The sequence below is a fragment of the Oryzias latipes genome, chromosome 10 (assembly GCF_053564925.1).
Source record: "Oryzias latipes strain Hd-rR chromosome 10, Olatipes_Hd-rR_3.1".
NCBI classification, from domain to species: domain Eukaryota; kingdom Metazoa; phylum Chordata; class Actinopteri; order Beloniformes; family Adrianichthyidae; genus Oryzias; species Oryzias latipes.
This window is the reverse complement of record NC_136246.1, coordinates 27,815,863-28,840,949: the sequence shown is the minus strand read 5'-3', so window position 1 is coordinate 28,840,949 and position 1,025,087 is coordinate 27,815,863. Positions and strand designations below refer to the sequence as shown.

At 39.5% G+C, this 1,025,087-nt stretch overlaps 15 protein-coding genes, 17 long non-coding RNA genes and 2 other non-coding genes across 115 annotated transcripts; 18 read left to right on the top strand and 16 right to left on the bottom strand.

Annotated features, from left to right (window-relative positions):
* Positions 1 to 43,645: 43,645 nt before the first annotated feature.
* LOC144994773 (uncharacterized) lies at positions 43,646 to 44,883 on the top strand. Its single transcript, XR_013658420.1, has 2 exons — positions 43,646 to 44,141; positions 44,719 to 44,883. It is a non-coding gene; the product is annotated as an uncharacterized LOC144994773 (long non-coding RNA).
* Positions 44,884 to 51,919: 7,036 nt separating this feature from the next.
* On the bottom strand, positions 51,920 to 68,773 carry LOC105354989 (uncharacterized). The gene is made up of 3 exons (XR_002291039.3): positions 68,606 to 68,773; positions 58,958 to 59,015; positions 51,920 to 52,298 (listed from the first exon to the last, which is right to left on the bottom strand). It is a non-coding gene; the product is annotated as an uncharacterized LOC105354989 (long non-coding RNA).
* Positions 68,774 to 86,045: 17,272 nt separating this feature from the next.
* Positions 86,046 to 86,673, bottom strand: LOC144994772 (uncharacterized). Its single transcript, XR_013658419.1, has 2 exons — positions 86,544 to 86,673; positions 86,046 to 86,266 (listed from the first exon to the last, which is right to left on the bottom strand). It is a non-coding gene; the product is annotated as an uncharacterized LOC144994772 (long non-coding RNA).
* Positions 86,674 to 87,697: 1,024 nt separating this feature from the next.
* On the bottom strand, positions 87,698 to 103,656 carry LOC101155610 (centrosome and spindle pole-associated protein 1). 45 transcript variants are annotated; one of them, XR_013658410.1, is made up of 28 exons: positions 103,539 to 103,656; positions 103,016 to 103,142; positions 101,773 to 101,848; positions 101,554 to 101,651; positions 100,343 to 100,617; positions 100,121 to 100,221; positions 99,755 to 99,851; positions 99,609 to 99,666; positions 99,236 to 99,510; positions 98,890 to 99,002; positions 98,304 to 98,421; positions 96,908 to 97,019; positions 96,508 to 96,546; positions 95,042 to 95,189; positions 94,819 to 94,947; positions 94,517 to 94,629; positions 94,191 to 94,340; positions 93,923 to 94,066; positions 93,087 to 93,215; positions 92,738 to 92,804; positions 92,526 to 92,652; positions 91,843 to 91,979; positions 91,638 to 91,754; positions 91,482 to 91,522; positions 91,335 to 91,398; positions 91,154 to 91,254; positions 88,870 to 89,173; positions 87,698 to 88,528 (listed from the first exon to the last, which is right to left on the bottom strand). XR_013658410.1 is itself a non-coding variant. In XM_078953728.1 (28 exons), exons 4-28 carry the CDS (start codon positions 101,616 to 101,618, stop codon positions 88,958 to 88,960), a joined length of 2,871 nt encoding a protein of 956 aa, XP_078809854.1. In that variant the 5' UTR covers positions 101,619 to 101,651; positions 101,773 to 101,848; positions 103,016 to 103,142; positions 103,539 to 103,611; the 3' UTR covers positions 88,689 to 88,957. The 45 variants fall into 45 exon arrangements, 36 of the variants coding, with proteins under 36 accessions (XP_078809854.1, XP_078809856.1, XP_078809855.1 ...); XR_013658411.1 differs by having other exon boundaries at positions 91,154 to 91,263; positions 91,347 to 91,398; XR_013658412.1 differs by having other exon boundaries at positions 93,087 to 93,200.
* Positions 103,657 to 105,415: 1,759 nt separating this feature from the next.
* snx25 (sorting nexin 25) lies at positions 105,416 to 124,205 on the bottom strand. The gene is made up of 21 exons (XM_004073621.5): positions 122,960 to 124,205; positions 121,352 to 121,436; positions 118,966 to 119,182; positions 118,211 to 118,383; positions 114,138 to 114,324; positions 113,693 to 113,763; positions 113,393 to 113,583; positions 113,157 to 113,288; positions 112,698 to 112,847; positions 112,355 to 112,480; positions 112,085 to 112,249; positions 111,613 to 111,744; positions 111,104 to 111,244; positions 110,837 to 110,950; positions 108,609 to 108,686; positions 108,422 to 108,505; positions 108,218 to 108,335; positions 108,074 to 108,140; positions 107,597 to 107,778; positions 106,346 to 106,446; positions 105,416 to 106,236 (listed from the first exon to the last, which is right to left on the bottom strand). The coding sequence occupies exons 1-21, from the start codon at positions 123,314 to 123,316 to the stop codon at positions 106,171 to 106,173; spliced, it is 2,937 nt and encodes a 978-aa protein (XP_004073669.1). The 5' UTR covers positions 123,317 to 124,205; the 3' UTR covers positions 105,416 to 106,170.
* A 2,288-nt stretch (positions 124,206 to 126,493) lies between these two features.
* Positions 126,494 to 129,101, bottom strand: fgl1 (fibrinogen-like 1). Its single transcript, XM_078953733.1, has 7 exons — positions 128,859 to 129,101; positions 128,459 to 128,627; positions 128,195 to 128,354; positions 128,014 to 128,102; positions 127,341 to 127,429; positions 127,050 to 127,237; positions 126,494 to 126,950 (listed from the first exon to the last, which is right to left on the bottom strand). Exons 1-7 carry the CDS (start codon positions 128,955 to 128,957, stop codon positions 126,773 to 126,775), a joined length of 972 nt encoding a protein of 323 aa, XP_078809859.1. The 5' UTR covers positions 128,958 to 129,101; the 3' UTR covers positions 126,494 to 126,772.
* A 648-nt stretch (positions 129,102 to 129,749) lies between these two features.
* cnga2a (cyclic nucleotide gated channel subunit alpha 2a) lies at positions 129,750 to 150,719 on the bottom strand. 2 transcript variants are annotated; one of them, XM_020706744.3, is made up of 15 exons: positions 150,580 to 150,719; positions 150,170 to 150,359; positions 138,693 to 138,803; positions 138,379 to 138,564; positions 138,180 to 138,290; positions 135,631 to 135,737; positions 135,060 to 135,547; positions 134,051 to 134,329; positions 133,856 to 133,954; positions 133,228 to 133,605; positions 131,694 to 133,085; positions 131,412 to 131,493; positions 130,732 to 130,851; positions 130,491 to 130,593; positions 129,750 to 130,036 (listed from the first exon to the last, which is right to left on the bottom strand). In XM_020706744.3, exons 2-11 carry the CDS (start codon positions 150,256 to 150,258, stop codon positions 132,900 to 132,902), a joined length of 2,034 nt encoding a protein of 677 aa, XP_020562403.1. In that variant the 5' UTR covers positions 150,259 to 150,359; positions 150,580 to 150,719; the 3' UTR covers positions 129,750 to 130,036; positions 130,491 to 130,593; positions 130,732 to 130,851; positions 131,412 to 131,493; positions 131,694 to 132,899. The 2 variants fall into 2 exon arrangements, with proteins under 2 accessions (XP_020562403.1, XP_078809858.1); XM_078953732.1 differs by having other exon boundaries at positions 150,170 to 150,356; positions 150,580 to 150,710.
* LOC111948039 (uncharacterized) lies at positions 141,469 to 148,901 on the bottom strand. 2 transcript variants are annotated; one of them, XM_023959345.2, is made up of 12 exons: positions 148,721 to 148,901; positions 147,303 to 147,363; positions 146,876 to 146,973; positions 146,609 to 146,743; positions 146,273 to 146,415; positions 146,064 to 146,200; positions 145,883 to 145,976; positions 145,620 to 145,743; positions 145,259 to 145,479; positions 145,004 to 145,181; positions 144,519 to 144,643; positions 141,469 to 144,363 (listed from the first exon to the last, which is right to left on the bottom strand). In XM_023959345.2, the coding sequence occupies exons 3-12, from the start codon at positions 146,967 to 146,969 to the stop codon at positions 144,022 to 144,024; spliced, it is 1,593 nt and encodes a 530-aa protein (XP_023815113.1). In that variant the 5' UTR covers positions 146,970 to 146,973; positions 147,303 to 147,363; positions 148,721 to 148,901; the 3' UTR covers positions 141,469 to 144,021. The 2 variants fall into 2 exon arrangements, with proteins under 2 accessions (XP_023815113.1, XP_023815114.1); XM_023959346.2 differs by lacking the exon at positions 146,609 to 146,743 and having other exon boundaries at positions 148,721 to 148,893.
* A 2,026-nt stretch (positions 150,720 to 152,745) lies between the features above and the next one.
* Positions 152,746 to 166,078, bottom strand: LOC101157305 (plastin-3-like). The gene is made up of 16 exons (XM_004073550.5): positions 165,943 to 166,078; positions 162,871 to 162,939; positions 161,499 to 161,650; positions 160,208 to 160,337; positions 159,996 to 160,128; positions 159,820 to 159,901; positions 157,853 to 158,018; positions 157,642 to 157,781; positions 157,370 to 157,465; positions 155,727 to 155,913; positions 155,579 to 155,657; positions 155,379 to 155,499; positions 155,175 to 155,308; positions 154,317 to 154,440; positions 154,112 to 154,236; positions 152,746 to 153,999 (listed from the first exon to the last, which is right to left on the bottom strand). The coding sequence occupies exons 2-16, from the start codon at positions 162,929 to 162,931 to the stop codon at positions 153,867 to 153,869; spliced, it is 1,863 nt and encodes a 620-aa protein (XP_004073598.1). The 5' UTR covers positions 162,932 to 162,939; positions 165,943 to 166,078; the 3' UTR covers positions 152,746 to 153,866.
* Positions 166,079 to 170,445: 4,367 nt separating this feature from the next.
* ptcd3 (pentatricopeptide repeat domain 3) lies at positions 170,446 to 180,973 on the bottom strand. 2 transcript variants are annotated; one of them, XM_004073549.5, is made up of 23 exons: positions 180,817 to 180,973; positions 180,457 to 180,509; positions 179,574 to 179,613; positions 179,393 to 179,438; positions 179,229 to 179,297; positions 177,897 to 178,001; positions 177,701 to 177,824; positions 177,509 to 177,612; positions 177,272 to 177,430; positions 177,124 to 177,184; positions 175,881 to 175,963; positions 175,560 to 175,704; positions 175,285 to 175,335; positions 174,210 to 174,299; positions 174,079 to 174,107; positions 173,900 to 174,006; positions 173,716 to 173,794; positions 173,546 to 173,636; positions 173,385 to 173,470; positions 173,162 to 173,298; positions 173,050 to 173,091; positions 172,783 to 172,941; positions 170,446 to 170,603 (listed from the first exon to the last, which is right to left on the bottom strand). In XM_004073549.5, the coding sequence occupies exons 1-23, from the start codon at positions 180,903 to 180,905 to the stop codon at positions 170,537 to 170,539; spliced, it is 2,016 nt and encodes a 671-aa protein (XP_004073597.1). In that variant the 5' UTR covers positions 180,906 to 180,973; the 3' UTR covers positions 170,446 to 170,536. The 2 variants fall into 2 exon arrangements, with proteins under 2 accessions (XP_004073597.1, XP_020562400.1); XM_020706741.3 differs by having other exon boundaries at positions 177,272 to 177,427.
* polr1a (RNA polymerase I subunit A) lies at positions 180,935 to 203,689 on the top strand. The gene is made up of 37 exons (XM_011480453.4): positions 180,935 to 181,336; positions 181,501 to 181,609; positions 181,749 to 181,844; positions 181,927 to 182,076; positions 182,172 to 182,282; positions 182,368 to 182,453; positions 182,553 to 182,641; positions 183,233 to 183,313; positions 183,594 to 183,711; positions 183,795 to 183,936; positions 184,113 to 184,274; positions 185,248 to 185,370; positions 185,449 to 185,676; positions 185,750 to 185,857; positions 186,818 to 186,964; positions 187,393 to 187,584; positions 187,665 to 187,814; positions 189,100 to 189,283; positions 189,380 to 189,462; positions 192,220 to 192,378; positions 192,461 to 192,559; positions 192,655 to 192,807; positions 194,494 to 194,576; positions 195,100 to 195,265; positions 195,535 to 195,658; positions 196,068 to 196,165; positions 196,252 to 196,445; positions 197,131 to 197,298; positions 198,052 to 198,187; positions 198,262 to 198,416; positions 198,495 to 198,624; positions 199,677 to 199,784; positions 199,945 to 200,214; positions 201,655 to 201,855; positions 202,313 to 202,430; positions 202,507 to 202,671; positions 203,413 to 203,689. Exons 1-37 carry the CDS (start codon positions 181,260 to 181,262, stop codon positions 203,529 to 203,531), a joined length of 5,082 nt encoding a protein of 1,693 aa, XP_011478755.1. The 5' UTR covers positions 180,935 to 181,259; the 3' UTR covers positions 203,532 to 203,689.
* On the top strand, positions 189,513 to 189,648 carry LOC111948090 (small nucleolar RNA SNORA5). Its single transcript, XR_002874074.1, has one exon. It is a non-coding gene; the product is annotated as a small nucleolar RNA SNORA5 (small nucleolar RNA).
* On the top strand, positions 195,312 to 195,447 carry LOC111948084 (small nucleolar RNA SNORA5). Its single transcript, XR_002874068.1, has one exon. It is a non-coding gene; the product is annotated as a small nucleolar RNA SNORA5 (small nucleolar RNA).
* Positions 203,690 to 205,105: 1,416 nt separating the features above from the next.
* Positions 205,106 to 217,982, top strand: st3gal5 (ST3 beta-galactoside alpha-2,3-sialyltransferase 5). Of its 3 annotated transcripts, XR_002291036.3 has the most exons (9): positions 205,106 to 205,245; positions 208,654 to 208,761; positions 209,403 to 209,526; positions 209,791 to 210,000; positions 211,046 to 211,179; positions 211,278 to 211,464; positions 213,583 to 213,741; positions 214,647 to 214,841; positions 216,921 to 217,982. XR_002291036.3 is itself a non-coding variant. In XM_020706740.3 (8 exons), the coding sequence occupies exons 1-8, from the start codon at positions 205,238 to 205,240 to the stop codon at positions 217,176 to 217,178; spliced, it is 1,188 nt and encodes a 395-aa protein (XP_020562399.1). In that variant the 5' UTR covers positions 205,106 to 205,237; the 3' UTR covers positions 217,179 to 217,982. The 3 variants fall into 3 exon arrangements, 2 of the variants coding, with proteins under 2 accessions (XP_020562399.1, XP_011478754.1); XM_020706740.3 differs by lacking the exon at positions 214,647 to 214,841; XM_011480452.3 differs by lacking the exon at positions 214,647 to 214,841 and having other exon boundaries at positions 208,623 to 208,761.
* A 5,398-nt stretch (positions 217,983 to 223,380) lies between these two features.
* Positions 223,381 to 237,678, top strand: LOC101156334 (long-chain-fatty-acid--CoA ligase 1). The gene is made up of 21 exons (XM_004073546.4): positions 223,381 to 223,517; positions 225,605 to 225,884; positions 226,066 to 226,180; positions 226,273 to 226,337; positions 228,219 to 228,320; positions 228,398 to 228,497; positions 228,576 to 228,751; positions 230,499 to 230,531; positions 230,619 to 230,670; positions 230,747 to 230,820; positions 230,952 to 231,029; positions 231,106 to 231,240; positions 231,328 to 231,462; positions 233,888 to 233,983; positions 234,532 to 234,604; positions 234,685 to 234,773; positions 236,140 to 236,256; positions 236,362 to 236,505; positions 236,590 to 236,694; positions 236,933 to 237,004; positions 237,081 to 237,678. Exons 2-21 carry the CDS (start codon positions 225,690 to 225,692, stop codon positions 237,219 to 237,221), a joined length of 2,097 nt encoding a protein of 698 aa, XP_004073594.1. The 5' UTR covers positions 223,381 to 223,517; positions 225,605 to 225,689; the 3' UTR covers positions 237,222 to 237,678.
* Positions 237,679 to 238,336: 658 nt separating this feature from the next.
* cenpu (centromere protein U) lies at positions 238,337 to 243,591 on the top strand. 2 transcript variants are annotated; one of them, XM_078954352.1, is made up of 14 exons: positions 238,337 to 238,628; positions 238,815 to 238,872; positions 239,236 to 239,326; positions 239,462 to 239,597; positions 239,669 to 239,803; positions 241,583 to 241,667; positions 241,745 to 241,828; positions 241,903 to 241,993; positions 242,075 to 242,183; positions 242,288 to 242,366; positions 242,486 to 242,533; positions 242,643 to 242,704; positions 242,968 to 243,124; positions 243,397 to 243,591. In XM_078954352.1, the coding sequence occupies exons 1-14, from the start codon at positions 238,624 to 238,626 to the stop codon at positions 243,517 to 243,519; spliced, it is 1,263 nt and encodes a 420-aa protein (XP_078810478.1). In that variant the 5' UTR covers positions 238,337 to 238,623; the 3' UTR covers positions 243,520 to 243,591. The 2 variants fall into 2 exon arrangements, with proteins under 2 accessions (XP_078810478.1, XP_004073593.1); XM_004073545.3 differs by having other exon boundaries at positions 242,075 to 242,198.
* A 291-nt stretch (positions 243,592 to 243,882) lies between these two features.
* Positions 243,883 to 249,112, top strand: casp3 (caspase 3; the record flags this gene model as incomplete). The annotated part of the gene is given in 7 exon segments (NM_001104670.1): positions 243,883 to 243,924; positions 245,469 to 245,540; positions 246,062 to 246,204; positions 247,477 to 247,605; positions 248,360 to 248,535; positions 248,600 to 248,711; positions 248,791 to 249,112. Coding segments are annotated over 7 exon segments (873 nt in total). The 3' UTR covers positions 249,030 to 249,112.
* Positions 249,113 to 255,666: 6,554 nt separating this feature from the next.
* Positions 255,667 to 847,154, top strand: LOC144994924 (uncharacterized). Of its 3 annotated transcripts, none has more exons than XR_013658647.1 (6): positions 255,667 to 256,297; positions 843,558 to 843,639; positions 843,942 to 844,018; positions 844,364 to 844,475; positions 846,024 to 846,287; positions 846,718 to 847,154. It is a non-coding gene; the product is annotated as an uncharacterized LOC144994924 (long non-coding RNA). The 3 variants fall into 3 exon arrangements; XR_013658645.1 differs by lacking the exon at positions 255,667 to 256,297 and adding an exon at positions 841,934 to 843,355; XR_013658646.1 differs by lacking the exon at positions 255,667 to 256,297 and adding an exon at positions 841,936 to 842,562.
* LOC111947961 (uncharacterized) lies at positions 258,965 to 260,914 on the top strand. The gene is made up of 3 exons (XR_002873933.2): positions 258,965 to 259,271; positions 259,380 to 259,643; positions 260,478 to 260,914. It is a non-coding gene; the product is annotated as an uncharacterized LOC111947961 (long non-coding RNA).
* Positions 262,730 to 273,677, top strand: irf2b (interferon regulatory factor 2b). Of its 3 annotated transcripts, none has more exons than XM_011480448.4 (9): positions 262,730 to 263,147; positions 266,048 to 266,140; positions 266,214 to 266,313; positions 267,198 to 267,374; positions 267,459 to 267,493; positions 268,896 to 268,989; positions 269,099 to 269,251; positions 270,330 to 270,367; positions 270,819 to 273,677. In XM_011480448.4, exons 2-9 carry the CDS (start codon positions 266,054 to 266,056, stop codon positions 271,095 to 271,097), a joined length of 963 nt encoding a protein of 320 aa, XP_011478750.1. In that variant the 5' UTR covers positions 262,730 to 263,147; positions 266,048 to 266,053; the 3' UTR covers positions 271,098 to 273,677. The 3 variants fall into 3 exon arrangements, with proteins under 3 accessions (XP_011478750.1, XP_011478749.1, XP_020562398.1); XM_011480447.4 differs by having other exon boundaries at positions 262,732 to 263,060; XM_020706739.3 differs by lacking the exon at positions 262,730 to 263,147 and adding an exon at positions 263,154 to 263,985.
* On the bottom strand, positions 315,218 to 319,799 carry LOC105354962 (uncharacterized). The gene is made up of 6 exons (XM_078954350.1): positions 319,726 to 319,799; positions 319,006 to 319,096; positions 318,696 to 318,845; positions 317,920 to 318,053; positions 316,153 to 316,278; positions 315,218 to 315,866 (listed from the first exon to the last, which is right to left on the bottom strand). Exons 2-6 carry the CDS (start codon positions 319,070 to 319,072, stop codon positions 315,774 to 315,776), a joined length of 570 nt encoding a protein of 189 aa, XP_078810476.1. The 5' UTR covers positions 319,073 to 319,096; positions 319,726 to 319,799; the 3' UTR covers positions 315,218 to 315,773.
* Positions 319,817 to 322,777, bottom strand: LOC144994925 (uncharacterized). 5 transcript variants are annotated; one of them, XR_013658651.1, is made up of 3 exons: positions 320,746 to 321,894; positions 320,436 to 320,585; positions 319,817 to 320,034 (listed from the first exon to the last, which is right to left on the bottom strand). It is a non-coding gene; the product is annotated as an uncharacterized LOC144994925 (long non-coding RNA). The 5 variants fall into 5 exon arrangements; XR_013658650.1 differs by lacking the exon at positions 319,817 to 320,034 and adding an exon at positions 321,906 to 322,777 and having other exon boundaries at positions 320,051 to 320,585; positions 320,746 to 320,836; XR_013658649.1 differs by lacking the exon at positions 319,817 to 320,034 and adding an exon at positions 320,051 to 320,225.
* Positions 384,924 to 790,356, top strand: LOC144994926 (uncharacterized). Its single transcript, XR_013658653.1, has 3 exons — positions 384,924 to 386,379; positions 388,033 to 388,102; positions 787,776 to 790,356. It is a non-coding gene; the product is annotated as an uncharacterized LOC144994926 (long non-coding RNA).
* Positions 465,931 to 619,590, top strand: LOC144994927 (uncharacterized). Its single transcript, XR_013658654.1, has 5 exons — positions 465,931 to 466,403; positions 614,122 to 614,223; positions 614,294 to 614,348; positions 614,834 to 614,983; positions 616,563 to 619,590. It is a non-coding gene; the product is annotated as an uncharacterized LOC144994927 (long non-coding RNA).
* On the bottom strand, positions 473,491 to 476,114 carry LOC111948038 (uncharacterized). Its single transcript, XR_002874024.2, has 4 exons — positions 475,785 to 476,114; positions 474,608 to 474,682; positions 474,240 to 474,293; positions 473,491 to 474,162 (listed from the first exon to the last, which is right to left on the bottom strand). It is a non-coding gene; the product is annotated as an uncharacterized LOC111948038 (long non-coding RNA).
* LOC144994928 (uncharacterized) lies at positions 501,629 to 508,775 on the top strand. The gene is made up of 2 exons (XR_013658655.1): positions 501,629 to 508,317; positions 508,417 to 508,775. It is a non-coding gene; the product is annotated as an uncharacterized LOC144994928 (long non-coding RNA).
* On the top strand, positions 684,360 to 685,142 carry LOC144994964 (uncharacterized). Its single transcript, XR_013658704.1, has 2 exons — positions 684,360 to 684,782; positions 684,896 to 685,142. It is a non-coding gene; the product is annotated as an uncharacterized LOC144994964 (long non-coding RNA).
* Positions 762,475 to 914,495, bottom strand: LOC111947463 (uncharacterized). Of its 23 annotated transcripts, XR_013658641.1 has the most exons (10): positions 913,808 to 914,487; positions 913,185 to 913,290; positions 912,972 to 913,043; positions 910,682 to 910,709; positions 910,213 to 910,540; positions 910,048 to 910,130; positions 909,841 to 909,925; positions 909,645 to 909,761; positions 909,417 to 909,563; positions 909,175 to 909,334 (listed from the first exon to the last, which is right to left on the bottom strand). It is a non-coding gene; the product is annotated as an uncharacterized LOC111947463 (long non-coding RNA). The 23 variants fall into 23 exon arrangements; XR_013658626.1 differs by having other exon boundaries at positions 910,213 to 911,123; positions 912,972 to 913,290; positions 913,808 to 913,907; positions 914,229 to 914,495; XR_013658639.1 differs by having other exon boundaries at positions 910,682 to 911,123; positions 912,972 to 913,290; positions 913,808 to 914,494.
* Positions 771,186 to 774,404, bottom strand: LOC144994769 (uncharacterized). Its single transcript, XM_078953699.1, has 3 exons — positions 773,738 to 774,404; positions 773,429 to 773,577; positions 771,186 to 771,375 (listed from the first exon to the last, which is right to left on the bottom strand). The coding sequence occupies exons 1-3, from the start codon at positions 774,308 to 774,310 to the stop codon at positions 771,327 to 771,329; spliced, it is 771 nt and encodes a 256-aa protein (XP_078809825.1). The 5' UTR covers positions 774,311 to 774,404; the 3' UTR covers positions 771,186 to 771,326.
* Positions 866,136 to 866,775, top strand: LOC111947464 (uncharacterized). The gene is made up of 2 exons (XR_002873315.2): positions 866,136 to 866,358; positions 866,437 to 866,775. It is a non-coding gene; the product is annotated as an uncharacterized LOC111947464 (long non-coding RNA).
* Positions 866,782 to 867,944, bottom strand: LOC111947466 (uncharacterized). Its single transcript, XR_002873320.2, has 2 exons — positions 867,808 to 867,944; positions 866,782 to 867,054 (listed from the first exon to the last, which is right to left on the bottom strand). It is a non-coding gene; the product is annotated as an uncharacterized LOC111947466 (long non-coding RNA).
* Positions 901,614 to 903,586, top strand: LOC144994929 (uncharacterized). Its single transcript, XR_013658656.1, has 2 exons — positions 901,614 to 901,889; positions 902,077 to 903,586. It is a non-coding gene; the product is annotated as an uncharacterized LOC144994929 (long non-coding RNA).
* On the bottom strand, positions 902,995 to 907,419 carry LOC111947465 (uncharacterized). 2 transcript variants are annotated; one of them, XR_002873318.2, is made up of 5 exons: positions 907,300 to 907,419; positions 907,139 to 907,227; positions 905,874 to 906,011; positions 905,301 to 905,454; positions 902,995 to 903,669 (listed from the first exon to the last, which is right to left on the bottom strand). It is a non-coding gene; the product is annotated as an uncharacterized LOC111947465 (long non-coding RNA). The 2 variants fall into 2 exon arrangements; XR_002873319.2 differs by lacking the exon at positions 907,139 to 907,227 and having other exon boundaries at positions 907,300 to 907,407.
* A 46,470-nt stretch (positions 914,496 to 960,965) lies between the features above and the next one.
* On the top strand, positions 960,966 to 962,121 carry LOC105353692 (uncharacterized). Its single transcript, XR_013658409.1, has 3 exons — positions 960,966 to 961,172; positions 961,721 to 961,801; positions 961,907 to 962,121. It is a non-coding gene; the product is annotated as an uncharacterized LOC105353692 (long non-coding RNA).
* The last annotated feature ends 62,966 nt before the right edge of the window (positions 962,122 to 1,025,087 follow it).

The window sequence follows — 1,025,087 nt, the reverse complement described above, 5'->3', positions numbered from 1 at the left end:
GTTTTTTGGATCCATGGTCAATAGTTACTGCTGTAAAGAGGTTAAAAATAAAAAGAGATTTAATGGAGCTTTCCTAGAATATAATCTTCTAAATGTTTTGTTTCCAAACCCCCCTTTTGAGATATTGCAGTTCCACCAAAGACCACTTACTCAAGTGACTCCCATGCTAAATTAGATTCACACCAAAACTGTAGTGCTCAAAATGAAACTTTTTAAAAAGGGTATTACCGAATCTTCCGGACTATAAGTCGCTGCGGAGTATAAGTCGCACCAGCTCAAGAATGCATAATAAAGTAGAAAAAAAACACAGGTAAGTCGCACTGGACTATAAGTCGCATTTTGACGGGAAATTTGACAAAATCTGAGACCAAGAACTAATAACTTGCACAACCTCATATGACACAATCATAGCAGACTGTTTATCTCATAATTTCACAGTAATTCTTTCTCATACTTATTTATTTATTCCTTTCATGAAGCATCATTGGTCAACTATACTCTGTTTTCATCCTGTATTTGTAGAAACAGTTGTCATTTTTATTGCATTTCTGAATCTATGAAATCATTGGAAAAAAGAATATTATGTTGTTAGCCTTCAAGATCTTACTGTAAAAAAAGTTTGCTGATTCTCTGAGTCACTTAACATACTCTTAACACTTAACATACCTCATACATCAAATTGACCCAGGAACATCATCCCTGTTCCTCACAAATGAACATAACAGGAGGGTTAACAATGACTTTATTTCAATTTATTTCTAATATAAGTCGCTGCGGAGTATAAGTCGCACCCCTTGCCAAACTATGAAAAAAAGGGCGACTTATAGTCCGGAAAATACGGTATTTTGATTGGTCGGTATGTAGACCCAATACAGCTTCATACTTTATCCCGGCTAAAATTGGGTGGAGAAATCTCTGGTTGACATGCCCAACCCACTTGAGCCTCTATTGTCATTTGTGACACCTGAGATTATCCAGCTGTGAGGATGAAGCTCTCATGTTTCTATTTAACCCTAGAAAGTCCCACATCAAATTAATTTTGATCTATTTTCATAGCATTCCCAGTGGTCGTTTAATTATGATTATCCTGTTTTTAGCTTTAACCAAACAGGCTGTGTCCTTATTTAAGGCATAAAAGAGCAGCAGTAGTGCCCCTCTGAGTTGAGGGTGGGACAACCTCCGCCCTCCTTCACTTCTGGACAGCAATATCAGAGCTATCAAGCCATCCAGTTTTAAGCCAGATCCCAACTCAGATTTTGAAAACAAGAACGTTAATGGATCTATTTGTCTGCAAGTGGATGCATCTGAATTGGAGTGGAGCAGGGAGACTTTGGCCCGCCCACTTCAGTTGCTGCGTCACAAATTAGCTTTTTTAAACTGCGCATTTTTATCTGGGCCACCGTATTTATCTGCTCCTGATCCATCACAGTTTGAATAACGAAATTCTCAGAAACACAGCTTTAATCTTAAATTCTTTAATAAATGTCCTCCATTATGAGAAAAATAATACAAGAATGTGTTAAAAACACAATTTTCATTGGAATGTGTCTTTAAGTGCTGCATTAATGGTGGACAGCTGATTTAAAAAGCCACTTTTCTCGTTGATCACGTGGATTACGTAAAAGGTTGAAGATTTACGATATGTCAAAGAGCGTGTGTTATTTAGCTCTGGTGTTAAGGTTATCCCACAAGATTTTTTGAAAAAGGTTACAAAATGAGATGACGTGGTCTCAGCTTTATTATTAGAAAGTGACCATCAGAGGAACTGGAGGCATTTATAATGCATTTAGCTGGCCACAATCACCACATTTACATAATTCTATACATACAGACGATTTGTATGAAATTGTTTGTGTAGCTAAAATCCCCAAACATGAAGTTGACCCAGAGGATTGAGCCTTAGAATTAGTAATGTGGTAGTAGTAAAATGTTCAACTTTAACATTATATCACATTATATGTATTGTGACAACTAAAATTTTCTTATACTATTGCTAATTGACTTTACTCAAATAACTGCAGAGTTCAGTTTTCAACAAACTATTTCCAGCTTGCTGTGTTTGGCATAATGAGATAATTGTGATGGCTCCATCTAATCACTTGCTTTGTTCTTTTCTGTATCAGAAAAACATCAGAGAATGAATCGTGTAACCTTATAAGATCTAACAATATAATCAAAATCCTTTCAATTTAAGACATGTCAGCTGCTGCTCTTTGCCTGCAGTGCTGAATCCCACGTGGACTCTCCGGCTTTGATTGCAAGTGAGAGAAAGAACAAGGAAGAACAAGCCTTGTGTGGGCCATTGATGTCTTTTTTTTTAATGAAAAATCCTGAGAGAAGCTTTTAAAACTGGAGACTTTCACAGCCATCAGGATTCCCAAATAAAACATTCTACATTTACCTTACATAATTTTTATTTTCAGAAACATCCTCTTGATTTGTTCTTATTCTGACTTTGCTGTCTAGAGGACATGCAAGTATGAAGCAAAGCCAACCGACTGATGTTTCCTACACTTTTATTCATGGCGGCAGGAGTATTTGGTCGAACAATAATTGTGTCTCGTTGGAATTTGTGGGAGGACTGAAAGAAATGGAGAGAAGTAACTGACAGAGCTGATGTTTTCTATGTTCAGAGATGTAACTGCTTTCACTTTCTGTTTGATATTAGAAATTGCAACACAACTTCCTCACTACTTAAAAATATAAGAGAAAGCATTGATGTCTTTTCTGTTAAATGTTCACTCTTAAAACACTTTGGTTATTTCATTTTTGGTTATTTCTCATATATTCTTTGGTTCTCCGTGCCTCTGATTGGTGCAGTGCGTTTCATGTATTGTCTCCAGATTCCAGTTGGCTCGTCTGTGCTCCTGTACTTGGCCGTGGACCTTGCCTCTGGCTCCTCTTGTGCCCCCAACCGTATCCGAGTTCCATATGGATAAAGCTCATCTGCTGGACTATTCAAACATGTAGTTGTAGAGTTAGATAAGCTAATTCTTCTCAAAGTGTCCTGGTACATCACCTGTCCATCCTGGGAGTGGATCCCTCCTTCATGTGAACAACTGAGGTTTCTTCATATTTTCCCGGAATCCGTTTTTTTAGGAGTTTTTTCTTACCAAGAAGGAAGGTCTAATGGCAGAGATGCCCAGTTAAGTTTAGTCTGTTTAGTTTAGTTTAGAAATTACCTTTTGTATTTTATGACTGATTTCATGTTCTTATAAAATTACCGGCATGAAGCTCATTAAGATGACTATTGCTGTAAAATTGGGCCATAGTGATATTTGATACCAATTTGAATTTGGAGACCCATGTTAAATCGGTCGTCACATTTTGTTTCTGGCAAATACACAGGTTATACAGGATAACACCTCTCCTATCAAAAAATGTCTTGAGATGGTGATTTAAACTTTTATTTTTTCCCGTTTGGACTATTGTAATGCTCTCTACACATGCCTTTCACAGCAGGGTGTGTATCAACTCCAGTTAGTCCAAAATGCTGCCGCCAGACTCCTAACCAAAACCAGAATGAGAGACAGTATCACTGCAGTTTTAGCGTCTTTGCACTGGCTCCCAGTCCGTTTTAGAATAGATTTTAAGATTGTAATGATTGTATTTAAAGCACTCTGTGGTCTGGCCCCTAAATATATAGCTGATCTCCTCATTCCTTGGTTACCTGGTAGAAATCTTAGATCTTCTGCAAAAGGCCTTTTAACAATCCCACAATCTAGATTGAAGACCAGGGGAGAAAGGGCCTTTGCTATAAGAGTCCCAACACTCTGGAACAGTCTCCCTGAAGAGATCAGGCTCGCTGAGTCCCTACCAGTTTTTAAATCTCTTTTAAAAAACCTACCTCTACAGGCGTTGTCATGTTAATCATGCGGAGCGAACCCAGGCGCTGGAACCCACAGTAATGACAGGTAAGTTGTAGGTGAGTAAAGATTTATTGTTTCTCCGTGGAAGACTGGGACTTGGCTTAGACGAGGTCCGGACTTGAGGATGGCTGGTGGTGTGGCTGGAGGTGCTAACGGGGTTAGCGACAGAGGCAGAGACTGCAGGCTTCAGGATTGCTGCTTAGCAGAAGGTCCACACTGGCGTCAGTCCTGAGGTGGTTTCCTGAGGCACGAGAACAATAATTAGTTTCAGTTTGAGAGCAAGGCAGAGCAAGGCAGAGCAAGGCAGAGCAAGGCAGAGCAAGGCAGAGCAAGGCAGAGCAAGGCAGAGCAAGGCAGAGCAAGGCAGAGCAAGGCAGAGCAAGGCAGAGCAAGGCAGAGCAAGGCAGAGCAAGGCAGAGCATGACTAAGACCAGGCGAGTCACCGTTGAAGGGCAACGAACTGGCATCGGCTTGAGGCTTTGCAGCTCCTTAGGAAGAGATGAGGTGATGAGGATGAGTGACTGCAGCTGGTGGAAATCAGGAGTAGATTGGAGCAGAGCTGAAGGGGGAGGAGTCTGACAGAGGCACCATGACAGGCGTGCTTTTAATGTTTTACTGGTTCTTAATTTTAAAAAGATGATTTTATTGACTTTATTGATTTCATTGATTTTACAATCACTGTATTGATTTTATTGATTTTAACCACTATCACTGTTTCGTGTGTTTGCTGGGTTTTATTACTACATTCTGTAAACTCTTTTTAATCCAGATTTTGTCTCATATTAATTGTACAGCACTTTGTAAACTCGATTTTAAAAAGTGCTATATAAATAAAGTTTATTATGTATTATTATTATATAATACAATTGAATTGAATCTTCAAAACATTTCTTGGGTTATTCATGTTGGGTACTTTTTTGGAGAAAGACTACTTTTTTGGGGATAGTGGTTTCATTTAAATTCATTGTATGCTTTTCTCCTGAGTTTTTTCTTTTCCTGAGGCAAAGTGTTTGTCCATTTTTAACCTCAGAGTTCAGTTAAAAATAACCCAACTCTCTACTTTAAAGAGTCTTTGCTCTGTATTTGCAAGAAAAAAATCATCTGGTAGAGTAAAAATAAATCCACACTCCATCTACAAGGCAACTCCAGCTCATTAGGATTGTAAAAATTTTAACTTTACTTAAAATATAAAGTTACAAAGAAACCCAAATATCCTGTAAATAACTTTAGTTCTTTTTTATCTTGTTCACATGATAAACGACTTGTTCGCAAAGGATAAAAACACATCTACTGGAAAATAATTGTTTCTTTAGAAAAACACAACACAAGATAACTTGCTTTTGTCTGCAATTGTGTTTAAGGCGAAGAGAAAGTTTAATATTTTAGTTGTTTTTTTTGTATTAAACTTTTACAACAAAACATTTTATTTTATCAAAAAACAAAGGAAAAAGACATTAAAAATAAGTAGACATATAAATTGGGTTTAAAAAAAAATATATGGCATCAGAAACTGAAAAATGCACTTGAAACTCAAAAATGTTTGCAAACAAAACAATGTTACTCTTGAAACCTACAGATATATGCAACCCAAAAAAAAATTTTGCTCTAGAGAAATTCTGTCTTCTGCAATCAAAACAGAGCAGGGCACTGCCTTGCAAATATGCCACAAAAGCCTGCCAATTACAGACATGGACATAGAGGTTGATGCTGATTGGTCAAGACTTGTTCCAATCAGCTCGTAGACTAGATCAGGTTTACGGGAGTTTGGAAGTATTTTTGACCAATCAGCATCAACCTTCATGTACATGTCCATGCATTTTTCTGTTTCAAGTGCAAAAAAATATTTTGAGCCCACAAAGGTTTTACGCTCAAAACAGTCAGTGTTGCGCTTGGAAAAATGGCACAAAAATTACTCCATACTTGTGCACCTCAAAGGTGTCCTTTGATTGGCGCTACAGCTTACTAGCTTTGGCCTTACAGATTTTATATGTATGTAAAATTGTCAAACAAGGCTAGTTGTGTTAAACGTCTGAATGCATTGCAGCATAATCGCACAAATAAATGTTCTGCAGTGCAAGAAGGAAGACAAGACGCAGCAAGGGATGAAAGAAGAAAAGAAAGAAGTCAAAGGGAAAAGATGGATATTGGAAACTCAGGAGATGGCTCTCTGTGCCTGATTCTCTCTTGATCTCTCAGTCTCCCCCTCATTTAGAAAAGACCTGCTCGCACCCCCACAACACACACCCACACTGTTGCCGCTCACACTCTCCCACATGCACACACACACTCACAAAGCCCTGCAAACACCCACACTCACAGTTCTCTCTTCCACACTCACACTGTCTTAAACACACAAATAACTTTTTTTTTTTTCGAAAAGACGGAATTGCCCAAGGTGTTTGCAGCCCACACCGTTTCCTATGTGTGGATGGACCTACACACACACACTTACAGTCATTTGAGACGGAGGAAAAATTATATTTTGTCTTTTGATCCAAAACCGTTTGATTTTCTCCGCCTCGTTTCAACAGCCACTTAGAAGCTGTTCTCTTGTGTAACCACTCTGTGCAATTTGCTTCTTGGAGCGTTTGATTTCTTTCAACATGCTTTGTGTTCTTAGAAGCCTTTTTCAGTGTCATGGAGCGGAGTCCTGCAAAAACAGCAAAGGACGTCAGATCCATGCTTGAGGGGATTTGGTCCAGGTGTCCATTCAGAGATTTTCTATTTCAATCCCACATCCGTCCGTTCTGTGGTGAAAGCAGTTCAGACTGAGTCTTGTCATGTTCAGAAAGTCATTTAGCTGAGAGATATATTGTGGTCAAGGATTTTGTTATTTAAGTTGGTGATTTTAATTCCTAAAAATATGTAAGTGACATCAAGAAGAGGCCTGTATAAACAGTTTGTTCATGACTGAGGAGCAGCAGAACTTCTCTGGTGCTGCTAAAGTAACTCCAATCTGTAATCTATAAATTATTGATAGGAGTATTGATACAAAGATATTAAAATTATAGATACCCATACACAATGTTGGATAAATTACTTTAAGGATGTCTTCAGACTGGAAAAGTCCATTGGTCCTGACCGAGTCCCCTTAAGTTGGTCCGGATTGAGTCCCGAACCTTGCATTTAGTTTGTATTCAGACTGCCTTTCAACTGGACATTTCTGTTTTGCAAAACCAGCTGAGAAAAGATCTCTTTGGTCATTGGCCAGGAACTACGAGGGTGGGGCAAAGCAATGAGAATGAATAAACGTCTGTATCAACGTCAGTTACAACACTTTTTACTTTAGTACAAAGAAGCAATGCTGCAAGGCGGTTGCTGAGAAGGTGTTGGCAAAGATGGTACGGTACAGTACACTGAAAAGTGTTGATGACAAATACATTGTTAAGAAAACAGTGTGAGAATAAATGGTTAGGTTCAAAGTTCAAAGTTGTTCAAAGTTGTTTTAATGAGCCTGCATTTATTTGACCAAATTTCAATAAGTTGCTGTGTATCTTTGTCATGGTTGCTACGTTCCTACTTTGTTCACATCTTCGTAATGACTGGCTACGGTGGCGGTTTTGGTCCAGTTGTTCCCCTCCGAGCACAGAGCCTTTTCAGACTAAGGAAACTCAGAGTGAACCGAAGCTCTGTCCAATTGGAGAAGAACTGAGACCACCTCGAAAGATGAGTCAGAGAGCAGATCCTGGTCCCGGACCAGGGTCCACTTTGATGCATTCAAACTGAAAATTTTATCAGGATTATCAGGGAGACAAACTCTGGTTCACCTAAGATGAACCAAATGTGTCCAGTCTGAATACACCACTAAAGAGTAATTGATAACTTTGCTTTCTTTACTGGATAAAATTGTAATTAAATTATTTAAATTACATTAAACAAATGGTGAGCAATATTGGTACTATCCAGTCCAACAGTTTTGAGCCGGATGCCAGCTCAGACGAGGAAAACAAAGACGAACATGGATCGTTTCATCTGCAAGTGAATGCATTTGAATGGGGCAGAGCAGGGAGCTGGTGGCCCTTCAGGCCTATTTCCTTAATCATAAAGAAACTCTTTTCCCAACTATAATAATAAAGTAACGAGAATAAAGTCATATTCAGTCACAATTATAAGCGGAATATTCATAATACATGTCCTCCATTTTCGTCAGAAAAATGCTAAAAGAACATGTTAAAAAATCCTAAAACCCAATTTTGGTTGGAGTGAGTCTTTTAGAAGCAATTAGTTGCATCTGCACTTTTATCAAAAAGTATACAATACTGTCCCTAATTCATCAAGGACAGAGGATCCTCTTACAGAAGACGTTCCACTCTGTGAGAGCCAGAAATCTTGCTTGTTTGTAGGTGACCAAATACTTATTTTCCACTATAATTTACAGATAAATTATTTAAAAATCAGACAATGTGATTCTCTGGATTTTTATTTTCTAATTTTGTCTGTCATGGTTGAGGGGTACCTATGATGAAAATTACAGGACTCTCTCATCTTTTATTTAAGTGGGAGAACCTACACAACTGGTGGCTGATTGACAACTTTTTACCCCACTGTATATATAAAAAACACACAGTGCAACTTATTGAGACTTGCACTAATCTGCAATATTTTTCAAATTAACGGTGCATAAGGAAAAAGCTGTAATGTTGTCTTTTATTCTATGCAAAAATAAATCATCTTTCAATTGAAAACTTTCTCTGAGAAATGAATAAACATCAAAACTGAAATTCTCTCCAGCTCATTCATTGCCGATGTTGTGGGGGAGAAAAACAACCCTTTTCAGTCAGGGTCAGTTAACAATCACCAATCAGCCTAACATGCAGTTTCATTGTATTTTGAACACAATAGCAATAAAGGCTTACTTATCTCCCGCATGTCTTTAGAACGTGGGAGAAAGCCACAACATCCACAAGGGAAAACCCACGCAGGCACAAGGAAACCACACAAATGGCTCATGGAGAAGCTCCAACTCAGACTTGAAATGAGAAACCTCACAGACTTAATAATGCACATCCTCAAACTGTCTAATCCAGAACTTTACTGAACCACATAGAAAAGCAAATTTTTTGTTCTCAACCCTTTACCACTGGAGCTTTAGCACCAGTTTTCACATTCTTCTGAAGGAACATATGTTCTTATTTGTCAAATGTGTCATGCAGCACCACGTTTTTCCATTTTCTGTAACTTTCTCGGTATGTTACAATAGCGCAAATATTGATGTCAACTTACAGCAGCAGGTATTTCCATAAACACCAGTGGGCGTATCATACATTTCTTGCAAGGACTAAGTGAGAAGTGTTTCAACCGAATTACATTTATGAAGGCTTTTATTTTTAAAATAAATGGAATTTATTCTCATCGTTGTTGGAGGGGTTCGTACTTATTAGAGGATGTTTCAGACATACGCCAACCGAGGATTCGTTGAGCTCTGATCTATATAGTGATGACTACTGAGTTTGACGCAGTGAAGTTACAGGTGTGTATGTCAATCAAGGTCAAAGTCAAAGGTCAAAGTCTCGCTCTGTGTTTTTAGCTCCATGGTAGAACCTGATTTCAGCCGACATATGAGCACAAACACTTGATGAGAATGCAAAGCACGGTGATGGAGAGGTAATGATATGGGCTTGTTGGTACTGACCTACTCGGGACTTTTTTTTATTTTTTATATTGGTGATATACAGATGTTTATAGGTTCACAGAGTTGATCAGATTAAACATAAGGGCTCTTCAAAGAAACTCTTCTTGCTATATTTGATGTGGTTTTATTATTTTTCAACTTCTTTCTGAGCTATTCAATTCAAGCGAATCTTTAAAAATGACTTGAAAATAAGAAACAGAACAAAAAAACAACAAAACCTGTTCCAAAAACCTGTTTAAAAAGGAGGAAGTAAGAACCAACTGTTTTCCAAAAGTTTATGTTCATGTAAAATGAGATTTATAATATTTGTAAAAAACTTAATATTTTGATATTGAATATTTGTGGAAAACATGAACTGAAGATAAAAAAAATTGTTGATCAATTCAAAATTCAGAAGAGATCTGACTTCAATTCTGCTCTGTTTAAAGCTTAGAAAATGTTATCAGGCTTCAATCTTCACTTCAATGCTGCAAATAGAATCAAAAAAATACTTAATTCATATTCATACATAAACTAATCCATTTTGCATGTGACAGACTGGCTCCACACAAAAGTTAATAAAGTTAATAAATAAAAACATTATCTTGAAAAAAATATATAATACCATAAAAGTAAATATAAAAGTAGCTTCTAAGCTGGTAAAAATTTCATTTCTTTTAAAATTACTCAAGTTCTGTGTAAAAATGTAAGACAAACATTGATTTGAAGTTTTAGCAGCATTGTTAAAAAATAGAAACAATAAAAAATAGTTTAAAAAAAGGACAAATTATCTTAACTCTGTTTTATTTCTCGATTTATAATTTTCTGTTTTTTACTTGGTCCTTTTTTATGAACATTCTAATCATCTTAAAGTCTCAGTTCAATTTTTCTTTTTCAATCTTCATCAATGCATCGCTTTCTTCTTCAGCTCCTCACAGAAAATGTCGGAGTTGCTAAATCAGAGGAGGATGAGAGTCAAACACAGACGGAGGCTGAACTGCACTAAGAGGAGAGATGGGTCACGACAAAAACTCTCATTTCTGTCAGTTGTAAAAAATTTAAGGTGTTGTATTTACTCTGTTCTGCATCTTTAACCCTTGTGCTGTCTTAGATGACCCCACCCTTACATTGACGTGTTCTCCCTACCATGACAAAGGTGGATAAAGGTGGAAAGATTTCATGTAATCCATGGACACCAGTGAAGATCACAAATCATTGAACAAAAAATGTTCAGCGCACTGTCTAGTGCAGGGTTGTCAAACTAATTTTGGTTCGGGGGCCAAATTTAACCCGTCTGATCTCAAGTGGGCCGGACCAGTAACATAAAAGCAAAATAACAGCTTTGTTTTAGTTTTTTACTCAGTTGGAAAAAATGCCTCAATCAACATAGTAGCCTAATCACTTGGGGCCAATGGATCTCAAATAAAATTAATTTTAATTAAAGAAAAGTTCTATTCAAATTAATACAGACTGAATATTTTCCATCTGACACTGAAGCAATCCAGAAACTTTTCTTTATGGTAAGTCTCTTAGTGGTGCTGAATGTTATATTGATTGTTGATGACATACAAAGCATTTGGGTTTTGCATTCAGCTTCGTGAAAGAAAGAAAAAACTGTCCATTTTTCCTGGAAGGCTCTTCACTCCACTTCCCGTTTGACAACATTTTGTTCATTAGGGTGTCGCTAATGATCATCCTTATAGCAAGATAACAGCGGTAAGGCTCATAGGGAACCAAGGTGCATCCTACCCAGACGCAGAGCTGTTATGTTTCGCTTTTGGCACGTGCAGAGATATGCTGTTTCAACAGTTTTTCCTTTCCTTTGCTCCCCCTAGTGGCGGAATTGCACATTTTGGTTATTTCTTTAAAAAATCATAACTCGCCACAGCAATGGACTAGAAAATTGCTTCCTTTTTTAATCATTCTTATGAGTTTTACTTGCATGTGTGGGCCGGAGTAAACCACCCGGCGGGCCGGATAAGGCCTGCGGGCCGTATGTTTGACACCCCTGGTCTAGTGGGTCTAGATGACCCAACTCCCAATGGTAAAGTGCCTAGGATAGCACAAGAGTTACAGGCCCTTTAGTGAAAGATAACTTCCATCTAAATGAATGAATCTGAATTTTGGCTGATTCATGCACAGACGTAGTTTTCTCTCACTAAACCCTGTAATGTCACTCTTAAAATGTGCAACCTGTAAACCAGGGTGGAGGTTATCATCATCTGCATTACAGCAGCAATTTAACATGTTTGACTGGCTACAGTGGACAAAAGAAAGGAAGACCGGATCTGTGTTTGCGTGAAGAACACTAAAAAGCAAAATGCTTAAAAAAAGATTGAACAAAATCTTGAATTTCAGGCAGATGCAGACATTAGCTGCAGATTGCTGCCCCCTGTTGAAACAACATTCCTTGGTAAGGTGGATTCCAGAAGCAACATTTTCAAAATCATGGCTGTTTTTTGTCTTTTTTGCCTAACACAGACAGACTCAAGCCTCATAAACTTACCCATTTTTGAGCACAAAAACGAGGTAAAACCATCTGTTTCTCCATTCCAGAAGCTGCGCAAACTGATAGAACGTAAGAACTTCTCATTTTTATCTGAGATTATTTTCATTATTGTTGTTTGGTTATGCTACCTGGATAAGCCAGGTGTGGGTTTTCTATAAAACTAAAAAAGAAATGAGAAAAACTAGGAAAAATGAGAAGGAAGGAATTAAAATTGGCAGGAGAAAAGGAGTTGAATCCTGGTCCTCAAGATCTACCAACCGATCCTTGTTCCAGCTCTTCCTACACGTTCTGTTGCTCATTACCTGGATGAGGTAGGTTCAGTCAAACAGCTGAGTCAGCTGATCAACAACAGGGGGGAAATAGTGTGCTGCAATACAGGCAGTTTGGTAGAGCTCAAGCACCAGGATGGTAATAAATGTTAAAAAGTGAAACATTAAAAATACACAAGAGTTGCTAGAGTCTTAACATTGTTATCTTAAATTATTTTTTTTACAGGAGGTCTGCCTTTTTGAGCACAACTACCAACGACTTTCAGTAAAAACATCCTCCATGGTGGAAGGATCCATCTTTACCTGACCATAAAACATGTTTAGCCCACGAAAGAAAAGGTGAAATTCACATTTCTCTGCTTTAGTAGCTTTAGCACAAACTTTTGCAGCAGGTGTTGCAAAAAACAAAAAAATTATTTACAAAATATCTTAAAATAGAACCTGTTCAATCTTACGTCTAATTAGAATTTATGCATCTCTTTTACTAAAACCTTCACTTTAAATATGAGTCCAATTGCAACTCAGATCATGTCCTTAAGTCCTAAAAAAGTTTTATTTTTAAAGCAAATAAATAAACTGCTTGCAAAAAAACTTCCATAAGCTCCTGATGAGAAGGTCATACTTCAGTCTAATACAAATATAGATCTAATATACCTCTCTGTATTAATTTGACATGATTTTCTTCAGTGATTTATAAACACCAACAAGTATTTCTTAGGTTAAACCTAAATTTCATTTTCAGTCTAATAGTAAAACTTGTCAGCGTTTTGCTTGTGTATCTGATTTTTTTTGTTTTTATAGTTTTTTTTAAACAAAACATGTCAATCATTCAATGATGTTTACTAAAATACTTTCAGAGGGGCGGAGCTACAGGGGGCAATATTAGTATAGTAATTGACAAAAATTGAGAAGTCATCAATACAAGGTTCTTTAAGCATTCCACAAATAACAAAAGCAAATGAAATAAAAACAGTTATAATAATAAAACTGTTAGAAATATGTGATCTTTATCATTTTATTTTTCATTCCACTCTGTCCTTCCAAAGTTTTCTGCTCCCTCCGACCCCCATCCCCATATAAAATGTTCTAGCTCTGTATTATCTGTATAAGTCATAAAACGCTGAGATCATCTCTGCCTTTTGCCTCATCACTACTGCACTGACGAGTTTCATGTTTGCCTAAATGAGTGCAGCATGAATGAAAAATTAATCCAGAGAGAAATCTGGTGTCTGTGTGGTCATGTATGTGCATATGCACAGCCATGTTTCTGGAGTTGTGCAAACAGAGTTTATTAAGCCCATTTCCCAAAGTAGGATTTTATGTCCCAGCACATCAGGCAGCTTTGCCAATGGAACCGACCGCGAGCAGAGCAATCTTTTCCCCACCGGCTATGAAGCAGTGAGAGCTTGTTTATCAAGAGAGATTGACTCAAGACAGCTTTATTGTTCAGAGGATCCCTAAATGGCTGGATTATAGCAAACATTGGTGCCAATAAGAGTCTAATCTAAAAGAAAAAAACTGATGGATGGAAGGAAAGGTTAGAATATTTTTTAAACCTTTATTTGAGCCAAACGAGTGTGGTTTTGAAATCCAGAATCTTGAGTTTTTCATTAAATTAAAGTCATATGAAAGTCTGAAAAAAAATGTTTTAAACCCATCACATTATAGTAGCTGTACCTTTTACACTTATGGCACGTCATCTACAATGCAAAGCTACAACGGAGTATTAGGGCCACCAAAAAACAAAAAAAAAGGAAAATTACGAGTTTTTATCTCGTAAATTTAGGAGAAAAAAACTCGTAAATTTACGAGATTTTAAGTCATAAATTTATGAGAAAAAATCTTTTAACTTTACGATATTAAGTGGAAGTGAGCATGCAGAGCAGCAGGTGAACAGAGCAGACCGACTAAACTCAGTTAAACAGGTGAGCTGAATGTTTATTGATAACGTTCCAAATATCTGGAAGCTCATTTGTTTGATTTACAATTTATTAAAGTTTTATTTATTGATTGTTGGTTTGCAGGATCCCTGCAGCCCGATGAAGCCATCGGTGTCCCTGCAGCTTTCCACTTCAATCCTTTCTTCCTCCACCAAAAACAAGATCTCTACGTTTGTGTGACGCTTCCGTCTGAGGAGGAGGATCACTTTTTTGGCATTTTCAACGTTCTAATGCTAATATAATAGACTATTTTCATTCATCTTTGTTGCTTTATGATATAACGGGACGTTTACTTCCGCATTGGTGTTCGGATCTGATGACAGGTTCATGACGTAAGGTGACAGATGAACTTCAGGGTTTGTGAATGAAAAGGAGAATAAAAGCTGCAGCAATCCTCTGCACCCAAACATGTCTCTGAGCTCCTTATTTTACATATGAAACTCCGCTTTACTGACACTGAACCCCGGAAAGCCGCCTCTACTGACAATCATCTGATTTTGAGTCAGTCGCCAAAGGTTCAGAATCTCTTTGTTTTAAACCTATAATAATCCGGAAATAAAGCTTCACAAAAGGCTCCACATCTTTCATCTTCAAGCGATGCTCCGATAAACGGACAACTTCGGTGTTTTCTCCTTGTTAATCTATGACTCGTAAATTTACGAGATAAAATGTCTTAATTTTACTTCTTTTTTTTTTTTTTGGTGGCCCTAAAACTCTGTCGTACAAAGCTCACTTCTTTAAAAAAAATAAAAAAATCTGAAAGTGAAATCTGAAATGACAGAAGTCATAAACGTTAGGTCAGCAGTCTGTGGTAGGTTCTATGATTGAGTTCAAGCTCCATACAAAACTGACAAAACTTGATAGAAGAAGGGATAAAGTCTGTATATTACTAATATTTGTTTCATTAACTGTCACATAGTGTCTTTTAACTGAATAAAAAAATCATACACATTATTTGAATATTTCAAGTAAGACAGAGCTTTAAAAATCTACAAATCAAATTACTTCAGTTATCAGACAAGCAGAATTGTAAATGTGTCAAATTTAGATTCACACCTGGGAAAGAAATTACATCTAAACAAATTAAAAAAAAAAAAAAATTACTTCTGCACATTTGTATTTTCTGATTCTTTTAAATCATCCTAAATTTTTTCAAAATGTTTTCTTCTTAAAAACTCTGAAGTAAGAATAGTAACTATTAGCACATCCTTTTCCTGCAATTACTGTTAATTTGCTTGTGCAGTCATGCTTCCAGTTTACAATTATACTGAAGCTTTTCACAGAACAGGAGGCAAAAAAAAAAATCGTTGTAACTTCCAACAGCTTCTCAACTGTCTTTTCTAAATTAGACATGGAAAGCAAACAGATTTTTGGTTTAAAAAATGTAATTAAAAAGATGATTTTTTTTTTAAAGGAGGGGGAGTGAGTTTTTGTAGTGAATAATTTTAACTCCATGAGACCAAAATGGAACTCGTTGGTGTAAACGTTAATCTTTGGAGGAAGAAGAATGCTGAGATATATTTCAAGAACACCATACCAACTGTGAAGCATGGGGGTGGAAACATCATGCTTTGGGGCTTCTTTTCTTCAAACGGGACAGGCCAACAGATTTGTGTTGAAGAAAAGATGAATGGGCCCATGTAGGAGGAGATTCCTCCTGTCATCAGTGAGAGAGTGAAGATGAAACGTGGCTGGTGATCTTCCAGCATGAAACTTCTTCCAAACACTTACCTGAGGCTACGTAAAAGGCTACGTAAAAAATATTTCAAAGTACTGAAGTGGTCTATCGAGATCTAATCAAGAATCTGTGGAAGGTGAAGTGAAAGTCCATGTTGCCCAGCAATAACCCCAAACTATGACAGCTCTTGAGAAGATCTGCATGGAAGAATGGACCAAAAAAGCAGGTACACTGGACCTACAAGAAACATATAACCTCTATCATTACCAACCAGGATTAAAATACAAAGTATTGATTTGAGCTTTTGTTAATGTGCTTCTTTTCTGCTCAGATATACAAAAATAATTTTATAAAATCATAAACTGTGTTTACCTGGAGTTTTTTTTAAACATTCTGTCTCTTACAGATGAGAAACCTATGATGAACATTACAGACATTTCTAATTTTTGTAAGTAGAACAACTTGCAGAATTGGTAATTGACAAATCCGCCCCACTGTAAGTCGTCTCTTCAAAGTCCCCCCTTCAGTTTGTTTTTGATTATAATCATTATAAAGATTTGAAATCCTTATAACTGTTCCAATCTTAGCTACCCTCATTAACGGGAGTCTGCTATGCTGCAAAGTGCATTCCTTTGTTCCTTATAGACAGAAGGAGGTTATCGATGACTCACACATCAAATTGCCACTGAAATTATGAAAATGCAGATATGTTTCTTGTGTGGGTATGTTAGCAGCCAGGCCTGTTGTAGCTTGAAGCCAGTTCTTAGTGTGTTCCAATTTTTTGATGCATCAATTTTGTGCTTTTTACTAAAAATGGTGGGGGGGGGGACACGGTGTGTGGTAAAAATAAAATGTGCTGAAAATATCAAATATCAAAGTCAGAGCTGGAAATTTTAAAAGTATCACATGACAATACTGTGGACTTGGAACCAGAGATAAAAAACAAAAACAAAAAGAACGGTTGATGTTTTAACATAAAAAAGTCCATAAATTGTTTTTTTACTGTTTTAACATTTTCTCTATTTTGGGAAAGTCTCTGGGTAATGCTTTATTTTACACTACAGTACTTACAGTGTACTTAAGTGGTATTTACATGGTACTTATTGTGTAACTACTGGCTACTTACAGGGTATATACATGGTACATTTAATGGAATTTACTGGGTACTTACATGGCACGTTTTTGTGTCTATTCAGTACTTGTGTATTTATGTGGTACTATTTGGTTCAAACTTATGTGGTACACACTGGGTATTTATAATATACTTACTGGGTATTTACATGTTGTGCCAAGGTATCTTTTGTAGTACTTACCACACGTTAGAACAAGATAAGTACAAACAAAGTACCTTGAATTTAAGTCTGAACTTGTATGTTTCATGGTATTTACCATGAATTTACCACAGAAACTACCCCTTAAGTAAAATGAAACTTGATTGTAAAAGACAGTCACGCCTATTTCCACTCAAGGACATGGTACTTTCAGTACTAAATGCTGGATATATTCACGTATTACCTTCTCGTACAGTGTACACTGTACTTATTGTACTGTAAAAGAAAGTGTTAACAGTTTTTTGTTTTTACGTGCGAGTGTTCAGGAGTAAATCTCAGATGTTAGGTGCTGCTGACCTCAGCTTTATGCAAAAGTATTTTCACAACAAATGAAACTCATCGTGCATTAAAGAACAGAAACCAAGAAAAGCAGCAAATGATTATTCCAATAGCAATGTAAAGAAGACACTGCACTGGAAACTGAAAGATCAACGCCGATAAAAATTGTTTGTAACATGTTCTTATGGCATTTTTTTGTGATGATGGAGAACATTATTCAAATGCATTTCTGAATATGTTTTCATTCAAGTCAATGTAAAACTGTAACGGTTTCAGTTCTTTATGTTTGGTTCTTTGATTTTCTGTGATGTTTTGAGTTAATTTCCTGTTTTATTTTGAAAGGTTCCTGTGTTAGACCTTGGTTGTGAGTTTTACCTTGGTTCTCCTCTGTCCTGATTGTTTCCACCCGTCTCTCGTTGTCTTGCTTGTATTTAAGTCCTGTCTTTCCCTTCCTCCTGTGCTGATCCATATTGTGTTGTTCCCTGGTTTCGAGTTTAGTGTGTTTTCAGAGTTTTGAGTATTCTAGCCTGCTTAAGCAGTGGTTTTTGGTTTTGTACTTTTGTTTATTAAAGCCCCCGTTCCCCTGCAACCTCCTGCCTCCTCTTCTCTGCGCCTGGGTGCTTTCCTTAACCCACCGCCGTAACAAAAACACGAGCAGATGAAAAGGTACAGTTTGAAAAGGATTGTATTTGTGACACAACTTAAGGGGATCATTTCTAATAAACTTCTGCCACTCTACAGAAATTATGTCCTAGAAAACCACACAGATTTCTTGATTTTGGCTGGGGAAAAAAAACACTGAGAACACTTTTAAAATAGACCAAAATATGATCGGAGTGGGTCTTTAATAAACACAAAGTTCAGGGGGGGAAAATAATTCTTTGGTTACAAACAGATAATATTAATCAAACTTCTTAAAGGAAATTGAACAGGTGTGACACTGGGAAACATTTCCCAAAAATAGGAATGAGATCAATATTTTCCAAGTTAGCTGGAGCATTGAAGGTTTAACATTAAGATCTTGAGATTTTTACAGTTTCTGCAAACATAATAATATTTAGGATGAAATGAGGCATTCACCTGACTCCCTACCTGAGGCAAGGTTTTAAAGAAGCACTGGAGACAGTTCAGCCCAACGACCATTAAGTGGCTTCTTACGCAGAAAAGTCTTGTCTCGATTAACTCCAACTGGTAAGTTTTATCATTATTGTACAGAGAAAAGTAGCTTTGGCTCAATTTAGAACTACGGTAATTGAGTAAGCCATCAGAGTTCTGGCATTTATAAAGATCTGGTTTTCTTGAGTAAAAAATGACATTATTTGAAAGGAAGCAGCTCAAACATTCATTTGTATGCATTTGTAGAGAAAACTCAAACCCTTTCAAAGTTAGACACAGAGCAGGAAGAAAAGGAAATAAAGAGTAGGAAGAGGCTAAAAGACATTCTTTCTCTTGATCATCATGTGGAACATAGAAAGTCTGGAGTGTGAAACACTGATGAAGACACAGCAACAAAGTCAGGAACACCAACAACACATGCCCAACCGGTCCAGTTTTTACACTATGTGGATAAAAAGAAAGGTGGAGGACAGTAGAAAAAGAAAGAAAAAGACAGATGGTATCAACCAGAAAATACATGACATTTTCTGATGCTGCTGTCAAGCCATCTGTTGAGGCAGACGCATCAAAGTCAGTAACTGAGAAAAGCGCAAAAAAGTTCACAAAGAAATCTTGTTCTGTGTCGAGTCTGGAGGCATTTCTGAAAAGATAACTGAAAAAACTGACATCCCCTCTGCAACGGACACATTAAAGTACACGCTATAGTTTGGATAATATTCTAAATAAAGCTGTTAGCCTTCTGTAGCAACAGAAAAATTCCCATGTACACAGTTCTGTGCATTTGTAGACATTTAAAGGCAAATGTTATTATGCAGTGCAGTTTTCTGATAAATTTCAGTTTAGTAAAAAAAAATAGTAGAAAAATAAGAAACAAACAGGGTGGTTACTATTAATTTAGGTAAAAAGACAAAACAAGAAATGTTTTTTTTTTCTTTCATTTTAGACAAAAACCTGTGTGTACTTTTTTTCTACAGGCAAGCTGCAAGCAACAGCCAGGGTAAGGGAAGTAGGTGAGACGCAGGGGTATTGTACAAACTTTTCATTTCTTCAACCCCCAAGGTGTATAAGTGCATGCTCTTTGTTCGTTGGTTACGTGTAGCCTGACTGTTAGAAATGAGAAAATTAGATAATCAGAGTTTCCTACAAATGCATCCTACTGAGATACTTTGCACACATGTATCACCTGCACATGTCATTCATGTGGCATTTGCATGCAGTCAGGAAGAGGCCAGAACTCGCATCTTACCAATGGCTAGAATGTGGCGTAAGCAGCATCACCCGTATATCGTAAGTGCGGCGGATTTAACATTATTCTCACAAATACTTGACGATACTCTTACCATGAGGTGGCCGCACAGGGAACCACAAGACACACCTGCGCTTCCCTTATGATGCAGCCGCTCCTCTTACGACCCTAAATGGGACCGGACAACCCAAAATGCACAGCACCTGTATGGGTGTACAGGTGCAGGTGACCAATACTGAATCCAAATTGCTTCCCTAACTCAATGGTTCTATCCCTGCATAGTGTCTTCAAATCTACATTAGCCTGTAGCTGCCAGTGCTCGGGAAATACAAAGCACCAGTTTTATAACTTTAAAGACTCATACAAAAACAAAACCTAATTTAAATGTCATTTAAATTAATGATTAAAATATGTACTTTTAAACGCAAAATTGTGCTTCAAAGCACACCCATGTGAAAAAATGTGTTTCTTCTCCACCCACAAGCGCAACGCGGATCACCCTACTGGCGGAGGAATAGGTGGCCTTAAGTCACTACGGCTCCCCATTAAAAAAGAAAATCTTACGGACGCCACTACAGCTCCAAGTGCCCCTACAATTGGAGCAGTAGGGAGAAAACAGAGGGGTAAGGGAGCAATTCGGATTCAGCCTGAGGCTTTAGGGAGAGCAGCCCTGAATTCGCAAAGTCCTCATTGTATTGATTTAAACTACATCTCAATTGAAAAGACAAAATTGCAATTTTTGGCATGTAGACTGAATTGCAAGCTGTAGCATGGCAGACCATGACAGTTCTTATAGCGAAAGATCAGTTTTGTGAATTTACCTTATAAAAATTTAATGTGACACCTGAGTTTTCTCACCACTTGGAAACGTCCAAAACTTAGAAGAGGTTAATGCAGGTCATGACCAAGACTGGTTGTTATCGTCAGTAAAATATCTGCTGATGATAATCTAGATTATCGTAAAGACTGACCACATAAAAAACCTTTCTACAGAAAAATAAATAAATAAATGAATCAGATTAAATATAAGAGGGGACAAATAAAACAAAGGATGGCCATTAAACGGGATAGAAGAAGAAATGCTGGATGGTGCATTAACTTCACCTTTGATCTAATTTCAAACGATTCTCTTCAGGTAAGAAGTATAACAGCTTTGAGAAGAGAAAGAAAGACAAGCGGTAACATTTTGCCCACATTTGCACTGAATGTTAAAAAGCTTTTCATAATGTTCTTTGATGTTTTTGATGGAACGGAAGTCTTGATGTCTGAATGAGGCGCACGATCATCTGATGTTTCCACACCAGTGTTCCAGGAGCTACAGTGAAACGTTCCGTCATTTCAAATCAAATAACAGCCTCAGCCTCGTCTCCACTGAACAATATTATATGCATCTATTAGTTAATCTGTGTGTTTAATCTGCATAGCCAGGCACAGATGGCTGAGCGTTTTTGTAGCTGTTTAACAGCTGAAGCAGAGCACTTGGCAGTAAAATATGTGACTCAAGGGCCCTTCAGCAGTTACAAGAGGGAACTCCTTTACCATTCTCTCTACCCTCCTACATTTCCTCGTTTGGTCCAACATTTCAAACCTTTGGGTCGCATGGCTGCTTTCCTCATGTCAAGACTTTGGTTGTCTCAATCTGCTGTTCGTACATTTAGAAGCAGCTGTCAGATGATTCATTTCTCCTTTCCTCGGATATCTTTGATGTGCAAATGTGGCACTAGCCTCCGAGGTAATCAATGGTTTCTGCTCAGAATCCCACCCACACAAACTGTTGCATCATGTGTTATTATTATTCCTTTGAGGAGTGTGGATCTCACACATGAGGTGGAGACGGCACAGAGTGAGGCCAAAGCAGTAATCTCTCATATGCAAGCCTGTGAACATCCAAAGGTTAAATAGTTGCATATATTTACTCACTTCAGAGCGATATGGCATGAGCCACTGCTGTGCAAGAACAGAGAAGGAAAGACGATCTTCGCTGTTTCTCTGAGATCTGCACTGGTGGTTCTGTCAAACTGGCCATGGATTTCTCTGTTTGCATGTGTGTGTTTTGACCCTTTACCTGAGATAGCCATGTGGACACTAATCCTTTTTCCCTGCAGAGCATACGAACAGTCTTTCTAGAGATACTGTGATTTTTACAACTAGATGAGATGGGAATAAAAACAAAGCTTGCAGATTTGAACCAGAACAGCCAACATCAACACAAATTAGCTCTTAAAGGGCCTATATCATGCTTTCCTTAAGCCTTTTAGAGTAAACTATATCTATATACAGTACAGACCAAAGGTTTGGACACACTTTCTCATTCAAAGAGTTTTCTTTATTTTCATGACAATGAAAATTGTAGATTCACACTGAAGGGATCAAAACTACAAATCAACACATGTGGAATTATATACATTAAAATAAGTGTGAATAAGTGTGACTTATTGCCTTATAAATGGGGTTGGGACCATCAGTCGTGTTGTGCAGACATCAAGTGGATACACAGCTGATAGTCCCACTGTTGGAATTTGTATTATGGCAAGAAAAAATCAGCTAAATACAGAAAAACGAGTGGCCATCATTAATTTAAGAAATGAAGGTCAGTCAGTCAGAAAAAATGGGAAAACTTTGAAAGTGTCCCCAAGTGCAGTCACAAAAACCATCAAGCGCTACAAAGAAACTTGCTCACATGCGGATCGCCCCAGGAAAGGAAGACCAAGAGTCAACTCTGCTGCGGAGGATAAGTTCATCCGAGTCACCAGCCTCAGAAATGGCAGGTTAACAGCAGCTCAGATTAGAGAGCAGGTCAATGGCACACAGAGTTCTAGCAGCAGACACATTTCAACAACAACTGTCAAAAGGAGACTGTGTGAATCAGGCCTTCATGGTAGAATATCTGCTAGGAAACCACTGCTAAAGAAAGGCAACAAGCAGAAGAGACTTGTTTGGGCTAAAGAACATAAGGAATGGACATTAGACCAGTGGAAATCTGGGCTTTGGTCTGATCAGTCCAAATTGGAGATTTTTGGTTCCAACCACCGTGTCTTTGCGGGCCACAAGCTCCCTGCTCTGCTCCCTTCCAATGTATTTACTGACAACTAAATGTTGGTCTTTGTTTTCGTGGTCTGAGCTGCATCTTACTCAAAACTGTACGACTGGATTGCTCCAATTGCTCGCTATTGTTGTTGCATCATTAATGTTAGGAATTTCTAATGAACTACTGCTGCTCTGCAGAAACTATGTCCTAGAAAACGACACAGCCTTTTTGATTTTGGCAAAAAAAAAAGGGCTAATCATAATTAAAAGACCACTGAGAACACTTTTCAAATAAATCCAATGAGTCAAAGTCACAAATTGTACGCCTTGAAAAAAAAATGAATGCATCAAAGTTCACTGAGAGTGGTGGAATTCACAGGAGCACAGCAAATATTCCAGTAAAAATCGAAGTGGATCAACCACACATCTAACGACCGGTCCCACCGTCCCTTCAGTGTCACTGCAAGCCCTCATCAGAAGAGTCCCAGCCAAGGTCTTTTTAGTCTCAGTTTAAATAAACATCAGTTTGTCTAAAGAAAGAGTAAAACAGAAAAATAAAACCGTTAGAGAAATATGACACCTTTTAGACTCATTTTGCCGCTTTTCATGTCTGAGTTGAACAAAAGACAGAAAATCACAAGTAAAGGAGGTCAATGAGAGAAAAGGGGGATCAATAAATTCTTCACTGTGTAAAATTAGATTATTTTAAAACAGGTTATGACCTCCAACCACAAGTGCAAATAATGGATTTAACACAGCTCTACATTAGATCAAAAGAAAAACAGTCCTTTCTTGCTTTTTTACTTTTACTTCAGAAGTGCCCTTTTCTGTCTGATCTACAATCCTGCAAATCTCCCAGGAACAATCTTTAACCTGCTTAGTGAATTGCTAAATCAAAGAACACACGAACAGAGCAAAACATGTCCCTCATTGTCACAAATGAGCTCCAGGGTGTGTGTAACTTATGCATGCATGCATTTCACTATGTTATGACTTTTTTTTAATGCTGGATGCCATTTTACTTTCGACTCTTGCACAATCAAATCACCTTCCAGTCATCCCAAAGTAGACAACAGTGCATGAACTATTGCTCTGGAGGAAAGAAGCTAAACAGGAAAAGGATGTAAAACATTTTGTCCGTGCCGTGTTCGATTTCATGCATACATCATTCGTATTTAACCTTGTTGTTGGCTCAAACTGTTCAGTAAGTGTGAAAGCTTTGTAGATGTGTGTTTCCTTTAAATACAAAGACAGAAACCCACAGCAAAGCAGACCACCTCCAAATCAATCTATTTAAATATGGTGACTTCTTGGGGGTTTGCAAAGCCTAGCTTTCGTAAGGTGATGCCCAACTCCAACCCTAACCAGATTTCCATTCACACCTTGGCCCTAAAGTCTTAGAACTGCCCTTAAAAAGTACATACGGGCTGACTGCAGGCAAGAATGAGGCCAACCTGTACGGGGTACGCAGGTGGTCTGCACAAAAAATCAAGGTTGCAAACCTCTCGATGAGTCTGTAGAGCAAAAATGTTCATGCACATGTTTTCTATGGGCACGCTGGGGTGACAGGTCATTGTGAACTTATACAAAAAGCAAGGCCATTGAGACAACTATGTTGTAATGTTGGGCTATAAATTAAATTGAATTGAAGCAAGGGTGAAACAAGTGACAAGCACGTGTGTTGTATGGATTGTTCATTTTTTTTATTCTCCCTAATTCTGTGCTGAGCATATTTGTGTGGGCATCTTACCCCCCCCCCTGCATATAGCATTTACATGCGGTCAGTAAAGAGCCAATATGTGCACCTTGCTACTGTCACGTTATGTTCACATCAAGAATGTGATGCACATTCATGAACACGTTACGGTGTTCCCACTGGACTGTCACTACCCAATACTAGTGCATGTACCTACAGTTGAAAGAGGCTTAGTGCAAATCTGGTGAATCTTGCTCCAGACTTCTTCTTTCACGGGTTTATTCCGATAAATGAAATACTTGGTGTCATATAATTCCGGAAGGGCATAAACCGTAATTTCCCCTCTATGATCAATTTTCAAATGGTTGGCAATTCCATGAATTAAAGTGATGTCAGCCATACATCACTACCAAATCCAAGTTCCTGATTGGTCAAAATTCAACTGGTTTAACTTTAAATGCGCATTCAATTGGCCACGCACAAAATCGGTTGAAAAAACTTAATTAGTGATGAATGAATACAAATACAAGTGTTTACATAGACTTTTCATTGGAAGCATTCGTTTGAACACGGGTTGCTGAGGCCAGTGTGAACATATCTTTAGAGTGTGGTGTAAGGGCACCGCATCACACCATCAAGCCTATTTCATGAGTTTGTGCTACTTCCGAATACTTCACAATACACATTTCACGTGCGTTCCATTTTCATGACGTTCCTTGAGATAGAATACACCTGCGCTCACCTTAAGATACAATTGTTTTTGTCTAGGACTTTCTTCAGGCCCGGACAACCCAAAAACCTGCAGCAACTGCACGGGTCAACCCCACCGTACAGGTGCAGCATGTGACTAAGGCTTACACTTGACCAGGAGTCGAGAAACCTCATTCTGTCTCGTTGGGACCAACCAAAAGTCCTAAAAATATTAATAGGTGCTTAACCTTGTCTGAGGCAGTTACAAGCCGAAGTGTTAATTCATCGTAAAACTCAAGCCTTGTTTGTGGATACAGAAATCTGCAGAGAGTTATTTCCTCCACATTTCACACAAACATTCTCTTTTCTTGGCTGACTTTCATTACTTCAAAGTGATTACAGGATGTTACATTTCACATGATTCATGCCATTTGTCAGGGAATGATTTGCCCAGACAACTATTTTTGACAGCTGTTTTTTAAACAAATTGTAATAAATAGGAAAATATAACAGGTCTTTCTTTGGTGATGAGCAGGGATGGAAACCAACTTAGTCATGTGGCCTAACTGTAATTCTGCCTCTGGCATCTCAAATAATGCAAAGTTGTCTATATAGCAGCAAACAAGACTAAAATTCCTGTTCATGAATAAAAAATACAAATGTTTAATGAAAACTATCTTCAATTTCACTGCAGTAGGAATTGATTGTCTCAAACTCATATCCTTCCTCCTCATGTTTTAGCCTAACTATAAATTAACAATGCTGATTCATTGGATATCCATTCTTGTAATAAACAACAGGAGAACTGATTTAATGAGCCAAATACAATTCCCTCTCCTGTGCATTGAGATATAGCACCATCTGTGTTATCAGACAGCTACATTCCAGCTTGTACTTTTCCGCTTTATTCATGTCACATATCACATAGTTGATAAACCGTTTAGCTTAAGGCAGTCTGGTACCATGCTGATGCCATGTTATTAAAATCATACACTGTCTCAAAGTTAGGAGCTGATCTGGGACCTGTGATGTTCACATTTAAATGTTTACTTGCAGCTTCTATAAACATACATCAAGTCCTTGATTACATCTAAATTTACCATTTTGAAAAATGCAACGATTTCTTTAGTTTAAGATCAGTTGGCTCATTTTTTTCTGACTATTCCAACCTTAATATTGGAAAACTAAGCCTGACTGAGTTCATTAAGAACAAAAACTAAAAGAACTATGGCAGTCCAGGACTAGTTTGACACCACCTTAATGAAATGTTTACATGGAATTTATTTTAGAAGGATGGACACCTCAGTTTTCCCCTTTTTTTTTCTCTTCTTTGAGCTTTTAATATAGTTTTTCTGTAAACAATCTAAAATGTTAACAAAAGTTTTATATTTCAGGCAGATTTCTACATGTTTTATCAATTTTATCCACTCTCCTGCTCCAGCCTTTGTAGTTTCCTGCCTCCTTGAGCTTGTTCAGGACCTCATTCAGGCCTGGGGGCTTTTTTGCTGAAAACATTCATTACTGTCCTGGTAGAAATGGTGTTCAAAAAGTGTGTGTTCTGTTGACATATAGACATGGCTCCAGTGTCCCTTCCGCATTCCGCAATAGTCTTTGTGGCATCAAAGCACCTCCTCAATCCTTTTCTGTTTTCTAGGTTCGACTTTTTACAGCTGTTTTGGTCACCTATTGTCACTAGAAAGCCAGTCCACAGAGGTCATTTATTTAAATTTCACATATGTATTTTTAAAGGGGGTGTGGCCCCTAGAGATGGAGCATCTAGTTTTCAGGTGGAACGAGCACGCGGAGAGCTGCAAGCGCTGCCTGGATTGTGCAACACCAGGATCACCGCGTGCCTTTAAATGTCTCAGCTCATGCTAATGTCATTCTTTATTAACTATTGTAGACATTTTGATGACGTGTCTTTATTTTTCATTCATGTATGTTTGTCTGTCTGTCGTTTAGTTGGTGTCAGAATTTGACATAAAGACAGCAGGTAATGCAGGAAAACAGCTGCACTTTATGAGATCAGAAATAAATAATCCATTTAGAAGAAAAAAATCAGCAAAATGTTTTTTACCTATTTCTTCAGACTAAAAACGTTAAATATATTGGAGCTGCTGTGTTAATGTTTTAGATCAATTTACATTTAATATTTTTGATTGACTGAATTATTTTTCTCAGCATCAAATGGTTCAGTTGGTCAACAACGTTTCTAGTTTAAATAAGGAATCACAGATGTTTATATTTCAGGCACTTTAAGCTACTTTTTTGTTATAGACTATAACAGGGTTTCTGTGTGGCAAAATAAAGTTAATATTTGTTAAAAGTGGATTTATGTTGCTGTTATTCTTTTTTTATTGTAAGATACAATTTTAGGTATACTTACTTAACTTTTTAAAGATACTAACCTAATATATTGTCACCGCGCGGCTGTGTGTGGGGTGGGGGGCTGCCCTTATTGTGAAAGGGCCAATGTGGATATGGATAAGCTCCGGGTCAGCGGGTGCACTTCCTGCTTGCTGCTCTCAGCTGTTGCTTGTGGCCACACCAGGATGCCTGAAACCTTTTTTGACACAACCATAATTGGAAACCTCAACGCTTCCATTTGGTTTTATGTGACCAACCCCAAAGAGAATCGAAGATTCTTGCTTTTATTTTTACCCCTATTGAATGCTCACAGAGACACGGAAGTAGCGGCAGGAAGCGGCTTTTGCAGCAAGATGACTGAGGGCGTACCAGATCATCATGTGAATGAACGTGAATACGATGGATGCTTTTGTGCTTTTTGAAATAAATAAATCTGTTCTCTAAACATCCTCCGTGTCTTCAATGCAATGTAATGAGACACACACAGACAGAAAAATGAAGGTATCTGCTGTAAATCTATAACGTAAATTAATAACAGGAAATGATCGGCAAGTCAGTTAGCATGTAGCCTAATAGCCTTCGAATGTAAAGATACTGACTGCTAAAGTTAATAAAAGACAAGTCCTGAATATTATTATTCCTATTCGACCCTAAACTACAATATCAGCTGTCTGACAACAGACCAGCCAGTTGCCCAAATGCCGGCATACATCAGAGAGCTCTGCGGCGGAGCTAGTAGTAGCCTAGCAGGAGCTATCGTATGACAAAGCAGCCTAGTTATCATAAATCTTTTGATATTTTTGTTATATTCATTGAGACGGTAATAAAGTGATCATTTTTGTTTTTCATGTTCCTTTTTTGAACGAATATGGGTCACAGAGACACGGAAGTTACCGCTGAAAGCGGCTTAGTTTTGCCGGCGTACAGAGAGCATATCCGCGTGAATGACTTATGACGTGAATAATTATTGCGTTCGAACGGATTAATTATTGCGTTCGAACGACATAATTATTGCGTTCGCACGAGTTAATCATTTCGAGGGAACGGAATAGTATTTTGAGGGAACGCAATAGTATCTTGTGGGAACGGAATAGTATCTTGTGGGAACGGAATAGTATTTCGTGCGAACGACATAATAACCTGTGGGAACAAGATATTAATCTGTGGGAACAAGATATATTTTTATATCTAAATGTCAGGACACGGGCTCCGTAGTTTTGTTCTGTAAATACAATCAATTGCATTTTACTTCCATCGCTGTCTTGTGTTTCCTTTACCCACCTTGGGCTCCTTGAGACGAATTCTGAGAATTGCAACTAGCGCCTAGCCCTATAATTTTAAAAGCGTTACATTAAACTGCTGGTCTCGCATCTAGAGTCGCTTCCAGACTGATACAAGTATGTCTGTGTTCTTGCCAGACTACATGTACAGAATTTCACAGCTTGCACGGAACATTCAAAGCACAGATCTGCTCATTTAGAGTAGCCAACATGTGAACATGAACCTCATCAGTAGAGTACTTGGGTTTAGAAGTGGGCATGGGTTTCCAGAGGGCCAAAACAGGACCCCCCCACAAGGTACAAAAAATGTGGGATCTATGATGGAAATAAACAGATACAGTGGCAACTCAGATTCCTGATATCATTCCTGCTGGGTCTCGCATCAGCTTTAAGCAGTTCTCACTCCAGCTGTTTGTGCACTCAACCCGTGTGTGACGGTGTGGCACCGTCAGATGCCGAGGGGAGGCCACACCGGATTTTATTGTTTGTGTAATAATGTGTCTTGTTATACATTGTATGTTATAATTTCCACCTGTGGTGCCGCCTGGCTGGGAATTGAGAGCAACGCCCCGTGGGTGTGGCATCCCACTTAAAGGTGAGCACTGCAGGCGGCGAAAAGAGAGGAGTTACAGAGTGTGCTGTGTGCTGCATGGCCCTGCGTGTAGCAACAGTGTCGGCAATAAAGGCAGTTCCTCCTCACCTTGGCTCCTCTGCATCCTTTCTCGGCGGGACCCCGCCACATATGGTGTCAGAAGTGGGATCGCAGAGGGGCCACAAAAAGGTGAGGACGCAGTGGCGTGGTGGGGACGACGATTCCCCGGCAGCTCAGCGCCTCCTCCAAGCAGTCCATCCTCTAAGGAAGAGGGGGTGGATCCGGGTGGCCTTGGCGGTGCTTCAGGCCTGGCCAGGGGCCCGGAAAGAACTACGGCGTCCAACTCGGCGCCCATGGCGAGCGGCGGACCACGCGGACAGCAGGGGCGGACCGCCGGAGCGCGAAGACGGCCGGAGGCGGGACGGGCATACCGCCCGGTTCCACTGCCGCGGATGCGGGCGTTGGAGGCCTGTGCGGAGCTGGACAAGGGGTGCACGCGCCGGAGGACAGTCCCGCTGATCCCTGCAGACCAACCGGACAGGGCCTCTACATTAGGCGAGGGGCGCCTGCGGAACGGGTTGGTGGTTCGGCGTGGGCTTGCGCGGCGGCGGAGGGCTGGACTGGATCGCCGCACATCGTCGATCCCTCAGAGGAGGGGGATTGTGTGACGGTGTGGCACCGTCAGATGCCGAAGGCGACACCGCTTTTTATTGTTTGTGTAATAATGTGTTTTGTTATTCATTGTATGTTATAATTTCCACCTGTGGTGCCGCCTGGCTGGGAATTGAGAGCAACGCCCCGTGGGTGTGGCATCCCACTTAAAGGTGAGCACTGCAGGTGGCGAAAAGAGAGGAGTTACAGAGTGTGCTGTGTGCTGCATGGCCCTGCGTGTAGCAACAGTGTCGGCAATAAAGGCAGTTCCTCCTCACCTTGGCTCCTCTGCATCCTTTCTCGGCGGGACCCCGCCACATCGTGGAACAATTCTATGTGCAACCCACACTAAAGAAGAGAGAAATTAGTGTTGCATATGGCTAAATTGTATGATTTTTATCTTAAACGTTTGAATTGTTTATGTGATACATAGGAATATATGATGAAGTAGCAGGTAGTCATTACATTTTGCTGACTTCAAGTGGAACCCAAAACACATCAACTGGGGTTCTTGTGCATCAACTAAAACACACATAGTTTGTGAAAAGAGCTAAGCAACTGAAAAATACCCAGCATCACTCACAGTTGTTGGCGTCCACGTTGATCCATTGAGCAGTTCTAACTCTGGAGACGTGACAGACATTTATTGGTAAAGTATTATGTGAAGCCAAAACTATGAACTCTCTAAGAAAAATACATACATGTATTTGAAATATGTACCAAGATGAAGGCAGCAAAGCAAGATCAAGGCAACAAGGAGAAACATAAATCTGCTTATTGGAAGTAAGAGGACTAAAGGAAAATGAACCTGTTCATAAAACATTGAAAGTCGGTCCGTCTGGACATGAAAACTGCCCTCTTGTGGTCTGGTTGATTTAAGAGGAACTAATGTGGCGCATGCTTTTCCTGGTTCCTCCTACTGTTCTTCAAAAGCAGAATCACCAAAAGTCTTTAAAGTCTTTGGTCAAAGAGACTAATTGACTTAAACAGAGGCACAATTGTTGCGGCAAAGCAACCCAGGACCAGGAAGGACATGACACAGATCTTCAAATTAACTCAGGTTTAATTACCCTTAGTTACAAAAAAAACCCACAAAGCATGAGGCCAGGAGAGTACAAGGGATGCTCGGACACAGAACACCAGAAAACCTCACCTTAATTAGGAGCCTAATGTGTAATAGACGGCAGCTGTGACACACAGTGAAGGGGAGGACATCTAGGAGGAGTCACAGAGTGCCAGACTAAACAAAACCACAACCACAGGCATTTCATAACAACAATGGCACAAAAGAAGCACATTGTTGTTGGAAGAAGCCAAATTCAAGATCTCATCGTGAAGGCTCTGCTGTAAAACTGCATTTAAACTCAGTAATCTCTTTCTGCACTACATAGAGGATACTTGTTGACATCAAAGTTGCTAAGAGGAGCAGGAACAGTTAGAATTAAAAAACTATTAGAACCAAATGTAAATGACTAAATGACTGTGAGCTGTTACCTGATGCTTTTGAGGCTTCATATTCATTCAGGGTCGCTTCGAAAGCGACAACCTCATTTTTTGACTTCTAAGTCAATGTATATTTATTTGAAACCGTTTCTGCTCGTTATGTCAACTCAGTCAGTAGCTCTAATGTTATTCCAATCATGGTTGCAAACAGAGCTCTAATTAAATAAATTGAAATAAACTGATATCTTATCTGTCTTTAAATTTATTTTCAGGCATTTTTGAGAAGTTTTTAGTTAATTCTTGATGTAAAAGTCCAGTTTTTATCCGTGAATGTTGCAACTTTGTTTAATCATTTCAAAAGGTATGTGAAATGGATTTTTTTCCATTGGCTTAAATGAGTATTGAATTAAAATGTCTAAAAAAAATAAAAATCTGTAACCTTAAAGGATTCATAAATTAAAACAGCCAGGAAGACAATACAACTTAAGAAAACATGGATCTGTGTTTAAGAAGAATGTGTTCTTCAAAGTAGCATTTACAGACTGGGGGCTTTTATGTCTATTTGGTTTTCTGCGTGCACAGATATAATTGCAGCATGCCCAAGAGAGCCTTTGTGTGCACTTGCGTCTTGTTCCTTGTGCATCAGTCAATATGGGAATATATGTGTTCCTGAGAGTGCTGAGGCTCTGTTGAATGTCACTGTCCAGGCTGTAAATTGACCAACGCTCAGATCCAACAGATCCTGCTGTCCTCTCAAGGCTTCCCTGACTAATTAAAAATACTCTGCATTGGAGAATGGATTACTGCAAAGGGCGCTCACACAAACACTTCATTAGGCGCATGCACAGACGGCAGCAGCGAAACACGCACTCGTGTTGTGTCTTTGCACCCACAAGGAGACCTTTTTTTTTTGCTGGTGACATTAATTTAAATTGCTGCTGGCGTTTGAATGCAGATTTGAATGTAAGCACCGGCACCACTTCCTCCTTGAAATACAGAAGTAGTACTCGTGTGGGTGTGTGTTGGCGTTATTGTACGTGCACATGCTCGTGAAGTGATAAGGGCAGAGTGGGAGGGGGTGAACAAAAGGATGACTGTGCTGCTGAGAGACTCAGCAAGAATGGCAGTCCATGTGTTTGAGATGGTGGCTCTATGCGTGTGCGACATGTGTGCAAATGTGTGTGTGTTCCTGTCAACTGACATTCAGAGGTCTCCCAATCTCTTCCTTCCTTCCTCCATCAGTCAGCAATGTGTACTAGTAAATCTGCAGATCCTGGGGAATGGGAAGCGCTATTGAAATCCTGCTGCACTGCTGGAGAAAAGAAAAACACAGAAGCAGATGAGGAAGACCCAAAAATAAGTCAAAGGCTTCGGCAAACTGCAGGAGGAAACTCCTGCAGGCGAGTTTTTCTCAAAACGCTGGCAAATATCCAGACGGGTCTGCAGGGTTATTTGATGGTGAGGTGCATCTTGAGAAGAGCACCACTGCAATGATTTAATGAGTCTGAGGAAGAGCCATGAACTGTTATCCCTCTGACAATAATTAAACCCTGCTGAGTGCAGTTAAAAGGTTCTATTAGCGGCACTTTAACATCAATTAATCCTAATAATTTTAGATGCTTGAACAACTACTGTTTGAAAAAAAAAACACAAGACATCACTGGAAGATTTGACTTTAGAGTACAAGTTGTGCATTGGGATGAGGAGGGTCAAGGCTGAACAGGCATGGGCAAGTGGGGCAATACCCCCTTAAATCCCTTAACCCCTCCCTCCCAATAAAAATAATGGGATGGTCCACAAAAGTCCACAATGAGGTAAAAAAAAAAAAAAGAAAGAAAAAACCCATAGAAAGGAAAGGTAAAACAAGCATTAAACTAGATTTACACTGAGCAGAATATATGGATAGATCAACTGAATTGAAGGAGGAAGGAGGGTCTAAGGGCAGGGATGCCCAGTTTAGTTTAGTTTAACAATCAGCTATTGAATTCTATGACTCTATGTTCTTTATGATTCATGTATATTACATAATCACCGGCATGAAGCCCATTGAGATGACTATTGTTGTAAATATTAGGCTATATAAATAAATTAAATTTAAAATTTAATTGAATTGATGATAGCAGGATTTTTTATGCATGGATGTTCTACCTGAACCCCATAATGGGGTTCAATATATGGGGTTCAATAAATCTGCGCCTGAGGAGGGTCAACTTTTTTGGAGGAAGGCAGAAGTTATCAAGAACAGCACAGGCATGACTTGCTAGTTTTTGCATTCTTTTAGTAGAATAATTCAAATGCATGGAGATATGAAATATATCAGAAAGAAAAGATCATCAAGTAATTGTTATAGACCAACTGTGAAACAAAGATGAACGATCAAGAAAAAAGTAAGGTGGTTTGGCCGTTTCTCAGTGTCTGCATGAAAGACAAAGTTGTTGTTTTTTTTTAACTTGTCCTGTTTATCAGAAGAGCAAAAAGGTGAAACTCCAGTGAAAATTGTGTTTTTAACGTGTTCTTGAGGAATTTTTTTTACTGATGGGGCAAACACAGAAAATTAGGCTTGAAATTGCATTTCTACGCAGTTCTTCATTTAAATTGTTTTCAATCAAGCTTCCTGCTCCACTCCATGCTTATGCATCCACTTGCAGACAAATAGATCCATGTATGTCTTTGTTTTTGCCCGTCTTAGCTGGAATCTGACTCAAAAATGTATGTCTGGATAGCTCTATTATTTCTCACCGTTTTTGTTGCACCAGTAATGCTAGGTTGAGGTTGTGACGGAAACTGTGCAAACAGATGGATGATGGGAAGTAGTTGCAGGCTTACTCTGCGCCAACAGTCCTGCCCAACTCAAAGGTAAATTTCTAATAAACTACTGCTGCTCTGTGGAAACCATGTCCCAGAAAAGGACACAGGTTTTTGGATTTGGACCAAAAACGTCATACTTTAAACACCATTGGGAATGCTTAGAAAATAGATCGAAAGATGATGGGAGTGGGACTTGAAGGCCCCTTGTGTTGGACAGATTTTATTCTTACAATAGGGGTATTACAAATCTTCTGACACACAAGGGGTTTATTTGTAGACACCCCTTTTTTGTATTTGAGGCTTGACTTTATATGGATTATATTTACATAAATTTCTTGTTGAACTTGATGAACTTGATTGATATAAATCAGCAAACAGTGTCGAAGCCCCAGAAGTATAGTGTTCATGAGTTGTTTGGCTGCCATCTTATCTTTTCTCTGCTTGTTGCATAACCTATGAACAACTGCTTCAACATTCTTACCAGATGAATTCCATAGGATTCATTATTTAAAACAGTGTGGCTACTGAGGCATTTCATTTGCTTTAAATGTCCAAAAAGGCAGACAATTCTTAGCCAAGTTTAAAGAGATTTAGTATTGACAGCAGTCGAAGATAAGGAGGACATGTCACCAGCCGAGGGTTCTGCTGCCACATGTTCGTGACTGTGAAGCCTTCACTCAATGAGACTGCCATGAACTCACCTTGAGGCAAGTCAAAGGCTGACCAACGGTTTGACACAGATGAACCTGTGAAATTCATGGAGTGGGGTTGATTCACCAACCTGACTGCATCTCTCCCACACAGTTTAACAAACGCACAGTGCTGTGGGCTCAAAAAGTCACTTAAAATCAGTGTTTCCATTGTAAAAACTGTTGGGAGAAAAGCAAGGACAATGGGGTCAGATTTGAAACCAAACGTGTTTTCACTTTAAGAAATCAGAGGAAAAACTTTTCTTTTTGGAACTCAACTGGTTGTTATGGGAAAAAAAAGTTATTTGCGGGTATGAAATAAGGTTTTTATGATGGAGTATTAGGGGAAAAAAATAACTATTTTGACACAAATGGCAAAAAAGAGTTCAAATGTTGACAAAGTAGAAGAAGAGTAGTTTATTGCAGAAGTTGGGGTCTTTTCTTCTACACACCACCCTTTTTACCTCAGTGGTCTGCACCAAGGTTTCATGCTTTATGGTTTTTGAGCTTAATGAAATAGACCTGCACTAAAAGTAAACAAATTCTAAAAATCTACAGGGGAACTGAGGATTAAAGTGTTGTTTTTTTTTTACCTCTAACATTTTTAAAAGGTCAGAAATTTGGAAGTTATTTTCAGGCTAGAAAAGCATTTTTAAGCCATTTTTAACACATTTAGTGATGACTGACTATGCTTTTATTTTTCTGACTTAATGTTATTTTGGCAGTGTGGTATTTTGGTCTAACAGGAAATGTTAACGTTTTAACCCTGGAGAATCCATTGGGTCAAATTTGGATGGTGTTATTTAATTTCATTTTATTTTTATTTATTTATTTATTTGGCTGCTGTTAATTGCTGCTACCATGATAACCGTAATTAAAAAAAAAAGTCAAATTAGTTTTAAAAGCCCTGAAGAAAATTGTTCTGGGGTTCTGCAGGTTTAAAGTCCTACTTTCTGCATATTTTCAGGTCTGATTCAAGCAAAAACTAATTCAAAATTCCCATTCTCAGTTTGTCACGGTCTAATAAACGGGCAGGCTCAGGAAGTTTTAATAGTTTAAAAAAAATAATTAACAAGCTTGCTGTGAATGTTGTTAAAAAGCAAAATAATGCTAAGTGCTCTTTTTTTATAACCCTCTGAATTATTTGTTTTTGCTGAAATCATTTTGTCCATCTGAAGTGTTTCCTCAGATTTCTTTAAAGCAACAACAACACAAATTCTCCTGCTCTTGACCTTATCAGTTAAGCCACTCATTTGCTCAGCAGCTTTTACTCCCACACACACTCGTGTTTAACAAGGGGGAGCCACTTGAAATCCTTTGTAGATGAAAGGAGACGAAAAGCTATTCCCTAAATGTTTGTGCCAAGCAGCAATTTACACGCATTCAGCAGAGCTTTCAACACTAATCAGTAAATCATGAGACCAAATTGTTCCACAGGCGAGCAAAGGTGCGCCAAAATAAAGTCCCTGATTTTGGTTTGAAATAAAAATAAATCAATTTAAAAAACAGAAACGTTCTGCATGAATAAAGAGCATAAGTGATTCTATCGATGAGTACAACACTTGTTTACAAGAGCATTCATACATGAATGGGGGAGCCACCCTAATGACTAACAAACTCAGGGTTCAGTCTCCCCTAAAGACATTTAGGGGACTTTTTAGGAAATCAAAACACCACTTCTGGATGATGGAGCTGGAATGGTACACACGGATGAATGACGTGGTTACCACCGGCCTGAGCGTCAAACCACGATCATGCGCACGATCCATGACCACCAACAGAGGCAGGAAGCCCGATGACTAAGATATCACCTCAGAGGAGCAACAAATTAGGGGTTTCCTTGCTACAAAGTGTGAAGGATGAACAGACGTTTATATAAACGAACATCTTACAAAACACAACGCTGACACCATAGTGTGGAAAAACGCGAAAGAAATCATGAAATCACAGATTTTGGTACAAAATGGCCGGCACACCGTAGGTTGTCTTGCCATCCCATAATGATTTCAAAACTTCCTTTGGATATCCTCAACAAGGATATATTGGTTTCTTTAGTCATTTCTAAAACATTTTGAATTTTTTCGTTTTAAGCTCATTTACAAAAAGTATTTGTAAATATGCATGCTCGCCTTTAAACAAGTAGTTGTAGAGTTAGATAAGCGAATTCTGCTCTAAGAGTTCTGCGACGTCATCTGTCCGTCCTGGGAGAGGATCATGTGGACATCCCTGAGGTTTCTCTTTTTCTGGAATAGGGTTTTTCCTTTCTAAGAAGGAGGGTCTAACGACAGGGATCCCCAGTTTAGCTTAGTCTGTTTAGTTTTGTTTAGCAGTTTCCTATTGCATTTCATGACTGTTCTGATGCCATTACCTATATGAAACCCATTGAGATGACTATGGTTGTAATATTGGGCTGTATAAATAAAATGTATGACCAATTTTCATCCGTGCTATATGTGCACAATGCGGCTGTGTGACATGGCTTTTAGACTGACAAGGTCACTGTGGGTTCACTGATTGAGGTTGATCAAAGGTAACTGTGGTCCAGTACATCATGATGCTGCTTTAGTTCTCAGGTTGATTTACCCTAATAAAAACAACCTCTTTCAAGTGTTTGGGAATTCTAAAGGCCTGTTCACACCAGGACAAATTTCGCCGGCGATTTTCGCCGACGTTTAACGCCTCGTGACTAAACAAAGGGCACCAATGTGAGTGTGCACACCGAGGCGAAAAAACGGCAAGCGCCAAAGCGTAAAAAAAAAAACTGCCTCGGGTTCGTTTTTTTTTTTCGACGTGTCGCGTCGAAATCTATTCGACCAATGAGAATGGCGCTTTTGCACACGTGTCTGGAGCTTCTGAAGTTACAGTAAAACACAACTTGGGGGCGCTCAAACACAAAACTGCCTTGCTGAGCACACATACCAGCGAAGAAGTTAGACGCCAAGTAGCGTCTACACTGCCGCGAAGAAATAATGACGGACATTCTAAAATATCCCCTTACCAAGTACCAGTTGGAGCTACTGGTGCTTGAAATATTCATGTTTTCTTTGTATTATTCTGACAAGCGCGTAAATACTTGCTATCTTCTTCTGAGTGAAAAGCGACTTTAAGAATCGTAAAGTTGCGCAGCGCCACCTTGTGTACAGGAGTATTTCTGTTTACATTAAGCGCCATCTAATGTCAGGGAAGGAAATTGCATGTTCGCTCGGCTCATCGTCAGCGAAAATCGCCTGGGTGTGAACACAAAAGACGTGGCGAATAACGCCTGGCGAATATTCGTCCCGGTGTGTACGGGCCTTAAACCTCCAACTCCCTCTCCTGGCACCTCAGTTCCACCTTGCTCAGCTGAAGAGCATTTAATGCTGCTTTATAGAAACCAGATTAATACAGGAATCAGGTGGGCTCATCATATTTCTCTGTAAGTTGGGCTCCTCTATGTTATACTCACTTCTGACTGATTGCCTTGGAAACACTGCAGGGAGACCGACCCTTACTTGTTTCAGAGACACTTTGTTACCTCGAGTCTTAAGGGCGATTAAAAGAAAGTCATTAGCAATCAAGTTTTTTTGTTCTCGGGAGCGTGACAGTCCCTCTTCATGTGACAGCTAAAGAAACTTGAAGTGAGGCTGACAACCATCAGAAGCTGCAGCGCAGTTGAGGCATTCCTGAGGAGAAGCGGTAAAGCTGCTGACAGCTTTACAGTCATTCCACTGCAGGAATAGGATTAGAAGAATTTTACACAAGAGTTAGAAAGTTATTTTCAGTTAAAAAATATTCATTGACTATACATTGAAATATGAACAAAATAACTTTTTTGTTAGAAAAGTATTTTGGGTCCAGACGACACACAGCAAAGACTGGATTCTCTCCTGTTAGCCAACTTTTGTGTTTGTTTGTTTTTATTTGAATTTTTTTTTTAAACATGAAGCAGAAGAAAAAAAACTTTAATATACAGTTTGTCATATCAGAAAGCAAAAATACGACGGAGTTTTAGGGCACCAAAAAAAAAAAAAGGAAAATTACGAGATTTTATTTCGTAAATTTGTGAGAGAAAAGTCATAGATGAACAAGGAGAAAACACAGAAGTTGTCTGTTTATCGGAGCCTAGCTTGAAGTTTAAATACGTGGAGCCTTTTGTGAAGCTTTACTTCCGGATTATAGGTTAAAAACAAAGAGATTCTGAACCTTTTGGCGACTCAAAATCAGATTATTGTCAGTGGAGCCGGCTTTCCGGGGTTTTGATGTTGGTAAAGCTGACTTTCATACGTAAAATAACGAGCTCAGAGACACGTTTGGGTGTAGAGGACCGCTGCAGCCTTTATTTTCCTTTTCATTCACATAACCTGAAGTTCATCTGTCACCTAATGTCATGAACCTGTCATCCAAACACCAATGTGGAAGTAAACAGTGTTACATACGCCCCCTCCTCCAGATGAAACCTCCGTTTCAACATAAAACAATTAAGAGGAATGAAAATAGTCTGTTATATTAGCATTAGAACGCTGAAAAAGGCAAAAGTGCTCCTCCTCGAACTGAAGCGTCACACAAACGTAGAGATCTGGTCTTTGGTGGAGGAAGAAAGGATTGAAATGGATAGCTGCCCGCAGGGATACCCGATGACGGCTTCATCGGGCTGCAGAGATCCTGCAAACCAACCAATAATAAATAAAACTTTAATAAATTGTAAATCAAACAAATGAGCTTCCAGTCATCTGGGATGTTATCAATAAACATTTAGCTCACCTGTTCAACTAAGTTTAGTCGGTCTGCTCTGCTGCTGCGCTCACTTCCACTTTTTTTTCTCATAAATGTACAAGTTTTTATCTCCTAAATGTACGAGATAAAATCTCGTAATTTTATTTTATTTATTTTTTTGGTGGCCCTAATACTCCGTCGTACAAAAAGCCCCTTTCTTCAGGAAAAAAAATATTTTATCTCAATTTGCCAAAAACAATCTTATAAAAAAATGTTAAACATCAAAATGATCTTAGTTTGAAAAAAAAATCCTTAATTTTGAATGTTTTCCTTTGAAATCATTTTTTGGAAGACCATTTTTCTCACCCCTTGGCAGATTTTTTTATCTTCTTGCTTTTTGAAGAATTTTTTTTACTTCTAAGAATTTTTGACATATTTCTCAGGAGCGTATTTAGACCTATACCTACTTAAATACCAGCTAGCAGAAATCATTGAAAGGAAAATCTCTTGTTAAAAATTCTGCAAACATCACTGTCACTGCTTTTTACCTTTATTTTTTGTAGGTTCTGTGATTCTAACAATTAAACCTTTGAAAGTTGTTAACAGTAAATTCTGCTCTGACACCGTCTGTCCAGTGGGCTGAATGACGGTCATTGTTAAAGAAAAGAAAGTATATGAAATTTGTTCTCCGCATTTGACCCATCCCCTGGGGGAGCAGTGAGCTGCAGACAGGCAGCAGCGTTGAGGATCTTGATGTTGATTGCTTGCCATTCATGTGATAATTACCCCCAGTACCATTATTTACTCCCCTCCGGGAATCGAACCCTGCGTGGCAGCCTTTTACCTTACCAACCGAGCTACCCAGCCGCTGGTTCCGCTGGATCAATCAATGGTCCCACTCACAGGGACACATGATTCATTTTGCTTCACCTGGAACTCAGATATTGAGAGCAGGGAGAGGTGGGATCAAATCAGAACAAGCTTTCATTTCACATTTTTGATTTTCTGATGTTAAATTCCCCTTTTTTGGCAAAGTTTATTTTCCCCCTTAAAATTTCACGGTGATGTAAGGCAAAAGAAAAGTAGTATTCTAGATTTTTTGGGGGGCAGATCCGCATGTCCCGTTGACATGTTAAAGCTTATTAAAAGTGAAATTGGTCAAAAACAGACATCAACCATGTCTCTGTGTCATCAATGAAATCACTCATTTGATCACTATTTTTCTGTTGATGTCTGTGCCCCATTATAATTATAATGAATGCCTGGGTATTTTATTTATTTAATTATTTAGTTACTATGATTTTCAGACGGATAATGATATTCATAATATCGATATTTTATGTGATATTTTTTTGTTGCTATCAGTTTTTATCTAATTCAATTAAATCATTCTAATACTGCCAGATTATCCTGGTTATCTTTAAATATTTGTCAAATAAGTGATTAAAAGATTACATCTCAGGGTTTTTGGTGTGATACCAAGAAAGGATGACTGAAGAAAGAAAAACTTCTGAATGGGAAAAACAGAAAGAAATCTCCACTCAAATCCGATTCACCAAGGTCTGGACCTTTTTGTGAAAATGACTATTGAACCATAAACGTTTGATCCTGACTAAATATACTTGAAAAGTGACTTTTCATAGCACATTTCCACACTTTTAGAGATGATGAAGCACGTTTTTCATCCCAACTTGATTTTATTTTGGTGGTTTGGTCTTTTGAGGCAACAGGAAAATCCATCTATAAGATACATTTTTAATTTCACAACTTTTGTTGTGTATTTTAAAGATTTATTTAGGCTTACTAAGAAGAAAAAGAAAAAAACTCCACAAGTTTTATGTTCAATTTGACAAAAACAAAAAGGCAGATTGTGGTTGTTTTTGTTGTTTACCAACAAGAAACTTTTCAATTTGAATTTAATTCCACTAGAATAGAAACAAAAACAATGTCAATACAAGTTTAATTTACAGTCAATTTTTGTTGTGTTGTCTTTAAGCAAAGTCAGTGGACAACACCACACAATCTTAAGTGAACTCCTTTCCTTTAAGTTATTTTATTCCAAACAATCTGATTCAGGGATTACATGGAAAAAATAAAAATCCTGCCTGCTCTGTTCCATAATTTTCAATTGGCTTTATGTAATTTTTTCATCCGTGGAAAAGCACTTTCCCGCGGTGATAGACAATGGGTCCTGTCATGCTGTTCTAAAAGCAGACCTCAGGGGGAGTCAAGCGAAAGTCACACCATTAGCTCTTTGGGACGTCTCCAACCTTTTGAGCTCATCGTTGAGTCACTCATGCATAATCAGAAAAACAGAAGCAAAGTGGAAGTGGAATCTCTTATTTATATATATATATATATATATATATATATATATATATATATATATATATATATATATATATATATATATATATATATATATATATATATATATATATATATATATATATATATATATATATATATATATATATTTATTTATTTATTTTTATTTTTTTTACATATTATTGATCCTTTGGAAAACTCCTCTATGTTAAGTATTTTTATTCTTTACTCCAGAACTAAATTTTGGAAGATATGTCATTGTATAACCTCCAATTTTTTTAAAAATGTCAGAAGTCACGATGCTTAAGAGACGGTGGAAAATCTGAGAATTACTGGGACGTGATCTGGTCAGAGGTTTTTTTTTTAGTCAAACTGCTCTTGGGCAAGACACTAAACCCCACATTCCTTGATGATCTGGCCAGCAACTTGCAGCTCAGTGACAATTGCGTATGGGTTAATGCCCAATGAGGTGTCCTTTATCAGAAATGAATGGATGATGCAGATGCGTATACCGTCTGATCGTTCTGCGATTAACCCTTTAACACTAAAGATTTAGCCGGCAACACCTAAATGACACACGCTCCTTAACACACTGTAGAACTTCGACCATCAGCTTTGGATTTTTATGCAACACTTTAGGAATGTAAAGGAACACGTATTTGCTATATATCAAACAAAAAAGTATAAACAAGAAGATACATTTTAATTATTAAAATCCAGATCATTTCATATCATAAAATCCAGGTTATTCCAATATGGAAAATTTATTTTACACGCATTTGCTTAACAATCTACATGGTGACCAACAAAATTTCATAATCATTTCAGCAGGCACTGGCTTGCTTCTCTTAGATTTTTTAAACTGCACTGGAAACTTCAATTCAATTTTATTTGCGTAGCCCAAATTCACAACAACAGTCGTCTCAATGGGCTTTGTTTCTGTAATTGAAAAACTGTTGTCATTATATATAAAAAAAAACTATTGCATGCACCAATGAATAATAACCATCAGAGAGGTACCTTGAGCATCCTGGAAAGCGGGTATTTAAATTTTTTTTTTTAATTTGCCTTAAAGGCAACAAGTGGGGCAGCTGTGGTGTAGCGATAGGGCGGCGACCCATGATTGTAAGATTGCAGGTTCGATTCCCACCTTCACACCTATGTGTCGAAGTGTCCTTGGGCAAGACACTGAACCCCAACTTGCCTTTGGTGGGAGGTTGGCGCCAGTGTTCGGCAGCGGAGCCGCCATCAGTGTGTGAATGTGTGTGTGCACGGGTGAATGGGACTGTGACTGTAAAGCGCTTTGGGCCTTCGAAAGAGGGTAGAAAGTGCTATGTAAGTATACGCCATTTAGAAAAGCGCTATGTAAGTATTAGGGTTGTGCCGATGGACGATATCATCGTCCGTCGTGATGGGTGACTGACATCCCGATGGAGAGACCACCATCGTGATGCCACGCCCCCGCCACGTTGCGCGTCGACACCATAAGCCGCAGTTACATGTACAAAATATCTTGATGGGAACAATGGTCGGATTGGAATCCAACCGTGTAGATGGGCCCAGAAAAATGTTTTCAGAATATAAAAACGTTCACTAAGGTCACAATTTCGGTCGGAATAAATCATTCGCACATGCGCAGTATTCGCACATGCGCAGTTTGAAAACCGGAAGGGGATACAACTTCCGCCGAGCGGCTTTTTTTCCAAACTTTATTGAATGTAACAATTCAATACAAAACGATAACAGCACCGAGCGGCTATATATATTGACATGTCAGCTCGGTAAAATACGAGATGATCTTCTAAACGTGCTTTTAATAATGTTACGGTTATTATCAAACACCTGTTCGCTCATCATTTGAATTTAAATCCGTGTGGTCAGGGGCCTGTTTCAGAAAGGAGGTTCAACCAACTCTGAGGTTGAACTTGAACTCCGAGTTGGTCAATCGGGAGATTAACAACTCTGAGTTTTCTGTTTCAGAGAAGCTGATCCGAGTAAGATCAATCAACTCTGAGTGGACTGATTCGGAGGTGAGCGTGAGCACCGCGACTATAAGAAGCCATTATCAATGGAGCGCAGATATCACGAGTCACCATGGCAACCATGAAAAAAAGAGGTCTGCGTATTTTTCGCCAGCTGAACTTGACGTGCTGCTGCAGAGTTACAGTGAATATGAGCACATATTCCAGAAGAAAAGCAACACCGCTGCATCTGCAAAACAGAGACAGTTAGCGTGGAAAAACATAGATGCTCAAGTTAATGCCTAAGTTTGCATTTAAATCATTGTCATAAAATATTGACTGTAATAATTTTTTAAATAGCGTACAGTGTGAAATAAAAAATGGCTATATTTAGGTGTACTTTTGAAGTGTTATTCCTGGTGTAAATGCATGAAATGCTGCATAGTGTACAGAACCAATCTGGGGGGAAATGCATTTAACGTCGGTAATGTTTAGAGGACTTTTTTGTTAACCTTCCCCTCTTGCAAACGTTGGTCAGTTTAATATTAATACATGCAATTGTGTTTTTAAAAGTGAACTTTTGTCTACTGTTGAACCTTTCGCTGCGCGAAGACTTCTCCTTTCTTTTCTCTCTTCTTTCCGACAGTGGTCAGAAGCGCAGGGGAGATTTCCTTCAGGGCCGAAGGGAATTCTCCTTCGGGGTTCACTTCCCGTTCGAAACCCTCAACCTCCAGAGCGGATTAAGAATGACTCCAAAACAGTTATTCTGGGAATGACACCTTCTCTTTATTTAACTAAGTGCTCCGTCCTCCGAACACACAATATATTCCACGCACACACCTCTGCTCCGTGCTCACCCCCCCCCCCCCATCTGCACCTGCAATCGCCCCTCCCCTTGTCTCTCGTGGCTCGCACCCCGCTCAGCACACACACACTGCAACACTACCCTTGTATTGATCAAGTGGTATAGGTTTATATGGGATTAAGAAAGTAAGCAGTACTAGCAAATTGTGTTTCCAAAAAGTAATTGTTACATTAATCTAATTCAATGTCCCTGATTTCATTTTCACGTAGATGCAATCCTGCAGGAATTAAAAGAACATGGCAGCAGCTAAAAGTGAAAAAAAAAAATCGAGTCTTCTCAAAATCCTCGTAAATGTAATTCTCTACGAATTAATGCAGCCTCCTCGTCTATTGGGTCCTCCAAAAAAGAACAAGCCATTCTTGTCACTTAGACCGTCTCTGTGTGACGGACATGTGGGCAATGAAGGTTAAAGCGAAAAATACCGCTTCATCTTTAAAAAGGGGAGGGGACCGGCATAAACTTTGAGTTTGGAGAAAAAAACCTGCTCCCGACCAGGTTAGGTTCACAGCATAAGTAACCATGGATACTGACTCCGAGTATAAGTTACCTCTCTTTCAGAAACGGGTTTGACTTACTCTATTTACTCTGGTTTAACAAACCTCCCATTCTGAAACGGAAAACCCAGGGTTTCCCTGATTTCAGGGTTAATGCACTCAGAGTTTACACTTAACCTCCTTTCTGAAACAGGCCCCAGTGCTTTTTCTGAACGGAGCCAGGATTAGCAGTATGCTAACACGGGCTAACAACATTAGCTTTGGGTGGCGCTGCACGTAAACGTGTAAGAATAACATCAGCCTTTATTTAGTCGGGACACGACTGGAAACACAAATCCACCTGATTGTTTGAATGTTTTCTAAGGACTGAGCGACATTTCTGCTTTGATGCTCAAACCGCTGTGTTTGCTGACGATCCGAGCTGTGCTCAGACACACGTTTAGACCCGGTTCTGAGTTCGGTTACTTGTACCCCTAGAGCTGCGGGACGGATCGCAGTCTTAAATCTCCCACACATACCGCTCATGTAACCCCCCCCCCCCTCCCATCAAACACAAAGCTTTAAGTCCGCGCTCCGCCGGTCCACTTCACTAATTAAGTGCGGGAGCGACTACACTTCTTATCTATCTTGCTTGTTACTTTTTCTGTTAAAGTCACTTCCCTCAGTTTATACTGGATCATCGCGGATTAACCATTAGTTGGGAAATAAAATGAAAAAAGCAAAATAACGAATAGCAGTTATATAAGAACGAAAAATGTAAAAATACCCCCCCCCGACGATGTCATCGTCCATCCCGATGGTTGACAGCAAACATCGTCAACGGCCAAATTAGGGGACATCGCCCAACCCTAGTAAGTATACGCCTTTACCAAGTTGCTCTATTCATACATAATCAGGAAAAAAATTGTTTGAGTTTCATTTTAGTAAAATTAAACAGAATTGGTATCATATTGCTATAAATATTCTTAAATTAATGCTATTCATAGAATCTGGTGACTGCCCATAAAAAAATCTTCGTATTCATATCTACTCAGCATATATTTTCACATCAGCTTCTGGCTCCCTCTCCTGTTTTGACATTTTCCATGTATAGTGAAGTAATTAAAATAAATATCATGAAACATCACAGAGATGTATGCCCGGTGCTAATCGGGTTACAAGCGCTCACCAGATGCTGCATATTTCTTCCAATATCATGCACACGGAACAGGTAGAGCAATTGCAACATTTCAGTCTATGATGTAATGTGATTGTCTGGGTCCTTTTTTCTGCAGCAGCTGCACATTTCAGCGCTGTATCAGCTGTGAAATGAGAAAAGAGATCGCATTTTTTCCCCCACCAGATCTTTGAAGACAGGCATGTTATCCTTATAAAACATAATAATCAAGATGTTGGCAGAAGATTTAAGTGAGGAAAATGAAATCACAATACCTCTGTAGGTTCGACACATCTTTACAGTCAAAATTTAGCTAAAAAAAAACTCTCTCTGCTGAAATCAATCATAATGTTGATGTTCTAATACGACAATTAATTAGCTAATTACTGTCATGGGTAACAAATAATAGGTATTGGAGGCATTGGATTCTTATCATAAACCCTAAATCCTTTATTAAATATCTGAAAAAATTTTTTAGAAACCAGAAAAAACTGAATGCAAGCATCACTGTATTAGTATCACAAATGTGGCAAAACAATTAAAATAACATCTGACGGCACAGTTTTAATACAAAGAGAATATCAAACAGTAAAAATCATGGCTCTTGGACCCATCTTTTATGGTGGTCTCGATTTGTTTCCAATCAGACTGAGCTTCCGTTCATTCCGAGTTTGCTCAGTTGGAATAAGCTCCGTGCTCAGAGTGGAAAAACTGGACCAAGACGGCCACCATAGCCAGGCATTATAGGATGCAAACAGTATAAAAGGAAGCGACCATGACGATGAGACACAGCAACTCATTGAAATGTGGTTGGACAAATGCAGGCTCAATTAAACAACTTTTAAAGTGGTCCATATTGCTCGTTGCCGTTTTCCTGACAATCTAGATGTCATAAACACTTATCAGCCTATCTAATTAGCCAGTAACCGCCTTGCAGCATGTCTCCATCGTACCAAAGTAACAGGTAGAAAGTGTTGCACCTGACGTTGATGCAGACATTCGAAATTGGTCAGTGAAATATAAAGTTTGAATAAATGAACTATCTCAACAGGGATTGCAAAGTGTGGAACTATCATTCTGTCTCTGGTTGCTTTGCCCCACCCTCAATTCCTGGCCAATGACTGAAGAGATCTTTTGTCACATGGTTTTGTTTACAAGCTTTGGTTCGTAACAAACCTCAGCTTGATGGCAGTCTGAATACAGACCAAAGGCTAAGTTTAGGACTCGATCAGGACCAAAGTGAGTGAAGTCTGTGTAAACCAACAAACCTCTCCAGTCAGAATACATCCCAAGTCTTTCACAGAGTTTAATCTAAAGCTTCAAAAATGGTTCATAGATAAGGTTTACTCACACCTATAACTTCCAGAGGATCCTCCATGATACTTTTGGATCTCTCCAATCTGATGTTTCCCACTGTCATTACTCATTCCAGGACTATGATAGCTTAGTTATCATTAATCTTAAAAATGTGTCCAAACATTTTAATTATTAAACATTTATCACTGAGCAAAAATATTTAGGGCAGAGCACCACCTCATAATTCATCTAAAATAACAGTCTTAGCCTGGAAAGTGTAGTAGTCAATTAAAAACATAATGAAAAAAAAGGAAAAACTTGACTAAACTAAAAGTTTTCTATTTCCTATATATATGGCCATTGTCTGTTAACTAATGAGGAAAACCAAATTAGGCTTGGCAGGAGTTTTAAGAATAATAAAGAAAAGGTTTTGAGAGATTTTCGCTGCACCGTATATTTCATTTTAGGCTCTGTGGTGTATTGGAATATGAAAACTATGCCAGTGACTCTAAACTACTGTGGGCCACTAAAGCTATTAATCAAAACTAATTGCTTGGTACCTCTGCAGCTATTACACAGAATAAATTTGCTTATGCAGCCAGAGTGGATAAAGGGTGGAAATCAAAGGTTCATTTATTTGTAATTTCCTTCTAATCTAACCCCTCTAGGAACATGAACGCTTATGTGTGTGTGCGCACAGTCCACTCCGTGCATGCAGCAGGAGCTCGTAGGTCTACACAGCATATCAGTTTGTGTTCCTAGATTATTTCTTGTGCACTCCAGGTTCAGATAAATGAACAATCAAGTGCTGCAAACAACATTAAAACTGAATCACAAAGCAAATGCAAACATGCTGAACGAAGCACACCCAAACCGCTGCTGACCAAGGCAAAAACCACATAGAATTCTGTTGGTTTTTTTTTAAAGCTGGTCATCTCCAGAATCTAGTAGGGAACATTAAAACAGCCGAAACTGAACAAAATGTTTATATTATTTGAGAATAATTTAAAAAAAATAAAACATTGTGCATTCAAATCCAAAGGTTTGCAGAAAACCAATGTATTGAAGAGTAAATTAATATGCATATTATTGACTAAAACTTTGTGAAAGAACAAGGACACGACAGCAAATGTTATTTATCTGATTTCAAGCCCAAATGTACGCACACAAATATTGTGCAACTATATATTGCTATATCATGAAACATCAACTTTTTGAGCTTCTGAGTGTATAACAATGTTCATTCCTCATGAAAAACAACCCCAAAGCAGTATTTTGATCCATTTACACACTTCCCAGTATTCCTCTAAAAATCTGAGCTGAGCACCAGCCCCTAACAAACCCACCAAAGGATCGGGTCCTCACTTTGTGATGTCACAAAGTGAGGAACAGCCCCTTCCAGGAAGAGTCTGCGCTCCCAGCTCCGACTACAGGCTAATACGCTCACACACACTGTTTCTCTTCGCAAAAACGTTTTTCTTTTAGATGCACAATATGCACAACCATCTGCAAAAGTTCAGATGTTGTTTGTTTTTGTGGACGAAACCCAGACACGCTGCCGAGGTCGGCTCTAGGTCATGAAATGGGTAGAGCAGAGATCGAGTCAATTCACTTTCATGTTGGAAAAGAGCTCAGGAAAATAACTAATATTTCCTTTTAAAAAAAGATTTTTTGTGTGCCAATGTTAAAATATTATCACATACATGGATATTGTTTACCATAAAAGGCATAAGAAAAGCATGGTATAGGCCATTTAATGACAAACTTTGATTTTAGAAGAAAGAACGTATGACACTTTTGAGAAAGCTAATTTAAATGCATTTGTAAGAAAGGGGGAAAAAAATAGGGTAAAATCTTTTAAATGTTAATAAAATGCCCCAATTGATTGTTTCATTTTAAAATATGAACACCAGAAACCCCCAGGCATTTCATCTGGGAGTCCATTTGCAGAATGTGTGTTTCTTTTTAAGCTTTAATAACACATTCAGAATTCTTTATTTAAGTTTGTCTCCAACTCAATCTTCCAGCAGTCATGTCAACCCCCCAAAGTTGTAGCCAATCTCAGCAGGAGGCATTTATTTACAGATACATTCCTAAAATTTGAAAAACTTCAACACTAAGATAGTGTCGTTTGTACATAAATTCGTCTGTAAATCACCACATTTTTAAAGAGGGGGATATGCTTTTATTTTTTCCATGCCTCTTTGACAGGGCCTCAGATGAACAGATTTAACCCCCGTGGTGATAAAACCTGAAATGTAATTTCCACGCATGTGGACGCCAGATCTTAAGAGATTAAGATGCAGCCGCTCCTCTCTACGAGCTTGTATGGACCTGGACAACCCAAAAACCCACAGCAAGCACCCGTGCAAGTGCACGTGACTTATGCCTCATCATCTCTTCCTGTTAGCATTCATCATTTATCTGGTCAGTCAGACCGTCAGCCTGTCAAAATGAGGAGACATTTCCCTCTTGTCTGATTTCATCCATCTTTTGTCCTTTACACTAAGCCTATCACACTCATCGGGTCTGATGACTCATTCACTGTAAGTGAACAGTCGAGTAGATCAACATTACCTCTTTTTGTTCATGACAGAGACGAGAGCGCATGACGAGCGCGTGTGAGCATCCTTTACTTCTCAGGTCAGATTTATTTTGCTCTCAAGCATGTTAGCCGACTGGTTTGTAGCCAACAGTCTGAATCAATGGGAGACAATATGTGCGCGCACACAAGTACCTGCACAAACACATAACATAGGAAAAGCCTTGTTTATAATATTGATGACCCTCATTTCCTGACACCAAATGGATTGCGCTGTATAGCTTATATTGGGGCTTCAGCGTGTAAGTAATCCATTTACATTTATGTGCAGTCTGTGTGTGCATGAATCTTCTCCAACTTTGTATTGGGGGGTTGGTGTGCTTATATTGGATGTGTGGACGGCTCACTTGCTTTGCTTTGTTTTGATTTACCTTCCTGACAGTTCAAACGAAGGGAAACAGAGTATCTCTTAACCCATGAAGGAGAAGAAAAAGATTTTAAATCCTGTGGTTAGACATTGAAAAAAATAAAGGGTCATTCATTTTCTACAGTTTTATCCCTTTCGGGGTCACGGGGCTGCCCGAGCCTATCCCTGCCACTTGTGGGCAAAGGCAGGGGACACCCTGGACTGTTCGCCAGTCTGTCGCAGGGCCACAATCACACACCCATTCACCCTCTCCTAGGGACAATTTAGAGTTGCCAAATGACCTATGAAGCATGTTTTTGGACGATGAGAGGAAGCCGGAGACCCCGGAGAGAACCCACGCATGCACGGGGAGAACATGCAGACTCCACACAGAAAGGTCCCCCATTGTTGTTCTGTTTCAGGTCCCCCAGCCGGGACTTAATCCAGGGGCCTTCTTGCTGTGAGGCATGAGCGCTAACCACTACGCCACCGTGCAGTCTAAAAAAAAAAAAAATGGTGCGAAGAATATTTGATCATCTCTACACTCCCACTCCGGTCAACCTTTGTTTTGTAAAATCGTTCCCAGTGGTCTTTAAATTATTATTACGCCGTTTTAAGCCGAAACCAAAAAAATTGCATTGTTTTCTTGGACACAGTTTCTGCAGAGCGGCAGGAGTTCATTAGAAAGTTGCCCGAGATGTGGGGAGGACTGTTAGTGCAGAACAACCCCACCCTCTCTTCCCATCACCACTGTGTCTACATTCTCTCCCGCTGGCATGCAGCCCTTCACACCCCCAAACTAACATTACTGGTACAACAAAAATGATGAGAAATATCAGAGCTATCCAGACGTAAAGTTTAGATCAAGAGTCCAGCTCAGATGAGGAAAATAAAGACGTGCATGGATCTAATCGCTGATAACTGGATGCATCAGGATGGAGCGGAGCAGGAAGCTTGTTGCTCGCTGTTGTAGCTTTGATGTCACACCTGATCCACAACAATTTCAATAAAGAAATGCTCAAATGTAATTTGAGATTAATTTTCCCTACAAACGACCTCCATCATCAGAAAAATGTCAGAAGAACATGTTAAAAACATGGGTGTTTAAGTCATTTTACACAAACTGTAATTTAGCTTAATGTTTGCATAAAAAACAGAAAAAGGAGCAGAAAATCCTGCAAAACTTTAAAATCGTTTTACACCGATCACTTGAATCCACACTAAAGCAAGGATCGTTACTTTTATGACATCTCTCCTCAGTGATCATTAACATTTTATCTCCCCTCGAGTCCCATTCCTTGAGGAAATTTGGTCTGTAAAGAAGAAATTGTTGAAAGCATCTCCGCAGTGACAGCCTCAGACCCTCCGGTGTGCAGGTCCTGACAGGGGCAGACATGAAGAGGTGTTACAGAGCGTTGACAGCCAGCTGGTGAGGTTTGAGCTTGTCCTTCCATATCTTCTCACCCTCTGAGAAAAGTGAAACATAGAGCCGTAAGCGACCATTTTCTCCTGATGACACTCGGGTCTCACTTAAGCTTGTGTGGCAGAATCAGAAAGAGGTTACTTTTGTGTTGAATGGACCAACTATCTTTTGAGCTTCACGTCAGATTGCAGTATCAGTTTGGCTCCGCTTTAGAAGCTTCAAGAGTGAATTCAAATTAGTGTTAAGTTTTTTTTTTAAAGCCGCAAAATAATATCTGGAAAGCCAAACAGTAAAACTTACAAAAGTGTGTTTTTCATAAGGTAACGCCTTAATTTGGAAATTTTCAACAGCCATCAATGTTACAGTTATGAAAATAAACGTTTGAGACCAAAAATACAGAAAACTTTGATTTGTTTTTTGCTTTGTTTTTTTTTTTTTTAACTTAAAGCCTTCAAAATCACATTAGTCAGATTTTTTAAAGTGAAATGAACAAAGTCAGTTAATTCAAATGTAATGTTTGCTGCAGGTGTGTTTGGCAGGTGGCCACAAATGACTAAGAAGTATAAAATGTTATGGTTATGCTAATTTAATAAGGCTAAGAGAGTCACTTGTTGAGAGGCTGAACCCTTTAAATCCCTTCATTTTTAGGGTAACGAATCAAACTAAAAAGAAGAAGCGTCAACAGATTTGCAGACATTTATAATGAAGGCTGAACTGAGTTCAGACCTCAAAGCAATCATTACAGGAAAATGTCAAACATTTTGTGAGGTATCGACACTTCAAAATAAAATACAGAAACGCAATAAAACAATAAAATGAGGCAGAAAGCTGTTAAGATTTACCGAGAAGCATGCTTTTGCACACCTGACCCCAACAAAGTGCCCGGAAAGTAAATCTGAAAGAGTCAATAAAAGAGTTTCCTTGGAGGCAATTAACAAAAAGTCAAACATTTCGTCTGCCAGAGAAACCTAGAGATTAGATTTACTGTACCTAAAAATGTCTAGACTTTGATTGTAATTGTATTATTAAATTGTTTTGTAACCATGAACAAAAGTCAGAATACATAAAATCCTTGGTGAAACATTTAAACAAGTCGGAATTTTGAAACACCCATAAAGAAATAAATATGTAGATACAAAGACCCAACATGGGTCTTTCTGCTTTTGGTAGGAATCTGTGATTTTTGTCGTAGAATAGTTAGAGTTTATTGAAAATTAGAACAACTAAAGAAATGGAAGTTGTCGGACAAAAACAGGATTTATTGTAGTTAAATATATAAACAAGAATTCCTGCTCAGTTTTAGAAAAACTGTAGTAAAAGCAAAAAAAAAAAAAAAAGAAAATCCTCAACTGGTCACCGCACTGTTGGCATGTCAATCTAATAACGATTAAAACTTTTTTTTATTTTACTACTTTTTCTTACAAGTGCAGCTCAGTTGACTAAATTACAAAACCAACTTAAAACAACATCATAAATATAAAGAAGATATTACCTATTCGGGATAATTCATGACCCGATGCACAGACACAACCACAAAGCCTTTTGCCACCTTTTGTCTTCAGCAGGATCATTTCCCAACATTTGTGCAGAAAAACTGTTTCATTTCTTTGTAATCATAACGTCTCCTACACTCTAAGATAGAAGCAAATCCGCTCTCATCAAATAATCTAATCTTAAAATTCCACCCAAAATGAGATGAATTACAGAAGATAAAAATCTTCTGACTTTGACTAAACTAATGCACGACATAAATCTCTTTTTTGCAAGGTCACAGCAGAGCTATTCTTAGTCCGGACCCCCTTTTTCCTCTGACCGGTAGAACCCCTTCACAGCAAACGCATGTTAGATGACAAAAGATAGGATCTTGCAGCCTGCAGGATCACGGAGGCCTGAACCCCCCGCCCCGCCGCGCTGACATTCACCTCTGCAGGCCACGGTGCAGTGCAATTATGCCACATATTACCCATACCAGCCTGACCATTTAGGTTCACGTCTGCACATACGAGTAACTGATTGCTACATAAAGTTAAGTTTCATCTATTGCTTCAGATCTTTAGAACAGAGAAGGAGAACAGCAGGAATAATAACTTGTTTGTTTCTCCCGCAGTGGGACTCTGAAGGGAAAACTACTTGAGTATGCATCAAAGAAAATGCATGAAGCCCCATGCTAAGAGCAAATAGTGTTGAGGCTTTATTTTCAAATTGAAATAGGTTTATGATTGATGTGTCCATCAGAGCTGTAAAAAGTAATAGTTTGTTCCCTATATAAGCTTTGTTTTGGGTGGTATATTAGAGATATAGGATTCCATGTTTCTTTGTTGCAGAGTCAAAGATTTGTACCCCTGCTGCCTGTGCAGTTTTACTACAGGACTGAGTCAGCCGTGCAACCTGTCTTCAGATCTCACAGCAGCAGTTCCCAAAATATCCTTGAAGACCCACCCGGAGGAAAAATGTTTTTAATAGGTTCTTGTGGCATTTTTCTCATGATAGAGAACAGATATTAAGATAATTGGACTTAAAATTGCTTTTCTGAGAATTTCTTTATTCAAATCAGTGTGAATCAGGACCAGACAAAAAAATACGGTTTGAAAAAGATCAAATTTGTAAGAAAACACTGTGGGTGGGCCACAAGCTCCCTGCTCCACTCCATTCTGATGCATCCACTTGCAGACGACTAGATGTTTGTTTCTTTTACGTCTGACCTAGCTTCGGGCTCAAAACTGTACAGCTGGATAGCTCAGATATTACTCAACATTTTTGATGTTTAGGTAATGTCATTTTATGTTCACAGCAGGCATTCTTGAACATGCGTTTGGTCCATGGATCCAGGCTTTTTCTTGTACAGCTCTATATCAACGTGAAACATTTGTGTCATAATTCCAGCCGGACACAAATTGCAATATTATCAATGATCTCTTTTCAAACGGTTTGTACATCCTTGAATCAAAGGGGATGTCATTTACAGTATATGTCACTCCCAAACTCTAGTCCCCAACTGGTCAAATTTTGACTTGGTCTAGCTTTCAACGCATATTCAATGGACACACGTCGTAAAAACCTGTGTACATAAGAGTTTTAAATAACCTATCAAATTTAGAATTCAGTTAACAAATAAAAATTCTTTGTTTAAAACCAAAACCTTTGGTAACAACCTTAAAAAGAAAAGTTAAACCTTCTCACTTTTCTCAGATTGATTTATCATTGTGCAGTTCAGCTTGACAGTGCTAAACTATATTTTTAAAGTCACTCCATGACTATTTTTTTGTGAAAATGTTCCCAGTGGTGTTTTAATTATGATTACAGCGTTTTTTAACCAAAATTCAACAACCTAAATGTCTTAAAAAGCCATATTTCATGTTTCCAAAATCTCCTCTACATCCGTTGAATTACGTGTGATTGTTAATGTGATCAGCAAAAGCACAGCTGCAAACACATTATTATTGAATTAACTATTATTGCATAAAACGGCTGCAAGCTTTCACAGCTACTACGATTTCCAGCCTTTACCTTGAAAGAGTAGCATATGTAGGTAAGCGCACATCAAAGTCTTACTACCCTTTGTTATATGTCAGAGAAATACATCAGAACAGACTTTTCTGCAACCACATGGCAACAAAAGGGTATTCTCTTTAAATTTAAAACGATTCAAATTACTTGGTTAATGGAAGAACTGCCTTCTTTGTTGGAAAAAGAAACATTTCTGATAAGCAAAATCGAAATAGCTTCTTCTTTCATCTGCTTTCGTCCCTCGTTTGATCGTTTCCTTTTCCCTTATCTTTCCATCTTCGCCCAATGATTAATTATTGCCTCCCTGTGTCACAGATTCCATGTATTTGCATTATCTTTTTGCCCATCTTATTCGCTTTTCCTGAAATTAAACCTAGCTTTTTTCTTTACTCCTTCAAAGTCCTTTCCATATTTTGCTCCAATTTCAGGTCTTTTGAGTTATCCGCACTATTTTTTTTTCCCTCTGTTCATTCTTTCAGAGTGATTAATTATTATTTTTCCTTTGTGCTGCCCTCTGAGTTAAAAGAAAACGAATCTTTTACAAACACAGTTTGAGCTTATCTCTGCTAAACCCGTAGAAGCTTGTTTTTTTTTTTTTCCATTATTTATTTCATACAAAAATGGACCAACTTCACTATGAGCCCAAGAGGAAACGTATTACCAAAGATTTGGGAAAATTGTCAATCGATAATTTTGACAGTGGCTCGGATAATTTTGTTTGCTGCATTTCTTGGACATCTCACAGAACAAATCTTTAAAAGAGTCGCATGATTTCTAATAAAAACCTGTCAGGAAGTCATGCATGAAGGATAAGTGAGGTACCCGTGATTGGATTATGATGAAAGCGGCAGAAATGATGCATTGCCCTGACATTACATTGACTGACACTCCTATTATCTTGACACAAGACGCCATGACTGACCCAGAAGACATCCGAATTCCAGGTAAGGCAGGTTTATTGCTTCCTTGTTTGTTTGTTTCTTTCCACATCACTCTCAGCTGTACAAGTTTCCAGTAGAATGCAGAATGTACTAGTGTGCAGAAACCTAAAACCTGCTTCCCATTGCTTGTACGCGTGCATGTCTGGTCCACAATGTTAGCACTGGTCTTACAGTGCTAACAATAAAGAATTCAATGCAACAAGAATTGTTCTTAATGCAATTTAACACCAAAAAAAATGTTTATGTTATGGCATCATATAAAGAAAAACATACTGTAGGTGTCTTTGTTTCAAAAAGATGGAACAATTTCTCAAATTTTAAAACTAAACTATTCGCCCTAAATTATTAAACTTTGTTTAGCTACTAGTTTTAAAGTCATGGCTTTTTTTTCTCCACGCAAAAAAAGAGAAATATCTTCAAACTCAAGAGGAGAACAATCAGATTCCCCGTTGTGTTGGTTTTATCCTCCACCCACTGATAACAATATCAACACGTCACGGGTCAAAGCTAAGTCAAGAAATGGTTGACACTAGTTTGAGTCTTCGCCAAAGTTAAGATATTCAAAGTCTGAAGCCACAACACCCTAAAACTTGCCGCTTAATGGGTTTTAAGTAGTTTGTCAAGAAGGAAAGTCACGTTATAAAATACAAAGTTGGTGCTGAAGAGGATCTATACAGACACACTCTGGTGGTCCGCCCTGCTCCATCACAAAACAACACATTTTTGCTCATTTTGAGATCCAGATGTCTACACTGACACCACCATGTGGGATCCAGCTGTCGTCAGTGAGCAGTGATTGGTCATTCTTTCTATGCCAACCGCCATCACCAATCAGGAGTGAGCTTCTTAGAAATCTATACCCCTATCACTCGGAAGCGGACTTGATAGAATCTGTCAAACATTTTGAACGTTGGATGTGGGGGCCAGCAGGCTCCACCTACTTTTGTTGAGGTGTCTGGTCAGTTTCAACTAGAATAACTTGCGCTCAAGAAAAAAAATCTTCAAAACTAAAAATTATGATTAGCAAAAGCATGTAGCAGAACAAAAATGGTTCTCCATACAAAAATGATGACTTTATTTCTCAGATCAGATCAGTGAGCACTGTCAGTAATGCAATGTCCGTTAACCCTGGAGGTGATCTGTTTATTTTGGGGAGCACCAATTAGCAGCGGCCAAGCTTAACTGGCTTTGGTCAGGATTCAGGGCAGGAATGGAGTCCTTCTACACAAACCAATGACTTTCAATTATTCCATTGTCTTGATCAGCGCGTTGAGCAAACCTGTGTTCATGCATGCTGAGACAATGATATGGTGCTTGTGCAGAGTGGGGTGACGTTACCAATTACTGCAGATTGTTCAAGAATGAGTACATTTCAAAAAGCCGATCAAGCACACTGACTCATGGACTCTGTGTGTGTCTCTCCATTTTTGACCTCTGGGCAGGACTTCCTCAAGTGTCCACAGCATAATTACATGGTGCTTAAGCCATCTGCATTACATCCATCACTGACATGCACACATTTCACTACCTGCACTGAGTGCAAAGTCAGACCCAGTCCTCAGTCCAGCTCTAATCAAGTTAACTTAGACATTTTCCCAATTGAGAGATTAATTCTTCCCGGAGGCTGGTTCAACACTTTAACACGCAGCATGGCTCACCTGCAGGGTTTTTTTGTTTTTGTTATGTCAGGACGATCAGTCTACAGTAAACATATTTCATTCACATAAAAATAAATGTTTATGCAATAAGATTTTGATGCAGAAAGGTTAAGGTTTCATTTTCCCTTTAGATCACTCAACCCTTTCCAAATCCGAAAAAAAAAAAAAAAACACCATTTCATCAGACCACTTTTGCCTTTGATTATGACATTTTTTCGTCATATTATAAAATGATTGCAATGTCACAACTTTTATTTCTGAACAGAGTTGGGGTTTCATGTTTCCGTGTACAGATTCATATGCCAAGAAGGTTCTCTTTGACATGAATAACAGCAAGATTCTACTTTCTTTTCGCTAATTTTTCATTTTTATACACATATATAGATAAACACGTCATAATTTGAATGCAAGAAAAAAATAATAAACTGCTCTCATATCTCTACTGAAAAAGTAACCAGAACTTCCAGCCAAAATAAAGCACAAGACTGTTTACCTTAATTGCAGTTATACTTTTGAAACAACCAGATTATTTGAACTAGACGTGTGAAGTTATTTATACTCAACAACACATTTTAACTTAAAGTAACTTTTACTCACCCAGCAAGTTTCCTCTTGATGGAACTAAACGCCTCCTGGAAGGCAGTGAGATGATACACTGGAAGACAAAAACGTCCTTTAAGATGTGTTGTGTGCTCATCAATTCTGAATAATCAGAAACATTTAGTCAAAAAGGCCTTCAGGTAATTTTAGATAAATAGGAAGTCGTCGTCGTCGTCGTCGTTAAAGGAGAAATACTTAATTCCATCCCAGCAAGATTATTCCACAAACATTATTTTGTTGAAAGATTGAATTTGAGTCTAAATCTTTTTTTTTTTCACATGAAAGTGAGCCGACGTTACCATGGCAACAAAGGGAAAACTGACAGTTTTCTGAGGTGAAAGTGCACTACTAATCACTTCAACCTCCTATACAGTCAAATGTATCTACTGTACATCAAGCAAAAGCAAACCATTAGGCTGCGTCTCGTCTTTTGTCCCATTCATTTGTACGTTTTTGTGGTTTCCAGTCCTTGAACTGTGTTTGTTTAATCACAAACTGAGATTTATTCCATTCCACCTAAAATAGAGAATACTTTAAAGAATTTCATACCAACATGAAATAAAACTTACCGGTAATCTTTTCATCACACTAAAAGACATTCCTGAAGCTTCGTCAGGTCTTTTTTTCCCCCTTTAACCAGTAATGTTGTTCACTGATTTTGCTGTCAAAATCTGGTTTGATTCCTCCGTAAAGTGTCATTGTTTAGATTGCTTCAACTAACTGAAATAGTCTAAAAACAAAAAAGGAAATTAATTGCAGGAGGACTCTCACTTTTACTGGTTAATTAAAGTAACGTGGGCAAAATTGATGAAAATCCCAGCTACTGGCATTTTGAATGCGCGTCTATTCTCCAATTGTCTGTAACAACAATATTTCCAAGAATGTCTTCAAAAGTTGACCTTTTGTTCTTAAATACTTGTGAAACAATTTAGCAATTTTCTTTTTATGATAATTATGACAACAATAAAGCGATTTATAAATGCCCCAAACATTAAAGAGTTTGAAAAGGTTTAAAAAAAAAATCATATACTTTATGGGTTTATTTTAAAAAGCCAACTTCTATCCAGGGGAGGACCAACCATTAGGCAAAGATGGGGGGGGGGGCCAGGCAATCGCCTAACACCTTGGGGCTCCAGAGCTTAACACCTTAAAAATAATAATAATGTCCCCAATAATTCCTGTAATGTCTGTATTTATCTTGCAAAGTATAATTTGGGACACTCCTGCATATATCCAACATCTCAGTATATCACCAACACTTCTTCATGGCATCTCTACACATCAATACAGTCTTGGTCCATTTACCAGTGACCTCTTCTGGTCATTTCTAACATTACAATTCCCACATCCATAAATGTTTAACTGTCATAAAAAGAAAAAAATCCCTGGAATTGCTTTGGATTGTACATGGGAAAGGGATTTGTCCTCTCCTGTCCCTCTGCAGTAATGGGCTATTCCGTTAATAGCAAGTTAGCAAGCAGAGAAAGACTCTTTGAAGACATTTTTAAAAAAGTAAAACAGAAATTTAAAAAAAAAAGGAGGTAAGAAGAAGCAAAGTTATCCGAGCGTTGCTGAAAATTATGGTTAGATTTATAAGGTTGATGCAATAATAGAAGAAAAAGGAAAATCATCTCACTCTGAATTTTTAGCAACGGAAGTTAAAAACAACAAAACTATTGTGCAGAAAGAAAGAAATCAGAAAAAAAGTATCAAAATGAAGACTCCATGTAATGTTTGATTCTATCATTCAAATGTGTATTTCGTTATTTTTGCCTTATTTAGTAAAACCTCCTAAATTAAGGACAAGACAGAAGATCCTTGTCTGTTCCTGCTAAAGTGAGTAGCTAACTAATTCAATTTTATATAACCTTTATGCAAAAAGGTTTTAATGTTCTTCAGTTTTGTAGTCTGTGTACCTCAGTCCAATAATCAGTGGAGGGGGTTAAAAGTCTGAATTCCCAATAACAGCCCCAAAGTATCACAGCTCTTAAGAAGATCTGCATGGAAGAATGGACCAAGACAGCAGCTACAGTGAACTCAAACCTGGTGAAGACCCACAGGAAACCTCAGTGTTAATTACAAAGTAATGAGGACAAATACTCAAATATTTTCTGCACCCTGATGGAAATAAATAAATTATACTTTTAAAAAAAATCATACATTTTAATCTTTTACATTCCATGTTTTAAGGTTAAAATGTATATGATGAATAGTACAGACCAAACTCCTCTTTTTGAGCAGAACAACTTGCAGAATCAGTCACTGATGCTGCATCTCTACTTTCCAGCTGTGTCCCTTCTTCATTCTGCACTTATCTCCTTGCAGAGTTCAGATAGCTGGAAGACTGGCGCATGGGAAAGTGATCGCGAGCTGACGCGACGCCCCACATGATGAATGCTGAACTTGAACCTGGCAGTCTTTTGGACCAATTAGTGTCACATCACTCCTGAAACCAAAGGTGTCCCTGCGCCAAAGCTCACACACACTACTGCAGACAGGCATAAGTACAGCCACGCTAACTTTCATCCTTAATCCCCCCTCCCCATCTGTTGCGTGGCCCCTGTCAGCTAAATGTCACCTAATAACATCATAAGCTTGTCAACCTTTCCCCTCTTGTCTTGCACACACTGGAAGACACATACTGCACTCACACTCTGTCTGACACAAGTAAAGTGCAGCGTGTGATGCCTTCTGTCTTGTACTTTCTTTGTGTTGTCTCTTCCACTCATCTTCTGTGCCCTCTGTTCCCCCTCCATTCAGCTTCCTTCTCTTTTTTTCCATCCAAACAACTACAGTCCAGCTCCATCATGGCCTCAGCATTAACTTCACCACCCCAACCTCTAAGCCCTCTTTAGCTCTGGCCTCTTCCTTTACCTCAGCTGTCTCCTTTCTGCTGGAAAAGTTTACTTTTGCTAAGTGAAAAGTCTCTTGACTACGTTGTTGAGGTGACACTGAAGGCTTGCTCACACTATTGCCTGTCCTTTTGTCTTCAGTCAGATCACCCACACACAAATGCTCTTTCAGCACATGCCAGCCTCACCCTTTGTTACATCACTGATAGGGCCTTCTGCTTTTATTCTTTGTTTTTGTTTTTTTTGGGGGGGGGCTGAAGTAGATCAGCTGATTGAGGAGCTGTCAGGTAACTTGGGAGACTCTAATGTAGATGAAAGGGGAGAGTGAACGTTGTGTAAAAGTCTCAGGCCAAATCCAGATTCATTTTCTATCTTTTCAGCTTCTCCCCATCTCAACGTTTATCCCCTCCAAAATGTGTTATGGAAAAAAAAAAAATGGTGTCTTCAAATCTACTACAAAGTTTACAACCTCTCGATGGCATCAATAGTCACCGTCCATCTACATTGGTGAGTAGCTGCCGTTCGGCCTGGAACTTCTGTTCGGGGTTCTTTCGACTGAAGGTTACGTCACACTATGGTAACCCCACTTGGACAAACTACATAGCGTCGGGATCTGCTCGGGCTCTACAAATTTTCATTTCATGTTCCCTTTTGTAACCTAAAGTTATTTTGCCCTTATAAAGTAATTATTAAAATTCTTTGTAATTTTTATAAAGATAATTTGCCACAAGCCATTTGTTATTCCAGTTTAAGTTCAGCCGTGGCTGAAAATGTTGTCAGCACGGCTAAATGTTGTTCTTCCGGGTCCCTTCTGCCAATAAGAAAACACTGGGCGTACGGATTAAAAAACCTATGAGCGAACATGCATTTAATAATAATCATAACAATGATAAAGGCACGTTTGCTTACAACAGACTTCATAATATTTTCCTCCATGGTAGTATTGTAATTTGTCCAGACCAATCACTATCTGACATGTCATCGGACCAACGTACAGCCAATCGCATGAAGTGATGTCACCATTAATCCCAGGACCCCGAACAGAAGTTCTAGGTCGAACGGTTATGGTACTTACACCAGCTCTCGTAAAATACGAAACATGGGTTTTATAACATTTGAAGAAGTCATTACTTACATTTAAATGTAAACTTCTGTTCTTCAAAGCACACCCTTGTGAACAAATGCGCAACACAGATCACCCTACCTGTGGAGAGAGTCAGCCCTAAGTTGCCATGGCGCCTTTTAAAATATACATTTAAAAAACACACTTTAGAAGTCCAATACACTATTAAACGCCCCTACAGTTGGAACAAAAGGGAGTAGCCAGAGGGACCCCATCTAAAGGGGAGCGCAGATGTGTCATGTAGTACTTTTGGATGTCATGACAGGATATTTGTAAGTATTTGTAAGCGCAACGCAATTACGAGTGATGCTGCCGTTTGGTGCTCTTAAGCCACCCTCCAGTCGTTAGTAATGGGGGGGGAGTACTGCTTGTGCAGGTGATGTAGGACACCCAGACAAACTACACTCTGAACGTCTGATTTCGTCATTTCTAAGAGTCAGGCTACACACAAAACGCGCATAGAAAAAAAAAGTATCACCGGAAGAGCACTGCCGGGCTCCTTGCACATAGTGTAGAATTTCAGGGGGATTGGAAAAAAAAAAAAAAAGAATAACTTGTTTAACAGGCCTCCGTCTCACCTACTTCACCTTCGGGTGTTTAGTTTTTCGCTACGACTTATCATAGCATGGCCATAGATTTTAAAAAAATTCAAGTGCTTTGCAGCATTTCTACAAGAATAAACAGTTTATGAATTCAATGTTCTCGACTTGTACAAATTTCAGCTCAACACCGATCAGCAGGCTGCAGAAGCGGCTTTCCAAACTTCTATGACAAGATGACAAAAATGAATAAATTATGAAAACATTGAATCTGAATTCATCATGAGGATCTATGCATTCACAAATAATAATTGATTTTAAAGAAGTTTAGAAGAGCTTTATCATAACAGTAAACTTTTAAAGTCTAACTTCTTACAGTTTTGATAGCTTTAGATAAAAAGGTTCAAGAAAGACAAACCCATAAAGATTCAACACAATATAATAAAATAAAAACAGATTTTCCCACTGAGCAGGTAAAAACCCAAAAGGATTTGATTTTGATTTTTTGATTTTATTGATTTATTTCAAGCATTGTAGTCAAAGCAATAAAGAATTTACACATATTTATCAAACTCATTACAGAAATTATGAAATGCATTGATTAAAAAGACAGAAAACAAAACAAAAGTCACTTAAATCATATATGCTTAATTAAATACAGTGATCATTAACTGAGGTATAAGTGGAGTTTGATTTATTGCTTGAAAAATAAAGGATGAGATAACAAAAAGAGTCCAACATCCTCAAAACATTTGTACGCAATTCCTAATGATATTTTAATAATTTATGTATTGTGTCATTATAAATAAATGCATGTGCCACCTTTATCAATAAAAATATTTACTGCAAGAACTTAAAATGGATTTTAAAAAAAGATTTTACACATATTCCTACTTAGTACAAGTCGGAAAGAAAGCCCCAGAAGACTAAAAAAAGCGTTGACGTGTAAAAATGTTAAGCAGAAATTCAAACATTTTCCTTCCTCTTAGTCTAAGACAAACAAAGGCAACAGTCGAGGCTCTCTGGTGGGTCATGAAAACGGATTCAGAAGCCAGCACATCAATATTAATGAGATGAGATTCACAGAGTCTGTCACTGCTCTTTATAAATGTAACAAACATGTTTAATCAGACACTTTTTGGAGCCTTTAAGACAAAAGTATAAATAAAAGGATCTCCTGAGCAAGCCCACATCATTGAAGTTTCTTTCTACAGGCATTTCTATGAATCTGTGGGGTGGTTTGTCTCACTTCAAAAAGGCACCACTTAGATAAAAAAAAACAAACAACTCAGTTATTCAAGTCTTAGATGCAAGGCTGGCCAACCCTGGTCCTCAAGAGCCACAATCCTGCCTGGTTTCCAGCTCTCCTTGACCATCTTTCTGCTGATTGGCTGACCCCAGTGATTCCACCTCCTGATTAACTGAAGACACCCGGTTTAGGTAGTCCGCATCAAGCAGTCCAGGGAGAGCTGGACACCACGAAGGGGCTGAGGCTCTGGAGGACCAGGGTTGGCCAGCCCAAAAGAAGCAGTTTCCTCTGATAAAATGTAATACATTTCACCTCGTCGTACATGCAGAAAGTGTCAAAGGCTTAAAAAGAGAATCCTGAAAGCCGTTTAACAGCGGGATTTTGATATTCTTATTGAAAAACAAACTTCAACTCAGGGGCTGCACAGTGGTGCAGTGGACCTTTCCTTTTGCATGATTTCCATGTGCAGGCATGGGTTTTCACAGTCCAAAAACATGCTTCATGAGTTTATTTGGTGCCTCTAAATTGCCCCTACGTGTGCATCTGCCCCAGGCGAGCTGTTCAGGAGTTACCCCACCGTTCTCTAACAGTATAGCTGGGTTGGCTCCAGCAACACAGTGACCCCCAAAAAGGGGTTCAGCGGGTTCTGAAGATGGATGCATGAATGATGGAACCTTCAATTCTAATCATTGATACCACTCACCCCCATAAAGAAAAAAAATTAACTCCAATGATTTTTATATTCATGAGATGTGCTACAAAGTCATCCAAGTCAATAAAAATATACTTAGCATATTTACACAGTAGAGTTCTGGTATTTTTAAAACTGAAATGTAGCTTCCATTAATGTCTCAATGCCTTTATCCCATTTGGCTTTCATTAGAATACGATTTATCAATGAAAAACAGGGAAATGTTTCATTTTCACACTGGTTGCTTCATTCAAAACCGTTTTACCGTTTTATTATTTCATTATAATTTGAAAAGCACCAGCAGTGCACACACCAAAGAGCCGGTTTTTGTGTGCATTTGTTTTAATTTAATTTAATTCATTGTTTTGTTTTTTATCCACTTTGAGCTACAGGTTTAAACAAAAATCAGTATTTTCTTTTTCCACTTTTGGAACTCTTAGTGCAACCACCCAAATGTTTGAATTGTTTAACTCCGCAGCAACAGTTCTAAGAATTTGTCCTGAATGGTGACCATGCCTGGAAGAGCTGTGACTTGTGTGACCTCTAACCACTAATTTAAGTCTAAGATGAAGTTCTCTACAAACTTGCATTGTGTAGCTGCATCCCAGCCGTCACAGTGCAGCTGCTCTCCAGACCTGGAGAGTCTCCTAAAGGGCACAGGAGACATTTTTTTTTACAGCCAGATCTGTGCTTGAACTTCCTCAGCAAATGAAAGATTTATTGCAGCTTCTAGGGTTTGACAAACAGCACAGAATGTCTTGTTTTCCGCTGCTCGCGCAGCAGGGAGCCATCAGAGACACAGGGGAAAAAAACAAACAAGTGGAGGAGAATCGGATGAGGGTGCATGGAAACAGAAAGAGAAGCTTAGAGAGATAACAGAAGAAAGATGGGTTAGGGGAGTTGTAATTATAAAAAGGTATCTTCATTGAATGAAGGTAAACAGAGGTGTCCAGGTTATCATACTAGATAAGTTTGATTTGCAGAGCCTAGCAGCATAGAAACTCAAAGCATCTAATCCACATGGTGTGTTCAAAGGCCGTATCCAAATTCTTCCCTATCCCTCCAATTGTTGGGGCATTTATTGATGACATCATCAAGTGGTAGTAATGTCCAAATTTAACACCATTTTTCCATAACTCTCCGTTTTGAGGGCTAAGTGTTGGAATGGGGAAAATCTGCAGGGGTTGGAAAGAATTTGATTTGGCCTTAGAGTCTACACGGTACACCATGGTGAATGTCTTTGCGCTACAGATACCTTTTTATGCCAGAGCACAGTAAATATGCACTCCAGTGGTGGTGAGCAGATGAAGCTTCATGAAGCCTTTCATCCATCTGGTTCTTTCCAGCGTGAAGCTTTTTGAAGCTTCTGATTACCTGGATCAGGTATGTGTTTAGCCAGTTAGGAGGTGGTTGGTTGGTTGGAAAACATGTTGAACACTGGCCCTCGAGGTCTGGATTCTGACCCCCCTGCTCTAGTAGGACATCTACTGGATGGTGTGTGGGATTTTGCAAAAAGCAAAATGAAGAAGGATGCAAATCAACACTAGCAGCATAAAAAAAAAAAGATTTGTTTAGAGATGATGAATATGAAAAAAAAAAGTATTTACAGTGAAGTAAATGTGGCCAAGTATGTTTTTGTGGTGTTGAGGCATGGCCAGTGATTATGGTTTAGCAGACATATCATTATTGAAAGACAAATGTCTTTTAAATCTCCAAACTATCTCTACCTTTATTCAAACTGTCTCCAAACTCTCCCCGACAGCAACTTTGCATCAAACACCAACCTGGGGGATTCATATTGTCGTCAAAACCCACCGCAAACTTGCAACCACCTGAATCGGTCATGTGATAAAGCCAGGCAGCAAGGCTTTGGACATAATTATTTTCTGTCTCCATCCCAAATGAAGCAATCACAGAAATGCTCCCACCTAACCTCTACTCTGCACACGCTTTAACAGAGCGTCACATCACTACACTCCAGTACTGTAGTTGCCGATGTTTACCCCAATCAGTGGTAAGGGGCGGGTCACAGTTTGCCCAAGGTCACCCAATAACATTCAACTGACCATAAGATGATAGTTTCAAATACAGTTTAGACCCTTGGTAGATATTTTCTTTGTTTCCAGCAACATCCCATCAGGATGAGAAGCAGTGCATTCAATATACTATGACGTGCTGCTTTTTATAAAACCATCAAACATTAAAAAATACCAAGAACTGTGGAAACCTCAGAAACATGCAAAACTGCTTTTAGACAGCAATAATTTAATTCATTTGTGCATCATATGGGGCATCTAAGATAAATCAGATACAGATACAATAATAATAATAATGGATTAGATTTATCTGCGCTTTTCCAGACGCTCAAAGCGCTTACATTGTGTCCATTATTCATTCACTCCTCATTCATACTTGGTGATGGTAAGCTACTGTTGTAGCCACAGCTGCCCTGGGGCAGACTGACAGAGGCGTGGCTGCCATTTCGTGGCCACGGCCCCTCTGACCATCACCGGGATCATACATACACATTCACACACCAGTGGAGCCACCCTGGAGGCAAGGAGGGTGAAGTGTCTTGCCCAAGGACACAACAACATTTTAGCTGGTGGGAGCGGGGATCGAACTGCCAACCCTTCGATCATTGGACGACCCGCTCAACCACCTGAGCCACTGTACAAGTAATAGTTAACCCTATTAGACCAGAACTTTAGCTCCAGTGTTGACATTCAACAAGTCTTCAACCGGTTTACATAAGATTGACTCCAGTGGATTCTGAAGTAGAGAAAACGATCTTTGCAATGATTTTGAACACCTTACAGCAGTGATTCTGTTGAAAAAGCAGCTTTGCATTGTCATAATGTAAAGTGTTGTATATCTGCGCAAACCCGATATGAAAAGCAATTTTTCTCCACAGCAGGGTCAGCAGAGTCAGGTTGATCATCTATGGTCAAAGAGTTACAGTATGTCAAAGAGTATGGTATTTAGGGATCACTGTTGACGTCTCCAGTGTTAAAGGGTTCATGATTTTGAGGGTCACTGCAGCAACGCCATTTCTCCATTTACACCTACAATACTCAAATCTTTAGCCTAACCTCAACTTTTCTTCATAATAATCTAATGTAAAATATAAGTGCTTGAAAAAGTACAATTGTCATTTTATAATTTGCTTATTTATATAATAATTTGCTTACCGTTTATTGGACCCAAGAAGATAGCCAATGAAAAATTTGCAGGTTCTTTTAACCTTTTATCCTAGTAAACCCTCCAAGAGTCTAACTAGAGTTTCTCCTACTTGCACCAAAAGCAGACAGCAAAACCTGCTGTCTTTCTACAGGCCTGCACATCTCAGAATGAGCAGAGCATCGTGTGTTTTATTGGCTTCACCTGGTTCCAATTACCGGTAGAGCTGTGCATGCTGTTCTACATAATCTGAGTGTTGGTGTTTTCTATGCTGAGATCAGTTTTGTAATGTCCCTAAAACAGCTGTTTACAGCCGAAGAAGACAAAAATAAGGCCGAGAATATATATGGCAGTGCAAATAAGCTACCTACTCCAAATGATTTTAAATTAGTTTAGGAGGCTTCCAATTTGCTGAAAAGCTGCCCAGACTACTAAAGATCACATCCCAATGCAGAGATCGATTTCATGACACAGCGAGAACAGCCAGACAGGGTTCGGCAATAAATTGAAGGGACAATTTGTTGAAAGAGGAGGCCATCCAACAGCAACCTTACTGAAAAGCTGCAACCACTTGAATACTGAAGATTTAAATATTTTTTTTTATCAAAAAACGATGATTATAGAAGACTTAGTTTACTTCTTTCCCCTATCATTTTTTGAATACTTAATGATGCCTTAGTTTATTGCACTTTACTGGGTAAGATGTTTTTTCATATTTCATTCTGTCATTACCTATACCTGCCTCATTATGAGGAGCGTCAAGGGCTTTCTGTTCCAGCTGTCAGCCAAAGGCAGGATCCACCCTGGACAGGCTGCTAGTAATGGTTTATTAAAAGGGCCTATATCATTTAAGTGTATTATAATGTTAATTTCTCACTATAAAAAAAAAACAAAGGGCTATTTTGACCAGTGAGAACAGCACCTTCCAGGAAGAGTCTGCACTGCCAGCTCCGCCCCCAGGCTGACGCACACAAACACACTTTCTCCAATGAGCCACTCGTGATCGGCTTTAACTCTTTTCTTCTATATGCACATCCATCTTTGCAAAAGTTATTTCTTTTCTTGGGTGAAACGCAGTCACGCTGCAAAGGCCGGCTCTAGGTCAACGTCATGAAATGGGCGGCAGAAAATTTGCTGTAAAAATAACTACTATTTCATTAAATTGTTCTTTAGTATGCCAAAGGTAATAGTTATAGTATACATGGATATTGTTTATTAAAAAAGGCTCATGATAAGAATGATATAGCCCTTTAAGTTCTGGTTAAAACCAAAGTCAAATCAAGGCAAACAGAGCAAACAACAAAATGAAACCATTAGAAAAATTTGGTAAAAAATAAAACTCATGTTTCGGATTTGCATTTTTGGTTGCAGATTTGTGGTTTATAATGAGCCGAGAGGAAACAGTTGCTGTGGTCAAAGGTGAAAAGTCTGGAGGGAACAGTAGCTTCTTACCAAATTCTAAGGGAGACCAAATTACTTAAAAAATAAGAAGAAAAAGAAAGTAGGAAAAAATTAAAAATAGTGTCATTTGTGATCCAAGTTTAGTTTTCCAATTTTTGCATGAAACGTACCATGAACATAGACTACAATCATAAAACTTTTACAGATGTCATGAGAAACCAACCGACCCAGTTCTGTTTATTCTTTTTATGAAATTCACAGTGGGAGGTTAGCAGAAATGACACGGATCAAGTCCAATTTAAAGTCATAACAACTGTCCTTATGGGTAGATACAGCCTGTCTGAAGGTGCAAAATGGGCAAACCTGTGCTGGACTTGCAGGTGGATGCAGGAAATGTCATAGTCCTGGATTGCTAGGTGAGCCCATAGAGCAAAATGTTCTGCACATTTTTCAATGGGCACGTTGCAAGCATCAAGTCGTAGCCAACATTTACCCAACATGCAGAGGTAAGTAAGAAGACGCAGGGGTGTCGTACGGGTTCTTCCATCTTTTTCAACAGCACTTAACCCTCTAACCCTACCAACGACTGGACTACAGCACCACCAGTACGGTCATAAGTCTGTGTAACTTATATTATCCTCATGATACTCTTACCACAAGCACAACAATGGTACGTTCCATTTACATGATGTCCCTTGAGGTGGCCGTACGAACCTCAGGGGAACTAGAAGACACACCTGCTCTCACCTCAAGATGCCGTCGCTCCTCCCGACCCTCCACGGGCCCAGACAACCCAAAAACTGCAGCACCTGTACCCCTGTTTGGATGCATGGTACTAATGCAAGCAAGTCAAGATAGTTTGTCAAAGAAAAATTAATGAGGTTGTTCCAAAGTTTAAGTGCTTAAAAGAGCCAGATGTCAGTTGAGAATGTTTTTTTCTTCTCTGCAATGGTTTCATCACCAAACATTTACAATCCATGCATGTTCTCTGATGTGTTTTGTTCCGTTGGATCATTTAGGACTGAGGTGAAAACATAATGAACCTGTGAAATGTGTGTTCTGACTGCTACAGAGACTTGAATCTGAGTGTAGAAGTGTGTTCTGACTTCTGACATCAGGAAGGACAACTAATGATGTGAGTAATTGTACTTTTCAGCCTTCGCTTCTTTTTCCTCCCACCACTTTAAGTCTTTAAGCCCCACAAATTACCACTTTCACTAACTTCCTCCCTTTTCCTTTTGCGGCACACCAGGTGGTGAAGCATAATGGCATCCTTGTACAGTGAGCCCCAGCATCACTCACACACGTTTCTTCTACTTGCTTTTGGGCATGGCTTTAAGCATTTTGTAACTCGCTGCATCAGAGGGAAGTCAGGATGAGACAGCACTCCTTCCACCTCGGCTGTTCCCCTCTTTTTTTCCCTTGTTGCCCTGTTGGTGTCAACCACTTTATGAATGCAGCACTCCCCTAATCGGGTTGATTGCTACCCTTGTCTTCTCTCCTGTACGCGCCGCACGCCATCTCGAATGAAGCGCACAGAGGGGCGCCGATGATTCAGGTTGATGTCAGCTCCGAACAAAAGGATGAATGTATCTGTGTTTGGGTGAATGGCGGGGTGCATCATTTGTGCAGGATGAATGCGGTGTGCCTAAACACAACAAGCATGTGTAGTTGCATGTGTGCAACGTGAACAAGACTTGCTGCAAAAGCTGCAGGAGCAGGCATGATGACTCAGATGCTTATTTGAGGAGGTGACAGGTTTGTGTGTGTGTGTACAGGAGAGGGGGTGGGTCTACAAAAACAAGGAAGCTACTGTCTTCAACCCCCCCCCCCCCCCCCCCCCCCCCCAAATACAAAGACCTTAAATTAATAAAATGCCTTAAAGGTTGGCACATCAATAGAGCTTTGTTATTTAGATACATCAGTTACTGTTGATCAGGTGTGATAACCAGGGACTGAGGGAATTATGACTCATGAAACACAATATGTATATTTTTGGGAACTCCCTTTGCAGAAAGAACAGTTTCCAGAATATTCTTAAATTAAAAAACCTTTACAGACCAGCAATTTTTTTTGTGCTTTTAACATGTTTAACACTTTCTTGTAGCATTTTGATGGAGAACAAATATAAAAGCATTTCAGATTAAAACTGCATTTCTGAGTATTTCTTTATTCAAGCGATGATTGATGAGCAGCAGATAAAAACCTACGTTTGGAAGAAGCTCAGACTTGTGAAGCAGCAGCTGCAATGGTCTCCCTTCTCCTATCCAATCCTGATGCATCCACTTGCAGACAAATAGATCCATTAACGTCTTCATTTTCCTCATCTGACCTACCATATGGCTCAAAACTGTACGGCTGCATACCTCTGATATTGCTCGCTGTTTACTTTGTTTTTTATATTAGCTTGGGGTTGTGAGGGGCTGTGCTAGCGGGAAATATTGTAAACAAAGGGTTGACGGGAAATTAGCCGAGGCTATGGGCTATACAAATACATGCATGAATAAAACATCAGCCTTGTCTTAAGATCTGTCTGAGAATTTAAGTATTCCCGTTGACACACTTGAACATGTGTTATGAGCTGCTGAGTAGCACATGGGGGCTCAAGCTCCTGGTAACAAATGTGGTCACTCATATACCTTCTTCCCGAAGGCGAACCCTGGCTTGGTGCAGCTGACAAACACCCATGGGCTTGGACACAAGCTGAGAGGCACAATCACTCATTTGCAGGCTATCATCCTTGAAAACTAATCTCAGATGTTGCAAGTGCAGGTGAGTGAATGGCAACATAGAACTGAGCCCCATCAGGTTGATTCAAACCAGGTACCTACAACAGAGGGATGCGTGTTTGCATCCTAAACTTGTATTTCCTGAGATAAAGGTTTGCAGACTTGATATGAAAAGGACACACGCTTTTCTACCGTTTAAACAAGAAATAAACTCAAGGGAGTTTCTTAATACATGGGCAAATTTTGCACCTTCTTTTCTTTTCAAAGTCAAGGATTCCTAAGGGATTAGAGTAAAAATTTACCTCATGCAAGCTTGACTCAGTATGTGGAGCAAGCAAACTTTGTGCAAAGCGAAGGGACAGGTGGGCCGTTTTGTCAAAGTTAGAGCTTTAAGGCAAAACAAGTTTATTTGTATAGCTCATTTTGTCTGAAAAGACAATTCAAAGTGCTTTACATAAAAAAAATGTTATATAAAAATTATGAAAGAGTAACATTAAAAAAGAAATTTAAAGAAATTAATTAAAAGTAAGAGTGTGGATGTAACTGTTAAACAAAAAACTGATCAAATTGGTCTTTAACCTGGATTTAAATCAATTGTTTTCAGCTGTTCCGGAAGCGTAGAAGCTGAATGCAGCTTCTGCATGTTTGATTTTGTCTAGAAACTGACAAAAGACCGGATCCAGATGAGCGGAGAGATCTGGCTAGTTCAGACTCGGTCAGGAGCTAAATCCTGTATTTTAGTGCTAAACTATTCAAATATTTATATACCAGCAGCAGAACTTTAAAGTCTATCCTCTGGCAGACAGGCAGCCAATGTAAAGACCTCAGAACTGGACTGATTTGGTCTAATTCATTGGTCCTTGTCAGAGAATCCAAGCCGCAGTTCTGGATAAGCTGCAGTTCTCTGACTGATTTAAAGATGAACGCAGGCACTAGTTTCTCCAAGTCCTGTTTAGACATCAGATTTGTTATCCTTTAAATATTTGAAAGACCTTAATTTTTTTTCCTTTTTTTCAAACTGCAAGTCTGTGTCCATCATTACACCCAAATTTCTGGCCTGGTTGATGGTTTTAAATGAATAGGCTGAAGTTCTGCTGTGACCTCCAATTATATTTCTCTAGTCCCAAAGACAATAACCTCTGTTTTGTTTGAACTACAAAAAGTTGTCAGACATCCAGTGTCCTCAATTCTTTTATACTATACTCTGTCTCCTAGAGTCATTTTAATATATATCTACGTCAGCTCTGACGCTAATCTGCATCATCCCTACTGTTCCAACACATACTATTCATTCTGGCACATTTTTATGCATAAACGTTGACTTGTTTGTTATCTAACATTTTCTTTAATATTATTTGACGGACTGCTTAGCATCTTTCTGCTTAGGATGCAAAATGCTTTAAGTTTGCGATGACGCTGCAAACCTCCCCACAGATCAGTGATGTTCACTCTGAGTTCTGTGTGAATCTGGTCTAGCAAGTTTGTAATCCAGCACAGCTCTGTGGGAACTGGAATGGGTCATATATTTGCTACTTTTGCATCCTCTGACAAGCATTTGGTAAAAGATGCAGATGGAAGTTAGACTCATGACTTATTTTGGGTAAAAAGTGTCATTAAGGAAGCCTACTACTTAATATTTGAAAATAAAATGTCACAAATAAGACTAATGTGCAAAATATCCAAATCAGAAGTTTAATTTCCAGTTAAGAAAAACTCTTAAGGTGATCTGCATGAACATTTTGTTTGCCTGACAGCCAAACCGGAATCTAAATCATTTAGGAACAATGTATATAAAATAATCAACATTAAATAAATCCATTTGGGACAAACGCAGACAAGTGCAAGGAGACTGTCCACCGTGCAGAGGAGTCAGTAGAAGCTATAATAATGAAGATGACCCTTGTGCTATCCTAGGCACTTTAACATTGGTAGTTGGGTCATCTAGACCCCACAAGACAGGGCGTTGAACCTTTTTTCTTCAATGATTTGTGATCTTCACTGGTGTCCATGGATTACATGAAATCCTCTTCACCTTTATCCACCTTTGTCATGGTAGGAATAACACGTCAATGGTTATCTTGACCCCATAGGATAGCACAAGGGTTAAAATGCCAATTATATGTCATATGGCTGAGAAATCACAGACATAGGTGACTTCCAAGGGAAGTATTAAAACAAACAGCTACACAAAATCATCTGATCCACGAATGTGAGGGGAGTTCTCGGTCCCTGGAGTGGAACTTCAGTTTACTAATATGGATGAGACTTGTTTGGCTGCTTTACATTTTTCTACACATGCTCTGAAGACAGTCTGCATCATCCCTCCACTGTTTTGATTCACTCATTTACACACTTGCACACATGAACATGCTCTCTGACGATTTTGGCTCCTCTTAGAGATCTGTCTCCTTCTCCTTTCAGACACTTTGCTTTATTAAATGACGGAGATGTCATTCTGCTCAAGACAGACAGCAGGAGCAAAGCTGAGGATTGTTTCACTGATCATATCTTCATGAAATCGTTTGTTTTTTTCTTTCTATAGATTTTTTATTAATCGAAATCACTAATAAAAGGCCTTACATTTTTTAATCAATGTTTACTCATTCATTATAACAAAAATAGAAAAAAGTTTCATTTGAAATGACTGATAAAAAATGTTAACGACATTTTTGATGATATTCAAATCTTTTTTTTTTAACTAAAACTAATCCTGGTCCCAGACCAGGCCTCGCTTAGGTGCATTCAGACGGCAAATTTGTTCCGGATAAATGGGGGGAAATAAACTCTGGTTCACTTTAAGTAAACCAAATTTGTCCAGTGTGAATACAGCCTAAGAGTCTTTTCTGTTTTTTTTTTTTTTTTTTTAAGAAGAATTTAGCTGTATATACAAGGATGACAGAATTGTTTCTGCAGAGGTTACAGCGTGTGGACTTCAGGCAGAGCCCCGGAAACGGAGTACGGATGATCACCTTGTTTCCCACCTGGATCCACCGGTTCCACAGTTTATCACAGCTGAATGGAGTCGTCACTCCATGAGACTGTTCGCCGCGCTGACAGCTCGGCTTCGTTGTTGGCAGGGGAAGCTAGTTCAGAGATGAAGTGTCAGTGAAAAACGTGTCTGCTTTCAAAGCTCCACTCTGTTTGCACTGTAAACAACTTCATCCATGATTTCACTATGTACACCTGACTACCAGATGTTGGTGTTATTTCTCGTTGTCCAGTTTAAAGCACATTTTTTTGGCAATTGAACAAATCTTTCTCCCTTTTCTTAGAGCTTAGTGTGGAATATTCGTTGAATGGACGCACACTATTTGTGCACAGGGTGTCATCTCACCCAGGCCTTCGTTGTGGGGAACATTTTGTTGATGGAAGAGGACCTATTGTCATCCAGTGAAACACCCCTACACCCACATCAAGGCCTCTCATGAGGCGTCAGCAAAGCGTGACAGGCAATAAGCTGTCTGAGTGTGTGATAGTGTGTGTTTGTGTGTCAGAGGCAATGACTTTGTTCTTAATTGACAACCTTTCCCGGTGGCAGCTCACACACAGGGTCAAACTGTGCTGGGTCGGCGTTAAGAGTCTGCGTAGGAACTTCATTTGCCTTTATGACAAGTTGGAGAGCTGAAAAAAAAAAATACTCTTTAATCACTTTTGCTCCCCCCACCTCCGGGAAACCCAAACAAACACACAGAGAGCATGTGACATTCACCGCTCATGATGTGTGTTGATGGATTGCACTGTGCATCCTCCCACGGCGTCTTCTGTGTTCCACTACAGTCCAGGAATCCAGGAAAGTGTCACTAGACATGAATGAATGAATGAATGAATGAATGAATGAATGAATGAATGAATGAATGAATGAATGAATGAATGAATGAATGAATGAATGAATGAATGAATGAATGAAACCTTTTTTTTTGGCACTACAACTCCTACTAGGGTACCAAAGTGTTTCACAGTAACAGAAAGATAAAAGAAAGTGTAAAATTAGCCAAAGTAGGAACAAAATTAGAAAAAACATAAAAACATCACATAAAGAAAAAAACATAAAACATAAAACTACATAAAGCAATTAGCTTCTTCTTCTTCTACTGTTTACTAGTGCATGCCTGCCACCCACAGTTGGAAAAGGCTTGGTGTTGAATGTCAAAGTGGTGAAAATCTCATTACTATGATCTCAATGGCAGATTTGAATTGACAAAAAGAAAATATGGTGGGCGGGGCCACAAGCTCCATTCTGATGCATCCACTTACAGACAAATAGATCCGTGTACATCTTTGTTTTCCTCGTCTGACCTGGAATCTGGATCAGAACTCTATGGCTGGATAGCTCCAACATTGCTCGCCATTTTTATTGCACTGCTAATGTTTGGTTGGGGTTGTGAGACCAATGGTTACCACTGGTTTTGGCTAAAAACCGCATAATCATTTTTAAGAAAACCATAATGCTATGAAAATAGCTCAAAAAAGGATCAGAGTGGGACTTGAAAGACTATTCTTGAAGTTGAGTCATGGCATCAGGACAACTTGAATCCATCACCTGGATGAATGAGAATCTTCATTGCCACTTTAAAGACTTTGTTCATTACAAAATTCTCCGTAAGAACTTTTCTATTTGGAAACAGTTAAAAAATACAAATCAGAACAATGAACACAGTTTGAAAGGGTTTCATTTTTCTGTCAGATGCTTTATACTCCGGAGGCTCGTTTATCTTCCTCAAGCTAAGATGTCAAACCGCCTCATCTCAGGTGGAAATCCGGGACTCTGCACTCTGACAGTCGGATGGAAACACACAACTGCTGTTTGCTTTCTTAGTTGCATAATTGAGTCTAAGTGTGCAGCACACCTGCAGGGTCTGGATCTGCTTTGGCAATTTGGCCACTTAAATCTGTGAAAAGACACTGAATGAAAATAGCAGACTGAGGCAATCCGCACTGGTAGCCTCACACTGGCATCATGTTCGCTTATTGAGGAAGAACAAAAATAGCAGTAAAACATAGAATATTTAATAAAAACTAAATCCAAACATAGTTTTTGCTATCAAACTTAATTGCATATGGAAAAAAAACATATGTATACAAATATTTTCATATTTTTGATCATCTTAAAAATTGTAATTTCATAAAGACTAATGTTACATCTAATGCTTTCAGACAGAAGCAAAAGTAAAAAAAAAAAAAAAAAAAAAAAAGCTGTAAAGCACAAATAAGGAAAATGTCCTCAAATTTGTGCTACTTGTGTTTATTTGGAATATGTGGCGGTTTCATCAATGATTTTAATGTTTTAAGGCAAATACAACTTTGACTAACATTTCACCTTTATATTCAGTGTCAGCATTTTATTTCTTTGAAAAATTATTTTTTGTTGGAGTTGACTCTCACTTTGTTTTTCTTCTGGGGAGTTGGAGAGTTTATTGTTCAGCAATCAGACAAAGGTTTGTGGTTTTGATTTCTGACAACAGTGCAAATCCATTTTGTGAAAATTGGTTTTGGTAAATTGGTAAATGTAAATTTAACAACATCAACTCGGTGAAACCTCATTTTTTGTCGACAAAAGAAAAAAAACAATTCAATGAAACTGTTGTTTTCAGTGTTTTTAACATGTTCTTTTCTTTATTTTTCTCATAACGATAGATATATACAAATAATTTAAGGTTAAAACTACACTCTCTGAGAATTCCTCTATTCCAATCCTTGTGAATCAGGAGCAGAGGAAAACATGCTGCATCTGTGACATAGAAACTATTTGGCAGGCCACAAGCTTCCTGCTCTGTTCCATTCTGATGCATTCAGTCTCAGTCAAATAGATCCATGTACGTCTTTTTTTTTTTCTCGTCTCAGCTAAAATCTGGATCAAAACTGTCTGGCTGGATATCTCCGACATGGCTCACCATTTTTGTTGCACCGATACTGTTAGGTTGGGGCGTGAGGGGCTGTAAGCTATCGGGACAGAGTGTAAACAAAGGGATGATGGGAAATGAGCGCAGACTTACTCCTCAACAACATGTCTGCAACCAGGTCCTCCTCACGTTCCCGCCCACAACTCAGAGGCGACTTTCTGATGGAGTCCTGCAGAAACTATGTCCAAGAAAAAATCTTTTTTTTATTTTATTTATTATTTAGCTAAAAAAAAAATCATCAATATAAAAAAAAAGACCACCGGGAAGACTCTGAAAATAGTTAAAACATGATCAGAGTGGGACTTTAAATCCAATCACAGCTGGTTTCAAAGTTGGTCAGATTGATCAGTCTGACCTCTGTAACCTCTCATCCTTCAGCTCCACTCATTTCCTATTTCCAACCCCTCGCCTAACAACAGTAAAACACATGAAGGAACGCACAGAAGAAAAAAAAGATTTTTAAAAAAAGCTTTTAGGATTGGATTCACAGGCAAGAAATCAGACACTCAGTTTTGGCTTTGCAGTGATCTCTACCTGTAATCTGTACAGTCAGGCGCCGGCTTGAAACTGCAGCCCCCCCTCCTTTCTGCAGGGCAGAATTCAATTTGTGTGAATAACAGACAGACTGTGAATGTGGAGTTAATCAACTTGATGGCACTTTGAGCTGCCGGCTTGATTAAAGAGAGTTACTCCGTCCTTGCGTCTGTTTTTGCCTCCTCATTCTCATTCCGAGTCCCGCTCACATCTTTTCCACGAAGTAATCAGTAAGGAAGGATCAGAGAGACAAGAGAGGGAAGGAGACGAGAGGGCAGGTAGTTGTTAACCTTTCTGGAAAAGCCACTTTGTTGATTTTTCTGTGTTTCATCTTACACCCAACTAATTAAGTAAGATCAAACACATACACATATGTTTGCACAGCTCCAGGCACTTCTCTGCTGCTAATTAAAGCAATCGGTTTCTATCTGGTCTCTGCTAGCGCCGCTTGTAACACTTTGCTCTTCCTTCTTTCCTTCTGTCGTTCCTTCATCTAAAACTACCTGGAGAACATTTCAATCAGTCGCCAGTTCCTGCTGTGTTTTTCATTTTCCATGTGGATGCAGCGGATCCAGCTTGTCGATGCACCAATTAGCTTGTGTCACCTTTTCACCCGTGCGCCTCCTCGCTCCACCTCTCATCCCGTCCCTCTTCCGCTTTGGGGAAAGATGCTCCATCATCGGAAACGGTCCAACACTTCAGATTTCACTCCAGTTTATTAGATTAGGTTGCATTTCAGGTGTTAAAACAATGAGAAAAGGAACGACCCTACAACCATTCAGAGGTAGTATTCAGCATTTAGTCACGCTGTTTGATCCGTTCAAAGATTTCAAACTTTGTTTTTAGACATTCAAAATGTTTCACCAGGTTTTATGTCTAACTAAGAGCCAAGATCTAGAAATAATTCATAAAATGAGTCCAAATCCTTTTGCTCCATACTTTTGACAATAGAAAAACAAATTTCCCTGTAATTTGTGATCCAATTTTAAGGATGTTATTTTAAAGTTCGATAAATATTAGACTGATAATATTTGCTATTATTTTGAGAAAGCAAAAATTTAGACTTACGTTCTAAGAATAAGTGCGGAGGATTTATGAGGATTTATTAAGATGGGCCAACCTGTACTTAGATGTTGCTCTCATTTTGGTCTAAAATGAGTCTTTTCCACTGTTTCCACAGGATTTTTGTCACTAATCAAAATGATCTACATAAAAACTCAAAATACAAACAGTTTGCTGAAAACTAGGAAAAATTACTTGCTATTGGTATTAAAATATTCAATTTTTAAGTATTCCATCTAAAAGTTAGATGTTTTAGCTTATTTTTCCCGTCTCAAATGCTTTTGCCGAACTTCTTGTTTCTAGATTTTGATATCTTGAAAGCGACTTGCTGCTTGGACAGATTTGCAATACTTTCTGGTGATTTTCTTCTTTTCTTGTGTTTAGGTTTCCTGTTTTTGTAAAGTACGTTTATTTAAACGCCATATTTTAAGCAGATGTGGAATGCTAAAATAAAAAATATAAAAGGATCTGATATTTTCCTTAAATCTAAATTCATTGCAGCTATGTATTTAAAGATGTTATCTAGTTTTAACACTAAATGCTTTTTAAAATTCTTTATCTACAAAAAAAAACAACACTTTTTTTATAAAAGTATAAAATCTGGAATAATGTGGTGTCAAAATTAAAATAAAAGCCCTTCTCTGAGCAAACCCTCATGGGGGGAACAGGGCTGTGGGGGTTCACAGCAGGTTCTGGTGAATTCTGGGAAAGGATCTGCCTCATGGATTCAAAGGAATTTCTGAATCACCTTTAAAATCCAAGAGTTGACATTTTATCACAGTGAAACATTCAGAACTCAAGTTTCCGTTCGAACTTGGAGGCAACTTTAAAAATATAACAAGTAAACTATGACCACAATTGTGATCATAAGAAATATGGACTTTCTGACATGTTTTATTGGTGGAACTTTAATGTATTTAACATCTATAAATAATAGCTGAGTTTAAATGGTAAGGATCCAACTTTCATCGCAATTCTGTTTAAACCTTAATTCTGGGGGTTTTGTTTTGGTTTGATAAATCATTTGTGTGTTACCAAACAACAACAAAAATAAAAATAAATACAAATAATTTTTTTAATAAGCCAACAGAGAAGAAAAACATTTTAGCTGGCTTCCACTTATCCTGGTGTAATGCAATAAAACAACATTTTTTAGCATGGCAAATGTGTTTGACACTTTCAATGTACAGATGTAAATGGAGCAGAGCAGGAAGCACATTTTCTACATCACAAGTACGCTCTTATTCCAACCACATTTTGTCATCTGCTTCTGATTTACAACCATTTGAATACTCAGAAATGCAATTTTATGTTTCATTTTTTAATATGTGTCCTCCATTCTTGGAAAAATGATACAAGAAAGCAGATGCTTCATTAATCGTCATTTCCAAAAATACCCACAATGTCAGTCTGTAGGTAAAACCTTTCCATCTCCAACATCATGTCTTGCCAGGAGCTCGCAGACACTACAACCATGGTAGACGTGAAAAGAAGAGGTTGTGGTAAAGAAAACCTTTTTTTCTTGAGGCCTTAAGTCTTGCAAGCGGATGTTGGACCAGGCCGTCATGATAAAGCAAGAATGGATTTTGAAAAAAGTTCAAAATCTATACACGTTGTGGAGTCTGTATGAACATATTCTAAGAAATGATGGAGCAACTTTTGACCAATAAGACCGTCCTTGTTCTTCTTCTCTGCTGAAAATTCTTCTTCGGTTCCAGATGAAGATAAGGAAAAATCCATAAATGGGGAAACATTACCAGCAAAAGAGATTTGATTTGTGCTCTGACAGAAAGAAAACAACGCGTTTTCATAGTCTACTGAACAACACGGTTGAAGGAAACTCTCTTTCTGTCAGAAATCCATAACTCTGCACGATGTTCCCTTCAACTGATCACAAGGCACGAATCTTGCCAAGGCGGCCCTTCCATTTCCCCGTGCCCCTCAACGATTTCTTTTCTCCGCCAGCAACATTCACATACATACACCCTGCAGAGCAAGACACTCAGGGCTGGCAGACGAGCAGCACTGTCATTTGTCAGCGGCCTCCCAGAGGTAACATTAGGTTGCACAAGTGTGCGTCAGTGTGTGGCAGCCTAATTGGGCATAGCAGTGGTGTCGTAATGGAATGATCAAATACTTGATCCGAATTTTTACTTTGATGCTTCCTGCCTTTGACTTAAGGTGCAGTGAAGGTTGGATAAAAGCAAAGCAAGGCAAACAAGACAGGGGAAATGTAAGGGAGCGATAAAAAAAAAAAAAGGTTTTCTTTTTTTATTTTTGATAAAAAAATAAGAAGGGGAGGGCACCACCATCAAAGTTCACAGTCTCAACCTGAATACATTTCAATGTATTCACAATCACACACACTGGGGCTACTGCAATACGCCCTGTTGGGCTCATGCGGGTGAATCTGTTATCACAGTCAGAGGTTTATTTTTTGGCAATAGTGCTTTAAATTACAATTCAATGACGTAAGGTGTGCGATGCACTACTGCCATCCAGTGGTGACAGAGTGTCCGCTTATTTTCATCACCTGTTAGGTGCAAAACATGTCAATACCTAAACAAATACATGGTTTTTATTAAACTTCAACAAAGAGAAAGCTCCAACATTCAGGAAAAAAAAAGAAGTACTGGAAGTAAAGTGTCCACTCAGCACTTTCACATGATTGGCAGCTAGAAACAAAAAAAAAACTAGATTGAATTGATTGGCAGCAAGTGTGCAGGTCTATAAAAGCCGTCAGTTGCTGGTCTGAAGCATTCAGGTGTGGGGTAACACGATGCCAAAAGGGAAACACAACAGCAATGATTTTACAGAAGCAATTGTTGCTGCCCATCGATCTGGAAAAGGGTTGTAAGGTCGTTTCAAAGCAATCTAGAGTTCATCTTTCTCCAGCGAGAGCGATTATTCACTAAAGGAAAAGTTTCGACATTGCTGTCAGCCGTACTCGGACTGGACGTGTGAGCACGTCTCCTCCAAGGTTGGATCTGGGAGAATTTCATGAACACATTTAGTGTCTCACTTATGGACCATACAAATATGCCGCCCGAAATGGTCTGCTCAGCGTTAAAGTCGTTAGCACTCTAAGGCCTCGGTTTGAATCCCGGCTGGGACCTTTCTGTGGGAAATTTGCATGTTCTCCCCCTGCATGCGCGGATTTCTTCCGGGCACTCCGGCTTCCACCAAAAGCACAAAAACATTCTTCACAGGTTGATTAATAAATGTGTCTATGGTTCTACCTGTCCAGGGTGAACCCCGCCCTCGCCCAACAGTCGCTGGGTTGACTCCGGTGACCCCGAAAGGGATTGAGTCGTTTCTGAAGATGGTCTCATTTTAATAAAGTAATTTAGGGTAAAACATATGTTTAAACAAGTTTACTACTTTAGAAGTTAATAAATATTGCACACTTTGACAAAAAACATGTGAAGTTTTAAATCTACATAAAAGCATGGCAGTGGGGTGTTAATGATTTGGGCTGTTACTGCACTAAAGAACAATCCATCCATCCATCAATCTATCTTTAGAACCCACTGAATCTCTTTTGGGGTCACGCTGGAGCCAACCCAACTACTGTTGTGTGAATGTGAGGTGCACCCATTGACTGTTTGTGAGAACTGGAATGAAGTCAATTCAGTCGCCATTTTTAAGTGGTACGGATGCCACAGCAGTCATTGGTCTGAGCCAGGCTCGTTTCTGTGGCAACCACTGTCGCCAATCAGGAGTGAGCTTGTTGGAAATCCACACCCCTACCACTTGAAGGCTGGCTCTGGACATGGGGGTCCAGCAGGCATCACATACTTGTTTAAAGGCGTTTGATCAGCCAGTTTATCACTTCAACTCCAGAAAGAAACTATCGTAAAAAGAATTAGTGGAGCAAGAAGATGTTAAGAAATCTATCAGAGCAAGAATTGTTATGGTTGTTGATTTCTCAATAGAATTCTGTGGGATTTGGGCATCTTGGGGCCTGCAGGTATTTCCTGTTTGGAACATGAGGGGGGGCAGGAATCACGCAGTCCAGTTCTCATATACAGTCGGCAGTCTGTTGCAGCCTAAAGACAATCTGAGCTAATTCAGAAAATCTACTATCAAAAGGTAAACCAAGATCCAAAAACAAAGTTATGCAACAGTCAATTCAGAAGTCAGACCACAAATCTGATTAAAAAGACTTCTGTGCTTTTAAATAGAGTTTACAATTCTAACAAGCCAGAAAATATTTGAACAGAAAACTACATTCATCCATTCATTTTCAACCGTTTAGTCTCTTTCGGGGTCACAGGGCTGCTGGAGCCTATCCCAGCCACTTGTGGGTGAAGGCAGGGTTCACCCTGGACTGTTCGCCAGTCTGTTGCAGGGCCACAATCACACACACATTCACTCTCACACTCACACGTAGGGACAATTTAGAGTTTCCAATTCACCTATGAAGCATGTTTTTGGACGGTGGGAGGAAGCCGGAGACCCCGGAGAGAACCCACGCATGCACGGGAGAACATGCAGACTCCACACAGAAAAATATGATTCTTAAATTTCTGCAAAAATCCAAATAGCTGCAGAATTATGCAAAGTACTTTGCCACTCAGCTTCAGCACTAAGGAGATTATGTTGATTAATATTTAGTAATTCATTACTTATTTTCATTTTCAATTATCAAAAACATGGTTTAAACCTGTTTGTTTTTTGTTACAATTACTCAAACCTAAATCAAATGGCAAAAACCAACCTTACAAGTTGGTTTTTGGTATTCTACAAAAAAAGGTGACTTTCTACACAAATGAACTTATTTACAGACAAACTGCAGTAAGTAGAGAATCCCCAATATCATCCATTACACAGTGATCTCCTGTAATTGGGCCCTCCAGTTCCAGGCTAATTCTAGAGACTGATTATCATAAATGAGCTATGGTGTTCATTAGCCTTATGAAGGATTCATAATACTGACCAGAATGAATGGGATCCCTGTCAGACTGTCGACAACCAGAATTGGAGTCATTTACAGTGGCCGAGCTTTTCCCCCGTGACAAAAAGAAACGCATAAACACAAACTGGAACATGCAAATTACGGCCCTTTCTTATTTTCTGGGAGAAAAAGTTGTCTTTCATGCATAAATGAGATGAAATGTAAACATAACTCTCATAAAACGTGTGTTCATAAAGAGCTTATTTTTAATTGTAATATTGCAAACACACTGAAATTTAATTCACTTGTGTAATTTCTGATGTTTACTTAAGTTTTTGAATAAATTCCCTAATTTTAAGTTAAATGGCAACGAAAATGCTAAGATCTAAAAAGACTGTTTTAGGGAAGGAGGCTGCCTAAACCATGAAATAGTTACCAAAACACTGGCCTGGACTTTCCATTTTATTAATGCTACATTCAGTTTCATTCATATTTGTGTGCAAATATTGTCTCTATATGGTCAACCTATTGAACTGAATGACGCCTCTATAGTTTCTTTTTGCTCCATTACAGCGGAGTTCCCACACGCATACTTATGCCTTCAAACCAACTAGTGGGAAATATTTCATTCAATCGCGCAAAATATTAGTGCAAAGGTGAGCTAACACCTGTGCTCAGGTGAGTGTTTATGTTCTTCTAAAATGGATGGTGGAGTGTGAAAAGAAGGAGGGAGAGTGCCCAGTTACAACTTTTTAAGGTTAACCTGAATCCAGCAGAGCTTTAAATTTCATTCCTTTTTCTCAAATGATCTCATATTTTTTGTGAAGAAACTGGATTCTCTAGAAAGGACTGTATTAAATATATTAGTTCGTACCCCGTCAGTTTCTTGCACACAGAAATGAATGAATAATGACTCAGAGACAGTTACTTATCTTTTGTGGAGGTTTTACTTCGTACAAACATGAAGGGGACAGACAGATGAACATGGTGCATTCAAAGTCCGAACCAACGAGCTCAGAGATGGGCTTGGTATATAAACCCTGTATTTGCATATTCAGAAGATCGTCCGATAGACCCCGTGTGAAAATCACGCCCACAGGTCGCTGCTGGAGAGGCGCTTCAAAGCTAAAGTGAAGATAACTCTGAGGCCTGTTCAGCAGATCACACATGCACAGAAAAAAAGGAGTATGAGAATAAACTGTGAGGAAAATAGCTAGGCTGTGCTGTCTTCAAGTGTAATATAATTTTGAGATGATAATACATAATGAATCAAGTTTAAACCATTAGTGTAATAAAAAGTAAATGTTAGTGTAATAAAAGTAAAAGGGAGTTTCTAAGTATTCTGTTTCTAATTATTCCTAACATTTTTCAAAAGCTACAAGCATGAAAATGAGGACGCCAGTCAGTCGGTTCTATAACAATTTACCTTTGAGTGGAAGTGCAGCCATGGTTCAGTCGTGGTTTCCTCCTCTGGTTTGCTTTAGACTGCTGGGAAATTAAAGTCCATAAAATGACCCAGGACTAATAAATAGCTTTAACATGCTGATGGAGTTTTTAATCAGAACAGTAAATTTTTGGATGAAGTTGGAAGTCATGGCGGGCTGCCGTCGTCTCCCTGAGTCAGTGTTGTGCTGAGTGGGAGGCAGCGTATTGACAATGGCTTGTCTGGTTGACTAATGGGAGTGTGGCTGAATTAGATGGCTTCTATCTTGCTTCCCATCCTGTGCGTGAGAGGCTCATCACTCATAAACAAAGAGAGATTGGGAGGGGGGGGGGATGAATGTGGTCAACCAAGCAGGACAGTGGTGGTGCAAGAAGGTGACTACTTCACTGGGAAGACCACAAAGGCTAAAAGAGGAGAAAGCTGCGTGTTTTTGAAGAAAGGAAAGTTCATCCCTTTGTGGTAACACAATTCTCATCCATTTTTAACACGCTGACCCTGGAGCTGCACTTCAGCACAATAGGCTCCACCTCTATGCTACATAAAAAATAAATTAAAAAAAAACCCAGTGGGCAAATGCAAAACAAACCAGTTTGAGAGATTGTTAGTAGAAGTTTCCCCCCCGGGTCAGATTTCATGCACGACGCTCTGGATTCCCCCCACATTGCAGCAAAAAGCAAACACACCGAGGTTGTAGTTTAGTAATGTTTCCTGGAGCTACTGAACAGGCCTTGAACAATGCACCAACCCCATAAAGCCTCAATGAAATAAGAATAAAACTGCCTTCCAGCCACGTTTTCCTTCAGTGGGTTTTCTAAAGCACCAAAAGTTGGTCTCCACAAAGCTTAGCTCAACACAATTTTAACAACAACCTTTACTGTCTAGCTGCAAAAACACAAGAGGTTTTACATGGTTTTCCCTCAACACGATGCTCTGTTGAGACTCAACAGGCAGGATACCAACCATATTAGGGCAGGGGTGTCCAAAGAAATTGAGCCAGATTAGGTAAAATGAGTTTTTGATTTAGATTATATTTGCAAATATAATCTATTTTAGAAATACATTGTTCAAAATCAAATTATAAACACAACCTGCAATAGATGAAACCTGTAAAAGAGGCTGTAAAACTCCTCACTACACCGGCTTAGACACTTTATTCAGACATGAACATTTTTACACTTCTCTCTCTCTCTCCAACTTTTAAAGTTCAAACTGTCATAAAAAGATAAGTCCAGCTTTAAAGACTGAAAACAAAAATCTTATCAAAGATTTATGGAAATTTGTCAAACTGAACATATTCTGTACAGGAGACACAACTTGGAAGACATTGATTGAAAGATCAATAGCCAATCAAAACCCAATGTGCCTCCATCCAGTCTTTTCTACATCTATGAACCTCCATTTAGTCTTCATCAAAGTCCTTTCTCTACTCAATGTGTCCAAACCATCCTAATGGTTCAGAAACTCTACCCCTATCCCTTAAATTCCTCCATACCTTCATGGGTATGCTGTCATCTTCCTCATTGCCTTCCTCACTACTGATCTTTACTACTTCCTGCTCTACTACAGCCACTTTTTCTACTCTGTGTTCTCCGACATCTCCCTCATTCCTCAGGTCTTCCATGTTCCCCTTCCACTTGTGGAACCTGTCAACACATTTCCATCCCTGTTCTTAATCCTCGTAACCAGCTGAACATCTTTCCCTCCCTGTACACATCCACCTCTCCCTCCTTTGTGTCCAATCTGTCATACAAGTCCTCATACGCCCTTTGCGTGGTTTTTGCCACCTTCACCTTCACCTCATGCTGCATCTCCTGTCTTCTGTTCTCAGCGTTCCATTTTTTCTTAGCAAATTTTTTCCTCATTCCTCCACCAGGTCTTCTTGTCTACTCTCCTCATTCCAGATGAAACACCAAGTACCTCCCTGATCACCTCAGCTGAAGCTGTTCAGTCATCTGGACATCCTTCATCTGAGGAGTTACAAATTGGAAACACCAAAGAGTCTTTAATGGTCAAGAGTGTTTGTAAAGTGAAATGGCACATTGATGCTCCGAAAAGACTTTAGGATTAAAGGTTAAAAGAATTTGTGGAGCCACAAGAATATTTGAATGAAAAGGAAGCGAAACGACATAAAACAACATAAAATATAGACTTTATTAAAAATATAATTTAATCAGTAGTAATAAAGTAACATTAAAACGTACTAATAGTTCCCACTATGGGATAAGATTAGGATGTTTATCTTTATATAAAGTACAAACCCTAGTTTTTTACGCAACATTCATAGACATCCTTCAAAAGTAAAACCAACCATGTCCAGTAGAAAAGGACAGACTTGTGTGAAGCTCCTCCAGGGTGCAGGAGGACAGAGTCTCTCTTCTGAGGCCAGTCCAGACGTTTCAGCGTGTCTGAAGATCCAGGCTGCGTCCAGAGATCTGAGTTTCTGCTGAACTTGGAGCATCAGCATTTCCAGGGCGATTAAAGGCCGTCAGACGTCTTGTCATGTTCCGGATCCTCCACTCGCCACCTTCCTCTGCTTCCCGCTGTGGCCTGTAGCCTGAGTGGGAAGAGCAGTCATTCCGACGGCCGCTGAGATGCCTGGAGACGGCTCGTTCCTGCAGGTTACAAGAAAGATTTACACAAAAAAAAAAAACACAGCAATTAGGTAAATGTCTTTTCAGAGCATAAGTCCAATGCTTTTATCGAATAAGCTCACAGCCAGTAAATAACAGAGTATATACTCTTTCAATTCCAAGAAACCTTCACTTTCCATTATCCAGCAAATAAGGTCAGTACAATATCAGGTGCACAGCAACAGAAATATGAATCCAGGGCTTTGCTCAAGAGCACCACAGTGGAGTAATGTCAGGGATACAACTGCTGGACATCCATCATTAATCCTGTCGTAAAATAATCAAATGTGAACCAATATTTTGAAATTTTCATTTTATTGTGGCGGGTGAAACCTCAACTTTTTATAAGAAAAATCTCTCTAAAAGACTGATGACATTTAAGTGCACAGAAAGACCAACAACGCCAGAGGAATGACAGGACTGTTGCTGTGACGTTCAGAATCCGTCTGTTTGGATTAATTATTTAAAGGAGCAAATTTCTGCTTTAATTCAACCCCATCGCTGTCAGTGAAGCAGCACCAAACACATCTGGTTTAGATTGTTGTCAACTTTATAAATAAACATTGGGGACACAGCAGATCTGCTCAAAATTCAAGATTTAGACGTTTTGGTTCACTTTAAGTGTCTTCTAAGAAAAAGGATTCAGGATTTAAAGCACTAAAAATATCAGAAAGAACCACAAGTTGTTGTTTTTTTTAAAACATATCCATGCGTTTCTACGATGTAGTTTTAGGGCCAGTTACAAAGAATTTTTCTTTTATTACAATTTTTTAAACTTACAATCTTTTAATAGAAAAAAGTCCTAACTGTTAAATTACGAGAAAAAAATCGTAAATTTACTTTTTTTTCTGGGATGCGTTTGTCTTTAAAAATAAATATATGGGTCATAGAATGCAAAAAAATGCTTTATAGTTTAGAATGAACTTAAAAAAGCTGAAATCTTTGCTTTTTTTAGTTATTATAGATGTTTTAAGGCTTTAGAACCCCTCACTAAACACTTTACACACTTTTCTCAGACAGACATTTTCACTGTTTTCTCTTGTCTAAAGCCCGACTCCCATCATCTTTTAATCTACATTAGAAGTATCCCCAGTGGTCTTTTAATTCTGATTATGCCGTGTTCACTTTAAATTAAAAAAAAAAAAAAAATTCTGTGTCATTTTCTAGGACAGAGTTTCTCCCTATTGCCGGCCCACTCAGTGTATTTTCTACGTCACAAATACATTTGATTTCAAACTGCATATTTTCATCTGCCCTTTAATTACAACGATTTGACTAAAGAAATACTCAGAAATGCACATTTGAGCTTAACTGTCCTTTTGTATGTCATCCATCGACACAAAAACATGTTCGAAAAAGCAAAGAATTCTGTGACCAAAGTTCAAACATTAGCTGAAAGACAAGTTCAATAATTTAAAGAATAAAACCTAAGATTATCTTAATCAACCAGTTTTGTACTATTTGAGAGGGAAAATGTTGACTGGGATCTACAGCCAGTCAGGATGCAGAACACAATACACTGTTTAAAAGAGAAGGAAAAAAAATTAGCAAAACAACAAGATTGTAAAAGATGACCCGCTTAATAGCGAGGGACCAGTTTGTTCAGTATTTAGATAACAAGATTATTAGACGCATTGTTACTAAAGATATTTATATCGACTAAACTGTGTCAAGAAACTGTTGCAATCCCAGCTGCTTCAACCATTTCAGTTAACATTTCTTACTCTTTTTTAAAAATTGATGGTTATGAAACTTCAGACCATTATAAACTGTTTATGGCAGCATAGAAACATTCTGTGAGATGTTTTGTGTAATTCCCACACATTGCAGTTGTCTCCAAGCCTTATTTATTGACTGAAGAATATTTCTAAATAAAATATACAAATGTAAATCTTTTTTTTTTTTACTATTCAAAAGGAGGTATTTATCTCTCAACGTTAGCCTGTGGTTTGGGGAGAGTACCGGTGCATGCTGGGACTGTTTGGACAGCCTCCTTCTCTCTCTGGCTGACAGCTGATGGACCTCGTCGAGCTTTGGAGTGTGCGGTTCTGGAGAGACGTCATCTAAGGATCCTCAAAATATCAGAAAATAATCTTCACAAACCTTTCAAATGACTAGAGCAAATGAAGTTGGTTTCTCTCACCCATAAACGCACTTTCTGACCGCAGCTGGGAGTCCCTGTCAGATCCCCTGCTGCTGCTGCCTCTCTGAAACAAATGAAACATTCAGAAGTGCAGAAAAACTTTTTTTGTGTTTATTTGTGTTGACTTGGGGGTGAATAATGTCTTACCAGATGATTAGTTTGGGGAGGCGGAGAGAGGTCTAAGTAATCTGCAAAGGGCGTACATACAAAGTTTACAAAGGACAAAATAAAAATAAACAGTAACCTCTCATATGCGCCATCTGCTGAGTGAATATTTGGGAAAGAGATTTAAACAAGTCCTACCATCCAGAACTGTAGATCTTTGGTCACTGAACTGGTGATCCGAGTCTCTGTCGTCCCTGATCCTCTGGTTGGTCACACTTTTAGCATCCTTACAAAACCCAAGTCTCGACTCTCCATCTGTTTGGCAAACGCACAAACAGATCCATGCAGATCAGTGGCAGCCTAAAATGTCCAGCAGCTCAGTGCCTGTGAGGTCGTCTATAACCTTCACATTCCAGCCGAGCGGACTCGTGGTTACGGAGGTTTCGGGGATCCACGTTTCTGGAGCTCGGCCTCCGAACTGGAGCCTGCAGTCGCAGTCTTGCCATGTCAAAGACGTCTACTGCTGGACGCTCCTGAGATCTGAAAAGAAATGAAAAAAAAGTCCCCTTTGGTTTCATTCTTTTCATTTTTGTTTTTCTTTCATCTTTTACTCTTAATGCATTTTGAACACCAGTAGAGGCTGTTTTTAAAGCAAAGCACAGGCTTCCCCCTTCACAACTGCTCTGAATAAATGTTTCTAGTACTTTAAAGGTATAAACTTAATCTGACTTTTCCCGCTTCTATGAGCATCCATCAGCTGACATGATGCTCTTCTTCTGTTTTCTAGCAGAGTAGAGCTCACCACAAGCACCTATCAGGCAAGAGACACTCCATCTGCAGTGACTTGAAGGTACATAAATGTGGTGGTAAATGATCAACTTGTCTTGTTTCCAAGAGAGTGGTTGACACAGAAACGTCGACTCAGACCGATCCAGACCAATCACTGCTTACCAACAACGTCTGGTTCCAACATGGCGGGTCCATGCCTTAGAAAAATGGCGACTGAAATAACTTAATTTCATTGAGAGCCAAAAGTTGCATAGGCGACGTCACACTCATTTGGTCCAGTTCAGTCAATACTCTGACCTGACGCTAATCGGAGACTCTAGCTCCTCCCAGTCGTCCTGCCGCAGACGACACTCAAGTCTCTTTTGCTCGCTGCGAAGCTGGTGGCGTAAAGCTGACAACTCGCTGAACACATCTCTGTAGGCTCCTGAAAAAGAAAAAAACACAATACATTGTTTAGGCCCATCTCAGTGTTGAAAGAATTTCCCCACAGTACAGACCAACAAAGTTACCTGCAGCTCTGAGCTGGTTCCGACAAGCAGGGACAGGAGGGGACTGGAGACCGGACTGAGACCCCTGCTGAAGAAACACAAAAACAAACGTCCCAGATACGTTACGTATTTACTTTGCTAGCTTGGGGATTTGATTTTAAAGCAGCGGATGTATTTTTGACGCGTGACCGAACGACTTGGCATACGACAAGAATGAGTTGGATGTGGAGGAGAGAATCCAGGAGTTTTCCATTATAGAGTAAAACTTCCTTCAGACTCAGATTAGAAATAAAACAGAAAAGTTGCAGGTTACGTTGTCCAACAGACTGGTGTCTTGGGGACCACTGCTTGAGATAACAAACAGACTTACAGTCAAGGGAGCTCTGGCGTGCTGGCTGTCATAAGTGGGGGGTCTGGGGGGGTGCTGGAGCTGCCCTTGTTTCCTCTGCAGGGCTGGAATTGGAGGCAAAGGCTCCTCGTGGACCTGAAGACACACAGCCTTCAACAGATAAATCTAATTTACTTTACAGCACACAGGTGTTGGTTCTCAGAGGCATTTTTTCCTCCAACTTTCCACAAGGGAAAAGCAGAGGTTTTTTTTTAACAAAACTGTCATCCGGGGTTTCAGCTTTAACCATTATCCTTTAAATGGGGTCAACTTACTGAAGCAGAGCATCACCACTGGCTGGCTAATTCTTAAAAAAACCCTCAATGAATAGTGTTTTTTTTTTCCATATCCTTTTTTTCTGATGATTAAGGACATATATTTATAGAGTTAGTTTAAAATTGCATTTCTGAGTATTTCTTTATTCACATCGTTGTGAGTCAGGAGTGGAGGAAAATGGCGTTTGGGTCTCTGTGATGTAGAAAATATGCTGGGTGGGCCTCAAACTTCTTGCTCTGCTCCATTCTGATGCATCCACTTGTGGTCAAATACATCCATGAACAAAAGAACAGCAGGATCATAGTTAAAAGACCACTGGGAAGGCTTTTCAAATAGATCAGAAGATGGTCGGAGTGGGTTCTTAAGAATTAAAAAATATAACTATGGTCTGAGTCAAAGTAAAGAAAAATCTTTAAGTAAAGTAAAGCAGCAGAGTAAAAAAAAGTATTCTTCTGCTTTTCGGTTTGACACCTTAATTAGACCAAAGGGTATGTAATGGAATGGAGATGAGATTATAGTGAGCGGGGAGTCCTTGAACTGACCTCCTCCTCTCGTGCCTGCCTCTCCCTTTCATAATGCCTCCTCAGTGCTGCATTCTCCTTCTCCTCCATCTCCCTTCTTTTCTGCTCAGCCTCCCTCTTCCTCTGCTCAGCCAACTGAATCAGCTCTTCGTTTTTGGCCTTTTGCTGAGGATGGAAGCATGAGAGAGGTGCAAAGCAATGTGAAACTTGATATATCAACTTTGAAGGGCGACCTTCTTATGTTGAGACACACATTTAACTTTCAGAACTTAAATGTTGGCTTCTTCACCTCCATTTCCTTTCGTTTCTTCTTCTCCTGCTCTTCCTCGTACTCTCTCAGGATGCGCGCCCTCTGCTCTGCCAGTCTCTTCTCCTCTTTTTCCTCCTCCAGTCGGATTCGTTCCCTCTCCTCTGCTTTTTGACGCATTTTCTCCTCGATCTGCCAACACATCGAGAGAACTTGACAATGGGGGGGGATAATTTCCTGCTTGGCCGAAAACAAGATATTCTGAGCAGATGACATTAAACAAAACATTTCACGCATTTCTTAATAAAGATACAGAACAGAAAGATCCAAGCAGAGTTTGAGGAAACACTAAGAGTTTGAGCAGATACCTGCTGCTTGAGGAACGCTTTGTACTGGTCCTGCTCCTTCAGCTGCTGCTCAGTGGGCTGGTTGGTAAAAACATTGCCTCTAGCAAACTGGGGCGTTTGGATGCGAGTGAAACCTAGGAAAGAAGGTTAAAAGAGAATCTATAGTTTTAAAAAAAAACAGGACTTCGTGTGAAAAAGCTGCATTTTTCAGACTCCACATTAAGTATATATAAATAAACGCTGATCTCAGGATAAAACCTGCCAACAGCGTATGGAGGGCAGCCGGTCACTTGTGCTGTGCTTCATGCTCACAGCTACATTACCAGAGACTCTCTCGTTGGGATCAGACTGTCCCGTTTGGTGGACCGTCCTGCCAGCAGTAGCTCTCCTCTGCCACTGCTCTGGGTTGATGTAAGCCTCCTCATTCAGCTTGTGCATTTGATGGAGATCAGCTGGACAGCAGAAGGACAGGAAATGAATCGTCAAAATTCTGCAAAACGACAAAAAATGAAAATAAAAACACTGTTTCTGTAAAAGGGAGCCCACCGATGAGATTGCCAGAGCTGTCCCTCAGTGGAGCTCCTCCTCCACCTTTGCCCCAGGGCTGATAGGTCCTCATCTCCACCTCCAGCCGTGCCTCGAAGCGCTCATCCTCCTCCCGCTCTACACGCTTCCTCTGCTGTTGCTCTTGAATCTAAGATGCAGCATTTCTGTTACTCCAGCATAAATTATTTCTGCATAGCTCCACAACACCAGAGCATTTTAACTTTTTACTATTTTAAAAACAATACCTCAGAAAAATTAACGGTTTTATCAATAATTTCTACAGGGTTCAAACACCAACAGTTTGAAGGTTAATTTTCAAGGTTTTTCAGCAATTTAATTTAATTGTAGTTTCTAATCAAACTAAAAAAAAAAAGATTATGATGGGTCATAAAAGAACCAAAATCCTGTAATATTGGAAAGAATTGCACAAAAAACATTAAATATGAATGTAAAAGAAATGCCACTTTAGAAAAGCAGCAAAATGGCTTATTGAAGGCTAACCAGGTTCATTTATATTTGTATTTATTCATTCTTTATCTACTTAAAACATACAAAACATGAAGGGATCTTCACTTCCTTGTGAAAAAGGCAGCACTGTTTTTCCTGTGGTTTTGATCTGCTGTCATGAGAAAAGAAAAAAGACGCAATTTTTTGTCAAATTGTCATAAAATTTGCTTATCAAGAAAAAACTAAATGCTTAGGACAAAAAAAAAAAGGAAAAAAAACTTGACAAGACAAGAGCGCTAACCACTGTGGAGCAGTGGTTAGCGCTCTTGTCTCACAGCAAGAAGGCCCCCGGTTCAAATCCCGGCTGGGGGACCTGCAACAGAACATCAATGGGGGGCCTTTCTGTGTGGAGTTTGCATGTTCTCCCCATGCATGCGTGGGTTCTCTTTGGGATTTCTGGCCTCCTCCCACCGTCCAAAATCATGCTTCATAGGTCAATTGGAAACTCTAAATTGTCCCTAGGTGTGAATGTGTGTGTGTGTTTGTGGCCCTGCGACAGACTGGTGAACAGTGAAGGGTGTCCCCTGCCTTCGCCCACAACTGGCTGTGATAGGCTCTGGCAGCCCCGTGACCCCGAAAGGGATAAAACAGTAGAAAATGAATGAGTGAATGAAGAAATACTTTAGAAATTCGGTTTTGCATTTGACACTTAAGCTTCTTATCGGATGTAACGTCAAATTAAGTGTGGCTACAATTCCAAACACAAAAGTTTGGATTTTCTTTGTTTTTTACTGATTTTTTAGTTTTTTCAAGGAACAGGCTACTGTAATGAACACACAAATCTCCTACATGGTTTTTAACCCTGGTTGTATGGGACAGTGGGATAGGGCTGAGGTCAAACTAGGGAAAGAAAATATCTGGGCAAAGTCCTGAGAAAAATGTCTATCTGCATTCTAAGAAGGGGTCTGAAGAATTTAAGGACATCAAACTACTGGTACTGAAGGCTACAGACATTTTACCTTGCTGTAAAGATCGATGCTCCCTCTGGTGGAAGCTTCCTGCCAACACACCAAACACTGAGGCAACTTTTTTCTAGATTTAATGACGATTTAACACTGCTAAACCAAATATAAGCCGATGGTCATGATGGGTTGAATAAAGCATCAGTTCAGAGAGAAAGTTCACCTCTTGCTGCTAGTTTTTGTCCAGATGATGAAGCTATAGTTTGTTTTAAAGAAGTCGGCGCAGTGATACAGAACATTTAGGCTATGTGATCGGAACATTTTTGAGGTGTGCATTATCACTGTGCAGTATCACTTTTTAATGCACACCCGGTAGCCAATCAGAATCAAGTATTTACCTGGACCATGGTATAAAATGAGGTAATGATAAATTGAACAATCGCCTTTGAATGACTACCTGCTGTTTGAGGGCCTCTCCGTAGTTCAGTGTTCTATCCTTGGTCGATCTCACCAAAGGGAAGCTCCCAGCTGGTGAATCAACCACAGTGTCGTTGGTGGGCCTGCTGGAACTGTGGCAGAACCACAATGTTGGAAAGATTAGTATGTTCACTTCTGATGTCATACACCCCCCCCCCCCCCCCCCCCAACATTACCACCTTTGGACCTGCCTTCACTGGCTAAGCAGCTGTTTCAAGCCCTTCACTCTCCGTCTCTGCCACCATGGAAGTGTACATGATAGGTCTCACAATTCAAAATAAGAGTCAATACCCAAATTCATGTTTAATTGTGAGACAGATATGCTTCCATACTGCCACCCTGGTCAGAGCTGCACATGACAAAAAAAAAAAAACATTTTTAAAATTGTTTTTCAGTTGGTTTTATCTCCATAGCAACCATTTTATTTTTGGGTCGCCTGGCAGTGATGAACAGGTCTATGCAAGTTTTAGAAAAATTGGCAAAAGTAAAATGTTTTTATTTCCTTGGTAATAAAGGTGTTTTTTTTCACCACCCCTCCACTAGGTGGTCACATTGTTTTGTTCAGCTTGAGCCAGGGATTCATGAGTTATTTTATTACAATTGTCTTCTTTTCCTTTCAACAGCGAATCAGCTTTAAGAATGATAGGTGGGATATTTGGATTGGGAATAATTTTACGTTGGATGTCCTTCCTGACCCAACCCCTAAGTATTTATCCAAGCTTGGGACTGGCACAATGAGTCCCTGGCTTGGGCCCACTCTTTGCTACATTGTTAAATTTGAAGAATACTCTAGTAAAAAAAATATGCAAGCGATAGAGGAAAGCCACTTTTTGGAGCTCGTCACATAACACCATTCAAAAATTCCCATCCTTTAAAAGCAACATATCTTTCAAAGTAGCTTTCCAACAATTCTGGAGGAGTTAAGTAAGAGGAAAGACAGTGTAGATCGAAATCCAGAAGAGAAATTTAAATTTGTAGAAAACATTAAGATAACTGTCTTGGAAAATTCCAAATGGCAGCTTCTCCCCAAGTTCAAAAGAAGAATTAGGAAAAAACAATATGTTCCTTGCATTCCAGGACTGCTGTAAGACTTTTTTTTGAACAACAACGCTGAGATGTTTTTTACTCTTCCTTAAACCAGAAAAGCTGTAGTTTAGTGTCTGACACAACACTGATATTCAATGGCAAACATAGCAACTTCAGAGTTGATGGAGAATGATGGAGTGTCCAACCGATTCACTGGAGAGGACAAGTCAGAGCAAATGGAGCTCTGAATTTATGGTCTTCAAGCTTTTAACAAAAGAAGGGTAACACATACTACTAAAAACAATGAAACTGAGTGACGACGATGAATTCATTCCAAATGAGGCACTCACGTCGTTGGGGGCTCGGTGTGCTGACTGTGGTTGCTGAACTGGTTGGGCACAGCCGTCGCTGGTGGTACATTCCAACAGGTCACGGGAAACCCCGCGCTGGGAGCAGATGGATGACCATCTGGGAAAAGGAGGAAAATCCACATTAGAACGAAAAAAATTCAGAAAGAAAATTCAGCTGTTTTTTTTTTTTTTAACTTAAATCTTCTGCTACGTTCACACCACCTTTAGCAACAAGCGTTCAAGCGACCACTTCCAATGAAAAGTCTATGTAGACGTGTGAAAAAGCACTTATCAGGATTCTCCAATCAAAACTGTAGCTGTGTATATTTTAGAGACAGTTTTCGTGCTTCACATTCAAAACGCGTGGCCATGGAACGCGTGTTGAAAGGTAAACCAGGTTGAACTTTGACTATTAATGATTCTGATTTGGTAGAATTAAATCAGCGGCAGTCCAGATTGTCCGCCATAAGCTAAACGTGCGTTTGGAACGTTCTTCAGGTGTGAGCGTAGCATAATGCAGAAAAAAATCTTTCCAAGAAGTGATGATGGTAAAACTATTTCAGCATGTTCTGTGAAAAACACTTACAGTAGGCCATGTTTGGGTCAGGTGGGTTTCTGGTGCCGTAGAACTGATAAGGTTCTATATATGGGTTTCTGTAAACTCCACTCAGTGGAGGATGCGGAACAAACAAAGGATTCCTGGTGGGACACATACCAATACTTTCTAAATTAACTTTTAACCTCATATATCATCAGTATTTTCCAGCATCATAACTGTACTTTATCAATGAAAAACATTTGAACTATATAAAATCTGCCCATTAAAACAGAGGCTTCTACCGTATTTTTCACATTTTTGACAAACTACAATTGCTTTCCTTATCTACACGAGTGAAACACTGAATATGAATGGGAAAAGTTGAAGAGAATACCTAGGAATATCCATGGAGCTTGGATAGAAGGGGGCTGCAGGCTGACCACAGGGGGAAAGGCCACCTTCCCCTAAGCCAAGGGCAGAGCTGTACTCCAACAGAGGGGACTGGAAGGCAGCATGCGACGGCTCGAGAGGAAGAGGAATTTCTCTTTCCCTGCTGGTGTTCTTTTCGATACCTGATAGAGTTCTAGATGATGATCTGTGTTCTCCGGTTGCCTCTGAATCCAGAGGAGCTTTTCTCCTGCTCAGTCCAAACTGCTTGATTCGGTCAGGCTAGAATGAACCCAAACAAACGCTGGGTTACATTTTAAGTTAAGTTACATTTAAGTTAACAAGCTTTGTGTTCCCGCAGACTGAGATGTGTCACGGACCTGTTTCTCAGGGTCATTTGCTCCTGTTGCAGCTACTTTAAGCTCCAGCTCTTTTTCCCTGCGACAAGGACAGTTTTAAATCAAAAATAATATTATAATATTTACTGTACAAACACCTGTATTTGGACATGAATATGAGGACGTACTTCTTCTTGTTGCGGTGCTGTTCAGCTATCTGCTCCTGCAGCTCCTGCCTGTAGCGCTCCTTCCTCCTCTGCAAAGCCTCGTCTGTATCTCCTGCTCCTATAAAACATGGAACACTAATTGAAAGGAAAAGCAAAAAAAACAAAAAACACGACTTTCTGCTTTTCTGCTATTCGGCTATAGAGTCAGAGACTTGTGAGGTTCTTAAAAGCAATTAAATGCTTAAAAGGTTTAAAAATGAAATGAAAAAATTTACAAACTAAAAATACTGAGGATTTTTGATCCTTTATTTTGAGTTCTAAAATTAATATAAAACCTAAAATGTCTTTGAAAACCCCCTCAATTGTTATCAATTTTGAATTTTTTACCAAATATAAGACCGGTGGCAAAATTTTCATTTTCGTTTTTGTTCTGTGTTCTTATTCTCCTTCCATCTCTCCTGAGGTCTTCTCCATTCTCTCTCTTTTCCCTAAAAATAAAGAAAGAAATATTATGGAAAAAAAACAGATGGACAAGCAAATTAATAAAGAAAAGAGAGCATTTATGTGAGAAATAAATCACAAAAAAAGAAGAAAAAAAAGTTAATTTACCTAATATTATTTCTAATGGCCTGGCTCTCCTCATCCATTAGTTCATTTGCCGTTTCCTGGCGCCTTCTGCCTACTGGAAGCTCATCTTGAAAGAAATCCTCTTCCTCCAGATCTATAGGTCTTCCACGCCGGTTTTGATGCCTGGAGAGCACCGACGAAAAGCCCCCATCATCTTCAGACGCCCTGGACCCAGAGTCCTCCGTCATCGTGGCTGCATCCCTCTGCAGCAGTAACTGATGTTTGGGAAAAATACTTGCCGAGTCTCCGAGTGGATGCTGCCAGGAAAAAAAAAAACCTTGATGTGTTGTTTGTTTTGTTAAACGTAACTATAGAGAAATCATGAACGATTAATCATGAACGTCAAGAGCAGATTGGTAAAAATGTGTTATCTCATTCCTCTACTTGGAAATTACAGAGCTGTTTGTTGTTTTTTTACTTTATTCTTTGTGTGCTGAATTATCCGATGGTTAAAACACATATTGGTCACAAAATATCTTCAGGCTGCAGAAGCATTAACAGAAGATTTGAGATTTTATGCAGTGAACAAAAAACTCAGTTCAATATTTTTCCGTTCAGAAAAAATATATATCTACTGCTTTATCCGTATTAAACAAAGAAGAAAAATTATAACTGTGTTAACATATGGAAAATTAGATTAGGCTTAAAGACCCACTCCTATAAAAATGGTGTTTTTTTTTTTTTAACATGTTCTTGTCCGTTTTTCTCATAAGGGAGGACGTTTATTTTGAAAATTTAGCTCAAAATTGCATTTCTGAGTATTTCTTTATTCAAGTTGTTGTGAATCAGGAGCAGAAGAAAAAAAAAAGCAGTTTGAAAAATACTTTATTTGTGACAGAAAATGCACTGGGCGAGAAAAACAAGCTCCCTGCTGGCCTTAAACAGAGCGCTCTCAGCAACAGGGAGGGGAAGGGGGGGCGGGGTTGCTCCACCCAACTGGTCCCATCCATAACTAAGTAAGCAAGTTTCTAACGAACTCCTGTTTTTTTGGGTAAAAACAGCATCATCATAGTCAAAAGACCACTGGGAACACTTTAAAAAAAAGCTCAAAAGATGATCGGGGCGGGTCATTAAAGTTTAATTACAATACAGTCCCACCTGTTGCCAGATACACAACAAAGCCAACAGTGACGTCTAAGATCACATACATGTATTCATGGCCTGCTTAAATGACAACCTTGTGTGACTTTCACCTGAGCCATGTAGCGCCTGTAGTCCATCCGGAGCTCACGTTGCAGCTGGTGTTTCTTCTTCTCATACTCCACACCTAAAGGCAGACCCACACTCTCATCTGAGAAAAGAAATGATTGAGACAAGCAAAGGGTGAAAGTCTTATCTCAAACATTCAAAAGATGTTTTAAAAAAGCTTTTGTGCATCAAGGTAAGGAGGAGAATGAATTCCTGATAGATACCTCTTCCCTGACCTTTAGATTTGGGTGGGATGTTCTCTTTCACCGCAGATCCACTGTAAGCTTTGTGCAGATTTGTCTGTCCAAAAAAAAACAACACATTTTATTATAACCAGCTGTGCAATTCTTCTGACACTTCCCCTAAAGTGATTGTGGCAAGACAGTTTTTTAGAAAATACCAGAATCTGCACATTAATCTTTTTCATTTCTGTTCAATTCCACACAGATATGCAATACATGAGACTTTGCATCAGAGGTGTTTGCAAAAAGGGCCAGATGTGGTGAGGTGAAAACGAGTGAAACCTATAAAAACATGAAATGGTTCATTATTTTTCCAAATGGGATACTTTTTGTCAGGGTTTTTCCTTAATATAGAGAATAACCACACAGGAGATGAGAATTTTTGCTAGACTTCTGCAGAAGGAGAATCAGTCTGTCACAGCGTGAACTATCACAGAGGAGTTCTCCCTTCCTGGTGCACGGAGCCTCTTTTTATTATTGGAAACTGAAGGTTGCACACATGAACGTGGGTCATTTAATCAGGAACAACAGGAACATCCTATTCTTGTATAATCAGAACTTTTCAGGTCATTGGTTTCTTACTAAAAGATAGAACTGAGACCATCCTATTGTGGTAATTATAGCGTGTAAGCAAATGATAATTACGTAACCCTAAAACTTTTCATTTCTTCACATAGAACAGAAATAAACTTAAAATACATTTTTACCCAAATTACTGAGAACTTCTGATTTGAAGACCGGGTTGTTGTCACAGGTTTACAACGGCCTCTAACATAATTCAGCCAATCATAATCAAGAAATCATAGATATAGGTCCTTAAAAAGTGCCACATGTTACTGTTTTTATGACAACAGCCTGCAGGCTGGTAGAGATTTAGACATGATGAGCCGGACTTTGGACATGCCTGCTTTACATTCATTTTGTTATTCAGGACTTAAATATTTTGTCAAAAGTTAATGTCATACATTTATTAAGTCAATATTTGAATGACTTTGTGTGTTAGTAATTTTATAAATAAACAACACAGTTCTTCTTACTTAATTTGCGGCTACATTTAAGAATGTAAGTTTTGTCACAAAATGGTCCCGAAAATATTGCTTTGTTTTTATAAAATAGTAACAAATGTAGCCCAACAGAAATGTCTCATAAAGCATTTAAAATATTGTTATTGTTACCTGATGCACAATAGCCTTCAGAAACTAAAGGGTTTTTCATGTTCATTCACCTTTATTTCCATGTAAGGAGGGTCCTGCTTCAGGCTGGCCTTATCTAGAACCACCCGCGCCTTCCGTTCTCTGATGAAGTTCTCAAGTTCGTCGTCGAGCTCCATTGAACGAAGCCACAGTTGCAAACTGAAAGCGCGAAAATGACATTTGTGTGTGTATTTTAGCGCGTGAAGCAGAACACGCGAGATATTAAGGCTCCTGTCTCTTTAATTGACCGTTGTCACAGGCAACGGCAAAGAAAAGCGTCCCACACTCCACCCCGCGATAACTCATCCGCTCTTTTTATTTTATTAATTAAACAATTTTAAGAGTGCAAATATTGCCCAAATACCGTGCATCAGTTCCGTTACAGCTACCAAGTTTAAGCTAACTTGTTAGCTTTATTAACTGAATCAACGTAGCACACCTATATAAAAACAGTTTAGGAAAAGAAAATGCTTAGCATTGATCCAAGAAGTGTTTATAAAAACAAATTAAAGCGTGTGTTGTTCTCACTCTTTAGAATAAACAACGCAAACTTACCATTTAATGGGGTATTTAGTTAAGGAAATGTTAGCGCAGCAGATCAGTTCGTCAGCTTAACTATCATCGATGTGACGTCAGCTCAAACTAGTTCCGGTTTGTACCTGTCAAATTAAAACACCAAAGGACTTGTTTGTTTAAGCCTTTACAAATAAATTTTAAAGTGTCAAATAATTCTATACGCATTTGAATATATTGTCTGATCCTCGTTACTTTATTTATGGAGAAGTGATCACGTGCTTGCGTTGCGTAGGTTCTTCCCATCAGTTAATCGCTTTAGTAAATAACATTTTTTTTAAACTGTGACTTTTCCACACTGAACCAGTGTTGTGATTGTAGCCAAAGTGCATCTACTCAATACTGACTTGAAGGGGGTTAATAATTATGCAAACAATTACAATTTTTATATATTTTGCTTTATTGACATGTAGGATTTTGTTTTCACTGAGAGAAACTGAATTTCAATTTCTAATTATGTGAAAACATTATCGATATTGACAATAAAGTTTACTTTGCCTTTTTGACTTTGATTAAAGTTTTTTTTCCTATAAATTTTAGTTGTGTAAAAGCGAAATTTCATGATAGGAGCAAAATATCCAAAGAGGGTGTATATTTTTGAAATCCTTAAATTAAGACTGGAAAATGTCATTTAAATAGAAGGCTGGCCCATGTCAGAATCAGAATCAGAAGTACTTTATTGATCCCACTCGTGGGAAATTTGTTTGTTACCATAACAACAGACAGGGGGAAAAAAGACTAAGAATAATATAAAATAAAAAAATAAAAAAAATGAAAATAAAAACAAGAAAAAGGAAAATGTGGTATAATTTAAAAAGCTATTTACAAAACAGTGTAAGTAAAGAGATGTGCAAAAGCAATGTGCAAAAATAGAGAAGAAGAGAAAAAAAGAAACTGTGCAAAGGTTATCTTCTGGATTGTGAGTTATTGAAAAGGGTTATGGTATTGGGTAGGAAAGATTTCCGGTACCGGGCATTTTTGGAGCGGAGCTGTCTGAGTCTTCTAGAGAAGGAGCTCCGCTGTTTGTCCAGAACAGGGTGGAGAGGATGCTCTGGGTTGTCCATGATTGAAAGGAGTCTGTTCAGTGACCTCCTCTCCATCACTGTTTCAAATGTGTCCTGTTTGCAGCCAATGACAGAACCTGCCTTCCTGATCAGCTTGGTCAGTCTGTTGGTGTCACTGACTGCACTACTGCTTCCCCAGCAGACCACGGAGGAGAATAACGTGCTGGCTACCACAGACTGGCAGAAGATCTCCAGCATCTTGCTGCACACATTGAAAGACCTCAGCTTCTTTAAGAAGTAGAGTCTACTGCAGGCCTTCTTGTACACAGCAGTACTGTGGCTCCTCCAGCTCAGTCTGCTGTCAATGGTCACACCCAGGTATTTGTACTCCTCCACCACTTCCACATCCTTTCCCAGGATGCAAAGAGGTTGTAAGACAGTCCTTTTCCTCCGGAAGTCGATCACCATTTCCCTGGTCTTGTCCACGTTGAGCAGCAGGTGATTCTCACCAGCCCACTCCACAAATCCGTCCACCAGCCTCCTGTACTCCTCCTCCCGCCCACCGCTTATACACCCCACAACCACAGAGTCATCGGAGAATTTATCATCACATTAGTCTTAAATAGTGCATATTATGAATGTATATAAAGGCTGACTAGTTGTGTAATAGAGACACACATGGCCACTTTAACTCTGTTAACACAGTTTTACCTTGTTTTTTTTCCATACTAATCGGCTAAAAAAAGTTTGAAACTGGTTGATTTATATCATCTCCAGAGTTATGTTTTTTGAGAATTAAATGTTTTGTATCATCTGTACCCATAATTATGTACAAAAATCCAGAAACACAAACGCTACATTAACTTTGTGATTTATTGCTCATATAAATGCTCTCTAAACAAATTGGTAAAAATAAAATCTATCAATTATAAATAAAATCACAATGACTTTTACACGAAATTATATTGCACAATTATAAGCTTTGACGAGAATCACAGAAACACAAATGTTGCTCAGGTTGTGTTTAAGAAGGTTCAGTGGTCTGAATCTTTGGAGGTCTATAATCTTTGAGTGTGTTCAACAGTTCATCTGCAGACCACCTGCCTCAGAAATTTACTATTTATCTGAATTACTTTGTCATTGTTTTTGTCATTTAGAACATTTTAATTCTGCCCTAGAATTTATCCAGATATGTAGTGCAATTGGAGGGGGAAAAAGGAAAACATGTAAATTACTGAAAAGTCAAAAATACAGTTTGTACTTTGTGAATGAGGGCTAAAAATGTGATCAGTGTAATTAAACAACTTCCCCGAAGAAAAGTCAAACCCACGTTCATTTTTTCCCCCCTTTAGTTTAAGATTTGCACCAGTGCCTCCCTTCAAATCTGCCTCATGATGGCTCAGCTTTTTTTTTTCTTTTTTCACTTCATAACACACTAATATTAACTGAGACGGTGTGAGTTTTAAAGCTGGCCAAAAGAGTTGCTGTCCATCAGAAGCTTCATTCTCCCGGCTGGAATGGCAGTGTGTGATTGGTCAGGAACGGAAAGGCCAGGAAAATGATCTGGTGGAACCTCAGAATGAGTGTGAGTGTTCGTCTTCTGTGCATGGTCAGATATTGTCCACTTCTGCTCTGAGTTCAGGACATAGTTCCTTGAGTAGCATTTCCATCAACACCTGAAAAAGACAGTGAGACAAAAATTCTCACATTTCCTACAGTGACAGAATATATCTGGTTGTTTTTTTTTTTGTTTGTTTCATGGGACAGTTTGGCGTTTTTTCTTACATAGAGAAGATGTTTGTTGGCATTAGCTTCCTGCAGTGCATTGAAGATCTTGATGATTCCATAGCGGGCATTCTGCTGGCCAACAAGATTTGCTAGTGCATCTAAGGAATAAGAAAAAAGAAAGGTGTTCACACAAAACAACATCTTTCACATTGTACAGAGAAGACAAAAACGTACAACAGAATTTATCTTTTTATTAGTCACGTCAACTACAAAACAGAAGGCCCTATCACACATTAACACAAAATTTTCCTGTCAAAAGCAACCAGTCTAATTTCATTAGTTCTCCAGGTGTTAGTTCACACAATAAGTTCCTTTAAACTGTCCTTGTGTTCCCTTTCACTGGATTATATAGTCTTTATCAGTCAATAAAATAAGACTTCCTTCACAGCAAGAATGTCACAACACAATGTTGTGAATATGCTTGATTACAATTCAAATGTACTCATATCAGACACAGGCAAAGCCCTCACAAACACATTAAGATAAGCGCCAACAAGAATTTACCATCTGAGTTTTCTCCAAGTATGATCAGGAACAGTACAGCTGACAGGTGGGCAGACCTGAGGTTGAATCATTGACTGCATAAAAGAACTGGACTGAGTGAGTGTGACATCACCCATAGAAAATGGCTTACTGCCAGCCCCAACCAAATTAAGTCGATTCACTCGCCATTTATTTTGCAACGCTGCCGTATTGGAGTCAAACGACCTCAGTGAGCAGGGATTTCTCCAAGTTAGCCTGAATTAAAGTTTTTTGGCAACAACTCTCGCCAATCAGTGAGTGAGCATATTTGGAAGGCCACACCTCAACACGAAATCTGGCCATCAAACGTTTGGAACGTGGACGTGGGGGCTAGCAAACTGAATTATCTAAAGCGGATGAATTAGATGCTGGGTTCGATTCCCAGGGGGCGCAGTGAGCTTTATCCTTGTAAATATACGTAAAGTTCTACGCACAGCAACATCAAATATTTGGTCAAAGCGTATATTATCAGACTCCGTGAATTAACAGAGCACAGTTGAACATGTCAGGTCTCTTTAGTGTCACCCGGCTTTTAGAGCAAACCATCCTAGACAGAACTTGTTCTAGACAGAACTAGTTCCGTTATAATTATTCTTACATCCAGAGATGGAACAAAACGTTCTAGTGGAAGACGCTGTGTCTCGCAGCAGGACAAAAGCAGGGCGAACAAGATGGGAGTGTGAAAGCAGCTAGGGACTGATGAGACATGTCTGCAAGCGTTTCCACCTGGAATATTGTCTAGCAGCTTCTGTTGAGCCCTCTCCTTGGTCTCATGACGCTCAGAATCAGTTCGACTCTCCAAATGTGGTGCCAATTTCCCATCTGGCCAGAAGGTGTCCCTGAACACACTGATGTAACACACCAGCATCTGCTCACTGAAGATCCAGTTAACAGTGTCTCGGATCTGTCTACAAAAACAAAACACACAGTTTATGTTAGCATCAGAACTTTAACGTGAAAATGATCGCCCTGTGAAATGCTTCACTGCACAGCTCAATACATATACAACTAAATAATAAAAAGCTGCAGCAACTCTGACAAAAACATCTGTAAAATGAATTCAGAGACTCACTAATCCAGTAAACTGACTTATCATGAGGTACAAAAGAAATATTTAAATATAAAAATATATTTGCAGTAATCGAATTGATGGAATGTCGCCTTTTATGTTTTAGAGTTTTAGTATGTTTAAGTCATACTCACTTGTTAATAGTTCGTCCAAAGGTTACTTGGACTAGTGCAATTAGAGTCTTCCTTACCCACTTAAACACTAAGAGGGAAAACAGTTGTAAGAAAAGGAATTTGACATATAACATGCAGGTTTTTTTTTTAAAGAAAACTACTCACTTCCTCTGAGTTCAAAAATCTCCCCTATCAGCATAAAGCAAGGTTCAGCCAAGGCATTTTTCCTCCCGTCTGTTTCATCGCCATAGTCTGACAGATCACTGTCTTCATCGCCGTCCTCCTTTGAACAGTGAGTGACAGGTAAATGTGAAAGCAAGATGGCTACGAGTCTCAAAAATGACATGGCAGCTGTGTCCAAGCCTTTACCTCAGTGTGGGAGAAGAAATCTCCAGGAAGTCTCTCCAGAAAAGAGGCCAGGGAGAAAGACGACTTCTTCTGAATAGACATCACCTTCAAAAATTCAACAGCACATTAGTACTTTCCCACTGAATCCTAACTCTAATATCTTAAAGCTTTTTTTTTTTTCGTTTTTACAGTGTGGGAAATTAGCTACCTTGAGATGCTCTGGAGATGGGCTGAGAAACGCGTAGAGCACCTCAGACTGGCACAATCGATCATCTGTCAGCAGACGCTACAACAAATCAATGGACAAGGAGGATTTAATAAAAAAAACAAGAAGGAACTTTTCATTTAGGCTCTCCTCTTTCTTAAGCCTTCGTCTTCGTCACATGCACCCACATGTGGGGGTTGACCCTTAAGGGGGCTGTGGGTTTTTGGGTAGTTGAGGGTCGAGGACAGAAGCGTCTGTATCTTAAGGGGAGGCAGGTGTGTCTTGATGTCTCCTTGAGACTTGTACAACCACCTAAAGGGACATCATTACAATGGAACGTACAAATGTCTTTTGTGCAGTAAGTGTATCATGAAGTTATTTGTTTGACATACAGGTGATGCTGTCGTAGTGTCCTTGCTTCACACTCTAGGTGTTCGTAATGTGTGGGTACTGGCGCCTTACTGACCACCCGCAAAAGCTGAATGTGTGTTGTGCCCGTAGGACACCTGTAGGATGTCTGCACAAACTATGCTCTGATTGTCTAATTTCCTCATTTATAACTGTCAGGCTGCACGCAAAGAGTCCACAAGAGGCATGCACTTATCACATGAACAGCGCGCAGGATTTGGGGGGACTGAAAAAGATCAAAAATCCGTACAACATGCCTGCACAAAGGGAAGTCCCTTTGTTACCATTTGGGTTTTTTTGTGTGTTCACTACGATCTGTCACTTGCAAATCTGCCCATAGAAAAAAATGTGTGTGACCATGAGTACGAACAACGGCAGTCTTAAAGGTTTGCGTGGGCCAAATGTTTGCCCGGTTTTAACCCCGTGAGGGAAGTTGGAACTAAAGCTATCGAGGAGTTTTAGGATAACAAGCTTTAAACTAACCTACATTCACTACTCAAGAATCTGCTGACATTTTATAGATGACATCTATTGATTTAATTATTAGAACTAGTGACATTTTTTAAATTTCTCCTTAAACTTTGGCCTGAGTTGATCAGATCAACTGACCCAAATTGAACCTCAAGATTATTCTATAGGAAAATAAAAAAGCAAAACAGTGGTTTTAACCCTTTGATGCTTTAATGTTAGGAATCTTTCTGTGTTGAGAAAGTTTAATAGGATATACCGTAATTTCTGGATTATAAGTCGCTACTTTTGTCACAGGCTTTCAACCCTACAGCTTATTCAATGATGCGGCTAATTTATGCTTTTTTTATTTATTTTTTTATGCTTTTTTTCTAACGGCCGCTAGGGGCGCTCGAGCAGAAGAAATACGGTAAATGTGTCCAGGAAGATGCAAGTTTAATGTAAATTCCTGCTTTGTGAATGAATAGCACGAACAGACCCTCATCATGAAAAATGATGAAAATGAAAAAGCTCAGGAGTGAATTTGCCTCAGGATGAGAGCGACACTGACAGCGACAACGAAGGAGACACTGAGAGTGTGTGGCGAAGAATATCTGATGCTATTCCAATCCGACACTGAGGAAGAAGACTTCCATGGTTTCAGTGCACAGGAGGAAGATGAAGAAAGCTCTCAGTGACTTTTACGTTTATATTTTTTAAACCAGCGCTGTGTTACGGTGTGTCACTGTTGTGCACAGCGCTTGCCTCTTGGCGCCATGCGCCTCTGCGCATAGGCGCATGCTTTTTTCTTTTCTCCCTCCGCAACTTTTACCAGAATGTTTTTTTAACCAGCCCTGTTAGCGCTGTTACTACCATATTGCTGCCGTGTCACAGGCACCGTTTGGAAAGAAAAGCTCAGGTATATCATTAAAACTTTGAAAACTCTTTCTGTGTACCGTCTTTCTTTGTAAATATTGTTGCACCTTTCTTGCAAATACTTTTTTCTTTCTGACGGTGGTCGGAAAATGCAGGGGAGATCCTCTCCATCTTTCGGGGTTCACTTCCCCGTTCGGACCCTCAGAACCTCCAGAACGGGTGAATAAAGAATCATGAACACATGAACACTAACCCCCCACACACTTCTGCTGCACGCTCTCGCTCCCTCCTACACACACACACACGCACGCGCGCGGTTTCATTACATACACATCCTCATTCTACAACACGTTTAAATGTGGGCACATGCGGCTTGTAGACCGGTGCGGCTTCTGTATGTACAAAATGGGTTATCCTTTAAAAATGTAATGGGTGCGGCTTATAATCTGGTGCGCTCCGTAGTCAGGAAATTATGGTAAGCTTTTAGGTTTATTGTTTACCTGTAGAAAGGCATTGAGCTGTGTTTTACTCTTTTCCAGGAACTTCTGGTCAATAGACTTGAAGGGAAGTTTACTCAGTGATGGTACCTGGAGCTTCTTTAGTGAAGGAAAACACTGGAAATGAGTGAGAAAGAGTTCAACATTTTGGCAGAAGTTTACAGGACAAAACCACTTTTGGGTTTTTAAAATCATCACCTACTCGTTTTTTCAGCTTTTTCTCTTGCGGATCTGAAGAGATGAGACCAAACTTAGATTTAAAGAAGTTACCTCGGTAAGTTTCCGGTGCAGAATCTGGAATTCAGAGAGCTTCCGCTGAACGCTCCATCGACTGTTTGGCGTTTCCTCCCCCTCTGTGAGACTCACGCATACGCCGTAGCAAGCTACAGTCTCACCGCTTTCCTCTGCAGCCTAAAAAAATACAAAGAAAGAGACAAAGTGAAACTGCATTCATCCATACATTATGGAACAATTTTATTGCATATTTTGCTATTCTGCATTTAGCATTATAAGAATTACGAGGAGATTGATTGACAGGAGGACTTTTCAGCAGTAATGTTAACAACCAAGTAGAAACAATTCAGCTGCTTCTGTGGTTGAACATTTATTTTTCCCTAATTGAATTTGCTGTTCCGCTTGAGTGATCACACTAGTGTCCGTTATTTCTCTCATTAAAGCAAATGTTTTAAAGGACTTTTGGGTCTTCGGATCAATTAAACAGTAAACCAACACAAGGTCAAAACTACAGAACAGGATGAAAGAAAAAAAAATATTGTGACCTCAGCAGATGTAATGGTAGCCTTCCAGTGCCCCAGATTTTCACACCACCAGTCTGTTCTCGTGATATGCTGCTGGAGTTCGCTGTGCTCCTTCTCCATGGCTCCGATTTCCTCCTTTAGCTTGCTGACTATCTGTAAATGCACATAAGACAGCATGGAAATCAAAGTTATATACTGGCGTATATAACGGAGTTCCTCCTCACTAAAAATGTGCAACCTGGATCTATGAATCTATTTTTAAAAGCAGTTTGTTGTGTTTTTCTCAGGTGGGTGGAAAGAACAAACTGTTCTTTAGTTTCTAATTAAAAAAAACACATCTGATCTGAATCAAGTTGTGACCTTAAGAGTCTAAATCTAGAAGTTTTACAGTGAAGTCCAGCCCTAAAGTGCTATAATCCAATGAGATCAACTAAAACATGACTTTTGATGCAGTATTGTTACATTTCTGAAGCGTCTGCTTGTGATCGGTTACCTTTTTGTCTGGTTTGGGGGCGTTTTGAATGGAGCCCAGAGCCTGTCTCTTGTACTCCAGTTTGTCGTAGAGTTGGCGTAATTTAGTGGCAGCATAGCTGGCCTGTTCATTGATTCCTTTAGTGCCCTCATCACACTCCTCTTCTCCTGCATCAAGACCCTGGCACTGCAGACAAAAGGGTACAGACCAGCTATTATAAAGACTGACTCAAAGCATTTGACTGCAGAAAAACATAAACAAGTCTTCTTCGTTTATGTGTGCGCAGCAGACCTCTTCCCCCTTCTCCTCTGGGCTGCCCTGCGACTGGCAGTGCTGCTCGTCTCGTCTGATCAGCTTGTCGTAGAGGTCAGAAACCAAGAAAGAAGGATAGTACCGTTCTCTCATCGTCTCAGCCACCTACAGGAAATGTGAGCAAAGTTTTACCATAAAAAAATAAAACTGTGAGATACATTTTTAATGAACACAGGGAACCGCAGACCTTCCAGTGTAATCTGTTGGTCACTTCTTCAGACATTTCAGACAAATGAGTACTATTTCAATAATCTCTGTGGAGCCTTGGTTGTGGTTTGGTGCTTTACAGGTGAACCAAAATAAAATGGAAAATGTTACTTACCTGCTCTTGGAGTCTAACAAAGACCTGTGTTCCTCGATTTCCCACCAGGCTTTGCTGGATTTCCTTCAGAAGAAACTTCTCGACTTGAATTTCCCTATTTTCAACAAAGAATTTCTGATAGATCTCTCCAACGATTTGGGGGACTTCATTCTGCCAAACACATGAAAAAAAAATATGTTATGTGTATCTTTTCTTATAAAAAATCTCCCAAGGTTATTTAGAAATTGAACAGCACTTATCACTCAACATGCAGAAATGTTTTTATTTAGATTAGCAGGGAAGCTAAAAACAAATATAAGGAAAGACATAAATGACATGATCTTTTTCTTTAAGATTCTCTTAAAACAAATTTAACCTCCAAACACAGCTTTACAAAATGTATCATCTGATTTTTTAGCTTTTAAAATAACAATAACAAGCAGTTGTTGGGATAAACAATAAAATGTGTTGAAAGAAAACCTTATTGGCAGTTTTCAAAGTTTCCACAAGTTCCCAGAAGCAGATTAGAGCTCTTTTGTCCACTCTTTCCATGTAAACTCTGAAATGCTCTCTGTAACCCGGATTACACAGAATTTCATCAAACTGCAGTATCTGCATGAGAAAAGAGCAAAAACAAAAATATTTGTATTGTTTTTCAAGGTGACTTTGAGGCGTTTTTACCATTCTAAGTGATTTTATATCCAAACGAAGCGCACCTTTTGGCTTTGAGGCTCATCGCTGTCGTCGGCTCCTCCGTCCTCATTATTTTCATAGTTGGGTCCACCGAGCAGCCGGATCCGTTTCTCACATTGTTTCTTAGCAACAGTCAGCTGATTGATATATCGCTTCATATCTCTGGCCCTCAGCAGATCTGCCTTCATGGCAGCAGACTCTTTACCTTTTCGTTCTAAAAGCGAGCGACGATGGAAAGTTTTAAAAATTCCAGTTACAGTAAAGGCATCATATTTGTCTTGTTTTCAGGGATTTGCTGCCACGCAATTGTGCAATTATTTTACCTTTCTGCTTTTTGAGTTGAGGCAGGGTGCTGATGGTTGTGGCGTGGATAATTTCCACCACTATCTGATACCTAACAAGGAAAATACAGAGAAAGAAAAGACATCAAGCAAGCCAAAATTCTCAGATAAATAAGCAGAATAAAACTGAAAGAGAAAAATATGACAAAAAAATCACACCAATTTTCTGTGTACCGTATATATAATACATAATCAGTGAGACAACACTGACGGATTGTGAAAATGCCCCAATAACGATCTGTAGTTTTTCAGTATAGGTAAAATCCCGATCTGTTTCCATAGTAACTGCTCTATGGCAAAACTATCACTGGTTAGCCCGTCTGTCATCCTGAATACACACACAGTAGAGTGAATTTGGGAAGGAAGGTGCAGTTTCATGTCGAGTGTGTGTGTACTTGTGAGTGTGTGTGTCCCTTTGCTGTCATGCCTGAGTTGTTTGAGGAAATCGACATCAGTAGAAGTTGATATCAGTTTGATGAAGTCTTCATAGGAGGCAGCGTAGGTGTAGGCTTTTTTCTGCTGCTCAGCCTGCTGCTCCCTCTGCTCCAGTTGAGACAGCAGCATCCTATTTATGGAGTCTGGATCACTGAGCACCTCCACCAGAGGCTTCAACACTGAGAAACACAGGCAGAAACAACACATTCGCTTTTTGTTCTGCTAAAACTGTCTGAATGCCATCATTTGGGTAGAAATCACTTGTTCTATCAGAGGAAATACCATATTATACAAATGATGTTAAACGAATGACAAGAAGTGAGGGAGTTTGTGTTTGGAGGACCTTTTCATTTGTTCCAAACATTGACTGTATATGAGGGTTGGACTGAGCGACCCCTTCCCCCTTGACATTTCAAACAGGAAGTGACCACAGGCTCCAAGTGGCCAAAATACCATAGACTTCTTCCGAGAAATAAACAGCTATTACTTATTCTATTGTGCTTTTTTTAACATCTTTTTTGTTAATCCTTCTTTTTTCAGTAGTAAAAGTTATTCAAGTTATTAACTGACCGATCAGAGGCCTCAATAAAAGTATGTAGTCTCACGCTGAACGTTCAAAACTTTTAACAGATTTTGTGTAGCGCACTTTCAAATGGTAGGAGAGTGGCTTCCAAAAAGCTCACCCCTGATTGGCGAGAGTGGTCACATGAAAGTTTGCCCCACACTTTTAATATTGTGTAGAAATTTGGAGCACTATTTATAAAACATATTTAACCCCAATCCTACCGTTACCAAAGAAAACGGCAATAAGAATCATTACAAAAAGTAAATGTAGAGATCCCTCAGGTTCATCATTTAGTCATTTGAAAATACTAAAATTTAGTGACCTAGTTCAGTGTTTTTAAACCAGTGTGCCGCGGCGGAGATAGTCAGGTGTGCCGTGGGAAATTGCCCTCATTAACTGATCTAAAAACATTTACCATCTCCAGGTTATCAACTCTTTGTTCATCCAAACAGGCCCTGATAAAACACTGAGTAGTTAGAAATATGAAAGATCGTGAAATACTTTTTTCTTTGCGTTTACCGCAGGGCTCCAGACTAACTTTTTTCACTAGGAGCACTGTGGCCCCTAACTGAAAATTTTAGGGGCACAACCAGAAAATTTAGGGGCGCATACCGTAAATCAACATGCTAACCAAATCTACTAATTTCCACTGTATTATGAATAAATACTTTAATAATAGATGCAGAAATTACAATGTGCTGTTTCAAATTCAGTGTCACATTTTAATCTGCACTTTTGAAGATGCAACAAGAAGGTAAACTGACAGCACCATCACTGTCATGACAGTACAAATAGTAAAGAAAACAGATGGAAATGTATCTTTGTGACACCAAATAGGTGCAGCCAAGATGCACAATAAGTGTGCTTGAGATCACCCAGGTGAACTCAACGCTGCGCAGATCACCTGGTGTGAGACATATATTTTTGTTTTTGCTCTAACATCAACTGTCAATCATCGCAAATATATCGCGAGAAAGGGGTGGGAGCAAGGGGCAAACCTACCCGGACACAGCTGGAAACTGAACTGACTGAAAGCTGCCCTACAGACTACAAAACAATGCATTATGGGACATGTGTCCTGATGGTTTTTGTAGTTGAGTGATAAATTAAAATAATTTAAAATACCAATTCATTAAAAAAAAAGGCTACATACATTACAAAACATTAAAATAATCATAAACATATAACAACACAGATCATACTAAGGAGGAGAGAAATATTAAAACTAAATTGAATGTTAAGAACAACCCCCCCGGCCTGGTCTCCCCAACGATCCAGGCGAGGTGCCGGTTCATGTCAAGCACGTCTATCGTTGCATTTCCCCACGTATTTTCAGTGTGTCTAAAACTAATGTTGTTTTTGCCCGCACGTGTTTAAAGTTCAAGCCCCGTTAGCTGTCACGCATGTAGGTGTGGGACATTTATTCTCCTCAGCTGACCCGACTCCCGCGGGACGGGAGCGGTGTGCTGCCGTAACGGCCGTGCATAACCGTTTGATGCGCCGCCGTAACCAAAACCTAAACCTTCCTCCGGTTCTGTGCGAGACAAGTTCAGCACAGACTGCATGTATGTAGAAAATTACGAGCGAATAGATACGTTCTAAAAAGGAAAGTAAGGAACTCCTTAATGTGGTCCGGGGAGGGGGCTGTCAGGTTTCCTGCTTTCAAGTCCTGTCATTGCCACGCCCCCAAGAGTCATATACCCCACTGTGATTGGTTGGTCATCTCTGTGCATGACAATGAAAAAGTGTCACTCATTAAAACTGGCGGCCTGCAGTATCATTAAACCTTCATATTAAGGCGGGGGCCGCAAAATATCATCTTGGAGACTGCAAATAGCCTGCGGGCCGAGAGTTTGAGACCCCTGCTGTACACTCTGGCACTGGTACACTAGCAGCAGGTCGGAAGAATGAATCTATAGTTCGCTTCCTCATAGCTCAGATGCACGCACAGGTTGTGATGATATTTTTCTCCGTTTCCTTCCGACAGATGTTACGCGCGCTCGATTATCTCTAGGCCCCTCCCCCTCCACGCATTTTAGCCACTTAAAGTGGCTTTCCCTATTCCTCTCACACGCATTGGCCGCCTCACAGACGGGCATCACGCGAGTGTGTGCTCGCGTCTCATGAGTATGTGCTCGAGTGTGTGTGTCTGCCTGCGTGCGTGTGCGCTCTCGTATCATTGATTATTTCATTGATCATTGACGTGCCCCTTCCAAGTTTAATGTATAAAAAAATACGTAGGGTGGGGGAGGCAAATTTACTGGTCGCACATGTGCGACTGGATGTAAAATTCAGTCGCACACTCTCAAATTTTGGTCGCAAAATGCGACCAAATGGTCGCAGTCTGGAGCCCTGGTTTACCGTATTTGATTCTATTAAAGACACTTTGAAAAGAATGACAGTACCGGGATTTAGCCGCAGCTATAACTGTTTTAGGAAAAGTCCCGCCCCTTTAACTGTCTCCGCCAATTATTCTTGGAGGCTTAATCACACATCATCAGTCTGACCAATCAGAACTGGTTAAAGTCTTCACTTCCTTGTTTCGATTTAGCTCATAAAGTCTCTCAGTTCTAACAAAAATACCAGCTAAAGCTCATATTTAGCGGTGTAGCTTTCCACAGAATCCGGTGTCAGACCGGGGAACAAGTGAACAAAACAATGAAGCTCAGAGACGCCAGTCTTTCTGCTCTTTCACGGCAGTTTTCACACTACATCTACCATGATGCATTGGGTTTAAGTGGCAGCGTCTCAGCGCACAATGAGTCTTCCTTTAACGTCTTGAAACCACAACGAACACATCAAACAGTTTTTAAATCTTCTAACTTAACTTTATTACATCTTTTAGAAAAACATCTGCAGCTTCCAGCTTTTTCTGCCACAATTATCACAAAAATGCACGTGAGATTGCAGAGGGGCTGTAGAATCAACACAGACTATGAGTTTCTCCTTTTTTTTTTTTTGTATGCTGGTGTGCCGCGGGATTTTTGTCAAGGTTAAAGTGTGCCGTGGCTCAAAAAAGGTTGAAAATGAATGCTAAAAGTGAACCCAGTATAACAACACAACTGTCTATTATTTTGTAAGATATGAATCCTAACCTGCATTTGTACGCAGTACATTTTATAAGGCTGCTTTAAATGAAGCGTTCTTTATTTATCTGTCTATCAAAGAATTGGAGAGCTTCTCTTTCTCATTACTGTCCCATTAAATGTAATCATCCCTTATTAGACTTGAAAGGAGAAGTCCTTTGTTGCCATATGAAAAAAAATTAAATAATCTAGTTCATCTTAATAAGATAATAGCTTTATATCATCACATGTAACTTTATGAAGTTATTAACGTGTTTAGAAGAGACAACGGTATTTGATTCAGCAGAAGTTTGAGTGGGCGTGATGAGAACTTTCTTCAACTTACAAAAATGGATCTAAGCAAAAACTTTCTATAAACAACATTTTCAAGCCTTAATAACAGGTGCAGCTGAGTGTCATGCAGCTCATCGGTACCTTTGGAGGTGATGACCTCTGTGAGGCAGCAGCGTAGCGTGTGTGACTTGGCGTCCTTTTGCGGCAGCAGACAGAGCAACAGTATTCTTGCTACACAGCGCAGAAAGGCCATCTCCAGATCTGGGCTGACCAAGCAGGGATGGAGGGGAAAAGGCCGAGAAACTTCCTCTGGTCTGGAAGCACAGAACACGTGACACGAGATTCTTTTTTTTCTTCTTTATTTAGATGTTATTCCTCCAGAGCTTAATGTCTGATCATATCATCTGACATGCAGCCAGCCTGACTGGAATCATTAGTTATCCCTCAATAAATGTGTATGTCCATGTTCCCTCCTTAAACATAACACGCATTCTTTAACTACAGCAGATCCTGGAAGCCAGACGTGTTTGATCCAGCTGTGAGGCTGACTTGTCAAGAAAATAGAACTAAATGAGGTGTATGAATCATCACTCAGTCTGTCAGCTCCGTCCACATGTTGCTGAAGGAAGCAGGAGTTTAGAACTTTAACGATTTCTTTTTACCCTCCTCTGAATTGCAGTAATTTGACTCCCTCTGTGTACATAAAGTGATGATGCTGGATACGGACACTGGTGAGGCTTCTCGACGACAAATCAGAAGTGGACAAACATCGGTGAGTCATGGCTCTCAGGCTGCCTGTCGATGCTTTTAAGCACCACCATTTTTTTAATTGAGTTTTTCCTCCGATGCAAACACTGCCCCAAAACCACACAGGCAACAGCTGTGCGCTGTTTTACCTTGCAGATGCGGCCTTGAGGTCGGTGAAGTGTGTGTGAAGGATGCGGATGCTGTCGTAACACACAACGTTGACGAGGTTGATGTCGGCCAGCCTGGACCTCAGCTGGCCGATCATCTGCCACCAGTCCTCCAACAGCATGGAGTAGAGCTGGCCCTCATCCCGGCTGAGGGGGGCGTACCAGGAGAGGATGTAATCTCTGTAAGCATAGTCAAACACTGGGGGGGGAGAGAAATGGAAAGATTAGAGGACAATACAAACACCCCCGCAAGCAGACAGTAAAAAAACAAAACAAAAATACTGTACATGTTTTAATTAGACTTTTTTTTGGAAAGTCTTTAACTTTGTTTTCCTGAAAAGAAGAGCAGTTTTACTGCAGCAAACTTGGCCTAACCAATGAACACAAATAGTTCAGCAGGTTTCATTTCCCCAAAGGCCAGGTGCAGCAGCGCCGACGCTTCAAAGGACGGATCATTAGTCTATCACAGGGATGACTCATAAAACACACAAAAAAACAGACCATTCGTCACATTCAACATGAGGCAAACGCAGGCAGCCTGTGGGAGGACGACATGCACGCTCTCATCCCTCTCCTCAGTGTGAAATACTTCTAAAGGTTTAGATTGGATCATTTATTGGATAATTACATCTGAGCTAAGCCTATTTAATACTCTACACAATCAATATGCATCCTGCAGAGATGAGACAGGACATGGTCTCTCCTTTTTCCTATAAAAAGAGCAGAGTTGTTAAGTGTTGTAAGGATCAACACCAATAATTAAAAAAAAAAAAACATTTGAACATTTACTTAATTTCTCTTTATGTTTTTATTGTTTTGCCAGGAAATTGAACTGCTAAATTTACCGCCTTCAGATAATTATAATATAAATGAGTTATTAATGATAACCCATCTTGAATAGTAGAAAACTTATCTAGTTTCTCTCCGATAAAAATGTGTTTTTGGTGTTCGTGTGTCTGACGATGGAGAACATATATAAAAAAAATGATGCTCAAATTTGCATTTCTGAGTATTTCTCTACTCAAAGTGTTGGGAATCAGGAGCAGATGAAAAAAAAAAGCCATTTAGATCACTCAGATACTGCTCGCCATTTTTGTTGCACCGCTAATGTTAGGTTGAGGGTGTGAGAGGCTGTAAGCTAGCAGGAGAGTGTGAGTGCTCTTAGTTATGGGTGTCGGGAAGGGGGGTTGGGGTTGATTTGCAACAACGATGCCATATCTCAGAGGCAAATTTCTAATGAAATCTGCAGACTAAAGAGATGACGCAGGTTTTTTGGATTTAAGCCCCAAAAAAACTGCATAATCTTAAATAAAAGACCACTGGGAAGACATTTAGAAAAGATTGAAAGATGATCAAAGTGGGTCTCCAAACTTTGATCGAGTTCCTGATGGCCAGATATAATCAAGTTTAATATTCATTCAGCAAAAGGAACAATTTATTTCCTGAAATTTAGCTAAAAAAAGACATTTTTAAAGGCCTGGGAGCTTCAGATGGTGCATATTCACTCTTCCATGACCCAGGTCAACCATTACTCACTCAGTGCTCCAGGCTAACAGAGCTCTGATGTTTACAACTGTCCTGTAAGTAAGATAAGTAAGCCCCTATGTGGCTGAAACAAAGGGACTTTACTAAAACTGGTTTGCATTTTTTCTATTTTGTAGCAGTTGTATCTAAAACTTCCTTAACTTTATATAAGTAAATTACTAGTTCAAGTAAGGAGAAGCTAAAATATTTAAAGACCCACTCCGACCATCTCTTGTTATGTTGAAAATGCTCCCAGTGGTCTTTTAATGATGATTATGTCATTTTTAGCCAGATCAATAAACCAGTCGTTTTTTTTTTGACAAAGTTTCTGCAGAGCGGCAGGAGTTTATCAGAAATTCACCTCCGAGTTGTGGGCAGGATGGTTGGCGCGGTGCAACTCCCCGTCCCGTCCCCGTTGCTCAGAGGTCAGAGCAGGGAGCTTGTAGCCCTCCTACAGTGTTTCCCACATCACAAATAGGATCTTTTTCAAAGAACATTTTGTTGCCTGCTCCTGATTCACAAATATTTGGAAAAAGAAATACTCAGTAAGGCTATTTTGAGCTTAATTTTCCTAAATGATGTCAGAAAAACTCTATAAGAACATTTTAAAAACAAGTTTCATTGGAGCATAATTCAGTAAAATAAATGTTAAAACTTCCTGACACATAATGGTTACCTTTCAGAGACTTAATCTGAGAACACAATTGTGTTCACTAGATTGGAAATGTAAAGCTTCTAAGTGTCTACATTTACCCTGAGGGTCATGACATCCAATATAGCTTATCGTGTTCCCTTTAATGAGAAAGTTAGATGCTGTGAGCTCCTCCACACTGTGATTATTTACCTTCTTTCAGAGCTTTGTCCACATTGTGGGACACCACGACTCTTCTGCTCTGACTTGATTCCTGGGCTGGCACCAGATAACGGCCCTGAAAAACAACAAAAGCATTCGGTCTCTAAACTTCAAGAGCAGAGAAGAAGTACAGGATGTAAACGGTAAGTTGGTCAAGGAGCAGGAGACGGAAAACGAGCCTGAAAGTGTCAAGGAGAATGCTTCTATGATGACTTTTGTGCAGATCATCGATTGCTGGAAGCAGAAGCGAAAGATGCAAATCCCAAGATGCAATAAAAGCTCTATTTTAAAATGCAGCATCCGTCTACCCTTAAATTTAACACAGCTGTACGTAAAGTTTAATGCATTCAGTTTTAAAAAAGAATCATTTATTGTAAGTTCTGTCATTGAGTTTCTCCCAGATAAACTTGTTTTATTAGAAAAAAAATCTCCACAAACGTTTTCCCAAAATTAAAATCAGTCTGACTCGATCTAATCAGGATTTTAATAAAACCAAAGACATTTTTGTTTTGTAGTGGAGGGCTTATTTTCTTCATTTTGTTGAATTTAATTTTATTTTACGGAGGTGGCAGATTAGATCACAATAGTTTAATAAGATTCAATTGCTTCTGGTTTCAAAGCAAATGTGATTATTAATTCTGAATCCGTCGTGGATGATGCTTTACTGAAGGAATTCAAACGCTGCTTTGTGCACTAATATCACAACATTTCTTTACTTCATTTGTATGTGCGATTTTAACACATTTAAATCCTCCATCAGTCAAAAAAAACAATCACAAGGCTAGACTCCAGCTTAGTTAGTTTTTCTCATGAGAATCTTCACTTTTTGCCATCTTTACTGCTAATCAACAATCAGACAGTTATGATTGGGATTTTTAACACTAAAAGATCATTTAGATTAAAAATCGGTTAATACCAATCAGTGGGTCGTCCAACAAATCCTGTTAATCCCCATTAAATACAAAATTCTGACAAACAAGGCATCAGTGTTTGTCTCAGCTCATGCGTCAACCACACGAATGTTTGTGACAATCTCGCTCCAATGTCAACATCAATAAATCATCAGTACACAGCAGCACACAAAGCCTCTGAAAGGCAGCTGCTAGGCTGCAGCTTGCTATTATTAGGACTGCTGTTTTTTTATTTGTTTGTTTGTTTGTCTGTTTTGTTTTGAGCTATGGTAACAAATCAATTTCCCTTGTGTGGCATCAATTCAAGTTATATTCCTATTCCTAAATGAAGAAACGTTTATTGTTGCAGTGTGTATTGAATGTGTGTTTGTTTGTTTTTTAATAGAGATGTGATGCTTTTTTGTTTTATAGGACGGTAAAAGGAAGATGTGGGGGGAGCAGAAATGCATGGCCAGAAAGAACGGACTAAAGGCACAAAAAAAAGACACAAAAGGAAGATTTCTATTTAGTCGTTAAAGCAACACATAATCAAAAAAAGAAAGGAAATCCTTTAAATGAATCAAATTTAATCTACAAACTTGTCTTGAAGAATTCCAATTTGTGTGGTGAAATTATTTCTGGCAAATGCAGTAAAATTACCAAAAGTTCTAATAATCGCTATACACGTGCGTTTGACAAATGATCTTACCACAAGCTTGTTGAAGAAGTCCAGCCTTGCCATGCACAGCCTTCTGTTTCTGTTAAAGCTGCTGACTTTGACAGGACTTTTCCTGACCAGCAGAACAAAGCTTCCAGCCAAGAAACACAGCAAGGCGAATGAAATGTAGATAAACAACTTGAGGAAGAAAGAGGTGACAGTCAGGCCACCCCAAGCCAGCTGAAAGACAACCGCTGCCACCACGCCCAGGCAGAAAGCCGGGACGAACCGGAGCGATGTGTCGCTGGTGGAGGCTGGGGTGGCAGACATGAGCTCCTCTTCTTCTCCTCCGGCGCTGCTGCTCCCTCCTCCAGCCTGTGGTGTAGTGGTAGTTGAGGGGGTGGGCATCCTGCGACCCCACCATCCATATATGAGTCACTGCTGCAACTTGGGTCCCCTCGTCTAGTAGAAGCCAGATCTCGGTGGTGAGCGGAGAGCGCACAGTCTACTACAAGACGGTCTCCAGGACGAGGCATCCCCGCTCTGACATTTCCTCGTCGACCCACGCCGCTATGTTTTCCCCGCTCCTAGTACTACTAGCATCGGCCCACCCGGTAGCTGTAGCGCGCGGCTCCGGGAGCTTGGTCATCCACTAAACAGAGCTCCAGACGACACACGTACCCAAATAGTCTCGGGGGGATAATGACAGTTTAGTGGATAGCATGTAGAGAAAAACTTGGATTGATGGGTAGGAAGGATGGAGCAACTGTGTCACCTTGGCGACGAATAGGCGGAAGAGTAGCTTAGTGACGGTTGCTAACCGACCGGGCTACCTCAAAGCTAGCCTTACGAGGAAGTAAATGTTTCCTGCGACAAAAGACGCCGCTTACTAAAAATATACCTAATTATATTTTTCAAATACATAAATAAAACTTAAATAACTGTTTTATGGGTGACTGCTAAGCTAACAGACAACAAGTACATAATTAACTCGCTAATTTACACATTGATCAACATCAGCTAATGTTAGCTTACTCACTTATCGTTTAAAAACCTGTTTTTAAACGCATTCTCGCGATGTTTTCCTTTAAATGTACATCCGAGAAATTACAGCGATTGAAAAGTTGCGAACCCGTCCGCAAATATTTAAAGACCGAAATCAGAGAGATGAAAATAATTGTTGTGGTTTGTTTTTGTTTTTTTCCCTCCGTGAGCTCCAGCTGACCGAAAAAAAATCTCTAGACGCACAGTGACGCCAGCCAATCAGCGTTGGTAACCATTAACATTTCGTTAGTTCTGGACACCACTAAAATTTGCGTGGACGGGGTTTTTAGAAAGAAACAGCTGAATGAGTCATTACCGTCACCGCCCTGCTAACTGGCTCCACCGCATGTCATAATTAAACGTACCACAAGAGAAAGCGAATTTCTCACAGAGATTTAGACTTGCTGGGTTCCTGTGACGCCAGACGGGTCTGTCAGATGAGATCTTACAAAGACGCCTTTCAGTTTGAAAACAAAACTCTTTGAATTTTTAAAGGGGAATTCATTTCCACAATAATTAGATGCAAATTAGTCAAATAGTTAATCAAATATTGCATTTTACTTGAACATAACAAAAGAGAACTGGACTGTTTGATTATTCCCTCATTTTTTAAGAGATGTCTGCTACTTTGAAGCTGGTATATTCAGCGACACGCTGGTGACCATCAAAGTCTTCCAAGTTGATCCTCAAAGAATAATTTCCTAAAAGCAGAGAATATAACAAAAAAAATGTAAATTGCTGTGAGTATAACATTTTTCCTTAAAGACCCACTCTGATCATCTGTTAATCTATTTTAAAAGCATTCTGCTTCTGATTTCCAATGATTTGAATAAAGAAATACCCAGAAATTCAATTATGAGCTTCATTTCTTAATACACGCCCCCCGTCATCAGAAAAATGACACATGAACATGTTAAAAACACCAAAAACACATTTAGAATCAGAGTGGGTCTTTAAAGAAATAGTAATGGTGTTTCATCTCAGTCAGGGATATCATCATAAACTGTAAACAACTTTTCACCAACCCAAAATAAGACAAAATTAATTAAAACACGTTTTGATCTGTTGCTTTTTGCCTTGAGGGAGTAACTGAGTAATCAGTTTTTTATTGAAATGCTTTCTACCGATTGGCTCTTTTTTAAGAGATGGATTTAATCTGCTTTGCTAATTAATAATTCTTTTGAATTGGATGTGTGTCCAAAAAAGCAAAAAACATGCAATTTTAAAAGTCCATAAATTATAAGCTTAGAAAAACATTTAAATGAATTTAATTTAGTTAGTATAATGTCGTTTTTATATGAAAATTTATTTGGCAAAACAAGAGATTAAATGTAGTTTAAAAATAATATCATACAAAACAATTTCATAGAATCATACAAGTGAGAGGAAATCACTGTTTAATTAGTGCATAAATTGTGGTTGTACAAGAAATGTAGCGCATAGTCTACATTAAAAATCTGGATTATAAACATAAAAAGACTATGTAACTGCTGTTTTAATACACTCAAGGCACTTTGTTTATACTATAGAAGCTGATGGTAACTTTTGGGAAAACTGTTAAATCTCATAACATGGGTAATACTTTAAAGTCTTATTCCAATCATTTGTTTTTCTATTTTAAAAGCATTCCAAGTGATCTTTTAATGATAATTATGCAGTTTTCTAGCCAATTTCAAAAGACCTGTTTCATAGTTTCAGCAGAGCGGCATGAGTTCATTAGAAATTCACCTCTGAGTTGTGAGCGGGATTGTTGGCGCAGAGCAACCCCGCCCCCCTTCCCCTCCCCGTTGCCCGAGATCTCTCTGTTTACACGTCTCCTGCCTTGCAGCCCCTCATACCACCAACTTAACCTTACCGGTGCAACAAAAAAGGCGAGTAATATTAGAGGACAATTTTAAGCCAGCTAGAACAAGGAAAACAATCTACCGTAGATATCTGCATTGGAATGGAGCAGAAAGGGAGCTTGAGGCCCACTCAGTGCATTTCTTACATCACAAATACGCTCTTTTCCAAGCAGTATTTTGTTCTTCTGCTTCAACTTATCAATGCAATTTGAGCTAATTTTTCTTCGTCATCATCCTCTTCAGAAAAATCCCACAAGAACATGTTTAAAATACCAAAAACCACAATTTCCATCAGAGTCGGTCTTTAAAGGCTAAAAGTCAGCTCTTTTTTTTAAAGTCAAAGCTGTTTGAAGCTTGTTAGAATGAATTGAAAAAAATATATTTCCCTCCTTTTAAAATAATGGCTTTACTAAAGTTTAATGCAATTACCTAATATTTAGATAGTCAGATAGTCAGACTCGATTAGATAGTCAGTCAGACTCTGACAATGAAGTTCTTACATGTTTAGAGATGTGAGTTACAGCATTTTTATTTTATTTTATTTTTTCTCCACCACTCCAAGGCTACTACAATTTCCTTTTATCACCGTGTCACCATGTATCACCAATGACAATCAAGGATTCTGATTCTGATTCTGATTCTTTTTCTTCCCCTGGAACTTAAACCTCTGTGAGAATTATATTTTTTCCACAAATCTGATGCTTCATTCTTTTTTTATTTAAAGCCAAATATATGTATACCTGTATCCTCCCTACATAAGGACAGTCAACACTATGAATAACAATCAGAAAAAAAAGCAATCTGCATCCTTATTGAGTCCATCCCTTTGTTCCCACAAGATAAAGTCTACTTTATCAAATTTAAGACAAATTAGGTTGAGTTTTTGTCATTGTGTAACAGAGTTACATCACACCAACGACTACCTTAACAAGTCACGGGGCTGAACGGTTTCTTCCTCATGGGAAAAAGGTTCAAACTAGGATAGAGGAACTGCATTGGGGTCATGATTAAAGTCACTGCGTCTCAGCTTCATGATGCTTGTCTTCAATGAATACCACCACCCTTTCCAAGTAAACCAAACAACCCCGTCGTCAGTTGCAGCACTGTAGTACCCACTGGGGTAGTACAAGCCATTGAGATGGGCAGAGTGGCATCTAGAGAGTGAAGAAACAATACATTTTTACCTGTAAGAACTGTTAGGTCAATGTGTTTTGTTTGGTTAGATTGTCAGACTCTGATGATGAAGCTCTTACTTGTTGAACCACCAGCCTCCTTTGTCTTCTTGTGCACAGTTGCCTTTGTAGTTGTCGTTGTCCTGGTCGTAGGTGCTGAACCTCATGCCCTGATGGCTGGCCCACCCCGACACGCCAACCTGATGACTTCCAGACAAGGCATCTCCAGCTGTACCTGCATACACTCCAAAGGAAAGTTGGTAGAGTTCCTGCAGTGAGGAACAAATCAGAAGCAACTTCGCGTTAAGGCATTTGCGAAGCATTTCACACAACCATTGAAAGAGATGACAATGAATACTATAGGATTGTTACTTTTTCATCTGCTACTTTGAAGCTGGTATATTCAGCGACACGCTGGTGACCATCAAAGTCTTCCAAGTTGATCCTCAAAGAATAATTTCCTAAAAGCAGAGAATATAACAAAAAAAATGTAAATTGCTGTGAGTATAACATTTTTCCTTAAAGACCCACTCTGATCATCTGTTAATCTATTTTAAAAGCATTCTGCTTCTGATTTCCAATGATTTGAATAAAGAAATACCCAGAAATTCAATTATGAGCTTCATTTCTTAATACACGCCCCCCGTCATCAGAAAAATGACGCATGAACATGTTAAAAACACCAAAAACACATTTAGAATCAGAGTGGGTCTTTAAAGAAATAGTAATGGTGTTTCATCTCAGTCAGGGATATCATCATAAACTGTAAACAACTTTTCACCAACCCAAAATAAGACAAAATTAATTAAAACACGTTTTGATCTGTTGCTTTTTGCCTTGAGGGAGTAACTGAGTAATCAGTTTTTTATTGAAATGCTTTCTACCGATTGGCTGACCAGGCAGTTAAAGGGGTGAATGCTTCAACAGGCTTGTTTCATGTTTCTGTGTATAGGAAAATGTTCTTTTTCAGCATTCATACAGTAGATAGGATTTGAATTAGAAATCCTAGAAACCCTTCCATTTAAAAGTTAATAAAAATATGAACCTTGTGCAGTGATGTAATGCAGATTGTCATTTCCCAGCCAAAATTCTTCAACCATGTCTCCAAATCCCTTTTTATATTCGGCCCAGGACCTGGTGAACGAACAGAAATGAACTCAGACCAGTTCAGGAGGTTTTACTGGATGATTTTGCTGTAGAAAAACGATATTGTGTGACATGTGGACCTGTTAAATGTCTCGGTTCCATTGATCCTCCTTTGTAGGACAGTCCACCCCCCTCCGTCAGTCATATCACAAAACACCGTGATGGGTCCAGGGCTTCCTTTGGGTTGGATTCTGTACAGGCCATCGAGTTTGAAGCCGGAACGGAAAATCTGTGAGCAGTCTGACAAAAATGTCTTTGTTTTTTTTACAATCTATTTATTTTGTCACTGCTTCTGCGACACAGTACAAAGAGTTTTTTTTGGCTTTCAAAGCCGTGGCACCAACCTGTGAGCTCTGTATCCTGGATCTGGTCGACTCTGGCTTTGCTCACGTTGCCAGGTTGGTTTTGCAGCTGTAATTTGTGTAGGAGTAGCTCTTGTTTTTGAAGTTGGCTCTTCAGGAGATTCTCCTGCTGCTGCAGGCGGGTTAATTCTTGATGGCAGCTCTCTAACGCCTACAGATGTGAGCATTCAAAATATTACTTTTTGTTTTTGTTTCTTTTATTTTTCTGATTATCCTCATTCATGTCAGTTCTCTGCTGTATTTTCTGCAACAGCAACATGAAACAGTTCCATGCTAAATCTGCAAAAATTAAAATGCAAACAAGATTTTCTAAATTTAAAAATAAACCTTCATGCTCACAACACACAAGAGAACATAATAACCAAACACTGCGTGTACTCACAGATAAAGGCTGAATACAATCTGTGATGACGATCAGTCCTATGATCAGCGACACAAGTGGGGCTCTCATCCTCTTCTTCTCTGGAGATAATAACTGCATGGAGCTAATTGAAGATTTATATTCTTTTTCATCGGTTCTTATCCGTTTAGTTTTCGGCCAGGAGCATCTCTCACTTTTCTACTGCATGTGAGCGGGAGACAAGGACGAATCTTAAGAAATTTTTGATTCTCTACGGTTGTAAAATACTCAAAATATTCAGGGAGTGGCCAGAACAGAAGCCGGGCCAAGCATTGTACGACCATGGTAACAATATGAAACAGTAAACAGAAGTTTTTTGTTTTTAGTTTAACTGATTTGTTCTTCTCAGTCAGTCTGTCTTCCTCACTTCACAAGCCCTTTCATCTATTCTGTGAGCGTTATTGCAAAACACAAGTGCTCCTTTTGTTGATTAGCAGCACTCAGCCATTTCAACTCAACGTTTTAATCTGCAAAATGTCCTTAAAGGCGACCCTTTGTGTGTGGAGAAAGATAATCTGTCCTCAATGGACAATAGAAAGGATGGATTAAATCATTCAGCCATCACTTATTCCAGTAATATTATAAAAAATTTACCTTTTGCAAATGATGACATTACTCTACAGCTGGGATAATTGTAGCTTGTTGCTCATTTCTATTTGAATAGGTGGCATAAATTTAACTACGTCTCAAATTTTATTAAAAAAAAAAAAACGTTTCAAGAGAAACTGACAGACCTCGTGTTTTTCATCATTTGTGTACAACTCTCAGATCCTCCGGTTTTTAAACACTATGAGAACCAGGACTCCCGGCGAGGCCTCTTTTTCAGAATAGCAGTCTCTAACAATTGGAAGCCTAAAACATAAAGACACTCACTACATTTTTATTAAACCACTTTATTTTTATGACATAATTTAATTTGTAATTGGATTTTGTACAGATATAGCAGTTATGATACTATATTAACCAAAAACAAACTGAGAAGAGTAGTTTGTTTACAGAATGCACAAAGCATTATACATTTCAGTGAAGCATATTATGCAGGCTAAGGAAAACCAGAGGATATGTCACTCATTCCTTAGACTTTGTTTTGTTTGTCATGCCCACCCTCTTGTGAGTGGATGAAGCGTGCTTTGCTGAGCATTTGTCAGCATTAAGCGATCCTGGACACACAAAGGAAATTCACATCAATAAAGGGTTTATTATTAGACCTGAAAATATCCTATACGTCCTATACATGGCATACAAGAGAGACATTTTAGAAGCACTCAGAAGAAATCAAAAGGCAAGAGCTTTGTACAGATAGCAGTGAATCATTTATAGCTTAACAGAGTGTGCAGTATTTGGCACCCACTTGTTAAATGGGAGAAAAAAATGCTTTCTGATACAGATTAGTGTAATAATTTTGTTTAAATGGAAGAAATCTAACCCAAAAACTGAGAAATTGTAATTCCAAATATTATCAATACAACAAACTGAGAAAAAAACAGAGACTGGCACATATTTCGGTATTTAAATAATTGCATTTAGCCCCAAAAATTATATGTGAAAATATTTTGACAAATATAACAATTTCAAGCAGTGTGCTAACATATCATTCCATAACTTAGAAGTTACCTTTTTCATGTGTTGTCTCTCCAGATAGCAGAAATTCTGGATCATCTGGCTGAATATCATCAGACTTCTTGTAATAATATGGCTGATTGGGAGGTCCAAACCTCTGCACGCAAACACAAAACATGTTTTCCATTTCAAAAAGTTTCCCTTCCTTTATAGATTATGAATTTAAAACAATTCTTAACAAAAAAAGAGCCATTATAAACAGTAGTTTGCTTTTACGTGTTGAGTGATGGTGTACCTTATCGGGCCACATGAAGCTTATGAAGAGAACAACAGGAAGTCCAACAGCAAAGACGTAAACACCCAAAAGCCAGGGTCGCCGCTGCACAGCCAGTATGAGGGTCTCTATGATGCCAGGCTGAAGTAGAAATAAAGAACATTTATGGATTATAATAAAAGATATCTGTTTACTATGTAAAGACAGCAACAATTCTTTAAAATGCAGCAGTTGATAGGATGTGAGTTATGATAGAGATTCTCCCAGCACAGGGGTCTGCAACCTTCAACACCCAAAGAGCCACTTAGGTCGATTTCTTTCAGAGTAAAAGCCACAAAGTTTAACTTCACCCTTTGAAAAAAAACAAGAAACTGCTATTCATTTAGTTTAATGTGCCATTTATGATAAATAAAAATGAACTGTTGTACTTTTGGCGGCATAAATATTTGAAGAAGAAAAAAAATCCTTTGGTTAAACTTTGGTGGTTTAACCACAGACCAACCATGGAGAGGTAAAGGTTTGAGACCCTTGTCCCAGCAGCTTAAATTCACAAAGTTTGACATTATTTAGTATGTCTAAAAGGCAGCAGACAATAAATAAAGCCTTGAGTGAAGGATATTTGCCTGGCATGTATGTTTTATGTAAATACTGAAATGATAAATCTAAATGAAACTGATTATTAACAGAGACAAAAATCTCACCTGTCCTGCAGCAGATACTGGAGTCACAAAAGCTGCCAGCATTACGCACAGTGAGACCAATTCACCTTCCATTTCTGAAACACTAAAGCATAAAACAGTCATGTTCACATGGTTACAAAAAAATCCTATCCACTGAAAAAACAAGCTGGTCATAAATCTATAAGGAAATCCACCTACATTAATTCTTAAACTTCAATACTGCAATGATCAAATAGGCTCAAAAACCAGGAGCAGTTTAACACAGATTTAAACTGTTACCTTCATCACACAGAAAGTATTCACCTTTTCCAGGAGTCACTTCCTGATGTCTTAGAGCCATGTGGGATTGGACTTTGGTCCAGTGTCACTGTGACAACGGGCCTGCAGTTATATAGTTACCACATTACAGGTGTTTTACACTATTATTACCACAAATATGGACTTTCACACAACCGCCCTTATCTAAACACATATTCCATTCAATAATCCTGGTTTAGAGATAAAAAAAACACATTTTTAATCATTAAAACCCAGATGAAGAAAGATGAAATGATTTCATTCTAACATACACAGAAAGACAAGATGTTTTGTTGTGACACCAGTATTTAAGAATGCATGTTGTCATAAAAAACAGAGTCAGAGTCTACCAACACTGGTAGAAGACAGCTTCACAAAATTAAACTTAAAGGCAAACACTGAAAGAAGTCAAGTTTTGCTTTGACGCTCACTGTGGCAAATTGATTTTTGGTCCAAATGGGTCAAATCTTTGTTTATGCAAATGACATACCATAAAGTGTGGAAAAAAATGTCAAAGAACTAATATTTTTGTTTTGTTTTCTGAATTGGTAAAGTCCTGAATAAAAAAATTATTTTCAGCAACATTTTTAGAACTCTCTGAAACCTCACTGGGGTCATGGGGTTGCTGGAGCCAATCAACCCAGCAGCTTTTGGGCAAAGGTGGGGTATACCCTGAACAGGTCCCAGTCTGTTACAGAGCCACACTCTCACACCTAGGGGCAATTTATAAACATCAATCAAAATATGAAGCATGTTTTCGGACAGAGTACCTGTGAAACACATAGGGAAGCAGGAAGGTCCCAGCTGGGATTTGACTCAGAGCCGTCCCACTGTGGGGTTTGAACACCAACCACTTTGCCACAATGCCACTTGCAGTAACAGTATTTGTGTATTTGGTACCCTGGAGAACCCAAGAACAATATTCCTCTGAGCTTTTAAAGTTAATTTGGCTGTATTTTATTTTAGGCACCAGCAGTTATTGATCTAAAAAAAAATATGTTAGATAGAATAAGAAAAAACTTTAAAAGTGGAAAAAACAACAAAAACTTTGGTTTCATGGGTTTTCCGGGTTAAGTTGTCCAGAATAAAAACAGAAATGCAATAAACCGGTTAACTGATTACACACTACAGACGCCACTGAAAAAATAAAACCTTATCGCATGTTGTTGGGTTTTGTATTTACACTATATGACAAGCATAAACAGTCTTTTTTTACAGCCGAATGTTGATTTCGCTGCGTACACCTTCACAACCAGAAAAGCTTTCAGCCCCATCAGCATCAGACAGGAAGCCGCTGCCGTTGGTCACCGCTAGGGTGTTCTGTTCGAGGGCTGTCATTCGCTGCTTTAGTCGAAGCTGGGAGGAGCTGAACTCACTCTGCAGACGTGCCAAACATGTCTAAGAGGAACAATAATGACAGTTACAACCATTGTCCCAGCAATGACCAACTCCCACAGTCTCTGAAAATATGTCACTTTGATTTAACGGAAGAAGGTTACAGCAAACCAAATGAATGCAATGGTGGAGTAAAAGTGTCGACCTGCATGCGATCCAGGCTGGTTTCCAGTCTCTCCACCTTTTCCTCCAAGGCCTCCCCTGCAGACACGTTAATTTCCTCCAGAAGCCCCTCCTTCTGCAGGATGTCCCGCCCCCTTTGCTCCAGCTGGGTTCTGGCATGAGGAAACTCCTGAAGTGCCTCCATCAAGTCTTGTTTAGAGAGGCAGAACAAGTCAGAATATCCCAGACTTCGAATGTTAGCCGTGCGCCTGTTTCCCATTTTGCTGCCGCTGATGTTCAGGATACTGATTTCTCCAAAACAGCTTCCTGCAGTCAACACGGCCAACTGTGTGACGCCATCGTCTCTGACTACTGCAAGGTGCCCATCTTTAATTATGTACATCTCCTTACCCACATCCCCCTGGATAGGAAAAGACAGAGACATTTAAAATAAACCTACAGCCCTGAACTACATTTAAAGTTATAATATTTGATGTTTAGCCAGTTTAAGCCACAAATTTAACAAAAATATGTGACATGAAGCACCTGAAAGTCTTTGTTGGGTAAATAGTCATTGGGTACATTGTTTGGTTTTGTATAATTAATGCTTTCCTCTTTTCACTGTTCCCGCCGATATAATGCAACAACACTGATAACAGTAACATACTAACCTTTCTACAGATGTAGTCACCAGGACTGAAAACTTGTGGTCGCAGTTTTAGAACTAATTCCACAAGGAGACCTGCCTCACAGTCCTGAAAAATACGCACCTATAGGTGCAGAAATATTTCAAAAAACAAAAGAGTTTTACAGACGATTTAATTATGCTATAAATATAATGAAATCCACTAAAAGTAAGACTTTACCTTCTTCAGAGTGTCCAGATGTACATTAATAGCAATCTCTGCCCTCAGTTTGTTTGGTAAGCTCCTGAGCACTTCTTGCTCATCTATCGTCTTCTGATTGGTCCACAGGTAGTCATGCCAGCGGATGACACGTTGCTCCAGGGCCTTGCTGACATGTCTGAAGTGCATGTAGTGCTTGAGTGCATCTACGCGATTTTGGAAGACTACTCTTGTCGCATTCATGTTGGAGATCATCGACCCCACATTTCCCACAATGGAGGCAAAAATCAGAACTCCAACCTGCAATGGGAAGCCACCAAAGAAATGTTTAGAGAACATGGAAAAAGACAAAGTTATGCTTGGTAGAATGTACTCCTACATCATCCACTGATGTTGACGATGTCACACTATTAAATGCTTTTTGCATGTAGTCAGCATCTTAGCAAACTTTCTTTTGTCTCCTGACCTTATTTTTCTTTTACACTCCACAGATGACTGCTCAAACAAAGAAGTGCTTGTATGTTGAGTATCTGTTAAGATGTTAATTATAATAGTCTTTGGTTGTTCTGTACTTTGCTCCATGTAGTTTGTGTTTTCATGAAAACACAACTGACATTGTTAAATATAATGAAATTAGCACCAGCAAAAAGAATTCTACCACAAATCTTGCAGTCTGGATTGGTGAAGTCCATTTATTTATTGGTAAAGCCCATCTATTTATTCGAAAAGTCAATTCATTTATTAGTAAATTCCGTTTATCTGTTGGTAAAGTCAATTTATTCATCGGTAAAGTCCATTTATTTATTGATAAAGTCCATATATTTATTGGTAAAGTCCATTTATTCATTGGTAACGTCCATTTACTTATTGGTAAAGTTCACGATTGTTTTTTATGGGAGGAGGAGCAGCATGGGGCATCATTTGGTATTTGTCATTTGGTATTTCTTGTGAGAAAACTAGGTCAAACTAGAAAGTTTTGTGGGTTTATTGCAAAAAAGTTTACTGCTTAACAGAAGTTTATCGATCTTACCAAAAAGTCAAATATCAAGAAGAGATACTCTTCATCTCTCTCAGGAGGAGGTGTTTCTCCGATAGTTGTGAGTGTCAGGGTGGACCAGTACAGACAGTAGATGTAGCTTCTGGTCAGGGATCCAAACTCTGGATCCGACGCATTGGGGTAAACCCACGAGTCTGAGCCCAGACCCAGAACTTTGGAGAAGCTGTAGTACCCACAGGCATTCCAGTGGATGATAACCAGGATGTACAGAACCAGTTTGCAGATGCGGAATGTGTTTGGGTAACTTGTCCTCATTTCTGTTCGTTCGAAGAGCTCAAACAAACGAGACAGCCGCAGCAGCCGGTTGAACCGCAGAAGAGGAGTGTAGCTCATTCCAACAACCAAGTACAGCAGGTCAGTCGGAAGGATGGAGCAGATGTCAAGTTTACTCTGTAGTGTGCGGATGTAGGTTTCTCTGAGGCGGCGCATATCCTTTACCAGCAAGCCCTGATCCAAGAAACCTTCACACAGAGGAAGGAATCAGTGTGCGCACACTTTCCATCGAAAATTTTATCTGCTGGAAGATATAAATTCACTCAAGAACCTGTGTGGAGGCGAACAGCAATATCCAAGATATAAACCCCATCGCAGATGTAGTCCAGTACCAGCCACACCAGAACATTCCTCATCTGGAGTTCATCAAAACAGGCCCTTTAGGAACACAGAGAATCAGTGCGGCATGGCATTGCACACAGAATGAAAAACACATTATATCAGAAACAGTGATGGAACGATCGCTCCGTTCCGTCCTAATGTTGAACCTGAAGTTCTTTTGTTCCAAGAAAATGGTGTATTGTTTTTGGTCTGTAGGTTTGGCAGCTTTTTCTTTTTCCACTGCAGATAGCAAGTTTGTTGTCTATTGACATTTTTTAAGTACCAAGCAAAATTCGTTCTCTATCTACACAAGCCGTTTTTTTCCTACCAATGAGCATTTTAATGAAGAGTCTTTACTTAAGCCTTAGTCACATCTGCCCTTATGGGTGGATACTGGCTGTCTCTGGGCAAACCTGTGCGGGGCAGGTATCAATACCAAGGTCCTAGACCGCTCTGTGATCCCGCAGGGCGAAAATGTAAATTTTTTCTAAGGGGCATGCTGTGAGCGTCAGGTTGTTTTTTTATCACCCCCCCCAAAAAAAAACAAAAAAACAAATCAAGTGGCCTGCAATGAATTTGATAATACCTGGGGAAAGCGCATGCTCCTTGCATTTAACCTGACTGTTAGAAATGACAAAATTAGACACTCAGAGCATTCTACAGGCCCTTGAGTATCACATTCACCATCTATGTGTGCAGGGTTTGTGCACCGTGAGTACAGGGCCAGTACTCACACCTTACTAATGATTTTCAAGTAAAATAAAAAGTTACTATTAAAAGCCAGTTTCTATTAGAGGCCATTTCTTTAAGCTTATGGTGCTTTCACATTTTAGACATCATTTGTATCAATATTCAAATAAAATCAGTAAATAACAATCAATACGTTTTTACATTTCTACAAAGTTGATGTCTTTCTGTGCTGCATTTTTTACATTATATTTCAATCCGTTTACAATATTTATTTCAATTACTACTTTTCTTTTACATTTGCATTGTGTTTTTACCCAGTTATATTTTTATGTTTTTATCATTTTAGAATGTTGATATACACTTTTGATTCTTATTTATGTTTACGTTATAGTTGGGTGCCTTTTGGCTAACCCTTGTGCATTCAATATGTCAAACAAACAAATAAAAAAAGTAAATACAGTTTTGAATCTTAAGTTATCCAAGATTTCTTCTATCCACTCCTTTTGGTGTACTTTGTAGTTTTTATGTTTGTTTGTTTGTTTGCTATGTCTAAGTATTTTATTTGTGTTTGAAAACAAATTGTATAAAAAATTCTGCCTAAAAAATGTCCAGTCAGTAATTTTTTTTTTATCTACTAAACACTGCAATTCCCAGAGCCCCACACTACTTCACATTTGGCATTATTGGAAAGCCCCACATGTAGATATCAAAAGGAGTTAATTCCAAAGTATGCAGTCGTTGAGAGATATTTTAGTTTATAAAAGATCCGGAAAAGAAGACAAATTTGCGTTGCTGGTAGTCAGGATGAAATCATGTATGTCAACAATTCCGGGTTGAAGATTCTTCCAGAATATGTTCACATATTTTCATCAACTGTTATTAGAGCTGTGACGGTGTCGGATTTTTGATCGCCGCGGTGATGAACCACCAGGGGGCGCGGTGTCGCGGTGTTGATTCTTCTGCTCTCTAGCTGCATGTGAGCCTTCACCTGTGCTCTATGGTACAGACATCTTCTCAGAATATTAGATATTGCCCAGTAATAAACAGACTGCAGACACTTTGTCACCTCTCCGGTAGCCGTGAAGCCTGACACCCATGAAAAACGCGGGGCAGGAGGCTCCGCCTTTGTTTACGCAGACACTGCTGCTAACAAAATAGTTCCCAACAAGAAAATGTAGTGATATTCATGGAAATCTAACAGCGCGCGTTCATGTTTGGTGTAACAGAGTGACTGAAAACAGTAATACCCCCCCACCCCCAACACGAAATCCTCCGGCTGACAGCCGTGTCGCGCACTCAAGAACGCACGCAGCGTGTAATGGAAATGAATACAATGGAAATGAATAATTAGAACGCAGTAAATTTGTCGTATTTCCTCGCAAGACAAAAACTTTTGTAGAATGAGGACATGCGTGTGTTTCAGAAACAGCGCACGTGCGCTGGTTTAAGTAGAGTGCGCACGTGCCGCGTGCTTCTCTGAGACAGCGACAGCTGCGGGCGCGCGCAGGCGGGTGCGACGAGGAGAGAAGAAGAATGATAAAAGGTTTCCCATAGAAACCCTTTATGTCTGAACACAGGACTTGGGGAGAGAGTAAATTATCAGCAAAGATGAATGTGTTTCATGTGTTTATTGTAGTTCCAATCAAGCACCATATGCAAAACTTTCAAAAAAAAGTGCGGTGTTGACCTCATCACCGCGGTGATGCGGTTATCGTCACAGCCCTAACTGTTATTATCAGTTTTAGATCTATAAAAGAAAAATATGACCATTTGTAAAGGAAAATAAATAAATACAAAATATTTTCCCACCTGACTACTAGAAGTGTCCAGTTATAAAAAACTGCTTGACCGATCACTATCAGCCAGTAGAAGTAGACATCGTCCGATGGAGATAAAACCACTAAGTTACATTTCTTCATCCTGACAAACAGAATGATAACCAGGGAAACTGGATTAAAGGTCTGTTGGTAGATTGGTAGGGTCATTTTTTTTCTATTTTCATTCTCACGTGCGTCTGCTACGTCTGGTTTCAGTCTCTGCGTCAGAATCTGTGAGGCTGAGCCTGCTGGGAGGGGCCTGCATCTCCCCGTTGGCTGGACCCCTGAAACGCTCCAAAAATGAATCCGGACGCTCCGTTTCATCCACTAAAGTCTTATGAGCCCACTCTCTCAGAGTCATCACCATACTGACTATCCTGAGGGGAGGCAGAGAAAGGCTTAAAAGAAAAAAACATCCATCCGTACTTTGAAAAGAACAAAAAAAGGTAAATAGTCAGTCTGGTACCCCAAAAATATACTGATAAACGTAGGAACGCTTCCATACCTGGACAAAGCCCCTCGCCCCCGAAAGGAAGTCTGGGAGTTTATTTCCCTCCTATCAATTGCTGCCATTCTCTGCAGCTCTGAAGATGTGTCATCACATATCGATTGTCCTCTGCAAATGGGAAAAACACAAACGCTTTGGTGAAAACTTTCATGTGTTTGTTGTGCCTGTAAAAACTGGAGTGATGGAGAACTACCTTTGATAAAAAATAACTTTAATATAGCACAATCGAAAAATAACTGTTTTAAATTGGTTTTAATTGGTAATGCTGTTTAGATTTTACAACCATTTGTGAGTCGAGGTTAGATGTTTTATTGATGTCGATGCAACTCTCATATTGGTTTTTCTCCATTGGTTTGGCTCATTTCTTGAAACAGAAATTACATTCTCAAAGCAACATGGACAAACCTCCAAACCACTTGGCAGTCGTTCACAACAGAATGGCATTTCTCATTAGTTTCATCAAATTGCAAATGTCTTAGTACATGTCTCAATGTCTCAGTACATCTTTGCAAGTGATTAAGTACAGGTAGGCTTCATTTAGCACAATTTCCAAGTGAATAGATCTTGTTGATCTAAACTGTTGATTCTCAGTCTAATGGTAGTTCGCTCCAAAATGAGTCAGCATCATTTCATTGTGTAAGTCATCACATGCACAATAGTCTGTTCAATTGTCAAAATTAGTCAAGAACATAATACCATGAATAGGACATATGAATCCCTTGGAACATTTGATAAATTTATTACAGCAATTGTCTTTGAAACTGAGAGAGGTCTCGTAGGGCCTCACCTACCACTAAATGTTATTGTATGGGACAATGTGAATTTCCACCATGGCCCGCTCATCAGGGCCTGGTTCACTACTTATCCAAGAATGGTCGTAGTGTTTCTACCACCGTACTCTCCTTTCCTCAATCCTATTGAGGAGTTTTTCTCTGCTTGGAGGTGGAGAGTGTATGAGCATCGGGCTCAAGATCAGAAGTCCCTGCTCCATGCAATGGATGCTGCGTGTGAGGATATTACAGGAGATCAGTGTAGGGGATGGTTGAGACATGCACGCCGTTTCTTCCCTTGTTGCATCGCAAGGGAGAATATACGCTGTGATGTGGACGAGCATCTGTGGCCAGACAGACAGCAGCGTGAGGATGGCCGGCAGGGTGAGGACGATGACCAGGAGAGGGAGGGCGAGGACAGCGACCAGTGAAGAACTGTTAGTTGTGAAACTCAAGCATTATTTACAGCACTGTAGGCTGCGTTTCATTTTCTTTGTTTTTTGTTTGTGTTGTGTGAGCTATTGTGTTCTGCTAAACTGTAAGACTGTTTTGCCTAATGATCTTAGAGTTTGGGAATGTAATTTCTGTTTCAAGAAATGAGCCAAACCAATGGAGAAAAACTGTAAACCTAAGAGGCTACTCTTACCCTAAAATCCTTTGTCTGTTTTTCAGTTTTACGCAAACCTGTATTCTGTTAGCTATAAGAAAACAGTACAGTAAAAATTGTCAATAAAAGACTGAGCCAAGACTGAAAGCTGGACATGAGGGATATTTCAATGGTCCTCTGCTATAGTGACAAAACATCTAATCATTTTGACTTGCAGTGCCTACACAATGCCAAAGGGACAAAGTATTTTGGGGGCACTGACTGTTTAAATGAGAAGGAAATTTAGTTTTGACACAGGAGTGAATAGTTTTGGGAGAGATATGAGCTTTTGCAGGTGAACCATGGTGTTGTGCCGAACCATCCACATTATTTTGGCAAAAGCACCAAGAGTGTTGAGAACGTCCGGTCTGCTTTAAGAAATGAGCCAAAGCAATTAAGAAGGATCTTTGCCATTTTGGTGGCACTAACTCTTTACATGGGAAAGGAATTTAGTTTTGAAGCATGAGTGAACAGTTTTGGGAGATATATTAGATTTTGCAAGTGAGCTATACACAGCAAAAAGTGGAGTGTTGATTCAACTCCCACAGAGTTAATTTCAACACTTTTTCAGGGTTTATATAGCTCCACACTTTACAGAGTTAAATTAACATTTTCAAAATAGTTAAATCATTTAACACCTATTCAGAGTCAATAGTTTAACTCAATAAATATGTTAATTTAACACCGAGTCAGAGTCAATAGTTTAACTCAATAAATATGTTAATTTAACACCGAGTCAGAGTCAATAGTTTAACTCAATAAATATGTTAATTTAACACCGAGTCAGAGTCAATAGTTTAACTCAATAAATATGTTAAATTAACACCGAGTCAGAGTCAATAGTTTAACTCAATAAATATGTTAAATTAACACCGAGTCAGAGTCAATAGTTTAACTCAATAAATATGTTAAATTAACACCGATTCAGAGTCAATAGTTTAACTCAATAAATATGTTAATTTAACACCGAGTCAGAGTCAATAGTTTAACTCAATAAATATGTTAAATTAACACCGAGTCAGTCAATAGTTTAACTCAATAAATATGTTAAATTAACACCGATTCAGAGTCAATAGTTTAACTCAATAAATATGTTAAATTAACACCAAGTCAGAGTCAATAGTTTAACTCAATGAATATGTTAAATTAACACCGAGTCAGAGTCAATAGTTTAACTCAATAAATATGTTAAATTAACAGAGTCAAAGTTCCTTTTTAACTCACTAAACTTAGACACTAAAACTACTACCCAAATAAGCGTTTTTTTAAACAATTAACTAAAATGTTTTACCAAGTACTGCAATATGATACAATAGCTGAAATTATATAACCGGCAATGAAATAATTCCCCAAAAAATGTATTTTCAAACATATTTAATATTTTACTCCCATGCAGTCAATTAATACATAACACATGACGGAATAACAAAAAAAACTTTCATCTGTTGCTCCATATGAGCTTTGAACATCAAAGGGTTTGTAACATTTCAGTTCTGTTATTTTGATAACACACTTTTCTTCTGTACTTGACACTTTAAAGGCATGGTAATGTTCATCAAAGTACTCCGTAAATAATTTTTGAGTCAATAAAAAAATGTCATCATTAACTAAAAGAATGTCAAGTATTTGAATAAAGATAGGCATTTCTTCCTCCATCAAACTGCAAACAACAAGTCCAGCTCTGTACTCCACACCATTAACTTTAACCCAACTTGTTGTGAAAACATCTTTAGACTGTTCAAGAATCTGACTGTTTACCACATTTTCCTCTCTCAATGAAAATGATTTAATTGGCCCATATTCCTTCTGTTCGAGTGCTAAGGTTTCCCAGTGATAAGCAATGGCCATCTGATGTTTTTTAGCGAGTGATTTGGTTATGTTTTTGAAATTTTTGAAACAATCTTTTAACAACTTATGTTTAGCCTCAAACCTCATAGACCAGAAAAACAACAAGGGACCAATTTTCCTAATTGAAGACGGGTAATGAATCATAAAATGATGCTTGGGTATCAAGTTTCTGTGCGGATACAAGTACTTGAATAGTTTGTGGTGGTCAAAAATCAGATTCTTTAAATACAGAGTCATACCCAGAGTGAGAGAAGGTGAAAAAACTATGTTCATTATTTGAAGTAACAGTAGTAATAGTTCCCAGTGTCTGTTCCCTGCTGGAATAATGTCACCAAGAATAAGTGGAATGTTTTTTACGAGACATAATGTCTGGATGGAGTTCAAGCAAATGCCATTACCTGGACTATCCAAAATAATTTTAGTGGGACGATTTTTTCTTTCTAAAAAACCATAGTCAAAACCATAGATCCTTGAAAGCAAGTTTTGTTCTGATATGTAGTGTTTTGTGAGATATTCAAATAGCAATTTGATCTCATACTGAGCGACACCTTCAAGAAGATCATGCATTATATCAAAAGAGTAGTTACTGCAAACATGGAAATACTGCAAGGAATTTAGAGAAGAATTTTTTTTCAGACCATAAAGTGACTTTAAATTAACATTTTCTTTAAGAGACTGCCAATGCATGTCAAACACATCTTTTTCACGAAAGACCACTTTAGGATCATCCTCAGTGTACACTATTTGACAATCATCTTTTTCAACCAAACAAAGGCGACAAAAATGTCGGCTGTTGAATGACTCGTTAAAACCAAGAATGGAATGCATCCCTAGATTATCTCCAGTTATTTGTGAAATTGTTCCATATATTGGCTCATCAGAAAATGGAAGACTTATCCCTCGACTTTCAAGTTGTTTCAAATCACTTATCAGTGGTTCCAGTATAACATCAAAACCGTACTTGTGCAGATCTGGTGTGTGGAAAAGAGATACTAAATGAATGTTCATCAAGATGGAATTAAATTTTGGAGGTAGATTTCTTAAAATGAAATAAATGCAGCCAATTTTGTGAATTCCACGTTTTGAGCCAAGGGGATTGGCCGTTTCAAAATCATCATAGAATAGCTGAATTTGTAAAGCATGCTTTTTGGCTGAAAACAGGGGGTGAGTATTAAAGTAACTTCCATCACAAAAGTCATGATACGCATCTGGCTCTGACCTACACTCCCTCTTCAGGAGAGCACAAATATCTGGATTCTTACACATGAACTTCAGAGATTCCAGAACAGGGACATAAATGAAAGTATCCTTAACAGGTACCTGATCATAAGTACCCGATTTTTGATTACGTCTGGTGTCGTATCTCACTCCCAGTGTTATTTCTCTGGGCTCTACCACTCCCCATTTTAGGTTGAAGAATTTATTTCGTTTTCATTCTGTATTTAGATGAGTGAATGGGTTTTTCAATTTTTCAAAAGATTCATTAATTACAGATATGTTGGGGTCAGTTGCAGGTAAAGCAGAAATAATGGCTTGCTTTGCTTCTGAACGAAGCTCGCTTGTTAGTTCCTCCAAATCACCCACAAGTGAAGATACTAAACTGTTAGAAATGCCACTACCCTGCAGTTTGGCCACAGTGGATGCGCACATTTTTTTGGATGAATCCCTGCTAAAATCTGAAACACTAGTTTCTCTACTTTCTGGAACATGGGACGAACTAGACTTTAGAATAACACTGGATGAACTTTGAGAAAGATCTGTTGAATGAAATTGGTCTTCCAAATCATGTGAAACTGGATCACTAGGCAAATTAGTAACAGCTGAAGTATGAACAATTTGTTCAACGTTGCTATGAATAATGTTAAGGTGCTTTCTAAAGCCTGCATATGTTTGAAACTGAAGCCTACAACTTGGCTGACAACAAAACAACTTGAACTTTGGTCCAGGATAATAACCATGTTCACCTCTTATATGTGAAATCAACTGCTGACTGCTGGGGAAAATGTTGTTTCACAGAAAACATGTGAGCATTTTGCTCAAAATGCCTTTAATTGTCCTGGCTTTAAATCTGGGTTGTGAGAAGCACCTCCTTGTTAAGGAGTTTGGCTCTCATGTCTCGAATTCTTGGTGACACCTTCATTTTACCCATATCAATGTTATAAACTGTTGTCTGCAAAAAGGTGTAGAAATTCAGAAGTGCACCATCATAAGACACACTGAAAACAAAATGAGCTTTAAAAAGTTCATCAAATGCCCCAAGGGAGCGGTTTGCCTGGCATGGGATGAGACGCTTGTCAATGGAGATGTAGAATCTGTCGATGTTCCTCTTTTCGCGACCAACGGCTAGGAGGTATGGCTGATGGTTCTGCTGGTTCTGAAGATGTTCTTCCAAACTGCAGCAAGACTGAGGTTTAAAAAGGACATTGGACACTCAAGTCAGAAATAGCACTGCACAAGTGAAAACAAACATTCTATGTTAAAGTAAACTTGCCTACAATTTGTTTCATTTAACTCTTTACCAGTTTTACACATGATCAAAATTAACAAATGTAAAATTACCTTGTGAAAGACAATAACTTTTTCAACTGCATCAGAAGCGCTGATTTTTGGAAACTTTGGTCCCCCAGGTGGTGGTGGAAGGAGATATAACAGCAACAAAAGCGAGGCCATCTCTGCATCATAAGCTATGGACAAAGAATGAATGAACAGCAAAGACTTAAAACAATGATCATTAAAAGGGCAAAAACCAATTACTCTGTTGAAAACGTTGCATATATTTAAAACTCTGCATGTCTCAAGTAGATATGTGCCGCAACAAATAGTAAAATGACAGCTAAAATAAGTTGGCGGTGATGCAATAACTGAGAAACTTAAATATGCCCCTAATAATCTGATTTAACAAACCTGCATTCAAATGTACTGCAAATTCATGTACTTCATGATCTTTTAGGTCATTGAACTTTTAAAGACTTACACAAAGCAAAGTACAAAAAAAGTTATGTTAATAAAGTATTGAATTGTAAACACAAGAGAGCAAAACTCACTCATTGCCTCATGACTTCCTTGTGGACTCTCCGCTGAATGCAACAACTGACGAAGCTCTGGTGTTGAAGTGAGCTGCTTGGCCTCTTTGATAACGTTGCATCTAAAGATCGGGTCCCATTTCTGAAGCAGCCGGTTGGATACCTCGTCATTAAACAAGAGAATGAAGTCTTGATTTACCTATGAAAAATAAAAAATATACTATCACCACATTCTGCACATTTCAAGTAGATCTCAAAATATCACTGCATACTTACCAATCCTTTGGTATCCAGGAATCTTGGGAAGATTGACAGGATGTCAAGCGTTTTGTCTGAGTCATTGATGAGTTTTTGCCGATGCTGAAACGTCTCTCTCATCTTTCGAAAAATTTGCGTAGTGTCTGTGGCATAATTGAGCAAAGACATTGCCTCCTGACAAGCATCTCCATCCAGCTGCTGCTCCTCAACTACAACAGATCTCTGGAATTTAGGGCCCCCTGAAGAGGAAAGTGGCTTTCTAATGTCAGACATACAAACTACTTTTGTGAAAGAGGTGACAGCATACAAACCTAAAACCATCTTTGCTCTCTTCTACTACACTAGCTGACATAAGATGACCAGTTTGCAGATGTATTACCTCCTCCTTGACAAAGGCCAGTGAGGCTATTTGAAGTGGTAGATTCTCGTCGAATCTTTCTCTGGATGGTCTTAAGACGCCAAGAAATGTATCCTGTACTGCTTGCAGCATCATAGAAGTGTTCCTGAAATGGAAATACATTAACACTTAGTGCATTGTCTGTCATTTTTAAGAATATCAGAAATCAAAATGCCCACCCAGAACCTAACAACACAAATCATAAATACTATCTCAACGAGTATTACAATAATAATTATACATACGTAGCCTTTCTCGGAGTATGGGTCTTTCAGGGATGGAAAAAGTGTCACTATCCCAAGAGCATATTCTTCTCTAACAGCTTTAGTGGGGAGATGTCTGGGAAGAGATTCAATTGGGATTACTATAGTAATAGATAAACAGTTTTGATTCTTTTTTTAAGTCTACAAAAACTGGGCACATTACCCATGTTTATCAATCATGTGGGCCACTATTATATTGACCAGCTTTCTTCTGGTAGAATCTTTAAGAGTCTGTGATGCGTGATATTCTTCAAGGACCTCTTCACCACCTGAACTGGCTCCAAGTACAGCTTCGATCAACTTAGGGAAGACAAAAATTGTAATTAAACGGCAAAAAAAATGTTGACAGAGATATTTGAACTTTGTTCCAACCTTTTTTGCAGAAACTGCATTGATTGTTCCTTCAACTCTTGATTTTTTCCTTGGGATCTCATCTAGAAGTACAGTTGATGCACTTGAACTGAAGCTTGAGTCAGACCATTCAGATGGAGAGGACAAGGAGCAATCAGTAAACTCTAGGAGAAAAAATAAATTTCAGAAATAAAAAAAAATGTACATCTTCGTTCAAATGTTGCAAAATTTATTGCATCTTGTTGGATTCCACATTATACTACAATTTTTTTTTTTTTCTGTAGACTGATTTGAGAGTTCAGGTTCCACCATTTGACACTGAATTGCTTCATGTAACTGACCCTTTACATTTCTCACCATCACTTGGGAAAACTGTTAAAACAACGCTGCCTTGGCTGACAAGGTCATTGAAAATGTCTTCGTCAACTTCTGTCCCTGTTGCATCTTTGTATACTACTTTTGCGTCAGGTGGCAGGCAAAACCTCTCGATGACTGGAAAAGATGAGATATTTCTGAGAGCACCTAGCCAGCACTATTCTCACTTCACAAATGAATAAACTAATTTGGATACAAAATCACCTACACAAAATGTATTTCCTCTTCAAACGAAATTTAAAAACAAACCTTTTTCATGCAGTTGCATGAAATCAAACTGTCCATCAACTTCATCCAGCTTTACATATTTCTGCTGTTGGCGGTAGCGAACCTGCACCAGCATTTTACTGAACCATACCAAAAAAAAAGAACATGACAGAAATAAGCATTTTTTTAGCAAACAACTTAAACAATTCAAGCTAAAATTAAAAACAGTCATATGGACACAGTAATAAACCTGTCAACTATGTTATCCACTACAGAGTTTTGAAACCTATAAAACCCATGCAGTGGGTTCCAGAATGAGGTGTGTGTGTGAGCCATGTAATATGCAAAGTCAATTATGTAATCACCAAGTCTGGTATATGTTAGGGTGAGCTTTCCATAAAAGAACAAAAAAATAGGGGGGGGGGGGGGGGGGCATGCTGACACTGCTAACATGACTATCAAGACTTACCTCCTTCACTTAGGGTTTACCAGCTGAGACCCTCTGAAGCTGAAGAGCAACACCAATTGACCTACAAGAATTAGATTATAAAATTTAGTTACATTTACAATGTGGTGTAAATATTGATTAAAGCAAGGTTGCGTTATAGAATTCAATTATACTTAAGTAACCCCCCACCCACACAAAAAATTTGACAGCCCTTACCAGCCCACAAAGATAGACTTCATAAATATTAGGTTAAATCATTGTCCATAGCTCTAAATAAAACAATTAAAATACAAAAAAAAAAACTTGTATACATTTTGCTTGTAAAATGCATTTTGCAACACAGAGTAAAATAAAACGACATTCCCTATTTAATTTCTCGGATAATCTACGTCCAAATGACATCCAGCGATTACAAGCAGGAAAGGGTGTCTGTCTTAAAATTTTGTCCCACCTGTAAAAATTTGTTTTTTAGTATGTAGTAACTTTTTGCAAAGTGACACTAAAAAATTCCTTCCTTCCACAGGACAGATGCAATTTTGAGTACGTTTTTTAAAGGGATGCCACAACTGGTTAAAAGTCAAAAATAGTTTTTTACATGATTCAAGCATACATGAAACTTGCTAAATAGTAAATAAATAAAATTATATAAATGCAGGAAAACACATTTTCCTAAAATGTAAAATAGTTATCTAAAACCCCTAACTGCATTCACACAGAACGTAATTTCGTGTGTCTGTGACCAAGTTAAGGCTTGCTGTTCCTGTATTAGTTTGAAAGGGAGTAGGCCTAAGCAAACAGGTGGCTTTATCATGTCTGTCTGTCCGCCAAGGTGGATGTGGAGCGCTCCAGCCCCATGGGCCCTGGAACAAACTGGCGACCTGTCCAAGGTTTCCCCCACCTTTCCTTAACAGTAAAATCGGACGTGCTCCGGCAACCCCGCTGCTCCGAAAGGGATAAAGCGGGTTAAGAAGATGGATGGACGGATGGATGGAATTGTGACGTTGAGTCGCCATTTTGGATTTGTACTTCACCTGCTAATCGAGTCCCCGAAAACGTCAAGTCCCAGAGATGAGTCCCAGATTGTTTAAAAGCGACAACCTCGCCAACGGTCTTTTTTTTTTTTTTTTTTTTTAAACTCAGGCCGCGCCGCTGAAAACACACTGCGCTCAAATCGCGCCACAGATCCTCTACATTAACTTAACATTGAAACTCGAAGTCTGTGTGTGTAGCATTAGCTGTTAAGGTAAAGCTGCATTTACAACATTTGTGCGTGTAGTGCATTACAGAAGGCCACGGACGGGTTGGATGATGAAACCGCTGCGTGAAAGCAGCTTAACAGCAACAAAAAAGCGTAGAAAAGTTATACAATTCTCTCTAGATTATTGTATATACTAAGGGCCATTTAACAGTATTTTTCCCCATAAATTAGTTTAACTTACCGCTTGTGAAGAACTTTTTCCAGCACTGATGAAATTGCCGCAGCTCATGGAAAATTACCACGTTGCACTTTCTTGCACAGGGTTTCCGAGGCAAAAGCCCAGGGGCCTTGACTCTTTATAGTGTCAAATGAACTTCATTTGGCCAAAATAACTCCAACACTGAACATCATTTGAATCGCAATGTGTTAAAATAACACTTCAAGAGTGTCAGCACCTTGTACTTTATTGCACAGGGTTTCCGAGGCAGAAGCCCAGGGGCATTGACTCTCTGTAGTGTTAAATTAGCTTGATTTGGGTAACACTGATAAATAACCCCAACACTGAACACCATTTGAATCGCAATGTGTTAAAATAACACTTCAAGAGTGGAAATCAACTCTGATTTGTTTAACCCCGAAATTTCAACTCTCCAGTTTTTGCTGTGTAGTGTTGTGCTAAACTGTAAAGCTGTTTTGCCAAATGATCTTATGATTTTCCGAATGTAATTTCTGTTTCAAGAAATGAGCCAAACCAATGGAGAAACACTGTAAGTCTCCTGGTCTGTACAGCAAACTCATGGTGAACAAAGACAATTCAAAGAGCTTTACATCAAATATTTAAATGAAATTTTAAAGGAGAAATCTTTCAAATTAACATTTAAAGACAGTTAAAAATAAATGAAATAAAAGATGTAAATTTTAGATAAAATCTAATCAAATGCAGCTGAGACCAGCTGAGACTTTAACACGGAGTTAAATAAACTTTTTCATTTGTTCTAAAGCTTTCTGGACAACTATTCCAGATCTGGAAATGACAAAAAACCGGATCCAGATGACCATAGGGGTCTGACTGTTATATGGGTCAGGAGGTCAGCACTAGAAGTATTTATTTATTCATAGATTTTGTGGAATCTTACTGGGATATTTTTCAAAACAGTAAAACTAAAATTCTTAGTCTGAAAGGCACCATGCTGTACTATCTGGTTATTTTCTCGTATACTTTTTAAAAACTTCACAGTTTTCTTTTTCTTTTCATTTTGACTTGTCCCTTCAGGGGTCGCCAGAGCAAATCAGCTTCCTCCATTTTACCTTGTCATCTGCATCCTCTACTCTAACACCAGCTACCTTTGTGTCTCATCACAGGTCTGATTTGCATATTTCGTTTGGCAACCCTCTGTATTTATCCTGGCTTGGGACAGACAGACAGACAGACAGACAGACAGACAGACAGACAGACTTTATTCCAGACTGTTAGTGCAATCAATAAAAAGAAGTACACAAACTACATATTCATGAATATTCTTGCATGAGTATATCATTTAATCTAATATATTTATATGATAATCTAATATAGTTGTATATTTTTGCAGTAGTTTTTAGTAAGTTTGGACAAAAGCATGCTTTATCATAGTCTTTTGAGGATAAAACTCAATATTGGTATTGTAGGCCTGGTGGAGGTGTGTGCCTGTACCTGCTCAGTGTGCTCTCAGCACGGTCACTGTCCTCTTCTGTCCATGTTTTCACAGAAAGCCTGTGCGCATCCTGCAGCGGGGCCGTCATCCTGAGCGCGCAGCACGTCAGGCTCTCTCAGTTTGTTTTCATGCTGTTTTCCAGAGCGCCTCCCACACAGGCGGGGGCACCGATACCAACAAGCTGAACTACTGTCAAAACATAAACAGGCATGTTAGGACTAATGGATCCAGGACACAGACACAAGAACATCTCACCAGGCATGGGGATGGACAGAAAAGAAAGGGTACCCAGTACAAGGTCACGGTGTGTCAGGTATCGCCACAGAAACCATAGCAACAAGCTTTATAGTAGTTATGACAACACACCCCGAGTAACAGACAGATAAATGATTAGTTCAAGTTATCAAACCTGACAAATGTTTCCAGAGCTCAGCTGCTCAATCCATCAATTCACTTTATGTCCTCTGCTGCCTTTTCTGCTGCCGCTTCAAATTCAGAACCTACTGGACCCGAAGGACGGACGATCACACAAATGGCCTGGAATGGAATGAACAAACGTAGGCAACATGAGGAGCGATCACATGGCCACTTGAAAATGGTTCATTTAAATTGTAAATTGTCTGTGTGGGTGTGCGTGTATTGAAGTGGCCTTTGAACCGTCCATGTGTGTGTTTGTGTTCTCCTGATGTTTCTGCATCTCCATGCACACATCTGCAGCACTGAGACGCGTCATGTTGTTTCAGCTCTGATGCTAAATTATTCATCTGAAATATCAAACGATCATAATAAAAAGGTCAATATTTTTTTATCTAGAAAAAAATATTCCAACAAGATGTGATGTCGTTTTTTAAATTCCAACATATAGCATAAAAAAGACCCATTCTATTGTCTTCAGTTCTATAAATGTCAATAGGCTTGAAGCTCTGACAATAAATACAACAGATTTACTTCACTGATAGATAAAACATCTTTTGTTGTATGTTATATCAATTTCTCTTGAAAATTTCGAATATTTCAATTTTATCTCTAAAAAACCATACAAATCTTTTTGATAAAAACTGTGAACATGTTTATTTAAAATATTAATCTTACATAACAGCATACAAAAATATTGAAATGATCTCACTTTATTCCATTTATGATTGCTCAATTTCTGTATAAAAGGCAACAAATTCCCTTGAAAAAATGTTTTTAATGAAAGAGAAGGAAGGTGCAGGTTTAGAATTTCAAAACAATTAAACTTAGAATAACAATAGAAAGGTTTTACATCACAGTAGCTAGAGTAAAACTGTGTAATGGATTACATTCAGAACTAAAACGATGTCCAAACATTAGTCAGTTTAAAAATAAGTACAAAGACATGGTTTCCAATCTGAGCCCCATGATGAATGTAATGAATGCCAGGTATTTATAATGCAATATACTTTGCTTTGGTTGTTTTTGGTGTCAAAGTTGAATTGATAATAGGAACTAGACTTTAATAAACTTTTGGTTCTGCCCATCTCTTTTTTAAAAATGTCATTTTTCTTAAGTTCTGTCAAATGGACACTTTTTTACAGGAACAATGATTGAATGATTATCAGTGAATCCATTGATTTTTCTTTTTTTATGTTTGAAATACATAAATTGAACATAATATGGGTGGGATTCTATAAAATCATATCTTCACTTTTAAGCCATTAATGAAATACCTTTTGACAAACTTAATTTTTAATGGATTTAATCTGTCATGTACTGTTTGTTCATGTAAATATATCTATATGATTAGGAGTAACTTTGATGTCATCATTTACATATGTATGTGGATATATGGAGATGTCAGATGTCCAAACAACAAGGTCCAAAAAGTCCAATAACTAAACACAGTACATCGCCAGCAAGCCCAGATCAGGAACACAGGCAACACTGACGGCTCAAGGAGAGTCCCTTATATATTTGTGTGTCTGATTAGCAAAGTGAAGGCAGCTGTGACTGCACAAACCAAAACAGACAAAATGAGAAGAAGAAAAAACATCAAACAAGCAAAATATGAAATGAAAAAGATGTGTCTCTGTATGTATATGTATGAATGTTTATTTCTTTATTGTCTTTTACTTTTTTTTAATTTTTTCCAATTTATTCATTACTAATTATCCCAAGTTTGCTACATATTTCTTTTGTCTTATTTACCTTGTACTATTGTGCACTTTTTGAGCTAAGAAAACAACAGAATGGACTCTGTGGGACAGGAAGAGAGGAAGGGGAAGACAGAAGAAAAGATGGAGAGATGACATCAAGCAGAAGGCAGGCTGCATGTGGACCCAGAGTGCCCAAAACCATGATGAGTGGAGAAAGATGTGGAAGCCATCTGCCATCAGTGGCTTGACAGGCTGCTGCTGATGATTGTGCACTTTTATAAAAGGAACAAATATGTATAAAAAAAGAGGATAGCATCTTTTAAAATCTGAATTTATGCTGATATTAAGCCTGTTTCAGAGCTTGATATCTTTAATTTTGTGTTCTTAAAGCACATCAGACATGCATGGCAGAGTATAATCACTGAAGTATAAAACTTACAAAAACAAACACCAGGCACACTTTGAGATAACATTTTATTCAGAAGTGTACAATGAAATTGTACAATTTGTTTTTTTTTAATTTGATGTTTCCTTTTGATAACAAAAATTTGTGAGACTGTGATGTTTTCTGCAAAGGGGAAAACAAATATAAATATCTGTTTCAACACATTTTCAGCTCAACAGAAAAATGATATTCAATAAATTGAAATGGTTAAGACAATATTTTTACACTGAAGAGCATAGCAGTAGTATTTCTCACAGCAGTTATTTTTTTAACCCTTTGAAGCCTGAATTTATTAGTTAAAAAAATTAATGTTTTTGCTTTTAAGTAGATGCTAAATTAAGGTAATTTTGGAGCTTAAGTGGTCGGATATTTATTTAGGGTTAACAGGCATTTTATTTTCTTTACAAGACATCTCATGGATTTCATGTTTAACAGAAACTTCATGTGCAAACAAGCTGCTTTTTCATTTTGTTTCAAGGGCATTTTATTCATTTATTTTTCATTTCTAACAAAAAAACTGTCACTATTAAGCCTTTTTTCTAAAAAAAAAAAAAAAAAAAAGCTGAAATAAAATATTTCCTGTTTCTGTTCAAATTTGAGCTAAATTCATAAAGTGTGTTTTGAATGTCTGTCTTATTAATGCTTTATTCTATTAGGGAGTCTATTAAATGTAGTCAAACTGGAGCAGCACTCGAGTTTTGGTCAAATACTTTAAAGAAAACGAAAAATACGACATCTTTTGCGATTACTTTTGCTTGAGCAGAATCAAAGGTTTGTAATGGCTCTTGGTATTCAGCAAGACTGATTGCAAAAGTTCATGAAAACATGAGAATGAAAATCATTTTTATTCCTTAACAAGGTTTTCTAGACATTTTTTTTGAGGTATAAAAATTTGGTAACGCTCATCAAAACCCCGGCACAGATCATGGCTTTTATTTTAGAAGAGAATGTTCTGTAAAGGGAGGAAGTTGGTGCCATGGGCAACAATTTGGATAATGAATGCCTTTTTCTGTCAAAAATGAAACGGGCAGAAAAATTCCAGTCAGACTGCGACACCATCCATCCACGCCGCCGCCCCCCCCCTATCCTCATGCCTCCCCAGGCAAAGATGGACAGACGCCGTTTGCTGCTCCTCTACGCCCTCTTCATGCCTCTCCCCATCAGACAGGCAAAGATGGTCATCACCATTTTGGGTTTGACTTCCACCAAATCCTCGGGCAGAGCGTAAACTTTAGCCCCGATTTTCCTCGCCATGGAGACCGCATACCTATAGAAAAGGAGGGGTCACAGTAAAGGTCACAATATTACATCTTTCCAACAACATAGTTGCATAGGACAGTCAGTTTTAATCATAAAAAGTAAAATTATGGATTTATTACTTTGCATTGTCCAGTTTGTCTGCATTCGACTCTGCGTCTCTTTTTACCAACTCGAAGTTCACGCTCTCCGGCTGTATGGCGTCAATGAGGTCCAGAACTGGAAGACTGGTACTGATAGATTTGTCCTAGAGGAGAAAGGTCAAACTCTGTTAACACGAATGTCAAACTGTATAACCTAAATCACAGTCCAGTATTTTTTATCAACCTTAAAGCTTTTGATGGATGAACTTTTGTCAGCTTCGGCCAAAGTCTTGTTGACCCAAGAAATGATCAGATCATCTCCAGCCACTTCTCCGTGTCCCAGGTCTTCAAGCAAATTTAGAGTGTACCTGTGTGAAATTCTTAGATTTTTAATCTCTCAGATTTTCCTCCTTGTTCTACATAAAAAGCGATTAAATCTCTGTTAAACCTACAGCACCCTCTACCTGTGCTTGGCTGTACTGCAAGACAACCAAAATTCCCACATAAGGCTGGGATACTCAATGACCCACTCTGATAAAAATGTTTTAATCATGTTCTTGAAGGACTTATCTAAAGAAAACTAAACTCAAAATAGCATTCCAGAGTATTTCTTTATTCAAATCATAGTGAATCAGGAGCAGATGAAAAAATGCAGTTGGAAAAAGAGCTTATTTGTAACAAGGAAACTACGCTACCATCTCCCTGCTCCGCTCCATTGTGATGCATTCGCTTGCAGATAAATAGATCCATGCACGTCTTTGTGTTCCTGAACAAGAATCTGGATCAAAACTGTACGGCTGGATAGCTCCAATTTGTAAACAGAAAGCTCTCAGCAATGTGAAGAGAAGTGAGGCATGGTTGCTATAAGCCAACAATCCAGCCCAGAGGCAGTTTTCTAATAAACTCCTGCCGTTCTGCAGAAAATAAGTCCTAAAAAAATAAATAAATTAAATCGACAAAAAGGGTTTTTAATTTAGCCTTAAACAGCATCATCACGATTAAAAGACCACGAGGAACGCTTTGAAAATAAATCAAAAACAGTACAGTAACCATTGTCAATAAATTTTAAAGTCGGATTGGGACTTTAAAAATGACTTCTCACCTCCTCATCAGCTGCCACATCAGCGCCAGAGTGAGCATCTCGTTTCCATCGTACAGGTCCTGCCCTCCGATTCCCACCAGGGAGAATCCAGCCTTTTGCTTTCCCAGCTCCACTGCGTAGTTGCAGTTCTCAATCTGTTGTCCAGGAACAGATCCATTAATCTCGTATATGCGTGCATTTTCTACCGTGTCTTTGTGCACTGACTTTCTTTAAATGTCCTCCTCCGACCCCCTTGAACGGCGGATGGTTGACTCTGTTGTTCCAGTCCACCTTCACCTTGATCTTTTCATAAAGCTGTAGGATCACCATGGCGTCTTGCAGATCCCTGCATGCAGACAAACATGGGTTTCATGCAGACATTTCATGGAGCTGCTGAAGCTTGTTGCAGACGGAGAGGCTCTGACCCGTAGATGTAATGGACATGTGGAGTGACCCCGAGAGAGTTCATCCAGTTCCTGAACGTTCTCTCCTCCCTGGATTCATCTGAGAGACAAACAGCTTGAGTGTTTGGACAGAATTAACTACCGGTAAGCCTTTTCCATCCTCGCTCACCCTCAACAATCCACTCTTGGTTCTCTGGTTTGGTCAGAGCCGGGTGCTTGTTGAAGAGCGTGGCCACGAAGGCCAGGTTCAGTTTGGCGTTTCCGGTGACGACGTCGGTGGCCGTTACAAACTCTCTGCAGCCCAGACGTTCGGCCTGCTGCAGCATGAGCTCAGCCCTTTTTTTAAGATCTTTCTCCTGGTGACAGAAAAAAAAACACGGATTACTCGGTTAAATACCAAATATTTTTACCAAAAATATATTGGTTTATTTCTGATATCCTTCAAGGTGAAGGTAACATTAAAATGTCATAAAGGGTAAAGAAAGGGCAGTATCTTCAACATTTACAGCCAAATGGAATTCTATAAGCACATAACTCTTTTTATACAGATTTAATGTTTGAAAAATGTACATTTTTATGTTGTAGAGATAAGAAAAAAAGCTGGTAAAGACCTGATTTACTTGCATATAAATGTATGCAAAGCCCCATTTTTTTTTGCCATGCTCTGTCATAATCAGAATTATTCCTTAAGCAATTTCCTAACTAAAAAAAAATCCCTTCTTTAGGTTTTTATTTGTGTTTTCCAAGACCAAAAGGTGTCAGTATCCCTTATGTCAAACAAAACAAAAAATGTTGTAAATAAGATTAACTTTGGAGAGAAAACATTTAACCAATACTTTAATGAACAAGTCTTCTGTTTTGAACAGAATTTTTGGGATTAGAGTCTTTTGCTTTAAGAAAAAAAAAGAAACAAATGTGTCTTTACTATTGTTTTCAAGCCCACATATTGCAGTTCATGTTGTATTCATTACCCTAGTTATATTTTGGTTTTTCCAAACATTCTCAACGTTTTATCAAATGTACTACATTGCATTATTTAGGAATAATTATTTTAAAGCATAGTTTGTAGGGTATTTCTTTTTTTTTTTTTGAAAATTAAGTGTATTGCTTGAAATTAGTTTTAGATAAGGTTAACTGGAAATCTAACAAAAAACCCTAACACCAGCCTAAGTCTACAACCACAATCAAAGTTTTGTTGACCTTTGACCTCAGGAAGAGACCACCATTAAACAAAACTTACCTTTAGGCCCAACTACAGATATAAACTCCAGCTAACTCATTTGCAAAGGTACTTTGGGTGGAAAAAAATGTTTTTTTGTTGTTTTTTTTACTTGCGCTAGCACCACGCTCTCGCATTTCCCTGGTGGTCGCACATTTTCTACCTGAACATTGTAAAAACTTCATACATGAATCCCTGGCTCAAGCGAAACAAAATAATATGAAATAAGATATGAAGATATTAGGAATATGGCCGCACTTAACAAAAAAAAAAAAAAACCTCTGTTGCCGAGGAAATCCAAACATTTCCTTTCGCCAATTCTTCTGAAAATTACACAGACCTGTTCAGGTAAAATTTTCACATAAAATGGTTGCTAGGGAGTTGCTATGGAGATAAAACCAAAAGATAAGCTGCCATTAAAAAGAAAAAAAAAGTCACATGCAGGGTGACTGGGGCTGAGTGGAAGACTGAGGTGCTAGCAGCAGCTGCTCAGCCTGTAGCACCTGTGGACCATACAACGCCGCTCACGGCTTCAATGTTGATTTAAAATTAACTGAACATCAAGGAGGAGCTGCTCCTTTCCTTTCACTTACATAGAGACCAGTCATGTCAATTTCAACTCGAGGAACATCTTCTTTGCTGCCGTCTGGAGCGATCTGCTCCAGCAGGTGGAAGTAGACTTTAGAGTCCTGTGCAGACACAAAAAAATGAATTCACAACCACAGCTGTTTATAGATTTTTGTCCCCAGATATACATGTATGAGCAGGCAAATTCACATGACTATGCAGCATAAATATATCCTGTAAATAAATGTTGAATTAAGTCATTTACACATAAGCAAAAACTCTTGGTCAACTTTTGCACCTTAATGTCTGCAGAGAAGTTGGTGATGGACATGCCGACTGTCTTCAGGTGGAAATTGACCCACCGCAGCAGCAGCTCCTCAGGGCTGAGCTTCATCAGCACGTCCAGGCTTTCTCCGTCCTGAAGCAGAGCTGCAATGGCTGCACAAAGACGGAGACACATGCACGATCATCTGTGCACGTTTGGGTTAAGATGCTCGGAGATGGCGTACCTTTATTGCGGCTCAGCTGTATCTTAGCAAACAGTCCTATCTTGATGATCTGCCAGAGGAGCCCCAGCACTAAGTGGGGTTTGCCCTCCTTTAGGTCCTGAGCCCCGATGTTTACAACCTGGCAGCCGATGGCTGAAGCCGAGTTCAGAGCCAAGTTCAGATTCTCCTGTTGAAGCAGAAACCATCAAATAATCTCCTGATGCAACAACTTCACAGACCAGAGCCCTCAATGAGGGACAAAAAGGTGAATCCAGAGTCTAATCCTTTTTAGTAGCATATAGAGTCTTCCCCTACGGTGGCCCTGAAGTCCAAATGAAATCAACAAATCACTCAACTCAAAAAAACATGATAATGATCACAACAATTAAAAACAAATTATAAAAAGTTTTAAGAAATCAAGAAAAAATTCACACAATTCACAAATAAACAAACAAAAAATGAAAAAAAAGGAAACATTTTTGAAAATAATACTAATTTCCTGCAATAAAAGTGGTGGGATAAGCTCCAGCAGCCCCGTGACTCAGAGAGGGAGAAAATAGTTTTAGAAGATGGATGAAAGGAAAAGTGAAATGTTAACCTTTTCCGTTTTCTTTTTTTTGACTTCTTAACAGTCAATTTTATTTCCTGAAATTACTTTTCTTTCAAGTTTTTTTTTACATTTTGATTTCTAAAATGTGATGTTTTTTTTGGTGTTTTTTGTTTTACTTTTTTTATTTGTTGTTCTGATCTTTAACATATTTTAATGTTAATTGATTTGTTGATGTGAGGCCACCGTATTTCACAGTACAATCACCTGAAACCTGTAACTAATAGTGCTCAACAAGCAACAACTAAAAAAACTATACATTTGATTGAACATTAGTAAAAACAGACGCCTCTGAATCCGTCTTGTAACAGACATCTTTTAAAATGCAGCATATTCTTATATTAACAAGCTCCAGCACTTTCTATGGACATGTGGAGGCAAATTAAAGACCCACTCCAATGAAAATTGTGTTTTTTGTCCTTGGGGGATTTTTCTGACACTGGTGGACATGTCTTAATTATATTTAGCTCAAAATTGAATTTCTTTCTTTAAATTGTTGTGAATCGGGAGCAGACAAAAAAATGCAGTTTGAAAAAGATTGTATTTGTGGTGTAGAAAATATTCTAGCCAGCAACAGAGAAGGAAAGGGAGGCGGGGTTGCTCCACGCCAACTGTCCCACCAACAACTCTTAGGCACATCTCTAATGAAGTCTCGCTCTGCAGAAACTATGTCCTAGACAACAACACAGTTTTTTGGATTTTGGCTAAAAGACCACTGGGAACGCTTTTAAAATAGATGATTGGAGTGAGACTTAACCCTTGTGCTATCTTAGATGACCCCACCCTTACATTGACGTGTTATTCCTACCATGACAAAGGTGGATAAAGGTGGAAGGATTTCATGTAATCCATGGACACAAGTGAGGTTCACAAACCATTGAAGAAAAAAGGTTCAGAGCACTGTCTAGTGGGTCTAGATGACCCAATTCCCAATGTTAAAGTGCCTAGGATAGCACAAAGGTTAAAAGTAAAACCTGCAACCGCATTAAGCTCTGTTCCAGCAGAGGGCGCTCTCTACATTTACAATTTTCCATATGGGAACAAAATTATGGATGCATATGCTTTATTGTGAAAATGAAAAAGTGTTTCAGGTATTTACTTTTATTTTGAAGTATGAGACACGTATGCTTCCATACAAAACAGAAAATCAGAATTTATGGGGGGGGGGTCACATTTATATGTAACGAGCTTCTAGCAATGTCAGTTATGAAACAAAGAATTAAAAATACATATTTATACATATATAAATCAATATATTTTATAAACTGAACTAAATCACACACAAACTGATCACATTCCCTCATTTTGAAGATGCTTTCTGATTTAAAAATGTAAACAACTCCTTTAAAATACCATGTGCACCTTCAAGGCACAGCCTCACCTGTGTGGTGAAAGGGGTGAGTTTCTTCTTGTTGATGGTTCTTTCATCGATGGTATCCGGCACAGAAAGATTGATGAGTTTGCTGCATCACAAACGAGAGTAAAAAAAAAAAAAAACCATATAACCTTCAAAAGAGTTTTTAAACCTGCCAACAAGCTACTCTGAAAGACGTTTACCATAGCAGAATGCCATCCGCCACGGCTTTGAACAGAGCCCCGGTGTTGGGGTTGATGGGCACAAAGTGCGAACAATCAGGATCCTCCCCCAGAGCTGTGTTGATGTAGTTTGTGAAGGCGAAGCGCTCCTGTTCTAAAGTTAAAGAAGCAACAAGATGGTCAGAATGTCAGGAAGTTTGAGGAAGATTAGTGGCCGCTGTTGGAGCTCTAACCAGAGATTGAATGCTGGGTTCCTTCGCTGGAGATCTCACTCGTGCCCCCGATGGCTACAATGCCTTCTTTCTTGTTGAGAGCTTTCCGGAAACCCTGGGCCATGCGGTCATCCTTCATCTCTTTGAAGATCTACATGAAGACATGGACACAACATTTTACATTTTATTCTTATAATCTTGTTATTTTTCCCAAAGATCTGGTCTAGATTCAAATATATTAGGTTCAAAGAATCAAGAATCCGAAAATTTAAGATGACCTCTAACATCCAAAAAATAAAGGAAAGAAATATACATTCCAACACTTTAAGCACTTCAGATTAGAGTACAAAAAACAAACTTGCATATTAGTTTTTTATGTATAGAGAATCTAATTGTATAGAAGCATATTGCATTCAGTTAAAAAAAAAAATTTTTGTTCCATTTTTACACGTCTATAATTTAGTGCCAGCAGTTATTTATTTATCTAATCATTCATTTAAAATGTATTTATTAATTTATTGGCTGCTGTCAATTGCTGCCGCCGTAAATGAACCAACAAAAACCAAATTCCTTAAATTAATTTTTAGAATTTATATTGGGTACACCGGAGTAAACTGAATGCAATACTCTTCCATAAAAACTGTTCAGTATTTTGAAAAATAATTTTACTAAACTAGAAGGAGCTGCATTTCCAGAAGAAAATGCAAGGCTGAATGCTATGTTGCTGAATGAAAATAAAACTTAAAGGATAATAATTGGCACAAAAAAAACACTACTAATAATACTAAAATAAATAAATGATTAAAGCTGACCATAAATAATGTGAAAACAGCACCATAAAAAAGTTGTTTTTGTGAAAAATGCAAGCGCCAGGTATTGAACCAGTAAAGTTGTGCACCACAGTCATGCCATGACACCACCAACCAAAAACAGTGCATTCTGGCATCCAGGAAAACATGTTGGTATTTAGGAAAAATTCTAGTTGACATTGTCAAAGCAAATCAAAATTTAGGACATTTAACTGATATTACTCTCAGTTTACTTTGGGTACCACAAAAACATGGTATTTTTCTGCTTTTATCAAATAGACTGTTTTTTTTCACAAGAGGGGCGTGATTGCTGGTTACAGCTATAAGATGAAGAAAAACTAAAATAGAACAATAACATTATTCATACTTTTAAAAAGTTACATCATGAAGTCACAAAACTGTAACTAGGATTAGTTTTTTTTTGTTTCTTAGCTGATCAGTCTGTGATTTTCTATATTGAGTCAGATGGTTAGTTAGTTAGTAGGTTAGTCGGTGTTACCTACAGTGGTGAACTCGTCAAAGCTGATGCGGCTGTCTTTGTCGCGGTCCAGCTTCTGCAGGAGCTCCCTGATCTGGTATCCGGGCAGCGGACAGCCCACCTCGCGGAACAGGTCACCCAGTTCTTTCGCACAGATGTAACCGTTACCGTCCACGTCTGCGCACAGCGGGGGAAGGCAGGGGAAAAGAAACAACAACGGTCAGTACTAAAATGATGGCTCTTTTAAAGTCCCCCCTTACTGAATTGCAGTGTCAATACAAAATAATAACTATTCTTTTATATCTGTATTGTTTATATGGAATCATGTCTGTCTCGTGATTCAAAATGGGTTTTATTTTGAATTATGAGACAGATATGCTTCCATATATTGAAAGTACATTTTTCACTGCAAACAATTTGATCCTTGCAAAGATCTCAAACCTTGTTTTTAGACAGTTAAGATATTTTACCAGGTTTATTAGTTTAGTTGATAAATTATTGTCTCATTAAGACATATAGAAATAAGGAAATTATTATTAAAATTGGTCTAAATCTTTTTGCTCCAACTCTTGACAATAGAAAAACTTGATTTATAATGAAAAATAAAAATAAACTCAAATTTGACTGTAATTTTGGATTCAATTTCAAGGATATTATATTAAAATTCAATAAATATTAGGCTGGCATTCATTGTGATTATTTTGGAAATCAAAATTCAGATTTATATTTTATGAATGAGTGGTACTATTAAAATTTATGGGGATTTATTTTGAAAGGCCAATGTTTACTAAGGTTGCATTCTCATTTTAGAATAAAATAGAATAGAATAGAATAGAATAGAATAGAATAGAATAGAATAGAATAGAATAGAATGCCTTTATTGTCACTATACACATGAACAAGAAGAGAGCCGATCACTGTTCAGTGAATACATGCATAAGAAAAGGAATTTCACAAAAAAACGTACAATTTACAAAAGTACAAAAATGTACAGTAAAAATATTTAGCTAAATAAGTTCTAAAATGAGTCATTTCCACTAAATACACTAGTTTTGTGTCACTAATCGCAATGAACTATAATTAAGTACATTAAAAAAAATTAATAATAACTATTTGCTCAGAACTAAAAAAAAACATATGATTGGGCTGAATAGAAATCAGATTGAAATCATTCTATCCTCCAGTTGGAACTCCTTGTTTCTTGATTTTGATATCATTAGATAAGATGGCTTGCTGCATGGACGGATCATTTTAGTACTTTGTAGTTATTTTCTTCTCACAATTGTTACTCTTTTTCCATTTGTAGGCTACCTCTATTTGCTGTGTGATCAAAAGATTTGAGGAAAATAATGAATCTATGTGGAGATGGTGACCGCAGGGCATCGATCTTAACTCACCGACTTTCTTGAACCCTTCCCTGATCTCCTCGATCTCCTCGGCGCTCACCTTGGCAGACATCCTGACACCTGTGGGTGACGCAAGCAAATGCAGGTGTGAAAGAAGAATCCTGTCACTGCAAAACTGAACCTTAAGGATGTAAAAAGACTTGCTTCACGAGAAATTGTCTTACTTTCTGTCTTATCAAGAAAGTTTTTCAATAAGTTTGTCTTAGTGACTAGATTTTTTTTTTTTTTTAAATAGGGACTCTGGATAAAACCACATTTCTTAGAAAATCTGAAATGAATAAGAATGTTTGACCTATTTTGATTTAGTTTTTGCAGCATGTGAGGGACAAGAGTCTTTGAAAACATAAGACTGTAGTTTTATGTTTTCATCTTTAAGGGTATGATGTATATTCGTGATTCTTACCTGTCATATGGAGAAAAGTTTTTTGTTTTTTTTAATTATAGTATAACTAGATTAGTAGCAGCGCTGGCCTATATGCCTTTAAAAACAAGTACAGGATCTAAAAAACGTGAGAACTTCATTGGACTCCAGCACACAGATTGGTTGACTCACTGCTCTATGAGCTTCATCCATAAGGTGCATTCTTTGTTTTCATTGTCGCTGCAAAGTGCAGCCTGGAGCTAAAGTGCAGTTCTGCAGCAGCAGCACTCTGTTAAAGTGAGCCAGGAAGCAGACAGCCGCCTGCTTTAATACACAATGCACAAATCAACACTCATGCACGCTGCCATCTACAATTTCTTACAACAAAAAAAGTTGTTTTTATGATAGTCCTGATGGACCAGGGGTGTTTAAACGTTTTGCAAAGAGGGGTGGATTTGGATAAGTGAAAATGTGTTAGGGCCAACCAATCAGCCTGTATTCTTTGAACATTTCTAGTAAATGAACTATTTAACAATATTTTTTCTATTTCTTCACATAAAATAGAACCATATCTACACACAATTTTTTATCAAAAATTAATGTAAATTTTATAGTGTATTTTAACAAAAATAATAGAGAAGTCTTTCTATAAAGAACCTTTTGTCAATATCAAATCTGAAATGATTCACGATTAAATGCCAACTGTAAACTTCCAAATATAACTCATGTGAAGAGGAAAAGGACACAAATGGTTCTCTCATTCAGAAGTCTTGTGGTTTTATTTACCAAATCAAATGACTCTGTTCTTCTCATTTGGCCTTTGAGGATCTGAAGGTCAAGCAGCCTCATGTCGTTGCTTTTTTATTTAATGAAGCCAATTACAATAAAACAAAATTGCAGTTATTAGAAAGTGCTGGGAGCCACATATCATTGATTTTATGACGGGAAACTGTGGACCAGTAGAAATTTGAACGAGGGCCGCATTTTGCCAGATTTTGGTCACGCAAGTGATAGATTATGATAACTGTTAGAATAATCCTTGGATCTTGCTATATAGTTTAATTGGAGCTACACCTAGATTTTTTTAACCTTGTTTTGACCCTTTCTTTGCTTCGTTTGTGTATTTTTACATTTTTATTTTGTCTATACAAGTTTAATCGTTTGCTATAAAGCATCAAATTTGTCTGATCTCAATTTTTATGATTTTCGGTAAAAGCATACAAAATGTACCACCTGAAATTGATCTTTTGGGCAGTTTCAGGTTTATTGTGGGACAGTTACAAATATGATGGGGTTGTACGAAGATAATGGATGTTAACCATTGTCATAAAAAAACAGTTTTAAAGATAATTTAAGGGAGCTAATTGTAAAGATTTTTGTTTTTTTTTAAAGCTCTAAAAGGCCCCAGACGACTAAGAGTTGATAATTTTACTTCCAACTGGTTTTAATCATGAACTGCAAATGCACATTAGAGGTCAAAGGTGCATGGTTTTAAGCATTTAATGCAGTTTGGAAATGTAGAAAAAAGAAAACGATCACATATGTAACTGCTTATTTGTTCACCAAAAAGCAAAATGAGATCCTCCCTGATACCAGAGAAATCGTTCCTCCATTTCCTGACAAACATTGATAAATTCTTTTTCTGAAACTTCCACCCTCACGACCTCCTTTCTCCTGCCTGCCTTTTTTATGTTATTTAACTTTTATTTAACCAGGTGAGCTATGAAGAACATGTTCTTATTTAAAATAAGGACCTTTCTTGCAGTTTCCAGTGGTGACATGGTTTTACCAGCAGCATGACACATAAACAAATAAGCTAAACCTTAGAACCAATGTGCAAATGTGGAGGTTGGAGCTCGTACCGGCACACACTTATATAGTCAGGCGCAAGATTGGTGACAAATATGGATCAAACTGTCCGCAACAGTTGGACACACAGACAATTGTTGGTTCACCGGGTCATTTGCATGACTGGTTCCGGATCTGATTTGTTTAATTTCAAAGTGAATATGATTCATTGTAGTCTTTGGCTTGGTTTAGTTTTCAATCTTCCTGATTGAAATTTAAACTGTGGATTGTTTTTTCCTGCTATTATTTCTAGTGATTTGAAATTTTAAGAAGAATTTTTGCATTATTTAGACTGAACTTAATACTGAACTCTGAATATATTTCAATTATCTGTAAATGAAATAAAAACTGTTAAACTCTGTAACATTGATGCCCTCAGGCAGACTGCAGGCTCAGGACACACGTCTGTGTCTGGAATGACGGTGCGTTTCATGACATCACGGACATTCCACCGCTCATTAGGAAAAACAAATAAAAACCCGCGATTTCCTTTTACATATTTCAGAAAAATGTGTTTTACATTGATTTTAAACGTTTACCATTTTCCCTTGATGTGTTTCACATTTGTTTCTAACTATTGCCCCCGATTTGGCACCATAAGTAACTTATTTACAATTTAGAGTAATGTAATTTAGGGAAAGCTGTTGAAAATGTGTTTGTCCACACATGTTTAAGCCAAATAAAAACAAAAAGAGGTCATACAAATTTTGAATAAAACGGTGAAGTGTATAAAAAATAAAAAATCTCTCGCAGTGATTAATAAATCAATTTTTTTTCTCGCTCTTGAACGTCACACCAGCCTATGTTTTTAAAGTGGGGAGATAAACGCCTTAGACGCTGCTCCATCTTCTTACCTGCTGGAATTCACTGAATCCACCCTGGAAATGAGTTCCCTCTGTCGGCCTGTCGGAGCTCTCGTGTCCCGTTTTCTTCCGCGGACGCCGCCCTCTGTAAGGAGGTGCTACGCCTCTTCCCAGCACCTCCTCCTCCACCTCCATGTAGTCCTCCTCATTCCACAGGAGAAAAATGTGTCTTTCTAGATACATTTGGGGACATTTATTCTTTACCTAAAACATAAAATATTTTCCTTTTTTTAAAGATATTAATAGAAAAATCAAGTTTGACAAAAATTATACACATTTTTGCAACAGTTTTAATGTTGTTTTAGGGAGCTGGAAGCTTAACGAGTGAAATTATATGTTTGTTCTTCTCTTTCCTTAGATTTCTTTGAGTTCATAGTAAAAAAATAGTTCACCTTTTTTTTTAATTCTCTGAATTTTTCGCTACTGACTTTTTAAAAGAATTAATTGTCTTTGGTCAGTAAATTATTCCACAAATTACCACCCTTTGAATTGAACTAAATGAGAAAAATGTACCTTTTGAAAAATGTTTTTGTACTTTAGAAAAACCAGAAGAGGTTTAACAGCATTATTGCCATGCTCCATCAGCTCCAGCTACAACAACATCATGCCTTGTAGCATCAGGCATGTATTTAGACAGCCACAAAATGTTACAGCTGGCCAGTTGGGGGGAAAACCTAAGGCTAGAACTGATCCAGCACAGGTCAAAAAAGATTTTGTTAACAAAGGTTGACACAAACTGTGGAGGAGAAGAACCCATAACAGAACCCAACAACTAGACAAATCCATGGGACTCTCCGATACTGAAAACAGAGAAGACCCCTCCTTAAAAATGAAACCTGGTTAGAAACAGCTGTGATTGTCTCAAGGACAGGGCATCCAGGAGAACCTCCACAGAAACAAATAAAAATGTGATAAAAACAAGGGACAATTCACAGCAGAAAAGGTTTTAGGTCTTACCTGAAGTAGAAAGAAAACCTTAATTAAACCTCAAAATTCCCCAACAACTTTCAAATGTTAAAAACCAAAAAAAAAAACAATCCAAATGAAATTCCTCAGAGCAGAGTTAGTTACAAAAGAGTTGCGACATGCTTTTCACAGGTCTCAACTCCCCATCCAGCCATTTTTTAATGTTTTATCAGTTGGAGAAAGGCCTCATAGAAAGATGCTGTTTGTTCTGATGGTTAGATCGCTCACAACAATCTTTTTTCTTTTTTTTTTTGAGAGGCTCAGGCATGGATGGAGTCGTGCATGTGTTTGCTGTGACTTATTTCCATCAAAATCAAACATTTCTTCTGGTTTTTGCATCAGTTCTCCTCAGATGGAAACAGAGCATCCCATGTGCGACACCATGCAGGAGACGGAGTTGTGTTTACGCCGTCAATGGACACAGATATACAGATTATTCTGTCTACTAAACACACCTCAGTAGTAACTGTGCAAACTGTCGGAGCGGTGTTGTTGCTGCCTGTCGGAACATGCAGGAATTCTTTCTCCCTTCTCCTCCTTGTCTCATTCCTCTCCGAACCTCCCATTCTTTCTCCTCCTCGGTCTGCTCCAATCTCTTGGCCTTCTTCCTGGTGTGATGTGCTGAATCTTGTCAGACTAAATTCTTGCACTGAAGGACTGTTTTCTTGGAAAGATTTGGAGGGTCTTAGCTTCAGAGCTGTGCAGATCTAGTGTTCATTTTCTCGTGTTGGTAAAAGAGTCAATAAAGTTTCAATAAATCCTGGAGCAACCAAAAGGCCCCGAAGCTTTAATGTCTGCCTTTCACACACTGCTTTGCTTGGCTTTTCTCCAGTGGACATCCTGCATGAGACAGTTATAGTCTTTCAGGTCCAAACAGGGTCAGATTTAATTTTAAGCAGGTGAAAAATGTGATTTTTAACTGAGATTATGTAAAAGTGAGGGGGAATTTCTAGATTGTTTACAAGTTAGGTTCCAATAAATGGGTTGTTATGTAAAAATAATAGTAGTTTTTTATGTGTTAAAACTAATGATTCATTCAGATCAAATATCTGTCAAGTTTTTTTAAACATTTAGAAGAGACTCAAGACTTAAATTCAACTATGATTATTACGCTAAGACCAAGACATGAATTATTTGCATGCATAAATGTATTTCTGCTCCTGTTCTAAAATACAAGTTTGTATTTCAGAATAAAAGAGATAATTCAAGCAGTTACGTGATTAAAATTTAAAATTAAACAATTGAGTTCTACTTCAAGTTTTATTTGGGCTTTTCTTCTGCCCCCACCCCCCCACCCCAGCAGTCCTTATTTAATTTGAATAAATACATGTTCCTCAGCTAACCTATGAAAATGATTCCACTGATACAGAGCATTATAATATCATTTGGAATGGATAAAGAGTTTTTGTCTTGTCCTTTTAGGATACGCATTCCTCTAATCTAAAAAAAAACAAAAAAACAATTACTTATTGTTTTTGATACACATAAAATGTTTAGTTTTGAAACTGTTTCTTTCTAGAGGATGATAATCCACCTTAGTTTTGGGTCATATCTTGTAGTCAGCTAAAAAAAATTCTATGTTTTGAATTCAAATGGAATCAATCTTTATTATTTTGGCGCATTTCAGACATGGTAACACAACGTGTTGTACAGCAGAATAAATAAGGCCACAAACAACATCACAACAGGACCACAATGCGGGTCCTCAGCTAGAGGCCGACCCAGAGGGGAAGGACTGGAAATAATAATGATCATTAAAAAAGGAAAAACTGATAAAATCAAGGAACTATTGAATATTAATGCATTAAATTTAAGGAATATTAACATGAATTTTTAGTAATCCAGTGTACTTTTAACCAAAAAAAATGAGCTAAAAAGAATGAAAGAGATAGATCTTCAGCCTTTTCTTAAAAATATCTATGCTTTCTGGGCCCTCTGTTTATCAAGTCCCAGCAAGACTTCAATCTCTTTTTCTCATTGGTTCATTTCCAGGGATTTGGTTTGATGTTGGTGTTGATATTACAGCTAAAAATGTAGACCTTGGATTTCACCTGCTGCTGCTGTTCATTTAGGACTGATAACGTTGTTCAGATGGACGTTGGTGAGCCAAACCAACATTTACAGTCACTCTTCACCTCCGACTGTGCCGTGGGAATGTGTGTGAAAAAGACATGGACTAACAGAATGAGCCACGTCCGTAAATCATTAAGCTACATTTTGTAGCAGAAAGTGGCTTTTTCACAAGTAAAAATGTCAGATTTTTTAATAGAAACACAAGATTTGGATAAATCCATAAAACAAAATGTGTCTGATAGAATGCAGAAAAAGGAAACAAACTCTTTAACAAAAAAATTAGCTGTAAATATAAAAATGTGATTTTTGTTTTCTATGTGTCACAATTTGTATTTTTAACTGTTAGCAAATGTTATGAAAATATTGAAAAAAGAAAAAGAAGATTTTTCATGTTTTTACTGTTTAAACATGCACATCATTCATGTTTGCCATGATTTTCCATAACATGTTGGGAAATCCAAACCAGTTTTCTGCTTCTGTCTCTGCGCTCCTCATTCAGTCCTCCCATCCTGGAGACTTTTCTTAGACTTTAACCTGAAATATGAAAACTCATAAATGTGATGAAACAATAACTGGAGGAATTTTCATCTGCTGCCTTCGAGACTTTGAATCCTGAAGATTTTCTGTCAAAAGCTGAGACACCCTTGTTTCACACCGGCTGCTTTTCACTTAAGGATGCACTAAAGGATCATCATCCTGTGTTTTTGAACGGCTTGCACCTCCTCCGCCCTTCAGTGAACCCCCGCCTGAGGCTTTTAGAAATGGTCAAGTTTGTGGGAGTCTGCAAGGTTTTCATGCCACATGCAAATAACAAAAGTCAGTCCGTCTGCGTGAGGATGGCAGTCTCTGTTTCTCCGACCACACCCATCCGCTGACCCTCTCCTTCAGCCCACTTCTCCTTATTTGGTCACACAGGCAGCGCCGCCGTTGATTGGTGGAAGGAAGGAGCGGCACGCACCTGAGCCGGCCTGCTCCCACCAATACACACCCTCCTTCCAGCATCTTTGACCACCAGCAGGTACAGACCTGTTCTGACCGATGCCATCAGCAGGCTGACGTCTGAAAGATTGCTAGTCATTCAATTTACCACAAAAAAAGCTACTTGTTCCACTGACAAATGCTTAAAAGTGAGGATTTGCTGCTGACGGATCTTCCCCGAGGTCTGTGCGGAGACTCTGGAGCAGGAACAGGAAGCAGCTTATCAGCAGTTTCAGGAAGTTGTGAGCTATCAGAGCGAAATGTGCACTCGGCCCCCCCAGGCCTCACAGCTAATGGTAGTAGATTGTGTAGAAAGTGTCTGTTGTTAAGTTGCACAAACATGTTTTTACTCGTGGAGGGTGCTCCCCTCTCTCATTTGTGTCAAAGCATTTCTCCATCAGTTTACAGAGCTTCAGAAAAGGCTACACAGTCACTCCTGATTCACACACAGAAGTAAACAGACAAAACCAGGAGAAATTATGCGTCAAACTTTTATTAGATGGGGGGAGTACAGACACAGGTTTATTCGAGGCATCTGGAAGATTTTTGCATGTATGGATGTAAAAACTCAGTTTTCCTGCTGGTTCTTCGGGTCAGAAGACTCCACTGCAACCTCCAGTTCAGACAGAGCGGCTCTGGATGGCACAGAACAGAAAGACGGGATGTTAACGCACAAATAAACTAAATAAAGTGACTCAAGGGAACAAAGGGAGTGATATCTAAATAGATAAAGATGTTTTAGGTATATTTTTAAAAGGGGAAGGACTTGTAATGTGGACAGTAATCCTAAAATCTGTTTTCTGTCGCATTTTTTCAAATCAAATCAAATCAAACTTTATTTATAAAATAGCGCTTCTCATGCACTTTGTGCAGCTCGAAGCGCTTTAACACTAAAAACAGTAAACACACAACATTACAATAAAAACCCCAACCCACCCTTCACCCTTCCCACTCCCCTCCATTAAACCACATGACCCATGGCTCCCACGTACAATGAAATATGACTATGTAACTGTAAAAGAATAAATAAATAAATAAATAAATAAATAAATAAATAAATAAATAAATAAACAAACAAGTATGGTATATTGGTATATTTCAAATATCAGTCCACCAAACGGACAACTTTGGAGGAAATACTGAAGTCACTTTTAAGTTTATGCAAGTAATTGATAAAACAAATGAGTGAAAAAAGACTAGTTTTGTTGGAAGCAATATTTATATTTACAGATTTTAGTTAAATTTTAACTTTATGCAAAAGAGAGAAAATAATCTAATTTAAACACGAACATCCAAAATCCAACAAATCCTTAATACTAGCCAATTCTTAAAAATATACCGATATATTTTAGCTTTGAAGGAACCATTACTTTAATACGAGGACATCCCAAAGTGTTCGGAAGTAAAGAAATAAAAGTCTTCTGCAGTGTTTACTAATCTAAGGGTGCCGTTTTGCAGCTCTGGGGATTCATTGGTCTAAATGTTTTTATGTGTTTCTTGTCTCCAAATCCAGGTCAGCTCAACGTCAATGCAGTGAATCAAAAGAAGTTGAAGAGAAAAGAAGAAAGCAAAGGACAATTGTGTCCAGTAAGTCCATTCGTTTCTGATAACGGACACACTGAAGGCCATTATGCCGCTTACGAAAGAAGTATGTATTCATTCCATTTGTAGTACTTTATTCTAGTTATTATTTGGGTTTAAATCCCTTATTCATACTCGTTTTTCATTATTGATATGTGGTGTGACGCGTCGTCGTGTTAACGGCCTCCAATGCTGCGGCAAAGGAAGGTGGTTTCCATTGCTGATCGTCGTGATAGGTTTAAAAAAAAAAAAAGCATCAGTTCAGAGAGAAAGTTCACCTCTTGGCTCTTGTTTTGGTCCAGATGATGAAGCAAACGTTTGTTACAAAGAAAACAAAGTCTACATAAATCAATTCCTCCTCCTCTGATTCTTTTCTCTCTTATGATCCATCGGAGTCTTTAAAATGATCAAATTAACCAAACAGGTTTAATTAAACTAAACTGTCGTTTCTACTGTCTAGATATGAAAACCTATGCCGTTTTATTTATTTGTTGAAATTTGTGAATAACTGGAACTGGCGCAGTGATATAGAACACTGGGCTATGTGACCGGAACTTCTTTTTTTTGTGGTTTATCACGTTTCAATCCACTCCCCTGTAGCCAATCAGAAGAGTATTTGGTCTGAGTAATTACCTGGACAATGGCACAAAGATGATAGACTTTTCTGATTTTGGGGGATGCCTTCTTTCGGGGGTTTCGGTACCGTGTTACCTCACTAGATGACGGTTCAGATTGTCAGTCAATCTCTGTGCCATGTGTCCTGCAGCTCTCTGAATAAAACTAAATCTTTGATCACAATCAGATCTTTGTTTTCATGTCAAAACAGTGGACTTCCTTTTCTTTAAAAGTTTGATTTTTAAGAGTTTAAACGGGAGAGAAAATGTGTTAAAATGTTCAGAAGTGTATAAATCTACTCTGCAGATTTCACCAATCCTAGGTTATTTATAAAAACGCAGTTCTGCGATAAAAAGACAAACCTCTGCGTAAAACTGCAGAGCTAAGCAGCTAAAGGCTGGATTTTTTTTGGAGCAAAAGTTGCACATTTTGTTTTGTCCAGGACAGATTTGATACAATGACCCCCCCCCCCCCCCCCCTTTTTCTTTAATACTTTTTGCGCAACAATGAAAAAATAATTGTCTTTTCTATTTAAGATTATTTCAATACAGGCGATAAATCAACAGTTTTCATGTGATTTCAGCTCCTGGATAAAGGTGGAGTTCCGCGCCTCCTCACCTCTGCTCCTCGGTCAGGTGGAAGTCTGCCAGCGCTCTGGAGGCCAGTCCTGATGTAGCGGGCAGGCAGAAGGCTGCAGACAGCTGCACCAGCTCCACTGCTCCCTGGGAATCCCCACGGCTATGGCAGGCGGACAGGAAGCTGTTCAACAGCTCCTCGCTGCAGAGCATCCAACAAACGAGGGGTGTCAATGAGCAAACCCCATCTGGAATATGAAAGCTCTGAGGTGTGCTGATCGAGGGATTCGGTTAGTGTGAGAAGACTTACGAAGGAACTCTGTTCTTGGCCTTAAAGACCAGCAGCACCTCCCTGCAGACAGAAAGACGACGTGAGACCGGTGGAGGCCCGGCAGAGACGGGCCAACAGGAGGTTTACTCACCAGGCCTCCTGGGTTTTGTTGGCCCGCAGGAGAAGAGTGGTGATGTGTGACAGGGCGGAGGCGCTCCACTCCGTACTGAGCCTCCCATCGCACACGCTCTTCACGTTCAGAGCGCACGCAGCAAAAGACTCCTGAACCTGCAGATGCAAACGCAGACAGAGCTGACGCATCACCTGGAACACAGGCGTCTACAAACAGAAAGGTCAGGTCGCCGTCATCTGACCTCTGGACTGTGCTCCTCTCTGGCCATCAGAGCGAGCAGCTCCTCCACCAGGTCAGGTTTGTTATCGTGACCCAAACTCTTTATGTCTGCAAAACAAAAGCTTTTTTTTCAAAACGGAAGCACTGAAAAACTGCTGAAGTCCATTTCAGAGATGAATCCACCTTTCCAAATAGTGGGCAGCATGTCCAGGCGGCTGTCGGTGTCCAGCGCCTGCAGCAGGTCCTTCATTCCCTGAGGGTTGGGGTAGTACCGCTGCAATCGCGACACAATCAAAAGGTGAGAAGAGCAGAAACCCGATGGTCCATCTCAGCTGTCGTGGGGGAGCACTGACCGACGGGATGATCTTTCTGTACCACTCCAGAACCACGTCGATGTGCTCCATCATACACAACAGGTTGAAGAAGCGGCCGCTGCAGAGGAAGGCGTTGGAAGAAACAGAGATTTGGAGTTGATTTACAGATGTTTTTGTTTCACAGAAAACCTCAGGAGGCCTTGGCTGAAGAACTTTGACGTACTAGTAAATACTTTGCTGGTAGGAGTCTCCAAGAAGCCTCCAGTTGTCTCCAACTTCTAATAGATTCTGGACTTTATATCCCAGCTCCAGATCTTTGCCGTCTAAACACTGAAGCAAAAAAGTGCCATCAGCAACTCAAGTGGATTATTCTGACGCAAAAATACAAAGCTGTCTGCTTACTATTCTCATGGCGCTGGAGAAGAACAGAACTGGAGAAGAAGAGCAAAAGCAGACTCAGGAAAAAGTAAGGAAACGGAAATGATTTTTGCCTTTATGCTTAAAAGAAATACTACTAAAAAAAGGCGAGGCACCATCATCAGGATCCTGGCAGGTGAGGCGGGTTCCTTCCAGCTCGGTCAGCACTTCCAGGAGGATTTCGGTGTTGCTCGGACCAGATGAAGCTGGAGACGGAATCAAATTAGTCTTTGTTCCCACACGTTAGGGGGGTTTACAGCAGCGGTCCCCAATGTTTTTCAGACCACAGAACGGTTTAACATTTCGCCCGGTACGAGGTGCAGCGAGGAATTTATTTCACTTTCTGGTGTCTGGAAAAACAAATATTTTCAATTAAAATGCTCCTACATAGAATGTGGTTTTCAAAAACTTTCTGTAGGTATTTTACAGACAATGAAGATTTTTATGAAACGAAGGTGTTGATTTGTAGATAATGTTTCTGGCAACAATACTGTTTTTTTCTTATGGAATGCCATTTTAGCCATGAGAACTCAATCCAGGCTCCTTCAGGGCAAAGAGAATCAACCTAGTTTGTTTTTCATGAAATCATTGACGAGTATTTTCTGTGCTACAGTTTCTTCACAGGTGCCCGCCCGCCCGCCTTGTATAGCTTTGCTGTAAGAAAAAGTCTTAAATGTCCTCTTGACACGTTTCCATAACTTTATTTTTTTTTAATTTTCATTTTTTGTAAAATATCTGCAGCCGGTTTAAAATGTCTTTGTGCTCTAGATTTTGTGTAGGATCCCAACAAAATGTGGTTTAGTGGAAGCCAACAATCGAACTCAAGCATCGCCCAACTTTTAAGGTGTGAAGGATAAAAACTACAAACTAAAAACTGGTGTTTTCTCTCTCTTTTTTCACTCAAGTCTTTGGTTTCCTTCATTTTCTTTCCAATTTTGCGTTCGGAGCAGCCGATTTAAGAAGGTAGCGGATGTATTTAGGACACGTAAACGAGGCAAATGAGTTGCGTCAAGAGTGATGTGGTAGACAGAAAAAATAAAACTTCCTTCAGAACCTGATAATAAACAAAATATTGTAAGTTACTGTAGATTTTTTATATTTTTGTCAGCAGCGCAGCACCAAGTAACCCACAGAGGCGAACCGGTCCGCCACCTGGGGGGGGGGTTGGGGACCGCCGTTTTAAAATGTTACCTGATTTGTAAAAGGCCGCCAGGATGTGGTCATAGGTGGCCAAGCTGGGAGCTAAACAGAGATAAACAAGAATTCAGTTCAAGTGTGGAACAAAGGAGCTGAGTTTTCAGATTTGAAATTCAATTCTATAAATTGCTTTGAAGAGTTTTAACACAATATGTGCTTTTACACTCAAAAGTAGGATAATTTTTAATATTAAAAATTGTTTAGAAACAAACAAAAGTGTCATTTTCTGCCACAAAAACACAACAGATTCTGTAAATGACTGTCCTTACAGATGCCCACGGCCTTCATCTCGTTCAGCGTGGACAGAGCTTTGGTTTTTGCCACGTAGCCGCAGCGCCGCAGAGCTTTCAGGACGCTGTTGAAGGTCAGCAGGTCGGGATGAACTTTCTGCTGACTCATCTGGTTCAGCAGCTCCTGCAACAGCAAAGGAGGCGACAGGATAAACAAGAGTGTGACCACCGCCACACTCCTTAATGTGTCCCACTTTAATGATTTAGATCAAATTACATCCTTTATCCTTATCTGGAGCAGTAAAACAGATGAACATCGAAAGAACAGCTTTGGTTTGGAGAGGGTGTGCAGGCTCTTACGCTGATGAGCTCCCACTTTTCATTGTATTTTTCTCTGAGTTCTGGGGCAGCGAGGATGAGAGCGTTAAAGAGATGGACGTCACCTGCAGAGAGACAGAAGTTGAGGACCGACAACAAAATCCTGTGCTGCAGTTCCACCATTTTGAAGCTTCAAGAGGTTTAAAAGCAAGCAGGTTCTTATTTTTAGCAGAAAAATCGAAGCGTGAACATCCTGAGTGACACAAAAGGAGACGTTTCTGTCTCCATAGCTCCTCCTGCCATAGTATGTGGACTTGAAATGTATCTGAGTGCCTTTTCTGTCTACTTTATACACAAATCAATCGATTGTTGAACAAAACATTCTCCAGCACCATCTACTGGAATTAGAAAGTATTACAAGTGATTACTAAGAAAAATGTTGATTTTTTTCAAAATCAAAGAGTTCGTGGAACAGTAAAGGTTAATATGATTAAAATCAAATTAAATTACTAAAATTTGTTTTTACTTTGGAGGATGATCAGGAGATATGACTGTAAAGATCTACAGTCCTTAAAAAGGAAACGTGTGTTGAGGTAAAAGTTTGGAATTCTTAACAAAAAGATAAATACACTTTTATTGAAGAAAATATTTATAAAAAAAAGATACTTGAGGACTACGTGGTGTGTAGTTAGTGCTCTTAAGCAGTAAAGGCCTTCTAAAATTGTCTCTTTTTCCCTTTAAAATTCTACTCCGATCATTTGTTAATCTATTTTTTTAAAGCATTCCAAATGGTCGTTTAATTCTGATTATGCCATTGTCCTAGTTTCTGCAGAGTGGCAGAAATTCACCTCCGAGTTGTGGGTGGGACAGTTAACACTGAGCAACCCCGCACCCCCTTCCCCTCCCCGTCACTGAAAGCTCTAAGCAGGGAACTTGTGGCCCGTCCGGCGTATTCTCTACTTTTTTTTTTTTTTTTCAAACAGCAAAATAAACAAAAGAAATCCTCATAAATGCAATTTTAAGTCAAATTTTCTTTACATATGTCCTCAATCATCTAAAAACCACCACAAGAACATATTACAAAAAGACCAAAAACATAATTTATAAATAATTTTGGGTGAAGGTCTTTGCTTTTGTATTTTTATGTGGAAATTTTTTTTTATAATCTAAAGCACTTTTTTTTTACCAATGTATGAAAAGTGCTTTATAAATAAAGTTTGACTTGATTTATTTTTCAGCAATAAACACTCATTTTTGCTAAATCAAATCCATTTTTTCACCTCACCTGTCAGTCTGTCGTTGAGCAGATCTGTATACAAACTGAAAGCTTTTGCATAAGCTCCATGCTGTGGATAAACAAACAAAAAAACAGTTTACTGCAAAAACAGGCAGGGTTTTTGACGCTAGAGTCAAGCGGCGTCACGTGTTCATACCTTCACCATGCCTCTGATCAAAGCCGAGTAGCAGCGCGAGTCTCTTTCTGGCAGTAGGTTGAAGATTCTCTCAGCGTTGTTGTTTTCTTTCCAGGGGGTCTTGGGGATATCTCGTCTTGTCCTGCCTCTCCTTCCTTTCGTCTCCTCTCCTGCCTCCTCCTTTACAGAAAAGCCCCCTCACTCCATTTTATGTCACTATGATGCAGAACCAGGACGTCTAGATGGATTGTGACTCACCGCTTCCTCCGCCTGCGGCCCCCCCTCCTGCACGGGGTTCCTGTCGCAGTACAGACAGATTAGGTCCAGCAGATCGTGAGTGGTTTCCATGGAAACGGCTGTGCCTGCAGGGAGGAAGAGCAGGAAGTGGTGGTTGTAGAGGCACAGCGGGATGATGCGATTGAAAGGAGGATGTTCAGCGTGGGGCCTCACCCGCTTGCAGGAGTTGATCGTACATGTCGACGGCAGCCGTCACTTTCCTCAGGCTGATGCGCTCCCTCAGGGCCTCCTCGCTCACCTCCTCCAGACGCAGCGACACGCTCTCTGGCATCAGGCACTGTAACACAAGTCCGCAGACAGTCAGGAAGAGCATTTTGGTGACGATCTGCTTTGAGCGTGCTCCTCCTACAGGGATGTGGGGTTCAGCGAAGTCTTTGGTGAAGAACTTTGGATTGCTGTCGACAAAGAACTTCGCTGCAGAGCGACCAGACTCCTGGGAGAGAGAGAACAGCTTCTGCAGAGAGAAAAGAAGACAAGTCTGAGGAGGAGGTCAAAGCAGACCTCTGTGATCCCCTTCACTTCAGTCTGACCTATGAAGCCTAACATAAGAATACGCATCTTCATTTGCAACATTTGACTTCTTTTTATTTAAAGACCCCCTCAGATGAAAGCCCTGTTTGTGGTTTAACATGATCATGTGGCATTATACTGATGATGGAGGACATTTATAAAGACAATTCAGCTTAAAATGGCATTTCTGAGGATTTCTTTATTCAGATAGTTGCAAATCAAGAGCAGAAAAAATATACCATGAAAGAGAATATCTGTGATCCAGAAAATATGCTGGGTGCACCACTACCTCCCTGCTCTGAGCTCTGGTGAGAGAAAAGGGGGGCGGGGTTGCTCCGCACCAACAGTTTAAGTGACTCAGGGGCGAATTTCCAATGAACTCCTGCTGCTCTGCAGAAACTATGTCCTAAAACCACACAGGTTTTTATTTTTATTTTGGCTAAAACAACATAATCATAACTAAAAGACCCCTGAGAATGCTTTGAAAATAGACCCGATGAATGCGAAATTCTCTGGAAATAAACGATTTAATCTATTTTAGGAGCAAAAATCACAGAGATTTTCCTATTTGTTGGCAGAAGTGAAAAAAAAACACCAAGAACAAACGAGAAATGTTCACTTTTGGGCAAAATCCATTCATCAATTTCAGTTTGAAAGAAAAATCCAAACTAGCATTGATATATCGCAAAAAACATTTTTATTACAACTTTAAATGTTATTTTTCTGTCCAGTAAAATCTTATAATTAACTATGCACTATAACAAATTTAAATGAACTACATTTGTTATACTTGTAAGCATGTAGTTGTTTAAAAATGTAGCATTGTTGTGCTGAAGTAGATTTATTTTTAAATTACCCTTGTGTGAGGAAAACCTGATAAAATAGTCCTAATTTTAAATATTTGAATGTAATAAGAAAGTGGCGACACTAAATGTGTTCAAAACACTAAACCTGTTATTTGAAAAAACAAAAAAGTTTTGCAAGGGTGACACATCCATAAATGTGGCAAATACGGTCAGCGGTCCAGTAAACCAACTCTGAAAGTCCAAACTGTGTGTTGATGTTTTTTTCTTTTCTCTTCTTGAAAGTCTCAATAAAAAACTCACGTTGTAGAAATCAAATTAATTAAATTTAACTCCAGAGAAAGTTGAAAGTCATTGTTTGAACATACAAACTCAGAGGATGTCCTGGGAGAAAGGTAGGGATCATCCTGGAACTGGTATGGATAGGCTGTAGGATCCTGGAGAGGGGAGAAGCAATAGACTAAATAACAACTTCATGAAGAAGAAGACAAAAAAACAAACACAAAATAAAAACTAAAGAGGAACATCTCACCCTGTCCACAGTTGATGCCAGGGCCTCCAGAACCGCAATTTTGTTCCTGTTTTTCCAGGTATAAACATTGATAAACTGTTTAAAGATCCACACTCACTCCTAGATTTGGAAACCACATCAATCTGAACAAAAATACATTTTTAAAACATGTCCGAACAGAGAAACGCCAAACTTCACCTACCATGTTTTCTTCCTTGGGATGACAATCGACTCTGATGCATCTGGAAAACAGTAAAGTTAACAATGCTGGTTTAAATATCTGCTGTAAGTCTCTGCACCCCAGCTGGGTTCATAATGCTGGACATTTATTGCACTGATTTCAGCTCCTGAAATTTGACTTCAGAAAGGTTTTTGATAACGGATATAAAGCAAAGTGATGGGATAAATTTGTTATTTAAAAAAAAGATTAATCTAAAGAATTTGTGAATAGAAGTTTATAATGTTGGTACCAAAAGTCATTCATACCCAATGCAATAACCCTGTACAACAACACACAATGCAAAAGATAACCTTTGCACATTTTTTTTTATTATCTTTTTATTTAGTTTTTTTCTATTTTGCACATTCCTTTTGCACATCTTTTTACCTGCACTGTTCTGAAAATAGCTTTTTAAATTATAATACCTTGATGTTTGCATATATGCTACATTTTCTTGTTCTTGCTTTTTATTTAATTCTAAGTCTTTTTTCCCTCTGCTGTCAGTTGCTATGGTGACAAACAAATTTCCCACGTGTGGGATCAATAAAGTATTTCTGATTCTGATTTTAATTCACAGCAGTTAATCTCTGTGACTCTGGTTACAATACAAACACAAAGGATTGGGCTTTAAAACTGCACAAAGGGTGTTTAAACAAATAAAAACACATTTAAATACACTTCGAACTGTAATTTTCATTTATTGGGTTGTTTCCAAAAAGTATATAGTAAATTCCAGGAATGATGCAGGAAAAACCTCTTTACTGCATTAAAGTGTTATGACGTTATTCCTGCTGGAACAGAATAAATATTATCAAAGTCCTCTTGGTTTGTGATTGAAGTTTCAAAAGTCAAGTTCTTTTCTTACCCTTTTTAACTTCTGGAGCTTGTTGCTGCAGCGCAGAGGTCCATCCAAAACTCCTGATAAGAGACAAAAATACAAAATAAGTTTCAGCAAACATGTGATCCCTAAAACATCTCTGACGTCACAAAATATTGCAAAATATAAAAGCAAAGCTGTTTTCTTAAAATAAAAAAGAAAACATTTCCGGGACACAAATGAAATGTTGACTTACGCAAATGCTTAAAATATTTACGTAATTCTCATTTCCACATTTTACTCATGCAGATACATTCCTGTCAGCTGCTCCTGACAGAAATACGTTTAAGTAAGCATCATGATTATTTAAAAAAAAACAGAAAATATTCATATGTTCACTCCTCGTACCTGTTTGACCATAAACCTTCAAGGTTAACCCGAAGAAACCGTCCGTTTCTCTGGATGTAATGTCCTACGTGCCTACCGGACGCCGCCATATTGCCACAAACGGAAGAAGAACCAAACCATCGGATAAAAAAAATAGGGGTGGTGGTGAGACATTAAATATTTTTATTCCAGATTAAAAATAAAATATTTTTTTTATTTTTTGTTATATATGCATATACGGTTATGTATATACCAACGGAATATATAATATCTCAAAATGCAGCAATCAAAACAACCCAAATGAGCACAATTTGGTCCCCCCCTCTGATCTGACGGGTTGGTCTTTACGATCCCACGTGTAGGTCAGGAGGGATCCACAGAGGAACATGCTTCCACCATCATGCCTCGTGGTTTGTGTTTTTAAACGCGCATAAAGTTTACAAGTAGCTTTTACAGTTTCCAAAATGATGTTTGGAAAGGACGTGCCATGGCGGCGTTTAAGCGGCATTTCGTTTGGAATGTACTCCGCCGAAGAAATAAGGTGAGACTAAACTTGCTAGCTTTGTTTTAGCTAATGCTAACTAACCCTAACCCAGTTTGTAAAAAAATAAAAAGGATACTCCTAAAATATTCATAGAGAATGAATGAAAGGATTTATGTGATGTTGTGGAAGAAGCTTATATTGTGTGTTGTTTATTTTTGTAGAAAGTTGAGCGTGAAGACAATCACAAACCCCAAGTTTCTTGATGCAGTTGGAAATGTGGCCCCCAACAGTCTGTATGATCTGGCTCTGGGGCCAGCAGACTTGAAAGAGGTACATAACTGCATTTAACGTCATAAATCCAGTATTCTGGATTGTTTGTTTACCTTTTTGTGTTCCAAACACAGTAATAATTGTGTTTTCTTCTTGTACTTTTATTTTGACATATCCGACTTTACGTGTTTTTACCTAGGTGTGTTCAACCTGCTGTCAGGATTTCAATAACTGCCCTGGACACTTTGGGCACATAGAATTGCCTCTACCTGTATACAACCCACTGTTTTTTGATGTAAGTCCATGATAAAACACAGACAGTACATGTTCCTTGTGTTTTGGATATATTTACTTATTGACCCTTTTACGCTTTTTAGAAACTGTACCTGCTGATCCGCGGTTCCTGCCTGTCCTGTCACATGCTAACCTGTCCTCGGGCTGCCATCCACCTGCTGCTGAACCAGCTGAAGTTAGTGGACCATGGAGCAATCCGGGAGGTCTACCAGATCGAACACGTTCTCAATCAAGTGGGCCCACTCTGCAGCAAAAGCCACATTTTAGGCACAATTGGAAATTGAGCCATTATCTAAATTCTGGTTACTCCTGTTTATCTGTGTGCTAGCACCTGGAGGAGAATCCCAAAGCTACAGGAGATGAAATTGAGGAGCTGCTGCGCCACTATACGAATGAAACTATTGAAACGAGCGTCAACATTTCTGAAAACTTCAAACCTGTGAGTTCAGGCTTACAGAAACAAAAACATACACATCTGGGGGTCCCTCTAATGAAGGAAAAATGCTTTTCTGTGCTCGTGTCAGACTAAACATGTGGTGGAAAAGAAGGCTTGTCTGATAAATGACTTCTGGAAGATTCACATGAAAACCAGGAAGTGTCCTTACTGTAGGTGAGCTCACAACCTCTTAATTACTTTTTATCCGGACATTTTCACAACATCTTTTATACCAAACCTTGCTGTAAACCTTCCATCTGATTGTGCTTAAAGGAGCGGCAGGACTCTTGTGCGGCGTGAACACAACAGTAAGCTGATCATCACAGCTCCATCAGGCGCACAGACCAATGAAAACACTAATGGTGAGTTTGTTTTACAGAAATGTGCATAAATGAGCAAACAGGCAAAGGAAATTGGCTCTTTTTAAAGACTCACTCTGGTGAAAATTGTATTTTTGGGTGATTTTAAGATGTTCTTGTGTCTTTTTTCAGATAATTTAGGACAAACATTAAGTAAATTAAACTTAAAATTACATTCCTGAGTTTTTCTTTAGTCAAACTGTTTTGAATCAGGACCAGATCATAAAAATACAGTTTGAAAAAGCAAATATTGTTGATGCATAAAATATGCTAAGTGGTCCCTTCTGAAGCGGTTGCGCTGCACCACAATATAAAGTGAAATTCTAATAACCTACTGCTGCTCTGCAGAAACTATGTCCTAGAAAACGACACACATTTTTGGATTCTGGCTTACACCGGCGTAATTATAATTAAGAGACCACCGGAAACGCTTTTACAATAATTGGATTGGAGTGGGACTTTAAACCAGCTACTTAAATGTTTGCTAACACAAACATATATTTTTGATTGTCTCTGCGTATTTATCAATTTAAAAATGTAATTATTTTTAAGGTGGTGGATTTAAAAATAAAGCTTCTTTCTGTCTTCTCACAGAGAATGTCATGGCTGGAAGGAGAGTCTACCTGACAGCCAGCACAGCCAAAGACCATATTATAAAAATCTGGGAGAAAGAAGGTGGGTTGTTATTGAAGGAGGAGAGTCGGATTCCTCACCTTATCAAAGCAAGTTTAGTCCTAATAGCAGAAAAGAAAGTGGAGTAAAATAGTGTACATTCCATTTTTTTAGGACCATAAAATAATTTCCACTTTGACTTTTTAGTGGGGTTTGTTGTTAAAACATTTTATTTTGAAAAAATATTTTAGGATTAGCAGAAAAAGACAAAATGATCGATTATTTGTCTTAGGGATTAAAGGTCAGCATCAAAAGTGACAACTATTTCTTTGCGGGTGTTTAGGTTTCTTCCTCAGCTGCCTCTTCCCTGGGCTGGAAGAGACCGCCAGTCCTGCAGACGGACAGGGGGGCTTTTATCCGGACCTATTCTTCACGGAGCTGCTGGTGGTCCCACCATGCAGGTATATACAATGATTGGTTTAATCCGGTATGGTACACCCCCAAACCGTCAGTCTGATCTGCATTTTCTGCCCTCTCTGTCAAGGTTTCGGCCCATCAACAGACTCGGTGACCAGATGTTTACAAATGGTCAGACTGTCAACATGCAGGCTGTGATGAAGGACTGTGAAATCATCCGAAAACTCCTGGCTCTCATGGCGGGAGAGAAAAACGCGGAAGGGGAAGAGGTGAGATGAAGGAAACTCGTATTACCTTTAGAGAATTAAGTTAATCTCATAATGAGGTATCTGTAACTTTTCTTTTTATTTCTCAGAGCTTTTTTCTGCTCTGATTTAAAGTGATTGCTGTTGTCCTGATTACTTGTGAGACTTTTTCTGAAATTCCGCTTCATCAAATCTTCCAGGCTCCCGATCAGATGGATCCGACGTTCCTGTCGGGAATCACCGGGTTGACATTAACAGATAAACTCTACAACATGTGGATCCGCCTTCAGAGCCACGTTAACATCGTTTTTGACAGCGACATGGACAAACTGATGACGGAGAAATACCCCGGAGTCAGACAGGTATGAATTCGATTTCAGGTTTTTAAGACCTGGTCAACTCTTTTATTACAACGTTCGATTTCCTGAGGGCCGTGTCAAACAGCCACCTTCGGTCTTTTGTGATTCATGCGTGACATACGGAATTAACAGGTGTTTCTCGCGCTCATCATTCGTTTAAGTGCACAAATGTCTGTCAAGGGTTTTGTGCCAACACCAAATTAGTACATCAATCTTATGCAACTGTGTGTGATTTTTGCCAGATGCATATGCAAATTTGTGGCTTTCATTTGATCTTTTGGTGGTACAATTGTGACATCTAGTGGTGAAGAAAATGTACTACAGATACAAAAGTATTGTCCCTGCGCTTTTACCGTAGATTCTGGATAATTTTTAAGAACAGATTTTTATGATATACTGATAAAAAAAGAATTTTTTTTTAGGATCAAGTGAAGATTTTATTAAAAATAATATAATTAAACAAATATTTAGTTGTAAATGCATTATAAAATCCACTTCTCACTCCTTACTTTACACAGTTTTGGTTGCATATTTGTGCCAAATGTTCCCTGATGCAGCCGTATTACTTTATAAAATCATCCTCTAGTGATTTTATTCATCTCTTCAATTGTTTCATTTTAAAATATGCAGGTTGCAAATAAAACTCAAACCTTTGCATGAGGTTCTTTTTTTATCTAAATTTTTTGAACAAAGCCTGCTCTAGAACTATAGTTTAAAAAAGTTTAACTCCGTTATTAAAGTTTATATTGTATTATTGGCATGGAGCAGCTTTTATTGTGCATTTCCAACCTTTTTTTTTGTCTTTAGTTTGATGTTTAATGTTCTAAAGTCATTTTTAAAAAAAAGCTACCGTTCATAATTCACATGGATGTGGAAAGACGAGAGGAAAAAACTTCAATTTGTTCCATGTTTTTAACTGGTTGATGGCACAAAATAAAACCACTACTCATCAAAGCAAGTTTTCCTCTCCTTTCAGATTCTGGAGAAAAAGGAGGGCTTGTTCCGGAAGCACATGATGGGCAAACGCGTGGACTACGCCGCCCGGTCCGTCATCTGTCCTGACATGTACATAGAAACCAACGAGATTGGAATACCAATGGTACCTTTAATCCAAGAAGAAAGTACTCAAAATGGGGGCGGGGCCTTAACGGATTCCGTTTTTATAAACTTCCTGCAGGTTTTTGCCACCAAGCTGACCTACCCTCAGCCCGTCACCCCGTGGAACGTGAAGGAGCTCCGTCAGGCCGTCCTCAATGGGCCCAACGTCCATCCTGGAGCTTCCATGGTGATAAATGAGGATGGCAGGAAAACCATTTTATCGCCCACCAACTTCACGCAAAGGGAGGCGGTTGCTAAGCAGCTGCTGACGCCCTCTCTGGGTCCTCACAAGATGTCCATGAAAATCGTAAGCGGTACTCAGTGATACGAAGCATCTGTTTAAACGCTTTTTTAAAACTCTAATTTTTTGTGTGTCTCAGGTGAATCGCCACATAAAGAATGGTGATGTTTTGCTGCTCAACAGACAGCCGACTTTGCACAGACCGTCCATACAAGCTCACTGTGCGCGCATCTTACCAGGAGAAAAGGTTCACATCATTTCTCATTTTCACATTTCAAGGCTGAAGTCGGCGTCCATTTTTTTTAATGCAGCTGATTTAAACTTTCTGTACGAGCGTTCATGTAAGAATCATTAAAATGTGACAGAGATTTTCTCTAACTGTCAAATTGGAAGTTAATAAATATCAGACGCAAGCTTCACCCTCGTCTAACTTTTAAGGTGCAACAAATATATTTTAAAAAGTTCACTTTTTCTAAATATATTAGTTAAAACATGAATCCACAGTTTGAACAACTTTATTGGCAGCATCCTTGTAGCTGAATATTATACATAATTATTATGGTGTGTGGGAACAGCTGACACAATAAATCTACATTTTCTGTTTTGTCTGTTAAATGCAGCTTTCTTCTTTTAACAGTTACTCCTGTTTTCAAATAGGTTTCCTTTTTGTTTCCTTCGCTAGTGAGCAGTCGGTGCAGGAGCTTCAACAAAGTAGTGGATGGATTTTTGACACGTTAGCGCCGTGTTAGTCGGGTGTGGTGGGAAGAATCCAGTCGCTTTAAAAAAAAAAAATAGATTATAAATCAAAACATGTTGGGGATCACTGTTCTAGATTGTTACTACTTCTGATTTATTTTTTTGAAGAAAAAGACAGTTTTCATTTAATAACAAAAAAAACATTCAGGTTTGACATTTGCAGCCACATTTTTTTAACCTAGATTTTTATTTTTTAATACCTTTTGTAAAGTTTTCTTGACATTTTTCTGTTCAGTTAATAATAGACCTCTAAAAATAAAATATGCACTCAACAGAAATCTACATAAAAGTAGTTAAAATCAGGTTTTTAAAAAAGTAAATGTTTAAAAAATAACTAAAACATTTTTTAAAGGAAAATCTGGATTTTTTTTTTTAACATGATTCTTTTGCTTCACCATAGAATCTGCAAATTCCCTTCCAGAATGATTGACCAAAGCATTTCCCGTCACAGGTTCTGAGGCTCCATTACGCAAACTGCAAGGCGTACAACGCAGATTTTGACGGAGATGAAATGAACGCACACTTCCCTCAGAGTGAGCTGGGCAGAGCAGAGGCCTACACATTAGTCAGCACCAACCAGCAGTACCTCGTTCCTAAGGTGTGTCGCTCAAAATGAATCCCTATTCTGCTCTTCATCCTTTGGAGGAGTCGGAGTTGACTGTTTGTTTTTACAAAGAATTATTAGTATTAAAGCCTCGCTCCAATCATCTTTTTATCTGATTTAAAACCTCACCAGTGGTCTTTCAATTATGACTGTGCTGTTTTTGTTATTTTCTAGGACATTGTTTCTGCAGAGTGGCAGCAGTTCATTAGAAATTTGCCTCTGAGTTGTGGGCGGGACCTCCCTTTCTGCTTTATTTTGGCTAAAAACAGCACAATCAAAAGACCCGTGGGAACCTTTTGAAAATAGATTTAAAGATGATCGGAGTGAGACTAAAAAGCTTTATTTGAGAGTGACTTGGGTTTTGTTAAATCCACCCATAGAGACGTACAAGTGTCAGAAGAAAATGCGTTTTCTTTCTTCAGGACGGGAAACCTCTAGCGGGTTTGATCCAGGACCACATGGTTTCGGGGACCAGGATGACGATCCGAGGCTGTTTTTTCACCAGAGACCAGTACACAGAGTTGGTGTTCAGAGGTCTGACTGACAAACGAGGCAGAGTGAAGCTGCTGCCTCCAGCCGTACTCAAACCGCAGCACCTGTGGACAGGGAAACAGGTACGCAGAACTTTTTTCAGTCTTAAGCAAAACGTACATCCGATGCTCGAAAAATGTTTAGGAGAATGTATGTTTTTCAGGTCGTGTCCACTCTCCTGTTGAATGTAATTCCTGAGAAGGCGGTGCCTCTGAACTTGATTGGCAGGTCAAAAATCCCCAGTAAGGCGTGGATCAAGCTCCCGCCGCGCGCTGCCCCTGGATACCAACCGGAAAGCATGTGCGACTCTCAGGTAAGGGCGCTTGAAATGCATCTCCACTGCAATGTGGGCAAACGGCAATTAGAGGTCATAATGTAAGGATAAATATCTGTAATCTGTGAGAAACTATAGAGAAACAGAAACAAAAATTCTTCAATTCTGTTCAACCTTTTTTAAATTTTCTTCATCACAAAAATGTTTTGAGCGTCAAGTTTATTTACATCAATTAATACAGCTGATTTAAACTTTATTTGTACACTAGAGTTTGAAATAGGCATCATTATAAGAAATTTATTAATAACTTGTTTATTTTTGGCTTCTCTCATAAAAAAAAAAGGTGAAGTTAAAAATGGGCTGCACCTGGTTTTTGTCTGAAATCAGCATTTTTAGGATCTGCCTTCAAGTTTTTAACAATTTAAATGTTGGATTATTAATCAATCATCTTTTTTTGATCTATTGCAAAAGTCTTCTCACCTGTCTCTTAATTATTATAACGTTTTTAGCCCAAAAAAGTTGTTGGTGGGAGTGTTGGCGCAGAGCAACCCCGTCCCCTCTTCCCCTCCCCGTTGCTGAGATCTCAGAGCAGGCAGCTTGAGCGTATTTCCTACACTCTTTTTCAAATGACATTTTTTCTTCTGCTCCTGATTCACAATAAAGACTAAAGAGACATAGTTAGAAAGTCAGAATTATTTATTTCTTTGAACACATGACCTCCATCATATTTAAACATGTAGTTGTAGAGTTGGATAAGCTCATTCTTCTCCAAGAGTTCTGGTACATCGTTTGTCGGTCCTGGGGAGAATCCCTCCTTCATGTGGACAACTCTGAGGTTATTCCTTTTTTTCCTGGAATCTGTTTTTCTATGAGTTTTTCCTTACCGAGAAGGAGGGTCTAAGGGCAGCTTAGTCTGTTTTTATTACACAGTTAGTCTCTGTAGTTTAGTTAGTTTAGTTTAGCGATTACCTATTGTGTTTTACAACAGATTTTATGTTTTGTACAATTAGTGAAGCCCGTTGAGACAACTGTGTTGTCATATTGAGCTATAGAAATAAACATCATCAGACAAACCCCACATGTTAAAAAAACCCCAAAACACATTTTTCATCTGCGTGAGTCAATAATTAAAGAAACTGTGGTTACTTTTAGAACAAATATGAGATAAAAGGACCTAAAATTGCTCTAAGATCAACTACCGTAAAAAGCCAGAGATGCTCCCATTCTCCGTAGGCACTGATTTTATGAGTCAATATTAAAAATGTGTTGAACGTTCTAGAAAAAGGAAAACCCGAGAATTGACCGCCGTTCTTTTGTCTTGCAGGTGGTGATCCGACAGGGGGAGCTGTTAGTCGGGGTTCTGGACAAAGCTCACTACGGCTCCTCCGCTTACGGTTTGGTCCACTGCTGCTACGAGCTGTACGGCGGGGAGACCAGCGGCAAACTGCTGGGCTGTCTGGCTCGACTCTTCACCGCCTACCTGCAGCTGTACAGAGGCTTCACTCTAGGTGCAACATCCAGATATTTAAAAAAAAACCTCACTTTTCCCTCCGCCGTCTTCTGGAGTCCCATTTCAAACTTGGCTGTTTCGTTTTCCCCGTTAGGTGTGGAGGACATCCTGGTGAAGCCGGGCGCCAACAAGAGGAGGAGAAAAATCATAGAAAGTTCCCGAAACGTTGGCTCCCAGGTGAGTCAAAGCACGAATGAACCCCGACCAGAAGTTCAGGTGATGGAAATGGCAGCTTTGTCAAATTCAGTGCCTCCTCCTTCATGGATGTCACTGGCCAAAAGGGCTGCTACAGTGAAGATGTAGCTTATGGGCCCCAGCGTGCCTCCACGCAGCAGCTGGGGATAAATAGTGCTACAAACACTTGAATGTTGTTCCTGAATGCTAACATCATTGCAGTTAAAGGGGATTCAAAAAGGTTCTGTAGGTCTAAAAGATCATTTTAGACACAACAGTGGAAGAAAAGGTTACTGCTATCTATTTCCTGGAATGATTAGTGAGAATAACTGCAGGAAACGAGGAACAAATGTTAGGAAAAGATGTGCCAACAAAGACGCGAATGGACGGAAATAGCTTTTTCAGAACCGCCGTTGGAAAAATGTGACATTTCCCCCTAGATTTTTTATAATTTCTCAAATGCGTTCAATATATTTGTGTAAAAGATGGAAAGAAGTCCTAACCTGATCAACCAAGACCTCATAAATCAGTGTTTGTTAAAATGCAAAACACTGAAGCCTTCAACCGCCTTTCATGACCTGCTATCGATCAAGTCGGCTCAACCACATCTGATTTGCTTGCAGTTTTCCTGACTTTTGGCAGAGTGATGCAAAAGCCCTGTCAGGTCGTTAGAAGGTTAAAGACTTTGTTGTTGTATTACCTGTGGCAGGTGTGGAAAAATGCTGTAATGATTGTTTATTTTATTATTACTAAAATGCAAAGGTAGCAAAAGAAAACATAAATCAAGTCAGCACATGGTGGTTCTCTATTTCAGCATCAGTTTCTGCACAAAGTCTGTGGGGTTTTTTAAGGATTAAATTCAGGTGTTTGATCGACCCAATATGCCAAACGGTTGTTGACGAGGAGCCTGAAGGGAAATAGAAACAACCATTCAGAAAGATGTCCGCTGACGGGTCTTTATGGGAATTCGGTTTGGAGGTTTTCAAAGTTTTTGGTCAGAATTACGCAGTTTAGTCACAATTATTACGTAAATCTTACACAATTGGTTGTGATTTATTATTTTTTATTTTTTTTAATGTGATGCATACGCAGATTTGTGTCTTTTCAAGACCGTTTCACGCAAAGTCAAAACCATAAATATTTGGACAGAGACACATTCTTTCACATTTTTATGCAATCTTTTTGTTCAACCCATGGAATGAAAGCTGAAAGTCTGCTCTTCAATGGCATCTGAGTTGTTTTATTTAATATTCACTTTGGTAATGTACAGAAACACAATTAGAAAGAATGTGTCTCTGTCCAAATATTTATGGTCCTGTCTGTATGTCTAACAGGCTTTTCACGCAGCGATGTATAACATCCAGTTAAAATGACATAACTGACAAATTCACTAATGTTTTATTTATAAACCGTGCAATAATCACGTATGGTTCATGTGGATTTACGCGTTCTTTGCGTGGTTTATCTGCGATCTGTGAAAATTTCAGGTAAAGACAACACATTTTCTCACCGTTTCCACGTATATTCACCTATGGCCGCTTATAATCCATGCAACATGCACAAAATGTACGTAGTGGCTGTATGACACGGCCTTAAGACAGTTTTCTGAGGGAGTTCTGCTGCATTAAGGGGGTCTTTCCCAGACAAAGATTGTTCTTCTTCTTGAACGTCAGCCAAAATTGAAAAAACTTGTAGTTTTCTAGGACACAGTTTCTGCAGAGCAGCAGGATTTCATTAGAAATTCACCTCTGAGTTGTGAGCGGGGCCGTTGGAGCGGAGCCCCCCTTCCCGTCACCCATAACTGAGACCTGTTTGCATAGACGTCCGTTAGCTGACAGCCCCTCACACCTCCAACGTAACATTTATTGATATTTAGTTATTTGTACACATTCGCTAAAATCCTAGAATTTTCATATTAAATTTAACCAAATAAATGAGATACATTGAAATTAAACAGACAAACAACAACTTATTCAGTTGTCTGAATAAGTACATGAATCAAGGTGAGGACAGGAAGAGGTAAGATGTTGGCAAAATACAAATTCCACAAAATGTGGCAAATATTACTGAGCATTCTTTGACATCAGCGGTGCAACAAAAACTTTTGTTGGAGCTTTTCTGCTGTACAGTTCTGAGCCGGATGCCAGTTCAGATGAGACGAACGATGAATATAGATCTGCATCCACTTGCACATCTATTAGTCTGCATTCTGTGTCTCAGAATGGAGCTGAACAGGGAGCAAAGGTTCCTTTTTTCTTCTTTTCGTTTTTTTACAAGCAGCATTTTTTTTTTATCTGCTCCTTATTCCGACAATTTAGATAAAGAAAAATAGGCAGAATGGCAATTTTTGCCTCAGTATATATATGTCTTTATACATGTCCTCCATCGTCATAAAATGTCACAAGAACATATTAAAAACACCATTGTCATTGGAATATGTCTTTAAGCCGTTGATCTTCATATTTATAAACAGATATTTTTCCATTAACTGTTTTTTAAGAAATATTAATATTAATAATTAGTGAGAATAATAATTTAAACACACTTTTAAGACTCAGTTGTTGGTGGTCTCTAATTTTCTTTTTGTATTACATTTGTTTTGTCTGCCTTTCATGTATGAACGTTTTTTCAGATGTTCTTTTTCATCTTTTCTAATTGCGAAGCACGTTGTAAAGTGCTCTAGAAATAAAGATTCATTCATTCAAACTCACATCTACGCTGTGTTCAAGTGACGGAACTGCCATTCTCCGCATCACTCAGGCCCTACAGGCGGCGTTCAACCTGCCGCCCGGCGTGGATCCAGCGGACGCCCGCAGCCGATGGCAGGACGCCCACCTCAACCCCGACCAGAGGGACTTCAGCACGGCCGACCACAAATTCAAGGAAGTCGCAAACCAAGTGAACAACGACATCAACAAGGTAGATTCTACCTGCTGACGCCGAGCTGCATAAACACGACTTTTGCCGGCAGTCGGCTGATTCTCCTGCTTCTTATTTGAAGGTGTGCATGCCGGTGGGACTCCACACCTCCTTCCCGGACAACAACCTGCAGCTGATGGTCCAGTCTGGAGCCAAGGGTTCTACAGTCAACACCATGCAGGTTACTCCCACCCTCCTTTACAAACACAGCTGGAAGGGGTGTTTGTATACAAAAATACAAGTAAAATATAATACAGCCTTTCTTTTCGTCCTCAGATCTCCTGTCTGCTCGGTCAGATTGAGTTGGAAGGCCGCAGACCTCCTCTGATGCCCTCAGGGAAGTTTCTACCGTGCTTCCAGCCGTACGACCCCTCGCCCGGCGCCGGGGGGTTCGTTTCCGGAAGATTTCTCACAGGCATCAAGCCTCAGGTACAGGAATGCCTGAAAGTTCTGTCATTTTTGAGTCACAAACTGAGCAATTGAGGGTTTTATAGCAAAAGCCAGTCTGTCCGTCATGCTTTTGTTATCCAAAACAAGCGTGAGGCTCAGTTTGAACCATGAATATTTAAACCTTTGAGGCTTTTGTTGAAGTTTGTGTAGAAGTTTGTGTTGTGTGTGTTGGACATGTTCGTGTGGCTTTTTCTTGTGAAAGAGAACAAATGTAATAAAAATCATTTTCTTTTAGCATTTCTACATATTTCTCCTTTTAAATCGCTGTCAGTCAAACTGTCGTCTTGTCTGAATTCCTGAGCACATTGCTGTATAAATAACATTTTCATAGGTCACAGAAGGTGACCTTGCGTTTTATGACTTAGGTTTATGGACCAATTCTCAGCACGAGTTATCAGACCATTAAAAAGTACACAAAAAGTTAAAAAGTTACCATGAAAAACGGAATAGCAACTTGTTAAACAGATTTATTTCCACGTTCTACTTATGTCAGCACCAACGGCCACGCCCATCTACAGTTGATTGACAGAGTGACATGAGAGATGGCTTTTTAAGACATTTAGGTTGTGGGATTTGGGTTAAGCATCAAATTTATAAATAAAACACCACTGGGAATGTTTTTTTGTTCTTGTTTTTAATTGTCATGGGGACTTTAAACTCCAAAGTTGCTCAGTTGGATTTGAGTGAGTTTTTCACTTTTTGCAAAGCGTAAATGCTAAAATGAGTGACTAAGCACAGTTGAAGTCCATCTGACTGACAGCAACTATAAATGAAGTAAAAAATAAAAGAACACTTTTTTTTTTCTAAATCTGGTTCATAAATGGCCAAATACTTCACCTAAAATACCTAAAACCCAAATATCGTTGTCATATTAATTTATATTGAAGTATATTCCAAGTAGGAAAAAACCACTCTAGTAAATTAACAAATAAAGTGAATACTTTTATTTTGTAAATTACAAAATAAAAGTTTTTTATTGTATGTCTCAGCTGGGTGTAAAATTGTTTTTCCAATAAGTTTTCTGTTTTAATTTTAAAGCATCAAACCCAATAATCTATTTCCCTTTTTATTCATTCTTGGTGGGTTTTTCTTGTTAATTTACATGAAAATTCCAAATCATTCCACCTTAATGTTGTTTATATCACTATTAAAAAAATAGGGTTTGTTGTTTTGAATATATCTGAAATACTAATTAAATTAGAGGCAGTTTTGTACATTGATAGGAATATTTAGGGCTAATCAGCAGGAAAATGTTTATTTATTTCTACATTTATCTCCACATTTTTCTGGTATTTAAATGTTGTCAGAGGTGATGTGCATTCATTTTTCCTGGAAAACAAAACATTCTTTCATTGTAGATCATCGTTGTAAATAAAAATTAGTTCTCAATTGATCTTTCTGGTAAAATAAAGGTTAATTCAAAGACATAACTAAAATAAGCTAACTGTGTGCAGTTCCAGGCACTATTGGAGGCATCTCAGGGTTTACACGGGTTTGAAACCTTTTTAGATTTTACTTTAAAGTGCTTGACAATGGACTTGGTTAAAGTTATCCAATAGTATTGTGAGTGGCTTACATTTACCTGTCAGAAAAAGAAAACAAAGAATTTTTGGAATTTATGTTTTTCTTTTGTTTTTTCCTTTTTCTTTGTCTCTTTGTCATCAGGAGTTTTTCTTCCACTGCATGGCGGGCAGAGAAGGCCTCGTTGACACGGCTGTCAAAACCTCGAGGTCTGGATATTTGCAAAGGTAACACGACACCTTTTTTGTTTTTTTGTAATATGCATAGTGCAGAAAAGTTTGAGTTAAGCAGAAATAGAAGAATTAAATCCTTAAAGAGGTGCAGATAAAAAGCCTTTAATTCTCAAATTCGTGCTGGTTCCAACAATCAACCTGCCAATTACTGGCTGTGGTCTGTGCTTTTAATGACTTCCCCTTTCGGGGTTGCTTTACCCAGCTACTGTTGGGTAAAGTCGGGGCACAATCTGGGCAGGTTGCCAGTCTGCCGCACCTGAGGAACTATTTTAGAATCCCCAATTAACCTATAAACCTTGTTTTTTGGACTGTGGGAGGAAACTGGAGTGTCTGAAAAACCCCACGGGAGACCATGCAAACTCCACACAGAGAGGGATTTGAACAAGGACCTTCTTGATGTGAGGCGAGAGCGCCACAGTGGCATTCCAGCCAGTCGCCATCGAAGGAGCACCTCTAAGTCAAGGCAGGGTGGATAGCACTATATTTTCTTCTCCAATCCGTCACGTTTTGTTTGCAGATGTATCATAAAGCATCTGGAGGGTCTGGTGGTGCAGTACGATCTGACTGTGCGGGACAGCGATGGGTCTGTGGTTCAGTTCCTGTACGGTGAAGATGGCCTGGACATTCCCAAAACTCCCTTTCTGCAGCCGAAACAGTTTCCCTTCATAGAGGACAACTTTGAGGTATTGTAAAAGTTGGCGTCGAGCTCCTGACCAACCGGCGTTTCACTGCAGCCTCGTCAAATTCAGTGCATCCTCCTGTGTGGGTGTCACTGGCCCAAAGGGCTGCCACAGCCACTGTGTAGCTCATGGGCCCCACGGAGCCGGTTAGTGGCCCCTGGGCATAAATTGCGCTACGTACAAACATAAAATCCTTGTGTTGCTTAGTGAGTGAGGAAAGGTTCAGATACGTTTTTTTGTGCCTCTTTTAACGAAACGCGTCCATCCGTCAGGTCATCAGGAGGACCCAGAGTTTGGACAGCGTTCTGGCGCGGCTTGACCTTCAGACGGCCAATCAACACTTTGCCGCCATCCGGCGCTGGAAAGCGAAGAGAGAGATGCCGAGTCCTCGCAGAGGTATGCAAACTTTAGCCAATTATCTGTTTTTCAGGTTTACTGTGGTCATCGCGTTCTGTGGGCATCAGTTTCACTGATTTGTTAAAAATTAAAAAAATCTTGTAGTTCAAAAGTAGAACAAACAAAGTGAAGCTGAATTAATTTAGTCACAAATAAATAGCATTTGATTTAGGGAATGTTTTAGAGATTATTGTAACATTGGGATCAAAATTTAGAATAAACAATGAACAAAGAATCCCCCACAATTTTCCATTTTGGGATTTACGTCGTCTTGCGTGTCTGCGTGTGAATTTCGGTGTTGTGATATTGTTTCCTCTCCGTGTGTCGGATGCAAACCAATTTTGTTCTTCTTCTTTGTTTTTGTTTTTTTTAATTAAAGTTGTTGTTTTTGTGTTTTTGTTTGTGTCAGGAGCGTTCCTGCTGTTTTCCAAGAAAAAGTTGGCAAAGCTAAAGGATTCCACAGCAGGAGCAGATCTTGTTTCCACCAGAAGTCCTGCTGTTCTGCAGGTAATGATTCACAAAAGAAAGTCTTATTACCCCAGAGATCGCCTCATCTGATCCAAGCTGACATTAAATCTCCTCCCTTTATTCAGCTTGTAGGGCAGTGGCATTCTCTGGATGAAGCAGGCAGAGCAAAATACTTGAAAAAGGCCTCCCGTTGCCCGGAGCCCTCCCTGAACCTGTTCAGGCCCGATGTGTGCTTGGGATCGGTGTCTGAAAGCTTTCACAGCATCACAGAGAAATACCTGCAGGACAGGAGCAGCGCACAATCTGTGGACACCAACAGGTTGTTTTTCCTTCGAACATCAGCTAAAGCCATTACAGTTTATCGTCTGAGTTACGTTCCATTAACAACCGGCAGTAGGTGAAAACTGTCAAGTAGGATTACAGAGGATTAAAGGCTGTAAAACCCCACACTTAACACTTCTTAGACATGCAAATTCATCAAACCAAACTCAGATTGGTTGTCAAGGTCAACAGTCAGGATGCAGAACCAAAAAAAAGTTAGAAAAATTGCACTGACAACAATCTGCAAAAGGCTGCGTAAGGCTCACCATAATATACCGAGGAAACGTTGAGTGCCATATCCTTAAAGAGGCTGTGTTGTGGGATTTTTTGTACTATTCTGCTCTCTCTATGTATGGATCACATGAAACAAGATTCTTTGCAGAGAAGTAGTACAGGCAAGAACTCCAATGTTGGATTTAAAAGCTGCTGTTTATGTTCCCTTTTCATTTGGCATGTAGAAAAGTCAAAGTTGTTTTTGGACTGTAGTTCTTGTTTTTTGGGGGGATGCTGTCATGCTGAAGCAACTTCTGCTGTGAATGACGTACACAAAAAAAACAACATGCAGCTGCTGAGATGCACCAGAGCAGAACACAACACTTCTTTCTGGTGCCGTGGAGAAGTAATCCGAGCGTGAAAGTTTTGACAGTGGCGTTTGTTTGACTGTGTGCCCTCTCCTCTGTCAGTCTCAGGCAGCTGCTGCATTATAAGTGGCAGCGATCGCTGTGCGATCCAGGGGAAGCTGTGGGGCTGCTGGCAGCTCAGTCCATAGGCGAACCCTCCACACAGATGACCCTCAACACCTTCCACTTTGCTGGCAGAGGAGAGATGAACGTCACCTTGGGGATTCCCCGGTAACGCCGCCCCAGCAGCAACTTTCACCCAAAACCTTCTGGGCACAAAATGTGAATGACATATACAGTCGGTCAAACTTGATCAAATAGTTTTACACTATTTGGATTAACAGATACTAAAAGCATAGTTTTAATAAATGTGCAATTAAAATATACCATAAACATATTAGATTCTGTCCAATAGTTCTTTTGTTTGTTTGTATTTTACTTCCAAACTGTGTTTTTCAGCTTGTAAATTTGCCTTTAAAGTAGATTCTTAGTGAGATTAATATCTTAAAAGCTTATTGTTCAGTTCTTTCACATTCCTGCTTCTCTGACAGAAAAGTTCACTGAACTGAACTTCTGTTCCAAAAGAAGATCAATATTCATTTGTTTTTATGCTCGCTCTAGCTTAAAAGAGAGCACTGTAACTGTAGAGGGAGGAGATGAATTTTTTATTTGACAGGCAGAAGTTTGGCAGATTTCTCTGAAAAGGCAGGGAGCTCAGATTACTGTCCCAGTTTCCATTATTACCCAAGGATGAAATGAAAGATCTACTGGCTCAACCAGGCTGTGTTTACATTCCCCGAGGGGCTGCAGAATGTTATCAGATATTGAGACCTGCAGCTTCATCTTCAGATAGAAGTGCAGACAAAACACTTTTATCCCCTAAATAAAAGAAAACTTATCCACAATTTCATCATCTTTACCGGCCAGTGTGTGGGAATGAGGGTTCAAGGCTCCGTTCGTCTGATGCATGTTCATTCCTGACAGACTGAGAGAGATCCTGATGGTTGCCAGTTCCAACATTAAAACCCCCATGATGAGCATACCAGTCCAGCACACCAAGAAAGCCCTGAAGAAGGCCAAAATGCTGCGCAGGAAGCTGGCGCGCGTCTGCCTGTCTGAGGTGAGGAAGACCTCTTCAAGTTTTTTTTTGTCGTCAACTCTTAAACACAGTTGTGTGTGTGTTTGCGTGTGTAGGTCTTGCAGAAGGTGGATGTAGTTGAGACTCTGCAAGTTAAACATTTTCAAAAGTTTCGAGCGTTCAAAGTGACCTTCCATCTCCTGCCTCCTGACCGCTACAACGAGGATAAACTGTTGACCCCCAGCCAGATCCTTCACTATATGGAAACCAGGTGGCTTTCTGGATTTTTTTTTAGTTTCCTGACCTGCAATTCCCATTTGGATTTACATTTTTCCACCCGTCCTCCCAGATTTTTCCACCTCCTCCTTGATGCCGTCAAGAAGCGAACCGCCAGGCTGTCCTCCATTGCCGTGGAAACAAGAAAAGCCACCTCCAGGGATAAAGACACTGATGGAGATGGAGCAGCTGGAACCTCAAAGGTCTGTTTTTTTCCCTGCTTCTTATATGATTTAGACTTAATTTTGAAGCGATGAATAAAAACAACATTTGAAATGTATTGAATTTTATTTTAAATGCTTTGTGTAGGAACAATTTCATGGAAAAGTCTCAGAAAATCTTCATCCTTGTAAAAATTTGGTTTAATTGTAGAATAACGTCAAGAGTAGTGACATCTACTGGCGAATTGAGTCCATAGCAGCCTTTATAGATCGCAAATTACCGCGATTTTTGACACCAATAAAGTAATAAAAGGAAGAAAAAATGTGTCTTCCTTTTAACCTGTTGATCTTTTCTTTTAAATCTTCTACTTAATCACATTTTCTTTCTCCGTTCATCACGGAGGTCACGTTCTATAAAAGGATAATAAATGAGGAAACCGAAGATCTACTCGCAATCCAAGATTTATGTAGGAGACACTGACTGAAAAGGCTCTATAGCCAATCAGGACGAAGAACACAATATGCTGGAAATAAATAGGCATGCAAAACTTGAACTGCAAAAATTAACCCTTGTGCTATCTTAGATGACCCCACCCTTACATTGACGTGTTATTCCTACCATGACAAAGGTGGATAAAGGTGGAAAGATTTCATGTAATCCATGGACACCAGTGAAGATCACAAATCATTGAACAAAAAAGGTTCAGAGCACTGTCTAGTGGGTCTAGATGACCCAACTCCCAATGTTAAAGTGCCTAGGATAGCTCAAGGGTTACATAAACTACAATGTTAAAAAAATTGTAACCTGAAACCTGAAAAACGATGCAATATGCTTTGTTAAATGAAGTAGAATATGTATTAAAACGTGTGTTGATTTAAATGTTTCTTTAACTTCATTCAGAAAACTTCACTGCATGAAAAAACTGAAGCTCCGCATCTAAAAATTCACTTAGACAAAGTAAACAATCTTTAAAAAAAAAGTATATTTTAAATCAGAACAAAAAGTTCAAACCATTTTAGTTTGAATCGTTTTTCAGGTGCTTGCTGGTGTTGAACCTAAACTGCTTTTTTGTTGATGGAAAAATAACGTTTAGTTGGATGACGGAGAAGCAGAAGAAGACGAGAAGATTGTTGATGACCAAGAGAATGAAGGAGATGCGGATGCGTCGGATGCCAAGAGAAAAGGCAAACAAGAGGAAGAGGTAGGAACGAGAGAACGCGTTTTTTGGTGCTTTTCTCTTCCTCCTGTGTTCATGTTCCAGTTGAGACGCTTTGATCCAACCCTGAACTCGCTTATATGCCTATAAAGTCGATGTCGTTCCCATATTTTGGAAGGTGTCTAAATGTCTCTTTCATTACCAGGTGGACTATGAAAGTGAGGATGAACAAGGGGATAATGAAGCAGAAGAAAACGATGACGAGGGAGAGGCAGAGGTGGAGGAGAACGCAGAAGCACATTCCACAGAGGAATCTCACCCGGAGTCTTCTGGAATGAGATTGGAGGCCAGGAAGAAGCAAAAGAAAAAAGTGACGAAAGAGTCGGAGCTCCAGATGAGAGTCAACTCAGTTCTGGATTTGAACTCAGCGATAGAAGGCTATCGCTTCGACCAGCAGGATGAGCTCTGGTGTGAGGTGAGTCTGAAGCTACGTTCACGTTGAATGCGATTCGCGCGTCCGGTTTCATCGTTAAGTCAATGTACCGACTCAGTCACATGTCCTATGTGTGCGTTTTCAACGGCAGGACGCAATGTTTCCACAGTTCAAATCTCTGAACTTTGGCGAGGAAGACATGTCGCATTGACCGACTTTATGATATATTTTTTCCTATTTGTATGGAGACAATAAGAAAAAGTTCATCTAATTTTATTCTTAGTTTTATTTTGACTACTTTTGAAGACTGTGACCCAGTTTGAAGATTGAAAAAGACAAAAAGAGACAGAAGTACCGCTGAAAGCCTCCGTTTCTAAATACATTTTTGTGCATGTTGTGCACACAGACGGAAAGTGTGTGTGTGTGGGTGTGTGTGTGCGTGTTTTAACTTTGGGGTGCCACAATGTGAGAACCCGCAGGTTTTTGTGGGTTGGGAGGGGCTGACTGAGCACAGGTTTTTAGAGGAATACTCAGAAATGCATGAACAGATCGACACACAGCGTTGGTGTTGTTTTGTTTTTATGAGGAATTCACATTATAATACACTTAAAAGTTCTAAAAAGTTTTTTTTAATGATATAAACCCTTTAATTCATTTTGTCCATGAAGGCTGTGGTGCAGAGGTAGATTTGGTTCCTGCCCCTCCCCACACGTGTCGAAGGGCTAAACACGGAAAGCCACATTGCTGCTAATGGTTATATGTCGCCGCCAGTGTGTGAATGTGTGTGCGCATGGGTAATTGGGACTGTGAGTTTATACACTTTATAAGCATACACCATTTACCATTTAATGTTAAGAGTTCATTCTGCAAAAAAAGCTGCTGTAAAAGTCTGGTTTCCTTTTTAAACATCCCTTCTAAAAACACGTTCTCTTTTTTTCACTACAGTTGACGACGTTTTCCAGAAATAAAGCTTTTAAAAAGTTTTAAGGGTTTCCAGACAAATACAAAACACAGGGAAGCATGAGCCAAATTTATAAATTTGCAATGAATTCTTCATCAAGCTGTGAAGCTTTTTTACATTGTGGTTACTTCAAACACACACTCTGATGAAAGTTGTAGTTTTGGCGGTATTATCATGCACTAACATCCTGCTCCTGTGGCATTTTCCTGTCTAAAGATCTACTAAACCACTAACCAGGTATATTTACTTTGTATCTGTTCTGCGGTATTGGCGGCAGCAAACTGCTTTATTTGTTGCTTATTTTTATCTGTATTAATACATTTTAAATGATGTTATTTATTAGATTAGATAAGTGGGATAAGTTTTTGTCTTTGTTGTAACACAGCACTGCAAATAGGCGTGGGGGGGGGGGGGGTTTAAACTGCATACCCCCACCCCCCCCTTCCCCCCATCCTCCCACATGTTTCAGTGTCTTAGCAGCTTTTGCATTAACCCCACCACCCTTTTTTTTTTTTTCACAGGTTGATCTGGCGTTTCCGGTGAACAAGGTCCACTTTGACCTGACTGCCATCGTGTCGACTGTGGCCCAGAACGCTGTCGTCATGGAAACCAGGGGCCTGACACGCTGCCTGCTGAGCGAAACCACGTCCAAATCTGGGGAGAAGGAAACGGTCCTCAACACAGAGGGCATCAACATGCACGAAATGTTCAAGTACGGCGAGGTGCGTATGCGGCGCTGCACCGTTCCCCTTCGGCGCTTGGACGTTTCCAGAATCATGCGCGCACGTGACATGGTCTTTAGTCAAAACAGCGGTGCTATTTTGAAGACTTCCGTCACAGTTCTTCTTGGTTCTGTGTTCTCTAAAGTTCCCTTTTGGAAAAGGACTACCAGCAAATCCTTTTTTAGAATCTCTATAAATGTCATATTCTAATGAAAAATTAGAATATTTTAAAATTAAATTCTTGTGTACCTTTTTTCCATCTTCTTCAAATAAAAGATACGATGGCCCTTTTCAGCCACAATTATTAACAAAATGTCAGCATTCAGACCAATTTGCTGCTTTGTGGTAGTAAATTTAAATGATTTCAGATGAGACTTTAAGTCTCAAAAGCAGTTGAAGAAAAAGTGGGATTACTTTCATTGTTCAATCAACCAAACTTTGGTGCTTGTTTTTCCAGATCTTGGATCTCAACAGACTGTACTCCAATGAAGTCCACGCCATGGCCAACACGTACGGGATCGAAGTGGCCCTGAAGGTCATTGAGAAGGAGATCAAAGATGTCTTTGCAGTTTATGGTACATGCGTGCGCAAAAACACAAAGGGGCTTTCAAATGGGGGCCAGAGTGTGACGTGGTGTGTTTCTGCATCCAGGTATTGAGGTGGATCCCCGACATTTGTCTCTGGTGGCAGACTACATGTGTTTCGAAGGTGTTTATAAGCCTCTGAATCGCCATGCCATCAGATCCAACTCGTCTCCTCTGCAGCAGATGACGTTTGAGACCAGCTACAAGTTCCTCAAGCAGGCCACCATGCTGGGTGAGAAACCATAAGGACTCTAGTGTCTCTGCTACTATGGAGGCATGTCAGTTTGTCTATCTGTTACAAATATTGTCGAAGTTGAACGACCCATTTTTTTTTCAAAAGTGTTCTCAGTGGTGTTTTAATCATGATTATGCTCATTTAGCCAAAATAAGAGCCTACGTTTTTTGGAACATAGTTTCTGCAGAGCAGCAGTAGTTCACTAGAAATTTGCATTCTGAGTTTTGGGCGGGATCGTTGGTGAGGAACAACCCTGCCACCACTTCCCCTTCCACGTTGCTGAGAGCTCTCTGTTTCCACTCTAGCTTACAGCTCCTCACACCAGCAACGTAACATTAGCGGTGCAACAAAAATGGCGAACAACATCAGAGCTATCCAGCCCTACAGTTTAGACCCAGATAGCGGCTCAGAAGAGGGAAGACGTTCATGGATGTAGTCGCCTGCAAATGCATGCATCGTAATGGAGCAGAGCAGGGAGCTTGTGGCCCCGCCCATTATAGTTTTTGCGTCACAAATACGATCTTTTTCAAACTGCACTGTTTTCATCTGCTCCTGATTCACTGCGATTTGAATATAGAAGTACTCAGAAATGCAAATGTAAGCTTAATTTCCTTGTCAAATGTTCTCTATCATCACAACAACATGTTCCAAACACCAGAAAGAAAAGTTTCATCGGAGTGAGTCTTTAAAAGACGGTGGTGGTTTGAGGTTCTCACAATGACTGTTTGTGATCCTCAGGGTCACATGATCAGCTGGAGTCACCCTCCGCCTGCCTGGTGGTCGGAAAAGTGGTCAAAGGAGGAACAGGACTGTTTGAACTGAAGCAACCCCTGCAGCACATTAAGAGTCATTCTTAGATGTCAGATCATAGAAAATCATTTTCTTTTTATGTTGCTTGTGAATAAAACAATGACTTCAAGATCGCCTTTAAAGGTCTTCTGACATAAGAGGCTGATCGGGTTTTTGTCTGTATTTATAGATTAATGTGTAAAACAGTAAAAAATATATTTGATTATTTGTTGCCTTTGTTGTTGTTTTTTTAACTATTGAGTGTTCGTGACTATATGGTGACTCTATATGTTTTAGCAATTCAGATTTAGTCCAGTTTTTTTTTTGCAATCTTTCAGCAACAATGACAGAAACAGCTATCTGCCTTCAAAACAAAATAAATGGGGGAAGTGAGAAACTCCAGCTGCACCATGAAGATGACTAAAGCAGCAGAGTATTAAATGCAGAACAATAAAAAACTAATTTATTATGCACTCTTGGTGTCTTAAGCTTTTTTTATTTTGTCGTCACCAAATCCTGGCAAGATATTAATTTTCCTAATCTGGTTGTAAACAAACGTATTCGTTAAACATTGCTGCAGAGTTTGTACTCTGTACACTTCCTGTGTTGTCTATTCTGCAAAGCTTTACCTTAAACACATATGCACATACTTGATTAGTGTACTTCCCCCTGGGGTAGGAAACGGAAATTCCTAAATAGAAAAAGAAATGCAAAATTAAAAATGAGAGAAAAATGTAAAGAAAAGTAAAAAGACCTTTTTTGTCATGTGTCTTATGTTCTGCCTTGCAAGAAAAAAAACCTTATCAAGAATGCTTTTGAGTAACAAAATACTATTAAAAAACAGATGCAAATAACCAGAAACTAAGAACTATTGATAAGACCATTTTTCTTTCCCCATTGACAGATTTTTTGTTGTTATTCTAGGAAAATATTTAAAATTTTAAGAATTTTCGATTTCTTTCCGGGTGGCCCACTTTTGCAATGCAAGAGTCAATTATTGCATGAAACATAAAAGAAGAGTAGCTTGAATTAAAATGGTTTGGTTCAAGGACGCATTTGTAAAATCTTGGAACTTGCAATTGGAAAAATGAAACAAATATAACTTTAAATTAAATTTAGTCTTAAATATAATGAAACAGCAGCTTTGAGGAATGCTGGCATTTCCTAAATATCACGACATACATGCATGTGTCAAAATATATATATATATTTCTTAAAGCAAAACTGTTATAATAGGTTGCAATAGGTTACTAAACTGCTAAACTAATTGAGAATGTCATTTTAAAAAGGCCAATGAAAATAATAATTCAAATTGGGTGGATTTCTGCAACAAAAATAATAATTTGGTTTTTCGTTCAAATATGCATCAGTCGAGATTTCCCTATAACAAAAACGCAAAAAAAAAAAAAAACAATATTTCTTTAAGAAAAAAAATGTGCAAAGAAAGCTTGTCCCAGCATTTCTAATCCCAGCATGCACCAGGGCGTGGCGTAGCTTCTCTAAATTCCGATTATTATTTTCATGTGTTTCTTTTTATTTATATCAATATATATTCTAGCATCTTTCTTACAATATTTTTTTCTTCTTCAGCCAGGCAAAAAAAAAAAAAAAGCGTTAAACGTTCTGGATCATTCCTGTTCAGCTTCTGTAGTGGAGAGAAAGGGTTAACAGCGCGAGACGGCTATGATTGGTCAGCGAGTCCTCGAACTGGCCCTCATATACCAGAGAGGGGAAAATTCTTAAACGGTCTCGCGATGAAGAGCCTTGGGAGCTGATGAAAGGGTGAGTCCACGATTAAAACCACATATTTGTGAATTGTTTTCTGAAAGGAACAGATGTAGGGGCGGGTAAGCTTGAGCGCCTTGCTTATTACATAACGTGGAGAGCTCCAGTATATTTTCTAAGAGACGAAACGCAGAATAACAGTTTGTTCACTATGTCACTCGTGGGCTAGCCCACTCCTGTCTGTCTCACGGCTTTATCTCACAAACAGCTGGCGTTTGTCGTTGGACACCGTTAATTTTTGCAAATTTACCAGCAAAAAAACTTGAATTGAAAAAAAAAGAGCTTCTCGTGGGAGTAAATAATCCTAAATTTTGGGGATAATTCATCAGAATATTCCTCAAAACACAAAAGGGTAAAAGGCCCCTTCTTTAATCTATAACGCATCAGGTACAATGACGTGCGTTTCTCTTCCAAACATGTTTGGTTCTGTTTGCCCTTTTCTTTGACCCAGGATTTGCTCACTGATGAAACATTTGTACACTTCTGTATCCTCTGAGTCACAATGACACATCAGATTTTGGCGGGGCTGATCTGATCTTCTCCGATGTAGAATCCGGAATCACTGTAAAATATATATATATATTTTTTTCAATAACGGAGATCCGCTGTTTGTGATCCTTGAGACCAGTCAGATAACGCATCTGCCCTGCGCGTGTTTGCTGCTACGGTGGCCGGTTGGTCAGCTTCGTTCCACAGTCTGACTGACTTTCTACTAGCATTATGCACCCTCGAGAAGGAGTAGGTCAGCTTCTTTCAGCAGGTGCATGCGTATCTGTTTTAGTTTTTATTTTACTGCAAACAGACTCATCGAGGTTAGATCCCCTTTTCAAAGGCAATCTGGCCCAGAGATCAGCAGCACTCAGTACCATTTACCAATAAGATTATATTTTGCTTACCCCACAGACAGAAATCAGTTAGTTTATATATAGCAGCAGCAAAACAGAAAATGTGTTATCAGCAGCATCATATGGATATTTAGGTATAAAAAGAATGAAGAATTTCGTCACACTGGTTGAATTATTGGCTAAAGATGTCCTGGATCGATCTTGGGGTCAGTGGATCAAAATGAACCAACTAAAAATATCGAATCGCTGCTAAAAGGAACCGTTACACCTCTGGTACTGTGCATACGCTGATATAGATAAATGGAGATAAAGAGCCATTCGCACCACAACCCAATAGGAGCCACAAAGTTTCCATTCACCCTTTAGAAAATTAAGACCCTGCTTTTTATTTATGTTATTGTTACTATCAAGACAAATACAGCAAAACTGTTGTGTTTTTTTGGCATTAATGGAACTTGGAGAAAATACACTTTTTGTCAAAATATGACATAGTGTGACTTTTGACAAGAGGTTCTTATGACGTCCTTTCAAAATAAATCCTCCTGCGTCTCAAAGGATTGTCTTAACACGGCAAATGTACTGAAGTCGTAGTAGGTATAGTGTCAGCAGTGATTAAGGGAAAAAAAAAGTTTATTTGACCGTTTTGTGTGCATCTCAGCCAGAAACTTGTAACTATAACTGACCCAAATTAAATCTGAGCTAATTTAGTGACCCGTATCATACTTTTTGCAACCATAACATACTCTTAGAATCCTCTGATTTTTTTAAAAATAGAAAATCTATTTAATAATCTATTGTGCCTTAATTCTAGTTGTAAACTGAGCTCCAACTGATTTTCTCTGGTGCTCAAAATTAGTCAACGTTCGACTTGTGATGCGTACAATCCTTCAACTGTTTGTGAATGAGCTGAATAAAGTTTAAGTTCGTTTACTTTTTTTTGTATTACTTCAGTACACTTCAATTTACTTTTTAATATGAAATCTTTTTTTATTTTTCCTAAACCAGAGGGCCAGAGTGTTGGGGGGTCAAAGAGCCACATTTGGCTCCACACACAGTAGATTAAAAGACGCATTAAAAGTGAAATATGTTTTGTAAAGAGTTGTGAAGTCGTCTCGCTGCGTGGAGGAACGAACGCCGATGTGCGCGGAATCGTCCGGCATTGAAACATTCTGCTCCACAGTGTGGTGCAGGCGGTGGGAGGGCTTTTCCATGATGCACGTCACCTTCATCCACAATCCGGCTGTAGGACATTCCTCATGGTGAAACAAGCTATTTAAGCATCTCCCTGTTTATGCTCCTGCCATGAACATAGAACTGATAAGGGGGCCACCCACAAAGCCTGTACCTGCACACTTCACAGGGAACTCTTTAACCCGATTGGTAATAGAATAAGTACAGAAATAGAAATTAACACTATATAAGAAAAAAAAAATCATAATCCTCAATAAAACAGGCATTTAAGTGTAGAATAGTTAAGAAACAGACGCATAAAAACTTGGAAACATAACCACTTTTAAGAGTTTTGTACTAAAATGAATTTGTTTTAGAGTGTTCCAGGCAGAATATGCAGCAGAACTGAAAAGCTTGTTTCCCAAACGTTGTCCTGACACGCAGAACGAGCAAATTAGTCACTTGAACAAAGAGCGTAGTCACTTCTTGACGCTTATAGAAGAAAACCTACTGGTAATTAACCTCAGTGAGAGATTTCACATAATTGCATCCATCAATAGACTCCTAAGTTGTTGAACCCGCTAAACCTGTGTGTACCATCGTCTAATGAGTCTTCACTTTTGTCTCAGCATTTCTAATTTAAGCTTCATATCGTTGGAGTCGCCGTGAACGATAAAGATGTAAATGCTCCGAAAAAAGATGCTGAGGTGCCAGACCATTCAAACGTTCAATTCAAAGGATTCTACCTTACCGCCTGGTCCTCTCAGGCTTGTGGGGATCCTGTAGGCCGGGGCGGTGGCCAGGCGTACGGTGCTGGGGGTTGGGTCGGCTGGCGGGGGTTACGCAGTTACCCCCTGAATATGCGCCTATGGGCCACCTCGCCGGGGCCCGCTGGGGCTCACCTTCCCTTTTGCACAGTGGGGAGGGCATCGGGGGCGAATACGAGAGGAGGGGTAGAGGAAGGTGTTGGGTGAGGGGGGGTGGTAGAGGATAGTGTAGTGTATGGGGGGGAGCTGTGGGTGCGTCAGGATCTTTGGGCTGCTTGGGTCGGGCGTCTGGGCTGACCTGCGGTGACGCTTTGTAAAAAAATTAAAATATTTATATTTAAAAAATAAAATTTAATTAATAAATAAATTCAAATTAAAAAACAAAAAGAGGCTTATGCAAATATGCACCTTGGCTATCCACGGATACATAACCCCTTGTTGTAATATTTAAACCTGTCCAACACAAAAGGCCTTTAGTTCTCATCTGTTTGCTTAGTTGTGGGACAGAACAAGTTAAAAAAAAATAAGGTTGTATTCAGAAAACTGTCATAAAGCTAGAGCAGCGTGTACAGCTGTGGGCTTTGTTTTGCAGTGATTATTATTTTCCCTCCCGGAACGTTCAGGACGGGATCCCTGAGGGCCAGATGGATCCAGGTTTCGGTAGATGGGTCACAGAACTCGACTGGATCCAGAGTTAATGAGACCAGCATGCCGCTGCTGCGACAGCTCAGGTAATCATTACCCAGCACACAAACACACACACACACACACACACAGACACGCTCACTTACATGGACTTCATTTGACTTATCTCTGATCTGGGGGCAAAGTAGTAAACTTTCCAGTACCAATGCTACTTTATCATTATTTGTGTAGTTTATTGTAACAATATTTGCAGGTCGGTAGACTAAATGTTCCAGCTATCTGACTTTATGGTTGGTGTTCACGTGGAAATAAAACTGAAGGAGCGCAGAATTGTTAGCATAAACTACAAAATAGCTTGTCTATTGTTCCATCATGCTGCTTATCAGTGGCTATTTGAAATATTTCCTCATTTTGATTTGACTAAAGTGAGAAAATCAGCTTCTTGACAGATGGCAAGATTCAATGAAAATCAGGATTGTATCATTTATATTTTACTTTTTAAGGTTATAGTCAGTCCAAAGTATTTCCTCTCAAAGTTTTTTAAGGAACATCATTTGGGAGAAAGGAAAAAAAAAATCAAAAATAGTGAAAAATTATTAGAAAAGTTTTAGGTTTGTGGCAAAAGATCAGTCCATTTAGCGTGGCTCGGTACCAGGTTAGAACCATGCTATCATGTTCACACACTGCATTGAATATAAACACACTGTTGTTGTTTTTTTGTCTCCAGGCAACGGCTGTTCCTTTTGGTCGGTTTAGCCCTGGCTTGTCTAGTGATGGCATCTCTGGTGCTAATTGGCAACGAACCGAGTAAACCTGTGGAGTGGCACCATGTCAGTGCTGAGCAGAAACAGGTACTGTGAAAGGAGACTTTCCTTTTTGTTCAGTATCTTAAATGATGATCAAGCAAACTAGTTTCTCTTCTTGATGTAGGAGCACGCACAAATTCAATTTGCTTATCTCTGTTCATGAGACGGAAATCCGCTTTTTAAGAAGTATTTAACAAAACCACATACGGTACATTTCTGGAGTTGAGCAGATATTGTTTAACTGAAAATGTTATGTTGCTGATAAAGAAGAAAAGTTCTCTAAACATGGCTGGCCTTTTTCCTTTCTAGCAAGTGCACAAGTACGTGCACAAAGTCCTGGAGGGAGAATGTCGCCTCAGAGGCTCCAGGCAGAGTCTGCTGTCTTTACTTCCTGCCTCCAGTCGAGCGATGCAGCCCTTCCTGTGGAGAGATAAGGTGTTACCCGACAACCTCTTCCAGTACCCTCCCCCGTTTGGCTTCAGAGGGCTGGAAGGCAAAGTGGAAGACCTTCTAGACCAGGTTAAAATAAAAACTGTGGTTTGTGTGTTTTAAGGCTGCAAGCTTTTTCTGTTTAAGAACTTTTAGTCTTGGCAAAGTTTGAGTTTCTATTGAAGAAAATCAAGTAGATCGGCATCAGAAAAAGTTCGGCTCTGCAAATTATTGTGAAACGTATGTTTGTATTTTTTAAACAAACATTCTTAATTCATGGTAAAATGCATAATGAGCACTAAAAAGTCTGCTCAGATCTTTTGTAAGTGGTCTTTTAATGATAAATGTGGCGTTTTTAGCCGGGTTCCCCACGGCGCTGTCATTTGGCCGGGGCTGGACTGGGGCTTGAGCTCTCCGTGCTCCCTTACTCTCTGGCCCGTTGGAGTCCTGCTCGCCGTGGTCTTTTTACATTCCATCATCCACCACAGTGGACACGACCTCACCTTTGCACAGATCGTATGCATGAGAAAAGGATGTGTGCTCTACATATGTTTGTGCCTGTGAGCTGTGTGGGTGCACGTGGTAACATGTTTGCATGTGAAGGTTTCTTTTGAACTAACGGGTTATTTGTAAAATTTGAATGTGTCCGTGGACAGGTGACCTTTTGTCTAACATCTCCACCTGACCGTAATGATGATAGATCTCATGCAACTTGTGGCTTCGTGATTCGACCGCCTTCTACTTCTTCTTCTTCGTCCTCCAACTTCCTCCTCTGTCTTTTGTACTCGTATCCCCGCCTCTAACATCCATTTCTTTTCTTTTCTTTTCTCTGTCCATCCAGTCCAACAAGAAATGAATAAAAGCAAAGTTTACCCTCAAATACAAAAGGGGTTTATACAAATATGAAGATTCATAACCTCCTATTGTAACAGGAAACTCTGTCCAACACACGAGAGCTTCAGCTCCGATCTGCTCAGCTGCTGGACCGGACGAGTTAGAATAAGAAAAGTTCAAAATTGTGCAGCAAAGAGAGTCTGACAGTTGTGTATTTTTAAATATACACAATATTTTCAGGGTTTTTTCTCATTGATATTTTGCTGAATTGTTTATATATTTTTAACATTTGTGTTTGCAGCTGCCGGCTGAGTCCGAATCCCAGTCAGAGGAGTCGGGGGAAAGATGTCGCCGTTGCGTGGTCGTGGGAAACGGCGGCATTCTTAAAGGCCTGGAGCTCGGCCCTCTAATTGATCGTTTTGATACAATTATCAGGTTGGAACTCAAAGATTCTTTCTTTGTGGGCGTTTATAAACAGGATTCCTCAGAGAAACAACTTTAAATCCGTCTTTATATCTCAACGTGTTCTTCAGGTTGAACAGTGGACCTCTGGGTGAGTTTGTCGCCGACGTTGGAAATCGAACCAGCTTCAGGATGAGTTACCCTGAAGGCACCCCCATCCGCTGGGTCGATAGGGACCCACATACTCTGTTCGTAGCAGTGGTGTATAAAAGTGTTGACCTCAGCTGGATTTCTGCCATGGTCAACAAGCTCGCCGTGGTGAGTGCTAAGCAGATGGCGTCCTCAGTTTGTCTCTTCAGGTCAAACCGTCTTTGCAGGAGGTCCTTTCACTTCTAGAGCTGTACTGAATATCCAAATTATCTGGTATTTGCAATCTGTTCCAAAAAATGTAAATATAAGTATGTTATGTCAGAGATTGCTGTTTCCCGATCTTTGTTTTTATCTGTTTGTTGGTAATGATCTCCTAAAAAAGGTATAAATGATGGAGATTAAATGCATAGTAATCAAACACAATATATTGAATCTTGGAGCGTGTTTTGATCTGTGAATCATTGATCTTGATTTGTGGACCAAATCAGGTTGCTAAGTAATGATTCACAGCCTTTTCCACGATCACTCCACGTATGTCCAACAGACCTTTCACGCATGTACCACCGATGTGCAACTTTTACGTGTAGACGGCGCACATAACTCATTCAAATTACATAGATGGCGCACAGATCACTAATGAACTGCACATAAACAGTGCAATAATTATACACTGCATGATTTATGTGTTCTTTTCGTGGTTTATTCATACCGTACTTCTTCTGTCGTTTTAGCGTTAGACGTTTGAAAATTTCCCATGCAAACCATAACTTTTCTCAACTAGGGGTGTAACGGTGCACATATTGGACCGAACCGTTTCGGTACGGCACTTTCGGTTCGGTTCACTCTTGTACCTTTTCGGTTTGTTTATCCCCCCAAATGTATTCACTTTGCGGAGAGGCGGAACTAATGTTACTCGCGGTTTTCCGCCGAGACTCTCAATGGTTTCTGAACTTGCGTGCCTGTAGGGGGGAGGGGTGTGTGGGGGCAGAGCGTGGCCGTGCGGAGTGCAAGTGTGTGAAGGAAGGAAGATCCGTCTTCGACGGCCAGAAACATCATTGCAGTTCAGGTTCAACAGCTGTTAGGTGACGGAGGCGACTGTGCGCATGTCCACAGGATCAGCATGGCTAATGCAGACGCGGGGAACAATCGGGTCTACCAGAAAATAAATGTGCAAGTTAATTTTTCAGGCCAGTGTTGATTATCCAAAGTTTTTGGTTCCTGGCAGCTAGTAGTTTTTATTATTTTAGTAAGTAGATCACCAACATAGGTCAATTTTATTCATCGTTATATAAAACCAATAAATGCATTTTGCAAGTAATTTTTTTTCTGCCTTTTTTGTTCCGAAAAAAAATACAGAAAATAGATAGATAAAAACTTTATTAATATCCCAAGGGAGAAATTCGGGTGTCCGACAACAAAACACACACAATAAATAACAATAAAATAATAGTTCATAAAATAGCAGTTTATATCAGGCAGATTTGTTAAACAGCAGTACCGAACCGAAACGTATCGAACCAAGCCCTAAGAAACTCTGAATCAAACCGAATTGAGATTTTAGCGTATCGTTACACCCCTATTTTCAACGTATATTCACGTATGACCAATTTTCATCCGTGCAATATGTGCAGTATGTACATGGCGGCTGTGTGACACCGCTTTCAAACATCTGCTGCTGCACCAGTAGAACCTCTTTCTTTATCCTACGTCCTTCTGAGTGTCTGGATGAAATGTCTTCTGGTTACCAGACTCTAAAATCACCGGATCCAGCTAATCAGCCAGTGGACCCGGGTTTGGCAATTTAGCCTAAACACTGAAAAGGTATTTAAATGTTTGTCAGCAACAAAATTGATTAGTTAGTTTTGAAAATTGTTCCTTTCCTGTTCAGGAAAACCTTCATTAATCGGAATCTTCTAAACAAAATTATAAAGTTCTCTGATGACACAATTATTATCAGTCTCCTTTCCGTTGCAGATGACCCTTCAATTAACTTTACTTTTACTATTCGTGTTCTCGACTGTGAGGGTCAGGCCTGGGGGGTAAATCTGTATACTCTTATTATTTATTTACTAGACGTGATGTGTGAACGTTGAAGGATGTTTTAACAGTTTGCAGCTCTGTGGACCAGAACAATTTTCCTCTTTGAGGACAATAAAGTTAACCTTACCTTAAGTAGACTTCCCCCGTTTACCACTCACCTGAAACGGCTGAATCTACTACAACAAAATGTTTTTGGTTTTAAACTGTAGTTCAGGTTTTTTATAATCTGTATGTTCTCTCTTGCAGTCTCTGTGGGACTGGTTGTTCTTCTGGCAGAAGGTTCCAAAGGAAATCCCTCTTGATCCTCACAGGTTCCGACTGCTGAACCCGCTCGTCATTAAAGAGACGGCATTGGATCTCCTGAAATATCCAACCCCAAGACCTCTGCTGTGGGGCTGGGACCAGGTAAGGCTCTCAGGTGGATGTGAAAAAGAGGCGAACTGCCCAAAAGAAAGCCTTTGAAGTGCGCTTTTCATGCAGAAATCCAAGTGGGGTATTATTATTATTATTTTTTATTATTTGACAAAACAAAATAAGACAATTTGTCCTGTATATAGACACTTCCTTAGACTGAAGCTAGTGTCTTTTGTATAAATGGCATTTTGATTACTGTTAAAGTCTCCATTGGTTACCATTTTACCTTTGAGTCTTTAGTTTTGTTTTGTTTCCGTTCTATTATATTAGCTTTTTAATCAGGTTGCATTTCTGTACTATAATGACACAGCAGAACTACAATGACTCCGCTGTGAATGAGTCCAGCTGCTGAACTGATGAAGATCAATCATTGAATCGCAAACAATCTGAATCACTGTCAACTGTCTAATTCCTACAAATCTCTGAATTCTAAAACTCAGATGATTAACCGTCACGTTTGATTTTTCTACATTTATGTTCCAATGCATGCTGTCATTTTATAACAAAGAACATGGAGAAAGACGTCCGGTTAGTCTTAAAATAAAACAAACTAGAGGACATTCCTGAGTGACAGTGGGTGTGGACAACAGAGAGACAGAAAGAAACCAAAAGTGGTTTGAGTTGCCTCATTATTACACAGACCTTCAAGATCGAAGATCCGGTCTGACCTTTAAAATGTGTAACGACTTCATGCTGCGAGGAGGGACTTGAACACATCCTGTTGGCTCAGATGTTTTCTTTGGCAATAATTTAAGCAGAATGGTGGACGTACAGAAATGCGTACACACTCTGAAGGGGAAGGCTTCCTTCTTTCACTGCAGAACTCTGTGATGCAGAGAAATGAACAAACTGATTTTGGTTCATTGATTTGAGTGATTTCACCCTGTTTCTACCAGTTTGCCCGTCTTATCACCACCGCTGACAGGAGCGAAGCGCTGGAATGCGGCGCTGACTTTTGAAGCTCAACTCCCAAAGTTACCGTATACAGTCCAAGATACTTCGGGACAAAACGATTGAGTTGAAAATCAAATCCTGTGTGTGAGAAGTGCGTTGAGTTTGTAACCAGACACCCGTTAAGCAAATGAAACAAGGTGAGCTTTCATGGCGCAAACATACATGTTTGCTCTTGCAAAACAGGCATGCTGTTTAACACGTTAGTCTTCTGTCATGTTGAAAATGAGACGACAGAACTTTTTGAATTGTTCATGCTGTTTATTTTTACTGAATACAAGGAAGGTAAAGAAAAGACAAAGGAGGTTTGGAAAGGTTATTATTATTATTATTATTTTTTTTTTATAAAATGGAGACAGACAGTTGTGAATTAGATCCATCAGTTCAGACCGTTTACATCATTTTAGATTTGCCAGTATGCCCATGATTAGGAGTGGCAGAGCATGTTTGCTCATGTCTGACACACGCTTTGTTCATGTCTGTAAGCTTACCACAGTAAGGCAGGGGTGTAAAATAATTATTCCTTTAGGAAAAACACAATAGACAGAAATATTTTTGTAATGTTAATTCCTCAGTAAAAACAATCCCAAAGTGGTATTAAGATTTCTAAGCATTCCTCTAAAATCTCCTCTCTGAGCACCAGCCCCTTCCAAGGTTGACGCCATGAAATGGGCGGCACCCAGAAGGAACAAAAGGCGGAGCCTCAGAGATCAAGTCGTGTTACTTCCTGTGCTGACGACTACATTCGGCAAGCAGTAAATAGGAAAGGTTCATAAAAATAATTTAAAAAAACAAAAACTAACAGGCTGAGTATTAGGTTAAAAATCTAAATGTAGACATTTTCTAAGTAACAATGTTCCAACACAGGTAGAACAACGATGGAGAAATTAGAGAAAATTGAAGTTCCTAAAAAGAAAACCGTACGTTTGATGGCACCTGGGCAGATTTGTTTGCTTTTAACGACTTTACCAGTGTGATTCATATGTAATGAGGAATTAGCAAACAACAAAGTCTCAGAAGAAACTCAAAGCTTTCGCCCAAAAACATCCTGATCCAGATCACAAAAAATGTGGATTGTTGCCAAAAATCACATGGAGAAGCAGATTAACTGCTAGGTAATTGCCACATATTTGCTAGTTTTGTGGCCTCTCTGGAAATAGTTCTCATCGGAACCCATTAAATGACAGAGGATTAAAAAAAAAAATCTCTTCAGGAACTTTAAAAACCAGTCAAATGATGCCATTCAATGGAAACACTGGGTTTTCCAAAAGCTGTTGCAGCTCCCTATAGTTTAATTTCTGTGGGAATCTGATCCAAATGGCTCTTTGAGTGGTAAAGGTTGCCAACAGTTTTAAATGCTGCAGTTTCTTGGTTGGCAGCTTGAGGGTGACTAAAAGGAGGTAGAAAAGTGCTGCAATGCAAGTATGCGCCAAATACCATATTGTAAATGTAGTGTATTCTCTTGTTTAGAGAACACACTACATGGATACATATAGGATCTTGACCACTAGTTCCATGAACGTCTTTGTTTTCCTCGTCTGAGCTGGAGTCTGGATCAAAACTGTACGGCGGTATAGCTCTGACATTGATCACCATTTATATTGCAACAGTAATGTTAGTTTGGGGGTGTGGGGGGCTGTAAGCTTTCCGTTCCATCAAAGGAAAGCTTTTGAAATCCATTAGGCTGTGTCCAAATTCCCACCAAAACCCCTAACTACTTTAAAAAGAAAAAGAAAAAATAAATAAATATATATATATATATTTTTTTTTACGGCGAATATGACGTCATCGATTTCACGAAGTAAAGATCTCATTGATATGAGCGTTTTGCGACGACCATTTATGAATCCACTGAAGATGAAAACATTAAGATTTTCTTTAAATAACACATTGAAATACATTTTCTTTGCAAAAATTGTCAAAACGCAATGCATTATGGTCTATATTTGCCAATCACACTGGTTTTTCGCAGAGACTTCTGGGGAATTTCTAGGGCAGTTGTAGATTGGGACACCACTACAAAATGGCGAACGCGATCTAGATAGCGCGGGAATTGGTGAGGAAATAGTGAAGGAATTCGGACACAGATGATCAGAGTAACTCTTTCAAGTGTAATATGATACAATTCTTGACTAAAACTAGTTGTTTTGTGAACGTATTCTTTAGTTTTTGCTCCGTTTTTACAAGATGCTAGAATAAAATGTTTCCATTTCTTGCAGAATGTGCCCACTCTGGGAGTATCAGCTCTGAATTTGGCCAGCTTGCTTTGTGACGAGGTCAGCTTGGCGGGTTTTGGCTACAACCTGCCCCATCAGAATGTCCCACTCCACTACTACGACCACCAGCCCATAGGTGTCATGCAAAAGCAAACGATGCATAATGTGGACACAGAGACTCGGCTTCTGCAGAGCCTGGTCAAAGGGCACACTATCACTGACCTGACGGGAGGAATCTACTGCAGCTTCTGTTCCAGCTGACCCCGCCCACTCCCCACTGTTTCCACCGCCAGCTTGACCTTTTATTCCTAACTTATTTTTGTATGCTAATTTATATAATTATCTTTTTATAAGCAAAACATCAAAACCTGATTTTACTCTGCAAATATTCTAGTAAAAAAAAAGGAAGCTGGTATAAATAATTGGGAACAGGAAAAAAATTAAAGAAACATCAAAATTGCGTATTTGTTTCATATGATAATGAGCCACACGTCAAATGTAGGAACTAATATAATATGTTGTGTAATTGAAGTTGTTTTATTTGTATTTTCTGAATGTTAAGATCTAAAAGCCTGGCTACTTTTTAGCTCATATTAAGTGCACAGTATTTTACAGTTTAACATTTAAAATGAGCATGCTTTTACCCAGACAGAAGGAAACTGGCATGAAACTTGTTTATCATGTATGTTGAGTTTGAAAATGCTTAAAATCATCAAACGTGATCATTAGTTTGTATGTATACCTGTTAAGTTGGTTTATTGATGTAGCATTATTTATACAGTAGTGACTACAATTATTCATACTTTAGGGGTGTGAGTATTTTTGGAGTAGTAATACATATGTTGTTTGTTTTTTGTTTTTTTTGTTATTTGCGGCTATATTTGTTCTTACTATTTTTTCCCCCCAAAATAAGTCATCTGTGAAAGTCTGAAGGATATACAAATAATTAATGAAGTCATTTGTTTTTATTTAATAAATTCATAGGCGCAGTGCATGTTACGGTTTTTGTTATATTTATGTGGTACTAATGAACAGTAAAAAAATAAAAAGTTTTTTTTTCAATAAGTGTCTGTTGTTTGGCTTTGGTCTTTGGTAGAGAAGTCATGAAGAGAAGATACTGGAGATATGAATATCATACATATTTATACTTCTGAAACTCATTAACAAAACAATCGGTTTTTGTTGATTTCCACTCCAGACTGGCCCATTTTCAGTTACCGCGACCGGAAGTCAGTCGTTTGTGAATTTAGTGAAAAGAATTTAACTTCAACTTTGCGCAGCACTATAAAAATGCATCACACGGTCTTTAACCCTTGTGCTTTCTTAGATGACCCCATCCTATTGACTTGTTCTCCCTATGACTAAGGTGGATAAAGGTGGAAAGATTTCATGTAATCCATGGACACCAGTGAGGATCACAAATCATTGAAGAAAAAAGGTTCAGCGCACTGTCTAGTGGGTCTAGATGATCCAACTCCCAATGTTAAAGTGCCTAGGATAGGATAGGGTTAAAAGGATAGAATTGGGTTAAAAGAAGAAGAAAAAATCCCCCGAAAAATATATTTTAATTTAGTCAGGATTATTACCGGATGTATTTTTAACAGTCTATTTATTTTGAAGCATCAAACCGGAAGTCGACCTCCAACACTGGTCAGGTGGAATTTCGCGCGGGTAGGCAAAAGTGCAAGGTTTTACATTTTTATCGACTTTTAGTGGGTAAGCCTTATTTCTTTAGTATCTTCAAAATATCAACAAAACAAATCTTCGAATTAATACTAAAAACAAAAGGAAACCTGTTGTTTTTTGTTGTTGATTATGTTTAATTAATGTTTTTTTTTTATCAATAGCAGCCTATTTTAATTGATTATTTAATTAAACACTAGCAAAGTGAAATTGGGTTAGCGCTTGTTTCCTATGTGCACATGCACTCCTTTTGCACACAGACTTCTGCTGCCCATGCTGTTAATCATTTGCCTTTATGTCAAAGAAAGTCTCTAAATAAACAAATGTGACATTTGGAGATTGTTGGTGAAATAAGATCCTAGTTGCATGGGTGGAAATTGAGACTTTTGTTGTGTCTGAAAACTTACCTTGTTTTGCTCGTTTTTGTGAATGATGCAGACATCACCTTCATGCACGGGTTTTGATTTATGACGTCATTCATGCATTTAAACAGGATTCTGCATGGTTAGTGTTCAGATGGATGCATGGTTGAAAGTGTTGGAAGAAGCTTCAGGAACATGGAAGTGACCCTCTAGACTTGCACTGGGACCCCTTCAGGGTTTCAGGTGAAAGATGCCTTGTTTGGTATTAACTTGCACCCACAATCCCATGCTGCATTTATTGCTTGCGTCAAACAAACGAGCTCTCCTAAAAACCCTGTCCTTGCATTTGAGAGCATATGTTGTTCCCACAGCCCTGATAAGACGGGGTGGAGTTGGCATCAAAACTTAAGACCCAACCGCCACACAAATGCCAAACGATTTAACAGATTTTCAGTGGTTTGGGCTCCACAAACCCCATTCATGTATATTTTTCTTCAATTTCTATATATTTAATAGAATAAAAGTTTGGAATGTTTTACTTTGAAGCAAGTATTTTCAAAGCTTTGCTTAGTAAACATAAAAAAATGAGTAAAATATCATTTGCCTGCATTAAAAATATCTTATTAAGTAAAACAAACTATAAGTGTGCCAACTTTTCATAAAGTACAATTGATGTTCAGTTGAACTGGAAACTGAAGCACAAATTGGGTTGTTATAAAAAAATAAAATTAAGGTTTCTCTTCATAGAATTGCAACATAACTGTTTATAAACCGAGATAATTCAATTCTGCCAGATTGACATTACTTCAGAAGTACGGATTGTTCTTTTTGTTCTCTCTTTGAGTTTTATATGTCTGCTGATTTATTGCTTTGTGACTTATTATATTATTATATTGCTGCAAAAAATATATATATCTAAAGAACATTTTAACCAGCTGGTTAAATTTTAACATTATGGTAGTTTGGTATGATGGTGCCTTACATGACTGGTTTGGAAAAACGTTCAAAACTCTCAAAAAACAAAAAAAACCTTGTTATCTGTTAAATGTATGATCACAGAGACTCCAGGAGCAGCAGTGTGTCTTCTGATGTGCTAAGGTTTTTTTCTTTCTTGATAACAGTGATTGATTCTCCTCATCTTTAATTAGTTGCAGTAAATAAATAAACAGAACAAAGGTCTTTGTAACCAAAGCAGGACTCTGCAACCTGAGGCTCCGGAGTCTCATTTATCCTTCTTTTGTGGCTCTTTGGCCTTAAAGAAAAAAATGAATATCTAGACTTTTTTTTTAGTTTTGGTTAATTTATTTTAATCAATTAAGTTTTGTTATGTATATTTACATTTGGGATAACTCAGAAAAATGATGGTAAAAGGTCCAATCTGCTATCGGAGTAGTTTATGCACAATTATATGTGATCTCCTGCTGCTAAACAGTGTCTAGTTGCTTTTAAGAGACAAAAAACATATTTATATTAGAAAAATTGATTTTAGACACATGTTTTCACATTCATATTATATAGTGAAAGGAGGAAAATAGATGAAGACACATTAAATTCATAATGATAAAAAAATGTCATGTGTGACTTTCTTGAATTTTTAATTGACGGAAATCTGCTGCAAAATGAGGATCTTATTTGAGGCCGGATGTCTTTTATTTTGAAAGGATATAAGGCAGTAGACTGCATAATAACCACTGGATCACACAAACCTCATTTAAGATTTGAATAAAAACCAGAATGATGGTAAAATCAGTTCAGAAAATTTAAAACAATGAAAAATAAACTTAAATCAAAACAGTCATGAAAAACCATCAATGCTCAGTCTGGTGTCTTTTTAGTTTGCCTTTTGTCACTTTTGAAGCAGATTCTCACAGAAGTTTTTTTATTATGTCCTAGCAGCAGACCTGGACTGTAAGGACCATATTGTTTTTGCGGTTCTTCTTTCTTACAGCACATTTTAAGGATCAACAAGATCAGGACAGGTGGTTCAAAAGGGGGGCGGCGAGGGCAGCGGTGGGTAGCACCCACTGACCATTCAACGCCACCCTTTTAATTTTGATCTTTTTTTTTTTTAATCCCAAAGTTGCTGCTGTTGGACATATTTTCTTAAACACAACCTGGAGCCATCAGCAGATCATCTGGACTCCCTTTTGTGGAGTCACCTCTATTTCTAACCTTTTACCTTTCTGATAAGTGTTGCCTTCAGTGACCCCCGCTCCACTCTCTTTGTCTCCAACTCCTTCAGCTGATTTTGTGAGGACAGTCTATATAATCAATCAAGGACAGATTTTCCCTGAACGTATCAGAATTTTTTGGTAACTCCCACCTTTATTCAAATGATGTTTTTGAGTAGACATGACAGCTTATTTGTTTTTTTGTGTTGAACAATAGTTTAATGTTCTGGAGTTTCAAAACAGGAAATGTAAAGAACGAGCTTCTAAAAATAGTAAAATGACATAAATAAAACTGTAACAGCACTTTTTGGGACACACCAGCAGTTTCGTCCCCCTCGGATCCCCTTTTACAGATGCTTGAAAAGTCTTAAAAGGTCTTGAATTGAATTTTATTAGGCCTTAAAAATGGCCTTAATTTCTTACGTATAGGTTTTTTTTTTTTTTCTTGCCAACTTGATGTGACCTGTCTCTAAAAACAAAAACATTTCCAGGTTGCGTTGGTCGTGAACTGGTGGTAAATTGTTTAACCTCGATTAGTTCATGCTTGTTGTTGTGGGAACATGTACATTCATGGAGAAAAGACGCGAAAATATGAATTACTTGTGGTGGTAAAAAGGGGAAACCCTTATGAATTAAACTGTATAATTTGCAAAAGGACATCTAAATCGACGGGGGTCAAGGCGATCAAATCGCATGTGCAGAGCAACAGCAGGCTGTTTGTTTCCTCTCTACTCCATCCAATTCTGCAATTGATGCGACCTGTGGTATAATGAAGGATGTGCCATGTGGAACAAAAGCTGCCTCTGGTATCTGCACAATGTGTGGCTCCACACTGAAGTCAGAGGGGATCTGGGTGCTGAGGACGGGGACGAGCAACAACGATGAACAGTTGCTTGATGACATTTTAAAGATTGTTGCTTCCTACCTATTTGTTGCCATGCAAAGTTTTTGTTAAAGTTAAGGAAGTTGAGATAAGTTTAAAAAATACTTGCGATTTGTGACCAAGGCTACAAAATTACACATGTGGATTTGGAAAGATTTAGTGGTTGAGGGGGTTTTCAGACTGGACACATTTGATGCGCTTAAAGTGAACCAGATTTTGTTTATTCCAAATTTTTCCAAACAAATTTTCAGTCTGATTACACCCAAGCAGACCCCGGTTCGGGTTCAGGAACCGCCCTCTGACCCATCTTTCCAGGTGGTCTCGGTTGGTTTCCAATCGTAATAAACTCCGGTTCTATTCCTCAGTCTGAATACAATCCGTCCTTGGAGTGGAACAACTGGACCAAAACGGCCACCGTAGTAAGTCATTACAGGATGTAAACACAGCCGGAACGTGAACCATGGTCCATGACAATGAGACACAGCAACTCATTGAAATGAATCAAGAAACAACTTCTAACGTGATCCACATTCCTTCAGCGTACCTTCTTAGCCGACACCTCCTCAGTTTCCGCCGTACCAAAGTAAAAAGTGTTGGCGTTGATACAGATGTTCAAAAATGGTCAGTTAAGTGTAAAGTTTAAATAAGTGAACTGTCCCCACAAGGATAGCAAAGTGCAGGACTTCCATTATTTTGACTCTTGTTGCTTTGCTCCGCCCTCATAATTCCTGACCAATGACTGAAGAGATCTTCAGTCATGTGATCTTGTGTACAAGCTTTGGTTTGGAGCAGAGGTGTCTTATTACAGAACAAACGTAAGGTTTAGGACTCGGTCAGGACCAACATACTTTTCTAGTCCAAATACCTTTAGATCAATCTTTTCCTGGAGTAGTTTGCTTAAAAACACTATTTTGATGATACTGTTATCAATTCATGTGCGGAACGACAATAATAGTGGATGATTTCTAATATTTAACAATTTAGTCTATTGTTTTGGCTTTTTCCTAAATTATTTGGTGTTTGCATGTATGTTTTCTAAACTATACATGCTGTTTATTTTCTTTGTTCATATTGTCTACAATTCATATTTAAAAGTCTTGAATTTGACTCCTATAGATCTGTAGACACCCTGTTTATCTGTTCTAGTGTAACCGTGTCGCCATAGATCACCCGAGTGCTGTTGGACCTTCGCTGCAACACATAGAAGTTTGTGATTTAAAAAAAAAAAGGGGTACTGATAATTTTGTGTGTGTGATTGGCCTCGTCAGCAACAGAGGTTGTTGACTTTTCAGACAAGACAATCCGACTAGCCTTTTCTGCGGCCAGCCAATCGGAGGTCTCCTGCCTGACCTTTGACTGGCAACTTATCTGAGCTCAAACATCACTTTTGAACAGAATTGGTATGAGAGCATTCAGCAGGTGATCAGCTGGGAGTCGACTACCACGCTAGGATTTCGTCTGGTGCAGATCAGAAGGGAGGAAACTGAATAAAGAGCTACAGGTATCTATTTGATTTGTCCCTGTAGAAAGTAAAATGCATGTGTAGTTATCCTGTTATCACTCTGCAAAGTGGAATCATTCACAACCGTTTTTTCTTGTTGTTTTCTGATATAAAATACCCCAAACTCCTCTGCTGGAGGGCACAATACAACCGTACGCTTGAGGCAGTTCCATTTAAAAAAGTAGCAACCCGTAGTGGAAACCAGTTTCTGATGAGTAATGCACAACTAAGTAGCTACTTTTCTACATTCAGTACTTATTTTCTTGATTTTGGGGGGATTTTAACAGCGTCTATTGTTCATGCTCTACTGTATTTCAAAGTGTGAGTCATAGTTATTGTTTCCCTATAGGGGTTGTGGGTTTTTTATATCTTTTCACGTCAGTTTATGTCTATCCTTCCATATACAGTTTGTATTTTCTGATATTTTGCTGCAGTTTAGGCCTCAGTACTCTCTGAGCTCACTGCTGAGTTTGCCAATCACAACAGCTGTTAATAGTGATGTAGAAATTTGTATAGTTTTCATTCAGAATTTAACGGCTAGCTTCCAAAAAACCTTCTTTAGCTAATTTAAGGTTTACACCACAAAACAAAAGTTTTTATAATAACTTTAAATAAATCCTTAAAGCATTTAGTTAAACAAAGCTTTAACTGGTTTATTTATTCATTTTATTGTTGTCTTTGCTTTGTTTTTGTATTTATACTTTTTCATTTCGTCTCTAGGAGTTTTATCTTTTTTTAATAAAACATAAAAAAATTGTTAGATCTAATTTTTGGTGATTTTTGCAGTAACAAAACAATTTACATTTTGGAATTGGCTTTTTGTGCAGTTTCAGAGTCATAGTGGAATTATTGTGTAAGACGATAAAAACTATCTGTAAAAACATAGAAGAATCTGGGTTTGTACCAAAAAGATGAATAGTTTTAACAGTTTTAAAGGGAAATTATTAGAAAAAATTATATAAAAAAAAAGCTCAAAAAGGCCCCGGATTACTCAGGGTTAATGATGTTTAAACCCAAACTCCTCTATGAGGAGAAAATCAATGACCGAGCCTGAAATGTCATCTGAATGCTGAGGAGATTTCTGAACTATTTCACCGAAGTCTCTCCTGTGTGAAAAATGTCCTTCTTGGTAATTTTGTGTTTATCGGGGATGAGATGGATGATATTTGAGTTTCACACGTATATATTACCATGTTTTCCTCAGCACACACTATGTGTTGCCCTGCTGGAGCACACCTGATTCAGCTCATCATCTAGCTCTGCATAAGCCTGTTGGTGACAGTCATCAAAGACAGATGTGTTTAAAAAAATGCAGTACTACAATGATGACACTAATTTGTGTCATCATTGTATTTTAGTACTATTTCCAACACTATTACTTACTCTGTTTGTGTCTCTATAGCTGCCAAACAAACGTTAAATGAACGGGGTTTTTTTGTAATTGTGTATCTATGTGGGGAGACTACATTTGTGTCAAAATTTACACACTACTTAGTGCACCATATAGTGTGTTCACCATTCCTATTTTGGGTGTCCGAACCTACTATTCCAAAATCCAGTGCTCTGGACATTTCCCAGAAGTGTTTGCAAAAAACCAGTGTGCATTTGCATGCTCACTAGATTGATGTATATAGACCAGTTTGAACCATTTGTCCTTTGAAAATGTGTACGTAAATAGATTTTTTAATTAAAACACCAAAGTTTTCCTCATCAGAGCAGAGCGGATTCATATTAAGTCTTAATGATCGTATATTTATTAGGTTATTACTTTAGCAAATGGCTTGTTTTAAAAGAAAAGTAAGTTTCAATCCAGGACACTGGATGTTACCACAATACATAGGGTTTTATGGGTGAAGAAGTAGGAAGGGAATTCGGACATAACCCAAGTCACGACGGTTGAGACGTAATCTGATGAAAATGGTGTTTTTGATGTTTTAAACATCTTCTTGTTTTTTGTTTAAATAGGGTCAATATCTCCACCTTAGCGTCTGATCTACTCTTTCTTGAAAAAGCTGTAGAGTTCTGCTTTTGTGTTTTTGTGTCTTCTGGGGAACTCCTCCTCACCTGTGTGTTAAACACACCTGTAGCCTCACGTCAGAGCCATCACAGTGTCATCAGACGCCCTCCCCTGCCACCGTCTCAGGGGATTCCCCCCTTTGCAGCAGCAGCATCATGCCCGGTCAGGATTTCTTACGAAGGCTGAATCTGCCCGATCTGGAGGAAATCAGCCAGTACATCAGGAATGCTTCCGCCCCCTTGCTGGTCAGCGTGGGCGCCGTGGCTGCAGCAACGACCTACTACCTTGCAACTCGGCCCAGGGCCCTGCCGCCAGTTTGCGACCCTCACAGGCAGTCAGTTGAAGTGGAGGTAGGTTGATTTGTAAAGCATTGATAACTGAACCTGGTTAAGGCGTCTCATCTTATCATGAGATATCGCACTTTATCAGTGGCTTAAAAGCAATTGATGGCAGGTTTATTGACCTGCTCTGTAAATAAAGTACATTTTGAGAAGATTAGGACGCTTTGAACTTTTACATCTCCATCACCAGGGGGAAGATTTGGCTCGGCGGTCTGTTCTCATGAACGATGGCAGTTTCCTGACTCACATTTATGATGATGCCAAAACGATGTACGAGTCCTTCCTCAGAGGGATTAAACTCTCCCGTAAGCCACCGACCGCATTTAATTGACGCTTTTTCTGACTTCATCCCGTCTGTGCAGATCTTTAAGTTTCAGATTCCTTTCCTTTCTTTAAGAAAACGGTCCGTGTTTGGGCTCCAGGAAACCGAAGCAGCCGTACGAGTGGATATCCTACGGCGAGGTGAGCTTCACAGCAGCTGTAGCAGCAGTTCCTGCGCAGCAAATGAAGAAATTATTTCCATAGTGGTAAAATAGGTGAGAAAAAAAAACTGTAGTTTGAGTTTAAAAATGAAGAGGAAGCATGTGAATAGAAAAGTCAGCAGCACACGACACCATCAACACCCAATCAACATCCTATTCACATTTTAGGCACTAAAGTTATGTTTTTAGAATATATTTTCTGATACGTTTTGTTGAACCGTACCAACCATATTGCATTTAATTTAAAAACTTTTTTTTCATGTATTAACAAAAAACACGGGGGATCTTTGTTCAAATATTTTCTGTTATTTTTGTTCGGATATTTTGAGAACAAGAAAAACAAAGACCTACTGGACACTTATCTGCTATTGAAAATTATAAGATGAGCTACAATTACAAAATTGAAAAGTCTCATTGTATCTGCCACAGACATAAGCCGTTTTGTTTATGTGCTTGTCATGATCTCACCTGTCTGCTTGGGTCTTCCTTCTTCCTTACTCTATCCCCAACATTACAGAGAAAACCGTTGGATGTAGTTCTCATGTGTGAACAGTATGAACTGTTTATCTTTGTTTGTGATCATTGGTGCAGAAAATGTGTTACAGGTACAGGCGTCAGTAAAGTACACAAAAACACCCCAGACTAAACATCAGTCACTCACCAGAAATAATCTCAAAAACATCACAAGTACGTATTCATTATTGTAAAAATACAAACTCCACAGAAACCCATAATGTCATTACTGTTTCTCTTAGAGTGAACCAGCATGTTCGTTGTAGACATGTTCTTATCTCCTGCAACTGTTGCAGTCCTAAAAAAGATTATAGCAAATTCTGGGGGGAAAATAATAGTGAAAATCAAAAAAATTATTGTGAAAATTAGAAAAAAAATTCTAATGAAAATTAGTAAAATTATACTGAAATTCTGAAAATTATAGCGAAAATCAGAAAACTATAGCAAAAATAGAAAAAAATTAAAGTGAAATTCAGAAAAAATTATTGCAAATTCAGAAAAAAAAGTAGTGAATTTCAGAAAAATTACAGCGAAAATCAGAGAAAATATAGCAAAAATTACAAAACAATTATAGGGAAATATAGAAAAAAATATAACTAATTCTGAAAAAATTATAGTGAAAATATGAACAATTATAGCAAAAATTAGAAAAATAATTACTGTGAAATTCAGAAAGAAGTTATAGTGAAATTTAGAAAAAAAATAGAACAAAGATCACCCTTTTTTTATTGAATGCAATACGCTTCCACAACATACTGTTCTTATATTTCTATTTTTTTCGTAGTCAACTTTTTATTTTATTTTATTGTAATGTTTTGTTTTAATGCAACAAATGCTGCAAGATTTATTTCATCTTTGAGGAAAGGATTAGAGGGAAACCTGACTTCAGTACGCCCAAAAACCATTTTCACTGGGTACCAGGTGAGAACAAATTTTGGTGAGTTTCTGAGCGTGTACAGCAGTAAGAGGTGCAGTAAGAAAGAAGAATAGTAAAAACAACAGCTAAAAACCTTTTTTTTTAAAACACAATTAACAAAATTGATAAAACTTTATACTTTTTTGAGAAACAACATTGATCTTCTATCTTTCATCTCTGTATGAGAATAATTGTGAATTCAATTCTGTTCTGTTTGCGGGAAAACAAAGGCTGAAATGAAAATAAAGACCCAATTAAGGCATTGGATTGTCTCTGTTGGTAAAGAAAACAAGCCAAAAAAGTGTTTACTGCAGTGCTGTCATGGCATGAAAGCTTCGCTGCGTCACGTTTTTTCTGATCTGTAGCTTGTTTGAACACGCCCAGTCTCTGGTAAGGGAAGCGTTAAGTTAAAAGTCATCTGTGTCTTTTTAGGTCAAAAAAAGAAGTGAGAACCTGGGCTCAGCCTTTCTCCATAAAGGACATTCAAAGAGTGTGGATCCCCACATCGGCATCTTCTCTCAGAACAGGCCTGAGGTGCATATTTAGACTGTCTAAACACTCTAAAAAAGACTTATATCCGCTGCATTAAGCTTTTTTGTGTGTGTGTGTAGTGGACCATGACTGAGTTGGCGTGCTACACGTACTCATTGGTGTCGGTCCCTCTGTATGACACGTTGGGAACGGAGGCCATTGCCCACATCTTAGACAAAGGTAACATATGGGAAGTTTCTCGCCGTCCTTACCGAAGCGGGTGCTCACGTTGTTGTTGTCTTTTTTTGACTTGTGCAGCATCCATCTCCACCGTGGTGTGTGACGTGAAGGATAAAGTCAACCTCATCCTGGACTGTTTCAATAACTCAAAGCATTTCCTAAAAACCATAGTTTTAATGGAGGAGCCGAGTGAAAGCCTGGTGGAAAGGGGGAGACGAGCTGGAATCCAGATCCTGACCCTGCAGGAAATGGAGGTCAAAAGCATTCACACACACATGCTATCTAAGATCTAAGCTGTGAAAAGTTCCCTCAATTTTGCATCAACATCACCTCGTTTACATACACTACTCACAATGAGTAATGGAAATATTTTCCCCATTTACTTCAGTGAGAGCTTGACAGCGACGTCTCGTGTTCCTCACTAAGCTCATGATGTTGTTCTGAGGCTCTTTCACAAGTACTACATGCAGTTCTGCCGGGTCACTTGGGGTCTGATCATCAAGTCCTTACTTTAGCTGGTCCCAGACATGCTCTATGGGGTTCAGGTCAGAGGTCACTGTTGGCCATACCACATGAGACACTCCCACTTTCTGAAATCCAGCTGGGACAATTCTGGCACCATGTGGTGGAGCATTATCATCCATGAATAGAAAGTTGGGGTTGTGCTGGTGGAATTGGAAGATGATGATGTCTCTGAGGTAAGAACATGCAGTGACTGGATCATCCACAATAAATGGGTTTTGGGGTGGCTGGTGATGCCTGTCCGGACTGTTGCACCTCCTCCACCAAAGCTAACCCTGGGAACCATGTTGACCTTGGCATATCGATCACCTCCATTACTCCAGCAACGGTGATGACCATGACCTCTGTGCAAGATGACCCGACACTCATCAGTGAACAGGACAGTAGACCATTGCTGCACTGTCCAGGTCTGCAAACATTCACGGTGGTGTCTTGATGTCTGTGGAGCCGTCTGCAGAAGGCCTATGGCAGTCACGTCAAAGCGGTGAAGTTGGTTGTGAATGGTATGCCAGGTGGCGCTGCTCGTCCATTAAGCAACATTGCATATTCATGTCTGTTTGAATGATGAACTTGGAATGACTTACTGTCAAAATCAGCTTTTTCTACCCACAGAGCTGGAATTTGATGGCACATTGAAAAGGTTTTTCTTTTGGTAATTTTTGGTTTTGAATAACTCTAAGGCACACTGAACACAGTGAGATCATTCCATGTAAAACTTAAAATAGAGAGTGTCCATCACCCTGACACAATTTCGTTCCTATTCCGAAAATCTGGGAAGTTAAACAAAAACTGTGTAGATGACATCCACTGAGTTTTTTACAATATCACTAAGTAATTGAGTAGTGTAATCCACGTGTATCCATGTGGTTCAAGCCTTATTTTCCTTGATCCCATGAACGTATGACATGTTTCTGTGACAATCCCTCCCATGTGGGGAGCGTCACACCTGACATGGTGAAATAATGGAGCCACTAAAGGAGCCTCTAGGTCTTCATGTTGGCTGGGACTTAAAAATATGTTATCATGCTGCCATGGCAACTCATGAAACCTGTCATTAGAGAGGAGGAAGGAGTATTTAGCTGCGCCTACAAACAACAAACATCTTTATCCAGTTGGTGCAGCTGTGAGAACAGGTGGACCCTGAATATGCCAGAAATGAAAAAAAGAATTTTCTGCAGAGGTGAGAAAAGATTTGGAAACATCTGATTGTTTTTATTCCTGCTGTTCAGTGAAACTGTGGAATGGAAACTGCATTGCTTGTGTTACCAAAACAAGCAAGTACCAAAAACTGGTACTTGGTTTATTGCAGCTGATCCCAATGTATCCCAAGTGAAGGGATTGCCATAATTACTCTTAACTACTTTATTTTGGTTAAATATCTTCTTTATGTTGTCATTTTTCATGGTAATTCCAGCTACTGTTGTCATTGAAGTGACTTGTTTTTTGAGGTTGTGACAGTGTTTATATTTCTGTTCCCAGGCTTTAGGGAAGGCCAACCATCAGCAGCCGATTGTAAGTCATCTCTGAGCCTCAGATCTCCTCATATCAGTTAAAGCGCTCCCTGCTCTGTTTGAACGTCGTCTCCTCTGCCTCCTCCAGCCTCCACAACCCGAAGACCTGGCAGTGATTTGTTTCACCAGCGGAACAACAGGTGATACCAGTTTTCTCTAAACCTGATCCCAAATACGATTGGCACAGAAACCCAGAATAGAGGTTGGCTTTTTCAGGAAACCCTAAAGGAGCCATGCTGAGTCATGGAAATATCATGTCGAACTGCTCGGCCTTCGTCAAACTGACAGAGGTGAGCACCAAGGCTGTATTTGCAATGACAAATGTATTTAAGTCAAGACAAAAACAGTGCAAATAATGTAAATGTTTTCATCTGTCTGTTTTTCTTCATTTTGTTGTTCATGGACACTATGTGTGATGTAGGTAAGCTGTCCCATTAATCACACAGACGTCCACATTTCCTACCTGCCTCTGGCTCACATGTTTGAGCGAGTAGTCCAGGTACGTTGTCCCTTAGCTTTAGTTTCAGCTGCCTGGCTGTCTTTGCACGCCTTCATGCTTTCCTTTCGTCCGACAGGGATGCATGCTGCTGCACGGGGGCCGAATCGGCTTTTTTCAGGGGGACATTCGGCGGCTGTCGGACGATCTGCACACCTTGAAACCCACTTTTTTTCCGGCTGTTCCTCGACTCCTCAACAGAATTTATGATAAGGTGTGGTGGGCTTTTAATGTGCTCGTATGTGAAATGATTAAAGCGTGGAGAGGCGGTTCTGGTGAGGCCTCGCGTGCGTCTCTGCAGGTCTTTGGGCAGGCGGACACCTCTTTGAAGCGCTGGCTGCTGCAGTTCGCCTACAGTAGGAAGGAAGCTGAGCTGAGGAAAGGTATCGTGAGGAAAGACAGCATCTGGGATTACCTCATCTTCAAGAAGGTCCAGGTACATCTCCACCTCAATGACAACTGCTTATTTATCACTTCCAACATTTTGATGGGTAGATGCCACTAGAGGTGTGTTGACAATAATATTACGATACGATACATATACCGTATATACATAAATATCACATTGTGATATGCCTATAACAGTGTGATAGACATATCACAATGTGATATTTATGTATATAAATGTATCGTATCGTAATATTATTACTCTTAGAGAGCTCAAACTCTTAACAGATAACAACAAAAAGATTTGAAAAGAAAGATATGGTGTTTATCTCTTTGAACAATGTCAAACTCAAAAGATTTTCTGTCAACTTCCTGGTTAACTTAAGTAGCAAATGACACATACCGGTAAACGTCTCTGTTGCTTTGGATCATTTTACAACAAATGCTGAAAATGTTCTCCACAGTTTTCCGTCCTCACACTTGACAGACACAGCAACATCTCAATCAAACGTAACAACTAGAAAACACTCACAAGCCGCGTTTCCATTACAAATATGCGCAAAACTTTATCGAAATTTGAGAAATGTCGAAAAAACACAATTTCGCATTTACACTATTTCAATTTAATCCCAATTATGCTTATAAACCAACTCACACCATAAGTCATATAAAAACATGGAGACGGATGTAAAAAATACTTTGATTTACAGCAGATGCATTCAAATTTCTGCCATGGCTGTTGCGCTCATCATCTATCAAAGGAGACGTTGGCGTCTTCTTCAGGCAATGGAGCGGCGAGCTCCGTACTTATGGGAGCGGCTACGGATGAAGTGGTTTTGGAAAATCGTGGTTGGTGATTTTACAGAGGAGCTGTGGATCCAATAATTCCAGATGAAAGAAGAAAGAAGGAAGACTGACTTTGTAGTAACAAAAACCACACAATGGCTTCAGATTAACATTTTGCAGACACATTCCAGTACAGCTTCTCCACTATGCTAGCAGACAGTCACCGCGTCACATAATTCATAAAGGGATTTTTGTTATACTCCTAAATTCATATTGATGAAAAATTGTTGAGTTATTTTAAAACAAAAACTTGTTTTTCCAAACTAATCTCAGTAAATATAAATCAGAACTTTCACCGACACTTTACTTTGAACATTTAATTACTTCCTGTGACAGAAGCCTGTTTGGTTTGTTTAGTTTATATACTTAAACAACCTTATTTTGCATTTTCAGAGCTTTAATTACATTGTCTGAGGTTTATTTTTTACTGTACTCTACTATATGTATAAAGATTGCAAATCAGCAATCTAAAATCAGTCTTCAATCAGAATTCCAGGTTCAGGGATACGTTTTTTTCAGAAATCCTTACCCCCTCTCTCAGCCGATCACCTGGATCAGGTTTTTCCGGCCAATCGGAGACAGTGAAAGCAGCCTAATGTCAGGAATGCAGCCCGCCATTTAAACCCCTATTTAAAGTGAAACAAAGGCTGGAGCCAAATTCTGTATTTTTTTTTGGTGTTGCTTTAGACAGAGAATAGTTTTTGTGTTTTTTTTAGATGTAATAGGTGCTTTAAAAACAAGTTATAGGAGAATTTATTGTAATATAAAAGCCTGAAAGTCTAAAAAAAAAAGAGGTAAAGAGCTGGTTTGTTTTTCCAAAATGAATCTTTGAGAAACAATATGTACAACTAAAAGAAGAAAAATCCCCAAAACATACTTCATTTTATTATTTCTGTCCTGCTTCTTTCCAAAATCATCATCTTCTTTTTTACTTTAAAGGAACCACCTCTAGGGATTATTTAAATCCCGCTCCAATCAACCTTGAATCTATTTGAAAGCGTTCCCAGTGGTCTTTTAACTATGTTGGTGCTGTTTTTAGGCAAAATCAATAAAAACTGTGTTGTTGTTTTTTTCTGCAGTGACAGTAATTAGCTTGTGACCCACCAATTGCAGTTTCTTTTATTTTTTTTCTAACTTGTCCTGTCCAACAGCTGGGCAGACAGATGAGAGCTGAAGGCCTCTTGTGTTGGACATATTTTACTTTTACAACAGGGGTTATAAATCTTCTGACAAACCAAAGGAAAGTCTGAAAAAAAACCTTTTGTCATCGAGGCCAAACTTTATTCATTTTAATCATATTTGAAAATCTTTTGTGTTGGACCTGACGGAAAAGGAAAGAAGAGAGATTGATGTTAGAGAGGGGGGGGGATAGGAGGGTGATTATCAATTGTAGTTTCTACATACGTCACTACAAGTTTTTGCAAACGGCATTCTGCTCCTGATTGAAAACAATTTAAATATGGAAACACTCAGTAATTTAATTGTAAGCTTAATTTTCTTAATATATGTTGTGAGAAAATGCTGCATGTTGAAAACGACATTTTCATTGGAGTGGCTCTGTGAGAAGTCATTGTTTCATCCCTGTTGAAAATGTGAGCTTAAATGAGGTGCTGTGCTGCCCCCTACAGGCCAGCCTCGGGGGCCGCGTGCGTCTCATGCTGACTGGAGCTGCTCCCATCTCCCCGGCTGTCCTCACCTTCCTCAGAGTTGCGATGGGCTGTCAGGTAAAACAAACAGACGCGGAGGAGCCGTGTTGTCTGACCGATGACACTTTCCAACATCACTTTTCTTTTTCACCTGCTTTTGCTTTGCACTGATTCTGAACGCCACAAGTCGAGCCAATAGTAGTGTGTATTTTCCTGTCACGTGATTTGATGCACATCTCAATATTGATACATGGTCCACAATGTATAGACGTCTTTTGCAGTGTTGTGATATGAAAAAAGGGTTATCACATGTTTGGTGCACACAATACACCTTTAGCCATTGTAATTGACCTGAAGCAAGATTGTGGTTGGACATTTTTTCGTTTGCATCATATGTACAAACAAAGGCAAATACAGTAAAGAGCCCAACAGGAAGAGAAACTAACAAAGTTGACCAGAAATCTGCTATTACTTACTGTTGGATTTTATACCTTTATAATATCATAATCTTATTTGTATCTGTTGTTTTAACCGATACTGCTGCTCAGGACGAGATCGTTTTTTCAAGTTGCATCTGTTATCCTTTACATCCCCGATCAGTACCAAAAGTGCTCTTTATTTCACAGTTCTATGAAGGTTATGGACAGACAGAATGCACAGGTGGATGCACCATTACCGTGCCTGGAGACTGGAGCGAAGGTATCATTCCTTAAGACTTTTAAAGATGTCACGTGACTGATGTGGTAAAACCGGACCTAAAGGGGACTTCCCATCTGCAGGTCACGTCGGACCTCCTTTACCCTGTAACATCATTAAACTGATGGATGTGCCGGAGATGAACTACTATGCTGTACATGGAGAAGGCGAGGTGCAGATGGGCAGACTGTGTTATGAAAGCTGTGGTTGTATCTAAATTCTATCACTACTCCCTAACCTTAAAAGACCATATAGTGCGGGACTATCCAGTACCCTGGATTATAACACATGCCCAATCTTTTTTTTTAATGGTAAACATGACGTAAAAGGTAAAAACCTAATAAATATGAACATTTTACGAAGAGTAATTATGAATCCCATGTGTTCTGATGATGAACAGTTGGAGGATTTATGAAAAAATACATTTAAATGCTTTTTTTTTTCAAATGACAAATTGTTCAAACGCAATGCATTGTGGTTAATATACGCCGATCTAGACACTAGATTTTGAAATGATAGATTTGGACACCCTGAAAAATGGTGAACGCCACATAGGCAGCATTTGGTTCAAGTGACCCAATTCCGATTTTTTCTTCTCATGTGGCACAGATCGGATATGACCGGTGAACGTGTAAGCAGGAAAAAAGCGCATGGATTCTGATTTTCTCAGATCTGAATCAGGCTTCATTCATGTGGAAATAAATAAGATATGAATCAGATACGTGCATTTGCGTGTGCCATGTAAGCAGACAATAAAGGATAATTGGATATTCCCCAGTAAATGTGAGTAGTACGTCAGTGACGCCAACTCAGGACACCACCAACTGAAATCACATGACATATTATAGGTGCTTTTGTGCACTGATTTTGCTGTTCAAGGACAGCTGGAGCCCCATCAGCGTGTTTACCTTTCAACCTCAGGCTTCAGACCGTAGTCGGAAACCGCTGTTATTTCCGGTCCCTGTCAGGACGCAAACGGTAACTAATCAAGCGGGACATCGTTGCTGTGGAACAGGCTAGAAGCCGTTTGTTTCTTTGCTTGGATCAAACTGTTAGTACAGCACGTCTGCAAACACTTCCTCGTTCAAAACTCAGCAAGAGCACATAAGCCGGCCGAGCAGCCTTCCTTTTTCCTCTCCCGGGCATCCCCTCTCGTGGGCCTGCCTCATCCTGGAGCGCCCAAGGCAACGCCTCCTTCCGTCGCAGCGTTGCCTCCATGACAACCGCAGTCACACAAAAGTCCGAAAGAGGTCAGCGGAAGGCGGAAATGTTGCTACGTAGTTCTCAGAACGTCTACGTTTGATAGTTTCAGCATTGTATAGTGTAAATGCAAAAATCGGATACGGGTCACTTTTAAAAGATGATGTAAGCGGGTCGTCAAAAAAAAATCGGATATAGTCAGAAAATCCAATTTGGGCATCAAAACCTGCAGTGTAAATGCAGCCATATAGTGCATTAAGTACGTAGTGAGGGAATTCAGACACAACCTGTGTATTGTGGTGTGGATATGTATGCAGCTGTTATCTGCTGGTTTCCAGGTGTGCGTCAAAGGTCCAAACGTGTTCAAAGGCTACCTGAAAGACCCAGAAAAGACAGCAGAGACGATTGACGCAGACGGTTGGGTTCACACTGGAGATATTGGGAAATGGCTTCCAGTAGGTTCACGCAGCTGAACCTCACCATCAAGCATTGCCACCCCCACGTTTTCTGAGTTTAGTGGATTCGGCACCAAATGCAGCTGCACTGTTGTGTGTTTCCAGAACGGCACCCTGAAGATTGTGGACAGGAAAAAGCACATCTTTAAACTGGCTCAAGGGGAGTACATCGCACCGGAGAAGATAGAGAACATCTACACCAGGAGTGATGCGGTGGCACAGCTCTTTGTTCATGGAGACAGCCTGCAGGTAGAAATTACAACCCAAACAGAAGCAAATTTCATCCAGAAAATATCCCAGTGCACTTTGACAGCACAGTTTGGTAACTTCCAGGCATGTCTGGTAGCAGTGGTGGTGCCTGATCCGGAGTTTCTGTCCGGTTGGGCTGAGAGGAAGCTGGGCCTGCAAGGCAGTTATATGGAGCTGTGTGGCAGCAAGGTAATTCCAGCACACCGATGGCATCAATTCTATCAACCGTTTTAAATGTAAAAACTTATCGACAAGTTAAAAATTTACTTGATCAAAATAGGAGGAAGTTCAGCTCAGTCTTAAAGTTTTAAATATGAAAACCCTGTAGATCTTTCAATCACTGAAAATATGCACCTCATTTTTTTTTTACTCTTTCTGGTCACGCAAGAACTACCTTTAATCAAACCCATGTTTCCTCTGTAAACAGAAAGTAAAGGCTGCCATCTTGGAGGACATGATTCGTCTGGGGAAAGAAGGAGGTTTAAAGTCTTTTGAGCAGGTGCAGCTTCACTCCTAGTTTCAGGATTTCAAGTTGTGATCCATGAAGATGAAAGCCTTTTCTCCCTTCCGTCTAGGTGAAAGCCATATACCTTCACACCGAGCTGTTCTCCATTGAGAACGGCCTGCTCACTCCAACGCTGAAGAGCAAGAGGAACGAAATGCTTCAACATTTCCGATCTCAGATAGACGAGCTCTACAAAGAAATCCAAATGTAGAAGTTTCTTCTTTTTTCTCATGAACTGTGACTATCAGAAAAGGAGAAAACACTTTCAGTATAAAATAATGACGAACATCCATGTATTTGTGAAAAACTGTGAAATCTTGCAGAACAAAAAGTACATTTTAGGACAAATGTGCACATTTTTCTTTTGATATAAAGAAGGGATTACATGTTGTTTGATAACATGTTGATTTTAATGAGCTGTTTGGAAACACCTTGCAGGAAAAAGCCGTCCACGAGAGTGTTCTAAATGTATTTATAATCACAAATAGAGGAAAGATGATTACTAAACTAGTCTTTATTTACCTTAACGAGGAGACTTTTTATTTTAATCACTGGAATCGCATACGCTTGTATGTTCATGGTTTGAATTTAACCTAATTGTATTTTTTCTGTAATTATTGTCATTTTGTAACATATTTCATTAAATAAATAAAGAAATATTGTCAAAACTCTGTGTTTTTGCTATAATCTTTTAATTTTCAGCTTTGTTTATTTCACTATTAAATCATCCATTTAATTTTTTTTGCCAGAAAGGGCAACTAGAGAATAAATAAAATACACCAGTGTTGTGCACTAAAATAATCCCATGCCACAGAATGCCACCTCCCGTACATTATCACATCTTTTCAGTGTTATTCACAAATAGAAGCATTATCTGGGACTTGTGGGTATGACTTTTAGATGCCAAACAGATATCTAAATAGTAACCATAAATATTAATGTAAAATCGAAATGTCAAATGTTACGTGATATGTAAAAAACTAAATTTAAATATTAAATCTAAGCGTTTATCTAACTAAATGTTAAATCTAAATGTAAACATCAAATATATTAATCATTAATGTAAAGGTTTGAGTGTAAATGTTATTTCTAAAAATCCAAATGTTAGTTATACATTTTAAATATTTAAGTAAGTGTTAAATATAAATGTTAAATACAAATATAAACTTATGTTAGAACTGCATTTTAAATATTAAATTAAGTGTTAAATATAAATGTTAAATACAAATATAAACTTATGTTAAAACTACTTGAATTTACAGACACTTGTCTGAACGCGAATGGAGCGTTGGAGCTGCCACTAATGAACCTTTTGGGTCCCCGTAGGACTAGCTCACTTTAGTTCAGGAGTGGGTAGATGTGTCTTTTTTTCTATTTTTTAATAAAGTGGTAAATTGTAATAGTAATGATATATTTAATACTAAATAATATTTATTTTCATTTAATGTGTCGAATGACCAGACATCGCTTGTTTTTTGTTGGGAAAACGGTATGACGTTGTCGTTTTTAGAATGGTACGTCTCAAACTCAAACTATTTTGCGGGAAAAGGCTTTCCTCCTTAGAGAAAAATGTCAACAACACGTCCGGTGAACTGGTCAAAAAATAGATTCCAATGAGGTAAAACTAGTAATTAGTAACAGTTGAGCTGACATATTTCATACTTTTTTTTTTAAATATTGTTATTTACAAACGTACGTATGTGGCGCTGGTGGTGGGATTGAGTTGTGATACTTTGTTGCTAGGACTTGAGCTAAATCATGCGATTCTAGAAACATCAAGAGTGTCATCCTCTTATCTTTACAGTGCCAAAAAGGGGCGAGGGCGAACAAAGGTTCTCCCAGAGCCGCAAAAACAAAGCCAAGTGAGTGATGAATAAATTACTGCTTTATTTTGAAATGAAGGGGAGTATTTGACAACTCTTTTCTGCACCACAGTCCACTGAATTAACCTTTTTCAGTTGGATGTTATATTTCAGGGTCTGATTTTTGACGTTTTGTGGCCAAGTGGTAATTATATTCTTGACATTTTAAGTAAAAGCGTTGTTTTTTGTCTTGTGCATATTTAATTCTTTATAAAAACATGTTTTAACTCTTCAAAAATACATATATGTTCGTTTTTAAAGTTCTATTTCAGATTTGAATCTTTTGTCCTTTGCTGCTTTTTTTTCCCCTCTTTCTTTTTGGAGCATGTTGTGACTGTCGTCTCTTCTGATGCTCATGTTTAGATGGAGAAGACGTCTCTGGATCAGGCGGATTGCTCCACCCTTTCAGGCGTAGACAAAGCCAGCTTTATGGAGGGTCTGCAGCGCAATGTCGGTAAGATTTTGCACATTATTTCTTCACCAATGTTTGAACTTCCTGATTTAAATCATTAAACATGCATTTAAATAAAATGCAGCCCTACAATCGCATGCATTTGTGACAAGGTTACCAGCTAACCCTTTTGTACAGGAATGCCTCTTCACAGCACCGCCGTGGAGGAGGACTTGCATGTTCTGGAAGATGGACAGACCGGCAAAAAAACAAAGCAAAGCGGCTCAGAGCAAAACACGGACAAGAAGAAAAGAAGGAGGACTATAAAGGCTAGGTAAAGTTGAATAAATGTTTAGTTTTTTACCAACATGATGGTTTGATTAACGCTGTTTATGAATTGCTCAGTCCTCAGGGGGCAACAGCAGAGCACACCGACGAAAGAAAAAAGGAGAACGTCCCAGCCACCTCATCATCAAGCTCTCAGTCAGTTAGAATTAAGCCTGCCAAGAGGAGAACTGCAGGGCAGGTGGCTGCAGGAAGGTCAGTGCATCATGACACCAGATACTTCAGGGTTAAGATTGTGCAATTTGCAACCACGCTATGACTAGATCAGCTTTGTTTTATTTACTGAAATGCAAACCCTTAAGTCAGCTCTTTGTGCATCAGGGTTGTTGTTAATGTGTGTGCAGAAAGTGAAAGAAAAAAGGAAGAAAAAAAAAACACTTTTCCCAATATGAGAAACACTGCCACCTAGTGTTTGAAACAAGGTATAAAGCCTATCATCACAATCGGACCGTTCTCTCAGGCCTCAAATCTTTAAAAAAAAAAACACAGAACAAGACGTATAGTATTCAGTACAACTTATCAGACCTGCACAATAAATCGCAAATTTATTGCTATTGCAATATCAAGCTGTGGAATATGCATATGGCAAAAGACTGCAAAATTGCAATAAATGGTTGCCTTAAATGTGCTTAAACAATCTTATGGCAGCTTGAAGTAATCAAATAAATCCAGTTATGCATTTGACCAATTGGATGGACCCCTTTTATGTTAGATGTTTGCCTCCTATGTAGATGAGGGTCATTTGGAGAATCATTTCAGTTATGTTGACTCTTGTCTCCATTTAAATCAAACTGTTGCAGTGAAATGGAAATTATGTTTTTGGTTGTTTTGCTATTTGTTCATGTATTGCAAGTTATATCGTCATCCCAATAATGATCATTAATACTGCAAATCGCGAGTTTTACTTGTATCGTGCCGCCCTACAACTTGACCGGAATTTAGACATCGTTTGTTCTTTTACACAACGTCTGTCTAACATCTAATAGACATAGCTTTGTACTTTTTCTCTATTTGGGCAGATTAAAACACTGAACTGATGTAGAAATCTTACATTGTCAAGTCAGGAAATAACCAGATAATAATGACACGTCTAATATATTCCAGGCTCACTTGGTGGATCTGTTTCAAATTAAATATATATCGATCACATATACTTGTGATTCCAATGCTGGGATGGATATCATAGGATGGACTGCATTTCCAACATGAAAAGACTTTTTTGTTCACTTTGGCTTTGGTGCTTTTATTTTGTGAGGCTATAGAGGAAACCTTTTCGTCTTGCTTTCACTTTTCTATTATGTTGTTTATTTTAGACTGTTGTTTTTGTTTTACCTTTTATTGTTAAGCACTTTGGTCAGCCTCTGCTGTTTTTAAAAATGCTTTCTAAATAAAGTTGACTCGACTTTAAGGTATTATGGATTGGTCTGAAATTACACGAGCAAAAGACAAAAACGGATTTTATTTTGTTAACTGTTTCCACCCTGCTGTAAGGGTGACGGCTATTACAGGATGTTTCCAGAAACATGATGGGTCTAAAAATGTTTTTTTTATCTTAATCTGAATAAAAACGCTGTCTGGAATAAGCCAACAGTTTTCTCATTCAATCTATAAGCACTTCATCTTTGTTATTTGATATTATTAACACTTGCTTAACAATTTGTTAAATGGTCTGCACTTGGACTGATAAAGTATAAATAACTCTATATAGAAGTTAAGAACCCGGTTTTGGTAAATGTGTAAAGAAAAACAAAGAAAGGTTAAACATAACAGAAGTTGGATTCTATTCTAAACATAATCAAAAACCATCTGTCACTGAAATCTGTTGGACTGTAGAGCACAAACAGTCAAGCTCTGTTTTATTTTCATTTGTTCTGCTTTCTCCTTCATAGATTAGTTCATCTGTATAAAGAAAGTACTTTAGATTTTTGTTGTCGTTGGTCTTCTTGCAGTTTTTTATTGTTCTTGTTTCCCCAGAGCTCTGAAAATCCAGCAGATGAGGAAAAATAAAGATCCAGAAAGGAAACTAAGCAGTGGAGGAACCAGTGACGTTCAATCGCAGGTAAAAATAAATATGACTGAGAAATTCTGAATTGTCTGCAGGCTTAAACATTTGCTGAGAAAAACGCATTCTCACAGGAGGAATCGGATTCTGAACCAGCCCAGCGGAGACGCAGAAGCATCCTGTCATCTGAGGATGAGAAAGACGAAGATGGAAGCTGGGTATGAAGAAACTACCTTGGCTCATTTCTTTGAATCACGGTACTCTGCAAGTTTCAATCCCTTCTTTTGTTCAGCAACCAAGTCCGAAGAAGACGAAAAGTCTTAGTTTGGGCCGAACCAGGAGGTCTTTACTTGATGGGGCTAAACGTCGAAGGTCTTCTTCAGGTGAACACAGCTGGAAACCGCTTCTGATTCTCTTTACGTTTATGAAACATCACCTCAATGAAGAAGGTTTCTCACCTTAAGGTGGAACAGCTAAGGAGTTGGGAAAAGTAAATGTTGATGAACCAAAATGGAGACTTGGGAGTGGAGCAGTCACAGACATGGAGGTGGTGCTGGATGCCTTCCTCAACATGTGTGAAGACTACAGGTATTTGAGTTTGTTTTAAGGTTAGATCTTTTGCTTTGATTATCTTTGCAACGCTCTGATGATGTGGGGGGAATATAAAAAACTTTCAGGGAGTCTGTGGAGTCTTCAGCAGCCAAGAAGTCCATCGCTTGTTTCTCCAACAATGTCAAAGAGCAACTCCTGGAGAAGGTGAGACCTCAGATACAGCAGGTGGCAGCCAGTAAGAAGGTTTTGAAACATTTACAAAACCCGAACACCGTCTTCAGACAGTCTCTTCTGGAGCCCACACATTCTTTTCTCTCTTCCAGATCTCTTCCACTAAGGAGCTCCGGGTTCTCAAAAGAGAAAACGCCAAGGTAACGTCTGAAGACTCCACATGGCTTCTGCGGCTTGATCTGCGGCGCTTTTGTGTTTTTACCCAAAATGAAAGACGCTACACAAATAAATGTGTTTTTGTCTGCTCAGGTGGGCTCCCTGATCCGCACAAAGACGCAGAGACTGCTGGATGTCAAGCACGAGCTGATGCGGTGAGCAGAATCGCAGATGTAGATCCGTTATCTACGGATAATCGCAATCATCTCGTCGTCTCATCACAGGGTTTTGTTCTTTTGGGGAAATAATTCGTCTAGAATTATTTTCTGCTCTCATCTCAGTACCCTTTTCATTTCTCCAGAATCAAAGAGATGTGTTTTAATGAACATTTGCAGTCTGTTATCCCTAAAGAACAGAAGCCTGGGATGAATGATTTATACATCTAAACTTGTGAATTTTTGGTGTTTTGGGCCACAAGCGCACAAAGACAGGTGGGATTGCTGGAGAAGGAGAAAGCCGAGCTTCAACAAAGATTAGAAGATCTGAGGCGAGGTCAGGCCTTCCTCCGTGACATGAGAGAGCTAACAGGACGATACCTGGAGTACCGGCGGCAGCATCCCTCCGAGAGAGAGACGGTAACGCTTCAAATGTGCATGTTTCTGACCACGTCAGCCCTTTATGTTTTTTTTATTGGTTATTGATTTTGTAGTTTTATGCTGATTAAAAAAAATTTTTTTTTTGTTCTTAATTTGCCTTATTTTAAACTTTATTTTACTGTAAAGTACTTTGGTACCCTGAAGGAGTCGTTAAGTGCTGTATAAATAAAGCTTACTTCATTTATTCATTCTTTCATGTTGTTTAATGTATAATTGTCTCTCAGGACCTACATTTGGATTTTCCTTTACAGTACGGAGCATCCAGTTTACCGGCTCTGCTGCTGGAGACAAAGATAATTCAGGCAGAAAAGCATCAGCAGAAGGGAAACGATGAACAACGGGAGGAAAGACGAGCAACAGGACTGAAAGAATAAATTATAGATTATATTCATGTATTTCTTTTTTGTTTATTCTTGTTTTTCAATAAACTCTACAACATCTAATAAGTAACATTTTATTTTTTAATAAATGCTTTCCTTGGCTATTACAAATAAAATATATTCTTTAATTTTTTTGACAGAAAAGTAATTATAATATTCTGTACATACATATGTCTTTGGTGTGAAGTGATCTGGTCGCCACAGTGGAGTTTGAGCAACAGACCGACCGGCGTCCGTATTCTCCCTTCACTTCCGCTCCGCTTTTATATTGCCCCGCCCCCAAAAGGAAAAGCGGATGTTGATTGGTGGGTTTTGTACGGTACACATATAAAAGCGTTAACGTTGTAAATGCCTTTAAAGGGAAGAGCGCTCGCACTTTTCAGGAATCGCACATTGAATGTAAGTTTAAAAAAACTCAGTCATTTATTCATGTATTATTTTTTATAAAAATTGTGATACTTTGAAGTTGAGGAGAGGAATTGGTAAGTTGTTGTGTTTTTGGAACTTGGACATTTCGTACACTAAAGGAAGGACTAGTTTGTCGAGTTTTTGGTCAACTACAGGATGTACTCAAATTTAGTTTCAGTTTTTCCATGTAAGGACTGTCCGGCAAATAGATAAAGGTGTAAAGTTAAGTAAAAACCGATTATTATTGTTACTTTGAGCTGTAACTTTATAAGTTTACATGTTGGCACAACTTTTGTAACCTGCGCGACAAATACATACATACATACGTACATACATAGAACGAATTGTGTAAAAAAATCAACACAATTTCCAAAATAACTTATTATATTACGTTTTAATTTTAACTACTAAGTATAATAAAATAGTTACAAGTGTTTTTCTAAACACTAAATGAAAGATTCTTGTCTAAAATATCCCTCAAATTATAAGTATGTATGTGTGTGATTGTGTTTGTGTGTGTGTGTGTGTGTGTGTGTGTGTATGTATGTATGTATACATACACACATCTATCTATCCATCTATCTATCTATCTATCTATCTATCTATCTATCTATCTATCTATCTATCTATCTATCTATCTATCTATCTATCTATCTATCTATCTATCTATCTATCTATCTATCTATCTATCTATCTATCTATCTATCTATCTATTTATTTATTTATTTCCTGTTCCTGTTTATCATATATTTTTCATTAAATTGCCTAAAGTTTCTTCTCACTGTGTTAGTCTTTTACTTTAAATCAAGGCCAACAATGACCATACTCACTTATATCTACAAATACCCAATCACATTGATATAAGCTTGCACTGAAAAAACTCTCGGTTCCCTTTATGGTTGTGGTTTAGAGATCGGTGTTGACTATTAAACCCAAAATCATGTGGGAGATTATCTTAGATAGTTTTTTTGTAGTATAAGTAACTTGAGTTAAAGTAGAAAAACGACTGTATTATTACTCCAAATATACTCCTTTTGGGTCTGAGCAAAGCATGCTTTTATGGCAACCATGATGAAATCTGACTGAGAAGGAATTTAAAAGGATTATTTGTAAAAGGAAGTTACCATTACTTTTCTTCAAGATGGAAATATTTAAACTATTTTATGGAGGAGTACACTATTATTTAAAAAGTTTCTTTCTTTAAAAATGTTTCTTTCTTTTAATTGTATTCAATTGTTTTCTATCTGTAAGGCGACCTTGGGTGTCTAGAAAGGCGCCATGTAAATAAAATTCATTATTATTATTATTAAAAGTTGGCCAATTATAATCAAAGCATCGGTTTAAAAACTAACCCCAATCAGAGAAACATAACAGAAATATTCCCTAAAATGTCTTTCTAAAGTGTCATTTTAATTTCTTTTGGAATACCCAGCGTAGAGATCATCTCTGAATTTAAACGTGTACATTTTTCCACTGACTGCAGAATAAGAGGCGTCTAATCACCCCTTATGTTTCCCGTCTTCAAATGTCTGCAGGGACATGGCTGAGACTGCTGAAGAGCTCTCAGGCAAGGACCAGGTGGACACCAAACCTGTGATTAGCAAGAGGTGATGTGCCGCTTTTAGTACGATCTGTTACACAACTGTTTATGCTGGGATTCATGTTATACCCCTGGAATCAACGTCCAGAACAGGAATGATGCAAAGCAGAAAAAGGTCACAAATGTGAAGTTTGGAGAAGCATAAAAGCTCAACTCTGACCTCAAGCCAAAAAAGAAAGAAGAACAGTCATCAGATGACTCTTTGGCACTAGAACCTTCTTAAATCTTGAATCTTTTTGGTTTTACAGAGGAAGGATTTTTTTTGGCATTAGAAAGAAGCCACCAGACAAATGTGACATTTGTTCCTCAATCTTGTTTAACGACTTCTCACGTTTGGGGCAAATACCGTTCCTCCTTTTATCCTTCCTGCCCAGCTGGTTAGCTGTAAACTGTTCCAGTGTCTTCATCAGATTAGAATTTGTTTTACTGCTGCCGTGCTTTGTCATATTCATCGTACATCCAATCTCGTGTCAGAAGCTGGAGCAGCAAACGTGCTCTGCGGGTTTGAATCGTTGTTTTTGTCCTCAGGTCCCCTGCTAATCAGCCAAATCCCAGGTCTACTGATGTCTGCGTCATAAAACAAGACGCCGACCCTTACCGCTACAGCATGGACTACCCCAAAATGGGAATCTGCTTGATTATCAACAACAAAAACTTTCACAAAGATTCCGGTATGCTGGCCTGTTCTGTGCCTCACCACAACCCTTGCAGGCACACACTCATAATAACAAAGTATTGAAATAAAAGCCATTTCTGTGGCTGATGACAGGTCTCTTTTTGTTAGTCGTTCTGCTTTTGTTTAGGTTTTTAGAATTGCCTCGCGTTAAAGACATTTTTTAATGCTCTCTGTAAACAAGGACGGCTTAAAAATCCAGATTTAGATCACATGACATCCCTTCCGATTGAAAAACAAACGATTATTTTTGATGGAGCATTGAATTTGCATCTTAGCTGATCTTTAAAGACAAAAAAAAAGTTTAAAGCTGTTTGTATTTTTTTCTATTACATATGGCTCTTCCGTGTTTTTTTTATCTTGGATGCAAAACAGTTTAACTGGCTGAATGCTTGGCTTGATGCCCAAACAGCTCAAAGCGGCACAGCGGACACAAAACCTTCTCAGGAAGACCACAGGAAATAAAAACATCTTTACATATTTTGAAATAAAATAAAATGTAAAAAACGACTTAACTTATGAAGGTAAAAAACCAAAGTTCTAGCACAGAAAGTGTAAAAATCTTTTTGAATAAATGGAATAATGAAAATAAAAACGAGTCCTAATAATTTAATAATTAATAATTTAATTCAATAAAATCTAACAACTACCAAAGTCACTTGTATTGATATATATAGAAATACCCAATCGCATTGATATAAGCTTGCACTGGAAAAGCTCTCGGTCTCCTTTATGGTTGTGGTTTAGAGAACATAAAAATGAGTCCTTGAGAATAATTTCATTCTCAAACTCAAACAAAAATAAAAATTTAAAATTTTAATTCATAAATGGTTTGAAAAATGAGGAAAACATTGGAGATGATGCTGACATTATAATTACTTCTAATCCTAAATAGACAAAAATCAATTTGCATTGATATACAATACCCACACACCATGCATTGGATCCATTAAATATAAGGATTGCCAAATAGAGTAAACAGAAGAAGATCAAAGAAAGAAAAAACAAGTTGGATTTGTGTTGCTCTGTAACCTGATGGTTGGTGATCATAGGAAGGTTATTTGTTCTGTTTATTAACATTTCAGATGCCAAATGTTGGAGGTGATGTCCAAACACTTCTACAGGTTGAGTTAACCTGATGACAAAAACGTCCTCTTTGTGGAAAAAGTGTAGAAACCTTTTCATACTACAGAAGAAATGATGTTTGTGTTTACATTATTTTTTCATGGCAGGCAGCTGGATTTGTCTTGTGTGTGCTTTTGGTTTTCAGGGATGGGTCCTCGTAACGGTACAGACAATGACGCTGCTGCTGCTTGGAAGTCTTTTATGAAGCTGGGCTACGAAATCCAAATGTACAACGACCAGACCGTGGATCAGATGAAAAAGCTGTTTCGCCAAAGTACGACATTTCTCTATTCGTTTTATTATGCCGATAATAAATCTTTTTTGGTCATGAGTGTGCACTTACTGACTCTCCTCAGTAATTGCTTTCGAATGACTTCCTTTTACTGGGAAATCTTTTTCCATGACGCACATCCCCATACCATGATAGTTCCACCATCATGCACACTCACAGTAGTATTGCCTTTTATTTTCTAGAGGTGATCTGCCATGGCTTTTTTCTGTAATTCCTATGAACTCTTCTGTGAATTCTCTTAGTTTTAGTCTTTTCATTCTAATTATTTATTATTTTTATGGTTCGTTTTCTTATATTAATGAAAAGGAACCTCAAAAAATCTGAATAACAAAACTGTCACAATAAGAATGTGGGTGGTACAATAACGCTGGTTCCCTTAACTTTGTGTTTTGGTGCGCAAACCTTTAAAGGCAATCCCTGCATTCAACTGATAGTCATATTTTCATATTGTTGCCCACTCCTCAGAGGAAAACTGCTCCATTTTTAAAATGTATAGGGTTCCTTCTTCGTGTTGAAGGTCCTTCCACAGATGTTTTACAGGATTTCACTCAGCAAAAATCAGCAACTTATTTCCTCTCATGCTAATCATGAGTTTGAACCAACAATACGGAATGAGAACAATGAGAACAGTATGTCAGGGTTGTGTCTGGGGAAATGTAAATAATGTTGACATAACAACTGACCAGCCTATGTCTATATGTAGGCCCTAACTGCATGTGGATTTTCTTGCCTGCAGTGTCCAACCAAGACCACAGTAAGTTTGCCTCCTTTGCCTGTGTGATTCTCAGTCACGGAGAGGAGGGCGTGATATACGGCACTGATGGTCCGGTATCGTTCAACAAGCTCATAGAATGCTTGAAAGGACGAAGCTGTTTGAGTCTTGTGGGGAAACCAAAGCTCTTCTTCATACAGGTCAGCGATTCACCTCTTTTTTAATGTTGTGATTCAGATAAGCTGAACGGTCTGCTCATTTCAGGCGTGCCGTGGCACGCTCTTCGATGAGGGCATAGAGCACGATGCCAAAGACGATACATCAGAGAAGATTCCCTTGGAGGCCGACTTCCTGTTCGCCTACTCCACCGTTTCAGGTAACTAGAGCTGCCTATTTCCTGTTTCCCTATTCCGTATGTCTCTTTGCTTGAATGCTAACTCTGACCTGACCTGCAGGCTATTACTCGTGGAGGAGCACCGCCAACGGGTCCTGGTTCATCCAGTCGCTGTGTGAGATGCTGGAGAAGTTCAGTAAAACACTGGACCTGATGCAGATTATGACTCGAGTAAACCACAAGGTGGCGACGCACTTCGAGTCTTCTTCCAACGCGCCTGGATTTAGCGGCAAAAAGCAGATCCCTTGCATTGTCTCCATGTTGACCAAGGACTTTTACTTTCCTTACGAGTCCAATTAATGTCTGCCGTGTTGTAAACACAGAAACAATGTATTGGGGGTTTGAAGGGGTTTTTAGTGGTGCAGCCAGCTTCAATCTGGTTATGTTTATGCAATTGTATACATTCATTTGATATTGAGGACCTGTTGATACCGAGTTCGGATCCGATACTTTTCTAGAACATTTTAAAAAAAATGAACAAATGCAAAATAAACAGATCCAGATTGTCCCCTATTTTTATTTGTTCATTGAACACTTCAGTGCCTTTCTGTGAAGTAGCTTGAACAACAACTTAAAAATAGAGCGACTGTAATAACTATGGCAAATAGGTGATAATTTAGATTTCAAAATGGTTTATTTCAAGCAATCAAAGCAAAAAAACAACAAAAAAACAAGACAAAATATAGAAATTTATATCTGTGCAAGTCTATATCAAACATAGAATAATTAGTCATACATTTGGTTGTAAAAAGATGCATATGTTTACATACACTAGAAAATATTTCTATTATTACTCTTAATCATAAATATCTTGTTTGGATGTGATATATGGCATGATGAAACTATTAAGATTGTCAAAAGGAGTTTGAAAAGATTGCTTAAAAGAGAGTGGGAGGAAGTGAATTTACATAATTCCACCCCTGCTTTGCTGAATTTAACTTTATGTTTTTTATTTTTTTACATAAATCATTATCAAGTTCTTAACTTTGGATTACTTACATATACTTTACCAATACAGATTCAGCTCATTAGAAATTAGTATCAATAAATTACATGACAAAAGTTAAGTACCTCATGATTATAGATATGCAGATCAAGTATCAAAAAAATAAAATAAGAGCAGATTATTTGTCATTAGGGTAAAAAAATATCTATTTAAAACAGGATAATGGAATAAAATATTTTTGCAAATATGTGAGTGATATGATACGAAACAAATCACTTTAATCATCTTTAAGAATTAATTGTTTTCTCTTTTTTATTTTAATTTTATTATTTTAAATGTTATAATAGTTGTATGAGAAAGCTTGGAGGTTGTAGTATCTTCAGAGCATTTGAACATTTTTTGATCAAATGTGATTCACAACTCCATTAGAAAATTAAAAAAAAATACTTTCTTCCAAAATTGTTGCATGGACATGATGATGAGCATTCATGACTAGCTCATATCAGCGTAAACATGTATTTATTCCAATTGCTTTTAAGAGATTATTAAAAAAAAAAAAATTTACAACTTTTTCCCAGACGTTGCACTTTGTAGACGGTCCCTTGGCTGGTGTTTTAGAATAGAATAGGTAGAATAGAATAGAATAGGTCTTTAATAATCCCTAAAGAAATTTACATTTACTGCTGTCTGTCATTAAAAAGTAAAAAGAAAAAAAAAATCTTTTTCCGTTTGAAATGCCTTTGAAGGTTTAAGTTAAGAAAAACCAACAGAGGCACTTGCTGTCAGTTTAAAACATTTATTTAAAGAGTTATTGAGCCCAGAAATTAGAATCTGAATATTTTGCTAACTTCATCTAACTATTTTTCAAAATAGCACCATATTCTGCTGCACTTCATGGCAATAAAATGTTGTGATCCATTCATGGTACAAAGACTTTTAGTATCTGTAGTAATAGGCATGATAAATACCAATCATAATAATAATAATAAAAGAAATATCCCATCACTGATCTGGACACAATATTCGATGCTAATCGACAATCACGATTAAATCGAGACATCCCTAGATTTCTGCTTAATCTTACAAAACATATATATTTTTCAATGTGGATTTAAACACTATTCCATGGTTTGCAGAGTTTGTGCTGTGGTTTCCAGGTACCAAAAGTCAGCATTTTTTCCCAGAACAGTTACATATCAAGTTGTCAATGTTCCGGCATGTTCTCCTAGACATATACTCCCATGATTCATAGGGGTTTTATAGAGATGTGAGCTGCCAAGAACTTTATAATTCAGCAAATTCCATTCATGCATGGATCTGTTTTAACGTAGAGCAGCCTTGCACTTGTGATTGTACCTCTTAAGAAACAAGCACATCCATTCTCACCATGATGAAACACATATTTTGTAGTGTCATATTCCCTGAAATGTGTTCACACTCATACTATTTTGCACAATAGACTACAAAATCTAACTAAGCGTGTCTTCTTGGTACAAAAAAATTAAATTCTAATAATACACGTTTAAGCTTAAACACATTTGCCCACCTATGAGGAAAGTTTCTATTTTAAACAGGTTTTGCTATGTTGGCTTAAAATAAGTCAAGCACACATTTGATTATACAGAAGGGACTTTAAATACTCAACCTGTTTTTCCAAACATGCTAACTAGATCTGCTGCTCGTTCACTAAAAGGAAATGCTCTTCCAGAGAACTGAATTCCAGCAGCAAATACTTAAAATATTTCACAGTAAGAATCTGCTCCACAATTGCGACAGTTCAGGACCAAGGTGCACTTTTGCATCGAAAATATTCTTCTGAGCTTTTGCTTAAATCAAATACCAAAAACAGATCATTAGAGCTTTTGTCTTTTACTAGGCATTTATTTTGACGTATGTCTTGTCTTTGATGTCCACTTTTAGGGGATCGTGCTGTTATCATTGGTCATTTTTAAGCTTTTTCAATTAATACATTTGATTCATTTTTGTGCTTTTAATTTGAAAGTCTGCAACATAACATAAACCTTCTTGTTAAATATAAAGAAAAATGTTTTTAATTTTAACAAGTAACGTATTTTTTTGGATTAAATGGCGCATCAAGCAAGTCAAACCTTATTCAACTCATTAACAAGGAGTTGAAGCACTGATTCCTGACTATTGTACCCATAATGCACTAGCTATCTATCAAGTGGCGTGGCTTTTTACCAAAGTCGTACTAAAACATCAAAGCCAGTTGTATTTTAAGGCGGATTTCCTATTATTAAAAAGGATTTAAGTGTGCCTCTTGGTCCAAAAATACAGTAAGGGTGACTTATAAACAAATTATTGGTTGAATGCTGTAAAGCATTCAACCCTTTGTTTTTCTGTTTCTCTTTATTGGTTGAATGCTGTAAAGCATTCAACCCTTTGTTTTCCTCTTCTGCTATATTCCGCCGTTTTTCGGCACTTAACTCCTTCTACAATTTTTAACCGATTGTAACCATTCAACTTTTAAAATGTTCAGCTCTTTCAGCTCATTCCTGCTATGACTTTTGGTTTTTCAAATCCTTTTACTTTTTAAGATATTCCAGGTTTTCCGGGAATTTTTTTCTCCATTGAAATACATGGAGAATTTTTCGTTCAGAAGTTCACAGTTAAACTCCTTCTACAATTTTTCACCTATTTTAACCGTTTGACTATGAAAATGTTCAGCTCTTTCATCTTATTCTAGCTATGACATTTTGGTCCTTCAAATCCCTGAACTTTTCCATTTATTCCCGGATATTCCTGGATTTTCCAATCTTTTTGCTCCATTGGCCACACCTTTGCTTCTTTAAACAATTGTAACTTTAACATTCTTTTGGCTAGAGACACCGTTCAAATATTGAAATGTTCACAAGGTTTTGGACTTCAACATAAGGCTCAAAATTATTATGGGATGGCAACACCACCTACAGTTTGGCGGCCATTTTGTGCCAAAATGTGAGGCAATTTTAAACTTCTTCAAACTTTCACCTATTTTTACCATTCTACTATTACAATGTTCAACCCTTTCATCTTATTCCTTTCAGCTATGACTTTTTGTCCTTCAAATCTTTGAACTTTTCCAGATATTCCCGGATATTCCCAGATTTTCCAATGTTTTTGCTCCATTGGCCACACCTTTGCTTCTTTAAACAATTGTAACTTTAACATTCTTTTGGCTAGAGACACCGTTCAAATATTGAAATGTTCACAAGGTTTTGGACTTCAACATAAGGTTCAAAATTATTATGGGATGGCAACACCACCTACAGTTTGGCGGCCATTTTGTGCCAAAATGTGAGGCAATTTTAAACTTCTTCAAACTTTCACGTATTTTAATCCTTCTACTATTACAATGTTCAACCCTTTCAGCTTATTCCTTTCAGCTATGACTTTTAGTCTTTCAAATCTTTGAATTTTTCAAGATATTCCAAGATTTTCCAGGATTTTCCAAGATTTTTGCTTCATTTAAATACATGGAGAATCCTTGAAAACCTTTGTTGCTTTCAAGCATTATAACTTTAACATGCTTTCAGCTAGAGGCACCGTTCAAACATTGAAATGCTCACAAGGCTTTGGACTTCAACATACGTTTTGAAATTATTATGGGATGGCAACACAACCTACTGTTTGGTGGCCATTTTTTGACAAAATCTGAAGCAAATGTTGCAATAAACTTCATCCATGGCTGGAACTGAACATATTGAAATTCACTGGATCTGGACATATAAGGAATGTGGGCGTGGTTAGCAAACAAAGCTCGTTGCTAAGGACGTCCAAAAGTTTACTTTTTCCGATTCATCTGAAACCGACGATTTGTTCCTCATCTCCAGGCGACCCAAACATAAAATGGTTGCTATGGAGATAAAATCAATAGAAAAGCCGCCATTTTGAAAAAAGTGGATTTTCTGTCAACTTAGAACATGTAGCTTTTACCAACATGACACTCTTAAACAATGTGATTTTTTGAGTCAGTTGATGATGCTGATGCTAGCACTTTTAGCCATTTTAGCATCATCTTCAAATTTTCAACCGTACATCCATTTTTTCAACAATTTCAACTTTCATGCTTAACTCCGTCTACAAATTTTGATCCGTTTTGGTCATTCTACTTTTACAATGTTCACCTTTGACTTTTGGCCCTTAAGTTTTCAAAATATTCCAGGATTTTCCAGGACATTTCAGGCATTTTTTCAACAATTTTAGCTTTAATGCTTAACTCCTTCTACAATGTTTGACCTATTTTAGACATTCTACTTTTACAATGTTCAGCTTTTTCATAATATTTCTACTTTCATTCAGAAATACAGCATTCAACCCTGCATTTTCTTCTGGAAATGCAGCTCCTTCTAGTTATTTATTACGCACATCTTCCGCCGTTTTTCGGCACTTAACTCCTTCTACAATTTTCAACCGATTGTAACCATTCAACTTTTAAAATGTTCAGCTCTTTTACCTTTTTTCTGCTATGACTTTTGGTTTTTCAAATCCTTTTACTTTTTAAGATATTCCAGTTTTTCCGGGAATTTTTGCCCTATTAAAATGCATTGGGAAGTTATGGTACATGAGGTTCCTGGTTCGACACCCAGTTCGGACACTTCAAATTTTTTTACCATTCAACTAATAACATTTTTAACTCTTTCAACTTATTACAGTTATTACTTTTGGACCTTCAAATCATTGATTTTTTAAAGGTATTCCAGGATTTCCCAGGATTTTTGCTCCATTAAAATACATAGAGAATTCTTGTGCTTAACCTTTTTTACAGGTTTTCACCTTTTTTAACCATTTTACTTTTAAAATGTTGAGCTCTTTCAGCTCAGTTCAGCCATTTCTTTTACAAATTAAGCTTTCTTTCAGCAATATAGCATTCAACCCTGCATTTTCTTCTGGAAATGCAGCTCCTTCTAGTTATTATTACTATGGTAGGAGGTATCTTACTTTGAAAGGAAGCTGTGAACGTCCGTCAAAAAACTATTTCATATTTAGAAAAAGGGCTACTTTAGGCAAAACAGTGCATTTATATTTATCATAATAGAAACAGTAGTATAAATGCCAAGCAGTGTCTTCTTTTTCAATAGAAATCCACCTAACCCTTGGGCTATGTACACAAACGACCACTAGAGGGAACCAGAGAAGCAAAAAACGTAGCTTTGCAGGCCGTTTATGATTCAGCACTCCTTCACTGTTCCAGGAACTGAAACCACAGTTAACTCTTCACTCTCTGGTAGCTTTTTTTTATTAAAAAACTGAATATAGGGAATAACAATAAAAAATAACTATCACAAAGTCTTGATCTTTTTTTTCATATGTAATGTGACCTTGCATTTAGTCTGTTATCTATGTATTACTGTCAACAAGGAGGGTTTGGTTTTGTCCTGACTGTTATATTTCAAAGTTTTGTCCAGCTTGTCTCCCCCCATCTCCAAGTTGGCCTGCAGAACGAGCCTGACAGAAGCCTGACTGGGGCGGCCGTGGTGCAGCGGTAGGGCGGTCGTCCCATGATCGTAAGGTTGCAGGTTCGATTCCCGCCTTCCACGCCCATGAGTCGAAGTGTCCTTGGGCAAGACACTGAACCCCACCTTGCCTCTGGTGGTAGGCGGGCGCCTGTGTTTGGCAGCGGAGCGACCACCAGTGTGTGACTGTGTGTGTGAATGTGTGTGTGACTGGGTGAATGGGTCTGTGACTGTAAAGCGCTTTGTCCTTGTAGGAAGAAAGGCGCTATATAAGTATACGCCATTTACCATTTACCAGATAAGCCTGACCCCACGAGATGGGCTGCTCCACAGAACGAGGGGGGCTTGGTCCTCCAGACAGTTTCCATTTGTGGTTCTTAGGAAATGTGTATCGAACAGCAGGTTTTCTGTTCCTATATTTTCAGTGTGTGGTGTAACTGAAAGTCTGTGTGTGTGTTTTCACTGCAGAAAAAGTCATAAAGCGTGCCAACTGTTTAGATTCATTTGAACTTCTTATTATGAAACTTGTAACTATGGAGTTATTTCAGTCTCAATAATCAGAAATGCACACAACCGGTTTTACAAATACACACGCTCCGATTCACAAATGTCATTTTATGCAAACGTGAAAAATAAATTCGGAAATACACACCCTGTGTTTCACAAACACACACATTGTGTTTCACAAATGCACACTAAATGTTTTACAAATGCACAATAAGTGTTTCTCACAAATGTGCACACTGTTTTTCACAAAAACATTTTAGAAATTCACAATAAATGTATCAGAAATGCACAGTAGGTGCTTCACAAACGTGATTTTTAGGTACACATGTGATGTGAACTCACAGATCATTCGAATTGCAGAATGTGCATTCAAAATCCCGTTCTCGTTAGTGAATCTCTCCGTGTGTGTGAGAGATTTTTCTACGGTGAATATTGAGACTCATCTGACGGAGCGGGTCGACTAATCTCACCATTGGCTAGTGAATCTGTCAATCAAACTCATCGGCAAAGCAGGCGGGTTCGCTTTTAGCCAATCGAATGGCCCCTTACACTCCTCACTTTCAAAGTGACGAGGGAGGGAGCTGTTCAGCACAGCAGTTGGGAGGACGCGGGCGGCAAACATGGCGGAGAGGTCTTCAGAACGGGAACAGTCTCAGCCCGTAAGTAATGCACTTATTTGATTATTATTCCCTCGTTGTACGTCCTGTAATGTTATTGAATACTAAGTTGAAGCGGTCTCCTTAGCCAAGTGACATGTGTGAATGCTTTATGAACACTTCAGACGAGTCGTTTGCAGAGTACCCCCACCGCAAATTAGCTTAGCTTAGCCTGTGCGGTCATATTTTTTTATGAAAGCGGGGGAGGACTTATGATGGTTTTGTCAAGTTTTATACTTGGCATACCAGCTCTTCACACAACACGAGTAACTACAACCAACCAGGGGCCTCGAAACTAGCCGGCTTTCGACTCAAATTGTGTCTGCCTGCCCTGTGAGTGTGAGGGAAGTTTAGCTAGCGCGTCGGTTCAAGCTAGATATACAGCCAATCTGTAGGTTTTTAACATGATTCATAAGGAACTAAGGGGAAAACATGCCGGATTTACAGCAGCACAGAAAGTTTAATAAAAAGTATTGATTTGGAGACGGGGATTTGTTTAAACACTGATGCTATGCTAACTAGCTAGTAAGTTAGCTGTTCCGTGTGCTGCCTTTATGTAAACGCGGCGATCCGGGTTAAAGTTAGACACAGTCTTTTCACAACCCAGACTTTAAGACGGGGTGGATATGTGCAACAAAGTTAATTCATATGACATTCATGAAAAGGGCATTTTTTAAATATAACAGACGTGAATCCACTGTTGAATGAAAGAAGCCTCATTAAGTTTCTAACGTTAGAACCCGTATTGTGCTGAAAAGCCCTGTGAGATTGTGTCAGAGTGACAGCCACTAAAATCCCCGTATCTTTACTTCCAATGACGTAATGACAAGAATCCCAAACATTATGTTTTTAGGCTGTTTTGTAGTCGATAAGTAGTCACAGAAAGGGTGGATGGGAGAAATATGCTATCAACAGTGATTTGAGTAGAAGTTACTGTAAGTATTACACACAGGCTTCCTGTGATCAGTGTCTTGTCTCTGATTTTTTTTTTTAAAGCTGTTCTTTACTACAAGCTCAAGTTATCATAGCAAGAGTGTTTTAAAAAATTCCCCTATCTAATATTTGGAAATTATGTAATTTAATCTCAGACAGCTAAATGATCTAATCCATGTTTGTTGTGTTTTTATTTATTCTTTAGGAATTGCTGAAGCGTGACATCCTAAATACCTTTCTATTCTATTCTATTTCATATTTTATCATCCTATTGTATTACTGTTTTACCTATCAATTGGGAATTTAGCATTTTTGCCCCTGTAAATATCTGTCAGTTGAAAGTATTTGTACTTGTATTCCATAGATCTTGTACCCGAAGATGGCAGACAACAACTGTGCAGACTTGGCCTTCTTCAGTGACGCTGTGAACGTGTATGGATAACCTCTGAGGTATTCATGTTATTCATAAAGAAATCTTTTATTCACATATCAGGCAGTATAAGCTAGGGTTGGGCGATGTCCCTTAAATTGGCCGTTGACGATGTTTGCTGTCAACCATCGGGATGGACGATGACATCGTCGGGGGGGGAAGGGGGGTATTTTTACATTTTTCGTTCTTATATAACTGCTATTCGTTTTTTTGCTTTTTTGTTTTAATTTCCCAACAGATGACTAATCCGCGATGATCCAGTATAAACTGAGGGAAGTGACTTTAACAAAAAAAGTAAACAAAATAGAAAAGAAGTAGTCCGCTTTGTGTTTGATGGGAAGGGGGGGGGGTACATGAGCGGTATGTGTGGGAGATTTAAGACTGCGATCCGTCCCGCAGCTCTAGGGGTACAAGCAACCGAACTCAGAACCGGGTCTAAAAGTGTGTGTCTGTGCACAGCTCGGATCGTCAGCACACACAGCGGTTTGAGCTTCAAAGCAGAAATGTCGCTCAGTCCTTAGAAAACATTCAAACAATCACGCGGATTTGTGTTTCCAGTCGTGTCCCGACTAAATAAAGGCTGATGTTATTCTTACATGTTTACGTGCAGCCAGAAAGCAGCACCACCCAAAGCTAATGTTGTTAGCCCGTGTTAGCATACTGCTAATCCTGGCTTCGTTCAGAAAAAGCACTGACCACACGGATTAGAATTCAAATGATGAGCGAACAGGTGTTTCATAATAACCGTAACATTATTAAAAGCACGTTTAGAAGATCATCTCGTATTTTACCGAGCTGACATGTCAATGTATATAGCCGCTCGGCGCTGTTTAACAATGTTTTGTATTGAATTGTTACATACAATAAAGTTTGAAAAAAAAAAGCCGCTCGGCGGAGTTTATATCCTTCCGTTTTTCAAACCCTACTGCGCATGTGCGAATGATTTATTCCTACGGAAAGTGTGACCTTAGTGAACGTTTTTATATTCTGAAAACATTTTTCTGGGCCCATGTACACGGTTGGATTCTAATCTGACCATTGATCCCATCAAGATATTTTGTACATGTAACCGCGGCTTATGGTGTCGACGCGCAACGTGGCGGGGCCGTGGCATCACGATGGTGGTCTTTCCATCGGGATGTCAGTCACCCATCACGATGGACGATGATATCGTCCATCGGCACAACCCTAGTATAAGCACTTGGTTATTTGTACAAAAATAAAATAACTTTTTTTAGACTCCTCTGAAAACAAAGGCAACTCTAAAACTCTTTCCCCTCATGAATAACATTTTTACCCCCCCCCCCCCCCCCCCTTAACAGTCTCTCTCACCTCAATTTTTTCCCCAGTGATACATGTAACCCACTCCTGCAATTTATCTAACCTAGAAATTCTACTTATTGGCATTATACATAAGAACATTACATTTTAAATTGATGTGTACCGTATTGGCGATGCATTTGTAATTATGTGTTTGAGACATGATTTTCATGTTATTGTCAGGGTGAGAGGAGATCACGGAGGAGAAAATGTGGGCATAGCTGAGTTGATGCTCACATACGTAGAACTGACACAAACAGCTTCATTGCAGCAAAAGTGTACACACAATCAACGGTGAGTTGAACCTAGTTTTAGACGCTTTAATATATACATAAAAGTGAATGATGTATTAAAAATAAATCTGACAATATAATATTTCTTTTTGCTTTTTTCCAAATACAGGATTGAGCCCCTCTGGTGTGATGTCTTCATGACTGTTACTGGTTTATATTACAACATCCTGCACTCTCCTGAGGACCAAGACTTGCTCAATATCAGTAACATCACGTATTCTGCTGCCACTATATTTTCCTACCACGCATTCAGGCCAGTTTGGATGTCTTTAGTGACGCGTGGGACAGTCATCCAATCAGGACGGAGCAAAGCATGACACCAAATCAGCTGTGGCAGTTGGGCTTGACCCAGAACCCTGTTTCTGATCCCCGGGTAAGTGCTTTATTTCAGTGTTTTTCAACCTTTGTTCACTTGTTCACTTGATTGGTCAGACTGATGACATGTGATTAAGCCTTCAAGAATGATTGTCGGAGACAGTTAAAGGGGCGGGACTTTTCCTTACACGGTTATAGCTGCAGCTAAATCGCGGTACCGTCAACCTTATCAAAATGTATTTTATAGAATTAAATAAACACAAAGAAAAAGTCATTTTAAGATCTTTCATATTCCTAACTACTCAGTGTTTTTATCAGTGCCTGTTTGCATGAAGAGCTGATTTCCTGGAGATGGGAAATGTTTTTAGATCAGTGAAGTAGGGCAATTCCCCACGGCACACTTGACCATCTCCCACGGCACACTAGTGTGCCGCGGCACACACACTGGTTGAAAAACCCTGCTTTATTTAATCTCACTGTACTGGACAACTGATTTGTGTGCAGTTCGATTAAAGTGGAAAGTATCAAGAACAGTATGATGAAATCACAATGACTACAAGGAATTTTCATCAAAAATGAATGAAAAGTCTTATTGTTGTGTGGTGCAAACTATTTCCCTAAATTGTTTGGTTTTTTTAAATCAAGTAGGAAGAATAGCACATCTGCAAGTTCAAAATGCATCACAATGTTTGGCATTATGAGCCATCAGCTGTACTAATCTCACTACTTTGTTAAGAGTCACTTATTTGCAAATTATAAACAGTTATGGAGATATGAGGTCTGCCTGCTAGAAACAATATAAGTCATTATTAGTGGGTCTCTGTTCCTACATAATCTAAAACATTAAAAAAAAACAGTGCTGTTCATAAACAGTATCTTTTTTTTTTGTCAGGGTATGCTGGTTCCAGAGATTGAATGGGAGGAGAGTGGATCCATGGCTGAACCTCATCCTGGGATCAATGTCCCGGTATGGGACAGTCCCCTTTTGGGTCCACAAATGTTGGAACTGCAAGACGACATCAATCCATTGTTTAATTCAGACCGTTTGGGAGTGGACCTACATCTTTACTGTCCCGTTTGTTTAGAACTTAATTTAGGCGACATAATTACATACAGAAGAAGAAAGACTGAGGGGAGCAAGACAGAGTTCAAATCAATACTGCTGTATTGTTCAAGGGACTTCATTGTATGTAAGGATGTTATGAAAATTAGTTCCAGTTTAAATAAAATTCAAATCAGTAGAGATCCCACATTTGCTTAAATTTTGATGTTTTAATCTGTCCATGTTTTCACTGAATTTTACTCTGCAATAAAGGGTGAATGTTTGCACTTTGTTGTTCTATGACCATCTTTTGTTGTGTAGTATTTAACCAGCTATAAAACCCAGAGAGATGAGGATCTTTTTTGCAAGGGTGACCTGGCCAAGAGGTGTATATGTATATGGTTACAATATAAAATCAATGACATTTGAGTTATTAAAAAAATAAAATTAAGGTCTGGCAAAGTGACCTCGGGCTGAGCAGGGGAGGTGTATTGGGTATCTGTGATTGACAGTGAGATGAACTTGAGGTAATGTAGTCCCACTGCGTGGTACGGAGCAAAGTGATGCCAGTTTCTCCACAGAACATACTGTGGAAGTTAAAGATTTTTCTCCTCCACCTTCAGATGATCAAGACCGAAGGGAACCGTGTCTGAGTCTTGAAATGACGCTAGCATGAAAGCTAAGAGAATAACGTACAAACGATCCCGAGTGAAACGTTCATTGTAAATCTCATGACCAGTACAGAGTTCGATGGATTCTATGTCAACTGCATTCAACCACTGTTGCCTTGCTCCCAGGTCCACTGAAAAGTTGCGCAAGCCAGTAAATTTTGACAACCGAAGGCAATAAACCGACAAGCCATGCTAAAGCTAACACGCTAACGACCGACTGGTACAGAATCAAACATGGGCGGGGCTTTTGACACCTGCAGAAAGCGTAGAGAAAGTGTAAGGGGCCATTCGATTGGCTAAAAGCGAACCCGCCTGCTTTGCCGATGAGTTTGATTGACAGATTCACTAGCCAATGGTGAGATTAGTCGACCCGCTCCGTCAGATGAGTCTCAATATTCACCGTAGAAAAATCTCTCACACACACGGGGAGATTCACAAACGAGAACGGGATTTTGAATGCACAGTCTGCAGTTCGAATGATCTGTGAGTTCACATCACATGTGTACCTAAAAATCACGTTTGTGAAGCACCTACTGTGCATTTCTGATACATTTATTGTGAATTTCTAAAATGTTTTTGTGAAAAACAGTGTGCACATTTGTGAGAAACACTTATTGTGCATTTGTAAAACATTTAGTGTGCATTTGTGAAACACAATGTGTGTGTTTGTGAAACACAGGGTGTGTATTTCCGAATTTATTTTTCACGTTTGCATAAAATGACATTTGTGAATCGGAGCGTGTGTATTTGTAAAACCGGTTGTGTGCATTTCTGATTATTGAGACTGAAATAACTCCATATGTAACAAATATGTGAATGAAGAAGCATGCTTAGACAATTAATATCTTCCAACAAAATGCAACAGTCAGTGTAAAATGAAGACTTAAATCAAGACATACACAAAAAAAAAAACATTGCAAAAGGGATAATCTGGGGCCCTTTAAACTGAAGTTGAATTGCACTAGTAGCTCTAAAACAAACTGTTTCCCCCATAAACTGCAGGTGCTTAAATCTTGCACGCATGTGTGCGCTTGTGTGAAGTTTCTGGTTTCGTTTCTGGCAGAAAAAGAGTTGAAAGAAAAAGCTTTGATGAGGAGGGGAGGGGGGATAGGAAGTGAAAATGAAATACAACTCAAAGATCGTCTATTGCCACGAAGAGAGTGTCGGGGCGGGTGTCATTTTTAAACATTTTTGTCTTTTTTATTTTATTTTAAGTCTTGATAGAATCTTAGATAAATTGTTATTATTTGAAAAAAAGAATTGATGTAATAATTGAACATTACTATAGTTGAATTTTGTAACCCGGAGCTTTTTTATTTTAATAAATAAATATATATATTTTTAAGAGTACTTAAAATGCAGCTTAACCCCCCAAGCCCACCGCCCTGATGTTCACCTTTCACTGTTATAGCGATGAGATTGATGTTGACGACTGCAGGAAAAATGATCAGAGTGAGATGTCTCAGCGTCATCTTTCTCAGGAGGAGCGCTCACCAGAGCGATGACGCCGCCCGGGACCGATCCAAAACGAGAGCAGGCGAGCTGAAGGGGGATTTCCATCTCGAACCTTCACTTCCCGAGGCGGCAGTTGTTTTGCTTTCGGTCTGGGTGCAGAAAAAAAAGAAAAAGAAAAACGTCGGCCACCTAATCCCCCCCCCTGCTTCACTCCTGGAACGACTTTTCTCCAACTTCGGCGGGGTCCTTTCCCCCCCTGTATTTCGTCCGCGGCGGTGTGAATCGGCTGGCCGTCCGAAGCCAAAAGGTAACATTTTATTTCCGCATATTAACGGCGCTGCCTTCACGGCGCACACCGACTCCCCACCGGACGACATGACAGAGCCGTAGCTGTGTAAGTGAAAGTAGTCTCCTGTAGTTTTCTGACGGTTTGTTGTTAGTTTTGGATTTATTTTCGCTTTTGGGTCAGCACGTTGGTGGTAGACGCGGCTGGTAAATATTGACCTCACCGCTAAACCAAACTTGTAAAAATATGTTTATAACTTTCTTTCCCGGAAGAGTTTTGTTGGCGTGGGTTTTCTTTAGCTAAACGTTGTTTTGCTAATTAGCTAAAAAAAAAAAAAGATATGCTAGGTGGAATACTTTAAAACTTTTTAAAGTATTTTGTTCTAAATTGAGCTGATTTTTACGATCTGATTTGTTGAAAACCTTTTTATTAAATTTAAACACTAAAAGTTCCAATTTATATTTCTTAAAACCTAAGCTAGCTATGTACTACATCCATATGTAAACTGGACTAAATTACCTAAAAAAAATAAAGAAAATGACGACTTTTTCGTGTTTATAACAATTTAACTAACACAAACACATTATTAAACAATGTCAACATGATTTATATTGAGTTTTTTTCTTTTAAAACAATGTAAATTGTTCCTAAAGTGACGTTAGGTATCGAGCACTGGGGGGGTCATACGGTGCATTCGAAGGCGGATGCATTGCAGGTGGAAGTTTGAGGCCTTTTTGGTCTTGAGACTGACAGAGAAGAGCCGAACCGTGGTGGCGTCACCCTGTTTGACCTGTTCGGGAGCTCATTGTTGCAACGAGGCAGCGTGTTGGCAGCACACTAACTAACGTGCAGCAGGGCAGGGAGGGAGTGTCAGGCCCACCGGACTTTGATCAGATCAGACTGCAGGGATCACAACCCCTCTCTCTTTTATGTTAAATCTAGCGTGGTGAGTTTGACTCTGCAGGCTTCATTATACTTTAACTTCTGCCTGATTTAACAGAAAATCCTCTCGTTGCTTGTTTTTTTTTTTAACCATACAAAGATGGATTTCAAGGCAAATATTTGATGGCATTTGTTTTTTTTTCAACCTGCAATTGAATAGCAATAGCCTTATCTTTATTACACATGGTTTACAGATTTAACTCCTTTTGTTTTGTCCACAAATGATTGTTCCTGTGAAAAGTGACTTGAAGTGGTTGGTTCCTCTTGGGTTAAAAGCAGACCTCACTAGTATTTGTTCACTTTAAATATGTTTAAAGTAATGTTATCAGGCACTATTTTTAGAGTTTGCGTCCATACAAAAAACCCGACTTGTTTTATGGGAAGATTAGAGTTTAAAACGATGTTATTGAAAACCAAAAGCCTTACAGTGAAGTTTCATGTTTCAGCTTTTCATTTTTTTAAAACCTTCTTGTACAGTTTCTAACCGGGAGCCCACACGTGTTAGATAAGCTCACGCATTTCGTTCACATGTCAAAGGAAGTTAGTTGCCAAATCGTAGTAATTTTTTTCTGCGTTTGCGCATCTTTAAAAAAACAAACAAAAAAATCCCCAAAAGGTAAGTCAAGTCGGTCCAGGTTTGCTGCAGCCCACATTTGCTTGTTTGTAATGTGTAAATAAAAGATGTGAATCTTTAAAGCCTCTTAGTGCTTTAGAGCTTCTCGGGAAGGGGTTTGCATTTCAATCAGGAATCTACATCCTGTTACTGTTAAAAATGGTTTCAAGGCTCTGTCTTTCAAGCCGAGCATTTGTATCGCTGTCTTGCAGCTGAGTGTTCTTGTCTTTTCTCTAGCACATCTTAAAAGTACCAGCTGATGTTTAACTGTTGTTGCAGCTGCATGTGGAGCAGCGGACAGCGTTTTTGAGGGCCACTTTTAGAGAACAGAGGCATTGTCATTGGCAAATTTGTCCTTTCCAGACCCACTCCCGTGGAAAAAGGTGTTTTTAGTGTTTCAACACGTTCTTGTTGCCTTTTTCTGATGGTTAAGGACATATATGAAGAAAATTATGCTCAAACTTGCATTTCTGTGCATTTCTTTATTCAAATCGTTGTGAAACAGGAGCAGATGAAAAAATGGTGTTTGAAGGCCACAAGCTCCATTCCAATGCATCTACTTGTAGATGACTAGATCCATGTTGTTTTCCTTGGCTGAGCTGGAATCTGGATCAAAACTGTACGGATGGATAGCTCCAACATTGCTCGCCGTCTTTGTTGCACCGGTAAAAATGGGTTGGGGGTGTGCAGGGCTGTAAGATAGAAGGAGAGCATGTAAACAGATAACTCTCAGGGACGTGGAGGGGAAAGGGGGCAGGGTTGCGGCACGCCAACAATCCCTTCCACAACTCAGAGGTGAATTTCTAATGATCCACTGCCACTGTGCAGAAACTATGTCCTATAAAACAACATGGATTCTTTAAAATTTTGGTTAAAAACAGCATAATTATAATTGAAAGACTACTAGAGACTATTTTACGATGGATCAAAAGATGATCGGAGTGGGCCCTTAAACAGGAGCTTTTTGCTTTGCACAAATGATTCAACGCTTGAATCATATGATTTTGTGGATTTGTTCTTAGCAGGGTTTTTTGGAAAATAAATCCTACTTTGTTGATGGAGGCTAACTTGGCGAAGGCCATCCGCTCATCAAGACGTTTGCTGCAGATACTTTGGATAGAGGAGGTTTTTGCTCATGCCAGGCTTTTCTGTGGCTTGCATGGCTACTGGGAACAAAGCTGACCACAAAAATAGGTTACACAACAGCACTGCTTGGTTTACTTCTCTGTTTTGATTCGCCCGCTTCCCCTGCTGCTCGTTGATGCCATTGAAAAGTGTCGGCTCCATTTCCCTCCGTGAGGGACGTTGGTCAAACGTTTACACGGTCAGACTGAATCCTGCAGATGAGCACTTTGACTAAATGTTTTCACATTTCAGAGTGAGAAATCGTTCTGAAACATCTTCAGCAGGGTATTGAAATGCGAGCTGACGCCGTCTCCTGGTGTGTCTGTAGGCCACAATGCCAGTTGAAAGAATGCGGATGCGGCCGTGGCTGGAGGAACAGATCAACTCCTGTCAGATCCCGGGGCTGAAATGGGTGAACAAAGTAAGCGTCCACGTTCCAGGTGCACCCTTATGCTTTATGGGTAGATGTTCACCAACCGCAAACCTTTCCACAGGAGAAAAGGATCTTTCAGATCCCGTGGATGCATGCTGCTCGCCACGGCTGGGACCTGGAGAAAGATGCTCCGCTCTTCATGCGATGGGCCATACACACTGGTAAGCACGTTTAACCGCAGCCTTTCTCGTCAGACGTGGTCTTTCTGATGCTCGCCACTCAATTATCTCCACCTGGGTCCGAATATCCTTCACTACTCACTAATTACTGCAATGTTAAGGGTGTTTGCCCTTTTTTTAGGGTGTCAGAATCTACAATTCCAAAATCCAGTGCCCTGGAAATTTCCTAGAAGTCGAAATATAGACAATTATGTTTAGAGTTTGTCATTTGAAAAAATGTATTTCAATTTTTTTATCATCAGAACACAGCTGATTCCTGAATAGTCTTTGTAAAATATTCCTATTTATTAGGTTTTTACTAGCAAATGGGTGAGACAGGAGAGAAAAAAGGGAGTATGTGTCTGAATTGTCTTAAAATCCAGGACAGTCTTGGATTATATAGTCTTTTAGGGGTTAGAGAGCAGCGAAGGACACAGCTTCTGTTCAAGATCTGACACAGATTTAAAAGGACTGTCGAGGCACGCAGGGTACCAGAGAGCTTTATGCTCAAGAACATCCTGCTTCTGCAAAAGTAGACATTCACACAACTTTATTAGGAAACTTGAAAAGAATAAACTGTTATGAAAAAGTCACTTTTGCTGTGTGCAGTCAGGTGTCCTTGGAAAAAGTTTCACGACAGAAAAAATAGATTTAATCAAAGCAAGATCAGTTTGATTTTAAAGAAACTGGAAACCGTTTTTGGAATTACCCTTTGGAAAACATCCAGCATCCCCCAGCATGAGACAAATACTCTCATGAACCTCGTTCACACACATTTTTGTAGGCAGGCAAACGACAGTCATCCAACATCCCGCTGGAAAAAACACAGAATGACTACTGAATCAGAGCATCTTCACAGATGAGTTATTTGCTGCTGGTGTGTGCAGGTAAATACCAACCCGGTATCAACCGTCCGGATCCAAAGACGTGGAAGGCCAACTTCCGCTGTGCCATGAACAGCCTGCCAGACATCCAGGAAGTGAAGGATAAAAGCATAAAAAAGGGAACGAACGCCTTCCGAGTTTATAAAATGCTCTCGTATGCAGAGAGAAACCTAAAGAAAGGTGAGCCTGTCTTATCTTTGTTGAATTCTGGGTAAATTTATTACCTTTGAACTAGCTTCTCATGTGTTTTTTTTGTGCATTTAGGAAAGAAGAAGACGGATAAGGAGGGAAAGCCAAAGGTACATAAAAAAACTTTTTATGCGTCTAGGGAGGTCATGAACAAAGCTTGTTTTTTTTGTTTTTGTGTGCTCTCACTTCACCGTGAAAGCTTCAATTGGAGGAGATACAAAACCCGTCTTCCTTGTTAGTCATCACTGGAATAGTTTATTGAGCAACCAGGCTGTGTGTGTTTTTTTTTTCCTAGTAGCACAGAGGGAAAACATTTCTGGTAGTTTTACCCGGCAGAGCCGTGGCGATCTGCCAGTTAATCTGACTGGAACAATAAAATCTGCCTCTTGTTCTCACATGACTCTGCTCTAGAAAGGACAGGGGGTGGTCAGCGGGAGTTGGGTGTCTCTTCAAACACATTCAACCATTAGATGCTGCTGAGCTAATTCTGCAGAAGTCTTCTTTCTTAAGGCGGCTAACGAGAAATAAAACTCTGAAGAAGGTAGATTCAGAACAAAAATCTACATTTTTCTGTTGCTGTATTGTTTTTTTCATAGATTTTTTCCTAATGGTGCACTTATTTATGGGACTTACATCAAGTATTTCTTGAGTGTCAGAATAAAAGCTGATATTATGCAGATATTTGTCTGTTTACAGTCTAAAGCTAAAGCTGCTGCTGGTATCGTGGACATTGATTGGATCTTACTTAGAAGATGTGTTTTTTAAAGTAGAAACTCCTTTAAGTTTCTACTTAAGTCATTAAGTCTGTGTACAGATGTTATTGATCTTCATTAGAGCTGTTAATATTGTTAGGCTCTATCCTCTGAGGAAAATGTACCATATGTCTTTTGTTCCATAAGGCACACTAAAAAGCCTTACTTGTTTAAAAAAAATACAACCCTCTTTCAAAATGTTTGGATGTCTTAAGAAATATATAATACAATCAGTATTAATAGTAGCTACAACATCAACAGTATAACAATATCACAAAAGATGTTTGAAATGGAGCAGGCAGAAGCCTCGCTTATTGAAGAATGCCCCTTAAAAAGGAAAGAAAGGAAATGTAAATGGTAACAATAATAAAGGGAGAAGAAAGAAAGTACTACTAATAATATCAATAATGATGATGCTAATAACATTTATGCTAACGTGGCCAGGGTGTAGTAGTGTTGGACTGTGTTGTTTTAGTGGAATCAGGCTGTTTTTTCATTGTTAAAGGTGTTGTGAGTGCGCTAACACGGCTAATGTTTGCGTGGCTAACATGTAGAATGTTACAAACCCGTCCTAGAATGACTGTGAGCACCGTTAATACGGTCTGACTAACATGGACTTATCGCAGACTGCTTTGTCTCGCTTAATTTGGTTTTATAGTTCGGTGCACCTTTACATGTGACATACGTTTAAAAACATAGACCGTTGATTAGTGCAGAGATCCAGTAGTTGTTGGTTGATCTTCACTCTTGTCCTCCACAGGCATCTTCTCCGTATCCAGATGGAACAAACCATGAAACATACGCTAGGCTTGCAGACTCCATCAAGAAGGAAGAGATGATTGACGGTCCCTCAGGTATTACACCAGCTGGTTTCCCTCTAATGCAGTTTCAGTGTTTTCTTTCTTTTCTCTTTTAGATGGACATTTCCGTTTGTAGTTAGGAATCGTGTCTGTCTCTCTGCAGAAATTCACAGTCCAGCGGACGACCATTTGGTCAACAGCGAGCAGCTGCCCTACGTCTGTCAGACGATAGAGGTGACCACCGAGAACGAGGAGCAGACCGTCAGCTCCTCCCACTCGTACCCGCTCCAGATCTCCCCTGTGTCCTCATGCTGCGGTGAGAAAACCCTACCTTTCCGTAGGAGCGTGGCGGACCTTTCTGTTCTTTTATACTGTAGTGGATGCTCCTCTGTGTTCTGCTCTGCACCACAGAAATCAATCGATTTGGGCAGAAAAGATGATGCGGTTCAGACAAGTGACCTGATGAACTGATGGTATCATATCCACCAGTGCCTGCTGGCAGCTCAGTTCTACTCTCCCTCACAGGAAGTGAAAACCCACTGTTGACAAACATCTTACAAGACCCACAAAATGATGTGTTTTTGTCTTGAACATGTTCATGTGGCATTTTCCTTAATTCAAGTTGCTGTGAATCAGGAGCAGACAAAACCAGGCCATGGAAACGGGGCGTATTTGTGACGTCGAAAGGCTCACACGCTCCCTGCTCCGCTCCATTCCGATGCGTCCTTTAGCAGACTGTAAATCATAGTCTTTCTCGGCTGAGTTGGCATCTGGATTCAAACTGGACAGCTCCAAAATTGCTTGCCATTTTTGTTGCACTGCTAATGTTAGGTTGGGGGCAAGAGGAGCTGTAAGCTAGCAGGAGAGAGTGTAAACAGAGAGCTCTCAGTAACAGGGAAGGAAACAAGTTTCTGATGAACCACTGCCGCTCTGCAGGAACTATGTCAGAGAAATCGACGCAGGTTTTACGTTTTTGGCTAAAAACGTCATTATTAAAAGACAACTGGGAACACTTTTTATAACCGATCAAAAGAGGATCAGAGTGGGTCTTTAAAGAACACACAGAGTTGCATTTAAGGGCTCCAGTTGGAGTGTTTTTTTTGTGCAGCTAGATTTTTGTGGTACTAATAATACCCCCGATTGTTTCACAACCACCTAAAAGAGTCAGTCATGTCATCACCTTCCCCTCTTTTCTGACTGGTAATTCAGGCACGGCTGCCTCTATCTTTGTCTTTTTCTTGAGTAATACTGCTGCTATGTGTCAGTGGAAAATGCACTTATGAAAGATGTACCTGGCTTCCCTTTTCCTGCTTTTATTCAGTGGAAATGTGTGATTTGTCATTGCAAACAGGGTTTTTCTTCTAAGTATGTCTGCATGTCTTTTGTTTCTCCAGGCAGCGACACAGAAAGTGATACCGAGGACATCAAAGAGGTTGGTTTCACGTTTCACTGTCATTAATCGAGCCAATTTGAAGAAAAACAGGTTTTTACCTGCTGCAGTCTTAACTGCTGAAGCAGGGTGTGTTTCAGAATGTGATTTCACATTGAATGTTTTTCTTCTTTTGGTTCTGGGGGTTGAGGACACGCCTCAGACGCTCGTGTGTGTGTGTGTGTGTATGTGGGGGTGTGTGTGTGTGTGAGAGTTAAGACTTTACTCATGTGTGCTGATTCCTGTAAAAAATACCCAGAAAGAGGAGGGCTTTATTAGGAAATGTTATCTTCAAACATTAACTTGCTGACACACAAAGCCCTAACTACCTGTTAGCAGAGAGCGAACATCTGCGTGGGGCTTGTGAAGAAACGTTCAGACTCATCTATGTGGGACGCGAAAAACAAACAGACCCACTTTTGTTTTCTCATCCGTGCGGATTTTTCCCCTCCAGAGCGGCGATCCGGCCTGGAAGCGAGACGGTGGCGGCGGCTCGTCGGTTCTCAGGATCCCCTCGTGTTCCCTCCCGGGGATGGTGACTTTCGTGAATCCCAACAAGGCCAACTTCAGGATAACCAGCACCAGGGACCCCAGGCCGCTCATCAGCTACCACATCGACGGATGGACCCCCACCTACAGCCAAAACGCCCTCACACCCACCTCCAGCAGCCACAGCCACGAGATGCGTGCCAGCGTTATTAGGAAAACATCTGACATCACCTCCTCCTCCTGACCTCCAGTGTCTCAGAGGCATCATGATTTAAAGGCGTGACCGCCCCCGGGGGCAACGGGATGACAGAACTAGTGGCTTGTCCATCAAAACAGAAGAAAGGGGTGAAAACTTCCAAACTTTTCATTTTTCTCTCCTCTTTTTGTCCAACATCTGTCTGGGTCATCCGCCTTCTCCTGTCTTTTCTAGCTGTTGTGTTCCACTACGTGGTGAAAGGTAAAGGACGCCTACACATCCATGTGGCACCGGCACATCACTTCACCTCACTGCCATGAACACCTGGTGTTTTTAGCAGCTTCAAGTTCTCACCATCGTTCACTTTATGGATCGATTGTCTATCGGCTGCAAAAAACATTTTAAATCTAAGATTACCTTTTTTTAAATTTCAACTACAGACCAAGTGGGGGGAAAATAGTAAAAAAAAAACACGCAGTTTCTGTCTTAATTCATAAAGCTTCAGGTTTGAGTCTCACCTACCGGAACAGTGTGTAACAATTACCGCCACCTAGTGGCGGATTTAGCACGAGGCTTTAGTCTGTAGTGCTGTTTGGAAGTGGATGCAGAAGTGAAAGAGATTCTGAAACCCGGTCGTTTTCTAAATGTTCCTGCTCGACGCACAACTCCGCCTTTGTAATCAGATTTGGATGCTTTCAGATCACAAAACGCTTGCAGATAGAAGAAACTATGAAACTAAATCTATGCACATGATGCTAACGTGAATTAGCTGTTCAAAAAAACTGATTGTGGACGTTTGTTTAGATAATATATTTGATCATGTGTACCCCTATTGCTGCGTTATAGCTGCTAAAGAAACGACGATTTGTTTGTTGTGTAAATTATGAAGCGTGTGTTCCAATATTGTGGGATTCCTGTGATCAGTTGTGTGACTTTGTTGTGGTTGTTACATGCTGTTCCTTCAGCGGCTGTGGTAAAGGATTTACCGGGGACACATGGATGTGACGACAAGGAAGTAATCTCTGCTCATAAACTGCAGACATGACAGGCAGAGCGGCTTCATGGTGGCAAATCATGGCAGGTCTTTACTTTGTGGCTTTAAAGTAACTACAATGAAGAGTTGGCTTTTGTGTGTGGAGACCTCAGGATGCTTCACTTATCAGAATGACAGACTTACAGAAGTGTAATCGGGGGTGGGGGGGTCCAAATTCGAGGGCTGCGTCCTTCAATGGCCGCGTTGACCGGGTCCTTCGTGGAGCGGGGAGGCCGTATGTGAACGGCTGTGAATTTGGACGAGTCTAGCCTTTTAGATAGATAATTCCAGCCGTTACATCTGTGAATGTCCTGTCGCCTAGCAACCGTCAGTCCCAAACAGAGAGGAGTAGTGATCCAACTTTTTATCTAGGAGGTGTAATTATAAAAAGCTGTAATTATCTCCAACTCCTGGTCCCACCTTACAGTCCACCATTGTTGTCAGAAAATCCGAGTTCGGCCGCGATGCATCTTGGGATGTGGACAGCATAGCAGGATACACCAGACTAATCCTTGAAACCGGGGACCAAAAAGGCCGTATTCGTTGGCCGCATTCAGAGGAGTCGTTGAATTTGGACAGCACTTGTTTCGGCGCGGCGCTGTGACGTAAGCAGCCTTCAAACGCAGCCCCGGAAGATCTCAGCCCTCCGACGCGGACACCGCCCGTGTCTCCCTCCACCTGCACCCTCTACATCCACTGTCTTAGTAGCCTTTGTGATTGAGAGAGGAGATCACGGCCTCACTGACGTGCCTTTTTAACGCGCCTCTAACTCTGTGCTTTGGTCCGCTAACCATGCCGGCTTCATGTGAGATGTTCATCTGTAAAACTAAATGTGAGTCTTGTTGCTTTTATTACCAGGGAGAGGGAAGTGTGTGGGTTCTGCTTCAAGCAAAGGTTTTTTTTTGTCGTTTTTGTTTTTTCTGGTTCTTATTGTGAGTGGAACTTTTTAAACGCAGGAAAGAACGGACGTCTTTATGTCTAGTAAAGTTCGCTGGAGGCTAGCAGGCTAAAGCACGGCGAGCTGGACTCCAGTAGGAACACCTCAAAGACTTTCCTGAAGGACAAGCAGGAGTCTGCCTCGACTGAAGCTTCCTCCAGAACCAAACACTGGACCCCCACTGGATCCAAGGGGCTCGCTTTAGCCGCTCACCACAAACCACGCAGTCTGGATTCCTTCTTCTCTTGTGGTTTCATCGTATGTTTTTGAGGCTGGATTACATTAAGATATTTAATTTGGTATCTATAAACAGCCATTACAATCAAGTCTCTTATTTAAATCGGTTGAAATGTTTTTCATTCTCAGCTGGTGACATTACCAGGTAATGTTTGTGACGTCGTGATTTGAACGATCTGTGGTTTTTTAGGTTCAGGCTGATGAGGGGTTCGTGACGGTCCAACACTGAAGTGTTCAGCCTTTTTCAACGGACGCTTTGTCTCTGCTCTGTTTATCTCTGTGAAATGTCATTGCAAGTGAAAGTTACTAGCAAAGTTGTAAAATTCAAGTCATCAAAGTCGGTCTACGGACGAGGTCATCATTGTGCTGAAAAAACCACATGTCAATCAGCCGAAATAAAATGTTTTTTGTATTTATGTTAGACCTCTGGAGTCAGACTTTTTTTCTTCTTCTTTATGGCTCGCACACGAACGTCAATTTATCTTGTGTACTCCAAAAAGATCAGAGTCCACCTTTTTACAGCTTCTGATCCTGCATATCTGCTGCTGTTAAGATAAAGATGCCCAGTAAAAGCAAAGTCCTCTGAAACGGTTGGAAAGAGCCGTCTGGTTAGAGGTGCCGCTGAGGTGTGCAGGTCAACACATGTACAAGAATGGCAGGTTTTGCGGCTTTGTGCGCTTTGGCTTTTCAGTAAAAGCTTCTAGATGTGGCTGTGTGCCACGCAAGGCTCATTCAGTTTAACCAAAGCGGCTGCCGTTTCAGTTTCAGTTACTGCTCTCACTTCTCTCTCTGCTTCCGGTTTGTCTCCGCAGATGTCCTGACAACTGCCAAACACCAGCCGTAAAGGCTCCTGCCCTTTGCCGTGGTGAAGTCTCTAGTTCCCCCCCCCCCTTATATTTCCCCTTTTTTACATCTCCCCCTAATGGCGCAATAGCCTTTGAAACTTAGAAATGAGACTTGTTTACATGGAGCTGAAAGGTCGGCAATTTGAGTTTTCTCTGATGCCACCTAGTGTTCAAAGATGGAACTGCAGTTTCCTACCTTCATCTAACAAATCTGCCACCTGGTGTGGAAAAATACCCACTGCAAATACTTTATAGTATACCACGATAAATATATACAAAAATATTATCTGAAAGAGTATTATAGACATAAAATAAAAATAATTTTACATTTTATTTACTAAGGTTTCACATCTACTTTGGATTTATGTTTTCTGTTCACTAGTGCCTTATTTTCAGATGCAGAAATTCCTACATTTATTGATTAACAATCCTAAAAATATTCACAAACACTGAAAATTTAACATACAAACACTTGGAATATGGAAAAACATATCTTCAACCTTAAGCTGTGTATAACAAAAAAAATAAGAAAACCTTTTTTTTTTAAAAAAACAAACTTTTTTCGTAAATTCTTTAAGTTCTTATTGTTTTGTACGTTTTTTATTTTAATTTTTCCCTTATTGCTGCTTTTATCCTGAAAGTTGAACAGATTGCTTCTCCTTCAATGGAGCTCTACTGTGTGATCAGCAGGCAGATGAACTCCAACTCAGAAGCAGCTGTGATTGTGGCAGGAGACTTTAAACACGTGGAACTCAAAGCAGTTTCCCCCCCAAATTTCAGAAGTTTATACACTTTCCCACCAGAGACAACTGGATCAAGCCTACTGCAATATCCCAGGTGCATACAAGGCGGCAGCAGCTCCTCACCTGGGCATGTCGGATCACATCTCTGTGGATCTAACCGCCACATTCAGACCTCTGATCTGCAGGACCAAACCAACCACTAAAACAGTTCAGGTATGGACCGAAGAGGCTTCCTCAGCACTACAGGACTGGGTGGGACACCAACTGTTTGTACCTCTTCCCTCTGGAAAGAGATAGAGGAGCATCAGAACCCACATGAACAGACTGAGAGGTCCACCCCCCCCACACACACACACAGCGTCTTAACATAAGCCACTAGTCCCCTGTCACTACACAGTCGACAACTGACTATGCTCTGGTTTCACTTTGATGCAATACTCATTCCATGTGTGCAATACTCATCTCATCTCTGAAATATTCATCTTTTTTTACTGAACAGTTTTTGGTATTATCTATTTCTAATATTTATTAGAAAAGAGCTGCTGGGAAAAAAGTGGAAAAGTTTCTAAAAAATTTTGATTCTGATTCTTTAAGCAAAAACTCCAAAACAGCCTGAAAGGTTGTTTTTGTTGCCCCCTAGTGGACACATTTGGATGTCTGAGAAAAAGGCTCCAGGACAGAACTGAGGGGGTGGGAAAAGGTTCCAGTTTCTTCTATTTATTTATAATCAAAACTAAAGTTTCATCTATATCCATTTTATCAATTTAACAGAAATAGAGGTGCTGTTTAAAGAGCCAAAGGGCAGACAAATGCTGATTTCCTTTCATTTCTCATATCCTTATGCTTTTGATTTTATTTTTAATGAAATATAGCAAAAGGACTTAACTAACTTGTGAAAACAAAATTAAAACTGTTTTTTAAAGGAGCAAGCTGATGTCTGTTGAATTTACAAAACACTGTCAAAAACAGTCTTCAGGAGAAAAACACAGAGAGGTCAAACCTGGAACAGCCAGAGAGCAGCAGAGATCCTTTTGTCCTGCTGCATCCTCACATCTGACCTGGAAGTGTTGGAGGTCAGTGAAAAAGGTCAAACCCTGGAGGATCACTCCTGCCCCGTTTGACATCTTTTACAGGAAATGATCCAAACCTTGTTTAACGTCCTAAAACTGGATGTTTGTGACTGTAAAGCCATTAGAAATTATCGTTTTTTCCTCTATTGATGCTCTGCTAAAAGACGTCCTTCATATCTGTAGACCAGGGGTCTGCAACCTCCGGCTCCGGAGCCACATTTATTCCTCCGTTTTGATTCTTTGGCTTTAAAAACAAAAATGCAAACAGTTTGAATTAATAGAATTTGTTGTTCCTTTTTAGATTTTTGGTCTTACAGGAGTAAAAATAATAAATGCCTCTAGGGGCATTGAGAGTTTGTGAGAAAACTGAGCATAATGATGGTAAAGAATTTGATCTGTTGTTAGAGTGTTTTCTTATTAGAATGAATTTTAGGTCAAATTCTAATCTTATGTCTAGTTGCTGTTCAGAGGAAAAGTTCTTAAAGTTTAATTGAAAATCAGCTGCAACAGGATCTTACTTGACACAGGATGCATTTTATTTTGAAAGGAACTTGTCTGTTGTGCTGTTAAAAGTAATTTATTTGAAATATAATATAGTTATAATTGAAGTATTGCAAATATTCACAAGCTTTGTTTAATAAATAATTGTGTTAATTGCCACAAAAATATAAATAAAGTGTATTATATTTAATATTTGCTCTAGGCATTTCTGTTACTTCCTGGTTTTTCCAGCTGCAGAACAGGAAGAGGTTTTGGTGCAGCTTGTCTGTTTTTTTCATCTTTTTAATTTCACTCTAAAATGATAAGACAAAGAAGCTTCTTTGAATGTGAAACTCTGCTCATTCAGATTCAGATCTGTTTGCTGCAGTTTACCCAGAAACTCCAACCTTTCCACAGAAGTGAAAAGGTTTCCACGCATCGTTTTCCTTAGAAAAATGTCAGATTTACCGAACATGTCCTGTTTTCTGTCTTCTCTCCTGCTATAGGACATAGAATTCACTCCTCAAAAAACATTTTGTCTGCTGTTTTCTCTGTTTTTAGGGGCTCGGAAGCAGCAAAATCAACTATTCCTTATTTCTTTTTCGTTGGAATACAGACTTAACAATTTGGGATCCTAATAAATTACATTTAGAGGACTTTTGGTGTGAACCGTGAATTACAGAAACTCAGGATTAGAAGAACTGTAGTTGTTTTTTTGTTTTTTGGAGGGCAAGAGGATGGCCAGAGAGGAGATATATGGATGTCTTAACAGAGGACTTCAGGTTGGCTAATGTTAGGGTAGAAGATGTTCATGATAGAGTGAGGTGGAAAAGGATGATTCGCTGTGGCGACCCCTGAAGGAAAAAGCCGAAAGAGAAAGAAGAATCTTGTCTTATTTTTCCTTTAAAACATAAGTCTGAAATAAAATATTTTCATATTAAATCACATAATATCTTAGATTCATCAGCAAAAGTGTGGAAACATAAACATTTATTTTTTGTTATGTGTTCAAATAGTTGCTTAAGATTTAAACCAGTGAATGATTTCTCATTGAGAGATTACATAAATTTCCTTCTTTGATAGTTTTTCTTAAAGCACCACCCGCCGCTTGTTTTCTAAGTCCATGTCAACAAAAACGGAGTTTCACCACTTGATGATTTTTCGTAACCGTTTTCTGCTTGATTTGCATCTTTTCATTTGAAAAAAAAAACTCCCTTTAAATGTTCTTATACTAAACAAACGTAAATGAATGTCTGAGTGCTGAACGTTTGCTGTCACAGGGTCTGAGCAGATCTTCATCCCTGGTTTACGATCCATGAAAAGGCTCCCATGGATTCAGAGGATGATGATGAAGATAATCGTACTGGGATATCAGAACTTTACTTTCACATATGGATAAAATTAATTATGATAATAATGAGAAAAAAACGTTTTTTTCTTTCAATAAAATATCTAAAATTGACAAAAAATTAAAACAACTAACAAAAGAGCAGCCAACAAAAATCAGACACGTTTTTTTTAAAGTGTTTTTCAATTTCAAAAACAAAAATCAAATCATTTAATGAGGAGAGTGTCTTTTTCTGTGGAAGCAATCTTTATTTTAATGTCAAAGTGTCCTAATTTTTTGTATGAATGTATAACTGCTGATTGTGTTGTTTTGTGCATTATTCTTGCTCTGATTGCTTGAAATAAATCAAAATTAAAAAAAAAAAAAATCTATACATTCACCGGCGCCTTTATGAGGCACACCTGTCCAACTGCTCGTTAACTCAAATCTCTAATCAGCCAATCACATGGCAGCAACGGTTGCTGCAGTTCAAACCGAGCATCAGAACAAGGAAGAGAGGTGCTTGAAGTGACTTTGAACGTGGTTGTTGGTGCCAGACGGGCTGGTCTGAGGGTTTCAGAAACTGCTGGGATTTTCACCCACAACCAATCTTGAGGATTTACGGAGAAAAAAATCCAGTGAGCGGCCGTTGTATGGGCGGAAATACCTTGTTGATGCTTGAGGTCAGAGCAGAATGTCCAGCCTGGTTCCAGCTGATAGAAAGACAACAGGAACTCAAACAACTATTGGTTCCAACCGAGGTCTGCAGGAGAGCATCTCTGAACGCACAACATGTCCAACCTTGAGGTAGATGGACAAGAGCAGCAGAAGATCACACTGCGTTCCACTCCTGTCAGCTGAGATCAGGAAAATGGGACAATAGAAGATTAGAAAAACACAAAGGGGTCCAGTAGTAGCCGGTAAGTGTATACTGCTTCTGTTCAGCTTTCATTTGTATGAATTTTAATGAACTTTAAATTTCGTCATACTCCTTGTATGAGGACAATCCTATTCTATTCTATATAGACCTTTTTGAAAAAGTAATACTGGTGTGCAAATATTTGTTAAAGTTTCTAAAAAAAATCTTTATTTTTCCTAGTATAAGTATTTTTAATGTACCCCCCCCCCCTTTTTTATTGCTGAAATTGCTTGAACTAAACACACTCAATCAAATTGTAACCTATCGATAAGAAAAAATAGTCTTTTAATGTGGCTTAATTATTTATGAGATATCATTTATCTAAACATAAGTGAGTAGACCTAACAAAAAAAGTGAGTAGACTTCAAAATAAATGCATCAGAATGATGTTTTTTTATTTCTACAAAAATTGAGGTTAAATAGCAAATTTACTGAATGTAGGAATTTTGGGTTTTATGTTAAAAATTATTTATCTGGAAAATTGGCTCCCTTTTTTTGCTGTCTTTGTTTGGTTAAAAAAAATCAAACTTTTTTTAAAAAATTTACCATGAAAAACGAATACTTGAAGTGCACATTTCTGACCACCAGATGGCACTGATGTTTCATTCTTTTTTTGAACCTACATTTTCTTTAGGGTCTGCATTCCCTCTTTGCCATCATAGAAAGAAAAATGAAAGGTAGCCCGTGCACTTCACACAATTTAGATGAAAATAATACTTAGAATGACTTATACATACTTAATTTAAGATTCTGTATTTAGAAAACATAGCAACAAATACCAAGAAAATGGTCCATTTAAAAAAGAAAACCCAAAGGGTTTAAATTAAAATTCAAATGGTTTTCTTATGTTGCACATTCAAGGAGTCCTGATGAGGCTGATGGAGTGCAGAAGCTCAGTCTGCAGAAATATTTCAGTAAAGGGAATTTGTGTCTTTTGATAAAAATGCCAGCTCGTTCACCCCTAAAGCAGAGCATCATCTGACATCATCGTTGCACATTTCTAACAACCCATTACAGCAAAGCAGGCACCCTCTGAAGCCATAAACCAGATGACCTGTAGGATGGACGGGCTGCTCCGGTCAAGGTGCTGCACCGCAGCAATCTGTCATTTTTCCTGCATCACTGCAAACGCACCCATAAATGTCTGTAATCGCCCCTGATGGTGACTCCGGTGCAGCTGCGTGCTGCAGCTGTGCCGTAATGAGGCTGCAGGATGGGGGTCTGGCATGCTCTAACGCACCCAGACACACACACACACACACATCGCAGGAAGTAACTAGGTATTGTGAGTCCTCCGCAAAGGCTAAAATCCAGACTCGGAGAGAGCGTGACACAGATGGGTGGGTGGAAAAAGTGAAACGTATAGGAGGAGGAGGAACGCAGGGGGAGACAGGGGAGCGACTCGGGGAAAACAGATGGGTAGATAGAAAGTGTCACCGAGGGGTGAGTTAAATGACATTAATGATGCTGCGTTGGTGTGAAGTGGCTGTGAATCTCAACAGTCTTTCTCTTCCTCTCAACTTGTTACCATGGTTGCTGCTGCTGACATCCTGATTGCAGATAATGAAGTCAGGTGTGTGTGTGTTAGAGGAAGATGCAAAGGAGGGGAGGTGTCTTTTGTGTGTTTGTGTACTATGCTGTGACCTTACACATGTGTGGGCTGATTACTTTCTCCCTTTGCTCCATCCCACATTTCATCCTCCTTTTACTTGTTGCCCCCCCCCTTCCCTCCCCCGAAACTATCATCAAAACAGTTTCATACCGTAACAACACCAACTGATTAGGCTGCCACTCCAAAATCTGAGTTGTGTGAGTATTAAAAACCCCCAAAACAAAACAAAAAAAGCCAGGCACTAATCAAAGTTGACAAAAGTTTGAAGCTCCTGCACACATGCAGGTTTTGGATGCACAAACATAAAGAGGCTTGCGGAGGTAAATAGCAATAAGCTGAGCACTGAATCGATGGCCGTATGAATTAATGTCAGTTACCCTGGCAACCGCTGCCAGAGAAATTAGAGTCAACGGATGAGAGGAAGGAGAGACACTGGAAGGAAGAAAACACTGGGGTATTAAAAAAAAGGGGGGGGGGGCACAAAAGCTTAGAAAGTGAAAACATGAGTTGTGTGCCTTCAGGCTGAGTCGCCAAACTGCATTTTGCTCCATCTTTTAGAGAGGAAAAGCTCGTCTTCCTCATCACTTTGTCTGGTAGGTGGCGCTGCAAGGACCCCTCCCCCAGTTATAATCTGACCAATCAGATGCCTCGATTAAAAGTATGCGGCCCCTATGTTCCAAAACATTTGAAAGATTTAGTGAAGTGCGTTTTCAAGTGGGAGGGACGTGGACTTCCAACAAGCTCACTCCTGATGGGTGACGAGGGTTGCCATAGAAACATTGACTCAGTCCGACTAGGACCAATCACTGCCTACTGACAATTTCTGGCTCCAACAGGGCGATGATGTCCGTATCACGATAAAAAAACAGGCTTCGTTGAAGCCAGAAGTAAATGGTTTTCTATGGATGACATCACACTGACTCAGTCCAGTTCTCATATACGGTCTATGGTTCACATATCGTCCCGGGTACCAGAGAAAAAAGATATTGTCCAATTAATTTTTTTTTTACATTTTATGTTAATACAAATTCTCAGACAAAACAAAACCTGTAACAAACAAGAGGGTGCTGCTTCCCATAAAAATGTATTTATTTAATTGTAAATCATAACTAAAGTTTGATTCATACATATATTTAAGTCAATAGACACAAAAATATGGTGAGAGAAGAAAACCTTAACAGGAACTTCCATCCACAGCCTGATGAGCTTCTGACAGTTTGCATTTCAATTTGAATTTTGAGACCTAAAACGCAAAGCTATGCAAATGAAAATGATTACACCAGGGGGCGCTGTTTTACATTCCCATTACTGAAAATTTCATTTAAAATTTTGACACAGAGCATAGCATTTTACACTGCAACAGATTACTTTAAAATGAATTTAAAGCAAACCATTTATTGAAATGTCCCATTTTTGTATTGAATTATAAATTGTAACCCCCAAAAACCCATCACAATTTAAAATACAATTGATTTTGTTTTTAATACTTTATTTTTAAATTTGTCATATTGAATTGTAAATGTCAATATTGAATTCTAAATTGCAAAATGTATTTTCAAATTGCATTGAATTTTCAATTAAGAAATGCATTTTTATTTCAAATATAACTCAAAAAAACTTCCATTGTAAGGTTTTTAGCTGAATTTTTTTTTTAATATCGATATAAAAACTGTTCTATGCAAAAAGTTTTTTTTTTTTTTTTTTTAAAGTCACCAAAACTACAATCCCCAGAGCCCCAACTCTTCACATCTGGTGTCACTAAAAAGCTCCAAATTTCCTCTGCAGATACCAAAAAGGGTACATTTGGGGATATGCAGTGTTGGGAGATATTCCGATTTAGAAATATCCTCTATGGAAAAAAAGTTGGAGGTTAAGATACTCAAATTTTAGATTAATTCGTCTTGACATGACTTTTTAAAGCAAGAAAAAAAAATCCGCTGAGGTGGTTGTATATTTTGTATTCTGAGCCCTTCAAAAAACATTTTTCCCCCACTCTGTCATTTTTGTTTTTCTGCTTTTTGTTTAATAATCCGTTCCTGCTTGAATGTTTCAAACTTTTCTGCTTTAGATCTTCCACTTTGTGCTTTTTTTTTCTCTTTTCCTATTTCTTTTATTTTGTTTCAGGCTTAACACTCCTCTAATTTGCGCTGACATTTTTGGATGCTGCTGCTTTTTATCCAGCAGCTTACAGAAAGATCCAGCAGATTCCCCCTGCTGGTTTTCATCTGCTCCCAGGCTCCCCTCACCGTTGGAGTCCCAGCACGAGGAAATTAAGAAAACAAAATATTAGCTTTCACCTCAAAATAAAAAAAAACTTGAATCACATGTTTAATCTTCTCAAAGCTTTTGTTTTAATTGGATCTTTTCTGCTAAATTAGATACTTTCTAATTAACTGCTTAACCGAAGAGCAAACGCACATTCCATGAGGAATGTTTATAGTAGAAATGTATTTATTTTCTTTAGAAGATAATTTATTAATGTCACTTTGCATCAGTATAAAGGTCAAACTGTGAAAACTGCCTTTATAATTCTCTTTTTAAAACAGTTTTTTTTTTTTTACATTAAAAAGAATAAACTCAAAGCTCAAGTTTTTAAACTTCTGGTTCTCAGAACCCCCTCCACCTTTACTGCTAGCTTGAGGAGCTGGACCACAAAAAGTCAAGTTCCTGTCCTCGATCCCAACTTTGATCCTTCCTTTTACCTTTCCAGAACCAAGATTAAGAATATCTTTCTTCAGGATTCCTTCAGAAACCTAGAAGAGGAAATATTTGACTTGGCTGGATTTGGTGCAAAAGTAGAGAGGTTGACCTCTGATCACAGGACCAAAGGCTCAATTCCCCCTCCACCCTTCATGGAAATGTACGTACTTTGATCCTAAAAAAAAAGAGCTGCAACACAAGTTTGTAACACTCGGATGTTTTGACTCTGCAAAGGGACAGCAAAAATATTAAAGACAATCAAAGGTGCAACTACAAATGGTCACACTTTAAACAGAAATCAGAACATTTTAATCAAGTGGAATCAAGATAATTTTTTTGTTTTATGAAAACGAGTAAATTGTTTGTTCTTGTGAGGTTTTATTTATGGCCGATCTGCCAAAAATGTGGTTTTGAATGTACACTCCCTCTATTTTCTGAAGTCTCAGTGAATATTTCTTATGTCAGATCAATTATTAGATCTGACATGATCTATTAGGTCATGTTAGGAAAATGTCTCTTTTTTCAGAACAAAAAGCACACAAAGCAGATGGCTTAAGCCAAGCTGGGGTACGGCTGTTTATTTGTTTCAGAGCTGGATTGTTGTAGAAACGCATCATGAAGTAGGAATATCCTTTGAAAACGCATTTCTAACCAGAGAATTGAATTGGATTTGATTTCTTTCACTCAAAAAAAGGAAATTCTCACTTAAATTACTTTTATCGTCAGTTTAGAAGCACTGCAGTTTCAGAGAGCTGCAGAGAACTAGTCAATAAAATATTTTTTGTCGAGTAATTTTTAAAATGTTACTATTGTAATCATCCTTTTAGCTATGGGAAGCACAGTTTTGTCTTGCTTTTCGGAGTTTTTCATTAACCTTACCTCTGAAACTGTATTTCGAACAAAATCGCATTTCGTATTTTTGAAGAGGTCTTCCATCCAGACGCCTTCTTACAGCGTTCCTCCTGTTTTATTTGATCAGTAATGATTGGTCCTGTTGTTTGCTGAGTGTGTGGACTGCAGCACACACACGGCCTGCTGTTCTTTCAGAAAACTTGGTGTTCAAATGCGGTTTTTGAAAGACATGTCAGTCATCAGTTACACTAATGCTGCTGAGCAAAAGTTAATTCCCCCTCTATGCAAACCAATGGCATCTGGTCCATTACAAACCCAGCTGTGCGTGTGTGTGTGTGTGTGTGTGTGTGTGTGTGTGTGTGCTCAAATGACTGCATAGTTGGGCAGTAAACCATAGTTGCCTCATTAAGTCACACGGCGTATCACTGGCACGGGTGGGAATGACTGAGGGGTGTGAGTTTAGATGCCAGAACAGGTCATGACGGATTTTGTGGGCTCATAAAGTGTTTTTTGTTAGGACTTTTACACTCGCATGAATTTCATTTCATTGTTCTGTGTCGCACCATAAACTGGCATCACAATGCATGAGTTCACAGCACAGCCTCCCTGATAACGAAGCCCCAAAGACCCTTGAGTCACTGAATGGTTAAAGGCACATGTTTCAAAGGAATATAAATGTTACAAAACAGACTGATTTATTTGGAACAGATGGTTATCACTGCCAAACTATTTAATCCATATTAATTTAATTACTACTGGCTTAGTTTTCCACAAACAATATTCAAATGTTCTGTCCAAACATTTTTTTTTTTCGTTTGCCCCGATAATCCAGAACAGATTTTTAGTCTGAATATACCCCAGTGGACCCTGGTCCGGTAACGGGGACTGCTCTCTGACTCATCTTTGGAGGGGGGCTCGGTTTGTTTCCAATCGGGTTGGCTCTGAGATTCCTCAGTCTGAATACTCTTTGTGAATACGCAGCCGGGCATTATGCCCATGCAAACAGATTAGGAAGGTAGCAACCATGACGATAAGACAGCAACTCATTGAAATGTGGTCGGGTGAATGCAGACTCATTAAAACAACTTCTAACGTGATCCACATTGCTTCTCACACTGCTTTTTTTTTTACTGACAATCTATACGTCATAAACACTTATCAGGGTACCTGTGTTATACCCGTCATTGAAGCAGACGTTCAAAACTGGTCAGTGAAAAGGTTGAATAATTGAGCTTCCATAATTTCTGCATGGCTGCACGGTGGCGCAGTGGTTAGCGCTCTTGCCTCACAGCAAGAAGGCCCCTGGTTTAAGTCCCGGCTGGGGGACCAGAACATCAATGGGGGACCTTTCTGTGTTTGCATGTTCTCCCCGTGCATGCGTGGGTTCTCTCTGGGGACTCCGGCTTCCTCCCACCGTCCAAAAACATGTTTCATAGGTCAATTGGTCACTCTAAATTCTCCCTAGGTGTGAATGTGAAAATGCATGGGTGTGTGATTGCGGACACTCTACCCTGCGACAGACTGACGATCTGTCCAGGGTGTCCCCTGCCTTCACCCACAAGTGGCCGGGATAGGCTCCAGCAGCCCTGTGACCCCAAAAGGGAAAAACGGATTAGAAGATGAATGAATTAATCATTTCTGCCTCTAGTTGCTTTGCCCCATGTGGTTTTGTTTACAAGCTTTTGTTTGAAACGGGAACAGATCTGGACACAATTAAAGAATTTAAAAAAATGTTCCAGTCTGTTTACACCCTAATAATTCAGAATAAGGTTCTTTGTCTTGTGGCTTCTCCTTTCCAAACATAACACTAAATAACTGCTTCAAATGAAAATCGATTCATGGATTTGATGGATCAATATTTCATTTTCAAAATGAGGAGCAATTAAATTAATCCATTTATAAACCCAACCATCATTATAACCTCTCACATGACAGACCCCACTGGAACTTGTTAACTAGGAGGATAAAATAGAAGAAACAAATAAACGGTCTTTATTTGATTTCGATGCGTTGTATTTAGTGCTCGAGTCGCTGGAAGCTTAATTCTCTTTTTCAATTCAGAATGGAAAAAGCCTCTTGGATAAGAAGCGAGACATCTTAAACTTGAAAAAAAAAAAAAAACTTCCTCCACAAGAAGTTTTTAAAAAGTTTTTCTGCTATAGCTTATAAAGATTTTCTCTAAAATGGAAAAGGGTGTACTTGCAGTCAGTACATGTTACCAAGAGGGAACCAGTAAACACTAACATAAGCCATCGACTGTACATCAGAACTGGACTGAGCGATCCCCCTCTGCCCTGGCATGCCAAACAGGAATTGCCCACCGACTCCCAGTTTAGCTCGTGCTGGTTTGCGGCGCCTTCCGTCCGTGAAACCAAGGTTCGAATCCGGGCTGCTCCCTATTCCCTTCTCTGCTGCTGTGCCGGTCCCAAGCCCGGTTGGATTGAGAGGGTTGCGTCAGGAAGGGCATCCGGCGTAAAAACATTGCCAAGTTAACCTTGCGACTCATCCTCAGGGGAGGGTTGTTTCGCTGTGGCGACCCCTGATAGGAGAAGCCGAAAGTGAAAGAAGACTCATGAATGTTCTCAGCTGAACATCTGCTAGAAGTTTGTGTTTTTGCAGCAAACTGCCTAAGGTAAAGCAAATGCTATAATAAGAAAGCTTAACAATTGTGTTCACTTCACCGAGAAGATGTTGTGTGTGTCAGGATTAACAGTAAATGGGGACCTCAAGATGCAGCAATCAAAGAATTGGCTACTAGATCTGTTAAGGTGATTACTGAGAAGGAAAAGAAGGAATTTTTACACCTGAAGTTGTCAACACTCGTCCAGAGGGTCTAGAGGTGGACAATCCAGTCAGACACAATATGCCAAACGGAAAACGTCCAACCCAACTGGACAGGCTCCACTCTCTCCCTGTGCCAGGCAGGCCACGTTGACCTATTACAGAACCAAAAAAACGAGTTGAGATGATGGTTAGATGATAAAAATGTGATGCAATGTGAAAGATAAAAATTAATATATTAAATTTGCTAGTTTAAAATGGTAGCAAGTGTGAGGCAGTGAATTCATAGTAAGCCTTTAACCCTTTAACACCGGAGCTTTAGCTCCAGTGTTGACGTTCTTTGAACTTACTAACTTTTCAACCGATTACACAATCAAAGTACATCAGCTGATTCTGTCATGGAGAGAAGCGACTGTGTTCCTTGTCAGAATCGGCTGATTCACCGTTGAAGATTTCTTATCATGCAAAATTAACTTTTTGAGCTTGTAAGTGTATTCATAACGTTAATTCCTTCTGGAAAACAACCCCATAGCGGTATTTTGATCCATTCACGAATCTGAAACCCTCTAAACATCAGCCTCTCCAAATCCATTAAACAAGTGGTTAAACAAGGCTTTCATATTGTCATCACAAAGTGAGGAACAGCCCCTTCCAGGAAGAGTGCGCTGTCAGCTTCACCCCTTTCATCATGGAGCTAGCGCTGATTGACAAAAACGCTTTCCTTTTCTATGCACAATATGCACATCCATCTTTGCAAAAGTTTTTCTTTTTGTGGGGGAAACACAGACACGCTGCCGAAGCCGCCTCCATGTTGACGTCATGAAATGGGCAAGAACCCCAAGGAGCAAAAGGTGGAGTCTCAGAGATCAAGTTGTTTGACTCCCAGGTAGGAAAATGAACTGCAAAATTAACTCCAATTTATATAAAAAAAGTCTTTAGTGTGCCAAAGGTAATATATGATCATATATATGGATATAGTTTACTCTGAAAGGCTGAATAAAAGCATAATATAGGCCCTTTAATAGGTTAAACATAACTTTAAGCTAAAAGAGGGAGAACCAAATCGTTGCAAATAATAATTTATTTGCAAAATCTAGTTTGCAAACAAGAAAGGACGGTCACTTGTTGCATCGCAGCTCACCTTTTGTGTCTCGCTGCCTCGCAGATTTATTTTAGTGCTATTTTTCTTTTTTCCTAGTCTTTTATAGCACATTGTGTTCTGGGTTCTAATTGGCTGTACTTCTTTTTCAGTTAGTCTCTTGTACAGAATGTGTTCAGTTTGCCAAATGTCCATAATTTTTGATCACAAGTTCTTTGTTTTTTCTGATTTATTTTTCTATAAAGGTTTGAACTTTGAGGGTTTAAACAAAAGAGAGAAGAGTGAAAATTCTCTGTGAAAAGTGTAGAAAGTGTGTAGTGAGGAGTTTTACAGCCTTATCAAATCTGATCATTGTTATAAATAAAAACGACCACTTTGTGGATTTCACGAAGATCCAAAAAGCAGCACAGATTGTTATAATAATGCTTTGAATTTATTTGCGCTTTTCCAGACGCTCAAAGCAATATACATTACAGACCAAAACTTTGGACACATCTCATTCAAAGAGTTTTCTTTATTTTCATGACTATGAAAATTGTAGATTCACACTGAAGGCTTCAAAACTAAGAATTAACACATGTGGAATTATATACATAACAAAAAAGTGTGAAACAACTGAAAATATGTCATATTATAGGTTCTTCAAAGTAGTCACAAAGTAGTTTTGATTCCTGCTTTGCACACTCTTGGCATTCTCTTGATGAGCTTCAAGATGTAGTCACCTGAAATGGTCTTGCCAACAGTCTTGAAGGAGTTCCCAGAGATGTTTAGCACTTGTTGGCCCTTTTGCCTTCACTCTGTGGTCCAGCTCACCCCAAACCATCTCCACTGGGTTCAGGTCCGGTGACTGTGGAGGCCAGGTCATCTGGCGCAGCCCCCCATCACTCTCCTTCTTGGTCAAATAGCCCTTATACAGCCTGGAGGTGTGTTTGGGGTCGTTGTCCTAGTGAAAAATAAGTGATGGTCCAACTAAACGCAAACCGGATGGAAATGCATGCCGCTGCAAGATGCTATGGTAGCCATGCGTGTTCAGTATGCCTTCAGTTTGGAATAAATCCCCAAAGTGTCACCAGCAGAGCACTTGGGAACACTTTTAAAGTTTTCCCAATTTTTTAGACTGACTGACCTTCATTTCTTAAAGTAACGATGGCCACTCGTTTTTCTGTACTTAGCTGCTTTTTTCTTGCCATAATACAAATTCTAACGGTCTATTCTGTATGACTTTTAGCTGTGTATCCACCTGACTTCTGCACAACACAACTGATGGTCCCAACCCCATTTATATGGCAAGAAATCACACTTATGTTAGATGTCTGCACATATGTTTATGCATAGTTTTGATGCTTTCAGTGTGAATCTACAATTTTCATAGTCATGAAAATAAAGAAAACTCTTTAAATGAGGTGTGTCCAAACTTTTGGTCTGTAAAGTATGTCCATTACTCATTCACTCCTCATTTGTACTTGGTGATTGTAAGCTACTGATGTAACCACAGCTGCCCTGACAGTACACGCTGCAATAGTCAGATGTGTTCTTCACCTTCCCAGGTTAAAGTCTTGGCTGGAGGGAGTGGGGATCAAACCAGCCATCTTTTGATTGGCCAACCTGCTCAACCACCTGAGCCATTTTACTAATGACGCTAATCAAAGGATTCTAACCATAGTGAAAAAATGGGCAGAGAATTGTCAAAGGCTAGACTGTTTTTGGATGGATTCAGGCACACCAAATTCAGGCATTTATCATGAAATTGCAAATGAATCATATTTCACATTTCAATTCTTATCCTCCTGAGAACCAATCTATTAGTTTATGCTCTCTGTAGTGGACATTTGTTTTTGGTTTAGGTCATTTGACTCATTTGAAATACTCTACTAAGTACTAATGTGTATAAAACAGGAAATCATGGCTTTTTCATTGATATCTTGTGTTTGGGTACTTTGAATTCTTGGGAAGACAAAGTTGAGATTACATGGAACTCGAATAATTGGGCTGGTTCTCAAGAGGATTCGTTCAGCTCTTGTAACTTGTTCCCTACAGCTTTCTGTTTTAGAAATTCAGGATGTGTCCTTCTTTTCTGGCCGGATTTGAGCTTTTTAAATGGTCACTCAGTACTCCACCATATACACCCTATTATTTGGAAAGTTAGATATAATTAGAAGGACAGTTAATTATTGCCACTTTTGTGTAGAAGCTATTCTTTCTTTATGATAAAGCTGTAAAAGATTTTAACTAGTTACAAGTTGTTGTGCGAAAGTTTGACTGAGGCAAAAAAAGATGTGCATGAAAAGAGCTTCAGGTGTCGCCTCTGTATTCCAGCATTCCCTCCATCTGTAGCAGTCATCTAACTTTCAGCGTTTTCTGTCCACTTTGTTTTCCTGCTTCACTCATGTTTATTTATTATTATCCATTATTCAACACAATCGTTTGTTTTAGATTTGTAAGACAGCCCCGGCACTTGTTGGGAATAATGAAAAGAAGCTCAGATGAAGTGGAAATCTTTTAATACAGGGACTGAAAAAGGATGCTGTGAGTCACGGCTTCTCGCCGGAGTGTCATTGACTCCTGTGCTCATCAATCATCCTGCGCTCAATCGTTCATCTCTCATTGCCATTTCGGTTGGAAATCAATGCAAGAATGCTCAAACTTACCTGACTTTCCACACCTCCACAGTGAGGTCAGAGCAGGTCGTAACAAGATCCATAGAAGAAGTGGCTCTCGGAGTACAAGTACCTGCACCTCCAAAAAAGCCCCGGTGCAAATCAAAATAACCTGTCTCAATGTGTCCTTAGGGGGTAAAACGGCACTAATTTGTCTTTCAGTCTCATCTCACTGCTTCACCTCCGTCCTCTCCATCTCTCACGTACAGTATATTCTGCCTTTTGTGGCCTTACACCAATAAGGTCTTATTAATTTTATGGATGACATCACTCCTGTGTGAGCGTCTTACCTACACGGCAAATTTGCTTGAGAACTTACTAAAGATCAGTGCAGCATGGATAGAATGATCCACTCCTCAAACTACAGCCAGGATTGTGAAGCTAATTGAAAAGGCAGCTTAGATTTTTATTTGATTAACTTTTACCCTACTTTATTGAATCTGATTCGTTAAGCTAAACTGCTTGTCTGTCTGCACCTTCACTTGAGTCATGCATTTAAAGTCCATAAAGAAACAAAACATAGCTTAATAGTTTTGTAATTGTAGATAATACAATTAGAAATTCTTACTAGTTAAGCTCTGGGTGTCTCCCACTCAGCTTCACTTTTTGTGATTTCTAGTGGAGTATTTATCTGTAATAATTTGCTTAAAATATATATAGCACTGATCATAAGAATAAAATAAATATGCAATCCTGATCTGGATGCAACATCCAATTCAGATAGTCTGAACGAGCCCGGTTTCTGATCACACGATCGAATCAGGACATCCCCATTTTTCTATTGTAGAAAACCACCTGCAGTAAACAGAACTGCAGTTTATGAAGCTTTTTCATGTTGAGCACACACTTTGTTTCAGGTTGACATCAGACTTTAGCTTTGTAGCCACTCTGTCGGTGAAGCCCGTCGAGACAGCTGTTGTAATATTGAGCTATATCCATAAAACTGAATTGAATTGATGTGGCTTTTGTCTGATTTGCTGCTGTAAAGTCTACTTTTGAGACAGCTGTGATGGAGCGGTCAACCTCTAAACAGAAGATCTACAGGTTCAATTCTGTAGACATGTTTGGAATAGTCTTTATCAAGGTGCTGAGCCTCATATGGGTCTCATTGGTCTGGTTAGTCATCTTGCATGGCAGCTTTTTTCCATTAGTGTGTGTATTTGTGAATTTCTTGTGACGCGTTTTTGGGCCCTGAAGAGCTCTGTAGGAGAACACACCAGTTGCTTTTCAATTTTTCCTCCATACAGACTGCCGTCCCAACCCACAGCTTTAAAACAAACTCCAATCCCTTTGACCTCACCTCAACTCATGATGGTGGATTTAAAAAAGCTTCTCATTAAAAGCTGTTTTTTAATCTGTGACTTAAATTCTGTTTACAAGGTTGTGTAAGATTATCCAATTTGCCATTGTTCTTTAAACCAACCTGCTGTTAGTTTGATAAATTCCTAATTAAAGTAGCACTTTCTCCAGTTAAACTTTGTACTGAACTCATGCATATCTGACCCCCACTGTCCAGTCTGTTTGGCCAATGTTCATTCATGCGTTGATTTTTAAGTCCACGGTGGGTGCAGCCCTGTGTGGAATTTTAAAGATGCAGACAATTAAAAGAGATAAGACCCTAGGAAAAACATTTTTTTATTTAAGAGAACAGAGAGACAGGTTTCATTTTTCAAATTCATTTTTCCCCATTTTATTTCGTGTATCTATAAATGTTACATTTATTAACTAAATATTTACTTAGAAAACGAAATATTTAATTAAAGTTGAAGACATTTTTTGTAATTTTATAATTAGTTTACAACAGAGTTTTAGGGCCACCAAAGAGAAAGCAACTAGTAAAATTAAGAGATTTTAAGTCGTAAATTTATGAGAAAAAAACTCGTAAATTTACGAGATTAAAGTGGAAGTGAGCATACAGAGCAGCAAGTGAACGCCACGCAGCAAAGCAGACCGACTAAACTCAATTGAACAGGTGAGCTGAATGTCTATTGATGACGTTCCAAATATCTGGAAGCTCATTTGTTTGATTAACAATTTATTAATGTTTTATTTATTGATGGGTGGTTTCCAGGATCTCTGCAGCCCCTTGATGAAGCCATCGGTATCTCTGCAGCTGTTCACCAGAATCATTTCTTCCACCAAAGACAAGATCACTGTTTGTGTGATGCTTCCGTCTGAGGAGGAGCACTTTATTGGTATTTTCAACATTCTTATGCTAATATTACAGACTATTTTCATTCCTCTTTATTGTTTTGTGTTAAACGGGACGTTTAATCTGTAGGAGGGGGCGTATGTAACACTGTTTACTTCTGCATTGGTGTTCGGATGACAGGTTCATGACGTAAGGTGACAAATGAACTTCAGGTTATGTGAATGAAAAGGAAAATAAAGGCTGCAGCAGTCTTCTACATCCATACGTGTCTCTGAGCTCCTTATTTTACAGATAAAACTCTGCTTTACTGACACCGAACCCCGAAAAGCCGGCTACACTGAAAATAATCTGATTTTGAGTCGCCAAAAGGTCCAGAATCTCTTTGTTTTTTAAACCTATCCAGAAATAAAGCTTCACAAAAGGCTCCACATATTTCATCTTCAAGCTAGGCTCTGATAAACGGAAAACTTTGGTATTTCCTCATTAATTTCTCGTAAATTTACGACTTAAAAGTCGTAATAAATTTTGTCTTTTGTAAACTGGCCCTAAAACTCCGTAAGTTTGTAACCTTTTTAATGTACTTCTTCCCACCATTTTTCCCCCTCTGCTATACAAGTTAGGAAAAAAAAAACGTTGATAAAATCCTCTTGGCTTTATAGTTGTAATCTGTCTAAATCAATTTTCCTCGCCATTGTTTGCAAAAAAAAACTATTTTGCTGGGACACCAAACAGTGTTTCAAGTGTGTCAAACATTGACAAAGAGATAACAAAAGAGGGAATCAATAAACTGGCACAGGTTCCATTAATGGAGGAAGACCACCTGTGTGTGTCTGTATGTATGATTGTTCGCATTCAGATGAAGAGATGACTCTTAAAAGACGGTGGCATACAGAGATCTAAAGTACCTAGCCTCCTAAGTGAGGCAGCCTGCAGGAGCTCTACGGCTGAATCCTCTCTATGGCTTTGTAATTGTAATGACTCACAGCTGAACCACTCTCAACTCTTGAGCTGTTTGCTGGAACTGATTTCTATTAGAGATGCATGCAATTGGCCAGAGGAATCACCGTCTGATCCAGCAGGACACAAAACTAAATTTACCAGTTGCTGTCTTTACCACATCATCTTTAGAGATAGAAAAGAAGGGTTTTAAAATGTTCATGTTATTGCTGTTTTTCTTTTATTTTAATATGGTCAAGACAATCTTTTGACCCATTTTTGTTTTTTACCAACCAAGATAAAACAACAAAACATTTTCAGTTACACAGTTCCCTTGTATATTGCACTAGTTACATTCAAGAATAACCCGTAATAGGTGGAATAAGCGATTAAGGATAATGGATGTTTAAGGCTGTAAACCCTCCCCACTACACACTTGATACACTTTTCTCAGACAGACATTTTCACACTTTTCTCTCTTAGTTAAACATTCAAATTTAAAAGCTTCACAGAAAAATAGGTATAGTTTTATTGAATGAAAACAAATATCTGAAAGCGATTCATGCAAATTCGGCAAACTGAACGCATTTTGTACAGGACACACCAAACGGAGAAGATTGATTGACAATGGTCTACATCCAAACAGGATGCGGAACAAAATGCGCTGTCAAAAAAGCAGGCAAGACTCACTGAAAAAAATCAGTGTAGAACGTGATCGATGAACTGCGATATATACCAAGGGAATCCCGTAGACTGAACAGACTGCGTTGGAAAAGTTGCTGCACTCCTCCTGATATGAGTTGACAAGAGGATAAAGTACAGTAGGCCGTGTCATTACAAAGGACCGTAACCATTGTACACTTTTTGTTGTTGTTTCCATACTGGTTTGCAAAAATACTATTGGACCTGAAACACATCAGGAGTTTAAAATACAATTTTGTTTTGGTGTTCTTCTAAAAAATGTCCTTAAAAGCTTTTTTTCTTTTTGGTTGAAAATTAGCTTTGTGTTGGGTAAAAGGGGAACAGACATGGCGCTCTTAAAGTTCCACTCCAATCATCTGTTGCTCTATTTTCAGAGAGTTCCCAGTGGTCTTTAAGTCCCGAAGTTGTGATTACGCCATTTTTAGCCTTAATAAAAAACACACAAACCCTGTGTTGTTTTCTAGGACATAGTTTCCGCAGAGCGGCAGCAGTTCATTAGAAATTCACCTCTGAGTTGTCGGCGGGACTGTTGCTGCGGAGTAGCCTGTGCTCATTTCCCATCATCCCTTTGCTGACACTCTTTTTCGTCAGCTTACAGCCCCTCACAACCCCAACCTGGTGCAACAAAAAGGAGGAGCAATATTGACGCTATCCAGCAGTACAGTTTTGGGCCAGATTCCAAATCAGACGAGGGAAACAAAGACGTTCATGGATTTATGTGATTTTGTCTGTGAGTGGATGCATCAGAATGGAGTGGAACAGTAAGCTTGTAGTCTGCTGGTAGTAGTTTGTGCATAACTACTACAAGTTTTCACAACGATTTGAACAAATTAATACTCAGAAATGCAGTTTTAATATTGATTTTCTTTATACATGTCCTCCATCATGAATTAACCCGCTACAAGAACATGTTAAAAACACCATTTTGATGGGGCTTTAACAGCTTTTTCAGCCTTGCTGTCATGCAGACTTTTTTGTGTGCAATATTTTGTACTTTATCTAGTTATCATTAATATACATATATATATATTTATATTTTTTACAGAAGATTGTTTCTGCTTCCTGATCGACTACAGAACATTGTCAATTAATCTCAGCGCCGTGTTTCCTGTACAGAATGGCACAACGTCAAAAAGCCGCTCTTCTCTGCAATGGAATCAACTGATCTAGATTGATTGCGTAAACACCTCTCTACTGTAAGGTGTTGCATTACGTAAACTGTTGAGTTATGGTAGTTGAAGGCAGGAAGGAAGGAATGTCAACACTGGAGCTAAGCTCTGATGTTAAAGGGTTAAGGCAAAGTAGAAAAGCACTATATGGGTAGACTCCAAAAATCCCTGACTTTAAATTTTAGAGATTATTTTAATATTTCAATTCCTCACTAATGAACAATCATTTTGAGTTTGACCAGAATATAACAAAACGACAGGTAAAGAGGTAAAGAAAAGACACAAAATGTCTCCTAAATAAATGACTTGAGTGATTTACCTCTTTGGCCCTGAAAAAAAAACCTTACCCACCTCCTGGGGGGCAGCTTCCCTCATATTGAGAATTACTACTTTAGAGAAGACTGTTTCAACAAAAACATAATGGAACTCACAGCACTGCTATAAAACCAAACTAAACTTCTATTTTGCTGAGTCTACTACAAGGTGAAATTAGAAATAGAGTTTTACTGGAAGCAATAATCTCTCCATTAGATTTAAAGGGCAGATTTATTGGCATTGCTTTTACTGGTGTATGGAAAGGAGGAGGTACTGAGAACTGTGTGTGTGTGAGTGTAAGGGAAGTTGCGTGTCAAAGCATCTGTTGTGTTTGATTGCATGTTCTTCTTAATAAGAAATAGCAAAGTTACTAATAAAATTCAAAAAAGCATTTAATGGATCAATGTGTCATAAACTTGGTTTGTGCCAAAATGTTTATTTATGACTAAAAGTAATTATAATGCTGTAATTTACACATGGATGTGGATGTTTATCTTCTTTTAATTTTTATTTTTCTATCAAATTATGACTAATCATCCTATGTTTGATATATCTATGTATGGCTATATACACTAATACCAAAGAACCAAGAATTTGCTTCAGAAACAAAATGACGACCTGCACCAGGCTAGGAACACTGAATATGCAATAGGTAAGCAGCTTGGTGAGAAGAAATCAAAGAACAATTTTTTTGTATTAAATAAGAGTTATTCTCTGAGCTCTTTTTTCCTAACCGGAAGTCAGACGACTTGATCTCTGAGGCACCAGCTTTCGCTCCTTGTGGGTGCCGATCATTTTGTGACGTCAACCTAGAGCCGGCAGCTTGATAATTCTTTTGACTGTCTTACTCTAAACCTATAAACAACAATAATAAAAAAATTGAAAAACAAAAAACAAGTTCTGCTTAATGCTGTCTATTTTCCAAGATGACCTGGTTGCAGACACCAACGTCCAGAACTGGCAGACCCCTGAAAAGAACATTATTTTGACTGGTGACCCTAACAGTTATGGTTTTTCCCATTTTAAGCTTTAATAAAACTTTTTTTCTGCAGTTCTGAACTTTTTTAGGTTAGGTTTGGTTGTACTTTCTTCTTCCGACCAATGATGTCAGGCGGCATCTTGAGTACAGCCAGGTCCCTCTCAAATGAGGCAAAATCTCCATGTGGACAGACGATGCCCCAACTTAGAGTCCACATGACATAACTGACATTGATTCATTTATGTCATTTGTCTCTTGTGCGTTTGACAGATATACAGGAAATGAATCTTCAGTAAGGAGTTTCATGCCTGCAAGATTCTTTTTGTAGCTTATAGATGCTATATCTACCTATTTATGTCTAGATATTGTTACCAGTGTGACTAAACACCACTCTAGTTGAACATGTTTGGCCATAGAAGAAGCTTTTAATGTCACTTTAAGCTGCATCAGTACATTGAGGTGGACCAGTATTCGTAAGAGATTGGATAAATAGAAATAAAGCAGTGCAGGGGAAAAAAGCCAAGAGATCTCAACTAAAACTCAAAATGTGCTATTTTCAGCACTGAGACACACAGACGTGCACAGGATAATCTATTCAATCAAATCTAATCCACTAGTCATTGTTCCAAAGCTTTTTTTGAATTGGCGAATCCACAGTGTTGCGTGTCTCACTAGCGCTCAATATTTTATATCAGACAAAAGAATCAAAGGTAACCTTTTTGCTCTGCCTTGGGAAGATCTCCTTGGGCATTTGCCCCTGGGGAGCTGTCAGGTGATTTGCCCGGACCTCTCAGAACAAGGACGCAGAAGTTCAAAACTGTCCAGGGGACCGTCTCGTAAGACATTATGAAACCGAGAATTTGAATTCAGAATGACGGTAAACGAATATTGGAGAAATTTAGCACGATGCCAACAAAGTGTTAGCAAGATGTCAGTCACACACAACCCCTAAAGCTGGGGTGTGTTTCTTGTTCTCTATTAAAAAAAAAGTCTAGATTGAGACATGACATCTGCAGTTTGATGCTTTGAAAAATTCCCTCATGAATGTCATTTACACAACAGTTGCAGCTCAGCAGGATACACCCTTTAGGTGATTGCTGATTGCCCTCAGGAGAAAAGTGGTTGAGGTGTTCTGAAAGATTCTGTGATTGCCAGAGATGAACCTGCAAATCCTGCAAACACGATTTTATGATTCTGAGAAGACGAGCGGCTTTCTTGATTACTTTCTACCTCTAAATAATCCTAAATCTGTTCAGAAATCAGCGGAAAATACTAAAATAGATAGGATTAAGCCTCTGAAATCACGAGTGCATTTGCCAATCATGTTTGTACTTATTTGTGGTAAAGATTTCTTTTCTTTTTTAATTGTTCGAGATTGAAAACAATACCCCTTGGTGGTGTAAAAGTAGAGGTTGGTGCTGAAGGGTTGACTAAGGTTATTTTATTTTTTTAGTTAACCCTTTAGCTCCAGACCCTTCCAACTCCTACTTTTAGACCACCAAAGGGCATTGTTTTAAATCTTGAACAATAAAACGTTTTTTCTTTACCACTAACCGCTCTTAAATACCATAAAACGTAGATTGACGTACCTCATTCCACAGTTTTAGTATCCGACCCCATTATTTTATAAAAAACACATCGTTGGGCTTTATTCATTGCACAATAAATAATAGTTGTAGGGTTTCTACAAGTCGCTCATTGATGATGTCACAACAGAGACAGGTTTTCAGCTGCGTATAGATAAAAGATTTATGCACGTAAACAGCTGGATCCATGTTTCATATTTGAGAACACAACAATAGTTATATATTGAAAAATTAAATAAATGTGATCCAAAAAACCCCCAACATGCTCATTTGTCTGTAATTAATTATTCGTGATTAAGTTAACACCCCTAGTGTAAAGCATTGCATAATTTTCAAAGCCAGTTTTCTCAGTGACAGAATCGGTTGATTTTACATTAATTGCATAGACTGTTAAGTGTTGCATATGAGCATAAGACTGTTTTTTTTCCCACCGGAATTATGTCAAAGATGTAAACGGTTATGGAGCGAAAATAAACACGAGAAGAATTGGATTAAAGTAGGAGAAAATTTCAAAATTTTACAATAAGATTCCTGATGAAAAAACAAAAAACAACTGTTCACTTTTGCTGAATAGGAGACAAACATTGTTATTTACTACACATAAAAAAGCAACACATTACAGCCCGGCGAGAGCGGCCTCTGTCTGCAGTCTTTCAGTGAATAAATGACTGCCTCCCTCTGCTCTCTCTGCAGGAAAATGTCTCCATTGGAATGAAAAGCAACTAAAATGCTTTGCTGAGGCGAGGAGTGAAGTATGTGAAGAGTTTACAATTATTTCAGCAATGCTGTCCTTTAAAGAAAAAGGTTGTTTTTGTGTGTACATTGTTAAGACAGACCGTAAACCAGGCAAAAAAAAACCCTAAAGGATTTGGACAACAAGATTCAGCTTTTGCCCTTAAGTTTGTTCAATATAAATTGTTCATTCCTCTTTCCAATGTAATGCAGTTAGTCATGAAACTGCAGAATTGTTACCAATAATTTCATCCATCATAGAGTTGTTCATGAAGGCTCAAAATGGCCTTCCTGCTGCTGCAGTGTTTACATCTGTGCTAAAGCGGCGTGCCGGCTCATGGTAATCACCTTCTTAGTGACAAAATAGGCGTCTGTAATGTTTCTCGTCTGATAAATTATGACACAGAAATTGCACCGAAGAGCCTCATGACGCCACAGACAAGCGAGGAGCACAACGTTCCTTCTTTTTCCGTGACGGGGGGATTCATGAGGTAGAAGCTGATGATGGAGAAACTCTCAAAGAAACCAGATCACTTAAATCACATTGTCAATTATTTTAGGCAAATATTAATTTAAATATGAGGTTAAAAGTGTTATAATCCTGCCGTTTCAAAACTTTTTTACAATGTACAAGTATTGGAGATAGTACTTGGGTGTCCATTTGCAAATTTTTTATTTGACATCGCACAAAACCAAAACAAAATTCGAATATTCACATTTTTATCACATTTCTAAAGCTTAAATCTTCTTTTTGCCTTTGATTTAACTATTTCCCCCCACAAATGTTTCATCTTCTATCCAAATTGCATACATTTATGCAGAATAAAAAATAAACCTCAAATACAGAAGAAAGTTGAACACTTTGCACGTAATTGCACAAAAACTCATTTTTAATTATATTTCTATGTAACCTTTATTTTACCAGGAAGTGCCATCGAGATAAGATCTTTTTTTTCCAAGAAAGACCTAATGAAAATTCATGTTAAGCACACATACTTTGTGTAGCCCAAATGTACATTGCTGCTGTGGCCACATGTATTTTAACCCCAACCTAGTTACTTAACCATTAACTATTTCATCTGATCAAAGTGATGTTTGCTCATGTTCTATTAAAGATATCTATTATTATTGTTATGCATTTATGAACAAATTTCTCATTAACTTCATTTAAATGATGAGTGCATCTTTTAGTAATTAAATCAATTAGTTGAATCTTCTTCTTTCTCTTTCGGCTTTTCCCATCAGGGGTCGCCACAGCGAATCATCGTCCTCCACCTCACTCTATCATGGACATCTTCTACCCTAACACCAGCCAACTTCATGTCCTCTGTTAAGACATCCATATATCTCCTCTTTGGCCGTCCTCTTGCCCTCCTGCCAGGCAGCTCCATCTCCAACATCCTTCTACCAATATATCCACTATCCCTCCTCTGAACATGTCCAAACCATCTCAGTCTGGCTTCTCTGACTTTGTCCCTAACACAGGCAACATGAGCCGTCCCTCTGATGTACTCGTTCCTTATCCTGTCTAACCTGGTCACTCCTAAGGAGAACCTCAACATCTTCATCTCCGCTACCTCCATCTCAGCCTCTTGTCTCTGTCTCACTGCTACCGTCTCTAACCCATAGAGCAGAGCTGGTCTCACCACTGTCTTGTACACCTTTCCTTTGAGTCTTGCTGGCACTCTTCTGTCACACAACACTCCTGACACTTTCCTCCACCCGCTCCAACCTGCCTGCACTCGCCTCTTCACCTCTTTTCCACACTCCCCATCACACTGAACTGTTGACCCCAAGTACTTAAACTCCTGCACCTTCTTCACCTCAGCCCCCTGTAACCTAACGCTTCTACCTTGATCCCTCTCGTTCAGACACATGTATTCTGTCTTACTATGACTGACCTTCATGCCTCTTCTTTCCAGAGCAAACCTCCACCTCTCTAGCTGTTCCTCCACCTGCTCTCTACTCTCACTGCAAATTACAATGTCATCTGCAAACATCATTGTCCAGGGAGATTCCTGTCTTACCTCGTCTGTCAGCCTGTCCATCAGCATAGCAAACAAAAAAGGACTCAAAGCTGATCCTTGGTGTAGTCCCACCTCCACCTTGAACTCCTCTGTCTGACCTACAGCACATCTCACCACCGTTATACTTCTCTCATACATGTCCTGAACTACTCTGACATACTTCTCTGCCACTCCAGACGACCTCATACAGTACCACAGCTCCTCCCTCGGCACCCTGTCATACGCCTTCTCTAAATCTACGAACACACAATGCAGCTCCTTCTGACCTTCTCTGTACTTTTCCATCAACATTCTCAAAGCAAAAATGGCATCAGTGGTGCTCTTACGGGGCATGAAACCATACTGCTGCTCACAGATCTCCACCTTCTTCCTAAGCCTGGCTTCCACTACTCTTTCCCACAGCTTCATTGTGTGGCTCATCAACTTTATTCCTCTATAGTTGCTGCAGTTCTGCGTGTCACCCTTGTTCTTAAAGATGGGAACCAGAACGCTTCTCCTCCATTCCTCGGGCATCTTCTCACTCTCTAAAATCCTATTGAACAACCTCGTTAGAAATTCCACTGCTGTCTCTCCTAAGCACTTCCATACCTCCACAGGTACGTCATCAGGACCAACGGCCTTTCCGCTCTTCATCCTTTTCAGAGCCTTCCTAACCTCATCCTTTCCAATCTCTGCTACTTCCTGCTCCACAACAACCACATCTTCCTCCCTTCTTTCCCTGTCATTTTCCACATTCATCAGCTCCTCAAAATACTCCTTCCATCTTTTCTGTACACTCTCCTGGGTTGTTAGCACCTTTCCATCTCTGTCCTTTATCACTCTTACCTGTTGCACGTCCTTCCCATCTCTGTCTCTCTGTCTGGCTAGTCTGAACAAGTCCTTCTCTCCTTCCTTTGTGTCTAACCTGTCATATAGCTCATCATAAGCTTTCTGTTTGGCCTTTGCCACCTCTCTCTTCACTCTACGCTGCGCTTCCTTGTACTCCTGTCTACCTTCCTCAGTCCTTTCTACATCCCACTTCTTTTTAGCCAACCTCTTCCTCTGGACGCATTCCTGTACTTCCTCATTCCACCACCAAGTCTCTTTACCGTCTTTCCTCTTTCCAGATGACACACCAAGCACCTTCCTACCTGTTTCCCTGATAATCTCTGCTGTAGTTTCCCAGTCATCTGGAAGCTCATCCTGACCACCCAGGACCTGTCTCAACTTCTGCCTAAATTCCTCACAAGTTTCTTCATTCTGTAGCTTCCACCACTTGGTCTTCTTTTCTGTTTTCCCTCTCTTCTTCTTCCTGACCTCCAGAGTCATCTTACACACCACCATGCGGTGCTGTCTGGCTACACTCTCTCCTACTACCACTTTGCAGTCATTAACCTCTCTCAAATGACCTCGTCTACATAGGATGTAGTCCACCTGAGTACTCCTACCTCCACTTCTGTATGTCACTCTATGTTCCTCTCTCTTCTGGAAGTAAGTGTTGACTACAGCCATTTCCATCCTCTTCGCAAAGTCCACCACCATCTGTCCCTCCAGATTCCTTTCCTTAACACCAAACCTGCCCATCACCTCCTCATCACCTCTATTGCCCTCACCAACATGCCCATTAAAGTCTGCTCCAATAACAACTCTCTCTCCTCTGGGGATACTCTCTATGACCTCATCCAACTCACTCCAGAATCTCTCCTTCACTTCTAACTCACAGCCAACCTGTGGCGCATACCCACTGACTACATTCACCATCACCCCTTCGATTTCTAACTTTAGGCTCATCATCCTGTCTGAGACTCTTTTCACCTCTAGAACCCTGTTTACAAACTCCCCCTTCAGAATCACTCCTACCCCGTTTCTCTTCCTATCAACACCATGATAGAACAGTTTGTATCCTCCTCCAATAGTACGTGCCTTGCTGCCCTTCCACCTTGTCTCCTGCACACACAGTACATCTACATTCCTTCTCTCCATCATGTCTGCCAGCTCTCTGCCTTTCCCTGTCATTGTGCCAACGTTAAGAGTCCCTATTCTCAAACCTATGTTCCTGCCTTTTCCCTTCTCTCTCTGGCCACTGACCCTTCTGCCTCCCCTCTTTCTTCGACCAACAGTAGTCAAATTTCCACCGACACCCTGTAGGTTAACAGCATCGGTGGCGGTCGTTGTTAACCCGGGCCTCGACCGATCCGGTATGTCTAAAGTGGTGTGGATGATTTGCATGGTTATTTTGGCAATTTTTACGCCGGATGCCCTTCCTGACGCAACCTTCTCTATTTATCCGGGCTTGGGACCGGCACAGAGGCAACTGGCTTGCAACCCCTGTGGCTAGATGGCTGCCTCGGTCCCGTCGAGGCCTGACCAGAGCTCTTCTAGGGCCGGCGTTTGGGGGTGGGGGCCTGGGCTTGCTCCGGGGGGGGCCGGCGCTTTCTGGCTCCTCTCTCTCTGTGTGGGGGGGGTGGTGCTGGGCCTGGGGTGTCGGCACCTCCGGGGGTGGGGCCCCTGGGCTGGGTGGGCCTGGCCCCCTTGCTGGGGGGGGGCGGGGGACAGCTGTTTGACCACCGGGGGACAGTCTATCAGCTGTCCCCAACTTACCCCCTTCCTCATATAACCTCATAATAGGGTGAGGGGGTGGGGGGCTTAGCCTGCGATGAGCCTTGGGGGGGGGTTTACTAGGCAGTGGCCCCCCTCCTATGGTTGCCGTATGGAGTGGGCCCCCCCTCTTTCGGTTTTATTTGCACCTTAGACATGTAGGGCCCTTGTTAGGGGGGGTGCTTGGACATCCTCCTAGCACCCTACCCGCCAATTTTAACCGCACCTTAGACATTTAGGGCCCCTTGGTGGGGAGGGTGAGGGGACGTCACTGTGAGTAATCAGGAGATGTCCCCTTAGTGCCCTACCCGCCAATTTTAACTGCACCCCCCTTAGTACACACACCCGTCCCCCCTCAATATATACATCCCAACATAAACACACACACATGCACACACACACCCTCTCAAACACACATACACGCACACACATTTTGCAAGAAAGGTGGGACCTGGGTCCGTCTGTCCCCTGCCTCTTCCCTGGTGGGGGGTGCGGGCCCCTTTGCAACGGCGGCCGTGTCCCCGGGGTGCCGGCTTCCTGGGCCCGGCGGTGCTCTCTCCGCGCGGTGGGGGAGTTCACATTACATCTGAGCCGGGGGTGTCTGGTCCCTGGGGGGTGGGTTCTGGTCCTTGCTCCTGAGTGCTGGGCCCCGCCAAATTTCCAACTGTGGCCGAGCCTGGTCGGGCCATATTTATAACACCCCTTGTGGGCCCTCTTTTTTTCCCCGGGGTTCCCCCCTCCTGGGCGGGGGCGGCGGGCCCCCTGCCTCGCTCCTCCCTGGACCAACCGTGGGCCGGGCGGATGGCTGCCTGGAGTGCAGAGCGGGTCTCCCTTGCGGGGGTCCTGGCTCGTACCTGGGGTTGGGGCGGGGGGATGCCCGGAACTCCTGGGTGGTGGTGGGGTGCTCGTTTGGGGCTGTGGGCGTCCTTCTCCGGTGGGGCTCTGCGTTGGGTTCTCCCGGCGCGGCGGGGGGGCTGCTCTCCTGGTTGGGCTGGGGCGGCGCTCTCTTTCCCTCCGTGCTTCCCTGGCCTCTGGCTCTGGGGGCCTTGCGGCGGCCCTGCTGGCCCTGGCCTGGGTGTCGGGCTTGGTCGCCCGGGCGGCGGTTGTTCCCTGCCGGTTCCCGTGTGGCATTGGGGGGATTCCGGCTGCTGCTGCTGCTGCGGTGGGGGTCTTGGGGTGGGGATGGCTGGGCACTCTCCCTCCTTCTTTTCACGTTCCACCATCCATTTTAGAAGAACATAAACACTCACCTGAGCACTGGTGTTAGCTCACCTTTGCACTAATAGCTTGCATGACTGAATGACTGAAATATTTCACACTAGTTGGTTTTAAGGCATAAGTATGCGTGTATGAACACTATCTGTTTTGTGTACATGTCGACAGGTGGACATTTTTGCAGCTAGCAGGTGTGTTTATAACATTTGAGTGTGTGTGTGGACGGGCCCCGCCCTTTTTGTACTGCATTTGAACCTTACCATAATGATTAACAACCAGTAAACTTGTTGCTGTATGCTGCTTCATGGTCTTATCCCCCTTCCCCTCCTATTATCACCCCCTACCCCCCCCTCTCTCTAGCGTCCCTCTCTCTTCTTCCCCTCTTTCCTTTTCCGTCCGGTCCAACACCAAAGATTTTCAGACATGATTGAAATTAATAAAGTTTGGCCTCAATTACAAAAGGGGTTTATTCAGACATACCTTTGGTTTGTCTGAAGATTAATAACCCCTCTTGTTAAAGCAAAATATGTCCAACACAAGAGGCCCTCAGCTCTCGTCTGTCTGCCCAGCTGTTGGACAGGACAAGTTAAAAAAAAAAAAAAAAAAAAAAAAAAAAATTGCTACTTTTAGATTTGATGAGGACTTATTAAGATAGGCCGACTTGTACTAAGATGAGTCATTTCCACCACTAGTTTTTTGTCATTGTAATCAAAATAAACAAATATTTACAAACCATTTGTTTAGAACTAGCAAATAAATACTAATTTGGCTGTAAAATATTTAATTTGAAGTCATTCTATCTAACAGTTACCTTTTTATAACTCATTTTCCCCTCTTCAAGGCTTGTGTGAAACTCATTGTTTCTAAATTTTTACATATTCTTTTAGATTTCCTGTAAAATGATTTGCTAGGTGGACAGAATATTTTTCTACTTTTTAGTGATTTTCTTAAGATTAGTGTTCTTTTCCTAATGTTAGTCTACCTCTTTTGGAGTGTGACATCCAGGTCCAGCAGCACAAATACATTCAATTTATCTCATCAAGACAACCCAACATTTCCTGAATTTAGAGTAAATATTTATAGCGTGTGGTCTAACCTTTAATTCATTCGGAGCCCCTAAAGAAAAAAGGAAAAGTGGAAAAAAAAAATCATGGTAAAAAAAAACTAACTTCTTCCTTTTTCTTTTTTTCACCAGTTCGTAACTGGTGAGCACACAAAAGTGAACCAGTTTTGATTTTTTTTTCTTTCTTTTTGACTTTAATTTTTTACTTTATTTTCAATGTCCCTCTAGGGGCTCCGTAATTTCACATATAGATGAGTCAAACAAAAAACTATTCCCCATTACTTTTTGTCCCTGGTTAGGCCACGTGTGAAAAATGAGCAGAAAAATCGAAGGTTATCCTGGTTATTGATGCTTATCCATAATAATAAAATCTATTAATGTTGTGTCGGAAAGACTAAACCCTGGCAGATGTGATCAGCAAAACTACGGGTAATATTCAGCTGGCTGGGTTCACCTGCAGGGGGGTCAGAGAGCTCTCTTCAGCTGCCAAAAGCAACTCCGCTGGGCAGGTGAGTGTCAAACCACGGTGGCAGACGGAGCTGGTTTGCCCTCATAACTCACATTTCTTCTGTTATGTGGACAGCTGGATGCGTGTGAGCTCTTAACCCAGGATTTGATGGCAGCTGAATACAATTTGGACAAAATGGAAACCCAAACTCTGTGAAGCTCTGACTAAAGGGTTGCTGCCTTTGTGTGGATCATAGTTGCAACACAATTAAAAAATTTATTTAGTTTTTGTAATGTTTGCCAAAGGACAGAGCGATAAGCTTTCAGTTAGACATCAGAGAAAGCGTTTTCAGTCCACCTCCAAAAATGTTTTAGTCTTCTGTTATCAGAGTACTATAAAAACTGTTTATGGGAACATTTTCATATTCATATGGAAGCACTGTGGCTAAAATCATAATAATAAAGAGAAAGTTAAAATGTATACAGAAAATCTTTTAAAATACATTTAAGTAAATAAAAATAAAGTACATATATATAAATAATTATAAATAACCCAGGCAAGATTATGTAAGAGACATGTTAAAAAAGTTGGTCTTGGGCCTCTTCTTAAAAATCTAATACACATAGATCACGTAAATTTAGGGGAATCTATCCTTTGTAAATTAGTTTAATCAGGAAAATAAACGGATTTTTTTTTGTTTGTATTTTGTCCCCAATAAAATGAAATAAAAATGTTACATTTTTACATAGCGCAGGTTGTTTTATAGAACGGATTGTTCTCTTGAGTAGACTTTCTGAAAAAGTAACTTTTGTAAATCTTTTTGTTTTAGCTCTGATGAAACGTGGAAAGCTGTATTTTTAACTGAAGATTTCTCAATTTTACTTTTCCAAAGAGCAAGACTGAAATTGTCAGGCTTATCTTTTTCTGTATCCTCCATGATTGGATTTTGTCAAAGTGGATGTCTAAGTGTCTGTTTTTTCCGCTCGTGCTCTCAGCAATAAAGGGTTGACCTCTCTTCTTATTTTCTATAACCCCTTTCAGCCTATCCCATCCTCTCAGCCCAACAGAACAGATCAGTGGACAGATAACCCATCTGATCCCTTAACAACAGTTCATCCTTCAGAACTCCCTTTTCTTCCTCTACACTCCAATGGGATTTCTTCGTACTTTGGAATCGATTTCTTCTCGAATACCCCTGACAATGTCTTTATTTTCTTACACTCTGCACTGTTGTTGGTGTTACTTTCCTTTTTCCATTAAACTTGTCAATTTATGTCATGAAATCCAAAAGTGTGGTAGGATGGACAAATTACTTCAAATGAGCTGACAGCAGCAGCCATCTATCCATTTTCTGGATCTGCCTCACCCTGTTTACACTCAGGAGGGGCACTGGAGCCTCCTCCAACAGCCATTGAGCAAACAGCTGGACAGGTATGTCAGATTACATGATCATAAACCGAGGAAGGCAGAGCAAACTAAATTCTAAAAAATAAAATAAAATAAAAAAATAACAGAACAGTGACATTTTCATTGTGAGATAGAAAACCGAGAAACTTTTAATTCCATTCTCTGAAATTTTAGGGTGTAACATGTAACATAGTCAAATAATGTCAACAGCCCAAGACACTTGATGATATTCTCCTGTACTACTAAACTGTATTTAAAGACCCATTCTGATAAAAATTGTGTTTTTCAACATGTTCTTGTGCAGGGGCGGAGCTAATACTTTATATGAGGGGTGGGAGTATTTCTTTATTCAAATTGTTGTGAATCAGGAGCAAACATTGTATTTGTGATATAGAGGATGTGTTGGGCGGGCCACAAGCTCCCTGCTCCACTTTATTTCTGATGCATCCACTTCCAGACAAATAGATCCATGAACGTCTTTGTTTTCCTCGTCCGAACTGGAATCTGGATCAAAACTGTACAGCTGGATAGCTCTGATATTGCTTACCACTTTGGTTACACCACTATTGTTAGGTTGGGGGTGTGATGGGCTGTAAGCTAACGGGAGAGAGTGTTCACAGAAAGCTCTCAGCAATGGGGAGGGTTCCACCTGGACCTTTCTGTGTGGAGCTTGACCTGTTCAGGGTCTGCCTTCCCCAACGGTAGCCTTGTTAGGCTCCGGCAGCCCCGTGACCCCTTAAGGGATAAAATGGGTTTAGAAAATGGATGGATAGATTTTTTTACCCACCATCTGTGACAGAGGCACACTCGTCTATGTACTGTATATTAGACAAGTATTTCCATCAACCTAAAACTGGTTGACAAAACTGAAGAAAAATTTGTGCTTTTCCATTTTAGACTGGCAGAAGTTTTAGGTTGTTACATTATATTTGAGCTTTCATTTTGTCTTTAATTGAATGCCTCCCTAAGTTTTTATTTATCTATTTAATCAGAGGGATTATTTTTAATTGATTACATGCACTGTGTCAATAAGCGAGCCCTAATATGAAATTTGTTCAATTATGAAATTACTCTTTAAATCTGCCCCTTGAGATTATAGATTAAGTAGTAAACCTGAGGTGGTGTCCTCTTGTAAAAATGCTCTTAAATAACTGACACTAATTGGATTGAAGACATCGTGCATCTCCAGACTGTTTTTGTTAACCTCAGTTTCCTGGAGGGACCAAAGACTATACACAAGATCAGAAAGAGGATGACCGTTAACTTAAATAGTTTCATTATTTTGTTAGGAACAAATGGGCCAAATAATAATTTATAAAATAAATAAATAACCAACCATATATGCAAAACAATTGGAAAATTGGAAATATTAAAAATTTTCATGACTGGAAGGCCATAAAGATTTTTTTTAAAGACATAAGGAAGATAAAAAGGACCAAACTGTGGTGGTTAGAAAAGTAAATGACTGAACTTTAGATTAAAATAAAAATGAAAAAACAAGACAAATGAGCAGGTAGAAGATGAGTCGGACGGCTGCTTCCTGTTGATTTCTAAGAAAAAGTCAAAAGAAAAATGCAGAATTTATGAAAAACTGTATGCTCACTTTGACTTTAAAAAGTTTTAAATGTACTACTTTAAATCTCGTAAAATTGCTTTTTCTTTTGGTGGCCCTAAAACTGTCATATGTTTCAAAGCTATTTGTAATACCAAAGATTCAAAAAAACAAAACAAAATAATTGTTGTGGGTTTTTTTTTTCTCAAGTGCATTTGCAAAAAAAACAAAAAGCCTTTGTCAGAAGTCAGAACCATCTCCTGACCCTGACTCTGTTTGCCTGCCGCCTGCCCCGACCCTTGCCTGATTTTTGACCATCCTGTCTCTCCTCTGTTGATCTCATGCCTGTTATCGTCCCCTGCCTGCCTGACCCTGATTCAGCTTTGTGGAATTTTAGCTGAGCTAATAAACCTGCTGCATTTGGATCCGGCCGTCTGCCTGTTCCTGTGACAACTTTAAGACTTCTCAACATTTTTTTTTAGTTAAGAAATGCCACGCAAAAAATCTGAAGAGGCAACTTTTTGTTGAAAATTGTTATTGACATAGTCGCCATGCCTCCATCTGTTCCTCATATTTTTAGAGACTAGGAGAAGGAGCTTTTAATTTGGCTGATTTATTGCAAAATACGTGAACGCAGACAGATGGAATTGAAAGAAATGTTTTAAAATCAGTAAATATCTTTTTATTATCTGAAAAGTTTTAGTTTCACACTAACTAATTAATAGACGCTCTGACATACCATAAATTACATTTATTTAGAAAATAAACACTTGCATACATTTTATCCTCCTTGGCAGGTACAAATTAGAGGGTTAGTTGCCACATGGCGAGTAAATGTTTGCATAAAATTCGTTTATTAGCCCTCCTTTTGTCTTTTTTGCTCCTCCTCTACCGTCGGCACAAACAGGTGGGCCTAAACAAACGAACGCGACACCAGACACCCCCGACACTTCTGTTAATTCATGTCCATATAGAGTTTAGTTTAAGCTGACGAAGCACGTGGCAGTTTTTAAAAGGATCCATTAGTTACGATAGTCACCACTGGATCTTAAGATCTGGTGATAGTTAAAGGCAAAGCAACAGTTATATTCATAACTTTTGAAAAGTTTTTGTCAGTCTGCATTCCTTTTTCCCTTTATCAAGATGATTTTTTCCATAAATGCTTGGTTTGTTGTAGTCATTAAAATAAAACAAACATTTTCATTCTGTTATAGAAGATACCACTGGGTAAAACAAACTTTTTTTCTTTTTTGTGAAAAATAACTAAAAGCAGGCAGGAATGTGTTTGAGCCAAGTTGTTTTTTTAAAAATCAGAATAAACATAAAAATCTGAAAATTAAAATGCATTTGTTGCCAATTCTACTGTAGAAAGACAAATGTGTACCTAAAAAGTTGGAAAGAAATGTCTTGAGTGAAGCTTCACTGTGAATGTTATGCACTTACTAATTAGCAGCCAGAGTTACGTGTCATTTTGTGGCTTTTTCTGTATTTCCCTCTTCTACAGAACATGCAAAACCTTTCAGCCTAATGACTCTAGGTATACTGGACCTTGTTATAAGGAATAAACCTTTTTCTGAGAATTTCACAGAAACATTATGTGAAATTCTAACACTTACCTGTGACCTTTTAGCTGGCTAATGATGTCTTTATAAGCTAGTATGGATCAAACTTTTCTGGAATTAGAAAAAACCTGAAGAACTACCGTATTTGAAAATTAGATTGCCAGGAATGTGTTCCATCTTGGGGAAATATCTATTATTTCCGTGATTTGTTGCCATTTTCAAACAAATGACACTTCCTCTGCAGACTGCAGTAGTAAGTCTGTATGCTGAGGCTTTGGCTTGAAGTTGTTTTACACTTACACCCTAACAGGAACAATGCTGACGCAGCAAAGGAAATGTCCTCTAAAGCCTTTGCAACAATCAAACCACATCCATTATTAAGCATAACCCCTGTGTGATTGTGTTTGGGTCACTGTTGGAAGAGGAGAGAAAGTTGTTAGGCTCCCAATGCATCCAAATCTAATGCGTGTCCAGTTGGTCACATATTTCCTTATTAAAGGTAAAGGCTAACTCCTTTGAGACTAATGAGCTTTTTCTTTTTATTAGTGTATCCCGGCACAACAAAGGTTACCTCGCAGCAGGCAGAGAAAATACCTGAGTGAGCAAATCTGGCTTGGAGATCAGAAAAAAAAAAAGACTTTTCTTAACTTTTCAAAGGTGTGCATTTGTTCACAAATTTTTATTAAACAAGGAATTAAATGATTCTATTTGAGGTCTGGTCTAACACTGTATTTGAGATGGTGGACGATGCATAATGCAGTAACAACTGCTGCTGGTTTTGGGGTGTTGCCAAAAAAAAACCCTCAACTGTAAGAGTAATGGCACAAGTGAGAAGAAACCTGGTAGTGCTTCAGGGTGCTCCTCTACAGGCAATCAGGACGTAGAACATAATGTGCTGTTAAAAAAAACAATGAAATTCTACTGAAAATAATCCACGAAACAGCTAGGAATTACTGTACTGACTGATTCCCTCGTCTTTGGATGAATCTATTTTAACAAACTTAAAAATTCTCTGCTCACAATACTTTCAGTTTTTTTCCCCCTCACTTCTGCTCTTTGACCTGCTGGATAACAGGTCTACTACATTAACTCTGCAGTGGACAACAGCATTGTTAACTTACACAATGAAAAATTAACACCAAGAGTAAGCCTTTCTTTCTTTCTTTTTTTTTTTTTTTTTTTTTTTTTTAGCAAAACCATTTTATAGCGTAGCTATATGTAGAATAGTCAATGTTCCTGAATTATGACAAAAGATGAGAGACTTGATAAGTTATTTCCTCATTATTAATGGACATGAATGAAGATCAGCAGACAAATCAGCCTGTCTTCTGATGCGCCCGATCTACAACACCAGCTTTGAATTAGCAGGCATATATCCCATAAACACACAGACCGTTGTGCAGTGTTTGTTTCGTAAGCGAACTGTCCAACGGTCAAATACCTTTAGAAAAATAAAAGATTACTTTTAACAAGTACTAATGAACAAAAGCCTTTTTGAAACATTCTGCTTAAATGGGTTTCTGCAAACTGTTCTGACGTCACAGTCAGCTCACTCCAACTTGAAGACACTGAATTGAAATCCATTCAACAGGCACTCCACAGATTTTTGAAGAGGGGTTAGAGAGCCAGAGGCAATTTACTGAAGAGGTGTTTTTCTGCTCGATTTTAGGAAAACGTGTTGGGAGATAGTGGTCCAAAAAGGCCACAGGCGACGGCTCTTCCACTTGCATCATGAAGAAAAATGGTTTCTTTCACGGTGCCAAGGTGATGAGATGACTCAAGGGAGTAATGTATTCTTGTTAATAAAAATCTTAGATATCCAAGTGTAGGCAGAGAATATGAGCTCCGTAACGGGTCGCTCTCACAGGGCTGCCGGAGTCCGTGACCTGGCTTTTTTTAATCTTTGACAAGTACATGCCAGACACTGCTTCTGCAGAAAAGAAATTTTAGTGTGATGGTGAACAGGAAATAGCTTAGCCGAGGGAGCTTAAACTGCTTTAATTTGCATGAGATGTGATAAAATACTGATTCAACTGCCCCAAAGAAGCTTTTGTTGCATAACCTTGTAACAGTCATGGGGTCGTGTTGTAAAGTTAAGGGAACCTAGCAGAAAGAAAAGTTAAGATGGTGAGCAAAAAAAAGAAGAAAGAAAATCTGGACTTTCGACTAGCTCACTCCTGATTGGCAAGAGTGGTTGCCATGGAAATATTGACTCAGGCCGACTCGGACCAATCACTGCTCACTGACATCTGGCTTCAACATGGAGGCGTCTGTATTGCAAAAAATGGCAACTGAATTGACTTCTTTTGGTTGGAACCAGAAATACATCATTCTTTATGGGTGATGTCACACTCCATCGGTCCAGTTCTCATATACAGTCAAAAGAAAGTCCCTAAAGTCCCTCCACTTCCTCTACATCATGTTTAACTAAGAACATGTCTGATCGTCTTTGCTGCATTTAAGAACTTGCCTCTGTGAGTGACGGAGAGAAGTAGATTGTTTGGGAAAGATAAACATGAGGCTATTATCAGAATCTAATTATAATTGCAAAGTTTCCAATAAGATGTCTCCAAAAAGAAAATCAGTAATCATCCCAGCTTTATTTTTATTTCTCCAAAAAAGGAGGATTTTTTTTAAGCTCAGAAAGCAAGAACAAGACAGAAGAAGACAACAGATTTTTGACAAACACAAAACAGATCTTAACTATCATGCCTGGAGTAACATACATTTGGCATGTTCAATGTAAAATATATAAAAAAAATGTAAACAGTTTTTTTTTAATCTTTAATTACTCATGTTTTATGAGGATTGGCAAGTACTATCCAATAATAATAGGATTAATTATAAAATAGTTTATGAATTACTATAAATTTCATGGGATTTCATGAAATTGTTACAATGATGCATCAAGGAAAAATGACAGTGGTAAACCATTATAAAAGAGTGCATTGTTTGCTAAATTTGGCAATTTAAAATGCTAAATTACCTGAAATTTAACATTGCTGAATAGTGATACAATTATTCAAATTTATAAATAAAGTAAACTAAGTAGAACAAGAGTTAAATTAGGTTTTTTTGTTCATTTTCTGTGCACACTTATGTTTTCCCTTTTGAACTGTCAAACCCCAAACTCTGGATTTCTGACTTAGAGTTTTCTGTCATAAATGTGTCCTTTTTGGCTTTTTTCTTGTTTAAAACTCTTGCTATACGTAGTTAACTGCAGTGATGGGTTTTCTTTTTCTATAGCTTTGAATAGATTTGACCATGACCAGAAACAAAACAGCTTTTTCCCTCACGCTCCTTCACTTTACACCAACCCTGTTAAACAGCCATGAACTCGACTTGTTGTTTGAGCAAAGCAGCACTCTGAGAGCATCATTGACTTACATTGAAAGATGTCAGATGTTATCCACAAAGCTTTGTACCAGTTTTGAGACGTTTGTCTGTTAGCTCAAGGTCTCCACATCTGATAACGAATTTGCAAAGTTACATTAAACTCTGCTTCATTTTTTGTCTTGCATTTCTTTTAAACAATGTCTTTTGTTGCCTGCTGAGCAGATTGTGACACACTTGTTTAAGAAAAGTGCACCATAAATACACTTGCCTTGACTCGACTTGAAAGACAAACTGTTCAAATAAAGAGAGTAGAGCTGATGTCTGCAGACCCTTGACAGTCAATCGTTCTTGCGGCTGCCCATTGCCATGGAAACTCTGTCCTCATTATAAAATACTGGAAAGACACAATCCAAAGGGTGGAAGGAAAGGGAGGGCAACAAAAGCGAAATAAAGTACATGTAAGAAGCAAGACGGTTTAGCTCCAAGCTCAGAAAAGAATTTTCACAACTTACATTAAATATCCGCTCACCCAACTGGTCATCCATCCATCCATCCATCTATCCATCCATCCAAAACTAGCATTCCACCTCTGATTACAAAGAAGAGAAAAACCTACAAAGATCAGGCCAAGATTTACAATAATTACTTTTTCACAGAAAGGAAAAAAAAACAAATACCTTAAGCTGGCATTTAGATTTCTATCAAATTAGTTTTGTGGTTAATTCAGGAAATACAATGACAACTATGGGGTTAAATCAGGATCAGTTTAAAGTGAATGAAAAATCAGATTGTCAATTAAAAAAAGATACACTGTCAGAAAAAATGTGCAAAATTTGTACCTTTAGAGGTACAATGGCTTGTCACTGGGGCAGTACCCTCAAGGGTACAAATGTTGTACCCTTTCATATTGGTACGTATCTGTACCCTTTAAGTATGTACCTTTCAAAGGCAAATATGTACCTCTGTGGACTAAATTGTACCTTATAGTGCTATGGTACCATAATGTACCTTTAAAAAAGGTACCAATTTGTTCTTTTAAGGGTACTGCCCCAGTGACAAGCCTTTTGTACCCTTTGATGGCAAATTTGTACCAGATACAGCACATTAAAAGACCAGTATACTGTTTATCACATTTATTAAACATTCAAAACAATTACAATTCTGACATTTTACAGTATGAATGTTTTAAGCTCTACAGTGTCACAACAGGATGCATATATTTACAATTATTAGCAATTTTACAATAATGAAAAATCTATATTTTTCCTTCAGTTCACATTGCATTCATTGTAACTATAACCTTAACATTTGATCAATTGTAAACAGCACATAGCACTTCAGTTACCATTTTTAAACCATGAAATAAAACTTGTGACATTAACAAAAGAAGCACTAGACCTCATTTTAAGTACATCTTTCTACTGCATTCTACATTTTCTAAAAATAGATAATAAAAAAGTAAACTTAGAACCAAGTTTAAATGCATAATTTAAATAATAAAATGCATAAATGTGATAAGATAATATTGATACGAATTCTAAAAAGAAGAACTATAAAACACACTAAAGATTACCAAGGATTACGTTTATGTCAATACCTAGTAGATCCTCTTCAAGCATCTCTTCTCTTGCTTCTTTGGAGACTTTGGCTAATGGAGCTTTTCTTTGAACAAGCTCAAGCACCTTTGGCACAATACTGGTAAACGCCGTCCTTGAAGCGCTGGCTTAAACTGACAGGTGATGGATGCACTTGGTCAACATCAAACAACTGAAAAAAATTAGAAAATTAATCATTCACTTTAACCAAAACAAACAAAAGACATAAAACATTCTAATATTCTTTGTTGCCTCTTTCATTGCCATTTCCCTTAAGTGATCTCATTGTATAAATATTACTTGGCTTGAATGACTATATATTTATATATGAGTTTAGAATATTACAATGTTTTTACAATAGAGTTAAAGCTGTTAATGGTCATTTTAGCAGATGCCTCTGCTTATATTGACATTCAAAATGTATTTTAAGCTGAGAACTGATTTAAAATGTCACTGACCCCTGAGGTTGTCTTCAAGAAAGGGTACTTCTTTAGTATATCCTCTCGCACCTTGCTGTACTGGATATGCAGGACATTCACATGACCTTCAACGGATGATGCATCCTCTCCAATGACAGCAACCACCTATTGGATCAAATTTAAAAGTCCATATTAATAAAAAATACAACTGCAAGCACTGATTACTGGGGTAATAAAGATGAGATGATGTTTAAAGACAGTTTGTGCAGAGTGGTTTGGAGTTGATCAGAAATTAACTTCTGAGTTGTGTATTGACACAGTAGTTACCCTCTGCTGATGTCCGATCATCCCTTTGTTTACGCCCTCTCCCTCTAGCTTACAGTCCTTCCAACCTAAAACTAACATTAGTGGTGAAACCAAAATGGTGAGCAATATTGAAGCTTTCCGGCCATAGTTTAGATCAAGCTCAGACAAGTATGATGAAGATGTTAATGGATCTGTTTGTCTGCAAGTGGACGCATCAGAATAGAGCAGAGCAGAGGGACTCAGACCCACTTCATTTCATGTGGTGCGTCACAATAGAGACCTTCATCAAACTGCATTTATTTTGTCTGTTCCTGCTTCATCCCAATTTGAGTAAATACTCAGATGTGCAGTTTTAAACGTGCCCATCATGAGAAAAATACTGCGACATTTTAAAAATGGGGGACCCACTCCAATGAAAGTTATTTTTTAAAATGTAGCATTTTTATGATGACATATTGTTATAAGATTTAAGAATAAAACTGTGTTTCTGAATATTTATTTTCTCAAATTGGGATGAATCAGGAGCAGATGAAAAAATGTCATTTGAGAAAGCTTGTAGTTGTTACGTACAAGCTACATTTGGCAGGCCACAAGCTCCCTGCTCCGCTTGTCTTCATTCTCCTCGTCTGAGTTGGCATCTGGCTCACATCTATAAGGCTGGATAGCTCCAATATTGCACGCCAATTCTGTTGCTTGGGGGTTGTGAGGGACTGTAAGGTAACGGGAGCGTAAACAATGGCATGATGGGAAATTAAGGCCGGTTAACTCTGCAAAACAGTCCTGTCAAGAACTTGAAGGTGAATTCCAATTGAACTGCAGAAACCATGTCCCAGAAAACATTTTCCCCCTCAAAAACTGCATAATCAATGTCTGTCTTTGTATAATAATAATAATGGATTGGATTTATCTGCGCTTTTCCAGACACTCAAAGCGCTTACATTGTGTCCATTATTCATTCACTCCTCATTCATACTTGGTGATGGTAAGCTATGGTTGTAGCCACAGCTGCCCTGGGGCAGACTGACAGAGGCGTGGCTGCCATTTCGTGCCTACGGCCCCACTGACCATCACCAGGAGCATTCATACACATTCACACACCAGTGGAGCCACACTGGAGGCAAGGAGGGTGAAGTGTCTTGCCCAAGGACACAACGACATTTTGGCTGGTGGGAGCGGGGATCGAACCGCCAACCCTTCGGTCATTGGACGACCCGCTCAACCCCATGAGCCACTGTCGCCAGTATAGTCAATATCTTGTTAATTATGCAGAGCTTTGTTGAAGGAAATACAGAAGAATTATATGTTTGTATGATGAGGACAGTATTCCAGAATGTATTCAATGTGTTGTGACTTACTCGGTGCAATCTGCTGTTTCCCTAGAAAACTTTAAACTAGTTTGGACGATCTGCCTTACTGCACTATTTGACAACTAAACTGAATTGGAAAGACAGCCTGACTTTGAATGCTTGAAATGACTTTGTGAAAAGATTATTTACTTACTTTGGCAAGAGAGGTGTCTTCAACTCTTCGTCTTGTTGTAGGACTGTGTTGTAATATTATTGTGTCATCTGAGTCCACTTCAGTATCTCCACTTGAACTGCTATTGCAGGTCTTTGCAGGACAACTCGGCTGATCTGTCAAAGTATTAAAGCTTTCAGTTACTGTAATATTTAACCAGCACGAGCCAGTTTAGCTCGTGCTGGTTTGCGGCGCCTTCCGTCCGTGAAACCCGGGTTCGACTCCGGGCTGCTCCCTGTTCCCTTCTCTACCTCTGCCGGTTCCAAGCCCGGTTTGAGAAGGTTGCGTCAGGAAGGGCATCCGGCGTAAAACATTGCCAAATTTACCATGCGACTTGTTCGCTGTGGCAACCCCTGATGGGAGAAGCCGAAAGTGGAAGAGTTACTGTAATATTTAAATTAGTATGATAGCAAAAACAAAAAAAGTAAAAACAAAGATTTTTAAATACTGACCGACTTAACAGTTTAGCAGATTTATTATCTTGTCTAAGACAGCAATAGGATATAAAACTCATACTTATTTGCCCGTGTTTTGTTCCCCACACTATCCTGTCAAATAAATCACTAACCCTCAGACTCCTATTGATGCAAATATACAATCAAAACTCTTCAGCTCAAAAATGTTCTTAATTTAGCATGTACTTAAAAGCAAAAACACAGATTATTTCCCTTGGAAATAAATTCAGGCATCAAAGGGGAATTTACCCAAAACCATCTAAAACAAAATAGATAAATTACAATTTAAAAGAAAAACTTCACCTTCTGGATTTGTATCTTCGGCCAGACAAATTTCCAACACACCAAGGTTTGGGTTTTTTAACAGGAGATCAAAAACCTGCTCATCAACTTCTGTCTTTGAGTCATCAAACACTTTCAAGTCCAAGGTTGGGATGTTGAACTTTTTGGCAGCTGTGACACAGCAAAATTATGTTTAGAATACAGCACAGAGATTATCTTTAAATTAAGAAGCAATTAAAAAAATCTTTTTGCATCACAGCTGACAGTTTATCCACAAAGTTGACTGATTCCTGTAAAGAAAAATGCTGGAAATTGTGATGTTTCCACTCACCGCATTCCCAAAAGGATTTGTAGGTCAGCTGAACTTCAAAACATTTTTTTTTTTTGGCGTTCGACATGTTCACGCACAGCTTGCATCTTTCCTGGTGGGAAAAAAAATAATATATTACAAAAAAGAAAAAATATTACAACACCAAAAGGTACCAACACAGCATTTATTCAGATCTAAGCCCTGTTCCAAATAAATTAATACATTTTAAAATAGTAATGGGAAATATACAGTTCACACTAGCTGCCACAGCAATGTTGCAGAATTTGCAGAACTGCTAAAAAAAAAAAAAAAACACTGGCGACAATGCACTGGCTTCTAAGGGCCTACAGATTTATTTCTTGGAAGTTCATTTAAAAAGAAATATTTTTTCCTGGTTTATAGATGAGTTTTTGGTATGGGAAATCGTGACGAGTATCTGGAATCACGGACCTCCATTTAAAAAAAAAAAACTCTGCAGGAGAATGATCAAAATCAACAACACAGTGTAAACTTCGCTTGACCAACAATGAGCGATCATGACAACCTAAACAGTCTGTCACTGTCTTGCATTCGAGAAATGGTGGCTGCGCGCGCACAGCAGCTAAGGCAGGCTGACATAAATGGGAAGGACCGCCATACTGCGGTGTAAAAAATAAAAAACAAACAAACAAACAAAAAAACACCTTATTGGACTCCTACACATTACAGATTAAAATGATTAACGCATTGAATTCGACGGACCTGATAAATATCAATAGGAATTATGGAGCTGGTCGTTTCAAAAGTAGCTGGCTTCCTTAAGAAAGACAGAAAGAAAGAAAAAGGGGGGGGGGGGGGGGGGGGGTAGGCAACAACAACGGTGCATCAACGACAGCGTACATCGGTAAAACGGCCACAGAATTATCTAGTGAAAAAATGTATATATTTCAATGTATTTAACGGACCGCGGTACAACACCAATAAAAACAACAGCTTAATTTATTTAATGGTTGCATTTAGTATCTCCACTTGAACTGCTATTGCAGGTCTTTGCAGGACAACTCGGCTGATCTGTCAAAGTATTAAAGCTTTCAGTTACTGTAATATTTAAATTAGTATGATAGCAAAAACAAAAAAAGTAAAAACAAAGATTTTTAAATACTGACCGACTTAACAGTTTAGCAGATTTATTATCTTGTCTAAGACAGCAATAGGATATAAAACTCATACTTATTTGCCCGTGTTTTGTTCCCCACACTATCCTGTCAAATAAATCACTAACCCTCAGACTCCTATTGATGCAAATATACAATCAAAACTCTTCAGCTCAAAAATGTTCTTAATTTAGCATGTACTTAAAAGCAAAAACACAGATTATTTCCCTTGGAAATAAATTCAGGCATCAAAGGGGAATTTACCCAAAACCATCTAAAACAAAATAGATAAATTACAATTTAAAAGAAAAACTTCACCTTCTGGATTTGTATCTTCGGCCAGACAAATTTCCAACACACCAAGGTTTGGGTTTTTTAACAGGAGATCAAAAACCTGCTCATCAACTTCTGTCTTTGAGTCATCAAACACTTTCAAGTCCAAGGTTGGGATGTTGAACTTTTTGGCAGCTGTGACACAGCAAAATTATGTTTAGAATACAGCACAGAGATTATCTTTAAATTAAGAAGCAATTAAAAAAATCTTTTTGCATCACAGCTGACAGTTTATCCACAAAGTTGACTGATTCCTGTAAAGAAAAATGCTGGAAATTGTGATGTTTCCACTCACCGCATTCCCAAAAGGATTTGTAGGTCAGCTGAACTTCAAAACATTTTTTTTTTTTGGCGTTCGACATGTTCACGCACAGCTTGCATCTTTCCTGGTGGGAAAAAAAATAATATATTACAAAAAAGAAAAAATATTACAACACCAAAAGGTACCAACACAGCATTTATTCAGATCTAAGCCCTGTTCCAAATAAATTAATACATTTTAAAATAGTAATGGGAAATATACAGTTCACACTAGCTGCCACAGCAATGTTGCAGAATTTGCAGAACTGCTAAAAAAAAAAAAAAAACACTGGCGACAATGCACTGGCTTCTAAGGGCCTACAGATTTATTTCTTGGAAGTTCATTTAAAAAGAAATATTTTTTCCTGGTTTATAGATGAGTTTTTGGTATGGGAAATCGTGACGAGTATCTGGAATCACGGACCTCCATTTAAAAAAAAAAAACTCTGCAGGAGAATGATCAAAATCAACAACACAGTGTAAACTTCGCTTGACCAACAATGAGCGATCATGACAACCTAAACAGTCTGTCACTGTCTTGCATTCGAGAAATGGTGGCTGCGCGCGCACAGCAGCTAAGGCAGGCTGACATAAATGGGAAGGACCGCCATACTGCGGTGTAAAAAATAAAAAACAAACAAACAAACAAAAAAACACCTTATTGGACTCCTACACATTACAGATTAAAATGATTAACGCATTGAATTCGACGGACCTGATAAATATCAATAGGAATTATGGAGCTGGTCGTTTCAAAAGTAGCTGGCTTCCTTAAGAAAGACAGAAAGAAAGAAAAAGGGGGGGGGGGGGGGGGGTAGGCAACAACAACGGTGCATCAACGACAGCGTACATCGGTAAAACGGCCACAGAATTATCTAGTGAAAAAATGTATATATTTCAATGTATTTAACGGACCGCGGTACAACACCAATAAAAACAACAGCTTAATTTATTTAATGGTTGCATTTAGCTGAACTTCAAACGGCTGAGGCTAACCGTTAGCAAACTCCTGCTCGTAGTTTTCAATCTCCTCACAGGCACATACACGGTGGAATGGCAGCATTCCACTACACAAAAGTTATTCCTTACAGATAAAATAACCGAACCTGCTTAAAACAAGTTTCCAACTTATTTTTGAGCAATTAGCAGACTTACCTCAGTCACATCCTCTATCTTCCTCCGGCCGCTGCGGGATAACAAAATGGCGGAAGAAACGAAACTTAAGAAAGTAGAGTGGGCGTGGTCTCGCTGGTTTACTCCAACATATTTCCTCTACGTTTTTACACCTACTTAAATAAAAATTACAGATGGTAACTCCGAAAAAAGTACTCTCTCATTTTTCCTGTCTAGGTACAAAAGCTAAAAGGTACTAATATGTACACATAATGTAACGTAGTAGCAGAGAAATTTACTTTTTTATGAGAATGTATGATTAGAAAAAAAAACTTAAATTAACAGCTCAAAGACTAGAAATTTAAATTGAACTCAGGCCAAGTTAAAGTACACCATATAAGGTTAAAAACATCAAATAATTTTGTCTACATTGTGCTTTTGCTGTAAATTAAAGGCAAAACTTAAAACAGCTCTTATATAAGTAAAAAAAACAAAACAGGCTCACACTAATACATGTTTAGAAAGTTATTATCTTGATGCTCTGCAAAATCAATAAAATATAATGTGCTTGTGTACTGTTCAGAACTTGTCATAAAAGATGTGTGGTATCTTAAATATATTTGGTTATTTTGTGCATCTTTTCCAAATAACCAACAGCGTATTAAATGATTTTGGGTGACGTTTTATACACTTTGAATTATTACTTTTGTCACACAAGTGATTGTACCTTTGTTTGTGGAATAAAGGGTCCAAATATGGGCCCTCTGATGGTTGGAAACATATTTGTACCTTTTTTATCCTTAAATGGTACATATGAGTACCCTAAGGTGTAATTATGACTCACTTAGGGTACAAATGGGGAATTTGTACCCTAAGTGTTCACAAACGTACCCCAACCGTACCCTTTTTTCTGACAGTGTATTGTAAGTTGGAAAATAAAGAAAATTTGAAAACAGTTTTAACAGTGTAGATTCTAAACTTGAAAAAAGTACAAAAATGTGAAAAATGCGTATGTTTGAGGTCTTCTAATCAACATCTCTTAAGCATTCCAAAAAGATTTGCTGTAAGAATAGAGGAGATATCTCCTTTCAAGTTGTCGCTCCTTGTCTTTTTTGTAATTATACTTTATTAACTTTTCAAGAAAAGAACACAACACAAACCAGCACAGCAGATATCTAATAGTAAAAGGTAAACATACACAATATAGGTAAAACAGTGACTGGGCAGTGGTTAGACTTAGCTTGGAGCCAGTCTAAAATGGAGAAGTGAGACAACTCCTTCCCTCCACTAGTCTGAGGGCTCATCTTAGGCAAGTGATAGCACCCTCAAGCCTCCCTACCTAGGGGCACAGGTTCAGGCATTGGCAGCAGGATGTCTGGAGGTGGAAACGGCAGATGAGCCAACAGCCAATGGCGTTAACACCTGATGGCATGCTGATGAGCCTTAAAAAAAAAAAAAGCTGAGGCCAAAGGATGGCATGAACTAGCAAGTGTTTTGGTACTGCGGGGCAACCTCTTCGTCAGCCGTGTACGCTGGACACTTGTGTACCACATTGTATGTGGCGTTTGAGGACCAGAGAGGCAGATGGAAGGAACACTTTTATAAGCTGCTAAATCAAGAAGGTTCAGTAAAGTCAAATGCATGTCAGAATCTGAAAAAAAAAAAAAAGAAGAATGAACTGTTTAGACAATTCAGTATGGAAGAGCTCAAGTACGCTCTGAAATCAACAGCAAGTGGTAAAGCACCTGGTCTTGATGGCATGTCATCAGAGATTCTGAAATATGGCGGCGAGAAGTTGTGTGAATCTCTGTTAGATCTATTTAACAGATGTCTTATCTCTGGTACTGTGCCACAAGACTTCCGAGATAGTTTAATTGTCACCATCTACAAGAAAAAGGGCGACCGTGCAGATTGCGGAAACCATCACTAAACCTTATCACTACTGGCCATAGCTGGAAAAGTGCTTGCAAAGATTGTCCTGAATAGATTAAAGACCAATGCTGAAGAAGTACTTCCTGAGTCTCAGTGTGGTTTGGATTGAAGATTAATATCTCTAAGACCGAACTACTGTATCAGCCTCCCACATTATCAAACAAACACCAAGAGACGATTATGATCCATGATGAACCACTGAAGTCAACAGAGAGTTTTACTTACCTGGGCAGTACCTTAACTAACTCAAACTCAGCTGATCTGGAAGTGGAACAGAGAATAGTTTCTGCCACTAAGGCCTATGGTGCACTACAAAAGAGACTGTGGAGTTGCCATGACATCAGTACTAGTACCAAAGTGAAGGTATACGCAGCCGCAGTCATCCCCTGTTTGCTATACGCCATTCACTCCGTGAATTCCAACGGGCACATCACCGACGTCACTCCGTAGCAACCTCAACCGATTTCAAATGCTTGAGATGTGATCGCTTCTGCAGATCCCGTGCTGGGCTAGCAGCACACATGAGAGCCTGTCATTTTTAATCCTCAAACTTAAGACAGTCAACTTTGACACACGAAGGACAGCCCATATACTAAATACTTATAAATACAAAATGTGAGCCTCCTTTACAAAGTATATCAGATAATTCTCGAGGAAGGGGATCCAGATAAGGCTGCCACGTCTTGTTGAAAATGTCGGAGTTACCCTTTAACCTTTGTGCCACATGACCCCACCCTTACATTGACGTGTTCTCCCTACCATGATAAAGGTGGATAAAAGTGAAGGGGATTTCATGTAATCCATGGGCACCAGTGAAGATTCCAAATTATTGAAGAAAAAAGGTTCAGGGCAATGTCATTAAATTTCAGAAGAAAAATTTCTACTGGGTGTAGGATTGGTCACCTGGGAAAGAGAGGGAGGTCTGACCAAGGTTTCTCACCTGTAGGAAACCTAAAAAAATCTTGATGTGATATTCTGAATCTATCTTGAATGTGTTCAAAAGACAGAAATTCACAGAAAAAGTTGCAGACAAGTTTTAAACCCTTATCATGCCATTTGTTAAATATCCCAAAATCTAAGCCCGTGGAGAATGCTACGTTTTTAATAAGAGGCTGCATCGCACTGGAAATGTTTTTTCGACCCATTTAAATCCTGATGCTGTTCCAAACGCTAAGTGTAACTATAGGAAAAGTGTTGTTCTTCATCCCCACTGGAAGTTTAGTTGGATCTAAGGATAATAGACTCAGTAGTGAGAAAGGTTCATAACACCAACTGTCTACATGCGGTTCAGATTGATGCAAAAATGAGTGTAAACATCCTGATATAATGCGTAAATGACAGGCCTAGTAGTGGTACTGAAGGTTAGGCAATGCCTGACCATCCCTATCAACCTGGAAGCTGCAATCCTCATCTTAAGACAAGGTTTCTTTCCATGCCATATAAATTTGGACAAGAATCTTTCAATCTCAGCAAAAGTGTTTTTGTTAATCTTAAATGGCAACATTGGCATGGGGTAGAGTAACCTGGGAAGGATGTTCATTTTTATCAGGCTTATCCTGCCCATAAATGACAGGGGGAGGTCAAACCACCTATTTAGATCACTCTTAGCTGACTGCAAGATCGTCTTAAAGTTGAATTTATACATCCCTGAGGTGTTTGCAGATATCCTTAAACCTAAGTATGAAAACCCTTCATATGAACACCTAAAAGAAAAATTAGCAGGAGGGTCCCTTCCCACCCTGTGGCTCCCCAGTGGCAAGGGTTCCGATTTGTCAAAATTAATTTTGTACCCTGAAATTTGGCTGAATTGCTTAATAATATGAAGTAGAATTGGAATAGATCTCTCTGTTTTTGTTATAAAAAACAACACATCATCTGCATAAAGGGAAATGTTGCATTCAGTTTGGTTCCAGATATCCCTGGATGGGTCCTTATAGCCTCCGCCAGGGGCTCCAAAGCAAGTGCAAATAATAGGAGAGAGGGGGCAACAAGAAGGAAACCACCACCTGTCCAACAAGACCCTTGGAGCAGAGGCACTATATAAAAATTTAACCCACCTACTAAATTCAGGGCCCACCCCAAACCTATGCATTACGCTGATTAGGTACCCCAACTCGCCCAGATAAAATGCCTTCTCAGAATCTAATGAGATCGTAAGGGCTTTGGAGTTATTGCTTTGTGAGAATTAAATAATATTTAAGAGTCGACGTACATTGGGGTGGGAGTACCTACCTTTAACAAAGCCCGTCTGGTCAGGCTTCACCAAACCCTGCAACACCTCCTCCAGTCTCTTAGCCAAAATTTTAGATAATATCTTACAATCTACTCAGAGTAAACTGATAGGTCTATAAGATGTGCACTCATCAGGAGGCTTGTACTTTTCAAAATCAAGAATATATGTGCAATATTTAAAGTTGGTGGAAGTTCTCCCTTCTCAAATGATGCTCTAAACATAGTCAGTAATGGGCTGAAAGTTTTTTTTAGCCATTTTGATAAAAAAATCAGGCCCAAACCCATCAGGGCCTGGCGCCTTTCCACCTTTCAGGGAATTAATGGCTTACAGAACTTCTTCTGAGGTTATGACAGATATCACCTTTGTTGTTGGGGCAATGTTGGTAAATCAATTCCACCGAAAAAATGTTCTACCAGATGTGCCGTGTTGTCACACTCTGAGGAATAAAGATGTTGATAAAACTCTTTCATAATTTTACACATCATTTTGGACTCAAAATGTAAACAACATCTTTTATCTCTGAGAGAAGGTATTGCATAAGACCCACTTCTTCCCTGAGCAAGTTGGGCTAGGAGGCGTCCAGGTTTATTTCAAGATTCAAAAATCTGTGTTTCGCATAAAACATTGTTGTTTCTGCTTTTTAGGTAAGTAGTTGGTCCAGAGAAAACCTGGCTGTATCTAATTTCTTAAGCACAGATGGCGAGGAGGATTGTTTAAAGTCTCTCTCCAAAGTGCAAATTTGATGTTCCAGATCCAATTGTTTGGTGAGACTATTCTTCTTCTTTGCTACGGTAAAATAAATTTTAGAACCTTAGAGGTTCTCTGGGAAGCTGGCAAGGCTTTTTTTTTTTTTTAGAAAAAAGCCTTGCCAGCTTCCCAGAGAACAGATGCACTAACCTCTGGTGTATCATTTGTTGTGATAAATAATTCCCATTGGTCTTCCAAATATTTTATCCAGGATAGATCCAATTTTTAACACAGGGCATCGAACCTGTGTTAAAATCGCTTCCAATTAGAACATGAGAGGGACAAATGGGTGAAAATTCAGCCAGAAATTTTAAATAAAATTCACTGTCATATACGTTTCGAGCATATACATTTCCGAGCAATATGCTCACCATACAAGATTCAAGTTATTGCCACATAAAACCCCTCTCTATCTTTTACCATTTTTTTCCACAGTAAAGGGTAAGTTTTTTTAATGAATAAGTATTGCTACACCCTAGCTTTTAGACAGTTTTTCTCAGTCGCTTTAGTACAATTCTCAGATCAGAATTGAAGTTTGCAAATATGTGTGTGCATTTCTCAAAACAATTTGTACAAACAGCAAAACACTATGGATTTCTTGCAAAAGCCTGTAACTTGCTCAAAATCTTTAGTTCATCTTTCAAAACGAAGTCTTTTTGTCATTGAACATGTCAGTGCCATCAGAATGTCAAGTCCTTGTGTCATTGTCTACGAACAAGACAGTCAAATTACTTAGTCATGTTGTCAATATAACTGTGTACTTTAGAGGGAGGTTCTGATGTAAACTATGGCTAAAGTTTGATGATAATTATTGTAAAATTTAAGTTACACCTTTTTTGTTTGATTGCAAGAGACTGGACAAGATTCACATTTACACTTTTATTGTTCATATTGTAATTTGTTGACAGACCATGTCATACCAACATAGAAAAAAGCCACTGCAAACAGTAACACAAAGGGAATAAAAAGATAGGACAATATTCTGTACAACAGTACAGGCAGTGCAGTAGGAATTGGTGTGGTCTTCCTACACCTCTTGTCGTTCCTGTATGTTAGGCCACAAATTCTCATCCACATCACAGCGAATATCCTCTCTTGCAATGCAGCGTGGAAAGAATCTTTTAGGATCTTTTAGAGTGTCTTATCCTGCCTCTGCAGGCGTCTGTTGTGATGTCATCACACGCTGCATCCATGGCAGCCAGGAGGGTCATTTGTGTATGTGGCTGGCGATCATAAACTTTCCATCTCCATGCTGAGAAAGATCCCTCAATAGGGTTGAGGAATGGAGAGTAGCGTGAAATGAACTCCATCCGCATCTCATCAGGAACACGTACATGTCTTCGGCTTCTTCCTCGGTTTGCCCCCTAACCTTCCACCACGCAGCCTCACTCCTCTTCCTCTTCTTCTTCTCTCTGGCTGTTGACCCGGTCCAATTTCTTGTCCTTCCATTGTCAGACATAGAACATTGTGTTGTGCTTCAGCCATGTACAGTATATACTTGCCCATTCATTGTCAATGAGATGCACCTTTGTTAGAGGAAGTCAAGTCACCTGAGAGCAATTTACCAATTCAGGACAGATTTAGACAAAAACATATGATGGAGATGTATAGAAATATGTTTGTCACATTATGACAACTTGGTCAACCATTTTGACTTATACGATGAACTAATGACTAGGTGTTTTGAGGAGTACGACTATTGCACAGTGAACTGTATAATACATTTTGATCAACATGACATAAACAATTGATAATGTAGCAAAGAGCAGAGAATTGTACATAATCATTTGCATGGATGAACTATAGCAATTGCAACTTGTTCTAAGAAGTGAGAAACTGCTTATATGATGTGCACAAGTGACATCATGATGTGAAGATTGAACAAATAGTTTTGGGAATTTCATTCTGATCTAAGAATTGTACTAAAGCGACTGAGAAAAACTGTAAAACAGTTTTCAAAATTTCACCTTTTTTCAAATTAACAATTTATGAATTTTTTTTCACTTTAAAATGATCCTGATTTGACCCAATAGAATACATTTAAAGAAAAATAGATTAATAAAAATATACTAAACATCAACTGATTAAAGTTTGATTAATCTAAAGTCAACAATTAGCTTAACCATAGGTTTTACGTTTAGAGAAAAGTCTACATTAAATTGGGAAAAAATGCAAAAGACCTCATCAATCCAGAAACAATGGAAGTTGTTCTTTATAAACAATCAAAAAAGTGTTGAAGGAAGCTCTTTGCATATTTTAAAGATCCATACAAAACAAAATGCACACAGACCAGCTGTGTTACAATCACATCTTTGCCACCTCTGAGTTGAACATGGATGACACCCGCAGCTGATTTCCTTAACATCATCAAACACTTTATGCGGCGAGTTCATTACACAGAGCACTCAAGCAAAGATTATAAGTAGTGTAAATTGTGCAAAGTTATTGTGCTCACAATAGAATGACTGTGGGTGTGTGAGCATCCATTTCTGTGTTTTCATATGCATTTGTTTGCTTATTTGACATTCTGCAATCAGACTGAATTAAACAAGGAGATAGATAATGGGACATTTGCGTACACAATTATGCAACTGTGGGTGTGTGAATTTGTGGGTGAGCCAGTTCTCCTGTGATTGTTCCAAATGGATGGCAGAGGGGTCATTATAGTGTGGAAAACATCTACGTTGCTGCATTTTAGCATTTTTATGTCACTTAATGTTCAATCATAATAACCAGTGTAGGCACACACACGTAGACAGTATATTTAGATACCACAGAGAAGCATTAATTAAAGTTACTGAGACATAAAAGCTATCCAGGAGCTTCTTAATGCTGGGTATTTTTTCCTGAGTCAAACCAGGATTTACTTTGTGTTAATATAAAGCTACATTCACACAACGGCAGCAGGAGGTCCTGTTCAAGCGGCCACTTTTAAAAAAGTGAAAGTTCATTGAAAGCAGGCTTCTGTGTTCAAAATCACACAAGTTTTAAAGTCCGTTCTCAGGCTCTACGTTTAAACTGGGCGTTCACAGTTGATTAGAAATTCCATTATTGGTGGGACTGTTGGTGCTGAGCAACCCCGCCACCCTTCCCGTCACCCATAAATGAGAGCTCTCCATTTACACGCTGTCCCGCTAGCTTACAGCCGCTCACAACCCCAACCTAACATTACCCGTATAACAGAAATGGCAAACAGCATTTGAGGTATCCAGCCGTACAGTTTGCATTCAGATGCCAGCTTAGACGAGGAAAACGAAGACCTACATGGATCAATTTGACTACAAGTGGATGCATCAGAATGGAGTGGAGCAAGGAGCTTGTGGGTTGCTGTTGTTGGTTCTACGTCACAGCTATAAGCTTTTTACAACTGCATTTTTTTATCTGCTTGTTATTCACAACAATTAGAATGGAGAAATGGTTAGAAATGCAATTTTAATCTTAATATCCTTTATATATGTCCTCCATCATAAGAAAATGTTATAAGAACATATTTAAAAACACCAAAAACATGATTTTCACACATCTTTTCAAATAAAAGAAATGATGATCTGTAAAGTTAAGTATCCATTTAGACTTTCAAAATAACTTTTTTACGAACTTTAATATACTTTTCAGCATTTTCCTATTCTGTTCCCTTTATCAACAGGGTTACACACAACTAAAGCTTTGTTTTTTTCCTGCTGTCATAGAGAGTTTAATCCCCTCATATTCTCATTTGCAGTCAACAACAACATGAAAGCTCTCAGGGTGTGCATCCACCTCACGAAGACAGCTCATTCAGTTTAGCTCCAATGTCGGAAGCAAACTCAAGTTCCGCCACAGCAGAGGCTTCCCAGTGAATCCAGCTCTTTCTGAAAGTGCATTACGGGTCAGTCTACAAAGCTTTTGCATAGAAGGTAATGCTGTCAGAATGTCTGTAGTCCCGCTGCTTTCCAAGAGAGGGGTCTGACAGTCCAGGGAAGGAGACTGTGATTTATTCATATTGGCTTAAGTATGAAGGGATTTCCTCAGAGTGAAAGCAGCAGTATCGAAATAATCCCACAACTGGTGCTCTTTGATTTTTCGCATGGAAGTTTTTCAGCCCCATGGTCTCTTTTAGATTTGAAAGATATCACACTTTCTTTCAGCCTTGAGGTGTGACTCAGATCAATGGAAAAGGTGTAAAAAATACCTTTTTAACCATTAAAGTGCCCAAATCATCCCCCTGCTTTATCATCATATTTAAGTTTTGCTGTTTGGACCATCAACACTGTTGGTTTTGTTAGGGTTAACATGAAATCGAACTTTTTTTGCACTTTTCCACATACTGTTAAAACCATTTTTCCAATTTTAAAAGCCAAAACAAAAAAGACCACTACACAAAAAATAAAAACAATTATAAAACACTTACAATTCATCGCCCCCCCCCCCCCCCCCCCCCCCACACACACACACACAATATAATAATGCATAAAACAATTCTCTAATAAGATGCAAAGTACAAACCTTGAGACACATTTAATGCTTTAGTCACATGGGTTGACCTGTTTGGGTGCTGCAGGTTTTTTCTGGGTTGTTCGGGCCTGTGAAGGTCGTAGAGAGGTGCAACCGCATCTTAACCGGAGTGCAGGTGTCTTGCAGTTTCCTTGAGGCTCGGCCACTTTTAGAGGCTCTATGAAAATGGAACATACTATTTTCAAGCATGTGGTACGCATATCGTGAAGTATTCGTAAGGTTAAAGTGAGTAGTTGTGCGTACTTATGACTAGGGCTGGGTATCAACAATAAGTTCTAGAATAAACGATAGAATAAATTTACTGTTCTAGAATAAACGATAGAATAAATTGACTATTAAAATAATAAACCAATGAGATTAGAAGATCGTTAACACCATACAGTGTTACATGATTTCTCAAACTATCCTCTGTCTCTCCTGCAGGGCGTTTTGGCTTGACCGCTAGACCAGAAGATTTAAGCAAAAAAAAAAAAAGTGCTTTAGACCACAAAATGGTTACAGATTGTTACTTAAAAAAAAAAGGTTTCCTTAAAAACATTTGGAAAATTAATGCCTGTGAGTAAATAAAGCTGCATTTAGTCAGCAATGTATGTTTAGCATTAGCCGTCTTATGGAAAATTCCATTATATCTTAGCATCAAGCTAGTGGACTTTGGCTTTGCTGCGAGAGGAACAGGCATAAAATATCAATCTCAATCGATAATTGATCTATTAAGGTTGGATCGATTCAGATTGATAAATTGATTTACATCAACTAAGTCTTACTTATGACATACAGGTGATGCTGCCATAAAGTGCCTTTACACCACACTCTAGTGGTTAGTGAGGTGTGTGGACTGGCTCCTTACTAACCATATGCAAATGCTGCCTTCCTCATTTCTGACAGTCAGGCTGCATACAAGGACTGCAAACGTATTACGTGAACAGCCCTAGCAAGCTCCCTGCACAGTCTGCATGGTTCAGGATCCTGGTTTGGCTCTTCTGTTAAATATTAGAAAATAAAAAGTTTTCTCACCCCTGGTCTATGATCTTAAACTGTTATGCGGTTCACCTGCGTTCCTCGTACAGATCAGCTCATTTTTTTGCCAGCAGACAGCCCATATCCATCCATAAGGGCAGTTATAACTAAGAAATTTGTAAAAAAATAACTGGTGCAGCGCCAAATGATACCCTTAATTAGTGTTTTAGTGTGCCCCAATTATTACATTTATTTCTTGTGTGTCCTGCTCCGATTCTCTGCTAACTCTGGTTTCATTTGTTGTGGATTTGCCAGGCTTGTTAACGGTCTAGATGGGAGAAAAAAAATATTTTCAACAAAGATCAGAGTTGAGAGGGGAGTCAACATTCAGAGAAGGTTCTGCCTGTTTTTGACAAGCTAATGGCATGAGAGATGTCACATTAAACTGCAGGGAGAGAAGGAGATCAAAGACTGCTCATAAACTAATTTCCCCTCTTTTATGGGGAAGAACCTGCTTTCCTCAGCTCCATATTACCAGTTGATACATATCTGTAGACCTCCATTTTTGAACTTTTCCTTTCATTTCTGATTTCTGTTCCTCATTGCTCCCATGTTAGATTGTCTTCTCACCTCACTCTCCACTTTTTTGTTTGTAGACTCTCACTGCTCCGTTTCCCGAGGCAAATTGTCGAGTCACGCAGCAGGACAGAACTTCAGAAGGGAAGAGGTAAGACCTCTTCAAAAAAGAGTTATTTTCTGCTCTCCTACTCATGTTCGGTCCCTTTCTTCTCCTTTAGTCTGTTTCCTTTGTCTTCCTCTCCAATTACGGTTATTTTTTTCTTCATATATAGACACCGACTGGTGGATTATTGCTGTCACAACAAATCAAATCCGTGTTACATTTTTCAGCAGTAAAGAAACAGGAAGAACCGTTGCACAAACAAAAGTTAAACACTGCATGTTACATCTTTTCGGAAAAGATTAGTCGTCCACAATTTGGTACTGAAACTGAACTGGCTGCCAAAAAGTGGTAGGTACTAATGCAGATTAAGCTGTCGATCTGATTCTATGTAAAAACAAAAACACAAAAGATTACTAATGTTAATTTTTCGGTTTAACAGTTTTTTCCCATGGAGCTTCACTCCCAGCAGCACCTTAACTAATGGCTCACCTTCCAGAGGTGCTCCCAAGGTGTTTCAGTGTTTTTAGCTGTAGAGGATTTTGATGCGTTTATACCTTTAATATCAGGGTGTGTTTTCGCAATTGTCTGCTGATATGATACATATTGCGATACATATCAGAACAATTTTTTCATATTGTTTTTCAATATTTTTAGGTAGAGTATGACCTACCTGAAAATTGAAATGATTTTTGTTCTGATAAAATGGTAACATTTATTTTATTTAATGATCACAACGATAAGCACTGCAACTGTATTTCATTACAAGTTGCATAAGCATATTCATAGTGCTTTTCTTTTGGTAAAATGCATTTGTTCTTTACATCTTTCCATAACAAAATATTTTTCAGTATAAGAAAAATAGTATATAGAATGAATGTGATTAATTAATAAAGTTCTAAAAGTATGATTGAGGAAATAAAGTGCTGAGAACAGCAATAAATGCCAGCTGAGGACAAAGGACTTAACGACCCGAATCCATTTTGTCTAGGCAAACCACACAATCCAGTTTCAGGTCTGACTCCTCCCCCATGAGCGCATATATACCAGCTCTTTACCACCAATCCAGAATTGACAAAGCCTTTTGGATAAGAGCTGAAACGTCTTCAACTTTAAAAACCAAGTCCAGATGACAACTTTTACACCTACTACTGCGATGGAATCAACCTGTATGAATGAGTGTTCACAGACATTAAAACATATGTTTTATTTATCAAAAACAAATACTGAGATCTTTAATGTTTGCTTGCTAATTATAGAATGACTGTAAGCTGCAGCTCTTTGTCTTTTCTTGCTTGTAAGAGAGAAACGTGGCACAACAGGAGCATTTTATGAGTTTTGTAGGGTTTCCAACATAATCACAGCCGACTGGAAAGGTGTAATTTTTTTCAGCTTCAGTCTTTGATTAGTCAAAACAATCATATGCCTCCAACATGTGAAGAAACCCTCCAGCAAAGGCCAAAAGGTTCACAGGTCCACTCCTTCCTACTCCAACACTTTCAACCAGACTTTCTTCAGTTGCTTTTTTCCCCCCTCCTGATTAAAAAATATTTTGGAAGTTGAGGAATCCACTTACTGTTTTTGTTTTTCTTTGAACAGATTTTGCTTTTTCAACTTTGTCTCCCTCAGATTTGATTCAAGGCCAAAAATAAACAAATTTTTTATTTTTTTAAACAAATCAACTTACTCACCCTCTATAAAATTATCTTATTTCTAAGCAAATTTCTCAGATCACAAAGGTGAAGACAAAGTGCAACATTTGACTAATGTTTTGTTTAAAATGCTTTGTATCATAAATTTTCTTTCTAAATGTTTGTCTCTAAACAAACTTTTAAGCACACCAGAAAACCACACTGTAACGACAATCCAAATATTCTAATCTTATCCAAACAAGATTGTATTCCAATCAAGACACTGTCATGTAAACCCACTTTTCTGATTCGTTTAGCCATTCGTTTAACAGGATTTCTGTTAAAACCTCAAACAATTCCATTAAGATCATTCTGCTAACAAAACATTTAGCCTAAGATCCGAAATACTATCTGGGAATATTCTTATCAGGACAAATGAGACCAAAATGGGAATTGTGACCACTGGGAAAATTGCTAATCATAACAAATGCTTCATACCAATTATGGGGCACAGTAGTGGCAGAATGATAATTTAGGTTGTTGTTGTTTTATTTTCCAGACATGTAACTTTGTTACCCCTTGATTTAACCATAAATTCCTCTAAATACCAGTTCATCCATCCAGCCATTTAGAATCCACTGAATCCCTTTCGGGGTCAAAGGGTTGCTGAAGCCAACCCAGCTAATGTTGGGCGAAGACAGGAAACACCCTTGTCCAGAAACATAGTTTTAATTTTAATTTTTTTGTATACATGACCGAAACGCTACGAGAACATGTTGAAAAAAAAAGAAATTGTATTGAAGTGGGTCTTTAATTTATTATTTACCGGTAGTTTACTGGGAAAATGTTTATTAGTATTATCAATATTTTTTCCCAAGTGTAACTGGTTACATTTCATCTGTATAATAAATATGTCCGTGATCTGTCTTACTCTGTTTGGCTCTTATTTGTTGAGAAGGTAATTGAGCCTTTTAAATCTCATCTGTAAAAGCTTTATAATGCATACATAGTCCTCACTTTAGAAAACTAACAAGTAGGAAATGTTTTAAAACTACCAGAATTGATCTACAATTAATTTACAATAGGAATACGGACAGATTATTTACTAATACAGTAAGAGTACTTGTCTAAAAATGAATGGATACATATACATTTAAATAGTTTTTAAAATCATTTACTTACAATTTATAAATGAGCTTGTGGCTAAAAGAACCTCCTCAAAATAAATGGTTTATAAATCATTTAATACTTAATTTAAGCATGGTAAATAGTTAATGAATAAAGTCTTAAAATGTCATTAATAAACACATTTTAGTAATCCTTTTTAATCAAGAATAAACCATTTATAACAATGCATATTGGCTACTTGTTAATGCGTAATAAAGCAGGAGTGATGTTCTATAACTCATTGTTTATTCATGCTCAGCTATGCTTTACTAATGCTGTGTGTATGTGTTGTTTTTATAAAATGTTACCCCTTCTTTATTTGTTTTGAGTTCTTGTCCTTGTGTCTCAAACTAGCCTCACAGTTGATAAATTGAAATGAGCTGATCTGGATTGTGTAAATTTTAATTTATCAGAATCAAACATGTTGTAGTATTATTTATATTGTAGCCTATGCAAAATAAAACATTAAAATCCACCAAATAACCAGTAACATGTATGAAATATAGCTGTTTTTAAACCCTTAGAAACACAGACATCAGAATCACTTCTTTCGTCATTATGGTCATTATAACAGCTCAAGACTGGGAGGTAGAAGGAAAGGAAAAGACAACAATGAGCAAAACTAAAGGGAATGTCTGTGCAAAGAATAAAAAACACATTTCTATAAATTTATTAAATCAGTTTGAAAAAAAGAATAAAAAGGAGTAATAAGTAAATAAATAAATACATAAATGAAAACAGGGGTCCAATCCTTGATGGGGGTAGAGAGTTAAAGATGTTAAAGGTGACTTGCTTTAGAAAAAGTTCCAGAAAAAAAATAGGGACTGCCTGCTAAAATATTTTGAGCAAAACTGATGTTTGAAATGATAAAAAATATCTTAGTCAAAGCTGGACTGGTAAACATACAATATTTAGGATGGTTTTGTGCAAACCATAGATTTCTCTTCCGCGATTCAGTTGTCCTGCATGGTGGGGGAACCTACATGGTTTGTGTTTTTGCCATCTGCACAAATTACAAATCTAACTTTTGTGTAGTACATCAAACAGGTTATGCGAGAAAGAGATTACAATATATTGGCATAAAACTTTGCAGTATTTGTGGACTTCAGCAACAAAATCAGTGATCCCTGTACTGATTGCAATTGTCTGGTCCAGATCTGTCTTAAATAAGACATTCTAGCTGCACTCTAAAAATAAAGCTGCCAGCCATCTCCTTTTAGCACAAATTACAAACATTGGAATACTTAAGAAAATGAGACACATTCAACTTGAAAGAAGGAGAAAAAGAAGAAGACAAAAAAGGCCGAACACAGTTCGGTTGATGATAGACAAACCCTGACATTGTCATTGATATTTTTACATTTTTTTGTTGTTGTTGTTATCTTTTACACTGAATCAAATCTGCAGTAGCTGAAATGTTTTCATCAAGTCTAGTGATGCTGCTATATTTACATAACTGTCTGTTGATTCCTGACAATGAAGCGTGCAACTCTTCCTTCAGGTAATCTCTAACACTCCGGAGAGTAAAACAAGCTCACAAATGGACTGGAACGGTCTGAAATATGCAACAATCCCCCCACCCTTCATTCTTGCCGATTCTTTCTGCCTTCATTTTTCTTGTCCCTCCTTTTTCCCCATGTCTCTGACTAAATGAAAACCTTCCTTTTATTTTCAGCTTTCAGTCATTGCTGCTCACTTTAATCTCCTTTTCCTTCTCCTCTCCACTATATCTTATTCTCTCTGCCTCCCTGAATCCCTTTCTCTCTCCGTCTCCATCCCTCTCGCTGTCGGCTTTCATCATGTTACATTTGTTACAAAAAGATGATTTTATAGTTATTCTGAGAAGCTCCCGAAAGTGATTCCACACATTTCCCCTTACCCCCAAAAGGCATTTGATCAAACTCCACTAGTCCAATCCAATAAGATTGCATCTGGATTCAGTGGTGAGTATGCATGTGTGTGTGCAGGACGAGCATCTGCAGGGTTTTTCTGTGCAGCCAAGCTGTCGAGGAATAAGAGAGGATAAGGATGGAGGAGATGAGAGGAAAGGCATTACAAAAAGGAGACAGATTTTTAGATTGGATCAACAGAAAAGGCAGAGTTAACTTGTGAGCCGCTTCGAGTCACTGGCCTGCTAAAATGGAAATGGTGAATGGGTTGTTGTGTGCAGCCGATCTTGTACACAAACTCGCAAGCATGCAAACACGTTCAATCCATGTTGCTCCATCAGCTGCAGTTTTAGGCAGCCACCACAGGGGAGCAATGCTGTCAAATCCATGAGGTTATGGAGGCGCAGGCACTGCAAGTCAACACTGATCACAAGGCAGTGTCAGCAAAAAAAAAAAAAAAACAGTAAATGACCGACAAACTTAGTCTAAATATAGAGCATGTACGCTCATTCAATAAATGACTACTAATTAGTTTTTTTTGAGAACCAATTAGGCTCAAATGCCAAGCGAAAATGAGACAATGCTCCATGATCCTTCAACCACAGTCCAAGTACCCAGAAGCAAAAGAGTCTGACTGGTGTCTTAGTATTTTGTCATTATTTTTCAAACAAAAGGGCTGCAACGTACCATGCAAAACAAAAGGAGAAAAGAAAATATTGAACAGAATAAAACCTTGTACAGAGAAAACAGGAGAAATTTGTTATTTGCTTTAAACAGTTTTGGGACAAGCAAAAGACACTGTGTCAAGAGACGGCTATTGCAAGGGGGTACTCTAACATGTGGGTTGTCCAAATTGGCAGTAAATGCCAGTAAAAATTCCCAGTTTTCATTTTGTGAATTTCCTTTCACACTTGATCTGACCAAACAGCCTGGAAATAATTCACTTAGAACAGCGGCAGTTCGGGGGCAGTATTGCCCCCCAAATAAGCCTACACCAAGATGTTGGAAACAAAAAAAAAACTCGAATAAGAAAAGCCATTTGGTACCAGTGGTTCTCCTTCTACCACATGTTGTTAGGCAGCTTTGCCTTTCACACCGTGACACGTTTATGGACTTTTTCAAACTTTTTCAGACTTTTTTTGTAATTTGTGCTTCTTTGGATAATCTTTGTGTGCTGCTTGTCTTTTTTTTTAAATGCTCCGTGCTTGTTCCCTCTTATTCCTTTATTTTACCTCACCTCCCATGTAGCAGGGTTGTCCTGTAGTGTAGGTGAATCACACCAAGGTTCGCTTGCAACAAACGCTTGTTTTTAAGCCTCTAACACCAGCACCAGTAACCACTACTACCACTGCTGTAACTCTTCAACTGTTTACGCAATTACTTTACAGTAGGAATGTTTTTACACAATCAATGTGCAGCTGCTTTTCTCAGCATCAGAAATTGCTGGAATTACGTTGATTCCAAAAATTATGTAATAGTTACGGTATAGGTACAATAACCGTTCGGCCTGCAACTACTGTTCGGGGTCCTTTCGACTGAGGATAACGTCACACTACGGTGGCCCCACTTGGACAAACTATGTAGCGTGGAGATCTGCTTGGGCTCTACATATTTTCATTTCATGTTTCCTTTTGTAATAAAACAAAATTCCCTCTTAACTTGTGTCTGACATAATCCTTTGTATGTTTACAGAGAGATTTTGCCACAACCCACTTTGTAAAATGATCCGTGGCTGTTAGAATGAACCTGCTGCTCCACACGAGCTAACCGTGTCTCTGATCAGAGCAGCTGGAGTCTCGCAGCTTTGTGTTTGCAGGCAGAGAAGGTGCTTTGTTACGGTGTACGGTCCAGAGAAGGGTTCTGAACGCAGTCCGTTCGGCTGCAAATGGACTTAATAATAATCATAACAATAATAAGTTTCTTTCATTCAGACAATGGTTCTTGACAACAAGTATTGTTGTATACTTGGAATGGACCAAACGAGTTGATTTTAAAAAATGAGCACATTCAGACTTCTTTAAAGGGAAGATCTGAAATGTATCTTTTTTTTTAAACTACAGGAATTCCTCATGGTTATAAAAATGTAATTATTTTTTTAAGATAAACACAATCAGGAATGGTTAATTCATTTTTTTGGATGCAGCAACAAGGAGATTAAGGTTTGATCCCCTTCCCAGATCTGTTTCATCATGTTTTATTTATTTTTGAAATTGTACCAGTTCCTCGCATGCCAGGCAGGATGTGTTAGGTTAGCATTTGTGCCATCATGCAAACGGATTTTCTTAAACTTTTACAATTTACATTTGCATTTTCATTGATCTGATCAAAGTGTGTTGGAAGCAGCAAACTTGTTGTTCAATGGTTTAACTGCATCAAATCTACTGGATAAAATTGGGCCACAGAAACGCAAGACAGATGGATAATTAGATGGCTAATTAGTGAAGTCTCCTCTTGTCCTGTTGCATCCATTATTTCAGTGTCCTCTGAAACCCTTGCAGGTTCTATTAAGTGTTTTTTGTTCTTCAGTGCTGTCTGTAATTTGCCAACAAAGGGCAATGAGTTTTTCTAATTCTTTCTTCTGGCACTGGAATAGCTGATGAGTGTATTTTTGTTCCTCTGCCTGCATCCTTGGCACTTTGTCCGAATTGTAAATCGATGAGGAAAGCTGGGCAGAAACCTTTCATTTCCACTGCTGTGCCAGGTGATGGAGGTGAGGATACCAGCTTCAATCAGATGATGGTGAAGAACACACACTCACTCACACACTCGTGCGCTGACACATAATCTCTCAAACTATTATCCGTACACATCAGCCGTGACTGGCCGGGACACCTTGACAGCCAATCAGAAGGATTTACAGACTGTGTGTGGGATTTAATTTTTCCTTCTTCCACACAGTGAAAGCTGACCCACTGTAATCTTAACAACACATTCAAATCAAATGGCCCCCTCAATGGGAGAAACAAGGATTTACGATCATCACAACACAGATTGAACTTGCCTGGACTTTTGCCAACTAATATATATTTTTTAGGTGATTTTTGAGATGATTTAAAGGGCCTATATTATGCAAAATCAATTTTTTTTAGCTTTATTTGTATGATAATGTTAATTCCTCATGAAAAACAACCCCAAAGCGGTATTTTTAATCCGCAAAAACGAGTGGGTGCTTACATTGTGATGTCACAAAGCGGGGAACAGCTCCTTCTAGGAAGAGTCTGCGCTGCCGGAAACGCCCCCCCGGCTAACACACACACCCACTTTCTCTGTGAAGCTAGTGATGATCGGCTTTCCTTTTATATGCACAATATGCATATCCATCTTTACAAAAGTTTGGATGTTGTTTGTTTTTGTGGGCAAAACGCAGACACGCTGCCGAGGCCGGGTGTAGGTTGACTCAATGAAATGGGAGATACCCACAAGGAGGAAAAGAACAAAATAGTTTGTTCTTTAGTGTGCCAAAGGTAATATTTTATCATATATGGACATAGTTTACTCTGAAAGGCTTAAGAATAGCATGATATAGGCTGTTTAATGGGTGATTTAATGGGATATTTTTGAGAAGAACAGGTTGGAACTCATTTGTTTCTGTTTTGGAACTAATTTATATTCAAACTCACAATCTTCTTATCTTTTAAATATCCATGACGTTAATAGATAAGGTGTAAAATGGGCACTCTTTCCCCTCTCATTCCCCCTTGAAGGCTGCATTGAATGCCACGCGTCTTAATATAAAATGAAATTGGAGTTGTTTCGTGACCTTGCAGTTCAAGTTTAAACTAGCAACTGCAACCTTTGACTTCCTTTTTATGGTTTCATTTTTTTTTATTACTCTTATTCTCTCCAGAGAGATTTCTGCACAAAAAGAAAAACATCTTGATGGCCCTCCTTTGGAAAACCCTTGATAAGTGGAGGATGCTCAATGTATGAATTAAATGAAATAGTTAGATGGTGGGCTTCCTCTAACAGGACATTTTTCTGAGCAACCTTGAGCTGTGTTTGTTGCAGTTTCTGGAGATAAAGTACTTTAATATTTGTTTGCATTTAATAAAAAAAAACCTTCAGAAGAATCTATTCAGCTTTCTTTATACAGCTTGATTGGGCTTTTGATAGTGACAAAAGAGAGAAACAAACCCTCAAGGTTCAGTTTTAGATGCTCACTGTAGAGCCTAACTTTAAAACAGGTGTGGGATGACGGTGAAAAACAGCTGCTGTGTTTTTAACCACCGCTCACACAAAGAAAGGAGGTCATAAGAAGAAGAGGCATTACTTCTTGAGGAGACTCAAGTCCTTCAATGTTTGCAGCTGGATGCTCCACATGTTCTGCCAGTCTGTCATGGCGAGCACCATCTTCTTTGCTGTAGTGTGCTGGGGTGCTGGAATCAAAGCAAAGGATGCCAACAGACTGGATGAACTCATTAAAAAGGCAGGGCCTGTCATTGGCTTCAGCCTTGCCAATCTGGAGGAGGTGGTGAGGGACAGACTACTGGCTAAACAGCGGACCACCATGGACAATCCCTCCCATCCTTTCTACAAAGTGGTGGACAAACTGAGAAGAAGCTTTAGCAGTGGACTCATACACTCCCACAGTGCTAAGGAACGGTACAGGAAGTCATTCCTGCCATCCGCCATCAGATTCTAAAACTCATCTGGTAGCCATGTGTGTACATGTATCCCTTGTGCTATCCTAGGCACTTTAACATTGGGAGTTGGGTCATCTAGACCCACTAGAAAGTGAACTGAATCTTTTTTCTTCAATGATTTGTGATCTTCACTGGTGTCCATGGATTACGTGAAATCTTTCCACCTTTATCCACCTTTGTCATGGTAGGGAGAACACGTCAATTTAAGGGTGGGATCATGTAAGATAGCACAAGGGGTATATGAGAGTTTTTTCTTCCCTGCATATTTCGTTTTTATTTTATGGTGCTGCTACTACAACTGAATTTCCCTACGGGGATTAATAAAGTTGATCTTAATCTTAATAAAACAAATGGGAAGCCCCACATTGTTCCACCAAAACCATTCCAGATGCCCATTTGATAAATGGATGACTGATGAGTTTAAAGGGGCTCAGACAAATGAGGTCAAAAACTGCTAGACTGCAGAATCTCAATTTTAAAACAATTTTGACAAAATAGTATTATATTGCTGTTGCTTTCACAGAGCGCTTTTACTTATTGTCACACCCACTGCTGGACCAAATCAAACAACCGAATGGGTGTGTTAACCTAGTTTCACATCTAACCTAGTTTCTGGGAAAACCCAAGTTTACAGCTTTTAATAAGAAGCAATGTATTAAAGTCCCCGCTCTGACGAAAATCATGTTTTTTGAGTCTTTGACATGTACAAGTGGCATTTTTCTTATGAAACAGAACAAATGTGATAAAAAACATTTACAACATAAACATTTTTTAGTTCTTCACGTTATAAACAGACCAATTAGAAATCTCACACAACGTGTGTGATGAAGTGGAAGAGGTGTGGAGTACCGACAAGGTCACTCCTGATTGGCGCGCGTGGTTGCCATAGAAACATCAACTCAGACTGACTCGGACCAATCTGACGGTGTCTTGCTCCTAAATAGCAGCATCCATATTGCAAATAAAAAAGGCGACTAAATCCCATTTGGTTGAAGGCAGAAGTAAACCAAGACATGAAGAGCTCTATCATCAATAAATTGGCAAAAACATTGATTTTCCACATTTTTATTATAAACAACCTGCATTAAATGTTCAAATTCAGCACATTTAGTAAGGACGACACAAAATACAGAAATTCACCCATCACTTAATTAACTCATCTTTTGCCCAAGAATTTGACAAAACTCCTCATTAACCCAAAAGTTGTAAATAATAGATCAAATCAACCATTTTTCTCTGCTTCTGATTGGGCAATGCTGCAAGAATTGATTCAAAAACCAACACAAAGACAAACTTTATGTAAAACTAATTAAGTCATTTGTGAGAAGCAAAAACTTTGTGAGCTTATTGTTTGAAACAAACAACCAGACTTTGTCAGGGAAAGACTAGAAGAACAAAAGCGGCAGTGGTGATGGCAACAAAATAATTATGTTTGTGGTCCCGAGCAGCACTTGAAGCAGAGAGGGGACTCTTTTATTCAGCTGCACAGAAACACTGCATTCAACATTTCTGCCGCTCATATCTTAATTTTTGCACATTTTTTAAGCAGCCGATCAAATCTACTTCAATCCAGCAAAATCATGATCTTGCATTTCTGTTTTGTCTTTAATCTCTTATATCAAAAAACACCACGACTTTCTTTTCTGTGTGTGGCATTACTGAAATGCCGTTGTAGAGCTAACTCTCATTTAAAGATCTTTTTTTTTTATTTTTGTCTCCATGCGGGTCTTTATGGGTGTCCTAAAGCAAAAGCCAGCTCCCACAAAACAGATAAGACCCACTCAGTTAAAGCCATGAATTAAACATGTGTTTCCTGTTTATCTCTCGCTGCGCGTCTTTGTGCATGCACACATGTGCACGCTCGTGCTTCTTCTACATTTGTGGCGCTTGGCTTGCTGTATTTCAAGTCTTTATCACAGTGGACAGGCACTTTGACTAGGCTTTTAAAGATGGAACGTGTGTGGCTGAATACATTCCCCTGATTTGTGTGGTGCATATGACTATGCGAGTATGTATTTCTGGAAGTTTCTGCAGCCGCTGCACAGATACTGTTTGTGCTCAGCAATGTTTAGAGGCTTAAAAAGCATCTCTTCTTCTTTTCATGTTTGAAATTTGGAGTAAAGGTCTGCTTGTCCTTGTCTCACAACATGCCTCTCTACTGAGTGAGCTTTCACCTATGCTTCTATTGCCTTTTCAAAATAAAAAACCTTCAGATGAATTACAATCCATGCAGCTTCCTGAAGGACTTTTACGTCCTGAAGTCCTGTTTAAAAGGCCTATTTCTTACTTAAGTGCCTACAACAACCAACACGATGCACAATCTACATATGACAGCTCTAGAGTCTAATTAAGTGTAAAAAGGTTAATAGAAGACATTGCAATTAGAATAACATTTGAGTTTTATTTGAGAAATTCTCCCTAATAAATTTGATTTTTCTTATAAGTGTTCTTCATAACATGTCTAAAGGTTAACTTTCAAATTTAGGATGACCTTGTTCAGCACATGATGGTCATTGAAATAAGGTTTAAGGGTAACACTTTACAATAAGTCATTTTATAAATATTAGTTAATAAGCATTAATTAATTATTAAACTGGGAACAGCCACTTATATTCATCACTGTGGTTAGTACTTAATGCATTAGTTAACAGTAAACTAATGTTTATTGTTCTAAATGCATTTAAAAATATGAGTAAAAGTTTGCCTTGTGCCTTTGCTTATATTAAATACGTTAGTTAACATATTTGTTTACAACATCTAAAGTGATCACTTCCTGTGGTCATTTGTTTAAAGTCAGTAATGAAATTGTAAGGTTTAACTTAAGTGTTGTTATCCTGAAAATCTAGCCACAGGGGTTGCAAGCCAGTAACTTCTGTGCCGGTCCCAAGCCCGGATAAATAGAGAGGGTTGCGTCAGGAAGGGCATCCGGCGTAAAAATTGCCAAAATAACCATGCGAATCATCCACAACACTTTAGACATACCGGATCGGTCGAGGCCCGGGTTAACAACGACCGCCACCGATGCTGTTAACCTACAGGGTGTCGGTGGAAATTTGACTACTGTTGGTCGAAGAAAGAGGGGAGGCAGAAGGGTCCGTTGCCAGAGAGAGAAGGGAAAAGGCAGGAACATAGGTTTGAGAATAGGGACTCTTAACGTTGGCACAATGACAGGGAAAGGCAGAGAGCTGGCAGACATGATGGAGAGAAGGAAGGTAGATGTACTGTGTGTGCAGGAGACAAGGTGGAAGGGCAGCAAGGCACGTAGTATTGGAGGAGGATACAAACTTTTCTATCATGGTGTTGATAGGAAGAGAAACGGGGTAGGAGTGATTCTGAAGGGGGAGTTTGTAAACAGTGTTCTAGAGGTGAAAAGAGTCTCAGACAGGATGATGAGCCTAAAGTTAGAAATTGAAGGGGTGATGGTGAATGTAGTCAGTGGGTATGCGCCACAGGTTGGCTGTGAGTTAGAAGTGAAGGAGAGATTCTGGAGTGAGTTGGATGAGGTCATAGAGAGTTTTCCCAGAGGAGAGAGAGTTGTTATTGGAGCAGACTTTAATGGGCATGTTGGTGAGGGCAACAGAGGTGATGAGGAGGTGATGGGCAGGTTTGGTGTGAAGGAAAGGAATCTGGAGGGACAGATGGTGGTGGACTTTGCGAAGAGGATGGAAATGGCTGTAGTCAACACTTACTTCCAGAAGAGAGAGGAACATAGAGTGACATACAGAAGTGGAGGTAGGAGTACTCAGGGGGACTACATCCTATGCAGACGAGGTCATTTGAGAGAGGTTAATGACTGCAAAGTGGTGGTAGGAGAGAGTGTAGCCAGACAGCACCGCATGGTGGTGTGTAAGATGACTCTGGAGGTCAGGAAGAAGAAGATAGGGAAAACAGAAAAGAAGACCAAGTGGTGGAAGCTACAGAATGAAGAAACTTGTGAGGAATTTAGGCAGAAGTTGAGGCAGGTCCTGGGTGGTCAGGATGAGCTTCCAGAGGACTGGGAAACTACAGCAGAGATTATCAGGGAAACAGGTAGGAAGGTGCTAGGTGTGTCATCTGGAAAGAGGAAAGACGGTAAAGACACTTGGTGGTGGAATGAGGAAGTACAGGAATGCGTCCAGAGGAAGAGGTTGGCTAAAAGGAAGTGGGATGTAGAAAGGACTGAGGAAGGTAGACAGGAGTACAAGGAAGCGCAGCGTAGAGTGAAGAGAGAGGTGGCAAAGGCCAAACAGAAAGCTTACGATGAGCTTTATGACAGGTTAGACACAAAGGAAGGAGAGAAGGACTTGTACAGGCTAGCCAGACAGAGAGACAGAGATGGGAAGGACGTGCAACAGATAAGGGTGATTAAGGACAGAGATGGAAAGGTGCTAACAACCCAAGAGAGTGTACAGAAAAGATGGAAGGAGTATTTTGAGGAGCTGATGAACGAGGAAAATGACAGGGAAAGAAGGGAGGAAGATGTGGTTGTTGTGGAGCAGGAAGTAGCAGAGATTGGAAAGGATGAGGTTAGGAAGGCTCTGAAAAGGATGAAGAGCGGAAAGGCCGTTGGTCCTGATGACGTACCTGTGGAGGTATGGAAGTGCTTAGGAGAGACAGCAGTGGAATTCCTAACAAGGTTGTTCAATAGGATTTTAGAGAGTGAGAAGATGCCTGAGGAATGGAGGAGAAGCGTTCTGGTCCCGATCTTTAAGAACAAGGGTGACATGCAGAACTGCAGCAACTATAGAGGAATAAAGTTGATGAGCCACACAATGAAGCTGTGGGAAAGAGTAGTGGAAGCCAGGCTTAGGAAGAAGGTGGAGATTTGTGAGCAGCAGTATGGTTTCATGCCCCGTAAGAGCACCACTGATGCCATTTTTGCTTTGAGAATGTTGATGGAAAAGTACAGAGAAGGTCAGAAGGAGCTGCATTGTGTGTTCGTAGATTTAGAGAAGGCGTATGACAGGGTGCCGAGGGAGGAGCTGTGGTACTGTATGAGGTCGTCTGGAGTGGCAGAAAAGTATGTCAGAGTAGTTCAGGACATGTATGAGAGAAGTATGACGGTGGTGAGATGTGCTGTAGGTCAGACAGAGGAGTTCAAGGTGGAGGTGGGACTACACCAAGGATCAGCTTTGAGTCCCTTTTTGTTTGCTATGCTGATGGACAGGCTGACAGACGAGGTAAGACAGGAATCTCCCTGGACAATGATGTTTGCCGATGACATTGTAATTTGCAGTGAGAGTAGAGAGCAGGTGGAGGAACAGCTAGAGAGGTGGAGGTTTGCTCTGGAAAGAAGAGGTATGAAGGTCAGTCGTAGTAAGACAGAATACATGTGTCTGAACGAGAGGGATCAAGGTAGAAGCGTTAGGCTACAGGGGGCTGAGGTGAAGAAGGTGCAGGAGTTTAAGTACTTGGGGTCAACAGTTCAGTGTGATGGGGATTGTGGAAAAGAGGTGAAGAGGCGAGTGCAGGCAGGTTGGAGCGGTTGGAGGAAAGTGTCAGGAGTGTTGTGTGACAGAAGAGTGTCAGCAAGACTCAAAGGAAAGGTGTACAAGACAGTGGTGAGACCAGCTCTGCTCTATGGGTTAGAGACGGTAGCAGTGAGACAGAGACAAGAGGCTGAGATGGAGGTAGCGGAGATGAAGATGTTGAGGTTCTCCTTAGGAGTGACCAGGTTAGACAGGATAAGGAACGAGTACATCAGAGGGACGGCTCATGTTGCCTGTGTTAGCGACAAAGTCAGAGAAGCCAGACTGAGATGGTTTGGACATGTTCAGAGGAGGGATAGTGGATATATTGGTAGAAGGATGTTGGAGATGGAGCTGCCTGGCCGGAGGGCAAGAGGACGGCCAAAGAGGAGATATATGGATGTCTTAACAGAGGACATGAAGTTGGCTAACGTTAGGGTAGAAGATGTTCATGATAGAGTGAGTTGGAAAAGGATGATTCGCTGTGGCGACCCCTGATGGGAAAAGCCGAAAGAGAAAGAAGATCCTGACTAACTCTTAATAGTGTTTTTTAACTAGTGTGCCGTGGGAATGTATTAAATGTCAACTAATTGGTCTAAAAAACATCAACCATTTCCAGGATATCACCTTTGTCTTCATCTAATCAGGTCTGGGTCATTAGGTCATTAGGAATATGAAATATCATGAAAGACTTGTCTGCCTTGTCTCACATATGAACTGAAGTGCCATCCCATGCCTTTTGCAGCTATTACAGCTTCAACTCTTCGGGGAAGGCTGTCCACACGGTTGAGGAGTGTGTTCATAGGAATTCTTGACACACACTGATGTTGGTGGAGAACTATTTTGGCATCCTGAAGCATTCAGAGTTCCTTTCACTGGACCTAAGGGGCCAAGGCCAAGACCTGAAAAACAAGCCCACACCATAATTCCTCCACCAAATTTTACACTCGGCACACTGCAATCTGCAATATACCGTTGTCCTGGCAACCTCCAGATCCAGACTCGTCCATCAGATTGCCAGATGGAAAAATGTGATTCATCACTCCAGAGGATGCGTCTCCACTGCTCTGCTTTACACGCGACAGCATCTCTGTTCTACTGTGTCTTGAAGTACAACAAACGCCAAAAATCGAACAGTCTGTTCTAACAGTTTGTAAATCTTGATGAAATCAAAAGTAAAAAGTTTATTTCTCTTTCAAGGTTTGAGTTGGAGCACAAACCTTGTGTGATCCAAGTCATATTTCTACCTGAAACAGCTTGTTTTTAATATCAGTTTGATGGACAAATTCTATTTCAGGCTTAAGACAAGTTTGGAAAAAAAGTTAAAATGTAAGCAAAAAAAAAAGAATCCACATTTTACTTAAACTAAATTGAAATAATTGTTTTTTTCCCCAGAAATAAAAAAAAAAGTTCAGTCTTACCTTTTTCTCTCTAGAAACGGTTTAACTTAAAAACATGAATATAATTTTGGTCCTTTCTGTGTAAAATGTATCAAACATGCTGCGTCTATATAACTATTTAAAATTTGCAGTAGTTCTTGCACAAATATGAAATGATATTTTTTCAAACAAATCACTATTTAAAATGGAACATCATTATGCTTTGTTTATGATTCTTCTTTTTGTGAGGTTCTATAAAATTGCAGTTTAATGAACTGAAGGGAAAAACAAAAATAACCTCCCCCTACAGCCTTTAGTTTAACCTGTTGAAAACAATAATTACTAAAGTTGACGCGAGATCTTGGAGGTACTGGTAAATCATTAAAGCAGACTACAGAGTTTGTCTTTTTGACATTTTCAGCTGCCCGATGATTTTTGTCAAGAAAAAACTGTAGGCTCAAAATTTGTTAATAATTGTAATATTTGTAGCTTTATTGTAAAGTGTGAACAATTATGACCTTTTTAAAAAGTCATGCAGCTAGGTGTGTAAAATTTGTACTCCGCATTTGACCCATCCTCTGGGGGAGCCCCCTCCAACCCCTTAATGCTGAGGAGCAGGGAGGCCAGGGGTCCCGTTTTTGGAGTCTTTGGTGTGAAACATATGTAGCTGATAGTTGGTTTTAAAAAATAATTACATTTTGGTCTGATGAAGAGATTTGCTAATCTGGATAATGTGTTCTTTAAAAATGATCATGCAAAAGGAGATTATTGGATGAAAAAAACTCAATCTATTGTGTGCAAAAACATCACACAATAGTTTTCCATAATCATTTACATAATCTATACATTTATACCTGCACTTTACGTAGATACTGAGAGACAAAGCATGTAATAGCTTAACATTTCCCTAACATAAACATAGTCTGTCTTTTTTTTCCCCCCATTTTCTGAGAAAATGTAGCTTGTTATCCGGGTTTAGTAATCTAAAACGTTGAACTTTCTTTAGAAATTTTCTCCCCTCAATCTTTCAAATGAAGTAATCTTGCTGATGTTTGGTTTCTAGGAACCAAAGGGATAGAAAGAAAGGTCTGGGGGTTCCATGTAAAACGACTGTATTTTATTTGTGTGTTCAGAAATACATCAACAGTACATCAGATATTGTGCTTAGAAAAGCATGTCTGCCTGTGAGATAATAGTCTGTAACCGCCCCCCCCCCATGGTCCCTGCAGGCATCCTGCAAGCATCCTATGAGGCATGCCTGTCAGGTTGCAAATATCCCAGAGTTTTTGTGCACTGAAACTATCCAACAAACAAGACGGCAGACGGTGCAAAACACAGAACACGATAGAGTCCGACTTCTTACAGCGTTTGTATTCACTTAACTAATGAATAGATTAATTTAGCTGGGATTAAATGTTATTAAACGCTGCCCTGCAGGAATGATAATGAATGAAAACTGTACTGTACTAGCCCCAGGGCTGTGCAGTCTCTTCAAAGATGATTCATTACTTCACTTTCTTTATCAACACAATCTGTAAATTTGTTCCCGCTTGCAGTTCCCCACCGCTTCCCCACCTCCTCCTCCTCCTCCGACTCCATGTGAGTCACTGTTTGGATGTGTGTGAGGAATCAGAGATGTCGCTGCTCTTGTCCCTGGGGTGGAAACAACACAATGGGTGAGCACACACACTCGCACTATAAATGACTTCCCCTCTGGCATTGCTGAGTGCCTAATATTTATGTCGCTCGCCTTCCTCTGCCAATCTGCAAGGTCAGTGTAAAATAACTATATGACTCCGTCTTTGCCTCGCGCTCATACATTTTCAAAAGGCCATAGGTTCTGTGCACAGTTGGTGCATGCAGCACATTGCTCTCTGACTTTTTAATATTCATGTGTGGGAAACTCTGCACCCTCTTCTCTGTGAAACACACTGTTGTTCTGATAGCAGATGGTGTGCCTCAAAAGAATCAGGTGGCAAACTGAGCCGCTCTTGCGTGCGGTGACTACAGGGACTCATCGTCATGCTCAAAAACACATGTAGCAGATTTTCTGCAACTGGCTTTGGAAGTTCTGCCCCAGTAGCACTTTTCTGTGAATGCTAAATGTGAGCATAATCTCAGCCTTGACAAGTGGAAGCACGCACTGGGCAATATTGTTTAGGCTGCTGAGCATGCGAGGGTTTCCACTGAAGTTATTCATCCCAATCTTATACTAGTGTGCAGGCGGAAACCTTCCCAGTCACAAGTTGCTGCCCTCAGGATGACACTTCTGGTTAGCTCATCTTGTCTGTTATTCAGAAGCAGCTTAACCATGTTCTAATATACCAAATTACTTTATGAAAAACAAATTTGACCCCCTTAAAACATTTCTAAAAACCTCTCTTCTGGCATCCATGATGCTTCAGGGTATGTGCTGTGTGAGCAGCTGACAGTCAGTTGTAAAGTTGCGTTAGCTAAGAATGCGTTTGCGCGGAAGGCTCGTCAAGTTTCAATGTTAAGTCAAAGTATAGATGTATACGGAGGTCCTGCGGTGCAATTTGAGTTTCGGTGGCGCAATGAAAATCCTGATGCGCAGTTTCAAATATCTGAACTCTGGCAAAAAATTTGAATTGATTCATTCAATCAGGGACTCCACTTTTGCCTGTGACGTGTTGATGATGAGATCCAAAACCAACATGGAGGAGAATCTGATTTTTTTCTCAACCTAAACATTTTTTCTTCTTCTTTTGGAGACAAGAATACAAAGGTTCCTCTAATTTTATTTTTTGTTTTTATTTTTTTCCCTTCTTGGACTAATGCGGTACAGCCAGTCGTCAAACAGAGAGGTGGATTCACCTCAAAAGTGTCCGTCATTGAGACACAGAACCTGTAGTAGACGGTGAACCTCACTGTACTGAGAGAGTCTCTGAATGATCTCATGAACCCAGACATGGAGATGTGACAACTGATGCTTTTGTAGAGCTCTTCGAAATAATAAAGAATAAAGAGTAGCTCCTCCCACATGCAGCGTGAGGATGTCCAGCAGCTAATTTGCTTAACGGACGCATAGGACGTGAATCTTTTGGACAAATTGCTTTCGGTGTGAATGAGGCAAAGTCAGAATTGTCTCCAGTGAAGCGGCTGGGATGACAACCATAACCTCCAAGTCAGCTGGGAAAAGTGTGAACATCAGGGGAACCTTTTTACAGCCCCTTAAAGGCAGAAATGTAAATATTGAACTACAAAGTACCTAATCTTTTTGTCATATTTTGGGGGAATTTTTAACTTATTTGAGGTTTGATTCAGAGATTTAGAAAATAGTGGCCTAAGCAAACAGGCTGCACTCAAAAATCCAACCAATTACTTCGCATTGTTAGTCCCATATTCAAAGTTGTTTGGATTTAATTTCATGACATTTGAATAGAGAAATATTTAAGTAGTTCTTAGATCAGGGAGTAGTGACTGCTGGCACTGGGCTCACTTTAATCTTTAATCTAGTTTCTGTCCCCTCACAGAAAATAAGAAATTTCTCTCAAATCATGCAAAAAAAACAAGTTCTGCTTCACGTCTTCCGTTTTTCTTTTTTTCTTATGGCAGTCTCCTGTGAAAACACAAATCCACCCAGCCAACCCCCAGCACTCTGACAAAGGGGGGCGCTTTGGGACATCAGTTCAATTAAGAGAAAATTAAAATAAACAATCAGAGGATTTTGTCTGACGGAGGTCACAAAATGAGCCTCACTGGCGGCGAGGTGCATGCTGGGACACCGTGCTGTCTTTGTCTCCATCGAAGTCTCCGACTAATTTATGGTGTGTGCTCAGAGGAAGGAAACAAGGATTTAAAGAAATGACAGGTGAATAGGAGGATGGACGAATTTGTCCTTGTTTTATCAATGTCACTTAAAAAGTTAAAAAAAAGAAAGTGTTTTTTCACATTTAATTTGTATGTCCCCATTCTCTTGCTTGAAATAAATGACATTAGAAATACTCACAACCTTTTAATCTTTAGAGCCTGGTTAAAACCAAAGTTGTTCCACCTTTAAACTCGTCTTATCTCAATTACCAAGGAACACTCGACAGAAGGTGGATCATTATAAGCAGTCTATTTGATCCAAGCTACAGGTGCTGCCAACATGTGAGGTAAGGCAAGCAAACAGAAAAATACGTCCTTGGAAGTACAGGTTTTCCATTTCTTATATTAAAACACTAAAAAAGAATCAAAGAAAATAAATGTCAGAATTCAGAGCTCAGATGCATTACAAAGCATTCAGGATGAAACACTTGTTTTGGACGAATACTGGAGAAATACTTCCTGGTGATAGTACATTTATTATTATTACAATTATTATCAGTCTGTTAATGACTGAGCGTGAAATGAACTTAAAAGAATTTTGAACAATTATGTGGAGATCATCGAGAAGAGATAATTTTATAGTTTTCAATTTTACTGTGGCTACTTGCCCATGAGGGACAAAGGCAGGTTGACCCAGCGGGTTAGATTCTCCTATATGCTTTTCAGCAATGGGATGTAATTTAACTGAACCAGTTCTGAAAGTTTGGGGGAGAAATGAATACCTAGATATTTGATATTGCCTGATTTGACTGGTTTCGAGAGTGTCTGCTCTACATTACTGCTCAGTGATAATAAAACAGAATTATTGCGATTAATTGCATAGTTTGAGATGGAGGAAAATTCAATAATAATTTTCATTGTTTCACTAACAGAAGGTGAATTGTTTAGGAAAAGTAGGATGTCATCTGCATACAGACTAATTCTTTGATGGCTGTTTTTTGTTTGAGTTCATTTAATTCTCTGATGCCATTTTATTGCTGCAGCTAGAAGCTCAATAAATATAGCAAAAAGAGAATGGGCAACCCTGACTGGTTCCCCTTCCAAGAAAAGTCTGTCGGAATTCTGTTTGTTAGTTCTGACTGACACATTGGATTATGTTACAATATTTTAATCCAGTCAATGAATGGTTCCCCAAACCCAAATTTATAGAGTGCAGCAATGAGGAACGCCCAGTTTACTCTGTCAAATGCTTTTTCAGTATTCAACGAGAGTTTGGTCATTTTCTGGTTTTTAATGGTGGCATAGCCTATTATGTTTTATTAGTCTGTGGAGATCATTGTATCCATTATATCCATTTGTTGAGCGAAATAAGTGTTTGAAAGCCGCTTACCAGAAAGACTGAGCATTTTGTGGCAAAACCCTTCTCAGCAGCACAGAGGTCTTGTAGTATCTTGTAGGAGGCATTTTGGGTCCAGTCTTCTTTGCAAATGACTTCTAAATCATTCAGATTTGGTGGCTGTAGTTTGGCAACTTTGAGCTTCAGCTCTCTCCATAGGTTTTTTTTAATTTTTTTTCTTTAGAATTGAGGTCCAGAGACTGGTTTGACCACTCTATGACCTTAATTTGCTTCTTCTTCAGCTGTTCCCTGGTTGCCTTGACTGTAAGTTGTTGGTCAATATCCTGTAGGAAGACCCATCCACAATCCATTTTAAGCCTCCTGGTGGAGGAAAGGAGGTTCTTACTCAAGATTTGATGGTACATGGCTCCATCCACATGGAGAGATAACCCTGTGCAGAAAACCCTCCCAAAGCATAATGTTTCCATCTCCGTGATTGAGAGTGGGGATGGTGTTCTTGGGGTAATAGGAAGCATTGCTCTTCCTCCAAACACGATGGATTGAGTTGATACCAAAGAGCTCAACTCTCAATCACTCTCTACATTATGAAGGTGTTCATTGGTAAAATCCAGGACATGTCCTGCACATGCGTTTTCTTAAGCAGGGCTACTTTGTGAGCATTGCGGTGTAAAGTATTTCCAATGGTTTTCTTGGTGACTGTGGTTCCAGATGCTTTGAAATAATCAACTAACTGCTGCCGTGTTGTTTCAGGCCGATTTGTCACTGTTCTTCATGATCATGGATACCCCACCAGGTCATGTGATGTTGCACCAACAGTTGTCCCCTTGACCTCCAGCTTCTTGATGGTGGTTCTGAAGTCAATTCTGGTCTTGTGCAGGTCTACAAGTCTTTCCATTGTGGAGAGTTTGGAGTCTGACTGATGGACTGATTCTGTGGACAGTTGTCTTTTCTAAAAAGTGATTAGTTCAAAAAGGTGTCTTCAATTCAGATGACAGGTTGATTAGGAGAGTCTAACTGGTCTGTGTGAACAAGGACTTGTAACGGTTACTTGGGTATCAAATATTTATTTCCCTCAATAAAATGCAAAGACATTTATATTAATTTTTTTCTTTGTTATTTTCTATCTCTCACTATTCAAATGAATTTACCATTAGGATGACAGTCAATTTTTTTTAGGTGTGCAAACCTGCTAAATCAGCAAGGGATCAAATACTTGCATAGGGGTGTGTGTCCATTTCCTTTAAGTTGTAGCTTATTGTTGCTACTATATTGTTTGATGCCTGGCATCAGGGTTTAACAGCTATATATATATAATCCAGCAGGATAGTAAATTGTTTGAACCAGTGAAGATAGACTGTACAAAGCAGCGTTTGGCTGTAATTCACTGCCGACTTTCCTTCAGCGGTAATGGCTCCCACTCCATCAAAAATCCTACACACTCTGAACTCATCCTCTTTCCGCTGCAAAGCAAATTATGCCTCGACTCTGACAGGAGGGATCTAGTTGCTGACCCAGCACACTTCAAAGTTCCCATGTGAGTTGAGTTTGTCATTGCTTGTTTAAAAACTTTCAAAGTTTACATTTATAAACTCAAGTTTCCTTAGGTCTTCTTTGTTTGTTTTCAAATGTCAGATTGGCGAATTTTGCAGTTTTTACATGATCAGAGAAAAATTTAGAAAATGATTTAAGGCTAGCAGAAGATTTATTAGAGGAAGGAGGTGAAATGTAAAGCTTTATCTTTTTTAAATTGATGTGGTTTTGGCTCTTTTAAGTCCATAAATTACTCCTACTACTCAGTTATTGCCAACCTAAAAGACCTATTCCAAGAAAAATGGCGTTGTTGGTATTTTTAACTTGTTCTAGTGGCATTTTTGTCATGATGGAGGGCATATATAAAGAAATTTAGGTTCAAAATTGCATTTCTGAGTATTTCTTTATTCAAATTCTCGTGAATTAACTATTTTTCTTTTTATGGCTAACTTTGAATCACAGAACTGCAGATAATTTTTATCTATGGTTTTGTAAGCAAAAGTCTAATAATAAGAAGACGCTTTTCTTGTCTGCATCTGATGCTAGCCTGTTTTTAGCAGGAGTATTATGAAAACAATTTTGTAGTTTTAGTTTAATTGAATTTTGATTCGGTGAGATTAAGAACATATTCTTCTTCTTTCTGTCCAGAAAGTTCCATTAGACTTGGATTAAGAATCCAGATCTGTTTTATTCATTAAAAGACTTGTAACAGTCTGGTTGGTATTGCCGGCAGTTTGATGAACCAGTTCCCAGTGTGTGTTGGACTGTGGCTGAGGTGCCACTTGGCTTCTTTTCGTTGATCTGATGGGAGTCTGTTTTGGGGACTGCAACGTTTCATCTCCCTGTTCTCCTGATGATGATGACGCTCTGTTGGCTTCATCAAACCAGGACCTTCAGTGTGCACTGTGGAGGTTCACAGTTGATTGTGAAGCAGCTGGAATCAGAATTTGTCGGAGGTTTTGGTGGATTGCCCTCCTCGGGTAGGAGGAGAGTTCAAGCATCTCGGGTCTCGCTCGTGACTGAGAGAGAAGGTGGGTAGGTGCAGCAGCTGAAGTAGTTGGTGTGTTGCTGAGGTGAAAGGCAAAGCTCTCAATTTTCTGGTCATTCTTAGTTCCTACCCTCACCTGTGCTCATGAGCTTTTGGTCATGACCTTATGGATAAGATCCAGGCTGAAATGAGTTTCCTCCACAGGGCGGATTAGGAGCTCGGTCACCCAGGAGGAGCTGATAGAAGAGCTGCTCCTCTTCTACATCCAGAGGAGCCCTGGGCATCTCTTTTGGATGCTTTTATGAGCTTCTGGAGATAAGCATATAATAGTTGTGATATCCATGTATAGAAGGAATCATTCAAAAAATCAAATTCATCATTTACATTTTATCTGGTCTTTTTCTGGGTTGAGTTGTCAAAACCAATTTACCATACACAATTATTAAATATTTTTATACTTGATAAAACATATAAAAAAACACAAACACTGAAGATGGTTCCGTTAGATTGTGGTTATGTATTTATTTTGTGTTTTCTGAACATCTTGTCTTCCCAAAGGCCACAAATCGTATGCATCCGCAAATTCTAACATCTGTCATTCCTGCTTTACTCTTCCTTGCTGCAGTCGAGTTGCTGCAACAACATTGACGCGCATAATTCAAAACAGAAACACTTGATTTGATTTAGCGTTTCACCCTTTGCTTGATCAGTCCCAGAGCTCGCTCAAACAAGAGTATTTATCATTACCCGCAAACGACAGGAAATATTTTAATAATGCATCTGTGTAATCTGCAGATCCAGAAGGAGGAGTGATTAAAAATGACAGCCTCAATAAAAATAAAAGGCTGGAGAAAAATGACTGCAGAAGCTAGCTATTTTGTTTTCCATCTGAATTCTAATAAACCCTTCCACCCACACACGAGGCTGTTCACCGCTGAGGACACAGTGTCCCCAAAATTACACTGTAATCCCCAACCCATGGTTGTTATTATGGTACCTGAAAATCATCTGCTCTAAGACTCCCTTTCCCCGGTTCTGATCCTCCTCACTGTGCATCACAGACAATACCTCAGCCCTGCACGCATTATTCTGCCTGACTTATAGTTTTGCCCTCATCAGTGTTTTCCATCTGTAAGGCAATGTAAAATATTACCCAGGGGAATACAAAAAACACAGAAGTCATGAGGTGTGCTGGTGATTTCTTTTCTGACCCTGGAATCATTTCAGACACTGCTTGTGTCATTTCTTTATTTACCAATACATTTACTAATAAAAGTATTTAGCTGATCATTGGGTCACAGCTTTTATAAATCTTTGTGGTTTGGAAATATGCCAATCTTTCTAGCAAGTTCACTTCACCACTGAATGGAAAATGGTAACAACAACAAAAACCAAATCAAATTCAATAAGCCTTATTTTGTATACAAATAGTATAAAGATGGAACATAGAAGGTGTCTTTCTGATAAAACTCATGATTTTAGTGTTTTTAACATGTTCTTGTGCCATTTTTCTCTTGATGAAAGACATGAGTAGAGGAAATTAAGCTCAAAATTGCATTTCTGAGTATTTCTGTATTCAAATCGTTGTGAATGAGGAACAGAGGAAAAACATTCTCTATAAAAAGGACGTAGCTGTGACGTAGAAAATACGCTACTAGCTCTGTGCTCTGCTCCATTCGGATGCATCCACTTTTAGATGACTAGATCCATGTATGTCATTGTTTCCCTCGACTAAGCTGGTCTTTGGCTCAATATCAGCTCCAATATGTCATGATTTTCGAGGCTTCAAGACAGACCCAGATGCTGGAACCCGGAAGGAAAACAGGAGAGATTTGTGTTAAGTAATTTGGTTTATTTTCTTGCAAGAAGTTTCCCAAGGACGAAGGTCTTCGGCTTGAGGCAGCAGGTGAGTAGCTGATGACGTGGCGTGGCTGGAGGGTTTCTGTGAAGGCTGAGCAGGCATGAACAGCAGACGTGGTGAGCGTGGTTTGTATGAACAGGTATGGAGGTAATCCCAGGTAACACTTGTGGTGAAATAATCCTGGAAGTGAGGCGTTAAAACAAAGTTACTTGACAAAAATAATTCAAAGACAAAAAACATGAGTGACCTGACAAGCACCATGGAGGAGCAACGAACTGGCGATGAATGCTGGGGCTGTATCTCCTTAAGACTGCTGGAGGTTGATGAGTTGAGTGAATACAGCTGGGAATCTTCAGGAGCAGAGCAGGGAGGGGAGGGGGAGGAGAGCTGCCAGAGGCACCATGCCACAATAGCTCCAATATTGCTTGGTGTTTTGTAATGTTAGGCTGGGGTTGTTAGGAGCTATAAACTAGTGAGAGAGCGTGTAAACAGATGGGTGATGGGAAGGGGGTGGGCTTACTCCACACCAGCGATCCCACCCACGACTCATAGGGAGAATTTCTAATGCACTCATGTCACTCTGCAGAAACTATGTCCTAGAAAATGACACTGTTTTTTTTTATTTGGGCTTAAAACAGCATAATCATGAATCAAAGACCACTGGCAACACTTTGGTAATCGATCAAAAGATTATCAGAGTGGGTTTGTTAAGGGAAACAAGAGCTGGACAGTTGGGCATAAATTAAAAGCCTCACTTCTCAGAAAGTGTGGATACCTTTTGCCATATTTTATCATTTCCTGGCTGGAGTCTGGAAAATGCTGCCGTACAAGTTGCTAGAATTTTTGGGTGTCTTCGAAAATTGTAACAACAAATCTCTCAGAACAGTAGCAGAAGTATTGTGGTTGTCATGGACCACAGCTGTGGCTAATTGACACAAAAACAGTATAGCCATGCATTCCGGGAACGCAAAATAATAAGTTATCGGACTCGGTCTAGACCAATGGACTTTTCCAGTCTGAATACACCCCTAATCTGCTCAAAAGACACCTGCAAAGCAGCAGGTCAAGTGTATTCAGAAGTGTAGTTGGGCACAGTGAAGTAACCTGGTTTTCCCGTTAAACATCCTTAGTTCTGTTAGTTCTGTTGATCCGGGGAAACTTTTTCCATGTTTTAGTTCATATGATAATAAATAAATAATAGAGTAATAAAGAAATAAATCTTTCTTTCTTTGTTTAGGCGTACTTCTCTTAAATTGGAAACTTCTTTATCTTTACTCATATGTCATCGTTTTCACATGTATAATTTCCTGTAAAGTAAAACTTCTGACTGTTTTGCTGTCATTGTTGGCCAATTGCATGTTTCAACTCAAAGGCATTTGGACTGCAGACTAGTGGTTTTCCCTCCACAGATTAAAGTAAATCTATTGTCTCCATGTGCTTCACTCTATCTTAAGTAAAGAGCTTGTAATCCAAATTGTAATGTGAGGTTGTGGTGGGTGGGTGTGTGTTTGTGCGTGAATCAAACTGCCTGCTTCAATTAATTCTGTGATTAGCCTCTGTGAAAGACAGGAGAAAACTTTGTGCTAAGTTGGTTTGCCTTGATCAAGGACAAACAGAAATACACTCACAAAGGCATAAATAGAGAAGTTCTAACAATTGGCACACCCTCACAGCCAAACCTATAATAATATGCATTTGCACACACGCACATATTTGATTCCTGCTGCAGGAGGGTGAATTTGCATTAATGCCCTTGTGTTTGCACATGACTAATAACTGTGGTAATTAGGTTGGATTTTTCCAAAAAGTGCTTTTCCTTCATCTGTTACCAAAAAAGAGCAAAGGAATCTTGAATCTACCCCCTGCCTTTAGAGAACGAGGGATTAAAATGGGAGGTAAAAATAGCCCACATGAAGAAATGGATAAGACCTTTCAGCTGCGGGTTGACAGCAAAAATCTGGCCCCTGCTCCTCTTACTTTTATCCCCTCTTTATCCCACACTCATTTCTTTCTAAGCTTGAAGCATTTTGTCAGCAGGCTGCAGAAACCCTCTTGGTTTAAACTGTTCTATTAGTGCATTTCGAATCACTAAAATAATCCACCGAATCACTCAGATTAAACAACATAATCTCTTTGTACTGCTATGGCTTCCAATGAAACACATACAAGATGACCGGATGCTTTATACGGGTGTCAGAGGCACTCCTCTGCATCTGCCTACAGTGTATGTGCTGCAAGAAGATGAAAATTAGAACATTTTTCTGGGTTTGGACAAAAATAAACTACACAAAGAAATAAATAAACAAAGCGATCCTATTCTCTTTAACAAAGTAACTCCTTTTTGGTGTAAGGTCTATCAAAACCAAGAAGAAAAGTAGAAATCTGAACTAAGCAGAGAGTCAGGCCTTGAAAGGTGAATGCTCTGTTCCACACAAAAGTGGCATCAGAAAAGGAGAGGGAAACTGTATTCATTGAAAAGTAGAGTGCAAATGGAACTGTTGTAAAACAATGCCTTTGTCACAACTGCCCTTACGGGTAGATATGTCATGGTTTGAGTTTTTGTTGTGTCTTGTTTTTCGTTTTAGTTCTTGTTCTGTCTTGTTTGGTTCTGTTTCCTGTTTTATTTTGAAAGGTTTCCTGTCTTGTCATGTTTCTTGAGTTTTACTTCCTTTGGTCCCCATCTGCCCTGATCGTTTTCACCTGTGTCTTGTCTGCCCTGTCTGTATTTAAGTCTTGTCTCTGCCTTCCTCCTGTGCTGGTCCATTAGCCTTTGTCTCGGTGTTCACGTCTTCATGCCATGTTGTTTCATGCCACGCCACAGTGAGTTTTTCTTTTTGGTTTTGTCATCCTGCTCTGCAGCACCTTTTGTTTTGTATTAAACCCTCTAGTCCCTGATCCTCGTGCCTCCGCCTCTGCATCTGGGTCCTACCGGCTCTCGAGCCTCCCCCCTCACGCCGTGACAAGATACAGGCAAAAAATAGGCAAACGTGTGTGGAACACGCAGGTGACACACTTGAAATTTAGACCACTCAGTTAGCCTGTAGAGCAGAAATGTTCTTGCTGCGAGGTTGTAGTGAATGCTTAAACAAAAAGCAAGGGTGAAATAAGAGAGATACAGGCATAGCGTATGGATTTCTCAAATTTTCAACCCCCCGAGCCCTGTCAAAAGAGCCCATTAGAGCTGTTCAAGTGCGTACTGTGTGGGCATCCCATCTGTGCAGGGGTCACTACTCACACCTCACTAAAGACTACAGTGCAGCGTAAGGGCATCGTACAACAGCATCTTCCACACGTCAGAAGCGTGTGTAACTTACAAAATCCCAACAAATACTTCACAATACACTTTCCACACCCACAACAGTGGCACGTTCCATTTTCATGATGTCGCTTGAGGTGGCTGCAAGACACACCTCCCCTCCCCTTGAGATGTGCTGCTTTTTATATGCGACCCTCCATGTTCCCGGACAACTTAAAAACCTGCAGCATGACTAAGGCATAAGGCTTGTATTGTCAAAAAGCAGTTCGAAAGTAATGAAAACAGACTCACTTTTATACTGGATGTGTAAACAGATGGATGGCTCAACCTTTGATCAGGAGGTTGGATGGCAGTCTGCCCTGGCATTAGTGCACAAATGTGTAAAATGGGTAAATAAGTGTAATTTGAGATTTGTTTTGATACTTGAAAGAAGGTGTAAGTGTTTTATAAGGACAAGTGAGTAACAATTCCACACCATTTTCTTGACACTCCTTGTTCAAACATCAGTATGTGGGATCTGTTTGTCTCCTTTGTTTGTTTTTGTTTTACCATGGTTACGTCATTTTCTATTTTTTTTATTAAACTCATTTCAATCTGAAATTATATTTTTTTGCAGCACAGATACGCTACATTTGCTGTTGGTGTGACTCTGAATACTATTCCAGGTGGAAAGAGATTGAGATAGGTGTATCAGGACACCCGATTCAGACCCTTTTAGGAGAGGAGGACTTACCAAACAACATTACTACATTATTAAATCCAATAACAACATATACTATGGAACTTTGGCAAAAGGTAGTACGGCAATTAAGGCTGAAAAAGGAAAAGAAAATACTTAAATGGATTTATCTTGACAAAGACTTCAAACCAGCAAAAGACGATTCCACATTTAATCAGTGGAGAACAAAGGGGGTTACAGCCTTTGCCACAATCACAAACAAAAATAAGATGAGGGACTTCCAGGACTTAAAGGTGGAATTTGGACTCACCAACCATGATTTTTTTCGATACCTCCAGGTGAGGGAATATTTTAACAAAGCAATTAGATCAGAAGAGGGGAGTGAACAAAACCCAGTCTTAGAGGTAGTAATTGGAGCGTACCAGCATAAAACATCCAAAATGATCTCTAAACTGTACCACAGCCTCATTTCATGTCAGAAAAACACAACTTTATATGTTAAAGAAAAGTGGGAAAAAGAAATGTCCATCACTATTTCAGAGAAAGAATGGTATTCAACATGTGCATCAACTCAGTCCTCTACCACATCAATGAAATGGAGGGAATTTAATTGGAAAAACCTCATGCGTTTCTTTATTACACCTTCAATTAAAAGTAAACTATCAGCAAATCCACAGATGTGTTGGAGACAGTGTGGTGCAGTAAAGGCAAATCATTCTCATATCTTCTGGAACTGTTCGCAAATAGGACCATTTTGGCATTCCATTCATCATTTCTTAACAAACGCTTTGCGCTACACAATCCCCTTCAAGCAGATAGTATTACATCTGGGCAACATTTCTGAAACAGTCATTTCTCAAGATCAGTATTTGGTGAAAATATTCCTGATTGCAGCAAGGAAAGCAATAACTAGAAGATGGCTTAAGCCAGAACCACCAACCATTACAGACTGGACTGAAATAGTGGAGGAGATTTATATTATGGAAAAGATGACTTTTGCTTTAAGATTGAGAGAAAGACATTTTAAGGAAAAATGGGACAAATGGACTGTATATAAAAACTCACAGGCCAATGTATAACGTGTTTACATTTCTGGAATGGTGGCTGACGTGTTCAATTTTCTTTTTTTATTTTCTTGTCTTTTTTATCTATTTATTTTTAGTTATTATCATTCTTTTTCTTTCGTTTTCTTCTCTTTGTAAGATTCAATTCGTTTGATGTCATGTTCAAGTGTCTTATATCTTGTTAACAAAAAAGAAAAATAAACTTAAGTTATAAAAAAATAAACTCATTTTTCATCCAATATCCATTTTTTTCTGCATTTGTATTCTGCAGAAACATCCACTCCTGGCATTTCTGTATTTCTGTATTTTTACCTGCTATCAGTCAAACGTCAGAGGTTACAGTCTTTAAGATGTACTCATTGTTCAATTTGGTGTAACAAGTTTGTATGGATTTGGAGTTGTATCTCAAAGTTACAAATATTGGAGACAGTTTTTACATAGTTTTAAATCATTTTTCTCTGTAAAAGCTAATGGTTATGTCCTTGTAAATTAAGTTCCATATCATCAGAAATCAAATGTTCATGCTATTTCCTTAAATTAGAAGTGGTAGCATGCCTATATAACAAAAACTAATCTTTAAATGAGTAGAGGTCTTAATACAAACTTAACAGAAATCTTTTAGGAAATATTCGATGTTGCCCGTTTGAGACCTTTAGGGGATTCTAGTGATATTGAAGGGAAAAAATTATTAATTATTAATATATATTTTATTAAATGCCTTCATTACCAAAGGTTTGGCATTTCCAGAGTCGTAGTTATCACATAAGTAAAGAAACATTTGATTTAATGTATTCAAATATTATTTAATTTTAAATATTTGATTTAGGAAAAACAACTGCAGACAGAAACACCAAAAATTGAAATTTACCATAGAGCTTTGAGCTAATGGGAGTTGTGAGCATGTTTGCATGGAGCTGAGAGTTAGACAGGAAGTGAAGGCAATGAAGGATGGACTACGACAAAGAAACTATAAGTTCAGCATGTTAGAGCCATCCGACGCCATTGTCTTTTCCCCTCTCATTAGATACTATTGATGGATCACACTGCTGAGACAAAGACTGTTCAAATGAATAGATAATGAAACAAGCTGTAAGGCTGCACTGGTGTCAGGATAGATGTTGAGTCCATGCTGGCATCTACTGTGCCTTTTGCAATGAACAGGAGACGCACGAAAACAGTCCACATCCTTCAGGAGGAAGTGTTACAGACTCTTGCGTAATCTGTGGTGTTTGATGCCTCCAGGAGACTTTAGTCTCTTTGACTTTAGTCTTTCAAGTCAGTGGCTCCTCCTGGGGAACACATGTACCTCTTAAAAAACAGCATTATTTCTAGGGGGAAAATACTGTCGCACTGACAAACAAAAACAGCACCAGCTCTCTTTTTTTCTGCAGTTTTATTTGAGGAACAACAACAAAAGATTAATTTCATGAAAGCAAAAAAAAGGAACATTTAATTAAATGTGCCCCTATTTCAAATGTGCATTACTCTTAGAAACGATGTTATGAAGGTTCCGCTTGTCTAACAACTGAGACACGAACAGGAGGTGTTAGGACTCACCGGGCACTTTCTCAAAACTCAACAGTTTGTAAAATTATGAGTCAAAGCTAAATAAGACTATAAATGTTCCAAGGAGTCATATTTTATAGTCATACACAGAAGAGATCTATACATTTACTCATCCACAACTTCTTTACTGCCACCTGTCCAAGATGTAACACACGTCAGACGTGATTCTTTTTAACCCCTTAAGGGAATTTAGAATAATAAATCTGTAAAACAAGAATGTTTTTGGAAAAGAAAAGCTTATACAGAGATGCAAAAACGAACTCTACTGAGACCTTTGCTGCTGCGATGGTGGAAAACATTAATCAAAATCATGCTTTGTGAACATGAATGCTGCTCTTTGCTTGCTCATTAAAAACAAAAAGTAGGCCTTCATAAATATAAATAAAATCTTGCAGTTTAAGACGTTTTAAATAATTCTATGTACAAGTAATAAATCTACTTGAATTTAGGTTTAATGCACTTTATTCAAACAGGTTCTTGAGTGGAGGTCATTGTATCTGTCAACTAACAGGACATGAGAACACACTCGAGAACATGAAAAAGGAAAAACATATGAAAAACAAGTGAAAAACTCAAAAGAACTGAACTGGAACATGATCAGATAAAATATGAAGACAAGTAAAATTAAAAAATGTTCTTAATCAACAAACAGGAGACTCATTGAGTGATTTAAACAGAAACGAAATGCGACTGTAGCAAAAAAATTAAGGAAGTTCAAGAGAAAAGAAACCATCCACGATTAAAAAAAGGAACTAAATGAGTATTATTCATTCATTCATCTTCTTAACCGTTTATTCCCTTTCAGGGTCACGGGGTTGCCGGAGCCTATCCCGGCCACTTGGGCGTAGGCAAGGGACACCCTGGACTGGTCGCCAGTTTGTCGCAGGGTAGAATATCCTCAATCACACATCCATTCACTCTCACACTCACACCTATGGACAATTTAGAGTTGCCAATCAACCTATGTAGCATGTTTTTGGACGGTAGGAGGAAGCCGGAGATCCCGGAGAAAACCTACACATACACGGGGAGAACATGCAAACTCCACACAGAAAGGTACCCCATTGATGTTGTGTTTTTCATGTCCCCCTGCCGGGACTTGAACCGGGGGCCTTCTTGCTGTGAGGCAAGAGCGCTAACCACTGCGCCACCGTGCAACTCTAAATGAGTATTAATTAGGCTAAATAAAATTATATAGTGAAAGAATGGTTAATGTTGGACATTGCCCTAGGCCAGGGGTCGGCAACCTTTTTTACTCAAAGAGCCATTTGGGACCGCCCCTAATAAAAAAGAAAGCACTCGGAGCCACAACCCGTTTTGACATCATTATATATATTATGCATGTATATATTATTCAAAGGTGCTCATTACGTCAATCGCGATCTACCGGTCGACCTTCAATGACATGAGTGTAGATCGCGGGCCAGAAAAGATTAAAAAAAAAAAAGTACTTCTTTAAAATCCACCAGCCAATCAAAATCCTCACTGAGAAGTAAGGGACTTGATTGACATGTAGATTGGCCAATCGGACATCGTCTGAAGCATACGTCGCTGCATATGCACATTGTGTTCTTTAAAGGATGATACCGCGGTCGCGTGTGGGAGGAGCTACTGGTTCTGGTCTGATGGCTGCATGGAGCGATGTGTTTATCAATGCATGGTAAACACTGAGAATGTGGAGAGATCAGGTTTATTGTTTTGAAGAGTTCTACTTTGTAATCATCTTTCCATGTTTGAGTTCATAAAATCATCACAGAGAAAGTCTCTGCTTCAACTCCCGCAGGGAAAGCTGCGTCTCAATCTGACGCCCGTGTTTGCATCTCTCTGACAGAGTTTGATCCAAAGCCCCTCTCCCCCCTCTCTACCTGCTTTTCCTCTCTACCTGTTCACCTGTTCACATCCTCTGCAGCTGAGAGTTGTTTCCCCCGCGTTCCTCGGTGTATTTTACACAAGAGAGCGCAAAATACGGTATTCGGGGCGCTCCTGCGCAGCACAAGGATGAAAGAGCCGGACGCAGGTTTTAGCGGGATAGAGCGGGTTAAGCAAATGAATGAAAGAAGGCGCTCCGCTGAAGAAATATTCAATATTGTACACATGTTATTATTAGTCTGAACTATCTTTTATTTAGAATTTTTTTTTCATTTTATCAGTCCAGTACGGGAAAAAAAACATAATCAAAACTTGTGTTGGGCGGTTTTTGGCTGGGTCTGGCGGTTTTCAGATGACTTTTGGGCTGGAAAACTGTGACTCTATCTGGCAACACTGGCGCGAACTCTCAGTCTGTCATCAGCGAGTTGGTCTCTGCCCCGCGGCACGTCAAGTTCGCGGCAGAAGATCGGAGTGTTTATTGAAGCCGCCCCGCGTGCCTCTCCCTGCTATCAGCTCTGCAGGTCTCGCCCGATAAATACGAGCTCATTAGGAAGCTGTTTTTTACGTGGCTCGCGCTTCGTGCGGAGCCAGCAGCGCCTTTGAAATGCCATGAAAAATGAACAAACTAAAATAAAATTTAATTATTATAAAATACTCATTATTTTCCAAAGTCACAGGGAGCCACAACAGATGGATGAAAGAGCCACATGTGGCTCCGAAACGATGGGTTGCCGACCCCTGCCCTAGGCTTAAGAGCTTTTTGAAAACTCCTATTGTTATAGTATTTGTTCCCTGTAATAATTTAAACCTGTGGCATCATTAAACCCTTTCATACCAGACCTGTCAGCATCAAATGAAAATAACTTACCTTCTTCGAACTAACGTAACTCTTTGGCCGAATCCAAATTCTTCCCCTTCCCCTGCGGCTTCTCTGTACTTCTATTTTGGCCTTTAAATGGAGACTTATGAAAAAAAAATACCGTCTTCTAATTCAGACATCACTCTCACAGGATTATGTAATCAATAGTCGCCGGTCATCTAATTTAGCGTGCAGCTGCCAGTGCTAAACACAAGTTTCCAATGATCAAGCAAACACTTCCCTACTGTAAAGTGTTGCATATCAGCACAAGGATTCTTTTCTTCACTTTAAAATCTGTTAGAACAATTGAAGTCAAAGAATGTCAAAAGAATGTCAACACTCCGATGATAAAGGGTTAAATCCGTAGCTGTGACAGGAAATAACAAACACTCTGAGCTGCCGTAGTTAATGTAATTCAAAAGGATTCTAAGGTGGAAAAAGCTGTTTTTCTCCATGTCAGAATCAGTCAATTTACTTCAACTGCGTTAACTAACAGTTGAAGAGTTACAGTAATTCAAAGGACATCAACACTGGTTGGGCATGTAAAACACAAACTCTTGTTTTATTGCAGGTCCTGGTCCTCAAGATCTACCATCTCACCTATTTTCCAGCTCTCCCTGCTCCTCTTGCTGCTGGTTACCGGGCTCAGGTGTGTTCAGTTTGTTATAGAGAGAGAACATTAAAACAGCCTTGCAGGGAGGTCTCAAGGACCAGGTTTGAGCAGCTCTGTTTTATTGGATATTTCTGGCTAAGCGACCAAGGTGAAGATGAAGAGGAAACATGATGGGACAGGTGTTGGATGAAACTGTTGTTTTGGTCAGAACAGATGGGTTAAAAAAAAGAATTATTACTCGTGCAAAATTTTAAGGAACTCTATGAACTATATTTAATGAGCCATGCCTGTTGACTTGAAACAGAGAAAGTGTAATCATTTATCCTAATGACTTGTTAGAGCATGCTGCAGCAATGACTACAGCAACAGATCTGCTGTCTTCAGATGGCTGTGACGAAAAAACCTCAGAATGATCTGATCCAGCAGATGGTTTGTTCCACAGAATGATCAGAGGAAGTCTTCCAAAGAGACCATTTGTAAAAAGAAACGCTGTTACAAAAGATACTTAACAGGCAATTAGATAAAGCATCTGTCCATCAAAGTGATGAGCAAACTTTGAGCAATCAGATTAACAACCATGACAACAGTTACAATCAAACCTATTTGCATGTGGGAGCAGCTGATTATGTTTTCCAAAGCCCCAAAGACGCCTGTAATTAGACCAGAGATCCAGACAAACCGAGAAAGCTGAGGATGAAGAGTAGGAGGCAAATGTAGATCAGGAAGGCGGAGATTAAAGGCATCCTCTATTTGATATTCTCGGGGAGTCTGAATTACTGTCAAGACAAAGTATGAACTTGAATCCCTGAGAAAGAAAGATGCAGTCGATGTTACACGTTTGAGAGACATCTATTGCAGACTGTCTACACAGCTTTTCAGAGATCAGGTGCAGAAAGTGAATACAGTGAAGTTTTGCTTTTTTCATTGCATCCATGACTTCCACAAAAAGAGAACACTTCTGCTGCCTGGTGGTTCAAGTTGAGTCTGGTAACAAAACAAAGCGATAAACCCTCATTTATCAATTAACTTATGTTCCAAAAATGTAGACCAATCCAATCCACCAAGTTGTCATCTTTGTTTTACCATTATCATAGGTGTTTTAAGGTTGTGAAAGTCCTCACTACACACTTTACAGTACTCCCCTTGTATTTGCGTGGCTTAAGGACCAGAGACACCGGCAAATACGCAGAATCCGCGAATGCAGAGATCAAACCCCACCATCCTCTGCTGCGGCTGAAGAATGTCCCTCACCGATCCTTACACATCAAAAACCCTTCTGAAACATTTCTGATTTTAAAGAACATTGGAATATTGTTCAACATAGTTTTTTTTTTATCCAGAGCAATTGACTGTGCTGTACTTTATAACGCTCTCTGTCCCTCTGTGCCTTAAAACCAGGAGTCTGTGTTTCCTCCTTTGTCAGTTAGGTGTGAGAGGTCATCTTCTTCCAGAAGAGGTTGGTTTCATCCATCATTCATTCACCTTGATGACCGTGATAATTATTATCTTCCTAAGAGTGTCAGGATATTTTTCGACCACTTCTGAATCAGCTGATGGCATTTCTCCGTACAAGGACACAGGACTACAACTGAAAATGTTTGCGCTGGTTTGGCGTTTTCTTTTGTTGTGAGCTTCCGCCAATCAATGGGTTTCATCATGTGACGACAGTATTTCCGCCTTAACTGGTTCGCTCCATTTTTCTATGGATCAACAACCAATGGGGGTCCCAAAATGGTACGGTTCGGACCGACTTAATGGGTCCATTATATAATGCAAACACCCAAAATATCGTACCATACCGCAATGCACCGCTCGGTGGAAAGGAGGCCTAAAAGGCTTCCAAAATTGCAATAAAAAAATCTGTGAGACTGCGAAAGGTGAACCTTGACATAGCGAGGGAACACTGCACCCAACTGTTTTATGATTTTTGATGCCAACAGTCTGTCAGTAAACTTTATTTGATTTGTTGTACCTGTTTTGGCCCTCTAAGGGACAAATTATTATTATTTTTGTTTCTGCAAGGACAATTTAGTATGAGTGAAAATTGGCTATTGGGGGTGTTAAGAATTCTGCTGTTAACAGGGTTCTATAGGATGTTGCAAATTTGCAACCGTGGTCCTGAGATGACTATAGCAAAGTAAATAAGTACAAAAAAAACTAAAATTGAAACCATGTATTTTCCTTTTATGTGCTGTCGTGAGAACACAATGGAGTAAAATAGAAGCTGTCTTTTAGCTTTATGTGATGGAAGAGCAGGGTGGAGGTAGAAGCTGGAAGCACATGTTGATTTACTTCCATGTTCTTACAGGCTGGTGCAATGTTTACAAGTTTGTGGAGAAAATATTTACAATTTATTTCTTCCTCAACTAGAATTGTTGCAGTCTAGGAGCCATTAAGCATTGTAGATTTAGAAAACGTGCCTGAAGAGGAATGAAACTGATTGCAGCTCCACTTTATTTTTATCATGTGTGTGTAATGAACTTCTAGTTTAGCCTTTTACATGAAGGAGATCGGTCACAGGTGAAGAGAAACTGTATCGCTGCTGCAAAACTACATAAAAGCCTATTAAGTCTAAATGTTTTTCTTCTTACTTTTTTTTCTTTGCAAAAAAATGTAAGTTTTCATGCATTTTTAATGTTCCCCCCACAGACAAACACTTTGGTTTAAGCCTTATGCGCCCCTACCTAGGGGTTGACCTGTACAGATGCTGAGGGTTTTGGATTGTCTGGACCCATGGAGGGTCGTACAGAGGAGTTGCTGCATCTTAAGGGATAGCCATCAGAAACTACGCTCTGATTGTCTAATTTCCTCATTTCTATCACTTGAACAACACTTACCTAGCACAGCTTGAGGGATTTTATTTTTGGGAGGGGGGTTGAAAAAAATCAAACATGCATATAACACACCTGCGTCTTACCTACTTCACCTTTACTTTACCCATACTTCCCTGTCAACTGCAGCATGCCAGTAGAAAAAAACATGCACAAACATTTTTGCTCTTCGGGCTCACTGAGCGGCCTATGATATTGATATTTTGTGCACACCTTTGCCCATTTTTCGCACACTGACAGCCCGGATCCACCCATTAGGGCAGTTGTGACTTAGGCTTTAACTGTTTATTCAGAGAAAGGTAAACATAGACTTTGTGCTCTAATAAAGCAGCTCTAGATTACTTTTTGTCCAGTTTTTCCTCCATGAAGACACACATCCAGAAAACAAAACAAAAAAAAGTTTGATAACAAAAAAAAGTTAAAACAAGTTAATGTGATTAAAAAATCTCACAATTAATATTTTTTAAATAAATAGTTCTCTAAATATGTGCAAATTCTGAAAAATGTCATCTTTATCAGGTGACATTCTAGTCTGGCTTCTCCACTGGAATGAAAACTAACAGGAAATGAACCAAGCAAATACACAAAACTGAAAAAGATATCATCTGAAAGGTGTTTGTGTTTGCAGGAACATATAGGGACAAGAAACATGCAAGATGAAGATGTATCTTTTAAATTCTGCCTTAAAAAAACAAATCCACAGAACTCAGAGCTGAAGAGTGCTGCCCACACTTGTGCTCATCTGTTTTTTTCTCTGTTGAGTGCTGCAAACGAAGAAAAGCTGCAAAGGTGATGTGAAAAAAAAAAACCCAACGTTCTCACACAGATGTACCAAAGCTTGAAAACAAGGGCACACCCCCGCAAAAACACACATTTACTATTGATCAGTCAGACCTCCATCTTCATTAGCTGGTGGAGTTAAAGTCTGCCTGAAGGTGGGAGAGGTTTCCTCGTGCGTCAGTTTGCATATGCGGCGGCGTACGGCAGCCTGCAGAGTTTCAATCTCTCAGTTGTCATCTGCATCAACCCTTTAAGAGGCTTTCACACCGTTCACTTCTCCTCTGTCTGAGATTCTGGCTGTCAGCTTTCGCTCAGGATCGTTCTCCTCCCACCTCATGCTGGGGCATGTTTCCTTGAAGGGCGGAGGGGGTGGGGGTGGGTTATTCCAAACTTAGACCTTTATTTCAGGGCAAGATAGAGTTGTCCAAAACACAGCTTGCAACACTGATAAAACTAACTTAGCACAACAGTCAGGGCAGGTCTTTGGATACACACAGCTCTTTTTTATTTTTCATAGATGCTGCTTCCAGCCTATCCCTGCTTGAGTTTGATTATCGTCCTGCAGAGCTTCATGTAAATACAAATCAGTATTAACAACAACAATAACTGTAGCAGCAGTAATGGCCCGTTCTATTGACTACTTCCTTTTCCAAGCGGGAATTAGCAGACTGAGCCACTGCTGTGGTCAAAGTGTGTTTTTGAAAAACTGCCTTAGCTTAATGTGGTGTCAAAATGTTGTTTTGGCACATGCTTTCTTTTCAGCATTTAGTGGCTGAAAAGAAAGCGTGGGAGAACTTTCATGTTGGTACATAACAGTTAATATTTGCAATTGCCAGGGTGTTAGCATGATTGTACCACACAGGATACTGTTGTTTTCTGAAGGTCAAAAAATTGGTAAACCTGTACGGAGAACACAGGGGGCACAAAATTTTTGGATGAGTGAGCCCGTAAAGCAAAAATATTCATGCACATTCCTTCTATGGACATTCCAAAAATATTCGTGTGACTTTGTAAGGGTCCCATTAGTGCTGTTCAAATAATAAGTGCATGCGCTGTGCATTTAGCTTGACTGATAGAAATTTGGAATTTAAACAATCAGAGTGCAGTTTGTTTGGTCATCCTGCAGGCGTCCTATGGGCACTTACATATCATGTGCACACCCAATGCGTGCAGCATTTGCACATTGTCAGTAAGGATCCAATACTCGCACCTTAATAACCACTAAAGTTTGGCGGAGGGCACCCATATGACAACCTCACCTGTAAGTTATAAATACTAATAACTTACATCCTCCTTACAATGATTCACAATACATTTTCATCACAATTTTACGCATGGCATCAATTGCGGTGTCCATACAAGTCTCACCTGCGCTTACCTGAAGATGCGACAAGCCCGCCTACACAAAAACCCAAGAGAACCTGAGTGCAGACGTCCAGAACTGGAATTCCTGGAAGTCCTCCCATATCCCCCAAAAAAGAAAGAAAAAAAAAACTTACAACCGGAACAGTAACGGAGCATTTTAAGCTTTAATAACTTTTTTTCTACAGTTCTGGGGCAAGGCTTACAGTTAGGGTTAGGGTAAGTTGTATAATTTCTGCTTCTGGCCATTTGCCATCTTGTCTGCAGTCGGGTTCCTCTCCAACGGGTCAACCCTCCAAACGGGTGCCTTACAAGCACCCGTTTGGAGGGTTAGGGTTCATCCAGAGAGATCAGATCTCAGCCTGCCATCTGGATTGTAGAACACCTTTGTGATAGTTTTGAAAAAAAAATATCAGGTAACTATTCTGAGGATCTTTAGCATGATCCGCCATGAGTTTTTCTTTGATTTTTCCTGTGCCTTTACATCCTCACCTGCTGCAGGAGAAGCTCACCAAGATGACTGTGCAACCATTCTTGTTGTCCTGGATCATGGACTATCTGACCAACAGGCAGCAATATGTCCGCATGGGGGGATCTGTCACCAGTACCCTCAGCTGTAGTGTAGGGGCACCACAGGGGACAGTGCTGTTTCCTCTTCTTTTCACGCAGATTACATCCGACTTCCGCTATAACACCTCGACCTGCCACATGCAGAAGTCCAATCTGTACCTTCTCCAGAGGCTGCGCTCCTTTAACATCTGCACAAAACTGCTCCACATATTTTATCGATTGGTGATGGAGAGTGCTCTCCTCTATGCTGCTTTGTGCTGGTGCAATACCAGCAAGAAGAACAACTGCAGGCTAAAGAAGATCATGAAGAGGGCAAGCTCTGTGGTGGGAATGAAGCGGGATCTTGTGGAGGAGGGGACAGAGCAGAAAACTCTGACCAGATTCAGGGCCATCGTGAGGAATCCCTCACATTCCCTACATGAGGCCTTCACCAGCAGGAGGAGCACATTCAGCAACAGACGGCTGTCCCAGCGCTGCTCCACAGAAAGACTAAAGCAAGCTTTTGTTCCTCGTGCCATCAGGCATTACAACTCTCTGGCAGTGTATCTTAAAAGTAATTTCTTGTAATTTTTATTTTTATTTATTTTTTATTGTATTTTTTACCCAAAGATTTTAAAATTATTAATCTATTTTTTATCTATTAATCTTTTTAGTCTATTGCTATTTTTTTACTCTTTTTATTGTTTTTAATGTGTGTGTGAGTGTTTTTGAGTGTGAGCAGATGGCCATTTTTAAATTTCCTTAGGAATTATTGAAGACCTATTCTATTCTATTCTATTCTATTCTATTCTATTCTATTCTATTCTATTCTATTCTATTCTATTCCAACAGATTTTTAAAGAAGTCAAAGTTAAAGTGGAAGTGTTATACCCAGTTAGTGTGCTTCAAAATATAATCCAATTTTTTTGTTTTTTTTGTGGCATCCGAATCTAGAATTCCAAAATCCAATGTCCTAGAAATTTCCGAGAAGTCTCTGAAAAATCAGTGTGCATCACTGCTCACTAGATTAACAAATTTAGACCACAATGCATAGTGTTCAAACGAATTGTCCAGAAGAAAATGTGTGTACATGTATTTTTCATTTATCCAAGTTTTCATCATCAGAACACACTGGATTCATAAATACTTTTTGTAAAATGTTCATCTTTTTTTTCCTTTTTTCGGCAAATGGGTGACATCATATTTGCATTACTTTTAAAAGAACTTTTAAAAGAAGTTTTAAAAGTAGTTAGTATGTGTTCGAATTGCCCTAAAATATGAAGATCCAGGGCGCTGGATGAGACTTAAAAAAAAAAAAGCCCAATTCCTGGAAAAAGCACAGCTCAGTATCTGAAAGTTATCCACTTTTTTCACAGGATCAGGTCGCTGAGATTTACTTGGTGAATTTTCATTTGTTTCCCTCAGAGTGAGTGGCAGTTCCTGTTGTATTCAGTTCATTGAGGAGGACGTGTGACGGATGGCATCTCAGTGTGTGTGTCTCTCAGTGTGTGTCCACCGCTGCTGTAACGTCTGATTTCCTGGGATTGGTCTTTGTGATCTTGGCAGTGGCTGTAACTCTGTGACCCCACAGAGGACAAACACAAGATATTATCGCAGAGTCACACATTACTTTCAGTCAGAGCGATGTGTTGAAAGATTTTGTCTGCAGTCATTTCATGTCCAGAAATTTCTTAGCACCACTTTTTTGTAGATTCTGAAATGGACAAACTAAAGTGTACTTCTACTTTTTAACAAAAAAGTATTGTAACAAAACACATTAGTATGATGTATCATAGCGGTTTATGGTAAACTTTAGACAATTTCCCTTTTTTCGTAGATTTTTGACTTTCCAACACTCATTTTCTAAAAGTGTAATGGTAATTAAAATCAGAGTTTTCCTTTAGCGCCTCTATGCTCTTTTTTTAAGGCATGTTTGCAAACAAACATTTTAAATTACAAGAGAATCAATTTTAGTGCTTGTTAGCTGGCTGTTGTGGTGGCTGGCTCAGAAATTGCTTTGCTAAAGACATTTCCAGAGGTGCACGGTGTTGTTTCTCAGCATTTCATCAGGGTTAGACTTTAACACACTGCAGTTGTGGACTTTGTAATGTTTAGTCAATATTTGGGGGAGTGAGTTTATCAGTCAGTTAAAAAGCTATGACTGGAAAGCAAAATACAACTCATTGGTGTAATGACTTTATCATTATTAGAAAAATGCAACAATGGATTTAAGAGTAGCATGTTATTGTTCTTTATCACCTCTTTTCACATCAGTAGATCGTTGTTCTCCAACCTTTTTTCAGGCTGTGGATCGGTATAATGCTAGACTAGGCTGCAGAAGGGCTTCTGATTTTGATATATGTGAGCTTCCAGTTTTCTTTTGAGGGTAAATTTTATCTTTATTCAATTCAATTTTATTTGTACAGCCCAAATTCACAACAACAGTCGTCTCGATGGGCTTCGTTTAGGTAATTGAAAAAGTTAAACATAAAATCAAAAGGATCATGAATACATAGAATTCAATAAAAAAAATACTAAATTAAACTAACTAAACAAACTAAACTAAACTGGCATCCCTGCCCTTAGAACTCCCTTCGCGGTAAGCAAAAACTCTGTGAAGAAACTGGATTTTCTAGAAATGACTATATTGTATTAGTTCGTAACCCCGTCAGTTTCTTGCACACAGAAATAATGAATAATGACTCAGAGACAGTTACTTAACTTTTGTGGAGGTTTTACTTCGCACAAACACGAAGGGGACAGACAGATGAACATGGTGCATTCAAAGTCCGAACCAAAGAGTTCAGGGATGGGCTTGGTATAAAAACCCTGCATTTGCATATTCAGAAGATCGTCCGATGGACCCCGTGTGAAAATCATGCCCACAGGTTACTGCTGGAGAGAACCTCCAAGGCTAAAGTGAAGATAACTCTGAGGCCTGCTCAGCAGAAAACATGCACAGAAAAGAGGGAGGATGGGAAGAAACTGTTAGAACAATAGTTTGGCTGTGCTTTCTTCAAATGTAATATAATTTTGAGATGACAATACATGCTCAGTGAATTAAGTTTAAACCATTAGTGTAATAAAAGTTAAAGGCAGTTTCTAACTATTCTTCACAAACTCCTAAAAAAAAAAAAACAGATTCCGAAAAAAAACGAAGAAACCTCAGGGGTGCCCACATGAAGGAGGGATCCTCTCGCAGGACAGACAGGTGATTTACCAGAACTCATAGAGAAGAATTAACTTATTAAATCTACAACTACATATTTAAAGTCCAGCAGAGGAGCTTCATCCAGACTGAGTAGGGGGGACAGTCGGTGGCGCGAGTGGAGTCAGAGACAGGATCCACAGCCAGGTGTAGGAGCAGTAGTAGAGACGAGGTACATGGCCAGGTACAGAGCAGAGACGAGCCAGAGGCATGATCCACAGCCAGGTGTAGGAGCGGCAGCAGAGACGAAGTAGAGACGAAGTACACGGTCAGGAACAGGAACACGGATAAGCCAACTGGAATCTGGAAGCAGGAGGGGAGTGGCAAAGAGGGACAGTACATGAATCGCACTGCACTAAACAGAGGCATGGAGAACTAAATGATAAGTAATGATCCAGAATAGAGGAGAGAAGGAAAGTAGCAGTAGATGAGAACAGAGGACAGAACCCCAGTGCACCATAGTTTCCCCAGCTTCAAACTTCTAGCGGCTTGCTAACAACTAATTGTTATTGTTAAGTTTAATTTAAACAAATTAACAGTAAGTTAAATAATCTCTGAACACTAGCTAGTCTGACAATAAGCCTGTCCAAAGAGGAATGTTTTAAGTCTAACTTTGAATGTAGAAATTGTGTCGGCCTCTCTTGCATGAGCTGGGAGTTTATTCCATAAAACAGGGGCTTGGGAGCGAAGTGTTCTCATTGGATGGTAAGGGACTATGAGGTCCTTTATATAGGACGGGGCCACACCATGCAAAGCCTTATAGGTTAACAGGAGGATTTTGAACTTGATTCTAGAATCAACTGGGAGCCAATGGAGCGAAACTAACACAGGAGTGATGTGATCTCTTCTGCTGGTTCCAGCTAACAATCTAGCAGCTGCGTTCTGAACAAGCTGGAGACTTCTTAAGGAACTCTTAGGACATGCTGCTAACAAGGAGTTACAGTAATCCAGCCTCGACGTAACAAATGCATGGATGAGTTTTTCAGCATCACTCTTAGAAAGTATATTTCTGATCTTAGCAATATTCCGCAGGTGAAAAAAGGTAGTTCTACACGCCTGAGATATGTGAGCCTTAAATGATAAATCCTGGTCAAATAAAACCCCAAGGTTTTAACTGTGGAATTGGGGGCTATACTTATGCCATCCAGGGAGACTATCTGAGCAGACAGAGCATCTCTGAAGTTTTTAGTACCAAGTATAGTGACCTAAGTTTTTTCTGGGTTCAAGAGGAGGTAACTAATTGTCATCCAGGTCTTGATGTCTCTGATGCAGTCGTTCAGTTTCTCTATATTGTCATTCTGGTCAGGTTTCATGGATAAATACAACTGCGTATCGTCGGCATAACAATGAATATTAATGCGGTGTTTCCTGATTGTGTTTCCTAAGGGAAGCACGTAGATCATAAACAGGATGGGTCCTAAAACTGAGCCCTGTGGGACTCTGTAGCTAACTCGAGTGCACTGAGAGGAATGTCCATTTACATTAACAAACTGGTGCCTATCGGATAAATAGGATTCAAACCACTGGAGGGCAGATCGTCTGATCCCTATGTCATGCTCTAACCTTTGGAGTAAAATACTGTGGTCGATAGTGTCAAAGGCTGCACTGAGGTCTAACAAGACCAGAATAGAGAGTAGTCCCTTTTCTGAGGCCAATAACAAGTCACTAGAAACTCTGCAGTTTCCGTGCTGTGGTGAGGTCTAAACCCCAACTGAAAAATCTTCAAAGTGGCTGTTGTCCTGTAGGTGGTGGTAAAGTTGCTTAACTACAACTCTTTCTAGGATTTTTGAAATAAAGGGGAGGTTTGATATTGGTCTATAGTTGGCCAAGATGCTAGGATCAATTAAACCACTGGGTTTATATCTGTCAGGAGAAAAACTCAAACTTAGACAAATGCTGGGTTCATAGGGAATTTGAAATGTCAGAAAAATGAATGTCCAACTCGGAAAGCTCACATGAACGTCAGAGAAACAACATATCCTCCATGCAGAGTGACTTTCTACACCTAAACAAAGGTCGATGTCTTTGCATTGCACCATGAGACACCAGACCTAGAGGGAAAATAAAACATTGATAAGGATTATTAATATAACTCATTCCAGTTTGGCACCAGTTTAAATAGTTTAATGGGCCACATTTGGCTTCTCCTGACGCAATCAATGGTTCTGACCCGGAGAAAAGCAGCTTTTTATCAGCTTTGCACTTTACATTAGCAAAGTGTTGCAAAACGGTGCAAAGCCGCTATATCCAAGGCAGAACCAGTTGAATTATGTCGACTGTATAAGCGCTGCACCACTGTAAAGCAGTGTTTTTCAACCAGTGTGCTGCCGTACACTAGTGTGCTGTGACAGATGGTCAAGTGTGCTGTGGGAAATTATTGAATTTTACTTCATCAGTCTAAAAAGAATTTACCATTGCCAGGACATCAGCTCTGTGTTTATCCAAACAGATCCAGGTTTCAGTCTGAGTAGTATAAAAAAGGAAGACAAAATACTTATTTTCTTTGTTTTTATTTGATTCCGATTCAAGACACTTTAATAATACTGACTGTACTGCGATTTTGCTGCAACTTTGGCCATTTGTTCTCCCTTTGGAAAAAGTTTGACCCCCTAAACTGGTTTTGCCAGGTGTCTTGAAGGCTTAATAATAAAGTGTTGCATAGTAGTGCAAAGCTACTTTTCTCTAATTCAGAATCCAGTTTAATAACACTGGAACTAAAGCACTGGTGTAGAAGGGTTTTTTGAAAATGGAAAAATGTCAAATGTGATGTTGAAGATTTACTACAATGAAAAGAGTGTTTTAAGGTGTTTTTAACAGGTTCTTGTAGCATTTTATAAAGATGGAGGACATATATAAGAAAAAATCACTCTGCCACTCTGCAGAAACTCTTTTTTGATTTTGATTTACTTATTTGTGTGGATTAGCACAGAACAAAAATGAATTCATAACATTACGGATTTATAGGTGTAGTATTTTAGGGTTTAAAAAAACAAACAAAAAAAGACACTTTTTTTTACAGTGTGAACTATTCAGTGGTCCATCCTCTGCATGCCAACACTTTTCAACATCAGTCATTTGAGCATGTGGTTCAGGGTTGTCTGTCATATTTTGAAAGTATCCTAAATAAACACTTAAAAAGTTGCTGATAAGTGTTGTGGGATTTCACATGAAAGCTGGAGGGAAGCACTTTTTTTTCTGTGATTTACTGCCTGACAGAGTCACAACACTGAGATGTTAAAAGCCAAAGCTGTGAGCAAGGTGACCTTAAGGAAAGGCGAGTGAAAAATGCTGCACTACATTCTGAGAGTACATGTTGCGCTTTGTGCCCTGGGTGTGATCGTGTTGTTTACCATGTTTATGGGACTTCTATTGCTGCCTGGTCAGAAGATGCAGAGGGCAGATATGGTCTGAAGGACTGCTGCAGTTAATGCATTCTGTGCAGAAATGAGCAGCTTCCTGTCACTGTTGATCATGCCTAATGCTTGCTTTGGAAAAAAACAAACAAAAAAACAGTGTAAAGGTTGCACCACCATCCTCAGTTGGGTTACTGGATTGGGCTTCAGGAGAAAAGAAGTTTCGGTAGCCAAACCTCCAGATGGGGAAGTGTCTTGCCTCGGGCTAAGTGATCACCAGCTCTCTTTTGACATTTCTTTTTTTATGTAAAAAAAAGAAAAAGGGGGGAGCCTCTTGTGCAGCATGTGACTTATCCAAGTTGACTAAATTGATTCTTAATGCTTTAACAAATTTCCGTTTCTTATCCGTCTCTTTTCCCCTAAGCCCCAGTCTGCTTTCTCTGTCTGCATCCTCGTCACCCGTGCCAATCTCCTGTGACGCATGCAGGCGATTAGATGTTTATTTACCAGCCTTCAGCTCAGTTTTAATCCACTGGATGCCTGTCATTCACCATTTCCAATCTATGAACCCATTCACAGATATCCTTTATAATGGCGCGTTTGTGTTGAACAAGTGATCCGACAAATACTACCAAATGTCTTCTTCGTATGAATGCACAAGAAATGTTGCGCTGTCCTTTGTCCCATTGAGACGAAATAGCGTATTTACAAAAGCTGTCTGACGGTTAGCCGTTGTGTTAAGCAAATGCTCGTTCTGTGTCTGTCTGCAGTCAGAGGCAGCTTTTCATTCCAGCTGCACTCAAACAGGCTGAGCCCTCTGGTAAAGTCGCCGCAGACTTCTAAATAAAACAACAAGGTCGTGCTGGATTTTTGCAAACGAGAGACCGAATAGAATCAAGTCAAATTTGACTAAGCCCTGAAGAGAAAATTTGTCAAAATATAAAATAGGGCAAAGTTAAGATATAGAAATGTGAAAATGAATCTAATACAGAAATGAAAATGTCATTTTTGAAGCTCTTAGAGCGGATGTGAGTGATCATGAAGTTCTATGTTTGGATTGGTGGCCTTTAGGCCGCAACATCAGTGTCATAAATATATTTCCCATTTACCTTTAAACCATGTTCATATATATATATATAGCCCTTGTGCGATCTAACATTCTGTTTACTCTCCTTGTCCTACGGGTCAGAAATTACCCACCCCACCAAAGCCCCAAAATAAAGCAACTTCAATCAATTTAAAATCTATAATGAAACAATCTACTCTTTATCATTTATCATTTAGCTCTCCATGCCTCTGTTTGGTGCAGTGCGATTCATATGTCGTCCCTCTTCCCACTCCCCTCCGGGAAATCTGTATAATTCTGCTCAGCGAATATTGAAGGTGTGGCTGCCGACAAACCACACGGCAGCATTTATGGAGAAATTTCCAAAATGTCTGGAGACCTTTCTGTATTATACCGCATTTTTCAGATTTTAAGTTATTTCTTTTTTTTGTTCTTTCTCTTTTTTTCCCGCATATTTTGGCCACGGTTTGGACTTATCTTCAAGTGTGACTCATGTGATTTCAAAAATAATCAGGCTCATGTGTTCGTGATTTCCCCACCAACAACCACTCTTTTGAAATCTTTCCACCTTTATCCACCTTTGTCATGGTAGGGAGAACACGTCAATGTAAGGGTGGGGTCATCTAAGGGCACAAGGGTTAAATGGTAACGGTAGTGAAGTGGCATATAATCACTCTAATTTTGAGATCTATTCTGCTATGGTTTGCCTTAAGGTGAATTCAGACTGGGAAAACAGTTTGCTTCTCCTCGCGGTGGAGGAAGATGAAGAGCACACCGGCCCGGCGACTTCCTTGCTGACTGCTAAAGTATATTTCACAGCCATTTCCACCGGTTCGCTATAACCAAAGTTTGTGCCCCTGCACGGAGAAATGGCGTAAGCTGATTTAGAAGGATAATTATCATCCAAATGAATGGATGATGAATGAAATCGGCCTATTCTGGAGGAAGATGTCCTCTCTTACTTAACTGATGAAGGAGGAAACACAGGTTTCTGGTTTTAAGGCACAGAGTGAGAGAGGGATGGTTCTAATGTGCATTAGAAAGTACACTGCAGTACAGTATATTGCTCTAAAAAAATAAAAACTCTTTGTTAAACAATATCCCAATGGCCTTTAATACATCTTTTACAAAGCATCATAAATATTTCAGAAGGGTTTTTAATGAGTAAGGATCGGTGACAGTTGTTCTCCGTATTTGCAGATTCTGCATATTCGGGGGGGGTGTTTGGTCCCTAACCCCATGCATATGGGGGGAAATACTGTACTGCCAAAAGCTTGGAGAAACTTTGTCCTAGAAAATGACCTTTATTTTTGTATTTTGGCTAAAAACTGAATAATCATAAATAAAAGTCCACTGGTAATGCTTTAAAAATGGAACAAAAGATAATAGATTGGGACTTTGATAGTTGGAAAAAATGTTTCCAGTATAGGAATACAGAGACTTGGTCAAACATTTTTCAAACAAAAAAGGAAACTGCAGTCTGACATGCACCAGAGGTGTGATAAGAGTGGTTTATTTTGGAAAACTGATGTGCTTTAGGTCACATCCATGTTTGGGAGTCTGCTGCCAGTGAGTGCTTCCACAGAGATGATGGTACTGAACGGCTTTCATGCATGTCACACTCTGCTTGTGGCTCTTCAGGGCTTCATGGTGGAGTTTCTGAAAACCGTTTTTGTGGGTGATCTTGGTTTCCTGATATGTTTTGTCTAAAATAAACACAAGTGAAGAAACGTTTCTAATTTGAGTATTCTCTTGCTCATTTTGTGTCGCTAACTAGCGGCGAGTTACACCTCCTCCGACTGCGATTTAATGAGTATTTCTTTATATATAGTGGAGTCGAGCTAAGCTGGAGTCTTGTGTCTTTCCCTTCGTTAAGAATGCCTTCCTGCCTTAAGGTGTGTGCTGCAGCGTGTTCCTTGTTGACAGAAAAATCTCTTCCAAGCTGTCAGTCAGGTTTCTTTGTACCCCTGAAATGCACTCTTCTTGGGAAACAGACTACCAAATCCTGGAGATTAATATTCTGTCAGCTTGTAACAGGGGATCACTGCAGCAACGCCTAAGCAAGACTCATCAGAAAATCATTTCTTTGATTACATTTTTTTTTTAAAAGGCTGAAATAAATATTTTTCAGTGTCACTAATGTTTAGTGTGGGAGGATACTGTGGCGTTTCACAAAAGCGTTCAAATCCATGTAGCAATTCTTGGTGGGGGCACAAGTCCTATTGCAAATGCAAATGCAAAATAAATACATAAAAAACAACATCCCTGTGTTTTTCATGTAGCTCTGGCAGCACAGTCTGTGGCAGCATGGAATATAGAATCACTGCATAGCCCTTTGCCCTCGCTGGAAATATCTGTCAGAGTGGTCTGTGAGTCATGCTGCTGCTAAGGGTCTTCCTGGGTTCAGGTGCTTCAGCCCTCAGTCCACATGCTGTTAAATACAGATTCCTCAAAGATGGAGATGTTTTAACAGCTTCCATAGTTTTTTTTCTGCACCTAAGCTGTCCGTATGTTACAAATGAGGTGAACTGCGAACCTTAAAGACCCACTTTCATCATCTTTTGATCTATTTTTTAAGCGTTCCCAGTGGTCTTATAGTTATAAATATGCCGTTTTTAGCCCAAGTTAAAATAATCTGTCATAGTTTCTTCAGAGTGGCAGGAGTTCATCTGAAATTTGCCACTGAGTTGCAGGCGGGGCCATTGGAGCAGAGCAGAGCAACCACCTTCTTCTACCCAGTGCTGAGAGCTGTCTGTTTACATTTTTACACAGTTTACATCAAACATTAGTGGTGCAACAAAAATAGTGAGCAAAATTGGAGCTATTCAGCCGTACAGTTTTGAGCCATCAGAATGGAGCAGGGAGGGAGCTTGTGGTTCGCCCAGCGTATTTTCTACGTCACAAATATAAGCCTTTTCAATGTTATTATGCTACTGATTTACAATGATTAGAATAAACAAGTACTCAGAAATTAATTCATCAATGGCTAAAGAACATGTTAAAAACACAATTTTTGTTCAAGTGGGTCTTTAAAAACGAGACAACCGGTGCCTGAATGATCTGAAATGCAAAAGTGTTTGGAACCCCACATTTATTTCTATCCTTGTTAAATTATTAAGGAGTTCAGTTTTCTGATTGAAGTGAGGCACCAAAGCTGGTTGTGTTACGGAAAGATTACGGTAGATTGTAAACATGCAAAGGATGCTTGAAATAAATGCATTAAACTTTTGATGCACTACACTCTTTTAACGAAGTTGTTTAAAGGTTTTTTGTATCAAGGTATCCAAGTACAGCACAGTTGAAATGGTTTAAACAAAGTGTTTCTCGTTGAAGATGGATGGATGGTTCACACCGCCATCCATCTTCCCCAACTACATCCCTGCTTAGATTTTGCAGCTGCATAAACACACTGCTTGAGGCAAATGCGAAATGAGCGGTCTCAGAGGATTTGAAGGACGTTTTTCAAATTTTGTAGAAAAGTATTTAATTTAAAAGAAAAACATTTGGGATTTATAAAATATGCCTTGCAGGTGAAACAGAAAAACAAACGGAATCATGATGGAATAAGTATTTATTTTTAGTACAAGACAAAAAAATTTTAGTGAAACATTTTTAGAAGTATATTTTTATTTATCTACTACTTTGAGTTGCACCTGCTTGCTTTTACAGCAACATGATTTACACAGGTGTTTCTAAAAGGTCTCATAGGATTTGCAGGGGTTCTGAATTTCCTCATATGACTCACTAATCTCCACCTATCAGGTTTCTTTTTACCCTATTATTTGAGTTTGGGTGACAAGAGGCAGCAATTTAAGGCTGAAGGGCTCGAATATCCAACCAGATCGTTACCAAGGCAACCGAGAGTCTCTCCATTGTCTCCGAGGTTTGGACCTTTTCATTTGGACATGCTGGTAACACCCACAGACATTTATTTAATGGTCTGATTTATTTATTAATTTATTTATTGGATTCATCTATAAAATCCTGAAAGGTGAAAAAAAAGACGAGTTTAAAAAAATGGGACACAGGGCATGAAAAAGAAAAGTTTTGTGTCTACCTGATCATGCATGACCCTAGCCTGAAAAAACCCCATTGTTCTTGAAATCATTTTTCTCAAGTTAAATAAATGCGGAGCTTAGCCTCTACATTTTTAAACCAAACGCAGAGTGCTTTTTCTTTTGCCACAGGTGACCAATAATTGTTGCAGTATTAGTCACCTATCAAAAAACAAAAACATAATCATTAGCTCGTAACAGCTGATTAGAAAAAAAAACTTAACAGTTATTAAGAATAGAAAAATAAGGCATTAAGAAATAAATGATTTCGGACAGAAAAAAAAGTATTTTTGGGGGGTTAAGTTGTTTATTTTTACAAGAGAGTCAATGGAAAACAATTTCCCTCCAAAACCAGACTTCCAGTGAATATTTCAAAAACTGCATAGCTTGGTGGTTCCTTGTTAACTACAAAATCAGGAACATGTGTGGGTGTGGTTTATTGACTATAAATGAGAGCTGAACTGAACTGAACTTGAGTTTGATTGCAGTGGGAAGAAATGACCCACTGAAACCTTCGTTCATGAGTCTGTTGCAGAAGGTACTTCACATTCAGTGGTTGAGAGCTTTGACTGGATATGGGAACTGAATCTCCCCTGGCGAAAGGAAGAAAGGATTGGAAGTGGACAGCTGCAGGGATACAGACGTCTTCAGCAACGGGCTGCAGAGATCCTGCCAATCAATAAAAAAAACATTGATAAACCGTAAGTCCAACAAATGAGCTTCCAAACATTGTAACGTTTTCATCAAAAATTCTCTTTACCTGTTCAATTGAGTTGAGTCAGTCTTCTTTGCATTTATTTGCTGCACTGTATGCTCACTTCAAATTTAATCTACGAGAAAAAAGTCATAAATTTACAACTTTAAATCTCGTAATATAGATTTTTTTTTTGGTGGCCCTAATACTCCTTCGTACATGATTGATTAATTCATCTTGAATTTAATCTCCGTGAATTAAAAAGAAGAAAATAGGAAAATAATCATCTTTTTAAGATAACCTTAAATAAAAAAAAATTAAACATGAGTGTTTTAGAAATTAAATATAAAGTTTTTTTCTGAAAAAAAAGTAACTTACATTAATTTCTCTTGCTCATAGTTTTTAAATTTAATATGTTACAGTGTGAGTAAGAACTTTAAAGTTGTTGATCCATTTTGTCTCAAGTCTCTCAAGTGAAGCATCTCCTGAGACAAATGCAAAGAAGAGAAAAACGAGAAGAAGTCATGATGGATCCCTTGTCTTCCAGTGGAGTCAAAGATCAGAGGGATGGATGGGGAGTGTTAGCAGAAGGCTTAGAAGAGAAGATCTAGCAGCAGAGTGCAAGGTGAATGAAGAAAGAAGAGCCAGAGGGACACCACGGGGATGGGACCACCTCTCTGTATTTCACTTTCAAATCAATCTTCAAGTCATTGAGATCCCGGAATGGAAGGAGGAATGGATCGCTGGCGGAAGCTCTTTTATCTTGGCATCAGCTGACTTTGAGCACCAGCGGACTCCATTGTAAAGCTGTCATCGCTGCAGCTTTAATAAAAAAAAAAAAAAACTGCATCTCATAAAGGCGTGGAAGAGCCCAGAGAAGAATAGAAACCTTCATCTTGCTTCTAATCTCTTTTTGACTTGAGCGTGCTCCATCAAAAGAAACGATTTTTATCACATCCTTCCATAATAATTTTATTTCCTAATTGCAGGACTTTCTTTGATTTGAAAGCCTACTGGTGTCAGGGTTTTGTAATGTAGTGTCTGGTTAAAGACCTTATCTGCTGGTACTGCTGTAAAGATCATCTCAGTGTTGGATCTCTGTGTGCCCAGAATAAGTATAAGGCATTTGTGCCATGTGTAAGAGCTTACTCTGGAATTACATTTTCATGGGAAGTTAAGTGACTAAATCTAAACCCATCTAATGCAGGCTGACCTTCGCTGAATGCCTCTCACTGCAGATTGTAAGTCTTCAGAATTCATTTGATTGTGTGCGCATGTGAAATAGCTCGCTCCTCTGTCTTTTCTTCCTCTAAATCCTTAGTGATGGTGGCAGAAATGGCACATCATCGGGTATTTTCCTGAACTTTAACGCACAGATTGGCTGTGCAGAAATCGTGTGATCAAGAGGAAAAATTGACAGGGTTTAACCCGAGGAGATCTGAAATCTGATTTGCTGTGGCGACCCCTAAAGGGAGCTGCAGGAAGGTGAAGACAACAAGCTGTTAGAGGCATTTCCCAGAAACCTCTTTAAACGTTTGTGGTGTATGTTTCACATTGTTGCTTTGAATGAGTTTAAATCCAAATTCTTACCATTTGTATCCATATAATGAAATAAAAACTCAGATTGATTATTTTCCTGTAATGTTTTGTTTTCCTGTAGAAGCTGGCGGTTTATCCTGGTTTGACACCACTGTAGCATGACTGACCCACACCCTTTAACACCCTAAGAGGTAAGTACATTTTTTTCATTTAATCAAATTATGTTTTGGATCCCACATTGGTTTTCCAAAAGCTGAAACCTCCCAGCACTACCAAGAATTCAGCTGCAGATGACTGCCCAAACCAATTCATTAAAATCATTTTTAAACCTGGCCTAAATCCTTGGAATTCACACAAACAACCAAAATGGGCGACACAAAAATCACACTCACTTTCCCCTGAAACATGTTTCCCAGAACCTGTTTACATCTGACCCCCCTGAATGTTAAGGCTTGCTAAATTAAATTGGCACACAGGGATGGTAAAAGATCCCGGAAAATAAAAAGGATCATCTAGTGCATACATGCATGTCACTCCAATTGCATTCCCAAGAGCTACTGATATTAAAGAGGTGCATACAATAACAAAACATATTTCTTTAGGTGGATGTTTCAAAAACAAGGATGCACAATCCGACAGAAAAAATGGATTGTCTTAGTCACCACAAACGCAGGTGTCCCACACAAATTCAAGGTCATAGACCGCTCAGTAAGCCTGTAGGGCAAAATATCCAAGCAGATTTTTCCTACACGCATGCTGCAGGGAACAGGTTGTAGTGAACACTTAAACAACATATAAGTAAGGAGGGAAGTAGATGAAACTCAGACCTTTTAATTTTTCTACCCTTACAAATCCTGTACACTGCGCAGGGAGCTCGTTATTGCTTTTCACGTGATAAGTCTGCTTCCCTTCCGTGCAGCCTGACCATTAAAATTTAGGAACTAGACAATCAAACCGTAGTTTGTGTGTGCGAGCGTCCCTTGGGCACTTATATATCACATGCACATCACGTGTGCTGCAGTTGCGCATAGTCAGTAAGGATGTATTCAGACTGGAGACAATTCGTTTACTTAAAGTAAACCAGAGTTCGTTTTTCCAGATAATCCTGAACAAATTTTCAGTCTGATTACAACCAAAGGGACCCTGGTCCGTGACCAGAAACCGCTCTCTGACCCATCTTTGGAGGTGGTCTCGGTTTGTTTCCAATCATACTGAGCTTTGGATTGCTCTGAAATTCCTCAGTCTGAATACAATCCGTTCCCGGAGTGGAAAAACTAAACCAAAACGGCCACTGTAGCCGACGTAAACAGAGTACGAATGTAGCAACAGATGAGCCATGGACAAATATAAAGCAATGAATGTTGTGTTATCAAACAGAAACAAATGGTCCACCTGCTTATTTGTTGGAACATTTATTTTGAAAAAAAATTATTCTGAAAAAGGTGTGTAAACTTCTTACATTCTTTTCTGTGTCTCGTTACACGGGACATGGCCGGCGCTGCTGTGACATCATCCTCTAAGCTACCTTGTAGCACCTGGCCAATGACAGAGTGTTTTTTTTTTACACGCTTTGGTCCATAACAGAATGTTCCCCTTAATTCCAGTCTAAATGCAGATCAAAGGCAAGGTTCGGGACTATCCAGAACAAAGGTTTTTTTTCAGTCTGAATACACCTTAAGAAGCAAGTACTTGCACCTATTTAACGACTAGAGTATGGCACAAGTATACCGTACCACAACATCGCCTGTACGTCATAAGTGTGAACATCTTACATTTGCCTTAATAATTCAAAATAAACCTACCACATGCATGACAATGTTACCTTCCAATTAAATGACATCCCCTGGGGTGGCAGTGCAAGCCATACCGGAACTGAAAGACACACCTGCGCTATTCTCTTTGACCATTCAAGGGCCTGGATGACCCAAAGACCCACAGCACATGTGTGGGTCAATTAAGATTTTGCTTGATAAAGATGACGCAATTCCAACTCCCGGATATTTTGTCCAATCTACACAAAACTTCACAGGATGATGGGTACAATTTAACTTAATAACTGCTCTTCTAGTGTATTAAAACATCGGCCTGTAAAGAATGACTGAAAAAGGCTGCTTAGCAAGTCTTACCTCTGGAAATATTTTCTAGAAATCTGATGTGACACAGCCGGTGGAGGAAGTAGTGAGCTTAAGCTAAAAATGTTTTTTACTAAAGGCTTTTATCACTAAACATAAACCTCAAAGTCAAACATTATACTTTCCACATCTGTGAACGTTCCAACTATTGCAGAGAACAGTTGGAAAGCTCAACAACACATAGCCACAGTTGAAATAACAATAATCAGACTTTAAAAGGAAACTGTAGGACTGTTGGGACACCAAAACTAGAATACCAATGTGACAAATTTGAAACATGCTCCCTTACTCTCAGTGTCCATATACAAAGAAATGAAGGCTAAAATCGTCGTCAATCGTTTTAAACATATTATAGTTTTTACCAGTGTTCTCTACTGCGGTATTTCCTAGGATAAATGTTAAATGTCCTTTTTTTTTTAAGAGCATGGCAGCCTTTCATGAGGTCTACCGCCTGTACTTTAGCAGAGGGAAGTCCACAAGGCCATCAAAGTCAGTCCTCTGCCTGTGTTGCTGTTCATTAAGTGACTATTTCAAACTGATGAGTCGTGACAGAGGCATAAAAACATGTTCCAGAAATGTCCTTGGTGCAGCGCAAGAGGAAAAACATTGCCTGAAATACCACGGCTAGTTTTTCTTTTTTTAAATTTGATCAATATGCAAACAATCAAGGTGAATCTGTGCACATTCGTTTTTTCCTTAAAGATGCATTTTTTTTTTTTTTTTACCAAACAAATACTGAAATTATTCCTCTAAATAACCATAATATTTTACTTTACATTAACTTTCTTTTTGGAGTTTAAAACTTGGCGTGCTAACATGCCACATTCAGGCAACATAGCTAAAAGAACATGGTTTTATCTATGATATGACCACTTTTAGTTTCCACTGACTAGAAACCAAAGATAGCTACAGCCTGGCCCACGAATGAAAGCCTTTGTGGCCTACTTTTGGATTTTGTCTCAGATTTAACGTCACAAACTGTGTCACAAATTTACAAGACATATTAGTGAATCTTCTTTTCCCCTTAACTTTCTTTATTTTTCATGCTGCAACAAACTTACTTGGTGTCACGGTGATGGGGTGGCTCGTGAGCCGGTTGGACCCAGGTGCAGAGGAAGGAGTCACAAAGTTCCGGGGCAAGGGGTTTAATGCGAAACAAAAGGCGCTGCCGAGCAGGATGACAAAACCAAAAAACAAAAACTCACTGTGACGTGGCATGAGACAAAGAACAAGGAACAAGGAACGAGGAACATGGCATGACAAGACATGAACACCAGAACAGGAATAATGGACCAACAAAGGAGGAAGGCAGAGACAAGACTTAAATACAGACAGGGCAGACAAGACACAGGTGGACACGATCAGGGCTGATGGGGACCAAAGGAAGCAAAACTCAAGAAAGCAGACAAGACAGGAGACTTTCAAAATAAAACAGGAAACAGAAACAAGACAGAACAAGGACCAAAAACAAGACAACAAGGTCAAATCATGACAGTACCCCCCCCTCAAGGAACCGCTCCGAGGTTCCAAAAGTCACATGAGGGGGGGGGCCCCGGAGGATAAACCTCGACGGGCATAAGAGTCCGGAGGACGGCCGGGGGGCCGAGCGGTCCGGCGAGGCAGGTCCAGAGGACGGCCGGGGTTCCGCGCCGTCCGGCGAGGCAGGTCCGGAGGACGGCCGGGGTTCCGCGCCGTCCGGCGAGGCAGGTCAGGCGTGGAGTCAGGCGTGGAGTCAGGCGTGGAGTCAGGCGTGGAGTCAGGCGTGGAGTCAGGCGTGGAGTCAGGCGTGGAGTCAGGCGTGGAGTCAGGCATGGAGTCAGGCATGGAGTCAGGCATGGAGTCAGTCATGGAGTCAGGCATGGAGTCAGGCATGGAGTCAGGCATGGAGTCGGCCGGCGGGTCGGGCCAGCAGTCGAGCTCTGGCGGGTCGGGCCAGCAGTCGAGCTCTGGCGGGTCGGGCCAGCAGTCGAGCTCTGGCGGGTCGGGCCAGCAGTCGAGCTCTGGCGGGTCGGGCCAGCAGTCGAGCTCTGGCGGGTCGGGTCAGCAGTCGAGCTCTGGCGGGTCGGTTGTGGCCTTGGCAGCGGGGGTCGGTTGGGGTTCAGGCGGCACCCCCCTGGGAGCCGGGACGGGTCGGGGCGCAGGCGGCACCCCCCCTGGGAGCCGGGACGGGTCGGGGTGCGTCCGGGACCACCACTGAACGTGGTTGTGGTGCATCCGGGACCACCACCGGAACATGACGGGGATGGGGTGCATCCGGCACCACCACTGAAAAGGGATGTGGTGCGTGCCGGACCACCTCTGGAACAGGAAGGGGACGGCGGGGACGACGGCGATGACCCCCCCCCTCATGGCAAGACGGCTCCCAGTGTAGTCCTGCTCTGCTGGGTCCAGAAAATTTGGTTGGTCCATTCTGTCACGGTGATGGGGTGGCTCGTGAGCCGGTTGGACCCAGGTGCAGAGGAAGGAGTCACAAAGTTCCGGGGCAAGGGGTTTAATGCGAAACAAAAGGCGCTGCCGAGCAGGATGACAAAACCAAAAAACAAAAACTCACTGTGACGTGGCATGAGACAAAGAACAAGGAACAAGGAACGAGGAACATGGCATGACAAGACATGAACACCAGAACAGGAATAATGGACCAACAAAGGAGGAAGGCAGAGACAAGACTTAAATACAGACAGGGCAGACAAGACACAGGTGGACACGATCAGGGCTGATGGGGACCAAAGGAAGCAAAACTCAAGAAAGCAGACAAGACAGGAGACTTTCAAAATAAAACAGGAAACAGAAACAAGACAGAACAAGGACCAAAAACAAGACAACAAGGTCAAATCATGACACTTGGTCTAGACCTGGAACAACATTTAATGCCATATCTGTCTTAAAAACGGACCAATAGAAGCGATTGTTGTGACTCAGTCATTCAGTACTAAAAGTGGGTCAGGTTATGCTACAGTCCAACTTTACAAAGAGTTCTTATTTTCTGTTATCATAAAATAACTAAATCATTTATTTTTGGAGGGTTTTGTGACTGAAACCTGTGCAGAGGGGAAATCTTTATGAAACCCAACTGTCCTTACCTGACAGCTGATAGAACGAAGCCATTTAAAATTGAAGTGGGATAAAAAAAAACTAATGGCTGCAAGACAGATTATCAGATCACTCTCTGCATATACAAAACGTTTGATGGGGATTTTTTTCTAATTGTTACATTTTCTTTGAAAAAAAAATTTCAATTTCAATGATTTTATTCGTTTGATTCTATTTTTTTTATTCTGTATTACAATTAATTTAAAAAGATATCTCTATTGATCTATTGATTGAACAGCTTCTCCAAGTTACATCAAGTCCCACGTAAATCTTCTTTTGATTTATTTTTAGTCAAAATAAAAAACTTGTCATTTTCCAGGACGGAGTTGTGGGCTGGACTGTTGGCGCAGTTTAAGCCATTGCTGATATTCCCTCAGCCCTTTGTTTACACTCTCTCCTGCTAGCTTACAGCCTCTCACAACCCCAACCTTACATTACTCGTGCAACAAGAATGACAAGCAATGTCTGAACTATGCAGTCGTACAGTTTTGAGGCAGATGCCAGCTCAGACGAGGAAAACAAAGGGATATCTATTTGTCTGCAAGTGGATGCATCAGAATGGAGCAGAGCAGGGAGGTTGTGGCCTGGCAATTGTAGCACTGCCACAAGCTTTTTTGAATTGCATTTTATTTTTGCTCCAGATTCACAACAATTTGAATAAAGAAATACTCAGAAATGCAATTTGAGCTAAATTTTCTTTATATATGTCCTCGATAATCAGAAAAATGCCACAAGAATGTGTTCCAAACACCAAAAAAACAATTTTCATTTGAGTGGGTCTCTCCTGAATTGCTGCTCATTTATTGATCCAAAACACATCAAATTTCTTTTCCTTAAAGTCTTTCCCCGCCTCCTTCACAAACGCACAAAAAGACCATCTGTAACTCCTCATCTGGGCCCAGTCGCCAAGTCCATTTCAGTAAACTGTTTGTTAGGGGAAGCTGCCGGTGTGGATGTAATAATCTATAGCAAGTAGATTCACTCCCTTTCCGCCCATTCATTTTCTTCACTCTATTTTCTCTCCCTTTGCTCCCCCAGGAACAAGATAAGTTTGTTGAAAAGTCTTTGTTGTTGAAAGCCATTGTCTGTTGTCTCCTGTGAGTAACTTTATATCCACTGTGATAGATACAGCCAGGCCCCCATAAGATGTATTGGTTAATTAACTTAATGGCTTGTGTGTCTAAATGTGTGCACGTGTGTGCTTGTGTACTGTAAGTGCTGGACTGCTGGAAATGCATGTGTGTTGTCCCGCACTGACATAAAGTAAGGCTCATTGGCTCAAAACCAGGGAGACAAATTGGAAAGATTGGACTGATCATTCCTCAACTTCTAATTAATGAAACCGGGTAACTCCAACTGGAGTAATTATCCTGCTTGTTTTCATCACGGGCAGCTTTAATCACATGGTTCTACAGGAAACATCTACTTTTTAACAGACAAGAAAACAGAACATTTATTCCCCATTTTTTTAATCCTTTTTTAGTGGGGGGACATATTTTTTATTTAAAAAATGTCTGATTGGTACAGATAACACCATCCATGGAGGCTCTGCTAGGCATCTATTGATCTAAAATGGATTTTTTGGTATAGCTTTCAAGAAAAAAGTGAAGAACTATAGGAAGAAATGTTTCTGTAGATCATTCAAGGTGTCTGGTGAATAGAAAGCAGCTTTGGTTTAATTTTATGTCGAGCAGGCTGTTCTGATGATGTTTTTCTCTGCTGCCATTTACCAACAAACTGATAATTCCGGTTGCTAAACTCCACAATGTTTAGTCAGTTTAGTTTTTAGCGCTTTTAGGGGCTGTTAAAGTGCAGCTGTTAATTCTATGAAAAATGTTTTATTCTTTTATCAGTGGTCCCACTAAGTTTAAGGGAGGCAGAAGGATCACAAATGTTCAGCATTTTATATTAAAAAGGGCAAATATTTCAAAATATTTTGAAAACTGTTCTGTTAATATTTGCATTTTTCTACCAAAAGCTGAATACTTGTGAGATTCAACTTCAAAGCCTAATTATTTTAGATATTAATTTTATTCTATCCATTATAAAGTCATTCTTTTCATTTCGGTTCTGAATGTTTTAAACTTCTATTTCCAGTTGGTGCAAATCAAGTATCATTTGTGAGTTTACATCACATGACTGCTTTTATTGTCACTGTCCGCATGTACAACGAGATTAAAAGCAGTGATCATATAGTGCAAAGAAGATAATATAATATGTACACAATGCTTAAAAAAACCTGCAGTAAAATCTCAAGACCAATGAATAAGCATTTGGCTTCAGTGATAACAAGCTGGGAAATTCTTTACACAGCATGACTTCCATTGAAAGAAGCAAAAACTACTCTTGCACTGAGAAAAATCCAGTGTTATACCTTTTACATTTTTTTTCTCAGTAGCTGTCTTTCTTCCTATAAAATCTGTCAATTTCTTTTATCCACATCTAAACTCTTGGTGGTGTTTTAAAGCTTAGGCTTCTGTGGTGGAGTGTCAGGGAGATAACTTTCGACATGTGTCTCCAATGTGTCATAATGAGACACATATTCATATTTATGCACCCGGGTAACCTCAGGAAGAGACTTGAAAGGAAGTCGTGCCGTGTTTGTGCGTGGGCTCTGAGATAGGTGTGAGTGTGGGAGGCGAGGTGGGCTTCAGCGTCCAGCCTGTGCAGCAAGAGATAGACAGACGGGAAGAAAGAGTGGAGCTCTGAGGAAAAGGAGTGGGCGGAGGGGTAGGCCTTGAGAGGAAAGTGAGGATGAATATGTGGGAGGATCGAAACTCTAGGGACGCAAGAAAGCAAAAGATTGAAGGCACAGCTCAGTTGTCTGTGTTTGTGAGTGTTTGTGAGGGATGCTGAAGCCCTTCTCCTTATTAGCTGGAAAGTCTAACATCACCCATGGGTGATTGAGACTGGAAGTGAAGCACTTTTCTTATGTGCATGTAAGGAAACTTCAGCGTCATTAAGGGTGGTTGTGAAATAGTCTTTGACTGGTTCAGCTTTGCTGATTTTTCTTATAGTTCATTTGATAATGGTACACAAAAAAACAAACAAAAACAAATCTGTAGATTTATTTTAAAGCCTTTTGTCAGGTGGTTGAATGCAACCACACTGAGTAATTGTTGTAAAGCATGTTTATATAGTATCAGGTACGGAATCCCATGAGGATAAATATTCTTGATATCCTACTCAAGAATTTTGCATAATCTCTTGCTTAATTCATTAGGTAATGCAGAAATATTAAATGTTTTTATTAATACACGAATAAATACAACGAAAATTCAAAGGAGTTAAATAAAAATAACAAAAGGCACTTTAGTTAAAGTAAGAACAGTCATAGTTCGGCAGGCATGTACGGTGGCCCTGAAGTCCAAATCACATCAACAAATCACTCGACACAAAAACATATAAAAGATCAGAGGGACAATTAAAAATGCAAAACAAACAATTAAAAGAAACATTATATTTTATAAAATCAGAACAGAATTCCAGAAACCAAAACGTAAAAACATAACTTTTTGTAATTTTCAAAAATCTGACGTAAAATGTTAAAAAATGAAACAAAATAAGAAACCGGAAAATGCAGGTATTATGGGACATCAATGATCTTGAAAATGTTTCTGAAAGATTTAATAGAAGCATGAATTGGCAGTATTTTTTGGTGACTGGGTTCCGGGCTGGAGACATTTTGCATTTCTGTGATGACCTCGGACCAAATGAAAAGACCCCAGAACCCAGACGCTGATGGCGGTTAAGGCCAGACCGGATCGACCTAATGACTAAAAACATTTATCATTAGAGTGAATGAATTCAATAATTCAAGTGATGTTTTATTTTACTTTTCAAGAGTTGTAAACTATCCCTGTATTTCATTTAATGGCATCTTGTTAAGCTGAGCTGAAAGCTGAGAGCCCCCCACACATCCATCTGTTTGGCACTGTCACGACGCAGCAGCTTGTCCAGAGTGTGGCCCTTTTCTTACCTGATGACAGCTGGAACAGCACCAACCCCCCCACCACCCCAACCCCTCTGTGACCCTGAGCAGAATGGATGGAAAGTAGATCCATGCAGGCGGAGGTGTTGTTCATCTTCCAACTTGTTCAAAACCTCCGTAACAACGCACTTTTTATGGGCCTTCTGTGTCACCCATGAGAATAGAAAAATGAAATGTGTGCCCCAACCCCCCACCACCCTACCTCTTTTTCTTGCCTGGTCAGCTCTGAAGTGTTTTGATGAAGTCTGAGACAAGTTGATGGGTGAGAATGGAAACAATGTTGTTTTAAACTTGTTGTCCATGTGTTTGTGAGGAAAATGTGCTCAGGTAGAAAATAATCGATTGATTAAATTTACTATAACTCGTTTCAACTGATTTTTCAACTAGGGATTTCCTAATCCAATCAGAAATTGGGCCCAGTCACGTGGTTTCAGACTCGATCGGTATTGAATGTAGTATCCCAATCAATTAAAATGATCAGTGCTAAGCATTAAAAACTTGAATAAATACTGTACTGGAAATCGACATAACATAAATGGTTCACAATATTTTTTTACTGAAAAATGCAGCAAAATACGGCACCAGTTTAAGCACAAAAACGGTTCGGTGAAGCTAGCAAGATATTCACAGATTCAGACATTCAGACTCAATAACTTTTTAAAAAACATTTAAAACTGACAAGGGTTTATATTAGCGGCAACAACAAACTTCAAAGGCATTTAAAAAATATACGTATATTTTTCATTCGTATTACTGAGAATTAAATGGAGTGACGAGGGACTGGCAACAAAGTGCAAGCTCTGGGAAAAAGGGATGAAAAAAAAAATTATAATCTCTCCAAAACTAATAGATGGTTATGAGCTAGTCACAAGTACTTGTCATCCTTTTCATGCTTCAGCAATGATTTTAAAAGAGGGTCATCATCAACTTTTCAAAAATCTTAAAGGGGAAATGAATCTCATCTGATCAAAAAACATTCAATAGCTCTGAAAATCTTAAGGCTACAGTCTCCCATCCCCCCATCCCCACCCAATTATCACCTATTCTTTACTATTTCAGGGTTCAATGACAAAAGAAGGTTAACAAAATGACATTTGTGGAAAATCTGAATTTGTTTATTGAAGAAGGAGATCAGAGCTTGGTGTTGGCAGATTCTCAAAATAACCTGATTGAGACATTCCTAAAAAACAAAACAAAAGTAAAAGACAATAAAAATTTAAATATGCAGACAAAAATTCAATTCAATTTTATTTATATAGCCCAAAATCACAACACAGTGATGGCTTCACATCGATTATTGTACCAAAACATGGAATCAGTCATAAAACGTGAACATTTGCTAATTGCTATCCTAAACGGACCCTGGGCATCCCTTCCCTTAGAACCTCCTTTTTGGTGAGGCGATACTCCTAAAAAAAGGAAAAAGATTACAGGAAAAAAGAAGAAACCTCATGGATCTATTTAAGACTTTAAGTCTTTCATTGATTAAAAAAAGACAAGAAAAAAAAAAACTAATCCCACCTGGTTGACATAAGTGCTTTTAATTTTAAATAATCAAATTTGCACCTATACAGCACCGCATACAGTACACACATGACAAATATATTGATTTGAAACTAGTTAATCAATAATAAAATAGTAAAAAAGTTTTACTAATTGCTTGAAACTGAGTGGGAGGAAGCAAATTTGAATCATCCAAACACTGTTTTGTTAGATGTTTTTTGAATACATATTTGCCAATAATTAAAAGTTCTGGTAAATTTTTTCTGTCAATAGAGCACAATTCGACACTTCTTTGGTTTCTATTCTTTGGTGGCTCAGCCAATGGATTTGTTTTGCATGTTTTGCTTCAACAAAAAGACCCTATTTTTCTTACTAAGAGTTTCTAGCTCATTCTATAATATTTCTTTTTTTTTTTTTTTTTTTTTAACTTGTCCTGTCCAACAGCTGGGCAGACAGATGAGAGCTGAGGGCCTCTTGTGTTGGACATATTTTGCTTTAACAAGAGGGGTTATTAATCTTCAGACAAACCAAAGGTATGTCTGAATAAACCCCTTTTGTAATTGAGGCCAAACTTTATTAATTTCAATCATGTTGGAAAATCTTTGGTGTTGGACCGGACGGAAAAGGAAAGAGGGGAAGAAGAGAGAGGGACGCTAGAGAGAGGGGGGGTAGGGGGGTGATAATAGGAGGGGAAGGGGGATAAGACCTTGAAGCAGCTTACAGCAACAAGTTTACTGGTTGTTAATCATTATGGTAAGGTTCAAATGTAGTACAAAAAGGGCGGGGCCCGTCCACACACACACTCAAATGTTATAAACACACCTGCTAGCTGCAAAAATGTCCACCTGTCGACATGTACACAAAACAGATAGTGTTCACACACATACCTATGCCTTAAAACCAACTAGTGTGAAATATTTCAGTCATTCAGTCATGCAAACTGTTAGTGCAAAGGTGAGCTAACACCAGTGCTCAGGTGAGTGTTTATGTTCTTCTAAAATGGATGGTGGAACGTGAAAAGAAGGAGGGAGAGTGCCCAGCCATCCCCACCCCAAGCCCCCCACCGCAGCAGCAGCGGCAGCCGGAATCCCCCCAACGCCACACGGGAACCGGCAGGGAACAACCACCGCCCGGGCGACCAACACCGCCACCCAGGCCAGGGCCAGCAGGGCCGCCGCAAGGCCCCCAGAGCCAGAGGCCAGGGAGGCACAGAGGGAGAGAGAGCGCCGCCCCAGCCCAACCAGGAGAGCAGCCCCCCCGCCGCGCCGGGAGAACCCAACGCAGGGCCCCACCGGAGAAGGACGCCCACAGCCCCAAACGAGCACCCAACCACCACCCAGGAGTTCCGGGCATCCCCCCGCCCCAACCCCAGGTACGAGCCAGGACCCCCCAAGGGAGACCCGCTCCGCACTCCAGGCAGCCATCCGCCCGGCCCACGGTTGGTCCAGGGAGGAGCGAGGCAGGGGGCCCGCCGCCCCCGCCCAGGAGGGGGGAACCCCGGGGAAAAAAAGAGGGCCCACAAGGGGTGTTGTAAATATGGCCCGACCAGGCTCGGCCACAGTTGGAAATTTGGCGGGGCCCAGCACTCAGGAGCAAGGACGAGAACCCACCCCCCAGGGACCAGACACCCCCGGCTCAGATGTAATGTGAACCCCCCCACCGCGCGGAGAGAGCACCGCCGGGTCCAGGAAGCCGGCACCCCGGGGACACGGCCGCCGTTGCAAAGGGGCCCGTACCCCCCACCAGGGAAGAGGCAGGGGACAGATGGACCCAGGTCCCACCTTCCTTGCAAAATGTGTGTGCGTGTATGTGTGTTTGAGAGGGTGTGTGTGTGCATGTGTGTGTGTTTATGTTGGGATGTATATATTGAGGGGGGAGGGGTGTGTGTACTAAGGGGGGTGCAGTTAAAATTTGCGGGTAGGGCACTAAGGGGACATCTCCTGATTACTCACAGTGACGTCCCCTCACCCTCCCCACCAAGGGCCCTAAATGTCTAAGGTGCGGTTAAAATTGGCGGGTAGGGTGCTAGGAGGACATCCGCTGCTTGCTGGCAGTGATGTCCAAGCACCCCCCCTACCAAGGGCCCTACATGTCTAAGGTGCAAATAAAACCGAAAGAGGGGGGGCCCACTCCATACGGCAACCATAGGAGGGGGGCCACTGCCTAGTAAACCCCCCCCCAAGGCTCATCGCAGGCTAAGCCCCCCACCCCCTCACCCTATTATGAGGTTATATGAGGAAGGGGGTAAGTTGGGGACAGCTGATAGACTGTCCCCCGGTGGTCAAACAGCTGTCCACCCCCCCCCCCCCCCCCCAGCAAGGAGGCCAGGCCCACCCAGCCCAGGGGCCCCACCCCCGGAGGCGCCGACACCCCAGGCCCAGCACCACCCCCCCCACACAGAGAGATAGGAGCCAGAAAGCGCTGCCCCCCCCCGGAGCAAGCCCAGGCCCCCACCCCCAAACGCCGGCCCTAGAAGAGCTCTGGTCAGGCCTTGACGGGACCGAGGCAGCCAACCGGCCAGGGAAACCGCCGATGGCCTCAGCGGAAAACCCCGACCCGTCAACCCCCCCTGCCCCGTACCAATAGTGGCCCCCCCCCCCTCCCCCAGAATGCCCCCCCACAGGACAGGGCCGACAAGACCCCTCACCCCACCCCCCCCCAGACCCCGCAGCCGAAGCGGATGACACCCAGAGCGACCGGGGGCCCCAAGAGGGTTGTCCCGTCCCGTCCCAGAGCCAGGGAAGGGTCGATCCCAGCCCCAGGTGTAGATGGGAAGCCCATCCAGCGCCGCTGGGCCCCCCCCCGAGCAGCGCCCCCCGCCAACCCCCCCCAGCACAGGCAAAGGGACCACCCCCCCAAGCCAAGCCAGACCACCACCCCACCCCCCCACCACGCACCCCCACACCCAAGCCCAGAGGACCACGCAGCGCCCCAGCCCACCCCACCCAGGCGCCGGACCCAACCCCCCGACCAACGGAGCCCCCACCACCCCCCGCCAGGCACCGGAGGCCCCGACCCCCACCCCAGCCCATGGCAGAAGGGCAAGGAGCAGCGACGACCAGGCCCCCCCCCACCCCCTAAGTCACGGAGTTAGCTATGGGAGACCAGAGAGACCGAATTCTTTCAAAGTTACTTGAACTTTGGGCTGACATTTTTTCCAAGCTGATATGATCAAGCAGCAGATTTCTGCGTTGAGTTATATTTATATTTTTCTTGCTTTTCCAATTTATTAAAATAGTTTTTTTAGCAATGCAAAGAGTTATGAAAATGATAGAGCCTAATCCTCCTTCTACATCGATGGCACTCATGTCACCAAGCACACAAAGTGACGGTGAAGCTGTGATTGAAACCTTAAGCCAGACTGATAGATCGGCACATACCTGCTGCCAGAGAGCCTGGACAGGCGTGCAGAACCATAGTGCATGCATGTAATTGTCGGGTAGATTACTGTCACAGTGCTGACAAATGTCTGAGTTACTGAGACCCATCTTGAACATCCTCTGTCCAGTGTAGTAAATTCTGTGAAGAGTTTTGAAATGGATTAGCTGCAGATTTGGACTTTTTGTCATTTTAAAGGTGTTTAGACAAAGTTCTGACCAAAAGCTTTCATCTGTGCTGATGTTCAAATCCGCATCCCATTTTGTTGTCGGAAGTGAAATATTGTTATCTAAATTGCATAAAAGTTTGTATATTTTGGAGAGAGTTTTATTCATTGAGAAATTGATCAGAGTGGTAACTACATCTGGTAGCTTTAAATCGTTGTCTCTGTATTTAAACTTTTTAGTAATAATTGATTTAAGTTGCTGATATTCCAAGAAGTTATATATTCCATGTTTGTCTTGAAGTTCCTGGGGAGTTATGAATCTTCTATCAATAATTATGTGCTCTTGTTGTTTTATGCCCCCTGCTTGCCAAGCTGGGAAGTGGATAATTTTTTTGTTTATGAGGATGTCTGGGTTGTTCCAGATGGGTGTCATTTTGCACGGTTGAATTGATGATTTTGATATTTTGAGAAATTCCCACCAGGCTGTTAAAGTGGCATTTATATTAATACTTTTGAAACAATCCTGTTTTTTAACTATTTGGCTAATAAATGGAAGATCTGACAGGTTGATCTTTCCACATAACGCCTGTTCCAAGTCTAACCATGAGTTAGTTTCTGGATTATTTTTTAACCATTTTAAGATGTATTGTAATCTATTTGCAAGAAAGTAATTGTGGAAGTTAGGTAATTCTAATCCTCCACAGCTTTTTGCAGATTTTAAAGTTTTTAGACTAATTCTTGCAGGTTTGTTGTTCCATAGAAAGCTTGATATGGATGAGTCTAATGTTTTGAACCATTTTAATGGCGGTTGTGTGGGAATCATTGAGAAGAGATAATTAACTTTGGGTAAGATTTTCATTTTTACCGTGGCTACCTTGCCCATAAGGGACAAAGGCAGGTTGGTCCAGCGTGTTAGATCGTCCTGTATGTTTTTCAGTAATGGGGTGTAGTTTAGCTGCACCAGTTCTGATATTTTGGGGGAAAAATAAATACCTAGATATTTTATATTGCCTGATTTAATAGGTATTGTGAGTCCTTGCTCCGCATTACTGTTCAGTGGAAATAAAACAGATTTATTCCAATTAATGGAATAGTCTGATATAGAAGAGAATTCATTAATGATTGTTGCAGTTTCATTTACAGAATGTATATTACTTAAAAACAGTAATATGTCATCTGCATAGAGACTAATTTTATGATGGCTGTGTTTGGTTTTAATTCCTTTAATACTCTCATTCTGTCTTATTGCTGCAGCTAGAGGCTCGATAAATATTGCAAAAAGAGAGGGGGAAAGTGGGCAACCCTGTCTAGTTCCTCTTCCAAGAAAAAACCTGTTTGAAGTTTGTTTATTAGTTCTAACTGATGCATTGGGGTTGTGATATAATATTTTGATCCAATTGATGAATGATTCTCCAAACCCAAACTTATGGAGGGCAGCAATGAGGAACTTCCAGTTTACTCTATCAAAGGCTTTTTCAGCATCCAGTGATAGTATAGTCATTTCCTGGTTTTTGATGGTGGCAAAGTCTATTACGTTAACGAGTCTGCGGACATTGTCATCCGAGTGTCTGCCTTTGATGAATCCAGTTTGATCAAAGTCAATTATGTGAGGAGTGACTTTTTCTATTCTCTGTGCTAGTGCTTTGCAGATAATTTTTACATCTGCATTAATTAAAGAAATGGGGCGATAGCTTGAAGGACTAGTGGGGTCTTTGTCTGGTTTTAGAAGAAGGATAATGTTGGCAGAGTTCATGTTAGGTGGTAGAGATTGGCTTTCATTGATAAATTTTATCGTTTTATAAAACGTTGGTGCCAGTTGTTCCCAGAATTCCTTATAAAACTCTGCAGGAAAGCCGTCAGGCCCTGGTGCTTTACCATTAGGCATAAGTGACAGAGCTTCGTGAAGCTCAGACAACGAGAGCGGAGAGTCTAAATTTGTGATTTGATCTTCGTTTAACTTGGGCAGGTTTATATTGTTGAGAAATGAGTTGATGCTTTGTTCTGATGGATTGATCTGTGGAGTGTATAAGTTTTGATAAAAGTCTTTAAACGCATTATTAATTTTTACCGGGTCACGGGTGACATTCCCTGTTTGGTCCATAATAGAAGTGATTGTTGATTTTTCTTTATTAATTTTAAGCTGATTAGCTAGAAATTTGCCAGATTTATTTGAGTTTTCATATCTTTCCAGTCGAAGCCTTTGTATCTGGAATTGTGTTTGTTTATTGATGATGTCATTTAACTGCAGCTTTAAATTTTTCAGGTCGCCCAGTATGTGTTCCTGTGCAGAAGCAGCATAAGCAGTCTCCAGGGTTTTGATTTTATTTTCTAATTCTAATAAATCTGCTTTCTCTTTGAGTTTTTTATGCGTTGAATAAGAGATGATTTTCCCTCTCATGACTGCTTTTGCTGCTTCCCAAAGAACACTTGGTGATATTTCAGAAGTATTGTTGAATTCTTAGAAGGTTGCCCACTCTTTTTTAAAGAATTCAATAAATTCCTGGTCTTTTAACAGAGATGTATTAAACCTCCAGATTGAACCCGAGTTGAAATAGTAACAGAAACTGGTGCATGGTCACTGATAATAATTGGATGAATGTTGGAACTTTTAATTTCTTTCAAAAGGGAGTTACTGACTAATAAATAATCTAAACGAGAGTGTGAATGATGAACTGGAGAAAAAAAGGTGAACCCCTTAGTGCTTGGATGACATTCTATAATATTTCTAACGCTGTATTCCAGACCACCACATGTAGATTCTCACTGTGCTGCTAATGAAAGATTCTGACTTTGACTCTTTTCTCCCCGGAGCTAAACTTTGGATGAGAACGGCAAGTCTCATCCATTTCTGTCCTCTATAAACCTTTCAATGTTAAACTTCTGAGCACTACCTCTGAGTCAGAATCCAGAAGAATCAGGGGAATTCTTTGATTCCAAGTTCTTCTGTACAGACGCAAGAATGGTGGGAGATTGATTGATTCAAATTGTCTACTCTTGGGCTGGTGGACTATGGAAGCAAGTGACTCTGTTCTAGTTGAATTGATTTACAAATAAACCACACAGTTCTCACTTGTCTTGTAAATGTCTTGTAAATGTGTGTGTGTGTGTGTGGATCTTTCCCTCACATGATTTGATGAACATGTCCGTAAACGGTCAATGCATCAAAACGTTTAAGATTCAATTAACTTTGAGGCGAAAAAACATAGTCTGATTCTTTAACCTAAATGGATACAATCTGCATATAAAATTATAAATAAAAAAATATTTTAACAGAAAATTATTTTTTTTCTTATTAGTACTTTTTTTTTTAAACACCAAAAAAGAAATGACAAAACAGCTTCAATCATTCAAAGCTGCCATTTTGGGTATTTTAGACTGTTTTGATCTTTGTGTTTAAGAAAAGCGTCATATCAGTTTATTCAGGTATTGTTTGGTGAGCTTTAAAAAAACGTTATATTTTTATTGTACAAAACCTACTGTACATCTCTTGCTGTGTTCCACCTTCAGCCAGATGTGAATGACTTAGTAGAAGCAAGTTTGTGATTGAATGTCTTTTTGTTTGACTTGATCATAAAAAGGCAAATGGAGTAGAAACACAAGTGAAACTGACAGTTTGACAGAAACTGATTATTTGCTTCCTGATTGATTTCAAACCTTTTTACTAACATCATCTTGTGGTTTTGAACTAATACTGCTGTTACTCTCAGTACTAGAATGATTTTTCTATAGGCATCTGTCTCCTTTACATCCATACTGAAAACAGAACCAGATTATTTTTTTAAATAAAAAGAAAAAGTTTCACAGCATAAGATTGATTGATTGTTTGATTGGTTTAAGCATTGTAGTCAAAGCAGTAAAGAATGTACACAGATTTATTAAACTCATTACAGAAATGATGAAGTGCATAGCTAAAACAAAAACAGAAATAAAACAGACAAAAAGACACTAAAAATCACATATGCTTAATTAAATATAGTAATGTAGAACTTGATTTATTGCTTAAAAATCTGGTCATAGCTGCGGAAACAGAAACATTTCAGAAACAAATTGAATCTCTCAAAATGAAAATGACAGTAATCTTGATTTATATGAAACTGCAAGTGCAAAAAAGTGGAACCAGGAGTAAGTTTACAAAAAAAAGAATGTTTTAGTTATGTGAAAAAATGACACCTAAAACTTCAAAATCATGAAAATGCATCTGGAGGGTCTCCAAAAATACAAAAACGTTTCATCAAGCTAAAACTTTTCTGGTAGTTCAAAAAGCAAAAAAGGGTGACAGTTTAAAGTCACGAATACAATAATAAAGACCAAAGGTCAAACAGGAAATCTTGGTGTCATAACAGAGCTTTATCTGATTCAAACTAAATCGTTTTGTTTAACTCTTCAATCACAGAGACTCTGAGGTTTTGTGTCCAGACAAGTTTTCAAGAAGCGGATCCATCCCTTCATCTTCAGCAGGCTGGACTAATGTAGCATCAAGTCCTTACACTGGCTGCCAATTAGATATAAAACTGACTCCATAAAGTGCTGCTGGTAGTTTATAATTCAGTCAGATTTATAGGGTGTGCTCACCTAAATACCTGTCAGGTCTCCTCATGGAGCTTAAACCAAGCAACACTATGCGACCTTCAGCTGGTGGAGCTCAAAATTCAACATTTTCTGTACTTTAGGGTGCACCAGTTTGACCATCAATAAAATTTCAAACTTATGTCATATATAAGACACACAACTGTAGACGCATTAAGCGAGACAAAAGAGTCTGACACAAGTCGTTCAGTCAGACTTAACTAACTGCGTTCACAGTAACTTAGCACTGAGCTAAAACGTGTTAGCCGTCTTCGCGTATTCACGTTACCTCGAACTCCTAACCTTTTTGCAACTCCTAAAAAAATAAAACATTTCGGCAGCGCTACACCAAACATTTTGACTAAGCTCCATTTACCTCTTAAATCGCTTTGACATCAGTAATCATAACCAGAATTAATCCAGACAATAGGCCCTCTGTGTTATAAGGTCCACTGCACCATAGTTTATTAAAAAACATGTCTTTTAAGTTCTTTTTACCCGTCTGGAAATAGAACTCCTGCGTACAGCGTGCATTGCGGTCCGGAGAGGCGGATGTAAGACGCAGGCATGACGGATGCGATGTAAACACTCCAATTGATTCATGAACAGTCTATTTTTTTGTGTCAACGCGGGGGAGATGCACCGCAGACCGACCAGTGGAAATTACTTCATCCACAGCTGTCTTCATTTAGTTGATTACCATCAGTGTACAAGGATCTGGTTTTCAGTTCTTCAATGTCATCTGCTCTGTTTTGTCACCTCCCTGGTTTTTGACATGTGTCAGTTTATTTCTTGAATGTTTTAGACTCCTGCATGTTGGGTCCTACACCACCAGTTTCTAACAGAAGCTGCTTTTGGCTGTTGTAGACTGAAGGTGAAGATCCCATTATTCAGGAATGACAGTGATGATCTTTTACCCCGTTTAGTGCTATATTTATATATATATACCATATTTTCCGGACTATAAGTCGCCCTTTTTTCATAGTTTGGCAAGGGGTGTGACTTATACTCCGCAGCGACTTATATTAGAAATAAATTGAAATAAATACATTGTTAACCCTCCTGTTATGTTCATTTGTGAGGAACAGAGATGATGTTCCTGGGTCAATTTGATGTATGAGGTATGTTAAGTGTTAAGAGTATGTTAAGTGACTTTTTTTACAGTAAGATCTTGAAGGCTAAAAACATAATATTCTATTTTCCAATGATTTCATAGATTCAGAAATGCAATAAAAATGACAACTTTTTTTACAAATACAGGATGAAAACAGAGTATTAGTTGGCCAATGATGCTTCATGAAAGGAATTAATAAATAAGTATGAGAAATTGAGAGTATGAGAGAGAATTACTGTGAAATTATGAGATAAACAGTCTGCTATGATTGTGTCATATGAGGTTGTGCAAGTTATTATATCTTGGTCTCAGATTTTGTCAAATAAATTTCCCGTCAAAATGCGACTTATAGTCCAGTGTGACTTATCTGTGTTTTTTTCTACTTTATAATGCATTTTTGGGCTGGTGCGACTTATAGTCCGGAAAATACGGTATATATTTTTGTCTTCTGTGGCCTAATTTCTTTTGATAGAATTCTTCTGGAGAAGGAACAGATAACACACATCTAGCTAAATGAGACTCATCTTGATTGGTTGGTGTCATAGAAAATTGGAATAGGAATAAAAGATAGATCATTTGGCAAAAGCAGCGTGACATGGAGAGTTCAGACAGCAGAGAATGATGACCTGCACTTTAAGCCCGTAAGCAGTTAATTTTGGTCTAGACATGCCACTTTACTTATGCTTTTTTATCACACAGAAAAGTTGAAGAGTAGACAATCAGCTTGTAGTTGTGAATGCTGTTTTCTCTGCTGCACCCTGCTCTGCTGGAAGATCAGCGGCAGAAATATCAGCGGGATCAATAAATTCATTCATGAAGCCAACAAAGTCACTGGGCAGAGCCTGGAGACGGCTGAGTCAATGAGGGACAGAAAGTCACTGAGCAAACAGTCCTCCATCATGGTCATCCCACCCCCCACCCCTCCATCACAGCCTGCAGACTCACAGCAGCTCATTTTCCAGCAGACTCCTCCCAGAAAAAAAAACGTTTCAAGCCGTCAATCCTGCAGTTTCACATCATTGCACAACAGCTCATGAATTACACTCTTTTGAAGCAAATTCTTCTCTTTTAGCAGAATTTTTATCCAGTTTATCTCAGAAATTATCTGCTGCATTTGCTTCGGGAACTGTTTTTGTTTTTACGATCTGAAGCGACACTTCTTCATTCCATCTTCTCAATGACACTTTTCTCTGTTCCTTCACTGAAACTATTTGCAAAGATTTAAAACCTTATTTTTGGTTTTAGGTTGTTTTAGCTTTGGTTTGCTCTATGCCTACTAAAGGTTTTCTCAAAATCAGTATAGTCGATAATTTTTGTATAGAAAATGAGGAAATTATTATTATTAGAATAAATTAAAACCTTTTTCTCCATACTCTTAACAATAAAAAACAGGATTTTGGACAAATATAACCTACTGCACTGTCTTTTGCTGTTGAATTTTAAGGATATTATTTTCAAAGTTCAATGAGACTGGCATTCATTTTCATTATTTTGAAAAGAAAAATTTTGATTTATGCTCTTAGACCTAGTTTTTGAGCATTAATTAAAACTGCATTTCCCCTCTGTCATAGCCATAACTTCACATGTAAATAATTAAGACATTAAATTTGATTTATTGCATTTGTTTTTATGTTATATGAATGTTCACCCTTGTTATGTTCAATTATTTTTTCTGCCTTACTCCAGCACCAATCACCGCGAAAAAGTCCTAGTTGATGAAGGTCACACTCACCAACGAGGGAAAACAGATTTATTCTGATTCTGATATTCTCACACGTTTTGTTCTAAATTGACTGTTTTTTTGTCAATATTTTGAAAATGAACTAGAAAAAGGTTCATAAAAGCAATTTGAACTAGCAAACAAATACTTATCTTCATAAAATTCACCTTTAAGTAATTATCCCCATGGACAGATCATTTTTGTGATTTTTTTTTTATTAAGATATGTTCTTTTCCAATTATAGGCTACATCTTTTTCTACTGTGATGTCCAGGTATTTTCCTAAACAGCCGTTTCTTATTTAAAAATTGTATTTTTTTTTAAGTCAGCAGCTTTAGTCTTTTTATTAAGTTCATGATACCTGGTTATTTTACTGTTCTTATACTTTTATGTCATTGTTTTTATATTCCTATGTCATTGATTTTTATACTTTTATGACATTGTTTTTTTTTAAAAATACTTTTGATGTCATTGTTCTCATACTTGTTTGAGTGCTCTATTTTTATCCTTAAGTCTTTTATATGTTTTGTGTATTTTGTGGCAAATGGACCTTGAGTTATTATTCATTGTTGCAACCCAGCATTGAAGGACATCGTGTGTCACTAAACATTATGTTAGGAACAAGTGGTCATTTTTCTGAACAATCCAGCCCTTCATTATAGAAAACCTGTAAAAACAACAAATCCGCAAATCTGACATTTTTGTCGTTTGGGGGACACTTCTGTTGTAACCACAGGGAGTTTCTGCTGTAATTTACTGTCATTTTTCATTTCTTGCCTTTATTCTTTAGAGTTTTTGTTCTTGCCTTTTTTTGTCTTTTATTATTTTTTACTCTCTGCTGTCTTTATTACTTCTCTCTTACCAGGCATTTATGTGCAATATCTTTGGAAAAATGCCCCTGGGAGAAAAGTACTGCTACAGTTAGTGTTTAGAATCAACACAGATCTTCCCGACTCAGATATGATCTGAGAACAAAGACTGAGAGAAGGGGAGGGTGGACAGATATTAAGATAAATAAAATAAAAAAACAGATGTCAGAAAAACAAAATCTTGCTTCTGAAAGCAGATATGAACAAAATGAAAAGTTAGAGGCAAGATGCGTGAGAAAATTCTCCACACTGCTGGAAAATTAGCAGGAAAATGAGAGAGGGAAAGAAAAAGACTTGGGGGAACAAATAGGAAAGTCAGCACCTGAGCAAAGACGGGGATCATGAGGTTTCAGACTGAGAATGAGAGAAAAGGCCCAGAGGGGGGATCTTCCTCCTCCACCTCCTTATCTCCTGTTCCCAGGGTTTAGAAGGAGCTTAGTGGAAGACCCTGTGACATTCACAACACCATATTAGAGTGAGAAAAATCCAGAAATGAAAGTGAGGAGCAAGTATTGATGTGTAGAGAATAGCAGAAGAAAAGGCAAACGTGAGATGAAGGCGAAAAAAAGAAGAAGAATGGAGATGCCTCTGCACGTTTTTAATCAAACACTGACCCAAAACACCTGTCTGAACTGCCTCAAAATCAAAACAGGGCTATGTTGCAGCTCAGACATCAATCGCTTTGAGGAAAGAATGGCGACCAGTCAGCTTGTTCAACAACAGTTTGATTAAACACCAATAAAATACATTTAATTTTGCAAAAAAAACTGTGTAATCTTCATTTATGTAATTACAAAACACTTTAATTGCATTTAATAAAGATTTATACTGACGTTTTTGTAATTTTCGATTAAAAACTTACATTTCATAAAAATAGGCAAGATTATTGAATTGATCTAGCCTGTCTATCCTTTTCCAGCTTGTTTTGCTGCTCACCCTGCTTCAGTAAATGCTGATTAGCTGGACTGAGTCAGCCCAGTTTCTGATTGACTGAACACACCTGATCCAGGTGTGCAGCTATTACTGAAGCAGGGTTAGCAGCAAAACAAGCAATGTGGTAGCCCACGAGGAACAGGGTTGATGACCCCTTATTTAGGATGTATTCAGACTGTTTTCAGAAAAATCTTTTGGTCTGGACCCTGTCCGCTTAATTTGGTCCGGATCTTGTGAACCTTGCATCTAGTCTGTTTTCCGACTGCTGTGACGGCGATTTTCCTGGGACATGGGACTAAATATATCTTCCCTCATTGGTCAGGAATTACAAGAGCAGGGCAAAGCAACTACAGGCAAAAATTATGGAAGTCTTGAGCTTTTGGCGCTAACAAATTTTGAACATTTGTATCAACGTCATAGTCAACACTTTTTACACTCTTTTTTTTGTTTGGTCAGGTGGAGACAAGTTGGAGGGTGGTTACTGGCAGGAAGACTGCCAAGTAGGTACGCTAAGAAGGGTTTATGACATCATCGGGAAAACCGTGAGAAGCAATGTGTGTCACGTTAAAAATTGTTTGTGTCTGAATCCGTAAGCTCTTGGAAGCTCTTGAAGCTCAGGGTGAGAGTGTGGTATAGCGTCCTCTCTGACCTGCTGTTCTGGCTCTCCCGTGGTATTGTATTGTACCACTTCAATCTCAAGTTAAAGAAAGAAAGTCCACAATGCTCACTGAAATGACTTGAAACATTCAAAAATAACAATAAATTCAAATTTATTGAAAATTAAATGATCAAAATCAGCCATTACTTTTGAGTTGTTGATTAACAGGATAATTTAAAAAAAAAACTAATGAAATGGGGCTGGACAAAAATGATGGTACCCATAACTTAATATTATTATTAATATTTTGTTGCACAACCTTTTGAGGCAATCACTGCAATTAAACGGTTTCTGTCTTTCTCAATGAGCCTTCTGCACCTGACCACAGGTATTTTGGCCCACTCCTCATGAGCAAACTGCTCCAGTTGTCTCAGGTTTGACGGGTGTCTTCTCCAAATGGCATGTTTCAGCTCCTTCCACAGATGTTCAATGGGATTCAGATCTGGGCTCATAGAAGGCCACTTCAGAATAGTACAACGCTTTTCTCTTAGCCATTCTTGGGTGTTTTTGGTTGTGTGTTTTGGATCGTTGTCCTGTTGGAAGACCCATGACCTGCGACTGAGTCCAAGCTTTCTGACACTAGGCAGCACATTTCTATCCAGAATGCCTTGATAATCTTGAGATTTCATTTGACCTTGCACTACTTCCAAACACCCTGTGCCAGATGCAGCAAAGCAGCCCCAAAACAGAACTGAGCCTCCTCCATGTTCCACAGTAGGGACAGTGTTCTTTTCGTTGTTTGCTTCATTTTTGATTCTACGAACATAGAGCTGATGTGCCTTACCAAAAAGCTCAAGTTTTGTCTGTTGTTTTGTCATCTGTCCAAAGGACATTTTCCCAGAAGCTTTGTGCCTTGTCAACATGCATTTTTGCAAACTCCAGTCTGGCTTTTTTATGATTTCATTTAAACAGTGGTGTCCTCCTTGGTCATCTCCCATGAAGTCCACTCTGGCTCAAACAACGACGAATCTGACACTGATGTACCTTGATCTAGGAGTTCACCTTTAATGTCTTTGGAGGTTGTTCGGGGCTCTTTGGATACAGTTCCAACTATTCGTCTCCTAAATTTGTCATCAATTGTCCTCTTCCAGCCACGTCCAGGGAGGTTGGCTACTGTCCCGTGGGTCTTAAACTTCTGAATAATGTGTGCAACCGTTGTCACAGGAACTTCAAGCTGCTTAGAGATGGTTTTATAGCCTTTACCTTTACGATATTTGACTATAATTTTGTTTCTAATGTTCTGGGAAAATTCTCTGCTTCGCTTTCTGTTGTCCATGTTCAGTGTGGTACACACCTTTTCACCAAACAGCAAAATAACTATTTGTCTCCCTTTAAAATAGGCAGATTGACTGATTCTGGGTTTGAAAACAGCTGTGATGTCAATTAAAGGACATACCTGAGTTCATCATGACCCCAGGGCAATTATTTCTCAGTCTTTTATGGAGGTACCATCATTTTTGTCCAGCCCTATTTCATTAGTTTGTTTTTTTAAATTATTCTGTTAATCAACAACTCAAAAGTAATGGCTGATTTTCATTATTTAATTTTCACTAAATTTGAATTTATTGTAACTTTTGAACGCTTCTGTCAAGGCTACAGAACGACAGACACCCAGATGCTGGAACCCGGAATGAGACACAGAGCAGAGATTTCTAGGCGAGAAAATGGATTTAATGAGTTGGCAAGACAGGTAGGGCACAGTTCGTGGAGGTCCAGAGTGTGAGAGGCTGAGGCTCGTGGCGTCATTGATGGATAAGTTCGTAGGGTCCGAAGTCGGCAGCGTGGATCCGTCTGGTGAGGATGGCAGTTCGGCAGAGGCTCGTCGTGAGGTCGGAGGGAACAGAACAGATGAGATTTCCAGATAACGGCTGATTCGGGCGACCACTCGTGGCTTAAGGTTTCCTGGAGACAGGTAAGATAATTTTCATTAACTGCTGGCTTAAGACAAGGAAGCAAAACATGGACTTGACGTGAGGGCCAAATATGCACCATCAGGGGCAACGGACTGGCGATTAATACTGGTCCAGGAGCTCCTTAAATAGGCAGGCGGTGATGATGAAGTGAGTGGTCACAGCTGGGCTGAATAAGGAACCAAGCGGAGAGGAGAGGGGGAGGAGTCTGACAGAGGCACCATGACAGCTTCAAGTCATTTCACTGAGCATTGTGGACTTTCTTTCTTTAACTAAGGGGTATCAACAATTTTGTCCACCACTGTGTGTGTGTGTGTGTGTATATATACATACATATATATGGTATAACGACCAGAGCTGTCAGTATAAATGGCATTTGTACCACGAACAGTTTTGTCACAGTTAAAAACTACATAATATGGAGATGGGATGGATGCTGCACACGTAAATTGTGTAATTAAAATGAGTTTCCTTGACTTGATGTAAATTAACATTAATATAAACACCAGATAACTCTCTGGATATTTAAAAAAAATAAATTAGTCTAACTTGTGTTTAAATCTGATAATCAAAAATCTCAAATGTAGGTAAAAAAATTCAAGTAGGACCAGAGCTTTAATTAAACCAGTTAACCAAGTTCAGTAACAGTTGTCTCTGATTTTTGTTCAACTTACTAATAAATCAGATCTTATTATATATCCTATTATATGAACCAACAATCTGACTGATCATATAATGTTTAGCAGTTTTTTTTTTAATAATTTCAGATTTTAAGTGAACATCTACCACCTGTCTGCACAAGAATTTTGAGAGTCACTCACCCATCTGGCATCTCCTTATGATTAACAGCAAAATTTGCAGGCAGAGATGTAAAACAGCCTGAGCAGGAGGCAAATGTGTGATGAAATAGAACCAAAAGAAACTAGAATGAGAAGCAGCCTGTCAGCTTGGGGCAGAGGGAGACGTTTTATTTAATTTTAAAGGCACACTGTGATGCACAGACTTGCAAAGTCAGGCAACATCTGGGAAAAGTACTCGAATAATTACAGAGTGATTATCAGAGAGATTGGGTGATTTCTGAAGCTGTGTGAAAATCCAAAGCTTGATGGTAAAATGATTAGAGTAGAGAGGACTGATGGAGGAAACAATGCAAATGATGGTCCTCCAGAATTTGGACTCATCATTAAAACCTTTTATTATAGATATATGTGAGTGCTTACCTTCAACTTTATTTCACTGTAAAATCTAAATCTTTAAAAAGTAAGACACTTGTTTCAAAAATTTACTTTCATGCAAGAAAAATAACCTCATCAACAATTGCTTCAAAAGCAATCTAATCTTAGTTTGATAAAATTTGTGGTGGTGAATAGAATTCTGTCATGACTAGAACGCAGGACGGACCCAGATGCTGAAACCCAGAAGGCAGAGACAGGTAAGTGAAAGGTAAGTAAGAAGTTTATTCAGGTTCTTGGTGTGTCCTGACGAAGCTGTGGGTAATCGAGGCTGCGGTTCTTGATTGGAGGCTTCGGTACTGTTCGTGGCGAACTCCCTGAACGAGGAGCGAGACAGAGTTCGTGGCTTGGGTTCTTGGTGCGTGGCGTGGCTGGAGATCTGGAGCACGGTGGCTCGGTTTGATGCGTGGCGTGGCTGGAGATCTTGAGGAGCACAGAGACTGTGGCTCACAACGGCAGGTGGTGTCAGCAGTGGAGAGGCAAGGCAAGGCAAGTTTATTTGTATAGCACAATTCGTACACAAAGTAATTCAAGGTGCTTCACAAAACAGAAAAATGCATTAAAATCACAATACATCATAGAAATAATCAACGTAAAATTTACTTTAAAAGAAAAAAAAAAAAATTATTGATTTAAAAATAAAGGAAGGAAAGGAAAGAAAAGTGCAGGTAGGACCTTTCAGTCATATACACGGCTAAACAGAAATGTTTTAAGTCTAGATTTGAACATGAACACAGAAGAGGCCTGTCTTACGACTTCAGGGAGGCTGTTCCAGATTTTAGCTGCAGAATATTGAAACGCTGATTCCCCTTGTTTAGTTCTGACTCTGGGAATCAACAGGAGGCCGGCCCCTGAGGTCCTCAGAGTACGAGATGGTTCATATGGCACTAACATGTCAGAGATGTACTTTGGTGCTCGGCCATGGAGAGACTTGTACACAAGCAGAGCTGCTTTGAAGTCTATTCTTTGACGTACAGGGAGCCAGTGCAGAGACCTGAGCACAGGACTAATGTGATCATACTTCCTGGTTCTGGTCAGGACTCGAGCAGTAGCATTCTGGATGTACTGAAGCTGTTTTACAGCTCGTTTGGAGAGGCCGGTGAGCAGGCCGATACAGTAGTCTAACCTACTGGAGACAAATGCATGAATAAGTATCTCCAGGTCTGGCTTTGACACTATGTTTTTGATTTTGGCAATGTTTTTCAGATGATAAAATGCCGCTGATGTTACTGACTTGATATGGCTGTTAAAGTTCAGGTCAGAGTCCATGATTACCCCTAGATTTCTGACTTGATTTGAGGGTTTAAGAGACAGAGAATGAAGGTAGCTGCTGACACTTTCTCTTTGTTTCTGTGGGCCAAAAATAATAACTTCGGTCTTGTTTGAGTTTAGCTGGAGAAAGTTGTTCTGCATCCATGCACTGATCTGTTGGAGGCAGTGGCTGAGTGAATCCACCGGCCCATATTCACCTGTTGTCAGTGACACATAGATCTGAGTATCATCTGCATAGTTGTGATAAGATATGTTATTGCTGCGTATTAACTGCCCTAGTGGCAGCATGTAAAGGTTGAACAGAAGGGGTCCCAGGATCGATCCCTGGGGCACACCACGAGTCAAGGCCATGTAGTCTGAGACACAACTCCCAATTTCAACAACGTATTTCCTGTCTTCTAGATAAGACTTGAGCCAACTTAGGGCAGATCCAGAGATGCCAACCCAGTCTTGGAGTCTGTGCAAAAGGATCCCATGATCAACAGTATCAAAGGCAGCGCTCAGGTCTAGCAGGATTAAGACAGTGACTTTGCCATCATCAGTGTTCAGGCGGATGCCGTTGGTTACCTTGATAAGAGCAGTTTCTGTGCTATGATGGGGTCTAAAACCTGACTGGAAAACATCAAATGAATTGTTTAATAAGAGAAAATCAGTGAGCTGTTGGTAGACAACTTTTTCAAGGACTTTTCCTAAAAATGGCAGATTAGAGATAGGTCTGTAATTATTCAGTACAGTGGGATCAAGACCGCTTTTCTTCAGGAGAGGTTTAATGACTGCAGTTTTTAAGGTCTCTGGAAATATTCCAGATTGAAGAGACATGTTAACTATTTGAGTAATTGATGGCAACACACTGTTCAGGACAGACTTTAGAAATCTAGTGGGTAACACATCAAGGCAGCATGTAGACGAGCTCAGACGGGTGATGGTCTCTTGGACAGTTTGGTCAGTGACAGGTACAAAGTGAGTCAGCTTAGAGTGAGTAGGTGGCCGTTCGATAGTTATATGTGTTGTGGAGTTGATGGCTTTTTTAATGCCCTGAACCTTGTCATTAAAAAATACAGCAAACTCATTACATTTGGGTGTGCAAACCAGTTCTATTGGTAGCTGGGTTGTGAAGAGGACACGAGAGTTGCTGCTGCAACTTCCAATGATTTCAGAGAAGTACCTTTCCCTTGTTCTGTATAAGATCTGGTTGTAAGCGTACAACTCCCCCTTATACATTTCATAATGAACCTGGAGTTTTAACTTGCGCCACTTTCGCTCAGCTCTGCGGCACTGTTGTTTCTGTGCCCTGACTAGATCATCGTTCCTCCAGGGAGCTTTCTGTCTATGTTTTCTCAATTTAACCTTCATAGGGGCAATGGCATCCAGAACATTCAAGATGCTAGAAGTAACAGAATTCAGCATTTCATCAACATTGGCACCAGAGGCGTTTTCAGGGTTTATCATTTCTCCAAACTGTGCCCTAGTGCTCTCATTTATTTGTCTCCTTTGGACAACTGCAGGGCCAGGCGGTGGTTTGGGAGCAACAGACAGGTCAAAGAATACACAGAAATGATCAGAGAGGGCGACATCAACCACAATGACATTGTAAATATTAACCCCCTTTGTGATGAGCAGGTCCAGAGTGTGGCCTCTGCTGTGGGTGGGGCAACTTACATGCTGAATTAGATCAAAGGTTTCAAAGACAGCATTGAGCTCTTTTGCATTTCTGTCATTGACATTATCAACATGAACATTAAAATCACCTGTAATGACTAGACCATCAAAGTCTGTGCACACAACTGAGAGAGCTGTGGCAGCTGCAGCTCGAGGTGGTAAAACTCAGGTGACTCTCGTGACGTGAGATGGAAACCTGAGTGCAGAGGACAAGACAAGATTAGCTCAGAACAAGACAAGGGGCCAGACGTAGAGAACTTCTGGAGACTAGGCACCATCAGGGTTAACGAACTGGCGAAGAATGATAAAGCTGGGTCTACTTTTGTAGCAGGTGGCTTGATGAGTTGAGTAGTCACAGCTGAGATGAACTAGCAGCAGAGCTGGAGGGGGAGGAGTCTGACAGGCCACCATGACAAATTATTTTCTTAGATAAACATTACCGACCATTTTTCTTACCCTATTGTCAAATGTTTGTTCTCATTTAAAGAAAATCTGCCAATGGGGCCAGAATTTTTGACTAATTTCTAAGGGGCCTGTTTTTGGAGCTTTTAAAAAGCACAACTTAATCATTTTCACTTTGCCACCGAGACATTGGAAAGTTGTTGTTCACCGTTCGGCACATCCCGTCAGGGCGACACCAGCTTTCACTGATTTGCACAGGCAAAGGATTAGTTTAAAAAAAAAAGTCAAATATAAATAGTCCCACAAAAATGATAATGGTTTAAGTTTTCTACCCAAAGTTAAAACAAAAATGGTAAAGCTTTCTTTTACAGTACAGTACTTACAGTGTACTTAAGTGGTATTTACATGGTACTTTTTAAGAGACTTACTGAGTACTTACATGGAACTTTTTTGTGTCTACTCAAAATCAAATTCAAAATTCAAATTCAAATTTTATTTGTCACACACACAATCATACAGCGTACAATGTGCAGTGAAATGCTTAGGCGACCGCCCGCGACCTCAAACAAGAAAGAATATCAATAGGAATAGGAAGATAGATATAAAATATAGGAATATACAATATAAAAACATAAAAACATAAAAACATAAAAATAGAATGTCCGAATGTGTGCAAATATGCTCTAAAGTGACATATGTGAAAGTGGCTTGTGTGTATAATGTCCATGATTACTGGTTAAGAGTCCGTATCGCCTGCGGGAAGAAGCTCCTCCTCAGTCTCTCTGTGTTGGCCTTCAGAGAGCGGAAGCGCTTTCCTGACCGCAACAGCGAGAACAGTCCGTTGTCGGGGTGGCTGAGGTCCTTTGTTATCTTCCTGGCCCTGGTCCAGCACCGCCTGCTGTAGATTGAGTGCAGGTCAGGGAGCTCGGTGTGGATGATGCGCTCAGCTGAACGCACCACCCTTTGGAGAGCTCGTCTGTCCTGCATGGTCCTGTTCCCGAACCAGGTTGTAATGTTTCCCGTCAGGATGCTCTCTATGGTGCAAGAGTAAAAGTTCCTAAGCACCACAGAGGGCAGTCTAAAGTCTCTCAGACGTCTAAGATGGTAAAGACGCTGCCGGGCCTTTTTCACCACGGTGTTGATGTGACAGGACCATGACAGGTCCTGCGTGATGTGGACACCGAGGTATCGGAAGCTGTTCACTCTCTCCACTGGGCTCTTGTCGATGACGGGGGTCTGGTAGTTCCTCTTCTGCTTTGTGGCGAAGTCCACTATCAACTCCTTTGTCTTGCTGACGTTTAGGAGGAGATTGTTCCTCTCATACCAGTTTTCCAGATGTCCAATCTCCTTCAGGTAGGCCGTCTCATCATTATCAGTGATCAGGCCCACCACAACGGTGTCGTCAGCGAATTTGATGATGGTGGTGGAGTTGGTGGTCGCCACGCAGTCGTACGTGTACAGTGAGTACAGTAGAGGGCTCAGAACACAACCCTGCGGGGCTCCAGTGTTGAGAGTGATGGAAGCTGAGACAAATCCGCCCATCCTTACTGCCTGTGGTCTGCCAGTTAGGAAATTGGAGATCCACTGACACAGAGATGGGCTGAGTCCCAGGTGCTCCAACTTGGTGGTGAGTGTGGAGGGAATTATGGTGTTAAATGCTGAGCTGTAATCAACAAAGAGCATTTTAACACAATTTCCCCTTCCAGTGTCCAGATGAGTGAGAGAAGTATGAAGTAGATGAGAGATAGCGTCGTCCGTTGAGCGGTTCGAACGGTAAGCAAACTGTAGTGGATCCAATGTGTCAGGTAGTGAGGAGATAATGAAGTCTTTGATCAGTCGCTCGAAGCACTTCATCACTACTGAGGTGAGGGCTACAGGTCGATAGTCATTGAGGGAAGTAGGATGGGGTTTCTTTGGGACTGGAACAATAACAGACTCCTTAAAGCATGTAGGGATCACCGACTGAGATAAAGAAGTGTTGAATATCTCTGTGAACACAGGTGCTAGCTGGTCTGCACAGGCTCTGAGGACTCTACCTGAGATGCCATCTGGACCTGCTGCTTTCCTGGTGTTTACTCTCCTGAAGGCTCTCCTCACGTCATGCTCGGAGATGATGAACGTGTTACTGGTACTGGTAGTGACTTCCTGTCTGCAGCCGTTAGTACCGCTAGCATTAGCGATGCTAGCATTAGCATCGCTAGCGTCCTTGGCTGCAGCCTCGAAACGAGCATAGAAGGTGTTCAGTTCGTCTGCCAGAGTCCTGTCCGCGTTCGTCACACCGGATGTTGGTGCTCTATAGTCCGTTATTGTTCTTAGTCCCTGCCACAGGCTCCTGGAGTCACTCTGTTGGAGTTGTGACTCTAGTTTCCTCCCGTAGCGCTTCTTCGCCTCTTTCACCGCCTTCCGGACGTTGTATGACGCAGCCTTATACAGCTCCATGTCCCCGGACGCGAGTCCCGCGTTATAGGCAGCGGTGTGAGATCTCAGAGCGTCACGGATGGTTTTATCCACCCACGGCTTCTGATTGGGAAACGTTCTGATCTTCGTTTTCTGTACGGTGTCATCCGCTAGTTTCCCCACAAATCCCACAACCGCTTCCGTAAACACGTTGATGTCATCGGAGCTGTTTCGAAACATGCCCCAATCAGCGTCCTCGAGTGCGTCCTGTAAGGCGGCCACCGATTGGCCCGTCCAGCGCGCGACCTCTCTCTGAACCGGAACTTCCTGTTTGAGCCTTTGTTTATATTTTGGCATGAGGAAGATGGCGGCGTGGTCAGATTTCCCAAACGGTGGATGAGATTGTGCCTTGTAGCCATCCTTAACTGTTGTGTAACAGTGGTCCAGTGTCCTTTTGCCCCTGGTCGGGCAGGTGATGTGCTGATAGAAGTTCGGCGCTGCGCGTTTGAGGTTGGCACTGTTAAAGTCCCCTGCCACAATAAGCACAGCGTCCCGGTGTCGAGTCTGGTGCTGTGTGAGTGCCTCATGCAACTCACATAGGGCAGCGTCCGTGTCCGCTTGTGGTGGAATATAAACGGCACTGATTATGACCGATGTGAACTCCCGGGGAAGATAAAAAGGACGACATTTGATGGACAATAGTTCCAGGTTGGGTGTGCAGGAGCGTGTAAGTGGAGCAACACTCGTGCTGTTGTGCTGTACTACTCAGTACTTACATGGTACTTGCTGTGTATTTATGTGGTACTATTTGGTTCATACTTATGTGGTACAGTCTGGGTATTTATAATATACTTACTGGGTATTTACATGTTGTGCAAAGGTGTCTTTTGTGGTACTTACCACATGTAAGAACATTGTACCTTGAATTTAAGTCTGCATTCATTGTATGTTTCATGGTATTTACCATTAATTTACCCCAGAAACTACCAATTAAGTAGAATGAAACTGGACTGTAAAAGAAAGTCAGCCCTATTTCCACTCAACAACATGGTACTTTCAGTAGTTAATGCTGGGTATGTTCTCGTATTACCTTCCCGTACAGTGTACATACACACTTGGTCTTCTGACCTCACCAAATGAGACAATGCTAACTTGTTACTGAGGGGGAAGTAACTGCATTGTAAAAACATATTCTGGTCTGATTACTTCTTGTAACATCTGGCAAATTTAAAGAGACACAAGACAGCAGTGAAAACAACAATCTTTAATATGATGCACTTCTGCAGCATTCAAAGTGTCATCACAATGAAATTTGTTTTAAGTTCTCAACAAAACAGTAAAAAGGAGCATTCCAAAGAGCAAATTTTTATTTATTTATTTATATTTTCTTCTAGAGTTTTGTGTTGTTCCAGGAATGATTCACACTCCTTTGCATAGCTCATGAGTTGACACCCACCGTGAAAACAGGAAATGGCCCCCCTCCTATGGTTGCCGTATGGAGTGGGCCCCCCCTCTTTCGGTTTTATTTGCACCTTAGACATGTAGGGTCCTTGGTAGGGGGGGTGCTTGGACATCACTGCTAGCAAGCAGCAGATGTCCTCCTGGCACCCTACCCGCCAATTTTAACCGCACCTTAGACATTTAGGGCCCCTTGGTGTGGAGGGTGAGGGGACATCACTGTGAGTAATCAGGAGATGTCCCCTTAGTGCCCTACTCGCCAATTTTAACTGCACCCCCCTTAGTACACACACCCCTCCCCCTTCAATATATACATTCAAACATAAACACACACACATGCACACAAACACCCTCTCAAGCACCCATACACGCACACACATTTTACAAGGAAGGTGGGACCTGGGTCCATCTGTCCCCTACCCCTTCCCTGGTGGGGGGTGTGGGCCCCTTGGCGATGGCGGCCGTGTCCCTTGGGTGCCGGCTCCCTGGGCCCGGCGGTGCTCTCTCCGCGCGGTGGGGGGGTTCATATTACACCTGAGCCGGGGGTGTTTGTGTCCCTGGGGGGTGGGTCCTGGTCCTTGCCCCTGGGCCCCGCCAAACTTCCAACATGGCCGAGCCTGGTCGGGCCATATTTATAACACCCCTTGTGGGCCGCCCTTTTTTCCCCGGGGTTCCCCCCTCCTGGGCAGGGGCGGCGGGCCCCTGCCTTGCTCCTACCTGGACCAACCGTGGGCCGGGTGGGTGGCTGCCTGGAGTGCGGAGCGGGTCTCCCTTGGGGGGTCCTGGCTCGTACCTGGGGTCGGGGCGGGGGGATGCCCGGAACTCCTGGGTGGTGGTGGGGTGCTCGTCTGGGGCTGTGGGTGTCCCTCTCCGGTGGGGCCCTGCGTTGGGCTCCCTCTCCGGTGGGGCCCTGCGTTGGGCTCTTCCGGCGCGGCGGGGGGCTGCTTTCCTGGCTGGGCTGGGGCGGCGCTCTCTTTCCCTCTGCGCCTCCCTGCTCTATGGCTCGGGGGGCCTCGCGGCGGTCCTGCTGGCCCTGGCCTGGGTGGCGGTCTTGGTCGCCCGGGGGGCGGTTGTTCCCTGCCTGTTCCCGTGTGGCGTTGGGGGAATTCCGGCTGCCGCTGCTGCTGCGGTGGGGGTATGGGTGTGGGGGTGGCTGGGCGCTCCTCCTCCTTCTTTTCACATTCCACCATCCATTTTAGAAGAACATAAACACTCACCTGAGCACAGGTGTTAGCTCACCTTTGCACTAATAATTTGCATGATTGAATGAATGAAAGATTTCACACTAGTTGGTTTAAAGGCATAGGTATGCGTTCGTGAACACTATCTGTTTTGTGTGCATGTTGACATGTGGACATTTTTGCGGCTAGCAGGTGTGTTGATAATATTTGAGTGTGTGTGAACAGGCCCCGCCCTTTTTGTACTACATTTGAACCGTACCGTAACGATAAACAACCAGTAAGCCTGTCTGCTCTATGCTGCTTCATGGTCTTACCCCCTTTCCCCTCCGATTATCACCCTCCTACCCCCCCCCTCTCTCTAACGTCCCTCTCTCTTCTTCCCCTCTTTCCTTTTCCGTCCGGTCCAACACCAAAGATTTTCAAACATGATTGAAATTAATAAAGTTTGGCCTCAATTACAAAAGGGGTTTATTCAGACATACCTTTGGTTTGTCTGAAGATGAATAACCCCTCTTGTTAAAATAAAATATGTCCAACACAAGAGGCCCTCAGCTCTCATCTGTTTGCCTAGCTGTTGGACAGGACAAGTTAAAAAAAAAAAAAAAAAAAAGGAAATGGCCCCAGATCCTCACCTTTTCCAGCCAAAGTCATTTCTGCAATAGTTGCAGTCAAATCTATTGTATTTTTCTCTATATTACATTGGCGACATGTGAGGGTTGTGCTTTTTGTCCGTCGAAATTCCTTCAGCAGAGTTTGGTAACAGTGGAAGACTTCTTCAGGGTTTGTAACTACAAGAAAAATCACAATATAAGCTCAAATGAACATAAAAAGCATAGCGACTTTGATGAAATACAAGGTATATTATAGTTATTTAATCAGTTCTGTAATAAGTTTGATAAATCTCTGTGAATACTGTATTGCTTTGACTGTAGAAGTTAATAAATATATATATACTCATTCAAAGAGTTGTCTTTATTTTCATTACTATGAAAACTGTAGAGTCACACTAAAGGCATCAAAACTGGGAATTAACACATGTGGAATTATAAACACAACAAAAAAGTCTGAAACAACTGAAAATATGTCATATTGTAGGTTCTTCATAGCAGCCACCTTTTTATTTTATTACTGCTTTGCACACTCTTGGCATTCTCTTGATGAGCTTCAAGAGGTGTTAAGGTGTTCAAGAGGTGGGTTAATTCATAGTTTTGATGCCTTCAGTGTGACATTCGCAGTGCAGTGGTAGGGTGGACGATTGCAGTTCCTGCCATTGTGTTGAAGTGTCTTTGGGCAAGACGATGAAGCCACTTTACTCCTGGTGGTTATAGGTTGACGCCAGTGTAAGAGAGTGGATCCACCATCAGTTTGAATGTGCGTGTGAAAGGGACCGTGACTATAAAGCGCTTTGGGCCTTCATACAAGGTAAAAAAAGGGTTTGCCATTTACTGTTGTTTACCTAAGCATGTAGCAAGTTGTTGTTTTTTCATGTTCAGTCCCTCTGCTTTCTTAAGCAGATGGGATGTCACCAAGCCTGGCTTTTCCAAAAATATATTTTCTTCTCTCTAAAAGGCTTTGTCACCCTGTGCCATCCATCAACCCTTACCGTGATTTGCATGGATCCTACAGAAGCCCAAAATTCAATTACATCAGATAATGCACTTGCTCTCGTAGACCAGAGATCGCCTGCCCTCCCCTCGGAAACACTCCTTGAAGATAAGATTATAAAGTGGCAGAGGATCTTCAAGAGCAAGTGGATGAATGTTATTCAGATTAAAGAAGGTGGCACAAGGGCTTTCTTTACTAAATGAGTGGCCTGTGTTAAGTAGGAGGGGTTTGTTTTCACGGGAAAGTACCAGGTCACAGGTAGAGAGAGCCGTGCAGCTGACCGAGGAGGATGAAAGGAACTGGCCTATGAGGTCCATAAGAGGCCTCAGTCCTTGAACTGAAACTTTAAAACAGCAGGAGAGGAAATTCACTCCGAAGCACTCAAACACAGGGCCAGAACACAGAAGAGGGTTTAGGTCAATCTGCTTGTTCTTTTCTCCGCTTCCCCAGCCAACAGCTGCTCTGCTGCACTGATGCACTTTTCCTCTATCTTATCAATTTGTTTAATTTCACTCCTCCTACTAGAACAGATTTCTTTTCTTTATTTCTTTTTAAGCTGATTATTTTCAACGACTCAAAATCATTTGTTCTAAAGCTTGGAATCTTGTTTTTTGCATGACAAAAATGAAGAGTCCGCCTTTCCACTCTTTCTATTTTTTTGTCTATTTTTTTCTCTTTTAATGAACCGCAAATACACACAACAGTTTTGTGTATGAGCATTTTCCCTTTCCCATTGCTGCTCATAAGAATTTTGAATTACTTCTATGTTATATAAAAAAAAAGCTTGTTTTTAAGTCAGTAATGAATAAAAAAAATGCAAGTGGTAATTTTTAATGATGCATCTAAAACACAAACAAAACACCTTAGGGTCATTTTTAGGTCAAGAAAGATGGTCTTAAAGTTTAACTAAACAAAAACTACATTTACTGACTAAATTAAAGCAAAACAGAACAATTGTCAAAAGAAGTATGGGTAATGCAAAAAAAAAGCAAACTAATATATATATTTTTTTTAAATGTTCTTTTATTTTAATTAGGAACAACAAGAAATAATAAAGTCCGATATTTGGATGTGCAAAGAGAAATTTTACCTATTGAATTTCAAGAAAATTTGGACTTATTTTTAAATTTAAATCGTAACTAACTAGCATTCGCTTATATTTTAATAGGTATCATCAAATGTGAACTTATATTACATTTAACAATTTCAGATCCTAAACAAACTTTTAAAGTTTTTCTGCTCTGGAAACTGGATGAAAGCAAATCTTCCCAGACATGATCCTAAATGTCTTTAATAATTGACTGAAAAGTTAATTTCTAAACAAAGAAGCTTCTGTGGAAATCATTTTTTTGCAACAAGAAAGTGCTGCATAAAGAAAAATTCTGTGTTGAGGGTTGCTAATCAGCACTTAAAACTAATGTTTAGTTATGAAGGTCTTCATGATTTATACACTATTGGGAAATTGTTGTGTCTTTTTAGTATAACGTTGTGTTTCTTGTGTTGTTTTCCAATTGTTTCACATTTGAATTGGATCATTTTCATATGCTTGACTTTATGAGCATGATTTGATCAAATGATGCTCTTTGTCTTGTTCTGCTAGTGTGCATGACTGCACCCACATCAAAATCCTGCTCTGTTTATCTTTTTTTTTTTTGCAAATCTTCTTCAGTCTGAGATCAGGTTTTGCTGTTGGGATGTGAAAGCTTTTGTGCATGGAAGTTATGAAAGGCTGTCTTCATTTAGGAATAGTAAGAAAAAAGGGCTTTTTGTTTTATTTATAGTCTTTAACATGTGCATTTTGCGTCGAAGTATTCAATTTAGAAAACATCTACTCATTATTTCCAGTGCACGTACTGTACATACGGCTTTATTAATGATACAAGATGTCTGCAAATCAGGGCAAAAAAGTGTGACCAAATTTTAAATAATAATCAAGACTCTGCTCTGCAGTTCACTGCAGGATAGGAGATACATGAAACAAATGACTGGAGAAAATGAAAAGAGAGAAATGCAAATGTAATTATTTTGGAGGTCATCTAGTAAAGTGTAACTCTGACACTAAATGCTAATTTATACATTCATGGCCTTTAAGACACAAACATCACTCTGACCCGAAAAACAGAAAAAAGTTGTGAGTCTGACATTCTGGTTTTCCTCCGTAAAAACTGTTCAAGTAGTAAACATTTTATCTGATGAACTGACCACGAAAAAACAACAACACTGATTGTGTCCCAGTGGCAAACAGTGAATGTTTTGTTCCTATGTTGATTGTTGGACAGCTTCCATCTGCGTAGGTTTTGGTTCACATTAACACGTGTCTGTGTCCATCTTCTAAAATATGAAAAAATAAGCGTAAACATCATCATAACAGGTCAAACTTTGTCAATCATGGAGCAAATTTCCGCAACAGCAGTTATTTTCTTTTGCCTGTAATGAGTAATTATGTTGGGTCTGAATTCTGCATGTTCTCCACATTCATTTTCCTGTTTGCATTTGGACAGGATCGATTTTAGGCTGAGATACTTCCATCGTCACATTTATTTTCCTCTCTTATCAAGCTGTGCATGCAGTGGTTCTACTGGTGTACATATTTATCACAAATATGTAGTCTTTATTCCTCTTTGATTGCAGTAAAATGTAACAATGACTAACCCTTGTGCTATAGGCACTTTACCATTGGGAGTTGGGTCATCTAGACCCACTAGACAGTGCTCTGAACCTTTTTTCTTCGATGATTTGTGATCTTCACTGGTGTCCATGGATTACATGAAATCTTTCCACCTTTATCCACCTTTGTCATGGTAGGGAGAACACCTCAATGTAAGGGTGGGGTCATCTAAGATAGCACAAGGGTTAAAACAGTGTATTGTTTTCTCACTGTATCGTTATTTGGTGACATTATTTAGTGTCATGGTGTGTTTGCGTTGTATCCAAACATTGCAGAACTATGTGTTCAGTGACATTATTTGGGTCCATTTGAATGTGAGGTGCTTCCAGGTTGAAAGTCTGTCACCGGCCAAGCGTAGGTCACATTTATGGTGCATTTCCATGAACGCAAACTCCTGTTGGCATTTTTCTACAGACTCAATTTGAAGCCCTTCCTCATCTGCGGTTTAAACTTTGCAGAGTTGGGATGAATGCAGTTTGTGCATACAAAAAGAGAACTGATGGCCCGGGTTTTGCCACGTTGTCAGAAAACATTTGGAAACAACGGAGGATTTCAGTGTGCTATGCTACAATCAGCCCATATTAATGTGATACCAACGTTTAACGGAAGACCAAGTTGAAACATCTAACGTAAACGTCACTCAGGTGCGTGATCTTCATGTCCCTAAAAGAAGACCCTCCTGTTACGCTTGTGGTTGTTGTCTGCAGTGACTCTGACAGGCCAGAATTGCTGTGTGAGTGTGGAACGCCAACTGTGACTCATCCAATTGTCTTTCTAACTTAGACGTAGCCTGAACTCGTTTGTTACCAGAACAAAATTGGCAACCTTTCAAGAACGCTGACAGTATCTATGACTCAGACAGAACCTGTGGTCAGAAGCTGTGGACAAGATTTAATTAATGTTTTCTTTACAGACTAATGTGTGCATCCGCACGTTGGGTGCCAAATATTTGTGTCCTTATGCTAAACTGTCTGCAACTACAAACTAGCTGCAACGAGGCCATTACTATTACTTTTAAACCTCTCCCAGGACAAACAGGCGATGAACCAGAACTCTTAGAGAAGAATTAGCTTATCTAACTCTGCAACTATAAAGGGATATAAAGGGAACCACACAGTAAAATATTTGTTTATATTCTGCCAAATATAAAGTGTCACAAAACGTATTATTTATAAAAACAAGTTTAAAATACAAATATCCAAAAGCTCCGTATGGAAGAATCTTTACTGGTATCATTTAGAATTTAATCCATATGTCATGGTTTGAATGACGTAGCAGACCAAGATGCTGGAACCAAGGAAACTCAGGCGAAGAGTGATTAACAAAAGAGTTGTATTTTTCCAGGCAGGAAGTAGTTCAAGGAGCCCTCGGAGGTTATGACCAGAGACGAGGCGTGCCTGGAGAGGAGCGAGGCTTGAGGCGAGGAAGACAGGATCGCTTTGGACGTCTTGAGAGACGTGGCGTGGCAGGAGCGGAGTGTGGCTGGAGGTGAGGTGGTAGGAACGGATCTTGATGAAGATTTTCAAGGTGGATACTCGTGGAGGTGGAACCGAGATAGGTAACGAACTGGCGATGAATGCTGGGCTGGATCTCCTTATGAAGGCGGTGAGTAGATGGGCTGAGTGTCCACAGCTGGTTTCAATCTTCTGAAGCGATGAGAGAGGGGAGGGGGAGGAGAACTGACAGAGGCACCATGACACCATATTGTACATTTTTTTGGGTTGTGTTATTTATCCCTGTTACAGCAGCCCAAAAAGACATTGGACTCAGGCTTTAAAGTCATATGTTTTATTTCCACTTTAGAATAAGATGCTTTAATTATTTGCTATATTTTTCTGTAAGAAAGATGACCTCATGTGACATATTAATATCAAACAATTCTAACATTCAGTTATTGGTGCTAATTGGAAGTACACTGTTTAAAGTAAAGTTGTTACTTTACTGTGGTTTAAACAGTAAAGTATGACATTTAGTAATTTGTTACAGTGATGCCTCCTTTTTTTGGTAACTAGTTACTTTTACTATAGAACAACTTAGTTACCAGCTCAAGTACTTATTGTACCAACTACAATGTACACAATAAATTAGCTGCCTGCAGGTTTGTCCTATTTTATTCCTTGCATAGGAGTTTTTCAATTTTTTATTTTTTATTTTTTACAAAGGCTAAATTCAGATAATCATCTTACCTCACACATGTTTATAGATATAAGATGTAAACAGAAAAGATTTCCTCCTCATCCGCTGTGTAGGCGGGAAACGGGTGTTTGTGTATCAGGACCAGAGCATATGTCCGCTGTGTATTTGAATCAGTCACACCACACTGCATCCCAACACGGCTGAAAACACTCTCTCATGGCCCAGTGATGAAAACAGCCCATTTGGACAGAAAGATCACAGCACTGGAGGCTGTGGGAGAGTTGCTGTCTCTGTGGAGTGCCCTGATAAAATAATCATACACCAAAAGAGAGGAGAGACAAAAAAACTAGAGAACGTCTGGATTGTGCAGGGGAGAAAAATGAAGAAAATCACTTCAGTTTTTTTGTTTTGTACGGTCATTTAAGCAAGAACAGGGTCTGCACTTTTGCCCTGTTTTAGATTGTTTGGAAAAAGTGCCAGACACGCATCAACTCACTTAAAATAAGGGGATCAAACCTTTTACATTTTCACTTTACAGTTTGGTCCAGAATAAGTTATTATTTTAATGATTATCTAAAGAAAATCACATATTTTTCCACCGAAACATTGCTTCTTGTTTCATGTACCACTTAAAAAGTGTAGCAGCCCACACAACTGTTGTTTGAGGACCTAATAATGGTGTATTTGGCGCTTTAGTTTGTCCTATAATAGCATTTTCATCACACAACTGATTAAAAATACGTGTCTCACAGGGGCGACAATTGTTGTAAGGCTTGATACACTCCTGTGCTAATGAAGGGCAGTTTAACAGTGTTGGTTAATGAGGTTTTGCACTGGCTCTTTGTTTTCATGTATTTTTGCAAACAACAAGAAATTGTTTGCATGCTACAGTAGCTAGCAGATGGTGAGTAGCCTACAGCTAGTTGTTGACGGGTTGTGCTTCTGTATTAAAAAGCTTATGTCTACATTTAAACACATAGCAGTTTCATTCACAATGTTTGCAGCTTTTCTTCAGATTCTTCAAAAGCTTGCGACCAAAACAGATGATAAAGTCTGGTCTACAAAATTAGGTGTGTGGATCTGGCGAATAAACCAGTTTTTACAAGAATAGTGTCTCTGCATGCTAAGACGTCTGATGCACATATGTTCTTTGTAAAAGCAATGACAACTTAAATTTGTAAAGACAATCGTCTGTCTTTAAACCTGTAACTCAATTTAGCATAACCAGTTTATGTATAAAAGTACTATTCTATGAAGGTTTCATAACTTGTTTTGAATGAGTTTATTTCATAAATTGAAGTTGGTGGCTCCAATTTGTTTGTAGTTTGACACAATAGGAAAAACATCTTTTCAAATAATGACTTTCCACCTCTACCCTTTGACCTTTCAAGACTGGAGATGTCGCTGGCAACGTGTAAATACCAACATTCTTTGTCGTGCTGTAACTCTTCGACTGCTTATGTTAACGCCATGAATCTGCTGATTCTGACGCGGAGAAAAGACGCTTTTCGTTTCGATTTTGCACCGAAATGCAACACATTACTGACGAAAAGTGTTTGCACAATCATGCAAAGCCGCTTTTCTCCACTTCTCAATCTGCTGAAATTACGTTAATTGCCGTTGAAAGGTTAGAGTAGTCAAAAGACCGTAAACACCGGAGCTAAATCTCTTGTGTTAAAAAGGTTAGCACGGAAATGGACAAAAGTAATGTTTGGGTGAATAAAAAAGCCATTTTCAGGAGAATAAAACTTTGGAATGAGCTATAACTTTTACAAATTATATAATCAAATGTCAACATATTCTCCATCCATCTTCCAAACCAACTGAAACCCTGTTGGGGACGGGGTTCCCAGGGGGGGTTCCCCCTGGACAGGTTGCCAGTCTGGTGTAGGGTCAACATCTTTTTAAGTTAGATTTTAAAAATTACTTTTTTGCCAGTGTCTTTTTGTTTCTGCTTGAGATGTAGACATTTATTTCAGTATCTTTGAGTTGTTTTGCTTTTTAGTTTTATGGCTTTGTCGCTATTACTTTATATTGTGTTTTAACCTGGTCAAAGCCCTTTGATCAAAGAGTTTAAAGAAAAGGATAAAAACAACTAAAAAAAAGTACACTAAACAATAACTACATTTTATCAAAGACTAGAGATTAGGGAACAAATAAATCATCTTAATGCACATCAATCTTGAAATACTGAAGGATAACCAAACAAAAAGCAGTAGGTATAGTAATTGAAACTATAATTATGGTGTGAAGGGCGTACTGGAAGACGTTCACCAAAAACACTTTTGGTCTGTACTGTATTTATTAAAATGTACTAAAAACCAAGACAAGTATGTAAAACACAAAACCCCAATACATTTAAGAAACAAATCAAGAAAAGCTCAAAGTTACGCTTTTGATCTAACCGAGACTTCTTATAGAGTGCACAGTTCTCAATATACTTAGGAGCACAGATGAGGAAACTTTAAGTCTTTGAGAATTAAATTGTCTATTAAGTAAAATTTAGTTGTGGGTGAACTCTCAAAATAAATTCTATAAAGTCCCTCATGCACTTAGACCATGCTTGAAAGCTTCACAAGTGTCACATTCATCTAAATTGGAACTCGTTTTTTGAGAATAATACATTTTTGGTGGCATCAGCTGTTGTGAGAAGCCAAATATTATTAAACCAGGAACTCAAAAGCCTCAGCTCAATGGCACTTCATTAAGAGTCACACATTTGATCAAAACGGTGTAAACTTGTGAAAATTTGATAACTATACGTACAGTATTAATTGATATATTTTTTGTAGCAAAAGCTATTAAAACAGTGTGTGTGTGTGTGTGAGTTATTCTTGCAGTGTTTTTAATGAAGGCGTTTCAGTTTGACCTTATAGCATCTGCATGTTGAGTCATAGTTTCAGGGCTTCAGCCCAGTCTCAATAACAGATAAGTGTGTTTGCTTGGTTTTCTGTGTGAGAAATATAATAACTGCAGCTGTTAGGGAGCACTGGTGCAGAGCACCATTTTCAGTGATGCTGTGGGATTTAAAGGATGACATTTTTAGAGACACTGATCAGACTTTAAGGCCAGCTCAGTTTAATTACAATGTTTATTCTGTTAGAATTTCCATTTTATTTCATTTTGACTCATGTCATGTTTCAGTTTGTTGGCAGGGATATTTTCCAGACTTTGGAGTGAACCAGTCCTGTAATTTGCTCCTGTAAAGCTTTAACAACATCCACCCGTGAGGGGTTAACCCATATGGGTGCAGAAGGTTTTTGGATGGTTTGAGCCCGTGCAGGATTGCACAAAGTAAAACCAAAACCGCTTTGGTCTGAGGTGGTGTGCCGCAGGAAAAGACCCCTGGACCGTGATGGGCTCCTTCTCTCCAACCGCTATGATGTTCTGTCGGCTCCAACATCTGACGACGTTCTGGAAGCTGCTCCTCCACTCAGCGGAGAAAACCATCGCCCTGTCGCTGCTTCTCGGCCCGAGAAAGAAAGCCGCCCGCCATCTGCCTCTGGAGGTTCATCGTCCGCCAAACGCCGACAGCTACTGAGGGACGCAGTGAGTAGACGCCCTGACAGCCGCCGCCGCCCGAACGTTACCCACGTCCTCGTGGGATCAGTAAGCAATGCCGGTTCTCCATCTGCGGTCGCGACCGGGGCGTCAGGTTCAAAGTCCGCTGCGTCTCCCCCCGCGGCAAGTGTCGCGGTGACCGCCGCCACCTCTCCTCTTCCTGGCGGCTCGCCCCCCTCATCGGCCGCTTCCCCGGCTCGCGCAACAGGTGTAACGCCAACTCCCGCTTGCCCTCCTGCTGCGACGGGCCCGCTCACTTCGGCGGCAAGATCTTACGGCCGCGGGGACCCCCCTGGCTCCTTCGTCGTGGGAACCTCTATGGTCAGGCATGTTCGCGTTGACGGGAGCCGCACCTTCTGTCACCCAGGCGCCCTCGTACGAGACATCACCAACTCTGCCCACCAGCTCTCCCTTCGTAACCCCTCCACACACACAATAATAGTCCACGCAGGAGTGAATGACCTAAAGTTTCAGCAATCTGAGACCCTCAAGAAGGACTTCATCACTCTCATCCACTCCATCAAGCAGCTGGACAAACAGCGCATCATCTCCGGTCCGCTTCCATCTCCCCGCTTTGGAGACATTAAATTCAGCCGTCTGCGACAACTTCACATCTGGCTTAAAGGACACTGCCTTTCTAATAATATTCCATATGTTGATAATTTCACCACCTTCTTCAATAGACCAAATCTCTTTAAACCAGACGGCATCCACCCAAACCAAACAGGATCTCAACTTCTGTCCATGAACATTGAACTCACACTCCGCTCTGTTAAACTGCTCTCTGACTGATTGGACCACCGGCATCCATCCTCAGTTAAAACCACGGTTATCACACAACAAATTCCAGTTCACATAACAAGCAGATCTCACAAACATCCCCAGATCAGACCCACCAGATCCACAATTAGATATCTTCATCACATTCACACATTACCGGACAAAAAAGATAAATCAATCCATCTGCACACACACACTGTTTTAAACTTTGCTGTTTTAAACATTTGCTCTCTTTTAAACAAATCTTTTATCGTGAATGAGCTCATTTTAGACAACAATTTAGATTGCCTTCTTTTAACAGAGACCTGGCTGGGTGCTGATGCTCCTGTTGTTCTCACTGAAGCTTCCCCACTAAATTTTAACTTTTTATTTTCTACCAGGGGATATAAAAAAGGCGGTGGCACTGCATCGATTGCAGTTGAACATTTTAACATTTTAACAACAAACTACAGTCAGCCATTGATGCTGTAGCTCCACTTAAAACTAAAACGTTGAAAACTAAAGCTACAGCACCATGGAAGAACGAACCAATCAGAGCCTTGAAACGTGAATGCAGGAGAGCGGAGAGGAAGTGGAGAAAAACGAAGTTAACTGTACATCGCGAAATTTTTAAAGAACAGCAAACGAGGTACAGTCATGCAATAAAAAAAGCCAGAACCCTCCACTTCTCAAACTTAATTTTACAAAACAAAAATGATCCTAGAGTTGTCTTTAAAACAATAGACAGTTTAACTAAAAGAGACTCTCAAAGGTCCTCCATAGCAGCCTCAGATGCTGTATGTGAGAGTTTTGCAGACCACTTCAAGAGTAAAATCAATGCTATTAGATCTAGTCTCTTAACTCAAAAAGGTGTTGATTTTAATGAATCTATAGCATTGCATTTATCAGAGGAAACACTGGAAAGTTTTGTCCTGGTTGATGCTGTGGGACTTGGTCAGGTTTTCTCTCAGTTAAAGCCAACCACCTGCCTCTTAGACCCAATCCCCACATCGTTGTTGAAAACATTTTATGACTTCTTTGAGTTTGAGCTTTTAAATATAGTAAATTACTCTCTTCAGACAGGTGTCTTCCCTGCTGCCTTTAAAACGGCAGTGGTGAGGCCTCTTCTGAAGAAGAGTAATTTAGATCCGAACAACTATAACAATTATCGTCCAGTATCCAACTTACCATTTTTAAGTAAAATGATTGAAAAAACTGTTTTAATCCAATTTAATGAGTTTTTAATTAGAAATAACATATTTGAAAAATATCAATCTGGTTTTAGGACAAACCACAGCACAGAGACGGCCCTTGTTAAAATAGTAAATGATATTAGATGTAACCTGGATTGTCAGAAACTCTCAGTTCTGGTACTACTGGATCTCAGTGCTGCTTTCGACACTGTAGATCACAGTATTTTACTCAACAGACTGAGAGGTTTGGGCATCTCTGGTACTGTACTAAAGTGGTTTTATTCCTATCTCACAGATCGAAGTTTTTACGTAAGTATGGATACTTGCTCCTCAAGGGTCTTCGACATCAACTGTGGGGTCCCCCAAGGTTCAATTTTAGGTCCACTACTTTTTAATCTATATATGTTGCCACTGGGGGACGTCATCAGGAGGCATGGCGTTTGTTTCCACAGCTATGCTGATGACATTCAATTCTACATCGCTGTGTCTCCTGATGATGAAGAGTCGGTCAACACACTCTTAAAATGCATTTTAGACATTGAGTCATGGATGGCGGAGAACTTCCTACAGCTAAACCAGGACAAAACAGAGGTTTTAGTGATCGGTTCTGAAGACAAGAGAGAGATAGTTTTATCTAAACTAAAGAATTACAAAACTTCTCAGTGTGTGAGAAACCTGGGTGTCATTTTTGACTCTGAGTTGAATTTTATCCCACAAATTAAAAACATCACAAAAACAGGATTTTATCATCTAAAAAATATATCCAGAGTCGGCCCATTTCTCTCTCTTGCCAGTACAGAGGTGCTAATGCATGCTTTTATTAGCAGCAGATTAGATTATTGTAATGCCCTGCTCTCTGGTCTTCCCAGAACAAGAATAACAAATCTTCAACTGCTGCAAAATTCAGCAGCACGCATTTTGACGAGGACCAGGGGGCGGGAACACATTACACCAGTTTTAAGATCGCTGGATTGGCTCCCTGTGCAATTCAGGATTGATTTTAAAGTTCTTTTATTGGTTTACAAATGTTTTTATGGTCTCGGGCCTTCATATTTATCTGACATGATTTTAAAGTATGAGCCCTCGCGGACCCTGAGGTCCTCTGATACAGGCCTTTTGGTTATCCCAAAAGTTAGAACAAAAACATACGGCGAGGCCTCATTCAGTTTTTACGGACCTCGCCTGTGGAACAGCCTCCCAGAGAGCCTCAGGGCCGCAGAGACTGTTCATGTTTTTAAAGGAAGGCTTAAGACCTACCTTTTTAATTTAGCTTTTAGTTGAATTTTAGGATTTTTAATTGTTTTATTTATTTATTTATTTTTATTTGTTTATTTGTTTTTTTTATTAGTATTATTTTTTTTAAATTTATTATTATTATTATTTTTAAATATTTTAATTATTAATTTATTTTTCTTTTAACTAGTTTTATATGTGTATGTAAATACATTTATTTATTTATTATATTAATTTTTAAGTCGCTCTTACTATTTCATATGCCTATTAAGGTTTATGTAATTATTTGTTTTTTGTCTATGTTTTATATATATTTTAATTTTATTCCTTTTACATTTTATTACACTCCAGTGTTTTCCTCTGAGGGATCCTCCACATCAGTGACTGACCCTTCTCAGTGAGCGGGGTCGCTGCAGTGGGATCTCCTGGGTCTGACTCTTTTGATCGGATCTGGGGGGTTCTGTGGTAGTGTACTCCGTGAACTTGGGTTGGGGGGTCGCTGGTGTGGACATGTCCCCAAACTATCGTTTTCCCACCTCAGGACAAAGCCAGGTCTCTACATTCTATCACTCTTCTATTTATTTATTAGGGCCCGAGCACGGAGTGCAAGGACCCTATTGTATCTGTTAGGTTTATTAGGGCCCGAGCTAGGAGTGCAAGGACCCTATTGTATCTGTTAGGTTTATTATTAGGGCCCGAGCACGGAGTGCAAGGACCCTATTGTATCTGTTAGGTTTATTAGGGCCCGAGCACGGAGTGCAAGGACCCTATTGTATCTGTTAGGTTTATTATTAGGGCCCGAGCACGGAGTGCAAGGACCCTATTGTAATTCGAATGTTTATTATTAGGGCCCGAGCACGGAGTGCAAGGACCCTATTGTATCTGTTAGGTTTATTATTATTATTATTCTTCCGACTTTTCCGTCGCCTTTTTGAGGCCTTTAACATACCCCAAAACTCACCAAATTTTGTATACACATCAGGAGTCGCGAAAAATTTCATATTTTATAGGAGAACGGCATAGGTAAACAAAAATGGCTCGATAGCGCCACCTGCAAAATTTGTTTTCGCGAGCACCTCCATATGCTTTATAGTACAAACCTGATTTTAACAGGGCATGTTCATCGGATAGAAACCTACAAAAAAGTCTCTTGGGACCAAGCTGTCAGTCGCACAGGAAGTCTGATATTTTGATGACAATATGTCATTTTTGCTGTATTTTGGTCATTTGCAGGCCTCGCTCTAGAACGAACTCCTCCTAGAGATTTGAGAGTAATGACTCCAAACTTTGGTTTTGTAAACTAGACACATGTCCGATGTTAAATTGCAAAGCTTTTAAGTTTTTATGGATGTTTGTGACCATGGCGGCGCGTCAAAATTGGAGGTCGTTTCGAAAACACGCCATGAAAAGAAAAATGGCCATTACTCAGCCATGCATAATCCAATCTGATCCAAAATTGATGTGCATGATTGTAGTCTGACTCTGAACACATCTGCAGTGAAAAAATCTGGAAAAAGTGTAGCGCCACCTGCTGGCAAGAGGAAATGACATGTTTTACTTGGAGCATCACTACTCCGAGTAGGATGAGCCGACACACCTGAAAATGACGTCCACCTGTTGAAAAGCCATTGAAGTTTACTCTGACAAAAAACCATAACTTTCAATGCGGGGGTGTGGTCGTGACAGAGCGGCAAAGTTGGGCATCTCGCTATGCACACAAAAGTTGCTCTCACGTGCACATTCCTTGTCCAATCTCACTGAAATTCAATGGATATGATGAAGCTTCTATTCTGAACCCATGGATATGACAATCTTGGACGAGCTCTATAGCGCCACCTAGTTATTGCATTGGGCACATTCTGCCCTGTATTTTCTCTTTGCTTTGTCCGATGTGCATGAAATTAAAACTGGAGATACTCAGAAGGGTCCTCTCTCATCATGTAAAGTTTCATGGGTGTACACCTGACGGTGCCTGCGTAACAGGAAGTGGTCGATTATGTGCACCCAAATAATAGAAATTTATTATAAATCAGCCGTTTGTCTCAGGAAGCTGAGATTTCAGAATTAGATGCCTTTAATAACCTCCAGCTTTGATATGTAACACTATAGGGTCTACGAGAAACTTCATCACTTGATTTTTTTAATGAAATTTTGGACTGAACAAAGATTTTTAGCATAAATTCTGTTTAGGTTATCAGCACCAAGAATTCAACTTTCATAGGCATTTATGTGCTACTGCTTCCTAAAAAAATTCAGAATTATTGAAGTTACAGGTGAACTTTTAGACATCATTTCATCCAAAAAGGTCCGAAAACGTCTTTTTAGGCAAAACTGCAAACACCTATTTTTTTGCATAACTTATCTTTCAAATATCAGCACAAAAAAATTAAAAACGGTAGGGATCTGTGTTTGCTGCCTTCCATATTTTTTTCAGACTTAAAAGTGTAACAGATGATTTATAAAAAATCCTTTTTCATCCAAAAACCTGTGTTAAATCTGTCTAGACTCCAAACAAACATTTTTTTATGGTAACTTATGTTTCAACAATCGACACCAATTTTCACAGACCTATAGCTAAACATGTCCCATAGCTACCTGAATATTTTCATAGATATAAAATGAACTGGTCATTCTAACATCTGGCATTCTAACATCTAACATCTTACATGTCAAAGCCTCTCTCAGCCTGGCTCTGCTGAAGGAGTCGTGTTACAACCCCGCCCCCTCCTGCTGGGACCCCTGCTATGTAAATTAGCAAGCAGTGAACAGAGAGATGAGGAGTAAGAATGACCATTATTCAGGCATGCATAATCCAAAGACAGCCAGTTAAACACTGAAAGACATATTTTTTCGGTATGTCTTTCATACATCTTTAGTATTAAAAACTCTCCAAGATGAATGTGCCTGACTCCACCTGCAGGTGGATCACAGACTTCCTGACGGACAGACAGCAGTATGTGAGGCTGGGGAAGCTCGTCTCAGATACTCAGACCACAAGCACCGGATCCCCCCAGGGCTGTGTCCTTTCACCCCTGTTACTCTCCCTGTACACAAACAGCTGCACAGCTGGTCACCTGTCTGTCAAACTCCTGAAGTTTGCTGACGACACCACACTCATCGGCCTCATCTCTGACGGAGATGAGTCGGCCTACAGGAGTGAAATAGCCAGGCTGGTGTCATAGTGCAGCGCTAACAACCTGGAGCTTAATGCTCTGAAGACAGTGGAGATGACAGTGGACTTCAGGAAGGCCCCAGCCCCCCTCCCCCCTGTCATCCTCTGTGACTCCCCGGTGACCTCTGTGGAGTCCTTCTGCTTCCTGGGAACCATCATCAGCCAGGACCTCAAGTGGGAGCAGAACATCAGCTCCATCACTAAGAAGGTCCAGCAGAGGATGTACTTCCTGAGGCAGCTGAAGAAGTTTCACCTCCCTGAAAAGATGCTGGTAGACTTTTACACCGCCATCATCGAATCCACCCTCACGTCCTCCATCACAGTCTGGTTCGCTGCGGCCACGGCCATAGTCAAGGCTAAGCTGCAACGCGTCATCCACTCAGCAGAGAAGGTGATCGGCTGCCACCTCCCGTCTCTCCAGGAGCTGCACATCTCCAGGACCTGGAGGCGGGCAGCCAGGATTGTAGCCAACCCCTCTCATCCAGGACATAATCTCTTTCGGCCCCTCCCTTCTGGCAAGAGGCTCCGGTCCATCAGGACCAGGACCTCGCGCCACAAGAACAGCTTCTTCCTCACTGCAGCCAGCCTGCTGAACAGAACCCCAACTCCCCCAGGTGACCCCCCCCCCCCCCCCCCCGCCCACCAAAGGACTGTCGGTGCCACTTACAGGCCCCACCATCCCAGCCCATCTGTGCTCCCACTTTAATTCACCTTACTCTACTGTATATAGTGTGTTGTTGTTGTTAGCTTAATTTTTAACTTATTCTTAATTGCACTATACACCAAGTCAAATTCATCGTTTTCTAAAGTGCGCTCTACTGAACCTGGCAATAAAACTTTTTCTGATTCCTGATTCTGATTCTGATTCTATTAATCATTGTTTTTTATTCATTCAAAATGCAATTAAATCAATATTTTATTTTTTTTCTTTTCCTTTTTCTTTTTTTCATCTCTTATATCCTTTTTTATAATCAATGTTTGAACTTCTTTTCCTTTCTATTGTCATGGTTTCAGTTTGTTGTCTTTTTTTTCGCTTTAGTTCTTGTTCTGCCTTGTTTGGTTCTGTTTCCTGTTTTATTTTGAAAGGTTTCCTGTCTTGTCATATTTCTTGAGTTTTACTTCCTTTGGTCCCCATCTGCCCTAATCGTGTTCACCTGTGTCTTGTCTGCCCTGTCTGTATATAAGTCTTGTCTCTGCCTTCCTCCTGTGCTGGTCCATTAACTTCTGCTCATGTTGATCACGTCTTCTTGTCTGGCGTCCATGTCCCTTGCCATGCCACAGTAAGTTTTTGTTTTTAGTTTTGTCATCCTGCTCTGCAGCGCTTTTTGTTAGTTAAATAAACCCACTTGCCCTGAACCCGTTTGCCTCCCGTCTCTGCGCCTGGGTCCTACCTGCTCTCGAGCCTCCCCCCCACACGACATCTATACATCCAATGAAATTAAACTACAAATCAACAAACACAACTGATAACAAATGTCTCTAAAAAATGATGTGTATATTTGCAGAACCTTAAAAACACCAAACAAATAACAAATGCTTCCCAATTAAAGCACAAAAAATGGAACACAAAATGTAAAACCCAAGTTAGAAATTGCAATTTGAAAAAGATACTTTTTTCAGCAGCTTTTCAAAATCAATCACCAATTCTACTCTTCTGTGGATGAAACAAAGAACTCCAGAACAATGAAGCCATTTCTCTAAGTCTCTCTCACCTTCAGTTTTAAACAAGGTCTGTGAAAATCCACCATACATTGGTCACATGAACTCAGAGACCTGCTAAAAGTGCACAATTGTAAAAGCTCTTTTATATAGACAACTGTTTGTTTGCTTAGAGCTCTAAATATAAAAAAAAAATGCTTTTCTATCACCTAGACACAGATGGAGAACCATATCAACTGGATTAATAACAGGGTGGCATGTTTAGACAACATGAAGCTGTCCATCACATTTTTGACCTAAACATGTAAACACATCCTTGGCTCTGCGGTTAGGAAATGGTATTTGGGAATCTCTTTATACCAGGAGCCAGCCTGGCCATTGGAACATCGCCACAGTGCCCATCCAGACTGGGACAGCAACGGGGTCCACTTCAGAGCCGTGAGCTGCTGTGTTTAACTCCAGCTGTCCCAGCAAGGGAGACAACTGCAGCAACATCCACTGACCAAGCTGACAAGCCCTGGCAGAAAAGATCCCCACAAGAAAAACACTGGCTCAGGCAGGCTGGTCAAAAAAAAATAGTTTTGCCATTGTCTTGCAGCTCGCAGATCAAGTGGTTTAGTTTTCCAGTAATGTCAGTCAAGAATGCAAGTTCAGATTCACCATATTCATATTCACCATATTCAACAGACATCTCCTCCAATAGCACCTTAAAAATCCTGTGCTGTTTTGCTTTGCAGCTGAGGTTGTTTACGATTTTCAGAATAAGAGTCATTATATGTCCAGAGCCAATCACTTCTGCACATAAGGCCTGCTGGTGAATGACGCAGCAGTAATGCAGACATTTTGGAAAGTCTGGGTCAGCTTTACAGTGAGTGATGAAACCTGTTTGTCTATTGATCATAGCAGGAGTCCCATCTGCAGTCACTGCTACCAGCTTTTCTAATTGTACCTTTTTCTGCACAAAAACTCCTTCACCGTGTTATACATTTCAACTCCTCTTGTAGTTGTCTGTTAGGGCAGATGTGTCAGGAGTTCTTCTCTTGTGGAAACCAAAAGCTATGCTGTACTGTTGCCGTCCACAGACTCATCACACTGGACGTTAACCACCTGCACTTTGCAAGATCCCGGTCCAGCTAATTGGCCAAGTTATCAGACATAGCTGACACTCATCTAGACATTGTAGTGGAAATTGAATGAGTTCTATTGTTCTCATCCTTAGGGACAGTGATAGCAATTATCATCATTGCTTGAATTTTTTTCATGCTATATGCAAAAGTCTTTGTCCCTTAAGGCAACAGATTACAGCCCCCCCCCCCCCCCCCAGGCTGCTGTCGTATTAACAATAGCTTGGAGCTCCAGAATGGACAAGAAAAAACGACGAGAATGGCTCGAGCAGGGCGTTGCTCACGGGGCGGTCGCTCGTGCCACGCGGTCGCACGTGCTCGGGCCCGCTAAATGCTACTTGTAGCTTTAATTATTATTATTATTCTTCCGACTTTTCCGTCGCCTTTTTGAGGCCTTTAACATACCCCAAAACTCACCAAATTTTGTATACACATCAGGAGTCGCGAAAAATTTCATATTTTATAGGAGAACGGCATAGGTAAACAAAAATGGCTCGATAGCGCCACCTGCAAAATTTGTTTTCGCGAGCACCTCCATATGCTTTATAGTACAAACCTGATTTTAACAGGGCATGTTCATCGGATAGAAACCTACAAAAAAGTCTCTTGGGACCAAGCTGTCAGTCGCACAGGAAGTCTGATATTTTGATGACAATATGTCATTTTTGCTGTATTTTGGTCATTTGCAGGCCTCGCTCTAGAACGAACTCCTCCTAGAGATTTGAGAGTAATGACTCCAAACTTTGGTTTTGTAAACTAGACACATGTCCGATGTTAAATTGCAAAGCTTTTAAGTTTTTATGGATGTTTGTGACCATGGTGGCGCGTCAAAATTGGAGGTCGTTTCGAAAACACGCCATGAAAAGAAAAATGGCCATTACTCAGCCATGCATAATCCAATCTGATCCAAAATTGGTGTGCATGATTGTAGTCTGACTCTGAACACATCTGCAGTGAAAAAATTTGGAAAAAGTGTAGCGCCACCTGCTGGCAAGAGGAAATGACATGTTTTACTTGGAGCATCACTACTCCGAGTAGGATGAGCCGACACACCTGAAAATGACGTCCACCTGTTGAAAAGCCATTGAAGTTTACTCTGACAAAAAACCATAACTTTCAATGCGGGGGTGTGGTCGTGACAGAGCGGCAAAGTTGGGCATCTCGCTATGCACACAAAAGTTGCTCTCACGTGCACATTCCTTGTCCAATCTCACTGAAATTCAATGGATATGATGAAGCTTCTATTCTGAACCCATGGATATGACAATCTTGGACGAGCTCTATAGCGCCACCTAGTTATTGCATTGGGCACATTCTGCCCTGTATTTTCTCTTTGCTTTGTCCGATGTGCATGAAATTAAAACTGGAGATACTCAGAAGGGTCCTCTCTCATCATGTAAAGTTTCATGGGTGTACACCTGACGGTGCCTGCGTAACAGGAAGTGGTCGATTATGTGCACCCAAATAATAGAAATTTATTATAAATCAGCCGTTTGTCTCAGGAAGCTGAGATTTCAGAATTAGATGCCTTTAATAACCTCCAGCTTTGATATGTAACACTATAGGGTCTACGAGAAACTTCATCACTTGATTTTTTTAATGAAATTTTGGACTGAACAAAGATTTTTAGCATAAATTCTGTTTAGGTTATCAGCACCAAGAATTCAACTTTCATAGGCATTTATGTGCTACTGCTTCCTAAAAAAATTCAGAATGATTGAAGTTACAGGTGAACTTTTAGACAACATTTCATCCAAAAAGGTCCGAAAACGTCTTTTTAGGCAAAACTACAAACACCTATTTTTTTTCATAACTTAATCATCATATATCAACACCATTTATTTTTTTAAATGTAGGGATCTGTGTTTGCTGCCTTCCATATTTTTTTCAGAAGTCCAGGTGAAACAGATGATTTTAAAAAAATCCTGATTCATCCCAAAACCTGTGCTTTTTCCGTCTGGACTCCAAACAAGTGTGTTTTAAAATTACTTATGCTTCAAATATCCACACCAAGTTTCACACGCATATAGCTGAACATGTCTAAATGCTTTTTGAATATTCTTTACAGATATAAAATGAACTGGTCAACTGTAGGATGTCATTTCCTCTTACATGCTTCAGTCTTTTCCTCATGCTGCAGCCTGCTCCTCAATCATCCCTGTTGCTGGAGTCAAATTTCACCCCCCCCCCCCCCCCCACACACACACACACACCAGCTGCCTGTTCATATGCTAACTAACCCAGAAGTGAGGTGACAATAGTTTAGACACAAGAGGGAGGGCAGACTGCTTTTTCATTTGTTTTGTATGTCTTTCATAGATTTTTATGAATAATCATTGCTTTTCTAGTCATGTAAAATGCAATTAACTTAATATTTTATCTTTTTTTTTTTACAAACAAAACATATGAATGTGCTCCAAAACAAAACCCAACTCTCAGTACAGTTCTACAGATGTAACATAAGACTTAGACAGTAAATGTCTCTTTTATCCTTTTTTAATCAATGCTGCAACTTCTTTTCCTTAATATAAATCCAATGAAATTAAACTACAAAACCAAAAAACACAACCTATAGCAAATTTCTCTAAATAAATTATGTGTATATACAATATGTAGCACTTTTAAACAAAATAATAACAAATCCTTCCAATACAAGCACAGAAAAATGGAACACAAAATTTAAAACCCAAATTTGAAATGGCAATTTTAAAAAGATAATTTTTTCAGCCTGCTAAAAGTGCACAATTGTAAAAGCTCTTTTATATAGACAACTGTTTGGTTGCTTAGAGCTCTAAATATAAAAACAATGCCTTTATGGACGTGGCACGGATGGCACGGATGTTCAGCAGGGTAAACCCCAGGAAAGCGGCGGGACCTGATGGAGTTCCCGGAAAGGTTCTGCGGGCCTGCGCCGATCAACTCTCCCAGGTCTTCACAAAAATCTTCAACCTGTCGCTAGCTCAGGCTTTCATCCCTGCTTGCCTGAAGTCATCCACTATCATCCCGATACCCAAAAAGTCCTCATCCACAGCCTTCCTCACGGACTTCCGCCCAGTTGCACTCACTGCTGTCATCACAAAGTGTCTGGAGCTGCTGCTCCTGGGACACATCAAAGACTCCCTCCCTCCAATCTTCGTCCCCCACCAGTTTGCTTACAAAGCAAACAGATCAACGGATGATGCCATTTCCATCACCCTCCACACTGCGCTGAGCCACCTGGAACACAGAGACACCTACGCCAGGATGCTCTTTGTGGACTATAGCTCAGCCTTTAACACAATCATTCCTGACATTCTGGTCAACAAACTGTCTGAACTAGGACTCCACCCACTCACCTGCACGTGGATCAAGGACTTCCTGACAAACAGACCACAGACAGTCAAACTTGACCCCCACCTCTCCTCCACCCGGACGCTGAGCACAGGCTCCACACAGGGATGTGTGCTGAGTCCTCTGCTGTACACACTGTACACAGCAGACTGCAGACCAGCCCACACCAGCAACACCGTGGTGAAGTTTGCAGACGACACTACTGTGGTGGGGCTGATCTCTGGGGACGACGAGACGGCCTACAGAGACGAAGTCCTGAAACTCTCAAGGTGGTGTCAGGCTAATAACCTCATCCTGAACACCACCAAGACCAAGGAGATCATCCTGGACTTCAGAAAAAACAGAACAGATCCACCCCCACTCTACATCGATGGAAACTGTGTGGAGAGGGTCCACAGCTTCACCCTCCTGGGCACCACCATCTCTGCTGACCTCACATGGTCTAACAACACCATGACTGTCATCAGGAAGGCCCAGCAACGCCTGCACTTCCTGAGAAAACTTAGGAGGAACGACGTCAGCCAGGAGCTGCTGGTAACGTTCTACCGCTCAACCATTGAGAGCATTCTGTCCTATGGCATCACAGTGTGGTTTTCCCACTGCACTGAAGCAGAACGGCAGAGTCTCCAGAGAGTGGTAAAGACAGCGCAGAGGATCATCGGCTGCCCCCTCCCCTCACTGAAGGACATTTACCAGTCTCGCTGCATCAGCAGAGTGACTAGCATCACCACTAACTCCACCCATTCTGCTTTCCCTCTGTTTGAACTGCTGCCCTCTGGAAGGAGGTACAGGTCCATCAGAACCAGGACAAACAGACTAAGAAACAGCTTTTTTCCATAGGCAATTATCATACGGAATGCACATACGTCCACCAACCACACCTCACTCTAATTTTACTACAATGCGTGCAATATCCTGACTGTCTAACCGGGTCACTGTGCAATAACTTGATATTTATTAAGCTGTGCTCACAGGAACTCATGTAATTCCTTTCTATTTTATTCACAAATATTTAATATTTAACATTTTCTGTCCATATTGTTCATTTTTTGTTAAGAGTTGTAAATACAGTATTTCTTTTTCTATTCTATTTTTATTTTTAATTTATGTAACTCCTTCACTCCAAGGCTGCTGCAATTTCATTGTATCCCCATGTACAATGACAATAAACGATTCTGATTCTGATTATATCACTTAGACACAGATGGGAGAACCATATCAACTGGATTGGTAACAGCAACAACCACCGACCAAGCCGGCAAGCCCTGGCAGAAAAGATCCCCACAAGAAACACTGCAGGCTGTTCCATAAAAAATATAGTTTTACCATTGCCTTGCAGATCACAGTTGAAGTGGTTTAGTTTTCCTAAAAAAATTCAGAATGATTGAAGTTACAGGTGAACTTTTAGACAACATTTGATCCAAAAATGTCCGAAAACGTCTTTTTAGGCAAAACTGCAAACACCTATTTTTTTGCATAACTTATCTTTAAAATATCAGCACAAAAAAATTAAAAACGGTAGGGATCTGTGTTTGCTGCCTTCCATATTTTTTTCAGACTTAAAAGTGTAACAGATGATTTATAAAAAATCCTTTTTCATCCAAAAACCTGTGCTAAATCTGTCTAGACTCCAAACAAACATTTTTTTATGGTAACTTATGTTTCAACAATCGACACCAATTTTCACAGACCTATAGCTAAACATGTCCCATAGCTACCTGAATATTTTCATAGATATAAAATGAACTGGTCATTCTAACATCTGGCATTCTAACATCTAACATCTTACATGTCAAAGCCTCTCTCAGCCTGGCTCTGCTGAAGGAGTCGTGTTACAACCCCGCCCCCTCCTGCTGGGACCCCTGCTATGTAAATTAGCAAGCAGTGAACAGAGAGATGAGGAGTAAGAATGGCCATTATTCAGGCATGCATAATCCAAAGACAGCCAGTTAAACACTGAAAGACATATTTTTTCGGTATGTCTTTCATACATCTTTAGTATTAAAAACTCTCCAAGATGAATGTGCCTGACTCCACCTGCAGGTGGATCACAGACTTCCTGACGGACAGACAGCAGTATGTGAGGCTGGGGAAGCTCGTCTCAGATACTCGGACCACAAGCACCGGATCCCCCCAGGGCTGTGTCCTTTCACCCCTGTTACTCTCCCTGTACACAAACAGCTGCACAGCTGGTCACCTGTCTGTCAAACTCCTGAAGTTTGCTGACGACACCACACTCATCGGCCTCATCTCTGACGGAGATGAGTCGGCCTACAGGAGTTAAATAGCCAGGCTGGTGTCATAGTGCAGCGCTAACAACCTGGAGCTTAATGCTCTGAAGACAGTGGAGATGACAGTGGACTTCAGGAAGGCCCCAGCCCCCCTCCCCCCTGTCATCCTCTGTGACTCCCCGGTGACCTCTGTGGAGTCCTTCTGCTTCCTGGGAACCATCATCAGCCAGGACCTCAAGTGGGAGCAGAACATCAGCTCCATCACTAAGAAGGTCCAGCAGAGGATGTACTTCCTGAGGCAGCTGAAGAAGTTTCACCTCCCTGAAAAGATGCTGGTAGACTTTTACACCGCCATCATCGAATCCACCCTCACGTCCTCCATCACAGTCTGGTTCGCTGCGGCCACGGCCAGAGACAAGGCCAAGCTGCAACGCGTCATCCACTCAGCAGAGAAGGTGATCGGCTGCCACCTCCCGTCTCTCCAGGAGCTGCACATCTCCAGGACCTGGAGGCGGGCAGCCAGGATTGTAGCCAACCCCTCTCATCCAGGACATAATCTCTTTCGGCCCCTCCCTTCTGGCAAGAGGCTCCGGTCCATCAGGACCAGGACCTCGCGCCACAAGAACAGCTTCTTCCCCACTGCAGCCAGCCTGCTGAACAGAACCCCAACTCCCCCAGGTGACCCCCCCCCCCCCCCCCCGCCCACCAAAGGACTGTCGGTGCCACTTACAGGCCCCACCATCCCAGCCCATCTGTGCTCCCACTTTAATTCACCTTACTCTACTGTATATAGTGTGTTGTTGTTGTTAACTTAATTTTTAACTTATTCTTAATTGCACTATACACCAAGTCAAATTCCTCGTTTTGTAAAGTGCGCTCTACTGAACCTGGCAATAAAACTTTTTCTGATTCCTGATTCTGATTCTATTAATCATTGTTTTTTATTCATTCAAAATGCAATTAAATCAATATTTTATCTTTTTTCTTTTCCTTTTTCTTTTTTTTTATCTCTTATATCCTTTTTTATAATCAATGTTTGAACTTCTTTTCCTTTCTATTGTCATGGTTTCAGTTTGTTGTCTTTTTTTTCGCTTTAGTTCTTGTTCTGTCTTGTTTGGTTCTGTTTCCTGTTTTATTTTGAAAGGTTTCCTGTCTTGTCATGTTTCTTGAGTTTTACTTCCTTTGGTCCCCATCTGCCCTAATCGTGTTCACCTGTGTCTTGTCTGCCCTGTCTGTATATAAGTCTTGTCTCTGCCTTCCTCCTGTGCTGGTCCATTAACTTCTGCTCATGTTGATCACGTCTTCTTGTCTGGCGTCCATGTCCCTTGCCATGCCACAGTAAGTTTTTGTTTTTAGTTTTGTCATCCTGCTCTGCAGCGCTTTTTGTTAGTTAAATAAACCCACTTGCCCTGAACCCGTTTGCCTCCCGTCTCTGCGCCTGGGTCCTACCTGCTCTCGAGCCTCCCCCCCACACGACATCTATACATCCAATGAAATTAAACTACAAATCAACAAACACAACTGATAACAAATGTCTCTAAAAAATGATGTGTATATTTGCAGAACCTTAAAAACACCAAACAAATAACAAATGCTTCCCAATTAAAGCACAAAAAATGGAACACAAAATGTAAAACCCAAGTTAGAAATTGCAATTTGAAAAAGATACTTTTTTCAGCAGCTTTTCAAAATCAATCACCAATTCTACTCTTCTGTGGATGAAACAAAGAACTCCAGAACAATGAAGCCATTTCTCTAAGTCTCTCTCACCTTCAGTTTTAAACAAGGTCTGTGAAAATCCACCATACATTGGTCACATGAACTCAGAGACCTGCTAAAAGTGCACAATTGTAAAAGCTCTTTTATATAGACAACTGTTTGTTTGCTTAGAGCTCTAAATATAAAAAAAATGCTTTTCTATCACCTAGACACAGATGGAGAACCATATCAACTGGATTAATAACAGGGTGGCATGTTTAGACAACATGAAGCTGTCCATCACATTTTTGACCTAAACATGTAAACACATCCTTGGCTCTGCGGTTAGGAAATGGTATTTGGGAATCTCTTTATACCAGGAGCCAGCCTGGCCATTGGAACATCGCCACAGTGCCCATCCAGACTGGGACAGCAACGGGGTCCACTTCAGAGCCGTGAGCTGCTGTGTTTAACTCCAGCTGTCCCAGCAAGGTAGACAACTGCAGCAACATCCACTGACCAAGCTGACAAGCCCTGGCAGAAAAGATCCCCACAAGAAAAACACTGGCTCAGGCAGGCTGGTCAAAAAAAAATAGTTTTGCCATTGTCTTGCAGCTCGCAGATCAAGTGGTTTAGTTTTCCAGTAATGTCAGTCAAGAATGCAAGTTCAGATTCACAATGTTCATATTCACCATATTCAACAGACATCTCCTCCAATAGCACCTTAAAAATCCTGTGCTGTTTTGCTTTGCAGCTGAGGTTGTTTACGATTTTCAGAATAAGAGTCATTATATGTCCAGAGCCAATCACTTCTGCACATAAGGCCTGCTGGTGAATGACGCAGCAGTAATGCAGACATTTTGGAAAGTCTGGGTCAGCTTTACAGTGAGTGATGAAACCTGTTTGTCTATTGATCATAGCAGGAGTCCCATCTGCAGTCACTGCTACCAGCTTTTCTAATTGTACCTTTTTCTGCACAAAAACTCCTTCACCGTGTTATACATTTCAACTCCTCTTGTAGTTGTCTGTTAGGGCAGATGTGTCAGGAGTTCTTCTCTTGTGGAAACCAAAAGCTATGCTGTACTGTTGCCGTCCACAGACTCATCACACTGGACGTTAACCACCTGCACTTTGCAAGATCCCGGTCCAGCTAATTGGCCAAGTTATCAGACATAGCTGACACTCATCTAGACATTATAGTGGAAATTGAATGAGTTCTATTGTTCTCATCCTTAGGGACAGTGATAGCAATTATCATCATTGCTTGAATTTTTTTCATGCTATATGCAAAAGTCTTTGTCCCTTAAAGCAACAGATTACAGCCCCCCCCCCCCCCCCCAGGCTGCTGTCGTATTAACAATAGCTTGGAGCTCCAGAATGGACAAGAAAAAACGACGAGAATGGCTCGAGCAGGGCGTTGCTCACGGGGCGGTCGCTCGTGCCATGCGGTCGCACGTGCTCGGGCCCGCTAAATGCTACTTGTAGCTTTAATTTATTTATTTATTTATTTATTTATTTATTGATGTGTGTGTGTGTGTTTTTGCGGGGGGGGGTTGTCGCACGGTTTGTCTTGTCATCTTGTTTTTAAATTTTATTGTATTTTATGCACAGCACTTTGAGTGACATCTGTTGTCGAAAAAGTGCTATATAAATAAAGGTTGATTTGATTTGATTTGCATCGAAGGGGAGCGAAGGTGCAGTTCCCTTGAGGCTCGTCCAACCACCTCATGGAATGTCATGTAATATGGAATGTACCATTGTCATACATGTGCTACGTGAAGTATTCGTAAGGCTAATGGAAGTTGCTCCTACTTAGATGTACAGGTGTTGGCATGGTAAAATGCACCTATGTCACACTACACTAGTTAGTACTGGCCCCTTACTGAACCTGTGCAAAGGGTGTGCACGTGATATGTAAGTGCCCCTTAGGACACTTGTAGAATGCCTACAAAACCTACACCCTGATTGTCTAATTTCCTCGTTTCTAAAGGCTGATTTCCATTGGTCCGTCTGCGGTGCGTTTCTGTTGCATTGACACACACACACAAAAAGTTTGTTGATCCTTTCATTTTTATTTCTCAGAAGATCTTCCCTTTTGCCAGGCCACAGTTGAAAATAAGGATTTTTTTTTCTGTGCTGGCTGTATAAAAAAAGGTTCATTCATTCATTTTTCATTCATTTTCTTCCGTTTTGTCCCTTTTGGGGTCACGGGGCTGCCAGAGCCTATCTCGGCCACTTATAGGGCGAAGGCAGGGGACTCCCTGGACAGGTCGCCAGTCTGTCGCAGGGTCACACATATAACTCACCCCTGCACACTCACATTCACACCTATGGACAATCTGGAGGTTAAATCAAACAAAAAAATAAAATAACTGGTATTGCCTGCGTCTGGAGTCTGTCCCTGTTTAATGCAATGCAAGCTTTATTCATAAGATCTGTTTCTAGATATTTCTCATCATCATTTATGATGAGCACAGAGAGCAGGGCAAACTAAACATGGGGGTAGCAGGGAAAATCACTCTTCTGGGAGCCAGGGGGGATGGACCAGAGACACAACAGAGACAATGTTAGCTACCTGACGATTGTGAAACATACACCCCACGCAACAGAGATGCACCACAGATGGACAAGGGTAAATCCAGGGTTACAGTCAGGCTGCACATGAGGAGCGCACAAGGAGCCCACCCTATTTATTTAAACAACAGTAACAGGCTCCTCGAGCAGGGGGGTTGTTGAAAAAGTGAAAATCTGTAAGACGTGCCTGCGTCTCACCTACTTCCCCTTTACTTACCCTCGCGTGTTGTTTAAGTGATCGCTATGACCTGTCGCCCAACTCATGCTAGTAGGAATAAATGTGTATTTTCAGACTACGGGCTCAACAAGGGGTCTACAACCTTCCTGGGCTTTGCTCATTTCTCACTCACACACAGCCCATATCCACCCTTAAGGGCAGTTGTGACTTAAGCTGGCTCATTGAATAATTGCAGAGAACAATTATCAGACAGCATTCTTTATTATGGTTTCCATAAAGGACCAATGTCACCTCATAATTACACTACTGACACACAGATGCACAGCCTCACAAACACAACCAGGGTTCCCCATCACAGCCCGTTCTCCAGATGTCTCTTTCTTCTGGCCTGAACTAACCTTTCTCACAAACGTGCCCAAACACACCCTCTATCAGCTGATTCTCCTTGACAGGAACAACAAAATATGTGTGCCTGGTAAAAGGAGGTAGACTCATTGGCTGCCTCAACGAGGTCAATGAAGATGGATAGGACCACTTAACTAAACGCACACTGATCCACAGACATGCACACTCTCCTGAATTAACTGTTTAGGACTCTTCAGAGAGTCTGCAGGACACCACAAAATTAACGATGGGGTTACTTGGTATCATAATCATCACATTTAAGCTGATGTTTATAAGCGGCTGAAGGCTATGGCTGAACAAAGGAGCTGTCAGTAAATAAAAGATATCATAAAGTTGGATTTTGTTACGGGGGCAACTGGACAAGTGATATACAATCATTTGGTTGCTTCTGCTGGACTATAGCATTATAAAGTAAAGACGGGAAAAAGCATGAGCATAAAGACCAGGAAACAGAAACCATCTTGACAGTGTTGGGTAACATGGTGGTTATGTGCCTCCTGAACGCGGCTCAGCTGCAGCTCACCACTCCCCCAAGGGATGGGTCAAATGTAGAGAAGAATTTCATTGTGGGATAGAGTATCAATTATTATTATTAAAATTCTGACAATTCTAAGCAGGAAACTAACTGAATGAAATTTTTATACTTTTAAAAACTCCTTGAAAAATCTTCGATTATTCTTTGAAACCATTAATTCAAAATAATTATTGATCCACACATCAAGAGAGGAGATGTACCAGAGTTTTGGTACATCGCCTATCCCTCCTTCATGTGGACATCCCTAAATTCATCATCAGTAATTCATTTCTAATACATGAAGTGGTTTCTAAAAACGCCTTGAAACCCCAACTTAACAAAGTTTAATTATGATTGCTTAATTGAGTTGGGTCAGAATTTCATACTCTAAATATATTTTAGGCCAAATCCTCTCATTATCTGGGTAAATAACTTTTCCATGTTTTTTAAAAGAGGAGGTTCAAGGGAAAGGGTCGATTATTTGTTTCTGGCAAAGTGTTGCAAACAGCACCAATGGCCAAAAAATTACAGACAGATTTTACCACAGATAGAAAGATGATCGCAGAACAATAAGCTATAGAAGTCCCTCTTCAGCTGAATGTGGCCACTGCGCTGCAATTTGAAAAACCCTGACCTAGTGTCACGCATTTATAAATCTACTTTTAATTTGAAACTGTTTTGTCTCAAAGCTGTTTGGTTTACAAATTCAAAATGAGTGAAAAAATGGAACTTACCTCCAATTAATTGAAGGCATAAATGAAATCTGGAAACCTAGGTACAGAAATCAAACCAAATGTTTGTGAACTTTGTCAAAACTTAAGAAAATTGTAAGATGTTGCATTCCACTGAAATTGTAGTACATTTCCTCAAAATGTGACCTGTAGTGTTCATACAAATTTAGCTGAGAATTGTTTCTTTGACACAAGAGAAAAGAAAGAAAACAAAATAACAAAAGATAACAAGTCTCAAGATACACAGAAGGGCCTGGACTTGCCAAAATGCTTAACACTCTGTGAACAGATGGAAGAAAAGAGACACAGTTTGACAACATCAAAGATATCAGCTGGATATCTAATTTGCTCTTAAGATAAAGACTATTGCTGCTTTGCTTCGGGTGGCGTGCTCCTGATGCAACAAAAGCCAATGGCTGAATCAAATGGCTATCTTTTCTGACTTGGCGTCCCCAGAAGCACAAATCAAGGCCCTGAATTGCAAACAGGACCAGAGCAACAGAGCAATCAATGCTGCCAGGCTTTTTTCTCCCTATTGTTCCCAGGGAGGCTGCAGATTTCAAATTAACAGACCGAAAGACAAAGGTAAAGACAGCTAGAGGAGGCTTAAGCAAGGCCCCTGATCCCTTCTTAATAATTATTAATCTATACGCAAACACCCATCTGAAATCAATCACACGATCATACAAGCCCTGCTTGACTTGTATTCTAGAAAATGAAAGGCAGCCCGAAAAAGTAAGCAGCCAGGCTAAATTGGACAGACGGGAGTTCACATTCAACATCAAACCGTATTTTCTACAAGATCACAGGATGAGATGGTGAAAAACTGCCTGGAATGGTTTGGTGGTGATTGATGTGAGAAAAATGCTGCAGGTAGAAGGTGAAAATGACTGTCGGGGCTGTCTGCTTTTATTCTGGTGACACACAGCCATCGTAAAAAGCTTCTTTTTTGAAGGGTCTGCTATAAAGGTTCATGCTCCGATTGTCCTCTGCTGTCTGACAAAAAGAAATATGAAGTTTTAGGAAAACTGGTATAAACTGAATTGATGTAAACAGCTGTGGACGTTAGTGATTTTGTTTAGTCACTAGAGCAGATATTAATTAAACCAAACAAAACCTTTTAAATGCTTTTAAGAAATGTGCTGCTTATATTTGCTATTATATTTCCACACGAACTTCCAGAAATGATGAAACAATATTTGCAGCATTTACTTATGAAAGTAATTTCCAGTGAAAAGGACACTTTATGGAAATACAAGAAAGCCAAACGTTCCTATGAGTCATTCTATTCATTACTGTGGAGAACAAGTCAAGCAGTTTCTAGGGATCTCGCCTTAACTTTTACAGCTGAATTAAAAGTAGAGATTTTTTTTTGCTGCCACCCTGAAGCTTTCTGCATTTAAAAACACAAAGGTCTCTGCAGGAGGAGTGCCAAGCAGCTGTCATTGGTTAAATGTATGACAAGAAGCACCATTGGAAGCTCAAAGATTGAGTAAAGTCTTTTCCGCACCGTCACGCACACTTGAAAGCCTTGTTTTTAAAAAAACAACAAAAAAAAACAACAGTGCGTCTTATAATCCAGAATGCCTACAGATGAACTTGGTTATGCTCACTAAATAATACTTGAGAGGTACACGAAGCTCTGTCAAAGTGTCAGTCGTTTTTTTCTGTACGAGTTCCAAACAAGTTTGGCCGCTCCATGGCCGGGCACAGAATGAAATGCTTTACATGTGTTGGTTTGTATGCATCTAAACTGTAGTTGTGTTGAGTACATGTTGAGATGATCGTACAGGAGACCTTTTGGAGCCAACAGGTATATTTGTAACACCTTAGTATGAGTGTGGACAGGCCCCGCCCCTTTTGACTAACTTTTACATCAGACAGTTATTATGTAAATCCTCCAGCATTTTGTTAATCTTTCTTAATTATTGTACCTTTCCACCACTTTTGTAATCATCCTCCAGATTTCCTTAACTCCCCTTTTCCCTCTTTCTTCTGTGCCTTCATCCCCTGTCTTCAACATCCCTCCCTTCTTTCCTCTTCTTCCTTTCCGTCCGGTCCAACAACAAAAGAGAGGATACAAATGTCATCAATATGAATAACGTTCTGCCTAAATTATGAAAGGGGTTTAAACAAATACACATTTTGTGGGTAAGAAGATCCACAACTCCCTGTTGTAACATTTAAATGTGTCCAACACAAGAAGCCTCCCGCTCCTATCTGTCTAATCAGCTGTTGGACAGGACAAGTTACATAAAAAAACAAGTTTGGATGTTGTTCTGACTGTACTAATGTGTCTAAGCTGTAGCAATGCCAGACTGTATTTTTTTGTGGTAAATGGTAAGTGGCATATACTTGCATAGCGCTTTACTACCTTCCTCGAAGGCCCAAAGCCTCTCAGTCAAAGTCCCATTCACCCATACACGAACATACGTTCACACACTTATGGTAGCTCTGCTGCCAAACACAGGCATCAACCTATAACCACCAGAGGCAGGGTAGGGTTCAGTGTCTTGCCCAAGGACACTTCGACACATGGGTGGGCTAGGCAGGAATGGAGCCTGCAATATTCTGAACAACCCTATCTCTGCACCACGGCTGTGTTCCTCACAACAAGGAGAGTTAGTGTTGTCACAGCAACATTTGTGTCAGTGCTATTAGTCAGTTTCTTTTTATGTTTTGCTAACAAGGTTGGGAGTTACAGGTAAATACGCTAACATGGCTAACGCTCCTAATATAAGGTTAATGTGTAGCGTGTAGCAACCAAGTCCTAGTTACTGTGAACCCAGTTAATAAAGTCGACTAACTGACGGACTTATCTCTAGCTGAGTTTCCATTGTCTGTGAAATTGCGCAAATTGAATTTGTGATAATAAATCCGCCTAATGCAAAAACAACAATTTTAAAAAACTCGCATTAATCAAAAAAAACAATATTTGCACTTGGATGAGGTGGCTTTTGAGGCGTTTCGAATTACATGAGTCATGTGAAGAGCAACTCTGCTCAGCTAGCCACTTCGTAGCTAGCAATGGTAAATGCGCTTCTTGGAAAGAACTGGCTGCCCTGGGCACCGAACAGCGGGCTCCACAAGAGGTCCTACAGCGTCTCACAGTTCATCAAAAGTTGAGCATGTCATGCGGAATTGTTGGATCCACAGCTCCTCTGTAAAATCTCCAAGAGTGATTTCCCAAAATGGTTTCATCCGTGGCGGCTCCCAGGTGTAAGGAGCTCACCGCTCCATGGCCTGAATACGATGCCGTCTCCTTTGATAGATGAGAAATTTGAATGTATCTGCTGTAAATCAAAGCATTGTTCACATCCGTGTTTTCAAATTACTTCTCATGTGAATTAGTTTGTGTTTATTCACATAATTATGATTTTATGGTAACAGTGTAATTGCAAAATTGTGTTTTTTTCTGCATTTCTAGAATTTTGATAAAGTTTTGCACAAAAAACAGCATCTGACTCTTTTATTGCTTAATGCGCTTAATAGTTCGGTTTGCCTTTTATATGACATAAGTCTGAAAATATACGATTCCTTGACGATGTGCCTTATAACCTGGAGCGCCATACTGCCAAAAATACGGTAAATAATAGGGATACAAGGATTCACTTTCCCACCGATTCTGTTCAAACCTCGATTTTTGGTTCATCAATTTGTTTCCGTTTGATGCGATGTGATTTGTGTGACAAAAAACAACAAAAACAGAAATTCAGAAAATCTTTTTTTTAAATTTGCTAATAAGCAAGTAACAATGAAGAAAATGTTGGTACATGCTAAGCCCAATTTAATAAAACAATACATTACAAATCCTTAAATTTAACACAATCAGTTGACACTTTTAAAGTAAATATATATTCAGTAGGAATGCAACGATTTCCCCATGATTCAGTTTAGTGGTGTAACATATGCTTCAGTTTTTAAACTGAGAATTGTGGCGACACTAGTAAATATGTTTCATGTCTTTTTCCCTCCTATTTTTCCTCTTGTTTTTAATGAATGAAATATTAAATAAGTTTAAAATCAAATCAAAAAATGTAATGTATTCTATTTTTTTCACTTGTATGTGTTGCATTGCTTAGTATTCTCTGATTTCTGCTTATTTTATTTCATTTACTGTGCACTATGAATAAATTGAAGACCTTTCAGATGAAATATTCTCATTGATTAAAACATTTTCCCCTCCAGCTATTACATTATCAGCACATCCATCCCTGCTTCCAACCTGTGTTCTCATATTAATGTGATACCCGACCAAATGAAAGCCTCATAGATAGAATTAACCATAAATTCATCTGCTGCAGCAATGATCGCAATTCATGTCACTTCATGTCTGATCAATTTGGTGCACAAAGCTCATCTTCATCTTCAACAGTATTTGATCTAAATCCATCAAACAGTTAAAGAGGCCTGTGTTGACCATGTTTGGATTCACTTTCAATAATATTAAATAAATACATTATCATAGCTGTGAACTCTGCCGCTCACAAAAGATTTTCATATCAAGGAAGACTTCTTACTTTATTTACAACTCCTTTGTGTCTGTCGCACACAAACGCGCACGTCACAATCATTCCCTGAAGACGTTTTCTAAAGACTTTGGTTCCTCCATGTAGGGGGTTTTGAAGAAAGCTTGTCTTTGAATTTCTGATGTCTGGGGAAAAGCTTCAGAAGTTTGGAAATCACTACCAAAGAAACTTCAAAATCTCGGCATCGTGTTGAGACTCATACAGTCGCTACCAAATAGGCACAGAGACTTAGCCCACACATCCGTCCCACACAATTATTCCCTCTTAGATAAGACGCCATCTCCGTTCGCAAACATGCATTTTGTCTATTTTAAGATTGCACATTCAAATCAGGGACTTTCGGTCTGGCTGCCACCGACAGACGGAAATAATCAACTCACCAGGAGCACTCGTGATCAACAAACAGCACCAGTGGGGCTAGACTTTGAAGTAGGTCTGTCTATATCTGTGCTCCTCATGCTCCGTCATGGTAATTTACTTTTATTTCCTGTTTTTTAATATCTTATTCCGTTTATTTTGTTTGTAAATCATGCAGTTCAGGGAGGAGGAGAAAAAGATTTAGAATATTTTAATCTTATAACAGTCAGCTAAAAAGTGGAAAGTCCATAAAATAAAACAAATTTCTCTATGTTTGAAGACCCACTCTCATCAACTTTTGAGCTTTTTTTTCAAGGCGTTCTTAGTGGGCTTTCAATTATGGTTCTGCCCGTTTTTAGCCATGTTACATGCAGGGGTTTTTCCACTTTCTTTCCTGTTTCCTTTCTCTGCATGTGCTTTCTGTGCTGAGTGAAGACGCCTGGCGGAGACCTGACAAGCTGTCCAATCAGACCCCAGAGCCAGCCGCCAGGTCTGCACATAAGCTCTTGTGGATCACTGGAAAACGGGGCTCTTTCTTGATCACAACTTTCATATGAATGTGTATGTCCCCCTTAATGCTGAAGAGTGTGGGAGGTTTGTGGACAGGTAAGGCAGGGTACGCTGTCCACCTCATGTAGCTTGTCTTCTGTTTTGCACTCGTTGGTTGGTTCCACCTCTTGAATGTTTTCATTCCATTTTTGTAGTTAAGTTAGTGAGACTTTTGTTTTCTTGTGTCTGTTTAAGGCCGGTGATTGGCCCAAACTTGGTCTCTGCCTGCCTTCCTCCCCCTATCCAATAAAAACCTTAAAAGTCAACCACTGTGTGTTTTATGTTACGTACCCTCCAGCCGCAGACATGCATGTTTGTGGACATAACAAGCCAAAACTAAAAAACCTGTAGTCATCAGGCCATAATTTCTGCTGTGCAGCAAGAATTCATTAGAAATTGACCTCCGAGTTATGAGCGTAACTGTTGGCACAGAGCAACCCGACACCCCTTTCAGTCACTCATAACTGACCTGTTAACACGCACAGCTTAGATAAGGAAAACAAAGACGGATCCAGTCGTCAAAAAGTGGATGCATCAGAATGGAGCAGAGCAGGGAGCTTGTGGCCCACCCAGCATATTGTTTACGCCCGAAATACAATCATTTTCAGATGACATTTTGTTGTCTGCTCCTGATTCACAAGGATTTGTATAAAGAAATAGGAAGGAATGGAATTTAAGTTTCATTTTCTTTAAATATGTCCACAAGAACATGTTAAAAACCGTTTACATCAGTGGATGTTTAACCCTAGAGCTCCATCGCCGGGTGATTTTCACCTGAGCAAAACTATTTACATGAATTTCAATATATCACATGTCTGGGCCTTCACCAGGGAAGTCTCTCATGTCCCAGGAATGGGGGGACCAAAGACCAAGTTTCTAGTATCATTTTATTATTTTTTAGGAATTTTTTGTCCTCAAATTCCTTTTTTTTTTAAAACAAATTTTAAGCATGTTTTTAGAATACTTTCTCTTTTACAATTTAATTTATCATGTTTTGATCTATTTTTTTATGACAAGTACTGTTTGTTGGGTATATTATATTGGGTAAAAATTACCCGGCGAAAGTGATGGTGTAACTTTTTGTAGCAAAAGTGTCATAGGTTTAATCTTATGACCTTTAAGCTATTGTTAGCAATTATTTAATGATTGCAAAAAATATATCTATATTTTAAAAAGGAAAAGTTTAGATTTTGTCAAATTTAAAGGATATTATCTGACAAGAAGAATAGTTTAAATGATGGCAATAATGATGTTAAGAATGATGGAGTTCATTAACTGGTCAGATCTATTTATTCTGTGCTCGGTTCAGGCAGAAAAACTGGCTTGTTTAAATCCCCCTGACGGCTCTCTTGGCTTTATTAAAGCCAAATGATTATGCCGTAAAAATAACGTAATTAAACCCCAAAACACACACAAACATGCCAGAGCCCAGGGATGTTGTGTGCGCGCATCTAAAGTTGGAAAAAGGAGTACAAAGAGTGCATATGTGTGCGCATGTGATGTGCATGAGTCTGTGTGTGTCTGTCCCATGTGGCCTAGTTATGGCTTCCATCCAGTGGCAGACAGCCTCATTTAGTGCCGAGGGGTTTACACACACACAAAACACACACACACACTTCTTAATTTAAAACAGTGTGACAATGGAGCCAGAGCTTCCAAGTCAATCACACACATGGTCCACACAGGAAGCCAAGGGGGATTGAAGACCGGTTTATTGAAGTGTTGTTGTGTGGAACGCAGAAAGTCATTGTCTGACTGCCAGGTACCGCTTTGTTCTTATCATGCATCTCCCTGTAGCCAAAAATCAAATGCACCTAAAGAGACGATTTCTTGTCAGTCCCTCATCTGAAACAACATCAAACTTTTGTTTGGACGTCTTCAGAAGTAGGCAGAAAAATCTAGTCTTATGGTTTTTCAAAGGTTTGGTCAATGATAAAGACCAGCTACTTCTGGAATGTGTAGAAAAAAACTCAAACTTTAAAGAATAATAATTAGAATTTCTAAAGCAACTTTGGTTTTAGAGATTTTCCACTACTATTCAGCTGTAGTTTCTTTTTATTCTTTCTTTTATTTTTTGTGTTTATTTTTTTAAAAGGACGGAATCTTAAACTAATGCTGAAGCATTAAATCTGCTCACTGGTCAGTATCAGCTCCTAGAATCCATGACTAATTTCTCTCCTATGTTTAACTGGATTGGTCATCTTCAAGCTGATGTTCTATCAAAACAAACAGCTTTAAATTAATTCAAGTTTATCTTCATAGGGGCAGCTGTGTTGTAGTGGTAGGGTGGTCAGCCGCTGATCGGACGATTGCAGGTTCGATTGCCGGCTTTTTGCCCATGTGTCACACTGAACCCCACCTTGCCTCTGGTGGAAGGTTGGCGCCAGTGTTTGGCAGCAGAGCCACCATCCGTGTGTGAATTTGTGCGTGAATGGGTTTGCTACTGTAAAGCGCTTTGGGCCTTCGGGGAAGGTAGAAAAGCGCAATACAATACAATACATGTATGCGCCATTTACCATAGTAAAGGCCGGTTCACTACCAAACATTACTATAGGTTGACGTAAGAAACCCACTTCAAATCCAGCAGAAAAGAACATTTAATGGATGTAGAACCGAAGAATATTATGTTTTGTTTGCAGAAACTCAGACATCAAAGAAGTTGCAAAAAAAAACAAAACTGGTAGGATTTTTAAATCACAAAAGTCCACAAGGGAAACACTGATTTTAAAAAAATATTTATTTATTATGTATACTACAGTTTAGGTTCAAACATACAGCTCTGGATTTTCAATGAGGAATGTATGGAGAGAAAATTAGACTCAGTCGGATTTGTGCGTGCGTAATTCTTGATTTGTGCGTAAATTAGGATTTGTGTATGCATATTCTTGCTTTGTACGTGCGTTAATTAGGATTTGTGCATAAATTTGGATTTGTGCGTGATTTGTTACTCACGTAATACGTTTTGTGTATAAGTTAAAAAATTATAAAATGAAAAAAATACAAAATGCAATTTACGTATGCACAAATTAAGATTACAACAGCTTGAAACTACTTACACACACACATCTTAAAAAAACACGTTAAGTTAAGGGAAGGCTGGAAAATTCTAATGACCGAGCATTCCACTGGTATTTAAACGCAGCACTTACGGACGAATTTGTGAGACGTGAAAACAGTCTCACGGTAGATCCGTGCGTAACTTTGGCTTCGTGTGTGCGTAACAAGGGATTCGTGCGTGTTTTTTTAAGATGTGTGTGTGTAAGTAGTTTCAAGCTGTTGTAATCTTAATTTGTGTATACGTAAATTGCATTTTGTATTTTTTTCCTTTTATAATTTTTTTACTTATACACAAAACGTATTATGTGAGTAACAAATCACGCACAAATCCAAATTTATGCACAAATCCTAATTAACGCACGCACAAAGCAAGAATATGCATACACAAATCCTAATTTACGCACAAATCAAGAATTACGCGCGCACAAATCCGACTGAGTCTAATTTCTCTCCATAGGAATGGGATTTGAGCATTTACCACTTTTAAAATCAATTTATGCAAAAAGAAAAAAAAGGATGCAAGGACATATAAACTTAAGTTTTAATGGATTTAATAAGTCATGTACTCTGTCTATCAATGAAAATATGTGTATTAACGATTAAGAGTAGTTATAATGGAATAATGTAGTTAGATAAGCTTTTTCTTCTTTAACAGTCGCACATCGCCTGTCCGTCCTGGGAGAGGATCCTTCCTTCATGTGGACATCCCTGACGTTTCTTCTTTCTTTTTTCCTGGAATTTTTGTTTTTTAGTTTTGTCCTTACCTAGAAGAAGGGGGTCTGAGGCCTGGGATGCCCAGCTTAGCTTGGTCTGTTTAATTTAGTTTTTCAATCAGCTATTGTGTTTTAGAACTGATTTTGTGTTTTGTACAAATAGTGAAGCCCAATTGAGACAAATGTGTTGTAATATTGGGCTAGAAATAAAATTGAATTGAAATTGAATTCAATTTACATGTGTATATGGCTGTATATTTGTGGTGATGTATGTGTATGCATCCATTTATGTACAGTATGTGTGTATAAGAGTATTTCTTTATTTTCTTTTACTTTTTTTGTAATTCAATTCAATTCAATTCAGTTTTATTTGTATAGCCCAAAATCACAACAACAGTCGTCTCAATGGGCTGCGTATCGGTAATTGAAAAAGTGAAACATGAACTCAAAAGGATCATGAATACAGTAATGTTCCTATCTATGAGAAAATTGTTCTCAGTTTGATATATCTATGAACAAATATCTATTTCTTTAGCTTGTCTTCTTTAGTTTTTAGTTTTGATTCTTTAAATTATACCAGATTTAATTCCAAAACTCTTTCATTTTTTTAAATATTCACCCTAACTTTGATAGAAAAATGTAGTATAGTATGAAGTGTTTGTACAGAACTACACCGGAAATGATGACACAATATTTGTGTTATTTTTCTTTTTTGATATTTTGTTTGTGTTACGGTAAAAATAGGGAAATAAAAGCACTGGACACTTGTGGAGACGACTGGAACTCATAGATTTCCACTACACGTGTAACCTACGGCTCAACCTTGTATATTTTCAGTCGCAAAGTTAATATTGCATTTTTTTTAAAGATAAATCTGCATATTTATGTTCGATTGCATCAGACAAGGCAGACGATGCCTGATGCAATCCAGTCACGCAGGATTGTTTTGCCGGATTACATCCAATTTTTAAACGTGACATTTATTTACAACTTTATCTAATTAGTCTGAAAAATAAATGATACATTTAAAAAATGGCCAAGAGTGTGATGCTTTCGATCACGCCAAACATCTTTGATGGTGCTGTTTGTTTAGAGAATAATATTGGCTTTAAATTATTTGCTTTTTAATCATCTTAACAAATACTTGACTCCCATTTGCAACAGATTTACTTAAAGTGAATACAAACAAGTATCAAAGGGTCTACAATGGAAAAGGGGAAAAAAAGAACATTAATCTCATCTTTGAAGTGAAAGAAATGTGTTGGGATTTGTAAATGTTACCAATCAAAGAGTCACTTTTCTGCAGTTTTCTGGTTCCCACAGCAGCCTGAGCACATGGATTTTAGGTGTTTCTAAATCAGCCGTGGGACCTCAGCATGAACTGTGCTTCATAACTTCACATGAAGTGAGCTAGAACTCCTGTTCTCCTCCACGGAGGAAGAGAGAGGGATGGATCGCTGGATGGTTTCAGATTAGCTGATCGTCATTATCGTCTCCTCAAGGGACTGACAGCTCCAACCTGTTCAGTTTGAAGCCTCCACGTCCACCGTTTGATCTTCGTAATTAAGGTGTGATATTATCTTGCTAACACATTTAGTCTTTGTAGGTTATTTTAGTGCATGTTTGAGTCATTGAATATGGACATTGAGTCCATTTTGTTGCAGCTAACACCATGGTAAATTACAATCTTCTATATAAAAGAAGGCACAATAAAAAGATACTTACTTGGTTCTAAAAACTAAAGTGCCAATGCATCTGTCTTTTACGTGAACTTCAGATGAAAATGTCAAATGGTCAGGATCAGAGATAGTTTAAAACTTACCCGTTGGATTTGCAGATGTTGGGAAAAAAAAAGGTGATGGCGTGCTGCAGGTGTGTGTACGTGCCTTTTAAGCTTAGTTGAAAATGTCACAGATAAAGACAGTTATTTAAAGCACAGCAGCAAATCTGCAGTAGCCGGAAAAATACAAAAGAATCAAAGTTTTGATGTAGTCCAGTTGAGGCCTTAACTGTAAAACTGTTCATCTCACCTTCTTCATGGCAGCTTCATGCTTTCCTTTCAATGACCCCTGCAGCTATTGACTATCTGGACATACTTAATACAGGTAAAGAACCAGAATAATGGGAAAGCAAAAAGTCTTTTATACCTTTGCCAAGAGACTCAACTGAACAGCTCTGAAGAATAGCCCAAAATTCTTCTACAACAATTTATGAAACTGATAAAGTTTTACAGATTTCAGTTTTTATTTAGTTCAATTCAAACAACTTTATTTATCCCAGAGGGGCAATTATTTTTAAGATAACTTTACAAGATATTAAGCCATAACCAGCAAACACATTTTATGACAGCTGCAAAAAGTATGCTTTTATTTTATTCGTATACTTGAGCATAAATATAGCAGCTAAAGACCATGTACATGTAGGAACTATACTGACAGAATACTTCGTCAGACTAAATTGGAACATTTTATGTTTATAAAATATTGATAGTATATAAAAATCAAACTTACACTAAGTATTCTTATGCACACACAGACTAGTTTTTGCTAAGTGCCTTTGAACATAACAGTTTTGTTTTATTTTGAAAGTGTCTGTTTTAAAAACCTGAGTACTTCCTGTTCCTGTTTTCTATGATTTGGTAGGAGGAAGAAAGGTTGTGGCACAAGACCAATGGATGTTTGGACTGACTGTTTTTGGAGCTCATTGGAAGACAGTTAAGACCCGAACACTCAAACTGCAGACTTGACTCTGTAACCAACTTTCTTTTCTTTTTTTTTTTTACTTTTTTCTTCAATTTTAAGTGTTATTTGGAATTGAGAATACAACTTCCTGGATCCTCCATTGATTGACCTTAGAAGCCAGGACTTTTCCAAAGTACACTCCTGGGTGAGTTTATTTAAGCTTTTCATGTTAAAAGAGTTTTGTGTCCTTAATTCTAGGGTTAGAATTAATTCCTACCAAGACCTCTATAGTCAGATCACATGCAGCATTCAGGTCCAACAGCATTGGAGTCCTAGGGTTATTCTTTGGACAATTGGTGAAAGTGCTCTGCTTTTTTAAAAAAAATGGGACATTTAGGTTTTTTCTTAAATAAGCTTCATAACAACATTTCCATTTTGTCTTGGATTTTAAATATAATAACTTAACAACTTCTAATTTTTTAAATAAAGATTACTTAAAAAATTGGGGAAAAAACCATTACATGTGGTAGATTTTGGTTCAGTCGGCTGTTGATTTGCTGCTTTTCTTCACATTAAGCTATCATAATTTTTCCCATGGTATATCTTAACCTTCAGTTTCAAGTACTTTCAATCTCTATTTCTTTGGAGGTAGTTTTTATGTTTATCATCACAAAAAATTGTAAATAAATGGAGATTAATAGCCATTCACATGCAACAAAACTTTATAAGTGCTCAGTTGAGCAATTGAATTTTTTAAAGTTTTTTTTAATAAGTCATATTTTAATTTAAGATAAGTACAGCAAGTATGCACTTATTAAAAGTATTTCTACAAATATTATCCAGTAGCTCAGGAGTTTTTGGTCATATGTATGCTAAATGTTTACCTTCCCCTGGGGATTGATGAAGTATGCGTGAATTTGAATTTAAATTGAATTTAAAATATGCTAAGTCTCTGCTGGTTATGCTGAAGAATGTGGAGTGCATGATTTTACCTTAAGTTTACCCCTACCTGCAGGGAATAAAAAAAAAGAAAAGGAAAAGAAAAAGTGTTCAATTTTTGTGCTGTGGTAATAGGAGGTATTTGTTTCCTTTTACCTGTCTTCAGATTTCAGATCATGTCTCTGCCATCTTATCTGACATTGAGTTCAGCCTAAAACGTGTTAGGTTATGTCTCAAAACGCCGGATCTGTTTGCCCATTCTCCTCCAGCTTGCACACAGCAAAAAGTGGCAGCCACTAAAAGCTTTTTTTCACCGAAGATGAATTAGTCTGCAACTCAGGCTTTTAGTGGGTACTTATAAAAGCTGCCAAACACCCAGGAGACAATTAAAGAAGGCGACAGCAGAGGAGCAGGTTGTACAGCTAATAAAGAGGGGTGAAGATGGGGTGTAAGAAAGAGGACTTTTAAAAAGATTTGGCAGAAGAAAGGTGAAATTAAGAAGCAGAAGTATTTCCACTGGCAGGGCTGCAGTGCAGAGAGGTTTGAAAAGTCCAGCTTGGGTTAAATAAACAACTCAACAAGGATCAGAAGGATTTCCAATGAATAAGTGGCTGCCCACGCTTTTAAGACAAAATTAAAAATTAAAATTAAATTAACGTGTGACGCAGCATTTAAAAGAAAGACATTTGTGACTTTCATTTTACTTGTGTGTGACAAAGTATATAGTTGCACACCTTTAACACTACATATTTACCTCCTTACTTTTTACTCATTATTTTTCTGTTATCAAGCCTTTCTTAAAGATGAGCAATCTTAATGTAAATTTACCAAACAACTATTGGATGATTTAAAATCTGATGCTTTTTGGAGACCTCCTAGAAAAAGTTTTTTTCTAACGGTTCACCATCTTTCTCCTGCTGAACAACTGTGTTGATGTTTTTTAGTCACCTTTCGGGTCCCATCATGCCCTGACCCTGCTCCTATCAAGGTGAAATCCATCTGAGTACAGACATGGACAAAATCTCTAAATGCTGTTGGACTTGAATGCTGCATGTGATCTGACTATAGAGGTATTGGTAGGAATCTTTAGGACTGCCTTTAAATGGCTTAAGTCCAATCTAAAAGTAAAAGTATCAATAACCGTGTCTGAGATGATGGAGTCCCCCAGGGATCCAGCTTGGGACCACTTATGTTCAGTTTGTACATACCACCTCTTGACCAGCTGATACCCAGCACCAAATCATACTACCACAATTATGCAGATGACACTCAGGTCTACATTTTACTCACAACTAGTGACTGTAGGCCAGTGGACTTACCGTAAATTCAGGACTACAAAGCGCACCCGATTACAAGCCGCACCCACCCATTTTCACGTGTTTAATTAGTTTTATACATACACAAGCCGCATCAGAGTACAAGCCGCGCATGTGTTACGCAATATTGTCATCCTGACAGATCACGGCCAGCATCCCAGAGTGAGTGCAATTCATTAGCACATTGTGGGTGGTGCCAGCTTTGCCTCTGGCTCATGTATTTGAGTGTATCGACATCTGTCAAACAGCATGGACCTCTATTCTGTTCACAAGTTCCTCAGTTATGGTGTTTTTATTTCATTTTTTTTTTACTTATTGACAATCTAGGTATCATACATAAAATTACAAACAGTAACTATATAATCAACATTACATCCCTCAGTTATGATGAGGAAATTTACATCCGCGATTCCACATTTCCCATGAGTCTTAGGGGCTAAAGGCGGGGCCAATGCCCGGCTCGCCATTCTGTTGTACGTGTTTAAGAATGAGCAAGTATCAGCAGTGCATGGAGGGGTGAACGGGTACAGCTCTCCTTCCGCTTGTGTCGCGGCAGCGTTATGGGAGTAACAGGGCTGGTTAAAAAACACACCGGTAAAATACAGTAGCGGCGACTGAAAAGCGCGCGCCTCAGCGTGATACGCGCGCCTCAGTGCGGCGCTTGCGTCAGAATTCAGAAGCCTCTGCACTCCGCGGACGCCTCTGCGCTCCGCTCCCGCCCCGCGCGCTCCTTGTCTCCCCTTCCTATCTACTCCGACACCTCTGGCCAGGGCGGCTTCAAGGAGGAGCACTTTGTCCCCGTTGCGCCGGTGGACCGAGCAAATCGTGTCTGTGCAAAGCAATCGGACTTAATACTGTACGTTTTGTGTATGAGGGGCGGGTGCGTTGTTACGTGTGGGAGCCTTCAGACTGCCATCGGCCCCGCAGCTCAATCAGCAGGAGAAGATGTCTCCAGCTCACACGGAGGCTGTGAGTTTTTCAAAGCAAAATTCCGCTTTTACCGTTTCCTTAGAAACCGTAAATGGAGTGTAAATTCACTCCATGCGCTGTTCTCTCCGTCACGCAGCAAACCGGCTTTTCCAAACCCGTTGGTGACGGTGGACTTTTTTACGCTGCTTTTAACGATTGCTTTTAACTTGAAAGCTTCATCATATTGTAGCGGCGATCTGGTGCACGTTGGGTCTAATGGCACCAAAGGATTCTGGGATGCGGCCAGGCATGCGTGTTTCATTTTGTTGAACCATGACTGAAGTGTCTAAGACCTGAAGTCAAGTCCATGCTGTTTGGCTGCTTAGAGGTGTGTTGAATATAAATGCCTTGTGCTTGGTGTTAGATAAAGAATTCAAACTATTCATTGAGTTCGAAAGTACGTACATGGCGGCCGCTAATTAAATCTATAAATTAGCCGAGTTACTGAATAAGCCGCAGGGCTGTAAGCGCAGGAAAAAAGTAGCGGCTTGTAGTCCGGAAATTACGGTACTTTGTCGTTGCATCCAACAGATCAGAACAACTATCTGCAACTAAACACAGGCTAGACTGAAATATTGGCTCAGAAAGACAAAGAAAAGGTTTGTAGTAATCTTCCATCTCATTCTCTAAAACCTTAAAGTCTGGATAGAAATCTTTGGTTTATCAGGGACTTTGCCTGAAACTTTACCAATAAACTTATAACCTCATCAGCTTGGTGTCATAAAATTCCAGTGGTGCAACAAACCACAATCAGCAATTCCTCTTTCATGATCAGTTTTGATATGGTTGGCACTTTCGTGTTTTGAAAAGGACGCTTGTTTCCTTTTCAACGGGCGTTCAATTGCCGCACATTTTGTATCTAGAGCCTGAAAAACTTGCATAGCAACACATGAGGGCAAGAGTTCAAAACGTTTCAATTAAAACATTCAAAAATTTTTTAATTGGAAGTGGTCAGTCGAACTTACGTATCCCGGTGTGAACTTTTCACAGCTGCTGGAGTCCTGAAAAAAAAACAGGAAGTGCGACCACATCAGTCCTATCCTCAGCTCTTTGTGCTGGCTTTCTGGTGTTCTGAGGACAGACCTTAAAACAGTTCTGGAAGTTTTCCTTTGACATGCTGATTCTATGTGAAGCACCTTCAAGTCAGAAGCTTACGGTCATACCTTTTTTATTTTTTCTCCAACGCACTTTTGAACTACCTTGTGTATGAAATGTTCTTTACCTGCTTTACCTGGCCTTATTTTACAAATTTGTTCTATGCTCAAATGTTTGTCATAAAATAGGCATCAAGCTTGTTTTGTTGATGAATGAATGATGTGTATTTATAGTTTGACACATCTTTTAAATTCTGCACAGTCACATTTTTTAATTGACAGTTGTCTGTTTCTGTTTAAGGGGACATGAATTTATCAGCCCCCTGTCTACTGCATTATGCCACAATGTATGCTTTTCTGTGCCAACGCATCTTTTAAATCGCAGTAAAATAAATTGCTTTTGTTACTTCATTAGGGCAGCTTCTGGTCCAGCTACAGACTCTATCAGGCTTTGCAAACCTGTGTGTTTGTGTCCTTCAGGGAAATATCTGGTCAAAGTTAGCAAATGCAGCTTTATGAGGCATATAGTCAAAGTGCTGTGTCAAGACACAATGTGATTTGTGTCAACTGTGTGCATCTATTGTCTCTCTTTGCGCCTCTGCATTCCTTTCACCCTTTCTTTCAATCTTCCAGTTATTGGACTTGTCACAGTCAGAGAAATATTAAGTATCTATTTATTTTTGACAAGTAGACAGCTGGAGGATTGTAAATCTCTCTGTTGACAAGACAACAAACCAAATATGCAATGCAATGCTGACACATCACAGGTTTATGTGTGTCCAGGGTAATAATGTAAATCAAGTGTGTGATGGGCAAACTTCTGAGCTGCAACCATGCCTTTAAAATGCAGTACAGTTGGTCTTTGAAAACACAGGTAGCATCCTAAATGCCTTTCAAGAATGTATACTTATTCTGCACTGTCTCCAGTGGACATTGTCAATTATGTTGAAGGATTTTTGTACATTCCTTTTTCTTTTTAAGTTTTACTATCTACCAGCTGGTCAAATTGTCAACAGTCTCTATAGACATGAGTTCACTAAAGAGAAATGCAACATTTTAACAGTGTGTAGGTTATGAAAAGGTGATTTGCATGATTCTCCGAATAATGTTTTAGAAGTTTATTAATCAAAAATCCTCAAAAAAAAACTTTGGTTTACTGTTAAGTTCTGTAGCAATAAATTAACTACTCAACATCGGTGCCTTTGATTAGCTCAGTTTGAGTTGTTAAGTTCAGAATGGTGTTATAAAAAGCCTATTTTGATCTATGTATTTAATATTTTGGTTTAAGCTCTCCAAAAATCATTAAGAAAGATATTAAGTAAAACAGCTGCAAAGGAGTTTAATTTTAAATGTATTTATTTTTAATATTTATTGTTAAGATTTCGGTGATCCAAGTATTTTAACATTTTCATAGTTAAAATTAATTCACAAATCACATCAGAGTTGTCAGCCACACACAATTCAGAACAAAAACAGGAAAGATGTGTTTCAATTCAAGTCACCAACATATGGACCAATCCAAATCAATCAATCAAAGAAAACAAATCACAAACCACCTTAAAAACTAGTTAGAAAAGAAATGCCACAAAAATACAATCAATACAATTGTTGCTTAATTCCAGGTTCCCAACAACAGCTTGTCAGTGTCTGTGATGTTTTAAACAATGTTTTGATGTAAACCACAAGCATACCTATATGCTACATTGCAGAAATGGATAGGCCTATACTACTGTATGTTTAGATACAGGTCTTTAAAAAAACAAATATATATATATAACACCCCTCTCACCCATCCATGGGTGGGTGGTTTGTCCTCCAAGCTCGGGTCCTCTACCAGAGGCCTGGGAGCTTGAGGGTCCTGCGCAGTATCTTAGCTGTTCCTAGCACTGCGCTTTTCTGGACTGAGAGGTCTGAGGTCTTTCCAGGCATCTGTTGTAGCCACTACTCCAGCTTGGGGGTTACTGCCCCGAGTGCTCCAATTACCACAGGCACCACTGTCACCTTCACTTTCCGTGCTTTCTCCAGTTCTTCTCTGAGTCCCTGGTATTGCTCCTGATTTTCATGTTCCTTCTTCCTGATGTTCCCATCGCTTGGCACTCCCACATCCACCACAACGGCTTTCCTCTGTTCTTTATCCACCACTACAATGTCTGGTTGGTTCGCCATTACCATCCTATCAGTCTGGATCTGGAAGTCCCACAGGATTTATCCCCTCTCAATCTCTACCACCTTCGGAGGTGTTTCCCATTTTGACCTTGGGGTTTCCAGTTCATATTCTGCACACATGTTCCTGTATATTATTCCAGCCACTTGATTGTGGCGCTCCATGTCTGCTTTACCTGCCAGCATCTTACACCCTGCAGTTATGTGCTGGATTGTTTCAGGCGCCTCTTTGCACAGCCTACACCTTGGGTCTTGTCTGGTGTGGTAGATCTGAGCCTCTATCGCTCTGGTGCTCAGGGCTTGTTCCTGAGCTGCCAGGATGAGCGCTTCAGTACTGTCCTGTAGGCCAGCCCTTTCTACACTGAAAAAAAAGACCTGTTGGATTGACATAAAAAAATCATGGACAGCGGTTGCGCGCAAAAAAATCATGTTGAACCAATATAATTATTGCTCATAATAAAATCATGTTCTACTGTAATGAATGCTTCTTTGTTTCTGCACCTAATAATTTTACATAAACAAACAAGATTTTATTGTCATTTACCATAATTTTTTCAAACATTTAAAACACTATTATTTGTTTGAAATTACCTACATAGTTCATTTAATTTATAAATTATTTTAATAAAATTTAAATTGAAAAATAAAATTGCAATTGCAGATTATTATTTAAAGCAAATACTTTCTTGTGCATTATGAAAATCCAATGAACATATGACACTGAACACAAATTTCAGATTTAACTTTTTTATTATCTAAACTTGAAAAATATGTTTACAGTGTAGCATAAAATGACAAATCACAATAAATTGGGCTTGCCATTTTTATTAAACAGAAGATAACAGAGCCAAAGCAAACAGCTGGAATCCCTTCTTAGGAAAAAGTTAAACTATTTAAAGGTCATTTTATTCAAAGAGTCGGATCTTTAAGCCTGAAACCTTAGACACCACTTTGCCTTACAACTCTAATACAGTTTTTTTTTGGATTACCTCAAAGGTGTGTGACGGAATGTCCAAGGGAGAGAACCCAAGAGCAGGAAGAACGACCCAAATCCAATAGTTCACTCGAAGGGGCTTTAATGCCAGAGAACCATAACACCAGAGCGTAGAACGAAGACGCTCCGACACAGAAACAAGATCAGACACTGCATAAATAGACAAACCAATCAACATAATACAGAACACCTGTGACCAGCGGGAGAGCTCAAGAAGGGAAGGGCCTCCAGGAGATCATAGCAGGAGCAAAGTCACGGCCCCATGACAAGGTGTTTCTGAGATGAGGATGGTAATCAGATTTGTGCTGTAAATAAGGCCAAAAAAGCCTTGGCAACTGCCACTCAGACACTTGGTGGGTCGACCACCACAGCCTGGGAGATGTGGACCACGAGAATGTCCTCTTCCTCACCACTGCCAGTTTCCATATGGAGGGAAATTCCCACCGTGGTGTCCTCGATTGCCTCCTGGATTGCTGCATGGTCTTCATTCTGAAGAACACAGAAGATATTTGTGTGCACAGTTCACATTTGAAGTTTAGTTAAAGCGTCTAGATTACACAACTCACCTATACTTTGAATAAACCCCTGAACTTGCTTATATTGGCGAGAAGTTCAGCAGTCTGAAATACAAAGAGTCAAAAAATTTTAAATTCACATGAAAACTTTGGAAAAATACAATTCTTACTCTTGGCTCATCAATAAATGTTATAGTTACTGTGTTAACAAAATCATTATATCCTTAGTGTCATGTTAACAGAGGTAGTGGGATAACTGATCAACCATCAATTTCATTATTTATTAGGTTTATTATGTATCTCTCTGCATAAAAGGTGCATGTAAAGAGTAGGGCTGGCAATCTTGGTTACCTCCCGATTCGATGACAATCCAGGAGACAATAATTCCAATAATATATAGTAAATGCATGGTGACCCACCTGACTCAGTGAAGACTGGAGCATGGACCCCAGCATGATCAGGGAGGAGCAGTTGGAAGTGTTGTGTGATGAGCTCTGTAATCAGGACGGAGGTTTATTAGTTAAATTTCAAATATATATAGAGAGTGAGACTTCCACAGCTTTGTTGTATCATTTTAATAACTAAACATGCATTGGTTTGAAATAAATAGCTGCAAAAATATTCTGAAGAAATTAGACCAGAAAGAACATTAGACACCTCCTCCCCCCACAGGATTCAAACCAGGCTTATGAGAACCCGCGAATTTTGAAATGGAAACTGCAAAACTAAACTAGCAGATCGGGAGTGGATAATCCCCCCCACCCATAAAGGATTCCCATATTAATTTATCACAAATGGGAGGAATATGTGAAGTAGGATTACAGACATTATTATAAGGCAGTAAACTTTTTACTACACATTATACACTTGTTCCAAAAGGACATGAATATTTTCACTCAATTAAACTCTCAAAGCTAAAATAAAAAATATGTTCAGCATCAAAGAATGAAAACAAAGCTCTGATTGAAACCAAAGATTTATGTAAACTGGACACACCAAACGCATTCTGTGCACGAGACGCGCACGGAGAATGATTGACAGCTGACTGAGACAGAAGTGCGGTGCTGTTTGCTGGTCAAATAATGCTGTCCTTAAACTAGCTCATGGTGGAACGGTATGGAAAAACTAACTAATTACAATAGTAATGATAGCTTCTCACATTTTCCTTCAATTTCGGTCTCCACAACGCAGAATTTAGCAAAAAGAAATCCACTTAGTGACGATGAAAATTCCCCTGGCAGAGTTTCTGCCTGTGGAAAAAAAAAAGCCGTGCCCACAAGCGCCCACTGCCCTCTGTCAAAAGCGAATTCCTACGGCATAACTACTCACCACTCTTCCCCGTACATCTTTTGAAATCACCGCGTTTACAGCTGAATCTGCCTGCGACGTGAAAGTACAATTTACCGCGCTCACCTCCCCCTACCTGCCGTCCGAGGGCTGCGGCCGGCAGGGACAAAAGTGGCGCGCAGAGCCTTAACTTTGATAACTACGACAAAAGTGGATTACAAAGCTCTTCCCCGTGGAAAAAAATAACACTAATGATACATTTACGCCTTCCACTTTCTTAAATTAATTTGTTAGAGTAAATTAACTTACCTTTTTTAAGTTCCTCCAGCCAGAGCAGGTGCTTGTAGCTTCTCTAAAATGGCTGACTGCAAAGTTTCCCCTCCTGGAATTCTTCTTCACCGATGGGGTTTACTTATCCAAAATTAAGGGGCAAAGGATCAAGCATAACTATTTCATGTTTTGTCAACATGATTTAAATATATAAAAGTAACACAGCAAGAAATGATGTGTGATTTTCAAGATTATATTATGTTTCGAAGGTAAACATAATTTGTTCATATTAAACAAACATGTTTACTATTTGTAAATTGAACAACCCCACTTTTCCCGTTTTTTCAGTGTAGCCATTGGCAGGACTTCTTGATATCAGCCACTTCAGTTATGGTCCGGTGGTACATCCCATGCAGGGGTTTGTCCTCCCATGAAGATCTGTCCTCCAGCAATGTGTCCTCTGCTCTCCATTGCCTGAGACATTCACTGAGCACACTGTCAGTTGGGGCCTTGAGCTTGATGTATTCATGCATCTTGGATGTTTCATCCTGGATAGTGGCTTCTACGCTCACTAGTCCTCGGCCTCCTTTCTTGCGGCTAGCATACAGTCTTAGGGTGCTGGATTTGGGATGGAACCCTCCATGCATGGTGAGGAGCTTTCGTGTTTTAACATCCATGGTCTGTATCTCTTCCTTTGGCCATCTCATTATTCCTGCAGGGTATCTGATAACTGGCAGTGCGTAGCTGTTTATTGCCCGGGTCTTATTTTTGCCATTGAACTGGCTTCTCAGGACTTGCCTTACTCGTTGGAGGTATTTAGCTGTTGCAGCGTTCCTTGTTGCCTGCTCCAGGTTGCCATTTGCCTGTGGAATTCCAAGGTACTTGTAACTGTCCTCGATGTCTGCTATTGTTCCTTCTGGGAGTGAGACCCCTCCTGTGTGGACTACCTTGCCTCTCTTTGTCACCATCCGGCTGCATTTCTTGAGCCCGAATGACATCCCAATGTCAGTACTGTAGATCCTGGTGGTGTGGATCAGGGAGTCAGTGTCACGCTCGCTCTTAGCATATAGCTTGATGTCATCCATGTAGAGGAGGTGACTGATGTTGGCCCCATTCCTGAGTCGGTATCCATAGCCAGTCTTGTTGATTATTTGGCTGAAGGGGTTCAGACCTATGCAGAACAGCAGTGGGGACAGAGCATCACCTTGGTATATCCCACATTTGATGGACACTTGTGCAAGTGGCTTCCCATTGGCTTCAAGTGTGGTTTTCCACAGCTTCATTGAGTTTCCTATGAAGGCTCTTAGAGTCCTGTTGATGTTGTACAGCTCCAAGCATTCAGTGATCCATGTGTGTGGGCTACTGGAACAAGACTCTCTCTCTCTATATATATATACTCTTACTCTTTTTTTATGCTTTCTTTAAACAATGTAAAGGGGGCAGAAAAAGGTTTTCTACTCTGTAGTCACTTGTTGTTTTACAGGAATATAAAAAAGGAATAAAAATAAATAAGCTAAACATTTTTTCCCCAAAATAAAACAAATGGCAATGGTTTACCTCTCAAAGCACCAACACCAATTTTGTAGAAATGGCTGTTTTTTCCCCTAACTTGATAAAATACTTTAATGGTTTTCATTTTGCTACTCTGACAATGTGTGGTCACAGTGGACTTGTTCATGAAGCGAGGGAATCCTTAAGTACGAAGATCTGTGTGTCTGTAAGCTGCTGATCTTGGATCGTTCACACCATCTGCCACTAATCCGTTTAGTAAAGACACGTGGTTAAGCTATCGGTTTCATCTCACACAAAACGCAAATCCCAGTGATCCATCTGTGGTTTCCTGCATTTGCACAGACTAGCACCGTGGTCAGCTTCCTTTCTGCAAAAAGGCCAGCTCTTCTCTTCAGCGTTTATTACTCGTTTTGCATAAAGCAGAAGTCCTCAGTCTTAAATAAGATTATAGGAGCAATATGTATAGTTGATCACCTTCCAAGGTCAAATTAGTCTACCGGAAATTTAATGTGTTCTATATGTACTACTAAGTCAAGCAGCGTAGGACATAGTTTGGGCAAAAAATACATGACAACTAAGTTGAAACAATCAAAATCAATCTGTTTATTAGTTAACTGATGGGACGTTTTAATTAAACTTGCATAACCACACTTGCTGATACTAATAATGACTTTGTCTGTTTTTCAACAAAATCATTTAATCATTTTATCTAGAGAGCTGATCAGAGAGAAAAACAAGTCTCTTTTTTACCATGAGGAGACTTCTGATTTTTTTTTTCTCTCTAACATCTTTTAAAATATGTTTTTCAGATTTCAAAACAAATATCATTAATCATATTATTCCTAAATTTTGTTGAACATTTGGATCTGAAATCTCAAAGGGAAAGGATATTTTCTTTTCAGCAAAAAGACACATTAAGACAAATGAGGCAGATCCCTCTTCAATGTTTGTGTTTTTGTGTAAAGACGTTGAGTCAGATCTGTTCTTCTGAAAATGTGTACTTTCTTTGGTAGTTAACAGCAGTACATATATTGTTTCTTGGCTTAGTGTTATGTATATTTTGTGTTATTATGCTTTTATGACACCCAACTAAACTTTTTAACCTATTTTTTTTTACTTCTTAGTGTTGTTTTTTAATGTTTGAGTTTTTATTATTTTTCAGTTTAAAGTGCGATATACATACATACATAAATAAACAAATTGTGTGTCCTTTTCCTTTGATTCAGTTAAACAAATGACCATCAGTGATGACTGACTTTAACATTCCTATGAGGCTACATATTGTTTTTTGCATTGTATGTGGGCAAATACCTTGTATCAAAATCTTTTGCTTTCTTATTTTTGCTTAATTTACAGTGCAACTTTTTAGCCTCTTCTTTAACCCTTTAACACCGGGGCTTTAGGTCCAGTTTTAACATTATTTGACTACCGGAACTCTTCAAACTTTTATGAAATGATCGTAAGTTTGCTGATTCTGACACAGAGAAAAATGGATTTGTGCCATTTTCAGGGGGAAAAAATCGGAATCAGCTGATTTCATAAACAGTTAAAAATGAGCTGATTCCCGTTTATCGCGTCAAAGAGTTACAATTGTGTTAATATGGTGTTGCTGGCAGCATCTCCGTTATTAAATGCCTTCTTTTTGCACATTAGGCCTATTAACTGTGAGAATTGTTTCTAAACATTGCTTACTTTCACTTTTTAAGTAAACATAATATGTATAATGTTTTTAAGAAGAGTTATCTTTAGTTTTTGGTGTTTGTCATTTGTAAATAATCATCTGATTGTGTAGAATGACACAAAAATGAATCACATCAATAATAAACATGCAATGTCATAATTTGTAAATCGTAAACCTGAGTTTTACTTTTTGTAACAAGTTTTATTTTGTCTTCATGAAGAAAACATTAAGTTCTGTCTACTTTCTTGTTTTCAAGTTGCTGGTAAGTTGTGTCTCCACTAATGAAGAAACATTACTGAAGTCAACATCTAATAACTGCAAAATGTTTCACATGCAAGCGCATTTTCATGATGCATTTCAAGATGTTTTTAACCGAGAGTGAGAAAAATCTCCCCAGAAGGCAAAACTGATAAAATATGAAAGATGTAAATGAAAGCTGCACGTCTATCAATCATGTTTCCCTTTCCTTCTTATGTCCTGTTTCAACACTATCCGTCATTATCATTTGTCTGCCTCTGTAAAAAGAAATCAGAGGCCTGACTACAGAGTTAATTTCCAAGTCATTATCCTTCAGTGAATGTGTGCATGTGCGTGCGTCTATAGGGAAACAGACTGTCAGGGAAAATGACCGTCTCATGCTACAACGTTTGTTCAGTAGTTGTCAGAGGCCTTCGTTGCGCCCCTGGGCTAGTCTGAAATGACTGTGAAAGAAACCCCCTGTCTGGTTTAATGTCATTATTTCACTTCTTAGTTTTTTTTTTCAGTTTGATGATTCCTCAAAGTAACTTTTGACTTGATAAAATCAGGGCAGCCATCAAATTTCCCTCAAGATATGTTTCCATGCTTAAAGATTCTCCAGTCAAAACTAGAAAGTGCTTGATCATGCATCATTTAAATATATTCTGTTATGTATTTTATTAAGTGACAGAAAACTGCATGTATGATTTTTCATTAATTTTAATGGTGTGGTTTTCTTTGCAAGCTAACTCAAATTAAATAAAGATTATGTTCTCAGTAGTTGCATGACTGAGGCATTAAAGACCCACTCAGATGAAAATTAATATTTTTAGTGTTTTTATTATTTTCTTGTGGCGTTTTTCTGATGATAGAGGAATAATTTTAAGGAAATTAAGCTTAAAATGTCATTTTTTTGAGTTCTGAATCGGGAGCAGACGAAAAAAAAATAAGGTTTAAAAAAGAGCTTATTTGCTCTTTGTAGAAAATATAGCAGGTGGGCTACAAGCTTCCTGCTCCGGTCTGTTCTGATCCACTTATAAAATAGGTCCGTGTACAACTTTGCTTTCCTCGTCTGAGCTGGGATCTGGATCAAAACCATACGGCATGATGGCTCCAATATTGCTCGCCATTTTGTTGCACCGCTTTTCTTAGGTTGGAGGTGTGAAGGGCTGTGGACTAATAGGAAACGCTGGTAAAAAGATAGCTCTGTCATTGGTGAACTCCTGTCACTCTGCAGAAACTATGTCCTAGAAAACAACACAGATTTTTGGATTTTGGCAAAAAGCAGCATCATCATAATTAAAATGCCGTATACTTATATAGCGCTTTTTTCTACCTTCTTTGAAGGCCCAAAGCGCTTTACAGTCACAGACCCATTCACACACTAAAGGATCACTTTTACAATAGATCAAAAGATTATTAGTGTGCGACTTTAAACAAACTACATTGACCGATGAAAGCTAAACCAAAAACTGTATGAGATGCCGTCAGGACCTCTAAAGTAACAATTTTTAAAGAAAAAGCAAAATTTGTATCAGCTGTATTTGTAATTTTGTAAATTTTTGTAATTTGTAATTTTTTGACATGAGAATGAGACCCTGCAAAAAACAAGTCAACTATGAACCCCAAAATATTATGTAGCAAGTCTCTTCACTAAGATTCAGCCTTCAACATTTAAACTCAAATTATTTTTTTGAAATAGATTTTCTTTTTACATTTATGTGTGTGTTGTAGGAAGGATGTTATGGCCTGTTCAGTATATATATATATTTATATATATATATATATTACAGAGAAACTGTTAGAAAATTTGCAGTCAAAGCAGCAGAAAACCTTTAAGAGCCAGAACACCAGAATCCATTTAACCCATTCATTCGGAATATCACTTATATGCATCATACCATTGAATCCAGGACTTCACTTAATTTGGGATCAGTTTGAATGGAATGGAAAACCCATTGAAATGGTAAAATGGTAAATGACATTTACTTGTATAGCACTTTACAATCTTCCATGAAGGCCCAAAGCGTTTTATAGTCACAGTCCTATTCACACACTGATGGCGGCTCCACTGCCGCCAACCTAAAACCACCAGCGGCAATGTGGGGTTCAGGGTCTTGCCCAAGGATGTTTCGACACATGGGCGGGCAAAGCGAGAATCACACCTGTCGCTGCACCAAGGCTCAATAGCTATTTTATTGAAGAATATTTTAATATGATTGGAAATAAAGTCAGGCATTAAGGGCTTAAAGTCAAATTATTTTGCATTGGTCTTAAATTAATTTTTTTCTCAGAAAGTGTCCCCATCTAAAGATTTAACTATCCAACCCAACAGTCAATGCTGAATGTCAAGCAGGAAGGCTATAATGAGTTAGGTGTGAACTTTAAGATAAAAGCCACTTTCACCCTTTGGTAAAGAATTCCTACCCCTCAAAATGTCCATCTTTTCTCCCCTGACATCCCTTTCATCAGTTGAACAAATGGAGATGAACCGACAGCCTTTAGTGTTGAACAGGTTTTATTGTTACTACCAGGGTTGTATAGTTTTGTTTTTTTGTCACAAAATATGTATATTTGTCTAAACTCCTTTTGTATTTTTACATTTTATTTTAATATATATATAAATTTAATATATTATCTACTCCCTTTAGGATTTTAACCAAAAAGGCCACCATGGAAAGGATCTTGGGGAAGGGACTTCATAAAAGACTCAAAAAGATAAAGCAGATTTGAAATAGATGATAAAAACATGATATGCAACAAAAGTTGTATTTACCAAAGGACTGTTTTTTGTGTACAAAAAAACACATCAACATCCATATAAACATAGATCACCACACACACGTTTTACTGCACAAAACAAATGACTATACAGACCCACGCACACTCATATATATATATATATATATATATATATACAGATTCACTCGCATACACATAAAAAATATATCATAAAAAAGTCTGTGTTGATGCAAGGGTGAGAAGACGTGTTTGCTTAGGTCAGTGCTTCTCAAATAGATGCAATGCCAGGGGGGGCGTGCAGTAGTGGCGGTTTTAGGCACAGGATATACTGTAAAGTTTATCTACTGACATTATATCAACAAGCCTGTGTGTGAGATATGTGAATCTTCTGGAGCAAAATATTGGTAAAAAGTTTGACTTTCTTTAAGATCTGTTTGTTAAACAAGACAATAAAAGATTTAAAGAATGAATTTTCTTTTTCCTAGGGGGGCATGGCAAAAAAATTATTGAGAAGCACTGGTTTAGGTGGATCTGTTTTTACTAAAATGTGCAATGATGAGGTAGACAAACACCGCAACCTCCGTACCTCCATCTCATTGAGCGAAACTGTTTTTTAGCTTTAAAATTTACAGATACTTCTCTCCCCCTGCATCTGTGGCACTCATGTCAAGCACAGAAAGCAAAAGAGAAGTTGCAACTAGAAAGTTAAGCATTGTTGTCAGATCTGTTCGAACCTGTCTCCATAGCACCCAGGCAGGTAATAATAATAATAATGGATTGGATTTGTCTGCGCATTTCCAGAGAACCACAAAGCATGCATGCAACTACTGAGCCACCATCGGTACCATTGCAGTGACCAAAGATGCCTAAAGCTTACTAATGTGTGGGGATTACTTCAATTTACACTATGTATGGGTATGGTATGGGAAACTGTGCTTCAGCTACGAAAGCTGTTCCCTAAATCACTCAGCTTCTCCCATTGAGGTCACTTGCATCAGCACGTGCAGCCCCCATCAGCCGCTCTTGCTAAAAACTGTTTGACCCCGATCCCTTTAAGAGCAGCTAGGCAAAAATGCAACTTCTCCTGTATAAAACCATCTAACTGTGGGCCTTGGTGATGAACTTTACTCGCTGCAAAACACTGTTTATAATTCCCCTCAAGATGCAAGCAGCTCCTGTCAATGTGACTGTTAGAAAATAAGTATGGGTTTCATTAACAAAGAGAAATATCTAAAAAAAAAACACACTTCATTAAGAATCTGTGAGAGTTAGACATCTGTTTCTAACATCAATAGAGGATATGCTTTTTTTCATGTATGATTTGAGATTTCAGATCCAAGCTTCTTTTTGGGAGAACTTTACTTCAGTGCCTGGAGGAAGGTGACTCACTCATACATATATAACAGTGGAGAGTGACCCACAAGGACCTGCAGTACAACTTAATCCAGAGTTAATCCAGCCATCCGCAGCCTGTGGGCTTCTATTTCTCCCACCTGGCCTTTACATGCTAGAGTATAAAGCTAATCTTGGCTTTTCACAGCCAGGATATTAGTTATGGTACACCGCTTTAATATCTTTACGTGTGTACAACACGCCCTGCTCGGTGAACTCGACCAGACTCCAGCTGGGCGTGCTGGAACCATTCAGACACTGGAGAAGATGCTGTGCATTGGTCTACTTCCATTCCACAAACAAAACATATAATCTTACCAGGCATGAGCACATTTTACTATGAGTCACTTAAACCACAATGTTTTAATGGAAGGTATGACTTAAATTTCTGAATACTTTTAGTTGAGTTTCACATGTTTATAGCTTGGCATGTATCATGTACACATTCACTGCTGCATTGTATTTACTCAGGGATGGTGCGATGGTGTTGGGGGGAGTTTATCTGTTTTGCTTAGCATGCAACAAAATGACATTAAATAAAACACTTATAGTGAATTGCAATAATATGGACAGAACTGTAGTTGGGTTAAAGGTGCTAAAACTGAATTGATCTGTGTTGTAATTGAATTAAATGGGACTATGTTTGATTAGACTTGAATATAAGTTTCTCTAAAAGATTGTCTGAAATGAGACTGAGAGTTTTCTGACTTCTACTCAGGTTCTTCAGGCATCCATAAACAACTGTTGGTACATTGATGTTGACTGAATTTTTCAAACTGCTTTGTAAAAGAAAAGCTTTTTACTCTCAATGTAGTTGACCTTATATGTAATTTGCGTAGCTGCCATTTTCTTTACCACCACCTATTTGTTCATCATAATAAATAAAAGTTTCCCTCTTAAAGCCAAATGGTTCTAAACTGCAAGTGCTTGGAATGAATGCTGACATCAGAAAGCATAAAGGTCGTCTATGTTGGCGCATTGCTGCCAGCTCTTGGAAAATACAACATTGGTTTTATAACTTTAAAAAGTCACACAAGAACAAAAACTGAATATTTAGATTTAAGTTTAAGTCACCGCAAGCACGACTCGGATAACCCTACTGGCAGAGGGAAAGCCAGCCCTAAGTCGCCATGCTTTCTCCCTAAAAAACACCTTCAGACATCACTACTGCTTCAAATACCCCAACAATTGGAGCCTTAGGGAGGGTCCAGATGGGTAGGGAATCGATTAGATTTGGTCTTGGGTGGAGGGGGGGAGGGGGAGGTTACCCTGAATAGGTTGCCAGTTTGTTGCAGGGACTCACATGTGAGAAAGTTTGGGCACTCCTGATAAATTCCAAGATTTTTCTTGACCTACATACACATGTGAAGCCAAAGCCAATGCTTTGGGGCTGTGTGGCCAGTGCAGGTACTGGAACTCTTGTCAAAGTTGAAGGTCGGATGGATTCCAGTCAGTATCAGCAGATTCTTACAAACCAACAGAGTGGCTCAGTGGTCTTGTGGTTAGAGTGTCCACCCTGTCCCTGGAAGGTCGTGGGTTCCAACCCAGGCCGAGTCATACCAGCGACTTTAAAAATGGCCTCCCTGCTCCCTGCCTTCCTGCTTGACACTCGGCGCGGCTGTGTCTTCAGCTCACTGCTCCCCCACAGTGAACAAATTTCGCACAGACAGAATAATGGGACTTTAACAATGTTCAAGAATCAGTGACAACGTTGAAGTTGCGCCGGGGCTGGATACTTCAACAAGACGATGACCCTAAACACTGCTCTAATTCTACAAAGGCAATCATGCAGAGGAACAAGTACAATGTTCTGGAACGGCCATCTCAGTCCCCAGACCTGATTATTATTGAAAATCAGTGGTGTCATTAAAAGCTGGCTGTCTGTGCTCGGAAGACTGAACTGACTGAACTGCAGATGTTTTGCAAAGAGGAATGGTCCAACATACTTTCAATCAGAATCCAGGCACTAGCTAGAGCTACAGGAAGCGATTGGAGGCTGTCATTTCTGCAAAAGGAGGATTTACTAAATATTGTTTCTGTTGGGGGGCCCAAATTTACGCACCTGGCTATTTTTGTTAAAGTAATTATTGCACAGTTTCTTTAAACCCAATAAACTTCATTTACTTCTCAAATATCAATGTGTTCATCTGCTAAATTATATATTTAACTGAAATCGATGATCCAAACAACCAATGATTTATGAAAAAAAATCTTGAAAATTATCAGGGGTGCCCAAACTTTCTCATACCACTGTACTCACATCGGGCAATTTAGAATCATTGGTTAACCTATGAAGCAGGTTTTTTGACCATGAGAGGAAACCAGAGTGTCTGCAGAAAAGCCACACACAAGCAAGGAGAACACGTAAACTACACACAGAAAGACCCCAGCTGGGATTTGAACCAGAGCCTTCTCTCTGTGAAGCAACAGCGCTAACCACTTGGCCCTTTTTCTGAAATACAGAAGCCCAACGGAGACAAAACTCTATACCGATTATTACTTTACTTAGACTTTTTTCCTATGAACCTAGATGGATTATATATTTAATCAGGCTACATTTTTAGGCTTTTGTTAGTGTTTCAAATTTCCCCCTGGAGATGGAAAAATTATACATTTGAAAAAGAATAAAATTGAAATTTTGTTTGTTTTGCCTCAAAATTTTGCACAAACTTGTTTTTTGTGATTGATTGATATCCCTTAAAAAGCCTAAAGCTTTACTGGCATATTTTTCCAGCCTGTCTGCCCATTTTCAGGTGCAGTGATGTGTCCAGCCACGATGACAACAAAAACGGTAAATGGCATATACATGTATAAAGCTTTTTTACCTTCCTCAAAGGCCCAAAGCGTTTTAATTCACAGTCCCATTCACCCGTTTACCCATTCCACCAGAGGAAATGAGATGTTCAGTGTCTTGCCCACCAAGAACACTGCGACATATGGGAGGGCAAGGCGGGAATCGTACCTGCAATCTGAATGAACACTCAGTTGAATTGAGCCAAGAAAAACAAAAACTCTGGTTTAAATAACCACGCTAGCTTTCCATCTCTCCTTAATTGCTTACTCATTTACTATATTATTCACATAAGTGTCTAGCTTTGGCAACAAGCAGAAGCAACAAAAGCATTAGGATTTTTCTCATTTCTGAACTGCTTCACAGTAAAGAAAAACGAGAGAAAAGCTTTTTCTTATTTTTTTTCCATCCGTTTCTTCAATAATGCTCTCCCAAGGTGACTCTTTCCTCCCTCACGCTGCCTCCTTCCATCACACATTCCCTAACTCCCCGTCAGAAAAGAATTTGCCGTAAAAGAGAGGAAGAGGTGCATGTGTGTGGGCATTAGCTGGTGTTTTTCTGAGCTCGTGGCTTGCATGTTTATGAGGTGAGAAGCACTGAAGTAGCAACTCGGGAGAAGAAGAGAGACGGGGCGAAGGCAAAGTGAAGTGGGATGGCAGACGGAGGAAAAGATGGATAAGGAAATGACTGCTCACATCAGGGGCTGGAGGCTGATGTCCTGTCAGAAGCTGCTGTTACCTTGTCGCAAGCTGCTTGTGCTCAATGGTCTAGACACAGAAAAGGGTTTAACTCAAAGATGCCAGATTTAATCTGAAGTAAAGCCTTCAAAACAGTGTGTGTTTTTGTTGAGCATTTCTCATTAACGACAAACCTAAGTGTTCATCTGTGCCAACATTTAGAAACTACCAACAGAAAAAAAGCCAAACGGGTCTGTGGCCAAAATGCTGCAGTTTCAATTTTCATCCATTTAGATCAGTTTTGTAATTATAGCCTAAACTTTGTGGCACTTTATCTGAAGAAACTTCTACGTATAGTAGCTTTCGCAGAATTGGAAATCATATACCAACATGATTAGCAAATTTAAAATTAGGTGTGGATGTAAAACAATTCTCATTAATGAAAAGAATTAACTCTCAGTCCCTTAAAATTCACACTTTATTTTAGGTTCTACATAAAGTGAAAAAATGAGGTGAAGGTAAATTACTGAAAAAAGTTAAATGAAAAGTCAGAATATTCTAATGCTAAGTAAGCAAGCACTTACCTTCTGTAAAGTGTTGCATATCAGCTGCTTTTCTCTGCTTCAGAATCTGCTAAAAGAAAAATAAATGCATCAATTCTTGAAGAGTTAAGTGCCAAAATAAATGAAAAAAATAATTCAAAAGGGGGTGGGCAAACTATGGTCCGAGGGCCAAATGCGCTAAACCGCTAAACTGTAGAATTGTTCAGTTCCTCAGAGTATGAGGTGAACTCACTGATCTCCTGAGTTTCTGTCTCTGTAGTTACATCCGCCAAACTGTTATATCAATAATGCTTATTAATGTTTTACTTTCCCTGTATTATCATAGATAGTTTAAAACAGATACCTTTGTCTAGGTTCAGATCGTTAACCTGTGTTCATGCGAGTCACTCATTTTTCCCGATCATCCAATTTCCACATGAACGCAGCAACTTGTGGCCCACATGTCAAAAATGTGCCAACCTCTGATTTAGAACAACCTTTTTTAGATTATGGTATTTATATTAAACTGATCTTCAGATTATATTATGTAATCTATAAAGTTTCTGTGAAAACATGAGGAGCAAATGCAGGTGATCACATGAAGTCTCTGCTCAGTTTTGAGACAGAGATTTAGATCTTTATTGTTCTCATAAAGTATTTTTAATCCAGAAACCTGGTGGCTATTGAAACTTTAATCTGGTAAAATGTTAGGGAATTCTTTAAAACTTTCTTTTTTTAAAACTTTTATAAATATCTTTTTTAGTAACTGGAGTTATAACCGATTTCTGCCTGTCCTAATTTGCATGTTATAAGTCTTTTATTTTTTCCTTTGCTCAACATCCCGACTGTTTTTGGCAAAAGGTGGATCCCTACTTTATTGTTACTCTGCTGCTGCACTGAAAAACTCAGGATTATTTGTGTGGAGCTACTTGAGGTTTCTCTCCCTCTCAGCTGTTTTGCAAATCCAAGTCTTCTTTTTAGCTTTTACGGCACACATACACACATTTTAATGTCTCCTCAACATTCATGCCGTAAAACATGTCTCTCTCTTTTTAGTTTTTTGCTTCCATATTTATGAGGTGCTCAGTGGCCCTTCTCGCTCTCAGTAACTGTGTGTGTTTTTTTATACCTACTATTAAACCACACTTCAACAGGCTTGGGTACTACTCTGTGAAAATGTCCATCCTTGTAATGTGGTGTAGTTTTGATGTAATTGAACCTTTCTGACTAGTTTAAAAATAGTACTTTCTTAGTAAAAATATCTCAGATATGGGGCCATCAGTGACTCATACACAACCCCTCATAGGGCTGCTCACAACCCGCTGTAGCCTGGCCGCCTGAGTCATCAACTCTGCTCTGCAACTTCTAAAAAGTGATTCCTAATTATTATTAGGGCAATTTCAGCACCAAGATTATCTGCCTTTTTACATATGCGGCGCACAGCTGCCTTACTAAATTACCCACCAACTCTAAAGTCCTTAATGCCAGCATAACAAGACTGTCATTGCCTCACAGCCTTTTGTCATCAATCCAAATGTTTCTGCATTCTGCTATCAAAGTTGTCTCATTTGCAGCCTGGTTTAGATTATCGACTTTGTGAGAAGCGATGGAAATGGAAAAGTAAACGGGGCCGTGGTAAACACAGCAGAAAAGAAGAATCGTCTCTATTTTACATTTAAAAAAAAAATGGAATTACATAATTTAAGATGAGCATGACATTTAGTGAAAGTCCTATTAGAGCAAGCATGTCCAAAGTCTGGGCCAAATGTAGACCATGTTGAAATTTCAAACTCAAAAATGTTTGAGACCGAACTTCTGTGATAAAATCAATAACATACCCCCCTACCCACATTTTCGATGGTGATTGGCTGAAATCCATCTTCCTGTGGTGTGTTTTACCTCTGATTTCTTCTTTAAACTTTCCTATTATTTTATTATTTTCTACTAATTTTTTTCACAATATAAATGTGTGTGATTCTATATTTTGTTCACTGTTATTTTGTGTTCCTGCCAGGGGACTATGGATGCAAATTGGCGACATTGCTAGAATCCGGTGTATTAACATCTATCTCTAGTAGATGTATATTAATACATTGTCCCCATCAAACAGATAAACTGAAATTATATTTTGTGCCGATGAAACCTGTGGCAGCGCTGTCGTATCACCCTTCTGTGACACTTTTTCTAAAACGTTGACTGTAAATAAAAAAGAACAGTTGACATTTTCACCATTAAACATTTTCACCTCACAGAATCTGTCCCTTTTTGCAAAAAGCTTGGACACCCATTTACTAGAGAGAGGGGGGGGGGGTAATCATAGCACTCCTGATGATGCCATCTGTTTGCACAAATCAATTTGAAAAAGATTCGTTTTTAAAAATAGGAATAAGCATAGGCAAAACAAAAGTGTCTGACAAAATTAACATGCATCATTTTTCTAAACTGGCGTTGTCCTGATCAGGGACTTGTGGTTGCTTGAGAAGTTGACAGGAAGGGCATCCAGTGTAAAAATATCTGCCAAACCCCCTTTGCAAATCAGTTGCTGTGGCAAAATACTGAAAGGTTAACAAAAATAAATGACATCACACATTCATACATCCATTTCTAAACCTGCATGGTCCCACTTATTGGGAGAAGGTTGGGAGAATGGACACCCAGACTAGTCCATCGTCTGGTGTCTTACTTTTTTTGTACAATTTCTGTTTTCAGTATATTCCAGTTCATTCCAGTTTTGAATGATTGTGCTTCAAATTCAGTTTTATATACAAAGGCAGTTAAAGTGGCAGGCTGAGTCATGCAGGAGCTAGCTGTCATTTAATTGTCAGTCAGTCCTTAGCCGATTCTCTGCCAAATGCATGAGAGAAAGGGGGACTCCACAGGCTGGAAAATGAGCGGGAGAGGCCATTCTCGCTGCTCCATCTGTTCATTCACATCAGCATGCAACTTGTATCATGAAGCCTGAAGGTTGGCTCTGCCCTCAGGGTTGCAGAGATTATTATGGGCTGCAGCATAAGAAAGAAGGAGGGATAAGTCTCTGAATCTCTGGGAAAGAAACTTACTTATTAGCAAATACTCTCAATCTGAATGGGCTGACTCATTTCGCTCACAATTGGAGGAATAAAAAGCTCTGCAGAAGCAGCATAATGGGTTCAAATGGAGCCTTTCTCGACAGCCATTTTTCATTATTGCTTTTTTGTGTGCACAATGCATATGAGCTTGAAAGAAAGAGTCAGCGTTTTATGATGTGGCAATAATGGGGCCTTGTCATTGCTTATTTCACGATTTGGTAAATATTTTTACTTACACCTGTTGGCATTAGTGAGGTTATTATTACTTGATGTACGATTACTACATTGCCATAAAATCTACAATAGGTATTTGAACCCAGGAATTCTGGCCACCTTACTTTTATTCAGCTTCTTCAAAAAGAAATCGGAAAGCAAGCGCAATGCGCCGCAGGATGCGGCTTCTTTTGGAACAGGTCCGGACGGCTCTGCTGTAAGCATCCGCCCTCTTAATCTGCCCTTTAGTGAGAATCGGAACCCAATCAGCTGCAGTCTGTCCTCTGACATGCCCCTCTTGAGATTTTCATACAAAATCAGACTTTTCTTCTCCACCACGTTGGATCAGACGAATAGAAAGTTAAGCATAATGGGGCAAAACCAAGTCACAGACCAGTGGAGTGTGAGAGAAAGAAACAAAGAAAGAGACCGAGTCAGAGAGGGCTTATGGAAATGTAATATCCGGCTGATAAATCATAGTGACTGTCAGGTGCTCAGTCATCTGATAATGTGACAGACAGAGGGCTGATGGCTTCCTCTCCAGCCCATTGCTAATTATAGAAAGGCATAATGAGGCCAGATTCGCAGGGTGTGTTATCAGCAAATGTGTGGAAGTGCTCTAATCATTGTTTGTGGCTTGTTTTTATAAAAAATTCAATCAAGCCTTTTAATAAATGTGGAAAAATGATATGATACATGACTGAGATGCAATGTTTAAAGACTTCCCGCTGTTGTGTTTATTATCGAAGAGAAGACGGGCAGAACAGACATCTATTTGTTCAGTTTACAAAAACTAATAATACATTTTTCTTATAAATCTTTTTATTCAGGAATTCTGAATTATAACATCTGCAGATTTGGTAAATGCCAACAAAAACATTACTTTTTTTTGTGCTGGTTTTTTGCGTAATTTCTGAGGGAGCATCAAGTAAAAATTGACTGCAATTGTGTCAGCTTTTCCAACTTGATGTATGATAAACACTGCTAAATTAGAAGAGCATCCTGTAGCAGCGCTGCAGCATAACTGCTCCTTAGTGGCCGCTAAAACCTGGGCGGCAGACCGATAGTGCTCAATGGGCCAGAGGGAAAAAAACCCCAACATAAACATAATTATTCCTAGTCATGTTTATCATTTCATTCTAAAGAAAGTTTTATTATGGAAAACTATTGTACTCTCTCAATCACATCCTAGTCATTCTTGACGCATGTCAAGTCGCTCGGTCACGTGTCGAAAATACATCCACTGCTTTTTAAAGCAGCTACACTCACAAGTTATATTTGGAAAAGAAAAAAACCAGTGAGGAAACGGAAGTTTTCAAAATGAAAGAAAGCTGTATTTAACAGACTGGGAGTTTTTACTCCATATGGCTTTATTGCAACAGTTGTTCCCACACACCATAATAATATTAATGCAGTATATTAAGCAACCGACTGTTTAATGTTCAGAAGAGGCTGCTAATAATGTTATTCAAACGATGGATCAGGTTTATTATTATATTTATAAAATATCGGTTTTAGCGACATTCCTTTTTTCTTTTTGTACTTCTCTGAAAAACAAAGTGTAGATAAAAATATCTACACTTTGTAACATAAACTCTTAATCTTTTGTTGTTATTTTTTATCTGTTAGACAAAAACGACGAGGAAGGTGAGAAAACTTTGTAAAACCACAAAAAAACTTGACTCCATTGGATTTAAGAAAAAATAACTTCGGTTTTGTGCATCTGTCACGTGATACTCGTGTTTTAAAGTAAAAGAACTAAGGAAAACAGAATTCTGCTAATCTTGTGCATTTTATTGTTGATTTTTTATGTTTTTGACTGTCAAGAACAGTTTTAGCTCGATAGGTGCTAGTTTAACTAGTAATGATCATTTCCGTTTTTGGGGTTGACCGTGGTGCAGCGGTAGGGTGGTCGACCCATTAACTTACGATTGCAGGTTTGATTCCCGCCTTGCATGCCCATGAGTCGTTGTGTCCTTGGACAAGACACTGAACCCCACCTTGCCTCTGGTGGGAGGTTGGGGCCAGTGTTCAGCAGCGGTGAATGGGTCTGTGACTGTAAAGCGCTTTGGGCCTTGTAGGTAGAAAAGCACTATATAAGTATACGCCATTTACCAGTTATAAATATGTAATGGTAAATACACTGAAATACATCAATTCAGCCTCCCAAAAAATGAAGATTGGCCAACTGTAGAGCTGTGACAATCACTGCATAAAAGTGACTGAGAATCCACATTTTCCTCCAGGTAACTACCTAAAGTGTCTAAATATGGCCTCTTATTCTGAGTGTATTTTTCAGCTGCCTGATCCACAGAGAATTTAGAGTTTGACTGTTAATCCTCTTAAAAGTGGTGGTTTTAGTCTTTGCCCTAAAGAATTCTTCAGTATTAAGGAATAACTCTGGCTAAACTTTCAATAACATGAGAGGAGAAACTAGTGTCAACAATAATAAGGACTGAGGTCATTTCATTTTTAAAATTTGAGGAGGGACCTTCTGATGCTACGCTCACATATTCTTAAATGCCGCAGAGCAGTGACCTAAATCCTAGTTTTTGAGCACATTTGGCAGGTGGCCGGCAGTCGCATTTTTACACACCGCATGGCGGCCACAGAGGTTTTAAGAAACAGAAAATAATCTACGGCAACCAAACGTTTTTTTTTATTTTTACGTCAGCTTTTGACATGAACCAGGGGCCCAACAATGACTGGATGTCAATCTGGTGATCCCGGCCATCGTAGGTCCTGCATATAAATGGATAGACAGCATTGATGCTGCACAAAACTCTTCATGGTGTTGACAGCACCACAATGACTCTGAGACCTGCATCTTGCCAAATTGTGGGAGTTGCTGAGAAGAATACGAAGCAGACAGAACATTTTGCTTTCTTCACTACTCAGAATATGAGCAACGGGCAAGGGGGAATGAGAAGAAGTACAGTATATGGACAGTATATATATTTACTTAAGCAGCTGGTGACACTATATGGACGGCCACAACCCAAAGACATTTACACATTGTCCAATCAAAGCTGCTGCCAGCCGGCGATCAGGCTGCCTCCACCCTGTAGCTGCCCGACTTTGGCTACGTTCACACTGCAGGCTTAAACGACCCAATTCCGATTTTTTTGCCCCTATGCGACCCAATTCCGATCTTTTCATGACAGTCTGAATGACACAGATCCGATCTTTTCAAATGCGACCCAGGCCACTTGGATTTGCCGTCCTGAATCCGAAACGTATCCGATCTTTTCAATTGCGACCGCCGTCTGACCGGCCAGGCCACCTAAATCCGAATCGTACGTCATCGATACGCAACAAACGTCATCATTCGGCGTTGAAATAGGCGGGAACGAAAACGTAAACAGCAACCACGGCGGACGATGCTGCCAAACTCCAGGGCTCTTATCGCAACCGGGCGGTTTTTGAAAAAAATTAACAGCTAAATGGCCAAGCGTGGTGTTGAACATTTTCTCGCGAGTACTTTTTTTTCTTTCTCCCCTTCCCGACCGTGGTCAGAAGCGCGTGGGACCCAAGGCGGATCCTCCTCCTCCTCCCTGTTCTGACCCTTAGATTCTCCAGGATTCTCCGGAATGGGTTAATAAAGAGTCCATAGCATTTATTCTGGGGGAAACCTTCTTTTATTACCGTTGTCCTTCCTCCATAACACACAATATGAATGCGCGCCCACACTGCTGCCCCCCCATTCTCTCCCGCTGCACGCGCTCTTTTCCTGTCCCTTACACAAACGCGCGTGCGCGTGGGCCCGATACATTCAACAACAGTGGTTACAGACGATCCCCGCTCCAATGCCTCCTTAAAAATGGGAAGGTTGTTATTGTGCTGGCTCCTTTGTGAAAATAAATTTATTAATGAAAAAGAGCTCCTTGTTGACAACACTGTTGTTGACATCAATGTTAACGTAAGCTACTTCCGCAAACAACGAGTGACGTCATTCGACGTTGAGTACTCTTCTGCGCATGCGGGTCAACTCTGGGTTGTTTCACGGTCACACTGTAGATCACAAAAGTTCGGATTTACTTGGAAATGTGAACGGTCTAGCAAACAATTCAGATTTTTTCAAAAAATCGGAATTGAGCATTAAGCCCTGCAGTGTGAACGTAGTCTTTGTCAAGACATCATCACCGCCTGACTGACTGTTGCCTGACTGCATTCATGATCACTCCTACGGTTTTTCTAAAAAGCTGAAACTAGTCTTGAAAATTCTGCCAATGCCTCCTGTCACATCCACAAATGTACAGGTAGGGCTGGAGTGTAAGTAACATAAACACACGCAATGAATGATATTTAAAAGTTTTTATTGAAGAGGAGGAGCGAAGGTAGGGACCAAGGTCGAGGTAAAGGAATGAAATAAAGAAAACAAAACACAGCCTAACTATCACTGCTCTAGAACAGAACCAGAAAACAAAAGTCTCACTGACTTATCTACAAAGAGGTGATTAAACATACAAGGGGTGGTAACAACCAACTTACCTAGTGTATTTAACAGAAAGCAAGCTAAATGAGGTGTACAGGGTACCCTGTCCTACCTGTCCACAAACCTCCCACAATCTCTAACATAAAGAGCTGTTCACATTCATCTGGGTTGTGATCCAGAAAGAGCTCTGCTCTCAAGTGATCACAGGAGCTCATATTCAGGCCTGGTGGCTGGCTCTGGGGCCTGATTGCACGGCTCGTCAGGTCTCCACCAGGTGTCTTCACTCACCGGAAGGAAGCATATGGAGCAAATACAGAGGGAGGAGGAAAAAACAGTGAAAAACCCCTGCATGCTACACCTCCATTGCACAGTGGCAGTTGTAGTTGTGACCACGGCCTTAGTCTCTCAATAAGAAATGAAATGTTACACAAAAACAGAATTAGTCAGATTACGCTGATTCTACATAGTTCCAAACTAATCTATTTTGGTCTTTGCATTTGCCTCAGGTTTAAATAAATGCATTTTATTGTTTGGCGATTTTTCTGAAAACTGAAAATATTTTCAGGAGCAAAGGCATCAGGGGGCAATGACTTTGACTGAAAAACAAAGGTGGAGCGCTACAGCTTTTCAAGTTAATATATTATTAATTGGTAATTAAAAGAGCTCTGTCGGCTGAAGGTGAAAAAGACTGGGAGGGACACGCTGCCTCGACTAAGCAGCTCAACCAACAGCAGCCAAAAGATGAGATTCCCTCTAAGTTTAGAAGGACACAGAATACTATAATCATCTAACTACAGATTTACAAAAGTTTGGAAACAAGTAAGCGCGTTCATAAATTAAGAATACTTGTTGGAACCTTTTTTGAAAAGCAAAGTATATACAGTAGTTTTTACCTTGGAGGCAAAATAAAACAAACACAAAAATGTGAATTTTAAAGTTGCCATCCTGTTTTACAGAACAAAGAAACACAAAGAAAGGTTTCAAACTAAATAAGTGATGTCATTTTTTAAAAAGTTTCCAAGTTTTTATAGACCACATTACTGCCTAACTTCTGTTTTCTATTGATACTAAACAAAATGCAAAAAGAGATTAACAGGCCAGAAGGGGGTTTAGACCTACTATAAAATTCCATAATAAAGTTACTGTTCCTTTATCAGGAGTACATTTATATTTTGTTAATTAATGATATTAAATCTTGCATTTTGCATAACTTTATATTGCGTATATGACTTTCTGCCTTTTACACACTCAAATGCAACATGTTCATTTCCTTCAGCTTCTATTACCTTTTTGCCCTGGGAAAAGTACAATAACCTCTCAACTTTTTAAAAAATGATCAGCACCGCTAGAAACTTCATTCTAAGCAGAATTCCCTCCATAACCTCAGTCTGCCTCACCTCTGTTCTCCCTTAAGCCAAACATTTTGCTGACCAAGACTTAACCAGCCGTCAAAAGTTACACTTTTCTTTTTATTCATGGTTCATTTTTGTGAAGTCTGCTCGTAACGGGCTCCAATAAACCTTGACGTTCTCATTTTATTCCAGGCGAGGAGAGACCTGGGTCTGGAGTTTTTGTGTGGAGGTGGCACTGTTTAAAACTTCTTTTTCTCTCTTTTTTGCATTACTGCTACATTAATGGGTTTGACCAGAAACATGAAGGGAGAACTTTTGCTATTTCACTTTGGGAAAGCCCAACCATGGACGTTACAATTTGGGCTTTTCCAGAGTGTAATTTCAAATTCAATGTGTTTGTTATGTTTTATTGTTTATGATACAATAATTGAATTGCCTTAAAAATATTAGTTTTGAGTAGAAGTTTGAAATATGTTAGAAAGAAAACCAGTAATATATTTGTATACATCTCCCCAAAAACCCTTTTTAGCAGCAATCCCAACACCCAAAGAATCACCTGGCATGAAGGGTCATCAAAAATGCAGATTTTTACTGTTATTATGTTCATACTCAGGCTGTGAGAAGCATGTTTTCCATGAAAATGATTAGCCTAAGCAGACAGGACAAAAATCACACACATGTAAGGCCTTCACTAGACGGCTGTTGCTCTTGTGGCAAACCGTCAAATGGAGCATTAATAACTGAACCTGTCAAAAAGCCTTGTGTGATAGGAAATAAAATCTCACACAATCATCTTGCTTATACTATCTTCTTGAGGCTGTGCTGAAATATGTTTGTCACTTAGTGTTTGATGGACAACCAGCTGTCCAGAAATGATATGTTGTGCACAAAATATTTATGTGTATGTGTTGGAGCCAGCTTTTAAGCATGATCCTGTGAAGTCGGCATAGATCATTTGGAAAGCTGCTACATTAGCTCTCTGTAGATTCATAGCTTTATTTTTCATTAAAATATCTGAGATTCCTTTCAACCTTTTCAACCCTTTTTTGCTTTTCACCTCTGTCTGCTCCACCACCCCATGTCTTTCTAGCATCACCCCTTATTCTTTCACCATTTCCTGTGAAGAACTGTGGGACGGGGAGAGCAGGGACTGCGTTAGGAGAGATGACTATTTGTCAAAATGTATTGATACGCAGAAGATGTAAAAAAGAAGCACAAGGGATCAAAGGAACAGATCAAAGATAGACAAAAGCAATGACATGTAACCTGAGAGTAGGGTTAAGTCTCACCAATAATTTCCAGAATCAATTTGATTCGATTTACCAGAGCCTGATTCGATTTTTAAATTTCTTTTGATTCAATTCGGTTTTGAATTTACACGGGGCAGCAGTCTAAGCAAAGATGCCCAGACTTCCCTTGCCCAGGCCACTTCCTCCAGGCATAGATTCCTCCTCGTTCCCAGGCCAGCTGACAGACATAGTCTCTCCAGCGTGTCTCTCCAGGGGAAGCTCATTTCAGTTGCTTGTATTCGGGACCTTGTTCTTTTGGTCATGACCCAGAGCTTATGACCATAGGTGAGTATTGGAAGGATGATCGACCGGTAAATTGATAGCTTTGCTTTTTGGTTCAGCTCTCTCTTCACCACAACGGACCGGTACAGCGAACCCATAACTACAGACGCTGCTCCAATCCGCCTGTCAATGTCACGCTGCGGTCCTCCCTCACTCATGAACAAGACCCCAAGAAATTTAAACTCCTCCACCGGGGGCAGGAACACTCTACCCACCAAGAGATGGCAAACTACCTTTCTCTGGTCCAGAACCGGACAAACTGCATATTAAAAAAAAAAAAAAAAAAGCATTTCAAATCAGAAATGGTAGTGTATAATGATTTCCACATAACTTTCTGTTGGCAAAAACTTGACAAGACCATCAGAAAATGTGAGATAGAATGTGATAACGTTTTATTTCAAATGTCCATGTTAAGAAATAAAAAGCAAGTGAGACTTTCACAAGACCAAGTAAAATGAAAGAGGCCTACTTTCAGGGGACTGAGCCCTGAATGATGCGGTGTAGGGCTGGGCGTTATGGCCTAAAAATAAAATCTCTGATTTATTTTTATTTGATTTCCGATTTTTTTTCCCGACCCCCCCCACTTAAGGAAAGTAATAAGTACAAACGGCAGACATCTTAAGTTAAAGCAAATTTTGCTTTTATTTAATCAAACTTTCTGGGATGAATAATAAACAAAATCCCTTTCCTAGGGATGGGTACCGAGCCCCGGTATTGAACGAGCCCAGAGGCAACATTCTTCAAGACCGCAGTGTCGGTAAGATCTGACGTCAACGGTTCTGCTATCGGTACTGGAGAAGTCGCTTTTTTTTTGTGTCCCACAAGATATAAACTAGAGCTGTGACTACAGCGTGCACAAGTGTTGGGGGTGCGCGCGCGTTCATGTTTAGTGTTACTGGAGTGAAGGAGGACAGTAAAAGGTTTCCCCCAGGTGTTGGAATAGGTTTGTGGTGCTGCTGCCTTTGACTGCGATGGGCTTTAGGCAAATGTTGCAGCGTGGGGAAAGGGTCAGCAAACCCATACCAGTTCCAAACAACAGATGATTTTATTCCTTTCTTGGGAACAAATTCCCACTCTCACTGGTAGCCATGTTGTCGCTTGCTGTTTCGTGTGTGCTATGATATTGTTTGTCCCTTGCCATACCGCCGTGTGAAACTAACGCTACGGAAGCTCTGGGGAGCCAAAAATGCACCCTTACACAAAAACTCAATGTAGTTATTCTTTAAATCGCTCGTAACAAAAAATTTGAATTAATTCATTCAATCGATTTTTCGCCCAGGCCTGATGAGGCGTTGTTTTTTCATTCGGACCTCTCATGAGTCACTACATCTCTTTCTCTTAAGGCTTGGTGTACTACACCATCTAAGTACTTTTGCCACATTAAGCTCCATCACAGAAAAGGAAAATATACACCACCTAGTTCCTCTCCTTGTTAATTTTGGCTCTTCCGCATTTTGGCTCTGCTTTGTTTTTCTTTTTTTTTCCTCTAGAGGTTGGTGTGAAAGCCCTTTGCTCCACCTCACATCGGGTTTTCATCATCTCTTCAGGTTCAGTGTAGGTGAAGGCTTTCTGATCCTTTAGCCCTTGAGGAGCTTGGTGTTTATCTGGACCAATTGGACTCTGAACTGTGGAACTGCACATCGAATTATGTTTCTTTTTTTTTTTAATAAGACTCAAATTATGTAATAAAAATGGCCTAAGAAAAACGAGGCTTGTATCCATGGAAACATACATGGTTTTAGGACAAGTCAAAATGGGATAAAATATTTTAACAATGTTAATTAGAGGATTTAAAGGTGGGGAGACTCTTAATTAGAGACAGAAATAGACAAAGAATCTGCCTTGTCGTTCCTGTACTTTCTCTGCAAACATGCGTCTAGACTCAGATGGATGAATGGACGAACTCTGGAGGAGATTATAGAGCGAGCGATGGAAAAGACTGATAGCAAAGACCGTCCTTTCCGCTACAATGAACGGCACTTTTGCCAGTCAACAAAACATGGCCATTAACAGGCTTTAATGATGCTTACAGGGACCCACCCCCTCCCACACTCGCACTCTTGGGTAAGGAACAAACAGTCACACATGCTCGCATGCAGGTGCTGCATTCAAATGACTGATATTGTTAATCCGATATGAGCTGGATATTGATAATGTGTTCACTGTTGATAAATCCTAATCACTGAATGAGGGCTTCCTTGCATGTCTGATTTCATTACAAGCATTCATAGCATTATGAGTTACTTTACACCATGTGGAGTCTCAAATCAGATTTAATTGAGTTCAGGAGTGGATGGACATGTGATTACAGCTGTGGTCCTGCAATGGATCGCAGTTTTACGGGTCAGGTTCCGACTGCTTAATCCTCAAAGTCGAATAACACGCGAAAAAGGATTATGAAACATTTTGGTGTAATGCTGTGGGATTAAATAAAGCCACTTTTTTGAATGGTGACAGTTCATCACTGCATCAAGGGTGTTTGGGTCCGCTGCTAAGAGATGCTGGGGTTTCTAGAGGAAAAGACTCAAACCCTGATCTGCTATACTTATTTTGGCAAAGCGGTGTGACAGATGAGGCTCAGGAACTAGTAAAACACCTGCACATGTTCATTTTGCTGGAGTTCTGGGTTTTCAAGACTGCATCACAGTTATCAGGATCAATAGAAAAGTTTGACTTTATATCAAATAGCTCTTATGGCAGATTTGCACTAGTCGATCTTGGGTGCGTTTCCCTTGCATTGTGTGGGGAAACCGTCTCACGACCGCTTACATTGTCTCCTTGTGTCTCCGGTCTGTCTCCCCTCCACCCTGGCTAGCAGAGGAGTGGTTTTTCCTCCCACCCCCTTGTCGACTATTCCAAAACTTTGTCAATTCCCTCTCCTTCCTCACTGTATCCTTGTAAAATTGAAGTTTGTGTCATAAATGATGCTGTTTTTTAGTAAATCCAAAAATTAAACTTTCATTGTCCTTGGCAAAAATGGACAACGTTGTTTTCCACGGTGTTAACATTCATTTCAACAGAAGTTTTTTTTTTTTAAGCCCGGACCTGATTACCACTTTTTTTTATCACCAAACTGATGCGTTGACAGACCAAAAATAGAAATTTAGCTTGCAATGTGGAGTTACGGACATCAGATGCACATGACGCAGGCGATGTAGAGATGCATTGTAGATGGATTCGGGTAAATCAGCCTTTGCATGTTTTTGTTGCTCCGTGGAGAAAGTGTGTTAGTGTGTTAGTCTGGGTGTAGTGCAGGCAGCGCAGAATCTTCCTAGAAGTGGCTGTTCCTCATTTTGTGACGTCACAATGGGAGGACCCACTCAATTTTGTGGATTGGTAGGATCTGGTGCTCAGAGAGCAGGCTTTAAGAGGAATGCTCAGAAATGCATGAATGGATCAAAATACCCCAATTGGGGTTGTTTTTTTGTGAGGACATTACAATACACTTGAAAGCTCTGAAAGTTGTTTTGCATGATATAAGACCTTTAAGGTCATTGCACGCCCTGGGATGCAAACCCAGGTTTCCTGCACTCCAGTCTTACACTCAGCCAACTACCTTTAAAATGTGCCGTAAATATGTTCTGAAAAGAAAAGAGCAGTCAGTGATGAAGCAAACCAATGTACTAAAGATTAAAAAAAAAACAAATCAATCTAATAATTTAGTCAACTAACCTTTATTTAGATATTATAGAGTTATGCCCAAATGTTAGAGAGCCACAAGGTTTTTTGAAACAAGCATGGCAGGATTAAACCAGTAAAGTGGCAATACAAAATAAAAAATATAAATAAAATAAAACATCACAGTACCTCAAATCTGAGCAAGAAGGTTCTTGTTTTGCCAAAAGAAAACTGGAATTCTGTGGAAAAAGGGAAAAAAAAAATCCAAAAGGCTTTGAGGAAAGAGAGAAAGCTCGACTGTGAGCCGGCCTGGTACAAAACACCAAATGATGGTGAAGTGTTGGTGAGTGGATAGAAGGCTGGCCCTTAATGTAACAGGGAACAGGTGCATCAGCCACATGAGACCAACCTGGAGGAAAAGAAAAGACGCATGTGTGCACACCCACACAAACACACAACGGGGCCAGGATCCTGACAATGCCTGGAATACTTTCCAGTTTTACCATCTGTGAAGTGGACTTTTTTTTGTTAAATCCTATGCCAGAACTTTAGCCGTTTTACTGTTTTTAGAGCAATCTGCCTAAATGATCTGTTTTAGGAAATATCAGCATTTTTCACTAATGCAAATTGAAAAAAATACAAAGACATTGTTTAGATTTCTACAAAAAATGACTTGAAATTTCCCAGAGGGTTTATGAAGGGGAAACCATTTGAAAATTGCTACTTTGGAATACTTTAGCACATGTCTGCCATCGTCGGTTTTAGACCACAAATCCCATTTTATGGGTTGTGTATCTTCCAGTAGTCTTCATTCCATAAATTCTCCATAAAACCTCAGAACCCAATACACTGTTGGACTCCAGAGCCTCATCAGCAGGACCTCTGGAAAATCAGTTCAAGTACTGTGATGGCTATTAGCCACATAAACTGTAAAATACAAACAGGCACGACATTTCAGGTTTGAAATGTCGTGTACTTTGAAGATCTTCTGTTTCTCAGACAGGAATAATGTTTCTCTGTCACTGCTATTTTTTTACTGGACTCAGTCTTGCAAATACACATTTTCTTGATTACCCAAGTCCAGCTGTTGAACTGCAGTTCCTGAGGGAGGAGGATTTTTCATTGCACAGCTTGCCCACTATGGAGTGCAATGGTGATCCCATTGCACAGCTGTGTGTTTTCCCTTCCCAATTTCCCTTGAAATTGGAAAACAGGTTGAGTTTGGGCAGATGTCCAACAGATCGCAAATGCATTCAGCTGTTCGCTTGGCTCTGTCAGGCAGGGTTGGGTCTCAGTGACCTCTGAAGTAACTCGCACGTGAAAGTATTACCGTTAGCAGTTAGAACTGAAAGCCTTGGTCACATCTGCCCTTACTGGTGGATACAGGCTGTCTGCAGGTGAAAGATGGACAAACCTGTACAAGTGGCCAACAAGAAGTATCAAGGTGGCAGACCGCTTGGTGAGCCCATAGAAATAAAATGTTCATGCACACTTTTCCTTCGACATGCTTCAAGTGACAGGTCATAGTAAAGACTTACACAACACGTAAGGGTAAGTAATGGTAAAATAGGTGAAATGCAGGGTACAGATTTCTAATTTTTCTATTAATTTAATTAATTAATTAATTTTTCTATTCTATTAACTGAAGACATGGTGACCAGTAACTACTTAAGCCGGGTTAGTTGAAAAACAAGCAGGGCATTAGCTCACGAGGATCGGAGTTGGAGACCACTGGACTACAGTGTGGCGTAATGTCACAGTACGACAGCATCACCTGAACGGAAGTGTGTGTTACTTACATTTGCCTTACAATTTTTCATCATGCACTTACCACACCCCTCAATGGTAGGTTCCCTTTTTATGACATCCCTTGAGGTGGCCACACAAACTTCAAGGGAACCTGTGCCCCTCTTAAGATGCAGCCGCTCCTCTCCACGACCCTCTAGATTCGGATTCTTTATTTGTCATTTGTGCACAACTTTGGACATGCAACACCTAAAGAAATTCTGTGCACAGAACAAAATTACATTCGGACCGTACAACCCAAACACCCGCAGCATTTGTACTGGTCAACCCCCGTAAGGTTTCATGTGACTAAGGCTCAAGAAGCTTCTTGGATGAGCAGCAAAATCATCCTTTTGTTGCCCTGAAGAACAGAATCCAGGGATAACTTGACCTGGATGACTGAGAATCTTCACAGTGAGTCCAAAGGACAAAACCAAGTTTTAATAGAGCAGTGTTCTGACTTTTTGATTAGGCTTAGCCTGAGTGCACTAAATATAATAGTCAAAGAGGAACGAGAAGGAAAAAAAACGACAATTTTTTAACAAAACTTGGCTCCAGCTTCAGCAAACTGGGGTTGTGTGTTTATTGCAGCAGACCAAACGCTGCAGAAAAATCCCACCTTTTGACTGTTTGGACATGAAGAATTCAGGTTCCTTGAAGTTTTATTCCACTAGAACCTTTTTGTTTAAACTTTACTTTATTCTCAACCATTTTACAACAAAGTATTTTCATTTATGAGATTTACTCTGTGTTGGGTTCCTTAATGTATTTATTTTATAACACATTTGGTTTACATTGGTGTTAGTGTGCTCCATTTCTCATCTAATGCATTTTTTTTCTGCACCTTGACTTAATTTACTTTTTGATTTGTTTCACAGAACTTGTGTCTCCTGTGGATTCTGCTCTGTGTTTGATCTGATTTTTTCAGTCACAGCAGTTTCTGCTTTGCTGATTGTCACACCTGTGTTTTGTTTATCATTACTTCAGCCTGCACCTGGCCAATCTGAACAGAAAATTATGTAAGGATCTGTTGGGACAGACTCCACAATCACATTTGTTCTTCTCACACAGTAGATCGGTCTAACACATTATTATATTTAGATTTTGTACTTAACGTTCAACACAAGGAGGTTGCAAACTCCAGTTTTGTACTTGGAGTTACAAGAAATATTTCCTCTTGAAAACATCTCTTTACTCTCCAAAAATATAAAAACCAAAAGTGCAAAACCGATAGAAATCTAATGTAAGTTGTGTTGTACCAGAGTATCATTCTGTGTCTTTAAAGACCCACTTCGATAAAAAATAATGTTTTTGATGTTTTGAACATTTTCTTGTGGCATTTTTCTGATAAAGGAGGACATGTATATAAAAAAAAAAAATTAAAATTGCCTTTCTTAGTATTTCTTTATTCAAATCATTGTGAACCAGGAGCAGACAAAAAATGTAGTTTTAAAAAAAGAGGGAACTTTTAGTGCACCGTTCATGTATGTCTTTATTTTCCTTGTCTGAGCTGGGATCTGGCTCTAAACTGAACGGCTGGATTGCTTGCATCAGTATTTTTAGGTTTGGTGGTGTGAAGGGGCTGTAAGCTAGCAGTAGAGTGTGTGAGAGAGAGAGGATCCCTCCTTCATTTAGACATCCCTGAGGTTTCCTCTTTCTTCTTTCTTTTTGCCCAGCTTAGTTTAGTCTGTTCATTTTGGTTTAGCAATTACCTATTGATTTCTATGACTTATTATTCTTTATGATTTAATGTTTCTAATACATTTACCGGTGTGAAGCCCATTGTTGTAAAATTGGGCTTTATAAATAAAATTGAATTGAATTAAATGTATAGCACTCAGTCATTGGTGACGGGAAAGGGGGGCAGGCCTGCTCCAATGCCAATGGTTTCACCCACAACTCAGAGGTGAATTGAACTTCTGCCACTTAATCATATTTAAAAGACCACTGGGAATGCTTTGAAAACAGATCAAATTGTTCGGAGTGGGTCTTTTCATCACCTAAAAAATCAAAATCTTACGTTCTAGGTTCTCACTTTATAAATTCTCAATCTTCTTTATTTCAGCAGCTCTTTTCCTACTACTCTAAGGCCTATTCAGAGCAATACATCTATAGTAGCCTATTCACTGGAGCTTAAGTCAAAGACACTAGGAATACTAGTTGACTTATAAAGTAAATACTGTCTTTCAGGCAGAGTAGCAGAACTGGTTAGGGTAATATTTAAGACATATTGTGCATTTTGTGGTACTAGTACCAAACCTGGCATGGATATATCTTAGGATCCCCTGTAGGTACCATAACCATTCGGCCTGCAACAACCGTTTGGGGTCCTGGGACTAGTGCTGACGTCACAATATTTGATTGGCTGTCCGTTGGTCCGATGATGTATCGGATAGCGATTAGTCGGAACAAATTACGATATTACCATAGACGAAGATATTATGCTGTCCGTTGTAAACAAACAGAGCTCCGACACAGAGCGAGATTATCTTCTAAACGTGCTTTTATTATTGTTATGATTATTATTAAGTGCATTCCTGCCGAACGGACAGCGGTCCGAACCCTCCTTCTGCAGACTGCACACCCTAAAAAAGCACCTTCCCTGCCTGCAAACACATAGCTACGAGACTCCAGCTGCTCTGCCCAGAGACACGGTTCGCTTTAGTGGAGCAGCAGGTTCAGTCTAACAGCCACAGATCAGGTTGTGGCAAAATCTCACTATAAACACTACAAAGAATAATGTCAGACACAGCTAATGAGGGAAAATAACTTTGAGTTACAAAAGGGAGCGTGAAATGAAAATATGTAGAGTCCAAGCAGATCTCCAAGCTACGTAGTTTTTCCAAGTGGGGCTACCGTAGTGTGACATTATTCTCAGTGGAAAGGACCCCGAACGGTTATTGCAGGCCGAATGGTTATGGTACCTACACCCCTATTTCAGAAAAGTAGGTTAGCCACTAGGGGTATAAGAAAAAGTCGATTCGGCAAACTATCGCGATAGTTCATTTGCCGATACTTGTATCGATTCAAAATGCTGCCAGGACAATATTTATTTAATTATTTCTGAGTGTCCTTCAGCGTCTGACCCTTGTTTTCCACTTCACCCTCCGACCGCTAGTTGGCAGCAGAGCACACAGAGCCTCTTTGAGCAGCTCCACACCACACAAGACAACAGGAAGACTGCAGCCAGAGGCAGTTCGTTCTGTTGTTATGAGACATGAACTACTCCGTTTTTACTCGGGATGGATACCAAACAGAAACTTTGAGCCATGTTGCTGCCAGTAACATATAAAAATGTGGATTGCTGTGCTTTTTAGCGGCTCAGATAAATACGAGGGAAGCACGGCAGCGGCTAATGTGCTTAGCATCAGCTATGCTATCGGCAAAGCGGGCTAAAGTTCTGCAGAACCTCCCCGCAATAGATTCTAGTTTAGCGACCTGATGGATCAGAGGGATGTGTACAACGCTCTGAAAAAAGGCCGACATCGTGGCGAGGAGCGTTACCAGTTGTGTAAGAAGCGTGCCTGCAAAGGTGCAGCAGAGGCAGAGCAGACTGATATGTAAACAAAGCACCTTCTTTGTCAAATTAAAGCAGCATTCCTTCGTTCTGACATGCTGCCTCATCATCACACTTTGTTTCTGGAAAGAATCAGTGTGTGCCCCCCCCCCTTTATTTTTGAAGCACCATTCAGGCTCCTAAACCTTTTAAAAGTACAGGAAAAGCTACATTAAGCAATGTTGAAAATAAACAGCATTTTATTTCCCCAATAGAAACTTTATGGTTAAGGCACATTCATTGTTTTTTCTTATACTGAAAAATATTTTGTTGTGGAAATCAGACAATGTTGACTGTTCCCTTTCTATATTTTAAGTTACCAAAATAAAAGCAATATGAATTTGCTTTGGTAAACGCAACTCATATATGAGATATAGTTGCAGTGCTTAACATTATGATCATTAAATAAACTGAATTTGACAATTTTATTACAGTGGAAGACATTGAAATTCAGGTAGAGTTTTTTAAAAGTCATATTTTTTTTTTAAAAGAAAGAAAATATGTTTCGGTAAAATATTGGGATACATATCGTATTGTGGGGCGGGTATCGAGATATGTATCGTATCGCCAGACTCTTGCCAATACACATCCCTATTAGCCACTTTAGGTTAGCCAATGTCGGCCATTTGTTAAGATGGCAGCAATACAATGAAAAGTTACAAAAGTATTCATTATCTATTTGCCCCAGTCTCAAAAATATGGACTGTAAATGTACAAAATGCAGTCTTTAAACTTGAGTAGTACCTACAGAATAGTATTATTTATAAATAATGTGATTATTATATATATTTTACCATTTTGGATTTTCTCCTGGCTAATGTGCATTTCTGAAAGAGTGGATCATGTCCATGCCAAATTTGGTGTTTGTACTATAGTGAGCACTTCTGAAAGAGGAAGGTACAGTAAAGCAGACAGTGAAGTACTTTTATTGCTCTCTGCTAGCACTTTTAGTTCATATTTAATCTTTAGTTTAGTTGGTTATATTTTTTTGCTCATGCATGATTTGTTTTCATTCAGTCACATAAGCAAGATTCAGTTAAGAATGAGCAACATCTTTAAGAATTTCCAGTATGTGATCTGGGTTGCTCTGTGCTAGATTTTCCTGTTTTTACTCCTGTGTTTCACATTCTAACATGTCAGGTTTTTGTTTTAGGTCCTTAATCAAATCTTTGAGTTACGACGGAGTATTAGGGCCACCAAAAAAAAAAAAATTAGAGCCACCAAAAAAAACAAAAATTAAAATTATGAGATTTTATCTCGTAAATTTAGGAGATAAAAACTCGTAAATTTAGGAGAAAAAAAACTTGTAATTTTAGGAGATTACAGTGGAAGTGAGCATGCAGAGCAGCAGGTGAACGCCGTGCAGCCGCAGAGAAGACCGACTAAACTTTGTTGAACAGGTGAGCTGAATGTTTATTGATAACGTTCCAAATGTCTGGAAGGTCATTTGTTTGATTTACGATTCATTAAAGTTGTATTTATTGATGGTTGGTTTGCAGGATCTCTGCAGCCCGATGAAGCCGTCGTCGGTGTCCCTGCAGCTGTTCGCTTGAATCCTTTCTTCCTCCACCAAAGACAAGACTCTACGTCTGTGTGACGCTTCCGTCACACAAAAGGAGGAGCACTTTTTTTTTGGCATTTTCAACGTTCCGAAGCTAATATAAAACACTATTTTCATTCCTCTTTATTGTTTTATGCTGAAACGGGACATTTCATCTGCAGGAGGGGGGCATTTGTAACACTGTTTACTTCCGCATTGGTGTTGGGATGACAGGTTCATGACGTAATGAGACAAATGAACTTCAGGATATGTGAATGAAAAGGAGAATAAAGGCTGCAGGGATTGTCTACACCCAAACGTGTCTCTGAGCTCCTTATTTTACATATTAAACTCAGCTTAAATAAAAAATAATCTGATTTTGAGTAGCCAAAAGGTTCAGAATCTCTTTGTTTTAAACCTATGATAATCCGGAAATGAAGCTTCACAAAAGGCTCCACATACTTCATCTTGAAGCTAGGTTCCGATAAACGAGAAACTTCAGTGTTTTTTCCTTAATCTACGACTTTTTTCTCGTAAATTTACGAGATTTTAAGTCGTAAATTTATGAGATAAAAAGTCGTAAATTTACGAGTTTTTATCTCCTAAATTTACGAGATAAAATCTCGTAATTTAACTTTTTTTTTTTGGTGGCTCTAATTTTTTTTTTTTTGGTGGCCCTAATACTCCGTCGTATTGAGTCTGTCATCATGTGGCAAAGTCTCCTGCATCTGAATCCCAACTACCCTTTGTGACACTGTCAAGGCTGTTGGGACTTAAAATGATGAATGGTAGGGTTTTTTTATTCATTTCTATGTTACTGCAGTTATTCAGATGACTGTTGGTGATTTCAAACATTCTGGATAGGAGAAAAGGACAGCAAGTAAACTATAATTTTCACTGAAATGTGTCTAGAAAAAAAATGTCGTCTTATTTATATTTGGTGTTTTTCTGTGTCTCCTCCTGTCTTTTGCTGTCCAACTCACCCTTCTGTGTCTGTTTTTTAATGTTCTGTCACAGCAGATTGGCCGTTTAACAAAGAGGGGTGTTAGAAGGTCATAACCGTTGTGGTGCCCTCAGCACTTCTCAGTTGATATTAACAGGATTGGAGACATATTTCATTGGACAGACACAAACATCACCATGAGTTTACCAAACAGCAACTGACTGAAAGATTGTTGATGCTCAGCAATGGGGGAATTTATGTGGCAAAAACAACACTTAAAAGAGGAATTTCTCTTTTTCTTTTTTACAAACATAAAGTTAGTTATAATATTGCGGTGACGAACATTTTCACATGCAATTTTTTTAACCATCTGTTTTTAAGTTCCAAAAAGCTTCAAATTTTTTCTTAGTAAAAACTCTTCTTTTATGTAATCTAATCAGAAAATAATTGTATTATTATTATTTTACAAAATGAGTAAACTATATCCATATATATGATAATATATTACCTTTGGCACACTAAAGAACCTATTTTATGTGAAATATTAGTTATTTTCACAACTCATTTTTCTACCCGGAAGCAGGACTACTCAGGACCTCTGAGGGGCCTGCCCTTTTGCCCCATGTGGGTCACATCCATTTCATGACGTTAACCTAGAGCCGGCCTTGGCATCGTTTCTGCTTTTATCCACAAAAAAAAAAAACAACATCCACACTTTTGCAAAGTTGGATGTGCATATAAAAAGAAGGCGCTCAACAGAGAAAATGGGTGTGTTAGCCTGGGGGCGGGGCTGGCAGCGCAGACTCTTTCTAGAGCGGGCTGTTCTTCACTTGTCTATGTTACAATGTGAGAACCCGCTCGTTTTGGTGGATTGGGAGGGGCTGGGTTTTCAACCGCTTTTTTGTGTGGAATTAACATAACAATACAAATTAATACACACAAAAAGTTGATTATGCGTGATAAAGGTCTTTTAAAGATCAGTGAGATCATAAAAGTAAAGTAAACGTGAATAATTTAGTCAGACTAGAAAACTTAAATAAACAGAAATAAATGAATAATAAAGGAAAGGTGGGTGTTATTTCAGCCGCTGACTGTAAAAATTCAAAATGTTACAAACCCAAAAAATAAATAACTAATGTAGATGGCAAGTCTCCCATAAAGCCTATTTTAAAAACTCATATTTAACCAGGTAAGCAACAATAAATCCGTCTTTATGTGGCATATCATCATGACAAGCAAATAAAATGCTATAACCTTTTCTGCTCATATTGAATTCCATTTGTTAAGATCGGCAGAGAACCATAAAGCTGTCTGAATAAAAACAATAAAATAAAATAAAAAACACAGAAAGGAAATGAAGCATAAGTCCTGTGTGTCTGACTTGATGGATGGACAGAATGGACAGACTGTAATACTCAGCAGGGTGCTGAATAAGATCAATAAAAAAACTGGAAGTGGTTTGTAAAAACTATGCAGGTGAAGATGGATTATGAGTAACTCAGAAATAAGTCAAAAAAGAAAAAAGCTGGGGATAAAAAAAATCATGCTCAAGAACAGAAAGGCAGAGTAATAAAAAAAATCTTCCTTAAGCTGAAATCTATTCAGACTTTCTCAAAAAAATCTTATGGTTTTGTTGGAGGCTGCTGTCCTTTGTTTATACCTATGTTTTGCATCTTGAAACCAAACTGCCTTTTTTCCAGCAACAGACAGAGTAATCCGGTCAGCTAGTTTTGACCCCTGCCTAAAAGCATCCATAGATTCTTACTGGAACTGAACAAAACGATGGACGCCTCTATTTCAAATGGTGCAGCTCTTTTTTTGTTGCAACACATTCTCACTCCCAACTCATCAAATATGGCCGTGTTATTGGGGCACCCGCTGCATCACTTTTTGTCACCAACTCATCGTTTTTCAACGTGCCGCCTGGTCCCGATAACTCAGGGGTCCCCAACTCCTGGGCTGTCAACCAGTCCCGGTCTGAGGGCCGCTTGGTACCGGGCCGCAGACAGACAATAAATGTATTAGGTAACTTTGATTATTTAAAGTGGCTGCTCGTTCGGGCACTAGCTATGTTATAAGCCCAAAGCTAAAAGTAAACAAAAGCAGAAATAAAAGACGTGTTTGGAAAGTTTCCTTGGGGAGAAAAGAGCCTTCAACTTCACAGAAAATCTTTGTAAGGACTGTACTTTTTTAGCGAGTGTAAATACCTTGAAACCAGTTCTTGAATAAGGCTACATTCACACTGCAGGCTGAAACGACCCAATTCCGATTTTTTTGCCCCTATGCGACCTGTATCTGATCTTTTCATGACAGTCTGAATGACACAGAAACGTCATCGTTCTGCATTGAAGTAGGCGGGAATGAGATCATAAACATTAACCATGGCGGACGATGCTGCTGAGACCAGTCAGTGGAAGGGAAGCGAGGTTATTGATTGGATTCATATTTGGGGTGACAGCTCTATTCAGGCTAAACTCAAGGGCTTTTATCGCGACCCGGTGGTTTTTGAAAACATTTCCAGCGAAATGGCAGAGCTTGGTGTTGAACCTTCCCCGTGATGACATTTTTCCCTTTCCGACCGTGGTCAGAAGCGTGGGGGACCAAAGGCGGCTCCTCCTTCGGGGTTCACTTCCCCGTTCTGACCCTCAGATTCTCGAGAACGGGTTAATAAGGGGTCAATAGCAGTTATTCGGAGGAAGCCTTCTTTTTTTATCGTTCTCCTTCCTCCTTAACACACAACATGAATGCACCCCCCCACTGCCCCTCTCACTCCCTCCTGCGCTGCACGTGCTGTCTCCTCTCTCTTTCACACACACGCGCGCGGCCCTAGCACATCCCCATTCCACAACAGTGAATACATGGTAAATGGCGTATACTTGTATAACCATTTTCTACCTACAAGGACAAAGCGCTTTTACAGTCACAGACCCATTCACCCAGTCACACACACATTCACACTCTGGTGGCTACTCCGCTGCCAAACACAGGCGTCCGCCTACCACCAGAGGCAAGGTGGGGTTCAGTGTCCTGCCCAAGGACACTTCGACTCATGGGCGTGCAAGGCGGGAATCAAACCTGCAACCTTACGACCATGGGTCGACCGGCTTACCGCTGCACCAAGGCCGCCCGTACAGACAATCCTGGCTCCAATGCCTTTTTAAAATGAGAAGATTGTTATTGTGCTGGGTCCTTTGTGAAAATTAATGTAATAATGCAAAAAGAGCTCTACTGTTAACACTGTTGTTGACATCCATTGTCATAACGTTAGCTACTTCCGTTAACAATGAGTGACGTTGTTCCCCGTTGAGTACTCTACTGCGCATCCGGGTCACTTCTGGGTCATTTCACGGTCACACAGGAGATCACAAAACTTCGCATTTAATTGGAAATGTGAACGGCCTTGCAAAAAATCGGATTTTTTCAAAAAAAATCGGAATTGAGTATTTGTGTCTGTGTGAACTTAGCCTTAGTCCACAAAGATGTTTAAATAAGGAGCAAACCTTATAAGAAGTGTTAAAATACACATTCACTGGTTTTTAAGCGCATTTATTTTAAGTTTAAGTTTGATTCTTTTCAGTGTTCACTGTTTCTGTAATTTACCACTAATGCTGCCACCTCTGTAATGAAATAAAAGCTAATCCATATTTAAATATGATACAAATATACCATCCTAAAATATCTATACTTTAAAGTAGTTTTTAGTATAATATTTCAAACTAAGTCTTGATTGTCTCTGCAGAAAAATAAATAAAAAAGATGTTGATGCTACTGACAGTGACTGTGATGTATGGCGGTAAATTATTCTGAGACGTCACCATGACAACTCAGCTTGGTAAAAGTTGCAAAAACAGAAACTTTTACATTCCATAATTCTTGGCCTCATTGGAGGTTCTCAGGTTGGTTGATGCTATAATTAAAAGTTTCAGCACAAGTAAATTATAAGCTGCACAAAAAGATGAAAATTAATATGCAAATAAATCTGATTAGTTTGAAAATAAAATAAAAAAGAACAAGAAATAAAAGCATTCATTTACTTTTTTCTCTGGCACAATCCTAAATCAGAGAGTTTCTGTAACTTTTAGGCCTGAATAGGAGTTGCTTTAGGGATTTACAATGAAACTGCTTATGAACTGCTCAATACATTTATTGCTTCCACAGACATCATTAAAAAAATTCTCTCTGGTGACTTGGCTTTAATTGAACAAAACTACAACTATTTTTATGCTACGTTTACACCAAATGTGCGTCAGGAATTGTGTTGGCCGCCTATATTTGGACGTAGGGTGAATTTACTCCCCAACGCCAGTCCTTAAATGTGTGATCACTACATTGAGCTGAGTCTGTGTTTATCTCCTTTACAATAAATGGAAGACATGGAGAATGTTGAGAGATCGGATTTGTTTATCTGGAGAGCAACAAAGGCGTCGGTAATCAAGTCTCCATGTCTGGGTTCATGAGGTCTTCCATGAACTTTTGTTGGGGATGGGAAGGGGGAGGGGTTGCTTAACACCAATGGTGCCGTCCACAACTTGGAGGCAAATTTCAAATGAACTACTGCTGCTCTGCAGAAACTATGCCCGAGCTTTTTTTATTTAGGCCAAAAAAATGACCTAATCCTTATTACTAAAAACACACTGGGAACATTTTTAACATAGGTCAATAGCGTGTTTAGGTACTGAATCAGATTGAGATATGCTCATTGGACTGTCTATTTTTCCATTTCCTTTAAAGTTTTGCTACTAAAATAATTGAACAAAATAAAATCTGTAAAATTTTATCAATTCCGGAATGACTGGAACATTCTAAGTGTTCAAAATGTTTTTCTTCACACAAATGCCACCAAAAATATGATCAATTCTGATGAGATGAGAGGCATGAACATGTGGTCAGTGGTTGATGGATCAGTCTCTTTCCTTCCTTAAACAGAACTTAGACTATTTTATTTCAGGACACCAGTGCTACTACGCAAAGGGAATCGTTTGAAGCGCTTGCACTAAATCAAAGGAGAAGATACATCAAAGCATCTTCTGCAAGTCCAAACTTTTTCAGGCAAGGTCCCACAGTGTGCATAACTCTGTCTTTTAATGCTCACACACTGCTTAGGACACAAAAATTACACTCGCATGCTGTAACAAGGACAAGATTTGCTGTTTGCCTCAGATTTCTTTTACAGTTCTTGGAGACAAGGATTTTGGGATTGGGATTAGAATTTAAAGAAAGTAACTTTTCCTTTTACTGAAAGATTAATGTCCAAGACATCAGCTTCCAGAATATTATACAAAGTGGACCTTGGGGGGGATTTTCTCCTCTGAAGTTAACATGACGGAGCAAAATGCTGATCATTAACTTCCTGTTTTCTCCCCTGACATCGCAGGGCTCTGCACACTGTCAGATAAAGCACGATGCTGGAAGGCCAGAACTGTTAACGCTGCCGGAAAGCACACGCACAAAAGAAGATCCTCATCATTTTATTTTTTATGAAAGCCGTTTCATCCATGTTGATGTCAGAGAACTGCCTGAGCACCATTTCACCAAGTTCTAGCTGTTAAATTTTAAAGGCCAGGCTGGTTTTAGGAAACTTATGACAAGCTATGCTCTTAAAATGAGCATATTTGAATAATAGGACTATTACTGTTGTTCATCAGTATCGTGAATGCAAGGGATTAAAGAAACTGGATAAGGATTAAAAAATCTTGACACATTTTTCCTACAAAAATGCTTTATTTCAGTATTTTCAGCAATCGTTGTCTAGAATGTGACTACATGAAGGCTTTTTTTGTATGTGAAAGAAGGCAAAAAAGATAAAAGCTTGAGAGTGTTCCTGGAGTTCGTCCTCTTCAGGTCCTCCTCACTCGGTTTGAAGAGTGAGTCTTTAGCAGTGGGCGTCGTAGGAAAGCTCTCCCCACACTAAGCAGATGTGTTATCCAGCACAGAAGGAGGTGCACTGATGGATTCAAATAAGCCAATCAGAGCAGCATGACAGTCTGTCAGGTTCCCAATGTCAACCACAGCGTCCACTGTTGCCAGCTGACAACTTAAAAGGAAAGTGTCTATGTTGGTTTAACAGGACTTCAAAGACATTAGCAGAGAAAGAATTTCTCTCTATATCGAAGTGATACAACAAAAAAATGCAAGGTTTTATTTTAAGGGACATGTAACCCTTTAAAATCCCCTCCAATTATCTTTTGTAAAAGGTTTTCCAATTTAATTCTATTCAATTCTATTTTATTGGTGTACTCCAAATTCACAACAACAGTCGTCTCAATGGGCTTCGTACCGGTAATTGTAAGGTAAACATACAATCCAAAAGAATCATAAATGCATAGAATTAAATAGGATAATACTAAACTTTAACTAAACAGACTAAACTAAAGTGGCATCCCTGCCCTCAGACCCTGCCTCACAAAAGGGTGAATAGATTTTTTAAACAGAAAAGAGGGTAACCTATGAACAACATTCCAGGTTGCTATGTAGAAACAGAACTAAAGTCTTATGGTTTTACCCCAGTTAGTGTTCAAAACAGAACCAGATGACGAAGAAGAGTTAGGAACAGAAAAATATATTCCCAAAGCCCAGCAGCTTGCAGATGGAGCTGTGAAAGCTTATTAGTCGAAAGTGTGCTTCCCTTCTCAAAGCAGGTGATCTCATAGTTGATCTGGATTCTGCTTATTAACTTCTCTTTTAAGAATTACTATAGTTAGCAAGGACCAATAAGTTCATCTTCATTGAATTTAGGTGAACATGTAAGAATCCAGAAAATGTGCATCTCAACAGCAGGTCAGACTCTGTCACACACAGGGCTGGGAAAGAAATGACTGTCAGGTCAGGTTAGAAACTCCAGTTTTTATCACATTCAGACAGGAGATCATGTAGATCCAACCAGACAGCTTGTCTCTGTAAAGGTATGGAGCAGATGTGGGTAGACACTGGTGCAAGTACATTGATCAAAGTGATTGATAAAGATAAGGATAAATTACACAGGACAAGAGAATAAAAAAATAGAGACCATTTCCATGTAACTTGAACAGTAAATAAATTCTGGAACTGTAAAACTGAGCATTATTTCTTGAATCCGTTTATCTGACTGCGTGTCCAAAACAAATCCAAACAATAAAAAATCTGATTTTTTTACATCAAAAGAAACCCAGTTATTCCTGAACACAGTTTCCATTTTTCAGTCATCGATGGATCTGTAAATCTTTCTACTTTATTTCCAGATTGTAAAACACAATTTTCACCACAAATATGTCAAAACTGAGACAGACAGCTACAGCATTAAAAAAAAGATTATCAGTCTGTTGTGTTGTTTTTGCTGTGCAAACAATAACATTCACAACAACAGATTGATAGAAAAGGCTACAGAAACAATCAGTTTGACTTTAAAATCAAAGAATTTTGCAATAGAATAAAAATAAAAAAGTTTTTCCTATAATACATGCTAATTCTCACCCAATCTTACCTAAGGGAGAAGAGGATTCTCACTAAAAGGGAGAAAAACACTTATTGAGGGGATCAGGGCGCATCTCAGTTCAAGTTTTGGATCAACTAAACTGGGCTTTGTGTGACATCAAAGAATATCTGAGGTAAAACGGATGTTTAAAAAGTTTGACACATTAAAGGACCTATGCCATGCTTTTCCTGAGCCTTTTATAGTAAACAATATCCATGTAAATGCATATGATAATATATTACCTTTGGAACACACACAAAAAAAAAAAAAACAGCCACAACCACAAGGCCACCAGCCAACCCCAAAGAGTTTCTATGGGGCTTAGATCCTCAGGCTGGCTAGACTTCCTACAAAAACCATAGGACATTCTCCCAATACTCTTCAGGATCCTCTAAATGCTCTCTAGCAAACTTTAGACAGGCCTGCATATGTAGTGGCTTTAGCAGGGGGACACGTCTGGCTCTGCAGGATTTGAGTCCCTGGCAGCGTAGTGTCTTACTTTGGTCCCACTTCTCTGCATGTCATTCACTAGGTCCCCCGTGTTCAGTGAGTTTTGCTCACCTTTCTTGTGATCATTTTGACTCCAAGGGGTGAAATCTTGCTAGAAGTCCGAGATGGAGGGAGATCATCAGAGATCTTGTATGTCTTCTATTTCCTAATAATTGCTTCCAGAGTTGATTTCTTCACACCAAGCTGCTAACCAATTGCAGATTGAGTCTTCCCAGACTGGTCCACCTCTTTGTGTCTGGTGTCCTTAGACAGCTTTTTGATCTGAAATACTGTGTCAATATAAAGAAAACAACTGTAAGAACTGCAGAAATAGGTCATCTTCATGATGGCTGGAGTCCTTGTAGTCCAGTTATCAAGCAAACTTCCAGAGAAGAAAACACCACTCATCAATGGCGAGAAGAGCCAGCTAGTTGATTAGGACATCTGATCAGGATGCCTTCCAAACTTGCAAAGATGTTACAGAGCAATCCGGATGTTAAAAAATTCAATCAGGATGGAGAGATTTCACATTCTGGATGGCCTCTCTGCCAAAGGAGCCAAAAAAAGCCATTGGGGAAACAGAGGTTTGGAGTGAAAAACTTCATTTGTCGCTCTTTACGCAGACAATAATGGTTAGATGAAAACTGTAATCAGATCATTTTTGTTACCAATTTACTAACCGTCTTGGATTGACTTTAAGGTAAGATCTTAGTGAAAAAGACATTTGGGTAGTTTATTGCGCTGTAGTTGCTAGGTAACCAATAATCAGTAACATGAATTATAAAATTCACAGTTTGGATCACTGATTTATACTGCGGTTTGTAGGAACAAGGTGGGAAAGTGGATCTGGAGATCATGGCAAAACCTTATTCCTGAGAAGATGAAATTAACAAACATCAAAGTCTACATATCAGAGCAAAGTGCGGCTTTGCGTTAATACCTGTAAAGGAGGATTATCATGGCTTCTTAGGCAGCGGCAGAAATGTCTTTCTATGAGGATGGCTTTCTAAAATTATCATTTGCAAAGTTCTACTCACCTACTAACATGAAATGTAAGCTTCATAGGGTGCATTTTCTTCCAAAGCTTTGAAAGGTAACAATTTAAAAAAAAGGGGAAAAGAAAACAACTTATGCCTATTTTAATATCATCTATTTAATCATTTTAAAGCCTAAGGCCTTTTCTTTATTACTATGTCAAGGTAGACTTCCCTTCTGAGATTATTAATGCATGTTAATGTTTAAAAAAAATATCACTCCTAAGTATTCATTGATTTATTTGAAAATCACAAAGATTCCAGGTGACTTTCAAAAGTTGTGTTCACATGGATGCAATTTGTCACAAAAGACACACGAGTTCTACTACCTAATGAAGGAACTGTTAAATCATTATTTTGTCACCCAAATTTTTCATGTTAATATGAACATTTGCGTTGGGAAACAATTTGATTTGACCTTTCAAAAGTCTCAGCCACACGCCATGACCCACTTAGCATTGCTTTCTCAACTGTGACGACCAGGCTAAATCTCTTTTTAGTAGTTTCCATCAGTTCATCTGGTTAGTTTTATTGATCTTCTTTTAGTTTTTCTAAAAGCATTCCAAAAACAAAAGTCATTTTTGACTTTAAACTACCTTTAAGCTTTCCTGCACTGTTACCTTTCCACATTACTACACCTAAAGCCTTACGGGTGGATATGGGCTGACTCTGTGGGCAAACCTGTGTGGGGCAGGCAGTTGGCCCGCTTGAGACATTCAAGTTCTAGATGGCTCGGTGAGCCCATAGAGCAAAAATGTTCACGCAAATTTGTTTTGACGAGCATTCGTGGGAGATGGTTCAGAATAAAAACGTATACGGAAGTAGGTGAGACGCAGGCCGGCATATGAATTTTCTTCTTCTTTTTTTTTTTAAACCTTCTCAACCCTGCACGAGGGGCCCATGAGTGTTATCTTGAGTGTAAGTAAGTGAACGCTCCTTGTATGTAGCCTGACTGTAAGAACTGAGGAAAGTAGACCATCAGACTGTAATTTGTGTGGGCATCCACTTGCCTATCATGTGCACACCCTGTGACATGCAGTTAGGCGGGATCAGTAAGAGGCCAGTACTCGCACCTTACAAATAACTAGTCACCTGTATGTCATAAGTGTGTGTAACTTACATTATCCTCACAAATACCTTACGGTACACTTACCACACGTTCCATTTTCATGACATTCTTTTATGTGTTCGCACAAGCCTCAAAGTTTCCTGTGTCTTCATAAATTGTTCTGCTTGGTTTCCATAACAACTGTTAACTGTTAAATTCTTAATGATGAGGTATCATGACTTCCTGACCACACTTGTCCACTTAAAGGAAAGTGGACCATATTTTTACTTAAATTATGTACAGAAAATAAAAATGCATTGAGCCTTGAAACCACATGAACATAACCTTAGATTATCTATAATTGGTGACACATGACTCTGATGTTCCTCAATAAAAGGCAGATATGAGAAAAGAATCACAAACATGAATAAAAAGCCTGCAGAAGTCCCTGTAGCTGGGATAACCTCACAGAATTTGCCTGTTATCTGTGGATAACATTAATGTACAGAATCTCTGATCCACTTTTCTTTTCACAGTTTCTCTAGTTTATCATCATTCCTGTCACTGTTGATGGAAATCTTCTTCTGAATACTGCTTCATTGTAGTCTCTGCAGCTAAATGCCACGATACTGCCAGGAGTGTCAGGGAAAGGCTGTAGTGCACACCGTATACCTCACTCAACTGTTAAAATGATAGCTTCCTGGAGTTCTAGCAGCAATGGATGGCGTTCTATTCTAACAACAAAGAAAACCGGGTAAATAATCGGCAGTCCACAACTTTTTTTAACTGAAGCAGGAACTTTTGCAAGAATCTGCAAGCCTATTTGGTTTGTTACACCTAAATGTCCATGCAACACTTGATTAAAACACACGTTAATCCAGCATTAAAAGGTAAAGGTCAGTACATGTGCAGATCACTTGCAGAACATTCCCACCTATTCATGGCCTGAGGTCCAACATTTTCTTTTGCTAATAACAAATAATTCAAGATATTGTTGTGAAGACATTTGAATATATAATCGAATTACTGGAATTAACAGAAATTATCACAATTTATGTTTATGGTTTATTTATAATAAAACTTTATATATAAAGTTTTATTTATTTTTTTAAATTTTTTTTACTTGCCACTAAAAAGATAACAGATGACTCCCAGAGAGCGTATTAGAACAGTTTACAGCCCAACAGCAGAACACAAACCAAAATATAGCGTTGATGCTAAAACTAAAACGAATTAAACGAGGTAAAAACCGCAGTCCTGTTCCAAGAATCCAGCACAATCATTGTCTTAATGAGGGGGTATGGTTTTATGATTGACAGTTGTCAATCATAAAACCACCTGCCCCATTAAGCGAAAATAAATGCTGTTTTTTTTAATGAAAAGTCAAATTCTGCTCAATCTAATCATTTAAGCATATGGGGGCCTCTCAGCCAATCAGAGCATGGAAAATCATCTGCCTTCTGTTTCCACTATACTTCTCCTCTCACACACATATATACTTCTTTCTCATACATACATTCGTCTTTCATGTACATAAATTCTTATCTCACACACATATCTTCTTCTTTCTCTTTCGGCTTGTCCCATCAGGGGTCGCCACAGCGAAACAACCTCTCTTTCGAGGATGAGTCGCATTGGTTAACTTGGCAATGTTTTACGCCGGATGCCCATCCTGACGCAATCCTCTCAATCCAACCGGGCTTGGGACCGGCACAGAAGCAGAGAAGGGAATAGGGAGCAGCCCGGATTCAAACCCTGGTTTCACGGACGGAAGGCGCCGCAAACCAGCACGAGCTGAACTGGCTCCCTTCTCTCACACACATATATACTTTCATAAACAAATTTACTTCTTTCAACGACATATAGACTTCTTTCACAGAAATATATTCTTCTGTCACAGACGTATATACTCTTCTTTCACACATGGATAAACTTTTTCCCACACAAATATACTTCTTTCATAAAGATATAAACTTATACACATGTATAAAATTTTTGACACACACACACACATAAAAAAATATATATATATATATATATATATATATATATATATATATATATATATATATATATATATATACTTTCCCACACATATACTTCTTTCACAGATATACTTCTTTCTCTGATGTATGTACTGCGTTCACACACATATATACTGCTTTCACACAATTATGTACTTCTTTCGCATGCATATTTTCAGAAGTAAGAGCTCTGAGTCTGAGCCTCACTTAGTGCTAAATATTGTTTGTGCCACTTTGCCTGGATAACCCAGCGTTATATCAGAACCTGTTCTTCATCTTTTCTGACCTGTTTTGTCTTTGACTCCGTTTGCCTGCCTCTGCCCCGAATCTTGCCTGGATCCTGACTACTCCTGTTTCTTCTCTGATACTCCCATGCTCGGTATTGACTCCTGCCTGCTGGACTTTTAGCTAAGCTAATAAACTTGCTGCAATTGGAACCAGTCATCTGCCTGTTTACTGACACATTTTTACGTCTTTCACACGTGTATACTTTTTTTCACAGATGCATATATTTCCTTCACACACTTATATACTTCTTTCACACACATATATACTTTTTCACACACGTTCTGTATATACTTCTTTCATAAACATATATTATTTTTTATATCTGTATATAATTTAGGAGTGTGAGAATATGTCAATTGAAGAGAGAGACTGTTTGTAAATGAGAGTGTATATATGTATGTGAGTGACTATGTATGCAAGCTTGACATGTACGTATGTGTAAGGGAATATATAGGTATTATGTCAGAGTTTATGTATGTGAGTGGCTAAGACTGGAAACATGTCTTGTACGGGCCCTCATATCTCCTGGTTCTGAAAGCTGTTATTCAAAAAACGTTCTTTAAATTGGCATACAAAGCTGTTGGTCAAAGATAGGCGGGCAAGGGGCGTTGATCTACTGCTTTACATGAGTAAGAACATATTCTATAACAATTAAGATATTCGTATTTAAACTCTCTGAAAGTCAACTGAGCGAATCAGCCACTAACCGCTACCACTGGCCCGAAGCAATTTTTGCCTGTAAAGTCTGAACCGAAACCCACCAACTGGATGAGAAATCACCCGACCTGGCAACCCTGTTGTGAAAATAGTATGTTCCTGTTTACTGCACCTTTTATTATCTTGTCTTGATCACATTGACACAAGCAACTTTCCATTAATCAGAACTATTTCCTGGAGAAAAGGGGCTGGTTGATCTCCAAACATCGTACCAGAGAGGTTTGTTTTTCATATTTACATTAACTAAGATTTTCCGTTCAGATTAACTTTGGTTGAATGGTTGAATCTGTGTCACGTTCACAATAGGTTAGTTGTGATTATCACAACCGTTTGTGGTTTGTTGGCTATCCTCCGTTTGTTTACTTCCAATAAACATTGTTTTACGTCTGATGTATCACAAATACGTACATGTTTTTAATGTGGAACCACAATTAATAACTAAACTAGAGGGAAAAAAATCAATGCAAGAACAGCATCACATAAATTTGCTTGCAGAAAGTTAGGTTCTTTAGATGCAAAAAGTTGGGTGTTATGTCAGTGTTGTTGGTTGAGGGCTAAATAATTGAGGGGAATTCCCTCATAAGGTTTTCAGATCTAGAGCCACTAAATGTCATGACAATGTTAACAGATTTTATAATTATAGTTTATATAATACAAACTACTTAAACTGGTTTGTTTTCAATTTCTTTTCAACAAGCAACAATTTTGCTTGTAAAAAAAATCAATCTCTGATTTTTAAATGTTAACATTACCTTTTTTATTTCTTAATAAATTAAAAAAAACAAGGAAAATCAGGCTCACATTTTCAATTTCAGTTTTAGTAATTTAGTTGAAACTAAATATTGTTATAGAATGATTTAGCCATTGTATTTTTTTACTCATCATCACTCATCAGTTTTCCTGTCATGAACGATTGAAGGAGAAGTGACAGAGGTTACCAGTATGCTTTGTGAAGACACTGAGAGAACAAAAAGATTATATGGATGCTTTATTAAGCGCTTTAGAAAGTCTCCACTGTGCATCAAATGAGAAAGAGGCTCCACTTCTCGGCTCATGCTGTGCACTCTGAAAAAAAAAACGTCTGGATAGAGCTACTGTCAGCAAAGATGGAGAGCTGTGTCTGTGCAATCAACGATGTGGCTTTGCATGTCTGTAATTCCGATGAAAGTCTTCATTTAAAAACTCCCATATCACATTGGGAGGGCATGTACATGAAAAAAATAAGATAAAATACCCATTCTTAATATTTCCTTATATTTTAGCACATTATGACTTTTTAAATGGCTAACATTGCCAAAGAATTTAGACCAAATGTCCCACTGCCAGCTGAATATTTAATGATGTCTGTTTAACTAAATCAACTTTGCACACCCTCACATGATTACTGCCAGATTTGTTCAAACAAATGTCCTGAACCAAACCCAACAATAACTGGTCTAGGAGGTCACAAAAAAGGATTTGTACATTTTGATTAAAATGTTAAAAATTACATTTTGTAGGTCTTGGTGCCGATCTAATTACCATTTAAAATAATTTAATCACACAATGTTTACTGAAAACACATAACTATGTTAGTGTGAGTTTAGCAAAATGAGTTTTAAAGTTATTTTAACTTTTAAATATTCCATACTTTAGCTCTATCACTTAATCAATTTCAACGTTATAAAGACAAGAATCAACAGTTCAGTATTTTTTTCTTCTTCTTCCAATACGTAAAAACGCAACCGGACATATTTAATTAGTTTAAACATTTGGATTAAGCAAAACGAACACCTATTCAGCCTTAATCTAATTAACTAGACTCTTAAATGATTAGCCTTTCATAAAAAATATAGAGGTCAGACTATTTGATTAAATCTGTTCTGTTCAATAAGAGGTCATAGCAAATGCCACATTCTTATAAATTCACGACAAAAAGATCAAATGAGAACACATTTAAAAATGTCAAAAAGTACAAGAGGGAGAAAGTACCTGATGGGAGTTTATCATTTAACACTGACCTTTAATAATTACTACTCAAGTCACTAATATAGAACTGTATTGATTGTTGGATCTCAGGAGTGGCCTTGCAGCCGACTGAAAGCATGAGAATTAATAAATGAAGTGCAGTGTAGGAGTGTGTGTTTGACACATTTTCCCATGGATCTCTGTCTCTTTCCGCACACTGCGGGTCATCCTCTCTTTGCCGGGTCATCAAGGAAGATGAAATCATTGCAGGTGTGTCAGTGACTCTCCTCCTCTGGGGACAGTTGCACAGCAAATCTGCCCGACTGTTCATGTATCAAACGCAGTCAATAAGTGCTCCTGATGGTGCTGCATCTCCTCTGCAGGAAAAAGTGTCACTGAGAAGAAATGTTATCCATCTTCCCCGCTGATGCCACACATGACCTGGATCAATATGCACTTCCCCTCACCTACTGAAGGCAGACCCTCCAATCCATCTAAAAGTTGCCCTGCAGAGTTTCTTCTCGTTATATTTAACACTTGTCAAAGCATTTTACCACAGCGTCATTGAGACTTATTGTGGTCATCATGTAGACTTAGCCTACGGCTCATGTAAAATGTTACAGAAAAATTGTGAAGGTTATGCACTTTGAACTCTGCACAATTTGATCCTTATCCCGTTTATAATTATACTCAATTCAGTTTATTTAGAAAGCGCCCTTAACAAGTGAAGTTTGTTTTGAAGCGCTACATAAAGACTAAGTATCATTCATAAATATTTACAGATATAACACATTTTATTTATATTTAGTGTAACATATCTATCAATAATCACATTTCTAGGAAGTCTTTTAAACATCTGAACCAGAAAACATGACCTTTTATGTAGCCAGATTCCCGTAATTCTCACTATTATTATTTCTTTGAAATGCAAAGCATTATCAATTTAATATGTTAATATGTAAATAAATTACACATCAGGTATAGCTAGTTGCAAAAAAATGAAACAGAAAAGGAAATTAAGTCTGCCTCTTTCGAATTATTGTGGTTTTAAACTTGTCACCATAATCTAAACAGGTCATGGTTTCTCTTTTTGGATTTGATTTATTTTCCTCTTCTGTTTTTTCTTCTTCTCATGAATGGAATGCAATTTTTTAGTTTACAACAGGAATCTGACATAAACATCTTAATAAGATGCTTTATTTTATTTCTCTTAAGGACATTCATTACTGAACTTTTCCTTTTGCTCACTGAAAATTTGCTGTTCTTCAAGAAGTATCCCAGTTTTAGTAATTAACAGAATATTGTGAACTTTTTTTTTAAAGAGTCTAAATTTGAACTGCTTTGCTCAGTAGTTATCAGGATAATTGCAAACATCAGCTAATAAATCCTGTACTACTACAGTAAAAGTTCAGCACTTTTTTATACGCAACATCTTCATCAATAAATTCAACGATCTAACTTCAAGTGTAGCACTTTTCTGTGTCGTCCCTCGGCTCTTTAAAAATGTTAACATTCCTCACAGAAAGTCAAGCAGGCGAGGCTGGCTTCAAGCTTCAACATGACAGGGAGAATAAAAATAACTGCATGAATCTTAACGTACTGCCTGAATTTGGAAACCCATCTGAATTTCAAAAAGGCCCCGTGCGCATTAAAGAGGATTATCAGCATTCAGTGCAGCAGCACAGGGTGCTGCACTAAGCAGACTATTGAGACACTAGAAAAGCAAAATCATTATGACTGTCAAACCAATTAAGTAGTCAAGCAGAGATGTGTGAAGAGGTGTCACCGTCATTCCTTGGACCCAACAAAAGATGCATGTCTGAGAGCTTTTTTGGAACCTGACAGCGACTTGGAAATTGACTGCTGGAGATTGGTACCCAAATTACTGTTGAATGGTGTCATATGGTACCAGACACCAGCTATGCTTCTTTCTGCTCCAGCACATCTAAATCACCCCGCCAACTCTTTTCAAAGGTTCTGCAGGAGCATGATAATGTTGTTTGAATCCGGTGTATTGTGGCAGGTGAGCATGTAAAACATGTAGCAGGACCAGAGCAGAACACTGCTGTTGCTAAAGATTTGCAATTCTTTGGAGCTATTTTGATATAGGCTATCGCAGGCAAGATGACAGAAAAGGGAGAGGAAGACACCGGCATGAATTACATGCATGTTCTGATAAGCACGTAGAAACAAGACACTAGAATGTAAAATGCTAGTTGGTATGGAAACTGCATCCCAACACATCTCTGATGGGACTGAGAAATGTTGGTCTTCAGAGGCTCATTTGATGTTATAGATTAAGAATATGCATGAATCTGTAGTTTAAAATCATTTTAAGAGAATAATATTCTCATGGTGTTTTTAGACCAGATTAAAGTCTGGGAGTTGCCTAAATGTTTTACAGCTTTTCGTTGTTTGATCTGCGTTCATACTGCACTCCTCAAGCCAAACTGTGTGCTGCGCTGCTGGTTTTGTTCATTGGCTGTATATGAGAATTGAAGTCAAATTGAAATCACATAAAAATGGTTTCCTTCCAACTCCAATCAAATGAAGTTCAAGTTAATTAAGTTTGCATTGTTTTGCAACACTGGACGCCACCATGTTGGAGCCAGTTAATGTCAGTAAACAGTGATTGGTCCATGTGGTCAAGTCAATGTTTCTATAGCAACAAGTTTCGCCAATCAGGAGTGAGCTTGTTTGAAGTCCACACCCCTACCCTTTGAAAGCAGGCTCAGAAGAATCTGCCAATCAAACTTTTCAAATGTTTGGGGAGACTAGTGAGACCACATACTTTTATTGAGGCATCTAATCAATCAGTTTGTAACTTGTATAACTTTCACTGTGGAAAAAAAAATCAAGAAAAAAATATTAGCAAGAACATGTTTAAAATAAAAAAGGTATCAGAGCAAGAATGGTTATTCTGACAAATAGAATAATTGTTAATTTTTCAATAGAAGTCAAAGGAAATTTGGCTTCTTGGAGCCAGCGGTTACTTCCTGTTTGGAATGTGAGCGGGAAGGGGTCTCTCAGATTAGTTCTGACACGATTTACTGGTTTTGTTGGTGGTGGAGCCTATGACAAGCCATAATAACAAAGGAACATTTGGCTAGTAATCAATAGTCATCTTAATTTTAATATCACTGACCTCATTTTCCACGCTTCATTACTTCACATCTTACCCTTAGGGGTTTTCTAAGCTTTCTCTGCCCTTTAGGGTTTAGCTGTAGAATTTTTTTCATGTGGCAATGTTCTAACTTTACCTTATACCAACTAACCAACCAAGCAACCACTTTGTTTCTATATTCTTATATAAACACATGTTAATACAATAAAAAATCATAAACCCAAAAAAATAATCAAAACACATAGATAAAATGGTGAAAAATACTTGGGCTAATAGGTTAAAAGTATAAAAGGGAAATGAGTGTACAAATGACAAACTATAAAATCCATACAATACTTTAAAGCCAAATAAATAAAGAATGTAAATGCCAAGATAAAAGTTTAGTTTAGTTTAGTCTAGTTTATTTTAAAAGATCTCCGCAGATGAAGACGCTCTCAGTGTACTGTACTGAAAAGTGGCCTTACAATGAGTTCTAGTCCTAACAGCTATTTATTTACCTGATTAGTCTATTTGTGAATTCACTGTAACCATACCAGGGTTCATTTGCAATTCAATAGAGCCAGGTGTGGTTTAGAAAAGCTTTCCCACCAGTCTAACCAAAGGGGACTATCTACAAATTCATCATAAGGCCTAAAGCCATGAAAACATTTGACAAAGACTTTATAATTATGGACAAACGCCACCATGCATATTTGAATTTAACATTCAAAGGCTTAAATCAAATGAAACAGATTCTCAATGTTTGTCGTGTAAAAGTCATATGGGAAAATTATGTTTGTTAATTAATTACAAACAATACCTTCAAAAGTATTGAAATCTGGCCCTTAAACAGCCTTGACAAATGATGACAATGTATGAGAAACCTACCATAAAAGAAGTGACTGAAAATCAATTAGCAGATGCAACTTAGTGGCTGTCATTGTCTTTGCAGCACTGCTTCTTGATGGCTCTTCAGACTTAAGTGAAGGAACAGAAAAAAAAAATGAAAAGAACACCTCAAAACTTCAAAGAGCTTTTATGCATTCATTTTTTTATTTGTATGAAAAGCTGATCTACTTGTATTGCATTCATCATCTGTGAGGAGGGCAGTCTGTAATCATAAGATGAATTAGGGGAAACATAAGTATACAAAAAAGGACACGCACACACTGTTATACTTCTCTATGACATTACTCATCCACATGCAGGGTGCAGGTGCAGCTAAGTACTGAGGACTTTGATTTGTTTAAAACAAAACAAACTCTATCTTCTTAACTTCTCCTCTAGCTTCTGTTGTAGAAAACATAAACATGTGTAATGGTCAGACCTGAACTGCATGTTCTTTTTTGTAGCCTTAGTGACAGGCACTCATACAGGGGTTGACCCATACAGGTGCTGCAGGTTCTTTGAGTTGGCCAGGCCTGTGGAGGACCATAGAGTGGATTGGTTGCATTTTAAGGAGAACGCAGGGTTCATATGGCAACCTCAACGGTCGTCATGAAAATGGAACGTACCATTGTTGTGCATCTGGTAAATGTATCATGAAGTATTTGTATGGCTGCTCTGAAGGTCAAGTAGCCTCTTGTTGTTACTACAAGTATACAATGGCTTATCACATGGCTAAAGAAATCATACACAGTTTTTACAAAGTTCTGGCAGCTGCATATTATTGGTCTTATGACAGGAACCTGCAGGCTGCATTTGGCCTACAGGCTGGACTTTAGACATGCCTGCTCTAGTGGTTAGTAAAGTGTGAATAATGACCCCTTGCTGACTATGCACAGGATGTACAGGTGATTTAACTGCCCACGAGTGTGTGTAAAATGCACCCAAGACGCAGTGTGTTCACCACGACCTGTCACTCGCAATATGTGCATGTGTATTGCATGAACATTTTTGCCCTACGGACTCACTGAGTGGTCTACAACCTTGCTATTATTGTGTGGACTACCTGACTACCTGCATGCTCTATAAAGGTCCCCCCCCTATATTTGCAGGGGTTAGGGACCAGAGACACCCGAAAATTCGCGAATACGGAGAACCCTACCTACCCCCAGCGGGCGACGAATGTAGGACACTGATCCTTACGCATCCAAAACCCTTCTGAAAAATTTCTGATGCTTTGTAAATCATTTATTAATGAACACTGGAATATTGCTCAACATAACGTTATTGTATTTTTTTTTCAGAGCAATAGTCTGTACTGCAGCGTACTTTACAACGCACATTAGACGTGTCACTCTGTGCCTTAAAACCAGTAGTCCGTTTTTCCGCCTTCATCAGTTTATTGCGAGAGTACACCTTCTTCCAGAAGTGGCTGGTTTCATCCATCATTCACTCATTTGGATGATAATTATTATCCACGATGATCTTCATCAGCGTTTCAGGATATTTTCACTTCTGTGTCTGCTGATGCCATTTCTCCATGCAGGGGCACAAACTTCGGTTGTAGCGTTCCAGGAATCGTAGAACCAGCTGTTGCTCGCTGTGAAATATTCTTTAGCAGCCAGCAAGGAAGTCGACGGGCCGACATGCTCTTCATCTCCCCTCCCTCCTCCTCCGCTGCACCTCGTTTGTACGCAAAAGTCTCATTCAAGCGTCTTGTGTTGTCTGAAGTTTTGTGATGAACCGGAGGAGTCATGTGACTGAAAGAAAATACGTGAAACTACGAATATTGAAACGCGGATAAGCGGAGGGAACACTGTATACTCAAATGTTAAACACACCTCATAGCTTTCAGAAGATTTTTTTCCCCCCCCGTTTTCTCCAAAAAACCTTAGTCATTGTCCAGCTGACAGACTTATCTGGCCAAAACCTCACAGATGTGTGCACACTTGTCTTCAAGCCAGAGTGTGGTGGTGATTCATTGTTGGCCTCACTATTAAACTGAACTCAAGGGCAGCATTAATGGGGCTGGGACAGAAGTAGCCATTTTTACATCAGCAGGTTGCACTTTTCATCTATCTCCTCCATGTACAGTATAATTTGTATTCCTCCCTTCAGTAACAGCTTTGGTCACATAAATTCTTTAAGGTGCTTAGACCCATGAAGTAAAAGGCCCCTGCTTAAAATTTATACTTGAGAAAGTGACGTTATAACTGCCACTGGTTTAAATGTCTTTTTAGGGAAGCTCAGTCAAAGTAAATGGAATATAGCTGCAAAATTCTGGTGCATTGCAGTGTCAAAAACTATCTGGAAAGACTTCTAATAAGTGAATTCCTTTCTAGTTATTGACTCTTTTTTTAATTATGAATCTTTAATAGAGTTCGGTTTTCATACAGATATGGTGCTAAGCCACATTAGCATATTAGTAGCTCCTCCGGAGAGGGAAACATCAGATGGATGTATAAAGCTTATGCCATCTGCATTTGCTTTTATTTATTTTTTAAATGTACATCCTTTACTATCAGTAGATGCAGGAAAAAAGTAGAGAAAAATGCATTGCAGTGTGTAGAGCATCAACAGTTGCACTTTACTTTTGAAGATCCAATGTTTAAATCCATAAGATTAGATTTTTGAAGAAAAAAAAGCACAGCTTGTGCTTCAATATCGTCGGGAAATATCGGAAAGAAAGGTTTATTGACAGAGGGTAGATCACGACAGAGGAGAACAGGAACAGTAAACTGAAAGGGAAATAATAGAAAGAACCTCAGAGTTTTTTTCTGTAAAAGCAGTTGGAGCCACAGAGTAAAGAAATAGAAAAGTACGATGGAAAAGCCCTCAGACCTGATCAATCCAATCATTTTTCCTGCCGATTAGTCCGATCGGTAACGAAGGCTGTACATTTTTTTAGAATATAAGTCTGATCTTGTCCTGTTATTCATTTGATCTTTTTATCAACTCACATAATTTATTCTGTTTTAAATTATTTGAATATAATCATCTCTGTTTTCAAAAACTAAATTGGCTTCTCCATCTGTATTTTACACCATTCCAAAGAATTGACCCATTACCACATCTAGCCATCAAAAAGCAATACTAGAAGGACAGAACAGGAAAGAACCTTGTGTGCTGTAAATTTTGTGATGTTATTGAAAATCCCTGCTTTATCCTGGGAAAAGGTTCATTGTCAAGAAACTGGGCTTGGCATAAAAATATAATTTAATCCCTAATGCTGACTTTCGTTGAACTATCGGAACCCTTCAGCAGTGAAATTAACGTAATTCCTGCAGATTCTGAAGTGGAGAAAAGCATCTTTGCTCTTAATGCGACACTTGATGTTCTTACACGATCATCGTAAATTAGCTAAGTCTGTTGGAGAGAAAAGCAGCTTCATGCTGTAATGCAGCACTTTATGTTAGAAATGTGCCGATATTTAAAGCTATTTGTTTCTTCATCAGAATTAGCTGATTCCTGCTGATTGTGTAAACCAAGGGGCAGCAGCCTTTACCAAACAAAGAGCCAGTTGGATCTGTTTCCCACAGAATAGAAAGCACAGAGCCGCAACACTAGGGGTTTAAGGTAAAATCGTTTCGCCGAAATATCGCGATAATTAATTTGGCAATACTTGTATTGATTCCAAATGCTGTCAGGATATGTATGTAATTATTTATTTATGAGCATTATGTTTCCTTTGATCTTTTTTTCTTCAAGACCAGTAAACCCGATAAAGTATATTAATGTTATGGAGGACAACTATTTTTTATTAGGAAGCAGCAGTTTGTTGCAGGTCTGGTATGATCAGCGGTGAGTCTAAGCCCCGCCCATGCCTCTCTAGCTGTTTACATCCTCTGCAGCTCCAAGTTGTTTTCCCCTGCATGCAACCCCCCTCCAGCATGTTCTACATAGACAGCGCAACATACGGTCATCATAGCAGATAGTTGACAGGATAGTAGGGGCGACCTAATGCAAAATCAATTACTTTTTCGCTGAAATGGTTGGTTTTAGTCTTGAAAAAAAAACTGTCTTTTTGGGGGGGGGGGGCTACGAGATGACCACTGACTGTGTTTTTAGATGAACTTTCCATCCCATAATAGACTCTGCAGACACGCCCCCTCCGCTGCTCTCTTCTTCCTGCCCACTCGCACTTCCTGACGGTGTTAAAGGCACCACGACAATCTTTGAACATGATAGTTATTTTACAAAACCATAGAGAGCCACAGGTTGCCGTCCCCAGCTGTAAACGGTCAAAGAACGTGTCTTATTTAGATATCGCTGATATATCAATATGTCCTACCTTGTGAGATTATCCTACCCATAGCACAAAATGATAGATAGACATTGAAATGTCCTACCTGATCAGATAATCCTATCTGCTGTGTATGAATGAACGCACCGTTTTAATGTTAGCTCGTAAAACCAGCAGGGTAGGAAACATTCATGGGGGAAGGAGGACATATTCACGGGGAAGCATCAAAGAGGTATCCGAAGAGATAACCAAAGTGGTGTCACTGACCACAAGATGAAGGGGTACCACAGAACAATGGGCGGTACACCTTGACAGATAAATTACGTAATTTCGCTCTGCGCAGGCGCAGTACATGTACGTACGTAGGAAAAAATCATGGGTGGGACAGATCAGTTGAACACCGGCAGACCCATCTGGTGTTAAAAGGGTTAGTAAAAAGAATTCAAATCATAAAGTTATAAAAAATAATTTGACTTAAAGTGTGGCTCTACACAGCCACACATGCAGAGACCTCTGAGGTTTAGGTTGCTTTCCCTATAGTTCAAGACAACAACAACCAAAAAGCTAAAAAAATAGTACAACAAAAATCAAATGAGGCCAAGCAGGCACTTTCAGTCCAGCTCCTTTTCACCTTTAAATAAAGATATAGCAGCTCAATAAACCAGGACAAAAAGAAAAACCCAAACACCTATATAAAGATTTATTTTATTGTTATTTAACAAAATCATTATAATAATATGTAGGGAAATAGTCAATAATATACCTGAACACAGAAAGAATGTCAAAATTGTTGAAATTTTTACTACAGACTATTTGCTGTTGTAAAGAATGAAGAGATGATCGAGGTATTCTCATGTTAGGATCTATCTCACGTCCTGATAAGTTTCCTCTGACTGCAGGCCGCTGACAGATCTTAATGATGGAGAGATAAAGGGAAAACAATGGATAAACAGCATCATGCGAGCAAGGTAAATGAATGATGAAGAAAGCTTAAAGATTTGAGGAAGCAAGGAACGAATGAAACGAGGCTAGAAGGATGAAAAGATGAATATCACGTAAGAGCGGGTAGACGAGATGGATAAATGGCACCTCTAAACTAGATAAATTATATTAAATAAAGAGAAAGAAACAAATCAACAGAATGTTTGGCTAGAAAGAATGAATGTATGAAAGAAGAATGGTTTGGGGAATGGAAAAAATAATTGATTGATCCAAGATGAGTTTATGATTCATTAGAGATGTTTAGATTGTTTAGATTATGTTTGTGAAATGTGCCTTTCACACTCTCGGGAAAATATGAAGAGGCTGTTGGGAAACCACTGTCTCTCTGGTATTTGCTATCAGATTCTTTTGCAGAATTCTTCTTCTTTTCTTTGCTTATCACATGGTCCCCAATGCATCTTTTCCATGTTTGCAATTTTTTATTTTTCTCTAGGTATCCACAAAACCTCAGCAGCCAATTCTGAACTTTGCCCAGTAAAATATTTGTGCAGCGCCTGAGAACATCTGAAGCTATGAGAACCAATTTTCTGTCTGATTTACTGATTTGTCTTTTTTTTCCCCCTTTCCACTGTCACTCCCAGCTCTTTGTTTACTCTCCTTGGTCTCCCGCATCGGCCCCTTCCCTCTCTGTCATTGACTTCTCTGTATTGAGTCCATATAAGACAAGATGATTTGATCGCAGGTTATGATATGATGAGCCGCTGACCTCCATACACCCTGGCTGATCAAAAGCAAGCACAACTACAGTTTGATGAAAATCACCAGGATGCAGCACAGAAACCGCACCACAATTTAGCCTTGGCTCTTTCCCAGAGCGGAAGCAGTCTGACACGTATGCCAGAAGCGTGAAACTAATGACAAGTCAAGAAAAAAGTAGTGCTAAGGTCAAATCATTGGAAAGCTGAATGGGGGAGGAAAAGAACGGTGACAAAAAACAAAAATAGAGAATGCGACAGAGAATAAGAATCACAGAGAAGGCCCTTCAGGGAGATGAGGAAATGAGATTCATTGGGGGGGGGTGGGGGGCGGGGGGGGGGGGGGGGGTAATTAAAGTTTCACACAAACCAAGTAAAGTCTATTTATGGGAACAATTTTCATATTCATCCAATGTTTTACACCATGCACCCACATGACTCACAAACCCCAATTGTTTTTCCTACTAATAAGATCCAAAGCTCTCATTAGAGAGCCCAGAAAGGACAATTCAGCTGACACATTGCTTACGTTAGTAACAGTCACCTTAAAATAGCCATTTTATATATATCTGAGCATAACGGAGGCACCACTGATGCTTTCAAAGCTGCTTTTGAACCATGATCTGAAGACAGAAAAACATGGCATTGGAGTTATTCGGTCCTTTAGCACCATATTTGATGAAAACAGATAAATAGTGAAGAAAAGGAGGTCCTTCTGGCTTGTTGGTCTGGAGGTAAATGTAAGCCATATGTTCACCAGTGAAGTTTGGTTTAACTGGAGACAAAGAAAAAATTGGGTTGGACTATTGTGTTAACATGCAATGTAGCAACGGCAATTTGTGTGTTTCCAGATTATATTAATATTGTTATGATTCGTTTTAACAACTCCTATCCTGCTTATGAAACTGCACACAGTGGATAATATTCACAGACTTTACTGCATGGCATTTTAACCCTAACATTTCAGAAAAAACAAACAAGCTTTAGTAAGTTTGTAAGATAACATGCATGTATTTGTCCTCCGTCGACTCAGATCGCCCAGAAGGTTTTGTAAATAGTTCATGAAAAAAAGCATTTAGACAATAATAATCAGAAAACCGTCAAAGTGAAACGTCCTGAAGATACAACCAACAAAGCAAATACCCCTGTGACATTTAAAATTGCCATTAAATGTTGCAGATGAAGTCTTTATATCCTAGCCTATTCTACATTAGGTTGGAAGATTCCTACTGTTTTTTTTTCTGATTATGGATTATTTGAATAAATCAACAAATGTAAATACATTTGAGATTGAAATCTTGATTTACTGTCTTTTCTGCACTATAAAGCACACTTGAAAGCCTTAATTATGTTCAAAAATGCCCTATGACCCTTATATACAAATTCATTCTGTCAAAATGATTTTGACAGGCACAATGCTAACATGTCGTGGTATTGCACTGTTGTTTTATGTTATTGACAAGGTTTGAAGTTAGAATAGCCAAAGTAACATTGTTTTAGCAGTATCAGTCTGTTATTTTACGTATTGCTAACATGGTTGGGAATTACAGGTTTTGTGAATATTCTAACGTGTAGCATGTTGCAAACAGGTTCTAGAATTATCCTACTAACACACTTATCTCTGACTCTTTTATCTTACCTTTTAGTTTGGTTCACCTTATATATCTTATGACATAATTTGAACAATGGACCATCCGGTGCGCTCTATAGTCGAGAAAATACGGTTTGTGTGAAGCACAGTCCCCTAAAGAAAAAAAATCACTTTAATAAAATCATTTTCTGACATGAAAACCTGCTTTTAGATTGGTTATTATTTTATATTTGTAGGCTATATTCAATAATGTTTAGTCTAAAGCACAAGACATGTGGGATATGCTATTTTAACTGGAACATTTTAGAAAGTAAACCTAATACTTAGTTCAATATATTCAAATAAAACAGAAAGTCTTTTTTTCATATAGTATTTTGTTATAGGTATTGTTATAAAACTATCATGTCATGTCACAGTTGCGGTGCATGTAAGAAATATGGGTCAATGGGACAAAAATATTCTGATGGCGCTGAAACAAATCCTCATCGACGTTAGGACCTTAAGCGCTTTACTAAATATAAAGTAAAATTCTACAAATAAAAGCTCCTGAAGGATTTTCTGCTTTCTATTATTGAATCTAAAAGGTTCTAGATTTAATAATAATTATGACAGCTATTCTTACAGGGGGATTTTTTATTCCTTGAAAACAGAATAAAATATGTGACAGTTTGGTGAAATCTCAAAACACCCAGTTTGATGCCATCATATAAGGCATTTTCACCCCTGAAAAGATCCCATCTTGCTATCATGGGGCAATAACAATTATCCTTCGATTCCTGTTTCAGTAAAGCTCATAAAAAGTCTGTGTTAAATAAAACAGGATATTGCCTCTGCCGTCAGTTTTCCCGAAGGTGCTATTTTCAAGCAGGAAGATATGAAATCTTATTGTGACTGAAACTAATTGATGAAACATTTGTATTAAAACCAGACCACACCTGTCCTACCGTCCTCTGGTGGTTGAAGACATCTAAAAAAACATGAAGGGAAAAAGGAAACTGGCTTTGCAGCATTCAGGGGAACAGAAAATGTTTATGGTATGAAATGTCAACTCTATAGTCATTCATTCGAATGTGGTAAAGTCATGCCAGAAGACAACATGATTAGTATAAAAATGTATTTTTTCTTGTAGCAAAAAAAGAGAAAAAAATAAAGAAAACTGGAGTGGAAAAATAAAACTGATCAAGAAGCCTTATAGTGAATAATAATCCCTGTAAACAGAAAATAAACTCTAAAGTACCAAGATAATTTTTTATCTTGGTACTTTACAGTATTTTTTTAATAAATACTGTATATTTTTTTTTACTTTTTCAAACTTTATTTATTTGTATAATTTATTTATTACTTAATTTCTGTGTGGAGTTTGCATGTTCTCCCCGTGCATGCGTGGGTTCTCTCCGGGATCTCCGGCTTCCTCCCACCATCCAAAAGCATGCTTCATAGGTTAATTGGCAACTCTAAATTGTCCCTAGGTGTGAGTGTGAGAGTGAATGGCTGAGTGATTGATATTCTACCCTGCGACAGACTGGCAACCTGTCCAGGGTGTCCCCTGCCTTCACTCACAAGTGGCCGGGATAGGCAGTTGTTAGCCGCTTTCAGTTGCTTCACCTCGGAATGACTGCGCTTTACTTAGACTCAGGCTTGGTGCCATAGGGCGGGACGGGCATGCCTGTCCGCAAATCCGGCCACAGCAGGACAGGTTGCTACTGTATTGTTTCAGGTTTGCACTCAGTGTTGCTGAATTCTAAAACTGGTAAAAATAGACATTAAAAAAATGTAAGGATGGAAAAGACGAGCAGAAATGAAACTATTGGAACTACTTCAGCATCAGCGAGGCAAGTGTAGTCAAGTGCCGTGGGGACAAGCATTAAAGCTCCCCCTCTCCATTCTGCTATTTTGGAGTCTCCACCACTGCACGGCAACAGCAGCAGCACTCAAATCCCCTTTTTGGGTCCAGATGACCTTAAAGTAGATAAACTTAAGCAACTCGGAAATTATGTAGCACAATATTTCTCTAGAAAAAATGCAGTTTCTCTGGTTCATAGAACCAAAACAGACCCTTGTTTAAATATTCAGTAAAGATGATGCTGCACATTGTTTCCTAGGCAAACCGTTCATTACTATTTCATTTTATTTTCTTTGGTGAATTGTCACGTTTATTTTATAATTTTGATTTAGGTTTGGGGTTCTATTGTAAGGGGTTAAACAAACGCATATAAAAAAAAACGTGGTAACTGCGTGCCCCCTCAAAATGATCAAGCCCCCCCAGCTAAACTCCTCTGGAGCCGGATCTGTACAGACTGCAGAAAAACAAAGAAACCCAAAGAGCAAAACTGTCCTCTGTTCAGAAAATTGTCAGCAAAAAGAGTGCTTGGTTTAGTTTCTTAGACTTAAACGTATCAGATTCTGTGCTGCGCATGATAACCTGCTAATATTTGTTGGATCTTTACACTGAGACTGACAGAACAATCTTTGTCTGTTTCACTTGAACTGTGGGTCAAAGTGATCTTCATCGTTTATCATGTCTTCCTCTTCTCTGCTGCTTCACAAGGAATTCATTTTTTAATGACAGGTTTATTGTCATGTCGTTTAACATTTCCTATCATTTGATGGGATACTGCTGCTGTCTTCATTACAAAATTTACACCGATTTAAGATTTTCCTACATTTGTACGGCTATTCCAACATGTTATCGATTTAGGAAATGTGTTTTGGCAATCTAATTTCAGAGACATAAGGGCGATGGTCCAGATGAACACCAAACGTTTTCCAGTACAGTCATTGACTTTTCATTGTCTTTTTTCCAGCGTTCCTGTGTAGTATTGAAAGTAAACATTTAATAAAAAATATACATATTTATTTAAATTAGGAATCTCAATCTTTTAGGGAGCGAAAAGGGATTATGGACAAATATATAACATTTTAAGGGATCTCAAAATTTGGATTATCTTGTCACTTATCATGTCTTCCTTTCTGCTTTTTAACACCAAACTATTAGTTCCTAATTGTGAATGCTGATAATTTTGATGAGGTCTTAAATCTTATTGGCTTATTTATTTAAAATCAGCTGAGATAAAGCTGTTTCTGGAACAGAAGAACAGCCCATTTAATGGCCTTTTCGTGGCTTGTTTATTTTCAAGATAAGTTCTTATCTGCTCTTGAATTTCATGAAAACATGACACCTAAGCAAGATTTCACTCGACACACTGAACTAAAGACTTAATGTCACGGCGATAAACCCAAATGTGCACATACACACACACACAACGTGGTTATCTGGCAGCGTGAGTTCATTATTCCCCAAGTGTCAACAACTGAAGGGCTTAGCTGAGTCAATCCTCTAAAGTTGCAGTGTGCAATATGCCTGAAATCTATGCAAATGGGGAAAGAACAAATTGGTTTTCCAAATATAGCAAGTGGCACATGAAAGTCCTGTCTAAACACAGCTTGCCCAAAAGATGGCAGTTGGATGTCTGTTTTTTTTGTTTGTTAAACTGGAACAGAGGTCATTTGTCATTCTCTTTGATTGGTGAAGGGGTGCTCAACATTTGGTTCACTACAGCAACTTTAATCCAAAGGTTTAGATGCCTCAGAATAAGATTGGCCAAGCAGAAAATCTTTGCAACATGTAGAGAAGCTTAAGCTTGACCAAAGCTTGAGCTTGTAAGATCAGGCATGAATCCATCAGAGGAACAGCTCATGGTAGATTTTTTGGAGATAAATGAAATGCAGGGAAGCAGAATGAGAGGGTTTGGGCATGTTGAGAGGAGTTTAATGGAAGTAGAGATGAAGGACCTGAGGGTCTCTTTTTTTTAACTCATTTATTTTTTTTGTTTGCCTTTATTGTATACTCACAACTGAGCTGCTGTGGACGCCTGTTGACTGATCTGATTGCTGGGTTGGCTCTGGCTGGCCCCTGGATGGGAGACTGGTTGGCCACCAGGTGCTGTAGATTTCTATGCCAGCCCTAATTTCAGGTTCATGCAGACGGTTGGCTCAGGAAGAGTATCTACAAGGGCAAGAGCCGGGCAATGCCAAACATCTCACAATACAATATGTACGGTATCTCAATATACTCCAAGACTGTTTACCAGAGACAAAATGTTAATTTTTTTTTAAAAGAACATGACTTTGAACATTTTTTATCTGAATACTGATACACCGTTCATGTCATAAAATGTACAATAGATTTTATTTAATAATCAGAATATTAAGTACCACAATTGGATCTCATAGGGCAGGGTTGATAAAATCAATTACGTAATCTGAATCAATCAAAGCTTAGTAAATAAATAATTGATATATAAAAGTACAAACCAATTTCATTGGTTTATTATTTTCCCCGTGCATTTTAAAGTATGTGAACTGTATCAGATTATTATGAATATCTTCAACACATATATAGATTAATCTATTTCTATACAAATATGTCTAAGTGTGTAAAATCTGTAAATTCAAAATTAAATTGAACCCAATTGAGTAAATCAAGAAAATCAAATCGATCCAGGCTCTGGTGATTCAAATTGCATCGTTTCTGGAAACTATTGGTGATACCCAGCCCTTGTTTCTCATACATGCGTTTCTTTTACCAAAACCACTTTATGGTGCTTTTCTTTTGGTAAAAATTAAGAAATATTTTTTCAACACTCAACAACAATGTGCCTGATTTCCACAGCAAAAACGTTTTTCTGTGTAAAAAAAGATCAAATAATTAAAAATAAATGTACCTGGCCAGTAATGCTCTGTAGGTAAGGTTAAGAGAATAAAGTGCTGTTTAATTTAGCAGCTTTGGAACATTGAGTTAAACTGGTTCTTTTAAAATGGTTTAAGTGCATAAAAAAAAAAATCACCAAATCTCTCCACTTAAATGAAGTGTGACGAAGCAGAGAGATGGGATGAAGGAGAGTGATTGAATGTTCCTGAGATGCTTCCTGTCTTCTTTTCTGACAGTCTTCACTACAGCGCTGCATCCGTTTTCATGCACGCTGAAATAAACACGTACATTTCACCCCTAATCGCCATGATGACGGTCTATTTTCAGAGCATTGTACGCATCACTGATCCATCAGGTTGCTGAATTATGTCCGCTCGCGTCGCCTTCAGCATGGTGAATGAAATGCATCTTCATGGCTTTTTTATACGAGCTCGCCACGACGCACTGAAATCCATGTTTTTATACAATGGCGGCAGTTCCATATGCAGCGGCACCAATACCAACTTGGCACAATTTCCCCCGTTATAGACCAAGTAGTACATGTCGCATTGAGCTGTGTAACAACTACAACCGCAAGACTAATGAGTAAACATCTACAACTTCTTGCGAGATCTTGTTGGTTTGGTGTTGAGCTGCTGAAAGAGGCTTGGTGGTGTATGCTGCCAACTAGTGGTCGGGGTTTTAAGTAGAAAGCAACAATTAGTTGCTGAACTACATGTTTGCTTATAAATAACTAATTACTTAAGGTATCAGCATTATTTTAAATCAATACAAGTATCACCAAATGAAACATTGCAATATTTTGCAGAAGTTGTGTTTTTCCCTACACCCATAGTATAATATATAAAAAAAAAAAAGCCAAATTGTCGGGTAAAGGAAGTAGTTGGTAAAGACAGACTAAAAGCCTCCTTGGTGTAACCACTTTAGTTTTCCAGTGGAATTCCTTTTTTCTCCTTTAGATCAATTAAATCATCAGAGGAGTCATTTTAGCTTGTGCTGGTTTGCGGCGCCTTCCGTCCGTGAAACCAGGGTTCGAATCCGGGCTGCTCCCTATTCCCTTCTCTGCTTCTGTGCCTGTCCCAAGCCCGGATAAATTGAGAGGGTTGCGTCAGGAAGGGCATCCGACGTAAAACATTGCAAAGTTAACCATGCGACTCATCCTCGAAAGAGAGGTTTTTTTGCTGTGGCGACCCCTGATGGGACAAGCTGAAAGAGAAAGAAGAGATCAACTAAATCATCAATGCTTGTTTTATAATTAACTCTGAAAACAATTTCTTTAGATTGTGTCACACTTTTACTAATCTATTCATTATGATTTGACATCAGTTATAAATATCCTGACTCCAGTTAGAGTAATGAACATGAACCAGATTTGTAAAGCCACACTGACCTAAAACTCCCCCCAGATAAAACTCAAGTAACTCCTTCTAGCATGAAAACAGCAAAGCCACTCCAATCATTCATTTTTTTCAAAGCCTTTTCTGTCATTTGTGAATTGTTGGGCCATAGGATTATAACGTGGCATTACATTTTCCAACTGTAGTCAGAAGACTGCAGATTCAGCTGCAACTGTCCCATCAAAAGCAACAATAAAGTCCAGCTGTCTTGGTATGAACGATCCCGCCAATTAGCACAGCTTAATAATCCATCTCATCATTAAAGCCAACCTTTTAGATAAAATTGACATCTGTACAATGTTATCCACCACCTCCTCCATGAGCCTAATTACAGGCTTTTTTTCTAATCTGAATATATTGACCGGGTTAGTAGTTTAAAGGCAGAGGTGAATTAACTCATCTTGTCGAGTATAAAACACACAAATTTACACATAGAAACACACTCTCACAGACAGTTTTCTGTAGATAAGGTTGGTTAGATGACTTTTCTAGGATGGTTCAATATTTAAGGAAGCATATAGTCCAGAGACTTTGGTTAGTTCTCTTCAGAGGACCAGACAATTGAAGAGTCATTTTCAGTCACATCCACTGTTTTTTACGCATTAAAATGTCTTCATACATATTATTTAAACAGATAAACATTAACAGCACTTTTTAATATTAATATATTACTAGTTCAACTCAAAATTTCCTTATTTTCACTTTTCTTTTTTTCTTAAAATATTTTTTTCTTTTTATCAAATATAATTCTTACTTTGCATTTTCTTTATTAGCTCATACAGTTCATGTAGACTGGGATTATTTATTAAAACATGACATGAATACATTACTGCTTGATTGGGCTGAATGTGCTATCTTATAAATAAATGTGGTGTTAACATCTAGTCTTGTTAAAATACAATAAATCTTTATCAATTCATGTAGAAATCATGAAATCCCGTATAAGTGGAAGAAGATGGATGGATGGATGGATATAGAAACCTTTTTTTTTCTCAAGCCATGCTTGACATATTTAGCAGAAAGAGAAATTAGAGATAAAATAATTTTAACTTTAGTTCATTAGTTCACCAACAGTGCCATATAATACGTTTAACTTAAAATATGGAAATTTTTAAAAAGTATTTGAATTAATTTATTTTTCTTGCCTGAGGAAAGGGCATTATTCATGTCTCCTTCAAAGAATTCCAACTTATTAGACTAATTTTTACATACTACTTCATATTTACTTAATGAAAAGATCAATAGTTCAATAACGTTATATGCATGCTGAGACAGGTTCATTTAAGAAAGAAACCAAAGCTGACTTAAGCTTAAGATGCTGCTTTTCTGTGACGTGCACTCACAAAATAAAAAACAAAAATAATTTTTTTAGACATGTCTATTCTATGATTACCGGTACTTTTTTTCTGTGTGGGTTTTCCTCCCCTGCACCCACCCAGGCTGCGTCGTACACACCGACTGAGCTGCAGCTGATGCATGCGCTTCACTGTTTCTGTCTTTCTATCGTCATATAAGACACTTTCGTGTTTTTTTAATTACTTTATTTTTCTTTTAACTCTTTGATTGCATTGGTGCCAGTTTGTGACTCATTTAGTCTTTTCTATCCGCTAAATAGGGGCATTAGAAATACACTAGGTGAGGCGTGCAGTATGTGTGTCTCAACGCAGAGGGCACTAGTGATCCCAAAGAATGTGACACCCCGGCTAAGTGCGGCCGTCCAGTTTATTGTTATATTTTTATATATATAAAAAACAGAAGAAAGAAAAGGAAAACTTCTACATACAGGTTATCCATGTGTCATAGGTCATTAATGACAATTTGGGTGAAGCAAAATCTTGCTATGCAATTTTATACAACACACTTTAACTGTTGACAATGAGATGAAGAAGCTTCTCTGTAGGGTTCGTATCTGACTGACTATCAGCTCACATTTTCTTACTTTTCTTGCCATATGTTCACAATTTTAAAGGAGTGAGGGGAGAAGGGCCACTCAGTCCAGTCCTCATGTACAGTCAATGATTCCAGTACAAATGACAAATGTGTGCCTCACCTGCTGTTACAGCTACATAATTGTTTTTTTGTTTTTAGCAAGAAAACCACTAGAGATCATGACTATAAGTGAGCAGGTGAACAGAAACTGGGCTTCTGGTGTTACATGAGTATATAATGTCTCACAGGGCTGATGACACTGGCGAAATGCGTTTTGACTTGCAAGTTCACAATTGGTTTACAATTGATCACATTTTGATCAAAAGTCTTCCTTTCCTTCCAAATTCTTTCTAAAACCAAATACGTTTGAAACATTATTATATATTTGATAATTACAGTAAAAAAAAGTAGGACTTTCATTAATAAATTGATGAATTGTAATAAAACCTGCCTAAAAACAGTTTTTGCTTGGAAAAATCCATTCAATAAATATAAGGAAAATGATGACTAAATTTAATAAATGAATGTTTATTCTCCAAGTAAATGTTTATTTAATTTTGATTTATTCAATTTTCAACCCAGACTAATTAATAAAATAGTCATAATCATCATTATAGTCATTTAAACATTCCTCCATGCTAGGAGATGAGGAGTCAACTATTGATGGAATTTATTTTGAAGTCTTGATTTAAACAAAAAATGTTGAAGTTAAATCCAATGTGGAGCCCTTTTGCTGAATAAAATAAATACTGTGTGACATTAAAATCTAGTGATGCATGTGTGCAGGCAGCACCACCAGAGATCTGGTAACGATATTGTTTCATGTTAAAGCAATAAAGTGTCAAATGATTGCTTCTGCACTGAGATACCCAAACTATAAGAAGTTCATGGTTTACTCAGATTTTAGCCTGTAAAGCTCAAAATAAAAACAGGTTTAAATTCATTGTTTACTTTTTAAATTGAATTGACAACAACAGAAAGTTAATTTAAAAAAAATAAAAAGACAAGTAAAGAATTGAATCCACGAAGTTCTAAAGATAAGAAGCTTCAGCACCATTGTCACCTGTCCCTGAAGATCTGCTCTGCAAATAAACAACTTGCCAAAAAAAACATATAATACAATAAATAAAAGACTGCCGCTACACGGCTGGATGTGCAGTTTCACACAGTTGGAAACTGATAAATAATTGCAGCTCTCATGAATTAAAGATAAAAGAGAACAAAGGCTGTTAACTGTCATGAGGGTTTTCAGATCAGCACCAAAAAAGCAAATGATGAAAAACATAAATTGTTATCATTGATAATTACTGTCCTCTGTGACTTTTATCTTTTACTCAGGCAAAGTTACACGGAAATTTCTTTTAAACTCAGAAGAATGCAAGAAATATTAACAAACTGATTTTCAAATAGTTAATGTGTAGCAGCTCAAAGCCAAAAGAACTACAAACCAAATGAACAATTTTATGTAAAGCAAATTGAAAATGCTAACAAAAGCAGATCGGGAACTGTATGTCAATTTCTAGTATCTCAAATAGTAGAATAACTGAAAGTTAGGAAAGTGCAATAAGTTCTACTAAAATTTCTTTAATGCCTTTACATTAATCTTTAAAACCCAATAGAGATTTCTCAATTTTCTGTATGCTCACAGTTGTTATGAGAAACTCAGACTTAAGACGTAGAGCGTTCATTAAAAATTCGGGAAGACATATCTTTCTGCCAAGCCAGGCAGAATCAAAAACCACTGCGGAACCCAAGACTTCTTTAATTTTTTATTTTTTTTAATCTAAGCACATTTATTATTTATACTTACTTGCACTAAAACCTGAAAAAACCCCAACACATTTCATTAACATAAATAGACTTTTTTATATTTGTGTAGGATTGCAGTGAAAATATGTATTCAGTCTTGGTTGATTTCATTGACGATGCCAGTTTTAAATACAATGTTTGCTGATTGATGGTCCAGTTTAACTTCTTATCTCTGCACTTTAGGCTTCTCCGAGTTTTCTATTGTAGAGTTTGTTGTGTGAACTGATTCAAATAGATGCAAGCCAAAAAAGTCCAGATTGTCAGGACCGGACATCATCCCATTGTAGGATGGTGGTTTTTCATGAGTCATTACTTAAGAATCAAGGATCTGAAACATATGAAAAAAATCAAGATATGTGTAAAAGTAATGGTATTATTTTTGAAGCACACTGAAAGAACCCATTTGTGTCACATTCCCAAGCCGTAGATGCATTTTCATCACAGCCATTGTCTCTACATCCTAAACATCCAAGGCTGTAGGGGATTTTAGGAAAAGAGGTTCACTTTAGGATAGTCTGCTCACTTCTATTTCTTTGAAGACCCACTCTGATGAATATTGTGTTTTTTTTTGTTTTTTAGCATACACTTGCAGCATTTTTCTGAAGATGGAGGTCATATTAAAAGAAAATTAATCTGAAAATCTCATTTTAGAATATTTCTTTATTCAAATTGTTTTAAATCAGGAGCAGATGAATTGAAAAAGATCTTATGTGTGGCGTATACGCTGGACACCTCCATTATTGCTCGCCATCAATGTCGCACCAGCAATGGTGGGTTGGGGGTGTGAGGGGCTGTAAACTACCGGGAGAGGGTGTAAACAGAGAGCTCTCAGCAACAGGGAGGGGGAATAGGGAGGCGGGGTTACTCTGCACCAACAGTCCCACCCACAACTCAGAGACAAATGTCTAATGAACACCTGTCGCCCTGCAGAAATTATGTCCTACAAAATGACACTTTTCTTAAGATTTTGGCTAAAAACAACATAATCATAATGAAATTAACAATGGGAATGCATTTATAATAGAACAAAAGATGATTGGAGTGGGACTTTTAAAAAATACCAGCACTAAATGTGCAAAAGTAATTGTCTCTATAAACTAAAGAAAAGTAATCTATTTTTTTTATCTTCCTGTTTTTACACAGACCTCAGAGTAGCACCCTTCTGTCATGCCAACAGTTGATGTGGAGTCTGCAGGTCATCTTACATGTATGTTTGAGCACTGTGGGGGTCGTGTGTTCGGCTTTGAAATTGGAAGCCTCTTTTTGAGAGGTGAAAGATGAAACACACAGTTTTTGATCCCAATTTTTTTTTTTTATTCAGTTACCTTTAAGAGTAAATATTGAAGGGGGGCAGAAACCATTATGGTCATCCTGGCCAAGTTTCCTCTTATGCTTTTGCAACATGTTTTTATTTACCTTTAGAGCAACACGAAGCAGCTCTAATGAAGAGGTGGATGCTCCCTGCTTCAGGTTAAATCTCCTGGATGAAGAGTCTGGCATTGAGGATCCTTTGAGTCTTATTTTTTTTTTATCCCGAGCTGCTGTATTTGCCTCCCTCTTTCTCAGCTGTTGTTTCTTTTCCATTATTTGTGCCCCCCACCCCCCACCCTTCAGCTCATTCTGACCATCACCCGTCTCACCCATCAGACTTTCAGTGAAGTGTGCAAAGTCATTTTCAGAGGTCGTTTCAGGATCCCAGAAGACTTTTCAAATTGCGAGTTTGAATTCAGTAATGTAAAATAGAAAGCAACCGAGGGTGTGAAAGTCAAACTTTCTTCAAGTGTTGATGGGAATAAAGTCAAATGGCAAAGTATAAACGAAAGTGAGGTTGAGATCATTGAGAGTTAAGAAGCTTTTTATACTGTTAACAAGTAAAAGAGGAAAAAATAAAGCAGAAATGTATTTGGGCGTTTTGTTGCGAGATTGCAGCTTTCTAAGAAATGTTTTTCTTCTTTTTCAAATCATAATATCTTTCACTACAAAAAAGTGAAGGGATTTAAATGATCCTGCTTTTTATCACTCAGTCTAGTAAACAGTCAGACTTTAGTATATAAAAAACATCTCTGAATACAATAATATAGGTAATAAATAAATCGCAAAGTTCCAATACCCCCTTAAACCTTCTATACTCTTCAAAAAACTTTATTGAGTGATCAAATGGTCTTTCTTGGAGATTTTATAAAATTAGAGGTTCTAAAAGGTTATCTGCAGACTGAACACCATGATTTATACTTAAATTGGGGAAAAGGAGTTTATAGCAAAATCCATTTAAAAACTAATACTTGTTGGAAACTTGAAACACACCGAAGGCTGACCAGACATGTAATAAATCTAACCAAGAAGTTCAACTGTAGATGTGATGTGTTGGTCACAACTCCCCTGATGGGTTAATACTCTTAAAAAAAGGGCAAACGCAGGTAGATGCACAGACTATCGAGGTTGTAGACTGCTCAGTGAGAAAATGTTCATGGATAGGAGCATGCGACTTAATGCTGCTCCTCTCTACAACCCCCCCACTGGCTTGGACAACCCCAAATCCCACCATCCGTACAGGTCAACACCCAGACAGAAGGTTGCAACTAAGACTTAAAGTCCCACTTTGCTAAAATAAAATTACTCATGTTTGCTGATGTTCTTGTGGCATTTTTTTCATGATGGAGGACATAAACAGTATAAAGAAAATAAGCCTAACATTCCGTGTCTGAGTGTTTTTTTATTCAAATTGTTGTGAATCAGGAGCAGATGACAAAACGCTGTTTGAAAAAGATTGCATTTATTACAAAGAAACTACGCTGTTTGAGCTCCCTGCTCTGCTTCATTCTGATGCATCCAATTGCAGACAAATAGATCCATACATGTCTTAGTTTTCCTCGTCTGGATCAAAACTGTACGGCTGGATACCTCCAATATTGCCCCCTCCATTTTTGTTGCACCAGTAATGTTATTTTGGAGGTTTTAGGGGCTGAAAGATAGCAGGAAAGCATATAAACAGATGGTTGATGGGAAATGGGGGCAGACTTTCACAGGGCTAACAGTCCCGCCCACAATTTACAAGCAAATCTCTTGATGACCTACTGCCACTTTGCAGTAGTTACGTCTTAGAAATTGACTATATTTTGGCTAAAAAATAATGCGAGACCACTGTTAATGCTTTTAAAATAGATCTAAAGATGACTGTAGTGGGCCTTAAAAGAACAAAAGAAATAGCATAATCGGCTGCAGACTTCTCCTTAATAAGAGGAAGACTTAAGCCGGGTTGTGCTGAAATGGAATCAGAAAGTTCCAGAACAACTCAGTTTCCTGTATGATTCCAGTCTAAAACTGTGGCCTGTCATTAGTATCTTAAACCATTCTGCTATGGCCATGTTTCGTTCCTGCAAAATGAAGCGTAGTGCAGAGCTCAGAGCAAAAACCTGCCAATTTAATGTACGAGGTTTCACCAATCTAATACTTGCATGGCAGACAGAGCTTCTCATTCTCCCAGCAACATGTAACATGTGATATAAAAACATGTGATATAAAATTACTACACCTATGCTTTCATCACTACCATCCTTGCCTCTTAGTTCTGGGCTGTTTGATGCCTTTCTGCCCAGCTATCACAGCAAAAAAGAAAGAAAAAAGCAGATGTAGCCTCTAAGTGCCCAGCTCCAAAGCCCACATTTGGCCTGGCAGCTTCCTTCCCCTCTGCTGTTCCACACACATCACTCATCATCAACATCTGGCAGAATGTGTCCACACAAACTCTTTAGACCCCCTGATTACCTCGACTCATCCTTTAACAGCTGCAGTTATTCGTTTTGGGGGTGCACACATTTGCCCTGGCTATAAACCTAACAGAGGCGTAGCCCGCCATGTCTCTTTTTCCAGGTGTACAAGCAGAACCCATTCATGTAGTTGCAAGGGTCGATTTATTATGAATGAACAAATGAAATGGACTCGTACGAGTCAATCACAAGAGTCGGGCTAAAAGATGGGCCTTTTCACAAAATTATATATTTGACCTTGTCAGCTGAGAGAGACAGATGAGAACAGAGCGTCTGTCAGAACTGACTTTACTGTTTAAGGGAATGAGGCAGCGCTTCTGCTTCAGGCTTCATGGCTGCTTGAATCTGTCTGCTGCCAGAAAAAAACAGAGAGGAGACAATAATTGCAGTCAGGCGGTTACCTCTTTATTACACAGCAATAAAAACTCTGTTTTTAGGATGTGGGTTATTTTTAAAGAAGTTTAAAAAAAAAATCATTTCAGTTTGAGGTGCCTCTGACACAGCACTGAGTTCAACTGTTAAACAGAGCTAGCAAACAGGAGTCACAATGCTGCTTTCTTTAAGTAAGAGAATGACTGCTAAATTGAGCACCTTCATGAAAAATCTTTGACAAAAAACAGTATTAAACAAGCATCAAATTCTCAACAGATTTTTACTTTCTTATTTACAGTCACTGTGACGGCCTTTGGAACCGCTAAGAAAACTGTGAGGACACATGGACATGATTTCTTTAGGGAGGAAGCAGAAAGTCTTCTACAGGATTGGCAGGATCCCTGGACTTGGACTGTGGTTTGAATCCCAAACAACTCTCCTGGACGGGTTTATTATGACCCTGAGGGTGACACCATGTGGACCTGCTGTCTTGATTGATCTTCCCGACTGCTGTTTTACATTATTGCTGGGAACAGATGGCAGAAGTAGACAGATAGGAGTTTCTTCTCACTGTTGTGTTTGGAGAACAAATTGGCATTAAATGTGTTTCCTTGCACTTAAGCCTTAGTCGTATTGACCCACACAGGGCGTGTGGCTGTTGGGTTCTGGATTGTCCGGGCCCCTTGGAGGGGCTGCATCATAAGGCGAGCACAGGTGTGTCTTGAGGATCATGCTCAAGGGACATCATGAAAGTAGAATGTACGATTGTTGTGCGTGTCGCAGGTGCATCATGAAGTATTTTGTAAGGATAATTTTAAGTTGCACGCACTTGTGATGCACAGGTGAAGCTGTCGTACGGTGCCTTACGCTGCACTCTGGTCGTTAGTTTGATGTGAAAACTGGCCCCTGACTTATTCCACACCGCTGCTGCACGCACAAAGTGTACATGTGATGTGTAAGTGCCCGTAGAAACCCCACAAACTATGCTCTGATTGTATAATTTTCTGATTCCTAACAGTCATGCTGAACACATGATTACTTGAAAATTACTAACAGTCTGTTCAAATGAAATACCTGTATAAAACAACTACGTCTGATATACTTATTCTTTATCTTAGTGTGTTGTACAGTGGTGGACAAAATTGTTGGTACCCCTTAAAGAAAGAAAGTCCACAATGCTCACTGAAATGACTTGAAACGTTCAAAAGTAACAATAAATTAAAATGTATTGAAAATTAAACAATCCAAATCAGCCATTACTTTTGAGTTGTTGATAAACAAAATTATTAAAAAAAACAAACTAATGAAAAAAGTCTGGACAAAAATGATGGTACCCATAACTTCTGTGGGAATTATAATTAAAAGTATATGGAATTATAATTAAAAGTATATTAATGTTTTAGATGTGAGTCAAGCAAACATGAGACATGTGTGTGATAACTTGTGACTTCAAGTAAAAGATGTGGTTAAGAGAGTTTTTAGACAAAGGTCAAAGGAAGAATGTGAATCTGTAGGCTTTGAATGAACGCAAGATTAGTCATGCATACATCATGTGTCTGAATGAACAGTATGTTACATTATTTGTGGATCAATAAAAAGAGCTGGCCGACAAGGGAAGGAGAGAGTTTTAGCACAGTCTGTGTGAGGAGCAGATGTGAGCAGCTGTGCTGGAATTCTCCCTTTGCAAAGGCGAACCAAACTTGCAGGGTGTGAGGTCTGATTATTATAACCTTCAACTATAGGATCCTTCTGACTAATCAGAACCCGGGGAAGTCAATTTGGACTTCAACACTTCATAATTTGTTGCACAACCTTTTGAGGCAATCACTGCAATTAAATGGTTTCTGTATTTGTCAATGAGCCTTCTGCACCTGTCCACAGGTATTTTGGCCCACTCCTCATGAGCAAACTGCTCCAGTTGTCTCAGGTTTGACGGGTGTCTTCTCCAAATGGCATGTTTCAGCTCCTTCCACAGATGTTCAATGGGATTCAGATCTGGGCTCATAGAAGGCCACTTCAGAATAGTCCAAGGCTTTTCTCTCAGCCATTCTTGGGTGTTTTTGGTTGTGTGTTTTGGATCGTTGTCCTGTTGGAAGACCCATGACCTGCGACTGAGACCAAGCTTTCTGACACTAGGCAGCACATTTCTATCCAGAATGCCTTGATAATCTTGAGATTTCATTTTACCTTGCACAACTTCAAGACACCCTGTGCCAGATGCAGCAAAGCAGCCCCAAAACAGAACTGAGCCTCCTCCATGTTCCACAGTAGGGACAGTGTTCTTTTCGTTGTATGCTTCATTTTTGATTCTACGAATATAGAGCTGATGTGCCTTACCAAAAAGCTCAAGTTTTGTCTCATCTGTCTAGAGGACATTTTCCCAGAAGCTTTGTGGCTTGTCAACATGCATTTTTGCAAATTCCAGTCTCACTTTTTTATGATTTCCTTTCAACAGTGGTGTCCTCCTTGGTTGTCTCCCATGAAGTCCACTCTGGCTCAAACAAGGACGAATGGTGCGATCTGACACTGATGTACCTTGATTTGGGAGATTTCACGGTCATGTCCACGGGTTCCTGAACCGCTCCAGCAAAAGTTGTTGTCCCTGCATGGAGAAATGGCATCAGGTGACTCAGAAGCGGGTGGAAAAATTAGGTAGATAATCTCAAACAAAAAATATTATCCCGACCCTAGCAGTTCTTCTGGAGGAAGATGCCCTCTCGCACTTAACTGATGAAGGAGAAAGCCTGGTTTCAAGGCACAGAATGACAGAGTGACATTACTAATGTGTGTTATACAGCAAACTACAGTACAGTCCATTATTCTGAATGGGAAAAAAAAATATGTTGAGCAATATTTCAACTAAATGTTTTACAAAGCATCAGAAATGTTTCAGAAGAGTTTTTGATGAGTAAGACTCATCTCTTTGAAAACACGCCGTGTGTCTGATTGTGGGATTCTGTTTGTGGTGGGGTTCACACCTGTAACACCTGTAACACCTGTAAGTGCTCGCCGTTTTGCCAAAGCTGAGATTTTGGGAGGTCTTACTAGTCCCAACACACAAATAATAACAACTAAAAATAATTTTTGTCTCACCTACTTCATTTTGTCAGGAGGTTTTAATGATGTTCTCCATGTTAAGTCTGTCGGCTTCCTCACTTGCTTTACCCATTGACTCCTGATTACCTCTAATTGTTAGTCGTCCTTCTGTCAGCTCTGCAGGATTCAGGGAACACTGCTGACTTTTACTCAGAACACTGTCAGTTCAGTGTTGGATCTCTCCTGGCAAACATTTTTATTATTCTGGATGGAAGATAAGGATGGAAGAAAACGGTTAAAAAAGTATTAAGGTAGTGGCAATTCAACCTTTAAAAATAAATAAAAAGCAACTGAGGTTTGCTGAAACTTTCTCCAATCAAAGACCATTTTTTATGCTTTAGTATATTTTTACATGTAGAAAAATCAGGATTCTGTGACTGAATTTGATTATATATGACAAACACAGTCATCCATTTCTTGATACTTTCGTCTTGATTTTCTTCATTCTTGTAATCTTTGCCCTCAATTTTTATGGAGTGGAAGGGGGTACCTTTGCTTTTGTATTTAAGCTGATATGGCTTTTGAACCTTGGAGACCCCACAGCCTCTCAGATGTTTTTGATGATCTGACTGATGGCCTTTCTGGTATCTGCTGGAGCCACTTTTGGAGTCACACCTCAAAGATTTTCCGGTCACCACTTTTAAGAGTGTGGGGCTTCACGCTGCATATCTTTTCTCAAGCTCCACTTTGGGCCTTAAGCCAAGCTTTTCATGTCTCCTTTTCTCAGTGAGGCTGTTACTTGGATATGCTACATCTGTCATGGCTGCTTTTGTCCAAAGTTTGTTGACTGCCTTGGTGTTGAGGTGCCGTTTCAGTACAGATCTGGAAGTCCCACTGCCTCTCTGCAGCACCATGGAGTTATCTTTCCCCCTGACTTTGGAAATCTAATTCTACACTGCATACAGATCTGTGTACCACAGCAAACTTTTTATCACGGGTTTCTGTGTACCTGCTCTGAAGTGCTGAACCATCTCTGGGGCATCTGCAAAAACCTTGTGTGAATTGATGTACTCCAGCCTCCGTGCTATCTTTCAGATTAGCCTTTTATAGCCTTAGGTGGGAGTTTTCAATAGCTTCTTTTCTTTCCATTCATTTTTTCCCCTCATAATGTCTCCATATACTTTGACAAATACTAAATAATGAGGAAGGCTGCAAGGTGGTGCAGTGGTTAGCACTCTTGCCTCACAGTAAGAAGGCCACCGGTTCAAGGGGACCTGAAATAGAACACCAATGGAAAACCTTTCTGTGTGGAGTTTGCATGTTCTCCCCGTGCGTGCATAATAAGAGTCTATTTTAAAAGTCGCAGAAAGCAGTTAGAAAAATGTTGGCAGTATTGTTTTTGGATAGTGGGGGGAAGCCGGAGACCCCGGAGAAAACCCACACATGCACGAGAGTAAGCTCCACACAGAAGGGTCCCCCAACTGGGGCTTGAACCGGGGACCTTCTTGCTGTGAGGCAGGAGCGCTGACCACTGCTCCACTGTTATAAAAACAAGCAAAGTAAAGGACGATATCAAACCAATTCTCTTGAAGTTAGGACACCTGGACTTAGTCTTCTTTGTCTAAAATGTTTCACCACTTGTCCAAATGGCTTCACCAGTCTGATAAACATTTCAGAGATGATTCTGTTTTAAGACAACATATCTTGGATGAATGAGAACCCTCATCAACAGACTATACCTCAAACTAAAACAAATAAAACCAAACCTAAAAGTAATTTTGGAATTTTTGCAATCTACTTCATTATGAAGCAGACTTTAAGATGTTTCAGGATCAGAAAAAAGAAACAATTCCGCTAACATTTTTCAAAGTTTTTATGTGGCTCTTAAAATAAACTCTGATCACAGCTTTGCCTCATAAGCATTGCAAGAGTCTCATAATAGTCTAGTAATTTGAAGTCTGGACCGATGAGTGCAGCACATTTACTGGTTATCTGAATTCAAACTGATTGCAATTAAAAATATCTGCACTTTTACACCTCGTCTGAAACAAATGTGTTTAAACTCTTAAAGATGATGTACAATTTTACTTGTCAGCATTTTCTGCCATTCCTGGAAAGTCTTTGTCCTCTCCCCTTTGATCTGTTACTGGCTGATGCAAGGATACCCCAATAAACTGCAAGATTCATTAAGCAGGAAGACCTTTAGTCCCGTCTTCAAGATTAGGAACTGCTGGAATTTGAAAGCCAAAAAGCTCAGTTTGAACTTTACAACCATTAAAGAAAGTTTACTTGATAAAAAAATCGATTGTGAACATTTTTATTCTTATCAGCTTCGTGAGATGCAAATTAAACTACTCCGTGATCCATCCTTCTAAAAAATAGACTTAAGGATTTTTCATAACCTAAGATCCATTTTTGAAACTTCTGAAGGAGCAAGTCCAGAACCTTCGGTAGCATTCTGAAGCATAGATAAGTCTTGTGTTTTTACACTGTTAACATAATTAGGACCTGGAAGAAGAAAAAAAAAAAAGGACCTGGTATATTTCACACATTGACAGCCAGACGGAAAGCTGAATTTTGTGTTTTCAGTTTCATGTTAGGTCTCTTTGAAGTAAAAAATGGAACCTGATCAAAAAATCATGGCAACATGATCCGGCATGGATATCTTTTTAATCAAACAGGATTTATTCTTAACAATTCAGAAATGAATGAAAACTTTATTAATCCCAACAAGGAGAAACTCAGTTCCAGTACATCTCGATGAAGAAGGTCAGACAAACAGCAACACAGAATACACACACATCTCGAGAGGTTACTGAGGTCAATGCAGCCGAGCGCCTTAGATGACCTGCGCCGGCGCACCTTTGTATAGCATGCAGATGGACCACGAAGAGGGCCGGGGTTGGGTTTGGTGACAAAAAAAAGTCGTATCCCTACACTGCGTACAATGTGTTGATACAAGAAAAAAACTACACCGTTTAAACACAAAATAGCACATATTCAGACAAAGACACAGTACATGAGGCTCAGGGGGGGAACGGTGGTGGACGGGAGTGGGGGGCCCCCCATGAGTCTGTCCGTCAGGTGCAGCTCCGTGAGGCACATCTTCCGGGCAGCACACAGAGGAGGGAGGGAGGGGGTTGGGAAGCCGAGGACAAGCAGGGAGGGGGTGAGTTGCAGTTATCAACCCTCGAGACGGGATGGTTTTCATTCCCGACATAACAGCAAATAAAAAAAAAGAAATAAAAAAAAACAGTAATAGCAAACAAAATAAAACTCTACAAAAAAAGAGGAAAAAGAAATTATGTTGCAAAAACAAGAAACGCTAGAAATAAAAAAATAAAAAACGCTGAATTACTTGGAATTTAATTGACATCTTCTCCTCTTTCATTAATTTAGTAAATTCCTTCATGATGGAAATGGCTAAGTTTACATTGTTTAATACAAAAGTAAATACGATTCAAAGAGCAAAGACAGCTGACACTAAAATTACAAATGCTGAACATTTTTTTTTTATTGCAACGTGGAGCAGGTTTGACTATTTTCTTCTTGCATTTCACTACTAAACTCATTCAGTTTACTTTGTTTGTTTTTCAGCATTGAAGCAAGATTTAAGATTTAGAACAAACATCACAGATCGTTGTATAGTGATATGAAGCTGTTTTTGAGGAAGTTTCCAATGTACAGTAATTTGTCTGTATGATGAAGAAGTCATAACCGACGTGGTTGTTAAGATGTCAAAGGAAAAGTAGCATCGCTTCTCAAAATAATCTTAGATTTTTTAAATATTTTTTTCTTAAGGTTCTATAAAAGTATAAGGCAGTTCTTCCACCGCAAAATGTACAGATGGGGAAGAAGGAAAACGGAGAACAAAAATGAAAGATGAACTCTTACATGTTTTTAAAATACGCCTGTTGGTGGTGTTTTGTACATTGAGTTAGCCAGTAATGACTATAATTAAAAAGAAATGTTTTCATCTGTTTTGCATTTACTTCCAGGCTTGAAATCTTAGTCTGCTGCTCCGGTTTCAGGTCATCTAGATGTTTTTTGTCTGCTCGTCTTTTTTCCTGTGTTTTTCAAACTGCAGTTTGTTGTTTCAGACTCTAAATCTGAACACTGAAGTTTTGATGTAGAACCACAGTTTGTTCCCTGCCGGTCAGATTTGTCTTTTTCAATGCAATAGTTCTTTCTTGAACATCGTCTAAATTCCAGATTTGGCTTTTTAAGGTTAACACAGTCATGGAGAGCTCCAGGTTTCTTTTCAGACTGGAGTTTTGGCTTTGAGTTCAACACATTTAGAATCTTCGTCTTTGACACTTTTGATCCTTTTTTTTTCTTCTTTCAGTTTTTCTGTTTCATTTCTTAAGGGAATTCATCGATTCTTTTTTTTTTTTTTTACATTTCGGCTGGTATCTCTTTTTTTGATTGGCTGCCATCTCAGAAATAAAACGTCACTTTTTGGCTCCTGTTTGTGGAATTGTACAAACCATCTTTTTTCCAAAGTTATTACATACTGTAGTTTTCCTTCAACTCCTCCTCCTGATGTTGTTTCTGGACATCTTTGTTCTCCTCCTGGAAACCTGCACTAAGCTCCTCCCAAGTCTGGATTGAAACCTTCAAGTTTTCATTTTATTTATTTATTTATTTATTGTCTTAAAGTCAGATTTTCTTCTTCTTCCTTTGCTTTTAAGCCGGGTTGTGACATAGGTCTCAGACAAGTGCTCTCCAGGCAAACCGGTCTTGGGCGAGTTCTCCAGCTGTCCCCCCATTTTCCCTGTGCTATTGGCCCCTGCTTCCAGATCTCGGCGCCACGTGTTCTTGGTGTTTGGTTGTTGTGGCTGATCCATCACCATCGTCTTTTGGAGATGTCTTCCTCTACTGGTTACTGCTCAGTCCTCTCCCATAACTCTTGGTTGTTGATGATGTTGGGCCAGCGGACCTTCAGGATTCTTCTGAGACAGGTGTTGATGAAGGTCTGGAGTTTCTTCATCGGCTTAGCGGTAGTCCTCCATGGCTCAGCACCGTAGAGTATTATGGGTTTCATCATTGTGTTAAAGATGCTCACCTTGACCTTGAGGGTCAGATCTGTTGCTCCCCATATGTTCTTCAGCTGATTGAATGTAGCTTTTGCCTTACCGATGCATCCTTTTATGTCCGCGTCTTCTTTAACATCAACATAATTTCCTTGCAAATAACATTTTTTTGAGGTTTGGTCTTACAGCGTTGAAACCTCAGCTCCATGTTTCTTTTCAGCCTGTTCTGGGTTCATATTCTTAATTGAGTTCTTTTAGGTTTTGTTGCGTTTCCACCAGGGAGTTTTTTTCTCTCTTTCAGTGCAGCTGAAGAGTCATTTTTGCTGGTTCTGCTGTCTCGTTAAGCTCCTCTAAAACAGTCACTTTCCTGCTCCTTTGCCAGCTTTTTTAGATATTAATAACGTGTAGACTTCCTTAATTTCCTCCTGCTTTTGGAACTGTCTTAGGCAGTCTTTGAGCTCCTCCACAGATGGAAATGCTGTATATTATTGTATTTCTTCGCTTTTATTCAAAAAAAAAGTTTTCTTTTCTCAAAGGCTAGTTTTCTTTTTTCAGTCTTTATCTTCTAAACTTTTTGATCTTGGCGTGGAGTTGTTTCTGGTACAATTCCTTCCTTATTTACCGCATTATAGTCAGGCTTCCTGATGTTGAACAACATCTGCTAGTGTCTTTCCTTCTCCTCTGAGGACGTTTGTTGTATTTCAGAGTTAATCCAGTTCATCCTTTTGATCGCTAAATTGGAGAGCCGGCTGTTGTTTCCTCCTGCTGCTACCTCAGATCTGAACATTTTCAACCTCCTGGTCTTCCAGGTGGGATCTTACACCAGTTATTCTAGGATAGTTGAGTTTCATCTTTTCTTTCACCTGATTTAGTTTTCTTCAAGGCCTCAAGCACAGAAACAGCTGGAAAAAAATGTAGAAAAGTAAAGGCTGGAGCAGTTCCCATGGTGTCTGTCCAAAAGAGTGCAGCCACAGAAACAGCTGAGAAACTGCAAAGGAGCATGAAGCATCCTATTCGGTGAAGGACTCAGACTTGAAGGCCATCTATACATGGGGTCAGATCAGGATCAACTTGAAGTGAATAATACCCAGACTGTACATTAAAATGAATAGATAAATAAGTAAACTTTTGAAAACACTTTTTAATTCAGAAGTACACATTGCAAACTTAAAGAAAGTATTGAAAATAAAAATATTGTACATCTGAAAAAAAGTGGAGGAGAGAAACAAAAAAACAAAAATGGAATATACAAAATAGAAGCCGTTGCAAAAAAGAATTAAGATTTCATTACATTTTTCAGTATTTGTTCAAACTTTTTTACTTATTTACATTTTTTCTTTTTCCAATTTTTAATATTTCTTTCATGTAATTTCAAGTTTAACACTGTTTCCAAACTTCCCTTTTTTTGTATCCACAATGTCTACTTTTGAAATTAACAATTTAGCTTTTCATTCACTTCAAGCCGATCAGACGCCATAGCAACCAGACCACTGACAGTGCAAGTGGGGAATTTTTAGCTCTACATATATCTATATAGTTTGTAAAAGGAGCTTTAACAAAAATAGAAACACGTTATTAATGTGGCCCGGCAAGCAGTAACAATCCCCAGCTGTTTCTGTGCTCAAGTCTGACCTTTTTGATTGTTTGCTGTCTGCAGACACGATTTCTTTCCACAAGTCGAGTGTTTAAACAAACCCTCCTCAGCCTTCACACATCCACCCTGTGAGGCTACTGAGCTCCAGTGTAGCTCCAGTGTTTCTTGCATCACTCATTTTTTCCTTTGAGCATGTTTAAAATGTGAAGTGTTGACTGAAGATTATTTGGATGCTATTTTGTTCTGCAAATATCTACATGTGTGCAAAGTAGACAAGCTTTTTTTCTAAAGAAAAATTCCTGTAAATAAGCAAAGTCCGGATGGGATTCTCAGAACCACAGGGACTATCAGCCATCCAGTAAGGCAAATGATATTAAAGAAAACAAGTAGACCAAAGGAACACAAGTGGGAGGTGATTCTGAGATTTATTGACTAGTTAAGCTTTTGAGTCTGATTTCCATTTCATTAAAAAATTGACATGAAGGTTTTTTTTCTGTTAGAATATGACTGTTTCTAAGGTATATCAAGGCTTTGTCATCCAGCCACTACATACATGTTGTGCATTTTGTACATGTGAAAGATGGTCACGGATACAAATTTTTATAGATGTATCATGAATGAACCACGTTAAAATCACGTAAGAAGTACAAAAACAACATGCAAAAAACACACATAAATCAACGTATAAGCCAAATCTGGCCCAAAATGTGTGCGTCATTTACATCATTTTAATGTGATGTGTTTGCTGTATATGGGAAATAATAGTTAAACATTGGTGGTACACCTATGAAAAGTCCATTACACATATGTGTAACGGTCGTGGAAAGCCACAAATTTGCATTTGCATCTCACAAAAATCATACATAATTGCGTACGATTTACGATTTAAACCAAATTGGTGTAAAGACCCGTCGGCCGAAACCCTCGACGGACATCTGTGCACATCGACGAATGAAAAACGCAAAAAATGCTTAGGAATTACGTATATTACGTATGAATCATGAAAGACTGAAAGTACATCCGTGGAAAATGTATGTAGTGGCCGTGTCACACTGCCTTTAGTAAATGTATTTAGCCAACTTTTTGGTTAAAACACATCATAAATGTTTATTTCCTATTTTTTAGGAAATGATGACTAAAAAACAAGAGATTTTTTCTGTAAATTTGCATCCTTTGTAACCATAATGTCAAAGATAAAGCTGTGTAATTGCATTTTGCAAATAATGGTGTCTAGGTCGCATTCCAGATAATGAATGTGGGACATAGTGGAATATGTCAATTTTACTCTGGATTTTCTAGCATGTAAACATCACATTAACCTTTGTGCTATCCTAGGCACTTTAACATTGGGAGTTGGGTCATCTAGACCCACTAGACAGTGCTCTGAACCTTTTTTTCTTCAATGATTTGTGATCTTCACTTGTGTCCATGGATTACATGAAATCTTTCCACATTTATCCCCCTTTGTCATGGTAGGGAGAACACGTCAATGTAAGGGTGGGGTCATCTAAGATAGCACAAGTGTTAACAGGAAGCCTCGAAAAAGGCGGAGAGAATTTTTTTTTCTATTTTACTGAAAGTTTAAATGGTAGCTCAGTTGAGTAAAATTCTGTCATTTTAATCTTTGTAAACTTTTATCCAAACTCTCCTGGATAATCTGAATGTTAACTGCAGGATAATAAGCTAACTGGCTTTCATTGGTTTTATCTGTAAACATCTTGATCAACAGTTTTTTGGCTGTAATTTAAAGCGTCTTAAAAATCAGAGCGTGTGGCATGAAACATTTGGTTTTAGACAGTTTATTATTCAGAACAGGTTTAGAATAGTGTAAATATGATTGCCCTTGTGGCTAAAATATATGTAATCGCATACTGTAGCATCTTTCTATCCAGAATAAGGTCTTCATTCAAGTATCTCAGTATAAGAACTTAGTAAAATGTATCTGTACAGTTTTCTTTAAACTCTAAAAGGTCAAATATCCACTGATATGTTTGGTTTTTTGTAGCTACAACTTACAATATGCTTCCAACTACTTCAGTTCAACATAAATTTTCCCTAAAGTATAGATGTTGGTGTGAGTGTGTGTATCATTACATCAAAAATAAGGAAAACCAGAGACAAGAGTCCAGCAGGAGCAAAAACCAAGTCAGCAATAATGGGACACGTTACCCTGAAATTCAGAGAAGTCCCTGATCGCCTCATCCTCTTGCTGCCTTTTAACTTTTGAAGGCATATATTAACTCTATTACGGGATGAGATCTCATAAGAAAGCTTTCATGTGTCCAACTAAGAAATTTATTATGTGACTTTGGCACTTGAAAGCAGCACTGTGTCATGCAGCCTCCATTATGGAGGTGATTTTCAAGAGGACAAAGTTTAAAAAGGCTCTTTCAAGTAAAAGCTTGACAAGCAAAATGATTTTAGTGCAAAGATAAAATGTTTTTCACGTAGACTGGAAATTGCCTACAGCAGCAATCATGTCAGACATGCTTTCCCCTGATCTGATGGCGGCAGAATGTGTCTGTTACAGCTTTTTCAGCAACTTTTTGAGAAATAAAGCTAACTGGCTCACACATTTGCACACGTATCCAGAATTGGGTGGCAACAAGTCGATTTTTAACATTTGTGTTGAGTATCTTTTTTTAAAAAAGGGCAGTATTCTGGCAACTTTTAGAAAAATTTTTACTTTTAGATGCTGAATTGTCATTACAGTAGCAATGTTTTTTTTGGTTTAACAACTTGAGACTAAACACTGAAGCAGTACATATGCGAAGTAACAAAATGTTCATATGAAGCAGTCAACCCTTTCAAAATTACACGAAAACAGGACATGCCCAAAAGATTCCCAATACTGTTGCTCCACAGAACCATCGATAGGTGTTTTTTTTTTGGGAGAAGCATGACTAAAATGCTTAATTTTGAAAAGGATCTCTTTTGAAACCACAGTGGTTTCTTGTTTATCAGAAGTAACCTTCTAAGAATAACCCAGATAAACAAAATCAATAGAGTAGCCTTTTTTTTAACAATTATTTTAGATGTTTTCCTCATAAAACCCGTAACTCCACTTAGACAGACATGAACATTTCCACATTTTTCTCTCAGGTTTAAACTCTACTATAGTAAGTGTTGTAGGATGAAAATAAGGGTCTGATAAAGATCAAAGATTTGTGTAAAATGTGGCAAACATACTGCACAGGAGACACGGCACAGAGGAGATGGATTGAAATGGTAAACAATGAAGACGCAGAACACAATGCGCCACAAAAAGAGAAGCATGCAAAATTCCACAAAAAAATAAAAAAAGAGTGGAAACCATGAAACTGCAAGAAGTCAACTGTATTAAGGTGGAGGAGCACTGTGCAAAGCTTTGCAAGGAGTTGATTTTTCACTAATGTACTATCCTAGCACTTTTTTTTAAATCAAACTGTATGTAATGCCCCACACAATGAATGAAGTCATTTAGTATTCCAATGCATTTCAAAAAGGAATTGTATAAGAGGAAAGTATAACTATAAGCAGGCTTAATCACTCACTAACTAGAATAACAGAGATTTAGTCACAAAATCCAAAAACGTTGATCTTACCACAACTTTTATTGTTGGCTTTTCTGTTTTTGTACTCAATGTGAGTTTAGTGACTCCCACAATACCTAAAAGGTAAGTTAAGTTCATTGAATTGAATCTTTTTATTGTCATATTATTACATTTTCTTACTCATACATTAATTTGATATATTTTTCTCAGGCATTATGGTGGAGCAGTGGTTAGTGCTCTCACCTCGAGGCTTTGGTTTGAACTGCCGCTGGGATCTCATCTTGAATCCTGGCTTCACCTCACATTTCAAAAGGAAAATGCTTCTTAGGTTAATTGGTTGCTCTAAAAGTGTCCTTAGGTGTGCGTGAGTGAGTGTGTGTTGGAGTGATTGTGAGTCCTGCAAACAGACTGGCGACCTGTCCGGGGTGTACGCCGCCTTCGCCCAACAGTAACCAGGACAGGCTCCAGCAACCCCATGACCCCAAAAGTGATATAGCGGTATAAGAAAATGGATGGATGGACGTTTTTATACCAGTTACTGAATACTCTTACATAAAGAAAGTATTTGTTTGAAAGCCTTCTAAATTTACTCAAGTACTACTTTAGTGTTTTAAATTAGCTCTGCTTCTCATTGAGTACAACTTTGACATTTACGACTGTGAATGACTAATTTGATAGAAGGCACTAGAGATTTGTGGAGCGTTTTCAATCAGCAACAAAATACAGTATAGGTCAAAAAAGATGTGAAGCTGTGAAAAAAGAAAACAAATGTAAAAGGGGATTGGAGAAAGAGGTGTGGGCTTCTTCACTGAGACAATGCACTCTGAAACTAGAAAAAAGCAGTCTATAATAGATTGATGGACAGTGTCTGGTGTTTAAATTTAATTATATTACTTTACATAGCATTAAATGGTGTCTTAACACCTCAGATCCTCTGAATGGTTCTCCTGAGTCCTCCTGCCACTTTAAACAAAGTTATATCAAGGTACAGATGGTTTATATTTATGTCTTCCCGTCTTTTTCTTTTGACGCCCTTTTTATAGTTTTAGTAAGTCCTTCTTTTATTACTCTGATGACTTTGTGCGCTGGCAAGTAACTTTCGGATGGCTCAGTTGTCAGTGTCCTCTCTTGACTCGCTTCAGCTTTTTCAGCAGACAGCTTCAGGTAAAATTGTCCTCAGCAATGCAATGTGTGTGTTTGCAGAGAATCTCCACACACTACAGTTGTGGACACCTATCTAAAAAATGCCTTTTGTCTAAAAAAAATCTATTTTATTTGCTTTTGCTGGCAGATGGCTCTGGTTGTGAGATGGCTGCAGAAGTTGTCATTTCTTGGACATTACTTTTCTCATGAGTTGGTAACCAGTTAGTGGAACGTTCTGTTTGAGATGGAGTGTAAAACAACAAAATCTGTAACATTGTACCACAACAAATTTGTTCTTTCTTGTAAAATAATGAAAACAATCTAGTTCTTGGTTAGAAAAATTTATGTTGTGTTTAACAGCCTCAGAAAAAAGTAGAAGTAAGAAGTGATTGACTTTTTTAATTTTTTGTGTTTCTTACTTTTTTTACTTTTTTTATTTCTACCTTCTGCCACTTTGAAACTCAGTCACAATTGATTCAATTTAAAAGGCATATAAAATACAAAATCAACTTTTTTGAGCTTTTACTTATATTATTCTGTTCATTACTCATGATAAACACCCCAAAGCGGTATTTTCACATTCACACATTACTGAGTAGTCCTCTAAAAACCTGCTCTCTGAGCAACACCCCCTCCTAATCCACGAAAATGAGTGTGAACTGCCCCTTCTAGGAGGAGTCTGTGCTGCTAGCTCCGCCCCTAAGACTAACATACACACCCACTTTTTCAGCGGGGCTAGCAGTGATCAGCAAAGACGTTTCTGTAAGGTTCCACAATATTGACATCCATCTTTGCAAAAGTTCGATAAAGAATAGACCCAAGACACGCTGCAGAGGCCAGCTCCAGATTGACGTCATGAAAGGGGCGGCACCCAAGAGGAGTGAAAGGCGGTGCCTCAGAGATCAAGTCGTCCTACTTCTGAGTAGGAAAATGATCAGTGAAAATAACTAGTATTCATTACAAAGTTGTTCTTTAGTTATAATATATATGATATAGTTCACTCTGAAGGGCTTAAAAATAGCATGATATAAACACTGTAACCCTTGTGCTATCCTAGGCACTTTAACATTGGGAGTTGGGTCATCTAGACCCACTAAACAGTGCGCTGAACCTTTTTTCTTCAATGATTTGTGATCTTCACTTGTGTCCATGGATTACATGAAATCTTTCCACCTTTATCCACCTTTGTCATGGTAGGAATAGCACATCAATGTAAGGGTGGGGTCATCTAAGATAGCACAAGGGTTAATCTTATAAACAAACTTTGCTCAGATACGACGGAAGGATACTTTAGGGATCTTATGAAGCTGCTTTAAAAGCTCAAGTTTAGGACAACATTCATTTCTTTGATGAATAAAATTTACGCTCCTGGAAAGGTGTTACTGAACTTTTGATCATAATTACATTAATTTCTTATTTCTGCCGATTGATCGTGCAACTGAAGTTTAGTCCATGATAATTAGTACAGTGATTTTCACATTCAAGTGAAATTTTGAAAGCATTCCGATCATTTTAAAAGAAATCTAGATTTTGGATGTTTTCTGAGCCTGGGTGACTCAGTGTCATAAAAACTGATTGCTAAAAAACCTGCCTTTGGTCCTCGACAGATGGACCCCATCACACTTTTCTGCTATTTTTGAGCTTAAGTCTTAATCACAAGGTGGACTGATTGAATGTATGAACACGGATAACTAAAAATAGCTTTGATGGACAAAGACTGGGCGATTGAGAATGGTGACTCATTGAAATTTCTCTGTGGGTTGCTGAAGGTGAACCACGTGCCTCATTTCACTCAGATGAATGGCAGCCCCCAGTGGTGCTTGCACACTGGTTAAAGAGTTTGCTCCATACCTTCTGTGGTCAGCTTATTTTTGTAATAGAATTCCTACCTCTGGCCTGCGCGACATTACCTCAAATTGATTCCTTTTCATTCTTTGTAAATGCTGGATGTGACAAGCTCATGCTTTTCAGTATTTCAATTTCTGCAAAGGCTCTTCCCTTTAAAGAGTCGAGGGAAAAACTTCTGACACATTAAACCAAATCCATGTATGGTAGAGAGTCCACAATTTCCCAGGCACAGAAAAATAGACGTGAGACCGGGAGGAATTTACCAACACAAAAATAGAAATTCAATCTCTTTCAATTGGAAGGACTCACATGTCAAGACCAAAACTTGTACTGTCCTCTTCAGATCTCAATTTTTTTTTTTTCTTTTTAACCACCATTAATGTCAATAAAATTTTGGTTGAAAAAACAATGAACACAAATGTTTTCATCACCCCACACAAGACAAATTTTCTGTTTTTTATTTATTTATTTTTGCTTTTTTTACCAATCAAAACTATCTTCAGTTGTTTATTATTGTAAATATAATAACAAGTTTTCTGATTTTTGCCAAAGTCCTGTGTTTTCTTCCCCTTTCCTTCTTAAAATATCACAATATAACATCTTCCTAATCATATCACCCCAATCTGTAATCTCATTATTTTTTTCTGCACTGTTATTTGAGTTTGTTCCACCATAATTGTCCAATAGGACTATTCTAACAGTTACTCGTTTGCTGGTGTGTTTGAGATGTTTATCTTGATTCAGTTTTGGCTACATCAGGGGTCGGCAACCTGCGGCTCTTTCCTCCCTGTACTGCTCTTCTTTGGTCTGTAAAATAACTACTATGTTCTAAGATTGTCATGGTGCCTTTAACACCGTCGAGATGTGCAGGAGAAAGAGAGCAGCGTGAACGCGCGGAGGGGGCGTGTCTGCGGCGGTGAACGCGGACCAGAGTCTGTTATGGATGGAAAGTTCTTCTAAAAAGACAGTACATGTTGAATGAGAAGTGAAATAAAGCCTCATCCTGCAGAACCTCTTCGGGTCGTCTGTGGACCAGCTGTTGTATTTTAGTGGGCAGGTCTGAACCAGGAGCAGGTCAGGACCAGGTGAGCTGCTCTTCCCCGGAGTGGCTCCCCTCTGCTGGCGACCACAGTCGGCAAGCAGTAAACAGCAAAGGCTCATAAAACTCTGTTTACTGCTTGCCGACTCTTTCTGATGAAGCTCATCAGCATTTTTTTTTTTGTCTCATAAAGGGGATTTCTTTTTTGGATAAAGGTTTTTTGGTCATATTCTTTGTGAGATGTTGTAAGCTGAACATGCATGATGATCACAGAGGGTGTTTCAAGCATTAGTGCTCAAAGTGGTTTGTCCCTCCACGGCTTCATGAAAGCACACAGGGCCAGCATTATGAACTGCTGCTGCCTTTGATGGATCAGTGGAGTGTTGAGAGACAGAGGTGATTCCAGAGCTGTAAAGAGACATCACTCTTCAGTGAAAGTTGATTGCCAACTTGGCAGGACTCCTGGTGTCACTTTCCTCTGTTTATAATCTAAGTTATTAGTTGAAATTGTGTCTTTTATGGAGTTAGAAAATGATGTGTGGGGTGAAAACAAATGAAGCGAAAATTTCATGAGACGTAAGATCTTTAGACAAGGCTGGATCTTTGAGCAAAATTGTTTTTTTTTTCTTGCGCCTTAGTCACAACTGCCCTTACGGGTGGATCCGGGCACAACGTTTTCTACGGGTATGTCACGGGTAACAGGTCATAGCAAACACTGAAGTTACACAAACACACCAGGCATGTGATGCACATTTTAAAATCCGTACAGACCTATAGCATGCGTGACTGCCTTGGTGTCATTTAATTCCAAATCGCAATTATTGATTTCTCCTCCGTGATCATTTTTCAAATGGTTGGCACGTCTGTGAAAAAAGACACCATCCAAATATCGGTACCAAATCTGAACCTGGTTTGACTTTCAATGTGTGCTCCATGGTCACACATTTTGTTTAGAGTCTGAAATTGGTCTTAAAAATGTGTGAAGCTACACACAAATATGTTGATTGAAAGTGGTCGCTTGAACGCGTCGTGTGATCGTAGCTTTATACAACATGTAAGGGTGAAGTAGGTGAGATACAAACACTTTTTATGAATTTTACATTTTTCTTAATCTCCCCAACCTCTGTTCACTATGCAAAGAGCCCCTTTGTGCTGTTCAAATCGTAAATGCACAGTTCTTGCATGTAGCCTGGCTGTTAGTGTATTGTAGTTTGTATGGGCATCCTTTGGGCACTTAAGTACCACCTGCACACTCCTTGCATGGGGTATTTGCGTATGGTCAGTACGAAGCCAGTACTCGCACCGTGTTACCAAATAAAGTGGGGCATAAGGGCCATATCTGTACCTCACATGTAGGTTTAACTTCCATAAACCTTATAAGTACTTTACAATCCACTTACTACACGCATGTTTTATTTTCATAATGTCCTTTGAGGTAGCTTCAGGAGCCCCAAGGGAACTGCAAGACGTGGCCGCTCCTCTGTACAACCATCCATGGGCCCAGACAACCCCAAAAATCCACAGCACTCGCACAGCTCAACCCCTCCTGTGGGTATATGTGTCTAAGGCCTTCTCATTATGAAAAGACAAAGGTTTTTGACATTGTAGCACTGCAGAGGACTGACTTAACTGGCCTAAACGGAAGGGAGCAAAAATAAATATTGTGTCTGGACTTTGAACCCCATCATCGATTTTACACACAACACTGTCAAGTACTTTTGTTGTGGTGAAAAATTTGTGTCACCCTAACAAATGTGACTTGGCGGAGGCGTGCAATTGAGGGAACAAGGGAGCTTTTTTCATCCAAATGCCAGCAGTGAATTGAGAAGCAGAAGGGAATAGAAGAAGCTGAAGATTCAGTGAATAATGCCTTGAATGGCTGGAATATGAATCACTTTTAAATGGGTCCGTTGAGACACAAAGAAATAGCTGCAACACCAGTTTGGTCACCCACATATTTAAAACTGTTGGTGGGTGAAGAAACTATACTGTAGATGAAAACTTGTTCCCCCTGAAACTCTTTAAATTGTTACAGAACTGTACTTTGTATTTCTTTCATCCTTTTTCTTTTATCGTCCAATATCAGACCATTTCCTTAAGTTTCTTTCCTTTTGCATTTTCAGACTTCTTCTGTTCTTTTATATTTGATTGACTGAATTTTTGAAGGTATTGTTATCTTTATAGACTGTTTTTGTTAAGGTATGCTATTTTTCTTTTATTTATCTCAGTCTAAAGTGTCAATATTCCAGGTGGTTTTACTCTTTATCAAGAATTTTTAAAGGAAAAAAAGACACTTATAACCTTGCTTTAAATTACATTTATAGATTCATTTTACTTATTTTTCTTTCATTATTGATGTAAAAATGACCAGAAGAAAACATTTGTCCTTTTCAAACATCATACCTTTTAACTTGAATAAAAAACTATGCTTCAAACTTTTTCAAGAAAGTACCCAATTTTACCTTTAAAAAAGTGCTACACTGCAGTGCAAAAAAGTTGAAAGGAAAAGAAAAACACAAAGCAGAAAGAAGTCAAAATGAGTAACAAGGCATATTAGAGAGATGCACAGAGCATGAGTGTATGAAGTACAATTGTCTAAAGGATCCTACTAGAAAAGGTCTTCATCATTAGTCTTCATCATTAATCGCCCTTCCCAGATTAGGAACAGTCAGTAAACATTTAGATTAAAACACAAGAAGACTTTTGTGCCTTTGCTGCTAAAAATGTTTTCTGTTGATGTATCAAAGTTTTGTTGGAGCTAGTGGTTAGCATCCTCACCTCACAGCAAGAAGAACCTCCTTTTAGTCTGGGCTGGGACCTTTATGTGAAGAATTTCTATGTTTTGATCGTGCATGTTTTCTACAGACACTTTCCTTCCACAGTCCAAAGATATGCATTTTAGGTCACAGGATGACTCCAAATTGTCCCTTGGTGTAAATGTGACCCTGCACTGGACTGCAGTGAAATAATTTCCAGGGTGCCACTTTGACCCAACATAGGCCTCAGCATTCTTTTGAGGATTAAGAAGTTTGTTTGAGATTGAGAGGGTTTGGAAAATGTATTGAATATTTTTTTGCTCAGGAATGGGACCTTTCATCATAATAGATTCATTAAGTTATTTTAACAAATAATTTATCATATTTTTTTTTCTAGAATCCAAGTAAAAAAAAAAAAATCCCTTACTACACAATCTTCATTTTACCACAAAACTACTAAAAATAAGTATTTTTAATGTTATTAATTTAACAATTTCAAAATAAGGCTTCAACTTCGGCATGTACAGTTTTAGTACCTGTAAAAAATGTATCCAACCAAACATTTTCTTCTGCTCATCCGGCCCCTGACTGTGCCTAGAAATTCTGTCCAGAAAGACTATGAACAGAACCGGTTGAAAAAAGGAAAGCCCTGCCGGAGTCCAACATACACCAGGAACAGAGACCGGGGAGCCCTCAGTAAGGCTCCCCAGACCCCCTTCCACAGGACACCACGGGAGACATGGTCGATCACCTTCTCCAAATACAGAAAAACACATACATATGGACTGGATGAGCAAACACCCACTCTCCAGCACCCTAAAGAGTGTAAGGTTGGTCCACTCTTCCAGGAAATAAACCACAATGTTGTGCCTGGATCTAAGGTTCGACTATCAGACGGACTCTCCTCTCTAGTAACCCGGCAGAGACTTTCCCAGGGAGGCTGAGGAGTCGTTCTTTTGGAAAATAACTTTTGGGGTGAGAGTAGGCGAGCACCAGGCGCTCGCCTTTGAGCCCCAACTCCAGGCCTGGCTACGGGGTGGGGCCCCAGTGACGCCAATCCGGGCTGAAAAGCTGAAATCAGCTAAACCCATAATGAAGACCGTGAAGAAATGGTCGCATGAGTCAAAGATGTAACTGCAAGCCTGCTTTGACTGCACTGATTGGTGAGTCTTCGAGGCTGGATGACCTGGATGAACTCACTGACACTGTGACATCCTACATCAGTTTTTGTGAAGACATGTGTGTGCAGACCAAAACCTTCTGCACGTTCTACAACAAACCACTGCTAAGCCGAGGCAACTACGCCAGGACAAGGAAGAGGCCCACAGGATTGGTGATCGAGACCGGTACAAGGGAGCCAGTAATAAGCTAACAAAGGAGATCAAGGCTGCAAAGAGGACCTACACTGCAAAGTTGACGGACCAGTTCTCTGACAAAGACTCTACTGCAGTTTGGAAAGGCCTGCAGACCATCTCCAACTACCGGAGACCAAACTCCGGTAGTCGGTGCTCTTTGCTCTTCTCCCTTTATTTTAGTCCGTGTGATCAGTGCTTTTTTTGTGTAGAAGAACAGATCCGGAAGAAGCCAGGGTTAGGAGAAGGCTAACACGCACTAACAACCTTTAGCCTTTGATGAACATAATATCGATGCGGGAAATGCCGCAATCTGCATCTTGGCTGCCTGTAAATATGTGGGAATAACATCAGCCTTTATTTTGTCGGGACACGACTGGAAACACAAATCCATGTGATTGTTTGAACAGTTTCTAAGAGTGGTGGGACGGATGCTTAACTGATTCTGAATAGGAGTTTCACGTTCTTTCAGTGAAGGATCAGAAATACTGAAGGGTGGTAAGATTTAAATTAACTTTGACCAAAGATGTTGAAAAGTCTCCAATAACTGTCTTCTAGGGTTATTGTGTGTTTGATGGTATTGTTTGGTGAACAAGCACAACACTCTGGCTGCAGCTCAGAATAACAGACTGCCTTAATAGACCATTTTTTGTGGCTCCCCCATTTCCACCAGCCATTGTGCGCAATATTCAGCTGCTTTAATGTGATCTCTGCTACTTTTCACAGTGTTCTTTGTGTTCCCGGCTACTTCTTGCTGCGTCACTGTCAGAGAGAATCAAAACCTGGCCGTTACGCTCAGGAGCACAGTGGAAGAGGCCCGCAACATAACAGCCATAAACACCATAAACCATGATAATGTAGAGTGGATTATTTTCTAGGAAAAAGGTTTACAGTGGATCCATTCTAAACCATTCAGACACACACAGAGAACAGGGTGAACCGTTACTGAGCTTGTAAGATCCTCAAAGAATGCTATGGGGTTTATAAAAGATGAAATCCTTGTTAGACTAGCACAACCAAAACAGAGATTTGCTGACCCAGACACATTATTCAATAAGTCTTCAAATAATTCATCATACACCAATGAAAAAGCTGGAATGTTCATTCATCTTATTCCCTTCTGTCCTTTCCGGGGTCACGGGGCTGCCAGAGCCTATCCCGGCCACTCGTGGGGGAAGGCAGGGGACACCCTGGACAGGTCACCAGTCTGTCGCAGGGTCACATTTCACACACCCACAAAACGCTGCAATGCTTTTGGAAAAAATCTGAGTGGTTAAGAGCTTGGTAAGAGCTTACTGTACATGAGAACTGGACTGAGTGAGTGTGACGTCACCCATAGAAAATGACTTCCTTCCGGCTCACTTGCCATTTTTTGCAATATAGAGGCCACCGTGTTGGAGCCAAACATCAGAAAGCAGTGACTTGATCTGTGTCTGTCTGAGTCAGCGTTTCTATAGCAACCACTCTCACCAATCAGAGTTGAGCTTGGTGGAGGTCTACACCCCTACCACTTCAAAGTGAGTTACACAAAACTTATCAAACATTTTGAATGTTTGACGTGGGAGCTATCAAGCACCACCTACTTTTATTGAGGCATCTGATTGGTCAGTTTATAACTTGAATAATTTAGCGGAATATCAACAACATGTTAAAAAAAAGCTAACGGGGCCAGAATGGTTATTCTGATCAATTGAATAAGTGAGTAATAGCTGTTCATTTCTCTATAGAAATCAATTGGATTTGGGCTTCTTGGAGCCAGCGGGTACTTCCTGTTTGGAATGCCTGGAGGAAGGGGTGGCTCAGTATAATTCTCATATACAGTCAATGGTGCAGACAGAAAAAGAAGAGTGTTTGGGCCTGAATGGGCATTTGAAGGAGTTTCAGCAGTCGTTCAATAACTTTACAGGAGGCAAGATGTGCATGTTGAAGCCGATGTTTCATCGTTCAGCGGACACTGCAGCATAAAAGTCCACAGCTGTGTTGGCCCCTGGCACAGCATTATCATAATTAGAACGGCTATTTACTTCATGAAGTGAGAATACTGTTTACAACCAAGTACTTAAGCTGTGAAATGAATGCACATGACAGGTTATGTGCTGCTGTGAGGCAAGTTAGCACAGAAAATGCAGTATCTCTTAGCTTAACCCGAAGAAACACAGCCTGACATGTAAGAAAGGCTTCTTAATTCAATATTTTAACAAAATGAATGTAGATGTTTTAGTCACACATTTGGTAACACATTTTTAAATATTATCATAAATTTATATTGGGAAAAAAAGATACTTCAAAAATAAAACTTGACAATGTTTTGTCTTCTATTTTTCCTATCATTTTGCAAGATACCATGTATCATTTAAAATTTGTACCAAACAAAATGCAATGAACAGTTTAATTTCTGTTTATCTTGCTTTCTGTCTTTTAAGCTTTCTAAACATTTAACTAAATAAACAGTACATGAATTTGTTCTGTCAGAAATATTTTTTTTAACTGTTATACTACATTTCACTAGCCATAAGCTCATTTATAAATTGTAAGTGAATGATTTAAAAACCCATTTAAATGTATATTAGACATCCACATTATCAGACATGTACTGTTACTGTGTTAATAAATACTCTATAAACAAGTATTCTTATTGTAAACTAAGATAACTAACAAGTAGTAAGTTTTTTAAAACTACTAGAATTTGTAACAGTACATGTCTAAAAATGTGTATGTATAAATATACATTTAATTGGTTTTTAAGGGTCAAATGCCTCTAGAAAAACACAGACCGCACTGGTTGATGTAGAGCTGCTAACGGCTTTATGTTGCTTTAGGGATTTGGTCGATATGATAACTGCTCATCTGAAGGTGTGTGGTATCGATTTTTTTGGGATTGTTGTACTTCAGTGAAAGGGATGCTAATCTGCGTTATGGGGTGGTTTTGTAACTATGACCAGACTGAGGTAAACAAGAACTTGAGATTTGTAAGCAAATGAAAAGGCTTTGTGAGTCAATGGAATCTGATTACTACTTACTTTAAATATGAATTGTCACAGCATGCCACAATTAAATATTATATCAATTCAACTGAACATGGTGGAGGGCTTTGAGAGCTTGAGTGACCTGACCTACAGCAACATAATTCCACTAATGGACACCGTCCATATAAGCTAACCTGACAGAATTAGGATAAATAGGATTTATGCTATATTAACAAGCAAAAATCTGTTTTCTATGACACTGTAATTGTCACTTTAAAAAGTTATAATAAATAATAAATAAATTTGGGAAGCCACTCAGAAGCCTCAAGACTAGGAAGGCTAGATTGGACTTTGCTAAAAAGCATCTAAAAAAGCCAGCACAGTTCTGGAAAAACATTCTTTGGACAGATGAAACCAAAATCAGCCTCAACCAGAATGATGGCAAGAGAAAAGTATGGAGAAGGCGTGGACAAGCTCATGATCCAAAGCAAACTACATCATCAGTAAAACACGGTGGAGGCAGTGTGATGGTCTGGGCGTGCATGGCTGCTAGTGGCACTGGGACACTAGTGTTAATTGATGATGTGACACAGGACAGAAGCAGCCCAATGAATTCTGAGGTGTTCAGAGACATACTCTCTGCGCAGATCCAGGTGAATGCAGCCAAACTGATTGGACGGCGTTTCATAATACAGATGGACAATGACCCAAAACACACAGCCAAAGCAACTCAGCTAAAACAAAGAAGTGGAATATTCTTGAATGGCCAGTCACCTGATCTTAACCCAATTGAGCAGCATTTCACTTGTTGAAGACTAAACTTCAGACAGAAAGGCCCACAAACAAACAGCAACTGAAAGCTGCTGCAGTAAAGGCCTAGCAGAGCATTCAGAAGGAGAAAACCCAGCATCTGGTGATGTCCATGAGTTCAAGACTTCAGGCTGTCATTGCCAACAAATGGTTTTCAACCAAATATTAGTAAATGGCGTATACTTATATAGCGCCTTTCTTCCTACAAGGACAAAGCGCTTTACAGTCACACATTCATACATTGGTGGCGGCTCCGCTGCCAATCACAGGCGACCGCCTACCACCAGAGGCAAGGTGGGGTTCAGTGTCTTGCCCAAGGACACTTCGACTCATGGGCGTGCAAGGCGGGAATTGAACCTGCACCCTTACGATCATGGGACGACCGCCCTACCGCTGTACCACGGCCAATGACCATTTTGTTTTCAGTTATTTAATTTGTCCAATTACTTACAAGCCTATGAAATGAAGGGATTGTGTTTAAAAAATGATTTAGTTTTTCCCATTTTTATGCAATCTTTTTGTTCAACCCATGGAACAAAAGCAGCCAAATGAAATCTGAGGTGTTCAGAGACATACTGTCTGAGCAGATCCAGGTGAATGCAGCCAAACTGATTGAAATAGTTTTTTTATTTAAAATTCACTGTGGTAATGTGCAGAAACTAAATTAGAAAAAATGTGCCTCTGTCCAAATATGTATGGTCCTGACTGTGTATACATACATACATATACATATATATATATATATATATATATATATATATATATATATATATATATATATATATATATATATATATATGGGTGTTCCAATTACCATATATATATATATATATATATATATATATATATATATACACATATATATGTATATATATATAGATATACATATATATGTATATCTATATATATATATAAAAATAAACGCCCCTCTCACCCTCCGCGGGTGGTCCTCTACCAGAGGCCTGGGAGCTTGAGGGTCCTGTGCAGTATCTTAGCTGTTCCTAGCACTGCACTCTTCTGGACTGAGGTGTCTGAGGTCTTTCCAGGTATCTGTTGTAGCCACTCCTCCAGCTTGGGGGTTACTGCCCCGGGTGTTCCAATTACCACAGGCACCACTGTCACCTTCACTTTCCAGGCTTTCTCCAGTTCTTCTCTGAGTCCCTGGTATTTCTCCAGTTTCTCATGTTCCTTCTTCCTGATGTTCCCATCGCTTGGCACTGCCACATCCACCACAATAGCTTTCCTCTGTTCTTTATCCACCACTACAATGTCTGGTAACTAGAAATTCATTTAAGATGTGCTTCTAACAATCAAAATATTAATGTTCTGTGAGTTTTTGATGTTTCTGTCTACAATGTTTCTCTCTACACAACACAGTTTTTTTTCCTGCAAACCTGAAATAACCATAAAATCAAAGTCCTGCAGTTTAGTCTTATGACCCTCTTGCTTCTCGTTTTCATCATCCATCTCTTAAGCTCTCACTTACCAGAAGGATTCCTGCCTTTTCATGGCCCTCTTCATCTTTTACATCTTTTCATGAGGCCATTTTCTTATTCTTTTTCCCACCAGAAAAACAAAACTTCCTGACCTCCACTAATTCACACAAGACTTTCATCCAGCAGACCAACTAATCCCTTCTTCTATACCAAAAATGAATCTAAAAGCACAGACATCAGTTTTTTACGATGGAAAATAAAACTAACACAGATTTTGTGATAATAGAAGTGCATTTCTTGCATTTTATGCATAGTACATTTTTTACCCTTTACCCTGGATGCACTTTCTATCTTAGACAATTAGAAACATTGCAGTGAACTTAATTAGGATTATATCAGTTGGGTTTGAAAGTGAAAAAAAAAAAAATGTCAGAAACACATTTTGTTATTTTTAAAGAAATATATCATATAAAAAGTAAAGTCATTGCAAACATTACCAAGAAGTTGCATTAAGGAATGGATTTGGGCTCAAGAAATGCATTATTATTTCATTCCCCCTGATGAAAATCATGCTTTTTGAGTTTTTGACATGTTAGTGTGGCATTTTTCTCATGAAAGAGAACAAATGTAATAAGAAAACATTTTTATTTTTTGCATTTCTGAGTACATCTCCTTTTAAATCACTGTCAATCAAACTGTCGCAAAGACGCTCTGTTTGAAAAAACGAGCCGTTGCTACGTCACAACGGTCCCAGAGTGCATGCACAAGCTCCCGGAACTGATGGAAATGATATTATTTAAAGTATTATATATTATTATTATATATTACATCAAAGTCCTAATTGTGAATGATTTTATTAAATGGCAGGGTCTGGTACACACATTTGTTTTGTCGTTCTGCACATTGTTCAAAAAATCTCAATTTGGAACCAAACATATGTCACTTTCCACCATTTCTTTATCGCTAAAGATGAAATTTTGAGAATAGAGACTGTCAGTCATTGTCGTTTGTGCCCCCCCCCCCTGTTGAACTCCTTACTCATGCAAGACACAGTTATCATCATCAGAAAGGGCGGGGCTACTCAGGTCAGCGCCAATGGCCACGTCCATGTGGAGGAGATTTTGGGAACCGAGGCTTCAGCTAGACATGAAAAAGGGATTTTTAAGACATTTGGGAAATATCACATCTAAGAGATGTGAGATATGAACTGGAGAAAGCATGGAAAGTGATGACTGTGGTAATTGCTAGAACAGATCCCTGGAGAGATCTCAGTCCAGAAAAGCGCAGTGCTAGGAACAGCTAAGATACTGCAGGACCCTCAAGCTCCCAGGCCTCTGGTAGAGAACCCGAGCTTGGAGGAGAAACCACCCGCGAAAGGGTGAGAGGGGCATTTTTTACATGTTGTTACATACAAAATAGAGATGAAAAGATTTAAAAAAATATAAAAAAGGTACTGTCTCTCTAGAATGACACTGACTGTTCAGATTTTGTGTCTTTTTCCTGAGTCTTTAAGTCATACCTGGAGTTAACATGTTATGGATAGATTGGATAGAATGGATACATTGTTTCAGTGTAACTTGGTGAGTTTTTAATAGGAAACAGAATTCAGAATATAAATATAATTTTGTTGTTTCATTACGTTATAGTTACACACAAGTTTTTCTAAAATAAAAAAATCCAAATAATATTGTAAGACTTCAAGAAAAGTCAGGAAGATTTCTTCTACCAATAAAAAAGTACCATTTGTTTCCACAAGGAGCTGCTAGAGAGCCTAGGACTTTAGTGTTGATTCCTCGAAGGAAAAAAGAATCTGATGAAAAAAGTCTCCTCTTTTTGCTAAAATCTGAACATCAGCAGGCTGAGCAGAGACTTGTCATCTTTTTTTTCCCCCCTCTGAAGGGTGTTGGAGTGGGCGTTTATGAATGTACGTGCGTATTTGCAATTGGCATTCCACCCTACATGTAGTCATCCTGTCTTGCTGATTGAGCCTGTTGTCTAAATGAGGAGCAGTTAATTACCTCTTCACAGCAGCTCTGTTCACCACACAGCTTAGCTATGAGGACCACAGAACAAAACAAAACACCTCTGGTTAACAAATTAGACAGAAAGGCAAAGGGGGCAGTGAGACACAGGCAACAGAAAAACAGAACAGCATGAGGCAGCAAATGAGGGGAAGATAAGAAAGAAAATGTTGGGATGAGATTAAAGCAAAGGTTTCCTGTTAGGTCCTGAAGTGAATCAAGGGAAAGCAGCTGCCTGGGAGAGTAAACAAGAGAAGTGAAGTCATTTAAAGACTGACAGAGAGGTTAAGAGAAAATCATGGAATAGAGGTGAAGGAACAATAAACTTAAACATGGAGGTAGAGAAACAAAAACATGCCTAACAAAGAGGTTAACTCGAGGAACAAAGACGTGCTAATCAAACTGAAAAACTGGAAAGCATAACGACACCAAAACCACAGGAAGCTGCTGTAACAAATGGTGGTGTGCTGTGGCCCAGCAGCACTGAGCCGTGATGCCGACCATTTTTCATTAATGATGTGATTTATTAACACAGTGCCAAGAGGATCTTAGCAGGGGCCTTTGATTAAAGCCATTAGATATTAGATATTAGCCGTAAGATTACTCACACTGCTGGGGTGCGGATGTTTTTTCGGTGCCAGGGCTTGCCTAGGGGGCAGCTATGCAGACTGCCCTCTTTGAAGCAGCCCTACAATAATCTCCTCAGTAGATCGGCAGGTAAAGGAGTCTGACGCAGGTAAAAAATAAACCTCCCAGAAACATATTGAGAAAAGGCAAAAGTCAGGTTATCATTGAGGAATTAGACAACTGAAATAGAACAAAAGCAATTAACAATCTTTGAAAAAAAAGGCAATGTCTTGGATCTTTCGACCAAAAACAAGACAATTTTAAAATACAAAAAAAAAAAATCACCTATAACAGGGAAAAGCATTTTGTCAGTCTCTTTACAAATAGTCCTAAAAGATGAATGATGCCCAAAGGTATTACATTTGATAACTATACTTCAAACATGTTTATTTATTAATTTCAACATGTAAGCATGAAGATGAGCCCCTTGAAATGCAACACGTCGTTTTTCAAATGGGTCCTTTGTATCAAATGTCTACAAAAGAAAACAATGAATCGAGAGAGAAAAAAATAAGTAGCTATTTGCTAGTAGCTATTTGCTAACATAGATGACCAGTGACTATTTATGACATCATCAAGTGGTAGTCACGTCCTGATTTGAAGATGCTTTTTTACATTACTCTCCGCTTGGATGGCTAAACTGTAGGGATAGGGAGAAGCTGTAGGGGTAGTGAATGAATTTGGTTTTGGCCTAATAATCTGGAAAAAGTACCAATAACTGTACTTTATTAGTTGTCAATTTTAGTAGCCCAGATGATAAAACGGACTGTTTACAAAACTGACTCAGGTAGTGTTAAAACTGACTTTCAGCCAATCAGAGGCATGATAATTGTCTTTATGACCTTTTTAACCCTTGTGCTATCCTAGGCACTTTAACATTGGGAGTTGGGTCATCTAGACCCACTACACAGTGCGCTGAACCTTTTTTTCTTCAATGATTTCTGATGGTGTCCATGGATTACATGAAATCTTTCCACCTTTATCCACCTTTATCATGGTAGGAATAACACGTCAATGTAAGGGTGGGGTCATCTAAGATAGCACAAGGGTTACAATCCTTTGACCACAAAGTCGCATGATTTTCCAAAGACAGACCGGCTCCTGGTCAAGACCAAGATACGCTCACACAATTGTTGACATAAAATTGATGCCATAGTGTACAGTTAGGCTTATTTGTTTCGACAATGTATAAATCATAAAAAAACAAAAACAGCATTACACAACAGTACAGGTGCTGAAGAATACCAGGCAGGTGATAGACTATGTAGGATTTGGATTTAATTCAAATAATCTTTTTCAACAATGTTTCTCCATCACTATCTGCAACTGTATCTCTCCTACTGTTAAGTTTCTTTCTAAAAAGGTGCATGCCCCTTAATAAATTCTGATAATCCATAAACACGTATCACATAATTTTATTTAACCAGTTATTGGGAGGCAGCTTATGATGTGGAACTGCAATCATTGGCTCAGTGGGTTGATGAGGCATCTTATGAACAGGGACTGTGGGAGCTCAGGATCCGGTTTCAGTGTCTGTCGTTCTTCTGGGCTGTCAAATGTAGGTCACTGAAACTAAAAGAACAAAATAAATACAGACATTTACAGGTAAATAGGAAACAGTAAAACCAGAAAACAATCACTCTGAACTGTGAAAAATCCTTAACAGGTTTAAGACATCACTGCAGTTGTTTTCAAACACTGTAAAAATGACTGATTTCATGGTCTGTCAAAGCAACAGTAACACACAATAGTTGATAGTGAACGAAAATTGCAGATGCATGGTGGTGTAGTGGCTACCACTCTCACTTTTTACTAAGAAAGCCTTTGTTTAAATCCCAGCTGGATCCTGTTTGCATGTTTTCCCTGTGTGGGTTCTCTTCATACCCTCTAGCGCCCTCCAACAGCCCTGGAAGATGCCTAATAAGCTATTTTTGTGATTTTAATTTGCCCCTTAGATGTGTGTGGTCGTGAGGACAAACTGTCCAGTGTTTAGCATGTCTTTGCCCAACAGCAGCTGGATAGGCTCCAGCAACCCTGAAGTGAAATAACTGGGGATAGAAAATAGATAGATGGAGAATTGTTCTTAAGGCTTAAAAACAAGATAAGTCCTCAGGTAAAAAGTTGGTCTCAATTTAAAATGTTCCTTTAACCTAGCAGTTTTGATTGTTTTTATCTCAGGCTCTTTCACCTCATGAAGTGAAGGAAATTGAAGCTTTTGCTGATGCACATAAGTGGTGTGGTCAGACAGCTGTTTATGCTAAGTGAGTCATAATTAATGTCCTCTGCAGTTACGCTGTCACCAGTTAATACTTCATCTTGCTATTAAATACGTTTGAGACATTATACTCTCCAGTTGCAGTTCACTGCCAACAAATATGATGTTTATGGTCAGAACATCACAGAGTAAATGCACAGATCGTACCTCATGCATCATCCAACTCAGATAGGACAAAATCTTATCAGTTAAATGGTCTATATCATGCTTTTCTAAAGCCTTTCAGATTAAACTAAATCAACATATATTACAATTTGGACACTAAAGAACGACTTTTTAATGACAAATAAGTTATTTTCACTGTTCATTTTCCTACTCGGAAGTACGACGACTTGATCTCTGAGGCACCGCCTTTCACTTTCTTGTGGGTTTTTATGTGGGTCTATTTCATGACGTCACCCTCGAGCCGGCCTCTGCAGAGTGTCTGTGTTTCGCCCAAGAAAACAATCAACATCCGAACTTCTGCAAAGATGGATGTGCATATTGTGGAACCTTACACTCTTGACCCAGATGATCCCAGCTAGCTCTGTAGAGAAGGTGGGTGTGTGTGTTAGCCTGGGGGCGGTGCAGGCAGCACAGACTCTTCCTAGAACAGGCTGGTCCTCACTTTGTGATGTCACAAAGTTGATTTTACATGATATAGGCCCTTAAAAGGTCTGATTTCAAAGCATTCCAGGGCTCCAGACTAACTGTTTTCACTAGGAGCACAGTGGCCCCTAACTGAAAATTTTAGGGGCACAACCAGAAAATTTAGGGGCGCATACCGTAAATCAACATTCTAACCAAATCTACTAATTTCCACTGTATTACTAATAAATACTTTAATAATAGATGCAGATATTACAATGTGCTGTTTCAAATTCAGTGTCACATTTTATTCTGCACTTTTGAAGATGCAACAAGAAGGTAAACTGACAAAAGCATCGCTGTCATGACAGTACAAATAAGTAAAGAAAACGGATGGAAATTTATCTTTGTGACACCAAATAGGTGCAGCCAAGATGCACAACAAGCGTGTTTGAGATCACCCAGGTGAACTCAACGCTGCGCAGATCACCTGGTGTGTGACGCATATTTGTTTTTGCTCCAACATTAACTGTCAATCATCGCAAAAATATCGCGAAAAAGGGGTGGGAGCAAGGGGCAAACCTACCCGGACACAGCTGAAAACTGAACTGACTGAAAGCTGCCCTACAGACTACAAAACAATGCATTATGGGACATGTGTCCTGATGGTTTTTGTAGTGGAGTGATTAATTAAAATAATTTAAAATACCAATTCATTAAAAAAGGCTACATACATTACAAAACATTCAAATAATCATAAAATATATAATAACACAGATCATACTAAGGGGGAGAAGAATATTAAATCTAAATTGAATGTTAAGGACAACTCCAATTTCCTGTTCTCCTTCAGTCTTGCTGCAGATTCGCTTTCATCTCACAGCCCCCCCCGCCTGGTGTCCCCAACGATCCAGGCGAGGTGCCGGTTCATCTCAAACACGCCTATCTTGCATTTTCCCCACGTATTTTCAGTGTGTCTAAAACTAATGTTTTTGCTCGAGCGTGTTTAAAGTTCAAGCCCCGTTAGCTGTCACGCATGTACGTCGGGGGCATTTATTCTCCTCAGCTGACCCGACTCCCGCGGGACGGGAGCGGTGTGCTGCCGTAACCCGTATGATGCGCCGCCGTAACCGTAACCAAAACCTAAACCTTCCTCCGGGTCTGTGTGACCCAGAGAAAAGTTCAGCACGGACTGCATGTATTTAGAAAATTACGAGCGAATAGATACGTTCTAGAAAGGAAAGTAAAGAACTCCTTAATGTGGTCCGGGGAGGGGGCTGTCAGGTTTCCTGCTTGCAAAACCCTGTCATTGTCACGCCCCCAAGAGTCATATACCCCACTGTGATTGGTTGGTCAGCTCTAGGCCCCTCCCCCTACACGCATTTTAGCCACTCACAGTGACTTTTCCTATTCTTCTCAGACGCAGTGGCCGCCTAACACACAGGCATCACGTGAGAGTGTTCGTGCTTGCGTTTCATGAGTATGTGCGCGAGTGTGTGTGCCTGCCTGCGTGCGTGTGCGCTCGCGTCTCATTGATTATTTCATAGATCATTGACGTGCCCCTTCTACGTTTAATGTATAAAAAAATACTAAGGGTGGGGGAGGCAAATTTACTGCTCGCACATGTGCGACTGGATGTAAAATTTAGTCGCACACTCTCAAATTTTGGTCGCAAAATGCGACCAATTGCTCGCAGTCTGGAGCCCTGCATTCCCAGACAAGACCCAACAATGTGCTTGTTTTCAGGTATACTGGTGGATAAAAATATGTTGATATTGGTTTTGCAAATTGCTATCTATTAGAAAAGCTTTATTTTATTTCAATTTTACTATTTTTAAGGAAATTCAAAAAGCTTATTTGACATTACATAAAATTTGTCTTCGATCATTTAAGGTAAATTGCAATTTTGAATACTTATCTTCATTGTGTATCCTAAAAGTTTGTTTTTTTTTGTTCAGATTTCCTACAAATATTCAGATGTGGCTTTAAGGAGCTTTTTGTAATTAAAAATTGCAAGTATTTTTCTTTAATTTTAAAATCCATCCATCCATCGTAGGAAGGTGATGTATTCCCACATGAGGTCACAGGGATGCTGAGCCTTTGAAGGAAAATTGCACACTTATCAAGTCTATTGAAGGGCGACAAAGTAGACTAACAACCACACAAACTCACACCTAAGAGAGTTTGGATTCACCAACTAACCTATGAGGCATTTTTTTGGACTGTGGAAGGAACCGGCTCGAAGAGAATGTGCAAACCTCTGGGATTTGAACTATTGATTTCTTGCAGTGATGTAAGAGTGCTAACCACTACCTCACTGTTCAGCTTCCAATTTTTAGATTTTTTTTTTGTTAAATGGTAAAAAAAATTCTGTAACCCATATTTAGTATGTAAAAATAGCACAAAGCAGACTTATGCTATCTCATATATACTTCTTTTAACAATACATTTAGGTCGGTGAATTCAATAAGGGCCCAAGTCCATGTAGTTTGTTTTTCCAGGAAATTATTTTAATTTCATAGCTTAAAGGGAGGCTACACCAAATGATTAATACTTTACCCACATTCAGCACCAGTTCATAGCTTACAAATGCTATAATATGAAGCACCATACTTTTATAATGTCAGAGGACTAGCAAACTAAAGTCTCTGGACTTGGGCCCTTCTTGAATTAAAACGGGGCGCTGCCAAATTGGATAACTAGTGATGCCATCTATGGGATGAAGCAAAACCCATGCAAGAGAGACCAGGAACTGGGCCCATCTTGCACATAATGCATTTTAAATGCCATGCACAGTCAATACATTACAACGGACTTGAGACTTTTTTGCACGTAATCAGATAGCTTTTCCCTTGAAGACCATAGAACATATAAAATCTCTATTTTGAAAAATTGTGGACTTGGGCCCCTTTTGAACTCACAAATTCATTTTTATTTATATTTAATGTGTTTCTAGTTTCTCCTCATCTCCTAATTAGTTTGTTTATCAAACTTTATAATGAATAATAATCACAATTAGATCAAATGGCCTTTTGTTTTTGAGTGATGTCACTTAAAGTGTTAAATTGTCTCTAAAAACCTGCCTACACACATATTTAATTTACAACTTTATTGTTTTTTCCCATCTGTCCCTACAATTAGAAACACAAAAGCTAGAAAGATTCATGAGTTACAGAAGGTATTCGGAGTCTCTCCATAAAAGCAGGCGGCCGTCTAATCACTGTTGCATCAGCTCATAACGGGATGCTTTCATCAGCTCAGCACTCACGACTGAGAAGAGACGGTACAACATTTTAAAATGTGGATTTACAGCCAAGTTTTTATTTTTTTATAAGGGTGGTAGATAATGTTTAATAATGTTTCTGGTAAATGGCTTTTATACAAACCATTTAATAATATTCTGACAGTGTTTTTTGATGTGAGAACAGAGATGTGATTACTTTAAAATGGCATATGAAGAACAAAAAAAGTGGCACAATTACATTGACCACAGTTTACTCTGCACTCTACAACAATGCTCTAAAAATGGGAAAATGGGTGGGACAGAACCAAATTTGGTGTTTTCTACGACTCAAAACATGCCCCTAATTATGCATTAGTGGAGTTCCATTAGAATTCAAAGGTTTCTTTAAAAAATCATTAAAATTGTATTGTGATTAAAACACTGTGTCAATCATGACCAGCCTCCAGTTAGTATTTGAGACACTTGAACAGGATATCAGCAAAACACATTTGAAACATTTAACTGTATACTAACAAAAATGAAAGAAACAGTTCATGTTTCTTGTGAGGAAGCATAAAATCGCAGCCAATAGGAAAGCTTCAGGTGATCTGACCTTTGGATATACCTGGCAAACACATCAGTAAACCGTGTTCCAATGTTCCAATGTACATCAATAGATTGTTTTAGAGAAAGTGCTTTGGTTTCAGCCAGGAAACCTCCTTTGAGCCTGCATGGGTGTTCTGCCTGTCTCCAAAGTGATAAAACAGAGCTGCTTTTGTTGTTGTCACCGATCAAAACAGGACAAATCTGCACTCTTTTGTCTCCAGTGATGAGTCGCTTTGATAACAAATGTCTTCTTAAGTGGTGGACAAAGCTGTTACCATATTGATAACCAGAGTAAATGGAACTAAACCCAAGAGGTGGATTTCATTCCAACCAGAGATGGAAAGCTACAGTTTGTGGTAAAACAGACACTCCTCATGAAAACCCCAGCCATGTCATGCCCTTCGCAGTCTGTTTTTGTTGGCCTCTTCTCCAGATCGTTCCTGCTTTTTCACTAATTCAATTAGTTTTTTTTTTTTTTTTTGTCTTATCACCCTCTTCACTGCTCTCTCCACCTAATCTGATTATAAAGAGCTGGCAATTAAAACACAGATATGAGAGAGATCTATCTTTCATACTCTCTGATTTAATGAGATCTAGCTTCATGCCTCTCATCCAGCTAAAGTTCAATTAAGTGACACGCTTCAGCAAGATGGAAAGTCAGCTTGTGACTTATGTGGCGCGATATAGCAGCCTTTCTAGGATGTGCTGGTTTGCCTGGATTACGCTTATCAGCAGATGACTGATCATGTTGCAGAAATGTGGTTTTGATAAAAAGAAGACCGGAACTTGCAAACATGACATGCCTCTGACTTGTTAATCATCATTAGAAAAATCCATCTGCAAACAACATGTGTTATAAGACTAATGCATATACTGTGTGGTGCATTTTAAAAGCTGAAGCTGAATTGAGTTGAGCTTGAACATCTGTAAAGCAACACAAGGCTGCTTTTGTGTCTGTGTTTGCGGCTGTGCCCCCCACTGAGTGAGTGACTCACTCACTGTCTGATTGCAACAAAACCCAATGATTTCATCTTGGAGTAATAAATAATTGTAGTCATGTGAACATGTATTACTCTGTCTGATAATGACATTCTTCACTCTGCCATTAGGGATATTAACCTCCCAAACACTTGGACCCCGGTGCTTGTTCTAGGTGGAATTTATGAAGGATCTTTTTTTTAGATCTTGTACTTAATAGCTCAAATGCTATGAGTTAAAATGACGTTTTTTTAGAGAAAAAAATCGTTATTGTATTATGCATGATAATGTATTGTTTTGATTTCAATATCATAATTCCTGCTTCTGAATCGGAGAAACCCTTGCGCTTATATGCAACACTTTATATTGGTGAAGTGTTTATGCAATCAATGTAAATAAGCGGTTTTAGTCATGGCGAAAAACAGCTTTGCACCGTGCAAGGCCAATGTGGAAACCTGCGTTTCTCTACGTCAGAATCAGCAAATTCACGTTGATTATGTAAACCAAGTTGTGCCAGTTCAGGTGACTCGGGCATCTACTCCTCCTAGACTTCTGGTCTTCCAGGCATGTCCCACTGAGCGGAGGCCCCGGGGAATACCTAGGAAATCATGGAGAGTATGGGTCTCTCGGCTGGCCTGGGAATTTCTCTAGGTCCCCCCAGAGGAGCGGGAGGAAGTGGCTGGGGAGAGGGAAGTCTGGACATCTTTGCTTAGACAGCTGTGTCCGAATAAGCAGAAGAAGATGGATGGATATATGGTTGTCAAAGAGCATGTTTAAGTGTTGCCGTTGACGTCTCTGGTGTTAAAGGGTTAAAGTAGAACCATCCTTTGTATTGATGAGTAAAGAAGCAATAATGAAGCATGTTTGTGTGTTGTTTTCTTAGCATGTCTGTACTGGAACATCTTGTTCAATTTAAGACACGTGTATATGGATGACGATGCCTATTACAACCTTGAAACTTAGTTTCTTCATGCTGTTGGCATGTTGTTTACTTGGATTTAACTTGAAAAGTTTTTAAAGTTGATAATGAGCACTGTCCCACCTAGAGGGCGTTTTGGTGTTACGACTTAATGCAGTATATGTCGACACACATCAGTGCTTGGAAGAAATATGCACTTGAGCTTTCTGCCCAAACCTCAGTGACAAGTAAAAGAGTTGCAAGTCTGTCGATGTTGTGACAAATCATTAACCATTCAGCAGACAAATAACTATGTTTTGTTAATGATGAGCAGCAGTCATTGTACTGTGTTTGTGTTGGTCAATGTAGTATTTTTCTAACAGCAGACAGGTCGGCAAACAGTCAGGTGTGTCCGTCCGCACTCGACCAACACAAGGTATGGTGCAGGTGGGGGCTGTTGATCCTAATTGGGGAGAATATCAGGGACTGGGAAGGAATTTTCCGTTTAACCAACACCTCTGTCATGTAGACTTGGAGGCTGTTGCTGAGGCTGCTGATGGCGCTAAAATACCTCTGAGGCAACAATGCAACAGTGGTGGTTTGTCACATGGACACAGATGGGCATCAAACTGAACTGTGCAGCTTTTTTTATTCCCGTAGTAATTTGTTTAATTTTGTTCAAATTACTAAGGTAAGTCTATATTTAGGGTAAATTTGAGCAAATGGGCAAAATTGCATGGAATTCCTATAGCTGTAATTATCACAAAACCCCAAATTACTCTCGGAAAGTGTTTAAATTACTTTTTAAGAGTTAGGCCGAGTCTAACAGATATTTAGATTTTCACAAAGCTGCTCTTTCCGAGATGACAGCTGGCCTTTGGATGCCTTTGTCCAGGTAGGAGTTAGGATTGACCAGCAAACTAAGATCTATTTTCAATATACCTGTTCATGCTTTTTACATGCAAGTCTAAGTGATGTAACCACAAATGGATCTACAGTTTGAACGAGGTGGCTGCTTTAGCTGCAGTAGATCAGGAAGTGGCACAGGAGCGAGCTTGTTTCAGAGTTTATGATGAGCACAGCAGTCTGACTCACAAGACACACTAGAGTCACCAAAATCATCATTTCAATTAGTTTTTTTTTTTATTCTTCAGTAATTAGTACTGGGTCTGGTAAATTAATTCTATTGCAGAAATTATGGTTTGCAATTTATTTTGTAGCAAAAATTGTTTTTGGATTTTAATTGAAACTTTTATTTAACAAATGATTAATATGTGATACTGTTACTGACAAGTGAAGAGTTGCACTGATACATTGAAAGGGGATTTAAAAATGGTAAGTTAAATAAAAGTATATTAGAATTCAGAGTTTAATGGTACTTTTGAAATGTTTTGAACTCTGAATTCTTACCTGCTTGATTAAACTTTTTTCATATTTTGAAACTAACTCAATATGTTTCTGTTTGTCTGGGTCAAATGGTTTTCAAGTGATTAACACAGATTTATCCACTTCAGGAAGAAGACGTTGCTGACCTGAGCCTTAGATTCTTAGATGAGTTACCATTACTTCAAGAGCCATTCCCTCATGTCTGGAGGGATGGAGTTATGTTAAGTAAAGTAAACTAAGAGACTTAAAAAAAAAACATGTGAAGAGTTACTTTTGATGAGAAGTAACTTTTTATGTAATAATTTTACCTAAAAAGAGTATTGACTAAAGAGTAGTAATACATTTTTGGATAAAAAATGCCAAGCTTTTTTCTCTAGCTTTTCTGCTGATTTTTTTCTGGATTTTCTTATCACTTTCTTGTCATTACATTGAATTAGATTTTTAAAATGACCTGTTTTAACAATCTACCTTTGAATGTCACCACTGATTTGTTGCTTGCTCCTACACTGTGTATAAGTCTGTCTTGTTATTTTTCTTGTTCAAATTCAGGAGGTTACACTTCCTTGCCTGTCTGGACTTGTGAATTGTTATTGGAGTATTAACTGTATCAGTCTGAGTTCAAGAGGGTTTCATGCTTTGGAATACGAAAAGTTTGTGTGGAGGATTACCTTTATTGGGGAGAAGAAGAGGATGTTTAAGAGCAGCTGGAGCAAGAACTTTCCTTTAAGATCACAAAAAAAGTGGTAATCTAACAGTGCGCATATGGTTACTGTAAACATCTTCACAAGAAAAAGCACAAACATCCTTTGTGGCTCAGACACTGACATTCTTGTAAGCTGTTCTTTCTGAACCTCAGTGTATAAAATGACAAACATTTAGAATCAAACCCATTTTCTGTCATTACGTTTCTCTTTGGGGCCTATATCATGAAAAATCTACATTTTGAGCTTTGAGGTGATAATGTTCATTCCATACGATAAACAACCCCACAGTGGTATTTTGATCCATTCACACATTTCTGAGTATTCCTCTAAAAAGCTGCTCTCTGAGCACCAGTCCCCCCTAATCACATAGTGATGTAGGTCAGTGGGGGACAGCCCCTTCCAGGAAGTGTCTGCGCTGACAGCACTGCCCCCAGGCTAACACACACCGTAGAGCTGGCGGTGATCGGCAAAAATTGTCGTCTTACTTCCAGGTGGGAAAATTCGGTTTATATATATATTATATATATATATATATATATATAGCATTTCATTACTCTGAAATGCTTATTAACAAAAGTATGATATAGGCCTTGAAGAAAGAAATGGAGCTGTTCTAGGTTTTTCTTATACATTTGTACCTCTTGTAAAATTCTAATGCCCTGAACAATAACTTCCCAGAATATATTACAATGCTATTGTGTAAAGTTGTGCATACATTTACGTACACTGGCAGAATTTATAATTTTTCTGGTCATTTGTCAGAGATTATGACTGGCAAAACAAAAACTGTCTTTCTACTAATCGTGGTTGGGTGGAGTATCTAACTCCTTTAAGATTTTAAAAAAATTGTAAAAATTGTTGTTTAACTATAAAGGGCTTCACCCAAATACTAACCATGAGTTAAAAAAAAATGGTGTTATTCTTCATATTCTCTGAAAAATCACAGAGAAATCATAAATTCTGCTAGGTTATGCAAACGTATGGGTAGAACTGTACATGGGTAGTGTTATTTTTAAAAGTTTTAGCTTTTCTCATAAAAAAGATAAAAAAGACATTTTTCTTTAGTTTTTCTTTTCTTCATTTGCTTCACAACCTTACAAGAAAAAAAAAAAAATCTAAAAATGAGCTAAGTGATTCCCAAAATCATTCACTCAGCCAAACAAACAGTTTGCCAACTTTGTAATTTGTTGATTGTCTGATTTGGTTTATGGGGCAGAGTCGGGCAGAAGTTCATCTGTCTTCTCTGCACTGATCCAAAAAATACTGATGACCATGTTTGCCATGGGTCGAGTCCAGCCCGAGCTCCACCACTGCTGCATATTTCATTCTGGCCCGATTTTGCATTGTGTCAGATTTGAGAGAAAACGGGGACATTTGTGTTATATTTAACCCAAAGTTTGATGGCTGTACAAAAAAACCAAAGGAGGTGCAACAGCGCCCTTGGCCTCAACATAAAATGTGTAGAGAGCAATGCCTTTGTCATAGCTCCACCCATTAAAGGTGATATGGGCTGTCTGCAGGCGAAAAAATGGGAAAGCCTATACAGGGCATGCAGGTGACCCGCACAATATGTCAAGGTCGACGACCCCTCTGTGAGCTTGTAGTGAAAAACATTTTCGTGCAGTTTTTAACTAGTATGCTGCTGGCGACCGGTTGAGCGAACATTTTTACAACAGGTGAGACGCAAGGGCCCTCTTACAGATTTTTGTTTTTTGCCCGTTAGCCTTGTTTAAGTGATAAGTGCACGCTCATTGTGTGCCCTGTGCGTGCTCAGTGCTTGCAGCCTAACTGTTAGAAATTTGTAATTTAGACAATCAGATTATGTCGGCATCCTACAGGCTTTCTATGGGCATTTATGTATCACTTGCTCACTCAGTGCGTGCAGGATTTGCACATGGTCAGTAAGGAGCCAGGATGCTCACCTTACTACTGATTAAAGTGTTGCAAAAGGACACCGTACAATAGCGTGACTTGTAGGTCATAAGTGCATGTAACCTACATTCTTCATACAATACTTCACGATTCATTTACAACACAAATGACAATGGTATGCTCCATTTTCATGTTGTATGCACAAAATCTGTTATATGGCTATAAGGACGCTTTTGGGTCATTCTGAAGTTTATTTAAGGAATACATAATTGTCACGAGAAAATATCTGGGTCATTTTTTAATCCTTCTTCCCTTTGTTCCCTTCATCTGTCATGATGCTGGTCCGTTCGTAGTGCTCTGAGAACTGACAGTTTGTGGACAATGTGTTGTTCCGAGGATGTGTGTGTTTCGTTTTCGCTTTTACTTTTGTGCTGCCATCCTCCTGATGGATCTTTATGTTCAGTAAGGTCATTGTGGTTCTTTCTTTATCCTCTTGGGTGAATTGCATGTTTCCAGTTGCATCCAGAAAGTTGAAATGATCAGTCAGTTTATTGTTTTCAACTCATATCACATCCATCCATCCATCCATCCATCCATCCATCCATCCATCCATCCATCCATCCATCCATCCATCCATTTTTCTAAATACATGTGTGTTTGTGGATTTTCTATCAACAAAAGACCTCTGGCATAAATAATACCACAAATAGTTGTTTTTTTATAATTTTATTTTTGAGTTTGTTTGGCAAAATATCATAAGCAGCCCTTCCAGCATTGATTATTCTCTCCTAACTTACTTTTACTTGCTACTCAGAGCATCAACCCACGGCAGAATCATCTTTCATGGAAATCATGTAAAAAGGGCAACTTCTAGGTGTGAGGTTCAACCGCAGAACAGCAATATCATTTCCCCTCCTGCAGTTTTCCCTTCAGGCATGAGTCTAAGCAGGCCAAAGTTCTAAGGCCATCATAAGAGGCTGCCTGTTAGCTTTAGTCAACCTCCAAAGCTCAACGTCTGTTTGCTTCAACGCTGTCAGATTTTTATGAAGAAAATATCCTACTCAGCACAACCTGGCAATGGTTTACTCCTAAAAATCATTGTGTATAACAGGCTTTACTGGAAAAAAGTTTTAAACTGCAATATCTTTAAGATCAAGATATCAATATTTAAGACTTTTTTAAGGCGTTATTTCCCAATTTTCAAACTCAAGGCTTTTAAGACTTTTTAGGACAACACGGGAACCCTGTTTTTCCAACTGCATTTTTGCGTCTGCTCCTGATTCAAAATGATTTAAATTAGGAAATACTCACAAATTCAATTTTCAGATGAATTTTTCTTACATGTCTTCCATTATGAGAAAAATATAATCCGTTCAAAGCTCTTCGCTCAAAGCCTTGTTTTTGATCAGTTTACATTTCTTCTGAAATATTATGCTTTTGAAGCTTTCTTTTATATTTTCCAATGTTATTAATGAAGACCGTTTTTTGGACAAATGTAATTTTAACCCTTGTGCTATCTTGGATGACCCCATCCTTACATTGACGTGTTCTGGTGTATAAAGGTGGAAAGATTTCATGTAATCCATGGGCACCAGTGAAGATCAGAAATCATTGAAGAAAAAAGGTTCAGCGTCTAGTGGGTCTAGATGACCCAACTCCCGATGGTAAAGTGCTTAGGATAGCTCAAGGGTTACACAAACACGAAAGAAATGGGAATAAACATGAACCTTGAGCTCCATCGTATACCATATAGCTAGAATCCCAACACTGATGAGGGAGTAGACCAACAGTGGAGGGAGACAGGGTACATGTGGACATTTTTTCCAAATGTAACCCTGAACCTGTTAAAGTCTAATCCTTTAGTCTCCACTTTTCTTAAAAAACATACTCGGATTACTGCCCACACACACACACATGCCAAGCACTTCTACACACACCTGCGCACATGGATCCACAAAGGCTATTAGGCCTCCCTACCGGCCTTCCAACTTCAGTGATGATTGATAGAGCCTTCACTGCAACACACAGGCTGTTTAGTCATACTGATTGCCCTGCATATGTGTGTTTCTGCCCAAGTGTGTACGTGTGGATTTGTTCTATGTGGATTTTTCTAATGTACGCTGTGAGGAGGGAGTTGCGGGTTCCATAAGTGTGTGTCTGGGTGTGTTTGTTTGTGCATGAGAGAGAGACGACACATTTATGCTGCTCTTCAACCCAGGAAGCATTCAGAGGGCACAAGATGTGGTGCTGTTTTTGAATGATTTTGCCTCTCAAAAAAGAGAAAGAAAAGCAAAAAAAGAAGAAAAAGAAAGAATAAAAAAGGATGAAGCCAAATAAAGGCAGCAGCTTTATTAAGTTGCATCCCTGTTTCCAAAAAAAAAAAAAACAACAGTAAAAAAAGGTTCAACTATATGTTAAAGCCTGACACATATTTGAGGATAACAACCATGACTTGTTGATGAAAATGTAGGTGCAGATGGTGGTTCAGCTTGCTCTCCTGCTGCTTCGGCACATCAACCTAGACTCAGGCCTGAGGTCTACATGTGGATGGCAAAACAATTGTGGAGGATGAACTCTTACATTTCTTAGCTGTGAAAAGTAGAACTTTAAGTCTGGATGAAATTGTGTTACTAGCTGCAAACACCTTTGACTCTGAATGGATTGAAGCCTCCAAGAGAGTGCTGTTTGAGCTCTGCCCGACAACGCAGCAAAATACAACGCACAAAGGAGCGCAAAAGACATAAATAATTTGAAATTTTGTCTGAAATCCCTCAATTTGGGGAAAATAGTCTGTGATTTGTATGGCATTACTTGGAGGACTTGCCACCAGTTACATTTACGAGTCTGGATCTTTGCGGCCTGCTGAGGAGAGTGGAGATGTAACATCCTGACGTCAGCGCTATGGGATCTTCGTGCAATCACACTTCCATACACTTCCTGTCAAATTTATGGAAACACTGGAGGGACTGTCTTTTTATTTGTCATTGTAACTAATGTTTTTATGGTGTTTATGGTATGTATGTATAATTATTTTTTTATTAACTACATACTGTACCTCAACTTGTGTATTCTTGACACTGTGAATTTTTAATGTAGTGGGTCTGTGTACTCCTTTTGACTGTTTAGACCAGTGTTTTTCAACCTTTTCTGAGCCACGGCACACTTTAACCTTAAAAAAAATCCCGCGGCACACCAGCATCCAAAAATAAAAAAAAAGGAAAAGTCTGTATTGATCTACAGCCCCTCCCTCCACAGTCTCACATGCATTTTTGAGATAATTGTTGCAGAAAAAGCTGGAAACTGCAGCTGTTTTTTTTCTAAAAGATGCAATAAAAGTTAAGTTAGAAGATTTAAAAACAGTTTGAAGTGTGTTCGTTGGTTTCAAGATGTTTAACAACAGATCTCCTTGTGCGCTGTCACTCTCACAACCCAATGCATCATGGGAGATGTAGTGCAATAAACGGCCGGCGGAGATGGCTTTTCGGAGCTTCATTGTTTTGTTCACTTGTTCCACGGCCTGATACCGGACTCTGTGGAAAGCTACAACGTTAAAGACGAGCTTTAGCTGGTATTTATGTTAGAACTGAGCGACTTTACGAGCTAAATTGGGACAAGGAAGTGAAGACTTTAACCAGTTCTGATTGGTCAGACTGATGACATGTGATTAAGCTCCCCAAGAATGATTGGTGGAGACAGTTAAAGCGACGGGACTTTTCCAAAATACAGCCGGAGCTGCAGCTGAATCGTGGTAACGTCATTCTTATCAAAATGTCTTTAATAAAATAAAATAAACGCAAAGAAAAAGTATTTTACGATCTTTTATATTCCTAACTCCTCAGTGTTTTATCAGGGCCTGTTTGGATGAACAGAGAGCTGAAATCCTGGAGATGGGAAATGTTGTTAAATCAGTTAATGAGGGCAATCTCCCACGGCACACTTGACCATCTCCCACGGCACACTAGTGTGCCGCGGCACACTGGTTGAAAAACACTGGTTTAGAGCATGAGTCTGGAATAAATTCTATCTGTCCGTCCGCCCATACTGTAGATATAATAAAAACATTTCTTTGTGCGTTTATTTATATTAGTTCACCATGACTAAAAAAGGTATTTAAAAATATACACCTTACAAATCTAACTTTTTTTTACATCAGAAGCGTATACATAAATACAGTTTATTTCTGGTGTCATCCATGTTAAACTCATAATTTCTAATATGATTATGTTCACAGGATTGTTTTGGCTATAATATCTTAAGCTGCTCTTTCTTTTCATTCATTAGGATAATTGCAAATTTCCTGGTAGTGTCATTCTCCAAAGGAATTTTCCCATTTTGGATGCCAACTAAGCCATTGTTGCAATGGGGTTCCTATAGCCGATGCAGCCAAGCTGTGAAGGGATAAGCTATTCAGGCTGCTCTCCCCTCCGAAGCACACACAGGCTCACAGCATGTTAAAATAGACAAATAAATAAATATATCAGCACAAAGACAGTTCAGGCATGTGTTTAAGTCAGCTGCTCTGAGTCCCACTGAGTTCTTGTAAACATGCTCAGTTGCATGCTGGGAAATACTGACAAACGCTTCCACCAAAAAGCAAAACATGTCAGAGTCAGCACTTGTCAATGTGTACTTGGGAACACCAGTTAACCTCTTTTAAGTCCTTTTGCACTGTGTGATATAAGAGCTCCTTAAAGTCTGTACTGGTGCTGACAAAAGAGCAGAAAAGTGACAGTAATCTATATATATATATATATATATATAAATATATATATATATCTTTCATATAGATATATACATATAAAGATATATACATATCTTTCAGGTCAGTTGCAGTTGCACATTGTAGTGGTGAATAAAGAACAGAAGAAAGCCGTTGTGGTGGATGTGGCAGTGCCAAGCGATGGGAACATCAGGAAGAAGGAACATGAGAAACTGGAGAAATACCAGGGACTCAGAGAAGAACTGGAGAAAGCCTGGAAAGTGAAGGTGACAGTGGTACCTGTGGTAATTGGAGCCCTATATATCTCTGGGTCACACTGGTTGAAGTTTTGGTCAGTGAATCAGATTGCTCCAAATGAACCAATATCGACAATGAATCATCAGCAACCACAAATTATGGTATGAATTGAATCTTTATTAAAATGAATCGTTACATCCCTACTTAAAACAGATTGAAGCAAAAATGTATTGTTTTTATTCCCTAGGTGTTAAAGATTTTGTCGATTTTAGCCTACCATGTTGCAGGGCGTCTTATTTTATGACTCCCTGTCTAATCATTCAACTCATTTTCAGACTCAGTGGAATAACTTAGTGACAATCTTGTTAAAACGTCTTCATCCTAATTCAGCAATGTGCTTAAGGCTTCAGGGCTGTCAGTTGACTTCAACTTTGCTGTCAATCATTTTTGTCAAATAAAAGCGTGACTGATCCACGGCGGGCATGCGGTCCTAACTGCCACATAATAATTCATCAACCGCCTGCACTACTGTCATACAAAAAAAAACAACATATACCATGTACTAAATGACAGTAGAAAACACATGCTAAACCCACAGTCACACCAGCCCTGATGACTCTGAATTCCCGCCAGCTGTCGGGTTAGCTCGCTTTGCATGAGATGCTTATGGAAAGGCAGTTAAAGCCTGAGAGCACTGTCACCTCACAGCAGGAATGTTCTCTGAAAGTTGGCTGTGACCTTTATGTGAGGAGTTTAAATTTTCTATGCATGCAGACAGGAACTTTTTCTTAATGCTGCTTCCTTTTGCAGCTTTAAAGGAAACCTGCTGGGTTGAATTGAGTGTCTGAATCCTCCATAGAATGAAACTGCACACTTGTTTGACTTTTCTTTTGCAAAAGCTATGCCACATCACAACACATGATGTAGTAATTAAACCACAAGGAATTAAATGACAGTCATCCCTGTATTTTAAGAGTTTATTTTAATTTTTAAAATCGCATTCACAACAATTGAAGATAAGTATCTCCTACAAAAAGCCTACCTTTCAGCTTGCAAACTTTCAAACGTTCTCACGTTGAACCTTTGAACGTTAAGTTACAAAAATAACTCCCAATTGGTGAAATTCCCAAAGTAGCTTTTTTTGCTTTTTACAAATATACTAGATGTTTTAAGGGTATGAAACTCTCTACACACGTCATACAAAATTCTTAGACAGACGTGAATATTTTCACACTTCTCTCTCTTGTTTAAACTATCAAAGTTAAACCTTCATAGAAGAGTAAATACAGTGTTATAGATTCAAACCAAAGTTCTGCTCATGATCAAGGATTTATGTAAATTTGGTAACCTGAACATATTCTGTACTGGGGACATGGCACATAGAAGATTGATTGACAATGCTTTATATATAAGGTCACTGAGCTCAATCTGCTGTATAAAAGAAGAAAAGAAATATGTAAAATTACGCAAATGTGTTGAGAAACAGCAAGACCAAAAAAGGTGAACTTTCTTGTAGCCAGGGACCACTGCAAAAGGCAAAGCTTAAACTAGCAATTAATGCCTCGATTTCATCACACCTGGATTATTGTAATTATTTTTTTTACAGGCTAAAAAAGACATTTACCTCCTGTAACTGACACCAGCAAAACTACGCACATCACTCTAGTTTTAGCAGCACTCTACTGGCTCCTAGTTTATTTTAGAACTCATTTTAAATTTTTGTTTTTTCCTTTTAGAGCCTTAAAGCTTTCAAAATTCCACGAACCTACATGTACTCTTAGATCATCGTGTCAGGTTTTATTGGCTGCCCCCACATTCACTTCAAAAATCAAACGTTTAAATCGCTGGTTCACAATCTTTGGAACGCTCCGTCCCTATTGACTCCGCTAAGGCTTTTAAAACGCACCTGGGGACCTTTTGATTTCAGCAGATGTTTAGCCATTTTTTTGTTTGTTTTTTGATGTTGGCACGATTTTATGTAGGCCAGGGACCAAAGTGGTGTTTCTCTGAACCCAAAAATTTGATTCAATTTCAATTCAATTTTATTTATATAGCTCAATATGACAACATAGTTGTCTCAATGGGCTTTATACCAGTAATTGTATGACATGAAATCAGTCATAAAATGCAATCGGTAATTGCTAAACTAAACTAAACAGACTAAGCTAAACTGGGCATCCCTGGCCTTAGACCCTTTTACAACTTTTTAGTTTGACAAAGTGCTAAAGCAGTGCATTACAGCCTGCAGGTACCAACCGTTTCAGCACAATCTCTAGAAAATATAACCAAAAAGAACCAATGCTACAAGCTTCTCATGCTATGGCGATCCCATCATCCAAAAACTAAAGGGCCGTGTCACACAGCCAATACATCCATTTTGCACATTTTCCACCTATGTAATTTTGGACTTTTGCAATACAAGCATGATTAACATAATTCATTGGTGTTTCTTGCGTTCGTTGATGTGCGCCGATGTCCGTCGGGTAACGGGTCTTTATGGGGATTTGATTTTAAGATCAAAATTTTGGTCGTTTTAGAATTACGCAGTCTAGGGATATTTAACATACTTAATACGTAATTATTATGTAAATCTTACGTAATTGTGCTTGTTTTTTGCTAGATGCAAATGGAAATTTGTGGTTTTCTCTGACTGTTATGTCCACGTATGTCTAACAGACTTTTCACGGGTGTACTAACGACATACAACTTTTAAATCATGTATAGAGCGCACATATCACGTTTATTAATTGTTCTTTAATGAACTACACATAAATAGCGCAATAATCACACACGGTTCATGTTCTATGTTAACTTATGTGTTCTTTGGGTGGTTTATTCGTACTTTTTCTGTGGCTTACCGCGATTCATTTGTGATATATCTGTGAAAATTTCATGTAAAGACCACAACCTTTCTCACTTTTTTCACGTATAGTCACGTAGGACCAATTTTCATCCATGCAAGACGTGTAAAATGTATGTTGTGGCTGATTGACATGGCCTTCAAGCTGTGCAGTTTGGAATAGATTCTAAATATCACGAGTTTTATTCTCTAAAACCTTCACCATCTTACATTAAGCTAACAAATGCAAAATACCCACCAAAGCTACTTCTCAGCTGAAGCCTTTCTTAATCCCAAACTGGTTATTAAAGATGCATAAAACAACCTGCTTGTGTGATGCCAAAGGCTTCAAAAATGAAACGTGTTTTCCTTTCGTTTCTGTACTTTTAAGAGAAAAGTTGAGTGGAACCACAGCTCCAAAACTCATTTGCAGGAGCATGTTCATAAGAGAATGGAGTTGGTGAGAGCTGATCCTCCAAGTGTAGAGAGACACTTGTCACTGATAGCCTCACTGACTCACCTATCGCATACAGAAAAAGCGTTTGATCCTGTTTAAATTGTTTTTTGGATGGTTGGAAAAGAACCAAACACAGAAAACATTGGAAGATGGTAAGATTTTCCTTTTAAAAGAAGAAGCCAGGTTTTAGTAATCATCTCCACCAACTGTGCAAAGAAACTCTGTTATTTTATGAACAAAGGCTGTTTCATATTTCCATAAAAATGAGAAAAAAAGGTTATGATCATGCTAATGCTTTCCTAGACGGTTTTGTGGCAGTTCCTGCAGAGAAATTTCCTGAATGAAGGTCTTGTCTTATTCTCAGTTTCTTAATAATGACTTTAAAATAGTCATCCAAAATTTAAACTATTATAAAAAAAACATTTTATTCCTCTGATCTCAAGCATACTTTTTTTTTCTTGTTACAATACTGCTGAAATTAAAGTAAATCTCATAAGAATTTAACACAAAAATTAAGGTACTCCTCCGTAGACTGATTTAAATACACAAATAAAACAGGGATTCTCCTTTTGGAAAGGAAAAAAAAAAATTAATGATTTTTTAAAATTTTCTGTTTTGAATTTTTGCAACAAGATTTAAAGACCCATTGACCCAGTGCTTTATTTTTATGCAAGTACTCCATCAAACTATAATTATGTTTCACATAGCTAGACCATAGTGCACCAAAGCTGACACATGGGAAATCAGGGTTCGATTCCCATTGAGCGTAGTGAGCTTCATCCAGTCTGGATCCTTGGGCAAGACCATTCGTGCTACTGTCTGACTAGCCATAAGAGGGCCCAAGTTCTGTACCGATCCCCAGCCCGGATAAAATACAGGGTTGTGTTAGGGAGGGCAACTGCTGTAAAAAAAAAATCTCTGCCAAACCACTGTGGCAAGCCCTGAAGGGATATGCTGAAAGGTAAACAAACTAACATATTTATTGCTGAAGTATATTTCTCTGACAATCTGTTGAACAACAATATGTCTGTTCGGCTGAACTCTATTATTCAGTTTCAACTTTTGCCCTCACTGTTTGGCTTAAAAAATTACACTTAATAAGCAATAACACATTAACTTAACACACAACACATTAACTTTACACACAACACATTAACTTAACTCACAACACATTAACTCACAACGTTAATGTGTTGTGTTGTGAGTTAATGTGTTGTGAGTTATTGTGTTGTGTTGTGAGTTAATGTGTTGTGTGTTAAGTTAATGTGTTGTGTGTTAAGTTAATGTGTTGTGTGTTAAGTTAATGTGTTGAGTTGTGACCCTTCTGGGCCACCGTACAAATAGATCCATCTTCGTTTTCCTCGTCTGAGCTGGCATCTGGCTCAAAACTGTTTGGCTGGATAGCTCCAATATTGCTCGTCATTTTTGTTTCACTGGTAATGTTAGGTTGGAGGTATGATGAGATGTATGCTGGTGGGAGAGATAGTGAACAAAGGGATGATGGGAAATATGGCAGGCTTACTCCGAGCAAACAGTCCCGCCCAAAAGTCATAGTCAAATGAACTACTGATGCTCTGCAGAAACTATGTCCTAAAAAAAGACAGGTTTTTGATGTTGGCTAAAACATCATAATCGTAATTAAAAGACAACTGGAAACACATTTACAATAGACCAAATGATGACTAGAGTGGGACTTTAGATATTCTGAAGGTTTATCTGATGATTCATCTTTATTTGCATGAAAGTAAGAGTACCCTCATGTGGGATCAAGTTTCTTTTTAATGATGTAACCTTTATTTAGAAATGCACAACATTTATTGCACAAAATCTTTTTTTTTTCCAAGTGAGGCCTTGTAAATGACAAGAGGCGAGCTATATTGGAAAAATAAAAGATAACACAAATATTCAGGACAACTGTAGCTACAAAAGGTAAACACTAAATCTCACTATGAACCTTTAAAAGCAAAAAACTTTACACTCATTAAAACATCACTTTTTGAATTAAAAAAATGTTTTTCTGGTTTTGGTTTATTCTTTCTAAACAATTTTCTCCTACAATCCATTTGTTCTTGCCTGGTGTTGCAGCGTGAACATTTGTTGGCGATGATATCCTCCTTAATAAAACTCCTTTAAGGTCTTATGACTGTTTCGAATTTGTACAGATCAGTGTTAAAATCACTTTTGGCTCTTGCACATTGTCAGAGGGCTTGATACACCCAGAGACAGATGTTTTGTCCTTTGAAAACACCCTCTGCTATAAAGTTTTGGTTCCATTGCAATGGGGTGCAAAGAAATATTCATTGCACTGGTGGGAAATCCTCTTGCTGGAACCACAATAAGAAACTCTACATTAAAGTACCCCGAGACACATACTGAGACCAGCGAAATGAAAGAAGATTGATCCTGCTGTTCACTCTGGATCTTCTAACAGCACACATTCATTGAACCAGATGGTAAGAAAAAAAAAATCATCATTATTCACATCATTACCCTGGCTAATTGAGGCACCACTCACATTCGCACACACATAACTATATCAACCCTACACAACTCTGTCAGACACCTGCACAATTAATTTATGAACTACAATGTTTGGATTATAGCCACAGATGTGCTGTCTGTAAAATGAGACACATGCATGTAAATCCCAGTTCCATAGATACATATTAATGTGTCTTTTTATATATACATCATACCTACAAAATACTACAATATTATCCTTTAAGAGGGTTTCTCTTTTTTGTTTCAGTCTGATGTGACTTGTTCACTTTGCACCTACAAGCAACAACAAAAATGTCAGACACTTTATGTTGAAAGAAAATACACGTTTTTTATGATTTGGCCTGTTACGCTTTGGCATTAGGACTGTCAGGAATAGGCTTTTTTTTAAACATCATTACCTGGGTGTGTGTGTATGTTTATATGTGTTTCTTTATCTTCTATACTTTTTTTTTTCCAATCAATTGATGGATAATTCTAAGTTTTATGTAGAAATCTCTCTTTTGTATATTTTCTTTAGTTTCTTTTGTTTGATTGCTTGAAATAAACCAATTCCAAATTTCAGTTTGAGAGGTGATTTATTTTTATGCAAGTACTCCATCAAACTATAATTATGTTTCACATAGCTAGACCATAGTGCACCAAAGCTGACACATGGGAAATCAGGGTTCGATTCCCATTGAGCGCAGTGAGCTTCATCCAGTCTGGATCCTTGGGCAAGACCATTCGTGCTACTGTCTGACTAGCCATAAGAGGGCCCAAGTTCTGTACCGATCCCCAGCCCGGATAAAATACAGGGTTGTGTTAGGGAGGGCAACTGCTGTAAAAAAAAAATCTCTGCCAAACCACTGTGGCAAGCCCTGAAGGGATATGCTGAAAGGTAAACAAACTAACATATTTATTGCTGAAGTATATTTCTCTGACAATCTGTTGAACAACAATATGTCTGTTCGGCTGAACTCTATTATTCAGTTTCAACTTTTGCCCTCACTGTTTGGCTTAAAAAATTACACTTAATAAGCAAACCAACCATAGCAGTGCAAAGAAAAAAGAAAATATCTATAAGGTGGTTCACTCTGACTTCAGGCCAGATCCTTCAGAGATCCTATATGTATATTCCTTCTACATACATGAGGGTGGGAGATTTTTTTTTTTTTTAACGTTTTAACCCTTGTGCTATCCTAGGCACTTTAACATTGGGAGTTGGGTCATCTAGACCAGTGTTTTTCAACCTTTTCTGAGCCACGGCACACTTTAACCTTAAAAAAAATCCCGCGGCACACCAGCATCCACAACCCAATGCATCATGGGAAATGTAGTGCATAAAACGGCCGAAGATCGGTTTTCGGAGCTTCATTGTTTTGTTCACTTGTTCCACGGTCTGATACCGGATTCTGTGGAAAGCTACACCGCTAAAGACGAGCTTTAGCTGGTATTTATGTTAGAACTGAGCGACTTTACGAGCTAAATCGGGACAAGGAAGTGAAGACTTTAAGCACTTCTGATTGGTCAGACCGATGACATGTGATTAACCCCCCCAACACGGGACTTTTCCAAAATACAGCCGAAGGTGCAGCTGAATCGCGGTACGTCATTCTTATCAAAATGTCTTTAATAAAATAAAATAAACGCAAAGAAAAGGTATTTTACGATCTTTTATATTCCTAACTCCTCAGTGTTTTATCAGGGCCTGTTTGGATGAACAGAGAGCTAAAATCCTGGAGATGGGAAATGTTTTTAGATCAGTTAATGAGGGCAATTTCCCACGGCACACTTGGCCATCTCCCGCGGCGGCACACTGGTTGAAAAACACTGATCTAGACCAGTGTTTTTCAACCTTTTCTGAGCCACGGCACACTTTAACCTTAAAAAAAATCCCGCGGCACACCAGCATCCAAAAATTAAAAAAAAAAAGACAAACTCATAGTCTGTATTGATCTATAGCCCCTCCACAATCTCACATGCATTTTTGTGATAATTGTTGCAGAAAAAAGCTGGAAGTTGCAGTTGTTTTTTCTAAAAGATGCAATAAAAGTTAAGTTAGAAGATTTAAAAACAGTTTGATGTGTGTTCGATGGTTTCAAGACGTTTAACAACAGATCTCCATGTGCTCTGTCAGTCTCACAACCCAATGCATCATGGGAGATGTAGTGCATAAAACGGCCGAAGATCGGTTTTCGGAGCTTCATTGTTTTGTTCACTTGTTCCACGGTCTGATACCGGATTCTGTGGAAAGCTACACCGCTAAAGACGAGCTTAAGCTGGTATTTTTGTTGGAACTGAGCGACTTTACGAGCTAAATCGGGACGAGGAAGTGAAGACTTTAAGCACTTCTGATTGGTCAGACCGATGACATGTGATTAAGCCTTCAAGAATGATTGGTGGAGACAGTTAAAGGGACGGGACGGGACTTTTCCAAAATACAGCCGAAGGTGCAGCTGAATCGCGGTACGTCATTCTTATCAAAATGTCTTTAATAAAATAAAATAAACGCAAAGAAAAAGTATTTTACGATCTTTTATATTCTTGACTCCTCAGTGTTTTATCAGGGCCTGTTTGGATGAACACAGAGCTGAAATCCTGGAGATGGGAAATGTTTTTAGATCAGTTAATGAGAGCAATTTCTCACGGCGCACTTGACCATCTCCCACGGCACACTAGTGTGCCGCGGCACACTGGTTGAAAAACACTGATCTAGACCCACTAGACAGTGCTCTGAACCATTTTTCTTCAATGATTTGTGATCTTTACTGGTGTCCATGGATTACATGAAATCTTTCCACCTTTATCCACCTTTGTCATGGTAGGAAGAACACGTCAAAGTAAGGGTGGGGTCATCTAAGATAGCACAAGGGTTAAAGGAACACTAGTTACCTTGGTTTGTGTTTCAACCTCATAAAAATGTCAATAGGATAAATAATAACCTTCACTGATATGTTTCAAATGAGAGGGAAAAAAAGGTTTTATTTAACCGTCACCTTCTTTTTTTTTTTTTTTTTAACCAACTGCAACTGCAACTACTTTTGACCCTTTTCAATTGTTTATCTGTGGCTTTTATCCATTTTTTATAAATTGTGCTAGCGTACACATACTGTATTTTCTTTTAATTCTGATATTAGCAATATTTTTTACTGAACGCTCTTAAGTTTTAAATCTTAAGTTCAAACTGCTGCCACAAGGGAGGCGATATTGATCCCATAAAGCCAGAACCAACAGACTCAAAAGCTGTTTTCATCTTTGGTTCATCAGGCATTTGAAATGTCTTGACATTTCGGTCTATAAACATTTCTAATGCTTTTTATGTTCAGTTGTATTTTTGGCCTTTGATCTTTTGGTTCGTAATGTACCAAGCTGCCTTAAATTTTGCTCCATGTACGATGACAGTAAAGCTTTCAATGATATTGTATTCTATTGTATACTATTTGTATTGTATTATTTTTTATTCATAAATGGTTTTCTAGTCTTAAAATAGACTTACTGACCAACTGCAGTAAGAGCATAGTAGACAGAGGCTTCAGGGATTTGCTGCTGCAGGACTTGTGGTGAGACCACTCTCCTATGACCACTGACTGACTAGCATGGCTGCATTTCACACTGGCTGGGGCTCAAACCGCAAACGTGCCCAGTGGGACATGCGGTAAAAGATGGAAGAAAACCACAAAGTCTTTAATATAATTCCTTAAGTTGTTTTTTTTTAACTTTATTTACAATTATTTTAATCAATATTCATATGTATGGTATTCCTTTGCCTTTAAATAAAAGAAAAAGTATTGTTTTTCAATAATGGAAAATAAAAACTAATGTGTTCATATGGGGTTATGCATAGATTTTCATACCTTTTTTGCCTGGAGAGACGAGTTCTGGCATATATGAAAAACAGTTTAGACAACTGAGTGGTCATTTTTACACGCCATGTAGGATTGCCTAAACTGGAGACTTTATTGGTTTATTCGTGAAAGTATTTTGCATCTGGTCCACGTTTACCTGTGATATTACATTAAACCAGTGCTTCTCAATTATTTTTTGCAAGGCCCCCCCCCCTAAGAAAAAGAAAATGCCCCCCCCCCCCGCCCCCAGACACACTCGCCGCGGTGACAATCTATTAGGTTAGTATCTATAAAAATTGTGTAAGTATACCTTATAGTCTAAAAAGTAGCTTAAAGTGCCTGAAATAAAAAAAATCTGTCAGTCCTTATTTAAATTAGAAACATTTTGACCAACTGAACTATTTGACGCTGAGAAAAATAATTCAATTAATAAATAATATTAAATGTAAATTGATTTGAAAAATTAACACAGCAGCACCAATATATTTAACGTTTTTAGTCTGAAAAAATAGGTAAAAAATATTGTGCTGATTTTTTTTCTAAATGACCAATTATTTATTTATGATGTCATAAAGTGCAGCTGTTTTGCTGCAATACCTGCTGTCTTTCTGTCGAATACTGACACCAACTAAACGACAGGCAGACAAAGAATACATTTAGGTATTTATTACATTTTAATAAAGACACGTCATCAAAATGTCTACAATAGTTAATAAAGAATGACATCATTAGCATTAACTGAGTAATCTAAAGGCAGGCGATGATCCTGGGGTTGCGCAATGGAGGCTAGGCTGCTCGTGTGCGCTGTTCCACCTGGCAGCCTGAGCCCACACTGCCCCTCCCCTCCTCACACACACGTGAGTTGCATGTGACGGGAGACAGGAGCAGCTGCAGGGGCGGCAGTTCACAGGTTTCAGGCTGTTACAAACTCTCCCATAGGAAAAATCTGTTGCTCATATGTTGCTTGATCTCGTCTCTTGAGATCAGTTTGAGCGTCTCATATTCGTATCATTCTGTGATCATTTACTTCTGAATTATTGCTCCTAAGGGTACCTTAGGAGCAAGAGTTAAGCAAGAATGAGAAAAGACATCACTGAGACAAATGAGGTTGAGTTGAGATAACCGTTTGAGCTATAATTAAGAAGTGGGAGAGACAAATCTGAGACGCTCATGAGACAAATCTGAGAAGAATGAGTCCTAAAAGAGATCTCATTATTGTCTGCCTGATGTCTCTTCCATGTCTAAATCATTTCTCTTTAATGTCTTACCCAAGCCAATAATGAGAATTATATTTGAGATATATTTGAGAAAGAAAAGAGAATTTAATTTTGAAATTTATCTGAAGCAGTGGTCACCAATCCTTGTTCTCAATGGCCACTATTCTGCAGGTTTTAGAATTGAATCAAAAGGTGAATAACCGCTTCCTGCAGAAATTCAACTAGTCAAGAAGATGTGTTAAGGCAGGAGAGAGTTTAGAACACTAAAAACAGGAACAGTAAAAACAAAACTAAAAATGCATATGCTTAACACTTTATTTGGGGTAGCAGAATTAGACTCTTTTTTTTAAAATATTTCAATAAAATACAGAAATATAAAACATAAGATACAAAGGTTAAATTATATACCAAATAAATAAAAGCTCTGTCATAATCTACTAACCCAATTGCTGAAAAGTCTGGTTTTAATAAAAGAATGTATCCAAAAAAAGAATACTTCCAGATTCTAAACAAAAACACAATGATAGAACTGCTGAGATACAAGGAAAATTGCACTGGGCTTTGGAACAAGAATGTGCAACCATAAAGGAACGTATAAAAACATTTTCTGAAACTTACATACAACAAATTTGTTACATATAACAAATTACAGAATCAACGTGGCAGGAACTGTCAAATAACGTACATTCCATGAAAATTAGGAAATAAAATAAGAAAAAAGACGGAGGAGAAACAAGACCACATACTATACAGTAGGTACAGCAGTGGCCTACTCCTTAAAACCTGCTCTTGCCCTACACTTGTTTACAAAGGCTTTCTTGAGCTTGGCCTCCTCAATTTGATCCCAACCCGGTAAAGTTGAACATCTCAGGACATAGGCTGTAAGACAAGAACATTAAAATCTGGCATGAGTAAATTGACAAAGAGAACACTTTAAGGTAGAAGCAAATTGTAGTTTTATTATAGCAGCTGCATAATGCAGTGAATATTTAACAAATAAGGTTAAATCTAGTATTCTTAAAGATAGATTAGATGATATTGGAAAAAACTTCATTTTGTTGTTGCCCATGTTACTTATTCTTATGGTAATCATTGCTATACTGTAGCTCAGTGTTTTTCAACCTTTTCTGAGCCACGGCACACTTTAACCTTAAAAAAATCCCGCGGCACACCAGCATCCAAAAATGAAAAAAAAAAAAAGGAGAAACTCATAGTCTGTATTGATCTACAGCCCCTCCCTCCACAGTCTCACATGCATTTTTGAGATAATTGTTGCAGAAAAAGCTGGAAGCTGCAGCTGTTTTTCTAAAAGGTGCAATAAAAGTTAAGTTAGAAGATATAAAAACAGTTTGAAGTGTGTTCGTTGGTTTCCAGACGTTTAACAGATCTCCTTGTGCGCTGTCAATCTCACAACCCAATGCATCATGGGAGATGTAGTGCATTAAACGGTCGGCGGAGATCGCATCTCTGAGCTTCATGGTTTTGTTCACTTGTTCCACGGTCTGATACCGGACTCTGTGGAAAGCTACACCGCTAAAGACGAGCTTTAGCTGGTATTTTTGGTGGAACTGAGCGAGTTACGAGCAAAATCGGGACAAGGAAGTGAAGACTTTAACCACTTCTGATTCAGACTGATGACATGTGATTAAGCCTTCAAGAATGATTGGTGGAGACGGGACTTTTCCAAAATACAGCCGGAGCTGCAGCTGTATCGCGGTGCCGTAATTCTTATCAAAATGTCTTTAATAAAATAAAATAAACGCAAAGAAAAAGTACTTTACGATCTTTTATATTCCTAACTCCTCAGTGTTTTATCAGGGCCTGTTTGGATGAACAGAGAGCTGAAATCCTGGAGATGGGAAATATTTTTAGATCAGTTAATGAGGGCAATTTCCCACGGCACACTTGACCATCTCCCACGGCACACTACTGTGCCGCAGCACACTGGTTGAAAAACACTGCTGTAGCTGGAGTTTACATGCTCATTATTCCCAGAATTTTATCATAAAAAGCCTAAATTAGAGAAAAACTTACTTAGGATTGCATCAACCTTTTTACGGTCAAGGATCCGCTTTCCTTCTTTTCCAAGGGGATTATTCCCAGGGCGACCAAAAGGGACAGCATTTTGACACTCCTCAGCAGTAAAAAAATGTTCAAAAAGTGCATGAAACAAGCGCATGCAACTTGGTTTTGATGCGTGACTCATGGCAGCCAGTCGGAATGATGAAACAAAAACACCACATCCAGGAAAGAGCTCCTGCTGGCCTGATGATGAAGATGGGCCATGATGTCTCTCACCAATGATGCTGCAAAGAGTCTGAAGCTCTCTGACCTGGTCTGGATCTGAAAAACAAGAAATAGTAGAAACAATCCATGGGTGAGAAAAAACTGGGGTATTTTTTAAAATGGCTCCATCATTTTAGTGAAAGGCAATTTCATTTTCAATGATACAGTCCCGCTCAAAATTTTAAAAAATGGTCAAGTCACATCTTGCATGGTTGGCTCGTAAGGTTCAAAGTATGAATACCTGATCGGGGCTCCAGACTGCAACCAAATGGTGATCTCAAACACGCTTATTGTGCATTTTGGCTGCACCCATTTGGTGTCGCCAACATGAATTTCCATCCCCTAATGTTTACATATATTTAAGTATTGTTTGTAACTGTGAAATGACCAAACGGTTATTACGGTAATCACTTTGTTACTAAAAACTTTTTCTGCATCTATTATTAAAGTATTTATTAGTAATACAGTGAAAATTATTAGATCTGGTTAGCATGTTGATTTACGGTATGTGCCCCTAAAATTTTCAGTTGGGGCCACAGTGCTCCTAGTGAAAAAAGTTAGTCTGGAGCTCTGCTGATACAAAATGCCACATGCAGCATAATTTGCGAAAAAAACACATTATTACTTACCTATTCTTGCGATGACTTCTTCTATCCTTCTCTTTTCATTTAGGATCCTTTCAACCTCCTCCTTACATCCATCACAAGGTGTCCATGCATCTTGTGCTTGTATTCCAGAAAGGTCGTTTCCCTGGTCAGATGTGTTGCCTGCATCTGTCCTGACCTGTGGCAGGCTAGCTGCGCTTTCACAGTCAAGCGGATTGACTTGATCAGCTGGGGAACCAGTTGTATTACCTCCACCAGGTGAAATGCCAGACCTACTGAGGTCCATAAGAGATGGGCTGGGTTCTTGGCCTCCATAGCGTGATGGACCTAGGGTGTCATGGCCATGTGCTGGTGGGCTGGGTATATGGTCTCCATAGGAACAGTGACCAGAGGTGTTGCTATACACCGATGGACTGGGTGTGTGCCGCCCATAGGGGGGTGGACCAAATGTGTTTTGGCCATACAATGATGGACTGGTTGTATAGCCTCCATATGGGGGTGGACCAGAGGTATTATGGCCATATGTTGATGGACTAAGCGTGAGGACACCATAGGGTGATGGACCACAGGTGTTGAGGCCATATGTTGATGGGCTGGGTGTATGGTCCCCATAGGACAAAGGACCAGCGGTACCCCCTCTGTTAGACCTGTCATAAAATTACATTGAACCCTAAATTATATTTTTGAAAACACAAATACACCAGAATAGATATGAAAAACAACTAGACTTACTGAATAGACTGAAATAACCAATATACTAACAAACTAACTACAATCGCCTAAGCCAGTGTTTTTCAACCAGTGTGCCGTGGGAGATGGTCAAGTGCGCCGTGGGAAATTGCCCTCATTCAGTGATCTAAAAATCCACGTGAGATTGCGGGGGGGGGGGGGGGGGGGGGCTGTCGATCAGTGCAGACCATGGATTTCTGCTTTTTTTTTCTTTTTGGATGCTGGTGTGCCGCGGGATTTTTGTCAAGGTTAAAGTGTGCCGTGGCTCAAAAAAGGTTGAAAAACACTGGCCTAAGCAACATCAACTGTTTTTATGTATTGCCAGTAATAACAATAAAAACTATTTTTACTATGACAAAAATAATCCTAATCATCTTAAATTTAAGAATTATTTGTCAGCTATTAACCCCTCACTCAAATTATAAGAATTTAAATGAATTTAGAACTTTTAATCCTAAAATCTAAGAGTGATAGGATAAAACATAAAGCATAAGCATAAAAAATGCTAGCAAAATACAATTAAAACTTGTATTTGTCATTCAACTACAGCTAACTGAAGTAACCATGATCACTAATTGGATAATAAGTTATCCAAATGCGGTTAATTTTTTGATTTGTTCTTAACCTTGTCAAATCTAATTTGTTAATGATAAAAAGTTTTAAACTATCATGCACTGGTCATTTAATCATTATAACAAGCCTACCCATTGCGTTTTGGGTCAGCAGATCTGCAGCCTGTTGCATGTCCCCCATCAGGTGATGAATTCAGGGCTGTGATTTCTTCATCTTCCAACAGTGGGCTCCTATTTATTCTTATGTCAGGCCCTGGTGAGTTTAATGGCGCATTCTCTTTTAGGTTTAAAAAAGACTTCTGTGAAGCATGGTGGCCCTTTGACTGCTGAGACTGATCTTCCTCAGAAATATATTCGACTGTGGCCTTGTAAAATTTACCATCTGACCACTTTGCTAAGACAGGATCTCCTGATCTAAGATCTTGCAGCTTTACAGAACCCTCATCTCTTGCCAAAATATCAAGGCTCGTCAAGATTTTGCCAGTATAACCATCCTCCCATCTGAAAAATGCAAAACACCCTGAGGGAGAAAAAAAAAGCAAGAGAAAATTTCCCTTCATCAAAATAATTTCATGTCATTTTGAAACAAGTTGGTACTTAATGACTATTACACCAAAACATAAAGAAAATGTAATATAAAAGAAACAACAACACTTACTTGATTCCTCATTTGGTTGAGGGATTTTATCGCTGTCCTTCATTTTCTGGGTTGGAACCCTTAACCTTTTCTTTGCTGGCATTTCCTTCTTGTTCATCTTCTTGTTAATAGAAAAAAATAAACTCATCTGTCACTTTTTCTTATTACAGCAAGCTAACAAACTCAACACACAATTTTAAAACGAGTTAGGTGTTTTTCAATTGTAACCATATCTTTAACACTATTCTCAAACATGTTTTAAAAAAGGCGCCAAAATTAAATGGCATTCAGTAACCTAAAGGGCGTTCGCCATTTTGTTTGTTGCGTCTGAATCCAAAATCGAGTGCCCTACAAATTTCCCATATCGCAATCTGCATGGCTTGCGTCTGAACATTTTCTGCCGAACACTTACTTCATTTTTTTTAAATAAACCAACTATTTTCTCTTTAGAAGACAGTGGATTCATAATGATCGTTGCAAAGCACTAATTTCATGAGATTTTTTACTTGCGTCGTATTCGCCATTTCAAAAAAAAAATAAAAAAAATAAAAAAAATCGCCAGGCATGGTGTCCGAACTGCCGACAACCCATGACACTACACAGTCCCGCTCTGTACGTCTTTTGGTAAGGGATTGGGGCGGGAATTCAGACTGCCTCATCCAGAAAATTTGCGCTTAATAATTTATAATACGTTTGGACAAACGCCATTATGCTACCTGACGGTTACCCCTACACCATCCAATCGGCCATTCGGTTTTATAACTTAAATAGTTAACCTTTTTGCAACGTTATGTTGGTTAACGTTACGCTAAACAAATGATATTAATATGCTTACCTTTCTTTTTAGTCTTTGTGTAGTTGAGAAAAACTGCAGCTTCAACAGCTAACGGTCATTCCTTGTCGGCTCAGACCTTTCCCGCACTTTCCCTTGCTACAGGGTTCTTCTTCGACAGGCCAAATGTCATGTAATATCATAGTGCTGCCCCCACAGGGCAAGCGTGGTATAACACAGGTTCGGGACCTAACGAGAACAAAAATTAGGGTCTGCTGATTCGACAGATAGCAACGAAAGTAAATATTGTGCCAATTCTTTTAACAAGAAATATGTGTTTTAAATGTTTTGTTACGAAACTAGCAAAATTAAGAGGGACGAATCAACAAAAAAGGTTTAAGACCCATTTCTATGGCAACAGCCACTCTCGCGAGATTAGGTACAGATCATTGCGTGTGTTGACCGCCAATAATCGGTAAACGAAGAACCACCATTTCCAAAATAATGCACTCTGTTAAAACTAACAAGAGTGACATCACCGTGTTGCGAAATGATGCATATTCAGTTGCGACTTAGCTAGCTATGTGATAGTAGTTACCTAGCCCCACCTATACACGTATGTCTTTGGAGGTAGAATGTTTATATCAGTGGTGGGCCGTCAGGGCTTAAAATATCTTCCACTGTTCTTCTTGACTTCCTTTATCAAAAAAAAACCTGAGTGAATCATGAAACTGTCTACAGATTTGGTGTTTGGCGCTAACCAACCCCGTGTGTGTCCACTGAGTCTGTCCGTGTCTGTCTAGACTAGTGGACATTTTGGGCTCTAAAGCCGGCGAGCGAATTCAAACCTTCGCAGAAACACAACTGAACAGACTCTGCTCTCAGCACTGGCCTTGATGGAATAGTCTATAGAAAAGGACTTCTTGATGGAATCGAAGCATGACGGGTGTTGAACTGTCTTTGAGGAGAGAGGAGGATGGATTTAGTCTTCAAGTAATCCGATTTTTTTATGAATGAAATGATAAATGCCATTAATAATTAATTTAAATTAATTAATCATAAATAAGGTAGTTGTTAAAAAAACACTGTATAATCCATAAATATGTGTCTGCATTTTTAGTATTGAAGTGTCAAAATGACAAGACGAAAACCTGGAAAACGATGGAGGAGGACTGGTAATGAAGGTGACTCAAATAAACGACCAAGAAGGAATGCACATTTGGTGAGTAGCCTGGCATATCAATGTTTCAGTAAGCCTATTGTAGACTAATAACTTATTTTCCTCCCTGCAGTCTTCCCTTCTGTTAAACACCAATTTTCACGAGAAGACTGATCACCAATATTTAAGTAAGTTATGAAATATGCGCGTGTCTTTATGATGATATAATCAGATTTTTTAAGGCACGGAAAATTTTTCTAAGAGCACGGCTCGTCTGCAGCTCACCGCTCCCCAAGATGGGTCAAATGCAAAGAACAATTTCCCTGTTGTGGCATAAATAAAGCAACAATTATTATTATTATAATTATTAAAATTCTTATTGACTGTGTTGTCACTTTTAGCTGGTATCATTCATATATACACATATGCTCCCCATTAGCAGTATTTGTATAATCCGTTTCTGTCAATTTTCTTTTTGTCTTGTCTATTGTGTTTTACATGCATTCTATTTTTTTGTCTTTTGAATTTTGCGAGGACGTTTCTGACAGGACGTGTTCTTTGGTAATTGAAACTAAATGTATTTTAAGTAAAATGCAACTCTCCTAATAATGTCAAGTGAACCATGATCCAGGAAAAGGTATGATCCATTGATATGTGTCCTCTTCTGGGTCAGCTGGTAGCAGCAGAGAAGCACAGCAAGAGGTGATGCCTCCCAAGGGAGCCCAAAATGCTCCACTTCAGAGGGAACATATCCAAACACCAGTTGTCCATGCAGGATGTACCACGCTTACTCTGGACTATCACGCCTCTCACCAGTGGCCAGGTACTCTCACCCTCTTGTCTATGAGCGTCTGTTGATCTAATGCAGTGCTTCTCAAATAGTGGGTCGCGCACTAGCAGTTGTTTTAGTCACAGGCAAAACGGGCAATTGGCTTTGGCTCAGATTTAACAGGGGACTATTATTTGTCATATCACAGTTTGTAACAGCCTGATTAAGGGTGTCACGATTTCGACTTTAAATTGAAATCGATCGAAATTAAGTCACAGTCTCGAACTTCGACTTAAAAAATGTAATTGTCGATGCTGCCACGCCCCATGTTGCGTCCGGTTACTTGCCAAGCGGGAAAAAAAACTTGTGTTGAAGTGCTGCGAGTCAACCTCCTCTAACAGCCGCTCAAAAGATAGCATGGCAACTGCAGGAGACCCATTGACAGAACTTGAATCCACTCCCCTTTCACTGAAGTCGCTAGTGTGGAAGTATTTTGGATTTCCAGTGAGTTATGTTGACAACGTTCGAATTCGCAAAAAAAAAACTTTTTGCCAGCTGTGCTATGTGCATGTACCATATCAGGGCTCCAGACTAACTTTTTTCACTAGGAGCACAGTGGCCCCTAACTGAAAATTTTAGGGGCACAACCAGAAAATTTAGTGGCGCATACCGTAAATAGACATTCTAACCAAATCTACTAATTTCCACTGTATTACTAAGAAATACTTTAATAACAGATGCAGAAATTACAATGTTCTGTTTCAAATTCAGTGTCACATTTTATTCTGTACTTTTGAAGATGCAACAAGAAGGTAAACTAACAGAAGAAGGTAAACTGACAGCACCATCGCTGCCATGACAGAACAAATAGTAAAGAAAACGGATGAAAATTTATCTTTGACACCAAATATGTGCAGCCAAGATGCACAATAAGCGTGTTTGAGATCACCCAGGTGAACTCAACGCCGCGCGGATCAACTGGTGTGAGACATTTATTTTTTTGTTTTTGTTCCAACATCAACTGTCAATCATCACAAAAATATTGCGAGAAAGGGGTGGGAGCAAGGGGCAAACCTACCCGGACACAGCTGGAAACTGAACTAACTGAAAGCTGCCCTACAGACTACAAAACAATGCATTATGGGACATGTGTCCTGATGGTTTTTGTAGTTAGGTGATTAATTAAAATAATTTAAAATACCAATTCATTAAAAGAAAGGCTACATACATTACAAAACATTAAAATAATCATAAAATATATAAAAACACAGATCACACTAAGGGAGAGAGGAATATTAAAACTAAACTGAATGTTAAAGACAACTCCAGCTTCCTGTTCTCCTCCAGTCGTGCTGCAGATTCCCCTCCATCTTATTTATAGTGACTGTGATGAGTGTGTGTGTGTGTGTGTGTGTGTGTGTGTGGGGGGGTATATTTCTTGTTTGGGGGGGGGGGGGTTTAAAAAGAAAATTGAGAAGAACTGATCATGTACAGTATGTTAAATCACAGAGTAGATCCTGCTAAGATATGACAAATTCATTAGAGTATTAAGAATGAGATATACAGTCTGAGATCAATGCAGACCAAGTTTTTCATCTTGAGCTTAACGATTTTTATTCTGTTTTATTAACAGCACAAGAAACTGTGGCACGAGAGTGCGCTTCAACTGTCGACTTTGTCAAAGATAACGAAGGACCATCTTCCACATCAGCCACCGGAGATCCTCCTGATAGCCTAATTAATGAACTTCATGGCAATGCTGAGTATGCTCCATTTCAATCATTTGAGGAAGCTCTCCCCAATTTGGGGGATTGGACATATGATGATGGACATATGTTCAGTGAGGGATTTGAAGAGGGTTTGAGTGAGATGTGTGCAGATGATTCAAATGTAAAGGACACAATAGACAAACCATTATATGACAATGCAACAGTAACAGTGGCAGAGTGCCTTTTGATGATCATGGCTTATGTAAACTGTCATAAAGTAACTGACAAAGCCCTTAGTGATTTGCTTAAAATGCTTAAGTTGCTTTGTCCTGGTAGTTTGCATACAGATTGCTTAAACAGTGTACAGAAGTTCAAAGACTTTTTTTTCTCCTACTCTGCATCATCCCCGATTGTATTGCATAAATATTGCATTGATTGTTTTGGGTTATTACAGGATGAACAATTAGAATGTCTGTCTTGTGGGACCATTGTAACAGTAGAAAAATCCTCCTCCTTCATAGAAGTTCCAATTGAGGCTCAAATAAGGTCATTGTTTCTCAAGCCAGGTTTTCAAGAGAAGCTTAACTTTCGATTCAGCAGGAAGAAGTCAGATCCTAACAACATTGAAGATATATATGATGCAGAAGTTTACAGACAGCTTGTAGATGGAGGCGGTCCTCTTAGTGACCCTAAAAACATCTCACTTACCTGGAACACAGATGGGGTACCTATTTTTAAATCATCCAAGTTTTCAGTGTGGCCTTTTTATTGTATTATCAATGAATTGAGCTTCATGCAACGCACGAAAAGAGAGAATATGATATTTGCCGGCCTTTGGTATGGCAATACAAAACCATCCATGGTTACATTTCTAAGGCCACTAAGTGACACGCTGAGTAAACTTGCAGATGATGGAATTCTTGTGAAACCTGCAGAGTTGACATCTGAACCTTTTGTGTGTAAAGTACTCACCATTGCTGGAACATGTGACTTGCCTGCTAAAGCCTTAGTCCTTAATTCAGTACAATACAATGGTAAATTTGGATGTCATAAATGTGAGCAGCCAGGACAGACAATAAAGACAGGGGAAAGGGGGCATGCCCATGTATTTCCATTCCAACACAGAGATCCAAAAGGGCCGCTGCGCACAAATGAAAAGTTTACTCTTGATATGAAGACTGCAAATGAGACCAAAACTACTGTTAAAGGGGTAAAGGGTCCCTGTTTGCTTGGCAAACTTAAAAGTTATAACCTTATAAAAGGAATTGGCATAGATTACATGCACTCAGTCCTCCTTGGAGTGATGCGACTTTTGATGGTTCTGTGGTTTTCTACAGAGTTTTCTCGTCAGCCCTTCAGCATGGCAAGAAACGCCAAAGAAATTGATAGGAGATTTCAGGATATCTCCCCTCCATCCTCAAGTCGATATCCTCGGTCAGTTGCATCTCACAGAATGTTTTTCAAAGCATCCGAATTTCGAGATATTTTGCTCTTCTATGGACCTGTTGTTTTTCGTGGAATTCTTGCTACTATGTACTACAATCATTTCCTACTTCTGAGTGAAGCTATTTTCATTTTATTGATGGAATCTATATCATTTGAACAGATTGATCACGCAGAAAGACTATTGTGGAACTTTTGTTCTCAAATGGCTACACTCTATGGTGAAAGGTACGAAACTGCTAATGTACACCTTCTTGTGCACCTTGCAGACAGTGTAAGGGGCCTTGGGCCATTATGGACTCATTCATGTTTCCATTTTGAAGATAAGAATGGCTATTTGTTAAGGCTCATACATGGAACTCAAAATATACCTATGCAGATGGTCCATGCAGTCAAACTTGTGCAGTCTATTCCCATTATCTCACAAACCATAAAGCCAGGGAATGCCATAGCTGAATTTCACAGACAAATGACTAAAGATGATAGTTTTTGTCAGGAAACCAATTATTTGTCGAGGACTAAACTATATGGAGCATCTAGCGAACTTCATCTGGACCCAGTTCAACTCTCTACTCTGGAAAGATGTGGTGGTCACTGCATTAATTCTAAAACTGTAAGGGTCTTCCACAGGGCACAAGTTAAGAGACATTATCTCACATCCAAACACTATGGGAAAGGAAATAGAAGAAATAATTTCACAGTTGTTTTTTCTAGTGAAGGAAAAAAAAAATATGGGCAGATTGATTTCTTCTTTACTTCCCAACAGTCATGTGCCAAATGGGCTCTTGTTCATGAATTCAAAGGTGCAGCTTTTTCCTTGTTGCAAGATAGTATAACTAATGGTTCATGCAGTCATGTCGTTCCCCTTTTGGAAACATCTGCCAGTACAGTTGTTTCTTTGGATTGTATCTTGGGTAAAGTTGTTTTTCTTGAATTGACATCTATGCCAGGCATAGTGTTTGCAGCTCATTTACCGAACACACTTGAGAAGTTTTAACATATTAAGACAAAACTATTTGTGGATTAAGAAGCCACAAACCACGATTGACTGTTGTAACAACATGCTCTGAAAATGCATGTCTGTCTGTACTTTTTCTGTGAGCCCCAAAATATCTTGGACCTATAAAGGATAAATGTGTGGTGGTAGGATTAATTGTCTTGTATTGTTAGGGTTGCTCGAATGTTCATTACATCAGTATGTGTTCTATTATGCGTTACCCTTAGCAGGATTTTCTTGCTTTGCAGGACTTGACTGCTCTATACTACACAACTTTGCTGTGACTTCTGTAAAAAAATCCAAACTGTATTCATTTACATATTTACACAACTGTCAAAATAATTAAATTGACACAGCAATGTTATCCTGAAATTTCATGTTTTTTTTTTTTTACGTTTCAAAAAGATGTATTTTACCACATCCTGACTGTCTTAATGGTTTAACTTTTCTCTCTTAAAATTGTAAGTAAGTTAACTGAAATGTCTAAGAAATAAACAAGTTTTGTAAATGTAACGTAAACGCGCCATAATTGATTATTTTCTCTGCAACAGACTGGCAACTTGTCCAGGGTGTCCCCTGCTTTCGCCCACAAGTAGCCGGGATAGGCTCCAACAGTCCCGTGACCCCGAAAGGGATAAAACGGCAGAAGATGAATGTAGATGATTATTTTCTCAAAATGAACTGTGGTCAGACTCATTTGAGATCTTATACTACTCTCATGTTTCTTTTTTCTGAGACAATGAAAAACAGGCTAAATGAGATCTAAATTCTTGAGCAATGTGAGACAACACCAAGCACTGAGAAATATCTGAGATGGGGATGATATCAGATTGAGACAAACTTGAGAGCGATTAAATATGTCTCATATTTCTCTTTACTGAGATCTGGAGAAGAGACAGTTGTGAGAGAATTTTGAGATCTCACACAGTGCTCACTGTGAGACTTATTTCTCAGGAGAAATGTTTGAGAAGAATGAGAAAACCAGTTTAGTCTCAAATAGGTCTCATTTATGTCTAGGAGACGTAAATGTGACAGAAACGAGATCTCATTTTCAATTTTGCTTTGCTATGGGCTGTCATATAACAGATAATAGAAAACCAACAGTGGCGGAGATTTTTTTCCAAGCACTGAGCCGCAGCCCCCCTTTTGCGCGGCGAGCAATTGCCCGTATTAACTGTGCCTAAAACCGCTACTACTGCCCGCCCCCCCTGGCATTGCATCGGGGTGCGCCTCACTATTTGAGAAGCACTGTATTAAACCAAGGGCGGCTGGACAGTACTCTTTACATTCTCAAGAATCACTGTTATTGACTGTACCAAGTGTTTGCACAGAAGCTGGAATGGTGGCATGTCAGTTCTCTACCCCCACAACCTGGAATAGTTTACAAAAAGACTGTAAATCAAAAAAAATCTAAGCAAGTTCAAACCTTTGCTTAAAGGCTTGAAAATAGGATCTGTAACTAGTAAATGCTTTAAACAGTCTCTGAATTGTATTGTTGTCCTTTAATGCATCGTATTGATTGGTCCTGCTGTCTGGGCCAGGACGCTCTTGAAAAGGAGTTCTGTAATATCAATGTGACTTTTACGACGAGTTAAATAAAGTTGAATCGCCAGAGCGCCAGCCGGCAGCAGCTCTGATTTGACAATGTGTAAAGGACTCCAGACGGCAGCAGTCCACATCAAGGGCCACCGGCCGCCAGCTGAGGGTTATAAAGACCGGGCTATCCTGCGCCACTGGTCATTCGCAACTCAGAGTTTGAGCATTATCTTTTCAATTTACTAATTTTTAGTCAACAACCCTCCCTAGAAACCCAGCAACAAACCAACAACAACCCAGCGACAAAGCCCCAAGAAAACTAAGGTCCAAGCAATCCAGCCACATCAGGAGTCTTCATCAGATGAAGAGCATCAATGCAGCATCAATGTAGTCTCCCTATTTATATCCAAGACCCACGGTGGCCGGGTCTGCCAGATTAAAGTCTAGTCATCGCTTGGCCCCTAGCCCATTTTAACAGCCCTAGTAGAGTGTCCGCGCTACTACCGTGCAATTTCTAACAATCGACTGGTTATCAGACAATTTTGGGGACCTTGGAGACCCTCCTATCAGTCAATTATCGTGGACTGCTACCACACAACCTTGATATATTCCATCGGCAGCCACTAACTGATGTCAACATTTAGAAAAAAATCATCAGAAAAAGTTGAACTTTTCTTAAAGACTCCCTGGGCAGTGCACGGAGTATGAAAATGTGACTGCTGCCTCCCAATTACTTATGTTGCCGCACGGCCATCTGCCAAACGTGCTGACAAGGTCACTGCGTAGTGGCATTATCGGAAATGAAGTATTTAGCAAAAACATCAGAAAGGAGTAGCTGCTTATTTGTTTAATTTTTTCCGTTTTTTTACCTATTTCATCGTTTCTAATAAAACAGAAAGTGTAACCATAGTTAAGAAACAACAACTCCAAACAATAAGGTATGCATACAACACAGAAAAAAGAAAATTTTAAAATCAAAGACACTAAATAAAATTGTAACATTGGCTGCTTTAGCGGGAAAAGCTTTAATATATCGGCTTTGAAATTATCCTGATCTCAGGAACTGCCCCAATCAGTTAGTGTGTCCAGAGAATGATGTAATCTTAAAAGACCAATTGACCTAGCTTACATATGACCAGTCATAGTACCCCCACCCATTACCACATACATGCACTTCCCTCACTCCCTGACACCACACCCTCATTAGTTGGTTTGATTCACAAAGATAAAAGAGAGAGAGTGTGAGCTTTTTCTGTGAATAATTTGTGTTTTGCATAAGAGCCTTTCTTCCCAAGTGGATTGGATAAGTGTGTTTGTACTTGTGTGTGCATGTGTTTGGGTGTGTGTGCATCAGGAAAAGATACTATGGAAAACCTCTACATCACTGCTCAGCCTCATAACAAATGAGATTTGGTTAATCTGAAGGTCAAATAGAGTAGTAAACGGTGCCTGCCAGCTCTATGAAGTCACTCCAGAAGCTAAAAATCAAAACAATTATATTGATTTATTTTTATTTATCAACCGGTTGATTGTGATTGACGTAATGAACATCACTGCTTTAGAGCTCCTTGAAAAATCCCACCCTCTGCATTGTTTTCAATCCAATAGTAACCATTTTAGCAATAGAGTTTTACACAAGCAAACAAATAAGTTAAAATGCCAGAAAATTAAATTTCCCGCTATTTTTGACAACTATTAGTGGAACTTTCGTCCCTGACACATCTACTTGCTAAGAGGCTATCACAACAATTTTAATATAAATGTCGGAACAAAAGTCTGCACGGTGGTGTTGTGATTGACACGCTCCGTTTCACAACAGGAAAGCTTTCCTCCTTTTTCCCTTGTGTTTTCATTTCTTTCATGTGTGGGATTCTCCGGGCGCTCTGGCTTCCTTCCACAGTTCATTAACATGCTTCATAGGTTAATTGGTGATCCTACATTGTCTCTATATGTGAACGCAAGTGTGTGTTGTTGCGTGGCCCTGCAGCAGACTGGCAACCTGCTTAGGTTGCACCCACATTTTGCCCAATAGTACTTGGGATAGGCTTCAGCCACTCATGACCCTGAAAGGGATTCCACAGGTTTAAAAAATACATGGATGGAAAATAAAAGACATTGATATATCTACATAGATACAGCCAACAAGTAGTATAATGTTTAAAATGATACCATGATTTAAAAAGCCAGCATAGTGAGATGATAGCATACCAAATTAGAAGCAGAAATAAAATAAAAAGTATACTAGCAAATTCTGCAACAGCCTTGCTATTAGAGTAGCATAACCTCATAATCAGAATTGTATTTCCTGTTTCATCAACAAGTCATTGATGACCATGTCGGGTTGGCTTTAACTGGCAAAAGAAGGCCATTCACCTTCACGCAGCACAGATTGCTTAGAATATTGATGATGATGGACAAGACAAAGCTCAGGCGAGGCCTTCATCTAACGTTCTGAAATATCTGGCGTCTTGACTGATGAGGAAGGCTTGCTGATGTAAACCTAAAATAAGGAAAAAACTAAAAATTTATTGGGATTTCATTGTGTTGACACGATGGATAATTTCATGAATCTTATTAGTTGCTTACTAGTAAGAAGGACACCATAGAGTGTCAGCCAACAGATATTTGTTGGTGCTGTTTAAATGAACTCCACATTGCGCCTTCGCTGTGATCCCCTTTTTCCCCTCAGGTGTCTTACTGTGTTCCTTGTTACCTGTGTCCCCAATGTCCACAAGCCCTAACCCTTAACTAAAACCCAAGGGACAAAAGTAAAGTACCTGGGAAGATCCTCAGAATCATGCAAAGGTTGTATTAACAGTGAGTTGTCCCTACCAGATTTTGAGGTCTAGAGCCTAATCGATCAATCGCCACATCCCTAGTCTGTATATTGACTTTAAAACTGTATACCACTGCCGTGTGAACCGCGTGCAGTTTGGACATAGCTTTGGACAAATACTTTAATGAGTGTGCGAACAGTGTGGTCATCATAGATCCAGGTAACATTTAGATGTCCAGCAGAAATATCAATGATCTAAATATGCCTTTTAGTTAACGTTTTACAAAAAAGCTCATCAAGTCCTGAATAGGAGCAAACTCCAAACCAAACTGACAGAAATGGGACAACTTTAAAATGTTGTCATTGTAAATCCTTGATATCAAATTAAATCACTGGCTAAAATAGAAAGTGTCATAGACTTCTTCTAGACCTGTTTCCATTTGCGATAATCCATCGCCATATTTTGAATGGGGTGCTTCACTACGGGATTTGATAAGAACATATAAAAGCTTACGAGGTTTGGGTTTTGTCTGAAGCAACCTTTCTAAACTTTTTTAGGAAGCCTAAATCAGTCATTCAATGTTTAGATAGATCGATTTGCTTTTATTGTCATTGACCATTGTACTATGAAATTGAATTATCACCATTCCAGTGCAAGAGTAACAAAATAACAAAATATAATATGAAATAAATCAATATGTACAACATATACAGTGTGCAAATATAAACTGTAATAAAGAATGTCCAAGATTTGTGTCCAAAATTACATGATAAATTTGAGGGCAAACAAGTCCGATGTGCAAGAGGTAGTATGAGGTAGAGTGTTGATGTTGGGCAGACACTTAAGTGGACTGTGCTAACGCAGATTTATCTGTGCATTTTTGAATTGAGGATGGTTATTGCCTTGGGAATGAAGCTGTTTTTAAGTCTGTTCGTTTTGCCTCTGATGCCTCTGTAGAGCCTCCCAGAGGGCATCAGGTGGAACAGGTCTGAGCCGGGGTGTGAACTGTCCTTGATGATGTTCTGGGCCCTAGTGATGCAGCATGCAGAGTAGATGTCAGTCAGGGTGGGGAGAGGGCGTCCAATGATCTTCTGTGTCGTCTCAATAACTCTCTGCAGTCTCTCCTTATCCGCGACAATGCAGCTGCCGAACCAAACTGCTATGCAGTATCTGAGCAGCCTCTGGATGGATGACTGGAAGGTCAGTAGCAGGTTGGTGAACCCTCAGGAAGTGCAGACGCTACTGAGCCTTTTTGAGGATGGCAATGGAGTTGGCAGTCCAGGAGAGATCATCAGAAATGATGATGCCGAGGAACCTGAAAGTGTGGACCCTCTCTACATGATTCCCAATAATATGGAGGGGGGCTTGGTCGGCGCCATGCTTACTGAAGTCAACGATGATCTCCCTGGTTTTGCTGGTGTTCAGGGTGAGGTTGTTCTTCGTGGACCAGGTTGTCACCTTCAGGACCTCGTCTCTATAGGCAGACTCATCACCGCTGGGGATGAGTGCAACCACCGCGGTGTCATCTGCAAACTTGACGATGCTGTTGTTGTTGTTGTGGGCTGGACTGCAGTCATGCGTGTACAGTACAGCAGGGGGCTTAGCACACAGCCCTGTGGGGCGCTGATGCTCAGTGTGCGGGTGGAGGATAGGTAAAGGCAGAGTCTCAAGGTCTGTGATCGGTTTGTGAGGAAGTTGTTAATCCAATTGCATGTGGAGGGGGAGAAGAATGAGCAGTTTGTCGTAGAGTCTGTCTGGGATTATTGTGTTGAAGGCGGAACTGTAATCCACAAAGAGCATCCGGACGTAGCTCTGCTGCAGCTCCAGGGGGTTCAGTGTGGAGTGGAGAGCCACGGCTACGGCATCCTCTTTGGATCTGTTTTTGCGGTATGCGAACTGGTGGGGGTCCAGGTCTCTGGGAAGGTGGTCCCTGATGTGCAGGAGGATTAGCCTTTCAAAGCACTTCATTATGACTGGAGTGAGGGCCACTGGGCGATAGTCATTAAGGCTGGTTCTGGGAGATGTTTTTGGCACAGGGATTACGGTTGCTGATTTCAGGCAGGATGGGATTACTGCCTGGACCAGGGAGAGGTTAAAGATATTTGTGAAGGTGGGGGCGAGCTGGTGGGCGCACGCCCTGAGCACTTTGCCAGGTACTCCGTCGGGGCCAGCAGCCTTCTTGGGGTTCACTGCTAGGAGCACCTGTCTGACGTCATGCTCCTGCACAGTGAGTGGAGCTGTGCTAGGGCTGGAGTGGAGGGGTGGTGTTGGGTGGATTCACAGCGAGCAAAGAAGCAGTTAAACTCTTCTGCCCGTGTAGCATCTGGAGCTACTGTGGACACATCACAGCCCCTGAAGTTTGTGATGTCTTGAAACAGAGCGCCAAACTTCTTGTGGATTGTTGCTGGATATGTGAGCCTCCATGCACATCCTGTGGTCTGCCTTGGCTGCTTTTACTCCTCTTTTCGAGTCAGCTCGGGCAGCACTGTATAGTGCTCCGTCCCTTGACCTATAAGCACCGTCTCAAGGTCTGAGGAGAGAGTGGACTTGGGTTGTCATCCAGTGTTTCTGGTTTGGAAAAACCCTGATGGTTTTGTCCACAGTCACATTTCCAATGCAGAACTGTATATAGTCCAGTTCCTGTAAGTGTCTCCAGCTCCTGATGGTGGAATAAGTTCCAGTCTGTCTGTTGGAAGCAGTCCTGTAGCATGGATAGAGCATCATTAGGCCAGACTGTGATGGTTTTTGTGATTGGCCTGGATTGGCGTATGAGGGGGGCGTAGGCCGGGAAGAGCAGAAGGGAAAGATGGTCTGACTACCCGAGGTGGGAGAGGGGGGTGGCTCTGTATGCATGCTTGATGTTAGTATAGACTTGATCCAGAGTGTTCTCACCCCCTTGTAGAACACTTCACATGCTGGTAGAACTTCGGGAGAACAGTCTTTAAGTCAGCCTTATTAAAGTCTCCTGCCACAATATGAACGCCGTCGGGGTGTGCCCGCTGCTGTTTGTGTATGGCGCTTAGCAGGAGAGAAAGCGCTGTGTTTACGTTGGAGTCTGGCGGGATGTATACAGCCGTGATAATCACAACAGTCAATTCTCTTGGTAGAAAAAAAGACCGACATCTAACAGACATGAACTCAACGTCTGGGGAGCAGTGCTGATCAATGATCGTTCCGTTGTTGCATCAGTTTTCATGCATGTAAACGCAGAGACCCCCCCCCCCGCTCTTACCGGAGTCATTTGTTCTGTCCCCAGGCAGTCCGGGTGAAGCCAAGTTTGTGTGATGATGAGCGCACAACAGTTGTTGACATGGTTATTCCCAACCAGCTGTAATCTCAAGATGCCCATCCTGTGAACCAGGGATCTGGCACTTGAGAGGAAAAGGCACGGTAGAAGTGGCTTGTATGGTTGTTTCCTCAACCTTAGCACGATGCCAGACCTGCAGCCTCGCTTCTGCTTCCTCTCCCTCCTCCGCCTGCGTCGCCTGCCAGTGCCGATAACAATCCAAGGTGAGCCCGGGGTCTCGCTATAGCTCGGAATGTTGTGGTCGTGGTGGAAGTTGCTCGGTTTGATCTGCATCTGGCGAGTGCAGTGGGTGTTAGCAGCACCCAAAAATAAAAATAGAAGGGAGAAGGTAGAGAAAAGGTATTAAAAAGTTGTAGTAAAGGAAGCACTGAATGGGTAGCCGCGAGCCGCTGCACCTCTGCGTACCGCCATCTTGGGAAAAAAAACAAAAAAACGTATAAATGTATACATGTACACATTGGAAAACAAATAATTAACCAACATGGTTCTTTAGTGTTGTGAGAAGTTGACAAACTCATGGTGAGAAAAACTGTTTTAATTCATATAAAAATAAAGAGCAGTCAAGTGAGATCATGTGAATATCGAAATAAAGCTCTGATGCTCCAATGCCTGCGTTTCTCTTTCATTAATTTTTCTGTTTGAAAAAAAAAAGGACGACAAACAAAATCCAACAGAAGCAATAAAAAGACAGCCGACTTTACTCTCTACCTTGAGAAACAGAATCCCAGCAAGAAGTCTGTGTGGTTCTTTTATGAGCCGAGAACACAAAGTTTATTTGCTTTTTAGCACCTGCCTTGACTTTAACAGGGATTACAAAACTTCTAACTTGTTTGAGAAACTTAACTTTTGACCTGAGTGTTTTTTATACATTTAGCTCCAAAATTGTACATTAGAAGGAAAAACACAGAAATTTCTATCAGTCCAGTCATTCGACATTAAACAGAAAGATAAATCACACAAGGTTTTTCAAGTATGTTTTTATTTTTACTAAATTACCAAACTGTAATATCACTGTGCAAACTCAAACTAGGTTTAAAGGGCCTATTTCAGGGCTGGCTTACCCTGATCCCCAAAAGCCACAATCCTGCCTGGTTTCTGGCTCTCCTTGACCATCTCTCTTGCTGATTGGCTGACTCAAGTGATTCAACATCCTGATTGACTGAAGACTTGGTTTAGATATTTTGATCCGTTCACACATTTATGATTAATCCTCTAAAAACCTGCCAAATGACCAGCCCCCCACAAACCACGATAACGAGTGAGTTCTTACATTGTGACATCACAAAGTGAAGAACAGCCCCTTCCAGGAAGAGTCTGCGCTGCCAGGTCCGCCCCCAGGCTAACACAAACACACTATTTCCGCAGAGCTATTGGTGATCAGCAAAATACTTTCATTATACATGCACAATATGCACATCCGTCTTTGCACAACTTTGGAGGTGGTTTGTTTTCGTGGGCGAAATGTAGACACGCTGCCGAGGCAGACTCTAGGTTGATGTTATAAAATGGGCGACAACCCCAAGGAGCAAAAGGCGGTGCCTCAGAGATCAAGTCGTTTTATTTCCGGGTAGGAAAATTAACTGTAAAATTACTAATATTTAATAAAAAAAAATCTTTAGTGTTCCAAAAGCACACAAAATCCATATATCTATATGGACTAAATCCATATATCTACATGGATATAGTGTACTCTAAAGGCTTAGGAAAACCATGATAAAGGCCCTTTAACACAATTGTGATCGAAAGCTTTTGACAAACCGTAACGTCACACATTTAAACTACCACCAAACTACAAAGTGCTCCTGTAGAGTAAGCATAACTCGTTGGGATATTACATTCAGTACAAGGAGCAGGGCCGAAAGTAAAGTGTCAGGACAAAATTTGAAAAATGACTAACCTTTAGTTAAAAAGACATTTTGCTGCACACAGACATTTTTTTAGGGAAAGCCATTCGAATGCATTCATGTGTTTAGTATGTATTTCAATTCTAGGGTTACAGGCATCAAACTCGTCATTAGTATTCAAATGCCCTCTTATCCTTTGTATAAAACCACTGCTACTAAGCCAGTCCACCTAGACATAGTAGCCGTGTTGTGGGAAAATACTGCATCAGTAGTGTGTGCATCGTTAAAGTATGAGGTGACATATCTTCACATCTTTTCTGACACACTTGAGCGAGCCTAACATGTTAAATGCGAGCTCTCTTAGCTCCCTCCATTATGGATGGCTGTGCTAAAATATGAATATTCTCGGCAGCCAGAAGTTTATTGAAATGAGGGAAGGGGGACTGCAAAGTGTGACGTGAGAAGTATGATATGCAACGCGGGTTTAAATTCCTCCAACGCCTGGTGTAGACGCAGGATGGGGCTCACATAATAATTTAGTGAGGAACACATAAGCTGAATAGTTATACTTTCAGGGTCCATTTACGTTAATGTAGCAGTGAATATTAATGCAAAAAAAGTAACTAAAATGTCAAACTGATATTTTTTATTAAAAAAAAAACAAAAACAAACATTTATGGTTGTATGGCAAAAATTTACTTTTTTTATCAACCCCAAAATATAAGATTGTAGTATAATAAATGTGTAAGTATCTTGTCAATATCAAAAGTGCGGTAGTTTGTTAGCAAAACTGTTTGGAATTGATTATCAATAGTATTCTTTTTTATCATTTTGCTGTTAAAATGATCTTTGTCTTTTATCTTTTTGTCTTTTACGCCCTTGATTCATAAGTATAAGATTATTCCTCAGGGTTTCCTTTGTGTTTTATGGAATTTGTGGACTTTTTTGGAGCTGCATAAGCTTTCATACTAAATCAAGAGCCATAACAGCTACGGGACAGTAAATGTCCTGCTTAAGTGCATCTCATCTGTGTTATGGCAGAGAGATCTTCACTTATGCATAATATTCAGTATTTTCTTCAGTCAAGGGAGTCGGAGTAACGGGATGATCATTGCACCAAGACAGAGGAAAGACTAACCTCCACGCTATCAAACAAAAAAGGCTCAGACCTCACATTTCCTGTTCTGCAACCATAAAAAGATCCTCCTTTTCTTTTTAATTTTTCATAAAATACATTAGCAACTTGGGGGTACATTTCTGTGAAATCTGGTACAAGCATTGCGACTCTGAAGTGCAGTGATGCCTAGCACGGCTAAATAATTGAATGCGTTTACTCAAGCACAGTTTGAAATACTTGCACTTCACCTATTTCCATTTTATGCCACTTTACTTTTCTGCTTCTATTTAGTTCAAGTACAAAAATGGCTATCAAACTTTCTTTCCTCATTGAGAGCACTAAATACTTATACATATTTTAAGCAAGTAGTTACATCTGTGCACAAATAAAGATGTAACTTGCTTTTGTAAAAATAAATGAATTCAATTAACAGACTTAAAACCACAGAAGCAAAATGGCTTTGAAAACATTTTTATTTTGTTTTCTCCCCCAATAAACTGAGCAATTATGTAATGTCAAGATCACAGCAGTTGTTTTCTGGTGAGAATGGAACAACTGATTTCATCATCTCGAATTAATGATATCTTTTTTTACTGAGATCAATAAATAAGATGACTGATTATTTCCTCATGACAAATTTTATTTGGATACGAACTGATTCTGTACTTGTATATTTAAGAAGGAAGAAATAATCTGTGTTTGTCATGAAGTACACCAAAGGCACACAAGGTGACTTCACTTTTTGCTTGTTCAGATTCTCAATGAAACACACTACACATGCAGTGAAAATATGTGTACTATACACTTGGTGAAAATGCAGCTCAAACGTATTATTTGAACGTAAACCTATTTTGACATTTTTTTCATGCCTGCAGCCTGAAATTGGTTTACATTTCCATTGGTTTTAAATCTTCAGAATACCTGGGATGACATGGAAGTAACTTTTTTTTTTAAAGAAAGATAATTTATGTTTGCAAAAAAAATCCTTTTAACTTATCACTTTATTGTACAATTTGGGAGAAAAGCCCATTTAGGTTTAGATTTGTTGGCTTTGCTTTACATGAGTGAAGCTTGTGAACCTAATTAAGTAGCTGGAATTGGGAATTGATTTATTCCAAGCAATTAAAAAAAACACACTAAAGAAAAAGAAAGAGATAGATAGATAGATAGATAGATAGATAGATAGATAGATAGATAGATAGATAGATAGATAGATAGATAGATAGATAGATAGATAGATAGATAGATAGATTTGTCAAATTTAGGATGGGTAGTCGAGACTTAATAGGGAAAAAAAGAGATCTCTTTCATATTTATGCAACTATACACCTATAAATGATGTCAGAATAATGACTCCCTATATGAAATACACATATTTGCTCTTGTGCTTACAGTACATGACGTTGAATCCACTTAATGTGAAGTTTGTCAAAATATTCTTTAACTAATTTCTTAAAAAGAAGTGTAAGGAAGCAAATTTATAAAATCCCTCCCCCATTAAGCTATAGAATAGAATAGAATATTTCGTAATCTCGAAGGAAATTCCAAAGTGGCCAGCTGCTTGCTTTCATAACAACAATATTATATCTGAAAATCTGAAGAAAAAAAACATAAAACCATAAAAACCATTTCAAAGTTTAAAAAAACATTGATTTAAGATAATACAAAACATTCAAGACTTTCCCTACTTATTGTCTTTACATAGTCTTCATACTCCAGTACTTAACTTCTAACTACAGTAATTTTATTAAAGTCCAAGTGCAGATCATTTAACAAATCCATAATGATGAATATTGTTAATAACAGTCAAATTTAAACTTGACATTTTTGCAGATTGCAGATGTACAGAATAAATCTTAGAAAATATTTTCTCATAAACACTACAGTTATGGGAAATAAGTTTCATTGCATGCATAGTTAATCTTATTGTGAATATTAATCAAATGGCTTTCCACTTCCAAACGGCCTCCTGGTCCACTCTTTTGCCTTATCTCACTTTGTCCAGGCACCAAACCACCAAAGGTTTCCCGATCGCAGCGATGATGCAACTCACCGCTCCCCCAGCAGAAGGGACAAATGTGGAGAACAAATTTCACTAACCCAGGTGCCAATAAATGGGCCTGTCAATAAATAGACTTCTTTTCAGAAGAGGAAAAAACTGTAAAAAATATTGTTAAAATGTCGAATGATGCAAAAGCGTCTGACTATGGCCACTTTTCAACTTTTAAGAATTTTCTGGGCTTTTTCTCTTTTCTAGGAAATTGTTTGTGTTACTAAATGATGTAAACAAAGGACTAAATCAGTAATGAAAATTATCCTCTAACCCATTTTTTGTTTCTTCCAATTGCACCTTTAGAAGAAAATAAACAAGGTTTTCTAACAACAGCACACTTTTGTAATTAATAAGTTGCATCCTCTGGTTTGCTCCTTTGTGGAGTTTTAATGATTTTTTGTTTTGTTTTTCTTTTCCCTTCATGAATAAGAAATATAATTTTTAATAGGAAAAAAATGATTTGAAAAAGTAAAAGCATAAACCACAGGATGTAGGACGATAATATTTGTCCAAAAACCGTGTTCTTCTAAACTGTCAAACTATGATTTGAGGATGCAAAATAAACAGAAAATAATGGGATTAATGGGATAATTGGGATTTGGCCTTTGTGGGTGTTGGTTTGTTTCAGTAATTTTTCTCACCTGATGAAGGCTCATTTGTAGAATCAATTCACCTAATTATTATGATCAGCTGCAGTTTTTGTGTAAATGTGAATGCATGCTTTTTTTTTAGATTTTAGAGAAACGTCATGGTACAGACCTATGAAAAAAAAAAAGGAAATCTCAAAAGGGAAAAAAGTAAACAGTCGCTGTAGGTCAGTCAATGAGCAAAAGGACTCAAACTGAAAAAAAGGAAACAGTGGGTCGAAAAGATGCAGCGAGTTTGAACAAAGATGAGGACTCGATGGTAAAAGTAAAAAGAATGGATAACATGAGTGAAAGGGGACAAACTCTGATCCCTTCTGCGTACAATTCTGCTTCTAACTCTGGAAACAATCTTCTTTGGGCACACATGCTCACTCCCTCACTGTTCCCCCCCATGTCTGACTTTGGAGACCTGCTGTGACAAAGCTGTCATTAAACTACCAAAGCTGTGTCTTTGGATTGTTACTTCCTCTGCCTTCTTTTTTTCATCTCCCACTGCCTGTCTGTCTTAACACTTTAGTCTGCCTCTGTCTGTGATTTCCTATCCACCACTGGCATTATTTTCATCGTTTACACTTTCCATCCATCCGTTTTCATCCATCTTTTTTGGCAACAGCTGCTTGCAGATCTTTTCCTTTTCTTCATATTTGATTCATCGAGAGCAAAGAAAGGGGGGAAAAAAAAACTCATTAGGGGTAAAAAAAAAGAAAAAAAGCTCATAAGGAAAAGTCTTGGGCCTGGAGGAGTCTGGTTACTGTTATCACAAACCCCCCAGAGCCGCTCTGAATGCTTGGACAGAGCTGCAACAATGCTGGAGGTAAAAACAATTCCAGTGTAGTCCAGCAGTGCAGACACACAGCATGAAGCTACACAGTGGAGAGACAAACACAGAACACACTCTCACACTGAGCTGCATTCAGCCAAACTGCAGCTAATTATGTGTTACTAAATGCAACCCTCAGATAAGTCTCATTCCAAAGTATTTAGTCTAAACGTTTTAAAATGAAATGAATGTTTAACTAATTTGAGGACATGGTGTGATCTTCATTTACTATTGCCAAATGTGGGAAAAAATTACATTTCACTGATTAATCAAGAAAATCTGACAATATGCACGAAAAAAATTGCTTTCAATTCAAGGCAGAATGGAGCTTTTACAAAACTACAACATATGTATTTTTAAATCCTATTTTTAACATTTTTTAAAACTTTTCCAAATAAAATGTGTATGCAGATTCCAGTACCACACACAATGAGTAACAAAAACCAAAAAAAAAAATGAAAAAAAATATTCAACCGAGGTCAGTACCTCCACCTAAACATTTATTGTCCAGCAGTTCCTGCTGCTTCAAAGAGGCCTTGAGTTCACATAAATGTTATGGTTAAGTTAGCTAAACCCACCATCCACATCCTGACACTGTAATTACTCCAGGACAACGCTTCTTAGATGGGGGTGAGCTGACTAAGGAGCCAGGACTTCCTACAGGGACAGAAATAGGACGTTTTTGAAAAGTGATCAGCAAAGAAGAATCAAATTAAGGCGATGAAAGGTTGACAGGAGAAGAAAAACTGCAACAGAACAGGAAAACGGGCTTTAGAGAGTTGTTTTTTCACTTTTTACAAGACAAAGCATCTCAGTGAAACCAGCCGCAGACCTTAAAGATCCCCTCTGATGAAAATGGTGATTTTTACATGTTCTTGTGGAGTTTTTTTTATCATGATGGCGGACATATATAAACACAGTTAAGCTCTAAATGGCACAAGTATTTCTTTATTCAAATCATTGTAAACCAGGAACAGATGAAACAGCTTATTTGTGATGTAGAAAACACCCTGGGTGGGCCTTAGCTCCCATTCTGATGCATCCACTTGAAGACAAATAGATCCATGTATGTCTTTGTTTTCATTGTCTGAGCTGGAATCTGGATCAAAGCTGTAAAGCTCCAATATTGCTCGCCATTTTTGTTGTAAGCTAGCGGGAGAGAGTAGACAGAGATTGGTGATGGGAGTGGGGCGGGCTTACTCCACACCAAGGGTCCTGCCCACAACTCAGAGGCAAATTTGTAATGAACTAATCCTGCTCTGCAGAAACTATGTCCTAGAAAACAACAAAGGTTTTAAATTTTGGCCAAAAATGGCATAATCATATATAACAAGACTACTGGGAATGTTTGTGAAATATATTAAAAGATGATTGGAGTGGGACTTTAACTGTTCATTAGCCCACCATGGTCCTGCCACAGTTTTACTGTATATTCTTATATTTGATATACCGTAAATTCCGGACTACAAAGCGCCCCCGATTACAAGCCGCACCCACCCATATTCACGTGTTTGACTGCTTTTATACATACACAAGCCGCGTCAGAGTACAAGCCGCGCATGTGATAGTCGATATTGTCATCCTGACAGATCACGCCCAGCATCCCAGAGTGAGTGCAATTCATTAGCACATTGTAGGTGGTGCCAATTTTGCCTCTGGGTCACGTATTTGAGTGTATCGACATCTGACAAACAGCATGGACCTCTATTCTGTTCACAAGTTCCTCAGTTATGGTGTTTTTGTTTCATTTTTTTTTTTTTACTTATTGACAATCTAGGTATCATACATAAAATTACAAACAGTAACCATATAATCAACATTACATCCCTCAGTTATAATGAGGAAATTTACATCCGCGATTCCACATTTCCCATGAGTCTTAGGGGCTAAAGGCGGGGCCAATGCCCGGCTCGCCATTCTGTTGTACGTGTTTAAGAATTAGCAAGTAGCAGCAGTGCATGGAGGGGTGAACGGGTACAGCTCTCCTTCCGCTTGTGTCGCGGCAGCGTTATGGGAGTAACAGGACTGGTTAGAAAACACAACGGTAAAATACAGCAGCGGCGACTGAAAAGCGCGCGCCTCAGCGCGATACGCGCGCCTCAGTGCGGCGCGTGCGTCAGAATTCAGAAGCCTCTGCACTCCGCGGACGCCTCTGCACTCCGCGGACGCCTCTGCGCTCCGCTCCCGCCCCGCGCGCTCCTTGTCTCCCCTTCCTATCTACTCCGACACCTCTGGCCAGGGCGGCTTCAAGGAGGAGCACTTCGTCCCCGTTGCGCCGGTGGATGGAGCAAATCGTTTCTGTGCAAAGCAATCGGACTTAATACTGTACGTTTTGTGTATGAGGGGCGGATGCGTTGTTACGTGTGGGAGCCTTCAGACTGCCATCGGCCCCGCAGCTCAATCAGCAGGAGAAGATGTCTCCAGCTCACACGGAGGCTGTGAGTTTTTCAAAGCAAAATTCCGCTTTTACGGTTTCCTTAGAAACCGTAAATGGAGTGTAAATTCACTCCATGCGCTGTTTTCTCCGTCACGCAGCAAACCGGCTTTTCCAAACCCGTTGGTGACGGTGGACTTTTTTACGCTGCTTTTAACGATTGCTTTTAACTTGAAAGCTTCATCATAATGTAGCGGCGATCACGTGCACGTTGGGTCTAATGGCCCCAAAGGATTCTGGGGTGCGGCCGGGCATGCGTGTTTCGTTTTGTTGAACCATGACTGAAGTGTCTAAGACCTGAAGTCAAGTCCATGCTGTTTGGCTGCTAAGAGGTGTGTTGAATAAAAATGCCTCGTGCTTGGTGTTAGATAAAGAATTCAAACTATTCACTGAGTTCGAAAATACGTACATGGCGGCCGCCAATTAAATCCATAAATTAGCCGCGTCACTGAAAAAGCCGCAGGGCTGTAAGCGCAGGAAAAAAGTAGCGGCTTGTAGTCCGGAAATTACGGTAATTCTTCAAAAAAGTGAAATGTGTGTATCATACTATTTTTTTTCTCTAGTGTGTTTATATTTAGTTTACCACTATCCTCTTCTGTATCCTTGCACTCATTTTCTTTTTACATAATATTAAAACTACATAACACAACTTGAGTGATAGATAGATAGATAGATAGATAGATAGATAGATAGATAGATAGATAGATAGATAGATAGATAGATAGATAGATAGATAGATAGGACCAGATAACAGCATTCTACAGTTTTCTATAGAAATGCATCAAATCTCCTTAAAACCGTGAATATACCTTGAGTCCCCAGAAAGGCGCCTTATAAATAAAATGTATTATTATTATTATTGTTTATAAAACCGTCAAATATTTGAACAGTGCAACTTTTTGAATGCTTTTTGAGTTCTGTCATAACATTTCAACATGATATCGAACAGCGTTTCTTTATTTTATTCCACATTAAACATCCTTCACATTTCATTTCATAACAAAACAAGCAGATATTTTATTGAAATGTAATCAAATAAACATGTTATGTTGCATGAAGGCCATTAGGTCCTTAAAAGATTTTTGCTATTTTTACACTAAAAACCTTTTTTTTTCTTATTTTCAATATTTTATTTTAATGAAGAAAATCAAATGGAGTGTTTTATTAACCTTGAACAGAGTCTGTCAGCCTGCCTCTGTTCTTTCCACTTAATTATTGCATTAATATAGACTTTTAATGAGCACGGCCTCCAGCTGATGAGACATGATCCGGCTTCTCTTCAGTGGATAAAAAAGCTCAAATATTTGACAACTTTTAAACATATCAGTTTTTACTGATCTCATCCAGACGACTTATTTAGGTTTGAATATGTTTTAGTCCCTCTTCCTATCAGTCCAATGGTCATCTATTGGATATTTGTCTTTAGCAGTCTCTCCTGTCCCACACTGAGTCAACAAAAAACCGCTGAAGTTAAAGACAGTTATTGCTTTAGCATTTTCTTTTTTTTTTTTTAGCAAAGCTGCAATTGCTTATGTTTGTCTTTGAAGTTCTGCAGATTTAGAAACCGTTCCTACAAAGATCCCAGATTTAGCTTTTTAATTTTCTATGAAAAACTATTTTTTTCATTTACATAGTCTACATAGCCCTTGTGCTATCCTAGGCACTTTCACATTGGGAGTTGGGTCATCTAGACTGAACTCTTTTCTTCAATGATTTATGAACCTCACTGGTGTCAATGGATTACATGAAATCTTTCCACCTTTATCCACCTTTTTCATGGTAGGGAGAACAAACTCAATGTAAGGGTGGGGTCATCTAAGATAGCACAAGGGTTAAAAAAATATTTGGATATATTACCTATATACCTCTCCACAAAACACAAGAACATTGGAATCCCAAATCCCCCTGGTTTTTAAGGTGCATACAATGCTGGCTAGTTGTTTCTTAAAAGCATTTTAATTGGTTTGTGAAATATAAAATGAAATGTCGCCACATAAACAACGAAAACTGTCAGTATATCCTTGTGTTTTATTATTTAGCATTTAGCCAATGTTCTTCATAAATTTCCCCAAGTTTATGAAGACTGTGTGTTGGCAGGTAGAACATTTAGTTGTTTTGCAACAGTACCAGTTAGTAATTGTGCACTCAGAAAAAAATTTATTTTAATAATATTTCCAAAATGATCAAAGATTTTAACATTTTTATTTCTAAATAAACCAGGGTGACAAACACTTTTTCAATCTTTTTTAAATGCACATTTCAAATCCCCCAAAACGCAACTTGAAATAAAACACAGGTTTCTTTTTCTATTGGTTTTGCTTTCTATTATACTTTATTTTTTATTTTACCAATAATAGAAGGTGTCAAGAATTTTTTTTAGTTTGATGTAAATGTATCCTTTTTAGACAGCTTGGTGTAGTTAATTTTTTATATGTGCGTGTATGCAGAAAAATAAAAACATAATAAAAACCCTAAATAATTGTACGTTTCTAAAAGAAAAATAATAATGAAAAAAAATCACTTGTAGAATTGGTTTGATGTGTTAAGGGCTGCTAACAGCTTTACATCCATGTTGATTCACCTGCACCATCTGTGTGAGCGTCCCCAGACAATACAGGAGGCAGTGATGCGTTTCAACGTGGGTGTGCTTTGATGCTATGTTTTTGACGTACACCCACCCTTATCCGTCCCTGAGGTATTCCACTGTTGTTCCTGTGCACTAATCGGCTTAATTACAGACAGTGTAATGTGCTGCAAGGAGACACATTCAGTTCCCTTAAGTGCTCATTCTGTTTATCCTGCTCACTTTATCCCTATTATCAGACGCCTCACACTTTTCTCAGACAGCAAGCATGATAAGAGCTTCATTATTTAAAACATCCATATTTGCGATGAACATTTGGAACTATTGTCATGATTTAGTGGCCACAAATGTAAGTAAATATCAGTCTTTGGTAATTTCACCAGTAACACATATAGTGGATGATAACAGAAACTTTTCTGCATGCAGCAGCTGTCTTTCCACTTCAGATCAATACATATACTTGAACGCGCCGCACCCTTCACTCAGCATGTCAGGCAAATGTAGCAAGCGGTGCTTTGATGCAGTGAAGCAGTACATCTGAAGCTGTGTTAAACTCCTTCCTGCTGATAGAACAACTGATTCCCTTTTTTCAAGACGCTGTTCGTGATCCATTTGGCAATGAGACCACCCAAGAAATCCTGCAGCCGCAGCCAGCGCGTCTAACATTCAATTCAATTCAATTCAATTCAATTTTATTTGTATAGCCCAAAATCACAACAACAGTCGTCTCGATGGGCTTCGAAGTAAAACATGAAATCAAAAGGATCACGAATACAAAGAGTTCAATAGAAAAATACTAAAATGAACTAACAAACTGACTAAGCTATACTGGCATCCCTGCCCTTAGACCCCCCTTCGCGGTAAGGAAAATCTCCCAAAAAAAACGGATTCCGGAAAAAACGAAGAAACCTCAGGGGTGCCCACATGAAGGAGGGATCCTCCCCCAGGACGGACAGGCGATTTACCAGAAATCTTAGAGAAGAATTAACTTATCTAAATCTACAACTACATATATAAAAGTCCAGCAGACGAGCTTCATCCAGCCGTGGTTGTGGGGACAGTCAAAGGCGCGAGTCGAGCCGGAGACAGGAACCACAGCCAGGTGTAGGAGCAGGAGCAGAGACGAGGTACTCGGTCAGGTACAGAGCAGAGACGAGCCAGAGATGAGCCAGAGGCAGGATCCACAGCCAGGTGTAGGAGCGGGAGCAAAGGCGAGGTAAACGGTCAGTAACTGGAGCACGGATGAACCAACTGGAGTCTGGAAGCACTCCCACTCCCCAGGAGGGGAGAGGAAAAGAGGGACAATACATGAATCGCACTGCACCAAACAGAGGCATGGAGAACTAAATGATAAATTATTGTCTCAATGTCTCTTATAACAGAAATGGTCACAGATGTGTTTTGCGATCGGATTTGGACAAATATCAAAATGCTCCTTAATTCTTCTTTCAAAAATGTACAGGGCTTGTGTGGAAAACTGAAATTAGGTTGTGTCCATTGTTCCTTCACCTCTCACTATTTATTCCCCCGAAAGTGCATTTGCCATTTGTAGCGCTGTTCGAATCTGCAATTCCAAAATTGAAAAAAAAAATATTAAAATGTACTTTATTTACATAAACCATCAACGTTTTTATTATCAGAACACAGTGGATTCATAAATTGTCATTTTAAAATGCTTTTATTGATTTGTTTTTCACTTTGTGAAATCTGTAATATCTATTGTGCCTTAATTTCTTTTTAAAATCTAGGGCACTAGATAGTCCAGTAGTTTTTCAGTAGTTAGGGAGTGGGGAGGGGATTCGAGCACAGCCACAGTCAGAAACTGAAAAGCATGCCTGGTGTCACTAGTGCAAGCGTAGTCACACCAACATGACAGCCTAATCCAAAGAGAAAACTTTAACAAGCATCTTAAGCACTGATGGGAAAAGTGATCACATTCTTCATGACATATGAATGAGCCCCCTCACCACCAAGCAGCATGCAAACCGACTAACGTAGGAAGGAGGAAGGGAAAGGTCAAGCATGTTTGGCTACATTCTGGATGCCCCAGGGTAAAATAGAGGTTCCACTGAAAGATAATCCTGCTAGATACCTTCCTGTATGTGTCCCTGCAATCTTTAGCTATAAGACAGCTTCCACTGTGGTCTGAAAGCATCTCTGCAGATGGAACTGCAAATTCCTCTCGTCTGTTATCTGTCCCCTAAGAAAGCTGAAAACCACCTTGATAGTGGCGCCCCTTCCCTTAATATGTCCTTTCCTAACAGAGCGCCATCCAGGCTTGAAGTTTCATGGGTTTATTGCAGGATACAGCAGGTAATGATGCTATGTGCTAACGTGGCAGAGGTTAACCATCCAGATGAGGACAGATAGTTAAGCGCCAAAGAAGTTCATGTGGTAAAATCTATTGCTTTGTTACTGTGAGCGGCTAAAAGCAATACCCAATTAACCATTTCCTGATCATTTGTCTTCCACATTAGTGCCTGATTAATCTCTTCAGCTCACTCTGCTATGTTATTTCTTTTGCCCTTTCCTTTCCTTGTCTTGGTTCAGTACAGGCACCTTGGTGTAATGGGGATTTCTAACTAGACAGACATAACTAATGTTCTCCAATGTGAAAATTTGAGACTGACCCATCAGTCTGCATTGCCCAGAACAGAAGTTTGTTTTATGATTTGTATTTTACCCATAAAAATTATCACTGTCATTCTTAAAGACCCCCCGAAATCCTCTTTTGATCTATTTTAAAAGCATTCCCCGTGGTATTTTAATTATAATTATGCCGTTTTCAGCCAAAAAAAACTGTAATTTTCTAGGACATAGTTTTTGCAGGACTCCACCTACAAAGTATTCTTTTAAATTCTAGGTGGGAGAATTGGCATGGTGCAAACCCCGCCCCCTTCTCTTCCCCATTGAGGAGTGCAAAAGGGAGCTTGTCCCCCCCCCATAGTTTTTCTACGTCCCAAAACAATCTTTTTCATATTTCTTTTTTTTTGTCTGCTTCTGATTCACAACAATTTGTAAAGAAATATTCAGAAATGGCGGATACTTATATAGCGCTTTCTACCTTCTTTCGAAGGCCCAAGGCGCCTAACAGTCACAGTCCCATTCACCCATACACACACACACTCATACACTGATGGCGGCTCCGCTGCTCCATCAACCTCTGGTGGGAAGTTGATGGAGCGGGGTGCAGTGTCTTGCCCAAGGACACTTCGACACATGGGCGTGCAAGGCGGGAATCAAACCTGCAATCTTACGATCATAGGTCGACCGGACTAAATATTCTTAACTTAATTTCCTTTAAATACTTTATGTCCGCCACTATCAGAAAAGAATGGCACAAGAACATGTCAAACACAATTTTACTGGCGTGGGGTTTTTAAGAAGTTGCGCAATCCAATGTAATATTTTGAATATGATTGCTCACAGTGAATTGAACTGTCAAGGCGGAGGTTTTAAAGCTCTACTGTGAATTCAATAATAGGTCAGGTGGTACCGACCCACCTGGGTCATGTGTGCTTGTAGTGCCTAGAAAGCTTGTTTATCTTTATGCCTAATTCTCCTGATTCTATTTAGACACATCATCAAAATGACTGATGCCATTCGATGAATTAGCTTTATTCAGATCCATGTGGGCCGATTGTGTCATGTTTTCTGTGATGCTTTCAGGGTGACAGTTGACCTAGTGTGCCTCTGTTAAAAAGTAACTTAACAGAGAAATTTCAAATGTCTTAAATTTCCATCTACATTTCTTGAAGCTGAAATGTGTCATTTGGTGGAATGGCTAAATCCCTCAATGTAAACCTTATTGTCATGGTATGTCTTAACTTGATGGACCCAGATGCTGGAACCCGGAAGAAAACCGAGGAGGCGAGAGATAAGAGAGAGGTATTTAATAATGTTTTTTTTTTTTTTTTTTTTTTAACTTGTCCTGTCCAACAGCTAGGCAGACAGATGAGAGCTGAGGGCCTCTTGTGTTGGACATATTTTACTTTAACAAGAGGGGTTATTAATCTTCAGACAAACCAAAGGTATGTCTGAATAAACCCCTTTTGTAATTGAGGCCAAACTTTATTAATTTCAAACATGTTTGAAGATCTTTGGTGTTGGACCGGACGGAAAAGGAAAGAGGGGAAGAAGAGAGAGGGACGTTAGAGAGGGGGGGGGGGGGTAGGAGGGTGATAATAGGAGGGGAAGGGGGGTAAGACCATGAAGCAGCATAAAGCAACAAGTTTACTGGTTGTTAATCATTATGGTAAGGTTCAAATGTAGTACAAAAAGGGCGGGGCCTGTCCACACACACACTCAAATATTATAAACACACCTGCTAGCTGCAAAAATGTCCACCTGTCGACACGTACACAAAACAGATAGTGTTCACAAGCATACTTATGCCTTAAAACCAACTAGTGTGAAATATTTCAGTCATTCAATCATGCAAACTGTTAGTGCAAAGGTGAGCTAACACCTGTGCTCAGGTGAGTGTTTATGTTCTTCTAAAATGGATGGTGGAACGTGAAAAGAAGGAGGGAGAGTGCCCAGCCATCCCCACCCCAAGACCCCCACCGCAGCAGCAGCGGCAGCCGAGAGGTATTTAATAATAGGTAAGGAATTTAGCTTGAAAGTTCGAAATCTGGAGGAATGAGCTAGAGTCCTTGGCTTGAAGGTGCGGCGTGGCCGGAGGGTTTCGGCAGGACGTTTCCAGAACAGCAAGGCAGTTGCGGACGGCGGGACGTGAAACCAGGGAAAACTTCGGTGACCAGGTGAGCACCCGTGGATGTGTAATCCTGTAAGCGAGGCGTAGCAAGATTAGCGAGAGGCAGATTGACATGGAACATGATACTAGATTTGACCAGACTAAGCACCGTTGAGGAACAACGAACTGGCGTTGAAGAGAGGCAGTGGATCTCCTTAAGTAGAAGTGGCTTGATGAGATGAGTGAAGTCAGCTGGTCACCGTCAGGAATGGAGCAGAGGAGGAAGGGGGGAGGAGTCTGACAGAGGCAACATGTCACTTATACCTTACACCTCAATTAGCAGTGCAGCAAAAATGGCGAGCTATATCAGAGCTTTCCAGAAATACAGCTTCTGGATAGCTGATAGTGATTCACAACAAAATGAAATGTATACAAATTTTGAATGTATACATTCAAATGTATCAAATGTATACATTCAAAATTTCATTAGAAAGGCTCTTAAACATTTTACCAGTAATTTTTTTGTAACACTAAACAGTGATTAGGGGGATTACTATGGACAATTAACTGTGAGTCACTTGCATGTTCTTGTTAACAAAACGTCCTAAAGAAAATATGAATAAAGCGTATACTAACGACCTGTTGTTTGTAGAAAGCTGCATGGTTAATTTGAAAAACTCATACTTTTTACCCTTAATTAATCTTCAAAGTTTGATCAAATCTGTAAGAAATCTGTAATTATACCTGTAATGATATATGTATAATTACAGATATAATTGGAGATCAATCAATTGTCACAAAATATGTTTATTTGTATTTGTTCTGGATTACTGGTGTAAGGGTCTTAGAGTGGTTTGATTTATTGATACAATTGTTCATTTTGAAGATGTGTATATAAGAGTAATTTTATTATGGCTATTGTTTATAGATCTATTTCCACAGCCTGTCTCTGCACACATGCTGCAGCACTATTTATGTGTACAGGTATGTGTGTTTGTTTCAAAACTAAAGATATGTATGTATGCATAAACAGCTAAGCAGTGATGATGAGACTTCACACTTCACTGAGCCATGATGACAAGGTCATTAACTCCTATTCCAAACAGTAATTTCCCTCCCACCCTTCACTCACATTTAGAAGTAGTTCTTCACCCTTATGATCTTCACCACATTTTCATATGATAAACCAAACCCAAAGGAATAATTGAATTTTCTTAATCAAATACACACAAAAAAGTTGATTTCAGAATCAGTTGTGGTAACATGGATTACATTGAAAATAAACAACAAAATTAAAATGTTTTGTTTTGAAAATAAAAGTGAATAACAATTTAACCACATATAATTTAATAGGTATTGACTACTGTCTTTTAGACAGCATTAATAAGGACACAATTTTATATGCAGCAAATCCAGCCAAAAAAAGCCAATTTAGTGACTCCAGAGGCCGTCTTGTAAGTGGCAGATGGTGCACAGGTATATTTTCTAATTTCCCACCAACTGTTTTCATACATGTCTAGGCAACAGGGTTGATAAAAGAAAGCAATTTTACACCTTTACCTTGCGCACTAGCAGTGCAGATCAGTGTGAAATCTATGAGCTTGACAGGTCAAATGCTGCACCCAACCTCTCACATCCACAGACTAACAAAGCACTCAAATCTCACACACAAATCTCTTAAAGGAGACTTCAGGTTTCACAGTAATTGGATGTTTCCATGTCACAGCCAACATACACTCTTGCGTGAAGGATCTTTTGCAATCTGCTCAGTGTGAAAACAGAATGTGTCCATATAATGTGCTAGGATTCTAAGCTGCGCATCTTTGTTTCTCTTTTAGAATAAAGGAGAAACAGATGGAAGAAACCTCTTAACTTTGATTATGGTTTGTCTGATATGACTCTGATTTATTACACCAGAAAGAAGTAACAGTTGGTCATGGTTTACTACAGCATCTAAAGGATCCAACATTGATGTGAATACTGGAAAGTGTGTAGATTAAGTAGGAGTCTGCCTTATTGCTGCTCATGTCTGCTATTTTTCATTTTAATGTTAGACAAAATAATTACTTGTTATAAATGATCTTGGTATTATAACAGTCAAATTTATTTCTAAGGTGTTGGACATTGACTGAATATGAGAACTGGATCGAATGAGTCACCCATAGAAATGTTTTACCTCTTGTTTCAACCAAACAAAGTAATTTTTTCATGATACTGACGCCTTCAAGCTGGAGCCAGACGACGTCAGTAAGCAGTGATTGGTCTGAGTTAGTCTGAGTCATTGTTTCTATGGCAACCACTCTCTCTAATCAGGCATGGGCTTCTTGGAAATCCACGCCCCTACCACTTAAAAGGGGGTTCCACGAAATTGGTCTAACATTTTGAGCGTTGGAAGTGGGGGGCTAGCAGGCACCACCTACTTTTAATGAAGCATCTGATTGACCAGTTTCTAACTTGCAATAAAGAAAATTAGCATGAAAACTGAATGGGTTAAAGAAAATATATCATTATTTAGCATTATAATGTACAAGTGTCCACCTTTCTTGTTCAGATATAAGCATTATTTTGTCAAATATGGCAGTTTTTGCTACTTGGAGCCCACAGGCACTCACTGTTCCTGGGGAGGGGTCACTCAGTCTAGTTCTCATACAGTTAACAGTACTGAGTTGATTATCAGCGACAGAGCTGAGGATTTCTGCTTTAAACATGTAAAGCACCTAAAACAGATGGGAACCCCAAGCAAGGGGCTCACACCTTCAATAACATTGAAAATGATGATGGGTGGACTACTACACATGCACTTCTACATTAATTTAAAATTTAGAAAGATCTATATGTGAGGATCCTTCTCAGATAATGTATGGATGCCTCATTCCAGAACCAGATCTCATCTGTAGGTTGTTGCTGTTCTGCAGCTAACGATGCTTTACACAGATTCAAAGTGGGTTCCTGGAATTAGAATTCATTTGGTGCAGCAAAAAGAAAAAGTTGACAGAATACCATTTGAAATTTTATAAGTTGCTTTTGCTCAATAAGGGCTGAATTAGTGCATTTACTTTAGTTAAGATTAAGAACAAATGTTTTTATAAAAAAGGATGCTAAAGAATAATGATTCTGTTTTTTAATGTGTCTTTGTGCAAAGACAGAAGTGGTTAGGTCCTTCCATGTCTTGCAGATCTCAGCTGGCCTCTTAGAGGAAGGAAAACATTGGGTCAAACCCAATCAGCCCGACCAAGAACCAGGAAAAAGAACTGTTTGTTTGGTCAACCCTGAAAGTACTTTTTCAATAAACCTGTGGGTTCATTGAATGAACTGCAATTTACTTTTGTCAGTCTCTTTCAAAGTTCAGTTGGTTTGGGGCAAAGTCTTGATGAATCAATAAAGATTTTGACAAGCATGTAATGGTTCACATTTTGTGAAAAGATAAGTTAAACCCACACATGCACTAATGAATTCACCCCTGTTTGGACAGAGATTATTCTATTGATCTATTATACCAATAGATTCAAAAGATAACCCCCCTCCCCCCTGCAGAAATATACAAATAAATGAATAACAGTGATTATAAAGATAGAGCAATGCTGCACACAATCAGAAAGAAAAACAACCGCAAGGCACCAACAACAGATTGAGGCCACGATGTGACACAGAGATGATTGCTTCAGACATTTGGAAAATTACCTTTTGAACTTTTCGTGTGTTCACAGGCTCCAATAAAAATGAAGCGTCTTATAGAATATAGTTTGTGTGTTTGGGGTCACCTACGGATTGCACAACAGCCCATGAGAGTTCAGAGGTTAGGTCAATATATTTGGCTTCCTAAAATACCAACCTGTTTACATTCAAAACAACAAAAACCACTACCATTCTCCAGTTCAGGGTTGGATTCTTTCCCTATTTTTTAACTAAACAATCTATCAAAATTGCACAAAAGGTGTTAGAGATAAAGGTTATGGGTGTTGGCTTGTGGCTCAAACAAAACACTGCTACAAATCAAAATAAATTTGTGGCATTTGTAAAGATGGAATACATAGTTTAACATAATTTTCATTTTACTGTGAAGTGTTAAAATGTATTACAAGCACAAGTTTATTTTCATATGGGCCTTCAAACATCAAAAGAACAAACCTGAAACAGAACACGGTGGCGCAGTGGTTAACGCGCTTGCCTCACAGCAAGAAGGCCCCCAGTTCAAGTCCCGGCTGGGGGACGTGAAAAAAAACACAACATCAATGGGGACCTTTCTGTGTGGAGTTTGCATGTTCTCTCCGTGCATGCGTGGGTTTTCTCCGGGATCTCCGGCTTCCTCCCACCGTCCAAAAACATGATTCATAGGTTAATTGGCAACTCTAAATTGTCCATAGGTGTGAGTGTGAGAGTGAATGGATGTGTGATTGAGGATATTCTACCCTGCGACAGACTGGCGACCAGTCCAGGGTATCCCTTGCCTACGCCCAAGTGGCCGGGATAGGCTCCGGCAACCCCGTGACCCCGAAAGGGAATAAACGGTTAAGAAGATGAATGAATGAATGAAACAGAACATTTGTGCTTTGGGTTGTCCCTGAATGTGGGCCTGTATGAGCACCTCAGAAGTAATCTGAGTGACTTCAGGAGAGTGTCTGTGCGCATTATTATGTTATTTGATCTATTTTCAGCAGGTCAGTGTGACTTCAAGAACTTCTTAATTTGCAGATGATGGGAACGAAGATGGGATTGCATGAGTTTTAAGCATTTCTGCCATAATTAGAAGCTTAAAGACAACGCTACAGGGCAGACTGCCAGATGACGGTTTCGGTTGTACTTATCACCCTGAGCACTGTCCCGCAGGCTAACCTTAAGTAGCCTGTTAGCCCTACATTGCAGCATTGCAGGGACAATATCATTTTCCAAGCTTCCTATTGTTTGGAATACATTATAAAAACATGCTTTTTTGTGTCCACATTGATCACAAGTAAGGTGTTGCTGCTATATGATAATGTGTGATTTCTTCCCAAATTGATGAACTAGTTCTTAAACAGGCATCGAATTAGTTGTTTTTGCATGTTTCAAAGTGAACAATTAGAAAAAAAATGCATATTAGGACAGGAATGACCAAAGTCCGTCCATGGGCCAAATGTGGCCAACAGTTCCTGTAATACAATCAATAATAGTCGCCCCAAGCACTTTCTAAAACTGTGTGTAAGCTTTCTTGTTTGTGGTTGGCTAAATTATGTAAGAAGCCATCGTAAACCTGTGGCAATGCTGTCGAGGGACCCTTTTGTTACACTTTCTAGCTTGTTTCCAAAATACCAACCGCAAACAAAATGAACAGATTTATTTTGTGCTATCAAAAAAACTGCATTTTGATAGCATAACTATTAGTGCTTTACTGTTCACTTGCATTCGCTGTGGTGCAGTGGTAGGGCGGTTGACCTCCAATTGTAAGATTGCGGGTTAGATTCCCGCCTTGCCCCCCCATGTGTCAAAGTGTTCATGGGCTAGACACTGAACCCCACCTTGCCTCTGGTGGAAGTTTGGTGCCAGTGTTCGGCAGCAACCAGTGTGTGAATGCGTCTGTTAATGGGTGAATGGGTCTGTGACTGTAAAGCGCTTTGGGCCTTCGAGGAAGGTAGAAAGAAAACATTTACTGTACACCATAATAAATTTAGAAGTTAAAAGTGAACATTTATTAATGAATAATATGTAAGATTTAATGAGAACCCAAATTTAACGTTTATATGTTTTTTGTTGTTTTCTTCAGACATTTTCTTCATTTTATTTCTGGTCTTTAAGTATTCAATCCACAATAAATGTGGTTAAAAAAGTATTCAGTTGTCTCTGTTCTATCCCATTGCCAAATAATTAACAAAAATTCATTTGTGCAAAAATGCACCCTGATTGGTTGGCCCTGATACATTTTACCTCAAATCTGGGCCTCTTTGCAAGAAGTTTGGACACCCCTGCATTACAAGATCTGCAAGATGATATATGAGTGTAGTTGTCAAGCTGGACTTTACATGGAAATAACAAACACTACAGTTATGAAAAGCCTTCATAAATGGTCTTACAGACTGAAAAAATGTTTGGTGTAAATAAAAAGATGTTTAAAGATAAGCGGAGAAGTCTTGTTCATCCATGTTCCATTTGGCACACACAGAACAGTTTTCAATAGAACACCTATTTTGTTACAGGGATGTCTCTTTGTATGACAATGACCCAAGTTGGACTTATTTCTCATTTTCTGCTCTTTCTCGCATTAACCTTAAGAACACCAAACATTTTGTTGCTTTTCTAGCATTGCTCTGCACCACTTTTTTACATTTACACACATTTATCAGGATTCAAAGTTCAGTACAACTGCAGCCCTCCCTTGTTGACCTGCAATCAGCAACAGTGAAGTCACACAAGCAGGGTGAGGTTCTTTGCCTGAGGTAATGTCGATAGCTGCAATTGAAGAGGTGTTAGTCATTCACTTTCACCACCCACATTTTCTCCATCACATAAAGCATTACAGTCAGAATGCAGATTGTAAGCATATAGCTGACTCTGTCTCCGATTAGGTCTTTTTTTGTAAGAGCGCAATAAGTAAAAACTGGATGGTGTTAGGGGTTAATGAGGACACGGCCAAGAAAGCCATAGATGGAATAGGTGACTAGAGAGGGAGACTTGACAAAAATGTTGAAAAAACAGCAAGTTGCACAAGACACAGGTGTGAAAGATGAGTAGATGGTGGAGGTGAGACGAAAATAGCACGGAGTTCAAAAGGCGTAGAAGATGCCTCCTGGCCAGAGTGCTGTACATGCTGCACCGTTTTTATAAGATTCAAGCCATGGTGATGTTTAATCAAGCTAGGATGAGCAGAAGTAATGTTCTGTGTTTGTACACAGCAAAGGAAGGTAATTTGCTTGGGCTACATTGGACAAATTTGAGCAGAATGGGGCACAAGATGAATGTGAAGATGTGGGAGTGTTTTTGTTTGCCAAAGCTTTTATTTGCTAAGCGCTAAACTGACATTTATGGCTCTAAGATGAATGGTTGATGGGTTTGTATCTACTCTGGGGCCACAGACCAAATCTAGCCGAGAAGGAAAAAGATGACTATTGAGGCAAGAGGAAAACACATTATGCTGTCTCCCTGAAGAGCCGCAAACACCACTGACATGTTATTATTTTGTTTGCAAATGTTTCTGTGTGGGTTCTATATCTTTTACCCATTACGGCTATCATCCTTTAACACCCACATTTCTGCAGGAACTGAGAATGAGAATTAGTGTTAATCCTGGCAGTATTGGGTGCTTTAATGTCAACTAACTTTTTCCTGGTTTCATTTTTTTAACTTGCAGGAACCTTTGCTTTTGGTTTTTTCTTTGGATCGACTCAAAAAAAAACAAGTTGACCTGCTGGAGAACCCTTTGACCCTACAACCAACCAAATCTGTAAGAAAAAAGCAATTTTCTCACAAACAAACTTGAACTTCACCAGCAGCATTTGCAAAAATGCAGGGTTGAAAAAAAGAAAAGTAATGATCACGATTGATTCACTTCTCTCCCATTAATTATGAAGCCTTGTTTCATCGCTGAAAGTTGCATTATGTCAGTTTTTAGCACAGTTTTAATGAGTGAAACCTTTTTTTTCTTTTTGAATAGTAAACAAGGGACTGAACTGGCTAAAGCCAAATTAACACAACGTGGAATTTTCTATTCAACAAAGAAAGGAGTGCTTGCTCGTAAGTCAACATTCAAATGGAGCATTTGCTGCCTTTATTTCCGTGTGTAGAGTTGCCCTGGGAGTGTTTGGATAAAGTTAATAAGAGGCAGAAATTAGATTAGATTAGATAAAATGACTTTATTAATCCCACAATGGGGAAATTCAGTTATCTGTGGCAGCAACAACGACATTCAGAAATTACATCAAAAAGGACATAAAAAATGACATTCGTATTAAACAAAAAAATAAATATTAAATAAATACAGCTGCAAAATTGTAAAAAACATGCGATCCACTGCAAACGTGATCAACTGTAAAAAACATGTAAAACTTTTTTTTTTTTTCCATACAAAATTAAAAAAGTAATACAGTACACAACAAAAACAAACAACCGTTCAGGAACAAAAACAATTGAAAACAGCAACAACTGCAACAAAAGTAAATGAATAAATGAGTGAAAGAAAGATCATCCCTGGGACCGTGGAGTGTCACTTTAACACGGTGTTGTACAGTCTGATGGCTGTGGGGAGGAATGACCTGTGGTAGCTCCTTCTTGCACTGTGGGTGAAAGAGTCTCGTGCTGGTCAGTCCCTCTACAGTTTGGTGAAGGGGGTGGGAGGGGTTATCCATGATGGATGTTAGCTTAGCCAACATCCTCCTGTCCGCCACCTCCTCGATGGACCCTAGTGTGCAGCCCAGGACAGAGCCGACCTTCTTCACCAGTTTGTTAAGCCTCTTCAAGCCTCTGCCTGCACTGCCCCCCACCCAGCACACAATTCCATAAAGGACCACTGAGGTCACCACAGTGTCATAAAAGGACATGAACAGCTGTCTGCAGGTGAAGGCGACTCTGGCCCTTCCTGTACAGAGCATCCGTGTTGTTGCTCAAATCAAACTGTGCTTTGAGAGAAAAACTATTTTAATCAAATGAAAAAACAGCAACACAAGGTCTTTGGAAGTTGAAATGATCTGCTGCACTTTTACAAAAACAAAAATTAAAAACATGGTTAAAAAAATGTAATAAACATAAAAGCACTGCAAAGATTAGGTCAAATGAAATCACCAGTACTTTACCTGTCGTTTCCTATGTTTCCTCTTTTGCAAATGTGTGTGTTTAGAAAAAAAACAACAGAACCACTGAGCAGTCCTTTACGTTTGTTGGAAGTGTTACCGTTGAGCCTCTGTGCAGGATTTTTTCCCTATTGTGCTTAGTGGATGCATATACATACATTCTGTATTCTGATACTCAGGCTTTCTCAGCTTTTTTACTTCACTAAGAAAGTTTGCAAATAAAAAAAATGTATGGATAAAGTTTCTGCATAGAAACAAGCAGGCATTTTTTTCATTATTCTTTTCTCCTTCAATTTGCATCCTATTTCATTCTAAGTTAAATTTAGATTGTGTGACTTAGTGCCTGTATTGCTGCTTCTTACATCAAGATTTGCTTGATTTTCTGTGAACTTGAGCTTATGGTTCCAGGTACTTTCAACTGAAAACTCATCTCTCTGCGAATTACCTCTTATCCCCAGTGAGTCACACAATCTCCTCCTTAGCTGTACTTTCTCTCTAAAAATACTCCTCCAGCTTCACCTGTATTTTACTTTTTGGCCATGCTTTTGAATGGTTTTGTCTGAAGGTCTAAGAGGCTGTGCATTTGAAATGGAAGCCATTTAAACCTGTGCCAATCAATACACAAACAGATAATAAAGAGAAAAGAAAATGTGTCTTATTGAGTTGTCGAACCAATGTGTTCCATCAGAACAGCTGCAATGTACTTTAGAATTGATTGTACTTCTGCAGTGGAATGATGGAAAATCGTTTTTCCAATGAATTCTGCTGTATTTCCAGTTTTCTTGATGGTGGTTAATGGTTTCACCCAATGTGCCCATCCAAAAACTCCTGTTATTTTTTTTTTTAGGTAAATTGAATTTTGTGCAGTGATTAATATTTCTGTTTTTGTAAGTAACATGTACTTGACCTCCAATATGTACAACGGAGACACTTTTATTCTGACAGGCACATCTGATTTTTAACTTTTGCATCAAATTTGATTTTTAACATTTGCATCTCTAAAAACATGCATGAATTATCGTTACCCCGATATCAAGCTGTGCAATGCGCATGTCGCAAAAGACCTTGAAAATTACGATAAATGGTTACCTTAAATGTCCTTAAATAAACTTATAGCTGCTTGAAGTATTTAATGAATCAAATAAATCCCTTTCTGCATTTGACCAAAAGGATGGAGCCCTTTTATGTTAGATGCTCGCCTTCTATGTAAGCGAGGGTCTTTTTGAGTATTATTTGAGGTATGTTGACTCTTATTTAAATTAAACTGTTGCAGTGAAATGGAAATTTTGTTTTTGGTTGTTTTGCTATTTGTTCATGTATCACAAGTTATATCGTCATCACAAAATTGATCACTAATGTGGCAAATTGCGAGTTTTCATTCAGCCCTAGTGTTCAGTAACGTATCTCTTTTGTTGTTGTTTTGTGTGCATAAGAGGGCATTGATAGGTTGTATTGCAGAGAAAGTCTGTAGAAAATGACCAAACATTTTCCAGACATTTCACACAAAAAACAGAATTTCTAGAAGAAGTTTGCAGGATAGTCAACAGGATGGTCAAAGTAAAAACAAAACAAACAATGTTGTTGATCATAATAAAACCATAAGTTACTTTAAGTAAATGGATTATTTCATTACTATAAAACTAAATGCAGTTATACTGTTAAATTAAGGTGTTTAATAACTAGCACTATGGAATTGTGGCACTATTGGACTGACATTTGCTTTGAACGCTAAAGATTAGCAAAAACACAAGCAAAGTTTCATCCCTTTGTATGTGTGTGTTGGTTTGTGTGTGTGAGACATCTCTGGGTTTAGCATCAGCTGACTTACAGCCAATGTTTTACAAAGAGAAAGAGACAGACAACATGTGGATGCAGAGATAACGGACGGGGGAAACACTGCAGAGGCAGCAACTCCTGTTGGACTTAAAAGTGCACAGGTGGGACTTTTTGGAGCCAAAGCTGTTATGTTTGTGTGCGTTGAATTTAGTGGTGTGGAACTGATAATGACAGAAAACAACACAATAAAACATATTTCTGTCTCTAGAGACAACGCTTTTTAAAAAAAAAACTAAATTTACTTATCTGTATGAAACATTGAAGCTTTTGAAAACAAGCTGTAAAAAGTACAAAAAAACCTCGATCTGTGTTTTATCACCCCCTTTTTTATAGCATATCAAAGTCATATTTATGTACGAGTGCAGTCAAAACCTATTTTTAGTAACCATACAGTGTTGTCAGATGCTACTTCTGTGTCTGAGTGGCTTTGGGTTTTTTCTGTTCAATGATCACTTTCATAAATATTACCAATGATTTTATTTTAATTCCTTTAAAGATTTTTTTGGTCTCATTCTATGCAAGACATAAAGCACAATGATTCAAATAAATTGTTATTTCTATTGTTGTAGATAACTGCTTTTTATCTACAACTATAGAACCAGACCATAGAATATAACTGCTTGTAATAAATCAAGCTCATTCCCTGTTTGTTGGGCTGGCAGTCTTCATGTTTCTGCAGCAACATACTTTTGCACCAAGAGATGTTTGTGGAGCTGATCTGACGTTGCAGTTATGTAAATCTTCCTGCTCAGACAGTAATGTTATTTAGCAAGAACCATCCTGTCCCGTTTTAATTAAACCAACTAGAGTTGTGGGGCATGGCATATCATTTATTTCTTCTATTCTAATGCTACCTCTTATTGGGGTGTGATGGTGCATTTCCAAAGGCCAATAATTACAAAGGGTTGAAGAAAAGCTCCTTTGACCTGGAAATGTTTGCTTTATTTTCATGCTGTCCTGCTGATTTCTTAAATGTTTTATGTGCTAAAGGTCTTACTGATACCAGACCAATCTAAAGGGTTCCAAAGAGAAAAATAAAGTGCATCAACTCTGTGCTTTATTGTTTGAAATAGTTCTCCTTTTTGTTTGTGCTCAACTAACTTTTGCTAAATTAACAATCATATCTATCTATCTATCTATCTATCTATCTATCTATCTATCTATCTATCTATCTATCTATCTATCTATCTATCTATCTATCTATCTATCTATCTATCTATCTATCTATCTATCTATCTATCTATCTATCTATCTATCTATCTATCTATCTATCTATCTATCTATCTATCTATCTATCTATCTATCCATCCATCCATCCATCCATCCATCCATCCATCCATCCATCCATCCATCCATCCATCCATCCATCCATCCATCCATCCATCCATCCATCCATCCATCCATCCATCCATCCATCCATCCATCCATCCATCCATCCACCATATGTGCTACTACCACCAAGATCTGCACCCGTTTGTTTGTACCCTTGTGCTATCTTAGATGATCCCACCCTTACATTGACGTGTTCTCCCTACCATCCAAGGTGGATAAAGGTGGAAAGATTTCATGTAATCCATGGACACCAGTGAGGTTCACAAATTATGAAGAAAAAAGGTTCAGCGCACTGTCTAGTGGGTCTAGATGACTCAACTCCCAATGTTAAAGTACCTAGAAATAGCACAAGGGTTACTTAAATAGTCGGATTCCCCTGGTCCGCACCAATTCTAAGTCAGCTGCTAAATGCCTCCTCACCATGCATGGAGGGTTCCATCCCAAATCCAGCACCCTGAGACTGTATGCTAGCTGCAAGGAAGGAGGCCGAGGCTTAGTGAGCGTAGAAGCCACTATCCAGGATGAAACATCCAAGATGCATGAGTACATCAAGCTCAAGGCCCCAACTGACAGTGTGCTCAGTGAATGTCTCAGGCAATGAAGAACAGAGGATACAGTGCTGGAGGACAGATCCTCATGGGAGGACAAACCCCAGCATGGGATGTACCACCGGACCATAACTGAAGTGGCTGATATAAAGAAGCACCAGAGCAATAGAGGCTCAGATCTACCACACCAGACAAGACCCAAGGTGTAGGCTGTGCAAAGAGGCGCCTGAAACAATCCAGCACATAACTGCAGGGTGTAAGATGCTCGCATGGAAAGCATACATGGAGCGCCACAATCAAGTGGCTGGAATAATATACAGGAACATGTGTGCAGAATATGAACTGGAAACCCCAAGGTCAAAATGGGAAACACCTCCGAAGGTGGTAGAGAATGAAAGGGCAAAGATCCTGTGGGACTTCCAGATCCAGACTGATAGGATGGTAATGGCGAACCAACCAGACATTGTAGTGGTGGATAAAGAACAGAGGAAAGGCGTTGTGGTGGATGTGGCAGTGTCAAGCGATAGAAAAAAAAGGGAGAAGGAACATGAGAAACTGGAGAAATACCAGGGACAGTAACCCCCAAGCTGGAGGAGTGGCTACAACAGATACCTGGAAATACCTCAGACCTCTCAGTCCAGAAAAACGCAGTGCTAGGAACAATTAAGATGCTGCACAAGAGCCTCAAGTTCCCAGGCTCCCAGGCCTGTGGTAGAGGACCCGCGAGCTTGGAGGAGAAACCACCCGCGGAGGGTGAGAGGGGCGCTTTATATATATAAATATATATGTATATAAATATATATGTGTGTGTGTGTCTGTATTCTTTTCTTTTGTTTTTTTTTTAAATGAAAATCCAAGATGATGCTCGAGGCCCGGCTGCAGTTTTGGTTTGATCATCTTTTATTTCAGGGTAACAACAAGTCAACAGGTAAAATAAGTTGTTATCCAGCCTGCAAGCCTTAAGCTGCTGGTGATAGATGATTATTGTTGAGCCTTTGGCTCTGCCCGAGCAGCAAGCACATTTGCCAAGGAAATGATTAACTTGATTATGGCATCAGTTTGTTAACAGTTCTATATTTTTGATTAACTTCTCATTACTGTATACGTTATTAACTAATAAGTTAACAAGTTTAAAAGCTGCATGTTTTATAAGCATTACATTGGATGTCTCGACTATATAGTGACTATTCTGATGTACCCGGGGGTCATTATTTTCAAAATTATGGCATACCCCAATGTTTTTTTGAAACCAGTGTACCGTGGGAGATGGCCAGGCGTTCCGTTCGACATTGCTCATGTTCACTGATCTTAAAGCATTTACCATTGCTGGGATATCAGCTCTGTGTTCATCCAAAAAGACCCTGATAAAACACTGAATACTTAGGAGTATAAAAGATCATAAAATAGTTTTTTTGGGGTTTATTTAATTCTATCAAAGACATTTTGATCACACTAACGCAATTTCGTTGATAGCTGTTTTTTAAAAGTCCCACCCCTTAAACTCTCTCCACCAATCATTCTTGGAGGTTTGAGCAATACATCATCAGTCTGACCAATCAGACGTGGTTACTGTCCTCACGTCCTGGTGCCGACCTGGCTCAACGTTTCTCAGTTCAAACGAAGATCCAGCTCAAGATCGTGTTTAGTAGTGTTGCTTCCCGCGGATCTGTTGTCAGACCGAGTATAAAGTGCATAAAACTTTGAGACGTGAGTCTGTCCAGCTTCAGCGTCACTGTTTTGCATCATTATAGTGCGACTACAACAAAGGCGAAGCTATCAAAAACAATAATTAGAGGTCATCCAACAGCTCACTTTTTTCCGCTTGGCTTTTGGTACTTCATTTGTACAAGTCATTTAATGTATGAAAGAAGATTGCAGACAGCAAAGAGGAATACAGTGGCACTGGTTTAGTACTTTATGTTGTTGTAATGGCCTCCGCCAATAAACGGGTTCAATCCTATAACAACAGTAGCTCCGCCCTAACTGGTCTGTCCCATTATTCTATAGACCAACAATAAACGAGGGCCCAAAATTTTGTATGTTTCAGTCAGGCTTAATGGGTCCATTCTATAATATAAACGCTCAAAATACCTTACTGGACCGTTTAGAGGAAACAAGGCTTTAGTGCACTAAGCCTATTTCCCATTGTCTTTCCCCATCAGTTAGGGGGTGGGAGGTGGGAAAGGAGTGTGTGTGTGTGTGTGTGTGGGGGGGGGGGGGGGTAGGCCCTGGGGATGGGGCTCTATTTTAATGTTTACGCTTGTTTTATATTCATTATTTTGTTTTGTCTCAATGTAAAGCACTTTGTTTAATAGGAATAGTGCTAGATAAATAAATATTGATTTGCTTCAAAAGGAGGTTTTTTTTACTGGGGTCTAGGTGAATATCTGGCCTGACTTTTGTCAGTGTTAGGAATAATATAGAAAACACCAAATTCACCAAACATTTTTACAATGTCACACAAATGCTGATAATTATGACAAAGTTCATAATAAATCTGGAGAACCTCATGTTTCAGATTTTTGATTTTCTTACTAGCTCTCCGCATCTGACCAAACCAAAAACATTTAAAGCATTCAATATACCTGCCTTATTATGCATTAGTGAGGAACTGGAAAGAAACCACTACAATTGGAGAACCTTTACAGAGAACTCAAAGTACAAAGGCACTCATGTTTTAGTGCAAGAAAGCCTTTAAAAAAACCATTGTAGTCTTTTCTCCAGAAAAACAAGGGTTAACACTGAGTGGGCCATGTCTAATCCACACTTTGATGGGTTACAATGCCAGAATTTCAATTGTGGCCAATTTCCATCTCAGTCCAGCCAGGCCTTTCCCTTTAGACTGTATTTTCACTTTTCACTCTGCTTTTCTCCTTCTTTTATTGTTCTGTTCTCTAGCCCCTCCCTCTGTCCCTCCTCCAGTGTTTTGTGTGGATTTAAGAATGTTCTAGAGAGCAGGACTGAATTGGCATGAAATGAGATCAGCCAATATAGACGGTTTCACAACATAATATTTTCCTCTTTCCTTTCAAACCCAACTTTGTCTATTGAAAAAAGCTTATACATATTTTGTTCATTTTGCAGACAGTCATGGTGCATCAGTCTGTAATGGCTGGCTGCATGTTTGCATTTCATTGCAGCACTGACAAACAGGATTCCTACTCAATCATTACTGATGATTTCATCCATGCCAGAATGTATATGATCTACTCAACTTTTGTTTGTTGATTTTTGTGCATATGACAAAAAAACCCTCAGCCTTGATTATAATAATTTCACACATGGCTAAAGATCCACCAGCTTTTTAAGGGGAGCTTGTTTCAAATTTAGTTGGAGTTGGGAAGCCAGTGAGCCTCTGCACGATTGTTTTGACACCAAAGACCACAAAGTCTGCATCAGACATAAGATGAGGATCTGCTTTTATTGCTGCTAAACCTTAGGTCCTCAAGAACTATAAGCCAGAGAGTTCCCTGCTATCTTTATACTGCTGAGTAATATCAAGTTTGTTCACTCAGTCATTGCCTGAAAGGAGTTGATTCAGCTAATTAAAGCTAAGTATGGCAGGAATACCTATAAATGATCAGGGTCAGGCAACTCTCAACAAAGCTCAATTAAACCGCCAATCTCATCTAAGAATGTTTAGATTAGTAGTAGGATGTTTGTTGGAATTAAGACAAATATACAGTCTGCAGGAACACAAAGAAATATATAGTTTTCAATACATAAATAATCTTCATGGCAACGGCAGTTGACCAGAGATGATGCTTTCAACCGCCCCCCCCTGTCCTAATTTCGGGGGCATGGGGTAGTCTTTCTCAGCTCTGTAGTAACCACCCAACAAAATAGAAAAAAACAAAAATAAACACAGCAACCCCCATATGCACACATTTAGGCCACATAAGCAGTTAAAGCCTTAGTCATGTGCACCCTACAGGGTGTGCATGCGCCCGTAGGATGCTCACACAAACTACACTCTGAATGCCTGATTTCCTATATTCCAATAGTCAGATTTAACTAAGAAGCATGAACAGCACTAATGAGCTCCTTGTAGAGTTCACAACATTTGGGAGTGGTCGAAAAAATATATGTAAGACACACCTACATCTCACCTACTTCACCCTTACTTTTCCTTTCATGCTGCGTCAGTGTTCGCAATGACCTGTCGCTCTTAGCATTTCTTTAAAACAAAACGTGGAAGAACATTTTGGCTCTACGGGCTCACCAAGCCGTCTACTATCTTTATATTTTGTGCGAGCCATCTGCGTGCCTCGTATGTATTTTGGCGCACCGACAGCCAGGTCTACCCAAAGGGCCGTTGTGAATAAGGCTTCAGAATTTCCATTACAAGTATAAAACATGTTTTTGGACTCCGAGAGTACTTCTAAATACCTAGAGAATCTATATAATCTATAAAAACATCTGCTTGAGATGGAGGTTCAATTTTCTTACTTAATTTTTTCCGTAAATTTGTGAAACATACTTGTTGGTGTGGCTGATGTGCTTACTAAAATTTTACAGTGAAAGAGCAGACCTGCTGCACCACAGCCAGACACTAGAAATATAGGTAACGATGCAATTGTCTGACCAGAGGGTTGCTGGTTCAGTCTCTCGACTGCTCTTGTTATGACAGATGGCCATCATTGTTTACCGCTAAATGAAAATTTAAAATAAAAATAAAAAACTATACCAAAAATTGTCACTGGTGATTTACCTCATAAAATAGGCAAGGCAAGGCAAGGCAAGTTTATTTGTATAGCACAATTCGTACACAAAGTAATTCAAGGTGCTTCACAAAACAGAAAAATGCATTAAAATCACAATACATCATAGAAATAATCAACATAAAATTTACTTTAAAAGAAAAGAAAAAATGTGAAAATTGATTTAAAAATAAAGGAAGGAAAGGAAAGAAAAGTGCAGATAGGACCTTTCAGTCATATACACGGCTAAACAGAAATGTTTTAAGTCTAGATTTGAACATGAACACAGAAGAGGCCTGTCTTACGCCTTCAAGGAGGCTGTTCCAGATTTTAGCTGCAGAATATTGAAACGCTGATTCCCCTTGTTTAGTTCTGACTCTGGGAATCAACAGGAGGCCGGCCCCTGAGGTCCTCAGAGTACGAGATGGTTCATATGGCACTAACATGTCAGAGATGTACTTTGGTGCTCGGCCATGGAGAGACTTGTACACAAGCAGAGCTGCTTTGAAGTGCGAAATAGGAAATCCAATCCAATCCAATGCCATCAGTTTACCTCCGATTTAATATTAAAAATAAAAAATGTAGAACAATTAACTTAATCTCAGGTGTACACCTGATAACACACAAAACACCTGGGAAAAACTCAAATTTAGGAAAAACTCACACAACTCTAATTCAAGCAGGTATTTAAATGGTTTTGTACATTATAATCAATCCTTTAAGGAAAACTGTTGGTGAAAAAATAACCCAATATTACAAATATGTTAAATATTATTCATATGTGTTTGTGTAAAATATAAAACCAGGATTGTTCTCCAAACATTTAAGTTAATAGCATCGAAAAGAACATTTTAGCAAGAGGTTAAAGGTTTCCAATCATCACTGTATCTCTGAGTATTAAAAGCTCTTCTGCACATTGCTGTGTTTGAACAAAGTTCCTCTGAGGTCATTATTATGACTTTTACTTTGAAAAGATCAGTTCTTTGCTCTAATGAACATTCCACTTGAATTCCACCAGCATAGCCTGCACAGTAAACACTCAGTGAACGTGCTTGTTTGTTTGTGTTTGGGCCAGTGCTAAGTGCTGTGGTATCTGCACTAAATTCAAACTGACAGGCCCGAGTGCAGCCGCAGGGACGATGATAGGTTTCTGCATGCCTTCGAGTGATGTGGTCAAAACATGTGTGCAGAAGTTTTTTGCTTGACTGAAAGAAATTCTCCTTTGCCATACAACCAAGCTGTGTTTTTATCTGGTGTGGGATTGTGTTAATGTGTTGTGTCACTCATGTCACACGAGCTGTGAAGGTTAATTAGCAGAAGTGGAAAGGCATTTTCACAAAGTCTTACAAACTGACACCAACAAAAAGTATGGGAAATAAACAACCACCTGCCCTGTTTTGAATCTGATTGAATGCCTTAAAATATGTTTTTTTTTAAAAACTACATATTAAGTTAAATTTAAAAATTTGTAAAATACCTCTTGACTCATTCAGCCTTGTTGCCAACTCAGGTGCAACTTTATGAATGTATTGAGAACCTTTTTTGCTGACTAAGCTTTTATGGACTAGTGCAAAACTTTAGTTGGTCTAAGGGCAGGGATGCCCAGTTTAGTTTAGGCTGTAAATTTAAAGTTTCGTATTCCCCTTTTAAATTCTATGCATTTATGATCCTTTTCATTGTATGTTCACTTTACAATTACCGGTACGAAGAACCTCGAGACGACTGTTGTTGTGAATTTGGGCTATACAAATAAAATTGAATTGAATTGATATGTAGGGTTAAAGAGTTCCAAAATGATAACCATGATTGGCACTCAGGTTAAAATGTTTGACTGCAACAGACCAGTAAAACAGCAGACAGGATGGTTGGAGCAAACCTGTCCTTCATCCAGGATCTGTACATTTCCAGTGTCAGAAAGAAAATACGAAGAATCTCTGCAGATTCACCTCAACGTGGAGCATCATCTCATCCAAACAGTCCCGTCCGGCTAACTCTACAGAGCACTGCAACCAAAAACAACCCAGAGAAATAGATTCTACCCACAACCTGCCTTAGTGATGAGCTGCTAGATCCCCTTTCACTCTTATATCACTGGTTTGACTCATAACACACTGTGATCAAATCAAATCAAACTTTATTTATAAAGCACTTTTCATATAAAAATATAACACAAAGTGCTTTACATTAAAACACAACAAAATATAAAAACAAGCATTGACGAATTAAAAATAAATAAAATAAAAATAAATAAATAAATAAATAGGGTCCCCTCCCCGTACCTAGCCCCCCACTCCTTTCACACCTCCCACCCCTTAAGTGATGGCAGAGGACAATGAGAAATAGGCTGAGCACAAAAACAGGATGCAGGAAACGCTAATAATTGGAACCTCCCCCTCCGTGAACAGCCGCATAGACAGCCAGATGCAGCATCACAGGCGGGGACCGCTCCACCACAGCTAAGCGGTGATGCAGGTCCCCATCTAGAGCCGCTGTGGCTGAACAGCAGCCAACCCAGAGGGACAGGTTCCAGCTGAGGAAGCACCGGAAATAAAAATGAATAAAAATGAGAATAAAAAAGTAAACATATTGATAAAAACAATAAAACATTAAAATAAGGTTAATTAAAATAACACGTTAAAAATCAGGTTCAAGTTCATAAAACAAGATAAAATGGATAGATAAATAAATAAAATAAAAATAAAAAGTACATATAAATAAATAACTGAATAAATAAAAGTAGTAAAAAATTAGCTAAAAGCCAGGTTAAAAAGATAGGTCTTAAGCCTTTTCTTAAAAGCATTAATGCTCTCTGCGGCCCTCAGGTCCTCCGGCAGACTGTTCCACAAACGGGGGCCATAGTGCTGAAACGCAGCCTCTCCATAGGTTTTAGTTTTTACAGTTGGAATGGTCAACAGACCAGTGCCAGAGGATCTCAGGGTCCGCGAGGGTTCATATCTTACTAAAAGATCTGATAAATAAGAAGGCGCAAGACCGTTAAGACATTTAAAAACTGTTAAAAGTATCTTAAAATCAATCCTGAAGCATATGGGGAGCCAATGCAGGGATTTTAAAATTGGGGTGATGTGAGCCCGCCTCCTGGTCTTTGTAAGAACTCGTGCAGCGGAGTTCTGGAGAAGCTGAAGGTTCCTAATGTTTGTTTTTGGAAGACCGGCAAGCAGGGTGTTACAATAATCAATTTTACTCATGATGAAAGCATGCATTAGCATCTCCATATTCGCAAGAGAGAGTAGTGGGCGGACTCTAGCCAGATTTTTGAGATGATAAAAACCAGTTTTAACCACCTGTTTTATATGGGGGATAAAAGTCAGCTTAGAGTCGAAGATAACGCCCAGGTTTCTGACTGTTTCTGAATGACTTAATGAAAGTTGCTGCAGCTTCAGAAACTGTTTCTCCCTCTTGGCTTCAGGACCAATAACTAAAATTTCAGTTTTATCCTGGTTGAGCCGCAGAAAAATTATTTGCCATCCATAATTTCACATCTAAAATACAGTTAAAAAGTGCTTCTATTGATCTTGTGTCATCAGGAGACATAGCTATGTACAGCTGGGTATCATCAGCATAGCTATGAAAACTGATGTTGTGGCTCCTGATGACATTCCCCAGAGGAAGCATGTAAATGTTAAAAAGCAAGGGGCCAAGGATGGAACCTTGAGGCACACCACAATTAATTTCATGGACCCCAGAGAAGTGTGTGTCCATGCTTACCATAAAGTTTCTCTCCATGAGATAAGAATCGAACCACTTGAGAACAGTCCCTGAAAGGCCAAGACTTTGAAGTCTGTTTACAAGGATCAGGTGATCAACAGTATCAAAAGCTGCACTTAGATCTAAAAGAACTAGTACTGAGATCTGACCTGAATCCAAGGCACATCTGAGATCATTAATGATTTTTAACAAGGCTGTCTCTGTGCTGTGGTTCGTTCTAAAACCAGACTGGTTTATCTCAAAAATGTTGTTTTGTAAGAGAAACTCATTTAGCTGAATAAAAACAAGTTTTTCTAAAACCTTACTTAAAAATGGCAAGTTGGACACAGGTCTGTAGTTATTAAAAACGGAAGGGTCTAAGTTAGTTTTTTGTGAGTAACGGTTTCACCACTGCCGTTTTAAAGGCAGCAGGAAAAATACCCGTCTGTAGAGAGGAGTTCATGATATTTAAAATCTCACTCTCAAAAGACCCGTACAATGATTTAAAAAGTGATGTAGGGATGGGGTCTAAAAAACAAGTTGTTGGATTAACTTGGGAGAAAACTCGACCAAGTGTTGCAGCTTCAACCAGGCCAAAACTGTCCAGTGCTTCCTCAGGTAAAATCAAGCCAACATTGCCAATAAAAAGGCTTTTCTGTCCATTTATGATGTTAGATCTGACAGAATCAATCTTCAGAATCAATCTTGCTCCTACACAATGTATTTGTAGACATTTCTACACCTTAATATACATATTTGTGTCAAATGTCTATTTTTGTCTAATATTTGCCATATTTTTTATTTAATCTTGCATAAACAATGTTTTTTCATTTATATCCAATAAGGTTCTAGTTAATCCAGATGACATCTTGAAGTGTAGTTTTGAAGTGATTTTATGTTTACATTACAATTACCTGTGCGAAGCCAATCTAGAGAACTGTTGTTGTGATTTTGGGCTATACAAATAAAACTGAATTGAAAGTTTTGGCATCTGAACTAAAAATCTTTTTTTTTTTCATATTTCCCCACCAGTCCTACAGTGACTTGAAGCCACTTGAATTTTAAGTCCAGAAGCCATACCTCAACTGCAAGACAACATGCATGTTAGAAAATCTTTAGGAGTCAGACTCAGTTCTCAGGAAAAAGTTCTCAAAATAAGTAATTTAGAAAAAAAAAGAAAGAGTTAACCCTTGTGCTATCTTAGATGACCCCACCTTTACATTGACGTGTTCTCCCTACCATGAAAAAGGTGGATAAAGGTGGAAAGATTTCATGTAATCCATGGACACCAGTGAAGATCACAAATTATTGAAGAAAAAAGGTTCAGCGCACTGTCTAGTGGGTCTAGATGACCCAACTCCCAACATTAAAGTGCCAGATTAGCACAAGGGTTACAAAAATCCAAAAATTCTAGTTTTGACATTTTCTGGTAAAGGTACTAAGAACAAAGGCTGCCATGTCTCACCAAGGTTTTTTTGGTGAGGCAGAGGTTGTTTTTAATGTTTCAGTAAGGTACTGCAAGGTGTGAATGTACTTGTGGACAGCATTGACTTGTCCTTTGAAACCTGCTAACACCATAAGAATGCTTTTGCTGGTAAAACGGTAAATAAAAATGCAAGTAAGGCTGTTTACATGAGGTGTTATCTGAGGTGAATACAGGAATGTATGTTTTTTTGCATCATATTTATCAAATTTTTACCTTAGATTGTGTAATTTTTCAAACATCTATGTAACTGAACAATTTATGAGTAAACAGCAGTGAAATCAAATTGTAGATTGCACTAGATGAAGACTTTGAATTTCATCAGGTCAGCTGTAAGGAGGATGTTTCTGCAGATGCATTTACTGCATGATATAAGTGTTAAATGTAAATGTCTTAATGTTTTATTTCTTTAAAACAAGAAAACATTTTCAAAATGAAAAAAAGACTTTCCCTCAATTCTCTACAGAAGGTTATCAGTGTAATAAAGCTAAGATCTGCTGCATTCCTTCTTAGAGTGATGCAAAAATATGAACTCAAAACATGATGAATGTAATGCAATTATATATCTAAATAAAAAATCAATTTATTCCAGCAGCCAGAATCTTGACCAGTACTTGGTAAATACCTCACTTTCCCAGTTGTGGTATATTTGTCCATTCAGCACAAAATTCTCTGCATGACATGCAAAACACTCGATAACATTTTCTGTACAGAAAAAAAAGGTCTTGTTTTTCCCTACCATTCTGCATTAACTCTGAAACTTAGCGTCGGTTTACTTACTGCTCTCACATTCTTGTAGTCCAGAACCAACGCCAGAACATTTAGAATTCAGATCCCCACATGTGGAAGCAGCTGTCTGCTTAGGTAATGCCAACTTTCCTAGTGATTTCAAATCCAGTTTTTAGAGTTGGAATGCTTCAATTAAGATTCATTTTGAGAAAATAGGTCTGCTAATTCATTTTATTGATCAATAACAGGGTTGTTAAATTTCTTTCTATTTTTATTTTTCTATTTGGATAGGTTTTGCTTCCTATGTGTATATTTACACTCTTATCTTTACAGCGCTTCAGTCATAGATAATTTTGTTTGAAAGCGTCTATGAAAAAAAATAGACATATAAATATACATATATCTATACATAGTGTCAAATCGTAGACACGCACAGACACACATGTGGTGTGTACGCATGGGTGTCCGTGTATTGGCTTACCCGTCTTTATACCAAGAAAGTAAAAGAAAATAAAGTCTGACTGCCATATGGTCATTTGACACAAATCCACCAGATGCTCTTGAAAAAATATGATTTTAATTTATCACTGTGTAAAGTAAATCAAGGGAAAAAATACGTCTTTCACTAACTAAATAACCGTCAGCCCCCACAGCTGCCAGCTACAGGAGAAGTGGTGAAATCAAATGATGAGCAGATGGAAGATTACATCACTGCTTGTTTATCAGAGTAAAAACACAATATTGGGGTAGAAGCCAGAGGCCACCTTGCATGTCTTGCTTAGATTATAGAGTTGTTTATAGAGTTGTGTATTTTTTATATAACTTTGCAAGAGATATGCCTTTGAGAACATTTGGTTTAGTGTGACAATGTTTAATTAATTCTTATAGTTATAGTTGGTTGAGTCAGATGGCTGCCCTGCATAACTAGTCTCTACAAATCTTGCCCTCAATAAAGAAAAGTCTTTTTCATTGTGATGCTTAATCTCTTTTATACACTCACCGGCCACTTTGGTAGGTACACCTTGCTAGTATCAGGTTGGACCCCCTTCTGCCTTCAGAACTGCCTTAATCCTTGGTGCCATAGATTCAAAAAGGTACTGGAAACATTCCTCAGAGAATTTGCCACATATTGACATGACAGCATCACGTTGTTGTTGCAGATTTGTTGGCTGCACATCCATGATGCCAATCTCTCGTTCCACCACATCCCAAAGGTGATCTATTGGGTTGAGATCTGGTGACTGTGGAGGCCATTTGAGTCCAGTGACCTCACAGTCATGTTAACAAAACTATTCTAAAATTATTCCAGCTTTATGACATGGTGCCTTATCCTGCTGGAAGTATCCATCAGAAGATGGATGGTACACTGTGTTCATAAAGGGATGGACATGGTCAGCAACAATACTCAGATAGGTTGGTGTTAGCACCATGCTCAACTGGTACCAAAGGCCCCAAAGAGTGTCAAGAAAATATCCCCACACCATGACACTCCATCACCAGCCTGAAGCGTTGATACAAGGCAAGATGGATCTATGCTTTTATCTTGTTGACACCGAATTCTGACCCTGCCATCTGAATGCAGCAGCAGAAACTCAGACTCATTAGACCAGACAACATTTTTCCAATCCTCTGTTGTTCAGTTTTGGTGGTTCTGTGTGAACTGTAGGCACAGTTTCCTGTTCATAGCTGACAGGAGTGGAATGCGGTGTGGTCTATTGCTGCTGTAGTCCATCTTGCTCAAGGTTGGACATGTTATACGTTCAGAGATGCTCTTCTGGAGCCCTGGGGATATAACAGTGGTTGTTTTAGTTCCTGTTGCCCTTCTATCAGCTGGAACCAGTCTGGACATTCTCCTCTGACCTCTGGCATCAACAAGGCATTTCCCCCCTGCTGAAATGCCGCTCACTGGATATTTTCTCTTTTTCAGACCATTCTCAGTAAACCCTAGAGATGGTTGTGTGTGAGAATCCCAGTAGATCAGCAGTTTCTGAAATACTTAGACCAGCCCGTCTGGCACCAAAAACCATGTCACAAGTAAAGTCACTTCAATCACCTTTTTTCTTCCCCATTCTGATGCTCGGTTTGAACTGCAGCAGATGGTCTTAACCATGTCTACATGCCTGAATGCATTGAGTTGCTGCCATGTGATCGATCAGCTGATTAGAAACTTGCATTAGCGAGCTGTTGGACAGGTGTGCCTAATAAAGCAAGTGTATATTAGGATGAGAGTTGAAGTTTAATCGTCAGCGTTTAATGAATTACTTGATTTGGTTGTAAATGAATTTGAACTAAAATGGGTCAAAGTGAATAACATTATAACAGATTCGGAGAATAACCAACAGGAAGATATACTCTTGTCCCATTGTACTCCCAAACTAGTTGACAGGTCAAGAAATTGGATGGACACATGATGGAACTTTGCAGCAAATAAAATCAAATTTTTTTCAAAGGGTCTATATCCTCTAACCTTTCACTTTTTATTTGTTGTTTATCAGTAGTGCACATACACACAGAACTAATGTGTCCTCTGAGAACCCAAAGTAATTTAAACTTGTTTAGATACCCATCTGTCTTTTTGGGATGTGAAGACACCAGGATACTGAAACACGTTTGCCCTGAAATGTGTGCATCTGTAAAAATAATCAAGATCCTATGTGAAATGGAAAATTCAAGGCATTTTTTTCTTTACATTTTTTGTTCCATTTGTGCATCTGGTGGTAAATGTTCACGTGCATGTGGGTCCTGCTGTGTGTTTAAGCGAGTGACAGAGATGGATGTGGTTGGCTCCCTGCGATCAAATCACTGTGAGGGAGAGAAACAGAGTCAGAGAGGTACTGTATGTTTTATTGGAGAGTTACTGGGAGTGTTTAATAAATGTATTAGTGTGTCCTTGGTAGCTATATTGATTTTGTTTTTTACCTTTTTTTATTTTTTCAAATGGGACTTGATTCCAGTTTTTTATGATGGAGTAGGAGCAGCAACAGTCCACGTCTCAACATTGAACACTTGAAAAAGTTTTAATCTATAAAGCAATATATGTTCCACTTAAAATTTGTCTTATAGTGTATTTATGTAGACACAGAAAACAAGCTCGGCAAATATTTACCAATATGTAATGGTATGGATTTTTATGTATGGGCTCATTTTCCCACTGTAGCAATATATTTGGTCACATTGAGTTAAAGATAAAAAAAATATTTACCAGTCCTCATGGTAAATATTGACAGGTGATATGAAACATTAATCTGTGTTGGTTGTCATCTACAGATTTCTGATCTAGCTCTGTTTGTTGATTTGAGGCTCCGGCTGGTCCAGAGCGGCATAGTAAATGACTGAACTGAAGGAGTGTTTCACATTTAAAACCGTCAGGATTATTTTGAGGAAAGTAATGTTTCTTCAGAAGAGTTTATTTTCACAGTCTCACAACCCTCCAGGAAGGATCCCTTTCCAATATTGTAAACAGTAAGGTGATTCAGAAAATAAGGAAACGATAACCAGAGAGATGCAAGATTACATTGGTGTTGTGTTTATGTTTTGCTGATAACTTTTGCAGTACTGAATGGATGTTGTGCCTGCCCATCTTAGGCGGATATTATTTTTAGGAAAAGGTGATGGTTTATTTCATTATTTTATTTCATGTGTAGTCTGAAATCCCCAAAGAACTCAAAACTTATGTCAAAAAGTGTTTTTTTATAAGAAAAAAAAGGGGGGAGATCGCCTGAAGAGTAAAACAAAGAAAATGTTTCAAGGGAGAACTCACTGACTGAATTGGAATAATCTCAAAATTTGCCAGATTTGGAAACGTTGACTAAATAGAGAAGACAGAACAATGAATACTTTCTTCCTGCCGGACTGAGTCTTTTCAGTGTTTCCTGTTTGCCAATTGAAATTTGTGTTTGTTTTTTTGATGAAACATTATACCATGAGAATAGTAGTTTAGCCTTTGAATGGCAGGTTTTGACACCAGCTCAGTAGTTAGAAAAGACCCATCTGGTTCTTTGTTGAAAGGTGCAGTGTGGCTGTGTGTCTTTAGACTTGTAGTTTATTGCCTCCCAGCATCTACCAACCTCCTACCGGGCTGCTCTGCACTGCCAGACTCAGCAAGTTGTCTTTCTGTTTAAAATATCATACAGAGAATTGGGGAATACACGCATGCAGTGTATAGAGTGAGGGATTTGTGTGCCAATGTTCTGCATTCATATTTACGAGGGTATCTGCATGTGTCTGGAACCATCGGGTCTGGCATATGTTCAGCTGCTGGTGGAGATTACTATCACCCAGCACGGTGATGGTGTAAGGATTTGTTATAATGCAGATGTTGACAAATTACTAGTTTGTGCGATTGTGTTGGGAATGTGTTACTATCAGTTTAACAAGCAGGAAAAACTAGGTTTACTGCAGACCAAATTGGAGAAGAAGTCCACAGAGTTCTACGCTTGTGGACTTCTTAGTGTTAGCTTTTGCAAACTTCTTAAAGACATTTAAAAGAGGCGAGGGAAAAGCTAGTGCATACACAAAACTGATCTGATGCAAATCACTTATAAATAAAAACAACCAAGCTTTTATTTTATAATTTTTAGATGTGTAGAATGGAAGCATAAAAAAATGGTTTACTACTGGAGGCTTTCATTATTTTTGAAAGAATTTTGGCCAATATGTATTTTAAAAATCATATATATTGTACATTGATTGACAGCACTAGGTAAACCTCTTTGTGCTGTCTAAAGGAGATTTTAACTGTTTCCTTGCTGGACAAAGCAGTGCTATGTCTTAGTGAGTCAACCTATTAAACACAATCAATGTCATTCAAGCTGGTTTGAACCTAGACCTGCTCAGATTTCATTTCTCCACACTGTGGTTTTTACTGACAAGCAAGCATAGCAGTTAACAAATGTTCCGGACAAGTTAAAGAATACCAGTTGATATTAAACGGTTGAAGTGAAAGAAAAACAGCTAACTTGACAAAACATTCTTATTTTTGTGTTGTTAGGAATATACAAAAAAACCCTGACATGAACATTTTTTGGGGGCGCTGCCCTCTTCTACGGAGTGAGATGCTGGGGAAGTTCACTCCATAGAAGAGTGAAAAATGGGCACGAAGATCCGGTTCTTTTCTGGGATAACCCCTAGAGTCTGTGATGGGTGAGAGAAGGTTGTTACAAAACTGGAATCCACTTCATCATCATCATCTGCATGAGATTGTGGGTGCACTGAGGAGCTCCTACAGTCAGAGACTTTAGTACCTCGCTATACAGGAAGGAGCGCTTTGGCAGATCTTTCTTTATGTCAGCAAATAGACTCTAATCTACACTGGACATTAATTATTGTGGGTAATATTTTTTGAGTGTTGACAATTATTTATTATCTGTCTGCGGTTTTTAATAGAGCTGTGGTAGCAAAGTAATTTCCCATTTGTGGGAGGAAAGAAGTTCTATTCTGTTCTGTTCTATAGGGCTTCAGGAGCGGTTCCATAACAACTGACTCCAGTTTAAAATGTGCTTTAACCTTACAGCTTCTCCCATTCCTTGCAGTTGCTATTTATAAATAATGCAGAAATAAAAACTTAAATGAATCTTAAAAGATAAAAAAGAAGAAGAAAATGTATTTAAAAAAAAAAAAAAACTTCAAAAGTCAGAGGTTACGTTTACTTCGACTGGTGTACCAGGAATAAGCCATGAAAGTAAGGAGTCCTAAAAAATAGTGGACCAGTTAGAAATGCTACAATATTTTACTATTTAATTTGACAGACAAATGCATTTTCCTTTATTGTTCTCTACAAAGGACTTTTGCATATGTTGCCCTTGTTACATAGGTGAAATATAAGAGGAGACAAACAAGGCTGGCACATTTAACAAAATTTCATATTAAAACTTGTGAAATGTTTAATTTTAGTCGCCTTTTTTAACATTTTTTTCAACATTACTATTTCCACATGGATTAAAGGCGTGGTCGCCTTCTTAAAGCTCACTATTTATGAGGTCAAAATCCATCTTTGTAGCTCACACAGTTGCAAACTGCAGACCAGAACCATCAGAGTATAAACCTTTTCTTAACCGCTGACGCTTAGACTGACCCAACACAAGCTTTGTGCAAAGCACACTTGTGTAGACAGCCTCCATTTTTACAAGTACTTCCTGTGCTTCTCCTGTTCAACAAAACACTCCAGCAGTGTGTGTCAGTGCTGCTAAACTACAGAAGCTCAAACACTGGTTACATGGAATCTGTTGAATCTGAGAGCAACTTCAAGAAAAGATTCTAAGCTTAGAAGTTTTTCTAGAGTGAGGCTAAGGTTCAAATACTTGTTGAATTTGCCAAATAGTTCAATTCAAACAGTCTTGTTTTTGAGCAAACAAAAATGACAGGTGTGTTGAAATGAAAAAAAACAAAAGTGAAACTAACATTTGCGATTTAGCCACTTTTATTACTTGTGTTTATCTTTTGATAAACGATTACACTTATTTTCGTGCTGTTTTTTCTCCATCCGAAGTATATTTTGTGCAAAAAGTTAGCAAAGCTGAAGAGTTTCATGGTTTGTACATTGTCTGTGCCCAAGGTGAAGATTATCAGTGCAAGAGCACCAGAAGCAGTCATGCTTTTGTTTCCATTTTCAGTTTTTAATTGAAACTGAAAAAAACCCACAACAGTTGAACTTGAACACACTCCAGTTGTTCAACACAAAAAACATCAATTAGAAAAATGCACACTTTAGTGCGCTACATGAAATATGCCTATCATTCCCAAACTCTCTAATGCAATCCTCCCTAAAGACAGTTTTAATGTTTTTGCTGAGACATTGATGCAAACGTTCGCCACCAAATATACCACACCAGAAAACCTTACTCCTCCTGTATTTATTTGTTTCAAAGTAATACACTTAAAAAATAAGTGTCATAAACAGACGACTGACAATATGCAAACTTTGAAAAGGGCTTTGGATGAAGTTTAAAAAATCGTGTATACTTAAATAAATAGCGCTTTTCTACCTTCCTTGAAGGCCCTAAGCGCTTTACAGTCACAGTCCCATCACACACACTGGTGGCGGCTCCGCTGCCGAACACTGGCGCCTACCTTCCACCAAAGGTAAGGTGGGGTTCAGTGTCTTGCCAAAGGACATTTCGACACATGGTGCAAGGCGGGAATCGAACCCAAAATCGTAAAATTGGAGGTCAACCGCCCTACCGCTGCACCACAGCTGACCCTACCAATTTATCGTTTCCAAAAATCTTAATTCAATTCAGTTCAAACTTAAATGTATAAAAACAGTATTTTTTCAGGGAATTACACAAAATATGCACATGCACTGAAAACAATTAATTGTAGTTAAAATAAAACAAAAACATATCAACGAATCTTCTATCTATAAATGAAGTTACTTTTAACAGTCAGATGTGGCCTCTGATATGCTTAATAAAGTTTTTTTTTTTTTATTCTTATTAAAAAAATATATAGTATCATTGTTAGATTACATTGATAGGTTTTGATTAAGAAAACTAAAATTTCAAACCCTAATCCTACTACAAAAACCCTGTTCTTGTGTACTTTTTAAGCCTTTATTGAGTCTGATTTTGTATATCTCACCCACAAAGGTAGAGGGTTAGAGTCATTTAACCCTTGTTTCCATGGAGTGGTACAGTCTGGTCTGGTCCAGTCTGGTATTTTAAGCATTTCCATTATAAAACGGACAGATCGAATCGTACATTTTTAAACATATCGGATAGGGCGGAGCTACATTTGAAACCCGTTAATTGGCTGAAGGTCATTACGACTAAAGAAAGGAGCTGTATTCCTCCTCGCCGCCCACATTCTTGTCTCAAACAACATTAAATGCTTTGTTTCTACAAAGGACAGAGAGGATGCTGGATGACCTCCATTGTTGTTGTTGCTAGCTTCATCCTTAATGCGCAGTGGCAGTCCAACTGAATTGCCTGGAGGTCCTGGACCATTCTAAACCGAACCCAACCGTACCGCTCAGTGGAAACAAGGCTTCAGAAAGTCTACACTGACTGTCCTGCTGGTCAATTAGAAATCTACCCAAAAATAAATACGACTTGTGGTTGATGCACACTCACCATACATTGATTTCCAATCTGGAAAACCTTTAAAATGAATCAAGAATTCCTGAAAATGTACCTCCAACACGCAAACCAACAAACTGCAAAGAAAAAGGCCCAAGTTGGCATCAACTGACAGCGCTAAATACAAAACAACAGTCCACCCTTTTCTCCATATCTGGATAATACAAAGCTCATATAATGTGGAATGAGAGTTTTATTTATTCTCTACTGCTCTTCACAGCACTCTGATCCAGTTTATACCCAAAGCAGATGTTCAATTACTGCATGTACAGTTTTATAACCAATGATGCGTTCTGTTACATGCCATAATGCCACTCATTCTGCATAAATTGGACATTTCCAACACCACATCATTCCAAAGAGCTCGCTAGGAAGATCTCACTTTCAAAAGCCATAATGCTTCATCCTAATTTTCTATTTTGTCCTCAGTTTGATGCTTTAAAGTGGTGCTTATAGCCCTTCATGTGAAACCCTTTGAGGCCCCCAATGAAACTGTCAAGCAGATCTGCCTAAATGTTGCACTGCTTCTTCTGGCACCATTAAAATACCATGGCTCCATTACACACTGTACAGCTGAATTGAAAATAAAATCTTTTATAGGCAGATTTCCTAAAGAGTTAACGATAAAACTCGTTGCGTTCCTTTGGGAGACAGAGAATAATAATAAAAAATGGCAAAACAATTGAAAATTACGCCAGAAAACTTTGGAAAATAGCTTTGACAAATATACATTAAAATGAGAAGTATTTTATATTTATCCAACTATACCCTTTCTTAGATGTGTAGTCTGTAAAATTTACTGCTATATTTAGAAATCTAAGAAGCTAATTAGTAAAGTAAAGACAATGCTCACTCAACAGTTAGAACAGAATACAGCCTCTAGAAGTGCTAGACATTATGCTAGCAGCGAAGCTTAAGGGGATGAAGTCATTAATGCGCTAATGCTAAATGGTCCATGTTTATGCAGCAGCTTTTGTTGGCTTGGCATTTCCACCATCATTTATACGAAATTAGAAACAAGTTAAACCCCCTTACAGTATATGTGGTCGTTTGAGAACGTTGTGCCAAAGTTTTAAAGTTCTTGTCCCTTCTCTTATTTCTCCAAGATTGGCTTTTAACTAAGTACATGTGTATAGATTGATGCATTTGCTTTTCTTTTTCTTTAACTTTTTTTTAAAGCAGGTTTATAACTCAACCTAAAAAAGAAAGGGAATAAACAGCAGAGATGAAATTTTTGTATTGATGATAAGAAACAAAAAACCACAGAGACGCTAAAATGATGAGACTAAAAGCTTCTGTTTCACAGTTATAACGGTATCAGACTGCAGCTGCTTTTGAATAAGTGTTAAAGCAGTAAAGAGCCGCCTCACAGCTGATCTTCCAGCCAATACGGGGTACCTCCACTACATCATATTCTGCTACGCAGTACTGGACTGTACCATCTTACTTTAAGCCCTGCCTGTGACTAAGGGTTTACTTTTCAGTTACAAAGAGGCTGTCATGACTTGAAGGATTGACAGACCCAGACGCTGAAACTCAGAATGAGGACAAGGAGGTGAACTGTAAGTAAAGAGTTTTATTTTTCCTTCCAGGAAAGTTGGTGTGGCTTGGAGGGCAGTGGCTAGTGGCGTGGCTGGAGGTAAGAGCGCAGCTTGGCAGAGCTTGAGGTTTCCACCGGACTGTAGGAGGACTCGGACTGACATCCACACAGCGGACACTTGGAGGCTGGAATCCTGAGACAGGGAGAGGCAAGTTAAACGCAACGCCAGACTTAAACATGGAAACATGAGCTAGACTTGAGACCAGGTTTAGTCACCATAAAGGGCAACGAACTGGCGTAGGCTAATGGGACTGGAACTCCTTAAGAGCTGAGCAGGTGATGAGGTGAATTGGTCCCAGCTGGTGGAGTCAGGAGCAGAGCAGGAGGGGGAGGGGGAGGAGACTGACAGGCACCATAACAGAGGCATCTCCTTAATTTGCAACTGGATACATTTGGGGGTGGTTTTCTGATATGTGTGTTCAGCACATCTCATCAATTGCATATCCTTTCAGGTAAAACTGTGATGAAGGTATCTGGTGTTAGAGTACAGAATGCAGAAGACAGGGTTAGGTGCAGGAAGCTAGTTCTCTGTGGCGCCCCTGAAGGGAAAAGCTGAGAGGAAAATGATCCAACGATTGAAATAACTCTACACAAAGGCAAATTCTGTGCAAAGGAAACTGCTGTTGCTTCTATATCATACAGTTTTGTGCGCTTTACTGATGGGAACTTTCAGAGAACATTCTGCAACTGTCATACGCATTTTGACTATTGCATAAAAGCTTTTGCCTTTTTCACTGCTGCAGCAAATATATAGTGTGCTTACATGATTTTATTGCCAAGTAAATCCTGCAGAATCAAGGCTTTAGCTCAATGAGAGTATATTGCTCTGAACCTCTCTACAGCTATATTGACTTGGTCATAAACTGACCATAAATCCATAGGCTTTTAATAATGAGTCTAAGCCATCAGCTGACAGAGGCATAAGTCTCTTTCTATGGCTCAAGAAAAACTACTGGGCCAGATAATGGTAAATACAATCACCAGTATTAGGTGACTGGGCTTAAGTCATTTTGTCTTGATGTGAAGAATCATAAATTCAAGTTTAAATTGTGAATGCCAAGCACCATTTAATGACTTGTCGCGGAATTTTAAAAGAGGTGGCACCACCAGTTCCTTCAAGTTCTCTGTCGCTGTAGTGAACTTTAGAGTTTAGGGACGATTTATGCTTTCAGAGTTGGGCACATGTTTTTTGTTTAAAAAAGAAAAAAAAATGGCAGAACTTGTAGACATCCGAAAGTAAGCACCCCTTTTTGTTTGGTTTTTGTTTCTTTAAACAAAACAAGTTGTCACAAAATGACTTGATCGTAACAAAGCATACAGTGACCCTAAAGTTCAAATGACATTAACAAATCACTCAACACAAAAGCATATTAAAGATTACCGAAAACAATTAAAAAGGCAAATGAAAAATACATTTTAGAAATCAAAACAAAATTCCAGAAATCAAAACACAACCCATCCATCCCTCCCTCCATCCACAAATTAATAAATAAAATGTTTTGGAAAATGAATTTAATTTGCAGAATCAAAACCAAATGTTAGAAAATCCGTCAAAATAATAAAATCAGAAAAGGGGTGTTTTAGGGGACATCACTGATTTGTTTGGTTTGTTCACCTTTTCAAGAGGAAATGATTTGGGATGGCAAAACCAAAACACCAATTACATTTTACTTCTCTTAATCCCTTTTTTACTGTTTTTATTGTGTTATTTATTACATTTTAACATATTCCTAGTTGTTTATCCTTTTAATGTGTGTTTTGATCCGTGTGAGTCATCTGACGGGTGTGTGGAGCAGTGGACTCCATCCATCGATCTACAGATCGTCCTACAGAAGATCTTTGACCGCAAAGATTCGCTAATTATTCAATAAACTCTCTACCTTAGTTCAGGGGAATCATCATTCTGCTTTCCCTCTTCGCCCAAAACCGAAACCTCATCTTCCAATCACTAATGACCTACAACAACCTACCTCTCTGTTTCTTTTTTTTTGTTCCATTTTTTAACATTTCATTTTTTATTTCTGGAAATAACTTTTGTTTTTTGACCTTTTTCTTCCCTACGTTTTGATTTCTGGAATTCAGTATTTCTGAAATCTAAAGTTTTATTATTATCCATGCAAAGCCTCATGATTTATGCATTTCTACTCCAAAAGAGAAAAAGCTGATTTTGTTTTTTTTCATTAAACTCCTTCCAGTGAGACTAATGCATATAGCTCATTGATGTTTTCTGCAGTCCAGTGTTGTCTGTGTGATTTAGTGATGTCTTCGGCATCTGTGGTGTGAAAACAACACGTTTAACATTCATTCAACAGATTTAAAGATCGTATGGCTCACTGATAAGGAAGTGAAGGAGGAAAAGTAAACAAAAGCAACAAAAGTAAAAATACACATCCAGTGTTTGTTGTTTCTAACTAACACCAGAATGATCACATCTTTAAATGGATGAGATCAGAATGAGAGGAAATCATTACACAGCGATCAGCATCATGCAGACACGGTCAGTGCTCTCTTTTTAGAGCTGAATGGACAAGAATTTTCAGAAGGGCAAGGATGGATTGCAGACTGATGTCTGCTTTCGTGTCTCACCCTCTGTGTGTCTTTAACATCAAAGTCCATTCCTCCCAAAACATTTAAAGCTATAATCATACTACCAAGTCAAATCAAATCAAATCAAACTTTATTTATAAAGCACTTTTCATATAAAAATATAACACAAAGTGCTTTACATTAAAACACAACAAAATATAAAAACAAGCATTGACGAATTAAAAATAAATAAAATAAAAATAAATAAATAAATAGGGCCCCCCCCCCCGGACCTAGCCCCCCACTCCTTTCACACCTCCCACCCCTTGAGTGATGGCAAGGACAATGAGAAATAGGCTGAGCACAAAAACAGGATGCAGGAAACGCTAATAATTGGAACCTCCCCCTCCGTGAACAGCCGCATAGACAGCCAGATGCAGCATCACAGGCGGGGACCGCTCCACCACAGCTAAGCGGTGATGCAGGTCCCCATCTAGAGCCGCAGTGGCTGAACAGCAGCCAACCCAGAGGGAGAGGTTCCAGCTGAGGAAGCACCGGAAATAAAAATGAATAAAAATGAGAATAAAAAAGTAAACATATTGATAAAAACAATAAAACATTAAAATAAGGTTAATTAAAATGACACATTAAAAATCAGGTTCAAGTTCATAAAACAAGATAAAATGGATTGATAAATAAATAAAATAAAAATAAAAAGTACATATAAATAAATAACTGAATAAATAAATAAATAAAAGTAGTACAAAATTAGCTAAAAGCCAGGTTAAAAAGATAGGTCTTGAGCCTTTTCTTAAAAGCATTAATGCTCTCTGCGGCTCTCAGGTCCTCTGGCAGACTGTTCCACTAACGGGTCAGAGTTGGAAATTAAGCTTTGAGGTTTCAAGCATTAAATGTGATCAAAATGAGTCATCTCTCAGTTATAACAAAAGAGTTTTTAGTCCCTTAAAATAAGTCGATAAAAAAAAATACTTTGGGAAATGACATTTTTTTTAAAAAGGTTAAACTTAAAGATGTTTCCACCTGTTGCAATCTTCTCTTTTGTGTCTGAGATTTGAAAATAATAAACCAATTCTTAAAAAGTTGCTTATGCAAAGTAAAAGTACTTTCATGCTGTGGTAATATTTTTGCAATTGCACTCAAATTACTTGATGTTACATATTTCCGGCAGACTGAGCAACATCTGGAAATAGACAGAGCTGCAGGGCATGAGCCAGCAAGTAATGAAGTCGTCAAGTTTTCATCTATATCAGCTAAGTTCTTGACTTTATTGGAGGTGAAGAGCTCCAATGATTTTTCTAACAATGAAAAGAAAGGTTAGAAAGTAAAAACCTTCGTAGTACTTTGCTTTTTTTTTTGAAGAACATGTACAGATAATGAGATGCTGTATGATATACACGTAAGCCCTTAAAGAATGACTAGTGATGAGATAGAGCAATTGGCTTTCAAAGATTAATTTAATAAATATAAATACATTTATTTTGTGTTTCTTTCAATATAATAGATGTGGTTATAATAATACAAAAATGGTGAAACATGCACAATCGCCACCTGTAAAATAAAAAATAAAAATCCTTCTTAGCAAAGAAACCAAACATTTCACTGGGCACCAACACATTTTTGTAATGTAATAATTCTAATAAAAGGCTGCAAGAACAAAGGGGAGTTCAAAAAGGAGCAGAACCCTTGAGGATGTAGGTTGCCTACCTTTGCCTCATGGTCTCCACCAATGACTTAAAAAAAAAAATCATAAAAAGAAAATATATATATTTGCCACTGTAAAAATATGTACCCTATATATAAAGACCATTGGATCTAATTTAAAAGTGGTTAAAGCTGTGTATTGCATCCCTTTGTGCAACCAAAAGATAAAACCAGGTGTTTTCCAATGGTTCACCTATAAAACCCTTTCCAAAGGTCTCATTTTCCTCTTTTTTCCATGTTTTCTATTTGATGGTTACAAAAACAGAACATCTTGATTATATATATATAGAAAAATTATTTTATAAAAGAATAATTAAGAGAGTATAATGCAGTCATTGTTTGTACCCAAATCTGTTTAGTCAGGTAGAGGTCGGATGTTTCTCATCAGGCAGAAAAAGTATCAGTTTAAACTTTATAAATGAACCATGTTAGCAAAGTAAATATTTTGTGTTGCTGTGTTTTCAAAATGGTTAAAAAAAAAAAATCTAACTAAACCAGTAAGGTTTTTCTTGTCCTGGGCTGCCAGTTCACAAAGATAGAGTGGTCGCCCTCAGATTAGAGAATTGCAGGTTCGATTTCTGCCTTGCCAGCTCACATGCGGAATTTCCTCAGACCAGATGCTTCACCCCACACTGCTCCTGGTTGCTATAGGTTTGCACTTTGAAAGGCAGCAAAGTTGACTTTTATGTGTGAATGTGAATGTGCATGGGTAAACAGGACTGTGACTGAAAAGCACCTTCAAGGGCTGTAAAGCAAGGTCAAACAGTGCAGTAGACGTATACAACATTTGTCTTGCTGCAAATGTTTTTGGCTATACTCCCAGTAGGCAATCCATAAGACTCAGGTTTGAGTGTTGTTGATAATGAAAGTTGGTTGTCTGTTTGGAGAGATCCCTCTTATCTGACTTATTTTAAGAAAAAAACACTGTTGCCGCCTTGAGGGATTTTGGTGGAATGTTGTATGGTATGGATTTGAAATGATCAACAAATAAAAATATTCATTTAGCAGGAAAGGAAATGTTTTTCTTCAACAATTCTGCTGGTTGTTACTAAATTGGGTAGACGTTCAAAAAATGTACATACCAGCACTACTTGCAGCACAGTGACATCGGTTCTTGAACCCGTTGTGTTCACAGTGTGAGTGGAGGTCAGCAGGGACCCTGCATGGGTGGAGAATCCTGGTCTAGCTTAGTTGGAGGAACTGTATCTGGTGTGAGCACAATCTTTGTTAGTGTGAAATTACATTTTAACAAGTGGGGTCTACAACAAGAATCTGACACTCCTCACGTCCAAAGTTGAGTTTGTGTAAGTTTTAGCTGCATTTTGTGAAGCAGTTCATATTTTCTTGCAATTTCCTTTTTTTGAAACAGTCAAAAGCTGCTGCAAGCAAAGTGAAAGAGTTATTTTAACCATTGTGCTATCCTATGAACCCACCCTTACATTGACGTGTTCTCCCTACCATGACAAAGGTGGATAAAGGTGAAGAGGATTTCATGTAATCCATGGACACCAGTGAAGATCACAAATCATTGAAGAAAAAAGGTTCAGTGCACTGTCTAGTGGGTCTAGATGACCCAACTCCCAATGTTAAAGTGCCTAGGATAGCACAAGAAATAAGTATGAGATAAAAAAAAAAACTTCATTTAATGAGTTTAATCAGTTGAAATAATCGACTTTTCCCCTATGGATAACGATTTTATGTGCATGTCATTTTGCTTTCCTTTTTATTTTTTAATACTGCAAATGTCACTTAGGATGCTGGCCTAAAGAGTGTTTGCAAATGTAAATGTACTGGGTCAATATAAGTAAAGGCCTTAAAATTGCTTAAAAATTGCATGCATAATTCCTTAGCTTCTAATAATAGGTTAAGCGAGCATGCATGAACCACAGTACTGATTAGTGTTGGTTTAATTGGCATAGACATGTATGTTGGAAGCTAAATTGCAGGGAGCGGTGAATGTTTGAGGGCTTGTGGCGTGTCCGGGGTGTTATTTGTCATCTGTGACATGCTCCATCTCCATGTGACACTGATAATGACATGCTGTGTGTAAAAAATGAATGGAAGGAAGAAGATATTTCTGTCTGCACCACAGTTCGATTCCACAAAAATAGAACGTGTTTATAGAAAGGGAAAATAACCCCCAACAAATTGCCTCCAAACACAAACTGCTGCTTTATGTGTTGGAAAGACTCCTATGGGATATTGTTTTCAAGAGGATGATGTTGCTTAAAGGGAAATTGATTTGCAGAGTCATTTAGTTTTGTAGTAAAACATTGCATTATTAAAGTTGCATACAACAAAGCCACACCCTCCAGCTCTCTATTTGTCAGAGTTTCTGTACAGGAGCATCCATTGCAGGGATAAATTGAATTTTTGCTGGAATTGATTTTTATCCTGGCAGTTATGGGCATTTCCTGCAAATCTACTTAGACACTCTGGTTAGACACACTGGTTTCTTTGGCTCTGATAAATCAGTTTTGCAGGAAACAAATACAAAATCTGCAAAAAACATTTAATTTTACAGGCACATTATGGAGTAAACTGAATTTACTATGTTGTACACAATGAATTCTGCAAAGATGGACACAAATACATCATAACTCCCACAGGTACAGCAACACACTATAATACCTGCTTCATCAAAGTTATTACACCCTCATCAGGTGAAGGACCTTTACAAATGTGGGTGGAGAGCCCAAACCAATAACAACACATGTTCTATGAGTGCACCGGTGTAATAGCATCCGCAGGGATTCGACTCCACCTCTTTGCTCTTTTACTTTCACACAATTGTTTTCACACAGACACCCGCACTCACTCAGTCATAGAAAATAATGAGCGGGAGAAAATTACCACAAAGCCGTGCTCCGAATTTTTGCCACCGACATAATGAGTTTTCGACCGAAGAGGTCTTTCAGTCACAGCCAATCAAATACACAAACACACTCAGGAACACCCCTGCACCTCTGCTTTGTTGCTGAAAGGGAGGAGTTTGGAAAAATGATGCAAAAAGCTAAACTGAGATCATTTTTTCATGTTAGAATACCAATGCTGACCTTTGACAAGTCACTGGAGATGAGCAAACCTGTTAAGATAAGCGGGTGGGTATTGGGAGGTTTCCAAGTTAGTAAAACATTACCGTTTTGGGTGTTGTTTCATCGCGAACTTGTATTTGGCAATTGACTGCTTTGTACAGAAGGTGAGAAACTGATAAACCTGCATTGACAGGCCAGAGGTTGGATCCACTGGTGGGAGAGATGAATAATGAGCAACAGGTTTGCAGAATAATCAGCCCCAGCAACTGGTGTCCAACAGTCTTACTAACATAATGATACACAAACAGGAAAAATATTTTCAAAAAGCTAATTGAGAGTGAAAAGACAGAATGGAGTTCAGTTTAGAGAGTTTAGGTGCAACAACTCACTATTTGTGACTTGTACTTTTCAATAAGAAAATATGCGTGAAAGTATATTAATGCACAAACAGAAAACAAAGACAACCATCAGCACTTCCATGCCCTTATATGGTAATGCATGCCGGTTCTGCTTGCAGTTTGCAACAAGCCAGCACAGTCATTATTACAACACACAATGTTCATGCATATGAAGAACCAAGTGTATGCACAATCAAAAAGTAAGTAAGTATCATGAAATGCATAATCATTCCACAACTCATAGATGGTGTTTTTAGAGTGGGTACTTGAAAGAAAGCTCTTTATTGTCTTTATCTTTTTTCTCTAATCATCCTAAGTTGATAAGTCTTTGTATGAAGGTGTAACTGCTGATTGTATTGATTTGTGCAATATTCTTGCTTTGATTGCTTGAATTAAACCATTTCAAATAAAATCAATTTCAAATCAAATTTTTTTGGGGTACAATAAAATTTAAAAAGTGCTCTCTGGTCAGTGTAACCTTCATACAGTAATAAAAAAAGCCATGATGATATCTATGACTAAAAACATAACAAATATTATACAAATACACAAAATATCTGTTGGTCACTTAAAACAGAAAATAATTATTAAGTTGTTACTAGATAAAAGTGCATTAGTGATTGAAAAAAATAATGTAAATAATGACATTGTATAGTAGTAGGTTTAGGGGCTGTCATCTGGATTTAGTCAAAGCCTCTTGGAGAAGAGGTAAAACGTCTTCTAACTTCTAACTTCTGGACTTAGTTTTTACAGTTAGAAGACGTTTTACCTCTTATCCAAGAGGCTTTGTCTAAGTCCAGATGACAGCCCCTAAACCTACTACTATGATGTAATCAACCTGGATGAATGAAAGTATTGTCATATAAATAATGACAATAAATATAAAGGAAAATATAACATGACGTGGCAAACAGGACACTTTTACAAATTTGCAAACAAGGTTGGTGGGCAAAAAGCTTAATGCTCAGACAACGTGGAACAGACACTCTAAGGTCTTATATGGCTGCTGGGAAATGTTTTCCATGACTGCCCTTTCCCGGCTCTGCTGTTGGCAGAAGCTGCTCTCAGACTGGTCTGTGTAGGAAAACCATACTTTATTGATAAGTGTAGGAAAAACATACTTTATTGATAAGTACAGAGTTTGCTTCCTACACTCGATCAAAGAGTCAGAGTGGAGAATACTCAAAAATGTTATTGATTACTGAATTGACAAAGCTGGTGGGGGAAGTGTAATGGTATGGGATTTGTTTAATGGGCATGCTTGTCATTGTTAAAGGACAGGATGCGGAAATGCCAAGATGTGATTTTCCAAGCATCCCCTTAATCTTGGCCCAAACTGTGTGCTGTTCATGCCACAGTGACCAACTCAAACAAATCTGCTGTCGATATGGAAACTACGTTGGTCGATGAACCACACGAACCCTGCCACAGCAGAGTGACCAGTGTAAGGAGGAGGTTCCAGGCTGTTGGGGCTGAGTTTGTATTTCCACAACATTCTAAAGCTCCTAATTAAATGCATAAATTCTTAAATATCCAATTTTTGTTTTCTTTTTTCAGACATCAATCCATCCATACAGAGTCAATAGAAGTCACAGTTGCCATGGACCATTTGGGCTTTTTTTCTGTCTCTTCAAACACCGACTCCACCATTCCTGTCATCCCACAAATGTATGTAATTAACAAACGCAGTTCCATTCAAAAGAGAAACAAACAGCAATGTTTTATTACAGCAGTGTAATAAAACATTTGACAATTACTGTCAAGAAGCAACAAAGAAATACTTGAATAAACACAAATGTCTTACCTTTGTGCTGTACATGTAGGTTTGCTTTTAGAATGGCACCTGCTGTCTGCTCATTGAGTCTCACTCCAAAGAGTTTATTCCACCCAAAAACCCATATAATAATTATTCACACTAGTGCTAATTTGTTAATTTAAAGAAACCCTCTGATGTGATTGGCTAATTAAAGTGTCAGCACTGATTGACTTTATGATTGGAGTATTATTGTTTTGTGCAGCCCTGTTTAGAAAGGTCTGATCATTACTGAAATGAGCCCTTTGAGTCTGTGATTCATCTCCCTTTCTGTCTTCATCCACTGCTGTTGTTAATAGTTTGTGGCCACATGCTAATTTACTCAGTATTGTAAACCTACCCCCAGTAGTGTTGCCATCTGGTAGCACAGATGTAAGGGGCTGTAAGCTGCAGTTCCCCCGCGCTTCTCCAGCTGGACATTTTTTGGTCTGGACATAACTGGGAGCCTCCTCATTTTTATAATAGGCATAGCATTCACCAGATTATTTTGGAAACAGTTTTATGGTCCAAATTGAAATTTAAAACCCACTACAAATAAGATGTTCTTGTGGCATTTTCTGATGATGGAGGATATGTATTAAAAAAAACAAATAAAAAAAGAAATTCTGAGAATTTTTTTTATTCAGATCTTAAATAAAAAGCAGACAAAAAATTTCAGCTTGAAAAGAGCTTATTTGCTATGTAGAAAATACAATGAGCGGGCCACATCTCCCTACTCTGAGCTCTCAACAATGGCGAGGGGAAGGGGGGTTGGGGTTGCATCATGCCAATGGTCCCCTCCACAACTTAGGTAAATTTCTGATGAACTCCTGCTGCTCTGCAGAAAACTGTATCCTAGAAAATGACAGGTTTTTGTTGTTTAGGCTAAAAATGGCACAGTCATCATTAAAAGACTATGGGGAACCCTTTGAAAAAGTGGAAAGATCAAAAAATGATCCAAATGGGTCTTTGAAAAGACTTAGGGTTTGAATGTCAGAGACTATGATGTCTCTCCTGTGTCAATAATTGGTCATCTTCAGAGTTTAGACTGTGGTTCATGAAAGCTCACATCAGAAATGCAAATAATTTTTTTTGGTTTGATTTGATATTATAGATTCATTAAGCCTCTGCTTCCTTTAGAATAAACATGTTGTCCTTGGCTGATGAATCAGTTTATATTATGTCTATGTGCACCTGCTCAATTTGGCTGTCCATGTAGACCAGCCCACAGACTGATCGTGGGTTTACTGGCTAAAGAAGCCTTTTCTTTGGTTCCTCTGTTCTTTTTCTTCTTTTCTTAGATAAAAAAAAAACAAACAAACATGATTGACATTACCAAAAGAGATAAATAATTTTGATTTACTTTTTTACCAACCTACCAAATGAAAATCATTTTGTTCTTCTTGTGATTTTTATTTTTGCAGGTAGTAAAGCCAAATAAAGAGCCAAAACACCGTTTGTATACCTAAACACAGGAAGAAAAAAAAAGTTGATGTTGCAGGAAATCAAAGCTTGAAACATGTTAAAGAAAAAAACTGCCTTCTGCAACATCATCATTTACTGATTTGTATCTTCATTATTGGTACATTTTACCCTTAATATAAATCTATTGTGACTTAATTCATAAAAGCACAAGTTTTTAATCAAAATGCCAGAAATCATTTTGCATGATAGAAGTATAGCTTTTCAAATACATATTAAAATATGAAATATATGAGAAAATGCTTACAGCACAGAACATTTTATGTTATGTAGAAATATTTGATGCACATATTCTATCTGTTAAATAGATCCTGAGACATTGGAACTGCTTTGAAATCTTAAGTCCTTTCTTCTAATATGACTGGTGGACTTAAGCTGCTGCTCCTGATCTTCTAAAAAAAAACATGGCAATTCTGTGAGTTCCTAAGAAAAGGTTTGTCAGATAAAATCTGTAGAAAGAAAAAAAGTTATTAGAAGATTGTCAAAATTCTTGTCCGTCTGTGGAGGTGACTGCAAAGGGGAATTCCAGTCACCATGACAGGAGTCTGAAGAATACAATTTGCATCATAAATATTGGGAATGGATATATGGCGGATGTGCTCACCCACTCACCCACTGTAAATACATCCTCCCGGTTTCATTTAGTTAAATGAAAATGAAATAAATCAACAATTAAATGCACTGACAAAAATAGATCCTTGAGGTTTGTTGGTCAATGTTAAATAGTAATTTATAATCACCTTTTGTTGCTTAGAATTGTTGAGACAGACTTACAACCCAACATGAATTCAGTCTAAAGTCGCTTCTCGGAGGCTTTCAAAGCCCAGAGGTATTCTTATGTGTCATTGGAGAACAGAAATAAGAAGAGAATGATGCAAGATTGCTTACAGTGTCAAAGACATCAACCTAGTGGTAAACATCTGTTTATCATGTACCTGCTTATCCCTTTATGCAAAAATGCCACAATAACTACCAGCTTGTAAAGACTGTTGTAGATTTGTAAAGATTTAAACTATAAGAGCAAAACTTTTATTTACTGACATGAACAATAAACATCTTTCCATTGAGAGTTTACTGATGAGGAAAGCATATTTAAGGGTAAATGACATGATGAATGGAGAATTTAAAGCCTGCTTTCACATCTGGTCATTAACGTTTTACTGGACAAACCATCAGCATTTCATTCGGCCAATCCTCGGGTAAGCCTTAGTCACATGCACCTGAGGGGGGGTTGACCTGTACAGGTGCTATGAGTGTTGAGGTTGTTCAGGGCAACGGAGGGTTGTGGAGAGTAACTGGTTGCATCGTTAGGTGAGCACAGTTGTGTCTTGCAGTTCCCTTTGAGGCTCGTGAGGCTACCTCAAGAGGCGTCATAAAAATGGAACGTTCCCTTGTTGTGCGTGTGGTGTCATGAATTATTCGTACGGCTATAGTAAGTTGTGCATACTCATGACATATGGGTAATGCTGTTGTATGATGCATTTATGCTAGAGTAGTCGATAGTAAGGTGCCCGTACTTGCCCCTTACTGACCATACAAAAATGTAACTGCCCTCACAAACTACGCCCTGATTGTCTAATTTCCTCATTTCTAATAGTCAGGCTGCACGCAAGTTAGTATGCACTTTACACGTCACCAGCACTAATGGGCTGCTTTTGCAGTGCGCAGGATTTAGGGAAGTTGAAAAAATTATTAATCTATCTCTGCATCTCACCTACTTCCCCCATACTTACCCTTTAGCGTTGTGTACGTGTTCTCTATGACCTGCTGGACACCACATGACAGTAGGAAAAAATGTTCACAAACATTATGGCTCTACAGGCACACCGTACAGCTTTTATGCCCTGTGCAGATTTGCCCATTTTTCGCCTACAAACAGCCCATAAGGGCATATTAAGACTTTTTAGTTTGGATGGCTGACCTGGCCTTTGATGCAGTCAAATCGGCACAGTTTTTAACAAATGGGATTTGTTAAAGAATTGTTGTCCAAAGATACAATGGCTAACAAAGCATTTAATTAAAATAATATATTTTAAGTTTTGTCTATACGTTTTATTTTTTATTTTCAGTTTTGTGTTGCTTAGAACCTTTCAAACTGAATTCATAAAGAAGTATTCCCATGTGTTGGCAAAGATAGAAAATCATTTTCATTTAGCATAAAAAACAAACAAATGTGTTCTACCAGCCACCCACCTGCGTACCTTGTTCTTGTCTTCAAGGCAGATTTCCACTTTAAAACAGTTGGGACTAAATATTGTAGCTGACAGCAGCTTTTCTAAAGGTTTTTGTCAATAAAGACATGAATACCTCTTAGTGAATATAATTACACTATTCCATGTTAGTTAGTGACCTGAATTTTTCATGTGCATGTCAATCACCAAGACAAGCTCATGCAGTCATTATCTTCTGAATGAGCTGTAGTGATTTATCTCTCTCATTCCCTGATGTGTCACAATACATCATAGAATTATTACAGCATCCATGTTAGACTTTCATTACCACAGGCTCATTGCAGCTTTACATGGATATTGAGGTTGGTCAGGGCCTTAAACCATGACTACTCAATCACCAAGACAACTGTGTGTGTGAGTACGCATGCAATAGTGAGATATGGAAACTTTGCTGGCAGATGATCGTTCATATGATGAAAAAAGTATATGACACTAGTGGCTGTCAACTCATATAATCTATTTCCAACTCCTCATCTGCCTCAGTCTCTCTTGTGACACACTGCATTTGCATCTCAAAGTTATCCCCAACTTAAATTTTTTTTATGCAACCCACGTGATACGGAAACACTCAGCTGATCACATACTCAATCCTTTTTGAGAGCAGATGGCAATTAATGTCTTAGCTAATTAATAGAACTGAATTGTTGTTTTGACGTTGTACAAAGTTGCGGAAATAAGAAAATGTCCTGAAATATGTTTTCTCATATGGCAGCAATGCAAAGTTCCAACTATTGATCACTGTTTAGAAATTATAAATGGTATACCTGCAGTATCAAGTCTAAAAAAGCTGTAAAGGGCTGCAGAGAGAGAGAGAGAGAGCTGTTGCTGGTGTACAACAACCAACAACTGTGGAAAAGGGCAGAACAAATTTTAATCATATCGGTTCTGGAATCACAAACAAGGGACAAAAACGTAATAGAGCGGGTCAACTTCAACTCAGAGCAAGAGACCGAGCTTTGACACATAAAAAAGGCTGCTTATGCACCAAACAGGAGATCAAAAAGCACATCGGTAACAAGTCTATAGAAGGCCAATGTGCAGGCCCCGCTTCATCTGCATCTCACAAATGGAGCCTGTGCACTAGACATGATCATAAAGGAGCCACAGATGGAGAAAAGGGATGCTGGCTGTTTTTAACAGATCTTCAAAACCAGTGGCTCAAGAGCCAAAGCCAGAAAATCAAACCAATCTGAAAGAGTTTTCAGCCTTTTATAGTCTCATAAAAAAAGGTTTTATTTATTTAGTTTGGTATTCAGAACATATTGCACACGTAAGGCCCTTTATAACACAAAGTATTGGTCACAGGTACCTTGGAAATTTTGATTAAACTCTACATCTCAAACTACAAAGGCAGTAAAGTCAGTTGGGAATGCATTCTCCATTTTTTTTTTTTTTTTTTTTGCATTTAAGATATACTACTTTTGGAAAAATGCCTCACCACAAAAGCAATGTTGTAATCAAAAAGAGACCAGAAACTTTGTTAAACAAGTCATTCAGAAAGGTGCTAAGGGCCTCTTGTGTTGAACAAATGTTCCTGTGTGTGTGTGTGGGGGGGGATGTTAAGTAGCTTTTAACACACAAGGTGTATATTTGTATAAACTCCCTTTGTATTAAAATAAATCTTTATTTTTTAAATATATTTCTATGTATTTCTTTTTGACTGGACAAACAACAGAAGAACGAGGGAGAGTAGGATATTAGAGATAGGGGACAAGGATACAAGAAATGAAAAAAGGGGCAGGGGCATAGGAGGGGGCTATGATTGCTAACAAAAGAGGTAATAAGTTGCTTAAGGTGTATTATTATTGCTTTTAAATTTAGATATTTATCAAAAGACACAATCATCCACAGACACTCGACAAATACAGCTTTATATTTTTTTCAGAGTGAGTTAAGTGACATTATTTTCTCCCTAAATGGTGGAAAAATAAAGGATTATGATCTTCATATTGGCTTAACATGACACTTTGGTTAACTGTCAACCCAAAAGGATTTATACAATGGCAAATTCTGTACAAATCACTTTTTTCTTTCAATATAAATAAAAGCTGCAATTTTTTTTTCTCCACGTTGTTTTATGACTTTTTAGTGGATGTCTATATCGTTTCCAGTCAAAAAGATGACTGCTCATTGAATAAAAGTATGTTTAGGTCAATATTTTTTCCAGAGGTGAGCCCAGAGAGCCAAAAAAGCTGGAAACCATTCACTTTGTTCATGCACCTAATGCCAAGTTTAAGGATCAATTTTGTTTACCTGAATGTACTGCGTCAACACCATGCGTCATTATTTTAATTTTTTCTATTGACAAGATATCAAATCAGTACTACCTGAGATAACCTTTTTTACCTTTTACATTTTAAGTTTTTAGCTGTGTCAATAAACTTGATTTTCAAAATAAGATTTATTTCCAATCTTTACCTTAGCAAAACACAACATAGATTTTGCCTAATAGTTGTGATTAGCTCAAAAAGACTTAACAATGGCGCTCTTCCTGTCACACGATCTGTGCTGCTTAACAGAGTCCCCTTTGTAAGTGATTTGGTTCATCTTTTTTCTCGCAGCTATGACTGTGGAACATCCCACTCAACACCATTTATTCCAGCCCCACCATCAGTCAACAGACTACGAGTTGTCTAGTTGTAACACAGGCAGCATGATCCCCATGTCCTTTTTTGTGGAGGTGTTGTTGCACAAAACTTTCAGTTCGATGCTGTTTGCTGAGGCAAAGCATAAAAAATACATTTTACCAGAAAAAAAGACCTTAAACTGGCAAAAGTTACTGACATCCATTTGTCAGAAACAGATCTAGAAAAAATACACCTGTCCTTCAATTTTTTATGCATCCATCTTTTTATCTTGCTGTGGTTTTATTCCGGACTGAACTTCCTTTGGCTTGTGAGACAGAAAAGGGGTATAGAAATGCCAGAAGGCACACCAAAAAACATTCTTAAATTTATCTGTCTTACAAAAATGCAAGCCTGAAATTGGGAACTCATTGTGGAGACAGGTTTTACCAGATTATTGGGACATCCAACTCCAAAATGAAAAAATAGGTAGTTTCCATTATGTTTGTTCAGAAATCCATTATAAAGGACTGCTTCTATATCCTGACAAAGTCCAGTGATATCAAACCGGGCTTTTTGGATGGACAGTAAAGGATTGTAGCCTCTAACCTGCTCTAATTCTGGCTTGTAATGCTTTGTAGCCCAATCAACATACATTCGTGCCGTGCCAGATGCAGTGAATCACAAAGCATCAGTGTCATCCCACAACATGATGCCCAACACTCTCATTATCACAAAACCACATGGAATCTTCACTTATGAAAGAACATGTTAAAGGTGAACAAAGTGTTTCAGGATTTTGTCATGACACCCAAAAGTGTGAATTTTTAAACATTTAGGATGTTCATTTTTTATTCATGGTGCATTATTCAGGAAAAAAGGTGAACAACGTTCACAGAAAGTGCTTTAAAATCTTTTGACATTTTGTTGTGATCAAAGTGCTTTTCTGCATCTTTAACATCAGATCTAATGGTATCTTTCTGACTAGAGTTTTGTTAAAAAATTCTGAATATGATAGCGGCCCAGTTTGACATTGATTAATGTGTTTCTCAAATAAATTGATTTTCCCTTGATGCTGTTCTGTCCAGCATAGATTTGGAATACAGCAACCAATCCTCTTCTTTGTCTCAAGTGTAGCAGCTTTTTTTTACTTTGAATGGATTCTTTTCTTTCCTTTATGCGATGCAGTTCAAGAGCCCTGCTCCAGAGCTGCATCCTATTCCCATCTGGTTTTGTCAGTCTGACTATACCTGCATTTCTACAGGGCCTTTTATCTTCTAGTCTTTGTTGAACAAGCATGTACTTCTGCACACTCACTGGCCCACTTTATTAGGTAAACCTACTTAGCACCAGGTTGGACCCCCTTTTGCCTTCAGAACTGCCTGAATCCTTGGTGGTAGAGATTCAACAAGGTACTGGAAACATTCCTCAGAGAGTTTGGTCCATTTTGACATGATAGCGTCGTTGCAGATTTGTTGGCTGCACATCCATGATGTCAATCTCCCGTTTCACCACATCCCACATGTTATAGGCTTGAATTGGGATGTTAGTATTTGTCTGACATTTTTCTTCACCTGTTTCATTAAAAATTGTTTTAAAAAGCATGAAAGGGCCTGCATTCTAATGGTTTTTGTATACATCATGAACAATGACATTTTAATTAGGTCTTATTTTTTTGTTTTTGTTTTTCTGTAACAAGGAAGAGATCATTGTTCTCTGACTTTACATACAAATTCTTAGTAAAATGCAATGATCTGGCAAAACCAGCTTGTACAGATTTAGACATTCAAAGAATAACATCATGAGTCTAGGTTTGCGTCCGAGCCGCTGAGTGTCCCTCAGCGTTTCTGTGTGTTTCTGTGTGCTGTGCTTTGCATGGTATTCAATAATCACTATTTGGTTCTGATGGGGTAAATGAATTATGTGTGCAGTATTGTGGAGTTGTGCTATGTAATTATGTAAAGCTGAAGCATTATGGGATTTCCTTTATTATCCTATAGAGTTTACAACAGTGCATTTCTTTTGATTTATAACAGAATGAACTCATGCATTACAATCAGTGAGTGGGGTTAGGAGGGAGCTCTCAGTGCACCACAGAGTCATCCCGGTGGGTGTTATGTCATTATACTCTATATATCTCCCAAACAACAACTGTAATGGCTTTTTGCAGTATGGAAAGTTTCCATGCTGTGTGCACAAGCCTAAAGACAAAGACTTTGATAGACACAGGGATTGACAGATGGATACACTTACCGACAAACAGACGGGCGTACGATGTGTGGGTGGATGATTGGATAACTACTTGATCAAAAACACACACGAATTAATAAGTAAAAGATCAAATTGAAACAAGGAATGTATTTACAGTTAGTATTAAAAACAACATTGCACTTTGTGTGCAAACCAGACGAATAATGACTCATCACTCATAGTATTCTACACAGCAAATTGTTAGCCTGATATTGATGAGGCATGTTGACTAGAGTTTACTCCTTTCCCTCTAACACATCTTTAAAATAAGCAACTGGGCGGAGTAAAGCAAAGTGAGAGTTTTGTTGAATCTACTTGTAAGTCCACGCACTCTTTTTCTTTTCAAGCCCAAACTCTGGAAAAAATATACGTTTCTCATACTTAAAAAGACAAGCTCTTGGAAGGGAGTAGATAAAAAAATATTCTTATAAAAAAAAAAAAAAAACTAAATGAGTCTATATAGAAGCTTATATTATGAGGCAACCATGGTGCAGGGGTAGAGAGGTTAACCTCTGATTGGAAGGTTCAGTTACCCCCATGTGTCAAAGTGTCCTTGGGAAAGACACTGTACCTCACATTACTCATGCTCACCATCATGAATGCGTGTGTGCACTGATGAATAGGACTGTGACTCTAAAGTGCTTTAGACCATCTAAGAAGGCAATACAAGCGCTGTTTAATGTTGAGGTAGTCCCCTGTTAGTCTTCCCGAGTTGGTTGACAGGGAAGACGGTGTGAAAAATTAATGCATCTATTAAAAGGTATTAAAAGGTTGGATCAAAAATGTATGGAACTCTGGGTGTCAAGCAGCATACATTGCTGACGAACCAATGAGCAGTAAAAATTAGGCATATTCTATGGCAGCAGGGCTGTTCCCTGTCTGCATACCTTGTGCTATCCTAGGCACTTTAACATTGGGAGTGGGGTCATCTGGACCCTACAAGACAGTGCGCTAAACCTTTTTTCTTCAATGATTTGTGATCTTCACTGGTGTCCATGGATTGCATGAAATCCTCTTCACCTTTATCCACCTTTGTCATGGTAGGGAGAACACATCAATGAAAGGATCGGGTCATCTGGACCCCATAGGAGAGCACAAGGGATACACACAAATAGTACAAGGAGTAAACAACTGGTTCCAGGCCCAGCCCCATGTCTGGTGGGGAGGAGTACGCTGATCACTTTATGCTTCATATGTTCACTGAGGTGTGGCTCTAACTAGGTGTGCTATGCGGCCAAACGAGGTCATCCTGCTGCTCAGTGGAAAGATACCTAGACTAAACCTATCCTTCAAGTCATAACAAGGCAATAGGGGCTTTTGTTGTCATCAGACTTTGCTTCATCAGAGTTAAATCATGTAAAAAGTATTAAATGTGCGCAACATAAACAATATGTAAAAAGACAGGGTATGCACAATAATTATATTTACCGTTTTACCATTAACACAGTAAACCTTAACCTTAGCTAATTTTATACCTCTGGTCCCTGCTAACCATGGCCAGCCACCAAGATATAGTAAATAAAATAAAATAATGGTATGTACCATTTGAACAAGGTAACTGAGTCCTTGCCCTTTAAAGGCTTTAAATGTTAAAATATTTTTTTTTTATTAATATTATCCCATTAATCATTTTAGGAAAATAATGTATTCTTTATTTTAACAAATTATATATATTTCATTACTTCAGATATGACTTTTCAGTACTTCAAAGGCTGGACATGATTGTTCATGGCATTAAACAATAAAAATAGAATGTTAGTTAGCTACATTTATAGTTGTTTTTTCTAGCAGTCTTAGAGATGAAGTTATGTTTATCTGTGTTTTCTTACAGTTGTGCAATAAATAAGTCCAACCTCTTTCAATTCTGATGCAAATGGGAAATGGAAAAAACATATTTTCTAGAAAAAGGAATAATACAAAATTATAATCATCCTTTGGTTTAATAGTTTCCTGTAATAACCAGTAAGAAATCTTTAACTGGATTGAAAAAGTGACTTTTGTTTCAACATAATACTTTGTTTAGTTTCTGAAGTCTTAACTCTGCCCTGAATATTACTTTTGGCTTTAGGCTGAAAACAAAGAGCATCAAAAATGGAAAATAAATCAGGGTTAACAAACGTGTGGCATGACAAAGACTGAAAGGATAATGATACAACCCAGCAGTTCCGGCATCAAAATGTCTCAATCAAATCTGTCCGCAGCACATATCACACGCACATAAAGTATCTGTTTTCTCTCCCTCCATTTGAGAAGACATGACAGCGGTGTCCTCTGCTTGAGTGGGCTGAGTGTTTATGTGACAGGTCACACTTCCATCCTTCCAGCCACAGCAAAGACATGACACAGCACTGCGGATGGTTGGCTGCAGACACCCACTGCACCATGTTATTTATTGAGAAGCCAACTGAAGAGGCTTTGCTGTGACATTACAGTGTCCTAGCAACCACAGCCAGCAAAATAAGTCAGAGAGGTTCATTACCGAATAATGGCTGAGATCAAATAAGCAAAGCAATAGAAAACAAAAAAGAAAAACAACAGAGTGATGTCTGATTATTGAATGCGTTTTTTGATAAAGTTAAAAGGTTTTTTGATAAAAAAAATATTAAATTGAGCTACTATTCTATTAATTGAAAAATTTAACTCTTTCATGGATGACTTTATTTCTAATTATATATAGAAAATTGTCTTTTTTCCACTCAAGATTATGCTAAAGTAGAGTCCTATATTTAATGCTAGGAGGGCTTAAAACTACCAGAAATCTGGGAGGAAAAAAAAAGCTAATGAGTTGTGTTTACTGTTTTATCTGTGTTTATTGTTCCCCTCAGTGAGCAGCAGTGTCGCTAGTTTGGCAGTGTTGGTTCTGAATTTGCTGGCAAAATTGGCTTTGAGCCGGTTCACATAATTTGGGCTGGTTTTGGGTCGGTTCCACGTTTTTTATTCCTCTTCTCCAAAAATCTCTCCAAGTTAAATGGCAAGTTTTCAACCTTGGCTTTAACCTTCCAAAGTCTTCTCACACAAGCAACATCACCTGGTCAGCATTCTTTGTAAGATAAAACACAAAGTGAATACAATGTGAATTACCCAACATCTTGCTTCTTGACACTTCAGTTGAAACCTTAAATCTTAGCATTTTTTGAAGACTATGTATTTTGTACATTTGACCCTTTTAGTTTCCCAGACATCAGCTGTGGTTTGGCTTGTTGTGTGGAAAGAGTGCTAACCACTACTCCACTATGCCGCCCTGTTTATGTTTTAGTCAAAAAAAAAAAAAAAATCCTGACAAATCAAGTTAAAAAAATGTTGCTACAACTTTAATTTTTGAAGGAAAGAAAAAACCAAAAACATTTTTTAAGTCATGAAATAATTAACATGACATGGATGTGATATATTGATAGACTGTTCCATACCAAGTCATTTTTTTTTTTACAGTGAAAATATGTGGGAGGCTTTGTACTTAAAAACAATCACTTGATGTCATTGTTTTATGTCATGTTTTCTCCACCAGATAAAGACAAATCCCCATCAGTTTTTCTCTGGTGATACTTCTATTAATTATGAGTGAACATTTTGCATGGTTCAAAGTAAAAGAGACAAAAAAGTAGATCCTGCTGGGAAAAAGGATAAAGGAAAACCACTTATGCAGAAAAAGATGCTTGTGACACAATGCAGATTTGTCAAAGAGAAATCATTTGAAACTCCCTTTACATGACGGTAAAAAGCTTTTTAAGTATTTCAGGCCCAATTACTTTGTACTACTACATTTAAATTGACAATATAGTTAAGGGGGTGTTTTAATATGTAACATCTCCGTTCGAGAAGTGACATATGAGTTTGCAGGTACTGACTAGTCCAGTGAAAAGTGTTTAACACATGAGTGTCAAACGTGACAGTTTGACACAACCTAAGTGTGAAAACCATTCAGCCTGATCATTCAGACTCCAGAGTCATGTTCCCTCATGCTGCCAAAAACTGTTACGACAATGAGCAACATCAACACTGCATTGCACAGTTCTGGGAATAAAAAGATAAAATTAAAGCTACAAGTAGCATTTAGCGGGCCCGAGCACGTGCCACCGCCTGGCACGAGCGACCGCCCCGTGAGCAACGCCCTGTTCGAGCCATTCTCGTCGTTTTTTCTTGTCCATTCTGGAGCTCCAAGCTAATGTTAATATGACAGCAGCCTGTGGGGGGGGGGGGGGGGGAAAGAGACTATAATCTGTTGCCTTAAAGGACAAAGACTTTTGCATATAGCATGAAAAAAATTCTTAAATCTAAGCCTCGTTTAGACCTGCTCATTTTCTCATCAAGTAGAAGAAGGTTTTTATCAGATTAAGAAACAAGCAATGATGATAATTGCTATCACTGTCCCTAAGGATGAGAACAATAGAACTCATTCAATTTTCACTACAATGTCTAGATGAGTGTCAGCTATGTCTGATAACTTGGCCAATTAGCTGGACCGGGATCTTACAACGTGCAGGTGGTTTAACGTCCAGTGTGATGAGTCTGTGGACGGCAACAGTACAGCATAGCTTTTGGTTTCCACAAGAGAAGAATTCCTGACACATCTGCCCTAACAGACAACTACAAGAGGAGTTGAAATGTATAACACGGTGAAGGAGTTTTTGTGCAGAAAAAGGTACCATTAGAAAAGCTGGTAGCCATACCTGCAGACGGGGCTCCTGCTATGATTGACCGACAAACAGGTTTCATCACTCACTGTAAAGCTGACCAAGACTTTCCAAAATGTCTGCATTACTGCTGCTTCTTTCACCAGTAGGCCTTATGTGCAGAAGTGATTGGCTCTGGACACATAATGACTCCTATTGTGAAAATCATAAAAAACCTCAGCTGCAAAGCAAAACAGAACAGGATTTTTAAGGTGCTATTGGTGGAGATATCTGCTGAATATGGTGAATATGAATATGGTGAATCTGAACTTGTATTCTTGACTGACATTACTGGAAAACTAAACCACTTGATCTGCGAGCTGCAAGACATTGGCAAAACTATATTTTTTTATTGACCAGCCTGCCTGAGCCAGTGTTTTTCTTGTGGGGATCTTTTCTGCCAGGGCTTGCCAGCTTGGTCAGTGGATGTTGCTGCAGTTGTCTCCCTTGCTGGGACAGCTGGAGTTAAACACAGCAGCCTCACGGCTGTGAAGTGGACCCCGTTGCTGTCCCAGTCTGGATGGGCACTGTGGTGATGTTCCAATGTTCAGGCTGGCTCCTGGTATGAAGAGATTCCCAAGTACCTTTTCCTAACCGCAGAGCCAAGGATGTGTTTACATGTTTAGGTCAAAAATGTGATGAACAGCTTCATGTTGTCTATTGATGTAAGTTTAAACCTAAACATGTTTCCCTGTTACTAATCCAGTTGATATGGTTCTCCATCTGTGTCTAGGTGATAGAAAAGCATTTTTTTATATTTAGAGCTCCAAGCAAACAAACAGTTGTCTATATAAGAGCTTTTACAATTGTGGACTTTTAGCAGGTCTCTGAATACATATGACCAATGTATGGTGGATTTTCACAGACTTTGTGTAAAACTGAAGGTGACAGAGACTTTGGAGAAGTGGCTACATTGCTCTGGACTTCTTTGTTTCATCCACAGAAGAGTAAAATATGTGATTGATTTTGAAAAGCTGCTGAAAAATGTATCTTTTTAAAATTGCAATTTCTAATTTGGGTTTTACATTTTGTGTTCCATTTTTTGTGATTGTATTAGAAAGATTTGTTATTTATTTGGTGTTTAAAGGTGGTACATAATGTATATACACAATCGTCTTAGAGACATTTGCTATATGTTGTGTTTGTTGTCGTTGTAGTTTAATTTCTTTGGATGTATTGAAAGGAAATGAAAAGAAGTTGCAGCATTGATTAAAAAAGCATAAAAGAGACATTTACTGTCTGATGTTACATCTGTAGGAGTGTACTGAGGCTGGGTTTTGTTTTGGAGCACATTCATATATTTTGTTTGTAAAAAAAAAAGATAAAATATAAAGTTAATTGTATTTTGGATGAATAAAAAAGCAATGATTAGTGCTAAGGATGTATAAAAGACAAACAAAACAAAGGAAATTGCTGTATTTTAGTGTTGAACTAGGCTTTCTAACTGTTCTACTTTCTGTCTGCCACTCCTGGCTAATTTACATGTGAGCACACAGCCGGGGGGTGGGGTGGGGGGCTAACTCCACTCCTGCAGCAGGGGAGATTGATGAAAAGCTTGAGGATGTAAGATTGAATAAATAAAATCTTAGAGTTGACCAGTTCATTTTATAAATGTAAATATTTTTTATTTTGGTACTGATAAACTAAACAGAAGTTATGATAAAAATATTTGCTTGAGTCAAAATGTCCAAAAATTTGCTTTCAGCACAATAGGGTGATTAAGGTGGTTAAATGTTTCTCGTATGTATAGTGCTGCTTTTCAAACGTGGAGCTTTGTAAGACGCATTTAATTCTGAAATCTCAGCTTCCTGAGACAAACGGCTGATTTCCTATGAAGCTTGATTATATGATCATGCTTCATGATCATTTATGAACATATATAGCTCGTCCAAAATTGTCATATCCATGGGTTCAGAATAGAAGTTTCATCAAATCTATTTAATTTCAGTGAGATCAGACAAGGAATGTGAACGTGAGAGCAACATTTGTGCATGGCGAGATACCCAACTTCGCCGCTCTGTCACGACCACACCCCCGCGTTGAAAGATTTGTTTTTCATCAGAGTAAACTTCAATGGTTTTTCAACAGGTGGACGTCATTTTGAGGTGTGTTTGCTCATCCTACTTGGAGCAGTGATGCTCCAAGTAAAACATGTCATTTCCTGTTGCCAACAGGTGGCGCTACACCTGTTTCGGATTTTTCCACTGCAGATGTGTTCAAAGTCAGACTACAATCATGCACAACAAATTTGGATCAGATTAGATTATTTATGGCTGAGTAATGGCCATTTTTCTTTTCATGGCGTGATTTCGAAACGACCTCAAATTTTGACGCGCCGCCACGGTCACAAACAACCGTAAAAACTTAAAAGCTTCGCAATTTAAGATCGGACATGTGTTTAGTTTACAAAACCAAAGTTTGGAGTCATTGTTCAAAAATCTCTAGGAGGAGTTCGTTCTAGAACGAGGCCTGGAAATGACCAAAATAGAGCAAAACTGACATATTGACATCAATATAGCAGACTTCCTGTGCGACTGACAGCTTGGTCCCAAGAGACTTTTTTGTAGGTTTCCATCTGATGAACATGTCCTGTAAATATCAAGCTTGTATGTTAAAGAACATGGCGGGGCTCTCAAAAACAAACATGGTAGGTGGCGCTATTGAGCCGTTTTTTGTTCACCCATGCAAGTGCTGTGTATCTAAGTTGGAGATATGTAAGAGGCCTCTCATTCTGAAATCTCAGCCTGGTGATACAAACGGCTGATTTTTTATGAATTTTTAATTATCTGACTGCAACGCAATCAACCACTTCCTGTTTGGTGGTGGCTTGCGCAGGCACCGTCAGGTGTACACCCATGAAACTTTAGACGATGAGAGAAGACCCTTATGAGTATCTCCTGTTGTAATTTTATGAATGTCGGACAAAGCACAGAGAAAAGATAGGTCAGAATGTGACATAAAATGTATTTGTCAATATCTAGGTGGCGCTATGGAGCTCGTCCAAGATTGTCATATCCATGGGTTCAGAATGGAAGCCTCATCACCTCTATTGAATTTCAGTGAGATTGGACAAGGAATGTGCACGTGAGAGCAACTTTTGTGTGCATGGCGAGACGCCCAACTTCGCCGCTCTGTCACGACCACACCCCCGCATTGAAAGTTATGGCTTTTTATCAGAGTAAACATCAATGGCTTTTCAACAGGTGGACATCATTTTTAGGTGTGTCGGCTCATCCTACTTGGAGCAGTGATGCTCCAAGTAAAACATGTCATTTCCTTTTACCAGCAGGTGGCGCTACACCTATTCCAGATTCTTCCACTGCAGATGTGTTCAAAGTCAGACTACAATCATGCATATCAACTTTGGATCATATTGGATTTTGCATGGCTGAGTAATGGCCATTTTTCTTTTCATGGCGTGTTTTCAAAATGACCTCCATTTTCGACGCGCCGCCACGGTCACAAACATCCGTAAAAACTTAAAAGCTTCGCAATTTAACATCGGACATGTGTTTAGTTTACAAAACCAAAGTTTGGAGTCATTATTCACAAATCTCTAGGAGGAGTTCGCTCTAGAGTGAGGCCTGCAAATGTCCAAAATGAAGCAAAAATGACATATTGACCTCAATATATCAGACTTCCTGTGCGAGTGACAGGTGGGTCCTTTCAGACTTTTTTGTAGGTCTCCATCTGAAGAACATGCCCTGCAAAAATCAAGCTTGTACGTTAAAGCGTATGCGGGGCGTCGGGACAAAAGTCACTGTAGGTGGCGCTATCGAGCCGTTTTTCTGCGCCCATGCCAATCTCCTATAAAATACGAAATTTTTCGCGACTCCTGATGTGTGTGCCAAATTTGGTGAGTTTTGGGGTATGTTAAAGGCCTCAAAAAGGCGACTCTTCCGGTAGAATAATAATAATAATAATAATTAAAGCTACAAGTAGCATTTAGCGGGCCCGAGCACGTGCCACCGCCTGGCACGAGCGACCGCCCCGTGAGCAACGCCCTGCTCGAGCCATTCTCGTCGTTTTTTCTTGTCCATTCTGGAGCTCCAAGCTAATGTTAATATGACAGCAGCCTGTGGGGGGGGGGGGGGGGGACTATAATCTGTTGCCTTAAAGGACAAAGACTTTTGCATATAGCATGAGAAAAATTCTTAAATCTAAGCCTCGTTTAGACCTGCTCATTTTCTCATCAAGTAGAAGAAGGTTTTTATCAGATTAAGAAACAAGCAATGATGATAATTGCAATCACTGTTCCTAAGGATGAGAACAATAGAACTCATTCAATTTTCACTACAATGTCTAGATGAGTGTCAGCTATGTCTGATAACTTGGCCAATTAGCTGGACCGGGATCTTACAAAGTGCATGTGGTTTAACGTCCAGTGTGATGAGTCTGTGGACGGCAACAGTACAGCATAGCTTTTGGTTTCCACAAGAGAAGAATTCCTGACACATCTGCCCTAACAGACAACTACAAGAGGAGTTGAAATGTATAACACGGTGAAGGAGTTTTTGTGCAGAAAAAGGTACCATTAGAAAAGCTGGTAGCCATACCTGCAGACGGGGCTCCTGCTATGATTGACCGACAAACAGGTTTCATCACTCACTGTAAAGCTGACCAAGACTTTCCAAAATGTCTGCATTACTGCTGCTTCTTTCACCAGTAGGCCTTATGTGCGGAAGTGATTGGCTCTGGACATATAATGACTCCTATTGTGAAAATCATAAAAAACCTCAGCTGCAAAGCAAAACAGAACAGGATTTTTAAGGTGCTATTGGTGGAGATATCTGCTGAATATGGTGAATCTGAACTTGTATTCTTGACTGACATTACTGGAAAACTAAACCACTTGATCTGCGAGCTGCAAGACATTGGTAAAACTATATTTTTTTATTGACCAGCCTGCCTGAGCCAGTGTTTTTCTTGTGGGGATCTTTTCTGCCAGGGCTTTCCGGCTTGGTCAGTGGATGTTGCTGCAGTTGTCTCCCTTGCTGGGACAGCTGGAGTTAAACATAGCAGCCTCACGGCTGTGAAGTGGACCCCGTTGCTGTCCCAGTCTGGATGGGCACTGTGGCGATGTTCCAATGTTCAGGCTGGCTCCTGGTATGAAGAGATTCCCAATTACCATTTCCTAACCGCAGAGCCAAGGATGTGTTTACATGTTTAGGTCAAAAATGTGATGAACAGCTTCATGTTGTCTATTGATGTAAGTTTAAACCTAAACATGTTTCCCTGTTACTAATCCAGTTGATATGGTTCTCCATCTGTGTCTAGGTGATAGAAAAGCATTTTTTTATATTTAGAGCTCCAAGCAAACAAACAGTTGTCTATAAAAGAGCTTTTACAATTGTGGACTTTTAGCAGGTCTCTGAATACATGTGACCAATGTATGGTGGATTTTCACAGACTTTGTGTAAAACTGAAGGTGACAGAGACTTTGGAGAAGTGGCTACATTGCTCTGGACTTCTTTGTTTCATCCACAGAAGAGTAAAATATGTGATTGATTTTGAAAAGCTGCTGAAAAATGTATCTTTTTAAAATTGCAATTTCTAATTTGGGTTTTACATTTTGTGTTCCATTTTTTGTGATTGTATTAGAAAGATTTGTTATTTATTTGGTGTTTAAAGGTGGTACATAATGTATATACACAATCTTCTTAGAGACATTTGCTATATGTTGTGTTTGTTGTCGTTGTAGTTTAATTTCTTTGGATATATTGAAAGGAAATGTAGTTGCAGCATTGATTAAAAAAGCATAAAAGAGACATTTACTGTCTTATGTTACATCTGTAGGAGTGTACTGAGACTGGGTTTTGTTTTGGAGCACATTCATATATTTTGTTTGTAAAAAAAAAAAAAAGATAAAATATAAAGTTAATTGTATTTTGGATGAATAAAAAAGCAATGATTAGTGCTAAGGATGTATAAAAGACAAACAAAACAAAGGAAATTGCTGTATTTTAGTGTTGAACTAGGCTTTCTAACTGTTCTACTTTCTGTCTGCCACTCCTGGCTAATTTACATGTGAGCACACAGCCGGGGGGGGGGCTAACTCCACTCCTGCAGCAGGGGAGACTGATGAAAAGCTTGAGGATGTAAGATTGAATAAATAAAATCCTAGAGTTGACCAGTTCATTTTATAAATGTAAATATTTTTTATTTTGGTGCTGATAAACTAAACAGAAGTTATGATAAAAATATTTGCTTGAGTCAAAATGTCCAAAAATTTGCTTTCAGCACAATAGGGTGATTAAGGTGGTTAAATGTTTCTCGTACGTATAGTGCTGCTTTTCAAACGTGGAGCTTTGTAAGACGCATCTAATTCTGAAATCTCAGCTTCCTGAGACAAACGGCTGATTTCCTATGAAGCTTGATTATATGATCATGCTTCATGATCATTTATGAACATATATAGCTCGTCCAAAATTGTCATATCCATGGGTTCAGAATGGAAGTTTCATCAAATCTATTTAATTTCAGTGAGATCAGACAAGGAATGTGAACGTGAGAGCAACATTTGTGCATGGCGAGATACCCAACTTCGCCGCTCTGTCACGACCACACCCCCGCGTTGAAAGATTTGTTTTTCATCAGAGTAAACTTCAATGGTTTTTCAACAGGTGGACGTCATTTTGAGGTGTGTCGGCTCATCCTACTTGGAGCAGTGATGCTCCAAGTAAAACATGTCATTTCCTGTTGCCAACAGGTGGCGCTACACCTGTTTCGGATTTTTCCACTGCAGATGTGTTCAAAGTCAGACTACAATCATGCACAACAAATTTGGATCAGATTAGATTATTTATGGCTGAGTAATGGCCATTTTCCTTTTCATGGCGTGATTTCGAAACGACCTCAAATTTTGACGCGCCGCCACGGTCACAAACAACCGTAAAAACTTAAAAGCTTCGCAATTTAAGATCGGACATGTGTTTAGTTTACAAAACCAAAGTTTGGAGTCATTGTTCAAAAATCTCTAGGAGGAGTTCGTTCTAGAACGAGGCCTGCAAAGGACCAAAATAGAGCAAAACTGACATATTGACATCAATATAGCAGACTTCCTGTGCGACTGACAGCTTGGTCCCAAGAGACTTTTTTGTAGGTTTCCATCTGATGAACATGTCCTGTAAATATCAAGCTTGTATGTTAAAGAACATGGCGGGGCTCTCAAAAACAAACATGGTAGGTGGCGCTATTGAGCCGTTTTTTGTTCACCCATGCAAGTGCTGTGTATCTAAGTTGGAGATATGTAAGAGGCCTCTCATTCTGAAATCTCAGCCTCGTGATACAAACGGCTGATTTTTTATGAATTTTTAATTATCTGACTGCAACGCAATCAACCACTTCCTGTTTGGTGGTGGCTTGCGCAGGCACCGTCAGGTTTACACCCATGAAACTTTAGACGATGAGAGAAGACCCTTATGAGTATCTCCTGTTGTAATTTTATGAATGTCGGACAAAGCACAGAGAAAAGATAGGTCAGAATGTGACATAAAATGTATTTGTCAATATCTAGGTGGCGCTATGAAGCTCGTCCAAGATTGTCATATCCATTGGTTCAGAATGGAAGCCTCATCACCTCTATTGAATTTCAGTGAGATTGGACAAGGAATGTGCACGTGAGAGCAACTTTTGTGTGCATGGCGAGACGCCCAACTTCGCCGCTCTGTCACGACCACACCCCCGCATTGAAAGTTATGGCTTTTTATCAGAGTAAACATCAATGGCTTTTCAACAGGTGGACATCATTTTGAGGTGTGTCGGCTCATCCTACTTGGAGCAGTGATGCTCCAAGTAAAACATGTCATTTCCTTTTACCAGCAGGTGGCGCTACACCTATTCCAGATTCTTCCACTGCAGATGTGTTCAAAGTCAGATTACAATCATGCATATCAACTTTGGATCATATTGGATTTTGCATGGCTGAGTAATGGCCATTTTTCTTTTCATGGCGTGTTTTCAAAATGACCTCCATTTTCGACGCGCCGCCACGGTCACAAACAACCGTAAAAACGTAAAAGCTTCGCAATTTAACATCGGACATGTGTTTAGTTTACAAAACCAAAGTTTGGAGTCATTATTCACAAATCTCTAGGAGGAGTTCGCTCTAGAGTGAGGCCTGCAAATGTCCAAAATGAAGCAAAAATGACATATTGACCTCAATATATCAGACTTCCTGTGCGAGTGACAGGTGGGTCCTTTCAGACTTTTTTGTAGGTCTCCATCTGAAGAACATGCCCTGTAAAAATCAAGCTTGTACGTTAAAGCGTATGCGGGGCGTCGGGACAAAAGTCACTGTAGGTGGCGCTATCAAGCCGTTTTTCTGCGCCCATGCCAATCTCCTATAAAATACGAAATTTTTCGCGACTCCTGATGTGTGTGCCAAATTTGGTGAGTTTTGGGGTATGTTAAAGGCCTCAAAAAGGCGACTCTTCCGGTAGAATAATAATAATAATAATAATTAAAGCTACAAGTAGCATTTAGCGGGCCCGAGCACGTGCGACCGCATGGCACGAGCGACCGCCCCGTGAGCAACGCCCTGCTCGAGCCATTCTCGTCGTTTTTTCTTGTCCATTCTGGAGCTCCAAGCTATTGTTAATACGACAGCTGCCTGGGGGGGGGGGGGGGGGGGGCTGTAATCTGTTGCCTTAAGGGACAAAGACTTTTGCATATAGCATGAAAAAAATTCAAGCAATGATGATAATTGCTATCACTGTCCCTAAGGATGAGAACAATAGAACTCATTCAATTTCCACTACAATGTCTAGATGAGTGTCAGCTATGTCTGATAACTTGGCCAATTAGCTGGACCGGGATCTTGCAAAGTGCAGGTGGTTAACGTCCAGTGTAATGAGTCTGTGGACGGCAACAGTACAGCATAGCTTTTGGTTTCCACAAGAGAAGAACTCCTGACACATCTGCCCTAACAGACAACTACAAGAGGAGTTGAAATGTATAACACGGTGAAGGAGTTTTTGTGCAGAAAAAGGTACAATTAGAAAAGCTGGTAGCAGTGACTGCAGATGGGACTCCTGCTATGATCAATAGACAAACAGGTTTCATCACTCACTGTAAAGCTGACCCAGACTTTCCAAAATGTCTGCATTACTGCTGCGTCATTCACCAGCAGGCCTTATGTGCAGAAGTGATTGGCTCTGGACATATAATGACTCTTATTCTGAAAATCGTAAACAACCTCAGCTGCAAAGCAAAACAGCACAGGATTTTTAAGGTGCTATTGGAGGAGATGTCTGTTGAATATGGTGAATATGAACATTGTGAATCTGAACTTGCATTCTTGACTGACATTACTGGAAAACTAAACCACTTGATCTGCGAGCTGCAAGACAATGGCAAAACTATTTTTTTTTGACCAGCCTGCCTGAGCCAGTGTTTTTCTTGTGGGGATCTTTTCTGCCAGGGCTTGTCAGCTTGGTCAGTGGATGTTGCTGCAGTTGTCTCCCTTGCTGGGACAGCTGGAGTTAAACACAGCAGCTCACGGCTCTGAAGTGGACCCCGTTGCTGTCCCAGTCTGGATGGGCACTGTGGCGATGTTCCAATGGCCAGGCTGGCTCCTGGTATAAAGAGATTCCCAAATACCATTTCCTAACCGCAGAGCCAAGGATGTGTTTACATGTTTAGGTCAAAAATGTGATGGACAGCTTCATTTTGTCTAAACATGCCACCCTGTTATTAATCCAGTTGATATGGTTCTCCATCTGTGTCTAGGTGATAGAAAAGCATTTTTTTTTATATTTACAGCTCTAAGCAAACAAACAGTTGTCTATATAAAAGAGCTTTTACAATTGTGCACTTTTAGCAGGTCTCTGAGTTCATGTGACCAATGTATGGTGGATTTTCACAGACCTTGTTTAAAACTGAAGGTGAGAGAGACTTAGAGAAATGGCTTCATTGTTCTGGAGTTCTTTGTTTCATCCACAGAAGAGTAGAATTGGTGATTGATTTTGAAAAGCTGATGAAAAAAGTATCTTTTCAAATTGCAATTTCTAACTTGGGTTTTACATTTTGTGTTCCATTTTTTGTGCTTTATTTGGGAAGCATTTGTTATTTGTTTGGTGTTTTTAAGGTTCTGCAAATATACACATCATTTTTTAGAGACATTTGTTATCAGTTGTGTTTGTTGATTTGTAGTTTAATTTCATTGGATGTATAGATGTCGTGTGGGGGGGGGGCTCGACAGCAGGTAGGACCCAGGCGCAGAGACGGGAGGCAAACGGGTTCAGGGCAAGTGGGTTTATTTAACTAACAAAAAGCGCTGCAGAGCAGGATGACAAAACTAAAAACAAAAACTTACTGTGGCATGGCAAGGGACATGGACGCCAGACAAGAAGACGTGATCAACATGAGCAGAAGTTAATGGACCAGCACAGGAGGAAGGCAGAGACAAGACTTATATACAGACAGGGCAGACAAGACACAGGTGAACACGATTAGGGCAGATGGGGACCAAAGGAAGTAAAACTCAAGAAACATGACAAGACAGGAAACCTTTCAAAATAAAACAGGAAACAGAACCAAACAAGACAGAACAAGAACTAAAGCGAAAAAAAAGACAACAAACTGAAACCATGACAATAGAAAGGAAAAGAAGTTCAAACATTGATTATAAAAAAGGATATAAGAGATAAAAAAAAAGAAAAAGGAAAAGAAAAAAGATAAAATATTGATTTAATTGCATTTTGAATGAATAAAAAACAATGATTAATAGAATCAGAAATCAGAAAAAGTTTTATTGCCAGGTTCAGTAGAGCGCACTTTACAAAACGAGGAATTTGACTTGGTGTATAGTGCAATTAAGAATAAGTTAAAAATTAAGTTAACAACAACAACACACTATATACAGTAGAGTAAGGTGAATTAAAGTGGGAGCACAGATGGGCTGGGATGGTGGGGCCTGTAAGTGGCACCGACAGTCCTTTGGTGGGCGGGGGGGGGAGGGGGGGTCACCTGGGGGAGTTGGGGTACTGTTCAGCAGGCTGACTGCAGTGGGGAAGAAGCTGTTCTTGTGGCGCGAGGTCCTGGTCCTGATGGACCGGAGCCTCTTGCCAGAAGGGAGGGGCCGAAAGAGATTATGTCCTGGATGAGAGGGGTTGGCTACAATCCTGGCTGCCCGCCTCCAGGTCCTGGAGATGTGCAGCTCCTGGAGAGACGGGAGGTGGCAGCCGATCACCTTCTCTGCTGAGTGGATGACGCGTTGCAGCTTGGCCTTGTCTCTGGCCGTGGCCGCAGCGAACCAGACTGTGATGGAGGACGTGAGGGTGGATTCAATGATGGCGGTGTAAAAGTCTACCAGCATCTTTTCAGGGAGGTGAAACTTCTTCAGCTGCCTCAGGAAGTACATCCTCTGCTGGACCTTCTTAGTGATGGAGCTGATGTTCTGCTCCCACTTGAGGTCCTGGCTGATGATGGTTCCCAGGAAGCAGAAGGACTCCACAGAGGTCACCGGGGAGTCACAGAGGATGACAGGGGGGAGGGGGGCTGGGGCCTTCCTGAAGTCCACTGTCATCTCCACTGTCTTCAGAGCATTAAGCTCCAGGTTGTTAGCGCTGCACTATGACACCAGCCTGGCTATTTCACTCCTGTAGGCCGACTCATCTCCGTCAGAGATGAGGCCGATGAGTGTGGTGTCGTCAGCAAACTTCAGGAGTTTGACAGACAGGTGACCAGCTGTGCAGCTGTTTGTGTACAGGGAGAGTAACAGGGGTGAAAGGACACAGCCCTGGGGGGATCCGGTGCTTGTGGTCCGAGTATCTGAGACGAGCTTCCCCAGCCTCACATACTGCTGTCTGTCCGTCAGGAAGTCTGTGATCCACCTGCAGGTGGAGTCAGGCACATTCATCTTGGAGAGTTTTTAATACTAAGTCTAGACAGATTTAACACAGGTTTTTGGATGAAAAAGGATTTTTTATAAATCATCTGTTACACTTTTAAGTCTGAAAAAAATATGGAAGGCAGCAAACACAGATCCCTACCGTTTTTAATTTTTTTGTGCTGATATTTGAAAGATAAGTTATGCAAAAAAATAGGTGTTTTCAGTTTTGCCTAAAAAGACGTTTTCGGACCTTTTTGGATCAAATGTTGTCTAAAAGTTCACCTGTAACTTCAATCATTCTGAATTTTTTTAGGAAAACTAAACCACTTCAACTGTGATCTGCAAGGCAATGGTAAAACTATATTTTTTATGGAACAGCCTGCAGTGTTTCTTGTGGGGATCTTTTCTGCCAGGGCTTGCCGGCTTGGTCGGTGGTTGTTGCTGTTACCAATCCAGTTGATATGGTTCTCCATCTGTGTCTAAGTGATATAATCAGAATCAGAATCGTTTATTGTCATTGTACATGGGGATACAATGAAATTGCAGCAGCCTTGGAGTGAAGGAGTTACATAAAATAAAAATAAAAATAGAATAGAAAAAGAAATACTGTATTTACAACTCTTAACAAAAAATGAACAATATGGACAGGAACTGTTAAATATTAAATATTTGTGAATAAAATAGAATGGAATTACATGAGTTGCTGTGAGCACAGCTTAATAAATATCAAGTTATTGCACAGTGACCCGGTTAGACAGTCAGGATATTGCACGCATTGTAGTAAAATTAGAGTGAGGTGTGGTTGGTGGACGTATGTGCATTCCGTATGATAATTGCCTGTGGAAAAAAGCTGTTTCTTAGTCTGTTTGTCCTGGTTCTGATGGACCTGTACCTCCTTCCAGAGGGCAGCAGTTCAAACAGAGGGAAAGCAGAATGGGTGGAGTTAGTGGTGATGCTAGTCACTCTGCTGAGGCAGCGAGACTGGTAAATGTCCTTCAGTGAGGGGAGGGGGCAGCCGATGATCCTCTGCGCTGTCTTTACCACTCTCTGGAGACTCTGCCGTTCTGCTTCAGTGCAGTGGGAAAACCACACTGTGATGCCATAGGACAGAATGCTCTCAATGGTTGAGCGGTAGAACGTTACCAGCAGCTCCTGGCTGACGTCGTTCCTCCTAAGTTTTCTCAGGAAGTGCAGGCGTTGCTGGGCCTTCCTGATGACAGTCATGGTGTTGTTAGACCATGTGAGGTCAGCAGAGATGGTGGTGCCCAGGAGGGTGAAGCTGTGGACCCTCTCCACACAGTTTCCATCGATGTAGAGTGGGGGTGGATCTGTTCTGTTTTTTCTGAAGTCCAGGATGATCTCCTTGGTCTTGGTGGTGTTCAGGATGAGGTTATTAGCCTGACACCACCTTGAGAGTTTCAGGACTTCGTCTCTGTAGGCCGTCTCGTCGTCCCCAGAGATCAGCCCCACCACAGTAGTGTCGTCTGCAAACTTCACCACGGTGTTGCTGGTGTGGGCTGGTCTGCAGTCTGCTGTGTACAGTGTATACAGCAGAGGACTCAGCACACATCCCTGTGTGGAGCCTGTGCTCAGCGTCCGGGTGGAGGAGAGGTGGGGGTCAAGTTTGACTGTCTGTGGTCTGTTTGTCAGGAAGTCCTTGATCCACGAGCAGGTGAGTGGGTGGAGTCCTAGTTCAGACAGTTTGTTGACCAGAATGTCAGGAATGATTGTGTTAAAGGCTGAGCTATAGTCCACAAAGAGCATCCTGGCGTAGGTGTCTCTGTGTTCCAGGTGGCTCAGCGCAGTGTGGAGGGTGATGGAAATGGCATCATCCGTTGATCTGTTTGCTTTGTAAGCAAACTGGTGGGGGACGAAGATTGGAGGGAGGGAGTCTTTGATGTGTCCCAGGAGCAGCCGCTCCAGACACTTTGTGATGACAGCAGTGAGTGCAACTGGGCGGAAGTCCGTGAGGAAGGCTGTGGATGAGGACTTTTTGGGTATCGGGATGATAGTGGATGACTTCAGGCAAGCAGGGATGAAAGCCTGAGCTAGCGACAGGTTGAAGATTTTTGTGAAGACCTGGGAGAGTTGATCGGCGCAGGCCCGCAGAACCTTTCCGGGAACTCCATCAGGTCCCGCCGCTTTCCTGGGGTTTACCCTGCTGAACATCCGTGCCATCCGTGCCACGTCCATAAAGGCATTGTTTTTATATTTAGAGCTCTAAGCAACCAAACAGTTGTCTATATAAAAGAGCTTTTACAATTGTGCACTTTTAGCAGGCTGAAAAAATTATCTTTTTAAAATTGCCATTTCAAATTTGGGTTTTAAATTTTGTGTTCCATTTTTCTGTGCTTGTATTGGAAGGATTTGTTATTATTTTGTTTAAAAGTGCTACATATTGTATATACACATAATTTATTTAGAGAAATTTGCTATACGTTGTGTTTTTTGGTTTTGTAGTTTAATTTCATTGGATTTATATTAAGGAAAAGAAGTTGCAGCATTGATTAAAAAAGGATAAAAGAGACATTTACTGTCTAAGTCTTATGTTACATCTGTAGAACTGTACTGAGAGTTGGGTTTTGTTTTGGAGCACATTCATATGTTTTGTTTGTAAAAAAAAAAGATAAAATATTAGGTTAATTGCATTTTACATGACTAGAAAAGCAATGATTATTCATAAAAATCTATGAAAGACATACAAAACAAATGAAAAAGCAGTCTGCCCTCCCTCTTGTGTCTAAACTCTTGTCACCTCACTTCTGGGTTAGTTAGCATATGAACTGGCAGCTGGTGTGTGTGTGTGTGGGGGGGGGGGGGGGGGGGTGAAATTTGACTCCAGCAACAGGGATGATTGAGGAGCAGGCTGCAGCATGAGGAAAAGACTTAAGCATGTAAGAGGAAATGACATCCTACAGTTGACCAGTTCATTTTATATCTGTAAAGAATATTCAAGAAGCATTTAGACATGTTCAGCTATATGCGTGTGAAACTTGGTGTGGATATTTGAAGCATAAGTAATTTTAAAACACACTTGTTTGGAGTCCAGACGGAAAAAGCACAGGTTTTGGGATGAATCAGGATTTTTTTAAAATCATCTGTTTCACCTGGACTTCTGAAAAAAATATGGAAGGCAGCAAACACAGATCCCTACATTTAAAAAAATAAATGGTGTTGATATATGATGATTAAGTTATGAAAAAAAATAGGTGTTTGTAGTTTTGCCTAAAAAGACGTTTTCGGACCTTTTTGGATGTAATGCTCTCTAAGATGTCACCTGTAACTTCAATCATTCTGAATTTTTTTAGGAAGCAGTAGCACATAAATGCCTATGAAAGTTGAATTCTTGGTGCTGATAACCTAAACAGAATTTATGCTAAAAATCTTTGTTCAGTCCAAAATTTCATTAAAAAAATCAAGTGATGAAGTTTCTCGTAGACCCTATAGTGTTACATATCAAAGCTGGAGGTTATTAAAGGCATCTAATTCTGAAATCTCAGCTTCCTGAGACAAACGGCTGATTTATAATAAATTTCTATTATTTGGGTGCACATAATCGACCACTTCCTGTTACGCAGGCACCGTCAGGTGTACACCCATGAAACTTTACATGATGAGAGAGGACCCTTCTGAGTATCTCCAGTTTTAATTTCATGCACATCGGACAAAGCAAAGAGAAAATACAGGGCAGAATGTGCCCAATGCAATAACTAGGTGGCGCTATAGAGCTCGTCCAAGATTGTCATATCCATGGGTTCAGAATAGAAGCTTCATCATATCCATTGAATTTCAGTGAGATTGGACAAGGAATGTGCACGTGAGAGCAACTTTTGTGTGCATAGCGAGATGCCCAACTTTGCCGCTCTGTCACGACCACACCCCCGCATTGAAAGTTATGGTTTTTTGTCAGAGTAAACTTCAATGGCTTTTCAACAGGTGGACGTCATTTTCAGGTGTGTCGGCTCATCCTACTCGGAGTAGTGATGCTCCAAGTAAAACATGTCATTTCCTCTTGCCAGCAGGTGGCGCTACACTTTTTCCAGATTTTTTCACTGCAGATGTGTTCAGAGTCAGACTACAATCATGCACATCAATTTTGGATCAGATTGGATTATGCATGGCTGAGTAATGGCCATTTTTCTTTTCATGGCGTGTTTTCGAAACGACCTCCAATTTTGACGCGCCGCCATGGTCACAAACATCCATAAAAACTTAAAAGCTTTGCAATTTAACATCGGACATGTGTCTAGTTTACAAAACCAAAGTTTGGAGTCATTACTCTCAAATCTCTAGGAGGAGTTCGTTCTAGAGCGAGGCCTGCAAATGACCAAAATACAGCAAAAATGACATATTGTCATCAAAATATCAGACTTCCTGTGCGACTGACAGCTTGGTCCCAAGAGACTTTTTTGTAGGTTTCTATCCGATGAACATGCCCTGTTAAAATCAGGTTTGTACTATAAAGCATATGGAGGTGCTCGCGAAAACAAATTTTGCAGGTGGCGCTATCGAGCCATTTTTGTTTACCTATGCCGTTCTCCTATAAAATATGAAATTTTTCGCGACTCCTGATGTGTATACAAAATTTGGTGAGTTTTGGGGTATGTTAAAGGCCTCAAAAAGGCGACGGAAAAGTCGGAAGAATAATAATAATAATAATAATAATAATAATAAACCTAACAGATACAATAGGGTCCTTGCACTCCGTGCTCGGGCCCTAATAATAATAATAATAAACATTCGAATTACAATAGGGTCCTTGCACTCCGTGCTCGGGCCCTAATTAAAGCTACAAGTAGCATTTAGCGGGCCCGAGCACGTGCGACCGCATGGCACGAGCGACCGCCCCGTGAGCAACGCCCTGCTCGAGCCATTCTCGTCGTTCTTTCTTGTCCATTCTGGAGCTCCAAGCTATTGTTAATACGACAGCAGCCGGGGGGGGGGGGGGGGGGGGGGGCTGTAATCTGTTGCCTTAAGGGACAAAGACTTTTGCATATAGCATGAAAAAAATTCAAGCAATGATGATAATTGCTATCACTGTCCCTAAGGATGAGAACAATAGAACTCATTCAATTTCCACTACAATGTCTAGATGAGTGTCAGCTATGTCTGATAACTTGGCCAATTAGCTGGACCGGGATCTTGCAAAGTGAAGGTGGTTAACGTCCAGTGTGATGAGTCTGTGGACGGCAACAGTACAGCATAGCTTTTGGTTTCCACAAGAGAAGAACTCCTGACACATCTGCCCTTACAGACAACTACAAGAGGAGTTGAAATGTATAACACGGTGAAGGAGTTTTTGTGCAGAAAAAGGTACAATTAGAAAAGCTGGTAGCAGTGACTGCAGATGGGACTCCTGCTATGATCAATAGACAAACAGGTTTCATCACTCACTGTAAAGCTGACCCAGACTTTCCAAAATGTCTGCATTACTGCTGCGTCATTCACCAGCAGGCCTTATGTGCAGAAGTGATTGGCTCTGGACATATAATGACTCTTATTCTGAAAATCGTAAACAACCTCAGCTGCAAAGCAAAACAGCACAGGATTTTTAAGGTGCTATTGGAGGAGATGTCTGTTGAATATGGTGAATATGAACATTGTGAATCTGAACTTGCATTCTTGACTGACATTACTGGAAAACTAAACCACTTGATCTGCGAGCTGCAAGACAATGGCAAAACTATTTTTTTTTGACCAGCCTGCCTGAGCCAGTGTTTTTCTTGTGGGGATCTTTTCTGCCAGGGCTTGTCAGCTTGGTCAGTGGATGTTGCTGCAGTTGTCTCCCTTGCTGGGACAGCTGGAGTTAAACACAGCAGCTCACGGCTCTGAAGTGGACCCCGTTGCTGTCCCAGTCTGGATGGGCACTGTGGCGATGTTCCAATGGCCAGGCTGGCTCCTGGTATAAAGAGATTCCCAAATACCATTTCCTAACCGCAGAGCCAAGGATGTGTTTACATGTTTAGGTCAAAAATGTGATGAACAGCTTCATGTTGTCTATTGATGTAAGTTTAAACCTAAACATGTTTCCCTGTTACTAATCCAGTTGATATGGTTCTCCATCTGTGTCTAGGTGATAGAAAAGCATTTTTTTTTATATTTAGAGCTCTAAGCAAACAAACAGTTGTCTATATAAAAGAGCTTTTACAATTGTGCACTTTTAGCAGGTCTCTGAGTTCATGTGACCAATGTATGGTGGATTTTCACAGACCTTGTTTAAAACTGAAGGTGAGAGAGACTTAGAGAAATGGCTTCATTGTTCTGGAGTTCTTTGTTTCATCCACAGAAGAGTAGAATTGGTGATTGATTTTGAAAAGCTGCTGAAAAAAGTATCTTTTTCAAATTGCAATTTCTAACTTGGGTTTTACATTTTGTGTTCCATTTTTTGTGCTTTAATTGGGAAGCATTTGTTATTTGTTTGGTGTTTTTAAGGTTCTGCAAATATACACATCATTTTTTAGAGACATTTGTTATCAGTTGTGTTTGTTGATTTGTAGTTTAATTTCATTGGATGTATAGATGTCGTGTGGGGGGGAGGCTCGAGAGCAGGTAGGACCCAGGCGCAGAGACGGGAGGCAAACGGGTTCAGGGCAAGTGGGTTTATTTAACTAACAAAAAGCGCTGCAGAGCAGGATGACAAAACTAAAAACAAAAACTTACTGTGGCATGGCAAGGGACATGGACGCCAGACAAGAAGACGTGATCAACATGAGCAGAAGTTAATGGACCAGCACAGGAGGAAGGCAGAGACAAGACTTATATACAGACAGGGCAGACAAGACACAGGTGAACACGATTAGGGCAGATGGGGACCAAAGGAAGTAAAACTCAAGAAACATGACAAGACAGGAAACCTTTCAAAATAAAACAGGAAACAGAACCAAACAAGACAGAACAAGAACTAAAGCGAAAAAAAAAGACAACAAACTGAAACCATGACAATAGAAAGGAAAAGAAGTTCAAACATTGATTATAAAAAAGGATATAAGAGATAAAAAAAAAGAAAAAGGAAAAGAAAAAAAATAAAATATTGATTTAATTGCATTTTGAATGAATAAAAAACAATGATTAATAGAATCAGAATCTGAATCAGGAATCAGAAAAAGTTTTATTGCCAGGTTCAGTAGAGCGCACTTTACAAAACGAGGAATTTGACTTGGTGTATAGTGCAATTAAGAATAAGTTAAAAATTAAGTTAACAACAACAACACACTATATACAGTAGAGTAAGGTGAATTAAAGTGGGAGCACAGATGGGCTGGGATGGTGGGGCCTGTAAGTGGCACCGACAGTCCTTTGGTGGGCGGGGGGGGGGGAGGGGGGGTCACCTGGGGGAGTTGGGGTTCTGTTCAGCAGGCTGGCTGCAGTGGGGAAGAAGCTGTTCTTGTGGCGCGAGGTCCTGGTACTGATGGACCGGAGCCTCTTGCCAGAAGGGAGGGGCCGAAAGAGATTATGTCCTGGATGAGAGGGGTTGGCTACAATCCTGGCTGCCCGCCTCCAGGTCCTGGAGATGTGCAGCTCCTGGAGAGACGGGAGGTGGCAGCCGATCACCTTCTCTGCTGAGTGGATGACGCGTTGCAGCTTGGCCTTGTCTCTGGCCGTGGCCGCAGCGAACCAGACTGTGATGGAGGACGTGAGGGTGGATTCGATGATGGCGGTGTAAAAGTCTACCAGCATCTTTTCAGGGAGGTGAAACTTCTTCAGCTGCCTCAGGAAGTACATCCTCTGCTGGACCTTCTTAGTGATGGAGCTGATGTTCTGCTCCCACTTGAGGTCCTGGCTGATGATGGTTCCCAGGAAGCAGAAGGACTCCACAGAGGTCACCGGGGAGTCACAGAGGATGACAGGGGGGAGGGGGGCTGGGGCCTTCCTGAAGTCCACTGTCATCTCCACTGTCTTCAGAGCATTAAGCTCCAGGTTGTTAGCGCTGCACTATGACACCAGCCTGGCTATTTCACTCCTGTAGGCCGACTCATCTCCGTCAGAGATGAGGCCGATGAGTGTGGTGTCGTCAGCAAACTTCAGGAGTTTGACAGACAGGTGACCAGCTGTGCAGCTGTTTGTGTACAGGGAGAGTAACAGGGGTGAAAGGACACAGCCCTGGGGGGATCCGGTGCTTGTGGTCCGAGTATCTGAGACGAGCTTCCCCAGCCTCACATACTGCTGTCTGTCCGTCAGGAAGTCTGTGATCCACCTGCAGGTGGAGTCAGGCACATTCATCTTGGAGAGTTTTTAATACTAAAGATGTATGAAAGACATACCGAAAAAATATGTCTTTCAGTGTTTAACTGGCTGTCTTTGGATTATGCATGCCTGAATAATGGCCATTCTTACTCCTCATCTCTCTGTTCACTGCTTGCTAATTTACATAGCAGGGGTCCCAGCAGGAGGGGGCGGGGTTGTAACACGACTCCTTCAGCAGAGCCAGGCTGAGAGAGGCTTTGACATGTAAGATGTTAGATGTTAGAATGCCAGATGTTAGAATGACCAGTTCATTTTATATCTATGAAAATATTCAGGTAGCTATGGGACATGTTTAGCTATAGGTCTGTGAAAATTGGTGTCGATTGTTGAAACATAAGTTACCATAAAAAAATGTTTGTTTGGAGTCTAGACAGATTTAACACAGGTTTTTGGATGAAAAAGGATTTTTTATAAATCATCTGTTACACTTTTAAGTCTGAAAAAAATATGGAAGGCAGCAAACACAGATCCCTACCGTTTTTAATTTTTTTGTGCTGATATTTGAAAGATAAGTTATGCAAAAAAATAGGTGTTTGCAGTTTTGCCTAAAAAGACGTTTTCGGACCTTTTTGGATGAAATGATGTCTAAAAGTTCACCTGTAACTTCAATCATTCTGAATTTTTTTAGGAAGCAGTAGCAAATAAATGCCTATGAAAGTTGAATTCTTGGTGCTGATAACCTAAACAGAATTTATGCTAAAAATCTTTGTTCAGTCCAAAATTGTATAGGAAAAAAAGAGGTATGAAGTTTCTCATAGACCCTATTGTGTTACATATCAAAGCTGGAGGTTATTAAAGGCATCTAATTCTGAAATCTCAGCTTCCTGAGACAAACGGCTGATTTATAATAAATTTCTATTATTTGGGTGCACATAATCGACCACTTCCTGTTACGCAGGCACCGTCAGGTGTACACCCATGAAACTTCAGATTATGAGAGAGGACCCTTCTGAGTATCTCCAGTTTTAATTTCATGCACATCGGACAAAGCAAAGAGAAAATACAGGGCAGAATGTGCCCCATACAATAACTAGGTGGCGCTATAGAGCTCGTCCAAAGTTGTCATATCCATGGGTTCAGAATGGAAGCTTCATCATATCCATTGAAATTCAGTGAGATTGGACAAGGAATGGGCACATGAGAGCAACATTTGTGTGCATGGCGAGACGCCCAACTTTGCCGCTCTGTCAAGACCACACCCCTGCGTTGAAAGATATGTTTTTTATCAGAGTAAACTTCAATGGTTTTTCAACAGGTGGACGTCATTTTGAGGTGTGTCGGCTCATCCTACTTGGAGCAGTGATGCTCCAAGTAAAACATGTCATTTCCTGTTGTCAGCAGGTGGCGCTACACCTTTTCCGTATTCTTCCACTCCAGATGTGTTCAGAGTCAGACTACAATCATGCATACCAATTTGGGATCAAATTGGATTATGCATGGCTGAGTAATGGCCATTTTTCTTTTCATGGCGTGATTTCGAAACGCCTTCGAATTTTGACGTGCCGCCACGGTCACAAACGACCATAAAAACTTAAAAGCTTCGCAATTTAACATCAGACATGTGTCTAGTTTACAAAACCAAAGTTTGGAGTCATTGTTCACAAATCTCTAGGAGGAGTTCGTTCTAGAACGAGGCCTGCAAATGACCAAAATGCAGCAAAAATGACATATTGACATCAATATAGCAGACTTCCTGTGCAACTGACAGCTTGGTCCCAAGAGACTTTTTTGTAGGTTTCCATCTGATGAACATGTCCTGTAAATATCAAGCTTGTATGTTAAAGAACATGGCGGGGCTCGCGAAAACAAACATTGTAGGTGGCGCTATTGAGTCATTTTTGTGCACCCATGCGAGAGCTGTATATCTAAGGTGGAGATATGTAAGAGACATCTCATTCTGAAATCTCAGCCTCGTGATACAAACGGTTGATTTTTTATGAATTTTTAATTATCTGACTGCAACGCAATCAACCACTTCCTGTTTGGCGGTGGCTTGCGCAAGCACCGTCAGGTGTACGCCCATGAAACTTTAAACAATGAGAGAAGACCCTTGTGAGTATCTCCTGTTGTAATTTTATGAACGTCTGACAAAGCACAGAGAAAAGATAGGTCAAAATGTGACAAAAAATGTATTTGTTTATATCTAGGTGGCGCTATGGAGCTCGTCCAAGATTGTCATATCCATGGTTTCAGAATGGAAGCATCATCATCTCCATTGAATTTAAGTGAGATCGGACAAGGAATGTGCATGTGAGAGCAACTTTTGTGTGCATGGCGAGACGCCCAACTTCGCCGCTCTGTCACGACCACACCCCCGCATTGAAAGTTATGGCTTTTTGTCAGAGTAAACTTCAATGGCTTTTTAACAGGTGGATATCATTTTGAGGTGTGTCGGCTCATCCTACTTGGAGCAGTGATGCTCCAAGTCAAACATGTCATTTCCTCTTGCCAGCAGGTGGCGCTACACCTGTTCCGGATTCTTCCACTGCAGATGTGTTCAGAGTCAGACTGCAATCATGCACATAAATTTTGGATCAAATTGGATTATGCATGGCTGAATAATGGCCATTTTTCTTTTCATGGCGTGTTTTCAAAATGACCTCGAATTTTGACGCGCCGCCACGGTCACAAACAACCGTAAAAACTTAAAAGCTTCGCAATTTAACATCGGACATGGGTCTAGTTTACAAAACCAAAGTTTGGAGTCATTATTCATAAATCTCTAGGAGGAGTTCGTTCTAGAACGAGACCTGCAAATGTCCAAAATGCAGCAAAAATGACATATTGACATCAATATAGCAGACTTCCTGTGCAACTGACAGCTTGGTCCCAGGAGACTTTTTTGTAGGTTTCCATCTGATGGACATTCCTTGAAAAAATCAAGCTTGTATGTCAAAGCATGTGGCGGGGCTCGCCAAAACAAATTTTGTAGGTGGCGCTATCGAGCCATTTTTGTGCACCCATGTCAGTCTCCCATAAAATATAAAATTTTTCGCGACTCCTGATGTGTGTGCGAAATTTGGTGAGTTTTGGGGTATGTTAAAGGCCTCAAAAAGGCGACTGTTCCGTCGGAAGAAAAATAATAATAATAATAATCCGAGTAAATACAATAGGGTCCTTGCACTCCGTGCTCGGGCCCTAATAATAATAATTAAAGCTACAAGTAGCATTTAGCGGGCCCGAGCACGTGCGACCGCATGGCACGAGCGACCGCCCCGTGAGCAACGCCCTGCTCGAGCCATTCTCGTCGTTTTTTCTTGTCCATTCTGGAGCTCCAAGCTATTGTTAATACGACAGCAGCCTGGGGGGGGGGGGGGGGGGGGACTGTAATCTGTTGCCTTAAGGGACAAAGACTTTTGCATATAGCATGAAAAAAATTCAAGCAATGATGATAATTGCTATCACTGTCCCTAAGGATGAGAACAATAGAACTCATTCAATTTCCACTACAATGTCTAGATGAGTGTCAGCTATGTCTGATAACTTGGCCAATTAGCTGGACCGGGATCTTGCAAAGTGCAGGTGGTTAACGTCCAGTGTGATGAGTCTGTGGACGGCAACAGTACAGCATAGCTTTTGGTTTCCACAAGAGAAGAACTCCTGACACATCTGCCCTAACAGACAACTACAAGAGGAGTTGAAATGTATAACACGGTGAAGGAGTTTTTGTGCAGAAAAAGGTACCATTAGAAAAGCTGGTAGCCATACCTTCAGACGGGGCTCCTGCTATGATTGACCGACAAACAGGTTTCATCACTCACTGTAAAGCTGACCAAGACTTTCCAAAATGTCTGCATTACTGCTGCTTCTTTCACCAGTAGGCCTTATGTGCAGAAGTGATTGGCTCTGGACATATAATGACTCCTATTGTGAAAATCATAAAAAACCTCAGCTGCAAAGCAAAACAGAACAGGATTTTTAAGGTGCTATTGGTGGAGATATCTGCTGAATATGGTGAATCTGAACTTGTATTCTTGACTGACATTACTGGAAAACTAAACCACTTGATCTGCGAGCTGCAAGACATTGGTAAAACTATATTTTTTTATTGACCAGCCTGCCTGAGCCAGTGTTTTTCTTGTCGGGATCTTTTCTGCCAGGGCTTGCCAGCTTGGTCAGTGGATGTTGCTGCAGTTGTCTCCCTTGCTGGGACAGCTGGAGTTAAACACAGCAGCCTCACGGCTGTGAAGTGGACCCCGTTGCTGTCCCAGTCTGGATGGGCACTGTGGTGATGTTCCAATGTTCAGGCTGGCTCCTGGTATGAAGAGATTCCCAAGTACCATTTCCTAACCGCAGAGCCAAGGATGTGTTTACATGTTTAGGTCAAAAATGTGATGAACAGCTTCATGTTGTCTATTGATGTAAGTTTAAACCTAAACATGTTTCCCTGTTACTAATCCAGTTGATATGGTTCTCCATCTGTGTCTAGGTGATAGAAAAGCATTTTTTTATATTTAGAGCTCCAAGCAAACAAACAGTTGTCTATATAAGAGCTTTTACAATTGTGGACTTTTAGCAGGTCTCTGAATACATGTGACCAATGTATGGTGGATTTTCACAGACTTTGTGTAAAACTGAAGGTGACAGAGACTTTGGAGAAGTGGCTACATTGCTCTGGACTTCTTTGTTTCATCCACAGAAGAGTAAAATATGTGATTGATTTTGAAAAGCTGCTGAAAAATGTATCTTTTTAAAATTGCAATTTCTAATTTGGGTTTTACATTTTGTGTTCCATTTTTTGTGATTGTATTAGAAAGATTTGTTATTTATTTGGTGTTTAAAGGTGGTACATATTGTATATACACAATCTTCTTAGAGACATTTGCTATATGTTGTGTTTGTTGTCATTGTAGTTTAATTTCTTTGGATGTATAGAAAGGAAATGTAGTTGCAGCATTGATTAAAAAAGCATAAAAGAGACATTTACTGTCTGATGTTACATCTGTAGGAGTGTACTGAGACTGGGTTTTGTTTTGGAGCACATTCATATATTTTGTTTGTAAAAAAAAAAAAAAGATAAAATATAAAGTTAATTGTATTTTGGATGAATAAAAAAGCAATGATTAGTGCTAAGGATGTATAAAAGACAAACAAAACAAAGGAAATTGCTGTATTTTAGTGTTGAACTAGGCTTTCTAACTGTTCTACTTTCTGTCTGCCACCCCTGGCTAATTTACATGTGAGCACACAGCCGGGGGGGGGGGGGGGGGGGGCTAACTCCACTCCTGCAGCAGGGGAGACTGATGAAAAGCTTGAGGATGTAAGATTGAATAAATAAAATCCTAGAGTTGACCAGTTCATTTTATAAATGTAAATATTTTTTATTTTGGTGCTGATAAACTAAACAGAAGTTATGATAAAAATATTTGCTTGAGTCAAAATGTCCAAAAATTTGCTTTCAGCACAATAGGGTGATTAAGGTGGTTAAATGTTTCTCGTACGTATAGTGCTGCTTTTCAAACGTGGAGCTTTGTAAGACGCATCTAATTCTGAAATCTCAGCTTCCTGAGACAAACGGCTGATTTCCTATGAAGCTTGATTATATGATCATGCTTCATGATCATTTATGAACATATATAGCTCGTCCAAAATTGTCATATCCATGGGTTCAGAATGGAAGTTTCATCGAATCTATTTAATTTCAGTGAGATCAGACAAGGAATGTGAACGTGAGAGCAACATTTGTGCATGGCGAGAGACCCAACTTCGCCGCTCTGTCACGACCACACCCCCGCGTTGAAAGATTTGTTTTTCATCAGAGTAAACTTCAATGGTTTTTCAACAGGTGGACGTCATTTTGAGGTGTGTTTGCTCATCCTACTTGGAGCAGTGATGCTCCAAGTAAAACATGTCATTTCCTGTTGCCAAAAGGTGGCGCTACACCTGTTTCGGATTTTTCCACTGCAGATGTGTTCAAAGTCAGACTACAATCATGCACAACAAATTTGGATCAGATTAGATTATTTATGGCTGAGTAATGGCCATTTTTCTTTTCATGGCCTGATTTCGAAACGACCTCAAATTTTGACGCGCCGCCACGGTCACAAACAACCGTAAAAACTTAAAAGCTTCGCAATTTAAGATCGGACATGTGTTTAGTTTACAAAACCAAAGTTTGGAGTCATTGTTCAAAAATCTCTAGGAGGAGTTCGTTCTAGAACGAGGCCTGCAAAGGACCAAAATAGAGCAAAACTGACATATTGACATCAATATAGCAGACTTCCTGTGCGACTGACAGCTTGGTCCCAAGAGACTTTTTTGTAGGTTTCCATCTGATGAACATGTCCTGTAAATATCAAGCTTGTATGTTAAAGAACATGGCGGGGCTCTCAAAAACAAACATGGTAGGTGGCGCTATTGATCCGTTTTTTGTTCACCCATGCAAGTGCTGTGTATCTAAGTTGGAGATATGTAAGAGGCCTCTCATTCTGAAATCTCAGCCTCGTCAGAAAAACGGCTGATTTTTTATGAATTTTTAATTATCTGACTGCAACGCAATCAACCACTTCCTGTTTGGTGGTGGCTTGCGCAGGCACCGTCAGGTGTACACCCATGAAACTTTAGACGATGAGAGAAGACCCTTATGAGTATCTCCTGTTGTAATTTTATGAATGTCGGACAAAGCACAGAGAAAAGATAGGTCAGAATGTGACATAAAATGTATTTGTCAATATCTAGGTGGCGCTATGGAGCTCGTCCAAGATTGTCATATCCATGGGTTCAGAATGGAAGCCTCATCACCTCTATTGAATTTCAGTGAGATTGGACAAGGAATGTGCACGTGAGAGCAACTTTTGTGTGCATGGCGAGACGCCCAACTTCGCCGCTCTGTCACGACCACACCCCCGCATTGAAAGTTATGGCTTTTTATCAGAGTAAACATCAATGGCTTTTCAACAGGTGGACATCATTTTGAGGTGTGTCGGCTCATCCTACTTGGAGCAGTGATGCTCCAAGTAAAACATGTCATTTCCTTTTACCAGCAGGTGGCGCTACACCTATTCCAGATTCTTCCACTGCAGATGTGTTCAAAGTCAGACTACAATCATGCATATCAACTTTGGATAATATTGGATTTTGCATGGCTGAGTAATGGCCATTTTTCTTTTCATGGCGTGTTTTCAAAATGACCTCCATTTTCGACGCGCCGCCACGGTCACAAACAACCTTAAAAACGTAAAAGCTTCGCAATTTAACATCGGACATGTGTTTAGTTTACAAAACCAAAGTTTGGAGTCATTATTCACAAATCTCTAGGAGGAGTTCGCTCTAGAGTGAGGCCTGCAAATGTCCAAAATGAAGCAAAAATGACATATTGACCTCAATATATCAGACTTCCTGTGCGAGTGACAGGTGGGTCCTTTCAGACTTTTTTGTAGGTCTCCATCTGAAGAACATGCCCTGTAAAAATCAAGCTTGTACGTTAAAGCGTATGCGGGGCGTCGGGACAAAAGTCACTGTAGGTGGCGCTATCGAGCCGTTTTTGGGCGCCCATGCCAATCTCCTATAAAATACGAAATTTTTCGCGACTCCTGATGTGTGTGCCAAATTTGGTGAGTTTTGGGGTATGTTAAAGGCCTCAAAAAGGCGACTCTTCCGGTAGAATAATAATAATAATAATAATAATAATAATTAAAGCTACAAGTAGCATTTAGCGGGCCCGAGCACGTGCGACCGCATGGCACGAGCGACCGCCCCGTGAGCAACGCCCTGCTCGAGCCATTCTCGTCGTTTTTTCTTGTCCATTCTGGAGCTCCAAGCTATTGTTAATACGACAGCAGCCTGGGGGGGGGGGGGGGGGGGGGGGGGCTGTAATCTGTTGCCTTAAGGGACAAAGACTTTTGCATATAGCATGAAAAAAATTCAAGCAATGATGATAATTGCTATCACTGTCCCTAAGGATGAGAACAATAGAACTCATTCAATTTCCACTACAATGTCTAGATGAGTGTCAGCTGTGTCTGATAACTTGGCCAATTAGCTGGACCGGGATCTTGCAAAGTGCAGGTGGTTAACGTCCAGTGTGATGACTCTGTGGACGGCAACAGTACAGCATAGCTTTTGGTTTCCACAAGAGAAGAACTCCTGACACATCTGCCCTAACAGACAATTACAAGAGGAGTTGAAATGTATAACACGGTGAAGGAGTTTTTGTGCAGAAAAAGGTACAATTAGAAAAGCTGGTAGCAGTGACTGCAGATGGGACTCCTGCTATGATCAATAGACAAACAGGTTTCATCACTCACTGTAAAGCTGACCCAGACTTTCCAAAATGTCTGCATTACTGCTGCGTCATTCACCAGCAGGCCTTATGTGCAGAAGTGATTGGCTCTGGACATATAATGACTCTTATTCTGAAAATCGTAAACAACCTCAGCTGCAAAGCTAAACAGCACAGGATTTTTAAGGTGCTATTGGAGGAGATGTCTGTTGAATATGGTGAATATGAACATTGTGAATCTGAACTTGCATTCTTGACTGACATTACTGGAAAACTAAACCACTTGATCTGCGAGCTGCAAGACAATGGCAAAACTATTTTTTTTTGACCAGCCTGCCTGAGCCAGTGTTTTTCTTGTGGGGATCTTTTCTGCCAGGGCTTGTCAGCTTGGTCAGTGGATGTTGCTGCAGTTGTCTACCTTGCTGGGACAGCTGGAGTTAAACACAGCAGCTCACGGCTCTGAAGTGGACCCCGTTGCTGTCCCAGTCTGGATGGGCACTGTGGCGATGTTCCAATGGCCAGGCTGGCTCCTGGTATAAAGAGATTCCCAAATACCATTTCCTAACCGCAGAGCCAAGGATGTGTTTACATGTTTAGGTCAAAAATGTGATGGACAGCTTCATGTTGTCTAAACATGCCACCCTGTTATTAATCCAGTTGATATGGTTCTCCATCTGTGTCTAGGTGATAGAAAAGCATTTTTTTTTATATTTACAGCTCTAAGCAAACAAACAGTTGTCTATATAAAAGAGCTTTTACAATTGTGCACTTTTAGCAGGTCTCTGAGTTCATGTGACCAATGTATGGTGGATTTTCACAGACCTTGTTTAAAACTGAAGGTGAGAGAGACTTAGAGAAATGGCTTCATTGTTCTGGAGTTCTTTGTTTCATCCACAGAAGAGTAGAATTGGTGATTGATTTTGAAAAGCTGCTGAAAAAAGTATCTTTTTCAAATTGCAATTTCTAACTTGGGTTTTACATTTTGTGTTCCATTTTTTGTGCTTTAATTGGGAAGCATTTGTTATTTGTTTGGTGTTTTTAAGGTTCTGCAAATATACACATCATTTTTTAGAGACATTTGTTATCAGTTGTGTTTGTTGATTTGTAGTTTAATTTCATTGGATGTATAGATGTCGTGTGGGGGGGAGGCTCGAGAGCAGGTAGGACCCAGGCGCAGAGACGGGAGGCAAACGGGTTCAGGGCAAGTGGGTTTATTTAACTAACAAAAAGCGCTGCAGAGCAGGATGACAAAACTAAAAACAAAAACTTACTGTGGCATGGCAAGGGACATGGACGCCAGACAAGAAGACGTGATCAACATGAGCAGAAGTTAATGGACCAGCACAGGAGGAAGGCAGAGACAAGACTTATATACAGACAGGGCAGACAAGACACAGGTGAACACGATTAGGGCAGATGGGGACCAAAGGAAGTAAAACTCAAGAAACATGACAAGACAGGAAACCTTTCAAAATAAAACAGGAAACAGAACCAAACAAGACAGGACAAGAACTAAAGCGAAAAACAAGACAACAAACTGAAACCATGACAATAGAAAGGAAAAGAAGTTCAAACATTGATTATAAAAAAGGATATAAGAGATAAAAAAAAAAGAAAAATGAAAAGAAAAAAGATAAAATATTGATTTAATTGCATTTTGAATGAATAAAAAACAATGATTAATAGAATCAGAATCAGAATCAGGAATCAGAAAAAGTTTTATTGCCAGGTTCAGTAGAGCGCACTTTACAAAACGAGGAATTTGACTTGGTGTATAGTGCAATTAAGAATAAGTTAAAAATTAAGTTAACAACAACAACACACTATATACAGTAGAGTAAGGTGAATTAAAGTGGGAGCACAGATGGGCTGGGATGGTGGGGCCTGTAAGTGGCACCGACAGTCCTTTGGTGGGCGGGGGGGGAGGGGGGGGTCACCTGGGGGAGTTGGGGTTCTGTTCAGCAGGCTGGCTGCAGTGGGGAAGAAGCTGTTCTTGTGGCGCGAGGTCCTGGTCCTGATGGACCGGAGCCTCTTGCCAGAAGGGAGGGGCCGAAAGAGATTATGTCCTGGATGAGAGGGGTTGGCTACAATCCTGGCTGCCCGCCTCCAGGTCCTGGAGATGTGCAGCTCCTGGAGAGACGGGAGGTGGCAGCCGATCACCTTCTCTGCTGAGTGGATGACGCGTTGCAGCTTGGCCTTGTCTCTGGCCGTGGCCGCAGCGAACCAGACTGTGATGGAGGACGTGAGGGTGGATTCGATGATGGCGGTGTAAAAGTCTACCAGCATCTTTTCAGGGAGGTGAAACTTATTCAGCTGCCTCAGGAAGTACATCCTCTGCTGGACCTTCTTAGTGATGGAGCTGATGTTCTGCTCCCACTTGAGGTCCTGGCTGATGATGGTTCCCAGGAAGCAGAAGGACTCCACAGAGGTCACCGGGGAGTCACAGAGGATGACAGGGGGGAGGGGGGCTGGGGCCTTCCTGAAGTCCACTGTCATCTCCACTGTCTTCAGAGCATTAAGCTCCAGGTTGTTAGCGCTGCACTATGACACCAGCCTGGCTATTTCACTCCTGTAGGCCGACTCATCTCCGTCAGAGATGAGGCCGATGAGTGTGGTGTCGTCAGCAAACTTCAGGAGTTTGACAGACAGGTGACCAGCTGTGCAGCTGTTTGTGTACAGGGAGAGTAACAGGGGTGAAAGGACACAGCCCTGGGGGGATCCGGTGCTTGTGGTCCGAGTATCTGAGACGAGCTTCCCCAGCCTCACATACTGCTGTCTGTCCGTCAGGAAGTCTGTGATCCACCTGCAGGTGGAGTCAGGCACATTCATCTTGGAGAGTTTTTAATACTAAAGATGTATGAAAGACATACCGAAAAAATATGTCTTTCAGTGTTTAACTGGCTGTCTTTGGATTATGCATGCCTGAGTAATGACCATTCTTACTCCTCATCTCTCTGTTCACTGCTTGCTAATTTACATAGCAGGGGTCCCAGCAGGAGGGGGCGGGGTTGTAACACGACTCCTTCAGCAGAGCCAGGCTGAGAGAGGCTTTGACATGTAAGATGTTAGATGTTAGAATGCCAGATGTTAGAATGACCAGTTCATTTTATATCTATGAAAATATTCAGGGAGCTATGGGACATGTTCAGCTTTAGGTCTGTGAAAATTAGTGTCGATTGTTGAAACATAAGTTACCATAAAAAAATGTTTGTTTGGAGTCTAGACAGATTTAACACAGGTTTTTGGATGAAAAGGATTTTTTATAAATCATCTGTTACACTTTTAAGTCTGAAAAAAATATGGAAGGCAGCAAACACAGATCCCTACCGTTTTTAATTTTTTTGTGCTGATATTTGAAAGATAAGTTATGCAAAAAAATAGGTGTTTGCAGTTTTGCCTAAAAAGACGTTTTCTGACCTTTTTGGATGTAATGCTCTCTAAGATGTCACCTGTAACTTCAATCATTCTGAATTTTTTTAGGAAGCAGTAGCACATAAATGCCTATGAAAGTTGAATTCTTGGTGCTGATAACCTAAACAGAATTTATGCTAAAAATCTTTGTTCAGTCCAAAATTGTATAGGAAAAAAAGAGGTATGAAGTTTCTCATAGACCCTATTGTGTTACATATCAAAGCTGGAGGTTATTAAAGGCATCTAATTCTGAAATCTCAGCTTCCTGAGACAAACGGCTGATTTATAATAAATTTCTATTATTTGGGTGCACATAATCGACCACTTCCTGTTACGCAGGCACCGTCAGGTGTACACCCATGAAACTTCAGATTATGAGAGAGGACCCTTCTGAGTATCTCCAGTTTTAATTTCATGCACATCGGACAAAGCAAAGAGAAAATACAGGGCAGAATGTGCCCCATACAATAACTAGGTGGCGCTATAGAGCTCGTCCAAAGTTGTCATATCCATGGGTTCAGAATGGAAGCTTCATCATATCCATTGAAATTCAGTGAGATTGGACAAGGAATGGGCACATGAGAGCAACATTTGTGTGCATGGCGAGACGCCCAACTTTGCCGCTCTGTCAAGACCACACCCCTGCGTTGAAAGATATGTTTTTTATCAGAGTAAACTTCAATGGTTTTTCAACAGGTGGACGTCATTTTGAGGTGTGTCGGCTCATCCTACTTGGAGCAGTGATGCTCCAAGTAAAACATGTCATTTCCTGTTGTCAGCAGGTGGCGCTACACCTTTTCCGTATTCTTCCACTCCAGATGTGTTCAGAGTCGGACTACAATCATGCATACCAATTTGGGATCAAATTGGATTATGCATGGCTGAGTAATGGCCATTTTTCTTTTCATGGCGTGATTTCGAAACGCCTTCGAATTTTGACGTGCCGCCACGGTCACAAACAACCATAAAAACTTAAAAGCTTCGCAATTTAACATCAGACATGTGTCTAGTTTACAAAACCAAAGTTTGGAGTCATTGTTCACAAATCTCTAGGAGGAGTTCGTTCTAGAACGAGGCCTGCAAATGACCAAAACACAGCAAAAATGACATATTGACATCAATATAGCAGACTTCCTGTGCAACTGACAGCTTGGTCCCAAGAGACTTTTTTGTAGGTTTCCATCTGATGAACATGTCCTGTAAATATCAAGCTTGTATGTTAAAGAACATGGCGGGGCTCGCGAAAACAAACATTGTAGGTGGCGCTATTGAGTCATTTTTGTGCACCCATGCGAGAGCTGTATATCTAAGGTGGAGATATGTAAGAGACATCTCATTCTGAAATCTCAGCCTAGTGATACAAACGGTTGATTTTTTATGAATTTTTAATTATCTGACTGCAACGCAATCAACCACTTCCTGTTTGGCGGTGGCTTGCGCAAGCACCGTCAGGTGTACGCCCATGAAACTTTAAACAATGAGAGAAGACCCTTGTGAGTATCTCCTGTTGTAATTTTATGAACGTCTGACAAAGCACAGAGAAGAGAAAGGTCAAAATGTGACAAAAAATGTATTTGTTTATATCTAGGTGGCGCTATGGAGCTCGTCCAAGATTGTCATATCCATGGTTTCAGAATGGAAGCTTCATCATATCCATTGAAATTCAGTGAGATTGGACAAGGAATGTGCACGTGAGAGCAACTTTTGTGTGCATGGCGAGACGCCCAACTTCGCCGCTCTGTCACGACCACACCCCCGCATTGAAAGTTATGGCTTTTTGTCAGAGTAAACTTCAATGGCTTTTTAACAGGTGGATATCATTTTGAGGTGTGTCGGCTCATCCTACTTGGAGCAGTGATGCTCCAAGTCAAACATGTCATTTCCTCTTGCCAGCAGGTGGCGCTACACCTGTTCCGGATTCTTCCACTGCAGATGTGTTCAGAGTCAGACTGCAATCATGCACATAAATTTTGGATCAAATTGGATTATGCATAGCTGAATAATGGCCATTTTTCTTTTCATGGCGTGTTTTCAAAATGACCTCGAATTTTGACGCGCCGCCACGGTCACAAACAACCGTAAAAACTTAAAAGCTTTGCAATTTAACATCGGACATGTGTCTAGTTTACAAAACCAAAGTTTGGAGTCATTATTCATAAATCTCTAGGAGGAGTTCGTTCTAGAACGAGACCTGCAAATGTCCAAAATGCAGCAAAAATGACATATTGACATCAATATAGCAGACTTCCTGTGCAACTGACAGCTTGGTCCCAAGAGACTTTTTTGTAGGTTTCCATCTGATGGACATTCCTTGAAAAAATCAAGCTTGTATGTCAAAGCCTGTGGCGGGGCTCGCCAAAACAAATTTTGTAGGTGGCGCTATCGAGCCATTTTTGTGCACCCATGTCAGTCTCCCATAAAATATAAAATTTTTCGCGACTCCTGATGTGTGTGCGAAATTTGGTGAGTTTTGGGGTATGTTAAAGGCCTCAAAAAGGCGACTGTTCCGTCGGAAGAAAAATAATAATAATAATTAAAGCTACAAGTAGCATTTAGCGGGCCCGAGCACGTGCGACCGCATGGCACGAGCGACCGCCCCGTGAGCAACGCCCTGCTCGAGCCATTCTCGTCGTTTTTTCTTGTCCATTCTGGAGCTCCAAGCTATTGTTAATACGACAGCAGCCTGGGGGGGGGGGGGGGGGGGGGGCTGTAATCTGTTGCCTTAAGGGACAAAGACTTTTGCATATAGCATGAAAAAAATTCAAGCAATGATGATAATTGCTATCACTGTCCCTAAGGATGAGAACAATAGAACTCACTCATCTAGACATTGTAGTGGAAATTGAATGTCAGCTATGTCTGATAACTTGGCCAATTAGCTGGACCGGGATCTTGCAAAGTGAAGGTGGTTAACGTCCAGTGTGATGAGTCTGTGGACGGCAACAGTACAGCATAGCTTTTGGTTTCCACAAGAGAAGAACTCCTGACACATCTGCCCTAACAGACAATTACAAGAGGAGTTGAAATGTATAACACGGTGAAGGAGTTTTTGTGCAGAAAAAGGTACAATTAGAAAAGCTGGTAGCAGTGACTGCAGATGGGACTCCTGCTATGATCAATAGACAAACAGGTTTCATCACTCACTGTAAAGCTGACCCAGACTTTCCAAAATGTCTGCATTACTGCTGCGTCATTCACCAGCAGGCCTTATGTGCAGAAGTGATTGGCTCTGGACATATAATGACTCTTATTCTGAAAATCGTAAACAACCTCAGCTGCAAAGCTAAACAGCACAGGATTTTTAAGGTGCTATTGGAGGAGATGTCTGTTGAATATGGTGAATATGAACATTGTGAATCTGAACTTGCATTCTTGACTGACATTACTGGAAAACTAAACCACTTGATCTGCGAGCTGCAAGACAATGGCAAAACTATTTTTTTTTGACCAGCCTGCCTGAGCCAGTGTTTTTCTTGTGGGGATCTTTTCTGCCAGGGCTTGTCAGCTTGGTCAGTGGATGTTGCTGCAGTTGTCTACCTTGCTGGGACAGCTGGAGTTAAACACAGCAGCTCACGGCTCTGAAGTGGACCCCGTTGCTGTCCCAGTCTGGATGGGCACTGTGGCGATGTTCCAATGGCCAGGCTGCCTCCTGGTATAAAGAGATTCCCAAATACCATTTCCTAACCGCAGAGCCAAGGATGTGTTTACATGTTTAGGTCAAAAATGTGATGGACAGCTTCATGTTGTCTAAACATGCCACCCTGTTATTAATCCAGTTGATATGGTTCTCCATCTGTGTCTAGGTGATAGAAAAGCATTTTTTTTATATTTAGAGCTCTAAGCAAACAAACAGTTGTCTATATAAAAGAGCTTTTACAATTGTGCACTTTTAGCAGGTCTCTGAGTTCATGTGACCAATGTATGGTGGATTTTCACAGACCTTGTTTAAAACTGAAGGTGAGAGAGACTTAGAGAAATGGCTTCATTGTTCTGGAGTTCTTTGTTTCATCCACAGAAGAGTAGAATTGGTGATTGATTTTGAAAAGCTGCTGAAAAAAGTATCTTTTTCAAATTGCAATTTCTAACTTGGGTTTTACATTTTGTGTTCCATTTTTTTGTGCTTTAATTGGGAAGCATTTGTTATTTGTTTGGTGTTTTTAAGGTTCTGCAAATATACACATCATTTTTTAGAGGCATTTGTTATCAGTTGTGTTTGTTGATTTGTAGTTTAATTTCATTGGATGTATAGATGTCGTGTGGGGGGGAGGCTCGAGAGCAGGTAGGACCCAGGCGCAGAGACGGGAGGCAAACGGGTTCAGGGCAAGTGGGTTTATTTAACTAACAAAAAGCGCTGCAGAGCAGGATGACAAAACTAAAAACAAAAACTTACTGTGGCATGGCAAGGGACATGGACGCCAGACAAGAAGACGTGATCAACATGAGCAGAAGTTAATGGACCAGCACAGGAGGAAGGCAGAGACAAGACTTATATACAGACAGGGCAGACAAGACACAGGTGAACACGATTAGGGCAGATGGGGACCAAAGGAAGTAAAACTCAAGAAACATGACAAGACAGGAAACCTTTCAAAATAAAACAGGAAACAGAACCAAACAAGACAGAACAAGAACTAAAGCGAAAAAAAAGACAACAAACTGAAACCATGACAATAGAAAGGAAAAGAAGTTCAAACATTGATTATAAAAAAGGATATAAGAGATAAAAAAAAAAGAAAAAGGAAAAGAAAAAAGATAAAATATTGATTTAATTGCATTTTGAATGAATAAAAAACAATGATTAATAGAATCAGAATCAGAATCAGGAATCAGAAAAAGTTTTATTGCCAGGTTCAGTAGAGCGCACTTTACAAAACGAGGAATTTGACTTGGTGTATAGTGCAATTAAGAATAAGTTAAAAATTAAGTTAACAACAACAACACACTATATACAGTAGAGTAAGGTGAATTAAAGTGGGAGCACAGATGGGCTGGGATGGTGGGGCCTGTAAGTGGCACCGACAGTCCTTTGGTGGGCGGGGGGGGGAGGGGGGGTCACCTGGGGGAGTTGGGGTTCTGTTCAGCAGGTTGGCTGCAGTGGGGAAGAAGCTGTTCTTGTGGCGCGAGGTCCTGGTCCTGATGGACCGGAGCCTCTTGCCAGAAGGGAGGGGCCGAAAGAGATTATGTCCTGGATGAGAGGGGTTGGCTACAATCCTGGCTGCCCGCCTCCAGGTCCTGGAGATGTGCAGCTCCTGGAGAGACGGGAGGTGGCAGCCGATCACCTTCTCTGCTGAGTGGATGACGCGTTGCAGCTTGGCCTTGTCTCTGGCCGTGGCCGCAGCGAACCAGACTGTGATGGAGGACGTGAGGGTGGATTCGATGATGGCGGTGTAAAAGTCTACCAGCATCTTTTCAGGGAGGTGAAACTTCTTCAGCTGCCTCAGGAAGTACATCCTCTGCTGGACCTTCTTAGTGATGGAGCTGATGTTCTGCTCCCACTTGAGGTCCTGGCTGATGATGGTTCCCAGGAAGCAGAAGGACTCCACAGAGGTCACCGGGGAGTCACAGAGGATGACAGGGGGGAGGGGGGCTGGGGCCTTCCTGAAGTCCACTGTCATCTCCACTGTCTTCAGAGCATTAAGCTCCAGGTTGTTAGCGCTGCACTATGACACCAGCCTGGCTATTTCACTCCTGTAGGCCGACTCATCTCCGTCAGAGATGAGGCCGATGAGTGTGGTGTCGTCAGCAAACTTCAGGAGTTTGACAGACAGGTGACCAGCTGTGCAGCTGTTTGTGTACAGGGAGAGTAACAGGGGTGAAAGGACACAGCCCTGGGGGGATCCGGTGCTTGTGGTCCGAGTATCTGAGACGAGCTTCCCCAGCCTCACATACTGCTGTCTGTCCGTCAGGAAGTCTGTGATCCACCTGCAGGTGGAGTCAGGCACATTCATCTTGGAGAGTTTTTAATACTAAAGATGTATGAAAGACATACCGAAAAAATATGTCTTTCAATGTTTAACTGGCTGTCTTTGGATTATGCATGCCTGAGTAATGACCATTCTTACTCATCACCTCTCTGTTCACTGCTTGCTAATTTACATAGCAGGGGTCCCAGCAGGAGGGGGCGGGGTTGTAACACGACTCCTTCAGCAGAGCCAGGCTGAGAGAGGCTTTGACATGTAAGATGTTAGATGTTAGAATGCCAGATGTTAGAATGACCAGTTCATTTTATATCTATGAAAATATTCAGGGAGCTATGGGACATGTTCAGCTTTAGGTCTGTGAAAATTGGTGTCGATTGTTGAAACATAAGTTACCATAAAAAAATGTTTGTTTGGAGTCTAGACAGATTTAACACAGGTTTTTGGATGAAAAGGATTTTTTATAAATCATCTGTTACACTTTTAAGTCTGAAAAAAATATGGAAGGCAGCAAACACAGATCCCTACCGTTTTTAATTTTTTTGTGCTGATATTTGAAAGATAAGTTATGCAAAAAAATAGGTGTTTGCAGTTTTGCCTAAAAAGACGTTTTCGGACCTTTTTGGATGTAATGCTCTCTAAGATGTCACCTGTAACTTCAATCATTCTGAATTTTTTTAGGAAGCAGTAGCACATAAATGCCTATGAAAGTTGAATTCTTGGTGCTGATAACCTAAACAGAATTTATGCTAAAAATCTTTGTTCAGTCCAAAATTTCATTAAAAAAATCAAGTGATGAAGTTTCTCGTAGACCCTATAGTGTTACATATCAAAGCTGGAGGTTATTAAAGGCATCTAATTCTGAAATCTCAGCTTCCTGAGACAAACGGCTGATTTATAATAAATTTCTATTATTTGGGTGCACATAATCGACCACTTCCTGTTACGCAGGCACCGTCAGGTGTACACCCATGAAACTTTACATGATGAGAGAGGACCCTTCTGAGTATCTCCAGTTTTAATTTCATGCACATCGGACAAAGCAAAGAGAAAATACAGGGCAGAATGTGCCCAATGCAATAACTAGGTGGCGCTATAGAGCTCGTCCAAGATTATCATATCCATGGGTTCAGAATAGAAGCTTCATCATATCCATTGAATTTCAGTGAGATTGGACAAGGAATGTGCACGTGAGAGCAACTTTTGTGTGCATAGCGAGATGCCCAACTTTGCCGCTCTGTCACGACCACACCCCCGCATTGAAAGTTATGGTTTTTTGTCAGAGTAAACTTCAATGGCTTTTCAACAGGTGGACGTCATTTTCAGGTGTGTCGGCTCATCCTACTCGGAGCAGTGATGCTCCAAGTAAAACATGTCATTTCCTCTTGCCAGCAGGTGGCGCTACACTTTTTCCAGATTTTTTCACTGCAGATGTGTTCAGAGTCAGACTACAATCATGCACATCAATTTTGGATCAGATTGGATTATGCATGGCTGAGTAATGGCCATTTTTCTTTTCATGGCGTGTTTTCGAAACGACCTCCAATTTTGACGCGCCGCCATGGTCACAAACATCCATAAAAACTTAAAAGCTTTGCAATTTAACATCGGACATGTGTCTAGTTTACAAAACCAAAGTTTGGAGTCATTACTCTCAAATCTCTAGGAGGAGTTCGTTCTAGAGCGAGGCCTGCAAATGACCAAAATACAGCAAAAATGACATATTGTCATCAAAATATCAGACTTCCTGTGCGACTGACAGCTTGGTCCCAAGAGACTTTTTTGTAGGTTTCCATCCGATGAACATGCCCTGTTAAAATCAGGTTTGTACTATAAAGCATATGGAGGTGCTCGCGAAAACAAATTTTGCAGGTGGCGCTATCGAGCCATTTTTGTTTACCTATGCCGTTCTCCTATAAAATATGAAATTTTTCGCGACTCCTGATGTGTATACAAAATTTGGTGAGTTTTGGGGTATGTTAAAGGCCTCAAAAAGGCGACGGAAAAGTCGGAAGAATAATAATAATAATTAAAGCTACAAGTAGCATTTAGCGGGCCCGAGCACGTGCGACCGCCTGGCACGAGCGACCGCCCCGTGAGCAACGCCCTGCTCGAGCCATTCTCGTCGTTTTTTCTTGTCCATTCTGGAGCTCCAAGCTATTGTTAATACGACAGCAGCCTGGGGGGGGGGGGGGGGGGGGGGGGCTGTAATCTGTTGCCTTAAGGGACAAAGACTTTTGCATATAGCATGAAAAAAATTCAAGCAATGATGATAATTGCTATCACTGTCCCTAAGGATGAGAACAATAGAACTCATTCAATTTCCACTACAATGTCTAGATGAGTGTCAGCTATGTCTGATAACTTGGCCAATTAGCTGGACCGGGATCTTGCAAAGTGCAGGTGGTTAACGTCCAGTGTGATGAGTCTGTGGACGGCAACAGTACAGCATAGCTTTTGGTTTCCACAAGAGAAGAACTCCTGACACATCTGCCCTAACAGACAACTACAAGAGGAGTTGAAATGTATAACACAGTGAAGGAGTTTTTGTGCAGAAAAAGGTACAATTAGAAAAGCTGGTAGCAGTGACTGCAGATGGGACTCCTGCTATGATCAATAGACAAACAGGTTTCATCACTCACTGTAAAGCTGACCCAGACTTTCCAAAATGTCTGCATTACTGCTGCGTCATTCACCAGCAGGCCTTATGTGCAGAAGTGATTGGCTCTGGACATATAATGACTCTTATTCTGAAAATCGTAAACAACCTCTGCTGCAAAGCAAAACAGCACAGGATTTTTAAGGTGCTATTGGAGGAGATGTCTGTTGAATATGGTGAATATGAACATTGTGAATCTGAACTTGCATTCTTGACTGACATTACCGGAAAACTAAACCACTTGATCTGCGAGCTGCAAGACAATGGCAAAACTATTTTTTTTTGACCAGCCTGCCTGAGCCAGTGTTTTTCTTGTGGGGATCTTTTCTGCCAGGGCTTGTCAGCTTGGTCAGTGGATGTTGCTGCAGTTGTCTACCTTGCTGGGACAGCTGGAGTTAAACACAGCAGCTCACGGCTCTGAAGTGGACCCCGTTGCTGTCCCAGTCTGGATGGGCACTGTGGCGATGTTCCAATGGCCAGGCTGGCTCCTGGTATAAAGAGATTCCCAAATACCATTTCCTAACCGCAGAGCCAAGGATGTGTTTACATGTTTAGGTCAAAAATGTGATGGACAGCTTCATGTTGTCTAAACATGCCACCCTGTTATTAATCCAGTTGATATGGTTCTCCATCTGTGTCTAGGTGATAGAAAAGCATTTTTTTTTTATATTTAGAGCTCTAAGCAAACAAACAGTTGTCTATATAAAAGAGCTTTTACAATTGTGCACTTTTAGCAGGTCTCTGAGTTCATGTGACCAATGTATGGTGGATTTTCACAGACCTTGTTTAAAACTGAAGGTGAGAGAGACTTAGAGAAATGGCTTCATTGTTCTGGAGTTCTTTGTTTCATCCACAGAAGTGTAGAATTGGTGATTGATTTTGAAAAGCTGCTGAAAAAAGTATCTTTTTCAAATTGCAATTTCTAACTTGGGTTTTACATTTTGTGTTCCATTTTTTGTGCTTTAATTGGGAAGCATTTGTTATTTGTTTGGTGTTTTTAAGGTTCTGCAAATATACACATCATTTTTTAGAGACATTTGTTATCAGTTGTGTTTGTTGATTTGTAGTTTAATTTCATTGGATGTATAGATGTCGTGTGGGGGGGAGGCTCGAGAGCAGGTAGGACCCAGGCGCAGAGACGGGAGGCAAACGGGTTCAGGGCAAGTGGGTTTATTTAACTAACAAAAAGCGCTGCAGAGCAGGATGACAAAACTAAAAACAAAAACTTACTGTGGCATGGCAAGGGACATGGACGCCAGACAAGAAGACGTGATCAACATGAGCAGAAGTTAATGGACCAGCACAGGAGGAAGGCAGAGACAAGACTTATATACAGACAGGGCAGACAAGACACAGGTGAACACGATTAGGGCAGATGGGGACCAAAGGAAGTAAAACTCAAGAAACATGACAAGACAGGAAACCTTTCAAAATAAAACAGGAAACAGAACCAAACAAGACAGAACAAGAACTAAAGCGAAAAAAAAGACAACAAACTGAAACCATGACAATAGAAAGGAAAAGAAGTTCAAACATTGATTATAAAAAAAGGATATAAGAGATAAAAAAAAAAGAAAAAGGAAAAGAAAAAAGATAAAATATTGATTTAATTGCATTTTGAATGAATAAAAAACAATGATTAATAGAATCAGAATCAGAATCAGGAATCAGAAAAAGTTTTATTGCCAGGTTCAGTAGAGCGCACTTTACAAAACGAGGAATTTGACTTGGTGTATAGTGCAATTAAGAATAAGTTAAAAATTAAGTTAACAACAACAACACACTATATACAGTAGAGTAAGGTGAATTAAAGTGGGAGCACAGATGGGCTGGGATGGTGGGGCCTGTAAGTGGCACCGACAGTCCTTTGGTGGGCGGGGGGTGGAGGGGGGGTCACCTGGGGGAGTTGGGGTTCTGTTCAGCAGGCTGGCTGCAGTGGGGAAGAAGCTGTTCTTGTGGCGCGAGGTCCTGGTCCTGATGGACCGGAGCCTCTTGCCAGAAGGGAGGGGCCGAAAGAGATTATGTCCTGGATGAGAGGGGTTGGCTACAATCCTGGCTGCCCGCCTCCAGGTCCTGGAGATGTGCAGCTCCTGGAGAGACGGGAGGTGGCAGCCGATCACCTTCTCTGCTGAGTGGATGACGCGTTGCAGCTTGGCCTTGTCTCTGGCCGTGGCCGCAGCGAACCAGACTGTGATGGAGGACGTGAGGGTGGATTCGATGATGGCGGTGTAAAAGTCTACCAGCATCTTTTCAGGGAGGTGAAACTTCTTCAGCTGCCTCAGGAAGTACATCCTCTGCTGGACCTTCTTAGTGATGGAGCTGATGTTCTGCTCCCACTTGAGGTCCTGGCTGATGATGGTTCCCAGGAAGCAGAAGGACTCCACAGAGGTCACCGGGGAGTCACAGAGGATGACAGGGGGGAGGGGGGCTGGGGCCTTCCTGAAGTCCACTGTCATCTCCACTGTCTTCAGAGCATTAAGCTCCAGGTTGTTAGCGCTGCACTATGACACCAGCCTGGCTATTTCACTCCTGTAGGCCGACTCATCTCCGTCAGAGATGAGGCCGATGAGTGTGGTGTCGTCAGCAAACTTCAGGAGTTTGACAGACAGGTGACCAGCTGTGCAGCTGTTTGTGTACAGGGAGAGTAACAGGGGTGAAAGGACACAGCCCTGGGGGGATCCGGTGCTTGTGGTCCGAGTATCTGAGACGAGCTTCCCCAGCCTCACATACTGCTGTCTGTCCGTCAGGAAGTCTGTGATCCACCTGCAGGTGGAGTCAGGCACATTCATCTTGGAGAGTTTTTAATACTAAAGATGTATGAAAGACATACCGAAAAAATATGTCTTTCAGTGTTTAACTGGCTGTCTTTGGATTATGCATGCCTGAGTAATGACCATTCTTACTCCTCATCTCTCTGTTCACTGCTTGCTAATTTACATAGCAGGGGTCCCAGCAGGAGGGGGCGGGGTTGTAACACGACTCCTTCAGCAGAGCCAGGCTGAGAGAGGCTTTGACATGTAAGATGTTAGATGTTAGAATGCCAGATGTTAGAATGACCAGTTCATTTTATATCTATGAAAATATTCAGGTAGCTATGGGACATGTTTAGCTATAGGTCTGTGAAAATTGGTGTCGATTGTTGAAACATAAGTTACCATAAAAAAATGTTTGTTTGGAGTCTAGACAGATTTAACACAGGTTTTTGGATGAAAAAGGATTTTTTATAAATCATCTGTTACACTTTTAAGTCTGAAAAAAATATGGAAGGCAGCAAACACAGATCCCTACCGTTTTTAATTTTTTTGTGCTGATATTTGAAAGATAAGTTATGCAAAAAAATAGGTGTTTGCAGTTTTGCCTAAAAAGACGTTTTCGGACCTTTTTGGATGAAATGTTGAATAAAAGTTCACCTGTAACTTCAATCATTCTGAATTTTTTTAGGAAGCAGTAGCACATAAATGCCTATGAAAGTTGAATTCTTGGTGCTGATAACCTAAACATAATTTATGCTAAAAATCTTTGTTCAGTCCAAAATTTCATTAAAAAAATCAAGTGATGAAGTTTCTCGTAGACCCTATAGTGTTACATATCAAAGCTGGAGGTTATTAAAGGCATCTAATTCTGAAATCTCAGCTTCCTGAGAAAAACGGCTGATTTATAATAAATTTCTATTATTTGGGTGCACATAATCGACCACTTCCTGTTACGCAGGCACCGTCAGGTGTACACCCATGAAACTTTACATGATGAGAGAAGACCCTTCTGAGTATCTCCAGTTTTAATTTCATGCACATCGGACAAAGCAAAGAGAAAATACAGGGCAGAATGTGCCCAATGCAATAACTAGGTGGCGCTATAGAGCTCGTCCAAGATTGTCATATCCATGGGTTCAGAATAGAAGCTTCATCATATCCATTGAATTTCAGTGAGATTGGACAAGGAATGTGCACGTGAGAGCAACTTTTGTGTGCATAGCGAGATGCCCAACTTTGCCGCTCTGTCACGACCACACCCCCGCATTGAAAGTTATGGTTTTTTGTCAGAGTAAACTTCAATGGCTTTTCAACAGGTGGACGTCATTTTCAGGTGTGTCAGCTCATCCTACTCGGAGTAGTGATGCTCCAAGTAAAACATGTCATTTCCTCTTGCCAGCAGGTGGCGCTACACTTTTTCCAGATTTTTTCACTGCAGATGTGTTCAGAGTCAGACTACAATCATGCATATCAATTTTGGATCAGATTGGATTTTGCATGGCTGAGTAATGGCCATTTTTCTTTTCATGGCGTGTTTTCGAAACGACCTCCAATTTTGACGCGCCGCCATGGTCACAAACATCCATAAAAACTTAAAAGCTTCGCAATTTAACATCGGACATGTGTCTAGTTTACACAACCAAAGTTTGAAGTCATTACTCCAAAATCTCTAGGAGGAGTTCGTTCTAGAGCGAGGCCTGCAAATGTCCAAAATGAAGCAAAAATGACATATTGACCTCAATATATCAGACTTCCTGTGCGAGTGACAGGTGGGTCCTTTCAGACTTTTTTGTAAGTCTCCATCTGAAGAACATGCCCTGTAAAAATCAAGCTTGTACGTTAAAGCGTATGCGGGGCGTCGGGACAAAAGTCACTGTAGGTGGCGCTATCGAGCCGTTTTTGTGCGCCCATGCCAATCTCCTATAAAATACGAAATTTTTCGCGACTCCTGATGTGTGTGCCAAATTTGGTGAGTTTTGGGGTATGTTAAAGGCCTCAAAAAGGCGACTCTTCCGGTAGAATAATAATAATAATTAAAGCTACAAGTAGCATTTAGCGGGCCCGAGCACGTGCGACCGCATGGCACGAGCGACCGCCCCGTGAGCAACGCCCTGCTCGAGCCATTCTCGTCGTTTTTTCTTGTCCATTCTGGAGCTCCAAGCTATTGTAAATACGACAGCAGCCGGGGGGGGGGGGGGGGGGGGGGGGGGCTGTAATCTGTTGCCTTAAGGGACAAAGACTTTTGCATATAGCATGAAAAAAATTCAAGCAATGATGATAATTGCTATCACTGTCCCTAAGGATGAGAACAATAGAACTCATTCAATTTCCACTACAATGTCTAGATGAGTGTCAGCTATGTCTGATAACTTGGCCAATTAGCTGGACCGGGATCTTGCAAAGTGAAGGTGGTTAACGTCCAGTGTGATGAGTCTGTGGACGGCAACAGTACAGCATAGCTTTTGGTTTCCACAAGAGAAGAACTCCTGACACATCTGCCCTTACAGACAACTACAAGAGGAGTTGAAATGTATAACACGGTGAAGGAGTTTTTGTGCAGAAAAAGGTACCATTAGAAAAGCTGGTAGCAGTGACTGCAGATGGGACTCCTGCTATGATCAATAGACAAACAGGTTTCATCACTCACTGTAAAGCTGACCCAGACTTTCCAAAATGTCTGCATTACTGCTGCGTCATTCACCAGCAGGCCTTATGTGCAGAAGTGATTGGCTCTGGACATATAATGACTCTTATTCTGAAAATCGTAAACAACCTCAGCTGCAAAGCAAAACAGCACAGGATTTTTAAGGTGCTATTGGAGGAGATGTCTGTTGAATATGGTGAATATGAACATTGTGAATCTGAACTTGCATTCTTGACTGACATTACTGGAAAACTAAACCACTTGATCTGCGAGCTGCAAGACAATGGCAAAACTATTTTTTTTTGACCAGCCTGCCTGAGCCAGTGTTTTTCTTGTGGGGATCTTTTCTGCCAGGGCTTGTCAGCTTGGTCAGTGGATGTTGCTGCAGTTGTCTACCTTGCTGGGACAGCTGGAGTTAAACACAGCAGCTCACGGCTCTGAAGTGGACCCCGTTGCTGTCCCAGTCTGGATGGGCACTGTGGCGATGTTCCAATGGCCAGGCTGGCTCCTGGTATAAAGAGATTCCCAAATACCATTTCCTAACCGCAGAGCCAAGGATGTGTTTACATGTTTAGGTCAAAAATGTGATGGACAGCTTCATGTTGTCTAAACATGCCACCCTGTTATTAATCCAGTTGATATGGTTCTCCATCTGTGTCTAGGTGATAGAAAAGCATTTTTTTTATATTTAGAGCTCTAAGCAAACAAACAGTTGTCTATATAAAAGAGCTTTTACAATTGTGCACTTTTAGCAGGTCTCTGAGTTCATGTGACCAATGTATGGTGGATTTTCACAGACCTTGTTTAAAACTGAAGGTGAGAGAGACTTAGAGAAATGGCTTCATTGTTCTGGAGTTCTTTGTTTCATCCACAGAAGAGTAGAATTGGTGATTGATTTTGAAAAGCTGCTGAAAAAAGTATCTTTTTCAAATTGCAATTTCTAACTTGGGTTTTACATTTTGTGTTCCATTTTTTGTGCTTTAATTGGGAAGCATTTGTTATTTGTTTGGTGTTTTTAAGGTTCTGCAAATATACACATCATTTTTTAGAGACATTTGTTATCAGTTGTGTTTGTTGATTTGTAGTTTAATTTCATTGGATGTATAGATGTCGTGTGGGGGGGAGGCTCGAGAGCAGGTAGGACCCAGGCGCAGAGACGGGAGGCAAACGGGTTCAGGGCAAGTGGGTTTATTTAACTAACAAAAAGCGCTGCAGAGCAGGATGACAAAACTAAAAACAAAAACTTACTGTGGCATGGCAAGGGACATGGACGCCAGACAAGAAGACGTGATCAACATGAGCAGAAGTTAATGGACCAGCACAGGAGGAAGGCAGAGACAAGACTTATATACAGACAGGGCAGACAAGACACAGGTGAACACGATTAGGGCAGATGGGGACCAAAGGAAGTAAAACTCAAGAAACATGACAAGACAGGAAACCTTTCAAAATAAAACAGGAAACAGAACCAAAAAAGACAGAACAAGAACTAAAGCGAAAAAAAAGACAACAAACTGAAACCATGACAATAGAAAGGAAAAGAAGTTCAAACATTGATTATAAAAAAGGATATAAGAGATAAAAAAAAAAGAAAAAGGAAAAGAAAAAAGATAAAATATTGATTTAATTGCATTTTGAATGAATAAAAAACAATGATTAATAGAATCAGAATCAGAATCAGGAATCAGAAAAAGTTTTATTGCCAGGTTCAGTAGAGCGCACTTTACAAAACGAGGAATTTGACTTGGTGTATAGTGCAATTAAGAATAAGTTAAAAATTAAGTTAACAACAACAACACACTATATACAGTAGAGTAAGGTGAATTAAAGTGGGAGCACAGATGGGCTGGGATGGTGGGGCCTGTAAGTGGCACCGACAGTCCTTTGGTGGGCGGGGGGGAGGGGGGGTCACCTGGGGGAGTTGGGGTACTGTTCAGCAGGCTGACTGCAGTGGGGAAGAAGCTGTTCTTGTGGCGCGAGGTCCTGGTCCTGATGGACCGGAGCCTCTTGCCAGAAGGGAGGGGCCGAAAGAGATTATGTCCTGGATGAGAGGGGTTGGCTACAATCCTGGCTGCCCGCCTCCAGGTCCTGGAGATGTGCAGCTCCTGGAGAGACGGGAGGTGGCAGCCGATCACCTTCTCTGCTGAGTGGATGACGCGTTGCAGCTTGGCCTTGTCTCTGGCCGTGGCCGCAGCGAACCAGACTGTGATGGAGGACGTGAGGGTGGATTCGATGATGGCGGTGTAAAAGTCTACCAGCATCTTTTCAGGGAGGTGAAACTTCTTCAGCTGCCTCAGGAAGTACATCCTCTGCTGGACCTTCTTAGTGATGGAGCTGATGTTCTGCTCCCACTTGAGGTCCTGGCTGATGATGGTTCCCAGGAAGCAGAAGGACTCCACAGAGGTCACCGGGGAGTCACAGAGGATGACAGGGGGGAGGGGGGCTGGGGCCTTCCTGAAGTCCACTGTCATCTCCACTGTCTTCAGAGCATTAAGCTCCAGGTTGTTAGCGCTGCACTATGACACCAGCCTGGCTATTTCACTCCTGTAGGCCGACTCATCTCCGTCAGAGATGAGGCCGATGAGTGTGGTGTCGTCAGCAAACTTCAGGAGTTTGACAGACAGGTGACGAGCTGTGCAGCTGTTTGTGTACAGGGAGAGTAACAGGGGTGAAAGGACACAGCCCTGGGGGGATCCGGTGCTTGTGGTCCGAGTATCTATCTTTCAGTTGCAGGTCCTAAACTCTGGAATGCTCTCCCTTTTTCTGTGAGGTCTGCCAGAACTGTCAGTAATTTTAAGACTCTTTTAAAAACACATCTTTTTACTCAGGCTTTTAACTCCAGTGAGCATATCTAGTGGGCCAGCTTGTTCATTGTTCATTTTATTAATCTTATTCTTTTATTGTTTTATTGTTCAATTGATTTTATTGTTTTATTCCTATTGTTTCTTTATTGCATCGTATTGTTTGTGATTTTAGTTGATTTTATGTTAAGCACTTTGGTTGCAAATTGATTGAAAATAAATTGATTGTATCTGAGACGAGCTTCCCCAGCCTCACATACTGCTGTCTGTCCGTCAGGAAGTCTGTGATCCACCTGCAGGTGGAGTCAGGCACATTCATCTTGGAGAGTTTTTAATACTAAAGATGTATGAAAGACATACCGAAAAAATATGTCTTTCAGTGTTTAACTGGCTGTCTTTGGATTATGCATGCCTGAGTAATGACCATTCTTACTCCTCATCTCTCTGTTCACTGCTTGCTAATTTACATAGCAGGGGTCCCAGCAGGAGGGGGCGGGGTTGTAACACGACTCCTTCAGCAGAGCCAGGCTGAGAGAGGCTTTGACATGTAAGATGTTAGATGTTAGAATGCCAGATGTTAGAATGACCAGTTCATTTTATATCTATGAAAATATTCAGGGAGCTATGGGACATGTTCAGCTTTAGGTCTGTGAAAATTGGTGTCGATTGTTGAAACATAAGTTACCATAAAAAAATGTTTGTTTGGAGTCTAGACAGATTTAACACAGGTTTTTGGATGAAAAGGATTTTTTATAAATCATCTGTTACACTTTTAAGTCTGAAAAAAATATGGAAGGCAGCAAACACAGATCCCTACCGTTTTTAATTTTTTTGTGCTGATATTTGAAAGATAAGTTATGCAAAAAAATAGGTGTTTGCAGTTTTGCCTAAAAAGACGTTTTCGGACCTTTTTGGATGTAATGCTCTCTAAGATGTCACCTGTAACTTCAATCATTCTGAATTTTTTTAGGAAGCAGTAGCACATAAATGCCTATGAAAGTTGAATTCTTGGTGCTGATAACCTAAACAGAATTTATGCTAAAAATCTTTGTTCAGTCCAAAATTTCATTAAAAAAATCAAGTGATGAAGTTTCTCGTAGACCCTATAGTGTTACATATCAAAGCTGGAGGTTATTAAAGGCATCTAATTCTGAAATCTCAGCTTCCTGAGACAAACGGCTGATTTATAATAAATTTCTATTATTTGGGTGCACATAATCGACCACTTCCTGTTACGCAGGCACCGTCAGGTGTACACCCATGAAACTTTACATGATAAGAGAGGACCCTTCTGAGTATCTCCAGTTTTAATTTCATGCACATCGGACAAAGCAAAGAGAAAATACAGGGCAGAATGTGCCCAATGCAATAACTAGGTGGCGCTATAGAGCTCGTCCAAGATTGTCATATCCATGGGTTCAGAATGGAAGCCTCATTACCTCCATTGAATTTCAGTGAGATTGGACAAGGAATGTGCACGTGAGAGCAACTTTTGTGTGCACGGCGAGACGCCCAACTTCGCCGCTCTGTCACGACCACACCCCTGCGTTGAAAGTTATGGCTTTTTATCAGAGTAAACTTCAATGGCTTTTCAACAGGTGGACGTCATTTTGAGGTGTGTCGGCTCATCCTACTTGGAGCAGTGATGCTCCAAGTCAAACATGTCATTTCCTGCTGCCAGCAGGTGGCGCTACACTTGTTCCAGATTCTTCCACTGCAGATGTGTTCAGAGTCAGACTACAATCATGCATATCAACTTTGGATCAGATTGGATTTTGCATGGCTGAGTAATGGCCATTTTTCTTTTCATGGCGTGTTTTCAAAATGACCTCTAAGTTCGACGCGCCGCCACGGTCACAAACATCCGTAATACCTTTAAAGCTTCGCAATTTAACATCGGACATGTGTTTAGTTTACAAAACCAAAGTTTGGAGTCATTATTCATAAATCTCTAGGAGGAGTTCGTTCTAGAACGAGGCCTACAAATGTCCAAAATAGAGCAAAAATGACATATTGACACCAATATAGCAGACTTCCTGTGCAACTGACAGCTTGGTCCCAAGAGACTTTTTTGTAGGTTTCCATCTGATGAACATGTCCTGAAAAAATCAAGCTTGTATGTCAAAGCATATGCGGGGGCTCGGGACAAATGTCACTGTAGGTGGCGCTGTCGAGCTGTTTTTGTGCGCCCATGCCAATCTCCTGTAAAATACGAAATTTTTCGCGACTCCTGATGTGTGTGCCAAATTTGGTGAGTTTTGGGGTATGTTAAAGGCCTCAAAAAGGCGACTCTTCCGTCGGAAGAAAAAGAATAATAATAATAACTCTTACAGATACAATAGGGTCCTTGCACTACGTGCTCGGGCCCTAATAATAATAAACATTCGAATTACAATAGGGTCCTTGCACTCCGTGCTCGGGCCCTAATAAACCTAACAGATACAATAGGGTCCTTGCACTCCGTGCTCGGGCCCTAATAAACATTCGAATTACAATAGGGTCCTTGCACTCCGTGCTCGGGCCCTAATAATAATAAACATTCGAATTACAATAGGGTCCTTGCACTCCGTGCTCGGGCCCTAAATAAGACATTTATTTAAAGAAAAAGTCATATATATTTATTTATAAATATTTTTACAAGGTCACACACCTGTAAATATTTTTTTGGAAACATGTTTGTAGTTTCTGGTTTTAAGAACCATTACCAAATGCTTATTCTGGATGAAAGGATGTGGTCACATGACCCACTGGCTGCTCTGTCCTTCATTTGAGAAGCTGTGTGTGGACTGACCCTCAAAAAAGTTAAAGGTTTTGTCACTACAACACGAGAACTTTTAACTGCTGGAAGCAGACGCTAATAATCATACAATGTAATGGTTTGCTATGATCTGGATTACACTAAGTCACAGACACAGGTTTTATCCAGTAGCATGGATTGTACAGAGTGAAAATGAAGCCCTGGAATATATAAAAGGGGCGTGACTTGTAGGATTTTAAGAATGAATAGTTGCCATTTTTTTAGAATAGAATTGTTACGTCTTATTTTTACACTTTGCAGAGGTCAGAGTGTGTTTTCTGTTTTACTAAATACATTGACATGCAGTTATATTCCAATAAATGTTTGAAGCATGTGTATGAGATGTGTTGTTATCCACATCCTTGCAGAACTGAACCTCATAAAACGCAACAGATGATGGAAGAAAAAGCCTTACAGTTGTTGGAACATGCCCAATGAGGTTCTAAAAGAGCTGAGAAGTTGGCATTGAGTTTTTTACCATTCTGGAGGAATGTTATTCCGTTACTGAGGGCTGGCAACAGAGACAGCACATCTATCTATTCTTTTTTCAGCTATTTGTTTTATTTGCACTGATAATTGGTGAACTGTAATTCATTTACCGCTTGTAATATCGTTTTTGTCTTCTTCTTCGAGCTGCCAAGACATGTGACTTTTTTCCCCCCTTTGTTTCTGTCATGACCTGCGGGCACATGAAGCAGATACTGGTTGGCAGATCTTAAATCTCTTGAATGACTGTGAACAGTTAAAAGCTCTCTTTCGTAAACTAGGGCTAGGCCATGAAAAGCATTGAAAACAAATAATAAAAGTTTAAAAACTCACTAAAATGAAAGTTTTGTTTTTAACATTTTCTTGTGGCATTTTTCTGATTGTGGAGGATATATATGAAGAAATTGAAGCTTTCTGAGTATTTCTTTATTCAAATCATTGTGAATCAGGAGCAGACGCAAAAATGCTGATGGAAAAAGCTTGTAGCTATGGCAGAGAAGCTACTATGGCAAGCCACAAGCTCCCTTCTCTGCTGCATTCTGTAGACAACTACTAGATCAATGTATGTCTTTGTTTTCCTCGTCCGAGCTGGAATCTGGCTCACAACTTTGTTCCACTGGGAATGTTAGGTTGGGGTTGTGAGGGGCTGTAATATTGCAGGAGAACATGTCAACAGATGGAATGTTGGGATGGGGTCTGCACCAACAGTCTCGCCCACATCTCAGAGGTGAACCTCTATTGATCTCCAGCCACTCTGCATAAACAATGTCCAAGAAATAAAAAACTGGGAACGCTTTGAAAGTAGATTAAAAGATTATGGGAGCGAGACTTTAAAACTCTAGATTATCTAGGAACAGTTAAAAGCTCTGTTAAGTAAACTGTGGCAAGATCATGAAAAGTTCTAAAAACAAGTAGTAATCATTTGAGCTGAACTTTAACAGGTAGCCAGTGAAGTGAGCTTAGGACTGGAGTTTTTGCTGATTGGCACCAAAGTAACAGAGATTTACAATATCCGAGAGGTAATCAGGACGTGGATCGTTGTTCCAAGAGCATTCTGGCTCAAGGAAGGTTTAGTTTTAGCTCAAGGGAAATTCAGCAAAAAGGGCGTGCCTGTCATTAAAGCAGCTTTGATGGTTCTCTGGCATCGGCTGTGAACCCGTCCAAGACCAGGTGAGATGGATGGATGTTTGTCTGAATTCTGTTTTACACTGAATGACAACGGGACTGGATTGGTTGCCTCATAAGGCAAGAACTGAATTTAGTTCCACTTAACTTGATTCTCAAGCAAGCTTCAATTTGAAAGTGGTAGAGCTGGACATAGTGATATTTCATGACAAGAAGGACAATGATTTTCCTTTTTTTGGGGGGGGAGGATGGTGATGTGATAGTTTTGTGATTATGAATATGTTTTAATACAACAAAATCAGCCACTTCCTGTCCCTGCCACCTCAACAACTTATCATGTATGAAACCAGTGAACTCAGCTTGTCAGCCTGTCAGAGAGTCTGCCATCACCAGAGATGGTGTAGGTCAGCGTGGTGTGCGTATGTAGCTGAATACCTTCTGGGGCCGCGGTGCACAAAATGAACAGGAGCAGGGTGTGTTTCCACTCTCACATGGATGACTCTGAGCAATCAAGAGGAAATGTGCCTGCGAGATTCTTGCTTCACTGGGAATTTCTCCATTCTCCACATAATGGTCAGTGCAACTCTTTTCCTGGGTACCTGTGAAATGCTTCTGAATTGCAATGAAACTGAGCAAATATCCACACCAATTCATCCTCCAATGCAGCCCTGATTTACTGAAGAACAAAGGCTTATGGGTCAAAAGAAACCAGTCAGATGGAATTCTTCTGTTGTCTTTCCTGTGCAGTCGAATTACTTTAAAAACCAAGAAAGTTAGCCATATTGAATAAGATGATGACCATGTATGCTGAAAAACACATTTTTGTAAAGATGTGTATCTTTTCGTCCTAAATTCCACAATTTGACAACTCTTTATAGTAATGTATAAGAACAACTGACAGAACCATACTTTCATTATAAATTCATTATTTTAGTTTTTAATTTCAGCTTCCACTGGCGACTGCAACGAATGTGAGAATTTAAACGCCTTGTGTGGATAGTACCTTTGTAAATTAAAAACGTGTTAGCTTGTAAGATCACTCACTTTAGTTCCCGAGTCGGAGAAATGGGACTGTGTTAGACTTGTTTGCAAATTGTGGGAAATTAATGACATAATTTTACTGCTTCATAAAACTCTAACAATACAATGTATCTTTTTTGTTAATTCTCGAGATGCCTTAATTATTTTTTTAGGGACTGGATGCCTTGAAAAACAAAAGAAAAAGCCACACTTGCCTGTGCCAAAAGATTCAAACAGATGGACTGAGTGTTTTCCAAAAAGCAATTAGCAGAGAAAAAAATATAAAGATATCAACTGAACACAGGAAAAAAAGAATTATTTCAAAAATGTCTTCAAAAACAAAAAAGAAAAGAAAAGAATGGACAAACCAATATCACTGAAGCTACTAAAGTGTGAAAACTGAGCTGTTTAAAAGTACAAAGATCTAACAATTTAGATGTCTTATAATTTTTTTCAAAATGAGTTTGGTTGCTTTCAAATGGGGCATGTCTGAAATAATTATATACACAATTTTGTCCTAATATATTAATACAAGATTTAATTCAGACTGAGCAGTATGCTCTAGGTTGCTTAAAATTGTGTTAGTCAGAAATTCCATCTACAAAAAAAGGTAAAAACCCAAGAGTGCTCTTAGTTAGAATTTTTCTCTAAGTTTAAACCTCCTCAGTGAGCTCTCAGTGTCGATAAAGTCCAACAGTTTAGGCAAAATTTGTGATCTAAGCAGGGACACAGCTGCACAGTTTTCTACAGTCCATCCCTGACCTTCTCATCTATCTCTGTTAGGAGGTTAGGAACAAGAAACCCCATAACAGGTTAAGCTTGATGAATCCTTGCATTGCAATGTACAAAGACCACGCCAAAGATCTGGCAGTTCTGCAGTTTTAGACAAAGAAAAAAGTCACTGCAATGATTCTCCCCGAGATGCTCAGACATTTCTGACACTAATAAAGCCTTTAAAATGCACAACATGAAAGAAACCTTTTTTTTCTTTAATTAAATTGCAACATAACATGCACAAACGTTATTTGTTTCTCTTTGAACAGGTTTTTTTGTTTCACATTCATACCCTTCCATGCATTTTCAAGCACTTAGATGATCATAACAGAAGAATATATGAGGCAACAATAAAAAGTTGGATGGTTGGAAAATGAGATTGGCATTGGAATTAATTTAATCTATGAGCGACGGACAGCAGTGAACCCGGATGCCTGCTCCCAACTTGTATGATGTTTTTTAGATTTATACAAGCCGGCTGCAACAGTCTGAGTTGATGGATTATAGATGGAAGCTACAGACATAATCTTGATCCTTCTATTTAGTGTCTTTTTGATTGACCTTACGGAACTCTATGTACAAAGCTGCAGTGTTCCCTGTTAATTTCTAATAATATCCATATTTTGTCAACCACAAAGCACTGCAGTGCCTAGATTCAACTCACCTTTTGTTCTATTTGAGGATTTAAGTGTACCCCTGTTTTGTTACTCTATTCACTGGGCTGGGCATCAAATGTCACTGAACTAAAAACCGCCCATTTAGCTAGTTTGAAGAGTTTAAAACAACTTTTCCCTGGGATGTTGTTATGATTACATGCCAGTGTTGTAATCAGGGTCGGGTGACAGATTCAAACAAATGAGATGCCTCAAAAAGTGGAGAAACTACAATAAATAAAGCTGAAGGTACTGCACAAACTAGGATGGCTTAAAAATAACTGCAAGCAATGATCAATCCCTTCAACACCAGAGATTTAGCTCCAGTGTTATCAATTGTTCCACTACTGTAGCTCTACAACCATTTACACAATTGATGTAAATTCAAGTGGTTTCTGTTATGCAACACTTTACATTAGTGAAGTGTTCACACAATCAACACAAATCAGCTAATTGTGTCACAAGGAAAAGAGATTGCACCACACCACTATGCATCACTTTACATTAGCATGACAGTCCAAAGCCAATAGGGAAAGCCCCTTTTATCTCCGTTAGAATCAGCGGATTCACGTTGATCGTGATTGAAGAGTTACAGTAGGTCAAAGAGTGTGAGAAGTTTAGAAGAACTATTTCAAAATGACTCGTCCATTGGAGTGCTTTGCTTTGTGGGAGGGGCTAAAGGTGCTGTCGCTTGTTGATAGGAATAAGAACATGTTTCAAGTCAGGGTATTCTGTAGTCTCCATTAATACAAAAAACAATTGATCTGTCTCCTTTTGCCTTTTAGAAAAGAGGTCTGGGCTTCTATTGGTCAAAGAAGAAGAGGAGGAGGGTTTGCAAGCAGAAAGAGAAAAGTAAAGGCAGGTGAGAAATTTTAATATTGGAACTTTCACAGCAAAAGGTAGAGACCTGAGGGAAAGAAGATGCGTGGATCCCCTGCATCCACATTGTGTGAATTGTTTTTCATAAATTAACAATGTGCAATATTTAATGTTCTGTAGAAAAATCAAAGGGAATCTTTGGGAAATTATATTTGTCCTGAACTCATCTTTGTGAGAACTAAAATGTAAACACTAAAATACTATTTTCTTCTTAAAGGTTTAACTTTTTTGGCTAAGGAGGGGTCATTTTAGCAATCCACAGAACTACATTATGATTGCTAAACATATTACATGATCCCCAATTTTGTACACCCTCTTTTGTTTTCTGTTTTTTCATATTTTTTTACAAAATGTTGATGCCCAAACAGTATTCCTGTTGCACTAATAGGAGATTAACCCTTGTGCTATCTTATGACCCCAGCCTTACGTTGACGTGTTCTCCATACCATGACAAAGGTGGATAAAGGTGGAAACATTTCATGTAATCCATGGACACCAGTGAAGATCACAAATCATTGAAGAAAAAAGGTTCAGTGCACTGTCTTGTGGGGTCTAGATGACCCAACTACCAATGTTAAAGTGCCTAGGATAGCATTAAGCAGCATGTGTGCTTTTTAATTTTTTTTTTTGAATATCATCAATTTTCTAAACCTTCTCCCTTTTGGGGTCTTAAGGATGCTGGAGCCTGTCCCAACCACTGTAGGGCAAAGGCAATGTTCAAGTAGGACAGTTTATCACTGAACTACACAAAAACAGACACTCAGATTCACACCATGGGGCCTTTCAGAGTCACTAGTTGACCTATGATGCATGTTTTTGGTCTGTGGGAGGAATTCTGAGTGCCTGGAGAAAACCCACGCATGCATGGGGAGAACATGCAAACTTCACAGTGAAGGGACCCAGCTTTGAACTGAAGCCTTCTCACTGTGAGGTGAAGGTGATAACCACTGCACCACCATTCAGCCCTTTTTATTAAACAAACTACTCCAAAATAATAACATGCCAATACTGGCTGGTATTGATTTTCAGAAAAATAAAATTGAAAGGATTTTACAAAAAACAACAACTGTAGGGAGCTTTAAAAAATAAAAATAAAAACTTGCTTTATTCTTGTAATGCTTGCATTTGCATGGCTCCTTTTTTAAAAATAAATAAAAACCATCTACTTCTTTGTTTTCCTCCCATCCCATCATGCCCTGCAGCTTCACTTTTGAGCAGTGCAATCTCCTTATTTTTTACAGGACACTTGGTTTATTGCTAAGTGTTATTATTTTGTAGAGAAACCTAAATTGGGAATTTGTCCTTAGCTTTAAGCAAAGCTTTTAGAGTTTAAAGGCGGCCAAGCGGCTAATGCTGGTTGCTTTTTCACTTGACAATTCAGCGAAACTGTGGGTCCACTTTGCCTTTGCACATATTTTGCCCTATAAAATCATATAAGAAGAACAAAAATAAAATATAAAAGGGAAAAAAAGATCAATTAAGACAAAATAAAACAAAAGTCAATGACAGCTTCATCTAGAAATATGAAGAAGGCTTTTGTGCTGCTAAAAAGCAGAGCTACTCACGAATTGATGTGATAAAAAACTTGGATTTCTTCACTAAAAACTGGCTGAAAGTAGAGAAGGCCGTGACAGAACACAACAACCAAAGACAATGTTTCATGATTTCAAGTTTCATGAGTTTGCGTCATGCAAACCAAGAATAGCAGACATTTGTGCCCTGAAGAGAAGAAAAAAAAAAAAAGAGAGCTTCTACAGTACACAGTGATGGGAGTTTGTGCTGCGGAAATTTCCCTCACTTCTCCATGAAGCTGTGGCACTTTTTCATGCGACACTTGACATCACACAGGATGGTGTGCTTTTCTTGTTTCCTTTTGTCTGAAACTTTTTACATTCATTACAAAAAATACATTTATATACCCCCTGATTATAGAATTTAAGTTATGTACATTTTAAATAAGAAAATTTTCAAAAAGTTGTCAACAAATATTGAACAGTTTTTGGTTTAAAATAGTTTGTCTTGCTTCATATGAGTTTTCAGTGTTCAAAGATTTGCTTGAATTTTTTTTAGTTCGTCAGACATGAATTTTTCATTACTCGCATTTACTCGACTGTTATTGTCTGGTGGAACTGAATAAAAATAAAAAGTATTTTAAATTTACAACTGAAGGAATTGTGGAAACAGAGGCAAAAACACAAGGAGTAAAGAATTATCCACAAACCAGCAGCAAATGGGCTTTCTGCTTCCTGAAAAAACAAAGAAACATATCACAACTACAGCAAAAACAGGCCTTTTACAGGTCAAATACAGTTTCCTTGCTGACAATTTTTGTTTTTAAGACTAAGGCTACGTTCACACTGCAGGGCTTAATGCTCAATTCGGATTTTTTGAAAAAATCCGAATTGTTTGCTAGACCGTTCACATTTCCAAGTAAATCCGAACTTTTGTGATCTCCAGTGTGACCGTGACACGACCCAAACGAGACCCGCATGCGCAGAAGCCAGAAGAATACTCAACGGTGAACGACGTCACTTGTTTGCGGAGCAGATGTCAACAACAGTGTTGTCAAAAGCGGAGCTCTTTTTGTAATATTAAATTTATTTTCACGAAGGAGCAGCACAATTACAATCTTCTCATTTTAAGAAGGCAATGGAGTCGGGATCGTCTGTACCCACTGTAGTGGAATGGAAATGTGTATGTGTTGGAGCCGCTCGCCCGCGTGTGTGCAAGCGCGTGCCACGATAGAGAATAGGGGGGGGGGGGGGGGGCAGTGTGTGCGCGCATTCATGTTGTGTGTTACGGAGGACGGTAATAAAAGAAGGTTTCCCCCAAAATAAATGCTATGGACTCTTTATTAACCCGTTCTGAAGAATCTAAGGATCAGAACAGGGAGGAGGAGGAGGGTCGCCTCGGGTCCCCCGCGCTTGAGCACGGTCAAAGGGGAGAAAGAAAAAAAAGTTATCGCGGGAAAGGTTCAACACCACGCTCGGCCATTTATCTGGAAATTTTTTCAAAAACCGCCCAGTTGCGATCAGAGCCCTGGAGTTTGGCCTTAAAAGAGCGATCAGCCCAAATATTAATCCAATCCGTGACCTGCTTCCCTTCCACTGTCTGGTCTCAGCAGCATCGTCCACCATGGTTGATGTTTACGTTCTCGTTCCCGCCTACTTCAACGCAAAATGATGACGTTTGTTGCGTGTCGATGACGTACAGTTCGGAATCAAGTCGCCTGGCCGGTCAGACGGCGGTCGCAATTGAAAAGAACGGCTACAATTCGGAATCAGGACGGCAAACCCACGGGGCCTGGGTCGCAATTGAAAAGATCGGATCTGTGTCATTCAGACTGTCATGAAAAGATCGGAATTGGGCCGCTTAGGGGCAAAAAATTCGGAATTGGGTCGTTTCAGCGTTTCAGTGTGAACGTAGCCTAAAAGTCCCAAGGAGCATTTGGCCTTTCTACCTATAAGACCCAAAGGGCAGACAATCGGCTGGAAGACTTTTAGCTAATCTCCTAAATCAACTGTGAACGACTGCTTTTCTTATGAAAATAAGGCAGATACTGGCGCACCATAGGTGGGGCTATCCTAAATCACTTCAATGAAACTTGTTTTTTATATTGCTATCTTTGGTGAAAGATCCAGGCACATGGGTTTTTTCCTTAAGATTTACTTTATAAAAATAATAAAAAAATACATTTTTACACATATTTGCAAAGAATTCAAAAATGTCAGTGAATACATTCCAGCAATCACTCACAATCCTGGCACTGCCACGGTTTCTCTCTTCTGCATTTGCCATATGTGTATCTGTAGCAGTCAACACATCGCATACTGGTAAAATGGTAAATGGCGTATACTTATGTAGCGCCTTTCTTCCTACAAGGACAAAGCGCTTTACAGTCACAGACCCATTCACACACACATTCACACACTGGTGGCGGCTCAGCTGCCAAACACAGGCGCCTGCCTACCACCAGAGGCAAGGTGGGGTTCAGTGTCTTGCCCAAGGACACTTCGACTCATGGGCGTGCAAGGCGGGAATCGAACCTGCAATCTTACGATCATGGGTCGACCACCCTACCGCTGCACCACGGCCGCCCACTGGCATGATTGTTCTTGCACTGGTGCCTGACCTGACACGTGGCTCTTTTTCCAGGGCTGGGTTTGGAAGGTTGTTGCCGAAGCAATTCTTCTTTTTGTGCCTTCTTTGCATCCACACGAGAGTTAGCCAACTCTCTTGCAAGCTTCGCCAGGAAGTCCACTCGTCTCTCCTGCCTGCCGGTGCATGCTTGATACAGCACATGTGCATTCCGTGCTGCCATTTTAATCATGTTATAGAACACAGCGACCGGCCAGCGCCGTGTTCCTCTGCGGACAGTGTACTCCCGCATCATCTGGTCTATCACATCCACTCCACACTTTGTGGTGTTGTAAAGGGCGACGGTCTTTGGCTTCCTTTTGGTGGTATTTTCAGTCTGAACCACGCTGTGCATGTTGCTGAGAATGTAGACGGTCTTCTCCCTTTTGGGCGCGTACATCGTCAGCGTGGCACCAGTGGTTGAAAACACCTAATTAAGATGCAAAGTTTTTATTTTCATAGCACTTTCACAAACAAATTAGAAACACATAAACAGAGCAACGAGAAACCTGCCACAAACCTGAGTGGTGAATTCATCATGGTCTGTCTGCCTAGCATATTGTGGAATTTCCCGGCGAGTCTTGTTGACTGAGCCGAGGATGGTGGTCTTCCGGCTAAGCAGTTGTTGCGAAAGTGACAGCGATGTGAAGAAGTTGTTCGTGGGTAACATTTCTGCCCTTGTCTAGGAATGGTTCCATCAACGTCATCACAACATTTTCAGACACTCGCTCCCCACTGGGATGACTGGGGTCCTTGCCAAGATATGGGAGGACATTGCAAATGTACTTGGGTTTTAAGTCATAAGCCACCCAAAACTTGATTCCAAACTTGTCAGGCTTAGTTTCAACTTATTGCAGGAAACGGCAGCAAGTCTTTGACGGGAAAAGCTGTTCACCAACAATTATGTGTCGACCGGGGTTGTAGGATGTTATGCAGTTGGTGACAAATGATCCACATACACCGGAAATTGCAGCAAACTTATCAGTCTTTGCTCTGTCACTGTGGGTGGACCTGTCATCAAAGCGTAGGTGTCGCATGATGCCTTGGAAGCGGTTCCAGGACATAGTTCTAATGATCTGTGGGTTTCACAGGTTTGCTGACCAGCAGTCACTTAGTGCTGGAACCTTGGTAAGTCCCCGCAAGAGGACAATTGCAACAAATGCCATTAGTTCAGGGAGGCCCATGAACCAATCATCATGCTCTGTATGCTGTGCATGTTGAACAGTCCATTCTTGAATTCTGTGAAGCATTTCAAGACTGGAAAAACAGAGGAAGCTCTGAAAGCGACTTGAGATACTACTCCTGGCCTTATCTGTTGGCTCTCCTTCTCCGGTGTAAGCTTCGATAGGGGTGAAATGGAGATGCTCCCCCACCTGTTCTTCACGCCACACTGTGCCATCTTTTGCTGTCTCTGACACGTCAGTCGACAAACAAGGTTTCTTTTTGGTTTGAGGTCCAGTCTCTTCATCTGCAATGTGAACAAGTTCAAATTGTGAGGAATGATCACTTTATATATATAGTTGTAGCGTTAGATAAGTTAATTCTTTTCTAAGAGTTCTGGTAAATCCCCTGTCCGTCCTGGGGGAGGATCCCTCCTTCATGTGGGCACCCCTGAGGTTTCTTCGTTTTTTCCGGAATCCTTAGATTTTTTCCGGAATCCTTAGACCCCACCTCTGCGAAGTGGGGTCTAAGGGCAGGGATGCCAGTATAGCTTAGTCAGTTTGTTAGTTCATTTTAGTATTTTCCTATTGAACTCTTTGTATTCATGATCCTTTTGAGTTCATGTTTTACTTCGAAGCCCATCGAGACGACTGTTGCTGCGATTTTATGCTATACAAATAAAATTGAATTGAATCAAGACAAATGATATCACAAATGCATGCACAGACACTAGTCCAGTGTCTCCTCCTCTGTATCTGAACATTTTCTTGTTTGAAATTAAATAGGAAATACGAAATAACATAAAATAAAATCTAACCTGAAGACAGCTCAGATAGGAAGGAAGACATTCGCAGTGTGGAACTGAGCGAGGACAGCGAGCGAAAAAACTTTAGACTTAGACTGTTAAGACTGCACAGTGCTCATCAAATCTGCTGGACACAGTCTGGACTGGACTCAGATTCAGAGTCTGAATCTGGCTGAAGTTCTATGTGTATCTCCATCCGAGTCACAAGGGTTTACTTTGCTCAGGATACTTTCCTATGCCTGCCGAGTGGAGAGTCTTCGCTGCATTTTTGTTCCTTAGGGAGGAGGTTCACACAGCACAAATTTCCCGAGGCCACTGACGTAGTAGGCTATGTTCAGTGAGGTTTTTATCCACCTTAGCACGAAAGGAATTACCTCTTATTTGTGAGCAAGCTGCTTCTATGGGTCTAAAGATGTGCAATTTTACACCCATTGTAAAAATCTTTTAACAGTTTAATGCCTTAAATTACCAAAAATAAATGAATAATGGAATAAAGTTTGCTACACGGCACTGTCTGTAAAATGCATGGGCAGGTAACAAAACTGGAATAACTGAACTTTTCAGAGATTAGTTAATAAACAAAGTTTGCAGCAAAATCGGAAGCATTTTTCTGTTTTGTGATGATGTCAGACCCATATTTCTAGGAAAGGTCCTACACATGACGGAATATAAATCGTGAGGAGCGATGGTGATTATAGACTATAAGCAGGTTGGACACTGATGGAAAAGACAACAAAGCAGATCGCACAATAAAAGTCATGACTGAAAAAAAAGTACAATTAGAAACTTCCTCTAATTACAATTTAACATAAAACAAGAACAAATAAAAGACCTCAATTGTAAACGGACTCCAGTTGCAGACTAAAACTCTGTGAAAGAAATGTTCCCAAAGGGAACCACAGCGGAGGTGGATCACATTTCGTCAACCATCATCAAATCTTAAGTCGTTTATGTAAAAATATTAAAAGCATAAAGAGTCATGTTAGGACTTGTTGAACTACCACAATGCGATGATGACAAAGCTAGGGACTAGACAAAACTTTCAAGAAACTCAAGTTATTTCTTTTTGTCAGTTACTCCTGCAGGTTGTATTGCTGCAACCGTGTCCCTGTGTACACTTACTTAATCCGGTTTACACCCTATTCTACCCCTTGAACTCAATTTTTTTCATTTTCTATTTAAATATTAGCGTCTTTTTTCGTTTGTTTGTTTTAGACAGCACAGCTTTGTTGGTAATTTGATCTTTTTATCATCTTCAAATCTATTAAATCAATGTTTATGTCGAACAATTGCACAAAGTTTTACACAGCATGCTGCACTCTGAGTGTCTATACAATTTGAATGAATTTGAAGTAAAGCAAAATCGTAATAGTTAACACACTCCTTACATGTTGTTAGACGGATGAGACTGTGTCTTGTTTTGAACAATAAAAATTCTTGCGCAAGCATGGGGTCATCTAAGATAGCAAAAGGGTTAATTACAAAAATTGAGGATTTTACAAGTTAGCTTAAAGACCTACATTCTGTCTTTAAGACTGCGTCCTGTCAACGAAGAACTTCTAATGAACCCTTGCCGCTCTGCATAAACCATGTCCCCGAAAACCACACAGGTTTTTAGATTTTGGCTAAAACCGGCATAATCATCACTAAAAGACCATTGGGAAAGCTTTAAAAAATAGATCAAAAGATGATCGGAGTGGGTCTGTAACTTGTGCTATCCTACGCACTTTAACATTGGGAGTTGGGTCATCTAGACCCACTAGACAGTGCTCTGAACCTTTTTTCTTCAATGATTTGTGATCTTCACTGGTGTCCATGGATTATATAAAATCCTCTTCACCTTTATCCACCTTTGTCATGGTAGGGAGAACACGTCAATGTAAGGGTGGGGTCATCTAAGGTAGCACAAGGGTTAAAAGAAATAATATGCTGTGTTAAAATGAACACAGATTTGTCATGATAACCTTTTGATGAGATACGTCTCAACATACTAAGGCCATGAAACAAAAGACTGTGACTCATGCAAAGTGACTAAGTCAGCCTTTTTTTCCCCAAGTCTCGTGTGAGATTTGTTTGGACTGAACGGCAAACAAAAGTGCACTTTCCAGAAAAAGTGCTGATGCAGATAGACATTTCTGTACAGTGCTCCAGTTGCCTGACCTAACTGTGGAGCAGTCATTTCATCTTATTGCATATGTTCTTATCGCTACAACCATATAATGTGCACACCTGATTGCCACTGAGTAACAGTCTTCTGTGATTACAGTGTGTTCCTCTCCTTGGACGTGCAGACACACACCTGGCTGCTACCGAGTAATCACCTCCTGCGCGTTTCCTGGGGACTTGTGCGCACACACACATGCACACATAGACACATGCATGTGCACACACTGAAGCATGCAGTGCCATTTTACCCAGAGGAATAATCTCTCCCTCAGCTGCTGGTATTTAGAGCGAGTGAGTGAGTGAGTTTCCCATAACTGGATTACTGCGGCCACTCCTGCAACTGCAACAGGGGAGAGAGAGCAGCTGCAGGACTGCAGAGATCTCAACTTATAGGATAACAAACATCCGGGGGATGTGCGGCAACAGTGGTCACAAGCTGAACTGAGGTTCTGTGTAATGCACACAGCTTCCTTGATACCTTTTTTTTTTCGGCCACCATGGTTAAAATTAACTGGTTCAGTCATATTTTAGGCTGCAGGCACTTCAAATCCAAAGCACTTTAGCCTAAATATCTGCAAAAGTCAGCAAATATGGACCCTGTGCAGCTCCAAGGAGGGGATTTACTGAGCCAAACATAGTAGTAGGTGGTCAGAAATTACACAAAATACAAGTTAAGCCAAGTTAAAGCGCATTTCTTACAGGTGGAGGTGTTATTAGAGCTCAACAGGTAACCAAACAAAGGAAACTGCTTATCTGCTGCTTGTTTCTAGACCTAGTCTGATGAAAATTGTGTTTTAACAAGTTCTTTTAGCATTCTCCTAATGTTGGTGGACATATGTAAAGAAAATGAGCATTTCTGGTTATTTATTTATTCAAATTGAATCAGGAGCAGATGAAAAATGCTGTTTGAAAAAATTTGTTATGTAGAAAATATGCTGGGCTGGCCACATGCTCCTTGCTCCACTGATGCAGATCCATGTATGTCTTTGTTTTCCTCGTCAGAGCTGTCATCTGGCTCAGAACTGTACAGCTGGATAGCTCCAGCGTTGCTCGCCATTTCTTTTTAGCACCAGTAATGTTAGGTCGGGGGTTTGAAGGGCTGTAAGCTAGCAGGAGGGTGTGTAAAGAGCTTGTAGTTATCTGTGATAGGAAGGGTGGGTGGTGTCGCTCTGCGCCAGTGGTCCCGCCAACAACTTAGGGGTGAATTTCTGATGAATTGCTGCCTATTAGCCCAACATGCACTAGGATGCACACTAGGATTTTTTGGATGTAAATTTGCTAAATTAAAGATAAAAAAAAACTTGAAAAATAATTTTATGTTGCAAGCTCCATCACCAGAGAAACAGATCTCCATAATTAGGATTCAAACTTGTTAGAGATGAGATTGGAACATTAGTGTTTATATAAACATAGACCCTGTGGTCTCACTTTTAATTAAAGGATGTCATCTTCAAAAGGGGGAAATTAAGTTGAAAAACTGAGAGACCTGGGAGTAAAAGATGCAAAAAGATAGTTAAGCTGGGTTTAAACAGAACTGTAAACTGATCTTTATCAGATTCTGAAATGTGGTCCTGCTCCTGATAAAGGCCATGCTGCATGTATGCAACAGTTATTATTGCTGGAAAAACTAGAGAATAACTTAATGTTATTTTGCTTTGACATTTTAAAATTGAGATTAAATAAATTACATATATAAGAAATAACATTACTGTCTTCATGTCAGCAGTTGTAAATTCACACAGGTATGGTCATACCTGTGTTGCATTTGCCCTCAGAGAAACCAAAGCAGCCAGTTGTTTGTAAATTGAAGTAATTTCCATGATGCATCCATTTTTTGAAAACCCCTCTGTTACAATGTAAGCCCATTGAAGTGCATGAACTGCAGGTGGGAATACATGCAGGCACTTTGGTATTTCCACACACATGGAGTTTTCTCATACAAACCCTTTGACCTCCTGGTCATTCCAATCATCACAGCAAACGGTTGAGGCTCTAGAAGACAGGATTGGTTGTGCAGTTAGACCTTTTTCTTATTTTTAGCACAAAAAGAGAAGCAGTGATATGGCTGAGAAAAAAAAATAAACCTCATAAAGTTGTGATGTAACCTGGAGTAAATAATACAGTATATATGTGGGTATTGATTAATCTGCAAAAATATTAAAATTTTTGACCTTGCACTACATTGTACAGTCATTTCCTTTTATTCTTAGGGGCCTTCTTCACTAAATGTTATCTTTCTTGAAGTGCCCCCTAAAAAACCTCACTGAGAATCACTGAGATTTGAAAAATACACAATTTCAATCAATAAGCTCACAAAAACATATAATGGGATGCAACTGAGGAAGGGGGAAGGGAGCGAAACAGCACGCTATGAGTGACACGCAGGGGTTCATGGATCAGGACGGTGGCTATGTCTTACTAAACAGCTCTAAGAATCAAATTCATCGACTTTGACCAGCTCCAACTGATGTGTAAGAGTCTAATGCAGCTGTGAAAACTATTAGTATTTTAAAGTGTAGTTTTTTGGCTAAGGAGGGGTCATTTTAGCAATCCACAGAACTACATTATGATTGCTAAACATATTACATCATGCCAACTTCCGCCTTAAATACAACAACAACAAAAAAAAAATACAACCTGCATCAAAACTGTTATTTTCTATAGATATAAATCCATTGCTGTTTGAACATTCTTAGCAGCGTCTGTGTAAAAATAGAGAGACGGTTGTGCAGAGGGGGATTGGTTGTGTGGGGACATCTGGCCACAATACATACAGTGGGGCAAAAAAGTATTGTTAGCCACTAATTGTGCAAGCGCTCCCACTTAAAAAGATGAAAGAGGCCTGTAATTTTAGTAAACCTTAACTGCGAGAGTCAAAATGAGAAATAAAAATCCAGAAAATCATATTGTCTGATTTTTAAAGAACTTACCGTATATGTCAATTATGGTGGAAATAAGCATTTGGTCAATAACAAAAGTTCAACTCAATACTTTGTTATCTATTCAATTCAATTCAATTTCATTTGTATAGCCCAAATTCACAACAACAGTCATCTCGATGGGCTTCGTATTGGTAATTGAAAAAGTTAAACATAAAATTAAAAGGATCATGAATACATAGAATTCAATAGGAAAATACTAAATTGAACTAAAAAACTGGCTAAACTAAACGGTCATCCCTGCCCTTAGACCCCCCTTCGCGGTAAGGAAAAACTCCTAATAAAAAAACAGATTCCGGAAAAAACGTAGAAACCTCAGGGGTGCCCACATGAAGGAGGGATCGTCTCCCAGGACGGACAGGCGATTTACCAGAACTCAGAGAAGAATTAACTTATCTAACGCTACAACTACACATTTAAAGTCCAGCAGACGAGCTTCATCCAGACAGAGTTGGGGGGACAGTCGGGGCGGGGTGCGAGTCGAGTCAGAGACAGGATCCACAGCCAGGTGTAGGAGCCTTTGTTTGGCAATGGCAGCAGTCAAACTTTTTCTGTGAGTCTTCACAAGGTTTATACGAACTGTTGCCGGTATTTTGGCGCATTCCTTCATGCAGATCTCCTGTAGAACAGTGATGTTCTTGGGCTGTCAATGGGCAACAAAGACTTTCAACTCCCTCCAAGGTTTTCTAGGGGCTCGAGATCTGGAGACTGGCTAGGACTCCAGGACTTTGAAATGCTTCTTATGAAGCAACTCTCCCGTTATCTGGGATCGTTGTCAGGCTAAAAGACCCAGCCATGTTCCATCTTCAATGGCTTTCCTGATGGAAGGAGACTTTTACTCAAAATCTGATTATACATGGCCCCATTTGTTATTTTCTTTACACGGATCAGTCTTCCTGATCCCTTTGCTGAGAAAAAAGCCCCAAAGCATGATGTTTCCACCCCCATGCTTTAGAGTAGGTATGGTTTCTTTGGATGCAACTCAGAATTCCTTCTCCTTCTTACCACCTTTCCAAAAAGTTCTATTTTGGTTTCATCTGACCATAGGACATTCTCCCAATCCTCTTCTGGATCATCCAAAAACTCTCTGGCAAACTTTAGACGGGCCTGCGCATGTACTGGCTTTAGCAGGTGGACAATTCTGGCCCTGCAGGGTTTGAGTCGCTGGCGTCATAGTAGTCTGATGGTAGCCTTTGTTACTTTGGTCCCGTCTGTCTGCAGGTCATTCACTAGGTGGTTCTTGGATTTTTGCTCACCGTTCTTGCGATCATTTTGACCCCACGGGGTGAGGTCTTTCGGGGAGCTTTAAATGGAGGGAGATCATCAGTCAGGTCAACAATTTGGTTCCTGGTGTCCTCAGACAGCTCTTTGGTCTTGGCCATAGTTGCATGTGGAGTGTGACAGTTTGAGGTTGTGGATAGGTGTCTTTTATATAGATAAGCAGTTCAAACAGGTGCCATTAATACAGGTAATGATTGGAGGACAGAGGATCCTCTTACAGAAGAAGAAATCTTGCTTGTTTGTAGGTGACCAAATCCTTATTTTCCAAGTCAGACAATGTGATTTTCAGGATTTTTTTTTCTCATTTTGTCTCTCACGGTTGAGGTATGCCTATGATGAAAATTACAGGCTTCTCTCATCTTTTTAAGTGGAAAAACTTGCACAGTTGGTGGCTGAATAAATACTTTTTTGCCCCACTGTATTTTAGAAAGGACTCCTTGTTTGTTAATTGCAGATTTCGTTTTCTTTGAAGTTAAAGGCTCTTACTCTGTCTACTCAATGCAGAGAAATTTAAAATAAAACATTCCTCAGAATATATAAAATAGAAGTAATGTCATGTATTTTTTCTGTGCTGCCAATACTAGTTGTCCAACGCAGGGCGTTTGAGCCCTGCGTGTATAAAGTGGGTCAGTGGGTTAACAAAATAGATGGAAGTTCAGGACAAAAACGCTCGCATTAGATGTGTATTCTACCCTCTGATCGATTTACTGAAAGCGTCACGTGCCCAAAGCTGAGTCACTGATTGGTAGATGCGATGCGGCGACCTAGCCAAAATTCAGATATTTGAACTCTGGCCGCGCCGCCCAAATTGCGCTGCTGCCAGACCATGCCGCGCCTGCCACTCAAATCGCGCTGCAGGACCGCAAATTGCATCTGTACCACTGACTTAACATTAAACATTAAACATTAAACGCGAACCACATTTGGTGTGAATGCAGCTTCAGGATCCGACCAAACACTCCGAGGGAAATAAAAAAAAAAATCCAGAATTTCTTTTTTTCCAGATAAATGCTGTGATGGAGGGATTTTCCTTCACTGACAGACCCAAAATAACAACTTCTGCCAAGAAACAGCCACCAGCGAGACGTGAATGAGAGCAAGCTGCAGGCACCGCAGCAGCAGTTCTGACACTTAATGAACAACCGTTCATCTGCTAAGAAGGTGTTGACAGCAGCCAGAACAAACTGTCAACAGGAGTTCTGCAGAGAGCGGTGGGGACTTAGCAGAGGAGATGCTTTTAACTTCTAAATGTTATTGTTGCTTTAGTTGATCTCCTGTTTGGGTCCACAACGTTACAAGAAAAGCAGAGCAAATCAAATTTTAAATGCTACAAAATAAAAAATAAATAAAAAATAGTCTATCAACATGTCCACTGAGGATGCCACTTTATCAAAAGGTTCTTTTTGTAATACACAAACGTCTTTTAATTCTCCTTGAGGAGGCTAGTTTACAGCAAATCCATTAGATCTGAGTTCATGGAGGTCCAATTTTGTGTGCTCGTACAAAAAAGGCAAATGTTAAGAAGAAGCAACCCTATCAATAGAATAAAAATATTCCAATGACAGCTCAACTAGGAAACAATAATGAAAATAAAGAAAAACATTTTGACAACAAAACAGAAAATACAAAAGAACAAAAATATTTCTAATAAATTTGGACATGGTGGTCAGGGAGCAGGCAGAAGCCGAGCTTATTAGACTCCCCCTTTTACTTTTCCTGCTGTTTTTACAACACATTATCATATGTCAACATATCCTTGTTATCATCAATAAATAATAATAATGACAAAAAAATTTACATTTTGTTATCACCACCATTCTTAACAATGAATCTCGCACTTCCACACATTATAATGACATACATTGTCTTTAAATTCTATTTTCACTATACAGTGACCAAACCATTTCTTTGTAAAGTGCTTTTAAGATATGAATGTTTTACCATTGCTTGTGTCCATTACCCAGAGTGGTCCATAATTTAACCCCTGATAAAGTGTACAATTTTTAATTAATTGTTAGTTATTTTTCTCAATTATTTTACAACCCAGAAGTAAGAATATTCAAACTCTAAGGTACCGCCTTTAACTCCTTCATGACGTCAACCTAGAGCCGGCCTCGGCAGCTCGACTGCGTTTCGCCCACAAAAACAAACAACATCCAAACTTTTGCTAAGATGGATGGATGTGCGTTTCTGGCAAACACTTCTAGCTCCATGGAGAAAGTGTGTGTGTGTGTTTATCTGGGGGCAGTGCGGGCAGCGCAGACTCTTCCTTGAAAGGGCGGTTCTCACTGGTCTACGTCACAATGTGAGAACCCACTCGTTTTCATGGATTGGGAGGGGCTGGTGCTCAGTGCACAGGTTTTCATAGAGAAATAATCAGAACTGTTGAACTGATCAAAATACTGCTTTGGGGTTTCTTTTTATGAGGAATGAACACTATAATACACTTAAAAGTGTCATGATCTCGCGGGATTTCGGACAGACCCAAACGCTGGAACCCAGAAGGACACTAGGAGTCGGGAGGTAAGATTAAGATGGTTTAATTCACAGAGTAGTTAGGAGTCTTGACGTGGCGTGGCGGCTGACTGGAGGTAAGCGGCAGGAAGGTCCAGAGAGCGAGACTTCGGCAGAATCCAAGGAGGGGAGCGAGAGCGGTGGACAGCGACCTGAGGTTCACCCGTGAAGCGGACAGTTCCTGAGGGTGGAGAAGAGACGAAACGTTAACGAAGCTTGGACTTAAACAAGGGCACACAACGTGAGCTGGCCAGACGTAAGCACCGAGGAAGGAACAACGGACTGGCGTTGAAAACAGGTCCTGGATCTCCTTAAGTAGGCGGGGATGAAGATGAGGTAAGTGAACCCAGCTGGTCGCGTGCAGGGCAGAGCAGGAACGGGGGAGGGGGAAGGTAATTGACAGAGGCACCATGTCAGTACCCCCCCCTCAACGACCGCCTCCAGGCGGTCCAGGGCGACGATCCGGATGGGCGCGGAAGAAGTCATCTATCAGGGAATGGACCAAAATAAGGGAGCGGGAGATCCACGACCGCTCCTCAGGACCGTACCCCTCCCAGTCCACCAAAAACTGGAACCCGCGACCACGGCGGCGAACGTCCAATATCCGACTGACGGTAAAGGCAGGCGCGCCGTCAATGGTCCGGGCGGGTGGCGGGGAAGTGGACGGCGGGCACAAAGGGCTTTCGCTGACAGGCTTAATCTGGGAGACGTGAAACGAGGGGTGCACCCTCAGAGCAGCAGGCTGACGTAGGCGGACACAGGAGGGGTTAATGATGCGATCAATCACGTAAGGGCCGATGTATCTGGGGGCCAGCTTACGTGATGACGCCTGAACGGGGATGTTGCGTGATGATAACCACACCTTCTGCCCAGGACGGTAAGCGGGACTCACCACCCTGTGACGGTTAGCGATCTGACAGTTGCTCTCCCTGGTGCGCAGGAGAGCAGCCCTGGCCTGACGCCAAATGTCCTGGCAACGTTGCAGATGAAGCTGGACCGAGGGCACTGCCAGATCGAGTTCCTGAGAAGGAAACAGAGGTGGTGAGTACCCCAAAGAGGCTTCGAAGGGGGATATGCCTGTAGCAGAGGAGGGATGAGTGTTATGAGCATATTCCACCCAGATGAGATACTTGGACCAGTCAGATTCATTTTGAGCTGCCAGACATCTGAGAGCCGCCTCCAACTCTTGGTTTGCTCTTTCGGCTTGTCCGTTGGACTGGGGGTGGTATCCTGAGCTTAGACTGACCGTGGCACCGAGGGCGGAGCAGAACGACTTCCACACCTGAGACGTGAATTGAGGTCCGCGGTCAGACACGATGTCGCATGGTATGCCATGGTAGCGAAACACATGATTGACAAGAAGGTCAGCAGTGTCAGAAGCAGAGGGGAGTTGAGCCAAAGGGATAAAGTGTACGCCTTTGGAGAAACGATCAATGACTGTCAGTATTACTGTGTGCCCCTGGGAGGGAGGCAGCCCTGTAACGAAATCCATTGCGATGTGTGACCATGGGCGACTAGGTATAGTCAGAGGCAACAGATGACCAGAGGGAGGTGAATTTGAGTTCTTGGAGCGGGCACAGATGGTACAAGCAGCCACATACTCACGGACGTCCTTCTCAAGAGAGGGCCAGTAAAACCGACGACGTAGTAGGTTGATAGTTCTGCGTACCCCTCCATGACAGGCTATCCGTGAAGCATGCCCCCAAGTGAGTACTTCGGACCTGAGAGAATCGGGAACATACAGAGTACCAGGTGGAACGGAAACATGATCAGGTATCTCACCCTGGGCCTGTTGGACCTTGCTCTCGATTTCCCAGGTGAGAGTACCTACAAAACAGGAGGTGGGAATGATGGTAGAGTCAGTGGTGGGTTCGACAATAGAATATTTCCTGGATAAGGCGTCCGGCTTGATGTTGCGACTGCCTGGACGGTAGGTGATATTGAAGTTGAAACGATCGAAAAACAAACACCAGCGAGCTTGACGGGAATTAAGGCGTTTTGCACTGCGTAAGTATGCTAGATTTTTGTGATCAGTCCAAACTATAAAGGGTAGCTCTGCCCCCTCCAGCCAGTGACGCCACTCTTCTAAGGCTAATTTGATAGCCAAAAGTTCGCGGTTGCCCACGTCATAGTTCCTTTCAGCAGGGCTCAACTTGCGTGAAAAATAAGCACAGGGTTTTAACTTGTTGGTCGACTCCTCCCGCTGGGAAAGGACAGCGCCGACTCCAGAATCCGAAGCATCCACCTCAACGATGAATTGCTTAGTGACATCAGGTTGAATGAGAATAGGTGCGGTTACAAACAGTTCCTTGAGTTTCTTGAAGGCTGTGTCGGCAGCCGGGGTCCAGATGTAGGGTTTATTGATCGATGTAAGTTGAGTGAGGGGAGCAGCAATACAACTGTAATTTCGAATGAACCTCCTGTAGAAGTTCGCGAAGCCCAGAAAATTGTTGCAATTTCTTGCGAGTCTGCGGGATCTCCCAATGGGCGACTGCTTCAATCTTGGCCGGATCAGGTCTGATGTTACCGGCTTCGATAATATAGCCCAGAAACGGAATCGTGGAGGTATGGAATTCGCACTTTTCTGCCTTAACGAATAATTGATTTTCGAGTAACCTTTCGAGAACAAGGCGGACGTGGTGTTCATGTTCAGTTAGGCTGGATGAGTAAATTAAGATGTCGTCGAGGTAAACAAAAACGAATCTATTGAGGAAGTCGCGAAGAACATCGTTAATAAGCCGTTGAAATACTGCGGGTGCGTTAGTGAGGCCGAAAGGCATGACCAGATATTCAAAATGGCCTAAGGGAGTGGAGAAGGCCGTCTTCCATTCATCTCCCTCTCGAATGCGAACCAGATGATAAGCGTTCCTTAAATCTAGTTTAGAGAAGATGCATGCCTGTTGGACTGCGTCAAAAACAGAATCTATTAATGGGAGTGAATATTTATCTTTGACCGTAATTTGGTTCAACTCGCGGTAATCGATGCAGGGCCTCAGGGTTTTGTCTTTCTTCTCAACGAAGAAGAAGCCTGCACCAACCGGAGAAGTAGAGGGGCGGATGTGACCAAGCGAAAGAGCCTCCTGGATGTATTTTTCCATAGCATTTTTTTCTGGACCAGATAAATTGAATAATTTTCCCTTTGGGAGCGGTGCGCCGTTTAGAAGTTCTATGGCGCAGTCATAGGGCCTATGGGGTGGAAGCGCGCTAGCTTTGAATTTACAAAAAACTGCCTTGAGATCATGATAGCAAACGGGTACCTTGGAAAGATCCATTTCCTTTTCAGCCTCCGATGTAGTAACGATAGCGGAGGGAATCGCGGAATGAAGACAGTTAGCCAAGCAGTAAGTACTCCAATTAGTGATTCGAGGAACGGCCCAGTCAATGTGTGGATTATGTTTTTGGAGCCAGGAAAATCCCATAATAATGGGGGTCTGGGGGCAATGGGTGACAAAAAAGCGATGATATTCTCTATGATTGCCTGATGTAAGTATAAGTACCGGTTTAGTGCGAGTGGTTATACGGGAAAGTTGTTTCCCACCTAATCCGGCTGCATTAATGGGGGAGTCGAGAGATTCAATAGGCAGTGAGAGGTGATTGACAAGATGCAGATCAATGAGGCTATGTTCGGCGCCAGAATCAATGAGCGCTTTGAATTCATGAACTAGGCTTTGATGCGCAATTTTGACAGGAACAAACAAGAACTTGGTTTCTTTGGCGTGAGAAACATTGCCCCCCCGTGGCCTGTCATCTAACGGGGGGTTCGGGAGTTTAAACGCCGTCCGCATTGAGCTACTTGGTGACCGGGGTGCCCACAATAAAAACATAACCCTTCTTCACGCCTTTTTTGACGTTCCTCTGCTGTTAATTTAGAATGACCTACTTGCATAGGTTCATCCGATGAGGGAGCTGGTGGCTCATGGACTGGCAACGGGAACATGTAGTTAGGGGAAGCCTGATCTTGGGAGTGGCCCGGAGGCCTACGAGTGCGTTCGGCGTGACGTTCACGTAATCTGGCATCTGAACGGAGGGCTGCAGAGACAAGATCCTCGAAGGTGTTAGCTTCAGGCTGTGAGCATAAATGGTCTTTAATTCTTTCACTCAAAGATTGGTAGAATATCCCCTTGAGAGCGGGGTCAGGCCAGCCAGCCTCTACAGCTAGGATGCGGAAGTCGATCAAATGTTCACTTACCGAACGGTTGCCTTGTTTTAGATTCAACAACCGCCGGGTGGCTTCCTCCTGCTTACGAGGCTGGTCAAACACTAGCCGGAATTCCTCGATGAACCGGTCGAACGTGAGATGTGAGATGGGATGAGAAGCCAAGAACGCCTGGGCCCACTGGAGAGCTTTGTTTCTGAGGCCGTTCACTATAAGTGAAATTCTGCTGTGGTCCGTTTGGTAATGTCTGGGTGCCTGCTGGAAAATGAGCTGGCATTGAAGGAGAAATCCTCCACAGGCCTCGACCTCACCGCAAAATGGTTCCGGTTGAAGGCGGAAGTTTTCGGGGATCATGGCGGAAGCGGAAGCCAGGCTGTTGCCGGAAGAAGGAGCTTGAGCTGCGGCTGCAACATTGGGAGATTGTCCAGTTATTTCTGCAAGGGTATGTGTAATACTGTCGAGACGCCGAAAAAGATCTTGCTGAGCCGCTGACATTTGAGCGAGCGCATCAGCTTGACGGCTCAAAAGGTTACCTTGCAGTGAAATGGCGTGGCGGAGCCCTTCCGGGTCAGCTGGGTCTGGAGTTTGGCCAGTCCGTTCTGTCATGATCTCGCGGGATTTCGGACAGACCCAAACGCTGGAACCAAGAAGGACACTAGGAGTCGGGAGGTAAGATTAAGATGGTTTAATTCACAGAGTAGTTAGGAGTCTTGACGTGGCGTGGCGGCTGACTGGAGGTAAGCGGCAGGAAGGTCCAGAGAGCGAGACTTCGGCAGAATCCAAGGAGGGGAGCGAGAGCGGTGGACAGCGACCTGAGGTTCACCCGTGAAGCGGACAGTTCCTGAGGGTGGAGAAGAGACGAAACGTTAACGAAGCTTGGACTTAAACAAGGGCACACAACGTGAGCTGGCCAGACGTAAGCACTGAGGAAGGAACAACGGACTGGCGTTGAAAACAGGTCCTGGATCTCCTTAAGTAGGCGGGGATGAAGATGAGGTAAGTGAACCCAGCTGGTCGCGTGCAGGGCAGAGCAGGAACGGGGGAGGGGGAAGGTAATTGACAGAGGCACCATGTCAAAAAGCTCAAACAACTTATTTGACATGGTATAGGCCCTTTAATTTAAGGACATTTTCCATACACTAATAGCCCTTGTGCTATCCGATGATGACCCCACCCTTACATTGACGTGTTCTCCCTACCATGACAAAAGTGGATAAAGGTGGAAAGATTTCATGTAATCCATGGACACCAGTGAAGATCACAAAGCATCAAAGAAAAAAGGTTTAGCGCACTGTCTAGTGGGTCTAGATGACCCAACTCCCAATGTTAAAATGCCTAGGATAGCACAAGGGTTACAGCCTTATTGCTTTTAAAAGGGCTTTTGAATCTCTTGCTGTTTTCTTCCTTTTTTGTGTTTCAAAGCCGTTCACTCAGTCTATCCATCAGTGGATGTGGTAACATATTGTCAGTGTTGAAAAGTGCCAGACCTCCTTGCTTACTGCCACTTCACATTACCTCTGAGGCTGATGGACACACAGACAGCAAGCATCCACAAACACGTACACACAGGATACTGTAAGCGAGCAGCACAGATCCAGAAATGACCAGATAAGCTGGTCAGGAAGGCCAGCTCTATCCTAGACTCTGTGTCAAAGGACGTTGACCAAACTCAGATCTATTATGGAGAGTAGCCCTCATCCATCAACCCTTGTGCTATCCGATGATGACCCCACCCTTACATTGACGTGTTCTCCCTACCATGACAAAGGTGGATAAAGGTGGAAAGATTTCATGTAATCCATGGACACCAGTGAAGATCACAAAGCATTGAAGAAAAAAGGATTAGCGCACTGTCTAGTGGGTCTAGATGACCCAACTCCCAATGTTAAAATGCCAAGGATAGCATAAGGGTTAACAGTGTAAAAGAACTGGACCAAGTGAGTGTGACCTCTCCAGCAAAAGAAAATCAATTCAGTTTAATTTTGTTGCGATATACTGTAGATGTCTCCATAATGTAGCCAGACTTTGTTAGTAAGCAATGGTCGGTCTGAATCAACGTTTCTATGGCAACCACTCTCATCAATCAGGAGTGATCTTTTTTGATGTCCACACCTACCACTTGAAAGCGGGCAACACCAAAATCTGTTTTGAATGTTGGACACGGGGGCCAGCAGGTACTCACTTTTATGGAGGTATCTGATTGGTCAGTTTATAACTTGAATAACTTGCAATAAAGAAAAGAAAATCCTGGAAAAAGAATTGGGTTTATTAAGATCATGCTTAAAAAAGGTAGCAGAGCAAGAATGATTATTCTGACAAATAGAATGACTGAGTCATAGCTGAGTTTTTCGCTATAGAAGTCTTGGTGATTTTGGTTTTTCTCTGAACCAGCAGGCACTTCCTGTTTGGAATGCCAGGTGGGAGGGGGCACTCAGTCCAGTTCCCATATACAGTCAATGCTCTCACCCACTGACTGGGAAGGTCCTTTCATCAAAGACTCAGGAAGGAGCATTACAGTGGGTCATTTATTCCCACTGCCATCAGACTGCACAACTCTTCTGCGTAAATAGGTCATCAACTGTAGTTCTTTATTTATCCATTTATTTATTTACTTATTTTTCGTTTATTTGTTTTTCTCTTCTGCTGCTATGACCAGTGAATTTCTTGTCTATGACATTTATATAGTTTCATTCAATTCAACAATAACTGTGGGTGGAGCCACAAATTTTACATCCTTAGATCTTCAAAGTTAACTTTTTGTTTATGAAGCTATGTACGAGGAAGGAATTCGGAAACAAAAAAAAAAAAAAAACACGTCTTCCTGCTCTTGACATTTTAACGAACACTGTCAAAAAGAAACCTGTTTTCACATTTATGTTTTATAAAAGGCTGAATCATAGTTTTATCTTACTCTCTGAGATCCTCAAACGCTTGAATCGCTTTGTTTTTGCTGGAACCACCCGCCCAAATTATAATTAATCAACAAGAAGTGCAGTGAATCATTTTGATTGATTTGAAAGAGTGTGGAAAAGAAGAGACGGGACTCAGTTCACCTCCATTTAAATTTGAAGCAAAACAAAATGGGCTTTCACTGTTGTGGAGGATGTTTGAGAAGAATACGTTTTTCTGAAAAGGTCGGTCTTAAATGGATGGTTGCAGCTTTGGTTTTATACTGGCTCGACATACACTCAAACGGAATCTCAGCAGTTTCAGAGCTGTCAAAATAAACTTGTTAACATTTATGTCTGTGGGTGAGGGAAACCTTTTAAATGCTGGAAGTCTCACCGGTCCTCTCAGCAGAGCATCGAGTTTGCAGCAGAAATGACTCAAGTCTAAATTACATTTTTGCTTTTCACGTATGAGGGCAACAGAATCCAAGAGAGTGTTTGGGTTTTTAAACCGTCTTTTTCTTTTTGATTAACGAATACATTTGGAAAGAAACATGTCATATATGTCTACAATTCAGGTCATTTTTTTAAATTTCCAAATAACCTCTTTTACTTTTTGAACATCTGGTAACGCTTTCTAATAACTTCCTTAATAAACTACTCATTAGATATTAACAAGCATTAGTAATGTGATATAAGCTGCTTATAAATGCACTAGTTAGAATTTGTTAATGTCTTACAAATGACTTCCGAGTTTGAAATAAAATACCGTAATTTCCGGACTACAAGCCGCTACTTTTTTCCTGCGCTTACAGCCCTGCGGCTTATTCAGTGACGCGGCTAATTTATGGATTTAATTGGCGGCCGCCATGTACGTACTTTCGAACTCAGTGAATAGTTTGAATTCTCTATCTAACACCAAGCACGAGGCATTTTGATTCAACACACCTCTTAGCAGCCAAACAGCATGGACTTCACTTCAGGTCTTAGACACTTCAGTCATGGTTCAACAAAACGAAACACGCATGCCCGGCCGCATCCCAGAATCCTTTGGGGCCATTAGACCCAACGTGCACGTGATCGCCGCTACAATATGATGAAGCTTTCAAGTTAAAAGCAATCGTTAAAAGCAGCGTAAAAAAGTCCACCGTCACCAACGGGTTTGGAAAAGGCAAAAGCCGGTTTGCTGCGTGACGGAGAGAACAGCGCATGGAGTGAATTTACACTCCATTTACGGTTTCTAAGGAAACCGTAAAAGCGGAATTTTGCTTTGAAAAACTCACAGCCTCCGTGTGAGCTGGAGAAATCTTCTCCTGCTGATTGAGCTGCGGGGCCGATGGCAGTCTGATGGCTCCCACACGTAACAACGCACCCGCCCCTCACACACAAAACGTACAGTATTAACCCTTGTGCTATCTTAGATGACCCCACCCTTACATTGACGTCTTCTCCCTACCATGACAAAGGTGGATAAAGGTGGAAAGATTTCATGTAATCCATGGACACCAGTGAAGATCACAAATCATTAAAGAAAAAAAGTTTAGCGCACTGTCTAGCAGGTCTAGATGACCCAACTCCCAATGTTAAAATGCCTAGGATAGCACAAGGGTTACAGCCTTATTGCTTTTAAAAGGGCTTTTGAATCTCTTGCTGTTTTCTTCCTTTTTTGTGTTTCAAAGCCGTTCACTCAGTCTATCCATCAGTGGATGTGGTAACATATTGTCAGTGTTGAAAAGTGCCAGACCTCCTTGCTTACTGCCACTTCACATTACCTCTGAGGCTGATGGACACACAGACAGCAAGCATCCACAAACACGTGCACACAGGATACTGTTAGCGAGCAGCACAGATCCAGAAATGACCAGATAAGCTGGTCAGGAAGGCCAGCTCTATCCTAGACTCTGTGTCAAAGGACGTTGACCAAACTCAGATCTATGAGTTTGGTCAACGCGCGGGGCGGGAGCAGAGCGCAGAGGCGTCCGCGGAGTGCAGAGGCTTCTGAATTCTGACGCACGCGCCGCACTGAGGCGCGCGTATCGCGCTGAGGCGCGCGCTTATCAGTCGCCGCTGCTTTATTTGACCGGTGTGTTTTTTAACCAGTCCTGTTACTCCCATAACGCTGCCGCGACACAAGCGGAACGAGAGCTTTTCCCGTCCCCCCCCCTTCATGCGCTGCTGATACTTGCTCATTCTTAAACACATACAACAGTGTGGCGAGCCGGGCCTGAGGGATGTAATGTTGATTATATGGTTACTGTTTGTAATTTTATGTATGATACCTAGATTGTCAATAAGTAAAAAAAAAATGAAATAAAAACACCATAACTGAGGAACTTGTGAACAGAATAGAGGTCCATGCTGTTTGACAGATGTCGATACACTCAAATACATGAGCCAGAGGCAAAGCTGGCACCACCCACAATGTGCTAATGAATTGCACTCAGTCTGGGATGCAGGCCGTGGTCTGTCAGGATGACTATATTGCCTAACACATGCGCGGCTTGTACTCTGACGCGGCTTGAGTATGTATAAAAGCAGTCAAACACGTGAAAATGGGTGGATGCGGCTTGTAATCGGGTGCGCTTAGTAGTCCGGAATTTACGGTACTCATAAAGACATTAAAAGATTCCTTAAGAAACTACTTATACGAGGACAAATATTAGTAATATGGTACTAAGCTGCTCATGGAGACATTTATTAGCAGGTTTTAATTCAATATAAAATATTTATTAACATTTTTTAAAGTTCTACAAATGCCTTGTGAGTTAATAATAAATGTAAAAACTGTGTTTGTTAATAGTTTATTGAGTGTTTTGCAGCCACACCAATCTAAAGTGTGGCCAAAAAGAGTTTCATCTTTACTAACCATTCGCTTGTAAGGGATTAACCCATTACAGCAGAATTTATTTACAGTTATGACAATTTTTTAACATGGTTGAAACTTTTTTTAAATCATGTATTTTGTATTCAAGTAGATTCTAAATTAGGTCAAGATAGTAAATGTGACAAAAAACAAACACCTGTTCCCATCTTCAGCGTGAAAAGACTTGCATCTATGCAACACATTTATTTCCAAATTTTTCATTCTAATGACTGACAAAACTAATATGTACTAACATGAACTAAAAAAACACACATTATAAACACGTGACTTTGTGCATTGAAAAATTGTAAAGAATTTTGCATTAGAAGAATTTTGGTTTCCTTCCTGCAGCTTCAGCACTAGTGTGTTGTGATGTTTACGGCGCACCTCATCAGAGTCTTCATCAGTGCTGCTCCTATCATCTGTCACCTCACTGCTGCTGATTTCATCATCCAGTTTAGAAAAAAAGAAATACATTTAAAAAAGCAGCAATTTTATCTTCTGAATGTGTTTTCACTGGTACATTGATAAAGATCACAAACAAGCTAAAACTCTGCACAACCTGCTGGTTCAGGAGGAAAATATTCATCACTGATGAAGAATTGGTCACAGAGACATCTGTTTTCACTGTCTTCAGGTGGAGTGCTGGGCCAAGGTACACATTCAGCCACGTGGATTACATCTTAAGAAAAATCTTAAGAAAAATAATGGATGGAAATTTACCTACCACAATATTACTAAAATGACTATAAATAATCTGTGGGATAGCAGTTTAAAAAGAATTTATGCGCGAGTGATGAACGCCGATTAGATGTGGCGGAAAGCGTTTTGTTTTAGCCTGCAGTTGCACCAAACCCAAATTGTCCAATATCTTTAAAAATATTAATCACAAGTGCTCAACTGCTTTATAGTAGTAAATCAAGTCATGTGAATATTGTTTTATTGAAGTAATTTACCTTAGATTGGACAATTGTTAAAAGATTGTCAACAAAAAAGGGCAATCCAGCGCAAGATGGATAATGTCCGAATCTACAATTCCATAATCGAGTGCCGTAAAAATTTCTAAGAATGAATGAAAACTAGGGCTTCAAGATACGAGGAAAATTTGCGACATTAGTGATCAGTATTGCAATGACCATTTACGTTGCGATACATGAGCAAATAGCAAAACAACCAAGAAAAGCATTTCTATTTCACTGCAACAGTTTAATTTAAAGAAAAGTCAACATAACATCAATTGCACTCCAACTGGCCCACGTCTACACAGGAGGCGAGCATCTAAGATAAAAGGGCTCCATCTGATTGGTTAACAACGTGAAAGAGTCCATCCGATTGGTCAAATGCATTAAGGGATTTATTTGATTCATTTAATACTTCAAGCTACCTAAGATGGTTTTAGCACATTTAAAAAAACATTCCTCGCAGTTTTCAACGTCTTAGCGACATGCCTATTGCACAGCTTTGTAACACGATAACGATAAATTTGCGAATTATTGTGCAAAACCTTCAACAGTTTGAGTGTTTTGCAGCCTCCTTAAGTGTGAGCTTACACAAGGCACATTTCTTTTAAGTAAAAAGAAAGCCATGTACATGATAAATGTTTTGGGGGTCTCATATGTTTGCTGCAGATGGTTTAATGCAAGTCCATTTTGCCCCCTTCCCAACATATTGTCCAGTCTGTGACCCTGTGGTAAATGTGCACCATGGTACATTCCATAATTTGTGTTGGTCAAACGTTAAACTCCTAAAGAATTCATCTGAAGACCCTACACAATTTATGCAAAAATCTGTGTTATTATAATATTACAAAAATAAATGTAAAAAAACGTTCTAACTGTACTTTAGGACTTTTTTTTTCTCCATCTTTGATGGTCCAGAGCTTCAGAAAATCAACCAGTTTCCATTAACAGAAGTAATCTGTTCAAAACATTTCATAAAATATTGAAATATGTTGTAATATGTTTTTGAGTAATAAAGGCAGGTACTTGGGCTTTTATGTGCTGAGGACATTATATTTATATCTCAATACAAGCTTTGACTTTAAAAAGGAGGCAGCTGTTTCAAGCCTTCAACCACATGCTAGCCATGTCAGTAAAGCAAAAATATGAACACTGGACTCATGCTTTTCCAGGCCAAGGATTCTCACACACCTTCAGCCACCAAATATATCTGTTAACTCTCTGGATCACCTTCATTTCACAACCCACATACATGCCACCAATCCTCAAACTGCTATTTTATGTTTTTCTATTTTTTCTTTTCTAACAGTGCATTAAGTTTTACGTTCTGATTGGCTATAGACCTTGTCAATCTACCTGTGTAGAAATTCTTGAAAAATAATTGGCACCTCTAATATAGAATTCAATATACATCCACTACTTCCACATAATGAACTTTTACAACATGTTTTTAAATGTCCTAATCTATCTTTTTAAAAATCTATTGCTAAATCAATTATTTAATGATTTAGCAAAATCTCTCAACATTAGATTTCCAAAAATTACCATAACACAGAAACAGCGCAAAGCGTAGCAAAGCCCGGGGTAATGACAGCCCATGCACAATATAGGGGCAAAGCAAATAATTTAGAGATTTCATGTAGAAGTATTGCTTTTGTTATTTCTGCAATGCTTAAAGAAGCTTGTTTTGATGATTTCTTATTCTTTGTCAACAATGATGCTGTTGTTATTTGTCAGCATCCGTCACATTCCATCTTCAAAACATTTTAGATAAGTAAAGTCGAAAAACGCCTTTTTGTCATTGTTTAAACGAAGATTCCAGAATGTTTTCACAAATGTCACAAAGACTTTATTCTGTTCATAAAGATGCCAAAACACAAAATCACAACACCAAAAACCTGATGTTAAGCATTCCTCCTCTTGCATTTGTGTTGACAAGTTGGCAGCATGTGACAAGCCAATGAAAAAAAAATAAAAGTAGAAGCAATAGAATGAAGCAGTGTTAGCAATCTCTCATTTTTGCCATCTACATATGTGACATTTAACAAAGCTTGAAAAAAAAAGTTCTGCCTCCATGGAGATGATTTACTGGTTTTAAGAGTTTTCCTTTAGCTTACAACTGAGTTTTTGATGTGAAAGGGTTTGCTGGTGTCAATTCAAAAGTGAAAGCAGAAAAGTATAAAAAATGTTGGGGGAAAATAAAACAGAAAGTTGAGAAATTATTTTAATTCATTGAAACAGCGTCTGGATAGCTCATTAGTTAAGTGCTGGACTAGCACATGAGGGAAATCAGGGTTTGATTCCCAGTGTGCAAAGGGAGCTTCATTCAATGTGGAGCGTTAGGCAAGACTAACTATGTATCCACAAGGATGCCCAAGTCCTGGTCCCCTGTGTCAGTCCCCAGCCCGGATAAAATACAGAAGGGCATCTAGCGAAAAAATATCTACCAAAACCTTCCTGAAATGAGATTTAAAGGGGACATATTTTGGATGGAAACTACAGCTGACAGTTTTTATGTTAAAAAAAAACTGCTCAGTAAGTAGTTTGCATCAAACATGGCAGCTCTTTTACACTTTCAAATGGGCTTATAATGACTTCTCCAGGTGCTTTAGAGAGAAATCCTGGGACGGGCTGTTGCACACATTCTGGCAGTGACTTATAGAATTGATCTGATGGAGGTAATAAAGCATCAAGTCTACGGTTGTCCTTCATTCTTTCCACCCTTGTGCAAAGCAGTCGCTAGTTCATCGCTGATGTCTGGGCTTGGCGCATTGCAGTAAGACACAGCTGGATGGCTGCTGATGTTGGCTGGCACTGGGCTCAGTCCCTGAGGGGGTCATCAATCCTTTGGCACACAATGTGAAAGGCAGCTCCATGTCTAATCACAGGACTGTGGAGAACCCCGCCTCCTGCTGCAAGCTTCCACAACCAGGTGTAAGAACAGTCTCCCCCTCCTGTGGCACTGAGGCCAAAGGTTCCCCTTCACTGAGCAAGTGGCTCACTTCTCCCTCAGAGGGGGCAAGACTCCTCTGTGCACTGCAGAGCCCATGCTGATTGCTATGAGATGACACAAAAGGGCAGCTGGTCATGCTAGCAACAGGTGTCTGTCATTACCTGAAGCTTCAAAAGCATGTGGTTGAAGGCTTGAAACAGCTGCCTCCTTTTTAAAGTCAAAGCTTGTACATAAATATAATGTACTCAGCACATAAAAGCCTAAGTACCTGCCTTTATTACTCAAAAACATTTTACAACATATTTCTATATTTTATGAAATGTTTTGAACAGATTACTTCTGTTAATGGAAACTGGTTGATTTTCTGAAGCTCTGGACCATCAAAGATGGAGAAAAAAAGTCCTAAAGTACAGTTAGAACATTTTTTTACATTTATTTTTGTAATATTATAATAACACAGATTTTTGCATAAATTGTGTAGGGTCTTCAGATGAATTCTTTAGGAGTTTAACGTTTGACCAACACAAATTATGGAATGTACCATGGTGCACATTTACCACAGGATCACAGACTGGACAATATGTTGGGAAGGGGGCAAAATGCGCTTGCATTAAACCATCTGCAGCAAACATATAAGACCCCCAAAACATTTATCACGTACACGGCTTTCTTTTTACTTAAAAGAAATGTGCCTTGTGTAACCCTTGTGCTATTTCAGATGACCCCACCTTTACGTTGACGTGTTCTCCCTACCATGAAAAAGGTGGATAAAGGTGGAAAGATTTCATGTAATCCATGGACACCAGTGAGGTTCACGTATCATTGAAGAAAAAAGGTTCAGAACACTGTCTAGTGGGTCTAGATGACCCAACTCCCAATGTTAAAGTGCCTGACAATCTGCTTGATTCTTTTAACAGGTCTTCATTTTATAATTTCACTTCTATATAAACCACATGTGGGTTAAATGACTTGACTATTAGGTGCTTATGGAGCAGGAGATTGAAAATGTCTACTGAGATTTCCTTACTGTAACCCTTATGCTATCCTAGGCACTTTAACATTGGGAGTTGGGTCATCTAGACCCACTAGACAGTGCGCTAAACCTTTTCTCTTCAATGATTTGTGATCTTCACTGGTGTCCATGGATTATATGAAATCTTTCCACCTTTATCCGGCTTTGTCATGGTAGGAATAACACGTCAAAGTAAGGGTGGGGTCATCTAAGATAGCACAAGGGTTATAGGTGTTTTTTTTTTCAACTGGACACCCCTTCGTGTTCCTTACCCAATTAAGGGAAACCGCAACTAAGGTCAAAGCCCAAGTAAAAATTAAGTGCTGTCTTTGGCTTGGTGGAGAATCTCAATTTACTCACAGAGTTATCACAAAAGAATTAGCCCCAGGCACAGAGACATTTACAGCACCACTGTGAAAAAGAAGCTACATTCTGGCAATTTCCACTTGGAGACAAAGTCCAGGGAATGTGTCAAAATCTAGGTCTGTTGACTTTTTATCCCAGCAGGTTCAACAGGTCATTTGTGTGGGTTAAGCTGGATGGCTCTCCAGCCTCAGACAGTCCTTGAAGGGTACTTAGCGGTAGGATGAGGTTTTTGCTCAGCTGTGGAGCAAGGAGGTGGGGCAAAATTGCAGGGAGCAGTGCCAGGTGAGTCTGACTGATGCAGCTGTGGAGCCTTTTTAAGCTGTTTCTCTCTCTTTATCTGCTCAAAGGTAGCCAAACCGCAGTTAGCAAGACAGTCCAATGCTGTTCACCAGCCACTCTAGAGCTCCTTTGCACAGCATTCACTCTAAACAGTGTTTGTGTTTAGATTTGTGTGAGCCACGTTGACTTTGTAACTCTATGTTTAAGCCTTTAAATGATGAATTGTTTGCCACTTTATTTAAGCAAAAAAAAAAAAAAAAAAAACACTATCAATTAAATTGGTGCAAACAGTTTGGACTTCTGTTAAAAATGCCATTAATTTACCTTATAAATCTTTATTTATTGAATACCCTCTGTTATTAGTCACAGTAAAATGGCATTTCATTCAAGAATTCCTAACTCTTATCTTTGTTTTGCAAACCCTTGTGGTCATTTAGTGAATTGCACCTAAACATAGGTCTTGTTTTCCATCTTTGATGAAGAAGCTAATCATGAAAGTACATCTGCTAAAGTCAAAATTTTTATTACTATGTGTTTATGAAAAGTCTATGTAAAGTCTATGTAAACATGCCTTTCAGGCTTCGGTGTTCAAAACTTTCGCATTCATGTGTCGCTATGAACATGTGTAACCCTTGTGCTATCCTAGGCACTTTAACATTGGGAGTTGGGTCATCATGCTCTGAACCTTTTTTCTTCAATGATTTGTGATCTTCACTGATGTCCATGGATTACATTAAATCCTCTCCACCTTTATCCACCTTTGTCATGGTAGGGAGAACACGTCAAAGTAAGGGTGGGGTCATCTAAGATAGCACAAGGGTTAAGACCGGTTTCAGGCGGTTTGGGGGTGATGCTGTAGTAGGGGTGATGCTGTAGTATCGCGAGACCCAGCGAGACGAGTGTGGTGAGTCGACTTGGCGGCGCGTAAGCATTTGAACAAACATTTTCGATCTTGTTTCATTTTTCCGCCATATTAAAATATTTCCTGCTAACTAACACAACCTGTTAAGAGTATTAAGCTTCTGTCAGCCTGGAGGACCTGGAGAATTTCATTGACGAGTGTTTTAATACCTGCAACATGGTGAAGCCCAGAACCGCCACCACCACCCCCTCCGCCAAGCGTGAACGGCCTGAGGACTCTCCCGGGGCTGTGTCCTCTCCAGGCAGCGGAATGAGCGATATCCTGGATTCGATTGACAAAAAGCTCTCCAGCTTTGATGGCCGCCTCAATTTGCTGGAGATCCTCCATAGAGAATTTCAAGGTCTGCGGGAGTCTCTGGAATTCAGCCAGCAGCAGGTGCGGGAGCTCGCAGCGGAGAACCAGGCCCTCAGAGAGACCGTGAAGACCCTGAGCAATGACACCGCCCGTCTCTCAGAGGAGAACCGATCCATAAAGGAAACCCTCCTGGATCTTCAGTCGAGGAGCATGAGGGACAACCTAGTGGTCGCGGGGGTTCCAGAGGAGGTAGGAGAAGACCCCGAGGCCACCGTCAGATCCTTTTTACAGGTCCACCTGAAGCTCCCCAAGGAGGAGGTGCAGAAGATCTCCTTCCACAGGGTTCACCGCCTCGGAGGAAGAAGGTCCGACCACCAGCGCCCGCGTCCTATTGTGGCTAAATTCGAACATTTCAAACAGAAGGAGTTGGTGAAGGGCCGCGGACGGGAACTGAGAGGCACGCATTACAGCGTTAATGACCAGTTCCCGGCAGAAATCCTCCGTAGAAGGAAGATCCTGTTCCCGCTGAGGAGGAAGCATCTTGCTGCTGGTTCGAGAGCGATTGTGGCCGTTGACAAACTTTACGTGGACGGCCGGCTGTTCCGGGACCCGGAGATCACCCCCTGGCTGTGCTGAAGGCTTTCAGATCCGCGCTGAGAACATCTGCGCTGCCCAGAAGAAACCCGCTAAACTTACTTCAATGAATGGAAAACCGGATCATCAATAATCCACACCTCGATCGCAGGAAAACAGTCTTTTTTTTTTTCTTCGTCACCTCAGTCCCACTGATGTTTCTATTGTTGTTTTGTTGTTGTTTTCGTTTTCCCTTCTATCTCTTTTTTTCTTTCCTTTACTCTCCCCCCCCCCCCCTCTCCCCCCTCATTATATGTAAATCACCTGGAAGCAACTCATCCTCGGTAAGTATTTATTTATGCACGGAACGGGCGCGCGCACACACAAGCGCACACAGGGGCGTGCACATGCGATCCCGCACACACACGCCGACATACTGCAATCACCTCACACAGGCTCTCATAGGACGCACGCGACACGCAGCTCACATAGCCAGAAAACGTTCACGCGCACAGCGCTTCTTAATGCGGGCACGCGCACACGGACTGGTACACAAGCACTACTTAGCTTTACACCTTTTCAGTCAGAGCAGTTATGAACAGTCTTAACATCGTTAGCTGGAATGTGCGTGGACTTGGCTCTGAGCCAAAGAGACTGAAAGTGTTAAATCACCTGGATGGTCTAAAAGCAGATATAGCTCTACTGCAGGAGACCCATTTATCAAATTCTTTGGATCACCTTATGTGCTGCTTACAATTTCCAGTTATATACTCTGCCAGTTACAACTCCAAACAACGAGGAGTTGCTGTTTTAATTAATAAAAATCTTAATTTTACTCATAAGGATACAGTTACTGACCCAGAAGGCAGATTTGTAATCATTAATATATCCATTCAGAATAAGGACTTTTGTATAGTGAGTATTTATGGTCCTAATGTTGACGACTCTTCCTTCTTTCACAGATTCTTCACCTCACTCTCAGTTCACTCTGACTCCACAATCATTATAGGAGGAGACTTCAACCTTGTTTTGGACCCTGAACTTGACAGACTCAGCACAGCAGCAAATCAGCGTACATGGCGATCTGCAAGTATTCTAAAGCAGTACATGAATGATCTGGGTCTCTGCGACGCGTGGCGCTCATGTCACCCAAACACTAAAGGGTTCACCTTTTTTTCTCCAGTTCACTATTCACACTCCCGTTTAGACTATTTATTAATCAGTAACTCTCTTTTAAAAAATATTCAAAGCTCCAATATCCATCCAATTATTATCAGTGATCATGCACCAGTCTCTGTAAACATTTCTAGGGAAAAATCCACACCCTCTGGTACAACCTGGAGGTTTAATACGTCTCTGTTAAAGGACCAGGAATTTCTTGAATTCTTTAAAAAAGAGTGGGCAACCTTCTTAGACTTCAACAATACTCCAGACATCCCACCGTGCGTTCTTTGGGAAACAGCAAAGGCAGTCATGAGAGGGAAAATCATTTCTTATTCAACGCACAAAAAACGCAAAGAGAAAGCAGATTTATTAGAATTAGAAAATAAAATCAAAACCCTGGAGACTGCTTATGCTGCTTCTGCACAGGAACACATTCTGAGAGATCTGAAAAATTTAAAGCTGCAGTTAAATGACATCATTAATAAACAAACACAATTTCAAATACAAAGGCTACGACTTGAAAGATTTGAAAACTCTAATAAATCTGGCAAATTTCTGGCTAATCAGCTTAAAATTAACAGAGAAAAATCATCAATCACCTCTATTATGGACCAAACAGGAAATGTCACCCATGACCCGGTCAAAATTAATAACGCATTTGAAAACTTTTATAAAAACCTGTACACACCGCAGATCAATCCGTCAGAGCAAAGTATTGACTCATTTCTTAATAATGTAAACCTACCCAGGCTAAATGAGGATCAAATCACAAACTTAGATTCTCCGCTCTCGCCGTCTGAACTTCATGAAGCTCTGTTACTTATGCCCAATGGTAAAGCACCAGGGCCTGACGGCTTTCCTGCTGAGTTTTATAAAGAATTCTGGGAACAACTGGCACCAACATTTTATAAAACTGTCACATCTATTAATGAGAGCCAATCAATGCCACCTAACATGAACTCAGCCAACATAATTCTTCTTCTAAAACCAGACAAAGATCCCACTAGTCCTTCAAGCTATCGCCCTATTTCTCTAATCAATGCAGATGTAAAAATTATCTGCAAAGCACTAGCACAGAGAATAGAAAAAATCACTCCTCACATAATTCACTTCGACCAGACTGGATTCATCAAAGGCAGACACTCGGATGATAATGTCCGTAGACTAGTTAATATAATAGACTTTGCCACCATTAAAAACCAGGAAATGACGGTACTATCGCTGGATGCTGAAAAAGCCTTTGACAGAGTTAATTGGAAGTTCCTTATTGCTGCCCTCCAGAAGTTTGGTTTTGGAGAAGCATTCATCAATTGGATCAAAATATTATATCACAACCCCAATGCATCAGTTAGAACTAATAAACAGACCTCAAACAGGTTTTTTCTTGGAAGAGGAACCAGACAGGGCTGCCCACTCTCTCCTTCTCTTTTTGCTATATTCATTGAGCCTTTAGCTGCAGCAATAAGACAGAATGAGAGCATTATAGGAATAAAAACCAAACACAGCCATCATAAAATTAGTCTTTATGCGGATGACATATTACTGTTTTTAAGGAATTTACATTCTGTAAATGAAACAGCAATGATCATAAATGAATTCTCCTCCATATCAGACTATTCCATTAATTGGAATAAGTCTGTTTTATTACCACTCAACAGGAATATGGAACAAAGACTCACAATTCCAGTTAAAACAGGAAATATCAAATATCTGGGCATCTACTTTTCCCCCAAACTATCAGAACTGGTGCAGCTAAACCACACCCCATTACTGAAAAGCATACAGGACGATCTAACACGCTGGACCAACCTGCCTTTGTCCCTTATGGGCAAGGTAGCCACGGTTAAAATGAAAATCTTACCCAAGGTTAATTATCTCTTCTCAATGATTCCCACACAACCACCATTAAAATGGTTCAAAACATTAGACTCATCCATATCAAGCTTTCTATGGAACAACAAACCTGCAAGAATTAGTCTAAAAACTTTAAAATCTGCAAAAAACTGTGGAGGATTAGAATTACCTAACTTCCACAAATACTTTCTTGCAAATAGATTACAATACATCTTAAAATGGTTAAAAAATAATCCAGAAACCAACTCATGGTTAGACTTGGAACAGGCGTTATGTGGAAAGATCAACCTGTCACAGCTACCATTTATTAGCCAAACAGTTAAAAAACAGGATTGTTTCAAAAGCATTAATATAAATGCCACCTTAACAGCCTGGTGGGAATTTCTCAAAATATCAAAATCATCAATTCAACCGTGCAAAATGACACCCATCTGGAACAACCCGGACATCCTTATTAACAAAAAAATGATTCACTTCCCAGCTTGGCAAGCAGGGGGCATAAAACAACTAGAGCACGTAATTATTGATAGAAGATTCATAACCCCCCAGGAACTTCAAGACAAACATGGAATTAATAACTTCTTGGAATATCAGCAACTTAAATCAAGTATTACTAAAAAGTATAAAATTAAAGACGACGATTTAAAGCTACCAGATGTAGTTACCACTCTGATTAATTTTTCAATGAATAGAACTCTCTCCAAAATATACAAACTTTTATGTAATTTAGATAACAATATTGCCCTTCCAACAAAAAAATGGGATGCAGATTTGAGCATCAGCACAGATGAAAGCTTCTGGTCAGAACTTTGTCTAAACACCTTTAAACTGACAAAAAGTCCAAATCTGCAGCTAATCCATCTCAAAACTCTTCACAGAATTTACTACACTGGACAGAGGATGTTCAAGATGGGTCTCAGTAACTCAGACATTTGCGAGCACTGTGATAATAATCTACCCGACAGCTACATGCACGCACTGTGGTTCTGCACTCCTGTCCAGGCTCTCTGGCAGCAGGTATGTGCCGATTTATCAGTCTGGCTTAAGGTTTCAATCACTGCCTCACCGTCACTTTGTGTGCTTGGTGACATGAGTGCCATCGATATAGAAGAAGGATTAGTATCTATCATTTTCATAACTCTTTGTATTGCCAAAAAAACTATTTTAATAAATTGGAAAAACAAGAAAAATATAAACATAAGTCAACACAGAAATCTGCTGTTTGATCATATCAGCTTGGAAAAAATGTCAGCCCAAAGCTCAAGTAACTTTGAAAGAATTCAGTCTCTCTGGTCTCCTGTGGTTGACTCCATGACTTAGGGGGTGGGGGGCTTGGTCGTCGCTGCTCCTTGCCCTTCTGCCGTGGTTTGGGGTGGGGGTCGGGGCTTCCGGTGCCTGGCGGGGGCGGTGGGGGGCTCCGTTGGTCGGGGGGTCGGGTCCGGTGCCTGGGTGGGGCGGGCTGGGGCGCTGCGTGGTCCTCTGGGCTTGGGTGTGGGGGTGCGTGGTGGGGGGGTGGGGTGGTGGTCTGGCTTGGCTTGGGGGGGTGGTCCCTTTGCCTGTGCTGGGGGGGGTTGGCGGGGGGCCCTGCTCGGGTGGGGGGGGCCCAGCGGCGCCGGATGGGCTGCCCATCTGCACCTGGGGCTGGGATCGGCCCTTCCCTGGCTCTGGGACGGGACGGGACAACCCTCTCGGGGCCCCCGGTCGCTCTGGGTGTCACCCGCTTCGGCTGCGGGGTCTGGGGTGGGGTGGGGTGGGGGGTTTGTCGGCCCTGTCATGTGGGGGGGCGTTCTGGGGGGGAGGGGGGGCCCATTATTAGTACGGGTCGGGGGGGCTAGCGGGTCGGGGTCTCCGCTGAGGCAATCAGTGGTTGCCTCGGCCGGTTGGCCTCCTCGGTCCCGTCGAGGCCTGACCAGAGCTCTTCTAGGGCCGGCGTCTGGGGGTGGGGGCCTGGGCTTGCTCCGGGGGGGGGCGACGCTTTCTGGCTCCTCTCTCTCTGTGTGGGGTGGGTGGTGCCGGGCCTGGGGTGTCGGCGCCTCCGGGGGTGGGCCCCTGGGCTGGGTGGCCCTGGCCCCTTTGCTGGGGGTGGGCTGGGGGACGGCTGTTTGACCACCGGGGGACAGTCTACCAGCTGTCCCCAACTTACCCCCTTCCTTATATAACCTCATATTAGGGTGAGGGGGTGGGGGGTCTAGCCTGCGATGCGCCTTGGGGGGGGGCTACTTGGGAGTGGCCCCCCTCCTATGGTTGCCGTATGGAGTGGGCCCCCCCTCTTTCGGTTTTATTTGCACCTTAGACATGTAGGGTCCTTGGTAGGGGGGGTGCTTGGACATCACTGCAAGCAAGCAGCAGATGTCCTCCTGGCACCCTACCCGCCAATTTTAACCGCACCTTAGACATTTAGGGCCCCTTGGTGTGGAGGGTGAGGGGATATCACTGTGAGTAATCAGGAGATGTCCCCTTAGTGCCCTACTCGCCAATTTTAACTGCACCCCCCTTAGTACACACACCCCTCCCCCTTCAATATATACATTCAAACATAAACACACACACATGCACACAAACACCCTCTCAATCACCCATACACGCACACACATTTTACAAGGAAGGTGGGACCTGGGTCCATCTGTCCCCTACCCCTTCCCTGGTGGGGGGTGCGGGCCCCTTGGCGATGGCGGCCGTGTCCCTTGGGTGCCGGCTCCCTGGGCCCGGCGGTGCTCTCTCCGCACGGTGGGGGGGTTCATATTACACCTGAGCCGGGGGTGTTCGTGTCCCTGGGGGGTGGGTCCTGGTCCTTGCCCCTGGGCGCTGGGCCCCGCCAAACTTCCAACATGGCCGAGCCTGGTCGGGCCATATTTATAACATCCCTTGTGGGCCGCCCTTTTTTCCCCGGGGTTCCCCCCTCCTGGGCGGGGGCGGCGGGCCCCTGCCTTGCTCCTACCTGGACCAACCGTGGCTGCCTGGAGTGCCCGGAACTCCTGGGTGGTGGTGGGGTGCTCGTCTGGGGCTGTGGGCGTCCCTCTCCGGTGGGGCCCTGCGTTGGGCTCTTCCGGCGCGGCGGGGGGCTGCTTTCCTGGCTGGGCTGGGGCGGCGCTCTCTTTCCCTCTGCGCCTCCCTGCTCTCTGGCTCTGGGGGCCTCGCGGCGGTCCGGCTGGCCCTGGCCTGGGTGGCGGTCTTGGTCGCCCGGGGGGCGGTTGTTCCCTGCCTGTTCCCGTGTGGCGTTGGGGGAATTCCGGCTGCCGCTGCTGCTGCGCCGGGGGTATGGGTGTGGGGGTGGCTGGGCGCTCCTCCTCCTTCTTTTCACATTCCACCATCCATTTTAGAAGAACATAAACACTCACCTGAGCACAGGTGTTAGCTCACCTTTGCACTAATAGTTTGCATGATTGAATGAATGAAAGATTTCACACTAGTTGGTTTAAAGGCATAGGTATGCGTTCGTGAACACTATCTGTTTTGTGTGCATGTTGACATGTGGACATTTTTGCGGCTAGCAGGTGTGTTGATAATATTTGAGTGTGTGTGAACAGGCCCCGCCCTTTTTGTACTACATTTGAACCGTACCGTAACGATAAACAACCAGTAAACCTGTCTGCTCTATGCTGCTTCATGGTCTTACCCCCCTTCCCCTCCTGTTATCACCCTCCTACCCCCCCCTCTCTCTAACGTCCCTCTCTCTTCTTCCCCTCTTTCCTTTTCCGTCCGGTCCAACACCAAAGATTTTCAAACATGATTGAAATTAATAAATTTTGGCCTCAATTACAAAAGGGGTTTATTCAGACATACCTTTGGTTTGTTTGAAGATGAATAACCCCTCTTGTTAAAATAAAATATGTCCAACACAAGAGGCCCTCAGCTCTCATCTGTTTGCCTAGCTGTTGGACAGGACAAGTTGGAAAAAAAAAAAAAAAAAATCCTCCCCACCTTTATCCACCTTTGTCATGGTAGGGAGAACACGTCAAAGTAAGGGTGGGGTCATCTAAGATAGCACAAGGGTTAAGACCGGTTTCAGGCCCTATGTAGAAAAATTCCAATTGTACAGAACATGTGTTGAAAGTTAAACCAGATTCAACTTTGACAAATAAGGGATTTGGTGATGACGTATGGATGGCATGCATTTAAATTCAAGGAAGTGCCAAGTGTTTGAGAATTCATCATGAAGGAGAAATTCATAATTTTGGTGTGTGCCCGGCTGGAATTATATGACACCAAATTTTTCCGATGTTGAAACAGAGCTGTGAAAGAAAAAGCCTTGAGCAAGATTTGCACTGCTTTGACATTTCACACCAAATATATTCCAACTATAGGTGGTGAACACGCACTAGTATCAGGTAGTGACAGTCCAGTGTGAACACCATAGCCTATACTAAACATGTGTCACATGCCCGGTGTTAATGTAGCAGAGAACTTACAAATGCACTGACTTCAGTCTTCTGAGTCTCATTATCTAGCAGGCTAGATAGTTAGTTATGAGACTAACTACTGTCATGGATAAAAGTACATACTTTTTGTGCCTATGACCTGGGAATAAAACAAGATAAACTGATTGGTCTAAATATGTGGTGCAGAGGTCAAGCTGCCAACCTCTGATTGAAGGATGGCAAGTTCAATTCTCGCTTTAACTAACGAGTCAAAGTGTCTTTGAGCAAGAAACTGAAACCCACATTGCTCCTGTTGGCTACAGGTTGGTGCCAGTGTTCGGCAGTGGAACCGCCATCAGTGTGTGAATATGTGTGTGTGCATGGGTGAATGGGACTGTGACTATAAAGCGCTTTGGGCCTTCAAAAGAAGGTAGAAAGCACATATAAACATACGCTATTTACCATTTGTGTGTGTGGGTGAATGTGACTGCAAAGCACTTTAGGCTTTAAAGCAAAGTAGAAAAGCGGTAAAGCATGTGTCTCTCAACCACAATTACCTTGAAAGTGATAAAAGGGATTATGCTGAAAACATCCCCTCACATGTCGAATAAATAAAGGTTTTTTTATAACATTATTTTTTTCTGATACAGTGATCAATGCCAGAATCCTGACAGTTAAAAGAAAAGCCAGTATTAATAAACAACTTATGTGCAGCATCCACTTAATCTACAGATAAGATAAAAAACAGAGTGCTTAAATTTAGTTGATGGTGCTTAAAACAAGCAGGACAAAGACTCTTGGTTGTAATCCATTTTAATCCGCTAGGCAATTTAGCTACGATCTCAAGCATCTGATTTACTGTAATGTATACTGCTCATGTACTCAGTGCACACATGCACACAAAGACAAAGTCATTAGACATGTATTTATCTCCTTCTTCCCCATGCACCCGTCTCGCCCCCTCCCCTTCTGTGCTGCACCAACGCCGTGAATATGAATGAGGCCAGGCCAGAGCAGAGTCATGCATATCAATGTCCTCTAAATAAATGATGAACCAGATGTAGGGATAAAGAGGCAAGTTGTTTCCAGCAGTGTGGCCAAGAGTTGACTCCAGACAAATCTATATTTAGACAAAAACTTCACTGGTCCAGTTAGTTAATAGATTTACTTGAACCTCAAAGAACTCTTTAAAAGATAATACCACCTTCACCCAAGAGGTCTACCACTGATAACCACTGTTAATATTGGTGGCCATGTTAATGTATAAATCTTTTTTTTTTTACCCCATCAGCAAAAGCATATGATAAATAAATCAAGATATTTGGTCAATAAATAATTAAATACACAGATTTGAGGAACTATATGTGCCCAAGGAGCTCCCAAATAAAATGTTGATTGCAAAATGTCGATGGCTTCCACTCTCACAAAGTTTTGTTGAATGACTCGTCAGATTGCATGGGAGCAGGTGCAAAGTATAAAGTGATTAAAGTTTTCAGGTTTCTTCAACTTATTCAACCTGTACAAGACCTCTTCACCTGCAGCACAAACCATCTAAACCAGAGCGCTTTAACAGAAGAGGATCAGGTGCTGCTGTTATTTTAAGGCCAGTGTTCCTTGGTCCTGCATCACCTCCTACAAGCTGAACATGATCCCCCGAAGCATGAATGATTTGAGTTCAGCCTCATTCATTAAACTCTCATGAGACGGTGCTGCAAAACCGCAACCGGACAGCAAGTTTCAGCATGTTTTACCTGATCTGTATACACGGCTACCCACCGGAGCAGGTCTCGCTTAACACTGCGTACAACAAACACATGATCTGTGCAGCTACTGATTAATTAATGGCCATTCTGTAAAGTGGAAGTAGATCAAGAGATAGCTGCAATGATCACCAGGGCTTCCTCCTGCATCACTGGATACTGCAGGGGTTTTATTTACATGTATGCGCTTACAAATACATGCATGTGTGAGGTGTTGGGTGACAGTGAAACAATAAGGAATGATGTGGCTAAGGCTCTGTCCTTGTGGCCTCATCCCTACTGAATCTGTGTGAGTGTGTGCATATGTGCGCGGATTGTTCCATCCCTCCAGTCCTTTGGACAGACCTCAATCTCATTAGGATGCCTCTGAACTTTCTAGAATGTCACGTCCCTCTTACCTGAAACCACTGGGCAATCACACTCTGAGGACACACACACTCCAGCTGCCTTCCAATTGATTTCAGTTAAGATCATGATTCACATCCCGATAAGTGCTGTTTATTTATTCATTTTTCGACTATCTCCAGGTTTTTTGACCCGTAGTTCTACTTTTATCTGTCATTTTGGAGCGTGCTTTCTATTAAATCATATTGCCAAATGAAAGTGTTTGAACAGGGTTGTGGCTTTTCAAATAAATGAAAAAAAAAAGGATGTCACGATTAACAATTTCTGCATTTGCAAAGCCTTTCATTATCCCACCACACTTGAACTTGCCTTTTGAAATGGCTAAAACAAAGCTTTGGCCACTGCGGTTCCCTTTTAGCTCTGGACTTAACTAAGAATACACAACACACACACAAGAATGTACAGCTTGAGTGTAATATTTCAACAACTGAAATAAAGAATTGGCCTTTCAACACATTGTTCAGCAGTCAGACATATGTTTTAATGAAGCAGACCTGAAATAGGAACATTTATACAGTCATATATTTGCAAATGTATTAATTACATGTCATGAGGGAACAGCCACTCTGGTAGGTTTAATTTGCATGAGTTTTTTTATTTTTTATTTTCTTTACCTCTGATTACTTCCTTTATTTGGGAAGTGTGAAAGCTCATTTGAACCCTGGTCTGCATGAGAGCGAGGGTCTCTGCAGGCTCCAGAGTGGTTTACTTGAGTGCAGACCAAATTTTCATTGTTAAAGAGCGCAAGTGAACCAAATGCCAGAAACGTTGTCAGCGGCGTGCACTAAGAATGGGGAATAAAAAGCATCCCACTGCTGCTATCACAATAAATCACAATATTTGTCTGTATTTAAAAAATGTTTATTTTGCATGGAAGTGCCACAGTCAGGTGTTCATGTGCTTTAAGCTATGCCTCCGTACAGTGGTCGACTCCTATGATGCTGCATGCCTGTTGTGTTCACTACAACATGTCACCCACAGCATGCTCCTAGGAAAATATGCGCATGAACATTTTCGCTCCTCGAGCTTAACAACCGGTCTAAAACCTTGCTATTTCCTGCGGGCCCCATACAGATTTGCCTTTCTTTCACCCGCAAATAGCCCGTTACTGTCCGTAAGAGCAGACATGACTAGGCCTTTACCTCATGTATTTTAAATCAAAAATTAACTTGAATTAGCATGTATCTTCTTGCCTCACAGCAAGGAGGCCCCCGCTTCAAGTCCTGGCTGGGAGACCTTTATGTGTGGAGTTTGCATGTTCTCCCCGTGCATGCGTGGGTTTTCTCAGGGGACTCAGACTTCCTCCCACTATCTAAAAACATGCTACATAGGTTCATTGGTTAATTTGAATTGTACCTAGGTCTGAATGTGAGTGTGCATGGGTCTGTGATTTGTGGCCCTGCGACAGAGTGGCGACCTGTCCAGGTTGTCCTCTGCCTTCGTCCACAAGTGGCCGGGATAGGCTACGGCAGCCCCGTGACCCCAAAAGGGACAAAACGGTTATCTTAGATGACCCCACCCTTACATTTACGTGTTCTCCCTACCATGACAAAGGTGGATAAAGGTGGAGAGGATTTCATGTAATCAATGGACACCACTGAAGATCACAAATCATTGAAGGAAAAAGGTTCAGTGCACTGTCTAGTGGGTCTAGATGACCCAACTACCGATGGTAAAGCGTCTAGGATAGCACAAGGGTTACGAAAATGAGTTAAGGAATGTATTTATTTTTTCCTTAATTAGATATATTGCTATATAATTTACGAGTTTATATCTCATAAATTTACGACTTAAAATCTCGTAGATTTACAAGAAAAAAGTAATAGATTAACAAGGAGAAAACGCCAAGTTTTTCCGTTTATCGGAGCCAAGCTTGAAGATGAAATATGTGGAGCCTTTTGTGTAGCTTTATTTCTGGATAATAGGTTAAAAAAAAAGACATTCTGAACCTTTTGGCAACTCAAAATCAGATTATTGTCAGTGGGGCCGGCTTTCCCTGGTTCGGTGTCGGTAAAGCGGAGTTTTATCTGTAAAATAAGGAGCTCAGAGACACGTGTGGGTGTAGAAGACCGCTACTTTATTTTCCTTTTCATTCACATAACCTGAAGTTCATTTGTGACCTTACATCATGAACCTGTCATCCGAACACCAATGCGGAAGTAAACAGTGTTACATACGCCCCCTCCTGCAGATGAAGCGTCCCGTTTAAACGTAAAACAATAAAGTGGAATGAAAATAGTCTGTAATATTAGCAATAGAACGTTGAAAAAGGCAAAAAGTGCTCCTCCTCAGACAGAAGCGTCACACAAACGTAGAGATCGGTCTTTGGTGGAGGAAGAAAGGATTCAAGTGGATAGCTGCCTGCAGGGATACCCAATGACGGCTTCATCGGGCTGCAAAGATCCTGCAAACCAACCATTTATAAATAAACTTTAATAAATTGTAAATCAAACAAATGAGCTTCCAGACATCTGGAACGTTATTAATAAACATTTAGCTCAGTTCAACTAAGTTTAGTCGGTCTGCTCTGTTGCTGCGCTGCGTTCACCTGCTGCTCTGCATGCTCACTTCCACTTTAATCTCGTAAATTTACGAGTATTTTTCTCATTAATTTACTAGATAAAATCTTGTAATTTTAGCAATAGAACGTGGGTATAGTAAATAGTAAATGTACGAGATAAAATCTCGTAATTGTACTTTTTTTTTTTTTTTTGGTGGCCCTAAAACTCCGTCGTAGCTACTCACAGTGTCCGTGGATGTTTTTAAAATTCTCTTTACTGTGGTCTTAAAACGTTATTTTTAGGTATATCAATAGTTATTTTTATCTTTTTAACATTTTAACAGTCTTTTATTAGTCATAAATTCCTGTTTTTGATGAATGAATGATGCACTGACCAAAGAACACTTTTTAAAAATACCAGTAAATAAATTGTCTGTTGCTTTTTTCACAAAAACATGTTATTGTGGCAATGTTTTACAGTGCACTGCAGTACGATGTTTTAAAATTGTTCAGAGCAACAGTTTACATGACTTTAGTTACTTTTAGTTTTTTCATAAATGTATGAATGTAAAACAAACAAAAATTGAAAAATAGATCAGTTCAGAGATAAAACTAACAAGTGCCCAATTACCCCAGCTCAAGATGCAGAATTGGTACCTGTCCTTGTCAAGAGAGTTGATTTGGAAAGCAAATCTATGTTCTTACTCTCAACATGGCCATGAGCTGGGGATTGGGAAGAGCTCAGATCACAGATATGGTGGAAATGAAATTCCTTTGCATGTTGGCCTGAATGCCTCTGAAAAATTCTCTATAAACCTCCACAATCTGGGTGGGTCTTAAAGTAGAGCTGCTTCATCCCCACACATTCTGACAAGCCAAATTACTTTTTTTTTTTTTTTTTTTCTGGTGTAATGTTAAACACATGTCTAATCTGGTGGAGCCTCCACGGAAGAACCCAAACACCGGAGGGGTTAGTCACAACTGCCCTTACTGGTGGATAGGGCTCTTTGGGGGCAAAAACTGGGGCATGAAGTTGCCCTCCTAATCTTAAGATCATAGACCACTCGTAGAGCGAAATGATGCACATTGTATTTTTCTAATTCTGCAGGGGACAGGTCATAGCGGACACTTTTGCAGCATGAGGCACATTGTACAGATTTTTCACCTTTTCAACCCTCCTGAAACCTGTGCGCTGCACAAGCAGCCAGTTTGTGCAGTTCACATTATCACATTATAAGCGCACCCCTTGCATGACTATTAGAAATGAAAAGTTAGACAATCGGAGTGTATTTTGTGTGGACAGCCCGTGGTCACTACGATTTCACCTGCACACCCTGTGCAGCAGTTTGTTCATGGTCAGTAAGGATTCAGTGCATGCACCTTACTAACGACTACAGTGTAGCATAAGGACACCGTACGACAGAATCACCCGTACATCATAAATGCGTGCTTCTTCCCTTATCCTCATAAATACTTCACCATACACTTACCAAATGCACAACAATTGTGAGCACATGCATACAGGATCAAACCACATACTGAACATTCTTGGTTTATAATTAACGTAAAGTCTGTCTTTGTTCAATGAGTAGTTGACTGTGTTGTGCAGAGAAAACACGTTACAGAAATTGTTCACTGCCTACTTCTTGACCTATTTTATTTGTCCCTTGCAGGTTTATCCTTTAGCTTGAATTTTTTAATACCCGTCATCTCCTTTCCTGTCTTACTTTTGTCTTTTCTGTTTCTCTTCCCTTTTTATTTACTGTTTCCGTTCTTCTCTCCTGGCTTAGGAGATATAAGGCCTGGTGACAGCTATCGGAACCTGAGGGATTAAAAGAAGCTATTTTAGTTTTTCTGGCTAGCACTACAGTATCTCACATATATACACAAACATGCCACAGACATCCAGGTGATATAAGGTGAGGAGACAGAGCTATTTCAAGTTGGCGGGTGACTATATTCAAGACACATGCCTTCTAGGCGGGTAGAACAAGGTTGCAGCAAATACATACTCTTACACACAGTCTGTAGTGTCTTCAGATGAACATGGGCTCATGTACTCACACATGTGCAAAGAGAGCGGTGTGACAGTGCTGCTATCACGCTGTTTCCACTCTGAGCTTTTTCACCATGCCAGAAGTAAATTCCAATAGAAGTACTTTCTCGGTGCCAACACCCTGTCAACATACAGATTCATAAGTCAAACTCAGTTCCTCTGGGCAAATGCATTGTCTGTGTGCCTCTGCTCTGATTTTTATTTTATTTTTTTTCCCTTTTGACTTCCTCTTGCAGCCTCAAAATTTTCTCTCTTGGGATAGGTTGTATGACGTAAAGCTTATCATGAGCATCCTCATCAATTTCTGCATTTCGAAAAAAAACAATCAAATCTGTCAAGCTGTCTTTTGAAGAGCAACTAAACAAAATGGTGTAGATGAAAGGTTATGCACAATATTTTTCTCTTGCCTTTGTCTCCTGACAAAAAAATTGTCATTAAGTCATTTTAATATTAAAAGTTAACCTTTTCTCCAGAAAAAGTTTTAAGCCACTTTTTCTCTGTAAAGTCTGACCTTGATGTGCTCATTTTTTTTATTAAAAGGGTCTATATCGTGCTAAATCAACTTTTTAAACTTTTAATTGCATTATAATGTTAATTCCTCACAAAATCAACAATGTCAAAGCTGTATTTTGATCCATTCATGCATTTCTGAGTATTCCTCTAAAATCCTGCGCTCTGAGCACCAGCCCCTCCCAATCCATGAAAATGAGTGGGTTCACAAATTGTGATGTAGATAAAACGAGGAACAGCAACTTCCAGGAAGAGTCTGCACTGACAGCACCACCTCCAGGCTAACACACAGACCCACTTTCTCCATGGAGTTAAGGGTGATCGGCTAAACGCTATCCTTTCATCACCACAATATGTACCTTCATCTTTGCAAATGTTTGGATGTTGTTTGTTTTGCTGGGCGAAATGCAGACACGCTGCCGAGGTCGGCTCTAGGTTGACGTCATGACATGGGCGGCACCGACAATGAGTGAAATCTGGTGCCTCAGAGATCGAGTCGACTTAAAAAAAACTCATATCCCATTAAAAAAGTCATCCTTTAGTGTGCCAAAGGTAATATATTTTCATATACATGTAATAAAATGGTTATGGTAGAACAGGGGTGGGATTAAATAAGTTTGCTTCCTTCCACTCCCTTTCAAGCAATATTTAATTTTATGTCTAATTATCCTAAATTTGATACGTCATTGTATAAATATAGAACTGATGATTGCAATGTTTATTTAATTATTCTTATTTGATTGCTTAAAAATAAACCATTTCAAATAAAAAACATATATATACACAGTTTAGACCAATCGTTTGGACACACCTCATTCAAAGAGATTTGTTTTTATTTCCATGACTATGAAAATTGTAGATTCACACAGAAGGCATCAAAACTATGAATTAACACATGTGGAACTACATACATAACAAAGAAGTGTGAAACCACTGAAAATATGTCATATTCTAGGTTTTTCAAAGTAGCCACCTTTTGCTTTGATTCCTGCTTTGTACACTCTTGGCATTCTCTTGATGAGCTTCAAGATGAAGTCACCTGAAATGGTCTTCCAACAGTCTTGAAGGAGTTCCCAGAGATGCTTAGCACTTGTTTGCCCTTTTGCCGTCACTCTGCGGTCCAGCTCACCCCAACCATCTTGAATGGGTTCACGTCCGGTGACTGTGGAGGCCAGGTCATCTGGCGCAGCACCCCATCACTTTCCTTCTTGGTCAAATAGCCCTTACACAGCCTGGAGGTGTGTTTGGGGTCAGTAGCTGCGTTTACATGGGCAAAAGTAATCGGAAAGAATACCTAGAAATACATAGAAAAATGCATCATGTAAACGCGCTGTTCGGAATAGTCTGCCCCGATCAGACTCGTTCGGATCAGAATTTCTTTCCGATCAAGATAGGTGGGTTATGCCGATTGCTTATCCGATCGTGTTGCATGTAAACGGTTCATTCCAATCGTGTGTCACTACTGTTCTGGTTTACGTCATGCATAGACGGTGCGGTGCTCCAGAGAAAGCTTTGGAGCGCATACTGGACTGACCGGCTGCTCTGCAGAAAGCCCGGTGCGAAGCGCGGACGCCTCTGCGCCTCCGCGCGGTCTCTGAGCAGAGCAGACGGACTTAAAGTTTTGGGTTTGAGGGGAGGGGAGGGGAGGATGCTTTGTTACTCATGGGAAGTTTCGGACTGCCACCTGTCCCCCAGCTCTATGTGAACAAGCAGCCAAATACAGGAGAACCATGTCTCCGGCTTTGGGAAGGTGTGTTAGCTTTTCAAAGCAGAAATGCCGCTAAGTCCTTAGAAACTGTTCAAACAATCACGTGGATTTGTGTTTCCAGTCGTGTCCCGACAAAATAAAGGCTGATGTTATTCCCACATATTTACGTGGAGCCAACATTCAGATTGTGGAATTTCCCGCATGGATTTATGCTCATCCAGGCTAAATGTTGTTAGCGCATGTTGTTAGCCTTCACCTAACTCATCTTCCGACTTCGTTCTGCCACAAAAAATCACTGACCACACAGATAAAAAAATAAAATGATGAGCGAACAGGCGCTTCATAATAACCATAACAATAATAAAAGCACGTTTAGAAGATCATCTCGTATATTACCGAGCTGCTACATATGTATGCGGCAGCTCGGCTTGTTTACATCGGGATTCGGTTCCTTTTCCGGTATTTTAAACAGAACTGCGCATGTGCGACTGATTTATTCCGACCGAAAGTGCCCCGCATGTAAACATTTGTTCTAATCAGAAAACGTTTTTCTGGGCCCATGTACACGGTTAAATTCTAATCCGACCATTGATCCGATCAAGATATTTTGCCCATGTAACCGCGGCTATTGTCCTGTTGAAAAGTAAATGATGGTACAACTAAACGCAAACCGGATGAAAATGCATGCCGTTGCAAGATGCTGTGGTAGCCATGCTGGTTCAGTATGCCTTGAATTTGGAATAAATCCCCAACAGTGTCACCAGCAAAGCACCCCTACACCATCACACCACCTCCTCCATGCTTCACGGTGAGAACCAGACATGTACAGTCCATTAATTCACCTTTTCTGCGTCGCACAAAGACACGGTGGTTGGAACCAAAAATCTCCAATTTGGACTCATCAGACCAAAGCACAGATTTCCACTGGTCTGATGTCCATTCCTTGTGTTTCTTTAGCCCAAAAAAGTCTCTTCTGCTTGTTGCCTTTCTTTAGCAGTGGTTTCCTAGCAGATATTCTACCATGAAGGCCTGATTCACACAGTCTCCTTTGAACAGTTGTTGTAGAGATGCGTCTGCTGCTAGAACTGTGTGTGCCATTGACCTGGTCTCTAATCTGAGCTGCTGTTAACCTGCCATTTCTGAGGATGGTGACTCGGATGAACTTATCCTCCACAGCAGAAGTGACTATTGGTCTTCCTTTCCTGGGGTGGTCCGCATGTGAGCCAGTTTCTTTGTAGAGCTTGATGGTTTTTGTGAGTGGTTGGTTGGTTGGTGGGTTGGTGGGTGGGTAGGTGGGTGGGTGGGTGGGTAGGTGGGTAGGTAGGTGGGTCGGTCGGTCGGTAGGTACGCGTGCAGCGCAAGGCACGTTTACCGCTGCCTGTTAAAGGCAGATTTCCGGATTTTCCAGATTTTTTAGCGGGTGCAGGTTCCTCTTCTGTCCCTTCATTGGACCGTTTCCCCTTGTTTTTTGCTCATTTTGGTTTTTGGGGTTTAATTTTAGCGGGTTGTATCACATGATGTTTGGTGTGTCGCGACTTTGACGTGCGTTAAGTGTGATGGATGTAACAGAGAGAATCCGGTCACTTTTCAAAATAAAACGTTTTTTTCGAGAAAAACAATGAAATGGAAATTATTTTTTCTTTCTGTTCGTCCTGGTGCCAAGTGTCCCAAGTGTCGGAGAACACGTCAATAGTCATCTTGACCCTATAGGATAGCACAAGGGTTACAAACACTTTTGGAGAGGTGTCAACCAGAAAATTTGATGCACATCAAAAGAGAGGTGGTGGTTATAAATGTGATTTGGTGTGCTGGTTTGAAAGTTGGGGCTATATTTGCAGCACATTAGAATACATTATGCAGGTCACAAGGTCTGAGTTTGTCAGTCTAATGCTGGTCTGCTCTGCTGGTAGCATTGCTGGCAGCAAGACGATAATGTACAAGATGTCAATGACTGTCAGCTTGTTGGCCTGTACTGTGTTTTTTTTAAACCATTTCTGTATTTATGTCTCTTCGTCTGATTTTATTATCAGATGTCAGTTGCAAATGGATAAAAACAACTCACTGCTCATGATCTTTTTGCATTTTATCCTTATCATCCCTGTAAAGTTGACATGACCTCAAGCTACAGATTGGATCTAAACCTTAAACGTGAAAATGGTCTGACTTTTAGAAATAATTATGTAATTGAGAAAAAAAAGACTTTTTTTTACCCAATTAAGAAATGTGTAATTTTAAACAATCAAGAGGTGAAGGTGTTTCCTATTGGATTGTGCTTTGAGGATAGTTTAATCCAAGGTTGTTTTTTATTTATTTATTTTTTTTTTAAATAAGGAACAGCACATGTATGCATGTCCTCAATTTTACATTTAACTTCAATCTTGCTTGCACCTTCTTTCCCACTGAAAGTCTTACTTATAATCTCTGTGACCAACATGAACTGTCAATGCACTCCACCACTGGTTGCTAGGCGCTTACTTCAGAGCAGAGCCACAGGACTTGCTATGGCAACTGGTCTAAAGAAATCTGTCAACAAGTGTTCCTTTACCTGCAAGAAAATACAAAAAAAATTCATTAAGCTGTGTTCGGGAAACCAGATTGTAACATTGTCATTGGTGCAATAAATACAGTGACTTCACAGGTCAGCGAGGATCACGAAATATTTGAACACCTGATAAGTTAAGTGAAAAGACAACAAGGCAAATGCTGGACACTCAGCCCCAGGATGCTAGTGCCGGTGAATCTGTTTAGCAGAGACCTTGAATTGAATGACTAGCATATCCTTTGCTAGTTTTTCTTTTTTTTTTTTTTTTTTAACCCTTTAACTGCCTGCTCAACCAAACGGTTGAGCAAACTTTGAGTCACCATATTTTTATTAGAGAAGTTTCTAACTTAACTCAAACTGATTTAGCCATCTCAACCAATTGGTAGAAGCATGCAAAGCTAAAGAAAACCAACAGATGGCACTGTGTCAGTCAGTGGTTGCTTGCCCAACGTCTTTGACTGACAAGCAAGTCACAACTTGAAAATGATCATACATATTTTCTTCCTTTTTATGAAAATTTGAAAGGTAGGAATATTTTTCTTACTTGGAATTATTAGTAAAGGCGTTAATCAACAGAAATATGTTCTTAGATAAACAAAAATAAACAAATTTCTGTTTGTAATAATTTTTTTAAAACATGCTCTACCAAACGGTTGATTTGTCACTTTATGGTATAAGTAACAAAATCAAGCCAATGTTAAATAAAGGGACTGTTTGTCATAAAATCAGTTAAAACAACCTTCTAAATCATCCATTACTAAAGAAATATTCATTAACACATCATAAATAATAATTTAAAATACATAATACTGTATAGTTTTGTTTATTTATGAGTTTATATCAGCTGGTGTGTAAATAAATAAAAAATCAAGATTACTACAACCAATTCATTTAAAACTAAACAAAAAAAGCTGCAATAATAATATTAACAACATTTACAAAAGTTTTTTATCATTTTCTTTTGTTTTACAACTAGTAGACAGTAAAACATTCTACAGTGCAAGACCATGACAAAGTCCACACGAATCAGATGCAGATCTGTATGACAGTGATGATGACCCAACGGAGGATCCTGATTATCAATCCACTCATGCAAAGGGCATTGGTGACAGTTCTTTTGAATCCATGGATGAAGAAGAATCTCTTTCAACAAGCAGATCATCTACACTGCCACCTCATAAGAAGAACTGAAAAAGCCAACACACGCCATTCTACCCCACCAAGAATAGCCTGTCTCCTCCAATTTTGTTGGAGGAGACAGGCTATTCTCCTGACTCAATATCCCCCTCTAACCCAAGCAAAACCATAAGAAGAATACGGAAGCATGAGGACATTGAGGAATTCAAGGTTCCAGAATCAAGATTTGAGCCTCCTGAGGATGTACACACACCCTTCCAATACTTCAAAATGCTTCTCACTGATGAAATGATTGAGCATATTGCTTATGGTACAAATCTACAAAGCTAAAGAGATCTCTTTGATATGCTGGTGCACCTGTACAAGACCTGTACAGCTAAATCTAGGTGACGGTACACTCCCCTGTTTGGATACATCATCGATTTGTGTGTCACTTATTCATGGCTGGTCTACAAGAGGGACCTACTGAAGCAAAAACCAGTGTTACTCAAAAGGTTCTGCCTGGCTGTTGCACACAGTTTAAATAAGATCAACAAGCAAGCAATCAAAGTTGGCTGACCATCATTGAGCTCTCTGCCACAGATGTGGAAAGGCCACACACGAAGACCATCACGACCAAAACAACAGTGTGCACTACGACAACATGGTACAGCGCCTCTTCATTCTGACAAGCTGGGACAATGAAACCTCGGCCCAAATAGGTCAAGATGTCAGAAATACGTTTTCTGTGTTTCATTCCAAACCAAGAATCTTTTTATGAAATACCATCAAAAGTGAGTCAATATCCAAAATCGTTGTAGTGTCAAACAACTTCTAGGAAATATAGGTCAAAATTTGCTTTGTTTTAAAAAAGTTCAATGTTTGAGGCATGATAAAAAGAATGGACACAAATGCCCTTAATATTGAGTGTTAATAATGTCTAAATAAATTGGTTTACATGATTTTTTCAAATATTTGTTGTATCTGTATGAAATTTTGCACTTTTACCATTAAAGGACATCTCAACCGTTTGGTAGAGGTCATTATTTAAGAAACTAAAAGGTCAATTAAAAAAAACTAAACAGATTGTGGTCATTACTTACCTAAAGCAATAAGAAATGCAAACAAATAATTTTTTGATAGCTTTTTTCTTGGTGGGGTAGTTAAAGGGTTAAATGGAAATGGTTGTTGTAAGCAATCAAAGCAAGAATAATGAACAAAACAATACAATCAGCATTCATACAATCATACAAAGACGTATCAAATTGAGGATAATTTGACATTATATCAAAGATTGCTTGAAAGGGAGTGGAAGGAAGCAAATTTATATAATCCCACCCCTATTGTACCGCAACCATTTTTATTACATGATTTATCATTATCCGGTTCAGTAGTTATTATTTAAAATGAAGAAAGTGCTCATTTAAGTAAAATTGTTTTTGCAGATAATTGTTTTGGAGTGGATGTACAAAATTTATATATATATCCAAATGCAAATAATATGGAAATTGTAAACTTGACAATTGTTTTGGCTCTTGTGAGATATATTTCATTGTGATTTAGTCCAGTTAGTGTGAAGACCAAATCAATGGAAAATGCAAAGGTTTTCTCTGGTGTTGACCAATTTGAACTAAGTCTAAAACCCAGGAACTAAGTCTACTAAAAACCCAGGGCCAAAGGTGCCCCTAATTAATACAGAGACATCTAAAGACCTGCAGAGCCAAAAGATCTCACTTCATCATGTTTAGTCTATGATTGTCCTCAGCTTACCATTTGATGTTGGTGTTTAGCATTTTTATTCTTCACTGACCCACTTTAATCATTTTCCAATTACATGCCCAACTTTAAACTTGTTCTTAAAAATTCTTTCACAAAACATGCAATGGCAGAACTGCAGTCAGATGTAATCGATGTGTTCTGATTTCTCTATGATTGTAGCCTTCATGGAGAACTTAATCTACAATGTGCTTTTTACTTTTAAGAATTTAAATTGTGAAAGCAGTCAAAGACCCTGGAATATTAAAGCAGTGTATTGTGCCATTAAATATGGAAAAAAAAATTCACCAAGCGAATTTGTTAAAAACACGCAAAATCTAATCAGATTAGATTCTGGAGCTTCTATGAGACTGGAGGCAAAAAAATCAAAACAAAATCAATTTAACAAATTAATATATAAATATAATCCAAATACTTTTTTTCTGAACTACGTGACAATTTCAAACAGTAAATGCACTAAACAGAAATGTGACCAAACTAATTCACAATACAGGTGACAAGACAGAGGATCTGAACACGACTTGAACTAAGCTTCAAAATACATTCTGGGGGACTGAGTACATAAAAAACAGCTGAAACGATTGTGCCTCGAGGCAGAGAAACTTGAACAATCTTAGTAGGAGTTGAAATAAAAAAAATAAAAAAACACCAAAGAAGTTGAAATGGAAAGCACCATATTGCTAAATATATTTCAACATGGGTAGAATCTTTGCAATTACATCATTATAGCTACCTAATGATCTCAGTGGCCTGTTGGTCAAGTGTCTGCCCTGAGACTGGAATATTGTGAGTTCAAATCCAGGCTAAGTCATACCAAAGCCTCTTGTGCTGAATCTAAATTGCTTCCTCTGGTTACACCCAATTTTTCCATCTGTAGGGGTATTTGAGCAGTGACTGGATATCCATCCACCGGTAGGGTGATACGCATCGTGCTGGAAACGCATTTCTTCACATGGGTGTGCTCTGAAGCTCATACGTTTACATTAAAATGTAAGTATTGAGTTTTTTGTTTTTGCATGACTTTTTAAAGTTATAAAATGGATATTATGTATGTATTTTCCAAGTGCTGGAAGCTATGCACTAATGTAGATGATCAACCAGTGATCGTGACGTCATCGAGTGGTCCAGATTTAAAAACACCATTTATCCATATCTCTTCGCTTGGAGGGTTAAATGTAGGGATAGGGAGAAGCAGAAAAGGGTATGGAAGCAATTCGGATTCTGCCTAAAAATGGGACTCAATGCCTCCTTGCTTGACACTCAGCATGAAAGGGTTGGATTGAGGGGCTAAACCACCAAATGGTTGTTGAGTCCAACCGTGTCTGCAGCTCACCACTTCCCAAGAACAAATTTCACAGGTGTGAAATTAGGTGCGCGACAGCTAACAGTTTTAACTATAAATGAGACAAGTGTTGACATAATTACTTGTGGAATCCAATGTGCAAAATGATGGGGAAAAAATAAGCTATTGGGCTGTTATATGCATAGCAACGACTAATGAAATCACCAACAAATTCTAGGACGTAAAAACATAGAGAACCGTTAACATGAGTCTGACATTCAAACGTCAGAACCTCATTTTATTTAACCAAACAGCACTTGGATTCTTATAAAAATTTCTAAAGACGGATCGGGATCATTTTTTAACAACTTGAATGGTTTCTTAAATAGAGTTACTAACTTATTCCTAACAGATTTAGGTTTATTCCCTTTTAATGGAGTTTTTTTTTTTTTTTAACCAGATGTTTCGTAGGCGGCCATATTATAGATACATTTTTTTTCTGTTTGTGGGACATTTGTAAAGACAAGGAAAAACACATTATTCTTCTGACACTTTTCTGACACCAAATCCAGAACTACTTATATCCTTTATTTATGAACAATGTTATTAGTGAAACTTTTACAGTACCATCTGGTGAATGTTGCATACATTTCCATGGTTGACATGTGGCTCTTTCTGTCATGTTTGTAATCATGCATTGTGCGCGCTCAGACCATTCTCATACATAAAAATATATGTGAATTCCTAAGAATAATAAGAACTATAGGGCAGAAAAAAAATAAAATGAGGGATTTTGTCTGCAAATGAAGTTGTCTGTTTTAGTTATGGAATTTTGTAGCTTATCCCTTCTGGATTACTTGGTTAGTTACCTTCCTGCCCTTCGGCGTGTGGTTGCTTCAGTTCTGATTAGAAGTCAGACAGACGCTGAACCTGCCTGCAGAAATCTGTACACATCTTTTAACTGTGCGTGTGGCTCTTTCAGGTTAAATAGTTGTGACACATTTGGCAGTTTTGATAAAACAGGTATTCAGGTAAGTCAGTTGACAAGAGTGAATGTGGGGATTTTTTTTACCAAGTTGGCTTTTAAATCGTTAGTAAAATTATTGTGAGCCCCCTGAAATTCTTGCTTTTACTGATTCTTTGTTATATGATCTTTAGATTTTATAACATTGGTTCTGTTTTTTTTTGTCCCAGTCCTTTTACATGCTCTTTTTTTTTTTGGATGTAAAAAACCTATAAATCAATAAACTTTCACAATGTCTAAAAAAAATCTGCCCCAAAATACCTTAAATTCTGTGTTTTTACTTTTTATTAAAGGTTAAAACATTCTGAAGTGATAGCATCATTATATTTGTCAACTTCCAGAACGCCATCCGGTCAATTTCTTTATCAGGTGAAAATTTTAAAATTCACAAAATAAAAAGAATAGCTGTAAGCAAAAATGTGCTTGAACATTTTAACTCTATGGGCTCATCGAGTGTCTACAAGCTTCAAATTTGAAACAAAGACATTAAATTGCTTTTTTCTAAAAGAAATTGAGAAATTCATTTTACATGCGCATTTATCTGACACCCTCGGACCTAAATTGAGGTGAGAGAGGTGTTAGTAAATTAACCAGTAGTGGTGCGACATGCCAAATTTAACTGGAGAGCTGAAGCGAGCCCATTCAATTCCATTCATCCAACTCTCCTATGTAAATACATTTTAATACCATTCCTTTTTGGATGCTGTATCTTGTCAAGCTTTAATGGGAACACTCTTTTCATGCCTATAGCATTAAAATCAATGTGGGATGAAAGGTATATAGTATATTGAATATAGCTCCTCAAAAACAACTGGCGGTCCAATTATATGCTTTAGAGGCTTTAAGTCCTGTTTTGATTAGATTTGCTTAAATAAAAGGTTTAATCATTAAGCTTATACTTAAAAAAGCTTTACCTACAAGCTGCATAAAAAATACATCTGAATCGATTTGTAAAAGCTTCTAACCAAGTGTGAGTAAAATGTACTCAACCAAAAACAATTTGAAGTTCTTTAGGTTTATTGCTGCCACAGATGTTTCACATCAGAAATGGAGACAGTAACACAGCAGAACACAAAATGTTAAACGTTCAATAACCTCTTCAGTCATGCACACATTATTTGTCAAAGTAGGATTTTTATTTGGTGTTTAGTTTTATTTCTCATCAATTTAAAACTAACTTCATATTTCCTGTTCATGCAGCTCGTCTGTTAATTAGTTAGCAAGGAATTAAATGCCAGATTTAACAGTCAATGTGTTCCTTAGCAAGACACCTAAACTAACCCTCTCCTGTTGTAAATGTAGCCATATTGTCTTTGATAAAATGTCTGTTAATTCTATGTAATTCTATAGAAAGCCTCCCTGTAGTGAACATTATGTGTTATCAGAAAAAAATGCTAGCAATCTGTCTCCATGGTGAGGATTTGGCTGCCAGAACAGGAAGTAATTGTCTTTTCAGAAATGTCTCCCTATTTTCTTTCACTGTCTTGTCAAGCAAAGGAGAACATCTAACGGTGTCTGATTGTGTTTGAAAAGCTGCACTTACAATTATTTTAAAAATGAGGAGTAAATGTATTTTTTTTTTCCATCTTTATTTTTGAGTTTGGATTTTGTTTAAAATAATGTGGCTCTTCGCGATTCTCTGATACACTCAGCAAATGTTTATTTCTCTTCAGGTTTTTTTAAATTCTGAAAAGCTAAAAAAAAATTTTTTTTTCCACATCAATACAATAGCAATAAAACTTGATGTAAAAGAGTAAAGAGTGGAAGGTGGGGATTATTCGATACACACAAACACTTACAAACAGACTCCGCACGACCACAAACACAACGACTCATGAGGACAATAACCACAGAAAATATAACTCATTGTTGAAATCCAAATAATGTTAGATGTTATTACAATTTAAAATCTAAATGTAGGTTAATCAAATTCTCTTTACAGAATGAGATCCCCCACAGTTAGCGGATATATTTTGTGCCACAGAAATCTTTGTAAAAGAACAAAAATGGTACTTTTTTCAACAATTTTCCCCTATTTATGGCCTTTAAATGTCTATCCATTGCAGTTAACATCATGCAATTTAAACCTCTTAGGGACACAGAAAGGCTTTTCTATTGTTATCTATGAAAAAGAAAGAATTTTCAACCGATATGTGTGGATTAATGTGATTGCAAAACAATTCTGGATGATTAAAGTTGAACTGAACTCATTCCAGCGACACCTCACACGCTTAGAGTGCATCTTATAAAGGTGGAAGGAGAGGCAGTCATGGCTACAGGCTCAGTAGCGGTTGACAGGTTTTATTCAGTCATGGGGTTAAAGGGATGATTCCCTGCAGGGAGAGAGGAAAGGGGAGTATGTGTCAAAATTGAACACCATCCTAAATCCTGTTCAGACGGAACAAGTTTGTCATAAAAGGACTGAATTGGACTTTTCTGTCTTTCTAAAAGCGTTTTAGTAGATTTAACCAAAAAACAGGGTACCTTAAAATTGGTTTTCTGCTTTTGTTAATAAAGGAAGTGACTTTACGTTTGCATCCTACAGAGTAAACCTAAATAAATGTTATAACGAAAGTTAAAAGTGCAAGGGGCCTTATTTGCCTAAGTCGATGGCCCTGCTCTGACATCACTAAAATAATTTTAAAAAGTGTCAAATTTTTGTTCGTAAAATACATACAAGGACTTTTCTCACAAACTTTTGAAAGCATTCTCGGGTTAGAGACAGGAAAATGCGGACAATAGCCACAAACTGCAAATGGCTTTTTTTAAATGTCTATTTAAAGGCAATGGCAGTTTTATTCATTATGACACTTTAAAAGAAACATTTTTAGTCAAACAGTACATTTCTAGATAGACAGACAGACAGACAGATAGATAATATACCATTAATAGTGGCTCTCAGCCAGAAATTATGAGCCATAATGACAAAAATGAAATCAAAGCTAATTAAGTGACCCTTGCTGTATTTTTACGAACATAAGGCAAAATTAATGAGTTTTTCATAAATAGAAAATCTGCCTTATAATGTGGAGCGCCTAAAGTAGGGGTGTCAAACATACGGCCCGCGGGCCAAATCCGGCCCGCCAGATGATTCAATCCGGCCCACACATGAAGAGTAAAAATTATAACAATGTTCAAAAAAGAAAGCACGTTCTTAGTCCATTCCTGTGGCGAGTTATGATTTTTTAAATAAATAACCAAAATGCGCAATTCCGCCACTAGAGGGAGAAAACAAAAAAGCAAAACAGATGAAACAGCATTTCTCTGCGCTTGCCAAAAGCGAAACCTAACAGCTCTGTGTCTGGGTAAGATGCACTTTGCCTCCCTGTGAGCCTCACCAATGTTACGCTGCTTTAAGAATGATCAGTAGTGACACCATAATGACCAAAATTTTGTCAAAAAGGAAAAAAAAGGTTTAAGTGGAGGGCTGAGCTTTCCAGTAAAAATGACAAGAGTTTTATTTGTTCACAGAGTTAAATGCAAAACCGGCATGCTTGGTATGTCATCAACAGGTGCTCAAAGAATACAACATTCAGCACCACTATGAGACTCACCATAAAGAAAAGTTTCACCATTTACAGTTAAGAAAAAAGAAGATTTACCAACTATAAGCTGGACTTACAAAATAACCGTCTACATTTACTTCAGCCGTGACGTCAATGATGGAGCAGTTACACCTAGCTACCTTATTGCAAAAAAGTTGGTGCAAACATCCAAACCATTTTCGGATGGTGAACTGATTGAAAAATGCTGAAGGCTGCAGAAGTCTCGTGCCCCAAAAAACAATCAACCTTTGCTAGCATAAGTCTGTCAAGAATTATGATTCCATACAACATCTATGAGGAGACTTGGGCGCCAAATGAAGGAAACCAGTCATTTAGTGTATTTTTGGTCACTATTGATGAAAGCATCGATACAGATATTGCACAGCTGTGCATATTTATTAGAGGTGCTCAAGAGACCGTCATAGCGGAGTATCTTGAGTTGATGGACACAACAACAGCTGACGACATAGTTAGCTCTCTAGTTACTGTGCTGGATAATGTTGGAGTGAACTGGTTACATGATGTCAGTCTGGTCACTGATGGTGCCCCATCAAAGGTCAGGAAGAAGGCAGAGGTTGCCACAAAATTCAGGCAGAAACCAGGAAAAGACTCTTGGACGTTTCATTGTGTTTTGCACACTTGAATGATAGTAAATGTGTTGCTGCACATGATCTGAATCCTGATATTGACGGCTGGGTGAAGTTTAGGGAGAGAAAGGAGGTTAATTCCAAACTCTTATGTTCACAAATGTTTGCAGGTTTAACTAAGTTTAATTTTTCATTGATTTGCACATTTACATTTTAGGCAGATGTTTCATTTTTTTCCGTAGCCCCTCCTGAGTTTATTATTGCTTCAGTGTCAGATGTGAAATATTGAGTCTGTGAATTGCATTTTATTTTATAACCATTGGCCACTGTGAATTAATGTGTAATAATTAGTGATTAGGCTACCATGTTGGTTGAGGCATTCTTTCCAACTAAGTAAAAAACAAAAACAAACAAAAAAAAAAAACTTTTGTCTGCTTTTATGTTACTGGTCCGGCCCACTTGGGATCATTTGCCTTGAATGTGGCCCACGTACCAAAATGAGTTTGACACCCCTGGCCTAAAGTATGAGTTCTGGTTGTGCTTACTAACCTCAAATTGTTTTTATGTGGGACACAGTGCTCACAAATCTGTCAAAATGTTTTAGTTTGGCTTTGGAAAAACTTCTTAGCCACACCGCTGGATGGATTGTTGGAGCATTATGGGTACTGTAGTCAGATCCCTTGCAGGGTGATTCAGCTGTTTGTGAACGAGTTTTGCTTGATGCACTTTCTAGTCTGAAAAATACTTTAGTTTTTAAAACTAACAAGAACAAGAGAGCCACAATAAAGGGGTAGAAGAGCCACATGTGGCCGATCCAGGGGGGTACTGCTTTGAAGGACAGGTCCCCACTTTTAAACCTGGTTCTCAGGGCATTAAGCAGGTTCTGGTCCATGGATTGTATGGAGCAAGAAGAGGTGTGGGAAGCCAGCAATTTTTTAAATATGTATGGCGCCAGTCCATATGTCATATAACCTACATACATATACATTATCTATTATGTGCAGATACAATGATCTGTTCCTATCAAGAACCCAAATGGCAATTATTGAAAATACAACTAAGATTTTTTTGGTGTAATTTGTTTGAAGCAGCAACTTCCTGACATGCTTTCAGTTCTGTAACTGCAGAATTCTGCAAAGACTTTTTCACTTCTACTTGTCCGGTGTCCCTTTCAGCACCAGACAGGTAATTGTAATGCTCCCTGTATCATTATCCCAAAATTTGAATTGTGATCACACTCTCCTGTGATCTCAGACATTTTACATATTTTCCCATCATCCATAATCACAGTTTATGCATTAACAGCCTCCTGCGAGTCAGAGGGTTGAAGCTTTTCACACTTTGAATGCAATGGGCCTATTTTTACTAGTTTATAGGGGCATTTAGGTAAAAGCTCAGCATGTGTGCAATTCCATTTATGAAATCACGACATTTTTTTTTTAATCAAAAGAGTTATTTTGAAAGCAGGTCTTAAGAGGCTCCTTTGTTTTGGGATTTTTTTGTTGTCTCTGCATGTACAGATATTAATAATTGTGACTTTATCATCCTCCTGACAGGCTGTGATTAACTGGTTTTGTTTCTTTTGTTGTTTGGATGTTTTTCCCGTTTTTGCTGCCTAGAATGATGTGGGAACTAAAAAAGCCTGTGAACATGTCTTGCTAAATATCTCCTCCTCCTACATGCAGCCCTCCTACACTCAGCTCGTTCCCTTCCCTCCTGAGCTGTGGATCACCTGTGTCATTTACTGCCTCAGTGATGTAGAAATCCATTAGAGTCTTGCTCTTCTCAGATCTTTGCATTTCACTTTATGTGCAGTCAGCACTTGTTTAAAGATTCTACCATTAATAAACTCTGTGAATATCCATTAGCAGCTACAAAGAGCAGCCCAACCACATATAACTGTTGGAGGAACAATTAATGTTATACCAATTTCCCAAAAGATGATGAATCATTAAAAAAACCAAAAAGAATAGCTTTATTCAAAAAGTCGGTTTAGATGCATTATTTAAAGGTTAAAACAGATTTATGTAAAGATTAAAATGAATAAAGTTTGGCCTCGGTTACAAAAGGGGTTTATTCAGACATACCTCTGGTTTGTCAGAAGATTCATAACCCCTGTTGTTAAAATAAAATATGTCCAACACAAGAGGCCTTCAGCTCTCATCTGTCTGCCCAGGTGTTGGACAGGACAAGTAAAAAAAAAAAAGATTTATGTAAAGCAGGGGTCTCAAACTTGCGGTCCGCGGGCTATTTGCGGCCCCCAAGATAATAGTTTGTGGCGTTTGTATGAATGACACTTTTTCAGTATTGTGCGCAGAGCTGACGAACCAACCAATCACAATGGGGTATATGACTCTTGGGGGCGTGACATTGATCGGGCTTGAAAGCAGGAGAACATTTAAAGCAGGAAACCTGACAGCCTCCTCCCCGGACCACATTTAGGACTTTCTTACTTTCCGTTTTAGAACGTATTAATTCGCATGTAATTTTCTAAATACATGCAGTCCGTGCTGAACTTGTTTCTGGGTCGCACGGACCCGGAGGAAGGTTAAGGTTATGGTTACAGTCACGTGTGGCGGCGTCTTAACCCCAACGAAACGCTTTTCGTGCGCGGCTTAATAAATACTTGATGCCACTGTTGCACACAGCTTGATGGCAGTATGCAGTACACTGTTCCCCACGATAGATGAAGTCTCTAAAGTTGGATTCTAGATGTTTAAAGGCTGTAAAAAATCATCACCACACTTTACTTTTCTGAGACAGACAGTAACATGATCACAGTCTTGTTTAAACTCTCAAAGTTCAAACCTTCAAAAGGCAAGATTATAGAAAAAAAATATATCTTAACACAATCAAAGAAAGGCTGTGTTGAACTCATACTTTAATGGAGACACGGCACAAAGATTGACTATGAACCAATCAGGATGCAGAACACAGAAAAGCAGCTTTGCATTAACCTGCCACACTTTACAGCTTAGTGTTGCACATCGGTGCAAAAAGCATATTTTGTCCATGTCAGAATCTGTTGAGATTACAGTAATTGTGTAAATGGTTGAAAAAGTTAGGGGTAGTTTGCAAAGCGTGTGTTATTTCCTGTTGCTGGCGACAGTTCTGGTGATAAAGGGTGAAAAATAGAGGTTTTCTATTTCTGCACTGCATACTGCGCATAAAGTTTAAAGGATCTAACTTTGTTCTTCTCAGTTAGTCCTTATTTTTCCACCATCATCCATCCAGTTATTTTTGTACCCAGAGTGAGGACCTTTGCCTTCCGGAATCCTTTTTTTTAGGACTTTTTCCTTACAGAGAATGAGGATAAGGGCAGGGATGCCCAGTTTAGCCTAGTCTGTTTAGTTTAGTTTAGCCAATGCCTATTGAATTCTATGACTTCATGTTCTTTATGATCTCATGTTTATTATACTGTACAAGTACTGGTATGAAGCCCATTGTTGTGATATTGGGCTATATAAATAAAATTGACATTAATTGAAACAAACAATGCAATCCAATAAAGTCTATGCTTTGATAAGTAAAGTATATCTACAAAACAAAAAAAAAAGATTTTTTTTTTGGTTGACAGTCATCCATTGTTGGAGGTTCAAAGACCTCATAAAGTATTGATGCTGATGGAAATCTTTACAGCAGGTTGTTACAATGCTTGTGAGGACTGAATTACAGCCCCCCCACATCTCCACAATCAGGTGTTTGAAATCTGAATGTATGGACTCTTGTATACTTTGTAGGTATAAAACTACCCAAACTTATATAGAACAGCACTTTTCTTATGTAAAGTTGAGATAGAAAAAAAATTAAAAATGCAAATCTACTGTACATTTACCTAAAAATGAAAACTAAAACATGTTGTTTTATCATAGATACAATAGGCTGAGTAATTAAAATCAGACAAACTTGCAATTCAGTAGCCTATCTTAATTTTGCTCATCTAACATTCATAGGTTTGTTATTTTTTTAGTTTTTATAAGGTGGTGATGGAGCGTGGAGCCTCACTAATCATACTTAAGTAAGCACTGAGCAGAATTTAATGGGCCCACAGAGACAATGAGGAAGGAAGATGTGTCAAGGAGGCAGGCCATTGGAGTCTTTATTATGTGCAGTAAATTTTCTCATTTACAAACAGCACGTGCGTGCCATATTTTTATAAAATACATCCTGGGCTAGATCAAAAAAGGTAAAAATCTTAAAGAATGGCGCTTAAATGCTCTTTGATCACACATGACCGTGCATTACTTCATGACTGCATGCATGCAGAGAAAGAACTGCTCCAATCACATTGAACTGTCTGAATAAGGTTGTGTGCAATATTTACACGAGGAAAACTTAAGTGAAAACAACTTGAAAACACGAATAGCGGCAACAAGACCAAAAAGGTGGATTTGTTTTCCTTTCTGTTCTTTCACTTCAGAAAAAAATTAGCTGTTGGACCAATAAGCTGAAGACATTTCTGTGTGCTCATTTAAAATCTGCCGTGGGATGGTTCGTATATGAAGTTGAAACAGAACTGTTTTATGGTAAGGAGGGTATTTCCTGCAGGCCAGCTGCATGTTTCCTTTATTTTATGGGATTTTTAAAAAAAACATCCTTTCACCTTTAGTATTCGGTTGTAGAAAATTTAACAGAGCTAAGCAGACGGAACTACATTCCATTTTTCCGCACAAAAGCTTGTTGGTTTGTTGGCCTTTTAGCACTATAAGGATATTGCTTATTGCATTTCAGAGCCCACTGGGGCAGAGGGAAGGTTGAATTAGGGATTGGATGAAATAGCTTGTGACATGCTCACATTTAGTAGAGTAACAGTAGCCCCTGCATCCGCTTCTGTTGACTCTGCCCTACTGCTGGAAAAGGTCAGCAGAAATGTTGGTTGGTTTGTTCATTTGTCTCCTTTTAGTTTTATTTACTCTGCAGTTTCTTTACTTACTACAATTGCTTGATTATTAAAGGACCTCCCATTTTGTGTTCTAAGTTCAGCGTTTTTTTCTTTGCCAGAGAACATGCCATGGCTAGAAATCTCCACTAAGGTCTGCCTTGACTCTTGCTCAAGGACTCCCCCTTTTTAGCATGACACTTTTAACCCTTGTGATGACCTTAGATGACCCCACCCTTACTTTGACGTGTTCTCCCTACCATGACAAAGGTGGATAAAGGTGGAAAGATTTCATGTAACACCAGTGAAGATCACAAATCATTGAAGAAAAAGGTTCAGAGCACTGTCTAGTCGGTCTAGATGACCCAACTCCCAACGTTAAAGTGCCTAGGATAGCTGGGTTACACAGCTGGTATTTGTTATAACAGAGATTTATTCTAAGGGATGGATTTACATTAATTTGCTTCTTCCCACTCCTTTTCAAGCAATTGATCAAATTCTATTTGACATTTATTGTTTCTGAAAGAGTCAGTGTGTGATTTTTGTATGTGCATATATGTTTATTTATGATTTGGTGCAATTATAATGTCGATAACATACAAAAATTTTTTTTTATTCTTTTTGAATAAACTTATGGTTTAAAGATTTGAGAGATCTATATACATTTTATTTTTTAGGTCTTTTTTCTTTTTTAAATGCTGATCAATCAATCAATCAATCAAATCCCACAGTGTTTGTGTAGACAATCATTATTGCCTCCAGAAGATCCAGATTCACTTTTTCTACTCTCAAAGTCTCAGTTTTCTGCCTCTTGAAAACCCCAAAACTGTGTTTTTGTTGTTTTAAACATGTACTTGGGACATTTTTTTCTGATTATATAGAACACTTATACAAACAATTTAGCTCAAAATGGCATTCCTGTGTTTGTATGTTTTTTCATTCAAATCGTTGTGAATCAGGTGAAGACGACCATTTGAAAGATTCTATTTGAGATGTAGAATATACACTGGGTGGGCCACAACCTCGTGGCTCCAAGTTCTCAGCAACGGGGTGGGCAAGGGGGGTGGGGTTGCTCTACATCTTAGGTCCCCCCATAACTCAGAGTTGAATTTCTAATGCACTACTGCCACTTTGCAGAAACTCTGCTCCGGATTCAAAATGATTTGATAAAGAATTGCACCATTTAGCATTTCTAACTAGCTCTTTCTTCACATCTCAAGTCCTTTCCTTTCCAAATATCAAGTTGTATAATTAAGCGAGGATCAAAGCACCATGTCATTTCAGAATATTCATCAGCTGAGATGACAAATGCTTCAAAAAAAACAATCTAAACATCAGGTCCAGGTCAACATGTTGTCTGCCAACCCTTAACTGCGCATCACAGAGGGAACACGCCTGCCAAACATCTTTGCCACCAGCTGTCTTTCTGAAAAAGAGTTCGTTGGCCGGAGATGAACGCACAAACTTAACTGCTCGAACAATCTGCTCCAAAGTCTCATTGAGGGAATTGCACAGTGTCTGATATTGAGCTCCGGGGCTAAGATCAGCCATCTGTGCTTTCAATGACTTTGTGTGTTTAATACAACATAATTCCTCACATTGAAACTAAGCTTGTTTGGCTTGTTTGTTGAAGAGTGGCTCTTCTGAAGATTTAATTAAAATAGGCATTTTTTGAGCCTCCATAAGGAAATACAATAAATGTTAAGAAGATACATTCTAAAATGTGTAGTGAATTCATACTTAGATGTAATACAGTAACTACTGTTTGTTGTAAATGGTATTTGGTAAATGACGTATACTTATATAGCGCTTTCTACCTTCTTACAAAGGCCCAAAGCGCTTTACAGTCACAGTCCCATTCACCCATGCACACACACATTCACACACACATTAACACACTGATGGCGGCTCCGCTTTTTTTTTTTTAATGATTAAGATTCCAAAACTTGTTTCTATAGGCGCATCACCACCTTTGCAATGATACGGTATTTGTACTCCCTTTGTTTTTTAATGTATTACTCTTTTCCTATGATAACAAGATCCTGCTGCATCATGCAATGAAACTTTAAAACTAAGGAGAGGATTTGTCGTTGACTGTCTTGGTTGTAACCATCAGTTCGATTCGTGAATTGTGTGTGTGTGTGTAGGGGGTCATGCAGAGATAAAGAGTTGTTGGAGGGGAGGTGCCCAAGGTAATAAAGGGAGGGAACTCAGTGTATGAAATTGGACTCAAAGCTTTACAAGCCCCATGAGAGAAAAGATGACAGGAACAGATGGAATTGAAGATCTTAAATACGATTAGGCAGGAGCTCCTGTTGAAGATGAATAAAACCTATTTCCTTGCTGAACCCTATTGAATGTATCTGGAAAGAGGGTTTTGTTCCGTAAAAGGTCAACAGCGGACAAAGCATTCATATAACAGCTCATTCAAGCAGGTTAAAACTATATCTCTCTAGGACCAGAATATGAACTGAAAGTAGAAAACTTTGCATTGAGTTCTGATGCCTGAAGGTCACAGAGAGAGCATGAGTTTTATGATCACTCAACACTGATGGGAAGCTAATAAAGATTTTGTGAGATTCAGTTTCTAAAGAAAAACAACAACAACAACAAAAAATAATCAAAAACATAAAGTTACCCTTGAAGAAAATGTAGCAGAAAATCCAGAACAGGCTTTCTTAATCTTCTGCTCTTGATTCACAACAAGAAAGAAAAACTCAGAAATGCAATTACGAATTTCTATAAGTACATGATAAAAAAACAACAAAAACATAATTTTCATAGAAGTAGGTTTTTAAGACAGACCTCATCCACCCCTGCTGCCTTGTCTCCAAGAGTCCCCCAAAAGTATTTTTTTTTTTAAACACCTCAGTGATTTCAGCTTAGGTGATGGTCTGGCTCACTCCTGCATCCTCAACCTCATATTCCTCAAAAGAGGGCATGTTGGTGGAGTTCTTCAAAGTATCAATTTTTTACAGCTTCCTAAGTCAAGGTCTGCTGCTTACCACCCAGATTTTGGAGCTGAGAAAGTGCTGGCAGAGAACTGATCTCCACTCCTGAGGTGCCAAATGATTTGCCAAAATGCCTCTAGTCCTTATTTCTTTCCACACTCCTCCCATATCTAAGTTTTGGCTTCCATCATTAAAAAGTATTTAATTTCTTACAGTAGATCTTAAATCTCAAAAACAACATTTAGTACCTTTAGTACCAAATATGCTTCAGACTTATGCTTAAAGTCTCAAAGTAAACTACCAAATTGTGAAAATTTACAAATATGTGTTTGTTTTTTTCATGCACGGAGTATCCAGTCAAAAACAAAAAACAAAAAAAAAACTTTCACCCAGGCCAAGGCTTTCCAGACTAAGACACAGCTTTGAACCAAAACATGCTGACTTCAATTCAGACGTGAAGATCATTAAAGCACAAAAAAGGTTTTAGTTACAGTTTGTTAGAATGCAACAATACTGAAACTGATCCAACAAAGTTTGACAAAATCAATTCTTCAATGTTCCATTTGGGATTTTTGTTCCACATCATGTGAAATTCTTCATTCCACTAAATTATTTTAAATGAAACGACAGCCTTAGAGAAACGGGTTTGAACATTTTGTTAAGAAAATACTCTTTGAGAAGGAAGCCAATTCTACTATTGATGAATTATTAAAATAGATCCAACATTAAAACATTTCTGATTCTAGTATGATTAAAGCTGAGTTGTGCATTTTAAAGGTTTTTATTGAACTATACTCACAGAATTACATTAATAGGTGATACAATAAAAAGAAAATGTGGGAGACATTTTCTGCTCTACTACTAAAACAAGGGAACTGTGTCATCCCAAAAAAAGATGAAACACATTTTTCCTTATTCCTAAAGCCTTAATATTCAATCCACTGGCAAAAGCGATATAATTTGAAAGTCCAAAATAAATGTATGCACTGGTAAATCTGTATAAGAATAAAAATAATTTTTGGAACTGGAAATATGATGATGAAAACTTTGAAGAAACACTTTTGTAGAAACAAACAAGGTCAAAAGAAAGAGGACAACAAAACAAAAAGTCAAATAGGACAAACTAATAGGAAGTGAGGGTATTTCCCAGGGAACAAGATACTGACTGGACCCACACAGCCAAAATAATAGAACCAATCATAAAAGTAGGACACCAGTCACCTCTGTTAATCACATTTCAGGCTGATCCACCTAATCAGAGAGATTCAGGACCAGCGTTCATGTATTCTTTCTTTTCTGAATGTCCCCTTTATGCCCTCAACAGTTGCACTTTTAATTTTGTCAAACTTTAACACCAAAAGAGCCATTTAAACAATAACAACTTTAACTTATTTTACTTTTGACAGCAGCACATCCAAGTTCCTTTTAAAATATAGTACACCCTGCATTAGATCCTCCTGCTGTAGCAGATTTACTGGAATTAAAAATGCAACAAAACCAAGTCAAACATGGCATTTTCTAATATTATGGCCACAAATAGACCCTAATGTGCAGAATAGACTGACAAGTGCTTAACTAAGTAATTTAGTATTTATTCAAATTGTTAGCATTTTTCTTTAAAGCCGCGAAGCAACAGTGGTGGGATGAAGCTTTAGGTTGCAGACCCCTGGTCAATAATAACCGGAATTAAGCCAATAAATAAATGACTTTACCATGACACAAATTTAAACAAAATGATACATCGATAGTTTTAGCTGTCCCCCTTGTTTATCGCGAGAATTATGTTATAAAAATAACGAGCGATATGTGAAATCGACAAAATAAATATGTTTTAAGGTTGTAAAAAAGAACTCACAAAACAAAATTTAATTTTCTTAGAAATCACACAAAAATGTTGACACTTTTCTCTCATTTAAACACTTTCACTGTTCAAACTTTCATAGAAAAATAGGTCCGGTATTATAGAATGAAAACCAAGATTTGCTGCCCATCGAGACAAGGTAGACTGCATATCAGGACACAGAACACTAGGACTGTAAGAGAAAAAAAAAGGTTGCAAATCTGCACCGAAAAAGCAATTCTCAAACCAACTAAAGATAAACGTGTAGTGAGGAAAAATTGTATTAAAAAATAAAGGCTAAGCTTTGGCTGACTTAATGTTCTGATTTAACTGAATTTTGACCTTTGACTTTAGCTCATGCCTTTCTGGAAGACAACTGATGAATGACTTCATTAGCCTTGACATAAACAAAAACGCAGACCTTTGCAACTTTTGCTGTCGGTCCAGCTGCTAAAGAAAGCTACAAAAAGTGGATTCATCAGGATCTGGTAAATAGCTGGTAAATACTGTAAACTATCAATAGTTATAGCCAAAAAACCCATCACTAATATTAACACTTTTGAGAGCATTTTCAGCAAATAAGACAACTAAAAATTTTATTTTGGTGACAATTGAGGCAAAAAAATATGCATTGGGTCTCTCAAACAATTCAAAATTGAAGAGAGTTCAAATTAAAACCCAAAGCAACTTTTTCTGAGGCACAGTTCTTGCAAATCAATGGAGAATCCTTAATGGACTCAACAAGAGAGCATGCATCCATCAGACTGTCAAGTTAGCAGAAAAACAGTCACGATTGAACCTGTTTAGTGATCTTAGAAAATAAATCATTGATGCCCATCATAAATTATGTTTCCATTTGAAGACATTTGCAAACAACTTGTGTCCATCATTCTTCAGAGACAATCACTTTTCATGTTATAACTATCGTCAGGGGTGTGCTTCCCAATACATTCACTGCTAAATCATTTGATGCAAAATCATTTGGGCTGAGATGCAAAAGACAACAAATATGTCTAAAAAGAAAGCCTCTAAAATAAAAATATTGGTTCATAGTTTAGATTTGAGCAATTGCACAAATCACAAGACATGTCATTAGACAATGCTTGCCTCTATACCAAAGAATTTTGGAGCTAAATATCCCATCAACCCAAAGGCATATGTGCAACAACTACAGCTTGGTTGTTATTAGGTCACACAATTCAAAACGATTCAAGATAAAACAAAGGTTATTCTGGTGGTCCAGTAAAAGGCCTGTCCTGAAACAACATGAGAAGTTTATTAAAAGTTATACTATTCGAATACTTTTGCAGTACTTTTCAGTTTCCTGTTTTGCTGTTATGACCCTACCACTGAGCATAAACTTTCACAGGCTGTGTTGCAAACAGTTTGTTTCACCACCTGGTTCTATTTCCCTTTGCGTACCTCTGTAGGCGGTTGGTCAAGGAGCCTTTATGTGGATGTTTCAAGTGATTCAGGTATGGGCTGTATCTCTTTGACACTTCCTTTTTTTTTCATTGCACGTCTCTGGGCCTCTGTCAGCTGACTCCCTTTTCTCCAAGCAGCCTTGATTTTAGCCTCCAACCATTGCTTCTATGGCAGATATTGTTTCCTCCCATGGTTGCTCTAATAGCTAACCATCTTTAAGTTTTCAGGAGACTTTCCGGTTGTACATTATTTAACTGATGTAGTTGGTCTCAGGGTTGCTTTATTTTAGCCATAATCTTTTTTTTTTTTTAGGTCAGCTGGTGCCTTGCTCAACGTAATGGGATTTATAGGCTATATTCCCAATTCTCCAGTTAGGAGGTTGGTATAAACTCCCCTCTAACCTGGTGCCACCATGGTGTTGCATTTGTGTTAAATCTCAAGTGTCACTGTTGCTGTTTGTTAAGACTTTGAACTACTTGCTTTACAATTTGCCTTGATTGTACATGTTAAAGAATCCATCCACGTCTTATTCTTTACATCTACCCCTTCCTGAGTAGGATTACTCAAGTTATAGCATTCAAACAAAACCTTTTCACATTTTGTCCAGTTCCGTCTTGTTCCAATAGCCCTTTTTTTTTTTCAAGGCTCCTTGGTTCTCCCACACCCGATGCAGACCTTTTTTTTGGTGTTTTTTTCAAGGTTGAGTTGCAAACAGCCTGTTTACCTGCTTATCCATCTGCCAGCCCTGTACATCAGCAGTTCAGCTACTAAGCTGTCCACCCATGGCTATCTTAAGGTCATTTTTATTAATAAAAGCAGATACTACAGATAAATGATCACAATTTATCTATTTATTTTTTTTTTTTTTTATTTTGTTTAAATGTTGGCTGCCAAAAAAGATAAAAACTCAGAAATTTGTGGAACATATCAGATTCAATGCTGTAAAGTAATTCAAAATGTTTGGAAAACTTAACAAAACTAAAGATAAACAGAAACTGTATGTGGGAATTGAGGCTGACAAACTTTTAAAAAGCTTGCTAGCATAACAGAAAACAAATAAGCATCCAAAGCAGATCCCACCCTTGGTAATAGCCAGCACAATGAGGCCTGAAGTTATCCAACTTTATCTATACAGCTAATAAATTTTCACTTTTGGCCAAAGAAGAATGTTTAGCTGTTAAAAATGAAATAAACTTCTACACGAAGAGTAAGAATTTAAATTCCAGATTAGTTTGTTAGTAACCTGAGAACAATGTATTTGATACATTTATGACTGAGGTCAAAGGTTTGTGGAAATCTTGGTCAATCACCTTCCAGGGATGTAAAGGTAGGTGATAAAAATGATGTTTAAGTGCAGGGATATCTTAGAGATGTGCACATTTCCTCTTCCTTTATGCCTGAGGAAGGGTTTAATTGTTAAAATGACCCATCTGCCACACATGTATAACTGTGGTAAAAAGGACTGAAGGTTTATTAAGTGCATTAAAGCTGCTTCAAACGACCTTTTAAACTAATTTAACTCAAACACTTAATTATTCCCACTAAATTTCATGCAATTTTAAGGCTGAGGTCAATTACCTCTCCCAGGAGCTTTGAACCTTACGCCAATGATTCATTTCAGCTCCACACCAACACTGAAAACATACAGGAAGGTTAATAAAGTTCTATTCTTTTTATGATCCATTCATCTTTTAAATGCGTGCCAAAAGAAGGAATAACTGTCATCCCAATTTGAATGAATGAATGGACTTGTGAGTGGAGCTACAGGAGCACAGTGTGACACAGGTTGTCCATATCCCACCATACTGATATAAAGGCTGCGTGCCAAGAAGGGTAATGAAGATACGGTGCCATCTGCAGTATATGTCGCTTGCCTGGAGCTTTACATTATGAAGGCTGGCTCACAGCCTAGTTCGAAGGAGCCTTGTGATGCTGCAACACAGGGATGCACAAAAGGAAGCACACAAAAGTCACACACACAATAATCACATTAGTTGTGCTTTTGAAAAAAAAACACAAAAAAAAAAACAAGTGAAGGATGCTTGTTACTCATTGAATTATACATAAAAATTTGCAATTACAATTCATGCTAATATGGAGACAAACTGGATTTCCCACGTTGTAAATGGACATATTTCAGGTTCAAAGGCTTTTGGACACGAGTAGCATACTCCATGTGCACTCAACCAGGAGCATTACAACACTTGGCATAAGGCCTTTGCAGGGGCAAGATGCTGAAATCCGCCCACAGGAAGCCTCATGATGTGGAACCTCAAAGAGAATAATCCACTAATAGAAAATATGAGAATTAATCAAGACACTGTAACCTAGTTTCTCCATAGGGCCTAATTAGATAAAGTGAATCTGCCACACGGCACCAGCCCAGATGAGGATTTCCTAATGGTACTTGCTGTATTTTTCAGTTCTCTCTCCAGTTCATTATATACGAGTAAATGTATTCACAGTTCAGTGTCAAAACTGTTTTATTGTCAGTTTGTAGATGTATGGATAATATGTGAGCCATGGTCCTTCTCTGCCTCTTGATTAAAACTGTTTGCTCTGACCCAGCAGGCCTTGACTCAGTCATGAGAGGCAGGGTTGGATCTGCTTGAATGAAATCATGGATGAGAAACAACATTAAAAGTGTGTGACTAAAAACGTTGAGCCACACAGCCAAATAGAAAGTAAATAAACTAAAATAAGAAATGCTGGTCCATTGGGCACATTTGTGATAATCATAGAATGATAGAAGGACTTAATGTTATAATTGATGTTCTAATCATCAAAACAAAAAAAAACAGCTTGATGTAATAAAGATAATAGTAGTTTTTTTTTGTGTTTGTTTACTTGTCCTGTCCAGCAGTTGAACACACAGATAAAAACTGATGGCCTCTTGTGTTGGATAGATTTTACTGTTAAAATAGGCACTGTCTATCCAAACACACTCACATTATTTCAAATAACCATGTTGGCTGCAAAAACCTTTACACTCATGCATAATGACACACATACTCAATACAAATACAGAACAGATCACACACACATACTAAAATACGTACAAATAAACACTTCAAGCATCCAACCTTCTGGTGCACATACAAATATTCTGTTTGTGCAAAGGTGAACAAGCACAGGCACTCTGTTGTTTGCATTCTGGCCTCAGAATCAACAGCAAAATTGGTTTTCTGAGGGCTAAGAGTGTTTGTGTGGATCAACATAGTCTTATATGACTTGATGCTACACTGTTAAGTGTTTCAAACACATGTTAAAACAACATCTTACCTTTGTTCAAAATTCTATGCACAGCAGTATAGACAGGCCAAAACCACAGAGGCATCATGGAGGATCTGTTAGACCTCAGGCTTCTGAGTTTTAGGTTTGCTAAAGGTATTTAAAAAGTACTTTGGACATCCTGATGAACACCTGCTTAGAGTCTGTCCTCCACTCAAAATTCCTATAAAAAAGTGTGCAAAGGAGAAAAAGGAAATGTTAGATATCAGAATCAGAATCAACTTTATTGGCCAAGTACAGTGCAAATACAGGGAATTTGGCTTCGGTGTCTGATGCTCTTGTGCAACCAAGCAAAGTATAGAATAGGTGTGAAAGGGTAAAGACAAAAAAGTTGACTAATAAAAAAAGATTTGAAGATAAATATAAGGATAAATAAATAACTAAACATACAACAGTAGTTTGTGTGGGTCCAAAGGCACTTGATTGCATATATTAAAAAAACAAAATGTAAAAAAGAAATAAATAACTGAGATATTTGGATACCCAACTTTTGCACTTGCTGTTCAAATGAGCCAAATTTTTATATAAATATCGTGAAATGATGTGGTCCACTCAAAAAACAGGAATGAAAAGTTAAGTCATTTATCAATGAAACAAACACAATTATTTGACAGTGGGGCAGCAGTAACTCAGTAGAACAAATCAACTGTATAAGCTGTAGTCACATGTACCTTAGCCAGTAGCAGAGCATTATATTAGTGTTGCTCTTTTTTGACAACATTTTCCACAATTGGACAGAAACAACACAAATAATTAACTTCAGTTCTCTTTCAGATTTCTTCCTTCTTTTATTTCTTAATTCTATATTGAACTTTAAAAAAATGTTGTGTTTTTATTTTATTTTATTTTTTTATAAAACTGGTTTCCAGTATCCCCCCAATGCACACCAAAAGCAGATAAAAATATATATTTCCATCTGTTCCAGTGAACTTTTATACTTTAAACATTATGTAAAATCCTGCATGCATTAATACAAAATTGTACATGTATTTTTTAGGAAACCATGGGTTGTGTATGTGTTGCAATAGTGGTGTGACATCAGGCCTGCAAACACTTCTCATTAAGCCTACACTTTCCATCAAAAATGTATATTTTTTTGGCTAAGTTAATAAAATATAGAGTGTGTTCCGTTATCGTCATGTGAAACTCACCTCCTTGTGTTGTAAGTCATGGTAGAGTTATAATCCAGTCATATTTTAGCAAGCTTGTGTTGTCAGGTTCTATTTATCGACACACCTTTAACATCCACAAGGCAGACTTAATGTAAGTGAGCGGAGACGTTCTACTTAGAAGAAATGAAAAAAAAAAAAATCAAAGGTGTTGTGGAGGAGATGTGTGTTACAAACGTCGAACTTTTGTTTTGAAATGCTGTATATTAATGTTGACCCAAATGACGTCACTGAAGGCCTATAGGCATAAAATCCACAGCCCACAGCTCCGTAAATGTATGCATAGAGAAAGAGAAGGTGGTGAATTAGCATGAAAAACAAGATAAATGCAGATAGTGAGTCATCGATGGGAATGGAGGGATCAAGCAGTTGGAAGGGTAAAATGAGAAATTGAAGGGTGGTAAATGTCAAACGAAAAGCTGCGTAGTGTCTGCTTGGCTGTGATGGATGGACTCTGGTGGGAGGGCAGCACTTATTTTACATTGTAAAATCAAGCACATAAAGAGGAGATGGACAAACAGAGGAAGAAGGAAAAGAAGCAAAAGGCTCATTCAGATATAAGGCAAGTCAACAATTATATAATCAACAAAAAGAAGTTCAAGTTTTCAACACAGATTGTTACATTTCTGTTCATGATTCGAGAAGTTTAAAAAATGGCATAGACTGCAATCAGACCAGTTAGTTTTTAATATTTTTTCAAAACATTTATCAGGGGGGAAAAATATACATATTTAAATGTTAGCACACTGGAAACAGTGATTATTGTGAAACCACAACAGGATGTGACCTCACTGGAAGGTGAAGACAATGTTAAGGAAAAAGTCTCAACCCCTCCTAGTCATGTGTTGCTAATTCACATCCACCATTTAATCCAAGACTCAACTTAATATAGTATCAGCTTAAATGAAATAAAGCTCTGAAGAATGTAACTTTTAAAAAAAATAATTGGAACAAAAATTGGAACGATGACGATGAATTCAAAAAATTGTATTAATATATAAATTTGGAAATAAAGGAAAATCTATTTGAACAATGTATTGCAATTACAAAACTTGGAAAAGCTATTCTTGATCTGACAAGCCCAGATGAAGAGTAAAATGTTAAATAAAAAAAAAAATGCTATTGGCGGCCATGGCAGTGATGGTGTATCATGAGGAGCGAAAGTTTAACCCTTGTGCTGTCTTAGATGACCCCACCCTTACATTGATGTGTTATTCCTACCATGACAAAGGTGGATAAAGGTGGAAAGATTTCATGTAATCCATGGACACCAGTGAAGATCACAAATCATTGAAGAAAAAAGGTTCAGTTCACTGTATAGTGGGTCTAGATGACCCAACTCACAATGTTAACGTGCCTAGGATAGCACAAGGGTTAAAGGGCCTATGCCATGATATCCTTAAGCAACATGTGTATGTATGTGTGTGATAATATATTACCTTTGGCACAAAGAAGAACAATTTTTAAAATAAAATATGAGTTACTTTTACAACTCCTTTTCTAACCCTGAAGTAAAACAACTCAATCTCTGAGGCTCCGCCCTTAGCTCCTTGTGGGTGCCGCCTATTCAATAATGTCAACCTAGAGCAGGCGTGTCTGTGTTTCATCCATGAAAACAAACATCTGAACTTTTGTAAAGATGGATGTGCATATAAAGTGAAAGCGTTTTGCTGTTCACCGCTAGCTCGGAGAAAGTGTGTGTGTGTGTGTGTGTTAGCCTGGTGACGGTGCTTGCCCCTGGAAGGGGCTGTTCCTCACTGGTCTACGTCAGCTCATGGGAACCCGCTCTTTTTTTAAGTTGGGCAGGGCTGGAGCTCAGAGCACGTTATTAGAGGAATACTCAGAAATGCATGAGCGGATAAGAATTGGGATTTTTTTTTCTTGAGGAATGAACATTATAATACACTTGAAGGCCCCAAAAATCGATTTTTCTTTCCTTTAAAGGAAAATAAACACACATTGATTGGCTGAAAACTGGGGAAAGTAAAGCTATTGGACCAAAGGGTTGGGAAGGATAATGAATGAAATGACAGTGAAAGTGACACCAACCCGAAGGGGAAAGGGATCTTTCTTAAACAACTGGAGGGTCATGACATAAAACAGAAGTTGTGACATAACTGGACAAAAACATGGGGAGGATTTCTTTCCTAAGGACACTTCGCCAATGAAGCCAATTTTTTTCCCTTGTTTTCTTGGTTTGAAGTTTAGTCCAGAATTCACAGTATATAGCGTAAAGAGAGGGCTGACAGCTTTTCCTTCCGGCTCAGTCATTTTCTTGCAAACCTTTGCTGATCCGATCTGACCTTGCATCTTTGACTTTTCCTAATCTGAAGGGTTCTACCTATTACTTAAAAATGTGTTAAAAAAAACAGTAATAATAAAACAAATAAATGAAAAAAAAGTCAAGATCATTATGTCGAGATGTTTTTAATGTTTTCTAGCTATTATACCTAATATGTAATTCCAACATAAAGAAAACAAATAAACCTAGATATTGTTAGAATGTCCTACTTTTGTTTGTTTATGTCTTCATTTTTAAGGCATTCTTCTTGTTGCACCATAAAATACTGGAAAGACAAAAATAAAGAGAGGAAAACCTTCCTATAACTGCACCGGGTAACCATGCATTTAAAGGTTGAAACCATTTTGCTTTCTGTCAATGCCCGCTTTTCTCATTAATTTATCTCATACTCTAAGTGGCAGTCCCTGGCAGACTGCTGTGTCCAATTAAGATACCAGCACATAAATCTCTGTGAAACATGAATAATGGACCAAACTGGAAGAGGAGTTCTTCTTTGTGATAGAGTGACACTTAAACTGCTGCTTCAAAACAAACTGCTTCACTGCTGATTTACAAAGAACATTTTAGTCCCACCCTTTCGTCCGGAACTGCCATCATTTTTCAGTGTGTCCTTGTCCTAACAATAAAAAAAAGGAAAATACTATATTAAACACGGTAATTTACTATAAAATCAAATTTTATTTTCCTTCTCCGTTATGGAATTATTTTTTTTTGTTTTTGTTCTTTGTAAAAATGTGCCTTTTTTCTAAGGTCATAAATGACAAAAAAAAAAAAAAGAGAATTGTTGAGTATTGTCACAAGAACAGGGAGACGGCTGGATCCAAATGCAGCAGGTTTATTAGCTTAACTAAAAGTCCACAAAGCTAAATCAGGGTCGGCAGGCAGGGGTCAATAACAAGCATGAGAGCATCAAAGAAGAGAAAAGGTAGTCAGGATCCAGGCGAGAGTCGGGGGCAGGTGGCAGGTAAACAGAGTCATCCACAGGGTCAGGAAACAGAAACACAGATCCATATCTCGGTGAAGACTGCAGAGTGGCACAAACAACACTTTGCGCTCAGCTCAGTGCAGTGATTAGGTATGCTGTGGTTGATTGAGCGAATGAGAGTCAGGTGTGCAGCATCCAGGAAGTGCATGCTGGGGGTGCTGGGAGCTGTAGTAGGATTAGAACTCTGAGGATGGCCCCAACCAGTGACCAGAGAGAGAGACAGAGCTCTGACTTCTGACAGACAAATCTGCCAATTTTGACAAAGAGGTTGTTGAAAGGTTATGCTGAAATCCTAAAACTTAGTTTGACACATTCATCCAATTTGTTAATTCCAATAATGAAAACTTTTGACAGTAAATAAGACTAATATAAATCATGACATACTCATAGTTCCGCTTACGCATTTCTTGTTGACCTTAAAAATACACTGTTCTGGCCTGGGGTGTCGGCGCCTCCGGGGGTGGGGCCCCTGGGCTGGGTGGGCCTGGCCCCCTTGCTGGGGGGGGGGGGGGGGGGGGGGGGGGGGGCAGCTGTTTGACCACCGGGGGACAGTTTATCAGCTGTCCCCAACTTACCCCCTTCCTCATATAACCTCATAATAGGGTGAGGGGGTGGGGGGCTTAGCCTGCGATGAGCCTTGGGGGGGGGGGTTTACTAGGCAGTGGCCCCCCTCCTATGGTTGCCGTATGGAGTGGGCCCCCCCTCTTTCGGTTTTTTTTGCACCTTAGACATGTAGGGCCCTTGGTAGGGGGGGTGCTTGGACATCACTGCCAGCAAGCAGCGGATGTCCTCCTAGCACCCTACCCGCCAATTTTAACCGCACCTTAGACATTTAGGGCCCCTTGGTGGGGAGGGTGAGGGGACGTCACTGTGAGTAATCAGGAGATGTCCCCTTAGTGCCCCACCCGCCAATTTTAACTGCACCCCCCTTAGTACACACACCCCTCCCCCCTCAATATTTACATCCCAACATAAACACACACACATGCACACACACACCATCTCAAACACACATACACACACACATTTTGCAAGGAAGGTGGGACCTGGGTCCATCTGTCCCCTGCCTCTTCCCTGGTGGGGGGTGCGGGCCCCTTTGCAACGGCGGCCGTGTCCCCGGGGTGCCGGCTTCCTGGGCCCGGCGGTGCTCTCTCCGCGCGGCGGGGGAGTTCACATTACATCTGAGCCGGGGGTGTCTGGTCCCTGGGGGGTGGGTTCTGGTCCTTGCTCCTGAGTGCTGGGCCCCACCAAATTTCCAACTGTGGCCGAGCCTGGTCGGGCCATATTTATAACACCCCTTGTGGGCCCTCTTTTTTTTCCCCGGGGTTCCCCCTTCCTGGGCGGGGGCGGCGGGCCCCCTGCCTCGCTCCTCCCTGGACCAACCGTGGGCCGGGCGGATGGCTGCCTGGAGTACGGAGCGGGTCTCCCTTGGGGGGTCCTGGCTCGTACCTGGGGTTGGGGCGGGGGGATGCCCGGAACTCCTGGGTGGTGGTGGGGTGCTCGTTTGGGGCTGTGGGCGTCCTTCTCCGGTGGGGCTCTGCGTTGGGTTCTCCCAGCGCGGCGGGGGGGCTGCTCTCCTGGTTGGGCTGGGGTGGCGCTCTCTTTCCCTCCGTGCTTCCCTGGCCTCTGGCTCTGGGGGCCTTGCTGCGGCCCTGCTGGCCCTGGCCTGGGTGGCGGGCTTGGTCGCCCGGGCGGCGGTTGTTCCCTGCCGGTTCCCGTGTGGCGTTGGGGGGATTCCGGCTGCCGCTGCTGCTGCGGTGGGGGTCTTGGGGTGGGGATGGCTGGGCACTCTCCCTCTTTCTTTTCACGTTCCACCATCCATTTTAGAAGAACATAAAACCTCACCTGAGCACTGGTGTTAGCTCACCTTTGCACTAATAGCTTGCATGACTGAATGACTGAAATATTTCACACTAGTTGGTTTTAAGGCATAAGTATGCGTGTGAACACTATCTGTTTTGTGTACATGTCGACAGGTGGACATTTTTGCAGCTAGCAGGTGTGTTTATAACATTTGAGTGTGTGTGTGGACGGGCCCCGCCCTTTTTGTACTGCATTTGAACCTTACCATAATGATTAACAACCAGTAAACTTGTTGCTGTATGCTGCTTCATGGTCTTATCCCCCTTCCCCTCCTATTATCACCCCCTACCCCCCCCTCTCTCTAGCGTCCCTCTCTCTCCTTCCCCTCTTTCCTTTTCCGTCCGGTCCAACACCAAAGATTTTCAGACATGATTGAAATTAATAAAGTTTGGCCTCAATTACAAAAGGGGTTTATTCAGACATACCTTTGGTTTGTCAGAAGATTAATAACCCCTCTTGTTAAAGCAAAATATGTCCAACACAAGAGGCCCTCAGCTCTCGTCTGTCTGCCCAGCTGTTGGACAGGACAAGTTAAAAAAAAAAAAAAAAAAAAAAAATACACTGTTCTGTCACAGAACACATCTGTGTGTTTTTTCTTGCTATTCCTGACCTCAGTAGCTAAGCTAACTCTATGCAGGCAGTATTGGGCTGCAGAGACAGGAGCTGGGTTAAACAGAGCAAGGTTGCAAAGGCTGTTAACAGCAGCTAACATAATTATGAACGTGTTACCTTGAAGGACAACATTCTGGGGGTTTGGCTTTGAGTACATCAATGGAGTTCACCCATGTTAGCCACTGATGCTGCATGTGGTGCCTTGGTCTTTGTTATTTACAGGTCAGAAATTATTGCACGCATGGATATTTTCTATCCCAGGTGAATATTTAATCATGATTGCCTGCAGGGTGTGTATTAAAAAGTGATTATGCACTGTAATGGTCACATACCCCGAGTGCTCCATGTTATTGTGCTGGTGTAAAGACCAGTCGGTAACCGGAAAAACAGAAATTGTGGAAATACATTATTTCACAGTTCATCACAACAGCAAGACAGTAAAAAAAATACACAAGTGATTTTATCGTTTCCTTTACCCTGTTTGGTGAATTTAATCATTTTGAAGAATGCAGAAAAAGAGAAAGAGAGAACAGAATATACTGTAGGAGGGAGGAGGTGAGACACAGGGAGGTGACACCGGAGTAATGGGACAAATTAGACTTTGCTTCTTTGTAACAAACTTTTGCTTCATCATCTGAAACCCTGCCCTTCCTGAAGAGTAGCTGTGTTGGCTTCAGCAATCCTGTCACCCCAAAAGGGAATCGTGGGGATTCTGAAAATGGATGAATGAATGGAAGTAGAAGAAGAAGCATCGATAACTTTTGATTGGTAAACCAAATAAAGGAGAGAAATGCGATGACGAGTTGACCTTTGGGCTTGTTTTTCCAGTAGATTTAAAGAGAATATTCTTGTAGTAACAGTCTGGCTAACACAATCCCCCTCCCAAAAAAAATCTGCAGAAATGTGTGAAAGCTTTGGCCACTTGTTGACTCTCCAATAATTACACCAACTGCTATTGCACAGCAGGAATGGCATAAGTCTTCCAGCCAAAAACCCATCAAGTGTCCACTAATTGATGTAATTATTCACATATGACTATGTGGCAAATGGACTATGATGACAAAATGAACTGCAATCAATCCACATGTGCAGGATCATTGACAGCAAGAAAAATATGGGAGCAACAATCCCTTTCCAAAGAGGTTCTTGTGCACTAGTCAAAATAAAGCACTTCCTGATTTTCTGAATTTTTTAAATTTGTTTTATATCTTCAAGTTTCATAAATCCTAGATTGAACACATACAAAACCCTTAAATAAGAATTCCAAGGCAGCCTTAATCCCCCTTTCTTTTAGTTTGAGATAATACCTAACTCCTCCTCAGGGTGTTCTTAAAGTGAACGATCTTCATAGAATCTGAATAAAATCCTAAAGATCACTGTGGGGTTTTTTCTTTCTGCCCTTTAAAATGTGTTGTTCTTTTCTTCCTCTCTTGCCCTCCATCCTAACTGCAATCTCTTTCCTTCACTCAAGAAAGAAAATGGATTTGCTGGCCTGATGCCACACCTGACACTCCTACCTTAATCTGATTAATGTTTTTAATTTCTATAAGTGAGTAGCGAGGCAGAAAAAAGAAAGAAAAAAAAAAGAACGCTGTTGCCTTTACTGAGGCTAGAACTTCCATACACTCTTATTTGCAGGTTCCATTTAACGCATCGCTAAAGCCAAGTCGTGAAAGGGCAGGAAGCGTGTGCTGCAAAACGAAAATGGTGGTGTGAGGCAGAAAGCAGAAACTGGGTGAAGCCAACACATGGATGGAAAATGAAAGAGCAAGAACTACTTATTGAAGGCAAAGGAGAAAGTCATGAGGAAGTGAAATAAGAGAGAACCACAGCACTTAATCGGAGAAAAGGTACTTCAGTGTGGAAGAGAAAAAATAAAGGGGCTGGTATAAGGATTGTTTTTGAAAAAAATAGTTAAAAGTTCTTTCAAAGTCCAAATTAAGAAGATTCTTTAACCAAATTTCCATACGTTCTTACTCACTTGATAAATATGTTACAAGCAAGGCTCGCCGCATTTTAAATGGAAACATGATTGATTTTTTTTTCTCCTCATAAGAATCTGATTTTTAATAATGTTCATTTTTGATTGCCATTTTCTTTTTGCCATTTTTTTCTTTTGTGTGACAACCAGAAATCGGGTTGATAAACGTATGGGTTTCCATTATCGCTGCAGTGAATAAAGCCACTGATTACAGTCAGAGCACTCACACACGTCCACGGGAATCCCTGCCGAACAGTGCAATAAAAAAAACTAATAGATGGTTGTCAACACTGATTAAAAAAAGGAAGCGAGATGATGAAAAAGTGATTTTCTGTCCATACTGTTTACAATCTCATAAACAGACATATTCCAGTGGATAACTTTGATTCCTCATCATCTTTTCTTTGTTTTAGCCTCATGTATTAATTGATGTGCATTCATGAGCTGAGGTCTAAACTGAAAATTGTTGAACCTGCTGGACAAAATTTGCAGTAAAAACTTGAAAGTGCTGATGTAAATCCATAACCAGATCAAACCGTGTGTCTGTCAAGACCTGTATTTGAATTAGGAATGAATATAAACAAATCAAAACAAAAGGTGACAAGGTAATACATTTTAATTAAATGAATTTGAAACAAACCCTTGCAAAGCTTTAGATTTATTTAACACACTTCCTAATTTTACTAACTTTATTTGCATTCAAATACCAGTTCAAACAGGTAATAAGGCTTGCCCCCCCCCCCAAAAAAAAAAAAAACTATTAAAAACTAAATACAATACAGTAGGTTCATAATTCACACTAATAGATTGTGAATTGGAATGTCCCAAAAACAATAAAAGATAATTTTTCTGATAAACTATGTAATTTAAAACATGATTCACAACATGTCAAAAATATTAATCAAGATATTTTATTTTAATTTTGTGAAAACAAATTCTTCCAAACCATACCAAAATGTATTTGTGTACATACAATGCTAAAAAATAAAAATAAAAAAAGAGAAATTACAACACAAGTTTATTTATAAATCTTCTTAACTTATCTTTAACTGGGTGAATTTGATGTAAAGGTTTAATTGAAACTTGTTTTATTTTATTGTGGGTGTAGATTCTCAGTCATCCAGGTCATGATAAAATGAAAAGTTCTAAAAAGTTCAAATGGACAAACTTTCTGGTTTTAACATCAGTATAGTATTCATGAACAGCAGTGTTAACCTTTTCCTAATTCAAACCAACCATGGTCAAAACCAAAAAAGCTTCGCAGAAGATGGAAACTCAACAAGACATTTGATTCCTAATATATTTGTTGGTGCATCCTTTACTTGTGATGTCCACATCTCCAAAAGGAAATAAGGCTGATTTGTATTTCAGGTTCAGAATGAGTTTCTGTGGCTCTCCAGTATCTATTTTCTCAGAACCCTAAAACAAAGTTCCATTATTGACTGACTGGAAAAAGTTTGAACACATGAGCAGCTTCATCTTTCTTTTGTCTAAACCAGTTGAATGTTTCTGTTGACTTGTATCTGATAGTTATTGAAACTATCCCAACCTGCCCATTGCAGAAGAAAAAAAAATCCCCAAAAGTTTCTTCCTTTTTTTGTTCTAGGCTCAACTTTTCAGTTTTTACATAGTTCCATGCTCTGGATTTTTTCTCTTTTTTTGTCTTTATCTCATCCTCTTTTGTCACTCCGCTCCGCTCTCTTGCTCCTGCCTTCCAGCTGATTCTGTTATGTATGCTGTGGGGAGTCTGTCTCACATGCCTGTGAATCTTTGTCTTCTTTGCAGACATTTTGGCCTTTGAGCTGGCCGTGAGAAATGTCGGAGTGAGAATATGAAGTGAGCTGAGAAAGACTAAGAGGTTAGATAGATGATGCTTTGGGGATAGACTGAGTGGATTGACAGAAGAAAAAAGCTGAGCCCTGCTGCACTATATCTAATGTCTTACAAATAATAATAATAATTAGGAAAAAACACATCCTTTCCCACTTGTTACTTCAGATTAAGATCAACCTCTCTGAACTCTTGGTATGTTAACGGTTACATGAACATTGGTAACTTTTATGACCTGAGGTGACCTTTTTCTGCATTGGATCAATGTGGTCTCATGCAGGTCTTTGTCTTACAAAACTTCAAAAAACTTTTAGAAAACTTTTAGACCAGAGACAGCAGGGTTTAGCACAGCTCTTTTATTGCAACATAAGTGATGCTTAAGGGAAGGACTGTACCTTACAGAACTTGTTATAAATGAAGCTTTAATAAATACCTGATATTTTTACAATTTTATAAATACTCAAACTTGCCAAATTAAACATTTTAAATGATCTACTAAGTCATTACAAAACTCATTGTAAAACGCTCCATATTTTCCAGTTTTCTTTTTTTGTTTGGGTCTCATTGTGTTGCACTCTAAAATGGAAGAATAGCACAAAAAATAGTAAAAGAAAATGTCCTGCATTTAATTTATAAGCAGCTCTACTTGGCCTACTTTTACAGATGTTTTTGCAGGTTTCACTCTGTTTTCCAGTGAAATGCAGTTGTGACTTTGGGTCCACCACACCTCTTTGGATTTTCTTTGCAATTTCTTTGAAAGAATCGCCCAATCTTTTTAGTTAAGATGGTCTGTCTTACATTGTCCGATATCCTTTTCTTGCCACTTTGGAAACAACGTTATTTCCGCTGTAGCTAAAGTGTAACTAAAGCTCCCAATGGGTTTACCAACACACTGTGTTCCTGCAGCGCTTCATGCAACCAAAGAAGATTGTAAGTCATCTAAAAGACGGAAGACCTAATGACTTTTAGGACATCATCATGCTCTATTGAACAATTTTAAATTGTAAATCATTTTTCTGTTCTCTGTAATACTGAAACTGTTCTCTTTATTTTTTTTTAGTTAACCTTTTTTTCATTTAAAAATCCCTAAAAGTTAAAAACATACTTTTGTACTATTTCAAGCTGTTCAATCAACTGTACCACTTTTTTTTAGAAATAATTTAATTTATTTGTTTTGTTTATATAACTACAGTCTCCTAAAATGTGTAACTGCTAGTTTATTTGATGTTGACACTAATTGAAGGAATCTCCACTAAATAACATGATCTGTGTTGTTGTATCAGCATAGTTTGAGCTTACGTTAACTATAGTGTGAGGGCTTGTAGTATTTTTGCATGAGAGGTTTGATAGCAGATTTTGAGCTATCATCCTGTAGACTGACTCTCATGGTGCTGATAGAAAGCGGTTTCCTTTTTTGTTTGTCTGTTTTTTTGTCCTCAGGCACCCTGACAAACAAGATTGAAATGCTCCACATTTCTCAATTTGATTATTTTTTGCTCCGTACATGACCTTTTTGAGATTAAGATAATTAGAAAATGTTGTTTTTTTTACTTAATTAGGTAAAAACTGGAAATATCAGCCTTCACGAAAATGCATTTCCTAAACAGTAGCAAGTGTTGCTTATACATATTGTAAACCCAAATAAAGACTATTTCAGGATACAATAAAATAATACATTAACTTGTAGCCACAAAAATGTATTTTAAAATACATTATCATGTATTTAGATAGCATAAATATCTGTCCGCCTTAGAGAGTGAGTCAAGTGTCTACAATGTTGCCAAATGGCCCCCCAAAAAATATGGAGTTAATTCAGTCTCAATAATCAGAAATGCACACAACCGGTTTTACAAATGCACACGCTCCGATTCACAAATGTCATTTTATGCAAACGTGAAAAATAAATTCGGAAATACACACCCTGTGTTTCACAAACACACAGATTGTGTTTCACACATGCACACTAAATGTTTTACAAATGCACAATAAGTGTTTCTCACAAATGTGCACACTGTTTTTCACAAAAACATTTTAGAAATTCACAATAAATGTATCAGAAATGCACAGTAAGTGCTTCACAAACATGATTTTTAGGTACACATGTGACGTGAACTCACAGATCATTCGAATTGCAGACTGTGCATTCAAAATCCCGTTCTCGTTTGTGAATCTCCCCGTGTGTGTGAGAGATTTTTCTACGGTGAATATTGAGACTCATCTGACGGAGCGGGTCGACTAATCTCACCATTGGCTAGTGAATCTGTCAATCAAACTCATCGGCAAAGCAGGCGGGTTCGCTTTTAACCAATCGAATGGCCCCTTACACTCCTCACTTTCAAAGTGACGAGGGAGGGAGCTGTTCAGCACAGCAGTTGAAAGGACGCGGGCGGCAAACATGGCGGAGAGGTCTTCTGAACGGGATCAGTCTCAGCCCGTAAGTAATGCATTTATTTGATCATTCCCTCGTTGTACGTCCTGTAATGTTATTGAATACTAAGTTGAAGCGTTCTCCTTTGCCAAGTGACATGTGTGAATGCTTTATGAACACTGCAGCCGAGTCGTTTGCAGAGTACCCCCACCGCAAATTAGCTTAGCTTTGTTTTGCTTAGCCTGTGCAAGTTGTGGCTGTGTGAGTGTGAGTGAAGTTCAAGCCGGTGTCGGTTCAAGCTAGCGTCTATAGCCAATGATCTGTAGGTTCTTAACATGATTCAGATAGAACTAAGGGGAAAAGCATGCCGGATTTACAGCAGCAAAGAAAGTTTAATAAAAAGTATTGATTTGGAGACGGCGATTTGTATAAACACTGATGCTATGCTATGCTAACTAGCTAGTTGTTCCGTGTGCTGCCTTATGTAAACGCGATCCGGGTTAAAGTTAGACACAGCATTTTCACAACCCAGACTTTAAGACGGGGTGGACTGTGCAACAAAGTTAATTCATATGACATTCATGAAAACGGCATTTTTTAAATATAACATACATGAATCCACTGTTGAATGAAAGAAGCCTCATTAAGTTTCTAACATTAGAACCCGTATTGTGCTGAAAAGCCCTGTGAGATTGTGTCAGAGTGACAGACACTAAAATCCCCGTATCTTTACTTCCAATGACGTAATGACAAGAATCCCAAACATTATGTTTTTAGGCTGTTTTGTAGTCGATAAGTAGTCACAGAAAGGGTGGATGGGAGAAATCAGCTGTCAACAGTGATTTGAGTAGAAGTTACTGTAAATATTACACACAGGCTTCCTGTGATCAGTGTCTTGTCTCTGATTTTTTTTTAAAGGTGTTCTTTACTACAAGCTCAAGTTATCATAGCAAGAGTGTTTTAAAAAAATTCCCCTTTCATATATTTGAAAATTATGTAATTTAAGATCAGACAGCTAAATGATCTAATCCATGTTTGTTGTGTTTTTATTTATTCTCTAGGAATTACTGAATGTGACAGCGTGACAATCTTTTGTTCCTCGTGCCATCAGGCAATACAACTCTCTGGTAGGGCATCTTACAAGTAATTTCTTTTAATTTTACCCACTGATTTTCCAATTATTTACCTTTTTTTATCAATCTTTTTATTTTGTGATATTTCTATTTGTAATGCATGTGTGTTTATGTGTTTTTTTTAAGATGGCCATTTTAAAAAAATTTCCTCAGGGATTATTAAATACCCTTCTATTCTATTCTATTTCATATTTTATCATCCTATTGTATTACTGTTTTACCTGTCAATTGGGAATTTAGCATTTTTGCCCCTGTAAATATCTGTCAGTTGAAAGTATTTGTACTTGTATTCCATGTATCCTGTACCTGAAGATAGCATAGAACAACTGTGCAGACACCCACTTGGCCTTCTTCAGTGACGCTGTGAACGTTTATGGCTTTCCTCTGAGGTATTCATGTTATTCATAAAGAAATATTTTATTCACATATCAGGCAGTATAAGTACTTGGTTATTTGTACAAAAATAAAATTACTTTTTTTAGACTCCTCTCCATAAACAAAGGCAACTCTAAAACTTTCCCCTAATGAATAATATTTTACCCCCCCTTAACAGTCTCTCTCACCTCATTTTTTTCCCCAGTGATACATGTAACCCACTCCTGCAATTTTTTTAACCTAGAAATTCTACTTATTGGCATCATACATAAGAACATTACATTTTAAATTGATGTGTACCGTATTGCCGATGCATTTGTAATTATGTGTTTGAGACATGATTTTCATGTTATTGTCAGGGTGAGAGGAGATCATGGATGAGAAAATGTGGGCACAGCCGAGTTAATGCTCACAGTACGTACAACTGACACAAACGGCTTCATTGTGGGAAAAGTGTACACACAATCAACGGTGAGTTGAACCTAGTTTTAGAAGCTTTAATATATACACAGGGCTCCAGACTGCGTCCATTTGGTCGCATTTTGCGACCAAAATTTGAGAGTGTGCGACTGAATTTTACACCCAGTCGCACATGTGCTACCAGTAAATTTGCCTCCTCCACCCTCCGTATTTTTTATACATTAAACATGAAAGGAGCACGTCAATGATCGATGAAATGAGAGATGAAATCATCAATGAGACGCGAGCACACACACGCACGCAGGCAGACACACACACTCGCGCGAATACTCATGAGACTGGAGCACACGCGAGCACACACTCGCGTTTCATTGAGTGATGCCTGAGGCGGCCAATGCGTGTGAGAAGAATAGGGAAAGTCACTGCAAGTGGCTAAAATGTGTGGAGGGGCGGGGCCTAGAGATAATCGAGCGCGCGTAAACATCCGTGGGAAGGAAACGGAGACAAATATCATCACAACCTGATATGTGCGTCTGAGCTATGAGCAAGTGAACTATTGATTCGTTCTTCCGAACTGCAGCTAGTGTACCAGTGACAGAGTGTACAGCAGGGGTCTCAAACTCGCATGAAATCGAAGCTGCAGCGAGACTGAAAGAGACCAGGAATTAGGAGTTGTCCTTAACATTTAATTTCGTTTTAATATGCCTCTCCCCCTAAGTATGAGCTGTGATATTACATCTTTTATAATTATTTTAATGTTTTGTAATGGATGTAGCCTTTTTTTAATCAGTTGGTATTTTAAATTATTTTAATTGATCAGTGAACTACAAAAAACCCATCAGGACGCATGTCCCATAATGCATTGTTTTGTAGTCTGTAGGGCAGCTTTTAGTCAGTTCAATACTAAATTTCCAGCTGCGTTCGCTCTGATTGGTGTCTTGCTCTCACCCCTTTCTCGTGATATTTTTGTTTTGATTGACAGGTGATGTTGGAGCAAAAACAAAAATATACGTCACACACCAGGTGATCTGTGCAGTGTTGCGTCCATCTGGGTGATCTCAAACACGCTTATTGTGCATCTTGGCTGAACCTATTTGGTGTCACCAACATGAATTTCCATCCTCTAATATTTACATACATTTAAGTCTTGTTTGAAACTGTGAAATTACGAAAGGTTACTACGGTAATCACTTGTTACTAAAAACTTTTTTTTTATTCTAAAAGTATGGTATTTTTTTAACTATTTTTACTTAGTTGTACTGTCGTGACAGCGATGGTGATGTCAGTTTACCTTCATGTTGCATCTTCAAAAGTGCAGAATAAAATATGACACTGAATTAGAAACAGCACATTGTAATTTCTGCATCTATTGTTAAAGTATTTATTTGTAATACAGTGGAAATTAGTAGATTTGGTTAGAATGTTGATTTACGGTATGCGCCCCTAAATTTTCTGGTTGTGCCCCTAAAATTTTCAGTTAGGGGCCACTATGCTCCTAGTGAAAAAAGTTAGTCTGGAGCCCTGATACATAAAAGTGAATGATGTATTAAAAATAAATCTGACAATATAATATTTTTTTTTGCTTTTTTCCAAATACAGGATTGAGCTCCTCTGGTGTGATGTCTTCGTGAGTGTTACTGGTTTATATTACAACATCCTGCACTCTCCTGAGGACCAAGACTTGCTCAATATCAGTCACATCACGTATTCTGCTGCCATTACATTTTTCTACCACGCATTCAGGCCAGTTTGGATGTCTTTAGTGACGCGTGGGACAGCCATCCAATCAGGACGGAGCAAAGCATGACGCCAAATCAGCTGTGGCAGTTGGGCTTGACCCAGAACCCTGTTTCTGATCCCTGGGTAAATGCTTTATTTAATCTCACTGTACTGGACAACTGATTTGTGTGCAGTTTGACTAAAGTGGAAAGTATCAAGAAGAGTATCATGAAATCATAATGACTACAGTGAATTTTCATCGAAAATGAATGAAAAGGATTATTGTTGTGTGGTGCAAACAATTTCCCTAAATTGTTTGTTTGTAGGAAGAATAGCACATCTGCAAGTTCAAAATGCATCACAATGCATGGTATTATGAGCCATCATATGTACTAATCTCACTACTTTGTTAAGGTTCACTTATTTGCAAATTATAAACAGTTATGGAGATATGAGGTCTGCCTGCAAGCAACAATATAAGTTATTATTAGTCGGTCACTGTTCCTACATAATCTAAAACACAAAAAAAACAGTGCTGTTCATAAACAGTATCTTTTTTCTTTTTTTTTGTTAGGGTATGCTGGTTCCAGAGATTGAATGGGAGGAGAGTGGATCCATGACTGAACCTCATCCTGGGATCAATGTCCTGGTATGGGACAGTCCCCTTTTGGGTCCACAAATGTTGGAACTGCAAGACGACATCAACCCATTGTGGAATTCAGACCGTTTGGGAGTGGACCTACATCTTTACTGTCCAGTGTGTTTAGAACTTAATTTAGGCGACATAATTACATACAGAAGAAGAGAGACTGAGCGGGGCAAGACAGAGTTCAAATCAATACTGCTGTATTGTTCAAGGGACTTCATTGTATGTAAGGAAGTTATGAAAATTAGTTCCAGTTTAAATAAAATTCAAATCAGTAGAGATCCCACATTTGCTTAAATTTTGATGTTTTAATCTGTCCATGTTTTCACTGAATTTTACTCTGCAATAAAGGGTGAATGTTTGCACTTTGTTGTTCTATGACCATCTTTTGTTGTGTAGTATTTAACCAGCTATAAAACCCAGAGAGATGAGGATCTTTTTTGCAAGGGTGACCTGGCCAAGAGGTGTATATGTATATGGTTACAATATAAAATCAATGACATTTGAGTTATTAAAAAAATAAAATTAAGGTCAAGCAAAGTGACTTCGGGCTGAGCAGGGGAAGTGTATATTGGGCGTCTGTGATATGACAGTGAGATGAACTTGAGGTAATGTAGTCCCACTGCGTGGTACGGAGCAAAGTGATGGCAGTTTCTCCACAAAACCTGTGGAAGTTGAAGATTTTTCTCCTCCACCTTCATATGATCAAAACCGTGTCTGAGTGTTGAAATGACGCTAGCATGAAAGCTAAGAGAATAACGTACAAACAATCCCGAGTGAAACACTCATTTTAAATCTCATGACCAGTACAGAGTTCGATGGATTCAATGTCAACTGCATTCAACCAATGTTGCCTTGCTTCCAGGTCCACTGAAAAGTTGCACAAGCCAGTAATTTTTGACAACCGAAGGCAATAAACCGACAAGCCATGCTAAGGCTAACACGCTAACGACCGACTGGTACAGAATCAAATATGGGCGGGGCTTTTGCCACCTGCAGAAAGCGTAGAGAAAGTGTAAGGGGCCATACGATTGGCTAAAAGCGAACCCGCCTGCTTTCCCGATGAGTTTGATTGACAGATTCACTAGCCAATGGTGACATTAGTTGACCCGCTCCGTCAGATGAGTCTCAATATTCACCGTAGAAAAATCTCTCACACACACGGAGAGATTCACAAACGAGAACGGGATTTTGAATGCACAGTCTGCAGTTCGAATGATCTGTGAGTTCACATCACATGTGTACCTAAAAATCATGTTTGTGAAGCACCTACTGTGCATTTCTGATACATTTATTGTGAATTTCTAAAATGTTTTTGTGAAAAACAGTGTGCACATTTGTGAGAAACACTTATTGTGCATTTGTAAAACATTTAGTGTGCATTTGTGAAACACAATCTGTGTGTTTGTGAAACACAGGGTGTGTATTTCCGAATTTATTTTTCACGTTTGCATAAAATGACATTTGTGAATCGGAGCGTGTGCATTTGTAAAACCGGTTGTGTGCATTTCTGATTATTGAGACTGAATTAACTCCATAAAAAAAAGGCTTTTAGACTGCTTTTGAATTTTTCCAGTGTTCCAAGTTGTTGTGTCCTTTGAAATTAAAGTATGGACTTTACAAAACACAGTGCTTTAAGCCAGCACAACCTGTTATTGGGAGATTCTCGGTGATACCCTTTGGACATGACCCACTCCTGCAAAACTAAACTACAAATGAAAAAGTATCCCCCAAATAAAAGAGCATCCCTTGTTCTTCTTATTATGAGTCTAAGGCCAAATTTGAACTGCTTCTCTGCCTCTACGGCTTCTCCCTACCCATACATTTATCCCCTTAAGTGGAGAGACATGAACAAATAGTGTCTTTAAATTCATACGTTATTACCACTTGATGACACACAGAAAAAAATCAGGAAAATATTGAATATCGGTTTTACAACTTTAAAAGGCATCCAAAGACAAAACTTTAAGTAAAAACGTCTGCGCTTAAGAACACACCTACGTGAAGAAATGTGTGTCTCCACCACGCCACAAATGCAACGCATATCACCCTTAACCGGGGGGGTGGGACAGCCACAGTCCCTATAGCTCTTCCTTAAAATAAAACACCTTAAGATGCCACTACAGCTTCTAACTCTCCTAAATTGTAGCAATAGGGAGGAGCCAGAGGGAAGCAACTTGGACCCGGGCTTAGTTTATTACTTGCTTTCTTCTGACTTTTGTATATCAATAATAATTATTATATGAATTACTTATTTCTAATTCTAATGTTTAGAGATTGGAGCCTTAATTTAAAACTGTGCATTTCCCTTTAAAAATACCATTTTTTATTTTCTTCATTAAGTCATCTAATGTTTTGTGTATTAACCAGGTAAGGATGCAATAACCTGAAAACTGATTATTATTTTTTTCTTTTTTTTTTCTTGACGTTTTAACTTTTTATTTTTGTTATCCCCCAAAAACATAAAGGGTTAAGTTTTTTGTAGAGATAGATAAAATTAACATTTGCTCTTTGGAATACAATCTTTTTTTCAGCATCAAACCTGATAATGAAGCCTTTTGTATTTTTGGGACACCAGGATTGTGCTATCTTAGATGACCCCACCCTTACATTGACGTGTTTTCCCTACCGTGACAAAGGTGGATAAAGGTGGAAAGATTTCATGTAATCCATGGACACCAGTGAAGATCACAAATCATTGAAGAAAAAAGGTTCAGCGCACTGTTTAGTGGGTCTAGATGACCCAACTCCCAACATTAAAGTGCCAAGGATAGCACAAGAGTTACCCAGAATTTTGCTCATTTGACACTTCTGTTTCTCTGCTATAATGAAAAAAAGGTTCTTTAATAATAGAAGTGAGTAAAATGCTTACAAAATAAAAATTAAAAAAAAATCCAAGAAGATGGTTAAATATATATTTTCAAACAGGATCTTAAAGTTGTGTAGAATATAATTTACAATACACAGTACATACACATGTTTTTTTCTTTTTTTAACATTTATATCAGATCTTCAGAGATATTACAGTTTTATCTGGCAGTTGCTGTTGTCACTGGTGGGATGAAAACCCAAAACCATAACACTGAGATAAGTCTGGATTTGTGCTGCTGCAGCTTTTTTTATATGTTGAGAGGTTTTGGGAGATTTTCATAATGCAGGGTCAACTTGAAGTAGTTCACTTCAGGAATCCATTAAATAAAACACCAGATACAAAAGCAGGAAGAGAATTTTGGGCGTAAAGAGAGATTTAGGCGTGCTGACATTTTGAGTTAGACAAAGGAACAAAACAACTGAGAAAGACACCGTGCAATTCAATGACCATGTTGGGACACCTTTTCATGACATGTTTTTACTGCCATTTTAAATAAAAACAAAGGCATTCAAATTACAGTTGTCCTAATAAAAAATAATTATAAAACTCTCAATCAGCGCTTCACAAAGTGCATACTCTCCAGCTTTCTCTGCTAAAATAGTTTGGTTTGGAAAGTTTCCTGTCTCGCTTGATTGTGTACATATTTGATCAAGATAAAAATTTCATAAAAGAAGGAAATCATAAATCTTTAATATGTCTTTCATATCAATGCTTCAATGGAAACCAACAGAAATCTTTTGCAGATTATGTAAAGTTTAAATGGATAGCAGCAGCCCCGTCTTGTTTCATCGTTGTGCTTCTAACCAAGAGTACAAAGAGACAAAATGATGTGCTGCAATACAATGCTGTCTGGAAAAAAAGATCAGGGTAAAATGACTGAAATGTATGTCTTCCTACCACCGTCCTGTTCTATAAATGGCCTCACAGTAATGGGAAATGACCGTCTACAGTCAAATCAACCTGTCAGCGGTCTGTGTCCAAAGGAATCAAAGAGTGGCAGATCAAAAGCCATGAAAAATACATCTAAAAAGTTCATTTATGCAGCCTTTCGCAGTCAGTTAGAGGGGGCTTCAAAGCTTTGGCTGTACCTCTTTTCTTCAGAGATGCAGCAGCTCCAAACCATTAGTTGGATGACTGAAAACATATTTTACATGCCTGATTTATTTGAGAAGACTTATGCAAGAGTACTTGTAAAGTTTTTTTTCTGTCTCCTTTTTCAATGAGGACAGTGCCATAATGTATCATCCACAGTATTTTAAAGATCTTTTTTTTCTTTACATGAAAAGATCTGTTCTTGTGGCTTTGCGGTTAGAGGGTTTGTCAGACTGAATGCATTATTTTAAAATTAACTAATCAAGTTGTGAACTTTTAAAACTTTACCATCATAAACTCTTCATCCATTCATCCACTTTATCGTCAGTTAACCCTTGTGCTATCCTAGGCACTTTAACGTTGGGAGTTGGGTCATCTAGACCCACTAAACGGTGTGTTGAACCTTCGTTCTTCAATGATTTGTGATCTTCACTGGTATCCATGGATTACATGAAATCTTTCCACCTTTATCCTTGAACTCTGAAGCTGCATAAACACCAGACACATGTGGCACATTCAAGAACGTGCTATACGCGGTTTCATGAATGCACATCCAGCCGGAGCAGCAGGGAGGGGCTTCTTCCAGTGCGTGTCCACCTCCTTAAATTGGTGAAGTCCCATTGCACAAAGTCAAAGCGGTGCAAATCTTGTAAATCTTGCTTTACATCTCGATTCCAATATATGAAAGACTTGGTGTTTTATAATGAATGAACAATATGTCTGAGCAACACTTGCTACCATTCAGAAAAAGCACAATTTACTTGTTGGCTTGAACTTTTATTGCAATCAATGTTTGTGCCCAAACACTTTTTAATTGCCTTTGGCTGATTTCGACATCAAATCATCTGCCTCCATCTAACCTTTTCCTCTCCATCCCCCTTACTCACACCAACCACCCTTATGTCCTCCTTGACTATACATCCAAGAACCTTAAAATACATTATTCCACACCTACAGATATGTACTTGTTTTGATGGTTTGTCATCTGCTAGTAAATGTTAGTTATGCCCTCATGACATTACTGGGCTGCATGGTGGCGCAGTGGTTAGCGCTCTTGCCTCACAGCAAGAAGGCTGGTTTAAGTCCCGGCTGGGGGACATGAACCAGAACATCAATGGGGGACCTTTCTGCCTGGAGTTTGCATGTTCTCCCTGTGCATGCGTGGGTTTTTTCCGGGGACTCTGGCTTCCTCCCACTGTCCAAAAATATACTTCATATAGGTTCTAATTCGTCCCTAGGTGTGAATGTGAGAGTGCGTGGGTGTGTGATTGTGGACACTCTACCTGTCCAGGGTGCCCCCTGCCTTCGCTCCGGCAGCCCCATGACCCCGAAAGGGAATAAATGGAAGAAGATTAATGATGTGATAGTTGTGTAAAACAACAAGCTGTCTGTCCTGTGTGCAGTAGTTCCACGTTAATCTCTGGTATGTCTTCTGAAACAAGATACAGTTAATAGTTTACTTTGCCTTTTTTTGAGCAAACTTACAAATCATGTAAGACATTGCATAGTTGGAGCCCTAGAGTTAGCCCTATTATTTTAGTAATAAAACCAAATTGACCAGACTTTGGTCAGGCACATTAAGGAATATATTAGAGATAGAAGACTTTGTTTTACCAAATTGTAGGCCAAACAAACGTGTTTTTTTTTTGTTTTTTTTTTTTTGGGGGGGGGGGGGGGGGGGGGGTTAAGCATTGCTGTGTCTGTTTTGTTTGGACATTATTAATATGCAGGTTAATGTAGTAAGGTTTTGTGATTTCATGTAAGTTGTTAATTAAGGATTTGGCTACAAGGAAGACAAAACAAATAACAAGTCATGTCTAGTTATTTAGAATACAAACATGTATTGACATATTAACATATTTAATATTATTATTATTTTTTGCTTATAATCTAGCATTAACACATATTGTAAAATAATAATAATGTTTTGCTTTTTTTGTAAAAATTCGTAAAATCTCACTAAACTATGAATATCCACTTGGAAATGATAGTGTCTCCCAGTTTTAGTTCACATTTGTCAAAACTTTATTCATTATTATATCTCCATGCATAAGGGATCAAATCTGCTGGTTTTTAATTATGAGTCTGCCTCCCTAACCACCAGGCAAGTCTGAAGTCTGATGCATTAAACATATCCTGCAAGTCTAAAAAGCTGATGGAGAAAAAGTATTGATGGAAAGTTTCAGAATTAATTTTGTTGGAATCATTTTTAAGTATTTTTCATGTCTGTAAATGTGAACCTTGGTATGTGTGCATGAGCTTGGCTGAGAAACTAAAGGTTATATTTACCATTTGTCTGGCTTTTGGGAGTCACCTGGGACAGAAGTACGGACCTTCAGAATGCTGATGACAGTGCCGGTTTAGGTTTGTGTTTTCCAAAATCATAGGAAATAATTTTTCTTTTAAACAAACTACCAAGTTGATTGTTAGACTGAAAAAGATTCCAGATTACATGTTAGTGTGATTCACCCAGCTACCGATGTGTTGCGCCCCTCTCTCGAATTTTTTGACTCGTTATGTTTCAAAGACTACCTCAAAGAGGTGTGGGTGCAAGTGTCTTGCAGCAAAAGGCGGTGGTCACGTGCACGTTGGATCTGCTGTGTCGGAGCGGGGAATTGTGGGAAATAATCCCCAGTGCCAGCTCTGTTCGAAATTGGGTTGAGCACGGGTTTTTTCCTCTGCCTAATTCCTTTTCATGTGGCTGTTTTAGGTTGTTTCACTCTTAGTTGTTTCATCCTTTTTTTTGTTTTCTTTGCACCATAAGTGTGGAGAGGGGAGAGGATGAAGACATGGGTGCGATGTTCAGTGTTAGTTGTGTCAAAAATAAAAGTGCAAAATGCAGACTGCAGCAGGCATGTCAAAATAAAAGCTGAAAGTCTCCTCTTTGACTTAGCTAGTTACTTGTATGTAACACTGCGGGCACGGAAAATGCCGCCCCCTGTTATGTGCCGCCCTGGGCCAGCCCTCACCTCGCCCATATCAAAAACAGCCACTGGAAACAAGACAGTCTGTTTACATTTGGGTGAAACCCAGCTATGAAATGCTCTGTCTGATGTACACAGACCCCATTCCTGTTCCCTTTATCCATGTATGACCTCTGCTGTGCATGGTTGGTCTTCGTTTGCGACGATTGGCCAGGAAAACTTTTACAGTTGGTGAAGGTTGCACAGATGGCTTTTGTCATGTTTTAGTGCCAGGTGGCAAGCTAAACTGGTCCCTGTTTTTTGACAAACTCGGTTCACCAGGATTTAACTGATCAATTTACTCACCTTTGAGTGACAGAAGTAGCTCACTCTGAAGACTGCACTATTTAAGTTTTTGAACTGCAGAAGCCACCTGACTTTAGTGACATAACTATAATTAGGACCCTTGGAGTGATTAATTAGTGCCTAATGTGATGCACATTATTAATGGCTTGGACTCAACCAGTTGTTTCCAAAGATATTTAGTGATCCTGGGAGTTGGAGTGTGTTCAGTAATGTGCACGTGTCTTCACTAGCGAGGCTGCAGAAAATCCCTCTGATGAAAAAAATTAATTGACCAGAGGTGTAAATCCAGTAAAGCAAAAGTAGGTTCATAATATCTACTTAGCTGCATGTTTATATTAACATACCACTCATTTATCAGCTAAATTCCTATATAAGGGTCACCAGATATGCCTCTACTTTAAGACAAAATCCTCCTTATTGGCCTCACTAAGGTTACAAAGAGGAAGACTTAAAGAAGATATCCGAGGAATCTTTTTTTTTAATATAATCTCCCTAAACTAATTAGGATAAAATCAATGATTTATTCATTGGAAATCCACACATAATTCTTTGTAAGTTAAATCAAGTCTGATGTTTTTCGTCATTGGTTTAAATTAAGTGACATAAAAATCTGTCAGGTCACAAAATGGCTTTAAGATAATTCAAAACAACCACTCCAGAAACAGAACTAGATATTTACCGGTACATTCACATTTAGCAGATACTATGAATGAGAAATAAATCTTAAAAAAAACAAAAAAAAAAACAGGTCAGGGTCACACAGTGTGAAGTGTAAAAAATGTCTTTGCCAGGAAAGAAGGAACTTTTACCAACTGCAGGGAATTTTAAGTAAAATTATTTAATTCCATACTTGCATATTTTATATATATATATATATATATATATATATATATATATAATGTCATTTTTTGGCAGGTTTAAATGAAACAGCAGATTCTGATTATTCTGACATCAACATAAACAATGCAATTCTCTTTTATTTCTTATTCTTTTTACTTTTTAGCATCATGATACCTTAAGTTTGTTTGCTGTAGTCAATTTTTGACTTCATTTTTTTCTGAGCAACCCCACCCCCCATTTCCCTCCATGTTGCTGAGAGTTCAGAGCTGGCAGCTTGAGGCTCAACCATCCGATTTTTTTTCTGTCACAAATAACCTCATTTTCAAAGGGACTTGCGTTTCCTATGTCCTTCATCACTAAAAATATTATCACAAAACATGTTAAAACACCAAAAACAAAATTTTTATCTAAATAGGTCTTTGATTAGATTTACTGCTCTGTTGCAAATTCACCAGTTACATTTTTCTCTTTGCTGGTATCCTAGGTAAACCTGTCTCTATATTCTGGTACATGCGTTTAAAGTTTTCTTACTAAAAGAGTGTCACATCATAACAATGCTTGTTTAGCGCATATTTACAAAGCTTTCAAATATGCCTTTCTGTCAGCGACATCTTTAGCGTCAACGTATCATTCATGAAGATGATGGTACCATGTTAAATAAAATGGAATCAGTGGCCAGAAGTAAACATTAATCATCATCAACCAAGTTATTTTACTAAGGGGAAAGACCAACCTGAACGCTTAAACAACTGCTAAAATGATCAGACTGTGGTATTAGAGCAGTGTTTCCCAACCCTGGTCCTCAGGGCACAGGCACTGCATGTCTTCTATGTTGCCCTGTTTATGCATACCTGATCAAGCTTATCATCATGCTCTGTGAAAGCCTGACAACCACAGTCATCAAAGGCAGGTGTGTTTAAACAGAGGTTGGATGGACCTTGGAAGGCCAAGGTTGGGAAACAATGTTTGGGTGTGTTGAATCTTCTTGTCTAACTGTATTAGTTAGACACTTGTATTAGTACTAGGTAAGCTATAATCATATATCTGGCGGCCGTGGCGCAGTGGTAGGGTGGTCAACCTCTGATCGCAACCTCTGACCCCTGTGTCAAAGTGTTCTTGGGCAACACACTGAACCTCACCTTGCCTCTGAAGGAAGGTCGGTGCCAGTGTTCTGCAGCAGAGCTGCCACCAGCGTGAATGTGTCTGTGACTGGCTGAATGGGACTGCGACTCTAAAGTGCTTTGGGCCTTCGAGGAAGGTAGAAAAGCGCTGTACAAGTATTCGCCATTTACCATTTTACCATTTCCTGATCTTTCAGTTATCAACTTACTTAAAGTCTGGTTGTGGTGCAGAGGTAGAGCGGTCGACCTTCCCTATGTGTTGAAGTGTCCTTAGGCAAGACACTGAACATGGGTCAATGGGACTTCTTAGAAGTGCTTTGGGCCTAGAAGGTAGTAACACACTACACAGGTATACATCATTTACTAAATGCATCAGTAATCCATAAATTGATTTTAAATCCATACTCTTCATACACATTTTTTCATGTTTTATTTATAGAATGATCTATATGCTTCTATTTCCAAAAGCTTTCCTCTTCTCAATGAGCATTTTCAAACTACTTTAAGAAAATTCAATTATTCGATGCATTTTATTATCTCTGCACTGATCCAATCTAAGGAAACTGATAAAATATGCTTTTATTCCTCCTTCTTTTTCACTCTATTGGGAGATACATTAAAGCAAATATGCTGTAAATGTGTCCTAAAGCGGATCATATCTTGACAGAATTCCATTTCCATATGAAATTAAAACCTTTACCCTGTAATAGCCCTGAAATTGATAACAGGAACCAAAGTGAAATCTGGGTTTCTCCTCACTGCTGTGATTGTCTTGCTCTCCTGGGAGATTTAAAAAAATAAAAAATAATAAAACAATAGAGAGAGAGAGAGGGGCACTAGGTGTATTAAAGCCTGATTAGTTTTTCTGATGAGATTACAGCAAAAAGCTGAGTGTTTGGCTGGAGGTGAAATTAAAAATCCGCTGTGGAGGAGGAGGGAACGAGCAAATGAAGCAGAGCAAAGCAGAAAACGGATTAGCTGAAATGTCAATGTCAAAGGCCAGAAGGACATGGAAATGTAAAAACAAGCAACTTGCTGTAATAATGACTAATGTTTGAAGGAGAGCAGCTTTGCAGTGACTTCTGTATCACACATAACTCCAGAAATTACTCCTCTCCGATTCCAAGCTATAAATTAAACTTTGTTTGGTACAGCAGGGCTGCTGTCCTCTCCTTTAACCTCGCTGGTGGCATTAAAGTGAATTCAATAGGTTATAATAGGGTGTGATCACTTTTAAAAAGGGTGGTGTAAATACACCCAAAAGAAAATGTTCTCACTCCATGTAAAGAGGGTGAGCTCCCATTCATGTTTGAAAAATCCCATTTATAAAAACAAGCAAGGTACCTTATTGGCTTAACAATCTTCTTATTTAAGCTCACTGATGGAATCAGCCTTATTTGTGGCTTGTTTTTTTTAATTTTACAACTAGGATGGCTTTTTGTATAGCCTATCTAAAGTCCACTTTTCACAACATAGCAACCATCTTTTCATCCTCTTCAGCTGCTGGAGACAAAGACAGCCCCAACTCTAACCTGTACACCTACCTCTGTCCCTCTCAACAAAGACTCTTCAGCACAGATCCAGCCCAGAGTGTGCCCTGCTATAGTTTGAGCCTCCCGCCTTAGGGCTGGTGTTACTGAGGTGCGCACATTGTGCTTCAGGGATGAAAAACCCATCTTCAAAGACTGATTTGTTTGTTCCAGAGGCTCCTTCTCCAATCTCCATTTCATTGATAGTACTGCATTGGTTTAATGTGCACAATTCACTGCCCCTTTAGATCCTGCTGTTTCCACCTGTTCCAGATGATTCTCAGTTGAGACCCCCCAAATCCTTGTGCAACAACACATGCAAGCTCTTTGTGTGTACACACAATTTATCCTATTGTTTTAAAAAAATCTTCCTTAATTAGACCCCAAGTGAATTTATTAGAATGCGTTGCTGTTTTCACACTTTAACGCCAGAGCTTTTGCTCCTGGGTTGACATTCTTAAACTTCAACCAAAATTAATATAATTCCAGCGGATTTGGAGGCGCAGATATGCAACACTTTACAGCAGTGATGTCCCTACGCAGTCTACGTTAATCCGCTGATTCTGTTTCAGAGAAATTTCTGCTTTGTGCCAATATGCAACTTTTTTTGCTTGTAAAGTGTTTATAATCGGTGCAAAAGTGATTTGAAAAGTTGCTTTTCATATCAGAATCGTTGATAGAGAGTTTCTGTATGTCAAAGAGCATGTGTCATTTAGGTGTCACCTGCAACATCTCCGGTATTAAAGGGTTAAACTGGTGAAAACTCGCCCTATGATTTTCCTTTTTATGTTCAAGTTTAAGCAATTCTCCTTGCTGGTTCATTAATACAATGAATCAATAATAAAAATGAAACATTCATCTTTGATGTTTTGGTGATTATTTGTTTAATTATTCTTTTTTGAATGTATTTATCTGCAAGCAGCTCTCACAATGCCCTGCACAAAGCTGATTCACACTGATTCAAAGTAACTGAGCTGCTGACTTGTTCAGCCGCTGCGTGTTTGTGCTTCTGTGGACAATTTGTCAGAAAACTGTGGCTTAAACACACATTAATAAATGCTGATCAGGTGAATATGAGTAGCTGAAACTCAATTTGCAGACACACAAACATGCACTCATGCTATTTCAGCGTGCAGGAGCTGTATAGCTCTCATACAAACAAACAAACAGCCACATAAACTTTGTCCCACTGAATCAGCAGTATTCTCTGTGCAGGATAGTTGAGAGCAACAGTAAAGACCAGTAAAGCACTTCTTGATCTGATGACAACACTTTTTATAGATTTAAAGAGACATATTCATCATATCTAGTTTACTATTAACTCATTAGCAGGACTTTAATCTAAACATGTAGTCATAGAGCTCTAGTTAAGATGAATTGACTACTGTGGTAATACAATCCAAAATGCCACGTCCACACATCAATGTCAGGTCCTGAAATGTTAAAATAAGCAAATATGAACCTTTCACAAGCATTAAATATAACCAGGTGTTTTATCTAGACTTTAAGCAGTCTTCTGGACATTCAACAGGTTGATGCTGTTTGTTTAACATTCATTTTTCGTTGGGTTTTGATCCAGCGCATGCTGAATTTTCTGTACGGTTTTGATTAACTGAACCCTCTGCTAGTCAAAAAGCGAAGTCCCAGCATGAGCCGTGTTGTTAAATAATGGCCACTCTCGGGCCCAATTACACTAAACCTCAGCAAAGGTCTGTGTGTGATGTAATGGTTCTGCAGCATCACAAACAAAGGTTCACTTCTAATCAGGTGCTGAATATGAATGTGAGTTTTTTTTTTTTTATAGCACATTCCCAACAGGGCAGAGGACGCACCACCAGTCTGGATTGCTCTCTAATGAGAAGTTCCTCATAAGTATTTTCTGTATTTATCTCATTTATACATGACATTCTACAAAGGTGGTTGCTTCCATATTTTAAATAAAAGTCTTCTTGAATCTTCTTGTCTAACTGTATTATTTAGACACTTGTATTAGTACTAAAGGTAAGCTATATTGGGCGCCACGGCCGCCCAATATATGATTCACAGCGTGAATGTGTGTGTGACTGGCTGAATGGGACTGCGACTCTAAAGTGCTTTGGGTCTTCGAGGAAGGTAGAAAAGCGCTGTACAAGTAATGTTGAGAACATTCTTCTGTGCACCCAAGCTTTAAAAGTCTATTTTGGTTTGTTTTATTTTACCTGCTTGGAGTCACCATGGGAATCAGTTATTAAACTTTTTGTCAATTTAGCCCTCTGTTTTCTATTCAAAACATTCAAAGATGTTCTGGATTTGGGGCATAGAGGCAGGCAGAAGTGCATGCTCGGTGTGAGGCGCACTGTTGCACTAAAATTCTTAAAAATAGCAAAAGTGTGTCTCCACACAAAAGCATTTTAATTGCCGTTTGTTAGGGTTTTGCAGTAATCTGTCCAGAATAACAAATGGGTCTCGAATTTGTGCAAAAAACAGATTTCCACTGAAGGTTTTCTACTGGTGAAAAAATGAATGTCTGGAGCCCTTGTGGAGTGTCTGTCATCTACTATGCACAAGATTTGCAGTGTTTTGTGTAACATGAGCCATGCACCAGAGAGATGCTCGGGCCATTCAACAGCTGGTCAGCCCTGTTTCTACGAGGCAAACATAACTAAGGACACTGGGATGACATTGCTTCTTAATGCCTAAATCACAACCCAACCCAAAAAACAGACAGCACCCATACGGGTCAATTACCTGTCAGAATCAGACCAAGATTTTTTGAAAAAGGGTCACACCTGAGTCAGTTTAACACAGCAGAACTTTCTTTTACTTGTTGCGAGCATAAACTTAATTCTTTTGTAGTCTTTTGTCTGTAATCTTTCAAACATGCTTGATCATCTGTCTGATAAACAGGTCCGGATGATAACTTCAGAGGCGGCACAGGAGATTCGAAGGAAAAAGTGGCCATTCTACAATTCAGTTGCATCTGTTGCAGGATAGTGAATCATTGATCATGACCTCTTATCTCAACGCTAAGAACTGTACTGTTTTTTTGGGTCACTTTAGGAGAAGACGGGGTCTGAACTGAAGATGTGTATCACTCTGCTGCATGCTTGAAACTGATTGTATTAATTCTGTTTATTCTTTCAATTTAAATCAAAGACTTCTCCATTACTTTAAAAATCCCCTTTTAAAAACAAACAAACAATGACATTCATTTAAATTAACTGAGCAAAGCACAAGAAAACACCAGATTTTCACCAAGCCACAAATTACAATTACTCACTATATTTAAAGTAGGATACCAAATATGGTATTTCAATTCTGAGTACAGAATAGACATAAAGCACATTTTAAACAGATAGTGTATGCTACATGAACCCAAATGCAAAAACATCAAACGAAAAAGGAAAATACTATTTAAAAATGTATAAATTCTAAATCCAATAGTTCACTACATACCGGTATATACTTTTTTTTACTGATTATACCATCAAATATCACCGCTCCTCACTGTTTGGCTTCAAAATGTTTGTATATTTTGATGGCTCCATTTATGAACTTCTAAATTGTTTTCAGGTTTGTCTCCACATGCAATACATTAAATAAGACTTTGTGGATGATTAGCCTCAATGCACAGCGGCCGAGCACTCAGCGCCTAACTTATTGTTTTCAAACAAGAAAAACTCTTATCGTAATATTTATTGGCTTTTCTGAATTGGTTTTCACTCCGGCTAAAGCAGAGACTTCACTTTAATTACATGTAGAAAATGTGAGCAATTCTTGGGATCAATAGGAAGCAGATTCTTTCCGACCTGAAGATCAGAGTCTGTGATGCAGTGCTGCTTCAGGACTGTGCTGTCCTGTTGAAATGAACACTGAATTTCAGGTAAAAGACTGGTCTTTACCTGCAGTAAATCTTTTTTTTTTTTTTTTTTTTTTTTTTTTCTTTTTTTTTTTTTTTACCTTGTCCTGTCCAACAGCTGGGCAAACAGATGAGAGCTGAGGGCCTCTTGTGTTGGACATATTTTACTTTAACAAGAGGGGTTATTAATCTTCAGACAAACCAAAGGTATGTCTGAATAAACCCCTTTTGTAATTGAGGCCAAACTTTATTAATTTCAAACATGTTTGAAGATCTTTGGTGTTGGACCGGACGGAAAAGGAAAGAGGGGAAGAAGAGAGAGGGACGTTAGAAAGAGGGGGGGAAGGAGGGTGATAGTAGGAGGGGAAGGGGGATAAGACCATGAAGCAGCATAGAGCAACAAGTTTACTGGTTGTTAATCACCATGGTAAGGCTCAAATGCAGTACAAAAAGGGCGGAGCCTGTCCACACACACACCCAAGTGTCAAACACACCTGCTAGTTGCAAAAATGTCCATCTGTCGACATGTACACAAAACAGATAGTGCTCACACGCATACTTATGCCTTAAAACCAACTAGTGTGAAACATTTCAGTCATTCAGTCACGCAAACCGCCAGTGCAAAGGTGAGCCAACACCCGTGCTCAGGTGAGTGCTCATGTTCTTCTAATATGGATGGTGGAATGTGTAAAGAAGGAAGGAGAGCGCCCAGCCATCCCCACCCCAAGACCCCCACCGCAGCAGCAGCGGCAGCCGGAATCCCCCCCACGCCACACGGAAACCGGCAGGGAACAACCGCCGCCCGGGCGACCAAGCCCGCCACCCAGGCCAGGGCCAGCAGGACCGCCGCAAGGCCCCCCAGAGCCAGAGAGCAGGGAGGCACAGAGGGAAAGAGAGGGCCGCCCCAGCCCAACCAGGAGAACAGCCCCCCCGCCGCGCCGGGAGAGCCCAACGCAGGGCCCCACCGGAGAGGGACGCCCACAGCCCCAGACGAGCACCCCACCACCACCCAGGAGTTCCGGGCATCCCCCCGCCCCAACCCCAGGTACGAGCCAGGACCCCCCAAGGGAGACCCGCCCCGCACTCCAGGCAGCCATCCGCCCGGCCCACGGTTGGTCCAGGGAGGAGCAAGGCAGGGGCCCGCCGCCCCCGCCCAGGAGGGGGGAACCCCGGGGAAAAAAGAGGGCCCACAAGGGGTGTTGTAAATATGGCCCGACCAGTACCATTTACCTGCAGTAAATCTTTGACTTTCATGTCATTTCAGACCAAGCTTCACTGACAACTTTACTGGTATCACTGTAACCCATGAGCAGAGGTTTTCCTTCAATTTGACATATATTAAACCTGACTTACTTTTTTTTCCTAAACCCAGCTGAAAGGTTGACTCATCTAATCACAGAGCATGCATCCATTGTCGCATCTGCCCTTTTGAGATGAGCGTGTGTCCAGAAAAGTTGCGGCTGTTGACATATTGCTCCTCAGAAAACATAGCTTTAGGTTAATTTTTCTGGATGTAGTGAGAATATGACAACTGACAGCTACTTTCTAAGGAACCAGTCTATGAGGCTATATGGCTGACATGACACATAATTCTCATCATTGTGGAATTTGTCATGTTTTTATCTCATTTTCTCTCTTTTGTTGCTTCTTTTTCAACTGTTCATAAAAAGAATGTAATTGTCAAACTGAAAGGATGGGATTTTGAAACACAATCAGGACTACACATTAGTTCAATTTCATTTTTTTACAAAAATGCTTCATTCGGTTTGGGATCAGAGGAATGTTCTTAGCCAGTCCCAGCTGTCATTTAGTTTCCTATGGAGACAAATGAGCATGCATGCTCATGAAATTTTAACCTGAGACCAGTTATGAGTTCTGTACGGGCCTTTTCTGCAACTACAGTGTTTCTGCAGCTACCAAGCACATACCAAAAGTGAAAAAAATGTAATCATATTAATAAAACAACAGTTTAACACAAGATTATATTTTGAAATGTTAAAATATGGAAGGTTCAGTCATTTTATCGTTTTTTTAACTACTTTGATTTAAAAATCATTTTTGTTAGACTAAATGAGACTCTTAAGTGTTATATTTCTACCATGAATTAAACAAATTGTTGTTCAATCAATGTGTTAAACTAACTCTCACACTGTACTTCCGTCCTTATTAGTGCATTGCGTTACAGAACATTTTTTGCTTCCCTTGCACTTTTATGTATATTAAATTATAGTCAAATGATCCAAAATGTTTTTTTTAGGATTATAGAAATATGTTAAAAAAATGTTGTCAATGGTTTAAAGGGCATTCAAAAACCTCCTTCTGAAACCTTGCAGTTATAAAGATGACTCAAAACTGACAGACGCTTTAAAATCTGTAAATAAAACAGAAAAGAAAAACTTCCTGCCGAGGTGACAGATGTTTCGCTCTGTGAGCAAGCAACTTTGATCCCTTTCTTTAACTCTATCCACTTTGATTCTTTGACATCTCGATAAGAAGACCCATGGGGTGGGGGGTCCTTCATGTTAAGGCCAAAAGGTCATATGCTCCAATCTCCTTTTAATTCTGACTTGTAAATGTGTGTGCAGTATACTGCTCTGTGATGCCCTTTTTCTCAGAGTTATCGTATGTTTAGATATAGCTCTCCAGTGGGTATAGACATTATTAATGCTGTTTAATATAACAACAACACAGACTAGTTGGAATCCAGTCATTCTCTTAGTATTTCATGCCTGCTGTCATGCCAACAGAAATATTTTTTCGCTTTTTTAAGAGGCTGCAACATGCAGTTTTAAAAGTAAATCTGAATCTCAGTTCTTTGAAAACGCATTTATTTATTTAGTCACAAAAACAAAAATAAACTCAACATAACTGGGGAATCTGTAAACACGCTGCAAAACTTTGTCATTGATTTGCCTTTAGGTGAAAGTATTCCAGCTTTGTGAACGCTGCAAACATGCTGTCATGAGAAAAGTCTGCACCCTGCAAAAGGTTAGAAATACAAAAACAGTGCAAAAGCAGCCTTTAAAAGCACCCCCGTTTTTGTTTTTTTTGGGGAACAGAGTCATTCTTAATGCTAGATTGCTGCTTGGATCTGTGTCTGATGGTTTCCTTGTTTCTTCATTACAGAAAATTAATTGACAAAATTTGCCTTTGGGCAAATACAGAAAAGCACCCGTTTTGCTCTAATAACCACGGTTTGTGTTTTGTATCACATTGAGGTTATTTAGTTAAAAAAATGTGACAGCCTGGTGACACAAAGCACAAAACATCACTAAATTCATTAGAGACAAGCAGCTATTGGTGCTACAAGAAAATAAATGAATGCTTGACATGATGATTAGTGTAAAAACATGTTATGTTATTTATCTTTCCTATGATGTCCTGTGATTCACGACAGTCACAAACACGTTACACATAAAAGGTATATGAAGGTTCATTTCTATTGCACCCTTCACAGATAAATGTTTGTGATTTACAGAGTAAAATAAATTAAAGACGGGGAAAGATTATAACAGTAAACAAAACAGAGTACAGAACAATTAACTAGAAGCTCTGCCGAAGTTTGCAAATTGTCTGGTAGAATATTTTTCTGTAGTGTTAGTCAACTTGTTAAAAAAAAACATCCAAAAATAAATTTGAAATGCAGATACAATTTTAGTGACATGAATGAAAAAAAAAGATATTATGGCCATTAGATGCCTGATTAATCAACTTGGTAAAAAAAAAAAAAAAAAAGTGATGAAAAGGAAAGAAAAAAAGGAAATTAGACAATTTTGTTTCACTATTTTTTAAATCTAATATAACATTTTTACCTTTTAAAATGTTTACCTGCAACAAGCAGGATTTCTTTCCCACACTGCTCTGGAAAGAGCGGAAGCAAAATATGGTGTCAAAATAGAGCCTAAAGTATTGCGCATCAAAACAGTAAAACCGCGCATCAAAACCCCAAATCTGCGAATCAAAATGCATAAATTGAGAACCAAAACCCACAATTTGCAACCAAAAGCCTTTCCCCAAAGCACAATCCTATTTCTCAGCTGCCGATTTGTTTTCTCGCCATTCTGAAATCCTGTTTTTGAGTTGCAGTTTTATTTTGAAACTGTCTTTTTGAGTTGCGCTTTTATTTTTTGAGTTGCGCTTTTATTTTTTGCGGTTTTGATTCTAAAACCTGTCGACACGTAAAAACAGCGACATGTCAGTCAAGGGGAGGGGAGGCGGGACATCCCTGATATCCAGAAGCTCATTGGCTACCGAATAAGACCGAGTCTTACGTCAACAGACCAGTTTACAATGTGCCGGTAAGTTTCTCATGTTTTTCATATCTTTTACTATATTAAAATATCAAAATTGTACTTTATTTAACCAGAGGACGCCAGCACATTCAGATGAGGAGCTCCCCCAGTAGCTGCTAGTGAAAAAAGATGTTAGAAAGTTAGATGTTGCATGAAAAACTATCACCATTGTTCTCCTGTGTTAGAATGCTAGCTAGCTCAATGCTAGCGGGGTATCCAGCTCTTCTCATGACTTTTGTGGATTAAACAAAGTACATTTTTTACCACAGTGTCAGGATCGGTCATGTAAACCTGGGAATAATTGTCCGTGAATTGTCACTAGGGTTAATCAAATATGTTATAACCTATAAGGTTTCTCAATATTTTTCAGGGTTTACAGACAGAGGGAATTATTGAACAGAGAAACAATATTGCTGTGCCATATTATTCAAAATGTATGCGTCTTCACTATGCAGACTGGCAGAAGTCCGGTATTCGAGTGAACCAGAGCAGAGTAAATTGTAGCAGACCAGCAAAAACGTGTTTTATTCCACTTAAAATTATTCCAGTATTAGACATCAATAGAATTATTAGTATATTTAATTGGGTGGTGGTTTTAAAATTGACTATTGCTGTATGTCTGTTGTTTTCTATAAGGGCCGTTGTTATGCATACCATAACAAAAAAGGCAGGAATACTGAGGCAGCTACGACGTGGATGTCTACATCTTCTTTAAGGTAATGAAAAAAAATTTAATCTTAATTTTTCTCTTCTTTTTTTGGTTAATTAACTTTGCTGTTTTTGTTTCTTTCCAGATGCAGGCCCCAAAGACGTCCCAGTGTGATGCAAAGGCTGTCCAGCAGGCTCACAGACATCTCCTGTCAACTGAAAGAGAAGCCTTTAAAATAGTTGTCCATTTTGACCACACTGTCTGCTTCCCATTTCTTAGTGCCTGTACGAAAACAGTGACTTTTCCACCTCAAGTCTTTTAAGGAGTTTTAAAAACAGTTATTTTAATTTCTCTGAATTGTGGTTCAGAATTTCACAGAACCTAATGCACTTGACTCTGTGTTTCAAAGATCTTTGCAAAACCATCAGTCTTTTGTACAAAACACATTCAATGGTCAAACATTAAAAAATGAAGCTTTACAAAATACCAGTGGTGATTATTAGCCATTTATTTTCTTAAGGGGGGCAGTATTTTGTAAGGCAGATGAGATCTGTTCACATTGTTAGTTTTTGTTACATCCTGCTGTGATGACATGCATAGATCAGTACATAAATGTTAATGTCTTGGCCATGGTTTTCTGATGTCCCACAAGGGTTGAACAGGTCTGAGAGGAGAGAGGACAAGCCACAGAGGGAACAACAACTCCAACAGTTTCCTGCTCTGCCTGGTTTAAGTTAGTCTGTCGTCCAATGTCCACAGCATCCTGCACACAAAGAAAAATGTATTTAAGACAGTTAAAATGAGTGTGTGTGTGTGTATATATTTATATATATATATACACACACACACACACACACCTTAATTGCTACTCAGTAGCTGCATATTGTGAAAGGTAACTTCCTGTGTTAACCTGCAATCTTTAAGGTTGAGAAAATTATTTTGGAATACAGTTCAGAATCAGAAAAACTTTATTGATCCCACCTGTGGGAAATTTGCTCTGGTACTTCAAATAAAAATTCTGTTTCTTTTATGTATTTATTTTAAATAGGGATTAACTTGATCCCAAACTAGGAAAGGTGTCACTTTCTTGCAGCAATATGTTGCTTTGTTGTTCAATCCATCTGTGTAATCCCTAAGGAAATATTGAAAAACCTTATATATACACATGAATGTACTTCTTAAAAAACAATTTGATTAACCATAGTGACAATCCACGGGCAATTATTCCCAGGTTGACATGACTGATCCTGACACTGTGGTAAAAAATGTACTTTGTTTAATCCACAAAAGTCATGAAAAGAGCTGGATACCCCGCTAGCATTGAGCTAGCTAGCATGCTAACACAGGAGAACAATGCTGATAGTTTGTCATGCAACATCTAACTTTCTAACATCTTTTTTCACTAGCAGCTACTTGTGGAGCTCCTCATCTGAATGTGCTGGCGTCCTCTGGTTAAATAAAGTACAATTTTGATATTTTAATATAGTAAAAGATATGAAAAACATGAGAAACTTACCGGCACATTCTAAACTGGTCTGTTGACGTAAGACTCGGTCTTATTCGGTAGCCAATGAGCTTCTGGATATCAGGGATGTCCCGCCTCCCCTCCCCTTGACTGACATGTCGCTGTTTTTACGTGTCGACAGGTTTTAGAATCAAAACCGCAAAAAATAAAAGCACAACTCAAAAAATAAAAGCGCAACTCAAAAAGACAGTTTCAAAATAAAACTGGAACTCAAAAACAGGATTTCAGAATGGCGAGAAAACAAATCGGCAGCTGAGAAATAGGATTGTGCTTTGGGGAAAGGCTTTTGGTTGCAAATTGTGGGTTTTGGTTCTCAATTTATGCATTTTGATTCGCAGATTTGGGGTTTTGATGCGCGGTTTTACTGTTTTGATGCGCAATACTTTAGGCTCTATTTTGACACCATAGCAAAACTAAGAAAAAACAAAGCAGGTAAAGAAAAGGAGGGGGGGATCAATTGTTACAGAGAACAAGACGCTATTCCAGCATCTGCTCTGTTGAACTGATTTGTTGTGAGGATGAGTGAGTACAGGGAGAGTGTGTGATTCTAACACCAAGTGCAACGTAACCTGTCGAAAAGAACCAGGCTTAAGCTAATTATATTTCCAAACTCAACGCTTGGCATCCCATCTCCACTAGAAAACATGGCATGTTTTCACTAGTTTATCACTTAATTTTCCTAAATGCAGATTATAAATGGACACACTGCTCTTAAAACTCATGGTGAGTGTTGTATACTTGTATAGCACTTTTCTACCTTCTTCTAAAGCCCATAGTGCTTTACAGTCACACTCACACACTGATGGCGGCTCCGCTGCAGAGTACTGGCGCCAGCCTTCTACCAGACGCAAGGTGGGGTTCAGTGTCTCGCCCAAGGACACTTTGACACATTGGCGGGAATCAATCTTCTGATCAGAATCTTCGATCTTCTGATCAGAGATCAATTGCCCTACCACTGCACTGCGGCCGTCCAGTCATGGGGCGTCATCACCACACTAATACTTTTATATTAATAATAATTTTTTAAAAATTACATAATTAAAAGTCACAGGAAACCTTTTGAAAATAGATCAAACTTCAGGGAAAAAAGAATCAGAAAATAAAAGTGTAATTTAGACTCATAATGCAGTGATTATACTTTTAATGGTTTGATCTATTCATTTAGGATTTTGTCACATTAAGGTGCTCTAATATCTTTAAACATCCGTCTGACATTTGTGTTTCTTGAGTTTTGGTTGTAGCTTTATTTTGAAAGTTCATTGTCTTTTAAGGTTTTCCGCATCATGTCTGCACATACTGTCAGGAACATTGAAGTTAAATGAATATGTTTTCCTCTTTTATGTAAAAAAATTTAACACTTTTTTAAGTCTAAATCTTTTTTTTAATTTTTTTTTTAACTTGTCCTGTCCAACAGCTAGGCAGGCAGATGAGAGCTGAGGGCCTCTTGTGTTGGACATATTTTACTTTAACAAGAGGGGTTATTAATCTTCAGACAAACCAAAGGTGTGACTGAACAAACCCCTTTTGTAATTGAGGCCAAACTTTATTCATTTCAACCATGATTGAAAATCTTTGGTGTTGGACCGGACGGAAAAGGAAAGAAGGGAAGAAGAGGGATGGATGTCAGAGGGGGGGGGGGGGGGGAATAGTGTGAGGGGGCGGTAAGACCATGAAGCAGCATAGAGCAGACAGGTTTACTGGTTGTTTATCGTTACGGTACAGTTCAAATGTAGTACAAAACGGGCGGGGCCTGTTCACACACACTCAAATATTATCAACACACCTGCTAGCTGCAAAAAATGATCACATGTCAACATGTACATAAAACAGATAGTGTTCACGAACGCATACCTATTCCTTTAAACCAACTAGTGTGAAATCTTTCATTCATTCAATCATGCAAACTATAAGCAAACTATAAGCAAAGGTGAGCTAACACCTGTGCTCAGGTGAGTGTTTATGTTCTTCTAAAATGGATGGTGGAATGTGAAAAGAAGGAGGAGGAGCGCCCAGCCACCCCCACACCCAGACCCCCGCCGCAGCAGCAGCGGCAGCCGGAATTCCCCCAACGCCACACGGGAACAGGCAGGGAACAACCGCCCCCCGGGCGACCAAGACCGCCACCCAGGCCAGGGCCAGCAGGACCGCCGCGAGGCCCCCAGAGCCAGAGAGCAGGGACCCACCCCCCAGGGACACGAACACCCCCGGCTCAGGTGTAATACGAACCCCCCACCGTGCGGAGAGAGCACGGCCGGGCTCAGGGAGCCGGCACCCAAGGGACACGGCCGCCATCGCCAAGGGGCCCGCACCCCCCACCAGGGAAGGGGTAGGGGACAGATGGACCCAGGTCCCACCTTCCTTGCAAAATGTGTGTGCGTGTATGTGTGTTTGAGAGGGTGTGTGTGTGCATGTGTGTGTGTTTATGTTGGAATGTATATATTGAAGGGGGAGGGGTGTGTGTACAAAGCGGGGTGCAGTTAAAATTGGCGAGTAGGGCACTAAGGGGACATCTCCTGATTACTCACAGTGATGTCCCCTCACCCTCCCCACCAAGGGGCCCTAAATGTCTAAGGTGCGGTTAAAATTGGCGGGTAGGGTTATATGAGGAAGGGGGTAAGTTGGGGACAGCTGGTAGACTGTCCCCCGGTGGTCAAACAGCTGTCCCCCAGCCCCCCCCCCAGCAAAGGGGCCAGGGCGGAGGCGCCGACACCCCAGGCCCGGCACCACCCACCCCACACAGAGAGAGAGGAGCCAGAAAGCGTCGCCCCCCCCGGAGCAAGCCCAGGCCCCCACCCCCAGACGCCGGCCCTAGAGGAGCTCTGGTCAGGCCTTGACGGGACCGAGGAGGCCAACCGGCCGAGGCAACCACTGATTGCCTCAGCGGAGACCCCGACCCGTTAGCCCCCCCGACCCGTACCAATAGTGGCCCCCCCTCCCCCCCAGAACGCCCCCCCACAGGACAGGGCCGACAAGCCCCCCACCCCAGACCCCGCAGCCGAAGCGGATGACACCCAGAGCGACCGGGGGCCCCGAGAGGGTTGTCCCGTCCCGTCCCAGAGCCAGGGAAGGGCCGATCCCAGCCCCAGGTGCAGATGGGCAGCCCATCCAGCGCCGCTGGGCCCCCCCCCGAGCAGCGCCCCCCGCCAACCCCCCTCAGCACAGGCAAAGGGACCACCCCCCCAAGCCAAGCCAGACCACCCCCCCACCCCCCCACCAAGCACCCCCACACCCAAGCCCAGAGGACCACGCAGCGCCCCAGCCCGCCCCACCCAGGCGCCGGACCCGACCCCCCGACCAACGGAGCCCCCACCACCCCCCGCCAGGCACCGGAGGCCCCGACCCCCACCCCAAACCACCGCAGAAGGGCAAGGAGCAGCGACGACCAAGCCCCCCACCCCCTAAGTCATGGAGTCAATCACAGGAGACCAGAGAGACTGAATTCTTTCAAAGTTACTTGAGCTTTGGGCTGACATTTTTTCCAAGCTGATATGATCAAACAGCAGATTTCTGTGTTGACTTATGTTTATATTTTTCTTGTTTTTCCAATTTATTAAAATAGTTTTTTTGGCAATACAAAGAGTTGTGAAAATGATAGATGCTAATCCTTCTTCTATATCGATGGCACTCATGTCACCAAGCACACAAAGTGACGGTGAGGCCGTGATTGAAACCTAAAGCCAGACTGATAAATCGGCACATACCTGCTGCCAGAGAGCCTGGACAGGAGTGCAGAACCACAGTGCGTGCATGTAGCTGTCGGGTAGATTATTATCACAGTGCTCGCAAATGTCTGAGTTACTGAGACCCATCTTGAACATCATCTGTCCAGTGTAGTAAATTCTGTGAAGAGTTTTGAGATGGATTAGCTGCAGATTTGGACTTTTTATCAGTTTAAAGGTGTTTAGACAGAGTTCTGACCAGAAGCTTTCATCTGTGCTGATGCTCAAATCTGCATCCCATTTTTTTGTTGTAAGGGCAATATTGTTATCTAAATTACATAAAAGTTTGTATATTTTGGAGAGAGTTTTATTCATTGAAAATTAATCAGAGTGGTAACAACATCTGGTAGCTTTAAATCGTCGTCTTTAAATTTATACTTTTTAGTAATACTTGATTTAAGTTGCTGATATTCCAAGAAGTTATTTATTCCATGTTTGTCTTGAAGTTCCTGGGGAGTTATGAATCTTCTATCAATAATTACGTGCTCTAGTTGTTTTATGCCCCCTGCTTGCCAAGCTGGGAAGTGAATCATTTTTTTGTTAATAAGGATGTCCGGGTTGTTCCAGATGGGTGTCATTTTGCACGGTTGAATTGATGATTTTGATATTTTGAGAAATTCCCACCAGGCTGTTAAAGTGGCATTTATATTAATGCTTTTGAAACATCTTCTATCAATAATTACGTGCTCTAGTTGTTTTATGCCCCCTGCTTGCCAAGCTGGGAAGTGAATCATTTTTAAATTTTGTTGGTAAATTAACTTAAGATTTAGATTTAAATCTAAATCTTAAGTTTTTACAAAGTTCAGTGTGCAACAATAACTACCCTAACGTGAAAAAATATGGGTAATAATAACATTCACGTTGTATAAAAATGTAGTTCCTTTAGTCTTTAATGGCATAGATAAGTTTCATTCTTTTTTTTTTTTTTAAACTAAAGGGTAAAATTAAGAAAAAATACCTTATCTTTATTCTTAACTTTGTCTCTAAAAAATTGAATCAAATTACAAAACCCTCATTAACTTTACGAAAGTAGAGACTTATCCAGAAAGAAATGCCAAAAAGGCTCAGTGCAATGGATCAACCAGTACAAAAACAAAAAAAGAAACATTTACTAAATCATAGCTGATATAATTCGCCACCCAATTGCTTTCAGTGAACTCATTCTTGTTAGTCAAGTCTTTAAAACACTGCTGACTATATCTATGATGGCTAACAGCATAGTAACAGCTGTGAAAAAAATCCACATCAGAGTGCAGCTTCAGCGGGTAACATCTTTGTCTCAGCGGTCCACCAAAGGCCTGCATGCTCCAATTACTTCATTGCTTTTTAATAAATTAGATTACTTTAGATTGATTGACAGCTGTGGCAGCTCTCTTGGTAATGCTGCACATGAAACGTGCTGCACACTCTGCTCCAGCTCATGTCTGCACACAGAAGTGCACATTGTTTCCTACCCCCGAAATGGGAAAAATCTGGTGAAAATAATCATCGTGTAGTATAAAAATCAAGTTCCTTAAGTCTTTTGTGGCAAAAAATACATTATTATTTTTAAATTTGTCTGGAAAAAGATAACAACTTCTATTTATGAAAGCAGACAGTAATCCAAAAAGAAACTACTACTTTTTTTATTTATTTTTTTGCAGCAGAGTACCAGTTATTTTTCAAAGCTGGGCATTAAAGTTTAAATAAATCTGCTTTAATCCAAATAATAAGTGAACATAAAGTAGTAGCTATCCAGATATTTTTTATTCATTTCTCTATTTTCTTCTACTATATACTTGCTGTTTCCTTGGCAGCAGTCAAAGGTGGGACTGTGAGGTCTTTGAAAAGTACCACCATGCTAACCTTGTTACATTCAGTCAAGTACAAATGCCAGAGAGGATTCTGCTGTCAGGAGCCAGAGCTCAGCATATGAATGTGACAGTGATATTTTGCGAGTCATGCAGGTACGAACACAGAAGGCTGTGGCCTGCCCTGCATGTGTCCACCCACACTTGCACCCTTCCTTGCTCAGTATTGGATGCTAGCCAGGGCTGCATGCGAGTCTCGGCCAGCTGGCGCCTGCCTGCCACTCAGAACCCTATCTCCACATGCAGATGGACTCCACCCACAACTGGCAATGGGCAGAGCAGAGCTCCACGATCAATTAATCATAAATTGCACTCTGGTTACATCACGGCAGGACGACAAAATCATTCAAAGTAATTGAAAAACAATCTTTTGGGGGACACGTTATCATATGTGAACCATGCAACCTTTTTTTTACTACAAAAATACAGTGTTTCAAGCAGTAATGACACCCATTTAAAATTATGTGTCACTTCCAACCCTCTCAATTTGAATGATTTTATGTCATCACATAGATGCTTGAGATGCTTAGTAACCTGCTCGTGAGGGCGCGGAGGTTTGTCCACTGACATTACTGATTTAGACTTCATGCATCTGAGTGCCAACTCTGGCTTCCAGTGCAGATAAAGGGAGCCGTGTAGTTACCTGCATAGATAATTGAGTGGAAAAGCTGGTTCTTAGTAATTACAGGGATTACTGTTATTACTTTGCAAATCTATTAGTTTAAATGAACCTTGTTGTTCCCTCAGTACAGACTGATCTTTCTTCTGTGTAATTTGAGAAGTAGCAACATTATTTTATAAAAAGACAAACATTTAAAGGATTAATCCTATAGTATGGTTCACAGTTTGTCACATATCTAAAAAAAACACTATTAGATAAAAAAAAAAAAAAACTCTTAAAAGGGCCTATCTCATGCAAAATCAAGTTTTCTGAGCTTTTAAGGGTAATATAATATGAATTACTCAGGAAAAAAACAACCCCAAATCTCTGAGCATTCCTCTAAAAACCTGCACTCTGAGCACCAGCCCCTCCCCAAGCATGAACACAATAGGGTTCTCACACTGTGATGTCACAAAGTGAGGAACAGCCCTGAAGAGGCTGTGCTGCCAACACGGTCCCCAGGCTAAGACACACACCCACTTTCTTCCCGCACTGGCAGTGATTGGCTAAACGCTTTCATTGTCTATGCACTATACGCTCATCCATCTTTCAAAAAGTTCGGGTGTTGTTTGCTTTCGTGGCAAAACGCAAACGCCGTCGAGATAGGCTTTAGGTTAACGTCATGAAATGGGCGGCACCCACAAAGAGGTCATTTTCCAAACCGGAAGTTGGAGAAAAAAAAGTGAAAATAACTAACATTTCATAGAATAAATGTTTTTTATTGTGCGTTAAGGTAATACATTATCCTATATGGATGTAACTTACTCTAAAAGGCTTAAGAATAGTATTTAATGAGAGCATGCAAATAAGTAAAGTTTTAGCAATGATAAGTCATTCTTTTGAATTAAAACTATAAATTTTAAACCAAATAATGAAATAAATGTGGTCCAAAAACATCTAATTAACTTTTACCATGTGTTTGTTGTTTGGTGTTAATTAGAAAATTATAAATTGACCTTCCTTCAGGCATTTACGTAACACTACATCAGCATTTGTCATGTAATTTTTAATAGATGGATGGATTGTTGTTAACTGTTTCCTCTTAAAACTTGTTTGTGCGTACCATAAACAACGGTAGACTGCATCAAACTGTGACAGAGACAGCCTTTCTGATGTTCGCTGACTGTATTAACATAAATTTATTCTTTGTTCATTTTTATTCAGAATAAAATAGGTTAACCAGTAAAAGAAACATCAATTCAAAGCAGCCATCGGACAGCTGCATAAAAATGCACAGTTAAAACTAAATGAAAGCTCTGGAGTTTAATTAATTTTCTTTTATGTTTTCTTTTCTTTCCCTCCTTACATTCAGAGAGCATTGTGTTACATGTCTAGCCTAAAGGGATATTTACCATAAAGTGGAAAACTTCTTCTAATTTTATTTAACAATGTTGATGCAGCATTTTACAACTAAAATTAACTTCAACAAAATAAGTGAGTAAAAAAAAACAGTTCAAAGGCATTACTGAATAGAAACACGTGTCATTTCTGCCATGTATTCTCAAATGATGAAATTTGTTCACAGGTGACAGGAATAAAAATACATCTATACAAAAGTTCAGACGTTGTTTGTTCTTATGGGAGAAACGCAGAGACACGCTGCTGAGGCCGGCTCTAGGTTAACGGCAGGAAATGGGCGGCACCGACGAGGAGCCAAAGCCGGTGCCTAGATCGAGTCGTCCTACTTCTGGGTAGAAAAAGAGGCTGGGAAAATAACTAATTGTTCATTAAAAACGGTTCTTTAGTATGCCAAAGGTAATAACTTCTCTCATATATAGTTTACTATGAAAGGCTTAGAATTGCATGATAAACCGGTGGGCCCTTGAATGTATGAAGGCAGGTGCATTTGCCTGTTGTGGATACCTAACAGGTGAGAATGGACATAGGACGATATTTGTGTATATGAGAAGTTCTTAACAGCAGCATAACGACATGAAAAAGGGAAAAGAAAAACGTAGTGTGTCTCTGCACGATCGACTATTTTGACATGTCCATTAAATTGCACGTCAGCTACAAGTGTTTGCATAGGAAATAGTTTGTAATTTTTTAACATGTGAACAACTGTCATCAGCTATTATGTTCCATATTTTGTAAATACTGTATATTTTACTGCAAAGTAACATTTAACAGTAGCTACAAATGATATTTTAAACTAAACTGAGTATCATTCGAAATGGTATTTTTAGTTTAGGAAACTTTATAGTTGATTTGATAGAACATCTCAAAAATTGTTATATAATATAATGTTTAACTTTCAACTGGCTTGTCTTTTAAAACCAGTAAACAAAGGAAATAAAAGTTTAAAAAAACACTGCTATCAACACAAATTATCAATATACACAGCTTTATTATAGTTTAAGCATTGTTAAATAGTTTGTTATATTTGTGGCTTGACTTGCACTGACCCCCAATATAGACTCAATGATTGGCTTGGATATTAAAATTTGATTTTGAACGAAAATTATTCTTATTGCATTTCAAAATAGCAACTAGTTCTAACCCAACCCTGAATCTAAACCCTGACATTTCTGCAATCCTGCTTTGGTGTTCACTCTGATTTATCAGATAAACAGTGTAGTTTTCAAACACTTGATAATAGCACTCTGTGGAGTTTTTAAAAAAGGACCAAGTACACACATAGACACACACATACACAAATTCCCATGTGCATAATCAAGAGTACCAAATACAAAATAAAAAAACAACCAAGTCAGCCCATCCATCAATTTATCTTAGATGTTACTTCAATAGCGAAGAGGAAGAATGGAAGCTTGGATCTACAGTTAATATAGTTTTGTAGTATTATTTTTAGAAAACCTGAGAATGAGAGAAAAATTATTTTTGTTCTTTTGAAACCCACTCAAGAGCTTTGATCAGACTTCAGTTTCACCCGTGCTTGTAATTTTATCCAAAAGATAACTCATAAAGCTTCTACATATTCAAATGGTTCTGCAACTGTCACACAGCCATACATAGAATATCAAGATCATATGTACTTTCTAAGAACTTCCTGGAATTGTTTTCATCAAGCAAAATCACATTATAATCCTGACGTTCTTCTGTGTATTGGAATGGTAAAAAATAAATGTTGCTGGGGTATTAATTTATGAAATATGAGAAGTTGCACGCTCTCCCAGTTCACTTGCAATAATTAAAAAGGAAGCCATTCAAACATCTCTACTGGATCCAAGTCCCTGATTGGTCAAAGTTCGACCTAGTTTATAGACCCACTTCAATCATCTTTTTAACTATTCACATTTTTTTTAGCCAAAAGAAAAACAAAAAAAGAAACCTGTGTTGATTTCTAGCATAAAGATTCTGCAGAGCGGCAGTAGTTCATCCAAAGTTCCCCTGTGAGTTATGAGAAAGACTGCTGCTGTGAAAGATAGCATTCGCTCATTTCCTGTGATCCCTTTGTTTACACTCTCTCCCACTAGCTTCTAGCGACTCACAACCCCAAGCTTTAGCGGTGCAACCAAAACAGCGAGCAATATTGCAGCTATCCAGCTGTACAGTTTTGAGCCAGAGGCCAGCTCGGATGAGACTTTCACAGATCTATTTGTCTGCAAGTGGATGCATCAGAATGGAGCATAGCAGGGAGCTGGTGGCCCGCCGATTGTTTGTACGTAGAAACTGCAAGCTTTTTCAAAATGCTTTTTTTTGTCTGCTTCCCTTTCCAGCCTAATAAAAAAATGATCTGAAATGCAGTTTTTAACCTTAATTTTCTTTATATATGTCCTCTATCATGAGAAAAGTGCCATAAAGGATGTTAATAACATCAAAAACAAGAATTTTCATTGGAGTGGGTCTTTAACTTCCAACACGCCTTTTGCACATAGTGCTTGAAAATTAACATAAAACTTGCATTGCAACGCATGAACACAAGAGCTTGGAATGCGGTACCCCGAAACGGGCATTTACACATGTTTATAAAGACTTTTCATTGAAAGTGGTCGTTGATTGCACCTTGCCGATGCTATATGCACTATGTGAATATAGCATTTAATGTAAATGATTTTCTGCCTGTAAAAGTGGCCTTGGCCTGTCCAGGATGCATCCTGCCTGCCTCTTAAATTCACTGATATAGTCTACAGCTACCATGAAGCTAATCAGGATGAAGCCAGTATACATAATTGAACGGATGGTTGAAATTTCTCATTTTTGCTGAAAGGACACTCATCCCAAAGCCAGATGTTTACACAAAACCAAGGTGACAGAATCAAGACCTAATCTTTTAGGGGTTTGCTTCTGAACTGCTTTTGATTTATTTTTAATTTAGGTTGCTAGAAAGCAGTTGCAATCACTATGGGCTTTAGGGAAAATCATGGCAATAAATTATCAACAGGGAAACATTTACTCTAAAGCTCTCTGCTCTTAAATGTGGGTTTTACTTGAGAGCTCTAGACGCAGATTCATTAACTTTTAGACTCTTGAGAGTTTCTACACCTCTGTGAACACTGTCTTGCATTTTTTAAATATATCTTCAGCCATCTCCATGTTTTCCTAACACCTGCAATGTAAATCAGGCAAAATCTCTTCTTATAATTTGAGCGCTGATGGAAATGAGAAAAATAAAATGGGCTGGAATTTTATGACCTATATAATAAGGAATCAAAACTGGCCCCGGGTCATTGAGAGAAGTAGTAAATATGGGTCATGATTAATTAGGCTTAAACATTAAGCTTTTCTTATTTATAGACCACAATGTCAATAAGTTCCCTCAAGGCTTGCTCAGCTGTAATGAAGAATGGCCTGTAAATTAAGTGAAAAATCTATGTTTGGACAGGTTGGCCCGCGTGAAAGAGCTCAGGTTTTTCCCTGTGTATAAATCTACATAAACCATTAAAAAAATGGTAATTAGAAAAATCAAACCACAAAGAAGAAACATGCTCACAAGATGAAAAAAAGGAAAATTTTGTTGTATATATTTTTTTTAGGAATTTCAGTAAATATCAGGATAAAGATGCTGTCTGCACCAAAAAGAAGTCAAACTGCTCTTCCTTTTGTAACTCTTGAAGGAACTGTGATGAGGAAGCGAGATACCCACCTGAGGTTCAAATCGAACTTTATTTCCTACATTGGTGTTAAAATTGTGCAAAATAGCTTTTACAACAGGTTCTCTCTTTGCAGAGAAGGAAACTTTTTTATTTTATTCTGAGCTCTTTATGATTTTGTGTCAAGCTGTCGTTTATAAGGAAGATCAACGTTTTTTCAACTGTGTATGTGATCCTACAGTATTTGTTCATTTGAAGCTTTTACCTTTCCTTTCAGATTTTGAAAAAAAACAGACAATACAAAATGTTGCGGTTCTACTAGACTAGGAGTGTAACGATTAATTGACAAATTGATTTTTATTCCTACAATCCAACCAGATCAGCAAGTTGTTAATCGAATCAACCAACATCATAATTCTTTTTCGAAATAAATAAATCTATACCAAATAGCATTTTGGAAAATACCACGCAGTAGGTTTATTTTACCATAACGTAAAAACGCCCAAGTGCATCACAGCGGACAACACACATGTAATGGAAGCAAAAAACGATCAAGCCATCCTTACAGTCTAATGTGTGGAAACACTTTGAATTTTGCTAAGAAATGTGACCATACAGTGTGCTAGAAAGTTCTAATAATGTTCTGTTTGTATTATTATACAGGAGGAGGGTCTAGGGCAGGGATGTCCAGGGTCTGTCTAGTGTAGTTTAGCAATTCGCTAATGTTCATATTTTATGACTGATTATATGCTTTTGTACAGGTATAATTTACCTGCTAAAGGCATAAGAATCATCTCCCCTCCCTCTCAATTTACCCACTTATTTTAGTGGAATATCTGGATACACTCTGATTTTGATTTGATTTGAAATGGTTTATTTCAAGCAAATTAAGTAGAAATAATACACAACAGCAATATAAACATCAGTTATACATTCATACAGTAACTAATCAAACTTAGGATAATTAGACATATTAATAAATATTGCTTGAAAGGGAGTGGGAGGAAGCAAACTTATATAATCCCACCCCGATTATACTATAACCATTTTATTACATGATTTATCAATATCCGGTTCCCAGTTTTTATCAGACAGAATTAAAAATCATAAGATATCGATAAAGCACATGACAAAGATGAATTACTTAAGTATTACGTCAAAAATAACTATTTTAGAAATCAACATGGCAAATGCAGCATCTGAAATATATGCAGCTTATGTTACTTATAAAAGCCATTCATATGAATAAAACATAATACCATATTATTAAAGCAGACACAACACTACTTCAGGAATTTTCATAGCAAAAATTTCATCAAGTATCAAAAGTTAAAAACATGTGCAAAATTATGCTACATTAGGAAAGATTTTTGAATCAATTTATCAAGTTTTGGAGAAAGTGTAGTAATATCATTAAAAGTCAATCAATTTAACAATTTTCAATAAGTGATTAATCATTTGTTTTACTTTTTTTTTTTAAATATTTTTTTGTATTTTTTTTTTTTTTTTATAATAAAGAAATGCTGATGGGGAAGAGTAAAAAGGGTCCATAACTGTCGATTGTCCAAGGTTGGTATTTCTTCTTTTACTGATAACAGCTGATCTCCTGGGTTCAAAACAGAGTTTTTTTTTTTTTTTTTTTTTTTTTTTTTTTTTTTTTTAACTTGTCCTGTCCAACAGCTAGGCAAACAGATGAGAGCTGAGGGCCTCTTGTGTTGGACATATTTTATTCTAACAAGAGGGGTTATTCATCTTCAGACAAACCAAAGGTATGTCTGAATAAACCCCTTTTGTAATTGAGGCCAAACTTTATTAATTTCAATCATGTTTGAAAATCTTTGGTGTTGGACCGGACGGAAAAGGAAAGAGGGGAACAAGAGAGAGGGACGTTAGAGAGAGGGGGGGGTAGGAGGGTGATAATAGGAGGGGAAGGGGGGTAAGACCATGAAGCAGCATAGAGCAGACAGGTTTACTGGTTGTTTATCGTTACGGTACGGTTCAAATGTAGTACAAAAAGGGCGGGGCCTGTTCACACACACTCAAATATTATCAACACACCTGCTAACCGCAGAAATGTCCACATGTCAGCATGCACACAAAACAGATAGTGTTCACGAACGCATACCTATGCCTTTAAACCAACTAGTGTGAAATCTTTCATTCATTCAATCATGCAAACTATTAGTGCAAAGGTGAGCTAACACCTGTGCTCAGGTGAGTGTTTATGTTCTTCTAAAATGGATGGTGGAATGTGAAAAGAAGGAGGAGGAGCGCCCAGCCACCCCCACACCCATACCCCCGCCGCAGCAGCAGCGGCAGCCGGAATTCCCCCAGCGCCACACGGGAACAGGCAGGGAACAACCGCCCCCCGGGCGACCAAGACCGCCACCCAGGCCAGGGCCAGCAGGACCGCCGCGAGGCCCCCAGAGCCAGAGAGCAGGGAGGCGCAGAGGGAAAGAGAGCGCCGCCCCAGCCCAGCCAGGAAAGCAGCCCCCCGCCGCGCCGGAAGAGCCCAACGCAGGGCCCCACCGGAGAGGGACGCCCACAGCCCCAGACGAGCACCCCACCACCACCCAGGAGTTCCGGGCATCCCCCCGCCCCGACCCCAGGTACGAGCCAGGACCCCCCAAGGGAGACCCGCTCCGCACTCCAGGCAGCCACCCACCCGGCCCACGGTTGGTCCAGGTAGGAGCAAGGCAGGGGCCCGCCGCCCCCGCCCAGGAGGGGGGAACCCCGGGGAAAAAAGGGCGGCCCATAAGGGATGTTATAAATATGGCCCGACCAGGCTCGGCCATGTTGGAAGTTTGGCGGGGCCCAGCGCCCAGGGGCAAGGACCAGGACCCATCCCCCAGGGACACGAACACCCCCGGCTCAGGTGTAATATGAACCCCCCCACCGCGCGGAGAGAGCACCGCCGGGCCCAGGGAGCCGGCACCCAAGGGACACGGCCGCCATCGCCAAGAGGCCCGCACCCCCCACCAGGGACGGGGTAGGGGACAGATGGACCCAGGTCCCACCTTCCTTGTAAAATGTGTGTGCGTGTATGGGTGTTTGAGAGGGTGTTTGTGTGCATGTGTGTGTGTTTATGTTTGAATGTATATATTGAAGGGGGAGGGGTGTGTGTACTAAGGGGGGTGCAGTTAAAATTGGCGAGTAGGGCACTAAGGGGACATCTCCTGATTACTCACAGTGATGTCCCCTCACCCTCCACACCAAGGGGCCCTAAATGTCTAAGGTGCGGTTAAAATTGGCGGGTAGGGTGCCAGGAGGACATCTGCTGCTTGCTTGCAGTGATGTCCAAGCACCCCCCCTACCAAGGACCCTACGTGTCTAAGGTGCAAATAAAACCGAAAGAGGGGGGGCCCACTCCATACGGCAACCATAGGAGGGGGGCCACTCCCAAGTAGCCCCCCCCCAAGGCGCATCGCAGGCTAAACCCCCCACCCCCTCACCCTAATATGAGGTTATATAAGGAAGGGGGTAAGTTGGGGACAGCTGGTAGATTGTCCCCCGGTGGTCAAACAGCCGTCCCCCAGCCCACCCCCAGCAAAGGGGCCAGGGCCACCCAGCCCAGGGGCCCACCCCCGGAGGCGCCGACACCCCAGGCCCGGCACCACCCACCCCACACAGAGAGAGAGGAGCCAGAAAGCGTCGCCCCCCCCCGGAGCAAGCCCAGGCCCCCACCCCCAGACGCCGGCCCTAGAAGAGCTCTGGTCAGGCCTCGACGGGACCGAGGAGGCCAACCGGCCGAGGCAACCACTGATTGCCTCAGCGGAGACCCCGACCCGCTAGCCCCCCCGACCCGTACTAATAATGGGCCCCCCCTCCCCCCCAGAACGCCCCCCCACAGGACAGGGCCGACAAGCCCCCCACCCCACCCCACCCCAGACCCCGCAGCCGAAGCGGGTGATACCCAGAGCGACCGGGGGCCCCGAGAGGGTTGTCCCGTCCCGTCCCAGAGCCAGGGAAGGGCCGATCCCAGCCCCAGGTGCAGATGGGCAGCCCATCCGGCGCCGCTGGGCCCCCCCCACCCGAGCAGGGCCCCCCGCCAACCCCCCCCAGCACAGGCAAAGGGACCACCCCCCCAAGCCAAGCCAGACCACCACCCCACCCCCCCACCACGCACCCCCACACCCAAGCCCAGAGGACCACGCAGCGCCCCAGCCCGCCCCACCCAGGCACCGGACCCGACCCCCCGACCAACGGAGCCCCCCACCGCCCCCGCCAGGCACCGGAAGCCCCGACCCCCACCCCAAACCACGGCAGAAGGGCAAGGAGCAGCGACGACCAAGCCCTCCACCCCCTAAGTCATGGAGTCAACCACAGGAGACCAGAGAGACTGAATTCTTTCAAAGTTACTTGAGCTTTGGGCTGACATTTTTTCCAAGCTGATATGATCAAACAGCAGATTTCTGTGTTGACTTATGTTTATATTTTTCTTGTTTTTCCAATTTATTAAAATAGTTTTTTTGGCAATACAAAGAGTTATGAAAATGATAGATGCTAATCCTTCTTCTATATCGATGGCACTCATGTCACCAAGCACACAAAGTGACGGTGAGGCAGTGATTGAAACCTTAAGCCAGACTGATAAATCGACACATACCTGCTGCCAGAGAGCCCTGACAGGAGTGCAGAACCACAGTGCGTGCATGTAGCTGTCGGGTAGATTATTATCACAGTGCTCGCAAATGTCTGAGTTACTGAGACCCATCTTGAACATCCTCTGTCCAGTGTAGTAAATTCTGTGAAGAGTTTTGAGATGGATTAGCTGTAGATTTGAACTTTTTGTCAGTTTAAAGGTGTTTAGACAAAGTTCTGACCAGAAGCTTTCATCTGTGCTGATGCTCAAATCTGCATCCCATTTTTTTGTTGGAAGGGCAATATTGTTATCTAAATTGCATAAAAGTTTGTATATTTTGGAGAGAGTTCTATTCATTGAAAAATTAATCAGAGTGGTAACTACATCTGGTAGCTTTAAATCGTCGTCTTTAATTTTATACTTTTTAGTAATACTTGATTTAAGTTGCTGATATTCCAAGAAGTTATTTATTCCATGTTTGTCTTGAAGTTCCTGGGGGGTTATGAATCTTCTATCAATAATTACGTGCTCTAGTTGTTTTATGCCCCCTGCTTGCCAAGCTGGGAAGTGAATCATTTTTTTGTTAATAAGGATGTCCGGGTTGTTCCAGATGGGTGTCATTTTGCACGGTTGAATTGATGATTTTGATATTTTGAGAAATTCCCACCAGGCTGTTAAGGTGGCATTTATATTAATGCTTTTGAAACAATCCTGTTTTTTAACTATTTGGCTAATAAATGGTAGCTGTGACAGGTTGATCTTTCCACATAACACCTGTTCCAAGTCTAACCATGAGTTGGTTTCTGGATTATTTTTTAACCATTTTAAGATATATTGTAATCTATTTGCAAGAAAGTATTTGTGGAAATTAGGTAGTTCTAATCCTCCACAGCTTTTTGCAGATTTTAAAGTTTTTAGACTAATTCTTGCAGGTTTGTTGTTCCATAGAAAGCTTGATATGGATGAGTCTAATGTTTTGAACCATTTTAATGGCGGTTGTGTGGGAATCATTGAGAAGAGATAATTAACTTTGGGTAAGATTTTCATTTTAACCGTGGCTACCTTGCCCATAAGGGACAGAGGCAGGTTGGTCCAGCGTGTTAGATCGTCCTGTATGCTTTTCAGTAATGGGGTGTGGTTTAGCTGCACCAGTTCTGATAGTTTGGGGGAAAAGTAGATACCCAGATATTTGATATTTCCTGTTTTAACTGGAATTGTGAGTCTTTGTTCCATATTCCTGTTGAGTGGTAATAAAACAGACTTATTCCAATTAATGGAATAGTCTGATATGGAGGAGAATTCATTTATGATCATTGCTGTTTCATTTACAGAATGTAAATTCCTTAAAAACAGTAATATGTCATCCGCATAAAGACTAATTTTATGATGGCTGTGTTTGGTTTTTATTCCTATAATGCTCTCATTCTGTCTTATTGCTGCAGCTAAAGGCTCAATGAATATAGCAAAAAGAGAAGGAGAGAGTGGGCAGCCCTGTCTGGTTCCTCTTCCAAGAAAAAACCTGTTTGAAGTCTGTTTATTAGTTCTAACTGATGCATTGGGGTTGTGATATAATATTTTGATCCAATTGATGAATGCTTCTCCAAAACCAAACTTATGGAGGGCAGCAATAAGGAACTTCCAATTAACTCTGTCAAAGGCTTTTTCAGCATCCAGCGATAGTACCGTCATTTCCTGGTTTTTAATGGTGGCAAAGTCTATTATATTAACTAGTCTACGGACATTATCATCCGAGTGTCTGCCTTTGATGAATCCAGTCTGGTCGAAGTGAATTATGTGAGGAGTGATTTTTTCTATTCTCTGTGCTAGTGCTTTGCAGATAATTTTTACATCTGCATTGATTAAAGAAATAGGGCGATAGCTTGAAGGACTCGTGGGGTCTTTGTCTGGTTTTAGAAGAAGGATAATGTTGGCTGAGTTCATGTTATGTGGCATTGATTGGCTCTCATTAATAGATGTGACAGTTTTATAAAATGTTGGTGCCAGTTGTTCCCAGAATTCTTTATAAAACTCAGCAGGAAAGCCGTCAGGCCCTGGTGCTTTACCATTAGGCATTAGTAACAGAGCTTCATGAAGTTCAGACGGCGAGAGCGGAGAATCTAAGTTTGTGATTTGATCCTCATTTAGTCTGGGTAGGTTTACATTATTAAGAAATGAGTCAATACTTTGCTCTGACGGATTGATCTGCGGTGTGTACAGGTTTTTATAAAAGTTTTCAAATTCGTTATTAATTTTGACAAACAGAGTTTATAGTTCTCTTCGATGTTATGTCTGCAGACATTAGATTCAGGTCCATATCCTTCTTCAGCTGATATCAGCGACGGTGAAAGTTGAGGTCAAGTTGTCTGCAGGTCAGAACTCTGCTGTTATTCAGGTTACGTTAAAGTGATGAATCCACGTGTCATATTTCTTGAAATTATTTGGCTCTTTGGTTTATTACTCCACGTTGTTTCAGACGACCGTGATCAAACACTTTTCAAAGTCTTTCATGGTGTTCACAACCACAACCTTGGACTGGTCCTCTGGACCGAGCGGTTTGACATAAATCCTGCAGCCTTTAACCCAAGTGTTCTCAATCTGCTCACGCTTCCTGAGAAGCCGTGCATGTTTTGAGATTTCAGCATTCCTTCTGGTAAGATGGTCGTTCAGATAAGCAGCCGAACCTTTCAGGTGTTTCCTTTGATTCATCAAAGCTAGCTTGTGTTTGTGATTCACAAACCTGATGAGGATCGCTGGTTTATCCGTCTCCTTTCTCCTGGGGAGCAGGTGGCAGGTCTCGATGGTATTGAGATCCAGGGAAATCCCTTTAGATGTGAGAAATGAATGTATTTGCTGTTCCAAAGACACACCGATCTCCGTATTGGCACTGCTAGCTACGCTAGCGCTAGCATTAGCAGTGCTAGCTCGAGGCTTGATTGGTACTCCAGTGAGAATGACATTATTCATCCTTACTTGCTGTTCCACATCGTCCAGTCTTTTCTCCAGAATCTCGACCCGGTTTTCTCGCTGCTCGTCTTGAGCCCGAAATCTTCGGAACTCTTCCATCATATCCCAAAGGGGCGTTAGCTTAGCCGACACTTGTTCCATAAAACTTTTCAGCGTTTCTTGAATAATGTCAAGAGTCTTTTTGAGATCTTCATATTCCTGGGGTTTCTTCGGGGGCATGGTCAGCTCTCTTTTTTGAAAATCAACCTTTTAAGTAATTTGAAGATAGTTGTATTCGCAGAGAGGCACGCCACGCGTCCTGCCGTGTAACCCGGAACCGGAAGTCCACTCTCAATTTGTGTGTTCAATTTAAGTTGGTTAAAGACCATTTGCACTATCTTGGTTTGATAATTCCTAAAATCCTAAATGAATATTTAAATTAAACTTTGCTGAATTCGTTTCAATTCTTAAACAAGTTATTGAAACCTGGAAAATTATTCCCCTCATAATAGTTGATTGTATAAATTCGATAAAAATGATCTCTGTGAAGAAACTGGATTCGCTAGAAATGACTATATTGTATTAGTTCCTAACCCCGTCAGTTTCTTGCACACAGAAATAATGAATAATGACTCAGAGACAGTTACTTATCTTTTGTGGAGGTTTTACTTCGTACAAACATGAAGGGGACAGACAGATGAACATGGTGCATTCAAAGTCCGAACCAAGGAGCTCAGGGATGGGCTTGGTATAAAAACCCTGCATTTGCATATTCAGAAGATCGTCCGATGGACCCCGTGTGAAAATCACGCCCACGGGTTACTGCTGGAGAGAAGCTCCAAGGCTAAAGTAAAGACAAGTCTGAGGCCTGCTCAGCAGATCACACATGCACAGAAAAAAGGAGTATGAGAATAAACTGTGAGAACAGTAGTTTGGCTGTGCTTTCTTCAAATGTAATATAATTTTGAGATGACAATACATGCTCAGTGAATTAAGTTTAAACCATTAGTGTAATAAAAGTTAAAGGCAGTTTCTAACTATTCTTCACAATCTCTCTTCCCAAATTTCTGTAGTTATGTCAAAATCTCTCAGTTTTCCTTACTTCAGCCTTTTTTTAAGATCTTGATTCAATTATTCTTTCCTATATCAGGAATAACAAAAAATGTCAGAATCTCAAAGGAGCATTTACAGACATCTAGGGTTAAAGGAGGGGCATTCTTTAGGCATTCATACTGGGCTGCCAATATTAGGGTGTTGACGTTTTGGCAACAGGGAGCTTTGGTCTGTTTGATGATTCTGTTGTAGTACATACTGTGAAAATTAGGGATGCTCGAAAGGTGGAGTTGGATATTGAGTGATCGGACTCAATGTGGAATAAGTGCTTGTCCAAGGCTTATTCTTGCTTTATAAACCCTCTGCATCAACTAATTATGTGTTAGACCAGGGGTCGGGAACCTATGGCTCGCGAGCCATATATGGCTCTTTTGATGGTCACATGTGGCTCGCAGACAAATCTTTAATTATACTTTTTTTTTTATCATTAGTCCAGTCCTTCTCGGGCGCGATGCGATGCCAGAGGCGCGCAGTAGTAGCGGTGCTTAGAGAGAGAAATCTGCGCCAGCGCTATCAGTTACTATTATCTATTATTTCACAAAGTTTGTACCAGCTGGAAACCTGTGAATTGACGTGCATAAAACTACGCGCTCCCGTCTCTGAGAAAGAGCGCGCAGATGCGGGGACGGGATGTGTGAGGGAGAAAGCAGAGGGTGGGGGTGAGGTGTTGTGGGGACAGCAGGTGAATCGCGCAGGGATTGTAAAAACGTAAAACCCGCTGCCTGTCACCCACTGCGGCGTGTGAGTGTGTGTTTGGCTCCCCGTCTGCATGTGAGCAGTCTTTGTCACATCTACAGAACATTCAGACCTACGATGACGTTTAAAGTCTCAACGCCTGCATGAAGCAGAAACTCACCACGGATCAACCAGACTAGACCATCAGCAAAACTACCACGAGAAATACTCATCATTTATTAGCAACAGAATAACAATGTTATTAAAAAGAATCCACAGACTTATTGTACTTTAAAAATGTTGAAATTAAATCAAATGCACACATTCATTTATATATTTAGTTTTAAACAAATTGTCGCGGACTGAGTTGGATGGCTGTTGGGCCGCGTTAAAAGTTCTGGAGTTCATTGAACGCGTCAAGCAGAGATCTGATTGGCTCTCAGTTCTGTCGCTCAGCCTGTTGTTAGGTAGTTTGGACCAATGGGGTTCAGCTATGGGCCGAATAAGGGAAATGGGAGGGCTGCAGGGGAATATAAAGTTGGGAGAAGCGCTCTCGTGTCGGCGGGAGAGATTCAGGAGTTGCTGAATTAATTGAACGGCGTTTGTTGCGGTCTGCAGTAATCGGAATAAAGAACTTTAAAAGAGGTTAAGTCTCCGTGCCTCAGTGTGGGGAAGGGACACTAAATTATTGTATGGCTCTTTCGAAATTACATTTCAAAATATGTGGCATTTATGGCTCTCTTGGCCAAAAAGGTTCCCGACCCCTGTGTTAGACTGTCCATTGTTTGTACTATTCTAAGGCTAGGCTGCACAGCATTTATCCCTCAGTTTCTCCCTTTTGTGACAGATGTAAGGTATCAGAAGGTACACTGTCTCATACTTTTTAGTTCTGCTCTTGTCTAGTCCTTGTGCTATCTTAGATGACCCCACCCTTACATTGACGTGTTCTCCCTACCATGACAAAGGTGGATAAAGGTGGAAAGATTTCATGTAATCCATGGACACCAGTGAAGTTCTCAAATCATTGAAGAAAAAAGGTTCAGTTCACTGTCTAGTGGGTCTAGATGACCCAACTTCCAATGTTAATGTGCCTAGGATAGCACAAGGGCTAACTGGATATTGGTCTAAAAGATTTCACTGGTTTTCTAAGGCTTCTCCAGCCTGAAGCAGGACTCTCCATTTTTGGCTGTTCACAGACAATCAGGGGATATCCCTGCAATAATGCAGCGACCACTGGAACTGGGAATGATAGTGGCAAAGAGACTAATACTACAAGAATGGAAATCTCCTGCTGCGCCTTCTTTTCAACAATGGATCACTGAAATGCTTTCAATTATACAAATGCAAAACTCAGATCTTCAATATCATGCATAGTTACAACTTTTTCAGGTACCTTGGAACCGTTTCTTTCTTATCTGGGAGCGGTCAGACTGGAATGAGTTTGAAAGATTTTAGGGGAAAGTAAGAGATATTAAAAATCTCCTGACTATTTCTTTCCTGCCTTTCTTATTTATTTATTTATTTTTTTGGGTACTGGCACTATACTTTGTACACATCTCAGCCTATACTTGTTTGTGTATTGTTTATAAATGAAAAATAAAAGAACACAGTCGTAAAAAAAAAAAAAATTCTGACCAAAATGGATGGTCAATCCAAAAGAATTGAACGAAATAAACTCCCTTTTACACCAAACATGTAATATCTGTCTGTTATCTTAATTGCATTATATCTTTCATACTATATTTATTGCAAATTATCATCAGAAAATGAATGCCTCCACAGTTAACAGCGCTTGAAATCAGTTGTCTACCTTCTTATGACATAGTTGCCCATTAATCCCAGAGCGGGTTGAGTTTGATTAAGGTGCTAATGGTGTAAACCTCACTGGTTTTTACTGCAAATGGTTCAATGCCTGCCCCCAAGGGACTCATGTATGGTTCTAAAGAGTTTTCATTTTGATCAAACAGATGTGGAGTTAGTAATGTATGACTGTGCATTCAACAGTTTATGGGGCTTAATATGAAACATTTGTTCTTGATGACAACACAAATGTTTATTTTTGAGTATGAAGTATTAATCTTCAGATCACTTGTTTTTATGAAGATAATACAATTTCACAACAAAACATTTGGCAATTTCGCTATTTGTGCCAAACTATTACTAGTCAAATAATGTGAAGGTCTAAAGCAGAATCTTCAGCCTGACTCCATACTGTATACTAAGACTGGCCACAATTGGAAGATATACGGAATCATTGGTATAAATTTGACTTTCAATAAGGGAGTTGATGTGATATCACTATCTTCTGAAACCTGCTTCCGATGGTCTTTGGAGAAACTGCAGCGTTAGATGTTTGAAGGTTTGTGTCAACTTTGAAAAAGCAAATGGTGGACCTATTACTACTCAATTACTTAAAAAAAACAAAAACAAATGCTGTCCCAATGTCATTGATAAAACATTGATATTGTATCGGTATTATAATCAAAATCCTCTTTTTTTCAGAATCAGCTTGTAGAGGAGGATACATTTTAAAAATGAACTTGAAAAAAACAGAAAATGCATGAAATAACTACTTTATTCTCTCTGAACATTTATATTATATAATAGACCACATGAGAATGAACACAACCAATCTTATAATAATGAGGTTCAAACATTTATTTTATCACTGATTATTAATTGAAGTATAGACCAAACCATTTATAAAAGCACATATTCATTTTGATGTTGAAGAGGCTAATATCAAAAAGAAGAAAGATCTTGTTTGGTGCCAACTTTTGTGTTTTTCTGTGTATTTATACGGGTGTGTCATGGTTCGAATTTAATTTTCAGTATATTATTGTGTAACAAAATTTAGCTGCGTGATTTAAATAGCAATAAAACTGATCCAAAATAGCAAAGTAAGAGGGTGAACGAGGCAAGAGAAGGAAAAAGAAGGATGAATGTGTGTAGAGAGAATAGACAAAAAATGAAGACATGAGCAATTTCAAAAAGAGTAAAGGGAGAAATAAAGAAGAAGAGGGCCTGGTGTGGCTGTGATGAATAATGCAAAAGTCTGCTTTGCAGTCTTATATATCTGCCCAAAGTGATTCACCAAACCACAGGCTCTTCATGAGGCGAACGCACAAACAGAGGGACTCAATGCTAATACACAGATCCTTGTTTTTTTCCCGATGACAACAATTCTGATTTAAATGTGCTCATGAAATTTCTATTAGTACAAGGTACAGTAGATGGAATCTAACAGTCACACGACATAACCAATGAGAGCAGTGGGTGAAAACCTGTCCAACAATATGAAGTAATACTGTAGTGCTAATCCAGTGTAGTGTTTACCACTACTCTGGATTAGCACTACAGTATTACTCTGGCTGCATCTGAGCTCGTCTACATGCTGCCTTGATGTGTTACCCACTAGATTTCTAAAGTCTGCCCTGAACAGTGTGTTGCCATCAATTACTCAAATAGTTAACATGTCTCTTCAATCTGGAATATTTCCAGAGGCCTTAAAAACTGCAGTCATTAAACCTCTCCTGAAGAAGAGCGGTCTTGATCCCACTGTACTGAATAATTACAGACCTATCTCTAATCTGCCATTTTTAGGAAAAGTCCTTGAAAAAGTTGTCTACCAACAGCTCACTGATTTTCTCTTATTAAACAATTCATTTGATGTTTTCCAGTCAGGTTTTAGACCCCATCATAGCACAGAAACTGCTCTTATCAAGGTAACCAACGACATCCGCCTGAACACTGATGATGGCAAAGTCTCTGTCTTAATCCTGCTAGACCTGAGCGCTGCCTTTGATACTGTTGATCATGGGATCCTTTTGCACAGACTCCAAGACTGGGTTGGCATCTCTGGATCTGCCCTAAGTTGGCTCAAGTCTTATCTAGAAGACAGGAAATATTTTGTTGAAATTGGGAGTTGTGTCTCAGACTACATGGCCTTGACTTGTGGTGTGCCCCAGGGATCGATCCTGGGACCCCTTCTGTTCAACCTCTTCATGCTGCCACTAGGGCAGTTAATACGCAGTAATAACATATCTTATCACAACTATGCAGATGATGCTCAGATCTATGTGTCACTGACAGCAGGTGAATATGGGCCGGTGGATTCACTCAGCCACTGCCTCCAACAGATCAGTGCGTGGATGCAGAACAACTTTCTCCAGCTAAACTCAAACAAGACCGAAGTTATTATTTTTGGCCCACAGAAACAAAGAGAAAGAGTCAGTAGCTACCTTCATTCTCTGTCTCTTAAACCCTCAAATCAAGTCAGAAATCTAGGGGTAATCATGGACTCTGACCTGAACTTTAACAGCCATATCAAGTCAGTAACATCAGTGGCATTTTACCATCTGAAAAACATTGCCAAAATCAAAAACATAGTGTCAAAGCCAGACCTGGAGATACTTATTCATGCATTTGTCTCCAGTAGGTTAGACTACTGTAACGGCCTGCTCACCGGCCTCTCCAAACGAGCTGTAAAACAGCTTCAGTACATCCAGAATGCTGCTGCTCGAGTCCTGACCAGAACCAGGAAGTATGATCACATTAGTCCTGTGCTCAGGTCTCTGCACTGGCTCCCTGTACCTCAAAGAATAGACTTCAAAGCAGCTCTGCTTGTGTACAAGTCTCTCCATGGCCGAGCACCAAAGTACATCTCTGACATGTTAGTGCCATATGAACCATCTCGTACTTTGAGGACCTCAGGGGCCGGCCTCCTGTTGATTCCCAGAGTCAAAACTAAACAAGGGGAATCAGCGTTTCAATATTCTGCAGCTAAAATCTGGAACAGCCTCCCTGAAGTCGTAAGACAGGCCTCTTCTGTGTTCATGTTCAAATCTAGACTTAAAACATTTCTGTTTAGCCGTGTATATGACTGAAAGGTCCTATCTGGTCCTATCTACACTATTCTTTCCTTTCCTTCCTTTATTTTTAAATCAATTTTCAAATTTTTTCTTTTCTTTTAAAGTAAATTTTACGTTGATTATTTCTATGATGTATTGTGATTTTAATGCATTTTTCTGTTTTGTGAAGCACCTTGAATTACTTTGTGTACGAATTGTGCTATACAAATAAACTTGCCTTGCCTTGCCTTACTCATAAAATGAAATATGCATACATATTTTTATTCTGTTTTTTGAACGTAAGTAAACATAAAATATCATAGTTATCCAACATCAAGGCTTCTAAATACATAACTTTCACAAGAGACTTGTTTATTTCCATGGCTGCAGTTAGATACATTCTTTAATGTCACACTTTAATGCAACTGTGAAAGATTATAGCAAGATATTTATCCTAAAAAGATCTGATAGTTATTTGTTGCTTGTTTTGGTTAGTTGAAGAATCAATGTCAAGACTCAATTTTACTTTCTTCTGAAAAGCAGCTTGGGGTAATTTGTGCTGTGGGAAAAACAAACCAAAACTGAATAAATCAATAGATGTACGATAGAGAAGTGTGCTGGACTTCAGCAAGCTGCTTAAACTGATATACATGACTTATCAGTGATGAACATTGTATCACACAGTGGGCATTTTCTTTAAATCATTGATTTACTCATTGTTTATTAGTAAAGACTGTTGTTAGAGGCTTGTCAAGAGCGGTATTTCTTTTTAAAGTATCCAGAAAATACCCTAAAATCGAATGTGAAAGGCCACAGTAGGCTTTTGAGGGTAATCAACTAGGGAACACCTGATCGAACCTTCGGGCCCAAACACGTGGTTTTAGACTCGATCGAAATCGGATGTTGTATCCTAATTGGTCATTTATTTTATTCTTTTATGTCTGCATATCATAAACGGATCATGACATTTTATTGCCATAAAGCGCATCAGAACATGCAGCCAGTTAGAGCAGGAGGGGCACAAAAACAAGTAGTTCAGTTAGCAAGATATTTACAGATTCAGACTTCCATGATCAATAGCTCATTTAATAAACATTTAAACTGACAACAATTCTTTCAATGCAAAAAATAACCTACAAATGCATTTCAACAGACAAGTGAATTGAGTTTTTTTTTCTTCCACACCTGTCCATCAAATAAACGGCTGCACTGTCAGTCTAAACCAGTGTTTTTCAACCTTTTTGGAGCCACGGCACACTTTAACCTAGACAAATATCCCGCGGCACACCAGCATCCCAAAACAAAACAAAAAAGCAGAAACTCAGTCTGTTTTGATCTACACCCCCCCGGCAATCTGACGTGCATTTTTGTGATAATTGTGGCAGAAAAAGCAGGAAGTTGCAGATGTTTTTTCTAAAAGATGTAATAAAAGTTAAGTTACATACAAACTGTATGTTCGTTGTGGTTTCAACACGTGTAACAAGAACGACTCATTGTACGCTGAGGCGCTGTCCCTTTAAGCCAATGCATCATGGGAGATGTAGTGTGAATACTGCGAGAAAACGGCAGGAAGACTCGCGTCTCTGAGCTTCATTGTTTTGTTCACTTGTTCCACGGTCTGATACCGGATTCTGTGGAAAGCTGCACCGCTAAAGACGAGCTTTAGCTGGTATTTTTGTTAGAACTGAGAGACTTTATGAGAAGAATCGGAACAAGGAAGTGAAGACTTTAAACACTTCTGATTGGTCAGACTGATGACATGTGATTAAGCCTTTAAGAATGATTGGTGGAGTTGTGGAGACAGTAAAAGCTGTGGGACTTTTCAGAAAACAGTTATAGCTGCAGCTAAATCGCGTTACCGTCATTCTTATCAAAATGTCTTTAATAGAATCAAATAAACACAAAGAAAAATTTATTTTATGATCTTTCATATTCCTAACTACTCAGTGTTTTCTCAGGACCTGTTTGGATGAACAAAGAGCTGATTTCCTGGAGATGGTAATTGCTTTTAGATCAGTTAATGAGGGCAATTTTCCACGGCACACTTGACCATCTCCCACGGCACACTAGTGTGCCGCGGCACACTGGTTGAAAAACACTGGTCTAAACCATACTGGGTTTAAAATGTTTTGTTTTTTTTCTGTTGCCAATTTTCTCCCTCCCCCTGGGGTGGGACGTAACAGTGATGAGCTAATAATTTAAAGCTGTACACTGTTGTAGTTTTTGTCTTCTTATGGATTGCTGTCGTAATTTTACATGTTAAACTCCTAACTATCTTAGATGACCCCATCCTTGCATTGATGTGTTCTACCTACCATGACAAAGGTGAATAAAGGTGGAAAGATTTTTATGTAATCAATGGACACCAGTGAGGTTCACAAATCATTGAAGAAAAAAGGTTCAGCGCACTGTCAAGTGGGTCTAAATGACCCAACTCCCAATGTTAAAGTGCCTAGGATAGCACAAGATTTACTTTTAATAAATCTCAGAAATTGCCTTGCAATACATAAAAAATAAACAGACTATGGAAGATGGAGAAGAAAAGTTGAGATCTAAATCTGTGAAAAAGTCAAGAATAGATTAAAAAAAAGAAGAGAAATAATAAAAAGAGAGCTCCAAGGAAGTAGGTGTCTCCCTGAGTTTATATCAGAGGGGAAAGTCACAGGTACATTCTCCAGGGCATGCAAAATAAGTAGCCTCACACATGCAAACACACACATGCTGAGCCTCAGGTCGCTCCAGACTCAGATGCATGTGAGCAAAACAATGGGCTCCCAACCAAAGAAGCTTCAGCGCTGCTTACGGTGTCGAAAGACACCTGTGGCAATACATCTATGTTGGTTCACAAACAGCATGAGACAAACACGTGTGCTTAAGGTTATAGGAAGAAAAGTTTAAGAAACACCCCACATTTTTAACTTGTTTTCTGGAGCTATAAACTCACACTTACAAAAGTGAAGAAACTCAGGTGCTGCTGTTTCTGATTCACATCAGCATTTAAAAATGTAAAAATAAAAATACGTTTTTGTCTCCTGCTGCTTTGCTGATAGACTATTGCAGTTCATTGGTCTATCATTCCTAAACCCAAGTGAGTGTAAAATAACCAAATCATGCTTATATCTAAATAATGTGACTCCCCATCTCATTTTTCTCCTTATCACCATCAGATAATACAGAAAAGAATTGACTCCCAATGGCTAAGACTGCTTTTGAGGGTGGAAATTGTAAATTGGATCAGGCTGTGTGCAGTCATGTCTCCATCTCTGCGTCTGAGAACAAGGCAGAATTTGATCCATTGTTTTTATTTATTTATTTACGTTTTTCCATTTATCCTGTCAAATCTGCAAAGATATTGAATTCTTACATGATCAGATACTAAAGACCTTAATTCACTGAAATCTTTTTTTTTTTATGGAGCTGATTTTTTTTAATTTTGTGATCAAATAAGAGTCACTTCTTTCATTTCAAAGATTTACTGAATACAGTACAGTGATGGAATGCTCTGCACCACTGTCTTTCAGGGAGAAGGTTGATGTCCTGTTTTCTATATGACCCGTGTCACATTTGCTTGGTTCTTCTTGGAATTGGTTAATTCTAATGTGTGTGTGGCTAATTGCAGAGGCGATGGATGAATTTCTCAGTGGACATCTGATGAACTGGTCAATGATGAATCGATAGAATTGCAGGATGTGAATCCATGATGCTGCTGTATTTATTAGCTGGTGTATTTTGTGGTGGAGTGGTAGGGCAGTCGACATTAGATCGGAAGGTTGCGGGCTCGATTCCTGCCTTGCCCACCCAGGTGTTGAAGTGTCCTTGGGCAAGACACTGCACCCCACCTTGCCTCTGGTGGTAGGTTGGCGCCAGTGTTCGTCAGCGGAGCCGCCACCAGTGTGTGAATGGGACTGTGACTGTAAAGCACTAAGGGCCTTCGAAGAAGGTAGTAAAAGCGCAATATAAGCGCTATTTTTTATTTATTGTTTTTGGTAGTTGTTATATTGACTATAAAAATACAAGCAAGTATTATATTATAGGCAACAAGACCGCTTAAACAAAAGTTGTTGTTTTTTCATTAATATTTATTTATTTTCTGTAAAAACCTAAAAGGAAAAAGAAAGCTGCTGGTGGCAATTCTGTTACTGACATGAAGTACAAGTGATGTTTTTTTTTTATATTGTTTTTCTTTTTTCTATCCACTGAAAAGCTGACTCTTGAAACAAAACAATTAAGGAAATTGGATTGTGCTATTTAACCCTTGTGTGGTGTTCGGGTCTGTGGGACCCGTTTTCATTTTTTATCAAAAGAAAAATGATACAATTAATTAATTTTTTAAACTCAGACTCACTGGCCTTGGCTCATTTTCTGTGAAGAACAGATATCAGAATACATTTTTAATAACCACACACTGTATACCCCCCCCAACACATTTTTATTACATATAAGATGTTCGGGTCCACTGGACCCAGGGCTAATAGAAGTGTGGAAATTGATGTTTTATGTACCTACACTCTTTCCTCCACCTGTGTGGGCCTGTTGTGTGTGTGTGGGTGTGTGTGTGTGTGTGTGTGTGTGTGTGTGTGTGTGTGTGTGTAACCAGTGAGAAAGAGAGAGAGAGAGTGGCAGAGAGAGAAAGATTCACTGTAAATGTGAGTTCTGTTTCTGCACCTGCGGTTCCCGCACAAGGTTGCAACATTGTTAGAATAATTCAAGCATCAACTCTGTTTGCTCTCGTTCTCCCGCACATTTGACCATTTGACTTTCTTGCGGGAATCTTTAATATCTCACATAGCAGATAAAGATCTGCTACAAATTGGAGGCGGGACACTATAAATATAGCTTTGCCAGTGTGGTTTCTTATCACAACTGATCAAAATGGCCAAAAGACTTGACTTGTGACTCTGAAGAAGTTGATTAGATTGGGGCGGCCGTGGTGCAGCGGTAGGGCGGTCAACCCATGATCGTAAGATTGCAGGTTCGATTCCCGCCTTGCACGCCCATGAGTCGAAGTGTCTTTGGGCAAGACACTGAACCCCACCTTGCCTCTGGTGGTAGGCGGGCGCCTGTGTTTGGCAACGGAGCCGCCACCAGTGTGTGAATGTGTGAGTGAATGGGTCTGTGACTGTAAAGCGCTTTGTCCTTGTAGGAAGAAAGGCACTATATAAGTATATGCCATTTACAATTTACCATTCAGATTGAACATCAGCCAGATCCAAAACGAAGCCATCAGCACCCAGCCACAGGACCAGGCCGTCAGCAGCCAGGACCGTGTGTTGTACAGGCTAGTGGCTAGAAGGCCATGTGTTCAATGGGGCTGATGTGTTGTCTTGACTAATAGGTTTACTCTATGAGTTCAGCTTGTGTTGTGCACCTGAATGGGTTCAGTTTCTGTGTTCAAATAAATAAAAGTCAGTAGTTTTGAAAACCCTTGCTTCACTTGAAAATTTGTTTCCAATCATATCTTGATTTTAATTGATTTTCTTTATCACGTTTTGAATAATGAGTTGTGAATGTGATCTAACAAAGGTAAAGGGCAAATATTAACCAAATATACTGCTTGTAATAGGATGAGGTAAACATCTGTCAAGTATTTTAACATCAAAGTGTTTGATTGTGAGGCATTAAAAACCACAACATGCAACGGGTCCACCAGACCCACGAACACTGGCTGAGTAACAACAATATGAATACCACACAAGGGTTAAAGCAGCCTGACAATACAGAAACTACCTCCAGCATGAATGTATCCAATCACTGGTTTCCAAAAAAAGTCAACCTACTAAACATCTTTGGGCAAAAAACACCAATTATAAGTATTCATTTTTATTAAAAATGTAAAAAAAATATCTAATTAAGACATTGTTAGCAAATAGATGCTTTAAATTAAAATTGTAAGCAAGTTACCTGATCTGTGCAGTTTCAAGGATCTTTTCACAGGATTTGCAAGCTTTACCCGATGCCCAAGACTTCTTTTAGAAAGAATTTGCTTTTCATTAAGTCAGTGAAAGCTACAAACTTCTGAAAAAAAATTCTAATGAGAAACTTTTAAAAGGATTTTGAAGGTAAATATAAAGCACCTTTTCAATCCGCATAGAGATATTTTAAAACATCTAAAATAAAAGTTTTGTCATCAAGGTAACATAGTTTTAATTTCTCTACAAATCCACAATTTAATATTTTTGCTGGACATGGTGCAATAGGACAAACATATTTTTGGACAAACAACAACATGACAATGAAATCCGGCAGAGGAGATTAACAGCAGCAACAATACAAACTCCAAATGGCAGCACTAGGGTGGATTATTGCTTTTACTTTAAAGGTCAAAGTCAAGGTGATGTGTCAAAAAATAGTGTCAGAAAATAATGCAATCAGGTACATATTCAAATGTTGCAACAGGTCTGTGCCATTACATCTGCTGCTCATGATAAATGGTACACTTTCATTTATACTCTAAAGAAGTTTTTTTATTAGACAACTTTGATCAAACAGGCCTATGTTTATGACATTTCCAAGACAATTCATTATAATAGAGGTGGGCGGATCGATCTGAGTATCAATAGTATCGTTAGCACAGAAGAGTATTGATACTGGGGCGATGAGATTAATACTTTTGTCGCAGTTTAATACATACAGTAACGAGCTTTCATTCAAGCACAGTGTCTATCTGCAGTGTTGCCAGATAGGGCAAAAAAAACCCACTCAAATTAAGTGGAAAATCGCCCAATCTGGCAACACTGTCTTTCTGTGTAAACAGCGCACACCCACCCCACTAGTTACTGTTTCCTTCTAAGCAGTGTATTATGCCATTACTAATATATATGTCCTATATTTGATATTATGTTTAATTCAGGTTGCTGTAATTAGTTAACAATTATTTAATTTGCTGAACGTTTCTGTACTGTGTTTTTATAAATTCAATTCAATTTTATTTATATAGCCAAAATTCACAACAACAGTCGTCTCAATGGGCTTCGTACCGGTAATGTAAAGTAAACATAAAATCAAAAGGATCATGAATACATAGAATTCAATAGGAGAATACTAAACTTAACTAACTAAAAAGACTACACAAAACTATAATCAAACATACAAAAAAGACAAAAAGTGTATCAACTGTATCAACATTGGCTATACTAGCCCTGCAGTTACTTGATATCTGATCGATACCCAAATTCCCAGTCTCAACCTCTCCTACATTACAATAAACTGCAGTGACAGATTGAGGGGGACACCTGTTCAGATTTCTTTATTTTTTTTTAGCGTAAAGAACTGTTTGCAGTTTTTTTTTAACCCAAAAATGTTTTTAATATTCTAATTTTACTAACCTTGGGCTGTTTTGGTGATAAGGTTTTATTTCATGCCCCATTGTGGTAAAAACAATATAACTGACATAGCACCATCTACAGCTTATCCTATAGATACAGTGTTTTTTATCTTTCTTCCTGTGTGCAGCAGAAAAAGAATAAATGGACAAACAGAAACTCTTTTAATTAGTGCAAGCTCTCAACACCGTTAGGCAGCTTTGTTGCTAAACCACTGGACTTAAAAAGATGAATTGCTTTAATATAATATGAAGCTTGGATATCCAGGGAGCAAAACACAATTTAAAGAACTACGAAAAGCATAACCTGCTGCATTATCCTGCTAAATAATTTAATCAGCAGTTAAATTACAATTAAATACGGAGTAAAAACACAATATTGTTTTTTATTTCTTCAGAATCCATGAGTGATGTCAAATATGTTTAATCTTATTTTAAAACTTTATTTATATTGTGAAAGTCTGCAGAAGTATTTCTTTTTTTTTCTTGAAGACCCTGTTAACACAAATACAGTTTCAAATTTATACCTGCCGGCTGCCTCCAAACAACCACAGGTGCACTTGTGGCCATTCAGCAGCGTGAATGGAGCAAAAAAAAAAAAAAAACATTTGAAGGCCTTGCTTAAGAGCACCACAGCAGTACAGTGAGTGCAGGGCAATTACTGCTGAGCATTTGTCCCACTAGATACATTTGTAACAATAGAAAACTTTGGCCCTGCCATTCTTGGAAGAGAAAGCAAAATATCCTGCATGTCTCCAACTAGGTCACGTGTGCTCCAAACATAGGGCCTTTCCTATGAGATTCATCACATTAGGTTAACTAATTAATGACTGACTCTCCAAAAAACAGCACAATATCAATTGCTTTTATACATTTCATGGTATGTAAATATCTAAAACGCAACCTATGGATTTTGTGACATCTTGAAGGGATATTATTTAGTACCCAGCTGCTGAATTTCATCATCAATAACTGGCCAATAGTGAACGTGAACATTTCAATAAAAGCAATTAGTGTGATTACACACTAATCTAAGGTGTTGACTCTAAGGTGTCACTGGAGGTTGGATGAGGGTTTGGATTAGAGATCTACTGGTATACAACCCAGTCTCATCCTAAAATGTGTAGTAGCTACATTTGTCCACATGGAAATGCGTGAGAGTTTTACAAAAACGCCCCCTAAACTGTGAGGGGGATACGTTTCATTTTTCTATTCATTTTCTACGAGCCTTCTCAGGATCACGTGACTTTGGAGGTTTGGCCTGCCGTGAGCAAAAAACATGGCGGATGCACGTTCATTTTTCGGTGGAATATCCCATAAAACAAGATATTTTGAGGACTAATTTTTATTTTGACAACATTTCTAGTGAGAAATATACCATTTTCTTTTAAAATATGCTTTCATTATGTACATACAGTTTGTAGTTTGCTTGTTTCGTTCAACTTTTTCTCCCAAAGGCTCTGTTACGTTGGAGAAACACGTTAACTTTCATTCATATCTGCAGACGTGCGCGTGGGTCACGTGACTAATATGTTTCTCTTTTTTTCCGCAGAAAATGCCATAAAATAGGAGTGATTGTGGACTAATTTATTTTTGAAAACATTTCTAGCAGTATATATCCCCTTTATTTTCATAATATCCATTCATTGCAGACATGCAGTTCGTAGTTTGTTTGTTACGTTCAACTTTTCCTCAAAGGATCTGAAGGCGTTTGATCTTTTCCATAAATATATGCGGGCTGACGTGGGTCACGTGACGTGACCTGAGTTTCTCTTTTTTCATATAGAAGATCTCGTAAAAAGGTACGTTGCTATTTATTAATTATTTTTATTTACATTTCTACGGACCCGTGTATAGGTTTCATGCTGTGTAGTTGCGACTTTGAAGGACATTTAAACAAACCGGAAGAATGTTGTTCAGGAACGGACTGGAGAGTTCTCTAAATTTACTTAGCGATTTGTTTTATTCAATATCCTTTTACATGTTAAAGTATTCACACTACAAGTCTAAATGCTGTGTACAATGTCTGATCTTTCCCATCATATCTGTGGGCTGACGTGGGGTCATGTGACACGAGTTTCTTTTTTTTTCCGTGGAAAAAAAATCTCGTAAAATAAGATCGTCTGAGGTTTAATATTTACGTTTAATAACATTTCTAGGGACCGATGTACTCTGTCGTAACGTCCATGCAAGCGTATTTTTTCAACATCAACTAGTTGAGTTAAGAAATACACTGTAAATAATAAAAAAAGACGTTTGGCTCTAAACTGGTTTTGTGATTGGTCCCACGTTTATCGGGAAGGTTAAGTTCTAAAAATAAGCCCAGCGACAAACAGGTGTTTATTTTTATTTTTTACAGAAATTAATGTTTCCATTACTAATGCAAACTTTTTGTTTTGCAGGTACTTAAAGAAACAAAACATCAAATGTTTTTCAGAGCGAAGGTACCTTGTCGCATGACAGATTGCAGTTGTTTTTTATTCAAACTTTATTGACTGTAACAATTCAAAACAACAATTCCAAAAAGCAACAAGAAAGAAACAAACCAGGGGATTATTATGAAATTTTTCACAAAAACATTGAAACTGACGCACAGATTGAATGTTTTAAATGCTTTCTTATTGTCAGAGTTTCTTATTGTGTCCATGTTTTGTTTGAACTCATTAAAGTTAAAAAATGGGGGGTATGATTTATAACTTTGTATTTATGAATGTGCCATATGAATAAAAATAAAAAAAGGTTAATGATGTACAATTGTTCTTTTTTATTGGATGGACAGTGGGTGAGGCACGACAGATTACAGTAAAACAGTCAAACTGCTACCACAATAGCGTTGAACTTCTGTTGAGAATAATTCATTCATAAATCTGTCTATATATTAGAATATCTGCATCTGGATCATTTACGTCTATTTTAACATAAAAGGGGCTAAAAAGAACTAACATCAACAAACAACAACTACTAATAAATATTATAGGAAATAAGGAAACTAAGTATAAAAAAGTAAAACAAAATAAATGTACATAGTATATTATTTATTATTGTAAATAAAAAAAAATAAACATGTCTGACTAAGAGTGGGGGTTGAGGTCGGGGTTTTTTTGTCTCTTTTTTGGAATCCAGCGTAGAGGCCATGACCCCCCCCCTGCAAGAAAAGTAGAGAAGGTTCAATCAAACAGTGATAGACAATGGGCTACAGTTTGTTCACTCAGTGCTTACAGGACGACTGTTTTAATTTGATTAGTGTCAATTATCCTTTGTAGGAAATGTTAGTACTATTCAAATATTCATGAATAATTACAATATTACATTGATTTTTAACGCATAGCACAAAAGCATCAAATAATCAATATCTAACAACTTGTAGAACATGAATAATAAAACTTGGACATGCATCCATCATCTACCCCTTTTGTCCTTTTATTGACAAAATTAGAAAAGATTTATATAATTTTAAATAAACAAAAAAACAAATTAGGCTGATTATTATTTGGACTTATTTATTTGCGACCAAGCAAAAAAACTGATGGAAATTCATGTTGAAGAGGCACGTTGCTGGATTGTCCGCACGTATTTTAACCATAACCCCGGCTTCTTTACTTGCAAATAGGCACTTCAAAATAAATAAATGAATTCATTAATAATATATACAACATAAAACATGACTAGCACTCCATTAACTCCATCTGGGTTTCATAAATAAAATAAAAACGTTTACCACTCAAAACAATCATCAGAACTCTAACACAGTAAATATGCCAAACAAATTAATAAAAAAGCATTTATATACATTAGAGTTCTACTTTAAAATAGTAATAATGTAAAATAAAAACTGCTCCTTTTTTCTTTAAATGTCCTCATTGCATATTAATCTTTTCCTCCAATCACACGGCTGCATTCTGAAAGATGAAAAGTGTAAACTTGTTTAAGAGATGTTTAGGAGAACTACTGTAAACTAAGATAAATGTGTTAGTTAAAATAAAGTAATAATGCATAGTTATTTTATAATAAAAGACTAAAAAAGGCAAATTAATAATACAAAATCCAAATCTTAACAAATTCTGCAAGTATTTTGTCGTATTACTTTTTACTGGTGGAAATGCAAAGAAAAGCGAGCGACAAATTAGAAGAACTGGTTTGAACATGAATTATTGCACAAAGACGGAAAGGTGGGCGTGTCTCCAGGAAAGAGATCGTCATGACAACCAACATGATTTTTGATACGGAGGCTGATGCTTCAAGGAGAAAAGAAACGTCAACAGCCAGTGCTGATCAGAACACAATCCAATATTCTCATCATTTGAATAAATCCTGAAATGTTCATCTGCTGGTGTTTGTCTGCATTTCTTGATGAAATTTTGCTGCAAAATAAACCCATTAACCATCACTGTTCTGTCTGTGATGGAATAAACGCCAGGGCTACTATGGGAAGATATACGGTAGTCAACATTTTCTTGGAAAGGATTCTTTTTAAATAATATTTTATAGAATCTTTTAATAGTGTGTAAAATGTTTTTAACTACAAAGCATTTTAATTGCATGTTATATGTTTTATATCAACTGTAATGCCCATTAAAAAGAAAAGCTAAAGTAAACTTGAACTGAATTATTTCTTTCTTATTAAAGATTTGAGGAAAAGTGTAAAAATAACCACCAGATGAATAATTCTGTATTTTCACATTTCTTTGGAGAAACATTTGTTGAGGATAAAAAAACACAGGAATATCTTAAAAAACATATCATTTTTGCTAACTGTGCAGAAAAATAAGATTGTACCAGGATAGTAAAATGTCAGGAGTTGGGACACTGGTGGACGGCTGTGGGGCTGAAGTGGTGGAGAGATTGGTGGTTGAAGTGGTGGGAGGATGGATGTCTGAAACGGTTGATGGTTGGACGGCTGAAGCACTGGAGGGCTGCTGGTTTTTCCAACCTTAATGGATGAAAATGATAAAATGATTAGTGTGGTTGTTTTGGTGAGACATGACCAGATCTGCTGACGGTTCACAAATGAAAGTTTCTAATCAAACTAGAGTTCATGCAGATTGAAGATGTCGTGTCATCAAGCTTCCATGAATAATGAGGAACAACAACAGACTGAGGTGAATGTAAAATTATTATTACCAGTATACCTGATACAAGGCCTTCCTCCAGTCAAAGCACGTTTCTGCTTGATCAGGGAATTTAGGGCAACTTAGGGGGCACAACATGTGTGTGGTGAGAGGCGGGACTTTTTGGCAGGTTGGGCAGCAATTTTTGTATCGTCATCGTCAAAATTTAAATTATCATATAACACTGTGAACAGATCGACAATTGGTTAATGACTCTGAGTCACAGATGGTAAATACATACCAATACAGACACTTCATCACATGTGAGGCGTTCTCTTTTGGCCTGAAATCTTTGTAGCCCGCCTGACATTTGGATGTTTTGGCGGCCACAGCGATCACAGTTGATGCAAGAAGTTGTCGAGCCTCGTGGCAGAGTCAGCTGAAAATAGGAAAAGCAGAATTTTTATGTCTCCAGTTCCCCATTCTGATAAGATTTGGGGAAAATATTGCCATATTAATGACAATGGTTGTTAGTTTTACAATTAAATTAAGGTAGCAATTGAAGTCTAACAGTTTTGTAAAAAATGTGCAGGTTATTATTTCTGAATTTTAAAAAGAAAAGTTATAAAAAAGGTCATGAAGACCTTTTTTATATATATAAATTATTTTTATTTTTTTTTATAATTTTGAGCTGAAGATGTCTTTCCTCTTATCCAAAATGATTTCTGGAATAAAACTGGTAAAAAAGCAGTTTGACTGGATCAGAGAAAAGGTTTGAGCGAGTGTGACGTCACCCATTTCCTTCCAGATCCATCATAACAAATTCAATTCTGTCGTCGTTTCTCTGTGATACAGACGTCACCACGTTGGAGCCAGTTGACAGTGATTGATCTGAGTATCAATTCTATGGCAACTACTGTCGCCAATCAGGAGTAAGCTTGTTGAAAGTCCACACTGCTTCCACTGAAAGTGAACTTGGTGGAATTTGTCAAACAAACATTCAAGGTGGCACATGCTATTACTGAGGCATCTGTTGGTCAGTCTATAATTTGAATAACTTGTGATAAAGAAACAGTTTTGTAAAACAAATAACTGGAATTAGCAAAAACATGTTGAAAAGGGTATCACAACAAGAATGGTTAATCTGACCCATAGAATGACTAACTAACAGCTGTTGTTTCTCTTTAGAAGTCTATAGGATTTTGGCTCCTTGGAGCCAGCGGGTACTTCCTGTTTGGAACGTGAGGGGGAGGAGTCAATCAGTCCAGGTCTCTGAGACAGAGACTGTTTTAAAATATTTACAAAACCAAGTCCAGATGATCGTTGTTACAACGTTTTTTGTGTAAATTTGGAGAAAAACCCTAAATAGGTCAATCATAACACTTTAATATATCAGTAAATTACTGTTCCTTTTTTTGCCGGGAAACCGGCGGTGGCGCGAGCGCTGCCATAATCATTACCTAATGTAACCCCGATTTTCACAAACCTCCCTTCCTCTGCTCCACAACAATAACTATACAGTCGAAACAAATAATTAATACATTCTTCTATGACGATCATAGTAACCTGCAGTCGTGTTACGTTCAGTCTCTCGATGGAGGCCGTATTTTTCAGCACCGCTCTTCTGTCACAGTGATAACAACAGCGGCATTCATCTGTCAGATGAAAATACATTCAGATGACCATAACGTATTTTCATTACTGCCTCTTGTGTTTACATTTCTTACCTTTGAGACTTCTTTAGCTCGTGCAGAGATGCAGAACGCGCGACAACCAGATTACCTTTATTGACGCCCAACACCAACCGACCGGCGCGCGGATACGTGGGGGTGGGGTGGCTTAATGTGCACGGCGCGCACGCATGCGTATTTGCACTAAAATTTTCACATGGCCCCTTTGACATATAAACCTAACATTTCTATCATTTGTGTCTAAATTACGAGCATTAAATAACACAACTTGATGTGTGTCTGTCATAAAATATTCCATGTTGGGTCTAAATCAGATAAGCATTGTTCATCACATCAAATATTTACATATTTACTGTATTATACTGTTTTCATATATTTATTACTTTTATCATCTAAATTGTCCTAAGATTTATGAAAAAATGAAAATCACACACTGAAAAATAGGGTTTGCTTTACGAGTTTATTCTGCATAATGGAATGTTTGGCTCAAAACTGAGCTCTTTGGCATCAACTCAACCATTGGGTTTGGAGGAAGAGAATTGCTACCTATGACCCCAAGAACAGCTTCCCCACTGTCAAACATGGAGGTGGAAGCATTATGCTTTGTGGCTATTTTTCTGCACAGAGCTACGTCACCACGTTGATGGAGCCATTAATGGAAAATCCTGAGTGAGAACTTCCTACCCTCCTTAAGCCAGGACCCTTCAAATCAGTCATGGATGGGTCTTCCAACAGGTTAGTGACCTAGAACCTACAGCCAAGGCAACCAAGGAATGGCTGAAGAACAATCATATCAAGGTCATTGAGAGGCCCAGCCCATGTCAATCCTATGGAGAGATCTCAGAGTCGCCAAGCAACAGCCACCAAATATTCATGATGTAGAAGGGTCAAAAGAAGGGCAAATACATTTATATAAATTCTTTCAACTTGATTTCTTTCTAGGTTTGCAATTCTGCACAACAAACAAAGGACAAAAACTTTTTTTCCTCCAAATAAAGGGAAAAACCTTGAAACTTCATGTGAGTTCTTGGCAACTGCCATTTCCCAAATCCTGCTCATACTGGACCCACATCTCCATGTCTTGGATATAAGTAATTAACTTGCCAATAACAAAGACTTATTAAAGGTCACTGAGGTGAACTTTGTAGACAAGTGCGGAAACTGTATAGTGTAAGGCTGATCGGCAAATAAAAGACCATGAAAGTCATCTTGGACTTTAGTAGGCAAAGAGGAGGGTTCACAGCTTACTTTTCCCGGGCATCCCCATCTCAGCTGATCTAACTTGGTTTCCTAACATCCAGGACGTTATCAACAAGGCACATCAGCACGTCTGAAGCTGCTGGCAACCTACCGCTCAGCCAGTCCAACTGCATCATGGTCTGGCTCTCAGATCAAACTGAAGAAGAGCAGCAGAAGCTTCAGTGCTGAAGATACTGGAGCAGATCATCGGCTACCCCTTCCCTACCTGTCATCCTGTCTGAGTAAAGGAACGTGTCAAGGACAGCACCCTTCCTGCAGCTAACATACTGATAAATACACGTCACTCCACACTTCTAATATTCTTAATTTCTCATGTCATTTACCCCTAATTTAAGATAACTCATTGTCATTTTGTTACATTTTACTTCAGTCTTGCTACAATTAAAATGTAGTCTGTACCCTGACAAAGGATTTGGAGATGCATAGCACATTATATGAGTTTAATAGGTCAGTGTTTCATTCTAAGGTGTTGGACATACAAATCAAAGGCCAAACGTTTGAGTTAAAATGAGAAGTGTCTTCAGCACAGGTGTGAGCACTGAAATGTTTAGCTAGTGTTGTAGAAACTTGAACGGAGGTAAAAAACAATGTAATTGTTGAAATTTAGGTTGAAAAACCCTTCATTGGTGCAGTTCAGAAAAAAATCTCTCATTTCAATTAAAATTCATTTATTGGTACAAAGTTGAAATGAGGTTTTCCTTTATATAAGCCTTTTTTTAGGGGTGGAGCTGGGGCTTGAACTGCAGAAAGTCTCCTCCTCAGCAGACAATTAGTCCCTCACGTCCTCTCTCCATCAATGACTCTGTGCTGCCTAAAAATGAAATGAAGAAGAAAACACATAAATGCCACAAGCCCCGGACATCCATGCAGATCACAAAGAGAAACCTCCTGACTTTGCGGGGCAGAACCTTCCAAAAGCTGGGAGAAGAGCTCTTCAACCACACTTCAAGGACCTGCAGTGCTGCTGGACTTCACCAACCACAGTCTGGTCAGCAGCATGACATCATAGAGCCTTTAGTTCTTTACCATGGCACCATAACCTGCAATCCATCACATCATGCTTGATCAGTTATGCAACAACTTTAGAAAGTGTAACCCTTGTTCTATCCTAGGCACTTTACCATTGGGAGTTGGGTCATCTAGACCCACTAGACAGTGCTCTGAACCTTTTTTCTTCAATGATTTGTGATCTTCACTGGTGTCCATGGATTCCATGAAATCTTTCCACCTTTATCCACCTTTGTCATGGTAGGGAGAACACGTCAATGTGAGGGTGGGGTCATCTAAGATAGCACAAAGGTTACAAAAGATTTTTACCATATGTTGATGACAGCTGATTCTTGTTTTCCTGATGCTCAGACAAAGCCCTTCAGTGTTTTTCTCTGGGTCATTTTGATTGGTCCTTGTGGGAAGAGATTAATGTATTAATAATACTGAAGAAATCAAGAGATATTCCACATCAACAGCATGAGAGTAACATGAAAGAAACAAGCCAACATTTATCTACATTACCAGAGTCTTTACCTGGAGGTATCATTCTGGTCACGTCTGCTCCAGCTTTTCTGACTTCCGCTTGTTCCAGCCACCGGCCTGAACGGCGAGGATGTCTGTGCAGAATGAAAGGATCAAAATGTATTAAACTGAGAAAACAAACTACACAAAAAGGATGCATCTTCAATGAGTATTTACCAGTTTTTGACACATATGTACTCGGAACATGTGTCTGCTGAAGAGAGGAAGCTGTTCAGTCGGTTCAGTCCCTTTCCCTGATGTTGTCCCTTCTTGATTTCATCCTCGGATCCTCATCATTTCAACCAAAATGTATGTTTGCAAACTTTTGAAACATAAGGGGTTAGAAAAAAACTCCAACAGGAATAAGGGCAGAGGCCCTAAGGGAGACCCAGGACACGCTGGGGAGACTACGTCTCTCAGCTGGCCCCGGGGTCCCCCAAGAGGAGCTGGAGGAGAGGGAAGTGTGGGCATCTTTGCTTAGACTGCTGCCCTCACAACCTGGTTCCTGATGAATGGAAGAAGATGGATGCATGGATGGAACATGTTCAGGCCTTTCAGCAAAACTCCACGATGGCAGACTGCGATCCTTCCTCATTTACTTTGCCAGAAGACTTTTTGGAGGACTCTGGTGCTGCCACAAACTTACCTGCTCCACATCTCCCATCTCCAGGATTCTATCAAAACAAATAAATGTCGTATATTAACATGATGATATGACACAAAATACAATAAAACATATATGCAGGCATATTTTATTTCCCCATGAATGCAGTTCACAAAGGAGGTCACCACAGTGTTTTTGGTCAAAAACGCATCTTCCAAATAACCACTGAGCCTAAAAGAACAGAAAAGTTTACATAAGAAAAACATTTATACCATCAAAAATGTAGGTGGAAAAGAATTTTACACAACCCAGTTGGCTCTCAAAACAGTACATTTAGCAAGTTCCATCCACTGCTACAGCCAACATGGAGGGAGAGCATGCAGGACCCTGAAACAGATGAACCGGACAGCCTCTCCATCTCAAAGTTAGCAGAAGATCAGTCCAGGAACTATTTGTACATGTTGTCTCCAAATAACTGACCAGTCTGAGAGAGGAAAGGGAAAAAAACATGAGGTTCTTTTATGTATATACATACATACAAGAATCAGGAATCAGACGTTCTGTTGGAGTAGGACTTTAAGTCCCACTCCAACAGAATTTTTAGCTATTATAAAATCGTTCCCAGTGTTTCTTTTAATTACGATCATTTTGTTTTTTTGAAGACATTTTTCTGCAGCACAGCAGCTCATAAGAATTTCACCTCAGAGCTGTGGTGCAGATGTTTGCCTCTGCTAATTTCCCATAAACCATTTGTTGATTCTCTCTCCCACTAGCTTAGGCACCTCACAAGCCCTAGCCGACATCAGCATAGCAAAAAAAAAAAATCAATGAGCAACATTGGAGCTATCCATGTGTACACTTTTGAGCCAGATACCAGCTCAGACAAGGGAACTCAGGACATTAATGGATCTACCGGTATTTGTCTGCAAGTGGATGCATCAGAATTGGAGTGGAGCAGAGACTTTGGCCCATTCATGGCAGTTAGAGCGTCACAACTATAAGCTTTTTGAGACAATCAGTTTCATCTTCTCCTGATCCATTGAGATTTGAATAAATACTCAGAAACAGTTTTAATCTTATATTATTGTGTATATGTTTATATTTTTGTTAATGTTCTCAATAAAGAGAAAAATGTTTGATCTTAAAAACATGACTTCCATTGGAGCGGCTCTTTAACTTTGTTGACAACGCTAGGATAAATAAAAGTGGTCAGTCAAATCAGCCATAACTGTTTAGACCAGGGGTCTGCAGCCTGAGGCTCCACAGCCACATGTGGCTCCTTGACCCCTCCTTTGCGGTTCTCTGACAAAAAATAAAAATGTTTTTAATTCAAACAAATATCCTATTTTTCAGACGACACAGGGCATCACGCAAAACAAAACAGTCAGATAAGTCAAACTTTACTCAACTTGGTGATCTACTCAACAGTTGAAGCAAAGTATTACTGTGCCAGGCTCCTGACTACAGTACCCATAATGCTTCAATAATCTATCAAGCGGTGATGCACAATATTTTAAGAAATTCCAGCATTTATGAAGAATTTTTTTAAACCTGACAACGTACCACAAAAAATCAATTTGAGGTCAATACGCACAATTTAGAGGGCCTATACCATGCTAGCCATTTAGAATAAACTATTTCCTCGATCTCTGAGGCTCCGCCTTTCTCTTCTTGTGGGTGTCGCCTATTTCATGACATCAACCTAGAGTCGGCGTCGGCAGCGTTTCTGCGTTTCTTCCATCCAAACTTTTGCAAAGATGGATGTGCATATTGTGCAATGAAAGCATTTTGCTGATCACCGCTAGCTCCATTGAGAAAGTGGGCGTGTCTGTTAGCCTGGAGGCGGTTTAGCTGCACAGGCTCTTCCTAGAAGAGGCTGCTCCTCACTTATGATGACGTCACAATGTGAGGACCCTCTTATTGTGATTTGGGAGGGGCTGGTGCTCAGAGGGTTTCAGAGGAATGCTGAGAGATGCGTGAATGGATCAAAATACCGCTGTGGATTAGTTTTTGTGAGTAATTAACATTATAATACACTTTAAAATTTTAAAACGTTGATGTTGCATGATATAGGCCCTTAAAGAAATACTGGCTGAGATGTACTAACAACATAAAATCTACAATGTGTAAAAAAAAAAGCCTTTGTAAACCCCAGTAGTTATCCAGTTTCCAAAATAACATAAATGCAAATGAGTGTTTGATTTTCTAAAGGCTGAAGAGACACCTTGTGTGTCCTACTGAGTTCTGGACAGTGAGACATTTGAAAGGCTCTTAGCTGTTTAAAGGGCTGCAGACCCCCGTTTCTGGCTAAATGACCCAAAAGGAAACTTACCTCTGCGGAGACCACGTGACGTTTCCGCCCCCGTCCTCTATACAGAAGAGGCCTTCACCGTGATCCTGCTGCCTTTTAAATTTAAGATGGAAAAACGCCTCGTCATTCAACGTTTATCCTAAACAGCCAACACGTTTTTACTAAAAACCCATCTCTGGTTTCCCAAATCTAAACATTACATTTCTACAGAGAAAAGTTCAAAGCATCGCCCACCTTCCAGCTGTCCAAGAGTTATTCAGCCGCGCGCCTTCCTGCGGGTTCATCCGGGGGTTTCCGGGGGAGTGGGGTGGGGGTGCCCGTATGACGCTGCGTTCACTGGCTTTTCGAAATGCGCAATTCATGTCAATTGGGGCAAATTGAAGGCTTAAAAGCCTGTTTACTTTAGATAATATATCCTATTTAATATATCCTATTTAAAACATTATTGAGAATTACTACAGGAAACAGTGATGAAACCTTTTTTAACAGATAAATTAGAGCACTTCATTGTAATACTATAATATATGAGATACGTCAAAAAATTGACAGTTAAAGAAAAAAGAATATAATAGATCCTAATATTTTATAAACTCCATCAAAATAATTGTTTCATCTCATTTATCATAATATTTATAGTTTTTTTTATCACACACCATTAGACTCGTAGTGTAAATAAATTAAAATGCAGAAAAATCAATTTAAAGAACTCTTTGGTCCGTCCCTGAACTCAACATTTTTCCGGTTTGTTGTCACATGTCAATCAAAGCCTGATCGCCGCAACAGCAACACGGAAAGAGAAAACCTATACACGGGTCCCTAGAAATGTAAATAAAAAAAATTATTAAATCGCAACGTACCTTTTTACGAGATTTTCCACAGGAAAAAAAGAGAAAGGCACGTCACGTGACCCACGTCAGCCCGCATATATGAATGGAAAAGATCAGACGCTTTCAGATCCTTTGAGGAAAAGTTGAACGTAACAAACAAACAACTTCATGTCTGCAATATTACGAAAATAAAGGGGATATATAATGCTAGAAATGTTTTCAAAAATAAATTAGTCCACAATCACTCTTATTTTATGGCATTTTCTGCGGAAAAAAAGAGAAACATATTAGTCACGTGACCCACGCGCACGTCTGCAGATATGAATGAAAGTTAACGTGTTTCTCCAACGTAACAGAGCCTTTGGGAGAAAAAGTTGAACGAAACAAGCAAACTACAAACTGTATGTACAAAATGAAAGCATATTTTAAAAGAAAATGGTATATTTCTCACTAGAAATGTTGTCAAAATAAAAATTAGTCCTCAAAATATCTTGTTTTATGGGATATTCCACCGAAAAATGAACGTGCATCCGCCATGTTTTTTGCTCACGGCAGGCCAAACCTCCAAAGTCACGTGATCCTGAGAAGGCTCGTAGAAAATGAATAGAAAAATGAAACGTATCCCCCTCACAGTTTAGGGGGCGTTTTTGTAAAACTCTCACGCATTTCCATGTGGACAAATGTAGCTACTACACATTTTAGGATGAGACTGGGTTGTGGTATAATATCACAATACAAGTCCTAATGTGGCGAACGTAGCAAAAGTTTGCACGTGTGGGATGTGAATGATGAGCCTGTAATTGCTGCTACCCTTAAAAAAAAACACAAAAAACTGCAAATTAACAGGATAAAATTAAAAAGATGTATTCCAGAGGCAAACATGTATGAACCACTTTGGCAGGTTTACTCTAAAGTGATAGATCTCTAACACACAATCATTAGTGCTTTGGCATTGAACTGTGAAGTTGAGCATACAGTAGAATAGAATTAGGAATTGTATGGCAAATAAATAGACAGCATTTGCAAACAAAAACAGAAAAACAAAGTCTAGCTAAAAAGTCAGAAAAAAATATTCAATAGCCTAACAAGGGTTTTCTCCATTTGACCCCTTTGACCTTGTTCTGAAAGTAGTAGATATAGATAATCAATAGACAAATCGATGACTGTTTAGATGGATGGTTTTCCAGTTCTAAAGTTAATGTATGGGAATCTGGCAGGCAAGACTCAACGGAAATTAGATTATGCTTTATAACTATGACCCCAAGGGCACCTTATACAGTATATAGCAAAGCTTTTTTGTCATAGAATAGAATTAAAAAAGAAACAGTTATGACTTCAGCCTGATCAAGATGGTATCGCCAGACTTTAGGAATGCTGCACAAGCTCCTAAGCTCAGGTTATATTCTCTAGCAGTCAACTACTACTGTTGACTGCTAGATAAGTCAACAATTTTTGTCCACAAAGGTTGCATTGGTCAATCTGACAGAAAAACATGAAGCTGATCCTGTAAATGTTCAATGGGGTTCAGTTTATGAGCGCTGTGAGGCCATTCAATGTTCTACATTCCTGAAATTCTGGGTGGAGTTTGGGAATTCCCACTGATTGCTTAATACCAATCTTGTTGCAAAGAAATCGCCTCAATTACTGGCGGAAATGCTGGCCTTTACCATCATACTATCTCCACCAAAAGATGTTATACTATTAGTGCTGCAATCAGAGTTGTATTCTGCAAACTTTGACCATTTAGTCACACCAAACATGTGGAGCGGTGTAACCCTTGTGCTATCCTAGGCACTTTAACATTGGGAGTTGGGTCATCTAGACCCACTAGACAGTGCGCTGAACCTTTTTTCTTCAATGATTTGTGATCTTCACTGGTGTCCATGGATTACATGAAATCTTTCCACCTTTAACTACCGTTATCCACCTTTGTCATGGTAGGGAGAACATGTCAATGCAAGGGTGGGGTCATCTAAGATAGCACAAGGGTTAACACTCCTCAATTTGAAATTTGAAAAAAAGATTTTAGGTCCAGATGCCATGAGTCAATTAACAATTTCCAATAATGTCAGTGAGGTGTTTTACGCATAAAAAATAAAATCTTGTGTTCAGTAAAGTAGAGTCAAACTAAGGGGTTGTTGTTCTGAATGTGTGTTGCCTAGAGAAAAACATTGTCTAACATAGTCATTATAGTGCACTTAGCACTGCAAATATTTAAAATGTGCAAGCGCTGCCTAGAGTAAAAAAGGCACGTTTAAAGTCTATCTGTGGTTATTTTTGTAGCAAGCACAGTTACTGAGCCTGAAAAATAGAATGAGTAAAGACTTATTCAAGGACAGTTTATTTTTTCTGCTACACCAAGTCTTTGGGTTTTCCACTGTGTTTCTCTTCCCTAAAAAATAAAAAATATTAATAACCTGTTTACAGATCCAAAATTACTATTGCTGAGTATCTGCACAGCAAGGTCATTAAATGATTTGGTTTTACTTTGTTGCCTGAAGCGATAAGGCTGTGGGCCTTTTGCCAGTGTCTTATTTAAATTCTATCTTGTTTTACAAGTTTTCTTTTGTGTTATTGCTGATTATACAAAAAAAAACACATTTTTAATTCTAATGTGTCTAGATTTCATAAATGCATTTTAGAAAGTTGTTTAGGAACACTAACTTACATGATTAGGTTAATAAAGAGAAGCGGCACTCTAACTTACTGCTGAGTTAGTGAGTTTAAAAAGAAGAAAGTCTAGATATAATGAGCACAGAAAATCCTGTGAGATTTGCCTCATTTAGATTAACACATAATATCACATAAAGAGAGAATATTAGGGGGCTGCCCTGTTTAGTATTGGTGTCAATATGATGGAGTAACAAGAAAATGTTGAGATCCAGATTCCGATGAAATTGTCTTTTTTATGTTTATCATACACTTCTAGTACTTGTCCTTTTCATTCAAAGACTCGTAAAATGTGTGAACGTATTTGCTGAGTGTCTTGAGTTTCCAAACTGCAGTTGAGAAACATCCAACATGAAAGAACACACGGTTGTTTTTTTGTAGCACAATCATGCACAGTGATTGATGTGCTGTTTAACTAATACCATTCATTTATTCGGTTTACCAGCAGTTGTAGAATAAAAACATTTCGCCTCATACAGGAATTGTTTAAAAAATCACCAAGAATGCCATTGTGTTACTGCATACCGGTAGAAGATCTGGCGGAGGCACGCTGTACCGGCTGGAAGATCAGCTGTGTGGTGCTTTTTTACTGTTTTAACACTAAAACGACCCAAATTTGCCACTAAAACTGTAACCAGGCAGAACTTTATCTCATCATTTTAGCATCTCTGTGGTTTTTAGTGTCTTATCATCGCTTATAATTGCCGGAGAGCCTCAGGGCCGCAGAGACCGTAGAGGTTTTTAAGAAGTAGCTCAAGACCCACTTTTTTATTTTCCTTTTTAGTTGATCTTATCTGCATAATTATTCTAAGCTTAATACATGTTATTTTATGTATTTAATTTTATGCACTTAATCTTATTCTCAATTTTATGCTTTTAAAACATCTTATCGTATGTATTTAATTTTAGCCTCTTATTATGATTTTTGCCCCAGTGTTTCTTGTGGGGATCTTTTCTGCCACGACCTGCTGGCTTGGTCGGTGTATGATGTCACCTTTGCTGGGACGGCTGGAGTTTATCACTGCAGCCTCAGGGCTGTGAAGTGGACCCCATTGCTGTCCTGGTCTGGGTGGACACTGTGGCGATGTTCCTATGGGCGAGCTGGCTCCTGGTGAAAAGAGATACACATATAGTTTTATATCATTGTGTGTTGGGTCATGTGTCATATGTGTTAAGGTGGTAAGGGTGAAGGGTGGGTTGTTTTTTTTTTGTAATATTGTGTGTTTTTTGTTTTAAATGTTAAAGTGCTTTGAGTTGCGCAAGGTATGAGAAGCCCTTTTTTATAAATAAAGTTTGATTTAATACAAAATGTGGTTTACGTTCCTCTCTTCTTTCACATCACTGCATTTTTTGCACTAAAATGAAGGTTACAGAACCTCACAAAGTCGATAAAGAAAATACCAGTATGAATGCTTATTTGCTGTATAAAAAAGTAGTTGCTATATAAAAATATCACAACAAATATTCCCTCACTTCCTTAATACAATAATGGAGAAAAAAGAAGAACCTATTTTTAACTCGGGTAGGTTTCTCAACGTGGATATTGGCGAAGAAAGTTTTTTTCTGAAAACTTACAATAATTTCTTTAAGCTGAAATCCTTTCTAAATACCCCTAAAGTATAAGGCAGTTTTGATTGAAAGGTCCAAAATGTCTGAGTGGAGCAGGAATGTAAAAAATGTTAAAGACAGAAACTGTGAAAGGCTTTTATGAGAACAGCACCAAAAACTCTAAAGGTTCATGAGATTTTTTACAATGTGAGTTCCAGCGGCTTTCTTTTATTTTATGCAAAAAAAAAACAACAACATTTTAAAAGCCTTTAAAACTTTTTTTTAAACAATACAGCCGCTTAAAGTTGAAACTAAAATCTGAAAATACATTGAAATACTAATAAAATTGACTAAGTCCTATTACTCCTTCCTAATAATTGCTATAAATGCTATTTTCCTTTATGAATGACTACAACCTTTCTGATTTGAATACAACCTGAATAGAAATTAAATGTGTCTCATTAGACTCAAAGTAAACCACACAACAAACTATCTGCAGTCTATTGTTTTGACATTGTGTTCACACTTGGGTCACACATTCAATAATCTGTTTTTAGTCATCAACACTTGTGTGTGTGTGTTGGATGTGTGTGTCTTCAGATCCGCTGATGCCATGCAATATTACAACTAATGGATCACAATCCAGGTCTGTGAGGACATTTGATTAGTGAAAAGCTTATTTGTTACTAGTAGTTCAGCCGGTGAAGATGTGTTAATTGAGACAATTGACTTTAGGGTCAAGCAGGATTATAAGACTGAGTGCTTGAGTCAACAATTTGTTTAACCGAGGAAGGAACTGTATATGGAGCTGAAAAAAAAAACATAATTCAAGCAACAATACCTTTCAGTTATTGTGCATCAGTTTGGATATCCAGGCTACTTAACCCTTGTGCTATCTTAGATGACCCCACCCTTACATTGACGTGTTCTCCCTACCATGACAAAGGTGGAAAGATTTCACGTAATCCATGAACACCAGTAAAGATCACAAATCATTGAAGAAAAAAGGTTCAGAGCACTGTCTAGTGGGTCTAGATGACCCAACTCCCAATGTTAAAGTGCCTAGGATAGCACAAGAGTTACATTATCAAAATCAAATATAGGTGGTTTGAATGAAATTATTTGAGACAGCTACAAACTGTCATTATTTTTTATTTTTTTCTATTTTATTTATCTTTGTTCTGCCAGCCATTACAGTTTGGCTAAAGGAAGTTAAAGCAAATTTATGGGCAGAAATGTAGAAACTGCAGCTGTAAGTATGTCATGTAACAGGTAAGTCCAGGTCTGCAAGTTTTCCACAAATTATTGAATTTGCATCAAAAACTAGTTAGTAAAACAAAACAAAACCACATCACGTTTAATTCAGCTTCACTCCATCTCTTTTCTAATAAGAAAAAAGGTCTCAATATCTATTTTTATTTTATATTCACACATTAGAGAATCATTGTTTAAGATGGAAAGCTGATCAACAAAAAGAACGATCGACAGACTGAACGATTGTTTAACTTTAAACCTATGTAAGAACTTTCAGCACTATTAAGACAACTGAATCCCTTTAAGACAGGGCTGCTCGTTCCTGGTCCTGGAGATCTACCAGCCTGCCTGTTTTCCAGCTCTCCCTGTACTGCTTGCTGCTGATTACCTGGATCAGGTGAGTTCATTCAGTCGGAATGTGGAGACATCAGATTGAGCTAATCAGGAGCCAGCAGGACTTGGAGATCTGAAAAACAGTCAGGGTGGTAGATCTCCAGGATTAGAAATGAAAAGCCCTGCTTTAAGATTTGTGTAAAAAAAAAATGTTTACTTGTTTTTGCTCCAAAAGGGATTGAAATTGAATCCAAAAAATATATTGAACCTCTGAACATATGTGAAGAAATTAAGTTTAGGTTTTTGTGGGGAGCCAACTGGGTGTGGGCTTTTTGTGCAGAAGGATCCCGGTCAAGCAGAACAGGAAACAGCTACTTCAGAGCAGAACACAAGGCACAAGCAAGTTACCAAAAAGAAAAAGAAAAAAAGTGTGAAGTAGACTAAAAAAAATAACTTTTTAAACAGATTGTCTGATAGTGCAGGAAATGATGCAACAATCTGGCAATGTGGTGAAAAAGCGAAGGCTTTTCAACAGCAGAGATGACTGTTAGATGACACACAGCTGTCAACGCCCACTCCAGGAAGAAGCCAGGCCTGAAACCACTCCCGCAGACGCACAGAAACAGAAGAGGAAAGCTGGGAGCCACACAAAATTCACAGAAACTCAGAAATGCTAAGTTATTGGACTTTTTTTCAGTACAATCCAAAAAAATGTAAATGTAATATATTTATATTCTAACGTACCTAATCTTGATCTTTTTACTGAATGTGAAAATGCATCACATGTTGCTTATATTGAGGCACCCTTTTTTATAATTAATTTATACATCTTGATTTGATAGAATTCATTTTGAAAGCTGCATCAATGCAGGAATCCCTTCTGACCTCTCTGTGCTTCACTTTCATGAAATGCTCTGGTGTTCAGAGCCCATCCTGTTTCTCCTCCTATGGAGCTCATCCTTAAGTCTTTGCTTCACCCACTGAGTGACGTCACCCTGTGACGTCATTTCCGGGTGAGCTATTCCCAGTGCTAGCTGTGTGACTGCTGTCCTCTTGTTTGGCATTAGCCTTACTACTATTGCTTACTCTAAGGGTTATCTGGGTTAATATTCACATCTAGTACCTTTTATTAGCGAATTCACCACTGTTAAACCGCTTGCTGTTCACTTTTCTCATTTTGCTAAATAAACCACTTCTCTTTACTTAAACACCGCTAGCCTTAGCTTAGAACCTAGTATGGCCACCACCACTCCTTCCGCCTCTCCTCCTCTCTCCTGCCCCATGTGCCATATGTTTAGTGATGATCCTGCCTCCTTTAGTGAAGATAGGGGTAGGTGTGTTAAGTGTAGTCTTGTGTTAGACTTGGAGGCCAGGCTGGAGCAGTTAGAAGCGCGGCTCCGCACAGTGGAAGCTAAGCCGGCTAGCCAGGTCGTTACTCGTAGCGCGGGCCGCGCTACCAGGGCTAACTTAGCTAGCACCCCAGCGCCCTCCCAACAGCCGGGAGACAGTCAGGGGTTTGTACCGGTTGGGAGGAAACATAGTGCTAAACGCAAAAACTTAGAGCACCCGAGACTCCACGTTAGTAATAGGTTCTCCCCCCTCAGCGACACACCCGCTGAACACTCAACTCTGGTTATAGGCTCTTCTGAAGTTAGAAACGTGGAGCTCCCAGCGGCTACTGTCAGGTGTTATCCGGGGGCCAGAGTTGGTGACATCGAGGGGAACCTTAGGATGTTAGCTCAGAGTAAGTCCAGGTTCCGTCGAGTCGTGATTCACGCAGGCGGTAATGATGCCCGACGGAGACAGTCAGAGGTGGTTAAGTTAAACGTAACTTCGGTGTGTAAACTGGCTAAGACGATGTCCGACACTGTAATTTTCTCTGGTCCCCTGCCGAACTTAGTCAATGATGAAATGTACAGCCGCTTTTCATCATTTAACCGCTGGCTTTCTAGATGGTGCCCAGAAAACGGCGTTGGTTTTGTGGATAACTGGAGCGCGTTTTGGGGGAAGCCCGGTCTCATGCGGAGAGACGGCGTCCATCCCACTCGGGACGGTGCCGCTCTTCTTTCTAGAAACATTTCTGCTAGCCTTAGTCTGTTAACCTGACAATCCAGAGACGAGACCCGGGCGCAGAGCAGCAGTGTAAAACGCTCCTCTGAGCCTCCCTTAGGGTTAGTGCCGGTGCAAAACCCATGCAGGGAAAGTCAAGCAGGTCCTAGCTTTAGCTTATGTGCTGAAAGACAAATGAAAGGAGCGCGTCATAGAAACCTTACAGTGACAGACAGCAGTTCTCACAAGCAGAATTATGATGTCATTAAATGCGGTTTATTAAACATTCGATCCATTTCCTCCAAGTCCCTCTTAGTCAACGAGTTAATTACTGATAACAATCTTAGTCTTTTAGCCTTAACAGAAACTTGGCTCCATCAGGATGACTATGTTAGATTGAATGAAGCAACCCCCCCCACTTATGCTAACTATCAGAAATCCAGGATTTCAGGGAAAGGAGGTGGTTTGGCAGTAATATCACAGTCTAGCTTACTTCTCAGCCCTAAAGTTAAAAATGCTTATAATTCATTTGAAAGCATCATATTGTCTTTAAGTCACCCAAACAGGAAAACTCGAAAACCTGTTTTACTCATAATTATTTATCGCCCCCCCGGCCCATATTCAGAATTTTTAACTGAGTTTTCCGACTTCCTATCGACTATTGTCTTAGATTCTGATCAAATTATAATATTAGGGGATTTTAATATTCATGTTGATGACCCCAGTGACTGCCTAGGAAAGGCTTTTGCAGCTTTATTAGATGATGTTGGTTTCACCCAAAGTGTGAATGAACCCACTCACTGTCATAAGCACACCCTGGACCTTGTTCTAACCCATGGGATAGAGATCAGCCAGCTGAGTGTCCTTCCTCTTAACCCCATCATTTCTGATCACTTTCTGATTACCTTCCAGCTTACACTGGAACATCCTTCTGCCCCAGTGAATAAGAAACAGCTTAGAAGAATCTTAACTGACCGTTCTGTGTCTGAGTTTAAACACACAGTTCAGCCAGTACTTAGTGATATTCTGAGAAAATACTCTGAGACCAGCTCCCATAGTATCAGTCCTAGTATAAATGACCACTTTGTTAATGATGCCTTACAAGCCCTCAGGAGTACACTCGATGTTGTTGCCCCCTTGAAACCTAAGTTCGTCAGACAAAACCGAGTAGCACCGTGGTTTAACGCTGAAACTCGTTCTCTTAAACGAGAAACCCGTAAGTTGGAAAGAGAATGGCGCCGCTCCGGTTCAGAGCAGTCTCTGGATATCTGGAAACATAGCCTATTAAATTATAAAAAAGCTCTGCGTAGAGCTAGAAGCCAGTACTATTCAACCTTAATATCAGAGAATGGAAACAACCCAAGATTTCTTTTTAGCACTATTGCTAAATTAACTCGCAGTCAGAGCTCAGTAGAACCACATGTTCCTGTTTCTCTCAGCTCTGATGATTTTCTTACATTTTTCGATAGTAAAATCTCAAATATTAGACATAAGTTAAATCAAGTTATTCCTACTATCAGCCCAGAACAGGCTGAAGCGGTAGAAATGGAGGCATCCATAGAAACCTCTGTAACATTAGACTGCTTCACTGCTGTGGATCAAGCGGAAATAACATCAATTATTACGTCCTCCAAATCCTCAACGTGTCTGTTAGACCCAATTCCCACTAGACTTTTTAAAGAAACTTTTCCCCTAATTAATGATCCCATATTAACAATGATAAATGCCTCTCTGGAAACGGGTTACGTGCCACAGTCTTTTAAATATGCAGTTGTTAAACCTCTTCTGAAAAAGCCCAGTTTGGATCCTAGCATCTTGGCCAACTATAGACCGATATCAAACCTGCCCTTTATTTCTAAAATCCTAGAAAGAGTTGTAGTTAAGCAGCTTTACTGCCACCTACAGGACAACAGCCACTTTGAAGACTTTCAGTCGGGGTTTAGACCTCACCACAGTACGGAAACTGCACTAGTTAGAGTCTCTAATGACTTGTTATTGGCCTCAGAAAAGGGACTACTTTCTATTCTGGTCCTGTTGGACCTCAGTGCTGCCTTTGACACTATCGACCACGGTATTTTACTCCATAGATTAGAGCAGGACATAGGGATCAGAGGATCTGCTCTCCAGTGGTTTAAATCCTATCTGTCTGATAGGTATCAGTTCGTTAATGTAAATGGCCATTCCTCTCAGTGCACTCGAGTCAACTATGGAGTCCCACAGGGCTCAGTCTTGGGACCGATCCTGTTTACGATCCTGTTTACGCTTTATATGTTACCCCTAGGAAACATAATCAGGAAACACAGCATTAATTTTCATTGTTATGCCGACGATACGCAGTTGTATTTATCCATGAAGCCTGAACAGAATGACCAGATAGAGAAACTGAACGCCTGCATCAGTGACATCAAGACCTGGATGACAATTAATTACCTCTTCTTGAACCCAGAAAAAACTGAGGTCATTATACTTGGTCCTAAAAACCTCAGAGATGCTCTGTCTGCTCAGATAGTCTCCCTGGATGGTATAAGTATAGCCCCCAATTCCACAGTTAGAAACCTTGGGGTTTTACTTGACCAGGATTTATCATTTAAGGCTCATATATCTCAGGCGTGTAGAACTGCCTTTTTTCACCTGCGGAATATTGCTAAGATCAGAAATATACTTTCTAAGAGTGATGCTGAAAAACTCATCCATGCATTTGTTACGTCGAGGCTGGATTACTGTAACTCCTTGTTAGCAGCGTGTCCTAAGAGTTCCTTAAGAAGTCTCCAGCTTGTTCAGAACGCAGCTGCTAGATTGTTAGCTGGAACCAGCAGAAGAGATCACATCACTCCTGTGTTAGTTTCGCTCCATTGGCTCCCAGTTGATTCTAGAATTAAGTTCAAGATCCTCCTGTTAACCTATAAGGCCTTACATGGAATGGCCCCGTCCTATATTAAGGACCTCATAGTCCCTTACCAACCAATCAGAACACTTCGCTCGCAAAATGCAGGACTGCTTGTGGTTCCTAGAATTGGTAAAAGTACGGTTGGAGGTAGAGCGTTTAGCCACCAAGCCCCTGTCTTATGGAATAAACTCCCAGCTCATATAAGAGAGGCCGACTCAGTTTCTACATTCAAAGCTAGACTGAAAACATTCCTCTTTGGACAGGCTTATTGTCAGACTAGTTAGTATTCAGAGATTATTTAACTTAATGTTAGTTTGTTTAAATTAAACTTAATAATAACTATTTCTTTTAAAAGGCTGCTAGAAGTTGAAGCTGGGGTAACTATGGTACACTGGGGTTCTGTCCTCTTTCCTTTTTTACTTCTACCCTTCCTCTCCTCTATTCTTGATCATAATTTATCATTTAGTTCTCCATGCCTCTGTTTGGTGCAGTGCGATTCATGTATTGTCCCTCTTTTCCTCTCCCCTCCTGGGGAGTGGGAGTGCTTCCAGACTCCAGTTGGCTCATCCGTGCTCCAGTTCCTGACCGTTTACCTCGCCTTTGCTCCTGCTCCTAAACCTGGCTGTGGATCCTGCCTCTGGCTCATCTCTGGCTCGTCTCTGCTCTGTACCTGACCGAGTACCTCGTCTCTGCTCCTGCTCCTACACCTGGCTGTGGTTCCTGTCTCCGGCTCGACTCGCGCCTTTGACTGTCCCGATAACCACGGCTGGATGAAGCTCGTCTGCTGGACTTTTATATATGTAGTTGTAGATTTAGATAAGTTAATTCTTCTCTAAGATTTCTGGTAAATCGCCTGTCCGTCCTGGGGGAGGATCCCTCCTTCATGTGGGCACCCCTGAGGTTTCTTCGTTTTTTCCGGAATCCGGTTTTTTTGGGAGTTTTTCCTTACCGCGAAGGGGGGTCTAAGGGCAGGGATGCCAGTATAGCTTAGTCAGTTTGTTAGTTCATTTTAGTATTTTTCTATTGAACTCTTTGTATTCGTGATCCTTTTGATTTCATGTTTTACTTCGAAGCCCATCGAGACGACTGTTGTTGTGATTTTGGGCTATACAAATAAAATTGAATTGAATTGAATTGAATTGAGTCTGGTGGAGTCATGGTGGGCATGTGAGGTATGATTTTAGAGCATTTAAGGCCAGAAAACAGGGAGGAGTGGGTTAGGAAAGGCTGAATAGTGCTCCCTACATCCCCTCAATGCCTCCAAGGTGACTGAGCGAGCCACTGAGCTGGAAGGTGCTCTGCTGCAGTCACTCATTGGCTGGCTGTAAAACACTGCCATGGGAATGCATGTGACAAAAAAATGATATCCTATGAAATATTTACAAATGAAAACAACAAATTAATAAAAGGTAAATATAGTTAGGATCAGAAGCTTTACATTTTACTCAGGGGGGAAGTTGTGATCTGATCAGACTCATAGACAAACTTTGAATTGCAAAAACTGTGAAATATATAAAAGGTGTACAAACAAAATTATTAAAATGATTTGTCAACAGGTTGCAGCACGAGAGAATTCATGAGCTTAGGATTCCCACTGGTTCCATTACCCTAGATGAGGAAGGGAACATGAAATAAGGTTGAGTCCACAATAATGTTTAAAGTCGAATTATAGGGACAATATTAGTGTGTGAAGGGGGTTTGTTTAAAGGGGAGAAACAGCTGTGGTGCCACAGGCAGGATTACATTTAATCTCAGTTTTCAGGCTGCAAGCCCAGTGGGTAGCTCACCATCACATTCACAAGATGAAGACAACCAGACCTGCACAAAACAGGACCAACAAGCAGGTCACATTATCTAACATTTTACAGTTTTGCAGTTGTAATTCCCATAGATGTGATTAGCATTTCAATGTTTCAAAGCAATGTGTAATATCCAACTCACTGACTGTAATCCTCTTAATAACCCATAAAAAAGGTGTTTTTGGTGTGTTAAAACCGTTCTTGTGGAATTATTTTAGCGATGGAGGACAAATATTTAAAAAAAAATGCTGAAAAATGTTTTTTCTAAGTATCCCTTTTTTTTGAATAATTGTGATATAGGAGCAGATGAAAAATAAAGTTTGAAAAAGAGATTATTTGTGATGTAGAAAATATACTGTGTGGAGCCACAGGCTCCATGCTCTGAGCTTTCAGCAACATGGAGGAGAAGGGGGGCGGGGTTGCTCCGTGTCAAGGTCCCAGCTACAACTCAAAGGCACATTTCTGTTGAACAATGGCCCCCTGCAAAAACGATGTCTTAGAAAACGACACTGAGTTTTGTTTTGCTTTTTGTCTAAAAAAGTCATTATATATTAAAGGACCAGTGGGAAAACTTTGAACATAGATCAAAAGATGATCAGAGTCATTTTTTGAAATTTGATATACCTTTCAGTGTTAGAAAATACAAATATAAAATGCAAATGGTGTTAATCATTTCAAGGATTGTCAGTAAAAAAATTTAAATCCAAGTGCAGCATTATACAGCTTTGTGTTTATTAGGCAAGATTCTTCTTCTTTCTCTTTCGGCTTTTCCCATCAGGGGTCGCCACAGCGAATCATCCTTTTCCACCTCACTCTATCATGGACATCTTCTACCCTAACATTAGCCAACTTCATGTCCTCTGTTAAGACATCCATATATCTCCTCTTTGGCCGTCCTCTTGCCCTCCTGCCAGGCAGCTCCATCTCCAACATCCTTCTACCAATATATCCACTATCCCTCCTCTGAACATGTCCAAACCATCTCAGTCTGGCTTCTCTGACTTTGTCGCTAACACAGGCAACATGAGCCGTCCCTCTGATGTACTCGTTCCTTATCCTGTCTAACCTGGTCACTCCTAAGGAGAACCTCAACATCTTCATCTCCGCTACCTCCATCTCAGCCTCTTGTCTCTGTCTCACTGCTACCGTCTCTAACCCATAGAGCAGAGCTGGTCTCACCACTGTCTTGTACACCTTTCCTTTGAGTCTTGCTGACACTCTTCTGTCACACAACACTCCTGACACTTTCCTCCACCCGCTCCAACCTGCCTGCACTCGCCTCTTCACCTCTTTTCCACACTCCCCATCACACTGAACTGTTGACCCCAAGTACTTAAACTCCTGCACCTTCTTCACCTCAGCCCCCTGTAACCTAACGCTTCTACCTTGATCCCTCTCGTTCAGACACATGTATTCTGTCTTACTACGACTGACCTTCATGCCTCTTCTTTCCAGAGCAAACCTCCACCTCTCTAGCTGTTCCTCCACCTGCTCTCTACTCTCACTGCAAATTACAATGTCATCCGCAAACATCATTGTCCAGGGAGATTCCTGTCTTACCTCGTCTGTCAGCCTGTCCATCAGCATAGCAAACAAAAAAGGACTCAAAGCTGATCCTTGGTGTAGTCCCACCTCCACCTTGAACTCCTCTGTCTGACCTACAGCACATCTCACCACCGTCATACTTCTCTCATACATGTCCTGAACTACTCTGACATACTTCTCTGCCACTCCAGACGACCTCATACAGTACCACAGCTCCTCCCTCGGCACCCTGTCATACGCCTTCTCTAAATCTACGAACACACAATGCAGCTCCTTTTGACCTTCTCTGTACTTTTCCATCAACATTCTCAAAGCAAAAATGGCATCAGTGGTGCTCTTACGGGGCATGAAACCATACTGCTGCTCACAGATCTCCACCTTCTTCCTAAGCCTGGCTTCCACTACTCTTTCCCACAGCTTCATTGTGTGGCTCATCAACTTTATTCCTCTATAGTTGCTGCAGTTCTGCGTGTCACCCTTGTTCTTAAAGATTGGAACCAGAACGCTTCTCCTCCATTCCTCAGGCATCTTCTCACTCTCTAAAATCCTATTGAACAACCTTGTTAGAAATTCCACTGCTGTCTCTCCTAAGCACTTCCATACCTCCACAGGTACGTCATCAGGACCAACGGCCTTTCCGCTCTTCATCCTTTTCAGAGCCTTCCTAACCTCCTCCTTTCCAATCTCTGCTACTTCCTGCTCCACAACAACCACATCTTCCTCCCTTCTTTCCCTGTCATTTTCCACGTTCATCAGCTCCTCAAAATACTCCTTCCATCTTTTCTGTACACTCTCCTGGGTTGTTAGCACCTTTCCATCTCTGTCCTTAATCACCCTTATCTGTTGCACGTCCTTCCCATCTCTGTCTCTCTGTCTGGCTAGCCTGAACAAGTCCTTCTCTCCTTCCTTTGTGTCTAACCTGTCATATAGCTCATCGTAAGCCTTCTGTTTGGCCTTTGCCACCTCTCTCTTCACTCTACGCTGCGCTTCCTTGTACTCCTGTCTACCTTCCTCAGTCCTTTCTACATCCCACTTCCTTTTAGCCAACCTCTTCCTCTGGACGCATTCCTGTACTTCCTCATTCCACCACCAAGTCTCTTTACCGTCTTTCCTCTTTCCAGATGACACACCTAGCACCTTCCTACCTGTTTCCCTGATAATCTCTGCTGTAGTTTCCCAGTCATCTGGAAGCTCATCCTGACCACCCAGGACCTGTCTCAACTTCTGCCTAAATTCCTCACAAGTTTCTTCATTCTGTAGCTTCCACCACTTGGTCTTCTTTTCTGTTTTCCCTCTCTTCTTCTTCCTGGCCTCCAGAGTCATCTTACACACCACCATGCGGTGCTGTCTGGCTACACTCTCTCCTACCACCACTTTGCAGTCATTAACCTCTCTCAAATGACCTCGTCTACATAGGATGTAGTCCACCTGGGTACTCCTACCTCCACTTCTGTATGTCACTCTATGTTCCTCTCTCTTCTGGAAGTAAGTGTTGACTACAGCCATTTCCATCCTCTTCGCAAAGTCCACCACCATCTGTCCCTCCAGATTCCTTTCCTTCACACCAAACCTGCCCATCACCTCCTCATCACCTCTATTGCCCTCACCAACATGCCCATTAAAGTCTGCTCCAATAACAACTCTCTCTCCTCTGGGAAAACTCTCTATGACCTCATCCAACTCACTCCAGAATCTCTCCTTCACTTCTAACTCACAGCCAACCTGTGGCGCATACCCACTGACTACATTCACCATCACCCCTTCAATTTCTAACTTTAAGCTCATCATCCTGTCTGAGACTCTTTTCACCTCTAGAACACTGTTAACAAACTCCCCCTTCAGAATCACACCTACCCCATTTCTCTTCCTATCAACACCATGATAGAACAGTTTGTATCCTCCTCCAATACTACGTGCCTTGCTGCCCTTCCACCTTGTCTCCTGCACACACAGTACATCTACCTTCCTTCTCTCCATCATGTCTGCCAGCTCTCTGCCTTTCCCTGTCATTGTGCCAACGTTAAGAGTCCCTATTCTCAAACCTATGTTCCTGCCTTTTCCCTTCTCTCTCTGGCCACGTGCCCTTCTGCCTCCCCTCTTTCTTCGACCAACAGTAGTCAAATTTCCACCGACACCCTGTAGGTTAACAGCATCGGTGGCGGTCGTTGTTAACCCGGGCCTCGACCGATCCGGTATGTCTAAAGTGTTGTGGATGATTCGCATGGTTATTTTGGCAATTTTTACGCCGGATGCCCTTCCTGACGCAACCCTCTCTATTTATCCGGGCTTGGGACCGGCACAGAGGCAACTGGCTTGCAACCCCTGTGGCTAGATTGTTTATTAGGCAAGATTAGCAGGACTAAAACCACCCTATGAATGAGTTCAACTAGCACCAGCGGGTTTATCTGAATACACCAAACATCCATTATCTCTGTCCTTCACTGGCATTTGGCTGTAAACCTCACAAACAATGATTATGCTCTCCATCTATTAGGCTACATCATTGGAAATGATCGTCTGGTAAACTAATACCATGCAAAAGAGTCTGCAGCTGCACAGAATCACAGACTAGGACCTGGGAATGCTGTACAGCAGCGCTCCAGCGTTTTATTTATTTATTTAGTTTATTTTTATTTTTCCACAATGCGTCGAAAGCAACAAATCTCACAATACAGAATGTGGAAAAAATGGACATCCCAGAAGCAGCTGCTTATTATTAGGGGTCCAGCATTTTAGACAAGCATAAAAAATACAAAAGATAAGTGGCGGAAGGAAAAGAAAAGAAAAGAAAATAATTTCATAAATAAAATATACTAATAGAATGCGAGAAATGATGGTAATATAGTGGAAAGTGTTAGACAATAGGGACAATGAATTTGAACAACATAAACTCTGGCGTGTGGCCATATAAGTGTCAACAGACAGAAAGAAATCACAAACACGTTAATAGATGGTTTCGGTTGGAGCAGCATTTTCACAGTATGTTGACAATAATAACAATTTCAGTTTCCTTTTAAACATGTACATTGTTGCAGACTGTTTAACGTCATTTTCTAAAATATTCCAAGTTTGTGGACCTCTAATACAGACAGAGAAGCTTGTACATTTTAATTTTCTGTTTTTGCCTTTTAGCATATGCTTTCCCCTGGTGTCATGGTGATAAGAGGGCAAAAAAAGTGGTATGAGGTCACACAAACGACTATTTAATTTATTAACAACACTGTACATTGTGCATGCATTATGATACGTGTTGAGTTCCGGTAACTTAAGGAGGCTGTATCTGTGGAAGAGTGGATCCGTTGGGGAATTTGGCGTGGACCAGGTTATTGCTCTTATTGCTTTCTTTTGTGTAATCAGGAGTTTTGCCGTGTAGGTAGAATATGTGTTATTCCATATGATGTTACAGTAATTTAGGTGGGGCTCAAACAGGGATCTGTACAATGTTAGCAATGCATCTGATGGGAGGATGTGCCGAATCTTATAGAATAAACCAACGTCAACCAGCGTTGACATTATTTGAATTACTGTGACCATTCAAACGTCTATGTATTTTTGGTAAGTTTTCCAGCTGAAAAAAAACAGCTTTGCGCTGATATTTAACACTTTACAGTAGTAAAGGGTAAAGCGGCACAAAGTTTTTTTTCTCCACTTCAGAATCTGTTGGAATTCAGTTAATTGCATAAATGGCCAAAGAGTTACAGTTAAAGAGAAGAGCGTTTGATATTTTTGTCGGTGCCAACAGACAAATATTAAAAGTTAAAAAGTACAGCGGAAATCCTTCATGAAACATTGCAATATAATTATAAAGTCTTGCAAGAGATTAGACAGAGAGTGAGGTGCTATGAGCCAAAAATTAAAGGCAACAAGACAAAGAAGAATAAATATTGGTGGGTTTTAATCGGCTTGGCCTCAGAAAAAAAAGGTTTCTCTGTGCAATGTGGGGTTAAGATAGATTATTCTTCCAGAAGACCCCTGAAAATTGGTGCATTACAAGATGATGCTTGATTTATACAGTTTGCCAATTTAATTTTTATTATTTTTTTAATGAATTATGACTGATCAAAACAACTTTTTACTTGACAACTGTCTGTTTCACCTCATTGTATCCATTCAAAACTGCATAACAGTATTTGGTGGAGTAGAAACTGGAGAACCGATTTTTGATTTGAACTAAAAGAAGGAGCCAAACACATCCAATAGCAAAAATAGAAGCAAAAAGCAAATATTTTAACTTCAAGTCTGTTTGAATATTAAAGTTAACTGCAACCTAATAAAAAAAATAGGATGTTTTGCTTTAAAAAGATCCACGATGTTTTTGTGGGAAACCAAGGTCCTCAAAAGTGAGGTGAGGATGCTCTTTATGTCCTAGTAGTGTGAAGTTGAGTGTGAGTGAGTGTCCCAGTTGGTGGTTTGTGTATAAAGTTGCTCTCTCCCCCTCTGTGACAAATCAACTGTAGAAAAGTAGCATCTCTTTTCAAAGAGGAGCTTTAATCGGCCTGTCCTCTCCTCCCACGGTTTCACTGTAACCTGTAACTTATCGAAAAGCATGAAAGCCTTGGAGATACTGAAGGAAAGGGTATTACCAAAAAAAAACCCTTTTCTAATTTGCATGAGCCTTTTCTACACACTTCCACTTTGAAACTTAGATTCCAACACAAGTCAGCTCTCATCTCAGTTACACTTTTCATTAAATGCCAGTTGTTCTGACCCCACGAGTGGGTGAGTGTTACCACTTGAAAAATGACAGCTCTCTAAAATCCCCACCACCTTTCTCCAATTTACAGTTATGCAATGAAAAAAGTGATAATTATATTTAACACTTATATCTTCCTGATCTTAGCTTTTTATTAACTTTTTTGCCTAAGGTTTTAGTTTTAAATACCACTGCAGTTTTTAAAAGCAAATGAGCTGCTATTTTTTTAAATCTGTTAAATTGAATTTAAAGTTGTGGTTAATCTGTATCAGTTGTTCTCTTTTCCCTGAGAACGTCTCTTTTATAATTATATGGAATCAGTCTGTTCCAAACATCTTTATTTTACCATAATATTTTGCTCCTGCCAAACAAAATCTTCTTCCCTCCTTTAAATCAGAAAGAAAATAGTTAAAACAAAATATCAAAGTCCCAAGCGTACCTCCAATTAGCAGTAGGTTGGGTTTGTCCTTTGATGTAACATGTTAAGCTGAAAGAGGACATTTTAATTGAAAGATGAGGGCAGAAAAACAAATGATTGGAGATAAAGGGGGCTCATTAAATATCAGACTCGATCTCTGAAACAGAGCTAAAAACTCCATACCTACAATTCACAAGGTAAATCCTGATCGGGTCAGATAAGACATGCCCAAATCCAGCCAGAGACTGGACTCACTGGACTTTATATCAGGAGAGCAAGATGGTAAGAGAGTAGAGCAGACTTTACAGGTAAACACCTGATCACACGTTAAATGGCCAGCAACACAATTAAGGCAGAAAAGGAAAAGGAAATGAAACAAAGACAACAACACCTTTGGACTAATGACAATAAAGTGCACTTGTTATGTCATTACAGATAATGCTATGTTTCAAGAAAAAAAAAAAAAGGTACTTTAGCACTTGTAATTTAATTCCAACACGTTACTAGTTTTTTCCCCCCAAAAAAATAAAATAAAAACCAGACTTGATCAAAGAGAATTGTTTTTCTATAGCAAGTTAAAAATTACTGGAGGATAGGGGGAGACATAGCATTTGGCAAGCGTAGTAGATTGCCTGGGGCCCTCCAATCTTTTTTGGGCCCCAAACTGAACACTTAATAAAAGTGTCCAAAATAAAGTTTAACTCCATCCCCATTTAACTCTGTCATGAAAAAACAACTCAAATCACTGAATTGGCATACGATTGGTCATGTAACAGTGTTTGGTCCTCCCCCGTCCTTCTGGAGCAATGATCAAGTCAACAGCAAGTCCAGAGACTCCCAAGTTAGTGAGCAGTGGCAGCAATGCCAGACTGGGTGGTTTTCAGCTCAATAGGGTGGTTTTTATTCTGACTTTGTGGGTAAAAGTTGCTTAAGGTGGATGGACATAATATGTGCGGGTTTCAGATCGGTTACGGAGCCTTTTGTTCCTGGTTAAGTTTGAAACAGGCATGTGCAATCGGGCCAGACATTAAATACATTTATCCATCCAGTACACACCTGACACATTGAATCCAATAAATATAATGACTGTCCAATAGTTTGATCAATTTCCTGTAAGGGAGTGGGAACAAGGGAAATTACTGCATATTACCCCACCCTTTTTATTTTTTAAATTGTGCCATAATCCTAATAATTCCCTCACATAGTCTGCAGTTTTTGGAATGAAGCAAAGCAGTAGAATAGTGCAACTCCACACGTGTTTTTGATTTAAAATACCGTGAGTATCCTGTTAAAAGCGGTTGTGTGAAATGACTAACATCAGCCCGAGGCAAGCCTGCCTGTACCTGCATTTTAATTTATGATTTTCTTAGCTATTTAACATACTTGTAGTTTTGGAGTACTTGGATGCCACTCTGTTCGACATGGATATTTGTGCGATGTACGTCCACCAAGTGCCTTGAAGTGTTTGTGTTTGTTTTGAGTAAATGGAGAGGCTGGAATGAGATCGTTTTACCCTCAGAGCTTTTCCTGGTGCTTGCAGCCAGATTCTATTAATGGCATAAATGAATCAGGCACAGAATCCTCAGAGTATCCTGTTTGTGCAGGCAAGGTTTCCAGAGGGATATTCTTTCGACCCAGGCAACCTTACAATGAATAACACAAGAGCTCTGTGCTCCATCTTAAGCGACATTACTGTAGGAGTACGTTACAGTGTTACTACCTACAGGGCCAGATTTAATTGGCTGCCAGATACTGTATCCACTGTTGGACTCAGTCCTCATAAAACAAGCTGTGTCATTTGACACACCCAGGGTGGAAACCAAGTCAAAGTACAGGTCAATTATCATTAATTTGAGCTTTTATTTCCAACACTTACTTGGATAGTTAGATAAATAAGGTATGAGTAAAATGCTAACCAGTTCCACCTGATAATTATGCAAGTTGATCTCACAGAAATAAGCACCTCTTCAATAAGTGATGAGGAGGTGATGTTTAATGAGTTAGATTGTAAAGAAACTCAGTCAAGGGGTTTATGGCAACCTCACAAACTTTAACTAATTACCAAACTAAGAAAAAAAAAAGAAAAGAAAAAAAAAACTTAAGTTTTACGGAATACAGAGCTGAAGCAACCAATTTTGGGAGGACCTTACTCCAAAAACGAACGTTTTACATTTTGCTGAGACAAAGTAGTGTAGGAGCATTGATAAAATATGTAAGAGATAATGCCCAACGATGTGTCCATTATCAGAAATTAACAGATGACGCAGAAGCCTGAAGGGTTGCTACCGCAAAGTCTGTTCATTTCTGATAATGGACACATTATATTTTAGTGAAAAGCAAACTATATAATATACGCAGTCATGGAAACGGCCTTGAATGCAGCGGCAAAGGACAGTGATATACACGCTGATCATCACGATAAATTTAAAAAAAGCCACAGTTCAGAGAGAAAGTTGACCTCTAACTGCCCTTTCTCAGGATTTTTAAGCACACATGCCTCAAATTCTTGATTTGGTCTCTGTTTCATTTTAAATAGTAAATGGCGAATACTTAGTGCTTTTGGGCCTTGCTTTAAGGCCCAACGTGTTCTCCAGTCACAGTTCCATTCATTCATTCACACAATGATGGCGGCTCTGCTGCCATTCACAACTAGCAGGAGCAATGTCGGGTTCAATGTTTTGTGGGAATTGAACCTGCAATCCAATCATTGTTCCATCTCTTCTAACAGCCATCCCTTCTTAATCCAAAGTATTGCCCAAATATGTATTGGCAATATTTATTTCCATTTTATAGACTAATCTTATATGAATAAACCGACAAAACTATGGAATTAAATGGTCTAAACTGGTTGAAGTTAAGAGTTAACTGTCCCACATTTTTTAAGCTGGTATTTCACTTTTAAAAAACAAATTAAAAAAGTAAAGTATTATTAAACACTGTTGCACCACATTCCTCCCACATTGAAATGTACAGGAATCATGCAACTCATTACAACCATGACACAGTCATCAAAGTTGAAGGATTACTTTTGAACAACAAAAACAAGTAATTTGCAAAGTAGTACAGTTTGGAAGAAACAGTGTAGGTAACTTTGATCAAGTAATCTTTACACTTGCCAATATTTTGGGTTTTGTGCATTTGTATTCAGCTGTTTTTTAACAAGCTCGTTGGTATGAAGCCCATTGAGATGACTATTGTTGTAAATATTGGGCTATATACATAAAATTGAATTGGCCTGTATCGCTTAAACAAGAAGAAAAAAAAATCATTTCCTTAAAACAAATATAGCCTTCTTAAAAAGAGCCATAAATGAGCTGCAGTTGTTTGATGCTGAACATATAAAAAAGGAGCTGCAGTATTTGTTGTTTGAAAGACAGAAAGAGCAACTGGTTAAAAGGTCAACAATTCATGCTCACACAGAAACACAAGACACACACAGCTGAACACTGGCAAATGCACAGATGCTTTGCCACACAGAGGCACACAAAGGTCAGTTTTAGTCTGGTGGGTATTGACTGATCTGTTTCAACAAGTGCTTAGTGCGACTGTGTCTGAGGGACTTTGCTGTAGATAGGCTGCTTAAAATACTAATAATCACTGGAATATTATTGAGTGGTCACTTATTGTTGAGTGGTAACTGTTTGGATCTTCCAGCATGACAATGATCTCAACAATCGCGATCTCACATCGCCCGTGGCAACAAGGGAGCGAGTATACTGTATAAAAAGCATTTCCACATTATGGAGTGGTTTAGCCAGTCCCCATTGAATCTCTGGAGGGAATTGAAAGTCTGTATCACCGAGCGACAAACTCCAAGAAACCACAGCTCTTAAGGGGAGATCAGCGTGGAAGAATGAACCAAAATAGCAGATACAGTATGTGCAAACCTGGTGAAAACCTACAGAGAACCTTTGACCTTGCGTCTTTGTATTTAATTCCATAACTTCTGTGCAGTCATTGTTGGTTCCATCAATCCTTTTCACTCCTAAAGACAACGTCTTCGTCTGTGCCGCCTCCATCTCTGCTTCCTGTCTTTTTCTCAGAGCCACGTCTCTAAACCAACAACATAGCTGCACTCTGTAATTTACTCGTACACTGTAATTAGTTATTTTTCTAACACTGGACATTTTAATATATGAATCATATGTTAGCAAAGCATTATATTTATTAATATTATCAATATTATTGGTTGTGCTTTATAAATCTGCTTGTTGCTAGTTCTGTCAATAACCCTAAAATGTGCTTCCATGTGGTCTTTGTGTTAACATCACCTGAAACACATCCCACATGTATACAAAAATAGTCATGCTCCAGCATATTTCTTACAGAAGGTGTGTGCACCTTCACACTGATTACCTACTCAACATTCTCACACATTTGCTCTGTTTGTATCGTCTGTGCATTCTCCTCCATGGACGATGGCTTTAATTGGAGAACCAAGCAACTTCTATTTTTAACTTCAGTTGCAGAACTCCATGAGCCCCAATCAGGTCTTAAATGCCTTAAATCACAGCTGGAGGCACATTTTAATCAATCTATGTGCACCCTTATGTATGGCTGGAGACAAGCTGGGAGAAGAGAAAAAAACAAGAAAGATCCAAGTTGATCAGTGGACTGTTGATTAAAGCAGCACCTAACTCAGAAAAGTTACTTTTAGGCTTAATTAAACATGTTCTGGTTCATTCAGGAGGTTTCTGTGTCAGATGGCAGCTAAAACACATTTCTCTTTCTGTGCACGTGCTGCAGATACTAAAGTGTTGTTTAAAACCACTTGTCTTGGTTTGTCAACAGAAGTCTGTTCAATTCAATTTTATTTTTATAGCCCAAATTCACAACAACAGTTGTCTCGATGGGCTTCGTATAGGTAATTGAAAAAGTGAAACATAAAATCAAAAGGATCATGAATACATAGAATTCAATAGGAAAATACTAAATTGAACTAACTAAACAGACTAAACTAAACTGGACAGGTGCTGGTCTATTGTCATGCTGTTGTGACTTTCCACCTGTTACAATTCACTTGTTGTCATGGAAAACATAATTAAAGAAGTTTAGCCAATTGGTTATTTAAAAAACAGAACCAGCTAATAGAGGGGTTATGTTGAGAATCTCCATGATGAGACCCACTGTATTGTAGTTGTGGTGAGAAGATTTTCCTCTTTTACTTTGTTTTCATTTTCACGTGTTGTAAGGTTCTAGCTTAAGAATTCTGCATTTTCTTACCTCTTAACTTTATAAACACTTTTTGAATTCCATTTTTGCAAAATAAGGCTGACATATTTTAGCTTCATTTTCTTAATAGGAATCTGTTAAAAGTGTAAAGTTGGCCACATAAATGGAGGTGCATAACCTATTACATTTTTGACAATCCCATTAGCACAGAAGGAAACCCTATTGAGCATTTAATGAGGACAACAGTACCAGTCTGGATAGAACAGCTTGGCTTCAAACAGCTCTGTGTCATGGATTCTGCAACCTACTGGATTTGTAACATCATCCAGCCTTTTATCTGTCTTGGAGATTTGTCAGCTGCACATTCACCCACATCTCAAAAATGTCGTCAGGTTTAGAATTTGTAGAAAGAATTGCCCAAAAGTGTGTGGGACTGTTTTTCATGCATTCCGCAACTATGCAGCTTTGATGAGCATGTTTCCTCTGCAGTCTCAGACTTCTGTTCTCAGCTGACAGGAGCCAAAAACGAACGGCTTCTCAAGTCTTGTAGCTCCTCTGAGCTTCGCTCTTGTACAGCTCAGTTGAATGGAAGAGTGGTTATCTGAGCTGTTTCTGTCTGTCAGCTCAAAGCAGTCCTGCAGGTTGTCCTCTGACCCATCCCCCCGCGGTGAACATTTCCATGGAGAACCTTCCTGTGCAAGGAAGCATGCATCCAAACCAAATCAATAAAGCAGATGTATCTGAACTCAAACAGGCACTTTATAAAGAAATTGGTTGCAAAAGTCAGAAGGCACAAGGTTTTGATTGCAGACAGATGACAGTTTGCCTTATCAGCTGCTGATTTCACCCCCTGTAGCCACTGGTTTCAAACTCTATTAAATTAATGTTGTTTTTAAAGAACCAATTCAGCTGTTGTCTGTTTTTTAGATTATAAATCATTTTATTAAACTGCACCTTCTTAACTTTTTTATTATAGGAACTGCCGGGAGTGCAGATCCTACAGCTCAGGTCAGTGCAGAGGAAGAATGGTCCACTCCTTACTGTCATTTGCTCAAGTGAGCAGAATCTTTGTGTGCTGACCACCAAAATGTCAGAAAAAATATCCCCTGCACTTTTTTATGTGAACTATGATATTTCATGTTTCTTTCCTGTCAGCAGTAGTCCTTTGTTTTAGTTCATGTCTCCTGCTGAGCTTTGCGTTAGAAGGTTTTTTGCTTGCATCCAGCTTCTGAGTCATCTCGCTGCTTGAAGCATTAACACAAAGCCCAACCTACTTTTTTATAAAAAAAATAAAAAAATAAAAAAATCTATTTTAGCATGAAAGTTCACACAGTGGGGCTTTGAAAACCTCACCCCAACTGAGATAAAGCTGTTCAGCGTTTCGTACTTCTGTCGATTTGTTTTAACAAGATAATTAAATAATGATCTAGTATGTATGTTACTGTTGCTACTAATTATGACACTTAAGATCATGAATCGTGACTTTCATTTGGATAAATTTAGAGTAAACAAAAATGATAAAAAAGGAAAGCGTTATAAGCAAAAATATGGACGGTGGGAGGAAACCATTGCACCTGTTAGTTTAGTAACATAACAAATCCACATGAATTTTCTATATTTTGCACTAGGCTGGTGTGAAAGACTCCAAGAAACAAGCAATCCTTTCATAGAAGTGCTAATCATTTACGTTCATCAATCAACAAAATGCCATGACTGAAATCTAAATGAAATCAATATTTGGTGTTTCCATTTTTCCTTTGCCAACAGCATTAGTTGTTCTCTGCTGGTACGTTGTTCCAAACATCTTGTAGAACTAACCATGTAGGCATCCATCTGTCTTTTCAAGTTATCCCAGACACTCTGTGATGTGGAGATCAGGGCTCTGTGGAGGCTAATACTTCATGTTCTTCTTTATGCTGGAGAAAGTTCTCAAGGCCTTTGGCTGTATGTTTGGGGTCGTTGCCATGCTGCAGGATACATTTCAGGCTTATCATTTGCTCCGTGATAGTGTTGCATGATGGGTAAGTCTCTGCCTGTATTTCTCAGCATTGAGAACCCCAATAATTCAGAGCAAATCTCCATCTGCCGAAATGCAGCCCCAACTGTTCAAAAAGAATCCACCATGCTACACTGTTGCTAGCAGCCACTCGTTGCACTGCTTTCCAGTCTTTTCATAAACAAACCGCCTTCTGCTTCAGACAAATATTTTATATTTTCACTCATCAGTTCACAGTAGCTGCTGTCAGTCTTCTGCACCCAGTTTCTGCGATTCCTGCATATTCGAGTCGCTTCACCTTGTTTTCACATCCGAGGTTTGGCTTTGAGGTAGCAGTCCCTTTATTCTTCTAGCCTACTACAAAGATGCTTCCATTCTGGTTTATTTGCAACCATTTGGTATATTTGGTTGATCAAACAGCCGAACACAATACTATAACATTCCTGACTTTTTACAGGTGCATCTATACAAATGGATTCGTGTTTGAATCCATTTCACCACTGCCCGAACGTTTGCAGTTTTTGGGTATTAATGCTTTTCTTCAAGAAACATCAATCATGGAAAACAGCCACACACACACAAAATCATTGTGTTAACTGAAAATTCACTTTGGTGTAGAAGTGAAATCTGAGCTATACATCTATCTGATGCCATGGATGAGTGTTTCAGCTCTAAATCTTACCAAGATTCACTGTGTGGTTGCAACTGTATGTTAACTGTTTCATCTTAACAACAAGCTCTGCAGAGGCCTCATGGTGGTGTTAATCAAGGTCAGGTGTGTTTGAGTAAGGACATGTAAAAAAAATAATTCAAGCAGACCTGTGTGAGAAACACTGGTTCAACCAAAACTGGTTTATAAAACAGATCATATTTTAGCCACAGCAACAAACTGACAACTCTGACAGCATTTATTTGGTTAAGTTCTTACACTGGAACCAATTGTACTGCATTACTTTACACAAAAATTACCCAAGCAGGCCTTTTCACACACACCTACTTACTATTATTGATGTTTTTACGATAGGTAACATAATTACATTTTTTATCTGCAGTTTTTTTTTATTTGTTATATTACATTTTATATGATTTGGACTGTTAAACACAAGCATGCAAAAGTATGACTAATATTTTTTATAAGGAAATTGGTTACTTATGGTTTTTTTTATATGGAAGCCCTCTGAAATATGTGTTTACTTGTTTTCTTTTTATATGGGGGAAGGAGAAATCTAACTTGGATGACTTCATAAAAAAACTCACACACCCACACACACACAGGGTCACAAAAAAGGGCGACTTTAGGCAAAAACTAGATTTCACGTTTTTTTTCTTACTTTCATTGGGATAAAGATGGATTTTGGGATTATGTTCATTTCTAATCCATAAGGAGCTTTGTAGATCTTTTATGCGTTTATTTTGTTTTTTAAACATTTTTTTTCACTTCTGTTTGTCTTCATACGCTGTCAGCAAGAAATAGAATTCTGTCTTCAGCCTTTCACAAATAAAATCTTTAAGAATCTGGATATTTTAAACACCTCAAAGGCAATTGCTTGAACGAAGAAAAAGAATAATAGAAATGTAAACTGAAGTTGTTTCAAGATTCTTATTGTAATTTTTCATCTAGGTTTAGCTTTTGTGAATGTGTCTGTGAAAGCATTTCCCTGTGTCTACCTGTTTCGTTGGGGTCATATTTACCATCACGTCTCTTGATAACGTCAGGCTGCGTCTGTGTGCTTCAGCAGAAGCTTAATTGAAAAAGAGGCAAAGGCCATAGCATTCCCCTATAGAGTCGACTCTAAATGCGGCCTCACTGGAGAGGAACTGAGGAGAAATTGACCTCAGAGACACAGGGAGACAGAGGAGGAAAGAGGGCAAGATAACTACAAATTTGACATCCTTCGGAGAGTTTGAAAAGAAAGACTGACTATTAAAGAGAGCATAGCTAAATGTGGGCTCCCCGATGAGACAGAATGAGCTTGGGAGAAAAAGAAATGGGAACGACGGAGAGAGAGAGTGAGACTTTATCTAAATGTGTCCCTCCCAGTGTGTGAGCTGCGAGGCCAGGGGAGCTGTCCTTGGTTCTGAATAAGCCTCTGGCAAAGAACCAAGTTAAGCAGTTGGCATTGAGTGCATGGCACGGAACTCACGGCTTATACACCACCTCTCTGTCACCGCCTCCCCATTCATCCATCTCCCCTCCTTTCTTTTTGACCCCACTGTCACCCTCTCTTTGTTTGTCATAGAGATGTGACACATGCAGTTAATGCGGCCTAAAGAGCACAGCTGAAGGCAACACAAGACAACAGGTCCTGATCTGGCCTTGTCTGAGCTTCTTCAGCCTTTTCACTCGTGTTATTTATTAATTTCTGTAATGGAGTAGTCAAAAAGATTTCATATTTCTAAATAGATCTAATCTTCACAAGAAAGCTGTGGTAGTGTGGTTGTAAAATACCTCTTTGTTTTATCTTCTATTTGACATGGCAGTGGTGCAGTTTACATATACCTCTATTACCCCTTAGTAGTCTAGGGCCTTTTGGAGCTTTTCTTTTTTTTTTTTTCCAATTTGCTTGAATAACTAATCTTTAAAACAGTTTTTCTGCCTTATCTCCATATTTACATCCATCTTTGTAGTACAACCCCATCTTTTTCTTTACAAATATATTTTTAATGATATTATACAACAGTTTTACTATGAACCTGAAACTATCCTAAAAAAACTCAAAACCAAGTGGGAAATTGTGTCATTTTTTTACTAGAGGAATCCAAAAATTGAGATCAACCTGTTCTTAAGTTTCAGATTAGAGATCAAATATGTATAGACTAAAAAAAATGAACAAATCCACAAAAGCAGAAAAGACAAAGTTAAAACAATATGGAAAATGTCTTTAAAACAGGCAAAATTCTTCTGAATTATAAATAAAGTTTCAAGGATTAATTTAGAGGTGTTTCACAATTATGCCTCAAAACTCTGGTTCTGACTGTTTTACAACCGAACATGTCAAAGTTAAAAATGTTTAAAACCTTCTGGTTAAATTTTAAATGTGAACAATGCTAACGGTGTGTGTGTGTGTGAGGGGGGGGGGGGGGGGGGGGTCAACCGTGCATCATTGTAAACTGGCGATGGGATGAGTAAACTCAACAAATAGGAGGGACTACTGAGGGTTGATATAACACAACTTTTAAATAAAATGAAATGAATAAAGGTTGCATCCTGTTTTGCACTCTTACCTCAGATGCAGATTCAAATCCCTGTGTGTGGTCCTTTCTGTTTGGAGTTTGCCTCTTCCCCCTTCAGGATTTTTTCCAGTCACTCTGGCTTCCTTCCATGGTCCCAGAACATACTTCACAAGTAACTTGTGACTCTAAATGATCCTTTCGTTGTGGATGTGAGGCTGTGGTTTTGGTCTCTGCATTGCCCTGAAAGGGTCTGGAAATGTCAAGGGTTTACCCCACCCCCAGGAGGGTCGGTTCCAGCATCCCTGCGATCCTGAAAATGAGTAAAGCAGATTTAAAAGATTGATGGGGCCATGGATGATCAGCTAAGCTTTGTTGGGTTCTGCAGGGTTTTTTTTACGTCTCAACCTGACTTTATTTGGCGGTATCAGTGTTGGGAAATTCCACAGATGGGGCGAAGCAAATAAATAATGTTATGTTTTTTGGATTCCCGTGCTCCGAACTTCGCTTTTGATGGTATAATGACACATTTATGGATTACTTAAATGTTGCTTTGAACACCAGTTACTGCATCTATCAACTACAAATGAAATTAACAGATATTTTATTGTAGGTTAATGTTTATGTTTCATCACATGGGCGTATAATCTCTTTAGGGGATGTCAACATTTCTGCAACAAATGGTGCAAACACTTATAAAGGTGGCATGTTTACATTGACCGAAGGGATTATGTGGTTGGGTCAATGTGTTTGTTTGCCTTAGTTTAAAATACATTGGTTGTTTTGCATGAAAAGGTTACCAGAGGACAGAAAAGGGGTGATAGAACACAATATGCAGGTTTTTCTTACTTGAACTTGAATCAAGAACTTGTTTCCCTCATCAGATTTGACCAAAGCTATTGGAAATAATTAGTTAAAACCAGTTTGCACATCCAAGTTCAAACAGGCAGATTATAAAAGATGGGTCTTGAGCCTTTTCTTAAAAATGTCTATGTTCTCTGCGGCTCTGCAGTCTTCTAGTAGACTGTTCCATGAACAAGGCCCATGGTGCTATAAAATCTGCCTCTGTGTAAGTTTTGGTTTTTACAGCTGGAATGGTTAATAGTCCAGAGCCAGAGGATCTCAGGGTCCGTGACGGTTCATATTTGACTAACGGTTAAAACATTTTAAAACCACTAAAACTATCTCAAAAATCAATCCTGAAGCATTTGGGAAGCTATTGCAGGGCTTTTAAAATTGGGGTTATGTGAGCCCGCCAACCTGGTCTTGGTGAGAACTTGTGCAGCAGAGTTCTGGAGAAGCTGAAGGTTCTTAATGCTAGTTTATGGAAGACCAGCAAGCGGGGCGTTACAGTAATCAATTTTATTGATGATAACATGACATGCATAAGCATTTCCATATTAGCAAGAGAGAGAAGGCGGACCCTAGCCCGATTTCTAAGATGATAAAAACCAGTTTTAATCAATCACCTGCTCAGTATGAGGCATAACAGTTAGCTTAGAGTCAAAAATGATGTTTCTGTTTTTGAATGACTTAATGAGAATTAATTTAGCTTCGAAAACTGTTTCTCTCTTTTGGCTTCAGGACCAATGACTTAAAATTTCAGTTTTTTTACTGGTTGAGTTTAAAAAAAAGAATTGCCATCCATGACTTTACATCTAAACTACAGTTATCGAGAATCATTGACTTATCAGGAGACATAGCTATGGAAGTGGAACTTTTGACTTCTGATGACATTCACCAGTGGAAGCATGTAGATTTTAACTGTGAGTAAAAGCATAAATTCACAGCTGGTGGCTCCAAAAAGTGTTTTTTTATTTGTTTTTTTAAATAGGTTGTTAAAATAGAACAACAATACTCTATTTTTTCTTGACTCTATATTAAATTAAACTGTTGTTTAATCATCATCAGACTATTTTTTATTCATTTATTTTTTAAATATTGTAGCTGAAAATAAATGCTTGACGGCTGAAAACTACAAACTAATTTGAGCACATTTTTTTTAAATCCTAAGATTGCTATTTACAGAAACAAAATATTTTACTTTACACAGAAAAAAAAGACTAAATACAGAAACGAAAAACTGTCAAAGTGTACTTGTGTTGCTACAGGCCTTTCTAAAAACATGTACCTGGCACCTCTTAATACAATTTAAAAATACACTAAAAAAAAAAGTAAAAAAATACTTGAAACATAAAAATGTAAATTATATTGCCGTCCTTTAATATGTATTCTTGCCTCAGGGCCGCAGAGACTGTAGAGGTTTTTAAGAAGAGGCTCAAGACCCACCTTTTTAATTTAGCTTTTAGTTGATTTTAACTGCTAATTTATTCTATTAGTTTTAGTATAGGCTATTTTATGTATTTATTGTAATTTTACGCATCTTATTTTCAATTTTATGTTTTTAATTTTAGCATCTTATGATTTTAGCCCCAGTGTTTCTTGAGGGGGTCTTTTCCTCCAGGGATGCCGGTTTGGTCAGCGGTTGTTGCTGCAGTTGTTGCCCTTGCTGGGGCGGCTGGGGTCTAATTTTACAGCTTTTGGCTGTGAGGGGGACCCCGGTGTTGTCCCGGTCTGGGTGGGCACTGTGGCGATGTTCCGGTGGCCAGGCTGGCTCCTGGTATGAAAGGATTCCCAGATACTGTTTCCTCACAGCAGAGCCAAGCCATACTTGTTTGTTTGTTTGTTTGTTTGTTTGTTTGTTTGTTTATTTATTTATTTATTTATTTATTTATTTATTTATTTATTTATTTATTTATTTATTCTTTTACAGTTACATAGTCATATTTCATTGTACGTGGGAGCCATGGGTCATGTGGTTTAATGGAGGGGAGTGGGAAGGGTGAAGGGTGGGTTGGGGTTTTTATTGTAATGTTGTGTGTTTACTGTTTTTAGTGTTAAAGCGCTTCGAGCTGCACAAAGTGCATGAGAAGCGCTATTTTATAAATAAAGTTTGATTTGATTTGATTTGATTCAAATAAAACTGTGACAGGCTTTCAATGTTAATTTTTTAGAGATTAACTGGCCAAAATTTGAGCAATCATAGTAACCTTGCCAAGCATATATCCCAGAATTGTATCATTATTATTATTGCAATGTTGCATCTGTTTAATGTATCAACATTCAATTCTTGTCTGCCTTTTTTTGCAGTTAGATCTCGGCTCTCTAATCTTGCCAAGAAGCCATTGTGTTCGCGCCAAAAGCAGTTAGTTACCAGAATGTGTTTGACAGATAAAATAGAAGGCCGGGGCTTTGAAAATGCATCTAAAACAGAAATCAACTTCAAAAGAAGTAATCACTGAATCCTAAAAATAGTGAATCAGACACAATTTATCTAGTTTTTATCCAGTCTGAAACCACAGCAGAGGGAAGTATCCAACCTTTTATATTGACTTAAAGTTATCTCAGTTATTTTAACATTTTGCACCTGGAGAACACTAAAGCTAGTAAAGATAAACCTAAATTAGAGCACAGTTATTTTGCATGACAATATTTTCTAAGGGTTTGATTGAGATTATGTTTTACCCTTAATCCAACCTCAATTGGGAAACATGGATGCATAATATAAAATAATAAAATAGTAAATTAAAATAATAAAAAAATAAAGTAAACACCAATGAAAACAACCGTTCCTTAACTGTTGTTTTTTTGGTGTTTACTTTCTTACCAATTTATTTATAAAAAAAAAAAAAAAAAAAAAAAGAAAGAAAGAAAGGTGGATCATATGTTTCCAGTGGATCATATGTCAATTTTGCAGCTGTACTTATTTAATTTGAATGTCATTTTTGATATCCTTTTTGCTGCCGCAGAGTGAATTTCCCCATTGTGGGATAAATAAAGTTATGTAATTTAATCTAATTTAACCGGATGTGTTTTGGATATTCAACGTTGGAAAAATAAAAATGAAATCAAGTTTAGGTTTTGTTTTATACCTATACTAAATTGTGAAAAAAAAAGTTTCCAATAGTGGTTGTTGTTAACTAAAGTTGTTAACTAAATGGAGCTGCATTGGGACTGTTTTTACTCACAAACAAAAATGTTTCTGTTGCTCGATATAAACACTTTATTTAGAATGTATTTGAAAATTCTCTTTGTTTTGAAATCTGACATGAATAAAAACTTCTTGGTACCAGATACTGAGTCACGGTGCTGCTAAGGTGCTTTTCCTCAGTAATGAGAGGTCTGCATTTTCTGTATCCTGCTAAACAGACAACGCATCATTTACATCCTGGGAAAACAAGCCACAGAGTCGGCTGCCAAAAGCTCCATCCATTTAATAAAAGCAAGTCAGAGAGGGGGCAACTAAAAGTCCAGCCTGGTTGAGAGAATGGGAGCTGGGGGACAAGTAAATGCAAAGATTATTTGCTAGGCACAACGGTAAAATGGATTATTATGTATTTAAACTCACTAGTATGGCACAAGTGTCATTCAAGAGGAAACCGTCTTCAAATATTTGTGGTACAAAAAAAAAAAATAAATAAATAAATGAAAAAACAAGCTTAAGCATGTGATTTCTCAGATGGGTCAAAGTTTTAAACTAAAACTGTGATGTTTTATCAGAATGGCAAACTCCACTGGCAAAAGAAAAACAACGTCTGGAATAAAAAACAAGTAGAATAGTATCTAGTTTCAGACGAAGGATGTACAAATTATGTCAAACATGAATACATTCATACATGAGGATGTTTCTTAAAAATATAAGCTTTAAGAAATCCATAAAATAAAGGGATAGATATGGAACTCATTCCATCTGTGTTCCTTTTATCAGTTTAACTCAAAATTCTTAAACAACATACTGTAGATTAGATCGGGAGCACTTGAGCCTGCGTCTTTAAATTGTATATGTTCTAACTAATGAATCTATATACAATTCAATCAGCATACTAACTCTGTTCTAATTGTATGGCATTCGTTGTATTTTTGTTGATTCTTTTCCTGGGCTCCCTTAAAAAATTCAATTTTATGAAAAAGAGGTTTTAAATCTAAATGGGACCCCCGGGTTAAATAAAGGTGAAAGAAACAAAGAAAAAATGCCCATAAAGGAACGACTTTCATTTTACTTTTGGAATTTGTCACACAGATTATTGGTAAATAACAGCATATGACTTAGTGAAGATGATCGTGTATTTCGGCTGATGTTGTGCCTGTCAATCTTATCCCGGTAACATCTCACTTCCTGTCTTCCCTCCCCCAACAAAGCAGGCAGCATCCATTTTTCTTGACTAGAAACCTGTCAAATAAAAGCTTCTATTCAACAAGGTCATTCAAACGCTAAGTATTTGTTTCTCACATGTCTCCCAAATCACTATCTGAAGGAAAAGATAGTTAAAAAGTCAATTGGTTTTCTTTGTTTCTGAGCCTAAAATAACATAGAGCAAACTGATAACAAAAAATAATAATAATCCTCTGGTAGAAGGAATTTGATCAAAATTGACCCTCATTGTCTCATACTGTATTGATTACATGTCAAGCAAATGTGTGGACACATCTGCTCATGTGATTGTGTATGCTTGTTCAAAGATAGTTTCACTTTCATGCTTATACGTTTTGTTTGGCAAAACAAGATATTTTTAAAAGTGACAACAATTTCAGAGGATGGATCGATATGTAATGTTAATTGTAATTCTATTCAAGCCTCCAGCTTCCAGAATTTAATGCAAACCAGGAAGTATAAAACTTGCAGTGGCTCAAAAGAGCACTACAGTCATGTTGTGGAGGGGATTTCTTTCCAACTTTGACATCTTTGTACATTTATTGCTTTGTTTTTCACTTATGACACCTTATGAGAGAGGGGTGGGTGGGTATCAGCTGTTTTTGATCCTGTTGGAGCTCAAACTTGCTCAATTTTTCTGCACTTTTTGTTGCACTGTTAAATGTTAGGTTTGGAGTGTGAGGGGCTGCAGGGTAGCGGGAGAGCACGTAAACAAATGTTTGATGGGAAGTGGGGGAGGGGCTTGCTCCGCAGCAATAAATCCGCCCATAACTCAGGCGAATTTTTTAATGAACTCCCGCTGCTCTACAGAAACCATGTCCTCGAAAACAACACAGGTTTTTTTGTCTTTTTTAGCTAAAAACCACATTCATGATTAAAAAGATTTTTGGAGACAATTTCACAAATGATCAAAAGAGGATCAGAGTGGGTCTTTCAGAAGTTTTTTATGGCTGAGCAAAAAAAAAAAAAAAAATGTTACAGTAAGATGATAATTTTTTGATAATACAACAAAAATTGCCATCTCCAACCTGAACATGCAGCTTTGTTTCCTGGTGCCCTCAATCTATCTGCTAAAGTGTTGGTGGCTTATTCCGCTGCATTAAGAAGGGGTTTGATCGCTGGAACAGAGGCGGGTTAAAATGACTGGCTGGTTCAGTGAGGAAATCATCTACATCTCTCTTCACTGAGATTTTAGTATCAGAAAAAGCATCATTCTCAACAGCTGAAACACTAATTGAGAGTGCACAAAAGGAACAAAAAAGGCAGTCCAAAAATGTGTTTTCTGTACTTTTTCAAGCACTGCAGCTCTAGCATCCAGACAGATTTGTAAAATGATCAATAAATCAGTAACATAATGTCTCCTTTGTAATGATGCAACAAATCAGATTATAGACTATGTGTCTCTTGGGTTCGGTTGGTGATTGCATGGGTTTGACAGAAGGGGAACCATTTGTTTAGCAATCATAGAACCTGTGGCAGTTTCACCTGTCAAACTTAACACAGGAACACACACAAACACACAGGAACACACACACCCACACACCATAAGCTCAGGGACCAAGCTAATGCTGGCTGGGTGGGTGCAAACTAGTGATGGGTCTGGCAACACGGACGCATCGGCTCACGCGTCGAGCTCATAAAGTGACACACGTAAATCTCGCGCCAGGCCGTACAGGAGTGTCTATCAGCAGTGTTGCCAGATTATGCGGTTTTCCCAACTGGGTGGGTTTGATTTTGATTTTGCGGAGAAAATTTGGTTCGGGCGGTTTTCGCGTCAATTTGCCGGTTTTTAGTTAGTTTAATTACGAGTCTAAGCTATCTTTTATTTTGAAAGATATTTTATTATGAAAAATTACCAGATCTTCTTGGTTACATTACATAGGAATGAGGAACTACAATGACAAATATTGTGTATACAGTAAACCCTTGTTTTTCGCGGGGGTTACATTCCAAAAAGAACCGGTGATAGTCAACATCCGTGAAGTAGAAACCTCTTTTTTTTTCAATTATTATACAATTAAATACTCTATTATACATTGAAAAGAAAGAACAAACCATTTTACAGGCTCAAGCATTTGTTTAATAAATAAAAGTACTTTAGAAACGTTTTTTTCAACAAATAACTTCTGTACTGTCAAATAATAATTTTAATCATCAATGTGAACAGAATGCTTCAAATCGCGGAGATTAGCCCCGCCCACCACGACCCGAGTAATTGGATTAAACGGGAGAAAATTTAAAATGATTATGAAAAAATACAAAGTACGGTCGGACAAATAGTGACTCAAGTGTATTTCACTGCTCTTCAGACTGAGCCGCTGCAAACTGACTCCACTCTGCAGTGTTTTCTTATTTTGAAGCCCGTGGTCCAGGTGTGTTTGTTCAGGAGAAGAACATAGTGATAGGCAGTTGTTGTCGCTCTTTTTTCTTCTTGCAAAAAGATCCTTATACACCGACATGCCACCATCAAGAGAATTTGCACGTCCTTAATGTAAATTTGGTAAGCTACGTACGTGTACATATTAAACTGCAACATTATTGACGCACAGATAGAGAAGAAGCGGAGTGACTTTTAGCCAATCAGAATGCAGAACACAATGCGCGATGGAAATCCGTGAAGTAACGAAACCATGAAAAGTAAACCGCGTTATAGCGAGGGATCACTGTAGATTAAATATAATATATCAGCGGCGTCTCTCAATACTTGGTTGCCTGCATTGACATTTTTGGACAGCAGGGGTCAGTAATAAATGACACAGTATCGACACAGTATCAATACAGTTTGAGCAATGTGCCAAAACAATTCACAAGGCCTCATCTACCCATCACTGGTGCAAACATTCAACTACTGAAACATCTGAGCCCTGATAATACATGACATACACACAGTTGCCAGCTCCTTTAATTTGTTGGGTGGTTTGTTTGGGCGTGTTATGTTTTTTTTTTTGCTGGCATGTGTCTGCTTACCTTTTCAGTTTTACTTCCTGGGTCAAAGGACCCAAACTCTGGTTTTGGTAGGCTTTTGTAATGCCTGACCAAAGTTAACTCATTAAGTCAAAGTAGAACAGCCTTGCCCGGGGAGGGGCCTGTGTTTTAGAGCTGGTTTTGAAGTCTCTGCTGGTTACCTGCTGTAGAATAAAATCACAAGAATTCCACACAAACCTTCGGGGTGTTTATTTATTTTGTTTGTTTTTTTGCCCAGGACATCATTGAACCGGAGGATGACACAGCCCATTGTTGCCTAATATGCAGTATTTAAAATCACTTTGGCAAAAAAGCAACATCCCTAATAAACCTAAGGTAGTTTATTTCCTCTTTTTTTGCCATTCTTAAAACACAAGGCAATAAATGCAACCCAAATCCACTGGCTTTATAAACATGAAACCACTCCATTAGATTGCTTTGTGCTGAAGAGGCTATAGTTTCAAGCATATACATCCCTAATGTGATCAAACAGTTTGGAGAGTCTGTGGAGAGGCTGTGTGATATATCAACAACGGATGTATCAAACCTGCTGAGAGAGATGAATGCTGGCAAAAGCTGATACAAACACCAAAGTCACAGAGTGTGAATGTAGGTGACTGAAGGTGAACATCAAGGGTCAACAGTTCTTTAGCTTGTAAAAATGCACTCAATGAAATGATTACTTTCAATTACTTCATTTCATTTCATTTCATTTCAGGGTCCAACCTTATCGACGAAGAACTGTTTTTCTGTCTTTTAAATAAAATCTCCCTAATTTTAGAACAAAACAAAGTTGAACACAGAGCTAAAAGGATTATTGATTAATATGAAACTGTTGGTCACTGGGTTCCCCCAAACTCTGTGGTTGATCTGCAGGCTAAGAACCATGCCCGCATTTCTGTGAGTTTATACACTTTTAGTCATTGCTGGGCATGATAGTTTATGATTTTCCATGAAATGATACACATTAACATTTAAAGGGAAAAAATTAGAATAATCAATTAACTTAACTTGTGAAGCATGTTTTGGACTGGTGTTCCTGGATTAAATCAAGTATGAACAACAAGAACATGCATGGGAAGAACATGCAAACTCCCCACAGAAAGGACCCAACAGAGATTTGAATCTTCTCAGTGTGAGATAAGAATGCTAAACACTTCACCACTGTGCAGCCCATTTCCTGACTGACATTGATCACCGATCTTGCAACACCGTTGAGAAGTGGTTTATCCAATATGAAGTTGTTGAACATGTACAGGATCTGAATTTTGCATTAAAAAACAAACTTTCATGGAAAAACTCAACACTTAAACATAAATCTGAATATTTAAATTGCTTTGTTTAACCTAAAGGTCATTTTAATTTGAAATGGGATGATTCTGGATTTGAGATCGACAGACAAAAGGACAAAACTAAAACGTTTTGTCAAAATAAAACAAAGAAAATAAATGTAAAATGCAAATGGCTGGAGTTATGCTAAACCAAGCCGCTGCTTTCTGGTCCTTTATGTTGATGTAAAATTGTTATCGTCTGATCATAAAAAGCCAAACAAATATAAACCACTTGCATTAAGAATCGGTAACCTGCTTGAAATTTTACAGTTTTTATTTTTAATTTATGTATTTATCATGTAGTCAAATTAGTTTGATTATTATCTTAGATTTTAAATATCTATGCATTTGTATGTCTTCTTTTGATTTTAATTGCTTGAAATAAACCAATAAACAAAAATAATTTTAAAAGAAAGTTGAGAATAAAATATGCTCAATATTGGACACTAGCTTGAATCCAGGCAATACAAAAATTATTATTTTTCAATTCAAATGAATTTTATTTGTAGAGCCCAAATTTACAACAACATTCGTCTCGATGGGCTTCGTATCGGTAACTGAAAAAGTAAAATATAAAATCGAAAGGATCATGAATACATAGAATTCAATAGGATAACACTAAATTTTAATTAAACAGACTAAACTAAACTGGACATCCCTGCCCTTTGACCCCCCTTCGCGGTAAGGAAAAACTCCTAAAAAAAACGGATTCCGGAAAAAACAAAGAAACTTCAGGGTGCCCACATGAAGGAGGGATCCTCCCCCAGGACGGACAGATAATTTACCAAAACTCATAGAGAAGAATTAACTTATCTAACGCTACAACTACACATTTAAAGTCCAGCAGACGAGCTTCATCCAGATGGAGTTGGGGGGACGGCTGGAGGCGCGAGTGTACCAGAGACTAGGTACACGGCCAGGTACAGGAGCACGGATGAGCCAACTGGAATTTGTAATATTTATGTGTTTTAATGCATCAGTTACACACATACACACCAGGCATTTAATACGTATTCTGCAGGTTTTAGAACGCGCTTTTAGCAAACTTTGTTCAAATCGGACTGTTGCTACTAGCGCCTGTACTCACAAATCTTGCTTCAGGTTTTTAGTTTCACAGCTCCTTTCTGACATATCAAAGACTTGCGTCTTTCAACATGTGTTCAATGGCTGTGCTTTTTCTATGTAGAGAGCCCAAAAACGGACTTAAACACTTGTTCATCAATGCACAACCGTGAGAATCTTGAACGCAGGAGCCCAAACCATGGATATACGCATTGACATAGACTTTTCATTGGAAGTCCTGCCTTAGCGTAGCATAACATAACAATGGAATTATATTGATAACAGAACCATTTTTTTATGTTCAAATCTCTTCAGTGTCATCAGAAACCAGTCATGGCTTTCTATGATCAGTAATAATAACAAAAAATCCTAGAAATAAGTGTGACAGCATTTATTAGTGGACAACCCAGCATCTTTGTGACACACTATGTCTGAACAAAATGTGTTGACTGCATAATAATGCCTCAAGGGTGGCAAATGACTTCTTTCATTTATCCTACTCTTTTCTTCAAACAAGAGGTCAATATATTTTTCCACACAGAAACAAGTGAGTGTTGAGGGCCTGAAAGGCATTTTGTTGCGTGGAGACAACAGCTCATCATGGCAGATTAAATCATTTTGGTTCCCATAGCTGTAATTTCAATGACTGAATGAGTTGACCATAATCCATGACCCATTTTTCTCTTGAATTCAGACAAGCTGATAGCCTGAAATTTGATCCAATTAACTTTGTTAATAATTCTATCTTATAAAACAACAGCACGTATCAAAAGAAATGTGAGTTTTAAAGTGACCCCTTCATATTTACCCTGGTGCTGTCCTAGGCACTTTTTTTTTTTTTCTTTTTAACTTGTCCTGTCCAACAGCTGGGCAGACATATGAGAGCTGAGGGCCTCTTGTGTTGGACATATTTTACTTTAACAAGAGGGGTTATTAATCTTCAGACAAACCAAAGGTATGTCTGAATAAACCCCTTTTGTAATTGAGGCCAAACTTTATTAATTTCAATCATGTCTGAAAATCTTTGGTGTTGGACCGGACGGAAAAGGAAAGAGGGGAAGAAGAGAGAGGGACGTTAAAGAGAGGGGGGGTAGGGGGTGATAATAGGAGGGGAAGGGGGATAAGACCATGAAGCAGCATAAAGCAACAAGTTTACTGGTTGTTAATCATTATGGTAAGGTTCAAATGTAGAAAAAAAAAGAAAAAGGGGCGGAGCCTGTCCACACACACACTCAAATGTTATAAACACACCTGCTAGCTGCAAAAATGTCCACCTGTCGACATGTACACAAAACAGATAGTGTTCACACGCATACTTATGCCTTAAAACCAACTAGTGTGAAATATTTCAGTCATTCAGTCATGCAAACTGTTAGTGCAAAGGTGAGCTAACACCAGTGCTCAGGTGAGTGTTTATGTTCTTCTAAAATGGATGGTGGAACGTGAAAAGAAGGAGGGAGAGTGCCCAGCCATCCCCACCCCAAGACCCCCACCGCAGCAGCAGCGGCAGCCGGAATCCCCCCAACGCCACACGGGAACCGGCAGGGAACAACCGCCGCCCGGGCGACCAAGCCCGCCACCCAGGCCAGGGCCAGCAGGGCCGCCGCAAGGCCCCCAGGGCCAGAGGCCAGGGACGCACGGAGGGAAAGAGAGCGCCGCCCCAGCCCAACCAGGAGAGCAGCCCCCCCGCCGCGCCGGGAGAACCCAACGCAGGGCCCCACCGGAGAAGGACGCCCACAGCCCCAAACGAGCACCCCACCACCACCCAGGAGTTCCGGGCATCCCCCCGCCCCAACCCCAGGTACGAGCCAGGACCCCCCAAGGGAGACCCGCTCCGCACTCCAGGCAGCCACCCGCCCGGCCCACGGTTGGTCCAGGGAGAAGCGAGGCAGGGGCCCGCCGCCCCCGCCCAGGAGGGGGGAACCCCGAGGAAAAAAGAGGGCCCACAAGGGGTGTTGTAAATATGGCCAGACCAGGCTCGGCCACAGTTGGAAATTTGGCGGGGCCCAGCACTCAGGAGCAAGGACCAGAACCCACCCCCCAGGGACCAGACACCCCCGGCTCAGATGTAATGTTAACCCCCCCACCGCGCGGAGAGAGCACCACCGGGCCCAGGAAGCCGGCACCCCGGGGACACGGCCGCCGCTGCAAAGGGGCCCGTACCCCCCACCAGGGAAGAGGCAGGGGACAGACGGACCCAAGTCCCACCTTCCTTGCAAAATGTGTGTGCGTGTATGTCTGTTTGAAAGGGTGTGTGTGTGCATGTGTGTGTGTTTATGTTGGGATGTATATATTGAGGGGGGAGGCATGTGTGTACTAAGGGGGGTGCTGTTAAAATTGGCGGGTAGGGCACTAAGGGGACATCTCCTGATTACTCACAGTGACGTCCCCTCACCCTCCCCACCAAGGGGCCCTAAATGTCTAAGGTGCGGTTAAAATTGGCGGGTAGGGTGCTAGGAGGACATCCGCTGCTTGCTGGCAGTGATGTCCAAGCACCCCCCCTACCAAGGGCCCTACATGTCTAAGGTGCAAATAAAACCGAAAGAGGGGGGGCCCACTCCATACGGCAACCACAGGAGGGGGGCCACTGCCTAGTAAACCCCCCCCCCCCCCAAGGCTCATCGCAGGCTAAGCCCCCCACCCCCTCACCCTATTATGAGAGGTTATATGAGGAAGGGGGTAAGTTGGGGACAGATGATAGACTGTCCCCCGGTGGTCAAACAGCTGTCCCCCCCCCCCCCCCCAGCAAGGGGGCCAGGCCCACCCAGCCCCGGGGCCCCACTCCCTGAGGCGCAGACACCCGAGGCCCAGCACCACCACCCCCACACAGAGAGAGAGGAGCCAGAAAGCGCCGGCCCCCCCCCGGAGCAAGCACAGGCCCCCACCCCCAAACGCCGGCCCTAGAAGAGCTCTGGTCAGGCCTTGACGGGACCGAGGCAGCCAACCGGCCGGGGAAACGGCACTTTGACATTGGGAGTGGGGTCATCTAGACCCCACAAGACTGAACCTTTTTTCTTCAATGATTTGTGATTTTCACTGGTGTCCATGATTACATAAAATCTTCTTCACCTTTATCCACCTGTGTCATGGTAGGGATAACAGGTAAATGTAAGGATCGGGTCATCTGGACCTCATAGGATAGCACAAGGGTTATGAGCAGCTTGACAGAAAAGGATCACATCCATTTGCAATGATTAGTAAAAATGTGTTTTCTTGGCCCCCAAAGCTCTGTGCTTTTACCCAAAGATCATCCAGTTCTTTAGAATTTATAGTTTTTAGGGTCAAAATTCTTAGAGGGGTGGAAGGGGGTCAGAGGAATCCCTGAGTCTCAATGCCTGAAACACAGTCGCTTAAGCTATGTTCACACTGGCTCCCTCAACAACTTATATTTATTTGGCCAATTTCAATAAAAAGTGTTAGTAAATATGTATAAATGCTCGTTTCAGCCTTCCGTGTTCAAAACTCAAACATTCACGCATTGCTAGACACGTTTTTAAGTTGGTTTTCAGGATCTACATACAAAAAAAAAACAGTAATTAAACACGCTTTGAAAGTTAAACCAGTTGACAATCAGGGACTCAGACTTGGTAGTGAGGTATGGGGCAAGTCGCGGAATTCATGAAAGTTCCAACCTTTTGTAAATGATCTAATCATGAGCTGCATTTCCATTATGCATATGCTCAAAACACACACAAAAGAAGCAAAATTTTGCAATTACACTGTTTTCATTCAATCCAATTACGTGAATAAACACAAACTAACTCACGCGTTAATTCATTCGAAAACATGCCAACGGATGTGAACAATACTTTGATATACAGCAGATCCATTCAAATTTCTGCCATGGCATTAGCGGTCATCATCATCTATCAAAGAAGACATCAGCGTCTTATTACTAAATATGTTAATTTCGATGCGCTTTAAAAACCACCTCCTCTGAGCGTAAAACATTTTGCGAAATTGCCTTGTTTCCATTAGGCAAATGTATTATTGCATATCCAATCTGCGCAATTTCAGAGTCAATGGAAACGCAGCTAAGGAGAACAAACTAATATTTGTGGTTTCTCTACTGGCCCAAATATGACTCAAATTCTATCATTTATCATAATTGAGCTGTGGGAGAAAGAAACCTGGAGCAAGATTCGTGTGATTTGCACCACTTCAACATTTTGCACCAAACCTCCCCCGACTGTGGGCAGATGGACTTGTGTAGCAACAGTCCAGTGTGAAATACCAGGCTTAAAGCACGTTTAAGAACATTCAGCAACACATACCCGGTAAATGTCGCATCAGACCTGCCTAGAATAGCTTAACAAAATACTTTGTCTGTTACATAACCAAGAGATACTTTCTCATCGATGCGTCTATGAAGAAACAAGGCATACATTCCACACCAATGGTGGTTTTTCACAGAAAGATGGAGTGAGACTATTTTTTTGTCAGCCTGACTGTCATACGATTATGTTTGATGAATAAACAAACCATAAAGCACGTGTGCTTTGACTTTTCTTTTTCTTTGTAACTGTTATAGTCTTAACCTCCTCAACGTTTTCTCTTTCAGCCCTACCATCACCTTCTTTGCCCGTTTTTTCCTGTCTCCCCGTTTCGTTATCCACCTCCTTCATCTCCTCTCGACTGTCATTCTTTCCTGACTCAACAAGTTTATTGCTCTCCCAACAGACTCACCTCCAACCCACTGATTCCGTCGTCTGAACTCGGAGGCCTCAGAACTTCTGCGTTATGGTTCAATTTGTTCTGACCTGAGTGAGAACCACTGTTATAACATTTTATCAGAGGAAAGGGACGATCACATCGCAGCAGAAATGACAAATCACATCCTGATCATAATCATCCTGATTCCCTTGGAGAGCTTGGAGAAAAAAGCTACTCACCACATCATGGGTAATGGAGTGGAATGCTGATAGAGATTTCTGCAAATTAATTAGACCCCAGGAGAGGGCTGGGTGATAGAGTCGTTTGGAATTTCTGGCTCTGAGAATGAGAGACAGGTTTGGTACAAAGAAGACTGGATTGGTAGAGAAATGAAGAAGAAAGGGACTCAAAGAAAAACTAGACCAGTTGTTTTAAGTGTGGATGAAAGAGAGACTGAGCAGCAAGCCAGAAGGAGAGGTGGATGAAGGCAAAATGTAGACTGAAGGGGAGCACTGATTTGATGGAGGTTGTTGGCATACAACAATGCATGAAAGGAAAGCCAAGAATATTCTTGTTATTTTTATTTTTTTATGATTAAGATAAAGCTAAATAAAAACAATGTAGAAAAGCAATATAAGAATCAATATGCATGAAAAAATACATCTGAAATTATGTTAGCTACTTTAAAAAAGTGCCCCACTGCACTTTCCCTACTCATGTTTTAAAGCAAATTACTCTGAAGACAAAGGGAATAAACGTTCTTCTTATAGATGAAGACAAAAAGAGATGCAGGGAGACAGAACCAGAAGACAAAAGGAGATGGAGGAAATGAGGCATATGTTCAAACCACAGAGTGGCAGAGATGGGGAGAATATTTGGTCAGAGTATGGGTGTATGGCTTGTTGACTCCATTAATCGCAGACCGGTTAGCCTAAGGCACAGGTACAAACTCTTACCAAAAATAGAAAGAAATATCATCATTACTTACGATGATGTTTAGTCAGCCATTTTATTTTGTCAGTGACGAAATATGTTGAATAGCAATCTCGTCAAAGACAGCTGGTAACAGGACATTAAATAATAACTTTTTTTTACCTCAATAAAAAGTATAATAATAGAATTACACAACATTAATACAATCCTGGTAACTTCTTTTGCCGAACTGTATCATGATCAATCAGATCATCATGACCGCTTTCAAGTGGTGGTGGTGTGGACTTCCAACAAGCTCACTCCTGACTGGCGAGAGTGGTTGCTATAGAAACAGACTAACTTGGACCAATCACTGCTTACTGATATCTAGCTCCAACATGGTGGCATTTTTAGCACCAAAAAATGGTGACTGAACCCCTTAGACTAGTTTAAGTTATTTTGCAGCCGTCATGCTGCACATGTCCTCTACCACTCAAACATACCTCTGTGGCTCTACAGACAGTTTTCATTGAAACCTGCAGAGCTCCTCTCTCAGCACTAAGTCATAGACCTTGAATCTACAAAGACACACATCATCTTCTTCTGGTCTTCTCTGTACTTCTTCAGCAGCATTCTCAAATCAAATAGAGCATTTTAGAGACTTTATCTTGGCATGAAACAATACTCTTGCTCGCAAATGCTTACTTCTGACCTCTGCCTACTTTCCACTTCTCTTTGTCATAACTTCATAGAGTGACTCATCAGCTCTATTATTCTGTAGTTTCCACAACTCGGCACGTCTACCTTCTTCTAAGAAGGTAGACTTAGGCATCCTCTCACTCTCCAAGATTGTGCTAAACACAAAAACTACCATCACCTCTTTAAAATTCTTCCATAGCTCCATAACTATGATGTCAGGAGCAACTGCTTTTCCACTTTTTATCTCTTTTTTTACTGTTTTCCTCACTTCATTCTTGCAGAAGTTTGCCATTTTCTGCTCCATAACAGTCTGGGAGCCCAGGAGCTGCATTGTGTGTTTATAGAAAACCTGTGACAGATAGTTTTGTATGAAGGAGTCTGGAGTGGCAAAGAGGTACAACTGAGTTGTGCAGGACATGAATTTGCACTGTAAGACACTGCTGAGGTGTGGTGCAGGTGTGACAGGTGATGTTTAAGAGGGAATGTGATACACCAAAGATCAACTTTGAGCTCCTTCTTTTGGGAGTGTTGAGTATCAATGACAATCAGTGATGGTCATGTCTGCTGCTTGGTAGGGATTCGAAAGAGTCAGCTCTGAAATCATGAGAGCCAATTCTTTATTTATACACAAATTCGGCGAAACCCGGAAGTAAAGTAGCGCCGCCATTACTGCGGTGCTCTGCTGCTAAGGAAGTAGCTTGTTGTTGTTCCCGCATTGGCTGTTGCAGACGTTCGCTGTAAGTTTACAAGCAAGCTTGGATGCGAAAAGTTTGTCCATTTTTTTTTCTTCTCAACGATGCCGGGAAGAACATGTTGTGTTTTCGGCTGCTTTAACAGCAGTGCAAAAATACAGGCCTGGAATAAGACGGTTTGTGAAATTCACAAACCTTTGCTGCACCTAGACTGCCCGTGTTTACGGCCTTATGGATTACACGGATTTCCTGGTCGAGCGGAGGACCAAGATGTGCGTCAAAAGTGGATGAAATACATAAACCGAGATGGCTTCACAGCAAACAAGAATACTGTGGTACGTTTGGCTTTGATTGTTCTATCTGTTAATGCCACATGTTGCACGTAGAGGGTGTAAACATACGACATAACAGCGCTAGCTAAGATGCTAACATTATTAGCCACAGGCGAAAACACAGCTGAAGCTTTCATGTCATAGTGTTTTCAAGTGAAAATATGATTTTACAAGACTGAAGCTCTGTTTTTACTGCTTTGTATGGTCTGTAATTAAGTTACTGTAGTTTATTTCTGTGCATTGGCTTAACTGTTTGTCCTTGTTGCTTTTCTTTTGGTAAAAAAACATCTGCTAGATGATGGGTAAATGTACTCAACCAATTGTTTTTTTGATTATTCTGTGATTGGTGTTATTAAATAATTAAACTAGTATGTTAAATAGACAAATCTTCATTCTTGCAAAAAAACAAAAAATCCACAAAGTTCTTCAATTACAACAGGAGACTAAACTAGGATTAATAAATAGGATGGTAAAATGGAATTGTGCATGTGCAAAGTATTTCAGAAGTATTTACAACAACCAATGTATGTATATTTATGTTTCACTCTAAGGTGTGTGGGATACATTTTCCTGACGGACAACCCACAAGAGAAAATCCATATCCTGTGTTGTTCATGGGCTATGATTGTCGTGTAAGTAGGTCTCTTGGCAGAGCCATGTTATTGCATCACATTGTTAGTTTAAATATGCTTCATTCTCATGTTTTACTAATGCACAGCTCTTTTTTTTTTCTTTAGGTAACTCCAGCTAGACCTCCACCCAAAAAAAGATGTCTTCAGCCACTACACCTGAACTCAGCTATTGAACCAATGGAAACAGATGTGGATGTTGGAAATTTGGAAAATTTGCCTCTGCAAACACGTGATGTTGGAATCCAGTGGCCAGATCACATGGACCACAACTACAGTTTCAGCTGCGGTAACAAGCCGATGAAGGACTGTGGCACTCAGACTGATCCAACGCCATCAGTGTCAGCGAAAAATTTAAATAACAAAGACTTTATATTTTATACAGGTTTATGTGCTGACAGTTTCTGGCTACTTTTGCGAGCCGTTCTGACTTTTTGCTCACAACCACTTAATACCAAATTGGCTGTCCATGAACAATTTTTGCTTGTTTTAATGAGACTCCGTTTGGGTTTATTGTTCACTGACTTGGGTAAACGATTTGGAGTGAGTAGAACCACTGCATCTGAAATATTTACATTTTGGAGACCAATCCTTGCAAGGTTTATGAGGGAAAAGGTGATTGTTTGGTTGCCCAGGGATACGCTGAACAGAATCAGGCCTAAGACATTTAACAAAAATTATCCTAAAGCCACATGCATCATTGACTGCACTGAGGTCTTTGTACAAAGGCCAAAGAACTTAAGAAAAAGATCACAAACTTACAGCAATTACAAACATCATAACACATACAAACTCCTATACTGTATAGCCCCCAATGGATATGTTATGTTTGTATCAAAACTTTTTGGTGGAAGGGCCAGTGATAATTTTATCACAAAGAACAGTGGTTTTGTTCATCACCTGATCCCTGGTGATGAGATCTTGGCAGATCGTGGATTCACCATCAAGGATATTTTGCCTCCAGGTGTAAGTCTAGCTCTTCCTGCATTCACACGTGGACGTAAGGAGTTATCTGAACACGAGGTAACATCCACACGTCGCTTAGCAAATGTCAGAATTCACATTGAGCGAGCAATTCGAAGACTGAAAGGTTTTAAGATTTTATGTCATGTTATCTCTGGTAGGTTGCAAAGTGTTGATGAGATTGTAAGTATTTGTGCAGGGCTATGTAATTTGCAGCCTCTGTTAATCCGTAACAGTACTGAATAAAAAAAGGAAACACCTGAAGTATGAGTGAGTGTGTGTGATGTGGTTATTAATGTTGAGGCGAAGGAAGGTCACAGTATACGAAATATTACTTTTTATTTGAACAAAAAGTTCAACAAAGCAACCAAACCACAATATAGATGGTTGTACATGTTTAAATTGTGAAGAAATGTCAAACTCTTGATGCGTAGTAAGTTACCATAGCAATGCAGTGTGGATAATTAACATGTAATGTTTTAAACAATGAACAAATACTTAACTCTTGATGTGTGTATTACTCCTTTTGTCATATGCTCATTAATCATATTGCTAACTACTTAAGCCCACAAATTTTCATAACCCCATGTTCAATTCTTGTTGCTACTGCTGGCAGCAGATACTGAAAGTACACACTCTTAAGGTGGCAGATTTTGCTCATTGTCCACTCTTTGTTGTAGGGTACATCTAAGATCACATGTTCATTTGGGGCCCACACCATGAACTTACAATTTCTTTTTTTTGCACAGTGCATTGCCACCTGGACCTGATAGTATTATCCTGACCCAGATGTTGTTTCCCTCAGAGTGTACTTGCCATCAACCATTCTAACATCATATTTGTTTGATTCTATCATTTTTAATAGACTGCCACCATGTGCCTCAAGTTTTTTTGATGTGGGACACTTAATCTCAAGAATAGTATCAGTGTCAATTATTCCATCGAGACTGGCACCAAGCCAGTTTTCTTGATCATGCACAAATAGGCCTGTAGTCTCCACTGTAAGCCCTGTTGTCTCCTCAAAACACTGTCTAGCCAAAGGCTCAGCTTGTTGACCGTACCTAGTAACCTCATTTCCAGAAAAGTTTGTGTTAAGCTTTCTTTCTACCCAGTTTGTTGGGTCTACTTTTTTTGGTACCTCAGATGCCTCACTACTGGTTATTCTTATTTTTCTCTGGTCCAACCACAGTTTACTATTCTGCCCCTTGGTTTCAATTAACAATCTGAGTCTCTCCTGTTCCCCACATTTTACATAATTGTGAAATGTTGTGTTGCAAAGTGTACATTTCTGTTCTGCACACAATGTGTGCTCTTTTGGTGGACCAATTTCTGAGTGTACAGTATGTGCTTGAGCAGTCAAAACATGATGCAAAATGGTTCCAGGAACCATAGATAATCCAATCATATCGGGTGCAGAAAAATGTGCAATAACATTGTCATCTGTATCAAATGCAGTAGAAATGACACTCATACACTTTCTAGGACAACTGTGTTGGGTTTGCATATTTTCCACTGTCTCTGGCACTACATTGTCACAAGTAGACCGGTTCCAGGCACATGCTGTGTCTGTGCAGGCCAAGCCTATGAACCCTCTTGCTGAAGCATCTTTAATTTTGTACAGCAGCCCTGCTGTATGACTACAACACTTTCCTCGGCTGGCCATGCAGTCACACGCTACTTCCAGAACTTTGCCATCTTCTCTCTGTATGGTTACTGACACATTATGGCACAAGTTCACTGCCTGTGAAAACCTCACAACGCCTTTTAATGTGATGGTGTCATCTGCAATGGAGTGTAGTATTTGGCCAATCCACCCGGAGCTCATGTAATTCTGCCCTTCAATCAGTGATCCTGATTGAAGGGCAGAATCATCCTGTAGTTTGCGTTCTGAAGCTCATCACATGCCAGGCGATTAATAAAATAATCCTGGATACCTGTAAAAACATTTATTTTACTACAACTCTATAACTGGATGTCATCAATTAATACACGCCTTAAAACATTATCTTGTCATTAAATTACCTGCATCAGTCAATTTTGGCCACTGCCTGACGTCATCTACCCAATCTTCCCTTTCCTTTGCCATTGTTTATCTACCTGTCACCTGTGATATTCGCGTGAGAGATGCTTTCACTGAAAATCCAATAGAGGGCAGCGGTAAGTCACAGTCCACAGCCACGCAGTAATGGCGATAGCCAATATGGCGGCGCCCATAGATTTCGCGGCGGATTTGTGTATATATTTGTTTCACTCCATGCTCTCTGCCTACTCATTGAGTTTCAATATTAGGTCAATGGTACAAATGCAATCGGAGGTCCTGGAGCAAGATTCGAGCAGCGGGCACAGTTAGAGAGTTCAAATATCTGAACAATAGGCGTGTTTGAGATGGTCTCGCCTAGATCGTTGGATAAAGGTGAGAAAGAGAAAGGTGCCAGAGATGAAGGCGAAGGCTGAGCTGCAGCAAGACTGAACTGGATCGAGAAGTTGGGACCGTCTGTAACTTTTGGTTGAATTTTAAATTCCTCTCCGCCTTAGTATGATCTGTGTTAATACAGCTTTTATATTCATTCTAATGTTTTGTAATGCATGCAGACATTTTTTTTTATCAATAGTTTTTTTTTACATTTTCATTGAATTATACTTGCATTTTTCTTGTGTACCATTGTTATTTATTTTTTCAGTTATTGTTTTTATTTTTTATTTTAAGATTTTTAAGATTTTTTTTTAAGATAATTTGTTTACACATACAACTCTGTCTGGTGACAACAGATAAAAAAAGTAGCCACTGGTCTGATTCTGGCTCAGTGGGGTGATGCTTTTTATGTGCGCTGTTCCAGATAAATCAATACATTCGAAATTTAAGTTAACTTTTAAAGGCAATATTAGAACACAAAACCACAGATGATTTTGATGCTTGTACTTATGAGTTCCTTTTGTTGCACATATGCAAATGTCTGTCTGATGTTTAATATTAAAACAAAAATTATTATTTAAAGAAAAACTGTTTCAAGTAAAATAATCTCTAATAATAAAGTAGTCTGATTGATGTTGATTTAAATGAGCACAACCATTTGTATAAATATTTTTTCATCAGTGATTCCCTATTTGAAGAAAGAGTATGTTTGCCCTCTCAGGTTAATGCGGGAGACCATGTCTTCTAACTGGTTCATTTGTTTAACAAATAAGTTTTGTTATTCATTCATTAGATAATTATTTCATTTAGTACATCAAGACAATCCAAAAATTATAAACAAATTTATAATGAAGAGGAGCAGTATAAAAAAAATGTATTTGCTTCCGTCATTTAGCTCTTTAAATCGATAAATGAAAAGCTTAAATAACAAAAAGTAATCTTAGTATGTCAACATTTGATTAAAATACTAAACAAAAGATTGGTTTTTAATGGAATAAATACAAAAAATCTGGCAATTCTAAGGCTTCTCATGACTAAACTACACAGTAAAGCATTTTTTGATATACAAACTATTGTTTTTTTGCAAAGTAATGGTAAAATAATTGGCCCACAAAAAATTCTATGTCCAGAGTCCAGAGTTGAGATTCGAAAGAATCAAAGTGCTCATCACTAATAAATATATCAGAGCAAGGTTAAATGGGCGTGGATGATTTGCTGTGGTAAACCCCGATGGGAGGCCACATATCTTTTGTAGTGTTATTTTGGGGTTATGGCAACAAAGATTGTTGAAGCAAGTTTTTTCTGTTTTTTTTCTGCACACCAACTTTGGCGGCTTTCATATCTAAAAAGTCAAGTCATATTTGCTCTCAGCGGGAGACATGCCTAATCCACTTAGCACGTATTTAATATGGAGTACAGTGGACAAAAAAAGAAGAAGAAAAAAAGGCAAATAAAGCTGTTTGATAAAAAGTGGAATGATAAAACAGCCATATCAACAATGCAAAAACTTAAACATTTGAAAACAATTTGATGAAATCCAATATCGATCTCCACTGTGCTTTTAAACCATGCCAGTGTGGAAAAGTGTTTTAAATAAAGACTTAGGCCACATTCCCTGTGACCTCACAGTTCTAGTCAGGCCCCTTTCATTTACACACAGGTACTCTGGTTTGCTATGACTGCTCTTCATTGCTCTTCTTTCCAGAGTAAACTTCCACCTTTCTAGATATGCCACCTGTCCCCTGCTCCTAGGTGTTTTGATGTGGAGAAGGACATCATTCCTTAATAATAGCATCGCCTGAAATGGTTGGTTCAAGAGCTTGAAGCTTTTAGAAGAAACTGAGTAGAAGGCTCTACATCCTTGCGGAGTATTGCACTTAAATGTATTTTAAGTGTTTTATTCTATTCTATTGTTAATAAACTACACTGTCTCTTGATTATGTCACCCTGTCACTATGTGCCTTAAAACCAGAAACCTGTGATTCCTCCTTCATCAGTTAAGTGCAAAAGGGCATCTTCTTCCAGAAAAGGCCGGTTTCATCTATTATTCATTCATTCGGATGATAATTATTCTACGCCATTATCTTCCTCGGCGTATCAGGATATTTTCCGTCTGCTTCTGTGTCGGCTGATACCGTTTCTCCATCCAGGGGCACAAACTTCTGGGACCGGTAAAAAGCAGCTCTTCATCTCTGCTTCGCTCCTCAGAAATTCCCGCAGCACCTTCTTTGGACGCAAAAGTCTGAGTTGTCTGAGCTTTGGCTGAACACTGTATATCAATGATCTACATTCACTTATGTATAGTTCCAGGGTTAAGTCCTCAGTTTTGACGCTCCTGCAGCTCTCCTCGTTATCCAACGATTCAATAAAAATCCACAGTCCAAAAGTAAAAGAGAAAAATCTTTAATTCCTTTTCTTCAGGTTGAAAAAATGAACAATAATCCACAGTGAACTTAAGGGAAAACTGAATAAATATAAAGAAAATATGCTAATTAACGAGAAGAACTTAGCGAGGTCAAAAAACTGTTTGACTCCATTCCAAAATTGAGACCGACGTGCATCTGCTGCGTGACCACCAGTGAACTACCGAGTCCACCCCCGGCTCCCCCTACTGGCTGTAAACTGAATAACACACTGAACGCAAAATGGTCATCTCTGGCATTAAGGCGTCTACATTACCGGCCCCTAATTGTTATCAAACCCTTTGAAACAATTACTCAATGTACTAATAAACTTAAATAAGCACTTCTTACAAACAAATAAACATGCGTCTAGCACCTATTTAAACATTGACATTCTCATTAGTGCTCATGCTTACTCATCGGACTCCACAAGAAGACACAACTTGGTAATTGGTCGACAAAGTTCGTTGGTCTTAGTCTGCACTTTCACTTGTCGAACAAAACCTTGTCTATCAGGAAGGGTTTGCACGACTCTTCCAAGCGGCCAGGATTTTCTGGGTGAGGTATCATCTACGATGAGAACCACATCTCCCACATGAAAGTTCCTGCTAGGTGTAGCCCACCTTTGACGTTCCTGAAGATGGGTGAGGTATTCCTTACACCAGCGTTTCCAGAATATGTCCGCCAAGTACTGAACTTGCCTCCATCTACGATTGACGTACAAATCGTTTCTTTCAAAAGTCCCTGGAGGCAGCTCAGGTTTGGTCTTAAGCAGCAACAGATGGTTAGGTGTGAGGGCTTCAGGGTCGTTGAGGTCGGTAGAAGCTTTCGTTATGGGTCGACTGTTTATGATCGATTCAGCCTCACAAAGCAAGGTATGAAGACTGTCCTCGTCCAAAATTTGTTCATTCACAGTGGTGTTCAGAACTTTCCTCACTGAGCGGATTAATCTTTCCCAGCTTCCACCGTGATGAGAACCTGAAGGAGGATTGAAGTGCCACTGGATGTTTTTCTGTTGCAAATCCTTTGTGATTTTGTTGATATTCCATTCTTTGATTGATCTCTTTAACTCACTGTCAGCTGATCTTAAGTTGGTGCCATTGTCCGAGTACATTTCTGTCACCTGTCCTCTCCTAGCGATGAACCTTCTGATTGCATTGAGGCAAGCGTTAGTGTCCAGTGATGCAGCCACTTCTAAGTGCACAGCTCGAATGGCTAAACACGTAAATATAACACCATATCTTTTGACATGAGTTCTTCCTCTTCTTACCAGAAATGGGCCAAAGTAATCAACACCAACTCTGGTAAATGGAGGGTCATCAGGAATGACTCTGCATCTTGGTAAATCTGCCATAAGTTGTTTACTACATGAACCATACATCCTCTTGCAAATTACACATTCAGACAAAACTTTCCTTATAGCACCGTGAGCCCCTGGGATCCAGAACCTTTGACGCAAAGTGGCCAACACATGATTTCTTCCAGCGTGTCCAGTGCTATGGTGAATGTGTCTCAGCAGAAGTTTTGAGATGTGTGACCCTTTTGGCAGGATGGATTGATGCTTTGAGTCATATGGCATTGCAGAATGCCTTAACCTCCCTCCAACCTTTAGTACATCGTCTTGCAGAATTGGGTTCAACTTGAAGAGAGGGTTACTTTTCTTCAAAACTTTGCCATTCCTTAATGCTGATACATCATCTTTGAATGTTCGTCTTTGACAGTATTTCACGATCTCTGTCTCCGCTCTTGTCAGATCATCACAAGTCAAACGAGTTCCATTGCAAACATTCTTACGGAGGTTGGTTGTCTTCAATTCAGTTGAAGCACTTGAATCCTTCTTGGTTTTTATTTCTTTTAGCAAGTCTTTCAACTTTAGGAACCAGGCCACTGCACGCTTTAGTTTTGTCCAAGATGAGTAATAGGTCATCAGTTTGTCCGTGGCTGTTTCAAGCTCTTCAACCTGAATAGTATGTGTTTGAACTGCTTTCTTGACCTCTGGATCAGTGTGATCCAACACTTCCGGAGCAGGATTTTTGGGCCACTGTGACTTATCATGGCGAATGAAGTCTGGTCCTGTCAGCCAATCTTGATGTTTCAGAAAAGCATCCACTGTTAGTCCTCTAGACACGCAATCAGCAGGATTCAGAGTTCCGGGCACGTATCTCCACTGAGAAGGTTTTGAGTGATCCAAGATTCTTGAAATCCGGGTGGCAACAAATGTCTTAAATCTTGCACTTTCGCTGCTCAGGTACTTTAGCACTGAGGTGCTATCTGTCCAAAACACTGAGTCACTGAGGTCCAAATCCAACTCTCTTCTTAAAAGCATATCCATTTTCACTGCAACTGTGGCTGCGATCAACTCCATTCTTGGGATGGTTTGTGATTTTAAAGGAGCGACTCTTGCCTTTGCCAGAATTAGCGTAGACTGAGCCTCTTTGTTTTCACTATGAAGTGTAAGATAACTCACTGTTCCGTAAGCGTCCTCGCTGGCATCTGAAAAATGATGAAGTTGTGCGAAGATTGGGTTTTTGAGTGGCTGTGATTTAACACATCTGTTTACTCCAAAGGAGTCAAGAGCCTTCAGACTGGAGATCCAGTTCATCCAATCCTTTAGAATGTTCTCTGTCAACTCTTCGTCCCAATCACATTGATTTCGACATAAACCTTGCAGGATGAGTTTTGCTGGCAGGATGACAGGAGCCAGAAACCCCAGCGGATCATAAATTGAACTCACGAGTGAGAGCAATCCTCTTCTGGTGTGGTCGTTTTTTCAGATTAATCTTGAACTTAAACTGATCAGTCTCAGTGCACCATTGTATTCCTAATGCTCTTTCCACCGGTAGGTTGTCTTTATTTAGATCCAAATCTTGATATCCTTGTGCTCTCTCCTCAGCAGAGATTGCATTAAGGACTGTGCGACTGTTGCTTGACCATTTTGTCAGCCGAAATCCTCCCTTCTTCAACATGTTTCGTAAGTCTTTACATAGACTTACAGCTGTGTCTTCATCACTGGTTGACTTGAGGCAGTCGTCAACGTAAAAGTTGTTCTTCACTGTGTTTGAGACTTCTTGGGTAAACTCGTTCTCAAAATCAGTAGCACATTGTCGAAGAGCGAAATTTGCAACACTTGGAGAGGATGTTGCTCCAAAAGTGTGGACAAGCATCTTGTGATCACAGAGCTCTTGACTGTAATCTCCATCGGGCCACCAGACAAATCTAAGAAGATCTGTGTCGCTGTTATTGACTCTAACTTGGTGAAACATGGCTTCTACGTCAGCTTTGATGGCCACTGTTTCTTCTCTGAAACGCAGAAGGACTCCCACCAGAGAACTGGTTAGATCGGGTCCCTGCAAGAGCTCATTGTTTAGTGAGACACCTTGATAGCTTGCACCACAATCAAACACAACACGTAAATTTTGCTTTGTTGGGTGTCTTACTCCATGGTGAGGCAGGTACCAAGTTCGTCCTTGAACTGGTTCCTCTTCTTCATCTTTGAGCTTCACGGCATACCCTTTCTTCAGAAGATCATTCATAACTGCAACATATTCTTTGTGCAATTCTGGGTCTCTTGAAAATCGTTTTTGTAGGTTTAATGCACGTTGCTCGGCAACTGATCGATTATTTGGCATGATCAGTGCTTTGTTTTTTACTGGAAGACAAATATTGTAATGTCCATCCACCAACTTTGAAGATTGTGACACCATGTCAATGAACGTATGGTCATTTTTAGACATCTCTTTGATTTCGTCTTGTCCAGCATCTGGGAAATCTTGCTTGAACTGCAAGTGCCAAAGTTCCTCAAGTCTAGAAACCGATAATCTGTTTGATGTGACCTTTGTCATCCTGTTGGTTTCCAATGTTCCACTTCCATTCTTCAATGGTCCGTTTAAGGTCCAGCCTAATGATGTTCTTATGGCATATGGTCCATCGTCCACACTGCTGATCACCTGCAGTGGCTCCATTGCCTTAGAAACATTTGCTCCAACAAGTAGTCCAATCTCTGCTTGGATTACAGGAAGATGAACTTCATTTAAATGAGGCCATTTGATGATGTCTTCTTGTCGAGGAATGTTATCTTTAGTTACAGGGATAGTTTTTTGTGAAAACACCTTTGGCAAACTGATGAAATTGTCTCCCTGTAAGTTGCTTATTTCCAGTCCGGTCACGACTCGAGTATTTACAAGAGATTCGTTGCCCATTGTTCGCAACAGAATGCTAGTTTTGAGTCCAGTCAGATTAAGCTGATTGATCAGAGATTCCGTTGCAAATGTAGCTGAGCTTCCTGGATCCAAAAATGCGTATGTTTTTATGATATGGGTTCCCTTCTGAGCCTTGACAAGAACTGGAACGATTGACAGCACACAGTCATCCCTTCCGGCCCCGGTAACCTCCACTTTTTCTGTCATTTGCACCAAAGCACTCGATACTGTTTGCTGTTCACTGCTGTCCTTTTTTCCTTCTTCATTGGAGTCTCTTTGAACTTTATGGAGCAGTGTGGGGTGTAGCTTATCACACATTTGGCACCGAAGTTTGACTTTGCAGTTGGTGCTCATGTGTCCATGCCTCAGACAGGCGAAGCACAACCCTTTGCTTTTCAGGAAGTCTATCTTGTCTTTGTGCAATTTATTAGTCAGCCTTTCACAGATTTCCAGGTTATGCTGTCCACCTTTGCAATACAGGCATGGTTTGCTGTATGCATCTACTGTTGTTCCCTTTGATTCAGAACTGTTTTTAACATCTTGTGCCACAATGGTAGTGGTGAAAACCTTCTTTGGTTTTGGTGCTGGTACAATTTCTCTGGGACTTGAAGTGTCTTTGATATTTCCATAGAGCGGGTGCAGCAAATATTTAGCCTGCTTGTTGACAAATTCTACAAAGTCTTTAAACTTAACCCTTTTCCTGCTTTTCTCTTGAAGATCACAAGCCGTCTTCCTCCAGATATCTTTGGCTTTAAAGGGAAGTTTATTTACCAGGGATTTGATTGTAGCTGTGTTGTCCAGATCTTCCATGTAGCTGCTATCTGTCATTGCATTGAGACAGCTGGTGAGAAATAATGCAAATGACTGCAGAGCAGAACCATCTTCTGATTTGATTGGTTGCCATTCCAAAGCTCTTTTTATATAAGCTTCTGCAATAGTGTAGTCATCACCAAAAAACTCTTGTAACATCTGTTTAGCTTTCATGTAGCCTGCCGACGGTTCCATGTGGATGCAGTTTTTAACCAACTCGTGTGGCTGGTTTCCTGTGTATTGTAGCAAAAACTGTAGGCGATCACAGTCATCACTAGATCGACTTCCCACTGCGTGTTCAATGCATCGAATGAAGGATTTGTATTCAAGTGGGTCGCCCTTGAAAACTGGGATTCTGAAGTCTGGAAGTAGTGATGCTTTGTGGTTCTTCACGAGGTATTCTGTTACATTAGCTTGATGAGAAATAGCTTTGCACAGACTGTCAAGCACCAGTTTGTTATCACTTGGATCTGGTTCTGATGAAGCTGGTACAGATCTGGATGAAACATCGACTTTAATGTCGGGTGCAGGTTTAACTCTCTGATCTTCATCTTGAGAATCAGCATTCAGTTTGACTTTGCAATCTTTCCTTTCAACTTTACTGCTGCTTGCCTCTGAATATGTTCGTTCAAATTTCTGTAACACGTCCATTTTTGCATCTGATTCAGCGAGAGCAGCCTGTATAGCATGTAACTCTTTTCTAGCCTTTAGCTCAGTTTCCTTCCTTTTCTCTTGAGCCTCATATTCTGCTTCTCTTATTTTTCTTTGTGCATGCCACTCTGCTTCTTCTTTCTCTATTGCTAGTTTTTCCATCAAAGCAGCAGCCTTTGCCTTTAGTGATGCTTGCTCTATAGCCGCCTGCAGTCTTACAGAAGAAGATGAAGACAATAAAGTTCCACTCTCTGAAGGTGACTTGTGGCGATGTTTACTGCTCCTCTTTGAGGATGTAGATCTGCTATCTGAAGGTTTTATCTCCGTATTGCATTCTTCAGCCATTTGTGAGCGTTTTGTCACCTCTTTCATCCATTCTTCACATTTCCAAAAGAACTGGTTAAATGTTTGGTTTTTAGGTTCAAACCAACTTCTTTGATCTATTAAATAATCCTCTTGATCCATATGCCTTTGCAAATCCTCATTTAAATCAACAAACTCTTGGTGCAAGTTATGAAAATCAATGCGCAACTTGTTGTTTACAATGTCCACATTTGCATCATCTTCCATTAATAGATCGATTTCTTTTGTCATGCTTGTTAATTGTGCAAGCTTACTCCTGCGTGCTTGAACCTTTCTAGATATATAATCTTCCACAGCCTTTTCAGTCATTTTTATAGTCCGTTTTTCACTGCTTTGATCCTCCATATTAGGAAAACATCAAAGACGTTTGACTCTTTGATCTTTGATTTACGGTTCAGAGAAACGGTAGCAGTTACTTACTTCCAGCAATTTTCTGATCCTTTTCTTGTCCAATGTCAGTCTGGCAATAAAGAGTCAAGTTTTTTGACTAAAATGTATAGTTCCAGGGTTAAGTCCTCAGTTTTGACGCTCCTGCAGCTCTCCTCGTTATCCAACGATTCAATAAAAATCCACAGTCCAAAAGTAAAAGAGAAAAATCTTTAATTCCTTTTCTTCAGGTTGAAAAAATGAACAATAATCCACAGTGAACTTAAGGGAAAACTGAATAAATATAAAGAAAATATGCTAATTAACGAGAAGAACTTAGCGAGGTCAAAAAACTGTTTGACTCCATTCCAAAATTGAGACCGACGTGCATCTGCTGCGTGACCACCAGTGAACTACCGAGTCCACCCCCGGCTCCCCCTACTGGCTGTAAACTGAATAACACACTGAACGCAAAATGGTCATCTCTGGCATTAAGGCGTCTACAACTTAACATCAATAAAGAAATGTTAAAAAAAAAGAAAAACCTGTAAACTGTTCATCAGTGCTTGATTGTTCTTATTGCGAAGAGTCTTTTTTTCCATACTTTCTGTCTCAAGTTGTATTCAGGATGCATCCATACTGTCAGTTGATGTTTTGTGATTCGTTCTAAATGCCTGTGATTCCATGACGTATTGTTGACAGCAATATAACAAAACAAATTTCATATTTAAAACAAAGAAAATCTGAATTCAATACAAAGAAAAGTCGTCTCCAAAACAGTCATTTCAAATGTACAAAACAAATGTTTTCATTTTTTCAGTTAGTCTGATGAGGCTTTTTTCCACTAAATTAGGATTATTTTTTAAACATTACAAGAAATTACAAGAAAATCAGGTAATTGGTTTAACATTTATCACTGCATGATTGTTTTCAAACAGACATTATAGTATTAAAAGGTGGGGGGGGGGGGGGGTGGATGCAGCCATGCTGTGATGTTTTCATATTAGTTTTCATATTAGTGGTTATTTCATATTAATATTTTTTTTTTGTTTTAAAGAAAAAGACAATTAGAGTTAGAGTAGTTTATTTATTTTATCATATTACAGTTTTATGGTAGATATTCAAGTGTGTATTTTCTCAGCTTTTGTATATATATATATGTGTGCAAACACTTGTGCTCTTTGGTAAAAAACAAAAACAATTTAAATAAAAAAGGTGACTAACACTAAAGTGAAATCTATGCTGTCTTATTTTGAGTTAAGAAAAAAAACCATTTAGGTTTATTGCAGTGACCTATGTTATCATGCAATCTCCTTACTTTAAAATGCTTGATTGATACACATTGAATGAGAGGAGTTGTGGTAAAGCTCTGTGATAACTCGGTGGGCTGTAGCTGTGGAATCTTTAACTCGTCTTGATTGTCTCTATTGATTAATAGTGCAAGTAAAATTTTATACTGTAATTCAATGACTAGCTTTGTTGTTTCCCTTTCGGCTTTTCCCATCAGGAGTCGCCACAGCGAACGAGTCGCATGGTAAACTTGGCAATGTTTTACGCCGGATGCCCTTCCTGACGCAACCCTCTCAAAGCAACCGGGCTTGGGACCGGCACAGAAGTAGAGAAGGGAACAGGGAGCAGCCCGGAGGCGAACCCTGGTTACACGGACGGAAGGCGCAGCAAACCAGCACGAGCTAAACCGGCTCCCCAATGACTAGCTTTGTAAAGAAGCAAATTATTGCTGTTTTATCAACTTGGTGAAACTAAGCTGAGCAACATTATCACAGTTACCAGATGTATAGTATAATTTTAAATGTTTTTTTTTACATCAAGTTATTTTACTTGAATCCAAAAGAAGCTATGTGAAATCAAAACTTGGGTTAGAAATTATAAATAAATATAAAGAGTATACCTGCTACACCAGTCAAATGAAACATCTGTTTCATCCCTTATGGGAACATTGAGATCCCTGATGAGTTACTACACAGCCGTTGACTTTGCTGCATGGTAAGTAAATGGGTTGAAACACAGCCACAGCCACTTCATTTTGCGCATTTTCCACGAATGAATTCTTGGTCTTTCGTGATCCATATTCATAATTCACACGCGTTTCTTGCATTTGTGCGCAGATGTCTATCTATGGTTTCTGCCGATAGCTTTTTACATTAAATTTGTTTTGAGCTGGTCAAAATTTTTGGTCAGTTGAGAATTATGTAATTATTTGATTTAGTCTATACACAATTATGGCTCATGCAAAGTTATGGCTTTCCACGACCGTTTTTACACACGTACCACTGAGGTATAACTTTTATATCATGTATAAGGTCCACGTGTCTCATTGAAATTACAAAATCAATGCACAAATCCTTAATAAATTGAATATAAACAAAAATCCTGCATGGTTCATGTTCAAAATTGATTTACATAATCTTTTGTACTTTTTCCGCGGTTTTTAACATGGTTCATTCGCGACACATCTGTATAAAATTTCACGTAAAGACCATCACTTTTCTCACTTTTTTTCACATATATTCATGTATGACCAGTTTTCATCCATGCAATATGCGCAAAATGTATTGGCTGTGTGACACCGCCTTGAGTTAAGTCAAACAGTAGGGTTCACTCTGTCTTTGTCTTGGTACACCAGGCCCTCCTCCTCTCCTTTGCAAAAGCCCATTAGCATGTAGAATCAGTCAGAAAAAATGAAAACATATGGTGCATAATACTTACTTGTAATGAGCCTGAGTGCTGCCATGCACAGAAACCAAATTATGAGAGCCAGGGTTTGTGGCAACCTAATAAATATTGCACCACCTGAAAGTATGAATGATGTGTGGAGATGATGGAGCCACCTGTTCCTGTCTGTTAAAAGATTAACCAAACGTAGAGCTTTCTTTTGTGATGTTTTTTTATTCCTTGTTCTCCCCATTTTTAATTAGCATTTCTCTAAATCAAATGGGTGTACCATGAAATATAAGTTTAGATGAAATACAGAACTACATTATTTATAAAAGTAATGTACAAAGAAGATTGTCATGATCTCGCGGGATTTCGGACAGACCCAAACGCTGGAACCCAGAAGGACACAAGGAGTCGGGAAGTAAGATTAAGATGGTTTAATTCACAGTAGTTAGGAGTCTTGACGTGGCGTGGCGGCTGACTGGAGGTAAGCGGCAGGAAGGTCCAGAGAGCGAGACTTCGGCAGAATCCAAGGAGGAGAGCGAGAGCGGTGGACAGCGACCTGAGGTTCACCCGTGAAGCGGACAGTTCCTGAGGGTGGAGAAGAGATGACACGTTAACGAAGCTTGGACTAGAACAAGGGCACACAACGTGAGCTGGCCAGACGTAAGCACCGTGGAAGGAACAACGGACTGGCGTTGAAAACAGGTCCTGGACCTCCTTAAGTAGGCGGGGATGATGATGAGGTAAGTGAACTCAGCTGGTCGCGTGCAGGGCAGAGCAGGAACGGGGGAGGGGGAAGGTAATTGACAGAGGCACCATGTCAGTACCCCCCCCTCAACGACCGCCTCCAGGCGGTCCAGGGCGACGATCCGGACGGGCGCGGAAGAAGTCATCAATCAGGGAATGGTCCAAAATAAGGGAGCGGGAGATCCATGACCGCTCCTCAGGACCGTACCCCTCCCAGTCCACCAAAAACTGGAACCCGCGACCACGGCGGCGAACGTCCAATATCCGACTGACGGTAAAGGCAGGCGCGCCGTCAATGGTCCGGGCGGGTGGCGGGGAAGTGGACGGCGGGCACAAAGGGCTTTCGCTGACAGGCTTAATCTGGGAGACGTGAAACGAGGGGTGCACCCTCAGAGCAGCAGGCAGACGTAGGCGGACACAGGAGGGGTTAATGATGCGATCAATCACGTAAGGGCCGATGTATCTGGGGGCCAGCTTACGTGATGACGCCTGAACGGGGATGTTGCGTGATGATAACCACACCTTCTGCCCAGGACGGTAGGCGGGACTCACCACCCTGTGACGGTTAGCGATCTGACAGTTGCTCTCCCTGGTGCGCAGGAGAGCAGCCCTGGCCTGACGCCAAATGTCCTGGCAACGTTGTAGATGAAGCTGGACCGAGGGCACTGCCAGATCGAGTTCCTGAGAAGGAAACAGAGGTGGTGAGTACCCCAAAGAGGCTTCGAAGGGGGATATGCCTGTAGCAGAGGAGGGATGAGTGTTATGAGCATATTCCACCCAGATGAGATACTTGGACCAGTCAGATTCATTTTGAGCCGCCAGACATCTGAGAGCCGCCTCCAACTCCTGGTTTGCTCTTTCGGCTTGTCCGTTGGACTGGGGGTGGTATCCTGAGCTTAGACTGACCGTGGCACCGAGGGCGGAGCAGAACGACTTCCACACCTGAGACGTGAATTGAGGTCCGCGGTCAGACACGATGTCGCATGGTATGCCATGGTAGCGAAACACATGATTGACAAGAAGGTCAGCAGTGTCAGAAGCAGAGGGGAGTTGAGCCAAAGGGATGAAGTGAACGCCTTTGGAGAAACGATCAATGACTGTCAGTATTACTGTGTGCCCCTGGGAGGGAGGCAGCCCTGTAACGAAATCCATTGCGATGTGTGACCATGGGCGACTAGGTATAGTCAGAGGCAGCAGATGACCAGAGGGAGGTGAATTTGAGTTCTTGGAGCGGGCACAGATGGTACAAGCAGCCACATACTCACGGACGTCCTTCTCAAGAGAGGGCCAGTAAAACCGACGACGTAGTAGGTTGATAGTTCTGCGTACCCCTCCATGACAGGCTATCCGTGAGGCATGCCCCCAAGTGAGTACTTCGGACCTGAGAGAATCGGGAACATACAGAGTACCAGGTGGAACGGAAACATGATCAGGTATCTCACCCTGGGCCTGTTGGACCTTGCTCTCGATTTCCCAGGTGAGAGTACCTACAAAACAGGAGGTGGGAATGATGGTAGAGTCAGTGGTGGGTTCGACAATAGAATATTTCCTGGATAAGGCGTCCGGCTTGATGTTGCGACTGCCTGGACGGTAGGTGATATTGAAGTTGAAACGATCGAAAAACAAACACCAGCGAGCTTGACGGGAATTAAGGCGTTTTGCACTGCGTAAGTATGCTAGATTTTTGTGATCAGTCCAAACTATAAAAGGTAGCTCTGCCCCCTCCAGCCAGTGACGCCACTCTTCTAAGGCTAATTTGATAGCCAAAAGTTCGCGGTTGCCCACGTCATAGTTCCTTTCAGCAGGGCTCAACTTGCGTGAAAAATAAGCACAGGGCTTTAACTTGTTGGTCGACTCCTCACGCTGGGAAAGGACAGCGCCGACTCCAGAATCCGAAGCATCCACCTCAACGATGAATTGCTTAGTGACATCAGGTTGAATGAGAATAGGTGCGGTTACAAACAGTTCCTTGAGTTTCTTGAAGGCTGTGTCGGCAGCCGGGGTCCAGATGTAGGGTTTATTGATCGATGTAAGTTGAGTGAGGGGAGCAGCAATACTACTGTAATTTCGAATGAACCTCCTGTAGAAGTTCGCGAAGCCCAGAAATTGTTGCAATTTCTTGCGAGTCTGCGGGATCTCCCAATGGGCGACAGCTTCAATCTTGGCCGGATCAGGTCTGATGTTACCGGCTTCGATAATATAGCCCAGAAACGGAATCGTGGAGGTATGGAATTCGCACTTTTCTGCCTTAACGAATAATTGATTTTCGAGTAACCTTTCGAGAACAAGGCGGACGTGGTGTTCATGTTCAGTTAGGCTGGATGAGTAAATTAAGATGTCGTCAAGGTAAACAAAAACGAATCTATTGAGGAAGTCGCGAAGAACATCGTTAATAAGCCGTTGAAATACTGCGGGTGCGTTAGTGAGGCCGAAAGGCATGACCAGATATTCAAAATGGCCTAAGGGAGTGGAGAAGGCCGTCTTCCATTCATCTCCCTCTCGAATGCGAACCAGATGATAAGCGTTCCTTAAATCTAGTTTAGAGAAGATGCATGCCTGTTGGACTGCGTCAAAAACAGAATCTATTAATGGGAGTGAATATTTATCTTTGACCGTAATTTGGTTCAACTCGCGGTAATCGATGCAGGGCCTCAGGGTTTTGTCTTTCTTCTCAACGAAGAAGAAGCCTGCACCAACCGGAGAAGTAGAGGGGCGGATGTGACCAAGCGAAAGAGCCTCCTGGATGTATTTTTCCATAGCATTTTTTTCTGGACCAGATAAATTGAATAATTTTCCCTTTGGGAGCGGTGCGCCGTTTAGAAGTTCTATGGCGCAGTCATAGGGCCTATGGGGTGGAAGCGCGCTAGCTTTGAATTTACAAAAAACTGCCTTGAGATCATGATAGCAAATGGGTACCTTGGAAAGATCCATTTCCTTTTCAGCCTCCGATGTAGTGACGATGGCGGAGGGAATCGCGGAATGAAGACAGTTAGCCAAGCAGTAAGTACTCCAATTAGTGATTCGAGGAACGGCCCAGTCAATGTGTGGATTATGTTTTTGGAGCCAGGAAAATCCCATAATAATGGGGGTCTGGGGGCAATGGGTGACAAAAAAGCGATGATATTCTCTATGATTGCCTGATGTAAGTATAAGTACCGGTTTAGTGCGAGCGGTTATACGGGAAAGTTGTTTCCCACCTAATCCGGCTGCATTAATGGGGGAGTCGAGAGATTCAATAGGCAGTGAGAGGTGATTGACAAGATGCAGATCAATGAGGCTATGTTCGGCGCCAGAATCAATGAGCGCTTTGGATTCATGAACTTGGCTTTGATGCGCAATTTTGACAGGAACAAACAAGAACTTGGTTTCTTTGGCGTGAGAAACATTGCCCCCCCGTGGCCTGTCATCTAACGGGGGGTTCGGGAGTTTAAACGCCGTCCGCATTGAGCTACTTGGTGACCGGGGTGCCCACAATAAAAACATAACCCTTCTTCACGCCTTTTTTGACGTTCCTCTGCTGTTAATTTAGAATGACCTACTTGCATAGGTTCATCCGATGAGGGAGCTGGTGGCTCATGGACTGGCAACGGGAACACGTAGTTAGGGGAAGCCTGATCTTGGGAGTGGCCCGGAGGCCTACGAGTGCGTTCGGCGTGACGTTCACGTAATCTGGCATCTGAACGGAGGGCTGCAGAGACAAGATCCTCGAAGGTGTTAGCTTCAGGCTGTGAGCATAAATGGTCTTTAATTCTTTCACTCAAAGATTGGTAGAATATCCCCTTGAGAGCGGGGTCAGGCCAGCCAGCCTCCACAGCTAGGATGCGGAAGTCGATCAAATGTTCACTTACCGAACGGTTGCCTTGTTTTAGATTCAACAACCGCCGGGTGGCTTCCTCCTGCTTACGAGGCTGGTCAAACACTAGCCGGAATTCCTCGATGAACCGGTCGAACGTGAGATGTGAGATGGGATGAGAAGCTAAGAACGCCTGGGCCCACTGGAGAGCTTTGTTTCTGAGGCCGTTCACTATAAGTGAAATTCTGCTGTGGTCCGTTTGGTAATGTCTGGGTGCCTGCTGGAAAATGAGCTGGCATTGAAGGAGAAATCCTCCACAGGCCTCGACCTCACCGCAAAATGGTTCCGGTTGAAGGCGGAAGTTTTCGGGGATCATGGCGGAAGCGGAAGCCAGGCTGTTGCCGGAAGAAGGAGCTTGAGCTGCGGCTGCAACATTGGGAGATTGTCCAGTTAATTCTGCAAGGGTGTGTGTAATACTGTCGAGACGCCGAAAAAGATCTTGCTGAGCCGCCGACATTTGAGCGAGCGCATCTGCTTGACGGCTCAAAAGGTTACCTTGCAGTGAAATAGCGTGGCGGAGCCCTTCCGGGTCAGCTGGGTCTGGAGTTTGGCCAGTCCGTTCTGTCATGATCTCGCGGGATTTCGGACAGACCCAAACGCTGGAACCCAGAAGGACACAAGGAGTCGGGAAGTAAGATTAAGATGGTTTAATTCACAGTAGTTAGGAGTCTTGACGTGGCGTGGCGGCTGACTGGAGGTAAGCGGCAGGAAGGTCCAGAGAGCGAGACTTCGGCAGAATCCAAGGAGGAGAGCGAGAGCGGTGGACAGCGACCTGAGGTTCACCCGTGAAGCGGACAGTTCCTGAGGGTGGAGAAGAGATGACACGTTAACGAAGCTTGGACTAGAACAAGGGCACACAACGTGAGCTGGCCAGACGTAAGCACCGTGGAAGGAACAACGGACTGGCGTTGAAAACAGGTCCTGGACCTCCTTAAGTAGGCGGGGATGATGATGAGGTAAGTGAACTCAGCTGGTCGCGTGCAGGGCAGAGCAGGAACGGGGGAGGGGGAAGGTAATTGACAGAGGCACCATGTCAAAGATAACCAAGTATAAATGGAAACCTACTGTACCTTGTTTAGCCGTGACTCTCCTGAGTAACTGATGTTTTTTGGTTTGTGGAAAATTTAGCAAAGAGGGGTCTTCAATGTTTGTTTGCAGCTCTGGATCTACTTCTTCTGAAAGCTGCAGCAGATCTTCATCTGCCACTAGCACAGTCTGGGAAGACTAAAAGCTGCATGATCTCTTTTAGTAATTAATGCTATGGTGGAGAGTGTCCCACTTGTTTATCATTCACGAGTCAGCAAAATTATGTTTGGAAGATTGCCATGACAACTTTCCGTTAAATATGCAAGAAGAAAGAAGCAATTAGTGTTAGTACCACTATAAAACATGACAGGATGCTAGCAACAATTAGGCATTGAAAAGAGAGACTTAGCACAGTGACCAGACGAATTAAAGAGAGACTCCTGGTGACTGTTATTCAGCTTAATGTTGATTCATCTTCACGTGGGGGAAAGGTTTGAGGACTCTTGGCCAGTTTCATCAACTTTATTTTCTCCATATCAAAAATGTACTTTTATACTGATGGATTTGTAATTACCATCAAAAAGGTTCTGTGTCCAAAACCAAAAATGTAGCCAAGAAGTAAGCCATACATCTGCATGCACATTAGTGCTGAACAAATTACTAAAGGCGTTTTTATCCCCTCTTTTTTAATACCAATAATGGAATTGGAGATTCTTCATTGTGTTTTATTTATTTATTTATTTATTTATGGACCAAAGACCAAAGCAGAAAACACAGCAAACAGATAGCAAGAACTTTAATTGATCCAGCAATGGGGAAATTGAGCATAAATAGACTATATATAAGTATAAATATGTTTAATATACATTTCTTATGTGGATCTAGACCTCATATTTTGTACATGTCAGTGATAAATCAGTTCATATGATTTAAAATGAATGTTTTTACCAATTTAAGTTTAAAATATTTAGCTAAACTTCTTAAAACGTTGAGGTCTTTTATTTTGTTATATTCATTGTATCTTTTTATAATAGTCCATACTTTACGGACTGAAAACACAGCAGATTACATTCTGCAATCTAAACAACCGGAAAACAGTATGCAAGTAAGTAAATATTCATATAACACTTTTTTATTTTTAAAGAGAATGACTCACAAAGTGCTTCACAATGTTAAAACAAGATAAAATCACAGCAATAATTCAAGCTGCTTTAAGCATGTAAACTCCATAAGACATACATTTTAAGTGTAACACTGTTAAAAGAAAGCTAAAAAATATTTTCAATTATTAAATTAAAACAAGGAAACAAAGCAAATAGTTTTCAGAATGCAAAGAGACGCCCAAGAGGAAAGCGTTTGGTCGGTGGAGGATAGGATGTTATTCTAGCAAACAATATTGTTTTATATGGTTGCCTTTTTTTATCTCCAATTGCAACCTTTGCAGAGCATGCAAAACAGCAGATAAATCAAACTTTTTTTTTTTTTTTACTAATTCAGAATAATTCTCAGCATTGTTCAGTTGCAACACACAAAATACAAAACACTGCTTTAACTTTTTAAATAATTAACTCGCATAACTCAGCTGCATTACCATGTATATTGCATATTTATTTTATTGTTCTGCTACTACAACAGAATTTTCTTCGATGTATTAATAAAGTTTATCTTAATCCTAATATTAATCTTAATCTTTCCCAAGGCTCCTGACTATGGTATTCATAATCTTCCAAAAACTTTTGACAGCTTTTTGAGTGCAGTGTAACACATGTATAATCCATCTGAGATCAAAGAAACCGGATTGTAAGGCACAATATGAACATTTGGGGAAATAAAAGGATTCTAATTGTGACTTATGACCTGACAGATTTGTTAACATGTTATGGCATAAAAAACCAATGAGTTATATCACTAGAGGAGACATCACGTGGTTCCTCATGGGAGGAGAGCACCGCCATCTTGGTGAGGTCAAGTTACTACTGCAGTGCATGCATGTGAACACATTTTTTGCAAAATACCAGTTCATTGTTTGGGTTTCAACTGCCAAAATCAGATAAATGAGTCCAATAAGGAGGTAGGTGTATCATTTCACAGGTAAGTATTTAATTTTTTTTTTCTTTTAAGGCTGCAGGGGCTTCATTAATAGAACACATGTTGACATGCATGATGCTGCAGGGCTATTATCAACATGCTGCATGATGTACATTTATTTTGCTGTCAATATAAATGTACATTTTATTTTGCTAAACCTGTATACAACATACTAGATTATTATAGTAATATAGATTTATACATTTCTGACTCAGTGACTGAACTTTTCTTGTAGGTATCCAATGGATTCAGACTTAGGGAAAAAGTGGGCCTTAGCTATAAAAAGAGTTAACCCAGATGGATCACTGTGGTTACCAACTAGCAACACAGTCTGGCTGTTCAAAACATTTGTGGAAACAGATTTTGATGAGAGGCCAGACTGTTTTTTTAGGGTAAATCTGTTGTTCACTTTTGGGCTTCTTTTGATTATTATTATTATTATTATTATTATTATTATTATTATTATTATTATTATTAATAATAATAATAATAATAATAATAATAGTAATAATATCATGATTTTAATATTATTTTTTGTTTTATTATTTATTTATTGTTATTTATTGTTTGTATTGACTTACTATTGATTTATTATTATTATTATTATTGACTTATTGTTGGGTTTTTCTAAATAATTTAAATTACATGTCAAAAACTTCTAAATGTTTAGAAATTAATTTTAAAAATTTTTTCTAATAATTTTTTTATTTGTAAGAAGTCCTGCAACAATGCATTTTCATTCAAGTTTAAGCTTTTAAGGCTGACTGTTTCTCTTCTTTAACAACAAAAAATGATGTATATATATATATATTATATACATGAAATATAATATATTTATATATAGGTATAAATATATTTAAATCTAAAAATATATACAGTTTATAAAAGCTACTTTGACACCACTAAAATCAATAGAAATCAATGTCATGTGGGCGTCATCGACCTCACCAAGATGGCGTCGCGCTCCGCCACCGTCGGCCAGGCTTCTAAAGCGGGCGTGTCTCCTCTAGTGATATAACTCATTGTAAAAAACTACTAATTTTACAAAATAAATTTCCGAAAAAGACCCCAGAACTGACCAGTCTTCTACATCAATCTGATAATTTGTTATTGGTTTATAGCTTTATACATTGCTGTGTAAAAGCTGACTTTGTGCACCATACAGCATCTATATTGAGAGAGTTTGATTAATTAGATATGTTTGTTTTCCCCACTTCCATGCACACTGAAGGTTACAAAAAGACAAAACAACAAAATAAAAAAAAACAAAAAAACAGTTATTCGACAAAGCACATGGTTTCCGAAGATATGACTTCCCTTTGACATCAAGGAAGAGAGAATATTTTATTGTGTTCCTCTGCAGCATTTAAATATTGGATGAATATTTGTCATGCAGATTTATTGACACCACATTGATGTTCTCTTTCTTTACCATAAGGTAAATTAATTTTTCATCAAGCAGCTGTAAATATTTGAAACAACAGTATGCCTGCAACAGTCTTTCATGGCGGCAATGAAAGAGAGTTGGAAGCTTTTGTTCTCTGCACCATCCGCTGCAAGGCTGCACGCTTCTCTTAAAGTTCTGCTAAAAAGAACATTTCAAAGATTTTAAAGCCAAAAGGTGTAGAGTTGTCAAATTCAGAACTGACTAAAAGGAAAAAGATCATTTGCGATCACTGGACAGGATAAAGGTATTCCCATGAGTGCAGAGGAAGAAAAAAGGTGGTCCTGGACTAAAATAGCATTGCACCACCCTGTTTTTTACTCCACCTGGAGTAACTGGTGAGCTCTGGTGGGTGGTGTTACTTTTGCCTACAAGCTAGCGGTCAGGAATGCAATCATGCAGAAATCCATAGCAGGTCCACACCTGATGCTCTGTGGCTTTTTCACACCTGGGTTTTGCTGGTGTCAGTCCTGTTGGTGCTGAAGTCATGGGAGAAAATTATGGCCCAAATTACAGAGAACTGATGCTTACTCTACTAATCTCATCAGTCTTCTCATATTTGCGTTTCCTTTAAGCAAAACATAACTGCAGCCTTTGTAATCAGTTATCTTCCAAATGCAAAGAAACCTTTAGTTCCAATTCATACACGCACACACACACTGTGTATAATGTATATCATGCATTCCAACTTAAAAAGGGATGACACTTTGACAGTAGGAGGAAGAAAAATACACGTATCCCTCCCACTGTACCTGGGATTTGGGCCAACACGTGCTCATCCTGTCTCTGTGACTCCTGGGAGAGCAGGAGGTTGGTGCAGGAGCTCTCACATTCTGTGTGGGAGGGAGTGCGTTTGCACTTCAAGTCGTGAATAGGTGTCTTACTTTTTCTGCTCCTTCTTTTTTCCTGTCGTCTTCCCTTTCAGATCATTGTCTCTTTTTTTCCCCTTTATGTCCCCTTCACTTTCTTCACCTTTTGTCTACACCGCTCTGAGCTTTTCTGCCTCCCAGCACAAGCTGCCGCGTTTGTCAGGAGGGATCGTCAACGCGTTTCAAAACCGAGGTTTTGAAAATAATTTGACTATTTACATTGTTAATTACTTGATTAGAAACAAAATAATGAAAATGCCATTAAAATGTACGCCACTTTGTTTTATTGCTTTTATTTTTTTTCCTTTTGTTTATTAGCTTGTTCACCCACAATGTGACACAGATAGAAGCTAAATGTCAGTGGAAAACATTTGCAAAGGTATTTCTTTCACTTTTGCCATCAGAAATGTTTGTGTAACCTTTATGCGAGTTTCTTTTCCATTAGGAGTTTTTCTCCTGACAGATGCTGAACCTTACACTAAGAAAGGCAAAGCAATGTCCCCAACTGTGCATTGTTAAGGTTTGAGTGGTCTGTGAGCTGACATTTATTCCAGGCTATGCAGCATGTGAGGCAGGCAATCAAGATCTTGGGGTTTAATTGCAGAGAATTTTTCTAAGGTTACTTTTTATACTTTAAGGAACAAGTAAAAATAAATTCCCCCCTTTTGTTTTTTTTTTTTTTGTTATTTGTTCTTATAGAAACAAAATATTAGTCAAAACATGAAATGACAGTTACTCTATGCAGGTCAGTTCATGGCAACAAGGTTAAAATCCCAAGTATCAAACCGTCTATCCATGTATTTTCTGCCATGGGTAACATCTTCCATTTTCTTTAGTCAAGCCCTGTGTCTTCCCCCCTATGGAACATGAACCAAACACCTCCTCATCTCCCCCATCCAATCGACTAGTGCCCTCAACTGTTGTGTTTCAATGAACAAAAGAAACTTTCTTTATTCTTGCTTTTCCCTTGTTTAGAGTCAGGGGAGATGCTTAGGTTTAACTCAGCTGTCTACACGTAAAAGCAGGAACATCATGGATTGGTCCTCATTAACAATTGGCATCAGTTTGTGTTCGTTGGTATATAGAAATGGATTCTTTGCACAATTATCCACAACTATTTAGGGGGAAGAAACCCAATCCTTTTTCTAAAGTAAATCTGTTAGGTGTGACTGTAATTGGGTGACTTCAAAGTCAAGAACATTGATGAGAAAATGACTTAAGAAAATAAAGACGAAATAAAAAAAAAAAACTTTACAATTTCATCATATTTTTAGTGAGCAATTTCGTCGCAAAGATGACGGAGGCAAATAATTCATTCATTCATTCATTCAATCACATTGGTTGGAGTGTACAATAAGACCAGACAGGACAAGACACCTGAAAAAATGGTCTTGTTTGATTTTGTGTGAGAGTTTGAAGCTTTCGTTTTCATTCGTCAGATCCCACAGCTGCCATGCCTTCTCTAATCGTACCAGCATTTAAAACACTTGTTTTCTGTGTCTCCAGCTGTAAATCTTCCTGAACAACTGATCTCCTCATTCCACGCCTGAGGAATCCAACCAGCCTTTAACTGGGAACCTGTCTGCAATGCATGTCCATCCAAAGTTGGAGTTTTGTTCAAACATGTCGTGTGAGATAAAACCTTTTTATCATTGGTAATCTGACAAAGCTTGACACCAAAACAAAACGTTTCAATTCAGTTAAACTGATACATTCGCCTTACTCAAAACACAAAATTTAAGACTTGTTACTTAACTTTGCTTTAACACCAATGAATATCAACTCAGAGATACATTCTGCAACAGGTTGTGTGACACAGGATCGGAACAGAGATTTATATACTGTCAGAGGGACTTGCTAGTTGCTCATTTAGGTGTGCAAGTTTGAAAGTTTCAGTTAAAATAAACATTTCTGCTATCAGTGTTGGGCTGAGGTCAAACAGAAAGCATTCTTTAAAAGGTGAGACTGAAGCAATCAGAAATAAATCATTATGTCTCTTTTATGTTACATCTTATGTCACCGTGCTGCTTTTTTGTTTTTTTTTTCTTCCTTCCCCTCATATTTCTGTTTAAAATCCCTCTCCAAAACTCCTCACTGACCCATGTCCTGCCACCCTACTTATCTTCCTTGCTCTCCTTTTCACCTGCTCTGAAGAGTAGCCACAGCTTTGTCTACTTCACTTGTGCTCCCCTCTTTCATCTTTCTTTCTTATTCGCTCTCATTTCGACCTCCCATTCTTTTCTTCTAACAGTGTCACCTCTTCTCAAAAATGTCCTGGATTTGCTGCTTCACCATCACCATGGGGACAGTTACCAGGCAAGTAATGATCGAGAGCGGCGGATAGATAAAGCAGAAAGAGTGGTGGAGATAGAACTTAAGCATCATGTGGCTTTGTGAAGAAAATGTAAGAAAAACAAGCACATTTTTGAACTGATTGGTAAATAAAGATCAAAAGGAGGACATTTTATTTGGGATAATTATGAGAGAGACAGGTTTGTAATAAAGCCTGAATTGTCACTTGAAAACAGACAAAGAGTGATGAGAGAAAGTTCAAAGAACTAAAAATGATAAAGGAATAATTTGCTATAGAAATTAAAGAAATTAAAAAGGAAACAGGAATCAAGAAATCCAGTTGCAGGTCATGTGTAAGATCTGAAAAAAAAAAAAAACTCACTGGGAAAAAAATGGATTTTAAGTAGTCGAATGAAAGGAAGACGGTGCACTGATTCATATATATAAAAATTTGGGATGGATTTAATTACCTTAACAGCATTCGCTTTCTTCATTCATTAAGCAGCTTTTGCTTTCCAGCTTGTTGCTGCTGTAAAAGAAGAATCTTCTGTTGCTTCTCTTTTGTACATTTGTGCCATGCTGAAGTAATTTTAAAAAATCAATAATAAATAGCAATATTTTGCATTGAATAAACGAATCCTAGGTGAAAGCCCATTGTGAGAAATACAAATCACACTACCATTCCAATCTTTGATCATTAGAACTTTCTGGAAAATGTTTGGAGAAGTCCCCGTTTGAAATTCCTCACATTTCTCACAAACGTGAAGAAAAGACAGGCTTTAATACTTTTTTTCTTTCAACTTGCTCAGTGACAGCACCTTATACGCCACTCTAAAAAATCAATTTTTTGCCATGTTCTGAAAGCTTAGGTAACCCAAACTAAGCAATAGGATTGTGGCAGTGGTGGAGCTAGAACAGGGGTGGGCAATTCCAGGCCTCGAGGGCCGGTGTGTCTGCATGATTTCCAGATAGTCTTGCCCTACACATGGCTGATTACCTGCTTCAGGTGTGTCCAGCCAATTAGAACATGCCAGAGCAGGGTATGCTGGAAAACATGCAGGAATGCGGCCCTCAGTGCCCACGTCTGAGCTAGAACATTTTACATGGGGCAGAAGATTTTGGACGGGTGGAAAATGAGAACAACAGAGTGGAAGGCCATTACAAATGATAGGATCAAAAATACATATTACACATTGTTTTATCATTGTTATTTTTTCCTGGGCAAACTGTCCAGGTTGGGGTCCTATTACAAGTGCTTAAAGACGCTTGTATTAATATTAATCTTTGTCAATAATTATACAACAATTGAGGGGCCATTGGAGGGGAGAAAGCTTTTTTACTGAGGGGGAAGCTGCCCCCTAGCTCCGCCCCTGAATAGTATTTTGACTTATTTTTGTAAGAGCGTCAGTAACTCAAAAGGATCCTTTTATAAACAGAAAAAAAGCACAGTTTACTAAAATTGTGTTGACTTTGAGGGGTTCTCCTGTCTCAAGTGTTTGCCAATCCAGCAGCCATTGAAGACATAATTGGTAAATGTGCTGTCTTACCAGAGGAGCTGTGGCATAATGTAGAACCAGCAAGCCACTGTATTCCACAAAACACAAACACTAGGTGTATCTTAAATTTTAGATATCCTGTGATTTTTTTAAGAGAGTGAATATACATTCTAAATGTACTCTATCTGCAAAACATTGTACAAAATCAAAGTCAAGGATTTTGTGTTATAGTTATTTTAATAAACAGTAGGTAAAAATCACTAAACTTGATCAATGAATGTGAGTTAAAATATTCGTTAAACTTAAGTGCTTGGTTAAATTTTAACCATAATATTCATCAATCTTCAAAACTCGCTCTTTTCCTGTTGTGGGTCAGAAAGATGCTGAAGCCCATCCAGCAACTGACTGGTGAAAGAGGTAAACCCCTGGCAGTTCGCCAATCCATTGCAACTTGGTCATCCCCTGAATCCACTCACACAAGTTTTCCAGGGCTCTTCACTTTGGAAGTGTTAAAGTTGATGGTTAATTTGTTGATTTGACCTGAAAAATGTCCAACCCATCATGTCTATAAGACTAAGGAAAGTTTAATGTATGTAAGGAAAGTTTATTTTACAACTTTTTGAATTTAAACGCATGTACATTTTTAGGATACAGCTTATAAAAGAAAAAAAATACAACTGCAAAAAATGGTTAAGAAAATCAAGTTTTGGCAAATGTGAAACAAAGGCAACCAAATAAACCTGTTTGAAATGGGACGGCTGAAATATTGTCCTTAATAAATACACTCATCCATTAAGAATTTCAAAACCTAAACAATCATGCAATAAAAATTATTTTACTGCACTTTGGGGGGGCATTGGTGCAAAGAGCAGTCAACCTCTGATTGAAAGATCACAGGATCGGCTTGTCTTGGCCGCCATAGTGTTAAAGTGTTCTTGGTGGTGTAAGTTAGCACCAATGTAAGGCAGCAGAACAGCCATCTGCGTGTATGAATGGCTCATGATTGTAAAGCACTTTGGGCCTCAAAGCAAGGTAGAAAAGTGCTACATAAGCATACGCCATTTACCATAACTGTAAAATCCTGCTTTACGTGAATGTGCCTTGTTTTTTGAGATTCGTCCCAGGTTTACAGGGGCATGGCCAGGTTTGGCATTTTAAAAGGATAACAGGAACTTTTTGTTCTCCAAACGGTCTTAAATACGATTGATGAAGCATCGTCTTGCCTCATTTCTTCTGTATTACATTACAAAGAACAGATGCCATTACTCTCCCCCAACTTATTTTCTATAACATTTTATAAACCTCAGTCTAGCGTGGCAACAAGCAGAGAGAGGCGCTTTTTTTCATTTGAACACATTGTTTAGCTGCTGGTCTTTTCATTATACTGTCTGCCAACCTTGGGATATGAATTCAATTAGACATAAAGTAACAGTTTAAGTTTAAAGAAAGTATTACTTTCAGGAAGCCACATGTGATTACTCTTTAAAATAATTATGCTTCTTTCATAAGACAATGATTTTCACAAGCTTTTGGCTTGTCCTCTTCATCGTTGTGTTTTAGTTTTTCATTTTGGTCCACTATTTTGCATCTTTACCATCCAAACTGAAAAAATAATCTTTAAAAGTGTCAAAAAGTCAGTCACATAAATAATATCTACTATAAATAAAGCTCATTAAAAAAAAGGAATATAATTAATTCTTATGACAATGTTTCTGCTCTAATTTTAATATCAATATAAACTCTTATTTTTTTTCCTTTAATGCATTTTTTATACATATTTATATTATTATTGTTTATCCAGTTTTCTTATTCAAATCTTTTTTCATTTTTTCTATTTTTTTAATAACTTCTATTGTCTAATGTATTAAATTCCACAAACAAATTCACTTTTGCACCATATTTTTTTACATTTCGTTCTTCCTTTTTCTGCTAGTATGAACAGGACAGATGTTTTCTGTGTGCTTTGAAAGGTCACGCATACTTCATGAGTGGAGATCATTAGAATGCAACCACAAACTCAAAAGAACACAATCCATGTTGTTTCTCAGGGAGTAAATTGTTAAGTAGGTCACCCAACACAATTTCTATTTTCATATAAATATAATTATAATGTTTTCAGACGAGGTAAATTTAATGTCTTTCATGTTAATAAACACTACAGAATGACTGTGACTCATCTGGCAGGCGAATGCCTTATCTAAATGGTATGGGGACAAAATGAAAAAAAGTTACAAAAACATTTTTAATAGAGCAACTTTCTACTAAACAGATACCTAATGGACCTACAGGTTGTGTCTATTTTGAGTCCACCTATTTAAAACAAACCTTGAGGTCTACCTGACACACAAACCACCATTTGGACTTTTATCTATGATCTGACAGGAGAGTTTAATTGGATTTTGACATTTGAAGATCAGACGCTGTACATATTTGGAGGTCCGGTGAACATTTAAGACAACAATGAGAAAATTGACATGAACCTATTATATTTTCTGCTTAATGAATATAAAAATACATTTATTTACCTCATTGAAGTGGTCCCCTCGCTACGTCACGGATCACCTTTTGCGGTCTTGGCGTTTAGCAGATTTTTTTCTTCTTACTTTTAACAGCACACTGCGTTTTGCATCCTGATTGGATGTAGACTATTGTCAATAAACCTCCTCCACGCCGTGCATCTTGTACAGCTCGTCAAATCGATTTGAATCTTTGATCGTGAGCAGAGTTTTGGTTTCTTATTTTACTACGGAACTTTAAGAATTTAAACAAAAACAAAAAAAGCGTAAAAATGTCCGTATCTGTCTGAGCAAAGTGAATAAAGTTTGTAGTTGATGGTTTTACAGCCTTAAAAAAAAGGATCATTTTGCTGTTATGTTTAGAACATAACCCCCACAATAAACGAGGGCTACAGTACTTATTAGGGTTCAATCATTTTTTGCTATCTTACAATTTTGACAAAAATGACATTCTCATTATAAACAAATACAGCTACGAAAGTGGCACGTGATCCACTGCAAACATGTGATACCATTTTTTTTTAATCCAAAAATAAAAAAGGAAAAAAGTACACACCAATCAAACAACCGTTTAGGAACATGAACAATTGAAAAACAACATCAACTACAACTAAAATAAATAAATAAATGAGTGATCGAAAAACACCCCTGGGACTGTAGTGTGTCACTGTAACACGGTGTTGTACAGTATGATGGCTGTGGGGAGGAATGACCTGCGGTAGCTCCTTCTTGCACTGTGGGTGCAACAGTCTAGTTCTGAAAGAGCTGGTCAGTCCCTCTACAGTTTGGTGAAGGGGGTGGGAGGGGTTATCCATGATGAATGTTAGCTCAGCCAACATCCCCCTGTCCGCCACCTCCTCCATGGACTCAAGTGTGCAGCCCAGGACAGAGTCGGCCTTCTTAACCAGTTTGCTAAGTCTCCTCATGTCTCTGCCTGTACTGCCCCCCGCCCAGCACACAACTCCATAAAGGACCACTTGCACAATGCTAAAATTGCTCTCTAATTGACGAATCGTTCTCCTTTATTTAGGTAAATTGACATAACTATAGTAAAAGAGCCAACCCTGTAGAGTAAATGGTAACTGAAATGCCTAGAAGTGTTTCGATTCACCAAACAATTTTAGATCTTTTGAATATAAAGGCAATTTATTCAGAAGAGAATAAATACAATGCTAACTGAAGCATGATAATCCTAACTACTGAGAGGGTTTTGCATCAGTAAAGTATTGCATGTGGATATTACAATAAGCTATTTTGAAGCTTGACTTTGCATATTCTTCATCAGTTTTTTGCTACTCATGCAGATGGAATCCTGAAATATGTTGAGGCAGCTACAAAATAATTCAGAGCATTCGAAGCACCACAGAAATGAAATGTAGGGGTTCAGAGAAATCACACAGGATTGACGATTCCATTAACGGGAATCTAACATATTTTTGTTGTTGGGACAAACACAGTGGAGGCCAGTTGTGGTCCTACTTTTACTAATTGAGTTACATTATATTATCAAACTTCTGTGTACAGCAGGCCACTCCACATAGAGATCCCAAAGCAAATGTCTTTTCTGAGTCGTATCGTGCATCCAATTTTGGTTCCCCCAATGGGCTGACTGTGCATCCAGAGTGGAAAATAGCTGCCAGCTAGGCAACATTCACCTACACTGCAGTGCAAGAATGTTGTGAGCAACAACCACAAAACAATGAAACATGGAACATGTTTTTTAAACTCAATCTGCAGTGTTTAACAGTTCAACAAGGAAATGACGACACAGGCCTCTTAATTAAGACATACTTACCTTTGTGTCAGGATTTGGCTCTAAGTGCACCTAACTACTGTTTAATTAATTTATCACAAAAACCACTGAAGGCATTAATAGCTGGAGGACTTTGGGGCAGTAACTTCGCATCAAATTGTATTTCCTCTACCTTTTGTCCCCTGTAGTGCTAACACTGGTCGTTTCTATCAAATCCTGGAGTTCTAATATGCACAGTAATAAAACAGAGCAGCAGGGAAGGTTAAAGTTAAGACCTTAAACTGAACAGGGAAATTAAGGTGGTTCCCTAATGGCCTGGCTTTCTTTCAGAATTTCATTACCTCAAAAAGGCACGCCCAGAGGTCAAACAAATTTCATCATCTCAGATTTGCCCATCAAACATTGTAGCTCTTCAACCATATCCAGCCTTGATGTCACCATACTGCGGTACTTTACATCATACCTCCTTAAGTTTCTCTTTTTTTTAATTAGTTCAATAAGCTGTTTGATGAAAGTTTTGTTCGGATGTGCAAACAATCCTTTAGAGCTCGTTAGTCACTAAAATGCTTTTCTCATGTGCATCTCGTGACACTTTTCACATAGATTTATTCTCCAAATGTAACTTTGCATCACATTCGGCATTCATCCAAAGGCATACTTTAAAATGATGGATTTGAATAAGGAAACTTATCAAACTTAATTCTTTAAACAACCTACAGCTTTTATCATAAATGTTAGTCTGTCCTCTATCTCTTTTGGCAATGTTTGTTACTTATTGGAAAGGGGGAAAAAAAAGAAAAAAAGCAGGTATTGCTGGAACCAATAACACAAGAATGGTGTCTCTGCTACTTTGACATTGAGTGGAGTTGTGTAATTTCCATATCAAAGGAACTCCGGGGGAAACCTGCACCACTATGCAGTTTGAAATGAAGCATCTAGTGATAGAAAAAAAAAAAAAAAGTGGCAGAGTGATTAGAGAAAGTGGCAAGGCAAAAGGAGGGGGGGAGACGTGCACACAAAAAGAATAAAATGAAGTGTTTTGCACCTCGTATCCAAAAAGTGTCTTGTACTCACAAAGGGTGTTTTCTCTAATGAAAGCTCTTATTGCACCGAAAGCCCAGGAGGAAATTAACTGGGGAGGAATCAGAGCTCAGTGGGTAGAGAGGGAGGGCACATGAAGATGGGGAGGCATATTCTGGCTGCTGTTTGTGTTAGCTTGCAGAGAGCAGCATGGGAATAGTGCCATTTCTCTGCCGTCTTGATTGCATTGTGGCAAAGAGGGAACTAATCCCTGCTCTGTTTTGAGTGTTGAGGGTTAGAAATCAGCCAAAGTCCTTAAGACTTCAGAGTAGTTATTTGTGTTTTTGAAGGTTTGAAGTGTTAATAAACTTTACTTTCATTCTACATGGAACTCAAAAACATGTAATCAATGGCAATCGTGTTTGTTAAAAAAATCAATTAAAAAACGTGTTTTAAAAATGACAGCTAACATTAACGTGTATAATAATAGTATGTTTGCCCTCTTGTTGCCAGGAAATGGATAAATGAGTCTTAGAATTATTTTTAGTTTGTGAACATTTAAATTTTGCTCATTGGTCAACTAAATAGCTTAATTGGATTTCTACTCCTACTGTCACCTAATTAGATTTGCAGGTAAATTTTGACCTTTATATTCAAAAGGACCAACGTTTTCTTGGTCTAAAATACAAATAGAAAAGTTCAATACTAATAAAAAAAAAAAAAGTACGCAAGGTTATTGCAAATCTGACAGCAGCATTGACAGACAGGTAGTAACATACATACTACCTTTAGTACTTATGTACAAGTATTATAAAATTACAAGTGAAAAAAGATTAACAACAGCAAGGCAAAACTGTACAAACTAACATACGTTGGAGCAAAAGCAACAGCCCTGTATGGAAAAAAAAGAACACAACTTGCTCTCCCTCAAAAATGTTGTTTTAAATTCAAAGCTGTTGTAGCCACTTTCACAAATCCTTGTCAGAAAATGTAGCATTAAACAGGAGAATAATCTTTATCAACTGCAGGTCAAAGATAAACAACTGGATAGCAAACAGGAACATTTTTCCATCTTTAAATAGTTGAAACCTCTACAATGTGAATCTACCCTTTAGTACACATTCAAAGAAAGTCCTTATGTCCACAAAAAACAAAACAAAAAGAATTTAAAAAAAAAGAGAATCTAGGAAGTCAAAAACATTAAACTGCATACACATTTGGCAAAATGTAAAAATAGGTTTGTTATGTGGGTAATGCTGATGAATTATGCATTTGAAACATACAGCTTGGTACAATCTGAATATTTTTGTTGCTGATATTGCAGTGATAGATGTGAAAAATGCTGACTTCCTGCTGGTTCTGTATGTCCTGTTTAAAGTTAATCTTCCTTCTTACAGCCTGTGCTCATTCATAAACATAACTGTACTTGTCTCGAATGTTAACAGGCAACATCAAGATGGCACCCCTCTCCAAAAAGAAAGTGACATCATAACTAACCTGATGACATAAAATAAATATCTTCTAAACTTTTTTAAAATCTGGTTCATTCTAATAATTTACGCTCGTCTTCCGTATCAATTTTACTGTCATGTATTATTTAAAGAGGACTTCAATGGAAGCTATTTATTTCCTTAAAGTGAGTTGGAAAAACTACGGAGCCCGTGTCCTGACTTAAAAAAACTAAAGTGTATCTCGTTCCCACAAATTAATATCTTGTTCGCACAAGATAATATTCCGTTCCCACGCATTAATTAATACGTGTGAACGAAGTAATTATTTACGTCACAAGTCATTCATAAACACGGATTGCTGTTTCGTCTACTGGACATAGCTCCTAGCTTCATAAATATGGACCCGAGCAATAGTTGGATTTACGGCAGATACCTTCACATTTCTGCCCGTGTGTGTCTTATTACATTGCATTGAAGACACGGAGGATGTTTAGAAATCAGATTGATTTATTTTAAAAAGCTCTACAAAAGCATCATACTCGTTAGCAGTCACTGTACATTTGAAGGCTAGTAGGCTGATGCTACGTATCCCATCATGCATCACGACCAGCCAATCATTTGTCTTGTTGTTACACTACCGTTATAGGGACACAGTGATTGGTCGAGATGCATTATGGGGAAAACGTGATGCACGATGGGACACGTAGCATGTAGCCTTCTAGCCTTCGGATGTAAATTGACCATTCTTGTTTTTATTTTTCCTTTCTTGAACGTATGTGGGTTACAGAGACACAGTAGTTACCGCTGAAAGCAGTTTTTGCAGCCGGATGGAGCGCATATCCGTGTTTATGAATGACTTGTGACGTGAACAACTATTTCGTTTGCACAAATTAATTATTTCGTTCGCATAAATTAATTATTTCGAGGGAACGAAATATTATTTCGTGTGAACAGAATATCCTCTTGTGGGGACGGAATATTATTTTGTGCGAACAAGATATTAATCTGTGGGAACGGGATATATTTTATTTTTTTAATGTACACGGGCTCAGTAAAAAACAGTGTCAACACCAGATTTAAAAAAAAATCTGTTATCTGTTGGGATAGTTGAGGTGAGAACAAACCTTAAATCAAATGCTGTAGCTAAAAAAAAAAAGCTTCCTGGTAGGCTCCCTACTCACTGTGATGCAAAATTTGGACTCACTGGCTCGAACAATGTGATGCTATGTGTAATCAAGTTTACTGATTCATAATGAATGGCGTACTAATTACACAGAGAAAGAAATCATTCAGTGATTGAATTTCTTAAAAGGCTATCTGTCAACAATAAGAAAAGGGGCACGATGATGGCTGTAATTGTTTTGGGACAGACGCTTTAAGAGACTTCTGCCAGTTTGCTTCCCAAGTTCATGCAAGCAGATGTTAGGAAACTTCAAAAGATATCATTCAACACTGAAAACCACCACAGGCAATCCTTCGACTGGGACGGTCATTTGAAAGGTCACATGAAATGCCACTTTAGGGGCAGCTGTCGCCTCAGGCAACAATCTCATGGGAGGATTTTCAGAAAGGAATAATTAATGTAAATTAATATATTTTCATACTTTGCAGTTTTGGTTTCTACATCATTTTCTCTCTCGATTAAACTTTAATTAAACAATGTTTTCGTAGTCATATTTTCCATTCCAGGAGTACAAAAAAGATGATTGATTCTCTAGAATCTGAGAATAAACAAGCAGTTGGACAAAAGCTACATAAAAAAAAGAAAATAAATTGAAAAGACTTACAAAAATATTCAGTCTGTCCTAAGTTTTTTTCTTTTTTTTCCAGGTCAGTTTTTTATGCCAAGTATGCATTCACCATTCTTTTGGGAGCATAAGTTAAGTCACGCTTTTTAGACAAGTTAGTCAAGTGCAAATCTTTAGCTGCAAGTATGAGTAAAATCTCCAGTGCTAAAGAGTAAGGACTTTATAATCTTAAAAGTCTCTAAGCAAGCAGCTGGGTAACCATTTTAAACATCTAAGTTACGGTACACAACATACTACAGTCAGCATAGAAACATTTGTTGATTCTGATAGTGAAGTCAAAGGGATGAATGTAAAACTCCACAACATTGTTGACAAAGTCTTAAAGCAAAGACCAAGACCGAATCCTCCCTATTGCTCTAATTGTAGGGCCATTTGAAACTCTAGTGGCGTCCAAACTATTTATTTTTTTTTTAAGGGGGAGCAGTAGCAATTAAGGGCTGGATATCCCCTCTGCAGCGGGGTGATCCGCGTCATGCTTGCAGTGTGGAGGAGAAACACATTTCTTCACTTGGGTGTACTCTGAAGCACAGACGTTTAAATGGAAGCAATGACTTCTTGGTTTTGCATGACTTTTTAAAGTTTTAAAACTGATGTTATGTATTTTTACTGAGCAGCTATGTGCCAACGTAGATGACCGGTGACTGTTCATGGCGTCATTGAATAGTATTAACGTCTGGATTTAAAAACACTACTTTCCTTAACTCTCTGCTTGCAGGGTTAAATAATTTATCATTCCCATTTACCCTTTAGCTTTTCTTAGCTCTCACATTTTGTGTTAATAGAGTTGACTTTCTTTTCTTTGTTTTTATATGGACAAACAGAAGTTTAGTATGGAAGCTTGTTGAATTGAATGTGAATCTTAAACTGAACTCTGAGCTCAGGAGAAATAACCTAAAGTACAAAAGAAGACTTTAACAGCTCCCTTGGGTGAGTACTTACATTGAAATAAATGAAACCAAGCTGGGAAATGCCATGCATCCTCAGCTGATCTCACCAGAATAAAATACATCTTAAATAATGCATTTACTTTAATGAAAGAAGAAGAAGAAATGAAATCCATAATAATGAAAGCTGGGTTAATCTTATGAGCACAGGCTCGCAGTTTGACTTCAAAGATGTAAAACGTCAAAACAATCCTTCTGTCAGCATTTCACTGCTGAAATATTCCTCTAATGGAAAACAAATGAAGCAGCAGTGGGTAGATACTTTTTATAGATCCTGTAATACTTCCCAGGATTGTCTGGGGACTGCAGCAGCTACCAATTGATAAAAATGTGGCTGCTCTGCAGTAGATTTCATTCTGCAAAAGACAGGCGGTGAAGAAAAAAAAAAGTTTAGATCAGGGAGTATTAAATCAGTGCTGTTTTTTTTTTTTTTTTTTTTGCGTATTCATAACATTTGGATACTAACTTCTTCTCGCTCATTTTCCATTTTATACAAACATTGAATGGATTCAATTTATATAATTCTTATATTTTTGTTTCAAGATTTAAAATAAAGTGGCCCAGCAAAACCCAACTGGCATTTTCCATGACACTCCAAGAAATGGGTTGTTTCTATAAAATGCATCGTGTGCAATGAGACACAGAAGCAGAATACCTGATGAAAATCGAATTTCATCAAACCAAGAAATGCTTTTTTAACAGGGTGAAAAACCTCTGGTAAAATACCTTGTATTATCAGTTATCTATTGCAGTCAAAAGGTTTTTTTTCCAAATGTATCAGAATTTTCATAAAACACCTTGTTTTGGTGATAGACTCCCGTGACCTTTTGAGCTTTTTCTGGTTGTGAAAAGCATGAAATCAGATCATGTCTGATTTGACAGGGGGAATGGCTTTTGCTTGTCCTCAGAGGTCACTTTTGCTGCCTCAGAATTTCTGCCATTGGCGGCCAGCTCTTTTCATTCAGGCTCTGCCTGAGTCAGTAACACAGGGACTGTGCAGGAGAACAAAAAGCTGGGTTATTATTTGAGTAAAAATCTGCGTGTACCTTCACCCAAAACTAATGACTGTCTACACTTTGAATATATATTCTAATTAAAAAGCTTTTTTGTCTTTTTTGAGAGTTTTGTTTAGCAAATAAAGTTTACGCAATTAACTCTCTTTTTATCAATTTGATATGTCTATGTGTACATAGCAAATTTTTTTTAAATCAATTTATTTATTCATTTTAATGTATTTAGTCACTTTTACCATTTTATATGTCTACTAAGGTTTATTTATGTAATAATTTTCTTTTTTAATTTTTTTTATCTTTTATTTTATTCCTTTTATATTTTAGCTGTAATTCCAGTTTTTTTCCTCCGAAGGATCCTCCACATCGGTGATGGACCCTTCTCAGTGAGCAGGATCACTGAGATTTCTCAGGTCTTCGTCTAGATCTGGGGGGTGCTGTGGTAGTGGACTCTGTGAACCTGGGTGGGGTGTTGTCACTGATGTGGACATGTCCCCAAAACATCGTTTCCCCAACCTCAGTACAAAGCCAGGTTTCTACATTGCATCCTTTTGTCTTTTATCACAGCGAGTGAGTATGTGTGTGTGTGTTGGGGGGGGGGGGGTGCATTGTGCTGGTTTTTAATTATGTATTTGTTTGTCTTGTCCTTTTTTTATTTCATCATGTAAAGCAGAGTTTTTCAACTGCCGTGGGAGATGGTCAGGTGTGCTTTGGAAAATTGCCCTCATTAACTGCTCTAAAAACATTGTCAATCTCCAGGATATCAGCTCTTTGTTTATCCAAACAGGCCCTGATAAAACACTGAGTAGTTAGGAATATGAAAGATCGTAAAATTCTTTTTTCTTTGTGTTTATTTGATTAAATTAAAGACATTTTGATAAGAATAACGGGACCGCGATTTAGCCGTAGCGTCGGCTGTTTTAGGCATAGTCCCGCCCCCTTTAACTGTCTCCACCAATCATTCTTGGAGGATTAATCACACGTCATCAGTCTGACCAATCAGAAGGGGTTAAAGACCTCACTTCCGTGTTCTGATTCTGCTCATAAAGTTGCTCAGTTCCAACAAAAATACCAGCTAAAGCTCTCATTTAGCGGTGTAGCTTTCCACAGAATCCAGTTAAAGAGAGTGGAAAAAGTGAACAAAATAATGAAGCTCAGAGGCGTTAGTCTGTTTGGGTTCGGCAGCTGTTTGCACTACATCTCCCATGATGCATTGGGTTAAAGTGACAGCGCACAATGAGTTTTCCTTTGACGTCTTAAAACCACAACGAACACACAAACAGTTTTTAAATCTTCTAACTTAACTTATGTAAAGCGCTTTGAGTACCTTGTGTTTTAAAAGTGCATTTAAAATTAACTTTGATTTGATTTGATTTGAACTAAAATTTGGAAGGAGGATCATGTAACCAACAGACAAGCAGCACTAAAATCCAACTGATTTAATCCAGATGAACCATCTAAAGATGGTTATCTCCATTCTCTCTCAGCCAGCTCATTCCTTCCTCCCTTGGGAATAGAATGTGGTGCAGAGGTAGAGTGGTTGACCTCTAATTGGAAGATCACAAGTTTGGTTCCTGCTTTGCCTGTGCATGTGTTGAAGTGTCCTAGTGTCCTAAACCTCCTGGTGGTTATAAGTTGGCGCTAGTGTGAGACAGAGCGGGGTGTCAGCAGTGAGTGAATGGGAATGTGACTGTAAAAAGCACTAAATATGCCATTTTTACCATTTACTCTCTACCCTTATATTGATTACTACATCCATCCATTCATCCAATACCAGTTACTAATAATTTTCTGACCCTTTAACACCGAAGTTGTCTCAGATGAGAGCAAAATAACTTATTATCTTTAATCTATTGTGACTCTTCAAATGTTCAAAAATCAAAGAATATCAATTCTGTAGCTAAAGCTCTAGTGTTAAAGGATTAAACTATTTAGTAGTCACATTCTCTAACTAAGGAAACACAAATTCTTACCCCTTTAACCTATCTGTACTCATAACCACTTCCTCTCAACCCATTCTTTTTTCTTCTTTCTTTACATCTCCTATTGTTTCAAAAGTAGGCCTGGTTATAAAATAATTTTCTGTTAATTTTTTTGGTTTTTCCATTTTGTTGATTTTAACCATTCTTTTTAATTTATCTTTTCAGATTTTCTATTACCATTGTGTTCTTGGTGTTGAATGATTTTTAACAGAAAATAGTTACGTTGCATGCTATTGTGACTGACAGCAAAGAATTCATGTGTAATACTCTTGACAGCTATTTTTTGATGTATTCTTTCTTTTTTATGTGTGGGTGTTCTTAGTTAAGAAAGTTGTGCCCAACATCCCTTTTTTCAAGAATCGAGAATTTTTTTTTAAATTAGCAATTATGTTTGTAGAATTCCTCTTTATGATTTAATATGCTAAGAGTAAATTCAAGTAACTTTAATTAGAGTTACTTTGATTTTCCCTCAAACTAAAACTTGCAGTCAATGCATCTTTAAATGCACATAGACGAAATTCAGAAGAGATTCCTAAAAACTCCAGATGAACTTTGATCAAGTTACAGATTTTTTTTCTTAAAAGTTTGAAATTTTAAGGAAGTAGCCTTTAACTACCTTACATTTCTGCTTTTTAATTTGTGATTTCAACGTTTTACTAATGAAAATATCAGCAGCTGTTTTGTCATTTTCTATCAAATCTATCTATTTTGGCTTGTTTTGGGCATCTTTCCTGTGGGTTACATTCTGGATTAGATCCCTCAAAATGGATGTTTTACAATATTCCTAATAAACAATTGAAGTTTTCCAAATACTTCCAGATACTGAATGGCCTGTTTTTGGGTTGCATTTTTGGTAGCTGCGGAAATGCTAAATATTGATGGCATTTGGACGCAGTGGTGTTAGACATCCCGTTTTAAAAGAAAAGAATGTCTGCAGATGCGTAATTGGCTTAATTTGGGATACAGTAATTATCCAAAAATGAAAAGTAATATTTCCTCCTTTAAGGAGAGCAGACAAACAGTTTTTATGGTTCCCATAAGAACAGGTTCTGGCCTTGACAGTTGGGACAGCACCCCCCATTCTTCTTTTGCTCTGGCTGTGACTTCATCTGTTCACATATGTTGGATTAATTCTTTTTCCTTTTGCCATGGTCCCCATCCTCTCACTTCTCTTTTTCTCTTTACATTTGTGCCAGTCCTACATTAAAATGACTTTGTGCGGGTAGCAGGAATTTGCTGTGGGCACCCTAGGAAGCTACTACTCAGCCTCTGTGAGCCACTGATATGCAGTTCTCATCCAGATACAAAGAAACGCCTGATGAGAGGAAGAGAGGATGCAGAAAGAAAATTTGCCCTCTAAACAAAATTAATCACCACTTTAAATGTCTGCACAGTGTATGAGCTCTTCTATCTAAGGTTTCCCATGTGCTTTTCTTAGAAGCTCATGAATAATGTGATGGAGTTAATATCCTGACAGACTTTGAGGGAAAAGCTGCAAAAGAGAAGCAAGGATTTTCAACAAGAATTTGCCATCGGTAGTTTTTTACAGAAGAAAAATATTGTTGATTCAATCTAAGAGACAATCCATCACACTGAGTGAACTAAAAGATGAAAATGGAAATGCTTTTTACAGAATTAAAAGGCTCTTCTTAAAATGTGGTCCTATTTTATTTTCTTGCATTATCCACTCTATAATAATCTAAAAAAAGCAAACAAAAAAAAAATTAATTGATATAATGCATGCTAAATCTAGATTGTGGAAAAAAGACCCACGTGAATATTTGAAAAGTTAAACTCCTGCATTGGATAAAATGCCCAAGATCTGAGAAGCTCTCAGCAGAATTGAGTGATAAACCTGCAGTGCTGCACTGATGGGAGGAAATAAACCACTAAGAAAGCTTTCAATTGCCTCAGATGTAAAACACATTCATTAACTAGAACTTTTCTTGGAGGCAGCACTGTGGACAAACTGAATCACTGAAATGATTAGTCTTTGGTTGAGAAGGTGACCTTATGATATTATTGGACACATTTGCTGACAGACAGAAACCAGGGCTGAGAGGAAATAGAATTTTGTCTGCCTGGATCTGACCCAGTGTTGGATCCCTGGGGATGTGTCTATACTGTGTCTGACTGTGTTTTTTCTCTTTATTTTAGAGAATATGGGAGTCGGTAAGCTGCCACGGATCAATGAGTTTGGAAAGTAGAGTTTTTTTCCCCCATCTTTAGTCCAGGATATTACATTTGTTCGTATTGCAGTCACAACCCATTTTACAGTGGTCGACAAAATTGTTGGTACCCTTCAGTTAAAAGAAAGAAAGTCCACAATGCTCACTGAAATGACTTGAAACGTTCAAAAGTAACAATAAATTAAAATGTATTGAAAATTAAATAAACAAAATCAACCATTGCTTTTGAGTTGTTGATTAACAGCATTATTTAAAAAAACAAACTAATGAAATAGGGAAGGACAAAAATGACGATACCCATAACTTAATATTTTGTTGCGCAACCTTTTGAGGCAATCACTGCAATTAAATAGTTTCTGTATTTGTCAATGAGCCTTCTGCACCTGACCACAGGTATTTTGGCCCACTCCTCATGAGCAAACTGCTCTTGTTGTCTTAGGTTTGACGGGTGTCTTCTCCAAATGGCATGTTTCAGCTCCTTCCACAGATGTTCAATGGGATTCAGATCTGGGCTCATAGAAGGCCACTTCAGAGTAGTCCAAGGCTTTTCTCTCAGCCATTCTTGGGGGTTTTTGGCTGTGTGTTTTGGATCGTTGTCCTTTTGGAAGACCCATGAGCTGCGACTGAGACCAAGCTTTCTGACACTAGGCAGCACATTTCTATCCAGAATGCCTTGATAATCTTGAGATTTCATTTTACCTTGCACAACTTCAAGACACCCTGTGCCAGATGCAGCAAAGCAGCCACAAAACAGAACTGAGCCTCCTCCATGTTCCACAGTAGGGACAGTGTTCTTTTCATTGTATGCTTCATTTTTGATTCTACGAACATAGAGCTGATGTGCCTTACCAAAAAGCTCCAGTTTTGTCTCATCTGTCCAAAGGACATTTTCCCAGAAGCTTTGTGGCTTGTCAACATGCATTTTTGCAAACTCCAGTCTGGCTTTTTTATGATTTCCCTTCAACAGTGGTGTCCTCCTTGGTCGTCTACTATGAAGTCCACTCTGGCTCAAACAAGGACGAATGGTGCGATCTGACACTGATGTACCTTGATCTAGGAGTTCACCTTTAATGTCTTTGGAGGTTGTTCTGGGCTCTTTGGATACAGTTCCAACTATCCGTCTCCTCAATTTGTCATCAATTCTCCTCTTCCGGCCACGTCCAGGGAGGTTGGTTACTGTCCCGTGGGTCTTACACTTCTGAATAATGTGTGCCACTGTCGTCACAGGAACTTCAAGCTGCTTAGAGATGGTTTTATAGCCTTTACCTTTACGATATTTGTCTATAATTTTGTTTCTAATGTCCTGGGACAATTCTCTCCTTTGCTTTCTGTTGTCCATGTTCAGTGTGGTACACACCTTTTCACCAAACAGCAACGTGACTATTTGTCTCCCTTTAAAATAGGCAGATTGACTGATTATGGGTTTGAAAACAGCTGTGATGTCAATTAAAGGACATACCTGAGTTCATCATGACCCCCTGGCCAATTATTTCTCAGTCTTTTATGGAGGTACCATCATTTTTGTTCAGCCCTACTTCATTAGTTTGTTTTTTTAAATTATTCTGTTAATCAACAACTCAAAAATAATGGCTGATTTTGATTATTTAATTTTCAATACATTTTAATTTATTGTTACTTTTGAACGTTTCAAGTCATTTCAGTAGCATTGTGGACTTTCTATCTTTAACTGAAGGGTACCAAAAATTTTGTCCACCACTGTATTTTTTGTCCCCAATGAGGCTGTCTACTTTTCTTTCTTTCTTTTTTTTTTTAATGAATGCATGTTAGAAAAGAAGAAGTCAAGCTTTAACTTCTCTGTCCCCTAAAACATTGTAACTCCTCCCAAGAAAAAAAGAAAATATAATTTATTTTTCCACTAATATTCTCTCATATTCCTGCATTGGTTCACAAAAATTTTATTTTTTCCCCAGACAAAAACATTTCTTTCCCCAAACAACATCTTATTTTACAATTCAGACAACACTTTGATTGAAAAAAAATAAATAAACGCTTAGTAAGGTTTTAGGACAGAATGGACAAAAGAAAGTATTTGATTTTGATTTTAGCCGAAATGAATTAGAACAAACAAACATAACAAAACAAAAACACTTGGGCATAGTTTCTGCACAATGTCAGTATTTAAATAGAAATTCCCCTGACTTGTGGGCGGTACCATTGGCGTGAAACAAGTCCCATCAACCATAACTCAAAGCTTTCTGTTTACACTCCCTACTAATATCTTTCAGCGCCTCACACCATCAGCCTAAAATTACCGGTGCAACAAACATGGCTAGCAATATTGGAGCTATTCAGAGGTTTTCTTAGCCAAATTCCAGCTCAGATGAGGACAATGGAGATGTACATGAATCTGGTCATCTAAGTGGAAGAATAGAGCAAAGCAGGGAGCTTGTGACCCGCTCAGGGTACTTTCTTTGTTACAAATTCACAAAAATTTAAATAAAGAATACTCAAAAATGCAATTTTAAACCTAATTTTCTTTTTAAATACAGTATGTCATTAGAAAAATGTCACAAGAACATGTTAAAAACACCAAAATTACAATTTTTATCCGAGTCTGTCTTTAAGATGCACTATATGCTCTGATTTATTAGTAAACCAGAAGTGAACAAAAAGTGTTTCTCACTTTGTGTACAAATCCACTTATTTCCATTTGGGATTTGCTCAGGGAAGATAAAGACTGTTTTCACTAGCAGCTCTTACCAAGAAACAAGTCAGCAAGTTCAGGCCTTGAGTTTGACCTGCTGCAATAAATGCCTTGTGGGAGCTTATTTTCTGCTACTCTCCTCTGAAAAATATAATAAAAGTCTTCATCACTGACAATCTTTTACCGATCTATGCTTTTATTCTCTATTAGTCTCTTTTGATGATTATATAACTCTGTTTTTCTTGTTTTCATATTTTGCTTTGATTGGCTTTCGGTGAAAAACAAATTGAGTTCACATGTCATGGTAGATGAATACATTTGACATTGCTTTAAGGAGAGGTGCTGACTTTAGGAAATCCAAGTTAAAGCTGTAAAACAACATGAAAATCTCTATTAAAACCAAACAGCTTATTTCATGAAACTAACAAACAAAGTTCAAAGTTCTCTAAATAGGGCAGGCTGTGCAGAACCCAGACTGGCTCCTGCCCCTCATGTGAATATTTGAACTTCAAATGGTCAAATGGCCTGGGAACTAAACTGTAACTTAATTGTTTGATAATATTTGCAATATTTATTTCTGCAATGTAGTGAAGTCAATCTCTTCTTAAAACAGTGCACTATCATCTAAATAAGTGCTACTGTTGATGCCTCCTGCATCTTTTGTACTGCTTTATCCATTGTTTTTCATGCAAAACTAAGCTACATCTAACAAAGCTACCTTTTTCTGAGATCTGATGACAGACAAATTCAAGCTGTCAACGTCTCACTAGTTTAAATTTCTGATTTCTAGATCTCATCTCTAAAATAACCTCCAGCTGTGAATACGCACATCTTAATGCATGACAGATCTTGGCGATGCTCTTGTCTTGTTTTCACTCTGTTTAGTTTAAGTTACAATCTTTTGGTGGATTTAATGTGACCTTTATTTATCATAATGACTAATTCCACTGTTATTTTCATCAACTTTTCTACATTTATTAATCAATGCGTTTTTAAATTTCTGAAATGAGTTTGATGTGTTTGTGTGATTTTTTTTGTTGTTGCATTGTCTGCAATTAATGCTTAATATAAAACACAAAAAAAAATCAGGTTTTAAATAAAATTGGTTTTCTGTCTTAACAAAATAAATTGGCTTTAGAAGGAACATTTTTCTGTTTCCTTTTGTCTGAATGTTGAAATATTTAAGTAATGTGATCTTTGATAAATTTAAAAAATAGAAGTAGACATATGTTTAAAAATCATAAATAATCTATACCTGTTGCTTGAGAGTTACAGTTGCTGGAACTTAAAATATCAGAAAGGATTTGAACCACAAACTCATAGTGAGGCATCCCTCCAACCAGCACAGTCCCATGAAGCCAATATTAATTTTTTTTTAATGTAACGTTTTTTTGGACATGGCTGCTGGTAGAGTTCAGATCCTGCTATATTATCTGAGTCACTTTCATATGTTGCCAATCAGCTGCGGTAGTTCACCCCCCCCCCCCCCCCCCGTTTGTTTAAGAGCATGTACATCTGTTCACTGGTTTCAGTTCAGACTGATGGTAAAGAAATGTGTGATGGTTAACATGCAACACAAATGATGCTTTGAAGAGCGGTTCATTTTTGAGAAAACACTGTTGTGTTGAGTTTGCACATAGATAAGGTAAAGCTGAATCCAGCCAGTGTGTGGAGCTTGGATGATGATGTGTGTGTGTGTGTCTTTAAGTATACCTGAGTAGTCTAATGGTAATTAGCATTATTGACAACATCACCCAATTAGCTGCTGTGCCCTTGGGAGGACTGAAGCTAAAGCAAGGGAGGAATTTGTCTTCTCAAGGCTAAGTTTGCTATTGAGCTGACAAATGTAGGTAATGTTGCCACAAATGTTGCTCCAGCACATCTATGTTGCCAGAAATTGTCCTCCTAAAGAGAAGAGGCAGACACATTATTATGTACGTGTCAGAATCAAAAAATTCGGTAGATGTAGGTCAAGCTGAGCATAGCTTTATTGATCAGGAGGACTTTCCTTTCATTTTGAGTTTGGTTGTCATGGCGAGTTAGAAAAAAAAAAAAGTCAAATGCCACTGCCTCCATCAGCCCTTCACAATATTGGCAAGAAAGCAAAAGCAGAGGAGCAGAAAAACGATGATGTGCCTCTATGAAGGGTCAAAAAGAAACTAAAAAAAAAAAACTGAGTGAAAAGGGTAAAAGAATCCTGAAAGCAGATGACGGTTTCAGATCCCACAGCCCCATTTTTAAAAATCCATCCCCAGCCCTGCAGATGACAGCATTTTCAAATGTCATGCAGTGTTCCTCTCCCAAACTTTTATCTGTCAAACAAAGCTTTCTGGATACACCAGTGATTTTTCTTTTATCTGGTGTATGTACATTTGCCTGCTCACATGAGTGTGCGCTGAAAGGCCTGTGAGCCAGTGAGCTTTGCCTCTGAGAGCTAACCTTTGCTTGCATAAAAGACAACGGTCCAACGGTCTGAGGTAGAACTCCCCATGGGTACTGACACCAACACGTATGACTATGTGAACATATGGAAGCTTACTGTGCAAACAAAAAGGGACATAAACAGCAAAAAAAAAGATGCATGAACAAAACAACTTTTTAAAAAGCGTCTTAGGTTCATTGCTAGAAGAAAAAAAAAGCAAAGTAGACCTTTACAGATTCCCAGTTTACAAGATTGAAAGTAATACAATAATTAAGTATTAAGTAGTCAGAGAAACATACCTATTTGTTATATTCTGTATACATATGACATAATTTAATCTTCGTCCATCCAATGAACAATAGGCATTTCAAGAAACTGTTGGTGTGTAGACTAAAACCCTGGTGATTTTAAGTCGTTCTTAACCCCCAAATATGCATCATTCCACTCTGGCTACCTCTACTTGATTTGACAAAGTGGGATATATTAAAGTAGTATATATTGCACATGGGTTAAAAGGTTACTTATCTTCAATGTTTCTTTTTTTTTTCAAATCCTTTTTCTTCAGCTGACACCTAAAAGACATGCCTTTGTGCAATTCATAATTAATATAAAGGGAGAGTCAGGGTTTAATGGAGATTTGTGATCTTATCATGTTCACTTGATGGGAGTAAGCCCTTTGTCCAGTGTGTCTTACATTACTGTCTCCTTTGTCCTCCAGTCTGCAGAAAATCAATATCTTGTAAGTTTGAAGGCCAGTACTGTATAATGATTAGACACTGCATCTCTTAAGCTTGCAGATTTTGTCTTGAAATCCAAATCCAAGACAGATTTTGGCAGCATTACTGTAATGTCCATTTTGTCACATGCTCACCTGTGTTGCACTTATGATAATATAAAAAAAGAAAAAAAAATACATCCAATAAAAGAAGCAACAACCAAAATGCTGATTGTGTGTTGTGCCTCAGTGTGCTGAGTTTGAATGCAAGTTCATAAAGTTCACAAAAGCAATTAGCACTCAAGCCTAGTCTGGTCTATTTTTTTATTTTTTTACAAATCCAAGAAGTGTAAAACCCCAAAAGTCAGAGTCTCCTTGGCTATTGTAGTCTGTAAGCATTTGGTGTTTAGTCTGTTGTCAGATCCAGAGTCTTCAGAATAATATATCTTGTCTTGCCCATGAAGCAACTTTGATTTAGCCACTCAAAAAATAAATAAATAAATAAATTGTTTGCAAGATTTGAAAACAGGACAAGATGCAAATTGATCACTTTCCTGTGATAAGAGCTTCATTATATTTTAATTGCAGGTTTGGATGAAAACACATTTTTTTCTAGTTGTTCCTTTGTTTTTTTTTGAAGGTTCTTTATTTTTTACACAACACTTTTCAAACGATTTAGCTAAACAGCTGGCAAAATACAATCATACAACAAAATACACCATGTTTAGACGAGTTTCAATGGGCGCACATCCAGAATTACAGTCTCCTACATAAATCTTATTACATCTATAGACACAATGTCTCCAGTTTTTCTAACACCCCTCCACGTATTTTTCTCATGTTGTTCTACTTAGAGGAATGTTTCACCTGATAAAAACAAAAAAGCAACACTAACAATCAGTTGTTGTCCGAGTATCACTTTGCATCCGTCCTTTTTGCGTTTCCATACAAAGACCTTTTTGATCACACCTTGCTACACACAGCTTGTCAATTCCTGCTTGCTTGCAGACCTTTTTGTCTTTAACCCCAATCCAATCTGAGCTGGTTAGAGTACTTTCTGCATTGTGGAAAACACAGAGGTCAACCACTGGGCTGGTTTTCTCTGGCTGCGTTAGAAAATGACTAAAACCCACCGCTAATTGGTTTTCATCTGGATCCCGACAGCATTAGAATAAGCCTTTCACCCCTAGGCAATGGAAGGGCCCTTACAATTTTAATTACTAATCACAGTACTGAAAGAAGAAAAGAGATAAAGGAAGTGGGAGAGACAAACTGCAAGAATAGAAAAAAAAAAGAAAAATCTTTAGCTCAAATCTTTAATAAAGAAGAAACAGGGAGAAAGGATTTGACAAACCCAAGGTGACTAAAGACCAAAAGTCGATTGTGTTGTGTCCCTTTACACAAACACGTTTATTAAAAATAAGTATAAAAATTTAAAATTAACTATTTTTTATGCAATTAAACCAAACATGAAATACATTCAAATAGATACATTTTAAATTGTAATCATTTATATCTTATTGTTTTATTTTAAATAGTTAGTATGATACTGATCTCTTTGTCATGCAGGTCACTTTTGCAAAAGAGATTCATTAAAAATAAATATATATACTAATTTGTATATTTTAATTGTATGCATAAAAACAGAAAGAATTTCTGTAGGTTAAATCAGTTTACAGATCTTATGAAACTATTTTAATCCAGTTCTTTAGTTTGGGATGAAAACAACAGATTGCATTTCTACTCATTCCGCTGGCCTTGACCATGCATATTGCAGTGGACATCACTTTCCTTTTAAAAAGAAAAAACAAAGTCAGGGAGAATGGCCGTCTGCCAGTTGGCCTGTGTTTGAGACATTTATGAAGGATTCAGTAAAATAACTTTGAACCCCAACCTCTGTTTTGTCGGCAGAATGCCAGCTGTCATTTTGGCTTTCTGTACCTCTGTGTCCATATTATCCTCTGGTGGACCTATTAGTTGCTTTAAGTTTGTGGGATAAATACTGCTCAAGTAATGGCTACAAATTTAAAAAAGAAGTGTAAAATTATGTCATTCCTAGCAAAAAATTTATAAATGTTAGCAATAAGAAGCATAATCATTGGAGGAGGAGTTTATTGACCTTACGGCTAAGGTTAGGACCTACTCTGCAATTGTTTAGGAAATTTGCAGGCATCTGCAGCTTGCTAAGTGCTCTTTTGGCTGCCCAGCGAAGCTCTGTAAATACCAGCCTTAGCTTCACCACAAACCTCTGTGTCATCAACACCTTGCTCATCCCTGTCCTGCTAACACCAAAACTCTATCGTTGGGTTTTTCTCGCGTTAAGAAGAATCTCACCAAGAACATCAAACGATAGAATTGCAATGAAAAAAGTAACATTTTCTGTTAGATGAATTGAACATATACTAATTTGTCAATAAAATATTGCCAGACCATTCATTGATTGTAATTTATTCTACATGTGGTCAAAAAAAAAAAAGAAAAATTGGAAAAAAAAAACATATTCTGTCCCTTTTACTTTAAAACCAAAATATGTGTTTCCTTTAATCAGTCAGTGGTATTCAGTTACTGTGAATGGCAAGTAAATAGACATTGATTGTCCATAATTGCCACTGTGCTGTATGGATTGGTGCCACCCTCTAAAAAGGGCAGATCCTATCTTGGTTGTGACCAAGGCCAAAGCTAAACAGAGAAATGCCAATTTCTCACTCTTTTTTGATTCGGGATAGAACTGATAGTTAAATGTCGCATCTCAGGTGTATTGTGTGTTTCGTATACGCTGGCAAATGTCACTATGCCACGCATATGAATACATATGAATGCCGTCATGAGTTAAAGAAGCACAAATACTCACAGGGTTGTGTGCAGAGAGATCCAGAGATAGAAAACTTCTTTCAGATAAATCTGATTACTATTGTAAGTGAATAGAAAGGTCAGAACCACAGAAAAAGAGAGCGACCTTGTACAAAGATAATCAACACCTAAATAATTGCAGTTATTTTGAAGAAAACTGCACTTTCTGTAACATTGGTAAGAAATAATGCACCTCACAAACTGAGGTGAACTCAATTATTTCAGCATCAACTCCCAAACACAAAGCAGAACGGCGATTGTAAACTATGAATACGTCAGTGAAACAAATAACATATCTTGCTAGCCAATATGCTGATAAATGCCACTGCCTGAGGGACAGTGTGCTGCCAGTACAAATATTATATATTCCATTTGCCCAATAATTCAAAAGGTGAATGTGAAGTCCTATTTGTTGAATTTTGAAAAGAATTGTCATTTTCTCCAAACTACCTTTTTGTGCTGAACAAGAGGCGAGGTGGGGAAAAAAAACAAAAAAAAAAAACAACTCGAAGATTGATTTGACTGTTTTCTCATAGTTTGTAGGTAGAAAGCCAAAGAGAAAGATTTAATAGGGTTGGACAGTGAGGTAAATGCAAGATAAAGCACAAGTAGAGATGCAAAGTGACAGAGACGCAAAAGAAAGGCAAGTCTGAGGAGAAAGAAATGAGATGGAATTGAATAGAGAGAAGAAGTAACAAAATAACAATTATAGGAATGGACAGCAAGGAGACACAGAGAACCATAAGAACTAAACCGGAAGCCAAAGTTTTGCTATTCTGGATACAAAAGCTTGTAATGACAATATTATAGCACTTCTCTATGGAGACCTTAAAAATATTCTCAGACATCTCTATTTCTCTATGTGACTATTACCCATTTAACCAAGATAGGGCGAGAGTCAAACACCCTTATATCTGGGGGTAATGAGTTGCAAAGTTTGGAAAAAGAACAGGTAAGGATTCCACCCCCCATGGTGCTGAGGTTGGTAAAGGAACATTCAGATGAAGGAAGGACGAGGACTTGAGTGAGCAAGAGGGCACAACAATGTGGAGGAGACTGGACAGGTGTGGGGGAGCAAAGCTGAGGATGACTTTGAAGGTGAATGGTAGCACTTGGTAGTCAATTCTGAACGTAACAGCGAGCCAGTGCAGTGGTGATTGCCTTGATTTTTTTGTTTACATTCTGTCGTTCAGTTTAAGCGTCCCTATGATGAACAATACCGATCTCTCAACTTTTTTTTGCTCCATGCCAGAGAAAAAAACAAAAGTTTTATCCACAATCTGTCTTTACAGAAACTAATATTTCCAAGTAAAGTCGATGGAATTGCTGTGAAGCCATGACTCTGACACAGACGTCTAGGTTATTTTCTACGAGCATGAGTTTTATACGATCAGGTTTAGCAATGACGTGGCACATGTTATCATTCTTCCTGTATGCCTTTGCTTGGGTATTCCAGAGCACTCAGGCAGTATTGACAAAGTTTGTCATTAGCATAATTTAATGTTAGAGACATTTTGTTTTTATCTTAACCCGGAAATAACACAGTGAATAGAACTACTGGACACTGTGTTGATGCTGGTTAGGCAGCAAATCTTTGTCAAACAAATGTACTCAGAACACCATAAAACAGTATTTTGATATGCATCAATGTAAGAATTAATTCATCTTGCTCCATATCCAACAATTTGTTTAGGACTTTGAAGCCATATATACACAACCTAACCCTCCGCCACCATCTCCATAAACACATCTCCTAATCTAAGGGATCCTGCCACTAAAAGATGCTTCCTTTTTCACCCATGGCCAGTGACCTCTGGGAAGTTATATACTGAGATTTTTTGTCAAGTCAAGTTACTGCTAAGTTCCTAAATCAATAAACAGGAATATAGGTGGACCTTTTACTTAGAGTTCGGTACAACCCTGTCCCTTTAACTTTCACCCCGCAATGCTCTGTCAACCCTTGAGCGAAATTACACGCCCACAAAAGTTGGACAACTGGGAGAAATTAGATATCTGGGAATTGACCTAATCAATGCAATCATCACAATATTGCAGTCTACATGTCTTACTCCACATGAATGTGATTAAGATAAATTACAAACTTCCTATTAATTTCAAAACTTCAGCAGGCCAATGAGGCCCCAACAGTTGTAGCTTAAGCTTTGCAATGGTGTGACTAAATTGCCTGTAAAACAGACAAAACACTGCTGCTGTGCTGTGTTTGCATAGTGTAAAACATTACGTTACATTGGATACACAACCCCAACATGGGTCTGACACCTTTTTATATGTGTTCTTTTTTGTAATTTATTTTTTATTTACATTTCTACAAAAAATAAAAAACTGTTTATAAATAAATCTGTTAAGGGCAACTGCATGCCCAGGGAGGAACCTGTGAATACTAATGCATTTTCTTAAAATTCCATAACTGCTGCTATTGTATAAAGGACTGTGGATGACGAGGGGGGCCACACTGTGTTTTATTATTTGTGCATTTATGTATTTTATGTTTAAACATGTTTCCTGTGACCTTCCTGTGGCCTAATGGAGAGCACCGCCCCGTAGGAGGGGCATATAGGTTATAAGGAAGTGTCACAGGAAGTGAAAATGGAGGAGTGAGACAGAGATGTCATGTGCTGTGTGGCCCTGCGTAGAAGGACAGTAGCTGTTGTAGAGCTCAGCGTCTTGAATAAAGAAAGAATCTCCTCACCTTGGCTCCTCTGCATCATTTCCTGGAGGGACCACGTCACAAGAACTCTTAATAACGGGCCACTCTCAAAACATCTGATAACTAAAGTCATTGAATAATGATCTGATTTTTGGCATGTATGTCATACTCATTTACAATGGTTGAACACCGACTTTTTAGATGATGCCTCAATGCTGACAACCTCACACAAGAGCGTTTAATTTTCATTATTTACTGTACTCCAATAAGACTCCGGTAGAAGTAAGAATCTTCATAACAGAGTGCTCCATTCTCTTAGTGCTGGACACTCTGGGTCTTCTTTCCCTCTGTCCCTACATTAACCCTGAAACATTGACATATTGAACCTTGCAGTCTATATGTCAATGTATATCCTTGGGCAGCACACTTAACCCTACACTGCCCCCAATGTGTACATCAGCATGTGACAGATAAGCACTTATGATAATAGACAATTTACTGTAGAAACTGCAGGGTAGTGTGAATGGACTGGTGTGGGTGGCCTAGTGTAAACATGGTTTCAGTAGACAATGGAATAAAAAAAAGCCTTATATAAATGGAGTTCATTCACCGTTAATCACTGCCGACATTGAACAAGAGGCAGGGCGCTCCCTGACAGGTTGCCAGTTCATCAGCAGGTCAGTGTAGAGAAGAGATAAAAGTGGCTGTTTTTGACTTAAAATGGAAGCCTTTATAGCTTAAGGCATTTACTATTTATTATGTATTATGCAAGCGTTAGTCAGTAAACATTTCAGTTAAAACAGAACTGTTACACAAACAAGAGCTTTAAAATCAGTTGTTGCAGACTTTTTTTTATTAGAGTTGGAACTAAAGTAGGTTAAATAACATATTTCTTTAAGTGTAAAAATCTAAGAGCTTTCAGGGTTTCTGGTCTTATTTTGCCTTTACATGATGCAAGCTACACAATGCAGCATCATTACAAATACATCATGTAGTAGAGGAGTTTCGTAGGGCTTCCACACACAGTGTTCCGGTGTTTCATTACATATGCATGATAGAGCTAACACGCTGCTGGCTATCTCCTCAAACTTCCAATATGCTCGCAGTTTTTTATGTGAATGATGAATGCAGCTGTTGTCTGCCTCACAAGAATCCCTAAGCGCATTATGCTTTAGAAGGTAATGCAGAGTAAAGCTGAGTGCAATACACACTATTCTGTATTTGTTTGTGCATAATGAAGATTCACAAAGCTGTCCATGGCTGACTAGGCCCCATTTAGATGACATTATTGCTTCTTTGTCAGAAAATGTGTTTTGAGATGTGCAGCACTTCCAAATATAAAACTCGTCATACATTTTCTCTGCATGCCTGGGCCTAATAAGAGAAGTTCAAGTTTTTGATTTTCTTTTTGGGTACTGTGAACTTTCTGTGTTTTTGAGAAAAACAGATTTGGTAAGTAAATGTAAATGTTATGTAAAGTTTTAGGCTATGCTCATAACAAACGGGATTTGCGTTCAGTTTTAATGTTAAGTCAACGTAAAGATGCGAGCAGAGTTCCTGTGCCACGTTTTTAAGCGTAATGCTTAAACCCACTACTGGGTCTAACAGTGGTGGGTTTCTGGCATCACGGTGAAGCCAGATGCAGTGCAGATTCAGAGTTCAAATATCTGAACTTTGGTGAATAATTCGCCAATAATTTGGTTGACCCTGTCAACCAAACAGGGTCTCAGTTTTACTTCATGACATGTTTATGACGTGATCAGCGGGTCCAAAACTAACATGGAGGAGAATGCAATTGTTGCTATTTGTTTTCCTCCTAAACGTGATATTTTTCTTATTTGTATTGACGCAATTTCTTAAAAGGTTCTCTAATTTATGTTTTATGTTTTATCCTCCACAAACTAGTGCAGGACAGCAAATGCTCAAACTGGGCCACAGAGAGACAGAAGTACCGTTGAAATCGCCAGTCATTCAGACACAGCTCCTGCAGTAGTAACTCACCATACATGGAGAGTCTCTGAGACATAGAGAAGTAGTTAACCACGTCTTAGAGTACTTCAGAATGAATTAACCTGATCTCTCAACATAACCTGTGTCTTCCGTGCATTGACAGTATATGATACATAAAAAAAAAAAAACGCTCCCTCGTAGCGATGAGACTAAACTAAATTTGACGATGGCTGCTCGCACACGCGTCAGGAGCAACAAATAATTAACAATTTCCTTAGATCAGCGAATTGGACTTCAAAAAAGACGGCGAATGTGAATTGGATGCACGAATCGTGTTTGGTGTGAATGCAGCATAAGTGTTTTTGCATCCTCCTTGATTTGACATCAGAATAATCTTTGATCTTTTCTCTCCTCACAAATCAACTGAAAAAGTTTCTCAACATTAGCATATTATGATCTTAATTCTATCAGACTCATCCTCTTCTTTCCCTTTTTTGCAGAGAAGAATGTCTGTGTTTCCATGCAGGCTCACCCTCATCTGCCTTTATTAGCTTTTGTCCTTCATTATTTATTCATAATGTTGGAAATTACTACCAGATTTGTTTTCATTGTTGATTATTTTCATGGGATTTGTGTTTCAGGGAGCAGCCCAAATCTGGTGGCCCACTGTGCAATAGCCTGAGCTTCCCCACTATGGCTCATTTGAGTTGGCTGGGGGCCACCACATCCAGTTCGATTCTCTAACAGGTTTAAAAAGAAAAATGTAAGATAAAGATCCTTCACGTAATAATAATATCTATCTATGGGGGAATATAGATGGATTTTGTCTCCATTTGTGGCAAATAATTGTGACTGTTTGGTATGGATCTAATTTGGTAAGTCCACTTTGTTATTGCCAGCTTGGTGACTTAAATAGTTTCATGTTTGAACTCTCGCTTTCACTTTTTATGTTGTTAGCTGTGGCTTCCCTATTTCAAGACAAATTAAAAGAACAGATTTAGGCTGAGCTCTGGAGGAAAGAACAGTGCTAAAGAACAACTGCTTTCATTGTAGGGGTTCTTTTACAAAGCCCCAACCTTATAAACCAAATATCCACAGGAATATATTAATAACTACATGTGTGTTGGGTTAAAACAACCTACAACATCATAACAATTCAAAAAGGAAAGAAAGACAAAATGACAAAGGTACCTTTACGAGGAGAGCAGACAGAGATCTACCCAGTAAACAATCTCTCTCCACTCTGGCGCATATTCTGCTGCACTCCTCTTTTAATAAGTTGTTTCGGGTTTTCCCTAAATTACACATAATCTGAGCTCTAAGTAGGGGAAACAGATAAAAACACAGCTGCAGCGCTATCAGAAACATTAATTGCAACATGTCCATCCTTCCACAGTCCTTTCACATCATCTCCGGACCTGCAAAGCCTATTCTCACAGATAAACTAACACAGAGCGTCCTTCGATTCATTTTAGACACAGCTAACACAGGTTCTCAGGAGAATGCTAAAAAGACGCAAAGATAAACATTTTCTCCCAAGGGTGTCACCTTCAACTTCCTGTGGAACAGATTCAGACACACACACACACTTCTGCAAACATGATTAAATTACCTATATATATAGCTAGGTGATGCATAAAATAAGCAAATCTGAGATAATCTATATACATTATTCCAACAATGTGTACAGCAAAAATATTTGGACGAGCCATAAAATGCATTAGAAAGGAAACAAAAAAGTATTTTTGTCCATGCTTTCTTCGTAAAGTTTGGATAAAGAAAAAAATGAATGTTCTGGAAAGTTATTTTCATAGAAGTGCTTAACTTTCCAATCTACACAGCTGCATTTAAAGACTAAGAATATCACAGTGGCCACAGACACAACCTCATTTGTAACATTAACAGTATCTAAATGGTCATGATTGGGAAAGGGAATGTTGGATAATCAGGTGAGAACCATTTCCATATCTGTGACAATGAACTTTTTTAAAGATAATTTACTGAAGTTTAAAGAGGTGAAAAACCCATATAAATACTCAATTATATACAGGAAGAGGAAACATAAATTATTACATCAAAAAAATATCTGAGAATATTATTAACAATTTCTCACATATACCTGTTTTAAATATCCTAATTTAACCTGTTCTTTGTTGAAAACCTCTTATTAAAAGAAGCAACTTAATCAACTGACTAATGATTTTAAATGTAATTATTAAATTTTTCTTATTTTCTTTTTTTAAAATGCTACAAACTTGAACACTGTCTCTGACCAAGCCTACTGCTCTATGTCGAAATCTTTTCTAAAATGAGATTATGTTTAAATTCGGCTGCTTCATTTTTAGTCCTGTGGTTCTGATCGATGTTTAGCAAATGTCAGATTCATAAGCACATAGCTTAATTCAATTATGACTTTGGTTCTTTAAATGTAACATTTTTATTTCTGAGGTGTAAAAAGGTCAACAATGGAAATAAAGAAACAAACCTTTCATCAATTTAATTTGCTTTACATTTGTTTTTTAAAATATTTTAACTGCTGGGATACACATTTATGCCCCTAAGGGAGCATGTTTAACACACTGGGGGATATTTCCACTCGTGTCCCTCGTGTTTTTCGGTACATTAATATTTCATCAGGTAGTCAAGCACAAACACTCACATCCACACACACAGTTTGAAGTTCCTCATCTTTAAAACATTTTTCTGTTTACCTGAAGCAAGTCTTAAATGGTTACATGGCATCTTACAGAGTATTTGTTGGTATATTTTGTAAGTTCAAATACAGAAAGAAATATATCTAAAAAGGGTGCACATGCTTTACGGCTCTGTTTTAACTCACCTAGGAAAAAAGTTTTATTTAACTGGTGCATAAAACATCATTTTCAGATCACGGGAGACAAATTCTCTGAGGACACCTTTGCAAAATTTACCGTTTTGTTCTACACACACTGCAGCATGGCTTATTTTAAGATGACAAAAAAAATCCATTTTTAAAACATCATTTGTGCTACTGTTTACATTTCCACACGACAGGCACTAATGTCCAAAGAGAAGACATTATCACCAAAGATAAGAGCACTTGTATTAGTCACAATAATAAACATTTTAATCGTATCAAAGGGAGTATAAATCTGTCATGTAAATTCTCAGGAAAGCAACAAAAAAATTGTGTGTATATACTGGTTGCATTTTTGCATTTATGTGGAACAGGTTTTTGGGGTGGTTAAATATGCAAGAACATTGCTGCAAATCATTTATAGTGGGAAATAGAAGAGTCAAATTCAGCAGATGGATGGCTTCTTCACAAAACAGATTAAAAATCTATTTCTTTTTCCATACTGCGTAATGTTTGGATTCACCTTGGATTATTTGAAAAAAACAAATTCACAGTCTAAACGGTGGAGATAAATTCTCCTTTTGCTGTGTAAAGTTGTTTTTGATACAATAAAAAAAATATTATATATTATCTATACATAAATATATATATATTGGGTGGTTTCTCCTCCAAGCTCGGGTCCTCTACCAGAGGCCTGGGAGCTTGAGGGTCCTGCGCAGTATCTTAGCTGTTCCTAGCACTGCGCTTTTCTGGACTGAGAGGTCTGAGGTCTTTCCAGGTATCTGTTGTAGCCACTCCTCCAGCTTGGGGGTTACTGCCCCGAGTGCTCCAATTACCACAGGCACCACTGTCACCTTCACTTTCCAGGCTTTCTCCAGTTCTTCTCTGAGTCCCTGGTCTTTCTCCAGTTTCTCATGTTCCTTCTTCCTGATGTTCCCATCGCTTGGCACTGCCACATCCACCACAACGGCTTTCCTCTGTTCTTTATCCACCACTACAATGTCTGGTTGGTTCGGCGTTACCATCCTATCAGTCTGGATCTGGAAGTCCCACAGGATCTTTGCCCTCTCATTCTCTACCACCCTCGGAGGCGTTTCCCATTTTGACCTTGGGGTTTCCAGTCCATATTCTGCACACATGTTCCTGTATATTATTCCAGCCACTTGATTGTGGCGCTCCATGTATGCTTTCCCTGCCAGCATCTTACATCCTGCAGTTATGTGCTGGATTGTTTCAGGCACCTCTTTGCACAGCCTACACCTTGGGTCTTGTCTGGTGTGGTAGATCTGAGCCTCTATTGCTCTGGTGCTCAGGGCTTGTTCCTGAGCTGCCAGGATGAGCGCTTCGGTGCTGTCCTGTAGGCCAGCCCTTTCTAGCCATTGGTAGGACTTCTTGATATCAGCCACTTCAGTTATGGTCCGGTGGTACATCCCATGCAGGGGTTTTTCCTCCCCATCCTCCCATGAGGATCTGTCCTCCAGCACTGTATCCTCTGCCCTCCATTGCCTGAGACATTCACTGAGCACTGTCAGTTGGGGCCTTGAGCTTGATGTATTCATGCATCTTGAATGTTTCATTTATATATATAAAAAGACCATTTGGATCACTTTGCATCCAGGTCTGAATCTGAATCCCAAAAATAAAAAAAAAATGTAAAAAAAAAATGAAAAAAAAAGGAACTGCTCGTTGCAGTACTCTAACGGAGAAAAATGCAGACTAGGGTCTCAATGAACTGATACACCCAAACCTAGTTGATACAAAAATCCATAGTTATGGGGGCAAATGTATTCAAATGATATGTACAAAATATAGTTGCGCTGCAGTTGTAAAGAAGATTCAGTCAAAAAGACTGATTTAAGACATATTAAACTAAATCCAAATTCATCCCTTACCTCTTTGGCTTCTCCCTGCCACTACATTTATCCCTTCAAGTGGAGAGATTTGAATTAAAACTAGTTTCTTCAAATCCAGTCATTACTACCACTCAATGACGGAATGAATAGTTGCCCATCATCTACTTTAGCGACTAGCTGCCGGCGCTCAGAAAATACATAACATCAGTTTAATAACTTTAAAAAGACTTAAAAAACAAAAACCTAATTCTTACATGTATACTTCTATGGTTAAGAGCACACCAACATTAAGAAATGCATTCCTCCTCCATGTCACCAACGCTGATCACCCTACCAGCAGAGGGATAGCCAGCCTTAAGTCGCTATGGCACATCCTAGAAAAACAGTTTGGACACCGCTAAAGCCACAAATGCCCCTACAATTGGAGCAATTGGGAGGAGCCAGGGGGTTAGGGAATAAATTTGGATTTGGCCTAAATGTTAGGCCAACCAAGAAATACGCCCAAAAAATATCCTTTATGCTCAGATACCATAACTTTGACTTTGTTTGATGAAGACAGAAGTCACTCCAAATTCAACTGAATGCCTCTGATAGTTCCATGTTTACATCTTTAATCGTATAAATGGTTAACATAATACTTAATGGATTAGGATGAAAAAGAAGAAAAGTGATATTAAAAATGAGATCACCATCAATCAAAGCCAATACGGCAGCATTAAATAGGGATTAGTCATGTGTGTTTATTATTGCATGTTAATTACATGGCATCATAGCACTGGAAAAGAACATGTGCCTATGTCTTTGAGAGATACAATTACCAACACCCACCCAGTCTAAACCCACACACTCAATTATCTCACAGAAGGTCACGCCACACTACGTTGCATTCATCATTTGAAACACATATCTCAAACACACAATGGCAGCCAAGTGAGGGTGGTGCAAAGCTCCGTGTTTGAATGGAGGGTATTCACATTTAGACTGGACAGAGTTCAGGATGCACAGCCCTTTAACATGCTGAGAAGACAATCAGTGTTTACGCTCTTGTAAAATGAGTCATGGAGCTATTCATTCTGGCAAAGATATGGTATGGTGGAGAAAAACAATATATATCAAAGACAGTAGGAAGATGAAGAATTTACTGATCAGTTTGACTAATGACAAAAAGAGATTTGAAGGACATGTTCCATGCGTGTCGGTCCAACCAGCAAACGGCAAACGTTTAGCATGGCAAAATCTGTTAGAGCTGTTGACTGGGCTCCAGCTGTTCTCGAACAGCAAAATCAGCGGGATGTTGCACTATTCCTGTTATGATGATTATTTAGGGGCTGCTTGCTCATAATTTTTTAAATCCGTGCGATCAGTGCTGTCTTCTTGGCTGCAAGGACCCGGAAGAAGGGTAAGCATTGGGCTAAAAACATTAGCCGTGGAGGAACTTAACTCCAGACGGTCAATCCAGCAATGAGCATCTTGGATGTAAATATTTGGGAATAAATAACATCAGCCTTTATTTTGTCTGGACACCACTGGAAACAAATTAATATGATGGTTTACACTTTCTCAGATCTGCGTAGCAACACTTTCCGCCTTCGGCCATCCGAAGTTTCGGATCGCAGGGCTTTGTGGGCCAGCTACGGCTACGCCAAGGCGGCTGCCGGTCCAAAGACAAAGCTAGTTCCAGGGAAATGTTGGACGAACCGCAGTGGGTCCGAAGGAGGACCTCAGAAGGTGGAAATGCTGCTATAGTCCTGAGAAGCTGTGCACAATCATCAGGAGTGCACTGCCGTCACAAAGCCCTCTCCCCTGCCGCTAACACAAGGCTAAAAGCCAGGCCGCACTGTTCCTAGTATGTGTGTGTCTCTTAGTAGCCGGTCACACGGAAATGGCACTGACCTCCCCCCTGGAAATGCTATGTGGAATTGAGTTATGCGACAGTTTTCGCAGGGTGGATATGAGGATGAAAATGCAATCCCTTCTTTGCATTTTCGCTTTAATT

Excerpts from the sequence above, each read along its gene's own strand:
- LOC101155610 (XM_020706745.2), bottom strand. The coding sequence starts at position 103,120 with ATGGAGCTCGACGACGAACTTGAGAACTTCATCAGAGAACGGAAGGCG. Across the intron at positions 99,511-99,608 it reads CAAATGACCCTGAGAAACAG|CCTGACCGAATCAAGCAGTT; the intron begins GTCCGTGACACA and ends GGTTCATTCTAG. Across the intron at positions 94,630-94,818 it reads TCCCAACGAGAGAGTCTCTG|GTTTCACTCGCATCCAAACG; the intron begins GTAATGTAGCTG and ends CTTCTTTCCTAG.
- snx25 (XM_004073621.5), bottom strand. The coding sequence starts at position 123,316 with ATGCCCACCCCCTCAACTACCACTACACCACAGGCTGGAGGAGGGAGC. Across the intron at positions 119,183-121,351 it reads GGACAAAGCTCTGAAAGAAG|TGTTTGACTATGCTTACAGA; the intron begins GTAAATAATCAC and ends CTCCCCCCCCAG. Across the intron at positions 108,687-110,836 it reads AGCTCAATGCCTTTCTACAG|CGTCTGCTGACAGATGATCG; the intron begins GTAAACAATAAA and ends GATTTGTTGTAG.
- fgl1 (XM_078953733.1), bottom strand. The coding sequence starts at position 128,957 with ATGCAGTTATTATCTCCAGAGAAGAAGAGGATGAGAGCCCCACTTGTG. Across the intron at positions 127,430-128,013 it reads GCATTACATCACTGCACAAG|GAAATTATTCTTTGAGGATC; the intron begins GTTCATATTTTT and ends CTCTGCTTTTAG. Across the intron at positions 126,951-127,049 it reads GGAGGCTGGTGGTTCAACAA|ATGCCACTCTGCCCATCTCA; the intron begins GTAAGAGCTTCA and ends TTCACTCTCTAG.
- LOC111948039 (XM_023959345.2), bottom strand. The coding sequence starts at position 146,969 with ATGCTGGTGCAGGTTCGCTACCGCCAACAGCAGAAATATGTAAAGCTG. Across the intron at positions 146,201-146,272 it reads ATGCAGTTTCTGCAAAAAAG|TTGATCGAAGCTGTACTTGG; the intron begins GTTGGAACAAAG and ends GTCTTCCCTAAG. Across the intron at positions 144,644-145,003 it reads AGGAAGTCATGAGGCAATGA|CTTATGATGCAGAGATGGCC; the intron begins GTGAGTTTTGCT and ends CTTTGTCCATAG.
- cnga2a (XM_020706744.3), bottom strand. The coding sequence starts at position 150,258 with ATGACGGCCCCGCTGCAGGATGCGCACAGGCTTTCTGTGAAAACATGG. Across the intron at positions 134,330-135,059 it reads TCTTGATATTTGACTTTTTG|GTTGGAGTTCTGATTTTTGC; the intron begins GTAAGATCGATA and ends TTCCCATTGCAG. Across the intron at positions 133,955-134,050 it reads ATCTGGACACTCTGAAGAAG|GTGCGTATTTTTCAGGACTG; the intron begins GTAAAGTCTTAC and ends CTGCACCTATAG.
- LOC101157305 (XM_004073550.5), bottom strand. The coding sequence starts at position 162,931 with ATGTCTGCCAAGGTGAGCGCCGAGGAGATCGAGGAGATCAGGGAAGGG. Across the intron at positions 155,914-157,369 it reads TTGACATGACTGGTCTCTAT|GAGAAAGATCTTAAAAAAAG; the intron begins GTAAGTGAAAGG and ends TTCTGTCACCAG. Across the intron at positions 155,500-155,578 it reads CATGTCCATTACATCTACGG|GGATCTGCAAGACGCCATGG; the intron begins GTCAGAGCCTCT and ends GTCTGCATGCAG.
- ptcd3 (XM_004073549.5), bottom strand. The coding sequence starts at position 180,905 with ATGGCGGCGTCCGGTAGGCACGTAGGACATTACATCCAGAGAAACGGA. Across the intron at positions 177,825-177,896 it reads TCGCTGAACCCCACATCCCT|TGCCTGATGCCAGAGAGCGT; the intron begins GTAGGAGGAGCA and ends CTTGTGTTACAG. Across the intron at positions 177,613-177,700 it reads CGATCAACTCCTGCAAGCGG|GCACAGCCGTTTCCATGGAA; the intron begins GTGAGGCCCCAC and ends TCCTCCCTGCAG.
- polr1a (XM_011480453.4), top strand. The coding sequence starts at position 181,260 with ATGATGTTTGGAAAGGACGTGCCATGGCGGCGTTTAAGCGGCATTTCG. Across the intron at positions 182,454-182,552 it reads AGGAAGTGTCCTTACTGTAG|GAGCGGCAGGACTCTTGTGC; the intron begins GTGAGCTCACAA and ends TTGTGCTTAAAG. Across the intron at positions 195,266-195,534 it reads TCATAGAGGACAACTTTGAG|GTCATCAGGAGGACCCAGAG; the intron begins GTATTGTAAAAG and ends TCCATCCGTCAG.
- st3gal5 (XM_020706740.3), top strand. Across the intron at positions 208,762-209,402 it reads CCGCTGCTGCGACAGCTCAG|GCAACGGCTGTTCCTTTTGG; the intron begins GTAATCATTACC and ends TTTTGTCTCCAG. Across the intron at positions 210,001-211,045 it reads TGGAAGACCTTCTAGACCAG|CTGCCGGCTGAGTCCGAATC; the intron begins GTTAAAATAAAA and ends TTGTGTTTGCAG.
- LOC101156334 (XM_004073546.4), top strand. The coding sequence starts at position 225,690 with ATGCCCGGTCAGGATTTCTTACGAAGGCTGAATCTGCCCGATCTGGAG. Across the intron at positions 228,752-230,498 it reads TGACCCTGCAGGAAATGGAG|GCTTTAGGGAAGGCCAACCA; the intron begins GTCAAAAGCATT and ends TTCTGTTCCCAG. Across the intron at positions 230,821-230,951 it reads CCTTCGTCAAACTGACAGAG|GTAAGCTGTCCCATTAATCA; the intron begins GTGAGCACCAAG and ends TGTGTGATGTAG.
- cenpu (XM_004073545.3), top strand. Across the intron at positions 238,873-239,235 it reads AGCCGCAAAAACAAAGCCAA|ATGGAGAAGACGTCTCTGGA; the intron begins GTGAGTGATGAA and ends GCTCATGTTTAG. Across the intron at positions 242,367-242,485 it reads AAGAGCAACTCCTGGAGAAG|ATCTCTTCCACTAAGGAGCT; the intron begins GTGAGACCTCAG and ends TCTCTCTTCCAG.
- irf2b (XM_011480448.4), top strand. The coding sequence starts at position 266,054 with ATGCCAGTTGAAAGAATGCGGATGCGGCCGTGGCTGGAGGAACAGATC. Across the intron at positions 266,314-267,197 it reads GCGATGGGCCATACACACTG|GTAAATACCAACCCGGTATC; the intron begins GTAAGCACGTTT and ends TGGTGTGTGCAG. Across the intron at positions 268,990-269,098 it reads GATGATTGACGGTCCCTCAG|AAATTCACAGTCCAGCGGAC; the intron begins GTATTACACCAG and ends GTCTCTCTGCAG.
- LOC105354962 (XM_078954350.1), bottom strand. The coding sequence starts at position 319,072 with ATGTCGAACGCCAAAAAAAAAAAATGTTTTGAAGTTCAGCTGACCTAC. Across the intron at positions 316,279-317,919 it reads AAGACACCTCTCTTGCCAAA|GTGGTTGCTGTCATTGGAGA; the intron begins GTAAGTAAATAA and ends TTGATCCAATAG. Across the intron at positions 315,867-316,152 it reads TCTTGAAGACAACCTCAGGG|TTGTTTGATGTTGACCAAGT; the intron begins GTCAGTGACATT and ends AATTTTTTTCAG.
- LOC144994769 (XM_078953699.1), bottom strand. The coding sequence starts at position 774,310 with ATGACAGAACGGACTGGCCAAACTCCAGACCCAGCTGACCCGGAAGGG. Across the intron at positions 773,578-773,737 it reads TAAAACAAGGCAACCGTTCG|CCCTCCGTTCAGATGCCAGA; the intron begins GTAAGTGAACAT and ends TTGTCTCTGCAG. Across the intron at positions 771,376-773,428 it reads CATCGGATGAACCTATGCAA|GTACTCTCACCTGGGAAATC; the intron begins GTAGGTCATTCT and ends CCTGTTTTGTAG.